The 1080396-nt window shown below is 40.9% G+C and overlaps 8 protein-coding genes, 3 long non-coding RNA genes and 2 pseudogenes across 20 annotated transcripts; 4 read left to right on the top strand and 9 right to left on the bottom strand.

Moving 5' to 3' along the window:
• Positions 1–46234: 46234 nt before the first annotated feature.
• Positions 46235–46467, bottom strand: LOC113912026 (UPF0729 protein C18orf32 homolog). The gene is given in 2 exon segments (XM_035723195.1): positions 46235–46418; positions 46420–46467. Coding segments are annotated over 2 exon segments (231 nt in total). The 3' UTR covers position 46235.
• A 67813-nt stretch (positions 46468–114280) lies between these two features.
• PDE1C (phosphodiesterase 1C) lies at positions 114281–651571 on the top strand. 8 transcript variants are annotated; one of them, XM_027575054.2, is made up of 20 exons: positions 114281–114388; positions 199370–199420; positions 238709–238880; positions 548840–548953; positions 551236–551418; positions 552415–552481; positions 557511–557627; positions 559842–559982; positions 566813–566913; positions 569642–569770; positions 570875–570976; positions 571532–571652; positions 580371–580452; positions 583356–583476; positions 585166–585341; positions 593693–593923; positions 600060–600137; positions 631441–631509; positions 638044–638104; positions 649162–649243. In XM_027575054.2, the coding sequence occupies exons 1-19, from the start codon at positions 114304–114306 to the stop codon at positions 638055–638057; spliced, it is 2154 nt and encodes a 717-aa protein (XP_027430855.1). In that variant the 5' UTR covers positions 114281–114303; the 3' UTR covers positions 638058–638104; positions 649162–649243. The 8 variants fall into 8 exon arrangements, with proteins under 8 accessions (XP_027430855.1, XP_027430854.1, XP_027430852.1 ...); XM_027575053.2 differs by lacking the exon at positions 649162–649243 and adding an exon at positions 644312–647500; XM_027575051.2 differs by lacking the exon at positions 638044–638104 and having other exon boundaries at positions 649162–651571.
• LOC113912027 (protein CEBPZOS-like) lies at positions 186143–186364 on the bottom strand. Its single transcript, XM_027575061.1, has one exon. It carries the CDS (start codon positions 186362–186364, stop codon positions 186143–186145), a length of 222 nt encoding a protein of 73 aa, XP_027430862.1.
• LOC113912023 (nascent polypeptide-associated complex subunit alpha-like) lies at positions 272817–273427 on the bottom strand. Its single transcript, XM_035723193.1, has one exon. The coding sequence runs from the start codon at positions 273405–273407 to the stop codon at positions 272817–272819; it is 591 nt and encodes a 196-aa protein (XP_035579086.1). The 5' UTR covers positions 273408–273427.
• LOC113912024 lies at positions 396240–396659 on the bottom strand (annotated as a pseudogene).
• Positions 500405–500800, top strand: LOC113912025 (coiled-coil-helix-coiled-coil-helix domain-containing protein 2-like). The gene has a single exon (XM_035723194.1). The coding sequence runs from the start codon at positions 500405–500407 to the stop codon at positions 500783–500785; it is 381 nt and encodes a 126-aa protein (XP_035579087.1). The 3' UTR covers positions 500786–500800.
• Positions 527759–533528, bottom strand: LOC113912028. The gene is made up of 4 exons (XR_003516666.2): positions 533427–533528; positions 530717–530877; positions 529113–529154; positions 527759–527975 (listed from the first exon to the last, which is right to left on the bottom strand). It is a non-coding gene; the product is annotated as an uncharacterized LOC113912028 (long non-coding RNA).
• Positions 651572–693271: 41700 nt separating the features above from the next.
• Positions 693272–712085, bottom strand: PPP1R17 (protein phosphatase 1 regulatory subunit 17). Of its 2 annotated transcripts, none has more exons than XM_027574397.2 (5): positions 711988–712085; positions 706447–706553; positions 702496–702648; positions 701022–701174; positions 693272–694505 (listed from the first exon to the last, which is right to left on the bottom strand). In XM_027574397.2, the coding sequence occupies exons 2-5, from the start codon at positions 706526–706528 to the stop codon at positions 694426–694428; spliced, it is 468 nt and encodes a 155-aa protein (XP_027430198.2). In that variant the 5' UTR covers positions 706529–706553; positions 711988–712085; the 3' UTR covers positions 693272–694425. The 2 variants fall into 2 exon arrangements, with proteins under 2 accessions (XP_027430198.2, XP_027430199.2); XM_027574398.2 differs by lacking the exon at positions 711988–712085 and adding an exon at positions 709631–709757.
• Positions 712086–754039: 41954 nt separating this feature from the next.
• Positions 754040–839445, bottom strand: ITPRID1 (ITPR interacting domain containing 1). Its single transcript, XM_035723179.1, is given in 14 exon segments — positions 754040–756793; positions 757466–757577; positions 758346–758473; positions 765187–766488; positions 766884–766966; positions 801040–801097; positions 807050–807612; positions 811040–811242; positions 813260–813346; positions 815971–816022; positions 825464–825507; positions 825838–825886; positions 827433–827614; positions 839311–839445. Coding segments are annotated over 13 exon segments (3147 nt in total). The 5' UTR covers positions 827593–827614; positions 839311–839445; the 3' UTR covers positions 754040–756487.
• Positions 839446–927992: 88547 nt separating this feature from the next.
• Positions 927993–961441, top strand: LOC113911507. Its single transcript, XR_003516497.2, has 4 exons — positions 927993–928235; positions 933580–933660; positions 957666–957759; positions 959244–961441. It is a non-coding gene; the product is annotated as an uncharacterized LOC113911507 (long non-coding RNA).
• On the bottom strand, positions 949684–950944 carry LOC113911505 (annotated as a pseudogene).
• On the bottom strand, positions 960459–963798 carry LOC113911508. Its single transcript, XR_003516498.1, has 3 exons — positions 963686–963798; positions 961316–961510; positions 960459–960558 (listed from the first exon to the last, which is right to left on the bottom strand). It is a non-coding gene; the product is annotated as an uncharacterized LOC113911508 (long non-coding RNA).
• A 52167-nt stretch (positions 963799–1015965) lies between these two features.
• On the top strand, positions 1015966–1019335 carry NEUROD6 (neuronal differentiation 6). 2 transcript variants are annotated; one of them, XM_027574082.2, is made up of 2 exons: positions 1015966–1016174; positions 1017648–1019335. In XM_027574082.2, the coding sequence occupies exons 1-2, from the start codon at positions 1016157–1016159 to the stop codon at positions 1018539–1018541; spliced, it is 912 nt and encodes a 303-aa protein (XP_027429883.1). In that variant the 5' UTR covers positions 1015966–1016156; the 3' UTR covers positions 1018542–1019335. The 2 variants fall into 2 exon arrangements, with proteins under 2 accessions (XP_027429883.1, XP_027429882.1); XM_027574081.2 differs by having other exon boundaries at positions 1015968–1016174; positions 1017507–1019335.
• The last annotated feature ends 61061 nt before the right edge of the window (positions 1019336–1080396 follow it).

Raw genomic sequence — 1080396 nt, 5'->3', positions numbered from 1 at the left:
CAGAAAATCTAACTTAAAAATCTGCATTGCCTTTCCCTGGTTTGAGAATTTGTTGTTCTACCATTACTTAACATTACTTTTGTATTCTAAAGTATTTTATATACATTTGTGAATTATCAGGCCAAATTTTATGATTTGGGGATTGCAATCCAACCAGGTTGATAAAGATCCTCTGATCTTTATCTTTATCTGATCTTTAAGCAGCTGATCCCAGGACTTCCCCAACACTTGCTCCTCACTGGTCCAGAAGACCAGCCCCATTTTCTGCTCATGTCTAACTCTGTTGAATCAGGAGAGGCTCAGCCTCCATCTAGTCAAATAAGGGAGTCAGGGAAATATGAACATGCAAAAGTCATTGAACCCCAAACTCAAATTATTTCAAAAATTTGTAGACATTCATATTAGATCATATTATATGATGGCAATATCCAGGAATAGTGACACTGTGGTGTCTGTATGGAATACAATGTTTCTCCAGTACCATGCTAAACGTTTTCAATAAAATCACGTAGCAAACTAAAAACAAAACGACAAAAAAGAACATCCCTTTCTTCTTAAGGCTATCTTATTCCTTCTTACCGAGGGTTTCTTGGAAGTTGTTCTAATCAAATGTTCCTCGTGAGCTGAAGGAGTGAAGAGGCATATCAAAACCAACTGGGATCAATACAGAAATCTGTACAAGAATGTTCATAGTGGCATTATTCATAATAATCAAAAGCTGAAACAACCCAGATGTCCACCAAAAGATGAGTGGTTAAACAAACTGTGGTATATCCACACAGTGGAATACTATTCAGCCATAAACAGGAATGAAGTGCTGATACATGCTACCACATGGATGAACCTTGAAAACATTGCACTAAGTGAAAGAACCCAAACACAAAAGGTCACATATGATTCCTTTTATATGGTATATCCAGAATAGGCAAATCCAGAGACAGAAAGCAGATGAGAGGTTACCAGGGGATTCGGGTAGGAGTGACCAAGGAATGATTTCTTAAATGGGTCCAGGGTGTTTTCATGGGGGGATAGAAATGTTTGGAAACCAGAGAGAGCTGGTGGTTGCACAACATTGTGAATATACCGACTACAACGGACTGTATACTTTAAATCAACAGCACTTTTTTTTTTAAGATTTTATTTATTTATTTGAAAGAGAAAGAGGAAGAGAGAGGGAGCACAAACAGGGGAAGGGGCAGAGGGAGAAGGAGAAGCAGACTCCCTGCTGAGCTGGGAACCCAAGGCGGGGCTCTATCCCAGGATCCTGAGATCATGACCTGAGCCAAAGTCAGATGCATAATTGACTGAGCCACCCAGGCGCCCCACAACTGACAGTACACTTTAAAATAGCTAATTGTATGTTATGTGAATTTACCTCAATTAAGGAAAAAACCAGCTGGGAAAGTGTTCAAAAAATCTGAGACTTGACCTTTCCCAGCCCAACATTCTGATTTGGCTCCTAGGGAGCATATTGACGTGCAAGCTCACGTTGTAAGGGATGTGAGGTGACTACCTGGCTTAGGGTGACTCATCATCATTTATTAAGCAACCTGGAGGCTTGAGAGCAGTGCATTTCGGGCAATTTGCTGATTTCTTTAGGCACTCTTAACTCTGAGCTCTGTGGGTAGCAAGAAATAGCATGTGATTAGAGCAGAAGCAATTACTCTTGGAAAAGCATCATTAATTTTAAAAGCCCTTGTCCTGAGCTATGTGGCTAAGTGGGGACAAATTAGGATGCCGTCTAGAGGAAAGAAAGTGTTTTCCCCTCTTTAGGACAGAAAGGAAACCTAAAGTCATCTGTTCAAGTAGTTAATTCTTAAGGGGGTGGGAGTGGCAGGTTTGGGGGCTTGAGGGCGATTGGTGGTAGGTTAGTCATAGGAGGCTTAGGGTTTGTGTCAATTTTACTGCAGGCTGCTTCAGTTCTTTGTTTCTTTGTCTCTGTGGCAATAAAAAGGAGCTTTCATATTTCTCTTTTGCTTCCGTCTTAAGAGTCTTTCTGGGGTTTAATTAGTAAGGAGGAAAGGGCAGGGTACCATTCTCAAAAGACCTGGTTTGTAGGGTTTGTTCTGGGGCCTTGCCCTTCAGCAAAGCAAAGCAAAGCAAAGCAAAGCAAAGCAAAGCAAAGCAAAGCAAGATAATCTCCCAGGTTCTTATTTAGAAACAGATCCCGAAATGCAAATTCGTATTAACAAGGAATTCAAAGCACTTGGACAATGGGAACTTTTACTCTTCACTTCTGAAACCCCAGCCTGACAGGATGTAAAAACCAAACTAAACCTCAATGAATGTTCCTCTGAGGCTTAAAATAGTACATATTGAACACATAGTGTGTCCTAGGCTTTGTACTATGTTTTATAAAGATTATGTCATTGAATGATATTTTGAGGTATTACCATACCTACTTTACAGATAAGAAAACTAAGGTCTAAAGAGATTGCATAACAAACCTGAAATCTCATAATCAGGATTTGAATGCAATTTTTTTTACTCCAAATCCAGTGCTCTTTCTACATCACAATATTGCTTGGGAACTGACTTAGCTGCTGTATTTACACTTTTTCTGCCCACCCTTCTCCCCTTTCTAGTTCTAAAATAGAATTCCTATTCCTTCAAAAGAAAAAAAAAACACATCCAGTCTCTACAATTCTATACCCCCTATTTCATTTTATAGCCCACAGTAATATGACTTCTGCCTCTGTCTTTCCATTGAAACACTGCAAAAGGGCATTTCCAAAACACATGGGCATATTTAATTCCTATTCTTGCTGGACCTCTCCATGGTGATTGCATTGTTGGCCACTTCCTCCTCCTCTGGTTGTCTTCTCTTGGTCTCTCCTGGTCTTCTTTGCCCTCTGAATGTTCCTCCTCAGTCTCCTTTGAGGGCTCCTCTTTCATTCAGAATGATCAACAATGGAAATATCCTGGCACTTTGAGGGAAGCCCCATTGAACTCACAGGTACACAATGGTTGGACATCAGTCATTTCCCAAAGTCCGGGTGATTCAAGGTAGATAGCACACGTGTGGTACAATTCCCAGGTTAGGCTGAGACCTTGTCTTCTTCACTTCTGAATCATCACTGCTCAGCTTATTATTGGTGTAGAAAGGAGTATATGCTGAATAAATAAAGTGATGGGTATATCTCCAAATAGAGAGTGGGCCCATTTCATGCTGAGGGTGCAGAAAGTGCCCGTGAATGTGGCCAGAAGTGCGTGGGGCTTTCCTAGGCAACTGTGAGGAGCACAGTGTGGCAATAACATGGGGTGAAGGGCTGAAGAAACTGTTGATGATGAGGCTGGAAAGTATTAAAAAAATTGCTCAGACTTTGAAATGGAAAAAAAAAAGAAAAGAAAAGATTACTGGATATCTTATAGAATGCTGGGCATTGTCTAGTGCACTCTTCCATCTTATGTGGCTCTATAGTATGTCTGTGCCTCTCACCGTCTTTGAATTATTTCCAACCCTGTAGGTTATAGAACTCTAAGAGTAAGGCAAATGATTCTTGTCTATAGAAATGAAAATGAATTTTGTCAGGTGGAGATGCAGTTGAATCCCCATCTCTTTCAACCCCAAAGCATACAGGTGGAAGGAAGCATCCAGTTTTGTTCCTGTTAACAAATTCATTTCAGCATTCCTGAGTGCCTATACATGTATCTGCTCTGTGGATACTCTTTTGGACGGGATTTTAACACCTTTCCAGTTCCTTATTAATTAGTGGTCTAAATAAAACAATTTATATTTGTATGAGAGTCACGATCTTACCCTTTATAAAAAAAGTAGATGGGAGTTGGATTCTGAAGGGTCTTGAAAGCCATTCTAGAGGGTTTAGATTTTATACAGTGTCAGAGGCTTTTTTAAAAAAAGATTTATTTATTTATTGAGAGAGAGAGAGTGAGAGTGGGAGGAGAGGTAGAGGGAGAGACTCTCAAGCAGACTCCCCACTGAGTGCAGAGCCTCAGGGGCTCAATCTCACGACCCTGATATCATGACCTGAGCCAAAATCAAGAATCAGATGTCCAACCGACTGAGCTACCCAGGTGCCTCCAGTGTCAGAGCCTTTTAAAGTTAAAACAAAATGGGTTTAGTTTTATGTTTTTGGACTTTGGAGCACATGTGGTTGGGATGGAGAGACCAGCTCTTGGGCCATTGGCAGAGTCCAGGTAGGAGATGGCGAGAGCTGGAGTAGGACTGGGCACAAAACCTTAGCATGTAGAGTCATGCCTGGTGCTCCGTAAATGCTTAACTGGAGGAATAAAGAAATGGATAAATTAAGTACTAACTTAAGAAAAGAGGCAGATCAGAGAAGCATTTCTGAAAACAAGTTTCAATTAGGCATACACATTACCTTCCAGACTCAATCATTTAAACCTTCTGATTAAATTCTTTGGGTTTATATTTTCACTGATGATTTTTTTAAGGTAGCACCAAGTAATAAAGACATATTCTGAAATACTCTTTAACTCAATTCTATGTTCACTGTTACCAGATGGTTTCTGGTGACTCTGAGAGTCTTTAGGCCATAGGGTCTCACAGTTGTCCTCCATGAAGAGTATTACGCTCTTCAGAGAGGTAAATAAAGAAATTGGCACTTTGAGATTGTAGTAGACAGTGAACCCTCAGTGAAACCAGTGAACCACTTGTGGACTCCCCTCCCACACGGGCCTTGTGGCTTTTTTTTTTTAATTTTTAAAAAGATTTTATTTATTTGTCAGAGAGCATGTGAGCACAAGTGGGGGTGCGGGGGGGCGGCAGGCAGAGGGAGAAGCAGACTCCCTGATGAGCAAGGAGCCCGAAGTGGGACTCAATCCCAGGACCCTGGGATCATGACCTAAGCCAAAGACAGATGCTTAACCCACTGAGCCACCCAGGCATCCCTTTTTAAAAATTTTTAAAAATATTTTCTTTTTAAGTAATCTATACACCTAACATGGGGCTCGAACTCACAACCTCGAGATCAAGAGTCCCATGGTCTACAGACTGAGCCAACCAGGCACCTCTCCCTGTGGCTTTTTTGGCCAATGGGATATTAGTAGGCATAAGATAGGCAGAGGCTGGATACACAGTGGTACCTTGGGGTTTGTCCCTTGGATCACTCTTGCAACCCTATACCATGTTGTAATGAAGTCTAGGCTACCCTGTTAGAGAGAAGCCACATGTGGAGAAGCTAGAGTTGGAGATGTCACATGGAAAGACCGTATGAAGGAGAACCAGGGTCCTTAACTGAGTTTCCCACTAAATGCAAGCTGCATGAGTGACCCCAGCTACAGTCTCCCACAGACTTAAGAGAAATGATAAGTTGTTACAGCTTTAAGCCAGTATGTTTTGGGGTGTGTGTGTGTGTGTGTGTGTGTGTGTGTGTGTGTGTGTTTCATACAGCAAGAGAAAACTGAAACAGGGTGAGAGCAGTTTGCCTGGAGGGCAACCAGGAAGACTACATCTGAATGAAGTTCATTGTTTGAAAAGTTCTCAGTCAGAGGCCTCAGTGATTCTGTTCAACCACAGTTCTGATCTCCAGGAAGGTAACAAGTACCCTCCCTTTGTGAGCTATTTCAGCTTCAGCTCCCAGCTGGTTAAGGTCAGTGGGTCTTTGAGCGCCTCATTTACTTTGTCCCCTGCCTGTTTAGTCTAGGTCCCACCGGAGGGAAAGGTAGCATGGCAAGCCCTTAGATACAGCAGATTCTAGAGGGGTCCCAATAATTGGCTGTCTATGTCAGACAGACGCCTATAAAATTGGTTTCACCATAGCATGCTCTTGAAGGATTTGGGGGAATTGGGTCTATTTGGCTAATTATTCTTGATATTTCTCTCTCTCTCTTTCTGTCTCTCTCTTACACACACACACACACACACACACACACACACACACAGAGTTTTAACATGAAATTAGAACTAATGAAAATAAGGTATGGCAGCCTGAAGTGATTTATGTTGTTCTTGCTTTGAGTATATATTTCATCTCACAGAGATGGCAATTTTTTTTAATGATTTTATTTATTTATTTTAGAGAGAGAGCAGGGGGAAGGGCAGAGGTAGAGAAAGTCTCAAGCAGACTCCACACTGAGCGCAGAGCCCAACATGGGACTCGATCTCATGACCCCGAGATCATGACCTGAGTCAAAATCAAGAGTCAGACGCTTAACCAACTGAGCCACCCAGGTGCCCTGACAGGAATTTTAATTGTAAAAGTTAACTACTCTTGGGGCACCTGGGTGGCTCAGTTGTTAAACGTCTGCCTTCGGCTCAGGTCATGATCCCAGGGTCCTGGGATCGAGCCCCACATCGGGCTCCCTGCTCCCCGGGAAGCCTGCTTCTCCCTCTCCCCCACTCTCCCTGCTTGTGTTCCCTCTCTCACTGTGTCTCTCTGTCAAATAAATAAATAAAATCTTAAAAAAAAAGTTAACTACTCTTGGGTGACCTAAAATGCGAATACATGTCCAAAGGTATAATAATCAACACTCTCTTTCCAACATTCCCTATCAGAAATTACCCACTTTATTTTATTATTTTTTTAAAGATTTTATTTATTTATTTGACAGAGAGAGAGACAGCGAGAGAGGGAACACAAGCAGGGGGAGTGGGAGAGGGAGAAGCAGGCTCCCCGCCAAGCAGGGAGCCCAATGTGGGGCTCGATCCCAGGACCCTGAGATCATGACCTGAGCTGAAGGCAGACACTTAATGACTGAGCCACCCAGGCGCCCCAGAAATTACCCACTTTAATTTCTACCTTTTATTCCTTGCTCTCCTACTCAGTCTACTTATCAACATCTATAATCCTGAATGATCATTTTAGTTGCTTTGCTTGAAGAATAATATTTGGTTACAGATCCATGAATGGCTGTTGAGCCTTTGGCCAAGGGGATAAAGTAGGCTGAAGCAAAAGCAGACTACTCAGGGCAATTTTTATAAAGGATGTGTGAAGGAAGGGCAGAGAGGGGAAGTGGAGAGCTCCTAGAGTAGGTCTGGAAGAGTTATTCAAGGGACAGTCGTTGGGGTGAAGTCTATGTGCTGAGCCTCTCCACTCCTCTGTTTCCATTTCCATGAAATCTTCAGTAAAATACCCATGACTAGTAAATTTGTTGTGGAATCAGTCTGTTTTGAGATGTATTGAAGTGCTGAGTCCTTGGGTGTGGGGTATAGCAGAGACTGCCCATGGAGATCCACACCATCTGGGTGCCCAGGGTAATGTTTGTGGCAAGAACTCCAGTGGTATAAATAGTAGAAACTGGTGCTCACACAGTGTGCCTCCCCACTCTTTGAGAAGAGTGCTCCTCTTCTGTGAGTTGGCCAAAGGATTTGATTCATCAAGGACCAAGTTCTTGGGGAGAGGGAAGGATCATGGGTAGGTTGGAAATAGGAGATGGAGCCACTGTTGCTTGTGTAGTCTTGTTAGAAGAAACCTGGTTTTGTTTGGGAGGCAACCACCAGCCCCAAGGTTGGCTTAAGCTAATCATGGGATTCCCCCTACTTTTTTATTTTTATTTACTTATTTATTTTTTGCTAGTGATGCACTTTAGGGAACCGGGCACAGGACCTGGTTCTGACCAGTGAGATATAAGGGGGGACATTTGCTGGGTGAGTTCTAGGGTACAAATTTCCTCCCTAATGAAAGAGACATCTGTACTAAGAGAGGGCCCTTTCCCACCAGTCCTCTTCCTTCTGCTTGGATTGTTATGTGTGTGAGGTTGCAATTCTTGGAGCTTTGGCAGCCATCTTGTGACCCCAATAAAAAGGTCAACACAAGGGCAAAAGAGGCTGAACAACCTTGGAACTACCTACCTCCAGACATTTTGTTTGGTGAGATGATTAAATATGCTTGTGGTTAAGCTACTGTTGATCAGGTTTTCTGTTACGAGTGGCAGATACAGAACCCAAGTATCTCCCCCACCTTTTGTCATGGACTAGATGAAGTTGGGTGCTTTGGTGTCTTCCCTTTGAATGCAGATTTGGGAGCTTCCAAGTTGCATCCAGAGGCAGCTGCAGAATGGAAGTAGTGTCTGGGGTCATGAAGGGTTTGTTCTGCTTGGTAGGCAGCGCACCAGGGTCTAGTCCCTATAGAGTTCATGCCAGCACTCGGCGCTCACTTGTTCTCTCTCTCTCTCTGCTTCCTTTACCTTCCTCTACACTCCCTCCCTTCTTCCTCCAAGAACTGTATATGCCTGTGGGGGCAGTAGAGAGAGAGGGAACCCTGAAGCAGCTAATGCTCCAGTCCACTTGGGTGTGTCCCACTTTGGCGAGGATCCTTTCAACCTAGACAAGGCTCCAGATGCCCCCCTAGCTCATGGGTGTAGGTGCAGTGCACCACCTGCAACCACCTCGGATCCTCTCTGGGGAATGCCCCATGGTTGTGTGGTCTGGCCCCTTCTTCCACTTCCTGCCAGGTACCTTAAGCTCTAATACGAGTTCCCGCTGCCGCATCACTTAAACGGCAAGTCATTTAACCTCTTTCTGTCACAGTTTCCACATAGCTGGCTAATTAAACCTCTATTTAATTGTTATCTTGGAGACCGAGGGGAGTGGAAATGCCCCGGTCTCAGCAGGGCATTGCCGCTCCTCCTATTTTGGCCTCCTGTACAGGTTCGGTTGCCTCTGGACTCCCTGCTGATGGCCGGGACCCAGCCCTCTCCTCATACCCTTGACCTGGCGACTCATCCTTTGTTTTTCAGGCCAGAGCTTGATAGTTTGTTGTGACTCTAGTTCTATTCTGAATGAACGACTCTTCAGATAAACTGGCAAAAAAAGTTCTTTAAAAGTTAAAAAATAGGATAAATGCACACAGATCCAAAACAATTCTGTCATTTTGAAAATGCTGCAGATTTGATAAATGGTGGGAGTTTGGCAGAGCACAGTGGTTAAGAACATGCGTGGGTCTGAGTCAGAAAGAGCTAGATTTGAACTTGCATAAACTTGGACAGGCAGCTGAACCTCCCTGGGCCTGTTTCCTTGACCATAAAATGGGATTCATGCCAATCTGACCTGGCCGTATTGGAGTGATGGCATGAGATGATGCACGCTAACATGTTACGATTTGCTGTGAGCCAGCACTCTGTGTACAGCCAGCATTGCTCGGATGAAGGACCCAAGGCAGAAAGCGGAGATAACCCCGCAACACTGTGTGCTGGTAAAGCACGGCACTGGGCTTTGAATCTACGATATCTATCACCAGAGCTCCTGCTGTAAACTATAAGTTAAGTGCTGTATTAATATCCCCCAGCACATAGGAAGTGCTCAGGAAAGACGACCTCTGGGGTGCCTGGGTGGCTCATTTGGTTAAGCATCTGCCTTCAGCTCAGGTTATGATCTCAGGGTCCTGGGATTGAGCTACCCCCCACCCTGCCCCGTCGGGCTCCTTGCTCAGCCTGCTTCTCCCTCTCCCTCTGCCTGCCACTCCCCCTGCTTGTGCTCTCTCTCTCTCTCTCTGTCAAATAAATAAATAAAATCTTTAAAAAAAAAGACTCTCTAATTATTATTGTTTATAAATGCACATTAAGTCTGAAGTGTCATTAGATGAATTTGTTCAGAATTCCTTAAAATGCTCCACAGATGGTATAATAAGAATAATACAAGCTAGCAGAGGCAAGGACATTGAAAAATGTTAAAAATTAGTTTTAGCTTAAAACATAATTTGTAATCATTTGTGAATTATTTTTAGACGTACTGAGGAGAGTCCCAGTGTCCTGTGGTGAGATGTGGCCTGCCTGCTTGTTCTTGTGTATATCACTTTCTCCTAGACTCTCAAATCACTGTGTCACTGTTTCTGCCTTCCTCCTGGGCCCCACTCACGCCCATGATGGAGCCTGGTAGACAGGCCCTGGGTATAGACTCCTCTCCCCAGGGCAGCTCTCTCCCAGGGCTGGTCACAGGGCCTGCCCCCTACTGGCTGCATGTAACACCCCACCTGATTTCGTTGGTTCCACTTTGAGTTTCTGTTCTAATGCACACGTGCATGAATCTTAGTTTGCGATTTTGATAGCCAGTCTCGAATGAGTGAGTTTATTATGTGTAACTGTTAACTACTTCTCAGGCAGTAGCCCATTTAATTTGCACAATGAGATAGATACTCTTATTAATTCTAATCTTAATATAGACCTTCAAACTTTGTTTAAAATTAAAAAAAATCTAGCTAGAATCATAGGTTTTAAAATAGCTTGTGCATGTGGGAGAAAAGGAAAGTGCCATTAATTTTTTCCTGGCTTAAAGAAGATTTACAAATATTTATACCTTCCAGAAAATAGCTATCAATTTAAATAATCATTACCAAGGCAATACATTATTAAGAAAGAAGACCAAGTAAAATTACAGACTTTAAGAAGTGAAAGCTTACTTTCACAGTCTAGCTGTCTTAGAAATCTCCTTTGTTAGGGCACCTGGGTGGCTCAGTTGGTTAGGCAACTGCCTTCGGCTCGGGTCATGGTCCTGGAGTCCCGGGATCGAGTCCCACATTGGGCTCCCTGCTTGGCGGGGAGTCTGCTTCTCCCTCTGACCCTCTTCCCTCTCGTGCTCTCTGTCTCTCATTCTCTCTCTCTCGAATAAATAAAGTAAATAAAAAATCTGAAAGGAATATTCCTTTAAAAAAAAAAAGAAATCTCCTTTGTTAGAAAAACCATTTGCAAAGGCAGTTTTGTGACATAGACTCTTCATTCCTTTTCTGCAGCTGGAGGGTAGGCCAATCTTGTGGAGATTTCTTTCACCAGCTGTTGGGAGGGCATTTCTTTTTCACAGCCATGCCTGGTATTTTTCATAAGTCAGAACTGAGAGAAATAAAGGTTGGCCTGAGAAGCTCAGAGCCTACAATGAGCACGGGAAAATGGTAGAATAGGATTATTGGCAAAAGGAATATGGGCACTGTGCTGGATAGTCTCATTTTGCCTTTCCAGATCCACCCTCCCCTCTTTTTCACCCTGCTCTATGCCCTGGGATATCAGGTTGCCAGATAAAATATAGGAAGCCCAGTTAAATTTGAATTTCAGTGAACAAATACCTTTTCACTATAAGTATGTCTCATGCAATATTTAAGACATACTTGTACTAAAAAAAGTATTTGTTGTTTATCTGAAAAATTTTTAAAGATTTATTTATTTATTTGAGAGAAAGAGAGTGGAGGGAGGGGCAGAGGGAGAAAATCTTCAAGCAGACTCCCTTCTGAGCATGGAGCCTGATGCGAGGCTCCATCTCACGACACATGAGATCATGACCTGAGCTGAAACCAAGAGTTGATGTTGAACAAACTGAACCACCCAGGCACCCCTATTTATCTGAAATTTAAATTTGTCTGGGCGCCTGTAATTTTATTTGCTAAATCTGGCAACCATACTTGGGAGGCTGTCCTGTCTTTGCTGCATTGGCTGACTCCTATTCTCTGGCTTCCCATTGGGTTTGATCAATGGGAAGCACTGGCAAGAGAGGGGGACAAGAAGATGAGGAAGGAGATTGAGGTATTATTCTCCTCTGGCTTGCTGCAGATAGATGTATCCCTCCAAGGAGGCCAAAGCTCTGGGGTTCCCTTTCAGACGTAGGATCTCCCGGTCTTGCTTACCCTGGAATACTGCACTATCCCTTGTTGGTTTCCCTACATGGCTCACACCTTTATAGATGAGACCCTTTATTCAACTCTTGTTAAATTGTACAGTTGGAGAGTGCCATCTGCTTCCTATTGTACCCCAACTGATAAAGACATGTAATGTTTTACATCTAAAGAAGATATTGTTATTAACTCTTTTGCAGATGAAAACAATGAGGGTCAGAGAAAGGTTAAGTAACTTGCCCAGGGTTTCAGTGGTATAAATGATGAGAACTAGGGAACAAACCTAAATCTGTCTTTTCCAAAGCTCCGTTTCCTACATTGCTGTGCTTTATTAACGAGCTTGTTGAGACTCAAGGCTGGAGCTGTGGGACAGGTTATATGAGCTTTATTGTTTATACTTTTACACTAGTATGCAAAGGCAGAGACATGCTGTGAGGTATACTGTACCATTGGCTCTGATTCTTTTCTCCTCCCTGTGCTGGGGGCCTACTTTTCTGCCTTCTTGACTTGGGTTTGGCTATATGTCTTGCTTTGGTCCATAGAATGAGTCAGAAGTGATGGACACCATTGATAATACTCAGTGAGCCCACAGGACTTGTAAGATCCAAGAAGGACAGATGAGCAGCCTGAAGTACAGTAGGGAGTGAGAACCAGGCTCCAGGTGGAAATTGGGGGTTCTGGCTAATCAGATTGGGACAGAGGGGTTCCCATTGCCTGCGGTATATTAATTGCTGTTTGGCTGGTGCCATTCAATATTCGTGTTCATGTTTCTCAAAAGTCGACAAACTGGTTGTGGGAAGATGTTGCATCTTAGTTTAGTTTATTTTTTATAGTTTTCACTTTTCTGGTTTGTAAGAGTGCAAGCAACAGTAAATCAAAGAAATCCTTAAATTGAAAAAAAAATTTTAAATTTCATGGATTTATCATTTCTCTGGGTAGACTTTGAGAACATTGTCTTAAATGTTAGCAGGACAGATACAAAAATATTTCCTCAATCCAAGAGCCTTGCACTGCCTATGAAGGCAGTGAAATCTCTTTTGGAAGGTTATGTATTAACAGCTCTTTGTAAGAAGCTTTAATTCCATCTCTACAAGAGACAAGGGATAGACTGCCCTCTGCATAGGCTTCATGTGTGCCTGTCTTCTCCACAACGTAGGGCAGTGGCCGTGTCATCTCTATCTTTTATTCCCAGCATCTGATGTAGTTCCTGGCATATAGCTAGTGGTTGTCCAATGTTTGTGGCATTGAAGTGAATTTTAGTCTCTTGCATTTGAGAGATTAATATACAAACAGACAATGGTGAGACCATTTTTAAAAATACAACTTGGACCAGTTGTCTACAGCAACCAATCCAGGAAGCCAAATGACACAACTCTTGTATCAATTGGCCCCAAATGACCAAGACTTGATTAATAACTGAAAACTTCCCTACTTTTTGTCCCTGCGTCTAATTCAGGACAAACTGGACATAGCCACATATGCTCCCCTAGCCATTCACTCAGGATACCCCATTTCTCGTTAGCCTGCCTACAGTGTGAGCATGTCAACAGCCTCCAGGCAAGGCACAGCCACAGCCTTCCCCTTTTTCCACCAAAAAGCTTCTCTATTCCTCTGCCTGTTTTTTGTATCTCCAAGTGTAAGTGATGGTAGCTGATGCCCTTGCTATAGCAAGCCCTAATTAATAGCCTTTGCTTGTTCTCATTTGGGCACCCTTCATTTATTTTCACACATCTGGAGTAACTGCTTCATTTAATGAATTGAAATAGGAAGCTTTAAACTATTTTATTTTATTATTTTAAAGATTTTATTTATTTATTTGGCAGAGAGATAGCAAGAGCAGGAACATAAGCAGGGGGAGTGGGAGAGGAAGAAGCAGGCTTCCTGCTGAGCAGGGAACCTGATGCGGGGTTCGATTCCAGGACCCTGGGATCACGACCTGAGCCGAAGGCTGATGCTCAATGACTGAGCCACCCAGGCTCCCCTAAACTATTTTAGTTAAAAAATAACAAGCATTTATCGCATGCCCAGTATATGCCAGGTGCTAGGTGTTTCTCTTTAAAAAGCAAATGGTTATTGTAATAATTTTTATTTAATACTTTTTAAAATTTTAAATTTTAAAAATCAAAATTAAAATGAGAAATATTTAACACTTTTTAGTATAATAATCACTGTATTTTGTGACTTTATAAAAATTTAGACTGATTTATCATTTATTAAGTTATTTTATATTAAGATATATTATAATAGAAGTGCATGAGTAGGAACAAACCCCAAATCACTTGAAATTTTACTTGCTTTTGGATCCAAAATACAAGATGCAATGCTAAATCTGTGAAAGAAACTATATCCTGGACATGATCATGGCCACTATCCCTTAGTAAACTTTTTCTATAAATGGACAGTTAAGGAATATTTTTTGGCTTTGTGGGCCATATAGTCTCTAAAATGACTCAACTTTGCTGTTGCAATGGAAAAGCAACTATAGATAATATGTAAATGAATACTGTTCTATTCCAATAAAACTTTATTTGTGGACCCTGAAATTTGAATTTCATATACTTTTCACATGCATGAAATATTCTTCTTCTTTTTACTTTTTCCCAACCATTTAAAAAATAAAAAAAAAAATTCTTAGCTCACAAACCACATAAAAACAGACAACGGGCCAGATTTGGCTCTGGGCCATTATTTGCCATATAACATAAAAATACACTGAATTTCTTTTAATTTAACAGGATACAGAAAATATTGAGATTAATCGTTGCTTTTCCTATGTATTTCTGCTTTTCCTAATGCATTTTTGATTTTATATGTCTTTATATATGGTACACAGTATAAGGATCTGTCTTCGTAGGGCTTGATTTATATACACATACATGTTTCATATAAAATTAAAAAATATTTTCACATACATATATTTCCCTATTTAATATTATATATAATTAAAAATATTACAATGTTTCTTCTATCCATTGGTTTCCTTTAGAATTAAGATTCCTGTTTCTGATTTAGACACTGGCTCACAATTGGGTGGGTGGGGATGAAACAGAACTATCAGCCCAGCACATGCAGATGTCCTTTAAAGTCTGAGGGAATTACAGACATTAGGTTTCCTTTTCTAGCTTTATTTCCTACTATAGAGTAGCGACAAATAAGAGCAATTGAAACACTCCTGCTAATAACCTTTCGATTTCAACCATAGGACTTTTGGCAAAAATGCAACCACAGTAAAACCCATGGGGCCTTGTTGGCAAATTGGTGGCATACTTGCCTTTCTCTCCTTCTCTCTGTCTTTGACAGATACCTTTAATCTATTATTGTGCTCTTTCCTGTTCTGCATGGATGTGGCTCCAGATTCCTGCTAAACATAGTGCTGCAGGCAGCCACTGCCAATCAAATGCAGGCATACTAAATGAAACTGATTTGCCATGTCTGCTTTACTTTTGTCTCAATCTTGATCTAACAAAAGCTCAGTTGTTAAAGTTTATCGTGTGAAGAATAGTTGAAGACTCTCGGAAGGAAGGCTCACGTGACTTACAGATTTGGTCTTTTTTATTCAGACCATGAAATCTAGTGTGTTTAGTTTGTTTGGGGCTTTTTTTTTTTTGTAGCTTTTAAAAAATTTATTATTCTTGGAAGTGGTTCAATTTAATGTAATTTAACACCACTGAGGCAAAACATATGAACTTAAATAGAATTGAATAGATTAAAAATTCTGCATTTAGGTTCAAAGGCTCATGTACCAAATGAGGGGAAGCAGCTTCCAGAAAACGGGTCTGGGTATTAGTATATAACATTCTCAGAAGACATTGTTGAAAGTCCAGGGTCTGCTAGATTATAGGAAGGAACAGTTCCAAAATTTTCTACACCGATTAGACCACCTCCGGATCATGGTCTTTAGTCTGGGAATTCAATTTTAAGAAAAACATTAAACAAGAAAACAATAGCAACAACTAGAAAGTATTAAAAGGAGCACAATGGAAGAAAACAAAGGGTCTGAACAGCCTGTCGTATGGGGAAGAGCTGATGAAGTGGAAAACAGATGGTTTGAGTAAGAGAAGGCTGATGGAGCACAATGGCTGTCTTCATATATATACAGTTTTATCACCTAGAAGAAGGCACAGGTTGATTTTGTATTGCTCTGGGAAGTCTTCCTTTGTTTCTTTCTTCTAAATAATTGAATTTAATAAAAATTATAGTAAAATACACATAAAACTTACCATCTTAGCCATTTATAAGTGTACAATTCAGTGGTATTAAATATATCCACATCGTTGTACAACCAGTTGCCAGAAATTTTTCATCTAGCAAAACTGAAACTGTACTCATTAAACAACTCCCCAGTCCTCGTGCTTCCCAGGCCTTGGCAACTTCCATTCAACTTCAATTCTACTTTCTATGCTGTGAAATTTGACTATTCTAGGTTCCTCATATAAGTGATATTATACAGTATTTGTCTTTTTGTAACTGACCTGTTTCATTTGCATAGTGTCTTCAAGGTTCATCCATGTTGTAGCATATATAAGAATTTCCTTCCTTTTTAAGGCTGAATAATATTCCATTGTCTGTATATACCACATATTTTTAAATCTATTCATCTTTTTTTTCTTAAAGATTTTATTTATTTGACAGAGAGAGACACAGTGAGAGAGGGAACACAAGCAGGGGGAGTGGGAGAGGGAGAAGCAGGTGTCCCACGGAGCAGGGAGCCCGATGTGGGGCTCGATCCCAGGACCCTGGGACCATGACCTGAGCCGAAGGTAGACACTTAACAACTGAGCCATCCAGGTGCCCAATAAATCTATTCATCTCTTGATGGACATTTAGGTTGCTTCCACCTTTTGGCTATTGTGAGTAATGCTGCTATGAACTCGGGTGTACAAATATCTCTTTGAGTCCCTGCTTTCAGTTCTTTAGGGTATATCCCCAGAAATGGTATTGCTGGATCATATGGTAATCCTGTGTTTAACTTTTTGAGGAACCACCGTCCTGTTTTTTATAGCAGCTATACCATTTTACATTCCTGCCAACAGTGCACAGTGTTCCAATTTCTCCAGATCCTCATTAGTGCTTGTCATTTTCGGTCAGTTTTGTTTTTCCTCTTCCTTCCTTCCTTCCTTCCTTCCTTCCTTCCTTCCTTCCTTTCTTTCTTTCTTCCTTTCTTTCTTCCTTTCTTTCTTTCTTTCTTTCTTTCTTTCTTTCTTTCTTTCTTTCTTTCTTTCTTTCTTTCTTTCTTTCTTTCTTTCTTTCTCTCTTTCTTTCCTTCTTTTTTTGATAGCATCCCTCCTAATAGGTGTGAGGTGATATCTCAATTGTGATGGGGAGTGTTTCTTCACCTATGGGAACTCAGGCTTCTTTTGAAGGAAAATAAAAATCTCAAGCCCTTTAAAGATGTTATTTGAAATTTCAAAATAAATGGAATATCTAGTCCCAAAACAAATCCAAGCAATGGTAAATTTTAGCGTGCTTTTCCCAATCACACAGGTTCTGAAAACCTCATCAGGGTGACCTCCCTCCTTCCCACAAAAAACCTTTCCATTAGAAAATTTAGAGCAGGGTTTGGCAAACTATAGCTCACAGGCCAAATCTAGCTTGCCTTCTGCTTTTGTACAGTCCTAGAGCTAAGAATGATTTTTGCATTTTTATTTGAGAGAGAGAAAGAGAATTAGTGGGAGGGGGGGGTAGAGGGAGAAGGAGAGAATCTTCGAGCAGATTCCTACTGAGCATGGAGCCCGAAGCAGGGCTCAACCCCATGACCCCAAGATCACAACCCAAACTGAAACCAAGACTCAGACGCTCAACCGACTGAGCCACCCCGGCACCTCTGATTTTTACATTTTTAAATGGTTAGGAAAAAAAATCAGAAGAAGAATATTTTGTGACTGGGCGCCTGGGTGGCTCAGATGGTTAAGCGTCTGCCTTCGGCTCAGGTCATGATCCCGGGGTCCTGGGATCAAGTCCCGCATTGGGCTCCCTGCTCAGCGGGAAGCCTGCTTCTCCCTCTGCCTCTGCCTCTCTCTCTCTCTCTCTCTCTCTCTCTGTCTCTCATGAATAAATAAATAAATAAAAATCTTTAAAAAAGAATATTTTGTGACAAGTGAAAATTGTATGAAATTCAGATTTTAGTATTCATAAATAAAGTTTGGTTGGAACATAGTCATCCATATACAATTATGTATTGTTTATGGCCACTTTTATGATCTAACTGTAGAGATGACTAGTGTCACAGCAAGTCTATGGCTTACAAAGCCAAAAATATTTACTATTTGGCTCCTTACAGAAAAGTTTGCTGGGATGCCTGGGTGGCTCAGCTGTTAGGCGTCTGGCTTCGGCTCGGGTCATAATCCCAGGGTCCAGGCGTCAAGCCCTGCATCAGGCTCCCTGCTCAGCAGGAACCCTGCTTCTCCCTCTCCCTCTACTGCTCCCCCTGCTTGTGCTCTCTCTCTTGCTGTCTTTCTCTCTGTCAAATAAATAAATAAAATCCTTAAAATAAAGAAAAGTTTGCTGACCTCTGCCCTAGAGGACTGTTTTCTAAAGAATTTGTGCTATAATCTGGAGTAAGAAATATAATTTATGCTGTGATCTGGACATGGGCAAACACCACCCATACACACAGAATGAATCAAAAGATTCATGAAACAGTTCTTGACTTTATTTATTGTGATACCTTCTAATTCTATTCTATTCTATTCTATTCTATTCTATTCTATTCTATTCTATTCTATTCTATTCCATTCTATTCCATTCCATTCCATTCCATTCCATATGAAACAAAGTCCAGTGGAGACCCACTAAATTCATTTCATGACCCAATAGTGGGTTACACCCACAGCTTGAACAATTTTGCTCTAGACAACAGAACTAAAGCACAAAATGAAATGAGACTGATTTCAGCACAGTATCAAGACCAGCTTAAAAAACCTTTTTGTGGGGCGCCTGGATAGCTCAGTCGTTACGCGTCTGCCTTTGGCTCGGGTCATGATCCCAGGGTCCTGGGATCGAGCCCCGCATCGGGCTCCCTGCTCAGCAGAGTCTGCTTCTCCCTCTCCCTCTGCTGCTCTCTCTCTCTCTCTGTCAAATGAATAAATAAAATATTAAAAAAAATAAAATAAGGCTTTTATGTATAAGATTCTGCCCTACCTCCACTTGTAATTTATTTGTTGAAATCAGTTGCTTGTCCTATAAAATTTCACAGTCTGGACTTTTCTGGTTGTAACTCTATGTTGTCATTTACCATGATCCTCTCTATCCCTTATATTTCCAATAAATTGGTAGTAGATCTAGATACCTGGTCAGATTCAGGTTTGATTTTTTTGGAAAGAAAACTTCATAGGTGGTGCTATGAACTTACATCAGGAGGCATATACTGTTTGTTTGTCTTTTCTCTCTTGTAATATTAGAGGCCACTGCAGATTGTTGCCTAGAATCATTAATAAGAACAGCTTTTTAAAACATTTGTGCTAGTTGGTAAGTAGACTGCCTCAGAAAGCAGTAAGAGTCAATTTATCAATTCTCATTAGGCTAATCTGTAATAATGATTGTATTTCAAATAACATCTCATCTTTTTAGGGTCATGTGCTAAAAAGATAAATCTAGAAAAAGAAATTTGTATAAGAAAATCCAAGGAGGGGTGCCTGGGTGGCTCAGTCGTTAAGCGTCTGCCTTCAGCTCAGGTCATGATCCCGGGGTCCTGGGATGGAGCCCCACATCGGGCTCCCTGCTCGGCGGGGAGTCTGCTTCTCCCTCTCCCACTCCCCCTGCTTGTGTTCCCTCTCTCGCTGTGCCTCTCTCTGTCAAATAAATAAATAAAATCTTTAAAAAAACAAGAAGAAAATCCAAGGAGATTTTAGAAAATGTTATTAAAACTTATTATTAAGTTGCAGTAAATAAACTATCCATAGGAGCAGGCTAATAGATTAATATTTGTTCCATGTTATTGTTATAAAAGTGAAAAATGGCAACAACCTAAATGACCAACATTAGGATAGAGGTTAAGTAAGCTATAGTATGTCAAGGAATGAACAACTATATTATAGACGTTTTAAGTCATGTTTTATGAAAAATATAAATTAAATATGAAGATATATTAAGGGAGAAAATCTGGCCTCAAAGTAGTATATAATGTATGATCCTCACTTCATAAAATATAGATATATTGGACTGGCTATCTATGATTGGATGGGTATATATAATGGGGAGACACTATTCCAAAAATAATATAAATTGTATCTTAGGTATTATCTTTCGTAATACCACTAAAATAATGAACATACTTCATTTATGTTTTAATGGAGAGGGGAAGATAAAGTGTGGTGGGGTTAAGAGTGGTTTATATTTTATTCTTTATGCTTTTCTGTAGTTTCTAAATTTTATCCCTTGAAAGTATATCACTTTAAAAATCGGTGAAAGAATATATTATAAAAAGTAATAAAAAAAAGTAATGAACTCTCCATTACTGAGACATTAATTAGGGGCCATAAGTTTTAATTTTACTTTTTTTCCTCAGAGCCCTTCTGAGGAATATATATATAAGGAAGTCCTTCACTGGATGGTAAATTGGAACATATAGATAGAAAAATCCAACTTAAAATTTCTTTTTGATTTTTACAGTAGACAGAACAATTGTTGGAGTCAGAAGACCTGAAAGCCAGAACTACACTTGTCTCTATTCTTAACCCCACTTAGGTTTGCGCCATCCATTTCAGCTTTTCTATTTTTATTTTTTTGGATTTAGACTAGGGTGGATAATATCTTTAGCCTTTCTAATTTACTAGGATCCTACCATGACAAATGAAACAATGGAATATCTAGTGGGAAAACATCCTGTGTGTCATTGTTTTTAAGAACAATACTTGTGATGTTTATTCCTGTATTGTACCCAGAGGCTTAGCAGTGCCGTCACAGTGCCAGAACTCCATGTCCCAGCGCTTCTCTGCCTCTCAGATTTCCCTGGAGCAGATCATCCTCTGACCTTTCAAGGTTGAGTTACGTGAATTTTTCCTTTTATTTGCCAATGCCTGTGGTACAGCTCAGGCTTGGCTTCCAGCATTGTATTATATTCCCGTAGTCCCTCCATCCTGGGCGGGAGCCATGTCTAATCCTGTGTTTGGCTTACTATAAAAAGCTGTTGGGGGGTGCCTGGGTGGTTCAGTCAGTTAAGCATCTGCCTTTGGCTCAGGTCACCATCTTGGGGTCCTGGGATCGAGCCCCACATCGGGCTCCCTGCTCAGCGGGAAGCCTGCTTCTCCCTCTCCCACTGCCCCTGCTTGTGTTCCCTCTCTCACTGTTTCTCTCTTTCTCTGTCAAATAAATAAATAAAATCTTAAAAAAAAAAAGCTGTTGGTACCCCATCAATGTGAAAGGAGCCTGGCTGAATTGCTTCTTTGCGCCTGTGTGTTCTGACTTGACTTGAAATTATTCGGTTTCATGAGTTTGGGGCCTTCTCTAGAGCCCTCTGAACTTTCTTGGGAATTGTTTAGACCTCCTCAGCAGAGAGCAGTTTAAAAAAGCTGACAACACGACTTTTGGGAAGCTGATAAAAATGTTAACTGTTGTGTTGGGATGAGACAGTGGGTGGTGTGGAAGATTTGGACTCTACCTTGGGCTCTGCTGCTACTAACATGCTGCTAGCTCATTACCCCAACATGACCAAGGAGGAGGCTGGGATCATTAAGGTTCCTTGGGCGGGGGAGGCTATTGTCTGTCTAGAGCCCATGATTCCAATTTAATGACCTAGGTTCCATCTGGCCTCCTTGGAGTCTTGGGGAAATCATTTTCACATTTCTGAGCCTCAGTATTCTCATCTGTAAAATGAGGATATTATTTATATCATAAGACTGTTGTAAGGATTAAATGAGACAAACTATATATATTATCCAGGGCTGTGTCTAGTGCCCAGTGGGTTCTCAAAGTATTCCTTCTTACCCTCTTTCCCTTTACTCAAACAGGGATAAATTAATCTCCATAAAAAGCACTAGCTAACTAAGGCTTAGAGTACTCTCTCACAGGGATACTTATATTCTACAAGGGATTGTTTTTATAAAAAATTTTTTGTTTATTTGAGAGAGAGATGAAGAGAGAGAACTCATATGGTTGGGGGGGGAAGGGGCAAAGGGAGAGCGGAGAGAGCATCTTAAGCAGACTCTGAGCTGAGCCAGGAGCCCATCACAGGGCTCGATGAGGGGCTTAGTGCCAGGTTCCACCCAGAGTTCCACACAGGGCTCCGTGCGAGGCTCCATGCAGGGCTTGATCCTTTGACCCTGAGATCATGACCTGAGCCAAAACCAAAAGTCGGACACTTAACTCACTGTGCTACCCAGGTGCTCCTCTACAAGAGATTCTTAAAGATGGTGTCAAAGAAAACAAATCTGAACTTGGTAAGGAGAGACTTTATTTGAGGGATTATTGCAAGGGGGAAGGGGCTATTGCAGTTGAGAGACTGCCCTGACCATGAGATCTGCAAGTGTCTAAAGAGTTAGGCAAAGGAGGTTTTCTTTTATAGAGAGGAGTAAACAAGACCAGAAAAAAATTGGTTGTAGTAAAGTGGGATGAAGGGGTGACAGGATTGGATAGTAGATCAGGGAATATTTTACCCTGAGGCCAGCCTGTTCTCAGGAGGGCTGTTGCTGGCTCAGGTTGAGGGTAGGCCAAAGTTCAGAGGTCTGGAGAAAGGAGAGAAGCTTAACTAAAGTTCAGTAAACAAGCATTTTGTCCAGTTGATCAATGGGGATGAAATAGTTCAGCTAATCATTTATGAGGCAAAGAATGGAAATTTGGGAGGTCAGTGTCCTAGCTTTGTCATAGGTAAATGAAGGGGCATCCATGGGTCTTATCTAAGTCATTTGAGGAAGGGTGGTTTTTGTAGTAAGCTGTTTTCCAGAACATGATAGGGCAGGGGACTTCTCAACCTTCATTCTTTTCCAGGAGCACAAGTCTCAGGTAAAATTCAACACTGCCAATGTTAAAACCTTCAGGATCCAAAGGCACTCAGCTGGTGACATCTTTGCAGGATACTGATGGGTGAGTCAGAACATCTTTCCAATGCTCCTCAATGCATACTCTCCTGAGCATCAAGCAGTAGAAATCTGGAGGGAGCCCTCCTCTCTTTCATGGATGAGGTCAGAGGTCTGGAAGAGGAAAGGCAAGGGCCATGAGAATATCACCTATAGATAGCACATTCTCTAACAGCTTCATACAAAACCCCATTTCTTGAAATGCAAGTGGAAAAAGAGACAGGATTGTTTCAGTTTTCCAGGCTCATCTCTTCTCACTGACAAGAGAACTGAGAGATTCTGGTTATCAGCAGCAGCAACATCAACCAAACTTGGTTGATCTGAACCTCCCTCCAGGAGAAGGGTGTATGTGTGTGTGTGTCCTGGGGAAAGGCCTGGGTCAGCTGGTATGGCAGAGGGGACTCTGGGGGCTTAGGGTAGCAGTTCTTTACCATCCCATTCAGAAATACTATGTTTATGTACTTTCACAATAGGCACAGCCAAGTATAGTATGTCATTTAGGCTAAGTCCAGAACACCTTACCTCTTTCCATGCCCATCTTTATATTATTGCTAATGATGCCTATGTCAGGTTTGCAAGAAAATCAAGTCAAGGTGCAAGAATAAGGAATGTGTACCCAGGGAGTTCCCTTTCTACAAAGTCCTTTGCCCAGAGTGAGGATTTATACCAGGGTCTATTAGTCCATCAGGTGAGCAAGGAAAGAATAAAAAGTGATTTAAAAAAAATCAGTATAGCCATACAGACACCTGGGTAAGTGGACCCTATTGCATTCTTTTTGACTGCCCTAAGAAGATGGATTTGTAATCTTAGCAAAGGTGAGAGGACACTGCATGGTCCTTAGATGGCATGGAGATCGTAGTGTGTGTTTCTTTAAATGGTAGAGGATCCATGGATTTCAGCTTCTGCCCTCCTCACAGGAAATAATGCTAAGAACAGAGATGTGTTGGACCTGCAGCTGTCCTATCCAAGTGAATCCCCTGACTTGTCTTCTGTAAATAGCAGTTGAGGATTTTATTTTACTTTATTTTATTTTTTTAAAAGATTTTATTTATTTGTCAGAGAGGGAGAGAGAGAGCACAAGCAGGGGAAGCTGCAGGCAGAGGGAGAAGCAGGCTCCTTGCTGAGCAGGAAACCTGATATGGGACTCGATGCCAGGACTCTGGGATCATGACCTGAGCCTAAGGCAGACCCCTAACTGACTGAGCCAGGTGTCCCACAGTTAAGGATTTTAAAACCTTTTTTTCTCTTTTCATCTTGGGGTTCACTGATCTGGAAGCTACCTCTATGATAATACTACTTTACATATACTTATTTGTATGCCATTTTACAGATGACAATGTCAAGTCATGGAAAGGGCACTGAATCCAAGGAGGAAGGGAGGGTGGGTCCCAGGCCAGTTGTGGAATCACTGATAAAGTCTCTTTCCCTTCACACACTCCAAGCTTAGATATGCTGGGTATGGCACAGTTCTTTTCAGTTCACAGTTCAATGCCTGAAAACCTTTGGAATGGGGAGCAGGGTGGTAGGAGACTGGATCTAGAAAAAGGAGTCCCAGGCTTAAGACCCAGCCCGACCACTAACTGGCTGCATAACCAAGACCTAAAACCTATTTGGGCAAAAGGATTTTAGCTGAAACGTAATGCCAGGCTGCCCTTCCTGCTTCTGGCCCCACATTAGACCTCATCACCTTTCCACTGCAATCAGAGAAAAGATGGGGCCAGCAGTGTAGGCCTATTAATAGGGCCCCTGGCTGCTTTGGCTTCCCATCTTGAGAGCCTCCAGGGCCCGCTGGCGCCTGCCTCTCTGCTTCCCTGCTTCCCTGCAAGAAATTAGCTGAGTGGTCTCGCCTTGCACCTCCACCACCCTCTCAGACCTCAAACCCGCCCCCCCACCCCCAAGTCTTGGTTCCCACAGGGGAAGGCGCCCAGGGTGAGGGCCAAGGAGGAGGCACGCTGGGGAGGGGTACTGCCAAATCTTCTTCAGGGACAGCTGGGAGCAGGGCTCCTCTGGAAAACACAGTCTAGAAGAGTAGTGATATTGGCTCTAAGAAGAGTAATTGAGAAGAAAATAAATGTAGGCTCCTCCCCTGCCCTCTCTAAACTCTCCAATCTCCTGGGGGACAAAGGCGGCCCAGAGAGGAGCAGGAAGGACGCGCCAGGCCCTTGGCCCCAGGTGAACCAAGTGCAGACAGCAGAGAAAAAAAGTATCCTTCACTTAATGCCACGCCTCTTCTTTCCCCCACCCTCCAGTAAAGTCTCTAGACAACAGCTGCACGCCGACCCTTCCAAGTGTCCCCATCTACCACAGACTGTCAGACAAGCGCAGAGACGGCCCGGGTTATCCTGGGTCCACCCAGGGTGGGCGTGCAGCCCTCCCTTCAGCCTTCTCCTCCTCCACCAGAAGGAGCTGCAACCCGCGGGGTCAGAGGCGGAGCAGAGACTGGGGGCGCTCTGGCGAGAAGAAGGAGTAAGTCTTTGGCAGGCAAGGGGTGTGGGTCCCTTGGGGAGCCGTGGCCGCTCACCTGGGCCCAGCCTGGCCCGCTGAGATGGGCTCCTTCTCCTCCACGCTGGCTCGGTCCCGCAACTCTGTGGTGCAGTTGGGCTCGTCGCCACCGCAGCACGAGGAGCCACCCGCTGCTCCCGCAGCTCGAAGAGACACATTCTCCTTCCCCAAGGACCGGAGGCTAGGACCCGGGCGGGCAGAGACGCACTATCCGCCGGCAGCCTGGGAGGCTCAGTTCACCGCGCGCAGTAGAGAAGAGCGCGCGAAGTTAGAGAGTCCGGAGCTGTCCCCGGTGCTGAAGTGTGCGGAGAGTATGTCCCAGCCCTACTTGCCCCGAAGCGGTAGCGCCGCGGGTAAGTCCTATCTTGCTTGCACGGGGTGTAGGGAACGCAGGGAGCTGCTGCCTGGAGACCTATGGGGTTCTCTTTACCGTCAGGGGAAGAAATGAAGGCTCTGTTTCTCAACAGTATTTCGCTTTCCTTGTTCTCTTGCCCATAACTTTTTTTTTTGTACAAGTTAAGACTCATTTCTGGTTCAACAGGGAGTTATTTCAGAAGGACCATCTTTCACAGGGTTTTAAACAATAACATGCAAGGCAGTTTACACTGTAAGGATCCCTTTCCGCAGCTTTGTACTGGCGCCAGCACCACGCAGAGAAGTCTTCCTTGTTGTCTTGGAAAGATAAGGATGAATGAGGCTTATCTTCCCATCTCCTTCCAGGCGAATTGGGAAAAGGGCAGGAGATCCCTGTTTGTTTAAGACCTTAGTTCCATGTGTGAAGAAGGAAACCACTATTTGAACTAGTCTCTTCTGAAGGGGCTTGTGGTGCATGGTTGGGGGAAGACATTGTTAAGGTAGGCAGGAATGGAGAAGTGAAAAGAGCACACAAGATTTGGGGTCAGGTGGACCTGAGTCTCCATCTGCTGCTTTCATGTGATCTTGGGCAGGATGCTCTCCTTTTGCCTCAATTTTGTCATCTGTGACATAGGGATGATAATAACTCGAATCTCACTAGGTAGCTGGAAAATCTAACCAGACACAGTGCATGTAGAAGAATTTTGAAACTGTAAAGTGCTATGCAGATATTCAGTATTATGCCTGAAACTGATTTCTGAACCTCTACAACTGAAACAGAAGGGAATAGTGGAACTTTTCATTTTTTAGTTTAAGATATTCAAAGGCTCCATTTCATACGGCAGGTGCTGTTTTGTGTAAGTGGGAGGAAAAGTTCTTACATGTATTTAAAGAAAATCTCTCACACTAGTAAAGTTACTAAATACATCAGCTGTCCTTTACTTTCACATGAATCCCCACTTTATCCCAGGCAAGGTTGTGATGCTCACTGCTATTGTCTTTTGAGTTTTCAAAAAGGATTCAGTGGACAATGTTGGTTCCCCTAAAGAGAAAAAGATGAGGTTAGTGGAGAGGGAGATTGGCTTATGCTTTTACTCAAGAGAGGTAAGGATACATGTATCCCTATTCCCTTGAGAATTTTCTTCTAAAAAATATTGTGAGTTTATTCATTAGCTTGTATTTGTTCTTGTGTCATTCAAACAACCTTCCTAAACAAAAATTACAAGAAGAAAAAGAATTATGAGAAGGTACATACACATTGTCCTTGAAAGGGGGGATTTATCATTGTAAAATGTTATTTTTTTCCATTCATAAGACCTGTCTTTGTGGTATTAATGGAAAGAGAACCAAATTTGGAGTCAGGGTACCTGGGTTCTGCTAAGGTCTGCATCTTAGGGCAGGAGACCTATATTTTCTAAGCCTGTATTATTTGCTCTTTTAAAATGAGTACAAATAGGGGCTCCTGGGTGGCTCCATCGGTTAAACGCTTGCCTTAGGCTCTCCTGGGATCAAGCTCTGCATTGGGCTCCCTGCTCACACTGTCTCTCTCTGTCAAATAAATAAATAAAATATTAAACAAATAATAAAATAAGATAAGTACAAGTAGAGTTGTACCATCTCCTATACCATGAAACTCAAAGGAAATTATGGCGATAAAAATGATTTGTAAACTGTAAGTACTATACAAGCAAAAGGTATTATCAAAGTATCAGGAAGCTTAATATTTTCTAATGTATAGGATGCAAATTTAATTTTTATATAATCTTATTATGGTCTATCATAGTTACATTGGATGGAATATGAAAGTCTGTTGTGAAACTCAATATTAATTTGTGTGATATTAATTGAATTACAAATCAATATATTCATGGAAGAATATTACCATATTTTTTTCTAATACTTTTGATGATGTGGACAGAATATTTGGGTATTACAATTAATTCACACATTTACAATGCCTGGAGACCAGCTTCTAGGAATTTGCATTCAATTAATTTCTGCTCTCGTTTGGTGAATAAACCTGTGAATACTATTAACTTTAACTTTTTGATTATGTAAGAATTAATTTTTCCATTCCTTCCTTTTTATTTCATAAAGAATATCACCAATTAAAAATGACATTCTGAGTTTTATATCACCTAGGATACGTATGCAAAGTTATTCAATTTCTATATTTTGCTCTTTAAAAAAATGGTATTTGAGCTTAAATCTTTGAAGTGTGGTGGGCTTAGATAGCTGGAATTGCAGATCAGGCTCAGTTTTATCATTTCTAAAAATGAAATGAGCTGCCCTTACCTGTGAAGCTGGGTGGCCCTTTGTTGGATTCAATTGGTTTTCTCCAAATATTGGGTAGAACAGCGCACAACTTGTGAATTTGGGAGGAAAGTAGCTGTGATGCAAACTAAACTTGTGTTTTACAAGCCAAACTGATTGAATGTGTGTGTGTGTGTGTGTGTGTATGTATAAATGAGTGCTATGTGCCAGCAGCTATTTTATGAGATGGTAGGGTGGATACTTTTATTATTATTATACAGATGTAGATATTAAGGCACAGAGGGATTAAGAAACTAGTCACACAGCTAGTAAATAAATGATAGCCAGAGTTTAAACTCAGATAGTCCAGCTCTAGAACTGTATTCTTACCCACTTCTCTATGCTACTTGTTAGAAGTGCTGTATGCTTATTTCCCATTTGTTACTCCTTAGTTTATTATTTAGTAATGTCCTTTGAAAGTTTTGTTTTGTCCCAACTATAGTCAGGGAGTCAAGAGAAAATGCACTGGTTCTGGGAGGGAGGTGTCAGAGTATTAAGGAAGAAATAGTCACCTTGGATATTGTAATTAAAGCCAGAGAACTTTGTGGGGTGTGAGTGAGTGAGACTCAGGGTGCAGAGTCGAACAGTAAGGCCAGCTGTTTCTCCTCACCTGAATTTAAATGCTTTAGGCCTCTGATATTTGTTTTATTAAGGATAGTGATAGTTCCCTGCTGTTCTCTCATCATACTGACGTGAAGATTAAATGAGATATGGTGCCAAAACCCAAGTGGCACCTGGCATATATGAAGCATAGGTATTTTGTATGTGTGTTTCTTTTCAGAGCTTTGGGGCCCCAGTCACTGCTAGAAAGGAAGGAACAGTTTGATCTGTTTTCAATAAAAGGGTAGCTCAGAACAAACAAATAATCAAATAAATGAAAAGCCTTCCATAACTGTCTATTGTGTAATAATCTGCAGTTGATTATCTGAGGCTTCTTCTAGCTTTTGTTAGAAATTCCTCTGGATGGGGAGAAACTTTGGTATTATTGAATAAAGTGATTTTTGATTAATATTTGTGTATTAAAATGATTTGGGTTCTTTCAGTTTTCAGTTGCTGTCCCTTTCTTCTTTTGCTTAACATTTGAAAAATGTGTGTTCTGCAAGAGCTAATTTCAGATTGCAACCAGTATTTGTCAGATGGTGGTCTTGGAACATTGTCTTGCTGAATTTCATTGTTCTTGGTTTCCATCTAAGTCCTCTGTGACTCTTGATAAGAGTATCATTGTTGAGAGGAAAAATTTTCCTGTACCCACTTAGATTCACGATAAGGGTCCTGAGCGCTGTGAATTGTGTAAGACTGATGAATCACAGACCTGTACCTCTGAAGCAAATAATACATTATATGTTAAAAAAAAGAAGTAGAAGATAGTAGGAAGGAAAAAATGAAAAGGGGGAAATCAGAGGGGGAGATGAACCATGAAAGACGATGGACCCTGAAAAACAAACTGAGGGTTCTAGAGGGGAGGGGGGTGGGGGGATGTGTTAGCCTGGTGATGGGTATTAAAGAGGGCATATACTGAATGGAGCACTGGGTGTTATACGCTAACAGTGAATCATGGAACACTACATCAAGAACTAATGACGTAATGTATGGTGATTAACATAACATAATAAAATAAAAAAAAAAGATAAGTGCCCTGCAAATTAACTGACAATGGACAGCTTGAGGAGAAAAGACAAGGTTTATTTACATTCGCCTAAGGGAATATTTAGTAATGAGTAACTTTTTGAGTAGCCAGAGGTAAAGGTTTATACTGTGTGCCAACTTAACAACACCAACTTAACAACAACAAAAAAGGAGGGGTAGTTTAGGGCTTCAGTGGGCAAGTATGGAAGTATGTGCTTTTTGGGTGCTAATGGGCAGCTGAATTTTCACACTTCCCAGTGTTAAGTGTCAGGGTTTTCCTACTCTGGAAACTCCCTCAGAAGAGGGTCAGTGGCAGCTATATTTTTGGGAGGCTCTGCTTAAGTTTAGGTAATCTTTCTATTGCTGCTGATCAGATGCTTTTTTTTTTTAAAGATTTTATTTATTTATTTGACAGAGAGAGAGACAGCGAGAGAGGGAACACAGCAGGGGGAGTAGGAGAAGGAGAAGCAGGCTTCCTGTGGAGCAGGGAGCCCAATGTGGGGCTCCATTCCAGAACTCTGGGATCATGACCTGAGCCGAAGGCAGACGCTTAATGACTGAGCCACCCAGGTGCCCTGATCAGAGGCTTTTTTTTTTTTTTCTGATCGGAAGCTTTTAAAGTAAATTTCATATCACTTTGGTGAGCTGTTAATTTCTTCATCAGTATTTGCCTGTAACTCAGTCCTCTCATATGTTAGCACCAGTGGTTTTCAGATTTTAGTGTTTACCATAATCACCTGGAAACCTAATTCCAGAGGCCCAGGCTTATAGGTATGGGATAGAGCTGGGAGGGGGGCATTCTTAGTACATTAACCAAATTTCCCAGGTGATTCTGTTACCACCAAAGTGTGTATCACACTCACCTGGAGGCTTGTAAAACATAGAATCCTGGGCCCTATCTCCAGAGTTTTTGATTAGTAAGTCTGGCAGGCAACATAAGAATTTATGTTTCTAACAAGTTCCCAGATGCTGCTAATGCTGCTGGTCAAGGGATCACACTTTGAAAACCACTGGTCAGTACATAGAAATCACCAGGAAGGGCCACTATTCTTAGGTGTATTGTATTAACTATAATTGAGTTCTTGATTTTGCATCTTGATGGATACTAAGGAGGAGAGAGACTCTGGATGCAACTTTCATTTACCTACTCTTTCTGTTCCACCTGCCTAGCTCTTTAGGGCCACTTTCTTGTTAATTTCTAAAATATCAGGATAATTATGATTCTTTATCAGTGGTGCTTTTAATTTGGGATTTTGTTTTCGGAATTTTTTTAGCTGAATTAAAAGGACTTGTTGAGGAGGAACATTTTTTCTTTACCTCCTAAGATTTTTCTGGCTAGTCTACAAATTAGATTGACATGAAACAGATTAACAGGAGAAAATCACGTGTAATTATGGTCATACAGGGAATCCACATAAACGTGAAAGATTCTAAAGACAGTCAGGCAAAATGAGGTGTATATGTCATTCGGGACTAAGGAGAAAGGGGTAGGGGTTTGAGGCTACAAAGGGAAGGAAGGCAACTGAAAATGAAAAGCATAAATATTTGGTAAACAATTTTATTGGGCCATCTAGAAACAATGAGACATAGAGAAGAATTCTAACAAACAGACTTTGCTAAGATCCTCCCTGTCTACCATACCTAGATCATATTATACTGTAGTTAACTATGGTGATTCCTGCAGCAGGTCATCTCTCCAAATTATTTTAGAAAGTTAGGAGGGAAGGCAAGAAAGAAAAACTTCTTGAGTCTTCTGTTTCTTAAAAATAATCAGCCTAGGGCGCCTGGGTGGCTCAGTCATTGGGTGTCTGCCTTCGGCTCAGGTCATGATCTCGGGGTCCTGGGATCGAGCCCTACATCGGGCTCCCTGCTCTGCGGGAAGCCTGCTTCTCCCTCTCCCGCTCCCCCTGCTTGTGTTCCCTCTCTCACTCTCTGTCAAATAAATAAATAAAATCTTTAGAAAAAATAATCAGCCTAAATTAATCCTTATTGCAAAGAGACACATTTTGGGGTGTGCAATTTTCTCCCCTGCAGATTGATTAATGTGAAAATAAAACAAAGCTCTCATCATTTTAAAGATCAGAGGGTGTGTGGTGTTGCCACTAGTGTCTTAATCTTCAACACTTCAACAGCATCTCCTAGGATATGTCCCTGTTCCAAGTTAATTTAAACATACACAAGCAGCCTTCTAAAAACTTAGGTTAATGATAAGGAATACTGGTGTGCGGGGCAAGTGCTGGACCCCTGTGGATTTGGCATTACCTTCAGGAACGGTCCTCCTCAGCCACACTGCCTTCCTCTTGGGGAGGCAAATCTGGGTCCCAGTGTCCTATCAAGTCTAGGAAGTCTTCGAACCACTTTCCTTTCATTCTCTTTCCTGATGGTTACCAGAGGCATTGCTTCCAAATGTGGTCTCAGCTAAGTGCAGAGTAACCTCTTTATCCCTGAACCATTAGCAGTGTATTAGCACCTGTTGGGTGGAAGACTTGGGGAAGGATGCTTCACAGCTTAGAAAGTCCCCAGAGTCTCTTTATCATTTGATCTTCAGGACAGTTTTCTGAGGCAGATGGGACAGATGGCCTCATTGTTCTCCTTTAAAAAAGAAAGGGGATTGAAATGAAAATTTTTATTTATTATTGATGACATGCTTTATTCTAGATCACTTGCAGTTAGTTAGATTTTCAGGTGGCCCATTGTTTCTTCCAGGAAGCCTGGTGCCAGGGAAAGAGGCTCTGGAATCTTAATCCCTGACTTTGATATTCTGGCTACCTGAATTGAACTTTCTTAGAGCCCATTTCCTTGTGTGGAAAAGGAAATAGAAATGGTATTGACCTCATCTCTATAAGGTAATTGATGGAAGGCACTTAACCCATGCCTTGGGGCATGATAATCATTTAGTAAATATTGGCTATCTTTATAGATAAATAGATCAGATATGTAGGTATTTTTCCTGGACTCCCATAGCCAATACACTGGCAGGGCTAGGATAGAGACCTTTTGATTTCTAGTCCAGTTCTCTTTCCACAATGCCATATTGATGCTTCTGTGGAAATAAAACAATTAAGTGTGGTGAGGAAGGTAGGGAAGAGAAGGGTATAGAACCAGAGAAAGATTGAGGGCAGAGGGGAAGCAAGCAAAAAAACACAAAGCAGTTCATTTGATGTTAGAGAATTGGGGTCCTAGCTCTCCCATTTTCAGGGTAAGGACATAGATCCCACATACTTATGTTATCCTTGGTGTTATATTGCCTGTAATTTACTCACTGTTCAACCCAGTGGGGTGTGAGTGTGTGTGTGTGTGTGTGTGTGTGTGTGTGTGTGTGTGTGAGTTTTAATCTGCCTTCTAGGAGTGAGCGGTTAACATTAGCACCCTGATCAGAAATACTTGATAAAAAGTATATTCCTAAATTCTTCAACTATTCCTTTAATTGCTCCAATTATGTTATATCTAACTGCATTAAAGGATTTTAAAATCGACGTAAAGGTAATTAGAAATAATTTTTCATTGGTCAAAATGAGTAGTGCTTAAGGTATGTCAGTTGGTAAGAAATACTGTCAGGCACTTCTGCCCTATCACGAATGAGGCATATGAACCTGCAGAGTCCAGAGATCTGTACCAGCTCAAGTGGCAACCTATTCCTAGGTTCCTGATTTGGTTCTGTATTTCACTCTTTGACAGAAGATTTAGGGTTTGGTCCTGCTTGGATTGCCATCTGGTCCTCCTGGTATATGTCCCCATCCACGTGCAAGGGGCCGGAAATATAGTTTTCTGTGTGTCCAGGAAGAGGAGCAGAACTGTAAATATTGTGAGCACTCATGACATTAGCACATTTAGAGTTGATTTTCCTTGTTCTATAGCTGAGGAAACAGGTTCATGAAGGCCAAGTGTCTTGCCCAAGATCACAAAGCTACTAAATAGCAAAGCTAGGATTCAAACTTGAAATATAGTTGGAGAGATGATAAATCTAGGTGAAACAAAGGTGAACAGTGCAAGAAGGACTTCAGTTAATTAAGTTGCATGGTATGCAACATAGCAGTATTTCTCAAAGTACTTTTGGAAACCTGCCTCAGAATTACGTGGGGTTTTTGTTAAAACACATCCTCCTGGGCCCCTTCCTAGGCCTGCTGAATCAGAATTTGACAGTGGGGCCCAGAAGTCTGCATTTTTATATACACACCAGGGGAATATTGAAGGGAAACCTCATAAATCTCAATAAAACAGTGGGAAAAAAGGAACCATAAAGATCAGTGCATGTACAACCTATTCACTTAATCTTCTTGGTATCATGGCCAGTTTTGCCTTTGGCCCAAATGCTCCAAGAGTAGGGTGGACCACATTTCCATGCTATTTAGAAAGTTCCATGGAAAGGATGTTTGGAAAAGGGTTTTCTTTACTTCTTAAGACCTGTCTGGCTGTTTTTGTTGAATTCATTTCTGGACTTTCACACCCTAACAATGAGCATTTTCTTCCAGTCAAGGAGGCAAGAAATGTTACTAATCAGAGAGTACCTCCTCCAGAATAAAGCCTCTATTCTGAAGGAAAAACTGAAGCTTAGTTTTAAAATATACATATTGCTTTATCTTCCCATGTCTGAATCTTATTATATAATGGTGCTGTTTGGAAAGAAAGTAATGAAATTTTTAATTTTTTTAATTTTAATTTTTAATTTTTTTATGACTGTCAAAGTGTGGAGGAAAAAAATTAAATCATTATATAATATAGGAACAATAGAAACTAACATTTATTGATCACTTACTATGGGCTAAGAAACTGTTCTATGCGTTCTTTATGTACCAGCATTACACTACAAGGTAAGTACCATGTTATCTCCTTTTTATCGATGAGGCACTGAGGCTAGGAGAATTAACCAAGGTCACATATTTAGTGAGTTCACAAATCTGATGAGATCATACATCTCGTGAATGCTGGGGATGGAATTTGAACTCAGGTCTTAAGTACTGTGCTAAACTGCCCAAGGCATCAGCAGCTTGGGGCTGATGAAAAAAATCGGCCAATTTGTTGTTACCATGGTAACAAATAGTATATGAGGAAGACAATGATGATGTAAAAGTTTCCAGAAGTACATTTATCATTATCTTTCATTATTGTAATGTCGTGGTCTAAATACAATGGTAAATATATTGATAGATTGATTATAGATAATATTCAAATTACTATGTTGACTCAGACTATCTCTGGTTAAAGTTAAAATAAGAATATAAATCTAGGGTGCCTGGGTGGCTCAGTTGGTCGGGCGACTGCCTTCGGCTCAGGTCATGATCCTGGAGTCCCTGGATCTAGTCCCGCGTTGGGCTCCCTGCTCAGCAGGGAGTCTGCTTCACCCTCTGACCCTTCCCCCCATGTGCTCTCTCTCTCTCATTCTCTCTCTCTCAAATAAATAAATAAAATCTTTAAAAAAAGAATATAAATCTGTATGTCTTATAGGTATATATGTTTGATTACAGGATAATAAAATTACAATATCAAGAAAAAGTTGAGATAAAAGAAAAAGGCTCCTAAAATATCATCTCCTTAATGACGGGCTATCTTGGCATCTGTGTATACCTTCCCATTTTTTGTTTATGTGCATAATATGATTTTTAAAAAATTTTTTTACTGTTCTGTTAATCACCATACATTACATCATTGGTTTTTGATGTAGTGTTCCATGATTCATTGTTTGTGCATAACACCCAGTGCTCCATGCAGAATGTGCCCTCTTTAATACCCATCACCAGGCTAACCCATCCCCCCACCCCCCTCCCCTCTAGAACCCTCAGTTTGTTTTTCAGAGTCCATCGTCTCTCACTGTTCGTCTCCCCCTCTGACTTACTCCCCTTCATTCTTCCCCTCCTGCTATCTTCTTCTTCTTCTTTTTTTTTTTTTAACATATATTGCATTATTTGTTTCAGAAGTACAGATCTGTGATTTAACAGTCTTGCACAATTCACAGCGTTCACCATAGCACATACCCTCCCCAATGTCTATCACCCAGCCACCTCATCCCTCCCACCCCCACCACTCCAGCAACCCTCAGTTTGTTTCCTGAGATTAACAATTCCTCATATCAGTGAGGTAATATGATACATGTTTGTCTCTGATTGACTTATTTCACTCAGCATAACACTCTCCCATTCCATCCACTTTGTTGCAAATGGCAAGATCTCATTCCTTTTGATGGCTGCATAATATTCCATTGTGTATATATACCACATCTTTATCCATTCATCTGGCGGTGGACATCTTGGCTCTTTCCACAGTTTGGCTATTGTGGACATTGCTGCTATAAACATTGGGGTGCATGTACCCCTTCGGATCCCTACATTTGTCTTTGTGGTAAATACCCAGTAGTGCAATTGCTGGATCGTAGGGTAGCTCTATTTTCAACTGTTTGAGGAACCTCCATACTGTTTTCCAGAGTGGTTGCACCAGCTTGCATTCCCACCAACAATGTAGGAGGGTTCCCCTTTCTCTGCATCCCCACCAACATCTGTCGTTTCCTGATTTGTTAATTTTAGCCATTCTGACTGGTGTGAGGTGGTATCTCATTGAGGTTTTGATTTGGATTTCCCTGATGCCGAGCGATGTTGAGCACTTTTTCATGTGTCTGTTGGCCATTCGGATGTCTTCTTTGGAAAAAATGTCTGTTCATGTCTTCTGCCTATTTCTTGATTGGATTATTTGTTCTTTGGGTGTTGAGTTTGATAAGTTCTTTATAGATTTTGGATACTAGCCCTTTATCTGATATGTCATTTGCAAATATTTTCTCCCATTCTGTCGGTTGTCTTTTGGTTTTGTGGACTGTTTCTTTTGCTGTGCAAAAGCTTTTGATCTTGATGAAATCCCAATAGTTCATTTTTGCCCTTGTTTCCCTTGCCTTTGGTGATGTTTCTAGGAAGAAGTTGCTGTGGCTGAGGTCGAAGAGGTTGCTTCCTGTGTTCTCCTTTAGGATTTTGATGGACTCCTGTCTCATGTTTAGGTCTTTCAACCATTTGGAGTCTATTTTTGTGTGTGGTGTAAGGAAATGGTCCAGTTTCATTCTTCTGCATGTGGCTGTCCAATTTTCCCAACACCATTTGTTGAAGAGACATTCTTTCCTGCTTTGTCAAAGATGAGTTGACCATAGAGTTGAGGGTCCATTTCTGGGCTCTCTATTCTGTTCCATTGATCTATGTGTCTGTTTTTGTGCCAGTACCATACTGTCTTGATGATGACAGCTTTGTAATAGAGCTGGAAGTCCGGAATTGTGACACCACCAGCTTTGCTTTTCTTTTTCAATATTCCTCTGGCTATTCGGGGTCTCTTCTGGTTCCATACAAATTTTAGAATTATTTGTTCCATTTCTTTGAAAAAAGTGGATGGTATTTTTATGGGGATTGCATTGAATGTGTAGATTGCTCTAGGTAGCATTGACATCTTCACAATGTTTGTTCTTCCAATCCATGAGCATGGAACATTTTTCCATTTCTTTGTGTCTTCTTCAATTTCTTTCATGAGTATTTTATAGTTTTCTGAGTACAGACCCTTTGCCTCTTTGGTTACATTTATTCCTAGGTATCTTATGGTTTTGGGTGCAATTGTAAATGGGATCGACTCCTTGATTTGTCTCTCTTCTGTCTTGTTGTTGGTGTATAGGATTTCTGATTGATTTCTGTGCATTGATTTTATATCCCGCTACTTTACTGAATTCCTGTATGAGTTCTATGAGTTTTGGGATGGAGTCTTTTGGGTTTTCCACATACAGTATCATATCATCTGCAAAGAGTGAGAGTTTGACTTCCTCTTTGCCGATTTGGATGCCTTTGGTTTCTTTTTGTTGTCTGATTGCTGTGGCTAGGACTTCTAATAGTATGTTGAATAACAGTGGTGATAGTGGACAACCCTGCCGCATTCCTGACCTTAGGGGAAAAGCTCTCAGCTTTTCCCCATTGAGAATGATATTCGCTGTAGGTTTTTCGTAGATGGCTTTTTTGATATTGAGGTAGGTACCCTCTATTCCTATACTCTGAAGAGTTTTGATCAAGAAAGAATGCTGTACTTTGTCAAATGCTTTTTCTGCATCTATTGAGGGGACCATATGATTCTTGTTCTTTCTTTTGTTAATGTATCGTATCACGTTGATTGATTTGCGGATGTTGAACCAGCCTTGTAGCCCAGGGATAAATCCCACTTGGTCATGGTGAATAATCCTTTTAATGTACTGTTTGATCCTATTGGCTAGTATTTTGGTGAGAATTTTTGCATCCATGTTCATCAAGGATATTGGTCTGTAATTCTCCTTTTTGATGGGGTCTTTGTCTGGTTTTGGGATCAAGGTAATGGTGGCCTCATAAAATGAGTTTGGAAGTTTTCCTTCCATTTCTATTTTTTGGAACAGTTTCAGGAGAATAGGTATTAATTCTTCTTTAAATGTTTGGTAGAATTCCCCTGGGAAGCCATCTGGCCCTGGGCTTTTGTTTGTTGGGAGATTTTTGATGACTGCTTCATTTTCCTTAGTGGTTATAGGTCTGTTCAGGTGTTCTATTTCTTCCTGGTTCAATTTTGGTAGTTAATACGTCTCTAGGAATGCACCCATTTCTTTCAGGTTATCTAATTTGCTGGCATAGAGTTGCTCATAATATGTTCTTATAATTGTTTGTATTTCTTTGGTGTTGGTTGTGATCTCTCCTCTTTCATTCATGATTTTGTTGATTTGGGTCATTTCTCTTTTCTTTTGGATAAGTCTGGCCAGGGGTTTATCAATCTTGTTAATTCTTTCAAAGAACCATCTCCTAGTTTTGTTGATCTGTTCTGTTCTTTTGGTTTCTAGTTCATTGATTTCTGCTCTGATCTTTATTATTTCTCTTCTCCTGCTGGGTTTAGGCTTTATTTGCTGTTTTTTCTCTAGCTCCTTTAGGTGTAGGGTTAGGTTGTGTATTTGAGACTTTTCTTGTTTCTTGAGAAAGGCTTGTATTGCTATATACTTTCCTCTCAGGACTGCCTTTGCTGCATCCCAAAGATTTTGAACAGTTGTGTTTTCATTTTCATTGGTTTCCATGAATTTTTTAAATTCTTCTTTAATTTGCTGGTTGACCCATTCATTCTTTAGTAGGATGCTCTTTAGCCTCCATGTATTTGAGTTCTTTCCGGCTTTCCTCTTATGATTGAGTTCTAGTTTCAAAGCATTGTGGTCTGAAAATATGCAGGGAATAATCCCAATCTTTTGGTACTGGTTGAGACCTGATTTGTGACCTAGGATGTGATCAATTCTGGAGAATGTTCCATGGGCACTAGAGAAGAATGTGTATTCCGTTGCTTTGGGATGGAATGTTCTGAATGTGTCTGTGAAGTCCATTTGGTCCAGTGTTTCATTTAAAGTCTTTATTTCCTTGTTGATCTTTTGCTTAGATGATCTGTCCATTTCAGTTAGGGGGGTGTTAAAGTCCCCCACTATTATTGTATTGTTGTCAATGTGTTTCTTTGCTTTTGTTATTAATTGCCTTATATAATTGGCTGCTCCCACGTTAGGGGCATAGATATTTACAATTGTTAGATCTTCTTGTTGGATAGACACTTTAAGTAGGATACAGTGTCCTTCTTCATCTCTTATTACAGTCTTTGTTTTAAAATCTAATTTGTCTGATATAAGGATTGCCACCCCAGCTTTCTTTTGGTGTCCATTAGCATGGTAAATGGTTTTCCACCCTCTCACTTTCAATCTGGGGGTGTCCTGGGTCTAAAATGAGTCTCTTGCAGACAGCATATTGATGGGTCTTGTTTTTTAATCCAATCTGATGGCTTGTGTCTTTTTATTGGGGACTTTAGCCCATTTACATTCAGGGTAACTATTGAAAGATATGAATTTAGTGCCATTGTATTGCCTGTAAGGTGACTGTTACTGTATATTGTCTGTGTTCCTTTCTGATCTATGCTGCTTTTAGGCTCTCTCTTTACTTAGGGGACCCCTTTCAATATTTCTTGTAGGGCTGGTTTTGTTTTTGCAAATTCCTTTAGTTTTTGTTTGTCCTGGAAGCTTTTTATCTCTCCTATTTTCAATGACAGCCTCACTGGATATAGTGTTCTTGGCTGCATATTTTTCTTGTTTAGTGCTCTGAAGATATCATGCCAGTCCTTTCTGGCCTGCCAGGTCTCTGTGGATAGGTCTGTTGCCAATCTAATCTTTTTACCATTGTAGGTTACATATCTCTTCTCCCGAGCTGCTTTCAGGATTTTCTCTTTGTCTCTGAGACTCGTAAGTTTTACTATTAGATGTTGGGGTGTTGACCTATTTTTATGATTTTGAGAGGGGTTCTCTGTGCCTCCTGGATTTTGATGCCTGTTTCCTTCCTCACATTAGGGAAGTTCTCTGCTATAATTTGCTCCAATATACCTTCTGCCCCTCTCTCTCTTTCTTCTTCTTCTGGGATCCCAATTATTCTAATGTTGTTTCATCTTATCGTATTGCTTATCTCTCGAATTCTGCCCTCGTGATCCTGTAGTTGTTTCTCTCTCTTTTTCTCAGTCTCTTTATTTTCCATCATTTGGTCTTCTATATCGCTGATTCTCTCTTCTGCCTCATTTATCCTAGCAGTTAGTGCCTCCATTTTTGATTGCACCTCATTAATAGCCTTTTTGATTTTGACTTGGTTAGATTTTAGTTCTTTTATTTCTCCAGAAAGTGTTTCTCTAATAACTTCCACGCTTTTTTCAAGCCCAGGTAGTATCTTTAAAGTCATGATTCTGAAGTCTAGGTCCGACATCGTACTAATATCCGTATTGAGTAGGTCCCTGGCAGAGGGTACTACCTCTTGTTCTTTTTGGTGAGGTGATTTTTTTCGTGTTGTCATTTTGTCCAGAGGAGAATAGATGAATGAGAGAACAAAAGGCTAACAGGTTAACAACGTCCCCAGCAAATATACTCTATACAAATCAAAAAAGACCTGCAACCAGGGGAAAAGAAAGGGGAAGAAAGAAAAAAGAAAGAGAAAAAAAAAAGAAAAAGAAAAAGATAAAAACAAACAAAAACAGAACAGAACAACAACAAAAAACCAGAATGTGATCAGATATGATCAGGCTAGTGCATAGATCAGTGCCACACACTAGATTTTGGGCGTATTTTGGTCTGTTAGAAGAAAGTGCCTCCTAAAATTTTAAAGGAAGAAAGACTTATATATGTACAAAATAAGGGTTGATACAATAAAGGGATGGAAGATGATTATAAAGATGAAAATTATAAAAGATTGTATAAAAGGAATTGATAGGATAAGAAGTTGTTTGAAAAAAGAAAAAAGAAAATTAAAAAAAAGGGAGAGAATGTGATCAGACAGGAGACTAGAACAAAGCCATACACCAGTGATTTAGGGTATATTTTGAGCTGTTAGAAGAAACTGTATCTCAAAATTTTATTTTATTTATTTTTTTTTTAAGATTTTATTTATTTATTTGAGAGAGAGAGAATGAGAGATAGAGAGCACGAGAGGGAAGAGGGTCAGAGGAGAAGCAGATTCCTCGCCGAGCAGGGAGCCCGATGTGGGACTCGATCCCGGGACTCCAGGATCATGACCTGAGCCGAAGGCAGTCGCTTAACCAACTGAGCCACCCAGGCGCCCCTGTATCTCAAAATTTTAAAGAGCGAAATGCCAAAAATAAGGGTAACTACTATGAAGGGATAAAATATGATTCTAAAAATGAAAAATAATGTTTTTTTAAAAAAGGGATTGATAAGATGTTGGTTGAAAAAGGGAAAAAGAAAAATTCAAAAAAAACAGTTAAAAAAATTAACTTTGAAAAACTAATGAATCATGGTAAGAAAGCCGTGAATTCTATGTGCAGTATTCCCCTAATCCTGGAGTTCTTCCGTTCTCCTTCATCGGTAAACTTGGTCTTGGCTTGCTGGCTGTTCGTGCTGATCTTCTGGGGGAGGGGCCTGTTGCCGTGGTTCCCAAATTTCTTTGCCCCGCCCTTGCCATCCGGGCTAAGCAATCTGCTCGGGTTTGCTCTCAGGAGCTTTTGTTCCCTGCAAGCTCTCGGTACAGCTTTGGAGGACCAGAGTGAAAATGGTGGCCTCCCAATGTCCGCTCGGAGGAGCTGAGAACTTGGGGCCCCGCTCCTCAGTGCGCCCCCAGAGAAAAACAGTCACTCCCGTCTCCCCATTCTCCGGCCGCACTGCGTGCTCACCCGGCCTGTGACTGAGCGTTTCTATCTCTGGCACCCGACCCCGTGTGGAGTCTCCAAACCCAGCAGATCCCTGCGGTGCGCTCCCGCGCCGCTCCTCCCGGGGGAGGAAGGGGAGTTTCCCCAGCTCTGCCGCTTGTTGGGTCCCTGCTGGAGGAGCAGTGGCCCGACTGGGCCGCGGATCACAGTTTATGGCCACCCCGAGCTGAGAGCCCACGCCTCGGCTTCGCTTCTGCAGCCGGCTTCCCCGCTCCGATACCTGGGAGCTCTGCCGCACTCAGGCACCCCCGGTCTTTCTGTGACCCCGAGGGTCCTGAGACCACATGTCCCGCGAGGGTTCCACACCCACTTAGCCACGGGAGCGACGTCCCTCAGCGGAGCTGACTTCTAAAAGTTCCGATTTGGGGCTCCGCGGCTCTATCACCTGCCAGAAGAGGCCCACGGAGGCCCCCTCCCCCGCCGTCTATCCCTCCGAATATCGCCTCGGATTCACTTCTCCCCACGTCCTACCTTCCGGTAAGTGGTCGCTTCTCTGTTCAGAGAGTTGTTGCTACTCTCCTCTTCCATCTCCTGTGGAGTTCGTAGGTGTTCAGAATGGTTTGATCCCTATTCAGCTGAATTCCTGAGACCAGACGAAATCCAGGTCTCCTACTCCTCCGCCATCTAGCCGCATAATATGATTTTTATCTTGTAGGGATTATAGTATTTTTTAAAAATAAAAATTTTCTTTGGGAGTTAAAATTGAGTTGTTAAAAGACCAGGCTCTAGAGTGAGACAGAGTTAGAATCCTGGTTCTGCCCATTACTAACTGTGTGGTCTTGGGCAAGTTACTTAAGCTCTTTGAAGCTCAGATTCCTCATCTGTAAAATGGGGATGCAAACAGCTGGATTTACTGGGCTGTTTTGGGGGTTTAAGGGTTTAAAGCAAAGCTCCTAGCATGGTGTCAGGCACAGAGTCAGTGCTCAGTGGGCATTAACTATTATTTTTATGTTAGATGTTGTTGAAAAATTATTCTGATACTTATTAAAATAGTAAGGAAGACTTTATTCAGGGCTATTGCAATAGGAATATTACAATATTACAATTATAATTACAATAGGGAGAGAGTTCAGGCCCAAGTCTGGATACAGCAGAGATAAATGGGGATTTAGAGCTAACTAGCAGAGTGAGGGGTCAGTAACTAGAAATTACATAATTTTACCAAATTACTACAAGGAGACATCAGGGATAAGAGGATTTTTGTTAAACTGACCTTAACAGGATTCTTGCTAAAGGCGGGAGAAAGATCTGGACATCAAAGTGAGGCATGAAGAACTTGATCAGGTATCCAGAGTGATCAGATATCAAGGGTCGGGGGATTCTTGCTACACTGACTTAGCAGGATTCTTGCTAAAACTGCCCTCAGCAGGCCTGGCAAGGACAGGAGGAACAGGGAAAGCCACGGTGCGGCCTAGTTGAGGCAGAGACTCAGAGGAGCCTAACTAAAGTTTGGTCAAGAAGAGAGTCTTCATCAATGTATGATTTTATTAGTAGTAGTAATGCATTTTTAGTAGAACTTCCTTAAAACCAGAACTAAGCAGCAGTCAGTGCTTAAAAAAAAGAAAAAAAAAGCGTCACTTTCTAAAGGAAATCAGTCAGAACTAGGATTAACTCCTGCTTCGTATCAGCTTTGCTGGAGCCTCTGAGCTTTTCTCCTTGATGTTGGTGCCTGTGCCACAGAACTGGTTATTCCAGCTGGGAGCCCCTGGGCTCATGGTGAAAGCTTCTAGACTGAGTGGAACATACAAGGGCCTGACGGGCTGGTGTCAGGCTTTGCTCCTAATGTGCTTACAGCTCATTAGAGGCCCAGAGCGTTGGTCTTTTCGAGCTTCCACCCAGGTCAGTCTGCAAGCAGGCGGGAGCTGGGGGGTGGCGGGCAGCAACATTTTCAAAACATTCTTGTCATTTTGACCCTGGGGCAATGTGTGTTGGCCGGGAGAGCACGGCATGGGGTGGCTGTTTAAGGCTAGCTCCCATCGGTGGTTCTGCTCTGGGTCTCTAGACTCACGCAAGCCCCTCTGTCCATCCCCGCACCCCCCCCCCCCGCCCCTCCTTCCACAGCTCTTCATTATCAGCAGTTCCTTCTCACTCATTCCCTCACTACATCTGTTCTGATTTTTTTTTTAAGATTTTTTAAAAATTTATTCATTTGAGAGAGAGACAGAGAGACATAGAGAGAGACAGAGAGAACAAACCATCGGAGCCACCCAGGCGCCCCTACACCTGTTCTGATTTAGAGATGTGTGTTCTGAGTCTATCATAGTGTGACTTGACCCAAAAAACAGTTATTTTCCCAAAGAATGTGTGCAGACCCCCACCCCAAGCCTGAGCCTTACCCCATCTCCTGCCTTGCTCCTGATGCATCTTAGTCCCTGACAGTGTCTCTGAGCCTGTCTGTCATCCCAAGCCCACTTTCCCTTACACTTTGAAGAAAATATACCTGGGTGAGGGTCAGGAATGGGTTGGGCCAAAGGATGAGGCTAGCTGATTAAATTGTTCATATTGCTTAGTAACATCACGTTTTCAAAAACACCTGGTCACATCAATACAGCCACATCAAAATGTCACCCAGTTTCTCAGTAGGGAGTAACCACTTGGCCATGTCCCTCTAAGGTTCTATTTTGCGTTTCCTAGAGGAGCAGGGCAGGGATGTCACCACATCTCTCTCTCTTCCAGGCCATCTCTCTCTATTTCCAGGCACTGCCCAGAGGCTCTTCTCACCTCTACCCGTGAATATAAATGTCCAGGTCATTCCCAAGCTCGCTCTGAGCCTCTGCATCCCAACAGGAGGGAGAAAGGAAAGGAGGAAGGGAGGAGGGTTCTGGGTGGACCTTCTGAACTTAGATCAAAGATACTCAGTGTGTCCTGCCAGCACCAACCAGGCCCCCATGTCGATATCAGCGCCTGTCAGTGTGTCTGTCTGTGCTCGTCCCAAAGAACTCCAGGCTCCGATCACTGGTACATCAGGTTACCTCACATCCAAAGGCTGTGGGAGTGGAGTGGGTTCGGACACAGCGCTGCTGGGGATGAGGCAGGGATGGGCGTGGCCAGCACCACTCACTGGCCACTCACCCCTTGTCCCCACCGTCATCTTTTCGAAGTCTCAGATTGGTTCCCTAAGAGCAGCCCCTGCCCAACTCAGGGAAAAGCTGTTCTGCTGGGATTTTTACCCACCATGTGACCTTGGAGATGACTAAGCTGTAAATCAGCTATCAAGACTTTTTGCTTTTTCCGCTCTGTCACTTTTTCCACAGTCACACTGATTGTGGGCTCCCCAGGGAGAAGGAAAGGAGGCACGTCCTCCGTGCCCCTGCCCCTCCCCAGCCTCCAGGCTTTCACTTTGCTATCATCAGTCCTGGGATTCGGGCTCCACTGTGTACAGAAAAAGGAGAGGAAAGAGTGCCAGTTAAGTAGGGCCCCTAGATCTCTGCCTCCAGACCCCACACTGCTTTGATCTCAAGCTGTCTCGAAATGGAATGAAATGATAAGGCGAGTCCTTTTTTTTTTCTTCTTTTATGGGGGGTAAGGGAGAGAGAGAATCCTAAACAGGCTCTATGCCCAGTGCAGAGCCCCACATAAGGCTCGATCCTTGGACCCTGAGATCATGACCTGAGCTGAAATCAAGAGTCAGAGGCTTAACTGACTGAGCCACGCAGGTGCCCCAGGCGAATCCTCTTTTTCCCCTTTGAGAAAATTTCTAAAAAAAAAAAAAAGAAGAGGAGAGTACAAGCAGTGGGAGTGACAGGCAGAGGGAGAAGCAGGCTAAGCAAGGAGCTTGATGTGGGAATCGATCCCAGGACCCTGAGATCATGACCTAAGCCGAAGGCAGCTGCTTAACCATCTGAGCCACCCAGTCACCCTAGAATACTACTTTTTATACTGTTACATTTCATAAAACAATTTTACTTAATCTTTTACATGCATTTTTATCATTAGTATCATTGTCTTCATTAAAGCCATTTTGGGGTCATCTGACATTTTCCACAGCACGTCATCTTCCCCCGTGTCCAAGTTTGTACAACAGAACTCTTTGAACCTGTAAATAGTGCTGTCACTGGAAATTTTACAAGGCAGGCATTGACTGAGGTTTAGGTTTTAGTCATTCAGATTTGTCTATCTTTCCCTTTTTGTGAACTCTGAGTTCTGTTCCACTGGAAAGGAGAGACTGGAGAACTCAAGTGTCAGTCCTTTTCTGAGGGCTAGTTTTGTACACACACAAACAAAATCCTTGTTCAGTATTAGGGCATACGCAGCATTAATGAATCTTTATAGCTGCAGGGTGGTGGTCAATAATTTCTTTTAATATTTCAGTATGAGTTGAAATGGCTTCATTATTTTTTATAAAATATTTTTATAAAATAATTTTATTTTTATAAAATAAAAATAAAAATAATGCAAGCTTTTGGCAAAAATGTCAAACAGTATAGAACAGTACTTTATTATTTTTTACAAATAATATTTTATAAAATAAAATTATAAAATATTTTATTTTATAAAATATTTTTATAAAATAATTTTATAAAATAAAATTTATTTAAAATTTATAAATAATTTTTTAAAAATATAAATACCATGTATTTCCCGATTAGTATCAAATAAGTAAGCTATCTATCCCAAATTCTGGTCTCAGAGAAAAAGGTCAGAGACAATCACAAGCAAAGTGCTTCATATTATCATGTCCATTTTTAAAACAATGAGATCCTTTGGAAAAATCACTTCAGTCTTTCTTTTTATCAGAGATTTCTGTTGGTCCTTTTGTTGGTAATCCATTTATGTCTGCGTCCTTACAGTCTACCTTGCCTTTGTTTTTATCATGGGATTCTCGAAGAGCTTTTCTAGGCCACATACGACTAACAAAGGGGGAAATCAGAGGATATATGTATGGCTCCAGGAATTTTTTTGTAGATCCAGAGCAGAATCGGAATGACGATGCAAGGAATGCACACCATCCTCCGAGGCTGGAGTTCCTGAACGGCCGTGACCACGGGTCCGAATGTAAATGTCCGCACTCTATAAATAATTTTTATAAATTTTATAAGTTTATTTTATACAATTTTATTAAAAAATTGTATAAAATAAAATTGTATAAAATAAAATTGTATAAAATAAAATTATAAAATATTTTATTTTTATAAAATAAAAATAAAATAAAAATAAAAATAATGCAAGCTTTTGGCAAAAATGTCAAACAGTATAGAACAGTACAAAGAATAAAGCACCAACAAACTAGGAGCCAAAGATAACTACTGTTAACATTTTGGTAAACACCCTCCCAAGGATCTCTCTCTTTTTTTTTTAAATTTTTTATTGTTATGTTAATCACCATATATTACATAATTTGTTTTGGTGTAGTGTTCCATGATTCATTGTTTGTTCATAACACCCAGTGCTCCATGCAGAATGTGCCCTCCTCAATACCCATCACCAGGCTAACCCATCCCCCCACCCTCCTCCCCTCCAGAAACCTGTTTGTTTTTCAGAGTCCATCATCTCTCCTGGTTCTTCTCCCCCTCTGACTTACTCCCCTTCATTCTTCCTCTCCTGCTATCTTCTTCTTTTTCTTTTTTCTTAAAATATGTTGCGTTATTTGTTTCAGAAGTACAGATCTGTGATTCAACAGTATCCCAAGGATCTCTTTAGGCATACACACAGAAACACCCATATGCATGCACAGATATATACATAGTATATAAATGGGGCCATATTATACATGCTATTTTATAATGTAACGCTTTCCACTCAATAATATTTTGTAAGCATTTTTTATATCAATATAGTTATACAACATTATTTTAAATGGGTGCCCTTCTGTGTACATAGTATAATTTACCTCTTACTCTCCATCTGATGGATTTGGGGGCTATTTCCAGTTTTCTTTATTATCAACAATCCTGTATCTTGCTGAATGTTCCTGTTGCTTATAGCAGTTTTTTGGTTGATTCTCTTGGGGTTTCCAGATATATAACCACATTGTAGTAATAACTTTATGTTGCTATTTCCAGTTTTTATGCTTCTCATTTCTTCCTCTTGTGTAGTTATATTTGTAATGACTTATTTGGAGCCCAGCATGGGGCTTGAACTCATGACCCTGAAGTGGACACCTGAGCTGAGATCAAGAGTCACTCAACCGACTGAGCCCCCAGGCATCCCCAGTAGTTATATTTATAATTACATTTATATTACCCTTCGGACCAGGTTAAATTATAATAGAGAGTGAGCCTTCTTGTTTCTGACTTTATTGGATTGCTGTCTTTAGAATAAGTGTATGTATGTGTATATATTATATATATGCATATATAATATACACACATATATGGAAAAGAATATTTGTTATATTAAGGAATATAATATATTAAGGATGTATGTGTGTGCATATATATATATACAAATATATATACATGTATATACACACACATACCCAAAGAATTATTCAAAGATTCCTATTTAATTAGGCTTTTTATTTTTTTATTTATAGTTTTTTCTCCAAACGTTTATTTGAATTCCAGATAGTTAACATGCAGTGTAATACTGGTTTCTGGTGTAGAATTTAGTAGATTCTACAAAACTGCTTCTAAATCTAGAGAAGATTCATCATTTACATACAATCCCCAGTGCTCATCACAAGTGCCCTCCTTAATACTCATCACCCATGTAACCCATCCCCCTGCCCACCTCCCTTCTAGTAATCATCTGTGTGTTCTCTATAGTTAAGAGTCTGTTTCTTGGTCTGCGTCTCTTTTTCCCCCCTCTATGTTCATTTGCTTTGTTTCTATTTCACATATTAGTGATATCATATGGTATTTGTCTTTCTCTGACTTATTTTGCTTAGCATAATACACTCTAGCTCCACCCACGTCATTGCAAATGGCAAAATTTCATTCTTTTTATGGCTGAGTAATATTCCATTGTGTATATATACCACATCTTCTTTATCCACTCATCAGTCGATGGACATTTAGGCTCTTTCATAATTTGGCTATTGTTAATAATGCTGCTATAAACATCAGGGTGCATATATCCCTTCAAATCAGTTTTTTTATATCCTTTGGGTAAATACTTCGTAGTGCAATTGCTGGATTGTAGGGTATTTGGCTTTAAAAAAAATCAAGACTAGGGGTAGAGGTTTGTCAAATGCCCTTTCAGCCCCTAAGGAATCAGTATGGCTTTTCTCCTTAGATCAATAAATATGAATAATCAATACATTTCCTGATATTAAACCATCTCTACCTTCCTAGAATCAGCTTTACTTACATAAGATATATTATTGTTTTGATGTGCCGTTGCTTTCTGTTGATTAATATTTTATTTAGGGTTTTTGCATTGATATTAAGTGAGATTTGTCTTTAGTTTTTACTGTGTGTGGAGTATTGAACAGGTTTTGATATCAATATAATACTCTCTTTGCAGAAATAACTTAGAAGTTTTTCTTTTTATACTCTAGACAAATTTAAATACCATTGAAGTTACCTGCTCTTTGAAAGTTTGTATAATTCTGCGAGGAAATCTTGGGCCTGGTGCTTCTTTTTTTTTTTTTTTTTAAGATTTATTTATTTATTTTGAGAGAGTGAGAATGAGAGAGAGAGAGAGAGAGAGTACATGAGAGCGGGGAGGGTTAGAGGGAGAAGCAGACTCCCCGCTGAGCAGGGAGCCCGATGCTGGACTTGATCCCAGGACTCCAGGATCATGACCTGAGCCGAAGGCAGTGGCTTAACCAACTGAGCCACCCAGGTGCCCCAAGGGCCTCGTGCTTCTTGAGGGGGAAGTTTTTTGACAACTTCTTCTTCCTTCTCTAGAAACTGGACACTACTCAAGATTTTTGGTTTCTTCTGAGATATCTTTAGGCAAATTATATTTTCCTAGAAAATTTGCTATTTCATTCAGATTTTCAATGTATCTATTTAGGTTTGAGTGGTCTGTTATGTCTCTGAATTTTACTGAATGCTTAAGCAGGATGGGCTCGAGCTTCCCTACCAGTTTAATTAGCGGGCCACGCACATTCCTCCCAGCCACCCCATGTTTCCAGCGTCCAGATTCTGTGGACCTGTCCGTTTCCTCCCTCTGCATGCTGTTGCCTACACATCATCCCACTGCAGCCCCATCGAATAGAGCTCTGATTCCATGGTTTCCCCAAGTACCACTGACCCAAGATTGTGGGTGTAGCAGTTTACAGACAGTTTTTTTTTTAAGATTTTTATTTATTCATTTTGAGAGAGAGAGAGAGAGAGCATGAGCGGAGGGGAGGGGCAGAGGGAGAGGGAGAAGCAGACTCCCCACTGAGCAGGGAGCCCGCTGTGACACTTGATCCCAGGATCCCGGGATCATGACCTGAGCCGAAGGCAGAGGCTTAATGACTGAGCCACCCAGGCGCCCCCATAGAGGAGATGGGCGACCTTGATCTCAACACAGCAAACAATTGAAAATTATATGTTAAACTCTTCTGTTCTTTTCTTCATGTCGTCTCTTGGCCTACCTCTTGTTGCTTTGCTCTTTTCTCTTTCTAGTCTAGCATCCTTTGCCCCTGCTCCTCAAAAATTTTCTTACTTATTATGGAGGGTTTTCTAGTTCTTTTGGTCTCTCTCCTCCGGTTTTTATGCTGGAGTTTATCTTTTCACAGTTAAATACACTAGAACCCAGCAATAATGGTGCCCTGGGATGATAAAATTGGATATAACACAATGGACAATTTTTCCCTCCCTCTGCATAGCTGGATTTTAAATTCCAGTCACTTGGGATGGGAGAGTGTGACTGGGAGGTGGGGGTGGGGGGAGGAAGTGACTCCTTTGTGACCATGTTGAATGTCCTCAGTTTAACGTAAAGCATTCCTGACTCCCATCAGGACACTGTCTGTCTTCCCGAGGGAGGAGGCCACAACCCTAGTGACACTAGCTGGTCAGTTACCGAGTCTGGCTCTTCCCAACCCGGTTCCACCTACCCTACACAGGATTTTGACTGGAGGGTGTGTCTCCCTGCCTCCCTGCCTCAGTCAAGAAAAACCAAACAGCTCTAAGGAGTGCCTCCACAGTCCCACATGCATGCACATTATTCGGTAACTGGAAACCCTTCTGAAAAATATTGCTTTTCATTAACCTTGCAATAATGCAACTTAAGCATTTCATACAATTGGATTTTCTGGATTCCATTTTTTGCATTATGGAGGTGTTTATTGTAAACATCAATACGTTTTGCTGAACAAGAGGAAGTCTGCAGCCAGCTTTGAATAGCATTTTTTTTCTCCTTCATATACTAGAAATAGAGGTCATCAATGGCATCTGGGAACATTCAATGTTCTCTTCCTTAATGTTCTCTCTACAGTTTGTACCTGAGTGTATTGTATTTGAGGATTTTACTTTATGTGTCCCCTGCTAACGTACGAGCCCTAGGAAGGGCTTTCTTTTCTTTAGTTTTTCAATCCCAATGCCTTGCCCTGGGTCTGGCTCACAGTAGGAGCTCAAGAAGTGTGGTGGAAGAATTCATAAGAGGCCAGGGGATGAATCAGTATGTGGCTGTGATAGGAACTTGGTGGTGCAGCTCAGAAAAGGCAATGAGTGGGTGAAACCGGGATGTTACTCCCAGTTTGGGCCCTGTGGGGTAAGATACTTAGCTTCTCTGAGTGTCTATTCCTTTTCTATAAAATGAAAATAAAAATATCTAGAGTATCTATCTCATGGGGTGGTTGAGTTTACCAAAGAATGTAATGGACATGGAAGGCACTTTGGAAAGTATACTGAGCTGCACAAGCTTGATGACTTAATCATCTAATGCATGGGAGATGAGCGTGCATCTAATGGATACACGACTATGCTAATAGGCTTCTGACTTCCATCCGAGCTTTACAGTGGAATAAGTATCCTGAAAAACTCATCTTGTGAATTCCTAGAATAATTGATAAAGCACAGCAAACATCTCTTGAAATGCAGAGCTGGGCTTGCCGGAAATTAAGAGAATCTCTTAGGGGGCCAAAAAGGTGCAGTGGGGCTGCTGATGGCAGAACCAGGTTTTAAGCACTCTGGGGGAGGGGTGGCAGGAGACAAGGCCTCAGGCTGGAGTCAGCTTGGGAATTGGAACTGCAACCCTGCATAAAGCTAGGACCCTTGTGAATGAATGTGCCTGAAGAAATTTTGTCCACCAGCAATATGAAAAACAAAAACAGAGACATGTTATCTGTTTTATCCTGGGCGTGGGTGGAGGAGAACAGAAACCTCTTTTAAGCCTTTACTTCTGAAGATCTGCTGGGACACTATAAAGTAGAGTTTATAATATTCAATATGTGTAATTTATAAATATGTACATTTTAATAATATGCAATAATGTGCAATGATCCCATTTTTAAGAGAACACATACTCTCGTCTCTTGTCCCATATGCACTCACATACACAGCCCCTCTCTTTAAGTTTGCATATGGTTCGGTGAGCATAAACAAAGTACAGGAAACATAGCAGTTGTTAGCAGGGGTGATCTGGAGTGGGGACATAACAGCAAGAGGGGCAAGGGGCGAGCAAAGATGGAAAAGAGGTCTACCCAATCCTGGTGCTTGCCTTCTTCCTCCCACCCATGCCATAACACCCTACGCAGGCTTTTGGCTGGAGAGTGTCTCCCTGCTTCCTTGTCTCAGCCAAGAAAAATGAAACAACTTCAAGGAGCACCCCCAGCCCCTTGCCTATGGAGCAAATGGGGAATGTGTAGGGTGAGCAACGCCAGTGAACAAATAAATGACAGCTCTTGGAAATTCAGTTAAACACTAGTGTGGACGCCACAGTTAACTGCAGCCATTTAGTGACTGCTTGCTTTGTGGCCGGCACTTTCTAAGTCCTTTGCATGTATAACTCCTTCAGCCCTCGTAACACAGGGATCACCCTTGTTCCCGTTTCATCCACGAGAAAAGGGAAGGGCAGGGAGTCCAGAGAACGTGTGTAAGTTCTCATGTCCACCTCCCTGACTGGGGGCGTCAGGATTCAGCCCCCACGGTTCACTCCCCAGTGCAGGCGCTTGGTCACCGGGCTAAGATGTATGCTCATGGAGGGCTGTATGCATTAGTGAAGATTTTTGTGTCGAGGGTGGTCACATGGGTACGTTTTGAATTATTATTGTTGTAATTTAATTTTTCTTAACCTTTCTACCCTTAAAAATAAAGAAGAAATGGAAAAAAGGGCATCTGTCATCTCTCATAGCCCTCTCCCCCACTCCCAGTACCTAACTCAGTGACCGGGAGGTACTGAGTAAGAGTAGCTACTGCATACATCGTTGGATCTGTCCATATAAAATGTGATTTAGGGAGCTCCCTGCCAAAGTGTAGGAGTAAAAGAAGTGTTTATTGGATGGAATCAGAATGAATCATGGAGTGGTTTCCCGTTGATCGCAAACCGAATCAACAGCAGTGAAGGGCAAACCAAGCCAGTAATCCTACACATTTAGGGAGACAAGAGTGTGATTGTTGCAGCCTTCATGTTTCCACACCTCAGGCTGCTTTGAATGATTAAAGTGATGTGTGATTTTAGTGCTAGTTTACATTTATGATATGGCGTCTTCCTTCTGAGTGTCTTCAAGCCTTAAAATACACCCTGCTGGCTCTCACTGCTGGGGAGCAATGTTGATTATTTCACAAGAGGGAAAGTGGCCGAGCAGGGGATTGAAGTGCCTCAGGTTTAGAACTCAGAAGAGGGCAAAGGGACCTTAGAGATTTGGGGAAGTGGAAGTCTATGGTGGAGAAAGGTAGAAATAAATGAGGCTTTGAAGTCACACAGCTGTCCAGACAGCGTGGGATCCAGGTCCTTAGGTTTGCGATCTTTCTTCTCTTGGAGTTTCAAAAGTGTCAGTTTATTAATTTAGTTGCCCTGTTATAGAACATTAATGGCCAGTGAATTGTCTCCTTCAGGGAGAGCTGAAATGCTTTCAGAAATTTGCGTGATGACCGTGGAGTCAGGGTGGAAGTAGCTGATGATGTTAACGCTGGGAGTCAGGAAGCTGGGGAGGTCCAAGGCTCTCACCTCCACTTCAGGTGGGTCTGCCAGGTAGCTCTGAAACTCCTGCCCCCAAGGCACAGTGCAGGGCAGGGCACAACCCACACATTCTTGTCCTCTACAGGGCTCCCTGCTTTTCCTAGTACCTGCTTTTCTCAGACAGGGCCCAACATGGTTAACTCTCTATACCCTTAATCCAGTGACTCACCTTTGGCAACTTTTTGGGGACTTACCTGGAAGTTGGATAATAAATGCTGATATTTGTGGTGCCCAGATGCTGTGCTCACATTTTGCAAGTACTGTTTATCTCCTTTTCATAGATAAAACACCAGAGGCTCAGAGAGGGTGAGCGTGGGAGGTACTAGAGTGTGGTGCTCAGGAATCTGGAATTTGGAGTCAGACAGATATGGGGTTCACTTTAGGCAAATTATGTAGCCCTTTAGTGTCTTGGTTTCCCTGAGTTATTAAATGGGGATAATAATATCCTAATTGCATGACAGGTATAAGGATCGTGTGTATCAAAGTGCTTAGCAGACTGCCTGACCCCTAGGAAATCCCTAGTAAATGAGAGATACTATTAGTACTGAATAGTATGTGTGCAAAGTCACACGCCAGCAAGATGATAAAATCAGAATTTGAACCCAGGTCCATTTCAAGCTGAAGCCCACTGTGCTGAAATACTGAACTGCTGTAGGTTCTCTGACAAAGGCTAGTCGTCCCTCTCAGAAGCAGGAGTGGCCACTTGAGTAGGGCTTGTCTGCTCAGCTTGGGAGCTGATATCACCTCTACTTTTGCTCAAACCCTAAAAGCTGGTCTCCAAAGTGAGGGGCATGCACATCTGGGGAGCCTAAAGCAATCTGCTGGGGGTTGTACAAAAACATTAGAACTTCTACTTCTGCTTATTTTGTTTTTGTTTTTATCTGATTTACATTTCCATTCTTATGAGGTTTATGAAGGTCATATTATGTTAGGACAACAGAATGTGCCTGTAATTTACAAATAAATGAATAAGATGTATTGGGCATGCCAAAATATTTTTACAGGTTGGGATGTACAATTAAAACACTTGGGAGGCTTCTTGTTGAGATAATGGTGCAAGCAAGGTTATGACCATAAGTTAGGTCAAGTCTATGGCAATTTACAAAGGATGAGCAAATGAGAAGTCTGTGTATACTGGGACCTCAGATGCAAAATTGATAACATTTTACCCAAGAACTAGTTAGGCAAAGTGAAGGTGGGTTCTGAATCACCGTGAAGAGCCCAGGACATCTAGGTGACTCTGGCTTGGAAGGTGCATGCGGGGGTGGGAGCTGTTCAGGAGTGACGCTGTCAGGGATGTGGAAGGGAACCTTCTGCAGCATAGCTCTCCAAATACAAATGCTAACTAATAGCACATTCATGATCTCACTCTCTTAACATTTGTGATTTGATTTTCACCATCTTGCTTGGAGTTTCACATCCAGTTGTGAGCTATTCTGTGACAAAACCAAAAACATCAGCAGGGAAGATCTTCGAACACTTTTCTAATTCAGTGGTTTCTGGCCCCACTAGTTCCATGGGAGAAGGAAGGTTTCCATGGCCAAATGCTTATGGGAATTGCTGGCAAGACAAAGGTAAACTGGTCTACTCGCTGCTGGACTTGTCAGGTGCATTGTTCTAGAAATGTGCTCCGTGATTCCAAGAGCAGAATCTAGCCTGATTTTCCCATTATTTTCTGTCTCAATCAGAGAGCACCCCCTATTTTTTTTTTTTTTTTGTATACATCATCTCTGTGGGACACACTAGGGAAAAATGAATGAGGACATTCAGGTTTAGAGAAGGAGACTGATTTGTCAAAGGTTATGACTTGAGTTATGGCAGATACTTCTGTGCCAGGTACTGTGGTATAAACCCGAGTAAGGCAGAGTCCTTTTCTGTTGAGGGCTCACACTCTTGTTAGGGAGACAGTTATAATATGGTGTTATTTTAGAAACATACACAGCGTGCTGTGCTTCTCAGAGGATGCAACAGTGAACTCTGCAGGTTTAGAGCTCTATCTACAATATCAGACAATTCCAGGACTTTAAAAAATGAGTATCTTGTTCAGTACGTATAAGGATTCCACAAAGTACTTGTGTCTATTATTCCAATCATTCTGCATCCATGAATTTAAGAATATAACGGGGACAAGGGTTTAAGGAGAAGCAGTGGTGTGTTGGAGACAGCTTGTGGGCTTGTGCAAACTAATTGTGCACATGTCTCCCCAGTCCCTCCTTCTGCGGCTTTCTGAGGGAAGCTAGAAATCAGCTATGCCAAAGTATTTACACCATGGAAAACACTAGAAATCAAGGCCCCTTCCCCCATTGTTAAACATTTGCCAGCATGCCACTGAACAAAGATGTTCGCTATTTATAATAATCAAGACTTTGGTACAAACTAAATATCTAGCAAGAGGACACGTTAAATGATGTTCTGTTTTATCCAAAGATGCTTTTCCAGTTGTTCAATTCAGAAGTGTTTTAAAGTTTTCCTCATATAGTTTTTTTTCTGGGAATCCTTTTTATTATATTCTAACAAATTTTATTGTATCTCTAACAAATATCTCTGGCTGCTCTTGGTGTTGGTCATATTCTGCAAAACAACTTCTTGGTTTTGCAACTCTAGCTAATTAAAATGCTTTTCCTTATACTGGTCCAATATATTTTCCCTGTAATTTATGACTTCACCCCAGGTTTTAGTTTAGCTCAATTATAATAACATATAAGAACTATAATTTCCCTTCTCAGCTTGCCAATAGGAGTTTAAGCACATCCTTTTTTTTTCTTTTAGGTTTTATTTATTTATTTGAGAGAGAGAGAGAGAGAGCATGAGCGAGGAGAGGGGCAGAGGAACAAGCAGACTCCCTGATGAGCCCTGAGCCAAAGTCAGATGCTCCAAGCCCATCCTAATTGGCCTCTGTGCACCCGTTTACCTCCTCTACCACTACCTCCTACCCTTACTTTGCACCCTAGCAATGTGGAATCACGTAATTCACCATGCATCCCCTCCCTTTTCATGCCTCCGTGTCTCTGCCCATGCTTCTTCCTGTAGTCTCTTGCCTCTTCATCTTTCTGGTAAACTTTGAGTTCTCTCTCAGTTGAACAGACACGTCCTCTAATAAGTCTTCCCTGACTTCCCGCAGCGTATCTACTCTCATAGCACACTCTTCCCTGTACCTGTTTTGATTGATACACTTATTACATTGTGAGGTGATGTGTACTACATGTCTTTTCCTCCTTAGTGCTAGTTTCTCCCCATTCTTTTATTACTAGCATCTAGTACAGTTCCTGGCACCTAGTATACTCTCAAATGTTTGTTGAATAAATGAATAGTTGTAGGCCAGATTTATCCCCCTTTCCATTTAGCAGTCCTTCAAATAGTTGGAGATCCCTATCACGCCCCCCCTTCAGCCTCCTTTTCTCAGCTCTTTTAACAGTTTCCCCTCCGATGTACTTTCTGGATAATCTCTTACTGTTTGAAAAAAACCATTTAACCAGAGACACATTTCATAGTTTTCCACAACCTTTGCATCACTAACAGACAATACACCTTAGTTACCAAAACCCAGGGGTCCCAGTGGAGCGCCACATAACCCAGAAGATTTTGTGTACTTATTTCTCAACAATTAAATTTTCCACAAATAGCCTTGTACAATGACAGCTCTATACAATGTCATTTCTGAGTCATGAGTAACCTGCATTTTTTCTTTTATCATTATTAAGCAAAGCATAACAGGTATACATTTCCCATAAATATTGAATTGTTTGTAGCATTGGGAAAATATCTCATAAAACATTGGTTAAGGGAAGACATAAAATGGGGTGAGTGTTAATGATCTCCTGGCAACAATAAGGCAAAATATATGATTTGAGTGTTGGCACAAATTCAGGCAAAATTCTTGGCAGGAAATCTGAAGAGGCCTCCAAATTCAAGTTGCATTAAGGTTATGTTTTTAAATTTTATGTCTAGATGTTCTAACCATTATTGAGAGTGGTGTTGAATTCTCCTTCTACTATTCTTGAGTTGTTGGCTTTTTCCTTTCAATTCTGTCAATTTTTGCTTCATGTATTTTAGGGCTTTGTTGTTAGGTGTGTATATGTTTATAATGAATATATCTTCTTAATGAATTGATCTTTTTATCATTATAAAATATCCTTTTTTGGTTATGGTAATTTTTTTCTTAAAGTCTATTTTTTTTTAAAGATTTTATTTATTTATTCATGAAAGACAGAGAGAGAGAAAGAGAGAGAGGCAGAGGGAGAAGCAGGCTCCCAAGGAGCAGGGAGCCCAGGGTGGGACTCGATCCCAGGACCCTGGGATCATGACCTGAGCCGAAGGCAGACGCTTAACCATCTGAGCCACCCAGGCGCCCACTTAAAGTCTATTTTGTCTAATGTTAGTATAACCACTCCAGCTTTTTTTTATGATTACTCTTTGCAAGGTATATCCTTTTCCTTACCTTCAACTTATTTGTGTTGAAGGGGAAGAAGACATTTTCCTCTGTCCAAGATTCTTCTAGCTAGACTAAGGATTAAATTGACTTTTTAAGATTTTTCTCTTTAAGTTTAGTGTTTTACAGTTTGACTACAAAGCATTTGGTATGATTTTCCTTCTGTTCATTCTGCTTAAAATTTACTGGTCAACCCGCAACCACTTTAAACTAAATGTTTGACTTGGGGTTTTTCTGTCCCCACAGGTAGTGTAGATTCCCGTTCTGAATCCATGTGAGTAAAGTCCTGTGATTAAGAATTCTCTAGGGAGATTCCCCCCCCCCCCCACACACACTTTTTTTATGCTCTACTCAGAGTCAGGGTCAAAACATTCAAGATCTCCACTGTTTGTCCATACTATGGAGAAGGTTTTTTTAAGATCTAGTTCATACCATTGAGGATGGTGCTTTTTTTGGAGGTCCTCGTTTTCAGTGAGACCTCTAATTCAGCCTTCCACCTCATTCTGGTTCCACGCTTTATTTCCTGTCCTCCTGTGCTCATGAGACCCATTAAAATCAGTCCCTAACCACCAGGGATGGACAGATGCCTCCAGAGAGAATGTCAGTTTTAGTACTTGCATGTCTCTCTGGATTTATGGTTTCTCATTGTTTCTAACTTCTGAGACTTTCTTTTACTTCTCTGCCAGCTCAGCCATGTAAGTGGAAAGAGATTTGGAAATGTTTTCCTAGCATTTTAGGTGTCCTGTGCCAGGAGTCTTTTTCCTTGACAACTACATCAGTCATAGAGCTGAAAATAAAAGTCAATCTATTCATTCAACAGAATAGTCTGGCTATTACATTTGGATGTTATCTTCGTATCACTCTAGTGCAGTAGCTATGTGGAACTCACAATCTCTTGAAGGGGCACAAGATATATACATAATAAATTGATGTAGAGGGTATGATGATTCTCTATATAGAGTAAATGGGGACACCAGGGCCGAAGTGGAGGGTCCAGGGAAATCTGGCAAAAGCTAACTTAAGCTGGGTTTTTAAAGGAAAGGGTGGAGAGACAAAGGAAAGAATGAAGAGAGCTGTGTCAGTAAAGGCATAGAGGTGTGAAACAGCATCTTTCGAATCCCACCACCAGAGCTACTTGGCCATTCCAGTCTCCGGAATGGGTCTCAGACCTGGTTTGGGATGATAAGGAGCTCCAGGCCAGTATCTTGATGTGTTAGCAAGCAGTAACCTCACACCTGGTCCTGCTAACTTTGTGCCTTGATTTCCACAATTAGTCCGATGCACAAGGCCAGTTTCCTCCTGTATTTGTTTTAATATTTTTTTATTTTAAAAATTTGGATATAATTGACATATAACGTTATGTAAATTTAAGGTGTATAAGGTGTTGATTTGATTATATTGCGAATTGATTATCATTGTAGCTTTAGCTAACACCTTTACTATGTCATGTGACTTTTTGTGTATGTGTGTGATGAGGACAATCGAGATCTAGTCTCTTAGCAACTCTGAAGTTTATTATACAGTATCGTTGACTACAATCCCTATGCTGTGCATTAGATATTCTTTTTTTTAAAGATTTATTTATTTAAAGATTGTGTGTACATGTGGGGGGGTGGGCAGAGAGAGAGGGAGAGAGAGTCTTTTTTTTAAGATTTTATTTATTTATTTGAGAGAGAGAGAGAATGAGAAATAGAAAGCACAAGAGGGAAGAGGGTCAGAGGGAGAAGCAGACTCCCTGCTGAGCAGGAAGCCTGATGTGGGACTCGATCCTGGGACTCCAGGATCATGACCTGAGCCGAAGGCAGTCGCTCAGCCAACTGAGCCACCCAGGCGCCCTGTGCATTAGATATTCTTGACTTATTTATCTGCTAGTTCCCAGTCTGTATCCTTAAACAACCTCTCCCCAGTTTCTCCAACCCCCAGCCCCTACCATTCTACTCTCTCTCTTTACAAGTTCAGCTTTTTTAGATTCCACATATAAGTGATATTAGGCAGTATTTGTCTTTCTCTGTCTGATGTACCTTACTTAGCATAATATCCTTAAAGTCCATCCATGCTGTTGCAAATGGCAGGATTTCCTTCTTTCTCGTGGCTGAATGATATTCCATTGTATGTACATATACATCACATCTTCTTATGCATTCATCCATTGCTGGGCGCTTGGGTTGTTTTCATACCCTGGCTATTGTGAATATTGGTGCAATAAACATGGGAGTGCTGATATCTTTTTGATATCTCTTTGAAATGTTTTCATTTCCTTTGGATATATAGCCTGAAGTGGGATGACTGAATCGTATGGTAGTTCTATTTTTAATTTTTTGAGGAAATTCCATACTGTTTTCTGTAGTGGTTGAACTAATTTACATTTCCACCAATAGTGCACAAGTGTTCCCTTTCCTCCATATTCTTGCCAACACTTGTTATGTCTTGTCTTCTTGATGATAGCCATTCTAACTGATGTAAGGTGATGTGTCATTGTGCTTTTGATTTGCATTTTGCTAGTGATTAGTAATGTTGAGCATCTTTTCATGTACCTGTTGGCCATTTGGGTGTTTTCTTTGGAAAAATGTCTATGTAGTTTCTCTTCCCATTTTTAAACCAGATTTTCTGGTTGCTGTTGTTCTGAGTTGTATAAGTTTTTTATATATTTTGGATATTAACTCTTCATCTGATTTGTGGTTTGCAAGAATTTCCCCCGTTCTGTAGGTTGTCTTTTCATTTTGTTGATTGTTTCTTTTGCTGTACAGAAGCTTCTTAGTTTAATATAGTCCTATTTGTTGATTTTTGCTTTCACTGCTGTGCTTTAGGTGTTATATTAAAAAGATCATTGCCAAGACTAATGTCAAGGAGCTTCTTCCTATGTTTTCTCTTGGGAATCTTATGGTCAGATCTTAATGTTTAAGTCTTTAAACAATTTCAGATTAATTTTTGTGAGTCATGTAAGATAGGGGTCCACTTTCATTTTTCTGCATGTACTTTTCTAGTTTTTTCAACACCATTTGTTGAAGAGACTATTCTTTCCCTATTGAGTCTTTTTGGCTCTTTTGTAAAATGTTAGTTGACCGTACATGCAGGAGTTCCTCCTGGATTTCTTGTTTCCCATGCCTGCTCCTGTCTGGGGCTTCTCTCACCTTCTGGGATTTAAGTCCTGCCAAGTTCTTGCTGGTCCCCCTGGGCATGGTACTGCATGTGACTATAACCTAGCTCCCTCTCTCTCCTCTCTGCCAGGCATAGTGCCAGATACGCTTTGTGATCTTCTCTCATTTCATTTTCTCAAATACTCTATGAAGGAGATTGAATTTGGACTTCAGTGGGCAGAAGCAAAGTGCCAAGATGAGCTTCCCATCAGAACTCTGTTAGGGAGCAGTTTTGTTCCTAGCACACCCCATTCATGTTTGCTTTTGGGGGACCATGGGAGAGCAATGGACAAGCTCAAGAAGGGGAGTGCCATGGAGCCATCTGCTCCTTGCTCCTTGCATTGAAGGTCCTTCAAGGGCTGTCAGAAGAAAGGAAATTGTAGTTCTAGTCTCTTTGGCATTATAGAGAGGCAAAAATAAAAATCTACCTACTGATGGCTCCCAGATATATGTCTTTAGTCTATAATTGTCTTCTGAAGTCCAGATCTGTACATTGAACCGCTTACTTGATATCTGTACTTCAGATTTTCAGAGGAAGCTCAAAACTGTAGTGTGTAAAAAGATGAATTCAACTTCTCACCCAAACTTGGCTTCTCTTTCTGGGTTCCAGTGTTGGTGAAGGCTACCTTGATTCACTCAGATGCCTAAGCCAGGGACCAGAGCAACATCCTTGCCTTCTCCCCAACAAATCCTGCAATATTCCATCTCTGCTGATTTATTTCTGTTCCATTAGCCACTTCCTTAGCCCCTTTCCTCGCTATCATTCATCCAACTGGTATCCCTGCCTCCTTGTTCCTGCTCTCTTCTCAATCTATTTTCCCAAACTAGCTAGAGTCACAACTTTAAAATCTTGTACTCAAAGTGTGGTCCATGGACCAGCACCAATGGCATCATCTGGGAGTTCATTAGAAATGCATGATCTTAGAATCCTAAAACCCCAGGCCCCACCTCAGATCTACTGAATCAGAATCTGCATTTAACAAAACCCTGAGATAATACCTAAGTACATTAAGATTGGAGAAGCATAGCTCTAAAATGAATATCTAATGATGTGTTTGCCTTTTAAAAGCCCTTAAAGGCTCCCTACTGCCCTCAGGAAACTTCACCCTCCTTAAATGACCCCATAATGCCCTTTAAGAGCCAGTCCCTGTGTACTTGGGCAGATTTGTCTTCTCTTTCACCGCTTGTGACCTCTGAGCAACAGTCACTGAACTGCTCTCAGTTCTCTGATGGACTGAAATCTGTGCTTTTCCTCTGGATTTGCAAGTGATTATTCCCGTCTGGGATATTCTCTCTTTGAAACATTTCTTTCTCCAGGAAGCCCTTGTGACCTTCCATATCTAATTTGATCTCCCTTTTATGTGGTCCCATGGTACTCCGGATTTCCCTTATCTTGCTAATTAATTTTTTCTTTGTCAAATAATATTTATACAGCCCCTGTCTGCATTGTGCTGGGATGCAAACCGCTGAGAATACCTTAGACTGTAGTTGCCGCTTTTATGCACATGCTCCCCTCTAGACCGGAGGCTTGGTGTGGATGGAAACCATGTTTATCCACTTGTGAGTACTTAGACCTAGCGCAACAACTGGCACAAAAGGATGCTCCATAAGAGCTTATTGAATGAATGGGGAGCTCCAACTAAACTGATGATGAGTATGAGATATAAAGGACCTATTTTGTGAGTTAAGAAGCTAATTTTGACTTTTGAGCAGTCCTATGTGTGTCCAAGCTTTTCAGATCTGTGGGTGACAGACTTTTACTTCCTTTGATTTGAGTGTGTATTCTTAGTCTTTGGGAAACTGGGAAATGGAGGCAATGGGAACTATTATCCCATTTTAATGGTGCAGAAACTGAGGTTTAAGGAGGTTAAACAACTTGCCAAAGGTTTTGCTGGTTGTAAGAGTTAGAGCTGGGACTCCAATCCAAGAGTGGCTGACTCCAAAGCTGAGGACTCTTTCCAGAGTCAGGACTTGAGTAAAGGTCAGGTTGGCTGTTTTGGTCCTGAACGAATGAACAAATGAATGAATGCACGTATCCATCCATCATTCTGATAGTTATTTTACTAGATCAAGTATTTTACATTCAAAGGTCAACCATCTCTAATGCAGAACAGTCTTCCTGGTCTTTTCTATTTACAGCAGACTCCCAAAAGAGACCTTCCTTTGGCCCCTGCTGCGTGGGATCTGAAGCCTCTTTGTCTCTCACAGAACGCCAAATCTAGAGGAGACCTCTACAGAGGCCAGTTGTTTCCATTCTCTCTTTTCACCAAGGTTCAGAGACACAGAGTAACTTACCCAAGGTCACACAGCAAATAAGTGGCAGAGCTGGGGTTCAAACCTGGACCTTTGAGTAGTAAATTCAGAGCTCTACCCACTGGACTTTGCTACTTCAAATGCAGTAGGTATCGAACAAATGCGTGTGTTATAGTGTTTGATAGGCTTGTGATTGCTGCTCACTGCTGGTGGCTCTTGCAGTGTATGTAATGACTCAGGCCTCAGTCAGAGGCAAGTCCCCTGTGATTTTTAGTAAGCAAAAAAGAAGTTCATGTCTTGAGCTGTAATTATCTGTTCAAATTCCTGCAATTAATGTCAAAGATAATAACTTGATAGTTATTATTAAATATAAATGTGGATAGTCCTGAGATGCCCCAGTGTAGCTGTCTATTAATTTTGAGTGGAGACATCAGCTAGCTGAGGTCTTGCCTCATGACTCTGTGTGGTGTGTGTGTGTGTGTGCGTGTGCGTGTGCACGCATGAGCACGTGTGTGTTTGAATGTAGCATTCAGACAGCCATGGCAATGTGTTTCAGAATTTTCTACCCCCGTTGTCTTTGAGATGCATGAGGAGCAAGCAGACACGTCCTCAGGCTGGGAGAGGTCTGCCTGGTGGCAGTGAGGAGGAGTAGAGAGAACACAAATGTTGGTGTCAGACGGACGGGGATCATGTTCCCACCCTGACCTTTGGCAAATTTCTCAACTTTTTATATCTGTAAAGTGGGTCTTGGAATACTTATCTCACAGGATTACGTAAGGTAACGTGTGGGAAGTTCTGTACACAGTGTCTGGCAGGTTCTAAGTGATGCAGGAATGGTTAATGAATTGTGGACGAGTAACTGGTAAGGTTACCTGGTAAGTAGGGTCTTGTGGACGGGTTTCTTCCCAAAGGCCAGTTTTGGAGGCAGCTATTGGGCTGCCAGCCACGTTTCCAGGGGTCAGGTGACGGCAGCTTTTCCTGACACTCCTGGGATGGGCTTTGTCCAGGTAGTCCAGATAGGAGTCGAAGACCTCTCGGTCTGTGGCACACCCAGAAGCCTTTTTGTCTCTGGGAAGGGGTCTGGCAGGACCCACTTCTGGGGACAAGGATTCTGGGCAGGTGGGCCAAGGCAGAGACTTAGGACTCTTACCAAAGAGTAAAACAGAGATGAGGCTACCAGAATTAGGGCCCAGCTCTCAGCAGGGCAGAGCCCTGTAAGCAGAACTGGGGCCAAGGTCCCAGAGGCAAGGTGCTGAATGGTGAGTCCAGGCAGGATAGAGCCTCAAAAGTTCCTCCAGATGGGACACTGAGCTCCTTAAGGGAGGTGTATTGTGTGTTGGAAAGCAGGTGCTGGGGCCAGACTGCCTTCGTTGAAATCCTGGTTCTGCCATCTACTAGCTATGTGGTTTTAGGCAGGATATACCACCTCTCTGTGCTTCGATTTCTTCTGTGAAACGGGAGTGATAGTCATATCACTTATCTTGTAGTCTCTTTGGAGGATTAAATGAGCTTATTTATGTAAAGCACTCAAATCCGTGCTTGGCATATGGCGGCCAGGCACTGTTCTAGGCTCCAGGAATGTGGCAGGAGACCGAACAAAGTTCCTTCTCCTGTGGAGTTGACATTCTCGCGGTGGTGGTTGTGGTAGGAGGGGTCAGACAGATAATAAACAAATATAGAGATAAATTTATACTGTTAAGGGATAATCTGTAGGGCAGGTAGGCAGGGCAAAAGGATTGAAAAGGGGAGCTATTTCAGATAAAGTGGTCAGGGAAAGCCCCTCTGGCTAGAAGACTTGAAAACAGGCATGGATAATTGAGAGAGTCATGTGCACCTTAGTTTTGTAGGCTGAAGAAGGAGTAACTGGGGCAGCCCTGAGGTGGGAGCAGTAAGAAGGCTAGTGTGGGGCATGAGTGGAGGGAGCTAGCAAGATGGCGGGGAGTGAGGCTGGAGAAGGGGTCGGGGCGACTCACACCCAGACTCAGGGCGAGCCACAGTGAGGATATTGGACTTAATATAAGGGAGATGGAATGCCACGGTGGGTGGCAGGCAAGTAAGCAGAGCTCGGCAGTTTCACGTGGGGTGTCCTGATAAATGACCTCTTGGGGGCTGAGCGGACAGGAGGCTGGTGGGGGAAGCAGTGAGGCAAACTTCGACGCCATTGCTGTAGAACAGGCAGAGAGACTGGTGACTTGGACGAGAGAAGAGCGGTTGCTGGTGAGCAGTAATCATATTCGGCATGTAATTGGAAGGTAGAGTGGATGTGGAGAAAGAGAGTGGAGTCAAGGATGACTCCAACACCTGTGGTCTGAGCAACTGGAAGGACGGAGTTGCCATATCCCACTGGATTTGAAGAAGAGGGAGCAGGGGGAGGAGAAGGTGCTGAGGGGAAAGCAATCCTTCTGCTTTGGATGTGTTACGTTTGTGATGCCTCTGAGACATCTAACTGAGGTCTGCCAGGAAGCTTATTCAGGGGAGAGACTGGAACTGGAGGCGTAGAACGGGGGCATTGTCAGCATGTATGTGGGCAAGTTCACCTGGGAAGTGAGAATAGAGAGAGAAGAGACTTCCAGGGACTCGGCCCCGGGGCACCCCGAAGTGGGAGATCAGAAAGATGAGGAGAATCCTCAAAGGAGGCTGGGAAGGAATGGACAGTGAGGTGGGGGAAACCAGGAGCAAGGGGTCTGGAAGCCAGGGCAGTGCATGCTGCCAGAGGGACGTAGTGATCGAACGGGTCACAGGCTGCTGGAGGCCCAGCAGAGTGAGGACGGAGGCTGACCATTGAGGTGGGGATGCAGAGTCATCGTTGAGCTTGGTAAGAGCAGCGTGGGTGGAGCGGAGGGGATGAAAGCCCAGTTGGGGCAGGTTCAAGGGAGGATGGGAGGAGAGGAGAGGAGGCAATAATTACAGATTCGTCTTTCAAGGAGTTTTATTATGAAAGGGAGCAGATAATTGGAATTCCAGTATCTGGAAGGGTGTGCAGCTGAGCGAGAGAAAATCCCGTAAAGAGGGGATGCTGATAACGCAGGAGAGGGGGGCAATTGGCAGGAGCCAAGTCCTTGAGTGGACAATAGGGATGGACCTGCGTGCCCCCAGGGAAGGGGCTGGCCTTAGACGCTAGCTCACACCCCCGAAGGAGCCCCTGGCGCTGGCTGGGTGTTTCCTGCGGGGAGAGACCGCCGTGGGACAGTGAGTTCTGCAGAGAATGTTGGAAGACTCATTCCAATGCTAAATTCTTTTTATAGCTTCAGATTTCTGGTCTTAGACGTACAGCGAATTTGATGAACTTATACCAGAAACCAGACAGGGCAGCCACTAATAACGGCTGTTATTTGGCTTCCAAATTATGCAGTTGTCCATCAACCCCTCAGCTAATGCTCTCAGGCAGCAGTGGGCTCCTCAGCTGCATTTGCAGCTGGATTTGAATCCCAGCCCCTCCACTTACTAGTGATTCTGGGTGAATTACTTACCCTCCCTATGCCTCAATTTCTCCATCTCTAAAACAAGGATAATAATAGTAACCTATTTTATGATATTACTGTGAAAATTAAATGAAATAATACCTGTAAAATAGAACAGGGCTTGACAACAGACCCCCATTGGCAAATCCTACAAAGTAGGATTTAATACATCGTAGCTATTACTATTGGTGACTTGGAACATTTGGAGACAGGAGGCAAGCATGAAACGCTTCTCAATGGCAAAGTAACTATAAAGAGACCCACCAAAATAGTCCTTCCCCACTGGGTACCAAAGAGGCGGTGGCATGGCCCATAGACTATTTAAAAATAGCTAATAGAAAGTGCACATTAGTCAAAGGCAAGTATCACAGGCTAGCCATGATACTGCAGTACACTGTGGTTATAACGGTGGTAGGAACAAAGTGCTTTGGGAAAATAGGAAGGCATCAGTGCTGTTTCTGGTAGGAGGGCTGGGAGCAGGGAAGGAGGTTAATCAGGCTCTCGTACTCCTTCCCAGAGACCTGCCTTGCACACTTGTGACAAGATGGACCATCTCTGGGCAGCTCCCACTTTGCTCAGCTATTGAATGTCCTGGGGTCATTGTCTAATCCTTTCCATTTCACTTTCTAGATTAACTGGATAATGGAAAGGTAGGTGGAGAGATGGCAGTATCAAAGAACACAGTAACTTGTATCTGAGTCCATGAAGGGGTGCCCAAACTAAATGAATGCTTATGGGATCTTTTTTTCTTTATTGAAAAAAAATTTTTGTTAAGTAGTTTCCATGCCCAGCGTGGAGCCTAACTCAGGGCTCAAACTCACAACCATGAGATTGAGACCTGAACTGACACCAAGAGTTGGATGCTTAACCAACTGAGCCACTCAAGTGCCCCTATAGGATCTTTGGAGAAGGGAAGTCATTGTATTTTTATGTTTATACAAAGAAGCATGGGCTCAGAAAGCTGAAGCAAATGCTGATTTAGCCCATTAGATTAGCTGCCATGGAGGATGCCCCGCGGAAAAGAGATGTCTTGAAGGTTAGGGAGAGAGAAAGGGCAGAGAAGTCCCTGGCATGGTAGATCTACCAAGAGCAGCAAGCATCCCTTCCAGGGGTGCAGGGCTCTGTGGCTTAAAAACCTTGCCTGACCCTCCCTCCCAACAACCCCAGTGGGCAGGGGAGGGCAGATGCAGGGGCATTGCATTTTATGGGAATTTGAGAAAGCATGATATAAAATATTAATAAAATCTTACTTTATTCATGAAATTAATGTGATTCTCTCAAGTGTAAAAATCTATCAGGAACCCCAGAATTTCAAAGATGGCTGGCAGATGGGATTACCAGTGGTGTTTATGCTAATGCCCCATGGCTGCCTTGGTTCAGCTGGTAAACAGAACTACCCGCCACTATGTTTAAGGACTGATTTTGAATTATTCAAGGCTTAAATCATATCAAGTATTCAAGAATACATCCTTTGCATAAAAAAGCAAGGTCCTATGTTATCAAGGTTCTAATTTGACAGATGTGAAAGAGGTTTAGGGAAGTTGTGTCATGGGTCCAGTACATAAAGCTGATGGCAGCAAAGCAGGGACTGGAAGCCAAGTTGCATGACCCCATTACCAGGGCTTTTCCAAGGACAACCTATAGCAGGGTTCCTCAGCCTGGCACTATTGATCTTTTGGGCTGGATTCTTTGTTGTGCGATCTGTCCTGGGCATTGCAGGATTTTTAGCAACATTTCTGGCTTCTATCCACTAGGTGCCGGTAGAATGCAGACCCCTCCCCTGCTCTCCTTCACCCCCTCCAATCCCTTTGAGCCTTCCCCAAATTATCCTTTTTATTATCTATTTCCCGACGGGACTCAGAGGTTACAAGGCATCTGGTAACCTGCCTGTTTCCTGGGAACTCAGTGGTGCTTGTCTACTATCAGGGATGATGTGTGACTCACAGTTTTGCCTTGGCCTGCATGGAACTGGGCACCATGGACGTGAGATTGGCTGAGAGCCAGGGTAAAATTGAGTTCATGAGAAGATGGTGGTGTATAAATGTGATGGAATATTAGCCATAAAAAAGAATAAAATCATGCCATTTGCAACAACATGGTTAGAGATAGAGAGTGTGAGAGTGTAATACTAAGTGAAATAAGTCCGAGAAAGACAAATACCATATGATTTCGCTCATATGTGGAATATGTGGAATTTAAGAAACAAAACAAATGAACAAAGGAAAAAAGAGACAAACCAAAAAACCAGACTCTTAACTATAGAGAACAAACTAATGGTCACCAGAGGGGAGGTGAGTGGGGGATGGGTTAAATAGGTGACGGGGATTAAGGAGTGCACTTGTCGTGATGAGCACCGGGTGATGTGTGGAATTATTGAATCACTATATTGTACACCTGAAACTAATATAACACTGTATGTTAGCTATACAGGAATAAAAATAAAATAAAATTAAGGGACTTTATTTACCAAAAAATTCAGTTCATGTGATGTCAGGGATTCAGAATGATTTCTATTTTGCTCAAAACCTTAGATCAATACAGTTTACCTTTCGGCATCTGTTCTGGTCACTATTGCTACATAACAAAACACTCCCAAACTTAGTAGTTTAAAACCACCACCATGGGGCACCTGGGTGGCTCAGTCGTTAAGCATCTGCCTTCGGCTCAGGTCATGATCTCAGGGTCCTGGGATTGAGCCCCGCATCGGGCTCCCTCCTCTGCAGGAAGTCTGCTTCTCCCTCTCCCACTCCCCCTGCTTGTGCTCCCTCTCTCACTGTGTCTCTCTCTGTCAAATAAATAAAATCTTAAAAACAGAACAAAACAAAACAACCACCATTTTATGATTCAGTGGATCAGGAATTGGGACAGACACAGCAGGCATGGTCTGTCTCTGTTCCATCATGTCCTGGGAGGGTCTCAGCAGGGAACCGGTGAAGGCTGGGTGACTCTCGGCTGGGGGCTGTAATCATCTGGAGGCTCATTCATTCACATGTCTGATACCTGCAATGACTGGAAGGACAGACTGCCTTTCCACATGGCTTGGGCTCCAGCATGGCAGCCTCAGTGTGGCTGAACTCCTTACACAGTGGCTCTGGACACCACATGTGACGGTTCCAGCACACAATCAATCGCCTTCTATCTAGCTCCGGAAGTCACAGAGCCTCCCTTCTGTGACACCCTAGTAGCCAAAGGAGTCACCAGTCCACCCAGATTCAAAAGGAGAGAACATCTCACTTTTCCATGGAAGGAGTGTCAAAGAGTTTTGTGGCCATTATTGAGATATAATTCGCATACTAAATCATTCCCCCACTTCAAGTGTACAATTTGGGTTTTTTTTTAGTGTATTCAAGAGTTGTGCAATCGCCACCACAATCAATATTAGACTATTTTCTTTACCTTAGAAAGAACCCCCTTATCCATTAGCAGTCACTCCCTATTTTCTTCCCGGTTCCCTGTCCCCACTGCCCTAGGCAAAAACTAATTCACTTTCTGTCTTTATAGATTTGTCTATTTTGGACACCTCATGGACATGGAATCGTATAATATGCAGTCTTTTGCAACCGACTTCTCTCACAGCATAATGTGTTCAGGGTTCCTCCATGTTGTAGCACATGTCAGCACTTCGTTCATACATGTATGTATACACATGTGCACACACATACATGTAATATCGGATGATGAAATATGCTATGAAGAAAAATAAAGCAAGAAAGAGGGATCTCGTGTGCTGGATCTAAATCCCTACTTTGCTACTTACCAACTGTATGATCTTGAGTAAATTACTTAACTTTCCAGTATCTCAGTTTCATCGTCTATAAAATGGGAATAATATAGTCCTTGCTCATAGAGTAGTGACGCTTACATGAGTTAATGTGTTAGCACAGAGCCCTGCACCAGTTAATGCTCTATGAATGTTGGCTGTGCTATGTGCCCAGCTCTCTTCTAGGCTCTGGGGGTGCAGGGGTCATCCACATGGACCCAAGCCCGTCTCTGTCCCCCATGCAACCCCCCTGCCCCCCCCAGGCTAGTCTTTTTACAGAGCCCAGAGCTTCCTGATTTGATCCTCCCCACAACCCTGTGAAGGAGGAGTGGTCTGTTTGTATTATCAGCTCCTCTTGCTAATGAAGACACTGCAGCTTGAGGAGTAAGCACAGAAACGTGCTAGAGCACAAGCTGGGAAGTGATAGGGCTGCGATTTGAATCCAGTTATATCATGCAATTATATTGTGCTGCTACTCAGCATGTAAGCATTGCTCCTTTCTGGGGCATCTGGGTGGCTCAGTCGGTTGAGCGTCCGACTCTCGATCTCAGCTCAGGTCTTGGTCTCAGGGTCCTGAGTTCAAGCCCTGCGTTGGGCTGCATGCTGGGTGTCGAGCCTACTTAAAAAAAAAAAAAGTGTTCCTTTCCAATCCCTACTTTCTCTGGCCTTGGAAGTCAACATTAGATTTCAAAAACCAAAAATACCTGCTGGGATTGTAGAAGAAAAGACACTGCTGTATTTGATTAGCTTGTTCTGGAGGGTGCTGGCAGTCCCTTGATTTGGTTTGGGGATGTCTGAAAGAGACATACTTTGGTGGTGGACAGACACTGAATGGGACGTGAAGGAGGAAGAAAGAGAACAAAACATAATATAACATAAAATAGGAGTTGTGTCAGGCAGTTTCTCCTAGGGATGCAGGATGGCTCTGGTCAATGGCATAAAGCCAGCTGACTCCTGTTGGGGCCACTGCCTGTTCCATGTAAGTGCCTTTGGGCAAATTTGAAAACTTTAGAATTCCTAATTAGAGACAAAGCAGAAACTCATAATCACTGAAGGTCCCAGATGGAGCTGGACATTTCTGACCTCTTGGGCATGAAGATGCATATCTTCCCCAGTGAGCAGGATGAAAAGCCTCTGCAGACAAATGCCAACATTGCATTAGTCCTAAATCCCATGGAGGGGAGCTGTGAAGGTCCAGACTCTAAGAATCTATGTTATGACTGTGAAGGCAGGTAATCCCCAGATGGCCCTATAGATAAAGAGACGCTGGTGTCAGAGCATTGAAGTTCTTTCCAGGGATGCAAAGGGAAGTGGGAGCTGGTTCAAGTGAATTTGAAGCATCTGCTGATCTTAGAACTCCCCCTAAGCTGGGCATCCAGAATGGTCCACCTAATTCTGTTAGAACACACCCTTTCTATCCAAGCCTTTCCCAACACTTTAACTCCCTAAAGTCCAAGAGGTTGAGTTTCGTCTTGCAATGTTTCTATTCTGAAGCCAGTCCTGAGTCAATGACAGAAAGAAGATAATGCATATTTTAAAAGATGGCTCAAATTTAAATTCAAGCATATGTTTTATTTCACATTTTCTCTGAATTACACACTGTTAAGCCACATCACCATCTCCTAAGTTGTTTATACACAAATAATATCCTCAAAAGTGAAGACAGGCCTGGGGCCCCTGCGTGGCTCAGTTGGTTAGGCATCTGCCTTCGGCTCAGGTCATGATCCCAGGGTCCTGGGATGGAGCCCCACGTCGGGCTCCTTGCTCAGTGGGGAGCCTGCTTCTCCCTCTCCCACGCCCCCTGCTTGTGTTCCCTCTCTCTCAAATAAATAAATAAAATCTTAAAAAACAGTGAAGTCAGGCCTTTCCCAGATTAGGATGTGTGTGTAGATCTTGACAAAGGAGACGTGTCATCCCGGGAGGGAGCACGCCCCCTCTAGGACTCCATTCTGTGAACGTCCTGTTCTCTCCCTTTTCCAATCCAGGGAGGAATTGTTCCCTTTCTTAGGTATGGAAATGAGCCTAGAATACGCTTATTCATCATTCATTTGTAAAGTAAATGAGTATTCTATTTGAAATAGCAGGTGTAATTAGTTCAATATAAATCTGAAAAAGCAAGGCTGGAATAGCAGAAGTAGTGATTGGTAACCATGGCACATTAAATAAAGCAATTAAGCCATCGGCTAGTTCACCAGGTGAGGATTCTCAGCAAACTGTGCATGATACTCCTGTTGTGGATTTCCGTTACATTTTTACAATTTCCAGGATGATTTTTGAGTACACTCCTAGATGTGCCCATCCAAACAAGATTCAGATAATTTAAAACACCTAAGTTAAGCACAAAGGACTTCAGTTCCCCCAGGGCCTGCGTCTTCTGGCTTTTATGTCCACTTCATGTCCACTTTTAACAGCTCCCTAGTTAGTAAGATTTTATTTCACTAAGCAGGCAACTTATCTCTTGATGTCACCCAGGCAAGATCATTGTAATTAACAAGGGGTGCTCTCCCAGTGCGTGGAGAAACATGATGTTTCCCAGGGAGACATGTTAAGGTCTTTGGCAGTTGACCAGTATCTTGGATGGGAATACCTTTGATTTCTTGGAGTTCCAAAGTCGGAGTGCTGGCTGAAGCCCTGGATCTGCTCTAACATGCCATCGCTGTCCTCCACAATGTCCCTGACAAGACCGTCCACCCACTCTGTGATGGAACAGATCATTTTTACCCATCTGATCTTGGTTCTCCCATTGTCCCTTCTGTGCATGGGTCCCAGATCTTATCATATAGTCATCTTTCAAGATCTTATCGGTGGAATTCCTTTCAATGAGGAACACGTCCCAGGGAAGTAAAAAATGATGGCCATGTGGATTATACTTTAAAATCAAGAGTTAACTTGGGGGAACTTTGGAAATAAATTTCTACCTTAGCTTAGATGGGACCTTTGAGAAAAGCCATCTCTAATATTTATAAAACTTTGAAACTCCTTTAGGAAGTATCTGTTTCATAAATTGGCAGTGATGAGAATTAAGGTGTAATTAAGTTTCATTTTAATTCAGGTGACATTTGTTTTTGCCAGACCCCGGGATCAATCAGGAGGCTGCAAAGATAAATAAGGCATGGTCCCTGTCCCTGGGTCTACCTGGAAGGCAGATGAATAAAAATGACCGTAATACAGCACACTGGGAGATCTCTTCTTTGATAGCATGACTCCCCCTGGTGGTTCTCTGTTACAATAGCTTTTTCAAGGAGCTGTCTTATCACCCCTTCGGTTGTGCTGGAGAAAAGGATTTAGAATTCATCTTTGTCACAAGTTTGAGCTGCACCTAGCAGCTCTTGGTCACTTATTGCTGTTTAACGTAGGAGTGGACAGTGCAAGTGAGCTCACCTGCATATGACAGGGACCATTTAATGGTGCAATCGGGCCCAATATGATGGTGTAATAAGAGCTTCAGGGAGTCACTGGTTTATGATACATCCTTTCCTGACCTCCTACAGAGTCCTCTTATCCCAGATATGAAAATGAAGCTGGATCTGTTGTCTTTAGAAGACCACTGTTAAATGAAGCTGGATCTGTTGTCTTTAGAAGACCACTGTTAAGGGGCGCCTGGGTGGCTCAGTTGTTGGGCGTCTGCCTTCGGCTCAGGTCGTGGTCCCAGGGTCCTGGGATCGAGCCCTGCATCGGGCTCCCTGCTCCATAGGGAGTCTGCTTCTCCCTCTCCCACTCCCCTTGCTTGTGTCCCCTCTCTCGCTGTGTATCTCTCTGTCAAATAAATAAAATCTTTAAAAAAAAAAAAAGAAGACCACTGTTAAAATGCACACTCACATTTTGGGTTAGGCAGAGAGGGGGAGTCTTCATATGGGTAAAGAATAAAGTCACATTTGTTGAGCACCTATTGTGTGCCAGATATTGTTCTGGGCTCCTTCACATGTCTTCCCATCTTTAACCACCTATTCTGATGTTCGTGGGATAAAAATGATTTCAGACCCAGGCCCATTTCCCTATAAGATCATTTGCAGCCTTCAGACTATGGATGCTGATTTTCAGTTCAGTAAACACAGTTGCCACATGCGTAGTATACTCCATGAGCACAGCAGCTCAGATGCTTTTATTATATGTACTAATCTGTCTTAGGGTTGAACAAAATTAGAGATGGCTCCTTTGTGTGGCATCACACAAAGTGTATAGTTTTCAAGTGTATAGTCAAGTGTATAACTTTCTCTTGTCTAATGAATTACCATAAACGAGAGTTTAAAACAACATACATTTATTATTTCCCAGTTTCAGTGGGTTGAGAGGTCCCACTGCTGAGGATCTCATGAGGCTGCAATCAAGGTGTTGGCTGGAGAAGTGTCTGCTTCTAAGCTCATCCAGGTTACTGGCAAAATTTATCTCCTTACAGCTTTCTGAGGACTCTAGCATTTTGCTGGCTTTCAGCTGAAGGCTGCCTTCAGATCCTAGAAGCCACCCACAGTTCTTTGATATGTGGATTTCCTCAACATGGCAGCTTACTTTATCAAGCCCGCAAGGAGGATCCTTGACCTTAGGAAGGGCTCTCACCTGATTAAGTCAGGCCCATCCTTGATGACCTCCCTTTTGATTAACTCAAAATCAGCTGATATGGAACCCTAATTGCATCTGCAAAATATCTTCATCTTTGTCATATTCTATTAGCTAGAAGAAAGTCACAGAGCCTGCTTACAGTCAAGGGAAGGAGGTTATACAGGGCATGACCATGAGGGAGTAGGGATCCATGGGGGCTGTCTTAGAATTCTGCCTATCATAATAAGATTGTTCTTGATTCTTTTTTATTACAATATCACAAAAACTGCCAGTCCATAAAGACAGACTGGCCTATAGAGTTCCATTCTTCCTCAGCTGCTCAAAAAAATTCAATATCATGTGCTACCTGGTATTGGCACCTGTACTGTTCCACCTCTTGGCAGAAGGTGCCCAGGTATTCACTAATAGTGAATACACTAATAATAGTGTTTCCTTGGTCATAGGCCAAGGGGTCCTTGTGCTATGCAGCTGAGTCTCTGCTGGCCTAGCCAGCAGCCATTACAAGATGTGTGGGTGAGTTACAGGAAATAAGGGTGAGGACTTCAGATTCTTTTTTAAAACACTTTATTGAGATGTAATTTGAATACCATAAAATTTACCCATTTTAAGCATACAGTTCAATGGGTTTTAGTACATGTATACATTCAAACCATCACTACAAACCAGTTTTAGGATATTTCCGTTACTGTGAAAGTTCCCTTGGGCCAATTTGCCTCAGTCTCTGCTCCCCACCCCAGCTCCAGATCGTCGCCCGGCCGCTCTCTGCCTCTGTAGTCCCGTTCCCACTCCCCAGCTCCAGATCATTGCCCGACCGCTCTCTGCCTCTGTAGTTCCGCTCCCCGCCCCAGAGATATATAAATGGAGTCATGCAATATGTAGTCTTTGGTGCCTGGTTTCTTTTATCAAGCAGAATGTCTGTGTGGTTCATGTTGTTGCCTAATCGTTACTTTGTTCCTCTTTATTACTGTACGGTATTCCTTCCAGGACTGGCTACCTAATTTGTGGCCCAGTGCAAAATGAAAATGGCAGGTCCCTTGTTGCAAAAGCAGGAAAAGTGCCATTAAAGGTATTAAAGTGTGCAGCTTTCCCCCCTCTTCTGCAGTCTCTTTCTCTGCCTGTCACAGTGTTTTTTATTTGCTATTTAGTGTTGTGCGGTGTTCCCTCAGGCATGGGGATACTCACTGTGTCCCTGTATGCACATGGCCCACTAGTGGCTGGTTTGCCTTTCCCATCAACCACTGGACCAACATGCTGCAGCTTGGTGAGGGGTGGGCAAGCTGAGGCAGGCATCTCTCTTTTGCATGGGCCCACTGCCCTAGCCTATGGTGACAGGTGACCCCCAAGGGGTTGCATTACCTCTCTGCTAGCATGTGCTAGGGACCTAGATCTGAAGCATGTCCCATTGGACTTCACTGACCAAACACAAATTCAAGGATAAATTTACTAAGAATTTCAAGACAGCGACCATAGAACATTGAACCCTAAGTGTGGGGCCCTTCTAAGTGTAGGGTGTGTTCAAATGCACTGGCTGCATCCCTGTGAAGCTGGCCCTCATTCCACTGTGAGTGGTATCATTTTGCTTATCTGTTCACCAGATGATAGACATTTAAGGTTCTAGTTTGTGGTCATATGGACATTTGCTTATGAGCGTCTTTGTGTGGACGTAAGTTTTCCCTTCCCTTGGGTGGATACTTGGGAGTGTAATTGCTGGGTCATATGCTAAGTATGTGTTTAACTTTTTAAGAAACTGTCAAATTGTTTTCCAAAGTGGCTGTACCTTTTTACATTTCCATTAGCAGTATCTGAGGGTTTCTTCACATCCTCACCAACACATACTATCTGCTTTTTAAATTATAGCCTTTCTGCTGGGGGTGGGTGTGGTGGTATCTCATTATGGTTTTGATTTCCATTTTCTTAATGACTAGTAATATTGAACATCTTTTCATGTGTTTGTTTGCTACCCATATATTTTCTTTGATGGGATATCTATTTACATCTTTTCCCATTTGTTTTTAAAAATTTTTAAAGATTTATTTATTTATTTTTGGGAAGAGGGGCAGAGGGAGAGAAAGAATCTGAAGCAGACTCTGCCCTGAGTGCAAAGCACCACGTGGGGCTTGATCTCATGAGCCTGAGATCACCACCTGAGCTGAAGCCAAGAGTCAGATGCTTAATGGACTGCGCCACCCAGGCGTCCCTCCCATTTGTTTTTAAATTGGGTTGTTTGTCATCTTACTGAGTTGTAAGACTTTAAAAAAATATGCTCTGGATACAAGTCATTTCAGCTATATGATTTGCAAATATTTTCTCCTGGCCTGTGATTTATCTTTATTTTCCTAATGGTGTCTTTTGAAGAGCAAAAGTTATTAATTTTAGTGAAGTCCAAGCTATCATTTTTTTCCCCTTATGGTTCGTACTTTTGATGTCATCTGGTTATTTTTTATTACTCTCCAAGGAAGAGATTGGGGGCCATGGTGACAGACAGTCACCATTCTTTTACTTGCTATGGGGCACTGAAAGAGAGCTTTCTCTTGGTTGTATTGTTTAAACGCACAGAGAAAATGAATGTGATTTTAAGATTAATAGAGGCTTTGCAGCCTCCCTCTGTCCTCCTCCCCATTGTGGGCATGCCGCGGGTACTTTGGGAGAAGCTCAGGGGCAGGCTTAGGGGTGATGGAGTAGAGCCACACCCTGACAGACACACTCTCTGCACAAAAAGGGAAAATATTATGTGGGAATTTCAGGGATCGGGGGATCCTCAGGTTCTGGATGAGGGATTTTTTTCCCCCGGAAGATATGACTTGCATGATCATGTTAGAAGGGGAATGGTTTGAGGCTGAAGCTCTTGTTATTCTTTGTTTCAAAATCTAAGCACCATTTAAGGCAAATAACCAGATGCAACCTCATTTAGCTAAACATCCGCATGGACGATAGATGCAGTCCTTGTAATATAAATGATTGAGAGATGACTTGGGACATTTTTATATTCTTAATATCTTTCTGTTAGTTTAAAAAATACTTACTGAATACCACATATACCAGGCATTGTTCTAGGCCCCATAGTTGTCTAAACAGGACAAAACAGACAACAATCCTTGCTCTTCTGGAACTTCTGTTCCAGGAGGGGGAGACAGACAATACATAAAAAGGAAGGAAAATGATACAGTGTAACAGAAGTGATAAATGTTGTGGGAAAAGATAGCAGGGGATGGGGGATCCGGTATGCTGGACATATTTCATAGCATATAGGGTGGTCAGGGGAGAACTCAGCAAAGGGGCTGCTATTTGAGGTGGGGAGTGATATCTGGGGGAAAGAGCAAGAAAGGAAGCCCCAAGAGATGGTGTGCCCTGCATGTTCAAGGCCTGGTGCAGGGGTCAGAGAGACCGAGCAAGGAAGATAGGAAACAATGAAGCAGGAGACAAGCCAGAGAGAAATGGAGCCAGTTAAGTAGGCCTCAGAAACCGTCCAGCCTTGAGCTCTTACAGAGAGTGAACCAGAACAAATTTTGTGCAACTAAAATATCTAAATTTCTGTTCCCTTCAGGGGTGTAATAGTTACATTTTCCTCAAATGATTTCCCCGAACAATACAATGAATTCAGTGTGTCATTGAATAATAGTTAATTTTTTAAAATGCGAAATGATACAGTGTGGATAATAACATATAACAAATGGATCTAAAATGTTATTACAGAGCTGCCAAAAAGATGAAAATACTGGCCTATGTACAAATGAATAAAACTGAAATACAAAAATGCATCTATTTTCTTTGAAATGGGTTTTAAATGGATTAATTAAAAACAGAGACTGTGGGAAATTACAAAAGATAATTTTTTACAAACGAGGCTATAAATGGGGAACCACAGTCTTAACCACAAAGACATAGATTTGAAGAGTAACTCAGCAGGGTATGCAATGCAATTATTAGATACAAGTAAGATGCACACTTAAAGATATTTTTACATATACTGAGTAATATGGAGTAATGTGGTTGGTAATTCAAACACAGTATCTCCTCCTGCACTGCGGGAAAAGAGGTGCAGCATGAACACACTAACTCTCCTTGCGGAGTTGGTAGGGCCCACCCTTGGTGGCTTGTGAACCCAGCTCACCTTGTCTATGAGGGAGGAAGAGACTTGCAACAAGCTCTATAAGTCAGGAGGCAGTATGACTCTCAGGAAAAGGTATGGAGTATGTGGCTTAAAACTCAAACAGATATTATTAATCATTTAAATCAGAAAGTTCTCCAAGATAGGGGGTTCTAAATTGCCAAAATTGGATCTTTAAATGTAAAGAAAAATCCTGTTTTAATCCAACTGGAGTAGACCCAGAAGTAATTCAGGTATAAATTGACCTGTTTCTGCCTTCCCCGACATTCAGCTTTGCACAGCTTTGTCAGAAGCCGTTGTTGGCGCCCTCTGGTGGCAGGTTCAAGCCGCAGACTAGTGACTGGCAACACCCTGGGGTTAACATTCCCTAACAGCCCTTATGTAACGAGGGCTGCCTGGATCAACTTATCTCATGTAAATCTACCATTTCTCTTTGGCAAGGATGCCTATTACAGAGTTTAGTAAAATCACTCAAATGCTAAATTGGGCTTAAGAATAAATAAGCACAAAATGAGTTAAGTACAAAAGTTTTGGTGGAACATTTCTCCATGAGAATAATAGCTAATACTTTAGGTTCTTACTACTCTTTCTTTTAAAAAATATTTTATTTGAGAGAGAGAGAGAGAGAGAGAGAGAGAGCGCTGCATGGGAGCACAAACGGTGGGGGGGAGGGGCAGAGGGAGAGGGAGAAACAGGCTTTCCACTGAGGAGGGAGCCCAACGCTGGGCTCAATCCCAGGTCCTTGGGGTCATGATCCCAGGACCTTGGGGTCATGACCTGAGCTGAAGGCAGACATTTAACTGTCTGAGCCACCCAGGTGCCCCTAGGTGCTTACTATTCCAAGTGCTTCATATTTATTAACTCATTTAAGCCACACAACAACTCTATAAGGTCTATTATATTCTCATTTTACAAAAGAGAAAACTGAGGCCTCATTTACACAAAGTCACACAACTAGTGAGTGGAAGAACTGGGGTTTAACTCAGGAGGTCTTATTCCAGACCTGTGCCCCTAACCGCCACACCACATCATCGGTTGTGTGGCTGAGCATACAACGGGTTTTATGGGGTGCCTGGTTCTCTAGCACTGGCTATCATTCTTTAAATACTTTCACTTTTTAAAAGCAAAACAAGATGATGTATCTGAACATATATTTTTGTGTATATATGTATATATGTATGTATGCACACTCATGTATGTATATATAATATATTTGAAGCAAAATATATCGCCTAAAGGCAGACATATAAAAGGAAGATTTATATATACAAACCAAGATAAACACATGACTTTGACTTTAATTATAAGTTTTTAAAAAAATTTATTTATTTATGTTAAAGAAAGATGTAAGCATGAGCGGGAAGAGCAGAGGGAGAGGGAATCCTAAGCTGACTCTAAACTGAGCATGGGGCCCAACGCAGGGCTCAATCTCTTGATCCCAAGATCACAACCTGAGCTGAAACCAAGAGTCAGGTGCTTAACCAACTGCACCACCCAGGCGCCCCATGACTTTGACTTGAAAAGAAAAGTATTTGTAGGTGTTTTTTTTTTTCCTAGTGATGAATATATTCCCAATAATAACATTTGTTATCAACTTTTTGGTTATCAATTATTTTAAGTTGCTCTTCACGTTGAGATTGAAAATTTAAAATTCTGCATGTCTTAATCTCTTTTAGTCTAAGCTTCCTGAGAGCAGAATTAGGGTATGATTTATCTCCAAGTGCTAGCAGTGGAGACCCTGTCAGGATTTGTTGAATGAATGAGCAATGGAATGGTTGAGTAAATATACCTGCCAAATTTTCTTCAGGGTATGAGTATTCACGATATTGGTAGCAAATGGTCCTATAGTGTGTATGATTCACGACCCTCCTAACTTGCTATATATATACTGACTCACCTTGTCTACAGCAACCTCATGAGATAGTTACTATTATACTCTTCATTTGACAGATAAGGAAACTGAGGCACAAAGGTTAAATAACTTGTTCAAGCTGGTAAGTGGCAGAGCTAAGATTCAAACTGGGAAGTTTGGCTCTGGAGTCCATGAGCTCAGCTATCGTGCGACATGACTCATGCAGACAGGCTTGAGCTGGCCTTGGCTGTGAGGAGCGTGCTTACAGAGCTACAAGGGTACACACTGAGGGCCGTTTTCTGTGCTTCATGCTTCTGGGGATAAAGTACTGGGCATGGACTCCCTTCAGCTCTGGAAAACTCAAACTTCCCATGCCCCCCCCAAACTGAACTCACGGTGCGCTTCCCTGTCTCAGCAAGTGGCGACAACAGACTCTTGTCTGGGCCTCCTTTCTCCAGGGTTGTCCCTGTCCCATTCATGCTCCACACAGCCTTTCAGAGTGACTAAAAAAAAAATAGGGGCGCCTGGGGGGCTCAGTCGTCAAGTGTCTGCGTTCGGCTCAGGTCGTGATCCCAGGGTCCTGGGATCGAGCCCCGCATCAGGCTCCCTGCTCCGCGGGAAGCCTGCTTCTCCCTCTCCCACTCCTCCTGCTTGTGTTCCCTCTCTCACTGTCTCTCTCTCTGTCAAATAAATAAATAGAATCTTTTTTTAAAAAAAAAGGACTTTATTTTTTCAAGCAGTTTTACGTTCACAGCAAAAATGCCTAGAAAACAAACACAATGTGGGTAAAGCCAGGTTAAAGTCACTAACCCTGCACCTGCCCCCTGAGCTACTAGAGAAAAAGTCACAACCAGGCCAATGGGGCTTATTTCACCTAGAAGACTGCAGATCCCAAACGGTCACCCGACACCCCCGGGTGAACATTCTTCAACCTTGCTCATCTTCTCTCTGCCAGCCCTGACCCCACATCTCCCCCAGCTGCAGCCTCGTCTCTGTGCTCCTGTTCAAAGCTAAAAACTCTGAAAGCATTATGTATCTTCCCTAGTGCTATTTCCTCACCCCCCAGTCTCTCTCCTACCTACATTTCCATCGGCTTCTGTAGCTCGTTCTGCTGAAATGGCTTTAACAAGTCCCCAGTGCCATATCTCACTACACACAGTTATTTAACCTGTCAGCAAAAGGCACTACTTTAAAAAAAATTAAATTTTTTTTCTTTTTTACCTTTTTTTTTACTTTCCAAAAAAATTTTTAAATGGTGAAATACACATAATACACAATTTGTCACCTTAACCCTTCTAAAATGTACAGTTCCGTCGTGTTAAGTACATTCACACTGTGCAACCAATCTCCAGAGCTCTTTTTGTCTTGCAAAACTGAAACTGTGTACCCATTGCTGTTGACTTGTATGACTTCCTTATATATTTTGGATTTTTTTTTTTTTTGCCCCTTCTATATATCCTGGATGTTAACCTCTTATCAGATATATGATTTGCAAATATTTTCTCACATTCTTTAGGTTGCCTTTTCACTCTGTTCATTGTGTTCTTTCATGCACAGAAGCTTAAACTGTTGATGTAGTCCAATTGACCTCTTTTGTTGTTGTTGTTGCCTGTGGCATATCCAGGACATCATCACTGCCTAAACCAATGTCATGAAGCTTTTTTCCCGTGTTTTCTCCCGAGAGTTTTGTAGTTTTAGTCTAGCTCTTTGATCCATTTTCGAGTTGATTTTGATATGTGGTGCAAGACAAGGGTCCAACTTCATATTTTTTGTGTGTTTTGTCAGTTTTCCCAGCACCATTTGTTGGAAAGGCTTCACTCCCTCATTTCTGAAATCCTTTCTTTTCTACTGCTCTGTGACTCCTCACATTCCTGCTTTGCCTCTTACCTCGATGACTGTTCCTTCTCCATCCAATTTGCTGGTACCTCTTCTTGCTGACCTCTAGTTCTGTACCTACATAGGCTCAGGACTGGTCTCTGGCCCCTCTCCCTTCTCCTCTCCCTCGCTGATCTTACCCAATCCTACGACTTTAAACAGTGCCACCCTCCCCTCCCCATTCTCTATCTCCATCCCAGATCCTGGACTCCGGGTTCACACATCCACTTGCCATTTTGATGTTTTTATTCTGATGTCTAATAGACATCTTAGCCTCACTTCTATTGATTGCCTCATAGAAATCTGTCCATTCTTGTTTCACCTCCTTCTTCTTTGCTGATTCTCCCCCAAGAAAGAATATGTACAGCAGCAGACATTTTTAAATACCATTTCCCCCCCATTTTACTGCACTAGTTTGGGTCTCCCAGCTACCTGCTTTGTAGCACCTGCTCTTTACTACCAAAGCACTCATAATGCTAGTTGATTGTAATGATTTGTTTCTAGCATTTGTCTATCTCCCCAACTAAACTATTACCTCCAGGGTATGTGCCTGCTTTGTTTGAGGTTGAATCTCCAGTGCTCAGCATAATGTCTAGCCCATAGAAGGGACTCCAAAGGTACACATCAGTTGAACAAGTGAGTTATTTGGCAGTGGAATATGGGAGGTGTACAGGTTAGGAGACCAGAATTAGGGAGCCCGTTCAGGAGTCTCTCAAAGTCAGAGCAATAAATACCTGAGCTAAGAAAGTAGGGGTAGAAAGGAAGACATATATTCAAGAAACACGAAAGCTGATCTATGGAATATGAATGTCTGGGGTGGGAGGGACGAGGACTCAGGACACTGGTGCAGAAAGGAGGCTTCCGGGATGGGGCCGGGGACTTTTAAATCATGCTCACCAGAGCTGTTTGTTCCCATGTTCCAGTACAGAATTCTCTTCTTTTCTATGAGAAGTTCCCTACAGGCAGTTCCTGGAAAAGCATGCCAATGTCAAATGTGTGAAGGTTACACAAGATATTTAGATGTTGCTCGGGCGTCTCCGTTCTCTGAGAGCTAACATGCACTTTCCGATCCCAAGTTATACCTTGTCTCTTGGGTCCAGTCTTTTGAGCATTTGGTTTTGGAACTTAGCTTTTTTTCTTTTTCCTTCACAGATGTATACACATCAGCTTAAGCTCAGTGAACTCTCAGTTGAGAGAGTTCCTGATCCCAGCCCACGATAGTTCCCATTTTTGTGTCGATTGTAGTAAGGTGACGAGACGTACGTTTCTAATCACTAGTTCCAGCCTGTCATTTTCCCATTTTCTACACACTTATTTGACATAATAAGGGCAAAATGCGGTAAAATATTCCAGTAAGTGCATAAACAATCTCTCTTTAATGGATACAAGTGGGGGTGCTGCTAAAATTGAACTATGAGCTGGCAGCTAGCATGATGACTTGAATGGTTTGCTTGTTGGATAATATACAAAAGATCCCCTGCACTGGGGGCAACTTTGCTAGGCAGTGCCCTGCTAGAAGGGGGCGAGGGAAATGGAACTCTACCTACATTTTGGGAAATTTGCAGGTAGGTCCATACTGTATCATTAATTGGACTCTTGCTGCTATCTGGCCCATTCCTTCCACTCACTATGTTCATTTCTTTGATAAGAACTTGTTAGGGGCTAAATTGTGTCCCCCCAGAATTCATGTGTTGAAATCCTAACCCCTAGTGCCTCAGAATGGGACTGTATTTGGAGATACAGCCTTTAAGGAAGTAAGTAAGGGAAAATGAGGTCATATGGACGGACCCCAATCCATTATGACTTATAGGAAGAGGCAAAGAGAAGTCTACGTGAAGACACATGGAGGAGATGGCCATCTGCAAGCCAAAGAGAGGGGCCCTAGAAGAAACCATCCCTTGACGTAGGACTTCTACCCTCCCAAACTGTTTGAAAATAAATTTTTGTTGTTTAAGTCACCCAGTCAGTGGTACTTTGTTATGGCAGCCCTAGCAAACTAACACAGAACTCTTTGACTAAATGCCACCAGTCTTGCTGAGACTTCTCAGCCACCCTCTGAGTCTCACAGGGTCTCTGCAAAGAGAAGTAGGGGAAGTGGAAAGGCAGTCCCTGGAGGGCCCAAGTGAGGCGCAGAAGTTGTGAGCAGTTGGACAGCTTGTCCAGGGTCACACATCCACGTAGAGGCCGGACTGTAGATTTGAGTTCTCTGTTCAACACACAGTCTCCTTAGGAGATTTGGACATGTCAATTTTTAGTATATTTGAAGAGAGACTATTCAAGGCCTAAAATCTTGAGTATGTCCATGCAACCACTTTATGAACAGGTGTTTATTTTATTTTTTTAGATTATATGATAAGGTTCATCAGTGTTTCCCAAAAATGGTCAAAATGCAAGAAGTTGTAAGGGAGAAAGCAATGAGAGGGGAGAGAAGATTTTATGAATCTACCCTCAGATTTCTGCCAAGATGTAAAAAAAAAAAAAAAATCAAAAAAGTAAAAGTCAATTACAGATCATTTTTAAAGAGAAGACTATTTTCTTGTCTCATTTTAAAAGTCATAGATATTTATGGTGTAAAAATTGAAAGGCAAAAGTTTAAAGAAAGAAACATGTATCTCCCGCAATCCTGCTATTCAAAGATACCTCTTCTGAACAATTTGAATAGCTGTCTTTTCAAAATCTTATTCTAAGGCTGTGCAAATATCTGTATCTCTATCTATAAATCTCTCACAAAAGTGCCATTACACTGAGCATATACTATTTCATAGCCTCTGTTTTTGCAGGCTCCACACTGGGTGGGGCCTAAAACCACGACCCTGAAATCAAGACCTAAGATCAAGAGCTGGATGTTCAATTGACTGAGCCACCCAGGCGCCATGAAAAAAACATTTTTAAGTTTTGTTTTGTTTTAGAGGGGGAGAGAGAGAGAGAGAGAGAGAGAAGGGTGGGGGGTGGTGGCAGAGGGAGAGGGAGAGAATCTTAAGCAGTGTCCACATCCAGCATGGAGCTGGATCTCACAACCCTGAGATCATGACCGAGCTAAAACCAAGAGTTGGTTGCTTTACCAACTGAGCCACCCAGGCTCCCCGAGAAAACATTTTTTAAAGGACATATTATGTCTTCAGTTACCCTGAAATTAAGGATCTTGATTTAGGCAATTGCAACTGAAGTTATTCTTTCTCAGTAATTATATGTTGTCACTGGAGGTAGTTTAGTTTTACTGAAAGAAATTGATTAAAGTATGAAATTAAATAAAATGTATTTTATGACTTTCAAAATTTTTTACTTCTTTTTTCATTGATTCAGTTATTGGTGGTTCATTTTATTTTTACTTTTAGTGTGTGTACCTGAAAAGGGGTCTGTTCCATGAATTCAAATTTAAGGTTCCAGTGCCTTTCCTCCTTATCTTTGTCTGCTTCTCTTTCTGAAATACAGGGTCTGTTGTATTTTTAAACATTTTTTTTTTTGAAAATGTCCAGTCTATGAAGCAAGTTCAAAAGGCCTGACCTTTTGTTCTCATTAAATTATGGAGGAAATAGAGAAAGTTAATGTGTTTACTTTAAAATGAATAGAATCGTAAGATAAAAAGTCTGCTGCATTGTCACGATTTTCTAGTATCTGTTTAGGGCTGACTTAGTCCATGCCGGCCACTTCCCTGTAAACGATTTTGTTCACTGCTCACTGTAGTCCGACAATTTAGGTCGTATTCCCTCCATTTTCTCTGGGCAGAAACGGAGTCAAAGAGGTTGAATCACTCCTCCAGGGGCACATGAATGATGAGTGGTGGGCGCCAAAGCATGTGTTTTTTCCATTATACAGCACAATTTTTTTTGATGACCAGAGCAGCTCCTCCAATAGTTTTGGGACTTCTTTAATGGGCATTCAGTGGCAAGGAGCACGTACACAAAGACCAGTTGTGATGATAAAATACTCAGACTCATTTTGTGGGTGGTTATGGGAATCATTGTTTTGTAGTCATGAATCTATATTATGTACAGTACACATCCTTGTGAGTAAATGCGTGTGTGCGTACATGGTATATACACATATACGAAAGACCACCCTGAAAGGGATATGGCAATGTCTTCGCAAACCTTCACAATACAGCCAAATCCTATCGCCAAAACAAAAATTGGCAGCCAGATGCTGTAATAACAATATGTCAAGGCCAAACACTTAAAAATGCACAGAAAATTAATATTTGAGACTACAATGATTTTACTACTTATTATTATTACTTTTGACTTCACTCTTTGCTACAATGATTTTACTACTTATTATTATTACTTTTGACTTCACTCTTTGCCCTTGATGCTTGGCACTGATTAGCTGTGACTTGGTTTACCTTGACTATGATTTTGGTTATTTGTTGCAGCCGTATCTCCTTGGACCACTAGCTGTATTTAAAGTCTATTTTTTATTGATGTATAGCACAAATATATTTATTTTTTAAGAAGATTTATTTGTTTATTTTAGAGAGAGGGAGTGTGTGTGCAAGCGTAGTGGGGAGGGGCAGAGGGAGAGGGAGAGAAAGTCTTAAGTGGACTCCTCACTGAGCCGGGAGCCAACTTGGGGCTTGATCTCATTAGGACCCTGAGATCAGGACCTGACTAGAAACCAAGAGTTGGATGCTTAACGGACTGGGCCACCCAGGTGCCCCCAAATATATTTAAAAGGAGACAAATCACAAGGCACAGATTGATGGATTTTCATGAAATGGATTTGCCTGTGTAGCTGGTACCCAGATTAAGAAAAGGGATATCACTAGCGTCAAAGAAACCTCACACCCCACCTTAGTCTCAACTGCGCCACCCCCAATGGTTTCCACTCTCCTGACTTTTATCACCAGAGATTAGTTTTGCCCGTTTGTAAACGTCATATAAACGGAATCATAGAAAATACTATTTTGCATTTTGTTTCATTTTCTTTCTTTTTTTTTTTTAAGATTTTATTTATTCATTTGAGAGAGAGAGAGAGAGAGCACAAGCAGGAGGAAAGGTAGAGGGAGAGGGAGAAGCAGACTCCCTGCTGAGCTGGGAGCCTGATGTGGGGCTCGATGCGGGGCTGTATCCCAGGACCTGGAGATCATGACCTGAACTGAAGGCAGATGCTTAACCAGCTGAGCCACCCAGATGCCCCTTGTTTCATTTTTCACTGTGATGTTTGTGAAATTTATCCAGGTCTTTATTTGTAGTGTTTGTTTCTTCCCTTTCATTTCTAGATAGCATTCATTTGTGTCAATACGTCACAATTTGTTTTATCCATTCTCTTGTGGATAGACATTTGTGTTTTCCCCAGTTTTTGATTGTGATGAATAGTGCCCTTAAAAACATCCTTGTACATATCTCCTGGCACAAATATGTCCATATTTCCACTGGATAAATGCCTAGGAGTGGCTTGCTAAGCTAGAGGGTATGTGTATGTTCAGCTTTAGTAGATGCTGCCAAATGCTTTTTTCCAAAGTCATTGTATCAGTTTAAGATCCTATAAAAATATGTGAGTAATTTAGTTGCTCTGAATCTTTGCCAACACTTGGTATTGTTAATCTTTTTCATTTTAGCCATTTTATGGTTATGTAGTGGTAGCTCACTGTGGTTTTCTTTTGTGTTTGTCTAATGACTAATGAAGTTGAACACGTTTTTTAGAAAAAAAACTTAGTTAACACACAATACAATATTGGTTTCTGGAGTTGAGCACCTTTTCATATGTTTATTGGCAGTTTGGATATCCTTTTTGTGAAATGCCCGTTCAGATCTTTTGCTCATTTTCTATTGGGTTGTCTATGTTTTTGTTATTTATTTATTGAATCATAATTGACATATGATATTATATTAATTTCAGCTGTGCAACATAGTGATTTGGTATTTCTATAATATTACAAAATGATCACCATTATAGGTCTAGTTACCATCTGTCAGCATATAAAATTATTATAATATTATTGAATATATTACCTGTGCTGTACAGAACTATGTTTTTCTTACTGATTATAGGAATTCTTTATTAATATATGTCCCAGATAATGTAGTGGCTGGAGGTAGCATGAAAGTCCTGGGACTCTGAAAGGTGTGGTATGGGTGGCGGGGGCAGGGGTGTGGAGAGAACAGAAAGGGAGATTGTGGCACCAGAATAAAACCTCACTTTCTTTTCCTTTCAGCCCCGGCAGCCCTGGTATTTTAGGTAGCAATGCCTTTAGTGCCCCCGCTAGCTCTGTGCTTCACTGAGGGGTAGGCTGGCCCTCCCTCTTGGCCTGTTAATCTGGGTTTTGAAGCCTCATATTCTGGGAATCTCTTTAGTATTATAAATTCACCATTTCAGATGATCTTGTCTAGTCCCAGACTTGGGAGTCATCTCCTTTTTCTTACCTCTCCTCCAAGTTCCCCCCTCTTCAGTCCCATTGTGTCCTGTTGATTCTATGTCCAAAATAGGCTGCAACTGGATCACTTCACCCGACTTCTACCACCAGCACCTGGTTCAGGGCACATTATCGCTCCCCTAGGCCAATGAGATGGCTTCTAAATGGGCTTCCAAATGCTACAGTGAACTGTTTTAAAAAAATAAAATGTATACCTCTATTTACTGTTCTTTATTCTCCCTGTTATTATTCTTCATAACGCCTTTTCTTTCCTGCATAGCCCTTACCACGATTGGTAACTACATGTTTCTACATCATTCATCTTTCTTTCTTTGGTTTCGCGTCCTCTCCACTGATCTGTCAGTTCCATGAAGGGATCAGGCCTACTTTGTATATCAGTACAGCTCAGTAAATAGTTGCTGAATTTGAATATGAGTGATTGAATTAATGCCTCATGTCAAATCTGAATCAAGCCCCCAGTGCTCCCTTCAAGTAGTCATCCAGCCTCTTCTGGCCACTTCAAGGATTGGAGCTCTCACTACCCCTGAGGCCACCTACCCTATATTTGAAAGGAAAGCAATTATGCCTAACTTCAGCGTTCAGAAAGGAGGCAAAGTGTGTAAATTGAAGGAAGGCTTAGCAAGATTGAAAACAGGAAAATCTTCCCAAGACACCATTGTCTGCGTTTAATTGTTTGAATTGGAAAATTCCTCTCTGTTAGCAGATGTAGTTCTTGGCTCTTCGGCCTTAACTTCCCTCCCACCCATAGTGTTTCAAGGGAACTTGGTGCACTTCTGTTCTGGGGATAAAACAAGCTTGGGGGTCGATCCTGTTCCCATGCCCTGCTTCTGACCTCTTTCTCTGGGACTGAGATCTAGAGTGGAACAAATTATGACCTGGGGCTCTGGAATGGGCTTCACCCATCTCCCAGGGGCTCATCTCCTTACCCAAGTGTGTATTTAACACCCTCTCATCAAAGGTGCTGACAGGGAGCTAGATATCCAAATGTATCACTGAAAAGAGACAAGACTGCAGTTTGAAATTCTGACTGTATTGAGGCCACGTCCCCAGTGTTCAGCTAGTCTATTAAGTAGTAATCTAACCCTGTGATGATCTCAATTAATTTGACGTTTTCCCCAGTCCCCTTTAGATAGTCTGCACACAGTGCTGTGGGTTCACGAGCAATTTGAAATCCAGCACAGGAAAGATCCTCCTCTGTTCTTTTGCCTTGTACTCCCACAGTTCAAGGTCAAGGTGGAATCTATCAGTGTCACTAAACAAGGCCATGGGGCCAGAGGGATCTGGGTTCAAGCTTGATCAAGCCACTTATTAAGTGGGACCCTGGACAGGTCACTTACTTTGCTGAGCCTCAACACCCTCGTCTGCAAAATAGAGATAATACTTATCTCTAGGGCCATTGTGAAGTTTAAGTAAGTTATGGAAGGTGTCCAGCACTGTAGCTAGCAGAGAGTAGGTGTCCTATATGAGATGGTTCTTTTCCCAGTCTCTCATCTTCTGGTAACAATGGCCAAAGATAGCTTCTGAATCTATTTGGTTCTAGGAGATACCATATTTACTCTTGATTACAGAACAGTATTTGCTGAATCGCTATTGGTACTGCCAGGTTCCTTGGTATCTCTGATGGGGGAGACAAAGGCACGGTGTGGAAGGTGATTTCAACAAATGAGCTGGAAACAGGTCCAGACCCTGAGGCTCTTAATAATCTATCTCCAGTTCATCGCCATTCATTTCCGCCGGTATGGGCATAGAGGGCTTTAATTCCCTCCCACCCATATCGCAGGCCTGAATAATTAGAATCTCCCAAATGCCCTACTTTATATAGTAATTCCAGACATGTTCTTACCTGAGCCTTTTGTACAACACTGACAATAAAGGAAAAAAGAAAGAGCAAAGATTTGGAGATTTGCTGATTTTTCCTGGGTAGTAGAAGAATGGATGGCTATTATTTTTCTCTTATCAAATGCCCACATGTGGCAAGTGATAATTTATTAACATTACTATTAGAATCCCTCCCTCCTCACACACAAACTTGCTGAATTAAAACACTGGGCAAAGTAATTTAAATTAAACTGCACCTCTGAAGTAAGGGTGAATCTATATAGAGTGGTCAAAAGTAGAAAGCAGGACGCTCAAGGCACCTCAAAGTTCATTCATACTGGAATAAAAGCTAGTCAACAACTGAGAGGGAGCATTGATGTGGTTTTTGTTGTAAAATACCTGGGGCTTATCCCATTCATAGTAGTTGCTCAGTAAATAATGGCTAAGTTGATGAATTATGCTTCTTTTCAGAATATCTTGGAATATTTTGCTTTATCTCTTTTCCTCAGTGAGGAAGGGCTTAGATCCTCCCAAACAGGGATACATTTATTAAATCCATCAGCTGATAAAAATTTATTGCGCTCCTCTTATGTGCCAGGTAGTGGGTATGCAGTAGTGACCAAGAGAGTCATGTCCTTGCCCTTGTGGACCTCATAAGCTAGTGGAGAAGATAGGATGTGAACAAGTAAATAAAGAAGATGTGTAGATGTGCAGGTGTTGCAGAGGAAATAAACTCTTGATAGGGAAGTCCCAACAAGAGCTCTCACTTGAGGAGGTGACTTGTAAGTTGAGACCTGAGGGATTAATAGCAGTTGGGCATGCAGGCCGTTGCGTTGAGGTGGGAGATGGGGAGCGGGGTTGGGTTCCAGGCAGAGAGAACAACATATCCAGACATCCTCAGGTGGGAAAGAGCTTGGCTGGTTCATGGGAGAGAAAGAAGTCTGGAGTACCTGGAGCCTAGGTGGGAGACAGGGAGTGTGGTTGGTGTGAGATAAAGTTGGACAAGTGAGTAGAAGCCAGATCACCTGGGGACTCAAGAGTCTGGGTTCATTTTTGTCTTTTAAAGATTTTATTTATTTATTTGTCTGAGAGAGAGAGAGCACACAAGCAGGGGGAGTGGCAGGCAGAGAGAGAAGCAGGCTCCCTGCTGAGCAAGGAGCCCGAGGCGGGGCTCCATCCCAGAACCCAGGAATCATGACCTGAGCCAAAGGCAGACACCTAACTGACTGAGCCACCCAGGCACCCTGAGTCTGGGTTTGTTCTGAGTGCACTGGGAACCATTGGAATGTTTTAAGAAGGGGAATAGTGCATTCTGATTTGTGTTTGAAAAGGATTTTTCTGGAAGGAATTGGATTGGAGGGAAGCAAAAGAGGAAGCAGGGAGATTAATTAAAAGGCTATTTAGCAAGAACCTCGGGGCACTTGGGTGGCTCAGTTGGTAAAGCGTCTGTCTTCCTCTCAGGTCGTGGTCCCAGGGTCCTGGGATGAGCCCTGCATTAGGCTCCCTGCTCAGTGGGGAGTCTCCTTCTCCCTCTCCTTCTACTGTTCCCCCTGCTTGTGCTCTCTCTCTCTCTCTCTGTCAAATAAATAAATAAAATCTTAAAAAAACAAAACCAAACCAAACCCTCCCCAAGAACCTCAATGAAATAGCACTACACACCACTAGAATGGCTAAAATGGAAAAAAAATTATAATATCAAGGGTTGGCTAGAATGTGAGCAATGGAACTCTTCTATAGTATGATGAGAGTATAAAATGAAGTAACCATTTTGGAAAGATGTCTGGTAGTATATACTAAAGCTGAATGTATATATCACTTAAGAACCAGCAATTCCACTCCTGAGGATATGCTGAATAGAAATGTCTACCTGTGTCTACATATGTGCACCAAGAGATGTGAAGGAAAAATGTTCATGGCAGACTATTTCTAATAGCCTCAAACTGGAAATAATCCAAATATTCATTAACAGTAGAATGGATAAATAATTTGTGGCACATTCATCCAAAGGTATAAAATTCAGCAAAGAGAATGAATTATATCTATATGCAAACAACATGGATGAGGTTCACAAATAGAATAAAAAAAAAATCAAGTTAGGTAACATATAGTGTAGTATTAATTTTGAGCAGTAGAACCTAGTGATTCATCACTTACATATAACGCCCAGCATTCATCCCAGCAAATGCCCTCCTTAATGTCCATCACCCATTTAACCCGTCTCCCCACCCACCTCCACTCCAGAAACCCTGTTCATTCTCTATAGTTAAGAGTCTCTTATGGTTTGCTTCCCTCTCTGTTTTTTATCTTCTTTTATTTTTCCTTCCCTTTCTCTATTTTCATCTGTTTTGTTTCTTCAATTCCACATATGAGTGAAATCATGTATTTGTCTTTCTCTGACTGACTTATTTTCTTAGCATAGTATACTCTAGTTTCATCCATATTGTTGCAAATGGCAAGATTTCATTCTTTTTGATGGCTGAGTAATAGTCCATTATATGTATCTCTCACATCTTCTTTATCTATTCATCACTTGATAGACATTTGAGCTCTTTCCATAATTTGGCTATTGTTGATAGTGCTGCTATGAACATTGGGGTACATGTACCCCTTTGAATCAGTATTTTTGTATCCTTTGGGTAAATACCTAGTGGTGCAATTGCTGGGTCATAGGATAGTTCTATTTTTAATTTTTTGAGGAGCCTCCCTACTGTTTTCCAGAGTAGCTGCACCAGTTTGCATTCTCACCAACAGCCTAAAGAGGGTTCCCCTTTCTCTGCATCCTCACCAACATCTGTTGTTTCCTGAGTTAATTTTAGCCATTCTGACAGGTGTAAGGTGGTATCTCATTATGGCTTTGATTTGTATTTCCCTGATGACGAGTGATGTTGAGCATTTTCTCATGTGTCTGTTGGCCATTTGCATGTCTTCTTTGGAGAAATGTCTGTGCATGTCTTCTGCCCATTTCTTAACTGGATTATTTATTTTTTTTGGTGTTGATTTTGATGAGTTCTTTAGGATGCTAGCCCTTTAGCCGATATGTCATTTGCAAATATCTTCTCCCTTTTTGTCGGTTGCCTTTTAGTTTTGTTGACTGTTTCCTTCACTGTGCAGAAGCTTTTTATCTTGATGAAGTCCTAATAGTTCATTTTTGCTTTTGTTTCCCTTACCTCTGGAGAAGTGTCTAGCAAGAAGTTGCTGTGGCCGAGTTCAAAGAGGTTGCTGCCTGTTTTCTCCTCTAGATAAACAGAATTTTGAATGGAAGAAACCAGATGCTGAAGAAGCTATGCTGTATGATTCCATTTACATACATTTAAAAATAGATGAGTGGCGCCTGGGTGGCTCAGTTGATTAAGCGTCCGGCTCTTGATTTTTGCCTCAGGTCATGATCGCAGGGTTGTGAGATGGATCCCCATGTTGGGCTCAGCACTGGGTGTGCACCCTAAAGATTCTCTCTCTCCCTCTTCCTCTGTCCCTCCTCCCTCCTCACTCTCCCTCTCTAAAAAAAAAAAAAAAAAATAGATGAAACTAATTTATGTTGAAAGAAGTCCAGATTTTGGGAGAGTGGTTCCTCACAAATTCCTACGAGACTCTCCCAGTCTGTTGGTCACCCTTCCTCCGTGTGCTCAGTCAGATCACACTTTTGTGTCATCTTCTGATTCCACATCTGTCTTTATTTCAACTGTGAGCTCCTTGAATGTGGGCCTGGAGAGGCAGCTGTAGAGTAGTGATCAATTGCCAGGGCTCTAGGGGTAGGCTGTCGGATCCAAATTCTGGTTCCAACACTGATGATCTGAGTAATGCCGAGCAACTTACTAAGTAACTCCGTTTACGTTATCTGTAGAATTGGGTAACAGTAGGACATTCTTCATAGACAGCAAGGACTCAATAACTTAATTACATGCAAGTACCTAGAATAATATCTGCCTTTAGTAAGGATTCACTGAAATCAGCTATTATTGTAATCACGTTGTCTTTAAATCTCATCAGATGTCTGTCTGGCACATGTTATATGGTCCATAGTTAATATATTTAATATATATATGAAATGCTAATTGTAAATGAGCAAAAGCGCAAATGGAGGTAGAGAAGAGAATGATTCTTGTGAGCTGGGGTAAGGGGACTTGAACAACCAATGTGGTTTGAAATGGGGCTTGAAGGGCTGGTCATGTGGAGAGATAGGGAATCCTAATGGTTAATTCAGCAGGCATTCATAGAAAGAACCCTGTTCTCTGGAAGTTAGGCCATTTGGTAAACATAGACACTGAATGAGAAAAATAATTCGCATCAAGCTGATTTCATCTCACGTTAGCAGACCTGCTATCAAAATTCCATTTCTCTCCTCCCCAGTGCCTGCTGAGGTGTTACTAATTGTTTTGCTCTAGGAATATAATAGATTTTAATTATTGAACGATGCACTTGAGAAAGCAGAAAGAAGTCAGGAACGTTCTGTAATTGTGGGGCATCTACTTTATGCATTCTGGAGAAATTAACATACTATGCTTACGTTTTCACAGCCACCCAAAGGTAATTTTACGGTGACGTAGAGATTGCTTTCCTCTCCCACATCCATTGTCACTTCGCCTTTTGTGGATTATTTTTCCTTTTGGAACTCAGCTGTGCTATCTTCTGGCAAATCAAAGCCAAGCTAACAATGCATGGCTCTGCTCTGTGATCGTGTTAAAAGAAAGGCTGCTTCACAAAAGAATTAATTTGTCTGTTTTAGGATGTGCACACTGATTGGAGTTGACATAAACCTCTTTGTAGTTTTCATCCTTTTGTCATTGGGCAATTGTTTCTTCAGCGAAGAGTGGATGAGGACTGCCATATAAGAGGGATCAGGACCGGAGGGAAATTTATCTTAGTCCTTCCCCCGCTCCAAGATTCCTAACCTCTGGGGCAAGATGGAGTTCAGTTTGAATCAGGGCTCTGTCACTTGATAGTGGTGCACTTTTGATTTCGAACCTCACTTTCCTCTCCTGTAAACAGGTATTACGCCACCTACCTTGCAGGTGGTGTGGGTTTCAATGAGATGGAGTGCTGTGGCGACAGTATGAGGCAGAGCCCCAGAGGAGTAGGAGGTGCTTAAGAAATACTTCTTTACTTGCTCGCTCTTTCTTTCTTCCTTTCATTTGTTTGTTTATTAATTTTTTATGTAATCTATTTCCCCCAGAAAGTGTGTTACGTGACCCTATTTAAATTGACACAGATACGTGAAAATTAACATGCAGATGAAACTCTTATTTTGTGAACGTGTGCAGCAGTGCGGATGGATGTGTTTGTGTGTGTGAGCTTCTGGAGGGCCTGTAGGTGCAAGTGTGACAATATTCCTAGGACAATTCCTTGCACACTACCTTCAAGATCACCTTTTTCTTTTCTTCTATTAAGCAAGCAAATCCATTAACCAAGAAGAACAGAAAAAAGTAGCAGACTGGTCTGAAAATGCACTGGCCAAGAAAAACCCATTCTGTTCTTATAAAATCTTTGATATTAGTGACACACAAGATACTTGAAATTCCAAATGCACAAGCAGTTGTCATTCTGAAAATATGCCATACATTGGGTAGTCTCAATGAAACCCAAACCTCTGTGAACTGCGCAAAATGTTACTATAAACAAGGTGTGGTGAGTCAATAATCCATCAGTTAGTAGGTCGAAGATTCTGCTTGGCAAATTGGCACTCTTTGAATTGATGTTAAATCACCTTGTCTCCTCCCCTTCACCCGCCACTTGGCTGGGCTGTGTGCAGGGACGCTTTGCTCTGTGTCCCAGGCTATGGCATTCTGGGGGGTCTTTTATCTAGCCTGTTTGTTTTGGATTTGGGGATAATAAAATGTATAATTGTGTTTTATTTATTTATGCTCAGGAAGCATACAAACTATACAAAACTGAGAGAAAATACTTTCAGTCATCAAAATATGTGCAATTAAACACTATATCAAGAAACATTTCTGTAGGAATACTTTCACTTTAGAAGGGACTTCTTAACTTTTCAGACTTTGAATCCACAGGGCTGGCTGTGGGGAGGAAGAACGTGCACCAGACCTGTTGAAGGCTTGTGTTCAAATCCTGACTTTTCTGCTTATGAGCTCTGTGACCTTAACCTCTTGGGGTTTGTTTTTCCATCTGAAAAATGGGAGTCATTATAACTACTCACAGCGTTGTGGCAAATCACATTCTACAGCAGAGTTTGGCCTACTTTTCTATTCCTGCCTCCTCTGGACCTGTGCTCTCAGGATGCAGGAATATTTCCCACATGGGGTTCTCCAGGAAGCTCCATTCACTTACCCAGATGGTCTCCTTTCCACTGACGGCTGCCCATTGTCCAGGTGGCTCAGTCCCTTCATGTGCTGGCTGAAGATCTAGGAGTCAATAGCACCCAAGGGGACGGATGCCATCACCTGGAGAGAGAGAAGAAGAAAGGAGCCTGTAATAGAACCCTTGGGAACAGCAGTGGTTAAGGGGCAGAGAGAGGGAGGAAGGCCAGCCAGGGTGGAGCAGGCATGGGAGTACAGGAAAAACCAAAGACAAAGGCCAAGCAGAGGAACTAGTCAACAACGTCATGGGGCACCCCAGACAGGTACCCCAGGATGTGCTCCTGTGGTTATCACCGGGGTGGGGGGGCGGGGGGCCCTGATGGGATGTTTCTTTTCTTTGCTGACAGAAGCCAGGAGTGCAGAGGCTGCGGAGGAGTGCCATGGCCCGGGGGAAACTGCCGAGAAGCTCGAGGGCGCAGGAGAACGAGGTAAGCCCCGTGGAGCTGATCTTGTTCAAAATCCTCCAAATGCTCTTCTTTCTTCTGCTCTAGCAAAGCTTAAGGGAGCACAAGTACGGTCAGTTCCACTGAAATGATGGATCAACCAAGACTCAGACACGAATGCTTTTTTTCAGCCATCGCAGAGCTGGGATTTGAATCTAGGTGTTTTGTTCCTTAGTCCTGAGCTCTTTGACTGGACTGGCTGTGTCTTTCTGGAGCCTCCTAAGCGTTTCCAGTTCCCAAGGAACAAGGCAGCGCCTCGTGCAGGTATCTCGGCCACACTGAAGGCCTGGCGGCAGGACTCTGTGCTGTTTTTGTGGGAAAATACCCAGGCAAATGTGGTCCATTTTAACGTTCCCATAGCCAGCCACTTAATGATTTCTCGCCTTTACTCCCGTGCTCACTGCCCTTCACCCTGGTCACTTCTGCCAGGTAAGTGGGGTCCTTGTGTCCTGGTGAGAAGAGACCACAGGCAGCCCAAGGAGGCGCGTGCACTTTGGAGAAAAGACTCCTGCTCCCATATCGCTTTCACTTGTTCTCACTCAGTGGTTCTCTTAGCATTTCCCCACTTTGTGCTCCTGCTGCCATTCTGGTTTCTTTTTTAAATTTAAATTCAAGTTAGGTAACATATAATGCAATATTGGTTTCAGGAGTAGAGGTCAGTGATTCATCACTTCCATGTAACACCCAGTGCTCATCCCATCCTGTGCCCTCCTTAATGCCCATCCCCCATCTAGGCTACCCCCCCACCCCCCTCCAGCAACCCTCAGTGTGTTTCTATAGTTAAGAGTCTCTTATAGTTTGTCTCCCTCTCTGTTCTTTACCTTATTTTATTTTTCCTTCCCTTCCCCTATTTTCATCTGTTTTGTTTCTTCAGTTCCACATATGAGTGAGATCATATGGTATTTGTCTTTCTCTGACTTATTTCACTGAACATAATACCCTCCAGTTCCAGCCACGTCGTGGCAAGTGGCAAGATTTCGTTCTTTTTGATGGCTGAGTCCTGTTGCTTTTCTGTTAAGTGACCATCCCAAGTGGTGCAGAGTGGAGCCTTGCCAACACACGGGCGCCCCCAAGCGGTGCTGGCGGCAAAGCACAGCTGCGTGGCCGGCGACCCAGGGGTGGCAGTGGGGGAGAAGAACCTGTGTTTTCCAAAGTTCCTGATGCTGTGGGTGGTGACGGTTTGGGGAGTGTTGGACACAGGGATGCTGTGAGACTTTGGAGTGTGGAAGGATTTCATCACACTCAGAAGGAGACTCGGTTCTGATTCCAAGCATCCCCGAGTTAACTCCAGGTGTGAGGTCCTCCGATGTGTTCACTGTTGCCAGTCGCCTTGTCTCCTAGTGCCATTTTCCTCCTTGTTTATGTGGAAGGAGCACTGCAGTCGTTAAGGCTTTTCAAGGAACTTTCTTCTGAGAGTTCAGCGTTTGTAAACAACCTAAGGAGTGTCGCAAAGTGCTGGAAATCGTGGGCGATCAGAAGTCCTGGAGCAAGAAATGCACTAACTAGTTGTCAGGGCAGTCTATACCCCTCTCTGACTCGGTCCCTTTACCTATGACTTCCCACTCTTCACAGGTGACTGTGTCAAAGAGACAGTATGCAAAAGTGCAGGGAAATGCATAGGGCTTGAAAACAAGGTAACAGTGACAATAAGAACAATAGCTGACAAATTTGTGAGTCGTTACCACCGGCTGGACACTGTTCTAAGCACCTTTCACATATTGAGCCATTTATTCTCACGACAGCCATATGAGGTACTGTGATCAGGCATGAGGAAACTGAGGCAGAGCCCAAGGTCATATGGCCAATGAGAGCGTATGGCTATGGAGCTTGTGCTGTTCTTCGCGATGTTTTACTGCATGACTGTGAGTATGGGCAGGATGAAAATGATGTGAAAGTGGTTGGGGTGAAAATGACACTAATAATCTAAAAATAAAAAAACCCGATCACTTTTGCTTATGGCCTTTTATCACTCTATTTCAAAAATGAGACTAGCATTATCTCCAGGACACAAAAAGGAGATATGTTATCTCCTCCAGGAATTTGTGGGCTGGACTAATAGTCCTCATGCTGCATCCTCTCCCCTAACTTCCCTCTGTCTTGGCACCGTCTATGTCTATTCATCTATTCACTTGAGGGTCAGCTGGTCTAAACTGTGAGCTGCCTGAAGGCAGGGACCAAGGCAGGTGGACTGTGGGGCTTGGACGCTGGGCCTCTGGGCACTCATGCACATTTTCTCCAATTTTTCTTTTCCTTCCTACTCCTTCAAGACAGCTGGATGTCCCTCCCATCTTCCCAGGAGAGTCCCTGTTGAGAGGTTTCAAGGCTCCATCTGGGTATCAGGGAAGCAGGTCTGTAGTCCCCTGAGCAGCTGCTGATTTCAGGGCAAGTCATCTTCACGGCATCTGGGGTTTTCTCCTTTCTTGTGGTACAGCAGGAAGCTGTGGGAGGTCTGAGCCAGTGCTGTGGATGGGAACAAAGCCCACCAAAGATACTTGGAATTGGGGGTGGGGGAGAAGCTTGGGAGGTGGCTAAAGGCTCCCTCCCCCAGGGAGAGAAACCTCAAGGGCAGCTCAAAGGCAGTGAACCTCGGGGCTGCAGGTCCGTATTCGAGGTGTGCGGCTGGGAAAGGAAGAGACCTCTAACTAGCACCGGTCTCCTCCTGTTCAGTTATTTCTTTGGACTTGACTAAAAAAGGAAGAAGTTGAAAAAGTAAGAGTGAGTGGAAGGACCATCAGATGGGAGTGTCTGGAATTTTACACCTTTCGGAAGGTGAAGAGAGGCAGCCTAGCATTGTGGATGGAGGCCTGGAGAGGAGTCAGATTGGTCCCCATTTAGATCTCACATCCCCCTTGCTGTGGTTGGCCTCAGTTTCTTCATGTGAGAAATGGGAATTCTTGTGAGGGCTAAAGGCGATGTGTATGTGAGAGGGTTGGCACAGGACGAACAGGAGTTGAAAATGAAGACAACTACTAGAAGGACCTATTGGCTTTTCTCTTCCTTCTTTCAATTTAATCACTGAATTAACACCTCATTTTTACCCTTTTCCACTTCTTATTATTTCCAACACGTGCTCTTGCATTTCCAGCACCCTTTAGTTTTCCTTGAGATGCACTTCGGCTGTCACACATTTTTAGTTGCTCCCATAACCATGTGCTGAGTGCAGGCTACGTGTTAATGACAATGCTTTGTGGTTTGCAGGATATCTTCAAAATCAGAGAGAGAATTAATGAAGCCAAGAGGCAACTCATATGAAAAGAAGAAACCCAATTACCTCCATTCTTCCAAATGCCCTTTGCTGTCTAGAGAGGTATTTTGTTAGAAAATTTGATTGCCAAATAGATGTGCAAGAATTTATCACAATGCAAAAAAATACCTTTTTTGTAACTTAAATAGCTGACAAAAGCATCTCAGCATTAAATCATTAATACTCCCACCTGCTGCCAACTATAACAGCTATCTTTTCTCATGATAATATAGACTGATTCTCTGGTAGAGTTTTGGGGGTAATCAACATCTGGAAAAATTTGCTTGTGATTCTGAGATTTCCGTCATCTCGTCAATGTAGAGACTTTGCGCTTTCCCTACCCATGAAGATTTTTTTTTTAAATTCATGATCATAATTTAGAATTTCAACCACTCAAGTGTGTAATCTATTTCGTTTGGCATCAGCTTGCCTTGTATGGTGAACATGCCTAATATTTTATAAAGTACCAATATATAAGGTGTTGCATTACTGATGATAGCGGTAGCAGGATCTTTTTATTAGGTCCCGTATGATGGAAGAATGAAATCCCTTCTAAAACAAGGAACCAGGAGTTTTTGGGCAATGAACATGAATTATTGTTTACTCAACCTGTGGTAAAGATGGACCATCTTACCCAGGTCCATGGAGGATTGACTTAGAAGGCTGACATGTTAATTTCCATATTTCTTCTTGAAGCTACTGTCAGACCCAGAATATTCATATATTTACTCAACAAGTACTGACTGCCTGCTAGGTGCTGGATGTTGTTCTAGGTATTTGGAGTACATCAGTCAATGAAACAGACATTGTCCCCATAAAGCTTATAGTCTAGGGATGGGTCATTGATCTGGCTCAGGATAATTTAGTTTAATGTACATTTTATTTTATTCTTATTTTTAAAGATTTATTTATTTATTTTAGAGAGAGAGAGAGCAGGGGGAGAGAGGGAGAGAGAGAGAGAATCCTCAAGCAGACTCCCTCCTGAGTGCAGAGCCCAACATGGGGCCTGATCCCAGGACCCTGAGATCATGACCTGAGCTGAAACCAAGAATTGGACACTTAGCCGAGTGACCCCCCCAGGTGCCCTAATATACATTTCAAATTATAAAATGTTTTTAAACATGAGAATACAGGAATCAATTTAGATATCCATGTCTGTACTGACAACTGACTTTTAAAACGTGTATTTTTCTTTCTTTTGCAATTATGGGCATAGTACAACATTTGGAGGACATTTGGAGGACACATAAAAGAAGAAACCAAATTTCACTGATGTTCCTGGGTGGGAGGCCACCAAGGGTGCAGCCAATCTATGGCCATGTGAACTAGGACAAGCCTGAACTCACTAGCTCTGGGAAACCAAGTTACCTATGACCCCAGCACCAGAATATAATCATCATCACCATTTGCTGTGTTTCCTTCCTGTCTTTCTAAAGTGTATTTTTACATAATTGCAACCATATTGTATCCTACTTTATAGTTTGTTCTTTTTTCTTAAATGTAGTTTATCTTTACTCTAACTGTGTTGGTCTGTCACATTATCTCCAAAACCCCAGCATCCTTATCATCATCATCAACAGCAGAGGCCACCTCCAGGACACAAAAATGGAGTGTGTGTGTGTGTGTGTGTGTGTGTGTGTGTGTGTGTGTAGCTAGCTGTGTATATCTGTGTGGTACATGTTTGCTGGTGACAAAGAACATGTTTGCTATCCTGTTTGAGGTGAATTACTAAGCTGGAAGAAAGTACGAGATGAATTTAGCTGCCAGTGAACAGCAGATGGAGGAGAATCTATTATAAGTCATTTTGTACTTGTAGTATGAAATAGTTGGATCCAAATAGGTGGATCCACTTTGGTGTCGGAAATCCTCTTTTGGGCTGCCTGTCTGTTTTCTTTGGTTCCAGCATTCCTGGCACTCTTGATAATTCTGTTGCCAAGGTTGCCACTGAGAGAAATTACTTTCTCCAGGGATTTCAGAACCGCAGTGAGAAACTCTTAACTCCATAACGCATTCTTGTTATTGGAAGGCTTGAAATGAGATGTATGCATAAAGTACTTAGAACAGAACCTGCCACATGGTGGCCTGACCCATGTTAGACCCCTAAGAAACTGTGCTCTCTTACCTATGTCCAAGTGCATATGGGAGCTGATTCTACCTATACCAGGTGGTCCATTTGGGACCTATTGCTATGCAGGTTGTTACCTTGGATGCTCTGTATTTATTCTAACCCCCCATTCCCCAGAGCCTCATCAAGCATCTCTGATGTGGCAAATTTTGCTGGCCTACTAAAGATCATTCACCCATTCTCTCTGTTATTCCTCTTGCTTCTTAACATACTGGCATTTTTCTATTTCTATATATTTATGTTTCCTAGTTAGAGAAAGAAAAAAATCATATGTCACAGGAATCATGCAATTTTCAACTGAATTATTTCAAATGAATTATAATTTTGGCTTGCTTTCTAAAGTCAGAGCTATAATATACTATTAAAACTCTTTATACTCTTAAACCTTCTGTAAATGATAACACCAACAACAGACCACATGAAAAGAGGTGTTCTTTCTGGGGCAAAGCTTTAATTTATATCGTGTTGGTGGGCTTAGGTGCTTTGGTCAGTTGAGCCTGGATTTAAGACTGAAAGGTTATAACTCTGATTTGTGGGCAGATCTTTTTCCTCAGCCCTAGCACACGGGTATAAACTGTGTCAGCACCTGGTGAATTGGATGTCAAATTTTGTCAAAACAGTGGTAAGGATAGGGTTTCAGAGGATTCATATTTACCAACCCTCTTTTCTTTCTTAATTTCATTTCTCAGACACCCTCTTGCAATTTGGTGGGGCCATATGACTGATTTCTGGCTAATGGAATGTGGGAAGAAGGGATATGTGTTTCTTGCAGGCCTAGTCCCTAAAATTTTTCTTCATGGTCTTCCACCTTTTTTCTCTTCCTTCATCTGCCAGCTAGATGTGGAGTATCCAGTGGAGGACTCTGGGGACCTAGGGGTCAGTGGGGTGACCAGGTGGAAGGAGTCTGGGTCCCTGAATAAGTCCACAGTTACACACCTCCCCTACTCACTATTGGGCTTTGTAATGAGCAAGAAATAAATCTTTATTATGGTGGTGGGCCACTGAGACTTTGGATATTTGTTCCAGAGGTCAGTTGTGCAAACTAAGTCAGGATGTGGCACCATATATATATATATTTATATATAATTGTATATTATCATATATAAGATTATCATTATTTTTCCTGTTGACCCCCAGGAAGCAACAGAATGTCAGAACCCTCTCAAGGAAGTCTGAAATGAGAAGAGTTGATAGGGTGTATCTAAGTGAAGCTCTTGAGAGAAAGTCAGGAATCAAGAAGGAAGCCAAGTACAGGTGGGGTTTGCAATGGAAGACATGGCCTGGAGTCAGGAGCCAGATGGAAACATCATGATGGAAACAGGTTGGAAATAGACCAGGAATGTTTGGGATGAATATTGCAAACCAGTAGTGGTTTTTATCCCTGGCTTCTCACTAGAATCATCCAGTGAGCTTTAAAAAAATACCAGTGCTTAGACTTCCCATTCAAGACCAGTGAATCAGAATCTGTTCTGGTGAGTGTTGGTGTCTGTATGATTTATTAGTTCCATAGGTGATTTCAGCATGCTATTGGTGTTAAGAACCACTGTTTTAAGTGGCACTGAAGCACCTGTGCTTTGCCTTTGCTGAGCAGTGGGTACCCAAGCACACTTGGGTGACCCAAAGGTACTGACTAATCTTTTTTTTTAATTTAATTTTATTATGTTATATTAATCATCATACATTACAGCATTAGTTTTTGATGTAGTGTTCCATGATTCATTGTTTGCATATAACACCCAGTGCTCCAGTCAATACGTGCCCTCCTTAATACCCATCCCCAGGCTAACCCATCCCCACACCTGGTACTGACTAATCTTATAGCACACTAAATAAAGGTCAGAGGTAGTTGCAGCCAGAAGAAACTATGGCTCAAACACACCATTGCCTAAGATATCTGTGACTGTTTTTCCCGCAGAGATATAGAAGGTCAGCCCATGGGTTTGCCATGGTGCCTTTGAGTTCCATTGGGTCTGGGTGCTCTGGTCAGGGAACCTGACTTTTGTCCCTGTTCCATAGTTGTCATGAGCCATGTTCATGCTCTCTTGAGGAGTGATGGAGCTTCATGTCTATGAGGCTGGCTTTGTGTAGAGACAAAACAGCAGGGAGGCAGTGGCCACTGTGGGCCATGGGGCATAATGATAGTGACTGCTAGTAAAAAATTATACTTTTAAGAGTGTGGGCAAGTTGAATGGAAGTCAGATTTAAACTGAATTTAAATACCTGCTATGATTTCGGGAAACCTTATTAAATTTAGTGCCACCTTATTAAAATTGCCCAAAGCATTAGTCTCATGAGGAAGGTTGAAAGGCTGTTCTATAGGCAGAGGAATCATCAGCTCCAATTTGACTTTTCTTCTTTGGGGAACACTTTGTACTGTTTGAAGTCCACTTGGTGCCATGACTGCTGTGCACTAATCATTCATTCAACCACTTCTTATGGGGATTTACATGCCGGGCATCGTGTAAGATGCCAAACAAGTGAGTCAGACACGGTCCCTACTTTGAAAGATCTTTTTGACGTCATTTTCACTTGTAACATTTGCAATTATAAAGCCCTGTAAGGGAGGCCTGATTTTGCCCATCTGAGAGAAGAAGGTGAGACTCAGGTAATTAAGCAACTTGCCAGGGGTCACATGTCTAGCAGACCTGACTCGTCACCCAGGGCTGGGCTTCTGACTCAGGTCCAGGGGCCTTTCCTCAGTGGCCTCCCCAGGGAGAAGAGTCAATGGCTACAGGACGGTGGCAGGGAGACAGGTGCTGGCCAAGGCTAGTGTTCTTGTCCAGAGCTCAGTTCAGGCTCTCTGAAATGAGGGCATAAGTGTGAATTCAAGACTATTGTAATCATTTCACCACAGGGAAAAGTGTATGAATCTAAAGGTAGATAATGAAACAGAGGTGGCCAAAAGGGGTCTTCCGGAGTCATCATGTGCCCTAAGGTTGCCTGGGCCAAGAAGCACAACCAGATTCATGGACTGAGGGACGGGGGAGTGTGGAGAGGAGCAGAGAGATGCCAGACATTTGGGTAGTTGTTTGGATGAGAGACACAGAAGGGACAGGAATGACTCACAGGTTCTGATCTGACGATAGAGTGGCTGGGAGGACCATTTACCAAGATGGGACTGTTGGAGGTTAATAGTGAGGTGTTGGGGCTAGGAACCCAAAAATGCCTGACTATGAGGGACCATGTGGGAGCGGTGCTCAGTCTATGCTGCACTCACCAAGCTCTGTATTTGGCCTGGCGTGGGCTGCCTCCCCCAGGAGAAGGGCACTTTATTCCCATCCTCACAGACATGCCATATAGGCTCTTCCCAACAGAGATCCTTGCCTTAGTAATTTTGCTCCAGGAAAGCTTGGGAACCCTAATCAATCAGAGAAGAAATCTTCCTAGGGGGATAGCTGGAAAGAGGGCGGTAAGGGTGGGCCTAGCCTGGGAAGGGGCGTGGAAGCATTACCCCCTTCTCCAGCACCCCAAGGGAACTCTGGGGACAGAGGAGGAAGACGAAGAGTTCAGGTTTGGACGAGTTGAGGTTAAGTGCCTGTCAGACCTTCTGAAGAAAAAGGAGATGCCCTGCTGCTCAGGAAAGTGATCTGGGTTGGAAATAAGACACTGGAGAGTCATTAATGGAGCTATCAAGAGTGAAGAGGATTGCTCGGTGGAGAAGGAATGTCGTGAGAAGATAAGAGCTTCCAGGATGGGAAGCTTCCTGGTTCCACACCAGTAAAGGAATTAGCAAGAAAGGTAGGAGGCAAACTAGGAGCAAGCCGTGCCCTGGGTGCCCAGGAACAAAAAGACACCCTAAGGATGCAGCTGTGGTCTACAGAGTTAATGCTGCCAGGAGGCCTGGAATATGAGGTCCACAGCACACCTACTAAATGTGCTAATGCCCAGATGACAGAAGTGTCGTGGAATGGGGAGGCCATTGGAAGCTGGTGTGTGTGTGGGTGGAGATTAAGTGAGCATCTCCTCAGGGTGCTGTCTGAGCCGCCCTGTCCAAGCTTTGGACTCCAGCTCTGAAGAACCCTGCGGGTGTCCACAGCTCGGTTGAGTGACAGAGCCTCTGGCGCCATTGCCCATGGGGTGATTGCTTCTCTGGGGCTTGGACCCAGGAGTGAGCAAGCCCTAAGCCTTGTTTCTCTTGCCTCTGAGTATGGCTCATCTCAAACACTCTATGTAGAAAACAAGCACAAAATGGACCTAGTGTCCTAGTGATGATGATAATGTTAAAAAATTTTTACTGAAAGTTTATCATGAGTCAAGTTCAGGGTAAGTCTTTTTTTTTTTTTAAGATTTATTTATTTATTTTAGAGAGAGAGAGAGAGAGAGAAAGAGTGCAGAAGGGAGGGGCAGAGGGAGAGGGAGACACAGAGAATCTCAAGCAGACTCCCTGCTGAGCGTGGAGCCCTACGTGGGGCTCAGTCTCAGGACCCTGAGATCATGACCTGAGCCAAAATCAAAAGTTGCATGGTTAACGGACTGAGCTACACAGGTGCCCGCAGGGTAAGTCTTTAACATAAATTATCATATTATAATTCACCTATTCCCTATGAGATACACATTATGTTTCCATTTTACAGAAGAAAAAACAGACTCAGAGTGGCTAAGCAACTTGTTCAAGGTCACACAGCTAGCAAGTAGAGGATCTTTTTGTTTTATTTTATTAATTTTAAATGTTGTTCACCTGTTTATCATGGAACTGTGTTTTGAACTGGCTCCAAAGCTCATCATAGAAGAAGATGGAGGATGAATGGAGAGAGGGAATGCCTGAGAATGATTATCTTACCCCATCATGTCACCTCTTGGCATGCAGCATTGCATATTACATCTGTGTTCAGTCTTTACTCCATTAAATCTAATGAGGGCCTACTCTGGGCCAGGCACTGTGCCGGGGCTGGGATGGAAGACCCATCCCTGCTACCAGCAGCTCATATCCTCACGGGGTGACCAGTGTGCAAAAAAGCAGTATGAGTGCAGTGTGATGATTCTAGGATGAAGATGCAGAACGGGGTCCTGGGGAGGCTTAAAGTGGAGTGGCCACCTTCCTCCAGGAAGGACAGGCAGGAAATGCTTTCTGGAGGACCTGGGACATCAGTGGAGACTTGAAGGTTGAGGAAGAGGTCTCTAGGCAAACCAGGTGGCCTGAGGGGGAAGAATATTCCAGGCTTGTATTCTGGATTATGTAAAATAAATTCAAGACAGTCATTTTGTCACTACTGCAGAATGTCTCCCATTCTCAAAATCTCCAGGCTACAAAGGCTATTGGAAGGATCTCCCCAAATTCTCAGTGCTACTTAATATTTTTTGACACTGAAGAATTTTTTTTTAAGATTTATTTATTTATTTATTTGACAGAGAGAGACACAGCGAGAGAGGGAACACAAGCAGAGGGAGTGGGAGAGGGAGAAGCAGGCCTCCCACCGAGCAGGGAGACTGATGTGGGGCTAGATCCCAGGACCCCGGGATCATGACTGAGCCAAAGGCAGACACTCAACGACTGAGCCACCCAGGTGCCCCAACACTGAAGAATTTTTTGAGACACTGAAGGCAGGTACTGAAAAATAGTCACGTTCACAAATGCACTAATAACATGTAAACTTAGGAAAAAGAATAGACAGGAGGCCGTCCCTATCACAAAACAAAGTTGCCTCGTTGTGCAAATAGAATTCTGTAATCTCCATCAGGGTCTTCCAGGTATCTTTCTGGCACCTTTCTTGGATCCTCAGGGGTGTAGGTACTTTGCTTTTTGTTCTCCCTGTTTATATAGATGGTCTCTGCCATCCCTGGGCCTAATTAATATGAGAAGTAAAGAATGGGCTCTAGGGAAGCAATAGGGTAGGAACAAAATGGAACTGAGAGGGGTGTTAGTGACAGCTGAAGAGGACTTGCCTCCTTAGATACACACTTTCTGAGACTGCTCTCTCATTCTGATGCTCTGTGCCAGAGACTGTCTGGGACTTACTCTTCATGTAAAGTCCTCAAAGGCAGGGGGCTGTTTCTTGGTTAGCATAATGCCTAACACATAGTTGGCATTCAATAATGTTAGTTTCATTCCTCCCTTTCTCTGTTCATTTCTTCTTCCTCTGTGCTCTGCCTTGAAGGAAGTATGTTTGGTGGACTAGTGAACACTCCTGGTTGTGAGCAAGAGAAACTCCCTTATGCTGGGTCATTCACAAAAAGGAAATATAGTATAAGGTATTAGGGTATCTTATGGAACTTAGAAGCTGATTTTCAGATACTGGCTGGAATGGGTCTGTAGTGTTCTAGAACTAACTAGCTTCCTTCCCTCCTTCCTTCCTTCCTTCCTTCCTTCCTTCCTTCCTTCCTTCCTTCCTTCCTCCCTCCCTTCCTTTCTTCCTTTCTTTCTTAAAGGTTTTATTTATTTATTTATTTGAGAGAGAGACAGAGTTCTTGTGTGCATGTGTGTGGGGGAGGGGCAAAGGGGGGGGAGAGGGATAAGCAGACTCCACGCTGAGTGCAGAGTCCTGCGTCGATCCCACAACCCTGAAATCATGACCTGAGCCATAACCAAGAGTCGGATGCTTAACCAACTAAGCCACCCAGGCACCCCTGAAATGTACTAGAACTTTCTTTTCACCTCTCATAATTCCTGTTCCCAACAAAGATACTCATTAGCTCCATCTACACCTTACCAATTATAGCCAGAGGGGCAGAATTGCAGTTCAGAAACTTATTGTGCCTGCAGCCATTTCTGTGATCACGTGAATGCAAGGCGGCCTTTCTCAGAATTTGGAGTGGTTGTCAGACGGCTCGGTATTCATGAGGGGTGTGAACAATGCTTTTATTGGGCCACCTTGGGTTTACAATTCTTAGACCATCGGCTTTTGGGAGAATTCCAAATGATAGACAACTCCCTACCTGAATATGGTTGAAATGTATTAATGAAATGTTGAAGAGCTGTCTTTTCTTTGGTATGACAAATGAAAAGTTATTTTCTTAGAAAGCTGACTTTTTGATAACATATGCTACATATAGTGTCTCATCTTCTTCTAGAAGTTTAAAGATCAATGAGCAATGAATACATGCCATTGGCACTCTTTCTCATATAGAAACAGGAATCAGCCCCTACACAGGGAGTTTCAAAGGACGTGACAGTAGTACCTGAATCAGAGGAGTATCCTGCCAGATTTTTATGTTTTCATATGTAGTTGTTATATTTTGAAGGACATTATTTCATCCATGAGCCATGAGCTGATTTAGATACTGAGTTCTTGGGATGAAGTAGGGTCATGCTTTACCTCTTGGGAGAGATTAATCTTAATCTAATTAATATTTGCTAATGACTGGATCAAACTATGACTATGTATATTGTTTTTTTTCTTTCTTCCTTTATCAAACATTTGTTGCTGTACCATCCTTGTTAGAATCCACTCTAGTAGTTAAAAAAAAAAAGGATACTTCCTCTCCAAACTTATTTTATTTTGAGATTTTAATTTTATTTTATTTGAGAGAGAGAGGGAGCATGCATGCACACAAGCAGGGGAGGGGCAGAGGGAGAGAGACAAGCAGACTCGCCAGTGAGCAGGGAGCCCCACGCAGGGCTTGATCCCAGGACCCTGAGATCATGACCTGAGCCGAAGTCAGACACTTAACCAACTGAGCCACCCAAGTGCCCCCCGCAACTTATTTTAAAATAAATGTAATAAAACTAGAAGTTGTCCAAGTCCAGACAGGTATAAGATATTTACTATAATCTAAGAGCAAACGTTTTCTGTAAAGGGTCAGATAGTAAAATGTTTTTGGTTTTGCAGGCCATACAGTCTGGGCACAACTAAACTTTGCCTTTTGGTTTAAAAGCAAGCCATAGACAATATGTAAGTAAAGGAGTGTGTCTGTCTATTTTCTAACACTGAAATTTGAGTTTCATATAGTTTTAACATGTCAGAAGTTTTAACATGTCTTCTTTTGAATTTTCTTCGATCACTTAAAAATGTGAAAGCCATTCTTGGGGTGCCTGGGTGGCTCAGTCGTTAAGCGTCTGCCTTCGGCTCAGGTCATGGTCCCAGGGTCCTGGAATTGAGCCCTGCATCGAGCTCCATGCTCTGTGGAGAGCCTGCTTCTCCCTCTGTCTGCTGCCCCTGCTTGTGCTCTCCCTCTCTCCCTCTCTCTCTCTCTCTCACTGTGTCAAATAAATAAATAAATAAAAATCTTAAAAAAAATGTGAAAGCCATTCTTAGCATGAAGACTACAAAAACAGGTGACAGGCTGGATTTGGCCTCTTGGCATTCGTTTGTCAACCCCTGCTCTAAGAAGATTGCAGGATCCGTATATCTGCTTAGCTGTTTGGTTTAGTTTTCTTCACAAGCATTCTTGACTGAGCATTTCTGAGAGAGCAAGCAAAAGCAAGGCTTCTTTTGATCTCAGTCTCGAGCTCATTCTTTCTTGGCTTATGTAATGTTAGCATTCAACTTCTCTTGGTTTGGTGTAAGAGCTCCACGCTGAGAAGGCTGCTTTGAGACTCTGCACTTGAAGCAATGCATTTAGTGGTTCTGTAGGTGGGCAGTCTCTAAAACCAGGGAGAGAGGTAATGATTCTGGGGAGAAGCAGTTTAAAAACAGTTCTAATTGTTCAGGCAAGTTATTTTTACCAGTCTTTAGGGGACAGATAAATGATCACGTTATTATTTTTATAGATTGTATTGCAAAAAGCTTTTCTGCTAAGAGTGATTAAATACCAAGTTTTAATTTTGCTCACTCAAGGAAAAATTTCCATTGCATTAGGATATTTTTTTTTCTTGATAACTTACTATAGGATACTATCACTCGGGGCTTTCAGGCTCCTCACTCCAGGATTTACAGTGACACAAAAGAAGGCAGGTGCTTCTGCTAAAGGTTTGGGAAAGTGGAAGAAATACAGGGGAATGGAACTATTGGAAACTCCTATTCATTACTAAATTTAAACATATACATAATATTTTAGGTAATATACATAAAACATTATATGTAAAATTTTCTTTATTTATAAAATTAATGGTGATAACAATAACCAAAATACATTGTTGTCATGGAGAAGAATTTTCCAGTGTCTACCTAATGAAACTCGGGAGCCATCTGGCAATTGCAGTAACTGAATGTCCATTGTATACCTGGGCTTCATCCTCTCACTTAACCCTCATCGTAAGATGAGGAAAGCAAGACTCAGGAATTAGTCCTGTAGGTAGGTAGGTAGGTAGTAGGTAGTAGGTAGGAACCTACCATCTTTCTCACGGTCAAATAGCTGGTAAGCGGTGGAACCAGATTTCAGACCCAGGTGTGTCTGTCTCTAGAGCCCTTTTAATGCTTTCATGTTGTAACCAGTTCCAGTCTCAAGGAGTACCTCAGGGTCGAAGCATCCCCTGGCTTTGAGATGTGCCATTATGTGTGACGTGAGGTCCATGTTACCTATTGCCTTGTGGATCAATTAATCTTGCTATTGATCTAAGCATACTATCAATGTGAGTGTGGGTCTAGGTCTTTCCTGAGACAATTTATAACTGAAGTTCCAAGACATCTGACATAAAAAAAGAAACACCCATGTCTCTGAAAATATACGGTGAATTGAAAGAGATTCAATTCCCTGAGACATTCATTAACCTGGGGGCTTGAGGGTTTTATGGGTCCCCTGAAATTGTGGGTAGAATACTGCATATGTGTGCATATGTGCCTTTTTTTGGAGAAGGTTTCTAATTTTAATTAGGCTCTGAAGACATGTGGACCCGCTGCTCCCTAAACTCAACTGGAACCAATTAGGAATATACCTGATTGACTCTCTAAATATACTTGATTGACTCTCTGATTGACAAGTGTTTATTAATTGTGTCAAATCCCATCACAGCAAATGAAGTTAAATTAATTGTAGTCCCCCAATAGCCTGAGCATAGCACTGTCATTGTACATGTGACACTGGGTGGACTCCACCAAGGGATTCAGCTCTGGTCTATTCACATGAGCTCCCTAGTCCCTGACATACAACAACGCAACTGTAGATCCTCAGTAACTGCTAGCTGACCGGAGGGAATGATTTTTCCTGTGTAAAACTCACCTACCAGTCATTTCAGGTACTGGAAGGACCAGTGATTGACCTGGTGTCACAGAAACTACTATGTCTAAACGCTGCCCCTTTCTATCTGTAGGACCTTATTCAAGCCTCTCTGGGCCTCAGTTCCCTCATCTGTAACAAGAGGGTTAGCTGTAGGATTGGCAAAATCTCTTACCTCCACAAATTCCAGTAGTCTAATATTTGGCAAAACCATATTGGAGAGAGCTGGGGCGAGCCATTAGGAATGGGCTAGAACACGACTGTAAATCGCACACCTTTGAGCCTGTGTGTGAAAGCACGTGGCCACAAATAAGGGTTGCTTTGATAATTACCTCTGGTGAGGGACTGTTGAGAAGTAATCTTATCGGGGCTCCTGGCTAGTTGAGGGGGACAGCTGCTGGGAGGAAGTGGGCGTGGCGATTGTCCTGATTTCCTTGTTTGGAGTAAACTTTGGCAGCATCTGACCGGCTTAGATGTTTGCTTTTCCATCTCTTGATGTGCTTTTTGGGAGCTCTCCTGCCTGCCAGAGAAAACATCTAGAAGCAGCACGACTCCAGATCTTAGCCATTCCTTTGAGTCCCCAAACCCCACCAGCCCCCAGAGAGGGGAAGGCGAAGTTGAAAGAGAAAACAGGCGTGCGCACTGGCTTCGGCGCCCGCAGAGAGTACAGTGGAAAAGACAGGAATTTCGGCACCCGCTCAGTCCCCGTCCCCACGCTCAGGCGCCGGTCGCCTCCCTTTCCTGGCGCTCCTCGCGCCCTACCTGGAACTTGACACCGGGGATGGGGCAGTGGCGCCGCGAGCTGACCGCGCCGCGCGCCTAGCGCCTCAGGCGGACTTGCGGCCGCAGCGCCCGCAGCCGGCGCGTCGGGCTCGCAGGGGGCGGGCGGCGGGGTTGCGGGGACAGCGCGCCGCGCGGCCGGGGGAGGGGACACCGCCGAGCGCGGGGCGCGGGCGCGGGGCTGCGCGCTCCGCCGCGGGGAACCCCGGGACACCGCGGGCCGAGCCATGACGGACGCCGGCAACAGGAAAGAGGGCTTCAAAAAATGCCGGAGCGCTACTTTCAGCATCGATGGCTACAGCTTCACCATCGGTGAGAACTTTCTACCCTCCGTCCGACTCCTGGATCGGGCAGACACCCTTTTCGGTGGCGGCGAGGGTCCTTTCTAAGCGGGGGTGGGGGGCGGTCAGGGGTCCCGCTGGGCCGCGGGGCGCTCGCGAGGGGAGTCCCGGGGAGCGGTGACAGGGCAGGGAAGCCGCGTGAGTGGCCGGTCGCCGCGCGGGGCTGTCCCCGCGGCGCCCCTCCCGCCGCTCTGCCCCGGCAGCCCGCTGGAGCTGGTTTTCAGGGTTACCCCTTTCTGAACCGCTCGATTTCCTTGCTGCAAACCAGAGAGGAGGGATAGAGACAGGGATGGAGGCAGGGAGATGGAGAGATGGAGCTAGAAATACGGAGAGAGGGAAGTCAGAAAGCGACAGAAAGACGTGGACATGATAGAAACTAAGACAGACGTACAGAGACATTATGGAAACACCTAGATATCAGGTCAGACACCGAGACAGAGACTAATAGAATGGCAGAGATGTGGAGATAGTGACAGAAACAAGAGATGCAGAGGCTGAGAGAGACACACACACAGAGAGTCAGAGACAGATTGAGGGACAGTTTTTACAAAAGTTGAAACAAGGAGAAAGGGACACAGAGAAAGGCAGGTGAGGGAAGTAGGGATGTAGGAAGGTAGGGAGAGGGAGAGGAAGAGGGGAAGAGAGAGAGCAAAGGAGCATGTCAGACCGGCACTGGATGCAGGCGGGGAGGGAGGGATGTATCATGTTACTGAAATATTTGAGATAAAGTGGTCCGCTGTCCTCTGGACTCCCTGTGGCTCTCTGTTTTCTTCCCTTCTCAAACCTGTTACCAAGAGGGGTACCAGAGGGGCTATTAGAGGTAGCAGGACTAGAGGGCTGATGCTCTGGAGGCTGAATTTCAAGAGAACAGTTCTCAGTGCTTTCACTACTGGTCCCATGTTGTGCACTGTTTTGAAACAACTGGCCAGAGATTGCCTCCTCATCTTCCCAGGAGGTGGGCAAGGCCAGGGAGGCTTCCTTTCTGGAATGTCAGAGTTTGGAAAAAAACAGGGCAAAGCCACGTGCTAAGGAGCTGCTCCAGCTTTTCTACTTCTGGGTATGCTCAGGTCACCATGGCTTTAAATCTGAACTTCACCCCAAAACCTTTGAAAATGAGGGATATGTTAATTTGCTTTTTGGTGGGCTGCTCCTGCTTGCCACTGCAGCAGGAAATTGCCAGGGGCAAGAAGGGACCAGTGGAGAGGAGCTCATCTTTGGAACACTTTGTTCCTTTTAATGAAGTGGCCCAAGATTTCTGGGGCATGGACTGAACACGTTGCTTCCAGAATTAAGTCTGAACTCCTTAGCCTGCTCCCCAAGGCTCCCCATTTTGGCTCGAGCTAGTCTTTCCTGCCTCAGCTGTCACTTCAAACCTGTATCTTCCACACACTCATCATTGCTTGCCCTTGCCCAGATCCCAGCCTTCAGAGCCTTTGCTCTGGCTGTTCCCTCAGCCAGGAATGCCATTTCCCCAACTCTGCTTTGAGAAATCTTGTCTATGCTGCCTCTCACTCTCCACCTCCTGTGCTGTCCTTCCCTATCAGAAAGAAGGTCTCCCTCTGCCCTCCCTTGGCCTCATCATCCTTTGTGAGAGCTCACATCCTGCCCTGAATTACTTACTTAGGCGCCTATGAAACTGCGTCTAATTTATCTTTCGTCCTCTAATGGTGATGGTGGCTGCTGGGGAGTTTGTGTAGAAATGAATTTAATGTTGCCAAGGTCAAAAGTGATTCATTAAAAGGCCATTGTCATGTTAATATTCGTTTTCTTGAATCTGGTAAGAAGACTTCTAAAAGTGATTTTTAAAGCTTTCCCTGGTAGTTCCCGGGGAGATCTTCTAAAAAGTGTGGCTTCGAAAACCCAGGTTTAAAGTGTGGTCTTCCCCCACCTCACCCCTTCCGTCCTTTTGCTCCTGCCCTCACTAGGAGAAAGCATTTGGCACATTGGTATGGTCTGCAAGTTATAAGGGACCTCAAAAAGTGAGCTGGTCACTTCCTGGTGAGAGAGCTGCCAGCTTATTTCAGATCTCTGGACATTTTTTCAGTTATTGCCATCTGTCCTTCTTCTTCCCTCCTTCCTTCAAAAAATGCTTATTGAATTTTACTACATTAAAAGGTAACAATTTAGCACAATGCCTGCCTCATGGTGCACATTCAATAAATGGCAATTGTCATTATTCAAGGCCCTAAGCTAATATCATGGGGGTAGTTGATGAAGATAAATCAGACTTAGAACCTGGTATTCAAGGAATTTGTACTCTTGAGGTGATGTGATCTGTCCATATATGACTTTTTACTAAGTAGAAACTTGTAAGTGCCTTAAGAGACATTTTAGAAATTTTAGGCCAATTCTAGACATTTGAGAAAACACAGATAATAAAAAAGGAAGACGAAAATCACCTGTAATTTTATCACCCAATGCTAAATATTAATATATCTTTATATACTCCCAGCACTTTTTGGTATATATACTTTTTTAAACAAAACACAATGATGATATTTGGTATTTAACATCTTATTAGCTTTGTTTGATGCTATATGTAAAGCATTTATTTAATCAATCTATTGTTGGTTATTTAGTGTCTTTTGATTTTTTTTTTGTCATGATAATGAAGAAAGACTAAATTTTTGAGAACATCCATAAATACTTTTGAGAATTCATTTGTAGAAGTATAACTGCTTGGTCCAAGAATATGTATATTTTTAGGGATTTTAAACTTTTTTTAAAGATTTTATTTATTTATTTGAGAGAGAGAGAATGAGAGATAGAGAGCATGAGAGGGAAGAAGGTCAGAGGGAGAAGCAGACTCCCTGCTGAGCAGGGAGCCCGATGTGGGACTCGATCCCGGGACTCCAGGATCATGACCTGAGCCAAAGGCAGTCGCTTAACCAACTGAGCCACCCAGGCGCCCTATTTTTAGGGATTTTAAAACACACTTATTGCTCAACTAACCTCTGGAAATACCCACTTACATTCCCACCAGCAGTTTATCAAAATGCTTATAGGACTCTCGTGAATACCAGACACTATCGTTTCCAAAAACATTGCTGGTTTGAGAGGTGTACAGAAGTATCTCAATTCCACATGTTATTTCACTTCTTTTATAAAATTGTATTTTTATTTCCTTTGCCTATATGTTTTTCCTCTGGGTGATTTTATCATTTATTTTAATTTGCATATACTCTTAGTGTACAGTGTATAATATATGTTAATTATACATATAACTAATATGTTAGTGATAGATAATATATAAGTATAATACTATATATTATATGACAATTACCGTATATCAATCACATAATTATATAATTAATATATCAATAATATACATTATACATGCACATGTCATTTTTTCTTTTAAGTTGACTCCATGCCCAGCATGGAGCCCAATGTGGGGCTTGAACTCATGACCCTGAGATCAAGACCTGAGCTGAGATCAAGAGTCAGACACTTAACCGACTGAACCACCCAGGTGTCCCAACGCATACATATATGTCTGTGTGTGTGTGTGTGTGTGTGTGTGTGTGTACACACACCTATATACATACCCAGGTGACCCTGGGTGACCTTTGAACAAAACAGGTTTAAACTGCACAGGTCTACTTATACATGGATTTTTTCCAGTAAATACAGTACAGTACTGTAAAATATATTTTCCCCTCCTTATGGTTTTTCTAATTACATTTTCTTTTCTCTAGCTTACTTTACTATAAGAATATATTATGTTGTACATATAACATACAAAATGTATGTTAATCAACTGTTGACACTATCAATAAAGCTTCCAGTCAACAGTAGGCTATTAGTAGTTAAGTTTTTAGGGAATCTAAAGTTCTATGTGGATTTTCAATTGTGTGGTGCATTGATGTCCCTAACTCCCACATATTCAAGGGCACCTCTCCCCCCATATATGTGTATGTGTGTGTGTGTGTGTGTGTGTGTGTGTGTGTGTGTGTGTGTGTATAATTTGTGAGTGCTGTGTCATGTATATTACAAATATTTCTTCCAGGTAGGAGGACTCATATTCCTGCAACATCAGTGTGTGGCAGTTAAGACTTGCTTTGAAACATACAGATATCTTGTAGTCCACAGCCATGGTTGCCTGTGTTAGGAAGAAAAAATTTTTTCTCTACCGTTTAAGATTCTTCTAGAATCAAACTGACATGAGACAGATGAATGGAAGAAAATCAAAGTTAATTATGTACATACTGGGAATCCACACAGACATGAGATTCCAAAGACAGGCAGACAAAATGAGGTATATATGTCATCCTGAACTGAGGAGAAGGAGGTGGGGGTCTGAAACTTCAAAGGGAAGGAAAGCAATTCACAAGAAGATGGGAATGAGTAAATGTTTGCTAAACAAATGTTTGCTGGGCCATTCAGAAACAATGGGGGCATAGAGAGGAATTTTAACAAACAGACTTTGCTAAGTTCCTCCCTCTCTGTCATCCCTAGTTCATATTATACTGTAGTTATCAATGGCTCTCTTCTTGGAGCAGGTCCTCTAAATCTTTTAGGCTGTTAGGGGGAAGGTCAAAGTTTCTAAGTCTTTTGGGCCTTGATTGTTTTCCGCTGAAAGTAATCTGCGTGCAAAAGTAGCACATTTTGGGATGATCTGCCCTTGGCCCCTACACCAACTAGTCACATTGTTTCTGCAGGGTGGAGTAAGTAGACATCCCTCTCTTACCATGTGAGAGAAGAATCCTGATGAGATCCTGGTGGCTCCCAGATTGCTCCTTTTCTCAAGTATCTGACATTGTCATTAGGAACCACTTCCTGTTCTAGTCTGAATTAATAAATGCAAAATTTCTAGGTCAAAGGACTTTACTAAAAGAATTCATGTTATGGTACTGGCAACTCAAAAGATTCTTACTAGGGGAAACTGATGAGGACAATGGAGGTCTTGGGAGTTCTGCAGGAGGGGAAATGTGACCCACCCTGTGACAAGGTCAAGAATAAAGTTTGGAGGGCTTCTGACAAAACTCTTTATTGAGTGGACATTTCTGGGCTAAGGGGAGGCATCCACTTCTGGTTCAGACTGGCAAGGAGAAGGCTTCAGCTATGTTCTCCATGGGGGTGATACAGCCGAGGGGCTGTTTGGGCATATATGGTGCACTTTTGGTAGTTGTATGGTGGGGGGCTGTGGACAGGCTCTATAGACAGTAAGCAGAGCCCAGAGGAGTTAAATGTTTTGCAGAGTGAGGTACAGTCCTTCACAATGAGGAATTTCCCTAAGCACCAATAACACCCCCATGTAGAAAAATTGAGGGTTCCCTCTGACATGGAAGCCTGAGGCTCCTAACAGGCCTGTGCCCTGGCTTTGGGGCTTCTGGGACATTGACGGTCAAGGCTGCAGTGAGAACAGGTGCTGCCACATGTCATATGTAGCTGTGGGGTTTGGACCAGGCTCTGAGCTAGGTACTTTACTCAGCTCATTTGCTCACCTTTCACAACTCTGAAAGTTATCTGTTATGACCCCATTGTAGGAGAAGGAACCCCTAAGAGACTCTGAGAGGGACTAATTTGCTGGAAGTCGCAAGCTAGGAAGTAGCCAAGTTGGATTCAAACCACATCTGCTGTGACCCCTCAGCCCAGAGTTTGCCTCACACCATGCTGCCTCCCACAGTGGACTTTATTTCTGCCTAAGCCTTGGAACCAGCCTGTCATCCCGATGAAGAGAGATCAGGGAGTTTGCCAGGTCTGCTGGGCCAGTGCAGGCAGCAAGGGTCAGAGCATTGTCACAGGTGGGGCTGGGCTGCTCCTGGGAGGAATATCAGGTCGAAGAAACAGGGCTTGCTAATCTGCTTCCTACCAGGGATCCTCTTCAGCCTCATCATTCCCCATGTCCCAACTCAAATGTTCTTGTGTCCTCTTTATATAATTTTCTCAGGTCATGAAATCAGGTTTGCGGTCAAGAGGTCTTGGAAGTAAGACTATGAAGTTCAACAGGTGCCATACCAGAAAGCACTGACTGTCATCCTGCATTGGTGATTTGAGAGTTCCATCCCTAGGAAACCATTGAATTTTCGATTATAGCAAGTGATTATAATGATTAGTATTAATTTAAGGCCATATGTTGAAGTTCAAGTGTAATTTGACTCTGGTGAGGTACTTGTGAACCAGCATTTGAGTATGGAACAAATAGATATGGGGGGAGTTGCAGGATTCTTGTTCTCCAGAAGAACTCACCTGATCTTCTGGGGCTTGGATATTTATTTGAGTTTTTATTAAGTGCATGCACAGATTTTTACCTTCTCCACAAGGCTGCCTGAAATATAAACACACAGCCTTCCCCACTAAGTGAAGTATGTCTGCAAAAAACAAAAGCCCTTTTTTTTTTTAAACCACCTGAGTGGGCCTCACTTAATCTCTTTTGGTACTCCTTACCACTCATTCCACAGATGAGAAAATGGGGCTCCAGGGGGGCCCTCCCTTCCCTTCTCCCCTTAGTGATGACCTCTAGGATGTTGGAAGCCAAGGGCTTGGAGGATGTGAAGTTGGTTGGGTGTATGGCAAAGAAGCTGCTTCCTTCAAATATGAACCTGGTGGTTTGGAAAATTCTAGGCTTGTACTGAAGTGGTGTTGCTAACAGAGGGATGTGTTTCCTGTAGCAACAACCACTGGCTCCCTTGCTCCTATGTTTCTCTCTGTGGGGTTGTCCCAAAGGAGGAAACATAAGGGGCCCCGAGATAGCAGAGGCCCAGGGGGCCGGGAGTGAGTATTCCTGTTCCACCCTTGGATTGCGGGAGCTGGGAACCCAGGCTAAGTGGAGGAGGTCTGCTGGTGGATGCTCCTGTCACAGGGCTTCTAGGGTGGGCCGGGCTCTGTGGTAAATGAGGCCAGGGTGACTCGGCTGCATGCCCTGGGGTGGGGATCACCCTCCAGCCTGGGCATAGAGGCCCCTGGCCTCCCTTGGTGCATATGGCTCAGAATTTTCTCAGTCCAGTGTGGTCTCTGTGCTCGCTTGGCTGAGTGTCCTGTCTGCTTGTCTGTCTGGGTGGAGGCAAGACCTTTGGGTATTGCCTGCTTGGTTGGGGGGTGATGGTGGGGAGCAAAGAACTGAATAAGGATCCAAGGCAAGATATTCTGCAGCCACCTCCCAGTACCCATGGACCTAATTTCCTCCTCTTCCCATCTCTGAGAAGACTGGAGCCGAGTGAGGTGAAGGGGTATGTGGAATGAGGGGTTGTGCAACCTGGGCCTTGCCATCTCTACTGTGGCACCCATCTCTCCGACCCCACTGTGACTCTAGGGCAAATCACTCTCTGAGCCTCCGCTTCCTCATATGTGAAATGGAGAGTGTGAGTCTTAGTTATGGAGCTGTAGTGAGGATCAGGTGAAGTTATGCAAGAAAAAATTGCTTTAACTCTAAAATGCCATTAAAATGCTTCTTGCAATTAAGGAAGACTTCATACTGGTTAAAACTTGTGCACCACTCTTCACAGCATTTATCCTTCAACAAAGGGCAGCTGTATCTGTAGCTTGAGGAATGAGGCTCTCACGATGGTGTTCTGATCGTCGGCCAGCAACTGGAGTACACAGTTTTAAGGATGCGTGTCAGTGGAGAGCTTGCATTTGTAGTGAGAAACCCTGGGCTTTGGAGTCACACAAAGACTTACTGTGCTGGCCACGCAAGTCAGTTAGCTTCTCTGAGCCTCAGTTTCCTTCTTAGAACAAGTGGGGCAGTACCACCTTCCTTGTGGGTAAACCACAGCCTGGGGAGTGAGGTGCCATGCACAGGGCCTGGCTGTCACACTGTGTGTCTTTGCTCAGTGTCCCTTCCCTTCACCTGAAATCATGCTGTGACTAGAGCTGGCTCTGGCTGGGAGTGGATGAAGGTCAGTGATCTGATCCTGAGGGTTTGTGGGTGCACTGTGGCAGGCTCAGCAGTGGGTCAGCCTGTGCTGGTGTGGGAGTGGCCACTAGGAAGCCCTGTACAGCCGTGCTGGTCCCCAACACAGGAACAAGAGCATAGTGTGCACTGGGCACTCCTCTGCCATCCCATGGACTGATGCCCCTCCCTGGGCCACACAGTGTACCTGGAATGTCTACCCAGCCTCCACGGACCTGGCAGAATCCACCTGGGGCCATGGGGAAATTGGAGTCATTCTAGCATTGTAGGAATGACCTTCTGAGCCAGGCCTGTGGATCTGTCCTGGGACACAGAAGAAAAAGGGCAGCGGGATGGTTAAATTGGACTTATTAGAGTTCAGAATATGACGGGCTCTGGAGTTAGATACTTGGGGTTCATATTCTGAACCCCATCTTCCTTTTGTTGTGATCTTAGAGAGGTGGCATCACATAGCTAAAGGTCAGTGTCCTAAGCAATAAGTGGACATAATAAATAGTATCTACCTTGCTGGGTTGGGACATTAAATGAGATAAAATGCAAGTAGACCTCCTAGGCATTGTCTTTGTCCATTTGGGTTGCTATAGCAATACCACAGACCTGGTGGCTTAAACAACAGGAATTGATTTCTCATAGTTCTGGAGGCTGAGAAGGCACCAGCATATTTGGTGTCTGGTGAGGACCTGCTTCCTGGTTCATAGATGGCCATTTTCTTGCTGTGTCCTCACATGACAGAGATCAAGGGACCTCTCTGGGGTCTCTTTTATATTTTATAAGGGTGCTAATCCTATTTATGAGGGCTCCATGCTCATGACCTTGTTACCTCCCCAAGACACCACCTTCTAATACCATCACACTGGGGATTAATGTTCAACATATGAATTTTGGGGGGGGGATACAAACAGTCTATAGCACTATTATTATTGGAAGTTAGTAAACATTTGCCAAATACAGCATGAACTAGACACTCTGGAAGAACATGGAGAACCATGGGGGGAAATGCCCAATTCTGGACTCAGAATTGAGAACTGGGGTTAGTTTCTTACCAACTTACTCTTTAATCCTGGGCGAGTCACTTAACATGGGCATCAGTTTCTCCATGTGTAAATGACTGGTTGAGTAAGAAAATCTCTGTGGTTTCTGCCACTCAGGAAGGAGGTGAGCCTTGAGTCCTAAGGGCCACCATAACTTTCCCAGAGTGGGAAGATTCAGGGGAATGGCTAAATGAGGTGCACTGGGATTTCTGGTGAAAGATGCTTTGCAGAGTTCAGAGCAAAGCAGAGGTAAATTGGTTGAAAGACTAGTAAAGAGTTAAAATTATTCTTGGAATAAGTAGCCTAGATTGCATGTATATAATTTTGTGTGGTAATTCTGATTCACAGTGAGTTTGATAACCACTGAGCTAGACTCAAGGAAGTAACCAAAGGCAGGTGGCTGGGTAGCTGCCTAAGCCTTCCAGCCACTCCACCTTTATGTTATCAAATCCTAGTGGGAAATGGGGTGAACAGGTGAAGATTTCCAAGTGTGTGTTTGTCAGCAGGGTTAGGTCCATTCTGATGGTATAGGAAGGCTTCATGGCTTCAATTCATATTCCTAGATTTGTTGATTATGCACCATAAGTGTGATAATAAATAGTAGGTATGGGAGCGTCTAGCATGGGTTCTGCTTAATAAATGCTGGCTGGATTTGAGAGGTGGTATGTACAGAGGTTAAGAGCATGGATTCTGGAACTTGACTACCTTGGTTTGAATTTTGGCTTCACAGATTATTAGCTTTGTGATCTTGGACGAGTTACTTACCCTTTCTGTATTTCAATGTGCTCATCTGTTAAATGGGGATAATTATATTTCCTGTCTCTTGGGGTGTTGGAGGATTAAATGAGTTAATGTACATCGAGCACTTCGAACAGCATGTGGTACATAGTAAGTTCTGTATAAATGTTTGTTATAATATTATTTTTGTATTATTGTCATATTCATAATATATATCCATAATGATAATATATTTCTATAATAATATTATAGTGAAGATAATAGTAATAACCATCTCTGAGTCCTGCTTGATCAAACACTTGTATATACTGTTCTTTGAAAAGCTGTAATTATGACCTTGATCTTCTGCTTTCTGATGTTCAAAATTGGCATTTCCTGCCAAAAGGCATTCACTTTTGTGTCCTTGGGCATTGGTGTCCTGATTCTGTACAGTTATTTTCAATGAATCCACGGTGGACCTACAAATGCTCCCATCTTCTCAACCAGTTTATCATCTTTTAGGATTTAGTGTGTCACTTGTGATGGCTTTGCAACGTGAGTCCCTAATTTCCAGCCCATTTTTAGATGGGGCTGACTCTCCCAGCCCAGGAGGGTAGGTGGAAAGGAAAGTGATGCAGGAGACCTGGGCTCTAGGCCCAGTGCCAGCCCATCCTGTCCCTGTGACTGTGGGAAAGATCATGAATCTCTTTGAAACTCAGGTTCCTCATTTGTAAACAGGGATGGCAATTCCTTCTTTGTTGTGTTGGGAGAGTTCAATAGGATGAAGAATGTAAGAACCTAGCTCACTCTAGGTGCCCAATAATTGGTAGCTATTGTGATGATGGAGAGGCCCTGCAATCAGGGAGTGGGCAAGTCTCCCAGGCCTACATCTGCTTCCCTGGATGGTGCTCACCAGCCTGCTGCCTGGCTGCCTCCCACAGACCCCCACCAGCCACTTGTGTTGAATGCTGGCAGGCCTGCAAGGCTGTCTTTGTTTTAGTATAGGATTTCCAACCAGGCTGGTATCTGGAGCTCCTGCCTTACCCCAGCCGAGTGCTTCCAGCAGGGTCTGGGTAATTGGGTGCCAGCTGCTCTGGGGAGAGCTGGTTGGCACTTCTTGTGCTGTTTGGCAGGCAGGCTCTGGAGTGTAGTGGGTGCTTGGCCTGAGAACCAGGCCTTCCCCAAGGAGCCCTGGGGAAGTGGGGCTTGGAAGCAAAGTTATTGGAAGTTGGTTTTTACTTATGGATTTATGATTTTCTTCTCATAACGCTTTCCTTTTTTTTTTTGTTTTTAAGTAGTTTCCATGCCCAGTGCAGGGCCTGAACTCAGGACCCTGAGATCAAGAGTCACATGCTATACTGACTGAGCCAGCCAGGCACCCCTCTAAACTCTTTCCTATTCATACTTTCCCCTCCATCTCCCCTGCCTTAGTTCAGACCCTCCTCTTTCTCACTGAGTCTATTGCAGTATTTCCAACTGGCCTCCCCTCCACACTCTTCTCAACACAGCAACTAGAATGTTGTTTTGGAACATACAACTGATCTCTCTGCCCTCCAGCTTAAAACTGTCCAGTAGCAGATTGCTGGGGGAAGATGGCAGAGTAGGAAGATCCTAACCTCATCTGTCCCATGGATACAACTAGAAAACACCCACATCAGTGCAAATAACCCAGAAAATGACCCAAAGATGGGCAAAACAGATTCTCCACAACTAAATGTAGAGAAGAAGCCACAAGAAAGTGGGTAGGAAAGGCGGAGATGCAGCTGGGAGCTAAGTGGACCCACAGGGACTATCTACAGGAGGGAGAGATGCTGCAGACTCAAAGAGAGGAGGGAAACAGACCCTTACATCAGGCACCCCAGATATGGGGAACTTGCATGGGGAAGATGAATCTCCCTAATATTTGGCTTTGAAAACCAGAGGGGCCAAATTTCATGGATTCTTACTATCAGCGGGGCTTAACACTTGGAACTTTAAAAATCAGTGGACTTGTCTCTGGGAGAGCTGGAAGGTAGATAGGAAACTGAGTCCCTGCCCTTAAAGAGACAGCACAACAGTCCTACAGAGATACAGCATAGAAACAGCAGTTTGAAAAACACCTGGGGTATACAGGAGGGGGATTTGTTTACTAATCTCAGAGTGTGTGTTGGAGGGAGAGAGATCATTCAAAGACTCCTCCAGCAACAAAGGAGCTGGTTGGCACCATTTTGCTCCCCTGCCCCCAGCCTAGACACATACAGACACCTGCAGGAACTAGTGTGATGCCAACACTCACTACCTAACTTGCTAACACTGCTTGCTCTGCCCCTGTGTACTTTTGTGGCTCTGCTCCCCCCCCACACCTCCCCTGCTCCTCCACCCCTCCAGACCTTTCTGGCACCATGCACTCTGCCCCCATGCTCTCCTGAGGACTTGCTCCCTCCAGCCTTGTGGCAGGAGTTTTCTAAAGCAGCTCCAGGTCTCTTCCCACAACAGACCTATGCAAACCTTGCTAACACTGCACACCCTCCCCCTGTGTTCTCCTGCAGTCCTTCCCCCTCCAATACACTCTTGGCTAGAGCCCATCCAAAGTGGTACCATAAGCCTAGCAGTGTGCAAGCAGCTCTGACGGGGCCAGCACCCCTCCAAAGTGACTCCTGCCCTGGGGAGATAACTACACACGGCAGTCCAACTGTAGCCCCATCCATGGGCTGTGGTAGACATCTGGTCTGACTACAGGCACTGCCCAAAAATGAAGTCTTCTCAAAAGACCACACAGGGAAAATGCTCTGTAGTTCAGTGCTACTGCATTGCTGGTGAATGCCTGGTCTGACTCAGGTCAAGCCCAAGTGGCTGCATACTGGCCCAGTAACAACACAGAGACCAAACCTTGCCTACATCAAGCAAAGAGAGACATTGCAGTTGACTGGACTGAAGGCACATGCAGCTCAGCCACAATAGTAGGGTGCACACCACATGCAGGAGGCATCCCTGAAGCACGAGTTTCTGGTGAACAGGGGACATTGCAGGGCACTACAGGACCTCTTCTTCATAAGGCCACTACTGTAAGAGCAGGAGAGGTAGCTGACTTTCCTAACACAGAAACAGACACAGAGAGTTAGACCAAATGAAAAGATAGAGGAATATGTCCCAAATGAAAGAACAGGACAAAATCATAGCAAGAGAACTAAATGGAACAGAGATAAGTAACAAGCCTGATAGAGAATTTAAAGCAATGATCATAAATATATTCACTGGACTTGAGAAGAGTGGAGGACCTCAATGAGACCCTCAACAAAGAGACTGGAAATATAAAAAGAACCAATCAGAAATGAAGAATTCAATAACTGAGATTAAAAATAGACTAGATGGAATAAATAGTAGAGTAGAAGAAGCAAAAGAATGGATTAGCAACCTGGAGGACAGAATAATGGAAAAAACAGGAGTGAGAAAAAAAATAACAAAAAATGAAAATAGGGAACTCAGTGACACCATCAAGCATAATAAGATTTGCATTATAGGGATCCTAGAAGGAGAAGAGAGAGAAAGGGGGCAGAAAATGTATATGAATAAATAATAGCTGAAAATCTCCTGAATCTGGGGAAAGAAGCAGAAATCTAGATCCAGGAGGAAGAGAGAGCCCTCAACATCAACCCAAAGAGGTCCATACCAAGACACATAATAATTAAAATGGCAAAAAGTAGTGATAAAGAGAGAATTTTATTTACTTATTTTTAAAAAATATTTTTATTTATTTATTTGACAGAAAGAGACAGTGAGAGAGGGAACACAAGCAGGGGGAGTGGGAGAGGGAGAAGCAGGCCTCCTGCTGAGCAGGGAGCCCAATGTGGGGCTCCATCCCAGGACCCTGGGATCATGATCTGAGCCGAAGGCAGACGCTTAATGACTGAGCCACCCAGGCACCCCAAAGAGAGAAATTTTGAAAGCAGCAAGAGAAAAAAAAAAAACAGTTACATACAAGGGAAACCCAATAAGGTTATCAGCCCTGTGGCTGTAGGAGGAACATGGGCTGAGAAGAGGCTGGAGATGGGCTGAGATTCTTCTGGCCAGCTGAAGGATTTGGGTCTTTTTCCCCCAAGAGCAGTAGAAGGAAACTGGTGGTTTTAAGCAGAAGTGACACAATTGGATTCGCAAAAGCACCCTCTGCCTGCACTGGGGTGATTCAGTCCGTTGAGTGTTGACTGGTCCTGCTATTTTGTTGTACCTAGCTACTACTGTGCGTGGGAGTTCCTCCTCTCTGGCTGGGCCTTCCTGTATCCTTCTGAGTATTCATTCTCTCTTCGGAACAAATTGGACAAACTTTCAGGCTGCCAGAGAGGCAGGTGGTCGGTGGGGGCTGGAGGCTGTCTTCATTTTCCTAATTACTTAATTCATTTTTTAACAAAATGAAGATAGGATTATTAATTTTATTTGCCTATAAAAATAATTCAGATTCATTTTAGGAACTCAGGAAAGAAAACCTTATTATCCAGAGATGACCTATATTAGTATTCAGGTGAATCTGTTTCCATATTTTCCTTTATCTATGTTCACTTAATATTCTATTACAGTTTTATATTTAAGTGGGGTCATACATGTTGTTCTATTGCTTGCTTTTTATTTTATTTTATTTTTTTATTTTTATTTTTTAAAGATTTATTTATTTGAAAGAGCAAGAATGAGAGAGAGAGAGAGAGTACATGAGAGGGGGGAGGGTTAGAGGGAGAAGCAGGCTCCTTGCTGAGCAGGGAGCCCGATGAGGGACTCGATCCCGGGACTCCAGGATCATCGCCCTATTGCTTGCTTTTTAAAACTGAATTGTTGGGCACCTGGGTGGCTCAGTTGGTTAAGTGTCTGCCTTTGGCTCAGGTCATGATCCCAGGCATCCTGGGATTGACTCCCACAGCCCTGTGGCTGTAGGAGGAACATGGGCTGAGAAGTCCTGGGATTGAGTCCCACATCAGGCTCCCTGCTCAGTGGGGAGTCTGCTTCTCCCTCTGCTGCTCCCCCCCCCCACTCCTGCTTGTGCTCTCTCTCTCTCAAAAATAAATAAATAAAATCTTAAAAAAAAAACCCAAAACCTAATTGTATGTATGGACATTTAAAATTACTCTGTTTACTCTCTTAGTACGTAAGCCCTCTTTTGTGCTTATCTCAGTTTTTCTAATCCCCCCACTTTGTTGTACCCCAGAGCCAGGTGAAACTTATCTGAGCATTTCACAGCATGGTCTGTTTAGACAGTGATGTCTCACCAGTTCACACACACACACACACACACACACACACACACACACACACACACACTCTCCACGTTCACTTATTCCCCCTCTCTCTCTCATTGAGCATTTGTGATTTGCCAGGCACTATTCTAAAAGCTTTGCAAGTATCTGCTCATGTAATTCCCATTTTCTGATGAGGCAGGGAAACAAAGGCACTTGCCTGGGAAGTGGAGAGACTAGGGCTTGAGTCCAGGGTATCTGAAGCTTTGGTGGTTATGTGTGAACCTGACTATGCATGGGGGATGTCAGTGGAAGGGCTCTTCCTATTCCTGTGGCACATACCTTTGGTAAAAATTTGAAGCAGTTTGGGACATCCAACATTTCCTCTGATCCCAATGAGAGGGTGTATGACCTTGTACGAGGGAGGTAAACTGGGTATTAAGCTCTTAGTACCAGAATGTTTCTTATAGTTTATTTCAACTGAAAGCTCATTTGGTCATGTATTGCTTCATTCATTCTTCCACAAACATTTGCTAGGTGCCCATTGACTGCAATATATAAGGTGACATTAGACAATTTTCTCATTCTTGAAGAGTGTGTGCGCTGGTAGACTGATATTAAAAAATAACGTCCCTGGGCCAAGTGTTATCTGAGGGATTTATAAGGAATGAGGGTAACACAGGGGTAGGAAGGTCTCACTGCCTGCAGGAGTCAGCAAAGGCTTGGACTCAATTTTTTTCTGTCTTTTCTTATCTTTTTTTCCTTCCCTTCATTCAGTTTTATTGAGGTGCAATTTACATACCATAAAATTCACCCATTTTGAAAGTACAGTTCAAGATTTTTAGTAAATTTACAGAGTTGTGCAATCATCACTGTGTATAACTGCTCCACTGTTTTATTTTGAATAGTGCTCATTATATTGATACATACATTTGTGTATCCATTCACCAATCAATGGACACAGGTTATTTCTGTTTTTTGGCTATTATGAATAATGTTGCTCTAAACATTCATATACAGGTATTTTTGTGGATATAGGTTTTCATTCTCTTGGGTAGATTCCTAGGAGTGGAATTGCTAGATTGTATGGTAAATTAATGTTTAACTTTCAAGAATCTGCCAGACTGCCTTCCAAAGTGGCTATACCATTTTACAATCCTACCAGCCACGTAAGAGTCCTTGAGCAGAGTTTTAAAGAAGTAGGAATTAGCTAGATCTGTGTTTTTCCAAATACTGCAGGGGCAGGGCTGGCTGCATAAGAACCAAATGGGGAGCTTGTTAAAGATCTGGTACAGGAATCGGAGATTCTGATTCTATAGTTATGCAATGGGGCCCAGGCAATTGCATTTTAGAAAGTTTTCTAAGTAACTCTGATGCGCAACTTTGTTTGGAAATCACTGAATTGGATGAGGTTGAGGATGGGATGGGCAGGGGAGAGATTTGGGAACATTCTAGGCAGAGAAAATGGCATGCAAAAAACCAGCATAATATGTCATTTAGTGGTTAGCAGTAGGAGCCTTGGGATTTCATATTCATTGTAGGAGAATTTATTTTGCATTCTGATATTGCGACTGATTCTCTCTGGCTTGCTGTGCAATCACTGCTATTTGCTCTTCTTTTCTGTAGTTTGGAGGTGTATTAGGTTTTCTCTAATGGAAATGACAATATTTAAACATTCTAGGGAGACACAGTATAGATCCCTTAGTTAAGCACCTTGCGGCTTCAGTTTATGTCTGCTTCAGTGCAAGTCCTCTGGCTCCTTCTTCCCTCCTGGTCCCTGTTGATGGAAGTTGCATTTACTGACTGTGTCGACACTTCACCCTGGGTCTCTGGTGGCTGTCAGTCTGAGCTCTACAGAAGTGGGAGATTAAGGCCCTCTGTGAATCAGGAGTTGGGATTTTGGTGGTAGGGCTGTTTGCAGAGTTGGATGCATGACGAAGGGAAACTTGTAGTCATTACTGAACAGATTCCCTTAATGAAGTCTCTGCTGAATTTCCAGCTGGCAGTGAGAGCTCTGCATTGGGATGGGAACATCGCAGTCACTGGATCATTATGTGACATCACATCCTCCCCTTGTTGTCATCATCCCACTGAAAGTGTCCCTCAGGGTGAGGGCAAGCCACATCTTTTTCCATTAATGGGAATCCGTGGTGCTTTCTTCCATGCTAAGGAGAAAAAGAACTAGTGTGTTCATGCTCTTTGAAAGGAGGAAAAGCTTAACAATTTTCAGCATGATTTTACTACTATTGTTATTATTTTAACAATTATTACACAGTTGTACATGTTGACTGTAGAAAAATTTATAAAATAAAGATTGGCAAAGAGAACACAAAATCCTACTCATGTATCAATGTGTACAGACAATCACCGTTAACATTTTGGTAATTTTTTTTTCTGCTTGAGTTTTAACACATATGTACACTTCTTATTATTGTTTAAATATGAGACCATTGCTGTATTGTTTTTTACCTTTTCCCCCTACCTAACAATGTATGATTAATATTATTTCATAGCAAAGTCTTCTTCAACAGAGTTTCTAAGGTACCCTTGGTTTATTTAGCTGATCTCTGCTGTTGGATGTTTATGTTCTTTGTTTTCTTGTCTGTCACAAATACCATTCAGTGACTATCATAATTTCTACAGCTTTGTAAATCTTTTTTGCCTGAGGATAAACTCTTTGAAGTAAAGTTGTTGAGTAGAAATATTTTTAAATCTTTTGAAATATATAATCTAACCCCCTTACAATGTTGAACCAGCTTGTAATTCCACACATAACGTATGAGTTGGCCTGTTGACCTTTACTTACATTGGATCTCAACCTTTAAAGAAGTTGTACTCTGATATGTCAAACAATGGCATATAACTCTTCTGTTAATTTATTTGATTATTTGTGGGTTCGAACGCTTTTTTTCTCATGTTCTTTTATAAGCAGCTTCTGTATTTCTTTTATATAGCATATTCATTTTTCTATTTGGGTGTTCCCTGATATAAAGTTTTTATATATTAAGGCAATTAAACTTTGATGATATTTGTTGTAAATAATTTTCACCACTTGTAAATATACCTTTTAACTTTGATGTTCAGACATATTTTAAAATAAACCAATTTTTTCATTTATGGTTCATGTTTAGTAAAACCTTCTACACTGAAGAGATTAGGAAAATCTGCATCCCTGTTTTGTTCTAGGACTGTATTTATAGTTTTATTTATTTATTTATTTTTAATAGAATATAGTTTATTTTTTATTTTTTTCATATTTTATTTTTTATTGTTATGTTAATCACCATACATTACATCATTAGTTTTTTGATGTAGTGTTCCATGACTCATTGTTTGTGCATAACACCCAGTGCTCCACGCAGAACGTGCCCTCTTTAATACCCATCACCAGGCTAACCCATCCCCCCACCCTATAGTTTTATTTTTATAAAGTCTTTAATTGAAATCTCTGAATTCATCTAAATTTTTTTGTAATAAGGTAGAGATTTAATTTTGTTTCCCCTCCAAATTATCCATTTTTCTCTACACCGATATAAAACAATTTCATAACATAATAATGTGACACACATATACATACACACATTTGAGTCTCCTTTTGGAACTTCTGTTTCCTTCTTCTTCCAGTCTTTTCCTATACTAGTTGATGCTTTTTAGTTATTGTAGCTTTGTGATACATTTTAAGATCCAATATGGCAAGGCTACACTCATTCATCTTTTTCAAAATGTTCTTGGCTATTCCTGCTCATTTTTTTTCTTGATGGACTTTAAATTGCTAGTTTAAAAGTCCATTTAGAAGTCCTTAGAGGGGCGCCTGGGTGGCTCAGTTGATTAAGCGCCCGACTCTTGATCTCACCTCAGGTCTTGATCTCAGGATCATGAGTTGGAGCCCTGTTTTGGGCTCCACACTGGATGTGCAGTCTACTTAAACAAACAAACAGAAAGTCCTTAGGATTTTTAACAGAGTTGTAGTTAAGAGCATGATTTAGCAACTTCCTAGGTGGTCTGATTCTAAATAAACTTTAAACTTTTTCTTTTTTTTTTAAAGATTTTATTTATTTATCTGACAGAGAGATAGAGAGGAGCACAAGTAGGCAGAGAGGCAGGCAAAGGGAGAGGGAGAAGCAGGCTTCCCGCTGAGCAGGGAGCCCGACTCGGGGCTCCATCCCAGGACCCTGGGATCATGACCTGAGCCAAAGGCAGCGCTTAACCAACTGAGCCACCCAGTTGCACCCTAAATAAACTAAAAAATGTTCCCTGGGCACTGAGAAATAGAGCATATTTTCTGTTTTCATGTATATCACAAAATATACTTATTAAGTTAATTTAACTGTGTTGTAATTATATAATCTCAACTGATTATCCAGATTAGGAATTATATTAATACTGTTATTCAGATACTTATCTATTTTTTTGGCTGCTTGACCTGATGAGGACTACTTGTTTATTAAAGACTTCTCATTATTATATCTTGTTCTTGTAAGTTTTTCTTTGTTTTTAGCTTTATATATTTTGGTACACTGTAATTTGTTTTGTAGAATTAATGAGAATTACATATTCACTGTCAGTTTTACTCTTTTTCAATGTAAATGATTCTCTGGATACATACCACTAAGTGGTTTTACCATTGTCTTACTTCAGTTTTACACTATCCTTTGTTTGTATGTGTGTGTATATGTGTGAATATCTTATATTCTCACTATTAAAAATTCAAATTAACCAGTCCTCTCCTGTCTGCTCTCCAAAAGCTTTAAGCTCTCCCTAAATTTATATCTGACATCTTGGTGAACACCCTTTACTCTGTTGGGTTTGTGTGTACGTGAACACACACATTCACAACGTGCCCTAGGATCATTCTGTACATGCACTGGTGTGTAATTTACATTTTTTTTCCACTTAAAAATATGTTATCTTTTGGTTGCAGTAAAGACACAAAAAACCCCATTTTTTAAAAAAGATTTTATTTATTTATTTGAGAGAGAGAGAATGAGAGATAGCATGAGAGGGAAGAGGGTCAGAGGGAGAAGCAGACTCCCCACTGAGCAGGGAGCCCGATGCAGGACTCGATCCTGGGACTCCAGGATCATGACCTGAGCCGAAGGCAGTCGCTTAACCAACTGAGCCACCCAGGCGCCCAAAAAACCCCATTTTTAAATGAAGTTCTTCTTGGTATGAAATGTTCATATTTTTCATCAGATCAAGAAATTATGCTTCTTTCTCATTTTTTTGCCCTTATCCTATTTGTTTTACTCTGTACAATATTTTGTTTTTTGTTCCAATTTGATCGTTTTAACTTTTTAAATTGGGGAGATTAATATAATTATCATTATAATTTTTATATTTGCTCTTTCTGACATATTAACAATGTTTTCTACTAAAAAATGGCATGTTTTTTTTTTTCTTTTTTGGTATATGGACTGTATTTTCTTTACCTTTTATCTTTCCTAGTGTTTGGAAGATATATGTTGTAGTATTTGTTACCTTTCATTTTTAGGAAGATTCTTTAATCAGCTTTTTCAGATTGTCAGAATCAGGTGTGACATGGCATCTTTGGTGATAAGGTATTTATCACACTTTTACTAGTTTTGCCCACTTCTTAGGCTATGTTGATACAACCTGGGGCTTAAAAATCCAGATAGTTTTTTATATGATTCTTTTTAGCATTATAGATTTTTCTCTTTAGGTAAGTTTTACGTTTGATTTTGTTTTTTTTTTTTAAAGATTTTATTTATTTATTTGAGAGAGAGAGAATGAGAGATAGAGAGCACGAGAGGGAAGAGGGTCAGAGGGAGAAGCAGACTCCCTGCTGAGCAGGGAACCCGATGTGGGACTCGATCCCGGGACTCCAGGATCATGACCTGAGCCGAAGGCAGTCGCTTAACCAACTGAGCCACCCAGGCGCCCATGATTTTGTTTCTTTTTAAACAATGTGATGGTTAATTCTATATATCAACTTGAGTAGGCTAAAGGATGCTCAGATAGCTGGTAAACATTATTTCTGGGTATGTCTGTGAGGGTATTTACAGAAGAGATTAACATTTGAATTCATAGGCTGACTATAGATCACCTTCCCCAGTGCTGGTGGGCATCATCTAATTTGTTCCAGATAAGGGAACTTCTCACGTCCATTACTGTGTGAGCCAATTCCTATAATAAATCTCCTCTTACATGTATCTGTATATATCTGGTTGGTTCTATCTCTGTAGAACTCTAACTAATACGTACAGCTTTATTGAGATGTAACAGACCATACAATAACCTGCTTAAATATGCAATTAAAATTATTTTTAGTAAATTTACAGAATTTTGCCACTGTCACCACCATCCAATTTTTGAACATTTCCATCACCCCAAAAAGAACCCTTATACCCACTGATAGTCCCTGAACCCAATTTCACAGCCAGTTTTTCTGCCAATTGTTTATCTCTTTTAACTAGTTTTATTTCTCACTGCCAGTTACTTTTGTGCTTTTCTGGAACTGTCTTAATCTTCAGATTGTTGGATTGCAAATTCAAGAAACTTTCTAGAAGCTCCTGTGTCTCTTAAGAGCTCATGTATGTCAAAATACCTTTCTAACATGGCAGATAAATTGGTGGCATAAAATTGCTGGGTGGTAACTTTTTTCTTTTTCAAAATTCTATAGGCATTGATTCAGCATCTCTTTGGATTTAGCCTAGCATTAGAGAAATCTGAAGCCTGACTGATTTTTCATACTTTATAGGCAATCTGGCTTATCTTCCTGAGTGCTTATAGTTTTTCTTTTTTTTTTAATTAAAAAATTTTATCCTTGTAGTTAAATAGTTTTGTAAGCATAGGGGTAGATGTGGGTCTCTTTTAATTGACTTTTAGAGAAAGTCAAAGTTCTGTTTGATCTGTCTATGCAGTTTTTCTTCAGGTTAGGACAATTTCTTCTATTGTATCTTTGATTATTACTTGTCTTCCATCTCTTCTGAAGTTTCCTTTAGGAACACCCATTGGTCCTGTATTGACTTCCATTCTCTGTTTTCCACAACAAGAATCACTTTTTTTTTTAAAAAAGATTTTATTTATTTAATTGACAGAGAGAGAGAGAGAGACAGAAAGAGAGGGAACACAAGCAGGGGGAGTGGGAGAGGGAGAAGCAGGCTTCCCGCCGAGCAGGGAGCCCGATGTGGGGCTCGATCCCAGGACCCTGGGATCATGACCTGAGCCGAAGGCAGTCACTTAACCAACTGAGCCACCCAGGCGCCCCAACAAGAATCACTTTGATTTCCATGTTCTTTCCCTGACTTCCCTTTGATTTGACTACCAAATGGATTTTGTATAGCATCCATTTTGTTTTTTAACTGTTTCCTGTGTTTTGCTTCTGCTATTGAATTTTTGTTTTCACAGAGCCCTTCCTTCTCTTCTGCATTTGTTTTCTTTGCAACTTTAATCCATTTTAATTTCCATCTGCCCATGTTTATACTTTTTATGTTTTTGACCAAGTAGTCCAATCCCCTTATCATGTGTGGGGCATGTTGGTGTCATTACTCCCAGCCCAGTTTCCTATTTCCGTTAGACCATTATCTGATGAGTCCTGCTTCACTGAAGTGGCATCTTCTGTCTCCTCCGTTGCTTGATTCTCTGGCCCTCTGAATGTGAACAGCCACAGTCATCAGTGTGCACTGCCATCAGGGTTCATCCTGATGGTATATGGCCTTGATCTAAGAGGAATGTACTGTGCTGCTACCAAGTCTCTTCTCACTCTCATCAATGTTGTACTTCCTAGAATTTGTGGTTTCTGATTAGATTTGGAAGGGGTAAGGGGTGGAGTTGGGGATGATGATGAGGGAACAGAACCTGAGGCTGAGAGATGGAAGCAGAAGCTTGAAACGTCTTTATTTCTGTCAATCTCTCTCTCTCTCTCTTTGGTCTTGTGGTCTGTTCCATTCATCAGAGCCAGGCTGTGTCAAGAGCCTCAGCAGCTGTTGTTTTAATCCAGTGCCATCTATTTTATAATCCTCATCAGTTGCTCCCAGGTTCTGGTATTGGGCTGTGGCCAGTTTTAGTTTTGTTATGACTTTTTATCTTTTTCTTCTTTGCTATTAATGAGAACTCAGGAGCATCTGCATTGTGGCTTTATACCATTTTGGGCCAGAAGAATCATAGTTGATTTCCTAAGCTTGTGCAAAAAATTTTAAATGCCTATTGGCAATTGGTGAAGACTGCAAAAGTGAGGTTTAGAGAGGATTAAAAAATAACTATTCATATCTGAGTGGTGCCATATGTTGCTTATTGCAGGAAAACTTGGCGTGTGTGCAGTTTTTAAGTGATGTGCAGTGTAGGGATTTTTAAATTTTTTAAAGAATGAGTCCAGGAGCAGAAGAGTGAACAACCGTTTTTATAAAAGCCAGGATTTTGTTCTTTCTGTGCTAATCAAAGCTTCATTTCCCAGTTTTTTCTTTCTCCAGTGGTGGTCGTAGGGGTCATAATAAAAGTAACTGATGTTTGTTAAGTGGTTCTTGTGGACCAGGTACTGTGTAAAGGCTTCACAGGTAGTAGATCATTTAATCTTCACAACAACACCATGAGATATTATTCTTCCCACAGAAAGGTTAAATGATTTGCTTAAGATTCCAGAGCTTACAAGGGGCAGAGCCAGAGTTGGAATCCAGCCTGTCTTGCTCAGGAGCCCCAACTCCTAACTGTCACACAGCACCAACTCTCAAAATAGCTGTTTCCTGTAGTTAACTATCCCCCTCCTAGATCCTGAGGTTCCATTTAACCCCTAACTCTGGGATTTAATGTCTGCTTGCTCTTGCATTAAAATGCCTCTCATCTGTGTTAACAGAAGACCTGAAGATGATGTATGGGATGTTTAAACTTTTTTCTTACTTGGTTTTTGAGTCATGTTTAGATACCAATTAAAACCTAGATAGAAACAGACAAATGCTCATTTAAGTCCTGTTTGTGCTTGTTTTGCCAGTTCTGATAACTTCTTTCTTGTCTTTGCCTTAGTTTACTTTCTATAAAGTGGGGCTGAGAATGGAACCTATTTCTTAGAGTTACAGTGAAAATGAAAGAGCTTGTAAGTGTAGAGTACTTATAACAGTGCTTGGTACATGGTAAATAATCAACAAATTTAGCTATTATTGATAGTATTATTGCAATAAAATTTTCTGCTTTCATCATGGCCATTTATATTCCAAGTAAGTGCAAATATGTTTGCATTTTCACAAATTGGATATCTTGCCATTTGTAGTTAGGGTTTGCTAATTCAGTGAGCTGTCATCAACAATTACAGGGTCTTCCTAAGTGAGCATGGTTAGGTATCATGTCATTATGTCAGTGAATTTGCTAGATGTTTTCACCCATTGCAAATGACTTCTTGTCTTGGATTTTCAGTTACACTAATGAACAAGTGATTTATCAGCTCTATGTTGTCATGAGGTTTGAGAGTGGGTGTATAAGTGAACCACAAGGGGAGCTCTACACTCATTTTCATTGCCCATTCTAGGAGCTGTTTGCAGGGGCAATCCGGGGAAGACTTGTGGCTTTTGTTTTATTTTCCCAGACGTTCCTGCCAACTTGCAGTAGGGAAGTCTTCGGCTAGAGGCCAGGATACAGAATGGGGGTTTGGAGAATTCTCATATGAGAGGTGACTACGGTCAAACTGAGCTGTTTGCCTGCTGCTGGTATTTGTTTGATGCTAAACCCCCACCCTGAGATATGTTTTCAGGTTTACTTGCTTTCTCGCTTTTGGTTCAGCAAGATTCATGGAGGAAGCACAAAGTATGAGCCATGGAAAAAGAGGCCACTAGTACAAGTGGCTGTGCAGATTATGTGGCTACCGGAGGAGCTTGTGTGAGCCCCACTGACATCAGTGGGAGCTGGGCATGGGCATGCTGCAGAGAAGTTTTTAATTAGAAGTTTTCTTTTTTCTTTTTCTCATTTTAAACTCTGAAATACACGTCAAGGTGTAAAAGGTCCCGTCTGATGAAATATGTGAGCTTGCTTTCTTTGCTAGAAATAAAAAGTATGCTTACGTGGAAAAGGAACAACTTTTTTTTTTTTTTAAGGATGTTATGTATTTATTTTAGAGAGAGAGAAAGTGTGAGCAGGGGGAAGGGCCGAGGGAGAGGGAGAGAATCTCAAGCAGACTCCCCGCCGAGTGAGGAGCTCGTCATCATCATTGTTGCATGGGTTGATCTCAGGACCCTGAGATCATAACCTGAGCCGCAACCAAGAGTCGGTCGCTTAACCGACTGAGCCAGCCAGGCGCGCTGAGGAGCAACTTTTCGTAGAACTATAGCATGCTTGGTGGAAGCACGTTGGAACTTGGGGTAAAAAATTCTGGATTTTAGTCCTAGATATGCACTTCTAACTGTATGACTTTGAGCAATAATCTCCCCAACCTGGGCTGAAATTCTTCATCTATAAAATTGAGGAATTTAATTTGATTGGTGGTTTTTAAACTGTTTGTAGAATCCTGGGGCCTAGGAGAGGTGCTGTAGAAATCAAGCAAATGTTTGATGTAAACATCAGTTGTAAAATACATTTTTAACTTTTGAAAAAAACTATTACATACATTCACTTGTACTATCAAATATGCTAATTTTCTTGAACACATCAGCAGTTGTAACCATGTTAATTTATGTTGTAAGATTAGCTACTTTTCTAGTAGAACTTGGAATAAAGCTTCTTCTGTTATTTCAATTTATTTGATAATTATTCTGAGATTACAGGTTGAGGAGCAAAGCTTATCTAGTTTGTCCTTGCTTTTAAGTACCAGTCTGAATTGTTTTGATCCTGTGTAACCAATACAGTACATGACAGAGGAATGCATTGGATACTGAAGCTGATATAATCCAGAGCAATCATCCTTGATTCCCAGTTTGAGATTTTCACATCCAACAAAACAGCATCTAATTGATCTCATTGACCCACTTTATAATAAATATATGAGTTTTTCCTTTTAAATAAAATTATGATAATTAAATACCATTATATCCATATTGGGGTTCTGTGTAAAATTGCATTTGGATAAAAGGTTTACTGCTAAAAATATTTGAGACATTGTACTAGATGTTTCACAGTGTCCTTCTGTTCCAAAACCCTCTTTGGATTTAACTTTACTATAAGCCTTGCTGTTGTCCTTGGGTGTATGTTCATTAAGTACACAATCCTCCATAACCCTCTTCTGTAATGACAGGAGACATGACTCAGGTCATGTTTTGAGATCTCTAGAAAAGAGACAATAGCATGAGTTGATATTCTAAGTATATTATTCTCCTTAGGAACTCAACAAAGTGGTACTACTGGGAACCAGTGTCTTTAGATTTGGGACACTGGCACATATGACCTCTGTGACCTTGGCTTCCACGACAAATGCAGTGTTGATGCAACTGATTTTATTAATGAGTCAGTTTGGCTTCATGCTGACTAGAGACACAGCTCACAAATTGGTTGTACTTGTCTTTAAAGGCAAAATTTGAATCTCCTGGTTTTCAAGGATGTCCTCCTCTGACTATCACCATGCCCGTCTGCTCTGCTGACTGAGCCCTGAAGTGAATTCCATCTTACTAACAAACAAATGCAAGGACCAAAAGAACTCCAGTGGGTTCTGAAGTCAAGTACTGGTTCTCACTCTGATAACTCTATGTCCACTGTGGCTAAGGAAATAGTTGTGGGATGACCTGTGTCCTCTGGTGTCGCCCCAGCATACTTTCAGAAGTACTGTAATTACAGGAAGTTCTTGGTTTATGTTTATACATTGGCTCAAAGCGCAGGACCAAGACTTTATCAATTAATTTTTATGGACAGCTTTGCTTTCCTCTAATATGTTTTGCAAAATGCTGGTGCCTACTCCCCTGGTTTATGGGACTCAGTGTGACAGGCTGTGTACCATCAACCCTTGAGTGGGCACCCTTTGCCCTGTGTCTCTCATTGCTGTACTTGCAACTGCTGTTCTTTTTTTGTAACTAATGTTATTTGAGAGCTGTGTTGCAAGAGGCACTTCCTGGGTGTGCTCTAGGCTGAAGTAGATTTCTTCATTGCCAGGTGTTGAGACATTTTCTGCTTAATAACCTAAAAGACCCTCCAACCACACCTCTCTCTTGAAGCAGATGCCACAGAGGTTACTGGTGAATTATTCCATACCTAATAACATGGGGTTATCTAAGCATATGGTAGATGCTTAATAAATACTTGTTGAAATTATAGCATGGACCTGCCCTCTCTTGCCCAATGTATTCTTTTACACTGTCACATTTGACATGTATGCCCAATGAAAATAGCTTTGACGGGTACCTGGGTTGCTCAGTCGGTTAAACGTCTGACTCTTTCTTTTTTTTAAGTTTTATTTATTTATTGAAAGAAGAGGGAGAGAGAGAATCTCAAGCAGACTTGGAGCTGAGCGTGGAGCCCCATCCCACAACCCGAGATCATGACCTGAGCTGAAATCAAGAGTCCGGTGTGCCTGAGTGACTCAGTCGGTTAAGCTTCCCACTCGATTTCAGCTCAGGACATGATCTCAGGGTCCTGGGATGAAGCCCTGCATGGGGCTCCCTGTGCAGTACAGAGTCTGCTTGAGATTCTCTCTCTCCCTCTCCCTCTGCCGTTACCCACCACGCTCACTCTCTCTATCTCTTAAAAAAAAAAAAAACAGCTTTGCATTTCTGTTTTTGTTCTCCAGCTCATCACTTAATGTGGCCATATGGCTGCATCAGCAGTAACTTCCTTAAATCTTATTGGCTAGAAGTGGGTCACATGCATACTCATAGACCAATTATCCGGGCTTCTTAGAAAGGCATTGTCATTACTGACTTAGACCAGTCATAAATCAGTCCTTGGACTGGGTCCAGTGCACCCAAACATAATCAGGATACTGTCTGCGAGGCTTTGAAGGAAGAATGGCTATTGCTTAGAATAGTCAAAAGTGTCCAACACAGGCAACCTAACTATTTTGGTGGTTGAAAGTCAAGATTTTTCCTATGTAATAAATCTTACTGTGGGCCATGAATTTTGGCCATGAATCTTACCGCAGGCTTTGAGACTCTATTGATTTGTGCAAATAAGTGTTTGGAATTTTCAGAATTTACTTAAGTGGGAGAATTACATCTTCACTGGTTGAATGAGAAGTACTTTATCTTTTGCAGTTTCCTTGTGAAACAGGTAGCTCTATATGTGTATGATCTGGTCTTGTGGGATGTTTGGAATGTTTGTCCTGGGTGTGTGAGAATGTAATCGTTGCCTGGTCCAGATGCATCTCCCAGCACAGGTCAGTCAAGCTGGGTTATGAGGTCTCCCACTGAGTCTGGGCCTCATCCTGCTTGGATGTACCTCTTATTCATTGCTGGTCCTGCTGTCCTTTCTAACCTATTAGGCTCGTCTCCATTCTCTTGGCTGATCGCAAAGGGCTTAGAGAGCTCTCCAGGTTTCACTGTGCATTGCTACATGCCCCAATCTATTTGCCCAAGCCAATGAGCATCTTCATTTCTCAGGCAAGGTCCCTCCCTGGCTGAGGTGCTGCAGGGATGAAGAGGTAAGACACAGTAGAGGCGACTTATTGGCACTTGCTGCAGGTAACCAGTGGAAGAAATGTCAGGTCTGCAGCACCCAGGCATTTTCCAGCAAGAGGGCCTGGTTTTATCTTGTCAAATTCTTCCTTCATCGCTCCATTCTTTATTTGAAACAGAAAGGCACCTGAGATGCCTCCCCAGTCGTTCTTCAAGGTGGAGCTGGATAGACCACAAGAAGCTGTTCCCCTGACTGGTGTTCATTTCATTTGCAAGCATTTTTCCATTTACTGTTATCCTATGGTGGAGGCCCTGTTGCCAAGTCAGGGCGGCATGGTGCGCAACCTGTGACAGGTGTGTCAGCCTCTTCCTGTTCTGCCTATTCGTCAATAAGGTCGTGTGAGACTGCTAATTTTCTAAATCATCACAGGTAATTTATTTAAGTTCCGCTAATCTGATGCCATAACTTCCTTCAATATAATGGATTTCCCTCTGATGAAAACTACCCATTTCACAGCATCATTCCTATTTCAGAAATGATTCTGTTCCTGGATAAAATAAAAAAGCTTTTTCTTTAAAAAATTGGTACCTCTTATGGTTTATCTGTTCTAGAATATCATAGCATTCTATTCTCATACAAACTCACTCAAAGGAAGGAATGTTTACCCAGTTTAGCACAACAATATGTACTGAGGTTAAAAAAAAAATTCCTTCCACAGACACCACCCCTGCCTGACAGGTGGATTAGATTGTCTAGCAGCCTCACCGCTTGGCAGACTGGCATTGCAGAAGGGACTTCTCAAAGTCCATCTCTTTTACAAATTCATCCAAGCCCTGTCTGCTTCTCTCTTTGCATGGGAGGAAACTGATATAGAGAGGTTAAGGGCCTTCCGCTAAATGGCAAAGCCTGAATCTGAATCTGGATCCCACCCACTCCAAGGCCTGTGCCCTCTGCACTGTGCATCCACAAGTACCATAAAATTGTTGAACAGGATTTCTAGGATCATGGCATCTAGCCTGGGGGCACCTCAGGTCTTGAAGCCAGGTGGCATCTTGGTCACTATTCCTAAGCAAGATCTCATTCCTTTTGATGGCTGCATAATATTCCATTATATACCACATCTTCTTTATCCATTCATCTGTCGATGGACTTCTTGGCTCTTTCCATAGTTTGGCTATTGTGGACATTGCTGCTATAAACATCGGGGTGCACATACCCCTTTGGATCCCTACATTTGTATCTTTGGGGTAAATACCCAGTAGTGCAATTGCTGGGTTGTAGGGTAGCTCTATTTTCAACTTTTTGAGAACCTCCATACTGTTTCCTAGAGTGGCTGCGCCAGCTTGCATTCCCACCAACAGTGTAGGAGGTCTCCCCTTCTCTGCATCCTCGCCAACATCTCTCCTTTCCTGACTTGTTAATTTTAGCTATTCTGACTGGTGTGAGGTGCTATCCCATTGAGGTTTTGATTTGGATTTCCCTGATGCCGAGCGATGTTGAGCACTTCTTCATGTGTCTGTTGGCCATTTGGATGTCTTCTTTTAGCAGGCATTTTTAAGGAGGTCTCTATATGCTGCTACTGTCCCAGCTGTCGTGACAACCTGAGTTCAGCAAGGTCTGGTTGCTCGTGTTTTATAGCTCACGGCCTCTTTCAGATCTCAAGGGGAAGAATTCACAAGATATGAGAGGTTCTCTTCAAGTGAGAATAACTAATAGTTATCAGGGGTGCTAGCTGGTACTGCTCCCTGTCTTGGCCCCTCCTCGACCATCAGTCAGGAATCCTTTCATCTGGCATGTGTTTGAGGATGGGGAGAATGAAGGAGGTCTAGTTCAATGCTATTAATTAGTGAAAGGCTGCATGTTATTTGAAATATTACCTATCATCCTAAGTGCATTTATTTTTTTATTTTTATTTTTTTTTAAAGATTTTATTGTTTTATTTGACAGAGAGAGACCCAGCGAGAGAGGGAACACAGCAGGGGGAGTGGGAGAGGGAGAGGGAGAAGCAGGCTTCCAGCTGAGCAGGGAGCCCGATGCGGCCGGGGCTCAATCCCAGGACCCTGAGATCATGACCTGAGCCAAAGGCAGATGCTTAACGATGGAGCCACCCAGGTGCCCCGCTAAGGGCATTTAAATACTCGATTTATTTTTCCCATTCCAGTGGAAGGCTGGAATTCAAATCATTGATATTAAAAACAAACTAATAAATTGCACTGTAGGCAAATTTTTCCTCATTTTTTTTTTCTCCAGCCTCTCTGTGGGACATCAAGCTCATTAGTCTTTATTTTACATGAACCCAGTCAACAAATATTTACTGTGTCCCAGCTGCCTTTAACTGTCTTTTGGAACAGGGCAAGTTAGAAATAAATAAATGTAGAGTCCCTACTTTTTAAAAAAAACTCACAGTAGTATTTTTTTGTATCCTTTATGTTCTGTGCTTTATATATATATTATTCAGTCCTTTTATCATTCCAGAAAGAAAGGTGTCATTAGTCTCATTTTCTAGTAGAGGAACTGAGACTGGAGAGGTTGGTGATTTGCCCGTAGCTATGGGGGTCAGCATTTGGTGGGCCTTGGGTTTAAACCCAGGTCTGTCTCCAAATTCCACTCCTCACCCCATTGCCAGGCTGTGCTGAGCCAGGCACCTTCCTAAACCTTTTGGAAAAATGTAGGGATGAACCATTTGGACACATCAAGACCGAAATCAACTTAAAATTTCCTACATCAGGTCTTACCCTAAGTACCTCAGTGCTGGGTCTAGGAAGGGATCTGCATAGCTTGGGCTCCTGACCCGGCGAAGCCTGCAGGGCCAGGTTGATGGCCCTGGAGGAGCCTGCCCCTTTTCTGATCTCCCTGGACCCACCACATCCGGTGTGCTTGTCCCGGGAGTATCCTACCCTGAGTTCATTTACTGACAGGCACACTGGATCACCTTTAGGACAGTCGTCCTCCCTAAGCCTTTCTGAGCCTGTGTTTCCACTTCTGTAAAACAGGGAGAATAATCCCTAATTTCACTGATGCATATAAAGCACCTGAGAACTCCATAAATTGGAGGCATCATAACTGGTGTTTGTGGACGGCCCCTACTGGGCAGAGAAATGAAGCCTTGATCAGGAGAAAAAGAAGCAATTTCCGAAGGGATTTTCTCCCACTGTGACATTATATCCCTTTCTAGTCACTGACAGGGGTGTGAGAAGAGACCCCACTTCAGGTGGTTGGGGCTCATTTGCTGGAATGTTAGAGGGTGAGAGAGAGATAGAGATAGGGAGAGAGGAGGGTATTTTTTCTGTAGTTTGAGGGGAAACGGCCCTTTGGTTTCCCCTTCTCTCCCTGCCTCCAGTGCTTGATGGATCCTCCCCATGCCAGCCCCCCCCCACCACCTCTCTTTTCTCCACCTATTCCTTACATGGAGATGCCCTCAGGTTTCGGTTTCAGCCAACCCTCTCTTTTCATTGTACTTGCTCTGAGTGTCCCAGTCAATCCAAGGTGTTTGCTGCGACCTGTGTGCCAGACATTCCCAGAGTTTTCTCCTGAGCCCTGAGATCACTCTTAAACTCCGAAGCCATGCTCTCCACTGCCCACTTGACATCTCCACCCTAGTGTCCTCTAGACGCATCTATGCCCCAAACAGACTGCACCTTTTTTTTTTTAAAGATTTTATTTATTTATTTGAGAGAGAGAGAGAATGAGAGATAGAGAGCACGAGAGGGAAGAGGGTCAGAGGGAGAAGCAGACTCCCCGCTGAGCAGGGAGCCCGATGCGGGACTCGATCCCGGGACTCCAGGATCATGACCTGAGCCGAGGGCAGTCGCTTAACCAACTGAGCCACCCAGGCGCCCTGCACCTTTTTTTTTTTTAAGATTTTATTTATTTATTTGACAGAGAGATAGAGAGCACAAGTAGGCAGAGAGGCAGGCAAAGGGAGAGGGAGAAGCAGACTCTCCACTGAGCAGGGAGCCCAACGTGGGGCTCGATCCCAGGACCCTGGGATCATGACCTGAGCCGAAGGCAGCCGCCCAACTGACTGAGCCACCCAGGTGCCCCCAGACTGCACCCTTAACTTCTCCCTCTACCCTTAGATGAAAGAACCACAGCTGGTGATCCGCTCGGGCATCCCTTTTCCACCACATCTCTGCTCTGGGTCTTGGGGATTTTGGTGGGAAAGCCCTTCGGGTCTGTAACTAGGGAGTGTAATTAACCAGGACCTCTCTGCTGAGTTTGGCCTGGGGTTGGCGTGCAGGCTCCGCCCCCCCCCCCCCCCCCCCCCCCCCCCCCCCCGCCAGGGCCTGTCGCAGCCAATGACTGGGTGGCAGGGAGGGAGCTGCAGGGCTCTTCTTACTGCTGGTTGGGGCTGGGTACTGGCCCGCCACACCTCCTTTAGAATGCGGTGTGGTCCAGGGTGCTTTCACCCCTCCTTCTCTTCCTCACTCTCCTCGGGTTGTGGTCAGACTCTACGGCTCCCTCCCCCATTTACTCACAGGCCTCTCAACTCGTGACATTCTTGGCCGTTTAATCCTGTTTTTGCACTGAGGACCGAGGCTAATGCACGATTATTTGAGCTCATTTTCTCCTCAGGGTCCTTGGCCTTGTAGTTACCCTCTGTCTTGAATGTTTCTCCTCAAGGCCAGATCCATCTCATCATTCAGGTCTCTGCTCAAATGCCGTATCCCCAGACAGACAGGCCTGCCCCGAACATTCTATCTAAAGAAGTCCCCCCCTCACCTGTGGCCCCAAAGCTTATCTAACACTTCATAGATTTTGATTCCTTCATAGCATTCTGAATTCTTTGTATTCTGTTGCTGACTGCTGTCCCTCAGCCATCAATTAGAAAGTGAGCTCCAGGGGTGCCTGGGTGGCTCAGTTGTTTAAGCCTCCGACTCTTGATCTCATGGTCCTGAGTTCAGACCTCATGTTGGGCTCCATGCTGGGCTTGAAGGCTACTTTATTTATTTATTTATTTTAAAGATTTTATTTATTTATTTGACAGACAGAGATAGCGAGAGCAGGAACACAAGCAGGGGGAGTGGAAGAGGGAGAAGCAGGCTTCCCACGGAGCAAGGAGCCCAATGCGGGGCTCGAATCCCAGGACCCTGGGATCATGACCTGAGCTGAAGGCAGACCCTTAATGACTGAGCCACCCAGGCGCCACGTGAAGTCTACTTGAAAAGAAAAAAAATAAGCTCTTAAAAGGACAGGGTCATATGATACATGTCTTTCTCTGATTGACTTATTTCACTCAGCATAACACTCTCCCATTCCATCCACTTTGTTGCAAATGGCAAGATCTCATTCCTTTTGATGGCTGCATAATATTCCATTGTATATATATATACCACATCTTCTTTATCCATTCATCTGTCGATGGACATCTTGGCTCTTTCCACAGTTTGGCTATTGTGGGCATTGCTGCTATAAACATCGCGGTGCACATACCCCTTCGGATCCCTACATTTGTATCTTTGTGGTAAATACCCAGTAGTGCAATTGCTGGATCGTATGGTAGCTCTATTTTCAACTGTTTGAGGAACCTCCATACTGTTTTCCAGAGTGGCTGCACCAGCTTGCATTCCCACCAACAGTGTAGGAGGGTTCCCCTTTCTCCACATCCCCACCAATACTCACTGATATGAGGAATTCTTTTTTTTTTTTAAGATTTTATTTATTTATTTGAGAGAGAGAATGAGAGAGAGAGAGAGAGAGAGCATGAGAGGGGGTTGGGTCAGAGGGAGAAGCAGACTCCCTGCTGAGCAGGGAGCCCGATGTGGGACTCGATCCCGGGACTCCAGAATCATGACCTGAGCCGAAGGCAGTCGCTTAACGAACTGAGCCACCCAGGCGCCCGATATGAGGAATTCTTAATCTCAGGAAACAAACTGAGGGTTGCTGGAGTGGTGGGGGGTGGGAGGGATGGGGTGGCTGGGTGATAGACATTGGGGAAGGTATGTGCTATGGTGAGCGCTGTGAATTGTGCAAGACTGTTGAATCACAGATCTGTACCTCTGAAACAAATAATGCAATATATGTTAAGAAAAAAAAAAGAAGAAGAAGATAGCAGGAGGGGAAGAATGAAAGGGGGGAAATCAGAGGGGGAGATGAACCATGAGAGACGATGGACTCTGAGAAACAAACTGAGGGTTCTAGAGGGGAGGGGGGTGGGGGGATGGGTTAGCCTAGTGATGGGTATTAAAGAGGGCACGTTTTGCGTGGAGCACTGGGTGTTATGCACGAACAATGAATCATGGAACACTACGTCAAAAACTAATGCTGTAATGTATGGTGATTAACATAACAATCAAAAATTTAAAGAAAAAAAAAAGGACAGGAATTTTGTCTGTCTTGTTTGCAGCTGGGTTCCAGTGCTGGAAACAGTGCCTGGCATATGGCAGGTTCTCAAAAATGATTTCTTGATTTGTTGTTCTCTCTCTTCTACTGCTGATGGTGCCACTTGCTTACCCTAGTTTTCACTTTATCAGAAAGTTGGTATTCCTTCTTAATTCCTCTCCTGGAGATTTTATCTCTTACATATTTTTCAATCCACCCCTCTCCATTTCTACAGCTTCTTTCCTGTCTGTGTTTCTCACCAGGATCATGGCTGTAACCTCCTAACTTGTCTGCTTTGACAAATCTGTCTCTTGTACATTTTTGAGAGTGATCCTTTAAAAATGGAAATACCACTGGTCAAGCCCTCTGGTGCCTGGCATGGATCCTGATTTGAACAAAACAAATGTAAAAAGATACTTTCGGGTTCTTTCTAAATTTTGTTGAAAATATAGTACATTCTCCTTAGCTTACTCTCTTAATAAAGTATTTTATGTCAAATTTATGAAACTCAATTATTGACTATAGCAATGTTTTGATTGTCACAATGTGCAAAAGTATTGTCTTAGATATTTGGGACCACATGTGTAAAAGTATATAAAATTTTTACCTACACCCAAAACTTGAAAATAAAAAAAAAAATAGTAATACATTCAGTGGTTGAGCTCTTTTCATTTACAACCCTTAATTTTATATTTACTTAGGTTTTCTTTTTTTTTTTGGTGTAGTTGATACACAATGTTGTATTGGTTTCGGTTATACAATATAGTGATTTGACAATTCTGTACATTGCGCAGTGCTTGCTATGATAGGTGTATTTGCCACCTGTCATCAAACTTATTACAGTGTTATCAACTGTATTCCTGATGTTGTGCTTTTCATCCCTGTGACTTATTTATTTTACAGCTGGAAGTTTGTACTTCTTAATATGTTTACTCAGTTTTTATACAATAAGTAATGATTCTTTGCAGTTAAAAAAAAGACACTTTGGATATAACTGAGAAATTGAGCACAGATTGGGTATTACATATTATTAAGGAATTGTTAATTTTGTTGTGTATAACAATGCTGTTATAGTTATGTTAAAAAAAGTTTTTATCTGTTACAGATACGTATTGAAGATTTTATTGGTGGAATGATGTCTGCAGTTTGCTTCAAAATAATGCATGCCTTTGTTTCTCTTGTTGTTCTGGCTTGGTAATATCTCCTTTCTCTCTTGCCATTTCCCTCCTCCCCTTGGAGGGGAGGTTCTCCAGATGTTCCTACATATCCATTAGGAGCTTGCTCAAATACCACCTCTTTCATGCAGCCTTCCCTGATTGTTCCACTAGAAGTGATGTCTTTTTCCTGTGAACACACATAACACTATGTGTTCTTAATTTCTGACAGTATGATTCTGACCCATTTTTCAGTTATTTGGATATGTATCTATCTCTGTTAGTCAGGATTCCTTTGGTTGTAAGTGACTCAATTTAACTGACTTTAGTGAAAAACTTTACATATTGACTCACGAAACAGAAAATAGCAAAGAGTAACCTAGATTTAGGCATAGTTGGATACCATGGCTCAAATTATGCCCTCAGGCTTGGTCTCTGTCTCTTTGCATTTCTTGGCTCTACTTTTCTGTGCATTGGCTTTACCCTCAGCCTAACTCTGTCCTGATGGCAGCTTTCAGTTACATTATCCTTAAAACAAAAGAGAAAGAACATTCTTCTCTTTGCCTCTTATTCCAGCATAAAGTCCTATGATAGAGTCTTCTTGGCCTGGATTGGATCATGTGCCCATCTCTCAATGAATCACTCTGTCTGGGGGACATTTGGATACACTGGTTGGCCAGGCTTAAATCAGGTCACCACCCCTAGAGCTGAAGGATGGGACCAACTTCATTCAGGCCTCAGCAACTGAGAGGAATTCAGTGACTTGCTCATTAACCATTAGCGGCAATGTAATTATCTGGGCTAAAGGGCAGTGAGACAGAACAAGGTACTGATGAAATGAATTCCCTTCTCTCTTATTTCGTCTTTGCTAATCTTGCCCTCTCTGGAGTGGTCCATCTTTTCTGTTTTGGTAACTGCTTAACTCCATTATTACTCTTAGAATTTTTTTAAAACTTAACTTTTTATTGAGATATAATTGACATAACATTATGTTCGTTTTGGGTGTACAACATCCATTACTACTCTTAATTTTGTGTATCCGAATGAGTTCATCATAAACTGGACTACTGCCCTTGCTTCTTGGCAAAGCCATCCCAGATTCCAAAGGGAAATGTAATTTGGATTAAAGAACAATAGGGGATATTGTAGTGTGAACTGGCAGAACAAAAAAGCATCTGTTTGAGCATTTTGGAAAAGCCTACTTGAAAAGGAAGGGAGAAGTGCAAAAGACTTCCAGGCAGAACGTCAGTTAGAGCTGTATGGCTGTTTTTCCCCTAGCTCCATGTTAGGCCCACTCTGCATCATCAACGTTAGGACAGCTAGAAGAAGCATAGGATCAATGTAGGCACTGAATGAGATCGCCCTCCCCAGTGGGCACAGTGTGATGAGAGACCTAACAGCCTGGATCCATTTTGGAGGAAATCAGAAACAAGCTATGAAAGTAGCAGGGTATAAAAGGCATGGGTTTTTGAGTCAGATGGACCTACATTCCAAATCTCAGGGCAGTCACTTAGTAACTATTTGACTTTGGGTGTGTTAGCTTATCCCTCTGAGCCTCAGTATGTTAATTTGTGAAAGAAGGACGGTCATGAAGGGTCATTGAGATAATGTATATAAAGGGCTTGAAGATAGTAGGGGCTTGATAAATGTTGGCTTCTTTCCCTTCTTTGATAAACGAACATCTTCAATGACTCCTGTCGTTGGCACATTGAATCTTCAACAGCTATCAGTGTTTTGGGGGTTCTCTATCTAGTGGTTCTCAATTGTTTGGAGTGTAGAGGTACCCTAGTGATCTGGGGAGCATTTACAGTCATCACTTTGCAAACATCATAGTAAAGTTTGGAGCAGGCAAGAATTATTGGTGGATACTAAATCTAGAGGGTGGGTGGGATTTTGAGGAAGAGCAGGATATATATTTGCCTGGCCCTAAAGCGTCTTGCAAGGGAGGAATTAAAACAGTAGGGATATTGGGAAAAATATGACATTAGCTTTGATCAGGTGATCAAAATTAAAATGATTTGTGAGAGACAGATGGACAATGTGTGCCTCCAAATGTGAGACTCTGAGAAGGAAACACCATCTATGTGATATTCTGGCTGAGGATACAAAACCTCAGTCTAATCACAGGAAACATCAGACATACACAAAATGAGAAGCATTCTCTTATAAATTAAAAAAAAAAGTGTGGGGGCGCCTGGGTGGCTCAGTTGGTTAAGCGACTCCCTTCGGCTCAGGTCATGATCCTGGAGTCCCGGGATCGAGTCCCGCATCGGGCTCCCTGCTCAGCGAGGAGCCTGCTTCTCCCTCTGACCCTCTTGTGTCTCGTGCTCTCTTTCTCTCATTCTCTCTCTCTCAAATAAATAAATAAAATCTTTAAAAAAAAAAAACTAAAGTAAAAATAACTCAAATTCATTCACTTCTTTTCGACTGTGCATTCTAACCATAAAAGGTCCTTTTTCTCATGGGAAAAAAAAAGTGTGGGAAGGGCAGGGCTGTATTCTTCAAAAATGTCAATGTCATAAAAGATAAGGAAAGACTATTGGAAATGTTCCAGATGAAAGAAGGCTAACGAGGCATTACAATTAAATGCAATGCCTGACTCTACAGTGGATCCAGTTCTGGAGGGGAAAATGACATAAAGAATGTTATGAGATCAATTGACAAAATTGGAATATGGATGGTGGACTAGATAAAAGTACTGTCAATGTGAATTTATGAAGTTGATAACTTCATATTGTGATTATCCTTATTCTTAGGAAAGATACCCTTAAGGATTGAGGGTAAAAGGCCATAACGTATGTAACTTACTCCAAAATGGTTCAGAAAAATAAATTTATACATACACCCACAGCTATACCCCCATCCATATACATAGTACATGTACAGGAACATATACATATGGGGTGGGGAGGGAGGAGTACAGAGAGAGAGAGAGAGAAGGAGAGAATAAAGCAAATGAGGTAAAATAGTAGTAGTAGATGAATCTGGGTAAAGTATTTATGGGTTTTTTTGTACCATTTTTACAACTTTGTATAGATTTGAAATTATTTCCAAAGAGTTAAAACCAGTACATCATGCCCTTTTCTCCTTCCCTGCCCCCAGAGACCTGAGCTACTAGGGATGTTGGGGTGGTGGTAATGAGTAGATGTGCAGTGAAAAAATTCTCAGGGTGATTCTGATACCTTCCTTAACTATGCTTTTCTGAAAAGAGGAAGCTGGAAGCTGTGGTAGGAGTTACATTTGACATTTTAATACTTTAATTACAACACAAAGGGGATAAAACAAAGAATCATAATTTTGCAGTCTTAAATGAAATGATATTTGTGACTGAGGACTAAAGGATCCAGGAAGCCAAGCGAGAACTAAGGCCTAATGGGTCAAGGAAAGCCTTTACATGGAAATTTTCACCCACATATCTAGGTGTGAAAGACATATTATCTTTCAAAAAATCTATTTAAACTTTATTCCAAGCTTCCATTCCAACCGGTTGGCAGGAAATCATTACTGGGGCTCTCCCTTCCCAGATTTGAGGAACAAGAACAAGAACATCACTAATCCACGTTAGGGACCGTGGAGCTGCCTGGTCCCAGCCTGGTTCCTTGTAGGTCTGGTTGGTGGCTTTGCTGACTCTCCACCATGGTCGGTACACAGGAGATCTTTGGCCGGTTTGGAAAGCTTCGTGCCAGGCTGGGGGCCTCTTATAATCACCCCTCTGAGGTCCTACCACCACCATCCTGGTGCACTGCCACATAGTGGTGTGTGAGCCACTGCAACTCATGGGATCCCATTCCCAGTCTGGATCTCCTACTGTCTGAGGGACTGTCTCTCCTTTACCTTCTTTAGAACCTTCACAGTCACTTAGCAGCCTCTGTGCCATCCTCCGGACCACCTGCCCACCCACCAGCATAACTTTTGCTGTGAATTTAGGATTTTACAAAGACAAGAGGGGGGCACAGACTTAGCTTCCTGGTTGCTTGTTTGGAATTGGGTGTGAGGTGGAGGTGGGGACCACAGAAAAATGCAAATTATGTAAAATAATATAAGTGAATGTCAAAAACTACCCTGACATAACGTTTTATCTCCTATGTACAGTCCAATTTAGAATTTAAAAATGTAAAAAAATATTCTCACCCATATGGGCAAACCAGGGGAAGTGCTGCCTGGTCTTTGGCAGCTGTTTTCTCACAAGTAAAATCACTAAATTTCACATCTAAAAAGTCCAGAGTGGCCACAGGTGTGGGCCACCTCTTTCAGGGTTAGCACCCAATTAAAAAAAAATATTTTGGTGTTCAGAATGGAAGGCTCAGAATAATTTTAGTCCACCAATTTCTCTTTCTGCTTAAGGACAATACTTTAAAACTGGTGGCATGTTAGAAGAAAAATCTACAGGGTGTAGATGTTGAACTGATGCTGGGGGCATAAATGATTTCAAAATAGTGAATGACTTACACCCACTGAAATTTCTGTCTAGCTTTTCTGATTCCGATGGTTTCGCTGTCACATTAGTAGACACTGAAGGGCAGGTTCAATGTAAAAATCAAAGTTGAATTAATTCCTTGCTTTTGATCCAAGAGGCTAACAATGAATTCATAGAGCAGGGAGGGACCTTTATGGTTTCTCCCAGTCTCTCAGGGGTAAAGAAGATGAGCTCTTTCCACAGAGAAAACCCACAGTGGGCTGTCCTCCGTGGATTGACCACTCTGTTCACAAAACAAAGAATGGAGGGAAAAGTGACTTGTTTCATTGCGACCTTCCCTGTACCCATTGTTTTACACGCCTATCGTCCCATAATGCTTATGGCGGTCTTGGAAAGTAGAGATAATTACATGTCTTCATTTTGCAAATGGGAAAACCGAGGTCCAGAAACGTTGTATAGCTGTTCCAAGGTCGTGGAGCCTATCCACTGCTGATTGCTTTGTTCAGTTACTCTTCTTCCCTTCATTGCCTCCCTCCCCGCCCCTGATTCTGATTGTCACAGACTTCCGGCTTTGAGTCAGTCTCAGAGCCAAAGTCCTAACCACTGAAGTCTTCTCTGGTGAGGTGACCCTTACCAGTGAGCCTGGAAACAGGAAGACTGGTTAGGCCCAGTCCTCAGGGTCTGATGACACTTTTTGGGGGGAATAGCCCAGTATTTATGGGGAACAAAGAATTTCTGGCTGGGTGGAGGATGGGCCATGCTGTGGGTTTGTGTTGTGTGTTTATGCAGTGACATCAACAGACGTGTGTAACCGAGGTTGTTGAGAAGTGAACATGCAGAGTAAATGGACTCATCCTCTTCATGCAGGCTGGAGGAGCTTGTTGGGGTGACAAGTGGCCTCTGTTGACAGTGTTCTCTTTCTCTAGATTAATTGGATCCACTTTGGCTACTGTAGCAAGATCACAGGGTGGAAATGTGGTGATGTTTGCTTCAGGAATTTCCCTTGGGATGGATGAGAGAACAAATAAAATTCTTCCTTAAGAGCAGTGTTTTTGTTTGTTTGTTTGCTTTGCTTTGCTTTTAAAAATTTCAGCCCAAGTGTAGTGAGAAAACCATGAGATTTTAAGTCAGATCCAGATTCAAGTCCAGGAAAGCCTCATCATCCCTACGAGGACACGTAGAGTTTGGGAACTTGTCCAAGGTTCCCTAGCTGTTGAGAGGCGGAGTTCAAGTTGAATCCACTTGTTCTGGCTCCAGGGCAGTGTCCTGTCTAGAGCAGAGACTTGGCCAATCCCCAAACACACGAGGCATTTGTTCTGTACCTTCGGGGCATTGTCCAGCCATGCTCACCTATGCTAGGACACAGGTGGAATTTAATGAAGCGCTGATGAAGGCAGTGAGTTGGGGTCTCGGTGCTGCCCCACACCAGCCTTGGCCCTCTTTTCCTCCCCACTTAGAATATGGGAAAGCAGTTTTTCAAAACTTCTGTTTGGAGGAGAAAATTGCTGATAGCCTCTCTGGGTCTGGTGAGTTGGGAAACACATACCATATGAAATGTTAAAAAATCAGGACTTTAAAAATATCTTTTTCCTTTTGATAAACTTTTACTGACTGCCTACCATGTGCAGGGATCCATCGAGGTCCAAACTGTGGAGTGAGATGGGGGGATCCTGCAGAGAACCTGCCATGTGCTGGGAACATGGCAGATGCTACCTCCTTCAGTCCTCAGAGTGGCTCCAAACAGTAGATCCCATTGTTTCTAATTCACAGATGAATAGACTGAGGCTCCAAGGGGGTAACTGACTTGGGCTACCAGGCTTTTCAAAAAGCAAGAGCAGAAGCTGTTTCTGGAAGGAGCTGAGCCTTTCGAAGGATTCTTAAGAGGACGAGGGCAGATGTTCTTTGGCTTGAGTGAAAAAACCACAGAAGGCTGCAAACTTGTCCAAAATAAAGTTTCAGGAAGTTGGCTGCCTTGTCCACCGGGCTTCCTGGAGCTTCTGTGTGTGAGCCAGTCCCCAAATTGAGGCACTTACATTCATTGACCTGGCTACTTTTTTTTTTTTTTCCAACATGATGGTTCCTCAGGGACCCCAGAGTCTTAAATTCCCTTGGCTGGCACAGGGTGTGCTGGGCACACACACAGCTTGTTAACTGAGAATTCACTAGGGGTGTGCCCTCGCCCTCGTCCCTCTGTACACCAGCCATCCCCAGGTCATGCCACATGCAGGGGCCCAGCTCTCATGGGCGAGAAGGGAAGCACGTGGAAAATGTGTTGGTGAGAGACTCATTGTCAGGCTTTGTGTTGAAGAGGCAGGTTACCAGACAAGACAAGGACTGATACTGATCCCAGATTCAATGTAGACTCCATTTCGCCCACAGTTTGGAATGCCTATGATGGGCCAGCCCTTGTGCTAGCATATGAGTTAATTCTAAGAAGCAGGTTTTATTATTCCCATTATATAGATGAGGACACATAGATTTTAAGTGTTAAGGAGCTTTCCGGAGGTCCCCCAGCTGGTAGGAGGCAGAGAGAAAATTTGAATTCAGAGGCCCTTGTCCTGTATCTTTGGGACACTTGTTAGTTCATCTGCTGCCTCTGGAAACTCTGCTCAGGGGCCTGGTGTCTTTGAATTTGCCCATCTGGCTCCTTGGAGATCGTCCAACTTGCCTGAGCAGGTAGATGGAATGGGCAGCATGTACCTGCTGTACCCATCCCCATGGCTGCAGAACAGCCCCAGTGAGAGCTGGTCTCTGCCTGTCCCTCATAGAGGCATTGTCAGGGTGCAGTGAGGCTATTTGGTTCTGCTCCCAGACACAGAAGGTGGCCAAGCAAAGTCAGAGAGCACCAGACAGAGCTTTGCTGGTATGTTGATGGTCAGGAGCAGCCCCTGCACTGGGGCTCTAGCCTCATCAGGAGCCTATGCTGGGCTCAGGCAATTGAGTGGCATGTGAACTTGAGTGGCATTGTCTGTCCTGCTGCCCAGGAGAGAGCCACTGCCTTGTCTATGTCATGATTATATTATGAATTGATAATAATAGTAATAGTAATAATAATAGTGATGATAATAATAAAACCACTCAGAATGATTACCAGGTGCCAAGCACTGTTCTAAGAAATATTAACTCATTTTAATCCTCACAACACTTTAAAGTAGGTGCAATTATGATCTCTTTTACAGATGAGAGTACTGAGGCACAGAGATGTCACATAATTTGCCCACGATCACACAGTACCTGAGGGAGCTGGGATTTGAGTTTAAGGAGTTGGTTTCTGGCACATCATTGAGGCGGATATAAGTCTTCATTGAGGCTCCACTGTCCTTCAGGCACCTGTCCAGGCCTGGAACAGAGGCAAAGCAGACACAGATAGCCATGGCAGTGGTGCTAGTGCTGACACCCAAAACGTTGCTGTTCCTCTTTCTCATTTGCTTGTTTTCTTCTGTGACCTGTCTTCTCTCTAACTTCTCTAAATTCTTAAAGATTTTATTTATTTATTTATTTGAGAGTGAGAGTGTGAGAGAAAGAGAAGCAGGGGGAGGGGCAGAGGGAGAGGGAGAAGCAGGCTCCCCACCGAGCAGGGAACCCAATGCAGGACTCAATCCCAGGCCCCTGGGATCATGACCTGAGCTGAAGTCAGAGGCTTAACCGACTGAGCCACCTAGGCACCCCACTTCTTTAAATTCTTATGTTTACTTTTTCTTTGTTCTCATTCTTTCCTCAGTTCTGCCTGGGCACATGGTAGCTAGCCATCAAACTTGGGTTGGGTGGCTTGTGTATGAGTTCCTGGAAGTCAGGAATGATATGCCTGATAATCCCAGCAGCTACACAAAGCCCGATGCATAAAATATGCTTGTAGAACAGAGAGGTGGATGGGTGGACAGATGGACTGATGAATTTCAGCCCTGCTATTCAGTGATCAACTTCAAAATGACCTTTCCTGGGTGAGTGAGGGGATGGGGACTGGCTAAAAGAAGGTAGAGACAAAGCAAGAAGCTGAAGCCAGAGACTGGGCTGGAAGTAGAAAGAATGGCAGCACTTACTGATTTGCAGTTCATAAATCATTTTTATATACATTGTCATATTTAATTCTCACAATAGCACATATTAGAGGTAGAGCAGATGCTGTTAGTTCCATTACAGATGAGGAAACTGAGGCCAGGAGGAGCAGTGACTTGCCCAAAGTCACATTACTGTGTATTGAGTGGTTCTTTCACTACTCCATGGGACTGACCCAGAGTAGGGCAGGGGAGCCAGCTGAGCAGCTGAGCAGTGCCGGGAGCCAGCTGAGCCTGAGTGGGGAACAGGAATTCCTTGGCAAGGCTGGTAGAGATGTTGGCAGAGAGAACTGGCTGCTTGTGGGAGAAATACAGCCCCTGGGGAGTTGGCTGCCATTACGTCCCAGTGCTCATGCTCTGGAGAAAGGGAAGCTAGGGTGTGGATGTCCAGGGCTTTGCCTCCAGACAGCTGGCTCTTCAGTCCCTCTTCTGGGCCTTCCACTCTAGTCACCTGGCAGGACAGACAGACTGCGAGGCCCACACTGGGTGCCCCTTCTCCATAATCCCAAACAGGATGTCTACACCAAGCTTTTGGAAAACTCCATTAAACAAGCTGCTTATACCTTATTTCCACTTGTGTGACAGCTGGGAGATAGATGTCCGGTTGTTCAAGTTCAGATGCTCAGGTCTCTGAGCTGGATTCTCCATGGGAACCCTACCTCATGTCAAGCAAAACATGTTTGAACTAGTTTGGGTAATTCTTGTGAAATGTCTTTTGATTTCTTTCCCTCATCTTCTTCCCTGTGAATCACTCTGGGTCAGACTTTTACTAGCGTTTGCCTCCTGAATGGTTTCCCTTCCTCTAAGCCTGGTCCTCCCGTCCCCTTCCACAACTGTCACAAAGCACAGAGAGGATTGTGTCCCATCTCTGCCTCAGTGTTTTCTGTACCCTTATGTCCCTCATGAAGGATTGCTCACCATAGTCTGCCAGGCCCCTTGTGGATGTAATCTGGCCTCTCCTCTCCCGTCCGTGCATATCTAACTCTGGGCCCACAGCAGTACGAGCCACTTGTCTCCCAAGCTTGCCACCCGTTGTCCTGTGTCCATGCTCTCGTTTCCACGGGGGTGTTCCCTGTCTGCTTCCTCTGTATCCTTCGGGGCTCACTGCAAATGTACCATCCTTGGTGAAGCTTTTCACAGCCTTTACTTACTGGCAGGCAGGACAAATAGCCTTTCCTCATCCATTTCCATAGCATTCATAATACTTCCAGTGTTATATTTAAAATAATGCATTTTAGTCATTTGCTTGCGTCTGGCTCCCATTATTTTCTCAGGGGCAGGAGAGGGGGCCCCTTCAGCCCTGTCCCCAGCCAGCACAAACCATGGCTCCATCTGAGGACTGTTTCATAAGTGATGACCATGAAGCCAGATGCCAGTGGGGGCACTCCTCTGCAGCTGCATTCTCTTTCCTTCTTTTCAAGGGCAGTGCAATGTCAAGGAACCCAGAGAACTGAGACTATTTCAGTAGATGAAGTTGTGTGTATGTGTGTATGTTTTTGCATGCACGTGTGCACACAATACTTTCTGAGATTTGGGTTTCAGGACCCCGTGATTCTGCTTATATTACTGTCTTGGGAGCTCATGGCTCTCTTAGTGCAAAGTTCCAGATGCCATTTATCAAATGTTTCTTACATGCCACTCACTGAAAAACAGGTTCTTCCAAGCGCTGCCCATGGTGACTCCAGGGAACAGCTATTATTATGCTCATTCGACAGATGAGGAAACTGAGGCCCAGGGAAATTAGATAACTTGGCAAAGGTCACAGAGGTAGTATGTGGTAGCCCAGAGTTTATAGGCTGGCCTCACCTGGAAGCTTGAGCAAAATGCAGATTCGCAGGTCTCCACCAAGCCTCACTGAATCAGAAACTCCAGACAGGAGGGCTTAGGAATGATCTTTTAATAAGCTCTCCAGGTATTTCTTTTTTTTTTTTCTTAAGATTTTATTTATTTATTTGACAGAGAGAGACATAGCGAGAGAGGGAACACAAGCAGGGGGAGTGAGAGAGAGACGCAGGCTTCCCGCTGAGCAGGGAGCCCAAGGAGCCTGATGCGGGGCTTGATCCCAGGACCCTGGGATCATGACCGGAGCTAAAGGCAGACGCTTAACGACTGAGCCACCTAGGCACCCCTCTCCAGGTAGTTCTGATGCATACTCAAGTTTAAGAACTTTGAGTATGGGCTAGCTATATTCAGAGCTCCATGCATCTCCAAGGCCCTTCCTCATTCTCCTGCTTCCTTAGTGAGAAGGGGGAAGGGTGTGGGGCAAGACACCCTGACACAGAAATAAATCTGAGCAGTTTATTTTGGTGTCTTCCATCTGAGTGACCTTGAGTCCCATGAACTCATTAATGCTCCTAACAGCTTTGCGAGGTGACCTCAGCCACCTTGGGGTCATGCTCTGGGCTCTCACCAACCTCTGGTGCCTCTTGTTACCAAGGTGGATGATTTCTAAAGCAGAGAGACTTGGGTTTCATAGCTCTTCTGGGAATAGGTTGGCAATGGGAAAAGGTTCAGTATTTCAGCCACTTTAGATTGGCTGCTTTCAATAGAGTCCTAGGGAGAAAGGGGAGTTGTTTCTTTGATTTTTTTTCCTAGTCAGATTTCAGGATGTGCCTTTGACTTTCTGGGGCAGCCATGATCTCCTGAGAGAATTTCCTTGGCAGGAAAGGCCTTCTTGGAAGCATAGATTTGATTGTAAGGTCCTAGAGCCCTCTCTAGGACACACCTTCTTAGAAGTAGACAACTGCTTCTAGCAGGGCTCTCTGAGGTCTCTTCTGCCTTCCTCTTGCTCACCTGTGCATGTGCATACACACACGTGCATAGGTACCTGTTCACATGTGCGCGCGCACACACACACACACACACACACGTGCACAACACCCTCACACACCACATTCACACCTTCTGGATGGATTTCCCCAAGTTGATGCTGCCTATGATGAATGGTAGAGCAAGTCAGGGTCTTTCTCTCTTAGTCATCTGCCTAGAAAATAGCATTTATTTATTGCTTTTGGCATATGGTGATACCAGTGAAGGAAGCCATTGGATTTCCTGGTTTCATTTTAAAGTGTCTTCTCACGAATATATGCAGAGGACTTGTTTCCTGGACCTGTCAGTACAAGTGAGGTCGCAGTAGCAAATGTCCCTGGCTTTTATCCCCACCTGTATGATGTAGGACTTCCAGTCTCCTCACAGTCTCACTGTTGTTTCTGGAGATATCCGTGAAAGAGTGTCCGGTGTACACAACCACTTTTTTGTTCTCTTTCCAGTACAACAGTGACAACAGCAGTGACTCACACTCACATGCATTCTTGGAGTCGAGTCCAGCCCAGATCCTCGGATATGGTCTCATTTCCTTGTTTCACTGGTGCACAAGGCCCTCTGTGGTTCCCCTGTCCCTGGCCTGCCTTATACCCTTTCCCTTATTCCCATACACGTTTTAAGTAGTGAGCTACCTGAGATTTCCAAATGCATCATGCTAATCCCTCTCCGTAGGATGGTGTTCTTAGGCTTGTATGCTTGGGAATTTTTTTCATCTGCTTTCAAAGACCAGCCACCATGTCATCCGGATCCACCGACCCCCTTTCCTGAGAGCAGACACTGGCTCTTCTGGGTGTTCCTGTGCAGCATTGTGTTTACCACACAGCATTGCCTTTAATTATTTACACTTCATTTCCAATGTCTGTGACCTCAGTGTCCAGTTCAACACCTGGCACATTGCTTGTGCCAGATATGTTTGTTGGAATGACATCGAAACCATCCTTCCCTCAGTCCTGCAAGTGAGCCAGAGCAGAAATGATTGCCTCCATTTTGTAGACGTGGAAACTGAGGTTTAGAGAGACGGCTCGAGAGATAAACACTGGGTCTTCTAGCTGATACCTGATGGAGGCGGGTCACAGGTGCTTCCTGCCTAACGGCAAAGGCCTCTGCTCTTGCTCTTGAGCTGAGCTGCCTCCTGGCTTTCCCTGAGTCCTTTCTTTCCCCAGCTGCATAAACTCAGTTGTCTTTTAGAAGTCATCAGGACCCATTGGAAATCCATCATTTTAAGAGAGATGAGAAAATACTAAAAACAACAGCCCATTATAAGCCGATTCTCATTCCAAGTCTGGGGTTTCATTCATAACAGGGCATTTGCATGAAGAATGGCAGCTGTGTTCTCTGGAAGTCTGGGTAACGCTGATCAGTCATCATGGGGTTTCAATAAAGGCCACTTTGGCTGTGGATGTCATAGAAAGGCTATTTACAGAAACAGTAAAAAAGGGTCTTGTTATAAGGTCACCAATAAAATGGCCCTAGGGATTGTATGTAAATAAGATTTTGAAGTCTGGATTTACTAGGTTTTAAGAAATGTGAATTCTACTTCTGGAGATGACCTTAAATCTCACTGAAAAACCTGTTCATAGGTTGTTGCAAACATTAAATATCATTCCCTTTAAGGTATATCATCTCTCACCAAGATGGCCGCAATAGCCCTGGTTGCCCCTCCCACCCCAAACCCACTCCCCATACAACCAAAGATTGACAGAACAATCTTTGAAAAACTCAATTCTGAATTTACCTTACCCATTCTTAAAGTCCTCTGATGTCTTCCCATCCAACGTGCTACTCAAAGTGTGGTCCCTGGACTGGTACCTGTTTGTTATCAGTAAGCCATGACAAATGACACAAATTGAGAGCAAACATTTAAAAACTTTTATAGTACCTGGCAGAATAATTTTATGTCTGGTTAGTAGTGAAAAAAATGGGGCTTGTATTTTATATGTCTTTCAGTTGTTAATTTTCTGGTAATACACTTTTATTGGTTTTTACAAAAGTATCAGCACATGACATACTGGAAATAGTTTGAGCAGCACTGGCCTGCTAGGCCTGAATGCTCTGGCCCTGCCTGCCTCTCTAGATTTGGTTTCGGTCCTCTCACAGGCCACAGGAGTGGCCTCCCCATATGCATTTTCCCTCCATGTGGAGCTTTGCGAATGCTGTTCCCGCTGCTTAGAATGCCTCTTTCCTGCCTGTCCTCACAATGGACTTAATTTCTGCTTGTCCTTCTGGTCTCAGTTCACACATCAATTTCCTGAAGAGGTCTTTTTTCTTTTTCCCTCCGGACTAACTAGTTACATGCTCTCGTTGCCCCTGGTTCTTCTTAGTACTCTACAAAACCATCGTCAAATAATTAATTGTACAATTTGTTGTTTAAAGCCTATTTTTCCCTGAGAATATGTTCCATGAGAGAAGGGGCTGTGCCTCCTTTGTGGTTTGTGCCCTATAATTTTGAGATATTGCACAGTGCCAGGCACAGAGTAGATAATCAGTAAACAGTTACTGAATAAATGAATGAAGAATCAGTGGGAAAATGTGCTTGGTACATGGTTTATGTGATTGTATTAGCTGTAATTTTAAAACAAGAGAGCAGTTGCCCAGGAGTAGGCATGTCAGAGAGGAGGGGACACAGAATTCTGTTACACAATTCTGTATAACACAGAATTAGATTGTCACCCCTGAATAATTGGCAGTTGCCTAAAAGATTCATAATCCCTAAGTATTCACTTTATAGGGAAATACAAAATGGAATTATCCCTGGAGACATTAGCCATCAATTGGGTTGACTTTACAACCCTGGGGCTGAGATCTGAATGATATAAACAATCAGATGGGGTCTCAACTAAAAGAACTTCACCTTGGCTGGAGTGCAGAGAGGGAGGGATGAGGGACACACCTGGAGAGATGACTATGACCAACATTTGTGAGAAATCACAAGGAGTTTGGACTTTATTTTAACAGCAAGGGGAGCTGGAAAATTTTAAGGAGGCATGGGGTAGAGAACAGAGAATGGAGAAAGGGCAAGAGGTTATAAATATTTTCATTATGCCTTTTATATTTGTGGGTGGATGGTTTAGAATGTATATTGTCTTCCTCTGAGCCACTCCTCTGTGCAGGTGCTGGGGAGAGAGCATTTCACTGACATGGAAGAATCTTGAGGTTGGAGAGCAGTTAGGAGCCTGCTAGGTGGTCCCGAGAGGGAGCATGGCATTGGAACAGGAAAGCAGAAACATCCTGGCCGTGGTGGGCTGGAAAGAGGCAGGCAGATGAGAGGTAGAACTGACAGCAGTGGTGATGGCTTTGATGTGGAAGGTGAGGGAAAAGGAAGGAAGGATGATGGATGCCCAGGTGCCTGGTCTGGAAAACTGGGTAGATGAGTCAGCTTTTCCATGAGCTGAAGCTTCAGGCTGCTTTTTCTATGTTTAGATTGGGCCAACCCAGCTTCAGATGTGCAGGCAGAGGTGGGTTGGAAGAAGGCCTAAGGGGCTTAGTCCCGGGCTGCCTGACTTAGGCCTACGTCTGCTTGGACTATGGACATGCTAGCTGCAGGTGAGTGAATGCCAACTTTATGCAGCTGTGAGAGGCTAGGAACTGCAGAGGCCAGGGAACAGAAATAGGCTGCTGGGGAATCTGCTACTACAATTTAAAGAATTCAGCATTATCTGCGTGTGCGTGTGTGCGTGTGTGCGTGTGTGTGTGTGTGTGTGTGTGTGTGTGATAATCTGTCATTTTCTTTATCTGCATCATGCTTCACTAAAGCACTTGACTTAATCCGGCTTGACTTGTACAAATGTCACCATCTGGCACTAGATCATGTGCCTTTTCAATCAAAAGGAGCGGAATGATTCCATTCAGAAATGCAAGTCCATGACTGGACGCCTTCGTGGTGTGTTACAGCCAAGAACTTTGTAATCAGCCTTTGAGGTATTTTTTAAGTAAAAAGCTTATTTGGATTGCAGGAAAAGGTCTCACAGTTTTAGGGGCTATACTCTGCTCCGAATCACTAAAACAAACCTCAGGCAGAGGGACTTGGGCATGCTGCTTTGGAGATGAGTCCTAAGAGGATGTGGCTATAGCATTATCATTTGTATTCATCATCCTCGGGCATTTTGTTAATAGCTCTCACGGCACTGGGCAGGGAGCACTGACATGGTTTAGTAGGAAGTGCATTAAGCAGGGGCGTTAAAGCCTCCAGTAGGGTCTCTCTAAGTGTGGTCTGTGGACCATCCATACCAGCATGGACTGGGAAGGGGGTTGGGATTCTGAGTCAGTTGGTCTGAGATGGACCTCGGAAACTCTACTTTTAACAGGTGATTATGACACACAGATAACTGGAGAATCACTCCAAAAAGCCCATGTTTTTGAGTCAGACCCTGGCTCTAGCTCTCCTCCTTCTTGGCTGTGTGTGTGACCCAGGGTTACCACTCACTCTTGGCCTTCATCTATAAAATGGGGATGGTAGCAGTGTCTACCCCATAGATCAGTGGTTGAAAGGATTCAATGAAGTATTGAACACAGACATTGGCAAGTAAGTGCCAGTAAATGGGAGCTGTTGTGTCATTACTCAGCTTCTGCCAGGCTAGCTGACCTTGGGCAGCTCATCTGTCTTACTACAATGCTATAGAGTTGAAGATGCGGTGCGTACGGTGAAGTGGTAACAAATGCTCATTTGACTTATGAACACCTTCATTTTTCTCCTCTCTTTTAATTTGAAATTCTTCAAGCTTATATTTTGCATATGCATTCTCTATTAAACACTGCCTCAACTGCATGCATTTATCTTGTGCACTGTTCAGGACTGTATACGTAAGACCAAAGAGACTGTACTTTACAATTGACTTAAGGGATTTTCAAAGGCAATCCTTGAGCACATGTGATTTTTGCTTTCTGAGCTAACTTTAGAACCTCACCCCCACAGAAGGTGTGACATTGCTACTATCTTAAGACACAATGATTGACTTATTTTTGTGCCTTTGACTTTTTTTTTATCTGCAAGATGGAAATAATCTCATGGATTGTTGGGTGGATACATGAGAGAGCAGTTGTGAAAGGTACTTAGTCCTTAAAAAGAAAAAGTTTTAAATTACTCCAAAGTAGAATTGACAAAAATAGTCACCAGTGTGGTAGGATGGCCCTTTAAGAGTGACTGCAAGAAACTGGGATTTTCTGTCCCATATCTGATTCTGTTCCATAGCATCCCTATTAAGAGTTTGTTCAGACCCAGCTTAGACACTTCCAGTGATGGAGGGGAACTTGCTATCCCCCATGGGAGCCACTTCCTTCCAGACATCCTTGACTATTGGACATCTTTTTTTAATAATGTTTTATAAAACATTTGACTCCTAAGAGCTCTCATCCATTAGCACTTAGAACATATATCCAGCCCCTCTTCTGTACGACAGCTGCATGTATTTGAAGACTATGGATGCTTCTCTTCCTTACCATAAACAACTCTGCTGAGACTCCCACCTAACATATCTCATGTCTGTTCTTCACATATGCAGTAGCATTTATGTACAAGGCACAAAAACAAAAGGAAGCTTTTCATAAATTTTTTTTCTCCAAGTATTCTGTTTTCTAAGTGTTGGTGACATTCTGCCCATCGGTGTGGTTAGAAGTTAATTATGGTGCCACACCCGGGTCAGAGAGTATTGCTGCAGCAGAGGGTCCTGGCATGTCTATTTGATGACAGGTATTAAAGTTGTTTGCAAGGGTTGACTTTTCCTTCTGTAAATCTGTCCTTCAGGTCTTGGTAGATCTTACCTTCTCTGGAGGTGTTTTGTCAGTCTGTTGTGTCATCTGGCTTTTTCCCTCTGTAATTCACTGGGTAGGCTTTCTTCCAGGTTCTAAAAATCCCTTCTGGGGCTGAACTAAGCTGTTGTTCCAATTTTACATGTTTTCATTCTCCATATGTTTATTTCTCCACTCCCCCACTACATTGTAAGCTCATTTGAGGCCAGAACTCTGGCTTGTGCATGTAAGTATTTCTAGTCCAGTGATTTTTCACATTCTTGGTGTTCAATGACTATGATGTTGATTTGAAGAGGATTTAGTCTTCCCTTCAATACTAAATTCTCTCCCTTGGGGACCTCAGCTGTTTGTTTCTGAGCAGTGGTTTCTGTATGGAGTCCTTCATTGTCTATATCAAACTAAAGACTCATATGTCCCATTGCCAACTGGATCTATTTATACATCCTGTAGGAATGTCAAATACAACAGGTACAGTACTAACTAGTTACCTTTTATAGCCTCCCCACCCAGGCCACCTAAGCCTGCTCTGAATGGCAACGTGGCCTTATGTGGCCACTTTTCCATGTCATTGTCCTTTCTCTTCCCCCACCTCTGCACAAAGGAAGAACACAGCACTCACTCATTCATTCCACAAATTGTGGGGGTTCTGCCTTCATACCCTGTCTTTAGGCCTCTTCCTCCTACATTTCCATCATTTGTCAGAAGGAAAAAGGAACTTGCTGAGAGCAGGAGCGTGATGTTATCTTGTTTTTATAAAGGGAGTGTGTCTCATAGTAACTTTTGTAAAATCTGTCTCCTTGGAAACCCACTGACACATAAATCTTCATCTTGAAAGGCTTTTGAGACATGCTTCATTCTATCACTAGTTCCGAAACTCTTCTGTCTAAGTGTCCTTCCTGATCAGGATATTGATCCGGATCCCGCTCCATACATACGTCTTAGGTCTGTAGATCCCAGATTTCATGGTTTTTTCCTGGGAAAGAAAGTGATCAAGAAGACTAGCACTGATTTAGACCTAAAAGCTCAATAGACTTGGCTCTTCACAACTACTCTCAAAAGCTGGTATCATTATCCCCTACGTGTCCATGAAGAGGAACTAAAATTAGATAGATGACATCCCCTAGGAAAGAGGCAGGATTTGAACCTGCTGACTCTTATCTCCAGCTGTTTCATCCTTAGAAGGACTCTTCCAGGCCCCACTCTCACCACCTCCCACCTCGACCGCGATGTTCTTGAAGACTCCAGGTTCCTTCAGATCTGTGTGATGGATGGGGGACTCTATTTTGTTATTTCTAGTGTGCACTTTAAGCCATTTTAAGTCCACCAGCACCATTTCCCATGATGTGGGTCAAGGAAGGTGTGGATCATTAACAACCATAGATAATTTCCATATCCCATTTTAAAGTAGTGTCATGAGCTTCCTCCTCCTTAAAAACATCACCCCAAACAGGTGAACTATGAGGGCTCAAAGACTAATCTGAGTGATCTCCATGCCCCCTGCCTTGTGGACAGGGTGTGCGAATCAGCAGAAGACAGGCACTGCCTGGGTGTGGAGCCATGTCTTCCCGTGTTCGTTTGTAGAAAGCTCTTTGTCTCAGAGCCATTTCCATAAGAGATACATCATGCATATGTTCATTGTGCAAGTGTATAATACCTGTGTGATCCAGGTAAGCCTCATTCTTCCTCCTCCTAATGTTCCTCCTTTCCACTTCAATTGCCCAAGAGATGGTCTCTCCACAGTTGTCCCCCAGGAGTAACTCATTTGTGTCAGGCACTTCGGAAAGCCAAGACCCTGAGTCATCCATCACCATCTTCCAGACACTCATCTCCATATGGCTCTTACATCCTTTAACTGGACTCAGTGTCTCTCTTCTCTCTTCACTTCAACCTTCCACAGGACCCAATGGAGCCCTTGTTCTCCTATTTGTAAAAATCCCCTGTGTCCTCACTCTTTTCTCTGAGTGGTTGGCCACTTTACCTTTTTGCTCCACCCAGAACTGGGCTGTCTTCAGAGGACACGGCTTCCCTGGGGTGTTTCCCATGCCCCACCAGGCCCAGAGGTTTGTACGTGAACTTCTTCTTTGTTGCTGCTTCTGGCCACTGTTCTTGCCTCCTCCTGAGAAGCCCCCAGGTCTTGGGGAGCTCCTGCCTCAGTCTGTACTACCCACGACTCCTTGTTATAATCTTGTGTAAACCATCTCCAGTCATTCCTTGAAGACTTTTTTTTTTTTAGGGAACAGTTGAATATTCATTTTATTTTGCATTTTGTAGCTTATAAAACCTTCGTGTTGTGTCTCAATCCTTGTCAGAGCCCTCTAGGTAAGGACATCCCTAGTTTACTGATTTAAAAGCAAAGATACTGAGAGAAAATGGTTTACAGCAGATTACATAAATAATAAGTCAAATAGTGGAACTTCGAATTGAAGTCTTCTGTCTGAAGAGCCAGTATGCCTTATGACACCCAGGGGGCTCTTCCTGTAGGTTGAATGCCTGATCTTTCTATTCATCCGTGTTCCCTCACTGTTAAACATAAGTGAAACGCAGAGTCCTTGAAATAAATACTTGTCTTCCTTCTGCACTTCTGTTCATTGTGGATGAAAGCTGTGATAGAGGGTGAGTGGGGAGAGGTGTATGAACTAACTTAGAACATCAAGAGATTTTTGAAAATCACAGGTTTAGATCTGCCTTAATTGCCATGTCATTACTTTAGTTACTATTTATTAAAATGTCATCATGTTATTTCTGATAACCTGACAAACTATTTGTAACCCCAAATCCGGGATGATCCCCAAATTCTTCATTGTTTTTTTTGCAAATATTATAGAGGAATATTCTTCTGTGAATGTTGTATCTACAAATTCTCTGTTATTCTTTTCTTTTTTAAAAAAATTATTATTATTTATGATTTTTTATTTTCTTGAAGACTTTTATATCTGGTCTACTACTCTGGTCACAATTTTAGTGGTTCTGATATACAAGTGGATGATCCTCCTAACATCCTGCTCTTTCTTTTAATTTGTTTCCTCACCTTGAATGACATTGTCCTCTCTTAGCCACTCACTCTCCCTAGGCTTTGTCATTACTAATCACTGTATATCACCCCTCCCCCCCATGCCCCATTAACAACATCCTACTTGTTGACTAATCCCTTTTTCCTTCCAGACCACTTGTAGGAGCAAGCCTACCTTCAACAATTATTCAAGCCTTTGGGAACTCCAGACTATTGACCCTACCTTCTTTCCCTGGCCAGCACCCTGTCAGGTCCTCCGTTCCCTCCTTACTCATCTTGTTTCCATGGGCCACCATTGTAATCATTCCTTTGAATACCCTTTCTACTCACCCTCTATTCCACTTGTTTGGCAACACCACATAGCCAGGTAACCCACTAACTCTGCCTACTCCCTGGTGGCAGAATGTGGCTGAGAAAACATATAACCATGCTGACTATCTTATTTAAAAATTCATGACCAGGGGTGCCTGGATGGCTCAGTCAGTTAGGCATCTACCTTCGGCTCAGAACATCCCTACATCGGGCTCCCTGCTCAGTGAGGAGTCTGCTTCTCCCTTTCTCTCTACCCCTCCCTCCTGCTCATGCTCTCTTTCTCCCTCTCTCAAATAAGTAAATAAAATCTTTAAAAAAACTATATAAAAAAATAAAAATTCATGACCATGTGAATCTCATACTGAATCCTTATACTACCTGGGAAATCTTAATACCTTTCTTCCCTTTGAGAGGCAACTATTTTATATCCTCTCATGTCTTTTTTTTTTTATTTTATTAAAAAAAATTTTTTAAGATTTTATTTATTTATTTGACAGAGAGAGACAGCGAGAGAGAGAGCACAAGCAGGGGGAGTGGGAGAGGGAGAAGCAGGCTCCCCGCCGAGCAGGGAGCCCGATGTGGGACTCGATCCCAGGACCCTGGATCATGACCTGAGCCGAAGGCAGACGCTTAACGACTGAGCCACCCAGGCGCCCTATCCTCTCATGTCTTTTCAGAATTTCAGAAATCTTACCACCTCCTCATTCTCTGCTGATGACCTTGCTTCTTATTTCCCTGAGAAAAATAGAAGCAATCAGAAGAGAACTTCCACATGGTCCCAATGCCACATCTTGCACCTTTCCTGCATCTGTGTACTCACATACCCTGCGTTCATACTTTACACCTGCTGTTTCTCCCTGAATACTCTGTTCCGATACAGTGGATAGACTGTGTCTAAGGTCAGTATCTCTACTGTGCAATGGACACATTCTCTCTACCTTCTCAAGAATTTTGCTTGCAATTATTCCCCCTCCACTGCATCACCAATTTTTCTTTTTCTTCTCGATCATTTTCACTAGCATGCCAACATACTTTAGTAGCTTCTGTCTTTTTAAAAAAAATCCTGTGTGGACATAAGGTTCTCCTCCAGTAATCGCCCCATTTCTTGGATCTCCTTGGTAGGAAAATTTCTCAACGTAATTTTTACACATGAGGGCTTAGTTTTTGCTCTTCGGTCTGTGCGAAACCCACACTCCACCACAACTACAGTGACATTGCTTTTGTCAAGATCTTCCACATTGACCTCCACATGGACCAAATCCAGCAGCCATTATATTTGATCCTCAGTAGCATTTGACATAGTTGCCCACTCCCTCCTTCTTAAAACTCTCCTTCACCTGGCTTTGTTTTTTGTTCTTGTTTTTGTTTTTTAAAGATTTTATTTATTTGAGAGAGAGAGAGCATAGAAGCAGAGACAGAGGGAGAGGGGGTGGGAGAAGAAGATTTTTGATCCTTTTGAGACATATGTCAAATCATATCCTTCTTTTGCTCAAGAATGTCTGATGGCCCTTTATGGTCTAGAGGGTCTTGTTCCCAGATCTCTCTTTCAGTTCCAGACACCGGGGCTTCCTTGCTCTTTTTCTCCCCTTACTTTCCCTTCCCTTCCACCCCTGCCCTGTTGCACCCTGTTGCAAGTCTCTGTATTATGATCTCTGCTCAGATATTTCTTTATTAGAGATTTTCCTGATCATGCTATTGAAAATAGTACTGTTTCTGTTTCTATCCCTTTAACTCTGCTTTAATTTCCATTATAGTGAATAATGCCAATTGATTTATTAAATATGTATTAGTTTGTTTTCTGTTTTCCATCTCTTAAGCTCCACAAAAGCTTTGGCTTTTTTTTTGTTCGCTGTTGAATCCCAAGCACCTGGAGCAGTGTCTGGTACATAGTAAGCCCTCAATTGATATTTGTAGAATGAAGGCATACATATTCCTATACTTAACCTAGATAATGATTCATTACCATCACACATTCTTTAAAAATTATGAAATATTTTAGGCCTACAAGGTATAGTGAATAATATAATGAGCATCCATATACCCACCATCCAATTAAAGGAATAAAATGCTACTCTGTTAGGATGGGCTAGTTTATGCTGCTATACCAAACAGTTCTCAAAATCTAAGTGGCTTAAAACAAAGAAACAAACAACAACAAAAAGTTTTACCTCTCACTCATGCTTTATGTCCATACATGGGGGACAGAGGCCCAGGCCAGGATCCAGGCTGTGGGCATTGTTTTCAGTCATGCAAAGGGAAGGAAAGAGGACCAAGTGCATATTTACTTAAAGGCTGCCACCTACAAGTGACACATGCACTTGCTTGGCAGAAGCAAATCACACATACCTGCCTAGCTTAAAAGAATGGGAAAATGCACTTAAGGGAGGGGAACTGAAATATTTGTGAGTAGGTCTAGTGACTGTCACAGTTACACATTTTGTTAAAGCTCTCTGTGAACCACTTCCTGGCCCCATTTCTTTTCCGATCTCTAGAGAACATCACTATACTTAATTTGGTGGTATTTCATTGTGGTGTTAATGTTCATTTCCCTGATTATTAGTGAGGTTGAGCATCTTTTTGTGTTTATTAATCATTTTGGTTTCTTCTTTTGTGAGTTGCCTGTTTATATGACTTTTCTAATTAAAAAAATTAAAAAATTATTACATTATTTGTTGCTTTTGTATTGATTTATTAGAGTTCTTTGTGTAGTTTGGATACTAGCACTTTGCTTGATGACTTAGATTGCACTTTATTTATAGAATCTTTGAAACACAGAAGTTTCAAAATGCTTTATCATTTTAAAAATCTTTTCTTTTGTGGTTTGTGCTTTTTGCATCTTGCTTAAGAAATCCTTTCCTACCCTGAAGAAAAAACATTTTCTTTTGAAAGTTTTGCTTTTCATGTGTCGGGCTTTATTTTACCTGGAGTTGAGAGTTGTAGATGGTATGAATTAGGACTTTATTTTTCTCCAGTATGGATAATAAACAGTTCCAGCACCCACTAATTTACAGTGCCTTTTTTGTCATATATCAGGTTTCCATACAGCAAATATTTCAGGACTCTATTCTATTCTATTCTTTGTGTCTCCTCCTGGGCCAATAAAGCATTCTTAATGGTTCCATAATTAAGTGCTAATATCTGGTAGGATGAGAATTATCTTTCCTCCTACCTCTGTTCTTCAAGATTGCTTTGGCTATTTTTGGACCGTTGTTCTGTTTTAAAAATTTTTGAACATGCTTGTCAAGTTCTATGAAAAACCTTGTTGGAATTTTGATTTATTTGTTCAACAACAATTATGTATCACTTACTCTATGCCAGGCACTGTTCTAAATGCTTTGCAAATAATTATTCAGTTAAAATGTATACTTTTATTTGGAGAGAACAGATATCTTTATGCTGCTGAGTTTTCCCATTCATGAACATGGCAAAGATCTGGCCTACTTAAATATCTTTTAATAAAATTTTATGATTTTCTCCATAATGGTCTTGACGTTTCAACTAGATTTAGTCCTTGGCATCTTGTAAATTTTTAGTGCTGTGGTAGAAGATATCATTTGAAAAATTACACTTTCTAAATGTCTGTTGCTGGTGTAAAGGAATTCAATATAGATTTTTATTGTTAACCTTAAATCCAGCAAGCTTGCTTAACTCTCTTACTAATTCTAATTATTTGTCTGTGAATTTTCTTGGATTTCCTACGTAAAAAATTATAATCTGTGCTGGTAAGGACTCCTAGCTGAGCAGACGCGGTGATAGTGGGTATACTTATCTCATTCCTGACTTTCAAGGGACTCCTTCTTATTCTTCACCACTGAGAAGAATGTTTGCTGTAGGCATCTGATAGATTCTCTTTATCAGGTTATGGGAGTTCCTTTCAATTTTTAGTTTGCTGAGAGATTTTTGTTTTTTGTTTTGATTTTTTAAATTAACACAGAATTTTTTCTGGTGTATAGTTCTAGGTATTTTAACACGTGCTTAGATTTGTGTAAACACCACTACAGTGAGGGTATAGAACAGTTCTATCACCCCCCCCAAGCCCTTCTGCTATCCTTTTATAGTTAAACCTTCTCTCTACCCCTAACCTCTGGCAACCACTAATCTCTTCTCTGTCATATAATTTAATTCTTTTTGAGGATGCTACACAAATGGAATCATATAGTATATATATCCTGTTGAGCCTGGCTTTTTTCACTCAGCAGAATGCATGTGAGTTGCATCGAAGTTGTGTGTATCAGTAGCTTGCTGCTTTGTATGGCTGAGCAGTATTCTGTTGTATGGTCTAACAGTCTGTCCATTTACTCACTGAGGGGCATTTGGGTCGTTTCTGGTTTTTGATGATTATGAATAGAGCTGCCATAAACATTTGTATACGGGTTTTGTGTGACGTAAATTTTTGTTCCTTTAGGTAAAATACTTATAGTGAGTGTATGTATAACTTTATAAGAAACTGCCAGAATGTTCTCCAGAACCATTTTACATTCTCACCAGCAATCTTTGAGAGTTTCAGTGTTCTGCAACCTCACTAGTATCTGGTGTTGTCAAAATTTTTTATTTTAGCCATCTTAGTCCTCCTAAGAGGTGTGTAGTGGTATCTATCTCATAATGGTTTTAATTGAATTTCCCTGATGGCTAATGATGTTGACCATCTTTTTTGTGTGCTTTGTAGGCCTGCTATATATTGTTTTCAGTGAAATGTCTAAGTCTTTTGCCCAATTTTTTGTGTTGTTCCTTTTCTTACTATTGAGTTTTTAAAATTGTGGTAAAATTTACATAACAAAAAATTTACCATTTTAATCAATTTTAAGTTTACAACTCAGTGTCATTAAGTACACTTCACAATGTTATGCAACCATAATTACTATCCATTTCCAGAACTTTTTCATCATCCCAGACAGAAATTTTATTCATTAAATAATAACTCCCCAGAACACCTGGGTGGCTTAGTAGGTTAAGCATCTGCCTTTGGCTTAGGTCATGATCCCAGGGTCCTGGGATAGAGTCCTGCATCAGGCTCTTGGCTGGGCAGGGAGCCTGCTTCTCCTTCTGCCTGCCACTCCCCCTGTTTGTGCTCTCTCTCTGGCAAATAAATAAAAAAAAATCTTTAAATAATAACTCCCCATTCCCTGCTCCTCCTAGCTCTGGGTAGCCTTTATTCTCCTTCCTATCTTTATGAATTTGCCTATTCTAGGTACCTCATATGAGTGGAATTATACAACATTTGTCCTTTTGTGTCTGGGTTTATTACTTAGCATAATTTTCAAGTTATATAGTTTTTAGGGTATATACATGTTGTGCCCTGTATCAGAATTTCATTACTTTTTATGAATGAATAATATCCCACTGTATGGATATTCTACATTCTGTTGATCTATCAACAGATGAATAATTGGGTTGTTTCCACCTTTTGGCTCTTGGGAATAATGCTACTATGAATATTGGTGTACAAGTATCTGAGTCCCTGCTTTAAGTTCTTTTCGGTATATACCTTTGGAGTGGAATTGCTGGGTCATGTGGGAACTCTGTTTAACTTTATGAGGAACCACCAGACTTTTCCTTAGTGGCTGTACCATTTTGCATTCCCACCAACAACTTACTACTCAGTTTTGAGAGTTTTTTTAATATATTCTAAATACAAGTCTTTTTTTGGATGTGTCATTTGCAAATATTCCTTTTTTAAAAAAATAAAGTTAATTTTTAAAAAAGATTATTTGAGTGAAATAAGTCAATCAGAGAAAGACATGTATCATATGATCTCACTGATATGAGGAATTCTTAATCTCAGGAAACAAACTGAGGGTTGCTGGAGTGGTGGGGGGTGGGAGGGATGGGGTGGCTGGGTGATAGACATTGGGGAGGGTATGTGCTATGGTGAACGCTGTGAATTGTCTAAGACTGTTGAATCACAGACCTGTGCCTCTGAACCAAATAATAATACATTATATATTTAAAAAAAAAAAGAAGAAGATAGCAGGAAGGGAAAAATGAAGGGGGGGAAATCGGAGGGGGAGACGAACCATGAGGGACTATGGAGTCTGAGAAACAAACTGAGGGCTCTAGAGGGGAGGGGGATGGGGGATGGGTTAGCCTGGTGATGGGGATTAAAGAGGGCACGTATTGAATGGAGCACTGGGTGTTATATGCAAACAATGAATCATGGAACACTACATCGAAAACTAATGATGTAATGTATTGTGATTAACATAACATAATAAAATAAAATAAAAAAAGATTATTTGAGAGAGAGAGAGAGAGAGAACGTGTGAGTGGGGGGAAGGGCAGAGGGAGAGGGAGAGAATCACAAGCAGACTCCCTGCTGAGTGAGGAGCCCAATGTGAGGCTGTATCCCAGGACCCTGAGATCATGACCTGAGCCCAAATCAAGAGTTGGATACTTCACTGACTGAGCCACCTAGGTGCCCCTGTTGCCTGTACTTTTGGTGTCATATCAAGAAATCATTGCCAAGACCAATTTCAAGAAGCTTTTCCCCTATGATTTCTTCTAGGAGTTTCATGGTTTCAGGTCTTACCTCTAAGTCTTTAATTCCTTATGTGTTGATTTTTGTGAATGGTGTAAGGTAAGGATCCAATTTCATTCTTTTGCCTATGGATTTCTAGTTTTCCCAACACCATTTATTGAACAGGCTGTCTTTTTTTCTATTGCATATGCTTGGCACTATTGTCAAAAATCAGTTGATTGTATATTCATGGATTTATTTCTGGGTTTACCATTCTGTTCCATTTGTCTATATGTTTGTCTTTATGCTAATGTTCTTCTTTATCTCTGGTCATTTTCTTTTTATGAAGTCTGTTTTGTCTGAGTAATACAACTGCTCCTTCTTTATTTTGATCAGTTTTTTCATGGGCTATATCTTTTCTCACCCTTTTGATTTTAACCTTTCTATACCATTACATTTAAAATGAGTTTCTTGTAGACCTCATGTAATTGGGCTCTTTTAAAAATCCATTCTGGGGCACCTGGGTGGCTCAGTCAGTTAAGCGTACAACTCTTGGTTTTCGCTCTGGTCATGATCTTGAGGTCCTGAGATCGAGCCCCATGTTGGGCTCTGTGCTTGTCATGGAGTCTGCTTGGGATTCTCCCTCTCCCTCTGCCCCTCTCTCTCACTCTATCTCTCTCTAAAATAAATAAATAAAATATTTATGGTGCTCTCTCACTCTATCTCTCTCTAAAATAAATAAATAAAATATTTAAAAAATCCATTCTAACAATCTCTGTCTTTTAATTGGTGTATTTAGACTTTTTGCATTTAATGTATTATTGATATGTTTGAGTTTAAATCTATTTTATTATTTATTTTGTTTCCTCTGTTTTTGTTTCCTGTTTTCTGCTTACTTTTGCATTATTTGAATATTTTTTAGTCTCTCATTCTTTTTCTCTACATTGTTTTACTGAGACTATCTTTCCATTATTTCAACAGTATTTGTCCTTACTTGTTGGAGAATTTTCATAATAGCTGCTTTAAAATTTTTACCAGATAATTCCAGCAATTTGTCATTGCAACATTGATATCTGTTAATTGTCTTTACTCATGTATGGTTCTTCATATCCAGATAAATTTTTGAATTTTGTCCTAAACATTAGAATATTGTGTGATGAGACTTTGGGTCTTACTTAAATCATATGGAGAATTTGAATAATTTTGTTTTGGCAGCTGGAACCAAGATGTGTTCAGACTGAAAGTTCTGACTTGCCTTCTGTGGGTTGTGATTAGAATATCAGCTCTGTTTCCAAGCCTTGACAGTGTTACTCAGATCCGTCCCATGTGTACCACTCAGGAGTCAGTCTGTGTTGGGTCCTGGTCGATTAGTTCAGCTCAGCTTTTAAGGTCTATGCTATTCTGTTAAGAGTCAGATTCATACATGCACTGCTCATAAGTGAGCCTGGAAGGTCATATAGCTTTCACTGGTTTGTTTTCCTGAACTTCTCTTTCTCCACAATTCCCCTTATATGTTATGGCTTCTTTAGGCTCCCCTTTTAGGTCTCTGGCTAGAAAGTTGGAACTTTATTTAAGTTTCTCTACTACTCACTTCCCATGATTGTACCTGAATCCCAGGCCAAGGGGCAGGAAGATGGAGAGAGAAAAATAATGCAGTGGGGGTTTTATCACTCTCTTGGGACCACAGATCCTTTGATCAGAGAAGATATTCCTCCTTTAGAGTTGTAAAGGCTTGTGGGTGTCTAGGGGCTGACATACAATAGAATACAGAAAATGAAAAAAAAAAATACATGGATTTCCCGGACTCAGACTTTTAGAAGACTCATTTCCCACTCTTGTTCCAGTCCTGGAAGTATTCACCTGGAGTTCTCTTTTTTTATGGTGATGTCTACTCTTTATTCATTTTGATATCCACTTGACTGCCTTGAGGCATGGCCAGAGGACAAAAGAAGAGAAATAGAAGAAAACCCAGAAAATTTACCACTGGCTTGGTGGTACTTTGAATTGTTATTTCTTTTAATCTGCCTGCTACTGTTTACTTTCAGCATCCTCAAATAGGTACTCCATGCATTTTACTCAGGTTTCATAGCTGCGTTCAGTGGGAGAGATAGGGTGGAATGTGCTTATTCCATCCTATTTGGAAAGAGACCTCATCCTTTTTGTTTTGTTTTTATTTGTTTTCTCTTAATCATAGGTAAGCCTTGAGTTTTTTTCAAAGACTTCCCCTTCATCTGTTGAGGTGATATTTTTGTTTTCTTATATAATCTCCTAGTATTTCTAAAAGAGAGAGATTATTAGATAATAGATTCTCTAATATTCTTATAGTTGTGTGATAAGCATAATTTGTCTAAGCTTTATAATAAAAAAGTACATTTTTGCTTTCAGTTTGCTAACTGGTGTTGGGTCTGGTGTTTACTTACTATCATTTCACCTATGTTCATGTTCATGTTAGTAACATCATGGAAATATTCAATTTTCCCATACTCTCTTTCTCTTTTACATAAATATTCCCACATGCCAGCTTTAAGATTTACTCAGCTCCTGTGAAGCAGTAAGTTGGTCTTTACTTTACAAAAATTGGACTCTTAGTATGAAGGAAGAGGCCGAACGAGAAGATAGCTGTGCAGAGACATCTGTTAGTGGTCACTAGACCCCTTTTCCAGATGTTGTGCGACAGTTTCTTCCAGTATCAGTTTGCAGGTAATTCAGTAGCCTGTCCTTTCCTGGGCTGTGCAAGGTGTGGAAGCTAGGAGCCTGGAGTCCTGGGTCTTCCTCCTGCGTGGTTCCAAACCAGCTGTCTACAGGGGCAGTCTCAGTGACTCATGTAGGAAAATGTGTGGACCAGGTTCACATAAGGTGGGAAGGACCATTTTCAGTGATATTTAAAATGTCATCTTATGAATGCGGTTGAGCCAGGACAGACCAGCTAAGTGATCTTAGGCAGTCATCCTGTCTCCCTGAACTTCAGTGTCAAAGTGGAGCTCTTTGGGGCTCTAGAGGTCTTTAAGGCCATCATGCCTTTGAATCTAACTTGGGCTCCATTGGCAGGAAAGGAAACTGGGTAGGCCTTGTGGGGAGGGCGGTGGTCAGAAAGGGCTGTTAATGACGCAGCCCAACAGGAGCAGGGCCGAACAGCAGCCTCAGAAGGGTGAAACATTTTAATTGGCATCTTCCACAGAACAGCAAATTGAGTGCTCGGATTTCCTCCCTGTGTTCTTTCTCCCTTGGCTCCTGCTGTCACCCTGGCTGGAGCCCAGGCAGAACTGGGCTGCTGCCTGGGGGCCATCGCCATGGCATTCAGGGGCTCCCAGTGAGGCCTGTGCAGAATCTGAGTTCTCCCTTCAAAGTGGATGCCAACTGCCTGGAGGGCCACCAGGGAGCGCCTAGAAGCTTCCACTTAGCAACGGTTTCCCTCCCAGGACCTGAAAGGCCTGCAGAGGAATGCACTTCTTGCTTATTCTGGAGAAACTTCTGAGCTCTGGCCCTTTCAGCTCCCACTTTTTTCCAGCCCTCTTTTAAGCTTGGACTTCAGAAAATTGTCTGGTGAGAGACACTTCCTTGAGAGCCTTTACTCTCTGCCTCCACCTAAAACTGAAAAAGTGATACTGAGGCAAAAAAGAGTTGAGATGAAGAAGAAGATAGCAGGAGGGGAAGAATGAGGGGGGGAAATCGGAGGGGGAGATGAACCATGAGAGACGATGGACTCCAAAAAACAAACTCAGGGTTCTAGAGGGGAGGAGGGTGGGGGGATGGGTTAGCCTGGTGATGGGTATTAAAGGGGGCGCATTCTGCATGGAGCACTGCGTGTTATATGCAAATAATGAATCATGGAACACTACATCAAAAAAAAAAAGAGTTGAGATGACTAGCTTAGGTAATATAGCTCTGATCATCTATGGTTGTTCTTAGAACAACTTTATGTTGGGGCCAGACCTACCTTCAGCTGCACGGAATGCAAAGTCCCAGCTATGCTAAACCCAGGTGTATAATCTTGGGTGGCTCACTTCCCTTCTCTGGGCCTTGTGTTCTTCCAATACAGAGGGAAGGTCTTGAGGTAGGTTATTGATTACCAACATCTTTTCCAGCCGGGATGGTCTAGAGGTCTGTGGCGCCATCTTTGCCGGTTGAACTGTGAGGAATTTGATGTGGAAATGCTTGAAGCTATCCCAAAGAAGGTATAGAGGTCTGGTGGGGGGAGAGCAAGGGCTTTGGAGTCAGACAGATGTAGGATCAAACCACTACTGACCAGAAGGTTGGTGGTTATCTAATAGGACCGTATGTGCCTTTGTACAAGTTGGAAAACTGTACCCCTTCTGAAGTCACTTTTTTCTGCTCCCTAGAATTATGCAGTACATAACCTGTCCAGTTATACACAACTGTTGTCTGTGTCCTTGGGCCATTTATTTAATCTCTTTGGACCTCTGTTTACTCATCTGAAAAAAGAGGATAGTGATGCCTGTCTTACAGGGTAATGGTGAGGATAGACATATGTGTCAAATGCCCATGGCTCGTACAGAGTAGTTACCCTGGAAGTATAAATTTCCTTTTTATTTTTCCAGGAACAATCTTCCTGAGATGTGGGCTTCAGGGCCCAAGGCACCTCCCTCTTCCAAAAGAGCAGCCTAGTGGTGGCCTGGTGTTTCCAGGGTGGGTTTGGAGCTTGGAATCACATCCTGTCAGTTTGCCTCAGATTCTGCACTGTCTTGGGTATTCATTCCAGGATGCCTTGGGATGCTCCCTCTGTTTGTCCTGCAAGAGGGAAGGGGGGCTCCCCAGTGGCAGGGTGATCACCTAGGCACAGAGTAGTGTCACTGTTGCCAGGCAGTAGGAAGGCTCAAGAGAGACTAGGCCAGAAAGTAAGAGTGGCACAGACTATGAGGAATTTCTCCTGGCCGAGGGTGGCCCTGGAGAGGGAGAGACACAGGCTGTTCATGCCTCGTCTTGTTCCACCTGGTAGTCAGGGCAGAAGCACTGGGTTACTCACTGAGTCAGGGGAGCTGAGACGGAGGTCACTGTGGCCCCTGGTTGAGGAGTCATGGATTTCTCCTAACAGATGTGTTGGGAAGAACGCCAGCTCTGGTGTTAATTCCTCCTGCCTTTGAATTTGGGGACTGCCACTTTTGTCCCCCCAAAATCATATGCTGAAGCCCAAAGTGATGGTATTTGGAGGTGCATCTTTGGGAGGTAATTAAGTCATGAGAGTGTAGACCCCGTGGTTGGATTAGTGTCCTTATTTTTTTTTTTTTTAAGATTTTATTTATTTGACACAAAGACAGCGAGAGACAGAACACAAACAGGGGGAGTGTGAGAGGGAGAAGCAGGCTTCCCTCTGAGCAGGGAGTGTGATGCGGGGCTTGATCCCAGGACCCCAGGACCGTGACCGGAGCCGAAGACAGATGCTTAACAACTGAGCCACCCAGGCACCCTGGATTAGTGTCCTTATAAGAAGAGGAAGAGAGCAGCTTAGCTCGGTGGGTTTTGGCCCACAGTCTCTTATGAGGCCACATTCAAGACATCAGCTGGGATTATAGTCCTCTGAAGACTTCACTGGGGCTGGATGACCTGCTTCCATGTGGCTCACTCACATGACTGACCAGTTGATGTTGGCTTTTGGCGGGAGGGCTCAGTTCTCCACCGTGTGGAGCTCTCCATAGGGTTGCTTGAGGATCCTCATGGCTTGACTGTCTGACTGCCCCAGAGTAAAGGATCCATGAGAGAGCCAGGTGTGAGTAGCGATGTTTTATGGCCAGGACTTGGAAGTCACACAGCACCCGTTTACAGTAATCTGTTCATCGTGTGGTCAGTCCTGATGTGCTGTGGGAAGGGAACACACAAGGGTGTGAGCATGAGGAGGCGAGGCTCCGGGGAACCATCTTGGAGGCTGATAGCGTGTTTGCATAACAGAATTCAGTGTTTTGGTGTTCCACCACATTCATTTATTTATGGTGTCTTCCTGTGCCCCAGCCACATGCCAGCCCTGTGTTAGGTGCTGGGAATGTGGCTGTGAACAGGACAGACAAGGTCCCTGCCTCATGGGGCCCACAGTCTAGCAGGGGAGATAGATATTAATCCCCCAAATCATGATTCCATTACAATTTTCATAAATGCTGTGAAAGAAAGGAAGGAAAGGAAGGGGGTTCAATGAGAACATATGATGAGGGGTCCTCATGTAGCCTGGGGTGGGGAGGCAAGGTGGGTTTCCCTAAGAATGTTCTCTCCTCTGTGCTTCGGGGCACTTTGCACTGAGGTCCACCCTGGTGCTGCTTCAACCAGTTTTTTCTCCACCCCTTGCTCCCCACCAAATAGTGAGCACCCCGGGAGCAAAGATCTCACCTCAATGCAGCTCTGTGTCCCCAGTGCCTGGCCCAGAGCTGAACGCACACTAGGGGTTCAACTCGTGGGAGCTGAGTGACTGTGTGATCTGACGCCTGCAGCGACCTCTTCTCCTCAGAGGCTGTGTTTGGGGCCAGGGAGAGGGCAAGTGTGGAAGAGGTAGGATCCAATCGAGGACAAAATAGAGTGAATCCGCCACCCTCCTGTGCAGGTACTACTCTTTAACGGCCTCTGCCCCCATGTGGCTCTTTTCAGTAGCAGCAGGATAAGAGCCCCCACAGTTGAATTCTGACTTGGAGGCTGTGATCCAATGGGGACCTAACTAGCATTGTGGTGCCTTGGGTTTCCTTGGCTTCGGCTCATTCACCAATAGAAACTGGCTGTTTTGGCCTCAGTGAGAATGGTAGTCATTATCACATAGCTCTTGCTTATTGCATGCTTATTATGTGCTGGGCATGGCAATGTGCATTCTTGCCATCACCTTACACGTTAGGGCCTTTGCATTTGCTGCCCCCTCAGCCTGCTGTGCTTTTCTCTGGACATCCCCACTTCCTGTGGGTGCCTGCTCAGATCTCCTCATCAGAGGCCCTACCTGACCATCCTGTGTCAATTTGCACATCAGGCCCCCTTCATCTTCTCACCTGGCTGCACTTCTAATCTTTGTTGTACTAATCATATCTACTTATTTTAAATACGGACTCTGGGGGCACCTGGGTGACTCAGTTGGTTAAAAATCTGACTCTTGGTTTCAGCTCAGGTCATGATCTCAGGGTCCTGGGATCAAGCCCCACATTAGGGCTCCATGCTTAGCAGGGAGTCTGCTTGAGATTCTCTCTCTCCCCCTCTTCCTTTCCCCACTCATGCTCTCTCTCTCTAAAATAAATAATAAATTAATAAATAAGTAAATTAATTCATTAAAAATAAATAAATAAATTAAAAAAATACGATCTCTTAGTCTTAGTCTGCTTGGGTTTCTATAACAAAAATACCATAGACTGGGGGCTTTAAACAACAGACATTTGTCATTTGTTTCTCACAGTTCTGGAGGCCTAGCAGTCCAAGATCAAGACACCAGTGGGTCCAGTTCTTGGTGAGGGCCCAGTTCCTGACTAGTAGATGGCTGCCTTCTTGTATCCTCACATGGCCAAGAAAGAGAGGGGGCGATCTCTCTTCCTCTTTTTATAAGGGAACTAATCCCATCATGGGGGCTCTACCCTCATGACCCAATCACTTCCCGAAGACCCCACCTCTGAGTACCATCATATTAGGGCTTCAGTGTATGAATTTTGGGGAGACACATTCAGTTCGTAGCACACAAACATTCGGTTCATAGCACATAGAGAGATAAATAAAAGGATCACAGTGTTTGTCCAGGGGAGTAAAACATTGAAATTTTCTGTATTAGTTGAAATATAAAATTTCACAGTGTGAACAGAAATCCTGTGGAAAGCCTCATCCCTTTATAAATTAGAGTGTTTTCTTATAAGGTAGCTCATTTAGCCTTTTCTTAAAACAACAATGTGAGGAAGGCAGGACATGTATCCTGCTTTTAAAGCTGTGTTCTAGAAGCAGCTCTGGCCCTGAGAGGCTGAATGAGGGAGTCAGGACCAGGCAGAGAGAGGCTGGCATTCACATCAAGCCCTGGAATCCTAAATGCAGAGCTTTGTCTCCATACCGTGTTATCAGTGATAAACCACAGTGGACATCAAGGTCTGCAGTCCTATGAAAATGACTCTCATAAGGTAGCTTTGCTAACACCCTGCCCAAAGTGAGTAGACACAACTGTTCCCATTGGCTGTGTTTGTCTTTGGCCTTTCTTTTGAGGTTCCCTTTTGCAGGGCTGTGCAGAGGCCGGCTGAGGGAATGGTGGAGATGCTAAGGCAGTGTATTTTTTCAAATCTCACCATGAAGAGATGAGCTTATATTTAATTTCGTCAGGGAGTCCTACTCTGCTCCCTAATCTAAAATATGCACCCCTACAACCTTCCTCTCTCTAAGAGTACCCTGGAATTTTCTGTCATAGTGCTCATTACAATCCTTAGCTAGACTCCAAACTCATTAGCAGAAAAACCTTAAGAGGGAGAAGGTAAAAACTGCTACGATCCTGTAGGCAGTCAGGGGATGTGAGATCGGTGTGTGTGCTGGGAAGAGAAAGAGGGAATTGTATAGGAAACAAACTGAGGGTTGCTGGAGGAGAGGTGGGTGGAGGGATGGGGTAACGGGTGATGAGCATTAAGGAGGGCACTTGGTGTCATGAGCACTGGGTATTACATGCAACTGATGCATCGCAACTGCCCTCTCTGAAAATGGATAACGATCAGTTTGCTCTTAATGCTTAATCTCTTGCTGGTTGACCAGTAGACTGTAGTATGTTTTAATAGTTTTTTCTTAATTAATAAAGTTGGCCTCCGATGGCCAGCTCGCTGGGAGTGCTCTTCATCTCCAGCTTGTCCTCTTCCACCTCCTTCCAGACACTGCAGCTGGGTCCTCCTCGCCCCCTTTTCTAAGTCAGTTTTTCTAACGTAAGATCTTGTATGCACAGTTTTCGTCCATCTCTCAGTTTTTTTTTTTTTCTTCTCCTAGTCTTTTATTTGTAAACAGTAGTCTTTAATAATAAATGCCAAAGGAAAGCAACAAACAAAAGCAGGGGATTTGCCTAGTGGATGGGAAATGACTGTGAGCCATGGCAGACCAGAAGTTCCTGTTTTGTTCTGTGGGGCCAGGAGTCTGCAATGTGGTGTGCTCATCTTCTCCCTCACAAAGGTCTCAAACGGCTTAGATGGGAGGCTGAACACGATGACTGGTCCTAATTTTTGCTATTCAGTCATTTTTCTTGATCTTGCTTTCTGACTCCGTACATTCCAGACTGTTCAATGGATTTGTAATAAACTTCCAAGATGAAGGGAAATTTCTTGCTCATTGTTTGCCTGAAATTTTGGCTTGTGTTCATCTTATAAAACAAAAAATATGCTCCAAAAACACCCAAGAGTTCAACTACTAAAACTCCTTTAAAGATCTTTGCCACTGTTTCCATAGTGCAGGCCATCCTGAGGTGCTTACACGCAGCTATCTCTCAGTTTTTTTTCCTTATTAGTACTAAAACGAAAGGACCAGAGCAAGGTTTTGACCTCCTGTGATTCCAGAGTTATCTGGAACCAGAATCCCAAGATACAAATTCATGCATTTCTGCAGTAGATGGTTACTGAGATTCATATGTCATGCGTGCACTTAGCTGTGAAGATAAAAAGGAGATTAAGAGCATGTCCCTACTTTCATGGAACACACATATTGTTGGAAAGGTAGACCCTAAAGAAATGACACTGACACTATCATCTACCTTTCGTTGAGCATCTCATCGTGATCGTGTGCTAAGATGGTGCTGAGTGTTCCCCAAATTTCATCTTCCACCCTGACAGCCTTTAGAGGTAAGTATTGTGACTTAAAAGTGCACATGAGCAAAATGACTTGGAGAGGTTTGGTAACACAGCAGAGAAGCCAGGATTCCAGGTGAGGTCCATCTGACTCTAAAGCCTGCAGTCTCTCCACCTGCTGTGACAGAAAACTGGTGTCAGGAGGACAGCAGCAGGATCACAGAGGGACTTTTTCACTGGGGGCGGTTGCATTTGGTCCCTGTTGTGTGAGTGGGCATTCGTTAGTTGGAAAAAGTGGAGAAGGACATGAAAGTCAAGGGAGGGCATGAATAAAGGCCTGGGGTAGAAAAGCGTCCAGAGTAGGACCCACAGGTGGAGAGCTCAGGATGGCTGGTGTGCAGGGGTGTGTGGGGAATGGTGGGGGCTGAGGCCAGAGCAGGGGGCTGGGGCCACATTGTGCGTTGGCATCCGGGCATGGACTCTGTCCTGTGGAGCAGGCCATGGGGAGACTACAGATAATATACAAGATAGGACAAGATGGAAAAGTGAAAACTCAGAAGCCTTCAGAGGCCAGACGGTAACATAAGCCAGGCAGTAGGCTGGTTCATATTTGTTGAGGGGACTTTGTGCCAGGCACTATTCTGAGTTCTGGGCATACAGAGCATAAGGCTGCTGGAAGCTTGCCTTCAGGGAGCTAATACCTTCTTGTGTTCATGTCTGTGATGGAGAAGTGTTTTAATTCCAGATACTGACAGGTGCTTGAGAGAAGATGATGGTCAGAGAAGGCTCTGGGGCCCTGCCATTTGGGTTGAGACCTGAAAGGTGAGGGGGCTTCTGTGCAAGGGATGAGATCTGTAAGAGGCAGGGTATGTGGTGGCTCCAGAGCAAGGCCCTGGAACGAGACTGCACAGTAATGAATCTGGTTCTGCCATTTACCAGCTCTGTGGCCTCAGGGAGGTGACCTAACCTCCCTATGCCTCAGGTACCTCATCTATTAAGTGGGAATAACGATAGCACGACCCCCAAGGGCCGTGAAGAGAACGGCGTAAGTTAGCACATGTAAAATGCTTAGACTGGCACCTGGACATGGAAAGGCCTGGAAGGGGAGCCGATACTATTGGAATCCTTGTTACCAGGAGCATAGCATTCCAAGCAGGGGGAGCAAGGGAAAAGGCACTGACATGGGAATCGGTTCTGGCGGCTTTGGGAAGGAGAAAGGAGGCTAGTGTAGCTGCAGCTTAGTCAACTAGCAGACAAGGAGAAGAGAGGAGGTCAGATCAGGGAGGGACGTGTAGGCAGTGATTTGAACACGGTGAGAAGCGCTGGAGCGATTTAAGCAGGGAAGCCATGCAGTCTGATGGACTGGTGGCAGGCGGAGAAGGGGTGAGAGTGGAGTGGGAGACCCTGGGATGATGTTGGGGTCCTCTAAACAAAGGGCCCTTGATGCTTGTGCCAGAGTTTTAGGAGAGGAGCTAGAAGGAGTGGCAGGAGTTAGGATATGTTTTAGAGGTAAGGGCTATAGGGTTTATTGGCAGAAGGGCTGTGGGTAATGATGGGAGGAATGGAAATAAGGTTAACTTCACACATTTTTGTCCTGATCAACTGTGGTGGGGAAAGGAGTGTCGGGGAGGGTGGTGGCATTGATGGAGATGGGGAAGCCCGGGGAAGAGCAGATTTCTGGGAGAAACACAGTTCTCCTTGGCCATGTGCAGTCTGAGAGTCGTAATGCACGTGTCTCAGGTAGGCAGCTGGGATGCAGCCCTGCTGGTGTGAGCAGCAGGGATTCATGCCACTGTGGCGAACTGTTCCCAAGGGAATTCAGATCATTTACTTTTAGACACTTGCTTGCCAAGCTCAGTACACCTGACACAAAGAGAGACAGCGAGAGAGGGAACCTCCAATTTGTGACCCCCCCAAATGGTTCCCAAACTTCCATCCAGCCGAGAAGATAAATTGCCAAGCTAAGACCCAGCCTTTAGCTGGTTGGTAGTGGGGTTCTTTGGTGTCTGCAGAAGAGGAGAGCTCCTAGCAGCCTGCCGGTCTCTGTCCCAGCACTTCTGTGGCTTCATGGCCGGACCTGGCTTCCTCCACTCCTTCTCTAGCCCTTTACTCAGCTGGTGATGCCCTGTGTTCAGGCCCTGCATGAGTCCGGAGGGAAATGGGCAGACACGGCCTCTGCTGTGGGGAGCTCAGCCCAGTGGGCATCTGAGTTCCTGTTCAAGGGTACAATGACCTGTGTCTAGTTTTATTTGTTTGATGCCTTTGATCGGCTCAGCCTGCAGCCAGTCAGTAAGGGCGTGATGATCTATGCTGCTGGACAGAACAGTGCCGGCAGTGCATGCCTGAGCCAAGCTCGGGAGCTGAGTGTGCACACTAGCTCTTTGGGGCTCAAGGTCCTGCAAGGAGCGTGCATGAAGATGGAGCAGCTCCAGCGAGTCCTGGCTAGAGGTTGACTTCTTACCTTGGATCTGGGGAGCTCTTTGCTCATTTTAGGCTTTGCACCCTGCTGGCGGCATGCTCCGGGTGGGGAGTGATTTTCTCATTCAGCTCTGTTCTTTGTCAGGCCCACGGAGGGGTCTGAGCTTCCCTCTCCGATTCTGCTTGGACTCTCCCTCTCACGTGCATACACTCTCAGTGTCTGTCCTTCAGTAGGTTTCAAAGTCATGCTGTGAACAGTTCTTTCTCACAAAACTGCTGAAAGAAACCAAGGGAATTTGACATTAGATTCCATAGGTACGCGTTTTCAAAACCATGCTGGGGCTTTCCAAAGAGCTCTTAGAAAGTGTGCTTGGCTGTTCCTTTTCAAAGTGGGTTATGTCCTTTAACACCTTGCTATTCAGAGTGGGATTCTGGGACCCACACTATCTGCATCACCTCGGAGCTTGTTTGAAATGCAGAGTGTCAGGCCCCACTCCTGATCAATTGAAACAGAATCTGCATTTTAACAAGATCCTCAAGTGATTTTTATGCACAGTAAAGTCTGAGGTGAGGTGCTTCAGGCAGCAGCCTTCTGGAAAATGCTTGGTCTTGGACAGCTCCTGATTATACAGTCCAGAAGATGGTTCCCAGGTTCCTTTTATCTCCTGAGAAGATGGGGATCTGGCTTAGCCTGAAGATCATTGTGAAGGTGAATGTTGTTAAGCAGTCGGTTGCTGAGGCTTATTTAAAATAACACATATAGGGGCACTTGGGTGGCTCAGTCGGTTAAGCATCTGCCTTTGGCTCAGGTCATGATCTCAGGGTCCTAGGATCAAGTCCCGCGTCGGGCTCTCTGCTCAGTGGGGGGTCTGCTTTTCCCTCTTCCTCTGCCCTTCTCCCTGCTTGTGCTCTCTCTTGTTCTCTCTCTCTCAAATAAGTAAATAAAATCTTAAAAAAAAATAACACATATATTCTCTTTTTTTGGCAATGATTTAAGTGACTTGACTTTTGTGGGTGAAGGCCTCCAGTTATTTTTGTCAAATGAGGAGGGAGCTGGGTGTGTCAGTCCGGGGATGAGAGGGCTCAAGGGGCTTGAGGCTAGGAGTTGTCATCGAATGTTGATGGAGCCCTCAGATTTCATCATCACGAAGAGCCCTCTAAGATTGTGTGACAGGTTAAAGGTGAAGGAGCCTGTCTCCAGAGGGGGTATGCTCCCATCCCTAGGGGCGATTCAGGCATGAGCTTGCCATCCACTTGTCTAGGATGTTATAGGGGATCCAAGCAGGACGTGTGGAGTTGGACTGGACACCTTTTAATGTGCATTCCAGCTGTGGGAACTACAAAGAAAAGAGAAGGGCTCACAGAACTGAGTTTCAAGCCCAGCTTTCCCATTTACTAGCCCTGATTTGGGCAGGTTACTTACCTTTTCTAAGCCTCAGTTCCCTCATCTGAAAATAGGGATAATAATACTCACCTCATGGGCTGGTGTGAACATTAAATGAAAATTATGGACCTAAAGTTCCTACCAGTGCCTGGCATGATGTGGAGGTGTCCTATATTTTCGTGTCTTTCCTCTTCTCTGTACTTTTCTTTGCCTTGTCTGGAGTGAACTGTAATTAGTGAACAGTTTGAACAGACAGCTTGATATTGGATTTTAATCTCATACAGTTCTGATTCTTGTTCTTCTGTGAACAAGGACCTTTCATTTAGCATTCAACAGACTTTGGATCAGGTCGTGTATTAATATTATGTTTCCCCAACTCGGCCTCAGGCTCTGTGAGGTCAGGGCCTCGTACCTTGGCCAGGTGGTTTCCACAGAAATACCAGGCACCGTGATACATTCATATTGCAACAACTCTAATAATCCGTGTCAGGAAGCTCTGTGCCCAGCCTTTTGGTTTCAGCTGGACTCCTGGCCACCCAAGGTCCATCCTTGCATCCAGCACGGCAATGGGGAGGAGGGGGCTCAGGGGTTACTCAGCAGAGGTTAATTAGTTGTTTGCTCTAAGTCACAGGAAACCGTGAAAAGTCAGTTTGAAACCGTGAAAAGTCAGTTTGAAACCCGACAACTTGGAAAGAGGGATCAAGAAAAGGAAGCAAGGAAGTGATTGAAATAATAAATTTCACTTTTTCTTAATATCCCACTTTGTTCCATAAAGGATTGGTGCATACAGCAAAATAGAAATAGAATATCATTTGTGGAACAAGGTAGGATATAGGTAAATAAACAAATGTATAAAATCAGGACCAGGGAAGAAAGAAATACATTGCATGAGTCTTCCCACATGACCCAGATTCCTCCAAATTAAAAAAAAAATAAGTAAAGGAGATATGTTTCCCAAGCGTCTTCTCAGGCTGGCAAAGGCTTGTATGATTTTCCTTCTGTCTGTGTTTCATTGCACCCTGGGCTGAGTGAGCCAGTGAGCCGTTCTGCCCTCTGGCAGGCAAGCCTTGCCCTCTGTAAGGATTTGCCCATTACGCTAGGAGAGAAGGGCCTGGGAGGTGCACCATCCCTGCCACTCTCAAATTATCAGCCCTGGTGAGTCATCACTACAAATTGGTTTTATTTTCTTTTATGCGAGAGCTTGATTCAGAGTCGATTTGACACCCAAATTGGCCCGGAAGGTATAATGAGGCGATGCCGAGCATCTCTGAATATAGAAGGGGGAAAAGGAACAGGCTGAAGGGTGGTGATGTCTTTTATGTTGTTTGGGCACAAATTCTAGCTGGATTGCAGAGCTCTGTTCTGTTTAAGGAACAGGAGAGCAGGGTGCATTCCTCTGCGAGCTGCTAACTTGAGGCCAAGTGGGGAGGAGACAAGGGCCTCTCCCACCAGGTCTGGGTGGTAGTCGGGCTCAGCAAACAGTACTAACACTCAGGTGTTGAAAGTGTGATGGACAGCACAAGGGTTAGGAGCACTGGCTCTGGAGTAAGGTAACACTGGATTCAATTTCCAAATCTGCCCCTCACTAGTTGTTTCATCTCAGGCGATTTACGTAAGTTCTCAAAGACTCAGTTTCCACATCTGGAAAATGGGAAAATATAGCAGGATCCTCAGAGAGTTGCTGTGAAGATAAAATTAGGTAATGGATGAGCTGTACTTAGTCTGGTCCTTAGTTATTCTATAGTGAGCATTTCTCATCTTAAGCAACCCCAATAACATGTTTTATATAAGTATTTAACTCAGTTATCTTTGTGAATTATACATGTTGTGGCCCTATCCTTTGATGTGCAATGTAAGCTGGCAGGGACTCTCCCATGTACCCATCCACCCTTCCCCTCCAGCCTCCCCTGCCCCGCCCACCGCAGGCTTTGATAATACGTCAGACTGGGCATCAGAAGCCTTCTTAACTCAGCGCTTTTACATTTTTGTGCTTAAAATGGATCCTGGGGTTGTCAGGCATTGATATTTATCAAATCCAGCGGCGGAAAAGGAAGCCAGACACTTTAGTTCCCCCTTGATACCCCATGATGTGGGAGTTAAAGAGATTGACTGCATCCCTTTTCCTGAGAATGCTGGGCTCGGAGCTGGAGACACGGATGACGTTTCTGACTCTGCTGCTTAGCTCTGGTCTGATCTTGGACAAGTCCCTTGATCTCTTGGAATGTCAGTTTCCTCACCCGTTAAAGAGAATAGGCCTCCTGGGGCTGTTTTTCTGAGTTGTTGTGCTTCTCATGCTAACGTGAATTTGATGCTTTTTTTTTTTTTTAAGATTTTATTTATTTGAGAGAATGAGATAGAGAGAGAGCATGAGAGGGGGGAGGGTCAGAGGGAGAAGCAGACTCCCCACTGAGCAGGGAGCCCGACGCGGGACTCGATCCTGGGACTCCAGGATCATGACCTGAGCTGAAGGCAGTCGCTTAACCAACTGAGCCACCCAGGCGCCCGTGAATTTGATTCCTGTTGCTATTCCCTTGTCCCTATTTTCTACCTAGGGAGGATAGAAGACGGTTAGGGAGTCCGCTGGTAGCTGGGGCTCTTGCATGAACAAGGCACTGAAGCTCCTTCCTTTTTGCCTGGCGTCTCGCTCTTCTGGATGCCGTTGCTGTGAGTCCTGGCGTTAGCACCCGCCTAACAGAAGGACCCCTCTCTACTGACAGTCTCTGGGCTTGTGCCAGGTAGGAGGTCTCAGGCAGGTGACCTCCTCCACTCTCTGTAGGCCAGTAGGTGGCTCTTACGGGGGCTAGGGGCATGAGGAAGAGGGGCAGTCCTCACTAAGACGTTTCTCCCCATGTAGCCCTCTCCAGAGCATGGCTCCTATCTGCCTACCCTTTGTGGAAAGCAGAGAGGCTAAATGGAAAGAACACAGACTTTGGAGCCTGGTACACCTGGCTTTGGATTGGAGTTCTGCCACACAACCGTGTTGTCTTAGAAAAGTTACCTGTCCTTTCTCAATTCCAGTGGCCCGATTCTGTATCAAATGGGAATGGCAATCTTACTCAGTGTGAAGGCAGGGGCCGGGACTGGTTGTTCACAGCCTTCCCTGGTATCTACAGTTAGTCAGTGCTTGACAAATATTTCTAAATATTTCTGAAGGGCTCAGTTGATACTTACAGCACATAGAAGTGCTCACTCTATGCTAGCATCCTTGTACCTTCCCCTCCACGTCTCCTTCCAATTCTTGGCCCCCATTGCACTCTGCATGGTAGGTTGGTAGAAGGTTGGCCATTGATCCGTATGATAAATATTGCGTGCCAGGCATCTAGGCATTGGGGATGTAGAAGTTCTTTCACTGGCAGAGAATCCATGCTCTGAGTTTGGATCACATCACCACGATCGTATGATCATGATCATGGCCTTCTTCCCTGGTGCTCGTCCAGAGAATCCATTGTAGTGGAAGGAGGAAGGCAATGAGCCCAATGAGGAAAGCACAGAGCATATGAGAAGGTGACAGTGCTGTGGGGAGGAATAGAGCAGGGAAGGGGAATGGGGACAGAGGAAGAGGGGGAGTCGGGAGTTGTGATCTTAGTAATGTGATCACCGAAGTCCTTACTTAGAAGGGGACAGCTACGCAAAGATGACCAAGTCTGTTTCTCCCCAGCACCCATCCAGTTTTCCTTGCTGGGTTTTGCAAGCTGGAGGCAGTGTGAGGTGAGGCCAGTCAGCTGCATCTTTTACAGTAACTTAGGAAGGTACCTAGAACCTCATTCTAAGGCTCTCTTCTCTGGGAGTCCTTTGTGTTGGCTTTCCAGCCCACCAGGCTTCCCAAAGGACCTCACCTCAAGAGGGTCCCTGGGCTGACCTCAGAGATTGTGGCAAAGCAGCAGACAGAATCTGCATTGGGCAGATTTCCCTTCAGGAAGCCAGACTCTTTTCCCAGCTTGCTTGCTAACTGTGTGTTGTCCCTGGCACCCAGCCCCCCAGCTGCGTTTATACTGGCCCAGGTGCCAGAGCTTTCAAAACAAGGGTGGCAGTGTTTTTGGTGCGAGTTTTGGTTACAAAGCAGTGTGCACCTGCCCAGGCCACCACCACAACTATTTGGACCACCCTCCCTCCTGTTCTGATGGCCTGGATTATTTGTAGCTGAGCTGGGACATCAGTACCACCTTCATTGCCTGCGGCTGGGGTGCTCATTTTTCTGAGTTAACTTCCTGTCTCTCCTGCTTCCCTCCCAATGGTCTCCATGGCAAGCCCTTCCTTTAAGATTTGCTTCTGGCCATTTTGGTTTTTTTTTTGGTGGGGGGAGCAATACAACAGACATACCAGGGGCACACTTCATTTAGAATGCTGCTTTTCACATGTGAGTGTAGCTTCTTACGCAATTGATTAAAACCCAGACTCCTGTCCCCACTTGCAGGGATTCTGATTCAGTGTTTCTGGGATGGGACCAACGAAACTGGATCATCATCATCATTATCATTTTAAGTCAGTTCCCAAGCTTGTCAGGCCGGGATAAACCCAGATTGAAAGGCATTGCTTTTCCCCCTAACTTATTTGTATGTCAAGACTGAGTGAAATCAACTGTTGCTGTCCACCCAGGGCCTTGCCCAGTGCTGAGCTCATAGTTGATGCTCAGGACACGTGTGGAAGTTTGGAGGCAATCGTTTTATAAGAAACCCTTTATAATGTGAGGAGTTGCTCACTAATGGGTCCCCATACTTATGTTTGCCGTCTTAACAGTTGATTTTTTCTTAAAGCAGAGGCATGTCTCTGTTCATGACTTTAATGACAAAACAAAAGCATCCTGAAAAGAAGAATTGAATAGGGGTAATTACTTTTGAAAGACTTTGAGCCACACCTTCCTTCCTGAATGTTGCTTTGATAAAGATGTATGAAGTTACACCAGCTATTAGTACTTCTCAGCTGCTCAGTGGAATCGGCTAGCAGCTTAATAGGTATGATGCTTGGGTCCCATCCCCAAGGCTCTGTTTAATTGGGCTGGGGTGTGGCCTAGGCATCAGGATTTTAAGAAGTTCCCTAAGTAATTCTAATGTGCGGCCAGGGCTACAAATCCCTGACCTAGAAACTGTGGAACTCCCTGGAGAGCAGAGTGGGAGATTTGTTTCTTGAGTCTTACAGGGAATCCTCTTGGACTAGAGATGGAAAATCCCCTGGATTCTGTGATCCAAGCCTGCTCTGGAATCTGAATCTAAAACATAACTTATATAAATAAATAGACATACACACACAGTATCTAAAATCTTAATGTACATCAAATAATAGTCAATTGTTTTCTACCCCTTTGATAAAAACATTTTTCCTGATTATAAACATGGTGTGCGAGTATCATAAACTATTGGGTTTATGCAGAAAAGTATAAAATAGGTTAAAAATCATCTCCCCAAATCCCAGCATACAGAAGAAATAACTATTAATATATCTGGTACACATCCTTCCCCTTATTTCTCTGTGCCTTTATAGACATGTAGCCTAGACCTACAATTCAATGTCAATGGAATCGATATATACTGGTCTGGGTGTTTTGACCAACAGTATTGATGTGGATAATTTTCCTTAAATCCTCATAATTACTTTTATGAGATTTTGTCAAATTCAAGCTCTGATTGCATCTGATAAATGGAACATCTACTTTGTTGTTAAGACCTGCTGTATATATATATATTTAAAATAAAGGGCAAACAGCCACGAACGAGGCCTCCTGTGCTGGTCAAGAAGCCCGGATGTGTCTGAGCAGTCTCTGGAGTGTGCCTGGGCAGTTTGTGGGCTGGGGACAGAGGGCTCAGCAAGCTTGGCCACAACCACTTTTTGTAGTGCTGGTCTGTGTTGAGTTTTAGTTTCATTCTTTAGGCTTTTAAACAGTTTTTGTTTTCATTTGCCTTGTGGACCATGCCGAGAATATAGAACATCCAGTGCCGTCCTCATAGAGCTGCCTCCTGAGCATGCAGGAGGCAGAACCACCTGTAGGGGGCGTCTCAGTGGTGATCCATTGCTGGCCTGTGAATTGGACAGCCATTCAGTTATTGAGAAAAGCTGACAAGTTAAATTTATATTTGAAATATCTTGATTTTTTTTTTTTAGAGGGGGTTGGGTAGGGGCAGAGGAAGAGAGAGAATCTTATGTAGGCTCCATACCCAGCACAGGGCCCAAAGTGGGGTTTGATCTCATAACCCTGCGATCATGACCAGAGCCAAAGTCAAGAGTTGGATGCTTAACCGACTGAGCCACCCAGGAGACCCTGAAATCTCTTGCTTTTTAAATGTAGACAAGTAATTGTTTAAAATCATTGTGGGGCCGAACAACACACCTGGGACTTTTTAGAGTCCTCTGGAAGCCAGTCTTATGTTCTTGGTCTACTAAGACATCTTTGGCCGTGGTATCGATTTAGTCTACTTGATTTAGTTCTAAAAATATTGACCTATGTGTTATGCCGCGTGGCACTTGCTCAGTGTTCAAAAGACTGGAAATACAAAGATGAACAATTATGCTCCTTGTCTTGAGCGGGGTAGCTTGTAATTGAGAGGAGCTGTTCTCAATATATGGTCCCCAGGCCAGCTCCTCGGTATTACCTGGGAACTTGTTAGAAATGCACATTCTCAGGCCCCACCCCAGGTTCACAGAATCAAAATTTGCATCTTAACAAATGCTGCAATCTGTTTTTTAACAAACCTTCCTGGTGGTTCTGACTCCTGCCGAAGTTTGAGAACCACTGCTCTGGGAGGGGAGTTAGGTGTATGGGCAGAGATCTATGGGATGGAGAAGCTGTGGCAAGAGTCAGGGAAGCTTTTCAGAAATGAATGGCTCCACCTGAATCTTAAAGGATGAGTAGAAGTTGGCAGGTGAGGCAGTGGGGAGGGGTGTCCCGGGGAGGGAGCAAAAAGAACCAGAGTAGGAGGAGAGAGGGTGTGTAGGGTGTTTGGGAATTGTCAGTTTAGAGCACGTGACTGACGGATGCTCTGGCAAATAGAATGAGCTTAGAAGAATAGATGGGGGCAGGTGTTCGATGCCAGGTCCTGTTAGCTGGATTGGGCCTTGTAAGTGTTGGGACATCGCTGGAGACCTTGGAGTGAGGGAGTGTGGCACTGGGTCTGCGTTTAGGAAAATAATACTGCTGGCATGGTTCAAATTCCTTCTGGGTAGAGACAACTCTCTTGGTACCCACTGGCCTAGATCTGGGTTCCTGCTTCTCCTGGTGTGACTTGGATCTGGGTCAGCAATTCCCATCCTTGGATAGGGTGGTGGAAAGAGGAGGAAAAAGCTTTTGCGTGAGGAAACAGTCATTGCTGCATGTAAAATTGTGACTGCAATTGTCACATGTCACTGTGTCCTTTCCCTTCCCGCAGGGAAAATGCTCATTCTCCAAGCTGAACATTTTACTGGTTGCTGGTGTTTTCAGCAATTGCAGTGGTCTTGGTTTTCCTACTTTAAAAGCAGCCCATCACTGCAGCAAATATTTTGGGGGAAAACAAACCTTGGTCTGTTTTCTTTCTTTAGAGATCTATGATGTCTAAAGAGGAAATAATTTGAGCTCAGGGCCCGGGAAACTCATGTCTGTATCTAACTAGGGCTTGCTTCTCCCTCCCTCTCTCACTCTCTTTCTTTTTGAAATGCTGGGGTGTGGGAGGGAATGGGAGCAGGATGCAATGTCACCTCCCCCTGCTGGTCGTTTTGTATAACGTCTTGTTGGTAATCTACGAAGCGAGTGTGGACAATGGGCAATGCAAATGACAGAAAAGTAGACTGAGACTGGATCCATTAACTTTTAAAATCTGCCCAGTATAGTGAATTGTGAAATCTTTATCTTTGTGAGAGGGTGAAAGGAATATATATATATTTTTTCTCCTTCCATTCTTTGCAAATTGATGTAATGTTTACGAAGTAGTTATTTCTTTTGTCTGGCTACTGCAACTTTGCATACATTAATGATTACTTTAGCAATCTCTCTCTCTTTTTTTTTTCTGCCTATCTAGTGAATTTTTTTTTGTAAGCTAAAATGAACAGTTTTTTCCAGTTAATTGCTTTGGGTGCTTGGTTCAAGTTGACCACAAGTATCTGTGCCTGTTTACTCTGAATATATAAAACAACCAAGCTGTAATCTTTATGGGTATTAAAAGTGATATTTAAAGTGAGTGAAACTTGTGTTTCTACTTAATGATTGATCTCTATTTTTAGTCACAAAGGTGGTGTTCATAAATATAGGGGATATTCATTATGACTCCATCTACATGATAAATTATATAGAGGCTTTTCAGAGGAGGGTAAAATGCCCTGCTGAGAAGTTTAAGGTTAAGCTTTTCTAGGGCAGTTCTCTGAACAATTCCACCCCCTCCCCCTTTTGAACTTCCCTGTTTGTGAGAATCTGAATTTAAATAGCCTTCCTAATAAAAACTAACCTTGTTGTTATCTTCTGAAATCTGAAATCCTGTCTTGGCTTTGCCCCTGTCCATCTGAGCAGATTGAATTTATGGAGTGGGTGCATTTATGTGTTTCAGGACAGCCTGATAAGAGGAAGCTTGAACCAGGAGGACCTATACTGGCTTGGAACTCAGGCATTCACACCTCTTACCATGTGGGTGCAAGCCAGTTACCACCTCTAGGCAGAGTAAACTAGATATTGTTTAGGTCCTCTCCAGCTTTATTCAAATGCACTCATCAAAATGATTAAAACGTTTGCCCTCATTTAGACATTGAGAGCAGCCCTGGAAATAAGAGAAAGAGAGGAAGTGAAGTTGCTTTTATTCTCTTACAAAGATCGTCAAACATAGTTTAATGTCAGATCATCCAGAGGGTTAGCTGTAGGTTGGGCATGTGGGCTGTGTGCCTTGTTCTTATTGCACTGTCTGCTTTTTTTTTTTTTTTCTAGTTGCAAATGAAGCTGGAGACAAGACCGCCAGATCACTTGCCCGCTTCTCTCGTGAGTAGATCTTGTTTCACTCCTTTCCTGGGCTCCTTCAGAGGTCTTTTTACCTGCATTGTCCAACCCTGTAATCCTGCCAGGCGTCAGTAAAACACTGTCAATGAAAGAGTCATATAAGAAATATCTTCAATGGGTTAATATTTCATTCGAGCCCCACCACGGGGGAGCTATTCATTGCTATTATCTTTTCAATCCTCAGAACTGTGTGTGGTTTATCAAACTGTGCTCTAGTGTTTTGCTATTCCAAGTGGGGTCCTGGGAGCAGGAGAATTGACATCACCTGGGGATTTTTAGAAATGCAGAGCCACAGGCCCAAGGAATCAGAATATGAATGAAACAAACCCCTAGGTGATTTCTGTGCACATTTGAGTTTGAGAACTGCTCACTGGGAGTCCCCTCAAGAGAGCCCTGCAGTGGAGGTGGGCTTTTTATGAAGATAACATGAGGAGGAGTATATGAAATGCTCATAGTTGCCAACGTCCACGCATGTGTGAAAGCGTCACCACCATCCAAAGTGGATTTACGGGCTGCCTCCACGGGCTTTCCCTCCTTTAGGTGACATTTTTGAAGCTCATATAGATTGAATGGTTTTCCTTGGGCACAGGGTTCCCATAAGGGCCTTGGAGCTTCCCACCAATTTCTTTTGACTCTTTTGTCTCCAGGTCTCGATCATAATGGGAGAACAGGAGTCAAACACTTCTCAGTGTTTTCTGTGCCAGTGTGGTCAGCAAATTACGCAGCCAATTAATGCTGTCCCTGGAAGGAAAACCCAGATCCCAATAAGGGAGCAGAAATACCAGAGGTTGAGCAGGGCTGGATGGAGGTGTTCCCCAGGAAATGGTGGGGCTGTCAATCAAAATGGATGGATTTTTCTTTCCAGCACCATCACCACTTGCTGGCTTTTGCTTAAAGTAATTTCACAGATAGTTTCTGGGCCTCAGTTTTTCCATCTGAAAAACAGAAAATTCATACCCATCTTCTCTCCTTTATAAAAAAGTTACCTACTTTTGAAGTCATGGCACACAAATTCCCAGTCACTGCACTGTTTACATAAGGTAGATCGTCTTGAGTGTGGATACTGCTATAGTAAGCCTTAATGAATAGAATTGAAAGTATAATTTCTCTATTTGCAGGGCCTTCTAAATTCTGCCTTCCAGCTTTTTTGAGTAGGCTTCAAAACTTTGAGATTGATTCCTAGAAATGGTTTTTATAGAACTGTAATAATATATGATAATGCAAGAGCATTAAATGCTCACATTTTAGAAGCTGTGAAATAAAACACTCGCTTCTCACTGCCCTCCTACCTGGAACCATTACTTCCCAAAATAAGTATTTCATCCCACAACTCAATGAGGATGATGAATATGCTTTTAGTCCCTTTATTTCTTTATCTCCTGAGCAGTAGTCAGGCAAATTAATAAGCCGGAATGGTAACCTAACCGCTCTGTGTGCATTGTGCTGCATGTACCTCTGTGGGAGTGCCTGGTGCTTTTTCTTTTTTTTTTTTTAAATTTTTATTTATTTATTTATTTGAGAGAGAGAGAGTGCAAGAGAGAGCAGGAGCAGTGGGGAGGGGCAGAGGGAGAAGAAGAAGCAGACTCCCTGCTGAGCCAGGAGCCAACATGGGGCTTGATCCCAGGACTCAGAGATCATGACCTGAGGGGAAGGCAGAGACTTAACCAACTGAGCCACCCAGGTGCCCCTGCCTGGTGTTTTGATGTTCACCATGACCGGTAGGAAGGGGACAGATGGGGTCTTATCACCGAGAACCCAGAATGACAGCTGGAGCAGCTGGTCCCTTCCCAGACAGAAGAGGGTAACTTTTTTTTTTTTTAAGATTTTATTTATTTATTTGACACAGAGAGAAAGACAGCGAGAGAGGGAACACGAGCAGGGGGAGTGTGAAAAACAGGCTTCCCGCAGAGCAGGGAGCCTGATGCGGGGCTCGATCCCAGGACTCTGGGATCATGACCTGAGCCGAAGGCACGACTGAGCCACCCAAGCACCCTGAGGAGAGTGACTTTGCTTGTAAATAGCTTCCACAACTTCTGAATTGTGTGTCTGGGTTGGAAGGATGAGATGTCACTTGAAAGTGTATTCGTAGAAGGTAAGTGAGGACTGAGAGAAACAAAATATACAAGCAAAAAGTAATTAGTGGCAAACCAGTGAAGTTGGGCTGATTCTGGAGCCAAAAAAACAGGAAAGAGAATTCCTGACCGTGCCATGTCCTGAGTTGGGGGGGGGGGTCAGATGGTACCATTAATTCCTAAATCTTTTCATAGCAGATACTAGAGGGAAAAAATTAGGTGGCCTTTAGGAAGAAAAAATATATTTTTTTCTTTTTTTGGTGGAGGTGCTGGGGATTGAACCCAGGACCTTGTGCAGAAAAAAATAATTCTTGATGTAGCGTTGTCTGATTGACACTTAACTGCATTGAAAATGACCTTGATGCTGTGGCATGGTGTGAACGAAATGGTCAGTTTGGGGAGATTGGAAGTATTTGGATGACAGACTTCTCTTTGGAGGCTCGAAGATGAATACTGCAACCTTCTCCAGTGTTGGTACCCGCTAAGACACACATCAAGCCCTGACTGTGTGTACTGCCCAGCGTGGATGTCGGCCTGATGGGAGTGGGAAACAGGGACACAGGTGGGAAATGCTGTGAAAACTGGACTCGCTGAGGTGGGCAGGGGGTGGTCCGCAGAAAAGAGCTGGAAGGATGGGCTGGCCCTGTGGCCTCCCAAGTCCTCCCAAGGGTTTCATTCCCTTGGGGGTCTCACATTCTGATTCCTGATGCCTCTGGAATATGTGGCTCATTTCTCTATAGATTTTGCCCATGCTTGAATCAATATACTTTCCTCAGCTTTCCCATAGTGCAAGGGATGAGCTGTGTTGATTATATTAAGAAATCCTAACGGAGAACGAGAGGGAAGTAGAGTGTAGGAATCATGACAACATCTAGCTTTTCTGAGGGCTGGTTTCTGATTCTGCCTTGGCCAGCTGGTTTACCAGCCTTGCAGGCTTCATTCTGGTCACTTCTGCAACACAACCCATGCTTGGCTTTCTTCTTGGAATCCTCGTCTCTAAGTGGCTGACACCACTACCCAGAACCACTGAACCTTCCTCAAAAATCGATGCCAAAGCCCACTGGTCAAGCTCAGTTCTTGTCACCTTTAGACTGGAGACACTTGTGCCATCAGATAGCAGTACTGTGGTGGTGGACCCTGTGGAGTGAATCTTGTGAGTCCCTGGATCCTATCAGGGCCCCTTCATTACCCTACCCCCATCATTTTATGCTTGGCAGTGGCTTTTGATCAATCTGACCTTAATCAGAGCATTTGTTTAACAGCCACAGGCATGGAGAGTAACCAGGAAGTCATTCTTCTAGGAATGGAGGTGAGGAAGGAGGAGGAAGGAGGGAGTGAGTGAGGGGCATGAGATTCGGAGACAGTGGAGAATTTTATCTTCCCCACCAAAACCTACAGAAGAATGACAGTGTCTGAGAGAATGAGGACTTGAGAGTAAGGTACTGTGTGAGCCCAAGGTACGTTGGCTTGGGACCAGCAGATGATTTAGAATGGCACCTGTCATGTGGCTTGCTGTCCTGGGGCTGGAGCTCCTGTGTGTGGGGATTTCCCACCCATGCATCAGCCCAGGGCTGGGGGGTGATGAGCCTGTAGAGCACCTCACCTGGTACTGCATGCAAAGCTCTCTGATAGCCAGTGCTCATATCCATCTCGTGGTGTCTCCATTTTACAAATGAGGACAACCAAGTTAGGGGAAAACATCAAAAATTGTTCACTGATGGAATTCTAGGTCTTCCAACTCCAAATCTTGGCTATTACCAGTGCACATGACTCCCTGGTCTGAGGGCTGGAGTTTGCCAGCTCTGTAGCTCAGGGACTCGGGTCTGCCAGCTTGGTAGTGGAGATGCTCAAGGCAGGCTTCATAGATCCACACTGCTGTGACCTTTACTATAATTGGTTCCATCTGGGTTGGAAGACCTTTCCTCAAACATCCCCTTTTTTAAAAATTTTTTTATTGTTATGTTAAATACCATACATTACATTATTAGTTCTTGATGTAGTGTTCCATGATTCATTGTTTGTGCATAATACCTAGTGCTCCACGCAGAACGTGCCCTCTTTAATACCCATCACCAGGCTAACCCATCCCCCTACCCCCCTCCCCTCTAGAACCCTCAGTTTGTTTTTCAGAGTCCATCGTCTCTCATGGTTCGTCTCCCCCTCCGACTTACTCCCCTTCATTCTTCCCCACCTGCTCTCTTCTTCTTTTTCTTTTTTCTTAACATATGTTGCATTATTTGTTTCAGAAGTACAGATCTGTGATTCAACAGTCTTGCACAATTCACAGCGCTCACCATAGCACATACCTTCCCCAATGTCTATCACCCAGCCACCCCATCCCTCCCACCCCCCACCACTCCAGCAACACTCAGTTTGTTTCCTGAGATTAAGAATTCCTCACATCAGTGAGGTCATATGATACATGTCTTTCTCTGATTGACTTATTTCACTCAGCATAACACCCTCCAGTTCCATCCACGTCGTTGCAAATGGCAAGATCTCATTCCTTTTGATGGTTGCATAATATTCCATTGTGTATATATACCACCTCTTCTTTATCCATTCATCTGTCGATGGACATCTTGGCTCTTTCCACAGTTTGGCTATTGTGGACATTGCTGCTATAAACATTGGGGGTGCATGTACCCCTTCGGATCCCTACATTTGTATCTTTGGGGTAAATACCCAGTAGTGCAATTGCTGGATCGTATGGTAGCTCTATTTTCAACAAACATCCCCTTTTACCAGCTCGCTGATATCAAGATTTCTCTGAAATAAGGGAATCACTTGAAGACTTTGAAATGCAAATTCCCTTTGGAGTGAGGACACAGGGATTCATTTTTATTATGGTGAAAATGATTGATATCAGACCTTTTACTTTTTTCCCCCAGACACCTGAAAATATATTCTCAGTATGTAAACAGAGGGGACAAAGGAGAAGCAGCCCAGGGTCAAGCTGAGAGGGGTCTTTGTGCTAGCCTAAGGAATGGACCCTGATTCTAGGGAAGTCTTTGAAAGGTTTTCACACTTGACTGGCATCTCAGCCTTCTCCTGGAGCTGGAGGTGACCTTTGGGGACCAGGGCTGTGCCATGAAGAGCTGGACCTTCAGGTGAGGAACTCCCGGGGGCCCCCTGAGGCTGGAGCTCCTGATCTCCCAGGATTTCTGGGGTGAAGTTAGCTGGCTGTGGGGCTGGGTCCCCTGCTGGTCCAGACATCTGGGATGCTGGCATGGCTGCCCTCCAGTGCCAGCCTGGAGAGCCCTCCTCCCTGGAGATGTCCGTTTCATGTGTATGTTGGTCTCCGCATTAGACAGCAGGCTCCTGGAGGCCAGGGGCCCCACCTGGTCGAGCTATGTACTAACCATGCCTGGTTCAGGAACAAGTACTTGTTGAGGGAAGACAGAGTAAACTAGTACCGGCCAGCACTGTTCCCCACTTCTCTTCTTCATCCTCACGTCATAAGCAGGGGCAGGCCATCCTGCTGTCAGCACACAGGCTCCTGATACCACTGAGGAGTATGTCCTCAAGGGTCCCTGACACGCCAATGTCAGGGTGTTCAGAGGCCCTTAAGGACACAGGCTCTGGTGATAGGTCTGGGTTTGGGTTCTATGTCTAGGAATTCTGACTTCTGTGTGAATTCAGGCAGGTAATTTACCCCTCCAAGCCACACTTTCTGCAGCTGGATCCCAGGACAGTATTAGAACTTGTTTCCAGAGTGGCTGTGGATGATCTCATGCAGGGGTGAGTGCTAGAATACTTAAATACATGTGACATGGTCACCAATTTGTTAGAACGAATATTGCTCATGGGTGATAGGAAGGACCAGGGTCCAGGAGGCCCTGATGGACCGGTCACTGGATGACGCTGGGGCAGTTGAGGTAGCTGTTGCCCTGATAATCCAGGATAAATAATATGAAGCACAGTGTGTGCACACTCAGTGCTCAGTAAGTAGGGGTGATTGTCACTGTATATATTACCACTCTTCCTTCTCTCCTTCATTCCCTCCCTCTCTTCCTTCTTTTCACATATGTTTATTGAGGACTTTTCTATGCCAAGCCCTAGAGACACACACATGAGTAAGTTTGTCTTCAGAGAGCTCATAGTCTGATCAGACGTTGCAGAAGTAAACAGCTTCAATGCAGCATGTGGAGGGAAATGCTAGACATTGGTATAAGGAGCTGCATGAACCAGATGGGGAGATCTCATCCGACCTGGAGTGGGAGTGGATTCAAGGGAGTCCTCCTGGAGGAGAGAAGCATTAGCTGAGGCTTAGGGAGTGAATGGAGGTTAACAGGTAGAGAAAGTAACTTTTAATCTTAAAAAAAAAAAAGAAAAAAAAAAGAAAGCCCTCAAGGTCCATCCCATGGTGATGATGCTTAATGAAATAAATTGGACAGAGAAAGACAAATACTGTATGATCTCACTTATATCTGGAATAATAATTAAAAAAACCCTGCCACCACCACCACCAAAAAAAAAAACAACCAGACTTATAAAGAACAGATTGGTGGTTGCCAGAGGTAGAGGGGGAGTGGGATGTGGGTGAAATGGGACAAGGGGGCCAAGAGGTACAAACTTCCCGTTATAAATAAGTCCTGGGGATATAATGTATAGCATGGTGACAATAGTTAATAATACTGTCTTGTATATCTTAAAGTTGTTAGGAGAGTACATCTTTTTTTTTTTTTTTAGAGATTTTATTTATTTGGCAGAGAGCGAGCAAGCGAGAGAGGGAACACAAGCAGGGGGAGTAGGAGAGGGAGAAGCAGGCCTCCCGCTGAGCAGGGAGCCTGATGCGGGGCTCGATACCAGGACCCCGGGATCATGACCTGAGCCGAAGGCAGACATTTAAGGACTGAGCCACCCAGGCGCCCTTAGGAGAGTACATCTTAAAAGTTCCCATCACAAGGAAAAATTTCTGTAGCTACATATGGTGACAGATGTTAACTAGATTTTTTTATGGTGATAATTTCACAATATATACAAATATTGAATCATTATGTTGTACACCTGAAACTAAGATAATGTTATAGGTCAAGTGTATCCAAAAAAAAAAAAAGAAAAGGCTATACAACTTTTCAGGGACTAAAGAATGCATGCAGTGTTCAGATATGGCCACCATGTGGCAGCAGAAGCCCAGAATTTGGTGTGCAAGGAGTCTTGAAAGAGGCAGGCATTCAGTGCAGTGGACTTTCCTGGAGGCAGTCCAGGGCTTCGAAAGGGAGGTGTTGGCCCCAAAGCTTGTGCAGCTGGGCAGCTCCACTGTGGAGTTTTTACTACAGGTGAGCAGTGGTTGAAAAGAAAATAGTGGGATTAAAAACAGTAAGGAAATGAAGCCCCATTTGACCTCTTTTGCTTTTGGAGGTAAAAATCCAGGTAGTGTTGAAAACAGATTATCCTATTGAAGAGCTGGAGTAATTTGGGTGGATGGATGGATGTTAAAACAAAAAGAAGGTTACTTGCTATTTTTGTACTGGGTGTATAATCTGGGTGAATGAACCCTTTCCCTGGGTAGAGAATGGGCAGGGGCAGACAGGGGTGTACAGTGAGGGTGAGCTCTGGGGTTGGGATACAGGGTGCGCCAGCACCTGTTACATGATGATACCCATTGTGGAACCCCAGGGCGAACTCAAAATCATATCTGACAGAGTGCTAGAGTCTGGCCAGAGAACTTTTTGAAATTGCTTGTCACAGCTAAGAGGGTCTGTTGCTAGCATTAGGAGCTTGACTTGGGTTATGGAACCATGATGATGAGAACAAGGAGAAGAGAAAATGGGTGGGAAGAAGGGCTGAGAGATGCCAGGAGCAGTGGGCTGTAGCTGGTAGCTGGGTGTTCAGTGTTTTCAGGGGCATGGACTGTGGATGAGCCAGAGCCATTTAAAGGGCCCAGGATAGGGCAGGAACTAGATCTGGAGATTTTCTCATTTGTCTTAAACAGCCCTAACTATTTCTAAAAAGTTCAGATCCTGTATAGAGCTCTAGGTCTTACCTCAACAGTATTTAATGACTCAACATCTTCATTTCCCACTTGTTCAGCAGAAACTGGAACTTTATCTTCAACAGTGGCAGCTCTAGAATTTCTATGCACGAGGGGCTTAGGGGTAGCAATCTAGCTCAGTGGTCCTCAAAGTTGGATCCCTCGAACTTGTTAGAAATAAAAGTACCCCTTACCAGATCTGATGAATCAGAAACTCATGGGGGGGGGTCCCCAGCAAAAGCTTTTGGTGATTCTGATGAGCTCCAGTTTCCGAACCACCGCTTGAGCTGTGATGGTGGTGATGGGGGTAGAGGCAGAAGCCAGGGTGCAGAGCAGCACAATGTTTTTGTTTATAGATCATAGAATAATACAATTAGCATTTTCCTATAGCTACTTGTAATTATATATACATACGACAGAGCAAATGTTAATTACTTTTATCAAAAATAGTGTTTTATTATTTTAATTTTATTTTTATTGGGAGGGATTGTGGGGGATGGCTGAAGGCGATTATAGGAAGAGAGTCTAGAGAAATCCTCTACTCAACCCTTAGAACTGGCACTGCTCTGCATCATCTCTTGAATCTAATTCTCTTTCTAAGGTTATCTCCTGCCTACTCTTGGCCTTTTCCCCTTCACAACAACATCATAGTAAGAGCTGCTTGGCTGGCCCACTCGCCTCTTGCTTGCACCTCCAAATCACCTGAACCATCATCCTCAAACTCTAGTTTTTGTCATGACATATTTGTGTTTCAGAACTATAGACAGTTACTCCCCAACTTTTGTTCACCCACGATATGTCTGCCTAACCACAAGGTGTATCTTAACTCCTTTTCTCCTTCCCTTTCATCAAATCCAGTCGTTATCAGCCAAACAAACATGTTTGGTTCAGTAAACAGATATATCAACCCATTATCTTATATTTGAACATTTTCAAGTTAGGCTAGAACTTAAAACTGATCCAGCCCAAAGCTCATCACACATGTAAAGTTCAAATCCTCTTTATGGCATCCCTGTCAGGGGGTCATGAGCTCTCTACAAGAACCCGTCTAGTGGGAAAAACTCAGCTTGGCCTGGAAAGGGTTGATGGTCACAGTCATAGTGAAGGACTGGAGTGTATGTACATGTGTTTGGGGAACTGAAACTCACTTTGATTTTCTCTTTTTGAATGTATAGGATTGGGTCTTTGAATATATCCACTATATTACTTGGTCCCCAATATGTTAGCCCTTGGTTCACCAATGGACTAGGAGCTTGTGGATGATATGTAACCCAGATGTCAGCTGGAAGCTCCTGGTCCATTGAGATCTAGGTAAATAGGCCCAAACTGCTATTGTGTGCCCTTTGGAAGTTCAGAGCACTCCTCGATGTTTCTGTGGGGATGACCTAATATTCTCCTTGCCCTGATTTCCTACCTCTGTTGACTGTTTCCTTCTACATGCCTCTGGCTGTCTTCTTATCTGCTCTGACATAGACTCAGAGGTGAAACAAAGCCCCTTCTCCTCTTTTGGAGTAACCAAAGGCTGTTGGTCAAAGCAGAATTTGAGCGAAGATTAGGGAGATTACAATATGCAATTGTATGCAGAAAATTTTAATTCACAGTTCTGTTCTCAACAGTCTTTTCATCCATCTCACCACCAATAATTTTTTTAAAGACCACTTTTCCCATGTAGTTCCTGGTCTATCACCCCTCAGTCCTTCTGTGCCTACCCTCCTCCACTTTTTGCCCTGTATTTCCATTTCCCTCTTAGGAATTGAAAGACACCCCTCCCAGGTTCTCACACAGAGCAGCTTGATCAACACATTAGTTGTATTGGTATCTGCTGACACCTTTGCCCTCAGCACCTCACCTCTACTCCTTTTGATTGATTGATTGATTTTTTCCCTACATGGAGACTAATTTATTTTTCTTTCATAGGAATTGTAGTCTAACTTGTTGAGATAATCACAAATATTTACTCCTTCCTACATGTGTACAAGCTTACACAATTAAAAATCTGATTAGAAATTTTTGTTGTGTGTAATGTAACCTCAGGGAGGGCAAGGAAGACAGGGGTTGGCTATTGCATGCCAAGTACCTCCTCTTTTCCTCTCTCAATGTATGCTCCTTTGAATAAAGTTAGGATGAAGTTTCTGGTTCCAGCAAAAGGTGGACTAGGATAGCCTGAAAATCCTCCATTTTTCATAAGCATGTAGAAATGCTGAGTGAAATATTTTAAAAAATATTTTTAAATGCATAGTTAAACTTGCAATAAAGAAAGGAATCTCTACAGGTGGAAATGAATGAGGAATTTAATATTAGTAAAGCAGGCTCTAAACATGCCTGCTGATTCTGCAGCTATGCGGTGTGTGAGTGTTGTTGCCAAGGCCATGGGATCTAGTACATGGGGTAAGGATTTCAGGCCTTGGGCTGCACAAGGTGAGGAGTTGGATCTGAGACTTCTGCCTGAACTTGGATTCTTAAAACTTAGATGAAATGGACTGCTTTCTTGAAAAACAGAAACTACTACAACTCACCAATTATGAAGTAGCTAATAGCTTTATAACTATTAAGAAAATTGAATTAATAATTAAAAATTCCGCAAAAGAAATCTCCAGACCCAGTAAGTTTAGCTAGAAAGTTCTACCAAAATTTTAAAGAAAAGTTAACACCAATTCTACATAATCTTTTCCAGAAAATAAGGAAGAGGAAACATTTCCCAATTCATTTTATGAAGTTGGTAGTACCCTCATACCAAAACCAGAGAAAGACAACAGACCAATATCCCCATGAATATAGATGTAAAACTTTTTAACATAATATTAGCAAAACAATTCAACAATATGTAAAAAGAATTATACACCAGGCTGGGTGAGGTCGATTCTCTTTCAGTATTGAAAATTAATGTAATTCACCAAATTAACAGGTTAAAGAAGAAAAATAATATGATCATATCAATTGATGCAGAAAAAGCATTTGACAGCATTCAACATTCATGATAAAAACTCTCAGGGAAATAGAAATATAGGGGAATGTCCTCAATTTGATAAAGAGCATCTACAAGAACCTACAGCTAACTGTAGACTGATGCTTTCCCCCTAAAATTGGGAACAAGATGAGGATATCTGCTCACATCCTTTTTTATTCAACATGGTGCTGGAAGTTCTAGCCAGTGCAATAAGGGAAGAGAATGAAATAAAATGCACACAGATCAAAAAGGAAGAAATCAAATTGTCTCTGTTTGCAGAAGACATGATTGTCTATGTAGAAAATTGTCAGGAATCTATTAAAAACCTTTTAGAACTGGGGCACCTGGGTAGCTCAGTTGGTTAAGTGTCTGCCTTTCGCTTAGGTCATGATCCCGGGGTGCTGGGATCTAGCTTTGCGTTGGGCTCTCTGCTCAGCGGGAAGCCTGCGTCTCCCTTTCCCTCTGCTGCTCCCTGCTGCTTGTGCCCTCTCTCTCTGTCAAATAAATAAATAAAATCTTTAAGAAACCAAATCAAACCAAACTAAAACAAAACAAAACCTAGAACTAATAAGTGATTTCAGCAAGGTTATAGGATATAAGATAAACATTAAAAAAAATCAAAATTAAAAATATGGTGGTGTTTTCAGTTGCTCAAAAAAAATGAAATGTGTAGAGGTGCTTGGGTGGCTCAGTCAGTTAAGCATCTGACTCTTGATGTCATCTCAGGTCATGATCTCAGGGTTGTGAGATCGAGCCCCTCATTGGGCTTCATGCTGGGCATGGAGCCTGCTTAAGATTCTCTCCCTCTGCCTTTGCCCCTCCCCCACTCTCTCTGTCTAAAAAGAAAAAAAAAGTGAAATGTGTAGATGTAAATATAATAAAACATGTGTAAGACTTACATGAGGAAAACTATACAATGGTGTTGAAAGAAGTCAAAGAAAATCTAAATAAACGGAAAGAAACGCATTCATGGATTAGAAGACTCAACATAGTGAAGATGTCAGTTATCCTTAAACTGATAAACAGATTTAACACAATTCCCATGAAAATCCCAATGGGGGGGGCGGAGCAAGATGGCAGAGAAGTAGGAGACCTGAATTTTGTCTGGTCTCAGGAATTCAGCTGAATAGGGATCAAACCATTCTGAACACCTACGAACTCAACAGGAGATCGAAGATAAGAAGAGTAACAACTCTCTGAACAGAAAAGCGACCACTTTCTGGAAGGTAGGACGTGCGGAGAAGTCAATCCGAGGCGATATTCGGGAGGATAGACGGCGGGGGAGGGGGCCTCTGTTGGCCGCTTCTGGCAAGTGATAGAGCCACGGAGCACAAAATCGGAACTTTTAGAAGCCGGCTCCGCTGAGGGACGTCGCTCCAGTGGCTAAGCGGGGGGTGGAACCCTCGCGGGACAGTGTGGTCTCAGGACCCTCGGGGTCACAGAAAGACCGGGGGTGCCTGAGTGCGGCAGAGCTCCCAGGTATCGGAGCGGGGAAGCCGGCTGCAGAGATGGAAGCGAGGCGCGGGCTCTTAGCTTGGGGTGGCCATAAACTGTGATCTGCGGCCCAGTCGGGCCACTGCTCCTCCAGCAGGGACCCAACAAGCGGCAGAGCTGGGGAGACTCCCCTTCCTCCCCCGGGAGGAGCGGTGCAAGAGTGCACCGCGGGGATCTGCTGGGTTTGGAGACTCCACACGGGGTCGGGTGCCAGAGATAGAAATGCTCGATCACAGGCCGGGTGAGCACGGAGTGTGGCAGGAGACCGGGGAGACGGGAGTGACTGCTTTTCTCTGGGGGAACACTGAGGAGCGGGGCCTCGAGTTCTCAGCTCCTACAGGCGGAGATTGGGAGGCCACTATTTTCACTCTGGTCCTCCAAACTGTACTGAGAGCTTGCAGGGAACAAAAGCTCCTGAGAGCAAACTGGAGCAGCTTGCTTAGCCTGGACACACAACGCCGGGGCAATTCAGCCGCCAGCAGAGACATTTGGGAACCACGGCAACAGGCCCCTCCCCCAGAAGATCAGCACGAACAGCCAGCAAGCCAAGACCAAGTTTACCGATCAAGGAGAACGGGAGAACTCCAGCGCTAGGGGAATAGTGCACATAGAATTCATGGCTTTTTTACCATAATTCATTAGTTTTTCAAAGTTAATTTTTTTAACTGTTTTTTTTTATTTTTCTTTTTCCCTTTTTCAAACATCTTATCAATCCCTTTTTAAAAAAAACATTTTTTATTTTTCATTTTTAGAGTCATATTTTTATCCCTTCATAGTAGTTACCCTTATTTTTGGCATATATATAAGTTGTTCTCTCTTTAAAATTTTGAGATACAATTTCTTCTAACGGATCAAAATATACCCTAAATCACTAGTGTATGGCTTTGTTCTCTTCTCCTGCCTGATCACATTCTCTCCCTTTTTTCTTCTTTTTTCTTTTTAAATCTTATTCTTTCTTTTTAAAAAACAACTTCTTATCTTATCAATTCCTTTTATAAAATCTTTTATAATTTTCATCTTTACAGTCATCTGCCATCCCTTCATTGTATCAACCCTTATTTTGTACATATATGTCTTTCTTCCTTTAAAGTTTTAGCAGGCACTTTCTTCTAACAGACCAAAATATGCCCAAAAGCTAGTGTGTGGCACTGATCTATGCACTAGCCTAATCATATTTGATCATATTCTGTTTTTTTTGTTTTGTTCTGTTTTTGTTTGTTTTTATCTTTTTCTTTTTCCTTTTTTTTTTTTTCCTCTTCTTTCTTTCCCTTTCTTGTCCCCTGGTTTCAGGTCTTTTCTGATTTGTATAGAGTATATTTGCTGGAGACGTTGTTAACCTGTTAGCATTCTGTTCTCTCATTCATCTGTTCTCCTCTGGACAAAATGACAAGACGAAAAAAATCACCTCAGCAAAAAGAACAAGAGGTAGTACCGTCAGCCAGGGACCTACTCAATACTGACATTAGTACAATGTCGGACCTAGAGTTCAGAATCATGACTTTAAAGATACTAGCTGGGCTTGAAAAAAGCGTGGAAGTTATTAGAGAAACCCTTTCTGGAGAAAGAAAAGAACTAAAATCTAACCAAGTCGAAATCAAAAAGGCTATTAATGAGGTGCAATAAAAAATGGGGGCACTAACTGCTAGGATAAATGAGACAGAAGAAAGAATCAGCGATATAGAAGACCAAATGATGGAAAATAAAGAGACTGAGAAAAAGAGAGAGAAACAACTACAGGATCATGAGGGCAGAATTCTAGAGATAAGCAATACGATAAGACGAAACAACATTAGAATAATTGGGATTCCAGAAGAAGAAGAAAGAGAGAGAGGGGCAGAAGGTATATTGGAGCAAATTATAGCAGAGAACTTCCATAGTGTGGGGAAGGAAACAGGCATTAAAATCCAGGAGGCACAGAGAACCCCTCTCAAAATCAATAAAAATAGGTCAACACCCCGACATCTAATAGTAAAGCTTACAAGTCTCAGAGACAAAGAGAAAATCCTGAAAGCAGCTCTGGAGAAGAGATATGTAACCTACAATGGTAGAAACATTAGATTAGCAACAGACCTATCCACAGAGACCTGGCAGGCCAGAAAGGACTGGCAAGATATCTTCAGAGCACTAAACGAGAAAAATAGGCAGCCAAGAATACTATATCCAGCTAGGCTGTCATTGAAAATAGAAGGAGAGATCAAAAGCTTCCAGGACAAACAAAAACTAAAGGAATTTGCAAACACAAAACCAGCCCTACAAGAAATATTGAAAGGGGTCCTCTAAGCAAAAAGAGAGCCTAAAAGCAGCATAGATCAGAAAGGAGCACAGACAATACACAGTCACAGTCACCTTACAGGCAATACAATGGCACTAAATTCATACCTTTCAATAGTTACCCTGAATGTAAATGGACTCAATGCCTCAATCAAAAGACACAGGCTATCAGATTGGATTCAAAAACAAGACCCATCAATATGCTGTCTGCAAGAGACTCATTTTAGACCCAAAGACACGCCCAGATTGAAAGTGAGGGGGTGGAAAACCATTTACCATGCTAATGGACACCAAAAGAAAGCTGGGGTGGCAATCCTTATATCAGAAAATTAGATTTTAAAACAAAGACTGTAATAAGAGATGAAGAAAGACACTATATCCTACTTAAAGGGTCTGTCCAACAAGAAGATCTAACAATTGTAAATATCTATACCCCTAACGTGGGAGCAGCCAATTATATAAGGCAATTGATAACAAAAGCAAAGAAACACATTGACAATGGTACAATAATAGTGGGGGACTTTAACACCCTCCTACTGAAATGGACAGATCATCTAAGCAAAAGATCAACAAGGAAATAAAGACTTTAAATGAAACATGGGACCAAAGGACTTTACAGACATATTCAGAACATTCCATCCCAAAGCAATGGAATACACATGCTTCTCTAGTGCCCATGGAACATTCTCCAGATAGATCACATCCTAGGTCACAAATCAGGTCTCAACCGCTACCAAAAGATTGGGATTATTCCCTGCATATTTTCAGACCACAATGCTTTGAAACTAGAACGCAATCACAAGAGGAAAGTCGGAAAGAACTCAAATACATGGAGGCTAAAGAGCATCCTACTAAACAATGAATGGGTCAACCAGCAAATTAAAGAAGAATTAAAAAAATTCATGGAAACCAATGAAAATGAAAACACAACTGTTCAAAATCTTTGGGATACAGAAAAGGCAGTCCTGAGAGGAAAGTATATAGCAATACAAGCCTTTCTCAAGAAACAAGAAGGTCTCAAATACACAACCTAACCCTACACCTAAAGGAGCTGGAGAAAGAACAGCAAATAAAGCCTAAACCCAGCAGGAGAAGAGAAATCATAAAGATCAGAGCAGAAATCAATGAACTAGAAACCAAAAGAACAGTAGAACAGATCAACAAAACTAGGAGCTGGTTCTTTGAAAGAATTAACAAGATTGATAAACCCTTGGCCAGACTTATCAAAAAGAAAAGAGAAATGACCCAAATCAACAAAATCATGAATGAAAGAGGAGAGATCACAACCAACACCAAAGAAATACAAACAATTCTAAGAACATATTATGAGCCACTCTATGCCAGCAAATTAGATAACCTGGGAGAAATGGGTGCATTCCTAAGGATGTATCAACTACCAAAACTGAACCAGGAAGAAATAGAAAACCTGAACAGACCCATAACCACTAAGGAAATTGAAGCAGTCATCAAGATTCTCCCAAGAAACAAAAGCCCAGGGCCAGATAGCTTCCCAGGGGATTTCTATCAGACATTTAAAGAAGAATTAATACCTATTCTCCTGAAACTGTTCCAAAAAATAGAAATGGAAGGAAAACTTCCAAACTCATTTTATGAGGCCACCATTACCTTGATCCCAAAACCAAAGACCCCATCAAAAAGGAGAATTACAGACCAATATCCTTGATGAACATGGATGCAAAAATTCTCACCAACATACTAGCCAATAGGATCCAACAGTACATTAAAAGGATTATTCACCGTGACGAAGTGAGATTTATCCCTGGGCTGCAAGGCTGGTTCAACATCCGCAAATCAATCAACCTGATACGATACATTAACAAAAGAAAGAACAAGAATCATGTGATCCTCTCAATAGATGCAGAAAAAGCATTTGACAAAGTACAGCATTCTTTCTTGATCAAAACTCTTCAGAGTATAGGGATAGAGGGTCCATACCTCAATATCATAAAAGCCATCTATGAAAAACCTACAGCGAATATCATTCTCAATGGGGAAAAGCTGAAAGCTTTTCCCCTAAGGTCAGGAACGCAGCAGGGATGTCCACTATCACCACTGTTATTCGACATAGTATTAGAAGTCCTAGCCACAGCAATCAGACAACAAAAAGAAATCAAAGGCATCCAAATTGGCAAAGAAGAAGTCAAACTCTCACTCTTTGCAGATGATATGATACTGTATGTGGAAAACCTAAAAGACTCAACCCCAAAACTGCTAGAACTCATACAGGAATTCAGTAAGGTAGCAGGATATAAAATCAATGCACAGAAATCAGTGGCATTCCTATACACCAACAACAAGACAGAAGAGAGGCAAATCAAGGAGTCGATCCCATTTACAATTGCACCCCAAACCATAAGATACCTAGGAATAAATGTAACCAAAGAGGCAAAGGATCTGTACTCAGAAAACTATAAAATACTCAGGAAAGAAATTGAGGAAGACACAAAAAATGGAAAATCGTTCCATGCTCATGGATTGGGAGAACCAACATTGTGAAGATGTCAGTGTTACCTAGAGCAATCTACACATTCAATGCAATCCCCATCAAAATACCATCCACTTTTTTCAAGGAAATGGAACAAATAATCCTAAAATTTGTATGGAACCAGAAGAGACCTCGAATAGCCAGAGGAATGTTGAAAAAGAAAAGCAAAGCTGGCGACATCACAATTCCAGACTTCCAGCTCTATTACAAAGCTGTCATCATCAAGACAGTATGGTAGTGGCACAAAAACAGACACATAGATCAATGGAACAGAATCGAGAGGCCAGAAATGGACCCTCAATTCTATGGTCAGCTTATCTTTGACAAAGCAGGAAAGAATGTCCAATGGAAAAAAGACAGTCTCTTCCACAAATGGTGTTGGTAAAATTGGACAGCCACATGCAGAAGAACGAAAGTGGACCATTTCCTTACACCACACACAAAAATAGACTCCAAATGGTTGAAAGACCTAAATGTGAGACAGGAGTCCATCAAAATCCTAAAGGAGAACACAGGCAGCAACCTCTTCCACCTCAGCCACAGCAACTTCTTCCTAGAAACATCGCCAAAGGCAAGGGAAGCCAGGGCAAAAATGAACTATCGGGATTTCATCAAGATAAAAAGCTTTTGCACAGCAAAAGAAACAGTCCACAAAACCAAAAGACAACTGACAGAATGGGAGAAAATATTTGCAAATGACATATCAGATAAAGGGCTAGTATCCAAAATCTATAAAGAATTTATCAAACTCAACACCCAAAGAACAAATAATCCAATCAAGAAATGGGCAGACGACATTTTTCCAAAGAAGACATCCAAATGGCCAACAGACACATGAAAAAGTGCTCAACATCGCTCGGCATCAGGGAAATCCAAATCAAAACCTCGATGAGATACCACCTCACACCCGTCAGAATGGCTACAATTAACAAGTCAGGAAACGACAGATGTTGGCGGGGATGTGGAGAAAGGGGAACCCTCCTACACTGTTGGTGGGAATGCAAGCTGGTGCAACCACTCTGGAAAACAGTATGGAGGTTCCTCAAAAAGTTGAAAAGAGAGCTACCATACGATCCAGCAATTGCACTACTGGGTATTTACCCCAAAGATACAAATGTAGGGATCCGAATGGGTACGTGCACCCCCATGTTTATAGCAGCAATGTCCACAATAGCCAAACTATGGAAAGAGCCAAGATGTCCATCGACAGATGAATGGATAAAGAAGAGGTGGTATATATACACAATGGAGTATTATGCAGCCATCAAAAGGAATGAGATCTTGCCATTTGCAATGACGTGGATGGAACTGGAGGGTGTTATGCTGAGTGAAATAAGTCAATCAGAGAAAGACATGTATCATATGACCTCACTGATAGGAGGAATTCTTAATCTCAGGAAACAAACTGAGGTTTGCTGGAGTGGTGCGGGGTGGGAGGGATGGGGTGGCTGGGTGATAGACATTGGGGAAGGTATGTGCTATGGTGAGCATTGTGAATTGTACAAGACTGATGAATACACAGAAGATTGTACTTCTGAAACAAATAATGCAATATATGTTAAGAAAAAAAGAAGAAGATAGCAGGTGGGGAAGAATGAAGGGGAGTAAATCAGAGGGGGAGACGAACCATGAGAGACGATGGACTCTGAAAAACAAAGTAAGGTTTCAGAGGGGAGGGGGGTGGGGGGATGGGTTAGCCTGGTGATGGGTATTAAAGAGGGCACATTCTGCGTGGAGCACTGGGTGTTATGCACAAACAATGAATCATGGAACACTACATCAAGAACTAATGATGTAATGTATGGTGATTAACATAACAATAAAAAATTATTAAAAAAAAGAAAATCCCAATGAGGGTTTCCATAGATATAGACAAGATTATTTTATAATTTATATGGAATTTCAAAGGAACCAGAATAGCTAAAACAATTTTAGAAAAGAAGAATGAGGTACAGGGAATCACTCTATTTGATTTCAAAGCTTAATGGATAGCTACAGTAATAAAGGCTAGGTAGTACTGGTGAAAAGATAGATTCATAGGTCAATGGAACAGAATAGAGAAGTCAGAAATAGATTCATACAAATATGCCCAACTGATTTTTGACAAAAGTGCAAAAGCAGTTTAATAAAGCTAATATAGCCTTTTCAACAAATGGTGCTGGTTTATTTGGACATCCACAGGGAAAAATACAAAGCTCAACCTAAGTCTCAAACTTTATATAAAAATTCACTTGAAATGGATTATGGACTTACAACATAATGCTATGAAACTTTTAGAAAAAGAAACAGAAAAAAAACATGGGATTATAGCACTGGGAGAGAAAGACTTGTCACCAAGAGCATGATCTGTAAAAGGAAAAAAGTGGTAAATTGGACTTCACCAACATTAGAAACCTTTGTTCTGCAAAAGACCGTGTCAAGATGTTGAAAAGACAGGCTACAAAGTGGGACAAAATATTTGCAAATAATTTTGCTATCCAACAAAGTTCTAGCATTATAACATATATATGTGTATACATATATTTTTGTTTTGTTTTGTTTTTTTGCAAGAGAGAGAGTGAGAGATATTGCTCGAACAGAGGGAGGGGCAGAGGGAGAAGCAGACTCCCCGCTGAGCAGGGAGCCCTATGTGGGACTCCATCCCATGTCCATGGGATCGTGACCTGAGCTGGAGGCAGACACTTAACCGAATGAGCCACCCAGGCGCCCTAGCATTATAATATATAAAGAATTCTCAAAACTCAAAAGTAAAAAAGAAAACAGCCCATTCAGAGTATGGCCAAAAGGCAGGAAGAGACATTTTACCAAGGAAGATATACAGATGACAAGTAAGTACTTGAAAATATGTTCAACTTTATTAGTCAATAGGGAAATGTAAATTAAAACCACAATGAGATACCACTACCCATCTACCAGAATGGCTAAAATAAAAAATGTTGACCACACCAAATCTTGAGAAGGATGCAGTGAAACTGCATCACATACATCGCTGGTGATAAGCCACTGTAAAAAAGTTTGGCCGTGTTTTCACACAAGTACCATATGGCCCAGGAATTGCACTTCTGGGCATTTATTCCAGAGAAATGAAGACTTATATTCTCACAAAAACCTGTACATGTGATCTCACACCTATTACGATGGCTAGTATAATAGAAAGAAACCCAAAAGTTTTGGCAAGAATGTGAAGAAATTGGAACCCTTGTACACTATTGGTGGGAATGTAAAATGGTATAGCTGCTAAGGAAAACAGTTTCATAATTCCTCAAAAGATTAAAAATAGAATCACCATATGATCCAGCAATTCTGCTTCTGGGTATATACCCCAAAGAATTGAAAGTGGGAGTCTGAACAGATATTTGTACATTCCTGCTCCTAGCAGCGTTGTTTGAAGTATAGGTGGAAGCAACCCAAGTGTCCATCAGTAGATGAATGGATGAACAAAATATCTACAGACTAAAATGTACGTACAGTAGAATGTTATTCTGCCTTAAAAAGGAAGGAAATTCTGACACAAGCTACAACATGGGTGAATCTTGAGGACATCGTGCTAGTTGATATTAGCCAGCCACAGAAAGATAAATACTGTATGATTTTACTTACATGAGGTACTTAGAGTAGCCAAATTCATGGAGACAGAAAGTAGAATCACAACCATGCCAGGGGCTGAGAGGAGGAGGCAATTACTTTCATGGGTACACAGTTCAGTTTGGCGAGATGAGAAGAGTTCTGGAGGTGGATACAACGTGAATATATTTGATGCCACGGAACTTGGTTACCCATAAAAATGGTGAAGGTGGTAAATTTTATCTCACATATATTTTACTACAATTTAAAAAGCCCTGCGCACGAATCATTATAGAAGTTTTACTCATAATAGCCACAAATTGGAAACAACCTAGATTTATTTATCCAGTGTATGGTTAAACAAACTGTGGTATACTCATACTATGGAATATGGCTCAGCAATAAAGAGAACAAGCTACTGATACATGCAACAACCTGGATGAATCTCCAGAGAATTAGTGAATGAAAAAGCCAGTCCCAAAAGGTTATATGTATACTGTATGATTCCATGTACACAACATGATTGAAATGACAAAATTATAGAAATGGAGAACAGATTAGTGGTTGTCAGGAGTTAAGGAGGGAGTGGGCTGAGAGGAAAGTGGGCGTGACTGTAGACGGATAACAGGAAGGATCTTTACGATGGCGATGCTCTGCCTCAGTGTCACCATCCTGGGTGAGATATTGTACCATAACGTTACAAAATGTCACCATTGGGGGAAACTGGGTAAAGGGTACATGTATTATCTCTTACAAGTGCATGTGAATTTATAATTTCTCAGAGTAAAAAGTTTAATTAAAAAAAAGCACCTTTAAGATGACTTTTCATAGCCTACAGAATTCAATCAAAATCTTCGACACATGACACCAGGCCCTTCCAAAGATGGCCTGAGATGACTTCTTTTAAGCCCTAACTCATCATTTCAGCCTCAGAAAAACGAAATTGGTTGCCCTCTCATCCTCTTTCACTCCTCCATGCCTTGGTACTTGTGGTTCCCTCTACCAGAAATGTTCTATCTCTCTGTTGATCACCAAGCCAATCCATTCATCTCTCAAAACTCTGTCATAGGCCACCTTTTATGTAAAGCCTAGCCTGACCCCTGGAACAAAATTATCACTCCCTGCTTTGTTTGGCATCAGTATATTTATAGTTATATTATTACTTGTTTCATACTGTATTATAAATAGCTCTTTAATGACTATCTCCCTACTAGATTTTTGAGTACCTTGAAAACAGAATCTGTGCTGTGCCAGTCAGTACATAATAAGTGTTCAATAAATGTTTGTTCAATTGGATTGAAAGCAGAGTGAATAGCATTGTTCCAGATCTGTAACAATTTCAAACTAGAGGATAAAACCACTTATCACTTGGACAGTTCTTAGAGATTCATACTCAGTTAACTTACTAGAAAAGAAGTCAGATGCAGTTTAACTTATGGGACTTCCATGATTTACCAGTCTTAACTTCCCGTGATACCTTCTTTTCAACAAATATTTATGGAGCGCCTACTGTGGCCAAGCACTATGTCCTGTACCTTCCCTTCCCCCCCCCCCGCTGATAGGCAGGTAGACTAAGGAGGTGAATGGTTCCTGCCATAGTGTGCATTAGGCCTTGGCTAAGCCTTGGGTTGAAGCCCAGGGTGGACACATCCAGTTTTGTAGGCTGTAAAATGTGCAATTATAGGGGTCGTCGTCCTGCAGATGAAGCTATGAACAACTCCCCTATAGTTACGAAGTCCTGGGGAAATTCTCATGTTTAGAGCTGCAGTTCTTGCAACTTATGAAAGAATTGGCCTAGTTTCCAGTCCAGTAAATTTTATGAAGCCAAGTTCCCTAGTCCAATTGGGCAAGATAGGAAGAGCGGTCAAGTTGCGAAGCCATTTGGGTGAGAAACTGAAGAAAACCCATGCATGATACAACTGAAGCACATGGAAGGAAGAAAACACTGAGAAATTTATTGAAGTTTCTTAATGTGGTTTCTACAGCCTCAAAAGCAGGTATCTTAGAAGCATATGAAAAAATTAACTTTGAAAGGACATTTTGGGTACAGGGGTATAAAAATGAGTAAGTCACAGTTCTTTCCCAAAAGGAGCTTACCACCAACAAATGATCCATTGTCTTTATTTTATTACTAGCAATGGCTAGCTTGGGCCAGAATTCTCTGTGACTAATACATTACCCCAAAGTCTCTGTTTTTCTGGTATTCTTGATTAAAACACTAAATCTCCATGCAATTACTTTCAAACACTTTTATTTTTGATCACAGTACACATACCATTTCAACATGTCTAGGATGAATATGGCACATTCTTCCAAATGCTTAGAGCACTTTCATACATACTATATTACTGAATTCATTCCTACCAAGTTTTTATAATGAGGTTAAAAATCCGTGCTGGAACTTCCCAAAGGAATACTAGGCAGATTTACAAATGAATCATTCAGCAGATGGTAAAACTTGGATTTTTGCATGCTTTGCAGACATTAGCATATTTCAAGGTAGTTATGCATTGAAAAATTTTCACTTAATTATGGGGGTGGTGGTGTCTGAATTAGTGAAAGTTTAATTATGGCAAACTTAAAAAAAATGCTATCTTTTAACTCTCAAGTACCTAACTTACACTGACCATTAGTAAAGTGTCTGTCAAGTAGATTTCACTCTCAATAGATAAACTTCTCTTTTAATTAGTGTACTAAATGAATGCTGTCAAAGTTCTTGAAAACAGCCTCCCTTTAATCTTGTCTATATCATTACTCTGCTGAACAGACTCATTCTTTTGATGTATGACAAAGAGTAATTGAGACCTTTCCTCTTGGAATTGATGGTCTCACTATATAGTGGTCTACTGCACCATATGAATTTCTAAATAGACTTTGAAAATTATGTGGGAGCTGTGCCCATTAATTGGGTAAAGACAGATGCAAGGCTTTACTCTGAAGCAGGTTGGGCACAATTTTTTGTGCTCACTCTTTTGGCTTGGGTTATGCATTGCTTATTATGATAACTGTTTGGATATAAATGTCAGTCTTACTCTCGGTTCTTTCTGCTTAATTTATCTGGCAGCCCAAGGAGACAGTGAATGAAACCTAGAGTGACCTATGTTCCTTGCCTTTTGGAAAACAATAATCTCTGTATGAGTCTTTTTGCATTCCAGAATGACCAAAGTAGGGTTAAGTCCAAAATAAAACTCTAAAGCAAATATGAAGAACTAGGGAAGTGAAACACCATCATAAAGACGTTGGGAAGAGGTAGCTTTCTGAAAAATGATTTAATGTAGAAGCCAAAGGAAAACATGTAAATGCTCCTTTGCATTCTCCATAAGAAGCAGGAAGACATAGCCCTTCTAAGATAGGAACAGAAAGCCATAAGAAAAGAAGCAGGTTGATTTTGAGTTAAGATGCAGAGAAAGTAAATATGTAACATAGGAATTAAAATTCACACTGAAATATAGAAATGACACTGAAAAACATTTAATCAAGGATTGGAAGACAAACTTGAGAAACAGTGTCTTACACTATAGATGAAAATGATAAGCAATTGAAAACGAGACAAGATAATAGGAGGTCAGACAAGAGCCAACACATGTAAATGAATCATTGATGTTCTGAGACTAAAGCCAAACAAAGTAACTGGAACAGAAGTAGTAATCAAAGATAAAGTTGAAGGCAACTTGCTCCAGTGGAAGAGAGTAGGGCTTGAGTTTCCATATTCAAAGGGCTCATTGTGTTCCAGGAAAATAAATTTAAAAATCAGTAAAAATAACTCACAGTTATAAATATGCTAGCAAAATGTTTGAAATACGAAGATAAAGAAAAATGTTTGCCTACAAAAGAAAGAAAAACTATCAGATTTGGCTCCTAATTCTCTTCTATAGTGCATAAACAGCAGAAGATAATTAAGAAATATGTTGAGTTTAATCTAAATTCGGTAAATCTCTACTTTAGTTGTTATTCATGTGTATCTATCTCATGAACCATGTCATTCTGGGAAAGAATTATTTGAGGGTATACTTCAGGCAATTGAAACATGAATCAAAATAAGTGCTGTAGAACTGACTGTCCCATACAATGTAACTCTGGAGCACTTGAAATGTGGCTAGTGCTAACTGAGATATGATGTAAGTGTAAAATATCCCCCGGGTTTTGGAAAAAAAAGAGTAATATAAAACTTCTTTAATATTTTTTATATTGATTACATGTTAAAATGATAATGTTTTGGATTTATTGACTTAAAGAAAGCATGGGGTGTGTATATCTTTTTAAATTATTGTCATCATTTTCTTCAGACAAATGCTCAGAAGTGGAATTGCTGGATTATATGGTAGTTCTATTTTAAATATTTTGAGGAACTTCTATGATGTATTCCATAGTAGCTACACCAATGAACATTTCCACCAACAGTGCACAAGGGTTCTCTTTTCTCTGCATCCTTGCCAACACTTGTTATCTCTTGTCTTTTTGATAGTGACATGTGTGAGGTGATGTCTCATTGTGATTTTCATTTGCATTTCTCTGATGATTAGTGATGTTGAGCATCTTTGTATGTTACGTGTTGACTGTTTGCAAGTCTTCTTTTTAATTAATTTAAATTTAAATTGCTACATAGACTAATGACTACCCTATTGGATAGCACAGCTCTAGGAAGTAATCAGAGTCAAGAAAACAAACAAATAAATACTTAAAGCTCTTAATATATAGATGAAGATAAAAATAGAAAATGCATAGAAATCTATGCTAATAAATTTGAATATCTTGCCAGAAAGGCAATTTTTAAAGGAAAATACTCCAAAAGAAATGGATACCTGGAATTCAGCAATAGCATGTGATGACATTGAAAAAATTGTGAAATAATTACTTTGCTAAAAATACTTTAGATCTCAAGAGTTTTATAGGCAATTATATTCAAATATCAGGGAATAGGTTATTTCTATGATGACAGCTACATAGAAGAAGAAAGTAAAGGCTAATCTTTATGAATATAATTGCAAAAAGCTTTAAATAGAATTCTAGCAATGCAAATGAATAAATATACAACAATAACAACACAACATGACCAAATAGAATTTATTTGAGTACTGCAAGGTGCCTTTACTATTATGAAGTATTTATTTTTTATTTTTTATTTTATTTATTTATTTTAAGAGATTTTATTTATTTATTTGACAGAGAGAGACACACAGTGAGAGAGGGAACACAAGCAGGGGGAGTGGGAGAGGGAGAAGCAGGCTTCCTGCGGAGCAGGGAGCCCGATGCGGGGCTCGATCCCAGGACCCTTGGATCATGACCTGAGCTGAAGGCAGATGCTTAAAGACTGAGCCACCCAAGTATTTTTTTTTTTTAAAGATTTTATTTATTTATTTGACACAGAGAGACGCAGTGAGAGAGGGAAAAGCAGGCTTCCTGCCCAGCAGGGAGCCTGATGTGGGGATAGGTCCCAGGACCCTGAGATCATGACCTGAGCCAAAGGCAGACAGACGCTTAATGACTGAGCCACCCAGGTGCCCCTATTATGAAGTATTTTAATATATAATCCATATGTCACATAGACATGCCCTTTAAGACCTGCATGAGACTGTCTTAAAGCTCTATCCCACATCCAGTTTTAATTACTAAAATTCAATCAGTGAATTTTTCAGGGGTTCTCCAGGTTTCTTCTCATTACTTGTCACCATTATTTCCTGGGTCTGTTGAATTTTTTCCTACACTTTGTGTTTTGTAGATGTTGATTTACTTTTTTCCAGACAACAAACAAAAGATTAGACACAGCCTAGTCTTCATAATTTTCAAATCCTCTCCCCAATATCACTTTCATACAGCAACAAGTGAGTAAGACTTTTTACTGTTCTGGAGAGGTGATTACATTGCAGTCCCACCCAGCATTTAACTTAAACATGGATATCAGATTTATATGTTCTTTGAAGGTACTGCAGTTATTGCTGTCAAGTATGGTTCCAGCTTGAAGCCATCCTGCTGGAAAGTTTCTGTTGTAGCCTTATTATAAATTTCCCTTTTATAATTGAGTTTGTGAATGTGTATCCCCCAAAATAAAAAAAAATCAGTGATAATGGATTTATCATCTATTGAAATGATTGTGTATTGTCCCCCTTCCCTCCCTCCCCCTCCTTCTTTTCTGCTCTTGCTTGCCTCTAAATTCTCTTCATTTTATAGGCAGGATAGTGTTAACTCTTTCTTTGTTGTCTCTTTTCAATCCATACCTTTAGGGCTTTTCACCTACTCCCCCCCAATCTTTTTTTTATGAAATTATTTTTCCAACAAAGTTCCTCAGAGGAAATTTGATTCCATCTGGAAAATAAGTTTGTTTGTTTGGTTTTCCATTTGCTATCAATACAACACATCAATAGGTCCAAAGGAGAGGAGGGGAGAGAGAGAGAGAGGGAGAAAGAAAGTAAAGGAGGGGAAACAATACATGGTCATCTCAATAGATGATAAAGCTATTATCTATGATTTTTTAATTTTTTGGGACAGACATTCACAAAGTCAATTATAAAAGGGAAATTTATAATAAGACTACAACAGAAAATTTTATAGACATTTCATAAACAGAAAATTAAGTGAAGCTAGCAGAATGATAAGATTGCTTGCTATTGCCAATATGGTTCAAAATTCTTCTGAAAGTTTTAGCTGATGCAGTAAGACACAAAACAGAAATAAGAGGTGTAATGATTAGGAAAGAAAAGGGGAAACTGTAGATGGTATATGTTCTTAGAAAACCAAAAACAATGAAACAAAGAAATCCTTAGAAAGAGTGAGAGTTTAGTAAGGAGACAGATTGTTACATAAATACAGTAAGTACAATAAATAAATAGCTATCTTATATCCCAGCAATAACATTTAGAAACTATAATTTAACAATGTACTCTGTAAACAAGAGTGGGCAAACATATACACTGTCCAGAGAAAAAACCTACTAATAATTTCCAGGACCAAGGAAAACTAAACTTCCCTGAAGGAAATAAAAATCTTGAATACATGGGAAGACTTTTTTGTTGGCAGGTGACAGGAACCCGATACAAACTATCTTAAGCTCAGAATGGGATTTGCTGGAAGGATACCGTAGTAGTTCACAAACCTATGAAGAGCTGTGGGTCTGGAGGTAGGAGGGATTACGACAAAGGACATACCACTCTCACGATTCTTTTTTTCTGATTTCCTTAGGGTGCTAGTTTCATTTCTTCAGCTTATTTAGGTAGTGGGATGTTGTGGCTTGCACTAGCAACCTACTAAGAAAGAAAAGGTGCTTCCTTTTAGTTTCAGTGTGGAAAATACCAGGGAAGATCTGTGATTATCCAAGCTTGGGTCGTATACCCACTCCTTGACTAATCTCTGAAGCCAGTAGAGTAACATAGCTGAAAGCCCATAAGAGTCATATGGAATGAGTAATGTGGGAGGGGATGTTCTCAAAATAAAATGAGAGGGGCTGTTAGAAGCAGGGAGGAAAAGGTGCTTGGGTAAATCAATACAACAGATATTCCATACAGAAAGGACTACTCATCTACCTGGATGAGAGCATGATATATTATTAAGATGATAATTCTTTCCCTTGAGTAATTAATTATAGTTTTCTTAGGTACTGTCTCAGTATACAAAAGGGAGAGTTCTCTTTAGAAATTGACAAAGTGATTTTAACTGACATTTTCTTAGAGACATAAGCAATTAAGAACAGCCAGAAAGAGAAAGGAGGAGGTCTTGCACTATCGGATATTAATAGATACTGTGAAGTTATACCAAGTAAAGTAATGTGATCCAGTCATTAAAAAAAAACAGGTCAGGGCGCCTGGGTGGCTCAGTTGGTTAAGCGACTGCCTTTGGCTCAGGTCATGATCCTGGAGTCCCGGGATCGAGTCCCACATCGGGCTCCCTGCTCAGCAGGGAGTCTGCTTCTCCCTCTGACCCTCTTCCCTCTTGTGCTCTCTATCTCTCATTCTCTCTCTCTCAAATAAATAAATAAAATCTAAAAAAAAAAAAAAACAGGTCAGTCTAACAGTATAACTCAGAAACAAACCCTAACGTATTTGAGAATTTAGAATATGTCATTACAAATCAAGTTGTATTTTTACATTTTGATAGAGGAGATCTTGGGGTGTATGATATTAGAAATAGAGTTAAATTTTAAAATCTTTTTGAAATTGCAGGAGACAAAATCTCTGAAAAGTTTTCAAAATCAAGAATTAGTATATTAAAAGTAACAGAACAGTGCCTATGTGACTGATTTAAAGATATTCAAGTCTTTATCGATACCTTATTTTTTGCACTGTCATTGTTTGTTTTTAGTGAGCATAAAACTTCCCATCTGGGTTTTATTAGGTTCATTCCTGACCTCTGTGCTCCAGCCCCAATTTTCCTATCCATTGGGAATTTCAGGACCCTTATCCTCCCAGAAGGAGAGGATACCTACAAACCCATGTCACAGATATTTTGAGAATCATTGATGGTTTCTAATAATTTTTTTCACCTTTTTGGAGATTTAACTCTCTTTCCTCTGTGCTTTTGCAGGGCTCTAATTTCTCAGCATTTTGCCAGCATAATCTTTGTGTATTTTTTTTTTAAATCAGGAACTGAGGTACTTGGTAATCAGGAACTTGGTAATCAGGATTACCAAGCACATCACCTTGGGCTCCTCCTGCCGGCACTTTACCAGACTGCCACCATTAGACACACTTCAAAATGAATCTGTAGCTATTTCTGATTTAGATCCTTCTCATCTCATTTTCTTGCTTTCTTAAGAAGTCTTTTCTCAACCCATTAAACTTACCTTGCATTATTCATCTCCCCTTGCAGCCCAAACTTCCTTCTTTAAAGCCCTGCAAAGGGCTTCATGGAAGAGACTAAGCAACATCAAGGCTCTGCGTAGTTGCAGATAGAGTGTATCTTTCTTTTGTAAAAGAATGTTTGTTTCATAATGACAAATGTGGAGTATTCTGCTTGATCGACATTATGCGTCTGTTTATTTGCTCATAAATAAAGTACAAACAGTGTGATGGATCACCTGGAACCCTGGAGTAGGAGAGTGAGAATTTTGGGTCCAAGCAATCTTGTTTTCTAACTCCGTGATCTAGATCATTTGATCTCTTGGAGTCTTAATGTCCTAGTGTTCAATAATATTTCAATAATATTTACTTCAAAGGGTTGATTTGATGATTGGATAAGGTAACACAGGTGAAGCCCTCCTTACAGTGTCTAGCACATAGAAACTGCTGAACAATGTTTGTTACATCTTGTTCTCTTGATAGGCTCAGTAGTACAGATGCTGCCACCAGAGTTTGAGTCCAGAAGATTTATAATCAATCTAGAGGGTTCCTGGGGTACACAAAAAGTTGTCTTTGTGAGGAGAAGAGAGAGGATTTATCACAGAGACAGAGGGGAAATAACAGAAAAGGAGAATGTAATAAGCTTCAAATGAGAGCCAGGAACAAGTCAAAGGAGACAGGAAAGCCCGGGTGGGGAGGGGAAGAGTGGGCAGAAGCAGATGACGAGGAGTGGGCTGAATGAAGTTGCTCATCTCCTGCACCTGAGCCACATTATTTCTGGTACCCTGAAGGCTTAGTTTGTCTATGATTTCCCTCATGGGGTTTTTGATATTATTGAGAGAGACCTGTGTGACTCTATCTGTTTCCATATTTTTGCTTCTCTTCAGTCAGAAACATTTCATGCCTTCAAAATCAGCTTAAAATAAATCAGAGCAGGGGAATTTTTATTTTTCATTTTGTCAGAGCAGACCATTCCAGTGTCCCTCAAGGGTGCTCTGCCCATATTTGTGGAGACTCAGAGTAAGAGTTCTTTCCTGCTCTCAAAGTTCAACTCCAAAAGGCCCACATCAGATTGCCTTGGGAAGAGCCATGGCAAGGGGCTGTTGTGATCCTTCTAAGGCAGGAATGAGTAGCAGATGGGATTCTGGTTGTATTTTCTAGATTACAAAAACTGTGTGGGAACTCTATGCATTGGGTACCTCTTTTTTTTTTTTAAGATTTTATTGGTTTATTCGTGAGAGAGAGAGAGAGAGGCAGAGGGAGAAGCAGGCTCCCAAGGAGCAGGGAGCCTGATGCGGGACCCGATCCCAGGACTCTGGGATCATGACCTGAGCTGAAGGCAGACGCTTAACCATCTGAGCCACCCAGGCGCCCCATTGGGTACCTCTTGAACCCAGCTTCACATCCTCTTGGCCCACTTTTTAAGGCCTAGCTGTACTGTTTTCTCTTGATTTATGTCCTGGGGATTCTCTGATGATGTGGGAGTTGTCCCACAGCCGTGCATAGTAGACCCAGAAAGCCTAGGGAATTAATACCCTGTGGGGTTCTGCTTGTCCCTGGGAATAGAGCTTGCATATAAATGTTCCTTCGTCCATTCCTCAGGAGGATAATTCTGAGCATCACTCATGGCTCTTCTGAAGATTTCACAGCTATGATACAAGGGACAGGAGGGAGGAATTAGGATTATTTTCTTGTTATAAGGTACTAACACTATGCATGAAGTGATATGGTGGTATTTGGAAGTGAACTTGGATTAACTGTAAACATATGTTGTGAATTCTAGGGTGACCACCAAAAAATAAAAATAAAAATAAGAAAAGAACTATAACCAATAGCATAGCATATGCTAAGAAAGAGAGAAAATGGAATCAGGTAAGATGCTCAAATAAAATGACACAAAGCAGAAAAACAGTGGAAGACAAAAATAGGAACAAAAAACAAGAGCAACAAATAGAAAGCAGTAATGAAGATGGTAGATATTAATCCAGTTATGTCAATAATCATTTGAATGCCAATGATCTGAATGCACCAGTTCAAAGACAGAGATTGTCAGAGTGGACCAGAAAATAAGAACCAACTATAATTGCTTATAAGAAACCCACTTTAAGTATAAAAACTCATCGTATAGATTAAATGATGGAGAAGAATATGCAGCAGTAATAACTATATTAATTTCAAACAGAGCAGACTTCAAACAAGGAAAGTTATGGGAGATAAGAGGGAATTGCATAATGACAGAGTCGTCAGTTCTCCAAGAAGACCTAAAAATCCTTAAGGTGTATGTGCCTAACAACAGAATGTCAAACTACGTGAAGCAAAAACTCATAGAATTGCAAAAAGAAATAGATGAATTCACTATCATAGTTGAAAACTTCAACACCTTTCTCTCAGAAATGGACAGATTCAGCAGACAGAAAATCAGCAAGAAGATAGTTGGACTCACCACACCATCAATCTGGTAGAATTGAAACTCTGTCTCTAAATCAGGGGCATATATCTTTTTGTATTGAGTTATGGACCCCTTTGAAGATCTCATAAAAAAATCTGAAACCTCCCCTCAGAAACAAACACAAAGATTTATTTATCAAAAAGTTGCTATAAATAAAAGTAAGTTTTTTACACTCTAAATTTTTCATCACAAATCAGTTTTAATAAGAATACTTATAAATGGATTGTTGTTCAGATGCTAATTGGGAAAAATAGCTAGAAATATTTTTTCTGAAGTATCATTATAAATCTTTAGAAGGACTTCCCTATCTCTGGGATTGGGTAGTGAGAGGGAATATACCATAAAGTTATATATAGTAATATAGCAATGGGATTCCTTATGTGCATCAAGAATGAGCTGTATACTGAATATATATTAACTCTTGATGTAAATAACACTCTTTATGTATATGGATGCTGTTTTAATGAATGAAATAAAATTTATTTAAAAAGGGACAAAAAGCCCACACCATCAATCAACTGGATATAATCGACATCTGTAGTCTGTTTCCTCCAACAACAGAGGAATACACCACATTCTGGGTCATAAAACACACCTTAACAAAAATTAAAAAGAATAGAAATCATGCAGTGTCTGTTCTCAGACCACAATGGATTTAACTAGAGATCAATAACAGTCTCCATTTGAGACTCCTAATGGAGAGCTTAGGTCCCATGGCCCTTCCGATTTACTCACTGAGAAAATGGTGAAAAATCTATTATGAGTTCATTAGTGCTTTTTAAAATTTATTTATTTTTTATTATTATGTTATGTTAATCACCATACATTACATCATTAGTTTTTGATGTAGTGTTCAATGATTAATTATTTGCATATAACACCCAGTGCTCCATGCAGAACGTGCCCTCCTTAATACCCATCACCAGGCCAACCCGTCCTCCCACGCTCCTCCCCTCTAGAACCCTTAGTTTGTTTTTCAGAGTCCATCGTCTCTCATGGTTCAACCCCCCCCTCCGATTTCCCCCCCTTCGTTCTTCCCCTCCTGCTATCTTCCTCTTCTTTTTTTTTTCTTAACATATATTGCATTATTTGTTTCAGAGGTACAGATCTGTGATTCAACAGTCTTGCACAATTCACAGTGCTCACCATAGCACATACCCAATGTCTATCACCCAGCCACCCCATCCCTCCCACCCCCCACCACTCCAGCAACCCTCAGTTTGTTTCCTGAGATTAAGAATTCTTCAAATCAGTGAGGTCATATGATACATGTCTTTCTCTGATTGACTTATTTCGCTCAGCATAACACTCTCCAGTTTCATCCACGTCATTGCAAATGGTAAGATCTCATTCCTTTTGATGGCTGCATAATATTCCATTGTATATATATATACCGCATCTTCTTTATCCATTCAACTGTCTATGGACATCTTGGCTCTTTCCACAGTTTGGCTATTGTGGACATTGCTGCTAGAAACATGGGGGTGCACGTACCCCTTTGGATCCCTACATTTGTATCTTTGGGGTAAATACCCAGTAGGGCAATTGCTGGGTCGTAGGGTAGCACTATTTTCAATTTTTTGAGGAACCTCCATACTGTTTTCCAGAGTGGTTGCACCAGCTTGCATTCCCACCAACAGTGTAGGAGGGTTCCCCTTTCTCCACATCCCCGCCAACATCTGTCGTTTCCTGACTTGTTCATTTTAGCCATTCTGACTGGTGTGAGGTGGTATCTCACTGAGGTTTTGATTTGGATTTCCCTGATGCTGAGTGATGTTGAGCACTTTTTCATGTGTCTGTTGGCCGTTTGGATGTCTTCTTTGGAAAAATGTCTGTTCATGTCTTCTGCCCATTTCTTGATTGGATCCTTTGTTCTTTGGGTGTTGAGTTTAAGAAGTTCTTTACAGATTTTGGATACTAGCCCTTTATCTGATATGTCATTTGCAAATATCTTCTCCCATTCTGTTGGTTGTCTTTTGGTTTTGTGGACTGTTTCCTTTGCTGTGCAAAAGCTTTTTTTCTTGATGAGATCCCAATAGTTCATTTTTGCCCTGGCTTCCCTTGCCTTTGGCAATGTTTCTAGGAAGAAGTTGCTGTGACTGAGGTCGAAGAGGTTGCTGCCTGTGTTCTCCTTTAGGATTTTGATGGACTCCTGTCTCACATTTAGGTCTTTCAACCATTTGGAGTCTATTTTTGTGTGTGGTGTAAGGAAATGGTCCAGTTTCATTCTTCTGCATGTGGCTGTCCAATTTTCCCAGCACCATTTGTTGAAGAGACTGTCTTTTTTTCACTGGACATTCTTTCCTGCTTTGTGGAAGATGAGTTGACCATAGAGTTGAGGGTCCATTTCTGGGCTCTCTATTCTGTTCCACTGATCTGTGTGTCTGTTTTTGTGCCAGTACCATACTGTCTTGATGATGACAGCTTTGTAATAGAGCTGGAAGTCCGGAATTGTGATGCCGCCAGCTTTGCTTTTCTTTTTCAAGATTCCTCTGGCTATTTGGGGTCTTTTCTGGTTCCATACAAATTTTAGGATTATTTGTTCCATTTTTTTGAAAAAAGTGGATGGTATTTTGATGGATATTGCATTGAATGTGTAGATTGCTCTAGGTAGCATTGACATCTTCACAATATTTGTTCTTCCAGTCCATAAGCATGGAACATTTTTCCATTTCTTTGTGTCTTCCTCAATTTCTTTCATGAGTATTTTATAGTTTTCTGAGTACAGATTCTTTGCCTCTTTGGTTAGATTTATTCCTAGGTATCTTATGGTTTTGGGTGCAATTGTAAATGGGATCGACTCCTTAATTTCTCTTTCTTCTGTCTTGTTGTTGGTGTATAGAAATGTCACTGATTTCTGTGCATTGATTTTATATCCTGCCACTTTACTGAATTCCTGTATGAGTTCTAGCAGTTTTGGGGTGGAGTCTTTTGGGTTTTCCACATACAGTATCATATCATCTGCAAAGAGTGAGAGTTTGACTTGTTCTTTGCCAATTCGGATGCCTTTGATTTCTCTTTGTTGTCTGATTACTGTGGCTAGGACTTCTAATACTATGTTGAATAGCAGTGGTGATAGTGGACATCCCTGCCGCGTTCCTGACCTTAGGGGGAAAGCTTTCAGTTTTTCCCCATTGAGAATGATATTCGCTGTAGGTTTTCCATAGATGGCTTTTATGATATTGAGGTATGGACCCTCTATCCCTATACTCTGAAGAGTTTTGATCATGAAAGGATGCTGTACTTTGTCAAATGCTTTTTCTGCATCTATTGAGAGGATCATATGTTTCTTGTTCTTTCTTTTGTTAATGTATTTTATCACGTTGATTGATTTGCGGATGTTGAACCAACTTTGCAGCCCAGGAATAAATCCCACTTGGTCGTGGTGAATAATCCTTTTAATGTACTGTTGGATCCTATTGGCTAGTATTTTGGTGAGAATTTTTACATCCATGTTCATCAAGGATATTGGTCTGTAATTCTCCTTTTTGATGGGATCTTTGTCTGGTTTTGGGATCAAGGTAATGGTGGCCTCATAAAATGAGTTTGGAAGTTTTCCTTCCATTTCTATTTTTTTGGAACAGTTTCAGAAGAATAAGTATTAATTCTTCTTGAAATGTTTGGTAGAATTCCCCTGGGAAGCCATCTGGCCCTGGGCTTTTGTTTCTTGGGAGATTTTTGATGACTGCTCCAATTTCCTTAGTGGTTATAGGTCTGTTCAGGTTTTCTATTTCTTCCTGGTTCAGTTTTGGTAGTTGATACATCTTTAGGAATGCATCCATTTCTTCCAGATTATCTAATTTGTTGGCATATAGTTGCTCATTTCATTAGTGCTTTTACGTGAGTTTGTAATTTATTACTCACATTTATATATACTTAAAAATTAGTCAAAGTATGTGTAAGACTTTATTTCATCTACAGATGAGACAGATTCATAGACCCTTTCATATTACCATTGCTATTCCTCACAAGTTCACTGCTCTGTAGTGTTCCAGTCTCCTTTCTCAAATACAGATAGGGCCTTAGTTCTTTATTGTCTAAAGAAGACTTTCTAAATGACTAGCATTTTATTCAAGGCACTTTACCAACTTGTCCAACCAGCCTTTGACCTTTTCTCTGGTCACTGTCCCCTCTCATTTTGCTCCGGCCTTTAGAAGCTACTTTGTTATCCTCTGACCTTTTGCACATACTGTTTGCACTGGAACGTTCTTTTCTCTGTTTTTCACCTGCTGAAGATCTCTTTCTGCTTTAGATTGGTATCAGATGTGATGTTCTCTGTGTAACTTTTCCCCCTGGCCCTGAAGCAGAGTGGGTGAGCCCTCCTCTGTCTCCTAGAGCACTCATTTGCCCTTAGTTATGGTGCATTGCCCACTTATTGTGATTGCTTATGGGTTCATCTTTCTATTTCTGTGGCCCAGAATGGAACCTGGCATATTGAGGGAATTAAATATATCTACATTGAATGACTAAATAAAAGAATGAAGGGAAATGGGCAGGGAGTTTATTGTAAGGCTTTCATTTAGATCAAATTTAAGAAAACAGGCTACTGCTGTTGTTCTTCTTCCTAGAACCAGACCTTAGTTAACATAGAACAGACCTTTATTGACATAGAACCAGACCTTCATTAATAGGACCAGATCTTATTAAGATGTCTGTTTAGGACTTTAGAAAAGCTGTCTGCATTTCAGGAGTGGGAGGCATCTGTTTCCTGGCACTAGTGTGCTTTAATTTTCTCTTCATTAATACAAAAGCAGTTTGGATGTGGGACATCCCAAGGGGAGCAGTCATAGCCATGCTCATTGAAAGAGTTGTTTGCTGACCCATGTGTGTCCTTAGTGAAGGTTCAGAGATCTTTGTGAGATGCTCCCCTTTGTGTGTGAAGTTCTTTTGACCTTAGTGGCAAAGCTGTCCTTCAGGTGATTTCTTCTGTTGTGGGGTGCAAGTAGCTGGTTAGGGTCTTGGGGAGGCATGCCCATGTGCACACAGATTTTTTTCTCTGCCCACCTGTCACATGCATATACATTAGCTGGGAGTGTTTTTAGCCCTCTGTGCATGCCCCCTCAGAGCTCATAAAGAACCTTTATGTAAATTAGAAAAAGGTCCTCCCTCTGCATGGATGGGATAGAAAAAGTCAACCCCTTCTGGATGGACACAGCTCCATGGGTACATGACTTGGCAACTCAACAGTATCTTTATGCAAGGATAAAAAGCAATAGTAATACTCTCAGGCTCCACTTAAAAAAAGTGGTTTTTTTTTTGCTCATAGACCTTTTATAACAGCTATTTTTTATAATATTTATTTATTTGTATTTTTATAATAACTTTTTATTTTAGAACACCTTTAGGTTTACAGAAAATTTGCAAAGATAGTATTGAGAGTTCCCAGATACCCTCATTCCCAATTTCCCCTATTACTAATCTCATATTAATATGGTACATTTATCACAATTAATGAACTAATAGTGATGAATTATTATTAACTAAAGTACATACTTCATTCAGATTTTCTTAGTTTTTACCTAATGTCCTTTTAAGTTTCACGATCCCATCAGGACACCACATTATATTTAGTCATCATGTCTTCTTAGGCTCCTCTGGACTGTGATAGTTTCTCTGACTTTCATTACTCTTTAATAACCTTGACAGTTTTGAGAAGTACTGGTCAGGTGTTTGCAGAATGTCCTTCATTTGGGATTTGTCTGATGTTTTCCCCATGACTAGACTGCATATTTGGATAGATTTTTATTATTTACATATGGTAGGGCCAACAGATCTGGAGATGACTGCCACTGAAAAGATAGTTTTGTAATACTTGCAGATCCCCAGGGGCACCTGGGTGGCTCAGTCATTAAGTGTCTGCCTTCAGCACGGGTCATGATCCCAGGGTCCTGGGATCGAGCCCCGCGTTGGGCTCCCTGCTCCATGGGAAGCCTGCTTCTCCTTCTCCCATTCCCCCTGCTTGTGTTCCCTCTCTTGCTGTCTCTCTCTCTGTCAAACAAATAAATAAAATCTTTAAAAAAAAATACTTGCAGATCCCCAAAGAGGGGGTACATATCTCACCATGGAGGCCATACGGAGAAGCACTGGGATCAGTTATAAGGCAGAGCTGGGGTGGAGGATAAACTGTGGGCAAGTGTCTTTATTGTGGCTTCTGGGCAAGGCAAGGTAAGCAGCCTTAGGATTGGCTAGTTTGAATAATCTCAGTGGGCTCTGGAATATAGGGGCTGTCTCTAGTTGTCTGGTACCTGCCCTGGGGTGAGTGGGACAAGTGTATAGTGGCCCAGAGTACAAAAGCTCAGTAAGGGAGGTATTGTGGGGGTGGACTCTGGTTTGGTTGGTTTGTATTTGAAAAACAAGGTGACTCAGATGCATTACTGAGTTGTCCAGAACAAGGCATGTCTGGGATATGCATGTAGGGCAGATTTTAAAGCATCAGGTTTACAGAAGCTAGGAATATGCTTAATACACTGGGGCTATGTGTTTTGGGAAGGAAGATCACAGAGGTGAAATGCCATTCTCATCACATCATATCAAGGATACATGATATCAGTGTAACTTATCCCTGTCAATATTGCCCTTGATTGCCTGGCTTATCAGGCCCTATTTTGGGATACTATTACCACTTCATGTTTGCCTTTAATGTTCATCTTATATGTTTGAAGTGTTTGTTGGGTAGAATATCAGTAAACCCATGGTGTAATTTTCCTTGGGTCTTGATCTTCTAGAAGATTGAAACTGCCAGAGTGAGTTCTGGGTTTTAGAGGTGGGGCCCTGTTTGGGGTGGGTGTCTCCATAGAATAGAGTCTTGAAATTTGATCCTTGCACACGCTGATTTCATAAGGGACACTTGTGTCTGAACATCCTTACTCTTCTCTAAAATGGTAGTCCTTTGTATGCTTCCAATTGCTGAATAAATATATATGTAAATGTCCACAGCTCTACCAGGAGTTGGAGTTGATCCAACTGAAATGAGACAAGACATATATCCTTAATACTTAGCTGTGGGTCAAAATATTCAGGGTGTTAGCCTATTTTCTGCACATAGATTTAAAAATTCCTGGTTGCTCCGTAAGTTGCCTGACCAATATCTTTTGGAGCCCTCAGATGATGGTGGAGATCATGAGAAATATATGTTTGCCTGCTTTGCTTTTGAAAATCCCGAGTTGGGCAAGGCAGGACATGTTGTTGGTTGGTAATTGACTGCACACCTCTCCCCTCACAGGGTCTAAGTCACAGAACTGTCTGTGGAACTCCCTCATCGATGGGCTCACAGGGAATGCCAAGGAAAAGCCACGGCCAACGATTGTCCATGACCCTCGACCACCAGAAGAGATCCTAGCTGATGAATTGCCTCAGCTTGATAGCCCGGAAGCCTTGGTGAAGACGTCCTTCAGGTTTGGTGGATTGCAATCAATTTGTTCCTTCTTATTTGCTACGGAGTTATTTTAGTCCAGTTGGGTGCATTGTCAGCGTGGCCAGCAAATTACCTCATTTCTCTGCACCGAGTAAATGAGAATTGATGGAGGAGTGTTGGAATTAATGCTAGCTGGACTTCTGGCTGGATTTCCTGAATATAGTGAAGGTCCTATCAGTAGTTAAATTGCTGTTGGTATTTAATTGGTATTGGCATTTAAATGCTGAGGCAAAGGATTTACTGATGTTGGCCGTTTGAATTGGATTAATGAGTCTTTTGCTTCAAAGGGGAGGATGAGCATGGAGATAAGTGCACAGAGAAAAAGCATGTGTGGGAATGAATTCAGCCTTTAGAGTCTGTGGCTGGGGGCAGGTTTCTAGTCGTAAGAGATGTCAGAGCTGCAGATCTTCCTGTGTGCTTTCCCATGTGGCTGCTGACTCTGTTCTTGTTCGTCATTTGGTCTTCTGTCTTCTGTAGAGGCCTCTTGCATTGTCTTCCTGTATTGGACCCCACTTAGCCATGACTCTGGCACTCACCTTTCCACTGTGTCAAAGAAAAATCCATCTGAGTAGGGGACGTGGTGGATAAAAGTGATTTCTTCCCCCCGAATGGGGCTTTCAAGTTTATTTTTGAAATACACAGCAGTGCTGGCATCAGAAATTAAGGTTGATTTTTTTTTTTTACCAGCCTGCCTCCTTCTCCCCTCTTTCCTCCCTGTTACCCTAGTTTTATGTCTTTCACTTTTCTTTCCATTATAGAAGGCTCTCACACGCTCCACATGGCTGGCAGAACACAGAAACCTCGATGTTTCTTCTCCCATAAACAACTCCGACAACCCTTGGCATCCATGAAAAATGTGCTCTCTTTTGCATCCAGGTGATGTGTGTAATCGCTCAGTAAAAAACCATTTCATTGTGTGAAGCTTCTCAGTGTAGATTGAATTATAGATGAGCTCGGAAAAGCAGTGATGAATAGGCGTTTGGATTTCTTTATGTAATGTGACTGATGCAGTGGCCGGGGCAAGAACTGCAAAGCAAATGCTCTTCTTATTTCTACTAAAGGTTTGGTTACTGCATTGTGAGGTTTTACATAAAATAAAACCCACTCAGGTAGAGAGAAGTTAACTTCCACGAACCTGCAGTTCTTTGCACGTGACTTTGGTGGGAAAGGGGAGGGCGACTGGCTTTCTTGGGTTGTGTGTTCTCATTTTGGAGCGTCTCTGGTGGAGTCCACCCTTTCACCTGCAGTCTTCTTGTAGCTCTTCCTTCCAGTTGAGTCCAGGTTCACTGTCCTCTTCAATGAACAGCTAAAGAGGCATTCTCCTGAAAAGAACATCTCATTTGCTTGCCAATTCTTGCCAGTTCTTCTCTTGGCATTCAGTGTTCTTTAATAGAGAAAATGTATTGATGGCCGTGAACTTCATTTGCTCTGCTAGTTGTGTTATATATCAATATCTGGGTTCCAGAAAAAAAGATTAAATTATGTTTGTTAAGGTTTGGGACTTATTTTTGGTGCCTTGTAACACTTGGTGCAGTAAGGAAAATGTGGCAGGTATAAATATACCAACCCTTCAGCAATTGAAGCTAGAAATCCATTGGCATTGGTTATTCATTTATTTGTCTCCTTAAGACAACTGTGTGTTATTCTGGCACCATCCTTTCTTCCAAAGAAGGTAAGTGATTTCAATGACAATGTTAGAGGGTAGATATTCTCTAAAGCAATTGTCCTTAACTGTGGTGGTCACATCAGTTGTGGGATTTGTTGTACATAAATTATCATAAGCAAAGTACTAACATGTGGGAACAGTTTATTTATCAGGAAGTAAATTAGAGCAGAATCAAGGTTACCCGTGTAATAACGTCACTTGTTTTCTATATGCTTTTTGGATTGCAAAGAAATGAGTCATCGCTAGATTTTAAATAATGCTGATAGGAATATATCACTTATGTGTTCTCTGGTGCCCCCACCCCCGCATTTCACATTTCACTCGAGTGAAAAAAACGTGAGAATTGCTGACTTCCCAATGTTAGTGACTCTGGGAAATCTTGGACGAATGGTGTTATACCTGCACATTTTTAAATTTCAGGGATGCATCAATGATAGGTGCTCTCAGTCCCTGAGGTAACTCCTTTTACTAAGCTGTACAGTCTTACTTACCTCTACTGAGGTTGAAATATTGGGCTCATCTTTCTTTTTTTTAAATTTTTATTAATTTTTTTTTGTCAGAGAGAGAGAGAGTGTACAAGCAGGGGGAGTGGCAGGCAGAGGGAGAAGCAGGCTCCCCGTGGAGCAGGGAGCCCGATGCAGGGCTTGATCCCAGGACCCTGATATCATGACCTGAGCTGAAGGCAGACGCTTAACTGACTGAGCCACCCAGGCGCCCTTGGGTTTGTCTTTCTGACTCTGAAAGTCAGAGCCGCTTAGCCCCTGTAATGCGTGTGTGTGTGTGTGTGTGTGTGTGTGTGTGTGTGTGTGTGCATGTGAACACGTTTATGCACTCCTGAACACACAATTAAGGCATTTGGGTATGTGATTGTTAACATCTTGTCTTTCTCAGTTATGGAGGGTCTTGTTTGCTGAGGAGGAGCACATGGTTCTCATCAGTTTGCATTGTCTGTCCTCATAGCTCCTCTGTCGGACTGTTACCAGTGAGCAACACAGTGGCAACTTTGCTTTACTCCCTTCTCTTCCTCCTCCATCCCATTTGGAAAGCATTAGGAATCCTGGGCCATGAAATATGGTCATCAGCTTTAATTATCAAATAAGATCCAAACTGCAATGACAGTAAGCCCAATGTGCCAGATTATCAGGAAGTCTAGTCTTTTTCTTGGGGGTTTGTCTCCCTAACTGTATCCAGGGACTCCAGGCTTACTGACACTAGTTACAGACGCAGCCCTTAGCCTGTTCTGCCTCCTGCCACCTGCCAGGGCAATGGGGTCTCACGCTGAGGGTGGACTTTCTGACCTCAGTGAGGTTCTAAGTCTGTGTCCAGTCCAGATCTCCTCTTTCTTGTGATGCCTCCTCTGGCTGGCTTCTCTTGTCCTTTCCTGACACCTGGCCTCAGTTAGCACCACCACAGTTTCTCACATGTATTTTAATGATGTTGCTCCTCAAAAGGAAGGAGTTAGTTGTTTCATATCACTTTCCCTAGAAATCTCTTCTAGCTCTCTGCAAGTATGTGATGACAGTTACATACAAGCCACTCCCAGGACAAAGAATGCGTACTTGTTTTTTTTTCTTTTTTTTAACTTAATTTTATATGTTATGTTAGTCACCATACATTACATCATTAGTTTTTGAGTAGTGTTCCATGATTCATTGTTTGCGTATAACACCCAATGCGTTCCCTCTTTCACTACGTGCCCTCTTTAATACCTATCACCAGGCTAACCCATCCCCCCACCCCCCTCCCCTCTAGAACCCTCAGTTTGTTTCTCAGAGTCCATAGTCTCTCATGGTTCATCTCCCTCCTCTGATTTCTCCCCCTTCATTTTCCCCTTCCTACTATCTTCTCTCTCTCTCTTTTTTTTAACATATATTATATTATTTGTTTCAGAGGTACAGATCGGTGATTCAACAGTCTTGCACAATTCACAGCGCTCACCATAGCACATACCCTTCCCAATGTCTATCACCCAGCCACCCCATCCGTACCACTCCCCATCACTCCAGCCACCCTCAGTTTATTTCCTGAAATTAAGAATTCCTCATATCAGTGAGATCATATGATACATGTCTTCTCTGATTGACTTATTTCACATAGCATAATACCCTCTAGTTCCATCCACATGGTTGCAAATGGCAAGGTTTTTTTTTGATGGCTGCATAATATTCCATTGTGTATATATATATATATATATATATATATATATATATATATACACCACATCTTCTTTATCCATTCATCTGTTGATGGACATCTTGGCTCTTTCCACAGTTTGGCTATTGTGGACATTGCTGCTATAAACATCGGGGTGCACGTACCCCTTCGGATCCCTACATTTGTATCTTTGGGTAAATACCCAGTAGTGCAATTGCTGGGTCGTAGGGTAGCTCTATTTTCAACTTTTTGAGGAACCTCCGTACTGTTTTCCAGAGTGGTTGCACCAGCTTGCATTCCCACCAACAGTGTAGGAGGGTTCCCCTTTCTCTGCATCCCGCCAACATCTGTCATTTCCTGACTTGTTACATTTAGCCATTCTGACTGGTGTGAGGTGGTATCTCATTGAGGTTTTGATTTGGATTTCCCTGATGCCGAGTGATGTTGAGCAGTTTTTCACGTGTCTGTTGGCCGTTTGGATGTCTTCTTTGGAAAAATGTCTGTTCATGTCGTCTGCCCATTTCTTGATGGATTATTTGTTCTTTTGGTGTTGAGTTTTTTAAGTTCTTTATAGATTTTGGATACTAGCCCTTTATCTGATATGTCATTTGCAAATATCTTCTCCCATTCTTTTGGTTGTCTTTTGGTTTTGTTGACTGTTTCCTTTGCTGTGCAAAAGCTTTTTATCTTGATGAAGTCCTAATAGTTCATTTTTGCCCTTGCTTCCCTTGCGTTTGGCAATGTTTCTAGGAAGAAGTTGCTGTGACTGAGGTCGAAGAGGTTGCTGCCTGTGTTCTCCTCTAGGATTTTGATGGACTTCTGTCTCACATTTAGGTCTTTCATCCATTTTGAGTTTATTTTTGTGTGTGGTGTAAGGAAATGGTCCAGTTTCATTCTTCTGCATGTGGCTGTCCAATTTTCCCAACACCATTTGTTGAAGAGACTGTTTTTTTTCCACTGGACATTCTTTCCTGCTTTGTGGAAGATGAGTTGACCATAGAGTTGAGGGTCCATTTCTGGGCTCTCTATTCTGTTCCACTGATCTATGTGTCTGTTTTTGTGCCAGTACCATACTGTCTTGATGATTATGACTTTGTAATAGAGCTTGAAATCTGGAATTGTGATGCCACCAGCTTTTCTTTTCTTTTTCAACATTCCTCTGGCTATTCGGGGTCTCTTCTGGTTCCATACAAATTTTAGGATTATTTGTTCCATTTCTTTGAAAAAAGTGGATGGTATTTTGATAGGGATTGCATTAAATGTGTAGATTGCTCTAGGTAGCATTGACATCTTCACAATATTTGTTCTTCCAGTCCATGAGCATGGAACATTTTTCCATTTCTTTGTGTCTTCCTCAATTTCTTTCATGAGTATTTTATAGTTTTCTGAGTAAGATTGTTTGCCTCTTTGGTTAGATTTATTCCTAGGTATCTTATGGTTTTGGGTGCAATTGTAAATGGGATCAACTCCTTAATTTCTCTTTCTTCTGTCTTGTTGGTGTATAGAAATGCCACTGATTTCTGTGCATTGATTTTATATCCTGCCACTTTACTGAATTCCTGTATGAATTCTAGCAGTTTTGGGGTGGAGTCTTTTGGGTTTTCCACATACAGTATCATATCATCTGCAAAGAGTGAGAGTTTGACTTGTTCTTTGCCAATTCGGATGCCTTTGATTTCTTTTTGTTGTCTGATTGCTGTGGCTAGGACTTCTAATACTATGTTGAATAACAGTGGTGAGAGTGGACATCCCTGTCGCATTCCTGACCTTAGGGGAAAGCTTTCAGTTTTTTCTCATTGAGATTGATATTTGCTGTGGGTTTTTCATAGTTGGCTTTTATGATATTGAGGTATGTACCCTCTATCCCTACACTCTGAAGAGTTTTGATTAAGAAAGGATTCTGTACTTTGTCAAATGCTTTTTCTGCATCTATTGAGAGGATCATATGATACTTGTTCTTTCTTTTATTAATGTATTGTATCACATTGGTTGATTTGCGGATGTTGAAACAACTTTTTAGCCCAGGAATAAATCCCACTTGGTCGTGGTGAATAATCCTTTTAATATACTGTTGGATCTTATTGGCTAATATTTTGGTGAGAATTTTTGCATCCATGTTCATCAGGGATATTGGTCTGTAATTCTCCTTTTTGATGGGGTCTTTGTCTGATTTTGGGATCAAGGTAATGCTGGCCTCATAAAACAAGTTTGGAAGTTTTCCTTCCATTTCTATTTTTTGGAACAGTTTCAGAAGAATAGGTATTAATTCTTCTTTAAATGTTTGGTAGAATTCCCCTGGGAAGCCATCTGGCTCTGGGCTCTTGTTTGGAGATTTTTGATTAAACTGCTTCAGTTTTCTTAGTGGTTATAGGTCTGTTCAGGTTTTCTATTTCTTCCTGTTTCAGTTTTGGTAGTTGATATATCTCTAGGAATGCATCCATTTTTCCAGATAATCTAATTTGCTGGCATATAGTTCCTCATAATATATTCTTATAATTGTTTGTATGTCTTTGGTGTTGGTTGTGATCTCTCCTCTTTCATTCATGATTTTGTTGATTTGAGTCATTTCTCTTTTCTTTTTGATAAGTCTGTCCAGGGGTTTATCAATCTTGTTAATTCTTTCAAAGAACCAGCTCCTAGTTTTGTTGATCTGTTCTACTGTTCTTTTGGTTTCTAGTTCATTGATTTCTGCTCGGATCTTTATTATTTCTCTTCTCCTGCTGGGTTTAGGCTTTATTTGCTGTTCTTTCTTCAGCTCCTTTAGGTGTAGGGTTAGGTTGTGTATTTGAGACCTTTCTTGTTTCTTGAGAAAGGCTTGTATTGCTATATACTTTCCTCTCAGGACTGCCTTTGCTGTATCCCAAAGGGTTTGAACAGTTGTGTTTTCATTTTCATTGGTTTCCATGAATTTTTAAAATTCTTCTTTAATTTCCTGGTTGACCCATTCATTCTTTAGTAGGATGCTCTTTAGCTCCATGTATTTGAGCTCTTTCCGACGTTCCTCTTGTGATTGAGTTCTAGTTTCATTGTGGTCTGAAAATATGCAGGGAATGATCCCAGTCTTTTGGTACCGGTTGAGACCTGATTTGTGACCTAGGATGTGATCTATTCTGGAGAATGTTCCATGGGCACTAGAGAAGAATGTGTATTCTGTTGCTTGGGATGGAATGTTCTAAATATATCTGTGAAGTTCATTTGGTCCAGTGTGTCATTTAAAGTCTTTATTTCCTTGTTGATCTTTTGCTTAGATGATCTGTCCATTTCAGTGAGGAGGGTGTTAAAGTCCCCCACTATTATTGTATTGTTGTCAATGTGTTTCTTCGCTTTTGTTATTAATTGGCTTATATAATTGTCTGCTCCCATGTTCGGGGCATAGATATTTATAATTGTTAGATCTTCTTGTTGGAGAGACCCTTTAAGTAGGATATAGTGTCCTTCCTCATCTCTTATTATAGTCTTTGTTTTAAAATCTAATTTGTCTGATATAAGGATTGCCACCCCAGCTTTCTTTTGGTGTCCATTAGCATGGTAAATGGTTTTCCACTCCCTCACTTTCAATCTGGGAATCTTTGGGTCTAAAATGAATCTCTTGCAGACAGCATATCGATGGGTCTTGTTTTTTTTATCCAGTCTGTTAGCCGGTGTCTTTTGATTGGGGCATTTAGCCCATTTACATTCAGGGTAACGAAAGATATGAATTTAGTGTCGTTGTATTGCCTGTAAGGTGACTGTTACTGTATATTGTCTGTGTTCCTTTCTGGTCTATGTTACTTTTAGGCTCTCTCTTTGCTTAGAGGACCCCTTTCAATGTTTCTTGTAGGGCTGGTTTGTGTTTGCCAATTAGTTTAGTTTTTGTTTGTACTGGAAGCTTTTGATCTCTCCTTCTATTTTCAATGACAGCCTAGCTGGATATAGTATTCTTGACTGCATATTTTTCTCATTTATTGCTCTTAATATATCATGGCAGTCCTTTCTGGCTTGCCAGGTCTCTGTTGATAGGTCTGTTGCCAGTCTAATATTTATACCATTGTAGGTTACAGACCTCTTGTCCCGAGCTGCTTTCAGGATTTTCTCTTTGTCTCTGAGACTTGTAAGTTTTACTATTAGATGTTGGGGTGTTTACATATTTTTATTAATTTTGAGGGGGGTTCTCTGTGCCTCCTGGATTTGATGCCTGTTTCCTTCCCCACATTAGGGAAGTTCTCTGCTATAATTTGCTCCAATATACCTTCTGCCCCTCTCTCTCTTTTTCTGGGATCCCAATTATTCTAATATTGTTTCATCTTATGGTATCACTTAGCTCTCAAATTCTTCCCTCGTGATCCAATAGTTGCTTATCTTTTTCTCAGCTTCTTTATTCTCCATCATTTGGTCTTCTATATCACTAATTCTCTCTTCTGCCTCATTTGTCCTAGTAGTTAGAGCCTCCGTTTTTGATTGCACCTCATTAATAGCCTTTTGGATTTCGACTTGGTTAGATTTTAGTTCTTTTATTTCTCCAGAAAGGGTTTCTCTGGTATCTTCCATGCTTTTTACAAGCCCAGCTAGTATCTTTATAATCGTCATTCTGAACTCTAGTTCTGACATCTTCCTAATGTCCATATTGATTAGGTCCCTTGGCAGTCAGTGCTGCCTCTTGTTCTTTTTTTTTGAGGTGCGTTTTTCTGTCTTGTCATTTTGTCCAGAGAAGAGCAGATGAATGAGAGAACAAAATGCTAACAGGGTAACAACGACTCCAGAAAAGTATACCCTAAACAAATCAGAAGAGACCTGAAACCGGAGGAAAAGAAAGGGAAAGAAAGAAAAAAAGAGAAAGAAAAAAAAAAGAATATGATCAAATATCATCAGGCTGGTGAATAGATCAGTGTCACACACTAGATTTTGGGCATATTTTGGTCTGTTAGAAGAAACTGCCTCCCAAAATTTTAAAGAGAGAAAACCTTATATATGTACAAAAATCAGGGTAAATATGATGAAGGGATGGAATATGACTGTAAAGATGAAAAGTATAAAAGATTTTATAACTAATTAATAAGATTCGAAGTTGGTTGAATAAAGAAAGAAGAAAAAGAAAGGGAGAGAATGTGATCTGGCAGGAGACTAGAACAAAGCCATACACTAGAGATTTAGGGTATAGTTTGGTCTGTTAGAAGAAACTGTATCCCAAAATTTTAAGGAGAGAACAACTTTATTATATACCAAAAATAAGGTTAACTACAATGAAGGGATAGAATATGACTCTAAAAATGAAAAATAAAAGATTTTTATAAAAGGGATCGATAAGATGTTGGTTGAAAAAGGGAAAAAGAAAAATTAAAAAAAATAGAAAAAGAGCAAAAAGAAAATTAAAAAAATTAATTTTGAAAGTCTAAAGAATCAGGGGGAAAAAAGCCATGAATTCTATATGCTGTATTCCCCTAGCGCTGGAGTTCTGCCGTTCTCATTGATCGTAAACTGTGTCTTGGCTGGCTGTTCTTGCTGACCCGGGGGAAGGGCCTGTTGCAGGGGTTCCCAAATGTCTTTGCTGGAGGCAGAATTGCCCCGCCCTTGTCAGTCCCGGCTAAGTCATCTGCTCAAGTTTGCTATTGGGAGTTTTGTTCCCTGCAGGCTTTCGGTACAGCTTTGGAGGACGAGAGTGAAAATGGTGGCCTCCCAATCTCCACCCCGGAGAATCCGAGAACTCAGGGCCCCGCTCCTCAGTGCACCCCCAGAGAAAAGCAGTCACTCCCATCTCCCCGGTCTCCGGCCACACTCCATGCTCACCCGGCCTGTGACCGAGCGTTTCTGTCTCTGGCACCCAACTTGGTGTGGAGTCTCCAAACCCAGCAGATTCCTGCAGTGCGCTCCCGTACCGCTCCTCCCAGGGGAGGAAGGGGAGTCTCCCCGGCTCTGCTGCTTGTTTGGTCCCTGTTGGAGGAGCAGTGGCCCGACTGTGCCGCGGATCCCGGTTTATGGCAACCCCGAGCTGAGAGCCCGCGCCTCGGCTCCGTCTCTGCAGCCCCGGCTTCCTGGATACAATACCTGGGAGCTCTGCCGCACTCAGGCACCCCTGGTCTTTCTGTGACCCCCAGGGTCCTGAGACCACACTGTCCTGAGAGGATTCCACCCACTGCTTAGCCACTGGAACGATGTCCCTCAGCAGAGCAGACTTCTGAAAGTTCCGATTTTGTGCTCCGCTGCTCTATCACTTGCCAGAAGCGGCCGACGGAGGCCCCTCTCCCACCATCTATCCTCCTGAATATTACCTCGGATTCACTTCTCTGCACATCCTACCTTCCAGAAAGTGGTCACTGTTCTGTTCAGAGCGTTGCTGCTGTTCTTTTCTTTGATCTCCTCTTGAGTTTGTAGGTGTTCAGAATGGTTTGATACTTATCTAGCTGAATTCCTGGGACCAGACGAAATTTAGGTCTCCTGGGGTGCCTGGGTGGCTCAGTCGTTAAGTGTCTGCCTTTGGCTCAGGTCATGATCCCAGGGTCCTGGGATCGAGCCCCGCATCAGGCTCCATGCTCCGCAGGAAGCTTGCTTCTCCCTCTCTCACTCCCACTGCTTGTGTTCCCTCTCTCACTGTGTCTCTCTCTGTCAAATAAATAAATAAATAAATCTTTAAAAAAAAAAAGAAATTTAGGTCTCCTACTCCTCTGCCATCTTTCAAATGCATACTTGTTTTATATTTGCATAATATTTCCATTCAAGTAATTCCTTCTAGATCAAAGAGACAGCCTGCTCTAAAGGTAAATTCTATTCTCTATTTCCAAAGGTAAGAAGTGTTTATAAATTTATAAATGGTAGGTGTTTTTCAAAAAAGCTTCAAAAGTTTATATGTTTCAGTCTCCCCCAGGCTCCCTGTTACAACAACAATAACAATAGGATTCTTATATTGCCAGGCATGACCCTAACAACCCAAAGATGATGCCCATTTTAGAAATGGAGAAACTGGCCCAGAAAGGTAGATCCCATAGTTCTGATTGAGTTCAAACACAAACTAACAAGGACAATTGCTTGCCAATTGGTGGTCATCAATGGCAGAAGCAAGGGGTAGCTTGAGTAGACTTTAGGTCCCATTTAGGCTTTAGGAGCCCTTGGAGTCCCACCCCAAATAAATGTATCATCTATAAACTCACATAAAAAGCATGCTTGTGGGGGTGCCTGGCTGGCTCAATCAGAAGAGCATGCAACTCTTGATCCTGGGGTCGTTGGCTAGAGCCCCACGTTGGGCATAGAGATTACTAAATAAATAAATAAATAAATAAACCTCTTAAAAAAAAAGCATGCTTGTGATGTAAATGCAGCTTCAGGACAGCTCCTCTTCCAACCAAACTGCCACTAGAGGCTAACACTCTCTGTGTCAATTAGCAATAATGCAAGCGGGCATAGCAGAAACTGAGAATTTGAAACACAGATTTAGAAATAACAATTTTAGAAAATGAGAGGCACCGCCTCATTCCCCCAAGGCTTATAAGTCAATGGTTGAGGTGTGTGCAAATGCTATCTCAATTCCAAACGCATTCATTGGCAGCCTCCCTGCCAGGCCTCCTCTTTGCTGGGCAGTGGTGATGAGGCAAATGTTCCATGTCTCAGAGCAGACAGTTCAGCAGGGTCTCGAGACAGAGAGACCAGTGCAGGAAGGGAAGGGGCTCCTCATTATTGTCCAGGTTCAAATCCCAGCCACTATTGCTTGGAAGCTAACACAGTTTTGTGTGGTTGTACTATGGACTTTAGTCTTTACTCCTCATGAAAGGGATATTCTAAGCTACCCAGGTAGAAAATTCAACTCCTGAAAGTGGCTGTACTGGGCTTTTGTCTCGACTCAGTTACCAAGGCAAATTACATCATCTCTTTGAACCTCCATTCTCTTAGCTGTCACATCAGAGGGTAGACCAGGGCAGTGTGTCTCAAACATGGGCGTGCATCACAGTCACTTGGAGGATTATGTAAACAGATTGTTGGGCTCCCCCGCAGGTCTGGGTGGGGTCCTAGAATGTGCCTTTCTAACAAGGTGGTGCTGTGCTGCTGGTCCAGGGACCATGCTTAGAGAATCACTGGACCAGATGATATGAATATTCCTTGAAACTCTGAAATATTTTGCTGTGTTAATTGGAGCAGGTCAGTGATCTCATCTGGCCTCAGTTTCTTCATCTTTGAAATAGGGATAAAGGTGCCCACTTCCCAGGATTGGTGGGAGGGTTTAAAGGAGGTAATATAAACGAAAGACAAGCACAGTATCTGGCATCCAGAATATGCTCTGGAGGTGCTAATCTCTTTCTACTCAGCTCTCACTGGAAACCTTCTATGCCTTTGAGCGTATACACATAGAGTAAATAGGATCAGAGACATCATGGGCCCTGAAAGTTTGCTAAGCTTCTGGCATGAAAAATCTGCTTTTAAGACTTGAGACTTTTGGAAAGAAGAAGGTGGGAACCATAACTTAAAAAAAAAAGCTTCATTGTCCAGAAAGTAGACACTCCTGGGAATTGTACCCCCAGATGCCTGTTTTCCTTCTTCCTCATGACCTGTCTCTTTGAGCTTGTTGTTCTGCTCAAGTTTTTCTTAAAAGAGATGAGAGAGAAAACTGAACCGGAGCTTGAGGAAGACAGACAAGCCCCGCCAGTCTGATTAGTGACAGGACTCCGAGGGCCCAGAGAACAGGAAAGAGTTGACTCCTGTCAGCCTTTTCTCTCCCCAGCCTCTGGTGTGCACATTTGCAAAGGTGAGACCCAGTCCAGGTTGCACTGGGAGGCAAAGAAACCAATGTTTATTGAATATGTGCTATGGCCAGGAACTGGACATTCATTGCTCATTTAATCTCTCCAAACCAGGGCAAGATGAGTATTGCAATCCCAGTTGTACAGGTCAGGAAACTGAGGTTCAGAGAGATCAAACAGCCACTCAGCAGGTGGCAGAGCTAGGAATTTCAGCCCAGTCCACCTGGCTCCAAAGCTATGACTTCTCTACATTGGCTTCTGTGTTCCTCATTGGTGAATGAGACAGTGTGATTGGTTCTATTAATTTGGGTGTGGTGGTTGGGGTATATAGTTTGATGCTTCTCCTGTGAGACCTACCCTGTTCTTTTGCATTAAATCCTTTTTCTAGTCCAGATTTATGTTTTTAATCCACCCATGCTGTTGGATAGGACCCCTTTAAAGTCAGCGCTTCTCAAACTTTATGAATTCCTTCAGGGATTCTATTAAATGCAGATCTGGATTCAGTAAGTCTGGTTTGCAGCCTGGGAATCTGCACTTCAAACAAACTCTCAAGTGATGTGAGGGTCCGAGGACCACCCTCTGTGTAGAAGGGCCTGGACTTCGGAATGCCACAGATAGGAGTTTGCAAATGCTCTTGTGACCCATGTGATTTGAGTCTCAGTTTCCTCGTTTTACAAATGGAAACTGAATTAACAACACAGGCCTTGGGGACTATTGCTAGGATTAAGAGGGCTAATGAATGTGACAGCCATTAATTCCTTCTCTCCCAGTTTTCAAAACCCTGTTTAGCGATGGATTGATCCTCCAAACCTTGACCCCTTCTTATGTGACTGGGTTGTGCAATGAACCCTAGGCTGGGAACAGGAGCCCTGTGGGTGCTTTCTGAGCAAGGCTGTCCTGGCCTGACCTTCTTAGATGCTAGCGGAAATTCTGAAGCCATCCAGTGCATGGGCCATCTCGGTTGCTTCCCTTGAGCCGTGTGACTCTCAACATGGGTTGAGTTACCAAGTTTTGATAATTTTGCATTTGGAAGAATAACATGTTTGGTCCCCAGAGAATCACTGGGGGTTTGATGAGCTTCTCTTCCCACTTAGAACGGACTTATTTGGGCTTTGGCAAAAGTGTTCCTGATTCTATACATAGCTTACTAAGAATATGTTGTAGAAAGTAGAACTGCATTGAGCCAACGCCCTCAGCTATGGATGAGATTAAGGCCTTGTCAGATCCCATTTAACGGACTATGTTTTCCATGCAGAATTAAATCATTGAACTCATCCTCATTTTGGTTTTTGGCAGTCATTTTTCCCCTAGGGGCTACTGCCAAGAAGCCAGTTTTTGACTTGATTACTTTCAGGAAATGTGCAATCTGGCTGCTGATATGGCATGGCGTGGGGTGGCGGCCCCTGCAGCTTCGGACCCCACCCCAGGATGAGTCATGGGTTAAAATTCCCAATTAGCTTCATGGGAAGTCTGGTCACACATCTTTCTCTATCACCGTATGTTGGTCACCCACTGGGACTTTTGGGGACACCTACTTCCCTGACTTAGTGCTGCCTCCCTGGAGTTGACATTTTTCCCTTCTGGTCTTTGCTACTCCCAATTGTAGAGTCTTCCTCAAGTTTGTTAAGGGGAAAAACATAAGAACGAATTTGGAGGGCTTTTCTTTTCTTTTTTCTTTCTTTCTTTCTTTCTTTTTTTTTAACTCAGAGGCATTTCTATTGCAAAGTTGGCTTCCCATTAGGGAAATATTTAGGCTTCTTTTTTGTAAGTAAGTTTTTATGGACAGATTTTTTTAGTGTTGGAAACTGACAAAGCATGGAGCATGCAGACACTATTCCTCTTGCATTCTTCCTGGTCCTTCCATGGTATTCTGGGAAAGAGGGGATTTATCTTTGTGGTGGCCATCTCCAACCACAGGGAGTGTACTTGGCCCAAAGTCCCAGCTTCTGTGTGAGAAAATTTGTTTTGGTGATGGCTGAGGCTGTATTTTCCAAGGGTACTTTCAGCCAGTGACTGAGAGCATCAGAGATGTTAAGACTGGCCATTCCTGGGAGACATGGGACTTCTCTAATGGTGACATTGGCTTGAGGACTTCATGATGGCCTTGCTGAACTTTCTTTGGAACTGTACTGTGGTCTAAGATATTTCCATTCAACCTTCCTTCCTTCTCTCCTTCACTGGGAATCAGACCTGCATCCCAAGTCTCCTAGCCTCCCTGGCTTCTTCATTTTCTCTTACAGATGTTCCCCCTGATATATTTCTTGCAAGTCTAATCCTGCCTTGCTATCTGCTTCTCAGAAGACCTGAGCTGACACGGTCCCCTGTCTTGCTGTGATCCTCTGCTGGCTTATCACTGCCAGCTCTGTGCTGTGGGCACAGATCTGAGGCTACTGGCCTAGAAATCCTGGTTCAGTCTCTCTCTATTTGATTTTACATTTTGTAGTTGATGTTATGCCTTCCCCATGGACTCTAGTGCTGGGATAAATATGGGGCAGGCCACAGTTTTCTTTATTTCTTTAGTATCTTGAACTTTTATTGCCTATAAGAGACTTTATGAAACATTTGTGTTAATTAAAGAAACTATAATGTAAAGAGAGGGGAGAATTTTAAACCATATCCAAAATACATCTGTTTCTGTTGTCCAAGGGAAATGCTCAAAAATGTTTAACCCTCATACAGATGATTTGTTTATGGATACACTCCAGTTTCCAGCCAGTGGACTTGTCTCCAGGGCTGAGTTCCCCTAGAGAGTGCACCCTTCTTCAGACCAGACACATTCTTACTGGACTACTAGGGAATCCAGGTTTCCAAGTACAGAATTGGACCTCATCTGAGGTCTCCTCAGCACCTCAGTGTACACCCCTCAGAATAACTCCTAAAAGCACATTGTACAAAGTGTAAGAGATTCATCCTTAAATAACCCCACAGGGAGAATCAGGTAGCTTCCGTACTGTCAGGTGGGGGGCAGGGGCTGGGACAGTCTTGGAGCCTCTATCTAAATCTCCCTGCCAGTGTGATGTGTGGATCAACCTCCTATGCTTCCTGATTAGCAACAGGAACTTCTACCCTAGGCCACACAGAGACCTGAAGTGTGCAGGGAATCCCTGATGTTCTGTCTTAAATGAAGGAGGCCTCCCCACCCCCAACCCTCCTCTGCAGTGCTTTGAGATCCATTGAGTTCCGGTTGTGATTCTAATATAGTTTTGATTAGTTGGTCCAGCCTTCAGCCCTTGGTTACTTTGGCCCCATGTCAGCCTCACTGGTCAACTCTCCAGTCATAGCCCCAGGTTATTTCTGAGGTTTGGCCTCAGGAGCTCATGGGAACATCTGGAGCCTGGTCAAACCTCACAGAACCTAAGAGACAACTTGGGAAAGCTAAAGCCTAACCTACTACTACCTAATGTTACTGGCCACTGAGTGTACTTGGATGTGGACCCTCTGGTTTGGGGGAGAATGTCTTTCTAGAGAGAGAAGAGGACATACAGGTCTCACCCCTACCTCTCTTCTGCCCCGGTTTCCCTTCTCCCTATAATCCCCCGAGCCAGAAAAGCTGGACCCTGGCTTTCCACTTCTCCAACTTTCTATCCTCCTCCTCCTCCCCAGTACCAGGTCTTGGGCTAAGGCTTAATGGTAGATGAGATACAGGGATAGATTGGCCTACTGATATGGGACCCTACACTGGGAAATATCTCAAAAGCACCATATGTTATTCCTTATGAACTTTCTGTGATGAATGACTTTACTGCATTTTTTTTTTTTTGCAGTAAAATTAAAGTACCTGAATAAAAATAAAGCAAAGCCCTTTAAAACTATATCCAGTGATAATGCAAATAAGCTGTCCCTTGACTGTGGATTTGTCCCTCTCCTCTGCAGTGGGGGCTCTGGTTATATTATTATCTCATAATAATGTAACCCTGTGTTTTACTCTGTAGAAATGTTTGTTCCCACTTACAGCATTAGGGCAGGGGTTCAGCCCTTGCTAGCAGGGAAGGAGCCGTTTCCTTCTTACTAGGAACCTTCTAATACCAGATGCTATCTTCCCATTCAAGTGATCACTCTGCAGTCATATCCTGTGCCATGCAATGGAGTCACATGGGGTGAGCTGGACCAGATGCAGGTCCCCTGGACCGCACATCAATTGGTGAATATGATGAATGGCACTTGGTATAACCGTGAAACAGGCCACCTTGGATCATGGTGGACATAAAAAGAAGCAAAAGGAACAGAGAGAGCCAAGGTCAGGAGGCAGGAAGACAGGTTAAAGGAACTGCTGGATTTGTGTGAAAGGCATGTGAAAGAGCGTCAGTATTGGAAAGGTAAAGTAGGAACCAAATATGGAAGGTTTACTGTGGGAGTGAGGTTCAGTTTTATTCCACAGGCCAAGATCTTTGGAACTCTTGTAAATTCTTTGGGGAAACAGAAAGAAGACTGCATTTTCCTTTAAGTTACAGAACTAGGAATTATATGTCCATGCCTCAGTTCCCTACATACAGAGCATCAAAACAATGGTTTCTGGTCTTCGGCATAGGTGGAATAATGGAGCTAGAGAGTAGCATGGGGTCTGAATACAGAAGGTGCCTGAAGGAAGTACATGGGCAATTTGGGGAAGAAACCTGTGAAAATATGTTTTTCCACATGGATTGGAACTGAGACCATTTTTTTTTATTACTTCTAAATGCAGTGGTAGCTAATGGTTATTGACTAGACAGCCCCATAACCATAACCTAGCTGCTCCCCATTTATTGATTACTGTTTAGTGCAGACAGAAGTGAATTTGCTACAATAAATTACCTCTAGACCCTGGGGGTCAGCTTAGTTGGGGAAGGATTACTATTTGAACAAGAGCTGCAGACATGCTTGTCCTCATTTGGAAGAGGTGATAATTCTGGCTGCAGTGATGGGGCTCAAGTACTTGGAGGCAGGCACATTGCAAACTACCCAAGAGCATGACTTGAACACTGCGAAGTCAGAAACAGGAAGATGTGAATCAAATAATGGTCTTGGGTTATGGGTCCCAAACTTTGATCTATTCATCATTTTCATTCTTTGAAAATAGTCCAGATTTAGAATTAAGGAAGGGTATATGAAGGGGTTTGAATTATATTTATTAAATTATGTGTTTGACTGATTATTCTGTCCTTGACTGTGACTAGCCATGTCAGGGTTGAGTTTCCATGGTGGTTAAGTTTCCAAGGGTAGCAATGAGCAAAGCTATCCTGTCTAGCTCTAAGCCAACCCACAGGTCCCTATATTTAAGAAATGCCTTTGCATTTTTTAAAAACTGTTTTGACAGTTTTTAAACCTCCAGAAAAGTTGCAAGACTAGTAAAATGAACAACTGTCTAACCTCTACTTAGAGTCACATTTACTTACTTGCTATGGAATACCTGTCCCATCTCATCTCATCTTATATCATAATCTATCTTTTTTTCTGAATTTCTTGACCCGAAGTAGACATGTAGACATCATGACTTGTCAGCTCCAACTTGAGTTTCTTTGGAATGAGACCATTTTCTTACATGGCCACAGTAGAATACTCAAACTCAGGAAGCTTAGCATTAATATCATACTATTACTACATAATAGTATATTCAGCCCATATTCTAGTTTCACCCAATGTTCCCGTAATGTCTTTTATGGCAATCTTTCCTTCTGGCCCTGGACCCATTCTTGAAGCACACGTTACACTGAGTTGTCGAGTCTCATTCGTCTCCTTTAATTTGAAGCAGTTTCTCAGCCTTTCTTAGTCTTTCATTACGTTAACATTTTGAAGCAAATGGGTCATGTGTTTTGTTTTGCAGAGTGTTCCTCAGGGATCGTCTGATCATTGCCTTGGGGTTTGATTCAGGTTGTTCATGTTGACGGGAATACTACGTAAGTGGTGCTGTGTCCTCAGAGTGGCATTAGGGGGGAAGAGTGCCGATTGTCCCTGTTACTGGTGATGTTAATCTTGAGCATTTGGTTAAGGTTGTTTCCCCCAGGGACGGCTGGGTGGCTCAGTTGGTGAAGTGTTTGCCTTCGGCTCAAGTCATGATCCCAGGACCCTGGGATTGAGCCCCGCATCGGGCTCCTTGCTTAGTGGGGAGCCTGCTTCTCCCTCTGCCTCTGCTGCTCCCCCTACTTGTGCTCTTTCTCTCCCTCTCTCTGACAAATAAATAAAATCTTTAAAAAAAAAAAGGTTGTTTTCCCCAATTTTCCACTGTAAAGGTACCTTCCCCTGAGTAAATAATGTTACCTGTGGGGAGATACTTTGAAATTACGCAGGCAGCCTCTTTACTAACAAACACGTATGCAGTGGTTTTAGCACCACTTGATGATTCTTGCCTGAATGAATGGTAATTTCTAACTCTGTCATCCCTTTTCCATCTATTCAGTGATATTTGACTGTGAACAGGACCTTTTCCTTCCTTTTCCTCTCTCCTTCCCTTTCTAGAGTTTAGTATCATAACAGATTCTGGATTCTTCTTTCATCCAATGTCTTATAAGCCATGTGTCTTCATTGCATCTAGAGCCCAGGGCTTTAATTATGAGAGAAAGGCCACAAAGGCCAAGCAGAGGGGTAGTATGAGTGGTCTTGCAGTCTCTCTCAAATGCATTAGCTCCAATGGGCAGAAATAAGCTTTACCTGGAATATGAAGATGTGTAGCAGCAAATCCAGGGTGTAAACCCCTGCCCTGCTGATAGGGGCTCTTTGGGGTCCTCTGATCTGGTGGAAGGCAGTGACCTTACCTGGACCTGGACGAAGAATTATGGGAAATTGTAGAGTGGAGAGAGTCATGTGGAGTGGGTTGGGAATGGTATTACTTAGCCAGAGAAAGGAGTTTGAACGTATTATTTGGACTTTAAGCAGGGTCTCCAGTTCTTTCCTTCTCACCTCTTTTTGCCGTAATGCACCACTCTCTGCTTCCTGATCCTGCTGGCCAGTATCGGATGATTCTGCCAAACCACCGGGCCAAAGAGTGGCCTGTATCTTATCAGTGAGGTATAGTGGGAACATTTGAGCTCTGGGTTTAATCCAGCTTCACTCCTTGCCTGCTGTGTGACCTTGAACACGAAGCTTAAACGGAGGCTCAGTTTCTTCATCTGTTTAATGGGATTAGATATTCTTTTCCTCATGGGATACCTGTGGGGAGTCAAGGAAAGTTACGCATGTTGGGCAATGAGCACAGTTTCTGGCATCAGCAGCTGCTTGATAATTAGTAGATAATATGGTTCAGCATCAGCATCCTGTTTAATGCTCTCAGAAGGTGTATAGTTTGCTCTAGGCCCTGTGTGGCATGAAGGAATTAACTTTATCTGACTTTAACAGCCATGTTCATGTGTCCTTTAGCACTGAGCTGCTGTTCTGACATCTAGGACCATTGAGGTACTCTCTGCCTCTCTTTCGTTTCTTGAATTGTACATAATAATAATAGCTAACTTAGCATACAGATGGAGAAACAGGCATGAAGCACTTAATTAATCCAAGCTCATACCACCAGTGGGTATGTTTGGGATTCAAAGCCAGACAGTCTGGCTTCAGAATCCATATTTTATTTTATTTTATTTTATTATTTATTTATTTGAGAGAGAGCATGAGAGAGAGCACACGAGCGGGGGTAGGGGTGGTGGGGAGGGGCAGAGGGAGAGGGAGAAGGAGACTCCCCGATGAGCAGGGAGCCCGATACAGGGCTAGATCCCAGGACCCCGGGATCATAATCTGAGCCGAAGGTAGATGCTTAACTGACTGAGCCACCAGATGCCCCCAGATCCCACATTTTAGTCACTAGGTCACATTTCTTTCTTAGTCTAGCATCGAGGAGTGAGTCTGTGTCTTCTGGTTTTGTCGCTAGTGTAGACCTACTTTCCAATTAGGTTCCCGATGCCTGCCTGCCTCCCTGCCACTCTGATCCAATGCTAGGTGCCAACATCAGCCTGCTTACTTCAGTTCCTGCCATTTCTTGGTGCCTCGTGTGGACTTTCACCACATCACCAACTGGCTTGTTGCCTTGGCCATTTCCTGCCTGCCCCTTCCTCCTGCAGTACTTTATTTGGCCAGTGAATCCAGCTTTAGCTGCTCTTATCTGGAGTCCTAGAAAGTCCTTCCTAAGATTTCCCACTCTCCTGGTCGTGAGCCTACACGCTTGCTTCCATAGGCCTTTCCTATGGGCTGTCACTAGCATCTCCTGCAGTCTCGCCAGAGCCCTTTCTCTCTAGGGACCGTGAACCATGGTGGTGTGCTCTGTGCACTTTGTGGACCTGGTTGAGGAAAGTGGTGTAGAACTGGGGCTGGGAATCAGACAAAATTGAATTTCTGTCCCAACTGTGTCACTTATCACCTCGGGAAATATACTCTGCTTCTCTTGCCCTCAGTTTTCTTTTCTGCAAAATGGAAATAGTAGTGATGGAAAGGTGGAATGAAAAAGTATATATAAAAACACCTAGCACAAAAACTCTTGAAATCTGAAATCTGAGTATGGTCAGAGTCCAGGTAATTGTATTATGTCAATGTCAACTTCCTTTTTGATAAGGTACTGTAGTTGTGTATGATGATGTCATTGGTGGAAGCTGGCTGATGGGTACATAGGAATTCTCTGTACTATTTTTGCAACTTATTGTGTATTTATAATAATTTTTTAAAAGGTTAAATAAACTTAGTATAGTCCCTAATATTTATTAATTGTAGTTTTAAAGATTACAAAATGTCACCATGAATTTTGTTATTTGGCTTAAACTGAACTGATTGAGGTGTGTGTGTGTGTGTCTCTATATGTGTATGTCTGTGTGTGTGTGTCTGTGTGTTGTCTATGTGTTTATGTGGGAGGAAAAGTGGGGGGAGGGAGGGAGAGGGAAGAAGGGAAGGGAGGAAAGAGGGGGGAGGGTAGGGAAGGGTGGGGGGGCGTCTACCTAAGAGAAAGTAGAACAACTGAATTCTAAAATTCTATTTTCTAACCTACTGAACAAAATCAATGGCATCACTAGCAACCACAGGTGGATTCCCTCTGTGCTGTAATTTCATCTTCTCCCAGTTGAAAACCTTGCCTTTTACCTTACCCAGTGGTCTCTATTCTCTTCAGATTTATTATCTACTTTCTATTTCAGTGGTTCTTAATCCAGACTGCACAATACACTCACAAGTGATTAAACCAGCCTCCCTGGGGTGGGGCCCAGGCAGCTGTAGGTTTTAAAAGCCTCTCTGGTGAAGCTGAGTTCAGTGAACCTGAGAACCACTGCTCTGCCAGCTTTGGTCTTCCCTTCCTCCCCTACATTCTCCCACATCCACATTGCCTTGGTATATTAAAATATTCCACAGGGCACCATTTTTCCAATGGCCCTTAAGGCCTTTCCTGACCATAGTCACCAGATACAGACTCTGCTCCCCTCCTACACTGTGTATCTGGAACGGGCATCTAGAGTTTTGGAATGATCACAGAATGAGCTCTCCCACCCCCCAAGGTGCCATATGTCCATGCCATTTTCGATAACTGAAGTGTCACCAAATGTTCCTTGTGTTGTCTTTCTCCAAAAGCCAATTCAACAGAATGCAGGCAAGTTGCATGTTTTCTTTTGGGAATGTGCTATGTAGAAGTTTTCAGAAGCCTGCTAGGCACTGACTATTTTTACTTACTATTTCAGTGGCTGATATGTTTTCACCACCTTTGGGATAAACTGACTTTGAGACATTGCCTCAGTTTCTTAGTCACCAGTCCTCCTTTCTTCCTCTTTCCAAAAGGAGATTTTGTCATGAAAATAATGTGCTTACCTTGTAGAACATTTGACAAATGGTAAAAGAAAAAAAAATCTTGAATATAATCCACGCTATCATTTTGGCATCCTTCCCGAAGTCTTTCTATCTATGCCTTATTCTTACAGTTGTAATTATGGTGTGGATACAATTTTATATTCTGTTTTTTTTTTCACTGAACATTTTATCTTAAGCATTTTTCTATGTTGCCATATAATGTGTGTATGTGAATGTGTGTTGGGCAGTTAGGTTGTTCCCAGTTTTTTATTCTTGGAAAGAATGCTATGATAAAAATCTTTGTGTGTCTAGATATTGCCATATCTTAAGCTGCATCCTGAGGGTAGATAACTAGAAGTGGAAACCCTGATTCAAAGGGAATCTTGATTCAAAAAGCCACATCACAGAAGCCTCCTCCAATGGGGCTTCTTCCAGCCATTCCAATCAGCACCAAATCCCTTGGGTTGAGTGTGACAGTGCTCATTTTTCACAGTTTAGAATTGAGTATTATTATTATTCTTAAGGTAGTCTGCCCTTTCATTAAAGCCATATGGTGCCTATGCTGACGGTTTCTATGTCTTTTGCTAACATACTGTTCACAGGAGTAATATAGTCACTTTTTTGTTCCACTCCTAGTAGGTGTCAATATCATCTCGCTTTTACATATTAGCAAAGTAATGTTCAGAAGAACTAAATGATTTGCCTGTGGGCACACAACTGAGGAAGAGCAGAGCCAAGGGTTAAACCTATATCATTTTGGCCCCAGAGCCTTTGTGCCTTCCACTCCACTTGACTCCCTAGCCGGGAGCAGGAGCACAGAAAATGGGTTCATAAATTGTTCCTGGGGCAAGGAGTTGGGGACAAAGGAGAAGAGGTAATACGTGCCCAGGAAAGACCTCATGAAGGTTCTTGCCCTCAAGGAACTTAGAGTTTAGTGGAGGAAATATAAAAGTAAATCAATGGTTACTACTTTTACAAACAGCTTTATTAAGATATAATTGGTATAGAAAAAAACCGCACATATTTAAATGTTCAAATGGATGAGCTTGACATTTGTATACACCTATGAAGCCAGTTGAGTTTGAATGGTTCCACCTGCCCCTCTGGATGCCCATCAGTAAGGTGTGAGATTTTGTTATCTTGGTAGGGATCCTTCTGTATTTTAGCCTCTGCTTATCCTTGGGAAATCCTACTGACTTTAGAACAAAGGTGGTCAATTTCATAGGCAAAGCAGCAGGGGAGCCTGGGAGTTTTGGAGAGTTTGGAAGCTGTCTTTGCCAGCTCCTGGCTTGTTGTAAGAACATTTCCTATTCCAGGCTGAGGACTTTATCTCTGAGGACTTAACGTGGCTGACTCTTAGAATAGTGTGAACAACATCTCCCAGAGCTGGGTGGCGATTATCCAAGCATGTAAGGTGACCCCACACTGATGTGGCCCAGTGTGAAGTGGGTCTCCTGGAAGGCAGCCAGGGCACTTTGGGAATATGAGCAGCTTTGCTGCGACAGTTGAGTTGTATCTGTTGCCTAGACTCATTTCTACAAAGACTTGTGACCTTGGGTATTGAGCTAGACTGTCGCGGAACAGTTGCCACATCTTTCCAAAGGGTGATGATAGTTCTTGACCCACCCAGTAGCTTAGATCAACAACTCAGAGGAAAGGATTATCTCCTTGATTATGAGTGAAAGCTCATTTTCTAGACAGAAAGTAAGAGAAGCTTTTCCCTTACTTGGGTTTCATACCCATGCTGGGGAGTGGATAGGGGAGACATGAACTGTCTTTGCCTCTTTATTTGTTTAAATGCAGTTTAAAATATACATATTTCTATTTAAGAGTGATGCATGCTCATAGAAAAGGGAAAGGGAAAATATCATCCTTTGTTCTTTCTTTTTATATTGTTAAAATTTGATTGATTTCCTCTGTGGATGTGTTTCAATTTAGCCAACCATTTGTTGATATTTGGATGCTGAAGTTTTCCTAGTGTTTTTGCAAATATAATATAAACAACTCTGTGATAGACATCTTTGCATTAATAGATTTTTATAGATCTAGGGTAATTTATTTGGTTTAGATTCTCCTATCCTAGGCAGAATTTGTGGAACTCCCCAGATGAGCAGTGTGTCTGTGATCAGAGGTCCTCTGGTTAATAGTGATTTTGTTGTCCTTCTTTGGATACTGTTCCAACCCTCCTTCACTCGGCATTTTCTTATCAAACAGATATTAACTCTAATCTCTTTGGTCTTAGAATGTTTTGCCTTGACCCTTTCTTTAATTGATGCAAAGGATCTATGTAATTTTGATGTTTATGTTGTATATTGATATAGGACAGGGCAGAGAATCCTTTCTCAGCTGTACTCCGCATATTTTGTGTACTCTGCAGTATTTAATTCAATTCCACATACATTTTTTTTTGATCACGAAAGAGCAGCTGTGAGTCAGTTGAAGGAACTTTAATTGGGATTCAGAAAATCTAGGTTCAAAATCTGGCTCTGCCCTTTACTAGTGACCTTACACACAGGAACTGAGCTTTCTGAATCTTGTAATTTTGTTTTCCACCTGAAAAGTGGAAATAATATCTTACTCAGTGGGTATTTGTGAAGATGAATAGATGATGAAGTTAGTAAACTGTTCAGTGTTATGTCAATGAAAGGTACAATTATTATCACATATACAGACTGTTCTGTTGGAAATGGTGACACTAAGATGAGCAATTCATTCATTCATTTATTCAAAAACACTTTTTGAGTAACTACTATCTATGCACAAGGTAGTGATCTGGGTACTGGGCATACAGTGGTGAATAAGGCCCTGTAAGCCCTCGAGGAGTTTTAAATCTAATAGTGTAGACAGCTGGGCTCTCCTATATGGTAGCCATTTACTACATGTGGCTAGGGCTGTCAAGCAACAGCTTTTTAAGTTTTATTCACTTTTAATTAAAGAATTTAAATATAAGCTTTAAAACTGAGGTCAATTCAGTTATGGAAAATCCTACTATTTTCCGTTAAGAGTTATATCTGGAACAACTTGAGTATGTGAATCTACACTTTCTACACTTTCAACTGTACACTTAATAAAATCTAAACACAATCAAGTATTTCCAATGAAACTTTGGCTTCCATATTGAGATGCACTACGAGAGTAAATTACCCTTATTTCTAGGACTTAATATATACAAGAAATATTAATAATTTTAGTATTGCTTATATGTTAAAATAATATTTTGGATGGTTTAGATTAAGACATCTTATTAATTTACCTAATTTTACCTTAAATGTGGCTACTGGAAAATTAGATATGTAGCTTGTGCCATATTTCTACTGGCAGTGTTAAAGTGAGTAAAGAGATGTGTGATCACAGCATGAAATCTAGTGCAGAGTGCACTGAGGGGCAAATGTTCTGGAAATTCTGGGGTTGGGAGACAATGAATCATTCCACTGGGAGGGGGTTCAGCAAGGGCTTCTTGGCTTCTTGGAACAATGTCATTTGACTGAGTGTTGAAGACAAGATATACAGTTTAATGGTTAGTTTTTGTGTGGGTATAGCAAGTTCCAGTGAAAGGAAGTAGCTTTCGCAAAAGAATAGTGGTCAGAGAGTTTGGAGCCTGGTATTAGGAAGTGTAATGGCTTTTTTTTTTTTTTTTTTTTTTTTTCCTTTTAACTGCCATTAGTTTTAGCTCTGCCTTATCTGAAGTCTTCGAGTTTCAAAGTCTTTGCCCAGGTTAGGCCCAGGTATCCTGCAGTGTCATCCCAATCCCCCAGAGGGCGATAGAAAACACATGTGGGAATTTGAGTTGTCAGGATGCCTGGAGGTGGGGGTAGGGGAGGATTTTAAGATCCTAAAATAGAAAAGACAGTCCCACATAAGGAGGAATTGTTTTGCCCCAGATGCCAATAGCAATCCCATGAGAGCCTCCTGATATAACCAACCAAATTGCTTTGGGAGCTTTTTCTACTTCCCCCAAACTACCACCACATTTTCATTTCTCCCTATTTAAATTTTCTCCGTGGGAAAATCCGAGTAACTAAAAATCTAAAAGCTAGATGATAATCCGGTTCTCATTGGGGATACAGTTTTTATTTGTTAATTTTTACTGAAAATAATGAGTACCAAAATGAAGTGGAAATATCGTGGTCCTAGGTGTCAGAAACCTGAAATTTCAGCCTTTACTCTGCCACTAATCTGTTGTATGATTTGGGGCATGTCGTTCAGTCTGATAGCATTTGTGAAATGGGATCAATAACACCTGTTTCAGAATTATTGTGAAAATAAAATAAATGGAGCTAAATGAATGCATAAAGTGGCACAGTGCTATAAAATGTTAAGGCACTGTTTTGAACAGTTCTTAGTGTAATATTTTTACAGTAATTAACAATTGCAATTATGGCTATAATTAATAATACCCACATAATCATTCATAACCACCTATAATCACCAACAGTTATTACTATAAATTGTTATTTAGTATATTTTCAATTACAATCAATAAGCAATTATGGAAAAAAACCACTCCTTTGAACCTGAGAGTAAGAACCCTGCTTAGACAGGAGTCCCCACATCTGCCCCAGTCATGGACTTTCTTCAGTGTGTATTTGTTGGATGGTGGGCAAGCAAAGAGTTAGTGGGGGGAGGGGGTGAAAATGCATGATTTGGGAGCTGTCAGTCAAACCTGAAGCATCATTCTGGTGTTTTCCATTCAGTAAGTAGTGACATCCTGCACAGTACCCCTGTAATTAGTTTCTCCTTTGTCATTCTCTCCAGCTATTAGTTAGACTCAAGTGCTCGGCACCTCTCGCCTTTCTATCATAATAGCCTCCCAACTGGCCTGTCTGCCTTTAGAATCTCCTCACTAATCCATCCTACATTTAAAAACCTTCAGTGGCTCCTCATTGCCTACAACATCTGTGCTCAACTGAGGCACTGGGAGACATTGTTGAATCAAAGTAATTTGTTACTACTAATAATTAGAGAGCAGAATTCTGTGAATAATTTATTCTCTTTTTGTTTTACTCTTTAAAAACCAATTAGAGCAAGGTTCACTGTATCATTGCTGTCTAGTGTGAGAGAATAAGGGTGGAATTAGAGCTAATGCATGGAAAAAAAATCACAAATAACCCCCGGATACGTCTGCAGATGGTGTCATTCATCATTTATGTTGTGGGAGAAAATAGTTGAGAACCAGTAGCCTGAAGAATAAAATCCACATTCCTTTGCATATCCAAAAAGGGATCCATGATATGGTTCTTATTTTGTTTTGATTTCTCCCTCCCATCAGCTCACCACTCTTGTCTTCTCACCCGCTGTGCTATTCCCCAGCCACATCAGTTGTACTGACATTCATTTCCTACCCAGCATGAGTTCTTTCTGCTAGTGGGAGCAGTGTTCTGGCTTCCTTTGGGGAAACTCTGTTTCTCTACTTTGAGCCCACATGGCTTGGGTGGGGCTGACCCCACCTTCAACCTTCCGGATTGGGTCTTGTATCGCAGGTCTGGCTGGTGAAAGTACGGGACTGGAGATGGGAAGATGCCTCTAGCTGTCTCAGTCAGAACCAACCTGTGGTTTTGCAGGAATTATTGGGAGACTGGTGCCAAGCTAGTAGGATGTGTGTCTGGTCTTCCGAGGGGTGATGTAGCCTACGTGGGGAAAAGCCTACCTGGATATGAAGCTGACATGGAAGAGAGGAGTGCTGAGAGACAGGTGGACACAAAGTCTTAGTAGCATCATTTGAGCCCCTGGGTCCACTTGAAGCTAGATAAAGTTTGGTTTTATGGGCCAGTACTGTGTCTCTCTGTCTGTTTGTCTTTTTTTCCTCTCTCTTTCTTTTTTTAAAAGATCTTATTTATTTATTTATTTATTTAGAGAGTGAGTGCAAGTGAGGGGAGGGGCAAAGGAGAGGAAGAGAGAGAATCTCAAGCAGGCACCATGCTGAGCGTGCATCGGGCTTGATCTCACAACCTTGAGATCATGACCTGAGCTGAAATCAAGAGTTGGACTTTTAACTGACTGAGCCGCCCAGGCGCCCCTCAACCCAGCAGTATTTTATGTATCTGTCTGGGGCTGGGTCAGATATCCTCACTTCCTTTCCATCCTACCTGGGCAGGATGAGTCTCCTCCTCGTGTTCCTATAGTTCAAGGTCACCCATGTCATTGCACTTTGTCTTACAGTTAGCCACAGGTGCATTGGAATTTCTGACCTCTTACTGTGGGATACTTGTTTTCAAATACTTTCTTATTTAAATTTATATTCCTAACATTTTGCACAGCTTTTGTGAATAGACTACAAATATTTGTTGACTTGAATTTCATATAAAAAGAGAAGTACTGGGGTACCTGGATGGCTCAGTCATTAAGCGTCTGGCTTCGGCTCAGGTCATGATCGCAGGGTCCTGGGATCGAGCCCCACATCGGGCTCCCAGCTCAGTGGGAAGACTGCTTCTCCCTCTCTCACTCCCCCTGCTTGTGCTCCCTCTCTTGTTGTCTCTCTCTGTCAAATAAATAAATAAAATCTAAAAAAAAAAAAGAGAGAAGTACTAAAAAAAAGAAGGAAAGAGGAGAAAAAAGTGCATTTTACCCTTTACAATATGAGTCTTGGACTTGGGCTGTGGGTAGAGGAAGATGGGAACAAGTTGTTGAATAACAAGTTAAACCTATTTAATCTCTTTTTCTGGGAACTGTTTGTACTTGAGAGCTGCAAAATATATGGTAGCCCGTAGATGGGAGGGATTTAATGAAGCACATGGGGATGGCAAGAAGAGAATGAAGTGCTGATTCTTCCTAAGTTACATAAAGTCATGATCAGTGATACTGTGTCCTCCACAGCTACAAAGTCCTACCAGCTGATGGGATGCTAGCTCTTGGAAGGTCTCTAAGAACTCTTCCTTCTCACTGTCCCCTAGTTCAGGCTGTCCCCACTGGACTACTCCCATAGTCTTCTCCCACATAGTGCATTCTGTGTGTTAGGTTAGAATGATCCCATAGATCTGCTCCTGTCATGCTCTCGCTTAAAACCTTTCAGTACCTAAGATAGCTGTTTAAAATGCCACTTAGGACTTGCAACAGTATGGCCTGGACTTTCACAGATTCATTTCCCAGCACTGCCATCCTTCCCTGTAGTACTCCAGCTAAAGTGAAGCATAGGCCAGTCTGCTGTTGACCACGCCCTGCTGTTTTCTGTTTTGATAGCTCTCTTAGGGATATCTCTCTGCCTGGAATATTCAGTTCCCAACTCTGCAATCCCCAAAGCTGTCATCCTTTGAGGCCACAGAGTAATGCTAGCTTTTCCCCTTTCCACATTCTGAATTGCTCTAAAACATTTTGGTCAGTAGAGTTATTTATATATAAATTCTGTATTAGGATACTCTGGCTGCTCTATAACACACAAACCTCAAATTTCAGCGGCTTACCACAATAAAACTCTATTTCTCATTTGGCCACCATCCTATGCAGCTTGAGCATCTTTTATTTGGCCATGTCCAGTCAGAGACTCAGGGATCTGGGCATCTTCCATCATATAGCTTTACCACCTCAGAGGCCTTAGCTTCCAATGGCCTGTCTAGAGAGCAGGAGAGAAAGAGAGAGGATGATGGATAGTGTGAAATATTTTAGAGGCTAGAGTGGGAAGTGGTGTGTGTTATTCCTACCCATGCGCCACTGACCAGAGCTGCGTCATATGGCACCAGTCTAAAAGCAAGGATGGCTGGGAAATGCAGTGGTTTTTGTTGTTGTTGTTGTTGTTGTTGTTGTTTTTGTTTTCTCTGGGCCCTGGAAGAGGAAATGGGATTGGTGAGACTCTGGCCAGTCACTGCCACCTCCCTAGTGGAGAAGTTTGTCTCATCATTTCCACACCCTGTGGCATTTCTGAACACAGTCCCCTGAACATATCAGGCATCAGCAAAATTGATATCCTGAGGACCTGTGTGTGGGCAGCACTGTACACACTAGTTTTTGCTATTTTAATTTTGCTTCCTTGCCCCTGAGTAGGGACAAAACCTTGAGTGCCTTACCCTTTTTGACCATCCCCTCTACTTCTCTTCTTCTTCTGCCTCCTCCTTTTTTTTTTAATTGAAGTATAGTTGACATTTTTTTCCTTCTTCTTTCTATATTTTTCCTGCTTATCATCTAAAATTTTCCTATTTTCTTAGGGCACCTGGGTGGCTCAGTCAGTTAAGCATCTGCCTTTGGCTCAGGTCATGATCCCGGGGTCCTAGGATGGAGTCCTGTGTCATGTGGGGGGCTCCCTGCTCAGCAGGGAGTCTGCTTATCCCTCTGCCCATCCCTTCGCTTTTGCTCCCTCTCTCAAATAAATAAAATCTTTAAAACTTTTTTCCCCTATTTTCTTTGCTTTCTCTTAACTTACTTTTTTTTTTTTCTTAACTTACTTTTCATTCTCACCCAAAACCCAGTTGCAAAAGGCCGAAGTGCACAGAGTCAAGGATATGTGTGTGTTCTGGGGCAGAGAAAAGAGGAAAGCCGTTCCACTTCCTTTTATTCTTTTTTTTGGCAGGGGCTAAGGGGGGTTGGAGAGGTGTTAAGTAAACTGTTTATTTGGGAATAATTTTGAATTTACAGAAGAATTACAAATATGATGCAGAGTGTCTCCGTTTACCCCTCACTTGGTTTCCCCTAATCTTACATTTTGGTACTTTTGTCAAAACTAAGAAACTAACACAGGTACATTTCTTTTAACTAAACTACCAACTTTATTTGGATTTTGCCAGTTTTTCTCCCAACATCCTTTTTTCTGTTCCAGAATCCCATCCAGGGTACCGCATTACTTTTGGTTTTCATGTCTCCTGAAGTCTTTTCTGGTCTGTAGCAATTTTTGTCTCTCTTTGTTATGGATGACTTTGACAGTTTTTTTTTTTAAAGATTTTATTTATTTATTTGAGAGAGAGAGAAAGAGATAGAGAGCACATGAGAGGGAAGAGGGTCAGAGGGAGAAGCAGACTCCCCGCTGAGCAGGGAGCCCGAGGCGGGACTCAATCCTGGGACTCCAGGATCATGACCCGAGCCGAAGGCAGTCGCTCAACCGACTGAGCCACCCAGGCGCCCCGACTTTGACAGTTTTGAAGAATATTTTGAAGAATCAAATATCTTTATTTGAAGAATAAAGATACTGTATAGAATGTCCCTCAGTTTGGGTTTGATGTTTTTCTTATGACTAATTTGGGGTGGTGGGTTTTGGGGAGGAAAACTATAGAGGTGAAATTCTCTCCTCGTCACATCATATCAGGGGATACATTATATCACTCATTATGATAAACCCAATCACTTGTTTAAGGTGGTACTTGTCAGATTTCTTCAAATAGTAACTTGTGAAGTTACTATTTTCTCCTTTCCAGACTGTTATTCATTGGATCTCGGTCACTAAGTCCATCCCATACTCAAGGGGGATGGGATTAAGCTCCACTTCCTGAAAGGAAGAGTATCTCCTTAATATTATGTGGAGCATCCTATTCTCATGCTTCCTCGCTTAAATGCTCTCAAGGTCCCTAAATAGATTTGAGTCTCAATAGCAGACATAAATCATGGTCTCAAAAGCCATCTCCCTGACAACGAAATGAAGAGCCTTGCACATTTTTATTCCACAGATGAGTGAGAGGGTCCATCCTGAGGAATCACGCAAGTGAACCTATTAGGATATAATCGTTCTGTGAAGTAGCACACCTTGGAGTTGGCTAATAACTGCATAATGCTGCTTGACTCACTGCCTTCATTATTCCTGAATGCACATCCTTACTCTTGGGTAAAGTGGTGAGGTGCCTAGGCTTTTGAAAATTACTCCCAACCTTTGTGACAGGCCAGGGTGTTGAGGTTCTCTGTTAGCTGGCAAAGGAAGAGGGCAAGAGGGTGCATTTTGCTGCTGTAACAACCACGGTCCTGCCGCACCTAGGTAGCTAACAACATCGAGCATGTTAGAGGTGAACCTGCAGAATGTCTGATGGGAGGTGGAGTTTCTGGCTTCAAAACCTGCTTTCTCAGCTGTCAGGAAAAGTATGAAGGGAATGATTTTGAAATAAAAAATTGAAATGAATCACAGCTCTAATTGTATGCCATTTATAATCATAGTTGGGTGAGATCATTTAGGCGGATCACTTTATTCTACATGTGATGATCTACAGATGATGTGAAAAATAATGCAACTCAGTTGCAAGAGTGAGGTTGCTAGGACTTACCTGCTAATGCACAACCTCACTGGGACATACAGTTCTGAGAGACAGGAGCTGGAAGGGAATTATGGGAGTTTCAGCATCAGGCACCCTTGAGTTTCAATCCTGATGCTGCCATTTATTAGTCAAGTGACCTTTGCACCCTCATCTCTCTTGAGCTTCATATTTCTCAGCTGCAAAATGGAATTAATGAAATTTTTTTGGATGGTTGTTGCAAGGATTAAATGAGATAATGCCTGTTAAATACCTACCTGGTACTTAACAGATGGAGGTTGTGTCAGAATGCTTTTGGTGCAAGTAACAGAAAATCCAACCCAAAGTGGCCAAAGAATCAAAAAAATATTTTTTATTTCACATAAATAGAAGAGTGGTAGTAGGATTACTCCAGGATTTGTTGGTACAGATGCTCAATATTGTCATTAAAATCCCAGGTTCTTTCCATCTTTCTGCTCTGTCATCCTCAGCAGGAAGTGTTAGTCCTCGAGTAGCTCCCCTCACAGTCATAAGATGGCTGCTGAAGTTCCAGGCATCACATTTTAATGACAACAATCTTTAGAGGAACATGAAGTACCTCTTCCAGTGCCTTTCTTAAGAGTGAGGAAACCATTTTCAAAAGCAAACCCTATCCCCACCCTTCCTTTCCGAGTTGATTACTCTTCATCTCAACTGAGTTGACTAGAATTATATCACAGATTTGAATCTAAATTGTGGGTTGCCCTAATCCACTACTGGGCCAGTGTAATTGGCCCAGATCCTAACTGGCCTAGACCAGTTAGGCTCCCCTCTTGAGGCGAAGGCTGGTTCAGCCTCCCTAATGCAATAGCCACACTTTTACCTGAAAAAAAAATCTAGACTCTGTTGAGAACGAGGAACATAGGAATATGTCACAACTTTTGCAGATTCAGCAAACAAGGTTGCTGAGATAATTCATGAGGCTGGTCATTGGCCTTATTGATTAAGATGGAGATATTCTTCCTTCCCTTTAAATTGGCCATTTGGTTCATTCTTTAGTATTGTAGAATCTCAGACTTTACAGAAATCTCTCTAAAGCGTATCTAAAGAATGATTATTGCCTTGTCTTGAAGTCTTGAGTCTCTCCCTGAAGCATGGCCGAATGGCTTCTGGAGAATGAACCCTGGGGTTATATCTTTTTAAAAAATGTTTATTTCCTTCTTTATTTTTTAAAGATTTTATTTATTTGTCAAAGAGAGAGGGAGAGAGAGAGTGTAAGTGGCAGGCAGAGGGAAAAGCAGGCTTCCTGCTGAGAACCCTGTGATCGTGACCTGAGCCAAAGGCAGATGCTTAACTGACTGAGCCACCCAGGTGTTTCCCCCCCCTTTTTTTTTCATCCAACAAGAAGCCATAACTTTATTAATGATAGAAACAGTACAAATTTCAAACCAAGCTGCAGTTTTTCTTTTGAAACACCAAAAAAAGTCCTCGTTTTCAGATGGTTACATTGTTAATTCCATAATAGCATTTACAATATCATTACTGTTGTTCTTCAGGGCTCAGACTGCCTTTGCTCTTGACACATTTGCTTGTGGCATGACCAGTTCTATGTCCTTAACCTCTACACCGGTTTCATCAACCTCTTCTTCTTCACTCTCCTCTTGTACAATTGGAGTCTGTGTGTTTTCTTGAATGTTTGAGACAGCTTCACCTTGAACTTTGAATTTCTCAGCAGCTGCTAGTTGTGCTTGCTGAGATAAATCCTCGATCTTGGCTTCCTCAAAAACTATGTAGGTATCTGAAGCTGGGCTCTTGTAGACATCTGGTTTTGTGATGACAAAGAGGATATTCTTAGATTTCCGGATAGTGACTCTTGTAACCCCTGTAACCTGTCGAAGACCCAGTTTGGACATAGCCTTCCGTGCCTTCTTTTCACTCCGACTCTGTTTTGCTTTACCGACTGGTTCTTCATCGATTTCAGCAGCTGCTGCCAGCTGGGCCTGTTGTGTGGTTGCCTGTGTGGAATCCTGTTCCTCAAGCTCTGGTACTGATTCATCACTGTCAGATTCTGTTCCAGACCCTGTCTCAGCCTGGGGCTGTGGCAACTCCTGCTCTGTAGCAGGGACGGTTTCTGTGGCTTCACCAGGCATTTTGTGAGGGGAACGCAGAACCAAGATCTCCCCCCCTTTTTTTAAAAGATTTTATTTATTTATTTGTCAGAGAGAGAGAGAGAGAGAGAGCACAGAGCTTGCACCTGAGTACCAGGCAGAGGGAAAAGCGAGCCAGATGCAGGACTTGATCCCAGGACCCTGGGATCAAACCCCTGGGGTTATTATCTTAAAGTGATTATTTACATTGAAATTAAGTAAAATTATAAATTTAGCTCCTTAATTGCACTAGGCACATTTCAAATGTTTAATAGCCACATGTGGCTAGTAAGTATTACATTGGACAGCATAAATTATATAACATTGCCATCACTGTAGAAAGTTCTACTGGACACCGGTGCTCTTGATTATTCTCCAGATTTTTTCACTTTTAAAATTCTGAAGGAGTTGGGGCACCTGGGTGGCTCAGTCGTTAAGTGTCTGCCTTCGGCTCAGGTCATGATCCCAGGGTCCTGGGATTGAGCCCCTCATCGGGCTTCCTGCTCGGCCGGGAGCCTGCTTCTCTCTCTCCTACTCCCCCTGCTTGTGTTCCCTCTTTCACTGTGTCTCTGTCAAATAAATAAATAAAATCTTAAAAAAAAAATCTGAAGGAGTAAAAGACTCAGGACAACTGATGTCAATGTATGGATTTAATAATTTGGTAAATGGATTGGTTGAAAAATAGAACAGGGACATCTGGGTGGCTCAGTCAGTTAAGCCTCTGCCTTCTGCTCAGGTCATGATCCCAGGGTCCTGGGATCAAGCCCCCACATCAGGCTCCCTCCTCAGTGGGAAGTCTGCTTCTCCCTCTCCTTCTGCCCCTCCTCTCTGCTCGTGCTCTCTCTGTCTCTCAAATAAATAAATAAAATCTTAAAAAAAAAGAAAAATAGAACAAATAAGAATGATTTATGGGTCAACATTTAGAAATTCTTGTCATAAGTTGTCAGTTTATCTATATAAACTGAAATTAATGATTTTCAATGTCCCTACATTTGCAATACAAGTTTTAATTGATTAGTATTTAATATATTTTGTGCCTACTCATTTATGCCCACAAACCTCAACTCTTGGGTATTCTGGGAATAATAATCTCTGACTCTATCATTTTCTCTCTTGGCTTGGTCTGCCCAGTACTTTGCATTTCCCAGTTGTTCACACCTTCATCAACCAGAAGATGGGGAAAGAAAGGGGATAAATTCAAATAGTGAAAAATTAGAGCTTGTCAGTGTCTTGGGGAAAGGTTTAGAGGGAAAACATTGGTCCAGACTTTGGACCATCTTTTGATTTAATTATCTACTAGTATTATTAATAATAGTACCTTATATTGGAATATTCCTTTCATGTTTGTTATTCCATTTAATTTTCACAACAAATCCATAGAAGTTATTATATTATCCTCATTTTTAGACAAGAAAAGAGACTAGATTACTACTGTAATGTGGTACATTAGTTGAAGGTTAGTGTTTTTTTAATAAAATAAGTATTTGGCTCAATAAAACCTTCACTGAACATACACAATATGTGTTTCAAAAGATCATAAAACTAGAATTTGAATCCAGAAGTCTTGATTCAAAATTCATTGCTATTTATATTATACCTGGCTACCTTTTTATTGTTGTTGTTCTCTATTATATCTTAGTATCTTTCCCCTTTGCCAGAGATATTTAACATGTTGACCATGCTAAACTCTCATAGGAAGTTGTGAAATACAAAATAAATGGACTCAATTCATAAGTAGTCATTGAAGGGCTTAGGGATCTTGACATGAAAGCTGTGCTAAATTATGATTATATAAAGAGGCATATAAATTAAAATAGAATTTCCTTGATCAATCAGAAGTGTAAACACTTATGGATTGACACAAGCCTCTTATTAATTGTAAGTAACCATTGCCATTTACATACTGGGATGATGTCAGAGAGTGGAGAGTATGAGTAGGAGATTGTGAGTTGAATGGATAGATACTCTGCCCTAATGTATTCCCTGTTAATGTTGTTTCCAGAGAGGAAACACTCTTTCAACTGATGTAGACAAAACTTGAATAATAGGTCGAGTGAACTGGACAACAAATATTGATGTGGAAAATGATTATTGGCTCTTTCCATTATTTAATCTGATGATGAACAGCCTAGGTCACCTCCCTGTCTGCTTATTCTCCAGGGGACAGAGGAAATACAGCAGCTGCCAATGAATCTATCCCTTACGTAGTGGATTATTCAATTTTCAAGCCTTTATTTAACTGTGGTTGCTAATCAGGTTTTTTCCAGGCAGTCTTCACATTGCTTTTTAATAATGGTGATGCCGAAGCAAAGCATGTGACAGGGATTAATTTGATTGTGTTGTCCAGAAAGTGGAGCATGGGCTCAAAGGGTGCTCCTATTGCACAGCCCTTGAAGAACCACGTGATGCTGATGTTTTTCCTAATGGAGAGTGAAGATGGAAAGTGCTAGGGCTGGAGGTGGACCCTGGTCTATTTTTAGATTGCTGTGGATTGCTTGCTATGCATCTTTGCTTGCAGCATGAAACCTGGTTTCTGGAAGCAAACTTCCCTTCACAATATGTATTGTGTTTAGCGTTTTGTAGGGTCTTTATTGAACCAGACACTTACTTTATGAAAACACCATGATATTCTTATGCCACATCCTGGATTACTATGTATAGGAACAAAATGAAAGAATGAATGAATGAGTGAGTGAATACATGACTGTGAGTAAGGGTGAACTACATGAAGAAAATGCAGTGCTTTGTAATTGTGGGGTTTAAAGATTTTATTTATTAATTTTTGAGAGAGAGAGAGAGAGAGACCACAAGTGGGGGAGAGGGGCAGAGGGAGAAGCAGACTCCTCGCTGAGCAGGGAGCCTGATGCGGGACTCGATCCCAGGACCTTGGGATCATGACCTCAGCCAAAGGCAGACGCTTAACCTACTGAGCCACCCAGGTACCCTATAAATGTGAGGTTTAAAAGGAAAGTCTTCTGGGTGTAATTACTTCCTTCTTTTCTATTGAGGACTGCTAAATATACAACACCAAAGTACTTCCGATTAAACAAATGACCTTTGCATGTCTTTTTCATATAAAGGCAACTTTTTGGAGAAGGAGGCACAGACATTTTAGATTCTCTTAGGCCCAGAAACTTCCTCTGTTTAATTATGATTCAGTAGAGATTTTTTTTTTATTGAGATACAATTGGCATATAACCTTACATTAGTTTCAGGTGTACAACATAATGATTAAATATTTGTATATGGATATTGTGAATGATGTAGTATGGATATATCCTGGATGCAAGGAACTGAGAGAAAGCTATGTCAACATGGATCAACATTTCAGCAACTTTGGCCTTACTGTTATTGCTACGTGTTTGTTTTGGCTCCTCTCTCTTTGTAACTAAATATGCATTTTTGTCAGAAAGAGCCCTTTGATAAGATAAAATCCAAGGGAGAAGTAACATTGAGTTATTTTAAACCAATTCATTCTTTCAGCAAATATTTTTGGGCATTTACTATATGCTGGACACTTCTGGGAACAGAGGAAGCAGAAATGGATGAGTGAATTAGGGTAAAGTTATTGGGGTTGACCACAGAAAGCTGTGCTTTCTTCAAAACCTCCCTTGAGATGTCTCACTTTTCATCACCACTACTCCAAGAAGTTTTTCTAAGTATTCTTTCCAATAATCTATGGAACTTGTTATGAGGGAAGGTCTGGAAACACATTTTTCTGTATTGCATCACGTTTCACTTGATGTTTTAGTGTTCCTTCTAGATTGGCTGCCTTCGGCTCAGGTCATGATCCTGGAGTCCCGGGATCGAGTCCCGCATCGGGCTCCCCGCTCAGCGGGGAGTCTGCTTCTCCCTCCAACCCTCCCCCCTCTCATGTGCTCTCTCTCTCTCTCATTCTCGCTCTCTCAAATAAATAAAAATCTTAAAAAAAAAAAGGAAGCAATACTCAAGAACCTTAATCTGCTGTGAACTCTTCCCCTCCTCCTTCTTCTTCTCCTTCTCCTTCTCCTCCTTCTCCTCCTTCTCCTCCTCCTCCTCCTCCTCCTCCTTCTTCTCCTCCTCCTCCTCCTTCTCCTCCTCCTCCTTCTCCTCCTTCTCCTTATCTTAGGTCTCTGTATTATGGTCTGCTGAATGGTTTTGCTTAGGAGTAAGGTATAATGAATTTTGCAGTTTAGAAGTTCCCTCTCTTCTTGCCTTCTTTTCTTTTCTCAATCACTTTAAGCTCTTGCACTTTTTTCTCTAACCTCTTCACTGGGACTGCCCTTGTCTAGGTTTTCACTGATTCCCATGTTGCCAAATGTGATTGCTACTTCTTTGCCTTCATCTCACTTGGTCCATGCTCCTATACTGCATAATCATTTCCTTCTCAAAACACCTTTACTCCTGGCTCATGTGATCACCACATACCTCTGTGTTTTTATACCTCATTGGCCATTTTTTCTCAGTTTCATCTACTGACTCTTCATCCTGTACTTGACATCTCCATTTTAGGGAATCGTGTGGCTTAGTCTTCATCTTCTCTGTCCTTACTTTAGGTGATTTTATCTGTCCCAGGTCTTTGTCTTTTAACACTTAGACTATGATGTATCTAGATGTGGTTTTCTTGAATGTGCTCTTTCTGGGTCTGTAAATTTTTCTGCTTGCACTGTTGTGTAAGTACTGGGACTAACTGATTTTGCCACTGGAGCTCCTTAATCTGTAAATTTTTGTCTTTTACTAAATTTGGGAAGTTCTGGCCACTTTTTCTATTATTTTTTTCTGGCCCAATTTCTTTCTCCTCTCCTGGGACTCCAACTACCCCTTTATGGGAGACTTTTGAAATTGCCCATAAGTCCCTGAGGCTCTTTTAATTTTTTTCAATATTTTTTTCTCTGTTCTTACATTAGATGATTTCTATGACATCTATCTTCAGATTCGCTGAAACTTCTTTGTTTCCCCCTACTGAAACTCCATGAAGTTAGGGTCCATGTCTGTCTTGTTCACTGCTGTCTCCACTGTCTACAACAGTGCCTGGAATTGCTAAATAAAGAATTGTTGAATGAATGAAGGAAAGAATGTAAAACCATTTGGAAGGTAATGTCTGTGGTTTAGAGACAAAGAGAAGCTGAACTTGGGCAATGGAAATTAAGAAGAAGAGAAGACAGACCCAGGAAGATAACTTATCATGAATCATATTATCAGATCAGTTTGCAATTCAATATAAGTAAATTATCCTAAGGCAGAGAGTGAATGAATTAGGCCTAAAGGCCTTATTGACTCTAATGAGATGGCTTTATTAGGGCTCCTAAGGGTCAATAATACATTAATGAGAGCCCAAGGCTCAGCTCTGATGTACAAGTGACCAAGCATACTTTAAGGATTTAAAATTTTCATTTCATCCATCCAGTGAATCAGTCAACCAATAAACAAATTATTATCCTTACTGAGAATTGGGTCCTGGGCCAGACCCTAGAGATACAGAGGTGATTACATATATATCTTATGTTGTGAGACTAGTAGAGTCAGACATTCAAAACAATCAGCACCATCCAGCATGATAAAATTCTCTAATAAGGAGGTTGTGCCAGGGGCTCTCACTCTGAGCATGAATATAAAAGATTCAGGGAGCATTTTGAAAGGAGATGCTTGAGTTGTGACAGTTGAAGGACAAGTGAAAGCCTTTCAGACACCAAGGGGAAGACTTGTGTGCAGATCCATGTGGGGAAATTTGTAAGAGGTTCATAACTTGTGGGAAAATTTCAGCACCCTCTGTTGGAATGTAGCAGCCTTGATCCACATCAATTTATCCTGACCGCCTCAACTTCAAGAGACTAAATGTGAAATAAGACTTAGAACACAAAATGCCCAATAAAAGTTAGCAATAATAATGTTAACTCACCATTGTTAGTGTAATGGTGACTGGGCAGAGCATGAGCTCAGGAGATGCTTTTGTACTTCTTGTTATCACTTGCCCAGTTGGGAAGTAGTAAAGGGAAAGAAGCTATAAATTTTCAAAGTCTTTGCTCCTCTCTTTTTCCTCAGTATAATGAACATGATGATGCTATTTAAGTACTTCATTATCCCCTGCGCCTGCATAATATTCATTATCTTGACCAAATTTGTAATGTATTTTTCTTATCTTCATTATTTATTTTTTATATTTTATAATGGAGAAATGTTAGTTCCCTTTTCTTTTTTCTTTTCTTTTTTTTAAGATTTTATTTATTTATTTGTCAGAGAGAGAGAGCAAGAGAGAGAGAGCACAGCAGGGGGAGGGGCAGGCAGAGGGAGAAGCAGGCTCCCCACTGAGCAAGGAGCTGGATGCAGGGCTCCATCCCAGGACCCTGGGATCACGACCTGAGCCGAAGGCAGACTTTAACCAACTGAACTACCCAGGTGTCCCTTTAGTTCCCACTTCTTACAGGAAAAAAAATCTATAGTATGTTACCCTCTGAAGGTAGATAGATAACTTCTGTAGTGAGAGACAGAAAGATAGTTGTTTTGAATTGTGAAAGAGACATCGTTCTTGTTGGCTCTGCCTTTCCTATTTGCACATTTGGCATTATATTCTGAAAATAAAAACAACACCCAGAAAGACAAATCTATACTATTAAAAAATAGTATAAGTAAGCAGGTCAGATTGGTTTTTGGACTTGTGTATTGGAACTATGCTTGCATTATCATTGTGTGAGGTATGTCGTTTCTAGATAATGGAGAAGGAAAAGCTTGGAAGCTCAGAATCACAATTTTATAATTCTCTAACTTTGTAAGGTACTGTATAAAAGAACTTTAGACCTAATTATATTGGAACAATGTGTGCTTTATTTTAATCCTGAACTGAGATAACAGTCATTGGGAAGGTTATTTCTGTCTTAATTCAGAAGAAGAAATATATAAGCCCACTAAAATAATTTAAGGTCTTTGAATGAAAGCAGTAAAGAAGTTATACTATTATGAGATTACTTTTGTGTTATTTCAAGTTGTGGAGTGATTTGAAGAGAGTAAATGCAAAGTTTTGAATCTGAGGAAAATTAGTTAACTGCAAGGCAATTGAAGAAGCAAGAACGATTCATTAGCGTCGTTTTTTTTCTTTTGATCAATGACTACCTTGATAAAGAGAAACTTGAGAGCAATTATCTATCATATTTTAACAAATTAAAAATAATTTGTTTTCCTGTTATGAAAGTGTTACGTTGCATGTTTATTAATAAACTGAATTTGGGGGCTCCTGGCTGGCTCATTTGGAAGAACATGTGATTCTTGATCTCGGGATTGTGAGTTCAAGCCCCATGTTTGGTGTAGAGATTATTTAAAAAAAACAAATAAACTTAAAAATATATACTGAATTTGGTAAGCAAATAAGTATATATTAATATATTAAAATTAGCATAACAATAATCAAAAAGAAGAAAATTTAAAGGTGTAATTCTAATACCCAAACATAATCATTGCAGTATCTTTTATGTCTTTTTACTGTTGGTGAATGTGTTTCTCAAAAACAAACAATTTTATAATTTTAAATTATAATTTAAACTATAATTAAATTAATTATAATTATAAATATATAATTTAATTTAAATGATAATTATGAAGCAAATCATAACTTCCTGCATGAATACTGTATCAGGAACATCAGGAACATCTTTCCATGTCAGTAAATGTGCATCTTCAGTACACTGCTCTCAACCATTTTTTTTACTCCAACACAATTGAGGGATCAAACACAGTCTTGACAGTGATATTCAGTGTCAACTTTTTTTTTTTTAAGGGGTGAAGAAATAGGATGCAGAGGAGGGAACAAAGATGGTCAGTTATGTAAAAAAAAATAATGTGGCAGATACTAATCTGCTATATCACTTTTAATGATTGTGTAAATTATAATGTTTTAAAAACAAGTCCCCAGTTGTTGGTCATTTAGGTTATTTCTCATTTTTAATCACAATGTTTAATATTGTGATAAACATTGTTTTAAGGTCAGACTTCTCCCCGCATCTAATTATTTCCTAAAAAAAAAATTTCTAAATGTAGAATTACTGTACCAAAGAGCTTTTCCTGCATTAGTAGTACATTGACTTTAGGCCATTGCCATATTTTTCTCCAAAGTGTTATACAAGTTGATATTATTGTTGTAACAGTTTAAGAGATTATCCATGTTCTACCATTTAGGCCAAGATCAATTAAATAAAAAAGCCAATTTGATGGTAGAGAAACATTATCATTGTTTCATTTACATTCTAAAACTGAATAATGAAGTTGAACATATTTTTTAAAGATTTATTTATTTTATTTGAGAGAGAGAGAGAGAGAGACAGAAAGATAGTAACAGCATGAGTGGGGGAGCGGCAGAGAGAGAGAAACCCAAGTTTACTTCCATCTGAGTGTGGAGCCTGACATGGGGCCTGATCCCACAACCCGTGAGATCTTGACCTGAGCCAAAATTAAGAGTCAGAGACTCAACCAACTGAGCCACCTAGGTGCCCCAACACTTTTACAATCTTTTTTTTTTTTTTTTTTATTTGACAGAGAGAGAGAGAGAGCACAAGTAGGGGGAACGGCAGGCAGAGGGAGAGGGAGAAGCAGGCTCCCCGCCCAGTGGGGAGCCTGATATGGGGCTCGATCCCAGGACCCTGGAATCATGACCTAAGCTGAAGGCAGACGCTTAACGACTGAGCCACCCAGGCGCCCCGCAACACTTTTACAATCTTACAGACCATTTGAATTCTTTGTGTATGTATATGTCTCTTGATAATATATATTTATCTTATTGAATTAGTATGAATTACTACATTATTCTATTTGTATCTCATTTCTCCTTTATATGTTGTATACTTTTAATTTTATGTCATGTGTTGACACATAGGAATTCTTACAAAGTCAGATTTCTCAATCCTTTTCTTTATTTTTCATGCTTAGAAAAATAAACTTTCTGAATAAAATTTCTAGATAAAATTTCCACTTTCATATAATGTAAGCAGTTCCTTAAATTGTAATTTAGCTTTCATATGGCTTCACTTTTTTTTTTAAGATTTATTTATTTTGAGAGAGAGACAGAGAGAACAGGTAAGCGGGGGGGAGGGGCAGAGGACGAGAGAGAATCTCCCAGCTGAGCGCAGAGCCTGATGTGGAGCTCTGTTCCCAGGACCCTGAGATCACGACCTGAGCTGAAATCGAGTTGGATGCTTACCCGACAGACACCCAAGCACCCCTCATGTGTCTTCATTTTCAAAATTTATATCCTTAATAGAATTCTTTCTCTACCAATGTTAAATGCCGCCTTTTCTTAAGCTAAATTTTTAAGTTGGCTTCAGTTCTTTTTTTTTAAGATTTTATTTATTCATGAGAGAGAGAGAGAACACGCAAGCATGAACACAAGTAGGGGGAGGGGCAGAAGAGGGAGAAGCAGGCTCTCCAAGGAGCAAGGAGCACAACATGGGGCTCTATCCCAGGACCCTGTGATCATGACCTGAGCTGAAGGCAGACAGTTTACTGACTGAGTTACCCAGGCACCCCTACTTCAGTTCTTTTTTGATTTCCAATTCTAATCCATTAATCTGCCTCATTTTTTTTTGCATTAGCATCACACTGTTCTATTTACTGTAACTTTATAGAATATCTATTAAGGTCTCGTTGGGTAAGTTTCCTTTCATTACTGTTCTTTTTCCCAGAAACATCTTAATCAATGTATACATTTAATCTTTCAGGAAAAATTTAGAGTCTCTTTGACACACATCCCCCTAATCTTATTGAAATGGCATTAAATGTATACATAATTTTAGGGATAATTTACATTTTTACAATATTGAATCTTTTAGTTCAGTAGTTAGTGTGCTCTCTACTTATTCTAGTCCTCTTTTATGTTCTTCAAGAAGATCAAGATTCTTGTTATGCTTATTTCTAGGTATTTTATATTTATTGTTGCTATTGGAAAACCCCCACCTTCCTTCCACAGTATATTATCTTCATTATTCTTGTTGTGTAGGAAAATTATTATTTTTTGTAATGTATTTTGTTACTTTAATGAGTTCTTATTTGTTCTCTTTTGAGTTTTCCTGGTAGACACTCATAGCATTTGAACATCAACCCAGAAAAGTTTTCTTCTATTATGTCTTTGATTATTACTCTTGTTTCATTGGTTCTACTCTTTCTTTAGGAGATCCTATTATATTAAAGCACTTTCTCAGTGTTTCTTTGCACTCTGAGGAGCTCTTAAGATGGTTCTAATTCCTGTACCAGGTAGGGTTTTCCAGAGATACAGAATGAATAGAATACATGTATATAGAGAGATTTATTAGGAGGAATTGGTTCATGTGATTATGGAGGCTGATAAGTCCTAAGATCGGTAGTTGGCAAGTTGGTGACCCCAGAGGGTTGATGGGATAGTTCCAGTCGAAATGCCAGCAGGCTTGAGAACCAGAAGAGAAGTTCGAGTCTGAAGGCAGAAAAGAACTGATGTCCCAGCTTAAGGCAGTCAGGCGGAGGGAGTTCCCTCTTACTTATGGATGGTCAGTTTTAGGCTGTTTATGGAAACTGGAGCATTTCCCATTACATTGTTGCTTTTCTGAGACCCCTGTGGCAGCTCCCAGTAGGAGCCTTAAATGAAGCAAATCTGGAGGTATGTTTAAGACTTTGGCTTAACCTGGGGCTTTTCAATGTCATCCTGTATGTTTCCAGCTGACAGTTTTGGCTTAGTAGTTTGAGTGTTTGCAGTCTCCCTTTATTTCTTCCAGTTCCCTGAGAATCCTCTTGAGCTTTTTGTAGAGTTGGAATTTTAGTATAAACAGAGTATGTCCAAGTATATGCATGAATCAGTGTGGAAAGCAGGAATTCAGTGAGAAAGGGACAGAGGAGAAAATTAAACTTATTTTCAGCTTGCCATTGAAGCTGACACCTTTTAGCTCCCCAGTCTCCATGCCTTGGATACCCTCTCATACATTATCTGGCTTGGCATTTAGTACTACTCTCTATCATGGAGGAGTCCTTCTAGAAGGAGTTCTGGGTAGGATCCAAAGTTAGTCATATCACCATAGCATCACAAATAGCATATAGCAACTGCAAAATGTTTTGACCTAGAGATACAAGAAATGTCATATTTCTTTTATTTTTCTAAATGAAATCAAACCTGGTTTTAAACCCGATTAGCTATGGTTGGTGAAGAATTCTAATGTTCTTTTTTATTGGGATTCTCTTCTGTATGGAATCATGCAAGGATCTCCGTAGTGATGTGTGTCTTGGAAAATGAAGGAAGGACTTGACTTTAAGTCTGTGGTGGTCACCATCATTGGTATCCTTCCATTTGTTCCTAGATGCTCCAGTAGAGACCTGGTCCTTTATGTCTGTCAGGCTTTGCTTTTATACTTGTCTGTGGTGATGCCCCTAACATCCCTCCTTGCAGGCACAACCGTGGTGATGCCATGCAAGCTCCCACTTCCTTTTCACTTACCCCTTACTTCCCCAAACATACTCACATAATTTCTCAGTTTCTAGAAATCTAACCCTTAGGGAAAGACAAGTCTCTCTTCCTCTTGTTGTACCAGTGTCCATCTGTCCTCCCCTTGGAAATCTCTCCTAAAGTATTGTCCTTCCCTGAAAGTAACAGAAACCAGCCTTCAAGGACATAGAGTCCAGCTCCCTCTTGGGAGGGGAAGGGGAGAATAGACTTAATTCTTTTGGCTAATGAGTTCATAACAACATCCTACCCCCAAATTAAAAGCATGGTACCAATTTAATTTTTCAATAATTTATTGTATTCCAGAATTTCTGTAGTCATCTAGGAGAAAAAGATGAGCAGTGGATTTTGAACACTTTTGACCACAACCTACCATAAGAAATATACCTCTTGCCACACTGATCAAGAAAATAAGAGAGAAGGGGTGCCTGGGTGGCCCAGTTAAGTGTCTGCCCTTGGCTCAGGTCATGATCCCAGGGTCCTGGGATTGAGCCCCATGTCAGGCTCTCTGTTTGGGGAGGGAGGGGCAGGGGTGGGGAGCCTGCTTCTCCCTCTCCTTCTGCCTGCTGCTCCCCCTGCTTATGCTTTCTCTCTCTCTGTCAAATAAATAAATAAAATCTTAGAAAAAAAAGAAAGAAAGAAAATAAGAGAGAAGACAAATGAGCAATATTAGGAATGGAGGAGGGGACATCATATAGATAGATCTTGGAACACACATGTGTATATGTGCCCCCATGTGTGAGCCCACATATGTGATAAACTGACCAATTGTTATAATTTGAAAGACTTGAAGACACAAAGAGTTGAAGGAGTGTTATACAGGAGTTGAAGGCTTAGGTTCTACTTATAGCTCTGGTAATAATTTTGAGCACATCTCTCAACTGCAGTGGGCCTCAGCTTTATTGTGTACAAAAGAGTAAATCAACCTGTACACAGAGGCCCTGAGGCCCAAAAGGGATCATGTACACAGAATCCCCATACAAATTATAAAGTCCCATTTACATATGAGATAGTTTTCCTTAGTTATTATTATTAGTGAAGTTTGGTCAAATAGCTCTTGGTCAAATAGTTTGGAAAGCCTAGCCAGCCAAACTGCTTGATATTAATATTTTTTTCGTGACCTTTAAAACAAAATCTGAGGGGTTGGACAGAAAGAAAAATCATCATGTCAAGAGAGGAAGAAATTTCAAGGATGTTTTCCCTCTGGTGGGCTTCCAGATGCATTCTGAGCAAGGGTTTTGATTTCTACATCCTACATCTGCATACTCCCAGGAGCAGAGGAGCAGAGCTTTTCACTTGCATAGTTAAGTAATGCCTTGCAAATAAAAATCCTTTTTCCCATATGGTCGAGGAAGTCACAGTGAGATGAGGAGTGTTAGCACTCCCTTCTAATGACTTAGCTTATTGCCATGAAGTGGGCTATAGAGTGCCGTTGATGAACTTGTCCAGAGATGTGACTGAAGCTCTGGAAAGAAGTAACTATATGTTTGTAAGGAGCACAAGTTTTATAATTCTATAGTTTTGTAGTCCAAAGCAATAGCAAAAGAGGACACAAATCACCTAATAGGGATTATGGACTGAAAGGGCTTCAGACCAACCTCTCTTGTTCTGGTTTCCTCTCACTCTCTAGTTCACTGCTCCCTCAGCTTCAGGCTTTCCAAGGTTACTGCACCTTCTGTGTTTCCCACAGCTCATCATCGCTCTCACCCCAGGTGGTAGAATTGGAAGAGGAAAGTACAGGTGGCAGAAAAACTCTGGCACCTTCTCTTTTGCTGTTTTACATATGTATGTGCTTATTATGAGCAGCCCCCCTGCCATTTGGGGAGTCCATTAAGATGTTTACTTGGAATAAATCTGACAAACCCCTGCCTGCTTCTTGGTTATTATGATGCATCAGCTTTAATTGGAAGCAGCAAGGACACACTACTCTCATCCCTTGAGAATAGCAGGTGTATTATCTTATGGGGTTTGCTGAACACATTAGGAGTGTCCTTTGGCAATGTGGTTGGTACAGCTCTCTACTGTGAGAGAGAGAAGTACATCAAATCTTCTACAAACTGAGTAGTATATGAGCACCCCCTAGCAAACCGAGGTGCAGAAATAAAAGGGGGAATGGATTGATTAAGGTAATGCTATCAAAACGTCACCTCAAGTTTCAAAACACCGTTTAGTCCCTCCACAGAGATATGTCACATTTAAGGACAAAACTTTCTTGACTCACACTTCTTTAATATTTTAGGGATTTTAAGGGCTTGGTCTAAGAATCTTCTTCTAAAACACCTTCATTCTCTCATTTTAATACTCCAATCCCATGGTATTTTCTTGTACTTTTACTTGAGCAGTATCCATGCATCCATGCCATTTTGTCCCCACCATATTGGTTCCTTAGTCATATGTAGCTTTGCAAGATGGGCTTCTGATAAGTTGCATCTTTCCACTGTGCAAAGCCTTCTGGGAGGTGTAGTTCTTTCCTCTGATGGCTATTTTCTGCAGAATCTGCCCATGCACCTTTCATCCTTTCTCTCTTCAGAGAGCTGGGGACAAGGAAGAATCTAAGGGGGCAAAGGAATTGGAGAAATATGGTAAAATATTTTACATTTATAATTGTATCCTATAATGATTAAATTATCACACTGTTGTTGACCGACCACTTGGCACATTGCCTAGACTCATTGGGTTTTTTTTGGCTTATCCTCCTTTATTAGGAATATTTAGCCCCACAGAGTTTAGAAATTAGAAGATATAGTAAGCTCAATATTGCAAATCTTGATTATGATTTTTTTGTAGAAATTACACTTCAAAGACAACTGGTGGCCAGTCTCATTTCTAACTATAGGCATGAAATTTCTAAAAACATTATCAAATTGAATCTTGCAATGTCATGACCAAGTAAAGTTTATGCCAGATAAATTGATTTCAAAAGGCAACATCCATTTCTTTTTTTCCCCTAGGTTATTTTATTTTGTTGTGTAAGAACACTGAACATGAGATCTACCCTCTTAGCAGATTTTTAAGTGTAATGTTGGCAGTGTCCATTTCTGAGTAAATCTCTTACAAAAATAGAAATAGAAGGACAAGTTATTTTTAGAACACAAAAAATGGTAACAAGGGAGGTTTTTCACTATTGGAAAGATGTATTATAAAGCTATAATGATTAAAACACTGTGTACAGATTTGAGTATAGATAAACATAGATAAAGAAAATAGAGTAAAAAGTCCAGAAATGGACCAATGTATATATGAGTTGTATATGTAGTAAAGAAGGCTTTTTCATTGATGGGTAAAGGATGGCTAATTCAATAAAATGTGTTGGGACCACTGGTGAAACATTTGTTAAGAAGGAAGTTGGATCACTTATGTCATTCATACAATAAGCTTTAGAAGGAAAAAAATGTGAAAAGAAGAGTAAGAGGAAAGAAGTTGAAGAAGCATGAGAAGGAGGAAGTGGAGGAAAATAACACAGAAATAGGAGAAAAAAATCATTTTGGAGATGAGGAAGGCTGAGTGGGGGGCTCTCCAGCAGCCTGCAGTGAGAACCTGGAATTGGGGGAAAACCCATGAGAGGACACATAACCTCCTTGAGGGAGACACAATCTTCAATATGGAGATTCCTTTATGATTCCCAGGGTGTTTAGAAAGTTTAGGTTCTGATGACTCCATTTTTGGCAACAGAGAATTATGGGTTTTTGGTTGAAGGATAATAATGTAGCCATGAATGAGTTCAAGTAGTATTGGGTGAAGGTACCAAATCCAGCTTTATTTATTTTCCTGTGGAATTCTCCTGTAAAGTGGGCAGGCAGGTAACTTCTAGGGGTTTATTACAAGATCTTGTTTTGTCTACCTTTCTCTGACCCTATACCATTCCTGTACTGACCGGCCCTGACAGAGTGGGGGTACGCCCCCCCCACCCCCATTCTCAAGTTGTCCTTGTTCTTACCTTCTCTTCTTAGCTCTGGACTCTTTTTCCTGCAGTTCTGTCTGCTGCCTGATTGCAGTCCAAAGGTCTCCTGATCTGAACCTGCGTTTCCCCAACAAACTTGGACTTGGTGGGCTCATGGCTCCCAACACTTCTGTGGCTCCCAAAGAACCCAACTCCCAACTGTGGTGCCACAATCTCAGGCTAATTGGTTGTGACCAAGCCATGCTTTCCTGCCACCTCATTCCACCTCTACTCCCTGCACCATTTTGTATGATGGGGGTGAGGTTCCAACAAATTTACTACCACCAGCACCTCACACTCACACAGTTGTGTGTCTTTTTTTTTTTTTAAGATTTTATTTATTTATTTGAGAAAGAGAGAATGAGAGACAGAGAGCACGAGAGGGAAGAGGGTCAGAGGGAGAAGAAGGCTCCCTGCCGAGCAGGAAGCCCGATGCGGGACTCGATCCCGGGACTCCAGGATCATGACCTGAGCCGAAGGCAGTCGCTTAACCAACTGAGACACCCAGGCGCCCCACAGTTGTGTGTTTTAAAAATGCTATAAGGGTGCTGATAATTTTTAGAAGATTTCAGGCTCTATAATCAAACCTACTATCTTTGGTACCTCAGAAACATCCTTGTTGTCACTTCACACCTGCCCCTCTGCTCCAAGCTTAAAAATCTAAGGACTTGGAACTGGTGATATGTAATTTTAGTACTTTCTGGTTTCATTTGCTTACATTTTTCAGACATTTAAGAGATTTCATCCTTTTGAGTCTGATTCAGAGAGTGCTCTTAGTTTGCTGTGGGACAGAGAAGGGATGGGAAGAGCCCCTTACTCTCAGAAGCCTTGTTCTACCATCTGGTTACAAACCCTGTTTCCCACTGTGGTGTGTGTGAAAGGCCTCACTACGAGTGTAATTTGTGTCAGTCCACTGCCTCCCAACAGCACCCTCCAGCTTTGTTTGCTTAATGAGAGTACATTCAACGTGAGACGTTTTATTTCTAGCAATGTGTAGATGTGCTTCAGGCTGCTCTGGAGTTTTTGAAATTTCTCTGGGGATTTTAAGGAGATTTTTAGTTTCCTCTCAGGCAGTTGAAGTCTTCTTCTAATAAGCTCAGTTGTTGCTTTCCCCACCTGTTTCTGAGCCCTTAAAATGTAGTAGTTGGGAAAATACCACCCATCTATGGGGTTTAATCAGATGGCAGTCTCTGAAAGGCTGCTGGTTGGTGGCAGCAGCATCATCTTGAGGGACGATGATTCATCAGCATCATTGTTACAGTGGTGTATAGATTGAGTTTCATCTCTCCCTTTAAATTAGGCAGAGAGAGGGGGAAAGGGTGGAAAGGGGAAGAAATGATGAAGGAAAGGGCCAGTAGAGTGGGACCTATGTGCCAAGTGTGTAGCTGCAGTCTTCTTTTGGTCAATCGAGGGAAAGACCCACTCTTCCTCAGGTGTCATGGTTTCTTCATACAAGGCAGCAGGATTTTGTAATGAAAACAGTGGTGATATACGTATCATCCTATGTGCTAGGCATTGTCCTAAGCTCTGGATAATAGATTTCATTTAGTAGAAAGTTCATGGGCTTTGAAGACAGACACACCTGGATTTATCACTTGTGTGTTGTAGTCCTGGGTAAGTTACTTTTCTAAACCTCAGTTTCTTTACATATAACCTGACCCTGAAGGGTAGTAAAGAACCTGCCGTAACAATGGCCCATGACAGGCCCTTCATGGCAATTTTGTTTCATGATCCTTCATCGATTTCTCTTGACCTGAGTTTGGCATAGCTCATCTCAACCCCAAACATGGCCTCTTAGTGCCCCTATAAATTATACTTCTCCTTCTTTAGACCTGATCTAAACATACTACTCTCCTTTCATGTTATGGTTTAGTGATTCCGTTTGGCTCTCCCCCCGTCCTGTGCACATTCACATGTATATCTTGAAATGCAAAGCCTTGTAGAGGGCAATGGTTGGCTCTCCACCACTTCCTCTCTGCAGGGTCAGGCTGTGGCCAGGCAGAGTTCAGTGGATAATGAATATACTTTGACAACTCTCTCAAAGCTTAATAGAGATAGTAAGTGAGAATGCATGCATACTTTCCCAGTCTGAACTGGTTCTCTGGTGGTTGCGTCAAGAATTGTGCTGAGCATTGCATAATGTATAGAATTGTCAAATCACTATGTTGTGCACCAGAAACTACTATAACATTGCATGTCAACTATACTTCAAAAAAAAATGCCAGTATATTCCCCCCCCCCCCACAAAAAAAGGCAATTCAGGCATATGTATGAGTATATTGGGAGGAACATGTATACCCATGGTGGTGAATTTACATGCTTGATATTTATTTATTTAGAATGTTACATGTGCCAGGCATTGTTCTAGGCACTGGGCATATAGCAGTGAACAAAACAGACAAAAGTCCCTGTTCATATTTAGCTCACATGTACTCCTATAGCTAGGAGTAAATAAGTAACACATAGAGCATGTCACATGGAGATGAGCTATAGAAGAGTCACATTGGGAAAGGGAATGGGTGGAGAATGCTGGAGTGAAGCGAGGGGTTCTAATCTCAATTAAGGCCTCCCTGAGAAGGCATCCTTGAGCAGAGTCCTGAAGAGGTAAGGAGGTGAGTCCTGCAGACATGTGAGAGGGAGTTTCAGGCCAAGGGAAGGGCAAGTGCAAAGGCCCAGAGGGAGCTGGTTGAGGAACTTCAAGGAGGATGAAGGGCTGGAGCAGAGTGGGGAGGGGAGAAGTAGGGGAGGGGTGGTACATGGGGTCAGATGCGGGGCCTTTGTAGGCCCTTGTAATACTTCACCTTTTACTCAGTGAGAGATGCATGCCACCGGATGGTTTTGAGCAGGGGAGGGACATGATTAAACTTCTATTTTAGAAGGACCACTTTGACACTTGTTCTGAGGAGAGACTGAGGAGGGATGAAAGCAGAAGCAGGGAGACTAGTGAAGAGCTAGTATTAGAGTCAGGGTGAGACATAGAGTAGTAGAGGAACTGCAGGTGTAAGATGTGGTCAAGTTCTGGATGTATTTTCAAGGTAGAGCTAATGAGATATGTGGATGTGCAGTGAGAGAAAGCAGGGATGTCAAAGTGGGGGGAAGGGCAAGGAGACACAGTTGCCTGTGGCTCCAGAAGACAGAAGTGGGGCAAAGAATGTGATAGAGGAGCTGGTTTCAGCTCAGGAATTAAAGAAACAAGAACCCAAAACTGACACTCAAAGCTGTCCAGTGAAGAAATGGACTGCCCTTGCATTGGTGAAGCCTTGGTGGCTGGGAGAGGCCCAGCTGAGGCCTGCCATCCTAGAGGAGATGCCTGTTCATGGGAGGAGGGGTCAGCAAGCTCCTTCTGTGAAGGGTCAGATGGTAAATATTTTAGGCTTTGTGGGCCATGCAGTCTCCACACAACCACTCAGTTCCACCAATGTAGCATGAAAGCCATCATAGATGGCTTTGGAACCCATGGCTGGGTTCCAAAAAAATTTTAGTTAGAAAAACATGTAGTGGGCTGGATTTGCCCACGGCTGTATTTTGCTTATTCCTGGACCAAGAGGGTCACCAGAGTTCCCTTTCACCTCTAAAATTCTGTTATTCCTAAATTAAAAAAAAAAAATCATCTTCATTTCAGGTGTATCTGAGTATAGACAAGCACAGAAATTATACATTTCGTTTTGGGTTTATTAACAAACTCTGCTGACCAAGGTGACCTCTTTGTTTCAACTTGACAATGCAGTATTTTTAAAATATTAATAATTCCTTAAGAAATAGAAGTTCATGCTATAAAAATCAGAAGATACCTCAGAAGAAAAGACAAATCACTTGTTATCTCACCAAGCAGAGACAGCCATGGTTAAGATTTACTGGATGGTAATACCAAATCTATACCAGTGCCCTTCAGACTTCTTCATTTAGGGCAGTGGTTCTCAACTGGGAACAGTTTTGATCACCCCACCCCCAGGTACATTGGCAATGTACCACTGTACTATTTTGAGTAGTTACAACTGGAGAGTAGCTATAGGCACTTAGTGGGTAGAAGCCAGAGGTGTTGCTAAACATCGTACAGTGCACAGGCCAGTCCCCACAACAAGTAACTGGTCCAAAATGTCAATAGTACTGAGGTTGAAAAAGCCTTATTTAGATCTGCTAGATGGGCTGTTTATTTTATTTTTTTGGTTTACATATAGTTGACACATAATATCACAGTAGTTTGAGCTGTACAACACAGTAATTCAACATCCCTATACGTTATGCTATGCTCACAAACGTAGCTACCCATCTGTCACCATCAACACTATTACAATACCATTGACTTTATTCCCTATGCTGTGCCTTTTATTTCCATGACTTATTCATTCCATGACTGGAAGCCTGTATCTCCCATGCCCCTGTACCCTTTTGCCTATCCCCCACATCCCTTCCCTCTGGCAACCATCAATTTTTTCTCTGTATTTATAGGTCCAATTCTGTTTTATGTTTGTTTGTTAATTCATTTGTTTTATGACTGTACTTTTATTAAAAAAGAAAAATGGAATCAAAGGTATATACTATTTTGTCATATGTTCTCTGGCAGAGCAATAAGCCTCTATCCATCTGTCCATGTATATAAACTCTGTTGTTATTAAAGCTTGTGTTATCCCTTTCTTCATACAGATGTATTATGATTTTAAAAACCTCTTCCTTATTTTCAGATATTTAGATTATTTCCAGTTTTTTCTTTTTGCTTTTGTGATCATAAACAACAGTATGAAGAGAATTCTTGTACATAAATATTTATGTATTAGTAAATTTTGTACCCCAATGACACATTGTGCCTAAAATATAGTGGGTACTTGATAAATGTACCCCAAGGTTGAGCTTCCATGTCTCTCTCATTCGTTTGCTCCAACAGTATTTGTGGCCAATTCCTTGCATGTTCCTTTGGCCGAGGGGCCTTATTTTACTTCAAGTACTAGAATGTGGACCAGATGAATCAGAATATATGTGTGCCAGGGGTAAGGCTGAACTGAAGAGAAGGCACAAACATTGGAATGGAAGCATATGGTAGCCAGTGGATTGCACTGAATGACTCAGATTCCTTTTAAAATCTCCATGCTCTGGCACAACCCACAGGCCTGGTATTGTGGGCATGGGTTGATATCTGACAGAGGAGCCAGAGGGGCCAGAGGGGACCTGGGTTGATATCTGACAGTGTGGGATGCAGGAAGAAACCATGACTAGATTTTCTAAATTATGAACATTTATGCTATTCATCCTATATGCTTATTAGCACAAGGAGGGTGCAATTTGATATAGGTTTGGAGCCAAATGTTGATGTTTGTCATGGTATTAGGAACATTGTCAGTGCACAATAAATGCTTAGGGAAGGATTGAGGCTGAGGATATTGACTTTCTGTAATTTTCTTCTGAAATCATGACCTGAGCAAATGCTTTGAGCCTTTACTATCTCCTGGAATGATCCTCTAATTTTTTCTTAACCTTTTTTTATTTTTGTTTATGTGATTTTTTTCTTTTTCACTCTACTCTGTAGAAGTCCTTCAACCTATTATGACACATTGATTGAATTTATAATTGCTTTTATCATATCTTTAATTTCCAAGAGTTATTTCTTATTTCCTTATCTCACTGAAGGTAAATGTAATAGTTTTGTTCTTTTGTAGATAACATATAGTTGGGTTTTGTTTTTTATTATGATAGTCTCTTTCTTTGAATTGGTGTACTTACCCCATTCACATTTAAAGTAATTATTGCTATGGTTGGATTAATATCTACCATACTTACAACTGTTTTCTCTTCCTTGTCCTTATTCCTTCAATTTTTTTGTCTTCTTTTTTTTTCTACCTTCTCCAGGTTTTTTTATTTCACTCTTTTGTTTTAAATTTTTTATTGTTATGTTATCACCATACATTACATCATTAGTTTTTGATGTAGTGTTCCATGATTCATTGTTTGTGAATAACACCCAGTGCTCCACGCAGAACGTGCCCTCTTTAATACCAATCAGGAGGCTAACCCATCCTCCCACCCCCCTCCCCTCTAGAACCCTCAGTTTGTTTCTCAGAGTCCATAGTCTCTCATGGTTCATCTCCCCCTCCGATTTCCCCCCCTTCATTCTTCCCCTCCTGCTATCTTCTTCTTTTTTTTTTCTTAACATATATTGCATTATTTGTTTCAGAGGTACAGATCTGTGATTCAACAGTCTTGCACAATTCATAGTGCTCACCATAGCACATACCCTCCCCAATGTCTATCACCCAGCCACCCCATCCCTCTCACCCCACACCACTCTGGCAACCCTCAGTTTGTTTCCTGAGATTAAGAATTCCTCATATCAGTGAGGTCATATGATACATGTCTTTCTCTGATTGACTTATTTCGCTCAGCATAACACTCTCCAGTTCCAGCCACGTCATTGCAAATGGTAAGATCTCATTCTGTTGATGGCTGCATAATATTCCATTGTATATATATACCACCTCTTCTTTATCCATTCATCTGTCGATGGACATCTTGGCTCTATCCACAGTTTGGCTATTGTGGACATTGCTGCTATAAACATCGGGGTGCACGTATGCCTTCGGATCCCTATATTTGTATCTTTGTGGTAAATACCCAGTAGTGCAATTGCTGGATCGTATGGTAGCTCTATTTTCAACTTTCTGAGGAACCTCCATACTGTTTTCCAGAGTGGTTGCACCAGCTTGCATTCCCACCAACAGTGTAGGAGGGTTCCCCTTTCTCCACATCCCCGCCAACATCTGTCGTTTCCTGACATTCATTTTAGCCATTCTGACTGGTGTGAGGTGGTATCTCACTGAGGTTTTGATTTGGATTTCCCTGATGCTGAGCGATGTTGAGGACTTTTTCATGTGCCTGTTGGCCATTTGGATGTCTTCTTTGGAAAAATGTCTGTTCATGTCTTCTGCCCATTTCTTGATTGGATCCTTTGTTCTTTGGGTGTTAAGTGTGAGAAGTTCTTCATAGATTTTGGTTACTAGCCCTTTATCTGATATGTCATTTACAAATATCTTCTCCCATTCTGTCAGTTGTCTTTTGGTTTTGTGGACTGTTTCTTTTGCTGTGCAAAAACTTTTTTCTTGATGAAGTCCCAATAGTTCATTTTTGCTCTTGCTTCCTTTGCCTTTGGCATGTTTCTAGGAAGAAGTTACTGTGGCTGAGGTCGAAGAGGTTGCTGCCTGTGTTCTCCTTTAGGATTTTGATGGACTTCTGTCTCACATTTAGGTCTTTCAACCATTTGGAGTCTATTTTTGTGTGTGGTGTAAGGAAACGGTCCAGTTTCATTCCTCTGCATGTGGCTGTCCAATTTTCCCAACACCATTTGTTGAAGAGACTGTCTTTTTTCCATTGGACATTCTTTCCTGCTTTGTGGAAGATTAGATGACCATAGAGTTGAGAGTCCATTTCTGGGCTCTCGATTCTGTTCCATTGATCTATGTGTCTGTTTTTGTGCCAGTACCATACTGTCTTGATGATGACAGCTTTGTAATAGAGCTGGAAGTCCGGAATTGTGATGCCGCCAGCTTTGCTTTTCTTTTTCAACATTCCCCTGGCTATTCGGGGTCTCTTCTGGTTCCATACAAATTTTAGGATTATTTGTTCCATTTCTTTGAAAAAAGTGGATGGTATTTTGATGGGGATTGCATTGAATGTATATATTGCTCTAGGTAGCATTGACATCTTCACAATGTTGGTTCTCCCAATCCATGAGCATGGAATGATTTTCCATTTCTTTGTGTCTTCCTCAATTTCTTTCATGAATATTTTATAGTTTTCTGAGTACAGATCCTTTGCCTCTTTGGTTAGATTTATTCCTAGGTATCTTATGGTTTTGGGTGCAATTGTAAATGGGATCGACTCCTTGATTTGTCTCTCTTCTGTCTTGTTGTTGGTGTATAGGAATGCCCCTGATTTCTGTGCATTGATTTTATATCCTGTTACCTTACTGAATTCGTGTATGAGTTCTAGCAGTTTTGGGGTGGAGTCTTTTGGGTTTCCCACATACAGTATCATATCATCTGCAAAGAGTTGAGAGTTTGACTTCTTCTTTGCTGATTTGGATGCCTTTGATTTCTTTTTGTTGTCTGATTGCTGTGGCTAGGACTTCTAATACTATGTTGAATAGCGGTGGTGAGAGTGGACATCCCTGCCGCGTTCTTGACCTTAGGGAGAGCTTTTCCCCATTTAGAATGATATTTGCTGTAGGTTTTTCATAGATGGCTTTTATGATATTGAGGTATGTACCCTTTATCCCTATACTCTGAAGAGTTTTGATCAAGGAAGGATGCTGTACTTTGTCAAATGCTTTTTCTGCATCTATTGAGAGGATCATATGATTCTTGTTCTTTCTTTTGTTAATGTATTGTGTCACGTTGATTGATTTGCGGTTGTTGAACCAGCCTTGCAGCCCAGGGATAAATCCCACTTGGTCATGGTGAATAATCCTTTTAATGTACTGTTGGATCCTATTGGCTAGTATTTTGCTGAGAATTTTTGCATCCATGTTCATCAAGGATATTGGTCTGTAATTCTCCTTTTTGATGGGGTCTTTGTCTGGTTTTGGGATCAAGGTAATGGTGGCCTCATAAAATGAGTTTGGAAGTTTTCCTTCCATTTCTATTTTTTGGAACAGTTTGAGGAGAATAGGTATTAATTCTTCTTTAAATGTCTGATAGAATTCCCCTGGGAAGCCATCTGGCCCTGGGCTTTTGTTTCTTGGGAGATTTTTGATGACTCCTTCAATTTCCTTAGTGGTTATAGGTCTGTTCAGATTTTCTATTTCTTCCTGGTTCAATTTGGGAGTTGATACATCTCTAGGAATGCACCCATTTCTCCCAGGTTATCTAATTTGCTGGCATAGAGTTGCTCATAATACGTTCTTAGAATTGTTTGTATTTCTTTGGTGTTGGTTGTGATCTCTCCTCTTTCATTCATGATTTTGTTGATTTGGGTCATTTCTCTTTTCTTTTGGATAAGTCTGGCCAGGGGTTTATCAATCTTGTTAAATCTTTCAAAGAACGAGCTCCTAGTTTCGTTGATCTGTTCTACTCTTCTTTTGGTTGCTAGTTCATTGATTTCTGCTCTGATCTTTATGATTTCTCTTCTCCTGCTGGGTTTAGGCTTTATTTGCTCTTCTTTTTCCAGCTCCTTTAGGTGTAGGGTTAGGTTGTGTATTTGAGACCTTTCTTGTTTCTTGAGAAAGGCTTGTATTGCTATATATTTTCCTCTTAGGACTGCCTTTGCTGTATCCCAAAGATTTTGAACAGTTGTGTTTTCATTTTCATTGGTTTCCATGAATTTTTAAAATTCTTCTTTAATTTCCTGGTTGACCCATTCATTCTTTAGTAGGATGCTCTTTAACCTCCATGTATTTGAGTTCTTTCCGACTTTCCTCTTGTGATTGCATTCTAGTTTCAAAGCATTGTGGTCTGAAAAGATGCAGGGAATGATCCCAATCTTTTGGTACCGGTTGAGACCTGATTTGTGACGTAGGATGTGATGAATTCTGGAGAATGTTCCAGGGGCACTAGAGAAGAATGTGTATTCCATTGCTTTGGGATGGAATGTTCTGAATATGTCTGTGAAGTCCATTTGGTCCAGTGTGTCATTTAAAGTCTTTATTTCCTTGTTGATCTTTTGCTTAGATGATCTGTCCATTTCCATCAGGGGGGTGTTAAAGTCCCCCACTATTATTGTATTGTTGTCAATGTGTTTCTTCGCTTTTGTTATTAATTGGCTTATATAATTGTCTGCTCCCATGTTCGGGGCATAGGTATTTACAATTGTTAGATCTTCTTGTTGGATAGACCCTTTAAGTAGGATATAGTGTCCTTCCTCATCTCTTATTACAGTCTTTGTTTTAAAATCTAATTTGTCTGATATAAGGATTGCCACCCCAGCTTTCTTTTGGTGTCCATTAGCATGGTAAATGGTTTTCCACCCCCTCACTTTCAATCTGGGGTTGTCTTTGGGTCTAAAATGAGTCTCTTGCAGACAGCATATTGATGGGTCTTGTTTTTGAATCCAATCTGATACCCTGTGTCTTTTGATTGGGGCATTTAGCCCATTTACATTTAGGGTAACTATTGAAAGGTATGAATTTAGTGCCATTGTATTGCCTGTAAGGTGACTGTTACTGTATATTGTCTGTGTTCCTTTCTGATCTATGCTGCTTTTAGGCTCTCTCTTTGCTTAGAGGACCCCTTTCAATATTTCTTGGAGGGCTGGTTTTGTGTTTGCAAATTCCTTTAGTTATTGTTTGTCCTGGAAGCTTTTGATCTCTCCTTCTATTTTCAATGACAGCCTAGCTGGATATAGTATTCTTGGCTGCCTATTTTTCTCGTTTAGTGCTCTGAAGACATCTTGCCAGTCCTTTCTGGCCTGCCAGGTCTCTGTGGATAGGTCTGTTGCCATTCTAATATTTCTACCATTGTAGGTTACATATCTCTTCTCCCGAGCTGCTTTCAGGATTTTCTCTTTGTCTCTGAGACTCGTAAGTTTTACTATTAGATGTTGGGGTGTTGACCTATTATTATTGATTTTGAGAGGGGTTCTCTGTGCCTCCTGGATTTTGATGCCTGTTTCCTTCCTCACATTAGGGAAGTTCTCTGCTATTATTTGCTCCAATATACCTTCTGCCCCTCTCTCTTTCTTCTTCTTCTGGGATCCAAATTATTCTATTGTTGTTTCGTCTTGTCGTATCACTTATCTCTTGAATTCTGCCCCTGTCATCCTGTAGTCGCCATCTCAGCCTCTTTATTTTCCATCATTTGGTCTTCTATATTGCTGATTCTTTCTTCTGCCTCATTTATCCTAGCAGTTAGTGCCCCCATTTTTGATTGCACCTCATCAGTAGTCTTTTTGATTTCGATTTGGTTAGATTTTAGTTCTTTTATTTCTCCAGAAAGGGTTTCTCTAATAACTCCCACGCTTTTTTCAAGCCCAGCTAGTATCTTTAAAGTCATGATTCTGAACTCTAGGTCCGACGTCGTACTGATGTCCGTATTGAGTAGGTCCCTGGCTGACAGTACTACCTCTTGTTCTTTTTGCTGAGGTGTTTTTTTTTTTGTCTTGTCATTTCGTCCAGAGGAGAATATATGAATGAGAGAACAAAATGCTAACAGGGTAACAACGTTCCCAGCAAATATACTGTATACAAATCAGAAAAGACCTGAAACCAGGGGAAAAGAAAGGGAAAGAAAGAAAAAAAAAAATAGAAAAAGAAAGAAAAAAGAAAAAAAAAAGATAAAAACAAAAACAGAACAATACAAAAAAAGCAGAATATGATCAAATATGATCAAGCTAGTGCATAGATCAGTGCCACACACTAGATTTTGGGCGTATTTTGGTCTGTTAGAAAAAAGTGCCTCCTAAAATTTTAAAGGAAGAAAGACATATATGTACAATATAAGGGTCAATACAATGAAGGGATGGGATATGAGTGTAAAGATGAAAATTATAAAAGATTTTATAAAAGGAATTGATAAGTTGTTTGAAAAAAGACAGAAGATTTAAAAAAAGAAAAGAAAAAAGGGAGAGAATGCGGTCAGGCAGGAGACTAGAACAAAGCCATACACTAGTGATTTAGGGTATATTTTTATCTGTTAGAAGAAACTGTATCTCAAAATTTTAAAGAGAGAACAACTTATAAATATATGCCAAAAATAAGGGTAACTACTATGAAGGGATAAAATATGTCTCTAAAAATGAAAAATAAAAAATGTTTTTTTTTTTAAAAAAGGGATTGATAAGATGTTGGTTGAAAAAGGGAAAAAGAAAAATTAAAAAAAGAAACAGTTAAAAAAATTAACTTTGATGAACTAATGCATCATGGTAAAAAAAAGCCATTAATTCTATGTGCAATATTCCCCTAGCGCTGGAGTTCTCCGGTTCTCCTTGATCGGTAAACTTGGTCTTGGCTTGCTGGCTGTTCGTGCTGATCTTCTGGGGGAGGGGCCTCTTGCCGTGGTTTTGAAATGTCTTTGCCGGAGGCTGAATTGCCCCGCCCTTGTCGGTCTGGTCTAAGCAAGCTGCCCGGGTTTGCTCTCAGGAGCTTTTGTTCCCTGCAAGCTCTTGGTACAGCTTTGGAGGACCAGGGCGAAAATGGTGGCCTCCCAATCTCCACCCGGAGGGGCTGAGAACTCGGGCCCCCGCTCCTCAGTGCACCCCCAGAGAAAAGCAGTCACTCCCGTGTCCCCGGTCTCAGGCCGCACTCTGTACTCACCTGGCCTGTGACCAAGCGTTTCTATTTCTGGCACCCGACCCCATGTAGAGTCTCCAAACCCAGCAGATCCCTGCGGTGCGCTCCCGCGCCGCTCCTCCCTGGGAAGGAAGAGGAGTCTCCCCGGCTCTGCCGCTTGTTGGGTCCCTGCTGGAGGAGCAGTGGCCCGACTGCGCCGCGGATCACAGTTTATGGCAACCCCGAGCTGAGAGCCTGCGCCTCAGCTCCGTCTCTGCAGCCGGCTTCCCCGCTCCGATACCTGGGAGCTCTGCCGCACTCAGGCACCCCCGGTCTTTCTGTGACCCCGAGGGTCCTGAGACCACACTGTCCCGGGAGGATTCCACCCCCCGCTTAGCCACTGCAGCGATGTCCCTCAGCGGAGCCAACTTCTCAAAGTTCCGATTTTGTGCTCCGCGGCTCTATCACTCGCCAGAAGCGGCCGACGGAGGCCCCCACCCCCGCTGTCTATCCTCCCGAATATCGCCTCGGATTTATTTCTCCGCACGTCCTACCTTCCAGTAAGTGGTCGCTTCTCTGTTCAGAGAGTTGTTGCTACTCTTGTCTTCGATCTCCTGTTGAGTTGGTAGGTGTTCAGAATAGTTTGATCCCTATTCAGCTGAATTCCTGAGACCAGACGAAATCTAGGTCTCCTACTCCTCCGCCGTCTTGCTCCACCCTTCACTCTGAAGAATTTTAATCAAGAAAGGATGCTCTACTTTGTCAAATGCTTTTTCTGCATCTATTGAGAGGATCATATGATTCTTGTTCTTTCTTTTGTTAATGTATTGTATCACGTTGATTGATTTGCAGATGTTGAACCAAACTTGGAGCCCAGGAATAAATCCCACTTGGTCGTGGTGAATAATCCTTTTAATGTACTGTTGGATCCTATTGGCTAGTATTTTGGTTAGAATTTTTGCATCCATGTTCATCAAGGATATTGGTCTGTAATTCTCCTTTTTGATGGGGTCTTTGTCTGGTTTTGGGTTCAAGGTATTGCTGGCCTCATAAAACGAGTTTGGAAGTTTTCCTTCCATTTCTATTTTTTGGAACAATTTCAGGAGAATAGGTATTAATTCTTCTTGAAATGTTTGGTAGAATTCCCGTCGGAAAACATCTGGCCCTGGGCTTTTGTTTGTTGGGAGATTTTTGATGACTGCTTCAATTTCCTTAGTGGTTATAGGTCTGTTCAGGTTTTCCATTTCTTCCTGGCTCAGTTTTGGTAGTTGATACGTCTGTAGGAATGCATCCATTTCTTCCAGATTATCTAATTTGCTGGCATAGAGTTGCTCATAATATGTTCTTAGAATTGTTTGTATTTCTTTGGTGTTGGTTTTGATCTCTCCTCTTTCATTCATGATTTTGTTGATTTGGGTCATTTCTCTTTTCTTTTTGGAAATTCTGTCTAGAGGTTTATCAATCTTGTTACTTCTTTCAAAGAACCAGCTCCTAATTTTGTTGATCTGTTCTACTGTTCTTTTGGTTTCGATTTCATTGGTTTCTGCTCTGATCTTTATTATTTCTCTTCTCCTGCTGGGTTTCGGCTTTATTTGCTGTTTTTTCTCGAGCTCCTTTAGGTATAAGGTTAGGTTGTGTATTAGAGACCTTTCTTGTTTCTTGAGGAAGGCTTGTATTGCTATATACTTTCCTCTTAGGACTGCCTTTGCTGCATCCCAAAGATTTTGAACAGTTGTGTTTTCATTTTCATTGGTTTCCATGAATTTCAAATTCTTCTTTAATTTCCTGGTTGATGCAGTAATTCTTTAGTAGGATGCTCTTTAGCCTCCATGTATTTGAGCTCTTTCTGACTTTCCTCTTGTGATTGAGTTCTAGTTTCAAAGCATTGTGGTCTGAAAATATGCAGGGAACGATCCCAGTCTTTTGGTACCAGTTGAGACCTGATTTGTGACCTAGTATGTGATCTATTCTGGAGAATGTTCCATGGGCACTAGAGAAGAATGTGTATTCTTTTGCTTTGGGATGGAATATTCTGAATATGTCTGTGAAGTCCATTTGGTCCAGTGTGTCATTTAAAGTATTTATTTCCTTATTGATCTTTTGCTTAGATGATCTGTCCATTTCAGTCGGGGGGGGCTGTTAAAGTCCCCCACTATTATTGTATTGTTGTCAATGTGTTTCTTCGCTTTTGTTATTAATTGGCTTATATAATTGTCTGCTCCCATGTTAGGGGCATAGATATTTACAATTGTTAGATCTTCTTGTTGGATAGACCCTTTCAGTAGAATATAGTGTCCTTCCTCATCTGTTATTACCATTTTCGGTTTTAAATCTAATTTGTCTGATATAAGGATTGCCACCCCAGCTTTCTTTTGGTGTTCATTAGCATGATAAATGGTTTTCCACCCCCTCACTTTCAATCTGGGGTTGTCTTTGGGTCTAAAATGAGTCTCTTGCAGACAGCATATCGATGGGTCTTGTTTTTTAAACCAATCTGATTCCCTGTTTCTTTGATTGAGGCATTTAGCCTATTTACATTCAAGGTAACTATTGAAAGATACGAATTTAGTGTCATTAGGGCGCCTGGGTGGCTCAGATGCTTAAGCCTCTGCCTTCAGCTCAGGTCATGATCCCAGGTCCTGGGATCGAGTCCCGCATTGGGCTCCCTGCTCCTTGGAAGCCTGCTTCTCCCTCTGCCTCTCTCTCTCTCTCTCTGTCTCTCATTAATAAATAAATAAAATCTTTAAAAAAAAGCTATTTAGTGTCATTGTATTGCCTGTAGGTTGACTGTTACTGTATATTGTCTGTGTTCCTTTCTGGTCTATGTTACTTTTAGGCTCTCTCTTTGCTTAGATGACCCCTTTCAATATTTCTTGGAGGGCTGTTTTTGTGTTTGCAAATTATCTTAGTTTTGTTTGTCCTGGAAGGTTTTTATCTCTCCTTCTATTTTCAATGATAGCCTAGGTGGATATAGTATACTTGGCTACATATTTTTCTCGTTTAGTGCTCTGAAGATATCATGCCAGTCATTTTCTGGCCTGCCACGTCTCTGTGGATGGGTCTGTTTCCAATCTAATGTTTCTACCATTGTAGGTTACATATCTCTTCTCCTGAGGTGCTTTCAGGATTTTCTCTTTGTCTCTGAGACTCGTAAGTTTTACTATTAGATGTTGGAGTGTTGTATTGATTTTGAGAGGGGTTCTCTGTGCCTCCTGGATTTTGATGTCTGTTTCATTCCCCAAATTTGGGAAGTACTCTGGTATAATTTGCTCCAGTATACTTTCTGCCCCTCTCTGTCTTTTTTCTTTTCTGGGATCCCAATTATTCTAATATTGTTTCATCTTATGGTATCACTTATCTCTTGATTTGTGCCCTCGTGATCCAGTAGTTATTTATCTCTCTTTTTCTCAGCTTCTTTATTTTCCATCATTTGGTCTTCTGTGTCACTGATTCTCTCTTCATCCTCATTTATCCTAGCATTTAGCACCCCCATTTTTGATTGCACCTCATGAGTAGACTTTTTGATTTCGACTTGGTTAGATTTTAGTTCTTTTATTTCTCCAGAGAGGGTTTCTCTAATAACTTCCGTGCTTTCTTCAAGCCCAGCTAGTATCTTTATAAAATCACAATTCTGAACTCTAGGTCTGACATCGTAATAATGTCCGGATTGAGTAGGTCCCTGGCAGACGGTACCACGTCTTGTTCTTTTTATTGAGGTGATTTTTTCTGTCTTGTCATTTTGTCCAGAGGAGAATAGATGAATGAGAGAACAAAATGCTAACAGGGTAACAACGTCCCCAGAAAATATACTCTGAGGAAATCAGAAAATAGCTGAAAACGGGGGAAAAGAAAGGGAAGGAAAGAAAAAAGAAAAAGAAAAAGATAAAAACAACAAAAACGGAAGAAAACAAAAAAAACAGAACGTGATCTAAGATGATCAGGCTGGTGCATAGATCAGTGCCACACACTAGATTTTGGCTGTATTTTGGTCTGTTAGAAGAAAGTGCCTCCCAAAGTTTTAAAGAAAGAAAAACATATATGTACAAAAATAAGGGTTGATACGATGAAGGGATGGAATATGATTTTAAAGATGAAAATTATAAAAAATTTTATAAAAGAAATTCATAAGAAGTTGTTTGAAAAAAGAAAGAAGAGGATTTAAAAAAAAGAAAAAAAAAGGGAGAGAATGTGATCAGCAGGAGACTAGAACAAAGCCATACACTAGAGATTTAGGGTATATTTTGATCTGTTAGAGGAAACTGTATCTCAAAATTTTAAAGAGAGAACAACTTATATGTATATATACTAAAAATAAGGGTAACTACTATGAAGGGATAGAATATGACTCTAAAATTGAAAAATAAAAATGTTTTTTAAAAAAGGGATTCATGTTGGTGGAAAAAGGGGAAACAATTAAAAAAAAAAGAAAAAAAGAGTTAAAAAAAGAAATTAACTTTGAAAGACTAAAGAATCTTGGGAAAAAACTCATGAATTCTATGTGCAGTATTCCCCTAGCGCTGGAGTTCTGCCGTTCTCATTGATCGGTAAACTTGTTCTTGGCTGGCGGTTCTTGCTGATCTTCTGGGGGAGGGGCCTGTTGCCGTGGTTCCCAAATGTCTTTTCCGGAGGCGAAATTGCCCCACCCTTGTCGGTCCGGGCTAAGCAATCTCCTGGGGTTTGCTCTCGGGAGCTTTTGTTCCCTGCAAGCTTTCCGTATGGCTTTGGAGGACGAGAGTGAAAATGGTGGCCTCCCAATCTCTGCCCAGAGGAGCTGAGAATTCGGGGCCCCGCTCCTCAGTGTGCCCCCAGAGAAAAGCAGTCAATCACTCCCATCTCCCTGGTCTCCGGCCGCACTCTGTGCTCACCTGGCCTGTGACCGAGCGTTTACATCTCTGGCACCCGACTCCGTGTGGAGTCTCCAAACCCAGCAGATCCCTGCGGTGCGCTCCCGCGCCGCTCCTCCAAGGGGAGGAAGCGGAGTCTCCCTGGCTCTGCCGCTTGTTGGGTCCCTGCTGGAGGAGCAGTGGCCCGACTGTGCCGCAGATCAGTTTATGGCAACCCCGAGCTGAGAGCCCGCGCCTTGGCTCCATCCCTGCAGCGGCCTCCCCGCTCCGATACCTGGGAGCTCTGCTGCACTCAGGCATCCCTGGTCTTTCTGTGACCATGAGAGTCCTGAGACCACAGTGTCCCATGAGGGTTCCACCCCCCGCTTAGCTACTGGAGCAATGTTCCTCAGCAGAGCCAACTTCTAAAAGTTCCGATTTTGTGCTCTGCGGCTCTATCACTTGCCAGAAGCGGCGGACAGAGGCTCCCTCCCCCGCCGTCTACCCTCCCGAATATCACCTCAGATTCACTTCTCCGCATGTCCTACCTTCCAGAAAGTGGTTGCTTCTCTGTTCAGAGAGTTGTTGTTACTCTCCTCTTCGATCTCCTGTTGAGTTCGTAGGTGTTCAGAATGGTTTGATCCCTATCCAGCTGAATTCCTGAGACCAGATGAAATCCAGGTCTCCTACTCCTCCGCCATCTTGCTCCACCCCTCCTACCCCCCCTTTACCTTCTCCAGTTTTAGCTGAGCATTTTATATGATTGCATTTCCTTTTGTCTTAGTGCATCAAGTATATTTTTTTCAAAAACTTTTCTTAGTGCTCTAGAGTTTGCAATATACATTTGCAATTAATTCAAGTCCACTTTTAAATAGCACTATGCTACTTCACAGGTAGTGCAGGCACCTTATAATAAAAAATTCCCAGTTTTTCCCTCCCATTCTTTGTAACATCACTGTCATTTATTTTACTTAACCATAAGGTATAATTATCAAGTACATGATTATTATTATTATTTTGTACAAATTGTTATCTGTTAGATAAATTAAAAATAAGAAAAAATATTTTATTTTACCCTTATTTATTCCTTCTCCAATGTGTTATTTTTAAATTTATGTACATCCAGGTTTCTGACCTATGTCATTTTTCTTCTCTTTGACTAATGTCTTTTAACATTTCTTGCAAGGTAGGTCTATTGATGACAAATTCACTCAATTATAGTTTGTTTCAGAAAGTCTATTTCTCATTTATTTTTGGAGAATAATGTTGGTGGATACAGCATTCTACGTTGGTGCTTTTGTTTTTGCTTTTTCATTTAGCACTTTAAATGTTTCATTCCAGCTTCTTCTTGCTTTACGTGGTTTCTAAAGAGAAGTCCAGTGTACTTCTTATTTGTTGTTTCTCTGTAGGTAGGTGGGATACCCCTCCCTTGGTTTCTTTCAAGATTTCCTCTTTGTCTTTAATTTTCTGAGTTTGAATATAAGTGTAAGTGTAGATTTTGGCTATTTATACTACTTACTGTTTTTTGAGCATCCTGGATCTGTGGTTTGGTGTTTGTTGTTAATTTTGGAAAATTTCAGCCATTATTAATTCAAAGATTTTTGTTTCTTTCTTTTCTTTCTGATATTTTCATTGTGTATATGTTAGACCCATTAGACCCTTTGTATTTGTCCCACAGTTCTTTGATATTCTGTTTTCTTTCTTTCTTTTTTCTCTTTGCATTTAAGTTTTGGAAGTATCTATTGACAGACATACATTCAAGATCATTGATTTTCTTCCTAGCCACGTTCACTTCACTGGTAAGTTCATCAAAAGCATTCTTTATTTTTGTTACAGTATTTTAATTTGTGGCATTTCCTTTTTATACTTTATTAGAGTTTCTATCTCTAAGTTTACATTATCTATCTGTTCTTGTTTGTTGTCCACTTTTTCCGTTGGAGTCCTCAGTATATTAATTGTAGTTACTTTAAATTCCCTGTCTGATAATTCCAAAATCTGAGTTTGTTTATTTTGTCTCTTCAGACTGTTTTGCCTTTAGTATGGCTTATAATTTTTTGTTAAAAGCCATATATCATGTATCAGGTAAAGGGAATGGAGGTAGATAGGCCTAGTTTCTTTAAGAATTAGATTATGTTTACCATAGCTGTGGTGTCAGAGGTGAAAATTTTCTCTAGTGTCTTTGTTTTTGTCTCTTGTCTTTGGGTTCTCCTGGAGGCTCCATAAATGGAATCTGAGGCTTGCAGTTCTTTTAGCTGTAATCCCATTTCATTATATAGGAGCCCTATTGATGTGGTGTGTGTGTGGGGGGGCGTGAAATTTTTTTTTTTTTAATTTTAATCTCCTTACAAAAATCTTTTTTACCTCTCAGCCTCTTCTCTCTCATCCTCGATCTTTTTTGTTGGAGACTTCCTTCAGATGTCTGATACTCCTTTATTGGCTGTTCATATTTAAGAAAAGGGCACTAAAATGCCACTTAAAAGCTCTATATGTGGGTGGGGAGGGAGTGGTGGGATGCTGCTTCTAGATTGTGGACTTTACCATGATTGGTTGAATTGTTTGGGGGCAGAATCTGTGATATAAATGTACTTACTTTTTCTTTTCTTTTGTTTTTTTCTCTTCGCTTCCCTTCCCTTCCCTTCCCTTCCCTTCCCTTCCCTTCCCTTCCCTTCCCTTCCCTTCCCTTCCCTTCCCTTCCCTTCTCTTCCCTTCCCTTCCCTTCCCTTCCCTTCCCTTCCCTTCCCTTCCCTTCCCTTCCCTTCCCTTCCCTTTCCTTCCCCTCCCTTCCCTTCCCTTCCCTTCCTCTCCCCTCCCCTCCCCTCCCCTCCCCTCCCCTCCCCTTCCTTTCCTTTCTTGGGCTGGTGCAGATTGCACAGAAGAGAATCTTTGTAAAAAATTTTCAGTTTTCTTAGACCACATTTGCATTTCTCTTTCCTTCATGCTCTCAGTGTTCTACATTATTCTTTTGCTTCCTCACCACTATTCATTGTCTTTGTTGTATCTTGATATGGGACCCAAGGAACAAGAAATCCAATTTAGGAAAGAAGTCAAGTTGAGCTGTGGGGGTAGCATATCCTGTATAGCTGCCTGAGAAAAAGAACACATTTTTTTTCAACCTTGTAAGTCTGAAAATGTCTCTATTCTATTCTTATGCTTGTTTGAAATTTGAGCTATACTTCGTTTTAGGTTGAAGGAGATTTTTTTTTTCAAAACAATTAAATCATTGTTTTATTGCCTTTAAGTTCTTGGGTTATAATTGAGAACTGCGTGCTCCCTGATTCTAGTTCTTTTAATGTGAACTGTGACCTTACCCTCCTCCCTGACGTTTTCAGTATATTTTCTTTAGCCCTGGTATTCTGATATTTTATGATGATATACCTTGATATACGTCACATTTCTCATTATGCTGGGCACTTTGAGGACTCTTTTAATCTAGGAATTTGTGTCCAGTTCTGGGAAATGTTACTCTATATTCCTCTGGTAATTTCTTTCCATTATTTTCTTTCCTTGATCTGGAAGCCTTCGTAATCAGATGTTAGATATTCTAGATTGTTCTCTTATTTTTAAAGATCTTTTCTATGATTTTCCATGTCTTTGTCTTTTTGTTTTACTTTATATTATATTTTTACAACCTTATCTTCTATCCTTGTGTTGAATCTTTTTATTTTTTCAAATATATATATGTGTATAGACATATGTACATATGTATATACATACATATATAATACATACATAATATATATACATGTATACATATGTATATATCTATCTATATATATATACAAAGCTATATATGTATATATATAGCTTTTAATAGCTATTTTTGACTCTTATCATGTTGAAGGATTTTCTTAAATACATGACAACCATTGTCTGTCCATTCATATTTAAGAGTACTAAAAGCTAATAGCCAGCGCTCTCTATGTGATTGGACTTTTAACCTCTTGGGCTTTACTGTAGGGTAATTGGGCAGCTTTCTGGCTAGTCCCTTTGGGAATCCCATGTTAGTATCTAGTGGTATTTTCTCTGGAAAATATCTCTGGATATTTTCTTTTCAGTTTCTCAGAATCTTCCAGCCTCCTGCCTGAGCAGGAATGGATGGGAGATATCTCTCTGGCTGCCAGCACCATGTGGATAGAAAGCAGGCTAAGAACCCTATATCCTCAGCTCCATCTTCATCCATACCCTCCACTGAACTTGACTGCTCAGATTTTGGGTTTTAGGATTCTGCAGGATGAATCAACTCACTCCTGTTGTGGAGGGGTACAAGTATTTTGATTGTAGTATGCTCTGTTAGCATAGTCAGACTACCCTTTGCCCTTTCCTGCTTTCAGATATCTGTTGGGATCTTTTACCCTCTCATGTCTCCTTCACATTCTTTTTGTCCATTTTTATGCTTATGGGTGTCGTATTGGGTGGGAGAGGCAAGCTGATAAAACCTGAATGTAAATGATTATATTTAACCAGTATCCCCTGGACCTGTACTTTTAGTCCAAGCAACTCTGTCTACTTTTAAGTGGCAACTGAGTTTCACCTGGCCTAGGCAGGAACTTCTGTCCTTATTGAAAGGGATATGGTTTTATATGGGTTGTCATGTGCTCCTCAATCACTGGAGAAAACCCTTCAATCCTGACTTCTCTATGTGAAGCAATCCCACTGAGGCCAGGGGAGGGCTGAAAGGTCTCCATGGATGCATGTGCCAAGTGAAAGATGTATATAATGAATCAGCTTCTCCGGGGCCTGCCTTTGGCAGCAGGTGAGGAGCCCATGCCTCTGGCAGCAATCTCTAGGAGACCACACCAAAAACACAATGGCTAAACAGCAGTCACCTCAAAAGTCACTCTGCCCCTCTGTCTCCCTGTTGCTAGCGTGCTATACTGTAGAAGCAGTTGTCATTCCAGGCCTCTCAGGAATGAGTACAGTTTTTCCTGAACTGTTACCTTCTGCCAGATAGGAAAGGAAGGAGGGAAAGGAGTTGACATTGACTGTAGGCAGCATTCCAGATGCTTTATATAGGCTTGGTAACCTCATTCTTGTATAACAACCATTTGAGAATAGTATTTTTACCCTCATTTTGTAGAGGAGGAAGCTGAGGTTAAATAGCTTGCCCAAGGGATGGTGGCTAAGTGGCAGAATGGGTGTTTGAACCCAAGTTTGTCAAGCTCAAAAACTAGTAGAACTTCAATAGACTACTGTGGATGAGGATGATAAAGGGGGCCTCTATTCCCAGGAAACCTAAAAGGAATCCTGCTCTGTGTTTATTGCACACCCAGGATGTGCTCAGTAACAGTAGTCTGCGTGAACAAATACAATGGAAGTGTTCTCCTTTTCTTATTATTTAAGAGCTTTAAGAATACCTCGTACTATAGATCATTGTTTAGAACAACCCAGAAATTTAGATACCCAGACTACTTTGAGTTGTCTTTGACCAAGAAATATATCTTGGGTATCTGACCAAATTTTTGTCATTATTTTCAGGTAATTCCCTCTGTGGGGAATCCATTATAAGAATAACTTTGTTGGTTGATGTCACATCCATATGCTTGAGAAGCAGGTTGACCTCCTTTTGTGACAGTTTTTAAAAGGACATTTTAAAAGTAACAAGAAAAAAAACAATTTATATTCAGGAGCAAGAGAATTTGGATCTGGACCTTCTTAATTTCGAGCACAATGGTTTAATGTTTACCAGGGATCCTGGGGTGGGAAGTGACATCAAGTGTGACCAAAACATTCAGTTGATTCTATATATTGTGCCATGTGGACATTACATTAGTTAGAAGAAGGTGATGTTGAATCATATCAACCAGTTCTTAAAGGTTTGAATTAGTTCATGTTTGCCTAATTCTTTTTCTCCAGCACATTTGTTCAAATACTGGGGAGAACATAGGTACACCAGATCTGGCCCCAGGTAGGGTTGTAGGTTGGGACTAATTTGTTCAGCCAAGAGAAGGTCAGGAGTGGGATAATGTGTGTGTGTGTGTGTGTGTGTGTGTGTTTACTTGTATTTGTGCATGAATATGTGATCATCTCAGGCATTGCTTTAGATACTATTTGGTGGTTTGGGATCACCTTTCTTATTCTGGCAAGTAGGTGGGTCATGGATAGATGAGTCTAGATTAAAAGGGAAGGTCAATGTCTGGCTCTGTAAGGCATTATGTACTGCCTTAGGCAGGACTGAAGTCTACATGGCTTTCTGAAAAATTAAAATAAAACATCGTCTTCACTTGTTCCTTAATTTAGTAGATACTGGCATTTGAGCATGAGTATGTAATTTACGGGATAGTAGATTAATATGCCACCAGGCAGGAGTTTAATTTATGGCATTAGATGACTAATGGGAGCAACCAGAACTATGTATTTATTTTCCTATCAAACATAGCAGACTTTAAAAAAAATTTTTTTTATTAACATAATGTATTATTTGTTTCAGGGGTACAGGTCTGTGATTTATCAGTCTGACACAATTCACAGCGCTCACCATAGTACATACCCTTCCCAATGTCCGTCACCCAGCCACCCCATCCCTCCCACTCCCCTCCACTCCAGCAACCCTCAGTTTGTTTCCTGAGATTAAGAGTCTCTTATGGTTTGTCTCCCTCTCTGGTTTCATCTTGTTTCATTTTTCTCTCCCTTCCCCTATGATCCTCTGTCTTGTTTCTCAAATTACTCTTATCAGTGAGATCATATGATACTTGTCTTTCTCTGACTGACTTATTTCGCTCAGCATAATACCCTCTAGTTCCATCCACGTCGTTGCAAATGGCAAGATTTCATTTTTCTGATGGCTGCATAATATTCCATTGTGTATATATACCACATCTTCTTTATCCATTCATCTGTTGATGGACGTCTAGGCTCTTTCCATAGTTTGGCTATTGTGGACATTGCTGCTATAAACATTGGGATGCAGGTGCCCCTTCAGATCACTACATTTGTATCTTTGGGGTAAATACCCAGTAATGCAATTGCTGGGTCGTAGGGTAGCTCTATTTTCAACTTTCTGAGGAACCTCCATACTGTTTTCCAGAGTGGCTGCACCAGCTTGCATTCCCACCAACAGCAAACAGCAGAATTTATACTACTGATTTCCTCAAACAAGAAGTTCTTTAGGAATGCCATATTAAAACAGTCTAAAGTTCTATAGGACATACAGAAATGTTGCTTCCCTCCCTCCCTCCCTTTCTTCCTTTTGTTCTGCCTCCTTTTCTTCCTTTTGTTCTGTCCACCTTAGCTGAGAAATGGCCATGTTCCACCTACTGTGCTAGGTACCTGGGAGTAGAGTAGAGTCTGAGGGGCTGTTCTCCAGCACAGACTCACATGCCAAGGAGACAGTCATATTTTAAAAGTATGCATTGTGAGTACAACTGATAGTGGGAGGTGGAAAGTAGGGATGTATGATGTTAACTAAACTTATGGTGGTCATCATCTCATACTATCTACAAATACCAAATCACTGTGTTGTACACCTAAAACTAATATTACATGTAGATTATATCTCTCAATTACAAAACAAAGCAAAACAGAGAAACACCAACAAAAACCCTATACAAACAAACAGAATGAAGTTGCAGAAGGTGGCACAACTGCTTTGATGGTGGTGGTGATGATGATGAAGGATGGGGGCATGAGAAGGTGAAGGGCCAAGAAGAGCGCACTGGAGGGGTGCTAGTGAGTGGGGCGGGTCAAAGGAAGGCTCAGCGTGAATCAGGGGAAAATGTACCCACATCAAAAGTGGAGGTGAGGGGATGGGGGGCAGAGGAGGGACCTCTAACCAGTGGAGAGAACATCCTCAGAGGCATGGTGGATGGTCTACTTGAGAAAAGGGGGAGAGTCATGGGAGAGAAGGAGGCTGGAGCAACAGGCTTGAGGGGCCTTGAATGCATGTTCAAGACTCAGATGGGATTTTGCAGACAAGAGGGATCCAGGAGAGGTTTGATGGTTTTTATCTTTTTAATCAGTCAGTTTAGTGTTTTTCTAATCATATAATATGTAAGGACTTGTATAAAACATGCCAAAGATTCCACAATTTATAAAATGTTAAAGTTGAAAAGGACCCAAAGTATCACTTTTCCACATTTTTCTTCCAGATGACAGTATTATCAGTGGAGGTGAAACACACATGAACAGCACACAGCAATTTAGGGGAAATTTTTGGAAGCCAAATCAGATGTAGTCCAAGGTTCTTTATAAAGCCACAGATGGTATTTCCTCCCTTTGGATACTTTCTTCTATTGAAACCAAATAATCTGTATATAACTTTTTTTTCTTTAAAGACTTAAATCTTTTTTGGGTCTGGCTTATTTAATATATTTTACTTCACTTTATTCATATTTATGTAAAAATATTTGAAAACTTTTTTTTGTTCTGTCCTTTCTATGTCTTTTCCAAGAGCAATTATTGCTGCTATAGCAATTTTTCAGAATAATTCAATGTTTCTCTCTTTTTTAGTTCTAATGTACTAGAGCATACATAAATAAGATTTATCATTTTAACTCTTTTAGAGTGTCAAATTCTGTGGTATTAAGTACATGCACATTGTTGTGTAACTATCACTGCTATCAATCTCCATATACGTTTTCATCTGGATCTGAATTTTCATCATCTTAAGCTGAAACTCAACCCTTTTCCCAGCCCCTGGCCTTACAGTGTCTCTATGAATCCCCAATATTTTTAATGAAAAATTTCAAATATGTAGTTAAGGTGATAGAATTGTACAGAGAACATCATATATGCAGCCCCTCAACTCTGTAGCTAACAATTGCTATATTTGCATTTCCACAGATCTGTCCACCTATTTCTCTGTCATCTATCAATCCGTGTTATTTACCTGTATGTTTTTTGATGCATTCCAAAGTAAGTTGTAGACATCAGTATCTTTCCCCCTAAATACTGCAGCATACATGTCTTACTGAGAGTTCAATATTTGTTTATGGCCATAAGTAGATGTTTTAAATTTCAACACTAGGGACCAACTTCTTCAGATAGTTCAGTGATTTAGAAAAAGAACTCTAGGCCCATGAAATGGGGGAGATAAAATGGGAGTGATCCTAGAGGAAATTACTCAAAGGTTTATAGCAAACCCAAGATATATATAGATCTATACTTATCCTAGAAAATCCTGAAGGATGCTTAAACAGAATAAAGCAGCAAACCAAAACCTGGTTCAACTAAATCTCTCCAACTTAATGAAGTGACAGGAGTAAAAGCTTTGGGATCAGAGAAATCTGGATCTTCATCCCAGATGTCCTGTGTGCCCATCTTTCCACCCATCCTGCTTCTACAATGATTCATAAAGGATTTGGTGTGGCTTATAAAGGCATAAGAAAAATAGACATTAAAACCTATAAGCAGGGATTATGTTAAGATCATTTGAATTTGAGTTTTCTGGCAGCAAATAAAGTCATTTAGATAATTCTCATTGTCCATGAGAAGAAAGGCTCTCCAAGGTCAAGTCACATAACTTATGTGAACCCCAGGTCTCTCATCTATAAGATGGGGAACATAAATGCTTCTCTGTCTCAGGATTGTGGTGAGAATTGTGTGGGTCATTATCTTTGAAGGGCCTGGCTCACTGCCTGACGTATCTCTGCTTAGCAGTTGTTTGTCCCTCTCCTGTTTCCTGCCGTGTTACCCTGTGACTTGTGCTTCTCCTAGAAATGGAATGTGAAGAGTCCAGCAGAAGGGAGGTTTTAGTTAGAGTCTCATAATTGAGGTTCTAGTGCCCGTTGTTTTCCTATTTACCCGCACATTTCCCAGTGAATAGTCTTAGTGTATTCTTTAATTGTTCATCTTTTCAGTGTGGGCAGAAGTTTGCTGGGGTGCTGCATTGGTTTTTTTCTTCTAAGATGCACCAACAGGGTAAAGCTATATGATTTAAAAAGCAAACAAACAACACATTGTTATCAGCAGGAAATGCTTTGTTTGATGGCTAAGAGCATTTTCACTTTCAATTACAGTTTTCCAAATGTTGGTATTAGAGTTGAAGGCACGATCTGCTGATCTTTGGGGGTCAGTCAGTGGGCAGCAGACAAGACTGTTGAATAGTTCACTGTAGCTGGATTATTAAATGATTCCTCCAGTGATTTAGGCATCTTGGCACTAGAGTTGGACTGTCACTTGGCATTTCATTTTGCTTCTTGGCACATTGGTTTTCTGTCAGCCCCAAATCCCAGATTTACTCAACTTAGTTAATTCAGTAGACGTATTTAGATGTTGCGATGGTTAATTTTATGTTTCAACTTGATTGCACTATGAGGTGGCCAGACGTTTGGCCCAATATTATTCTGAGTTTGCCTATGAAGATGTTCCTGGATGAGATTAGCATTTGAATTAGTAGACCGAGTAAGGTAGATTGCCCTCTATGATGTGGTGGTCTTCATCCAGTTAATTCAAGACCTGAATAGAGCAAAACGCCTGAGTAAGAGGGAACTTCTCATGCCTCCTATTCCGGGGAGCTGGGGTATTGGTCTTTTCCGGCCTTTGGACTCAGATTGAAATACCTGTTTTTGGTTCTCAAGGCTGCTGGCTTTCAGATTGGAACATATACCACTGGTTCACCTGGGTCTCCAACTTACTACCTACATATCTAGGGACTTCTCAGCTTCCATAACCTTGTGAGCCAATGCCTTACAATAAATATACACAGACACAGTATATATCTATACATATAAAAATACACAGTTGATCCTTGAACAATGCGAGGTTTGGGGCACTGACCCCTGGCACCATTGAAAATCCACATATAATTTTATATTCTCCCAAAACTTAGCTACTAGTAGCCTACTATTGACTAGGAGACTTATCAATAACATAAAGAGTCAATTAACACACATTTTATATGTTGTATGTATTATATACTATATTATTACAATCAAGCAAACTAGAGAAAATGTTAAGAAAATCATAAGGAAGAGAAAAATACATTTATAGTACTGTACTGTAAAGAAAACAATCTGTGCATGAATGGACTGTGCAGTTCTAACCTGTGTTGTTTAGGGTCAACTGTATATACATATATATGATTGTTTATATATCCTATTCATTCTGTTTCTCTGGAGAGTCTTTATTAATACAGATTTGTCCTGTGTCAGGCCATAAAGCAAAGCTTGGAAAAAAAACGTCACTTCTATAAAGATAGAGCATGGTGGGATGTTTTCCATATCATAGAAAAATAATAATTTTAAGGTATGAATTAATTGCTTTTTGTTATGTGATGGTATTCATTGTCTTATGTAATTCTCACCACAGCCCTGCAAGGCTCAGTTTAGAGCCAGTGAACAGGAGCAGAGCCAAGATTTGCATGCAGGTGTATTTAATTCCCAAGCCTATGCTCTTTCTACCATGAAGAGAATCCTAAGATGTCAGGAGGAATAAATAGTTTATTCTCTTGGCAGGATTTGATGCTCTGTATGGCTTTACAATTTAGGATTAAAAGTTTTGTTTTGGAGATATTTTAACATTTTCTGTTTAACATTCTGTTGTCTGACTTCACTCTGTATGAGGGCTTGAAAAAAATCTTCCAAAACCATTAATGCTTTCTTTCCTTGGCTTTGATTGAAGTGCCTCACCTGCTCAGTGATTGTATAAATTCATGAGGCTAGAACTGGATTCTTAAAGTTATATTGGGAGAGCATCAGTGCCTACAGGCGATCCACCAAAAAAAAGAGGTGAGTGGGAGTGTCCATGGTCCATTGCATCTGGGGAACACTGCATACTATACCTCATTTTGGAGGTCATGATGCATCCTAGCATGTTAAGTTCTCAGATGTCCTCCGATAAAGATACCCTCTTCATATTTTGCAACCCAGCATTTCTATAACTTCTTTGACCAAAGGCCATTTCTGATGCCAATTTAGAACTCCATGCAACTTAATATTATGGAAAATATTGGCCTCAGCATGGGATAGATGTTTGCACTTGGTACCTGTTGAGGCTGGAGAGGGGCCAGGTGTGAAGGACCTTGTGTGGTGCTACTCTATAGGCACTTTGCTTACAGCCTCATTTGTTTAGGTCTCATTTGGGATGAAGGCCTGGAGGACATACACGTTTGCATAAGGATAGTCAACATGTGATGCACCTTGTTGTAAAGTTCAAGACGCAGAAAGAGCAGCTTTCCCAGAAGCAGCAATATAGTTGCAGACTTAGTGGATGAACATCCATGCTAGCAGCAGCACATTGGGTTCATTAGAAGGAGAACGCAGCACCACACATTGAAGCCTCAGGTGGGCTTGTAGAACTATGATTAACAAGTGCTTGTGTCTTGTTTGGTATTCCCCAACCCAGTGGGATTCTGGCCAAGCCCCATAGCCTCTGCAGCTGCGCCCTGTGACACAGAAACAAAGGGCAGACCAGTCCTGCTGGGGCTGACACAGCTCTGTCACCATTGTCTGGGAGGAAGAAACTGTGTGAAGGTGGGACTTGATGTAAACCCAGAGAGGGTGCCAGATCTGCCCGTCCCGGGAACATGGTGTTTGATTATTGTCTGACTTCAGCCTCATCAGAAATGCCACCACTGTGGCATTCCAAGTTGGCTTTTTTTCCCAAGGAGATTTTCAGTCTTCAGGCAATCTAAGCACACAGAAGTCTTTTTGAGCAGCAAGACGATTTTTCTTAATGAAATAACAAGATGATTTCAGCAGGCATTTATTAAACATTTCCTGTATGTTCTGGAGGACAGACTAGCCCAGTCCTTGCCTTCAAAGAGTTTACTTAGTTTAGAGGGGGCACAGTGTCTTTTAAAGAAGTAAGGACAATAAGGTAGTAGAAAGCTCTGCAGATCCTAGCTGGAGATGGTTGATAGGCAAAAGGGGGAGTGTCCTAAATACTGGGAGTGGAACGTATGACTTGAGGGCAGAGCTGGGAAAGAGCCAGTCGTTTAACGAAAATTCCAATTATTGTGGCTGGAGTTTAGACGAGGTGGCAGGGCTGGTGAGGAGAGGTGGGATCAGGGCCAGAGAGCCTCTGTGCCATACTACATACATATCTGGGACTTTATCCTATGATTGATAGGGAGCCACTGAAAGAATTAAAACAGGGCAGCTCCATCATCATACCTACACCATAAACAGAACCCTTGGACTCCTCTATGGAGAAGTGCAAACAGATGAATAACTCAAAATAGGGCTCGGGACTCAGATTTAGCTGTTCGGTTGGTAGTCTTACCCACTCGGAGGTGGTCTCCCTATTTGTTTCATAATAACTGCTTCCCCTCTTTCACAGCAGTTTTTTAAGTTGTACTGAAATAAAACATGTGAACTTGTTTAGCACAAGAGAAAGAACTTACTTGGCTTGAAGTAGTAAAATTCCACACACCCTCCGCTATATTCAAGCAAAGTGTGATGCACTTCCTCTGTCCGCCTGCTTCTGTGGTTCAGTCATTCTTAAAACAGCACACTCTTCCTCCTCCATCAGTCAAGAATTGGAAAAGTGGGACTAAAGAAGGACAAGGCGTTGAGTTCTTGGTGTGGGATTTGAGTGGTGCTGTGCTAGAGGCGACTGTTAGTATTTCTGCCCAGCTCTGTGTTCTATGACATTGTGTTGGTAGCTTGAAACCAGCCATGGTGGGAGTATTTACACTGCAGAAATCAGCACATGCTACAAAGAAGGGCCCACCCTGCCACCAGATTAAACAAATACTGGCACACTGTTGCAAGCGGGGAGACTTGGATAAGCAAGAGCAGAGATAAGCAGGAAGAAGAGACTCCTGCTAGAGGAGTCCCTTTCCATCTATTTCTGGGTCAGAGTGACACACTCAACCTTCTTTGCCTTTTGGGTATTAGCCCTGAGTTTAAGAGGTGAGCCAGAGACTGTGCCTTCCTGTGCTTCCAGCCTGTGGAGAAAGGTGTGCGGAAGGGCTCTTCTGCCCCTTGGGTCCACCCTGCCAGCAGTGTCTAAAATATAAACTCGTGTCAAGGGCCTGTCACCCCAGGCACAGCTGGGCTGGCTGCTCAAGGCTCACAGGGCCTAGTGCAACAGTTCAACTATTCTGCCTTATTTTTACCCCTCAGTTTCTTTGATCAAGTCACTAGGTAATATAGAGGAGGATGATGTCTCTGTGTCAACCGTCAAGGCCTAGGTCCCAACACACCATACCAGTGAGACTCCTTAAAAAGAGAGTCCCTTGCCAATTGACAAGTTATGTGAAGACAACACTAAGCTTGGCTCCAAGTTGGCATAAATGTCTGTGGAATGAGGGATGGAGCAGTACTAGCAAATGGGGCAACCCAGGCTCTAGAGAAATAACACCACCTTTCTAAGCAGCAGAATTATTTCTCAGGTAGCTGAATTCATTGATGTCCCCTCGGCAAGACATTGGGTACATTGGTCAGGGGTATAAATTTTAATGACCCGAGCAAGACATACAGTTGACATTTTGCAGCAAACAGATGCAAAAGGCAACTGGATGTGGGAACACTCACAAATGGCAAGCTTGCTTTGGGAGGCAGCTGGAGGAACCGATCCTCGTGTGGAGTTGAACGTGTAGGAAAGTGGGGATTAATGTTCTGCAGCAAATTCTCACCAAGGACTCCCTCTTGTGATTGCAGAAGATTGGCTATTAACCGGGGGGGAAAGAAACCTGCTCTTCTTAAACGGAGAACCCCCTTCGGAGCCCATATTTACCTTAAATAAGAGTGTGCACTTTTGATTTTCCCAATGATATTTTTAAAGTTATTCGACTCAATTTTCTAGGTATTCATGAAATGGTTGCATTTTTATGGGTATATTTTCGTTTCAAGGGCAACGAGGTGACTATCTTGTCCTGGTTTGCCTGTGACTTTCCTGTATCCCAAACTGAAAGCCCTGCATCTTGGGGACCTTTTCAGTCCCACACACATGGAGGACGGCCAGTCATCCTAGAGGCAGCTATGGTGGGAGCTGTTATTGCTAGTCAGACATCTATGGATTTACTGAGTCACTTTGGGCAAGTTGCTTGACCCGTCTCACCAGAACAATGTAAAAAGAATGCTGGCTTCCCAGGACGTTGTGTGGAATTCAGCAAAACAATAGTGGCCATGTGCGTGGTAGATGGGCAATACATTTTTTTTTTTACACAAATATAGTTTTTCTATCATTCTGGCTTTTCCACTTCAGCATTTTTTTTTTTTAAAGCGAACCCTTGATGGAATAAGTGGGAGACTTACCCTCCGCAAACCCTTCAGCACTTTTGCTTTAACCTTGCGTAGACTGTCTCCTTGGCTGCGCAGTGTGATCTGGAAGGGAGCCCCACATTCACTTTTGATCGTGTCCAGAGCTGAGGGCTTGACATTTGCCTGGCAGCCCAGGCCAGCCAGGAATGCCTGTGTTTTTCATGGGAGGAGAGGGGACAGCCCTGGCTTCTCACTCTTGGTGTCAGATTCGGGTCACCTGGAAGTCAGCATTGGCCTGGAGCTCCCTGTTTCAGAAAGCTGTTTGGAAACACTCATGGTCAGTGACCAGCAGGAGCACATTCCAGTACTGACCTGGCGTCCAGCAGAGCAGGAGAGGAGGTCACTCAGCCTTAGATATGAATATAGGGAAGAAGACAAAGGAACTTTCCAGAGCTTGCTTTCTAACACTCAAAAGTGAAAAAACGTGCAGTTTTAAAGGAACTCCTTCCTCTTTTCTCACAAGGCTACACACAGGAATCTCTCTCTCCTGAAAAAAAAAAAAAAAAAAAGAAACGTATTTGGAAACTGTAAACCCATTATTTTTCTCAGGTTGGTTTTGAGGCCTTGAGAATAAGAGCAGGCTTTTTTGCCTACTTAGAAGGTAGGGATGAACCTGAACAGACATCAGTTTCTTTTCTTGGGCCCCAAAACTTGGAGTCATCCTTAACTCCTCTGTTCTCTCACATGTCCAGGATATACTTCTCTCCATTGCCAGTGCTGCCACCCTGGCCAAGCCACCATCATCTTTTGCCTGAAAAACTAGATGTGGCCTCACATCTGGTCTCCCCACCCTTACCCTCCAGCCTCATGTCAACAACCAAAATGGTCTTTGTAAGACGGAGGTCAGATCATGCTTCTGCCCCATTCTGAATCTTGCTGTGAGTTCCCATTTCACCCTGAGTAAAAGCCATAGTCCTTACAATGACTGACACATGGTCTTTCTGCAGCCCCCCATCACCTCTCCAGCCTTACCTCCTGTGACTCTCCCACTGGTCTCCCGACTTGTTCCTTGAGCTACCAGGCATATTTCTGATTAGGACCTGGCCCTGGCTGTTTCCCTCCCTGGCATACTCTTCTGCTTAGTGCATCCTCTCATCTCCTTCCAGGCTCTCCTCAAATCTCACTTTCCAGAGAGGCCACCACCAACCACCCTGGTCCGTGTACTGCGACCTGGCCTGGCCCCTCCATATACTCCCAGCCCATCTACTCTGCTTTTCCTCTTTCCTCCAAGTCTTGCTACCAACACAGCATATCATTTCTGTATTTCTTTGCTTTAGTCTCGTATACCAAATGTTCATCAAGGCACAGGGGAAAGGGGATGGGCAGATCTGAGTTCAAATCCCACCTCTACTACCATTTATTCCCTGTCTGATTTGTAGAAGTATCTCTCAGAGGCTCAGTTTCCTCATCTGCAAAATAGTAATAATGAATTCACTCAGCAAGTAATCAGGGAGGACCAGCACTGTGAAAGGCATTGGGGAAGAAGAGCTGAATAGGTGATTGTAAAGAGGATTAAATGCACATATGCGTATCATATACCTGGTAGAAAATTTGGCATGTATTTGGTGTTCATTAAATACAATTCCCTTTTTGAAAAACTTGAATTATACCTTTTATTAGTTATCTTCTCCTTTTAGTTCATACCATTTTCCTTTAGTGCTAAGAAGAGCAAACTAGATTAGAATGCACACACTCACACACACACGTCATTGAACCACAGTAGGATTTTTGGGAAAAGAGCCTGGAAGAGCTCCAGGAGAGTCCAAGAGTCTCCTTATATATGCAGATCATAGTGTACACATTTTATTTAAATAGAAACTCTGTAGCTTTTATCAGATTCTCCAAAAGAGCCCTTGATCCATAAAAGTTTAAAACCACTCTAAAACCCCATGATTGGTCCACTATTCTGGGCTTCTCTAAACAAAGATTTGTAACGGAAACTCTGAAATGATGATTAATTCCAGGGTGGAAGGTGGCTTTTGTGTGGTATGGGTGCTGAGCCCCCAGTTTTCTGGGTGGTGAGAGGAAAGCCTGTATATGTCAAGGTCATTGCCTTTTGAATCCCTGGTGCCGCTGGAATTTAAAAGCTTGCTCCGACGTGGATGAAATCAGCCCTGATATGGCTGGGATGACAGTGTGAGAAGTGTAAGCACAGGTGTTATGAAAGCTTCATTAATCTGGGTTGAGTAGAGATCACGGAGGGCAGAGCCCCTCGGGCCCTCTGCATAATTCCGTGTTCTGATTTGGGAAGCCTGAGAAAAGGACTGTCCCAAAGGGAGATAAATGCAAAAGCATTGCTGTTATTATTATCATTATTATTACTATCATTATTATTTGTGTTATCAACACGGAGCCTGCTAGCTCACTTAGCTCTGTGCATTGTTGTCAGCTCTGTCGCATTTCACCTCAGCTCCCATCATTGTCTCTTCATTTGCACGTATCATTCCAGAAACACACTTTCTTTTCATTTCTTGCAACAGAAAAATTAGATGAGAGGAATGAGGGAAGTTTAAAAGACAAGAAAACAGTGCCACGGAAGAATTTTGTCCTGCCTTAATGAAGGAAGCCAATACCATTTTTACTGTGGTCTCTCCTCTGGAGGAAAATGCTGCAGAGGCAAAAGCAAGACCACGGAGTGGGTGAGAGAGGGTTTCCTGGGTGTGTGATATGCGGGGTTTCTTTCTGGAGTCCCTCACTGTGTGTTCCCTTTGGTCGTTGGAAACCCTTGGGAAGAGAGCATGCCTCCCTGGGGAACTGGTGTGGTACAGGGCATGGCTGTGCTGTGGCTTTCTGAAGGTGAGGCTCTATTTAGACCTTCAAATGAATGACCGACGCAGTTCCCGTAATGACAATTATAGGTTCTTCCCCCCCCCAGCTTTACTGAGGTATCATTGACCAATAAAAATTGTATATATTTAAAATGCACAATGTGATGTTTTGATATATGTATACATTATGAAATGATTACTACAATCAAGCTAATTAACATACCCATCACTTTACATAGTTACTTTTTTTTGGTGGTGAGAACACTTAAGATTTACTCTCTTAGCAGTTGAACTCATAAAAGCAGAGAGTCAGACAGTGGCTGCCAGGGAATTTGAAGGGGTCAGGGGAACGGGGAGGTGTTGGGCAGAGGGTACAAACTTTCAGTTATGTGGGGTGAATACATACTGGAGATCTAATGTGTAGCTTGGTGCCTATAGCTAATACTCCTGTATTGTATACTTGAAATTTGCTAAGAGACTAGCTGTTAAGTTTCTGGAAGGACACTGCAGGGTCCTTCTTATTTCAGCATATTGCCACTGTCTGCAGGTATGGTCTTGGGTCAGTGGTCAGGTCTCTACTCTCCTACTTTCCTCATTCTCATCTATAAGGCTACTTAAAGAAGGCTTGAAATGGTCTGCAATTGCAAAGTCATTGTACCATTGTCAGAGGGCTATTTGTTAATCACATATGTAGAGTTAGCCTTCCAACTTACATGAAAATATCTACTTTTGAAAATATCTACTTTTGAAAGACACCGTAGTAGGTAGGCTAATGACAGGCTTCAGTTTAAATCCAGTTCTGCCACTTACTAGCTGACTGCGGGCAAGTTAAGTTTCCCTGTGAAGGTTTCATGGGTTGTCATGCTTGCAAAGAGGGTGATACATACTACATCCAATAAACAGTAGCTATTATTATTACTATACTACTACCATTACTATTACTAACTCACATTGGTAGCAAATATTTATTTTTGGGGAGAGGAGAGACTGGATATGTCCTTTGGACACTACACAGGGTTAAGCCTGCCCTTTCAGTAACAGTGAAGGCTCTGTACGCACATGGCCTTTTAGAGCTATATTTTGACAACTGCTCAATTAGCCAGATAGCTGAAAACTATGTCAGCCATGGTCCCGATGCATTATTGATGTTGGCCCTTTTCTTCCAGCTGCATTGCCCGGTCCTTGTCCGCGGAGAACAGGAAGGGTATTCTCTCTCTCTTGTGTCCCTTGGAGGCAGGCCAGAGTGGAATCCTTCTCCAAAATGTTACTTCCCTTCAAAGGTGAAAAGCATGAGTCACAGCTGGTCGTCCCCCTGGGTTATTTCCGCGCTGCCCCTCCTCCGCACCACTCCCCCCCTGCACCGTTTCACGGGTGATTAAGGACAGGCAAGCGCGCTCCTCTGGGAGTGAGGACAGAGCCGGCGATGCAAAGAGGGATTTTCCTTCGCTGAGCAAACACCGGGCTACGTCACCAAGTCTCTGGGGCGCTATCAGTTGCTGCGGTGAAAGCGCCTTCTGAGGGGATATCGATTTGGCGCGATGGTTAGCAGCAGCTGGCACAAATGGAGCCTCCTCGCCGCTGCGGGCTTCTGGCCACCTTGGCGGACCTGGCCAACGAGAAAAGCGTGTCCCGAATGTTTGCAAATGCCAGGAGAGATGGGCTCAGCCAGGGGCACCAAATGACGCGGCGCCAGGCTGCTGCCAAGATGCCCAGAATAATGCGTTCACATGTACTTTCGGAGAGCAAACTCTGATAAGCACTCAAATTTAAGCACCTGCTTAATTGGTTTAAAAAAAGAGAGAGAGAGAGAAAAGTCCAATTACTACATTTTCGGAAGTGGTTTTTCCTTTTTTTTTGCCTTTAAATTTCCGCGGCCTTTTTTAGGAGTGGTTTTTTTCCCTTTCTTCTCCCCCCACCTCCTTTCCTTTATGTTTTAAGTGGTTTATGATGATGCATTTATTAGTTGTGGCTTCCGGGGCTAGATAGTCACTGTGGGAGGTAGGTGATCGCTGAAATTTTAATCAAATTGAATGATATAAGTCTCCCTGCCAATATTCTGACATATGCACATTTTCATTTTGATGAGAATGTTGTTTCTAAGAGCCATAGTTATCAAATAAAGCTCCCGAGGTGACCAGTAGTAAATGACCAGCCCTCTGTCAATAAACCCTTAACCAAGTTTGATTTTGCTATGGGAGGTGGAGGGATTTTGAAAAGGTCATGCATGCGTTAAAATTTCCTCTCCGACCAGCTGGTTCTAGAACAGAGAGATGGATAAATTCTGCAGTAAATGAATAGGAAATGTGGCCCCAAGTCCCAGACAGTAGTAATATCTTCAAGAATTGCTTGGAATGGTTTCTGATAGATTGGGTCATGAATAGAATAACAGTATATGGGAAATTATTACTGTGATCATTAAAATTGGAACCTCCACGGCAAATGAGACTGATTTCTGCCCAGGTTGGAGAGGGTACTCCTGCTACGTTGTGTGGATGGGTGAGGTGTGGGGACTGATTTTCACAAATGCTCTTTGTGCCTGAGTGGGCACGGGAAGTAGGAAATGGAATCTTTGTTACCTAGAGACTGATGTAGAAGGCTGTGTTTTGTTTGCCCATAGTGAAAGCAGAATGGCTGCTGACAGGATCTTAACTGACGCGTTTGGAGCTATATTCAAGGACTCAGCACTCTTTCTTTTCGATGCTTTGGTTAAAATTTTCAAGTGCTTCCGAAATCCCATTGAGGGGAATTATTTTCATTTCTTCACTTACATTTAGCTCAGGCAGTGGTGAAGTCACAGAACTATATCTGTGGGAGTCCATCCCGTTCTATGGTGGTACCTGTGGCCCACAGGGCTTTTAGAGCCTCTGGCTAAGATTTGCTTTGCATGTTACTTGCTTTTCAATTGTGCCCGTAAGTTTTCATTCCTCTCTGTAAATCAGGTCCCACTCCCTGCTTATAGGAGTCTGTTTATATCTCAGAAGTAGAAATATAAGCATATGCCAACTTCTGATGAGTCTGTCAGTCTGTATGTATGAAGGATTATGGGCCAGATGAGGGTGCCTTCAGGGTCTTTTTTATTAGCATGAATCTGTCAGAAGTGTATGGGTGGAAAGCATTCATGGAGATATTATTCTTTTATTCTTCTGGGTCTTAAAAATCCTTTCACTTCTGAGAATCAGAGGGAATAGAATGGGCCATTTAGGTGTCCTGGAGGGCAATTTTGAAAATGTTGTCAGGAGTATTTTCCCTAATTTCCCTTGTTGTCCTTAATCACACAAAAAGTAATGTTTCACTTTTCTCGAGGTATAGCTGCCAGATAACTGAAAATTAACCCTTTATGCACTAAAATGTAACCTGGCCAGCGCCTTACTGCCTTTCCCCAAACAACCCCAAATTAGCTTCTCGTCTAGTTGAAGATTTATTTATTCCCATGTCTCAGGTTTGCTCTTTGAATATAGTTCCTATGGCAAGAATCATTTTGGACCATACATGAAATAAATTTCATAGTCCTTCTCTGAGAAGCCCAGTTGGTCTTGGGCCCGTTGGTCTGTTATGCCCTCAGGGACAGTGGTGGACAGGACCCTTGTGATCTCTGCCATCTGGGACACTAGTCTAGTGAATCCTGTAGTAACACTACCAACAGGGAAATTAGTTCATCATCACTGATTGGATTAGTTCAGTAGTGTCACTGTGGGTTTTGGATGCTGGAACTCATGGGTCTAAGAATCTCTCCTCAGTTCAGGTCACTTTTTTTTTTAAATAAAGTTTATTTATTTGAGAGAGAGAGAAGGAGAGAGAAAGAGAGTGTGTGTGGAGGGAAGGGCAGAGGGAGAGGGAGAATCCTCAAGCAGACTCCTTGCTAAACTCAGAGCCTAGGACCCTGAGATCATGAACTGAGCCAAAATCTAGAGCAGGCCTCTTAACTGACAGCCCCACCCAGTGCCCCAGGTCACTTTTTGAGATCATTTAGCATCTCTGATTAAGCCAGGGGGGCGTTCTTACTCCTTTCCAACCATTCTTCACAGAGCAACCATAGTGACCCTTTACAAACACATCTTGGAATCCCTAAGTGATTTCTCCTTGGACTTCAGGTGAAAGCTGCCCTTAAATCTGCCCTCAAGGCTCTACTAAGGCCCTACCTGGCTCCTCCTCCCATTCACCCCGGGCCACTCTGCCCTTTGCCACATCACTCCAGCCACAACCCAACTGCCTTCAAGCTCCTTCCTGCTTCAGAATCTTTGCATATGCTGTTCCCTCTTGTCAGAAATGTTTTCCTCCTTTCTGTTAGCTGGATGAATTCTTTATCTCCTTCAGGTCTTGGCTCCGATGTCGCCTGCTTAGGAGGCCATTCTTGACCACCTAGGTGGATTAAAGATGGCTCTGAAATCTACGTTACTTTCTTCCCTCCCCTCCCCCCGAGCCTTGGGAGGTAATGTTTATCTCTCCTCACCTTGAATCAGAGCTAGCACCGTGATTGCTTTAACCAACCAAATGCAGTGGAAGTGATGCTGTGTCAGTTCTGGCCCAGCCTTTGAGAGGAATGGCAGCTTCCTCCCTCTTGGAATGCTTGCTCTTCCAAGCCAAGGCTTGGCACGTGTGCATGAAACCATATTGAACAGTATGGCCCCAGGTGCCATCTGACTGCAAGTGCATGAGAGACCCCAAACAAGACTAGTGGAAGAACTGCCTGGTCAACCCCCCAAAATCATGAGAGGCAAAAAGTGGTTGCTGTTGTTCTGAACCACTACATTTTAGAGGGTGGTTTGTTATATAGCAGTAGTTGGCTGATGCCAACTTATTTATAAATAGGCCCCACCCCTATTGTTTTCTGTACGGGACTCTGTTTATTGTCTTTTTAGTACTTGTCATGAGTTATGATGATGTATTTATTATCTGTTTCCCTAATTAGACTGACATTCCATGGGGCAGGCACTGGGCTTTTTACTGACCACTGCAAACCTACTATCACAGAGTGCCTAGCCCATCGTAAGCGCTCAGCAAAGTTTGTTGCATGAATGAATGGATTTTAAAAGTCCTAGCATTTGTTTGTGAAATTATGTCTGTCACCCGCCCCCCCCATCCCCTGCCTTGCTACAGAGACAAGAATCTGCAAATCTTTTTCTCTCGTGGCAATTCAAAAGCAATGTTAGGAAAAAAAAAGTTTTTATCATTCTTTATAAATTATACTTGTTAAATCACAATTCTGCTTTGCATCTACTATGCACCTGCGCAACAGATTTTAATGATTCCCTACCGACAAGAGCATAATAGGACTGAGCTTTCGTATGGTAGCCCCGGCCCCCTCAATCGGCATGTCCAGCCTTTGCTTGCTGTCCCTTCCCGGGTCCCCTACTCCAGGCACACTGATTTCTTGCCATCACCTGTGTCACCACATGCATTTTCACTTTCCTGGAGTTTCTCTTCTCTGGTTTTTTTCTTCGGGAAGCCTTTGTCAATGGCCTCTGCTTTTAGTGGGCATTCCTTCTTCTTACCTGTGAACAATCCATTAAACCATATCCTCGGATGGGAGTAGGAGCCATTCTCGAGATTCGGGAAGGAGGCTCAGGAATAATGGAGCACTGGGACATAGCTTCTGGTCTCAGCTCTGCCACTGGGCCTTCTGCACTGGGCCTTATCGAACCTGGTTGGGCTGCTTGTTCCTCTCAATAAAAGTTAGCATCGTGGTTAAAAGGATTGCTAAGGTCCCTTTCAGCACTGGGGCTTTCCATATTCAAATTTGCTTTACAGCCATAGGAAGAACAACCCACTGATTTATGTGCATTTGGGTCAGAATTTGGCTGACTGCAGCATCAGCAGTTTTCCATGAACGAAATTTTCAATTTCATTAGTACAGCCACGTTAATTCTGCTGGGTTGGCCCCATGTTCTGAGAGGCAGAGCGGCCACGAGGGCCAGGAGTCAGGAAGCCACGTACTGTCATGCTATCTGGCCACCAGCTGGAGGGTAGACCAGCAGAGGGAAGCCAACAGACCTCTTGGACCTCATCCACTTCATTTCTAAACTGGGGATAAAAATAATGTATTTAGCTCACTTCGGGATCGCTTTGAGGAACTCACTTGTATAATAATGGCAATGCTTTGGTAGGCCATTACCAAACTGTTATTGAAACACAATTATTGGGGTATCTATTTATCAAGATAAAAAGTCTCCTTACATTTACCTCAGGTGCCCTGCCCACTCCAAGGTCCTATACCATTTCCATTTTCCTTGCCTTCATGTTCTATTGGATGGATGGGATGGGGGAGGCACTCTGCTTTGTTATGAGAGCTTTCAATGTTTAAGGCACGGGCCATACATTTTTTTTTTAGACTACTTAACAAAATCCTCTATGGAAGTTCTATTAGTCAGGATTTTTATGGTTGTCAGTGACAGAAATCTGATTCAAGTTGTTTAAGTGAAAAGAACATGAGGGGAGGGGACATTTATTTGGTTCATATAACTTAAAAAGTCCATGGATAGCTCTGGCTTCAGGCGTTGCAGGATCAAGGGGCTCCAAAGATCCTTTAACATTTGTTTCTTTTTGTCTTTAGCTATTCTCTCTGCTTTTCTCTGTGTTGGTGTCATTTTTCTGGTATACTCACTCTACATGGTAAAAGGATAACCCCAGGCCAAGATAACCTCGAGCTTTATAATGTTGTCTTAAAGGAAAGACAAATAGACCCTCTCTCTTTCCCAGTGGCCATATCAAGTCTCTCATAAGGAACCACTATTAGATCTGCTTTAGTTACATGTCACCCTTTGGTCACTTTGTTCAGAGATACAGGGTGGATTGCTCTGACTGACCAACTGAAGTTATGTTTATTAGAGTCAAATCTAGCCAGTGGTCAGACTCCAGATTTCCCTGTAGCTTTTTGGGGGGCCCATGAAAAGTTTGGTTATCCTAGGCCAGGCTGTGGGTCTCAAAGGTATGTGAGAACTGAAAAGATCTGGAAGTCACTGAGCCCAACTGAGCCCACGGCCAGAGAAGGGAAGTGTCTTATCCTGGGTCCCATGTGATTCAGTGCTATGCTTAGTCCTCTTCTTGCTGTGCCACCTCCACTGGAAGCATTACATGAGTTTGTCACAGCAACTGAAGGATCCCGCCAGAGGGAGGGGTGGAAACTGGATCACAAGCGGGTTCCGTGAGACCACACCTGAGCTGGGGCTCTATCCTATTTCTTCTCCTGTCTGCTCTCCCTAGCCCTCTCGGCCAAACTCTGGATAGCTGAGATGGTGGCTGCTCAGAACCCCATTTCAGATGGGCCAGAGAACAGGAGTCCTCTGGGCTTACCAGTTCACTCCTCTTCCTGTACTTTCTTTTTCCAGTAGAGGTGGTTCCTGAGACAGAGTCTGCCCCAAATTATAAAACCAAAATGAGAAAGTGTCAAAGGGAGAGAAGACAGTGTGACTGTCACCAGAGAGGCCCCTTGCCGGAAAGGGAAGCCGATGGGAGAGAAGAGCCTCTGTTGACAGTGTGTTATGGGGCTGGCTCATATCTGGTGTGAATGGGAAGGAGGAGCTGCGGCGCCTGGCAGTGCTACTTGCCATATCCTAAATGCTTCTCCAGAATTTCCCCCTCAACAGACTCTCTGGATGATGCCACTGCCAAATCATGAAAAATGTAACAAGGGCGCTGGTTTGCTTTGTGAAGGTCAAAGCAAACAGTCTTAATCTCAAAGCTGGAAGATGGGTGTTCATGGGAGAAAATGGTGTGCTTTTTGATTTTGTCTCTTTCCTTTGCGCAACTCTTCCTTCTTTGTAGGTTGAGGAGCTTGTTTGTATTTGATAGTTGGATTCCTCTTATGGAGCCCTGGTTATCATTTGCCCCATGGTTGTTGCATAAGCCCATGGCAGGTTCCTGGAGAGCTGACTTCAGCGTCTGCTATGTATTCAGGGCAGTAGGTACCCTCGACATGTGACCATGCTTTCCTCCACCTAGCATCACCCCCTGTTCTCCATCATCTGGAGAGAGCCTGAGTTTCTTCCATGACCACAAAGTCTGGCTGACCAGACTTTCAGTGTTTTCTCCAGATCGTCTTAGTCATGCACTTTACAGTCAAGCCATCTAAAACTGTTGGTGCGCAGCTGTACCCTCCACACCTTCTCGTGCTTCTGTGTTTCTTTTCATGCAGTGTGCTCTTTCTGGAATTTACCTGCCTTCATTCATCCTCCATGTAAGCAACTTCAACTCATCCGTTTTCAAGATCCGGTTTGAATGTCACCTCTGCTTTCCTAATCCCCCTCCCCCCAGTATCAGTGACCCTTCATCTGTGTTTCTACAGCCCCACCCTCTCTGTTATATACCCTTTTACTTATCTTTTTATGTGTCTGCAGGGAGGTGGTATAACAGGGAAAGGAACAGGAGCTTTGTACTCTGATCTGGGTTTAAAACCTGGCTCTGCCATTTATTAAGTGTCTGTCTTTGCAAAAGTGATCTGACCTTTGGGAGCCTCTTCTGTCTTTACTTGTAAATGGGCATGATGAACTCTTCTGAAGTGTTTTGTTGAGGATGAAATGAAACAACCTGTGAGGTACTTAACGTGGTGCTTGGCATATGGTAGTGTTCAGTAACTGGTAAGTCTAGTGATTGTAGTTATTACGATTGTTATTGGGTCGTGAAATCTTAGAGATGAAATGACCTGAGGGGTCATTCTTATGTCTACAAAGTCTGATGCCTACTCTCTTGTCTGATAGTCATCCAGCTTCTCCTTGAACTCTGCCACAGACAGGGAGTTCACTTTCTCTCATGATACTTAATGCTGATTATGCAGAGGCTTGCTAGTACTTAGACTAAGTTACTCTGTGTTTATTTGGGGAACTGTTTTAAATTGGCAGTTATATTTATGTATATATATATGTATATGTATGTGTATATGCATTATATATTTATGTATGTATGCATGTCTATATATATATTTAGTGATGTTTCACCATATAAGATTTCCTAAAAAGTCTTATTGAAAAAGCTGGGTAAGGAAGTCACAATGGAAATTAACCTCCCAAGCGAAGCTGTGAGTGGCTTTGCATTTTCTTAGATCTTTTGTTTCTCAGTGGGTTTGCATCTGTTTATTGCTTGTCTCTGAGTGGACTGCCCATGGAAATTGTGGCTTATAATGTTGCTGCAACTGTCAAGCATATCATGTTTGTGATAGATAAAAAGAATAAAATCTGAGTGACATAATAACATGGTGCATCTAATAGTAGTAATAGTTTATTGGCAGAGAGAAGACAGATTTTTCCTAATGCAGTTTAGAAAGAACCGTGGATTAGGAGCAGGAAATCCTAAGATAGTCTTAGGTACTTTGGGCTCAGTTTTCTCATCTGAGAAGTGGGAGTATTTGTCACACAGAGATGGGATATAGAGAAGGCAGAGGTGAACTCTGTCTCTGAGAACGAAGCACTCCCCCACTTCCCCATTCAACCAGAGCAGCTCTTTCTTTAATTTTTCAACATGAGGTATGCATTGGAGTCCCTTATAAAATGTTATTCTAAATAAAATATTCTGTCGCTTAAAAAATTTGTAAACTTCTAAACCAGATTATCTTTAAGGTCCCTCCAGCCCCCAAAACTATATGTCTCTAAAATAAAGAAAAGTGATACATCCTTACTAACTTTCTGATGCATGTTCAGTTTTAAAAAATGAAACAAAATTACTTTTTAGAAACTTTGTTAAATAGTATTTTTTGTCTTCCCTCTCTGATTGGCTTAATTGCAGTGAAAGGCTGTTCCTTTTCTTTTTCTTCCAAAATTTGCTTTTCTCTGACTTAATCCAAATCCTACTCATACGACGAAAAGGTGATAGGTATGGTGGAAGGCAGGAAGACAAATACGCTTTATTATTCCCTTGCATCCTTTCATCCCAGGCCAGTCCTTGGAGAAACCGTACCATAATTGAAATATGTTTTCAGCAACATGCATCTATCTCCCTTTTCAGCAATTCCTTTCCCTCGTTCTCTCCAGATGACCTCGCAGAATCATAAAGATGGAACTAAGATGTAAAAAAAATCTTTATACCTGAATTCTTTACTTTAACCATGTGGAAAATGGGACCCTGTGAGGGGGACAGATTTGTACTGGGTAGGGTAATGAGCCATAACTCAAATGCTGGTCTTTTCCAGGTCAGTTCATTTTGTAGTAGGTCTGGATAACCTCCTGTGCTTTAGCTCTTACTGTAAAATAGGGACGATAAGAATAGTATTTGCCTCTTAGAGTTGTTGCTAGTATTATGTGAGCATAGAACCTTGGAGCAGTGTTTGGAATATAGATAGTTTTGGATACCTGTTTGCTGTTACTCTCATTACTACACTTCCATATTCTGACAGCAGGCTGCCCAAGGTGCACAAAGATGGTAATCTAATTTGGGGACCGGGTTGCCTCCCATCTTGCATCCCCAAAACAAGTTATTAAAATAATGTCTTTTTTTTTTTTTTAACATCCAGTATTAGCAGGTTACTGCTCCCTGCTGGGTGACATTGGGTAGGTAATTGGTTCTTTTCAGATAAATGAATTTCATGTTAACATGTTGGCTGCTTAATGCTATCTTTGGTAGTAATGTGTTAACTCAGTGATAATGTGTGTGCTTCCAGAAAATCAAGGACTGACTCTAATGCGATGCCTTCAGATTGTGTGGTAGGTGAGTGTGTAAGTCCTTTTCAATCAGATAGGTCAGTCATCTCACCTTGAAGAAGGTACCTTCTTCCACTGGAATGAATGGGGCTAGTCATGCCATCCCCATCACTCTCACCTCTAATTTCTGGAAAGTAAATGCCAGCTACCAAATGGGTGAGCATTTAGGATCTAGACACTATATCATTGTATTCCTTTATAAGGTCATATGAATGTAATTTTACAGGAACAATGAAGAAAAACTAGCTCTTTACCTCTATCTTACTTTTGAGAAGCAGGCATATAACTGATGGCTAGCCAAAGGATGCTGGGAGTGTGACTGAAAGAATCTGCCAGGGAGGGAAATATGTTATGGGGCAAGCTGCACCCAGAATCTCAGGAACCCTGAGTCCCAGCTTTGAAATGGCCCTGGGAGGTGGTAGTGGCTTCATCTAGATGGGAGTTTGACCACCAGTTCTGTGATGTCAGGGCTGCAATCAACTTGAGCCAGGATCTTCTCTTTTTCTGTCTTTAGTCTCTCTCTTAATCCCCCCCTTCTTCCTCCCTTCCCAGCTCCATACCTTGTCCCATTCTTCCAGAGCACAGTGCTTTATTGACATTGTGAATGACCCAGGGGGACACAGTGAGTTGCCACTTCGTGGAGCTGAAACTCTTTGCCAGTCTCAACGCCTGCCCAACCATCAAGCCCTGCAGGGACCCCTTGAGGAATATGTGGCATTAATGGGTGGAAACTCCTACCTCCTCACCGTTGGTTTATATTTTCCTTACCCGGCACCAATTCCCCCATCCCCCGACCATGGCGGGGTGGGTGGGGAGGGAGGGAGAAATGAACTCTCATTAGCAAGAACATATCAGGACTTTCTAAGTGTGATGTGTGATTACTTTAATCCCTGCCAATTGTTTTACTATTTCAAAATGGAACCGGCTCTCTGGCGGGCGTGTAGGTGAGCCCCACCTGAGAGCTGCCAGCACGAACTCCGCGGAAGCTCGCCTCGCCGTTCAGCCCACAGCCTCCTGGGGGCCGCAGCCCTCGGTTCCCTGGGACTGAGCGCGGGGCGCCTCCGGCCGTGTTTTGTGCGCGCCGGGGCGGTGCGTGGCGCGGGGCTCCGGGTCCGAGGCCCGAGCCCGGCGAGCGTGTGCCCCGCGGACGGCGCTGCCCGGTGCGCCCCTCCCTTCGCGCTCGCGGGTGTCAGACCAGATGCCAGCCCCCGCGCGCTGACAGACGACTTTTCTCAGTTGTCAGTTTTCTTGCTTGTCAGCAGAGCTACTGGTAAGTGAAAGAAAACAGAGACAGGGCGCGAACGCGGCGAGGCAGGGGAGAGAAGGGGTGGGACAGGAGGAGGGAAGCCGCGGGGCGCCCGAGGCTGGGGGGGAGCGCGGGGAGTGGGGTGCTTGGCCTCCGGGTCGGACCACCCCGCCCGCACCAGCTCCCCCTTGGTGCTTCCCCTCCCCTGTTTCTCCTCCTCGCTCGGTCTCCCTTTCTCCCCCAAATCCTTCAGCTGCTACACCGATTGCTTCTGTGGCTTTGTTTAAAAAAAAAAAAAAAATCCGAATAGGTCCGAGGTGCTTTCTCCTGGAGTAGAAGCACAATCCCTATTCCTCGGTATTAGCTCGGGACCATGGCTGGTTCCCGCAGCTGCCTCCGGGAGGAGGCACCTGGGCCGGGGATCGCCCGCGCTGCGAGCCCGCAGTAAGTCCGGGTTTGTGGGCGCAGAAAGGAGGAGCGCACGCAGAAAGTGACAGGCAAAGGCGCGCTGCGCCCGGCTGGGGCTCGGGGCCGGACCGGCGAGGAGGCAGGGAGGGACAGCCCAAACTCTCACAGCCTCACTCCCAGTGATAACCTGCAGCTATGGAGTCGCCAACCAAGGAGATTGAAGAATTTGAGAGCAACTCTCTGAAATACCTGCAACCCGAACAGATCGAGAAAATCTGGCTTCGGCTCCGAGGGCTGTAAGTAAATCTGTTTACTTCTCCTGCCCCGTTTCTCTCTGCAGTCGGTATCTTAAATATCCCGTTACGGCCATGACTGCTCACCCTCTTCCTGCAGGCCCCTTTAAATACAGCCCTAGACGTTCCACAACTGCTTCTCTGTTAATTACAGTCACTGCTACCTTTTTTTTTTTTCAACCGAGACTTGTTTCTTTGAGTGTTTTAGAATGCCTTGCTATTTCCAAAGCATACTTTCTTTGGGGGAAGAGGAGATGCCTTTAGATTTCAGTTGTAGTAGCTCAATATCCATGGAGATGTTTCTGGTCCTTTTTGCCCAAGGAGAAAAGTCTGGGGACTCAGGCTACAGACTATTAATCAAAGGAAGATATTCTCTGCAAAATACTTGCAAACATCTTGGCAGGTGGTCCAAGAACTTACCAACAGTTCAAATTCAGCATTCATTCTGGCTGCTAAATTTTCCTCTCCCTCGCCTCGCCTAGTTCAACTTCTGATATTTTCTTAGGATTCTTTCTATCGGGAAATAATTACTAGAAGGAAGGGCTTTTTTTGGAGAAAGTGGGGGTCAGAACCAATATTGGAGTTTCCTAGCAATATTGGAATAGTGAAATAGCGTGTTTGCTTTCAGGACAGTGGCCAGAATTCTAGAGGGACTGATGGACAGAGATCTCTGAATTTCATTCACTTCATTGGGTTCTGTCTGGTTTGGGGTGCTGCGGAGAGGTGACCTGGAAATACACAATATTTTCTGTGAAAATGTTTCATAAACAATGAACAGCTGGTCACCCCAGTCAGGAAGCTCTAGTGTTAGCTGTACATTTACAGCTTGCTCCTCTGTTGACCAGGCAGATCCCTAAGACACCTTTCATTACTACTAGATACTCATTTCAGTAGACATTGGCATCAAATATCTAATGCAGTTAAAAAAGAAAAAACAACAGTTTTTCTCCAAGTATATCCTGCAGACATTCTGTTCCTTACGGACAGTGATGGGAATGTGACAGCTCCTTGGCAGTTTGTTTTGCTGTAGTTATTGTGTTTGAAAGCACATGCGCGCGCACGCACACATAGACACATGACCCAAAACAAAATAAAAAAGGCACTGAAATAAGTTAGCTTCATCTTAGAGGACAGCACATCCTGACTGGGGTATTCCAAGTTTCTAAAGGGAAGTCATAGGTAGTATATGTTTCTTTAAGGGATCCCCATTGAAAGTGCAATTTATAAAAAGCCCTTCCATCAATCATCCAAGTGAGCTTCATTGTCACTGATCCACGTGGGAAACCCTGCCAAATAATATGATTTTTGAGTTGTCGGGCTGCTGCAGACAGAGGCAGTAAACTTACTTGGAGATCTTGTCTTTTTGGTTGGCAGGCGGTCCTGACCATTGAGAAGCATGCAAGGTAGCCCCTCTTTCAGAGCAGTGTTTATAGTAAGCGTCTGTCATATGTATGAACACTACCTGTGATCATATTGGGGTGCACACAGAAACTTGTGTCTGCAAAGTCTGGGTCCGAGGTATGCAATGGCAAAGTGCTGTCAGGCAGGTCCCCTTGCTGTCTTGGCTGGAGGGACTCCTCTGCACACACTCAGGAGCTGCTTCTCTCTGGCTGCTTTACAATTACAACCACCTCCATGGAGCTACTCGGGCTAGAGAGGAGTGTTTGGGTAAATCAGCCAGGCTGAGCATGTGTGTGAAAAAGCATTTAGTGCTTATAACACACTGTCTTGTAGCTTTCTGCTTCCTATCTTTTAGGCTTCTCTCCCCAAGATGTTGGGGTGTGATATAACCATTTTCGTTCTCTCGTCTCTTGCATCTACTCAGCATCTGGTGACTTTGAACATAAAAGGTGTGGGTTGGTTCTTCTCCAAGTGTGTTGTTTTGAATTCCTCTCTTTACCCTTCCTACTGAAATGCCCTGCCTAACAGCAATCTGGGGAGATCTGTTGCTCCACTTTCTATTTTGAAAAGGACATGTTACTGTCATTATTATGACATATATATGTGTGTGTGTGTGTGTGTGTGTGTGTGTGTGTGTGTGTGTATATATATATATATATATATATATTTACTACTGTTAATGGTTCTTACTGCCACTTAAAGAAACCCAAAACAGTAGTGCTATGATAAGTTGCTAAAGACTCTGGAAACCAAAGGCATGCTTATTTATACCACTTGGAATAACACTCTTGCAGTTCACAAAATAGAAACCCATAGGAGGTGGAAGGGTATGTTTCTGTTTGTCCACACAACAGACTGTCAGTAAGAGAGAGGAAGCAGCCCTTTCAACATTTTAGAAAGACCCAATAGCCACAATTGGATTTCCACTATTACCATGACTCCCTTATAGAAAGAGCTTTGTAGGCAACCACAGATAGTCAAGAACTTGGTTCAGTTTGAGAGCCATCTAAGTTGAGGAGTTGATTGTCTCATACCTGGACTGTTCAATGGCATCAGTCTTCTTGTCAGTATCTTCTCTATTCAGTCTACTGTTGAATTTTTCATCTCCCCCATTAGAATGTAAGTTCCTTGAGGATGGGCACCTTGTGTGTCTTATTGCTGTACCTCCAGGGCATAGAGCAGGGTCTGGTACACAGTAAGTGTTCAATCAATAGGTGATGATAGAAACATGAAAAACCACATATTGAACTTTTTAATAGTCAAATGAAGATAAATATATATTGGGGTCAGCTTATAGGCCACATGACCTATCAACAGTATTCCATGAAGGAAATGGGAGTCAGGTTTTGTTAACATTGTTACCCAGGTTGGGCACAGAAATCTAAACTGAAGTAGGGGGCGCCTGGGTGGCTCAGTTGGTTAAGCGACTGCCTTCGGCTCAGGTCATGATCCTGGAGTCCCGGGATCGAGTCCCACATCGGGCTCCCTGCTCAGCGGGGAGTCTGCTTCTCCCTCTGACCCTCTTCCCTCTCCCCTCTCGTGCTCTCTATCTCTCATTCTCTCTCTCTCAAATAAATAAATAAATCTACAAAAAATAAAAAATAAAAAAATAAACTGAAGTAGGAACAGGGTAAAATGTGGGAAAGCCATAACCTAGGGCTGAATCCCACTCTTTGGTTTACCTAGGTTCTCTTTTTCCCTCCCCATATCCTCTCCTCTTTTGTGCACTGGCCAGGAGGGGTCTTTACCAGCAGGAAGAGGATTGTTGTTGCTGTTCTTATCTGCCAAGAATCTACAGCGTAGGAGAATATAGGGGATGGTCCTGTGTGTGTTACAACCTTCACCCATCCCCCTTCCATGCTTTGTTTCCTTTCTTTTTTTTAAAGATTTTATTTATTTGAGAGAGAGAGAGAGAGAGAGAGAGAAAGAGAGCATGAGTTGGGGGGAGAGGGAGAAGGAGAAGCAGACTCCCTGTTGAGCAGCGAGCCCAATGGGATCCTGACCTGAGCCCAAAGCAGAGGCTTAACCAACTGAGCCACCCAGGCGCCCCCATGCTTTGTTTCTTTTCTCTTGCACATCTCACCACCTGAATGCTATGTATTTTATTTACTTCTTATGTAAATGTATTTTGCGTAGGTATTTATTTTATTTACTTATTATGTACCTTATTCACTTATTATGTTTATTATCTATCTCCTCCAGCTAAAGTATAAACTTCAGGAGGACATAGTTTTTTGGTCTGTTTTGATCACTGGTGTATCCCCAGCACTTGTAGGACTATCTGGTATATAGTGAATTATCAATACGTATTTGAAAACTGGAGCTCATTCACGTATTTCTCTGGGAAAAAATTGGGAAAAACTCTTAATGTAGCCTTGTAACAACATCAAGATGCTAATAACACACTGACTATCAGAAATGTGAATTTTAAACACTGTCTACCCCTGTTGAGATTGCAAAACCCTGCAAGCCTTGGTGTTTACTATAATTATGACTCTCATCTCCCTTGAGCGAGGTGCTGAACACCAGTGCATAGAGGCCGACTGTGATTCGAGGCTTGTGGTGTTCCTCAGCCTCCCTCTGCAGCCCTGCCACCCTCTCATACCCACATTCACGTTTCTCCAAGACGGGAGGAAACAAATACTGCACACCTGAGCTTTTTAATGATCTCTGTCAAAGGGATGCTGTCCGATTACGTTTCTCTCTCTTTTTTTTTTTTTTTGTTTTACGCATTTCCATTTCAGTAGACCTCGGTTGTCCCGCAGTGCTGTCCTCATGCCTGGGTGGAATTTGTAAGAGCCCCTCCCAATGGCTGTTTTGTCAGGGAATCTTCCAATCAGGAAAAATATGATAAGGGCAGCACTTTATTCCTCTGGTGATGTAGGGGAACCTCAGGGCTGCATAGGTTTGAGTCATGACTTGTACTTTGGGTCCTGACCAAGAGTTTTCGTATTGCCAGCGTGGTTTTTGTTTGTTTGTTTTTTAAATTGGGAGCAAGCCAACAGCTTTCAGTTACTCCTCACCATTTATTGTCACAGTTGTAATTAAGCCTATCATGTATTTATTTTGCCCAACTATGAAGTGGTCATTATAATAAATTTTATGCTTATATAACACTATGAAGATATTTTTTTTTTTGCATTATCTAAAACAATGTTATGATATAAAGGGAGGTAAATGGCTATTAAGGTAACAGACTGGGACTACTGTTTTCATCTATTCGGTGAGCTTTCCCACTCCCTAATGTGATAACAGACCCTGCCTCCCTCCACCCCCTACCCCTGCCTTAGGGATGAGTTCAAGGACCACTAAGGCTGGCCAGTCTTAGAATTTCACCCTAGAGGCAGCAGTGGTAGGTCTCAGGTATGGCAGGGACACCAAGCAGAAGCCATAGAGTGCTGAGATTGCTCTCTTGGCCATTGGGGAGAGTTGCTTTCCCTTCTTCTGGGTTTTCCTGGTGCCTGCCACTGGTTCTACTTCCTACTTCGTGGAGAAGACCTTTCTGTGATAGGAGACAGGAGAACCAACACTCAGAGAAAAGCAGAGGGGAGAACATGGAATGGAAATCCCGGGTCTCCTCCCAGAGGCCCCAGTTTCCGCACTTGTTTCTCTGATTCTGGGCTTGCCCAGCTACAGGACCAGTCGGCCTGTTTCTGCTTAGGTTGCTTTGATTTTGGTTGTCTCCAAGAGTCTTCACTAATACTCCTCTGAAGCGCAGATAACTTAAGTGACTCTTCCAAAGATGTGGGGGAAGGCCATAGGCAAAGAAGCCTGCATCTTTGCCTTCATATTTCTTATTTAATTAAGCCCTCTTAGGCTGTATTTTCTCTGTACTCATCTGAAATTTTTAATAGTGCCATCAGTGTTCAGGCAACATTTGTTTACTCAATTAACATTTACTGAGTGTCTATTATATGCCAGGCACTTTGATAAGCTCTGGGTGTGCAAAAGTAGACAAGATACCTGCCCTTCAGCCCTTGCCAAGCTAGAAGGAGGGACTGAAAGGAAAAGCGGGAAGTGCTGACTAGAGTTACAGAGGGACGCACAGGGAGCTCCTCCACCTGGGATGGCCGGAGAAGGTGTCGCAGACTAGCAGTGAGCTGCAGATTTATTCTAGCAGAGTCCATTAAGAGTCACAAGGAAGAAAGTTGCATGGATTCTTTTCATTCATATCAGCTTTCTGCAAAGATGCAAAGAAGTCTTTGCAAAGATTCAAGGAAACAAGGAATCCTCTAGTCAGCCCAGAATAAACCAGCCCAGAATTCTGAGCTGATTTTATAGAAAATTGGAAGAGCTTCTTCTACTTACTAGGGATATAGTCTGAGTCCTGGCGCCCTTCTCTATGCTTATCTCTCACTGATAATTCCCAAAAGGGGAGGGTGTGGTTGGGTCGTTTGCTGTCATCTAACGTTAAGTTGTTGGACAGAAATCTCTCAGGTCACCTCAAAAGCAGTTGTTCCTCAAATTGGTCCCTGGTCTCTCAGGGACCTCACAGGGTTACCTTTCCCTATGAATCAATTCCCAAGAACCTTAGTTACTTTCCTGGAGAGGTAGCTGTATGATATCCTCTTGCAGCTTATGGAGTACAATATTGAGGGATAAATAAAAGCTAATGAATGGAGGTAACAGAGTTTTGCAGAGGTACAGAGGTATGGGAGACATTAGCATGTCGAGGAGGAGTGAGAGATAATGTTGGAAAGGAAGGCATGGGCCAGGTAGTGATACATGGAATTTTTAAAAATTTGCTTTTTGTTTTACTCAAAACTATCCATGCTTATAATTTAAGGAGGCAAGTATTTGAACACATTTTACATTACACATACGCGAAAGTGTGTTCCACTCTCCACTCATCTTGCAGAGAATCTTTTTTATTTTGATACATGTAATTTTAAGGAGTTTACATTTTATCCCTTGCCTTATAAAGAATTGTTAAAAGACTTTAAGCTGGAAAGGAAAAATTGAGACTTGAATTTTAGGATGGGCTCTTCTGGAAGAAATGTGAAGGGCAGACTGGTGATGGAATTTGAGGTCTGGAGACCGATTGGAGAGGATTCTTGAATTTAGGGTAGTGCCACTTAGTTTTGGAGGGGAGAGAGAGAGAGAGAGAGAGAGGGAGAGAAGGAGAAGTTGTTGTCCAAGTTTGTTTTGGCTTGGATGTCTTAGTTTGTTGCCATTTGCCTTGTTAGGGGCCATGGAGAGAAGAGCAGGCTTGGATAAAGCAGGATGATAAACTTGGGTTTAGATATGTTGAAATGGAGTAGCCTCTGGAAGATCCACATAGCTGTTGGTGATAGCAGTCTGGAAATGTGGAGAGACCTTTGGCCTGGAGCAGGGGGTCTGGAGAGTCATGGTTCTGAGGTAAAGCCTTGTGAACAGATGACTTAGGGAAGAGGGGCTTCCCGTGACTGTCACTAATAAAGCAATGACAAAAGAATAATCTAAAAAAATGATTTATTTCCTCCAGATTACATATTTTAGTGTATTAATACGTCCTTCCACTGTCTCATTTAATTGGCAATGTCAAGTGGCTCAGCATCTTTTTGTTGGACTCCTATTATATACCAGAGACTAGGAGCTTTGGAAGAGATATAGAAATATCAGGAGTAAAGCCCTGCTCTCAGGAAATTGAGAGTCTAGTTAAGGAGACAGATAATTCTTTATACATGTGAAAAATTAAAAAAAAACAATAAAAGTATGCACAATAATTAATTGCTAAATGAGATTTATTGATATTGACAGTGTCCTAAGGTTCAGAGAAGGAAGACATTCGTGTGTGAGGAATTGTTTCTGTCTTTCTTTTCCTGGTAAAGATCAAGTAAGTCTCACCTGAATACTTTCCTAATGTATATTAAAGGGAAGGAAGAGGTGAATAGAAAAAGGGTAAATAAGTTCTTACACTTAGAATGAAATTTTCTGTACTTGAATACTAATGCAGTATATTAGTACATGATTGTTTGCTTAACCTAATTTAGTTGTGCTGACTTATTAGCCAATTACAACTCAGTATTTATCAGTTAAGTGTTTATTATTTTGACCAAGCTTTACAGCCTCTGTTGCCTGGGAAGCAGCCCTAAGCACAGAGATTTCTGCATTTCTAGCTCAATTTTCTATCTTTAATTTTCTTTGGCTCACAGAAGACGGCTTGGTTCCAGCTTTTTCGTATGGGGGGAAAGTGCTCACCTGACCTAACTCATGGCTTTTCAATAAAAGACTAAGAAAAATAATTGTTGAACATGAGGCCCATAAAGGAGTCTGTAACGGCTTTGAGATTGGCCATCATAGTTTCTCATCGGTAATAAAAAATGAATTCTACAACAAATGAAATACTCTATTTCTGGAAAAAGTGTACTGAGTCCATGTAAAGCTTTGGTATTCTTCAGACTTACTGGCGTGTACTCTTCTGACAGCTCTTATTAAACAAAATAAACGAGGTTTCATGAGTGTAAGAAAAACCTAGTTGTTTCTAGGTTGTGAAATAATGAAAAGCTTAAGAGAATAATTCAATCAAGAAGACATAATTTATGATTATAAGGTAATGAATTTTATTTATATATTTGAATGAATACACATACATCTATATGCAGGAAAGTCATCCTTCACTCATTCACTAAGCACACATTTCCCTGGCACTTACCATGCACCAGGCTCTAGGGAGTGGGAAGCAAGATAAAGGCTCCCTTCCTTAGGGAACACTCAGTCTACTGGTAGAAGCAGATATTAAACATGTAATTCCACAAGTAATTATTTGCAGTGATGAGTGTCACAAAGAACTATAGGGTGCTGTGGAAACATATGGGGGGCCCAAACCAGGTCTAAGAATCAGGGAAGACTTCTCTGAAGAAGGGAGATTTAAGCTGAGCTATGAAGAACAAGCAGGTATTAGTTAAGTAAAGAGGTGAAGGAGAGCATTCTGAGGTATTCAAAGCCCAGGAAAACTGCATGTGTAAAGAGCCAAACGAACACGGAACCTCTGAAAAAAACAGGAGGACCAAGTGACTGTAGCCAAGACTCTATGGATACAGGAGGCTCAAGACACAGCTAGAGAGGGATCAGATCTTGCTCCTTATTTTATTTTATTTTATTTTTTATTTTTTCTTCAGCCAAGGCAGCAGAAGAGATGATTTACTATACACATGTTACATTGAGCCACAAATGAAAACAGAATTAGTCCCAAAAGTCATAGGCCCAGGGCAAAGGACCAAAAGGAACTGTTTTGGCATGAGCAAGGTGGGTCTCTCAAAGGTGGTCATTGTGATCAGATGGTGATTGATGTTCTAGATCCATTGAATCAAACTCTAGAAAATAGGCATGCAGTCCAACAATTGGTACTAGTATCCTTGGCTTCCGGCTTTCCTTATCTCTGCTCCTGTGGCTTCTATGGGTGCATAAGCTAGCAGTTTGCTTGGACCTCTGCCTCATTTTCTTTTTGATTCTTTAGCCTGTGCATTTGCTTCTTCCTCTACTTGGCTCTCATGGTGTGGAAATTTCCAAGAAGAGGCGCTAAGGCCAAGAGACTTCTTCTTTTAGACCAGGGGGTTTTAGCAATGGGAAGCCATTGTAGGTCTATAGGGATGGATTTGAGAGATTTTCAAGAGGTAGACGCAACAGGACTTGGACGTGGGAAATGAAGAAGAGTGTGGAATCTAGGATAACTCCCAGGTTTTTTGCTTCATTCCCGGATGCTGTTTATGTACATCAGGACCACTGAGGGGGAGCAAGATTGCAGGTTTTGTTGTGCGTAGGAGCAGAATGAATGGAGATTAGAGATAATGAGTTCAGTTTTTGACATATTGAATATGAGGGACCTATAAGATGTCCTTGAGGAGATGTGGGAAAAGCATGAACAGTTGGATAAATGGGTCTGGAGATGAAAGGAAAGTTCTGGATTGGAGGTATAATGGATAGCCCAACAAAGTAAGAAGAAAAAAAATTGTATATTTGTGTATACACAGACATACACACGTAGAGAGAACACAGTTTAGTGTGACACCCTAAATAGTCTGACGGAAGGTGCCAGAAGACTGTAAATTTTTTTTAAAGATTTTATTTTATTTTAATTTTTTTTTAGATTTTATTTATTTATTTGACAGAGACACAGCGAGAGAGGGAACACAAGCAAGGGGGAGTGGGAGAGGGAGAAGCAGGCTTCCCGCGGGGCAGGGAGCCTGATGTGGGGCTCGATCCCAGGACCCCTGGACCATGACCTGAGCCGAGGGCAGACGCCTAACGACTGAGCCACCCAGGTGCCCCATACGGTAATTTTTTTTTAGAAGAATGTAAATTTATATATATTTTCTCACTGGCATTTTTTTGTCCAACATATGGGAAAGGCCAGCTAGCCATCAGTGTACATAGCTTTGCTTGGAATCCTTATATTGACTACTTGGTGCTATGCTCAACATAACATAGATTTGGAGCAGAGACAGAAACCTGGAGGGTAGACAGTATCATTCCTAGTATTCTAAGGGAAGAAAGAGACCATGACCCAAGAAGCCAAATGGATTGAGGCCCCCCATTACAGACCATCTGGGAAGACAGGGCATGAGCCAGGCAGTGAGACCCAAAGTGTGGAGCCCAGCCACCACTGAAGGGCCTGTTGAAAGTTGGCTGGGTGGGGGCTCTCTGGACTCTGCAGGAAGCTGTCCTTTGTCTCGGTTTGCCCAGTTGGTGCCTTGTGGGGACACTGCTGCCTCAGAGGAGCCCTGTGATGGATATACTAGGTCTCTGTCTCTTGGGGCTGTGCATAGGTCCTGCTCTGGCTCTCACCCTCCATACCACATGTACCTTGTTCACCGCCCTCTCCCTGTTCTTTTTTTTTTTTTTTTTTAAGATTTTATTTATTTATTTGACAGAGAGAGAGGGAACAGAAGCAGGGGGAGTGGGAGAGGGAGAAGCAGGCTTCCTGCCGAGCAGGGAGCCCAACGTGGGGCTCGATCCCAGAACCCTGGGATCATGACCTGAGCTGAAGGCAGACGCTTAAAGACTGAGCCATCCAGGCGCCCCCCCCCCTCCCGTTCTTTAAGCCCTTCCCCAAACGGCCCTCCCTCCCTTCACCTCCCTTCACTTTCATTCTCTTCCAGAGGTCTGTTGCAAGGACCCAATATTCAAGATTCTACTGAAACATAGCTTTCCTTTCCCTTAAGGCCTCCAGAAGAGTGAAAACTTAAACAATCAACATAAGAATGCATTGAATATTTTGGCTGAAGGTGACTATTGGACATCCAAAGAACATTAAGTTCTGTTTATCCAGATTCCAAACAACCAAAATGCTGAAATAACGAAGACTTTTCCTGTACTCTGGAGACACTCTGAGTAAATCCAGTAGTGAAAGATTAGTTTTTGAAAGCTACTTCCATGTGTGTTTTCGGAATAGTTCAAATTCAGATTGATATCTGACCCGTTTTCCCTCTACCTCTCTGACTCTTGTCTAAGGATAACTCTGACAAGTCTTATAATACCTCCCCCAAAGTATTTTCTATTTAGTATACTATTTCAGGTGGTTGCTATTTGGAAATCCAGTCTGCTAACTATGAGGAACCATAGAATAGAATCCTGTGTTGCTTATTTGTGAAACAAAGGATTAATTATCATAAATTGAAACTCCATAAATATTGTTTAGAATTGTCATTCTTTCTATAAAACTATGGACTGAAATTAGTCATCGTTAAAAAAAAATGAAGGAATTGTTCAAAGTACCCATTTCTGGGAGTCTTTGGATAGTTTCAGTAAAGATAACTATCCTTAAGGAGAATTTGGTTTGAATGTTCAACTGATTTACATCGGAAGTAGAGCTCAAAATGGTCCCTGTAAGTGCATCTGCCGGTTAATTCTTTTATTTTTCTGTATTTTTTTCTTGTTATTTGGATATTGCCCTCATTTTTGCCACGTTTAAATTGTTGAAATTTACAGAGTCTGTGTCCAGAGAAGAGCCTTATGTGGATGATGTTACTGAGAGAGAAGGTTTTTTTTTTTTTAAGATTTTATTTATTTATTTATTTGAGAGAGAGAATGAGAGAGAGAGAGAGAGCATGAGAGGGGGGAGGGTCAGAGGGAGAAGCAGACTCCCTGCTGAGCAGGGAGCCTGATATGGGACTCTATCTCGGGACTCCAGGATCATGACCTGAGCCGAAGGCAGTCGCTTAACCAACTGAGCCACCCAGGCGCCCCTGAGAGAGAAGTTTTTAGAGGAAATAAGGAAACCTCTGCTCCCCAGGAGCTGGTGTATTGACTTAAATTCCCCTGCTTTCCACCAGAAGGAGGTTTTGATAAGAGCTGGGAGGAAGGGTCTAAGAGAGCAGAGAGGGAAGGAATACTACTAGAGTAGATGGGAAAGGCTAGAAAAATTAGACCAGTCACTGAAGTTAAACTTGGCAGAAGATACAGTTTTTGTTCTGGCTAAATACACGTGGGGAAGAACAAAGTAGAGAGCTGGAGCCACTCTCTGGATAATTTAATTTAAAAAAATCCTACCTCTCCCCTAATTACAGGGATATATCTATGAAGAGTAAGATTTTGTCTTAATCCTTTGGATTTATCCCCACTTGGGCAGTGTTGCACAGATGTTAAGAAATATTTTTGTTTTCAGCCTTTCTCATTGATGTTTATCTAAATGGGAGCCAGGCTCCCAGGAAAGAGGTCACAAAAATCTCTTCCAGTCCCACTCACACCCAAACCCACACAGTTTTGCTGTACTTATAACACAGCAAGTGGTTGTAAATACGTGAATAGAGGGATAAATAATTTATGCAAAAAAGTACTACCTAGACTTCTACAAGCATGGCATTTACTTTCTATTTTCTTTCTCGAAAAACCTTTTTCCATATTTGGTTGCTGGTGCCAGTGATTAACTCATTGCCTCGCTTTAAGCAAGACGGAAATAATGCTTGGTCTGCTCAAAAAGCCTTGCTTTCCAGAGGAAGATTTCAGCTTTCTTTGGGGAGGGGTCCCACTTGGGGGCCTGTTGGACAGTAATTTGAGTGCTGGAATTTTTAACCCAGGCCCGGGAGAGAAACAGGCGTGCACAAGAGATTTGGATTTCTGTGTCTGGCCAGCTGTCTGCAGGCAGACAAGGGGGCTGGGAGGGAGAACAAAGAAGAAACAGGGCTTCGGGAACGTGGGAGCATGGGGCACGGTGTGCTGTTCCAGGTGGGGCTTCCTGTAGGGTTGTTTAGTTTGGATTAAGCCTTCTCAAAGATTTCTCCTCTTTCCAGTGTCTAGCCAGCACTAGGTAGAAACATATTTGCTTCCAGGAGTGAGTTAAAAATTGATTGTCTTATTTACAGCTCTGTTTCAGATTAGCATTCTCTCATTCTTCAGGTTCACCACCCTTACCCCCAAACCTCACTTCTCCATTTGAATTTGATCTCATCACTTTGGGTTAAGCATATTGCAATTTTGTACTTCGGGAGTTGCTGACCCTGAGTATGATTTTCCTTTTCTAAGAAGGCTAACTGGAAAGGTATGAGTCTGTGGGACAATTTTCCTCAATTAAAAAAAAAAAAAACTAGCAGAAAAATTTTCTAGAAGATTTAAACAAAAACAACCCTTTCCTAATTATTGGGTTATTCCAGGTGAAAGTGAGTTTATGTCATTTCACTTTTTTTATTTTTTTGTATTGCCTTGGATCTTTGGCCAAGCAGGAAAATAGAATCGTTGCCGACATGGATTTTCATTCTGTAGCTCATCAGTTATGAAATATCTGAGTGAGTAAGGGAAGAGAATCTCTTACTTTCTCTAATATCTTCTCCCCCCTCCAGTACTCTGCCAGAAGGTGCCAGGAGACTGCAATTTATATATGTTTTCTTATTGGTATTTACTTATTCAAAATGAAAAGCACCATCAAGCAGTCAATATGTACATAGCTCTGCAAACCTAGGTCTTCATGTATGCAACATGGAAATTAAATCACTGGTAGGAATAAGAAGATATATACAAGGACCTTCCATTTTCAGCAACATGTAGAGTAGTTCCTACAGATGATTTAAGGCATGTTCAGTAGAAGTTTCCAGATATCCAGTTCTGTTCAGTCTGCACCCCATATGCCAATGAAAAACAAAACCAGAGGATCAGATGATCATTCAGATCCTTGCTCATTTCATGGGTATTTGTGACATTTTATCTTAGTCCACTTTCCCACAAGGGAGCTGCATTGTGACCTGAACTCCTGAGAACATGTAGTTAGCTCCACGCAGTTAACTCTGAGTCTTGCTTGTTTTTCTGAGTCTGTCCCCCAGTCTCTACTCCCTTGAGGGAACCGAGGGCCAAGAACCAAGATTTCCAAAGCTGTCTGTGCTTGGAGCGGTAGTGACCTTGGTAGGGTAGGATGGAGACAGGATCTGATGGGATCTGGACCAGAATGAGTCATCATTGCCTGGAAGTGCGGGAGAACACCGAAGGCAGAGCTCGAGTTCTTACTGTGCATGTACGGTCATTGCATATTCAACTTCCCATACCAGCAAACCTTCTTGTGCCCAACTGGCAGGTATTTTGCTGTCAACTTTGAAACTGAGCACAAGTTTTTTGTTTTTTGTTCTTTTTAAGCCAGCTTGTTTGAATATTAAGCCTATTTATAAACCTCATTATTGTAGCACCCATATAGCTCTTACTCAAAGATACTCACTTTAGAAAGTGAAAGACTGCCAGCCAGCCTCTTCATAATTTAACATCAATGCTTAATCAACTCTCACTTACCCAGGCTATCAGGAATGATTCCCAATGATTCCCAAGTCATCTGTTTGACTTTGGAGTACGTGAAACTTACATCGGGAACATGTGTTGGGAACTCCTAGCCATCAAAAAGCGAATGAAGCCCTTCAGAAGCTTCCTTGCTCCCACCTCATTGCTGTTTCGCGCTGTTCCCTTGCTGTCTGTGCTCTGCTCCTAGGCAGGTCCTGGTTTATAGTGGACAGAGTCACCCCTTTTACGCTTGCTTTGTTTCATCCTTTCTCTCCCCGGCTGGAGCCAGGAGAGGTAAAATGAAGCTCAGGGTCTAGGCGCCTCTGCTAGATGACACAGCTATGGAGAGCTTCGGGGAGCCTTTTTAAATATGGGGGGCTGGTCAGTGCTCTTTGCTCTTTGATGATGCTCCCGTCTCAGTATTCCCTTCTTCAAATGTGATCAGCTGGATGTAAATGGACTGAAGCCTTTGGGGGAGATTTTCCAGCTCCTCACTTCCCATACACACAGACACGCACAGACACACACCATTTGATAGTTCTGGTGCAATCCATGGTTCCATAGAAACATTCCAGACTTAAACAGACCCGGATTTTCGGTGAAGACCAGGAATGTTTTAATTTGCCTAAGAGGTAAGTGGATATGAGTCAGTCAATGCTGGTTATAGTGCATTATGTCTCTGCACTGAGTTACAACTTCTGGAGGGTGCTTAGGGATTCTGTGTAAGCAGCTCACTGGGCTTCAGTTTTTAGGGAATTGTTGATAAAAAGAGTCTTTATCAAAAGACAACTTTAGATATTTCTAAGGATTATTATGTGTCCAGTTCATAAATACCCAGTTTTACTTTTTTTTCCTCCTGCCTTCTCAGCAATGGCCCTACTTCAACATTAGAGGGAAGTGTATAATTCTGCTAGGTTAGCTGGGACCACAGAGAGAGTGGGTGGCAGGGTTTATAACCTGCAGGCCTTGGGGGGAAAGCTGGACAGGGTTTCAGCTCCTCCTCCTCTTAGCAGGACTCAGCATAGCGCCTGCTTTCTCTGTGGTTCAAATGTTCCAAGATAAGGAGAATTGCAAGTATTTAATTTTTTTTCTTTACCTTTAGAAAGCAATCTGCAGCTTTTTTTCTTTACTTCTCTTATTAAGGAAAGGCTTTTTTTTCAAACAAAATTTGGAAACCTATTGAATTAAAATGCCATTATTATTTATGCAGTACTGTTATTAATACAGTAGCTGACTCTCAAACCCTTCCTGGGTACCCAGCACTGTGCTAAAGGCTTTTCATTGTTCTTACACTTGATTCTCACATCACCTTGTGAAGAGGGTGTTGTTGTTACCCAGCTTTTACAGATAAGGAGACTGGTGTTTGGGAACATGGTATCAGTTGCTTAAGGTCACATAGCTTATTGGACACAGTAAGTTGGAGGAGGCTTTGAGCTCAGGCACGGGATCTTAAGCATTTTGCTGTAATGCCTCTCCAAAGAGTGAGAAGGGCCAAACCTGTTCTGGGAAGCAGTTTGCAAAGCACTGCTTTAGATCTTCAAGGATGCGGTTTCCTTAGCCTGGCCTTGTGGAGATGACCCACCTTCTGCCTGAGCGTGAAGCCCTGCTCTCTCCATCTCCCATGCCAGATCCCAGAGCATAATAGCTCCTGGTCATTCTCTACTTTTTACATCAGCTCAGCCCAGCTCTGTGAATCTTGAGATTTGTGATGTGTTGTTACAGGTTTCAAAAAATTGTAAATATGAAGTAAGTTTGAGAAACCAACACAGAACATTTTAAAAGCATTCCTTTTGTCGTTCAGGTTATGAATCAGGAATAAATTCTTTCGAAGTTCTTAAAAACAAAAGGCCAGAAATAAACTGGGTTCTTTTCCAGTTCATTTCCTGCGTTTGGAAGGAAAGGACCCAGTTTATTTTATTGCTGTTGGTTTTGTTTGTTTTTGTCTAGTGTCTAAGTTCCCTCTTGGCATCCTGTGACTTCTTTGCCTAATTTTCTTGATTTTCTTTGAAGGCTTCAGAGTTTGCTTTCTTTCTCAACCAGTTGCAGGTTCTGTACCCTTCGGCACGTTACTTGACCTCTCTGAGCCTCACTTCCAGCAAGTGTAAGGTCAGGTAGATCTCTTAGGGTCCGTAGGTGTCAAAGTGACTTATAATATGTGTAACGGGCATGGAACAGAGGAGATGCTCCACAACTTGGAGGCCTCCAGCCTCCTCCCATTGCCATTTCTCCTGTGTGTAGAAAACTATGGCTGTGGTAGGCGTCCTCACTGCTCATTGCAAATCATTGCTAAACAGAAGGAAAATGAGTAGAAAGCAAGCATTTTTTGATCAGCTTCTTGATAAATTCACTCATTCATTCCCCAGTAATATATTGATCAGCTGCCTTTGCCAATCACTGTGTTAAGAAAGAGAGAAACACCAGCAGGTAACGGACAAGCCATCATTGCCATCAGTGTAATGGATTGGAACTATCTGGAGTGACAAGTGCACTCTTGTGGGTGAGCTCTGGCCCCCATGGGACATACGAAAGGGCCACTATCCAGTTTGGGAGACCGTAGAAGGTTTTCAGGAGGGAGTGATGTCTCAGCTGAGAGCTGAGGGATAAGTAGGGCTCATTCAGTCCTCACTGATCTTGCCCAGTGCAAATCATCTGTGAGTTGGATCTTGAGTAGGGTAATTTCCGTAGAAGTATATTAGAAATATATTTTTTCTTGTATTTTAAGTGCTGACCTTTCAGCTCCGGTATAAGATGACCTTGTTTGGATTGGGTGTGTCTTGGTCCTGAAGCTATCTGTGTCTAAATGGGACAAGATGGGAAGAGAGAACTTTAGAACTATGAGGCCAAGGATGCATCTAAGAAGGTGGGGAGTGAGTGTCAAGAAGGTGGATTGTACTGAAAATCGGAGTTTTGGTCTCTCTTTCTTTGGGTCTACCAGATGCACAGCCAGTATTTTGATAGGTGTGAGTGGCGGCTGCAGATGATTCATTTGTTTTGCTGACAGACATAGTGTGTGCCACCCATGTACCATTTAATGTGCAAGCCCTTGGAGTAGATACATAGATCCATATGACAGGACCACTGGCCTCAAGAAGTTCAAAATAAGGGGTAAAGGGTAAAATTTTAGATTTTAGAATGCCTGCATTTTCAGAATGCCTATGTCACATGCATGTACCTGGCAAATTCAAAACACTGTGTCCTCTGATATCATTCCTTCTATTTTACAGATGTGGGTACTAAAGCTTGATTTAGCATAGAGCATGCCTGAGGTCTCACAGCTGGGCGTGGTGGGGGGCAGTTGGGTTTTGAACCAGGTCTGTCACATCCCAGAGCCCTATTGTCTTTCCATATAATCGGCAATGAGACAAGGTAATGCAAGAGGTGACCCTTTCTCCCAGCTATCATTTTTTCTTAAAGTATAAATGATATTACTTTTCTTAACTTTGTTCTCAGTACTTTTTAGCCTTATTGCCTGCTATCTCCTTACATACGTGGCTGGGCTAGGCTGGTTTGAGGCCATTAGACATGCCCTTCTTACCTGCTTGCCCTATACGTATGTATTTCTCTTTCTGAAATCCCAGCCATCATTCAGGACTACCTCTTTCACAAAACTTTCTGAGCCACCCCCCTTATATTGGTTGTTATTATACAATAACACTTTTTAGGTACATATTTTAACCTCCATTTTTAGAATTCAGGTTCTTTCAGAGAGTGAATTTTAATAGTGTTATTATGAGGATTACCGATATATGTGAAATGCTTGTTAGTAGGTGCTGAAAATGGAAGCTCTTCTTATTTTTGTCCATCTTTGATTATCTCAGTGCTCCCAGCAGTGGCTTTGTATGGTTCTTGGCAAATGCTGGGGAAGTCTGTGGAAGCCAGCGACAAAGGTTGTCTTCTTCTGGCCTTTGAAGGTACCCTCTGCTGATAGAATTAGTTGGGCTTCTGGTTCGAAGCCAGGGGCATCCATCTGGCCTGTTTGCCCCCTTCTCTTTGGTCTTTGTACACTCCTAATGGGTTATTTTTTGATCTTGCCTTAAGAGACTCCTTAGCCCAGTTTAGTAGACAGCAGCCCTAACAAGGGCCAAGGGCACAGGCCACATCCATAACTCACTGTGCTCTGTGCCTGTAGATGAAACCTCTGCCCCTGGCTACTGCCTGAAGAGTGATCTGTTCCTGCTGATGCGGTCCAGGCACAGCTTTTAGAGGGGGCATGAGGCACTGTCTTAGGCACTAGGTTACCGTGGGGAACCACACTGAGAATCTGCCTTTGTGGAACTGACATTCGTGTGGGTTATCTCATTTATTTCTTACCATAAGGTCTTGAGAGAGGTTCTCTGATTATTCCCACTTTATGGACGAAGAAACCGAGGCTCAGAGGGGTTGAGTAACTGGTCTCATACTATAGAGCTAAGTCCCAGAGCCAAGACTGGAACACAGATAGTTTGTTCTAAAGCCCAAGCCTTAACCCACTCTGTTAGTTGACCTTCTTCTCTTTATATATGGTATAATCCAAACATATGAATATCTTTATATATTCATACAGTCATATGTATATATCTATATGTGTGATTACATATACGTGTAAAATAATAGTAAAAATAGTAAATATAAAAGCAGTGATCCATTAATCCACCCCCCCCCGGGGGTCATGGTTATCATTTTGGTGTTTCCTTTCAGATAAATATTTGGTACATTAGGCAAGATCACCCTGTAGGCTTTACGTTGCATGCTGCTTTCTTCACTTAACACCCACCACCACCATGCATATGTTCATTTGAAGAGAGATGTAACAGATCATAGTGATTCTGAATTTGAAAATCTGTGCCCTTTTTAAAAAATGTGTGACATATAGCTCTATGAGCAAATTAGTGGCTTGGCTTCCTAGGTGCCGTGACTGTAATGGGAATGCAGGTGTGGAACTAAGGACAACTGGAAGCATTGCACTTCCTGAAGGATGCCTTTTCCTCTCCCAGCACTTTCTTTCCTTGAATCCCCTCCAGTAAAGAGGCTGTTCAGACTGAGAGACTTCCGAGTCTGCAAAAATTGACACACACATAAAAACCATTAAGATACTAGGATAATAAACTTGATGGCCACTTTCCCCTTGAATGCCACTATGACCTGAGTGAGATAGCCAGGGCAGATATTATCTCCATTTGATAGATTAGGAAGCCCTTTGCCCAGTAGATTTGCCCAAGGCTAAATAGCAGAAGTGGACTAGAACTCCAGCCACTTCTGCTCCTGGGGTATTTTCTTCTAGGAGACTAGCCCACAGCTGAGCCATTAGCAAGCTTCTACTGCTGCTCGCACTACTTTTTCTTCTAGACTTTCTCATTGTCCCTTTCCTCCCTTCTTCCTTCTCTGAAGAGCTTGTGTCTGATCTTAGGGCTTAGCTACATGATTACTCATTTTCACTGTAGAAGGCACATCCTTAGAGGCACTTCAGTGCTATCATGGTGGAGGTAATAGTAATAACAGTGACAATACAAATAGCTAATAGTTATTGGCCATTTAATATGTGCCAGACAAAAGAAATGCTTTACAGGACCCTGCCCAGTTATTCGTCACCAACCCCATGAACCTAATAAATGGAAGGGCTGGGATTTGCACCTGGGTCTTGTGGTCTTTAAAGCCTGACCTCAACCCAGATACTATAGTACCCTCAAAGGGGAAGAATGAACATAGGAGGGCAGAGCCAGTGAGCTCTTGGGATGCTATTTGTAAGTGTTAAGACTGGTTATATGCATCTGACCACAGTACAACGCAATAATCCAAAACTTTTAGCTGGGCTCTGAAACCCATAAGCCTCACAGAAAGAACCTACCACAAAGTTCTCCCCTGCATGCCTGTCTCTGCTGAAGTTATCTTTTCTAACTCACTGCCTGCCACAAATTTTTTTCTGATGTGTGTTTATGCTTCTTTTCCTACAGGAGGAAATATAAGAAAACATCCCAGAGGTAAGAGTGTCTTTCTGAGAAAGGGGAGCTGGTTGGTTGAGTCATTTGTGGCACAACTCTTTGCAAGCCTGGCTCATGCTGGACGTTCAGTGGAATGAACAGTCTCTTGGTTCCTTCTCTGCAAGGTGCCCGCTTCATCTTTGGATCACTACTGCTACTGTAATTAAAAATTGATTGCAGACATTTAGTGTGGTACCGCGAGTGTATACTTTCCCGTGAGAGTGGATCTGGTGGATGAAAAGGCCTGTTAACTATAGATCTGCCTAGTGATTTTACTAAAGCCTCGACCAGAGAGAGCCTGGGCTGGAGGGTGCTGGAGGTTTATGGATGGGAGCACAAAAGCATCTTCAAATACACTTTTAGTGTTTGAATTCTCTTTTGCCTGCAATTCCTATTTGCCTGATTCTCTGACAAAATGCTGTTGAGCTCAAAGCATAGGTATAAATTCCTTGAAGGGCATTAATTGTCTTTTTTTTTTTTTTAATCTAGCCATGGAAAAGGTAATTTAAAGTAGAAAAACATCTTTTATCATCCTCCATTACTTCATTTCATTGAGAAGAGTTTGGAAAGCACATTCCAAAGAAAAAGAGTTGCTCAGGTCTTTTGTTTGCCAAGCATTAGAAGTCCACAGTTGAGTCTAAAAGGCTAGTGTCTGCTTTTCATTGATTGTATTTGATTTTGGTATTATGACATTAAACAGATTATATTCAGAGAAAAAAAATCACCAATGCAATTAACATCTGCCAGTTGGTTTCAGCAATGGTATTTTCAGGCAGATGACCACTTTAATCCTCCCTTTTCGAATGAGCATGATCTCATGGCAGAGAGTCCAGCCCTGTCCTGTGGCTTCCAAATAAAGCCAATAATCCGCAGTAGCGCTGTTACAGTTTGATACGCCGTGTAGAGTTGCACGCATCATTGAGAGAAGATGAATCAAGCCTTAGGGCTTCCTAGTGATTGCTATACTTTTCTAAATATAGTGAGTTTATACAGATGGCTAAATAATTCTGTCTTGTTCAGGTTCATTGGGTTCATGGTAGTAATTGCATGTGAACCACTGAACAGGATGTAAATTAATCACTCAGATTAGAGGGCATAATAGTCTTCAGTAGTAAAAGGTAATTTATCATTTTTACATGTAGTTAACCTGGGGTATGAAATATTTCAAAGTTGCTTCAATTTTATCTAAAAGGAGATAAATAGGTTAGAGGGAGTTTTACAAGAGAGCGGCTCAAACCTGTCAAGTTTCAAATGACTATGTCAATTATTTTTGAAAGCATATTTTAGCATATCTTACATGAATGCTGTCGCATTTTTATTATGTCGATGTAATAAAAAAAAACAGACTGTCTTGCACCAGCTTCACTGAAGTCATGTAAAGTGCAAATTAATAGAGGGTTGGTTTGAGCCCTTCTATTTTTAATTACATACATACTTTCATATAAAATAGATCCATGTCTACTAATCTCCCATTGATCACAAACCATCCCTAAACTTCCGGCTTGAAACACCCATTTTATTCTGCCCACAGCGTTATGGTTCAGGAATTCAGGAAGAACTTGGCTGAGTGGTTTGAACCTGACGCAGCTGGAGTGGGCTGTGGCTACTGGAGATGGAGGGTCCACTTCCAAGATTGCCTCTTCACTCACACGTGAGGAGACTTGATGCGCTTTGTTTCTTTCTCTCTTTGCACATGGCTTTCATCCTCCAGCATGGAGCTTGGGCTTCTTCCTGCATGGTGGTCTCAGAGTAGTTGCACTCTTCGTTGTTTTCCTAGGCCATGCGTTCCAACACACAAGAAGTGGAAGATGCTGGTCTCTTCATTAAGCCTGGGCGCAGAAACTGGGGCAGTGTCACTTCTGCTGTGTTTTATTGGTGAAGGTATTACAGAACCCACTCAGATTCAAGAGAAGGGAACATAGATTATAGCTCTTGCTGGAAGGGTGTTAAAGAAGTTGGGACCTTCTTCATTTACCAAACCTATAGCCTTTTTCAGAATGATCTTTCTTGAGAACTTTTCCAGGGATCTATAAATTTGAATTAAGTGGATACCTCATTTGATGAATGGTAGACACTTTTAAATATGTCTTGATATCTCTGTCAGTTGCTGGTCTGTTTGAATATATGCTTGCCTATTTGGTGATTAATTTGGACTGGGGGGGAGCTGTGATTCCTTTTTCATGTTAGGGGTAAACATACTAGTGTGGCCTCAATGGGTTGTTTGGAATGCTAAGTGTAGTTATTCGGCTTCAGTTAATAATTAGATAAAGTTGGTGGCGTCGTGTAGGAAAACTAAATGTTATATTAAAAAGCTTTAGATCTCAAAGGTTTGCTTTGGGCATTAGGAGGAAGAAAGCCCAGGATACAAAAATAATCTACCTTTGTTTAAACTTCTTGTGCTAGGCTTCATTTCATTTCACTTACGTATTTACTCACCTTTCAAAGCCATGTTAAAGAAAAAAATAGTCCTCTGGCTTTCAAAGTCATCCTCATGCTACTACAGCTCAGCTGAGGCAGGTATCTTTCTTTAAATATTTTATCAAGTACTAGGCAGATCTCAGTAGCCCAAGAGTATGTTATGATAGTGTTTCTTCTGAATCTCACTGTTTATATTAAGGGAAATGTACTCATTTCTTCCAAGACCAGAATTTCAACCAAAAGAATGATGTTAAAAACTCTTTACTGGGTTAGCAAGGGCACCAGTAAGTAGAAGATAAGCTTTTCCCTGCACAGAAGCCCTTATTGGATTAGGCTTTAAATCAGCACAATTAAAGGGAGCCATCCTTTTGCCTTGTAACTGAGTCTTATCCATGAAGGCCAGTCATTCCAAGAGATTTGTTGAAGTGGTGACATGGTACTTTGACAGTTAGAGAGGATTACCCAGGAGAACTGCTTCCCCCTAAAATTCTCATCGGGTTTTTTTTTTTTTTTTTTTACTATAGCTGTAGCTTCAAGTTATCAGGTCTGGCTCTGAGAAGTTTATATCTTTGAGAAAGAATACCAGATCATGTACAAAATAGTCACAAATACCTAGAAATACTCTAATACTTCTGGGCTGCCACTAAAGAAAGGAATGGATATCAGAGATGGTGTTATAAGCTGAATCTATGTTAGAAGTGTTTACAACACACCCACACACATACGCACACTCACACCTCTATTTTAGTGTGCCTGGAAATGCTGTGATTGGTCAGCATAATCAGAGGCAGAGGTACAAATAATGACTTATCCACAAACGTCAGGGACCTCTGCATACACGTGTCCAGTTTTCATGTCTGGGCTGTGGAAATACTCAGGTCAGAATGGTCAGGGGTTGAGGTTTTAAGCCACATCAGACAGTGAAAACTTCATTAGAATAAAGGTTTTTGATTGATCAGTTATTAATTCTAGCTTGGTTGGTTGGTTGCTTATTTGTTGATTGTCAAATCTTAACTCTGTTTAGATAGCGTAAGAAGTTCTGGTTCTGACTAGATCTGATTTACTCATTTTATGAATCTAGACATTTCTGTGGCCAAATAACTTTTTGATAATCAAATTAGATTGATAGTCACATCGGTATAAGTTTTGACTCCCCAAAAACTTAACTATTAATAACTTATACTATTGACTGCAAGCCTCACCAATAACATAGTCAATTCACACATACTTTGTATGTTATATATATTATATGCTGTATTCTTACAATAAACTGAGAGAAAAGAAAGTGTTATTAAGAAAGTCATAAAGAAGGGAAAATACATTTATAGTACTGTACTGTATTTAACTAAAAAAAAGATCTGTGTGTAAGTGGATGTGTGCAGTTCAAACTTGTGTTGTTCAAGGGTCAACTGTACAAGACATTGCCTGTGAATTGTGAAGAGGTACATGGTTCTGTAGTTAAGATACATGTGAAGAACAGAAGAATTAGAATGTGGTTAAGTGCTATAATAGATCTAAGTATTGAAGGTCATTGGGAACAGTTGGGTTCTTTGGGAAGATATTTACATTATTGTATACTGTTCTTTCACTAGATCACAAAGAGAGCCTATGGTGTTGCTTCTTTTTCACGGTGCTTGAAAGTATGGGCATATTAAAGTTTACTAGGATAGCTGAGAACTGTTTCTCTCTGTTTTCTCCATGTTTTCAGTTATCTTAAAACTGTGTGTTTTGCTGATTCTTTAGGCTTTCTCTCAAAAGGGCAAACGTCTCAAAAATATTCTGGACATTGGGAGGAAGACAGCCCAGGATAAAAACGTGTGGAGATAATCAGTCAAGTGGATATCACACATGTACATAAGAGAGAGGCCTCTATCTGTTGCCAGGCAAAACAAGGAGTTATTTTTTCCTCCAAGTGTCTAATGCCTTCTTTCACTTGGATTTTTATGTGGCTTAGTAATCACATTTGATGAGCCCGGTAATTGATTACATCCAGCGAATGATTCCCTTAGTCAGGTCTGCCTATGCTGTCACGAATCAGCATGCTTAATGAGTCATCAGCAGAACCACCACCTTTGCTGTTAATGATAGATTGTCGTGGGGGCGGGGCGGGGCGGTGGGCTGGGAAGGGCTCTGGGAAGGCTGCTTTCTAAGCAACTATAGCCTTGTATGAGCAAGTGCATCTTCTGAGGTGTGCCCCTTTCTCATTCTGGGACATAGTAAGACTCATTGGTGAATTCTGAAGCTCTTTTAGCATCACAGACATACAATCAGTGGACTGTTGTCTCTTTTTCAGTGAAAAATGACAATCAAATAACTTTTGGGGAAAGTTGAAGGGCATATAGGATAAATCAAGGCACATAGTTTCGCATACTTATGAGTGACGAATTTTGCATACTACTACTTACTTAGTAGCATTGATATTTAGAGCCTAAGTATTAGTGGTGAAATCAGAGACAAGGGAACCTTCTAAGAGATAAAGTCTTTTGAAAAATATTTTCCTGTATTTGTGATGACTATTAAATTCTCAAAGTAGTAAGGACATGTGCATCTGCTGTGAGAATATGTCCAACTTACAGTCCAAGATTTCCAGCTGAATCAAAGTGACTTTACAGTGAATGGTGGCAGGTCAAGGTGCACCAGACAGAGCAGCAAAGTGGTTTGGTTAGAGCACAGATCACAGATGGACACTGAGACTTATCCACAGAGGATAATACCCAATGCAGTTAACATGGAAAATGGCCTATGGGTACTGTAATTTCAGGTGAAACACAACTGTGGGAGAGAGGGTGGTCATAGAGTATCTACATAGATAGTTTGGTCAGAGGTCAGAGTATCAGACAAATATCACTCACTCATTCAGTGACTCTTACTCGCTCAGTCACCCTCCTAATATATCAGCAGGAGGCTGGGGAGCAAAGGTGCTGGGATCTGGAACTGGAGAGGTGACGAAGCAGGAGTTAGGAGCTAGGTGTGGGGAGAGAGGGCGCTGAGACACAGTAAGTAGCTCAGGCACTGAGTCTGAGTGGTATATCTAGATACAAGGAGCGGTAATGACCTTGTCATTGAGCTGCCGTTTTCTGAGTCAAGAGGATCACCTAGGCACAATTCAGTCTTCATTTCTCTTCCATCTTCGTGTCTGACGATTACTACCATTCTCCCACTCGCCCAGGAGTAACACTTCTGAGTCGCTTCATTCGAGCTTCGGGTTGTGTTTCTTCAACTTCAACTTTTGGTTCTTCCCCTTCCCATATGATAAACAGCTCTCTGACAGGTTGTGGGCTTTTCCTTCTCACTATTTTCATTCTCATGATCTTGCTCCAGTCTCATTACCCATCTCTTAAAGAGTATTGAATGACTTTTCCTAGCAACTCTCTTTCCTCTGGTTTCTTCATCTCATTCTGCACAGCCATGTCTGATTACTCTTCCCAAAGTGTCTCTCATGTTCCTTATCAACAACAATGACACACCTCCATTAGCTTCCTTTTGGCTAATAAAGGCTGTCTTCTTGTTTAGGATTTTAAGGATGTCGACAACTGCCTCCACCTCACCTTCCTGCTTTGTCTCTGTTACTCCCTTCTGTTCGGCCCAAGTTCCAGTCAAGCTGAACTCCTCACTGACTGCCATATTTGCCTCGTGTTTTCTATCATTCTTTCTTCATTCATAACCTTTCTAGTATTTTAAATGTCGAAAGCCCATATTTTCTTGGAGACCCGATTTAAATGTCATTTCTTTCCATGGAGCTTCTTAGATCTTTCCACCTAAAAGAGGTGGAAAGATCTCTCCCAGTTACTGCTGCTCTAATTTCTTGCTCTCCCAGTTACTGCTGCTCTAATTTCCATGTGCAAGAAATAGCTGGGTGCATGTCATTCTTCTTGGCACCAGTGTGATTTTGTTGAGTAGGGAATATGCTCCCCGAAAGCATGGTACATTGGACATGATTGGTATTTGTTAAGTGTGGGTTGAATTTATGAGTGAATTAGATTGGGATCCTCCAAATATTTTTTATCCTGGGTCAGAACTAAATTCAGAATTACCAAGTGGAATTGTGGGTAAGTAACTTCAGATTGATAAATGACTCATACTTATAAATGGCTTTGTAGATCACTACATACTCCCACATCCAGACTCTCGTTTGGTCCTCACACTGGCCAGGGTGGAGTGCTATGAGGTCAGCAAGCCAGATGGCATGCATGATCAAGAACCAGAAAGTGTGTAATTGCTTGGATCATTGACTCTGCTTTTCCCTTCTATATGAGTTCTGTCAATGTGGAAATTTAGCTTTGGGTGGAAACTCTGAGAGTATTTTTGCTCTATTACCAATGCTTCAATCTTTATCTTTCCTCTATTTAAACCATTAATTCTAGAGACGTTTAGTGCAATGGCAAATAGATTTGTTTGCAGTGCATTATTCTCAGTATTTGATAACTGTGGTGTGTGTCATTTGGCTGTTCTGTGGTATTTTGCCAAAATGGTTTTGAGAATCATTTTCTTACATTGTCTAATAAGACTTAAGTATGACTTTAAGACTTCAGTAGCACTCATGCTGGACATATCGCTAAGCCTCAAAAGTTAAGCCCAGACTTTAAATTGCCTGGGTAGGCAAGTCTCTAATCCTTCCAAATCCCAGTGGCCTTCAATACTAAAGAGGCAGAATTGACTTGATTGATTCAGTCATTGGTGAAGACTTCCAAATTGGGGCCAAGTCCAACACCCAGCAGCAGCAGCCTAAGAGGCAGCTTTTGGAGTCTCTGGAGACACTGGATCCAACAGTATAGATCAGAGTTTCTTAAGCTTGACCCTATTGATATTTCCATTGTGAGGATATCCTGTGCACCATAGAATGTTTAGTAATATTCCTGGCCTCTACTCACTAAATGCCAGTGACAATCCCCCATCCCCAACTTATGGTGACCAAAAATGTCTCCTGGGGGGCAGAATCACCTCTGGTTAAGAACCACTGGCGTAGATAAAAAATTAAGAATCAGATTTCAGTTCTTTCCCTAGTTAAGCTTTGCCAAATTACTCCTGTGTGGTCTCAGTGTCCTCATCTGTGAAGAGATTGAGGTTGAATGTGAGGATTTCTCTGGTTCCTTTTGGCTCAAAAATGACTATTCTGTGATTCTAATTACTGAGGTCCCTCCAGAAGCAAAGCCTAGACCACCAAACAACCTTTGCCATGATGGCAAGCACTCTACAACTTATAATAAATCATGGAAGAAGAGCAGCATTGTGGATGAGCATGGAGGTCACTGAGCAGGTAACATAGACCGGCCCCATAGTGATGGTTCTCTGGCCACCAACCAGATCACCCTTGGTTTAGATATTTCTAATTTCACCTAAATAATGTGAACTAATCATGAGAAAAACATTAAAAGGACAATTGCCAAAACACAGACTTTGGCAAAAACATAGATATGTCTAAAGAGTACCCTATTGGTTAAATTTATTGTGTACCTACTGTGTACCAGGTGCTTCACAGGCATTATCTTATTTAATCTTCACAATGATCCTGTTTTACAAATGAGGAACTCCAGGGAAAATAGGTAACCTGACTGAGGTCACAAAGTAGAGAAGTGATTGGGCTAGGGTTTACAGGCAGGACTTTGGGATACCAGAAGCTTCTTGAGATCTTTCTATTCAAGTAGTTTCATAATTTTTTACAGCTGTGGAACTCTCTCACGCCCACCCCCAATCTCCTGAAGGAAGATAGCTTAAAGCTGAATAAAATCAAAGGGTCAGAAAGAAACGCCTTTTCAGATGGTTAAGCATCTGCCTTTGGCTCGGGTCATGATCCCAGGGTCCTGGGATCGAGCCCCACGTCAGGCTCCTTGCTCAGCGGGAAGCCTGCTTCTCCCTCTCCCTCCACTTGCCGATCCCCCTGCTTGTGCTCTCTCTCTCTCTGTAAAATAAATAAAATCTTTAAAAAAAAAAAAAAGAAAGAAAGAAACGCCTTTTGCAGTTCATTTCCCCACTCCGCCCATTGTTCTTTTTTTCATCGGGATATTTTACGTTTGAAAATTTTCGTATTTGGCTTCAATGGGTGAAGCTCACTGAAGCTCTCAGGAAAGTTGAAGCTCTCAGGAAAGTTAAATGAAATCTTTAAAAAGCTCTCAGGTTTAATGAAATCTTAAAAACAACAACAACAACAACAACAACCCAACAAGCTCTATTTAAATAATGTGATTGAAGCGGGGGACATTCACCTCTACCACCAGGTCTTTTTTTCAAAATCATCTGTTTTAGTACAACAACTTAAAGTACTTTGAAGCAATATAATCAGCCACACATGAATATGTAACTTTTTATGCATAAAAAGTAAATAATGAAAAGAGAAGCAGATAAAAGAAAACTTACTCTGTATTTTTGTATCCTCTGATTTAATAAGATAATGCGTTTTCAAAGTTCATGAGGTCACTGCCTGAATTTTTCCCTTTGTCTCTCCATGAGTGGGCTCATGCTAGGGTGTTTATTCCCATAATTTTGGGATGTCAGGGAGAGGGGACCTGAAGGAAACATTGTAAGCAAGCTGGAGGGAGTAGATAAAGCTGAGAACATTCTTTTGGAAGAGGCATGTCTGTAGTCTTCGTTTATCCATGAAATCCAAGTCCTGGCATGAAACTTTTGTAATGTTTGGGTAGGTGCCCCTACTTACCTGAACCTATTTCTTCTTGGCCAATATTATACTTGGAAATAATAATACTTGCTTCCTAGAATTCTTGGGAGTTCGGAATTAAATGGGATATATGAAACCTTTGGAAATCTTTGGCACATGGCACAATATGGCACATGGATAGTGCTCAGTCACTTGAGTGCTTGGGAGATCCCTCACAGAGGAATCAGAATTCTATGGCCACTGTGCAGAGAGCTTGCACTTTGAGTGCAGGCCCATCTAAGGAAGCAGGAAGTAGGAAGAAGATAGGCCCTGCTTTTATAGGAGCTCTGTGAGGGCAGAGACTGTGTCTTACTTACTGAAGGATGGAATCAGCATTAATAGTGATTGGTGACTGTCTTTTGGAGCACATAGAACAGAAAAAAGGTTGGGGTAGGTAGGGCAGGGGAGCAAGCCGTGCAAAGTCAATAGCCATTAGAACATGGTCCTTAATTAGGAAAAAAGTTTGAAATGGCCCAGTCTGGTGTGGTGTCATGTACGATCTTTCCACAGGAAGGATAGTTCATCTTCATATTTCAGTTTTCAGTTTTGAGGGAAAATGTGTGTTCTTTAACCTATGACAGAATGAATAGTATTGTATTTTACCGGTTGATAACATGCATTCTAGAATCAGCATGCCTGGCTTCTAACCCCTGCTTTACTGTTTCCTGTGTATGACCTTAATTGCTTAATGTCCCTAAGCTAGGGGTTCTCAAGTGGTAGTGATTTCCCCTTCAGAGGCTATTTGGCGATGTCTGGAGATATTTTTGGTTGTCACATCTGAGAGTGGGGTATTCTGCTGGCATCTTGTAGATAGAGGCCAAGGATGCTGTTAAACATCCTACAGTGCACAGAACATCTCCACCATAACAAAGAATTATCTAGTCCAAGATGTGAGTGGTATCAACGTTGAGAAACCTTGCTCTTAACTTTACTTTTCTTAACCCTTACTTTCTTCATCTGTACAAAGGGAATATTAATAGTACTTAGCTATAGGGTTGTTGTCAGGGTTAAATGAGATAAAGATTGAAAGCATTAAGTGTACTTCCTGGCTTTTTGTAAACATAGAGTATTTTAGCTATTATTATTAATGTTAACAATTTTGACCTATGGTTCATTGTTTATGTAGCACATTTATGAATTCTGTTTCATAGTTTATGTAGTTGACATAAAAGATTTTATAGTATATTAGATGCATTTAAGTTTTATAAGGAAAACATTTTGAAGTACTTTAAATCATGCATGGGAAGAGATTTTGAAATTGTTTTGAAGAGATAATAGGATTTATGTAAATACAGTATACTCTGAAATAAATCAGAAATCATAAACTCTGCATGCTATTATATTCTATTAGCCCTGAAAAAGCATAAAGTCACAGATTTTAAAAGAAACACTTTGATATCGTTGCATATTGTTACATAGGAGGCAATAAAGCAAAACAAATTTACTGAGAAATGAAGTCCCATCTGTTACATGCATTATCAGTAATTCAATGAAAACTAGTAGCTACAAAGTAAGCCCCCATACAAATTGGAATGGATTCCTACTTATACACCAGACCACAAAAATGTCCCTTGAGGTCAATACAAGTCCAGTCTCCAGTACGGTAGGTCTGAAAACATGGCTCTACCTGGAATCACAGGGCAAGCTCCTTTCAGCTGTTGAGTTTGTGCATGGCAGCACTGTGCCACAAGAGCTGGACTCGTCCTGGTTGTCTTGTGGCCCTCTGGTATAAATGCAAACGGAGGACTTACAGGATGACTTTCCTGTTATCAGTTCCTTAATCTTTAAGATGCGTTTTATCTTTTAGATCATAATCAGGAGTTTCTTAGAGTTAGCACAACAATTAAATAGCTTGAGAAAAGAGCCTGATGTGTGCAATATGGACTGTGAGGTACATGATCATTCTTTGCCGGTATGCCAAGTTGATAATTCCAAGTAATTTTGCCGTGACTTTGCAGTAATTATACTAATTCTCATGTCCTGTGTTGTTAGAAATAATAACAGTAGAAATATATTTATTAGTCATCACTGTTCACTCATGACCCATTATCAAGAGAAAAAGATAGATGGGGTGCCTGGGTGGCTTAGTGGGTTAAGCGTCTGACTCCTGGTTTTGACTCAGGTCTTGATCTCAGGGTCATGAGATCGAGCCCTGTGTTGGGCTCTGAGCTGAGTGGGGTGTCTTGCTTGTGATTCTCTCTCTCCTTCATCCTCTGCCACCCCCTCTCCCATGCTCTCTCTCTCTTTCCCAAATAAATAAATAAATCTTAAAAAAATAAGAGAGAGAGAAAAGGAAAATGAACCCTTTTGGTAAGGCAAAGAGTACCTGTTAGATGGGCAAACAGAAGCCTTATTCCCTCAGGGATCACAGTGCTGCTCCAGGATGGGAACAAAGGTACTGAATAACAATATCAGTGATGGTGACGATGATGGTGATGGTGAGGTGGCGGTGATGGTGTTGGTGGTGGCCCATGCATACAGCTATTTATTAAGACTGTGGCCTATGCTCATTAGATCACACTAACTTCATACTTCCACCTGTTTGATTTACATCTGCTTTTTTCCCCTGCTGACTTCTCTGTATTGAGAGATGTGTTCCAGGAGCATGATTTGGGGATTTGACAGATAAGGTGCTGATGAAGCCATTGTATAGCTTAAATAGCTTCCCATTTAGCATCATTATTTTGAATAGAAGGAAATTTTCCTTAAATTAGTCTGTCGTGTGGAAAATGAATTGTATTTAAAGGGTACTTTTGATCTTTAGATTGGTGGCGTGGATGATTCCCCTCCTTGATATCAGTGACTTCTGCCTTTGGTTCGTGTGGGATACTCGAGGGGCATTATTATACCAGAAGTCTATTAACAAGGCAACAAAGCATTGACACTCAGAACATGGCTTTTGGGGTCTGAGAGGCCTAAATGTAAATCTCATTTCCACCCCTCCTTAATTTTGTGATATTTCAGCCTGATAAGCATGCATATTCTCAAGGTATGGGCTACTAATAGTTCCTAACTGTTAAGGTTGTTGATAAGGATTAAATGAGACAATGTATGTATGGTGTATGACCCAGTTCTAGGTATATAGTAAGTGATTAATAAATTTTAACTGCTAATATAATGCCCTCCCTCCCTATAAAAATTAATGGCTATAGAATGCCACTTTTCCTCATAATAAAGAATGAGACCTTGCAAACTCTCTGAAATACTTGGCCTCCCTCAAGGACTTATTCTGCTTGTACAGGACATTAATTCTTCAGGATCTCATTAGTCAGAGGAGTAGTTGGACCGGTGCCAGCAAATTATGGGCAGAGGTGGGAGAATCTGCCTTGTGCTTCAGGCTGATTCATAGAGTTGTGAAGATAAAGTATAGGTCTCTAGAAAGAGCCTAAAAGAAGGAATCCAACTATTTAGTCAAAGATTCTAGGTGTTACCTGCTCACTGCTATTCTCTTGATCCCTGAATTTATCTTTTAACATGTCCTGCCATGTACATGTCACGGGGCAGGGACCTACCATCCCTTCCAGAGATTTAAAAGGGGAAGTCAAGTTGCAAAATGAGAGCTAGTCCACATGGTTTGCATTAATAATACTACTCAGAGGTTGAGCAAAGAGCAAATTAAAAGTATTTAGTTTTAAAAATGAGTTCTGCTGGGGCGCCTGGATGGCTCAGTCGGTTAAGCGTCTGACTCTTGATTTCAGCTCAGGTCATGATCTCAGGGTCATGCGATCAAGCTCTGCATGGGTCTCCTCGCTCAGTCTGCTTGAGATTCTCTCTCTCCATCTCCCTCTGTCCCTCCCCTGCCATTATCTCTCTCTCTCTCTAAAATAAATAAAAATAAAAAAAAGATAAAAATGAGTTCTGCCAAAAGTATTGAGTAAAATAAAATTAGTATGTTTTATTTGTAGGTGTAGAATTTGGCTTGTCCGACTTCATTCTTAGACTCTTCACTTTACTGCATACTTACTGAGTATAAACTATGTGATGGTCATGCACTGCAAGATATTAAAAAATAAAAATAAAAAGAGTGAGATGTGGTTTCTACCCTCAAGGAGCTAATGACATAATGGGAGAGAGATAGGGACCCAGGCAGGTTATTTCAATATAACATTTTTGATAGAGGTGCAGAGGCATAGTGGAGCAGTGCTCTGCTTAGTTTGGGGGCTCAGAAAATCTTATTGCACATGACTCCTGAGCTGAGATTTAAGGATGAATAAGAGAAAATAGCCAGATTTGGAAAGTTTTTATGAGTATTTATTTAGAAGGAGTAACACGAGCAGATACTTGATTTTAATAGCTTCTGTTATCTGAGTCTCAGTCTCTGCTCTGGCTTGAGTGGGTTTTGGTATGTAAGGGTAGGGCGGGATCCCTGTGCTGTGGGTCTCCTAGAGGGTGTGCCATGAGTAGTAAGTACTTAGCTGCTGCACAGAGAAGTAGGTAATCACTTCTCTAAGGGCTGCAAGCAAAGGGAAGGAGACGATTAATAAAGATTTTTCTTTACTTGAAGGCCTGTACTGTGGCCATCTGGACCCTGTGGACCACTTGCCTGTCAGAATGGCTCATCCCAAAGAAACCAAGCACCACTTCAAAATAAAAATCACAGGCAGATAAAAAGAATCTCCTCCATCTCTGTAAGAGAGTAGAGATTAAAAGTAATGATGGAAAGTGTTCTGTCCTCTTTTTTCTCAGTTTTTATAAGGCTGGTCTTTTTTCTGTTTTAGATATTTTTATTTATTTTAATTATCTAAATAATTTGTGAATATGTTCTCATTGTAAAAAAATCAAAAGATTACAGATAAAGCCAAAGTCTCTTTTAATCATTGTTTAACCCTGTTCTGTTTCCAGGTAACCACTATTATCAACTTTATTTTTTTTTAAAGATTTTATTTTTCATTTATTTGAGAGAGAGAGAGAGGACGAGGGAGAGCACGAGAGGGAGGAGGGGCAAAGGGACAGATTCCCAGCTCAGCGGGGAGCCCAACACTGGGCTCCATCCCAGGACCCTGTTATCAACTTTCTTATATTTCATTTTTATATGTTTGATAGAATTCATCAGTGAATCTGGGCCTGGACTTCTTGTGGGAAGAACATATTCATACAGTTCTCCAATGATATCAGAAACATGAGGAAGGTTTGTTAAAACACACTTGCTGAAACTCACTCAATTCTGATTCTGTAAACCTGGGGTGGGGCCTGAGGATTTACATTTCAGAACGTTCCCAGGTGCTGCTGATGCTGCTAGACTGAGGAACCACACTTGGATAATCACTGCCTTAGTAGGTATAGGGCTGCTCTGATTCTCTGTTTCTTCTTAGGTCGTTCCTGGTAAGTTGTTTGTCTCAAAATTGGTTAATTTCATCTATGTTGTGGTATTCATTGATATGATATTGCTTACCATCTTTTTAATTTCTGCAAAATATGCAGTGTTACCCCTTCTTTTGTTCCTGATATTGGTAATTTGTGCTTTGTCTCATTATTTTTGATCAGTCTTGCTACTTCTTTATTACTTCTATTAATGTTTTAAAAAACCCAACTTTTCTCTCTTTTTCTGTTGATTATTTTATATTTTGTTGCTCTCTGCTCTTATTTTTATTTCTTCCTTTCTTCTGCTTACTTTGGGTTTAATTTTCTAACTTCTTAAGATGAAACGTAGAGCATTTATTTTAAACCTTTCATCTTTCTAATATAAACATTTAAGCTATATAGTTTCCTATAAGATATACAGTTCTTCCTCTGTATCTCCATGATACCTTGTCTCTGCCTACAGTGTTACATCATCACACTGGATTCTAGTTTGTTCGTCTCCCTAACCATCCCATAAGCTCATTCATATAAAAGACCCATCTTAATCATTTTTTGTTTCCCTAATAAAGCCAGGATGACTATGTCAAGAGCAAGTGAATGAGTGAATATGGTTGACCTGGTGGCTTAGATGCCTCCTCCTTTGTCCTTGTTTCTTTACACACGTGGTTCTCTGACACAGGAACACCATTTATGGAAAGAAAAGTCATTTTTGAAGCAAAACTATGTGGGAGTGGAGAAGTCCTTGTTTTGAAAAACTGTTACGGTAGGCGGCAGTAAGCCCTGCTTGGCACTCAGAGAACATTATTCCACTGCCTAAGTTGGTTGAATTTTCTCTGAGCTACCCCCCTTTGGCATTTTCTTTGGAGGCCAGGCTGCCCTTCGTACTCATTACCAAATGGGGTCAAAATGAAATTTCTCTCCCTTCAAGTCAGATTTCACAATTGACCAGGTACATTATAGCTGAAATGTGGGGCTGCTTTTCCCATTTCCACAGCCACAGGTGGCGTGTGTGGCTGTCAGAGGCCAGAACTGCCCTCTGCTAATGTACTGATATACTACAACAGATACGGACTGATACCGTTGGAATTTTGAACTACTGGGTCTTCAGAGATACCAACTCTCACATGCACGCATTTTCTGACTTGTGGCAACTTGTTCAAAGGGAGAAGCATTATGGTGTTTGTTTCCCCAGGGAAAAGGGGAACTTCCTTGGAGCACTGAGCTTGGAGGTCCATCATTATATAAGCCGTTTACAATAAACACTTATAACAAAATATCATTACTTCATTCTCAAACTTTTAAATCCAGACCACAGGTATAGATCTCAAAACAAGCAAATAAACTAGGCTGAGGAGAAATTAAATTTTGATTAGGAATCACAATGACTATGATGAAAGCTATGATGATACATGATAGTCATTGCGTTCCTGGCACTGGGCTAAGAGCTTTCCACATTGATCTTATTTAATTTTTGCTATAACCTCTGATGGAGGTGCTTTCGTTGTTCCTATTTTATGGGTGAAAAAACAGTCTTAGAGAACACGAGCAATTTACCAGGTCAGAAAATAGTTGGTTTCAGTTGAAGCCAGTTTGGTACTTAAGTCCTCTGCTATCCTGCCTGTTTCTTTGACTCTGGGGAGATGGGGATATGGTGACAAAGTGGGGTTGTAACTGCGCTTGCACTACAATTCATCACCAGAGCTGATTATTACAGTCATTCTGGTGCAGGTGACTTGGGCATTTGCTTAATTCCTCTGTTTAGTTTCCCTGTGCATTTGAAGCTGAGCATTTGAAGCTGAGTTGAGCGTGCTACCGCGAATATACCTGGGGGAGAAAAGGAAAATAATCTTTGTAGAGAATGAAGACCTTAGTGAAAACTGTGCCAAAGAAAAGGATCTCCAGATTGCTCAGCCTTTTCTTGTGCTGCTCAGGGGAGTCCACATGCCAGACTGGCATCTCTGTCCGAGGCACAAATCTGTGCTAGCCCAAATCAGCACTTTTTCCTTTTTGTAAGATCTGTGAGGAGATGTGGCTTGTGATCAAGTATAATCGGGGGGTGGGGGGAGTATCTAGAAGCTCCAGTCCCATCTGTGGGGCCACAAGAGGACTTGATTTCTCTTTCTGTCTGCTTTTAGAAGCTCATTGAGGAAACCGGTTTTTCCAGCTCTCTCCCCAAGATTCCTCCCTTTTTTTTTCTTGCAAGAGGCTGATTTCCAGGTGGTCTAAATCAGCAAGTGGTTTTCCTGCCTACTGTGACCCACAATAAGAAAAATTTTATACCATGACTCAGTGTATGCTTATACAGACACACTGACACCCCCTCACACTCACAACTGAAATAAAAGTTTATCTTACTACGAGTAATTAAACCTGATATTTCATACTCTATTCTATTTTATTAACATAGTAAACTGGTTTTATTATCCACTGATGGGTAGCAATCCATAATTTGAAAATTACTAGTGGTGATCAGTGGGTGTTGAAAATAAGGGCATAAGCTATATCCTTTTGCGGATATATTTGAGTGTTCAGGTCCACCCTAAATGCATTAATAAATCCAGGTGCTGTATTTATTTTTCTAGGGGTAATTTAACATCTCTCCAAGAGTCTTAGGGTTTTCTGCCAACCTAAATTAGAAGCAAGTTGTTTGAACCTCTCTCAGGTGTGTAGGTTGAGCCAAAAGAAGTGGCCCACAGAGGAAGAACATGGTAGAGTTTCACAGTGAAGGCCTGGGGCCCTTGGCCTTTGCCTGCCTATGTGGTGGGAGGTAAAAGCACAAAGTAATGGGAGCGGATCATGTCTTGGGAATCACTTCTTGCTCTGATAAGCCCTTGAGAATCTGCATTCTTTGGGAATTCACAGTAGATAGCACTAGTAATGGAAAGCAAGATTTTGTGGGTTTTTTTTTTTTTTTCCTTTCCAAAGTACTGACAGGAGGAAGGGTATTTATCCCTTTGATAACAAAGGGAGCTGGGCTTCTCTGATGTACTGGGCAGCATGAAATGCAAATGTATTCCATATTCTATATGCATTCTTCACCCTGCCTTCCAGATTGTGAGTTCATTAAAACTACCGAATGACTTCCAGGGTGAGGAAGATGAAGCTGTCATTTGCTCTATTTCATGGTTTGCTTCTCCCCTTTCTTTAAGCTCATTCATCTGTGGCTGAGTCACAAAGAGGCAGCACATTCACCCCAGAGCATCCTGCATCCTAGGACAGCTTTGGGACCTGACATTTGACTCTGCTGGGATGCAGTCAAGAGAGAGTTTTCCCCCCTCCTCTCTTGCCTCCCCCTGCGTGGGGATTCAGTTCTCAGTTCACCATGGGAAGATGTTAACCTTGTCCTTTGATCTCAGTTGAAGATGAGTTTTGAGAAGTCACCTTCTGAATTAATTGTGTTGGTGATAGAGTTTGTATTTTCCAGTTCATGGGCTGGTATTCTGCCATCTGCTTCTCTCTGCTCACTTGTTAGTTCTTTGTATACACACACTTTGCTACTGCGTCCCTCCTGAAAACTCTGCAAACAGCACTTCTGGAAACTTTACTGTAATCGCCTTAAACATGTTGTTGTTAAAATGCAAATTGTGATCCAGTAGATCTGGGGTGGGACCTGAGACCCTGCATTTCTACTGGGTGATGCTGATGCCCCTGGTCCCTGGCCCTTTGACTAATGAGGCTCCATAGGCTGGTGTGTAGGTGCTTGAGAGGCCACTGTGTATGTGGATGTTTATTGGATTCAATACCCAGTGTGTGACTAGGGGGTGGTAGATTTTAATCTATAATAAGAGAATCAGGAATCATTATTCCTTCTAGGTGGAGTTGGTCTGTACCATCTACTCTGATCACTCTTCTCTCTTTTGGGAATAAATGTCCTGTTTCCTGTCAGGGGCTGTCTCTCCACAGCCTCACCAGTGAATGGATTCACTGAGACCTTGATTCTTGCCTTGGAGTTGTGAGAACTGGAGTATGCCTGGGTGGCAAAGAGACGGGAAAATTCTCAGGGTGTGAGAGATTCTTGAGAGTGACTCATTTAACTAGAAAAAAGCAGCCAGGGCTTGTTGTGATGTCCCTGCTGATCTGGGACACGACCTGACAGTGGAATGACAGCACGTGGCTTTGTCTTCCTCTTCAGGAAAGCTCCTCCACCCCCCACCAAAGCCCCCCCCAAAACAAAAACAAAAATAAACCCCTGATGCAGCCTCTTCTCTCCAGGATAGCACAAGGCTTTTCTAACTAGTGGTGGCATTGTGGATTTCTGTAACACGTGATTAGAACTTAGTACACTATCACGATCAATTTAAGAGGGAGAATATCTGCTCCTTTGACATTGCTGTAGCTTTGGCCCTAGAAGGAATCTCAGATGTCATCTTGTTCAGCCTCAGGTGAAGCAGCAAGCTCATATGGTGAAGGGTTGTGCCAAAGGTCAGACAGCCTGCATCTAATCTCTTGACTTCTGAGAAAGTAGAAAACTTGTTTCACAACCTCTTGCTCTTTCTCCACCAGGCAGTGCTGCTCCTGGATTACAGACCTGTGGCTTTGGCTCTCCAGTGCAGACACTGTGACACTGGATCACTCCTTGCCCTGCTTCCTCCCATTCCCACACCTCCTCCTGTGTGCATGCCCATGGACCCTCGTGGTCAGAATAGGACTCTTCTCCTGTTCTTCACACCAAATATATACACCGTGTCCTTGCCTCTGTTCCCTGTGTCCTGCCAAATTTGTTGATTCTACTTACCCATCAAAGCTCTGGTCAAATTCAACTTCTTTCTTGAATCCAAGATCACCAGCCTGGGTGTCAGGAGCCCCAGGTTCTAGTCCTTACCCAAAATAAGCTATGTAACGTGGATAAGATCTTTATGCCTTTGTGCCTCAGTTCCCTCATATGACAGAGGAACTGGACCTTGATATTCTGTGATTTCTTGATACTCCTGTTCTACACCAATTACTCCTTTCTCAAAATATTGCCCTTGAGACACTGTGGAGAAGGTGTTAGCTAGACCTGAGTTAGAATTTCAGCTCTGCTATTAATCAGTGTGTGGCTTTAAGCACATTATTTAATCTTTCTGGGCCTCATTTTCTCATTGGTAAAAGATGGGGTTGTTGGGAGGATTAAACGTATAGTAAAACTATCTAGCACATAGTAAGCACTGTCAAGATACTTTTTTTGTTTTTTAAAGGTAAAATTATAATTCATTTGGTTATAAAACAAATATGTGTTTAAGATTTTATTTAATTCATCATTAAAGAAGGAACGGGTAAGATGTTACAACCAGTTCAAAAGAAGAGGCACATGTATAGATTAGGAATGTGCCAATGGAGGGCAGAACTTTTTCCACAGTGCAGGAGGGAAACTGACTGCCTCCCCACCAGACAGAATGTATTTGCATGTCTATAGAAAAGAATTATTTTGTATTATTATCAGTTATCTATAACTTACAGAGTTGTCAAATGGCTCAAAGGCTATAGGGGTTATGCCTGTCACGGTGAGGACAGAAGCAAGGGACAAACCACTTGGTCACCTTTAACTCTTCTGATTCAGTGGAGTGTATGTCATGACTCACACTCCTTTGGACAGAATGGTCTCATGGCCAAGTCCAACATCAGTGGGATGGAGAAGTCCTCTCATAGGGTGAGAAGAGGTCTATATTCACAAATGACAATAGCATCTACCGCAGTTTGTGTTTATTTTATAAATTCTTAATCAGGTTTATTATAAAGTCAGCCAAAGACAAAGAGGAGCTGTGAATCACAGTTGGAATTCTGCATCAAGCTCAGCATCCAGTTAATTTCTCCATTTTATGTTTATTTCACAGTATCACTGAGACCTTGAGTCATACACAAGTAGAAGCATACTGATGTGTTCAGGTTTACATGAGAAGATTTGCAGAGATGTGAATTTTTAAAAATATGCAATTCAAAGGAACTACTTCTCTGTATTCAGGGACACATCCCCATGTTCAAATATCTACACAGATACAGTGGGAGAAGCTTTATTCTTAGGCGAGCACAAATACCTAAGTGTGAGTGTGGTTGGTTCCAATACATTAAATTTTGATTTGGGATAAACACATTTGAGAGTGTGCCTTGTTGTTTTAAAATTCTTTTTCTCTATACAAGTAAAATTTGAATGTATTTGCCCTATAAAAAATTGAAATATTACTGAGAAGGCTACAGTGTTCAGTCTCCTTTGACTCTCCCTCTGTTCCTCCATCCATCCTGATCCCAGGTTCTTCCTGAGATATTATAACTATTATCAGTATGGGGTGTGTGTATTTTATAAAATATGTATTTCTCTGCAACTTTCTTTTTCAAGCAATCATATCTTGGGAATTTTTTTTTTTAAAGATTTTATTTATTTATTTGAGAGAGAGAATGAGAGAGAGAGCACATGAGAGGGGGGAGGGGCAGAGGGAGAAGCAAACTCCCTGCTGAGCAGGGAGCCCAATGTGGGACTCGATCCTGGGACTCCAGGATCATGCCCTGAGCCGAAGGCAGTTGCTTAACCAACTGAGCCACCCAGGCGCCCCTCTTGGGAATTTTTTAAAATGTTTTATTTATTTATTTTAGAAAAAGAGAGAGAGAGAGGGAGAGAGGGAGAGAGTGCACAAGTTGTGGGTAGAGATAGGGAGAGGGAGAGAATCTCAAGCAGACTCCCCATTGAGCACAGATCCTGACATGGGCTCGATATCATGGCCCTGAGATTATGACCTGAGGCGAAACCCAAAGTCATGTTTAACTGACTGAGCCACCCAGATGCCCCTATATCTTGGAAATTTTTATGTGTCAGCTTCTAAAAATTTATCTCTTTACAAAATTAATAATATGGCTAAGTCATAGTTAATTGGGCTGCTTGCCCAATGTTAGGCATTTGATTGTTTCCAGTTCTTTGCTATGATAAGTTATGCAGCAGTGAAATAAGGCCCATTATAGGGTTTATTAAGGGACAGTCTTTAAAATGCACAATTGCAATGGCTAAACTCTGTGCTTTCTTGGTCTTTCAGAGGTATTGGTGCATATAACTAATGTTCATTGGTTTGAAAATCCCTTTTATAACATTTACACAATTATTTAAACCTAGGTCCCATTACCTGTTTGGGTAAAAGTCATTAAATGTGAAAATCTTGCCCTATACTCTTGATTTCTTGAGTTTATTTCCTTTTTTCCTTTTTTTTTTTTTTTAAGATTTTATTTATTTGACAGAGAGAGACACAGCAAGAGAGGGAACACAAGCAGGGAGAGTGGGAGAGGGAGAAGCAGGCTTCCCGCCAAGCAGGGAACCTGATGCGGGGCTCAATCCCAGGACCCTGGGATCATGACCTGAGCCGAAGGCAGACGCTTAACCATCTAAGCCACCCAGACGCCCCTCCTTGAGTTTATTTCTATGAAATGCTGTGATATCTGTCCCCTTTCCCGCTGCCTTCTCTCCTCCATTCCTTCTTTCCTCTCCTCCTACTCCTCACTTCACCTCCCTCCACTTTTTTTTTTGCAGGCCCTGCATAACATTGCACATATTATTTCTTGATTTATTCTGCTTCTATAAAATCTGTAGATCATCGTTAAAACAGAACTATGTACAATATTAATTTGAATCATAAAGATCAACTTGGGATGAGAAATTCTTCGCTTTTCCAAACAGGATGGGAAGGATATGAACTGGAAATAAAATTAACAACAACAATAATAAAACTGAGATTGAACTGGTTTTCACATTAACATAGATCTTAACCTTGTTTTTTATTGATTTGCATAGATTGAAGGGGTGACTTAAGTGCTCTTATTACTTACTCTGCTGAACTTTTAAAAAAAGATGTATTTATTTGAGAGAGATTGAGAGACAGAGAGAAGGAGAGAGAGAGAATATGAGTGTGTGTGAGGGGAGGGGCAGAGGGGGAGAATCTTCCAGCAGACTCCCTGCTGAGCTCTGAGCCAAGGAGGGGCTGGATCTCATGACTCTGAGATCATGATCTGAGCTGAAATCAAGAGTTGGACTGACCCACCCTACTTTGCTGAACTTCTAATAGCAAGAATAATAAAAATATATGAAGAGATTTAATAAGTATATTTGAATGAATAAATAAACATTTGAGAAGCAGTAAGCATGGGACCTTTTAGATTTACATTTAGATTTACACAAAAATCTGTGCTGTCCAATATGGCAACCACCAGTCCACAAGCAGCTATTGAGCCCTTGAAATGTGGCAACCACTGCTGTGTGTTGAAATGATAAACATTGGGATACCTTAAATAAATAGTTAAATACACTGTTAATATTAATTTTACCTCTTTATGTTTTAAAATATAGCTACTAGTAGATTTTAAATGCTACCTGTGACCCTCAATACATTTCTATTGGACAGCACTGCTATAGTTGGGAACCAGGAGGAAGGCTGTCCCTAGCCAGCTTTGCCTTTGCATTCCCCTTTTTGGTAAAGACATACTTAAGTTCTGATCCTACCCTTAGTCCCTAAAGATGATTAAGTCGAAATCCCAAGAGGACTTGCCTGTGCTTTTTTTCTGATTGGTTTTGAAGATTTAATATGGTTTCAGTGTAAGGCATATTATATCAGATTTTTGCTGCTCTGAAAACACGAAGTGAAGAATTGGAGGAAATGGTAATCACTACATTAGCCTAACAGATAAAAACAATTTCTTTTTGAAGTTTTTCTGCAGTAGATTGTAATGCAGCTCAAAGCAGTGAGACTCATCTTCATAGAGATTCAGAGTTGTGATTTTTGATTGATAAAAATTCCTTACTTTAGCCTCTTTACCATTTTTGATAGGCTTCTCTGCCTATGAAAAGAAAATTGAGGCAGTTACATTCATCTGTGGCATATTTGGAGTCTTATCCTTTCCCATATTGGTAAAGACAGCATTTTTTTGGAGTGTTGTAACTTGATATCTATTCAAACACACACACACACACACACACACACACACAGCACACTACCACTCATTTTGCATGTCAGTATTTTTGGTTTGGCTTTTGTCAGTCTCTGAAGATTTTTTTATCAATAACTATTTTTTAGTTTTACCTTCACTAGAAAACTGAGTGCAAGGTACAGAGAATTCCCATATGCCCCTGCCTCTACACACCTACAGCCTTCCCCACCATCAACTTGGGGAATCGACACTGACATATAAATATCACCGGAAGTCCCTAGTTTATATTAGGGTTCATTCTTGGCATTGTACTTTCTCTGGGTTTGGACAATGCATTATGACAGATATCCATCATTATGGTATCATATGGAGTAATTTCATTGCCCTAAAAATCCTCTGTGTTCCATCTATTCATCCCTCCCTCCCCCAACCTCTGGCAACCACTGATCTTTTTACTGTTTCCATAGTGTCGTCTTTTCCATAGTGTCATATGGTTGGAGTCATAAAGTGTATAGCCTTTTCAGATTGACTTCTTCCACTTAGTAAAATGCATTTAAGATTCCTCCATGTCTTTTCATGACTTGATAGCTCACTTCTTTTAGCACTGAATAATGTTCCATCATCTGGATGTACCACAGTTTATTTTTCCACTTACCTACTAAAGGACATCTTGTTGCTTCCAAATTTCAATGATGATGGATAAAGCTGTTATAAACATCTGTGTGCAGGTTTTTTTGTGAACATAAGTTCTCAGTTCATTTGGGTAAATACCGAGGAACATGGTTGCCAAGTTATAAGATAAGAGTATGTTTAGTTTTATAAGAAACTTCTAAACCATCTTCCAAAGTGGCTGTACCATCTTGCATTATCATTAGCAATGGATGAGAGTTCCTGTTGCTCCACATCCTTGCCAGCATTTGATGTTGTCAGTGTTCTGGACTTTGGCTGTTCCAGTAGGTATATAGTGGTGATGATTGCTTTAATATGCCCAGATCGGTGAGTGGCTCAGTTGGAATTCTCTTGTCCCAGCAGAATACTGTTCTAGAGGACTGAGATATGTTCTTGATGTTCTGAGATGGACAGTGAGTCCCTTCTCTGGTGGCTATTGAAGGATAAGAGGAGATGGCAGACCAGCTGGGGCACCAACATTTCATCTAACACTGTAAACTGTGGCCAGCTCTGGTCTGTGGGTGAACATAAGTATAGCACAGGCTATGCATGTGGCAAGGGAAAAAGTGGGAATGCTCAGTTTGAGATGGAGGCAGACTTTGTTCCATATGGTGTGGATTCATTCTAACCATGGTTTCTGAATTATATTGGGGGGAGTGTGAGTGTGAGTGTGTGTGTGTGTGTGTACAAATGAGCGCTTGTGTGCATGTGGGGGGATATTGGTTACCTCAACGTGTAGCTTTTGTTCTCCAAGAGCAGCTTGTGTAAGCAGCTGTTAGATGGAGGGGCCTCATTAGCAGAGCAAATTCCCAGGAAGGTATTACAAGGAAACAAAAGCTGCCAGAACTTGGTTGGCCCAAAAAGACACAACTAGGTAGGCATTCTGATCCTCCTCCTTAAGATCAAAAAGAGAATGTGCTCCCTCATGAACAGAGCAGTGGAGTGGGGGCCTGTATCCTGACTCTGTGACTTTTGGCTGTAAGTACAGATTGGGAACTGCATCTATAACATGGGTGCTGGATAAGTAATTGTGGGCAAGCCAATCGGCATCAGCCAGTAATTGACCTTAACTGTCCTCTCCCTGTTGTAGTGAAATGCCACCCACGGCAGACTTACCTCATGACTCTGCCTTATTTCTGACGCTGTTAGAATTGGCTCAGCCAGAGCTGCTATTCCCACTCTCCCTGGCACTGCCCTTCTACCTTCTGCTTGTCTGCCCTATCTTGGAAGCCTCAGCCAGCCCTGCTGGGATCAGCTCCGCATGTTCTGAGTGGTAGCAGGCAGCTGTTTCAGTGATGTCTTCAAGCCGTGAATACATACATGCTTCTAATTACCATCTTCATGCCCCATTGCCCATTGGTTTCTGCTGACTCTCATTCCCCCCACCATTGTTTCCTACCTCCACCTCCTCTCCACCCGCACCTGGACCCTGGCCTTGGCTTTCAGGCTGTCCTTGTGCATGACCTCTCTCTTATACTGTATTTTTGGTGTCTGGCATCAAATGAATGTAAGTAGGTAGCAACATTTAGAGAAGGGAAAAAGTTTTCTGAAAAGATGGTAACTTTATATGAAGATGACTCTTAGCATGCTGCCCATTTTCTGTCCTGTCTGCTTTGACCCTTGAGGTCAGGGAGGATCCGTTGCATTCTGGGATATTTGCCTCTTCTAACCGCTAATTCTGGGATAATTTCCTGCTTTACTGGTTCTTGGCCTGCTCAACTGTTCCATTTAAACCTCCTGGATGGATTCCCTCATTGGGCTGGTACTTGAAGACATTACTTTTCTAGTGGTCTGTCCAGGTCATTACAATTCACTAAAAGGAAAAAAGGGGGGATTATATTCACTGAGAGAAGTGAAATTGCAATTACCTTGGGAAGGAGACCAAGGTAGAGAACTTCAGTGTTAAGTGTTCAGAGCAGGATCTTGGTTAAAGTGCTACATTTCTGCCCTGTGGCTGAACCATGTATGGGATTCTGTGCTTCTGAGAGCTTACAGAACTGTGTCTCAGTGGTTCAGTGATTAAACTTAGGCCTCCTTAAAACAGATGTGCCTATATGAAATGAGCTCTGATTTTATGCTTAATCTTTGCTGTCTCTGATGGTTGTTGAAGGAGGAAGAAATAATTTTTTCAAGAAGTAAGGTCATGCCTCAGGAAACAAACTGAGGGTTGCTGGAGTAGGGCTGGGGTGGGAGGGATGGGGTGGCTGGGTGATAGACATTGGGGAGGGTATGTGCTATGGTGAGCACTGTGAATTGTGCAAGACTGTTGAATTACAGATCTGTACCTCTGAAACAAATAATGCAATATATGTTAAGAAAAAAAAGAAGAAGAAGAAGATAGCAGGAGGGGAAGAATGAAGGGGGGGAAATCGGAGGGGGAGACGAACCATGAGAGATGATGGACTCTGAGAAACAAACTGAGGGTTCTAGAGAGGAGGGGCATGGGGGGATGGGTTAGCCTGGTGATGGGTATTAAAGAGGGCACGTTCTGCGTGGAGCAGTGGGTGTTATGCACAAACAATGAATCATGGAACACTATATCAAAAACTAATGATGTAATGTATGGTGATTAACATAACAATAAAAAATTTTAAAAAAAGAAGTAAGGTCATGCAATAAGAGAGTAAGGAAGGAAGGATAAAAGGATAGATAATTTTTTTTTCTTTTTGCTCATTGGAAAAAGAATTAATACACTTGACCCCTGAGCAATATGGAGGTTAGGGGCACTGACTCATCCCATGGAGTTGAAAATCTGCATATAACTTTCTACTTCCTAAAAACTTTACTATTAATAGCCTACTGTTGACTGGAAACCTTACTGATAACATAATCAGTCAATTAATATATATTTGTATGTTTTATGTATTATACACTGTATTCTTACAATAAAGTGAGCTAGAGAAGAGAAAATGTTATTAAGAAAATCATAAGGAAGGGAAAATACATTTATAGAATTGTACTGTATCTATAAAAAAAATCCGTGTGTAAGTGGACCTGTGCAGTTCAAACTCATGTTGTTCAAGGGTCCACTGTATTTCTTGAGTCCCAGGCTCTTACTAAATACCATATATGCTTCTTTATTTTGCAAAACTACCTTACTAAGTTGGTGTATATGTCCCCACTGTATAAAGGTATATTGAAAGCTTAGGACAACTTTGTAACTTGTTCCCCAAATCAAGTGTTTATCAATTTTTAAAAAAAATTTTTTAAGATTTTATATATTTATTTGAGAGAGGGAGAGAGAGAACACAACCAGGGGAGAGGCAGAGGGAGAAGCAGACTCCCCGCTGAGCAGGGAGCCTAATGCAGGGCTTGATCCCAGGACCCTGAGATTATGACCTGAGCCAAAGTTGGATGCTTAACCGACTGAGCTACCCAGGCAGCTTTCATGAATTTTTGATCTACTAGGGATGTTACACATCTTCCTCCCTTCTCTCACCCATATTTTCTTCAAAAAGGCGTATAATTTTTAGCTTATTCTGTGCTCAGTATTGATATCTCAGTAGAGATAAACCTCCTGACATCTACTGATATACATTGATCGTATATTTTAAGAACTTTTAATGTTTAAATAATGATAGATTCATAAGAGTTTACAGAGAAATGTGCAGGTAAGCCCTGTGTATCCATCATCTAGTCTCTCCTAGTGGTAACATCTTACGTGACTACAGTATGATCTCCAAACCAAGAAGTTAACATTAGTACAATCCATAGAGTTTATTCAGATTTTATCGGTTATGCATAAACTCATTTGCATGTGTGTGGAGCTCTATGCAGTTTTGTCACATGTAGCTTTGTGTCATGAGCCTCACAATCAAAAGACTCTACTATACCATTACCATGAGACACTTTCCTGTTATTCTTTTGTAGTCATACCCATCCCCTCTCCTCCATCCCTAATTCCTGGGAAACTCCTGATCTGTTCTTCATCTCTATACTTTTGTTATTTCATGGGTGTTACATAAGTAGAATCATACAGTATGTATCCTTTGAAGACTGGGTGTTTCTTCACTCAGCATAATTTCCTCAAGGTTCATCCTAGTTGTGCATATCAGTACTTCATTCCTTTTGATTGCTGAGTAGTAGTTCATGGTATGGATATACCATAGTTTGTTTGACAATTCACTTATTGAAAGATAGTTTGGGTAGTTTTCAGTTTGGGTTGTTACAAACAAGGCTGTTATGAACATTTGTGTGCAAGTGCCTGCATGAAAAAGAGGTTAAGTTTAATGTATGTTTAAAAGTTCATTTGAGCTTAAGCATGAAAAAACCCATCATGTTGTGTGGGAAGTTTGATGGCTTAATAATCGTGGTTGAGGTTATTTTTTAGCAAATAGAATCTTTCATAAACATCGTGGGTCAGAAGAGATTTCAACCATTGTAAGCCGTATGTTGAGGGTTTCACTAATCCCACTGGCTTTTATACTGATTTTGTTTTATCCATCTTACTCTAGAGTTAACATTTCTGCCAGGACTGGTTGTATGGCAGTATGTTCTATTTTTTAGTTGTTTTTTTTAAATAGATAACTCAGCCACAAAAGCCAGCAGGAAAGTTTTTTATTGACAAATTTGTTGGCCAGTCTTTAATGTGTATATGTATTAGATGGTGGGGAGTAAATAGGCAAGAGCAAGAGGAAGGAACAAAGGAACAAAGCCTTTTTTGGCTTGATTTTAAATGTTAAAAAAATATCAGAAATAAAAAGGAAGGCGAGAAAAGCAAACACACTGGATTAGTTTTGGTAATAGGAAAATAAGAATCTATTTCATATTGATTTCCCATATCCTTGGGATTAAAATAAAATGACATGCAAACACTATGAAATACATAAAATTTTGTCATTCATTTTTTTTTGTTCAAGTAGATCCAATTTAATGGAAGAAGGCTTTCCAACAATATTCTTTACAATTGCAAATAAAGATGTAATTTGCAATTGATATCAGCAGATGGATAGTAGAAACCATATTCATATTCTTGTTTTATCTTTTAAGTGCCAGGCCTAAGCTAATTCATTTGTTTACTTACTCATTTGTTCATTTATTCATTTACTTATTCACTTAAATGATCTCTTAAAACATTACTAATACTTCTGCTGTATGCCTGGCTCCTGAAGGGGCCCCATCCTATATTGCATGCTCCCCTTAAACCACTTTATTTCCCATAACCGCATGTCAGGACTTCTTGGAATTACATTTGCCCCTTATGATCACTTGACTGAATTCTACCTGTTCTTCAAGGCCCACTTCAAATATCTCCTCTGTTGATTTGCTCCTGACTTTTCCTAGCTAGAAATTATATAGCTTTCTTCTGATTTTCCTCAACATTTAATCTGTGGCCTTTTAATATTTTCTCCTTTTATTTATGGTTATTATGTGCTTGTCACATCTTTGCTACTCTGTTTTTAATTTCTTGAGTGCTGAATTCATCTTTGATCCTTCTTAGTATTTATTTGTTCTCTCCTCCTCTCCCTTTCCTGTCTTCCTTCCTCCCTCTGGCTCTTTCTTCTACCTTTTCTTCCCTCTCTCCCACTGTTCATTTTTTCTCTCTCTCTCTCATAGGTATTCATTAAATATTTGCTGAGCACCTGCTATGTGTCAGGCACTATAATAAGGATTTTGGATAGAGAGTATAAAAATACATATTAGGCCCCTGGGGGTAGCTTGATTATATATTTAAGTTAAACATTAGGAATGAAAAAAAGATTTCTCTGATTATTAGGGAAACTAGAGACAGCCTAAGAGAGAATGTATTGAATTTTCCTCTTCAGAAATTTTAAAGGAATGTAAGCTACTTTTTTTCCTGAGAGAGAAGTGTGTAATACAGTCTTCCTTAATGGCAGTAGACTGAATAGGACCCATTTCACTCCTACAACCAGGATTCTGTGAATTTAAGAAAAATTATTATGTTCCTAAGTTTTGTTGATAGACATCAAGTGGATGTCAGCTGATGATATAAACTGAAAATGTCAAATAAGACATGACTGGAATTCAAATCATGTGCGAAAATAACTTTTATTGGTGCATAAAATATTTCAGCCAAGCATTCTGGAAGCTCTGAAAATATAAAAGAGACATGTGGAAGTACAGAATAAGTATTTGGTTTGCTTATCACTTACCTGTGTGGGATCTAGTTTGTATCTTGTCTCATGGCTAAGGCGCCTGATAAACGGTAAACAGGAATTGTGTTGATACATGGTAAGATGTGTTTTCCTTATGCCATCCTCCCTCTCTCTCTCTTTTTTTTTTTAAAGTTGGTGATTTTGTTTTTTTTTTTAAGATTTTATTTATTTATTTGAGAGAGAGAATGAGAGATAGAAAGCACGAGAGGGAAGAGGGTCAGAGGGAGAAGCAGACTCCCTGCTGAGCAGGGAGCCTGATGTGGGACTCGATCCTGGGACTCCAGGATCATGCCCTGAGCTGAAGGCAGTCGCTTAACCAACTGAGCCACCAAGGCACCCATCTCTCTCTCTTTTTTTAAGATTTTATTTATTTACTTGACATGGGGGGGGGAGAGAGTGAGAAAGGGAGAGGGTGAGGCAAGCACAGGCAGGGGGATCGGCAGGCAGAGGGAGATGCGATGTGGGACTCGATCCCAGGACCCTGGGATCATGACCTGAGCCGAAGGCAGCGGCTTAACCAACTGAGCCACCCAGGCGCCCCGCCATCCCCTAACTCTTGTCTGCCTTTCTCCCTTCCCCTCAAAAAAATTATTGTGGAAAGAATGCACTCAAAGCTGGGAACTTCTGCTGAGCATAATTTGTTTAGAGAGAAGTCAGTGCAATAGGGATTTGTAGGGCAAAGTCTACAAAGCGGTCAGAAGTTCAGTGCCTTGGATTTTTTTTTTTAAGTGAAGAATGTAAGGAGCTGGAAGAAGTCCATTTCCAAACAACAGAATCTCTAAGAAACCTTCTTTCAATGCAGTGTGAGGAAGGCTTATGGAAGTATGAATGTGGGAATATCAAGGACATGGGCCTAGAGAGTACAGAGTCAGGGTGGCCTTTAATGACGGGCTTCATTTGGGATTAAATCAAGAGTAATAGCACCCGTAAAATTGATCAGAATGCAAATTAAGGAAGAGTCTAGAAGAATGTATTGAGGAGTTGTTTCTAAAATTCTCTTACATATTGTCCTCAGATGTTAGTTTCGTGTTTTCCTCCTGTGTGTAGCTGGTTTCTAAGCAGAGCAGAGCATTTGGCAGCAGAGAATATGATTGTCCCACCCGTGTCATGGCCACAATGTCCTAACCAGACTGAGGGTATGGAAATGGCTGCAGGGCAAAACGTGGCTTTGAAGTTTATGCTATCGGTGGTCTTGATGAAAACAAACAGTATATGATCTGTACTTTGTCAGGAAGATTTTGATGTGCTCCCCAGAGCAAAATTCTAGATTTGTGTGGAATTTGTTTGATGCAGACTGAACTCTTTGGGGCCTTGTTTGAATACACTTTATCCTTGTACAGATTGCCAGGATTTGAGGCTCTCATGAGCTTTTCAGAGAATATAACTGCAATTTTACACTGAATGTCTTTACTTTGTAAAACCAAGAATCTGTGGGATTTTTCCCCCCCGTCTTGATTTTAAAGTATTTGCAAATTTCTCTGCTTCAGGTCTGTGGGATTTGGCTTAAGTGCCCAATTTTGAGCAACGGACCTATTAAAATTGTGGTATTTTGGAAGCCCTTGTATCATTTTATATGCTTACTATTTCAGAAAAACAAATTTAGAATTTATAAAATTAAATTACATTCTGTCAATAAAACTTAGGGACATGGTTTTTCTTAAATTCATCAAGAATCAGGGATCTGGGAGTGAAATGGGTCCTAATCAATCTGCTGCCATTCAAGAAGACTCCATTTACATACTCCTCTCTCAGGAAAGAAAATAATTTACCTTCCGTTATCATTTCAGATGTACTAAAGAGATTCAGACAGTGTAAGTGCGTTGGGAGATAGACAACCTGGGAGCTGTTGGTCCTGCTGGCCAGCATAGAACCGCTCCTCCCATAACCAGTGTTTGCTATTAGTATATGAGCAGATAGCCAAGTGATTATAAACTAACACTTGTATTGCACTTTTGAAAAGCACCCTGTTGAGTGGGACCTGGGATCTGGATCATGGATTAGAATTTTCTTTTTACTGCTTCCTTTTAGAAACCACAAACCTCATCAAACCCTCTCCAACTGAATATACTTCAATGATGTCCCCTCTCTTGAGATAAAAGGATTTCTTCATTTGCGCATTGAGCTACAGCCATTCTGAAGTACTTGCAATCTGCAAATGTTCCTGGGCCTGTTTCATTTCTGTGTTTTTGATTTCTCCTCTTCTTTTAAAACTCACATGCTGGAAGCACTATCCGCTAGGGCCTGCCCATATTTCCTGAGTAGAAGTGGTCTCTCCCTGAGGGCGTGGCCTTACTGGAGCCACTTGCTGCGGTGTCCTGAGGTCACCTGTGTTCTTTTTGTCCCCTGCCCCACTAGACTTTGTCAGGGCAGGGGATTTGTTGGTGTCTTTATACTGCAGCACCCAGGATAGTGCTTGGCACATAGCCTTCCCTTGACATTCTTGGGATAAAAGCTCACTGAAGGTGCACAAAGGGGCTGGGATGTCTGGGGGCTAAGGAAAGAAGACCAGGTTCTTCAGTGGTCAGATCCTAAGTGCCTGTACTGACCAAGCTGACTCCTGAGGGCAGAAGAGAGGCCCTTGGATGCTGAAGGAGCATGGACTGGGGCTCCCATGGCCCTGGAGTCAGTGGTCCCTGGGGTCTTCCCCAGGCCCTCTTCATTCTCTTCCCTGACAACTCAGCTTCTCCCAGAACTCATCTAGTCTCTTCAGAATCATGATTCCCAAATCCATATCCCTCCGCCAGTTCTCTTCCCTGACCTTCAGACCTATATATGCAACCTTTGTCTTCACTTAGAAGTCTCATTGTCACCTTAATTTAGGAAGTCCAAATGGAATATGTTTAATATCTTCCATTCCAAATTTGCTGCTTTTGCATGCTTTCTATTTTGATAAATGGTGTCATCATCCATCCAGTTGCCAAAGCCACAGCCTGGGGTTGTCCTTCCTTCCTCTGATTTCTCTGTCCCATATACAGCATTGTGTCCCATCAATTTGTGAAATACCTCTTGGATCCAGCTGCCTTTCTCTGCCCACACCATCAGTAGCACAGTCTGGGCTGCCGTTTCTTACCTGGTGGCCTCCAAATTCAGATATTTGCTTCTTATCATATTTCCTCTGGATCATGTGTAGCTATCCCGAAGCCAGAGTAATCTTGCTAAAACAGCAACCACCAGTGTTATCATGTAAGTTTTCTGTTTAATGGTTCTGCATTATTTTCAAATTAATATCTGAACTCCCTAACCTGGTACACCTGGCCTTCCATGAAGAACCCTACTCTTCTTTTACCACCGTAGTGCACACTGTCTTCTCGACCATATTGCATGTACTTTACTTCCCCAGACAATGTGTGAGCCTCCAGACCTTGCACCTGTTCCTTCTGCCCAAATCAGTTCCTTCTTTCTCCAGCACTTTTGCTTGCTACCTCTGATTCACCCTCCAGTTCTCCATGTTTACATCACGGCTTCCATGATGCTTCCTTTTGCCAGCCTGCCATGTGCTGCCAAGTACCTTATACTTTGCCTGTCTTGCATTAATGTGACTTGTGGTGCCCCTCCACTCAATTGTAAACTTGGTTAGGGTTTGATCACCTTTGTGTCCCATTCCCTAGTGGTATGCCTGGCTTAGCACAGGTGCTCAATAAAGATTTAAGGGGTGAGTCATGGGGGTGGAGTCAGCTGTGGGTGAATATGAAAAGGAAGTTTCTGGAGCCTTAACGGTTTGGTAGGAGATCTTTTTAAACTATGTTTTTTTGCTTCTCTTATAAACTGCTTGCTCTTCCAAGGACATTCTTAGGAAGTGAAGCGCAGAGTTATCAGGGAATTAGAAAAAAAAATTTAAATATCTTCATTGAGATGTAGTTCAATACCAAAATATTCGCCCATTTAAGGTGTACAGTCAATATATTTCATATATTCGGAATTGTGTGACCATGACCAAAATTTAAGTTTAGAGCATTTTTATCAGTTGAAAGGGAAACCCAATGCCCATTTGTATTCATTCCTTATTCTTACCTCCCATTCTCCCTCAGCTCTAGGCAATCACTAATCTACTTTCTGCCTCTATATATTTGCCTATTCCAGACATTTCATATAAATAGGATAATACAATATGTGGTCTTTTGTGTTTCGCTTCTTTCACTTAGCATGATGTTTTTGAGATTCATCCATGTTGTAGCATGTATTAATATTTTACCCCATTTTATTGCCAAATAATACTTCATTTCATGAATATACTAGACTCAGTTCATCGGTTTATTGACCTTTGGGTTGTTTCCACATTTTGGCTGTTATGATTTATGCTGCTCTGAACATCCCTATGGAAGTTTTTGTGTGGACATATTTTTAGTATTTTCATTTCTGTTGATTGTATACCTTGGTGTGGAATTGCTAAGTAATGTGGTAACTCTGTGCTTAACATTTTGAGGATTGCTTAATAGTTTTCCAAAGCAGCTGTACCATATTAAATTTTCACCAGCAGTGAACGAGGGTTTCAATTTCTCTACATCGTCAGCAGCATTTGTTATTATCTGTCTTTTGGATTGTTGCCATCCTAGTGGATGTGAAGTAGTAGTAGCTCATTGTGGTTTTGATTTGCATTTCTTAATGGATAAAGATACTGAGCATCTTTTCAAGTTCCTTTTGGCCATTTGTATATTTTCTTTGGAGATATGTCTATTCAGATCTTTTGGCCTTTTTTAATTGGGTTATTTGTCTTTTTTGATTTTTAAGTTTTAAGGGTTCTTGGTGCGTTCTAAATACTAGTCTCTTATCAAATATATGACTTGGAAATATTTTTTCCCATTGTGGATGTTGTCCTTTGCTTTTTTGGTGGTGTTCTCTGAAGCATAAAGGCTTTTGATTTTGATGTAGTCCTATTTATCAGTTTTTTCTTTTGTCACTTATATTTTTGGTGTCATATTTAAGAAAATATTGTCTAATCCAACTTTACAAGATTTACTCTACGTTTTTTTCTAAACGTTTTATAGTTTTAGCCCTTACAATTAGGTCTGTGATCCCTTTTGAGTTAATTTTTGTGTATGATGTAAGGTAGCACTCCTCCTTCATTCTTCTATGTGCAGATATCCAGTTGTCTCAGAACCATTTGTTGAGAAGACTTATCTTCTCATTGAATTTTCTTGACACCCTTTTCACTGCCAAGGTATTTTTGTCTTAATATTTTCAGCATTATTATTTTTATTTACCATATAAGAACACAGGTAAAAAATGATAATAATAATAATAACAGTAATTAGCATTACTCAGTCTTTACTAGGTGTCATGAACTATTTTAGGAGAGCTACCATTTAGTACTAACAGTAACTCTGTGAGATAGGCACTTATTATCTTCATTTTACAGAAAGGAAGTGGAAGTATGGAAAGGTTAAATAATTTGAAAAAGGACACACAGTTGGTAAGTGTTGGAGCCATGATTTGAACTCAGTCAAGCTGACTCTACAGCCTATGTTCTTAACCATTATGCTATGTCTGTGTCTTGTTCACAGGAAACATAAAAATTTAAAACATTCAAAATTCTACTTCCCAGAGAACTACTGTCAGCATTTTCATATACATAGTCTTCCAAATTTTGTTCACTGCAAAAGAATGTTACAACAATGGGATTAGACTACACACACATTCTTGAAATGGTTTTATTACTTTTTATTGATATATATATATTTTTAAAGATTTTATTTATTTATTTGTCAGGGAGAGAGACATTGAGAGAGAGCGAGCGAGCACAAGCAGGGGGAGTGGCAGGCAGAGGGAGAAGCAGGCTCCCTGCTGTCAGGGAGCCCAATGCGGGACTCTATCCCAGGACCCCGGGATCATGACCTGAGCTGAAGGCAGATGCTTAACTGACTGAGCCACCCAGGTGTCTGCACTTTGTTGATATATTAATGACTTTCCTTGTCCATGAATCTGCTTCTAAAGCATCATTCTTAATGTCTGCATAGTATTCTTCCATATGTTTTTACCGTTATTGATTTAACCAATCCACTATTGTTGGACATTTGTTGTTTTTTTTAAAGATTTTATTTATTTGATATTTAAGTTGTTTTAATTTTTCATTTTGTAGGCACTGTTCTGATGCATGGATTCTTTTATGTACTCTTCCAGTTTTTTCCCTAGGATTAGGAAAAATCCCTTTAGTGGGAATTTAAGGAGTATGAAAAATCTATAAAGCTTTTAATACATATTGAAAAATTATTCTCTAGGAAATTCCTATATGCTTACCATTGGTATTTTATATTTTATATCTGATAGGTGACTCTGATCCTATATTGCTTTAGTGTGCGTCTTTTTGATTACCAGATTGAACATGTATCAACAATGATTATAATTTTTTTTTGTAAATTAGTTATTTGTATTTTGTCCATATTTCCATCTAGGAACTGTTTATAAGCAAAAAAGTGTGAATCCTATGTCTTTTATTTTTGCTTTCCCTCTAGTTTATCATTGCTTTTAAAATTTTTTCTTATGATTTCTTTTGATGTGTAGAAAATTTTTCAGTAGGAAAATCTATTAGCAAAACCTAATATCAACCTTTTCCTTTATGGCATCTTTGATTTTTAAAAATAATCCAGGGTCCTGGGATCGAGCCCCGCATCGGGCTCTCTGCTCCACGGGAAGCCTGCTTATCCCTCTCCCAATCCCCCTGCTTGTGTTCCCTCTCTCACTTGTCTCTCTGTCAAATAAATAAAAATGAAAAAATCTTAAAAAAAATAAGAGGTCAAAATATTGTTGCCAGTACCTGGCTTCCATGTACTGAGGGAGGACATCAGAATAAAAAATAATTTTCCTTTATATTTCCCTGGCTTGTTTTATCTTAAACATTGGTTATCTGTATTCCTTTAGCTTACAGAGAAATAAAGCATCAGTTTAACCATTTGGCATTAAAAATGTTAGTGGTGAGACAGGCTGGGATGGAGAAGTGGGTCACCTCTAAATTGTATGGTTTTCAGCAATATTTTCCTCTACATAGTTTGTAGACATTTAAATTTGCTCCTAGCATTTAGATGCAATATCTTAAAACTCAAACAACTGGTTTGTATGAGATAGTGTGGACTTTTACAGAAACGTTGGTTAGAAAAATCACAGACTATCCAATCATGAACTTCATTCAAGTGCCATCTCAACACAACATGGAGATTTGGGATTTTCTGCCTGAGTGAGCTGGTTATTCCTCAAGCAGTGGAACAATTTCCGGCCTCCTAATCTGGTTTGTTGAGATGGTATGGCCACCAGACTGCTTTCACACAGTTGGTTTAGAAAATGGATTTCCCCCCTATTTTTAATCCATTTTTTCCATACATTTCTAATTTTGATTCCAGCTCCATGTCTGATTTATTCTTTTTTAGAGGACTAGAAATGTACCTGCCTTAATTAAAAGCTAATACTAAGTACTTTCTTTTGCAAGACACTGTGCTGAACACTTCATAAGCTTTATCTCATTTAATCCTCACAATAAAATATACTAGTTTTGTGCATGTTTTGTATAAGAGGAAACTGAGACGAAGTGAGATTAAGTAAACTGCCCTAGATCAAAGAGCTAGGAAATTGCTCTACAGATTCAAACCCAGGTCTCAGGCTGTATGTAGGGCTTTGCTATAACACATTGCTCAGGAGAGAAAAGGAGGTAAAGAACTTTATTGACTTTAAGCCTAGATGAAACCTTACCCATGTAGAGATAAACCCCAGTGCCTGTACATATTGGAAACCATTATTATTATAAGTGTTACTACATTTGTAAACTCGTACAAACTAGAGGGTCACCATTTATACTGTCAGTTAAATATTTGATTCCTCATTTTGGTCATTTGCTCAGTAATACCTGCTTTACCTCTGCAAGTTCTAAATATACACACCTTGAAAGCTAGGGTTTTAGCAGCACACTTGTAATTGAGATTTCTTTGCAGCACTGCATACCCTGTCTCTTTTTGTGAACTGGGAAAATACGTGCTAGGAATAAAAGAGTACTTTCTAATCTTGGGAGTTTAAAAAAAAAACTTTGATATATTTCTTAAAGATATAGTAAAATGAAAATTCTTGAAGGTTTTTGCTCCTAAATAAACCAGATCTGTAGGCATTATAACGATGTCACTTTTTCACAAACCAATGCTGTGAAGGTGTGATCTTTTGAGTCAGATTATATCAGAAGTTTTTTGTGTCACTGACTATATAGGTTTTAAATGTTTTTAAATTGTCTATTGCAGACTTGACATTTAATGCCTTTTGCATGTGAATTTTCCTCATTTTGTTTTCCAGAATCTCAGCAAAGTCCTTGTGTATCTTGCCTTTCTACTAATTTTTGCAATGTTTAAGGGCATCTTTTCAGACTGGGTCTTCCACTCACATATTATAAGGATGCTACCCAGGCCTGTCTCTTTTCCTTGCACAATCCCATAGGCCCACCCATGTGTTCTGGGTGAGGGGACAGTAATTATTCATGCTTTCTTTCTTGAGGGTCTAAATTGCACATATGTAAAAAGACCTTTAAGTTGAAAATTTTGAGGGGTGTGTGTGTGTAAAACTTGAAATGTAGTTTTGCTAACTGCAGTTGAGGAAGGATTATATAAGTATAAGAAAACATTATTTTGCTGAGGCTGTATAACTAAACCCATTGTGTTAATAGCAGGGTAGGTCACAACTCATATTTGAAAATGTGATTTTAAAGGATCAGAAAACACATTTTGACTTTCTGCCAATGCCCTTTTTGATTTAGCAAAACTCATTTACATGAGCACTATCTGAAATACTGAATAAGAAAGTGGAGAACACTCAGCTTTCTAGGTTCTGAAAATATGGATTGTATGTCTTGTCTTTCAAGGCAGCTTTTATAGAAAGTTAAAAAGTAAGAAAGAGTAACTTCATTATTGTGATTATTAATAATAACTATAATTAATTATTTCTTATTTTCAGACACTGAGTTAGTTATCAGTTGATATCCACAACAGCCCTGGGAAATAAGTGTTATGAATTACCATTTTGCAGTCAGAGAATGTGAGCCTCAGAGATAAACTTGCTTAAGATCACAAAGCTAGAAAGAGATAGAGCCAGGACTTGAAACAGAGGCCATCTGAATGTGAAATGAGTATTTTAACATCAGCTTTATTGAGTATAGTTCACACACAATCAATTGTACTTATTTAAAGTGTACAATATAAGTTTTAACACATGCATACACCCATGAACCCATTTCCATATTCAAGATAAAGAAATATCCATCACCTCCAAAGCTTTGCTCATGACCCTTTTAATGCCTCCCTCTAGCTCTGCCTTGCCCTCTCTCTCTAAATGTACATTTCCAGTTACCTGCTTTCTAGCACTGTAGATTATTCTGCATTTCCTAGAATTTTACATATATGGATTCATACAGTTTGTATTCTTTTTAGACTGGCTTCTTTCACTTAGTATCACTGTTCTCAGAGTCATCCATGTAGCATGTATCAGTGCTTCATTCTTTATATTGTGGAATATTATTCCACTCTATGGATTAAATGCCACAGTATTTTTATTCATTCACTCTCGATGGGCATTTGAATTGTTTTCATTTGGGGCTATTACAAATAAAGTTGCTAAGAATATTATAGGCAAGTTTTTGTGTGGACATAGACTTTCACTTTTGTAGTTTTCGTTTGGGGCTATTACAAATAAAGTTTTTGTGTGGACATAGACTTTCACTTTCATAGAATAAATACCTAGAAGTGGAATGGTTAGATCATATAGTAGATACGTGTTTAAAATTTTAAGAAACCACCAAACGGTTTTGCAAATGTGTGCCATTTTATATTCCTACCAGCAGAGTACGAGAGTTCCAGTTACTGCATAGCCATGAGGCACTCAGTCTTTTTTTTTTTTTTTTTTTGGCTTAAAAAAATTTATTGTTGTCATGTTTTCACCATCAAAACTTAGGATCTTGGTCTTTCCTCTTGCTTGTATAAGGCCAAAAGAGAGACATTGGCTACTTTGACAACCTTAAAGCGAACTCCAGGAATGTCACCGACAGCATGACCTTTGTGACCAAATCCAGCAACCAGAACCTCATCATTTTCCTCAATAAAATTCAAACAACCATCATTGGGTACAAATTTTTTTTGCCATTCTTGATCAGTTGGACCCTGACACACTTCCTGATGGCAGAATTTGGCTGCTTGGCTTCAACTCCTACTTTTTCCAGCACAATTCCTTTTGCATGGGAAGCGCCTCCAAAAGGGTTGGCCTTCAGGCTGTGCCAAATGGGCTTTCTTGTACAGTTTATCATGCCACTTCTGATCTCATCGGTTGCTGCGGAGCTTCTTGGCAGTACAGAGACCGCGACACTTACCCATCCTGCCGGTGCCACGGGCCTAAGCAAAAGCGAGGTACTCAGTCTTTTTAATTGTAGCTGTTCCAATAGATGAGCAGTGGTATCTCATTGTGGTTTTAGTTTATATTTCTGTATCATCTAATTATGTTGAACATTTTTTTCATGTACGTATTTGCTACCTGTATGTATTCTTTGATAAAATATCTGTTCAAATCTGTTTCTCATTTTAAAGTTGTTAATTTATTATTGCATCTTGATGGTCTTTGTATAATTTAGACACAAATTCTGTATCAGACATGTGATTTGAAAATATTTTCTTGCACTCTGTGGCTTGCTCTTCATTTTCTTAACTGTCTTTTGAAGAAATAGATGGTCTTAATTTTGATGGAGTGTAGTTTATCAGTTTGTTGTTTTTATGGATTGTGATTTTGATGTCTCTTGTAGGTTGAATTATTTTTCCCCAAAAAAGATACTTCAGAGTCCTAACCCTTTGTGCCTCAGAATTTCACCTTATTTGTGCCTATTTGTACCTATAGGGTCTTAACAGAGGTAATCAAATTAAGATGAAGTCATTAAGGTGGGCCCTAATCCAGTATGACTGGTATCTTTATAAAATGGGGACATTTGGATACAAAGACAAACATACACGTAGGGAAGATGATTTATAGAAACACAGGGTAAACATGGCCATCTGCAGGTCAGAGAAAGAGGCTTGGAACAGATCTTTGTCTCTTAGCCCTCAGAAAGATACCCAACCTGCTAACACCTTGGTCTGGAACTTCCTAGCCTCCAAAACTGTGAGACAATGAATTTCTGTTAAGCCACCCAATTCATGGCACTTGCTTATGCCATAGCAAATTAATACAGTGTCACAAGGATTTTCTTTTATATTTTCTTTTAGAGGCTTTAGGATTTGTGTTTAGGTCCGTGGTCCATTGTGAGTTGATTTTTATACGTGGTGGTAAGGATGGATTGAAGCTTAGATTTTTGTGTATGAATGTCCAGTAGTTCCAGCCCCATTTGTTGAAAAGAGTAACCTTTCTCCACTGCATTGCAATTTCATCTTTGAGAATCAGTTTTCTATATATCTGTATGTCTGTTTTAAGACTCTTATTCTGTTCTGTTGCTCTATTTGTCTATCCTGATGCTAATGCCAAACTGTCTTTGTAATAAACTGTGAAACCAGGTTGCATTTCCAAAGTTTTGAAAATCTTTGCTCTTTTCCAAAGTTGCTTTGCTATTTTAGGACTTTTCCATTTCCATATGAATTTTAGGGTCAATTTGTCAATTTCTAAAAAAAAAATTTCCCTCTCTAATTTTGATTTGGATTGTGTTGAATCTATAGATAAATTTGGGGGAGATTTGACATCTTAACAATATTGAATTTTCTGACCCATAAACAGTATATCTCACCATTATTTTGGTTTCCTTTAATTTCTTTCAACAACATTTTGTAGTTTTTAGCATTCAGGTCTTAACAATCTCTTACCAGATTTATTATTATTTCATATTTTTGTATTATTATAAATGGGATCATGCTTATTTTAATTTTTTATTTTTTCCCTAAGTGTACAAACTCTTATGTCTTGATGTAAGAAGTTACTTCAATGATGGTTTATATACAGTGTAGTTTCAGTGAGTGAAGCATTAGGCTAAACTCTTCTATCTTAATGAAAGAAGATGGTACTTGAAGTTCTTTTATATTAAGTGGCATTCTTTTTAAGTTTCAACTTCTTATTGTTCATTTATCACATATCGAAGTACAATCGGTTGTTGTATAATGATCTTGTATCCTGTAAACCTGCTGGACTGATTAGTTCTAGTAGCTTTTAGGTAGAGTCCCTCAGGTTTTCAACATAAAAGATCATGTTGTCTATAAAGGTAGTTTTACTTCTTCCCTATAACCTATATGTCTTTTACTTTTTCCCTCCTGCTTTAATGTACTGGATACAATCTCCAGAATAATGTTGAATAGAAAGTAGTGAGAGGGGACATCCTTGACTTGTTCCTGATCTTAGGAGGAAAGCATTCTGTCTTTTACCATGAAGTATGATGTTAGTCAGGAGTTGGCAAATTTTTTTCTGTAAAGAGCAAAATAGTAAATTTTTGGCTTTGAGGGCCATATGGTTGCTGCTGTAACTGCTTGACGGTGCTGTTGCAGTAAAAAGCAGTCATATCTTCCTCACACATAGGCACTGACATTACTTAGCTAGATACGCAGGTGGGATTCTCTGTAGATCTCTGATGTTTTCTCTTTCTGCAGTTCTTCTTTCTCAGGTAGCCTGTCCTGCACATTCTAGCTGCCTTGGTCTCTTTGGAATTTCAGCGCTGTCTCCTAACTTGGGGAGTGCACCAGGCTCCACCTGGGTTCCCCGCCCCTGCACTGAGCCCTGGAAACTTTCTCAAGGCAGTGAGCTCTGGCAATCAGAGAGCTCCCCTTGTTTGTTTCCCGTGTCTCATATACCACCCTTCGTTGCCTGTTCTTTGTTGCCTTGATGTCCAGTGTCTTGAAAACCACTGAATTATAGATTTTGCCCATTTTTAGGTTGTTTCTCGCAGGAGGGTAAATCTGATCACTGATATTCCAGACCCGAAGTAGGTAATCATTATTTATATTACTAGCTATTTTGATTATTTATCTTAGGATAAACCTTAATGACATATGAAAAATAATAATTACAGTCATTTTACGGTTCCTTTCAGTGGCCTCTTTTCCCCATATTTCTGATCCCAGCCAAGAGAATTAGTAATACAACTGATCTGATTTACAATATTCTACAAGCCAGTGGGCTGACGCTTATGTTAGAAACAAAGTACAATTAGGAGGCCAGTGTGGTAGGTGTGCTGAAGTGGCTCTTTGGGGGAAAGAGTTAATGGGGCATATGTGAGGGTAAAGTTTGTTTCTGAGGACGCAAGGCCTGTGTATAGACAGAAGTATTGAACAGACAACAGCATGCAATTAACTCTGACACAGGTAAGTTCTATCTCTGGATCCTAATAGAGTTAATTAGACAAACTTAATGGAAAATAGGGTTGCTTATGGGATTCCAAATTCTGGACTCACTATTTTAGTCATGATGCATGTACTTGAATATTATAAAAATAAGGTAAACCTTGGAAAACATGAGGCTTTGATCACACCAAGGATTATCATAGAAGGTGAGTGGGGAGGAGAGAAAGGGAGACCACCACCACTGAATGTGCCAGACACTAGACATGTTCCTATTCTTGTCCTGCCATATGGCCGTGAAGCAGGAGGTGGCAGAGCTGGGATTGACGCCTGCCCAGGCTGACTCCATAGATAGAGCACTTTGTATCATGGTGGCCCTTTGTTTCTGACTGCATTGTTTGACCCCAAGGGCCACCACGTCTTCCTGTTTCTCATGTCTGTTGGCCATATGTGCACTTTATTGCCAGTGCCAACCATGTTTCTCTTTCATACCCAACTTGCTTGTTTATGGAATTGTATCATGTTTTTGTTTCCTGCGTCTATGAGCAGAAAGAGAACATTCCAATATTGAGCTCTTATCATCCTATGGGAAATGGCCTCAATCTGTCTTGTACTGCTCGCACCAACTGTAAGGTGTTGGACCTAGCAGGGAAGCCCTCCTTGAACACCAGGCTTCTGATCCAAGACACCCATCCATGGGTTGTGTCTGAAGGATCTGGGACCCAGGCCATGGTTTATGTCCCCTGTAAACATCCACTACTATAGAAACATTTCTTTTACTCTTGTATCCCCTACCCCTTGAATTGTATAGCATGGGAGAGCATTTTGTATTTAGGTGTGAATAAAACAATTTTTCTAAATTAATCAATGTAGAAAATGTTAATTCTTCTGAGAGCATTGCACCCAAAAAGTGAAACTGCTTCACCAATTTAATGTACCAGAAGAATAAGAGAGAGTCATTTTCAGGCAAAGAAGTAGAAATCAATTACTTGTAAAATTTTTTAAATTCTTTTTTTTAGGTGATTTTATTTCTAGATTAAGTAAATCCCCCTGTGCCTTTTCTTACCTGATTTGCTTCAGTTAGAACCAGTGGAACCAAAAAAAGGGGACAGTAGACCTATCATTGATCTGCAGAAAAAACATGCCACTAAAGAAAGCCAGTAATGACATTTTAAAGAAGTGACTTTTGAAAAAAAAGTTATCCTGAAAAATCTGATTTAAGTCTGGCTTGACTATTTCAGTGTATCTGTGGGTACCAACTAAATTTGTGCAAAATGTCTTTAAAATGACTGCATTCAAAGATGAGAAATCAGCAGTTGACTAGAAGCAATCCCATAAATTCTGGCTCTGTGCTTGGTCGCAAATGTGAAGTGTCAGTTCTGAGCTATACCTTTCAAAGACACCAGCCAGTATGGTGTAGCTTCTTGCTAGTGTGATTGGAGGAACTCCTTCTTTTATACTTTTATGAACAGGCCAATGAGGGGGAGAGGGAGCTCATTAATTGTGAGGTTTGGGTGATGTCCCAGAATCTCAGCTTCCTTGTGCAGTTGTGAAGATGTAACAAAATGGTGTGAGTAAGGGTTAGTGGGCACTTGATAAAAAAGAGCCATGTATGGGGCAATGATGAGAGTTTATAAACTCAGGGTTTGGATGAATCTAGTCTGGTTCTTTGCACCCAAAGTTCAAGTTTCAAAAATGCTCTATATCCTAGGAAGCTCTATGGATTAGTAAAACATTAGTAACAGTGATAGATTGTAGGATATGCACTTTGAGGCCAGGGAAGCAATGTTTTATACATTTTCATCCTCTATAGAAGCTGGAACCAATACGAAAACATAGTGTGTGCCAACTAAAGAATTATTGATTATTGGAAATCAGAAGAGACCTCATTTTTCTCTTATATCAATCTAGAATTCCTTACAAATGGCTCTTTGAATATATTGGGAAGTGTGTTTGGTTCTCAGTAATTTGGTATTAAGGAGAATTTACCTGTGGTATGTGTTTGGACTTTTTCTGTGGCATGTGATAGAAAACCCATTTTATAATGGTATAAGAAAAAAGAGATAATTTATTAACCAATGAATTTGAGAATCAGAGAGTATCTTGGCTTTAGGTGTGGCTTGATCCAGGTGTTGAGATGGAGACATCTAGGCCCCGTGTCTCACTCTGTTTTCCCACACTCCTGCTCCACAAAGGCTCTGTTCTCTGCCAGGCTTAGTTGTTGCAGCTAGACCTCATGTACCTCCAGGTTCAGTCCAGCAGACTGAAACATTATCTCTACTAACTCTTGCCCACATCCCAGGGCTTACTTGGACTGGAGAAGCTTGGGCCACATGTCCATTCTATAGCAGGTCCTGTGGAGGAGTGGGTCAGTGTGCACACTGGCCGGGTCTGAGTAAGACATTCCTTCCTGGAGCTGGCAGTCTGGTTCTCTCAAAGCAGGAGACCTGAAAGTTGGGATGAGATGAGTTTACTACTGCCAGAAGAAAGGGGGGGGGGCAGACATCAGGTGACCAGTTTACAGTAAGTATTCACTCCATCTGTGGACCTTTTGGTTGCCTTCTCCAGGCATTTTCAACTCACTCCTCTGCCAGTAAAGTTTAGAGAAGGGATATTATCCTTAATGAGGTAATGACAATTCAAAATAAACTGTTTTGTTATATGAGTCCTATTTGTTTTCAGGTGTCTTGGGTGCCATTTAAACAACAGAGGCTTCCCCCAAGTGTCTAGACTACACTCAAGGGTCTGACAGGATCTCTCTAGGGATCTAGGGATTTGCATGGAGTTGAGTTCAACTTTTCATGATCCATCTTAGCTGTGACTTTCTGGAAAACTGAGCATGTGGTTCTTCCACAGAGCTCTGCAGAGATATGAACAGAACGGCAAGATTAAATTCTGTGCAAAGGGCAATCTTTGCATGAAGCCCCTTCTCATCATCCATATTTCACCTCATAGGAAAGGCCTTCCTGATTCTTCTTATGAAGAATTCTTCTTATCATTACCTGAAATAAGCTTTTGTTCAATTTTTTTTGTCAGTCTTTTCTCTCTAACATTAAACTCCATAAGAACAAAAAATGTTTTCTTTCTTTTCTTTTCTTTTTGGATAGCACAGTACCTGGAACAGTGTGGCACAAAGTAGGCACTCAACAGACAGTAGAGAATAAATGAACAGCTCTAAGAACCAGTCTTCTGCCTCCCTAGGAACAAACTGTCCTTTGTAAACATGACGTTGGCTCGAGTAACTACAGTGGTGGTTGAGTCCAGCCACAGCTGTGTTGTAATGGCTGGGCCATGTAGTGTAACGAAGTTACTAAGCTCCCAAAGTTTGTGCTTTATCCCAAAGACATATTACTGGCTTTAGGCAAGGAGTGAATCTGGCTTCTGTGATAGATGGGGCTTACAGTTAAAGACAATAAGCATTGTAGTATGGTGTGTTTTATCTTGAACCACACAATTATATCTGAGGACAAACGTGATTGCACTATATAGAAATGGAATAAGGTTTGCTATTGGTGCATTCTTGGAGCTCACAATCTCACAACCTGCTTGACAGAGATATCAACTTGCAGAATTTTGCCGTAGTGCCTGGAAAAGAGTTAGAGTTTCCTTTGCGAGTACCTCTATGTGTGCCTCCCCGCTCCCACCAAGCTGTAAGAAAGAGAACTGATTTGAGGTATTGCCCTTGTTAAAGGGGATCTTCCTGTCCCCATTGCAGAGACAACCTGTTGATTTGATCTCTGTGTAGATCTGTGGCAGCCTGGGCTCTTTGATGAATTGTATTCATTTGGTCAAATGTGTTGGCTTAAACTTTGCAGAAATGAAGTTGAATGAGCATCAAAAGAAGCTAGAGGGCTGATGGTTTAGCACATGAGTGGGCCTCAGAGAACAAGTTAGCTTTATTTATAGATATTGCTTTTATGGTGAACTATCTAAAAAGACATCCACAAAATGAAAAGAAACCAAATCTCAATTTTAAAAATATTGCTTGGGGTTATCACTCTGTGAGTCTAAATGATTCAGAATTTCTCATTCCACTTTGACATTTTTAACAAACATGTATGAGGACCTTCCAAGTATTAAGCATTGAGGATATAAAATTGGATAAGATACAAACTGTGTTGACTTCAGGAAGAATTCAGTCTAGAAAGGAGGCAGATCTGCACACAACTCATTTTAGTGTCTGTGCTAAGTGGTATGATATAGTCTGTTCAAAATACCATAGGATGTGACAAGTAATTCTTGGGGTGGAATGTGTGTGCATATGTGCGCGTGCGTGCGTGTGTGTGTGTGTGTGTGTGTGGTGTTTATGGTCTTGCTATGACTTTTTATCTCTAATAATAGAAACAGTAAACACAACCAATGTTCATTGAGTACTTTTTAAGTCAGGCAGCTTTCTAATTACTTATTACCTTTTATCTCATGTAATCCTTGTAGTAGACCCTATGTGGTAGGTACCTGGATCATTCTCATTTTGCAAATGAAGAAACTGAAGCTCATAGAGGATCAACTTGTCCCAGGTCATGTGGCAGAACCAGTATTTACCTAGGTGACTGTTGTCAGCGGCGGCTGTGCGGAACCGCGGTCCTCATGTTTCCGTGCTGGTTGGCAGGATGCTCCCGGAAGCGCTCTCTGTGGTTCATATGGGGTTGTTTTCTTCCCCTGCAGGTTACTCTGTACTTGTATGGAATCCATGCACATGTGTGTGCCCCTAAGGTGACTTTACTGGTGTGAGGATTGATTTTAGGTGTTAACTTCACTGGCCCTGGGGTTCCAGATTAAACTTGTTTCTGGGTGTGTCTGTGAGGCCATTTCTGCATGAGATGAGCGTTGAATTGGTGAACTCAGTCAAGTAGATTGCACTCCCCAACTGGGTGGTCATCCAACTGGTTGAGGGCCTGAATTGAACAAAGGGCGGAGGGAGGAGGAATTTGCCTCTCTTTTTCCTGCCTCACTGCTTGCTGCTTTCTCCTCCTTCTGGACTGGGATTTATGCCATCAGTTTCCCTGGTTCTCAGGCTTTCAGACTGGAACTAAATGACACTGATGGCTTTCTTGGGTCTCCAGGCCTCCAGCAGATCCTCCATGATTGCCTGAGCCAATTCCTTGTAATAAATCTCCTTTTATATATGTGTATGTGTATATATACTATATATGTATATCTCCCATTGGTTCTGTGTCTCTGGAGAACCCTGGCTAATATAACAGGTAGCAGGGGGAAATCTTACTATATATGTGCATAATGAAATGATGTTTGTTGGTCTGATTTAGAGAGCTCACTTAGTAGTCCCCACTCTGGTTCTCACTGGGTTTTCAGCATCAGTCTCAATGCTGGCACTGAGCTCGATCTACTGTGTTTTAATGTGCTCGCCACAGCTGGTAGAAGGTTCTGCCTGGGAGCCTTGGGGACCTGGATTTTGTTTGAGCTCCTCCCCCAACTTTTTGACTTTTGGCTTCTCAACATGACCTCCCTGGACCTCAGTTTCCACATCTGCAACATGGAAATGGGATATGTTTGCTCCTTCACCCAGGGGGTTGTTGGGCAGGGCAGTTCTTCCTGTGTGTATTGGTTCAGTCAGTTAGTCTGTGATGATGATCTCTGCAGGAGGGGCTGTAAGCCAAGGCCAGTCCAGACAGGAGCTATTCTCATGGAGCTCACAGCCCCCCTGGGGAGATCTGATGCACATGAATAAGCTTGAGCACAGTTACTACTACATACATAGTTATTATACAAATAATCATACAATAATTATTAGTTACTAATTATACAACAGGTTTTTAAAAAAGATTTTATTTATTTATTGAGAGAGAGAGAGAGAGAGAGCAGGAGGAAGGGCAGAGGGAGAGAGAGAATCTCAAGCAGACTACTCCACACTAAGTGTAGAGCCCCACATGGGGCTCAGTCTCACGACCCTGAGATCATAACCTGAGCTGAAGCCAAGAGTTGGACGCTTAAACGACTGAGGCATCCAGGCGCCCCTACAAGTTTTATTATACATATAGTGATAGTAGTGGTGATAGGCAGCTGTTACTTACCAATAACTTTCCATGTACCAGGAAAACATACTTTTATTTAGACATTAGAATGAACTTCTGAGGGGCGCCTGGGTGGCTCAGTCGTTAAGCATCTGCCTTCGGCTCAGGTCATGATCCCAGCATCCTGGGATCGAGCCCCACATCAGGCTCCTTGCTTGGCGTGGAGCCTGCTTCTCCCTTGCCTTATACTGCTCCTCCTACTTGTGCTGTCAGGCTCTCTCTGTCAAATAAATAAATAAAATCTTTTAAAAAAATAAAAATAAAATTAAAAAAACATTTAAAGTAGTACATATGCATGGTATAAAATTAAGACATACAAAACTACATTAAATGAAAAATTAGTCTCCTTTTCACTGTAGATCTCTTAGTCCTACTCTCCATAGAAAACTCACTATAAACATTTTTTTGTGTCCTTCAAGAATTCTTATTCACATATGGGCAATATACTTACATCTATTCTTTTGCACAGGTGCAACCATTTTATGTACAATTCTATACAAAAAAAAAGATCAGTCTCTACCTCCTTATTTTATTTTTTTAAATTTTATTTTATTTACCATGCATTACATCATTAGTTTATGATGTAGTGTTCCATGATTCATTGTTTGCGTATAACACCCAGTGCTCCACGCAGAATGTGCCCTCTTTAATACCCGTCACCAGGCTAATGCATCCCCCCACCCCCCTCCCCTCTAGAACCCTCAGTTTGTTTCTCAGAGTCCATAGTCTCTCATGGTTGGTCTCCCCCTCCGATTCCCCCCCCTTCCTTTTTCCCTTCCTACTATCTTGTCCTTTTTTTTTTTTTTTTAGCATAGTGTATTATTTGTTTCAGAGGTACAGGTCTGTGATTCACCAGTCTTACACAATTCACAGCGCTCACCATAGCACATACCCTCCCCAATGTCTATCACCCAGCCACCCCATCCCTCCCACCCCCCACCACTCCAGCAACCCTCAGTTTGTTTCCTGAGATTAAGAGTCTCTTATGGTTTGTCTCCCTCTCTGGCTTCATCTTGTTTCATTTTTTCCTCCCTTCCCCTATGCTCCTCTGTCTTGTTTTCTACCTCATTATTTTTGATAGTGAATAGTACTCTTTCTCAGAGAATCAGTAGGTTAAAAAATCATATTATGTGAAGGTGTTCTGTAAAAGTAAAAATGTTAAGAAGTGACTATGACCCTAAGAACTGGGCAGCGTATTGGAGCTTGAGCTAAGTGGCTTCAGTAAAGGACTCTGGATTCTGGGGCAGCTTGATGATCTGACAGAGGCTGCAATGTGGCTTTGTGGATGTGCAGGTGAGTCTGGAGAGGGTTTTCCTGGGCATGTGTGTGTCCAGGGCTGATCTTGGGCCCCTGCTCTGTAATGAAAACACTGATTCCCACCCTCCTGGCTGATATCTGAGGCTGGTGGGAGGGTCTTACACTGGTTAGGATTGGCTTGGGGACAGAGTGGGACAGAAGCAGCCAATGACAGAGACCTGGGACCTGGGTTGTCCTCTTGGGCCTCTGCCTTCCCACACCACTTTCCTGCTCTGTGTTTTTTTTCCTCTTTCTACATTTCCATCCCTCCCTTTCCACCCATACTCTCACCAACCTTCACTGGTAAAATCCTGCTTTAAATTCAAAATCTTCCCCAACATCCTCGTAGCTCCTTCTTACAGTACTGGGGGTATGGCATGATAAGAGCTAACTTGTGAATTCTCACTACATTCCAGACACCGCTCTAAGTTCCTTACATGAATTTACTCACTGAATCCTTATCACCATCCTGTAAAAGACTATATCCCCCTTTTATAGATGAGGAAGGCTGAGGCACAGAAAGGTCATACCTTTGATGAGTGGTGAAGCGCAGTTTCAAATTATGGCAGTCTGATTCAACTGTCTGACATACTAACCATAATGGCTATTATTTGGTTTTCACAGTGACCTTGAAGTAGGTGTGGTTGTCTCCATTTTCACAGATAAGAGGCGGAACTGGGTTTTTCCATGCAATTCTCATGTTCTTTCCCCTCTAACTCACTGCCTCTGTACATACGTCTCTGACATAGAAGCCCTCATGCCTGATCTACCCACCACTACTGGGGTCTCTTTCTTCTCCCAACAATAGCCACACTTGGCATTGCTCCTGGCATATGGCAGGCACTCAGTAAGTAATTGTGGCACAATCTGTCTGTCTCTTGGCGGCTCTATGTGTGTGCAGGTTCCTTACCTTACCTAAACTTAGAGGCATGTCTCACCACATATAATTTTGAAACTATATACAGAAAAGTATAAAGACTTGTGATGACTTATTGTGGACATGTCACCTGGAGTTCATCTGCGTTCTTGCTTGAAAGTGTTTTTACATTCATGGAGGAGTGCTGTTCCCTCCGTGTTCTGGACCTGGCATGTCATCAACAGATATAATAAGGCATCAATGTCACCTGGAGCCTGTCGTGAGCCGCGTGGGAAGTGGCTGCGGGGTCCAAGAGCTGTGGAACTGCAGGGATTCCCGGTGCTTCTCCCAGGCTCTGCTGTGCTCTGTGGAGTGTGGTTGGCACAGATCCCCTGGCCGAGCCCGTGCCTGGCTGTGCGGACTCTGTATGGGTGTTTGGATGGAGTTGTAGTAGAGTGTGGCAGTTACTCTGGCTCATTTACCCACATGCATGTTGAACAGATGATGTGCCCTTATTGAAGGGCATATTTGCATATTAATGTGCCTGCATTTTGCTTCTGAGCCCTTTATTTCCTTAGGACTATGCCCCTGAAGTTTGTGCTTAGGTCTGAGAATGCCTATAAGTTCTAGCCGTGCCCATGTCTGTTATAACTGTCCCCTAAGCAGTACCAGGCACACATTTGAGCAACCATAAATATTGAGTGAATGGACGGTCATGTCTTTAGGGAGTGAGAAAGGTTCTGGGTAGGAAAGAGTTTCTGAAAATGCTTCACCTATATGGGTTCCTCTATTACTGAACCCCAACATTTCCTTCATGTTTCAGTACTTGCAAATGATTCATGGTGTTTCTGACAGCCCAGCCATTAAGAGGTGGCATAGTAACTTTGGCTGTGACCTTCTTGGTTGCATTAGCTTTTACATAGAGAGTTGCTAAAATTAAACTGTTGCTTTGGCTTAGTGCTGTTGACCTGCTTTCATCATCTGAGAAAATGTGCAGATATTAGAAAATTTGCCAGGGGCTGGAATTTGGCTGTGGAAATGAATTTCAGATAATCCTCCCTTTAGCTAAAAGAGCTTCTAGTATTATAATTTGCATGTGTTAACCAAATTGTTAATTATGCACAAAGCAATGTATATGGTGACTAAATTACCATAATTTTGTTACGAATGGTCATTTTCTGCTTTAGTCCCTTTAATTGTATTGTGAACTGTATACATGATCCTGTAGCATTCTTTTTTTGTTGTTGTTTTTATAAAGATTTTATTTATTTATTTGAGAGAACATGAGTGAGCCCAAACAGGGGGAGGGGCAGAGGGAGAGGGAGAAACAGACTCACTGCTGAGCAGGGAGCCTGACATGGGGCTTGATCCCAGGACTCCGGGATCATGACCTGAGCCAAAGGCAGACGCTTAACTGACTGAGCCACCCAGGTGCCTCTGTAGCATTCTTTAATTTAGTTTAACAGTTCTTTTGTGGATCACTAATATAAACTCACAGTTGTACCTAGATGTGTAAAAGCATAATTGATGATAATAATCCAATGTATTACCTTGGCCCAGCACAGAGTCAGACATATGGGAAAGGATTGCTAAGTATTTAGTGATTCATCTAATATGCGTACATCCATTTTTCCATCTGGTGATAGTGCTATTAAAAATATTTTTTAGCAGCCATATAAAAGTATTTTATTTATTTTTTTAAGTAGGTGATATTTATTCTTATATATTTCAGATTTAAATTATTGCTCCAGAGCTCTATGATACAGTTCTGGAATCCCAATTCATTCTTGTCTAAGCATCTGACGAGGTTCACGATGTATGTTTTCTTTGAGACAAAGAATTGGCTTTGTCTATAATCATGCCTATAGCTGGCCCTCAGTATGGAGGTGGGATGGCCCACTATCTGGGTGAGATAGTCAAAAAGTTGTTAATCCCACCAGTTGGCAATGAGTCCTATAGCAACTCCCAGATTGTGGTTGAGACCATTGTGAATCTAAGAGGCCAGCCACCATTCCTTCATTTTCTCCAAGTTTTATTGTTGCATCTGGCCAGCAGTTTATTTGGACCATCATAGTATCTTATCTACACTCTCAGTAGAATGCCTTCAAGGGCATTATGTCTCTGACTTTTGTTCCATCCACATGGAGACCTGAAGCCAACCATTGTGAGTGGGGATGAGAAATGGGAGACGGAACCAACACTTCTTGTGCACCTGCTGGTCAGGTACTATACAAGATCGTTTACCTGTGTGATCTCATTTGATGCTCATGACAACCCTAGGAGGTAGGTACCATCACCTCCATTTTAGAGATGAGGAATCAGAAGCTTCATGTGCTTAAGCAGCTTGACCAATGTCCTAGTTACTAATTTGAACTTAGATTTGCCTATTGAGAAATCCACACTCAAAACTTCTATGCTGACTTGCTTCAAGTAGCACTGTTATTTTATGTTTTATTAATATTTGTCAGTCTATCCATCCATCTTTACATTTTCATGCAATGAATTCCTCCTAAATTCAGTGCCAGGAAGTCCTGTCTTTCTGTAAGCTGGTAATGCTCCCTTTTATTACATCATGATTTACATCATTTACTTCTCATAATTTTCTTTTTGCTTGACTGGAGAGCCAAATTGAGTACTTAGTTGTAATAATCCTCATCTCTGATTTCTGGTATTATTATTTCCCCCTTTCTATCTAGAATTTTACTGCTCCCTATTCTCTTAACTGCCTTGTAAACTTCCAGATTATTTCTTAAAGTTAAGGTAGAGTTTATAAAATCATCATAACATTTTTCAAAGTTAAGCCATTTTATTCATCTTGGACATGAGCTTAACAATGTTCAGCAATAAGGAGATACTGGATCAGTTTAAGCAATACTTCCACACACATGTGTGTATAGAAGTGTATGCAAGCGCATGCACATACAAATATTAGGAGGACATGGCCTGCGAGCCTCCTGTCCATGACCCGCTTTGGTCCGTCTTGTGTGACATTAGTCTCACTGACTATTCTTTAATCGCCTGATCAGAACCAACTACACAGTGTAATGAAAGATCACCCATCCAAAGGACATTTTCACTCTTACTCCTCTAACCGCCCCCCCCAACCATGTGAAAGCCGTTTTTAAAAAGGCATTTTCTGAATGAAGACTTTACAGTAGGTCTTTTTTAGTTTTGGACACCGCTGTAGGTGATCTGTATTAAGTCTTTCAGCCTATAAATTACTATTCTAGCATGAGGGCTGGGCCTAGAGCAGGGCATGGACAGAGTGGGAAACTCTCTCCCATGCAGGGACAAACCCATATAGTAATCATGATGGTTCTTCAGTGAATGCTCCTTCAGCCTCTGCTGTGAGGTAGACATTTTATGTTGCCAGATTCATTCTCTAACTTGGGTTTCATACCCAGTCAGTTCATGGAGGAGTGTGTGTCCTGAAGCATAAGGAGGCAGATGGTTCTGAAGGCTGGCACAGGGTGGGAGCTTCCTGCTGAACAGATGTCCCTCTTGGGGTAATGCCTGCTGCCCAATAAACCTATGTTTTCTGGCACCTATACCCATTGCCAACCGTTCTTTCACCTTTTGAATAGGCAACTTGTACCTCAAGTACATGGCGGGGGGTGGGGAGATGCACCAACCAGAAGCTGTGAACAAATACAAAAGCATTTGTTTAGCCTAGATGCTGCTGACAGTTCAGTATTGATGCTTTTTGTTTGTTTTGGTCCTAAGATTTGGTACTTTTGCTAGGAGACCCGTTGGCCTGTCGGCTATAAGCAGCACTCTGGATAGATATAAAACTCCCTCCATGAAGTTCTTTGGGGAATTACAAAGTTGAGTAGAAAATCCATTCTTGTTTATAAGAAACTGGTGATCCAATCAGCTTTTTCAATGCCAAAACCTAGAGGGAATGAAAAGCAAACGAAAAACTCCGAAACAACTCTTTAGTTCATAATTAGGAACATAATATAATTATGTTATAATTTTAAACATAATTTTAAAATGGCTTACTCTTAAATGGATTTAGATGCAGAGTTGAAAAATGTAAGAATGTTGGGGACATATTCTCTACTGTAGAACAGGACTTCTGGGCATTGAAGGTGTGGTAGAGAATGAGTCACTGAAGGTGGACATGTAAGCTTGTATTTTGGCTCCTTAAAAATTGCAAAATGGATTTATTTGTCCATTTAGTATTCTACAAAACAGACCTCCAACCAAAAGGGGCCTCACTGGCTCTCTTCCTTCCCCTTCCCCTCCCACTATAATTCTAGGAGACCCTTGGGCAGTAGTTACCTGTAACAAAAGGGGATTCTCAGGGGAAAGAAAAAGCTACCTTTCTGAATAAGAAAAAAAAATATCCAAAATAGTATCTAGAAACAAGCATATCCATGAATGGGCAAAGATCATCTGGGTTATTTGGGGCTTCTCTCCAGGATGATTCTGTTTAGGATACAGGATGGAAAAACATTGATAGATGCGTTATCATGGTCCAGTCAGTCCTGCCATGTGGGTTTTTGTTTCAAGGCTGAAAACCCAAATCATTACAGACTGGCTCCTGCTACATTTTGATGGGACCAAGGATTTTGCTGTAATATGGAGTCCTTGGTAAACAAGCACTCGCTAGTACCTGTTGCCATTGTTTTACAAGCCAGTTAAGAATGGTGACTAAGCAAGCCTCTAACAATCGCCAGTTACTGTTCCCAGGTTTGCATAAAACTTAGGTTGAATTCTCTTCTTTTGTAGATGTTCTTTTATCGTCTGGGGATCCTGAAGTTTCCTGATCCCTAATTGTTAGACATGTAAAACTTAACGGCTGAAGGAGAGTGGGAAAATGGTTCCTAGGTTCCTTCTGATTATGATGAGGCTATTGAGAACTCAATTTTTTAGTTCAAAGATGCCATACATTTGATAATCCTGGTTGGATTTGGTAACCTTGGTGTGGACAGGGAGGATTTTACAATTTGCCCTTATCAAATGCGAGAACTGAGAGAGAGGTCAGATTGTCACCCAGCTCACAGATAGCAAATCTGCTTTCAAACTAGTTTTTTAATTTCCAAGTTCAGTGCTATTTCCATTAAGCACATTAGCACTAAAAACTAGTACTTTCTATTCTGAAATGCTTTGATTATGAATTTGTCTAAAATATTCATTCTTTTTATAATACGGCAGTTTAGATAATATTAACACAGATCCAGATCAGAAAACTGAGGCATAAAGAAATTTGGGGGCTTGCTCAAGGCCATAAAATGAAATTAGAGGCAGAGCATCAAGAGAATTGTGGCCCTTCTAGCACACACGCCAATTGTTGTTTGCCTTTGTGTCTGGCTTCTTCTGTTTTGGAACACTTGCTGCTTCTTGTGATACTGAAGGAATACAGTCAATGGGACTTCGGTATCAGACACCAACAGTGATTCAGCGACATCATGGACTTTCCACTTTCTAGTTTCTTTTCCTTGGGGGGCTCATGATTTATTCTGTCTTCTACACGAAGTGGTTGGGAAGACGTACTGATAAACTGGTTGTATGCTTTTCAGCGTAAATACTGTCGAAAAAAGGAAAACTCAGGACTATTGCATTTGGCCAGTTACAAAAAGGTTTTTGTTTGTTTTTAAGAGATCAAGTTTGTCCATCATTTTCTTTTTACTGATCAGGAAAGAGATTGAGAGAGATGAAAAGACTTGTCAAGGTCACAAGATAAGTTAGTGAAAGTTTTAAGGTCACAAATAAGTTAGTGGAAGCTTTAGGATCAGCACTTAAGCCTTCTAATTTTCTGTTCTAGTCACTTTTTACTCTTACATCTTTGCATATATTAGCATTCCAATTATTTATTATTTTAATGTTTCTTACTGTTTTACAAGATTTTATGAGACTCCTCACTCCAAAATTTCTTCCTTTAATTTCCCATACCAAAAGCTTTTATATCTATAAAATATTATGTTGTGTAATAGAGAAAAAAAATTAGATTTTTAGAGGATATTCATCCATTCTCCTGATTTCTGATTGATCCCTTAGGACATCTGAACATATATGCCCTGAGACCCTATGTCTCCCTTTCCTGTTTTTCCTAAATTACAGTTCCCAATACCTGCCAAGCGTGGTCCTCTGGAACTGTTTGCTCTCTTCCCCTGAGGCTAGCTCAGACTGTGATCCTTTGCATACCCCAGAATGTCTTTAAATCAGCCAACTTAATTGTTAGCCTGGAAAACAGCAATTATCTATTGGGTTAAACATTCATACTGAGTGATCAGGAATGATAATGTTGGAGTTCAAACAGATAGGAAGGTCACTGCCATTCTCAGTCTCAGACATAGCGGAGACATATTCAAAACACTGTTTTTATCTCCTCAGTGTGAAGCCACTTAAATATTAACCAGTACATATTGGCTTGTATTGGAAGACAACAAAAGCATAATTATTGGATAAGAAAAGCTCCTCCAAGAGATGTTCCCAGAGCAACTGGCATAAAGTAATTAGAGTTTAACTATTACAGACAATACACTAAGTAGGTACTGATTGTATGGTGTGAAGATTAGCGATCAGGACTTCATTGTGTTACATATAAAATGCCACTGGAGAATGGAAAACAATAAAACTTCAACTGGTTATAATTGATATTTATACAGTGTCTTCCTCCCAAGATCCTGAGAAGTGCTAGCAAGCCATCATTATCTGTCATCTCTGTGTGGTGATGAACAATAAGGGTTTAGCAGGTTTGCTTAAGAAAAGAGTCACAGTTATTAATATTGGTGCCATAATATTTGGAAACACTCTTATTTACACACCTATAATGTCACCATTTATTCCGTTCTGCTGTTAAGCCGTGGAATCTTCCCCTCCCCCATGACTGCGGGACTTTGTCCTTGGCTGTTCCCTTCCCTCTCACCCTCCTCAGACCCTCCTAGCCTGTGGATTGCCACTGAAGTCTCAGGACCACCTCCCTGCCCCCCAGAGAAGTCTTGCCCCAGTTGATTGGGGAGTTCCTGGGGATTTCCCATATGTGACGAAATAATTCTTTCATGGTTTTCCTCCCTGAAGCCTTTCTTCCCTGATGTCCACGGTGCTTGCAAATGCTAGGTCCTAGTGCTTCATTCATCCTGGCCCCATGGTATCTCCTTTAGGAAAAGGGCTTCCCTGAACTGGTGTAGATTCCTGATTCTCCTAAAAGTGCAAACTCTGGTGTCATCCCAGTGGGTGTTGTGGTTCCCTGGGTGTCACTGAGCCGAAGCCACATGTGTTCTATGCATACACGAGAACGGTTTCCTCTTCTCCACTTGCTCACACCCTGGGTATCCTTGTGCAATACTCTTGCAGCCTGTGAACACAGCCCTCCTCTGCACTGGGCTCAGGCCTGGTGTGTGGGACCCCACTAGGGGACAGGTACTCTTTCTCTCTCTGTACTCACCCCTGACCCCAGGGCCTTTATCAGGCCAGGCAGATGAACTCATGGAAATCGGTGTCTCTAGGCTGCCTCCCTGTGTCTTTTCCAGATTAACTGGGAGGTCTGGAACCAACTAGAAACCCTGTAATATATAACCAGTCACAAAGATGATGGCTTTGTGACTGTCGGAAGAAACACTATGATTCACACTCCAGTGGTCCAGGGACAGAATGGTGAGCAAGAATTTACGGGCCGTGTCAGTGGAAAAGGAAACAAGCTGTTCAGTAGATTGCTTAGTGCTGGTGGAAAAAGAAGCCAGTATTTAGTGAGTTCTTAATATTCACTGGGCCATGTACTTAGTATTTACTGATTTTATGCACACATGTACATATACACATAATACACACGTGCACACACACACACACACAGATGCATTTCATTTAGTTCTTTTTTTCAGTCCTACAGTGGAAGCCAATTTCTTCATAGTCCAGGACAGGTAACAGGTTCAGAAAGCAGAGGGAAGAATGGAAGGGAGCCAGTATTTACTGAGTACCTACTTTGTGCCAGGCATTTTGGAGGTACCAGGTATGTGCTACCTTATTAATCCTTACAGCCATTCCTGCTTTGTAGGTAAGGACATGAAGACACAGAGAACGTGATTTCTTGATGGCCATAAACTTAGTAGTTGATGAATCTGTGATTTTGACTTTGATCTGTTCGAGTTCAAAGCCTTAGCTCTCTCCTTTGTGCAGCACAAGGGCCCCAGAGACCCCACTTAACTCTGTACCCACCATACCTGTTTCCAACCTTTGCCTCAGAGGCCCTAACCTCATTTACTTAATCAGAATCAGAACTCTAGGCCTCTGAACTTAACCCTTGCCCATATTCTCTCCATGGAGATATTGTTTGATGTGGTGACTAGATGCTGTAGTGTAATAGACTTTTGAGGGCGAGCCTGGGAAGCTAGGCACTGTTAGATAGCATCTCTGTAGGGAAATGCATGTCACATTCCAATTAAGTGGCTCACAAATAAACTTTGACTATATAATACACATTCAAATACATATATATAGTAAACTTTGAAAATTTGTAAGTTGGATATTCATAGCATAGAGTTAAATTTATTAAAATATAAAAATATTCTCATCAGTGTGCAAAACTTGGCCAAGTGAGAGGACTGAAGGACCTGGGAGCCTCACTCGCTATCTGGAGGCAGCTCAGAGTTGCTGGTAAAAAAACATGTAAGAGGCTCCTTGGTACAAGGAGCAAACCGTAGCAGTTTAAATATAAAATAAATATCACAGTAAGATCTCAATGATGTATTGAATTTTTCTTTTTCTTTTTTTTTTTAAGAGAGAAGGTGTGGGGAGAGGGAGAGGGAGAGGGAGAGAGAGTCTTAAGCAGATTCCCTGCTGAACACAGAGCCCGATGAGGGGCTCAGTCCCAGGACCCTGATATCATGACCTGGGCCGAAACCAAGAGTTGGATGCTTAACCGACTAAGCCACCTGGGCACCTTGATGTATTGAATTTTTAAGTATGATTTTAATTTAAGTTAATTTCCCCTCCTGCATCTTGCTGCTCTAAGTGACTCTCCAGCAGACCAATAATTTAATTTTGAAGCTGAATTAAGTTCAATAGTCATACTCACCAAAGCAGATACTTTCTCTTTAAACCTAGTAGCATTCAAGTAAATCTATATTAATTTCAGTTGTGGAAAGGATTTCTCTGCTGTTGGAACTGTGACTAATACTATTTCCATAATTCTTAAAATCAACCAAATTATCGAGGGTGTTTCTTTATCTAATTCCAACTTAGAATTAGGGGTTTGGTTTAGTAGTCCCTTCTTCTGAGAAGTCTTCATGCACCATATATGCTTTTCTGTTCCTCTGTGCCCCCACACCAGACTGCAAGCTCCCTGTGGGAGGGCCTGGTTCAGATTCACCGGCTTCCCTGCACCCAGCCCCATGTCCAATCCTCAGGAAGTTATTATTACATAAGCGACTTGGCAAATGACTAAATTATTCCCATTTTTTTCTAGTTGAGGACACTCAAGACAGGATAGATAATTGAATATGATCATATAGTAATAAGTGATGGAGCAGGCAGGAGGAAGTGTGAGCCCAGTAGAAGGCTGAAGGAGCTGGTCTCTGGATTATCATAGTTGGGGAGAGCAAAGGACAGTTCACCAGTCATGGGCCAAGAAGGGCTGTAATGAGTGGCGTCATTAAAGGGAAAAGGGGACAAGGGAGAAAGTAAATGTTCCCCAGGTTAGCAGAGACACTGAAGTATAAGAACGTATAAAGTATTTGGAAAACTACTGGGCTGAAGGTGAAGACTTGTTTTATATCTATACCCATACCTACATCTGTGCCTGTATCTATATGTCTATCAAAATAGAAAAGGAAAAGTTGGTTTATCAGGAAAACTTCAGTGTAGGGTGTATATGTAAATACATATTATATATAAATAAATAAAAACCTGGTATGCATATTTATGAAAATGTTCTTGGTTTTATGGTAGGGAAATAATTGGAAATACCTGCCTGCCTAGAGTTTACAGCAACAACACACATTTAGTGCTATGTGTACTGACAACAAACTCTAGTTACTGGGTTGGGAGGAGACATACAAATTAGTACCATTCTGTCATTGATCTTAATGAGTTATTAGCCAGAGAAGGAGGATATGCCCTGAACACAAATGAAAATAAAGCAGAGGATCATATGGTTCTTGTCTCTTCTCTTATTAATGTGTTCTATCACATTGATTGATTTGCGAATGTTGAACCACCCTTGCATCTCAGGAATAAATCCCACCTGGTCGTGATGGATAATCCTTTAATGTACTGTTGGATCCTATTAGCTAGGATCTTGTTGAGAATTTTGGCATCCGTATTCATCAAGGATATTGGTCTGAAATTCTTTTTTTTTTTTTTAGATTTTATTTATTTACTTGACAGAGAGAGAGAGAGTGCGTACAAGCAGGGGGAGCGGCAGGCAGAGGGAGAGGGAGAGGGAGAAGCAGACTCCCCCCTGAGCAGGGAGCCAGACGCGGGACTCGATCCCAGGAACCTGGGATCATGACCCGAGCCGAAGGCAGATGCCCAACCGACTGAGCCACCCAGGCACCCAGAAATTCTCCTTCTTGATGGGGTCTTTGCCTGGTTTTGGGATCAAGGTAATTCTGGCCTCATAGAATGAGTTTGGAGGTTTTCCTTCTGTTTCTATTTTTTGAAATAGCTTCAGGAGAATAGGTATTATTTCTTCTATGAATGTTTGGTAGAATTCCCCTGGGGATCCATCAGGTCCTGGACTCTTGTTTTTGGGAGATTTTTGATCACTGCTTCAATTTTGTTCCTGGTTATTGGTCTCTTCAGATTGTCAATTTCTTCCTGTTTCAGTCTTGGTAGTTTAAAGGTTTCCAGGAAGGCATCCATTTTTTCCAGGTTGCTTAATTTATTGGCATGAAGTTGTTGATAATAATTTCTAATAATTATTTCTATTTCCTTGGTATTAGTCATGATCTCTCTGCTTTCATTCATAATTTTATTAATGTGGGTCCTTTCTCTTTTCTTTTGGAAAAGTCTGGCCAGTGGTTTATCGATCTTATTAATTCTTTCAAAGAACCAGCTTCTAGTTTCATTGATCTGCTCTACTGTATTTCTGGTTTCTAATTCATTGATCTCTGCTCTAATCTTAATTCTTTTTCTTCTCCTGTGTGGCGTAGGCTTTATTTGTTGTTCTTTCTCCAGTTCTTTAAGGTGTAAAGTTAGTTTGTGTATTCAGGACTTTTCTATTTTTTTGAGTGAGGCTTGGATGGCTATGTATTTTCCCCTTAGGACCACCTTTGCAGTATCCCATAGGTTTTGGACCGATGTGTTGCACTACTGGGTATTTACCCCAAAGATACAGATGTAGTGAAAAGAAGGGCCACATGCACCCCAATGTTCATAGCAGCAATGTCCGCAATAGCCAAACTGTGGAAAGAGCCAAGATGCCCTTCAACAGATGAATGGATAAAGAAGATGTGGTCCATATATACAATGGAATATTACTCAGCCATCAGAAAGGATGAATACCCGCCATTTGCTTCAACATGGATGGGACTGGAGGAGATTATGCTAAGTGAAATAAGCCAAGCAGAGAAAGACAATTATCATATGGTTTCACTTATTTGTGGAACATAAGGAAGAGCACGGAGGACACTAGGAGAAGGAAGGGAAAAATGAGGTGGGGGAATGGGAGAGGGGGGAGATGAGCCATGAGAGACTATGGACTATAGGAAACAAACTGAGGGTTTCAGAGGGGAGGAGGGTGGGGGGGTTAGCCCGGTGATGGGTATTAAGGAGGGCATGTATTGCATGGAGCACTGGGTGTTAAATGCAAACAATGGGTCATGGATCACTACATCAAAATCTAATGATGTACTGTATGGTGACTAACATAACATAATAAAATAAAAAAATGAAAATAAAGCAGAATGAGAAAAATACCATAAGTAAAGCCCCAAATCATAAAACTAAAATATATATGTATATATATATGAAGAGGCCCAAATGTGGAAGCAACTGTATGAAGTTAGAATATATGTTAAAGATGATTCTTGAAAGATGGGCAGAATTTCAACAGATAAAGGTGGAATGGAGAAAAGGCAGGTAAGGCAAAGTTATCTTAGGAGTTGCTGTGATTATGTATATGGATTACATGGACATATTTTAAATTGACTTACAGATGTTGGCATTGTTATCAGTCATGTTATCAGTCCAAACCAATGGCAGACCCAAGGGCTACTTAATAAAGGTGCTGTTTATAGGCAAATGGGCAGAGTTAACAGAATCAAAAAGAATAATGAGACACCCAGGGACTAGCAATGGTAGAGGCTGTCACTGCCTGAGTCTGATGGGGTAGGGGAGGGGTGAAGTGATTGAGGGCTGGAGATAGCTCAGAAAAGTATGAAAGGAACTGCCTCACCTGGCGCTGTCAGAACAGTAGTGATCTCGGGATGCGTGATGTCCTGAGTACCCCATCCACCCCAACTTCCTTCTCTTTCCACTCTCTGATCTTCTTCTGGTGCCTCCAACAGAAGTTCAGTGGGGAAGCGGAGGGCCACAGTGACTCCAGGGGTGTCATCCCATGGGAGGCACCCTGAGAAGGGAGGAGAACGGATCTAAGCTGGCAGATAATCAACACAGATACATACCATACTCTACTCATGTCAGCGTGATACTGAAGGGTCATTATAGAACTGTTTACATCAGAGAAGAATTCAGCAAAAGATAGCCTCATATTTAATATCATTCGAAGGGATTTTGTTACTGAAGTTACCAGAAATAACCTCTTTTAAGTCTAATTTGTATTCTAATGAAGCTATAACAAGGTTCACTAGAAAAAAATTGTGATGATGCTTCACTAAGTTAGTTTTATTAAGGAAGGGGATATTTTATTATCTAAGACCCTGTCCCTTCATTTCATCTGGGTATTTGCTGAGAGAGAACAAAGACCTTCTAGGAGATCATAGCTGGGGACATTTTCCTAGTTTCAAAGCTGATTCTTTTCCCTTCAGGCCTGGGTGTGGTTTTTCTCTTTAGCCAATTAAAAAACTCCCAGAGCTCTGTAATATCTTCCACTGCTCCTGAAAAGGGACTGAGGCAGAGGTAAAATGAGCTCAGCTGGATGGGCCCACCCTGTTCTGGTTCTTAAATGCCACTGGGAATGAATGCTTTAAATTGCACATCCCATTTGCATCTCTCTGTTTACTTTTCTTAATCTCCTCAAGAATCCCTGCTTTATGAAGAACAGGTTGTTTCTTTAGCAGGGATTTCCAGATAAACAATTTAAAGGTCTCTCTTTTTTAAAAACTCTACAAAATAAACATATGAATGAATAAATTAAAAACAAATAAATAAATATCTAGTAGCTTAGTCCCAGTCCATCCAAGAATGTTTTCTCTCACATACCTGTTTAAGGCACAGATTCAAGAAAATTTAAACTGTTCTGACTCATATTCCTTTGATTTAATCAGTGTTGACATTAAATTGCATAGGTTTGAAATTTGTCTTGAAACAGATGCATTTCTTCCTAGTTTCTTTTTCCCTTTTTTTCTGTAGAATGGAAGCTCATAAAAGTGTTGCAATCATTCATCTTCATCAACTCTTCATCACTCCTCTCCCCCATTAGTTCCTAGGCCACTCCAGCAAATTACCACAAACTGAGTGGTTTAAAACAATAAGAACGTATTCTCTCACAGTTCTGTTGTCTGGAAGTCCAGAATCAAAGGTGTAGGTGGGCCATGCTCCCTCTGGTGGCTTTAGGGAAGAATCTCTCCTTGACTCTTCCAGCTTCCGACGGCTCCATACATCCCTTAGTTTGGGGCTGCAGGGCTCCAGTGTCTGTCCCAGTCTTCACTCTGTGTCCTTCCCACTTCTTATAGGGACACTAGTCATTGGATTTAGGGCATACCTGATTCTAGTAGCATCTCACCTTGATCCCTAACTAATTACATCTGCAAAGACCTTATTTCCAAACGGGTAACTATACTGAATCAAGTTCCTCTCAAAATTCATGTCTACTGGAAATGCAGGATGTGACTTCATTTGGAAATAGAGTCTTTGCAAATGTAATTAGTTAAGTTAACATGAGGTCATACTAGATTAATGCGGGCCCTAAATACAATGACTGGTATCTTTATTAGAAGGGGATGGTACCCTGAGAGAAGAAGGCATGTGAAATAGGAGAGAGTGGGGGTAATGCAGCTATAAACCAAGGAACATGAAGGGTTGTTAGGAGCCTCTAGAATCTAGGAAGAGACAAGAAAGGATTCTTCTCAAGAATCTGCAGAGAGAGTATGGCCCTGCTTCTACCTGGATTTTGGATTTCTGGGCTATAGAACTATGAGGAAATAAATGTCTGTTCTTTTAAACCAATGAGTTTGTGGTAATTTGTTATCATGGCCCCAGAAAACTAATAGTCTCATTCTGGCTTTCCAGGTAGACATGAATTTTGGGGGACACTATTCAATCCACTATCCTCCCTTCCCCTACTCCTCTTCTTTGCCAGTTTTAAAACATTTACTGAATGCCTACTGTTGCCAAGCACTGTGTCAAGTGAAGTGCCTGAAAAAATAAAATAAACACAGGCCCTGCCTTCAAGGATCACAGTCTAGTGGGGGGAAGAAAGACATTTGAAGGGAACTATTACAATGTACTGTACCAAGTGCTGTGATAGGGTGGAATGCAGAGAGGTATGGAAGAATGCAGGAATGCTATCACATCAGGAGTGTTGGGGTGTGTGGTGTGCATGCACACACACATGCATTTGGGAGGACTCTTGGAAGAAGTGACACTGTAACCAGTATCCAAACGGAGATCTAAAGGATGAATCCTATTCAAGCAAACCAGGAAGCCTGGGAAATAAAGGGATGGGGGAAGACAGACACTCAAAAGAGATGGAGAAGGAAGTGTAACTGCAAGATGGTATGGGAGAGAAGGAGAGGGATTGGGCTAGATCGTCTGGGTGCAGTTTGCCCTGCACATTGCCTCAAAGTCATTGCCCTTGGTTTATCTTTCCTGAGGATCCTTGCATCATCTCCCAACCTGAGTATCACTTTCTCTTCCTTGAAGAGTCAGTGCAGAGTTCCTCAACTCATGGAGACCTTTCTTGAATTCCTGGGCTGAGTGTGGGAGAGCAAGATGCTTTCTAGGCATTGCAGATAAGTCAGTATTTGCACTTTGACTTTCAGTTATGCCTGTACTTAGTTAGACTTCTCCTCTTCTCCACCCTCCCACCCTCAGACTATGCGTTCTGACTCCCTGTCTGCTGGAAGGCTTCGTGCTTCTCCGAGCTGGAAGGATGATTCTGGAAAACAGACTCTTTCTTCTATAGCAACCAGAACTTACCTTGGTTATAGTTCTTATCAACTGATGAGAAACTCCCATCAGGTCAGGCTGTGTGTCCATGTCTTTCACTGCTCTAGCTCCAGTGCCTAGCAGCATTGTCCTGGGTACATAGTAGGCATTCAATTAAGTATCTGTTTGTGCATGATCGAACACTTCAGATTATTATTGTTGGCTTTCTCATATATTTACACTCTAGACTTTGAGTTTTTCCCTGTAATGGTGACTATGACTTGTTTCTCTCCAAATTTACAGTGCATGAATGAATGAATGATTGGTGAATTCATTGATGAGGGCCACCAGAATGTGAGAAGGAAAAACAAGGCAGAAGGTGTGGAGGGGACAGGTGTTTCTAGGAACAGTGATTCTCAACGTTGGCTGCACATTGGGAACACCTAAGTAGCTTTTAAAGATCCCAGTGCTTAGGCTCTACCCCAGAACTCTTAAATAAGAATCTCATGCATCACAATTTTTAAAAACTTCCCAGGTGATTCAAACTTGAAGTCAAATTTGGGAACTGCTGGTGTTGACAATGCCTCTGATCTCTTCAGGGAGGAAGAGGCTAAAACTTCTTCTGTTCACACTGTTGTCAAGGTTGGATGAGTCAACATGTACAAAACACTTTTCACAATGTCTCGTATTCAATAACCTGCATGTTACTCTTTTACATTCAGTAAAGGCTGAATGTGCATTCATACTCTTCTCTGTATATGCACACATTTCTTCTTGCCCTGGTAGATAAGTGTTATCTCCCTATAGGCAAAACAATAAAGCTCAGAAAGGTTTAATAACTTGCCCAAAGTTTCCTGGCTGGGTGGTGCCCACATCCATCTATTAATGGTCTTTCTGTGACAGATACTACCATTGAGAAGTTGATAATCCTCAATTTATGTTTTTATAGAGGGTTTCAGGTAACTTGGTTTTTAAAGCCCTTGTATATGCACGGAATACTTTCTTCAACTAAGTTTGGTTGGGTTAGCCACTCACTAAAGATTCAACTGCTTGTTGAAGATTTGTTTGCAAAGGATAAGCAGGCCTCTTAAACTTTCTAACTCTCTGTAGAGTTTGTTTACTAATTCTGTATAGTTTGGCCACTAATTTCTAAAACAACTTTCTGTATGTTTTGGTCATGAATTCCTGCCAGTGTTATTTCCTTAGATCCAACTATAGCCAGCTGGTATGGCCATGTGCTGGGGGCTGAAGGTTGCCAGAAAGGAGTGGGCAAGATAGAAAGAAGAAAATGGAAAAAAAAAAATCCCAGAATAGGGGGTTGTTGAATCAGCCAAAAGGGAAGGTAGTGTATCTGAGAGGTGGGATGGGAAAGAAGGAAGGGGAAGAGGGAGGTGCGTGGAGAATAAAGTCTGGTACCCACAGTAACTCAGAGAAGTTCTTTGTACCTCTGCCAAGAGTTGCTCATTTTTTTGCTTCGTTGGTTTTACAAACAAGATGAATAAGGTGTTAGAATTACAAAATTATTAATCAGAGGGTTTTTTTTTTACCCATTCAATAAATATTTAATAGCCTAACAGGAAAAAAGATAAAAAATGAAAATTTTATAATAGAGGGGTGCTCGTGTGGCTCAGTCGGTTAAGCGTCTGCCTTCGGCTCAGGTCCTGATCCCAGGGTCCTGGGATCCAGCCCTGTGTTGGGCTCTCTGCTCAGTGGGGAGCCTGCTTCTCCCTCTCTCTCTGCCTGCTTCTCCCCCTGCTTGTGCTCTCTCTCTAATAAATAAATAAATAAAATCTTTAAAAAATATATAATAGAGATTGGGGCACCTGGGTGGTTCAGTTGGTTAAGCGTCTGACTCTTGATTTTGGCTCAGGTCATGATCTCAGGGTCATGAGACCAAGCCCTGCATTGGGCTCTGTGATGGGTGTGGATCCAGCTTAAGATTCTCTCTCATCCTCTGCCCACCCCCACTCTCAAAAAAAATTGATAGATCGGTAATAGGGACTGAGGCAGTAAATATTTTATATATGTGAGATTACAACTCAGGAAAAAATATAAACTTTATGTCCAAAAAACCCCAAAACATATCAAACAAAAGTTTTAAAAATCAGAAATTCAATTGGTATCGTAGATTTTTACATACACATACTTCTCCCAGTCTTTGAAAGGTGAAATAGATATTAAAGAGATACTAATTTGTCTAAAAAATCTAATTAAGAAAGAAATAGAAATACAAAGAGAGTGTGCACGTACTTTTTAAAAGCAATAGAGACTATATCTCATGTTGAAGCATCCATAAAACTTGATTACATTTTATGAAGTATTTTTTTAAAGATTTTATTTATTTGAGAGAGAGAAAGTGACAGAGAGAGAGAGAGAAAGAGCATGAGAAGGGGAAGGGTGAGAGGGAGAAGCAGGCTTCCAGCTGAGCAGGGAGCCCGATGCGGGACTCGATCTCAGGACTCTGGGATCATGACCTGAGCCGAAGGCAGTCGCTCGACCAATGGAGCCACCCAGGCACCCTGACATTTTATCAAGCATTTCATTAATTATCTGTAAGTTAACTCAGAGGCCTTTCTAATGTTTAAATTAACTCTCATGTGTAGTGGAAGAAATAAGGAGGCATTTGCATGATGCTAAGGGACATAAGTTCTGTGTAGTAGGCAGCAGTGTTTTTCCCTGTAAACCATGGCCCCTTTTGATTCTCATTTCATTTTTTTTCGGGAGGACTAGTTTCACTTTCTAGTAACAATAAAATATTTTGGGTTGTCAGGTGTGATAGTAAATGGAATTCATGTTCCAGGGCATTTGCTTTTGTACTTTTTTTTTAGAGGAGGGGAGGGAAGAAAGGGGTAGAGGGAAGGGGAGAGAGAGAATCTTAAGCAGGGTCTGTGCCTACTGTGGAGCCTGAAGCAGTGCTAGATCTCACTACCCTGAGATCAGGACCTGAGCTGAAATCAAGAGTTGGACGTTTAACCTACTGAGCCAACTGGACACCTCAGCTTCTGTACTGTCTTCTGTGGTGTGTAAGAGACTCATCTGTAAAATGGTTTTAACTGAGGCTCTTTCTATATTTCCATTCTCCTGGACACTCTCCACCCTGGCCCTCATTTCCTTTCTCTTGTGTAGAAGCTTCCATAAGACTCTTTTTGATTATTCATCATTTTGGGAAATTTAAATTCACTAAGGAGTATGTAGTTGTTAGAATGTTCATCATACCTGTCTTTGAGTCCATGTAACTAGGAGCAATTGGGAGATTTTTCTGTCATTGCTTAGCCCTGGGGCAGTTAGTACTCTGACTTAAAAACAGTGTGGCAAGGACAGTTACACGAAGAGGGGAACGGGTTTAGAATATTTTAGTTTCTATTCCAGTATATGTCAATATGACATGATCTGCAAAAGGAAATTTCTCTAAAGAACTGAACTCTACACCAGTCACATTTTGTTCATTCAGAAGAGGTATGAAGTAGTGTGGATTTCCATTTCCCCAGGTGGTAGATTTTGTATGAATTTTTTGGGGGTAGGGATATGTATGAAATAACTGATTTGAGTGAATATGCCCCAAATCTATACAAATTTGTCAAAATCTAAGTGTTTTAAAAGTATCTTATGAATTATTTTTTTCTATTTTACTTTTTTATTTCCAACTATTGATTTTGAAATTTTCTTTAAACATAAAGGAAAGTTAAAAGATCAGTGTAATGAACATTCTTTTTTTTTTTTTAAGATTTTATTTATTTATTTGAGAGAGAGAGAGAGAATGAGAGAGAGAGAGCACGAGAGGGAAGAGGGTCAGAGGGAGAAGCAGACTCCCCGCTGAGCAGGGAGCCCGATGCGGGACTCGATCCCGGGACCCCAGGATCATGACCTGAGCCGAAGGCAGTCGCTTAACCAACTGAGCCACCCAGGCGCCCAGTGTAATGAACATTCTTAGACCCACCACCTAGATTCAACAACTGTCACAGTTAGTTGGTTCTTGATTTCAGGTAGGCAATTTGTATGTGTGTGTTATTCTCAGGCCGATTTCAAAATCTGTTGGTTTTGGCTTATACTCAAAATTATCCAAACTAAGAGGGACCATTGACTTCTGCCTATATGCATGGAAAAAAAAATAAGTGCAGAACCTTCTATAAATAATATCTTCAATGTCAGGAATTTGTTACACCTATTGATTCCAGTGAGTATTCCTATTATCTGTAAATTTATTTATTGTTATCCTTTCATCTTCTTTTGTGTAGGTTACTGAGAGTTGTCCATTATGCCTTGCTGAACACAGGGTTTTGACATTAAATTCCTGGTTGGTACCTCACCATAACCACTCCCAGGACAAAAGTCAGATTCATGTCATATGGAACTGTTCTTCATTCTCTTGAATTCATACTGATGTGCTTGTTGACAAAGAGAGAAATGTTTGAAAAGCAGGAACCTCAGTGTGACCTCTGTTAGAAAGGCTGCTTGTCCAGGGCACCAGGATGGAATGGCTGCCATGTCAGAGGTCAAGTTGAGAGCCATTTCCAAAGTTGCTTTTGGTTCCTTAGAGGAGACACTTAACCTCCACATAACTCTGTTTGGATATTTTCAAGTAGAAAGAATAATGTTCTGCTCTGTACTTCAGGTGGAACATCAGGCAAAACAATGAATGAATTGTGTTGTACAGCTTAGAAGGGGGTCATCTAAGGTAATGTAATAGGCTGTTTTTAAGACACTGACAAAAAATATGATATATTTGAGAATGATTGTTTTAGTATAAGCACTTAGAACAAAGTCTCAAACATGAAATGTACTCAGAAAATGTTCTATTCTCGTCCTGCTTCCAAGGCATCAATTTCATCTGTAAGATAGAAAACTTTCTTTTTTTCTGTCTCATTTTTAAGCCTCAGATGTAAAACTTTCTAAATTGCTTTGACATCATCAAAAGATAAAATATATGCAGTTAACACTTCCCCTGATATCTCCTCTTTTATGTATATTGACACATACAACTATATATAGTAGTATGTGTGTGTCATCTACTTAAGCTAAGAAAGTAGGCATGACTGTCTAGAAAAAGTGCTTATAGGCAGATATACTTTTAAAACTAAAGCATTGATAAAATGTTGTCACTTGAGGTACTGGGGTAAAAAGTAGATCATAGTTTGTAAGTCTTTATTCTTGAGTAAAAGTATTATTGATCAAAATCCAGAGAAACTTGCTTTAGATTCATCATTATTAAGACATTTGAATTTTTCTTAGCAAAGACTTTTATAAGTATGTGAAATGGACCAATTAAAGACAAGTGATATGTTATATTGTTAAAACTTACTTATAACCTTATCTACCAAATCTAAATTACCCATAAATCCATAGGTATATAAATGCACAAAAACAGAACTTAAGATTTAAAAATTTTTCTGGACGAACTCAACAGGAGATCGAAGAAGAGAGTAGCAACAACTCTCTGAACAGAGAAGCGACCACTTACTGGAAGGACAAAATGACAAGACGAAAAAAATCACCTCAGCAAAAAGAACAAGAGGTAGTACCGTCTGCCAGGGACCTACTCAATACGGACATTAGTAGGATGTTGGACCTAGAGTTCAGAATCATGACTTTAAAGATACTAGCTAGGCTTGAAAAAAGCGTGGAAGTTATTAGAGAAACCCTTTCTGGAGAAATAAAAGAACTAAAATCTAACCAAGTCAAAATCAAAAAGGTTATTAATGAGGTGCAATCAAAAATGGGGGCATTAACTGCTAGGATAAATGAGGCAGAATCAGCGATATAGAAGACCAAATGGTGGAAAATAAAGAGGCTGAGAAAAAGAGAGAGAAACAACTACAGGATCACGAGGGCAGAATTCGAGAGATAAGCGATACGATAAGACGAAACAACATTAGAATAATTGGGATCCCAGAAGAAGAAGAAAGAGAGAGAGGGGCAGAAGGTATATTGGAGCAAATTATAGCAGAGAACTTCCCTAATGTGGGGAAGAAAACAGGCATCAAAATCCAGGAGGCACAGAGAACCCCTCTCAAAATCAATAAAAATAGGTCCACACCCTGACATCTAATAGTAAAACTTACGAGTCTCAGAGACAAAGAGAAAATCCTGAAAGCAGCTCGGGAGAAGGGATATGTAACCTACAATGGTAGAAACATTAGATTGGCAACAGACCTATCCACAGAGACCTGGCAGGCCAGAAAGGACTGGCATGAATCTTCAGAGCACTAAACAAGAAAAATATGCAGCCAAGAATACTATATCCAGCTAGGCTGTCATTGAAAATAGAAGGAGAGGTAAAAAGCTTCCAGGACAAACAAAAACTAAAGGAATTTGCAAACACAAAACCAGCCCTCCAAGAAATATTGAAAGGGGTCCTCTAAGGAAAGAGAGAGCCTAAAAGCAGCAAAGATCAGAAAGGAACACAGACAATATACAGTCACAGTCACCTTACAGGCAATACAATGGCACTAAATTCATATCTTTCAATAGTTACCCTGAATGTAAATGGGCTCAATGCCCCAATCAAAAGACACAGGCTATCAGATTGGATTCAAAAACAAGACCCATCGATATGCTGTCTGCAAGAGACTCATTTTAGACCTAAAGACACCCCCAGATTGAAAGTGAGGGGGTGGAAAACCATTTACCATGCTAATGGACACCAAAAGAAAGCTGGGGTGGCAATCCTTATATCAGACAAATTAGATTTTAAAACAAAGACTGTAATAAGAGATGAAGAAGGACACTATATCTTATTTAAAGGGTCTGTCCAACAAGAAGATCTAACAATTGTAAATATCTGTGCCCCTAACATGGGAGCAGCCAGTTATATAAGGCAATTAATAACAAAAGCAAAGAAACACATTGACAACAATACGATAATAGTGGGGGACTTTAACACCCCCCTGACGGAAATGGACAGATCGTCTAAGCAAAAGATCAACAAGGAAATAAAGACTTTAAATGACACACTGGACCAAATGGACTTCACAGACATATTCAGAACATTCCATCCCAAAGCAACGGAATACACATTCTTCTCTAGTGCCCATGGAACATTCTCCAGAATTGATCACATCTTAGGTCACAAATCAGGTCTCAACCGGTACCAAAAGATTGGGATTATTCCCTGCATATTTTCAGACCACAATGCTTTGAAACTAGAACGCAATCACAAGAGGAAAGTCGGAAAGAACTCAAATACATGGAGGCTAAAGAGCATCCTACTAAACAATGAATGGGTCAACCAGCAAATTAAAGAAGAATTAAAAAAATTCATGGGAACCAATGAAAATGAAAACACAACTGTTCAAAATCTTTGGGATACAGCAAAGGCAGTCCTAAGAGGAAAGTGTATAGCAATACAAGCCTTTCTCAAGAAACAAGAAAAGTCTCAAATACACAACCTAACCCTACATCTAAAGGAGGTGGGGAAAGACAGCAAATAAAGCCTAAACCCAGCAGGAGAAGAGAAATAATAAAAATCAGAGAAGAAATCAATGAACTAGAAACCAAGAGAACAGCAGAACAGATCAACGAAACTAGGAGCTGGTTCTTTGAAAGAATTAACAAGATTGATAAACCCCTGGACAGACTTATCAAAAAGAAAAGAGAAATGACCCAAATCAACAAAATCATGAATGAAAGAGGAGAGATCACAACCAAGACCAAAGACATACAAACAATTATAAGAACATATTATGAGCAACTCTGTGCCAGCAAATTGGTTAACCTGGAAGAAATGGGTGCATTCCTAGAGATGTATCAACTACCAAAACTGAACCAGGAAGAAATAGAAAACCTGAACAGACCTATAACCACTAAGGAAATTGAAGCAGTCATCAAAAATCTCCCAACAAACAAAAGCCCAGGGCCAGATGGCTTCCCAGGGGAATTCTATCAGACATTTAAAGAAGAATTAATACCTATTCTCCTGAAACTGTTCCAAAAAATAGAAATGGAAGGAAAACTTCCAAACTCATTTTATGAGGCCACCATTACCTTGATCCCAAAACCAGACAAAGACCCCATCAAAAAGGAGAACTACAGACCAATATCCTTGATGAACATGGATGCAAAAATTCTCACCAAAATACTAGCCAATAGGATCCAACAGCACATTAAAAGGATTATTCACCACGACCAAGTGGGATTTATCCCTGGGCTGCAAGGTTGGTTCAACATCCGCAAATCAATCAACGTGATACAATACATTAACAAAAGAAAGAACAAGAATCATGATCCTCTCAATAGATGCAGAAAAAGCATTTGACAAAGTACAGCATCCTTTCTTGATCAAAACTCTTCAGAGTATAGGGATAGAGGGTACATACCTCAATATCATAAAAGCCATCTAGGAAAAACCTACAGCGAATATCATTCTCAATGGGGAAAAGCTGAGAGCTTTTCCCCTAAGGTCAGGAACGCGGCAGGGATGTCCACTCTCACCACTGCTATTCAACATAGTATTAGAAGTCCTAGCCACAGGAATCAGACAACAAAAAGAAATCAAAGGCATCCAAATCGGCAAAGAAGAAGTCAAACTCTCACTCTTTGCAGATGATATGATACTGTATGTGGAAAACCCAAAAGACTCCACCCCAAAACTGCTAGAACTCATACACGAATTCAGTAAGGTAGCAGGATATAAAATCAATGCACAGAAATCAGTGGCATTCCCATACACCAACAACAAGACAGAAGAGAGACAAATCAAGGAGTCGATCCCATTTACAACTGCACCCAAAACCATAAGATACGTAGGAATAAATTTAACCAAAGAGGCAAAGGATCTGTACTCAGAAAACTATAAAATACTCATGAAAGAAATTGAAGAAGACCCAAAGAAATGGAAAAACGTTCCATGCTCATGGATTGGAAGAACCAACATTGTGAAGATGTCAATGCGACCTAGAGCAATCCACACATTCAATGCAATCCCCATCAAAATACCATCCACTTTTTTCAAAGAAATGGAACAAATAATCCTAAAATTTGTATGGAACCAGAAGAGACCCCGAATAGCCAGAGGAATGTTGAAAAAGAAAAGCAAAGCTGGCGGCATCACAATTCCGGACTTCCAGCTCTATTACAAAGCTGTCATCATCAAGACAGTATGGTACTCGCACAAAAACAGACACATAGATCAATGGGACAGAATAGAGAGTCTAGAAATGGACCCTCAACTCTATGGTCAACTAATCTTTGACAAAGCAGGAAAGAATGTCCAATGGAAAAAAGACAGTCTCTTCTACAAATGGTGTTGGGAAAATTGGACAGCCACAGGCAGAAGAATGAAACTGGACCATTTCCTTACCCTACACACAAAAATAGACTCCAAATGGTTGAAAGACCTAAACGTGAGACAGGAGTCCATCAAAATCCTAAAGGAGAACACAGGCAGCAACCTCTTCGACCTCAGCCACAGCAACTTCTTCCTAGAAACATCGCCAAAGGCAAGGGAAGCAAGGGCAAAAATGAACTATTGGGATTTCATCAGATAAAAAGCTTTTGCACAGCAAAGGAAACAGTCCACAAAACCAAAAGACAACCGACAGAATGGGAGAAAATATTTGCAAATGACATATCAGATAAAGGGCTAGTATCCAAAATCTATAAAGAACTTATCAAACTCAACTCCCAAAGAACAAATAATCCAAAGAAGAAGTGGGCAGAAGACATGAACAGACATTTTTCCAAAGAAGACATCCAAATGGCCAGCAGACACACGAAAATGTGCTCAACATCGCTCAGCATCAGGGAGATTCAAATCAAAACGTCAATGAGATACCACCTCACACCAGTCAGAATGGCTAAAATTAACAAGTCAGGAAATGACAGATGTTGGCGGGGATGTGGAGAAAGGGGAACCCTCCTACACTGTTGGTGGGAATGCAAGCTGGTGCAACCACTCTGGAAAACAGTATGGAGGTTCCTCAAAAAGTTGAAAATAGAGCTGCCATACGATCCAGCAATTGCACTACTGGGTATTTACCCCAAAGATACAAATGTAGGGATCCGAGGGGGTACATGCATCCCAATGTTTATAGCAGCAATGTCCACAATAGCCAAACTGTGGAAAGAGCCAAGATGTCCATTGACAGATGAATGGATAAAGAAGAGGTGGTATATATACACAATGGAATATTATGCATCCACAGAAAGGAATGAAATCTTGCCATTTGCAACGACATGGATGGAACTGGAGGGTATTATGCTGAGTGAAATAAGTCAATCAGAGAAAGACATGTATCATATGACCTCACTGATATGAGGAGTTTTCAACCTCAGGAAACAAACTGAGGGTTGCTGGAGTGGTGGGGGGTGGGAGGGATGGGGTGGCTGAGTGATAGACATTGGGGAGGGTATGTGCTATGGTGAGTGCTGTGAATTGTGCAAGACTCTTAAATCACAGATCTGTACTTATGAAACAAATAATGCAATATATGTTAAGAAAAAAAAAAGAAGGAGAAGATAGCAGGAGGCGAAGAATGAAGGGGAGTAAGTCGGAGGGGGAGACAAACCATGAGAGACGATGGACTCTGAAAAACAAACTGAGGTTTCTAGAGGTGAGGGGGGTGGGGGGATGGGTTAGCTTGGTGGTGGGTATTAAAGAGGGCACGTTCTGTGTGGAGCACTGGGTGTTATGCACAAACAATGAATCATGGAACAGTACATCAAAAACTAATGATGTAATGTATGGTGATTAACATAACAGTAAAAAATTAAAAAAAAAACAAAAAACTAATGATGTAATGTATGGTGATTAACATAATATAATAAAATAAAATTTAAAAATTTTTCTGTACTCTTTGGCCCCGTTTATATAGGTGATATTGTAATGTCAGTATTCTTGGCTGTAGTTGGACATAACTTATTGTAAAGTTGCATTATTAGACATGCAAAGGTGGTATATTGCAAAAATAAGTTAAAATTCAGTTTGATATTTAATGGTCTCATAGAGCAGAAGAAAAGACTTTAGGAAAGTATTAAGGATCAACATGATAGGTAGAATAATGCCCTCCCTGCAGCTGTCCACATCCTAATCCCTGAAATCTGTGAATACTTTACGAACATGGTTAAATTAAGGATCTTGAGATGGAAATATTATCCTGGATTATCCATGGGCCAAATGTAATCACAAGACTACTCATACAAGGGAGGCCGAATGTCAGAGATCAGGAGAGATCTGAAGATGCTACACTGGCTGGCTTTAGAATGGAGGAAGGGGTCATAAGTCATGGAATACAGGCAGTGTCCGGAAGATGGAACAGACAAGGAAATGGACTCTCAACTAGAGCCACCAGGAATGTAACCCTGCTGATGTCTTGATTTTAGGCCACTGAAACCTGTACTACACTTCTGAACTCCAGAACTGCAAGATAAGGAATTTGTGTTGTTTTAAGCCACTAAATTTGTGGTAATTTGTTACAGCAGCAATACGAAACTAATAGTCAGTGAGCAAGCTGGTTATAGGTATAAATGTTTTTTGTCCAGAAAGACGAAGGTGAAAACCTGCTTGTGGCTCATTTCTTAGAGTATCAACCCACAGGTCTTATGAAATATAGAAAAAACTAATAATCTTACTACCCAGGATTTACTGAAGCCTTGGATTTCATCATCTAGGAGGTGTTAGACAAATTCAAAGTGATTTTATCAAGATTAGTCATCACAATTATATTAGTAGGTGGAAATTAAGCCAGAATTTAAATTATTCTGCACAGGATAAAGCTTTAATTTCCATACTTTCAAGTCAAATATTATTTCTCAAAAAGAATTACTTCCTGAAATCTTAATCCCTGATACTTATGGATTCACTTTGTATCTGTGACTCACCTGAAACTTTGTGATGAAGTAGATCTGCTCAGCTTTGTGCTACGGGTACCAGCAGAATGCTAGATTGAATTGCTAGAAGAAGCCAGTGTCTGGCTGGCTGGAAGCCTCATCATCTGCAGAGGAGAGGAGAGCTGACAGCTGTGGGGTACTTCCTGAAGTCTGAGCTGGTGTGAAGAAGGCTACTTTTTCTTAAAGGAGCTCTCTCCTGGAACATTTACTTAGGCCTCCATCTCCCCATGGTGATTTATATGTTGTTTCTCCCCTACTGTCAGGATAAGATGAGTTCTTTGAGGTCTTATTATTTAAAGAGTGTTGGTACTACCTGTCACCTGTCAGGAAGATGGAGACCAACATCTGCTCTAGTTGTTGACCTGTGGCAAAATAATTATATAGTACTTGGGTGCAGTCAATTCTGCTGCTTGTATTTCTTCTTGGCTGGTGTTTGGATTAATAACGTAATTCTTTGTATTTTTCTAGTAGCTTTCAAATGGAGATCTCAAAGCAAAGCATGCACATATTTTTTTATGCACTTTGAGGAAGCCGTAGCAGGAAGCTAATGAGCATGAGAACTGTCTTATTAATACACGTGGCTTATACATGTGGACTCTGGAGCCAGGCTGCCTAGGTTTGAATCACGTGGCTGGGCGACCTTGAGCAAGTTACATTACTTCTCTATGTGCCTGTTTCCCAGAGGGGGATAAGGACACTTTCTTTCTCATAAGATTTTTTGAGGATTAGATGAGTTACTATGTGAAAAGCACCTAGAGTAGTACCTAGCACTTTAAAAAAAAATTACTGTTGCTTACTTGAATTATTTAATCTCTATAACCTCCATATAATGAGTTAGGGACTATTTTTATTCCATTTTACAGACGGAAACCAGCACACAGTAAGTGAAAGAAGCTAAAATGTGAAACTTTGTTGAACTTCAGAGCAGTGCTCTTAACTGCCAGTCTATGCTGCCTCATCTACTTTATTCTCATACAATTACTCATGATAGTGAAGGCCCATCATTTTTGAGTGCTATTCTGATTGATGGATTAAGGACTCTAAGGTTTGATTTATTAAAGATCTCTGCCATGACTCCTGCAGTTGGGAAGGTGAATGCTCAGCATATTCTCCTACACAAGATTCATTATCTTTACCTGAGAATTTATTATTCCCATCTAGTCTTGGAAGCAAATATGACTGGGTGTGCAGCATGATTTGAACACATATATTCCAAAAGCAATTTTGGGAATGAGATTTCATAATGTGGAAATACACCCAATCTTTCTGAATGCAATGAAACCACTGAATGAAAATAAAGAAACAGTTTGGTTTTAAAGAACCTCACAGACCATTGACTCCTCTAGGAACACATGGATGGATGATATGAGTATGTCTTTGAAGGAGTAGTATCTCATTCATTTCTCCTAGTGATTTCTGTTGAAAAGTGGAGTTCTAAGACAGTCTCACTATCCCCAGCATCAGATTACTGGTTAAGGAAACATTCCAGATTTTCTTCCTTTTTTAAGGGAGAACAATATTTCATTGTGTGTACATAGCACATTTTTAAAATTGAAGTATAATTAACATACAGCGTTATATTAGTTTCAGGTATGTAATATAATGATTCCACAATTCTATAAATGGAACTCAGTGCTCATCAAGATAAGGGTACTCTTAATCCCCTTTGTCTACTCCACCCATCCCCCACCCACCTCCCCTCTGGCAACCACCAGTTTGTTCTCTCTATTTAAGAGTGGTTTTTTTGTTTGTTTGTTTCTCTCTTTTTTCTTTCTTTCCTTTTTGTTTCTCTCTTTTTCCTTTGTTCATTTGTTTTTTTTATTAAATTCCACATTTGAGTGAAATAATGGTATTAGTCTTTTTCTGACTGACTTATTTCACTTAGCATTATACTCTCTAGATCCATCCATGTTGTTACAAATGGCAAGATCTCATGCTTTTTTGTGGCTGAGTAATATTCTAATGTATCTTCTTTATCCATTCCTTTATGGATGGACACTTGGGTTGCTTCTGTATCTTGGCTATTGTAAATAATGCTGCAGTAAACAGAAATGCATATATCTCTTTGAACTAGTGTATTCATTTTATTTGGATAAATTCTCAGTAGTAGAATTACTGGATCATAAAATTTTATTTTTAATTTTTTGAGGAATCTCCATGCAATTTTTTACAGTGGCTGTACCAATTTGTATTCTCACTGATAGTACTCGAGGGTTCTTTTTCCTCCACATCCTTACCAATACTTATTATTTCTTGTGTTTTTTATTTTAGCCATTCTGACAGGTGTGAAGTGATATCTCATTGTGGTTTTAATTTTCATTTCCCTGATGATGAGTGATGTTGAGCATCTTTTCATGTGTCTGTGGGCCATCTATATGTCTTCTTTGGGAAAATGTCTGTTCAGTTTTTCTGCCCATTTTTAAATTGGATTATTTGCTCTTTTGATGTTGAGTTGTATAAGTTCTTTACGTATTTTATGTGTTAACCCCTTATCAGATATATCATTTGCAAATATCTTCTCCCATTCAATAGACTGCCTTTTTGTCTTGTTGATGGTTTCCTTCACTGTACAAAGGCTTTTTAGCTTGGTATCGTCCCAATAGTTTAATTTTGCTTTCATTGTTCTTGCCTGAGGAGACATATCTAGAAAAAATGTTTCTATGGCCAATGTCAAAAGAAATTACTGCCTATGTCTTCTTCTAGGAGTTTTATGGTTTCAGGTCTCACATGCAGGTCTTTAGTCTATTTTGAGTTTATTTTTGTGTATGGTATAAGAAAGTGGTGTAGTTTCATTCTTTTGCATGTCGCTGTCCAGTTTTCCCAGCACCATTTGTTGAAGAGACTGTCTTTTCTTCATTATATATTTTTGCCTCCTTGCTATCTATTCTGTTCTATTGATTTATATCTTTTTTTTTGCCAATACTATACTATTTTGATGACTATAGCTCTGTAGTATATCTTGAAATCTGGGAATGTGATATCTCCAGCTTTATTCATCTTTCTCAAGATTACTTTGGCTATTTATATATCATATTTTCTTTATCCATTGGTGGACAGTTGGGTTGCTTCCACATCTTGGGTATTGTGAGTAGTGGTACATTGAACATGGAAGTGCTTGTATCTCTTCCAAATCCAGATTTCAGTTCTTTTTGATATATGCCTATAAGTGGGATTGCTGGACTACATGGTAGTCTAATTTTAATTTTTTGAGGAACCTACAGTGGCTACACCATTTTACATTTCCACCAATAGTGTGCAAGGTTTCCAAAATCAGCCATGCAAGATGAAAAAGTTCTAGAAATCTGCCATGCAACATTGTGCTTATGGTCAATGATAATATACTGCACACTTGAAATTTGTTAAGAGGGTAAAGCTCATGTTACATCATATATATAATATATATTTATATTAATAATATAAATAATAGATATTTTAACCACAATTTAAACAGAAGGAAAGAAGACACTCTGTTGTCTTGTATTCTAGGGCTGCATCTATAGGCTGCTAAAAAGTCTTGGCAGGAGAATCCATTCTCTTTCCACCCTATCTGATAGCCTTTAGCTCAGTCCTTCAGCCCCAGGGTCCAGGCCTTCTACTCTGTCTTGTTCTCTAGCAAAGCTGGGCTTCTCTAACTGATTTCAGAGTTACAGGACCACCTCTGAGTAACCTGGCCTACTTAGCAAGCACACATTTCTCCCATCCTGACCCAGCTTCCAAAAAAGACCAATTTGGTCTGCCTTAATAGCTGACTTAATGTCTGCTTAATGCTTTCTAATTTGACACTAATCTTCTAAACATCTGTACTCAATTTGAGTCTTCTGAAATGTACATTCTCTAAGTACCCATCAGTTAACATTATAATTTTGTGAGGCTCAGATGACAGAATTGGCTCTGTCTCTGTGTAGCTTCCATATGTAGATCTGACTTGGGAAGACTGCTTCCTCACTGGGGGGCCCCTGCAGGGAGACTGCTGAAATCCGTGTTGAAAATATCTGGGCAGATGCCTTTTTCAGCAGAGGCAGGATAGGGTGATGGTACAGAATATGAACTTTGGAGTTAGCCTGGGTTTGAACCCTAGTGCAGCAAATACTGGCTCTATGGTCTCAGGCAATTTATTTAACTCCTCTACATTTCAGTGTCTTCATCTCTAAAGGGGAGATGATGATATTTCTACTTCATTAGCTCTAGGGAGAATTAAGGAAGAAGATGCAAGAAAAGATTTAACCCAGGGACTGACTCATAGTAAGCAGACAATTTGGATACTTGTTGTTATTAATCAGTATTGAGTCTTTATCACTATTATTATTCTAACCTTATGTTAAGTGGGTTTATACAGGGTTTATTCATTAATTTATTTTGTAGCTGTTGAGTAACTATTGTTTGCAACCTATCGGGGCCCCACTGGTTAATAAGACAGAGAATATCTTTTCTCTCAAGGAGCTCATGTTTTAGTGGACAGAGAAAATCAACACACGCATCAAATAAAATGAAATCAGATTGGGCTAAGTGTTATCATGGAAACAATGTCATATGATAGAGAATAGCTGGGGTCAGATACAGTTTTTACGTAGTTGATGGAGAAGGAAAGAGTAGGAAATAGAGACCCAGTTTGTATTTTCAAACAGGAAGCATCATATTCTTTCCTTTTAACAAAGCCGTAAATTGTTACCTCTTCAAAGGATGTTTTAATTCAGATTAATTTTAAATGCCTTTAACATTTACTAAAAGGAAACACTTTTCCCTGCTACCTTTTATCCTGTTTTTGTACAGGTAATTTCACTTTTGGACAATCTGACTTGGCGCCCCTCGCAGTCCTGTGAGGGTGATATGTGCTACTTCAAAATATGTAACTTTAAATAGCATACTCTGTAGATTACCCCCATCTCAGCTGTATTGTAATGAAGCAACATCAGTAAATTGCATGAAGGGTGATTGTTACACAGGGATGACTATTACATTTGGGGTCCATTTGCACCAGATTGTTCTTTTTATTGTTATTATTACTTCCTGTCTTCTTGATTCTCTTGCTGCCAGACTTGCTGTTGGCCACCGGTGCCACACTGAGGGGATCTTAAGGAACATTTCAGGCATCATTTTTTCTCTTAGGTGTGTATCAATCACTGTTCAGCTCTTTTTTTTTTTTTAAAGATTTTATTTATTTATTTGACAGAGAGAGACAGCGAGAGAGGGAACGCAAGCAGGGGGAGTGGGAGAGGGAGAAGCAGGCTTCCCGTGGAGCAGGGAGCCCGATGCGGGGCTAACCCAGGATGCTGGGATCATGACCTGAGCCGAAGGCAGATGCTTAACGACTGACCCACCCAGGCGCCCCCACTGTTCAGTTCTAAACTCAGATATCCTGGGTCTTTATTGATGCTACTTTACTCTGTAGACTTTGTTTGTAATGTTCCTCATCTTTATCTTCTTAGAACAAATTTACTGTGGATAAAAGTGACCCATTTCTTTTCAAATGTTTCATGTAGATGTTATAAATTTATAGTCAGGATAATCGGCAAATTTGTCCCTTCCCCCAAAGAGGTTTAATAATTTAATTTGATAGATATTTTCAAAGATTTACTCTGATATAGGGAGGCCAGTCAGGAGACTACGAGAATTGTCCATATTTGGGACTGGAGTGGCATACACCAGATTGGTGGCAGTGAGATACACAGATTCAACATGCATTTTTGAAGGTAGACTTCCATGCTTGCTGATAGTTTGGTTATGGCTAGAGGGAAAAAGTACTAGTTAGGATGACTTAACTAATATTGAATACTTAATGGAAATTCTGTATCTCCTAAGAGATGTTCATCTTAAATCATTTCATATACTTATCATGAATATAATCATCATTGACCCTGAATCTTTTGTTAACTTGCTGAAATTAAGGACCCCAAAGCATTTCATTTATGCTCCTTTGTAGCATACATTCCACCTGCAGATTACAGGTAACCACCTTCTAGACTGGTTCTTTCATCATTTCATACACCATTTGTTCAACAAATGCTTGAGTGGTTGTTGAATGATTTTCTTCTTCATACACTGGATTGCAAACAGAGACCTCCATAATAATTCTTTTACTGTGGTAGCATGCAATTACATATTATTTAATTTCCCAGGTTATTTGCTAATTCTTTTTTTTTAAAGATTTTATTTATTTATTTGACAGAGAGAGACACAGTGAGAGAGGGAACACAAGCAGCGGGAGTGGGAGAGGGAGAAGCAGGCTTCCCGTGGAGCAGGGAGCCTGATGTGGGGCTTGATCCCAGGACCCTGGGATCATGATGGGAGCCGAAGGCAGATGCTTAACGACTGAGCCACGCAGGCGCCCCTATGCTAATTCTTAATGTGCTAACGTGTTAATTTTCATGGCCTTAGAACAAATATCATTTATTGGAATAATCTCTACAGATGTGTAGTTTTAAAAGCAGATGGAGATGCTGTGGGATGTGAGACTGAATGCTCATCAGTCTCAGTTACGATGTTTTTTTGGTTGAACTTTGGTCTTTGACTTAGGGTTTTGGCTTTTTTTTTTTTTTTAATCCATTCTTTACATTGCTGCTAACATAGTTGTTTGACTTGTGTACAGCAGTCTTTATTCTTTTGGCTACTTTCCACAATGGATCACCATCTTGTTAGCCTCTGAGTATCTGTCCATTATCTTTATAGGTCTGAGAAGGAAAGGATTGGTGCTAATTTTGGTAGAATTGCAGATGTCTTTGTCACCTTAAAGGAAAAAAATGTTTATAGGCATTGAATGGGTGTCTTGGGGTTACGCAAGAAGATATGGCCAGTTCTACCAAGAGAGTCAGGAAAGCTTCCTAGAATAAGAATTAAGTTGAACTGTGTCTTTTTCACCATTTGGTGTTTTTCAGGCAGCTGCGGTGAAGAAGACAGGAAGGCAGAAAGCAAATGAGCAAAGTGAGCAGATATATGGGGGTGTAAACCCACCTTAGATCTGCTGGAAACTTCAGGTTATGCAGTAGACAGAAGCTAAGTGGAGTGGTGGGTCAGAGGGCTGGGGAACTTGGGTGGTAAAAAGATAAGATGTGAGATAAGCAGGAGCCTTATCAAGGAATGCTTTCATGAACCTGGGCCTTTATTCCAAGGGCAATGGGGAGATTTTTAAAAACAGCTTTATTGAGGTATAACGTACATATCATAAAATTCATCTACGTGTACAGTTTGGTCATTTTTAGTCAGTTTACAGAGTTGTGCTACCATCATCACAACAGTTTTAGAAAAACTCCATCACCTCCTTTCATGCCCCTCTGTGGTCAGTTCCCACTCTGCAGACTTAATGAAGGCATTAGTTTGGCATTTCATTCAAGAATTCTAGGAGTGAGGTGGGGATTTGAAGGAGATAAGCCCAGAGTCTGGGTCTCTCTCCTTCCCTTTATTTCTCCCTTTTGTCCATCAAGCTTGCATTTATTGGACACTTAGCATGTCCCAGTATATTCCAGTGGCCTCCTCCAGTCCCAGAGTAAATGTCACTCCTAAACAGTGCTGTCACCTATGGTTTAGGGTGACAAAACACTTCAGTTTCCTTTTGGTTTACAGGAAACTGCATTTCTGGAAATAATTACATATTAGAACAAAAAGATAATATTGGCCTGGCAGTCCTAAAAAGAACAGTTTTATCTTGAGACCTATACTATTTTTAAATTTGCAAAAGATTTTCATTGTTCAGTGTACCTGTGTTGTTTAGCTGTCTAATTTCTTTGTGTGTGTGTTTTTCTCTTTTAATTAATAAAATAGTGAAGAGATCTGCTTTCCATATTTGAGAGTGTATCTGTCTTAATAAAAATCATTGAGCACACTGGTATGATTTAAAAAATCACAGATATGTGATTTTGATGATTCTGGCTGAAAACAAGTATTGTTTTCGCTAAGTACAGCTCCAGGTTAGACTCAGTTCTGAACAAAGAGAGTTATTAATATTTAAGCCTGCCTAAGCCATAATGTCCAGCCCTAATATATTTTAAAGGAAAAATTTAAAAGAAATACCTAGAATCAAGTTCTGCGTTATCCCTTTAGTTTTTAAAGACCTTGTTCTTTTTTTAAAATTTTTTTATTGTTATGTTAATCACCATACATTACATCATTAGTTTTTGATGTAGTGTTCCATGATTTATTGTTTGTGCATAACACCCAGTGCTCCACGCAGAATGTGCCCTCTTTAATACCCATCACCAGGCTAACCCATCCCCCCACCCCCCTCCCCTCTAGAACCCTCAGTTTGTTTTTCAGAGTCCATCATCTCTAATGGTTCATCTCCCCCTCCGACTTACTCCCCTTCATTCTTTCCCTCCTGCTATCTTCTTTTTTTTTTCTTAACATATATTGCATTGTTTCAGAAGTACAGATCTGTGATTCAACAGAAAGACCTTGTTCTTTTTGGTAATTGATTATACTACTACTCCTGTGCATAGTTAAGAGTACGTAGTTAAGAGTACAAACTCTCAGACTGCCTGAGTTTGGATCCTCAGCTCTGCCATTTGCTAGCTGTGTGACCCTGAGCAAGTTAATGAGGATAATAACACTTACCTAATAGGATTGTTTTGAGAATTGAATGAGTTAATGTTTGTCAAAGGGCTCATAAGTACCTGACACATTGTAAATGCTATATCGTATTGTATTTATAAATATATCTGTCTGTATATATCTATTTGGCAAAAATCTATTTGCATTTTCTGTATGCAAAGACTTCCCAGTGCATAATATCAACAAACTTTGACTTTTTAAATATTAATCCTATTATATCTTTTTGTCATTAGTTTTCAGAAATTTAATTATGATGTGTCTCAGTGTGGATTTCTTCGAGTTTTTCCTGTTTGGGGTTCTCTCAGCTTTTTGAATCTGTAGATATGTCTTTCATCAAATTTGGGAAGTTTTCAGTAATTGCTTCTTTGAATATACTTTCAGGCCCTCTCTATCTCTTCTGCTTCTGGAACTCTAATGATCTGACTATTAGATATTTTGCTGTTGTTTCGCTGGTGTTTCACTATTGTCCTGTCTTCAAGATCACTTATCTTTTTCCTCTGTCTTATTCATTCTGTCATGAGTGAACTGAATACTTCCAGAGAGTTTTTGACTTCAGTTATTGCATTTTAAGTTATGTAATTTCCACTGGGTTCTTTTATATCTTTATTTTTTTTCATGAGATTTTCTATTTTTTATTTGTTTCAAAGGTATTTGTAATTCCTTTATTAAATTAAGAAATGAAGCATTTCTATGCTGCCTACTTTAAAATCTTTGTCAGAATTCAAACATCTAATTCATTTCAGTGTTGGCCTCTGTTGATTGTCTTTTTTCATTCAAATTATGATTCTTTTTTTGTTTTTTTTATTTTTTTATTGTTATGTTAATCACCATATATTACATCATTAGTTTTTGATGTAGTGTTCCATGATTCATTGTTGGTGCATGACACCCAGTGCTCCACGCAGAATGTGCCCTCTTTAATACCCATCACCAGGCTAACCCATCCCCCTCCCCCGCCTCCCCTCTAGAACCCCCAGTCCGTTTCTCAGAGTCCATCCTCTCTCATGGTTCGTCTCCCCCTCCGATTTCCCCCCCTTCATTCTTCCCCTCCTGATATCTTCTTCTTCTTTTATTTTTCTTAACATATATTGCATTATTTGGTTCAGAGGTACAGATCTGTGATTCAACGGTCCTGCACAATTCACAGCACTCACCATAGCACATACCCTCCCCAATGTCTGTCACCCAGCTACCCCATCTCTCCCACCCCCCACCACTCCAGCAACCCTCAGTTTGTTTCCTGAGATTAAGAATTCTTCATATCAGTGAGGTCATGATACATGTCTTTCTCTGACTGACTTATTTCACTCAGCATAACACCCTCCAGTTCTATCCACATCGTTGCAAATGGCAAGATCTCATTCCTTTTGATGGCTGCATAATATTCCATTGTGTATATATGCCACATCTTCTTTATCCATTTATCTGTCGATGGACATCATGGCTCTTTCCACAGTTTGGCTATTGTGGACATTGCTGCTATAAACATTGGGGTGCACGTAGCCCTTCGGATCCCTACATTTGTATCTTTGGGGTAAATATCCAGTAGTGCAATTGCTGCATCGGATGGTAGCTCTATTTTCAACTGTTTGAGGAACCTCCATACTGTTTTCCAGAGTGGCTGCACCAGCTTGCATTCCCACCAACAGTGTAGGAGGGTTCCCCTTTCTCCGCATCCCCGCTAACATCTGTCATTTCCTGACTTGTTAATTTTAGCCATTCTGACTGGTGTGAGGTGGTATCTCACTGAGGTTTTGATGTGGATTTCCCTGATGCCGAGCGATGTTGAGCACTTTTTCATGTGTCTGTTGGCCATTTGGATGTCTTCTTTGGAAAAATGTCTGTTCATGTCTTCTGCCCATTTCTTGATTGGATTATTTGTTCTTTGGGTGTTGAGTTTGAGAAGTTCTTTATAGATTTTGGATACTAGCCCTTTATCTGATATGTGATTTGCAAATATTTTCTCCCATTCTGTCGGTTGTCTTTTGGTTTTGTGGACTGTTTCTTTTGCTGTGCAAAAGCTTTTTATCTTGATGAAATCCCAATAGTTCATTTTTGCCCTGGCTTCCTGTGCCTTTGGTGATGTTTCTAGGAAGAAGTTGCTGCGGCTGAGGTCGAAGAGGTTGCTGCCTGTGTTCTCCTTTAGGATTTGGATGGACTCCAGTCTCACGTTTAGGTCTTCCAACCATTTGGAGTCTATTTTTGTGTGTGGTGTAAGGAAATGGTCCAGTTTCATTCTTCTGCCTGTGGCTGTCCAATTTTCCCAACACCATTTGTGGAAGAGACTGTCTTTTTTCCACTGGACATTCTTTCCTGCTTTGTCAAAGATAAGTTGACCATAGAGTTGAGGGTCCATTTCTGGGCTCTCGATTCTGTTCCATTGATCTATGTGTCTGTTTTTGTGCCAATACCATACTGTCTTGATGATGACACCTTTGTAATAGAGCTGGAAGTCCGGAATTGTGATGCCGCCAGCTTTGCTTTTCTTTTTCAATATTCCTCTGGCTATTCGGGGTCTCTTCTGGTTCCATACAAATTTTAGGATTATTTGTTCCATTTCTTTGAAAAAAGTGGATGGTATTTTGATGGGGATTGCATTGAATGTGTAGATTGCTCTAGGTAGCATTGACATCTTCACAATGTTGGTTCTTCCAATCCATGAGCATGGAACGTTTTTCCATTTCTTTGTGTCTTCTTCAATTTCTTTCATGAGTATTTTATAGTTTTCTGAGTACAGATCCTTTGCCTCTTTGGTTAAATTTATTCCTAGGTATCTTATGGTTTTGGGTGCAATTGTGAATGGGATCGACTCCTTGATTTGTCTCTTTTCTGTCTTGTTGTTGGTGTATAGGAATGCCATTGATTTCTGTGCATTGATTTTATAGCCTGCTACTTGACTGAATTCCTGTATGAGTTCTAGCAGTTTTGGGGTGGAGTCTTTTGGGTTTTCCACATACAGTATCATATCATCTGCAAAGAGTGAGAGTTTGACTTCCTCTTTGCCGATTTGGATGCATTTGATTTCTTTTTGTTGTCTGATTGCTGTGGCTAGGACTTCTAATACTATGTTGAATAGCAGTGGTGAGAGTGGACATCCCTGCCGCGTTCCTGACCTTAGGGGAAAAGCTCTCAGCTTTTCCCCATTGAGAATGATATTCGCTGTAGGTTTTTCATAGATGGCTTTTATGATATTGAGGTATGTACCCTCTATCCCTATCCTCTGAAGAGTTTTGATCAAGAAAGGATGCTGTACTTTGTCAAATGCTTTTTCTGAATCTATTGAGAGGATCATATGATTCTTGTTCTTTCTTTTGTTAATGTATTGTATCACGTTGATTGATTTGCGGATGTTGAACCATCCTTGCAGCCCGGGGATAAATCCCACTTGGTCGTGGTGAATAATCCTTTTAATGTACTGTTGGATCCTATTGGCTAGTATTTTGGTGAGGATTTTTGCATCCATGTTCATCAAGGATATTGGTCTGTAATTCTCCTTTTTTTAAAAATTTTTTTATTGTTATGTTAATCACCATATATTACATAATTTGTTTTGGTGTACTGTTCCATGATTCATTGTTTGTTCATAACACCCAGTGCTCCATACAGAATGTGCCCTCTTTAATACCCATCACCAGGCTAACCCATCCCCCCACCCTCCTCCCCTCCAGAAACCTCAGTTTGTTTTTCAGAGTCCATCATCTCTCCTGGTTCGTCTCCCCCTCTGACTTGATGGGATCTTTGTCTGGTTTTGGGATCAAGGTAATGGTGGCCTCATAAAATGAATTTGGAAGTTTTCCTTCCATTTCTATTTTTTGGAACCGTTTCAGGAGAATAGGTATTAATTCTTCTTTAAATGTCTGATAGAATTCCCCTGGGAAGCCATCTGGCCCTGGGCTTTTGTTTCTTGGGAGATTTTTGATGACTCCTTCAATTTCCTTAGTGGTTATAGGTCTGTTCAGGTTTTCTATTTCTTCCTGGTTCAGTTTTGGTAGTTGATACTTCTCTAGGAATGCACCCATTTCTTCCAGGTTATCTAATTTGCTGACATAGAGTTGCTCATAATATGTTCTTAGAATTGTTTGTATTTCTTTGGTGTTGGTTGTGATCTCTCCTCTTTCATTCATGATTTTGTTGATTTGGGTCATTTCTCTTTTCTTTTTGATCTGTCTGGCCAGGGGTTTATCAATCTTGTTAATTCTTTCCAAGAACCAGCTCCTAGTTTCGTTGATCTGTTCTACTGTTCTTTTGGTTTCTATTTCATTGATTTCTGCTCTGATCTTTATGATTTCTCTTCTCCTGCTGGGTTTAGGCTTTATTTGCTGTTCTTTCTCCAGCTCCTTTAGGTGTAGGGTTAGCTTGTGTATTTGAGAGCTTTCTTGTTTCTTGAGAAAGGCTTGTATTGCTATATACTTTCCTCTCGGGACTGCCTTTGCTGTATCCCAAAGATTTTGGACAGTTGTGTTTTCATTTTCATTGGTTTCCATGAATTTTTTTAATTCTTCTTTAATTTCCTGGTTGACCCATTCATTCTTTAGTAGGATGCTCTTTAGCCTCCATGTATTTGAGTTCTTTCCGACTTTCCTCTTGTGATTGAGTTCTAGTTTCAAAGCATTGTGGCCTGAAAATATGCAGGGAATGATCCCAATCTTTTGGTACCGGTTGAGACCTGATTTGTGACCTAGGATGTGATCAATTCTGGAGAATGTTCCATGGGCACTAGAGAAGAATGTGTATTCCATTGCTTTGGGATGGAATGTTCTGAATATGTCTGTGAAGTCCATTTGGTCCAGTGTGTCATTTAAAGTCTTTATTTCCTTGTTGATCTTTTGCTTAGATGATCTGTCCATTTCAGTGAGGGGGGTGTTAAAGTCCCCCACTATTATCGTATTGTTGTCAATGTGTTTCTTTGCTTTTGTTATTAATTGCCTTATATAATTGGCTGCTCCCATGTTAGGGGCATAGATATTTACAATTGTTAGATCTTCTTGTTGGATAGACCCTTTAAGTAGGATATAGTGTCCTTCCTCATCTCTTATTACAGTCTTTGTTTTAAAATCTAGTTTGTCTGATATAAGGATTGCCACCGCAGCTTTCTTTTGGTGTCCATTAGCATGGTAAATGTTTTCCACCCCCTCACTTTCAATCTGGGGGTGTCTTTAGGTCTAAAATGAGTCTCTTGCAGACAGCATATGGATGGGTCTTGTTTTTTAATCCAATCTGATAGCCTGTGTCTTTTGATTGGGGCATTGAGCCCATTTACATTCAGGGTAACTATTGAAAGGTATGAATTTAGTGCCATTGTATTGCCTGTAAGGTGACTGTTACTGTATGGTGTCTGTGTTCCTTTCTGATCTTTGCTGCTTTTAGGCTCTCTCTTTGCTTAGAGGACCCCTTTCAATATTTCTTGGAGGGCTTGTTTCGTGTTTGCAAATTCCTTTAGTTTTTGTTTGTTCTGGAAGCTTTTTATCTCTCCTTCTATTTTCAATGACAACCTAGCTGGATATAGTATTCTTGGCTGCATATTTTTCTCGTTTAGTGCTCTGAAGATATCTTGCCAGTCCTTTCTGGCCTGCCAGGTCTCTGTGGATAGGTCTGTTGCCAATCTAATATTTTTACCATTGTAGGTTACATATCTCTTCTCCCGAGCTGCTTTCAGGATTTTCTCTTTGTCTCTGAGACTTGTAAGCTTTACTATTAGATGTCAGGGTGTTGACCTATTTTTATCGATTTTGAGAGGGGTTCTCTGTGCCTCCTGGATTTTGATGCCTGTTTCCTTCCTCACATTAGGGAAGTTCTCTGCTATAATTTGCTCCAATATACCTTCTGCCCCTCTCTCTCTTTCTTCTTCTTCTGGGATCCCAATTATTCTAATGTTGTTTCGTCTTATCGAATCACTTATCTCTCGAATTCTGCCCTCGTGGTCCTGTAGTTGTTTCTCCCTCTTTTTCTCAGCCTCTTTACTTTCCATCATTTGGTCTTCTATATCACTGATTCTCTCTTCTGCCTCATTTATCCTAGCAGTTAGTGCCCCCATTTTTGATTGCACCTCATCAATAGCCGTTTTGATTTCGACTTGGTTAGATTTTAGTTCTTTTATTTCTCCAGAAAGGGTTTCTCTAATAACTTCCACGCTTTTTTCAAGCCCAGCTAGTATCTTTAAAGTCATGATTCTGAACTCTAGGTCCGAGATCGTACTAATGTCCGTATTGAGTAGGTCCCTGGCTGACGGTACTACCTCTTGTTCTTTTTGCTGAGGTGATTTTTTTCGTCTTGTCATTTTGTCCAGAGGAGAATAGATGAATGAGAGAACAAAATGCTAACAGGTTTACAACGTCCCCAGCAAATATACTGTATACAAATCAGAAAAGACCTGAAACCAGGGGAAAGAAAGGGAAAGAAAGAAAAAAGAAAGAGAAAAAAAAAAAGAAAAAAAAAGATAAAAACAAAAACAGAACAATACAAAAAAATCAGAATGTGATCAAATATGATCAGGCTAGTGCATAGATCAGTGCCACACACTAGATTTTGGGCGTATTTTGGTCTGTTAGAAAAAAGTGCCTCCTAAAATTTTAAAGGAAGAAAGACATATATGTACAAAATAAGGGTTGATACAATGAAGGGATAGAAGATGAGTGTAAAGATGAAAATTATAAAAGATTTTATAAAAGGACTTGATAAGATAAGAAGTTGTTTGAAAAAAGAAAGAAGATTTAAAAAAAAAAAAGAAAGAAAAAAGGGAGAGAATGTGATCAGGCAGGAGACTAGAACAGAACCATACACTAGTGATTTAGGGTATATTTTTATCTGTTAGAAGAAACTGTATCTCAAAATTTTAAAGAGAGAACAACTTATATATATATGCCAAAACTAAGGGTAACTACTATGAAGGGATAAAATATGACTCTTCCAGTAAGTAGTCGCTTCTCTGTTCAGATAGTTGTTGCTACTCTCCTCTTTGATCTCCTGTTGAGTTCGTAGGTGTTCAGAATGGTTTGATCCCTATTCAGCTGAATTCCTGAGACCAGATGAAATCTAGGTCTCCTACTCCTCCACCATCTTGCTCCGCCCCACCTCTTTTCCTTTTCTTCCCTCTGTGCACATGGCCCTGGTGTCTCTTTGTGTGTCCTACTCTCCTCTTCTTATAAGGACACCAGTCAGTTTGAATTAGGGACCATGTTAACTGCTTCATTTTAATTTAGTCACCTCTATAAAGACCTTATCTCCCCAAAAGATCACCTTCTGAGGTACTGGAGGTTGGGATGTCAACACATGAATTTTGAAGGGACACACTTCAGTCCATGATGGGGGTAGGGAGGTTATCACGCACACCTTGATAAATTCTGAACTACTAGACACCACTGTGCTCAACAGTGAAGGGGTACTGTGCAAAAAACCTGGGAACATTGGTTTTTAAAGTTTTGTTACTTTCTTATTTCCTCTTTTTGTCATGAAGTGATTCAACCTAACTTCACTTTGGTCTTGCTTATCCTCTGTTCTTCCTTCCCTATACTCTTTTCCAATCTAGGGAGCCAGAAGCTCAATGTATGGCCCAGACTGCTGTTGATTAGCTCTGTGACTTTTGCTCATGAGCATCACCTCTGTGGGCCTGAGTTTCTTTAGCTTTGGAAAGGTAGGGGCTAAATGAACTCTATGCTCTATACTTTTATTCCAAATGGAAACAATTCCATCATTTTGTTGATATCTCCATGCCAAATTTTCTGTTTTTCTCCTTGTGCTTTGGCTTGGTACCACTGCTTAACTTTACTATTCTTACCAAAATGTAAATGATTTCTGTCAAAAAGATATGGGTAAAAGTTGACAAGTGCATTTTAAATCACTAATATAGCACTCAGATGAGGATATAGCATTTGTTAAATTGTCCATACTGACAACTGTGAACATTTATTGAGCAATGACTATATGCCAGGCATAGTTCCTCCTGTGGTGGCTGGTTGCAATGGGTCTGGCATGGGTAATGCAAAGGTAGACAGGAAGGGAAGCTCTATGAAGACAGGGTGGAATCCCATGGTGTGCCTTTTTGAATAATCAACAGAAAATTGCTGTCACAGCTGGGATAAGGGCAAGGCAGGGGTCAAGCTTCTTGCTCTGGTTGAGGCAGCAGGGATACCAAGTGGAGCCATAGGCTGGGTTCTTCAAGTGTATGAAAATCAGGTAGGGTCTGATGGGTGTAGGATGCTCATGACATTTGATGTGGAACAATGAAGGAGGGGTAATTAGATGGCAAAATGAGCAACATTTTGGGACATCCAAGTAGACTCATTTATTCATTCATCCACTCATTTATTTATTTACCCAGTTTTCAAGTATTTGTTTTTGCCTATGATCTAGGCAATAACCCAAGAGTTAAGTAGGGGTTGGCAACAGGAAAGGTGAATTTAAATATAGAGCCATTGTGACAAAAAGGATGAATAGGCCTGGATGAATAGAGTGTGCACGCAAGGTGGCACAGATGACAAGGAAGTATACCTGAGGCTGCCTCTTTCTTTTTTTTTTTTTTTAAAGATTTATTTATTTTTGTGGGGGAGGGGCAGAGGGGGAGGGAGAGAAAGTCTTAGGAGACTCTGCACTGAACTCAGAGCATGTGGGGCTTCATCTCACGACCCTGAGATCATGACTTGAGCCGAAACCAAGAGTCGGATGCTTAACCAACAGTGCCACCCAGGTGCCCCGAGGCTGCCTCTTTCTTCATGGATCCACTGGACTCCAAAATATTCTTATGGCACTTCTCTCTAAAAAGAAGAACTTTTATAAGCCATCACTTGATCCTCAGTGAAATGCCCTAGCATCTGGGGCAAAACCTAGCAGCTGTGTGGCTGTGTGGTGCAGTGTATAGGGCAGGAAATGGTAAAAGTTCTGTATCCAGCTGACATTGCAGCTGGGAGTTGGGATTGGCAGAATATAATTATTGAAAATGGCAAGTTGCCAGGTTCTCAGAGCTCATACTCTGTGCTTGCCGTGCCAGCTTGGAGCTTGTTGATGACCGGCAATTGTCAAGACTACTAGTTTATTGCTCCATTCCAAAATGGGAAATTTGCAATGATTCACTAATAATGTGGGGTTACTTATAAAATTGTTTCAAGTCATCAAAACTGATTATAGTCATGTGAAACACTGTGGCACATTACTTTGAGCATTTCATCTAATGTGCCTAAGCTTCACACAGCAAATTGTGCACCAAAACAAAAGCTATAAAAAGATCCGCAGAAACAGCAAAAAGGAAACACTGAAGCAAATACAAATTTGAGTCTTTGAAAACATACAGTACGCCTCTTTTGGATATTGCATCCAATATCCCTTGAGCTTGGAGGGTACAAATAAATGCCCATATAATTACTCTTTAACTGAGTAATTACATGCTTATTCATGCCCCATGGATTGATTAGCAATTACACTTGGAATTGCTAGGGAAAAAATGAGACCTGCTAAAGTGGCTTCTGTCAAGTCCTAACTGAACATGGTTAAAAACGATGGTTTGCAAAATCACTCTGGTGGTATTTTGATAATGGTAGTTTCCAGAGTTTGAGGTTTGTGATAAACAGTTTTCAGAAGGACGGAGAAAAACTGTGCTGGCTACAGTTTGGGCATATTTTTCTAAGTTTCTGTGAAGAGTGTTTCTCAGAATAAAGTTAGATGGACATTTCTCAAAAAAAGAAAGTTGAATTGTAGTTGGTACTATGTTCAGTATTGGGTTTGGACCAACCTGTGTAATCGGGGTGGAGCTTTTGAAGAGATGGAGAGTGTTTTCAATTATTGTCAAAATAAGTCACCAAATACATTTTTTGGTAATTGCCAGCTGTACTTTAACAATGCTCCTCTCCCTTCTAAGAATGGTTATTTAATAATATTTGGTGGTAAACTTCAGCTTTCATTTAAATTACCATTGGCAAGTGAGTGCTTTGTAAAGCACTGGCAATGGATCATAGTGGTAGCTGGGTCCCTCATTTACTAACCTATGATTTTTGAGTTTGGATATCAGTTAGGGTTTGGCAGGGAGCAGACTCCAACTCAGATGGGTCAAGAGATTTTAATGAAAGAACAACTTACAAATGTAGGCCCAGGAGTAAGGGGATCACCTAGGGGTGTTGGTGTACCCAGAGACTAGTAACAATGGGAGTTATTACTACCCTTAGGTCTGAAGGCTCAAGAGGAGGAATTAGCATTGCAGGAAGCCATTAAGAGCAGAAACTATGGAAGAGGGGTCTCCTAACAGGAGCTGGAGTCTTGAAGGTATACCATCATTGCTGGAAAATGTAATTCAGAGGAAGAAGAGAGTGGAAATACCTGAACTTCTCTCCTCCTGACCTCTCAACTCTTGTTAGTGGTTCCCATTGGTCTTATCCAACCAGAACCGAGGGAGCTCTGATAATGCATCTCTAGGAAGAAGTCTTGGGTCACAAAGTACGGCAGAGAAGGCAGGAGGATAATCCAGAATTGAAGTGGAGACAAACAAAAGAGAAGGATCAGTGTATATCTTAATAATAATGGCTGCTATTTATTACTAATAATACCTGCCACCTATTGGATTCTTGTTATATGCCTAGCACGGTGCTAAGTGTTCTATATATCTAATCCTCAGTGTCCCTAGATCCTCATCATACTCTATATACATAATCCTCGCAGGGACTCTGAAGTTTAGAATAGTTATAGTATAACTGAGATGCATATACACAGGCTTGGGAGTATGGAGCTGGGTTCAAGTACTAGCTCTGATACTTACTATTAAAAAAAAAGTTTTCTCCCTGTTTTATTGATGAAGAAGCTAAGTCTCAGAGTGATTGAATAACTCACTCAAGATCATACAGCTGGTAAGCAGTAGAGCTGGTATTTGAACCCCATCCTTATGTTCCCAAGCCTGTGTGTATATGCTTCAGTTATGCTGTAACTACTCCAAGCCTTGGTTTTCAAGTTGTAATATAGAGGTAATATACCCATCTGAAAAAGTCATTTTGAGGGAGAGCCTGTGAAGTGTGAGCGCGGTCCCAGGCGTATAGGGGATGCTCAGTAGTGACTCATTCTCTTCCCATCCTCCCCTTTAGTCATCTTCTTTCTAGATTAAAATGGGGAAAAAGTAAGTGTGGTCTGCAGCCCCCTCTGGCTAGGATGCCTACTTTCCCCGTGGAGGTGGAGTGCTGTAAGCGGTCTTTCCCCCTTGTTCCTTCAAGGATTCTAAACCAGACATCAGTTTAGATCTAGTGATGTGTTGGGCTCAGTGACTAAATAGAAATTCAACGCAGGGAGAAAAGGCACTTAATAAGTAAGCGCCAGTGAAAATAGATGGCTTTACAAGTTGTTTATTCAGCAATGCAATTTCCATTTCTTCAGAAAAGTGAAACTGCAATAAATTCTCAACCGAAGAAAAGAGGTTTGTGTCTAAAACAATTGCATAAATTAAGACTCAAGGAAGAAGGCAACCCCATGCTTTTTGAATTACCCACATCTTAGCCCGTGGCTCGACTCTGAGAAGCAATTTCATAGATCTGTTTTTCCCTTTCCTCCTTATCCCCAAGATTTTTCAGTAAGAGTATTATTGATTGTTTTCATTGTTTGAGGAGCTATAGTGCTAGAGTTTAGTGGATATTTGGAGTTCACCATAAAGATGTTGTTCTGTGTTATAATATTAAGATGTCTGTGTTTATATTAGCTTCTTACCTCCCAACTGCCCACTGACTCAGCGATAACATGAGCTTGTTTATTTTGGTGGGATTTCTTTTGCCAGCTCAGCTTTCTAGGGGACTTTCTCAACACCTAGCACAGGTGGAGTCATGTTACACAATTTAGTATTTACTATATCTGTAGGTGCCAACAGATTTTCGTACATGAATTTTCAACCTCCTACCCATTTTATAAACTCGCTTTCATGTCAAGGTCAGTGGTTACAGGATTCTATTATAACCCTCTAGCGTCTAGTTCACTGGCTGAACAAGTCAATAAGTAGGTGCTCATTGATGTTTACTGTATCTGCACCTATTTCTGTGTCTTGCAAGGAAAGCAGTTCAAATTAACTGCTAGTTTACTCTTCCCTCCTCCATTTCCCCACAGCTTTTAATCCTTAATAGAAAATCTGTTTTTTTTTCTTGAATGTGACAGATTACCCTCAAAATTACAGGGAATCCTAAATAAATATATAAACAATAATATAATTGGGAGAAAAGAATCCCAGTCCTAATTGCATCAAAACTAAAGAATAAGGTCGCTTGGGTGGCCCAGTTGATTAAACATCTGCCTTCAACTCAGGTCATGATCCCAGGGTCCTGGGATCGAGTCGTGCATGGAGCTCCTTGCTCAGCGGGGAGCCTGCTTCTCCCTCTGCCTGCCGATCCCCCAGTTTGTGCTCTCCATCTCTCTGACAAATAAATAAAATCTATAAAAAAAAAACCTGAAGAATAAACTCAGCAGGGTGTGGGCAGAGCTTATATGAAGAACACTATAGTTCTTTACTGTCAGAAGCTCTGAATAATTTGGGAAAAATTCATGTTTCTGAATGGGGAGACTTCAAATCTTAATATGGAAGTTATTTTGTTGCTAAATAAATGCATATGTGCAAAACAAATAAACAAATAAACAAATACATGCTGAACAATATAACCTAGTGATTCAGCGTGATGTTTGGTTTTCAATATCTGTAAAATGGGTTTAACACTTTTTTTCTTACCTTTTTTTAGGTAAGTTTTACAGTGAGGTTAAATAAGAATATATCTATAAAATGCTTATTAGGGTGTCTAGCATGGTAATTGATCAATAAATAGAAGCAGTTATTCTTATTTCGGTTTTATTATTACTTATGTACCTAGTGGTTAATGATGTTTATCTCTATGGTGAACATCTGGCTTGTTTTTTTCTTCTTTTTATTTTCTAATTTTTCTAATGCACTGCTTTTGTAGCAAGAAGTTAACAAAAGTTGCTTTTGATCAGAAGAAAAAAGGAGAACCCAAAGACACCAAAAGCCAGATGTTCTTTAAAGGTGGGCCAAACTTCATGGTGGAGTTGACCTGGCTGTGGACCCTGGTCACAGGGCAAGAGGACCTGTCTTTTCAGAAGACACTTATGTGCTCAGGTTCAACTTATGGCTTGTCTCGGTTCTCAGGTAATTCCTGCGGCCCAGCTCCTGACCGGTATGTGTAGGTCTTGACTGGCGTGAAGACAGGGAGGCGTTAGATGGCACACTCAGATGTGTGAGTGCCGAATCATTTGGCCAAGGCCAGTCCTAGGGAGACACATTGACCTTCTGGAACCCTCATGTTGGTTTGCTGGCCTCCCATTTGTCAGCCACCTTCCCCTGTAGGGCTCATTGAAATTAACCATGTCATCTCCTCTTTCTTTTGTCTCCTGCTGAAGCCTTCTCTCTATTCTCTGACCACAGAATTTTAAGGTCCCATTATTTTAGTTCTAAAATTGTGCTTCCTCCATCCTTCTCTGACCCCCTCCAGCGTCACCCCACTCCCTCTGCAGACCTTATGGAATACAGTGAGTCACATCTCTGAGTGGAAAATGTGGCCCTGTAAGCCTATCCATTGTAAGGTTTATTTTCTGTCTCCACAGAACTGTCATAAACTGGAAATCTTTGGTTTTCAACTATTACAAATAGCAACTGTTACAACTATTACAACGATTACAAAGGACTGAGTTTTTGTGTGTGTAGACTCTTGGGGGTCGTTGGTACTTACCAGCCAAGGTGAACTTGCTTTGAAAGATGTCTGCAATTCGGTGCTTACAAGGTAGAGAGATTTTAGGAGTAGCAACACTTTTGAAATATTATCTAGGCTCCTTTAGTTAGAATTGGTTTGCTTTCAGTAAAAGGCCAGAGAGGTCAGTGGGTAAAAAGTGCCTCTTTATTTTGTGCTATTTTGATGAAAAGGTGCTGGAAGGCTTTTGAACATTTAGAAGCCAGCATTTGATTTCTAATTATGAAACTCTGGGCATGATAGAAAGATAGACAGTATATCAGGAATTTTCTTTTGGCATTTACGCTAGATTTTACTGGGATTGTTGGCTATAAGTTTTGTCTCTGAGTCTTGAAATTTGAACTGCTGTGGTTTCAGGGCCATCTCAGCAAACTGAGGCATGATTTGTTTTTGCAGATATCCACTTTCTTCTATTCACATATCCATTAACTCCTTTTGTTGAGAAGGGGAAAAGGAAATAAACTGGTTTCTGGAGATTTTTTTTTTTTGAAGATTTTATTTATTTATTTGACAGAGAAAGAGAGAGAGAGAGAACAAGCAGGGGAAGGGGCAGAGGGAGAGGGAGAAGCAGACTCCCTGCTGAGCAGGGAGCCCGACTCGGGGCTCAATCCTAGGACCCTGAGATCATGACCTGAGCCTAAGGCAGACACTTAACTGACTGAGCCACCCAGGTGTCCTCTGGAGATGTTTTTATTGGTTTTGGTTCATGCCTGAGTTTGGGTGAAATGATCTATTCTTGTTAACGTCAATGTTAAATATATTCATGTATGTACGTTCACATCCATGTGTATATTATGGAGCATGTATATGCATGTAGATGTGTCTGTCTGTGTGTGGGGAACGGGAAAATTCCAGCATATCCCAGCATGATCCATTATGGAACTCTAGATGGGTACCTGGGAGGGCGAATTTCTCAACTTAGTTGAACAGTCTCTCTACCTATGACTTTATACAGTACAAGTCCCTTGTCCCATTTTGCCCCAGTGTTCTTATCTGTCAAATGGGATTATTTTCTGTTTCCCTCAGAAGAATAGAGTGGAGATAAATGAAAGCATATCCCATACACTCTGAGACTGTTGCAGGTTTGCAGGGTTCTTGTCTCACCGAATTGAAGGATGAGTCTCGGGGACACAAAAGGGTGAAGTGAAGTGAAAGTTTATTAAGTGAAGGTGAGAACAGAAAGGAAAGAAAAAAGCTCTCTAGAGTGAGAGGGGTCCTGAATGGGTTGCCACTGTGGGCTTTCACTGACGGTGTTTTATTGAGAAGTGACTGGGAAGCTTGTGGCCTTGAAGTTCTTGTGCCTTCTCGGTTTGAGCAAAGACTATTGATAACCTCCTTAATGGCTTACTTCTTTGAGGTCTGGTCATTTTCAGTGATTACAATGTAGCTGCCAAAAAAATATACTCCCTAACATTCAGGGCCAGGTGGTTTGGTTTGTTCCCTTATCTCTGGTTTTGTATGCCTCAGCATTTCTCCACATCTGGGATTTCTGTGAGCCTGGTCAAGAGAGTCAGGAGCCTCCTTTCTTTCCCTGCCTATGCCTTAACCCTTTCCTTACTCAAGATCACATAAAAAAATATGAAATATGGATCTAGAGCTACATCATTTCCTTTAAGGAGAAATTTCAATATTATGACTTGTATATTTTATCAAATATATATAGAACGACTTTATCCATATATTCAATGCTCAGTTATATATATGTATGTGTGTATATATATATACTGTATATATAATACATATGAAATATATATATAGGCTATAGATAAAAGCAATTTAATGATAGTGAAGAGTTTGGATACATTTTGTTTTCTACTGGAAGGCTTTTTTTCTCCATATGCTGATAATATAAACTCAGATTAATTGTAGATCATTCATCTTTAAACTTAATTAACTTGTTGCTTCTCTAGGCAAACAGTTCATGCTTTTTAAATAGAAAGTGATACTTTCTTTACTATTTCTTCAGAAGGTGGCAGACAGAGAGTGTCATTTTGCTAGACAAAATTGAGAAAGGAGATGATAAAATTGAAATACAGATCTTGTTGTTGGGAAATGCATGAACGGGAGTTCAGGAGAGCAGAAATTGCATGACTGACAAGGATCCTGTTGAGAGAGAGGAGCAATCCAGAATTTGCAGCATTTTGCCAAATTTTGACCAATAATAACCTGGTAAGATTCTGTAAAATGATGTAGTCACTCCCATATTTTAATTTTTTTTAAGATCTTATTTTTATTTATTTGAGAGAGCATGAGAGAGAGTGTGTGTGAGAGAGAGAGAGAGTACAAGAAGGGCAGAGGGGTAGAGGGAGAAGCAGACTCCCTGTGGATTAGGGAGCCGGTTGTGGGACTCGGTCCCAGGACTCTGGGATGACGACCTGAGCTGAAGGCAGATGCTTAACTGACTGAGCCACCCAGGCTCCCCTCCCATATTTTAATTTGACATGTAGAATTTATTTTATTTACTTTTTATTTTGAAATAATTACAAACTCATGGAGAATTTCCAGAGTAGTACAAAGAAGACCCATATACCCTTCACTAAATTCATTGTTAATATTGTTCACATTTTGCCAGTTTTCTTCTTAATTTATTATGTTTGCCCATCTATCTATCTAGTTTTTCCTTTGAACCATTTGAGGTTAAGTACTCTCTTATTCTTACGTACTTCAGTGTACATTTCCAAAGAACAATGACATTTCCAACATAATCACAGTACAATTACCCAAGTCAAGAAGTTTGATAAAAAACTATTATCGCACTTACAGTTTTATATTCAAATTTCACCACTTGTCTTCATCCATAACGTTTTCATCTAGTCCAGGCTCACCTATTGTAGGAACCCAAAACAGTTCCTCCATATTCTTTGCTTTCATGACCTTGACGTTGCTATTTTGTTGAATATCCCTCAATTTGGGTTCGTCAGAAATTTCCTCATGATTAGACTCAGGTAATGCATCTTTCACAGGAATTTCCCATAAGTGGTGTTCTGTCCTTGTCACTATGAGACATTAGGAGTCACAGGATACCAGCTGTCCCATTGTTGGTCTATTAACTTTGATCACTTGGTTAAGATGGTGTCCTTCAGATTTCTCCACTGTAGTTACTCTTTTAATTTTAGTAAGTTGAAAACTGTGTTATTTCTGGTATATTGTAAATATTGATAGTTTAAAATGAAACTCTTACATCACTCCTTAAAATGTATACAACAGAATATTTGATTTAATTTGATACCTAATATCATCTTTAAAAAAAATAACAGGAACAAGTTCTTCACCACTTGGAAGCTCTATTCATTTCAATTCTCCTAGAGAATACTATCCTATGTTTGAACATCTTTTATGGATCACCCTATCACGGTGTCTTGAAAAAATATGAATATTAATAAAACTGCATTTATTTTCAATTTCTTGTGACCATAGTCTTTAAGTGTTAATTTTTTTTCCCTCTGGATTGGGTTATCTTTAGGATTATTGTTAGTATAAAATTGATGAAAACTATATGAATGAATTATAATTTTTAAAATAAATAATTGTTATATGTAAATAGCAAAGCTAACAAGATATATCTCTTAAAAATTTAGGCAAGGATGATTATGGTACTTTGATTAAACAAGGTGTTGAGGACTGCTATTTTGTCTTGTATTTTTGTTTATGACTTCTTGGGTTTTTACATGGGGGAAAGGAGTGGTAGGAAGGAGAACTGGCAGGAAGTCTCAGCTGCAGGAAGATTAGTTCTGGGAAAAACTACACCCAGAAGTCGAGAATCTGGAAATTGATTTCCCAAGTGACTAAGCTCTCTGCTAGTTAATCCAATCCAAAGATTTCTCTAAAACTCAAAAATTCCATGGAGTCATCTAATATCTGAAATATCATGAATATGCCCAAATTATTCCAAGGTCAGAAACTTGTACATAATTTTACAAAATGTATCTGGGTGCCCTGTGATATATATAGGTTATTTTGTGGATTTCCTGAAGCTGCACTAAACCAGAATATTTATTGAATGACCACTGCCATGCGCTGTGGTAGGCATTTTTTGGATATACTTGATATATGAAGATTGGGAATTACAAAATGGATAAATCAGGGCTGTATGTTCACGTTGCAAAAGGGAACTTTGCAAGAGAATTAGTCATAGACTTTCTGTAAATAATGAGTACTCTCTATTGCATGTTTAAATTTCTGTATTAAAAAAAAAACAGTTTACAGACAATTCTTTAGGAATATTTTGACCATATATGTCAGATTCACCTGAAGCAGCAAGTATTTACAAATGATAAAACTGTCTAAATATGATTGCAGTTTTTAAGAGAAGCAATTGGAGGCTTACTAGGATAAATTGATGAGACCTGGAAAAATTGCATGAGCCTGAATGAGGAAACTGAGATCAAGCCTTTCTTGTCTGTGTCACTTAGCTTGGCTCTAGCAGGACTGTAGGGTAATTTGCCATGCAGATGTTTGGATAAGAAAGCGTTGTTTGTACAATGTTAGCTTTAAAACAACTTGTAAGACATTTCATTTGATCACTGCAGTATATTCAAGGTTTAGAACACCTAAGTGAATGGAAAGCCAACTTACTAGCATATCTAGTATTGCAGGTGGGCCAACTGGAGATCCATGGCTGGAAACAGTGCTTTTAATAACACCCAGTTGATTTTCAGAGTCATTTAGCATTTATATGGCAACTTGTTAAAAAAATATAAAGCACATCAGGTCCTGGTTGCTGCTCAGTGGCTTGATGGGGATGATGTTTTCTACCTGCTTTGCCCTCACCCCCCACCACTGCCAGCAGTAACCAAAGCCACAGCTGGGAGGTGAACTGCTGAGAAAATGCATTTTGGCTGAGCTACTCAGAAAGGGAGCACCAGTGTATGTAATGCTGCATGAAAACTGTGCTAATGTGCCCAAGGTTTCCCATTTTTTAAAAATGGCAGTGCTGATGAAGAATTCTCTTGTTAGATGTTATAGAGAACCAAATTAAATTTGCCAGTGATGTCACAGTTCCCAAATGCTGAGTCACTTCCTTTTATCCTCTTGCTCTGCATCTTGACTGTGAACCTAGTGCATCGGTTCAGTGGGGGTTGGGTGGTTGGTTCTGTCCATACAGGGGAGCTGTTTTCTGTAGCTGTTTTCAAGGATCATATAGAAGGACATTTCTGAATGACAGAATTAGGTGATGCTAGGATTACAGGAAAAGGTTTCTATTTGTGCCTGATAACCCCAAGTTAGCTAATGTCCACAGTAGAAGAACTAATGGAAAGCTGACATGTTACCTTTATGCTTGAAATGCCAAATACTGAGTTGCATAGGTACATAGACATATCTTTATGTCTGTATCAGAGGGGTTAACTGACTTACCTGTCTAATGTGAAATGTAAGCCTGGGGAAAATCATGTGTTTAAAACTTCTTTTGTAATAGCACTGTGGTTTTAGTATGGGACAATTTTGTTTGTTTCTGTAAAAGGATCATTAATAAAAGTTCCCCATTTTTATTCCTTAGTGTGCATATTGGCCAATTTTGCCTTGGGTGCTAACATATGTTCAGATTATGATCTCTCTGTAGAGAAATTAGGTACGATTATTAGGAAGAATATTTTATTCCAGGAGAAAAATCTCTTCTGCGTGGTTGGGCATGCCAACTTATGGAAGGGGAGCAGACATTTGTACAAATATAAATTGGTTTCATTGTTTATCTGCTCATGATTTTGACTGGCGTTCAATTTTCTTTTTGTAGATTTTTCAAAACTCTTAGAGTTGTGAAAGAAGTTAGGAATTTTGGTTTGGTTGTTGAGTCTTTGTTAGAAAACAAAGTTCATGTTTTGTTAGCAAACAAAGTTCATGAGTTAGTTTTAGTTTGAATTTTTGCTTGACTAACTCATTCTGAATTTTGTTTTCCCTTGGTGGCTATAGGTGATGTGGATAGGTAGGTTAAACAGAAACAAATTTTAGGACAGGGTTCCCCAAAGTGTGAGTTGAAGTGATTTAAAAGGTGACTCTGTATTAAGAGAGAGAAAAACTTATTAATTACAAATGACTTAAATCCAAACCCCAGTTAACAAATTTTCACTTCACTTAACTTATCTGTACCTACTGAGAGATTTAGAAAGCCCATTCTTCTGGACAAGAGAACTCACACACACCTATGGAAGTTTATTTTATTTGTAAATCTGTTAATGAGCACATTCTGAGCATATATCAAATTCTTTGTTTCATGTATTAAAACATTAAAAGTATAAATATTGAAAAATTTAAAAATCTTTCATCTTTCATGACTTGCCCTGGAAGTCAAATTGATTATCTTCACCTGTGACCTGGCGAAACAAGCAAAGGGAGTATAAAAAGCATGAAATGTCGCATCAGAGGTGAAATGTGTCATTATCTTTTTACAAAGGAAGAAATTGAGGCGTGGTGTAAGAATTTGTCCAGGGTTACTCATAATTGACATTTAAACTTACATTTGTGCCCCACACTACAACTCTATTCTATCATAATCACTTCCATCAAATAGTAGTAGTTTGGTATGATAAGCCAAGCTGCTACAGATAAATGGAGAAAAGTATAAGTAACTATTTCAGTAAGCCAGAGGGACAGATTCTTGGCAATCTTTATAGTACCTAAAAGCCAAGAATAGATCAGAGAATCAATTTTTTCTTTAGAAAGGATTAGACCTATTAAGAGACACATCAAAAAGAAAAACTGTATAATAGAAAACTGAGAGAGCACATTGGACTAGTTAGGGTAATGCTAGCTGCTGTAACAAACACCAAACTCTCAGTGACATGGCATTACTGACATTCACTTCTTCCTCACATGTTCCTTGTCATATGGGTGGCCAACCTTCCAACTGGTGATTTGGGTACCCAGGCTCTTTCTATCTTGTGGCACATCATGTGGAACTTCCGCATTCAGCCAGAGAATGGGGAAAAAAGAGTGAAGAAGGGACAATTGCTCCCTAAGATGCTTGGTCCTCAAGTGACACAAATGCATTCCTTTTGAGAACTAGTCCCATGGCCTCACCTTCCTGCAAACGGGTTGGGACAGGTGGTCCCTGGTGGTGCAACCATTTCCTGGTAACAACCCAACCATGAATGGGGAGCATGAGTCTTTGGGAGATCCTCAGCCACTGGCTATACAAACAGGACCTTCTTCAGCCTTCTAGACTTCACATTAATGAGTTTTGCTTACTTATAGCAGAGAATTGAAGTGGAGAATATATTTGGGAAAAGAACAAGGAAAGACGCTTAACTTCAAATGGCAAAGTTTCAAATCATCACAGTTTAAAATGTTCCCATCAAAATATTGTGCACCAGGGTACTAAGATACCCTATTTCTGTAGTTCTGCTTCTCCTATTTTGTTGTTGATATCTATCTATATACCTACCTATATATCATCTATCTTTTGCTTAATATTTTACAAGCTCAAAAGAACAGTACTTATTGCCTTATTTTTTCCCTTTCTTTTTCATGCAAGATACCATGAAAATGGTCTCAAAAAATGACAAGTATCTTTTTAGTGGCATCATCTGAGATAGTTTCTACTGCTATTCTGATGTGTCAAATACATTTCTCTTAGCATGGAACTCCTGTGTCAAAGTACCTGGTAGGATGAATGGATATTTTCTCTGGAGAGACTTGTTTGAAACAAAAACAAAATCTGAGCTTATAGTAGAAATCCAGCAGGTCGAGTCTCCCTAGTGAAGGTGTTCTTGTATAAAGCCATCAAGCGCCCTGTTTTGGGTTTCCAGCTTTGGGTCCTAGGGTTTCAGTAATTTTGCTAAGGATCTGTCCGTATCGAACATACACAGTGGGACAAATTGTTTTGCATTTACTTGGAGACTAAAGAATCAAAACCTTCCTCTTCTTTCTCAAGGTGTTCCCCCTCTGCCTTCAGAATGGAGTGTGAAAATTGGATGCAAATTGTGGAGTCCATTAAACTGAGTTAGGGGTAAAACCTGCCGTGGTTACTAATTAAATAAGCACAGCTGCAAACCTGTGTTCTTTTTGGCCCAAACAAATTCAGGAAGATGGGTCAAAGATAGAATTAGCAAACATTTAGTTACTTAAACATAAATTTAATTTCTTGTTTTAAATGGCTGCCAGTTAATACCAACTTTCAGGCTATGATGGTTGACATACATATTTATTATCACTCCAACAACATGATAGTTTTTTAATATCTACCATATGGAAAAGCATGTAGGGCACACTATTGGAAGTATCAACGATAATGAACATAATCTCCAAAGTTGAGTACTTGTGGCTCATCCACATTTCTAGATAGATGCATGTAAAAATTTTAATAATACCAGCTGTAGTGCTTGTTTAATTTTTGTCAAAACTCATTCACATGCAGCCTCTCATTTTTTAGTTTTTCAGCTCTGTGCAGTGTGAAGAGCAAGTATTATTAGTCCATTTTCTAGATGTGGAACTTGAAGCACAGGGAGGCATAGCAGTAGCCCTGCCAGTGATACATTGTGTGTGCAATCTAGAACTAAAACAGAAAGAGTACTTTTTCCAGGAGACCTCTCTACCTCCTTATATAATTACCTTTTGTGAAAAATAAATCATTCTCTCATAGAGGTACATTCTTATACCTAAGTTGGGTAGGAAATTTATGCTTAAGTAAGTAGGAAAAGATAGTCAATAAAACTTGAGTGTTGGAGATAGAGAGATTAGAATATTAACTCTGTCATTTATTAGTTGTATGATCCTGAGGGAGTTACTTAACCTCTCTGAGTCTCAGTTCTTCCTTCTGTAAATACATAGATTTGTTGAGATTTATAAAACAATGTAAGGGGAATGCCTAGCACAGTGGCTAGCTCACAGTAAGTGCTCACTAACTAATTCTTATTATTCTATTGAGATATAACTGACATACATCATATAAGTTTAAGGTATACAGCATAATGGTTGGACTTACATATTTTGTGAAATGATTACCTCAATAAGTTTAGTTAGCATCCATCACCTCATATAGATACGATAAAAGAAAAAGCAAAAAAAGAAAAAAGACTTTTTTCCCCTGGATGAGAACTCTTCAGATTCACTCTCTTAATGACTTTCTTATGTATCACTCAGCAGTGTTTGCTGCAGTTTTTATGTTGCACGTTACATCTCTAGTACTTATTTATCTTATAACAGAAGCTTGTACCTTTTGACCATCTTTCTCCAAATCCTCCCCCTCCAACTCCCTGGTTTGGATAACCACAAATCTAATCTCTTTTTCTGTAAGTTTGGTTGTATTGCTTTGTTTTGTTTAATTCCATGTATAAGTGAGATCATAGAGTATTTGTCTTCCTCTGTCTGACTAATTTCACTTACCATAATGCCCTCAAGGCCCATGTTGTTGCAAATGGCAGATTTCCTTTTTAATGGCTGAATAATATTCCATTGTATATGTATACCACCACTTCTTTATCCATTTGTCCATCGATGGATACTTAGGTGGTTGCTATGTCATGACTATTGTAAATAATGCTGCTATGAATATGGGGGTGCAAATACTTTTTGAGTGAGTGTTTTTGTTTCCTTTGGCTATGTTCCTAGAAATGGAATTGCTGGATCTTATGGTAGTTCTATTTTTAATTGTTTGAAGAATCTCCATACTGTTTTCCATAGTGGCTGTACCAGTTAAAGTTCCCACCAACAGTTCAGAAGGGTTCCCTTTTCTCCATATCCATGCCATCATTTGTTATCACCTGTGTTTTTTGATGATGGTCATTTTAACAGGTGTGAGGTAATATCTTTTTTTTTATAATTTATTTAAGATTTCATTTATTTATTTGACAGAGAGAAAGCGAGAGAAGGAACACAAGCAGGGGGAGCTTCAGAGGGAGAAGCAGGCTCCCAGTGGAGCAGGGAGCCCGATGTGGGGCTCAATCCCAGGACCCCGGGATCATGACCTGAGCCAAAGGCAGACGCTTAACAGCTGAGCCACCCAGGCGCCCCCTTTCTGTGGTTTTGATGTGCATTTCCCTAATGATTAGTGGTGTTAAGCATGTTTTCAGGTACCATTCATAAATCATTTTGGCCATTCATAAATCATTTTTGGAAAAATGTCTTTTTAGGTCTTTTGCCTATTTTTTAATTGGATTTTTTTTCTGTTGAGTTGTATGAGTTCTTTATATATTTTGGGTATTAACCCCTTATCAGATATATGGTTTTCAAATATTTTTTTCTCATTCCATAGGCTGTTCTTTCACTTCATTGATTTTTTTTCTGTGTTGAAGCTTTTTGGTTTGATGCTTTTCCACTTGTTTATTTTGGATGTTATTGCTTGTGCTTTGGGTGTTGTATCAAAAATCATTGCCAGGGCCGGTGTCAAGGAGCTTTCAACCTATGTTTTCTTCTAGGAGTTTCATAGTTTCAGGTCTTCTATCCATTTTGAATTAGCTTTAGTGAGTGGTGTAAAATAGGGATCTAGTTTCATTTTTTTTTTAATTTTTTTATTGTTATGTTAATCACCATATATTACATAATTTGTTTTGGTGTAGTGTTCCATGATTCATGGTTTGTGCATAACACCCAGTGCTCCATGCAGAATGTGCCCTCTTTAATACCCATCACCAGGCTAACCCATCCCCCTACCCTCCTCCCCTCTAGAAACCTCAGTTTGTTTTTCAGAGTCTAGTTTCATTTTTTTGCATGTGAATGTGAGTGTCTAGTTTTTCCAGCACCATTTATTGAAGAGACTGTCTTTTCTCCATTGAGTATTCTTAGCTCCCTTGTCAAATATTAATTTACTGTATATACTTAGGTTTATTTCTGGGCTCTCAATTCTGTTCCATTGATCCATTTGTCTGTTTTTATGAAAGTACCAAACTGTTTTGATTACTATAGCTTTATAGTATAGTTTGAAATAAGGAAGTGTATTATTTTAATTTTAATATTCCAAATTATTTATGGATTTCATAGCAGTGGTGAGGCAAAGAGAACTGTAAATTGGTATTTTCTATGGAAGACTGAAGAGAGGATAGGCATTGAAACCTGCATCAGCCTTTCCATGGAAGGCACAGAGACAGGCCAAGGTTCTGCATCCCATGGGTGGGGACAGTCCAGCTCTTTCACACACATGGTTTAGGCTTAGCTGCCCTTGGGATCAGGTGTTCAGTTAAGTAAAACAAAAACCATTTATCACAGAGAAGACCCACGAAGGAGTGCTGGATAAAAGAAGACCTGCCAAATTGTGGTTAGTTTTGAGGGGCCAATCTCAGCCTGCTGAGTGATGCCCACAGTTGGGAAGAAAACCTGAGAATAGTATAGTAGTGACTGAAGCAACTGTTGGTTTCACTATTTCTTCTTTGCCTCATTGATCAGATCTACTTGGCTGCCGGTACCTGCTGGACAAATAGTAGTGATAAATAGAGTAAACTTGTGGAGGGGAAGACAGCTTCACTGAAGGCTGACAGAAGGGCCAGTGGCTGAACTGGCATATGTGCCTTGATAGGCTTGGGATCTACTCTTCTTTGCATGTATTCATGGATAATTTCTGGGTTGGATGAATCTTATTTTAATAGGAATAATAGCTGAACTCCCGGAGGTTACCATGTAGTCAGGATATCCTGTACCTTGGTGAAAGTTTTAATCTTCTCTAACTCTTTTTCGAGTTTAAATTTTAGAATTTATACTAGACTGGATTCTCTGGGCAGTGTCCATTATAGATGGATCTTGTGGGGTGTCACAAGTAATTTGTTATTAATAATAAAACCATAAAATTTTTGAATGATTCACTTGAATTGATGGGTGTACTCAAGACTATTCCTAAACTCTTACTTTCCTTCAAATATACTTTTCAGGAGTGAGAGAGAAAGGGAGTGGAATGATAGCAAGAATACACACATATGTGTGTGTGTGTGTGTATGCTTAAACTACACTCACACATACTGAAAATCTTTTCCAAAGAGAGCCCTTTTCTGATACATGGTTAACAATTATGGTAATGTCTATTTATTAGTTCTACTCTACTCTGCATAATTTTAAGGTGTGGAAATTGGGGTGAGCTTTGAGAGTGTACTTCAGTTTATTGAAATTGGGGTGGCCTATAGAAGTGTCTTTTAGTTTATCAGAATTGGGATAAGCTATGGGAGTATATTTCACAAGAAATTTATTGATGAATGGTCAGCCCTTAGTAAGACCTCTGTTTATATATCAATACCCTCTTGAGCCCCTTGGGAGTAGAACTTGAATCTTCTTTATCTTTGCATACAATGTTGATTGATCATAGTGCCTTGCCAGTCAGATAGAGAGATTTAAAAGTATTTGAATGGGAGTTTAGATTTTTTAACTTGGGGAAGGGTAGCTTGAGGACTAGGTTAGTTAACTGTTACTGAAGTAAAACAAGAGAAACAGACAAGTAGCACTGTCTGCTCAAACATATAGCTTTTCTTTATTAAGTGAGAGTGAAAAGATATGTACATTTTTTTAATGTGGAAGCTGAAAAATTATACTTTGAAGCATATGAAGTCTTTAAACTTCACTGGAGCAGGTCTTTACTTTTTTTTTTAAACTTTTATTTATAGGGGCACCTGGGTGGCTCAGTCATTAAACGTCTGCCTTCGACTCAGGTCATGACCCCTAGGTGCTGGGATCGTGCCCTGCATCGGGCTCCCTGCTCCGCGGGGAGCCTGCTTTTCCCTCTCCCATTCCCCCTGCTTGTGTTCCCTCTCTCGCTGTCTTTCTCTCTGTCAAATAAATAAACAAGATCTTAAAAAAAAAAAAAAACCCTTTTATTTATGTAAGTAATCTCTATACCCAACATGGGGCTCAAACTCATGACCCTGAGATCAAGAGTTGCATACTCTTCTGACTGGACCAGCCAGGGGCCCCTAGAGTAGGTCTTTTAAAAATGTCAAACACAAGTTAATCAGGAAAAAAAGAAAACCTACTAAGAATGTAAGCTAGCAACAGTTTGTGATAATCCTTGGCTGCTTTTTTGGGAGCTCCATATGCTTAGGTTATATAGTTCATTTATCAGGCATCTGTGGGGAATGTAGTGCTCCACATAACTTAATTTTCTAGATTACTCCTTTAAGTCAAATTAAGAGATAAAAATGCCTTATTTGGGGTGAAAATTTCCATAAAATGTTGAAACTCTCAATCCAGAGGACAGTGAACCCAATTTAACTTTTTTATGCATATTCATTACCTCATTTCTTTTATTCTACATTGTAAGATATACCAGTACTGAATTTCATTAAAGGAAAGAAACACTATTATGTTAGAGGAAGACATCACTTCTAAGACTGATTTCGATTTCTAAAACATTAAGAAGTGAAAACATATATGTAAGAATAGAGAGAAAATGGTAGTAATTTTTTTTTTTTGACCAAACTGGGTAGGGTTATTGAATATAGTTCATCATTTTAAAAGACCCCAGAGTCCATAGTTTGGACAATTTTGTTTGCTTGTTGTAGGTTTTTTTTGTTGTTGTTTGTTTGTTTCCAGTACAACCTCACCTGGAGACAGCATGTCAGCCTGTTGCCCTTGCCCACCCCTTAATGTTTGCAATTTCTAGTATGCTTGAGAGTGGTAAGTCAGTTTGTTACACAAAGTTGGGGCTTTCTGTAAAATTAGGGGCTTTCCAGTAAACTGCACAAATTTGAGTGCATTGACTTGGTGGGGCTCCTTCTTTTCTGTGCCCCAGCTTGGAGCTTGTCTTGGGTCTTGGTTGCCAGATTTGTGATTGCTATTAAACTATAATGTATAGCTTAAAAAAAAAAAATCTTCCTCATCTAGATGACTAAGAAAGAGTACTAGGTGTTAGGATGATAATTAAAACAAACAAACGAACAACAACAAAACCCCCCAAAACACAAAAACAAAAATTCTTCCTCCCATCCTTTGACAACTATCTTCCTCCTCCCAAATAGGATAAGTAATACTGAAACATCAAGGACAGGGACAAGTAAGGAAAGAAAGTTGGGAGCAAGAAAAGGTCTAGAGATCAGAAAGTGGTAATTTTGAATACCACCTTATTTTATTTTATGCTTAAAATGACAAGAGTGCTGATTGATTCACAGCCTTCATGGAGCTAAGTGAATGTAAAGGAATGAATCATTTCCAAATATTAATAAAATAAAATTCAACTATCACTTTAAATAATTGTTTTTAAACTTCAGATATTTTCTTCAGCCAATACCTGAACTATTGTAATAAAGGGAAACTGAACTATACCTATACAGAGTTTATCATTTACAGCTCCTTTTCCTGGTTGCCAATCAGCTAAGATACCTATGTTTACTGAATAAGAGAGTTCTTATTAGGTCCAAAGTACACATAACTGTATTGATAAGGGAGGACCTCTCAAATGAGTTACTGACACTGATATCCCTAGAGAAATTGGAATGTATCTTTATGTGGGTTTTTGAAAAGATGACAGATGGTTTCCCATTGAGCTGGGTTGTTAGAAAGTCCTAGAGAGGGGCGCCTGGGTGGCTCAGTTGGTTAAGCATCTGACTCTTGATTTCAGTTCAGGTCTTAATCTCAGGGTTGTGAGTTCAAGCCCCATGTTGGGCTCCGTGCTGGGCATGGAGCCTACTTAAAAAAAATAAAAGTCCCGGAGCGAAGTTGTGGTTGAGGACTGGCAGTGTTTCGGGTGCTATACAAGTGGACAGGACCTCATGGCTGATCTGCTTAGTGTTGGATTTAGCCTCTCAATCTTGTTAACATGATTCTGAAAATAGAGGTAACATTGTCACTCACATTTTAACACCATCGCCTGTGCACCTTATTGCATTTTCTTTAGACTCATAACATAGCTAGAGTGAAGCTTCCCAGGTAAATGTACTTAGTATCTAGACTTGACCTCTTCTTAAGAATGAAGAATGAAGGGGGGAAAATCGGGGGGGGAGACGAACCATGAGAGATTATGGACTCTGAGAAACAAACTTAGGGTTCTAGAGGGGAGGGCGGTGGGGGGATGGTTTAGCCTGGTGATGGGTATTAAAGAGGGCACGTTCTGCGTGGAGCACTGGGTGTTATATGCAAACAATGAATCATGGAACACTACATCAAAAACTAATGATGTATGGTGATTAACATAACATAATAATAAAAAAAGAATATGTTAAATTGATATGTTGTATATTGTCTCAACTATATTTTAAGCTCTTTGAAGTATTTGCTTCTTTATATCTTCTACAATGACTTGATTGCAGTAAATGTTCAATCAATATTTTGAGTGAATGCTCACTTAATTTTTTAAAAAATATTTCGGGACAATACTATGAGAACATTTACCATTGGTAAAATCACTGACACGGCTAAATAAAATGATACTTGGAGTTCTTGCTTAGCAGTGGTGAATGATTGGGGGCTTCCCCTATGTTGAATGGGTACTGTGAAGACCTGGCTGACTTTGGAGGGGTGTAGTGAGGCCTTTGGAAGTGAAAGAAACCCAGCCTAACTTGACTTCAAAGGCCTGCCAGTTATTAAAGGTTATTATCATTATTATTGTTATTATTATTATATTATAGAGGTAAATCATGGATTTCATTCAAATATAATATGAACACATGTTGTGATGGTTAAATTTATGTGTCAACCTGCTGAAGCCACAGGACCCAGATATTTGGCCAAACATTATTCTAGATGTTTCTGTTAAAGTATTTTTCAGATTTAACATTTAAATCAGTAAACTCTGAGGACAGTAGATTACTCTTCATCCAATCAGTTGAAGACCTGAATAGAAAAAAAACTGGCTTTCCTAAAGGAAGAGAGAGTTCTGCGAGTAGACTGCCTTTGGCCTTGAACTACATTAGCTCTTTCCTTTGTCTTCAACCTACTGGCTTACCCTGCAGATTTTGGACTTGTTGGACTCCATAGTCACATGAGCCAATTCCTCTCTATGTTCATCTTTATCTACTACCTCTATCTCAATCTCTATTCCTTTCTCTATCTCTACTCCTATCTCTATGTCTACCTCGATCTATTTCTCTCTTTGTAGACATAGATGTATTACATATATAAAATATATACAAATATTCTATATATATACATATACACACTCTGTCATATATATAGTATATATAGATATATATCTAATGAAAATTTTAAAAAATGCACTCTATCTATCTCCTATTGCCTCTGTTTCTCTGGAGCCCTAACTAATACACATGTCAGATATATTATTTAACTCATTTGTAAGTGAGAGAACTAGTAAGATATTACAACTTGTTCAAAGGAGAATTCAAAGTACCAAAACTTTGATAAACAAAGTGTGTTTCAAGAAAAATTGCATGATTATTTATGGATAATCTGGGCCTTGGAAAATGGTAAGATTAGTCAACCAATTTGAGAGATTTTATTTCTAAGCAAATTCCATTTGTAAGAGTGAGTGTGAATGTACGTTGTTGACACAGATTTAGCGACTGAATGAAACTGTTTATTATATTTCTTTCTCACCGAGTCTTTCCACACATTGCTGATAGGGCTCCTGCGGCTGTCTCACTTGAAAGAATTTAAAACTTTCATGTCCTAACATTTGATTCTTCCATATTTAAGCAACCAAATCTATTTGGCATCACTAGACCTTATATTTATATAGCTAAAGAATGTGTCTACTTTTAAATAATTTGAGGGTGGAGGATTATTATTTTTCTGTTAGAACTTTTTTCCTGATCAGTTAATAAGATGGTAGATTCCTAAATCCAGTTATGGAAAAGATTACAAATCATAAATGGCAAATCTTAATTTAAAAAAATAAAATAATAATGAAACACTAAAAGCAATAAAATGGTAAAATCATAAGTTAGTCAAATTCTAGTATTGTGAAAATAATTCACAAAGAGCAAGGCAAAAGCCTGTAGTAAATATTAATGAAAAGCAATTCATTGTAGTTGTTAATGCAAACAAATGACCACTGTATTAATTTTCTATTGTTAAACTACCACAAACTTAATAGCGTAGAACAACACAATGATTTTCTTGCTGGCTGCTGAGCAGGGGTGGTGGTTCTCAGCTTTTGGAGGCTGCCCATGTTCCTTAGTTTGTGGTTCCCTTCCTCTATCTTCAGAGTCCGTGGTGGTGGGCTGAATCCCTCTCATCCTTCAAATTTCTCCTGCCTCTTCTTCCACCTCATCTTCTGACTGCAACAGGGAAGGGTCTCAGCTTCCAAAGGCTCCTTTGAGTAGATTTGGTCCACCTGGATAATCCAGGCTACTCCATTCTAAAGTTCCTAACGTTAATTGTATCTGCAAATTCCCTTTGTGTATACAAGGGTTCTGGGGATTAACGTGTGGACATCTCTGGGAGGGAGCATTATTCTGCCAGCTCCTAGCCATATTGTGAATCATGTGCCACTTACTTGTTGACCTTAGGTGAATGCTTGAGCATCATCGTGATGGAGAGAGAAAACCAGCCACCACTAAGATGAGGAAGTTTCAAAAAAGTTTGAAAGTGGTAGAGGATGGCTTTTGATCAGTCTTGTTCTGGTGATTTGAAAAGTGGGGTTTGGCCTAAGTGGAGTTTAAATACACAGTGAGGAGTTTGTTTTAGTTGAGGGGAGGCCACTGTGACAGGAGAACGGCAAGCTGTACTGGGAATGATGTGAGCAGCTTCAGCTGGGGGCTTCTGCTTGACCATGGGATGTTGCTGTTGGGGTCACTTGTGAAGACTGAACAAATATGAATTTTGTCCTACATGATGTTTCTTGGTGAGATTCTTTATTTTTTATCTCGCTGTCCATATCTTTAAGAAATAGTATTTTAGAGATTGCCCGGTAGTTTTTATGAATGTAATGTGCTTTTTTCCTACTGGTGGAGATCAACAAAGTCTTCTAATCAGTTTGGATCCCAATCTTTGAAAGTTTGATCCTTTTCTAATGAAATGTAGTTTATCTTTCCTTGAGAGAAAGCCCTCATGCACAGGCATCTGGGAAGAAGATCCCCTGTGTATACAGAAATTCTGGGGAAAATGAATTAAGTATGTTTGAAGAGTTACTTATTATTTAGGAGCTTATACTCCTGGTCCTTGATGTTTATGAAACCATTATTGGTGGACTTTCTTTCAACTTAAGATGTGAGTACTAATTTTAGGTTGGCAGAAAATGAGAAGCCTGATATCTCCAGGTGTATTACTCTGGGTAATACAAATCAGTTTACTTATCTGTTGCACAAAAAAAAAAAAATACAAAATAGATCAACAATCAATATAGCTTTTTGTTGAACCAAACTTCCTTTGGAACCAGTTCCCTGAAGTGACTCCCATTGGCTTTCGGACCCCCAGATGTTTGGTGAGCAAATACTGCAGGGCAGAGGTCAAATACGTGTTCTGAGCCTCCCTGGGTTAGACTTCTGATATCCCTTTGATGTTAGGAACTAGATTATAGACATACAGCTCTTACTTATTACCTTACATGGAACTAATCTGGCAACATTTGTTCTGTATTTAGAGCTCTTTGACGTGCATGCTGTACACCGAAGCTCAAAGCTTTCCAAACTGCTGAAAGACAGTGTCTTTTTTAGGAATAGCCTAACCAGGGGGGCACACATAGAATGGAGATTTTTCATGCTCTCAGGCATTAGAATTTCCTTTATACTGGGAGCCTGGTCCTGGCCCATCTCCGTGGCTACAGCTACATATTCTCCACCAGGCATGGCCAATTGTATCTTTTTTAAAAGCATTTTTGACATCTTCTGTAATAGCCCACATGGTACTCTTTTTTTTTTAATACATGTGCTTTTACTTTTAATTTTTTGTAATAGCTTTATTGAGATATGGTTTCATGGGTTGATGCACATGTCCTAACTCACCAAATTATACACATTAAAAATGTGCAGTTTTTGTATATCAGTAAGAACAGTAACAATAACAAAGACCATGGTACAATTTTAAAAAAAGCATCCTAGTGACAAGAACCAAATTGTTAGATTTATCAGCAGAAAAAAAATTCCTCAGTGAATGAAGAAATCTTGTTATCACATGTGAGGATCAGCTCTACTGGATGAAATTTAAATGAGGACAATATAGATAGTGTTTATTTTTCATATTTGTACATGTCCCAAGGATAACAATCACCAACACGATAGATGGAATCCAGGCAATACCATGCTTTCTTACTGCTGCCTCGAGACAGTAACAATCACTTGCCTCTCAAAATGAGTGGCTTCCAGGAAGAATAATCTCAAGTTACTAAATCAGATCCTTCTACTATTTTGCATTACTGCTTACTTGAACAGCATCATGAGACAAATGGCAGCACACATCCATTTAATACCCCTTGGATCAATTTCAATTCACACCATTTTAGGGTGTATTTCTTCTGGGAATTCAAATGGCTTTGACATCATCATTCTGCCAGGTTCATAAATTATTGAGGGTCATAACTTTAAAAATGCACCCTTGCACTAGGTGTTATGCGCAAACAATGAATCATGGAACACCACATCAAAAACTAATGATGTACTGTACGGTGATGAACATAACATAATAAATAAAATTAAAAAAAAATGCACCCTTTTCTGGGGGCAACTATGGGCAGCATGAGGGAATTGGGTTATGATAAAAGGCTATTCGAAGGGCATAAGTTGGAAGATAGCAACCCTGAAACTGATACTGTTTCTGAAGAAGTTTGGAGGGGTTCATGATTCAGACTGATACAAGACACAATGCTTCATACAGCTTATGGTTTCCCTTCTGAGCTTTGAAATTAGGTACCCACACCCTTAGCTAGAGTCAGCATTACACATCTGGCTCTTATTACTGTGGTTTCCTCAGGCTACTCTGGGAAGAGAAAAATGGGCTGTTCTTTTCTCCATTTTTAGAGGGATGTTTAGCTACTGTTTTTAAAGGTAAATGTAAAAGGAAACCCAAAAAGGTTATCCACCTCCCCGGTATATATTCACATCAGTAGAGATATCAGTAGAGATAGATAGCTGATTCTCAGTGTTACTAGAAATATTATTTCTTGTTTTGTCCATCTTTGCTTTTTTAAGTATCAACAGTATTTATTATATGATTTTGTCAAGCAAAATCACTCAAAATACCACTAAATTGTGATTAACAGTTTTTAAAGCACTTTCATACACCAATCTTATTTGAGCTAAATAGGAACCCTCACATTATCATTGTAAGATCACAAATGACAAAGTCTTGACGTAAGAAGGTAAGGGATGCACCCAGGTTACTGGGTTAAGGAGCTGTAGAGACAAAATTAGAAGCCAGATCCCATGACAGCTTCAGTTCAGTGTTATTTCCCCAAAATGTTGGGAAGTTTTCTATGAGGAATGACTGACAGGGGGGGATGTTGGAAAGGTAACAAAATCCTTGTTATTTACATATTAATGTAGGGTACAGACAATATCTCGTACCTCCTCCCTGGATCTGTCAAGATCTGATTCAATTCTGGGAGCAAGGAGTGTGGTAGGGCTGACAGGGGTGGCTGCAGAAGAAGGTTCCAAGGGAAGGATAAGTTCCCTTTCTGGGCTATCCATAGAAACTTCTGTGCCTTTGGCAAGAGGATCTTCTCTGTTGTCATCTAGCATAGCTTCTGTGGGTTTTAGACCATTGGAATTTGTACTAATGTCTTCTGCAGGATGATTAGCTTATCTAGAGATAATGAACTTGACTCTAGGGTGGAGACAGTGCTGGTGAGCAAGTCTTCTCTATCCTTCAGCTCCGAGTCAATGGGTTTCTTGTCTCCCAGTAGAGGAGGCTCCCTCTTGGCTGCCATCTTTGCTTGCCCATTACCATTGTTTTTTAGGGTTCTACTTGATGTATTTAGAGTACCATCATAGGACTTAGTTTCCAGAAGCTCAAGATAGCCAGAGTTCAGATCACCTCTGCTCTACTGTGGAGTGTTCTGGTAACCTTATGCCTTGGGAGGCTGCTCTGTGCTTGGATGGACAGCTTAGGTAAGTGACTGCGTAGTGTTTTGAAATATCTGTTTCCATAAATAAGCAAAATTCTCTGTCATATGCAGAAGTAGGGCTTTAGCTGGGATTAATTTTATATTTGCAATTAACCCTGAATTTGTGTGTGGATGTGTGATGTGGAAGGTGTATGTATGTTCTGTTCCTGTATGGGGTGAGATAGGCAGGGCAAGTTTACCTGGAGAGAAGGGAAGGATGGAAATGACCTGGTGGGTCTATGTGGCCCGAAGAAGAGAACCCAGTTAGGATATTCAAGGTGAAAATCTGGGTTCACCAGCCCACAGAGAGTGACTGGCTTTCCTTCACCTTGTCATCCCAAATTCCTTACCAGAATTAGTGCTCAGTAAATGAGGACCAGTGAGGGACCAGATGTGCATACGGATCAGGTTCCTGCTCAGGTTACTGGACACAGTCCTTGTTCCCCTCCAGGGAAACTCTGGCTCATAATCCCTAATCTCAATGCCCAAGGCATCTGTCTCCATGGGTTCTGTGGGGTCCCTAGACTTCCCTGCTCCTGCTGTTTCTCCTGCCCCCTCATTTCCCTCCCTCTCAGGTCAGCAATACTGGATTATTTGAGTGTTCTCTAGGGTTCCGTTCTTTGTCTCAACTAGAAGCTTTTGCTAACATTTTTTTCCTGGAAAAAATGGAAGAGGATGAATTAACAATTCTACTGTTCAGGGAAGAACTGGAAAATCATTCAGGGGAAAGCCTGATGCAGGTCTCTCCGATCTGTTCTCCCAGTTACTGCTTCCATCTTTTTTTTTTTAATTTTTTATTGTTATGTTAATCACCATACATTACATCATTAGTTTTTGATGTAGTGTTCCATGATTCATTGTTTGTGCATAACACCCAGTGCTCCACGCAGAACGTGCCCTCTTTAATACCCATCACCAGGCTAACCCATCCCCCCACCCCCCTCCCCTCTAGAACCCTCAGTTTGTTTCTCAGAGTCCGTCGTCTCTCATGGTTCATCTCCCCCTCCAATTTCCCCCCCTTCATTCTTCCCTTCCTGCTATCTTCTTCTTCTTTTTTTTTCTTAACATATATTGCATTATTTGTTTCAGAAGTACAGATCTGTGATTCAACAGTCTTGCACAATTCACAGTGCTCACCATAGCACATACCCTCCCCAATGTCTATCACCCAGCCACCCCATTCCTCCCACCCCACCCCCCTCCAGCAACCCTCAGTTTGCTTCCTGAGATTAAGAATTCCTCATATCAGTGAGGTCATATGATACATGTCTTTCTGATTGACTTATTTCTACTGCTTCCATCTTAAGCAACAAGTCTGCATCTACCTGAGAGTATGTCAGAGGAGAAAATATGGCCTAGACAAGTCTACCTTTCCAGTACAGCATGGTTGATCAGAGATAGAAGGAGGCAACGTGGTACAATAAAAGGTCATGGGATTTGAAGTAAGATAGATGTGAGTTCAAATGCTGTCTCTGTTATTAGTAGGAGCCTTGGGCAAATAACCCCACCCCTTTGACTCCCATTTTGCTCCTTGCATGTAATAATTCTTCCCCTGGAAGGTGACTGTGACAGAGAGAATACAGATGTAAAATCCCTGACACAGAGTATTTGATAAGCAAATGGTATCTAAGATGATCATGATTAATAGTAACCTCTCACCTTCCTGTAAGCCTGATTTCTTTCAGGCCCTTGGATCTATTTGATCCCATTATGATTTGAAACTGAGAATCAGAACCACATCCCAGCTCTCAGGTCAGATATAGAAGGATAATGAGACCACAGGCCGAGTCATCCAGAATGCTCAGTACCCCCCAGTGATCTACCAAAGGACATGGGAATGTGGGCCTTACAGAAAAAATGCATAACTCAGCTACTTGCTTCTGGGTCTTAAAAATGTGAACCACTATTTTGTCTACCTGAAACTAATATCACACTGTATGTTAGCTGGAATTTAAATAAGAACTTAAAAAAATTTAAAAAAAATTTAGAAAAAATGCAGACGAGGGCTTTCCCCAGCCAACAGCTGGACATATCCCAGAAAATATTGGAGACCCAGGCTGAGACTCTGCCCTGAAATTGGAGGAACCCCAGAAATGGTTGCTAGCCACCTTCGTAGGAACCTCTCATGGACTGGGATCTTGTTTCAGTCCTCTGTTCTTCTCTAGGGCCAAGCAAAGAAGGTGGAGAGAGGAGGAACACAATGAATGTTTGTTGACATTGGAGCTTCCAGTGAATAGCCAAGAGATGAAACATAATATTCATCTTTAAAGCCCTTTCATTAGAGAGAGTGTGTGTTGGTTCACAAAACACACATTTGAGGAGGATAGGGATCAGTTTTTTGAGAAAGGGTAAGCATACTTTTCACCACTCGACAGACGAGGAGCTCAAGGCCCAGAAAGAACAGATACAGACCTGGGAGAGGGACAGTGGTTTGCTGACTCTTATTGCTAAGCTCTCCTCGTTAGAATCCAGGATCTAGTTTCCCAGACAAAGTTATGTCTGGGAATAGCTAAATCCTGCCCTGGCACAGTGGGTCTGCCTGTTGCATTCTGGGATGAACGTTTTCCCAGAGCAAAGACATTGCTTTGAAAAGTTGGGCTTCCTACCCACAGGGCCACAGTCATGCCGCCAGGGCTCTGACCTACTTTCCTACTTGGAAGAGGTGATGTCCCTTGTCCAGGGTTTTACCTTCCTCTGCTCTGCACGTTGTATTGCACATCTTCCTCTTTCTTAGATTCATTTCTCTTGCTAATCTGAGAATTCTTTAATTCATGGTCTGTGGAGGTAAAGTCCTCTGAATGGTAGAAGGTTTGAAAAGTATAATTTTTTGCCTTTCTATTTGAATGCCAGTTTGATGGGAACCAATTCAAAATAATATCCTGTCCATACTCAAAGAGAGTGGTCCTTTCTCTCCTAGCACTCCAGTGTTACCAATGAGAAATTTGATACCAATATGTACCTTTGTAGGTAATTTGTTGCTTCTCTTTTCAAGTTTGTACTATTTTACTCCTCACTAACTTTGATGTTCTGAATTTTCACCACGATATACAAAGTATAATTTAATTCATCTTGCGTGACACTTGAGCCCTTTTCAATTTGAGACTTGTGTTTTTAGCTGTGGGATTTTTTTCTCCTAAAATTTCTTCACTTCTTTCCCTCTGCTGTTTTTTTTTTTTCCTCCTTCTGAACACCAGTTAGACATATATTGAAATATCTCTTAAATTTTCTTTCATATTTTGGAGGTCTATTTTTTAAAAAAAATTTATCATTGAAGTACAGTGGACATACAATGTTTTATTAGTTTCAGGTGTACATCATAGTGATTCAACAATTCTGTACAATACTCAGTGCTCACCACAAGTGTGGCCACCATACAATGTTATGATACTTTTGACTGTATTCCCTATGCTGTACTTTTTGTTTCTGTGACTTGTTTATTTTATAACTAGAAGTTTGTACCTTTTAATTCCCTTCACCTATTTGCCCATTTCCTCACCCTTTTCCCCTCTGGGAACCACCAGTTTGTTCTCTGTATTTATGAGTCTGTTTCTGGGATTTTGTTGTTATTTGTTTTGTTTTTAGATTCTACATGTAAGTGAAATCATATGGTATTTGTTTTTCTCTGTCTGACATATTTCACTTAGCATAATGCTCTCTAGGTTCATCCATGTAATTGCAGATGGCAAGATCTCACTCTTTTTTATGACTGAGTAATAGTATACACACACACACACACACACACACACACACACACACACACAAACACATGGAACTCTTTGTTTTGCATTCTGGAAGAGTTCCTTGACTTGTTATTTCAGTTTCTTAAATGCAATCTACTATTTAGCCCCTCTATTCAGTTTTTTGTCAAATGATCAAAATTAATTTAAAAGATCTCGAATCTCCTCAAGACATTAAAAATAGAGCTACCCTATGACCCAGCAATTGCACTACTGGGTATTTACCCCAAAGATACAGGTGTAGTGAAAAGAAGGGGCAATGCACTCCAATGTTCATAGAAGCAATGTCCACAACAGCCAAACTGTGGAAGGAGCCAAGATGTCCTTCAACAGATGAATGGATAAAGAAGATGTGGTTCATATATACAATGAAATACTACTCAGCCATCAGAAAGATGAATACCTACCATTTTCATTGACATGGATGGAACTGGAGGGGATTAGGCTAAGTGAAATAAGTCAAGCAGAGAAAGACAGTTATCATATGGTTTCACTCATATGTGGAATATAAGGAAGAGTGCAGGGGACCATAGGGGAAGGGAGGGAAAACTAAATGGGAAGAAATCAGAGAGGGAGACAAACCACGAGAGACTCTGGACTCTGAGAAACAAACTGAGGGTTGCAGAAGGGGCGGGGGGATGGGGTAACTGGGCGATGGGTATTAAGGAGGGCATGTGATGTGATGAGCACTGGGTGTTATATGCAACTAATGAATCATTGAACATTATATAAAAAACTAATATGTTGGCTAATTGAACTTAGTAAAAATAAATTAAAAAACCAAAAAACCAAAACTAAAAAAAAAAAAAAGATCTCAAATCTGTTCATGGATTTTATATCAAATCCCATCTCTTGAAAATAGTCAATATATTATATTCTAAATTTATCTTCTCTTTGCTCTGTTTCCTTAGGTGCTAGTTCTATTGAGTTTGGTGTTGGGTTTTCTAAAACATTTGTGATTCTTGTTAATCTTTTTATCTTTGTATTTGAAAATCCCTGTTTTCCTCTCTGTTTGGCCTACCATACTGTATTTCCAGTTAATGTGGAGAGGATTGTGGCATTCTTTTGAAAATGTTTGCCAGTAACTTGTCTTCTGGGTATCAGGGAATTGCTGTCCTTCCTAGTGTCCAGTACCCCCTCAGCCTCTCTGACTCTAGCCCCACCCTCACTGCTTTAGCCAGTGGGTACTGTCCCTGCTGTCTGTTGCTTAGCTCAAGAGAAACAGTGGTGAAGGCTTAAATGGCAAAAACTCCAAACCTAGTCCCTGATGAATACTTCAGGGGCTTCTCCTGGTATTCTGCCTCAGTTACCTGTGAGTTGGCTTTCCCCAAATGTTTTTTACTATAATTATAAGCAATTCTTGCCTCTATGAATTTTGGGATATGGTTTCATTCTGGTTTTGCTTCTGAGTTAAACTGCTTTTGTCTATGATTATTTCTTTAAACTTTCTGTTTCACCATGGAAACTTTTCTTAGTTTGCAGTGGTGTCTTGCATATTTAAAAATACATTTTTAGTTACTTCATGGGATTTTAAGAGGAAGATAGGGAATATCTATGTGGTCCATCAGTCATCACTCCCCTTCTTCCCTACCCCCTTCCTGCCTTGCCATTTTTCTGTTTCTAATGCATGGAAGACATAGACTTTTAAAAATTTCTTTTTGATTGGTTACATTATCTATTGTAACATCAGTAAGAAATCTTGTGGTCAGAAGCTTATCAGGGTATAGCAGAACAAACTTTTTTTTTGTGGTGGGCTGTGGTAGGGGTGGGTCCTCTGAGGTAACAGGATAAGTGTCTGAGGGCAACATTTCCTAGTCTCACCTTCTAGTGCAGGGGTCAGCAAACTTTTCTGTAAAGGACCAGATGGTAAATATTTTAGGATTTATGAGCCACATAATCTCTGTCACAGCTACTCATCTCTGCTGTTGTATAATGAAAGCAGCTATAGATGGGTATACAGAGAAGTCAGTTTCAAATAAAATTTCATTTACAAAAACTGTCTGGTGGACAAATTTGACTTGAGCCACAGTTTGCTGACCCTTGCTCTGGTGTTACCTTGCTGATTCAATTTGGGGTCTAGAGCATTATTTAGAATATAAACTCTTTCTGCAGATCAAAGTTTTATGAGAAAGTTGATCCATCAGGTAAACCCCATATATAGAATTTCAATATCAACATAGTATTAGACATGTCACTTATCTTTCTGTTTATGTCTTGAGTTATTTTCAAAGTCATACATTACTGGAGAGCTTGAATAAGATTGTGGCCTGGGTCATATCTGGAAATACTGTCCTCTGATGGAGAATTGATAGATGTTAGAGGAAGCTTTCTCATAAATACTCAGTTATGAGTTTCTGAAAAGCTGAAATGGAGGACAGACATCCTTCATACCCCATGAATAAACTCTGTGCAGGGAGAAGTGTGTGTAGGAGCTGATGGTGGGGTAGAAATGACAGTAATGTGAATCTGCTGATAAATATAAAGACTTTGAGAGCAATAGTGAAAAAGAAGAGAGGCCACTTTTGAGGAAGCTACTTTGGCAAGAAAATGGCTTCTCTTCACTGTAGAAGAGTTTGTATAACTGTCCGGCTCTTCACTTTACATTTATAGAGTGGAAAGCCTTGCCTGAGGTGATGTAGATGAATCAAGACTCAAACCGAGGCCTCTGATTTTCTAGTTTGTTGCCTGTTCCATGACAGACAATGTCAACAGATGCCACAGATAGCCTTAAGAGAAGAAAGTCAAAAAAATCATTGGGGAAGATGAATTATAATCCCCTTTGGCTGTAGTTTCTTCTCTGTTAAACAGTTGGAGTGGAAATCATGGTTCTCAGCTCTGACTATGGATTAGAATCACCTGGACAGCTTTAAAATAATTTCTACACACAGCTTCAATAGGAATCAAGTGAATCAGTCTTTCCAAGAGGGGCCTGGGCAACAGGATTTTGAAAGTTCCCCATGTGATTCTAATGTGTAGTCAGAGCTGGACACCATTGGTCTGACATTCATAGCCTTTAGTTTGGGAGGACTCTCCTAGATTCACAGTTTCTATATTGTACTTCTTTGTGGTGATAGTTGTGGACGGCTGAGTGTGCTTCTTCTCTGTGAATTTCAGTTGGTCCTAAGTGGACTGTTTGGGAGTTGCCAGTACTTTTTATCCTTCTAGGTTACTTCATTCTGCCTTGACCTTTGTCATTACCATCTTATCTCTTCCCTCGTCCTTCTTTTCTATTATTTTGATCAATTTCTGTCATATTTCATTAGTCCATTTGGTAGAGAAGAGATAATTACTGTCCTGAGCATGGCCTGATGAGTCAGGCAGGTTGAGAACTTTTCTTACAAGTCCTGAGGCTGCTCTCTGAAATCTTTATTTACATTCCTCATCACCTCCCTCCAATCAGTTCTTTCCTCTTAAAAATTCTTTGCTTTTCTTAACTGTCAAATTTATTTCTTATTTGTCTCATATAAGGTGCTTGTCATTGGCTCTTCTATTCTCTGGCGTTATGGTAATATAGTGATCATATCACTAACTATTGAAGATCATATCATTAAATATTAAAAGCAAAGCAAGGATTTACCATTAACAATTGTTTTCTTTTTAACTCTTGTCAAACTTTGTCAACTTTATGGATATTAACCTTGAGAACTTAGTGAAATTGTGTATTCATTGTCTACCCAAGTCAGTGACATATTACTTAATAACCATGTACATAGTTTGACTACTTTCTTTACAAAGAAAGTGACTGTGTGTGACTTGAAAAAATAGAAAGTAGTCTGGCCACCTCAATAGTTTTGTCCCCCCATTGTTAGAGTAGTAATTTTAAATTAAAAGTTTTGCTGGTGCTTGGGCTTCTTTGATTTAGACACTCTTAAAGGTTTTGGATTATGTGTCCAAATTTTTCTGTGCAATACTTGAACATACCACTAGGAGCTAAAAATGCTTTAGCGCTGGTGGTGATGGTGTTACTGAGGCCTTGATGTTGCTGTATCCACAGTGCACTGTAACCGTAATTAAGGTTAGAAATATAACCTAAACCATTTATTCAATTAGTCATTCAACAAAAACATTTAAATTATTGTGTACTTATATGTGCTAGGAGTTAATTATGACGTATGAAGATAATTCAAAGTAGATTTTTATAAAGCTTTGCAGTAAACTTTTGTCAATGTTTTTGGCATTAGTGAGGTAGAGGTAGATAATTATAGCACTGAACATATAATTAAAATGAAAGTATTCTAAAAGAAATATTGTATTAGGTATAAAGGGATTTCCAGCAGTAAAACTGATTCTGGCTTTAAGCTGTTTGGCTGTTGATCCTCACTTTATCCAGTTGGCTTGTTCTTTTTTGAGATATTTTACAGGATAAAAGCTACAAAGAAGCTACATGGGATTACCAAAATTTGTGACTAGTTTTGGAAATTGCAAATTCTAGGCCTCTACAAACAAATTTTATTTATTTATGTATTTATTTATGTATTTATTTATGTATTTATTTATGTACGTATGTATTTATTTATTTATTTTTGTGGGGAGAGAGAGAGAGTATGGAGGAAGGGCAGAGGGAGAGGGAGAGAGAGAACTCAAGCAGGCTCCACGCCCAACACAGAGCCCAACTCAAGGGTCATTTTCACAACCCCCAGATCATGACTTGAGCCAAAATCAAAAGTCAGATGCTTAACCAATTGAGCTACCCAAGGGCCCCTTCCAACCACTTTTAAATGTGTGAGATGCCTACTGATTTTTTTTTCCAGGATACTAGATTAATAACTACTGTTGAATAAAAAATAGATCCATCTTCCAAAATGACATTGCAAGAACTTCAAAATTGCTTGTAAGTCCTGTAAAAGGTGTTAGATTGTATCTACACAATAAGAAATGTGTAGTAGGTAATTAGCCAGAGGGCTCAGTCAATATAGATCTCCAGTCTGTATGATTAAGGATTAAAAAAGGGCTTTTTTTCATCACAAGGGTGTTTATTTTAAATGAAAACAAAATACCATTATAAATAAAGCAGGGTGTTTTTTTTTTTGAGGCAAAATAGAGAAATTCTCTATTTATCTTGCACTGTCTGGGAATGGAGTGCCCCATATTAATGAATTTTATAAACAACTGAAATTTGCTACTGCAAATGCCACTTATAAAATCTATTTTGTATTGGACAATCTTCAGAGTAATATTCGTGCCCATTCTTAAGCATAATGTACTGAGTAAAATGAGTTTCTTAATAGTCAATATCATTAGCATTGACGGTAGTGAGCATAACTTGATGCGTATAAATATTTATTAGGGCAATAAATGGTTCTGGATGTCTTTTTAAAAAAGATTTTTATTTTATTTATTTATTTATTTTAGAGAGAGAGAGAGAGAGAATGAGTGGGGGCGGGGGGAGGTGCAGAGGAAGAGGGAGAAAGAGAATCTTAAGCAGGCTCCACACCCAGTGTGGAGCCCGATGTGGATGTGGGTCTTTTTTTTTTTTTTTAAGATTTTATTTATTTATTTGACAGAGAGAGACACAGCGAGAGAGGGAACACAAGCAGGGGGAGTGGGAGAGGGAGAAGCAGGCTTCCTATGGAGCAGGGAGCCCGATGCAGGACTCGATCCCAGGACCCCGGGATCATGACCTGAGCCAAAGGCAGACGCTTAATGACTGAGCAACCCAGGCGCCCCTGGATGTGGGTCTTGATCTCGTGACCCTGAGATTATGACCTGAGCTGCAGTCATGAATCAGATGCTTAACCAACCGAACCACCCAGGCACCCCTAAAAAAGATTTTTTTTTAAAGATTTTATTTATTTATTTGAGAGAAAGAGAATGCACGTGGGAGAGCAGCAAGAGAGGGAACACAAGCAGGGGGAGCAGCAAAGGAGAGGGAGAAGCAGGCTCCCCCCCTGAGCAGGGAGCCCAACATGGGGTTCGATCCTAAGACCCTGAGATCATGACCTGAGCTGAAGGCAGACACTTAGCTGACTGAGCCACCCAGGCATCCCCCCTAAAAAAGATTTTTAATTGTAAAAAACACATCTTAATCATTATTATGTATATAGTTTAGTAATGTTAAGTATATTCACATTGTTGTGCAAAAAATCTCTAGACCTTTTCTCATCTTGCAAAACTGAAACTCTATACCCATTGAATAGCAACTTCTCATTTCTCTCTCTCCCCAGCCCATGGCAACCACCAATCTACTTCCTGTTTCTATTAATTTGACTACTTTAGATACCTCTTATAGGTAGAATCAGAGGATATTTGTCTTTTTGTGACTGGCTTATTTCACTTAGTGTGATGTCCTCAGTGTTCATCCATGTCATAACATGGAACAGAATTTCCTTCCTTTTTTTCCAGTTTTATTGAGAAATAATTGACATATATCACTGTATGAGTTTAAGCCATTCAGCATGATGGTTTGATTTACATATATTGTGAAATGATTACTATAATAGGCTTAACTAACATCCATCATCTCATACAGATACAATAAAAAGAAAGAAGAAAACAAAATTTGTCTTTGGGATGAGAGCTCTTAGGATTTATTCCCTCAACAACTTTCCCATATATCACACAGCAGTGTAAGCTGTAGTCAGCATGTTGTACATTATGTCCCTAGTACTTATTTATCTTATAACTGGAAGTTTGGACCTTCTGACCACCTTCCTCCCATTCCCAAACCTCCACCTCTGGTATCCACAAGTCTGATTTCTCTTTCTATGAGTTTGTTTGTTTTTGTTTGTTTTGTTTTGCTTTTTAAGATTCCACATATAAGCAAGAACATACACTGTTTGTCTTTCTCCGTCCAACTTATTTCACTTAGCATAATGCACTCAAGGTCCATCCACGTTGTCACAAGTGGTAGGATTTTTTTTTTTTAATTTTTTTATTGTTACAAGTGGTAGGATTTTTTTATGGCTAAATAATGTTCCATTGTATGTTTATACCACAACTCCTTTTTTTTTTTAAGATTTTATTTATTTATTTGACAGAGAGACACAGCAAGAGAGGGAACACAAGCAGGGGGAGTGGGAGAGGGAGAAGCAGGCTTCCCACCAAGCAGGGAGCCCGATGTGGGATTCGATCCTGGGACTCCTGGATCATGACCTGAGCCGAAGGCAGATGCTTAACCAACTGAGCCACCCAGGCGCCCCTGCCGCAACTTCTTTATCCATTCATCCATCGATGGACACGTAGGTTGTTTCTATGACTCGGCTATGAACATGAAGGTGAAAATATCTTTTTGAGTTAGTGTTTTTGTTTCCTTTGGATATATTCTCAGAAGTGGAATTGTTGGATCGTGAAGTACTTGTATTTCTAATTTTTTTGAGGAACCTCCATATTGTTTTCAATGGTGGCCGTACCAATTTATAATCCCGCCAACAGTGCAGAAGGGTTCCCTTTTCTCCGCATCCATGCCAGCATTTACCTCTTGTCTTTTTGATAATGGCCATGTAATGAGCATGAGATGATATCTCTCTATGGTCTTAATTTCTATTTCCATAATGACTAGTGATGTTGACCATTGTTTCATGTACTTGTTGGTCTTTTAAAGGCTGAATAATAATTGTATGGTATATATATATATACAATGTCTTATTTATCCATTTTCAGTGGTCATCTGGGTTGCTTCAACCTCTTGGCTATTGTAAATAATGCTGCTGTGAACATAGGTGTGCAAATTCCCAACAACAGTGCACAGGGTAAGAGTTTCACCACATCTTTACCAGCACTTATTTTTAGTTTTTGTTTTTGGTTTAGATAGTAGCCATCTTAATAGGTGGGATATCTCATTGTGGTTTTGATTTGCATTTCTCTAATAATTAGTGATGTTGAGCGTCTTTTAATATGCTCATTGGCCATTTCTATAACTTCTTTGGAGAAATGGTAAGTCCAGAATATATGTATATATATATTATTAACCCCTTATCAGATATATGATTTGCAAATACTTTCTCCTATTCTGGGTCATGGATATTCTTTGATCAGCTTTTAATACATTGCCTATTACAAGGCTGTTAAATGTAACTCATTTTTTCATTCATTCATTCATTCATTTATTCATTCATGGAACAAATATTTACAGTACCGGCATTGTTCATATGCCTAACTTAAGTAGTTTTTCTTTTTCTCTCTACCCACTTTCTATTTCCTTGTCTCTAATGTGCTGTGAGCTTTTAAACCAGAGACGTTCTTACACTTGTATGCAAAATATGAGTTCATAGGTTCTATGAAGCTCTAAATGTCTTGCTTGTTATCCTCACCTTCATCAAGTTTTATACCTGAACCTAGTGTGGGGAAATCTCTTGGCCCTTCCTGTTTGTGTACTTGCTCATATATATTTCTGATGCCTATTAAGTTTGGGATAAATGAATTGTTATAACTTTCTAGAGTTCTTTTCTCTCTTGGAAGGAATAGAATTAGAGTGCCACAGGTATAGTTTTTTAGGGCACATTGTTGAGTTTCCGTTCTCTAGACCTTTTCATTAAAATCTCTAGGAAAGAGAACTTAAATTTTTGTCAGCAATTGGCAGAAACAGTCCTTTTTTCTACTTGGGTTTTGTTGTTGGTGTTGTTTTGGTGGCATCAGCATCAATGTAGTTTGGGTGTGGTGAAACTTGTTACTCTCTATGTCAGCATATGCAATGAGCTTTATGGGCCATTCCCTAATTCATCAAGGCTGTTTGTCAAATATATAGCCATGTGTGAATCAGTCTTTGGTCTTTCAAACTGTTTATACAAATATATCTAGTTTGAATTTGAAAAATCTTATCCTTTGTCAGACCACATGTCATATTTTTGGTTTGCAGAGTATGGTCACTGTAGAAGTCTGTAATGAGAAATAATTGAAACCTGGACAGAGGCTGCTGCCTCTATACCATAGAAGGTGATTCTTTCCTATGTTCCCCTATAGGAAGTGGAGTGAAGTCCCCTCCCCTCTATTAAAATGTGAGAAGTGGAGGGGTGCCTGGGTGGCTCAGTTGGTTGAGTGTCTGGCTTTTGATTTCAGCTCATGTCTTAATCTCAGGGTCATGAGTTCAAACCCACGCTGGGTGTGGAGCCTACTTAAAAGAAAAACAACAACAACAACAACAACAAAATGTGAGAAGTGGAGATAATAGGCCTTTGTTGTCCTCACTTCTCCCCAGCCCATGCTCAGTGCAGTGAGCATTGCAGAAGCTGCTACTGCTAGAATTGTCTTTCTTCCCTACCCGTTGCCCCTTGGAGATGTTATGCCTTGATAAATAGGAGACCCCAGAGGCAATGAAACTTTGGTGCAAAGGATCCCAGAACCCTGTTCTTGGGACTACCATCTCATTTTATTTTGTATTGTTCTTAGCACATGTACCTGAACTTTAATTCATTTTATTCCCCCCAACCAGATCTTTTTTTTTTCACATTAACATTCTTAGTTTATTGATCCTCTCACGAAAAATCTGCACAACCACTGCAGATAAAGCCACTGCAGCGTCTTTTACTCCTTCTGTTGTCCAATCTCCAGCTCACTTCTTTTTGCCAGCACCAACATTGGCTTTTGCAGATCTTAAACGCCTCGAGCCAAGAAACTAAATAATATTTGTCATTACATCTGCCTTCGGGGCCTAGCACTGTGCCTGACACAGAGTGGTTGCTTGTGAATAAACAAATAAATGAATGAATGTGCCCTTGTCTCATTGGAACCTTTCTCAGACCTTGGCGTTGCTGGCTTTTCATTTGTACTGAGAGCTGATTTATAGGTTTTCCTTTCAGAGATATAAACTTCAGTGTGAAAAGCAAAAGCCAGAGGAGAATCAACTTGTGCCCTGAAAATCAGTAAGAGGGAACTTCTATAAGAGAGAGAAGTATGGGCCTGGGGCAAGGGGCAGAGCTGAAATAACTAACTTGATTTGTTAAGGAAATGGGAGAATGCCCAGGGCCCAGGGTTGACAGCCAAACATTTTTTATTTTAAAGTATTGATTTCAATTAAACAGAGGAGTTTCATGTTAGTATGTGAACCTTTTTATTCCTTTCCAGGATGCCTTCTCTTCACTATTTCAACACTTGGCATTTTAAACTTTATAGACCCATCATATAGAGATGATAACTTTATCCATTGGCTCTTTTTTTTTTTCAAAAGATTTTATTTATTTATTTGAGAGAGAAAGTAGAGAGCACAAGCAGGTTGGTGGGGAAGGGCAGAGGGAGAGGAGAAACAAACTCCTTGCTGAGCAGGGAGCCTGACGTGGGGCTCGATCCCAGGACCCTGAGATCATGACCTGAGCCAAAGGCAGACGCTTAACCGACTGAGCCATCCAGGTGCCCCTATCCATTGGCTCTTATTAAAGAAGGCATTTGAGCTTTTTTTGCCTGTCATAAGGGAAGGTTATATGATAAAATGAATCCATTCAGTTGACATTTTTATCTTCACATGTGTGCTCCAGAAATGAGGCTTTTAGTTTAAAAGATGCAGTATTATCATTGCATTTTAAATAAGAAATTGTACATAATCACTTACTTTCTTCCTTTTTTTCCTGAAATCATGTGTTTGTATTATCAGAAAGGGAATATTTGAGGACTCTAAATCTTATAGAAGTAGACCCTCATAGTCCTCTGGCCCATGGTGATCCTCCAGAGAATGGAAGGTGAGCCTGGCCTCCAGGCACCCTGAGAACAGCAAGTGCTGCAAGCAACCTTTAGTGAAAGTTCTGGTCATAAACAGGCTCTTAAGAGAATGGGGACATAAGAAAAAATATTACTCTTCCTCATCCTTACTACAAATTAGATAATTTTTGAGTACTTTTACTATTAACTTTTAGATTGTAAGGCAAGAGAGAATTTGACCATATAAACCTGACATCAACTCACATAAACACATTTTTTTTTTTAACTGGGTGTGCTAACTGAATTTGCTGGAGATTTTTTGTCAGAAATTTTGTACTTCAAAGAGGTTGTGTTGTGAACATAAATTAGTTTCAATGAGAAGCATGTTACACAGAGAAGGGTGCCAATGGAATAAATGGCAGAATTACATTAGTTATTATGTTATTTTCTGAATTATATTTACCAATGAGAATGTTGTTAATGAACTAAGACTAAGAGTCTTAGAGATCGATACCGTAACTATTTGATTCAAGTAGATGCATTTTAAAAATTGAATTATTATTATTATTTTTAAAGATTTTATTTATTTATTTGACAGAGAGAGCGAGAGAGTACAAGCAGGGGGAGCAGGAGAAGGAGAGGGAGAAGCAAGCTCCCTGCTCAGCAGGGAGCCCGATGCGGGGCTCGATCCCAGGACCGTGGGATCATGACCTGAGCCGAAGGCAGATGCTTAACCATCTAAGCCACCCAGGCACCCCAAAAATTTGAATTATTTTTGAAATTGGTGTAATTCTCACAGCAGAGATGTACATCAAATATAGCATCCCTTTTCATGCTGTGTAAAGCTCTTCTTACGTCAGGGAGTCCTACATTTCATGGTGTCGATAGCATTGTGGCAACCAGGAGATAGGGAGTCTCTTGGTAGAGACCTGAGAGGTAGCACTTAACCTTTTTGCAAAAACACCATATTTTTTTCTGTACTGCAGAAAAGCATAAATGGAACAAAGCATGTTCAAGTGCCTTGAAAAAGTAAAATTCATTCTTTGGGTATGGTTTTTTTAAAGAGTCATCCTAAAACTGTTATACACCTGTTTAACATAACGGGCCTACTGGCTGTGCTTGATATAACAACCTGTTATTTAGGTGGAAAGTTTCCTTCCTTACTTTTTTTTTTTTTAAGATTTTATTTATTTTTTTGAGAGAGAGAGAGTGTGTGTGAGGGGGAGGGGCAGAGACAGGGGGAAGGGAAAAGAATCTCAAGCAGATCCCTGCTGAACATGGAGATGGAGCCCTACGTGGGGCTCAATCCCAGGACCTTAAGATCATGACCTGAGCTGAAACCAAGAGTTGGACACTCAACCATCTGAGCCACCCAGGTGCCCTCAAAGTTTCTTTTAATATAATAATTGGTTTTAAAAAGCAAAAGACTCCTCAATTCTGGAAAATGAATTAGAAACTGTTCTTTAATGTCAATATTTACTGTAACGTCACTTCCAGAATTAAGTACTTGGGTGTTTACCCCATCTGTGTTTTAACTGTTTTAATAAATTGGAAATACTGTATTGATATATTGATTTGTTTACTGTTCTATCAGATTTTTAGTTTTCTGTCAAAGCTCCTTTAGAGGATATATACTAAAATGCTCATAGGTTTGCATTCACTTTTTTTTAATAAAAATTTTATGGTTTTTTTTTAAGATTTATTTATTTATTTTAGAGACAAAGAGAGAGAGTGAGCAGGGGCAGGGGCAGAGGGAGAAAGAAACTCCAAGCAGACTTCACACTGAGTGCAGAGCCCCATGTGGGGCTTGATCTCATGACCCTGAGATCACGACCTGAGCCGAAACCAAGAGTTGGATGTTTAACCGACTGCGCCACCCAGGCACCCCTCACTCTCTCTCTCTCTTTTTTTTTTTTTTTGTTTAAGATTTTTTTATTTATTTGACAGAGAGAGCACAAACGGGGAGTGGCAGGCAGAGGGAGAAGCGGACTCAGGAGTCCGATGCAGGGCTCAATCCCAGGAACCTGGGATCATGACCTGAGCTGAAGCCCCCTTACTTTCAATTTATGTATTCAACACACAGTCCACAAACATTTGCTGAGTTGCTGATTTGTGCTAAGATCTGAGTTAGGGACTCTCATATGTTTCATTTAGCTAATTCTCATGACAATACCATATGTAGCCTTGAACATTAGCATTATAAATCTGAGTTGGAAAACATTTTATATCATAGGCCATTGAATGATTCAGTGGAAAAGAAAAAGCATTTGAGGACCCACAGTTGGCAAGTACACAAATGTCAGGCTGTATAACTGTACACACAGGCATGTGTTTAGGGTAAATATAACATATGATATTCATCCATCATGAATGTAAGACATAGTATTCTGTTTGCACACTGCCATGTGTAGTAACAGGTATACTCGTGTCTTACATTATAGCTGTTTGAGAGGAATGGCATTGTTGTACCAGGGTGGGCAGGAGGAGAGAGATTTAAGACGTAAGGCACAGATACATATACACACATGGAAATCAGCGTTGGGGTGCATATGTATATGATTATGTATGATTTTGCATGTTTGCCACATTTCTAATCATTTATTGAATTCTAATTTTGCTTGAACATTTAGTCCTAAGGTTTAAAATATATTTGAACACTAGGTAAAATTATGAAAACTTGCGGTTATTTGAAATAATTTTTTTCATTTTCAGAGATAATGATATCTACTTTAGAAAATTGTGCTTGTAACTTAAACATTTTTTTAATTATGAAATATGAAATATAGATGTACATGGTAAAAAAATGCAAACACTGTGATGAAAATTAAGTTTCCCTTCTACCCTGAAGGGGCCCCACTCCCCAGATTGTCAGTGGTTCCTGGTGTATTGTACCAAAAGTTTTCCATGTAATTATGTGTATATACAAATATAAATATAAATAATTTTTAAAAGTGCAAATGAAAGATACTTTGCACATGATCATATTGCCTTTTTTTTTCCCCTTGAGTTTCCCTCTAGCAACCTGTATAGATTTTCCTCATTCTTTTTGGACTGTGTGGAATTTTACTGTATGGATGATCTAATGTCTTAACTAGTACCCCACACATGACTGACACTTAATAAATATTTGCTAACTTAAATAATTGATTTCATTGTTCCCCCCACTGATGAAGAGGGGCAGCTGACTGATAACAGACATATTCGGGGGGAAAAAACTAATAAGGAATCAAAATAATAATGAGGTTTAACTCAGCATTACAGACCTTTATCCTTTGGAGTCCCCTTAGTGGTGGGGCTCTGTTTAAAGAAATTCTTCAGCTCTGATCTCGGTAGTAATGAATCTCTCTCTCTCTCTCTCTCTCTCTCTCTCTCACACGCCCATGCACACACGCACACACACACACACACATGCAGAAAGAAATGTCTCTTCTTAGAGAGCTGCTTCAGGCATATGAACACTTGTTCAACCAGGTGTTTTCTATGAATCTGGCTGACTGAGCCATATATTTGGAAATTTTACATTTTTGTCTGAATTAAGGACTGTTTTTCTGCTCTGCAGTGAAAGCTCTTTGATTACTGTAATTTGGTTGGGGTTGATTGGACACTGAGGTTCCATCTTCTTTTTGCATCTCACAAAGGTATGGTTCATACCTAGATCTTTTACTCATTTGTCTCCCATCTTTAATATATTTTGGTATTTGGGGGGTAGTGTGTAATAACTGGCTTGGCAAATGTAATCAAATAAATGATACTTCAAAAAGAGTACTATCAACATGTAAAATAGTTATAGGAATCTAAGACTCTTCTCATTCTTTGCTGATGGTCCTGTGCTTGACCATTACTCTTTTGGTTCCTAAAATTATTTTAGTAACAGTAGCACACTGTCTCCAAGTTACCTGCATTTCCCCCTGAGGAGAGCACAGTACTTTGGACTTTCCTGTTGCTTCCAGCAGCAGAGCATAGTGTGAACCACTGCCCATCTCCTTGAATAGAGAAGGCATTAGCGCAAACAATGTCACGGTGTCCTCCTTCTGAACCCTGCCTATATATAAACGTGGAGTCCCCCAAAGGAAGGAGCAGCTGCTGGATCAGTGGATGAAATGAAGAGGCTCTTTGCATAGACCAGGTGACGTGGCTCCCATTGATTTGCTGATCAAAGCTGTCTGAAATGCTGCAGGGCAGGGATTTCTCAGTGCCAGTCCTGCGCCTGCAGGCGACAAGCCAGTCCTTTCTGCTTCCGAGATTGGAATCCAAAGGTGATCACTTGGGAAGAATGAGAAATGCTTCTCAGCTCAGAGGAAACTTCTACTGAGCTTTGCTGCAAATTGAAGGGGGTCTCTACTTGTTTGGGGGAACAAAGAGTGCTAGCCAAGATGATAGGAACCTTCACACTTGCATTTTAAAACTCAGGTTTCTATTGAATTAAAATCAGAGCTACTTAGTAATGGGATCCTATGTAATAGAAAAAAGTTCACCTTAGGAAGTTGGGACTATTATATTACACTTGTTACTGAGAGGATGCTCCATTGAAAGCACTGGACTTGGATGACCTCACCTTGGCTTTCCTGAGACCAAATCCCACTTGTGATCTTCAAGGTCGTAACTTTTCCATGTCTACATTTCTTGGTAGTACACTGTATGGCACAAACATATATAGTTGACATAAAATATTTTCAGTTATTTATAAGCAAAATGTCATTTTAATTTTACATAATACTAGCTGGTCTCTTCCATGTTACTTAGGAGAGAGAGAATTATTAACCATCGTTAAATAAATTCTAGCAGCTACTCACCCTGAACCAGTGGTTCTCAACTCTGGCTGTTCCTTAGAATTACTGGGGGAGCTTTTGAAAATGCTGCTACTCTGGGGCTACTCATCTCCCCCCAACTCACACCCCTCCCATAAATTCCAATTTAACTGGTCTGGCTGGGAACTGAGGACCCATAATCCTCTAAATGATGCTAATGTGCAGCCACTGGGTTTGAATCATGCTCTGTGGCTCAGGTGAGAAGCAGCTCAATCCAAAATCAGAAGGGCAGTTCAGAGCATGTACCACTGGAATTATTGATTTTGGGACTCACGTTTAACCTCTCTGTTGGCTTTCTCTGTTTAGAGAACCTTAATGCATGGTGAGGGGACCTCCCTCCTGTGCCTCAGGGTCAGCTGCTCTGAGTACCCCTCCCACATCTCTCTGCCCCAGTTGATTCAGCATATGTCGCTGGTCTATGTACACTCCCAATTTGATGAAAATGCACCCAAGCTGACAGAAACGTCTTTACAGAGAGAGAGAGAGAGAGACACAGAAAGAAAGAAAGAAAGAACGGCAGAGGCTTCCAATTCTGGGACAGGGGACCCACTTTCTCAATCGGCATTATAAATTGTGTGGTCTTTTACATTCTTTCAAGGACTTTTGTAATGATTTTTTTATATAAAACTCATTCTTGACTCTACACTTTTATCTTGAAGATTAACATCCTTTTTTTTCTCTTTTGCTTATAAACCACTGAGTGAATGATTTTATTTGCTTCTTCAACCGTTTCTCCAAGCATAGCTGTCAGCCTATACAATTGTAAAAATGTCCCATAAACAGGATGCAGTTCATACATTTTGTCCACCAACATCACTTTGTTATATCCTCATTTGCTTCAAATACCCTAATGTAATTTGGTTAACTGTAAGAGAGAGTTATGCCAGGGAAGTTTTATGATAGCCTGTCCTTCGATTAAAGCCTTTGGAATACATTTTACCTCTGAAATATGCTGCTTAAAGAAAACAAACATTTATCTGTATTCAGAAAAATAGGCATACAGCAAAGTTAGTAGGATTACAGCCTCCAGACTGACATTTTTGGAATGTAAATTCAAAATTAAAACTCTATAAAAGCTGTATCACTATGCAAATGATGGAGGAAAAAAGAACTATTAAATTATAAGCAAACTCTGGCCCTAATTTCATAGAGCATTCTTGCCTGGGGCAGTGAGATTTTATATTTTAAAAGCTCAATTCTGTTGGTGTTTCCAGAGCATTTCCCTAAGATTGTTAAATAGAGTCTATCCAAAATAATCTGAAGTATTTCTAAGAGGGGTCATGGCCATCGCACAGAAAGTATTTAAAGAAAAGTTAAATACTATCAATGTAGACTCCCTTTTCATTCTTCCTGCCATGGAATTTCATACGCATATTGAGGTAATAGAATAAAGGGTAAAGAGGTGAACTTTGGAGGCTGACCAGATGCAGACTCTAGTTCTACCACTTCTCAGCTGTGAGACTTTGGCAAACTATTTTTTAACCTCTCTTAATTCCAATTTTTTCACCTCTACCTTGAGTATTAATAATATGGATCTCATAGAGTTGGGAGGATTAAATTAGTTAATATACATAACATGGATCTCATATAGTTGGGAAGATTAAATTAGTTAATATACATCAAACATTTGGCATAGTGCCTGATAGAAAATAAATGCTCGACAAATAGTTATTATTTAAGTAAATATTATAATTATTAATAGTAAAAGCAGATTGATTTTTTTAAACTTTCTTTTATTTTTTTAGATGTATTTATTTATTTTAGAGGGGGCGGAGGGGCAGAGGGAGAGAGGGTCTTAAGCAGACTCCACATTGAGTGCAGAGCCCGACATGGGGCTCATCTCATGACCATGCGATCATGACCTGAGCTGAAACCAAGAGTTGGCTGCTTAACCAATTCCCCACCCATGTGCCCCCAGATTGATTCTCTTGATTCCACTGAGGAATGAAGAATAACCTTTCACCAAGAAAAAATAAAACTCAGACTCTGGACCAAGATGGTGACAGAGGAGGCTCCTGAATTCCCTCCTCCCATGGATACACCGAATGATGTAGGTACATGTGGAGCAATTGCCTCTGAAAGAAATCTGGAAACTGGTTGAGTGACTCCTAGATATCAGGTAACTGAAAAACTACTTACGTCAAATTGGGTAATAAAGGCTGAAACACACTGTTGTCATAAATCCTACTACTGACACAGCATATACAGTAATGGAGAGGAAACATCCAACTCCCAGCATCTCCCTGAGGCAGGAAGGGTTTGGATCACATATCTAGCACTTCAACTTTTAAGGCTACCACTGCAGAGGGACAGGTCCCCAAATCACACAGCTCTGAAAGCCAACAGGACTTGCACTGATGAGTCCCATAGGACTATTATAGCAAACAAAGAAGCAGTTGTTACAGGGAGCAAACACTGGCAGCTGGCTATCCCCTCAGGGCTTAGCACAGAGGGAGCAGATAAAAATGCCCATCTCCCAGTCTTTCCCTGAAAGGGGTTTGATTTCCCTGAAAGGGTTCTAATAACAACTGCTGCCTGAGGGTTTGGCTTATAATTAGCATGGTACTGACTGAGCTCCTTCCTTGAGCCCAAAAGAGCTAGTGGGCACTTCCTCACTTGGTCCAACCAAAAAACCAAGTTTCCAGTATCTTTCTGCATTGTCCACACCTCTGGCTCCCCAACTTTTATGACTGCTACCCGAGGAATGGGCCCCTCATCACCCAGCTCTGATAACCAATGGTGCTTGCATTTATGAGTCCCACAGGACTATAGCAAACAAAGAAGTAGCTTGTAAATGGGTGTAGGAGCACCCCCTATGGCTGTACACCTAGGCTCAGTGCAGAGGGCAAAGGCAAAAATGTCCTTTTCCCAGTTTCCTCCTAGAACGGGTTTGACTGCAGAGTTTCCCAGCTGCTGCCTGAGGGTCTGGCTTCTGGTCATCCAGCATCTGGGTGCTGACTGTGATCCTCCCCTTTGGGACACTGATGAGTCTCGGCACATAGTCAATTACTGGGAGCCACTAAGAAAACAGATGGTGGCTTGGACAATCACAGAAGTTTGAGAGGCAAGTAGGAGCTCAGGCTGGGCTGATTGACAAAGTTCATTTCCTGCAGGAGACTGATCTGTCAAGACTGGGGGAGATGACTGCTTTATCTAATGTACATCACAGAGGGTCAAGGAAAAGGAAGAAACAGGAATATGTTCCAAACAAAAGAACAAGATAAATCTCCAGAAACCTTAATGAAATGGAGATAAGTGATTTGCAGAATAGAGAATTCAAAATAATGGTAACAAACATACTTACCGAAGTCAGGAACGCAACGAGTGAACAAAGATAGAAATGCGGCAGAGATAGAAAATATAAAAAACAAAAATAAATAAGGCTGCTCTGCAAGTCACCATGCCGCGTGGAGGTCGGAGCCGCACCTCCTGCATGGCCCCTCCGGCCAGCCAGGCACCTCAGATGAGAGCGGCACCTAGACCAGCGCCAGCAGCTCAGCCTCCAGCAGCGGCTCCACCAGCTGCTGTTGGCTCACCTGCTGCTGTGCCCCGGCAGCCAGGGCTCATGGCCCAGATGGCAACCACTGCAGCTGGCGTGGCTGTGGGCTCTGCTGTCGGGCACACGATAGGTCATGCCATCACTGGGGGCTTTAGTGGAGGAGGCAATGCTGAGCCTTCAAGGCCTGACATCACTTACCAGGAGCCTCAGGGAACCCAGCCAGCATACCAGGAGCAGCAGCAGTTTGGCCCATGCCACTATAAGATGAAACAGTTTCTGTAGTGTGCCCAGAACCAGGGTGACCTGAAGCTTTGTGAAGGTTTCAGCGAGGTGCTGAAACAGTGCAGATTTGCAAATGCATTAGCCTAATCAAGAAGTTCAAATTGAAGATAAGGAAAATCATCTCTCATAACCAAGTTAATTTAGCATAAAAATATAATTGATGGTGAATGGTGAATATATAAGGTGTAAAACCACCAGTTAAGCTTCTCCTTCATCATTAAATACAGCTTTCTTCAGAATTGGAATAAAAAAGGTTGTTCTTACTGTATAGAAGTTCATTGAGATGGTTTGAATTTGGGGTTGGGCAGATATTTGTGAGCCTCCTTAAATCACCTTTTGTGATGTTCTCATTTGTGAATTAGAATAAAGTGATTTTCTCCCCCCCCAAAATAAAAAACAAATAAATAAAATGAGTTTTATTTTAAATAAAACATAAATAAATAACAAACAACAATAAATAAATGAATAAATTAAAAATACCAAGCAGAAATAAAAAAGATGAAGAATACAATAATTGAACTGAAAATTGAATAGAGAGGTTCAATAGCAACCTAGATCAAGTGGAGGGAAGGGTGTGATATTCTTTTTTCAGGTAATCTTTACTCCATGAACTGCACTCTTTTTACTCCACATATGACAATACTGTCTATTAAGGATTATATGGGTTATGCCCTGACATTATGACTCAGGTATTTCTGTTTTCTTAAGTGTTACTCCCTATTTTTAGTATCTTAATTGGATAGCAAATAATTGGCCAGATATTCAAATTTGAACTTAGAGATTTATCTGTAAACCCCACCAAAATATATGACTTACTCACAGCAGTGCTGCTGCTGATCATTAGTTGCATATAACCTGATCCATGGAAACGGAGGAACAAGAAAGAAGAAAAGGAATGCCGTTCACTTTTTAAATAGTAGTCCCACCTTAGAAATCAGCCATCTTGGGTCAAGTAGATTTAGATTATAGCGGTATGCTATAGTACAGAGGAGACTTCTGGCCAAATATGGCAGATTAAACACATGGGTTTACCTTTGCTCCTTCATAAAACCATTCCATATGACAGCAAAACAATGAAGAAGGCATAAATGTACAAGAACAGAAGGGGAGAGGAAATGACAGAAGAAAAGAGATGTCAACAAAAATTTGAAAGCTGGAAATTGCATGAACTGATCTAACAGTCATAGCATACTGGTCTCGGCAGAAAAGCCTTCAGAGAGGGCAGGGGCCAGTTCATATTGGCTGCAGAACAACAGAAAGACTGTATGCAGGAGCTGGGGCCACAAAGAAGCCCTGAATGGCTAGTTCACAATCTTCACGGGGGCAGTCAGACCCCCTGGTCCCCTCTGCAACAGGCACAACTAAGCATCTCACCCTCTCTGTCCCTCTCCCTCTACCCTCCCCTTCTCCCTCTCCCCATCTCTCTCTTTCTCTTCACTCTGGGATGAAGAAGAAGTCCTTTAGCTTTCCATGGGTCTACAGAGTTGGCCTGGGCATACATGCGTGATATATACATATATACAAATGAATAATATGTTGCCTCAGAATTGGCAGTTTGGTGCAAATTTTGTTCAGTGTCGGGTATTCCATCTCCAAAACTCCGAAGCCAGAATGGCATGGAATTGTGACACAAAATGTCCTTGTCTTGCTTGAATCCAGGACACTGAAATTACAGGTGAGGTAGGGGATACTGATTAATATTTAATTGATAGTTGTCATTGAAATAGAAAATGAGCATGCTAAAAAAATCAGTAGCTCCTCATGGATCTGTTTGATACAATAAATCACTAAATGAATTTACATTCTAATTAAGGAGGTCCAATCACCTTGACCTCTTATAAATCTCCTGGGGCTTAGTATTGGAAAGGACTTCAATATTAAATATTTTGATGGTCTTTGATGTATGTGGTTGTGGGTAGCACTTGATTATTTATATTATTTATAGTATTATTATTTCCACATGGTTTAAATCAGGGTAGTGATTTGAATCTAAACTATTCAATATATCATTTCTAACAGAGGCTTTTCCAAAGGTATAGATATTTTTAACAGATCCTTTGGCAAAGGCTTTGATATTTAATTATTAAACATGATTGAAGAGTAATTTATTACTTGATTTAAAAGTATAGCTATCTGAGGGGCGCCTGGGTGGCTCAGATGGTTAAGCATCTGCCTTCGGCTCAGGTCATGATCCCAGGGTCCTGGGATCGAGCCCCGCATCGGGCTCCTGGCTCAGCAAGGAGCCTGCTTCTCCCTCTCCCTCTGCCTCTCTCCCTGCTCATGCTTTCTCTTCTCTCTCTCTGTATCTCTGTGTCTCAAATGAATAAATAAAATCCTTTAAAAAAATAAATAAAAGTATAGCTATTTGGAAGAAATGGAGAATTATGAAGAGTAGATCAATAGCTTGCCAGGTCCTGAATGCAGGTTTAATGCAGTAATTTGGGGGAAAAAAAAAACTTTATTGATTGATTTCTACTTTTTATTTTTTACATTCAGTTGCTATATGAAAAAGCAACTTATCCAAATGCAGTATCAAGACAATTAATGTCATTAAGTAAAATATTTTTTTAACAGGCTTATTCAGGAAGCCGGAGAATTAAAACTACAAAGGCTTGGTTTTGGCAGTGTAATTACTGTAATTCTTGGAAATTCATAGGTCTGACTCATTTATACCGAGGTTGATATTAATTTGCTTTAAAAAGGAATACCCATCTGTGATTGTTGCATTGGTAAAAGGTCATAAAATCTTGAAGGTGCCTCAGAACCTTTCAAATGAAACTGATGACTATAAAACTTTTATTTTTCTTTAAAATAATCCCTGGGACTTTAGCACACATGATGTAACATACATATCTTCTGTTTGTAAAAAGAGAATTATTCCTACCAAAACGAACTCTCTGTTCATCTTGTGGTTATATTTGAGATGGGTCCTGGATCAGGATTGGGGCCATTTACTTCTCTACCTGTGGCTGAATAGAAGTGATGCTTTTCCCATCCAGGAGGGCTGCCTCACTTTGAGCTGCTGGACCTCCGTAGGGTCATTTATGTTTCTGTCCATGACCAATAGTGGGGTTCTTTCTCGGGTCAGCTGTGAAGTATAGACTTTTGGCATGAGGACTGGCAGCAACATAACAACATTACACCCTCTCGGCATCAAATCAATACATTTCTCTTCACCAACCAGGTGTTGGAGGAAACTGGTCCAGTGACTCTAGAAAGAGGTATGAATAAAAGGAATGGGAGCTGATAGTGTCATTGTAGGCCATATAATGGAGCAGTCCCTCAATATTATGCTTCACACTTCTCACAATTTAATATAAAGTTTGCCACACACTGTTGTAAATTTCTTAGTTTTATATACTTAAATAATTATAAATGTTTAATATACTTATAAAATATATATATATAATTTCATCTTTATAGTATTCTCTGTGGTGGATATTAATGTTATTCTCTTTACAGATAAGGAAACCAAAACACAGAGAAGTTAGTGTAGACATTCAAGGCTAAGCAAGCCCAGACAAAAATTCCATGGATTCAGTGAAGTGTGAAGGATATGTGGTTATCATTAATCCCCCAAATAAATAAGTAGCATCATCTAGGCCAATTTTGTCAGTATCAAAACTGGAGGTTGGGCAGGTTTTCATGCTGAAGTAACTTGGCAGCAGACAGCAGGCCCATTGGGCAAGCAGGGATTTTTAGGAAGATAAAATAATATTCAGCCAAGACCTAGGTGGAAGGACTAACTTGGCAGCTGAACCTTGAATATTGGTGACACTGGAGAGCAAGGCCAAGCCTGGGTCTGGGGCTCCTGGAGAGCATCTAGGTTGGGCTGCTATGACAAGATTGGGACATGAAAGGACAACTCTTATTGGGTAAGGCAGGATCTTAATAAAGGACACAGGTTCCAAACCCACAGATCAGTCTACACAGCAGTAAGACTGACTTTTGATTAGATTCTTGGGGGACCTTAAATCTCATCCTGGGTAGCAAATGAATTGGTTTAAGAGGGATAATATAATAAGTGAATATTTGAATGAATGAATGAAGGTCATCTTGGTGAGGCTAAGCAAATAGAGTTATATGAATTGGAGATATTTAGGGGCAGACAGACAGACATAGCATTGTTACATAGTGAGTTTTTTTGTGATAATGGATTTATTCTTGAGCAAACCCTCTTATAGCTTCAGAGAAATAGTGACTGCCTCGCAATTAAACTGTGGTGTCTTCTCAGCTCTTTTCAACTGGACAGCATTTTTTTTGTATTATAGATGCTAAAAGGCAACATTTAAAATAGAAGAAAAACCTTGAGATAACCATAAGTTATATCTGTTTATGTGGCATGAGCATCCTTTACCAAAGTTGTTTTTGAGGTAATTCTTTTTATGTATTTGGTAGTTTAGTATTCAACCTTTGTAATGATTGAAGAAGACAGCTGATAATGGGGGAAAAGGAATGAATTTGCTTAATCCACATCTCCTTGCCTTGAAAAACACATATTTTGCATGAGTTGACTGTAGTTAAAGATGTATTATGTTAGGTCTGCTATTTGCTTTCCCTAGATTCCTCTTATTATCCTGGCCAGTGTAAGCATCCCTAGTTAACACACAAATAGAAAAAGCAAGGTATATGTTGACGTTTGGGTGTAGATGGATAAAGTTGGATGTAGAATTGCTAAATTCTTCCCTGAACTCCTTGTCATCAAGTGTTTCTTTTCCGCCTGTGCTTATTTTTGCACGTATAATCCAAACTCTTATATTTGTCTTGATATGATAAGGTTTTCCAGTGATAATCTCTATATTCTCTAGACTATATTTTAACTAAGATCTTAGCCTTTGACTTTTTTTTATAGTTGTTTTGGCAATATTTGTGTAATTAATTCATATTTGGTATAGAACCAACTTTGAATCTGACTTGTAAATCAGATTGGAGCTGCTTAAAAATTATCTGACTGATTTTGAGCCAATCTGAGTTATGTTTATATGAATTTATTTTAGCTAATATATGCTTTTCTTTTTGTTTTTGCCTTGGACCTAAACCAGACTAACTGTATGGAGTGTCAGTGAGAAGGAATGAGGATAATTGCTGGTTTAAAATTATAACTGCTGTGGATTTAACTGACATACAACCCTGAGATGTAGGTGGAAGGTGGCAAGCTGAAGGGTGATTAATGAAGTGGACTGTGCAGGTTCTTTCTGAAAAACTTTGCTCCTTGTACTCATGAACAGACATGGCAAACCAACACAAAAATGCTGCTCAGTAGCCACAGCCAAACTGGTTTTCTGAGGCTAGGATTGGAGAAGTGTGTGTAAGGACAAATACTAGTTTGTACTTGCTTCCTCAAAGGGGTGCCAGTGCCATCTCTTGAAAGGATTTTAGACTGTTCTTGCCTTGGTCCCAGATCACTTGGGTTGCCTTTATACCTCAAATCACCCTACTTCTTACCCTGTTCAGATTCTGGTGTCTTATCTGCTATTTCCGAGTTCATCCATAGTCACATCTCTAATTTGACCCCTGCTGCATAACTCTTGCCCTTGTGACTCCAGGTTTCAGCTTTGTCTTCCTGACCCAAGGTTGTTACCATTAGCCTCTCTCCTCCTATGTGACCCAAATTGGCCATAACTTATTATTTATGGTGTTTTGTTTCCCCAGTTCACTCCCTAATAAAATGGAACTGGACACAACTGTTGTAAAGCATTGGCTGGTACCTTGGGGATTGCCTTTCTTTTAAGCAGTCTCAGATTTCCCTGAAAATTTTTATTGAAAATTCATGTGATTGGCGGTGTATGTACCATGTAGAGAGCTAAAGTGAAAGTTGAAAATAGGGCTTCTGAGTTATAGACAGTGTGGGACAAAATGCAACCTCAAATGTATGCATCCTCTTTGATGATGACAATGAACCCTTGCCACCACCCCTTTTCGGGGGGAGAAAGCTGAGGTCCATGATGTTTGTGTCCTCGTTGTTATGTGGTACATCAACCAGGTTGGGAAGATATCTCGGTCTCTGAGCTCTTGTGTCTCTTGATCACCAAAACTACAGGTTGAAATATGAAATACTTGGTCTAGCCAACCACTTGGGGTCAAGAAGATAAAAATCAAGTCCAACTATGTAGGCAAACATTTGAGTACTAATCTGTAAAACACAAGCATTATCAGTGATTACCTGTTAAACATGTTTCTGTGTAAGAAAAAGAAAATATTTTTTTCACGTAATTTGTAGCCAGCTAACTGTTGTCTTTTTTTTAAAAAACAGCCCTATTGAATGCATCCTGCTGTTGTACAGGGAACTCCCTGTCTCAAAGGCAAAAATATTTTTTATTATCTATGTTTTAACATACCGTGATATGAAAATAGTATTTCCTCTCTCAAAGTAAATTTCATTTTAGAAATACGTGTTTACCCAAATGGAAAGAAACCTATATGTTAAGTCAAAATATTCTGAATATTTATGGTAATAACTGTGTGGCTAAGGGACTATAAGATAACTGGATTTGAGATAAAAGTCTTCCTTCTCATTTGTTGTTTCAGAATTAATAGGTTTTGTTGATTTTTATCCTCCTGATCGCAGTGACTTGTATATATATATATATCTCCTGCTCTGTTAACATTATGTCCACCTCTGTACAGTAAACCTTTGCTTCCTGGAAACCAATGGATTTAAATTTTGATTAAAAGAAAACACATCGAATTTAATGCCACCTGCCCGAAACAGGAACAACAGAGAAAATAAAAACTCCTACCACACTTTGATCATGCTGAGAAGGAGAAAAAGGAATGAAACCAATTTTGCTTCCTCTGGAGGCATAGATAACAGGCAGCACACTTCATTTATTTTTTTAAGGATTTATTTATTTATTTTGAGAGAGAGAGAGAGCATGCATGCCTGAGCGAGCGCCTGCAGGAGCAGGGGGAGGGGCAGAGGGAGTGGGAGGGGAGAATCCCAGGCAGACTCCCTGCTGAGCATGGAGCCCCATGCAGGGTTTGACTTCATGACCCTGAGATCCTGACCTTAGTCAAAATCAAGAGTCAGCCGCTTAACCAACTGAGCGACACAGGCACCCCAACAGGCAGCGCACTTTAAAAGAAGTAAACAAGGAAACTCAGTGGCTAGGTTGAGATATAAGCACTTGAGTTTCCACACGGATTTCTTGGTTGACTTGAGGGAAAGTTATTACCTTCTCTTAGCTTCAGTTTTCCCATTTGTAAGATGGGCATAATAACGGTACCTACCTCCTAGATTGTTGTGAAAGTTTTCAGTGTCATGAGCACATCTGGCCCACAGTCAGTGAAACTGATTTATTATTTACTATTCTAGAGGGAACTGAGGGGGAGGTCTCCCTGGCTGACACCTCCTGGGATGGGCAGAAGTGGATTTCAGGGTGTATCAGGGAGGCTGATACAGGAATGGCATTAGGGAGATTAACAGCACATGCCCCCTTCTTTGGAGACAAGGAAGCAGGATGAGGTTTGCTTTCTTAGTTATGGCAACTCATAAAATACTGTAGTAAACTTAGAGGATTCTGAGGGCCAGCTTTGAGGTTGTGTGATTACTCGGCTCCTTGAGACTGTCCTGTTTCTGGTGGTTATATACCAGGCCAAAAGGTGACAGGGAGCATCATAGATCCCATAGAGGCCTCTCTCAATTTGCAAAGTATTAAATTTCTGTACATGTTTATTTGCTAGTTTATATGTGTGTGTGTGTGTGTGTGTGTGTGTATAAACTAATCAAAAATAATAGCCTAATTCCATCATCCTGCTTTGAATATATGTAAGCAATTCACATATATTTTTCTGGGTTTAGGCTTAGTATTTTGGTGTGAGTATTCTATTTAAAAATTAGGCTGACAAATTGGAAACCAGCCTATCAAGCTAAGCTGAAAACACACTTCAGTTGTTTTTAGAATTGGGTTCCTCATGATCACAAACAGTTATCTATTGTTTGCATAGACCAGGTGTTGTACTCTTCTAAGTGTTTTACAACAGTTGCATGAGATAGGGGCTCTTTTTCCCTCTTGACAGAGGAGGACACTGAAGCAGGGGAAGATCCAGTAGCTCAAACTCACACTGTTTTTGAGCGGCAGAGCTGGGATTGAAACCTAGGCCGTTAAGCTGTAGAAGCCATGCACTCACTCACCACATCTATGGCCTCTCAATTTACAGGCTTTTGAGAACAGATGGATCTTCTCATTAGAACATATTACAATCAAATCATGTTATTTGCCTGGATTTCACCACGCTACTAGCTTTTGAAAAGCCTCTGCTTGATTTCCTCATTTGGCCCACGCTGGAGCAAGCAGGTAGTTCCCATTATCTGTCCCTGGGATGTTGGGTGGAGCTGGTACAAGGCAGCAGCAATGGAGCAGGGAATGCTCCACTTGTAAAAGGCAGGTGGAGAAATAGGGGAGCAAATGCTTTAAGCACCTCCAGAGGTGCTTCTGAACTCCAGTTCACCTAAACGGAAGGTGAAAACTTAAGTGGACAGAAATAGGACTAGGAATTAAAATGGGGAAGGGCAGTAAGAGCAGGGTAAAAATAAAGACATCAGGAGGAAGGACCATCCTATGGGAGAAAAGTGAAGCTAAGCAGTGGCCTTGATTTTTGGAGAGGACCCAACATTTTTCTGGCTACAGTGGAAGTCACCCTAGTTATGTCTTCATTTTTAGAGAAGAATATCTATTACACAGTGCTTAAACATACTCTAGAGCAATGATTCTCAGACAGGAGGGATTTTGCCCACCAGAGGACATTGATAATGCCTGGAGACATTTTGGGTTGTCACAACTTGGGGCTGGGTGCTACTGTCATTGAGTAGGTAGGGGCCAGGGATACTATTGAATATCCAGCAGTGCACAAGGCAACCAACCCTTCACAACAAAGAACTAGCCCAAAATGTTAATAGTGCCAATTTTGAGAAAGTCCAGTCTGGAGCCAGACTGCCAGGGTTCAAGTCTTGACTCTGCCCTTTACTTTTTCTGTGATCTTGGGAAAGGTGCTTAGCCTCTATGCATCGTTTTTTCATCTGTGAAATGAACTGAAGACCCAATTTCATTTAAAATAAGATGCTGTCCAATGTAAGGTACACCTTCATTTTATGGAAAATAAATCAATGCCAAATAAGTCATTCTATAGATTGTACAATGCATCTGTTTCAGATATACTAAAATGTGGAAATAAGTATGTCTTAGAATTGATAATATATGTTAATAGGGGCTTTAGAAAGATTAAATGGATGTGTGTTCTTAGACAGTTCATAGCTCATACATGGTAGGTACTATATGAGCTTTAGGAGCAATGGGGAATGAAGAAAGGAGGTTTCCTTTTCCTTCCCTCTCTTTCCCTCTTTGGTGTTAATAAACCTAAAAGAGCCAGTACCCTGGGGGCTTTATCTATAACATAGCACACATTCTGGATCGTGGTTATCAGCTCCAAGTGGAGCAGAAATGAGGGAGCCAAATATGAAGCCCAAGAGAGTCCAGGCACTTGATGGTCAAGGGTGTGATAGGAAAGGGGACTAGACTCATTCCTCACATGAGAGGGCATGAAGCCTTATTTAGAAAGTTCCAGTGGCATGTTTTGATATTAGAGGATGTCCAAGGATCTGTGTGTTCTCTGACAATGATTTGATCAAATCACTGATCGCCAGTGTGTAGAAATAGCCATAATGGCCAAAACCATCTACTTACTTAGTTATAATTAGAAACTGACATCTGGGTAACCAACTAAGAGGACTTAGGCCACATTGTTTTAGAAGTTTTTATCTTTGGCTCATTTTCCTATTTCTCGGTGGTGATAACCATGTTCACATATTTCAGTGGTTAGGTCAGTGGAATTCTGAGTGAGAGAGTTATACAGTCTGTAGGTGCAAAGTGCTAAAAATGGGAAATTCATGTGGGACTTCTAAAGAATGAAAGGCTCTCAAGCAATTTATCAGGATCTGTAGTTTCTGTGCTTGAGTCTTGCATCCTTTGTACCCCAAACATTGCAAGTGAAGAATCTAAGAGATAGAGCACAAGAGAACTGTCAGCTGAATCAACTCATTCATTCACTCACTCATTTATTTAAAAGACATTTGTTGTGCACCTACTATGTAATAGTCACTGGAGTTATAGGGATGAGTAAGAGTTCAGGGTGTTTATTAAAAATTCACATATCTGTGTTTTGTCCTTCTTTAAAATTTATTTTTAATTAAAATGGTGGTAGGAATCCCTAGCTGTTGCTAAATTTTATATTGCTTCCAACATAATGTTGCTAAACCCCTTAGGAACAGCTGTGTGTTTCTTGAGTAGAGGCTGATAAACTGACTAGAATCACTACAACTCCTTGCCATGTAAGAATGCAAGAGTAATTCTGTCAGTCAGGGTTCAACTGGAAAAGTGGACCCCATAGGAGATATATATTAGATTGTGACTGCTAGTGACAGTCTTACTCAATATGAGGGGCTGCCAGGTAAGACCCAGGATCTGCTGGGATGGCCATCAGGCGGGGCAGCCTGGAACTCTTCGGCATGGTTGAAGTTGCTATCCAGAGGCAAAAGTTCTTCTGGGAAGACTCAGTTCTGCTCCTAAGGGCTTTCAACTGGTCCACTCAAATTGTCTAGTATAATCTCCTTTATTTAAAGTCTGCTGATTATGGACTTGAATCACACCTACCTTCACAGCAACACTTAGATCAGTATTTGGTGGAATGACTGGGAACCAGCCTAGCCAAGTAGACATATCTAAAAGACCATCACAGGAATGTTAGAAAGAAATTTGTTTTAAACTGTATATTTTAATGGATAAGTAATGGCCAGATTATCTCAGTCCACCATTAATTTTCTAGTAGTACTTTAACATTGTTACATTATTTGGGCTGTATTTGTAAAACATCACAATTAGTTGATAAAATCAATGAAAGAAAAAAATAGAGGCATTTTTGCATCAATTTGGTCAATTTATAAACTAAGATGTAAAATGTGTCATTGGTTGTGTTAGCATTTTGAGGACAGTCTCTGGCTACTAATATTTTTTTTCATCATTTAGCTCATTCATTGGATGCCAGTATCCATAGTCCTGGGCATGGTCTTGGAATCTAATTTTAACTTGGGAAACATACAACTCAAAATTTAAAAGTATTCTATCTCTAAGGAAGTTGAGAGGTTGAATAGGAATATGGTCACAGTGTTTGATTTGTTTTAGTATGTCTTATTCATCTGTTTGGTCATTTGATAAATCATCCAATCTATGTTACTTGTTGAATTACATAATAGTTAAAAACACAGGCTCTGGAGTCAAATACCATCACTTTCTAGGTGTGCCACCTTGGAAAAGTTATGTACACTGAGCCATTTTTTCATTGTGAAATAGGAATAATAATATTAACTACTTCATAGATTTGTTTGGAGGACTAAATGAGCTTATCCTGCAAAGTCAGAGTGTTTCCTTCTTGAAGTCATGGACTGATTTTCAGTCTCTGTACACGTGGCACAGCACAGGACTGACTGACAGAAGCATACAAACTGACTGTTACAACACACCGTGATGTGCCCGTTAATGGTAGATGGCCTGAGCATGGCAGAGGCCCCCTGGAGTGAGAATACCTGCATCTTCTCACTGTGGTGAGGTGTTTCGGCCCTCTACTCCTCACACAGTGAACCTTAGCACCACCATCAAAATTTGGAATCGAGGGATGCCTGGGTGTCTCAGTCGTTAAGTGTCTGCCTTCAGCTCAGGTCATGATCTCAGGGTCCTGGGATCGAGCCCGGCATCAGGCTCCCAGCTCAGCGGAAGCCTGCTTCTCCCTCTCCCACTCCCCCTGCTGGTGTTCCCTCTCTCGCTGTCTCTCTCTGTCAAATAAATAAAATTAAAAAAAAAAAAAAACAAAACTTGGCATCGAGATTAATGACATGATAATAGAGGAACTGTTCCATCAAGAAGCAGAAATTAAAGAAAGAAAATGATATTGGAACTTTCCATGGGAAGTCAGGTCCGTGACCTCAATAAGTAAAGATCCTAAAGAAATTTCTAGGTTACAGAGCAATATTACTAAATGATTGTGAATATTAGCTTTTTAGAGATTTACCTACTGAGGGTTGTCACATGAAATCAAGATTATCAGTATCCTATAATTAAATCATTGTGTGGTTAGTGGGCCCATTTTAACTTTGTCTTTAAATTAGATGTAAATTAAATTTTACATCTTCCCCTCTTACCCACCCCCCTTTTTTCCTGTACACTCATCTGTTTCTCCCATAAGGTTTTATTTTGCTCTAGTTATTTGGCTGCATATAAATACTTCCTGACTTGTAGGAGTAATTTTTACCTGTTCCCAGGTGATTGCTGACATTGAAAGTAAATGACTCTATCAAGTGTATTTCCAAAGAACTTCTGCACAGAGAACTTAACTCACTTTATGAATGCCTTTATATAAGAGATATATTTTCCATCTTTGTATAATAAATCTGCTTATATCTTTGGGATATTTTTTCATATTCACAGATTTTATTGTTTTTATTAGATTACTTTTCACCCTACAATAAATTGCCTGCTAATGAGTTGCAATACATTAACTTTCAATGAAGAATGAAATGAAAGGGAGGAATATAAAATTATAAATAGGTGTATAAATGGCATTATACTAACAACAGGAGACTTATCATAGTCTAGTTTGTGGGGCATGTGATTACATTTCCCATCATTGTTCACAGGCAGAACCACCTCACAATACTTCATATAATCCTTTTGTTAGGCTCGTATTCTGTAAAATGGGACTCAAACACCTGCTTCCCATAAAGTTTTACAGGTTCTAATGTATTAAATACCTTTTATGCTTGCTGATTTTTCTTGGTGATAGTCTCCATATAGAATGAGTTATGAGTCACAGTCAACCTTATCTATGGAGGCCTATATGTTTTGGGAAGGAAGGAATGGTGCCCAGGAATGCAGATGAGGCTGGATTGCCTTATAATATGACTTGGATGCCATTTTTCTTGTTCTGTGCTTCCTTGGACAAGGATATTTATCTTGCTTCTACCTGAAAGCTCAGAACTTCCCACCCTCTGAGGTTAGTTCTGACTCTACACACACACACACACACACACACACACACACACACACTCATGACGTTATTAGGAGGTTGTTGGCTCATTCTCAAAACCTATTCTTGCTCATCAGTTGAACTCTTTTTAAAATATTGTCTTGCGGGTGCCTGGGTGGCTCAGTTGGTTGGGTGACTGCCTTCAGCTCAGGTCATGATCCTGGAGTCCCAGGATCAAGTCCTGCATCGGGCTCCCTGCTCAGCAGGGAGTCTGCTTCTCCCTCTGACCCTCCCCCCTCTCATGTGCTCTCTCTCTCTCACTCTCTCAAATGGATAAATAGAATCTTTAAAAAAAAAAGAAAGCTTTAAAAAAAAATAAAATAAAATATTGTCTTGCATCATAGTTATTTATATACCTAGCAGAGTACCTGGCTCAAAGTACACACGTATGTGCGTGCATGCGTGTAGCAGCTGCTGAGGGTTTAAAAGCACTCTGCTAATCTCTCTACATGCACTATTTTATATAATTATCACCAAACCTGTGAAGTAAATACTCTTATCATCCCTATCTTATCAAAGAAGAAATGGAAATACTGGGAGTTTGAAAAACTTGTACAAAGTTATAAAACTAGTAAACAAAAAAGCTAGGCTTTGGAACAGAAGGCTTTATACTCCATAGGCCATGTGGTAGACTGCTGGGCAATCCCTTGTCTTGTTCACTTACTGTTGCATGACTGAATGCCGGTGCTCCTCACTGAACTGGAAGCTTCTTGCACCTTTTCTCTCAGTAGCCCATACAGCACCTGCCATGGACTTGGCAATAACAAATGCTGTTGCTTCAACAATACACTTGGCCAAGGGCATGGGGATTTTGGATCTACACCTCTTCCGATATCAAGCCCAAACCAAGGAAAGTGTATTTCACTGTACAGCTAATTTACTTAAAGCAAAGGCAAAGATGGATTCACAGAATGACCCATCATCCTTGTATTAGCTTATACTGTAATATACAAAGTTAACACACTCTTGGGAATTAAGAGAAGTTGACATTTGGGAGATAATAACTAATTAGAATCTCATGATACTAACACTGTTAAAAAAACCTGAAAAAACTGAAAGAGTTGTATAAGAATGAGATGACTGAAGGTGTTACATGTGGTGTTTGTGAGGAAATGATGTGGGACTAAACATAAAGAGAAGTTATGGTTAGATAATGACTTCAAGCATATGAAGATTTTGGGAGAAACATAATAGTGATCAATCAGTTTACACATAAGAGAATATGTACTTAAAGTAAAATGTTGGGCTTGCCATTTATTATTCATCCAACATATTTACTTAGTGTCCACTATGATCCTAGCACTACAAAGGCAATTTCAACCATAAGGGCTTTAAAAGAAACAAAAATTTGCACACATTAAGTTAAATAGAAGTGACAAATTATTTCCTGGTTCTAAAATGTGGAAGGAATTGGGATGACTGAGTGGCTCAGTCGGTTAAGCATCTGACTCTTGAATTCAGGTCTTGATCTCAGAATTGTGAGTTCAAGCCCTCCATTGGGCTTAACAAACAAAATTAAAAAAATGTAGAAGGAACTTATTTCACAGATAATTTTGCAGTAAAAGACATGCTTTTTTTCAAATAGACATTTTCATCTCTAAAAATTTTCTAAAAATAAGTAGCATAACATTTTATCTTAATTTGATATTTTTTTCAGGAAGTCAAGATAACAAAGTCCAGGTCTACTGCTATTTGATTATATAATATAGTGATAACACTTAGCTAATCTATAAGAATAGAGATGTTCGTTCTTATTTGTATGTCTGAAACCAATTAGAATACTGTCAATTTGTGACCTATTTGCTTTTGTTTCCTTGGGTCTAGAATAATGTATAGCACACTGGCAATCTTCAAATGTTTATTAAGTTAAGTGCAGGCAATCATTTGATATCTTGTAGCTAATTTGCGCTGTTAGGCTGTGAGCAATTTGGGACCAAGGTCCGTGTCACGGATTCCTCTGTTGTTCTCCACAGTGTCTAACAGAGTACCTAGCCTAGAGTAAGTATGTTCATCCAGTTTATAAAAGAACAAAATAAAAGAAGTCTTAGCATAGATTTTACCAAGTTTTTCAACCGAATAATAATTAAGGTAACACATTTGACTGCTGGTTAAAATGCTCCTAGTTTGTGATGATAAAAAAAGCATCTCATCAACAAATATGGTCGGTTGACAAAGCTTCCAAACCATTTCCATAAGTCCTTTAAAGTGTGTTAATTATAGTCATGAACCATAGAGTTTGGGATGCATAATTTACTGTTAAAGTATTAATTTTACTTGCTTCGATTGAGATGGCAGGTCTTTGTCGAGTTGGTTCTTTCTCAAAAGAATGGTAAACATTCAGTGAATGTTGGAAAAAATTCTTATTCTTATCCATTTCTATAGTGAGTTGAAGCAGTACTTAGCAGTAATCAGTAGGAGAAAAATTATACATAGACCTTGCTTCTTCATATTTATGTGTCTGGACACCCTGGATTTAGATATTTTTAAAAAGTGAGTGGAGATGTGATATCTTCATTTAGAAGAATCTGAAAAATTAACAATTGTCATAGGACCCTAAATTTAAGACCTTTACGTGTAAGAGAAATTTCTTTAATTGTATACAGATTTTTTTCACTTTCAGTGATTTTGCTTACAAATTTCATATTGTCTCCAAATCCAGATTCATTGTTACCCCTAATGAGAAATGCTAAAGGTTTCCTTAGAATTATTAGTTCATTAAAGTTTAAAGATGTTTCTCTTTGCTTTTTCATTTCGTTCTGCGCTTCTCTTCGGTGCTTATCAAACCAAGAAATGAGATGGTTTATTTACTGTTGCCTAGTCCTGCATCACGAGAGGCTGAATTCTGCTTTTGTCTTGGTTTGATGTAGGGCTAGAACGACAAGCATTCCCAAAAGACTACACATAGAGCCCACTATGTTCCTTTGTGCTGAGAAGGTGGCCATGAAATTCAGAACATTCTCACTGTCTAAATTTTCTTTTGAGTGTAAGTTCATGGCTCTACTTACGTGTTTAAGGATAAACAGGGAAACCAAGATTGAGGGTCAAAATAAGTTTAAGGGGGAAATGACCACTTACTGTCTTGTCTTAATCTTATTTTTCTAAATTATAGAGATAACCAAAGAAGAACTGATTATTACATAAGCATAAATGCTGGCCCTTTGATTAAAGTTGTAAATGTAATTTCCTAAATGTCCCACAGGCAACTGTAAAACGTGATTAGATTGTAACAATAAGTGAGTTTGCCCAATTGTTTTCCTGTTTGACTCGGGCTGCTATTTTTGGAGAAACCGCCCCTAAGGAAATAGTCTTCCCATTACATGCTCTCATTTTGAAAGCTTTGGCAAAAGAATGGACTGTCTTGATATTTAAATTCTTACTATTATTACATAATGTATAGACTAGAGCATCTAGGACTCAAAGATTGCCAGGTTTTACAATGAATATAAATGCAGGAATTGATCTAAGAATCTGACCTTGTGGTATTTGAGTGCCATTTACATTCACTGGAGTACTGATATATGAAAAGTTCGTTCATTAGAATTCCTTACTGAGTGAATTAATTTATCAGTGGTGTACCTAAGATTAAAAAATTTTTCCTTGTATTTTATGGCATATTTGTAAAAATAGGATACTTCCGGTGCCTATAGAAAATAAAATACAATTTATTAGAGGTTTTAGTCATCACATATATCTTCAGATATTTTCTGTGCTCTATGGAAAGATTTATTTTAGTATTTTAAAAGTTTCTTTGTAGAATCCCAGATGCCAATATTTGCAGAAGCTTTATTTTCCTATCAAAAAGTTCTTTTTCCTTAAAAAATTTAAATATTTCCATTGGATATGGAATTATTTCATAAAAAGCACTGTTCCTTATTAGTGCCTTAATTCCTTGCTAATGGTTTCTTCCTTAAGGTTAGTGGTATAGCTTTGGCCTTATTATACATTAGTCCATAAAGTTTATTTGTTCAAATGAAATATGAAATATCCCAATGTGTAACAGAAAACACAATATAACACTTTGATTTTAATATTAAGACATACTTTTTGGTATTTTCAGCATTTCATTTGAGAAGGCTAAGAAAGAACTCTTACGTGGATTCTGTAAGGTATCTGGTAATTATGTATAGTTACCCATTTCATTTAATATATGGTGAACATCCTTCAGAGTTAATAAATATTATAAGTAATTATACTATATATTATACAATTTAAAATTTTATGTTTTATAGCTATAACACATAATGATAAAAATTGAAGATTTCCCAATTTATGGCATTACATTAATATAGTTAATCAACCACCTATTGGTGGAAACTATGATTTCTTTGCTGTTATAAAGGAGCACGCTGATGAACATCCTTGTAGATGAATACTTTAGAATATCCTTGTTTATTTTATTAGGATGAATAAATAGAAGAGAAATTGTTACATGAAAGGATGCTCACATTTTTCAAATTTCTGACAAACATTGCCCAGTTGCCAACTGGGAAGATCATGCAATTTATAGAACAATCAGTGACGTATGAGAGCAACCATTTTCCCCTATTCCTCTCTGCACTTTTATTATTGTTTATGATTCTGGCCAATTGAATAAATAAATGGCATCTCAGTGAAATTTTAATTGCATTTCTGAGGCTCACCAATTTTTCTAAGCTTATTGGTCATTTATATTTCATCTTTTGTAAATTATTTTTGCTCATTTCCTTTGTGTATTCTCCCTAAAAAAGCATGTTTGTAATTTTTATTGATTTCAGAAAATCTTTTAGAAACAACTATTTGTGATATGTTATAAATAGATTTTTATCATTTCCTAATACATCTATAAATTTTTTGCTGTTGTTTTGTCTATTGGTCTGTTACTTTTATGCTTGTAAGCTTTGATGTCATGCTTAGAAAAGCCTATTCCCACTCCCAAATTATACTAATATATATTTTACACTTATTTTGAGTATTTGCATGGGTTCATTTTCTGCATTTAAATCTTCAGTCAATTTAGAAAACATTTTGGTATACGGTGCAAAATATGCATCTATCTTAATTATTTTTACAGTTGGTTAACAAATTTGTTACACACTATTTGTTCAATAATCTCAACCTCTACTGTTATAAATTTATCATATATTGTTATTATAGGACTTCCTATTTTCTCCCTGGAAATTCTGTTCTAAACTAAGCTAAAAACTCAACTATTTTTTCTACATTGACAAGAGTGCCACAGAGTTTTTATTTTCAAACTTTCTATTTTGATATCTGGTAGGAAAATACAAAATTGCTTTTCTTTTGAATTCCTTTTTGTTTGAAGATTTCTGGCTACTTAAAAAAGTTTAACCCTGGGCACCTGGGTGGCTCAGATGGTTAAGCGTCTGCCTTTGGCTCAGGTCATGGTCCCAGGGTGCTGGGATCGAGCCCCACATCAGGCTCCTGACTCAGCAGGGAGCCTGCTTCTCCCTCTCCCTCTGCCTCTCCTCCTGCTCATGCTCTCCCTCTCTCTCTATATCTCTGTATCTCTGTGTCTCAAATGAATGAATAAGATCCTAAAAAAAAAGTTTAGCCCTCTAGATTATTGTAGAATAAGCTCTTAAATTATACAATAAATTAATAGTTTATAATGTAATTTGAGAAGAAATTTATATCTTTAAAACAGTAAGTTTTCCCATCCAAAAACATGATATAGATTTCCATTTATCTAATATTCATTTGATATTCCTCAGTAGAATTTTTGTAGTTTTCTTCACAAGGAACCAGGGTATTTCTTTTTGTATTTATTTCTAGAGAAGACATATTTTTAGTTGCTGTATTGAAATTCTTTTTAGCATTTATCAAAAAGATTGTATAGATTTTCCCTTCTGACTTATTAATTTGGTATATTATATTAATAGGTTTTTTATTGTTATGTTAATCACCATATATTACATCATTAGTTTTTGATGTAGTGTTCCATGATTCATTGTTTGTGCATAACACCCAGTGCTCCATGCAGAACATGCCCCCTTGAATACCCATCACCAGGCTAACCCCATCCCCCCACCCTCCTCCCCTCTAGAACCCTCAGTTTGTTTTTCAGAGTCCATCATCTCTCATGGTTCTACTCCCCCTCTGACTTACTCCCCCTCATTCTTCCCCTCCTGCTATTTTCTTCTAATGCAACATATGTTGCATTATTTGTCGCAGAAGTACAGATCTGGGACTCAACAGTCTTGCACAATTCACAGCACTCACCATAGCACATACCCTCCGCAATGTCTATCACCCAGCCACCCCAGCCCTCCCACCCCCCACCACTCCAGGAACCCTCAGTTTGTTTCCTGAGATTAAGAATTCCTCATATCAGTGAGGTCATATGATACATGTCTTTCTCTGATTGACTTATTTCACTCCGCATAACACCCTCCAGTTCCATCCACGTCGTTGCAAATGGCAACATCTCATTCCTTTTGCTGGCTGCATAATATTCCATTGTGTATATATACCACCTCTTCTTTATGCATTCATCTGTCGATGGACATCTTGGCTCTTTCCACAGTTTGGCTATTGTGGACATTGCTGCTAGAAACATGGGGGTGCATGTACCCCTTCGGATCCCTACATTTGTATCTTTGTGGTAAATACCCAGTAGTGCAATTGCTGGATCGTATGGCAGCTCTCTTTTCAACTTTTTGAGGAACCTCCATACTGTTTTCCAGAGGGGTTGCACCAGCTTGCATTCCCACCAACAGTGTAGGAGGGTTCCCCTTTCTCCGCATCCCCGCCAACATCTGTCGTTTCCTGACTTGTTCATTTTAGCCATTCTGACTGGTGTGAGGTGGTATCTCATCGAGGTTTTGATTTGGATTTCCCTGATGCCAAGCGATGTTGAGCACTTTTTCATGTGCCTGTTGGCCATTTGGATGTCTTCTTTGGAAAAATGTCTGCTCATGTCGTCTGCCCATTTCTTGATTGGATTATTTGTTCTTTGGGTGTTGAGTTTGATAAGTTCTTTATAGATTTTGGATACTAGCCCTTTATCTGATATGTCATTTGCAAATATTTTCTCCCATTCTGTCGGTTGTCTTTTGGTTTTGTGGACTGTTTCTTTTGCTGTGCAAAAGCTTTTTATCCTGATGAAATCCCAATAGTTCATTTTTGCCCTTGCTTCCCTTGCCTTTGGCGATGTTTCTGGGAAGAAGTTGCTGCGGCTGAGGTCGAAGAGGTTGCTGCCTGTGTTCTCCTTTAGGATTTTGATGGACACCTGTCTCACGTTTAGGTCTTTCAACCATTTGGAGTCTATTTTTGTGTGTGGTGTAAGGAAATGGTCCAGTTTCATTCTTCTGCATGTGGCTGTCCAATTTTCCCAGCACCATTTGTTGAAGAGACTGTCTTTTTTCCATTGGACATTCTTTCCTGCTTTGTCAAAGATTAGTTGATCATAGAGTTGAGGGTCCATTTCTGGGCTCTCGATTCTGTTCCATTGATCTATGTGTCTGTTTTTGTGTCAATACCATACTGTCTTGATGATGACAGCTTTGTAATAGAGCTGGAAGTCCGGAATTGTGATGCCGCCAGCCTTGCTTTTCTTTTTCAACATTCCTCTGGCTATTCGGGGTCTCTTCTGGTTCCATACAAATTTTAGGATTATTTGTTCCATTTCTTTGAAAAAAGTGGATGGTAGTTTGATGGGGATTGCATTGAATGTGTAGATTGCTCTAGGTAGCATTGACATCTTCACAATGTTTGTTCTCCCAATCCATGAGCATGGAACGTTTTTCCATTTCTTTGTGTCTTCTTCAATTTCTTTCATGAGTATTTTATAGTTTTCTGAGTACAGATCCTTTGCCTCTTTGGTTAAATTTATTCCTAGGTATCTTATGGTTTTGGGTGCAATTGTAAATGGGATCAACTCCTTGATTTGTCTCTCTTCTGTCTTGTTGTTGGTGTATAGGAATGCCACTGATTTCTGTGCATTGATTTTATATCCTGCTACCTTACTGAATTCGTGTATGAGTTCTAGCAGTTTTGGGGTGGAGTCTTTTGTGTTTTCCACATACAGTATCATATCATCTGCAAAGAGTGAGAGTTTGACTTCCTCTTTGCCAATTTGGATGCCTTTGGTTTCTTTTTTGTTGTCTGATTGCTGTGGCTAGGACTTCTAATACTATGTTGAATAGCAGTGGTGAGAGTGGACATCTCTGCCGCGTTCCTGACCTTAGGGGAAAAGCTCTCAGCTTTTCCCCATTGAGAATGATATTCGCTGTAGGTTTTTCCTAGATGGCTTTGATGATATTGAGGTATGTACCCTCTATCCCTATACTCTGATGAGTTTTGATCAAGAAAGGATGCTGTACTTTGTCAAATGCTTTTTCTGCATCTATTGAGAGGATCATATGATTCTTGTTCTTTCTTTTGTTAATGTATTGTATCACGTTGATTGATTTGCGGATGTTGAACCATCCTTGCAGCCCGGGGATAAATCCCACTTGGTCGTGGTGAATAATCCTTTTAATGTACTGTTGGATCCTATTGGCTAGTGTTTTGGTGAGAATTTTTGCATCCATGTTCATCAAGGATATTGGTCTGTAATTCTCCTTTTTGATGGGGTCTGGTTTTGGGATCAAGGTAATGCTGGCCTCATAAAATGAGTTTGGAAGTTTTCCTTCCATTTCTATTTTTTGGAACAGTTTCACGAGAATAGGTATTAATTCTTCTTGAAATGTCTGATAGAATTCCCCTGGGAAGCCATCTGGCCCCAGGCTCTTGTTTCTTGGGAGATTTTTGATGACTGCTTCAATTTCCTTAGTGGCTATAGGTCTGTTCAGGTTTTCTATTTCTTCCTGGTTCAGTTTTGGTAGTTGATATATCTCTAGGAATTCACCCGTTTCTTCCAGGTTATCTAATTTGCTGGCATAGAGTTGCTCATAATATGTTCTTAGAATTGTTTGTATTTCTTTGGTGTTGGTTGTGATCTCTCCTCTCTCATTCATGATTTTGTTGATTTGGGTCATTTCTCTTTTTAAATATTTTTTTTTTAAGATTTTATTTATTTATTTGAGAGAGAGAGAATGAGAGAGAGAGAGCACGAGAGGGAAGAGGGTCAGAGGGTCATTTCTCTTTTCTTTTTGATAAGTCTGGCCAGGGGTTTATCAATCTTGTTAATTCTTTCAAGGAACCAGCTCCTAGTTTCGTTGATCTGTTCTGCTGTTCTCTTGGTTTCTAGTTCATTGATTTCTTCTCTGATTTTTATTATTTCTCTTCTCCTGCTGGGTTTAGTCTTTATTTGCTGTTCTTTCTCCAGCTCCTTTAGGTGTAGGGTTAGGTTGTGTATTTGAGACCTTTCTTGTTTCTTGAGAAAAGCTTGTATTGCTATATACTTTCCTCTCAGGACTGCCTTTGCTGTATCCCAAAGATTTTGAACAGTTGTGTTTTCATTTTCATTGGTTTCCATGAATTTTTTTAATTCTTCTTTAATTTCCTGGTTGACCCATTCATTCTTTAGTAGGATGCTCTTTAGCCTCCATGTATTTGATTTCTTTCCGACTTTCTTCTTGTGATTGAGTTCTAGTTTCAAAGCATTGTGGTCTGAAAACATGCAGGGAATGATCCCAATCTGTTGGTACCAGTTGAGACCTGATTTGTGACCTAGGATGTGATCAATTCTGGAGAATGTTCCATGGGCACTAGAGAAGAATGTGTATTCTGTTGCCTTGGGATGGAATGTTCTGAATATGTCTGTGAAGTCCATTTGGTCCAGTGTGTCATTTAAAGTCTTTATTTCCTTGTTGATCTTTTGCTTAGATGATCTGTCCGTTTCAGTGAGGGGGGTGTTAAAGTCCCCAACTATTATTGTATTGTTGTCAATGTGTTTCTTCACTTTTGTTATTAATTGCCTTATATAATTGGCTGCTCCCATGTTCAGGGCATAGATATTTACAACTGTTAGATCTTCTTGTTGGATAGACCCTTTAAGTAGGATATAGTGTCCTTCCTCATCTCTTATTACAGTCTTTGTTTTAAAATCTAATTTGTCTGATATAAGGATTGCCATCCCAGCTTTCTTATGGTGTCCGTTAGCATGGTAAATGGTTTTCCACCCCCTCACTTTCAATCTGGGCGTGTCTTTGCATCTAAAATGAGTCTCTTGCAGACAGCATATCGATGGGTCTTGTTTTTGAATCCAATCTGATAGCCTTTGTCTTTTGATTGGGGCATTTAGCCCATTTACATTCAGGATAACTATTGAAAGGTATGAATTTAGTGCCATTGTATTGCCTGTAAGGTGACTGTTACTGTATAATGTCTGTGTTCCTTTCTGGTCTATGCTGCTTTTAGGCTCTCTCTTTGCTTAGAGGACCCCTTTCAATATTTCTTATAGGGCTGTTTTCGTGTTTGCAAATCCCGTATTTTTTGTTTGTTCTGGAAGCTTTTGATCTCTCCTTCTATTTTCAATGACAGCCTAGCTGGATTTAGTATTCTTGGCTGCCTATTTTTCTCGTTTAGTGCTCTGAATATATCTTGCCAGTCCTTTCTGGCCTGCCAGGTCTCTGTGGATAGGTCTGTTGCCAATCTAATATTTCTACCATTGTAGGTTACATATCTCTTCTCCCGAGCTGCTTTCAGGATTTTCTCTTTGTCTCTGAGACTCGTAAGTTTTACTATTAGATGTCGGGGTGTTGACCTATTATTATTGATTTTGAGAGGGGTTCTCTGTGCCTCCTGGATTTTGATGCCTGTTTCCTTCCCCACATTAGGGAAGTTCTCTGCTATTATTTGCTCCAGTATACCTTCTGCCCCTCTCTCTCTTTCTTCTTCTTCTGGGATCCCAATTATTCTAATGTTGTTTTGTCTTATCGTATCGCTTATCTCTCGAATTCTGCCCTCGTGATCCTGTAGTTGTTTCTCTCTCTTTTTCTCAGCCTCTTTATTTTCCATCATTTGGTCTTCTATATCACTGATTCTCTCTTCTGCCTCATTTATCCTAGCAGTTAGTGCCCCCATTTTTGATTGCACCTCATCAATAGCCTTTTTGATTTCGACTTTGTTAGATTTTAGTTCTTTTATTTCTCCAGAAAGGGTTTCTCTAATAACTTCCACGCTTTTTTCAAGCCCAGCTAGTATCTTTAAAGTCATGATTCTGAACTCTAGGTCCGACGTCGTACTAATATCCGTATTGAGTAGGTCCCTGGCTGACGGTACTACCTCTTGTTCTTTTTGGTGAGGTGATTTTTTTGTCTTGTCCTTTTGTCCAGAGGAGAACAGATGAATGAGAGAACAGAATGCCAACAGGTTAACAACGTCCCCAGCAAATATACTGTATACAAATCAGAAAAGACCTGATACCAGGGGAAAAGAAAGGGAAAGAAAGAAAAAAGAAAGAGAAAAAAAAGAAAAAAAAAGAAAAAAACAAAAACAGAACAATACAAAAAAACCAGAATATGATCAAATATGATCAGGTAGTGCATAGATCAGTGCCACACACTAGATTTTGGGCGTATTTTGGTCTGTTAGAAAAAAGTGCCTCCTAAAATTTTAAAGGAAGAAAGACATATATGTAGAAAATAAGGGTCGATACAATGAAGGGATGGAAGATGATTGTAAAGATGAAAATTATAAAAGATTTTATAAAAGGAATTGATAGATAAGTTGTTTGAAAAAAGAAAGAAGAAGATTTAAAAAAAAAAAGAAAAAAGGGAGAGAATGCGGTCAGGCAGGAGAATAGAACAAAGCCATACACTAGTGATTGAGGGTATATTTTGATCTGTTAGAAGAAACTGTATCTCAAAATTTTAAAGAGAGAACAACTTATAAATATATGTCAAAAATAAGGGTAACTACTATGAAGGGATAAAATATGACTCTAAAAATGAAAAATAAAAAAGAAATGTTTTTTTTAAAAAAGGGATTGATAAGATGTTGGTTGAAAAAGGGAAAAAGAAAAATTAAAAAAAAAACAGTTAAAAAAATTAACTTTGATGAACTAATGAATCATGGTAAAAAAAAGCCATGAATTCTATGTGCAGTATTCCCCTAGCGCTGGAGTTCTCTCGTTCTCCTTGATCTGTAAACTTGGTCTTGGCTTGCTGGCTGTTCGTGCTGATCTTCTGGGGGAGGGGCCTGTTGCCAGTGGTTTTGAAATGTCTTTGCCGGAGGTGGAATTGCCCCGCCCTTGTCGGTCTGGTCTAAGCAAGCTGCCCGGGTTTGCTCTCAGGAGCTTTAGTTCCCTGCAAGCTCTCGGTACAGCTTTGGAGGACCAGGGCGAAAATGGTCGCCTCCCAATCTCCACCTGGAGGAGCTGAGAACTCGGGGCTCCGCTCCTCAATGTTCCCCCAGAGAAAAGCAGTCACTCCCATGTCCCCGGTCTCCGGCCGCACTCCGTGCTCACCCGGCCTGTGAGCGAGCGTTTCTATCTCTGGCACCCGACCCCGTGTGGAGTCTCCAAACCCAGGAGATACCTGCGGTGCGCTCCCGCACCACTCCTCCCGGGAGAGAAAGGGGAGTCTCCCCGGATCTGCTGCTTGTTGGGTCCCTGCTGGAGGAGCAGTGGCCTGTGTCGTGGATCACAGTTTATGGCCACCCCGAGCTGAGAGCCCGCGCCTCGGCTCCGTCTCTGCAGCCGGCTTCCCCGCTCCAATACCTGGGAGCTCTGCCGCACTCAGTCACCCCCGGTCTTTTTGTGACCCCAAGGGTCCTGAGACCACACTGTCCCGGGAGGATTCCACCCCCCGCTTAGCCACTGGAGCGACGTCCCTCAGCGGAGCCGGCTTCTAAAAGGTCCGATTTTGTGCTCCGCGGCTCTATCACTTGCCAGAAGCGGCCGACGGAGGCCCCTCCCCCGCCGTCTATCCTCCCGAATATCGCCTTGGATTCACTTCTCCGCACGTCCTACCTTCCAGTAAGTGGTCGCTTCTCTGTTCAGAGGGTTGTTGCTAATCTCCTCTTCGATCTCCTGTTGAGTTCGTAGGTGTTCAGAATGGTTTGATCCCTATTCAGCTGAATTCCTGAGACCAGACGAAATCCAGGTCTCCTACTCCTCCGCCTTCTTGCTCCGCCCTTATATTAATAGGTTTTAAAATATTGGACCATCTTTGGTAACGTGAATTTTAAGAATTTATTAAACAATGGAGGGGCACCTGGATGGCTCAGTGAATTAAGCATCCTACTCTTAATTTTGGCTCAGGTCATAATCTCGGGGTCGTGAGATGGAGCCCCACTCAGGCTCCATGCTCAGCGCAGAGTCTGCTTGAGATTCTCCTTCTCTTTCTCCCTCTGCCCTTCCCCTGCTCACAGCATGCTCTCTCTCTAAATAAATAAATAAAATCTTTTAAAAAAAGAACTTACTAAACAATGGAGTCACTGAAAGAGTTTAACTTTTTGATTTTTAAAGCTACAAATCAGACTCTGAAACAGGAAGTTTTAAAACACTCAGGATATCAATAGAGTGCTATGGAGAACACTCCTATTTTGTTGTGATGTATCTGCAATACATGACTGCATATGTGACGTATATCTGTTATATAGAGATACATATATTTATGTATATACGACGTTACTGTGATTTTGTGTCTTTCACATAGATATTACATAGAATGTTGGACAGACATATAGTACATTCCTGACGGATGTTTTATTTACATATTTATTAATTTTTATTTGTCATGACTGTATAAAGTAAATTTTAGCTTAGTGTGAATAAAAAAGATGAACTATCTATAACTTAAACTTTTGGCAGTACTTTCACAGCTTCCAGTAAAATATTGTATATTATAGTAAAAAAAAAAACAGGAAGAGAAAGCTAATGAATATTACCTTATACCTAAAACAATTATTCAATGGGTAGAAAATTTTAGCTATGCTAAATGAATACATTTTAGAGATCTGCTGTACAATATAGTGCCAATAGTTAATTTGGTATTGGGCACTTCAAAATCTGTTAAGAGAGTAGATCTCATGTTAAATGCTCTTACCACTTAAAGCAAATGAAAAAGAAACAAAGCCAAGGGACACAAGAAAACTCTGTGAGGTGTTGGATCTGTCTGTTACCTTGATGTGGTGATAGTATCACAGGTGTTTGCATCTGTCCAAACTCATCAAATTATTCACATTAAATATGTGTAGGTCTTTGTAAATCAGTTATACATCAATAAAGCTGTAAAAATAAAATAAACAAGAAAATCAATTAAGTAGAAAGTATCTATGGTCTGCTAGAGATTTTTTGTTGTTCTTTAGCTTATTTTATATTGCATTTTTTTAAATGAAGAGACAGCCAGTGGCATTGCTTTTCTCCAATAAGCTCTCTAAATGCAGATAACTAATCTTTTGTTTTCTTTGGAGCAAGGTTTCTTGGCATTACACATATTTCAAGTCAAATAATCCTTTGTTGTGGCAGGCTGTCCTGTGCATCATACGGTTAGCCGCATCCCTGGCCACTAACACACTAGAGGCTAGTAACACTCTTGTTATGACCAGAATGTCGCCAGACATTGCTAACTTTCCTGTGGGCAACAAAATTGCCCCTGCTTGAGAATCACTGCCTGAGGATGAGACAGTAATGATGTACACGTTTAAGAGTCAAGTTTAGTCTAATGGAAGCCTTTGGGCAAAATGAAATAGGTAACAGATTAACCTGCTTCCTGTCACTTGTGGAGGGAAATACAGGAATGCTCATTTCTAAGGGTTTACACATTTTTTCGTCACTCCTCCCTCCCCCGTATCTGTCTTTCTTTGCCCCCCTCCTTTCTTTCCTCATTTTCTTCTTTCAGCCTCTTTTTCTTCTCTTGGTCCCAACACCTTTCTCACACAAGACATAAAATCTGTAATTTTTTTTAATACTTCTGTTAATAACTAGGCATTTAGGGATCTTCTGAGACTTGCAATATTGGTTGCCACTTCTTGATGCTTTATTGTCTACAGTCAGGACTGACTGGTATAAATGGGACATCTGTGCTCTTGGTAAAGACTGGAACCATGAGCAATGCTATGCTAAGAGCAATCTGGCAAGAGGCTAGACTGCATGAATGATGGAAAGCTTCTGAGTTGCTAGGCAGAGAAGCAGGGAGGATCGAACATGACTTCTTTACTGTTTATATTAGAAACATAAATAACTTCCTTCAGTTAAAATCTAATTGGGATGGAGGGGAGCCATTCCAGTTAAAGATAATAATCTTATATCAAGCCCTTTATTTCCCCCCTTCTAAAATTTCCATTGAAAATCCAAGGAATAAAAAAATGAGACAAAATATATATCTATGCAAATGTATTTCAATTGCCTTTCAAACAGTCTTACCAGGTATTTGTGAAGATCTGGAGAAGTGGGCATGCTCATGTTCTGCTGGTGAAAAAGAAAAGATTGCTGTGCATTTTGTGGTGGAGAGTTTAGCGATAAGCATTAAAAAGTATTCTTTTCCTTTAATCCTGATATTGGACTTCTAAAGTTTATCCTAATAAAAAGAGCGTAAAAAATACAGCCATAAAAATTTAATTTAAATGTATTTAAAATAGCAAAAATTAAAAACAACCTGAATGTCCTCCATTAATAGAGTGATTGTAAAAATTATGGTACATATTTAGTGACAAACTATGTTATTGTTGAAATTATGTTGGAGAAAAGCATTTGTAACATGGGAAGAGATTTATAGCCTACTAGGTATAAAAGGATTCTACCAAATAATTAGTACAGAGAAGGCCAAAAAATCATCACTTAAAAAAATCTATCTATGGATATATGATAAAATATTAATAATTATTATCTCTAGGTAGAACAATTTGATGTGACTTCTATTTTCTCTTATTTTCTAATAGGTATTTTATAAATTTTCTGCAATGACCAGGTATTCTTTCTGAAATAGAACAAAGTTTGTAAAATTTAAGACAGTCTAGTGGGGTACTCTACAGGGAATGCCAATGACAAGTGTGTTTATCATTTGTGAAATATTTATTTCATTTGACATCTTCTCCGATATTTTTTAAAGAACATAAACTAGGGAACACTTTATTTTTATCTCACATTTGTACATGTGTTATAGTAAACACAAAATAAAACAAAACCAACCCTGAGTTGCTTAGAAGAATGTTAGGAAAAATTTAAATAAAACCCAAGAAAAATTACTCAGTTTGTGTCAAAAATGTTCTGGGGGTGGGTGGCTAAACAACTTATTATTGGCTATTCGTAGTTTTGGCCAGAAATTCTTCTAACCAAAAGCATATGAATGAGGGAGAACAAATAGGTTGTGGTGGTTCTATGTTTAATTCAGGGGCAAAATTCCAAATGTGGAATAGTACACACCACTGAGACCTGGCAGTCATAATGATATGCCCATTTGTCCTGGTAAATTATGTTAGCTGGTCGTCCAGGAGTGTCCAGAGAGAAAAAGAAAAAATACTAGAGAAAAGTCGTAAGAGACAAAGGGAAAGAATTTTTAAAATTATTCTTCCATCATGCAGAAGTAAAAATGAACTACATCAAAATATCTGAGACCACCTCTCATTTAACTTATGAAATCTTTGGTTTATCAGGTGATAATGTCATAATACTAGAAAGGGGTGGATGAAATGTTCTTAAAATAGAAAACTGGTTCCAGGGACAGTCACATGTTGTGGTTTACCGCTTTGTTTCCATGAATGCATGATCTTGCATGTTTTTTGCTCCTTATCTTTTTCTCTTGCTATATGATAGAAAATTTTAAGTGCATAAAGAGGAGGGAAACTGTCTTGTATAATTTTTATTTCATCCCAAGTTTTCTGGATTCCCTTGGCAGAGCAGGGTGGCCACAGAGCAGTGCTCCCCAAATCCTATACAATAGAACTTTTGAGCCCTGAGGGGTTTAAAAGAAAAACACAAATCTTTTTTGTCAAATCTAGGGGGGGAAATACCTTATACAATAGCCTTACCTCAGAGAGTCTGAGTGAGTTTGCATCCACGGAAAAAGATCTTGAGAAGACAAACACCAAACAAAGTTTGCTTAACTTTGTTAAACCTGGATTTTCACAACATTTCCGTCCAGAAGGCTTTTTGTGAGCAATGCCTGTTAACATCCTGTGGGCCAAGTGTTCTATGGAATACAGTTTAGAAAGCACAGGTCAAGATGATTCAAACCACACAAGGCCATTTAATTATTCAGATTATTTGTCTGAAAGTGTGACCACCACGCTACAAGGTCAGAATTATCAGTATGATTTTGTCATTTCATACTTTGGTCTAAAATCTGGCCTGGGTTTCTATATTTTTCAAAGCTCCCAGGAAATTAGAATTCAGTGTTGGCTTTGGGAATCATTGCACTAGAATCAATTTAGAATAATGCCAATACAATGACCAATCTTACTATTCCCATAATAGTACTATTGCTGTTACTTCTTCAAAATGCTTTCTTCCCTGCTTATCTCATTATCACCGCCTGTTGACTTGCTGCCATGGAGGCACCTATATCACAAAAATGTGAAGGAAAGCATTCTGGACAGTATGTTCAACAAGGTCCAGTTATCTGCTCTCATTCTTGGACAACAGTAGGAACAAATCCTTACCAAGTGGATCACAAGAGCCAGTAAGAAGTCTCTAAGAATAAGGAAACTTTCTGGTAATAAAATCAAGTAGTTGGGTGATCCATCTTCCCTGGCCTTCCCCACTTTTGTCCATTCTCTGTGCAGGTCCTGCTCCCCCCCCCACCTTCCCCGCCTTGGTCTAGGAGCAGACATCTCCTATCCCTCTGCAGAAGCCTCAGCAGTGGTGCCCAGATACCTGCTCATCTAGCATCTGGACACCTTGGTTCGTCTTGGGCACCCAGGCAGCTTTTGGGAGGGAATCCTTAATAGATATTTAACATCTTTCTGCCTTTGCATTCATCCCTACGAAATGACCCATCACTTTGCCCCAGAGATACATAGATTTGTAACCTGTTTTGAAACGGCCACCAGAGAGTCACTTTCCAAAGTAGGGGGGTGGTCCTGTCCCACATCTGCCCTCTACTTGTGAGATTCAGGTAGGGTAGAGAAATGAAAATAACAAGAATTGCCCTATTTAACTCGTGTTCTCTCCTTTTGGGATCCCTTCCCCTCTTACAGACCACATTTTGGAGAAGAAGAAATTATCTAGAAAGTCTTCCTAATGTTTTCTTCCCTGTGCCTTCATTTGTTCGAGACAGTGTCCACTGCTGCCCGTAGGGCGTCATCTTAAGTGGGCACTACTTGCCTGTCTCCTTCCTTCCTCTCCGTTTATGTTTATTGTTCTTCTGCCTTCTCTGGAAGGGGAGCAGGGCTGCTGGCTGGCAGATGAACTGTTTTTGGCTGAGGGAGACATAAATAGTATACTGGACTCATGGTTACTGCCTTTTCAAGTGGGACCAAAGGTATTATATTCCAAAATCTGAAGGGAAGAAATTCAGGAAATCACTTGGAAATTATCTCATATTCCTCCCCTCCCCCTTCTCTTCCCCTGACCTCTTCTCGGAATACCTATTTTAAAGTGCTCTTTTCTCCTAAGCAGGAGATGGAGAGTCCAGTGAACTTTGCCACTGATTCCTTTCAACTTTGGGTTTCTTGGTGTTCTTTAGAAATTGAAGTTGACAAGTTCAAACTTTATAATTTTTCCATAATGCCCAAAGCAGTCTGTTTTAAGACTTAATGTATTTTATAGAATTTATCTCTTCGTGCCTGCCTCCCCTTCCCGACTGTACCCTCAAGATGCATGGGTCCAGCACAGTTGAAGGTATATATCAGGACACATGGAATATTGTTACATTGAGCTGTTAAATCTGGCTTGCATGTCTACACCTGTGGAGCCTTGTCCCACCTCTACCAGGAGTAATTTCCCTCTTCTTTGTGCTCCAACAATATTTGGTTATATCTCTGGCACAGGATTTGCCGAAGAAGATTGTGGTGGTTTTGCATTGACCTCCCATGCCAGGTGTGAATGCCTTGGGAGCAGGCCCAGCACTGCATCCGGCTGTTTCTCACGTGCCCTGCCTGCCTCTGAGGAGTTGCTCAGCACAGTGAGGGTAGAAGGGCCGTCATTTACTCACAGCATACTCAAGGTGTGCAAAAAAAGTGTGGCTTCTTTACTTCCTATGTATGATCTGATCTGCTGCATAAGCTTTCTACTCACCTGGATCTGGGTCTGGAATGGGTGTGTGTGTGTGTGTGTGTGAGAGGAGAGAGAGAGAGAGAGTTTGGTGACGGTGGAAAGAGAGAACCTATAATACACATTATGAAACTCCACCCAATCTAATAATTTAGATGGTCCTTTTAGGTAACTCATGTTTAAAAATATTTAAATACTTAGGCTTTCAGATTTCCATATTTCTCTTTCTCCCTATTGCTCCCCAGGACAGCATGGGGCCTTGTGTTCTTGCCTTGTTTCTCTGGCACCCCTTATTTCTCTTGTCCACTTGGTCACTGCAAGTCTTAGTGGCATCTCGAGCTAAGGCCTCTCTTCTCCCCACCGTTTCAGCCCTGCTCCGCTCCTGTGGCGCTGTCATCTGTTGAGGCCTGGCTGTAACTCCCACTTGGGTCCTGTGGCCCTCACCCACGGTAGCACTCCTGGTAGTCCCACTAGTCAGCTCTGTCAGCTATCCGTGTCCTTCTGCAGGGCACAGAGGACCTCCCTCACCTCCTTCCTTCCCGCCAGGAGCCAAGCGAGACTTGAGTGATCTGAACGGAGGGCTCACTCTGTCTAACTGTAACTGTCATCCAGTAGCTGTTTGTATTGTGATGTCACTGTGCCGGGTTGGTGTGAGAATGGCCTGGGAGTCACCACAGGGGTCATTCCCTGGCTGAGTCCACAAAAGGCTAAATTACTCAGCTCTCAGTGGCCCCCTGACCTGTCGTCCAAGAGCCTTCCACTTCAAGGTTTTGGCCAAGCACACGACCCATGTCCTAGGCTCTTCTTTCCACCACTTCCTGGGGATTTGTCTTGGTGGGAATGGATGTTGGCAGCAGTTGGTGGGGTTGGGGAGGGGGGACATGAAAACACAACACCGTCTTTTTTGTGATATACCAGTGAATTCAGGTGGTAGAATTCCCTGTGCGAGGGGGAACTAGGGTTTTAGGGGAGGGAAGTCTAAAGCAGTAGGTCACTTGGGCCACAGGTTTTAGCTTTTCAGTTCTGATCTGATGGCATCTTTGTGGAGGGAAACGTGAGAATGCAAGGGCTAGGAGAAAAGGGGAAGAAGGAATTCACACCTGGTCTGCAGCAAGCGATGGTAAATAGCCCAGAGCCAAAGCACATACAGAAGTGGCTGTTCCCTGAGCCATCCGTGTGACTCTCAATTTTAAAGAGCAGTCCCCAAGTGTAGCAGAGATGCTCATGTTGTTCTTAGTTCACACTAGCACTGGACCAAGCCCAGCTGCTTCTCAGGTTCCACAGGGAGACCTGTCATCAGGTCTGGCTGGCCTTCGGTCCTATGGACAAAGCAGGTGTCCCCTTGGCTGCTCTCCCAGGTCAGGGACATCCCCAAGCCCCAGTTGTGCGGGTTTGCAGTCCCTTGGAAGAAAAGACGACTCCTCTCCAGAAACCCTCGATAGCGTAGGTGTGACTGCACCACCGCTTCCTTGAGACTGGACAGATCTCACTTACTGTTCCAAAGTCAGGATGGAGTATTGAACGTTTTGTGATTCCCTCGGTGTCTTTGTTTCCTTTGACAGAGAATCATCCAACGGGACTGTTTACTCCTCTTTCTAGTCCTGAGCCAGAGTCTGAAGCTCAACAAAGCTCTTCTGAATAAAGTTCTTCCTTTCATATTCAATAATAAAACATACTACAACACCACAGAAGTTCAAGTGTCATTAAAAAAATCTTTCAGAGTATGTACTGAGTTTTAGAAGGTTTTCAAAATGCGACATGAGCAAGTCCTGGTGCCATGGAGGCTCACACTGCTTGTGAGGGGAGAAATCCGAGGCACCAGACAGTACTTTTAAACTGTAAAAATCACCACCATGAACACTGAGGAATAATTTACTTGGGGTAAGCAGAGTGCTTTATCCCTGTTGATCCACCAGTATTTGCTATGATTACTGCTAATTCCTTTGTAAATCAACTCTCCTTGTAAATTCTGACAGAAAATAGCTAACAGAGGATGAGCTGTGTTCCTAAATAGTTATGGGAGTTGGGTACCCTATTAACATTTACCTTGTTTAGCTACCTGCGCTATAGCAAGCTTGTGTTTCTAACCACAGAGAAGGTGGGGCGCGATTCTAATAGAAGAGAAAGTGGAACAGATCTCAGCCCTCAAGTACAAAGCCAGGGAGGTCATGCTGGTGAGGGAGATGGTAACACCTGAATAAAAAGTCTCCTCAACTCTTTTTTTTTTGTATGAATATATAACAAAAGAATGGAGAATCTTGTGGCTTTTAACACATTCAGTTATTAGAACTTGCTAGAGCAGACAGACAATGAACGATAATGCACTACAGGTTCAGATCCCTACCTGCACCCCACCCCAAAGCTATTACAGAATGATTAAGGGCTGGCAGGAAATTGAATGGTAATTATGTGGAAAACAAACTTCAAATGTTAATAATATGCAAATTGGTTTCCTGTTTGATTGGAAAGGACGGTACAATACAACACAATTGCCGTGACAGGTTCTTTTCACACCCCTGCCTACTTACCGTCACTCCATCAGCCCCGTGCCTAGCTCTGAATTTCCTTCTTCACAGACTCTTCCTGGTCAGCCTGACTTAGTGAAATCACCCTCAAAATTAAACAGACTTATGAGGATGAACTGGAGAGGGAGAACAGAAAGGAGGGAAGGTGCCTCATACCTCAGAGCTCTGCAGGGATCGTGGCCAGGAAATGTGGAACATGGGACACTTTAGGAAAGTCACTGGGGTTCTTCTTCCCTCATCTGGTTAGTGTGCCGAGCATGCGCTAACATCTCCGTTTCTTCAGCTGATCCTAAGAATCTCCAGCATGAAATCGCTTTGAGTCTTTTCCCTGGTTCTTCCCATGCTCTGAACACCACTGGTTGTAAGCCCTTGTTGGATCCTCTCCAAGGTCATCAGACCGTTAATAGCTCACCAGTGAACATTTATCCCTTCCTCTGCTGAAACCAAACAGAAGGATCTGGGAGGTAGATACTACACAGGCCATGTGAACAGAGAGACCCCTATAAAACCAGCCAGTGTAAGGACAACGTAAGTCCAGCTTATTATCACCAATATTCCATCGAGCGGGAGGGCTGTGTCCCTTTTTCTAAGTTAAACTTTTTCTTTTGAGATAGATTCAGATTATTATGAGAAATAATATGGAGAGATTCCCACGTACATTTTACCCAGTTCCCCCTGTGGAAACATCTTGTAAAACTGTGGTACAACCAGGATATTGACATGAGCACCATCTGCGTATCTTCCTCGATCCCCCATTTGTATTGTACTTGTGTGTGTGCACATCTGTTTAGTTCTGTGCAACCTTATTACACATACAGGTCTGGGTATCTTTACCACAGTCAGGATCCAGGATAGTGCTGTCATCACAGGCTCCCTTCTATATTCCCATCCTTGTCACCCCATCTTCCGCCTCCCACTCCTGGCAACCACTAACCTGTCCTTCATTTCACAATCCTGTCATTTCAAGAACGCGATACAAATGGAATCCTCTAGTGTGTAAACTTTGGGATTGCCTTTTTTCACTCAGGATAATTTCCTTGAGAATGATCTCACTTTTATCAGAAAGTTTGGGAAGTTATCTCATAATCAGTGTGATTATGTTTCTCAGTTTAGTAGGATTATACAGTTATTAAGCCACTTTAATATACAGTATCCCATTTGATCCTCTCAACAAGGTAGAAAGAAAAGAGTTAAAAGGAAAAACAAGTAGAGATGACAGGATTCCATGTTCTAGCTGTGGCCGAGGTTGGCTGGCTCTCCAGCAAACCAGCTCCTTCACCCCTCACACAGTCAGACTATATCCTCTAGCTTCTCTCTTGGAAAGGTGTGGCCATGAGACTGATTTCTGAACAATGGGGAGTGACCAGCAGTGATGCGTTCCAATTCGAGGCTGGTTCATAAAACACTCCCACATATGTCCTTCCACATTCTCTTTCCTTCTGTGGCCATCTTGGAACCTATGTCCAACTTGGTAGAGCCACGAGGTGGGACAAACAACCCTGATTGAACTCTCCTGAATATCTTGACCTTTAGAGTTCTGAGTCACCAGAGGCACGGGGGTGGCCAGTGTGGATTCAGAGGCAGTGGAAGGGAGGGAACAGTTGCAGATTATAACACTTCCTTTACTATCATTTCCTCCCCCGGCCTGGTGGGGCTACCTCCTGTCCTAGCCCAAGGACGTGCACTGCACTGTCCTCACACAAAGCACCCTTGACTCACCTTGGGAGTGTCTCACAGTTTTCTTTGAGGGTTTTTTTTTTTATTATTATTTCTTTTGTGTGTGTGTGTATGTTTTATTTTTTTATTATTTTTTATTTCTACAATTCTTCTGGAATTAATCTCAAGGAAAGGAGCTGGGCTAACTCAGCATCTTGTTAGCCATTCTTTGTAGACTTAATTTTATTTATTTATTTCTGTTATAAAAGAAAAGAAAACCAAACATGGGGGAAAAAGGTAATCTTATTTATCTTATTAAATATTTATCTTATTAAAATATACTATGTTTCTAGTATGGTAGATTTCTGTGATTTTACTGGTGAGTGAGCTTGAGCTTCTCTAGATAATCCTACCAACACCTACCAATTCAGACTGAATAAGGAACTGATTTCAAGGAAGGAAAACGAGGGAGCCATGGGGCTGGGTTGACTCTTAAGATGTAGAGAAACGTGTCTGTGCATGGTTTCAACCTGCCTAAATCTTCCTGCAGACTTTCCTCTTATGTTTGCTCATTTTCCTTTTCTCATTACCACCATTCAAAGACGTTTTTAGTTCTTCTCATTTCTTTGGTCTATCGTAACAGATGTTTTTGAAGTGGCATGTTTATCCGCAGAGAGAAGTGATGGTGATTCTTTGCACATGAATAGCTGCAAATGAAAAATGCCTTCTAGAACTTACCTATTGGCACCCTGGCAGGATTTCGTGTTCCCCCTGCACAGTTCCCAGCATGGCCTGTGGTGGATTCTGAATGATGCTCTGGGTTTTCTTCTTCATTCTTTGTATTTCTTTTTCCTGAAGAAAGCTGGCCAATAAAGTGGGCTCTTACATTAGCATCCTTTCCTCATAAGCTCTGCGCACCTAGAGTCGTCCTTTAGAGAGGCAGTGTTTTCCTTCAGGAATAAATATTTTCCTAGCATAATTGTGCATCTTGCATTTTTTTTTTGCACTATCTCCTTTTAAGAGAATGTGCGAGTTGAGTGACAGTAAAAACAAGTGAGGGATAAACTGGTTTTGAAGAAATATTTCTCTAGAAGACCAAGAAAGACTAGAGGGGACCCCCTTTCCAAATCACTGCATTATATTACTACAAGAACTCTGCAGGAACACAGTCAATATTGTAAAATCAAAAGGAATTGAAACTTGAACCTGGGTCATAATACCTCCTGGAATACCATCAAAATAGAAGGCTTCTCTTGGACTGAACAGCGCTTTCTGTCTAGTGTTGACTATCAGTGAGCTGGCATGTGTGTGCACACACACTCACTCCCTCTCTCACCCACAAACATGCATCCGGAAAGGAGATTTACTTTGTAGAACAGACAGTAGGAGAAGACTGAATATGCAGGTATGTTCCATGGTGTAGCTTCATGAAAACAAAAGGAATGCCAGTATTCATCAGAACATCCACAGCAACCAAGAGAATGTGGGCATCCAAAGAATGGACCCATGCTGATGGACCAGAACAATCACATGTAGAAGAGGATAATTCAAAAGCAGTTTATATTTAGCTGTTTTAATTATTCTTGTGGCAGATTCCCTTGCCTACGTATGTTGTGCTTATATTAATATAAAAGGACAGGTGCACGTCCTTACACATACCAGCTGTATGTTGAGAGGAGAAGGCTGGGATAGCGAGGTGGGAGAGGCACACAGGCCGGGAATTCAAAGCTTTGTAATAAGTCTTGGTATTTGGGAGTATACGTTCTCCAGCTTTGTTCTTTTTTATTCAAAACTGTGTTGGGTATATTTGGTTGCATTTCCAAATAAATTTTAGAATCAGCCTGTCAGTTTCCATCAAATGACCTGTGGAGAATTTGTTTGGGATTGCATTGAGTCTATAGATGAATTTAGGCAGAATTCATAGTTCTTAAATACTGAGGTTTAAATTTATGAACATGGATTATTCTTTAACTTATTTAGGCCATTTAGATATCCCTTAATAATATCTTACAGTTTTTCTCTATAGAGTTCTTTTTTGTCTTTTATAAGATTTATTTCTGTATACTTTTTATTTGATGATTTTGTAGTAGTACTGTTTTCTAATTGTTTATTGCTGTTTATCCAGGGACCTTGCTAAATTCACCTTTTAGTTATAATACTTTCTTTGCAAATTATTTTAGGTATCCTGTCTATGTATGATTTTATCTGTAGTAACAGTTTTATTTTTTCCTTTCCAGTCCGTATACCTTTTATTTCTTGTCTTTTCCTTCTTGAGCTGGTGAGAACTTCCCGTACAGGCTTGAAGGGAAGTAGTGGTAATAGATGTCCCCATATGAGCTAGCTCAACAGGAAAGCTTACCGTATTTCAGTATTATGTATGATGATGTTTGCTGTAACATTTTTGTTTTAAAGACCTAGTATCAGATTTAGGAAATTCACTTTTGCTCCTTCTTTGGGAAGATATTTATCATGAATAGGCGTTTCCTCAAACACTTTTTCTAAATCTATTATGAAGATTGTATCATATAATTTTTTCTTTCATTCCTGTTAAAATAATGAATAATATTTATTCATTGATTTAAAATATTAAAGCAACCTTGTATTCTTGCAAAGCATGCTTGGTGTTTGCTTTCCATTTTATTTATCTCTGGATTTTAATTTGCTAAAATTTTGTTTAGGATTTTTGCATCTGTGTTTATGAGAGACTGGTCTATAATTCTTTTCTTATAACATTCTCGTTTGGTTTTGGAAGCAAGAGTATGAGCTGGAAAATGTTTCCTCTTTTGCTTTTCTCTGGGAGATTGTGTTAGTTCCTCTTTGAATGGTTTAGATGAATTCACTGATAAAGTGATTCAGCACTGGAGTTTTCCTTGTGGTAAAATATTAAACTGTGCATTCAGTTTCTTCAATAGATACAGAAGTCTTTATGTTGCATCTTTTTTCTTATATCTGTTTTGATAAGTTTTCATGGATTTTAAAGTTTCATCTAAATTTTTAAATGTATCTGCACAAAAGTATTTATATTTTTTAGTACTTTTAAAAATGTCTGTTGGATCTGTAGTAATATTCTCTCTTTTATTCTTGATATTTGGTTATTTGTGCTCTTTTTTTTTTTTTGTCCTGATCAGTCTTGTTTGACTTATCCATTTCATTAAGCTTCTCAATTATTTGGATTATTGAATATTCAATTAAGGTTTCTCTATTTACCTAGCTTTTGGCTTTGTTGATTTTTTTTTTTTTCTAAAGATTTTGGCTCAGTCGCTAGGCGTCTGCCTTCGGCTCGGGTCATGGTCCCAGCGTCCTGGGATCGAGCCCCACGTCGGGCTCCCTGCTCCACAGGAAGCCTGCTTCTCCCTCTCCCACTCCCCCTGCTTGTGTTCCCTCTCTCGCTGTGTCTCTCTCTGTCAAATAAATAAAATCTTAAAAAAAAAAAAAGATTTTATTTATTTATTTATTTAAGAGAGGGAGAGAGCACACAAGAAGGGGGGAGGGGCAGAGAAGGAGAAGCAGACTTCCCTCTGAGCAGGGAGCTCCAGGCTCTCTGGATCCCAGGACCCTCAGGTGACATAAACCAAAGGCAGACACCTAAACGACCGAGCCACCCAGGCGCTCCAATTTTTGTTGTTTTGTTGTTGTTATTTTGGCTTTGTTGGTTTTCTAAGTGTAAGTTTTTCTACTTAATGAAGTTTTGTTTACTGTGTTTATTTTTTGCTATCATTTACTTTTTTTGGATTAACTTGTTTTCTGTTTCTTGAGATGGATTAACTTATTATTTTCCTAATTTCTTGAGATGGATAATGAAATCACTTATTTTCAGATTTTCTCCTTTTCTAATATATTTAGTTAAGTCTATATATTTCCCTCTTAGCACCGCTTTACCTGGATGCCACAAGTTTTGATGTATCATATTTTCATCAACATTTAGAATTATTTTCTCATTTAATCTTTGACCCATGGTTATTTAGAAGTGTATTCCCAAATTTTCAAACATTTAGAACTCTTTCTTTCTTTCTTTCTTTTTTTCTTTCTTTCTTTCTTTCTTTCTTTCTTTCTTTCTTTCTTTCTTTCTTTCTTTCTTTCTTTCTTTCTTTTTAAAGATCTTATTTACTGGAGAGAGAGCACAAGTGGGGTGGGGGCGGGGCAGAGAGAGGGGCAGAGGGAGAAGCAGACTCCCTGCTGAGCAGGGAGCCCTACACGTGGGGCTTGATCCCAGGACCTTGAGATGCTTAACTGACTGAGCCACGCAGGTGCCACCAAACGTTTAGAATATTTTAAATCACTTTTTTTGTTATTGATTTCAGCCTGAGTTCCACTGTTGTTAAAGAACATTATCTGATTTCAGTTATTTGAAGTTTGTTGAGATTTTCTCTATGATCCAGCGTACGGTCAGTTTTGAGAACTGTTACATGTGCACTTGAAGAGAATATTGTACTCTGCAACTGGGTGTAGTGTTCAGTACATGTTCAATTAGGTCAATTTTGTTAATAATGTTATTTAAAGTCTTCTATAACCTTATTATTTTTTTTACTAGTTAATAACTTATATAGATATGCACTTAGGCACCTGGCCTTTTTTCTTAAGTGAAAGGGTAATTAGAGCCCAATAATCTATTTAAATCTATTTGAAAGCCTAAGCAAGTGTAATTGGGAACCGTGAAAACAAAATTGTCTTTTATTTAGGAGATTAGCAAAAGGTAAAAGTTACAGAACTAGACTCTTCTTGCCAGCCATCATTTTGATGGAATTCTTGCTTTTGGTTTGGAGGTCACTAAATCAGGAAACCACATGCCTAAAACAAGTCCTTTTTCAGAAATTATTAAAAGCAATGATCCATACTACCACCAAACTCATGCAACACCCTACCACGGTGCTGTCGCATGAGAGATTATATTCATACCGCACTGTTCAGGCTACAAAACAAGCCTCATTATAACAAAAATGTATAGAATTTTCCCACTTATTAAGTACCTGCACTCCTCTACTCTGCAGCTAGATTGATCTTTTAAAATGCAGATCTTGGGGCACCTGGGTGGCTCAGTCGTTATGCATCTGCCTCTGGCTCAGGTCATGGTGCCAGGGTCCTGGGATCAAGCCCCACATCGGGCTCCCTGCTCAGCGGGAAGCCTGCTTCTCCCCCTCCCACTCCCCCTGCTTGTGTTCCCTCTCTTGTGTCTCTCTATGTCAAATAAATAAATAAAATCTTTAAAAAAATAAATAAATAAAATGCAGATCTTATCATATCATTCCCCCACCCGATTTAAAAATTCTCCAGGGGATCCCCATTATCTCCAAGAAAAAATTAAATTTCTTCAGCTTGGCATAAGCGCACCAGGGTCTGGTTTCTTTCTGCCTTCTTCTAAAGTTTTATCTCTTCACATAGCCGTAAGCTCCAGCTTACCCATGGAATTCCTTGAATGGATCACAGTCTTCTGGCTGCTCCCTCGGTCCAGAGTTTGCCGTTTTTTTAAATCCAATCTTGCTTGCCTGGCTGATACCTATGTGGCCTCCAGTGGCTCTGATGCCACCTCCTCAAGGGAGGGCCTTGTGTTTTGTACACTCCTCTCCTCTGTGCCTTCTCAGCACCCTTGTCACCTCTACTGTCATGCTTGCTGTGCCTCACGGTAGGTGCCGATTAGCCTTCATCCTCCCTAATTAAGGGAAAGCACTGCATTTTCTCTCTGGATAGTTAGAGCCTGTCAATGCGCCTGCACTCAGAAAGCACCCAGCAAATTGTGAATGAGTGTTTCAACCGCAGCCCTCAATTAATTATAAAAACAAACAAATCGCCAGAAAAACACTCGGAGGGCACTAAAGCATAAGCCTGAAGGTCACTTAGTGTATCCCATTTGGAGGAATTGTTTTAATTTACTTTCTATGGCATTTAGGTAAGTGGCAGGGGATGGGAGTGACATGGAGGAAACAGGTGTGTGAAAAGCACACAGAGACGCCTTTGCCTTACAAATACACGGATGTGATGAACTGAAACATTGAGATTTTTATTCAAAAGAGTTTGTAGGACTCATGATTCACTGGGACACGTACGGGAAGTGTTTTAAAAGATCTGTTCTTTCAAACTAAACAAAGCCTGTCTGAGATAACAACCAACATTGGCCACCCTGCCGTTTTAGGAGCTACTAACCATTCTCAGAGGGAATGACCTTGGGCAGAAAGGACAAATATAAGAAAACATATTTCCTGGCTTTTTACTCCAGTTTATTTTTGCTCGGTAGGCTTTTCTGATGATTCATTGTAGTTGTGTCTAAAGCTCAATGCACATGTATGCTTTCAAGGCATAGTATTGTAGGGTTTTTGGGATCTCACTTGGGTGGGGAATAATGCTTCGTCCATTGTAGGGCAGTTTTCTGGATTATGAAGTTGAGTCAAAAAGTTATTTCCTGGCTCGCCTGGGTGGCTCAGTCTGGCTAAGCATCTGGCTCTTGATCTCAGCTCAGGTCAGTGTCTCAGGGTTGTGAGATCAAGCCCCGTGCTGGGCTCCACGCCGGTGTGGAGCCTACTTAAAAAAAAGAAAAAGTTATTTCCTAATAAAATCAACCCTACTGGCTCTAGAATTATCTTTGTGGGGAAAAAAAGAAGACCTTCTCTTTTCTACTCCAACATTCTTTCAAATTCCAAAATACAGTGTTCGGCATTTCCTTCCTTAGTTCCTCTCTTCTGACGCTTTTATGCATTTCAAATAATGGCATAATCTCAAGGTAACTCAGCACCCGGGACTTGACGTGGGCTTGAGAGCACAGAAGACTGAAGAAACACAGCATTTCATCATATGCCTTGTACTGGGAAGCCATAGAAAACAGAGTTTCTGGGGAGAAATAGAAGACTCACGTAAAGCTGCTGTGGCTCATCCAGAACGAAATTATACACTATCCTAACAGAAAGGCATGTTGCCAAAGCTTGAAAGCATAAGCTATTCCTAAAATGGTGTTGCACTTCTATATTGGAACTATTATCTGGCAGCCACAGTGACAGAAATGGATGGAGTGCTGGAAACTATGAACATTCACTCAGAAGAGAGAATTTATTATTGTTATTGTTGTATATTTCCCTTTTCCCTCCTTCAACTTTCTCCCTCCCTCCCTTCCTTTAGGTGGCTGAACCAAAATTACATATGAATGGTATTAAATAGCTCGTTATACGAGTACAACTTACCATGGGATCTCTCCATGGGGACATAGGCTTTTGGGTGAAATGAACCCATACGGAAAAACATCCAGACAGATTTCAGGAGGGGACCAAAGGAAGGCATCTGAGCCTTCCTGCTTTAGCTAGTGTTCTCCAAGGTTAAAAAAACTGCTTTATAACATGGCTATGAGATACTTTATAACATGGCTATTTTCAGACAACCCTTCTTAAGATGGATTCAGATCTAGGGAAAACCTGTACTGTGATGGAAAATAGGGAAGGATGCCTCCTTATTCCCAGAAACTTTGGGAAATTTTTTTAAATTTTTGAGTCTAGTTGATGGCAGCAATGTGAGCGCTCATTTGAAACCCTTCCATTCACGAAGCAGCAATTTCACCAAGAGGTAGGTGGTAGGTAGGGAGGGACAGGGCATCATGTTCCAGGAGGGATAAAGAAGAGAGGGTGGACTGAGGGACCAATGGAGGAACACCCACCTGAACGCCATCTTTGAGCTCAACAACACTTGACAATAAGGACTGGATTCTTCTAAGGCTTGTGTGGCAGCTGCAGAAAGCCTAAAGCCAGCAACTATGTGGACAGGGACAGGTATGGTTTATATCTGATGGGTGTTGGTCCAAATAGGAGCTAGGTGTCTAAAAAGTTGGTCACCATTTGCTTTTTTTTTTTTAAGTTCAGATAGTCTTTCTATTGTCATGTTTTGTTTCTTTTTTAATTTCTTTTCCAGTCTCAGTATATTTGCTTTTTATTACATCATGATTTCAGCTTTCATCTTTGTTTCACAGATCCAGGTTTTCCTGAATTTTATGGAACACAAAGTAGACGTTCCCTAAAGTTTACTTCTGTTGCCGTTAGTACATTTTATGTTCAAAAGTGAGTCCTTTCTCTGCATTTTGAGCACTGTATTCTCTGCATTCTTTAATGCTCACTCTTTTTGTTGATATATGTATTTTTTCTGTTTAGTTGTTCTTGAATAAAGAGAGGTGAATGCCAGCTGGGTGTTCTCCATAAACACACTGACTGTGTTCTAGGTTTCCTTTATGTCTGCCAGGGTGTTGATAGAATCTTTTGCTCATCGCATAAGCCAGAGAAACGGGAGTAGATATGAATTTCTAGTACGTCGTATGCATCCTAACAGTACTTTTTTCTGTATTATTTCTTCTCTGGATTTGTTGAAGTCGCTGGGTTATGGGTTTGCTTCTGTTTACAACTTTCTGTCAGGGCAGACCTTCACATGTGGCTGTGCCCGTGTCTGCCTGGGACTACTGGTGACTACATTAGGATGGAGCCCCATACTGTTGATTCTCTGTTACTTGTGGCACCGAATCGGGGGCTTTTCAGGGGAGATGGTTGTCAGTGCTCTGATCTGAACTGTCGAGTGGGATTCCAGGTGATGCATTCCCTGGGTGCCTCGCTCCTGCTTTGGCCTAGGGCCCTGGCTGCCAGATTCCAGGATGGTATGAAGCTCTTCTAGACTTGCTTACCCCGATATTGTGCTTTCCCAGGAGTGGGAATCGTTAATAATCATGGATTCAAAGTGATATTCTATATGATGTTCTTGATCATTTCAATTGTTTTTGACTCATTATAATTGGTTTTTAGTTCATGGAAGTGATGTAGGAAGCCCTTCTACTAGGAATAGGAGCTTCTTTTAGGAAAAGAAGTGTCAGGCATTTTCATATTTACTTGACCTTGCATAATTAGCATTGTATTTCATCTGCCACTTTAAAAAAATCTTTTGAAACTACTTGCCTATTTTGTAAAGACGGGCTTCATTAAATCTAGGTCACAAATCCACAGTCCATTTAATGGGAGATCCAGGAATCTACTCCCACCCTTGAAAGATCACTATCCTAGAATATGCCTTCAAGTTTTTTGTTTTTGTTTTTTGGAAAATCATATTAATGATGAAATTTTGAACTTGTCCACACCTGAGAATATATTTGTTGGCATTCTACTAAATATAGATCTAGGCATAGATATTTTAAATTACACCACATTATTCTCAAAAAATGGTATTACTGTTAAATGGCTTTCTGGTATCTGGCATGGTAGAATTCTATGGCCAACTTACATTTCTGTTACTTTGTATGTCATATATTTTATTTTCTAAAATTTGCAAGTTCTTTTCTCTATTCTTTGAAATAAAAAATTACAACAGCATATGTTTGATGTTTTTATGTATTTTTTTTCTGGTTTTATCTGATCCTTTTTCATCTGCTTCTAAAGATTTTTCTTCAGTCTAGGAAAACTTATTTGATTAAAGCTGCTTGAGTTTGTTTATTTCTTATGGAAGCCCTATTACAGGTGGACAGGATCATCTGGTTCTTATTTCTTAGTCTTAGATTTTGCCTAGTCATTTTTTACTTTTTGTCGTTTTCCTCTTAGGTTTTGAGAATTGACATGGGTCCTATTAGAGAGTCATGTCAATTCCCGGTAGAATCTTCAAGCCCCAAATGAAGGGAGAAAATAAAAAAATTCTTAAATTTACCCTCATTTTACTTTGCCAATTGAGAGTCCAGACAGCTTGGGGGTAGTTGGGCCCCTGGAGGTGAGAGTCAAAATTAGAGGCAAGCCTAGCCAGGAATGTGTTTTGCTAAAGAGCTTCCAGTCCTTATTTGGAATAGCTCTCAGGGCTCACAGCTACAATCTCCCCATTCTTTGGCAGACTGGCTGTCCACTCTGTGTGAGTGACTGGTAAGCCCTTCCATGCCAACTCCCTGTCCTGCTGCCCCTGAAACCCAGAACACTTCCTGATGGGAGCCACAGGGCTGATCCTCACCTCCAGGCTGACAGAGGCCTCTGCTGGTTTCCCTGTTACATGCTGGAGATTCACAAGTTAGGTAGTGACCACCCTCAGTCTTATTTCTATGGTATTTTACATTGTTGAAATTCCTTGGAATTTCTTTTGTATGGCTGATCCTACTGTTGAAGGTTGATCCAGAGTTTTTCCTCAATATTTATTGCTGATCATTTTCATGGAGATCTGGAGGGGAGTAGTTTACACCTTGCCAAGAAGTGAACTACTCTCTCATGATGGCAAATCTTGAGGTTATTTTGAAGTCAGGAAAGTGGAAACAACCTTGGGAGATGGAGACTTGATATTAATCTTATGTATATTGCTAGGATGTTTCCCATCTGGTTGCCTGTGATGATCAAGGTCACTGAATAACAACAATGACAATAATGGTAATAATTGCCTTTATAAAAACAACCAGGAAAGGGGAGATGTTGGTCAAAGAATATAGACTTTTAGTTTTAAGATGAAAAAGTTCTGGGGATCTGATGTGTTTTGGTGATTATAGCATGGTGATTATAGTTAGCAGGTTACTAGTTTCAAGTATTGTATACTTGAAAGTTGCTAAGAGTAAATCTTAAATGTTCTCGCCACGAAAATAGTTATAATTGTATGAGGTATTGAATGTGTTAACTAATCTTATTGTGGTAAGCATTTTGAAATATGTATGTGTATCAAATCACTGTGTTGTACACCTTACACAATGTGATATGTTAATTATATTAAATAAGGCTAGAAAAAAACCCACATGGTTGATGTGAATATATTATGATTTAATCTTTATATCAACTGAGAAAATTTGGTGGTTGGATTTCCATCTTTTAGCTGACACTCAGAGAAGTTAAATATCTTGTCTGGTATTACATAGCTAATATGTTGTGATGTGGGGCTGAAAACCCAGGTTGTCCTCAAAGCTTCTGTTCTTTCCTTTGCTGGCTGTCAAACGGCCTGAGGAGTTGTCCAACCTCCACATCTCTGGTATTTACAGTGTTCTCAGTTACTGGACTTTGATCATCTCTTGTCATTTTATTGCTCTCATATATACTAACCCCTTCTCTGTGGGGTAGTGTTGATATAAATAAGATAGCCTATATTATCATTTCTCTTACACTGTCTGGAACACTTGACTAGAAGGGGGGGATGATCTTGTCTTTAATACTTTGGTTTACTATCCAGCCTTTCTCTCTCTCTCTCTTTTTTTTTTTTTCCTTAAAGCTGGAGTGTTTATCTGCCCCTAGAGGAATTCCTCCTGTCCTGTAAAATAGTTTATCTTTGGTATTCCTTATGTGGCCCCCTATGGGTATTTTGGTGCTCTGAATCTCCTCACCTGTCTTAGAATACCCATTGACTATGAGGTTGCTCCTGCAGGCTCATGAGGCTGGTCACTGCTGAATGAACATAGTATAATCTTTAACATGGCAGAATCTCAAGTGGCATTTTGTGATGTTGGTGCTGCTCATGCTTTACTACATCCAATTAGAACAAAAAAATTCAAATTAGAGAAGGAGCAAAATCATTGCTAATTTAGGGAACTCCTAGAAAGATAAAAGACAGCTAAAAAGTCTTGGGGGTGGTCTGTGCCTGGTGGATGAGAACATTTTTGTTCTTGCTTCACAATGGCAAAAATGTATTTTATAACTTGAGAAATACCAGTATTTCTCAGCTCCCTCATTAGATTTGTATTTTCCTTCCAGGTAAACTGGAATAAATAAAAACATTCTATGGCTGTAAAATGTGTCGCTGTAATTGTAGGATTATTCTTTGTTCCCTCTATTCTAATTTAATCGTGTCTTTTTTCCCTCCTAGGTTACGATCTTTGGTCAAACAATTAGAGAGAGGCGAGGCTTCGGTGGTAGATCTTAAGAAGAATTTGGAATATGCAGCCACAGTACTCGAATCTGTGTACATTGATGAAACCAGGTAAGCTAAACATGACAAGAAGTGAGTACACTGAGGGTCAGTTCTCTGTTATGTGGCTTTTCTGAAATGTCTCCCTTGGCCTGTAGTGGGGTAGTGCTCAAATGACGGGTGACAGAGCTTTCGTTTCTACAAAACGAAATTTGGACCTCTCCTAGCTCTGTGCCTCCTCATCTGAGAAAGGAGCTAACTGAACGTTTTTCACATGGCCATTATGATAATGGAGTGAGATAATGTAAGAGGAGAAAAAGTGATTTTTAAAAATATGGTAAGATTTCTTATCAAGTGTAGAGTTCCACTGTAATAATTGTACACTGTTAGCCTCAGCCTAAAAGTTATTTTCATGTGTTAATTCACATTGTCTTTAAGTGGAGGTTCCTTAAGTGACGATAAAGCATTTATCCTCTTAAGGACCCAGAATTCCTCCTGCAATCTTGCGTGTTACCAATTTTTTTAATAGACTCTTTCCACCTGAATTATCCAAACGTATTAAAGCACTTCCTGTCAGCAAATGCATTTGAAAGTAGCGAAAGAGCTTTTGTTTTGAAAGATGTTGACCTGGTGAATTTGAAAGACTTTTTTTCTCTTTTCTAATTCAGGCTCCTCTGTCAGTCTTAACTTCTCTACGCCAGATTCCAATCTGAAAGGATTTCCCAGTAATCTAAGAATTAGTATGCATGTGGTTTAGTTTTTGGTGACTTGCTTGGTTCCTAATTTAAGGAAATTTGATATCATAGTTTTTTCCAAATGTTACATTTGCTCCCCTGCCCCCCAATTGATGTGTCTACAGGAAAAAAAAAATCTTTTTTAAAACTTTTTATTGATACCTGTTTACACTGCTTATTTTTAGTAGGACTTAATATAAGTATAAAATACAATTTTATTTTAACTTATTTTTATTTATTTTCTCTTCCGGTGGTCTGACCTATGAACAAGTTTGAAAAATCAGCCAAGCACATCTTACAGATGACTTAAATCACTGAGCTCAAATAAAGAACTGCATTATTTTGGAAATTTTGCTTGAATTTAGAATTTATACTTCTGTAATGTTCTATCAAACTAGAAGGAATATCAGTTGATATCATTTTGCTTTATTACTTCAGAGGACTGGGTTGATGTGATTTGGGTAATATTTTACAAAGTCTTTTTCTTTTTTAAATTTTTAATTTTTTAAAAAATTATTTTTAGGGGCGCCTGGGTGGCTCAGTCATTAAGCGTCTGCCTTCAGCTCAGGTCATGATCCCAGTGTCCTGGGATCGAGCCCCGCATCAGGCTCCCTGCTCAGCGGGAAGCCTGTTTCTCCCTCTCCCACTCCCCCTGTTTGTGTTTCCTCTCTCGCTGTCTCTCTCTGTCAAATAAATAAATAAAATCTTTTAAAAAATTATTTTTATTTTATTTTATCTTAAGTTTATTTATTTATTTATTTATTTATTTATTTATTTTTAAAGATTTTTATTCATTCATTTGAGAGAGAGAGAATGAGAGGGAGAGCACATGAGAGGGGGGAAGTTCAGAGGGAGAAGCAGATCCCCCGCAAGCAGGGAGCCCGATGCAGGATTCAATTCAGGGACTCCAGGATCATGACCTGAGCTGAAGGCAGTCGCCTAACCAACTGAGCCACCCAGGCGCCCTTAAATTTATTTTTATTAAAGATTTATTTTATTTATTTATAACTGATGTATAACCTTGTGTAACTTTAAGTTGTACAGTGTGGTGATTTAATGCACTTATATATTGTAATATGATTACCACCAGAGCGTTAGCTAACACCTCTATAATGCCACAGAATCTTCATTATTTTTTTGTGCTGGGAACAATTAAGACCTAGTCTCTTAGCAACTTTGAAGTTTGTGATGCAGTATTGTTGTCTATAGCAAAGTCTTTAAATGTTCTTTTTTTTTTTAAACACAAAATAATGCCACATGGTCCATCTATGGAAACCTCCCTGTGAATGCATTTTTAAAGGGAAGATTTAGATCCCATTCAAATTCCACAAACCTAGGAATAAAGATACTGGGTGCTCTTAGAGCCTGAGATGGAGCATTTTTTACTTTCTCTGATTTCTTTGTTTTTGTGCAGTCTGGTAGAGAGAACCATCCTGAAACATAATGGTGAGCTTTTACAAGCCTTACCAAAAAGGTGCTATATTTTTTGTGGCCGTTTTTAATTTGGTTTCTTTGTATCTGTGGAGGCAGGTGGGGTGGAAAGAGGGAGCAGCCATTGTGAACAGAGAGCTCTAACTTCAGATGTAATCTCAGTGTCCTGGTTGTGTTTCTTGCGTTCAGGCGACTCCTGGATACGGAGGATGAACTCAGTGACATTCAGTCAGATGCAGTGCCTTCTGAGGTCCGAGACTGGCTGGCCTCCACCTTCACGAGGCAGATGGGGATGATGCTCAGAAGGAGCGAGGAGAAGCCACGGTTCAAGAGCATCGTCCATGCAGTACAGGCTGGGATATTTGTGGAGAGGTAAAGATGGCTATCAGTCAGTGACCAAAGCAGCAAAAGGGACACCAGTTTCCAATAACAGGAAGCTTTGCTTTGATGTAATTTTTGTATCTGTATAAACACTGAAAATTCCGAATTTTCAGAATGGAAATAGATAGTCTTGAAGGAGAGATTGCTAAAACATATTTCTTTAATCTTTGTCGCATCATTAGGACAAGACTTTGCCTTTGCTCAGAATTCTTTTTGTTAACTAGAAAAGGTTTGGTTTAAGTTCAGTCTCCCATTTTTTAAAAAAGGACATCATCTAATCCATCATCCTTTGACATATGTGGAACAGGGCAGGGATGCCTTGAGGTTGTTGACCTGGGAGGGGGGACAGTTCATTTAAAGGCTTTGAGTTCCCCATGACGCTTTCCAATTTTGTTAGCCATTTTGCTCTTTAATTAAATTGCCCCCTTCCCCAGAAATAGATACCAGAAATTGATTTATTCTTCCTACAATCCTTATTACACAAATCAATTTATTCTTCCTATAATCCTTATTGCACGTCTACAGGTTTTAGAAATGCCACATTCAGTTCAAAGTTCACCTGGGACATTTCCCTTCTTGTTTTTGACAGTTCTAAAGAACAAGCTCTTCCAAATGGGTTGCCCATAGGAGTTCCTCATTCAGGTTAAAGTACTACTTTGCATACTATTTATGCTGTACTATAATTCACTTCTAGTAGAAGAAGTGACCCATTTTAATAATTGAATTTACAACTTGGGGCCCATCGATTAATTTTTTTTTTGGTTTCCAATAATTCATGTATGTGGGATTGCTTTAATTTCTCTTGAATGTAACCCTTTCTTAGGTCACTTAAATGACTATGAAAAAGGTTATAAAAAAACTGTTATGTTTCTTGGTTCACCCAATGACATGACTTCTCATATTTGTCAGTGCTTAGTGTAAGTCTGTGGCTTGCTAATTCTTTTTCGTAAGATAAAATATTGCATTTTTCCCCTCTGACTTTGCCAGAATGTATAGACGAACATCCAACATGGTTGGACTGAGCTACCCACCAGCTGTTATTGAAGCATTAAAGGTAATACCAGAGAAAAAGTCTGACAGTGTACATGGTATCTTATAAAAAGTAGATACATTTGTTGTTAGAAAATAAGAGGCTTTCATTTATGGTTCACTTACAGGTTTCCCAGTCATCCCTGACTTATTTCTTTCATTATTTTTTACTTATCTGTTCTTACAGTATCATGATCTTTTTGCCTTTGACTTGATTTTTTTTTTTTTTTAAATCAAACTGTGTGAGTCTCATTTCTTTCTACATCACCATCAGGGGGATCTTTGGTGATTGTAGTTGTATCATTGTCTGATTATCTACTCTAAGTCCATTTTGTAGATGAAGAAACTGAGACTTAGTGAGATTTTTAAAAAGATACAGTTAGTTAGTTAGAGCCAGAAGAACTAAAGTGTGATACCAGAGTTCCAATCACATAGTAAGCTCTCAGTAACATTTTACTGCCTGAATGTGTCCCCAGAACCTATATATCCTACTGTTTACCCAAGACTCTCACAGAGCCCTAAAGTTCAATGGGAAGTTACATAGGCGTTTGAGTTACAATGAGCTAAATCTTGCAGAACTACTCCCACTCAGGCAAGCTCTTAGAATTATATAGAATATTCTCTAAGAGCCTCAAAGTGGATTCTTATGTATGTGTCAGTTCAGATCCACTGGTTTAAAGCCATGCTGGCTGTGCTAAAGCTGATTTGGCTTCTGGATTTGAGGGTGGGGCTGTGCTAAGGGCCAGGATCACTTGGCTGGTTGACATTGCATGATATCTATACACAGAATCGAGTCATCCATTTGCATAGGGACATCCTAGCATACTGACTATTTTGTGTGTGTGTTAAGATTTATTTATTTATTTTAGAGAAAGAGAGAGAGCATAAGCAGGAGGGACAGAGGGAGAGGGAGAGAGAACCTCAAACAGACTCCCTGCTGAGTGCAGAGCCCGACGTGTGGCTCAATCCCCCGACCCTGGGATCATTACTTGAGCCAAAACCAAGAGTAGGACACTTAACCAACTGTGCAACCCAGGTTCCCCATTCTGACTATTGTTATGGCTATTGGTTGTCTGTCTCTGAAACCTGAAACATGTATTACCTGGTGATGGTTTCAGAAGTTAACTTAAATTACCTACTCATGGAATCAGGCATGGGAGAGCTTCATGATCAACTTAATGTCAAGAAAGACTTTTAGGGCCATTTTGATTTTGTATTTCAGTGTCTTTCTCTTGCCTCAAAGACATTCACTAGTTGAATTTGTGAGACCCTATATTCGGATTCTCAGTTGTCCATTTTCTTTCTCTTTTTTTAACTACCTTTATTTTTTTTTAAGATTTTATTTATTTATTTGAGACAGAGAGAGAGAGCAGGGTAAAGGCAGAGGGAGAAGCAGACTCCCCACTGAGCAGGGAGCCCAACGTGGGACTTGATCCTGGGACTCCAGGATCATGACCTGAGCCAAAGACAGACCCTTGACCAACTGAGCCACCCAGGCCCCCATCCATTTTCTGTCTCTTAACTCATGCTAAGAACAGGAAAGATGCTCAAGAAGGATGCGGCAAGAAGATACATGTTTCCTCTTGCTCCTGTTTGGTCTCCCCACCAGTGCCCAGTGCACCCAGTGTAATTTACAGCCACATTTCCCATGTAATCAGTGAAATCACGGCATGAGATCTGATGTTTCATAACACCCACTAGGAAGCTGCATTGATATTCATAAACGAACCCAAAACATTCAGTGAAATCTTAGGGACATTAAAAGAATCCTTTATATTTAATTTCTTCTCTTATTATGAACATAAATACAGATGGTTATACCAGTATTAAGAAATTTATAAAAATATTTCCTCTAGACTGGAGAATCTTTTCTATGCAAAATAACTGAAGAAAATGTGGAACATCCTAGGATGTGCATGAATTGTTATTTCATGCGTAGGGAAAAGTCATTCTCAGAGGCACACATGTTGTCTTTCTGAGGGGAAAGGAACCTAGATGATTCAGACCAGGAATGAGTGCTAACTCTCCAAACTGCTACCCTTCTGCACAATTATTGAGGATAATATGCATAAGGCTAGAGCTGTACTTTCTCTTGATCCTGTCCCCTATTTACTAGGGGAGTTTAAGATCTTTTAACAGTATTCCCCCCCCCCCCCAGACTCTGGTTTAATCTGCAGTGGATTGAAGATGAGTTGGTGGGATCACACAGATACTTTCTTTTTTTAGGTAGTACCTGTTAAAAAATGGTTTTTTTCTACTACACTGCCAAAGGTTTACATGGGATGGCCAATACTTTCTTCTATTATAGGAAATTTCTCCCAAAACTGAGAGAATACAATTCAATAAAATAACCGTCATGCCGTGGTCATGTTAACCTTTGTGATTAATGTAAGAACATGGCATGAAATCACATTAAGTAAGAGAATAATTAACCGCCACCGATCTCTAAATTTGACATATGTTGCTCTTTTGTTCTTTTAATTTTTTCCATCCAATATATGCCAGCTTCTGATTTGGGGAGTTTTCTCTCTAGGCTTTTGAGGTGGGGTTATTGGAATTGTAGAAGTGTATTATTGTTTAGAAGGCATCTGTTGTGTAACTTAGGAAGGGACACCCTTGGTAGACTCTAGGTTTAAAGTGGGAGGAAGAGAGGAGGTTCAGGCTTCAATTACTTTAGACTCATAGGAAGTTCCTGAAGTTTTTCCTCAGGAATGGGCCTTGGGCCATGTTTGGTAAGAGAGGCTTGAGACGGTTAAAGACAGTTAAACTAGGTGCTTGTTAAAAATGCAGATTCTAGGTCCCAGGCCAGGATTCTGCAAGTCCCTCAGCTGAGAATCAGCATTTTTTTCCTGAGCACCCCAGGTGGTTCTGAAGAACATGAAAATTTGAGAATCACAGCTAAGTCCCTTTTAAAAATGAGTAACGAGAGAGAACATCCCACTGACTACTCACACTAATCTTCCTGTTTCTCTAAGTTCTAATAATCTGAATAAATCATGACTTCTTACTGTGATCGTTTCTGTATTTTCAGTGATAGCCTTTCTCTTTTTTATTCATTCTGGAGAATAGGAGTAAAAATTGCAGACATGACAAAATGTTTTCTCACCTATTGTGTTGTCACTGGTCTTTTCCGTAGGACTAATGGATGTCATGACAATGTCAATTATAGTAGCTAAGGTGAAGCTTTAGGTCTTGGGTTAATCTTAAATGGCCCCACTATCTATGGCTTAGGCCCTATTGGGGTATTTAGGGCATGAGGCCTGGCTCACAGCATATATTCATTGAGTTTACAATCTCCTCTGTTGACAATGATATCACTGTTGACGATGATGCCAGTGGGGTTATTACCTGGTTCTGCTACCAAATGGCATTAGACGCCTCCCTTCATCTCTCTGAGGTAGCCATCTGTAAAAGTGGGGAAAGTAACACCTATTTCTAGGGTTGTGAGGATTAGCAAATGTCTATAAACACTTCTCACTGTGCCTGGCACAGAAAATGTGCTCAGCTTATAGCAATTTCTTTAGTTGTTATAATGGAGGAGAAATGTCAGAAGGCTGAGGTGAGGTTACCACTACGTGTCAACTTTTTGGAAAAGTTTGGTTTTCCCTATATATACAATTCAGTTTTCCTGTGCCCTGGTGTCCATGAGGAAGACCCTTGATGGCCTTGGGATGGTCTTTGGTCTTTGGAGGAGGGACAGGGTGGGATAGATGGATGATGTTAGAATGCATTGGGGGCTGAGGTGAGAGCCACTCAGGCCAGCAGTTCCAGAAGAGTCTCTTCCAGGGAACCATCTGACTTTTCCTGGACTCAGTGTGGTCTCACTTGTGTCCTTATGTGGTCTCACATGTGTCTGCTTATGACAGCACACTTTCTATAATTACTGAAAGTGAAACTTTTTTTTTAAGATTGTATTTATTTATTTGTCAGAGAGAGCAAGAGAGAGAGAGCAGGGGGAGTGGCAGGCAGAGGGAGAAGCAAGGAGCCCAATGTGGGACTTGATCCCAGGACCCTGGGATCATGACCTGAGCTGAAGGCACACACTTAACCGACTGAGCCACCAAGGTGCCCCTGAAAGTGAAGCTCTTGACACAAGAAACCAAATGACTGTTGCTTTGGCTCTTGCTTAACCACACCTTTGTTTACTACATCCACAAGTATCTGGTTGTAAGTCAAAGACACATCAGACAATGTTTACATATATTTTGGGGTAGCTATTTGTAGACAAATAAGGCTTTGAACTTCAAGACTGATGTGTGAGGAGTGCTTAGCTCTTAGTTTTACTTTTTTTGGTAAAGTGACTTACAGATTTGAGGACTAGGTTCTCAGATCACTGCTTCCAGAAGTGGTAGCATTTTTCTCTTTCATGAAATGAAGTCTTTCTCTGTGATTTTAGCTCACCAGTTTGAACTGAAGGGACACATGATTTGTATTCTATATCACACATGTTTCTGAATACTTTTAAGTGGGTTAACATTCTCAACTGTGGACTAAGAGGAAGTCAGTAGGTAATAGGAAGGGACTGGGGAGAAGTTTGGAGTAGGGAAGCACCTTAGGTTGTCGTGAAGTGAAATAAACATTTGAAATTCCGCAGTGGTAGTGACAGGCTTAATGGAAAGGGCCTGAGCTTAGGCATCTGTTGACCATGTTTGTGTCCTGGTCCCACTTGTGTCCTTAGCACTTCACTTGTGATGGATCTTAGGGAAATTAACTTCTCAGTTTTCTCATCAGAAAGATGTGACTAATAATACCTGCCACTTAGAGTTGTTTCAGGATACATTATGTATTTATCACTGATCACAACACCTCGCATATGGTAGGCATTCAATAAATTATAGCTGTTGTTATAAGTAGTAAGACTATTTAATTATTTTATCAGTAAATGCTGTGCAGGTCTGCCAAGTTGGGAAAAGTTTGAGGGCAGAAATGCTGTTAGAGTCTTGGGCTGTGAAATCCTGGGTGAGGGTTGCAGGGCGACTCCCCGAGGGGGAAGACGGGTAGCTGTATGAGTGGCTGTGGACTAATGCAGTCTTTCTCCCTGCCCTGCCGTGCAGGATGTGGACAAGTGGTCCTTTGATGTCTTTTCCCTCAATGAAGCCAGCGGGGATCATGCACTGAAATTCATTTTCTATGAATTACTCACGCGTTATGATCTGATCAGCCGTTTCAAGGTCAGTGCCTACTTTTAAAAAAAAATGCATGCATTTGTCCATTTTTTCTTTTTTAAAGATTTTGTTTATTTATTTTAGAGAGAGAGAGAGTGAGCGAGAGAGCAGGAGTTGGTGGGGGTGGGGGAGGCAGAAGCAGACTCTCCACTGAGCAGGGAGCCCAATTGGGGGCTCGATCCGGGGACTCCAGGATCATGGTCTGAGCCGAAGGCAGGTGCCCAGATGCTTCACATTTGTCCATCCTTCCATGACTTTTGGGGTAAGACCAAGACCATCCTTCCATGACTTTTGAGCTAAGACATCCTTTTAATATAGACTGAACACTGCTATAGGTGACTTGGGAAGATTCATCCAGACAGCTGCTGCCCTGAACTCTGTGGTGGTGGGAACTTTTCCTTAAGCCCTTGCTGGGTGGGGCTCATAGCAGGCGAGAGAGGCTGGAACCACCCGGTTGGATCCCAGTCTTCCTAGAAGTACAGGCCGAAGTGTGGACTAGCGGAACTCCCGAACGGCTCTCCCCGCAGATCTCATTTCAGCCTGATTTCGTGTACTGTCGATCGCTGCTGGCACAGTAATGGAGACAGAGTGTGCATCCGCTGTCTCTGCAGACTTTTTTCCCCACCACTTGGCTCAAATTCAGACAAATGCTCTCACTTATCATCCGTGACAGATCATCAGTATTTCCCAGCCATTCATGCTTCAAATTAATTCTTCAACTTTAAGTAAAGAGCATGAATTGTTTTCAGTGTTCAATCCCCTCTGCTTTGTAATACCATGGACTCTAGACGTCCAGCCAGGTTCTCCAGGGAGTCTGTGCGTTCATCTGGTGACATCTATCGTATCATGCTCCTCAGACTTCTCTCATCATGGGGATGAGCCCCTGGAAAATGCAAGGGTTTTTGAATATAAGGTATTGATTTCTCTAGACAGCATGGTTCTTTATCACCTTCCTAAGGACTGTGTACTTGGGGGCATATTTCCTACATAGCCATAAATACTTTATGGCAGTGGTTCTTAATTTCTTTGTGTCAGAAATTGGCCTGAAAATCTGGTGGATGCTCAGGACACTTTCCACAGAATACAGCTCTTGTGCACATATGCACACCTTTACCTAGCATTTTCGTGTCTCATGGATCTCTCATGAACAGCCCAAAGAACCTGGGGTTATTGGATATTCATTTTTAAAGCTGATAATGAATTAATCTCTGGCATATGAGGCAATATTTAAATTTTTAAGAATCCACAACTGGTAAATATAGAAGGATCTCCTCAAGGAAGAACATGTTATAGGCTCTCATGAAGCATTACAGTAAAGCATTTTCCTTATTTTTTTTTTTTCTAACTTATGTGATTATTGGTCTCCTGGAACCCACGTTTTCTCTTTTTATCCCAGGGTTGTATTTGATAATTAACCCTAAACCAAGGAATTAACCCAGAAAAGAAATACAATGAATGTTTTCAGGGTCCCCTTCTTTTGTGCAGACATTTTGCATTTGTTCTTTATTTTCTGCCACATAGAAAATGAAGGTTATGTATATTATACATATTTGAGACAGAATAGGAATTAGGCTACAATTCCAAATTGCAATGCAACAATAATAAATTGCCAAGTAAGAGACATAAGAACACACTCTGTTTCTGTTCTTGTATATAACAGGCTATCACATGTTTTGTTTTGTATTTTTTTTGTGTGTCCAGCACATACAATCATTCCTCCTAAGGGCACAGTTTTCAGGAGGTGGCGGCTTGTGTTTGTTTTGCAATCATTTTACAACTTAAGATCCTTATGTACTTTATGTTTTCCCACAAAATAAATGAGATGTGCTACACAGTATGTATCCATTTATTTCTCAAGAAATAAAAGACTTGAAAAAAAAAAGAAATAAAAGACTTGAACCTCTGCTTGAGAAATAGGTGAACACATACCCTTTGCCCTAAATATCTTTGAGACAATTCTGGGGTTCTGGACTGAGAACAACAACAGCAACAACAAAAAACAATTTGCAGGGCAGACTCTTCTTAAACCAGGGACTTACTGTGAGATTTTCAAATCATCTGATAATTCCTTCAGTAGTTTTAACTCATTTTAAAAAGTTCTGATTTCTTCATGTGCCATGTTATGCTCCCAGGAAGAGGCAGCTCGAGTGCCTTAGACTTGTGCTTCCTCACTTAAAGCTACCAAATCACTGGCTACTTAACCTTACTGCTCTCTTTCAGATCCCCATTTCTGCCCTTGTCTCATTTGTGGAGGCCCTGGAAGTAGGATACAGCAAGCATAAAAATCCGTACCACAATTTAATGCATGCCGCCGACGTTACGCAGACTGTGCATTACCTCCTTTATAAGACAGGGGTAGCGGTAAGTACTGATAGGAACTCCTAGATTACACAAAAGATGTGATGATGGTTCTTTTTACTGGAGGCTATTCCTATTCTGATGAGGTTGAGCCCACAAGAAGTGCGTTGGTGCGTGGACTTCCTGCTCCCCAAGAATTGTCTAACTATCACTGAAGGTCTTGGGGCTCTTTACGGCTTCTGCTATTTTCTGCATCCTGGACTTGATGAAATAAATATGTGGTAGTGACTTGCATCTTTATTCGGCTATGACCACATTAAATATAATTTCTAGAACTAAGTATGTATTTCCAGATGTCTCCACATCTGGAATCATATCATATCATATCAAGTAGAAATCATATCATATCAAATAGAAATCATATCAAGTATGCCTGGCAACCACACTGCACACAGTTAGCTTTTGGTTTAAACCATTTGATCTTTTTCATGAGGATTATTGATTATTCTCATCCTACGTACGTGTGTTCAATTTGTTTGACCTCAGGGGCAATCTTTACTTCTAATCATTTGAAATTTTTCTTATTTGTTTTGACCCAACATTTCAGCTCTTTAGTTGTTTTTGAATCCCTGTTCTGTAATCCATTGTATGAACTGGCCTGTTTAACTTGGTTATCTCTCCCTTTGCCCTCTTTGCCTTGATAAAAGCTGTTAATTTTACAAGATATAGCTATTAGTGATGAACAGCCAGTTCTCTGTTAGGTCTCTATGACTTTTTCCTTTGAAATCTTCAGAGTCAACATCAAAGTAGACATTGTTTGGCTGTGGTTATTAATTAGCCCATAAACTCAACACATTCGTTATTTTTTCCTCTAGGGCATGTTGAAAGACTTGGTCTAATATCTCACTGAATTAAAAATGGAACACAGTGGGAGGAGTGTGGGCTTTGGAGCTAGATATAGTGGGTCATAAATCCTTGAGTAATTACTTATTAGATTTAGTGACCTATGATAAATTGCTTAAATCTCTGAGTCAGGATTTTCGCATTTTTAAAATGGTGAAAAATATTCTATCTTATAGAAATACTGTGGCAGTTAGGAATAAACTATCAAAAATGCGAAGTGCTCGGTCTGCCTCATGAAGGAAGTTCAACAGTTAGAAATTGTTGTTAGTAAAACTTTGCTGGATTTTCTCAAAACCTCTCAACAATTTCAGTTCTTCTTTATTGTAAAGCTGGCTTCTTAAAAATATTATTTAAAAAAGCTATAATTTTTTATATTATAGAAACACTATCAAGGGGACCTGTTTAATGTGATAAAAGATTTCTGTCAGAAGCACAGAGCAGACTTAGTTAATGGTGGTTCCTTGAAAACATGGAGCAAAACAGGGATGGCCACACTAATGTTGCTATCGAGCATTTTTCTGGAGGTCTCATCCAATGCAATGTAGTATCTAAAAAAGTTGAAGAAGTATCCTGTGAAAATAATTTGACCATCTCTTTTAAAAAATCAAGAAAATCCAACTACAAATTATTAGGTCAAATAAAAGACCTCAATCAGATGTAGATAAAATAACTGTCCTAGGGCACCTGGGTGGTGCAGTCGGTTAAGCATGTGCCTTCGGCTCAGGTCATGATCCCAGGGTCCTGGCATCAAGTCCCACATTGGGCTGCTTGCTCAGCAGAGAGCCTGCTTCTCCCTCTGCCCCCCCCACTAATTCTCTCTCTCTCAAATAAATAAATAAAATCTTAAAAAAATAGCTGACTTAGACATTGGAAATTAACAAGCATAATAGAGGAACCTACATTCTGGAGAGTTGTTTTTTTTTTTTAAATTGATAAGTTACTAATGAAGAACTTCAAAACTGATAAAAAGGAAACTGTAAAACTAAATTAAAGAGCAGAAAAACAATGTTTAAATAAGAAAGAAAATACATTATGTTTTTAATGCAAAGCTTCAGTGTTATATAGATGTCAATTTTCTTCAAACTGATCTATAAATTCAAAGCAATACCAATAAAGAATAATGAAACATGATAAGCTGAGTCTGAGATATATGTAAAATAGATATTTCACAACTTTAGAAAAAAGAGTTTTGAAAAAGACAATGTATGCCTTGGTATAGTTCTTATTCTACTAGGTGTTAAAATATCTGCTGAAGCTGTAGTAATAAAGACAGGGTGGTATTTGTGCAAAAATCACCAAATACATGAATGAAGTTGAGTAAAGTTTCTCAAAAACTAAGCCCAAATATTTATTGAGCACAGTTTTGATTTAGACATGTTGAGTTTCAGGTCCTCATTAGACATCATTGTGGAAGTGTCAAGCGGGAAGAGAATGAATGGATTCGAGAGCTCTGGGGAGAGGTTAGGGGTGGACATGTAGATTAGGCAATCTTGGGCATATCAATATTATAGAAAGACATGGAATTAGTTGAGATCACCTGAAGAGCGAGTGTGAATAGAGAAGTAGTAGGGGCTCTGAAGTGAGTCCTGGAACAGCCTCAAGTTTAAAATGAAGGTAAAGAATTAGAGCCAACAGTAGTAACTAAAATGGAGTGGTCAGTGACATTGGAATAAAAGCCAACAGTGCGAGCATGGAAGCCAAGGAAAGTAAGTGCTTCAAAAGAGAATAGTGAATTGTATGGGACATGCCAAAATGTCAAATAGGATGAGGATAGACAAGTGACCACTGCCTTTGGCAACATGGAAGTCATTAGTGGCCTTGACATGAGTGGTCTCAGTGCTTTGGTGAGGATGGACCACTGACAAGAGTATAATGAAGAAAGAATTCAGGTGAGAAGGTAAGGACACATCTATAGACAACAACATTACAGGGAAAATGACTCAGGTCAAAAAATGTTTTGGGAACTATGGTTCATTTGGGGAAAGAAAAGAATGTTTTTGTTCTACTTTAACCAATCACCTAATATTGGACCAATGAATTAAAGATTTGAATACAAAAAATTTGATCATATTAGAAGAAAATATGAGAATATGTTTATTTCCTTGAAACAGGAAATTCTTTCTTATATAAGCCTCAAAACACAAAAGTTATATAAAAATACTGATTAAGCTGAGTGTATGAAAATTAAAACCTGTAGGATAAAAAGAATCATCATAATGATGTAAGTACTTGAGGAAAATATGGGATTAAGATCCAGATGATAGAAAGTTATCAACAAGAAAATGACAGAAATTCAGGAGAAAAATAGGAGGAAACCCATTCACAGAGTGAAGATTGCCCTGTTATAAAGTCTCTGTCATAGGTGGAATTTTGTCTTCCCCCTTCCCCGCCCCCAGATTATGTTGTTGAAAGTCCTAATCTCCAGTGCCTCAGAACGTGACTGTATTTGGACAGAAGGTCTTTAAAGAGGTAATTAGGTCACGTGGGTGGCCCTGATCCAGTGTGACTGTTGTCCTTCTACAAAAAGAAGATTAAGATGGCAGACATGTGCGTGCACAGAGGAAAGACCATGTGAGGACATGGCACAAAAAGGACCATCTGCAACCTGGGGAGAGGACACTCACTGCAAACTGACCCTGCCAATACTTTGATCTTGGACTGCTAGCCTCCAGACTGTGAGAAAATAAAGTTCTGTGGTTTAAGCCGCCTAGTTGGTGGCATTTTGTTATTGCAGCCAAGGAGACAAATAGAGGAGCAGAGCTATGATTCGGTCCCAGGACTGATTTCTCACGCCATGCATTTAAATATTTAGCCATATTTCTACAATGCCTGTGGTCAAGAAAAAAAAAAAAAGAGCCCCTGATATTCTTGCACCTCAGTATCCTTATGTGATACTTGAAAGTATCCTGGTGAGGATCAACATAGATGGCAAATGTACTTTGGACTGATCTATTTCAACATATATTTAGTTAGTACCTGCTGTGTGCAGTATACTATGGAGATATAAAGGTAAATCATACACAGCTTTTTTAGCCCTCAAGAAAAACTCCCAAGTATTTATGCTAATGCACGTTATCATTAACGTGAATGTTACAGCAACCAATGATCATAATGTACTGCATGCTGTTCTTAAATGAGCTCATTTGCCATTGAATTTTCATTATCAATTCAGGCCATATTCAGAATCATTCTTAAATATAGAAACTACTTCCCGCCCACTCTCTCTTGGAAATGCAGCTCAAAACAAACTTCTTTCATTGCAAGCTTACAGAAACAGGGGGGAGCATTCTGATGAATGAAGAACATATTGTTACTCTAACTTTCCATTACAAACCAAGAGGGAGAAATGCTTTAAATCATTTCAGTTTTATAAACTGTAAGACACATGGGGAATCAAAACATCCCATTGATAAAGTGATGTCTGGGCTTCAACATCAACAGTATTACTCATTGTAATCTGTTTATATTACTCATTATTGCTTTACTTAGATGTGGAGAAGATGCTTGAATTCTTTCAGAATTATTTTGCCCACTTTTAAGGGAAAAATCCTTGAACAGAATTAGACTGAAAAGTTGTTGATTGAATAAATATGAATCAGACTTTGAGCTCCAGTCAAATTTTGATTTATGTCAAAGGATTCCAAACTCCAAAGCCGTCCCTTGGCCCCTTTCATTGCTTTGTCAGGCAAGTGCCATTAATTTTCCCCTTGCTTATTTTTTTTTTAAAGGGGAGAGGCTGTGTATCTTGTTCTTTTGATCATATATGCCATCATCATATTTATACAGGAAACACTAAATGGCTAAAGAGTGCTAAATAATTTTATTAGTGTTTGTGGTCTGCAGAATTTTGGCCCCCATGACCTTTGCCCTCTGTCGTAACACTTACTAATGTTACATTAGATGGCAAAACACTAATACAATGAAGGTCACTAACCAGAGGACCATAAAATAGGGAGATGAGCTTCGATTCCCCAGGTGGGCCCAATGTAATCTTGTGGGTTCTTGCAAGTCAAGAGGCGTGATGAGCAGCTGTGAGGACTCAACTGGCTGTTGCTAGCTTGAAGATGGAGAGAGCCAAGTGGAAAGTCTGAGTAGGAAATGATTTTTGCCAATGCCTTAAATGTACCTGGAAACAGATTTTTCCACAGAGCTTCCAGAAAAGAACACAGCCCTGCCAACACCTTGATTTCAGCCGTGTGAGATCCTCACTGGAAAAATCCAGCCACACTGTGCTGCTTTCTGACCTCCAGAACCTTGTGCCAATAAATGGGAGATGTTCTTTGAACCTGCAGTTTGTGGTAATTTAAGGTAGCAATAGAAAACTGATACAGGGGTGAAAACATTACTAAAGAAACTGTCATTCACATACAAAATGCACAACTTGAGAATACTGTTCCCTCAAGCAGTTTTGCCCATGTCATTTTCCTTCACGTGTCCACTGACCCCCGTTTGCCCCTACGCCCTTCAGGGCTTGCTTCCTGAAGTCCACCACTACCAGTTGTCCCTGTCATTGAATTAGTTGTGACACTCATTTTTTGTAGATAGGAAATAACGGACAGGATCTGTGGCTTGTGCCTTGTCACAGTTCGATAAATCTGGAATAAAATTCATGTGGGACTTAATTTTTTATTTCTTATGGGTTGTCATAAAATCTTCTGGGTTCACAGTAATTAACTTGGAAAAGGCAAGAAAATCTGGACCATATTAAAATATGAAGCCTTGAGGGGCACCTGGGTGGCTCAGTTGGTTAAACATCTGCCTTCAGCTGAGGTCATGATCTCTGGGTCCAGGGCTCCATGCTCAGTAGGGAACCTGCATCTCCCTCTCCCTCCGCCCCTCTCCTCCCCCCCGACACCCCCCCCCCGTTTAAATCCTTGAGGGATACAACATAACATGGGTTCTGTGTCCAAAGGCCTTAGCAGGAAGGTTGCTTTGGAATTTGGCATGAATCATGTCACTATTTCCATGAGCATGAGTTACCTTTCCTCAGACTACTCTGGTTTTGTTGGGTTCGCCACCAGGAATCATCTTTTCCTTTGTACACATGAGTATTCTCTTGCCTGGACGGAATTCGGTTTCATCTCGAGTATAAACACTTCCAGAGACCCTACTTAGAGCCAACAGAAATAGCCTCAGACTACAGTGTTCCAGACATATTTGTCATTTTAGAAGTTCTGTTCGAAGCAGGGCGCGACAGGCTCCAAGATAGCCTTTTAATCTTATTTTAAAATGTTAAGTTAACTTTGCAGAAGTTTGGAGAAGGAGCTATATTGGTGGTGTGGTGGGGGGGAGGATGGGTAGGTAGAGCAAGTTGAAGCTGATGGGTGGGGACAGGTTACTGGGGAAGAATTTAAAGACATTGCCAAAATGAAAAAAGTATATATGTATGGAATATATCAAGAACATGTGTAATATAAGCTGCCAGGTGATGCTACCTCTGATGGTTCAGGGAACACAATTTGAGAACCTTGGACTACAGCCAATTTTGGTGGCATGGTTGGGAGTGAGGGGGTCTCTTCAAACATCAGCATGCATAAGGCAGAAGGCCAGGTGTTATCTTTCCTTCTGTCTACATATACCCACTTTCTAGTAGGTAGACATTAGATTTTCTGTTACTCTTAGTTCTGGTATTGTGTTAAAATTTTTAACATATATTTTTTTCTATGTCTCCCTAAGAACTTTACTTGGAATTTGGGAAAGAATACAATGAGGGTTTTTAAAGTCTTCGTGTTCCTTGATTTTTGCTTCCTTGAAAAAAAGTAATAAAACTACTAGTTAGCTTTCTCAACCTTGCTGGGCAAGCTACTTCCAAATACCATATCCCCCAGTCTCCTCATAGGGGGAAGGAAATTCCGTCTGTCAGAAAACGTGTATTTGGCAATAGCTTTCCAGCTGCAGGGTGGAAAGGCAGCGATGCAGTGTGTTGTCAGCAAGCTGAAGACTTTGAGAAAGAGACAGATTATCTGATTGCCCTGCAATCTCCCTTTCAGAACTGGCTGACAGAGCTGGAGATCTTTGCTATCATCTTCTCAGCTGCCATCCACGACTATGAGCACACAGGAACCACCAACAATTTCCACATTCAGACACGGTGAGGATGCTGGATGTTTGCGAGGAGGCAGGAGGGGGTAGGAGTAGAGTTTGAGAAGTCAGAAGGGTATCAGCCACCTTTTTTTTTGCATGGTTACTCTATTTTGCGTTTCTGAAAAAATGAACTTTTCAACAAGAGATCATCCTGGTCAACTTCCGTCAAGATTTAGAGTTTGAGAAGCCATCTGCTCCCAATTCTCATACGTTATTCACATCGAATATGGATATCCTTTTCTTCTCTATTCGAATGCTAGCTATTTGTTTCCTTGTATATGTATTGTGCATACTCTACCTATTTCTATTAGGTGGTAGAACAGTTGGCAAAAAGGTACAGATGCCATGTAGACTGAATCAGTGAGGATGGGCCAGGATCAGGGTGTTTCTGTCCACACGTACAATACCTGAGCCTTCTTGCCCTATGACCTCTGGGATTCTGGGGACATTCTTCTCATCCTTCCTGACTTCATCCCTGCTCTTTTTGATGCTTGCATTGCTCCCTGGCAGAGGGCTTGGGGAACTGGGTTGTCTCATGCAGACTGCCTTCACCATAGATAATCTGTGTACCCACTATGATGAACTTCAGAGGTAAACACAGATCTCTGGGGGGGGGGAATTAAGTATGGGTCCAAGTGCCCAACTCTGAACCTCTTGACTGTAACAGACATCGCTAATCAATTTTCTTTAAACCAAGCTTCGTATTTATCCTTAGTCTTCCACTCAACACAGAATTCCAGGCAAGCAGTACCAGTCATTTGTCTTTTCCATTTAGGATGCAACTTTGTCCTGTCCTAGCCTAAGAACTTACCCTCTCTTTAGACAATTCTATGACACTGGAGAGACTCTGATAGCAGGGTTAATTGGGCCTTGACATAGTAACTGAAAGAAGTTAGAATTTGGGGAAAGATGGCATGGCTAAGAGGAATGATGTAGCAGGGAGAGATGAGGATTTAAATAAATACTTGCGGTTTCACTTGAAAAAAGCAGGTGCACACGCCAGATAGGTTTGTGTTCATTAAATCAATCTACATGTATTTAATGAACCCAACACTTAATCGTGGGTTACACAAAAGAAGACAGTATTGTCTGATCTCTGTTCAGATGGGGAATTTCAATAGCATGGCAGCAGACAAAAGGATGTAAGCCGCCAGCTTCATTGTCTACCTCTGGCTTCCTCACGTAGAGAACCTCAGCTGCTGGGAAGCCGCTTTTTGTGGTTCTGTTGCAAGGGCTTTAAATACAGGGAATTCCAGGGCGCCTGGGTGGCTCAGTTGGTTAAGCGACTGCCTTCGGCTCAGGTCATGATCCTGGAGTCCCGGGATCGAGTCCCGCATCGGGCTCCCCGCTCAGTGGGGAGTCTGCTTCTCCCTCTGACCCTCTTCCCTCGTGCTCTCTATCTCTCATTCTCTCTCTCTCTCTCTCTCAAATAAATAAATAAAATCTTTAAAAAAATAAATAAATACAGGGAATTCCACAGAGCAGCTCTGTTTAGTGGATATCTGTGAGTGGAATCTTTGCTCTGAGGACGGAGGCTGTGGTGAATCGCACCTGCTGAAGGAAGAGAGGTGGGTGGAGCAACTGTACATGGGTCTTTGCTGGAGACCAGTATCAAAACCCATCTCAACTCAGAGGAAATGGCTTAATTACAGCAACTGGAAAAGAGCTTAATGTCATGAAATATACATCATTTGGAGCCTGACTTAACAGATACACTATCAGATCTTTCACCACAGGGTTTGCATGTTTTGTGTTATCTCCATAGGAGTGAGGAAATTCCAGTGGATTCCGTTACGCTTGCTTTGGAATAAAATTTAAGCATTGGTCTTCTTTAATAGAACTTTATTCAAAGCATCTCAGCCCATGTGAGCCCTATACAGAAAATTAAATCCGTAACGAAGTTCTTTGTCCTTTGATGGTATGTTAAGCCTAACACTTTAAAGGTATGCTAGGTATATCCCAAAGGTTGGCCAATGACAGGTACAAATTATGGTGGGGACCAGTGGCCGAACTCTCAGAAGACCTTCCTTTATCCCAGCCCTGCCACGTAGGCACTGTGGGGCTCTGTGAAGTCATTTTACATCACTGAGACTCAGCTTCCTTGATGAGAAACAAGCTATAATAATCTAAGTTTTCATTAAATTGACGGTATTGAAATAGTGTACAGCTCTGTGTTTGGTGCAGTGGTCTGAGAGGAAGTGATTAGCAACTGTCTTATAATCCTTATATTCTTAACCCTCACTCTTACACATATGGCCTCCACATGGCAAAATGTTAAGGTCAAGGTACTACCAGAGGAACTTGGCAAACTGTACCTACCAGGTGGTATGTGTTCAGAGCATTATAATGATAATAAATTCTCTCACTGAATAAAATTTTTAAAAAACTTAAAGGCATTCCAGAAAATACAAGGAAGTTTGAGTTGACCCATGTTTTATGAAATCCCCTATGCTACTTGTAGAAATCATTGAGATCTGGTTATGGAACAGCTTTCAGAGAGTTCTCAGTTTGGATAGCACATATTTCACGTTAACATATTAACATTAAAATACCCTACATATATCTATTGATAATTTGTAGTGTTGGTTTTAGCTTATTCGTTGACATCAGTGGCATGGGGGCAAAGATAACTGTTGAACATAGGGAAAAAGATGGTGTATTCTAGCTTGAGAGAGTCACCTGAAAAATCTCAACCGTTTAACATCCTAAATTATTTTGCTTGGCTTTCTGTTCAGGTCTGACCCTGCTATTCTGTACAACGATAAGTCTGTATTAGAAAATCACCATTTAAGTGCAGCTTATCGCCTTCTGCAAGAAGATGAGGAAATGAATATTTTGATCAACCTCTCAAAGGATGACTGGAGGTAAGGATGAGACAGGAGAGAGATTTGGAGCCTAGGAAAGGAACCATGAGGAGAGACGAAGTATGCTGCTTTTGGAGAAATAATACCACTTGAAATGTTTATGGCACCCTTTCTCTCGCCTCCTTTCTCTTCATCCCCTGTCTCCTTCCCTCTCTCCTCCCCACTTGTCCTCTCCCTTTTTTCTCTCTCTCCCCTTTCTCTCTCTTCTCTGCCTTCTCTCTTTCTCTCTTTTTTTTTTAACACAAATATTCGAATATATTATAGGTACTTTGGAAATACTTGCTGCTTGTTACCTTAGGAAACTTGTGTTGCTCTTGTCTTAGCCTCTTAAATCTGAGTTTTTTTCTTTTAACATTCATTTTTTGCCTTCTATTTGTTTTGAACTTCTTTTAAAAATCTTTCAAAACTGTGCTAAGGAAATTATTTTGACACTCAAAAATTATTTCTAATTCTGTTGCCTAAATGACGTTGTGTGTTTTTGAATGAATTTCGGCACACCTGAGTTTGAATATGGACACAATTACTAGTTGCATGGCATTTAGGAAGTTACTTAACCCCTTCACACTGTTGTAAAATTTAATTTCTAGAAAATAGATAATAAAATTTACCTTGTGGTTTGGTAAATTTATAATAATGATATAATCCATTTAAAATGCTTAACACACATTGTGATGTATATAGCAAGCCTGCAAGTCTTTGTAGCTATAAATACAGATCAAGGTGTTTCGAAAATTAGAGGCAAAATCATTTAAATCCTTACAAAGTTCTGAATCTACTGCGATGCAAATAGTACTTATATTTTAATTAAATGATCAGCTGTTCATTGAATATCTTTGTGCTAACCATTATGTAAAGATTCAGAGAACTAAGCCATACTGAGTGATATGTACGTTCCACATGTCATATTCCTAATTAATGATTTTCTTAATCCTTAACCTTCACTTATTCCTTATAAAAAAAAAGCCCACCTAAAAAGCTCAAGTTGATTAGAAATGTCACCACTAACTAACCGATTTTGCTTAGAAGTGGCAAAGAATATAAGCGAATTTTTATTTTCCATTTTTTTACTTCCATGCTTCTCTCTCCATGGGGTATCCCTGAAAGGGAGTTTCGGACCTTGGTAATTGAGATGGTGATGGCCACGGATATGTCCTGCCATTTCCAACAAATCAAAGCAATGAAGACTGCTCTGCAACAGCCAGAAGCGTGAGTGGACCTGTGACATCATGTGTTTTTATAGGTGTTTGAACTGGTATTTGTCCATGTTGTTGCACCTTCTTCAGAGAGCCTCACTGAATGGTCACATGAAGTGGGGCTGGTGGAGGAGAGAGCATGACAGTTGTACATATCACATACAGATTTTCATCAGGGTTGAAATAAATAAGAGGGCCAGTAACAATTTGCCCCCAGTTAAGAATTTAAAATAATTCTTTGTGGGAAACTACATAATCAAAGATTCACTCAGTACAGGGGCAACAAAAGTCAGTGAGTGACTCTTAGATTCTTATTGTCTTTTTGAATGATGCAGTCATTCCAGAAGTTGTTTGGAGTCTGTTTATGAGGTGTCCAGCTCAATAAGCATGGAGACTAAGCTGATGAATATCCCAGTTGTAGGATGAAATGATGCTTCCCCCACACTTCAGCTGACATGGGGTTTAAGATGGGAGAATGGAAGAGATGAAGAAATTAATGATTATTAAAAACTCTTACTGAGGTTCTGAAAGTTTGGTCATCACATGTTTGGGTCCTTTGGGTTTATAGAGTTGAAAAGCCAAAAGCATTATCCCTGATGTTGCACACGGCGGACATTAGCCATCCTGCAAAAGCATGGGAGCTCCATCATCGCTGGACAATGTCACTCCTGGAGGAATTCTTCAGACAGGTATCTTGTTGTGCTACTCCTCAGGGCCATCAGCACTAGGTAGTTTCTGAGTTTTATATTTCAGCAATGCTATAATAAGACGATTGGCGTTGCAATCATTTTCTTTGGGGAGGAAGGGTTCACAGCTTTTTTTTTTTTTAAATTTCCTGGCCTCTTGCTCATGGGATGTTTGACTCTTACCTAAATTTTGGTTCTCAGAACATCATGGTATTTCTGTCCTATGCATTTCTGTTTGGAAAAAAAAATTCTTTTTGTCAGTTTTTGTCAAAATATCACCCTTTTACTCCTCATTCTAATGGGTTGACCAAATGGTGGTTGCTTTTGCATCATTGTGTGGGATTAAGATGTTAATCTTTAACTCATAATGATCTGTTACAGTAGATTGGGTTGTTTCTTTTGAGCAGATAAGCCATGTTGTCAAATTCCAAAGTGAGGTGTGGCAATTTGTGATCAGGAAATCAGAAGCTATTGTTTCAATTATATTTAAACGTACTACATCCTAAGACACAAGGTTGTGTTTTCTACATGGGTAGCCAGAGTCTTTAATGAGTAGGCAATACTTGAAAATTAAATAATAAAAGGTACACAGAAGTAGAGAAATCGGGAAATTAATACATAGTATCAAAACTGATGTCTTCTTTTTTATTATTATTGTTATGTTAATCACCATACATTACATCATTAGTTTTTGATGCAGTGTTCCATGATTCATTGTTTGCATATAAAACCCAGTGCTCCATTCAGAACATGCCCTCTTTAATACCCATCACCAGGCTAACCCATCCACCCACCCCCACTCCCCTCTTCTTAAGAAGAGCTGCCCTTAAAACAACTGCTTCAAGACATGAGGTCCTGAGATTGAAGGCAAGATGACATGCAGACTGTGGGGCCTAGATTATAGCCGACTCACATCAGTACAGTTAATTCAGTTACTTCTGGTTACTTTAAGAAGGGTGGTTCATGTCATGGACTGGGAGATCTCTGAGACTGCACAGAATACTACTCATGACCCCAGTCTCAACTTTGTCCCCTAAACTGACAAGAGATAGGCTCTTTCAGTGGTTACTTGATTTTTGGAAGCAAATTACTCCTCTATGATTACTCTTATTCTGTGATTCTAGTTTGAATGGAAAAACTGTAGAAGGCATCTGTATATGTGTGTTTTTTCTTCTGAAACTTTACACAGTATCTAGTGATGAGGTGGGACCAGAGTCAACAGCATATTCAACAAAGTCCAGAAGACCCTTTATTAGAGTTTTTACTCCAACTGGTTCATGGGACTAATCAAATCCCTCTTCTAGTTCCCAGTGGTCTTATCTATGACTTGTGTTTTAGGAGGTGGTGGCGATGGTGGCTGAGGGGTGGGGTGGGTGGGATTTAGGGGAAGGTTAGGCCAGATGTTTCCTTAGGGTCCTTCTGGCATTAAATGTTCTACACTTCCTTCATACTGTCTAGGGGTGCACATCAACACCTGTACACACACATGCTCCCCTAAGCTGTTATGTGACTATACCATCACCTACCCTATTCTGCATATGGCTGTTTCCCCTTGCAAAGTCATTGCTTGGTCTCAGACTTCTTCTCAAGGAGAGCCCAGTGGTGTGCGAGGAACTAGAGCTGGACAGGTGGGCCTTGTCTATACAAGAATGACTCTGCCATTTTTCCGGAAGCTATTTTTTTAATATTAGTGAGAGGATTTTCTGTAAATAACCACTCCCCATTATCATATGCTTTCTTTAATATTGCTTGAGCAATAACACCCCCTATGGCTGGGAGTATTTAATCTATAGCCAAAGGAAGGTGATAGCTAACTCATGTAAGTTTGAGGTATTGAAGTGATTCCTTCTTTTAATTGTGAGTGGATATGAGAAATTTCTTAAATATGTGCACATTTTTTCCCATAAAGGAAAACTTGTTTGCAAACACATATGCTTGAATTGAATGAAAAGGTGCTAGAGGCAATGTGAAAATAACCTTATTGAATTTCTTGCCTATTGGGAATGGAATGTTAGCTCACTGGACTGGAACTATTTTTTAGTAATTATGATTCAGTAAATTATTTTTATTGACTTAATATTTTAACCCAGATGCCATAAGCCATTGTAAGTAACCCATGTAGGAGAAATGTTGCCTGAGCGCTTAACTATAGATTTTAAATCGGACAGTTCAAATGGGAAAGCTCAATGGGACTGTAGAGCCTTTGAAAGTATTACATTTGCAAGTTGGGTTGTAATTCAAAATAGGGGCATAGCCTCAGTGCTGATAGACCACACCTTCCATACTTTGCTAAAAGAGTAAGTTACATCTTCAGTATTATAACCATATTTTACAAAATCCAAGCTGTGGCCTTGGGGTGTTTCTCAATGAAATATTGACTTTAAAGAAGTATAAGTTTGCCTCTTTGGTAAATCCATGCTATATAAGTCTTGAGGTTCATTTCCTTTATATTGCTGTTTATTTTTATATTTTGCAAACGTCCCTTACAATTCTTTTAATATCTTCTGTGTCTGTGATTATTTCCCCATTTCTAATTCTCATTTCATGTATTAGTGTTTTTCCCCTTGCTTCTCTATGAAATTGGCTAATCATTTGATTATTTTGTTTCCATTTTATTTTATAATACCTTAATTGAAGTTTTCATTTTTACTAATTCATTTCTTCTGCTTGAGTTTATTTTGTTCTTTTGCTAACTCCCTGAGTTGGATGCTCAGTTCACTCATTTCATTCTGCCTGTTTAGTATTAGAAAATATAAGGCTAGGGGTTTGTCTTTTTCTTATGAATCTCATAGATTCTGATATGCAGTATTTTCACAATCATTCCTTTCTAAATATTCTGTAATTCTGGTGTAGATTTTTCTTTTACCCAAGAGTTGGTTCAGATAGAGGTGTTTATTTATATAATTTTCCAATGGTGGACTCTTTTGCTTTCTAGTTTGTAATTAATTTGTGGCTTGTTGAAATTCGATCAAAGAATTTTTTCATTGTTTGGATTTTATTGTGAATCATTTGTTACCTACTATATAATCAGTTTTGTGAATGTTTCCTGCTCTTGAAAAGTAGATTTATTTTCTACTAGCAGGGTATAGAATTCAAACAATACCCCACATATCTACCTTATGAATTATGTCATTTAGGTATTTTATATATCATTTAAAAAATTTGATCTATTGTGGGATGACAAATGTTTCTATTTTTTTTTCTTTCTACATAGTGTGAATGTTGATTCTATGTTATTTGGTTCTTGGATATTCATAACTATTAGATTGTCATAATTTATTGTACCCTTTATCATTATAAAGCCTGCTTCTTTGACTCATCTAATGTTTTTACCTAGAATTCAAATTTGACTCATTTTAAGGATATGAGCCTTGTCTTTGCACAGGTTTTTACCTTTAGCCTTTCAGAGATACTTTTGTTTGGGTGTGCCTTTTAAACACTGTATATAGTTGAGGTTTTTTATGAGGCCATCTAAGATTTTCTCTTATTATTTGAAATCAGCTATATTCGTATCTATTAAAATGAAAGGAATATTTGATCTTAGGTACCATCATATTTTATATTATGCTCTCTCTTTTTACAGCTTCTTCATAAATAGTTCATTATAGTGACAGTGCCATCTGCTTTGTTCTATATTTATTTATTCTGATGACTTGGGAGTTTTATATTATGTTTTTTGTTCTTCCAGTGGCTAACTTGATAATAAAAATTTTACATCCTCAATTTATTTAGATAGTATCTATTGCCTCCTTGTTATAAAAAGTAGTAAACTTCTGCTTCCTCTCTCCTCTTCCCCAGCACCTGATTTTAGTAGCTTTTATTAACTTGTTTAATTCTTGTAGTCTGTCCTTTATTATTTAAATATAGCTCTATTTTTAATATATCAGGTTTAAATGATATATTCTTATCTCCAACAGGTAAGAAAGCCGGCGTTTATTTATTACCTCCCAACACCATTCCTCATTTTCCTTTCCATAGCATAACTAACTCCTTGTTACTATTTGTTGGCTATATTATGTCTAAGTTGTCCTGATTTTTTAAATGGGCCTTCTATGGCATGTACTACATGCTGCTTACAAAAGATACACCCTAAACAATGTGACTCAGAAAGGTAGAAAACCGGCGAGAGCATAATTTTCTAGTTGTTCTTGTCTTGATTCTACTCAATGTTGGTACTTTGGCCCTGGTTGATCATCCATTGGTTAGCCAACGTTGTTCCTCGGGTGGTTTCTTCTCGAAGAACTAATGAAACCACATTTTTGTGTACTTGCCCATTTTTCTACTGCTGTTTGCTTGGGTAAGACATTTTTTTGATCAAACTTTCTTTCCCTGAGGCCTTTTTTATATTTCACTCAAATGTCTTCTACCTGTGAATATTGCTATGGAGAGGTTGGAGGCCCTGCTGTAATTATTTTCATGTCTAGGTGATATATCTTTATGCGTATGTGCCCTAAAGGATTATTTCTTTATCTTTGAAGCCCACTGACATTACTAGGGTATATTTCAATAATGATTGTTCTTTAATAGCTTTTCTTGGGAACTGGCTTGTTCTTTTCTTCTATAGATTCCAGTTACATTGATTACATCTTTGAATGCTTTCCTTTTCCATTTGTTAAGTTCTCTTCTTTAGGGAAAACAGTTATTCATACGTTGAGTCTCTTTTGTTTCTCTTCCATGTCTACATTTTTCCTTTAGGTCTCCATGAACTCTTTGATCAGTGGTCTTTGTTTGGCCTGCTTTTTACATTCCTGACCTCCATGCCCCTTAATGTGTTTTCATCAAGAATAACTCTTGTTTGTGCCGCTTCCGGTGCAATCTTCATTTATGCAATCATTCTGTTTTTCTCTTCCATATCTTTCCTGAGCTCTGCTAGCTCCTATTTCCCTGAGCCCTTTTCTTGATAATTTCAGGAATTTCTTTCTGTTCATGACAATATGTTTGGTCATCACTTGGTGGCACTGTTTTTTCTGGTGTTTCCTGTTTTTTTGTTTGTTTCTTCCTTTCTTCCTTTTTTTTTCCTTTTTTCATTTGATATATGTTTTCTCAGGTTTTTTTGTTGCTAGTGATGATAGTGCTGCTGCTTCTTCCTCCTCCTCATCCTTCTCCTTTTTCTCCTCCTCCTTCTTCATTTTATTATTATTATTATTTACTATTGAATGAAATGAATTTATTTTTAAACTATTTGTAGGAGGTATGTGCCAAGGAGAAACCAAAACAGCAATATTCTAAACTAGCCGAGATTCTTCATGGTTTGTTATGAGGCTTCTATGACGTGAGGCGCGCGCGCGCGCGTGTGTGCGTGCGCGTGCATGCGCGCGCGTGTATGTGTGTGCGTGCGTGTGTATGTGTGCGCGCGTGTGTGCGTGTGTGTGCGTGCGTGTGTGTGTGTGTGTTAATTTTTATTTCTTCCCAGACAGCAGTGGGCAGCAGTTGTAGGGCTGTTTACAATTTGGACTCTGCCATCCATCATCCTCTTGCCATGTCTATGTGTTTCCTCATTCAACTTCTCCTTTTCTACTATTCCTAGGGACTAAATAGGGCCCAGGGTAGCTCCTCACACCAGAGAGAACCAGGAGAACGATGCTCTTCAAGTTTTATCTGAGATCTGGAGCCATAGGCCTTTTTTCCGGGGCTCTTACCTCACCCCTCTCTGCTAGTCACCACATTTGGCAGCCATTCCTCATCTAGTTTGATGTGAGAGTACAGATTTTTCCTAGCATTTGTGTTTCTGTTTCTTGCTCTCCTGTTTTGAGAGGATAATTTCTGAGAAGACACAGATGTCTTCACTATATTATCTTAAATCCAAAATCACAATAATTTTCTTATACTTCCTATTTGTAACTTCTTCCCCTGGGAAAGAAGAGTGTACACTGCTGTGTTTGTTTTTGTTTTGTTTTGTTTTGCATGATGCTTTGGTTACCCTCCCCACTCAGATACTTTTTTCTTCACTCTACCTGAGAAGACTCACTTGAGATGTCACCTGCCCTGTGACCTTACAATATGGAAATAGTCTTTGTTTTTCTTGATTGGCTTGTTGCTTATATATAGCTGCTATAACAAACCCCAAAATGAATAACGACACGCATAAAATGGAAGTTTATTACCCACTCATGTAAAGCACAGGACAAGTGTTTATTGATTGGCAAGATAGTTTACAATCAGCAGTGATTTTAAACCTAGACTCTACGTGGCTTCCATGTTGCTTGTCTACATCAAGCCAGCAAAAAAGGGAAGAACGTGGAGAAGTAGACATAGGACATTTTATATGCCGGAAGTGTGGTGGAGATACATCCCCTCTCCTCTCGTTTTATAATCTAGCACTAACTGGCAGATATCCTGGGAAATGTAGTATAGCTGTGTGGACAGGAAATAGAGAAGGAAAAGGAGGGAGGCTTTATGAACAGCTAATGCCTAATTGCTCCCCCAGCTTGCCTGTCATAAATGTCCGTGTAACCAAAGAACTTGAGTGTTTCTAACCAAATTCATCTCCTCATTCATTCAGCAAAATGCATTGTGCTCCTTTTGCAGATTGACTACATGACTTTATTAGTCTTAACCCCTATGGCAGGAATAATAGTTATTTATTTTTCTGCATTGTCCTGGAAGAAAAAAAATGAGTTAGTTAAAAAAAAAAATCTGTTGTGCTGAGACTTTTGCCCCTTTTTAAAAATATTGACATCTTCAGTAAAAGGAAAGGATATGAATAATTCCACACAGACCAGTAATTATAGAGTCTTATAATATCGTTTCAATCTAGTTGAATTCACCTGTAGAATTACATCCTTCCATTTTACTTTCTGCACATTTTTGTCCAATTCATAAATGTATCCGTCCTCCAAAGGAAATTCAATGACAACTATTTTGAAATAGGCATTTAATAGTTGAGTCTACTCGGCTCAATTAAATCCAAAAGATATAAGTGATGTGTAGATGTGGTATGGACAAGTCCATGGGATAAGAAGTTATTTAATAGCTTGTACTTTTTCGGTAATGCAATCCAAATTAATGCTTATGCCTTAATAGTCAAGTGGTTAGTGTTCACCACCTCTTCTTCTAGACCACCGCATTAAAATATACCAAAAAAACAACTTTTATCCCTGCTTCATAGGGAATAAGAGTGGGTTTTACTTGCTTTAGCTGGGCTATCCTGCTAAATCATCGACACAACAACAGTTTATGTTATAAATACTCTTCCTTCTCTTCATCCTGCCCAAGTAGAAATAGCTCAGGAGTAAATTATTTTTATCATGCCACTTGAGAGATAGTGTAGCACTCAGCAAGGCGTACTCAGCAATGGAGGGGCTATTGTGTCCCATGGGAACAGGAAAGTGTGCAGAAGGAACTGAGCCACTTCAGGACTGTTCCTGAGACCCTTGGATGTCCCCAGCACCTATTGTGACCCCATCATTCAGCTTCCTCAGACGCCCATTCCTTTTCCTTCCTTTCAATAGATGTTCTTTGTGTGTGTGTGTGTGTGTGTGTGTGTGTGTGTGAGAGAGAGAGAGAGAGAGAGAGAGAGCCAACATCTTTTCTCTTTGGTAACATGCCTTAGAAAGAAAAAGCATTTAGTTTTTGAACCTGGTCTAGTTTTTGAATGTTGTTACTACTTTTTTGTACTATTGATTTATTTATAATATTTATTGTCATCAGAGTGTATTTGGTATAACAAATTCACTAAATGTTTCTCAAATCTTGACTTAAATATTAGAGATACCTAAGATACCCAATATTAGAGAAACGATAATAGTTCTTTTATTTATTTACATATATTTCTCACTTAATCCTCATCATAACCTGATACGATAGGGGTTATTATTCCATACTTTATAGAACATAACACTGAAATGTAGAGAGGGAAAATAAACTTCCTGTGATCACACAGCTAGAGGGAGAAAGGCCAGATTCGAGCCAAGGTCAGTAGCCATTAACCTGAACAGATTCTATCCTTTGTAAAATGAATTAGCACAACTTTACTACTGTGACAAGGGTGCCATATTCTCCCTTTCCTCTAGGTGTGTGACTAAAGTATAGAGCTTTTGGTCCAGGTTTTCAGCCCTCATTATTTAGACTCTCCATAGTACTTACTTGTCATAGTGATGCTTTTTGGTGAGATTGAGAATATATTGACCAGAGAATTATTATTGTCTAACTTGAGAAACACAAGCAGTTATTTACTCTGTTTCTTTTTTGGTCCACTTTCCATTATGCGCTGAGCCCTGTGCTTAAGACCCTGGAAGCACTTACTCCAGTTGTGTGTAGCGTTAGGTAGCAGCACTGGATCAATAAATCCAAATCAGTCCAGTTTGAATTTGTGTTTTGGACACTGCCCACAACTGGGGCTGGGGCTTCACTGTCTGAAGAAAGGCCACAGATTGACACGACAACTCGAGAACACACAGGAATTCTGACTGCAGTGTTGGCTCTAGGCCACAAGACGCAATGGCTTTTCTTATTTTCCTCGGGGGACCTTTTGCTGCCTGATGAGGCTTTCTGTACAATACCATGTGCCTTTGCACTTGGATGGAATGATTGGACCCCAGAGGGCTTCAGCTTCTTGGTGTCCTTTATGCAGAGGAGCAGGCCCCAAAAGGACTTCTTACGTATGTAATTGTAATAATTATAATAAAGACCAGTGGCCTTTGTGGCAATTGAAGTTGCTAAATAAAATCTGGGCAACTTCGCCTACTGATCTTAATTTACTGTGACCTCCTGTTTTTCTAGGGTGACAGAGAAGCAGAGCTGGGGCTGCCTTTTTCTCCTCTGTGTGATCGAAAGTCAACGATGGTTGCTCAGTCGCAAGTGGGTATGTGTTGACAGCCCTTTGGACGGAAAGAAAAAACAGAGAGGGGTGCCTAGAAGTAAGCTCAGATACTCGCAGTGATTCTTTTGGCTGGGAACCTGGCTCCATTCTGCTGTGCTGTGCTCATGGCTTTGGCTGGTTGGGTTGATGGAACTGCTCTGCCCATCCTGCCCCCTGAAATGTGGCTGGTTTGTGGGAAGATTAGACAGTGCTGCTCTGTTGTCTCTATCATTCCCCACTAAGAGCAAAAGGGGCCTCAACTTCCCAGTGCAATGACAAGAATCAGTGGCAAGAAGCCCATTCTATTTCAGCCTCTCCATTCTGCATGCAATCCTGGAAGTCTCCCTGGCATCATTTCTCTGCCCTGTTTCCGGGACAGTCCCATTTCCTGGATGACCCTACTTCTAGGAATGGCTCATTTTAAATGTTTCCCTCTTTTTTAGCACCTTTTCTTTTTTTTTTTTGGTGAAGATAATTTTGTACTCTAATAACCGTAATATATGTGCATTACAAAAATCCTCAGATATGAGAGAGGGTACCAGTATCACACATAAATTAAATATCAGCAGTGCTCTTCACTTGGAAGAGTCTGAAATCATTCAAAAAATAAATTCAACAAGGATTTACTGAGTTTTTTTTCCACTCGTATTTTGAGTACTCATTCCTTTTTTTCGTGATAGTATATTGAGTTTCTGTTAGGTGCAAGGCACTGCTAGGCACTAAAATAGATGTTATAAAAAAACTAATACAAATTATATATGTCATCTGCTCCCAAAGACATTGAACCAGGATTGGGCGATAGACAAAATGTTAGGAAACAAAATCTATTTGAGTGTTACAGTGCTAAGGCAGAGTTCTGTACGTGGCACAATTGGGTACAGAATAGAGTGTGTGGACCATTAGACTCCGAAAGACTTGTTGAAGGGTAATATTTGAGTTGGAGCTTAAGAAATAAGTGGGTAGTATCTAGGCAAATGGTGTTGTTGGTTAGAGGTGTGTAATGGGTGGGTGGAAGGGCATTCCAGATAAAGGATTAGCATATACGGAGCAGGGAAATTTAAAACAGCCTAGTATGGTCAGGGCATTACAAACAGCTCCATGTGGCTGGAGCAGTGGGCAGAGAGTAGGATGAAGTAAGTGACATGTCTGAGGAGAAAATCAGGGCATATCTAAAGAATTTTAAGTAAGATTTAAAAACATAAATTGATGCTTTAGAATAAGAGTCAGCAAACTATAGCCTGTGGGCTAAATCTGGCGTACTTGGTCCTATAAATGGTTTTATTACACAGCTAAGCTCATTCATTTGCATATTGTCTATGGCTACTTTTACACTACAGTGACAGAGTTAAGGAGTTGTCATAGATTTGGCCCACAGAACCTAAAATATTCACTATTTGGCCCTTTACAGAAAAAGTTTGTCAACCACTGTTTTAGAACAATTTCTCTTATCGGTAGCTGGGAGGGTTTTGAGTAAGACTAGAGGCAAGGAAATCAGCTGGGTGCCCACCTCAGTCATGAAAACCATAAAAGCATTTGCACCAAACACCATATTTCCTTTGATTGGTGTTTCATTTCCTTCCAACTTTCACATGGCTGTGTAATAAACTACCACCAGTAGTTCTAGTTCATATATTTTCTACTAATGTGTCGCAGAACACCTGGGTATTTTTGGGCCATTGAGACAGTGACTCTAGTCTAACATCAACTATCTCCCCAACATGGTGATATCTCAAAGTTCCAGTTCCAGATCTGACTCCTCTTCCAGGTTCCAACCCTGTTTCTTCCAGTTCTGCTCACCCTTTCCCATCTGGATGTGTCCCTGGCACCTCAGAGTCAGCAGATCTAAGCCTGAGCCCATCGTCCTTTTCCCCAGCCACAGCTCCCCCATCACCCTTGGGTTCTCTGCCTTGCTGGAGGAGGTCTCTGACAATTCCCACTTAGAGGCAGTACCTCCCACCAGCTGTGCTTGCACCTGTGCCTCCATGACACCCCCACCTTACACTGGCACTGGGTCCCGCCTCCTCACCTCTCCTTTGAGCTGTCACAACAGCTTCTCAAATGATTTTCCCAGCCTCAGCCCCTCCTGCTCTCTCCCTTCATGCCCATCTTGCCAGATTAACTTTCCCAAAGAACATTGAAAAATCTAACTGTGATACTCCCCAAACATCTCAAGGGTCTTCTAGCACCCATCTAGGTCCCACCCAATTCCTTAGCCAGACCCTTAGGAGCCTCCCTTCCTGAGCTGATAACTACCTGCCTTCCCAAGCTTTCCCACCCCAACTCTGAAAAAATCCTTAAGCCCCAGTCAATCCTCAGACACATCCTGTATTTTCTCCCATCCTTGTCACTTTGCCCATTCCACCCCTTCCACCTGGAGTGAAGAGACTTAGGGCTCAGCTCAAACATCACAACCTCCATAAAGCTGTTCACAGGCCTCTCAGGGTGAGGGAAAATATCCTCCCTCCCTCACCTTCCCAGGGACCTTCTTTGGGCTTCTCCTTTGGCCCTTTCCATATACTCTAGGGGTCATTTCTGTGCTCAGTTAATCTCTCTTATAAATGCCTTGAGGGTAGGCAGGTTGTGTTTTACGTCTTTGTCTCTTGTGCAGCACCGACCACAGCATTGGTTACCTAGTGGGGGTTGAATCTGTGTTTCTTCATCGTTTGATTGAGCTGGATGCTAGAAAGTCATAGGAAAGTTATTTGGAGAGATGGAACTGACTCATGATATTCAACTCAAGGAATATGTTAAATGAATAAAGACCAACCTCCGCTCTCTTTATCTGATCTGGAGCTCCTCTGTGGATAAATTTTAAAAGAAAGATAAGACTCATCAGTTTCCATAGGAAAATATGGAAAGGCCCAGTTAACATGTAGTTCCTCTGAGGTGTTGCTGTCTCTCTTCAGGTTTTATTGATTTCATTGTGGAGCCCACCTTCACTGTGCTCACAGACATGACTGAGAAGATTGTGAGCCCTTTAATTGATGAAACCTCCCAAAGTGGCGGGACAGGACAGAGGCGTTCAAGGTCAGTGGAGAAACCCGAAGGATGGGGGTCAGGTGAGGACAGAGTTGTTCCTTTGGGAGAGGTGGGGTATTTCATAATGCTGTTTGCCTTCCCTCTCTTGTAAGGGGGTGTCTGCCTCTTTCTTTTTCTCAGAGGAGTGGAGGCTGGACAATCTGTGCTCTCCAGGCTGGCCTGGAAGGGAGTGACCAAGATCCACACCACGCCTGGTGGGTTTCCAGGGCTGGTGTTCCGCCCCGTTCTCTCTTTTGGTGCTTTTGCTCATGGCAGCACCCATCACAGCACTTTGACCTCCTGGCCCCAGGCAGTCCTTGCTCCCCAGACTGCAAAAAGAAAGTACCCCTGATCAGAATTCTCACAAGAAATGAAGCTGAATTTCATTTCTAGGTTTAGGAAGAGAATGAAGTGGAGGAAGGAAAAAGAACCTGAAAGCTTTAAATCACCTCTGACATAACTTCATTATATTGAGCATAGATAAGTAGCAGGCTCCAGAGTCAGATTCCAGGTTAAACATCCCAATTCCATTACTTGGTAGCCATGCCATCTCAGGTGAGTGGCCTCAGTTTCCCCATGTGGGCTGTAATACTTCTAGGTTGGAGGGAAGATTAAAGAAGTTATTCAGTCTATATTAAGCCCTTATAACAGGGTCGAGCACAGAGGAAGTACTGACACTTAGTCTTTATTAGTGGTACCACTGCTAGTCCTGCTGCCCCTTTCCCGATTGTCCATGTAGAACCTGGGGCTTTGATATACAGGAGAAAGGAGAGAAATGGAATTTAATGGGAAAAATAAGCAAAGAGCAAGAGAGGGAGTAAATAGAAGGGAAGATAGGAAAAATATTAGGACAGTGGCGTCCCGGGGATGGTCAAGGTGAATGGACCCAGTGAGGGCTGCTGACATGGAGGACAGAAGCCTTCTGCCTGAGTCCCCTACCCCATAGCTCTGCAAGCACCGGGCTGAAATGTATCCTGCTTATCTATTCAGCCTCGGTTGTGGTTGTCAGTGGGTTTGCATTCATGTTGGTCACAGCGCTAGCCACCTGGAAGTGTGTGATACGTTCAGGTTTCCCAGAAGGTGACACTTCCTATATATGCATAGTTGCCCGTGTTTAAAACTTGAAGTAATATTCCTTTAAAAAATGCCTTTTATATGACTGTTTCCCACAATCCCTAGGGTATCTGTGCCTCTTCAGCTTCCCCTGGGAACATAAGGAAAACTTCTTACTTTGGCCTTGGGGATCCTGGGGTCAGAGGCATGCCAGTATGGGGGATGGAGGGTTTGGAGCTGGAGAGAAAGAGGTACAAGTGGCTGGGTAACTTAGAAAAGTGCTCAGTGTGGAAGCAGGTGGCTGCACTGGGAAACCAAGTAGAAGCCCAGTTTCAAATTAGTTAATTTCAGAGAGTTGAAGACAGAGAATTCATGTGAGGGAATTCTAGTCATATTGAGTAAGAGGATACCAATCAGTGAAGAAATATGGGGAATAGTGATACTCATGAGGCTGAAACCTTGATTTTTTTTTCCTGCTGAAAACAGAATTTGTCACATATGGAAAATAGGAATCGCAAACTTCAGGACCCAGGAATTTCGCAACACAACTTGAGGAGTGTTAACCACTCCTTTCTTGGGCTTGCTCATTGGCATACATTATTAAAATACTAACCTTCCTCTTTGGTGTGACTTTTTGTCCTCCAGTTTGAACAGCATCAGTTCGGCGGATGCAAAGCGATTGGGCGTGAAGAGCACTGGCTCAGAAGGAAGCACCCCCATCAACAGTTCTGTCATCCCTGTTGACTACAAGAGTTTCAAAGCCACTTGGACTGAGGTGGTGCACATCAACCGGGAGAGATGGAGGGCCAAGGTGCCCAAAGGTAACGTGCTACTGGGGAATCTTCCAGGAGATCTCTCTAAACCCACTTAGAAAACAAGGCATTGCTGATTTATGGGTATTGCAAATGAAGCACTATCTCAGGATCTGGATTCAAATGGCTGACTGGTAGGATCCACTGTCTTTGGCTCTTCATTGTATGTACCACTCAGGGCATAATAGAATGAGGCAAGCCCCCACTTCAGCATGACATTTGTGCTGACTAAATTCCTCTTGTTGGTATAAAGATCTTGCAGTGGATGGGTGTTGTTCTTTCTTGGTTTCTGCGAGACCACCTGGTCATTCTCATTTCTTATCATGTGACACAATGATGAGGCCTTAATTTCTTCCTTTACCTAAAGCAAAGCCTGACCAGTAACCACCTCCGCCGTTACGTTGGTATAGAAGGAGCTTTAATATCCTTGCATGCATTTTTAGCCCCCTTTCATGTTCTCAACTTCTCTTCAGTCATGACTCAGGCTAATCTTCTGAGATGAATGTAACTTGCAGGCAAAATTCACTGAGGCCAACATCAAAAGTCAGTTGAGAAAATTCATGACTCTTGGTACTATAAATAGAAAAGACTGAAATCCGTGTGCTTCTTGAAAGCTGAAATCCGTTTGCTCATACACATATTCGTGTTTCTCAAACTGGTACTACACGATCCTTACGTACTACATACTCAGCCTGTAACCTAGGGAGGAACACGTACCTGAGATAAGGGTACGATGCTGTGGCATTGGATTCCAGGGAGAGATGCAAACATAGATGGCTCTTGGAGCTCAGTGAGGGGGCTGACCCCAGTGGGGTTTGTGGAGGTGATCCTTCAACAATAGTCAGTGTTTGTTAACATCTACCCAATGCCTCCCACGTGCCGAGAGTACAGAGATAAATCACAGACATCTGGTCCTCAGAGCTCACCGTCTCCTGAGGGCAGGGGGCATTCGCACAGAGTTTCCTTCAAGGAAAGAAGGAAGTTCAGTCAAGGATTTGAGCTTGTCACCATCACCCACTGGCCCTGGGCCCCAGGGCCTCATTACAAGAAAGAAGAGTTGTATCCTCAAACACAACCCCAACACTTTCATCCACCAGTGCCCACACAGCAAGTTGAAAGAAGCATGGTAGTGGCTGGGCAGGACATGTTCTGGCTCTGTTGGCCCCTCATACATCAGGGGCTGCTTCTTGTGTGGTAGAGAAGAGACCACCTCACTGTTGCAGTTATTCAAACGCCAACCACTGTGGCTTATCCACAAAATCCAGGCCAAGTGGCTGTTCATTTCAGGTGGGGCCAAAGGTTTATATTTATGGTGCTTTTAAGGCATACTTGAGCCCTTATCATTTTGGGAAAGATGTTGGACCCTGAGCTACGGAGCCAATACCTCTTCCATATTTTAAATGTAGCCTGCCCTGGGACAACTGGGTGGCTTAGTCGGTTAAGTGGCTGCCTTCAGCCCAGATCATGATCTCAGGGTCCTGGGATCGAGTCCCACATCGGGCTCCCTCCTCAGCAGGGAACCTGCTTCTCCCTCTCTCTCCCTCTGCTTGTGCTCTCTCTGTCAAATAAAAATAAATAAATAAATAAATAAATAAATAAATAAATAAATAAATAAATGTAGCCTGCCGTAGTCTATTCAGATGCTTTAAACATTTAAATTCTCCCTGTTGGCAGACGTTGCAAGTGGCATCTCAAAAGAAGCACTCTCTTATAATCAATTACACTCATTACATAGATGAAAATCCAATTCCCGACAACACACAGTCTAAAGAGGTACTTTTAAAATAATTTGTTTGCAGTTATCTAGCTTACTTAAGTTACCTTCTGAAACTAGTCACTGAGGGGAGCATTAGACAGCTTCTTTTCCAGGAGAAAACTGGCCTTTTGAAAATGACATAAATAAATGCTAATAATTACCAAATGTTAGGTATGCTGGTTGAGATATGGTTAAGCTATTTTGGAAGCATAAAGGGACTTGTCCCTTAATCTGCTTAGGGCTTTTGGGAAGGCATCTTGTAGCCAGGACTTCAAGGATGCCTGAGGTTGATCTTGCAGGAGGTGTTAGATTTTAAAATGGGGAGCAAGGAGAAAGGGGATGGACAGAGGTGCAAAGCCTGGGTTATGTATGTTTTGTGGGAGGATAGTCTGAATATCAAAGCAAATTTCAGTTAGTGGGGAAATGGAGAATTGAATCCCTACTTGCACTAGCCTCTTTGGCAGATTCATGTAGATTCTTTGAGAAAATTACCTTCTGAGGATGATAATACATATCACAGAGTTGATGCAAAGAACAGAAATAAATATGTAAAACACTGAGAACAGAGCCTCTATGTCGTTAGTGCCTGGTAACTCATAGCTGTTATTTAAAAAAAAAAATTGGAAAAGAAAGTTAGAGGTTTGAATGCAAAGTTAAGAAGATGGTGGTAAAAATACCAACCTATATCTAATACTCTTATCTAACATTTTCAGCCTCCCAGTAATGCTGTTGACTAGTTCACTGGTGTTAAGAGATTCATTTACATCTTTTTTTCCATTGGTGATCAGTTTGTACTAGATTATCCCAGGCTGTTTTGCTCATTGTTCTTTTCTACCAGAAAACCATGATTTCAAGAAAGCCTGACCTACATGGGGCACTTGAACATATGTTGTTATTAAATTGATTAGAATGGGATCTAAACTCCTGGTTTTATTAACCAACCTAATACACAAAGCTAGCTAGACCAGAACCCATAGTTGTTAGAAAGGAGTAAATAAATATTTCTTGACAGCTCACAGGGCTGAAAATTATTATTCCCAAAGATATGTAGGTATAATAAGTTGTAAGTCTGATCAATATCAATTTTTGTTCAGTATTTAATACTTATAAACATTTTTTCTGGTATAAAAATATGTGTTTAGGGGTGCCTGGGTGGCTCAGTCCTTAAGTGTCTGCCTTCGGCTCAGGTTGTGATCCCAGGGTCCTGGGATCAAGCCCCGCATCGGGCTCTCTGTTCAGTGGGAGGCCTGCTTCTCCCTCTCCCACTCCCCCTGCTTGTGTTCCCTCTCACTGTGTCTCTCTCTGTCAAATAAATAAATAAATCTTAAAAAAATAATGTGTTTAGGTAATAATGCTGAAATATAAATATATCTATAAAGAAGAAAATAAAAATCACTCCTAACCTCTTCAGCCAGATATTGGTGAAATTTTGATGTAATTCTTTTTAATTTTATTTATCATGCATATATATTTATATAAGTAAAAATTTTCCCCATACATTGGAATCATAGCAAAATATTGCCCTATATTTTATTTTACTATTTCTATTTTAAGCATTTTATCTTGATACTGAATATTCTTAGAAAGTATGATTTAAATGGCTGCATTTTATGTAATATTCCTCTATTTCTGCACATTTTGGTTTTCAGTTCTTCATTACTGTATATAATAATGCTGTTATAAACATACAAATTCAAAAGTCTTTGAGCCTACCTCTGATTATTTATCTAGGATAAATTTCTATATGTGGAATTCCTCTGTCAAAGTAGATGAAAAACTATAAGCTCTTGATATATATTATCAAATTTCTCTCTGGAAAGTTTTTTGTGTTTTTTTTTTAAACTAATGTCTTCCAATAGAAGTGGGAGGTATTTCCCTATATTTCTCCCCTTCATTTTTCCCATTAGGATGTTTATATTTTTATTATTGATTCATAATAACTCTTTATATATAAAGGATGGCAACTCTTCAATTGACAAAATATCTTGGCAATTTCTGCTTTACCTAGTTTGTCATATGCCTTTTAATTTTTTGTCATATGCTTTTTAATTATGTTCTTTTTTTTTGATAAGTATAGTCACCATCTGTCAACATACAACATTATTATAGTATTATTGAGTATCTTTCCTATGCTGTAGTTTTTATCTCCATGATTATTTTGTAACTGGAAGTTTGTACCTTTTAATCCCCTTTATCTATTTTGCCTATCTCCCTACCTACTAGCTAGCTTTGTAAACGGTCTTTTTAAATATATCCTGTTTTGGGGGTGCCTGGGTGGCTCAGATGGTTAAGTGTCTGCCTTGGGCTCGGGTCATAATCTCCAGGTCCTGGGATTAGCCCCATGTTGGGCTCCCAGCTCAGCAGAGAGTCTGCTTCTCCCTCTCCCTCTTCCTCTTCCCCTCCTTGTGCTCTCTCTCTCTCAAATGAATAAATATAAAATCTTAAAATAAAAAATAAATAAATGCATCCTATTTTTATTTTACCAGAGATTACCTTTTCATTTTTGTGCCTATCAATGTAAATATGAAATGGTATATAATGACACTCTTTGCAAATGTTGAGATATTTATTGAATTTTTATTTATTTCCTCCATAATTGCTCAGTTTTTGTTGAACTACCATGAGATCTGTAATCTAAGTGATTATAAGTAAATTGTTATTTTATAATTAACGTAAACTTAATATTACTTTTAATATTTCCTTCAAGTTTTATATCTTGCTTAACAACAATTATTTTATTTAACACTAAGATTTACTAGTTTTATTGAACATCATTTATATATTTTCCTCAATCTTGAGGTTCTAATACTGGTTGAGTTTTTCTCCCAGCTGGAGCACTTCTTGGCTTCCATTTTAGAAAGATCCTGTGTGAACACCTTCTGGATCCTTAGATATATAGAAGTATTTTTTTGTTGCTTTTGTATATAAGAGTTAACTATTCAAAATTCATATAGTATTTTAGTCAGTTTCTCTCCTTTTCTTTCTCTCTCTCTGTAGGTAGTTTAAGTAGGCAATTCAGAAAATGATATCAAGGGATAACTGGTTCTATGACATTTTTAACCAAGAGACTATAAACCATTATTCAGAAAGGGAAACTGAATGAAGAAATCAATGTATTTCTCCCAGAATGCATAGGCATTCAGTGTGGGATAGAACCAGCTCTCAAGAGCAATGAAAATTATGGATCATGAAGGCTCTGTTCTGCGTTGCTCTCTCTTAACTCATTAGTTGCTTGTTTGGGCCATGTTCATTGTAAGTCAAATCACTACAGATAGTCTGAAACGGGAAGTAAAAGGAAATGGAATTGAACTATGACATTTCCTTTCTACTAGTCTAGAAGCCTACGAGTACCAGGGATGCTAAAACTAAGAGCTGAAAAGTTAATTCTATATATATTATCCTCAGAACCTTGTAGCACATACAAATTAATTGTGCACTTGCCCACTTTTTCTTTGTAAGAAAGGTTTATGTATATTAATAATTTCACCCTGAAAATATGTGGCACAAACATACCTCCTGTCAATATTTTTTCTTATTTACATGTCTGCTTGTTTTTGTCTATTTATTTTGAGTAGTATCATTGGGTGCTGGTGGCTGGTCACCCTAATATCAGATATTTCAAAGAATCAAGGAGAGAGCAAGTAGAGAAGTTGAACATTGCAGAGCCACCTGCTGGAACACAATTGCCAAAGGGAAAGGAGTCATATAGTGGGGCAGGCTCACCTAGGATTTGATTATGATGTCATAAGAGCTACCATTCATTAATTCAAACATTAATTGCCTGCTGTCAGCAGTAGTTGAGCAAAAACAGATTTGTTTCTAAAATGTACCTTCTCCCAGTTTTTTTTTTTTTTGCTAGATTTTCCATAGAAAATTGTTCTGACTCAGTTGTCAAATGAATTTTTCTTGCTCAGATAATATTTTTTGCCCTTCTGTAGCAAACCAGAATTTAACACCTTCAGTTTTTATCAGTTACTTTTAACTTGTGGATATTTTGAATGTTGAAAGTTTGCCACAGATACAGTAGGGATTCTGTCAGGGGACCATGAATTATTTAACCTGGTACCTGAGTATGAATGAAAATTCTCTTCCCCCTCTTTTCTCTCTGTGTAGTGAGTACAGTCATCTTTTTACTCTCCTGTATTAGTGGTTAAGGAAACCACCATTTGTCAAATGGCTAACTCTTCCACGATAGGACTTTAGACTTTATACACTTTCTGTATTTTACACAGGCCTGGATTACAGATGATGGAATATGTACAAGTCAGGTTCATTGGCAGATACGGGGAATCATACCCATTGTGCACAGTTTCATTTAGTTAACAGATACTCCATTCATATCTGCTATGCGCCAGGTGCTGTACCAAGCCCTGGAATTCACTGATGGAGATGACATTTGACCTCTGTCCTCAGGGCACTATGGGAGGATGAGAGGAAGTCTGGGTGAACATTCCAGGGGGCCTTCTGTGACCCTGTAGTCTACTGAGAATGCCATGTCAACATCTGCAAGGGCATTCTTTTACTCTTTAGTTGTACCTTTCTGTAGAAGTCAGAAGACAGATTATACTCTATATGTGTATAATTAAGTTATTTTGCAAAGAAATCTTTCCTTACTTTTCATTGTAAAGTATAAATGTATCCTACTGGGAAGCAGAATGTCCAGAAATATAGAATGGCAAACATTTAAAATTTAAATCAGTCCTCGTCCATCCTGATTGCATGTTAGAATCATCTGGAGGGCATTTAATCCTATCCTCACCCCTCTCCCTCCAGAATATGATTTAATGTGTCATGGGTGAGGCTAGGGCATTGAATTGGATGGGTTGGATGGATGAATCAATGAAAAGATTAATGAAAACTTCATAATATATTAAGGAGGACATTTGAGCCAGGCAAATGTAGGGGCAGGAAAAGCAAAATGAAGCCAGAGATCAAAGACATCCACAAAATACAATGCTGGAAAGCCCCCACGAACATGTGAACTGGATCAGACTTGGGCTTTGTGCTCTTACGCAGCTAAAACAAAGAGAAGCATAACCACCCGGGTGCCCATTAGATTACAAACTTGTTGTCTATGAAGACTAGCTTTTTCAGGAGCAAGACTAACCAAGGAAAATAAAGAGGACCCTTGATAGTGAAGTGTGGGATACTTTTAACACATCTAGAGAAAAAAAATTCAGTAATTTTTTTTATAATGGATGGCACAACCTGGAAGGTCTTTTGAATCAGTTGGATGTTAAATGGGGAGAGTCTCTCCCGTGAGGGAGGATGGGTTTCTGTTAGGTGTGTGTTATTCCTACAACCCAGTGCCACTTCATTGCCTCCAAGGCCCTGCAAGATCTCAGCTCTGCATGTCCTTGGTCATTTGACCACATCATCCGTCACTAACCTCTTCTAAATCTGCGTGAGCCATATCGACTAACTCAGTATCCCAAGCTCATTCCTCCCTCGTGGCCTTGACATTTTTTATTACTCTGCCTGGAATGTGATTTTCCCTGATTATTTTATGGCCAGCAATTCATCATTAAGAATTTGTCAGATAGCACTTTCTTTACCTCCTGATCTAATGCCACCTCCCTCCGTTATGCTGATCCTGTTCCATCATATTACTTTGCTTTACTTTTACTTTACCTTTTTCACCACCTGAAATTAACTTTGTGACTTGTTTACTTAATAATGGTCTTTTCTGTTCCATTAAGTCTTGCTTGCTGCTACATTCCCAGCGCCTAAAATTGTACTTGATACTATTGCTGCTCAATAAATATTAGTTGAATGAATGAACCAATCTTTTCACGAATGCAATTATGCTATGCTATGCAATTATGCTATGTTTTTGATGAAACACAGAGCGAGACCCTTTCACAGTAAACAGAATTGGAAATAAGGCTGACATCCTCTCATTAAAGGGGATGATGCAGACCAGGGTACCTGCCCAAACTAAAGGCTACCTCTAATCTTGTGGACAGTTTGAAGACCGTGCTTTTTGTAAGGCCTAATTACCCTCCTCCTACTTTTAAATTCACAAACAGTGGCCCTGAAACTGTGGCGATTATTTTTTCCTTTCTGTTTTGTAATCAATTGTTTATGTTTAAACTCCAGAGCCTAAGCAAATCTCCATGAAACTCCAATTTTAACTGTGGCTGTTGGGAGGGTTTTGTAATGTCCCTGAGCCTTGACTTCACACTCGGAAGATAGGGTTATAATAATAGTAGCTACGCCTAAGGCTGTTTTGAGAACGAAAGGAAGTAATCCTTGAAAAGCACTTAGCATAATACCTGGCATAGAGGATACACTCAAGACAAGCTATTGATAATAGATATTGAAAATGCCAATTGTTATATTGGTTTATTAGTTATTATTATCATTATTATTATTATTACTTTCTCCCTGCCCCTTCTTCTCACCCACTATTTTCAGAAATGACATCACCAGGAACCAGTTTTATTGGTTTCCTGAATATACACACTAATCTGACTTGAATTAACCAAAAAGAGACCCCAAGCACTCAGTGCAAATATTTGTTTTTGTTTAAAGAGGCAGTTCTCCTAATAGTGTGACCTCTTTTCATCTTTTCTGTGCTTTTCCTGACTTGCCATGGGCCCAGAGGAGAAGGCCAAGAAGGAAGCAGAGGAAAAAGCTCGCCTGGCTGCAGAGGAGAAGCAAAAAGAAATGGAAGCCAAAAGCCAGACTGAAGAAGCCGCGGCTGGCAAAGCCGAGAAAAAGTCATCTGGGGAAGCTAAGAATCAAGCCAATGGAACGCGCACAAACAAAAGCGACAACCCTTGTGGGAAAAATTCCAAAGCTGAGAAGTCCTCAGAAGAAAAACAACAGAATGGTGAGTACAGTTTCACTGGTGAAAGGCTCTTTTCGGGGTGTTAATGACGCGATGAATGGAAACTGGCAAACAACCACACCTGTGAGGATGGCTCTCAGAGCCGGTGTTTCTGGTCTCCCCAGCTGCTGCTCATCACACCTCACTGGGCCATGGGTTCCATTAGGATCCCATCAAAAGAAGCCAGAGTCTGGCTTAGGCCGTTCTCTCTGGGGAGATTTATACTTTTCAGGCCTTTCCCAGCTGTTCTGGAGACTCTGGCCAGTGCCTGCCTATCCACTGGGGAAATAACTATGACCAATCTCAGCACATTCCTGAGTGTTCATTGCCCAGATGGGTGGATGGAAAGTGTCTTCCATATGCACTGTCCCTCTAGCAGGCAGGGCTGGGGCTCAGGTCTGTATGTCTGTAAGTGAAAAGTATATACGTTAGGGTAACCACCTATCCCATTTGCCTGGGACTGAGGGGTTTCCTGGCATCTAGAGCTTTAGATTTTTTTTAAATTATTTATTTACTTAGTTGACAGAGAGAGATAGCAAGAGAGGGAACACAAGCAGGGGAGTGGGAGAGGGAGAAGCAGGCTTCCCGCCGAGCAGGGAGCCCGATGCGGGGCTCGATCCCAGGACCCCGGGATCATGATCTGAGCCGAAGGCAGACGCTTGGTGACTAAGCCACCCAGGCGCCCCTAGAGCTTTAGATTTTTAAAACCAGAAATGTACCAGGCAAACCCAGATGATCTGGTCACCACCTTAAATGCACTGTGCTTGGCACTGAGAATTTAGAAAGGCCACAGGAAGTCCACAATCTCATAGAGACATGGGCATCCTTAGAAATAATTCTGAGCAAGTAACAGTCATGGCAAGGCAGCTAAATTTAGCTCAAGGATCATGTCAAAAAAGAGACATTAGCTTTGTTGCATCTGGGGCTCGTGGAATGGAGAAATGTCAAGAAAGCGTCAGCAGGTGGTGGCGCCTGAGCTCTGTTTTCAATGCTGAACTTCGCTGGTTAGATGGGGAATAGGGACTTCTTCACCAGAGGAACAAGATGAGCTGAGGCACAAGGGCATGGAATTTGTTACCTTGTTTAGGGAAGAGCAGTAAGTTCAGAGTCTCTAGAACTTTCAAGTTGTGGCAAGGTAGTTTTGCAGTCTGACAGACCTGGATTCAAGTCACAGCTGTGCCTCTCACTTCTTGGTGGCCTTGGCCAGGTTACTTAATCTTCTGCTGGCTCTGTAAAGTGTGGATAATAATAATACCTGCTCACAGCAGGGCCACTTGTGAGCCTCAATAATGAGAATGATAGCAAAACAATGATGACAATAGAATAACTAGCATTTATTGACTACCCACCAGATGCTCTTTTAAGTCCTCTCTTTACGTGTTTATTCTCTTATCCACCTGGTAGGCCATGCTGTAGCTATTATGTATGCTACATAGCCTGAGTAAATGAGGAATATATAAAAGGTGCTTAGCACAACACTCTCCAGTTATTTTTACAGTGAACATATACAACATGTAGAATCAGAAAACAATATTTTAATACATATGATAATGTTAATAACTCATATCATGTTCCAAGAGTTTTGCATGAATTCCCTCAGGTAACCCCATGAGCACCCTAGGAGGTAGAGAAGGCCTTTGTCCACCTTGTCCAGCCCCTCAGCAGCCTGGTTCTGGAGACTGCTCCTAACTAGTTAGCTTTGTATTCAAGTGCATCATTGTCCAGAAAATATGTTCAATTGTATAAGAATTTATGATCTACCTGTTGGAGTTTTTAGAGGGCAGTGCAAAAGACCTCCTCTCATCCCCTCCCAAGGTCAGCACCAACTAAGAGAGAGATACCAGAATCAGAAAGTCAATGGTCAAAATATGAGCTGTACTACAACTGGAGTTGAATTGGAAAATGTGACTTGGTCTGCTGAGCACGTGGGCTTCCTCACACATCTGCCTTGAAGTGAGCTTAGCCAACCAGATACTGGCCAATCAGGCAGGCCTCGGACCTGTCACCTCATTCCCACCCCAGCACCCCAACACCCCAGTAGACTGCTTCTGGAGTGATGCAAAAGGTGTGTGTTTTGTGGAAAACACATTTCAGAGGGGGTTGGGAACTAGAGAAATGGGTGGCTCAACTGAGCTTTGCATTCTCAAACTCCTCCTAGATGAGTCTCTTCTTCTCAAAGGAGGAGTATGGAAGGGCTCCTGAGAGAGGCAAGATGTGTTTCTTCCTGCTTTTTTCTTTTAGGAAATTGGGTTAAAAATGGCTTTCCCTTAATAAAAGTAACATCAATAATATATATTGAATGCTTAATATGCCAGACATTGTACATGAGATTTTACCTACATTAAATCATTTTTAAAAATGCTAACAACTCTGTGAGGTAGATATACTCATTCCCATTTTGCAGATGAGGAAACGGAGACTCAGAAAGGTTACATCACTTGCTTAAGGTCAAGCAACCACGAAGTAGAGATTTCAAGTCAAATTCAGGTCTGAGTCCAAATTCTATGTTTCATAATCAGCACATCCCTACTGTTTACAAGTTTTGGCACTATTGGGGAGAGTAGGAAATCAGAGGAATATTGAGGCTCAGCTAAGGTCCTCAAGAACCTTATGATCTATTCCAGGGGTTAGTGCACTTTTTCTGTAAAGGGCCAGATGGTAAATATTGTAGACTTTGGGAGCCATGCAGTGTCTATTGCAACTGCTTTTAACACTCCTGTTTTAGTGCAAAAGCAGCCACAGATAACATATAAACAAATGGGCATGGCTGAATTCCAATAAAACTTTATTTATAAAAATTCAAGTTTAAATTCTATATAATTTTCAAATGTCATTAAATATACTTCTCTTTTTTCAACCATTTAATAATATAAAAACTATTCTTAGTTTGTGGGCCATATAAGACCAGGCACTGGGACCAAGTTTGGCCCATGGGCCATAGTTTGCCAACCCCTGGTCTGGTCAGGGAGAGAAACCAATGAACATAAACATGCTGGTCATAGAGAAGGTTATAAATTCTATGAGATGGGTATAAATAAATACCCAGAGAGGGCAGAGGTGGCAGGAATCAATTTTGAAGACCATTAGAGGGAGAGCCTGAAAGAAACAAATAGGAGCCCAAGTTTTCAACTAGGCTGTGTTTATTTCCCAAAGTAATCAACAGTCTACCATTTCCCTTAAAAACTAAGTATTAAATGAGCAATGGGAAAAGAAGTCAGTTTTAAGCAATAATAAGAAAGGCTAATGGTGGTTCGGGACTGTGTTACAGCAGCCTAATTAAAATGATTTATAACTGTGCAGAAAGGCTCTTTTGTTTCCCCTGTTTATTGAATAACAGCTCACATCAGCCATTACTCCATATACAACCCATGGGAAATTACCTAATGGATTCTGTTCAAGGAACATCATCAAACAAACATGTGTCACTTTCCCATCATCCTTTTTGTGGTTGCCCAAGGTACTTCCAGGATGGAACCAGAGGACAGTGGTTAATGGGGTTCTAGAGGTGTTCTCATCAGCAACTATGAGATCCCCAGGCTTTGGTCTCCCTCAAGGTACTTCCTCTCTCAGCCTCCCCAACCCTGACTGAAGAAAAGGCAGGCTGCCCGCAGACTGCTGTCTAGCATCCAGCAAATTGAACCTCTCCTGCGACTTCTGGAAGACATCCTGGTCTTGCTGCAGCTGTGCATGAAGCTCTAGTCCAGGGAAATCTGGAAGGCATAAAGTATTGTGCATTAAGGTGTGAAGGCTCATTTAGGAAATAAAGACATTTTTTCTGCAGGGAATGAGTTTGACTACAGGGCTCAAGATCTTTGAGTCCATCTCTGGCATCCTTAAAACAAGAAGGAGCCAGTATTTGGACTGTCTCATGGGACCTCCAAAGGAATCCTCTCTTTGGCCATTGGTGGTGGTAAAGGGTGATGATCATGTCCTTCACTTGAATTCCTCCTGCTTACACCCTGGCTAGAGTTGACCCCTTTTCCCCCTTTTCCCCCTCAATCCCTTCAACCAGTTCATCCCATTTCAGAATTAAGAGTAAGAGGAAACTTGGAGAATTTATTGACTCCAAACTTAGCTTGGGATTTGTCAAATTCCATTGAAAATACTTACTTTGTCAAATACATCACAACCCCAAATGGTCTTGAATTGTCCTTAGGTAACCATTTCTTTATAAATCTGTAGGCCAAAGGCATTTAGAAATGACAGAAGTAAACAGAAGCCTGAAATTGAAAACTTAAGCTTCATAGGGAAGTTGGCAATGTACAGTGGTCGAGAGCTTAGCTTCTAGAATCAGACCCATCTGTGCATATTGTGGTAGACTGCTTTATTTATGCCTTAGGTTCCATAGCCATAAAATGGAGATGGTAGTATGAATTTCATGTCCGTTCTTCACAAGTCATTTGAAACAAAATCACTTTGTGGAAAGATCAGTTGGCCATCTATGCAAAAAACTTGTCAGACGAATGGCTTAAACCAGATCAACGGCTGCCAACTGGAGCAGTTTTGCTGCTGGAAGCACACATGCAAGGTTGTGGGCAGAGGCAGGGCTGGGGTGGTATGTGAACCACTGGCAGGTGGCTGGTGCGCTACATTCAACACAGCTGGACAGACCAGTGTGTGACACAGTGCTGCAGTGAAGCCAAAGGAAAACTCACGCTTGGAAAACATCCTCAGTCATTTGATGAGTTTGTTATTCTGCAAATTGATCACTCAGTGAATTAAACTGTGATGAATTCATCTACTTTCAATCGTAGTACCTTCATAATGGCATTGTTAGAAGAATTTAATGAATGATGCCTACGCTATGCCTGGCACAAAGAAAGCAAAAAAGATAGGACCCTGCTTCCTCCTTCCTGGTTGCAATTATTCTTAGGATCTTCTTGCTTCAAGAAGTACCAGTATTTTAGTTGTAATATATTCTGGGTTTTATGCAGGCTAAAAAAAAAAAAGATGCCATTAGTAAGACTGTAAGAAAAATTTCCAAAACTTGAGAATAAGGCTGGGGGAGTGGATGCCATGTCCTTTCAATGTCACAGTGGCATACTCTTAAAAAGACCTGGCCAGGGATTATTTGATTATCTTAGACAGGGGTCAGCAAGCTTTTTCTGTGCCAGCCCAGCCAGTAACTATTCCTGGTTTTGCGGGTATCTGTTGCAACCATGAAGCGCCTACCACCGCAGCATGAAAGCGGCTGCAGACAGCATGCAAACGAAATGCATATGACTATTTCCAAAGATCGCTGTTTCCACATTGGCCCCTGAGCTACAGGTGGATAACTCCTGCTTTAGGAGAACATGACTGTGTTTAACTTTGTCTTTTACTATTGACTCAAGCCTAGGCCCCGTGAAGTTGTATGCTAACTTACAGATTTTTGACTGTTAGAAGAGATTACCCCCCTACTCACAGGTTATGATTTTATTGCCCTGTAGGACATAACCAATTTTGTTTCTAACACAGCAATCTTATTTTAACAGTTTTCTAAAATGCCTATAAATGCCCATTTCCTTAAATGTCCTTGGCACCCTCCTTACGATCTCTCTGGTTCCTTTGTGAATGAATTAAGTAAGTTTTTGACACGTGTTTATTCTACATCTGTTTGCATAGTGTTTTTTAACATTTACAAATCATATTTTGATAAGCTTGTTACTTAGAATACATTTATAACTCTGTTTTAGAGTTCAGTTGTCATTGCGTGATGTGCCAGATATCAGATTCACTCCCTTAAATACATTTGTCCTTATATTATGTCTGTAAAGTAGCTATTATTATCACCATTTTGCAGATGAGGAAACTGAAGCATATAGAAGTTAAGTAGCTATGAGCTGGCATAATTTACATTTGACCTAAGTTTTTCTGCTCTCTACAGCCCAATAATAAAGCTGAACTGCCTTTCTTGGAAAATAAACATTATTGGCTTAAGTGCAACTTTGTTTAACAGGAACTTTGTCTTAATTTCTGGATTGTAATCTAACTTTTAAGACCTAATATATGGCTTAGAAAGATACATTCAGATATGTACCCCCTCATGACTAAAATTATGCACTTTTTTTCCATCTTTTTACCTTGACAAGTTTAAGACTATTTATAACTTCCCTTTTAGCTGTATACATATGCTGTTTGTCATGTTTATTACTTTCAGGTGACTTGAAAGATGGTAAAAATAAGACAGACAGGAAGGATCAATCTAATGTCGGAAGTGATTCAAAGAAAACAGATGGTAAGAGCATAATTCCCATTATATTTTTCCATAAAATGCGCGATCTAATGCAGGTTTGTTAGAATTACACCTCAAATTGAAATTGTGGTTGTTAATATATTCTTATACCCTAAAAAAACCCTTCACTGCATTTAAGGAGTACTCGATCCCTATTTCAATAATTTACAGATTATCATTGTATCTCTTCCCCTCCACCACCCTTTGCTCCATCACAAACGCCTTCTATACACTCTCTCTTTACCACTTGCCATTTTTTCATTTTCACTTTAAAGTTGCCTCGGACTTGCTGATTGGAATGGGATGGAATATGAGTCTTTGGTTGTGAATTGTGCAGCATAAATGGGAAATGCTCCATGTTTTCAGTTTTCACATTTTCTCTTTTAATGAGGAATTATTGCTTTCAATAAGAACAGAACTCTGCTCAGTGTTATCACTATGTTGGGAGACCCACATATTGGAGAACATCCATAGTTATAAGAATGCAGTTTGGTCAGCAAGAATAAGTCTCAAAGGCAAGTTTTGAAAGGCAATCCCCACCAGACCAGTTAGACTGAACCTACCTTGTGATGTGCTCCATGAACACTGCTTTTACTTTTCACAAAGAGCATTCTACTCTCTCTAAAACCTGAAAGTTCAGATTATATTATCCTTTAGACTTTGTACTATCCTACTGAGAAAACTGTTCTCGCCTTTTACATAAATCTCCTGTTTCAGTTGTAACCTGGGCTTATTCTTTGCGACTCCTTCATACATGTACGTGATATTAAACTGAAAATGCACGTTTCTAGGTAGTGGTTTGTGCTAAGAGCCCCAGACACTCTTTGAATCATACCTCCCTGGAGACTTTGTATTGGATGCTCAGCTGTTCTTTGATAGTTTGGTTTTAATGTCACTGAAGAGCAAATACTGAATATCCAGATTGAGGAGTAAGAAGAAATTCGAACACAACTCCTCCTATTAAAAAGGAAGCAGTGCCTCTAGCTTTCATCTCTAAGCCACTGTGACAGGCTTTCTTTATTCATATGTGTGAAATCAGTTCTCAAGCCTTTTCCTCTAAGCTCATTCAATAATTCACTCCAGGTGTCTTATCACATAATACCTAGGGAACACCCATGTGCAGTTTTTCGCCAAATTGTTTACGCAAATGGAAACCACATACCTACTAAAAATACCCTCCTTGAATGATTGTGACTAAGACATGAGTTACACAGAGACAAAACAGAATTCAAAATGACAGTCATCCTAGCCAGACCCTGTTATGGGTAATTGTTGCCAGATATCATTAAACCCAAGTCAAGTTAACACAAGCCAGAAAATGTACAGTAGAGGAAAATAGTGTTAGATATAAACCCAGCACCTGGACACCTGGCCCATCCTGCATTCAGTGACTAGCCCATCTGAATTTCTACAGCATAAAAGTGCAGAATAAACTAAGTCCCAAATCTTTAACATTGGCTCTTGTTGCATTTTTATATTGTGCTGCAAATATCTGTTATGTTGTTGTCATGTGGGAATTGTGCATTACATTTTATTACCTTCATTAAGCCCTTTTATTTTACCTGTGCCCTTTATAATTGAATTGTCCCCAAGTATTTAAAATAATTAACAGCTTTTTTAAAAGCAGGGTGTGGGAAGGGGTGAAGAGATACTATGTTCTATTGAACAAATAAATGTAAAGCTTCATTATTTGGTGAACAAGATTCTTGATCCCATCAGACAGTGAACAGGATGCAGTAAATAAGGAAGAGACATTTTCTGATGTCTGTTCCTTTTCTCCTCCAAAACTCTAACTTTCCACTGATTCAAATGGGTCTGGTATGTTTATACTAGCAAGTTTACACACAAACTCGCACATGAACAACTTTGTATTTTAATTTCATTGATGGGGTAACATGACATCAGTCGTTCTCACTGCTTTGATATCATAACGACATAGATCACTGGGCTTTAGTTACTTGTGCTATCTTAGCCAAAAATCTTTTCCAGGACTAAAGCTATTCTTGGTGTCATGAAGTAGAAAAGATTTCGATCAGTCTCATTTATCTCTTCACCTTTGGTCATCAAGACTCTCTACTTTAGGAAAAATTTTAAATAATACATGGATCAGTGGGTACATTGATTTTTAAAAGCTGTCTAGTAACAACCACATACATTTTGAACATTTCTTTTTATTAGATCCTATTACATTTGATGACCAGAGGGAGTCAAACTATTTTTAATGCCTCTACCCCTAATACAGCCCCTGGGAACCAGTAGTGACCAGTTCTAATTTTTGAGAAGGAGTATCCAAGCACAGTTCAGTGCCCAGTTGACCAGACCCACTATGGTTTGAAGTTGCAACATTGTACGCATTCAGAAAGAAACCTGATGGAAACAGGACCACAGTTGGTTATTCCCAAACTCCATTGAGCTGAGGCACACACAGAAGGAAGGGGTATGTGCCAAAAGCATAAATTGTATCCTGGCATAGTGAACACATTGCAGTTGTACATTATCTCTGCCAGGCTACTGAGGTACTACTTAGTATCCTGCAGCACTGATTTTTTGAACTGACTTCAAAGAATGAATGTCCTTTGAAACTACCTTGTTTACTCTTAGGGAGAAATGTACTAATAAAAAAAGATTGAGGCCTCTGAGCCAAGATTCTCTCAGTGCCTAAACTTTTACAATGTCACTGGGAGACTTGTGGGGTGCCAGTGAATGAATTATTTTCTGTGTGTTTTTAGTCATGTTTGAAACAGCATAGCCTCTTGGACCTGTCATAATTTTTTATAGTTGCCCAGAAATATGAATTTGCCTTTAATTTTATTTGACTACAGAGATATAAGAGATAGCAACCATTTGTGTCTCTCAAAAGATTGATTATAATTAGGCCCTACAGGGTTATTTGCCAAGTTTCAGAGAGGGAGTTCAGCAGGCATTTCTCCTTCACTGAATGTTCTGGGAATTGGAATGTTTAAAGGTGTTCATGAAATTGAAAAGTCAACTATGTAGACTGAAAAGAGTAGACAAAAGACTATTTATGGACCTCTGCTTCTGCCAAAGAGGACTAATAAGAATTAGATTCACCCTTTCACCTGAAACCATAATAATCATAATAAAAGACAACTTATGTGGAAGAACAGTTTCCAAGATACTGGACATCAAGATATGAAGGACAGTGATCTCCAAGAAACAGGAAACAAATGAAATAAATCCTTTGATCGCTCCACTTTACTCCCTTAAGAGGGCTTCCAGGCAGCATAATGAAGGGGAACCCAGGCCGACCTGATGGACTCCTTGAGTTGAAGAGTTGGATAAGGATCCAGGGAGAGCCATGGTGGCTAAAGTTAACAAGATAAAGTACCAGAGAGGAGAGAGCTGTAGAGATATAGAACTCCAGAGATCTAAAAAGTAGTCATTCATCAGAGTACTGAGTGACCCATACAGATAGGAAACTACCTGAGATTAGGAAAGAACCATCAAGAGGATTAGGGGGAATGGTCCTAATGTTCACACTTCATATAAGGCAAGAAAAGTGCCTATTCCCACTAACCAGACTTGAATACCTCATAATTTAAAGGGAATTGGGTAGAATTCACCTAATTGTCTTATTTTATTAGTGGGGGAGTAAATAGCTGTAGGCTAAATGCTGCTTTGGTCTCACCTAATAACCCTTGAAAACAAGACATAAAAGGATCCCCAAGTGTTTCCAAATAACTGCACCCCAGAGTAAAGTTCATAGGTATATATAGAAATACAAAAGTATCCAGTACCCAACAAGGTAAAATTCACAGTGTCCAATATCCAATCAAAAATTACTGGATGTGCAAAGAAGCAAGAAAATACTACACATAATGAGAGAGAGAGAGAGAGAGAGAGAGAGAACAGAAACAGAAGTTAGAATGGCAGACAAGAACATTAAAGTGTAGCCCATATGTTTGGAAGTTGATTAAAGACGTGGGAGATATAAAGAAGGGAAAATCAAACTTCTAGAGATGAACACTACTCTGATGTGAAAAACACACTGGTATTAGCTAAATAACATTGGATGAGATTAATAATAAGTACAGTGGATGAGATTAGACATTGTAGAAGAAAAGAGTAGTGAAAAACTCTTCACAATGAAACAGAAAAAAAAATTATAAAGAGCATCAGTGAATTGTAGGACATGTTCAACAGCCTAATGTATGTGTAACTGGAGTCCCTAACATAAGAGAGAGAGGAGGAAAGAAAAATATTTGATGAAGTAATTTACTTGGGCAAAGTAAATTTTGCCCAATGATGAAAAGTATAAGTGCACAGACTCAAGAAGCTCAGTAAAGCCCAAGCACAAGAAATTTGAAGAAAATTACATCAAAACATGTCATAATCACACTATTCAAACCAGTAATGAGAAAATTTAAAAATATAGAGAGGAATAAAAAACTCATGTGCAACTGAACAAAGCTAAGGATAATTGTAGATTTCTTATCGGAAACAATGCAAGTAAGAAGACAGTGGAACAACATCTTTAACATGCTGAATGAAAAAAGAATTTGATTAAGAATTCCATACCCAGCAAAAATATCTTCAGATATAAAAGCTGAAAGAATTCATCACTGGTAGACCCCACACTACAAGAAATGTTAATGAAAGACAGTAGGATAACTATGCCAGTTGGAAATATGGACCTGCACAGAAGAGTGAGGCACATGAAAAATGGTAACTAGATGGATAAATATACAAGATTTTTTCTTATCATTTAAATCTCTTAAAGACCATTGACTATTTGAACAAAATAATAATAATACATCATCTGATTTATAAGATATACAACTGAGGAGCACTGTGTGGTGCATTCGGTTAGGTGGCTGACTCTTGGTTTCAGCTCAGGTGGTAATCTCAGGGTCATGAAATCAAGTCCCATGTCGGGCTCCATGCTCAGCGTGGAGTCTACTTGAGATTCTTTCTCCCTCTCCCTCTGCCCCTACTGTGTATTCCCTCTCTCTCAAATACATAAATAAATAAATCTTAAAAAATAACATATATGACTGAAATAGCATAAAACAATAGCATAAACAGACAACAATAGCATAAAAAGCTGGGAAGGGAGAAATGGAAGTATACTATTATAAAGTTCTATTATACATGAAGTGATATAATATCATTTGAAGATAGATTGTGATAAATTAAGAGCATATACTTTAAACTCTAAAGCAATTAAATTAAAATACCAAAACCAAGACATGTAGCTAATAAGCCAACAAAAGAGATAAAATGGAATTGTAAAAATACTTAATCCACAAGAAGGTAAAAAAAAGATAAGGGAACAAAGAACATATGAGACAACTAGAAAACAAATAGGAAGATCATAGACTTAAAACTAAGCATATCAGTTATGACGTTAAATGTCCTAAAGACTTCAGTAAAAAGGCAGAGATTTTCAAATTGTAAAACACAATTATAGTCTGCCTTTATAAAAAAAGACACAAATAGCCCAAAAGTAAAAGGATGGAAATTGGTATACCAAGCTAACACTAATAAAAAGAAAGCTTGAATGGCTGCATTAATATCTGACAAAGTAGATTTCATTGCAAACACTGTCACCAGAGTTAAAGAAGTTCATTTCATGATAAAGTTGTCCGTTTATCAAGATGATATACTAATCCTTTTTATTTATGCACTGAAGTACATAAAGCATGAGTGGGGGAAAGGGCAGAGGGAGAAGCAGACTCCCCGCTGAGCAGGGAGCTGAGGGCTTGATCCCAGAACCCTGGGATCATGACCTGAGCTGAAAGTAGATGCTTAACCAACTGAGTCATCCAGGTGCCCCCTGCAAAAAAAAAATTTTAATCAGAGACATTAACATTCCTCTCTCAATTGTTGATAGAATAAATAGATGTAAAATCAGCAAGGAGAGGAGGATTTGAACAACACTACCAACCAACTTTACCTAAGTGGCATTCCTAGAATACCCAACAATAGAGAATACACATTCTTTTCAAGTGCACACAGAACATTTATCAATATAGACCAGATTGTGAGATATAAAACAAGTCCCAATAAATTGAAAAGGATCCAAGTCATACAAAGTATATTTACAGGTCATAGTGGAGTTAAATTGGCATAAGGATATTCATATTATTTTATTATCCTTTTAATTTTTGTAGAATATATAATGACCTAATCTGTTATTTTTTTATATTGGTAATTTGTCCTTTTTCTTTTTTTTTCCCAGACTAGTCTGACTAGAGGATAATAAGTGTTATTAATTATTGTTGTTAATATTCCCCATTGTTTTTCTGTTTTTATATCATTTATTTCTTATCTTTTTATTTTTTTTTTCTTCTCCTTGCTTTGGATTGAGTTTGCCTTATTTTCTAGCTTTTTTTTTTTTAAGGTGGAAGCTAATGTGATTAATTTGAGATTTTTTTTCTAATGTAGGCATTAAGTTCTATAAATTTCTCTCTAAGTACCACTTTAGTAGTATGCCATAAATTTTAACATGTTGCATTTGTATTCACATTTAGTTCAAAATACTTTCTAATTTCCATTTTGATTTTTATATTGATCTAAGAATTATTTAGAAGTGTAGTGTTTAGTTGCCAAATATTGGGGGATTTTCCAGAGATAGTGGAAATGTAAGTCCTCTCCAAACTGATCTACGGATCCATGCAATGGCAATTAAAATCCTAGCAGGTTTTTTTTTTTTTTTTGGTAGAACTTGATAAACCAATTCTAAAATTTATATGGAAATGCAAAGCACCCAAAATAGACAAAGCAACTTGGAAAAAGAAGGGAAAAGTTGGAAGACTAAAAAGTAGACCTTATTTGAAACTTACTATAAAGCTGTAGTAATCAAGGCAGCATGGTATTAGCATCAAGATAGACAAATGGGTCAATAGAATAGAATAGAGAGTCCAGAAATAGATCCATATGTACCCAGACAACTTATTATTGACAAAGGGCATTCCATGGAGAAAGGTAGTCATTAACAAATGGTGATGGAACAATTTGCTATTGATATGCAAAATAATTACCGCCTATATTTTACATCATATGCAAACATTAAAATAGATCATAAACCTAAATTGAAAGTGTAAAACTATAAAATGCATGGTTAAGAGAACAGGAGGAACTCTTAGAAATCTCACATTAGGCAAAGGTTTTCTAGGTATGACACCAAAAGTACAAACCATAAAAGAACACGTTGATAAATTATACTTTATCAAAATTAAAAACACCTGCTCTTCAGAAGCTTCTATTGGGAGAATGAAAAGACAACCCACAGACCTGGGGAGAGAATATTTGCAAAGCCTATATGTGTTAAGGGAGTTGTATCCAGAATATATACAGAAATTTCAATGTTCAATAATAAGAAAATAAACAACTTAATTAAAGACATGCAAAAGATTTAAACATTTCACAAGGAAGAGATGTACAGCTAGCAAATAAGTACATTAGGGAGATCATAGGCATCAGTAGGGAATACAAATTAAAAGCCAAATTAAAAACCATATTGAGAGAAAACAAAACAAAACTTATATATGGGGAGATGATTTTACACTTGTATATTATATTCACCTAATAATTTCTTTTTTTTTTTTTTTTTTTTAAGATTTTATTTATTTATTTGAGAGAGAGAGAGAATGAGAGATAGAGAGCATGAGAGGGGGGAGGGTCAGAGGGAGAAGCAGACTCCCTGCCGAGCAGGGAGCCCGATGCGGGACTCGATCCCGGGACTCCAGGATCATGACCTGAGCCGAAGGCAGTCGCCTAACCAACTGAGCCACCCAGGCGCCCTCACCTAATAATTTCTTAGCTCTCTACTTCCCTTTGCCTGTCAGGACACAACTTTGTCAGCTCATTTCCTTATAGACACTCTTTCTGCATATTTCTTAAGTTGCTCATGGTCTTGTCTTTAGGCTCTCACCCAATACAGGAAACACAAAAGGTAATAGAGCCAATATTCTTGTTAGTTCACGTAGAACGACTACTTGAGATTAAAGGTTTCTTGTGTACATTCATGCAGTTTACCTGTGATGTGATTCTTCACAAGACTGATATCTCATGACCTTGACTTGCTACAGGGCTCACAAGAGTCAGCCGAAGAAATGAATGTGTTTTTCCTGTTTTCTAGCTGGCTGATCCTACCAAAATAGTTTGAAAGTGGGTAAATAAATGGAATGGAAGACTTTGACTTTGTTAGATGCCTTTGTTCTATTATAATAGATGCACCAAGTTATTAATAAAAGCAGCGGAAGGATATAGTCTGAACCTTTACACTTGAGTTGTACTTGATGTTCTTATTTTTCGGGCTAACATTGAAAATATTTTGTTAGGGGTGTCTGGGTGGCTCAGTCATTAAGCGTCTGCCTTCAGCTCAGGTTGTGATCCTAGGGTCCTGGGATCGAACCCCATGTTGGGCTCCCTGCTCCGTGGGAAGCCTGCTTCTCCCTCTCCCATTCCCCCTGCTTGTGTTCCTTCTCTTGCTGTGTCTCTCTCTGTCAAATGAATAAATAAAATCTTTAAAAAAATTTTTTTAAAAAAGAAAATATTTTGTTAGTTGCCTAAAGGGTGGGGTGTCATGACTTGCTTTTCAGTGGAGTTGGTAGTGAGAGATAGATAGGGCCTGCACAGGCCTGGAGGTGTGCCCTTCTCTGCAAATCCAGTGAGGAAACAGTCCAACAGCAGGGTGCCTGGAGGACTGAGACACATGTCTATCTTCACAGCAGAGATAGTTTCTGACTTAGGTTCATGTTCAGAGATTTGAGAAGCAACAAACACCCTGGCACATAGATCATTATTCAGGAGGCATGCATTTGCTGAGACCATCATCAGTTTTCAAGTCTGTATAAATACCTGTACCCCAGTATTCTCTTCTCAGGGAATCATGCTCACTTCATTCTTTCTTCCAAATATTTTTCCCCCACATTACTCAGGACAGTGGTTGTTAGGCTGTCTTTATACACCAGAATAAAGAACTCCCCTATTTCAGACCCCTCGAAACCATAGCTTGTAGTCAATGCCTCCTTTTATTACCTCATTGTTCCAATCTATGCTGTTTCTTCCCACGGGGCTTCTTAATATCACTTGGAGCTAATGCAGAGCTATAGAAACAATTGAACACTTTGATCCATCTTCAGTATACTCAAATTTGAATCAATCCCATATATCCTACCTAGCCATGGGGGACTTTATAGGCATTTATATTCATTTAATATTTTCTTCAAGTTTTGACAGATTGATTTGTTTCTAAACAGCTGTCAATATGATTTTACTCAGAATTCTAATGGGTTGACAAGTCTTAGAGGGCAGTGTCTTAATGGCCATCTTAGTTCAAACTTCTATAACTTCTATCCCAATTTATGTTGCATAAGGTACACATTAGACAATTTGTTGTAGGAGAGGTTATGGAATCTTGAAAATTCTTGACATAGGATTTGTGAAGTGAAATCCATTTTGTGGGTTTTCATTCATTTTGTTCTGTATGTAAGAACTATCTTATCTGGAAAAAAACAAGCAATCCCTTCATTTGGGAGCCTACACTATATGTGATGATGTAAGGAGACCTGCTGATCAGCAAGAATTAGCAAGAAGGGCTCCACACAGTGGCAGAGGAGTTTCATATTGACAGTAAATGAAGAGTTGGTTATGCTGCAAAAGATTTGTTGACACTAACACCAATACTCATAACCAATGTATGGTTTTGACTGCTAATTTACTGATGTACAATATGTACACTGAAATACTCCTGTCAACTGGCCAGTCAGTGGTTTCTTTCTCCTGAAGGAAAACCTACCTGGGAACTCAAATCATATCGGAAAGTTGCTTGACAAGCTGAGAACATAAGGAGAGTTTGTGGATGAAGTGTGACTTCAAGGTAGAATATCTTGATACATCTGTCCCAACCATTGGGATAGACTTGCCAAGAAGAACAGATGGGGGCCATCTTGCATGCCCTGTATTCTGACAGTGCGAGAGGCATTCCTCCTTGGCACCTCTCTTTCTAGTTTCCTTTTCGACCATACATTCAGCCATCAGATAGGTTCATTTCTTGGAGTAGATGTTCATTCTTGTTCACTTTTAGTTGTTCTTGATTACATTTCTGGACCTTAATCTTGAGGAAACTTCTTTGTTTTTAAGGCATTGTTTTTGATTCCCCACCATCGGCTACCAGATTTTCATAAGCTTTATACATCTCCAGAGGTACGCTCAGATCATGAAGTGTGATGAGTAAAAAGGGCCAAGGATGGTGAACAGTTCTGATAACACTAGCTGTTACCCTGTCCTTTCCTCTCACATCCAAACAGTGCTACTATAACAATAGCCTTGAGTCCTTCCCAATTTACTTTAAGAACAAAACCTGTAAAACTTCAGTATTTAACTGTTTTTAGCAATGAATGATTTGCAGTACACCTCACTATTGATCAAGCTACTGAAGTCAACCTCTGCTGTTTCAAGGTAGTTTCTACAAATAGTTAATCCTACCTTTTGGGTTTTTTACTTGTTTCCTTCCCAGAGGAGAATATTTTTTTCTTAGTTCTGGGAAGATATTCCACTGTAGCCCTTTCTGCATTGACAAAAAGAAAGCCTATTTCTGTAATGAAGAATTTTCCCTCAACGTGAGAATCCAGCATCCTTATGAGTTATTTTCCATGACTGTACAGGGACCAAACATCTGGAGTCCCCTGAGTTCCAGTTAAGATTAAGTCATCATAACAACACATGTTCTGATTAATATCCCATTTCCCTTAGCCATTTGTCCATGAAAACTCCTGTGACCCATTTGCTTAACAAATTGATGTGTATGTATTAACATATGGAGCATCAACAATAAGGAAATGGTATAGTTTAGCAAGAAAAGCCATGAAATATTTGTTTTTCAAAACATCTTATATCCTTATTTTCTCAAGTAGTGAGATAACCCAAGGGTCTAAACCCTGCACTCCAATGTCCCTGTCAAAGGAAAACTACAAAAGTTTGATAAATGGAGGAGAGAATTGCAAAATTATTTTTTAGATGCCTGTTATTCTCATGTATCTGGATAAAACCTCACTAATTAGATTTAAAGGGTTTTGTTGCTAAAACATTTTGATTGAAATACTTGTGTTATTTTCTAGTTATTTTCAGAAGCTGTGCTGTAGGTTGACCCAACAAGAGTTATTGTGAGTTCAGCAATGCTGAAACCCAACATAATTGTTTTTTGGATGGATTTGGGGGAAAACTATTAACCATTACATGATATGTGGGTAGGAAGTGGTCAAATGGGGTGAACTAAAAATGTTCCTGCTCCTTTTACTACTGCCTTATACTCTTGAGAGCATGGAAGTACAAAACCTATTACTTACACATGGTTCTAGCTTCAATGAGTCACAGTGAATCGGAACAGTTAGCTCTTTTGGTTACAAACATCCATTTCAAACCAATGTATTTTTATATACTTTTAGGTTTAATGAATATCTTTGTGCTTCTCAAGGAGGGTGCATAATAGATATCCTCAGGATGGATTATAAAGGAACAGGTGACATGCTACTACTATCATCCTCCTGTATATTTTTGTGCTTTTGAAATTCCCATTTGTAGTATCAAAACAGCAACTGAAATATATATGTATATACACATACACACATATACATACATATATATACATATATACACACATATATATGAAACATATATATAAACAGATATGGGATATATTATATATAATTGTGTAAATATATATATAGCATATACATACATATGTATATTGCATAGGTAGGTGATATAATCTATATAATACAATGTAAGATTGGTGTGTTTAAAATAATTAAATTGTGTTATACCAAAGAAAACTTCTAAAGTCAATTCATGCTTTTTACATAGCCATTTAGATGCCAGTCTCTTACCGAATAACTACATAGTAGAAATGTCAAATAAAAGTATATTAGGTACACTTTGGTAATGATAAAATTAATCTTTTTAAACAACTTTTCCTCTGGAATTATTGGTATATAAGTTTTCATTGTTTCACTTTATCTTCTAGACATTTCATTACACTCAATGTACCATTGCATTTTTAAAGGAACCCAGTCTTACAGAAAGGATTATAATTTTGGAACTGTGGAAAATGTGATTGTTTTTCCCTCAACACTGATGTTCAGGATTAAAAATAACTTCTTAGAATTCATGAAATAAATATTTATCTGTTTTCCGCCTAAAATGTTAGATTTTGTGAGATTCAACACGGGATGGGAGGAACACAAGTAGCAATGCATTCCTCAAAAGAAACTCTATTAACATTATAAAAAATTCTTTAAAATAACAGCTGCCTTTGCAATAAATATGTGCCAATTCCAGGAGCTAGCCCTGTCTACATTGTTAATGCCATTTCTTTTCTAGACACCCACACACTAGGAAAACTGTTAAAAATGCAGTATCAAGCAAGTATCAAAGCTTCCTCTTTGTGTTTATTCTTAGCATTCTCCACAGAAGGGCACCACGAACTTCAAGTGATGACATCTGTATTTCATAAGTATTAGCCCTCTACAATACATGCTATTTTTATCTTCTACTCTGGAGCCACAGTGAAAACTTGAGAAAAAAATATTTGTTTTTTCTTTCACTTATTTTGAATCTTATATTGCTTTCCCTGAACTAGTAAAATTGAGAAAAGCATGAAGAACAGTCATAATGTTTCAGGTCTAAAATTCCAGCCTCACTTAACTTTTCTGAAGGACTTTCTTGGTCTCTATGGAGGACTTTCTTGGTCTCTATGGAGGACTTTCTTGGTCTCTGACTTCTTGTTGGCTTCAAAAACAGCAGATTCAAAGACTGATCAGAAACAAAACTTAAGTATGCAGACAACCCTAGGTCGTTTCACCTGCCCCAAAGAGTGGTAGGGGCTGTTGATGCCTGATATTTACTTACCTCTGAAGAGTGGGCCAGGCCCTGGAGCACTTGCAGACTTGAATGTTTTCATTGTTTCTTTAAGTGTTAAAGTACTAATTTCTTTTTTTTTTTAAGATTTTATTTATTTATTTGACAGACAGAGAAACACAGCGAGAGAGGGGACACAAGCAGGGGGAGTGGGAGAGGGAGAAGCAGGCTTCCCACGGGGCAGAGAGCCCAATGAGGGGCTCGAACCCGGGACCTTGGGATCATGACCTGAGCCGAAGGCAAGACACTTAACGACTGAGCCACCCAGGCGCCCAGTACTAATTTCTTAATAAGAGAGTAACAACAGTAAAACACCGTGGGCAGTGTGGGGCAGAAGAGAGTGAGTTATTCACAGATTTTCAGTTTGGAAAGACCATGCTGTGTAAAGGGAAAGAGCAAGCAGAAAAGTTAGAGAATAAAACTTTAATACCATCATTATTCTCAGTAATAGCACAGATGTCATGGATCAAAAGAAAAGAAAATATTGGGCAAAGGTTGGAGCTAAAAACTGCCATCTTTTGTTCTGTTTTTATTCTGTGTATTTGGATCAAATGGGTACATTTTAAGAGCCTGGCATGTTGGCATAGGCAAGGTTTCAGGAAGTTATATTCCCATAAATTTACTTACTCACTTATTCTGTTTGTCCATCTGTTCATTCATCCATCCATCCATCCACCCATCTATCTTAACAGGGCTGGAGCATTAATATTCCATGAGGTGAAATTCACTTAGAATAATCATACTGTAATCATATCCGTTATCATTTGGGGCAAGGAGAAAGCAGGCAATATATGCTTTTGGATATTTAGTGATAACCATTTAAAATAGTACTTACGACCTAAAACAGTGAAATCTGTGCCTGGATAAATTCTATCAGCTATATCTAAAATAATGTTTGTTTGTTTCTAGCATTTCCTCATTATTAAAAAACAAAACCAAACCAGAACCCACTTATAAGCCCCACAGAAATTCTACTATACATCTAAAATTGGGTTTGGTTTTGCCACATTTATTCTTCCTTTCCACTGCTTACTGTATTTTGTTGTTTTCACAGAAAGTTGACTCAATACGGAGGCAGCTATGGTAGAGTTTCTGGAACCTGAAAATCTGGTTTGAGTCCCAGCTCTGTTCTCGGCCAAGTCAGCTTATTTCTTTGAGCTTGGATGATAGTTGAATCAGGCTGTAAAAAATCAAAACCAAGAAAAATGAAAAAGAAAAGTGTTTACAGTTGTTTTTCAAGCCTGGTGCCAGATTCCTATGAGGCCTGCCTCGTAGATGATCTAGGAATAAACATTATGACAGATAAACACATTTTTAGAGTCAAATCATGTTAAATCGAAATTTAAGCCTCTTCTTAAAACAATCATCTTTAAACAAAATGGTTTCATACAGCATCTCCACTTACCTGTAGGAGGAGTAGCGTGGGAAGTGTGGGATAAACAAGGCCACACTGTTGTCATTTTCCACCTCCTTTTTCTCCAAATGAAGTTGCTGAAACATTTTTTGTTGTTCATTTCTGTAGAGTAAATACGTTTCTGTGAATTCATACAGCATGTGCCTCAGGATTCCGAGCCTCTGTGGCTGCCCCTTTGTGAGACGTAAGAAGTCTTTGGTCAAAGGGTGGGTGGGTGGATGGCACTCGCCTAGATATTTTCTCGAATTATCCCAAGTTAGGTGAAGATATTTTCCATTTCTGCTTATCAATCATAAAAAGGTGGATGAGTTTCACTGCTTTTTGTGGCCTCCAAAAAGCCAACATAGATTTACAATCAATGGAATTCAAAGACCCTAGAACAAAAAATAATCCTTCATCTCAGTTAAATACCGAGTGGCCACTTACTTGTCTTCAGGAACTTATTTTCATAATACTTTGTGGTCTTACCCAATTTTAGCTTAAAATGTTTATCCAACTTTAGTTTAAATTGAAAACAAAGACACCAAGCCACACCACAACAAAGCAAATATAGGACACTCAGTGGTGAGGGGAGGAAGTGTGGAGTGAGTGAGGAGCAAGCCTGACTTACAGAGCACGTCAACGCCACCTGCACAACATGTGCCTCTTCTCCGGGACATTAGTCTCTGCAGTGGGGCAAGTTCTTCAAAGGAAATACACATTTTTGACATATCCTACCTTGCTCTTGAATAAAATATAAAATAAATACATTTATGATTTTCTTTTTAATTTTTATTTCCTGCTATGAAAAGATTTTCAAAAAGGGTGGCGAGGGACTTCCTACTCATTGTTACGCTTCTGTATCTGTCCCATCTACCTGATGCTTATTTCACTCACTTCCTTTCAGTTAAAAAATAATTTGTTGAGCATGTGCAATGCGTCAGGCACTGTAATATACGCAAAGAATTATGAAGATGAGTGATGTTTTCCCTGCCCTCAAGGAATCTACATCTTGCAGGTAGCTGTGATATGAGGCACCTTACAGCAAGTGCCCTAAGAGATTTATAAAGGGAAGCTACTTTTGACAGAGCATGTGTTTGGGAAGGCTAGGACGGTCATTCGGGTCCCAGACCCAGCTACAAAGCATCTTTTACTGTTGGTTGTACTTAATGAACACATGTTCGTTAGACACATGTTTCCTTTATTCACCTCTTCCCTCTATGCCTTGACCAGAAGACTGTGGAGGGGAAGGTGGAGATCCACAGCCAGGTCACTTCTCATCTCACTCAGAAGCAATGACTAGAAAAGGAGAAAGGTCTTTCAAGAGCCTTTGGGGTCCGTTAAGATCCTAGATGGACTTCTTTCCATCTCTGGAAACCCCACAGGCTGGACAGCTGGCCACCATTCATGGAGGCCATGTGAATCCCTTCCCTTGTTGGCTAACTGAGGCTCACCGGGTATAACAGTGGTCCTTGTCAGCTCTCCCTAGCATCCTTCCAACCAGTTGGTCAATTATTGAAAAATCAACCTCAGACTTATATCATCATAATAAAATTGGGTTTTATATTTGAGGGCGTGGGGACATCTCCTAAGGTGGTTAGTGCTATGATGATTGAAAGGAGTCTCATATGACCTCAAACGGATAATGGTGGAGCCAAAGCACTAAGGAGGAGTGCTGCCTGGCAACTCCCACCCAGACCAAATTGCGCAGATGATCAGAATCAGGGGGAGGTTTCTAGTCCTTGATTTCAGCTTTTGTTTCACCCCTTTCCCTCCCTGGGAAGTTCCGGAGAGGCAGCTGGTCACTTCCCTCACTGCCAGTGCTAGCATCAGAGTAAACTGGTCAGAAGTTTTTCTCTTTTCTGTTACTTCTGCTGAATGGGTGAAGGTGCTGACAGAGGGTAAACATGCATGGGACCAGAATGAAGAAAGGTACAACAGGAGGATTGGATCAATGGCCCCTGGAAAATTGAGAATTGAGAATAATTAAAAAAGATCAGCTAGGGCTCTCCTATTTCTCAACTAGTTCACTGCCTAATTTCACCTAAGTCTCCTTTAGGACAGTATCTTAGCCTTTCAAGTTGAATATGAAATGTTCCTTATGCACTAATGACTCCTAACATTTCTGTAGGTAAATGGTGTAATCCTTAAAAACTAAGCCACTGTACTTCTCTCCCTTTGGAGCCCCGCACAGGAGGGAACCCTCTCTAACCATAAGGCATGATGACTTGCAGTCCCTGCAACATTTATGGGAAGAAATAACATGTTGGTTTTTGTTTGTCTGCTTGCTTTTTAGAAATTCTGTCCAAGCCTAGTGAGCTTGCATGGGGTAGAGTATGCCAGGTGGGGAAAAAAAAAATCCACTACTGTCTATTTCCATTAACTTAGTCCTGTTTCCATCTTTGTCTTCTTCCTCCACCACCTCACTCTGGGTCCAGTAGAGAAGTCAGGTGATTTACCCAACTGCATAATGATTTCAGTTGGGACACATCTTGCTTTAAATCTTCTTGGGGAAGCTTCTGAGGGGGAGGTGGGTGTGCAAAAATTCTGAGAGAGGAATATTGCTTCTGGTATGGAAATGGTTGGGATTTGATGAATCTATTTCTTCCAATCCCACTGACCCCTGAGGCATATTGGCCAGACCTGGCAGTCACTGTCATCTTGGTTGCAAAATAAGGTATTTTAGTATCCATATTGCATGCACCAAATGTTTGATAATCAAGGTGAAAGTAACTATGAAGATTTCGAATGTAACCAGTGTTTAAAATTCTCCACTGAGAGTTTCCCTTTATGAACAGAGCAAACGGTGCTACAAAGGAGATAGCACTGACTAGTATGGAAATGTTTAATTGATCCTCCCCCCCTTTTTTTTTGTTCCACAGATTTTCTTCTCCTCAGACCCGGAGGGTGGAGAAGGGTGGGGGGGAAAGGCAGCATTGACACTTTTCTTTTTCTTTTTCTTTTTTTCAGATTCAGAAGAGTAAAACACACCTCACATACAATAAAAGAGGCTGCCAGTGTCTTGCATCATTTTAGCTGAGCTTCATTCTCCTTCTCCTCCTTCCACAAAGACCCATATCTGGGGAAGGTGTCCAGGTTTCAGAAACAAGCCCCCCCCCCCCACACTTGGCCTTCCCTCGTGCCACCTCCTTCTAAGAGACGGCTCTCTGGGAGCTGGTTTGAGGTCTAAGAACTCTGGGGAAATCCTCCCCCAGGCAAATAAAACAACTTGAGCTTTTTGCACAAACAGAAACAAAACATGAAGGGACTTCCTCAGAATTCTTTGCTAATGCCCTGGCTTTCAAGGCACCTGTCTGGCCTGATGAGGATGGACATCCTGGATATGCTGAGGGCGGCCTGAAAAAGCCACGTGCAGAGTAATTGCCATTTTACTACTGTCGATGCCGTTCCTTCAAATTGTTATTTTTGTACTGGCTACTGATGGTGGATACAGCTGTGCTGGCCCTTCATCAGCTAAGAGGATGATTCCAGTCTCTGGTTGTTCCTTTCCTGAGTCAGGAACATTCTTTTTCTCCAATTTTCTTTCAGACTTAAAAATTATTCTTATGCTTGTCTTTCCATTTATATATGAAATTCTTTTTTTTAAAGAGATTATCCTATAGGACTCTTTATTTGTAAATGCTTAATTTATCTGTGCATTCATTAATATAAACCTGAATGTATCCGCTGATGACTATACTATTTAGGTGGGAGACACATTGTTTTCATTGGGTAGCATCCATGACTAGGTGGTTACTGAAATTTTTACCACTGGCCAGTCCTCTTCTTTTGGATATTTACGGTTTCACTTAATCACTCTTCTTTCTATTCAGGGAAGTGCTAAAGGAATTAGTATCAGGGAGATATGTCAAATACTTCTTCTCATTTTAGTGAGTCTTTAAAAATTACACATAGGACATAATTAATAGCACAAATCAAAAGAAAGATTCATGGATGTAGCGTGGAAAGAGAATAAAGATACACCCCCCGAATCCAAGTCGAAAATGGGATCCAGTGGGGTCTAAGTAACAATTAATGTTATGAGTCTCAATGGTGTGATTTGGATAAAACTCATTCTTAAAAGGTGGTTATGGTTCACAAAGAAATCTTTGAGTCCTTCCCAAGGGGAAACCCCGTGAGTATGCTGGTGATGGAGTGGGGTTAGTAATAGGGAGAGAGAGAGAGAGCTAGATGGTAGGTTTAGGTGTATTCCCCATTGCAGATTGAATTTCTACATTAAAAACACCCAAACAAACATTTAAAGAATCTTCTTATTACTAAAGCAAAATGTTGCTATTTCTTCAGACAGAAAGAAGACTGTGTATGTAGTCTACAGGGCCTCTTGCCTCACTGAAATATTCCCCAACAGAGAGATCTGAAGAACTCTTGTGTAAAATGCCCAGTTTGTACTGATATTTAAACACTGTTCTTTGGTCAGCTTTACATTTTGCCTTGTAATAACACATATTTTTCTGTTGCTCCCTATGTTTTTCTAACAGTAACCACAGTAAATAATGTGGTCACAAATTCAAATCAGGGGCCCAGTGGTCAAGTAAATGAGTAAAGCAAGCCAGGTAGTATCAGAGTTATTGTGATCAATGGCATTTGGTACCAGTGAGGCAGTAAGGACTGTGAGGAATTGGAGCTTTCTGTATGTTGAGGCGTGTGTTGTGGAAAGGGGGCAGTTACTAATCAGCAGCAGGATTAGTGCTATGTAGGAATGGGGTTCCTAGGTACCTAGGATTTATATAAACCCTCTCCAAATTTTTAACTATTGGCAACGAGTTCAGAAATCTCCAAAGACTGTGCTGGTCAAAAAAAGCATGCCTATGACCTGCACTCCATCCATGGGACATCAGTTTGCAAACTATGCTCTTTGAGGTGGTATGGTTTTGTATAGGAATGAAATACAACCAGGGCATGTCAAATTTTTCATCTTGGAACCTGAACATTTTACCTCATTTCTGTTCTGTACTTTTGTATGTAGAGCTTTGCAGCTGGTCAAAACAGGAAGCTTACAACTTCCCTTTTATACTCTTAACAAGTAAGACTAAACAATATCTGAAAAAGAAACAGGAATATAGCCATTTTTTTTCTAGCAACAATAAAGATGGTAATGTTTTCCATTTGCTTTAAGTCATTAATTCGCTGAAAAAGAATGGGAAGAGAGTTTCATTCAGTATAGAACTCTGCTTGGAATTCTCAGTGTGGAGAAGCAAAACTCCATGTAACTTATCTTTGAATCCTTAAAAAGTATTTTGAAGGGACATTGAGTAAAACTGCAAAATTATCTACTTTTTAAAAATATAAACCAATGTATTATTGTAGTATACATTAATACTGGAGTTGATAAAACATTGAAATTAAGATCCCAAGTCAGTATTAACTGGAAGAACAATATTTCCAAAGCGCTGGTGCACTTTCTTGGTCTTTTTGTTCTCTTGAAACAGCTTCCAAAGGAGCAGTGATATGGGACACACATTCTTCATCACATGGAGTCTGGCATCTTACTCAGTATTACACTGTCATGTCACTTAGAAAGCAAGGGCTTACACACCTGAATTAAGAATTGACCAGTACGGAAATTTTCATCTCACACAAAAGTGGAGAGAATAATACAATCTTCCCGCTATGCAGCCCCAACATACCATAAAATTGTTGCCATTCTTGTTTTAACTATTCCCTCACATGATTTTATGGTGGAGTATGTTAAAGATCCAGATGTTTATTATTTCATTAATAAATAATTAAGAGGTTTTCAACATACATGGGGGACAAATAAAGCTTTGGGTAAAATTGGAAAAAAAAAAAAAAAAGAATTGACCAGTATGTGGAGAAAGCAGTAGGGACAATTCCATCATTGACAAACCACAATGTCTACATGTCCCTAGGCGGAACACTTTTCAAATGAAGCTGACTCTAAAGTTTGGGTCCCTGTGTCACCAAAGAGCTCCACATCCAGGTTTTGTGGATGAGGTATGTTTTGAGGCATAATGACCGATCCATAAGGAAGTCTTTGTTCCATCTTTTATTCATGCCAACCTTTCTTAGGTTATGAACCCTAATAACTTATGGCAGCAGGCAAGAGACTCATTTCTAACCCATTAAATTTAAATGGATTTTCTTCCATTATCCATTTCATTCTTGGAGCTTTTAAAAACTATTGAAAACATCTGACAGGATCCCATTAAGGACCTGATATACTTAAACAGTAAAATAGTATCTAAACATCTGAGAGCCAAAGAAGAATCTAGTGTACCTGTTTATTTCATTTGCAGAACTAAATTCATTGTATTATATTTTCCACCTAGAACCATACCTTTAGTAAATTAGAAGAGTGAACAAGTCAAGAGCAACATTATGATGGGATGTGAGGCAGAATGCAGACAAACAGATGGAGACCAATTTTGTAATCCGTATTTTGGGAGTAAGAATACTGGTCTTTTTGTATCACTTCTGTCACGGATCACTTTTCTTTAGATAGATAGATAGATGATAGCTAGAATATATATTTTCTTCTATTCTTCACCTTTGAGCAGGGACTTACATGATAAACGACTTCATAATGTCCCCTGTGGACTATGGGGAGAAAACAAAAGAAAAAAAGCACTAAATCTTTTTCTCATAACAAGAGAGAGAAGATTCTGAGATTAAAGCCTACGTATGCAGTATTATGTCCCCAGTGAAGGGGATTCCAGTTGGAAACTTTGTTCTGATTCTGAGACCCCCACACATCCCAATAGGAGTTGCAGTGCTGCGCTACCCCCCCTCCCGAGGGGGCCCAGCACACAGTCAGCATTCAGGAAGCAGGTACCCAACTGTCCAGCTGCATTCCACTATCCACCTGTGAGTGCCAACGAAGCCCAACATCTCCTATATGCCAAGCATATCACTAAAGGCTTACTTTCTAAAGATATGCAGACATACCCTAGTGACATCAGTAGCTTATCATAAGGGATAGAAATTGCAGGTGGTTTGGGGGAAAATTGTCAGAGCCAAGTTTATAAAAAATAAATAAAAAAGTGAAAACCTCTCTATGGCTTTTAGGTCTAAGAAAAATAAAATCAAAACAAAACAAAACAGGATTTATCTGAAATTGTTCTTCCAAAAGGGCTGATGACACCAATCTATATGAAATACCAGTGGATTTATTTATAATCCAAGTTGAAATAGTTAAAATCCAAAGTGAACCATCTTGCAGCAAATAGGAGACCCTATATGTGCAGCGTGGGAAATCATTGCCCAGTTTTGCTCTGCTGATATTATGGTGGGTACAACACTAAACCACAGCAAAATTGGACATTAAAGAACATAATGTTGCAATAATGATGTTATATTGAATCTTATGTGTGAATAAATGGAAAGTAATACTTATGATTCATCAATATTGCTCCATCATTAAAGGCCTCATTATCACTTAGAAAATGAACTTAATGAAAAAAAATGTAATGAACAGCACAATATTTCTATGAAACATCCCTCTGAGAGCCAGGGACATATTACCTGCCAAGAACAGATTTCAGTTGTTAAAATTTCCTCTCGCCAAAGACCCTGAGCATTGGAGGTGACAGTAGAATTAGAATGGTAGCAGAGCCACCTAGAACATTTGACAGAGTTCAGTTAATTTGGGTTCAGAGAGGTTAGAAAAAAATGGGAAGCAGTCCTCTGGGTGTTCTCATTAGACATTTGTAAAAGACTGCGTCTTCTCCAGGAAAGTCTGCCATCATCAAGAATTGTTTCATTGAAAGAACAACTTGCTTTTACATTAAACAAGAGTGGGTACAGTGGGGGAGACCTGGACTGAAAAGTTCATGAAAGTCAATTTAAACATTATTAATTCCTTGTTATTTTAACTAATCTGCCCCCACCTCTCCCATTTTTCACTAAAATATTGCAGATGTATTTGAGATGAATTTACATTTATTCTAGTTACTGTTCCCAAGTAGAAGTGGATCAACACTGGCTATGGCTGGCTTCCCTCAATGAACTTGGACCCAGCCTAGACTGCTATCCCCTGAGCCAGGAGGAGCAGGGGTTGGTGTGGGGGCCCTTTCATCTCCCTCAGGGCACACTTATTCAACCTCCTTTGGGAAGATCGTGCATCTCTGGGGATAAATGCTGGCTGGAGCAGGCCAGTTGGTGCCCTCATGAAGGCCCTCACCTTTGGTCAGCTTCAGCCATGATCACTGAACTTCACCCATGTATTTTCATTGGAGCGGGCTTCTTAACCTGCAGGAGCATTTCTCTGTCAGGTTATGGTGCCAGATAATTCATTTAAAATAAAACCTGCATGGAGCACTGGGTGTTATACACAAACAATGAATCATGGAACACTACATCAAAAACTAATGATGTAATGTATGGTGATTAACATAACATTAAAAAATTTAAAAAAATAAAGCCCATTAAAACCCAAAAGCTATGGATTGGCTTTTAAATAGATTGCCCTGGAGGCACATTATTGTAGAGTCTTTGCTTCTCTGCCATGATCTATCTTGGGGTAGGTATTTGTATAGTTGTGTCCTTGTCTTTGAGTGAGTATATGTGTGATGGTACAGAGACAGAGTCACACACTGATATACATAGATTTATAGTAAAAACCTACAGCTGTAGGTACTGTCCAGTAGCTGATTCTAGAGATAGAACTGTAGAGTATACATTTTCCTTTTTTCTTGCTTTGATATTTTTATACGATTTTATATGCTGTAAAAAAAATTTTTTAAATATTTGCTATTTTCATTTGTAGAGCTCGGTTGGGTTTTTATCAGCTCTGGTGCCCACTGTACAGCCAGATTCCTCCCCCTACCTAATTTAAGGGTCCTCTCCCTTTTTCATACTTTTCTTTTACCTTTCCCTTCTTTTCTTCTCTCATTTTTCTATCTTTCATAAATTCCTTCTTTTGCCTCTGTCCAGGCAAGCCATTCTGCCTGTGGTATCATTTTAGCACAAGGAAACACACAATAATGGGGGAAAGAAAAGCATCTTCTTCCAGTGTCATTAACATGAGGAAATGTTGGGTGCCAAGGGTGAGGTAGGTAGTTGGGGAGTAGGGAATAGATTGGGGAAAGGAAGCAGGAGAAAGGAAATCCTCATGGGAGATCAGTTACCCAAAGCAAGGTGACTCACTTGGAGGCTAATGTAATGCCATCATGTTCCCTCAGTATAGAGCACAAACTTTGCCCTCACAGGGTTTTTTCCCCTTAGGATGGCAGGTGCTCACCATGGGTCTATAGACCCTCTCCTGGTATGGGCACTGGCCCTATATGAATGGATAACTCAGCTCATCTCAGCCTTAGATTTTGTTGCTGTTCAGCTGGATTTGTGGGAGGTGTCTGGATTAATACCAAGAATGTTTAACAAGATTCAAAAGAGGGAGGAAAGCAGAACCAAAACCCCAAAACTCAGTCCAAATCATGCCAAATAAGTAGTTCTTTGGAGGGATAAGGAAGAGATTTCTGGATGTGTTCTGAGAATGGTCCTCCAAAAGGGAAGATGGTAAAATAGACTTGTGCTTATTTTTACAGCAGTGATAGAATGTACTTCCATGATGTAAAATAGGTCTCTAGCAGATAAAATGCAGGTTGCAATTTACATTTGTATATCATAGGAAAAGAGAATGGCCATCGATTCTAAAGAAGAGTGTTCTGTTCCTGATGATGCTGGTTTGCGCTAAAACAAACTATTCAGATACCATAGCATCACACCTCCAAATGCAAAAATAATTCCTAAAGATTCATGTAAAACAGAAATGCTAAACTGCTCTCAATAAACTAAAGATGTGTTTATTGTAAATCTTTATTGCACAGATGAGGCTGACAGTCTGTTGATGTATAATTTCCCCCATCATCTAGTGATGAATAAGTACCTGTATGTTCTTCTGATTACCAAATAAAAACAATGAGTTAATCTCTCGGTTGGAATTTGAAAAATCACATGCTGTTTTTTTCTTTCTTTTCATGTTTTCTGTTGTTGTCTGTGTTCTGTCCCAGATATGGGGCTCTCCAAGAGCTCACTCAACCATCTGTCTCTTTTGTATTCCTCTGAACGCCACATAATACCCAGGTACCAAGTGCCTTTGCCTGCACAATAGAAGTAACATGGTAAAGCTCTGCTCATGTCATCTTTTTTGAGGGACGAGGTGGATGGGTTTATCAGAAGCTCCTTGGGGCTTAAGAAGTGTCAGCATTCATGAAATGAAGCTGGCCTCCATATGTTTAGTTTTCTTCTGGGTACGATGACATGGTGTGACAATCCTGTGATGCCAGTTTTCAAATTCCAAACTTTTCGTCTTTCTTTCTCTCTTGAAAGGCCTACCTGGCAATATTTTCTTTCTCTCCATTGGTGAACATAAGGAGTCTGACTTGGGAATAGTCATTACCCCTGTTTGTGGGAGTACTAGTGGTTTACATCCAGGGTGGTACCCAGCCCGCCTCCTTCATGCCAGCCATGAAGAGGGATTTGTCTAGTGGGGAGGATGCATCTGACACAGATAGCACCCTCCTACCTGGGCCACCTCCCCATGCTATTCCTGCATAGTAACCCCACTGGATTATTACTCTGACAAAGGGGGCGTGATGGTCCTCCAAAGTGGCTGTGTTTGTCATGCGTTGAAACATATTTTTTAAATTCTTTTTCTGAAAGCAGAAACGGAACTTAGTTGTTTTTAAAAATACAGAAAAGTATAATAAAATTAAATTCCCTTGTAATACCCTATCCAACAATCATTCACTGTCACTTCTTTCCTCATTTCCTTATGGGTTTTGCTCTGTGTTTTTACACAGTGGAGGCCATACAGTGCGGTATATTTACCTTTGTGTTACGGTTTGTTCACATAACATTGGATTATAAACACTGTCCCATTTAAACAAAAAAAACCTCTTTGTAAGTTCAGTAGCAAAATAATAATTCATTTTGTGGCTCTAGCACAGTTTACTTAACCAACTCTCTGCTGTTGGACAATTAAGTTACATATTTTTATTTATTTATTTATTTTGCTGTTGTAAATCATATAGCAGTGGAGTTCTTTGTATATAAGGCTGTGTCGCATTTCCGAGTATCTCCATTGGACAAATTCCTAGATGTACAGCTACTGGGTCAAAGCTTGTGAACATTCCTTTGACTCGTCATTTACTGGCCCAATTCCAGAGCATGTTCAAATATTAAAACAGCCATATTTAAAGAGCATACGGTGTTGCGTATCTGAATAGCTCTGTGGTTTTGGTCATTGTTCTTTGTGATGAACAGAGATCCAGTTACAAAGCAGGTGTAGTATTGATGGTGGGTGTATTGGGCAGGGAAAAAGTGTTATTAAACACTGTGAATACAGAGCTCTATTGATATACTATTGGAAAATGGCTCTTAGGGAAGGTATGGGTGGGTTTGAAGCCCTCCAAACTCCTTCAGTGATGCCCCAGCCCTGAGCAGAACGTGGACTTCTCTTGATACTCTTGTGTCAAGGATGGGAAGAAGCAGAACTGGGATTTGTTCTGAGGCAGCAGGCAATGGCTTGTTGCCTTCTGCTGCACCCCAAGTGGAACACAGAGAAGGTATTGGTAGATGTGCTGAGCCATAGAGATCAGAGGTTGTGGGTATCACAAAGGCAGACGTTGCAAAATGCTAAAAGAAAGGGATTGAAAATGCCCGGTAGGGTGATAGACGCTTTTCCTACTTCAGTCTTTCTGCACCACCTCTGCCCGTGGGATCTGCCTGCTTGGCGTTGTAACAACATTCCTATTGTTGCACCATTACTAATGATGACGCTCAATCTCAAGGGCTCTTAAACCACCCTTTCCTGGCAGGTGGTGCTTGGCTGTGCTCACCCTATTTTGCGGAAGGGAAATGATTTGTTTGACATCAAGCTGTGTTATCACTGGGGTTTACTGCTACCCTCTCGGCCCTGAGTCTTAGGTGTGTGTATCGGTCCCAAGGTTGGTTGTCACTTCCATCAATGTCCTCTGCTCCAGACTCTTGATGAATTGGATTCATTGCCCTTAGCTGAACCAACCAAGGACATTAATTTGAAATATCTGAAAGCTATGCGTTTGTCAAAAGATACTTCCAGTCGCACAAGCTGTAGTGATGACATTTCTGCTGCGAGCTGACTGATTGGGTTGTTTATTCTTTGAACATTCACATGCTGTGGGTCAAGGACGATGTAATCTGTGACCTTAAAATGCTTATCTTCCAAAGATGACATATTAGCGACTTTACACACACACACACACACACATAAACACACACCCCTTTCTTTCGAATATAAACTAATAATAAACACTATATTGCACCGCACAGTTTGCTAAGCACTTGTACATGTGAACTGTTACTTGAGCCTCCCAATTATTAACTGAAATGAATGTTTTTAAATTTTTAGAGTTGAGGAAAATGAAGCTTGGCAATGGCAGCCCTGATGTAGTTGTTTATTCATGTTTTCGTTTTACCTACTTCATTTATAAAATAATTTGGAATTCTAAAATCACATAAACATCATCAATTTTTTTAAAAAAATTAAGAAAGAAGAATAAAATCAGAGACAGAAAGTAGCTAGTGCAGATGGAGTAAGCCAAGGTAAATGTGAGTGTGCAGTCATGCAGGCTGAATAGGCCTCCCCAGTTCCCAGCACTATGTCATAAATTGGATCTGAGTTTCCTGGAAACCTAAATAAAAATGAAAAGAAACCATGTACAAGATTCACATCATCCATGAGGATAAAGCACACAGGTTGTTCAGAAGCAAGAATGCTTCCCCTGATGACTGAAATATCTTCTATAGGTATTTACTGAGTGTGTGCTTCTCACTCATGGCCCCAGAGCAGGCTCAGCTGGGAGCCTGAGAAATGCCCGTGTCTGGGACCCACCGCAGACCCACTAAGCAGCATTTCTGGGGGGAAGTGCCTGGCTCTTAGCATATTTTCTTTACAATTCCCCAGATGATCCTAATGTGTAGCCGGGATTGAAAAGCCCTGACAGTGAATTCCCAGTCACAGAGCAGCATCCCAAGTAGATTTCTACAATAAATCCTAGAGAGAGTTCTGTGGTTCCCAAGGCATTCTGTTGACATGGAACAGTAGGGCACATTTTGGAAGCTGATCTGGACCTAGATCTTCCAGCTCAGTCTCTGATGTTTTCCCTGGGAATGGGAGCGAGGGAGGGGGTAGAGGGGGTAAGAACATGAAACTTAAAGAAGTTGAGTATTATTTCCACAAATGGAACTGCGAGTCAAGTGTAGGTAATTTGGTGGCTGTGGCATGGGAAATGGTTTCAGGAACACAGCCTCAGTGAATGGGGAGCCAGTGGGAGGTTGACTCAGACCCTAACCACCCCTAGGGGTCCATGATGTTACCTGAAGAGCTGGGGAAATCGCAAAAAGGTTTATTCTATGTGTCTCCCCCCTGCTACCTGTTTGTGACTCATGATTAGGAGAGGCGTGGATGATTTCTCCCTTTTCCTGATATATTGGGCATTTCATCAAGCATAGAGAAAAAATAACTCCACGTCTAGAGGGCTTGCAGTTCTACTGTTCCACTGACCCAAGGCTCCCAGAGGTTCCCATGTCATTCAGCGTCTGCAAAGAACATACCAAAGGGATAAAAAAACTGCCTCAAGAAAAAGCCCTCAAACTGCAGACTTTTGGAAGATCACTGTAGGTGATTTTAAAAAAAAAAACTGCACAAAGCATTTCTATGAAATCACCTGGTACTAGTGAATGTTTCTACGAGTAATAACACTGAAAGCTTATCATTCAGTGCTCTGCAAGTTTTCAAGTGCTCGCATAGGCAACATTACATTTGCTCCCTCAAGTTCTCAAGAGTATCCGTGGAAAGAGGAGTGCCACGTTTTCCAGTAGTGAGATAAGAAAAAGGAAATTTCTATCACACACAATTTTCTAAGCCTGCCTGAACATCAGAACCACCTGGGGCACTTGTCAAACATCCAGGCCCTTCAGGAAATGCTGGCTCACCAGTGCTTGGTTGGGTCTGAAAACTGGTTTAGTTTTTCCTTTTTGTTAAAATTATTGCTTAGGTTTTTCTTACCTTTGGCAAATTTAGGATAACTGCACTTGAAGGAAGTCTGGATAATAGATTTGTCAAAAAAGAACAAGAGTCTTGGGAAAAGTTTCTCTAGGTTTGAACTCTTAAGGATCTTGACTTAAATATTGTCCCAAACACTCAGTAGCTTTGTGCAAATTACTTAAACTCCTTTTGTCTCCAAATTCCACAAAATGGGAATTATTATTTTTCGCAACTTTTGTAATGTGATTTTTTTTTAAATTTTATTTTATTATGTTATGTTAGTCCCCATACATTACATCATTAGTTTTTGATGTGGTGGTCCACGATTCATTGTTTGCGTATAACACCCAGTGCTCCATGCAGTACGTGCCCTCCTTGATACCCATCACTGGGCTAACCCCATCCCCCCACCCTCCTCCCCTCTAGAACCCTCAGTTTGTTTCTCAGAGTCCATAGTCTCTCATGGTTTGTCTCCCCCTCCGATCTCCTCCCTTCATTTTTCCAAAATGGGAATTATTTCATCTTCAGAGAGTTAGTATCAGAAAAGATAACTAAGGTACATTTAAATGTCTACAACTAACATGGGGCTTAGAATATAGTAATTACCTGATGTGCAACAGTGACTATTACTAATGGCCAAGTGGTCAAATTGTGAATCACCACTCTGAATAAAAAACCTGAACCCAGCCTCCATCCTAAAGCGATGGTTCTCAACTGAGGGCAATTTTGCTCCTAGGGAACATTTAGCATTGTCCAGGTCCAGGGGACATTTTTGATGATCACGACGAGGGGGTGCTACTGACACCTCGTGGTCGAGGCGAGGAATGCAGCTAAACAGCTAAACATCCTACTATGTGCAGGACAGCCTGCTCCTACAGCCCAGGTATGCTGCTGTTGAGAAACCCTATCCTAAAGGGACAGTGAGACAAGTAAAATGTTTTGTGAGCAGAAGGATAAATGCTTTGAGTCATTGGCGTCCCCCTGTAAATGCAGATTCAGTGGGACCCAGAGGCATTTCTGGTGGATCAGAGGGGCTCTGGACAAGGTCAGAGGCATGGATCTGCCTCCTGATAGTGCCCCTGATCAGGGCTGACTTGTTACACCCAAGCCCACCATTTTTTGTATAGGATACAGCCCGGCCCTGACCCAGAGTATCACCTTGGGCAAATATTCTCACCTCGGGGTGTCTGAGTGTCTGAGACACCTCATTCTACCAATAGTCATTAGACCCATCTGGGGGACTTGTTGACATGCAAACTTCTAGCTCCATTCCCTCGATATTTCACTTTAGTAGGCTCAGGAAGGGGCCCTGGGAGCCATATTTATAAAAATCACCTCAGGGACTTCAGAATCACAGTCATAGCCAGGCTTGGGCCCTCTGATTTCCCTGCCAACTCTGATATTCAGGGCATATACAAGCCCTGGACAATGGAGACACGAAGTTCTGCCAGATATAGCTTCTCTCACCTCATGCAAATTAACCATTTTTGTGGCTCTGAGGTATTTGGATTAATTTTGTGTTTTCTGTTTTTACTATTAGTCCTGCTCCCACTATGAACACCACTACCCCTATAGGGCCAATAATAGTAATAGTTAACAACACAGACTGTCAAGGGTAGTACCCTGACCTTTAGGACTAAAATGAAACTGTCTCAAGCACCATCCTGGGTGTATTTCTCCACGTCTCACCAGCGACTCTGGGGTTCACTTCTAGCCCCAAGTTCCTGCTTCCCCTGATGTGGATCAGTCGACGGGTCATCTTGTTATCTTTTCCCATGACTGTGGTGACTCAGACGGTTTCTCAATGAACACAACCTCCATAGACACCAGGCCTGTGTGTGCAAAGTAGACTTTACAAAAAGTTTGTGTAGGGTCAGGGGACTTGTAGCACAAATAACCATAAATCACGTGTATCTTCTGTTTAAAAATTTTCTCAGCACTTCTGCGGGCTCAGACTCTAGGCATCTGCTATGTTGCTGGCTTCCGACATCTAGGCCGCTTTTGCCCTGCTCTGGACGGCAAAATAAAGAGATGAATGAATGAACGGAAACTATTTGTATACATATATATATATAAGACATATATATGTACCTGTGAATGTGTATATATATGTGCAGGTCTGTGTCTATATAACATATATGTATGTATGCGTGTATACACTTACACACACACACACACATACTTCTATATTTATGTAAATGTTCTTTTGCACAACAACTCAGCCCTTCCTTCCTTTTGTTCTCCTTCCTGATCCTCACTCTGGGGTCTGTCTTGTCACTCCCTCCCGGCCCACAAAGTCGTTCATATGAACAGAGATAGATAATCCCTTTCCCAGTGGGAGTTATGATGCCAACTGCGGGAGCTCACGGACCACGCTGACCCAGCATTTGTGTGGCCTCCTGCACACTCTCATGTACAGTGGTCTCTTTCATCCTCACCGGAACACATTGAGGTCATTTTCATTTCCCTCCTTTTGCAGATGAAGACCTGAGCTTTAGAAAATTCACGTTAATTGTTTGAGGTCCAATAGCGTGTAAAGGCTATAGGGACACCTGCCCCCCCCCACCCACTATTCCTTGATTCTAAATCAAGAACTTTTCCATCCACAGCAGTTTTCTACCCTGGATGCACATAAAAATCATTTGCGTGACTTTAAAAAATACTGATGCAGAGTTCCACCCTAGTACAATGAAAACAGAATCTGGGGGTGGCGCTCAGGCAACTATATTTAGAAAACTTCCATGGTGGATCTAAAGTGTAGCCCTGCTCTGTGGTGTGTTGGTCCCCAACATACCAACCTGCCAACCAGGAGACCAAGAGCCATCACGCGCACAGAAGTAAAGGCTGAGCTCCTGGCTCTTCTGGACCATGGGAAATGGGCTGCTCCCACGAACTCACCCAGATGTTGTTTTCAGACCCAAACATTTGGATCATTTGATAATGTTTCAGATCAGCATTCACCCGTCCAACAAGTCCGTCCACGATCCTACCTTTCCTTACCCCTCTTTTCCTCTTTCCAGGCACAAAGAAGCGCTCTCATGGCTCACCAGCCCCAAGCACTAGCTCCGCAAGTCGCCTTACCTTGCCAGGTGGGTAAATGGCACTGCACCATAATTTTAGCAATCACAGGTAACAGAAAGAACCTGTTTCTCAGTCGATTTTGACAGCTGATAGACTGGGAATCTGGCCCCTTATCTGTCTAGTCCACCCCACATTATCAGAGAGCTTTGCCTCTGTCATCAAGATTTGTAACTTTCCTTCAGGAATGGACATAATGTACTTATCTGTGGTTCATAATCTTTCCTGCTCATTGATGGGAAAGAGTAGAATCTTGTTCTTCCTGGATGTTCATCTGGACATGCTATGGAAGAAATTCTTTGAGAGACAGATGGTACAGGGGAGGGTGTGTGAACCTTTGTGAGAGACTTGAGTTCAAATCCTAGCTTTGCCTTGTTCACATTGTGCAACCTCTCTACACTTACTCAGCTTCTCGGACCTCTGTTTCTCATGTCTGCGTGATGATAAGGATTAGAAATAATGCTTGTAAATTTAGCAGAGTACTGACTCGTAGCTAATCTCTACTACTGAGAAATATGGAAGTCATGTATGATCTGTACTGGGTACCATCTAACATTTACCAGAAATTTTTAAGCATTCATGATGATCCTGTGTAATTACTATTTAATATGAGGGGCACCTATTGGTCATTTCGTCTCCATGCATAGGCTTCCATTCTCTACCATAATTTAATTTTTACGAGTAAAATTGGGAAGAACACATTTGTTTAGGAGAAAAGAGAGGCCATAAATAGGGACATTTGCAAATTTGAAAAATAACAAAAATTACAAGAAAGAAAAATGTTAATAATGCTAGCACTCGGAGCTAACCAAGATTGCCCCTCCTTCCAATCTTTATTAAATACTTTTTTTCCTAGATTGCAATTATATTCTACATAGAATTTTGTTCCTTCCCCTTTGAAATTTACCTTTATATTATATTCCCCCATGTTATTAAATATTAAAAAATATTTCAGAGACTAACGTTTCATATTATACCACAATTTATTTATATATTCATTGATAAATTTGGCTTTTATGTAGCTTGCATTTTTGTTATTATAGATAACCTTATATTCCTGTACATAAATCTTCTTCTGAGTCTGTAAGTATGGATTTGAAATAGATTCCTTTAGGGAGGATTACTAGCTCAAAGAATTTGTACGTATTTAGGTTCTTGGTACATTATTGTCAAAGTGATTTCCAGAAAGGGAGTATTATTTTATACTTTTAGTGGTGAGTTTGCCTTTTACTATATCTTGCTAATGCTAACATTAATACTTTACCAATTTGATAAGAAAAAATTATATTCATATTCAGTTTGCATTTATTTGATCATTTTTTAAAAGAATCTGTTTTCTAATGTTAATTTGTCTTTTACATTTCTTCTTTTGGGAATTGCCGAACCTCATCCATTCTGAGAGGGACAGTGCCTTGCATTTTAGTCCCTCTGCAGTAGGAATGTTTTGCAAGCAATGTTGTGTTATAATTTAATGAGCAGCATTTTTTTCTTGGTTGTACATGAAATAATAGTTCACTTTATAATCGGTGGCATCTTAGATGAAATATAATGTGTATCTATTTGCTTTTCCAACCTCAACTTCTGCATCTTCCCTACCGCAGTCCAAAAACTGGACTCACTGTCCACTGAGTAGCCCCTGAGCTTTCTTGCCACTGTCAGTCTGCCTGGAATACTCTTTACCGTTTTCTTCTTCTGGATAATTTCTCTTTGTGGTCCTTCCAAATCATCTAGGTAGAATTAACAGTGACGTATAATGATTTGCTTGTAAACCCCTTTACTCATTGATAGGGGGCTTTTCCAAGGGTGGGGACTGTCTTTTTTTTTTTCCCTCAGTGCCTGTCAAGGTGACAAGCATACATTGGGTGCTCATTAATGTCTGTAAGACTGGGTATGTGGATGTGTGAGTGAGAAATATCCAGTATCATTTATGACTATATAGAAGGCAACCACCTTCAGAAAAGACTCATTTGCAAATCTGGATTTGTACTAATTATCCTAACTTGCTTTTTAGTATTGATCAGACTTTGCTCTGTAGTCTCTGGAAGCCTCTTTCATCTTCTTCCTGCTTGTGGTTTTGGTGTTTTTAGGACTAGAGACATTAGGAGGGAAACAGCTCCAAATCAACTCCAGTGTGCTGTGATGGTATTTGTTTTTCTCTGTAGGGTTATAACATTCCTGGGTCATGTGGCACCTCTGACATCATTCTGGACATCCACAATAATATACAGAGCTGACCTGGTTCCCAACTGCTATGCTGGGGACCTGTTGCTGGCCTGCCAGGTTTCCAAGGCTTATGAGTCAGAGTTGCTGCCATCTTGTCTTTGGCCTTCATGTGACAGTTTAAACTGGTCCTAAAATAGGTGTCTTAGGGACTGAGTTCTGACCATTCCAAAACCTGTAGAAGTGGAGTGGGTAGTTCTCAAAACACTTGACATACTTAACTGTGCATTGTCTAGCAGACACCCCTCACATCACTCATTACAATGGCAGCTCGCTACTTCTTCCTACCTCAGGAATACCACATGTTGCCTCCCTTGACTCAAATGCCTCTACCATAAACTCTTGGGGTGTAGGCTGTCAAACAATTTAAAATATCATGTTTAAGGATACTCAAAGAGCCAGAGGGATAATAACCCTTGAAAAACAATACAACAAAATTGTGCAGGAAAAAAAAACCCCAAGAACAGAGAGATGCAAAAGAAGCAATTCAAAATCTGAAATTCTAAAAAGCAAACAAACATATAGTCATTGGAACTTAAGAAAGAAAAACAATGTGGAACACAGCTGAAAAGAGAATTAATGTTGGGAGTTAGTCCTTAGGACTTGATAGCAAACACAGTATAGAGAGGGAACCATATCAAAAATGAAAAAGCATGAACCATAAGACTTTTAGAAGATGATATAGAGATAAATCTTTATGACCTTGGATTAGGCAGTGGTTTCTTAGATATGACACGTAATACCCAAAGAAAAAATAGATGACACAACTTTTTTTTTTTAAGATTTTATTTATTTATTTGACAGAGAGAGACACAGTGAGAGAGGGAACACAGCAGGGGGAGTGGGAGAGGGAGAAGCAGGCTTCCCGCGGAGCAGGGAGCCCAACATGGGGCTTGATCCCAGGACCCTGGGACCACGCGACCTGAGCCGAAGGCAGACGCTCAACGACTGAGCCATCCCGATAACACAACTTTGTTAAAGATAAAAACTTTTGTGTTTCAAGGGACACTATTAAGAAAGTGGAGGGGCACCTCCACTGGAAAGATATGTTTACACAGAAACTTGTCCACAAATATTCAAAGCAGTATTACTCATAAAAGCTAAAAAGTGGAGAGAAACTAAATGTCCACCAAGTGATGAATATATAAACCAAATGTGCTATATCCATACAATAGATTTTTTTAAAAAGATTTTATTTATTTATTTGAGAGAGAGAGAGCAAGAGCAGGGAGAGAGGCAGAGGGAGAGGGAGAGGCAGACTCCGCACTGAGCAGGGAGCCCGATGTGGGACTTGATCCCAGGACCTGAGACCATGACCTGACCCAAAGGCAGACGCTTAACTGACTGAGCCATCCAGGCGCCCCTACACAATAGATTATTATCTATTATCTATCTAAAAGACTGAAGTATTGATACATTCTACAGCATGGATGAATCTTGAAAACATTTTGCTAAGTGAAAGAAGCCAGGCACGAAAGGCTACACATTTTATGATGCCATTTGTGTGAAATAACCAGAATAGGCTTATCCATAGAAAGAGAGAATAGATTAGGGGTTTCTAGAAGCTTGAGGAGAGAGAAGAATGAGGAGTGATTTCCTACGGGTATGGGATTTCTTTTCATAGTGATGGAAATGTTTTGGAATTAGAGATTGGTGATGGCTGCACAGCCCTGTGAGTACAGTTAACTGAACTGTACGCTTCAAATAATGAATTTTGTGGCATGTGAATTATATCTCAATAAAAAATGAGAGAGCATGGAAGATAGATCAATGGCTCTAAAGACTCACCTTAGGTGGAAAATGCAGCTCAATTGCCATACATACCTAAATAAAACCAAATACATATCTAATGATATTGTGTGAGATTGCCTAAAATTACCTCAAAATGAGAAATTCCTAAATGCCATGGGAAGCTGGCTATATTCAAGCAGGTTGCTTATAATAAAATGACAACCAACTAATGGCAAATTTGCATTGGTAATAGTAGATGCCAGAAGACAATGAGAATGCATCTACCATGTGTTGAGGGAAAGTAAGTCAATATATAATAGCTAAAATAGCTCAATTATTAGTTATGAGTGAAGACAAAGTAAAAACATTTTCAGGTATACAATGACATGGTTTACCAGTTGCAGACTTCATTAAAAGAAACCTTAAGGGATATACTTTGAAAGAAAGAAAAATGAACTCCAAACCAAGGTGTATCTTCTTGTATCTTGAGATACAAGAGTAAATGTTATACGCTTAGTCGCTAAGTGTCTGCCTTCGGCTCAGGTCATGGTCCCAGGGTCCTGGGATCGAGCCCCGCATGGGCTCCCTGCTCGGCAGGAAGCCTGCTTCTCCCTCTCCCACTCCCCCTGCTTGTGTTCCCTCTTTTGCTGTGTCTCTCTCTGTCAAATAAATAAATAAAATCTTTAAAAAAATAATAAAAAATAAAAAAATAAATGGTATACACACAAGTAAATAAAACATGTTGGTAAATTTGAGCGAGTAATTATAAAAAAAATAATGTCCAATTTTTGTGTTAAAATACGAAACGGAAGCTATAGATGGAAGGAGGTTTATTCAGTAGAAAGTTAAGGACTGCTAAAATCTATTTTGTGTTTGGACAGAACTTTGTAATTTTGTAACTTTTTAACACAAAGGATCATCAGTAAAATAATTGATATATAGCCTATAACATTTAAGTTGGGACCTGAACAACAACAAAGAAGGGGAATATAAAAATGTATCAACTTAATAGAAGGCAGAAAGGAAGAAAAGGAATAAAGAATGATTACAAGATTAGATAGTAGAATCAAATACAAAACAAAACCAAAATTAGAGAGTAGAATCAAATCCAAAAAATATCAGTAATAATAATTGCAAATGGCTTAAACTCTGATATTAAAATAGGAGAGATTATCTGATTAGATAAGGAAAACAAAACCCAGATCTATCCTGCTTTTAAGTGCACACCTTTAAAAAAAAATCTACAGAAAGTTTGCTAACATATGGCAAAATAAATTCTATGCAAAATTAAAGCTAGTTCTTTGAAAAACATTGGCCATTTTAACATCTGTATAGCAGTCTATTGTATAAATGAGCCACAGGATGTTTAATCATTCTCCTATTGATGGTTTTCATTTTTTGCTATTACAAACAATGCTTAATGTAATGTCCAACAAGAAAAGCAAGTTGCAACAAGATATATACCACCTAACACAATTTATATTATCTTTTAAAGCAAGCAAAAATATTAGATATTTAATTGATGCATACAAATGCAATAACCGAGTGTTTCTATGCACAGGGATAATAAGCATCAAATTCTAGATGATGTTTTTTTGTGTGATGGGGGGAGAGGAGTATCCTGGAAGAGTATACTATGTACTTCAACTCATTTGTGACATTTAATCTCACTAAATAAATTTATGAGCTAATATGCAAAATGTTAAGATTTGATTAAAATCTATTGAAAGGACATGGGAATTTGACATTATTATTATCTATACTTTTCTGTATGCTCAAAATATTATATATTAAGAATTTTAAGTGAAAAACCCATGGCTGTCTTCCAAGACAGCTTTGTTTGGTTTCATCCATGTAAACGTGATTTTACATATATTTCAGAGAAATTTAATGTTTTCCCTTTCTGACATACTGGGAGAGATGGGTGTTGGGATATGAGGATTCAGATATGAAGCAAGTCCTGCTGGTAACATGCTTCAGTCCAGAAGCCACCAGAGACCACTTCATTAAGGAACCGCTTGTGTGGTTTCCGAAATTATCAAAGGGGTCCTTCTAAAGCTCCAGCACCCGGGAAATTCTTCTGGGGACATCTCCTTGATTCTTTGTGTATCTATAGTAAAGTGACTCTTATGTAGTAAAGTAATAGCACCTGCAGCTGATTTTTTCTAGAACCATCTTCCACCATGCCCCAGGAGGTCTGTGAACCCAATCACACTCCATGTGTGGGCTGTAAATGGTGGAGAGCTGAGGAAATGTTGGCTCTCACTGGAGGAGTGGCCCAGAGCTTCAGCACCACTCACAGCCATGACCACTAACGAAGGAGCCTAGTCAGTGACTTACTTCTGAGCAGATTCCCCAGGGCGCCTCCGTCGCATCACTTTCGGGAAGTGATCCTTAGACGGAAAGGTACAGTACCGTCCCCATTTGCTGACGCACTTGGCTGATCGCTCCTCCATGTGTGCGGCTGCCGGCGTGCATCCTAGTGTTGGCAGTACACGTAGCTCTGCTTCTAATCTCCGTGCCTGATGTAGAAAGAGTTTGTGTGTTGAGATGCCACCTGGCTTGCAATGACATTGTCATGTGTCCTCTTCTAGGGGACTACGGATAAAACGTTCATCCAGAGGATTCCTCAGAAGAGAACTGACCAGCTCTGAGGTCTGAAGACATTTTAGGAAGCTTATGCTTTTTTTTTTTTTTTAACCAAGACGAAGTATTATGTGTATTATAAGTTATTGAGTGGTAAACTTCAAAAAATAACTTCTGATCTCCCTAATACAGGTTTTTAACAATAAATACTTTGATATGTATTGCACATCTATTAACGATCAGGGATAATGCTAGATTCTTAACATGTATTACCTCATTTAATCCTCATGACAACTCTCTAAGGAGGGTATTTATCTCCATTTCACAAATTAGGGAACTGAAACATAATCGGATAAGTAGCTGGCCCGAAGTTAGCAGGCAGCAAGGCAAGGCAAGCCTATGCTTTTTGCTTGAGTTTCATTGTTCATGGGTAAAGACCGATGTCAAATAGTCCAGACTGTAACCACCTTTCTTATTCTGCCTGGGTATTAGACCAGGTGCCCCAGCACTAATTCCAGGTGCAGCTCTGGGTGTGGAGGGATCCCACACTGTCTTTTAAGTGAAGTTTCCAGTGAGTGCTCTCTTTGTAATTCTTTTATCTTGAGTTCAGTTTGAGGGATGGCGGTTGTCATTCTTACTATGGACTGGATCAAAGCTCATTTGTGATGTATTGATTTAGCATTTCAGAGCTTTAGAAACCTGGTGAAATTTAGCTTTGCAGGCTTCTTCTGGGATAGGTCCTTGTTGGTATGAACAAAGGGCAGGGTTACTGACTGAGCCTTACAACTTCCCATTTCATATGCACATGTGGAAAACTGCACACAAGGATGGAAAAAGCTCAAGAAAAAGACTTAGCTTTTCTCTAAAATATTTTTCTCATTTGAAACAGCATGCCTCACATACATTGGGCCTGCTGGGGCAAACAAAATTGAAGATGATCCCTCCTTGAGGGAGGACTTCCTTGTTCTTTTTTTTTTAATTAATTAAAATAATAATTTTATCAAATGAAACCATTAATCATTAAATCATCAGGTTGCAGGGCATTTAATAGCCAGCCATTCTTTGCGTAAGAAGAGAGCTTGTTTTCCAGCCTTACTTAATTGCTCCTCCTCTTTCACCTCTTTGTCAGAGGGAGAGGGGTTCGAACACCATGCCTCAGTGCCTCTCCATACTCTAGGAAGACCTGTAGAAATGAGCCGAGGTTATAGTATTTGTCTAAAGCAAGAGTGTTCAGGCTTCAGGCTGGAGACCTCAAAGGGAAGGAACTTGCTGCCTCCCTTCTTGGAGCAACCGTGGGCAGCAAATCTGGGTATCAAGACATTGTGGAGGCAAAGAGGAACCATCAGGGTCTGGAGATGCCGGTCAACTTTGCCAGCTGGTGTGTATTCTAAGGGATTCATTTATTCTTTAGTAAGTGGGAGATTTCTGAAGGTTACTGAGTGTGATGCAGAGTAGTTTACTCATTCATTAAATATTTCTTAGCACCAACTGTTACCAGTTTTGTGATTAGGTTCTGGGGATGCAGTTGTGCATAACGCCCTGTCCCTATCCCCGTGAGGTTGGTGGCCAGGGTTAATTATCTGTGGGGTAAAGCATAAAGAAGCATTGAAAAAACTGGGGCATCAGTGATTTAAGAATAACTTCCAATGAAGGTGACTTGAAGAATTATTATGCCTTAGCATAATAAATGCAAAGAGTCTTAAGAATCAAAAGTGCCCTTGTTATTTTCCTAATTGCATCAAGATTAGAATTCAGGGACTGAAACTTCTTTCATCCTGATTGGTTGTCTAAGTCACCCTTCCCATCCCAGCCAGGATTTGCAGTACTCACTCACATTCATGGTGAGGCTTTGCCCAAAGTGATCCATGAACATCCATATTTGTACATTGTATAAATAGTTTAGAATGTGGCCTTATATGTTTTTGCTTTGCTTCAAATGGCACTTAGTTTCAGCAAAGTGGTTCCCTTGGGTAGCTGATATATATGTCCCTATATACATGCACATTTTGGAGAATTAGTTTTTCATGAATCAGAATGACGTATTCTCTGCCACATGTTCACAAATAAATTTATTAAGTTAATCTCTTCATTGTTTGGTAAGGTCTTTCATGTAGTAATATCCAGTTGTGTGGGGAATTATATGACTTTTCTACACTAGAATAAGAAATCCATCAGGAGGACACCATTAAAAGGCCCTCAATGGTGACCATTCGTCCCCTGTGCTATCTGATAATGGTGGACACATACCACATACCTATGACATACTGGCAGCCCACAAGTTTACAAGGTACTGTATATACACCATCTCCTTACATCCCCTTGAAAATCCTCACAGCACCATGAAAGGTGGTTATTATTCTTCCCATTTTACAGAGAAACAAAAACAAAAAACCCGAGTCCCAGAATAGTTTATCTCCTTAGAATCTTACAACTAGTAATAGCTTAACCCAGTAATGTGCTGTCCCAACCCATGCTTCTCTTGTAATAATACCACACCACCTGTTCTCAAAGTAGATTTTCATGGGTTCAATTCTTTTTTTAAAGATTTTCATTTATTTATTTGTCAGAAAGAGAGAGAGAGCACAAGCAGGGGAGCGGGCAATTAGAGAAGCAGGCAGAGAAGCAGGCTCCCCGCTGAGGCAAGGAGCCCAATGCAGGACTCAATCCAGGACCCTGGGATCACGACCTGAGCTGAAGGCACGCGTTTAACTGACTGAGCTACCCAGGCATCCCTCATGGGCTCAATTCTTGTCACAGATCTTAGCACGTGGCCAAGGGTTGGAAGCTCCTGCATGTAATGATAAGACCTTACCATCTGCCCCAGGCATCCCTTAATACCGAAGTGAAGTATAAGTTGACTTAGTCTCAAAACAAACTTGGCACTTAAGCCAGTGTTTCTCAACCTGAATACACATTAGAATCACTGGACATGATAAACATATTGAAACTTGGGCTCCACCTTAAAATAATGGATTGCTTCAGAGACTCTTGTGGGGACGGCTTGGGGCATCAGTAAACTTTAAAGCTCTCCAAGGTGATCTGAGGTGCAGCCAGGGTTGAAAAATGCAGGTGGAAGTAAACAGCTTCAGGCTGGATGAAGGGCAACAAAACCATGTGGTTTATCTTTTCCCTATGGACGCAGGTTCCTCTGGGGACCTGGAAATGCTGACGGGGTCACCTTTCTATCCAGGTAGTGGTTTGGTTCGTGCAGTGTCATCTCAGCTCTTCTAGGAGCTCCTTCTGCTGTTGCTCTGTGAGGTGAACATATGGAACTGTAGATTATTAAGCCTCATTTTCTTGAGGTAAAGTCCTTGGAGAGTCCAGCGTCTTTTAAAAATGTAGATGATGGGTTTCATATTGTAGGGTTTTTTTTTAAGATTATTTATTTATTTATTTGAGAGAGAGAGAGCAGAGCAAGTGAGAGAGAACCCAAGTTGGGGGATGGGGGAAGAGGGGAGAAGCAGACTCCCCACTGAGCAGGGAGCCTGACCGTGATGCAGGGCTAGATCCCAGGACCCCAAGGATCATGACCTGATCTGAAGGCAGATGCTCAACCGACTGAGCCACCCAGGCGCCCCTCATTATTGTCGTTTTAATATAAAATACACCTTGAAGCGTTTAAGAGTAGATCATTACCTTAGACAACAGTACATCTAATGTGCATGGTTTACGAATGATTTTCTGGCTGGGTCATTGTTGCTAGATTGTATTTCTATAAAGGTAGAGACACCAAGCAAGTGGCCTCAGTATAATGCTGTTTTGTGTCTTGAGGAGACAGATGAATTCCTAACTGGAAAGTATGCTGCTACTGAATTTTCCTGGCAGTTGCAAACCTTCCTGCTAATTCGTGAGTTGTAGGATCTTCATCTGAGGAAGGGATGGAAAGCGAGAGTAAGGCAGCACCTACTATGTGTCAGTGCCACTTTGACTGCTCCATATGCATGATTCCTTCCTTCTCATCACAACTCTCTGCAGTGAGACTTCTCAGCTCTGTTTTCTAAGTGGGAAACTGAAAGCATGTGTCCGCCATCATGGGGGGGTAGAGACAGAACTGAATCTGGCCCCTTCCAAGGATGGGGGTGGCTGCATTAAGGGATGTAAAAACACGGAAAAGTAGAGAGGACAGAGACCAAGCTACTTGTCCTTAAACAGCAGAGCCTTGGGTTTCTAAAAGGTTGATATGTTCCACTTCCATTTTTTAAAGCATCTAATGGGAAGCCTAGATAATGAACAAGAACCAAGTCTGGTTTTTCTGTTGAAAACAAATTAATTTCTTCTACTTGCCCCTTATGGAAAAAACCAGCTTGGAAAACCAATTCAGCCAAATTGCTAGAGGTTTAAAGGGTGTGCTTCTGCCTTGGGAATGGGATGACCCTTCTTGATTCAGTCCTCTGTGGAGCTGATTTATTGTTATTTATTAATTGAGATGAGTCTTTTGGCTGATTTTGTGTTTTCTCATGAGCTCACCTTCAAAATGCCACTGATTCATGCCAAATTAGCTAATGTGGCTGACATGGTCGTCAGAATCAGACATAAGCCTGGTTTGGAATTCCGGATAATCTGAAAAGATATCCCAGAAAGAAGCTAGAAAGAGTCCAGAGGGGAGAAAAATCCCAAAGGCATAAAGGACCTACATTAGGCAGATTGTCTCAAAAGGGCAGATTGTCTCAAACTGAGCAAGACCCTAACTAGCAGCGCAAAAATCAGTCCTGCAAGAAATGTCAGCGCCTGTCCTAGAAGTCTTCTGGCATTCTCTCTGTTCAGGGTTTTAGTCCCACTTTATCCACCGGGAGTTACCCTTAAACGTGATCACTATCACTATGACAATCTTCAGAGAGAGGTCATCACAGACCGAAGGCATGATTTATGCCAGCCACTGTAGGAAATCCTTGACACGCCCAGTCTGGCTGAGTCCTCCGAGCAGCCCTGCGAGATAGGCAGCACTGTGACACTTGGGCCGCAGAGGAGAAACATGGAGCTTACAGGCAAAGTGACTTGCCCCAGAAAGAACAGGAGTGGTGAAACAGGCCTTAAACCTAGATCTCTGCCTGCAAGGCTCTCACTCTTATCTTACCCCTCAGTCAGACATCAGGAACGTGCTCTTGGGTCTTATTTTTTCCTTTTCCACATGTGAGATTTATTTAGAAAACAATGGCTAATCTCAGGGTTGGTTCTTGGTATGGGTCTTCTTACAATCCTCAAATGATAGCACCGAAGTTGCTTTCTCCAACAAAAGAATGCCTTTTCATTTCTCAGAGCTTTTGTGTTCATGGTAGACCCAACAAGAAGAACAAAATGTGGTGGACAGGAGGAAAAAGAAAAAGAGCATAATTCTGAAGACCACACGTAACCTTAACAGATGTATCAAAGACTCCTCCCCACCCCAAGCAGTTTGTTGTGATCAAACTATAGCAGCGACATTGGCTAGCTTCTCTACAGTTTACACAACACCTTCAGTGTGTGCTAAACATTAGCACTATTGTTTTGTTTGTGAGGATAAGGAAGGAGATGTTTGGAGAGACCAAAACAGTAGTTCTGAAACTCACACACAGTGGAATTATCTGAGGAGCTTTAAAAACTCCTGAAGTCTCAGACTAACCCCCATAGATTCTGCTTTAATTGATCTGGGGTACGACCTGAGCATTGGGATTTTTTTTTTAAGATTTTATTTATTTGTTTGACAGAGAGACACAGTGAGAGAGGGAACATAAGCAGGGGGAGTGGGAGAGGGAGAAGCAGGCTTCCCGCCGAGCAGGGAGCCCGATGTGGGGCTCAATCCCAGGACCCCGGGATCATGACCTGAGCCGAAGGCAGACACTTAACCGACTGAGCCACCCAGGCGCCCCTGAGCATTGGGATTTTTAAAAGCTCCCCAGGTGGTTCTCATATGCAGCCAGGGTGAGAACCACCGGATTAAACATTTCACCCAAGATCCTAGCGCTCTACCTGGCTTGATTGCTCACCAACAGCGGCTGTGACTTTTGGAATTCCTGTCAACATTCCAACCTGGCATAAGTGAAGGAAGAGATAAAAACAATTATTTAAGAGACCTGTTAGCCAGGACCTTTATATAATTCCTTCCTGAGCTATTACCACAAATTATATTAAGTGTGTGTCTTGGGGGGAAGTGTGACTATAGCTACTAATGAGCATGTTCAAGAATCCTGTATATTACACAGATTATATACTCAAATACTGAGGGTAATATGAGGTACTGTTTTGACTCTTTTAATTTTTATGGTAGTTATTAAAACTTATTCTGAACTTTGGTCCAAGGTTGCTTTAAATATCGGGTGAAGACTCTGAAGTTGAGCTGCTCAGATGTGAATCCAGAATCCAGACTTCCTGCATACCAGCTGTGTAGGCTTTGGCAAGTTACTTAAGCTCTCTAAGCCCCAGTTTTCCTCACCCCAAAAGGGGGTGATAACAGTGCTTGCTTCATAGGATTGTAGAGAAGATGAAAGGCTAGTTCACATTAAATTCTTAGCATTGTGCCTAGCACACAATGTGTTGTCAGAAATCATAACTATTTTACCATGGCGAATCCCGACATGAAAATCACAAGCTCGGTTCTTACATCATTCCATCCTTGATGGAGCTGATGTTAGCATTCCAATCCCTCGCAATTCAAAACTCGTGAATGATTTTTGTGCATTTTTTATAAGAGCTTTTCCATCAGCTTTCAGACAGATACCACAAGTAGACACTGATTTTAGAGATGAAATGTATGGCCCTGTGATTTTATTCTGCATGTAAAACAACATTTCAGAGGCAACAGATGACTATTTTTTATTTTGTTAGTTGTTTATGTCTGTGTATGTGTGAATGCAGATAGAAAAGGTCTATAATGGAAATTTTTCCCCCAAAGGTCATATCATGACATTATCTTTGAAAGGGCAGAAAACATATGTCCAATACTTCTTATTTTAAGAAGGTGCTAATATTCAAATTTATTCAGAAGTTAAGAGCAGACCAAGTTGCTGCCCTCAGAGGTGGTGATCTGCAACAGAGATTCAGACATTCTCCACATGGAGTTGCTGCTGTTACGTGAGTGGTTACAGAAAATCAACATGAAGTCGGAGAGTATCGAAAGAACAGAGACAGATTCTCACATATGAGATTCTCACACAGTTATTAACTCATGGAGGTTAGGCAGGACCCACAGTAGGTGGAGACCAGTGATAGCTCTCTGTGGCCTGCTCTCACTTAGTGCAAAACAACAAGGTGTCCTGAAGTCGGGATTTATGATATTATAGGGTATGACACCTTAAGATAAGGATAAGGAATTGGGCCAGTCTTTTCTGAAAGTGTTTTCTGCTGAGCACTCTGTGAGATGCCCCTGTAAAGGGAGTTCCCTGGCCTAATAAAATGGAGAAAAACCACATGCTGCTGGTTCTTCTTCAGGATTCTTAATACACATCCCCATTATTTAGGTGTCTGAGAAGTCCTGCCATGAAGATAGTAGTTTAAACCCAGTTAAATTTGACTAAGGAAACTCCCTGTCTCTCAACAATACCTATTACACTCACAACTTTATTGAAGGGTACTTTGAGAAACAGTAGACTAATAGAATCTTAAAGTGCTTTAAAAACCCTCTTTTACATTGCAATACCCGAACTCACAACTATATTGATTTGACTTAGGACTAAATCTGAATCTATTTTTGAAGAATAATTCTATACACGCGTCTCCCACACCACAAGAAAAGTAGCCACCAAGTAAAATGGTCTCAAAGACAGAGACACAGACAGAAACAGAGAGGGAAAAACAGATAGGTCGGTGGTGGCCGAGGAAAGGAAGAAGATCATACACACTTTTGGGAGAACTGTAGTGTTTATGAAAAAGATGAGATTTAAACAAATGGAGATTAAAACTCCTCAAAGGGCATTGCTTTTATGAGAAACAAATATTGTGTGTAATCGTGAAATAAAGGATGGTGATGTATCGATTTTTGTCTTGCACTTTTCTTTTCCAAGTACATTTGAAAGTAATACAGATAATGACTCTCCCAAGTTCAGGCTCTGTGCAGCGAGTGGTATGTGCCTTTGTCAAATCTTCATTAGCTTATTAGACCATTTCCACCAAGTAAATTGCTCTAAGAGATGAGAGCAGACTTTGTGAATATGTCCTCAAGAGAAAAAAGGTCCAACTGGCTAATAATCAAGCATATGGAGGGGGAGGGGATTCTGTTCCCAGTTTGGTTCTTCTTCTCTACCCTGGGAGAAGGGGAGGTGGATTTTAAACACTATTGCTTGGTTTAGCTGTGGGACGCGTTGTAGTCGTTGAAAGGGGAAGGATCAGATCCTCTTCCAGTATCTCTGGAATGGCCAGTAGGCAAATGAAAGAGCCCCAGGGAGGCCACACAGCGCCCCAGAACAAAGGTCTCCACTAAATTCAAGATGGTTGTCCTTATCCCTGGTTCTGCTGTTTTGCTCTGTCATCACATCACGTTCCCCTGCAGACTGGAAAGGCAGTCGATGCATACAAAACAGCTCTGTATGAATTTTTCTTTTTTCCAACATTTTGAGTAAGGGAGACAGCAGGCATATAAGTATTTCCACAATCTTGGTGGGGAGCCGGTCTCTATCAGCAGGTTCGACTCTATTTGCAGTGACTCCAGTGGCAAGGGGAGTTTTTGTTCAGACAGTCAGAATTCTGGCAAACGGTAAATGTTTCTTCATGCTGAGAAGTGGGAAATTCAATAATACTTTGGCTGGGTTCATGCTGAGTAGCGAAAACAGAATGAATATGGAGAGGGATTGTGACTTGAAGAGCAGTAAATCAGCTAGCCCAGACGTGAAGCCTCTCTTGTGTCTACCCCATTCTCCAAGGTGACAGGGCTGTTTTAGAGTGTTTTGTGCTGTTTGCCATAAAACACAGAATTAAGTGCTCTGAGGTCTTTAAAAAAAAAAAAACACCCTCTCTGTTCTTCTGCATGTATATTATTATGTCACTACAGGACCATTTGCTGAAAGTCTTTACTACGTGTTAGCCCAACTCAGAAGGCAAATTTCGTGTGGGTGTTACGGTAGTACTAGCGTCCCTTATTAGACCTGAACAATTTTTTCTTCTGTAAGCGAAGTGACAAGTTTCAGTGGGGGTCACTAGAGTGGAAATCCCACGAGGGCAGGGATTTCGGTCTGTTTTATCCACTGTTCTATCAGCAACACCTAAGTGCTCTAAGAAGTCAATGAATGACTATTAGTCTACAGACGGGAAAAGTCTAATGAGCTCTGAACTCTCTGAGATGTCTGGTACTAAAGCCCAGAGTGACTTCAGTTTTGCTGGCTTTTTGTTATGTATGATTTTGCAGAATATCTCTGATGTATGATTCTATGGAAGAAATTTTTAGCAGTATGTTTCTTTTTCAAAAGTCACATCACCAAAACCTGATCCACACAGAAAAATTAGAAAATGGAAACAAACAACCGAAAACTATGTTTATACTCTTCAGAGATAATCACTGCTATGATTTAAATGTATGATCTTCTGGGTTTTCCTATGCGCATATTGATACATTTTTATTGTAATGAGATTAGATATTTACTGTTTTTTTTATTTAACAGGATTATGTGAATTCTATACATAGAATTTACATATACTTTATTTTTATTAATAGACATCTATAATTGCTTTTCCATAGTATCACAGTAGTATATTTTAAGAATGTACCAGAACTTAACCAACCCCTATGATTGTATATTTAAGTTGTTTCTGATCTTTTGCTGGATCATACTGGAAGAGAGCTGTGAAACTGGTCTTCACAAGGGTAACCTTTTGTTTCACGGATCTGTCCCCCAGTCTCCACCCTTCAAGCTGACCCACCTGTGTATTACTTTCTTTGCCGGCCCTGTAAGTGCTGTTGGAATCGCCTCACTGAGAGCAAGTGCTTGAGGAAGGGACTCAGCACCAGCTCTGTCCTTCATACCTTTTACCTAATTATTCTATCTCATCGGTTTGCAATGACCATTTAACCTGGTTTTCGCTTTACTCACTCTTACACTGTCTCACTGACAATGCTCTCCAGTGGGACCAAGAAGGGGAAGAGGTGGGGCCGGCGGTGGGGGGCAGAGAGAGGAGGAATCAATTAGTACTTAATGTCTTTATGTGGCTTGACTGCTCATTTTGTTTTATCACTGAATAATATCCCATTGTATAGATGTTCTACAACGTGTTCATGCAATTAACTATTGAAGGAATTCCTGGCTTATGGTTTGGGGCAATTAGGAATTAACTTCTATAAACTTCATGTACAGGTTTTTATGTGAACGTCAGTTTTCAAATCAGTTGGGTAAATACCTAGCAGCACAACTGCTGGATCGTGTGGTAAAACCATGACCAGCTTCCTAAGAGACTGTCAAACCGTCTTTCAAAGTGGCTGTAATACTTTACATTCCCACCAGCAAGAATAGGAGTTCCTGTTGTTCCGCATTGTCACCAGCAACTGGTGTCATCCACTCTGTTTTGGATTTTATCCACCCTGATAGGTGTGTTGTGTATATCATTGGTGTTTTAATTTGCAACTGTGGCTTTCTTGCCATATGCATCCCTTCTTCAGTGAGGAGTCAGTTCAGATCTTTTGCTCCTTTGTAAATTGGGTTGTTGATTTTCCCTTTACTGAATTTTAAGAGTTTTACAAAAACTATTTTGGACGCAAGACCTTTATATATGTGTTTGGCAAATATTTTCCCAGTGATGTCCTTTTTTTTTTTTTTTAATCACTTCAAGATCGTACGCCACTTTGCAGCCCTAAAAGCTTACATCCAATGGTAAATGCTGATCTGTCGTCCGGCTCTGCTCGCCCGCATTTGCTTTGCTATTCCCAAAAGTGATCCTGTCACCCCCTCTCACTTCCTTAACCCCATCCACTCATTGTCAAAAAACATTTGCAGCCTGGGGTCCTCATTGTCTATCTCTAGGAATTTGTCGTTCTTTAAGTAAATGACTAAGGTGAGAATGTGTTTATTCATCTGTCTGCAGTAAGATTCCCAGTGAGGGTCCAACTTGTCTGTTTCTGGTTTGAAAGGAAACAGGTCTAGGGGAGAGCAAATTGCCCACAGTCATTAGGTTGTGCCATGTCAATGGTGAGGCTAATGGTTGTCTGTCTTCCTTTGCATGGCCACCAGTCATCAAGGCTCCTCTGCATCATTTTAAACGCCCTGCTTATGCATCTAGCTCCTACGCACCTTCAGTCCCAAAGAAAACTGATGAGCATCCTGCGAGGTACAAGATGCTGGATCAGAGGATCAAAATGAAAAAGATTCAGAATATCTCACATAACTGGAACAGAAAATAGGTCAAAGGGAAGAGAGGGAGTGAAGGAGAGGCCCACTCCTCTGCCTGTCAGCACTCACCAGCCACAGTGGGATACGCTTCCAAGACCCTTGGAGGCTTTGGGGGCTGATGCTTTTTGGTCGACTCCACTGAGGCAAAGGGAAGGCCGTATGTGATTTTCCCCCTTGTTGTTCTGTTATGGATCCATCCGTCACCGGATCTGGGAGTCAATGCAGACTCCGGTAGTAAGAGGGTAGTCTCATGTGGCTTTTATTTGTATAGATCTTTCAAAGTCTAAATCAGACCTGAATTAAAATGATGTACCCTCTTTAGAAAATTCCTCCCACTGACACTTCTTTTATCCCTAGAAGCTGACTTGCCCTAATAAGAACATTGGTTTAATAATCATCGTATTTAAGGAATGCACCTCTTAAAACATCTTTTCCAGTTTTAACTACAATAGGAAAAGATGTTTTTAGAAGTGCATTCCTTAAATACGGTGATTATTACAATATTTAAAATTCAGGTAAATATGTAACTTTCAAAGTAAACCCATTAAAGTTAAAAGTTGTGTTTCTGAATGTAACAATTGCAGAGGGAAAAGAAGGCTGATGAACAGTTGAGTTCATGGAGAATTCTGAACTGAGGCTTCACAAAGCAGATACAAATCAAAAATAAAGACCCTTGCTTTAAAAAAAAAAAAAAAAGACCCTTGCTTTGGTTTTCATTGCATGCTTCATGCCCAGTGGCCTCATTTTGTACCTTTAGGGATGTGAGAGTTTGTAGGAGATACATTTTGGCTCTACTTCTTCTAATTTGTTACTTTCACTTAACATTTGACAATGCTAGAAATCAATGGGATGCCCATGCCTCAGAGACTCCAGGTTTGAGATCTACCCCAGGAAATGTCCCTTTGGTCTTGTGGTCCTGGGGCGGGAGGGTGTAAATTCCTGAACCTAATTTGAATCCCTTACTTGCAGATTTTTCTCCATTAAGTTGGAGATTCCTCTAAGTTAAATTTCAGATCAATTTCCTAGCCGACCCTATAGCTGAGGCCCTTTGGAATCTCATTTGCTCTCACAGCTCTTGCTGGAATGGGAGTTGATAACTCACCTCTCTTCACTGTGGCATTTTTAGCTCTTCTGAATCTCTTCTGGACTTTTTACTTTGGGACTAAAATCACACAAAATGGTAAGGAAATGTTCAAGGCCATAAATAGCTTTTGATCCCTTCGGAAATGCTCTGGTGCAGTGGAAAACTTCAGGTTTGTTGTCCGGCAGGCCTGATCACCAATTCTGTCCCATCTATAACTAGTTGCACGTCCTCGGTCTAATGGCATAACCGTTAAAATCCTCAGTTTGCTTAATTAGAAAGTTGGATTCATAATACCCATGGCCTTTTGTGGTGAAGATTGAGGATAACATAGGTTTGGATTGTTATTGCTGAACTCGGTGAGTAATAGGCAGCATGACCAATGTAACAAGGAACCTTCCACATCCAGAAAGAACTCTCAGGAACCCCTGCAACCCCTGGGCTGATGGTCGCAGCGTTTGGGGTCTGATTGTGAAGGGTTTGGTGTGCTCTCCTTCTCTCTTTCGCCCCAGCTCACTTCCAGGAAACCACAGTTATGCAAGCTGAGTCAGCTCCAGAGTTTAGTCCACCATGTTATTGAGCAATTTACTTATAACGTGCTTGATGATGCTATTTCAGGGAAATTTAATTACTATACAAAAAGGAAAATCACTGTGACTTTTTGTTAGGAAAACAATTGTAATTCTTAACTCCCTGCTCAGTGCCAGAGCAAAAGGATCCTTCTGCAGGTTCACAGTGTCTATTCCGCCTGAAGTAGGTTAACTCTGCAGATAATTCCTCCCTGTTTGTATAGATGCCTCAATGCTTGCTTCACAGAGCCATTTAGGCAGTGAAAGTGCCCATGGATAGTGGGGCCTCCTGGCGGCCCAGTGGATCATCGATGATGTTCCTCAAATCTCCCCCAATACTTTCAGTCTTAGGCATTGAGACATCAAGGTGGCTGTGCTTTCTCCACTGTGCTTCTTGACGTTAGAAGCCATTAACCTAGGAAAGAAAGTTGCCTCTTTCTGCATTCTTTTATCCCAAGATGCTATTTTTCAGCTTTGGCTAATATGTTGATTGAACAAATGTACAGATATTGAGATTCTGCTTTGCTTGTAAAATGCCTACCATGTTTTTTGCATGATGGATTGTATAGAAATGCCAGATTATATTCTTATAGCAAATAAAAAGATGCTTTTAAAGGACTTTCTTGTATGAGTCACCTTTCTCTTCTCCAGAATTCTGGGATTCATTTGAAAAGAGTTAGATTTTCCCTATGCTTAGCCCGATTCAGTCCTGAATATCTCGTCAAGATGAATAGCATAACAAACTTCTCAATTGGCTTCCTGATTGTATAGATGGTAGGTGTTTTTAAAACCACCTTGTCTCTATACCACAAACCCAATCAGTTAATTTGTTAGTATGAGTAACCCATAATACCAGCTAGTCTGTAGGTAAACACCTATGTTATCAACTCTGTTTGTATCATTCCAGGCTAAGCTATATAGTTGGTTCAGAACTGACACTTTGGGGCTAGAAAAAGCTATCATTAAATCTTGGCTCCCTTTTGTTAGCTCTGTGAGCTCTAGCAAGTTTTGGAATCCCTCTGAACTTTAGTTTCCTCAGCCATAAAATGAGAGTAATAATACTTCCTGCCTCAGCATAGCACAGGGTTGAGAATATGGTAAGTGTATCAATAAATAGTTGCTATTATTTCTTGGATAAAGAGTAGAGTGTAGTAAAAAGAAGTTAGGCTTTTGAGTTTGAGAGCAATGTCCCTTCTGATTCTATGACCTCAGGTAGGTTGTTTGCATTCTCTAACTTTAGTAAAGAGAAGTTAATAATTTAACTAATAATTTCATTAATAATATTTACCTACCTGGCTGTTCTCCCAGGTACTAATTTCTGCCTCACGCTGCACTTCAATCTTTAATGTATATATATTGCAGCGTTCACTTGGAAACCTGACATCACTGCCCTCAGTTTTCCCTTCACCTGTGTTTCCCTGCACCCTTGGAGATCATGGGCTTCCATCTTTTATCTGTTATGGCTCCTTCTCACTCTCATGTTCCACGTCTCTCAATCCTTGACCACCCCCGGCATCTTACTCCTACAGTTCTGTCCTTCATCTGTTCCCATTCACCCCATCTCGTTTCCCACACCGAATCCCTTTATTTTTCCAAAGTTCCACCAACACCAGCCTATGGCCTAGAATGGACTTTCCCTGAATGATGGCACAGCAGAACAACTACATAAATTAAAAATCCAACAACAATATCAGCTAGTCTCCCTTTGTGGAGGATTTCTCATGGCCGTGTCTTCCTTAGACACAGATTTCACTGTATCTTCTTGGATCTCTCCTTCTACCAAGACCTTTCTCCCCTCTTGAACTTTAAATTCCTGTGAATGTACAGAGCAATCCATCTCGTACTCCCTTACACCACACAAGCTCAAGGCATTTTTAAAGCTGATGAACTCACTCTGCCACAGAAAGGGCATTTACTCTGGGTCCTGCTCCTAGAAGCACAAAGAACTGACAGAAGCTTCAAAATGGTATTTTTTTCTTTGTAATATAATCCAAGCACAGCCACCTTGTAATAGAATCCAGTCCTTAGGCAGGACCAGTCCTTGTAAGAAAAGAGCAGTATAAATTGTTCTCTTCCTCTTCCCACCACACCTCTGCCCAGAATAAGTCTGCGGGTGTTCTGGGGGTTTTGTTTTTGTTTTTGTTTTTGTTTTTCCATCTAGTAGTAATACTAACCTCACATGGGTAGGGCAGTGACTGTCACTAATAGGTGCCTAGAGAATGCTAATTTCTTTCTCTTCCTACCTCTTTCTGCCACAAGCCAGTTAAGCCTTACCATGAGCTCATCCAATGAGCTTTTGAAATAGGGAAGGCACTCCAGCACTCTCACTGTTGTGATTTCTAATCCCCGTGAAGTAGAGGGGAAAAGTGGAGATGGTTGATAACCACGATTTTTGAAGTATAGGATTTCCATAAAGATCCATGTTCTTGGGACACCTGGGTAGCTCAGTTGGTTAAACATTTGCCTTCGGCTCAGGTCATGATCCCAGAGTCTTGGGATCGAGTCCTACATTGGGCTCCCTGCTCAGCGGGGAGCCTGCTTCTCCCTCTCCCTCTGTCTGCTGCTCCCCCTGCTTGTGCTCTCTCTCTCTCTCTCTCTTTGACAAATAAATAAATAAAATCTTAAAAAAAAAATCCATGTTCCTAAGACAGATGGAAGGCCACTTATTTACCTGCAAAGTTTGGGTTTATTTTCCCATTGACTGCCAACTTCACTTGATCAATTACACTCTCTTTGATCCATTTCCAATTAAAAAAAAAACCCTATTGGGCTGACATCTTGATTTATTGGGAGTCTGTCAAGTTAAATGTGAGGATGTGTTAGGACTGGGAGTTTGGTGTAGGTGAGGGATTAATGATTTGGCTCCACGTTTGACCCCTGGCATAGCCCCAGGTGCCCATGGCAAGGCCAGTTGGGGCCAGAGAAGGTTCTACAGTATCATAGATGTAGGTAGTAGGCCTTTCCTGGTGGTATTGTTTAGAGACTAATTTAGGAGATTTATGAGCATTCATTATACTTTTGTTATATTTAAAGAACAGGAAAAACTGCTTTTGGGGAATAACAAGTGATAATAACTACAGAACGCTGTGTTCAACTGTGTATATTAATGTCCACCTTGCGTTCTCTGTGAATGTTCTATGACATGCTTCATTTGTACACTTGAGGAAGAGTTCAGCTGACCTGTACTTACAGAAGCACCTTGCCTAGAAACCAGCCATTATGGAAACAATTCATTCATGATTATTGCCCTTTTAGCATCTCTTATGACCCACTGGGTATAAAAAGACTCTAAACTTTAAGACACAATGGTAAAAGGATATTAAGTAAATGTAACAACAGAGACAAATATCCAATTACAGCTGCTAAAAACTGAAATTATGTAACACTGCTGTAGCCCAGTAGATTAAATTTTAGTTAATATTTTTTGAGAACCCACTAGGTCCCAACCACTTTAATAAGTACTAATATATTTAAATCTTTTTTTAAAAGATTTTATTTATTTATTTATTTATTTGAGACAGAGAGAGAAAGAAAGAGAACATCCACACATGCACATGGGAGCCAGGGGCAGGGGTGGGGAGGACAGAGGGAGAGGGAGAGAGAGAGAATCCCAAGCAGATTCCATGCTGAGCTCAGAGATTGACAATGCAGGGCTCCATCTCACTACCCTGAGATCATGACCTGAGCCGAAACCAAGAGTCGGACGTTCAAGCTCAACCGACTGAGCCACCCAGGTGCCCCATAATATATTTAATTCTTTATAAACCTGTGTGGGAAGCCTTAGTGTCCTATTGTTAATCAATAAATTGAGGCTCAGAAGAGTTAAATTTTTGTGGAACATTTGCAGAGCTGGTGGGAAAAGGTAGAGAGAGGATTCAGTTGAGGTCCTTTGATTACAGGAGTATATTGTTTCCTCACGCTGTGTTGCTTGCAGACTTGATGTACCTCTTTGTTGAGGCTGCTCACCATCATTATGCATCTTCTATCATTCGGCGTGCTCTCATATGGTTCCGACACAGCAGGCAGGACCAGCAACCATAGCATGATCATTCCCAACACCAGATTGGTGGTGTCCCTCTCCAACTTGGGCCAGTATTGTGCCCTTTGTTGAAACTTTGTCATGAAACATTGCTAGGAGAAGCCCCACAACTGAGCTAACATGACCACTCACACACCTGTAGCTCAGTCTTTCATGGACCATTGCTCATTGAGTGCATCTTCCTCACCTCCCATCAGTTAATCCAAGTGGATGGCTCTTTCCTCAACTTCCTGCTTCCTTTTGCCCGTCCTCTCAACTAGAGCATTAAGAAAACACTGTCCATGGGCGCCTGGGTGGCTCAGTTGGTTAAGTGACTGCCTTCGGCTCAGGTCATGATCCTGGAGTCCTGGGATCGAGTCCCACATCGGGCTTCTTGCTCAGCAGGGAGTCTGCTTCTCCCTCTGACCCTCTTCCCTCTCGTGCTATCTCTCATTCTCTCTCTCTCAAATAAATAAATAAAATCTTTAAAAAAAAAAAAAAAAAGAAAACACAGTCCATGGGGAAAAAGCATTCCTTAGTTATTTTGCTTCCCTCCCCTGTGGGTATCTGACTCTATACCATCCTCTTATTTGTCCCTGATTTCTTAGAGGAAGACATATTTCTTTTCCTCTTTAAAACCAACTTCCGTTACTGAACAGTATCCTTTTTCTACTGCCAAACTAGGCTTACATTTGATTTTCTTGTAGAAAATCAACAATGAAATTCAACAATCAAGTGGATAAATATCCAAAGTGCCTAAGCACAATGACATTTCCACAGGCTTATTCCCTTTGAATTTTTTGAAGCCTTTCACATTGAAGCCACACCATTTCATCTAGAAGCTCTCCTCCATTTGCCTGTGAGCACCGCACTCTCCTGACTTGTCTATATGTCTTGACTGCTGGACTATGGCTAAACACTTCTCCTCATAGTCTTTTCCTGAGATCATGCCATCAGACTTCTCAGACTTCTTCCCATAAATTGTATCTTTTCTCAGGATTTTAAGCACCAACTCCATCTGTGTGATTTCTAACTCTACAAATCTGTCCCTATCGCGTTTTCAAGCCTACACAAGCATTCCCAACTTCCTGCTGGGCTTCTTCATCTGAATGTCTTGAAGATACTGTAAGCCTCACTCTCGTAATCTTCTCCAGCTCCCATACTATGCTCTTCCCGATGTCTATATTGCTGTTATTGCTACCCCCATTTTTTTTGTCACCCATTCTCAAAGTCATTTATCTTTTTTATTTCTCCAAATCAGTTTTCACATTTTGTCACTGATACTTTTCTGGAATTCTGCTACCAGCTCCAGATTTCTTCCTTAGGAATTGCGGCTTTTCATAGCAAGAAATGATATTCCCTCCCACGTCAGACACCTCCCAGCTCCAGAAAAACCAACTTCCAATGACCAACAGTAGAGGCTTTATCAAGAAAAACATGAAGAACAAGTCTGCCAATATGCATACTCCCCGGTTGGAGAAGTTTATTGTCTGCTGTATCATCCAGCGGGCTCTTCACAGACTGAGAATTCAGCACCTGTCCATGAGGGCTGACAAGTTTAAAGAGAGGGCTGCATATCCTGATATCCTGTACAAGATCTCCCTTCCCCCTTTGCTCCCCAACCACACTCAGTGGTCAGATGAATGCCAAGATATTTGAATTCAAGCATTCTAGGACCTAAAGGCATGCATATATCACTGGGTGATTCTGTTTAATGAATGAATATACGGAAAATACGTTAATTGTGTGCCTTTTCCAGAAGACAAAGTTCCTCACGAAGTGACATCTGTCACTTGCAGCACTATTTTGTACCACTCACCTTCACATGGAACTATTTCCTGACTGAACCAGGCCCATTCTCATGTATGTTCACATCACTCTTTTTATGCAATTCCTTCTACATCTTATGAAAATCTTAGTTATTCAAGACCCTACAGAAAATTTCATCTTCTCTGGGTCATGTGTTCTGATCCCTTTGACTAGAAATGGTCTTTTACCCTGGTTAACTCTCAGAATGCTCTATTTTGCTTCTTTATGACCCTTCAGTGATTCTGCTTCAAAGTACATAGATCTTCGTTCTTTCTAACTATATTATCATTTTTAGGAGAGCAGAGACCATCCCCCCTGCCCAATTTTTCATATTTGTGTTTGCAACCAACACAGTGGTTCATATAAAATAGGTCCTCAAAAATGTAATGGCTGAAGATGGCACCAAACCAGAGTAAGGTCGAGTAAGAAAATGTGACAAAAATATTACCACGCCTCCTCTCTTCACTACGACAGACATTACTACTCAGTCCGTGTACCTTTTCTCACCAAGTCCAGACACAACCTGAAAAGCTTTCTCAACACAGAGCTCCATGCAATTGGTTCAGTTGCGTTGGAGTTTCTATTCTGTTAAAATCAATGTGTCATCCCTGGATGAGGATAGAACCTAGTTTTGCCTTTCCTCTAATTCTCTACTGATTCAATATCTCTCCATGTGTCAAAATCTCAGTTGATTCAGAAAAATAAGTGTACATTTAAAGGTTGAAGTATCATTATACTTTTCTAAAAAAGAAAAAAAGCCCTACTTGGTTGCTCACATGTGTCTCTGTTTCTTTAGACTCAAAATTCCGGGAGAAGAAAGGAATACAACTCTCAACCTGAGAGTCTCACCCTTAAAAGTGGGTTGTTTACCTAGGCCATTCTGTCCCACAAACATCGACCCGTGGAGGTCCCACAAGATCCAGAATTTTGGAAACAAATATCAGAGTGTGATCTCATCGTTTCCTAAAAATAGGCTAAAAATGCCTGGGGACAATGTTGCATTTGACAACACAGTTGTGTTTTCAGTCAACAGTCTTCCATCTGAAAAGAATTAGAATGTTAATAAGCCAAATGAAACATGTCACTGAAAGGGCATCCTGCCTTGCTCGTTTCTGGAGATGAGGTTGAAGCTGTGATGAACTGGTGGCACGAGGCTGTGGGTAAGGCACACACAAATTATACAGATTTAATTTTGTAGCATTGAATTATCTGGCTGGGTCACCCTCACTTCTTATACTGTACTGCCACCTGCTGTCTTTTAGAGGCACGAGCTATTTGCTGAGTTCCACGGCCTGTTTCATGGGAATGGTTTTTAGGGGGATGAATGTTGAATCTTCTTGGAATCAAAAGAGTGGGCAGGCTGTAGAGAATACCATTCTCGTTCTGATAATGCTGCTACATTTCTGTATAGGTGCATTCTATTGTCAAACACAGGGCAAATGTTCTCAAATAGGTTTATTGTTAAAATTACATATATAAATATAAAATTATGTATTAAATATAAAATTATATATATATAACATATATATATATGCCTTAACCTACGAGGAATATATAGTTGGGGGAAATATTGGGAGACAAATTATAGAAATCCTGGTAAATATAATAAAGACAGAACTCTAGGGGCACTTGGGTGGCTTAGTTGGTTGGGCGTCTGCCTTCGGCTCAGGTCATGATCTCAGCGTCCTGGGATTGAGCGCTGCGTCGGGCTCTCTGCTCAATGGGGAGTCTGTTTCTCCCTCTCCCTTTCCCTCTGTGCTCTCTCTCAAATAAATAGATAAAATCTTTTTAAAACAATAAAAACAGAACTCTAAATAAAACACAATGTCCATGACATTCTGTATAGGAAAAGACATATTTTATTTATAACACCATTTAATTATATTGCCATTACAGCACCATTAATTTCTATGGATTATCCCTAGTATGCTCACAGGCAGGCACAGCCTCTGTTTCGAAGCCCTTTCCCCTTGCCTTATCTTTGCTAAAGAAGCTGTGAAAGTTAACATTCAGTTGCCCAGTTTTCTTTCATTTAAGGATGGCCGGGTGATACAGTTTTTGCTAATGAGATATAAAGTTGCTTCTTCCAGTTCTTCTTGCCTGGAATACTGGCTTTAGCCTGGATATACAGCAGCCATTTGGGTTCCATGAGGCAATGATGAGCATGGAAATGAAGCCCAGCATGTTGACTGTAGGGGAGCAGAAAGACAGAAAGAGTCTATCCCTGATTACATCACTAAACCACTACATCATCCTTTGGAAACAAATATCAGAGCGTGATCTCATCATTACCACGTCTCCTCTTTCACTTACGACAGACATTACTAATCAGTAATGGGACTTAACCGTTGTGTGAGAAAAAGAAACTATTTCTCTGAGTTACTGTGAAGTTACTATTTCTCTTGTTACTTCTGAAGGCTATTCCTAACTAAGTAAAAGACCCTGCTTCCCTGAAGTCTCATTAAATATATTTTACTTTCTTTGCCGGACAGAATTTGTGTGTGTGTGTGTGTGTGTGTGTGTGTGTGTGTGTGTGTGTCCAGAACTGATACAGTCTTTTGTCTTCAGTTGTTGACACCATTGAAAACAGAAGCTGCCATTTCTCCTTCACTCCTGTTGCCTCCTTCATCTTCCTTGCTGGTAGGCGAGCAGCTGCGGCATCTGATGGATGGATAGGAATTAAGAAACTGAAGAGTGAGTAGAGGAGGTGACAGTACATGAACAAAAAGCATCCACTTGGTAAAATGCCGAAAGGCCCATAGTACAGGAGCATAGGGACCAGAGGAGAGGCTCGTGTGAGATGAAGCTCTCTGAAGAGCAAGGGCTGAATCGTGTCGTGGTCCTAGAGGCAGATTGAAGATTGTGGGCTTGATTCTAAAGGTAAGGAGAAGGTTGAAAAGCTTTTACCAAGGTTCCAGCAGGATAAAGTTCATATTTTACAAGGATCACTGTGGCTGGAGAATGGCCTAGAAGGGGTAAAGAGAGACAACCGGGAAGCTAATGAGGAGACCATAGCGGTGGGGCGGAATGAGCCAGGCTAGGAGTGGCGTTGGAAACAGGGAGGTAGGCAGAGTTGACTCTAACTGGAAAAGTAGAATCAACAGACCAGGGATGGGGTGTTGAGGGAGGAGTGTCTGCATGAATGAGGGCACATGAAGGCAGCAGTTCCTGAGATGGATGAGCATGAGGGCAGGATGGAAGGGAGAGGTGAAGAGGAAGCATCTAGGGGACAGAGTAGAAACTGGTTATTCTGTTTTGCACATGTGGTTTATAAGACACATAATTAGGAGTTTGATTTGCTGGTTGGGAGCTCAGAAGAAGGTTTGCATTAGAGCTAGACATTCCCCATCACATAATCTTGAAATGTTCATGGTCTACTCGCTCTTACCCCCAACGGTACTTAGCATTACTTTTGGTGGTATAGGTGGGTATTGTGAAATTAAGCTTCGAGAATGTGGGAAGCAAAGATCTCAGGGACAATGCAGTGTTTCAGTGAAGGAAGACTGGGGAGTGTGTCTTGAATTCAGTTAGAATATAATCCTAAAGTCCTGATTCTTAAGAAATTTGTAGTTATTTTTTTAAAAGATTTTCTTTATTTGAGAGGGGGAGAAAGGGAGAGAGCACTCGAGCTCAGGAGCAGGGGGTGGGTAGGGAGAAGTAGACTCTCTGCTGAGCAGGGAGCCTGATGTGGGACCCGATCCCAGGACCCCAGGATCATGACCTGAGCTGAAGGCAGACGCTTAACCGACTGAGACACCCAGGCACCCAAGAAATTTGTAGTTATTAAAAGAACAGAAACTGCAGAGTCTACACAGTGATCATCAAATAAGACCTTAGGAAGATGTTGGCTTATTAGTTGATGCTAACAACTGATAGCAGCAGAATAGAGAGGGCCTTGGGTTTTTCCTGAGCAAACGAAGTCCTGTGAGATGTTTGTTCTTTATTGGTTTCTCAGTGGAATGTGTAGGATGAGGGTTCCCAGTGTCCTCGAATGTATACACATGCCATGCCCCTTTCATTTTCTTTATTCATGCCTCTTGTTCCTGGCTTGGAGCACCATTCACTCATTGTTTTATTGGACAATATTGATGGAATCCCTTCACTGTGCTGTGTTCTGGAACGATGCAACCTTGGTGGAGTTGCAATCTTTGGTCCCCATGGAGCTCTCACCTGGTAGGGAGGTAGCTTTATGAACGAATCACTACCAAACAGCGTGATGAGTGAGGGCTGGGCTCCAGCTGTGAATAAAGTGTTTCCAGAACAGAAAGAGTTGTTAACTCTGGGGAATGCTTTAGGAAGAGAATTGGGGCGTGTATGACCTGACCCCCACCTCTCTCTCCGGTATGCCCTGCAGCCAGTTCCCATCCCAGATTCCTTTCACTTCAGGTGTACTGAATTCCTCTTCATCTCCTGCTCAGCTCCTTTCTTTTTGGCCCTTTGCTGAGCCACATACCAGGGGGATGTGGGCACGACTGCCCAGGAGGAAGAGAAACCATTGCTGGACTCAAGCTGGTGTAAAGGCAGTCACTCGGTTAGGAGAATCTTAAAGATGAAAATGAATAAAGATAACTGAAGATAAACTGGAAACTAAAAAATAAAAATAAGATACAAAGTAGTTAAAAACAGAGTAGAATAAAATTGAAGGAAAAATGAAAGAAGACTTAACAGACCTTATTAATAAAAGAGTGAGAAAACTAATAATACTGAAAATGATTGAATGAATTTAGGTTTAGAGCAGAAAAGGCTAAAACTTAAAGATAAAAAAATAGGAGGTGAAAATATCGTAAAGGACTGAAAAATGGTCAGGTAAGATACATACGGAACTTAGATGTAAAATGAAGACAAAACCAGTGAATCTAGTCACCATCACTTCATGTAAACTCTCCAAATTTCTCATAATGGAAAGATAAGATAGAAAAAAAAAATCCAAAAGATAAAAAGTCACAGCACCACAAAATCTGGGACCAAAAGATATTTAATCACAAATTCTTATAGGGACTATGCTTAATTATGAGGATAATGTAAAATTATGATTAGAACAAAATAGAACAAAGCAACATCATTATATTATAAATTTTGGTAAACAGATTATTAGCCATAAAATGTACAATTTTGATGCGTTTCTTAATGAGACAGCAAAGCTTTTTTCCTCATTAAATTATGGCCCCATTGATGAATACTATTTATTTCTAGAATGGTATACTCTCATTTTTGGCATTGAAACAATGAGAAAACAGGGTCACAGAAGTAAGGATATGGAAATAGACGAAGTTTTATTATAGCTATGTTCTTTAAATTTTTGAACTTCATGTGGGTAATGTGCCAAAAATAAGCACCAGAGAGGCGCAGCAAGATGGCGGAGGAGTAGGAGACCTGGATTTCGTCTGGTCTCAGGAATTCAGCTGAATAGGGATAAAACCATTCTGAACACCTGCGAACTCAACAGGAGATCGAAGTGGAGAGTAGCAACAACTCTCTGAACAGAGAAGCGACCACTTACCGGGAGGTAGGACGTGCGGAGAAGTGAATCCGAGGCGATATTCGGGAGGATAGACGGCGGGGGAGGGGGCCTCCGTCGGCCGCTTCTGGCAAGTGATAGAGCCGCGGAGCACAAAATCGGACCTTTGAGAAGCCGGCTCCGCTGAGGGACGTCGCTCCAGTGACTAAGCGGGGGGTGGAACCCTCGCAGGACAGTGGGGTCTCAGGACCCTCGGGGTCACAGAAAGACAGGGGTGCCTGAGTGTGGCAGAGCTCCCAGGTATCGGAGCGGGGAAGCCGGCTGCAGAGACGGAGCCAAGGCGCGGGCTCTCAGCTCGGGGTTGCCATAAACTGTGATCCGCGGCCCAGTCGGGCCACTGCTCCTCCAGCAGGGACCCAACAAGCGGCAGATCCGGGGAGACTCCGCTCCCTCCCCCCGGAGGAGCGGCGCGGGAGCGCACCGCAGGGATCTGCTGGGTTTGGAGACTCCACACGGGGTCGGGTGCCAGAGATAGAAACGCTCGGTCACAGGCCGGGTGAGCACGGAGTGCGGCCGAAGACGGGGGACAGGGGAGTGACTGACTGCTTTTCTTTGGGGGTGCACTGAGGAGCGGAGCCCCAAGTTCTCGGCTCCTCTGGGCGGAGATTGGGAGGCCACCATTTTCACTCTCATCCTCCAAAGCTGTACCAAGAGCTTGCAGGGAACAAAAGCTCCCGAGAGCAAACCCAAGCAGATTGCTTAGCCCAGACTCACAAGGGCGGGGCAATTCTGCCTCCGGCAAAGACATTTGGGAACCACGGCAACAGGCCCCTCCCCCAGAAGATCAGCACGAACAGCCAGCAAGCCAAGACCAAGTTTACCGATCAAGGAGAACGGGAGAACTCCAGCATTAGGGGAATACTGCACATAGAATTCATGGCTTTTTTACCATGATTCATTAGTTTTTCAAAGTTAACTAAAAAAATTTTTTTTTGAATTTTTCTTCTTCCCTTTTTCAACCAACATCTTATCAATCCCTTTTTAAAAAAAATTTTTTTTATTTTTCATTTTTAGAGTCATATTCTATCCCTTCATATTAGTTACCCTTATTTTTGGCATATATATATAAAAGTTGTTCACTCTTTAAAATTTTGAAATACAGTTTCTTCTAACAGATCAAAATATCCCCTAAATCTCTAGTGTATGGTTTTGTTCTAGTCTCCTGCCTGATCACATTCTCTCCCTTTTTTTTTTAAATCTTCTTTCTTTTTTCAAACAACTTATCAATTCCTTTTATAAAATCTTTTATAATTTTCATCTTTACAGTCATCTTCCAACCCTTCATTGTATCAACCCTTATTTTGTACATATATAAGTCTTTCTTTCTTTACAATTTTAGGAGGCACTATCTTCTAACAGACCAAAATACACCCAAAATCTAGTGTGTGGCACTGATCTATGCACTAGCCTGATCATATCTGATCATATTCTGTTTTATTTGTTTTGTTCTGTTTTTGTTTGTTTTTATCTTTTTCTTTTTCTTTTTTTTCTCTTTCTTTTTTCTTTCTTTCCCTTTCTTTTCCCCTGGTTTCAGGTCTTTTCTGATTTGTTTAGAGTGTATTTGCTGGGGACGTTGTTAACCTGTTTGCCTTTTGTTCTCTCATTCATCTATTCTCCTCTGGACAAAATGACAAGATGAAAGAAATCACCTCAGCAAAAAAACAAGAGGTAGTACCATCTGCCAGGGACCTACTCAATATGGACATTAGTACGATGTTGGACCTAGAGTTCAGAATCATGATTTTAAAGATACTAGCTGGGCTTGAAAAAAGCATGGAAGTTATTAGAGACACCCTTCCTGGAGAAATAAAAGAACTAAAATCTAACCAAATTGAAATCTAAAAGGCTATTAATGAGGTGCAATCAAAAATGGGGGCACTAACTGCTAGGATAAATGAGGCAGAAGAGAGAATCAGTGACATAGAAGACCAAATGATGGAAAATAAAGAAGCTGAGAAAAAGAGAGATAAACAACTACTGGATCACCAGGGCAGAATTTGAGAGATAAGCGATACCATAAGACAAAACAACATTAGAACAATTGGGATCCCAGAAGAAAAAGAAAGAGAGAGAGGGCAGAAGATATATTGGAGCAAATTATAGCAGAGAACTTCCCTAATGTGAAGAAGGAAACAGGCATCAAAATCCAGGAGGCACAGAGAATCCCTCTCAAAATCAATAAAAATACATCAACATCCTGACATCTAATAGTAAAACTTACGAGTCTCAGAGACAAAGAGAAAATCCTGAAAGCAGCTCGGGAGAAGAGATATGTAACCTACAATGGTAGAAACATTAGACTGACAACAGACGTATCCACAGAGACCTGGCAGGCCAGAAAGGACTGGCATGATATCTTCAGAGCACTAAACGAGAAAAATATGCAGCCAAGAATACTATATCCAGCTAGGCTGTCATTGAAAATTGAAGGAGAGATAAAAAGCTTCCAGGACAAACAAAAACTAAAGGAATTTGCAAACACGAAACCAGCCCTATAAGAAATATTGAAAGGGGTCCTCTAAGCAAAGAGAGAGCCTAAAAGCAGCATAGACCAGAAAGGAACACAGACAATATACAGTAACAGTCACCTTACAGGCAATACAAGACACTAATTCATATCTTTCAATAGTTTCCCTGAATGTAAATGGGCTCAATGCCCCAATCAAAAGACACAGGCTATCAGATTGGATTCAAAAACAAGACCCATCGATATGCTGTCTGCAAGAGACTCATTTTAGACCTCGAGACACCCCCACATTGAAAGTGAGAGGGTGGAAAACCATTTACCATGCTAATGGACACCAAAAGAAAGCTGGGGTGGCAATCCTTATATTAGACAAATTAGATTTGAAACCAAAGACTGTAATAAGAGATGAAGAAGGACACTATATCCTACTTAAAGGGTCTATCCAACAAGAAGATCTAACAATTGTAAATATCTATGCCCCTAACATGGGAGCAGCCAATTGTATAAGGCAATTAACAACAAGAGCAAAGAAACACATTGACAACAATACAATAATAGTGGGGGATTTTAACAGCCCCCTCACTGAAATGGACAGATCATCTAAGCAAAACATCAACAAGGAAATAAAGACTTTAAATGACACACTGGACCAAATGGACTTCACAGACATATTCAGAACATTCCATCCCAAAACAACGGAAAGCACATTCTTCTCTAGTGCCCATGGAACATTCTCCAGAATAGATCACATCCTAGGTCACAAATCAGGTCTCACCTGGTACCAAAAGATTGGGATCATTCCCTGCATATTTTCAGACCACAGTGCTTTGAAACTAGAACACAATCACAAGAGGAAAGTCAGAAAGAACTCAAATACATGGAGGCTAAAGAGCATCCTACTAAAGAATGAATGGGTCAACCAGGAAATTAAAGAAGAATTAAAAAAATTCATGGAAACCAATGGAAATGAAAACACAACTGTTCAAAATCTTTGGGATACAGCAAAGGCAGTCCCGAGAGGAAAGTATATAGCAATACAAGCCTTTCTCAAGAAACAAGAAAGCTCTCAAATACACAAGCTAACCCTACACCTAAAGGAGCTAGAGAAAGAACAGCAAATAAAGCCTAAACCCAGCAGGAGAAGAGAAATCATAAAGATCAGAGCAGAAATCAATGAAATAGAAACCAAAAGAACAGTAGAACAGATCAACAAAACTAGGAGCTGGTTCTTTGAAAGAATTAACAAGATTGATAAACCCCTGGCCAGACTTATCAAAAAGAAAAGAGAAATGACCCAAATCAACAAAATCATGAATGAAAGAGGAGAGATCACAACCAACACCAAAGAAATACAAACAATTATAAGAACATATTATGAGCAACTCTATGCCAGCAAATTAGATAACCTGGAAGAAATGGATGCATTCTTAGAGACGTATCAACTGCCAAAATTGAACCAGGAAGAAATAGAAAACCTGAACAGACCTATAACCACTAAGGAAATTGAAGCAGTCATCAAAAATCTCCCAAGAAACAAAAGCCCAGGGCCAGATGGCTTCCCAGGGGAATTCTACCAAACATTTAAAGAATACCTATTCTCCTGAAACTGTTCCAAAAAATAGAAATGGAAGGAAAACTTCCAAACTCATTTTATGAGGCCAGCATTACCTTGATCCCAAAACCAGACAAAGACCCCATCAAAAAGGAGAATTACAGACCAATATCCTTGATAACCATGGATGCAAAAATTCTCACCAAAATACTAGCCAATAGGATCCAATAGTACATTAAAAGGATTATTCACCACGACCAAGTGGGATTTATCCCTGGGCTGCAAGGTTGGTTCAACATCCGCAAATCAATCAACGTGATCCAATACATTAACAAAAGAAAGAACAAGAATCATGATCCTCTCAAAAGATGCAGAAAAAGCATTTGACAAAGTACAGCATCCTTTCTTGATCAAAACTCTTCAGAGTATAGGGATAGAGGGTACATACCTCAATATCATAAAAGCCATCTAGGAAAAACCTACAGCCAATATCATTCTCAATGGGGAAAAGCTGAGAGCTTTCCCCCTAAGGTCAGGAACGCGGCAGGGATGTCCACTATCACCACTGCTATTCAACATAGTATTAGAAGTCCTAGCCACAGCAATCAGACAACAAAAAGAAATCAAAGGCATCCAAATCTGCAAAGGGGAAGTCAAACTCTCACTCTTTGCAGATGATATGATACTTTATGTGGAAAACACAAAAGACTCCTCCCCAAAACTGCTAGAACTCATACAGGAATTCAGTCAAGTAGCAGGATATAAAATTAATGCACAGAAATCAGTGGCATTCCTATACACCAACAACAAGACAGAAGAGAGACAAATTAAGTCGATCCCATTTACAATTGCACCCAAAACCATAAGATACCTAGGAATAAATGTAACCAAAGAGGCAAAGGATCTGTTCTCAGAAAACTATAAAATACTCATGAAAGAAATTGAAGAAGACACAAAGAAATGGAAAAACGTTCCATGCTCATGGATTGGAAGAACAAACATTGTGAAGATGTCAATGTGACCTAGAGCAATTTACAGATTCAATGCAATCCCCATCAAAATACCATCCACTTTTTTCAAAGAAATGGAACAAATAATCCTAAAATTTGTATGGAACCAGAAGAGACCCCGAATAGCCAGAGGAATGTTGAAAAAGAAAAGCAATGCCGGCAGCATCACAATTCCAGACTTCGAGCTCTATTACAAAGCTGTCATCATCAAGACAATACGGTACTGGCACAAAAACAGACACATAGATCAATGGAACAGAATCAAGAGCCCAGAAATGGACCCTCAACTCTATGGTCAACTCATCTTTGACAAAGCAGGAAAGAATGTCCAATGGGAAAAAGACAGTCTCTTCCACAAATGGTGTTGGGAAAATTGGACAGCCACATGCAGAAGAATGAAACTGGACCATTTCCTTACACCACACACAAAAATAGACTCCAAATGGTTGAAAGACCTAAACGTGAGACAGGAGTCCATCAAAATCCTAAAGGAGAACACAGGCAGCAACCTCTACGACCTCAGCTGCAGCAACTTCTTCCCAGAAACATCATTAAAGACAAGGGAAGTAAGGGCAAAAATGAACTATTGGGATTTCATCAAGATAAAAAGCTTTTGCACAGCAAAAGAAACAGTCCACAAAACCAAAAGACAACCAACAGAGTGGGAGAAAATATTTGCAAATGACATATCAGATAAAGGGCTAGTATCCAAAATCTATGAAGAACTTCTCACACTCAACACCCAAAGAACAAATAATCCAATCAAGAAATGGGCAGATGACATGAACAGACATTTTTCCAAAGAAGACATCCAAATGGCCAACAGACACATGAAAAAGTACTCAACATCGCTCAGCATCAGGGAAATCCACATCAAAACCTCAATGAGATACCACCTCACACCAGTCAGAATGGCTAAAATTAACAAGTCAGGAAACGACAGATGTTGGCGGGGATGCGGAGAAAGGGGAACGCTCCTACACTCTTGGTGGGACTGCAAGCTGGTGCAACCACTCTGGAAAACAGTATGGAGGTTCCTCAAACAGTTGAAAATAGAGCTACCATACGATCCAGCAATTGCACTACTGGGTATTTACCACAAAGATACAAATGTAAGGATCCGAAGGGGTACGTGCACCCCAATGTTTATAGCAGCAATGTCCACAGTAGCCAAACTGTGGAAAGAGCCAAGATGTCCATCGACAGATGAATGGATAAAGAAGAAGTGGTATATATACACAATGGAATATTATGCAGCCATCAAAAGGAATGAGATCTTGCCATTTGCAACGACGTGGATGGAACTGGAGGGTGTTATGCTGAGTGAAATAAGTCAATCAGAGAAAGACATGTATCATATGACCTCACTGATATGAGGAATTCTTAATCTCGGGAAACAAACTGAGGGTTGCTGGAGTGGTGGGGGGTGGGAGGGCTGGGGTGGCTGGGTGATAGACATTGGGGAGGGTATGTGCTATGGTGAGCACTGTGAATTGTGCAAGACTGTTGAATCAGAGATCTGTACCTCTGAAACAAATAATGCAATATATGTTAAGAAAAAAAAAAGAAGAGGAAGATAGCAGGAGGGGAAGAATGAAGGGGAGTAAATCAGAGGGGGAGACGAACCATGAGAGACAATGGACCCTGAAAAACAAACTGAGGGTTCTAGAGGGGAGGGGGTTGGGGGGATGGGTTAGCCTGGTGATGGGTATTAAAGAGTGCACGTTCTGCGTGGAGCACTGAGTTTTATGCACAAACAATGAATCATGGAACACTACATCAAAAACTAATGATGTAATGTATGGTGATTAACATAACAATAAAAATTACAAAAAAAGAAAAACAAAACAAAAACCAAAAAATAAGCACCAGTAATCTAGCACCAAATAGTTATTCTGACAGTTTAAATAGGTCCTATTTCAACTTCGTTGCCAGTGAAAAAGTGGAAATGACCCAAGTTGGAAGGATCTATAAGCCAGGCATTCTTAGAGTTACTCACCTGCTCAATTTTTTCAGGTACACCAAAAAGTTTTATCCAGACTCTCAAAAAGGGACAGGCGGGGCTAGGTAGGGAGAGGTAGATAGGGGGCGCCATGATCAGGCTCACAGAAATCCCAACAATGTGGAGGTGTTAGGAAACCAGAGATAAGGGAACACACCAGACCATCCTGCCCTGGGCGTCCGAGGGGGAAGTCTTATCTATGACAGTCTCCTGTGGTCAACAGAAAATAACCAGACCCTAAAAAAAGGTGAGCCATTAAAGATGTTATCACTACTCCTTAATCCATGGTGTTGCCAGTAGAGAAGTCCAAAAGATTTAAGTTCCCTGATTAGCTTTCTATAAAAGACCAGTCCTGTAAGCCCTCAGTGACAACACTGTCGGAACACCTCACTCCTGAGAGATGTTTTTCCACTGATATCCTTGCCTTATAAACTTGTATCGCTTTACTCACTCTGCTTTGTACATGAGATTCATTCTTGGCCTCCGTGAGACAAGAACCTAGTTCTCCCGCTTCAACTTGTCCATGACAAATCTACATGTTAGTCATTCACCACTTTGAAAAACAGAAACACTCATTATAGCATGCCTTTGTCAATATTATTCTTTTCTTTGGGCACATCAGAGAGTGGGGTGTTGGGTGACTTCGTTGCCCACATCCTCCCAAAGAAAGGGAGTTCCTGAAAGCAACAAGAAGGAAGCTTACCTACCTCATTCTGACCCTTCACAGCAAAATGTTCAAGACAGAAGGGGTTGATTAGCACTTAGATGGGTCTTCCACGGCTGACTGACGCTTCGTGGCGTGCTTTCCTTTTGCAGACTAAGATGGAAAATGGACACCCCTGCAAACATGCAGACCAGTTCTCAGGCAGCTCAGTTTTTGGGGAGAGAGTAAAGGTAAAAGTTGGGAAAAGGAGTCATTTAGAGTGTCCTGGGTCCATGTGCCTCTTGGAAAATCTTTGTGATACACATGGGTGGCATGTCCCGTTTGAGGACTGCTGTTTGAAACTCTTGGCTGGGGCCTGCTTGGTCCTTTTTGGTCGAGGATATTAATTCTAGGATTTTACACATTTTGGTGGGGGAGGGGGATGAGGGGTGCTGAGGCAGACAGTTTGCCAAACCGGTTTCCTCTTCTGTTGGCCATCTGCTTAGACTTTGTTTCTCCGAATCCCTTGCAATCACGTAGGGTTTGCAAGTGACTAACTTGCAAATAGTCTGGCCAATAGAATGCAGGGAAAGTGAGGCATATGGGTCCAGCTCTTTCCCAAAACCTTCTGTACAATTCTCAACAATTTCTCTGTGCCCTCATCAGCTGCTGGGTGCAGTGGGTGCGGTGGAGGGTGCTCAGGCTAGGGGTGAATGGAACCATGAGATGGAAGGTGCCTGAATGACTGAGCAGAGGTAAGAATCTCCTCTCCCTGCCCCCAATCCTCCTGCAGGGCCACCAACCCACACTGCACTGCAGCGAGACAGGAAGCAATCCTTTCCTGTAATAACCCACGGAGTCTTGGGGCTCTTTATTTCAGAAGTTAGCAACCTCCCCCACCCCAACAATCAATGTTTACTTTCAAATTTCGGCAAACTGTGTATTCAAAACTATGCAAAGCTTTACTTTCTTTTATAGCTTATGGATTCTGGTTGGTGATAAATTGATCTACATGTATTATCACTGTCTTTGTGCCTTAGGGTTTGTATTTTGGGGCAGTTGGAAGGGGCAAGCCTGCTGGTCTCTAGATTACTGAATCTGCCTATTTCTAACATACCTCTAGAGTTATTTTATGGTTTTTAATATTTTATTTTACTCCCTATCATTAACTGGATAAAGTTTTATTTACATACAAAGACTTTACAAAAGGAAGGCATATCACTCACATACATACACACACATCTATATTCATGTAAAGATATATTTTTTCCCTAATTTGTGTGGATGGTATTGTAAATAAAAAAATATGCCTTTAATATTGTTGAATTCATGGTGGCTTTTTCTTGTTATGTATTTTTTCAAACAATGTTTTCCAAAAGTTTAAGTTTTTTTATATGAAAATGGGACATTTTTAATACTAATACAGAGAACAATTGACTTAGGATATCTCTACTGCTTGTTCCTATTTGTAAAATTCCATAATTTCAGATAACTTTGTTCTTTCATTTATAGGTAAACTTATTACTGTCCATTCTATGACAACCCAGATGGAGAACCCACAGCTCTTAACAAGGAGGAGAATATTTTGTTTTTACATCAACTCATAAATTGAGTTCCATTTTCTAAGATAAATGCTATTTGTAGTGTATTACAAATTGTGTTAGATACCTAGAAACAGCCTACTGGATTAAGGAATAAAAATATAGATTGACAGATGAATGCAAAGTCATAGCCACTAAAACTACCAGAGAGGTATTTTTCATCACAAAGTTAATCAAGTCACTTTTCCTGCCTAAAAACTCCAGCTTCCCATTGCATTCGGAACACTGAGTGCCTAAGAAGAGCTTAGGTGCCTTCTGGAATCTGTGCTTGCCTGCCTCCTGCCTTGCTTTGTTCCTTGCCCCTCCCTCACCTGCTTGTGAGCTTCAGCTGCTGGAAATACCCACAGTCCCGGGGTTCATAGCATTTGCATGCCCTGTTCCTTCTGCTTGGTTTGGATCAACTAGTAAGCAATGACTGGGGATCAGGTAGGGCAGGAACCCAGCAGGTAGGGGCAGCGTCTGGGCCATGGTCCTGGGTGGACGGAGCTAGTTGGGAATCTCACAACATTGGTATAGATTCTCGGTCACTGTAAGTCAAGGTCACCATCCAAGAGGACCAGCAACCATGCTCGCTGAGAAGAGGGAGATGAGACAGGTTGGTCAGAGGGCTCAGAAGCCACCCTGTGTTGTGAGTGTGTTCTTAGGTGCTCCTCAGGAGGACTCCTGTGAGTGCCCTGGGTACCCTACCACACCAGGATTATCAGATTTTCTTCACAGCTCCTCGGCTTGTTAGTCATATGACCCTTCAAACAACCCCTTCTTTAGTGATTAAGTGCACACAACAGTGGCTGGAATGACTATCTCATAAAATGCACCTAAAGCTCATAGCACAGTGCCTGGAACATGGTCGGTACTCAGTAAATGGTTATTTATAGTCCCATCAAGACTGAGTGCTTCCAGGAGCCTTCTTAAAGTAAGGGCGTTATCTCTTACCCATGGCAGAGATTTCTAGGGACACTGGGAAGGCGTTTTTTGCTCCTTATTCTCTCCATTATTTTTTCCCTGGCTGGCTGATGTGATAAAGCCTGAGTGAGGCTTTATCCATTCATTTAAACGTGTGATCACAATTAAAATTTCCTCTAGAAAGCCTGGTTTGTGTATGTGCATGTCTATAAATTACTGCTCACATCAGTCAATAGCGTCTTTGTGGGGAGTGAGAAGAGAGGGGCACCTGGTGTTCTCCAAAGGGAACAAACACATTTTGAGCATGTCCTATGAGAAGGTCTGTCTGGGATAGGCTTTCATACGTTTAGTTCATTGTATCCTTACCACATCGCAAGTAAGAATCATTGTTCCTGTTCTAACAAGAGCATTCAGTGTCCTGCATGGGGACACACAGCTGGTGACTGGGGAAGCTTGTGCTTGAACCCCAGTCTGCCTGAGTCCAAAGCCCTGCCTTCTTTGGCAGCTAACTACCCCCTTTCCCCCCGAGGGACCCGTGGGTGGGTTTGCTGCCCTCCTGGCCCACTGAAGACCTCCTTTGACGTGCTTCGTGCTGTGGAACCTAGGCCCTTAGGATGACTTCTCAAAAACCCCTCCTCTCCTAGCTGTTGCTTACCAGGCGACACCTGCTTTCAAATGAGATGGCATTCATCCCTGTTTTTCTTTACCTCTTCTCTACTCACACAATCCCTCTTCCTGGCTTGCTTGGCTGAGCACTAGGAGCTATGAATGATAGGCCCCTAGGAATCACCCCATCACCTAGGGCACCTATAGGACATTGGTGGTACGGATACGGGGAGGTAGGGCACAGATGGGGGATTGGAAAAGAAACTCCAGTCCAATGAGAAAGAAAACAAATTTCTCTTGAGCACCGACTATGTTTTCAGGCTTTATATTCTCTTATTTAACCTATATAATAGTCCACTGAGGCAAGCCAGACTTAAAGCTCTTGTCCATTTCTCTCCTTATTAATGATGACCAAAATCAGAGTATTTTGGAATAGTTATTGTAGAAGAAATAGATACACATTTAGGCTTTAGACTTATTATTCTACACTATGATGTCTTTGGAGTGGAGATGGTATTTCATTCATTAACAATGAATTCAGACTATTATTTTGGGAAGGTCAATTTGAACTACTGAAAAGCTAAATTCTTTTTTTAACAGCTAGATTTTTTGAAATTTTTTTTAACTTTTAAAAAATATTTATTTGTTTATTTGACAGAGAGCGACACAGTGAGAGAAGTAACACAAGCAGGGGGCGTGGGAGAGGGAGAAGCAGGCTTCCCGCGGAGCAGGGAGCCTGATGCGGGGCTCGATCCCAGGACCCTGGGATCATGACCTGAGCCAAAGGCAGACGCTTAACGACTGAGCCACCCAGGAGCCCCCAACAACTGATTCTTGATTCTAGGTTTCAAAAGTCATAGTTTTATTGTATAGGAATATAAAGAGGCCAAACTCTGTTAATGGTGGTGGTGTTTGTTAATTTTTTTCCTGCAGCTAAGGTAGAATCAGAGGAGTTGTTATAATGAATAAATAATTTATAATTAGAACGTCACCTGCATTAAGTGGTCCCTTCTTTTTTTTAAGTAAATTCTACACTCAACGTGGGGCTTGAACTCAGGACCCCACAATCAAGAGTCACATGCTCTACCCACTGAGCCAGCCAGGTGCCCTTAAGTGGGTACTTTTAAAGAGCCTCAAGGATGGCCCTGTCCTGCCTGGCCTCTCGCATCTTTTCATACCATTGTCCACACTTTGCCATGTTCCATTTCTTTACAGGGCTTCCTTCCATATAAGCTATTTTCATTATGTAGAATGTCATCTCGGTTTAATCTCACACACTGACACACACACACACACACACAATTTTTGTGCACCCATTATCTTAATTCTGTGCCATTTTTATTTCTAATTAAAAATTTTTACAAAGCAAAAGTAAGTCTCAATCTGTCTAAAGGATCACAAAAATCTGAATATGCAAGCTCCAAATCAACGTTTGAGAGGTATTGACGGCACTGACATTTGCCAGGCAACTGCAATGTGAACTTTCTCCAGCAGGTGGCGGTAGTGTGTAGGAAGAAAAGCTGCACTCTGCCACAAAGGTCTTCAGCATAGACAAGAATAGGCTTGGCTGGAAACCTTCCCTTTTAGTCTGCAATCTTGTATTGGGCTCCCCTCCGCTTTCCAGCACCGCCCTAAGTGTGCAGCGGATCCAGTAGGAGTGAGGCAGGGTCACCGGCTTGAGGGCCTCACAGACTTAGGAGAGAATGTGTCCTTGTCTATCAGGCAGGGCCATTCATTCGTGCTGCTTTTGGAAAACAACTCAAAACCAAATCCCACACCTTGTGCACTGCTGGTGGCAATGTAAAATGGTACAGCTGCAGGGGGAACCAGTATAGCAGCTCCTCAAAAAAATAAAAATAAAATAACTATATGATCCAATTTCACTTCTGGGTATAAGCTTAAAAGAATCAAAAGCAGGAAGCCACCCAAGTGTCCATAGACAGACGGACAGATAAGCAAACTGTGGTGTCTCCACAGCCTTATGTGTATCATTCAGCCTTAAAAAGGAAGGAAATTCTGCCACAAAAGCTACAACATGAATGAACCTTGAGGAGGTTCAGTCCCAAAAAGCCGAGTACTGTATGATTGCATTCATATCAAGTACTACTGAGAGTAGTCAAATTCATAGAGACAGACAGTAAGAATGGCGGTTGCCAGAGGCGGGGTGGAGGGGGAACGGGCAGTTATCACTTAATGGGTATAGAATTTCAGTTTAACAAGACGGAGAGAGTTCTGGAGGTGGATGCTGGTGATGATTGCACAGTGTAATACCACTGGACTGTACATTTAAAAATGGTTAAGATGGTAACCGTGTGTATACTACCACACACAAAAATCCCTCCACAACAAGTCCTCTGCCCCTGGGCCTGACTGCAGTGTTTGCTCTCATTGTAGGGACACAACGAAATCCCTAAGACAAACCTATACACATTTCCAGGCAGCACCCCTTGGTACAAGACCTGGAAAGTGTGTGCTTGTAACTGCTTGGCTATTGTAGTAGATGTGATCATCAGTCAGATTTGATTTCTTCTGCAACTGTGACCCTTCAATGGTGCAGAAAAAAAAAAAAAGACAAATCACCTGCCCTAGAGCTACAGACCCAGGAAGCAAAAAAAAAAAAAAAAACCCAAAAAACAAACAAAAAAAACAATTATTGACCATCTACTCTGGGCCAGGCTTCCTACTTCGTGTTATCTCATTTAACTTTTATTACCACCTCAAAGAGCCAGGATCTGGTCATTATTCTGACTCAGCCGGGAAAGAAACTGCAGCTCAGTGTTTACAATATAACCCAAGATCCCTAGCTAGGAAATGTCAGGGGTGGATCCGAATTCTGACTCCAGGAGATACTGTGTGGTCTGATTAGGAGCCAGTGGTCCCAGGCTTTGCTTATACTGCCCTTAGGACCCTGAATGCAGCACTTTTCAAATGTGAATCGAGTGTATGAGGATGCCCTGGGGCTCTGTGGCCTGGTGAAGAATCAAATTCTGGTTTGGGTTGAGCAGAGGATTCTGGGATTCTCACGAGCTCCCAGGAGACAGCAAGGTGCTCCAGGAGCAAGATTTTCATCCGCAGAGGTTCCAAACTTTCTCTTTGTCTCAGCAGCTTTCTCTCAGGACTCCAAGCCAAAGGACATTCCTCTTCCAAGTTTTAAGTTGTTAGCTTCACACATCTTATTAGGTGTTATGTTCTTACAACTTAGTAGCCATTTGAAAAAATTATATAGATAAATTGAAGGAAAACTGTGGTATTTTAATTTTATTCTTAAATAGCCACCGTACCTTACCAGTGGGATATATGCACACCCCAGCCCTGCACAACTTCTCACACCTCGGAATCAGTGTGGACACCAACACCCTCATTTCCTGTCCCATAGCGGTATTTTGTGTGTGTGATACTCGCTCTTTGGCACAGCAACAGGCAAAAACTCGGCTTTGGAAAAATATGACATGCTGCAATTGTGAACTCCTGGCACTGGTGCTATCAAGTGTTGCTGTGTTTCCCTCAGAAATGTAAACTGCCCCGCAGCACCCCGGGATTCCTTGGTGCACAGTTTGGGAAGCGTGGCTTTAATGCACTCTGAATTGTGTTAAAGAACAGCAGGGAGGAGCCGGGAGAAGACTTCGGACAGGGAGGCAAGGGACTCTTTCACGAAATTATTTTGTGACCTCAGCAGGTTGCCAGGGTCTTGGGGCCCTTTCCTGACCAGAGCGGGGACTGATGAGGGAGCAGAAGGCTAACTGAGGACAAGGCAGAAGCTGACACCCCACAACCCCTCCCCCCAGATGGGATATACGTGACATTCCTCAGGTGCTCCTGACTGCCCTAAAGCTAAGGAAAGGAAAAACAAATAGTTAGCTAATAGAGGTCGCAGTCCTGCAAGACCTGAGTCTCCCTCAGTTTCCACACGTCCTAGTGATTTACAAGGAAGCTTTCTTATCAATAACCTAACTTCCAGAGATCCGTAACTCAGTTTCCTGAAGCCCTAACATCACCCTTCCCTCCAAAAAACTGAGGGAGGCTGAGGCAGGAGGAAATGTAAATTAAATTGAATTTCTTCTAAACCCGCAGCCCGTTGACAAGGACGTGTGATAGGAGGAATGTTTCATTCCTCCAGGAAGTTCAGCTATCTTCCTGTGAATGCCTTACTGGAAGGCTAAACAACCTTAGCCTGACAATGGCAAGGCCTCCCGTATCCTGTGAGTCTTTAACGTATGAAGGTTCTTTCGTCCCCTTTTTCCTTACCCCCCAGCCCCATGGTATATAATCAGCCACCCTCACAACCCCGGCTCTTTCTGCCCACGGGCTCTGTCGCTGTGATTTAATAAAACCACCATTTTGCACCAAAGATGCCTCAAGAATTCTTTCTTGGTCGTCGGCTCCGGACCTCACCCCACCAAACCTCACGTATATTCCAAAACTACATCAGGGACCACATGAACTAACTTTTAAGATCCTTCCGATAGAGTATCTACGATTGTGATGGTGTGTGCACATGTCTCTGCTCCCCCATGAGATTAAGCTTTTAGAGGCCAAGGGCTGTGGCCTATCATCAAATCTCACAGTGCCTTCTTCATAGTAGTTGCTCAATAAAGAGCTGTGCATTAAACACTTTTTAAAAACATCTTAATTTCCAGGGGGCTGGGGTGGGTGGAGATGTTTTTACTTTCGAAATATCCAAGACATTTTTATATGTGAATGAAGGATGCTGGTGTTTTACTAGTGATTTTGTCAGGATACAGACATAGTGGAGACATTTGTCCCATGCAATTCCAGAAGGACAGGAATATTAATATGCGATGGACAAGGACTCAAAGCAAAAGACTCGAGCCCAGTTCCAGGACAAGTGCTCACTACCTGTGTGGATTTGGGCAAGTCGCTGGGTTCTGTGTACGTCAGTGTCTTTATCTGTTTCACGGGAATACCATCACAGCTGCTCTCGGCCCATAGGATATTTGCAAAGGTACCGCATGGGAGTGCGCTTTTTGGACTGGGAATCCTAACCATCACCGCCATGGTCCTCTCTCCATCCCCTCTGCACAGGGGTGACATGACTGTGTGCTACCTTCAGCAAATGACATCAGCTCCCGAAAGCCCGAACCGGGAGGGAGATCCCTGCCCAAGGTCACTATTTTAATGCTGCGGCTCGGATGTTATCCAGGTAATTCAAAAGGAACCGTTGGGAGTGGACAAGAAGACCTCAATCTCCATCCATTTGAGAGGTAACAAATTAGGAATTATAAGTCAATTTATTTAATGAATATTGACGTGTCTTTTGGACAGAAATTTTCACCTTCATCTAAGGAACAAAAGAAAATGGATGTCAGCAGAATGCCAACAATTCTTATTCTTTTTGGGGGGACAACCATATGGAATGACTTTCCCTTAAGGATGGAAATTCCAAACTCAGAGCCTGACACGTGTCCCTAAAACAAGAGATGTACCTTAGAATCTCACCCTAATATCAGGATGAATCACTGTTGCCACCCACCTAACCCAGCAGTCCTCCTCTCCCCTAATCGATGAGACCTCCGGGGTCTACCAAACCTGTCTTTTGGGAATCAGATTCAAGAACATCCGGCATGAAACCCCAAGGTCTTCCTTGGGTTTACAGTTTACCATTATTGATGTTAGCCACATTGTTAAATATAAAATAGACCAAACACAAATTGTGGGAATGAAGAGTTCTAAGTGTGTGGGTGTATAAGTCAGAGTTCTTCAGAGGAACTAATGACAGAGGGAGAGAGAGAGAAATTTGAGGAATTGGCTCATGAGATTGTGGGGTTTGACAAGTTTGAAATCGGTAGGGCAGGCCAGCAGGCTGGAAACTCAGGCTGTTTCTATGTTGCAGTCTTGAGGCCAAATTTCTTCTTCTTTGGGAAACTTCAGTTTTGTTCTTAAGGTCTTCAACTGATGGAATGAGGCCCACTTACATTATGCTTTACTTAAAATCTGCTGACTTCAGTGTTAATCACATCTTAGTAATACTTTCTCAGCAACATCTATACTGATGTTTGATCACACAACAGGGCACCATTGCCTACCCAGGTTGACAAATATAATTAAGCATCACCGTTGGTGTCCAAAAATGAGTGAGTCCCTCAAAAACAGCCTAAAATTAGCTATTTATCATATTTCAGCTGCTACCACTGTAAGATGAACAAAACTTAGAGGGAGGAAAAAAAAAAAAAACAGGATGGAGGAATTGTCCAGGTAAGTGTCTTAAGAAAATGAAATACTTAAGTTCCTCCTCCAACACCCCATGTCTGGGCTTGCTGGCCCCACACCATGAATGGGAACATCTGAGTGGGTGTGGTGACATCTGCCTGTGTGTGCTCACCAGCAGGCAATCAATCTTTGGGTTGATGTACCCTTTACAGCAACATTTCCTCCTCTACCAGGGCAAGTCCCTTCTGAATAACACCCTGCTTTTTCAGATTCCGAATTGAAGGAGGTTATGGAGCTCTGGGAAAATGAACAATGCAAACAGACACTCAGGGAATGGAATGTCCTTCATTCCCCTCTTCCCCTCCTTGGGCCAGAATATGGACCAGATCAATCCCTGGCAAGAGGTGAATTTGTGGAAGTTTGACATCATGCCTGGAACATTGTGAAAAGGGTGTTCCTGGAAATATTTTGCCTTGGGGCTTAGTGAAAAATGGCATTTCCTCCCCAAACATGTCGTACTTAGTTGTATTAGGAGGTGATTGGTGGGAGCTTCTGGGAAGAGCTAAGCTATCCCACCCATTGATCTCTCAGGCTCCCTTTCCATCCTAAGGGTCTTGCAGGTCCCGTGAGCTTCCTGAGTTGTGGTTAGGGTCTTGCAGGTCCCGGGAGCTGCCTGAGTTGTGGTTAGGGTCTTGCAGGTCCCGTGAGTGTGCTGATGCCTCCCTCAGGCCCTCCCCACTGGGCAGCAAAACACAAACCGTTCAGCGTCCTTCCTGCAAGACCATCCAAAGGCTTCCCATCAACAGGACAGGACGATGAAGGTCTGTTTCCCTTGCTGGCCTGCACGGCCCGCCAGAATCTGCCTACCTGCACTTGGCCGGTTTCGTTACCCCAAAACTCCCTGCATTTTCTGATCTCATCTTTAGATCTTTGGACCTACCGGGCTATTTCAGGTCTATTTCATTTGTTGCATCCTTCCTCTGCTGTGTCATTCCCTCTTTTGTCCACGCTTCCTATCCATTTTCTTCTGTCATCTCATCCTTAAGCCTTTTCTGGGCCACTCACTTCCTTCTAAGCAGAGTAAACCCACTCTGGGGTGTGACCTCTGCCCCCTGAATGGGCATCTGGTACTGCATGTATCACAGTGGATCATATTGACTTCTGTGTGTTTCCCCTTCCTCACGGAGGACAGAAACCATTCAACCTCTCTGTCTGCAGCCGCTATTGAAGTGCTTGCCACAGAGTATGCAGGCACCTCTTCAATTGAAAAACTAAAAAAGGGGTACTTAGCAAATGCTTACTTAACCAAATTGACCTGGAAGCCCAGTTTTTCTTTCCCACACTGCAGAAGGGGGGGGGGTAATTCCAATTTGCAAGGGCTCATGGACTGAATGAATTTAACCATTTACCACTTGTATGACCCTTTTTAAATTTAACAGCAGTAAATTTGTTTCCCGCGTGCCATCAGTTGACAGCTCAGAGGTCAGAGAGGCGGAAGGGAAGATGGGGAAAGGGGCTGGCATGGCACTGGGTGAGCACTGAGGGGCCCCGGGCCAGGGTGGCTGGAAGCCCGATGAAGGGAGTGAGGAGGAAGTAGTGTGGAGAGAGCAGAAATTGAACCCAAGAACTGAGATTGGAGGTCAATGAGTCTGAAACATTTCTGTAGAGCTGAAAGGATCAGTGTGTGTGTGTGTGTGTGTGTGTGTGTGTGTGTGTGTGTGTGCTCTTGTGCATGCACACATGTGTGATTTTGTGCAGCACAGTATCTGTTGGTGAGACCACAGACACCAAGAGAAAGTGGGGAAGAGAATGAACTAAAACTGAATTAATATCTAGAGGAGCCAGAGGCTTTAAATGCAGGATCTCAATTACTTGTCCTATCAACTTGAAAGGTCTAACCAAATGCTTTTTACAGAAGACATCGAGGCGAAGGGAGGCTGAGGAACTTGCCACAGAGGGCGTAGCTGGTAAATGACCGAGCTGTTAGTCATACCTAGTCATACCCCATGGGTGTAGTTCCAAAGCTCCCCATTGTATCACTGTCCTCCCCAGGTGTATGTGCTCTCAAATTAGGTGTGCATGCTTTTTCTATAGAATGGTCCTGATGAAAGTTTAAATTGCTTTGCCTCCTCTAGTGGACTCAATCAGAAAAACCTGTAGCTATTATGGATCTTGGATTAAAGGGGAAATCTCGGGCATTTTTTTCCCCAAGCCTCAGCATCCCTCACTTGCCTGATCCTGTTCTCTTTACTGGACTGAACTTACAGTTTGGAGCTGGCCTTTAGCCAGCATTCTGGGCAGGAATCGTTTGGGTTATAGTCTTGCATTTCTCCAAGGCCCTTGGTGTGAGCAGCTTTTCCTTGATGTGAAACAGTGAGTCACCTACTGGGTCCTTTGGATTCAGATTTAGCAGGTTTTGCTGAGGTTAAATTTACTGCTGTTAAATTTAAAAAGGGTCATGCAAGTGGTAAAAATGCAAAACCTCTTTTGTCAAAGATTAGTTGACCATAGAGTTCAGGGTCCATTTCTGGGCTCTCTATTCTGTTCCATTGATCTATGTGTCTGTTTTTGTGCCAGTACCATACTGTCTTGATGATGACAGCTTTGTAATAGAGCTGGAAGTTGGAATTGTGATGCCGCCAGCTTTGCTTTTCTTTTTCAATATTCCTCTGGCTATTCGGGGTCTCTCTCTTCAACAAATGGTGTTGGGAAAATTGGACAGCCACATACAGAAGAATGAAACTGGACCATTTCCTTACACCACACACAAAAATAGACTCTAAATGGTTGAAAGACCTAAACGTGAGATAGGAGTCCATCAAAATCCTAAAGGAGAACACAGGCAGCAACCTCTTCGACCTCAGCTGCAGCAACTTCCTCCTAGAAACATCGCCAAAGGCAATCGAAGCAAGGGCAAAAATGAACTATTGGGATTTCATCAAAATAAAAAGCTTTTGCACAGCAAAAGAAACAGTCCACAAAACCAAAAGACAACCGACAGAATGGGAGAAAATATTTGCAAATGACATATCAGATAAAGGGTTACTATCCAAAATCTCTAAAGAACTTATCAAACTCAACACCCAAAGAACAAATAATCCAATCAAGAAATGGGCAGAAGACATGAACAGACATTTTTCCAAAGAAGACATCCAAATGGCCAACAGACACATGAAAAAGTGCTCAACATCACTCGGCATCAGGGAAATCCACATCAAAACCTCAATGAGATACCACCTCACACCAGTCAGAATGGCTAAAATTAACAAGTCAGGAAACGACAGATGTTGGCGGGGATGCGGAGAAAGGGGAGCCCTCCTACACTGTTGGTGGGAATGCAAGCTGGTGCAACCACTCTGGAAAACAGTATGGAGGTTCCTCAAACAGTTGAAAATAGAGCTACCATACGATCCAGCAATCACACTACTGGGCTTTACCACAAAGATACAAATGTAGGGATCCGAAGGGGTACGTGCACCCCAATGTTTATAGCAGCAATGTCCACAGTAGCCAAACTGTGGAAAGAGCCAAGATGTCCATCGACAGATGAATGGATAAAGAAGAAGTATATATACACAATGGAATATTATGCAGCCATCAAAAGGAATGAGATCTTGCCATTTGCAACGACGTGGATGGAACTGGAGGATGTTATGCTGAGTGAAATAAGTCAATCAGAGAAAGACATGTATCATATGACCTCACTGATAAGAGGAATTCTTAATCTCGGGAAACAAACTGAGGGTTGCTGGAGTGGTGGGGGGTGGGAGGGCTGGGGTGGCTGGGTGATAGACATTGGGGAGGGTATGTGCTATGGTGAGCACTGTGAATTGTGCAAGACTGTTGAATCAGAGATCTGTACAAAAAGAAGAAGAAGATAGCAGGAGGGGAAGAATGAAGGGGAGTAAGTCGGAGGGGGAGAAGAACCATGAGAGACAATGGACTCTGAAAAACAAACTGAGGGTTCTAGAGGGGAGGGGGTGGGGAGATGGGTTAGCCTGGTCATGGGTATTAAAGAGGGCACATTCTGCGTGGAGCACTGGGTGTTGTGCACAAACAATGAATCATGGAACACTATATCAAAAACTAATGATGTAATGTATGGTGATTAACATAACAATAAAAAATTTAAAAAAATGCAAAACCTCTTTTACTCTTTTCTCTTACTGGCTTCTCACCAAATGGCTATTCTGTGCATGCTTGTGGTGTATTAGGAGTTGAGGTTTTATGAAATTCGTCATTCATGCCAGAGTGAAGCGTTTGGTAAAGAGCGAATAGAATTCATTCATTCATAGAATTCAGTCATCACAAGCTAACTCCAGACTGAGCCCATCACCAGAGTCTCTGGGCAGGGGCAGCCCTATAGAGGAAGGCCCAAGTGGAAGATTAACATTATTCAGAGGAATGCACAAAGAAAATCAACTTTTACTAAAAAGCTTTTATTATTTTGTACCTCCCTTATGACAGACCAAGTGCCAGAAACTTTCACATATTTTTTTCATTTAAACCCCGCAAAAGCATAGCAAAGTCTGCATTTGTCTTTTTTTTTTTTTTTTTTTTTGATAAGGAAGCAAGACTCTAAAGAGGTAAAGACATAGGTCTAAAATCCAATCCCAGATCAGTAGTAGGGAGCCTGAAACTGGCCCAGGGCTACCTGATTACAAAGTACAAAACCCAGGCTCTAGACTGGGAAGATTTATCTCCATAGAGATTTATCTCCACCCCTCTTTGCTTTCGCTCAGGTGTCCTTAGGACTGAAATGCTTGTCTTTCATTCTGTTTTTCTTTTTTTTTAATTTATTTTTCTTTTTTAATTTTTTTAAATTTTTTTATTTTTTTATTTTTTTAATGATTTTTTTAAAGATTTTATTTATTTATTTGAGAGAGAGAGAATGAGAGAGATAGAGAGCACGAGAGGAAAGAGGGTCAGAGGGAGAAGCAGACTCCCTGCTGAGCAGGGAGCCCGATGTGGGACTCGATCCCAGGACTCCAGGATCATGACCTGAGCCGAAGGCTGTCGCTTAACCGACTGAGCCACCCAGGCGCCCTTTCATTCTGTTTTTCAAAGTAAGCTCAGATGTCACTTCCTTTGTGAATTCTTCTAAGACCTCCCTGGCAGGATTTAGCCTCTCCCCCTACCCCAACTCTTCTGGGTCCCGGAACTGGCATTTGTCTAGCACATAGGAGGTCATCGGCATTTGCTGACAGCTTCCTCTAGGATGGTGTGAGCTCCTGGAAGGCTGGGACCATGTCTTATTTTATCTCTGAACCCTCAGTGCTCAGAAAACAGGGGATGATCCATAAATACCCAAGGAATGTGGGAGTAAATTAATATAACCTCCAGAAGTTCCAAATAGAAAACTGACCACAAGGACTCTGACATAAGTTCCAAAATGACACACTCAGACCTGAGCCAGGTTCTCCCAACTTTCCTGGGAGAGCTTCATCTGTTTAACACTCATATATCCTTCAGACCTCGGTACAGATATCATTCCCTCAGGGAAGACTTTTCTGACTGCGCCACTACCTCCAAGACAAGGCCAGTCTCCTTGGTTATAAGCTCCCATAACCCTGGCTTATTCAAATATGAGTATTTAATTGAATTATTTCTGTTTGATCCCATCCTCCTGGTAGACTCTGACCTCCTTGTGAGCACTTTCTACCACTGGGTCTGGTGTGTGTCCCCTCCCTGTGTTCAAGAAGTATTTGTTGGCTGGATGTGGCTATTAAATTTACACCAAAAGAAGAACATAGAACTGTGAGTCAAAGACCATAACAGCAGTCCGGTTGACCAGACCCTGGGCTCAGGATGGACAGGTTGGAGTGAAGTGAGAGTAGCATGCCTGCAGTCCCCACGGAAGGAGGGCTGGAGGGCACCTGCAAGGGCTGGGCTCACCGAGGGTGGGGCTGGGCTCACCGAGGGTGGGGCTGGGCTCACCGAGGGTGGGGCTGAAGCTGTGGGGAGAGGAGGGGCAGGTCCAAGGCTGAGGGCTGAGGCAGGAGCAAAAGCAGTCGGCTAGGGGAAGTCCTTATCAGCAGGGAGACACAGCACCTTCTCAGGGTTTTTGGTGCCAAGATGACAGGGTTCGAACCCCAGGGGTTACACTTCCTAGTTGTGTGAGACTTGGGCTCTTACTTTTCTGAGACTGTTTCCCCTTCCTGCCGCCTGTGAGCGGGATTGCTGTGAGGACGACGGAACAGGGGTCCGTGGAGGCCAGCATCCTGCACAGGGCCGTTGTGCACAAGGTCTCATCTCTCTACTTTTTTGCCTTTCAACTGAGCCTTCCCTGTGCAACCACGGCTGTGGCTGGACACTTAGCCTGGCTCTCTCAAGACCCAAAGCATCTGAGCACGTGTTTATCTATGGATTGGCGCTTCCTTTCCAGAGATGTTCCAAGCATTGTTGGAAATCTAATTCCATTATTGTGGTTATTTAACATCTAGCATTTCACTTGGAGTTTCTAAACCCTCCTGTCTCTGCCACATGAGGAATGCTAAGGTATCTTCCAACTTAAAATCACGTGCTTCTCTCTACCCAATCTGACTGCTTGGATGGTTGATTCTATTTCCAACCATAGTCTCCCAAATTAGATACCTTTACATTTCAAACTTTTGCTACCGAATAGGGTAGGCACTGCCCACATGTGGCTATTAACATTTTAATTAATCAAAATGAAAAAAATTAAATATTGAGTGCCTCCCTCTCCCCAGCCACAGAGTGCTCAGGAGGTACAAGGTGGCTCGTGCCTACCATTCTAAACATCACAGACCTAGAGCGATTCCATCATTATAGGGAGCTCTGTTGATCGGCATTGTTCCAAATAATTGGATGTCATTTCTTCACGTAAAGCACCACGATAAAGGAGCCCTGTTGTTGAGAGCCAATCATCTCTGAATGGCGAACATTATCTCTGGGCTGGAATTCTCTTTCTGTTCACCTCCTCTCCTACTACTCCTGATTAGAGTTGAGCTTGCAATGAAATGGGCCACAGAATGTTCTGCCTTTTGCCAAGCATTGTGTGCTTGACATTGGTTAGAGAGAAGATTTGGGATGAGATTTATATGCTTATGCTCATACACACAAGCATGCAATTGAGGGTTTGATCATGGAGCCTAGGTCTTTAAAGCTCTTGTGACAAATCAAGAATACTCTTTTTTTTCCCTCTAAAATTAATATCTGAGGCTGATAGGAATTTTATTGCAGAGGTAGGGTTTGGTAAAATCAGACATGGATTTTCTGTAACTCCACTATATCTGAAGTAATGCTTGAAAGTACTAAAAAGTATAAATATTTGTACTGTTGGCAAATGCACACTGCTCCTTCACCAAATACCCAAGTGGAGAAAAAAAATAAAAGCTTCCTCTCTGTTTTGGGTCGTTAGAGCAAAGCTCTAGGAGGGGATTTATAACTACACAGTTACAAATTATGAATGTGCATTTGTTCAAGAACTACACCCTGTTGATTTGCTATTTAGTTTTTTTATTGCTGGCTTTTTGCTTTGCTCTATAGGAGACCGGCTGCAGATTTGGCGACTGCTCAGACTGAGGAATCACCAGGGATGATGTTCCTATTCAGAAATGCATGGGGTATATCAAAGACAGAGCTTGCAAACATGTATATTAAAACCCATACATTACCCACACAATGAAAACTTGCATCCCACTCAACATGGGAGGCTTGGGGCTGAGTGTGAACCGAGGACTCTCACGTTGGAGGCGGCTGAAGGAATGCCTGGCCTCCCCAATTACCTCGTTCCTGTGATTTCTGACCCTGTTCAGCAAAGTCCTCAGCGTTTCCATAAAGGCCAAAGAAAGTGATGGGGAGGAAGAGAGGAGGGAGGTAATGGGGGGCTTCCCACCATAGTCTCACTTGGCACCTCTGCCTCTGTGTGTTCTACATATTAGACTCCCCAGTATCATTTCCTTGCAACAAAAGGATCCCTCAAACACTTGACAATGGAAGCCGGAAGCTTTCCTATGGGATTAAGGGGTTTAGGGAAGGGCAGAATTGGCCACAGTGCTTGTTTTCTTTCTGAATAGAAGCCTTAGAGCAGTGGGCATTGACCAGGATGCCTGGAATCCTTCATATGTACAATGGCTCATTTCAGCAAATGTGTGGAATTTATTTTTGTTGTGATCACTGTCAGACAGAGTGCAGAGTCACGTGGTTGAACACAGAGCCACGTGGTTGCACTATGGGATGGGGAGGGAGGGCAACTGGGGAGAAAACGAAGGGATCACATCAAGAAAAGAGCTGTTTCCCGGAATGCATGAGAACTTGACACCAGGCCACTATAACAGCACTGACCAGGCCAGTAAAGAGTTATATCAGTCACTCGGCATTGAAGGACAACCTTCTCAGCACTGCAGAAATATGTCTTTTCAAAATTTCCTGAGGCGGGTATACTCTTGTCTTATTAATGTTCACTTTTTAATTTCATCAATTATGCTGCTAAAAAAGCTGGTCAGTGAAAGTGTGGAGGATGTATGATATTTGAGTAGCACTGCAAACAAGGCTGAAAGATTTGCCTGGGCTCATAGCAGCTCCCTTGCCCTTAGCACAGGCAGCATCTGTCTCTTGGGCACACTGAGGGGCAGACTTGCCAGGAAGTGAATGAAGCTTGAACTTTGTGACCCTTTACTTGCATGGGCCTTCTTGAGTGCTGCGGGTGGCTAGGAGCCATAGAGTATTTAGGGAGGAGAGAAAGCCAAGCTGCCATCAGGAAGCATTTCTGGTAAATTGCTAAAGATGTCACAGAAGCAAAGGACCCTGATGTTTAAGATTCCAGAATTTGGATTTACCAGTGGGATCAACTCCCCCCACATCTGACATTCTCCTAGTTTCACACATTTCTTTCAAATTCTGTCTCTCAACCCGCCTTTGCCTGCATCACTGATGCCATCTGTGGCCCCCTGCTGGTAACTGATGGTCTGTTTGGTATTCAGGCTGTGGTTCTAGAACTCCAAGAGCGGTTGGGGCTTGGCTCTCTTTACTCTAGAGGGTGCTTCAGATACTTTCCCCTAAGGTGGTCCCAGGACCCATGACCAGCCCAGAGAAGCTACGCTGGGGGCTCGGCAGCAGCTACTAGTTGCAGAAGCTTGTATAGAGTAGTCATTCCTCTAAACCCAGCTGCGAGGATCATAGCACAAGGTGGGCTGTTGGTCCTTAGTGGTACAAAACTGTCAAGAGAGTAGGATTTTTTTTTTGTAACAGGAGGCCCTAGAAAACCTCCTGGCAAATATGAATTCTTCCAAGACTCAGGCGCAGGTGAGCATGGGCTCTCAGGGCCTTGATACCAGACGAGAAGCTGACTCACCTAGACGTCACCTGGAAGAGCAGGGATGACTGGGGCCTTGAAGAGTCTCAGTCACCGCTGTTCCTGTTTGCCTCGGCCTGTTAAGGCATTTGATGCACAAGGGGGCTCACATTCTCAGCAGTGGAACCCACAGGACCTTGGGCTAGAGACAATGGAATGGACTAAAACTCTGCAGGCCCAAGGTCAAGGCAGATGGAAGCTATGTCTAACAGCTCAGGGCTCCTAGCCTAAGCTGTGCTGTAAAGTCCACAGACTGGAAAAGCGATTCGAAGTACACAGAAGTTCCTTCTGTGACAAGAAAAAAGATAGAACAAAGATGCTTTCACACATAATTAATGAGGAATCCAATTGCTATTGCAATAATAATAATAATAATACATATATATATGAATAATAAACTGTTCCCACCAATTACATGGTCAAACCAACATCTTAAATTTTCTCTAGTCATTTTACCAGTTCTCAAATGTCAGTGATGATTGGCATTTTCTCCTCATACTGCATAACCACTAGGGGGAGCACGAAAGTTGACAATGCAGCCACTTGAGAAGCAGAAGCCCTTGGTGCTGGAACCCAGCGACCCCCTCCCTACCCCTCATGCGGGAACTCCCCTACTCCAGCGTCTGTGAAGTCACCTCTTAAGCCATGACACTCACACCCTCAGGTTACTGGGCAGCTGCCCTTCCCTCCGACTCCACCATGATTCCAAGCAGAGAGGACTTGAAAACAGAAAACCCTGCTCCTGGGGAGGTGGCCTGCGGATTGAGAGAACTCTCTGGTGCCAACTGGAAGAGTTGGGGCCCCGAACCCAGCCCAGCTTACTGTGGCTCATGTTTGCATTCAGCTGTAGTGACTACCTGGCCCTTTACAAGAGTTGTGTGCCTCCAGGCGGGCAGATGGCACGGCAGCCTTGCACTATGGGGCTTTGGCGTCTCACAAAGTTCATTCATTCGCCAACTTACTCACTGGTATGAGTGGAAGGGGTGCAAAATCAGATTCAACCTCTGTGTTCATGGGCCTTACTCAAGAGTGAGGATACAGAGGTTAGCCAATGTCACACATGGACGATCATGAAAATAAGGACCATGAAGGAGGAGAATGTGGGGCTTCAAGAACACTGTGAGTAATGGAGAAGCCCGACCTGGTCAAAGAGGTGAGGAAGAGTTTCCCTGGGGAAGTGTCATTTTGCTGAGGTCTGAAGGCCGAGCGGGACTTTACAGTGTGTCATGTGGCCCCACAAGGTGGGGAGGGAAGGGTGAGGAGCGTCCCTGGCAGTGGCAGGACACTGTGGTACAGGGGACACCGCCAATGTCAGTGTCAGGAACTGTCAGGAGACCAATGCCCCCGGCGCACAGAGGGCGGAGGGAGGAGTCCCAGGCTCTAGACCTTTGCCTTCATTCTAAGCCAGGAGAAGATGCTAGGGAGAGGTCTGACGTGGTCAGATTTGTGTTTTGAAAAAGGTCACTCTGGCTGCAAAGTAGAGAATGGATAATATGGGAGCCGGAGTGGAATCAGAAGACAAAGATCATCTGCTCACCTCCCTAAAGCATAGGGTCTGCTGCCCATCATCAAATTTTGGGTGTCGGGAGGTTGAACATATTTATTTTTGTACTTATTCAAAAATTAAGCTCCACAGAGAGGGCGGGGAAAAGTCACTTAAAGGGACCACTTACATATTGCACTTCTGTCTGGATCACTGAAAAATCTCCTTCTTTAACCTTCTTTGTCCACCAGACCCTGCTTTTAGGGAATTTTCAGAATAATTTCATAGTATAAAAAAAGCACTGGGCTAGGAGTTCAAAGACCTGAATTCCCATCTTGGCCTCTCCTCCAAGTCAATTTCCCTGGCTAGTTAGCTTCCTGCAATGGCTTTTGAGGATGAAATAAGATGATAGAGGAAAAAGAGCAAACAAACACAAGGGTTCAGAGCACGCTGTTCCTTTCATGAAGGACATTGTTTAAGTAGCGTTTAATACATTTTAAATACAGTTTATAGATGATTTGGTCAATAAATATTAAAGTATATATTGTTCTTCTGAAGTTCTCACATAAGGACAAGAGGGTCTGGAGTTTGCTGTTTCATTCAACCTTGAAAGTTCACGTTTAGCATCAGGAGGAAGAACGACGCTGGTGAGGATGGGCACGACGGAGTTCTCTCTTCTGTTTCTTCTTCTCGGTGAGCCCCCCGAAAGATGAGTACTCTCATCTTATTAGCAGGATCTGCTACTGTTAAGTCACCTACCCTTTTCTTCTTGTGAAAGGAAGCTGATACCTGGGATCTTTGAGGTCAGAGCTCCTTTCAACTGTGAACACATTTATGTATGAAGAGTCTTCTGCCTTGACTTTGTGGGTTAGGGAGTATGGTCATCCTAGGGCTCTGAAACCTCCATACAGATGACACCTTAAAGCCCGTTCAAAGCAGTCCTGTGTCCAGGAGAGCGAGAGGAGGATATTCTTCCTCATCGGTTTCCTATGATTTCATTCTCTGCCTGAGGGAGTTTTGAGTAACATTTTCACACTTACACAAGTGCAAGGGAGCTTCGTTCCCACAAGATGACAGAGAGTGTACAAAGGCCCTCATGGAACTAGCCTCTTACTGTCAGCTAGGAAAAATAAGTGCCTGACGAACATGCTATCTCAATCTATCTCTGTTTTAAGAATCAGCCCGGACAACACAGGCTTGAGAGGGAGAATTCACTTAATTGGATTTATTTATTTATCTTTTAAGATTTTATTTATTTATTTGGCAGAGAGAGACACAGCGAGAGAGGGAACACAAGCAGGGGGAGTGGGAGAGGGAGAAGCAGGCTTCCCACGGAGCAGGGAGCCCGATGCGGGGCTCGATCCCAGGACCCCGGGGATCACGACCGGAGCCGAAGGCAGATGCTTAACGACTGCGCCACCCAGGTGCCTCACTTAATTGGATTTAAAAAGAAATACTGCTTGAGTCCTTTATAGTTCTATCCCCATCCTTCAGCACCAGCTTCTTTCTGCCTCTCCTAGTGATAATTAAACATGAGAAGTTGGCTGTGTGATCTCAGGCAAGAGCTTTTAAAGAGGGTCTGGATTTAAAGACAGGCACCAGTCCTGTTGGGGCTTTTGAAAGAGAGCTAAGTGTCTCACGTCTGGTGCCTCCTCATGTCACCTGGGGTCGGTAGATGCATTGGGAAGGAACAAATAGCCAACTGGTTGGCCAGTTCTGTTGGGATGCCTTTAATTTGGGCCTTCTTTCTGAATGGGCTACCATGTAATGCTTTTATCTTCTTAGTTCTTTTATGTTGCTGGAGGGAAGTTATTCACAATGTACCAAGAATTATTTTAATCAGAATGTATCCTCATTATTAAGCCTCTACTTTACCTGCCCAGAAAAGGGCCACATGGGTCAAGGGGAGTAAGGGAGATTAGACTTCAATCCAAGTCACCCCAGTGATGTCCAGTGTTGGCTCGAAGTTTGATTGGCTTTGCCTTCATCGCTCGGTAAATGCTCCTTTGCAGCTGGGACTGTTATATGAAGGCCATTCCCAGAGAGAGGAGGGCTGGTCTTTCAGTTAAGGCTGTGCCTCGAACCATGGAATCTCCTTATGAGAAGTCCTTCTTCATGTGCTGAGATCAAATTCTGTATAATAGCTACCCATTTAATACCCAGGCAGTGGGGATTTGGCAATAGAAAACACACAGTCCATGCTCTGAAAATCTCTTAAAATTATCCTGTGCTACATACAGATCGATACTTTTTTTCACTTCAAAGCCCTTTGCCATACATTCTCTCATTTAATTCTCAAACCATTAAGAAAGCCAAATAGGGGTTATTATTTTTATTTTCAAGATAAAGAAACAGAGAACTTTCGGGACTTGCTCAGTGTTGCACAGTTGGGATTGGAACGCAAGGCCTTTGTCTCTACAATGGCCAGTGTGCTCTCCACACCACCCAGATGTCATAAACGGGTTGGGCTTTCCCAAACTGGCTGTGAGTTTATCGCATATACCCTGCAGTCAGGGCCGCAGGAACGCACCATGCTTATCAGCAAAGCTGACAGCACAAGACTGCATCTGCCTTTTTCTGGTGAGAAACCCTTGGTAAAAATTGCTGCCGGTGGTGATATAATCCTATTCTGTACATTAATTGCCTTTGGCTTTTTAAAAAAATTTATGGTGGCCTGTTGCACCACTTATACCTAAACCAGCAGCCAGACACATCTTATTCCCCTCCCCCCTGACACGGTGACTGAGGCCATCGGAAGTGAAAGGGGAGCCCTGGGATCAAAGAGGCAAGAGATCATGAGGAACATAAAGCCTTCACCAGAGACTCCAAACCCAAATGTGAAGGCTGGCCGGTGAAGCCAGCAGGTGACACTCGCGCGGGGGTGGAGGGCGCTGGAGAACGTGCGCTCCTTCTCAAAGGGCATCTGGTGCCCAGCATCAGCTGACGGCTGTCATGCCTCAAATCAAGCCCAAGGTTGTCGGATCTTGAGGTGTTTATCCAAGAGGATCTGGAAATCTAGACTCTGATGCAAATTCTTCTGATTGGATTATTAAATATTAATGGCCAATTCAAACATTGTTAAGCCTAGGTAGGGTCAAAAACAAACAAATCAATTCTGTGATTCTCTTTTGCAACCTCTTCTCTTTATATTTGCAAGTAAATAATTTTTAGAAGAAATGCACCAGGACGTAAAGATGTGGTTAGAAGCGTTTTTATTACCAGCGGTGTCCTGTATCTTTTCCACACTCGTGAGAAAGACAGGTTCTTGGAGCCAGGGTGTATACAGAGCTTGGAAATTACCACTTTTAGGCAAGATCTGTTTGAATACCCACCTTTCTACTTTTGAACAACAATTTTTGCCTTTCCCCATGTCTATCCTCTGTTGGATGAGGCCCTCATGCAAAGGTTCCCCACGGCACCCACAGGCAGCAGGCTGGGGCAGGGGTTATGTATAGACCCCCCGCTCAGTAGCGAACACCACATCTTTCCTTCCCATCCAAGGAAACATAAGGGGTTCTAAATAAGTGAGAATGCTGGGAGGGGCCTTCCACTGGCCTTAATTAATTTTTTAAAAAGTAAATTCATCACAGACAGTATTCTACCTGTCATTGGTAATGGTTCACATGTGACACAGCTCACAAATTTCAGGACAACATGGTTAAGAGATGTTTCAAAAAACCAAAATAAGTAGGATATATTGCTAAGCTTTTCAGTAGATCAACACTCCCTATCACTGGTATTCTCAGACAAGGCATGGTTGATTGGGTTGATGCCCCAGTACATTCACCGTTACGGTATCAGTTACAAGGACCTTGGAAATGGCACCAGAGACACTTGGACTCTTGGGGAAAGATAAAAGAGATAAAAGACCATGTTCTCCAAAGCAATCGGTGAGTCTGCACCCAAACATTCTCACCTCCCTAACTGGCAACAGGGAGTCCGCACTTGAACTACTGTTTGGATAATGTGAAGTCAAGTCTTGCCCACCAGCATAAACCAAGAAATAAAGCACTTGCATGCTGTTTGTTCGTGTTCTTTGCTCCATGAATTGATCCAGAAGATGGAGAAGCTGAACACTAGAGCTTTCCCTGTTACCTCCTAATTTAGAATGATCTGTTTCCTTTCCACTGCATTAGAAAATGAAAATTCAAGAGGTGGGAATAGAAATCAGACTCAAGAAAGAGGAGCGAGACAAAGAGGTGCCTGGCAATCTGATACAGTATGCCTCTTGGGGGAAAGGTGTCTGGATCTCAAAGGCGGACTATCACAAAATGAGAGCAGAAGCAAGTCTATTTTTTTCCTAGGCCGCCACAGGGAACCAACCTAACCTATTTACAAGTGGTCTCAGGAGAACTCTCTTTAAATAGCTATCTTGTCACCATCCTTTTCGTCATCTTCCATGATCACTTTGGGTCTCTCGTCCCTGAGCAGTGTCACACCTGCAAAACAAAGCAACGATCTGCAATCAAGTGCCTCTAATGAAAATATTAGACAACCTTACAGCGTAGACATGGCAACCCAGAAACCTCTTAGCATCTGCAGAGCTAAGTGTTAAAGGTGCCGCCAGAGTCAGGGTGCTGGGTGCCTTATTTGGCCTGCCCAGAGGAGCTGTGACTCAATGAAGCTCAACCCTGGTGACCAGGAGACGCTCGACCTGGGAGTCAGAGGCAATGTTGACCCCCTGGTCTATGGTCTGCATTTAAGTTAGCAGCACAGGAAGACGAAAAGCAAACAGGTTTTGGAATCCACTTGCTTTGGACCTCTCATTCCGCCCCTCGCTCAGTCTGTGTTGGGCCAGTTAACACTTTCACACCTGAATTTGCTTGAATATAAAAGGAGCGCATTGATACTTATGTAAAGGGTTATTGTGCCAGTTGAACAAGAAACACAGGCTCACACCTGTGAACCCCGTGTCCGCTTCTCCTTTCACACGTGCTAATTCGGTTCCCCTTTGAAAAGAATGGGTCAGCAGCATGAAGTCAAAGATAAATACATTTTTCTAACATCTGGGGAAAAGATTGAGCTGAGGCTCTGAACATGCCATTTCTAAATGTTAGGACTGGTGGAAGATAAAGTTTACGTGGTTCAGAGCAAAAGGAGAAATTCAAGAAAGTGCAGAGAGTGTTCCTTAAGTTCTGTGGCTACAATTTTAAAAAGTTGTTCTTTCTTTATTTTTTTTTATTTTCTTCTTTGGGGGGATGAAAATACCCTTTCTTTTTGGGAATTTTAGGGAGCATCAGATAGTTGGTTTTTTAGCAGCCTTACTAGGCAAAATTCAAAACTATCCCTATGTTGGGTTCCAATATATTTTGTATTTTAGAAGTTTACTGGCCGTTGAAATTCAGAAGCCTCAGCACAATTTTCTGGACTGATCTGCCTAGTTAAGACCATCCAAGGAGGGCTGGGTGGTTCTGCTCATCCTGTAAATTGTGAAGTAAGGTCATTTTAATAAAAAGACAAAGGAAGTTGTGATTCAAAGCTAGTCCTCCATGATTTCTGTCATCTACTCCAGCCAACCACCACTGCCTTGCATCTCCCCCACCTTCTCATATTTAGAGAACTTTCAGTTCATTAAGCATTTCATAAAGATCTAAACATGAGGGTAGAAAGCTGTGCACCACAAGAGGCCTTTCTACAACACTGGACTCCATTCAACAGCAGCAAATTAATGAAAACTATGTGTTGATCTTAATGACTATTCATTTGATTCAGTTCCTAGTTTGTTCATATGGGTTCTTTACCAATTAGTTGATATTTATTGGAGGAGAAAAACAATATGAACAATTGTTCATATGGGTTCTTTACCAATTAGCTGATATTTATTGGAGGAGAAAAACAGTTTCTGGTTGAAACTGAGGATTTTGCATAAATCACTTATGAAGCACAGTGGGAGATATTTTCTCTTCTACCAGCTGCAAGGAGGTTTAGATTTTTATTTGGAATTAAGGCTATCATGGTAGGAGAAAAGAGAGTTAACTATGCTAAGCCCCCAAACTTTCTGTCCTGATTCCCTTGATGCCTTTTCACATTAAGCCAAATTTGAGTTGATTCAAAGTGGGCAAAAGTGTTTAAATTCCCAGATCAAGTCAAATTTCTGATTACTTGGGATATCCTTGAAACCTAGTCAGATGAGCATCTGGGCCAAAAAAAAGTCCTGGAATTTCAGGGAAGGGAGGAGCCTGTTTAGCCATCAAGGTCAGCCCTTTCCAAAGTAGGCTAGGCTTTCCACAGGGACATGGGAGGTAATTTCAAGTGGAAAGTGAACTAGCATTTGTATTAGTATAGTTAAGCATTATTTTTAGTGTCTTATAATGAAAAATACATATGGTAGCTCATGAAAATCTTGATTTCATGGCTGTCACCGCTTAGGGTGAGGCTGATATCAGTAGCTTCTGTGTCAGCAATATATTTTTATTCTTGATGCTTCAGATCTTCGACTTTGTTCCTTTGAAGATGAATGAGGTTTGATAAACACGGGTCTGTGGTTTAACCTAGTCCCGGTCCTCTGTTCTCCTGTGGGAAGCAGAGGTGTGTCTTCGAAGGAATGTACTCTAGAGCCAGGAAACTTTACCTTCTTTGGTGGTCATTTAACTTTGAGCAAGTCACTTCATCTGTCTGAGCCTTAGTGTATTCATCTGAGAAACTGGAGAAAAACTAAATCCTATCTCCTTCAAGGGGTGACACTGCCGGGTAAATGTAGACCAACATTCTTTGATGCTTCAGGCACACTTTTACATGAACCTCCATTAAAGCACATTTCACGTTGTAAGAATCATTGGAGAATACATCTATCCCTCCCTGCCCCACCAAAACTTGAGGGTCTTAAAGGATATTCTAGCATCTAGGACAGGGCTTGGGGTACAGTAGGGATTTAGAAAATGTCAGTTCCTACCCTTCTACTCTCTGTGGAGGAGAGTTTATGGAACTTGGCTGTTTGTTAGAACCTGGTATGCTTTTTTAAGGCCAAAGCTGTCAGTCCCAGGTCTCTGAGGGTCAACCAATTAGCCTTGTAACAAGCTATTTTAGGCCATGATCCCATTCAGAGCTGGTTACCTGCATGACAAATGTATGGGAGCCAGGGCTAAGATACCTCTTGTCCTGGCAAGCCACACCAAAGAGAATACTCTATTCCCAGCAGGACAGAAGAGGTGTCACTTTCAAAAGGACGCAACAGTCCCATTTCTCCAAGTCCATCATTGAGCTTTGATCTCCAAATATTCATAGCTCATGGGCCAGTTTTCCAAGAGGCTTCTCTTCAATGTTTCCGGCCTCAGGATTTTTACTTTCTCTGGTTCCCATTGCCACAGACCTTCACTAAAGACTTCTTTGTCTTTTAAGCAGGTCTTGGCTACTCAGATCTTATTAATCACAACCCAGTGCACCCTGCCATGTGGTCACCAAGATGGGGGGCCCTGGCAAATGTGGGCCAAGGTGGGAGCAAACCTTGGGTTGGCAAGGAAACCGGAGATGATTCCTCACTGAGGAGTTGCCTGGCAGTTGGAGCCTGTCAGATAAGCTCATTAACCTAGGGGAATGAAGGTAGTTAGCAAGAGGTTTAGAAGAGAGAGATAATCCTTGTCCAGTCTTCACTTGCCAAGGGCTAATGAGAGGAGATGTCTCCAGAGTGCATTTGTCTGTGAGTTCCTCTCAACACCCTTATTAGAACCACTATGAGTCTCTCTGAACATCTGCCAAAGGCTCTATCCTTATCAGCTTAACTAGCATTCCGATTACTGCCAAATCTTTAGATACTAAAAGGCTCTTCAAAAATAAAGTGCTTCAGCTAATATGCTAATAAAAGCTAGAATCATAGAACACCATCTATAATTGCAAATGCAACAGAGATTTGCTGATTCAAGGAATTCCATAATGTGTATAGAGTCCATGGATATACAGCCTCCCTCTCCAGCTCTGTGTACTTTGCCCTGTTTGAGAAACATTTTTTTTTTATTCAACTAGGAAGCTGCTCTCCTAAGATGTGGATATTGGGATGCCGACAGCATCCACTGCCAGAGAAACAGGGCTCAACATTTTAGGAAGTCCCTTGAATCAGTAGGTTTATATGGAAAGGTTAAACACTGTGGCTAGGAAAATTCTCACCTTTAGAAACGGTTTGAGTAATCTGAAGGAATATCAGGTTGAGGGGAATGGAGAGGAACTGACATTTATTGAGGACTTTCAAAAAACCAGGATCTGTGCTAAGTGCTTTATGTGCTTTATTTAATTATGTTAACAATCCTGAGAGACAGATTTTATGGTCCTGCTTTCAGAGATGGATGGAATGAAGGAGGCTCTTTTGTTTGTGCTAGTTGCCTGGGGTCACAAAGCTAGAATGATCAGAACCAGATATCAAACTTAGACCTTTCTGACTGCAAAGCCCATGTTCAATGCTGTGTGCTAAGGTGACTCTCTGCCCATAAATATTTTTGTTCCTCTACCAAGTCTTTCCCTAGGAGGACTTCAATAAAAACCAATATAAGAATGGGTAAAAAATAAAGTCTCCTAATGGAGAACTTGGAATTGCAGAATTGTGATTTCCAAATAGAATATCAAATCAACAGATACTTACTGAGTATTGCCATATAGAAGGGACTGGACTAGATATCAAGGTCAATACCAGCACAGTTCTCATGAATTCATCAACTGTAAGTCAATGTTAAGAACAGCTACAATAATGGCAGCAAGAGCCATAAAGATCATACTGAAAGAGATGACAAAGTCTTGGTATTTGCATGCCCGTGTCTACTACAGAGTTAGTTCAGAATAGAAAAGATTCATTTTGGACTTGGAGGAGTCTGTTAGCTGAGACTCTGAGCTAGCTGAGTGAGTCTTCAAAGGTGACTGGAACCAGGACAGAGGCAGAAGTGCAGGAAATGTGTGATGGGTTGGAGGATCAGTGCAGGTAGGAATGCATGCAGCTTATGAGAAGCATGTTTGAGGCAGTTCAGATCCTGCCAGTTGGTCTTCAGTCCATTTCTCCAGAGAAGTGCCTCCTCAGGCTCCATGCCTCCTTGCCTGGCTCTGCTCCACAGAAATCAGTAACCTTGTCTGTACCCCTGACTGCCTATTCATGATGTCTTCTTCTGAGCCTTCTTTCAATTTTTTTCTTTAGTAAATAAAATAATGGGGAAACATAGTTCTATGACAACAAAATCCCATCTCCCCAAGTGTCCCTTCTGGATTGCCGTAGTGCCAAAAGTCCCAGCTATACCACAGTACAGTGAAAAACTGCCCACAGGTGAGACAGACCTGGCTTAGAGCCCCAGCTCTGCCACATCACTGTGTTTGATCCTGAACATAATTTGGCCCATTTATCTGTCCACCTAATCATCCCGTCATCAATCCAACCAATCAGCCAAGCAGCTATCCATCCATCAATGCCATCCACAGAAGACTTTAAGTTACTTAAATTCTCTTTCAGTTTTTTTTACCTATAAAGGGAGTTAACAGCTACCTTTCTTGTGTTATTAAGCTGATTTTAAGAAATCCATGGGACATACCAAACTCAATACCTAATATTTAGTAGGGTCTCAATAAACATTAGTACATTTTCTTCTCTGCCACCACCCTCCAAATATCTATAACACACACACACACACACACACACACACACACACACACACACACACTCAGTCTTATAATCTAATCATGAGTATATATGTCTTATTCCCCAACCTCCACATAAAATTCTCAGGGACAAGACTATATTTCACTATTTTGTCTACTGCATAGTCTGCGCTGTGCACAGAGTTCAGCAAGATTTTTGAGTTTGATTTGACACATATTAAGATAGCTCTCATGAAGATGATACTTTCAGCATAAAAAAAAAAGAAATCTTGCCATTTGCAATGATGTGGATGGAACTAGAAGGTATTATGCTAGGTGAAATAAGTCAATCAGAGAATGACAATTATCATATGATCACATTCATATGTGGAATTTAAGAAACAAAACAGAGCATCATAGGGGAAGAGAAGGAAAAATAAAACAAGACAAAATCAGAGAGGGAGATAAACCATAAGAGACTCTTCATCATAGGAAGCAGACTGACGGTTGCTGGAGGGGAGGGTAACTGGGTGAGGGACACTAAGGAGGGCACATGATGTAGCGAGCACTGGGTGTTATGTAAGACTGATGAGTCATTGAACTCTACCTCTGAAACTAATAATACATATGTTAATTAATTGAATTTAAATTACAAAATAAAATAAATTAATATTTTATTATGGGAGATTTCACATTTTCATATGTATATAAAACTATATAATTAATACTTACTAACATTGTGTCATTTGTTTTATCTAATTGTCTTTATTTTTCAGTATTGTAAAGCAAATTCCCTGTAACGCTTCTGTATGTGTCTCCAGCACTAAAAGCTTTTTAAAACCATAACTAAACTGCCATTATCATACCTGACAAAATTAACAATAAATACTCAATTTCATCTAAGAAAAAAGATGATACTTTCAGGGATTGTTTCTATAATTTGTTACTAAAGATAGATCTCGCTATTTCTGCATCTCTCTTTCTCTTCTTCTCTCCCTCCCTCTCTCTCTCTCTCATTGAAGATTTGGTCAATACAGCCAGCCAGATGTCTTGGGAGAATCAGCCATCAGTCGTAGGATGCATGATCCATGGAAAGCTGGGGAGGAGGGTATGTCAACTCTTTTCAAGGACCCACTGACATTTCTATTTCATTGGCTCAGTGGATCCGACCAGTTCTGCCGAAGCACGAGGAATACCCTGAATTCCTGGCAGCCCCTGGGGGAGCTGCCAGGGAAGGTAAGCCTGAAAGCCAGCAGTAAATGCTGCTCCCCCCCCACCCCCCCAGAGCGCTTCTGTGTGACACAGCTTGCTGGGCCAGGACAGAGGCCATGCCCGTGGCACCTCCAGATGGTAAGTTTCCTGACCTGGTCCCATCACCCCCTGCAAATGCTTTGCACCAGCCCTTTTACCTGCTGCAAAGGGGGACACGTGCAGGGCAGGTGTGTCTTTTCTCCTTGGTTTTTTCTGTTCCAAGTCAGTGTTATGAAGAGCTGGATTCATTTTGCCCTTTGGGTGTCTCTCTTGAATGTCGTATCTTTTAAGTAAGTGTTCTGAAAGCACACCTGCGTGGTTAGGGGAACAGACGGAGAAACAGGGTCATATACATATATCCTGATACATAGGACAATGCATGCATATTTGCACATATCCCTAGTGATGGTAGTCAATATAACTTTTCAAACTTATTTTAATAAAAGCTTTTTTTATGTTAGGAATCAGTATCTGTTGAGGTGATGCAAAGGGTTTCGCATGCCTGATTTTGTTTTAGCGTGACAAAACCCTGAGGAACTTAATATTACTGTCACTATCACCTATCTGAGGAAGGCGAGGCACGGAAAACATGGCCACAGTAACACAGCTCGTAGGGGTCGGACCCAGGAAGCGAGCCCAGGTCTGTCCGCCTGCGGGGTCCATCCTCCTTAGAGCAGTGGATCATTTGCTGCTCTGCAAGCCACATGCTCTGCTCTTCAGGGACTTACGTGCCTTCTCACCTCTCCCACATGTGACATTTTTCTCCATCATTTACAAACTGTCTGACATCAGCCTCCTCTACACAACTTTCCACAATTCCCTGCCCAGGCTGAGCTCCCGGGGTCCTTATGGAAGGACCTCATTGTGGCCTTACCACTTACTGCGTATTTCAGCCATGTATGCGCTTCCATTATTTCTTATAAAACTGACAGTTCCTTCTCAGGAAACTCTGTGTTCTATTTGTTTTGTCTCCCTCCAAGTGGGTTGTGAGTGGTGAAGACACTAAATCAATGGCCCAGAGGGAAGGAGAAAAGGAAATAAGAACAAACAAAACTTTGCGGAAGCGAGAGAGTCACAACATCACACATGAGGTTGTTATGGAGACACGGTAGCTGTTCCCCAAACCATTTTGCTTTTCTCCTGGGCACACACACACCTGGGCGGCATCTCGCTGCCTCCCTTGCAGTCAGGTGAGGTTTGTGACTGAAGGAAGTGATGTGGGCCACTTTGGGGTCTGCCAGTCTTTCAGTCTATTCTGCCCCACCCCCCACCACCCCTTGTATCCCCCTCAGCCCCATGCCTGCTGGATGCTAATGCTCATGGCGACTTTGAAAGCCACGTGCTGGTGATGTCCAAACCTCCATCAGCCGGAGTCCCTGAATTACCGTTTGGAGCAGAACCTGCCTCCCCAACTCACACTACTGATGAGTGAAAAAAACCTTGTGTTGTGCCACTAACATTTTGGAATTTATTTGATATAGCAGCTGGCCATACTGTGATGAAGACAGGTGCAGGGAGAGTACCAGTGATTTAAAAACACCCAAGTATGTAAGGAAAAGTTGTAAGACCAATGTGATCTAGTGGTAGTGGCTCCTCTTCACAGACGTGCAAACTGACCTCATTGTCCATTACCTGGTATAAAAGGTGGGATGTGCAGTGCTGGTGTATCTTTTCTCCTTGGCTTTTTTTGGTCTGATTCAACATTCAGGGCAACCTGTGCATTTTTTCCCTTTCTTGGCTTCTTTTTGAGATCACAGTCTTTAATGAACTGGTCTGAAAGGTCATCTGATGTTGATACGATGCAAAGAAAAAAAAAGAATATAACATGAGTAAGGGTCACTCACAAACTGGTTGGTTTCCAAGTACTTGTAGAAGCCATTTGGTCTGAAAAAGAAAAGGATTTATATATTTTGGCCTAGCGTACAGAAGACTTCCGTAGCCTTGCACAAATACATGGTATAAAACAGAAAACTGGGATAGTCTATAAAACTCCAAATGAAGAGAGCTCCAGTGGCCAGATAATCAAAGCAAAGAAGAACTTTAAAATATAGTTAGGCAAGCCACAGAGTGGGTTTGAGTTGAATTTCTGATAGAATAGGTTTTCTTTGCTAAATGCTCTTAATCTTTGCTCAAGGCTTGCTCTCTTGAAGACTGCATGGGCCAGTGCAGAGCCGTGCACGCTCTCCAGGCTTGTAATAAGGTTCTCCACAAATTCCTCACCTGCCTTCATTTCTGTGGCCAGCCAGGTCATGCTGACCATTCACGCTTGCCTTTAGCATTGGCCTCTTCATCCACTTCCCCACTGGCAATCCAATTCTCCCATTTGCCCAGCCTCACTCCAGGTCCTCTTGTCTTCTTACTCAGCTCTTTACCTTCCTCAGTCCCCCGAGCTCGTGAAGCTTGGACTCTACATCATGTCCATCATATGTCAGTGTGTGTGATGAGTCCAATCTGATCACTCCTTGCCCATGCCCAGAGAAAGTATGTTCTCTGCTCCATCTGACTCCTCAATGCTTTGGCTGATGGTGTGCTTCTTTGAGCATCTCTGTCATTGTTCTAGACAATGACACTTGTTTATTCTATCAGGTTTTATCTCCTGCTCTTGACAGAGCCTTCTTGGAGATTAAGGGTTATATCCTTTTGATAATTTTATTCTTAATTGCCTCTCCCTCCCATAAATGCATTTTGAATGGATAGGTGGAGTGGACTGATCCAAGTTCAGTTGCTGACTCTGTCACTTGTTAGTTCTGAGAACTTGGGCCTTAATTTCTAAGAACTTTAATATTTTCTCAACTTTAAAGTGGGGATAATTTTAAATCAGTGTGTGTGTGTGTTTGTGTGTGTTTGTGTGTGTGTGTGTGTGTGTGTATGACAGAAACAGAGAGAGAGAGGACTACATTTGTTAATGTTGGTAAACAAGTTGTTACATTTGATATATTTTAGATCTCCAAAAGAATGTTCACTCTGGTCATTGCTCAACCCCTAACCTTCCACAAAATCCAAAGGAAAGCCTACCTTCCTGCGCTGTCTCCATAAGTCTTCCCCAGTCCTGGGTGTCCTTTCTCATTTTCTGGATATCCACAGGAGTTTTGCTCATGTAACACATTTTCTGCATATGTCTTCTCTGCCTTCTTTGATGACAGGTATCTTGTGTTTTTATCCCCTTACAGCAATTAATAAATATTTGTTGAATGTGTGCTTGAATGAATGAACTCAAGCATGTTATGTATAAGGAGAGAGTCTATTAGGGTTCAAAGAAGCCACAGACAATGAAGCTTTCTGTCTTCTCTGGAAACTCTCTATGGCCTGGTTACAGTCTTATACATCTACAACTGTGAATGGATTTGGGGAAATTCAGAGATTAATTGGAAATGTTCGGCCCCTTCTTCTTTTCCTTCCTCCCTTCTTTCTTTTTTCCTCTGTTCCTTTTTTTTTAAAAGATTTATTTATTTATTTATTTTTAAAGATTATTTATTTATTTATTTATTTATTTGACAGAGAGGGCGAGCACAAGCAGGGGGAACAGCAGGCGTGAGAGAAGCTGGCTCCCCGAAGAGCAGGGAGCCCGACTCAAGGCTGGACCCCCGGACCCTGGGATCCCCGAAGGCAGACGCTTAACTGACTGAGCCACCCAGGTGCCCCTCTCTCTGTTTCTTTTTTATGTAAATATTCAGGTCAGTGTCTTTAAAATGTGGAGGATTAAAAGTGTCAAACCTGTTCCCTTCAGTTTCGTGGGTCTAGACATAACCTGTGTCATTCATAATGTATTTATTTGACAAACACTGATGAAGCTCCTCCTCTATGCCAGGCCTTGAGCAAGATTCTAGGACGAAAAAGACAAATAAGAAATAGTCCTTCCTTTCAAGTTGCTATGGTCTATTGGGCTTTATGTCTAGATGGTCTTTTATTTTAGAAAACCCAATATACGTGAGAAAACTACCATTAGAAATACTTAGTAACCACACGTTATTAGGCCTGCATCATCCAAAGATCACAGTGCATAACCAAAAATCAAAGAGCATCATTCCCTTCAGCCATATATAATAGTAATAGATATTTCCTTTCCCCTAAAGGATTTGAATAATTCCATCCAATCATTTCAATTTAATAAACATTTATTGAGATCATACTGCATGTAAGGCACTGAACCATGTGCTTTTAAGTTTACATATACAAAAAAACAGAGGTGAGAGGGAACTTTATTGAGTACTTTTATATACCAGATGATTTCACATCCTTCTAGTGTGTGGGAATGACCAACACCTTCTCTGATTCGTCAATGCCTGTGTTTTACGAGTTGTTAAATATTCATAGCATATCCTAAACACACAATCTCATTTAGTTCTCGCACTAAGCCCACAAGGAAGGTGTACAATTATCCCCAATTTGCCGATGAGGAAACTGACATTTAGAAGGCCAGATGAAAGGCTAAAGGTCACATTCCTGGCAGGTTATGGCATCAGGAGTAAGTTCAGGCTCTTGAGACCATGTTTCTTTTTTTTCTTCTTTTTTAATTTAAAAAAATTCTTTATTTAAATTCAGTTATTTATTATTAGTTTCAGGGGTAGAATTTAGTGATTGATCAGTTGCATACAACACCCAGTGCTCATTTCATCAAGGGCCCTCCTTTAATGCCCATCACCCCATTATCCCAACCCCCCACCCCCTCCCCTATGTTTCTTAATGCCTAGCTGAAAATGCAATTTTAAAAATTTATTGCCACATAGCACAATTTCTCCCCATATCATACATACCATAGACATTTGTTGAATGAATAAATATTGCTCAGAATGGGTGTTGCCCAGCTGTGGGGTCTCTGGAAGTACAGGCTGGATATGGACCAGTCATGGGTCACCATTCCAGCCCAGGATGCGACTCAGTACACAGTACAAGGCATTTGCTTCAGTTTTGACTTTTACTTCAATTGCACTTTTTCCCACTTTTGGAGAAATCCTGAACATAAACTATCTTGATGGCAAATGCGGGGCGGGGGGGGAGTCATAACCAGGCGAGACATAAACAAAGGCTATGAATATGCAAAAGGCCCATCCATCAAACGTCTGAGTGTCTCATTTTTAGAAATGGGTAGAGGCAGAAATGTTTCTGGTATTTTCATTACAAAGGTTATGCAAAAAGTCAGTTCTGGAAAGGAAACAGATTGACAATAAAGCAGAAAAAGGCTATTTAAAATTCTGTCTTGATAGGCAAAGAGAGATATTTGAAATATTTTATTGGCACTGCACATGGGGTGTAAGTGTGCCGGCAAATACTGGAAACAAGCTCTGTTGCCACATTCCATTTATTGCCTCAAAAATGCTCTGCCTGGGACTTGGTCAGACCCAAAAAAGAGGACAATGCCTTTCTCTCTTTTTGTAACTCTGATGAACCTCTCTCCAGTGCTCCTGCTAATATTCACACGGCAGACCCCACAGAGTCATGGCTATTTGCCTGTCCATCTGGTGTTGGCTGTCACCGGAAGGTACACACGATCGGGTTTCAGGGGGCCTCCCTTTGACTTGCAGAGAATGGCAGAGACCCCTCCTTTCTGATTTCTACTACTGACATTCACATTGGAGCTTTTACCTAAGTGGTCACAACGAGGGTCTAGCTTGTCCAGTCTGTCTTCTGGGAGCTCCAATGGCTGCATTTGTTCAGTGGACATCATCGAAGGAGATGTTTCTTGGGCAGCACTATGGAAGTATAAGAAACAAGACTATTAGGGTGTCCTCTGTTCATTTGTTCACTTATGAAATGAGTATATTTATTGATCACTTACTATTACATTCTCAATTTAATCCTATTTTTCAAATCTACTTCTTTTATTACCTGCTAGAAGTTCTAACTGAAGATTTAAGTCAAAATGAATGAAACACACACACACAAACACACACACACACACAGATTTATCGGTAATTGCCGTGCACCAAATGTTCAATATTTATGTTCTTTCAGAGCACTGTGGGAGTTTCAGAATGAATACTTGTCAATTCTGAATTAGAAATAAGTTAGCTGAGAATTACAGAAACTCTTGATTAAATCTTGTTTGTATTTTTCTGTTGAGTTCTGCAAAATAAGATTATGCCTACTTTGCAGATGAAGAAACCAAGGATCAGAAAATACAATTAATTTATTTAGTCACACAATTATTAAATAGCCAAGATCCAAATTTTTAAACAGCCTGGATCTAAATCCAGTTCTGAAGACTTCCAGTAGACACCCAAGACTCTCAGACAGTGATTCCTTTGAATGCAAATTGAACTAAGCCTCTGGTTTTCTATCATTACATGCTATATTTTATATGCATGTATGTTTTACAAATATATAGCATGAAATGTATACTATAAAATAACTATAAAGTAATAAGATTTGTAGGAAAAAAATCTAGCTCTTGAAATGGATCCTTATTATTTTCTCCCTAGAGATTCTGACACTAGAGCAAGTCTGCTCCCTCTTCCCCCCATTTTTCCTAAACCACAAATCCATTGAACTTTCCAGAGCTATTAGCTGTAGCCATTGTCCAGGAGGAGTGGAAATCCAGAATGGACATGTGACAAGTCTGAATGAGAAATGCATTAGTTGAGACTTACAGAATCTGATTCTGTTTCTTTCTGATAATTTATTACTCATGTCTCATCATAATAAGAATGTTTAGAGAGGAATAAGATTAAAATGACCCAAACCGATCCTCTTTTCTTAAGATTCCTGGATCACTGGCATGCAGATGAACACAGGGACTAGTGGTGTTAACATTTCAGGCTCATAGAACGAGTTCAACTCTGTCGTCTTCTGAGGAATAAGCCAGTTTTTCTCCAGGAAGGCTGGAGGGCCTCTCCCCACCACCCACCATGAGCTGAGATCACTGCATAGCAGATGGAGCTGTTCACGGATTACTTGACCCTGGCTTTTAGTGTCACTCTGAGCAGCCTGAATGTACTGAGTGACTTTGGCAGAAATCAATTCCGACCATTGTTTTAGTGTTTGCATAGAGACTGCCAGCTCCCTGGGACCATATGTTGCTCACTTGGGTGGCCAGCCCCCACCTGCTTGAGCAGAGAGGGGAGTTATGGAACCATCAGTCGGGATGAGTGGGCTCAGTGCTGAGGCCTAGAGGTGAAGTGACAGCCTCAAATACGGACTGTGCACCTACTTAACCAATCTTCGTCCTCTTTGGGCAGAAAATTGTCGGCTCTGTCCTTGACTTTATGCTGAAAATCACCCCATGGAGGACCTAGTCAAGAAATACTCATTCCCCAGAAGGACAGCTGAGGCTCAAAGACATCGAAGTCACCTAGTATTAGTGGCACGCTCAGAGTCAAGAGTGATCATTTGAACCCAGGCCTCCTGCCTTCTATTCTAGGTCCCCTCTGGCAATGGTCGCCCTCTCCCTTTCTCCATCCACAGTCAGCTCTTCTTTGTACTTGGATCACATGGCCGCTCCTGTGTGCTCAATAGCGGGTTATTTAATTTGAATCTGAGCTTTCGAGTTCCAATGGATCTAGGTAAAATCTCAGCTCTCTACTGAAAAAGGTGTATGACTTTGATGAAGTAGCTAAATCTTCATGATGTAGTGAGGGTAAATGGAGCCCAAGTAGGATATAATCATGTTTGCCCTTTCTTCCTACAAGTAACAGCTGCTATGCTAGAATGAGCAAAGCCTAGCAACCTTGTGGTGCACCTGTCGATAGGCACCCAGAGACATAGGTCCCTCTCTGTCCCCCATCCCGTTCCTAGCCTCTCTGTTCCTACCTGTAAAATAGAGATAACAGCATCTACCTCACAGAGTTACTATAAGAGTGAACTAGAACAGCTCCCGGCTTTGCACATTGTGGGTACTCCATCCATGGCAGTCATTGCTCTGTAGCTGATGAAGACCAGCTTGTATAACCAAAACGTACTAAAATGATCAAATCTTTCATTTTCATCTAGATGCTGAACCACGGGAGAGCCAGGCTTCATTGGAGCAAAACGGTTTTCACAGTACTGGACTTGAGAGAGAGAAGCCTGCCCCTAACAGGGGAATCGTGCAAGTGTTAGAAGTCCCTGGACAAGACAAGGGCACATGCTTCATCCCCAAGATAGCACCTAGTGTCCACGTGGGAAACACCACTGTTTTAAACCAGTGTGGTTGCAAGGATGCTGGTGGTGGACTGCCAGGCCTCCGTGGGCTAGGGGGCTGAGAGATGGTTTTCAGATTGCGGATTTTACAGCGCAAAAATACCCTGTGCTGGGCAGGGTTGTGTTTTGCCCAGGGGATTAGAAGAGACTTTTATCGTGGATGATGTCATTAAGCTCTTCTGGGCAGGAAAGCTGCACACAAAGAAAGGAACAAGTACATGAGGAGACAGAGGTTTGGTATAGCATCCCCTTATTAGTAACTGTTGTTTTACTTGCCTGCTGAGTGTTAGTATAAGATGACCCCGTCTCCCTGTCCACTTGCCATTCCTCTCCTCAGTGAGAAGGGCTGTGCTTGACGAGTCAGCTACTGTTAGACGCGAGCCAGTCTAATTCTTGAACTGAGAAATGGAATATTTTCGGGGCGCCTGGGTGGCTCAGTGGGTTAAGAGACTGCCTTCGGCTCAGGTCATGATCCCAGAGTCCTGGGATGGAGTCCTGAGTCCCCGTCCTTCCTTGGGTGCCCTGCTCAGAAGGGATTCTACTTCTCCCTCTCCCTCTGCCTGCCGCTCCCCCTGCTTGTGCTCTCTCTCTCTCTCTGGCAAATAAATAAATCTTAAAAAAAAAAAAAAAGAAATGAAATTTTTCCACTTACGATTGCAGACCCTGCCCCGTGCTTGCCTTTTGTGAATTCAGCCTCCCCACGCCAAGCACCGGCCAGAGGACCTTGCTCTGGTCATGCTGCCCGGGAAGCTTTCATCATCTCCCTCAGCAGCTCACTGAAATTTGGGAACTTCTGAAGCTCTGGCTCTTTCTTTCATACCTAAATACCCAGTCCCTTGGGTCTTCAGATTCCAACCAGGGGCTAGGGCCTTACAAGGTGCCTTGCAGGTATTGCATGAACCGTTCTCTAGTACAAAGGTTTGCGACCTTTTAACATTCTCTAGCTATTTATTGTGTGTTCGGTGTGGTCTCTGAATTTTAACACTCACACAGTGATGATGATTTGGATGCTATCAGGCTGCCCACCCTCACCCAAAAAGCCTGGGGCCACATGAGCCGTGGAAATCAGGGATTTTTTCCTACGTGACACCCTTAAGAGGGGTTGCAGGAAGCACCCTAATCACACGCACTAATTCTGTAGCAAAAATATGAACATTTGCACTAAATAACACAAATAAAAACTACACCAAGATTCATATCCTCTCAGCTCAGGTCTTGCTACCAAATAAATTTATGTTGAACTTAACAACCCAAAACTTCTGGTCTTCAGAGTTTTTCAGATTTCTCAATTAGAGAATAAAGGATGGTGGGTCTGTATTAACGTTCTCGATGCCGTTTGAGAGAATGAGGGTGGCTTGGTTGTAGCATGTACAAGAAGGAAACCAAGTGATAGGATTTCAGGGGTTTGAGGAGGTTTTCAGACCCTGATATTAAACTCTAGCAACTTCCTCTTGCTAATTTTTACATTCCTTTTCACAAGGGACAAAGCCTCCCCCCCCCCCCCCCCCACAGAGAGACACTTACAAATGCAAATACCACTGAGGGAGGAGATATATTAACTGACATCACACAATACACAAGGTCACCTGTGCATTTAATGACAAGAGTCACCTTCTCTTTTGAGAACAGGAACTGGGAGATCAGGGGACTGGGAAGGAACTCCACCAGACTGCAGAAGGACAGACGAGCCAGAGCAGGGGGCTACAGCTGAAGACGGGGGTGGGAGGGGGAGCCCACCTCCACCAGCACAGAGCCAGCTCCCAGTTTAGGGCAGGAGTACCAGTTCCTCAGCTAAAAAACATTGGTCAGTTCAGTCTGAGGTCAGAAGTAGGTTTGCGCATTTTGTCCTTTCTCTAAATACTGAGTAAGTTCCTTAGTTGGATGTTAGAATATGAAGTTTAACTCAAGGCCACTGACTGCAAGCATTTGGTGCAATATGGGGTAGAAGCAAAAGTTTGGTTACTTGTACCACGCTCTAGCTGGGTGAACTTGGGAAAGTGGTATGCCCTCCTGGAAACTTAGTTTCCACATCTGTAAAATGGGCTGATGGTGGCTCTTCTCCAGGATTGAGAGTGTTCACAATACAGCGTGTGTAGGGTTTCCAGCCCAGATCCCAGTGCATGCTGACACTTTAAGTAAAGTGTAGGTTGCTTTGTTTGTTCTTCGCCATCCTCCCCTTGTGGTTATGGCATGTGTATCTTAACCGAACCATTGGAGCCATCTCCTGGCCCCATCCCTGGCCTTCTCCAAAGCTAATAATGAGATTAGAGCGATCCAAGGTACAAACCAATGGCAGGGCCCCCCCTTTCCAAGTCTGGGGAACATGGTACTACTGATTCTTAGGAGCAAGCTGACACGTGGCTTAATCGTAATGAAATTCTAAAAAATTCTAAAGAATTTCCCCAAAGTAATCAGCTCTGGATTTACCTGATGGAATAAAAAGTTAGGTTATGTCTACAGCCCAGTGTGGTATCTGATTATGTACAATTCATATCCTTTGTCAAATCTCTTTTTAACTAGAGGATTTAATTCAGGTCAAAAAGTACTACGTTTTAAAATCAAGTTTGTTCATTAAAAGATTAAATTTGCAGTATTCCTCCTAGGAGTGACTCTTCCTTGAAGTAGGGCACGGAAAGGGTTTTTTGGTAAGCACACTCGCCCCAGCCTCCCACACTGTGCGAATATGCAGATACACCAATGTTCCTCCCTGGAACTTAGCAATTTAATTTGCAAGAATTCTGACTCTCACAGAATTCAGAACTCTACCTCCCTTAGAAAAAATGTCTTGAAGATGATGACTTTTCCTGCTCCCCACCTAGCCCCAGTTTAGCCTTGCACCAGAAAGCACCCCCCTGCACGACCCGCGCCCCCCCCCCCCCCCCCCCCCCCCGCCTTTGCTCCACTAGCTGCAGCCCTCTTTGTCCCAGCAACCATAAGGAAGCTGTAACTTACTGGAAATTTGCTTTTCTTGCCACGAAAGTTCTTGGAGTAAAAATTGGAAACACTTACCAATGAGTGCAGGCACTGGGTGAGGCGAGAGATGGGGAGGGCAAGCCTCCTCCCTGAAGCTGGGCCGGCTCTTCTGCTGCAGCCGCTGCTTGCTGCCCGGCTCCAGTTCCTCTTATCTAGGGACCAGCTGCTGCCGTTGCCATGGGGATGCTCCGTTTCACAGGCGCCAGGGCAAGGGGGATGGAGAGGAAAGAGGACTAATCTCGCTGTCTCTGCTCCCAACTGCAATAATTGTCCATTTCAAAAACACAATACAGAGTTGTGCTTTGAGTACCTAGTGTGCAAGCCTGGAGAGATCTAGACAAGCCAGCTAGAACCACCCTATGCAGCAGGGTTTTTTGTTTTTTGTTTGTTTGTTTGTTTTTTGGCCTGACTTTGCAAATGTGGAAGCTGAGGCACAGTTATATTAATTAAGTGACTTGCCCACAAGGTGACTCAGCTAATTTTAACCCTCAGATCTACTTGAGTGTAAATTCACAGTACTTTCACTCACCATCTGGGCCCCTTAGAGTAGTATCAGGGTGAGAAGAATAATAGCAATCGCTGACATTAACAGAAGGCTTCCCGTGGGCTAGGCCCTCTTCTTTACACGTACAGACTCATTTCATCTTCATAACAGCCTTGCCAGAGAAGCGGCTGTCCGCATCCCCATTTCACTGATGGGGCGCTGAGTTGATAAATCATCTGCACAAGACCTCTCTGCTAGTAAATGGTAAGGCTAGAGTTTGAACTGGGCAATGGGATGTAGGGTCCTTGCTCTTAACCTGTTTGCAGCACTGCTTGCCAAAGAGAGCATTTTAGAAAGAACAGCGCATGGTGAAGAAAGCAGCCCTCACAATCTGGGGTGGGGTGTGGAGGCCAGGGAAAATTTGCTCCTTCAAAGGAACCAAAGCAAATGTTCTAATACGAGGAATTCACATGCACTCCAGGAAAGGGCAGGGGGAGCAAAGGGTGCTGAAGCGAGGCTGGTGGTGTGATGTGCTGTCATATGGAGAGGAAGGTTTTGTGTTTGGGCAAGCTCACTGGAGGAAATGTCCTGTGCCGAGCAGAGGAGCAGTTTGTAGTCTGTGGTCTGGGCGTGAAGAGCAGGGAGGTTAGTCTAGGGGATGAGGTAGGGATCAGCGGGAGGGGCCTGAGACCCCTGAGGGTAGCCAAGAGACCATCCACCAATGATGCCCAAGAGGTGGGTTCTCATAGACGAGGTACAATACAATCCACGCATGTGGTTTCCTTTCCTTCCAGAGGCTACATGCAGCGCGGGTCTTGAAGGCCACTCGCTGGCTTCAACCACCTGCTGGTCACCAGTATCGAGTGGTTGATTCCCCCTTTGCATTTGCCAGCATCCCAAATAATAGGGCTGGAACCTTATGAAGCTCATCCTGAGGTTGACTCCTAGGGTGAGAATTTATTCAGAGGCCAAGGTCACAAATCTGCAGGAGCAGGCTTCCTTGTTGGATTCTTTTGTCTTTGTCCTTGTTGGAATCTCCTGGAAAGGGATGGAGGCTGCCAAAAGGTAATGCTCCTGGCTAGGAAGGGGGGCTCTGGATGCTAAGTGAAAGTCCCTAGAAGCAGCTCTCTATTCCCAATCACCTGCTTTATCTTCTTATCAACAGCCTTTTTGGCCAGGGTGGTTAGCAGCATCTTCATTTCCAAACCTGAATGGAAAAAATACACTTTCTTCCCAAACTCTTCACTTCTTTTTTTAAATTAAACATTTTTTGAGATAATTTAGATTCGCATGCAGTTGTAAGAGATAATACGGAGAAGTCTCCTGTACCCTTTAAGCAATTTCTTCCAATGATGTTACCTTGCAAAACTATCGGACAGTATCTCAACTGGTATTTTGGTATCGATACACTCAAGATACAGGATCATCCCATCACCACAAGAATCCATCATGTTGCTCTTAACATAGTCACACCCACCTGCCTCCCCTTCCCTTCCTCATTCTCCCTGCTCCCACCCACTCCTTAACTCCCTCAACCACTAATCTATTCTCCATCTCTATACTGTTGTTATTTCCAAAATGTTACTTACATGGAATCATACAGTATGAAATTTTTTGGATTTGGCTATTTTTCTGCACTCAGCATTATTCCTGGTGATTCATCCAAGTTGTTTCATGCATCAGTCATTTGTTCCTTTTTAATTGCTGCCTAGTATTCCATGGTATGTGCCAACACATGACAATTTACCTGTTGTAGGACATCCGAATTGTTCCTAGTGTTTGGCTATTACAAATAAAGCTGTTATAAAAATTCATGTATAGGCTTTTGTATGAACATAAGTATTCATTTCTCTGGGATAAATGCCCAGGAGTGCAATTGCTGGCTTGTGTGGCAGTTGCATGTTTAATTTTATAAGAAACCGCCAAACTGTTTTCCAAAGCGGCGCCACCATTTTATATTTCCGCCAGCCATTTATGAGAGATCCAGTTTCCCTGCCAGCATTCAGTGTTACAATTGTTTAAAGTCATTCTCATAGGTATAGGTGTAGTGGTATCTCATTGTGGTTTTAATTTGCATTCCCCTGTAGACTAGTGATGTAAAACCTCTTTTCATGGGCTTATTTGCTATCTCCATGTTTCTTCGGTAAAATGTCTCTTCATGTCTTTTGCCCATTTTTTAATTGGACTGTTTGGTTTTTTTTACTGTTGAGCTTTAAAAATTCCTTATGTATTCTAGATACTAGTCCTTTATAAGAAATACAGTTTGCAAATGTTTTCTCCCAGTTTATGGGCTGTCTTTTCAAACTCCTAACGGAGTCTTTCATAGAGAAAAGTTTTATTTTATTATTATTTTTTTAAAGATTTTTATTTATTTATTGAGAGAGAGAGAGAGAATGATAGAGAGAGAGCATGAGAGGGAGGAGGGTCAGAGGGAGAAGCAGACTCCCTGCTGAGCAGGGAATCCGATGTGGGACTCGATCCCGGGACTCCAGGATCATGACCTGAGCCGAAGGCAGTCGCTTAACCAATGGAGCCACCCAGGCACCCCTAGAGAAAAATTTTAAATTTATGTCAAGTCTCATTTACCAGTACATTTACCAATAAATTTTAGAACACATATAGTTGAGAACATTTCTGAAGCTCTTCAGAGAAGCTGAATTGTGTTAGGAATTTTAAAACACTCTTTTGTCACATAATTTCCCCAAATCAAAGGGAATATTCCAAAGAGAGAAGAGAGTATGAATTCCTTATTTCCTCTTTGGATAGACATGTGTACTTATCCCAAGTTCAGGTTGTAGTTGTGGTGGTTTTTTTTTTTTTTTTTTTCCCTTTCCAGGGCTTTCTACACACACTTCAATTGATTATGCCCACCACCCCCCTTTTAAAGCAGATGTAAACAGCAACTGAGATGGCAGATGGTAATGTAAATCTATACCTCAGAGAGCTCTAAATAACAGCCACATATGTGCAGTGTTGAAGTCATGGACCCTTGGCCTACTGTCTCCCACTGTAAGTGCAAGGAGCCATTGTGTCCATGACATGATTTGTAGGTCCAAGAGCCCTCTGATGTGTGGCTCAATTGGCTTCTGGCTTCATTCCTGATGGATGCCTAATGGTAACTAGCTTTAAATGAATATATTTTCATTATAATCACAAATATTCAATCTTTATGAATGACAATGATCACAGTGATGAACATTTCCAGACAATTTATTTTAGTCAATAGCCTATCAAGTGTGCACTTGAAATATTTGCCTCCCAAAATCAATCTAAGGCAGTTTCTGTGTTGAGGGGTGATGGGGGTCCCTCAATCAAGGAGGAGAGAGAGAGAGCGTGAAAGCAAGCTCACTGAAAATTTGCATGCTGGTTTTATCCCAGACATCTTGCTGGATCTCTTTGGTTGTCTCTTTCAGCCCTTAGAGAGGAGAAATAACTGTTTTGGATCAATATTTTCTGGTAAATAGGTGTCTATGTCTTTGAGCAGCTCTGAATACCTTTTAGCTCTTTGTAACAGAAGATTATTTGAGTTAATCAATAACAAATTCTGTCATCATTTATTCTCATTGGATTAAAAATTAAAATATAAAACACAGTTAATATTTCAGAACTTAACTGCCAAATACTTAATATGTGCTTATTGAAATAAGAGATGATGTTATTCATTTATTTGAGATCATTGTAGATACACATGAAATAATACAGAGAGAGATCCTTTCTGTACTGTCTTTTGTGCTAGTGGTTTGTTGGTTTTGCTAATTAGTGTTGACCTTGTATAATGATTTGGGAAGTATTCCTTTTTCTTTAATTTCCTGTAAGAAACTATGATAAGCTGGTATTGTCCTATTCAGAAGTTTAGTATATTTTCCATTAAAACCATCTAAGCCTAGAAATTTCTTTGGGGAGCCTTCAAATTACAATTCAATTTCTTTACTGATTCCAAGACTATTTCATCTTGGTTAAATTTTGGCAGTCGGTGGTTTTCAAGGATTGGTCCATTTCTTCTAAGTTATTGAATGTATGAGCATAAAGTTGTTCCTTTATTATCTTTTCAATGGCTGTAGGATATGTGGAGACATTCCCCATTTCTTTCTTGAAATTGGTGATTTGTGCCTTCTATTTTTGTCAGTCTTGCTAAAGGCCTTCAGTTTTATTGACCTTTTCCCCAAAGAACCAGTTTTTGTTTCATTGATTTTCTCTACTGTTTTCCTATTTTCAATTTCATTGATTTCTGCTCTTATGTGTATTACTTCCCCTTTTCTGCTTGCTTTGGATTTATCTTGTCCTTCTTTTACTGGTTTATTGAGATAGGAACTTAGGTTACTGATGAGACCTTTCTTCATTTTTAATGTAAGCACTAATGATATAAATTTCCCTTTCAACACTGCTTTAGCTGCAATCCACATATTTTGATGTGCTGTAGCTTTATTTTTATTTAATTGTAGGTATTTAAAACTTTTTTGAGACTTCTCTTTTGACCCATAGGTTGTTTAAAAGTGTGTTATTTAATTTCCACATGTTTACAGATTTTTTGATTGTTTTTTGTTGTTGATTTTGAGTTTGATTCTACTGTGGTTGGAGAGCACACTTTGCATAATTTCAGTTCTTTTAAATTTGGAGGTTTGTTTTATGGCCCAAGAAACAGTCTATCTTGGTGAATGTTCTATGATTTCTTGAAAAAAATGTGTATGGAGTGTTCTATGTTTTTCAATTAGATATTGTTGGTTGATTGTGTTGTTCGGATCTTCAATTTCTTTGATAAGCTTTTGTCTAGTTGCAGAGATGGGAGTGTTAAGTCTCCAACTTTTATTGTGGATTTGCTTATTTTTCCTTTCAATTCTATTAGTTTGTGCTTTTTGTGTCTGAGACTGTCATTTGGTGCTTAGGCTATTAGGATCGTTATGTCTTCCTGGTATATTAATCCTGTTATTATTTGTAATGCTCCTTTGTGTTTCTACTAAATTTTTGTTGTTGTTGTAAAGTCTATTTTGTCATACTAATATAGACGCTCCTACTTTTTAAAAATTGTTTGCAGTGCATATCTTCTTCCATCCTTCCATCCTTATCTATATTGTTGAATTGGAAGTGAGTTTCTTATAAGCAGCATGTAGATGGGCAGAGATTCTTCAGATCTCTGTTATTTGAAATATTTAGACCATTTACATTTAAGATAATTATTGATAGATTAGCATTTAACTCTGACATTTTATTGTTTGTTTTCTTTTTGTTTCCTCTGATTCTTGTTTCTGTTTCTTTTTTCTTGCCTTTCCTTCAAGTCAGTTGAGCAGGTTTTAGAATTCCACCTTCATTTATTTAGAGACTGAGCATATCTCTGTATCAGCCAGGATTCTCCAGAGAAACAGAACCAACATACATATAGAAAGGAGTTTGTTTTAAGGAATTGGCTCACATGGTTATGGAGGTTGGCATGTCTAAAATATTCAGGGTGGGCTGTCAGACTAGAGACTCAGGCCGTTCAAGTCTAAAGGCCATCTGCCAGCAGAATCTCCTCACTTGGGGGAGGTAATTTTTGTTCTATCAGAGCCTTCAACTGATTGGATGTGGCCCACCCACCTTATGGAGTACAAGCTGGGTTAGTGAAAGTCCACTGCCTGAAATGTTAATCTCAGACATAAACACTCATAAAAACATCCATAAACATTCAGAACATAAAAGTCTACTGGTATCAACACTTTAAATCTTCAAGTGAAGTATGGAAACCTGAGTTTCACTTAGGTCCCTTCCCTTTCCCACTTTAAAACATCATTGTCTTGAATATCAAATGTTCTAATTTTTGTTTTAATCATCAAATATTATTCATAAAACTCCTAAGGAAAAGGTTAGGCTCTTGTAAGTGCCCATATTTCTACCCTTTCCATTGTTCTTCTTTCCTGATGCTCTGAGATTCTTTTATTCTTCTTCTTTTTTTTTTTTTTTTTAAGATTTTATTTATTTATTTGACAGAGAGGTAGAGAGAGAGCACAAGTAGGCAGAGTGGCAGGCAGAGGGAGAGGGAGAAGCAGGCTCTCCACTGAGCAGGGAGCCCCACGCGGGGCTCGATCCCGGGACGCCCGGGATCATGACCTGAGCTGAAGGCAGCCGCTCAATCGACTGAGCCACCCAGGCACCCCTTTTATTCTTCTTCTTCTTCTTCTTCTTTTTTTTTTTAGATTTTATTTATTTGAGAGAGAGATAGAGTGCATGACTGGGGAGAGGGGCAAAGGGAGAGGGAGAAGCAGAGTCCCCGCTGAGCAGGGAGCCTGATGTGGGGCTTGATCCCAGGACTCTGAGATCATGACCTGAGCCAAAGGCAGACACCCAACTGATTGAGCCACCCAGGTACCCCTGAGATTCTTTCTTTTATCATTTCTTTCCTGTTAGAATAACTTCCTTTGGTTAAATTTTAAAGAATATATTTACTAGCAACACTTTCTTTTAGTTTTCCATTGTCTGAGAGTGCATTTATTTCCCTTTAATTCCTGAAGGATAATATCACCAGATATAAAGTTTGAAATGGACAGTTTTGTTTTGTTTTTTTCATTTCAGTACTTGAAGAATATTATGCTACTTCTTCTGGCATCTGTGGTTTCAGATGAGAAATGCACTATAATTTAAATTGGTGTTCCCCCACATGTGATTTGTCATTTCTCTCTGGTTGTTGTCAAGATTTTTCCTAGGTCTTTAGTTTTCAAATTATAACTTGGTGTCATGGCTGGTATTAAGTTAACCCCCAGTTAGGGAGTTAAACACGAATAAGATTCAGTCTCTACCATTTAGGAGCTCGTAATCTGGTAGAAATGAGGGGAGATAGGCACAGAAAAAATGATGGACACACTGTGCATTCTAGCAGATATGAGCCAAGTGCTGTAGGATCATCAGGAAAGAAGCAAGGATCTGTTTCTTTGAAGAAAATTTGAGGTCTTTGATGAAAGGGAGGATTGATTTTGAATGAAAGGCAGAAAAAGATAATCTAGACAGAGGAATAATGATATATTCAGCTATCCATCCATCCATCCATCCAACTACCCATGCATCCATCCAGCTGAACATCGAGGAATTACACGCAGGAAGTATGTTAGGTATTGCAGGTACATTGGCAAGTAAAATAGTGTCACCACAATCTCAAACTTCCTTACATGAAATATGGCAGGCGACAATGGCCAAGGACAGCCAAGTTTTGAAAGTTGGAAGAATGTGACAGTTATTTACCTATCCTTCTGAGAAAGAACAAAAAGTTCTAGTCTTTCTGAAGGGACAGTGTTATATATGGTTTCAAGAACCATCAAATTTTAAATTAAGCTTTGAATTATTTCTGATAGGTTCCCCTCGATGATAATATCTCCCCAGGAATGTGGGTGAATTGCATTTAAATGGGGTGGGTTGGTCCCTACTTTCCAATGTCAGTTGGCTGCCTGAATGTCTCTGATGATGTGCCACTCACCTGTCAGGACCTGACATGGAAGTCTTATGATGCTTGACTGGGTATTTGATTTATGCTGCATCTCCATTTTCCACACATACCCCATCTTTGATCTCTTTTTTATCTCTACCTTGAGTTTCTCTCATTTCTTGCAGCTGATTCAGTTCTAAGGCTTGTCCACTTAGATGCATGTCTATCTAGTCTCCATTCTTCTATCTGGCTTATATTGATTTGTCTTATCCAATAGGGATTTAGAGCTATGAGGTCCTTGAGCCTCATTCTGACCAAAAGGGCCATTGTCCCATTGACATTGAGCCTCATTTTGACCCCATGGGACATAATCACACTGACTGATCTTGAGTGTTATTCTGATCTAAACAACAGTCACTCTGACCTAGCTACCTTCTGTTAAGTTCCTATTTCAATCTCCTAACTGTATTCTGGTTAATTCTCAACACATCTCTATCAGGGTATATGTTATTTTATGTTACAGATTTAAAATCTGATTTTCAGACACCTAGATTACTTGTCAATGCTGAATAGCTACTAAAGAGCAAGGGAGTGATTTGAACTCAGGTCTCTCCTCTCCTGAATCAGTGTTCTTCCCTCTACCTTTTTCTTGAATGAGTGTGACACGTCCCCCAGCTGCATTGGTGGTCTTTCCATGCTTCACGCTCTTCTATTCCCCTGCATCAATGAAACAGACAAATCTGACCCATCATTTGCCACCTTCTGAAAATCAAGCTGATGTTATTCTTTTTGAGTAATATGCTCTCAAAGCTGGACATCTGGCTACTGTATAAAATGGTGACCACCACTCAGCAGAACAACAAGGGAGCCATTTGGCTTTTATTCGGTTCCTAATCCAAAGCTTTGCTTGAATATTAATTCTATCATGGCTTCTCTGATGCTCGATTAAGTAAGTGTACTAAAGATGAAAAACATGCTGAAAATATGCTGACTAATGCAGCTCTAAGTCATTAAGGGCGCCCGAGTGCTTTCTGGTCACTGGTTATCTCTCACAGCACGTGAGAATGAATAGGTCTGCGGAGAATGAATTCATCGCCATTTCCATGCTTGCTTCCTTCCAGCTAAGCTGTTATGAGTTCTCTAAAGCTGAGACTTGCCTGATTTCTGAGAAACCTCCACCAGAGAGGCAGGAAAATAAAGGAACTGAGCCTAATTGCCACCATGTCACCAAAGCCTGTCAAATGTTACTACAAGTGTTCATATTGAGGTGCATTGTTGGAGGAAACCAGAGAGGAATTGATGTCAGCTACCAGATGGTAATAGTGGCAGACGCACCACACTGTTTATGGGGGCTTCTAAACACAGAGAGAGCAAGCACATATATTTTCCCAAAGGGCACATAGAATTTTAAGGTATGTGCAGCGTAGTTTAAAGCTTCTGTTGCTCAGGGAGAAGTAGTTAAATGAAGGGTTATCATGTTTGAATTGTGCTACAAAAATATTAATAAGTAAGTTCATTAACTCTATGAACATGAGGAAAAGTGTTGACTAAGGCTTTTACGATGTGGAAATTTGTTTTTTTTTTTTTAATTTTGGGACTTTGCCTCTTTAGTTTCAACTGCATGAAAAATGACACACAATTTAGGAATATGTGAAAGCGAATTTTAAACACAGCATGTATTTCAAATAGCAGCTATAACTTCTGCACTTGATTTCAAGGAAATTACATGCCTCATATTACTACCCTCATAAAGCCCAGTGGGAAACTCTCCAGCCTGTTGCCAATGAGAAGGTCAGCTACCTGGTTTCTGGCAAGGGCCTCTAGACAGAGCTCTGGCCCCTCCTCCTGTCTGTCCAGTCCACCCTGGCTTGGCAGGGACAGCTCTAGAATGCCTACAGAGGAGTGGAGCCGGGGTGCACTCTGGTGGGAAGGGGAGGTTAGAGGATCTGCTTCTAAGTGGCATTTGCAAGCAAGCATGTGGTTATTACTAGACTGTATGTTCATTTGGGTTTAGATTGGTGATGCACACAGTGTGGAGACTAAGTCAACCAGCTCTGGACTCTGCCAGTGTTTCCAGAAAAGCTTTTCTCATATTCCCATCACAATCCGGGAAATTGAAATAATACCAATTGCCTTTGAGGTCAGTTTCAAACACCTACAACTAAAATCAAGGTTCATTTGATCTGATTCTGCATTACCTCTCCAACCTGGTCAACCACTACTGACTACAGGATTTCCTTGCTCTTCCCCACACACATTCTTGTCTTGAGCATATAACATTCTAGGAAAGAAAGCACAAGATGTGAAATCAGAGAAAACTGGGCTTTGATTCTATCCTGTCTAGTTAGACTCTGGGTGAGAACAGGCAATTTAGTTTCTGAGACCTGAGTCTCCTAGCTGTAAAATGGAGGCAGTAATATAGGGTTGTGATCAGTATTAAGAGAGAGAATACCAGGAGAGTGAAGGGAATTTTCCTTGAGGCACCCGGGCCCTCACTTGTACAAGGTAGGAACCCACAGAATGCAAGGAACAGAGCAGGAGAACCAAGAGAAATCACTCCAGTGTACTTCAGGCCATCACCAAGTATACTTTAGAGACTGTGAAAAGCTAGAATTGGGGCAGCAGGATGGAGAGAGATCTTACAGAAAAGCACAAAAGCAGAAGGATGAAAGGCAAAGAGAAGCCCCCAATGACTCAAAAAGCTGAGAGCTGAGCTGTTGAGCAGAGAGAGCTCTCCTACAGTGCTGAAGGGGAGCAGGTGGATAGTGAATCTTAAAGAGATCTTGAAGTCACTAATGCATTGAGCGCAAGTCCTGGTGAAGAGAAGGTCCTTACGCTACCCTGAAAATATCTGGAGTCAGTGGTGAATGAAAGCTATAACAAAGCCCCAGCCCAGCTTAACCTCAGATTCGATTTATTTAGCCGCCCGTGCTACTGCATAACAGTAGAATAAGTGTGCCCTTTCCTTGGGCAAATATATATTTTTAAGTATTTTATTTATTTATTTCTTGATTTGAGAGAGAGAGAGAGCGCAAGAGAGCACAAGCAGGGGGACCTGCAGAGGGAAGGGGAGAACCAGGCTTCCCACTAAGCAGGGACCCCGATGTGGGGCTTGATCCCAGGACCCTGGGAATACAACCTGAACCAAAGGCAAACGCTTAAGTGACTGAGCCACCCAGGCGCCCCTTTCCTTGGGGCAAATATTACTTACGTCAGTCTCGACTGTTCTTTTTACCCATGATATTTGGCATATAATAAAAAATGTGAGGCATGCAAAAAAGCAAGAAAACACGGCCCATGGAAGTAGTAAACATGAGAATAAACATAAAATACCTTTATTTTTTCCATTTCTTTCTTTTTTTGAGAGAGAGAGAGAAAGTCTGAGCGCAGTGGGAGGGGCAAAAGGAGAGGGAGAGAGAATCTCAAACAGACTCTGTGCCTTCCACCACCAGCACAGAGTCCAAGGTGGGGCTCGATCTCACAACCCTGAGATCATGACCTGACCTGAAATCAAGAGTCTGATGCCTAACTGACTGAGCCACGCAGGCGCCCATATTTTTCTCATTTCTTAATTTTTAAAGTGACAATTGGATACGGAAAACATAAAGAATAACAGTTTATTGTTGAGATTTTATCATATAGAAGTAAAATGTTTGACTATATGCTAACAAAGGTTGAAGGGGAGGTGATAGGAAGAATGGTGTTGTAAGGTTCTTACATTATATGTAAAATGACATAATATAATTTGAACGTAGATTGTAATATATTAAAGTTGCATATTATAAAGAGCAACAACTTCAAAAAACAAGTTGGGGGGCGCCTGGGTGGCTCAGTCGTTAAGCGTCTGCCTTCAGCTCGGGTCATGATCCCAGGGTCCTGGGATCGAGCCCCGCATCGGGCTCCCTGCTCCACGGGAAGCCTGCTTCTCCCTCTCCCACTCCCCCTGCTTGTGTTCCCTCTCTCGCTGTGTCTCTGTCAAATGGATGAATAAAATCTTTAAAAAAAAAACAAAAAACAAGTCGGTGTGTCTAATAAATTGAGAGCAGTGATAAAATGGAATCCCAAGAAATAATTAATTCAAAAGAAGGCAGGAACTGAGGGAAAGTGGAACAAAGAGCAAAGGGGCTACTTAGCAAATATTAAGATTGTAGAATTAAAGTGGACAATATTTGTAATTAGAATAAATTGTGAATAAAATGAACACTCAAATTAAAGCAGAGATTGTCCAACTGCATAAAAAAAAGCTCAAACTATATATGGCTTATAAGACACAGACTTTAAATACAAAGACACACATAGAATAAAAACAAAAAATTGGGGAAAATATGTCAGACAAAGAGTAAGCTTAAGAAAACTCAAATTAGAAAAAGAAAGCTCAAATTAGAATATTAATATCAGACAAAGTAGACTTGAGGACAAGAAGCATTATCAGAGATAAAGAGGGACATTTCATAATGACAAAAGGTCAATTAATCAAGAAAACACGTAAGTCATAAGTGTGTAGGTATCTAATAATAGGGTTTAGTGAAACAAAAAGTAAAGGGGAAATAGAGAAATCCATAACTATAGTTAGAGATTTTAGCAATGTAGTTAGAGATTTAACCCTCTCTCAGTAACTGATAGTACATGTAGAAAAACAATCAGTAGCAGTTCAGAGGATTTGAATACACTATCAACCAAATTAAATTAACTGACATTTTAAAACACTCCACTCAACAACACGTTCTTTTCAAGGGCATATGGGACATTACCAGTATAGACTATATACTGGACCATGAACACACACACACACACACAATCACACACACACACATACACACACCCTTAATTTTAAGGATTGAAGTAACACAGAATATATTTCCTGGCCACAGTGGAATGAAATTAGAAATAAAGAACCCAAAATATTTGGAAAACCCTCAAATATTTGATGATTAAGACACAGATTTCAAAATTTCCATTAGTAAAGAAATAAAAATCAAAGACAACTATTTTGAACTGAATGATAAAAATATATCAATATTTGTAGAGTGTCATTAAAGCAATGCTTAGAGGACACAAATTTTACCAAATGGATGCAAGAAAAGAAACTAGAAAATCTGAATAGCCCTTCATCTATAAGGAAATTTAATTCATAATTAAAATCTTGCACAAAAAAAACCTTCCAGTCCAGATGGCTTCACTGCTAAATTTACCAACATTGAAGATGGAAATAATACCGAGTTTACATAAAATCTTTCAGAAAATAGAAAGAAGGGAACACTACCCAAAACATTTCATAGGGCCAGCGTAATTTTCATACAAAAACTAGGTAAGGACATTACAAGAAAAGAAAACTATCAACCAATATAGCAGTCAGGAACATGTTCATGGATTGGATAACTTAGTATTGTTAAGAAGCCTGTTTTCCCCTGATTATCTAAAGATTCAATGCAGTTCCCATTCAAAATCCTAAAGTTTGAATGACCAGAACAATCTTGAAAAAGAACAAAGTTGGAGGACTTCCACTACTTGATTTTATTATTTTATTTTTATTTTTTAAAGCTTTATTTATTTGAGAGAGAGAGAAAGAGAGAGCGAGAGAACAGGGCAGGGAAGGGGCAGAGGGAGAGAGAGTCTCAACTCTGCCCTGAGCTAGGAGCCTGGCACAATCCTCAATCTCAGGACCGTGGGATTACGACCCTGAGATCACCAACCTGGGCGGAAACCAAGAGTTACACTTAACCGACTGTGTCACCCAGGCACCCCTTGATTTTAAGACTTACTATAAAGCTACTATAATCAAGGCAGTGTTCTATTGGTGTAGGCTGATGTTTCTTAACCTTGGCACTACTGACATTTTGGGCTAGATAACTCTTTGTTGTGGGTATTGTCGTATACACCATAGGATGTTAAGCAGCATCTCCAGCCACTGTTTACTTACTAGATGTCAGTAGCCGACCCCTCTCTGAATTGTTAGAAAGACTGAATTTATCCACACATCATCAAATGCCTCCCTCCTTCTGTCCCTCCAGGGGTGGAGCAAAGTTACCCTGGTTGAGAACCACTGGCATAGAGATAGTAGAGAGAGAGAGATAAATTGACTGGTGAAACCGATCAGACAGATCCACACTTATATCACCAATTGATTTTTTTTTTTTAAAAAGATACATTGATTCAGCGTCATGATCAGACTATTACATTTAGCAATCAACAGCATGGGTGCAAAAAAAAAAAAAATCTACATTAAAACCCTTTGTTGGAATGCTTTACACTTTCCACAGAACAGAAACTAAAATAACCTGTTATACAATTAGTCACAAATACAGTCCTCGAGTTTTTTGCCCATACACATGAGTATCGTCTAAAACATGTCTTCTTTGTAGCAGCTCGGCCCTGCCACCACGGTGCTTGGCTGAGTTCACAAATCTGTTGTAACCTGTGGCTTCCCTGTCACTTCTCTGGCTCTCCTCTCCTGCTAAGCTTTGCTTCCTGGCAGTAATTAAAACCTTCGGCCACTGCCGTAGCTACTGCTGCTGCTGGAACCACCATAGCCACCTTGGTTTCGTGGTTTGGCAAAGTATTGGCCTCCACCACCATAGGGGCCAGAGCTTCTGCCTCCAAAATTTCCTCCTTTCATGGGTCCAAAATTTGAGGATTGATTGTTGTAATGGCCAAAATCATTATAGCTTCCGCCACCTCCAGAGTTGCTTCCATCATGACCAAATCCGTTATAGCGATCCCCACGGCCACCATAGCCACCGCCACCTCGACTGCCACCAAAGCCACCTCGACCACTGAAGTTCCCTCACGACCACCACCAAAGTTTCCAGAACCACTTCGACCTCTTTGGCTGGATGAAGCACTAGCCATCTCTTGCTTAGATAGGGCTTTCCTTACTTCACAGTTGTGGCCATTCACAGTATGGTATTTTTGAATGACAATCTTGTCTACAGAGTCATGGTCATCAAATGTTACAAAAGCATAACCTCTCTTTTTGCCACTGCCTCGGTCAGTCATGATCTCGATCACTTCAATTTTCCCATACTGTAAAATAATCTCTTAGGTGATGTTCTTCAGTGTCTTCTTTAATGCCACCAACAAAAATCTTTTTCACAGTTAAGTGGGCACCAGGTCTTTGAGAATCTTCTCTTGAGACAGCCCTCTTTGGTTCCACAACTCTTCCATCCACCTTGTGTGGCCTTGTGTTCATGGCTGCATCCACCTCCTCCACAGTGGCATACGTGACAAACCCAAAGCCTCTGGAGCGCTTGGTGTTTGGATCTCTTATTACCACACAGTCCGTAAGCGTTCCCCATTGCTCAAAATGGCTCCTCAGACTCTCATTGGTTGTTTCAAAGCTCAAACCTCCGATGAAGAGCTTCCGCAGCTGTTCAGGCTCTTTGGGAGACTCTGACTTAGACATGACGGCGGTGGGAGGGGAGACTTAAACGATGCTTACTCTGCGGCGTCCACGGGCAGAAAGGACCAATTGATTTTTGACAAGGTTGCCAAAGCAGTTCAATGAGAGACTTTTCAACCAATTTTCAGTCACATCACTCATAAAAGACCCAAAGCAGGGGCGCCTGGGTGGCTCAGTTGGTTGAGCGACTGCCCTCGGCTCAGGTCATGATCCTGGAGTCCCGGGATCGAGTCCCACATCGGACTCCCTGCTCAGCGAGGAGTCTGCTTCTCCCTCTGACCTTCCCCCTCTCATGTACTCTCTCTCTCTCTCTCTCTCTCATTCTCTCTCTCAAATAAATAAATAAAATCTTTAAAAAAAAAAAAGACCCAAAGCAGAAACAGCCCAGTGTCTACCAACAGGAAAATGGATAAAGAAATTATGACACACTTACACTGTGGAATGCTACACTACAGTAAAAAGGAGTAAACAACAATTACACCAAACAATATAAATGAACCTCAAAATGTTTTGTTGGGCAAAGAATCCAGCTAACATAGTGTATGATTATATTTTATATGAAATTCAAGAATCTAATTTTATGATAAAAAAATCAGAAAGTTGCTTATGGTAGGAAGGTTGCTAACTGAACATAGGAAACATTCTGCGAGTGATGTAAATATTTTATATCTTATTTTGGAAAAGATTCCTAGAAGTGACATGATTGGATCAAAGGAAAAATACATATGACACTATGCTCTACATTACAGTTTTGTTCCCCCAAGTTTTTATTTAAATTCCAGTTAGTTAACATACAGTGTAATATTAGTTTTAGGTGTCAAAATCAGTGATTCATCACTTACATACCAATCCCCAGTGCTCATCACAAGAGGCCTCCTTAATACCCATCACCTATTTAACCCATCCCCCTGTTCATCTCCCCTCCAGTAACCCTCAGTTTGTTCTCCATAGTTAAGAGTCTGTTTTTTGGTTTGTCTCTCTTTCCCTTCCATGTTCATTTGTTTTGTTTCTTAGATTCCACGTGTGAGAGAAATCATATGGTATCTGTCTTTTCTCTGACTTATTTCGCATAGCATAATACCCTCTAGCTCCATCCATGTTGCAAATGGCAAGATTTCATTCTTCTTTATGGCTAATATTCCATTTTATATATATATATATATATATATATATATGTATACGCACACACACACACACCACATTATCTTTATCCATTTATCAGTGGATGGACATTTGGGCTCTTTTCATAATTTGCCTAGTGTTGATAATGCTGTTATAAATATCAGGGTGCATATATCCCTTCGGACCTGTATTTTTGTATTCTTTGGGTAAATACCTAGTTAGTGCAATTCCTGGGTCATAAGGTTGTTCTATTTTTAACTTTTTGAGGAACCTCTTACTGTTTTCCAGAGTAGCTGCACCAGTTTGCATTCCCACCAACAGGTGTTGATGAGGATGTGGAAAAAGGAGAACCCTCCATATTACACATTTTTGGTCACACTGGTACTGTTAAAAGAAGTGTCTGTTTTCTCATAACCAATTAACAGAATTGCTTTCAGATTTATGGATTTTTGTCAAAATGGCATCTCAACATATTCCTAATTTCTTTCATTTGAGTGAAATTGAATATTCTTTTATATAGTTAAGAGACATTTGCATTTCTATCCTGTGAACAATCCATTCATACTTCTGATGACACTTTTCTCAGTAGCTCTTACGTTAGGATTATTTCGTCTTTATATACAGTAGAAGTTGCAAATATTTTTTCCAAGCTTGCCATTTATTTTTAAATTAAATTAAATGTAGAAATGTTTTTAAAAATTATGTAGTCAAATATATCAATATTTTCCTTATTGCTTCTGGAATTTATATCATAGGAAAGATTTCTCCACTTCCAGATCATAGAGCAATTCTCCAATTTTAAAAAAATATTTTTATGGTTTTGTTTTTTGACACTTAAGTATCTGATTCATTTAGAAACTGGGCTGTCCTAAAAGAAATGGATTCAATTTCATCTTTTCCACTTACTTATTGTATCCTTTCAGCCTTCACCCTGCCTTTTTTTATTGTCAGGCTTCAGAGTTTGCATTGGATGTGTCTTTGACTTCGGTTCACCCACCATTTTTCTCTGACCACTGTTGACAGCTCTCGGCTCAGCTGCACTGGCATATCTCTTGCTTTTTGCCGTGGGCTTTCCCGCCGCTGCCGTGTGGAGCGTCTGCAGGAGCCTGCTCAGCCATTCTGGCACGTGTGCAAACCTGAAAGCATTGTGGTATTAACAAGGCATTCATATCTTCTGGGGCAACTCTGGGAGATGGGAAACAGGGGTGAAATATTCTCTTCCATGTCTCAGGCAGTCGATTCTGAGATACATTCATTGTACGTGGTTCTCCAGATGGGTACCTTGTCACCTGCTTTGTTGTAGATGTTGTCAGTGGATTTTGACTTTGCTATTCTATTGCCATGTCTTGTCTTTTTTTTAAATGGGTAATTTAGTAAGATTCAGAAACTGTACTTCCACTGCTGACATTTTCCCATAGTTTTTCTTTATAAATTTAGCATATGTTTTTATCAGCAATACATTCTTTTTGCATACTCATGGAGCCTATGTAAGTATAATTATATTGTTGGTATTCTGCTGCAATTTGCTTTTTTTTTTTAAAGCTTTTTCAGATCCACTTGTGATGTATATAGTTGATGAAAGAGCCAGAGAAGTAGAGGATGCCAGAGCAAGCCAGCTATTAGCAACAACACAAAGACCCTCCACCACTAGGGCGGGAAGGACATAGGGGAGAGTCTACTCTGAGCTCTCCGTGGGCTTGCCTGAAGCAGAAGGCAGCCTAAGGCAGCAGGTATGTGGCCTTGGCCTCATTGCCACCTTCTAAATCTCATGTCAGTGCACCTAATTGATTAGACCTAATTCATATCCTGTTCCTTAGCTACTGGGAGTTTGAGAATTTTTTTTTAAATAAGATTTCTGCAGCGTAGGGATACACATCAGAGGAAAGTGGAAATGGATTCTGAGCATCAGTCAATTACATCTTCAAAAATTTGTACAGTCTTGCCTTCCCACCTAAGTCCCTAATTCATCTGGTATTATGCTGTCAGGAAGGAATCTTATTTTATTTTTCCACATGGATAACCAATTGTCCAAGTACCATTTCTTGAAAAAGTTTTCCTCCTCTACTGATCTGCAATGCTATTTCCATCATTAGTGAAGTTTCTGTGTACGTGTGGTGTGTTCCCGGTTTCTCCATTCTGTTCTATTGGTCAGTTTTTCTATCTCTGTACCAGCATTGCACTGTATTGATTAATATATCTTATATATTTTTGATATATAACAATATTCCCTAATCTTGATCCTGCAGAAGTGTTTTAGCTCTTCTTTGGCCTTTTGCCTTTCTTTTCTCTTTTCTAACATTTTATTATTTACATTCCCAAACATATAAAAAGTGGAAAGCATTTTACAGGGAATATACATATACCTATTATCCCAATTTATCCAGATTTTATCATTGACATTTTATTATACTTGCTTTATCATATAGCTATCCATCGGTTTATGCTTTTATCCCTCGATCAACACATATTGCTTTTGATGCATTTCAAAGTATGTTGTAGATAATAACAGGCAAAACTGATGTATGATGGGAAAAAAAATCAGAACAATGGTTGTCTCTGTAGGATGGAGCAGGGCTCAGTGCGAAATAACATGAGGAAGCTTTGAGATGGTTTTGGTGTTCATTATCTTGATAATAGTTTGAGTTGCACTTTTTGTCAAAAGTCATTGAATGATGTAGTTAAGATTTGTGCATTTCAAATATGTTCAAAGGACAAAAACTGTAAACACATAATAAACTCTTTATCAATGGGATGCACCCTCCTACCTCAGCAATTTGTTCCGGATTTCCTTTTAACTGCTCACAATGATGTGTACTCCCTGCCCTTACCCCACATTGGGCTCTTAAAGCTTAGACTTCAGTTACGAATTCACATGCAGATATTATAATCTCATCAAACTGAAACTATTGTGGGAATCCACTGATGGGCAATGGATGGGTTTGTTAATAAGTGATATTGAGGCAACTGCCTATCAGTTGGATAAAAGGAAAACTAGTTTTTACCACCTGCCTTACACTAACATAAATTCCAAATATATTAAAAATAAAAAAATAATCCAAGTATTAAAGAAAATACAGGTAAATGCTTTATAATTGTGAATGTGAAAAATCCTTCCAAGCTAACTGAAGTGGAGGCTATGAAAATGAATAGTTTATATAAAATTTAAAAACTGATACAACATAACGATTTTATTTATTTATTTGACAGAGCGAGACACAGTGAGAGAGGGAACACAAGCAGGCGGAGTGGGAGAGGGAGAAGCAGGCTTCCCGCTGAGCAGGGAGCCCGATGTGGGGCTTGATCCCGGGACTCTGGGATCATGACCAGAGCCGAAGGCAGACGCTTAACGACTGAGCCACCCAGGCGCCCCCCCTTTTTTTATAAAGATTTTATTTATTTATTTGACAGAGAGAGACACAGTGAGAGAGGGAACACAAGCAGGCAGAGTGGGAGAGGGAGAAGCAGGCTTCCTGCTGAGCAGGGAGCCCGATGCAGGGCTCGATCCCAGGACTCTGGGATCAAAAAACTGATACAACATAAACACACTTCAACAAATTCAGTACTCAGAATCAATTTGCAACACATAAGTCAAGGAATGAATCTCCTTATCTATAAAAAGTTCTTACATATCAAGAGAAAGAGATATCTTTCCCCTCTTAAAGGACTGAATGTGATGGACAATGGCTAGACCACATACAAAAAAAGAACTGTAATCTACAATTTCTGCAGCAATCAGACTCAAATGGCCATGACTTGGTAATTACTGTCACTTTCCCTAATTTTTGCCCAACTTCAACTCAGGGCCAACCAGACAAATCAAACATGTTCCCCAAACCAATCATATGGCTAGCCCATTTGTAGCTAGTTCATTTCCAGGTTCACCATGCCAACAACTCCCACCCAGAGCACAACTTAAAGGCTTCCCTTTATTTCACTACAAAGCTTTTCCACTTGCCCATCTGCCCTCGAGTCACTGCCAAACCCAAGTGATGGTGGCTGACTCCCTTGTTATAGCAGGCTCTGAAGTGAAGAGTCTTTGCTCACTCTCATGTGAGTGCTCTTCATTTATTTCCGCACTCCCAAACATGTACAAAGAATGTGAATAGGCTATTAAAAGCCAAAAAAGAAAAAATAGAAAGAAGAAAAGAAAAAAGAGTCAAAAGTATATATGTTTGATTTCACTACTATTCAGATAAATGCAAACCGAACTCACATATCAGAATGATAAAGTTAAATGAATGATATGGACTTATCATGAAGAGACTATGGAGGAAGTGTCATCGTTGGTGAATTTATGTGGGATACTTTGTAGAAGGGAATACTTTGGCCACATGTATGTAAAGCTTTAACAATGTTCATATTTTGGTCCCGAAATTCCACTTTTATTAATTTAATCTGCCAAAACTCTGTCCTATGTAAAAGGTATCTATTTCATTGTTACTAAGAAGGAAATAGGAGAAGCAAGCTATATATCAACATAAAGAATTAGCAGTGTCATGAGCACGCTCTGAAGGTGCATACACGAGTTGTGTCTTTCTACAATGTCAGCTTTATTCAGTCATAAAGCAAGGTTAACATAATTATAAAGCAGGTTCAGGATCCCAAACTCAATGCCATTTCCCCATGTGATTAACCTGGCTTCTTACACAGCACACAAGATAAGTCACACAGCAAACAAGATAACACGGGGGGGGCAGGAAGTTAAGGAACCAAACATGAAGTCAGTCTGTGGGCCAGCAATTGAGTAAGGTCTTGGTCTGGTCCGGGTCAGCTCTCGACACTCAACTGCTTCTGATGTTCAAGCAGCGAAGGATCTCAGTTCTAGTCAGAGATCCATTGGTCAGAGCCTTCCGTGGCAGCTGCTTTTTGAAGTGGTCAGACAGAGAGGGGTCAGTGTCTGAAGAGTCTGACAGTTTGCTGCCCCAAATCCTCCCTTTTTAAAGGAATTTAATCAGTCTTGGGCCCCTGCAGACCTCCTTTGCTTCTGCTGATTGTCAGTTTGGGGCTGTCGCCAGCTGGTGCTGGTCTTGGTGATACCTGGTAACTACAGTACCCTTAACAGCTTGCGTCATTGCTGACATTGGCCCCTGCTTGACAAGGGTGACTCCATTTTGCTCTCTACCAGCAGTATCGGAAAATAATTTGTAATTGCAACGTTCATGTTTACAACTGTGTAATTTTTTGAAAGATCACACACGTACTTTCACTTCTTGGTAAAGTATATCTTCCTCCCCCTTACTGCCCAGGTTTTTTTTTTTTTTTTTTTACATTAACACTTGGCCATGAGTCTGAGGCTTTTTGTCCCAGGAGAGGGGACTGAGAATGCCTAGAACAAAAAAGTCATAGCTCAGCTTTGAACATTTTGAAGTCCCCATCAAGATAAAAGTAAAAACAGGGCTTTAGGAAAGAAAAGAAAAATATTAATTTTCTAGATAATTCTCAAACTGGGTTTTCACAAATTGAGCACCAATCCTTGGAGCATGAAAGAGTGGAGGCTATGATAAGAATATTCCTATCACACATCATGTACAAAATCCCTGTGGGGCTAGGGATGGAAGAAGCTAGGAGAAAAATAAGAGGGTAAACTGAGTTCAGTTTTAGTGTGGTTCTGTGCCCCACTTCCGGTGTCCTGTTGGGTCCCTGTTAGATCTCTGGGATTCCGACAGAGATTTGGGAATCTCGGAGCTCAGGGAACTTACAGCTTGCTTCCCATTTGAGCTTCTGGTTGACCATCGATGTGTCTATCCATGGCTATATCTTTGTATGTCCCATGGCTATGTGGAGTGGGCAAAACAACAATACCAGTATGGTAGACTTAGGTGGACAGAGGGTCTGAGACAGAGTCCCATGATTCCCTTCAGCCCAGGCATGATGTTGAAGACAGCCAGACGTTCCAGTGTGCCCCAGTTTGGTGATGGGAGGGGGGTGGTGTAGAGTGGGGAACGCATAACAGGTTCAGAGCCAGTATCATCATGGCACAAAGGAACGAGTGACCAGTGAGGTACATGGGACTCCGTGACAGATGTGGTAAGACAGTCTCATAGCAGCTCATGGGCAGGGCCTGGGCCTGAAGTTCTCAAGTTTCTTGAGAGTCTACTTTAAAGCGTAGCTTGATTTCTCTAGAACACAAGCAATAACAAAACAAAAGTTATCAGAGAGATTAGGGCAAAGCAAAGTTCGCAGGGAGATGTGCAGGATCATAAAAGAGAGAAACTGGAGGAAAATTGCACTGAAGCAGGGGCAGATTTAGAATTGATAAACAGGCTCTAAAATCACCAGTGCGTGGGTGTGGCTTAATCTTATGGAGGAGTGGACATGTGGTATTGGAACGTTTGGAGCTGGCTGAAACCCAAAGTGTCAAATCACTCATAATTTCAAGGTTGATTGGCTCTTGACATAGAAAGATCTGGGTCAACTGGAGAGATACCTTGGGACCTGTCGCGGGATGGGAGGAGGGCTGGAGGAGTCCCAGGTGAGAGTCAGACCTTCCAAGGTTGAGCGTAGTATTCTGCGGAGCAAACCTTCTCTACGAGATAAATTAAAGAACTTGAAAGGCGGGGCAGGGCAGGGGGCTGGAGAAAAGAAGGGGCATTTTGTGCTCTTTTATTTTTAAATTATATTTGATAATCAAAATGTCTGTAGGCAGCAATTTAGCCATGGGGAAAGTGCCCACTGAAAATTGTGTTGAATAGCAGACCACGAATCTCATTACGTGAATAATGGTCTAACAAAGCCTGCCTACTCTGCCACCCACTTGAGCTTGCACAATGCAAATAACACCTTAGGCAAGAAGAGGAATCTATTGCAAATGCTGTTTTTCTACAGATGCCTTATTGTTCCTTTTCCAAATATAACCCGAAGGCTCTAGTTTGTTTGTGATGTAGGAAAATCATTTGGCTGCTGTGAGCTAGGAAATTGGTGTGGAAAGAAATGTCATAGACACATGAAGGGGCCTATGGTTTACTTTGACAGTGCTATTTGGAATGAAAAGCAGGTTTTGATACTAAATTGGGATAATACCATTTTTTATAAGGACTAATTATATAAAACTAGTCTAAATTTTTCATTATTAATAGATTGTTCTCCTGTGACCAGTGACGTACAACTTGTTAGAGGTACTAAGGTTAACAGAGGGTCAAATATTTTGGCTAGTGTCTTTTTCTGGGATAACTCATCAGAACTGTTCTGCTAAATATAAAGTGACCTTGTTTTTTGTTTATGATAAAAGGAAGAGATGAGCAGAAAAGAATAGATAAGGGGGAAAAAAAGGAAAGAAAAGGAAAAATAAATCTACTACATTGCTGAGTTTTGCCCAAACTGCCATAATTTGAGTCTCTTTTTATGTGCTTATTTGCCAACCATATGTTATTTTACTTGCGGTATTTTACTTGAGGCAGTGCCCTTGGCTGGCCTCCCTGCTTCTCTTTATGCTCCCGGAGTCAGTCACCTACAATGTAGCCAGACTCCTTGTAATATGTCTCACATCCTGTCACTATCCTACTTCAAACCCTCCGATGGCTTCTCATTACATTCTAAGTAAAATCCAAGCTTCCCACCCTGGCTTAATAGACCCTACCTGACCTGGTCTCTACGTGCTTCTCCTTCCCCAGCTAGCTCCAACCTTACTTTCTCTCTGTTCCTTAAATAGGCCAAATTTATTCCCAGCTCAGGTGGCTTGCTCGCTGTCCCCTCCCTGGAAACATTCTGCCTCAGGTGTCTGCATAATTGCCTTATTATTTTTTAACACTTGCTTGGGGTATAATTTACATATGATACAAGTGAACAATTTAATGGATTTTAATACATTTACAGAATTGTGCGACCATCACCCATAATCTCATTTCAGGATATTTTCATCACCTCCAAAAGAAATCTTGTACCCATTAACAGTCACCTCCATTCCCTGCCTCCTTCTCCAGCCCTAGACAACTGATAATCTAAGTTCTGCCTCTAGAGGTTTGATTATCCTGCACTTTTTACATAAATGGGATCATAAAGCATATGATCTTTCCTGGCTGGCTTCTCTCACTTAGTATGTGTTGGAGGTTCGCCCATGTTGCGGTACACATTAGTAGTACTTCGTTTTTTTTATTGCTGAAGAGTATCCCCTTGTACGGATATACCACATTTTGTCTATCCATTCATCAATGGATAGAAGTTTGTGTTGTTTTTACTTTTTGGCTCTTATGAACAGTGCTTCTATGAACATTGATGCACAAGTTTTGTGTGGACATATGTTTTCATTTTCTTGGGTAGACAGAAGTGGAACTGCTGGGTCAAATGGTAATCCTGGGTTTAGCATTTTGTTTTCTTTTTAAATATGAATCTTTTAGTTTGGGGAGGAAAACACATCCAGTTAGTAATCTGTCTATGTTACCTCTTTGCTTAGACATTTGAAAACCTCCCGAACCACAGCAAGTTTTCTTTTTAAAGAAAAGAAATTGTTTTTCTTTTTAAAATATGAATCTTTTATTTTTTCATATTTTTAATTACTTATTTATTTTTTCTTATTTTTAAATTTTTTTGATGTGGTGTTCTATAACGGCTGCACTATTTTCCATTTCCAGCAGCAATTTTTTTCTTTTTTTAAAAATTTTTTTATTGTTATGTTAATCACCATGTATCATTAGTTTTTGATGTAGTGTTCCATGATTCATCGTTTGTGCATAACACCCAGTGCTCCACGCAGAACGTGCCCTCTTTAATACCCATCACCAGGCTAACCCATCCCCCCACCCCCCTCCCCTCTAGAACCCTCAGTTTGTTTTTCAGAGTCCATCGTCTCTCATGGTTCGACTCCCCCTCTGACTTACTTCCGTTCATTCTTCCCCTCCTGCTATCGTCTTCTTCTTTTTTTTCCTTAACATACATTGCATTATTTGTTTCAGAAGTACTGATCTGTGATTCAACAGTCTTGCACAATTCACAGCGCTCACCATAGCACATACCCTCCCCAATGTCTGTCACCCAGCCACCGCATCCCTCCCACCCCCAACCACTCCAGCAACCCTCAGTTTGTTTCCCGAGGTTAAAAATTCCTCTTATCAGTGAGGTCATATGATACATGTCTTTCTCTGATTGACTTATTTCACTCAGCATAACACCCTCCAGTTCTATCCATGTCGTTGCAAATGGCAAGATCTCATTCTTTTGATGGCTGCATAATATTCCATTGTGTATATATACCACATCTTCTTTATCCATTCATCTGTCGATGGACATCTTGGCTCTTTCCACAGTTTGGCTATTGTGGACATTGCTTCCAGCAGCAATTTAAGAGGGCTCCGATTTCTTTACATCCTTGCCAACATTTGCTATCTGATTGGTTTTACTCCATTATTCTGGACTGCACCCCAGTGACGGAGCTGGTCCATCTTGGTGACCAGTACAGTTAACTTTTACAGTCACCATCGTGTGGTTTATGTGTTGATTACTTAAAAGCACTTATTTGAAATGTTACTGTTTTTGTTCACTTGTCTATAGTCTATTTGTACCCTGACCTTACCCATTAGAATGCAAACCACATAAAAAAAGATGTTGTCTATCTTGTTTTGTGTGTTTGAGACTCTGCAATGGTGCCTGGCATATAATATGTACTGGGTAGCTATTTAATGAATAGACCAGTAAAGTAAGTAAGATAACTAAAATAAGTTAGTAAAGAAACATACGATTATCAAAACAAGTTTGGGAGAATTTCCTTGAAATATACATTGACAGGGGACAGAGACTCTGCCTTTGATATAATCTGTGGAATTTCCTGAGGGTTGTTTCAGAAGTGTGTGTTTAATGTCACAAGAGACTGCTATACTGTTCTCAAAACAGCGTTAGCAGTGCATTCCCACCAGAAACATAGCTCCACATCCTTGCAGGCACTTGGTCTTGTCAATTTATTATCAGTATCATTGTAACGGTTATTGACATCATTCTAGTAGGTGTGTTCTGGTAGGTCATTGTGTTGTTGTTTTTAATTTGCCTTTTTTTTTTTAAAAGATTTTTTTTTATTTATTTAATTGACAGAGAGAGAGAGAGACAGCGAGAGAGGGAACACAAGCAGGGGGAGAGGGAGAGGGAGAAGCAGGCTTCCCGCGGAGCAGGGAGCCCGATGCGGGGCCCGATCCCAGGACCCTGGGACCATGACCTGAGCCGAAGGCAGACGCTTAACAGACTGAGCCACTCAGGCGCCCCTTAATTTGCCTTTTTAAATGACTAATAATTTGAGTCTCTTTTCATGTGCTTATTTGCCATCCATATGTTATTTTACTTGAGGTATTTGTTTGAATCTTATGGATTTTTTTTTTCCCAACTGGGCTGTTTGTTTTCTTATTATCAAGTCATGGCAGTGCTTTACATATTCTGAATGCCAGTTCTTTATTAGATATGTATTTTCTAAGTATTTTCTCCCCATCTACAGTGTGTCTTCATTTTCTTTGTTCTTTTTAAAATTTATTTTTATTTTTTCAATTTCTTTTAGTTGGACACTGGTATTATTCTCTCTCTCTTTCTAACAATCAACTTTATTTTTTAGAAATATTTTCAATTTACAGAAAAATTGTGAAGACGGTACAGAAAGTTCCTTCCTATGTGTCTGAACCCAGTTTCCTCTATTATTAACAGTTTCCATTAGCATGGTACATTTCTTACAACTGATGAACCAATGTTGATATATTATTATGAACCAAAGCCTATACTTTATTCAGAAGTCTACATTTTTATTTGCTTGGTGTTTACCTGATGTTCTTTTTCTGTTCCTGGGTCCCATTCAGGATAACATATTATAGTTGGTCCTCATCTTTCGATAGGCTCCTCTTGGTTGTGATAGTTTCTCAGAGTTTCTGTGTTTTGATGTATTTGACAGTTTTGAAAAGTACTGGTCAGATATTTTATAGAATTCACTTGAACTGGCATTTTTCTGATGTCTTCCTCGTGATTGGGCTGGGGTTATGTGTTCTCAGAAGGAAGACCACAGAAGTAAAGCATCACTTTCATGATATCATTTAAGGATATATATCACCTGGATCACCTGGCTGAGGCAGTATGTGTCAGGTTTTTCTACGTAAAGTTATTTCTTTTTCCTTTTTTCTGTACTGTGTTGTCTTGAAGGGTTTGAATGTGCACAGCCCACAATTGCGCATGAGGCAGTTATCGTCCACCTCCTTGAGGATGGAGTGTCTACATAAATTATCTGAGATTCTTCTGCATGGGAGAGTTATCTCTTCTTCCCATTTACTTATTCATTCTAGTCATTTATATTGATTTGAACTTGTGGATATTTATTTTATAATTTGAGTTACAATCAAGATGACTTTATTTATTTTGTTGCTCAAATTGTTCTATCTTTTGCCACTGAGAGCTTTTTCAATTGATCCTGTGTCCCTTTGATACTTCCCCATGCAATCAGATTGGTTTTGAACACTTTCTTACTTTCTGGCATAACAAGATGCTCCAGGCTAACGTTGTCTATTTCCTGCCCCACGCCTAGAATCAGCCATTTCTGTAAGCAGTCCTATTTTCTTTCTCTGGAGAATGATGTTAGGATCTAAGGTCTACATGCTTGGTTTGATTGTTGCTATTAGAATGCTTCTAAGTCCTTTCAGCTGATTAGGCACGAAGATATGTATATTTGCATCTACATTTATAAGGATATTGATTGGATTGATTGGTAGTTTTTCTCTTGGAATATCTTTTTAAAATTTTTGAAATCAGGTTATAAAATCAATACACAAAAATTAATAGCCTTCATATAAAAAAAACAAAAAAACCCCCACCCTAATCATTTTCCTTCTAACCTCTGTCACAAGACAGACCAGGTGGGAGGTGGTCTCTCCTTGAATTTTGAGTTACTTGTTTGCCCTGTGATCTCAGCTCTCTGAGAGGCTTACAAAAATTATAATTTTTATCTGGCTTTCCTCACCATTAAGGTTGTTAAGATTCAGTTTTGTTTTTTGGGTTTTGTTTTGTTTTGTTTTTGCATTCTAGGAAGAAAGGAATCTCTTAAAAATTAATCCCTAATGTAGCTTGTTTTGAATTTAAACATTTCATGGGGAAATGAGTCACAATCCAGGGGAAAAGTTCACATTCCCACTCTCTACTCTTACTCATGAGACTAGAGCAGAAGTCTGAATGTTTTGGGAAACTCCAGGATACAGGGCCAGTCTGCATAAGGCAGACTAGAGCAGATCCTGGGGAGACATCAACATCTGTAGGTAAGGGATGTAATTTCTTGGAAAAAATAATGGAGTTTTCATGGAGAAGTTTTGAGAAAGTGTGAGGAACAAGTCAAATCCTGAGGGCAGGTGAGCAAGGATACCACCTGGTAGGTATCCAGTGAAGAGAGACCTCCTAAGAAGTCCTTAACTTGTGAGATGCTTCTCCTTAAGATTAGGAGAAAAGTCAAATTTGTCACACATGTTTAAAATGATTTCCCTATAAATATAATTCCTTCGAGATTACTTATACCAATAGTTCTCAACCCCATGTACACATTAAAATTACTCAGAGTATTTTTATAAAATGCCAATCCTTGGGTCCCATCCTAGACCAATTATATAAAAATGTCTGGGTGTTTTTTTTCTAAGCAATGGGAGCTTTTTGAAGATTTCAGATTATCTTAATGGAGTCATATTTGAGAATCACTATATGTTTGACTAGATGTTTTACTATAATCTGAAAAACCCATCTAGGCATGAGGTCCTAAAGGTAAAGGAAACCTGTGCATACTACATTCTGCTTTGAAGCAGGACGTTGGGAGAGAGTGCTTTACAATAAGGGGGATTCAGATAGCAAGTTCTATGTGCTAGAGAAGCAAGTGGGGGCCTAGAGTGGAGAAAAAAAAAATCTTTGAGGTAGATTATATAATATGGAGTTAGGTTTGTTACCTGCAACCAAGAGGAATCTCCTCTAATTTAAAAGGAGATGTAACCCTGAAAGAAGAGTTAGAATACTGTCACTTGGGTTGCATTCACTTTATTAAAGACTTGCCATGTATCCTAATATTTTTTTCTCAACTTCTCCACTGTCTGGTGAAAATGATGATCGCAGGCTCAGAAACCTTGCTGTGGTTGGGGAGGTTTTCAAATGTCTAAGCAAAGAGGGAACATAAACAGATTATTAACTGTATGTATTTTCCTCCCCAAACTAAAAATTCCTTGGTGGATTAGATTGTGCCTTACTTATGTATATACAACATCAATTAGTGAAGATATATGATTAGTTAATTAATTTTCCTGTCCATTTACTCATCAAATTCTTTTATGAACTTATTATGTATCAGGCAGTGGTTTAGGCTGGGGATAAAATATGGAAAGGCGACAGACAAGTCTCTTCCCCGTGAAGCTTACATTCTAGTAAGGGAAACAGTCACTGAACAAATAAATGAAGTGTTAAAAATCCATATAATAAATGTTATGAAGAAAACAAAGTAGATTAAATGTATAGAGAATATACAGAGATATGTGCAGGAAGAAACCCTCTTTTGGATAGGGCTATTAAGGGAAGACTGTCTGAAAGGCATCTGAAGATCCGAATGAGAAAGTACCACCTATATGAATGTGTAAGGAAAGTGGAATAGCACATGCAAAGAGGAAACAGCAAGGGAATTCCCCCTGAAGTAAGAATAGCCTTAATTTGTTCAGGAATTGGCAAGATGATCCATGAAATTGGATCGTAGTGAGAAAGGGAGAGAGTGACATGAAATGAAGTCATAGAGGTATGAGGGACTGGGTCATGTAGAGCATTGTAGATCTTGGTAAGGAGTTGGGATTTAATTATAAATATACTGAAAAGCCATTGAGGATTCTTGTGCAGGGGAGCAAAGCACCTGATTTGTTTTTAAAGGATTACTCTGGCTGTTGGGTGGCAAGTAAATAACTTAAAGAAAGAATGAAATATTATTACAACACTCTATTATGAGCATAAATGTCTTGGTTAGGTGAGGTAGATTGAGTGTTCCAAGACACAGGATGGAAAAATATTCCATTCAGCCATATCCCTGGGATACCATCATGATCTAAAAGGACTCAATTCATCTCTTTGAAGGGAAAAGTTCCTTTGAGACACAATTCCTGTTGGATGATGTCCCATGCTGTTGGCAAGAGTCTATAAAACACCTTTCCTTGAAACCATCTCAGACATGGCAATCCAGGAGGACTCAGGCACTGCATCTTAATTGCTGTCATCATAAACAGTTGCATCTGGTTGCTGGAGTGCCAGACACAAGAGTCTGTGTTCCATACCTATGGTAACTGGAACATCATTTTCTATTATGTTCTATTTTGTTCTGACAGACAAATGATTAATTAGCACAATCAGCATCTCTCCTTGAAAATGGCCATGGATCAGTGTGTTCCTCTCCATCATGTAATTGAATCAGAGCCCACACACCTGTTTCCACTTCCTTTAAACAAACACCTGCCCAATAACCAACACAAAGCAATATTAAATCTCAACCTGCCATGTGCATAAGTACATCTTTCAACTTGACCTAATCAATGCTGAAAGCTATGAAAACACGGGTCTCAGAGAAGACTGCTGCCTGATCCTCAAGTGTAATCAGAGTGTCTGCAGCTCTGGCCCCATTCAGGCTGCGTGACAATATAGCCAAGGCTATATTGCAGAGTGATTCAGAGTTTGGCCCTGGGGTCAGAGCAGCCTAGGATCATACTTGGTTTTCCTGTTGTGTGACATTGAGCAGTTCATTTAGCCCCCGTAAGTCTCTGTTTCCTCATCTATAAACACTATAAATGGTGTTTATGACAAATGTTTGTTGTTTTTCTACATGTAAATCATGCATATAATTGTCTTAACACAGTATTTAGCACATAGTAAGCAAGTGTTAGCATTATTTACTATAATAAAAGAATATGAAGAACAATTAGATTGGCAAATTTTAGTTCCAGTTAAGATGGAGTAAATGCATGCCACCCTATCTTTTCCACTGATTACAACCCAAAGTCCTGAACACAATACATGAAACACCATCTGAGGACTCTGAAGAGTATATAATAGCAAATCAACTGGGGAAGAGACCAAAAAACTCAAAGAACAACACCTACGGAGAAGAGTCTCTGCTTCTTCTTTCCTCCCATATTTCCTGGCATAGATTCCAGGGAAGCCTGAATCTTGAAACTGTGCAGTAAGTGCTAATAGAAAATGCTGCAAGAAAAATCCTCTCTTTCGGGCCAGAAAACTGGGAAAGGAGCCCCCAGGAAAGAGAGATCGTTATCTCTTCAAGCCCTACTTGGGATGTGTCCGAGTAATGAAGTGGCATTCCCATGGCAGTGGCAAAAGCAACAGCAGTGGAGGTGGTATGGGCTAGGAGATACGGCAGACTCTTTCGTCTTGCTACTTTGCTCTGAGTTAGACCTACTTTCAGGAAGTTCCTTATAGTGCACTGATGCTAAAACCATGGTTTTCCAGGCAGAGCCATGAAAAGGAGCTCCTAGGAGTCAGAGAATGTGGTGGCTTCACAGAAGGGAGATAGTTGGAGAAAGGGATCCTTTAAATCTGTGTATAAAGTCTTGGTCTCATCATGAGTTGTGCATGCATAGAACTTGATCATAAGCAACATAGCAAACACTTTTAGAACTGAACCGTAGTGTAGACCACTACCCAGGTTTTAGACTGAGCCCTGAATGGTGCATGCACAGGGTAGGCCAGATACTACAGAAAAGTTGTGAGTACTAAATTGATACTGGAGCCACCGTGTGCACGTGGGTCGGGACTGTGGTCTGAACCTAGCTAGGTTGGTTGCCTACTAAAGCAAACAAATAAACAAAACAAAACAAAAAAACCACTCCCCAGAAAATTTTTAATCCAAATTTAAACCCAGAGCCCAGCGTTTCATAGCATAATACGAAAGTGTCTAGGATACAATCCAAAATTACTTGACATACAAAGAATCAGGAAAATGTTAACAACCTTCAAGGGAAAAAGTAATCAACAAGCACAAATTCCCAGATGACCCAGATGTGGGAATTATTGGACAAAGATTTTAAAGAACCTCTTATAATGATGTACATGAAGTAAGGGTGAGCACTCTTGAAAATGGAAAGATAGAAATTCTCAGCCAGGAAACAGAAGGGATATCAAGAACCAAATGGAAATTTTGAATGGATAGATACTGTAACAGAAATAAACAGTCCACTGTAGGACTACAAAAGCAGAATGGAGATGGGAAAGAAAAGAATCGATAAACTTGATGGTGGATCAATAAAAATTATCCAATCTGGAAAACATAGAAGAAAAAAAAGTTTGATAAAATATGCACAGAGCCTCAAAGAATAGTGGGACAGTATCAGAGCTTCTTATTTTGGTGTTATTGTAATCCTGGAAGGTGAGGAGAAAGAAATGGTGCAGAAATTTATTTGAAGAGATAATGGCTGAAAATTTTCCAGAGTTGATAAAGGAACATATATTTGCAGATGCAGGAAGTTTGGCAAACTTCAGGTAAGATAAACTGGAAGAAAGTCATGCTCTGACTCATAATAATCAAAGAACAGAAACTAAAACAAAGCAAAAATCTTGAAAAGGCCAGATGAAAACAACACATAAGGAATCAGTGATTCAAGTGAGGGAAGCTTTCTCATCAGAAACCATGAAGGCAAAGCAAAAAACAGAAAAGGAAATAGTGGAATAATGTTTTAAAGTGTTGTAAGAAAAATACTGTCAATGCAGATTTCCATGCCCACTAAAAATATCACTCAGGAATTTAGTTCTGAGATCAGGTCCAGTATTTTATTTTATTTTTTAAAGATTTTATTTATTTATTTGACAGAGAGAGAGAGATCACAAGTTAGGCAGAATGGCAGGCAGAGGGAGAGGGAGAAGCAGGCTTCCCGCTGAGCAGGGAGCCTGATGTGGGGCTCGATCCCAGGACCCTGGGATCATGACCTGAGTTGAGGCAGTGGCTTAACCGACTGAGCCACCCAGACGCCCCAGGTCCAGTATTTTAAAATATGTTGACTTTTTCACCAAATGCCCTTATCATGTTCCGGTTACAGTTCTTTGTACAAGCAATTCCAGAAAGATAAGGACTCAACCTCTCTCTCCAAGAAACTTATTCCGAAGTCTGGGGGAAGGTGGAAATATGAGCAATTAAGTGCCGTGTAGACTTTGGAATTAAGGTTGGAGTCCATATATGGTACTCTGGAGACACAAAGGACAGCATAGTTGTCTCTCTATTCAGGTAAAAAGAGGGAACCGGGTGTAGTTTTAATAGGCGATTATGTTGAATGTTCAAAGATGTGTCTCAATGCTGGGCACCTATTGTGTTTCTTAAATCTTATAAACCACACACTTGTAAAATAGTCCCTAATACCTTAAGATTTAAAAAAGAAAAACATAGATATCCTGTGATTCTGGTACTTTGTCATCAACAAATAAGCAATTATTGAAGGATAACAGGAATAAGAAATGTGTAGGTACAATTTAAGAATTGTTTTCACTCACTTACATTTTCCTGATGAAGCACTGAGTTCTTGGAGTACCCAAAGAGAAAAGTCTTCAGTGTGATTCTAATAAGAAATCATCTTTGATGTGGAAGGCTCTTCCTTTACTTAACTGGGGGCAGATTCAGAAGGGCACATCCCATACTAAACTGCTGGTCTACTAATGTTTTAAAATTAGACTAGTAGAGACTGAGTTTGGGTAGAGAAAGGTGCCATGAGTTTGGGTAGAGAAAGTTGACATCCATATTTTGGCTTCTGCTTGTATTCTCTCAATTTCAAAAAAGGCAATTTGACATCATTTTTAATAACCCATAATCCCTCAAATTATGGCTGTTCTTTGTTGTTTTAATTACAATTTGAAATTAGATATGCAACCCACCAACCCACAATAAAACACTCTGAAGCTTTTCTTCTCAAAGGGAAACACTTTCAATCTTTAAACTCTGCACAAATGTCCCATTTTATTTGACTAGTGTTATACCACAGAAACTGATTACTTTCTCAACAAAGAAAAAACAGTTTAATAGACCAGATTTTCATGTCATTAGAAAGTCGTCTGACCTTTTTTCTTTTTTTTTTTCCTCAACAGAACTATTTCCTTTTGAAGACAAAATAACTCTGGTCCTGCAGACAAAAATCCATATATAAGGGAATATCTGTTAAACAAAATTTAATGGGACACTTTTCTGGGAAATGTTTATCTGTGGACAAAAGAGGTATATTTTCTTAGACAAATCTACACAACCTATACATATGGTGTGGTTCAAAGCAGTCTTCAAGGTTTTATCCTTTTGTCTCCATTATGCAAACTGGGTCTTCACTCATGCATAACAAAACCAAGGAAAATATATGACTTGAGTTCCCAATATTGTTTCTCAAGTCAGTCTTCAAAGCTTTGGCTTTGAATACAGAGATGGAATCTGGATAGAATGAAATTAATACAGGGAAGCGACCCTTGTCCTTTGATATAATTGTTCCCTTGCCAATTTCTAAAATTGTAAATAAACAGAATTAAAGAGTTTGCTGTTTTTAACTTTTTATAAATATTTATTGCAATAATCTCCTCTGTTTTTCAAACATGTGGCCTGGGTTCTCCTGAATATAGCCAACTTGAATACAGTCAACTTTCAAAGAAAGAGAATTTAGGATCTTGGTACTTGATGATAGAACAAAAAGATTCCCTGAGAAAATCATTGAGAGGCTGCAAAGGAACTCTTGCCATTATTCCTGTCAGTGGGATAAGCGGCAATAAGCTGAGAGTTTTTAGGATGGTAGGATCTTTTTTTTTTTAATTTTTTATTGTTATGTTAATCACCATACATTACATCATTAGCTTTTGATGTAGTGTTCCATGATTCATTGGTGTGCATAACACCCAGTGCTCCACGCAGAATATGCCCTCTTTAATACACATCACCAGGCTAACCCATCCCCCAAACCCCCTACCCTCTAGAACCCTCAGTTTGTTTTTCAGAGTCCGTCGTCTCTCATGGTTCGTCTCCCGCTCCGACTTACTCCCCTTCATTCTTCCCCTTCTGCTATCTTCTTCTTTTTTTTTCTTAACATATATTGCATTATTTGTTTCAGAGGTACAGATCCGTGATTCAACAGTCTTGCACAATTCACAGCACTCACCATAGCACATACCCTCCCCAATGTCTATCACCCAGCCACCCCATCCCTCCCACCCCCCACCACTCCAGCAACCCTCAGTTTGTTTCCCGAGATTAAGAATTCCTCATATCAGTGAGGTCATATGATACATGTCTTTCTCTGATTGACTTATTTCGCTCAGCATAACACCCTCCAGTTCCATCCACGTCATTGCAAATGGCAAGATCTCATTCCTTTTGATGGCTGCATAATATTCCATTGTGTATATATACCACTTCTTCTTTATCCATTCATCTGTCGATGGACATCTTGCCTCTTTCCACGGTTTGGCTATTGTGGACATTGCTGCTATAAACATTGGAGTGCACATACCCCTTCGGATCCCTACATTTGTAGCTTTGGGGTAAATATCCAGTAGTGCAATGGCTGGATCATATGGTAGCTCTATTTTCAACTGTTTGAGGAACCTCCATACTGTTTTCCAGAGTGGTTGCACCGGCTTGCATTCCCACCAACAGTGTAGGAGGGTTCCCCTTTCTCCGCATCCCCGCCAACATCTGTCGTTTCCTGACTTGTTAATTTTAGCCATTCTGACTGGTGTGAGGTGGTATCTCATTGAGGTTTTGATTTGGATTTCCCTGACACCGAGCGATGTTGAGCACTTTTTCATGTGTCTGTTGGCCATTTGGATGTCTTCTTTGGAAAAATGTCTGTTCATGTCCTCTGCCCATTTCTTGATTGGATTATTTGTTTTTGGGTGTTGAGTTTGATAAGTTCTTTATAGATTTTGGATACTAGCCCTTTATCTGATATGTCATTTGCAAATATTTTCTCCCATTCTGTCGGTTGTCTTTTGGTTTTGTGGACTGTTTCTTTTGTAGTGCAAAAGATTTCATCTTGATGAAATCCCAATAGTTCATTTTTGCCCTTGCTTCCCTTGCCTTTGGTGATGTTTCTAGGAAGAAGTTGCTGCGGCTGAGGACGAAGAGGTTGCTGCCTATGTTCTCCTTTAGGATTTTGATGGACTCCTGTCTCACGTTTAGGTCTTTCAACCATTTGGAGTCTATTTTTGTGTGTGGTGCAAGGAAATGGTCCAGTTTCGTTCTTCTGCATGTGGCTGTCCAATTTTCCCAGCACCATTTGTGGAAGAGACTGTCTTTTTCCCATTGGACATTCTTTCCTGCTTTGTCAAAGATGAGTTGACCATAGAGCTGAAGGTCCATTTCTGGGCTCTCGATTCTGTTCCATTGATCTATGTGTCTGTTTTTGTGCCAGTACCATACTGTCTTGATGATGACAGCTTTGTAATAGAGCTGGAAGTCCGGAATTGTTATGCCACCGGCTTTGCTTTTCCTTTTCAACATTCCTCTGGCTATTCGGGGTCTCTTCTGCTTCCATACAAATTTTAGGATTATTTGTTCCATTTCTTTGAAAAAAGTGGATGGTATTTTGATGGGGATTGCATTGAATGTGTAGATTGCTCTAGGTAGCATTGACATCTTCACAGTGTTTGTTCTTCCAATCCATGAGCATGGAACGTTTTTCCATTTCTTTGTGTCTTCCTCAATTTCTTTCTTGAGTATTTTATAGTTTTCTGAGTACAGATCCTTTGCCTCCTTGGTTAGATTTATTCCTAGGTATCTTATGGTTTTGGGTGCAATTGTAAATGGGATGGACTCCTTAATTTGTCTCTCTTCTGTCTTGTTGGTGGTGTATAGGTATGCCACCAATTTCTGCGCACTGATTTTATATCCTGCCACTTTACTGAATTCCTGGATGAGTTCTAGCAGTTTTGGGGAAGAGTCTTTTGGGTTTTCCACATACAATATCATATCATCTGCAAAGAGTGAGAGTTTGACTTCCACTGTGCCGATTTGTATGCCTTTGATTTCTTTTTGTTGTCTGATTGCTGTGGCTACAACTTCTAATACTATGTTGAATAGCAGTGGTGATAGTGGACATCCCTGCCGCCTTCCTGACCTTAGGGGGAAAGCTCTCAGCTTTTCCCCATTGAGAATGATATTCGCTGTAGGTTTTTCCTAGATGGCTTTTATGATATTGAGGTATGTACCCTCTATCCCTATACTCTGAAGAGTTTTGATCAAGAACCGATGCTGTACTTTGTCAAATGCTTTTTCTGCATCTATCGAGAGGATCATATGATTCTTGTTCTTTCTTTTGTTAATGTATTGTATCACGTTGATTGATTTGCGGATGTTGAACCAACCTTGCAACCCAGGGATAAATCCCACTTGGTCATGGTGAATAATCCTTTTAATGTACTGTTGGATCCTATTGGCTGGTATTTTGGTGAGAATTTTTGCATCCATGTTCATCAAAGATATTGGTCTGTAATTCTCCTTTTTGATGGGGTCTTTGTCTGGTTTTGGGATCAAGGTAATGCTGGCCTCATAAAATGAGTTTGGAGGTTGTCCTTCCATTTCTATTTTTTGGAACAGTTTCAGGAGAATAGGTATTAATTCTTCTTTAAATGTTTGGTAGAATTCCCCTGGGAAGCCATCTGGCCCCGGGCTTTTGTTTCTTGGGAGATTTTTGATGACTGCTTCAATTTCCTTAGTGGTTATAGGTCTGTTCAGGTTTTCTATTTCTTCCTGGTTCAATTTTGGAAGTCGATACATCTCTAAGAATGCATCCCTTTCTTCCAGGTTATCTAATTTGCTGGCATAGAGTTGCTCATAATATGTTCTTATAATTGTTTGTATTTCTTTGGTGTAGGTTGTGATCTCTCCTCTTTCATTCATGATTTTGTTGACTTGGGTCATTTCTCTTTTCTTTTTGATAAGTCTGGCCAGGGGTTTATCAATCTTGTTAATTCTTTCAAAGAACCAGCTCCTAGTTTTGTTGATCTGTTCTACTGTTCTTTTGGTTTCTAGTTCATTGATTTCTGCTCGGATCTTTATGATTTCTCTTCTCCTGCTGGGGTTAGGCTTTATTTGGTGTTCTTTCTCCAGCTCCTTTAGGTATAGGGTTAGGTTGTGTATTTGAGACCTTTCTTGTTTCTTGAGAGAGGCTTGTATTGCTATATACTTTCCTCTCAGGACTGCCTTTGCTGTATCCCAAAGATTTTGAACAGTTGTGTTTTCATTTTCATTGGTTTCCATGAATTTTTAAAATTCTTCTTTAATTTCCTGGTTGACCCATTCATTCTTTAGTAGGATGCTCTTTAGCCTCCATGTATTTGAGTTCTTTCCAACTTTCCTCTTGTGATTCAGTTCTAGTTTCAAAGCAGTGTGGTCTGAAAATATGCAGGGAATAATCCCAATCTTTTGGTAGCCATTGAGACCTGATTTGTGAGCTAGGATGTGATCTACTCTGGAGAATGTTCCATGGGCATTAGAGAAGAATGTGTATTCCGTTGCTTTGGGATGGAATGTTCTGAATATATCTGTGATGTCCATTTGGTCCAGTGTGTCATTTAAAGTCTTTATTTCTTTGTTGATCTTTTGCCTAGATGATCTGTCCATTTCAGTGAGGGGGGTGTTAAAGTCCCCCACTATTATTGTATTGTTGTCAATGTGTTTCTTTGCTTTTGTTATTAATTGCCGTATATAATTGGCTGCTCTCATGTTAGGGGCATAGATATTTATAATTATTAGATCTTCTTGTTGGATAGGCCCTTTAAGTAAGATATAGTGTCCTTCCTCATCTCTTATTACAGTCTTTGGTTTAAAATCTAATTTGTCTGATATAAGGATTGCCACCCCAGCTTTCTTTTGGTGTCCATTAGCATGGTAAATGGTTTTCCACCCCCTCACTTTCAATCTGGTGGTGTCTTTGGGTCTAAAATGAGTTTCTTGCAGACACCATATTGATAAGTCTTGTTTTTTAATCCATTCTGATAGCCTGTGTCTTTTGATTGGGGCCTTTAGCCCATTTACATTCAGGGTAACTATTGAAAGATATGAATTTAGTGCCATTGTATTGCCTGTAAGGTGACTGTGATTGTATATTGTCTATGTTCCTTTCTGGTCTATGCTGTTTTTAGGATCTCTCTTTGCTTAAAGGACCCCTTTCAATATTTCTTGTAGGGCTGGTTTCGTGTTTGCAAATTCCTTTAGTTTTTGTTTGTCCCAGAAGCTTTTTATCTCTCCTTCAATTTTCAATGACTGCCTAGCTGGATATCATATTCTTTGCTGCATATTTTTCTCGTTCAGTGCTCTGAAGAAATCATGCCAGTCCTTTCTGCCCTGTCAGGTCTCTGTGGATAGGTCTGTTGCCGATCTAATGTTTCTACCATTATAGGTTACATATCTCTTCTCCCGAGCTGCTTTCAAGATTTTCTCTTTGTCTCCGAGACTCATAAGTTTTACTATTAGATGTCGGGTTGTTCACATATTTTTATTGATTTTGAGAGGGGTTCTCTGTGCCTCCTAAATTTTGATGCCTGTTTCCTTCCCCACATTAGGGAAGTTCTCTGCTATAATTTGCTCCAATATACCTTCTGCCCCCCTCTCTCTTTCTTCTTCTTCTGGGATCCCAATTATTCTAATGTTGTTTCATCTTATCGTATCACTTATCTTTTGAATTCTGCCCTCGTGAGCCAGTAGTTGTTTCTCTCTCTTTTTCTCAGCTTCTTTATCGTTTGGTCTTCTATATCGCTGATTCTCTCTTCCGCCTCATTTATCCTAGCAGTTAGTGTCCCCATTTTTGATTGTACTTCATTAATAACCTTTTTGATTTCGATTTGGTTAGATTTTAGTTCTTTTATTTCTCCAGGAAGGGTGTCTCTAATAACTTCCATACTTTTTTCAAGCCCAGCTAGTATCTTTAAAGTCATGATTCTGAACTCTAGGTCCGACATCACACTAATGTCCATATTGAGTAGGTCCCTGGCAGACGGTACTACCTCTTGTTCTTTTTGCTGAGGTGATTTTTTTCATCTTGTCATTTTGTCCAGAGGAGAATAGACGAATGAGAGAACAAAATGCTAACAGGTTAACAACGTCCCCAGCAAATATACTCTAAACAAATCAGAAAAGACCTGAAACCAGGGGAAAAGAAAGGGAAAGAAAGAAAAAAGAAAGAGAGAAAAAAAAGATAAAGATAAAAACAAACAAAAACAGAACAAAACAAAACAATAAAACAGAATATGATCAAATATGATCAGGCTAGTGCATAGATCAGTGCCACACACTAGATTTTGGGCTTATTTTGGTGTGTTAGAAGAAAGTGCCTCCTAAAATTGTAAAGAAAGAAAGACTTATATATGTACAAAATAAGGGTTGATACAATGAAGGGTTGGAAGATGACTGTAAAGATGAAAAGTATAAAAGATTTTATAAAAGAAAGTGATATGAAGTTGTTTGAAAAAAGAAAGAAGATTTAAAAAAAAAAGAAAAAAAAGGAGAGAATGTGATCAGGCAGGAGACTAGAACAAAGCCATACACCAGTGATTTAGGGTATATTTTGAACTTTTAGAAGAAACTGTATCTCAAAATTTTAAAGAGAGAACAACTTATATATATTTGCCAAAAATAAGGGTATCTACTCTGGAGGGATAGAATATGACTCTAAAAATAAAAAATAATAATGTTCTTTTTTTTCAAAAAGGGATTGATGAGATGTTGGTTGATAAAGGAAAAAAGAAAAATAAAAAAAAACCAGTTAAAAAAATTAACTTTTGAAACTAACGAATCCTGGTAAAAAAGCCATGAATTCTAGTTGCAGTATTCCCCTAGCGCTGGAGTTCTCCCGTTCTCCTTGATCGGTAAACTTGGTCTTGGCTTGCTGGCTGTTCGTGCTGATCTTCTGGGGGAGGGGCCTGTTGCCGTGGTTCCCTAATGTCTTTGGCGGAGGGGAATTGCCCTGCCCTTGCCAGTCCAGGCTAAGCAATCTGCTTGGGTTTTCTCTCCAGAGCTTTTTTCCCTGCAAGCTCTCGGTACAGCTTTGGAGGACGATTGTGAAAATGGTGGCCTCCCAATCTCCGCCCGGAGGAGCTGAGAACTTGGGGCCCCGCTCCCCAGTGCGCCCCCAGAGAAAAGCAGTCAGTCACTCCCGTGTCCCCGGTCTCCAGCCACACTCCGTGCTCACCCGGCCTGTGACTGAGCCTTTCTATCTCTGGCACCCGACTTGGTGTGGAGTCTCCAAACCCAGCAGATCCCTGCGGTGCGCTCCCGCGCCGCTCCTCCTGGGGGAGGAAGGGGAGTCTCCCGGATCTGCCACTTGTTGGGTCCCTGCTGGAGGAGCAGTGGCCCGACTGTGTCGCCGATCACAGTTCATGGCAACCCCGAGCTGAGAGCCCGCGCCTCGGCTCCGTCTCTGCAGCGGCTTCCCCGCTCCGATACCTGGGAGCTCTGCTGCACTCAGGCTCCCCCGGTCTTTCTGTGACCCCGAGAGTCCTGAGACCACACTGTCCCGGGAGGATTCCACCCCCCACTTAGCCACTGGAGCGACGTCCCTCAGCGGAGCCGACTTCTAAAAGTTCTGATTTTGTGCTCCGCGGCTCTAGCACTTGCCAGAAGCGGCCGACGGAGGCCCCCTCCCCCACCGTCTATCCTCCCAAATATCACCTCGAATTCACTTCTTTGCATGTCCTACCTTCCAGTAAGTGGTTGCTTTTCTGTTCAGAGAGTTGTTGCTATTCTCTTCGATCTCCTGTTGAGTTCGTAGGTGTTCAGAATGGTTTCATCCCTATCAGCTGAATTCCTGAGACCAGACGAAATCCAGGTCTCCTACTCCCCCACCATCTTGCTCCTAGGTCTCATTTCCATAATTTTTGTAATTGGCTATTTTATACAGACATTTCTGGCAAGAGAAGGAAGGTGTTAAATTGAGGAAACAAATAATCCTTACTGTGACCTACCTGGTCAAATATGTATATTTAATCTGGTTTGTCAAAGGAAGGAAAACAGAATAAATTCATCTGTTTACTACCTTGAAGATGGAATGTAGGAACTGATGAGCAAGGTAGAATTCAATGCTGTAAAAATAGAAATAAAGTCCACACGTCATTTTTTCTTTTTTTGTCTCCCAATTTTGTTATTTAGTGTTTGTCAATGAATTGTGAAAGACTTCTTTAGCTGAGAAGGGTGGTATAGAAGGAAAAATGGGAAATAAGAGAGTCCTTAGAAAACAACAGGAACAGTTGAATTGTAAGGTAGCTTCTTCATCTAGAACAACAACCCTCAATTTTAACTGCATATTGGAATCATCTGGGGAACTTTTAAAATTTGTAGGTCCCTGGATCCCATCCCTGGGGATTCTTGTTTAATTGATCTGGCTGCAATGTCAGTATTTTATAAAACTCCCCAGTGAGTCTAAAGAGTTTTCAGGATAGAGAACCACTGGGGACACACTAACAGTTAATCCATAGATCGCCAGGTGGGCTGGGCTTCTAGAAGTCTTATGTCTATGGGAAGAAGGGTATGCACTACAGAAGATGGTATTTGGAAGTAGCATTGGCAATCAAGCCCTCGTGGGCTGAAGACAGCGAAGTTCTATGTGGGATGGGCAGCCCTCTACATCTTGCTTCCCCTTTTGTGCTCTTTGTTGGAGAATGTGGAGAATAAACAAGGAAATGTCATGAGATGTTTAGCAATCCTTGGGGATTCCATATGCTACCTTTCATCTGAAGGCAACAGGTTTCCTTTTCCTCCTCCATCATATCTGAAGTCATCTGCAGAAACCATGGCAAACTTTTCAAAATCTACATTGGAGAACTGGAGACAAACAAGAGAGCCTGGAGTCTGACCCAGGGAAAGAGTAAAAAGTTTGAAAAGATTAGAAAGGAAAGCAATTTGGGGGTACAAATGCAATATATCAGGAACCAAGTTGGGAATGGAAGCTGAAACATGATGCAGGAGCCAAAAGAGGGATGTGGTCAAGGGAAATGAGGCAGCAGGAGATAAGGAGAGGGGCATAATAATTGTAGGGCACAGAGGTTGTCTGGTGCAAGACTGCTCTGGGAAGGATGATCCTGTGACTTCTCTCTAATTCTCTAGGATAGCCTGAAAGGACTCCCTGGCTACTCACCCTAGGTCAGGGTAATATGACCCAAGGGATGTCCAAGGGAGACCACTTTGGCAGAGGCCAGTATAGCTCAGAGAGGAGGAAGCTAGAGGCAGTTAGAAAGCCCCTCTGTTGGGTCTTCACCAAGTAATAGGTTCTGGAGGGGCTTCTGGGAATGACATTGTGTCAGTACCTTCGGCAGTGATGTGATAATTGATTTTGAGGGAAGAGGGTGAAGGAGGACGAGGAGACGATGTGAAATTGTGGTTCTGAGTCTACACGTCAAGGAGAACGGCAATGCCACGGACAGAAAGCATCAGGAAGAAGGATCCTGGCTCTCAGGCTCTGGCATACAGTCGGCCCCTGGACTTCCTCTCCCTCCACGCTCCCATCACACATGTGCTCAGCAACTCTGGCTGGTTCTGTCTCAGGGCCTTTAAACTTTCCATTCCTTCTGCTTTCAGAGTTCTTTCCCCAGAATTTCACATGGCTTCCTCTTCCTCACCATTCAGGTCTAAGCCAAATAACCTCCTTTCAGCAAGGCCCTGCTTGTCACCCTCAGTAATGCCGTTCGATTTTCTTCCATACCACCCCCTACAGTGTTCCCACACTGTCTTCTCCATGGCATTTGTCAATGTTGAAATTATCTTGTTGGTTGTTCTTCTTTTCTTCGCTCCCCATCCAACTCTGTATGAGTCACAGCTGTCTCCAGCATTCGAGGATCTCCTGGCACATGGTAAGAGCTTCATCAATGCTTCCAGGGGCCAACTGCCTCAGGGACTTCTGGGGCCTGGATTTTCTTTCCCTCATCTGTTGTCACTTCTCAACAAGGCCTTCCTGACATCTTGATCTCATCTTATATCCATCCATATCTATCTATCTACATCTTGGCCACCATGTTTTCCCAGTGCCAGGCACATAGGAGTAGGTGCTCACTTATTCTGTATTGAATAAATATTGAAATATTGAGATTCTCTTGGGTGGAACCACAGAGTAGAATATTTTTAAAAATAGCTGAAGAGGGGTTGATAGACACTTCTTGGGGGCAATTTAGATTTCCTTGTCTGGCCAGAATGTGCTCTTACACTTTGTAGGAAGGTCATCAAAACCACTCTGATCTAGAGGAAGACATTCGTACCGTTTTCCCCAGTAGGACAATTCGACAAAGGGGCTGGGCCTGACTCTGCCTCAGCTGGAGGAGACATCCTGGTGCTGCTCTCCAAGGTGGGTGGAGAGAAGGCAGCCAAATGGGTCACCCTTGAGCTGGGAGCCTGCTAGCCCTCGTGGGGAGGAAAGGCAACCAGGCGCGCCATGGCTGGGTGGACTTTAGCACCTGACGTCTGGCCATTCTTTTCTTCTGTCCAGTTACAGTCATGCAGGTTTGGACAGTGTTCAGGTTGTTCCTCTGTGAGAAGCTCAAGCTGCTGAAAGAAAAATAAGAACAAAAAGGGTGGGCAATTTAGCATATTTGCCCCAAACAGCTAAGCCAGACTTTTGGGAGAGGTACTCCTGGGTGGGGAATTCTCTAGAGGGGACTCTGTGAGCTAGCAGCAGATTCTGGCAATGACTAAGCCATACTAGCTCAAAAGTTGTGTTTCTTATTCTCATCGGGAAAATGGTTAATAATAATTATTATTAATATGTATCGCTTATTGGGCGCCTGGGTGGCTCAGTCGGTTAAGCGACTGCCTTAGGCTCAGGTCATGATCCTGGAGTCCCGGGATCGAGTCCCACATCGGGCTCCCTGCTCGGCAGGGAGTCTGCTTCTCCCTCTGACCCTCTTCCCTCTTGCGCTATCTCTCATTCTCTCTCTCTCAAATAAATAAATAAAATCTTTAAAAAAAATATGTATCGCTTATTTACAGGGCAGGAGGAAAGATTGGCATAGGAATTAGACGACCTGAGTTCTAATCCTCAATTGCCACCAGCTAGACATGTGGCCTTGAGCAAAGGCTTCACTTTTTTTATACTTAAAATGGAGGTGTTGGCCCATAATCCTAGAATCTGAACTGATCGCACTATCAGGTTTCTGACTTAATGCATTCCTCTAGCGGTCGGCAGGACAGAGTCCAGCTTCACACCCCACTGCCCCGTACCACTAGAATCTTGTCTTTGATTTGCTGAGCCCGGTCTCCTAATTGAAACTCCAGCTCTTCTACCTGCTGCCGCAGGGCCCGGCGGAGAGTCTGCAGCTGTTCGGCCTCCTCCCTGCAGGTAGAGAATGGAAATCGACCACATTTCCCATCACCTCCAAGCGCAGTCCTCCATCATCCCTCTCAAAATGTAGGTCAGTTCTCTGACATTTCTTACAAGGGAAAGTCACCTTCTTTATTTGTATCAGTGGCAGACACGGTATATCACCAGGGTGGGTGTTCCTTCTTTTTTAAACAACTCTATTGCAGAATAATTTGCATACCACGGAGTTTACCTATTTTAACAGTCCAATGCAATGATTTTTAGTACATTTGCCAAGTTGTTTCACTCACCACCAGTCAGTTTGGGATCACTTCCCTCTGCCCAATAAAAACTCCTGCGCCCCTTTACAGTTAATCCTTCCCCTACCCCCCCCCCCCCCCCGCCCCGCCTCAGGCCCAGGCAACAGCTAATCAACTTTTGGGACATATGCTTTTCATCTATGTGAAAATAATGCAGATTTTCAAAACTCTAAGAACCCCCAATACTTACATTTGCATAAGCCCCATTCACGTTAATGGAAGATATCCTGCTGTCTATCCCCATGACTGCCCATCTTCTGACCTCAAATAGCCTTGGCCTTAAAGAGAAAGTGTTGCTATCTAGCAAATAGCTCTCACAGACCCCCAGTGAGAAAGCAAGAACAAGAACAGGAAAGCCAAGGAAAAAGACTCATTTCTCATTAGTCCTCCTCCCTGGTGCTCATCTGTCCTGCCCTGATTACCTTTCCTTGCTCCAGGTGTGTGTGCTCTACTTACTGTTACGACTCTCTTCGATAATTACCTTTCCTCCTCTGACATGTCGCTGCAAAAGAGTGCCTGCTGTCCTGTAAGGTGCTGTTCAATTTCCTCCAGATGCTCCCGGAAACTCCGGCACACCATCTTCATCACTTCCATCTCGTGGACTGTGCGCTGAGAACAATTAGAAAGAGCTGAAAAGGAAGTCCTTTCGGATTCACTGCAAGAGCTCACCACGGTGGAGCCTGCCTTCCCCCTGGGGCTCCCTTGTCTGCAATGAAGCCCTGTCGCTAATGTGTGGGGAAGAATAAAGAGGAAAGCCCAGCCTTTGGCTTCTCCAGGCAAGCAGAGGCAATACTTGGCTGGGATGGGCGGCAGTTGATTGATTGTTGATTGGCTCTTGGAGACATTATGTCCCGGAGACAGGACGGCTGTCTGAAGAACTAGGTGATGTAGGGGTACAAGGACGCAGATAAAGGATAGCAGGAGGGAAAGGGCCAAATTAAGGGCTTGTGCTTAGGAAGGTTGAGTCCTGTTAAATCTTGTTTAACTTGGGCTTTGAATACTGCCTCACTCGGCATCTCAGTAACGTTGAACACATCTGTCCCTATGGTATGTGTTTGATTAGAGAAAGTCTGCTTAGAATATTTTTTTTTTATCAGTCTTAGCCCTGCTTAACTGCAATCCCTGATGGTGAAATCTGCAGGATCAGCTCCATGTGGCTAACAAGCTCATCCGGAGTAAGGCAGGCATCATTTAGGCATCCCACTCTCTTCATGAATTGGAATCTAGAATTGAACACTGTCTGTGCTCCCCGTCTTGCTCCTTATTGTTCCTGATGTGAACCGTTCTTTAAATCTTACTTTCTCTGCATGACTGTGCTTCTGCCTTGGTTTCCGAATATATATATGTATCCTAATATCTATCTATCTATATATATCCTAATATCTATCTATCTATCTATCTATCTATCTATCTATCTATCTTCCTGCCAGCCCCTAAGTTCTGTCCATTTGTTGGGAACCTGATGATTTGCTGAGTTCCTACTAGCTATCCCCCTTGTTTTCCAGCCCAGGTTGGATCATGCTTTGAATAGATGCATGATCCAGAACCCCAGTATCTCCACCCATCTGACTTTAAAGCGACATTAATGCTTGTTAGACCCTAATGCTTTCTCTACCAGGCGCATGGGTTTGACTCCCCTCCCCGCCTCCCAGAGTAGCATGGCAGAGGCTGGCTAGTTGCCTGTTAAGTGTCTCTTCCCCCTTTATTCACGTGAACAGACTTCTAATATCTTAGGGCAACAATGTGTCTAACAAATGACATTTCCCAGCATCCCTTGTAGTAGGATGGCAATGAGATGGAAGTGGAGAGCATGGAGTGGGGCTTCTGGAAAGCTCTTTAAAGGAAACTGATTTTCATGGCAGCCCTCTTTCAACCTTCTTTTCTTCCTTCCATGGAGACCAGTCTTACAGCTGTGTTAATTCTTCTTAGCTCTGTTTTGAGGAAGTCCTAGATTTCTTACTCTTCTCCTCCAAGCCCCATGGCCAAGATCCTGGCAGCTTCATGGCTACTTTTACTGGAATTGTCATAGTAGAAATACTTTCCTACAAGTGATGCTTTTATACTGAAAATTCCTCATCATTTTGCTATGAGAGTTCGGTTTGATTCTGTCCCCTAATTTTTATATATGGATAACATATTTTACATGGCAAAACTCTCTAATTACTTTTGCTTCAGTGTGAGTACATTCGAACCAGTCAGAGGAGTATTTGAAGTGTTACTGATGTTGGCAGTCATGCTTGAAAGGTGACTACAATTATGGCTCTTGAAACCAGAAAAGATGTTAGAGACCATGAAGGGTTCTTTTTATAGAGAAGTGTTCTGACACAGAAGGGCAAACTGACTTGTCCAAGGTCAAAAAAGGGCAGATTTCAAGCCTGATTCATTTCTTTTCTTCTCAAGATCTAACTAAGTCACAGCAGTGTGGCTGGACACAGGGACAAGCTATTTGTCCCTTAGGACTGAGCTGGTTGAATGGTCCTAGTAGATTCCTACAGGCTGACCAAGTTCTAGGAATGGTCAAGGCCAGGGGCATGGAGATATGATACTCAAGTAGGCTGAGCATTAGAAACCTTAAATTTTGCGCTTCATCTAGTTATTTTGGGGTAACCCTTTGTGATTGGAAGGCACGTGGGGCTAGGATGTAGGGATAACTCCTGGCTGTTTGGTACCCGAGAAGGGAGTGAGGTGGAAGATTCTGAAACACTGCCATCTTCTGGTCATTTGGAAGTACTAAAACTACATTTCAGCTCTAGAACAGGTATAGAAATCGTTTTCAGAGAAAAGGAAAACTTAGGCAAGGAAAAAAAAAAAGAGGCTGTTTTGAACTCTTTCTTCCGATGTAAGTGCTGGGTTATAACCCAGAGTCAATTCAAGGTCTACTCAACTGACTCAAGCGCATTAAAACAAACTTTAATAGTAAGAGCAAGAAACCACCAGAAAACATTGAAACTTCACTTTTGAATGGCTCATCTGACTTGTTAAGCTGTGTATGTTTTCTTTTTATGTAAACCTAAATCATGAACATCATAGAAGAATTTTCTAATATCCAAAAATCTAATTTCAGATGATCTTATTTTCTTTTCTGGAAAGTTGTTTTTAATTACTAAATTATTTTGAAGAATTCACATATACAAAAGAATGAATCATATCAACAAACCATGGTGACGCACAAGACCACAAAAATAGCATTTACCAATTAGTCAAGTGAGTCTCTGCACTGTTACGTACTGCTCTGTCAGGGGAGGAGGTGGGGAAGTTTTTCTGAGTCTTTTACCTAAAATTGCTCTTACTTTCAACACTCGCTCGGAACGTCCATTGAAAGGTAATAGATAGGATCTATCCCTGCCTATAATCTGAACTTGGTCCAAGATTAATTGTCCAGATAAGTTGTTTTATAAATAACTTTTGTAACCCTAGTTAGCATCTAGCATCTCATTTAGGGACATTCTTCTCCAGAATATTTTTCAGGCCTTACAAACCCAGACTCACTCACCATAGATAGCTTTTCTCTCTGTTCCTGAGTTTGTTCTTTGGCTTAAGTAGCCTGCCCGTTTTCACTTACTTTTCTGCAAGTTGTCTGTGTGTCTGCGTGTACACCTGCCCACGAGTATAATAAGGCACATGTAAAAGACTGTTTTCTTTGTATGTCTGTGGTCCCTTGACTCTAAATAAGGAGAAATGCATTGTCATCTAATAAAACCTGAGATAGTATGCATTTCAGGGTGTATAATGTCAGATCAATTTGATGTGAAAATACCTTTTTTTTTTGGTATAATTGTGAATTCTAGGGGAGAGCAGCAGAGGCAATATGACACAAGGTTTTAGAAGACATGAGATGGTGGCATGCACACTCATTTAAACTCCTACTCATTTGAAAGCTACACACAACCCTGAAGATGGCCGTTGTGCATAACAGGACACAAATCCCCTATATGTTCTGCAGAAGAGCTGATGTCTCATAGTGTCAAAGCAAGAAAAAGGTCTATTTTCAGTTGTCAGATCTCCCCACACAGCTGGGGCCACCTCGGCCCAAGGTCAGCGAGAGATGAGGAGAGCTCTGCTCTGCATGAAAGGTCACTCACCCCTGGAGCTGACCCAGGCTTAATCTTTGGTCCCTGTTCTCATCAGTGTCCTTCTGCCTCGCTCCCAGAACCAGTCCTTACCCTGTACCTGGCTCTGAGTTTCCCCAGGGCCATCTCTCAGAAGCTGTAGTGCTCTGCCTGCTGCTGGGTTCCCAGGCGCTTCATGCCCACTTGCTCCTGCAGTTTCCAGAACCATGCTCCTACAAATTCATGAGGACACTCCCAAATACCTTATAAACCCTTTATGTCTTATTAAAACCTTTCATATTAATGGTTTTGCTGGGCTGTACTAACTGGTAAGCTACGCTGTCTGGATGCTGTGGTTTTCCTGGCACCTGTCGTCAGGCCTACCCTCTGAATAACTGAGCCACTCCAGACCCTGGTGTCCCTTTTGTCTGCACTGATTTGTCACAGTCACCTCAACCATGCTAAATACCCTCATTAGGTCTTTTCCACTTGTGCCATGGAAGGCTGAATTACCCTTTTTCATTTGTGGCTATATAACTGAATAAATGAGAGGCTAATTGAGTACCATATACAGCTATTGCCATAGATACTTGATTATTATATTGATAAGTGAAATGATAGTGCTTCCCAAAGACAATTTGATGACAGACATCTAGCTTCTTAGTCTGTGGATACATGTTTGTTATTTCTCTCTTTCTCTCTCTCTTTTTTTTAGAGCAAGCGAGAGAGAGAGAGCAAGAGCATGAACAGGAATGGGGTGGCGTGGGGTGGGGAGGGGAGGGGCAGATCGAGAGGGAGACAGAGATTCTGTAAGCAGGCTACGCAGGCTCCACGCTCAGAGTGTGGAGCCCCATGTGGGGCTCAGTCTCACGTCCCTGAGATCATGACCTGAGTGGAAATCAAGGGCAGACACTGAACTGACTAAGCTACCCAGGCGCCCCTATTTCTCTTTTTAACCCAATCAGTAAATGATTTCTATTGTTTTTAAGAGTTGCGATGTGAACAGAAACTAGACAGTATCTTATTACGGAATAAATACCTGCAACATTTACATTAAAAGATTGACATTGGGTATATCTAAAGAGACCTTTTCTTCTGGAGTTTTTAGCACAATTTTGATTTTTATTATTTTTAATAAAATTAAATATAAAATGAAATATGGTTTAATTTATATATCCTTGTAGAACTTACCTTAAAAATGTAAATTAGAAAAAAATCTTCTTTCAGGATATTTTGGACCAACAACCTGGTTTACATCATGGAAACTGGAGTACCTAATTGTAGGATTTAATATTTTTTTCCCTCTACAACCTCTTAAAATGTTATCTCCTCCAGCCATCGCTCATATCTAACATTTTCCTGTATTAACTATGTAGCCAAGTATATGTTTATTTCCTTAAAGCAGAGTTTTTCAACCCTGACGTTGTTGTTATTTTGGGCTAGATAATTCTTTGTTGGGTCGGGGGCTGTCCTGCGTGTTGTAGGATGTTTAGCAGTATCCCTGACCTCTACCCACTAATAACAGCAACGCCTACCCCAGATATGGCAACCAAGATGTCTCCCAACCCTGCAAAATATTACTAAGGATCGGAGGAAATTATCCCCAGTTGAAACCCACCACCTTACAGCATTTAAAATCCCTTAATAAATATCAGTGATGATGATGGTGGTGACGACTCCTACTACACTCTAGGATTTGAACCTGGATCTTTTGATAGTCCGATGGACCTCAGCCTTTGTTCTTCACTCCCATGAAACTTTCGGATAGTATTATATGCAGAATTAATCTCAATGACTTCCTTCACTATTTCAACCCTTTTAACGACCCACTTAAAAATACTCCAAATGCCTCAAATCTTGCAATTTGAAAAATGATGTAGTAAATTACTTCTTTCATTGATTCTCTTTCTATGTTTATATAACATTTATGCAGATTTCTAGATGTTGAAGGGCTATGTAGTAACTTGCCTTATCTTTCACATAATCACTTTCTCATGTTGCTATTACACTTCTACAGACCTAGGTATTTTAAAGTTAGACACATCATTGCCTGGAGTGTGTTGTCTGAGAATTTGGTGTCAGCTAGATCTGAATTTGAATCTGAACTAACCACTTATTAGTGGGGGAAGTTGGAAACTTACACTCTCTTGGTTCTAGGTTCCTCATTTGTAAAAGAGGGTATATATATATGAGGGGCTCAGGATTTATGGCATGGGTGAAAATGAAGGTTACTCAACATATGGTAAATAAAGTAATTAGCATAGGCACTCAATAAATATTTGTGGAATTAAAAGAATGGGAAGGTAACCTGTCAGGCATCAAAGAGTAGACGCTTAATAAATTACAGTTGCCCTCCACTCTCCTTTGAACAGCAGTAGCCCTGTGTTATCTGTGCCACCTTTCTGTTTTTTCACTTTCAGTACAGGTGGTTTCATGTGTGATGCTCTTAATTTTTTTAATGAATGGTTAACCTTGACAGCCTAGATCATTTCTTACCTTGAGAATCACGGTAAGAGGGGACACTAGAAGGACTCACTAAATGCTTATTGATTTATCAGAGGCTGAACAGATTGGGGGTCATTCAGTTTTCAGGAAACTCAATGTCCACTTTTAGATAAACTCAGCCAACATGGAGCAGGAGTCCCTCTGTGTGACATAGAGCTTCTAGAGAAGCTCTAGATTCAAGAGCTGAACAATAATAAAACAGTGATGAAAATTAATAATAAGAATAAGAGCCACTCAGCATTTTCTAAGGCTTTCTGTGGGCTGGGCACCGTGCTGAGTGTCTGAGCGTGCTGAGTGCTTTACAAGTTTTCTCTCACTCAATCCTAAAACAATCCTGTGTCCAAGGCATGAAAAGTCTCCCTATTTTACAAAGCAGGAACTAGGCTCAGAGAGATGTAATGGTTTGTACAAGATTATTCAGTTAAGTGAATTTAAGACAGAGAATTGTTCAGTTAGACTGAATTGTAGATGAGGTAGAGATGCATTAATGTTTATAACCTTACACGTGAATTTATTGTTCTATATCCCCTCTGTCAAATGGAAATTGGTAATGAAATTTGTCTCCTCACTTCAGAAGGTGATTGGACGTATCAGATAAGAAGAAACCTGTGAGAATATATCGTAAGCTGTAAGGCACTCTGCAGATATTACTCATGATTTGAGATGGAAAGGTATGCCCTGAGAGCTTGCATTCAGGAGGCCTGAACATTATCCCTGAGGGGTTGTGGCTCCATCTGCCTTCCCCTCTTGGCAGAGATGAATACTTACAGAACACAGCTCCTTCACTGTAGTGTCCTGAAGGACGTTCAAAGTCTTCACGAACTGGGCTTCCAGATGATGATGTGAGCATGGGCGGTGCCTACAGGCTGAGGGCACAGGGCCGGGGCTCTGCCTCTCTGAGTGGCAGTGGGGATGGTGATGACAGCAGACACAGCAGTGGGTGGATACAGAGTGGCAGATGCCCGCTGGGTAGATATGAGGGAAGCCTGTGTCTAGAGAGACGGATTTGGTGAGGTGCTGGGCCTTGGTACTTGGAGCTGAACACCAATGCCAGGGCCTAGGCTCACATATATTGGTCTGAACAGAAACATCACAGCACTGTCTCGATTTTGTCTCCAGTCCTGGTTCTGTTGTGGGAGCAGGGTCACGCACAGTGCATCCTAAAGTTATTCCTTTAGAATCAGTCCCCAAAGCCACAGCATTCTGAGCAGCCGATGCCAGATTGGAGGACATCTGGATTGTCACAGACTTGGAACCAACAGTGTTTGAGTCAGCATTTGGAGGAAACTTTTCCATCTCAGGTTCTGCTCTGTGTGGTATGTGACCCAAAGCACTACATACTGGCTTTATGTGGGGAGTATCTCCAGTGGGTTTATCTAGGTGGAGAATGAGCTTTTCGGATGTTTGCATAAGGTCAACTGCATAGGACATGACATTACTGGGCTTGGGGACATGCTGTGGTGGGCTTTCTCCTGTCAGTGAGGTATTGTTGGTGTCTGGATAGGGTTTGTTGTTTTCTGCTCCTCTTGGGGCCTCAGAGTCTACTCGAAGGAGCTTGTCATGAGCAGGATCAACTCCAGGAGATCTTTGGGACTTGCAGTGGTGGGTTTGCATGTAGGTTTCCCCAGCTCCCTCAAGCTTCCGTAACCCATCCTTCACTTCTGTGATGTGGGGCACCCGAAACCCCAGAGGACAGTCACATCTGGAGATAACTGTGCCCACCATGGCCTCAGCTTCAGTTTGGGGCATGGGCAGGTGCTGCCTCAGATGGCTGTCTTTCCTCGGGTGTTCTCCTCTGGTGGTCTCGGCAAGGGCCATATCTGGGGTCAGTGGCTCTGGTGGCTTCTCCGTATCCTCAAATGGAGACTCTTTCTCCACCGTAGATGTTGAGGCCTTTTCTTCCATGATACTCCAGTCTTGATTTGAGAAGGCTGTGCTCACCATACTCTTGGAATCAGAGTCATCTGACTCCTGCTGGCAGTCCTGGGGTGGTACTAGGCACTGGCTCTGATCCCTTGGCTTTCTACACCCATTCTCAGCAGGAATCTGGCTGCTTGGCAAGGAAGGCATCTGTGTGAGAAACCAGGATAAAGGCAAATGGGTCAGAAGGGTGGGGGAGGCGCTAAGTTTAAGACGTGTATGTGTCTTTTTCTTATCATTACCACTGACTTAGGAGTCAGAAGATAAGGGTTACAAGCTCAGGTTTACTTTAGTTCACTACTTTAACTAAGCCCTTCCGTCTATGAGGCTCAGCTTCCTTGTTTGGCAAAATCCAAAGAAAATAAAAAGGAAAGGAATGCTAAGCTCTCTGGCACCTTGTCTAGTGTGACTCCAATCCCCATCCCTTGGCTGCCTATGGTGCATGTCTTCCAAGGGCTGGCTGCCCTTTCCGAATGTGGTGGCGTGGCGTGCTTTCTACTTATCTTTCCTTTTGCTCCTATTCCAACCCTCCAGTGGCCCTCTACCTGCAGGGGCAGTGGCTCCAGGGGGTCATCCAGGAACCCACTGCTGTCAGACTGGCAGCTGTTGTCTCTGTTCACTGTGGCACCTGTGGAAAGAAGTCAAGAGGCCTGGAGTCAGGGAAGGGAAATAGGCTGTCAGCAGGACTGAGATCAAACCCTCTCTGTGCCGGACAGGCTGCAGATCCTCAATAAATGCCCACTGCCCGGAGATAGAGATGAACAGGGGAATTCCAAGGATTTATTTTCTCAATTGTCAGAGGGTCCAGGTAAAATTGTGTCACTGGTTTCCTGATACAAGGAGTAAAACACGAAATAAAGGAGAAAGGATGACCATCCCTTAAGATGAAATAGCAAACGATTGTGGATGCATCTTCAATAAGGGGGAGAAAATCCAGAAGGAAATGCGTAGCTCTTAAATGCCAAGCTGACAAAACAATAAGAAACAAAATGTATATATCTGTGTGTATATATTTTGCAATGAACTGAATATTGTGTCTCCCCCACCCCCCAAAAAAAATCATGCATTGAAATCCTAACCCCCACGGTGATGGTATTATAAGAGCTCTCATTAATGGGATTAGTACCTTATAAAATACCTTATAAAAAAAGACCCCAGAGATGAGAGACCCCTTGCTCCTTCTACCATGTAAGATGACCATCTGTGGACCAGGAAGTGGGTTCTTACCAGACACTGAAACTGCCAGCACCTTAACCTTGAACTTCTAGCCTCCAGAACTGTGAGAAATAAATGTCTATTGTTTATGAGCCACCTGGTCTGTGGTATTCTGTTATAGCAGCCCTAACTGCCCAAGACACATATATATATATATTTTAACTAAATGTTGGATAAGAACCTTACTAGCTTCATGTGGACTCTATATGACTATAAGTCCATGCTCATGTTTTTAGACTGCTTCTCTTGTCATTGCAAAAGGCTGGAAGGGGCAGAGAAAGAACAATGTTAAGTGAGGGCAGGTAATGACTCTGTAAATATGAGCATCTGAAAATTCTAAATCTATCTGAACTTTTACCATAGATATTATGTTATATTAGCAGGGGTGGGGGATATGGGTGGCTACTAGAGGATGAAACTGCTGAAGATTAAATTGTAAGATTTTTTTCTCCTACCTAATGAGAAATGCTTTATGCGTTAGAAGAGAAGGTCGCCTGGGAGGAGGGTGGTAGGGGTGTAGCCCTTCTATAAGAAGAAGGAAGAAGAGCCTTATTTATCCTGGGAGAAAATGTTGGATGTGGGTCTGGGGAGTGACCTGAAAGGAAAAAAAACCTGATTGTTGATGGATGTTGTTCGTGGCTATTTGGTACCTAAGTGAGAAACAGGGAATTTGCCTTTGCTTGAAGAACTAGCTGCTGCAGAAGAGTTCAAAGGAAAAAGCAAACAAACAGCCCAGGCTCTGCTTAAGTGTTCTGGATCCAACCTTCAAGGGCAGCCCCACTAATAAGGATTAACAGTGCCTCATCTCCTTGTAGGACTCTCTCCCACCAGTCTTAAGTGCCCATGTGTCTGAGCAAAGACAGCTGGTGGAGACATGGTTCCAGAGGTTCCAGCCCAAATTCCAACTACCTCACCCTGTGGTGAAAGTAAAGAGAAGGAAGCTCAGCTTTGTAGAATCAAAATTTATAAATTCCATAAATTTATTATTTTAGCTTCAATTAAAATGAAAGTCTAAAAATCAGAGGATGTAAGTTTTTTGGTGGCTCAGTCGGTTAAGCATCTGCCTTTGGCTCAGGTCATGATCCCAGGGTCCTGGGATCGACCCCACATCGGGCTCCCTGCTCAGCGGAGAGTCTGCTTCTCCCTCTCCCTCGCCCTTTCCCTTGCTTGTGTTCTCTCTCTGTGTCAAATAAAAATCAGAGGATGTAAGTTTTTAATAGCTGAATCCTAGAGACATGGAAGAAATTTGAGAAAACAATTCTTTTGATCTTGTTACCTCTCTTATATAGTTAAGGGTAAGATATGGAAAATATTTACTGGTTATAGACCGAAAGAAGACTTCTGCTTCTGGCAAGCTGAAGTAATAGGAACTAGATTTTCCTCCCACCTGAAACAACTGAAAAACTGGACAAAGTATGTGAAAAATGGTTTCAAGAATATGGGCGTCAGGGGGCGCCTGGGTGGCTCAGTCATTAAGCATCTGCCTTCGGCTCAGGTCATGATCCCAGGGTCCTGGGATCGAGCCCCGCATGGACTCCCTGCTCAGCGGGAAGCGTACTTCTCCCTCTCCCACTCCCCCTTCTTGTGTTCCCTCTCTCGCTGTCTCTCTGTCAAATAAATAAATAAAATCTTAAAAAAAAAAGAATAAGGGCGTCAGGTAACTAAAAATGGCTGCCGCTGAGAGGCAGGAAAAAATAATGTGAGCCCTATAATCACCCAGCTTCCTGCCTTGAGATAGTTCACAGGCTGTGATGTAGCAAGGGAAGGGGGACCCAGGCAGAACCTGGCAGACTCCCTGAGTTGAAGAGAGAAAATTAAACGTCTGGAATGACTGAGCCAGCTAGAGTTTGCAGGGAAGAGTGGGAGAGAGGAGAGATCTTCACAAAGAAAGAACTCACAGAAACCCTCCTGAGTATTTAGCTGAGGGCTGATCTGCTCATGTGTGTGAGGAAACACGAGAGGCTGGGGAAAGAATCACTGGAAAGGCTTAGAAAACATAGTGCCTAGCATTCCCCAGGCCTGGAACAGTGCATGCTTCCATCAGCCAGACTCCAAAACCTCACAATTCCCAGAGCACTTGTGGGGCAGAGTACTCAGAAGAGTCTTACTTCAGGAGTGAGGAATAATTAGGTCTAGAACAAGCATTTTTCCCACATCACAAATCTTAAAAATGAGACCTGAAAGGGCCAAACTGTTTCCAAGTCACTCAACTGTGTCCCAGACCTAAGCTCAAGTGTATTTATAGAAATAAAGTAATATCTAGCACCCACAAGGTAAAATCTACAATATCTGGCATCTAATAAAAAATACCATGCATGTAAAGAAGCAGAAAAATATGACCCATAAGGTCATATTTTGAAACCAACCTAGAACTGACAGAGATGTTAGAATTAGCAAGCAAAGACTTTAGAACACTTATTATGACTACAGTCCATACACTTAAGAAGCTAGAAGAAAGATTAACTATGTCATAAGGGGAGACTGCTAGATATTAAAAAATACCCATTTGCAATTCTAGAGATGAAGACTCGATGTCTCAGGTAAAATTTATACTGGATGGGATCAACAGCATTTTAGAAATTGCAGAAGAAAAAATAGTGAAGTTGAAGACATAGCAGTGGAAACTATTCCAAATAAAAGACAGAGATTAAAGAAAAACATTTTTTAAAAATCAAAAGAACATCCTCAGTGAACTGTGAGACAAGCCAAGTAGTGAACACATAAGTCACTGGAATATCCCAAAGAGGAGGAGAAACATTGGAAGAAATGTTTCAAAGAAAAGTTTGTTTCAAGATGTTCAACAAACCCTAAACACAAGAAATATGAAGAAAACTATACCAAGGCACATCAGAATGAAATTGTCCAACACCAGTGATAAAGAGAAACGTCTTAAAATCAGCCAGAGACAAAAAGACACGTTATACACAAGGGAAACAAAGACAAGGAAAGCAGTGAGTTTCTCACTGGAAATGATCCAAGCAAGAAGACAGTGGAGTGACATCTTTAAAGTACCGAAAGAAAAAAAAAAGTGTGGGTAAGTTTTTTAAAAAAATATTTATTTATGTACTTAGAGAGAGAGTGCACAAGGGTAGGGGCAAAGAGAGAGGGAGAGAAAGAATCTCCAGCAGGCTCCCCTGCTGAGTGCAGAGCCTGATGCAGGGCTTGATCCCAAGACCCCGAGATCATAACCTGAGCTGAAATGAAGAGTTGGACCCTTAACTGGCTGAGCCACCCAGGCGCCCTGAATGTAGGTACATTTTTAAAGATTTTTTTTAATTCTCTAAATCTTTTAAAATAACAATAGACAATTTAAACAAAAAATAATAACACTGTAGTATGAGGTTTATAACAAAGACTTAGAAGAGTAAAACCAAAAACCAATACCCCCAAAAAACACCTGTTATAAAATTGAGTAGTTTGTGTGGTAGGAACTCCCTGTGAGGTTTTCCTTTAACTGTGACGTACAATCTTTATAGAGACTTTAGCCTGTTTAGAAGAATATTTGTTTACTTGTTGTCAAAGGAAATAGTGTATACATATTGTATATTTATTATAGGAAATTTACTTGTGTGATATTTACACAATATGGTATAATATTTAAGACTCCACTGCTCTTGTTATAATGAGCTCAACCAATATTAAAACTCTTTGGCTCCTTTTAGAGTTAGAAAAAAATCACCTATTTTTCTCCTTTTAACAACTATGGGTATGAAATCGGTGATGATTATGGCAGAAACCGTTCAAATGCTCAATGCAGGATATAAAGTATTTTTCTGGCACTATACAAAGGGCCCTGGCCACTTTGTTTGGAGCCCCTCCACTGAATAGCCCTACAGAGTGGGGTGAGGGACCCAAGAATTTTCCACACAAGCCTCCCATCCCAGTTTATGAGCTTCAGGGCCCATGGCAGCTTTTCTACTTAGCCCCCAGAGCCCTTTTGCAGTAGATAGACCACGGGACAGGAGGGAACAGGATGGGACTGACTGTACCCTTCACTCTCCATCCCCATACCATGTAAATGTTAGGGGTCCCAGAGATACTCAACAGCAGGGTTGAAACTTGCTGAAGGATGGACAAAACAGCTTTGGAACCCCTTCTTGTATCTATATGTTTTGGTGCAAGATTTGCACAGTAAGCTGTGAAGGACTCCCGGTACATCATTATCCTTTAAACTTTCTAGATGATCCCTAAGCAATTACTATTCTTGAGTATAATCTTCATATAAAATGGTTGCTATTCTCTTCTTACAACCCCAAGATGGAATTATACATTCGAGCACCAGAACGAAACTCTGGGTCAGAGTTCATTCCTCCATATGCTGGTTGGTCCATACCAATCTGGTCCAAATGAAAATAAACAACCACCAAAGTAAAGGGTCCCTAAAAGATAGAGAGTGATTTCCTTTAAGAAGGGCATGTGTAAATTATAACTGTTACCATCAGTTAATTGCACTAGTGTAAAGCACAACAAACCAAAACAAATAACAAAAATAACCTCCTAAACTCATTTAAGTGAATTTGTGAAACAACCAGATTTTGAGAGCCTTTCTTTGATGGTGAGGTCAAATGGTGGGATTGGGCATAGTTCTCTCAGGACTAGAGGCTTGTTTATCTTGTATTTTAGAAGTCAAATACATGCATCTGAATCATTTGGAGAGTTACCAAGCAAAGTGTGGGCCAATTTACAGATGGTTTAGTTTCTAAAGAGAACTAAAAATCTTTCCCTGCCTATAGACCCACCTTTTCAGCAACTAGATGATAAACATCTCGAAATTGGGTTTGCAAATTCTAAATATTCTCTTAAGGTTGTAGCAATTTAAACATACAAAGGATGAGACACTTCCTCGCCCAGAATGGTTACAATAGATGATTAAACAAACAGACAAATGCAAATGTGCTTTGCCGTGCCCACGTCCTCACACCTAATATGTAACATGGAGCGCATGACTTAAGGGAAGGCAGTATGGCGAGTAATGGAAATAGTGCCGGCACCCACCGGCCAACCCAGCCCAGTTCCTGAAACTCTCTAGGCCAAGATTGGAAGAATTTTAGAAGCCTTATCAATGGGATTTTCCACAGGCTCTTAACATGCCCAAGGAGCTACAGTTCTTCCTTACTTCACTAGATTAGGTCCTTGACTTCCCGGGAACCTTACGTCTACCTACCAGTCCTTTTCTCCTAGCTAGATCTAATTATTCAAACCCTCCACTACTGGAGGGATCCTGCTCCAAACCACCACCAACCCCTTTATGGGTTTGTCATGTCCCTTGAGACCACTGGCTCCCTTACTCTGCCAATCCCATAGTTCCTGGGGGGCCAGCTTCTCTACAATGCTACTGAGATCCAAGTAGGACCCTTAACTGAATCATTTAGAAAATCTGGAATCAGATCTCCTGGATTCAGACTCTGACTCTCCTGTTTACTAGCGGTGTGATTTTGGGCATGCTGAGTGTTGTCTCATGGGGTAAAGAATAAATGCGGTAATGTTGGGTTACTTGAGAGGTTGCAATGAGGATACTATCTAATAATAGATACTGGATATATAAAGACTTTATGCACCTGTAAAAGATGTTCTAATTACATATATAAATTTTTGTTGCAGAACATCCTCTTAATATTATCAATTAGAAATCAATCACGATTCATATCATTATTAAATATCATTAATGTGTACCATTATTAATATTAATATTTGTTAGAAATTACGTTTTTCAGCACAGGCCTGTCTTCACAGAGTCAGATTTTGCCCTCCCAGTTAGGTGGACCCTGCCTGGGCAGGACGGCTTCACCGTCTAGAAGTTTGAAACAGTCCCGCCTGCGAGGAGACAGATGCCTCAGGCACTTTGTCCGAATAATCAGCAGGTGGCAGCATTACACCAACCACAGAACCGAGGAGCCGGGGCCCTGCCTGGAGTCCCTGGAATGGCTAAAAGTCGCCAGAAAAGTCCACCCCAAGGGCTGCTTTGCTGAGCTGAGTTGATAATAAAGACTTTTGAATCCTAAGTAGAGAGTTTGACTCTTAGTGTAGTCTGAGTTCCTAGAGGCTCAGGAAAAAGAAAGTCTACGGAACTGAAACATAAATGAGGGAGGGAGGAAAAGAAGTCTTTGGGGGCGTACTGTACGGGGGCGTTCTGTGAACCAAAGGAAAGAGTTCAGCCTTAGCCTGGGGCTCACCGTCTACACTGATCTATTCTACCGCACTGATTTCTTTGCCATGGTCCCCTGTCTTCTGTCCCCCAGTGGCAGAAAATTCTGTGACAGTTCTGGTGAAGTTGAGTCACAGGAACAAATTATCTGGGAACTGGACTGGACATGATGCAAACCGAAACAGGGCAGGTGGGACATGCTTGCGCAGCAGCTAGGATGCAAGACAACAGGGACAGTGTGGATGGTCTGGACTCCAGAGGGTCTGTTCCCCCGAAGCATTTTAAAAATTAATTTTAAATGTTTGGTACAACAAACAAAAGTTATCTGTGGACCACAGTCCGTCCTCCAGATCAGAAGATAGGGCGGTGCCACCTATCATCCAAGGCAGGAATCCCTTCCAGAACATTCCTTACAGATGGCCATCTAGCTAGTGCTTACACATGTGTGGTTAACAGGGACCTACTTCTGTCTGGTTGGAGCATATCATACCTTTTACAAAATGCTTCTTTATATTGAGCTGAATCTACATTTGCGTTTTCCATTCACTGGTCATAGTTTGATCCAGGGAGTAATACACAACATGCTTGACCCCTTTCCCTCAAGACAGTGCTCTTGTACTCTCCAGGCCTTTCCTCCTAAGCTTAAATCTCCCCAGAGCCTCTAAATCAGCCCTCACAGGGCAGTTTTCAAGGTATTGTGTCTTGGACTTTTCAGTCAAGCACTTCCCCAGTAATGTTTGCTCTAAAATCCAGCACTCAGAACTAGATTCAGTAGTTGTGATAGGGTCTGACCAACACGGAGCAGAGGACTGCCCTTTGCCTACTTTTGAATATTTCACTTATACTCACAGCCCAAGATGAGTCTAGTCAGAGGTTGAGCTCTCGGTGTTGGATTGTATACTGAGCTCTTTTGTTCTCTTGTGAAATTTGATCTAGTTAACTTGGGACTACATTTCTATCCTGTCAAGATGATTTTGATCTTCATTCCGAGATCTGTTTGTGTCATCTGTGGCCTCGCAACCCCTTCTTGCTGTGGGCCAAGCCCTGCTAATATTCTGAAGAGAATAGGCCATGTCACAGAGTCTGGCGCCGCCCTGCTGCCAACCTCTATTTTATCCTTTTACACATTTCATAAATGTTACTGGGCCCCTGTGGGGTCCTACACTGTTCTAGAAATTCCAGCACAGTATCAACAAGGATACCGACTCTCACAGAGCTTATATTTATCTTGACTCTGATCCTAGAACTGAAAAATGGCTGAGAACATTCAAGACTGTGGCAAATATTCCTGAAGCAATTTAATTCTTCCTTCTATGCCAAGCCTACTTGGGTGGAGGAGTTCCTATCCTACAAAGAATTCTACATAAGGTTTTTATTATTTCCACAAGTGCCCTGTTGACATTTTTGTTTTAATCTCGTTCTTATTACCTGGGAATTCTTCCTTTCTTCCTCCCCCTTTCCCCCCGCTTTTTTCTCTCTTTTTCTTTTCTCTGTCTTTCTTTCCCTTTCCTTTTTCCTTCTTTTCTCTCTCCCTCTGTTTGTTTATTGCTCCAGGCTTAGCAGTCTGTCCTCTGTTCTTCAGTGAGAATTATCTTCCTTCATCGTTACAAAAGAGAAGAAGAAGAAGAAGAAAAGAAGCTGCTTCTGTAAGCTGCTTCCTTTGGCTTGATACCCTTAGCTGTTTTTTAGGATCATGTAGTACGTGGTGGTGAAGAAAATTTGGAAAATGAAAAAATGTCAATAAGAAAATAAAAATCACTTATCGTCTAAGGATGCAGGAAAATTACTATGCTATGTCTCTAGGTCTTTTAATCCAGCCCAGTTTCTTTGTACATATGTATGTGTGTATTTTGTAAAATAAAAATCATAACACACACAATTATAATTTGCTTCTTTTGCATATATATGTGAGTTTTTATCAGAAGTTCTTTATAATGCGTGTGTATGCACATGTGTGTGTTTGCAAGCACGTGCATTTCTGTTTCAGACTGGTGGTGTCATGACTGGGATGCTGTGTAGAACATAACTGGATGGATTTCTGTCTTTGTTTCTATGCCCTCAAGCAGCATGGAGAGCTGATGTAGTATTATTTCCTTAAATTTGTCAAAGAGCTCAGCATTAAAACCGCTGACCGTGGTACATTTTAAAAGATGAAATTCTTTGACAACTTTTAATTTTGACAATACTTACTAATATTTCAGGATTCCTACTTCTTGGATTAATGGTATTTCTTACTTTTTCTTATCTATTTTCTAATGTCATCAGTCAAATAATTTGTTTATTTTCATTCTAGAGTCTCTAAAAAGAGAAAAAGACTATGTCTATGCCTCTTAAGGTAGCTTTGGCCTTATTTCATAAATTTTTATATGATCCCCCCTTTTGAAAAAATTCCATTCTATCTAATAGTAATGCTGGCATTCCTGTTTCCTTTTCTTTTTGCATTGGCATACTTTTTTGATATATTTCTGCCCATTCATTTTTCATTTAGGCTTTCTGTGATTCCTTATTTTAAATGTGGCTAACATTTTAAAAAAAATTTATTTTATTTTATTTTATGTTTTTTAAGTAGGCTCCACACCCAGTGTGGAGGCCAATGTGGGGCTTGAACTCACCACTCTGAGATCAAGACCTGAACTGAGATTAAGAGTTGGACACTCAACCGACTGAGCCACCCAGGCTCCCCATAAAATGTGGATAACATTTTTAAATGAGTTTGAGTCTTTTCCTTTGTTAGATGCATTTACTCCATCTACAACTATTTTCATAAGATATGCATTAGCTCTTATTGCTTGTAATTTTATGTTTTTTATTTTTATAGCTGGGATTGACATAGCTAATATGTGCACACTTGATGCAAATCTGAAAATAAGCATCACTAATAGTCCATAATAGTCTTTTCTGCTGAGCTGGAATCCAGCCTCAGAATATTTATCAGTTCGACATTGCCAATGGCTCATATAAATCTATGAAAATTGGGACACAAGTTATTATCTGTATTTGCTATCTTACTGTTGTATTAATAAACTCCAAACTTCACATTTAAGTAGACCTGATTTTGAACTGCACCATAGACAGCTATCTCAGAAACTTAAATGAGGATTAAAGGGGATGATATAAAACATTTAGCATGGTTCCTTATTATCTGAATATTCAGAATGTGGCTATTTGGCCTCGATATTTGGTAGTATTATTAATGTAATTAATTTTTCCTGTTTATTCTATTGTGGACTATATTTTCAATGATTGCTTTTTCCCCTCTGGTAATTCACAAGACATGTAGAGTGTTTTTAAATTTAATTGGTGATAACTTAAAAAATCCAAACATTTCAAACTGCAATTATTAACATCAAGAATTAAGCAGTATCTATTGACTCCCCAGTTAATCAGTATTTGCTGACAATTTTATTTTCTTCTACATTCAGCTTTCTCTGATATGATCTAGGAGTTTAGATCTAGGATATTATTTTTTCATGTTTCTTCTCTTTTAAGAATTTTCATGGTTATTTGCATTATGCCTATATAATTTATAATTCCTTGGGCTTTGCTCTTCCGAAATGATGCTTCACTAAAAATATGACAACTCAAAAGAGTATAGAATTCTTGAACTACAAAATTTCCACTTCAAAATGTGCCCCCACTATTTTCTGGCATCTAATAAGAGGATGTTTGTTGAGAAGTAAGTGAGCATGAAAACCCCTCTCTATTGATCCCACGGTCTGACCATGGCATTTTTAAATGCATAATTCACACTGCTTCCTCTGGCATCTTTTCAATACCATTTTCTTAAAAATCGTCATATCAACAAATTACCTTAACAATTGTTGAAAAGGACACTTTAGAGTAATATATTCACAGGGAGTGACTTGTGATGTTTCTCTCTGCTCCCTCCTCCCCCACAAGCTATGTTTCTACCCACAGGAGAAAAGAAGCCAGTGTGCCTGGAGCTAAGAAGCATAGAGTAATTAGGGGTCATGCAGAATTTTGGAATGAAACAAGTTAGAATTCCAGTTCTAGTAAATATTTCTAAAACAGAACATCTCTACGAATCTATAAAGATTGTATTATTTCAATATACATATCTTCTTTGTCTAAAAAGATCCTTATTTATTAGCTGTTCCTGAGTCATAAAAGAAAGGGCACAGATCCAGGTTTTAAGAGCAAACCTGCATTCACTGTCCTGGAAGAATGTAATGACACATTTAAATTTAGGTCCAGTGCTTATCCTATATTTGAAAAGAGAAAATTAGAAGTCTCCAGGGTGAAATGAACAATGTCCCCATCACCATTGTCCCCATCACCATTTGAGACGGGTGGATTGCAAATTTTGTAATACCAATTTCTTCGGAGCTTTTAATTTCTGTACTGATTTGACTACCACTGGTCTGGAGACAACCAGTCCCAATGTTGTCTTTTTTTGTTTTTGTTTTTTCTCCTTGTGAAGCAGTCTGGGAGCAAACATTATCGCTGCTCGAGTCAACCAGTTGATATGCAGGTGATTATGTCAAATTCTCAGACAGTAGGAGGAAGTAGTCCTTTTACATAGTAGCCTACTTCATCAAAAGTAATAATCCAGGATTAAAAAAGGGAAAAGAAAATTTTGGATTCACCAAGCTGGAGAAGTAAGATTTTCTTCAGGAATCCAGCTTATGATTTACATCTAGCTGCAGTCTAGGGGATAGATGTAGGACTCATGGCTGCATCAGGGACAAAGGGGGACTCTCAGGGAAGCCAGCTGTTTGCTGGTTGCTCTCCATTGGCCCTTCCTTGCCTCCACTGCCTTGCTCCAGCCATTCTCTGTCCCAACTGTGCTCCAAGTTTGCACTTGTGTTCAGTCCCTGGTAGGTGACAGTAGAAGCAGGAGGTAGAAGGGCAGGAGAAATAACATGGTGTATTTATTCACCCACCTCCTTCATGGGTGTTTTTTGAAAATCGCTGCATTCCTTCACAGTAAGTGTCTTGATGAGGTGTTCTCTTCTCAGCCTTCCACTTTTACTTGGCTCCAGTAGCATGATTCTTTCCCTCTGTCTTTTCAGACATGGCCTTCTACTCTTGCTAGCCTTGGGGTGCTTCTCCATCTCTTCTTGGTCCCTTGAATCTAGCCCACCCCAGTAAATAGTTCCTTTTCAAACTCTTTTCAGTCAAACCCTTTGAATATACTTTCTCTTTCCTGCCTGAGTGATAGACTCAATACAATCAATCAGACAACTAAAAATGCCTTGCCATGATTAATTTTGACATAGTATTGTATTCTTTCCTTTTAATTCTGATTAATCTACTTTTTAATAAAAACAAGGTTTGGGTTTTGAGGGACCTCAACTCACTCAAGTTTGGAGAAAAGATGGACAGAGAATTGGGCAGCATCTCCCATATCTGTCATATTTACCCACTCTCTTCTCTTTGTCCTGTTTATGCTGATGATTCTCTAAAGAATATCTTCCATGTCAGCTTTTTCTTTTCTTTTCTGTTTTGCAATACTAATGTTCTTTTTTATTGCTCCCAAGTCATTTTAAATTCTGGTAAAATTATTTTATATATATTGTCATTCATTTAATAACAACCGTTTACTGAATGGCTGCTCTATGCCAAGCACAGGATGGACAGTGAGGAGAATTGAAAGATGCAGTCCAGCCTTTGACGAGCTTGTCTAGTGGAAGAGCCACAGATTAAGGATAGAGTAGATGCTAAACAAAAATACTAAGACTGCCTTTTTATTTAATTCGATAACAATGAAAAATATCCCAGGACATCTTTCCCAACATATGTTTTTTAGAAACACACAATTCACAAGGTATGCCTCCTAAGCAATAAAAATCATCTTAAAACTGATGATTAGCTATCTTCTAGAAGAAGCTTGCTCTATTTATTCATTCATTCCACAAATGTTTATCTATTGAGTGCATACTGTGTATTAGACAACGTGCTAGATTTAGGCCTAGATACATGCCTCTCCTGAAGTTCACAGTCTAATATTCTGAGAATGAACTTTGAGGATGTCAGTGGCCCTTACCAAGAATAAGCTGCCTTATAACAAGAGTTTTGGGGCACATTTAAAACTAAATCCTTTTATCTGGGGCCCCAACAGCCCTGACTTCTCCAGTAGAGCATGGTTTCACTGACATGGGAAAACTGTTTGGATTCAAAAGCTAAAAGCTATTCAGAAGAGAAATCCTAAGTAACCACTCCAGGAGGGAACTCAAATAAAGCTGTTGTATCCATCTTTGTGTTATTCATGATAGCAAGGGGAAGCATGATAACAAAGGAAAAAGACAATCACAGATCTGTAAATAGTAAAATACAAACAAAAAATATATTAGGAAAACTTATTTCTACCTAGTAGCACCAGTTTAGTGAGGGCAGCTTAAAATGTTATTAGTGGCAGTTCTCAGAATATAAGGTTATCACCCAAACTTAAAATATAATTGTGGTCATAAGGTGGCCTATTTCAAATTGACATTTCAAAAGGAGTCATACAGTTGGTCTCATTTCAAACAAGCGATTTTTATATCTTTGGTTGCACAAAATATACTCCATTGCTTTATGTGATGCTATGATTCTTTTTCCTGGACTCTGCTCATACGAAAGGAAAACCAGAAGATGCATGCACAGTAACAGATTTGGAGGCTGAATTCTTTTTTTTTCCCTTGGTAGAACATGTTTTTGCCAAGATTACAACCCACTTGAACTTCTGTCTGTTCTTTGATTTTAGAATCAACTTGGGCTCCTTTTAACACTGGAAAAATCACAGATTGAGCCATAGATAAAAAAGTCTTAGCAAAGTTCTCTGAAGGTTTTTATCATCACTAAATATCTGTAAATAAAGAAACTTCTTTTAACATTTAGTGTAGCTGAATCTGAATTATAGTGTTTTAATTTAAGGTGAGATCATTTTATTTTGATTAAGCATTTATAACATAAATTTATAAAGGAAAATATTTTTAAAAAGACATCCTCAGAAAAGCTTACTCTGATTTTTTAAATATTTAAAGAACATGCTTTATTTAAAAAACCTATTTGGTTGTCAACATACATATTTTTGAGTGTTTGCTCTGTGCCAGGCACTAAGGTAAATTCTGGGGATTGAAGAGAAGTCAGACACTATTCTTTGACATCAAAATGCTATGGTATAGTGGATTTACCTGCTTAACCTTTGCTTTGCACATATAGTTTAAACAAAGAATAAATTAGGACCATGTTACGCAGAGAATTTGTTAATCATAAAATAGTCAGAATTGAAGATTTAAAACTGAGAGTCTTGGGTCTGGATTTGGCACTAATTATCACTGGCACTTGGAGCAAATCACTAACCTCAAGGGCCTTTCTTTTCTTCTACATAAAAGTACGAGGGTTGGCCTAGAGATGTAGTCATTAAGCCTTTTATTTTATAATCACAAAATTTTGATTGCCTGAAAATAAGCATGACCCCAATCCTGCACCTAAATATCTAACATGAGTATGCATATTGGTTCAGCATGGTTCCCCGAAGCCTATGGAGATAGAGAAAGAATACTTTGCATATATTTACGAACAAAGAAAAGGAGAGGAGACTAAATCTATTTTTAAAAACTAATAAAATATTATGGCTAATATATATAAGATTAAAGAAAACATGAGTATATTTTAGAAATTGGAAGAAGAGAAAGGTAAACACAGAGACAGGGAGCAGTGGGAGGAGGGATTTCTCTCTCTAGTGTATTATATATATAAGGCAATGGACAGTTAGGTCATCCAGAGTGAATTCTGAAATGCTTTCTGTCACCCAGTCCCTCATGAGACATGTACTAAGCCATCTTATCCATTCCGGCTTCTAATAGAATGTAATCTGCATCAGCAAAGCACATTGTATAATAAAGTTATTTACAGCATGGGATCTGGGCAGAGCATGCCATTTGGAGTCAGAGAATTCTGGGCTTTGTCCTGATGCCAACACTTGCCAGCTGGGTGAACTTGAGCAAGTTCCTTAACTTTTACGAGTACTGATTTCCTTGTTCACAAATTAGAAATAATTGTAGGTAAGTCTTGATCCTCAACTATAATTATGGTGTTCTACATTATAACCCAATTAAGGAAGGCAAGTTTCTGAAAATCTGCTTCTGGCCTTTTTTTGGCTCCCTTTGGCTTTCTTGGCTCAAAACCTTTGTTAACATCATCTCTACCTTCTCTAAGGAGAAGAAGAGCCTCCTGGAGGCATTTTGTCTTGGAAGTGAGCTATGGATCAGCAAAGAAACATTTGTACCTTCCCTTTCTTGACCAAAAGTTTTGTGAAACATGGGTACCCAGAGGTGGAAACACCCCAATGCCTCCAGCAGGGTTGTTTTCTCAGAAGAAAAGGACGTGAGAGGGAACCCCCAAAGAATAATGTAAACTTCCCTCATTGCATTCTCCCATGAGCAGCCCCAATTATTTGTTATGGGCTATTGGTCATATTGTGGGGGAAGAGGGGCAAATTAGTTGGTGACTGGAAAGATATACACAAAGCAGAAAAGGTCTCGAGTTTGGAGAACTGGCTACACTTTTGATCTGGGTAGGGACATCACCTCCCTTGCTCCTGTAACACTAAGGCATGCAAGAGGGCATGACAATTCCTAAAAGTTTGTGAGCAACATGGCTTCTGCCTTCTCCAGGATTCCTTAGGATGACGGGGAGGCTACAACAACCAGGGAATGTTTGAAGAGCATGTACAATTTCTTCAACCACAATAAATATAAGCACACTTCTGAAATTCTTTTCCCACCATTTCCCTTGCTAAAATAGAAAAGGGACTATATTTTCTTCTCCTGCAGTGATTTGTAGTGTTAGAAGTAAATTTAAGCACATTTCTTCTGAAGTCAAAATTTTTTTTCCCTGAAATCCAATTATTTTATCTCCATTCTCTCAACCAAGTTAACTGAACTTATTTTAGATAAAGAAATGTCCCTACTGCAAAAACTGGAGGGGGACACAACTATAAATCAGAAAATCACACGAGTATGGTGATTTTTTTTTCCTTAGAAAATTAGACATTGGTGGTACCTGGGTGGCTCAGTGGGTTAAGTGTCTGCCTTCAGCTCAGGTCATGATTCCAGGGTCTTGGGATTGAGTGCCGCATCGGGCTCCCAGCTCAGCGGTGAGCCTGCTTCTCCCTCTGCCTTTGCCCCTCCCCCTGCTTGTGCTCTCTCTCTCTCTCTCTCTCTCTGTCAAATGAATAAATAAAATCTTTAAAAACAAGAAGGAAAGAAAATGAAACGTTGAATTATTTGGAAGGTAAGGAACTTGCCTAAAGAACAACTATTGATGGAGGAGATCAACTGGAATGGATTTTCTCTGAAATAATTTTGTGTGAGCTCTTAATTTCTACTCACAATGGAGTTTTCTTCACGAAAAGCAAGATGGTTTTGATTCTGTGCTGACAATGCATTTTCTTTTAATTAAATTGTTGGGGATAGTTTGTCGCTATTTCAATGCCCCTCTTGCTTAACTTAGAAATCCTTATGACTGCACAGAGGTAGGGTACTTTTGGGCAACTAACTGTAAGGCTGATTTTATCATAGGTTCTCAATGAATACTGTGGATTGAGAAACTCCTTTACATGACTCACTTCTCGGCAAAGGTCTATCGCTTTTTAATCAGTGGCGTTATCCCCATCCTAATGAGAGCAGTGCTGCACATCTGCTGAGGGTATAGGACTAATCATAAGATTTTCTCTTCTCTAGGCTTTTCTTCCGGCAAGATGCCAAATGCTTTACTTATCGAACAAGTTGATAGACAAATTGTGCTGGGACAGGCACCCCCACCACTGAAGCGCCCCCACCACTGATGCCTACCCATCTCTGGGACAGCTCCCTGCAGCTGTTTCCCACCTCACCGTGGTGCCCAGGAGCAATCGGTTTAAAAGGGAAGAAGAATGCCACTCAGAGCATAAGCAACAGGGGGCTGGAGAAAGAGAAGATATAATTATCTAGATTGGAACATGACCACGCCAACGACACCCTACATGCAAACCACCAAGATTAAAATCATTCCACTTATCAATGGAGTGCTCAGGTTTGGAAAGGCAAAAAGAAGGCAGGGGAGGTTTGGGAGTCTGACAATTATTTGAAAGACAAGCTAATGTGTTTATGCAGCCAGCATATGCATTTGAGAAACCTTCCTGATCTTGTGTTTTTTGTCTCATTCCCTTGTGCATAATCCTCATGCTGTTTCTTGCTTTGGGCACAGAGGAAATCAGAAAAAAAGCCATTGAAAACTACTCTTCCGGTTATCTGGGGAATCTACTGTGTGATTTAAGGTACTAGCCATTTTGAAAGTTAAAATAGCACATAGTGCCTGTGGACTCAATGAGATGATGAAAAAATTAGATCTTTGTTGCTGTGCGGAAGGGTATTACCTCCCTTTCGTCATGGTCCCACTCTTCAGTCCCCTATGTTTGGTTTTTTTGTTGTTGTCGTTGTCTTGTTTTTTTGTTTTTTTTTTCTGGGAATACTTCTTAATAAAACACTTTAACACAAACCTTTCCCCAAGGTCAGTTTCTAAGACAAATGGTAACGATTCATAACTGAGCTCTAGAACTTGCATGTTAAAGAATCTAATTTACTGAAAGCAAAAAGCCCAGATATGTAAATATTCATCACTGGGCCCTGAAGGGCTAACCATAAATATAATAAATAAAGAAAAATAAATTAGCAATGATTTACATTTTAAAAAAAATCAAGAAAAGTCACAATCGAAAACCATGATCGAAGATAATGCTATTACTATACTGAAAACAAACCACAATTCCTGAAATTTGCAAGAATTCCAACAATTTACACATCTGTATGTATAATAGGGATCTTGTAATGCTGTCAAAGCAGGCCTCTTAACAAAAAACTGAGTTAGAATTCCCGGTACACTCTAACATACTACTTGTATTAGTCTTTACTTTGAACTTAATATGTTACTAGTAATAGTCTTGATCTTACCTGAAGATTAGAGGATAAGCAATGACACATGCTTTACTCATCAGCATCAGAGAAAGGATTTCCATTTTTTAAATCAGTTAATGTTTCATTGTCCTTAAAAGAGTAAGGACAATACATTGATAATCACTGATCATGTCTTTATATCTTCGTCCATAGAAATGACAGAAGAGGATTTGCAAATGATCTGTGGGATGAATCCATAGTGATAACAATAGTACCAATAGCTACCATTTACTGCTTGCTGTTATTGCTTGTGATATTCTGTACATGTTGTCTCTCATTCTTACAACGGCCAAGTTAGGTAAATTTTATCATGCCCATCATGAAAATAGAAGCTTTGAGGTTTGTGGGCCTCAGATAACTTACCATAGGTCACACAAATCATACATGTGACCTGACCTTTTTCCAATAAAACACACATATCAAATCTTTGGTGTTTTCTCCAGTCAGTCCCGTATCCACACCCAAAGAAGAAATGAGAAGATATTGGCAGTATGTGTTTGATGAACCTGTATGACTTTATTTTTTTCTAAGGGTTAAGTCTGGACGATGGTAACTTCTACAGTTTTCCTAATCAATATATATGTCCTAGAAGCTATCTTATTCTCCTCTCAAAAATTAATATAAAACTAACCTGAACTAGGTTACATTTTCAAGCCTACAGCTTATAGCTAAAAGGAAATATCCACTTAGCCCCTTGGCTAATGGTGATGGAAACCATTAGCAGTGGACCCTCAGTGAGGTCCAGTGTCCATCCCTGCCATTCTAGTTTGGGGAACAAGAAAGGACAGTTCAGGATTCCTCGTGATCTGAAAGCATAAACGTAGCTGCTAAGGCATGAGTTTTCTCAGTGGTTCTTTCTGACGTTGGTTTCAAAATATAAGCAATGACGGCTCTGAAGTCAGATGACAACGGTGTCTGATGCGCTCTCTTCAGAAAACCTTCCTTAATTATACAATAAAATAGAGCTCCCTGGGCCAGGACGCTTTATACTACATTACCCCATTTTATTTTTTTATAACCTTTAAAAATATCTGAAATTATCTTGTTAGTTAATTAATTCCATAAATATTTATTGAACATCAATTATGCACCAGGATCTGCATATGTTCTAAGGATCTGGGCATACAGTGTTGAACCACAGAGAGAAAATTACTGTATTCATGAGGTGTATATACCAATTAATTATATGTCATCTTTTCTTTTTGTAGAGGCTTTGTCGGTATTATTTACAGCTCTGGACACATAATGGGTGCTTAATAAATATTTGCTAAATGATTAGAAAAAGTATAAAGCTGCAGACCTGCACGCAGAATTATTTTTCGTATAAGCCACCGAGCTCAAGTTAAGTCTCATAGTCCGTTCTACACTCTCCTCCCCTCCAAAAGCAAAGGTATCTAGTTCCAGCATTCCCTTGTAAAGTATCATTTATTGGACACATCCCTGGACTCACCTCCCCAGCCCTCTTATCTTAGATGCTTGAGAAGATCTTGGAGGTTATGTAAGTACTTTAAGCATTGGATGGTTTGTACTAAACAATGATCAAACACTCCATCCTACCTGGGATCAAGAACACTGGATGGTGTAGTGAAGAGGTCTCTAAACTTTAATATAGGTGACCTGGATTCAACTCCTAACGTTGGTGCATACTAACCAGTTGTTCTGTGGCAAGTCACTTAACTCCTCTGAGCCAAAGTCCAGCATCTAAAAAAGGTAATAAGCCTGACTGCTTGAACTATTGCACAGATGATATGGGGAACAAACATATGAGCTAGAAAATATCGAAGCTCTTATTAATGACAAGAAGGACACAATGTAACTTAATATCTTTATGCTGTACAAAGAGCAAGAAGGAGTTCAAAATGATACTTGCAATTTAAATAAAAAAATGATACCTGCATTTCTGAGGAGCCACTTTTCAAGTTCAGGAATGTCCAGAGTGTTATTAGGTATACAACATAAATATAAACATAACTACTGGATCTGGCTTCAGACTGAAACAAAACAGACTGCTGATCATATGGGAATTTAAAAGAAAGATGGCCTTAACTAAGAATATCTTTCCTTCTGGTGTGTCTTTCTACCTGATATTCTACAAGTAGAAAATTTAAAATCCATTGTTACTGAATAATAACACAAATGTAGGGTCTGGGCTAAAATGTTAGAATGAACACATAATTTTTTCTTGCAAATATCCTACGAAAGCTCCAGTAAAGAAATGTGTTTTATTACAAAGACATAAAGAGAAAGAAGTACTTCTAGACCTTCACACCCTATTACTCCATAAAAGCAACATGAACACTGGCAAGAATTGTCAAAATTAACTCATTCAGAACTCTAGAAATTAACCAAAGTCCTGCAGCAATCTAAGGAACTATATTCAAGAAAAGAAATAGCTGTATATAAGTAAGAACAGTGCACTGTGTGGCATCTTACCTACCTGAATCCCATCATCCTCTCCCCAGCTCTATCTACATTGGCCCTAAAACCCAGCAAAGCCTTCAGAATTCTGCAGGAAATGAATGTAGAATATGATGCCGAGCCAACTTATCAATCAAGTGTGAGGGCAGGATAAAGACATTTTCAGATACACAGCATCTTAGGAAATTTACCCTTTTTGCATACTTCTTAGGAAGCTACTAGAGATATTCTTCCATCAAAGTGAAGGCATCCATCAAGACAGAGAAGTACCAAACAAAAACAGAAACAAAAAACTGGAGATCCGACGAAGATAAAACCCAAAGGAATTTCCAAGGTGATGTTGCCAAGATATCCTAGAATGATAACCGTGCATCAGACATGAAAGGGCCACCACTTGATGTGAACGGCACACTGAGGGCAGGGCTTTATTCTCTGATTCTACATCCTTTTTATCTAATGAAATCAGTGGAGGATGTTCTATGAACAGCAACAACAACGAGAATTCAAAGAGAGAAAAGAGAGAAGACTTGAGCTCTAAGAAAGACAATCTAACCCAAGAAAAAGGCAAAGGAAAAAATCTCGAAGTTGACTGCTTCATAGCAGGCTTAGAAATCATTCCATCCAGAGAAAAAAAGAATGAAAATTACCGGAAGGGTAGATGTGAAGAGTTCACTGAAATTATCAGATTTGCTAGCCTAAATGAGGTAAAATTTTACTGAAAAAAAAAATGTACTGAGAAGGTATTGGAAGGTGTAGAAAGAGTTGGCAATATGCCCAAGGGAAAATAAACAATAAGAAAAAAATGCTTTTCCAGAAAAATCTTGATCCATATCTTTTATTCAGTATCTCCATGGTAAACCTTCAATTTCTTCAATTTCCCTGATGAACTCCTCTATCAATACAATAATTGATATAAATATTTGAAAGAGTGTCTGATGGACATAAAAAATTTTTTACTTTCTAAATTCAAAGCTCTTTCTTCATAACAAGTCAGATCAACAGAAACCTAGGATAGTGGATTGCATTATCTTTGCAAAGTTTTATTTGTGTGACCTTGGTTTCATTTAAGCCTCAGCGGATTGGACATCATGAGTTTCTCTCTGTCCCTCTGTCTTATATCATTGCAGACAACTGGGGACGAGCTCGATTGTCTTTTTATCATAGGCGGAAGTACAACTCCTGGGAAATCTTTGTTGATCTCATTCACCTATTGAACAAACTGTTTTGAGCTTCTAGTAGGTATCAGGTTCCCCACTAGTTTAAAAGGGTATGTGTGTCAGGGTCTTCCAACTGCTAGGAAATCATAGTTCATTCACTTTCCAGTTAACAAAGAGCGAATAATGGTTTTTGAAATAGTCTTCTTTCTCAGAATGCAAGAATTTACACTATCAGTACTATTTATTAATATAATAGAAAAAATATTGATAAAAACTGAACTTTGAAAGTCCCTGGAGACCAACTCTACACATTTTTGAAAGAAAATCACTTAATGAAAATAGAGTATCTACAACTTCATACCATTTTGTATTTTATAAAATAAATTGTAAAGCCCATTGGTTAAAGCGTCAGACCCCGATCAAGGTTAAACCTGTGGGATTGCCAGGCAGGTGGGCAAATTGCACATGCTGCAGGAAATAGACCATGTCAGATATGATTGTTGACGTCTGTGTGGGCACCAGAAGCTGACTAGAGTTGGCAGCGGAAGAAACCAATCAAAATCTCAGCTGCTCTGGCTTGGTGCCTCTCTTTAACCTCTCTACCCAGGAAGAAGAATGAGCCTTACCTCTGGCTTCAACTTGCCCAGGGAAGGCTGGGAGGGGGAGATGCCAACTCTCTTTCCAAGGTGAGGAGAACAACGAGAATATGGTCAGTTATGGAAGGAAAAATCCTAATACTCAAAGCCTCTTCTAGCACTGGTTTCCTTTTCAGTGGGATACCCTGTTTGCTCAGCCTTTTCTAGAGCCTTGTGCCTACAGGCTGATGCTTGCTACAGTGGACAAGAATGGAAACTTCCTTCTGACAGATACTGAAAAAGGAGCTGGGAAGCTATGATCTCCCCCTTGTGCTTTCCCAAGCCACTGATCTTCAGGCTACTTCACATAACCTGGGACTTTCGGCAAAAACAAAACAAAACAAAACAAACAAAACAAAACAAAACAAAAAAACACCTTTTAATTAATGGCCTGGTTTCCTGATTAATGGCCTTGTTAATTAATGACCTTATTTCACCTTGAAAGGTTTTACAGGAGCACTTGGCCAGTGATCAAAGGGACATAGAAAGGAGTCGAGAAGTGGGAAGGCTGAGCTGGGGTAAGAATAGGGGATAAAACACAAGAGAAAGAGCATCTGAGCTGTCCTTCCTTACGGTCCTTCTTTCATCTTTGGTGCTTCCATCCACTGGGCCACACCCTCCCTTCCCTGCGTAATCACCAATCCAGGATTAAAAACATCGGCGAGAGAGTGATTTTCAAATCCCCTTCCAAAACAATCTCTCAGGCTAAAATGAAATAAAGCATTCTTGGTTTCGTATCTGGCATAAACGATCTTCTGAAAACACTTTGGAACACACTGCTTGTTAAACCAAAAAATTTTATAAGGGGCATGGCAAGGAACACTCCTGTTTATTTCATATCTAGCAAGTTCTGTGGGGGTGTGAATAATAATATTTTAATATTAATATAATAATAACCATTATTATTAAGTATTAAGTCTGAATTTAAATATTAAACTCAACCCTTGGTTAAGTCATAAACTTCACTTTGCTCCCTTTGTTGGTGTTGATGATTTCAGCCATGTGAATATATGTTGATTTTAATATTTCCTTAGAAATAGAGCAGTGCTTTCTCTGTGGAACTATCACAGTAGTTCTACCTACATTTTTATATTATGGTGGTATCTTGGCTATTCTAACATAACAACATTAAAATTTTTGCTAGGGAAACAGAGAAGTGTTTTAGCAAGAATAAAAGCTTGGGGTCAGACAGAACTGTGAATCCCAGCTCGGTCACTCATTAGCTAGATTGATCCCAATTACTTATCCTCTCTGAGCTCGGTTTTCTCATCTATAAAATGGGAGTAAAATCCACCTACCCCCATGGCTGTTTTGATGATAAATTAAGAATGTAAAGTGCTTTGTAGAGTGCCTGGCACACAGAATGCTCAGTAAAGATGTACGCTCATTCCTTAAACTCATTCCTCATGCTGACCCCTCTGTAGATGTGATGCCAACCCTTAGCTATGGAGATGCATGGAGAGAATCCTTAAAAGAAGTAACAGTCTTGTTAGGGACCTGTGTCTTACACCAGCTAATTATAATTCAAGGCAAACTATGTTAAGGCCTAGAGAAAGGCATATGTCAAAATTTAGGGGAGCACTGAAGAAGGTGTATCCCCAGGGAACAAGGTTCTCGGAGGAAGTGATAGAAGAGTCATCACCGAACCTAGACACTGAGGATGGGTGACATTTGGCAGGTGGAAAAGGAGATTGGAGGGGATTCCGTGAAAAAGAAGCAACGCATTGCAGAGATGGAAAGGTAGGGAACGCTGGAGGCCACCGAGCGACCCCATATACGCAGTGCAGGCTAGGGGGGAGGAAGGAAGCCTGCCAGGATGGACTGAGGCCAGAATGGGACAGGCCTTGAATTCAATCCTAAGGAGATTGACATTCATTTAGAGACAATTGAGAGAAATAATTTAAAAAAATATGAATAAACATGACAGCATTCTCATGGACGTAAAAGCCACCAAAGACGGTGGAGGGTGTTGTATCTACAGAACTTAGCATCAAGCAACTGCCCCTTTCGTTCCATAGTGGATAATACCAGGCTCCACACTATTGGAACATACTCAGTCAATTAAGAAAAGTACTGATTGCCGGCTGCAAAATTATCCCCATGGTGCCAAAATGTTTGTGGAGTGGGTGGGGAGAGGGAGGGAAGGTGTGATAATTAAAAGAATTGTTACTTGCGATGTCACAGGAGCCAATGTGTTAACTCTGCATGCTGGGAAGCTAGAGTGCTCCCAGCTGCCACGGGGAGGGAGGATGTGGTTTGATCCCTGGCACCACTCGTTGGGACAAGATGAATCACAAATGTGTTAATAGTGAGGTTCCATGTCATAATGTGCCAGATGGAGGTGGTTACATCTCTGATTGATTGCCTCCTGGCCAAGACAGGGGTTTTCCAGAAGGCAAAATTGGCACTGGAGCTCAAGGGATCAGCAGGTCTTTATTTTGGTCAACGTGGACCTGACGTTCTTGACTTTATGAAGTGTGGCTTTCCCCACGACACGGGCAGCCAGAAAGTATGTGGATGAAGAAGGAGATGATGAGGGTGTGATACATGCAAGAAACAGTTTTGCACTGGACAGAGCTCTTCTGGCTAAACGTGGCCCTTAAGGAATCCACGGGGGCACTGGAAATAAGGGGGTGGGGTGTGGGTGGGGAGTCGCAGTAGATGCCCCGCTTGCCAATGAATTAAGCAACTAGAAAGGGAGAAAGAAAGCCAAGCAAGAGAAGGAGCCAGAGAAGGAGCTTCAGACACCCAATCCCCACAGCCACAGAGTCCGGGTGCCAGGCTGAGGCCACCGGGGCAGAACCACAGAGCAGAGCGTGGCAGGGTGACCTTCCTGCCTGTTCCCTCCCACTCCCCGCCCCCGTAACCACCCAGCTCTTTGTTGTGGTGGTTTCCTTCCCCCAGCACAAGCTTCCAACTATAAACAGCCAACTACAAGGGCAATAACTGTGGCATCCTACTGGGAACTAAGGCAGCCTCTCGTGCAGGCGCTGGGTCCTAATACAGGACAGTGAATAAAGCTTCATTACAGAACAATGGAGTTAGCTGCCAGAGCCTACAGATTTGAATAAACAACAAATAAGCAACATCTGCTCCAGCATATGTGTATGGTAAAAAAAAAAAGTCACAAAATAAAAGAATTTGTAAATGCCAAAAGCAACACTAAACTGCCAGAGCTACTGTAGAGTGAATTTTTAATTGCACATGCAAAGCGGCAGGCTGTGGGTATTAGTCTCACATATGTCTTGTTGCTGCCAACCTGGGAGTATAGATGAATTTAATTAAATAAGGATTATCCCTTCTCCCCAGTACAATTACTTATTTATAACAATGATAAAATTGCCTAATAAAAAAATTGTAATATTTCAAAAACAAGCCTAGAAAACACCCTGCTTTCTGTGTAAGTCGTTCAGGGCTGTTTGAGTTTGAGTGTGTCTTTTAAAATTAAGTCTTTGCCTACTGCCAGGGAAGAAAAAGCAAACAACCCTTATCATAAAGCCTGCTGCAGTTAAACAGCCAGAGACGGCATTATGGAGAAATATAAAGAAGACACAGAGCAGCATGGGAATTGCCTTTCATGGGGCGTGTAGAAAATTAAGCAATTGGACTCAAATGGAGGCCAGGTGACTGAGCCAAGGGACAGGGCCACTGAGCCTTGGGCTCCCCCAGTGTCCCGGTCCTAATCTGTTTTGTGAACAGGCAGTCACCGGTGATCGATCAGTTCCCCTTATTTTGGCTCTCCCTCTTTCCTGCATGCTAATTCTCCGAAAACAGGTAACACTACCCCAACCAAACAAACAACAGAAGAGATGGGCACTTGAGCCCCTCTTCTCCGTTCCAGGGGATTTCATTTTTTACCTCCAAGTTAGCAACCCCCATTGTCAGGGAGGCCAGTGGCGATTATCCAAGTATGAAACCGTAGATGGCAAAGTAGATTCATGTGTAAATTACTACAGAAACCAGTATCTTCTGAGTCTCGTGATCTAAGTTTATCTTTGAGCAATTTTGTTGCTGAAATAGCTTTACTGCGCTAGAAGTTAAGGCAAGTGCTAAGAGCTTATGACCAGGTGCACTCTCCCAAAGTCAATTCAGAAGCCAGGCAGAAACAAAAGGCAGTCCGGGGCTCTGGGGTGTGTGGCTGTGGGCCGTTACACCATCTCTCCACTTCAGTGTCCTCATCTGTGCAATGGGAACAGTAATGATAGAATCCACCTCCAAAGGAGGATTCAATGAATTAATACAGGTAATGTGCCTGGAATGGCACCTGGCATGGAGTAAGCGCTCAATAAATGTTGCCAAGAATTTAAAGGGATGCTTTAGCAGGGCACTCAAATCTGCACTTGGCTCTTTCGCAGATGTTAGTAGCTTTCGATTTATCTTTTGCTTTTCCTTCACGACACATGGCAATTGTAATTCAATAATTAATTGGTTTCTCCTGAAACTCACAAGCTCCACGAGACTAAGTTCTGTTTTGCTTTCATTTGCATCCCCAGAACCTAGACCAGGTTCTTACACATATAAGCGCTCATTAAATATTCATTGAATGAATGAATTCAGTATGGAAGGAGAACTAGATTTGAATTCAAAAGATCTTGACCTGAATTTTGGTCTTTCCTTTGCCACTTGTGTAAACTCAAGCAAGTTGCTTAATTTGTTGATATCTTATCTCTAAAGAGGAAAGACTAGTATGGTGATTACATTAAATAATGTAATTGAAACTGCTCAGGACACGGCAAATGTGAGTATCAAATATAAATTTTTAATTAACTATGAACTGCTTCCTAATAATAATTGATTGGATTATAGAATTAAGCAACAGATTCCGTGTATATTCAGGGAAAACAACTTTCTGAGAGATGTTGCTGGAATGTGTGCAAAACCAAAATAATTAAGTCTACATTACTTAGGACTAAATGCAACATGCAAAAAGAAAGCACCAATTCATAGATTTGAAAGGAAGATACATATTGGATCCAGTCCTAATTTACAAATACTGAAATCCATGCCAGTAAAATCATTAAAAATACCATGTGCTGTATTTTAAGATAATCATTATACTCTGCCCACAGTGCACTGTTGCAACATTAAATCACCACTGGTGAATTTGAATGGAAACTCTTCTGGCTAAGGTAAGAGAAACTTAGATGGTGTCATGTATGCTGTTCCCTGAGGGATCAGGCACTGTGCTAGGCGTAGGGATGGCAGGTAAATAAGACAAGATTCCTATTCTCAAGCAGAACATAATTTAGTGTAAAGGAGAGAGGCATAAGTAAATGGTTCCTGTTTTTCCAGATGAGTCTTGTAGAAGTGTTATTTACTAAGGCTAGCAATAGCATAAAAGGAGAGCTTACACGTAGAGAAGAGAAAGGACGAAGAGTAGTAGGGACTGTGGAATTTGTCTGCTTAAGAAAAGAGAATGGGCTATTTTTTGGTGTTCTTCTAAATTAGTATACCAGCCCCTTTGAAATAACATAATGATGAGAGAGAGAGAGAATGAGAATGAGAAATCGAAAGAGACTAAACAGAATCTAGTATAGTGGTAACTGATGAGGAAGAAGACCAAAAGGCCAACTGGGAGACAGGATATAAAAAGGGACCTCTTCAAAGCTACCTTTTCCAAATCTGCTTTGGAGCAAAAACCCTATTAGCAAAACCTTAATAATTTAGCTCTCACTCAATCCCCAAATATACTCAATTTGTAAAAATGAACATTTAGCATTATCTTGGTTGAGTGATTATTTATTCTGTTGTGGACAAATTAGCAAATACAGAGAAGCAAAAGAAGGAAAAACCAGATGTCACTTATCATCTAGACTGCCGTTGTCTTTACCATGTACACTTGCGTTTTCTCTATTTTTGTTTTTTTTGTGGGAGGGTTGAGGGTTAGAAACTTGTATTAAAAATTTTAACTTGTACCATATAAAATATAAAAAAAGAAAAAAATATATTACCTGAGCCCCATCACTATGAGATGATCACCAAACTATTAACTCTAGTTTAACTCATATGCAATTTTATTTTTTTTATTTATTTGAGAGAGAGAGTGATTGAAAGACAGAGAGAGCACAAGCAGGGGGAGTAGCAGAGGGAGAGGGAGAAGCAGACTCCCCGCTGAGCAGGGAGCCCGACGAGATGCGGGGTTCGATCCCAGGACCCCGGGATCATTACCCAAGCAGAAGGCAGACGCCCAACAACTGAGCCACCCAGGCGCCCCTTTTGGACACTTAAGCTAGTTCTAATTTTTCACACCTCTTTTATAATTGCCTTCAGGTAACTTCAAAGAGGACATACCCGGGTAGGAAGATACACACAGTTGCAAAGTTTCTGATACATATGTTATATATTGCCTTCCAGAAAGCAATGTGTATTCTTGCCAACATTAGATTATATGATTTCTTAAACTTCTATCAATTTAATAACTCATCTGCCTATTTTAGTGTATATTTAGTGTATATTTCTTAGATTACTACTGAGGTTGAAAACTGCTTCATTTGCATTAGCTTATTGAATAAAATTCCTACTGACACCTTTATTTTTTGTTCAATTCTCTTGCATTGGGAAATTTCAAACATGTACAAAGTGTAGAAAATAACACAACATGTATCTATTCCTTATCAACACCTACTAGTTCTATCCAGTTCTATTAAAATTTAACATTTTTCCATAGATACTTCAGATTTTTTTTTTTTAAAGGAAACATTATAGAAACATTATTTACCTGGGTTTATCCCTTCCTGATCCCATTGCCTTGCTCTTTACCTTCCTTCCCAGAGTTAACCAGGATCCTGAATTTGGTGTTTATATTTCCATTGTGTATTTTTGTGCTTTTATTTGGTATGTGCATTAGTAATACATACCAGGTGTTGCTAAGGTAAATATATTTTATATATGGTATGCGCCTAACTGTGATTTATTTACCCCCACCTTATATTCGTGATATTTTTTCATGTGGACAAATTAACCTGTTTGCTTATTATCATTGCGGTATATTATATTCTACTCTTACAACTATGCTACGATATCATTAACCTTATTCTTACTGATTTGATTGCCTTTAGGTTGTTTTAAATTTTTCACTATTTCGGGGTTGCAAAAAAATGTTTTTTATATGTTCATTCATCTGCATATATGTGAGGATTTCTCTAGGGCATATGCTACACATGAAATGGCTAAGTCAAATGGTCTGTGAATCTTTAACTTTACTTGATTTTGCCAAACTGCTTTGCAAAATGGCTGTACCAATTTATAATCTCACCAGCCCTGTAAGATTTCTCCCCTCTCACCAATACTTGGTAGAATCAAATTTAAAAAATTCTGTCAGTCTAAAATGGTATCTAATCATTTAAATTGATCTGTGCTTGATTATAATAGGGTAGAGCACGTTTTATTCTATAAAGGTTAAGTTTTTAATAAACACCTTGCTGTGTATAAACTGTAGATAACTTCCAGTTCGTGACTTTGTTTTTTAATTGAAGTGTAATTGACCTGTGACTGCTCTTTGAACTTTGTTTATGCTGTCTTTTTTGAACCAATATTAACATTTATAATGAAGTCATATTATCAGAATTTCTCTTTATAGTGTGTGTTTTTTGGGTGTCCCATTCAAGAAATTGTGTCTTGCTCTCAGGTCATAAATATACCCTTCTTTATTTTCTTCTGTAAGGACCAATGCTTTGCTTTTCACATTTAGACCTTTGCTATACTTGGATTTATCTTTGTTAATGGGACAAGCTAAGGGTTTAATTTTCAATCTTTTTCATATGGATAACCAATCTTTTGTATCAATCATGTTCATCCTTTCCCCATTGGTTTTGAAAAGCTTGCTCTGACTTTTCATTTCCATACATGTAGGGGTCTGTTTCTACTCTCTATTTAACTGGTCCATCATCTTTAAAAAAATTTTTTTTAAAGATTTTATTTATTTATTTGAGAGAGAGAGAGCGCGCATAGAGGGAGAGTGAGAGGGAGAAGCAGACTCCCCGTTGAGCAGGGAGCCCAACGTGGGGCTCAATCCCAGGACCCTGAGATCATGACCTGAGTGGAAGGCAGATGCTTAACTGTCTAAGCCACCCAGGTGCCCCCCCAATTTATTTTCAACAGTGGCATAACACCTTAATTACAATGATAAGTGTTCATTTCTAGTAGCACAATTCCTCCTCCATGATCTTCATTATTATCTTAGCTTTTCTTGGCCCTTTACTAGTACATAGGAATTTCAGGACAATCTTGTAGGTTCCACACACACACACACACACACACACACACAAAACAAAACAAAAACCAACCCTATCAGGATTTATATTGAAATTGTATTGTGAATTTTATTATTAGTGAAGATTTGGCTTCTTTATATTATTGAGTGTTCCTGTTCATGAACATGACATAGCTCTGCTTTCATTTAGGTCTTTGTTATGAGATATGGTAATATTTTATAATTTTCCCAATAAATATCCTGAATCTTCTTTATATATGTTCAAAGGTCCTCTTACAGGCTTATTGTTGTTGGAATTGTGAAAGAAATCTTTTTTTTTTTTTTCTTTAGTGTCTTCCTAATTTGTTACTGGTGGTGCTTGGAGATAATACTGATTTTTGCATTTTGCTCTTGCATTCAACAAACTTGCTAAGCATTATTATTCTATTACTATGCCTATTAATTCTCTTGGGATTTCTATGCAGACAGCTATTTTGTCTGCAAAGGTGGACAGTTTTTAAGTTTATATACATCTTACTTCATGGTGTTGTCATTCTGCTTTGACTTTTAGTTTGATGCTGAATAAAAGTAGTGCCAGCAAGTTTTGTTCATGGTTGAATAGGATTTCCTTGAAGGTTTCGTTGTTAGGATTGATAGTTGCTATCAAGATTTGATAGATGCCTCTTAGGCTAAGAACATTTCCTTCTATTTCTCCTTGCAAAGAGCTTTTGTTAATTCCTTATTGTTTATGATGAAAATACACTCTCAGCTTGTCATTTACCTTTTAATTTTTTATGATTGTTTTTCATACATAGGTGTTCCACGCTAGGTAGTGAAAAATTGATTAATTGAATTAGCTATTGCATTTTAAGCCACACTTTAAAAATAATTTTCTATTCCGAAATTATATAAAATTCATCTACATTTATATTTTTAGCCCTTTGATAATTTGGGTGTGTTTTTTGCATTTAATTGTCTATCTGAAATTTCATTCATCTAAAGTTCTATTGGCAAACAGTGAAATATTTTTTAAATATACACATCTTTTCCTAAGCTAACAAGTTGATCATATCATTTATTTCCTTTAATAACTTATCATTGTAGTTGATAAATTAGTTTTTCCATTGTGAAAAAACTGAAATATTCAAATGAAAGCTAGTTTTCAAGGATTAGTATACTTTTAATGCTTTACTGCATTTAAATCCTCATTACTTTATTGAAAAATGTTTACATCTGTACTCATAAGGAAAATTTATCAATTTTGTGAGCCATCTTAATCAATTTTGAAATCAAGGTTTTGTGTTGTTTTTCTTTTAATCTAAAAGGAACAGGAAAGATTTACAAATGCTTACGTTATCTGGAAGATTTATACAGAAGAGCAATTATCTCTTGAAAAATTGAGAGTCTACTCAGGTAACAATTTTGGTTTTATTTTGTCATTGTTCTTTGCTGTTCTTAGAGATAGTTTTTGGTAAACTCAAGTTTTGTTTATTTTTCCCCTCTATGGTATTAGTTTACTTAACAGTTCTATTATGTTACTTTGTTAATTTTTTGGTTTAATTTTTTTTGGTTTAAAATAGATATGTATATATGAACATTGAGAACATAATAACAATATAAATCTGGTAATAGAAACACATTTTCTAAAATATCATCCATATTAATTATCCCTAGTTTTAATTATACCACTTGTATTGGTATTGGTATTCCTTTATAATTTAAACATGGGTTTTGCAAATGATATAACTTCTTTTCTGTATCAGTGGTTCTGTCTTTTGTCTAGTTTTATTTTGATTAATTTTATTTGTATGCCTTTCTCTCTTCTATTGTTTGACAACTTTGTTTTTATTCCCTACACAAAAAACTAGTGCTTTGATTTTACTTACCAAATTATTTTTTCCTCCTTTCTACATGATTAATTTCTGGCTTATTAATCTCTAACTTTTAATTATGTTTATTTTACTGTTTTTATGATGATGTCTTGAGGCAAATAATTTATTTTAGTTCTTACATGTTCGATAATGAAAACAATTATTGCTATGAATTTGCCTCAGATTACTGTGTCTGTTCCAGGTCTTCAATTTTATATGAAATATTCATCATTGTTATTGAAATGATCTGAACTTACAGTTTTAAAGGAGCAACTTCTGCACATTTTTTGGGATGGAGTACTCAGTCCCTAAGTCCTGGATTTAGTATTTTGTTTTGTTTGTTGGGAGGAGGGAGTGTTACTTATATTTTTATTTTTGAATTTGAATATTCCTGCATTTATCCATGATAAGGTGGCCTATACATAATGTGTGCATATGTAAGAAATCAATGAAATAATCTTTGCATTTACAAATTGTTAGCTCTTTTAATAAAATATACCAAGAACACTGAGAAAGAATACTTATTTCAATATTTTTCTATCATGCTCATGTTATCAATTACAATATTAATATATTATTTATCACCTTTTACTATGTTATGTTTGGTCTGTAGAAAACTGAGAGGAATTTTAAAATTTCCCAATTTTGGAAGAGATGTTGGTCAAAGGATATAAAGTTATAACTGGGTAAGATAGATAAGTCTAAAGATCTAACGTACCTGGTGACTATAGTCTTGGTAACTTTGAGTCAAAATTCATTCACGGATATTCATATCATATACATATATAAATTCATTCATATATATAATTTGTCCATATATATAATGAATTCATTCATTCATTTATTCATATATAAATAAGAGTAATCCTTTTCCCTTTTTCTCATTAATAGAAATAGAACTAGTTTTACTTATTTTTTTCCTCAGTCCTATTTTTTCTTCAGTTAATGACACTGTTTTTGAAAGTAATAAATGACATTTGCTTCACTTTTGTTCAGATTTTCTCCATTAGGTTAACCTTCACTCATCTTACTTTGCTCTCTGAATTTGAAACTAAATGTAGGTTAGTGTTGTTGCCTAACTTTCCAAATCATTTTTTGGAATAATTGAGGTGACTTACATGATATCAGCAGACCTTTTAATTGAATGTCAAGGAAGGCAGTTCCTATTGGCACAGGGACCTCCAGCTTCATTGAGAAGCATTCAATTAGATGGAAAACAGATGCTTATTTTTGCCTTATAAACCTCAATTCAGGTTATGTGGTAATTACTTCGAAGAGCGGGATAACAATTTATGTAATCAGCAGGACCCTATAATTACTAATGCATAATTTCTAAACAGCATTTAGCAAAATGAGGCCCATACATACACTTTGTAATGAAAAAGATGTGTTTGACACCACGCTAAATTAGATTAAAAATTTGCATATTTTCTTCCAGGAAATGCACTAGCTTCATTTGCTTTATTTTGCTTCACTAATCCCTATCTACTTTTCGCTCTGTTATAGGATCATGGAAATGCTGAATCAAATGATGGCTGAATGGGAGCTTAAGAATGAGGAGTAGAGAAAGCCCTCCTTCTCTGCTGTCTAGGATTCTACAACAGGATTCTGAGAGATTATTTGGAAAGTGACATCTAGGCAACTTGTTTCCACGGATAGTTAATATGAAGGTCCTACCATCACTTAATTTAGAATGTAAGGGCTAGCAGAGAACTTAAAAAGTTACCTCTACTTACCTAAGGCCCAGTAAAATGATATGACTTTTGTCACATCGAACAGTTGTCAGTAAGAGTTAGAAAGTATTCACTCAGTTAGTCCCAGTTCTATGTGGAATTCCCTCCACGCTCCTGATCAAATCACACAGAGTTAATCTGAGACAAACTGCATGCTGCATCAGCCCAGGGATGTGGGACATATCTGTAGTAAGTTGTTTGAAATTTCTATGTAGACTGGCATTGCTGGTAGGTTTTTAATCGTAGTAGGTAGAAATAGTAGTGGTAGTAAATAGCAGTAGGAGTAGCTATGCCATCTTCTGAAGATAATTTAAGCTCTACATATTAAGAAAGTTGAGCACGAGTTCATCTTTCTGAAAGGCCATGGATGACTTTGCACACCGCGATAAATCTTACCTGTAATTCCCGATGTCATGTCAAGAGGATTACCAGTCTCTTCCTCAAAGCTCTGGACCTGAGACACCAAAATACATCAATCTCATTAGGAATGTTTTCATAATAAATTCACTTCATTTATTTAATCAACATATAATGAGTGCCTCCTGGCTACTGCTAAGAGGATTAACCATGACTTCTGAACTCAAATAGCTTATGGTCAGCTGCAGGCTGGTGGCACGTACACGGCACTCAGGATAAAAATTAAAGAACTAAAGGAGATCAGGAGAGAGAAATGAGGGAATCACTGGGTGGGAGGAACAGAGACCCTGTCTGGAAGATGTAGCATTTGAGTGAAACTTAAATAATAATGTTATTATTATTGGGATGCCTGGGTGGCTCAGTTGGTTAAGCATCTGCCTTCAGCCCAGATCATAATCCCAGAGTCCTGGGATCGAGTCCTGCATCAGGCTCCTCGCTCAGGGGGGAGTCTGCTTCTCCCTCTGCCTGTCGCTCACCCTGCTTGTGCGCTCTCTCTCTCTGACAAATAAATAAATAAAATTAAAAAAAAAGAAGAATCTTTGTGTTTACATCTTAAAAAAATAATGTTATTATTATTCTAGATTTTTTTTTTTTTTTTTTGCTCCTAAAGAGTTTTAAATCTATTTGGAGAGAGGAAGTTATTTTCCACATTTAATTTTATCTCTCTAAGGGGTTTATTTATGACTTGGTAAATTTATGGAGAGCAATTCAGAAAATTCACAATTCAGTTGCCATACAGAGCTTAGATAGCTCAAAGAAAATTGGTTTTCCAAATTGATAGAGCGGAATTTATTTTTAAAATTCTTTTCAGTTGGACATCTTGGCTCTTTCCACAGTTTGGCTATTGTGGACATTGCTGCTATAAACATCGGGGTGCACATACCCCTTTGGATCCCTGCATTTGTATCTTTGGGGTAAATACCCAGTAGTGCAATTGCTGGATCATATGGTTAGCTCTATTTTCAACTTTTTGAGGAACCTAGCCAAGATGTCCATCGACAGATGAATGATAAAGAAGATGTGGTGTATACACACACACACACACACACACACACACACACACACACACTCACACAGTGGAATATTATGCAGCCATCAAAAGGAATGAGATCTTGCCATTTGCAATGACGTGGATGGAACTGGAGGGTGTTATGCTGAGTGAAATAAGTCAATCAGAGAAAGACATGTATCATATGACCTCACTGATATGAGGAATTCTTTAATCTCAGGAAACAAACTGAGGGTTGCTGGAGTGGTGGGGGGTGGGAGGGATGGGGTGGCTGGGTGATAGACATTGGGCAGGGTATGTGCTATGGTGAGCGCTGTGAATTGTGCAAGACTGTTGGATCACAGATCTGTACCTCTGAAACAAATAATGCAATATATGTTAAGGAAAAAAAAGAAGAAGAAGATAGCAGGAGGGGAAGAATGAAGGGGGGAAATCGGAGGGGGAGATGAACCATGAGAGACGACGGACTCTGAAAAACAAACTGAGGGTTCTAGAGGGGAGGGGGTGCAGGGATGGGTTAGCCCGGTGATGGGTATTAAGGAGGGCATGTACTGCATGGAGCACTGGGTGTTACACGCAAACAGTGAATCATGGAACACTACATCACAAACTAATGATGTAATGTATGGTGATAAACATAACAATAAAAATTTAAAGAAAAAAAATAAAATTCTTTTCAGAAATTAATAAATACTACTCTATTGAGAATAAAATTATGCATAAAACAAAATAATAAGTATTTCTTTATAAGTAATAATATAGATTACTATAGAAGCTGGATAAATAAAAAAGTAAAGAAGGTAAGAAAACAGTGACTGTTAATATTTTGGAGTGTGTTTTGCAGGTTTCCTTTTTAATATGTTTTTTTCTGAATATAGTTATGTAATCAAAATTTTTCACCCAATCAAAATTTTTCACTCAAAACTTAGAAGGGGAAATTTTTTCCCACTTGTAAGATTTCTTTGAAAACACCATTTTTAATGACTTTACAATAGACCGTATTTAGAAGGTACATTATTTACTTAATGGTTCTTCTAATGGTGGAATGTTTTCTGCATTTTGCCAATAAAATAATAATGGTGAGATGAGTATCCTTGTACAGAAATCTTTTTCTACATGTCATATTATTTATTTGGACTGGTGTCTGAATAGTGAAAGCTGAATCAAAGGACATTTAAACATTGTGGTACATGTGGCCAAAGATGACCTTTAACTCAGGAAGAGAGGACCTCAAGGGTTTAGCTCAGCAATGTAAGAACTATTTATTCCTTCTTTTTAATCCTTCATCTCTTTTCTTCAAAGAAGTTATTTTATACTTGTAATTAATGAGACATACTTCTTAACATTATTTTTATTGGTTTTATAACTCAAACCAGTGTTCAGCATATGTTTTTAAGTACAATAAGGAGATTCTTTTGCTCTGATTATTATCATAGAGAAAAGCCCATTTAGTGCAATGTAAAGTAGGTATTCATCTGTCAAGAAATAACCCTCAAGCAACAAAATCCCAACAATTTAAAATGAAAACCAAGTGTATTCTTGGGTTATTCCACCGGAGCCAAATTTATTAATAAATTTTTAAAAATTAAAAATAAAGAAATAGTTATTAACTTTGGAAATATTTCCCACCTAATCAGGATGCTGATTGGCATTGTTTAATAATATGGGCAATATTCTCACACATGAGTTCTAGAGAGCAGGATCCCTGTATGGAAGTGGGAAGAAGATTAAAATGCTTTATTGTGGATATAAAGAAGCATCCTACCTTGACTTTATAATTGCAGATGCTTCATTAGTATTAAATTCTCAATATGTTTGGGAATTAAAAAAGAAAGGGAGAGACTCAGTTTTACTAAGTAAAATTAAAGACAAAAATATGTTGATTTGTGCATTAAAAAAATCTATGCACAATTTTCCTGCAATCATAGTTTTGAAGAGTGAGCCAAGTATTGCCAAATTCAGCCTTTAATAGGATGTTAGGGAAAGCATCATAGATTGATCTGGAGGCAAATTTTGGCCAAACACAGTTGAAATTCTGATAGCTAGATATTTAAGGACATTGGCTCATGTTTTAAATGCCATGAAAATCTGCCAATTTCACACATATTTTTCATTTCTTATAATTGGATTTTTAAATTTGCCATTAAAAAAAAATGACTATTAAATCTGGCATTAGCTCCTGTTTAAGATGCAACCTACCCAAGCTTCATTTACTCATCCGTTGGTATCGAGTGAAACAAATATTTTTCTCCCAGTCTGTGATGAGGATGTAATATTTTTTAAGTATATTTTTTAGAAAAACAAAATTCAAGTAGTGAGTTTCTTTTATATTGTTTTCGGGGCTCTCTCTGCCTTAGATATGCAGACAGCCTCTCACACACACAAATCTGGGTAAATATTAAAGAAACACCATAAACAAAGTGGGCTATGTAGTTCAACAGAATATTCTGTTTCTCTATGAATGCCACCCACAGACTAAGTTAATATTATCAAATATTTTTCTCGTTGATTTACTCATTCATAAATATTTACTGAGTACCTACTATGTGCCTAAAAACAGGTGAGTTTGTTTTCTTTTATTTTGGTGTCCGAGTTTCTTCCCACCCCCACATATACTACTGGATAGCTTTTCCTTGAACAATTGTCATTTAAGAATCTTTGAAAGTGTACCATGCAAGAATTGACATTCTTTTCTCAGTCCTTTTTATGCTGAATATGATATTTATCTCTCTCTGTACTCTCACATATAGATGGCATCCAACGGACATTATTTTCCTCTAAGTCAGTCTAGCCTGAAGCATAAAAAACTTCGTAAGGGAACAGTAGCCTCTGTGGGGCATGCCAACAGGCTGGAGATGGTGACATTTCTTGTTTGGACCATAGGTGATATAGCAGACTGACAAATGGTTTGCAGATTTTCTTGATATTCTTTATAGAACTTTGAGTAGTAGCTTGGTAATTAAATAATCTTTGCAAGATCGAATTAAAAGAAAATAATTTTTCTTAGTGCCACCTCAGTTTATCTTCAAATCAGGGCACGAGACCAAAGGTCTGCTTTTTTCTCCACTTGTAATTTTTATTCATTTGCAGGCTGCTGGTTTACATTCAGATTAATATTTTTTTTTCATTCAGATTAATATTTTAAGGTTCTTTTTCAAAATACTTTAAGGTTCTTGAAATCATTTTGACATAAGATATGTACACATATAAGCATATACACGTAGATATTAGGAGTATTGACAGCTACAGATTTTGAGGCAACTGTTGTATCTTTGTGGGACGGGGAGGGTTACAAATAGGCATAGTCACCCACTTCCTCTTCTTCTTCTAGGGCGATGGCTAAGCCTTACTTCCTTCAAGTTCCTTGGGCCTCTAGCCCCCAGTGGGTTAAGATCTCTGCGCCCCAGAGATCCCAAACATGTCTAGAGTGATATAAAACTTTACCAGTAGAGCTGGCACTCTCCTTGCGTGTTACTGGTTTCTGGACCCATCTCTGCCAGGGCACAGAGGTTCCCTTGAGGGTGGAGTCTGCCCCCCCAGAGCCCATCAGAGTGCCTAGCATGTCCAGGGCTCAAAGGAAAGGTGGGCCCACCTTGGGATTTGAGTAAAAATAGCCTGCCCTACTTCTGGAAAATTTACATGATAAAGGGGAAAATTTTGCTCTTTTGTTCTTCCTTGTCATTATAGTAAAGAAAAGAGAAATGTGTGAAAATGTGTATATGTTCTTTTTTTAAAGACTGAGGAGTGCATGGGGGGCTGTCATCTAAATGAGGGTGAAAATTAGCATGAGTGAGGGAAGGTAAAGATGAAGAAGCACATCGAAAAATATGTGAATATATATATATACATATATATATATGTATATATATATATATATTTGTTGTTTTGTTTGAACAAAAGCTCTTTAACTGACTGACTGACATTAGTCTTTCTCCCAGTCAGGAGAGAGAAGTGTGTGGGGTTATGAGGGTCTGACCCTGGGTGGATGGGAAATGAATGGTGTGGAGAGGAGAAAACAGGCAGTGTGAAGAGGCACGAGTGGGGAAAGGGTCTGTAAAAGTATAATCTTTTCTCTATCCCATGTTTCACACCTGTGTTTTAAGAACAGAATGTATGGTGATCATGCTGCATAACATGTGGTAAAAAGGATGGAGGCAAGCAGCCACTGACGTGTGAACTTCAGTCAGCCCACAGGACCCATGCCAAGGGGTGCTGTGCCGCAGTGCAGTCCAGGGAGAGCCAGAAGTGGGAGAATTACCCCAACACGTCAGCCTCAAGGGCATTCATACTTGCCTGGGGTCGGCTCATGGTGGCATAGAATGAGGCGGACAATGCCAACCGCACAGGCACTGGAAGAAGTTGGGACCAGCCAGAAAGGTATACTGGCCTGGGAGTGAGGCTGACACAGAGAGTTCTTGGTGCACAGAGTGGTGAATATATATGTGTGCAATGCAGGTCAAGTTATGTGAGTATCGATAAATTCTAAAGCAAGCAAACAAATAAAATACTAGTCCTGTAAAATCAAAACCAAACCCAAGTCTCTAGTTCTTTGTCCAAGGCCCTGCATGAGGCATCATGGGGGGAAATACTTCCAAGACACATCTCCTTGAGGACAGAACCTGGTCATCGGGGAGCTGACAGACCAGCGGGGGAGATGTCATCAACACACATGTACAGTCTCTGTCATATAAGCTCTCTCTACCAAGGCTGTGAAAACCCAGAGTGGAAGTGATGGGCAAGTTGCATTGAGTGGCAAGTACTTGTTTCACCCTCCAAGGCGGTGAAACAAGGAAAGTTAGAGAGTGGATGGAAGCATGCTAGAATTGCCTTAAATGTCCTAGACTAAAAACAGGATTTTGGAACAGTAAGATATAATGCTGAGGGGGTGAAAGATTAAGGGGTCAACTGAATGTAGGAGGCAGAAAATGCCTTAGGGGGGGTTGTTCCCTTGGAAGTTGAGCGTGTGGGTATGTCACTGACCTCTTCCATTTCAAAGGAGTCTGGTGCTTCACTTGAGAGACAAGACAAGCTTTTGTGCTTGTTAGTTTGAGTAGCGTTCACCTTTTGAGTTCTATCCTTGACTGACCTCTCAGATATACAGGAAAGAGGAGCCCCCTTGGCCAGTGTGGATGAGCAAGACCATTGCTTGCTCAGAAGACCTCGGGGAGAATGACAAGGTACCAAATCATCGCAGGCTTGGAGAGATGAGTGCTCTGCTGAAGGAGACAAATGACTTTGGTCATGGTTGTTTGTCACAACTGGTAACTCTGCTCCACACTCTCCTGATTTTGCAGAGGTGATGAAAAACTTGCCCCTCATCTTCAATGACTCTGATGCTTCTGGGCTGCAGTCTCTCCTAATGCTCTGCTTTGAAGCTCTCTTGAAAAGTTCACCCATTCTTCTTCGATGTTCTTTGGCTTCATTCACTGAGGTTCTTTGCATATTTTCCCCTCCATCTTTGTTCGGCAGGATGTTAACATTATTCAGCAAAGATGAGAAGGCATTGGCTTTGTGGTCCAGGATCTCCAGCTGTCTGAAACGACCTGAACAATTCAAGGAGCACAGAATTTTTAGACTGGGTCTTTTCCACGACACTGCATGAATGTGGTCAAAATTGAAAAGGTTGGTGACACATGTGATTTTCAAGATGGGAAAGACTACAAGCTTTTGAAACTCGTTTTTCTCAGTACATGCCACTGGTTATTATGAAGGTGATTCCCCAACAGAAGGAGATGCCATTGTGTCATGGGGAAAGCGAACACCTTTTATACTTGGTTAAATATGCATGACTATATACATTCGTATATGCCTGTAGTGTTTATGTGTGAATCCATAAAAACTATAGGTGAGCATGAATCTTAATCTTGTGTATTAAACTAAATGGTAAAGAGTGAACCTAGCTCTTTCATATGAGATGAACTTGCATATTCTTCCATGGCTTTAGGTGGCAGATATCTTAATCGTCACCTCCACCATCTCCACCTACACTGTCACCTAATAGTGTGCAAAGATTATGGAATATAGAGTTAGAAGGCCTAGATCCAAATCCCAGGTCAACCAATCCCCAGAAGGGTGATGTCATAGTAAATGAATTAATAGAAATATGGTGCCTAGGGCCTGTGCCAAGCACATAGGAAATGGTCAGTTTCCTTATCTGGAGAATGAGGGTAATAATACCCATCTTATGTATCTCTCACACCTGTTGTGAAAAGCACAATGCTGTACAAATATCAGTAGTTAGAGTTATAAATGTGTAAGACTCAGGACAGAAATATATTGTCCTCAATCATCCAAGAGAAGATAGTCATTAATGTGAAAATCCATTTGCCTTTTCAAATGAACCAGCTCCTCAATTTGTAAGTCTTTCTGGATGGTTCATTTAGGCAATTCACAAGTATTGACTTCATTAACATATGGAAGGGACCTAGTGCATCCACGACAATTTGGGGACACATTGCCACTTTGAAAGAAAATGGTGAAAAATTGTTTTGGTATCTCCAGATAATAAAACCAAAATGATGGAAACAGAACACTTTGTTTTTATTACATAGCCTTTTCTTAACCCCGGTGATAGCATGCTGGGTTGCATAGCTCAGCAGTGGTCAAAGGCCACGTTGGTGGGTAAGGACACTGTCCTCTGTTCTGTTATTTGCACCAGCACAGAAATGCTACTGACTTTCCCATGCGCATATCCCTGCACCTACCTGCTCCCATCACCGGAAAAGGGAAGATAGTGACTACCAATCCTCCTACTTTAAAAACCATGATGGACTTTTCACAGAAGATCGTGATATTCTTTTAAGACCAAGAGGAACTTGGGTTCTGAATATTTTCAGAAGCGTTCTGATTACATTTTTCCCCTAAATTCGCTTTAGTTGAAACTAAATCTTTTTTTGTGTGTGTGAGCCCAAGGGTATGACTGAATCATAATTGTACTTTTATGATTTTCTTAACATCCATCCTATAGCAGAATTGTTATACTTAGACAAAGATAAAATCTATCTTTTTAACTGGTTGAGTCAATTCAAAGAACACAATCTTGTGGTATTAGAGGAGTGGGAGTGTTTTCTTATTGTTTTGTTTTTTGTTTGTTTTTGCCTTTGGGGAGATTGAGCAATGAAGTAATTCATTCTCATCCCTTTAAGTTTGAAGCTTTTTTGGGCACCTGGGTGGCTCAACTGGTTCAACGACTGCTTTTGGCTCACATCATGATCCCGGAGTCCTGGGATGGAGTCTGACATCGGGCTCCTGGCTCAGTGGGGAGCCGGCTTCTCCCTCTGACCCTCTCCCCCTCATGCTGTTTCTCTCTCTCTCTCAAATAAATAAATAAATAAAATATTTTTTTTAAAAGTTTGAAGCTTTATTATGGACTTTGAATGAGACATACTTTCCCTTCTGTTTTTAGAACAACCAATTAATTTATTATTGCTTGTTTTACATTTGATCGTCTCAGTTTTTTTGAATCAGAAGTGTCCTGGTAAGTGTTGAGTGAGAACAGTTACTGTGCATTATTAGCACGGTGTTGATGGTGGAAATAAGAGTGAGGCACAATCACAGGACTAGGGGCCCATCTCCCGGGTCTTCTATAATCCCTGTGTCAATTTCAACTGTAAAATGTTTACATCACAGCTCAGGTCAAACACTCCCCAAATAGTGAGAAGTGCTATTATTTTCTCCAAAGAAAGAACTGATCAAAGACCTCACATCTCCCTATGTCAGGAGGAGACAACAAAGAAGGATACAAATTTCCTCTAAAAGGTAAAGAGACATGGCATTGCAATATCTTCAGGGATACATACTCTTTTATAAAAATTGCATTGCTGAGATTTTGAGGCCCATTTCACCCACATGAAAATGGGGGGAAACAGAGGCTAAAATGAAAAACCTAAGATATTTGTTTGAGAAAGACACTTTATCTCACTTGACTTTCATGAATTTATTTAAAGAACGTATTTCAGAAACCGAATTTTGGCATTTTCTCCAGTCCAGAATTTTGCAAACTCTATCCCATGGAGGAGATGTTCTTCAATGTTCCTCCAGAGGGGTTTTGTATTTAAATGATTTTGAAAATGCTGGCCTGCATCCTCTCTAGGAGACCCAGAGTGCACTTCAGCATAGTAAGCAAATTCTGAAGTAAATAAACCTGTTTAACTGCCAGTCATCTTTCCCCCAAATTATTTGAGCATGGTACACATGCTCCAAGAACATCCCAGTGATGTCCTAGAGAAAAGTATTCCATTGAACACCAGTTGGGGCAACATAGCAGCATGAATGATAACTAAGAGGGTTAGGCATAGTTAATCTACAAATCTGGAAATGTGACAGCTTAACACCTATCACTTACAGTTTATGGTGCAATAAGAAGTGTTCTAAGCCTCATACATGAGGAAATTAAGGTTTTACCTTGTGACTGGTGATAAGCTTTGTCAGATCCTGGTTCCTCTGCCTCCTGGGTATGTGGTTATGGTATACATTAGGGCTGTTCACCGGTATTGCATTTTCTTTTTTCTGAACATATGGTAAGATTGCACATTCTCACCCTTTTGGAGTTAAGTATGGCCATGTGACTGATTTTGGCCAATGAAACCTGACAATGAAATCAATGGGTAAATTCTGAGCAGAAAGAGGTAAGAGTCAAGTATGATTCTCCATTTCCACCTTTTCTCTGTCACTGCAACCAGTGACATTCCAGATGATGGGGCCAGGTCCACATAGGAGGACAACATGGAGCAGATTTTTCCCCCAAACGCTCATATGAACCTGCAGCAGACACATGATCTGTTTCCTAGGTTTGCTAGGCAAACCTTGATCACAGAGTGATCAAGACGTACACATTTCTGTTCTAGGCCACCGCAATAGAGAGGTGATTGCTACTGCACACATCTTCCAGAGTGTCCCTCCTGATACTGTGGCTCATCTGGCCACTCACCCCCATTGCTGAGATTTGAAAGCCACGCAGACTTCACTTACTGTGTAAGTCAGGGTTCTCAACGTCCATTCGCTGCTTTTGAGCTTCAAGAAAAACCCGGATGTTGATTCCTCTGGCGGCTGAGCCACAGCTCAGGAATCTGGCTGGGATTTGTGTACAGATGTCTGGCTCATATGTACCAAACCCCAGATCCAAGAGAATCTCCACTGGATCTTTTTCCCAAAATTCCAGCCATTCAGGAATACTGTGGTAAAAATATGAATATCTTTATCCAGTAACAGTTCACTTAACAAAATCTTTTTTTTTTTCCTAGTCACCTTGCCCCCCCATCCCAATCTTCCAGAAACTGAGTGAAAGAAATCTAAATAGACAAATAGATGTTGCATTTACCAGAGCTCATACCTACTTACTTAAAGGATAGTCCATCACTCCCACTCGGGGACTGCTTGTCTGTACTTTCTGTGCAAGACCAATGAGTTTATTTATCTGCATTTCCATTTCATAACAGGCAAATGTTAAGTTAGGTAGGGCAGAGAGATTGTGGGTCAGAAGCCAGAGGAATATACTGATAACCACAAAGAAATGGTAATTCATGACAATGTGAAACAGAAGAAAAAAAGCAAAACCCTGTAAACAGTGGAACTCAAAAAAGAATGTTTTTAAAAAGAATCAGTCTGGGAGCATTGTCAGCTACACAGATCTGTTGATGAAATCACTAAATGCAGACTCCAAGGACTGATACTTACAAGTAATGATTTTCAGTCCCTAAGTAGGATTAAAATATGTTCTGTGTTTTTTTTTTTTTTTTTTTGGACGTGGGTGAGAAATAAGAAGTGGTTTCTTTAAATTGTTTGACTCAGTTTTGGCACTTAAAATAATAAACTTTGGTTATCTGGAAATTATATTTATGTATACCGGCTACTTCCCAATTACTGCCCTTCTCCTTGGTGACTGTGCTATTGACCTTTTAAAACTCATGGATGGTGTGGGAAGCAGAACTTTTGATAAGGGTTTCCTAGGTTTGCTAGGCTCTTTTGTTGCAAGTTCCCAGTTTGCCTCTACTTTCCATGAAACACTAAGGAGTTTATTTGATATAGTTTGGATGATTTATTTTCATGATTTCATCATTTAAATTGGATTAATTACAACTCATTTATTTAGCCATTCACACATTTAACAACAGCCACCTGTAGTCTCCTTGGGCCAGCCCACTTAGCACACATTACCCAACATCACGTTCACACTTTCTTATGTGACATGGAGATCTGGTGCTTTGCCTCCTGATTCGATCAAGGAAGAGAAGATAAGCCAAAAACTCTTAGTGCAGGGCTTAAATGGCTCAGCTTGGATATCCTAATCATTGGAAACAACTGGAGACCAGGGGTACCAATCACTTGATACCTTTAAATAAAAAAGTTTCAAGGGAGAAAAAAATTCTTGCAAGAAATCTAAATTGCGTATGAAAGATTTAATCTGTGGTTGTATTGACCTCACTGTACAAATTTTTATCCTGCCCATTTATACAAATATTTATTGAACATCTGTCACGTTCCAGGCTCTCTGCTAGGCACCCATGGCACAAAAAGGACCAAGGACATAGTTCTGCCTTCCAAAGGTTCACAACTTCATGTCCAAGAATGTATTTATTAATTGATTTGTCACTAAACATATTTTTAATACCATTAACTCTTCTTATTTATATTTAATTATGCAAGAAATACCTAAAATATATTCACCTTCTTAAAAAATTATTATATTATACATAAAGCTCTCTTTCCTCTTAGCCATTACCCCCACCAATCCTGACTCCCTTCCTACTAAATTTATATGTATCCTTCTAGATATTTTTCTGTTACATATATGCTTTCTAGTTGTCACTGGTTTGCTCTATAAATAGTATCATACTCTATGTATCTTTCTGCATCTTGCTTTTTTCCCCTGAAAAATATGACTTGAAGATCGTTCTACGTTCGTGTATATAGTTCTCTCTGCCTATTCCTTTTATCACTGTGTAGAATTCCATAAAATGTGTTGGCCAGTAGTTTGTTTGGCCATCTCCAAATTTAGTTCGACAGATATTTAGTTTGATTTCCCTGACTCTTTTACACTGTTCTTGCAAGTTGGAGTCTTGAAAATCCTTTATTTATTCTCTCATCCATTCATTCAACAAGTTATTTCTCAAGTGCCTATTTATAATTTCATGAAATCCATTGTCACACCGAATGATTTCTCTGGATGACAAGTGCCTGGAAATCACATACCTTTGTGGTATACTTGCAGCAGAATGGCAAGAGTTGAAACTGGTCCCTCTGGAAAGGGTAGGAGTTTCTGAAAACGGTTGCAGAGATCTATAGTCGGGGAAAATACGAACGATGAGTTGTGTTGATTTAGATAGTCCCCTGGGAGATCATTGTGAATCTTTCCCTTCCAGAACAAACATTTGCATTTCCTCCTCATTTCTAATAATCACATAATGGCCACACCTTTGAAAAACAGAGAGCATGCAGTGGAGAAGCTGCTCCTCTTTTCAAGAGCGTTGTGTTACAGAAGGTGTGAGAATTTAAGTGTTAGGTGCCCGCTAGTGCTCATTATAAAGGTGACAGAATGTCTCACTTTTGACAGATGGCAAATCATTGGGGAACCTTTCAGGAACACAGCTCTGTTAGGCACCAACTTTCCAAAGAAGTTAAAATTGTGTGATGAAAGAGGTACGGCGAGCAGTCACTGAAGTGACTCTGTATTAATTCCCATAATGGTGAAGGATTCCATATCACATGGTTAACAATCTCTAAATGCTGTCTCCGGGGCTCCTGTGGCCATCCATATGCAACAAGGAGTAACCGACTCCTCTACTACCACAAAAAAAGAGTGTCACTCTATCCAAATAGGTCTGCATTGCAAGTCATTTGAAAGCACTTCCCAAGAGAATGAACCCCTGTTGTAATGTAGTTCAGCTTTATAGAGCTTGGTTATAGCATCAATACCTCTAGCCTCATCAGTCATAACAACCAGTTGGCCCAAGATTGGAATTAATCAAAGAACATCATGTAGATATCAAGTTTCCCTAGGACACCAAGTTATCTTGAATTCACCTTAGTCCTTGTCCCACATTTAGTCAGAATAGCTGGTCCTTGACTCTTTGTTCAATTGCTTCTCTGAGTTAAGGTGGAGAAAGTGTATGTTTCTGAATAATAAAGACTCTGGTTTTAACAGATGGTTGAGTTTGCTGGGAGCCCCGGAGAGAGGCAGAAGATATCCTTTTATTTATTGCCTCCCCTCAGTTTGTTTTAAGCCTGCCATATTTCTGTTTCATTCTGGGTTTGAGGATCACACCTTACTTTGTAATGTTTGGCAGAGCCACCCAGAAACTGCCCTGGCCTTGGATCCAGGAGAATCCCTGCATGTATAGTCATGGTTCTAATCAAGCCATGAGAGCAGGGGTGAGTCACTAACCTTGGCTTTCATTTTCCTCTTCAACAAAATGAGAAAGTTGCCTAAGACAATTCTGGGGTCCTTTAGGGCTCTCTGATTCTGTGAGCAGCAAAAAGAGCTAATCTGCTAAGAGGGGAAAACTATAACAAAGTAGTGTTTTACTTGTGACTTGGTGGGAGTCAGAGGGAGACAGTATTGAATACTTGGTTTTCAATGAATTGAGATTATCTTGAAAATGCAAGGGTGGCTGAGGCATGGGAGCAGAGTACCCTACCTCAAAAAGCTCACAGTCTATGCCAGTGGTTCTTAAACCAGAGCATTTCTCAGAATCATCTGAGGGGCTTGTAAAAACACAGATTTCTGAACCCTACCTCCAGATTTCCTGACTCCAAATGTCTGGGATGGGCCTCAAAAATTGGCAATGCTATTAAGTTCTGAGGTGATGCTGCTGCCACTGTTGGGCACTACCTTGAGACCTAGTCTATCCTTGTATTAAGAGACTCTCGCTGCTTTCTACCTGTAACATTGGAAATCTTATGCATAGTTGACCCTTGAACAACATGGGGGCTAGGGGCACTGACCCCCAACACAGTCAAAAATCTATGTATAACTTTGGACTCCCCTAATACTTAACTACTAATAACCTACTGTTGACTGAAAACCTTACTGTAAGAGGTCAATTAGCACATATTTGGTATGTCATATATAATATATTGTGTTATTACAATAAAGTAAGCTACAGAAAAGAAGATGATATTAAGAAAATCAAAAGGAAAACACATTTACCGTACTGTATTGTACTTATAAAAAATCTGCATAGTGAAATAAGTCAGTCAGAGAAAGACAAATACCATGTGATTTCACTCAGTTGTGGATTGAAGACACAAAACAAATGAACAAAGAAAAAAGAGATAAACATAAAGCCCCAGACTCTTAAATACAGAGAACAAAGTGGTGGTTGCCGGAGGGGAGTTGGGTGCTGGGATGGGTGAAATAGAATTGCGGGTACACTTATCCTGATGAGCACTGAGAAATGTATAGAATGGTTACATTGTTACATTGTACACCTGAAACCAGCACTGTATGGTAATTATACTTGAATTTTTAAAAAGTCTGCACATAGGTGGACCCACACAGTTCAAAACCATGTTGTTTAAAGGTCAACTGTATTATTGCCCAGTGAACAGCATCGTGATGGATCATATTGACAAGGTGAGAATAAGAACGCAACTATTTTATGAACAGGTCCTTCTGAACTGTTGTGTTATAGAAAAATGCCTTTTATGCATATGTTTTAATTAAATTCTTTGCCCACATGCCACACCAGCATTTGTTGATTGAATTTGTTCACTCCTTTATGACGCTGAAAGAACCTCTATTTCTCCCAAGGCTTGTGAAAGCATTCTAGGTGCTGTGGCTAAACCAGTGACAAGATCCCAAGCTCCCTGGCAGCATTAAGGAGTCTCCTCACTTCCATTTCATTTATGAAAGATGTGGTTGTAAAATACTGGAGTGGAGCCACATGGGTCCTGCCACCTACCTCATGTAGTCTTTCACTGTCATGTGCACCATTCCTTGTTCATGCAAAGAAACTGCAACAAAGAAAAGAGGAGATGAGCTTAATTTCCTCTAAGCACATAGAAAATTTTCTGGTCCTCAAATGAATGAAGATGGGATCGATTTCCATATCTGAGACGGTATCAACATGAGGTACAAGGCATCTCTGTAGTGAACAAGACAGAATGTAATTAATGGCTAAATTGTGTGACAACCACTTGAAGAAAGGTACTTGTTCAGTCAAGAGGGAAGTCGGTGGCAAAGGATGTAGTCAGCAAAGGTTTCAAGGAGAAACCGGTACTTGTCTTGGATTTTTAAGAACTGGTAGAATTCGATGGATGGAATAGAGGTGTGGCCAAGCGCAAAGAGTGTCTGTAGCAAGTCTGATGAGATCGCAGGGCATTTTGGAATACTCACTCATGGTCCACCAGGTGGAGGAGCAAGGGTGGGGACAGACAAAAGAATACACGAAGGACCCCGCATTTGTGGAGCGTCTGCCATGCATTTGTATCTGCTAATCCTTATGACAGTCTTAAATTTAGGACCTATCCTGATTTTTCAGATGAGGAAACAGACTCACAGGAGTCGAGTAATGAGCCCGTGATCACACAGTCAAAAATAGCAGATCTAGGAATGTATCATTACTTCAATGATTGATTATAACAATTACAGTTATGATTTATTTAGCATTAAGCTTATAGGAGGCAATGTGCTAAGCACGTTGCATGCACCATCCGTTTTAATTTGTACAACAAATCTATGAAATAGGTATTATGAATCCCCCTTAACAGAGAGGCAAACTGAGGCCAGCAGGAGGCCACAGCTTATTTTTATTTGTTGCTGTTGTTTCTTTTCAAAACACCACACTGCCAACACAATGTCCTGTAGCTTATTTGAAAAATCAGAAAGAGTAGTTTATATGTATGTGTTGGGCCATGGATTTTGAGCAAACATATCAATGTGAGAGAGATGATGCTGAAGGTCCATTTGCCTGGTTAGTGGTGCTAAGGACAGATGAGAAGAGCTAAATGTTGGGAGGCTCCTGAACGAGCTGTGGCCACCTGAAGATCTGTGTGTTATGATGTAACTCTGCAGCAGCCATCTGCAGAGGGAAATGTTCAGAACAGGGGCCAATTCCTCTGGAAGTTCACCAGCCTTCTCATTTCCTCTCACAGTGGTTTTCCTGGGGGCGAATGTGTGACTTGTATAAAACTGGAAGAGTCACCACCCAGCACTTCCGTGAGAAAGTCAAGTTTCTCATCACAAGAAATATATGCAGGTGGGGAGAAATTTTGGAAAAACAAACCTAAATGATTGAAACATATTTAAAAAAAAAAAGTTGAAAATAATAAAGGGCTCTTCAGCCTGGAGCCAGAGTTCTTGTCTGGGTACGAGACTACGGATAGATCTCTAGGTATCTGTGAACTTGCCTCCGAGTGCCAAATTTTGGGGTGGATATTAGAATACATATAGTTTCCAGCTGTTTTTTCTTTCTTTTTTTTTTTTAAGATTTTATTTATTTATTTGACAGAGAGAGCGAGAGAGCACAAGCAGGGGGAAAAGCAGAGGGAGAGCGAGAAGCAGGTTCCCTGCCGAGCAAGGAACCCGATGCGGGGCTCGATCCCAGGACTCTGGAATCATGGCCTGAGCCAAAGGCAGATGCTCAACCATCTGAGCCACCCAGGCGCCTGACCAGCTGTTTTTTCAAAGACTCAGTGACCCTGCTGAATGGGGCAGAACACTGGTCTAGAAAGATGAAGCCTCGAAGCCTATCATTGAGATGTGAGCAGACGGTGAGTACTTAACTAAGCGCAGAATTACACAACTACAATTTTAAAAGGTAGCAAGAGTGTGGTGGCAATAAATATCTGCCCTACAAAAACAAATGGAACTCTGTCACACAAGAGTCACAGGGAGTGAAAAATATAAATCCACGATGTGCCTTTCCAGCACTGAGACCAAGCCATTGAGAGTCTCACAGGACAGTATGAAATTATTATTCCTTGCCTGTTGGAGGGTTTTTTGGGTTTTAGTTTAGTTCAGTTGTTGCTTTTTTCCACTTTGCTAATTTGTAAGATAAACTTCCTGCGCTTGTCAGGGTTAGGTCCTTGTTCTCTTTGCCTGTTTTCAATAATGAACCTGAACCCAGAGGCACCAGCAGGTGGCCCAGTTCTTGCCAGCCCTGGGGTTCCTAGAATTTCCTTAAAATTCAGAAGATACAGCAGCATTGGCCCAGATCTCTTCAGGGAGCAATGTGTCGGAGCCCACTTGTGCTGCAAACCTCTGCAGTCTCCACCCTTCTCCCTTGGCTCCTTAGCGGTTACCTGCCTGGCTCCCGGGAGCATTTGAGTCTGCTACCTCTGACCACAAGGATTTGACACCTAGGGAATGCCATCGGGGGACAGACAAACTGCTCCTGTTACCCTGCATTTACTCAAGCTTCGGGAGGCATCATGCTCCAGGCTGCCCCAGGCAGAAAGTGGTTCACCAATGGGTGCGCCTGTATCCATCCCATAAAGCCCTGCCTGCTAGGGTCTCCTTACATCCTTCTCGCTTCTCTAATGGCTTCGTCTTGCTATTTTCCCCAATTTATTTTTTCCTTCTGAGATACCCGTATTAGGCTTTCAAAACCAGATTTTACGCTTTAAAAGCAATGGTGGATCGAGGAAGAAAAAAAAAAAAATAATAAGGTCCTCCTATCCCTAAGGCTCATAAGGGGTGATTTGGAAGAGAATTAAGGCAAGAAAAAAGTTCTCTGCTGTACTCAATACATCCCATTGCATGGGTTAAAATGCCAGTTCTGATTCCCTTTTAGATACTTGAGTCTCCAACCGCCCTCCCTACTGTTAGGTGGACTTCTGCCATCTGAAGCAGCACACACCGCACTTAACCCTGCAAAATGTATTACTGGAGAAGATGTAGTGAGATATGCAGAAGGCACTAATTAGCACCTTTATTGGCTTAGAAAGCATTTTTTATTTTGGTTTTCCTAAGCATTTCTGACTGATTCATGGAAGACATTTGGTTCTTTGGAATATCGTCCAATAGACTAATCAAATTACATTTTCACAGGGCTCTAAAATAATAGCATTCTGCAGCTTTCTGTATATTTAACTCCTGCATGACCAAGACTCAGAGTAGAAGCCATGGGCAGGGCTTATTTGTCTCAGTTTGCACATGATAACAATCTATATTCTTACAAAATAAAAGATTTCTTCATTCTCCCTGACACTCATGCTCAGAATCTTAAAGCCAATTGTAATGCTCTGCTCTTCTCCACTCGCCTATCTGCTTATTTTCCAGATGCAACTGACTCCTCCTCTCTCTTCCAGTGCTGAGCCCAAGCCCTCGTGACCTCAAGCCTGAGTTCACAACTTGTGCAAGGTGTGCACCATCTTCCTCTCGCCAGGAGAAATATTGGAATCCGTCATTTCTCTTCTCAGAAACCATTCATAACTCACTCTAATAGAGACAGCAAGTGTGTAACATGCCTGGTTCCATTCCCCAGCAATGCACCAATGGCAGCTATCACTAATTATTCATGACCTTCTGTTCAGGTGAACAAAGATACAGTCTCGCAATTCTCAACACCAACCCCAGTTACAACTACCTCTCCTTTGACTGGAACCTGAGATGATCTTCATACATCAAGTGCGATTCCCTCTTTCTGGGTTTTAAGGCATTTATAACCAGACAACACCCTATTTATGAGAAAAATTTCCACCTTTGTTCCCCAGCCTGAAACCATTTCTCTAGTCCGACCGCCTTCTATATGCTTTCTTGCACACATTTGGTTTTCTTTTCATTCTGTGCCTTTGTTCAAGCTCCTTGAACCAAGTGACATTGTCTTCCTTTGCCTCTTTGTTTTTTTTCAAACCCGTATCACTCTTTGACTAGCTCAAGTCACTCTTCTTTGAAGATTTCCCAATCTGACTTACATCAGCTTCCTTATGGACCAGTTTTACTGACATCTTTTGTTGACTAACTTTGGGGAAATCATTATGTGTTAGAAATCATTCCTACCTCAGTGGGACTTACAATTTTGTTAGTGAGGCCGCTCATATCCCTAATAATTTGAGGCAGCATGGACCAAGTGCCATATGGGTAGAACCTGTCATGGATGTGACTGGTGTGCAGAAGAAAACTTGAGGCTCTTAGTGCAGGTGTCAGGAAGGGCCTTATAGAGAATACGAGACCCAAGGCACAACTCAAAAGAAGGCAAGAGGAGAACAGAACAGGAAAGACTTTAATACAGGAGACATTAGATGAAGAAAGGTGAAGCGTCAGGATGGCAATGAAAGGGTATAAGACAAGAGGGTCTTGTGGAACATTGGCACAGATTGTATTCAGATTGCAACAGTCCTGGGAAGTCAGAATGATATAGGTAAGGGCAGGAGCCATGCACTCTACGTCTTTGTATTCTCCACTAGCACAGTGCTTTCTTTTCTTTCTTTCTTTTTCTTCTTCTTCTTCTTCTTCTTCTTTTTTTTTTTTTTTTAGAGAGAGAGAGAGAGAGTGCAAAGGGAGAAATAATCCCAAGCAGGCTGCATGCCCAGTGGGGAGCCCAACATGGGGCTCGATCTCACGACCCTGAGATCATGACCTGGGCTGAAATCAAGGTCAGACGCCCAACCGACTGAGCCACCCAGGCACCCCTCTACTAGCACAGTTCTTTGCTCTGAGTGCTTTTGTTTGATAAGCTTTAAGGGAGCATCTATTATGTTTAACTGGATTTACATCGACCTCATCTTTAGGCCACAGATTTTAGAATCTGATCTTGTAAGTTCTTATTTAATAAATTCCTCTGGAAAGATGTAACTTTATTCTTCAAGGACCTCTCTGGGGATTGGGGAAGAAATATCTAAATATTAAAAGGACAAATGAATTAACCACCCCTCAAGTAATCAATGGCTCCAAGCCGATCTTTGACAAAAACTTTTTTTTTTTTTGCTGTAGACGTTGGATCTGGTTTTTTCCCTCACAGTTATGCTTGGCTGTGTTATAAACAAGTGCACATTATATAAAGCTTCCCAGTGACACATGCATTCGTGTAGCTGTCTGTCCCAGCAGGGTAACTCCAATGCATTCTCACAGGGCAATGGTGCGAAGTCTAACTTGTTCTTCAGTGGTGGGAATGGGCTTGTCGAGAACCAGCTCCTCTCCCCAGGCTTTCTTAGTATGGAATCTGGGATTAAGAAGAATCAGCAGCCTGAGAAGACAGACCTTCACATCCATGACCACATACCATTTAGCACCCCAGTTGAGCCCAAAGAGGTTCTGACTGCCCTATTGTGTTTGTGGTTATAGGAAGGTCCACGGATCCTCAGTGAGCACAAACGGAGAATCAAACTTATGTTTGCTTATGTTGTTGGTGACCACTATGAGGAGCTGATCAGCACCAGTGGTGGTGGTTCTCAGAAAGGGAAAAGCTAAAGAAATTGAAGGATGCCCATAAGGGTCTTCCCTGTAAGTCACCCATGTGCCCTGAACAGACAATGCTCTGGAGATATTTAAGATGACTGCCAGACCACTCAGCTAAGATGGCCAAATATTTGTCAGAAGGCAGGGCAGACAGCGAGAGAGCATCCTTTTTGAAAGTCAACCTTCATGTGGCTTTCCAGAGGAATTATTTGATGCATCTTTTTTTATTTTAATATCCAGATATGGTCATTTTACATTTCCATAGACACTACTCAATTGACATAAAAATTAGTTCTACTCTAAAAATTTTCAATTCTGGAGGACTGTGTTGTGGCTCCGAAGGCGGGTACACCAGAACCAGATGACCTGGAGAGAGAAGCAAACGCCAGTGAACTCAGCCACAATGCTCACACTTTGACTTTTCTCGCAGGGGGATTGGTGCAGGGCTTGCTTTCCTCCTGGGGGGTCCCATGCATAGCACATAGAGTAAATGATCCTGGGCCTTTGGAGAGGCAATGTGGCTCTAGAGTCAGACAGATCTGAATTCAAATCTTGACCCCTTTACCTACTAAATGGGCTACTTTCGGCAAGTTACTTAACCTTTCTGAGTCTCATTTTCCTCCTTGCAAAAGTTAGTAACAGTAATATATACCTTGGGAGATGGTTTGGGTAAATGAGATAACATAGGAAAAGTACCTAGGCTGTGTGCTCTTTGTGTGTATTCATTTCTCTCCCCTCCCAGTTCTACTGATGAAGAGGCTGACATGCCAAGGGTTAAGGGCTTGATCTAGCATAATGGTACTGAGCACAATGGGAAATGGGCCAGCCAGATTCCAGTTTAATAAAAATGAGACTTTAGGTAGCCACAGAGCAGCATGAATGCCAAAGAGTCACCTTAAAAGGCCAACACCCCATCTTGGCCATCTCTAAATTCAGAAGGAATTCATCAATAGGACCCCTGAAGCCTTATGCCACCTCCCCTTCCCCATTTTATCTAGGACTCAGTCCAAGACCTGGAGACCCACTGGAATGCTTTCTATAGGAGGTACTGTGTCACCTGTAAGCTGAGCAGGCACTTGGATCTTGTTGCTACTTCATTGTATGAAGACCTCAGGAGTGACCAATGAGGGAAACTAGCCTTAGAATAAATTCTACTTGTAGTGGGTTGAATTTAATTTCTGTATCTGAAATCTCATTTTATTTTTTAAAAAATTTTTAAAGATTTTATTTATTTATTTGAGAGAGAGAGAGCGAGCACAAGTGGGGTGAGGGGCAGGGGAAGAAGCAGACTCCCCTCCAAGCAGGAAGCCTGATGTGGGACTCGATCCTGGGACCCCGAGATCATGACCCGAGCCAAAGGCAGACGCTTAACCGACTGAGCCACCCAGGCATCCCTAAGAATCTCATTTTAAAATGCATCCTTTATTTAGAAATAGGGTTTTTGTAGATATAATCAGTAAAGGTGAGGTCACACTGGATTAGGGTGGGTCCTATGTCCTTACAGAGAGAGAAAAGCTTTCCCTCCACAGGGAAAAGCGGTCATGTGGAGATGGAGGCAGAGAAAGGCTGTCACCACAAGCCAAGGAATGCTGAGAATTTCTGGGAGCCATCTGCAACTAGGAAGAGACAAGGGAGGATTCTTCTCTAGACCCTTCAGAGAGAGAATGACCTTGTCGACACACCTTGAATTCAGATTTCCAGCCTCCAGAACCATGAGAGAATAAATTTCTTTTTGAAGCCACCAAGTTTGTGGTAATTTGGTATAGCTGCCCTAGGAACGAATGCACCACTCTGCATCATGCTAAGATTGCACAAGCTGTTCTGGGATTTTTCCCTCCAGCTGCGAACACTCTTCTCTCTCCTCTTCCATTTCTTTTCATCTTGCCACAGTTCTTCTCCTTGCCACCCTCACCACAACGTTCAGGTTACCAGTTGCTGGTCCTGTTCTAGCTTCCACATTTTTTCAGTATGACTCTTGGCTTCTCTGAACTCTGCATTTAGTGGTTTCATCGTGGCTATGGCCAGTATGCAGAGGGCTGATAGGATGCTGGGCTTCAAGTTCCTCTGACCTCTTCTAAACAGCTGTGCCCCCAACCACGGTGCTTGATCACTCTGTGGCCCAGATTCTTCACCTGCAAAGCTCTGATGAACACCAGCCTTGCTCCCACACAGGTTACTGAGTTTAAAATATGATAGATCATAAAAAGCCTTGTAAAAATGAAGGCTCAATTAAACTTCTAAGAGGCTATTCCATTATTATTAAAACCTTCGCTGAAGATAAAGGACCTGGCAAATGGGAACTGTGCATTTCTGATGTGCTAGCCCCTCTTTCCTCCAGCTTTGCACCTCCTGTCTGTGCCTTTATGCTTCACCTACTTGATTCAGAGGTGGAAGGGCCATGGTTGTCTCATTTCTGGGAAGTGAAGCTTTTAATAATACAGTTACTGACAACACCAGAGTTAGTGCCAGGCCTCCCACCATGTCCTGGGCAAGAAGAAACATCAGGGGGATCTGACATCTCATGCCGGCTGTATTTCTTAAGTTCTTGCCTCTTCTTTTCTTTCCTTTCCTTTCCTTTCCTTTTCTTTTTTTCTTTCCTTTCCTTTCCTTTTCCTTCCCCCCTCCCTCCCTCCCTCCCTTCCTTCCTTCCTTCCTTCCTTCCTTCCTTTTCTTTCTTTCTTTGTTAAAATTTTATTTTTAAGTAATCTCTACACCCAATGTGGGCCTAGAGCTCACAACCCCAAGATTGAGTCACACGCTCTACCAACTGAGCCAACCAGGCGCCCCAAGTTCTTGCCTTTTCTTGATTCTGCCCTACTATAAACAGAGATACTTACATTCAGTTTATTGGCAAACATCTTCAGAGATTTGGGGATCATAGAACTTTTATATTTAAAAAAATAGATAAACTTGGAGGAGGAAATTTCAATGATATACCTAGTTTTTTCTTTTTGTTTTTAGTAAAAATGTTCCAAATTTAAACTGGTTTGTAGCCAGTGGTCAATCTTAATTTAAGATGTCAGTGGAAGAAGTGAGATAATTAAGATCAACTAAGTAAGTAACCATTAGACTAATAGTTTTCCCCTCTAATCATTAAACTCCTAATTTATGTCATTTTTCTACGTACATTATTTATGGCATTTCATCAGTTTTAAAGCACGCATTTTTTTCACATTTCAACATCTATGAAATCAGGAAGTGTCTTATAGTCAGTGTTGCCTTTCATTTATAATTGCCAGGGTTTGCTATTTTATTTTCCTGAGTAGTACTTAATATGTGAATGCATTTCCTTCCTTCCTTCCTTCCTCTCTCTCTTTCTTTTTTTCTTTCTTTCGTTTTTAAGTAATCTCTACACCCAAGGTGGGGCTCGAACTCACAACCCCAAGATCAAATGTCACATGCTCCACCAACTGAGCCAGCCAGGGTGGGGCTAGGGGGCCCTGTGAGTGCATTTTATAATCGTATTTCATTTAAAGAAGGTGGGAACTGAGATCTGCAATTAATTTCTTTTTCTTTTTATCATATTCTTGTCAAATCTCAGTGTAACAAGTGTGATACATTTTCTGCGTCAGAAATACATACTTGCACTGTTTTCCATAGAATTCAGTCATCTGTTCTTTTTGAGATCAAATGCACCATTAGAAAGGGAGGATATAATTTTGAGACTGGAGAATAGAAAGAAACTAGATTTAGACATAAAAGTACCATAAGTGTGAGGAAAAGTTAAACAATTGCATTTCCATAATTACATCCTTGCAAAATGTCTTCATAGAACCCGGTGAGTTTTCTGGTAGAGGCTGAGCTAATGATGTGCCAGGAGGCCTGGTTTACAGCCCCCACCTGCTGCTGAATGACCCCCTATCCTTTCTGAGCCTCTGTTTTATATAGCAAACAAAGCAATTGAGCTGGATAGTTTTTGAGATCTGTTCCATTTCTAGCAAGCTCTGATAATTCTCATTTTAAGAAGATTTACTCACATAGACATTTTAACAAATTTAACAAATTTAACAAATCAAGTCCACAAAGCCTAAATGCTTCTGGTTCTCTTGTCTTACCAGTGTGGTCGATGACTTGCTGAAAGTTTTCATTTACAGAGACCCTATAAAGAAACAAAAATATTGCGAGTCAAACAATGTGTACAACTCAATTATACTAAATTGCACTTTAATTAAACAGATGAGAGTAAATGCAGAGCTAGGCTTTATTATGGGAGGACTTTTTAAAAAGCAATCAACAGCCAGGGACTGGAGCAGTATTCTGTTGTGTACTTTAAAATTGATATATAACTTTTGTAATAATAGAACGTTCCTTCATGCACTCAGTTAAAATAAAAAACTCTACATGTCTCACCTTGCCCCAGAAGAGTTACCCACATTGTTTTCACAGAATTTTGCAAGAGAGATGTGTAAAGGCACGAAGAAACACTTACAAAAATCCAGAGTCCAGCCACTGCTGAATACTTGCTTGTTTCGAATCTTCTATAAAAGAGAAAGAAACAGACCAATCAATCAAAGCACACCAGCTTAAATAATGCTACCCCATTAGCCAGCCCCCACTCATAGCTCTATTTCCTACATAGTTAGTCACATGTTTCTACAAGCATATTCATTTATTTTCCCAAGGCAAAACGTCCTGCTTTCCATAATCATTCTTCCCTGAGAATGAAGTATAAACTTGCCACATGATTGACACCAAAACAGAAAGAAAGAAAGAGAGAGAGAGAGAGAGAGAGAGAGAGAGAGAAAGAAAGGAAGGAAGGAAGGAAGGAAGGAAGGAAGGAAGGAAGGAAGGAAGGAAGGAAGGAAGGAAGGAAGAAAGAAAGAAAGAAAGAAAGAAAGAAAGAAAGAAAGAAAGAAAGAAAGAAAGAAAGAAAGAAAGAAAGAAAGAAAGAAAAGAAAGAAAGAAAGAAAAGAAAGAAAGAGAAAGAAAGAAAGAAAGAGAAAGAAAAAGAAAGAAAGGAAAGAAAGAAAAAGAAAAAGAAAGGAGAAAAGAAAATGTGAAAAGGAAGAAAAATAAATCACTGAAGTACAAGAGATGTTAGAATAAATTTTAAATTACCTGGTGTGGACATGAAGAGTGAAAAAGCATACCAGACTTTTGTCTTTCTCTTGTCAGATATAGATCACCATGGACCCTCTCCTTATTGAATCACGACATTTACCTAAGGCAGCTAGCCAGTGATGTTTATTTGCAAGGAGTTCTCTGCCAGGTTCTAAACCAAATTTGCATTCATTCCAGGGACAAATTGCACTAGAGTCCCAGGATTGCCAAAGGCACCCTGTGTTAAAAAAGCACCAGTCTTTTAAGGTGGATCTTTGTCCCTGGCTTAACAAATAGTCGACAGGCAAAAAGGAGACGATAGAAAAGCAGCATTTCCCGGTAAATATTTCTTTCCTTTATGGTTGGCTACAGGCTACTCTGGGCTGATTTTCTTTGACTTTATCCCACCAAACAAGGAAGTACCCGACTTACCCCCTCACAAGGTGTCTGGTGAACCCGAAAGGCCAAGTAGGCATGCAAGGTGCTTATTTTTTAACTTAGGGACTCTAGAAAGGTAGGACGAATTGGGTGGTGGGCAAAGAAGAAAAACCATCAGTTATATCAGTGGAGGGAAAAGCGTTTTCCTCCTTATGACTCTTTAAACTATTCAAATTATTATGGATGCTTCGTGCAAGACCCAGTATATAAGAGCCTTTCAATAGGATGTTTGGTGTTCTGAAGGAAGCCTCATGTCTCTGGCATGGACTCCATGTCACTTCAGGGTCCTGGGGGACTTGGGGCGAGGAGACCTCGGAGTAGAAAGGGAGAAGTTGGTCTATTTCCATCAAGAAGGTGTGTATTTCGAATGTCTGTGGGGGAAGTCATAAGTGCCCATTTCATAGAAGTTTCTGGCATTTTGCCAGGAACACTGGTATTTTCAAAGCCAAGTGTTTGTTCCAGAATCATTTGCCCCCAGCCAAGCCCCCACGTCCCTCACCACCCACAGCAGGATGTTTTCAAATAGCCCCGAGGGGCTGTTCTCACCCAGCATGGGGATGGTGACATTCTGGCTTTCCTCCTCAGAGCCAGGAGGCAGCTGCTCATCTAGGGGAGCCCAGGCCCTCTTGGTGGACCTCAGGATCTCTCTCCTGCTCTTTTCTTGGCCTCCTTGGGAGTTGCCCGATCCATGCGACCTCTCTGCCATTGTGAGAGAGTAATTCAGCAAACTAAAACATGGAGACAAACAAATGAGACCCGATGAGTCCGCTTTCAGGCTTGACTCAGTGAGAAGGAGAAGCCAGAGTGCTAACAGGCCGCCACAGTCTTCCGGAGCCTGGAGCGCCCACCCGAGCCGAGTTCCCTGTCTCAGTGAGGAGAAGTGGTTCCCTCTCAATGGAGAGGCAGCTGGAGACTGGAGACTAATGTGGCCTCACCTGTTGTCAGACCACATCTACCCTCTGGTGGATCTAATTGGGTGGTCTGTGATGTGCATGAAGAACAAAGAAACTGTGGAGTGGGAGGGCACTCCAGCCAGGAGGAAAGATTGAAAGTATTGATTAACATAATCAGTATCCTTCAAATTTATCCAACAGTTACATCTGCAAAAATATTTTTAGAGAACCCAAAATGTAAAAAATAAGGACTTTGGCAACAGATCAACCTGGACGAGTCTCACCTCTGCAACTTGTTGGGTAGCCTTACGTAAACTATATAATCTTCCTACCTTCTCTTATTTTTTGATTGGGTATAAACTGTTCTGAGTTTTAATAACCATTGACCTCAGTGAGTACTTATGATGTGCTAGATTCTATGCTGAATTCTATACATCCGTTATTTAATTTAATTGCCAACAAAGGAAGTAGTCTAATTGTCACAGTTCTCTTTTATTTATTTATTTTTATTTTTTAAAGATTTTATTTATTTATTTACTTGACAGAGAAAGAGACAGCAAGAGAGGGAACACAAGCAGGGCGAGTGGGAGAGGGAGAAGCTGGGTTTCTGCTGAGCAGGGAGCCCGATGCGGGACTCGATCCCAGGACCCTGGGATCATGACCTGAGCTGAAGGCCGACGCTTAACAACTGAGCCACCCAGGTGCCCCTAATTGTCACAATTTTATAGTAAATTGAAGAGCAGAGGGTTTGCATACCTAAAGCCACGCATCAACCAGCACTCAAACCCAGGCACTGGACTCCAAGCATATTCCTGTGATTATTAAGCTAGACCATCTAACCGATAAGATGGTTGGGACAGTTAGATTATTAATAAATATATTATGCATATGGCACAAGAAATATTGACCACCCCCATTATCTCATTTAACCTTTGTTAACAGCATTTTGAGGCTTGCAGGGTAAGGAGAGACAGAAGCTGAGCAGCTGAGTAAATTGTTGAAACTCCCCAGATTATCAGGACATTAAGAATGATGGTCTCCTTCTTACTCATCAATGTGTCTCCAGTATTTGAATTCCCAGCACAGGGTAGATGTTAAATAAATATATATAAAACTAAAGTAGCAAAGCTAGGGTTCAAAACCACACTTTCTGACTAAATTATTTCCATGGCATCTACTTGAATTTGCATTCGTTTATTCATCAAGTTTAGAGAAACGACTAAATGGTCAAATACCTATTTCAGCAGCATAACTTGCATCCCTAAACTCACCCATAATCACTGGTCACACGACTTAAACCATCCTTTCTAATCAGTGTTTAATCAAGGCAAGTCATTCAGATTTAAAGAGTTTCCTTACATGCTTTATACATTAAAATTCTATAATTCAACTGAAGTATAAATATACATTTATTGTTACAATAGTAAATTAGTGCAAAAATCAATGACAATTGTGATGACAATTTTATGATAAAAAAACAAATACTAAGAAATTTCAATTATTTAAAAGTTATGGCAAAGGGTGGACAGTTAAAACAGTGAGGCTTTTAGTCAGCCAACTTTAGAAAGTTGACTTTTGGGGGGTGCCTGGGTGGCTCAGTCGGTTGAGCATCTGACTCTTGATTTCGGCTCAAATTGTGATCTCGGCTCAAGTCAGGTCATGATCTCAGGGTTGTGGTATCAAACCCCGCTTTGGGCTCCAAGCTCAGCAGCGAGTCTGCATGAGATTCTCTCTCTCTCTCTCCCCCCTCTGCTTGCCCTCCCCTCCCCCTGCACAGGTTCTCTCTTTCTCTCTCTCAAATAAATAAACAAATCTTTAAAAAAAAAAAGAAAATTAACTTTCAGAATATCCTCTGGGAACAAATAAACGTTAATTAAAATTTTGATGCTAACACAAAACAAAAATAATACAGGTAAGATTAAATTTCTAACCTTTATAGGATTATTTGGTATAGTAGAATTCATAACACTGGATAAAATAAACTTTAGGAATTACATTTAATTTCTGGCTATTTAATTTCACACACGCTTTGGATCTTTTGAGTTAAAAAAGTCCTCTTCGGCAATGCCATGAATCTTGCATGTGTATTCAACTCTGACAATGCAAAATTTCACAAGGAGGGAAAATCTCCAAAATCGTGCTCAACAAGATTCATGAAATATCAGACTCGGTAAGTGCTCAGGGTTTGAAGAAAGGAATAATGTATTAGGGAAAAATAAGACACCCCCGAAGAGTCTTGCTCCTCCACCAACCTTGGCTGAGAATTCCGTCCTATTTAGCACAAAAGATTCTGCTCTGTAGTGGGAGCAGGAGATAACAAGCAGCTGACATCCTCAAATTGGTGCTTCTGTACTACAATGTCCAATTTTAACCGGGCTACCACTTTTTTCAAATGGAACGCTGTAAAAATCATCAAAGTTTTAGATAAAAGTGCTGCTTTATTGGTCTATCCTCAAGCTTCCGTCCTGAAATGGCATGTTTGACCTCAGCCACTAGGCTTGCACGGCCAGTGAGGATATCTCCCTGCCAGCTCAGTTGTAGTTGGCTTTAGAGCGGCAAAAAGCCTGCCAAGAAAAATGGGAACCCTTGCTAAAGGCGAGGGTCACGGACCAGTTTGTCAAGAAAAACTCTTTTGTTCCCGTCTGCTTTAGTGAATGCCTTTCCGGTTAGTAAACAAATCTGCTTTGGATTCCTGGATGCTTGGGTGACCTTCCTTTGACATCTACTGGCTTGACCTGAAGAGCAGTTCTTTGTGAAGGGACACGGATCAGGTGGCAGCCCTGAATTGCTCAGAGGAGCCACAGGGCAGAAGCTTTGGGATGTGGTCTCTGCAGAATCCTCCGATTAACCCCTTTATCCCCAGGACCTTTTGGAGCCAAATTCTTGCCAATGCTGACATGGTCCAAAGTGAATCTTCATCCGAGATTATCTTGCCATCTGTGCCTGAAGGTCCCTTCCCTGTCTTTAGATCCTTTCGATTCTAATTACAATGCCATTAATCCTTATGTGCATAAAGAACTTCCTTTGATGTGGGAAATTTCTTATATTATCATGTTTAATTTAAAAAGAGGATGAAAAACAATATATGCCCCAAGAACTCAATTTTGTGAAAACAAAACTAAAGCGAAGTGAATTGAGAAGACAAAAAAAAAGAGGGGGGGGAACGTACTGAAATGTTATCAAGTTTTCAAATTTTTTAAAGTACTCAAAACGAGAAAGAAATTGGTGTTGTTACATTAATTTTACATGACATTTTCTTTCACTTGAGCAAATGCAAATATATATGTGAAGCCTTAAGCCCACAGTGAAATCACAGAATTTGATACTTTGATACTTGAAGCAGTGACAATGGTTGCATTCTTGTCCTCTGGGGTTACTTAACTTTTTTCACCTCTATGCAAACAGGTTCTCTTGCCAAACAGCTTGTTCATACTGGAGAATAGGGACTGTGCATTATTTATCTCTGTGTTCCCCATAGATCCCAGCACAGAACTCTGCCCAGGATACATAATCTGTAACTGTAAGTTGATTGCTTGGTTATTTGGTAAAGGGATACCAGCTGGTTTAGCCAGCATTCTTGGTTCTTACGTGGTTAAAAGAGTAAGTGCTTTCAGGTCAGATAACTCCAGATTTTAATCTCAGCTCTGCTGCTTTTCTGACATCTCCTTGGGGAAATTTTCAAACATCTCTGATAATCTATTTCTTCATCTCTGTAATGAGTATGAAATAACCACTTGATATGGCTGTTGGAAAAAATTAATGAAAAATGTCTATAAAACAATCAATACCCATATTGATCAGTTTTTTTTTTCTTTTTCCTTCTTATGTTGCCTCTCTACGTCCTTTTCATGTCAAGAACTGTCAAGTATAGGAAAAGAATAGGAAAAGAATTACCAATCAGTGTAACAGTTTGGTTCTTTTTCCACAGGAGATAAATTTGACACTCATAGTTTGTGGATAACCTGTGTCATCTTGAGATTACATAGTTTGAATAATTGAGAAGATACAGTTGGAGAGTATGAGAATAAAATATTTCTGTGACCATGAGAATGCAGATTTACCTGAGACTAAAGACTCATATCAGAGTTTGAAAATTCCTTCAACTATGGTCTTAATTTCAAGGTTGTAATTGATAATTGTGGGCTGTAGTTCTAGCCTTGGCCCCACTTATGAAGGAGACCTGTGATCAAGAAGAGAACATCATAATGGGAAAAAAATTCCACAAGCATTCTGGGTCCACAGGAATCTCAATCTCACCATCTCTATGTCTCTACAATGGATCCTCATCATCACTGCCTCTGCTCAAGCCTTCCATTAAGATCTCAAATGGTATCCAGCTTTGCCTTGCTCCCCCCCCACATGCCATATTTAATAACCTCCCCCAGTAGAAAAAATTAGAAGTCTACATAGAGTCATATGCTCCAGGAATACCTGTCCCTTTCCGAGCTGTGAAGTCACTCATAGAGGTTTAAAAAGGAAGCCTTGAGAGCCTCTCATGCTCTCAAAAAGATGGTTACCATGAGCCTCAATATCACTCACTTCCCTCTACAGACCAAGAGACCAGTCCTGGGAGACTGGCACTTTAAGAGAACTGATTCACCCTTCTTACTCCAGGAGACCATAGGACTAATCCCATTATGTCCTTGAACCGTGCTCATGTGGCAGTGGACATTGCCTCATCTGGCCCAATCTCCCAACTTCCCCAGGCACTCCCAAACCCCGTGCCCTCTGGAATACATGGACTGTCACTTACCAAATCCCCTTTATCCTAAGCTCTTCACCAAATGTCTCCTCATCTCCTTTTTCTAATTGAAACCTGAACATGATTTCCTTTGCCCCTCTCTCAAGCTGTGGCTTTTTCTTTTTTACCCATTGAATCAGGACCATAATTTTGGAGATGGTGTAAAGTTCCTACATGTTCCTCATTGATGCTTTCAGATCTTGTTTCCTCTCTCCTTTGAAGCATAAGCTATCAGACTATGTTGTTATCAACATCCAGGACATTTACACTCATTTACTGAAAATGGAATGGTATTTCTGTCACCCTCCTGGAAGATTTCATTGTCAATTGAGATGATCCATCAACACCTGACCACTCACTCAGTTCAATAATCTGCCCACTTTCAACATTCCTTCCCTCCACTCAATTCCCATGGTCATACTTCATTACTATAAATGAACAACCTCCAAATTCCCAACTTCAAGCATCCCTTGTCACCTCTATTCCACTCACAAATTTTGCTTAGACACCATTTTCCCTCCCTATTTGATCATTCCCTTTAGCTTACAATATGCTATAATGTCTCTCATCTTAAAATAATCCTCCTTTGACCCTTCAATCTCTCCCTATCTCTTACTCTAGTTTTCTATTCAACTCATGATGATTCCTGAATTCACACTTCCAAATCTTAGAATAGAGGACCTGAGCTTCAGAATGGATATCCCTAGTTACTTGACATCTTCGCTTGGATACTTACAATTTTAACTTTGTATGGGCCACCCTGAATTCTTTACTCTTTCCTTGACTTCCGCTTGACCCCCTATATCCCTGCCTTTATTCCACTCTTCCCCATCTCATTAAATGGTGCCACTATTCAGGCCGTTGCTCAGACCAAGAACTTATGAGTCTTTCTTAGCTCCTCTATTCCTTTTATGTCTCACATCAAGTCACTTAAAAGAGTGTGAGAGAGGGGCCCTTACAGTATATCTCACATTGACCTCCTCTGCTGCTGTCAACCTGATGTGAATGAGGGCTTGTAGTCTCATTTGGATCACAGCAAATGCTCCCATGTACAGACCTATCCACACCTCCCACTCTTTTATTACCCACCCAAATCAGTATGCTAACACTGAACTATCAGTTCTTATAATTTCAGAATTTTCAGTAGTTGACCATTTCCTTTTAATGGAAACAATCTGTTCATTTGTTTTTTTAGTGCCACGCTCTCTCAGATTTCCTCCTATCTCACTCAAGGCTTTTTTCTTAAGATCTTTGGTTGGCTTTTCTAAATTATTTTAGAGTGTGGGGGCAGGGGCAGAGAGAGGGAGAGAGAGAATCTTAAGCAGGCTCCACACCCAGTACAGAGCCTGACATGCAGCTCGATCTCACGACATTCAGAGCATGACCTGACTCAAGATCAAGAGTTAGACGCTTAACCGACTGAGCCACCCAGGCACCCCTGGCTTTTCTAAGTTTTGAGTGTTCCACACCTCAAATCTCAGCCCCCTCTTTTCTTCTCTATGTACATGTTCTCCCTATATGATTATGGCTTTAATTGCTCCTCTGTAATCTAATAGTTTAGTGTAAATCACTATTAAAGTATGCTTACGTTGTTTTAGAAGTTTGTGTTTACAATTCTGTTTAACCACTGTGGGATTTTCTTCAGGATGGAGATCTTAGCTCTCATATCATAATTGTGGGAAAAACATACTCAATATATGTTTACTGAATAAATTACTGTTTAAATGAATGCCAACAAGGAATTGAGAAATATCAATGCAAATTTGGTTATGAAGTCATGGATAAAACTTTGATATTCAGCAATTAAAAAATTTGTGGAAAGGTACAACTTGCCAAGAATAGCTATATGGTATCAGGAAACAATGTAACCTGATTTAGAAAAGTGACCTGATTATATACAGATACATATATATTTGCACACATACATGCACATATATATCAATATATATTCAATGATATATATACTACCTCCACTTTGAAGCAAAATTTTCTGGGTAGTCACCTGATGCTCACTTCCACTATTTCAACCAAAACTATCTGAGTAAATACCTTCTTTTACCTTCTCTTATGTGCCTTCCAACAGCTAACAGCAGATGAAAGATCTTAACTCATCACCAGGGAAACGAAATGTAATTTATTTTAGTGAATCAACAAATAGTTCATTGGTTGTATGACATTGGGCATGTGGTTTCAAGATGTCGTGGAATGTAATTTCCTCTCACAGAATATGAAAGAATTGGATGAAATGATTCCATAAGATGATTATTCTATTTCTAGCCTCCACATAGCCTATTAGTTGACCAATGGAGCTCACATTTTAAAAATATTTTAAAGCTATGTCCATCAACACTATACAAGGGATAAGAATAATATTTTCAGAAAAAAGAAAAAGAAGAAGATAGCAGGAGAGGAAGAATGAAGGGAGTAAGTCAGAGGGGGAGACGAACCAGGAGAGATGATGGACTCTGAAAAACAAACTGAGGGTTCTAGAGGGGAGGGGGGTGGGGGGATGGGTTAGCCCGGTGATGGGTATTAAAGAGGGCACATTCTGCATGGAGCACTGGGTGTTATGAACAAACAATGAATCATGGAACACTACACCAAAACAAATGATATAATATATGGTGATTAACATAACAATAAAAAATTTAAAAAAAAAGAATAAAACGCTGTTCCTACTACTTGGAAGACAACTCAAAAACTCAAGCAACAAAGTCAGGCCAGGAATGCCCTTCTGCTCTTCCTCCCAGTCCAAGTATCCAAGCCCCATAAATATGGGTAAAGATTTCCAAGTGATTCAGCAAAGTAAAGGCAGATCCTAGAGAATAGAGTGTTCTGTCAACACTCTGCTAAGAGGAACACGCAGTCTGTGATGACTTGCTCTGTGGGTGGCTTCCTCCCACTGTGAAATATGTGAAGGGGGCTCTCTCCTGCCATTTAGGAGCAAGCTGGATTTAAAGACAAGGCAGTTGTCCCCAAGTTGGAATCCAGAATCGGTTCTCTCAGACTGGGAGTTTTCATTTTTTTGCTGGTGAAATAAGCAAAAGAGTATTAAGATTATGGTCAAGAACCATATATACAGTTTCCTAGAAACTTGAAATGACTTTGAGGCTGGGAACATTGAATCGACTGATTCACCTACTGTGAGCCCTGTTCCAGTCCCTTTCCAACTTTAAAGAGATTTTTCTTTCTCAATGATTCTTTCGTTTTTCATTATTTCTACTCTCATCTTCTCAGCATTTGCCTTGTCTCACCCTGGGGAAGGAGAATGAAAGGATGTGGGGCTATGTCCCATTCCCAGCGCGTCATAATCCGGGTTTCTTCATGTACACCGTATTCTGGATGCACAGAACTACGTGTGGTTTTCAATGCGGCCACCTCTCTGTTGCTACTGGGTGCAGATCCCTCCGCTGGTGCTGCTTTTCTCTTTCCTGGATACCATTTCACTGAGTTCAAATAGAACTCATTCTGTAGAACTTTCTTTCCTTATCACTCTCCACTTCCATCCTAGCCCACTTCTGACACTCACAGCAACCTGTGCAACTCCTTATGATAGCACTTTTCACACTCAAGCAGTTTATTTCCACTTCTGCCCTTCCCACCCAACTAAATGGACCCCCTGGAGGCAAGGACCATGACTTATTTTTTTGGTATCCGTGGCACTTAGCCTAGACCATGAGTAATAACTGGCGATCAGCCATGACTGTTAATGAATGAATGATTGTTCTGATACTGGACTCTTGTCTTTGCTCTCAGGAGGTAGGAATTGTGACTTATCTTTGTAGTCTCTGTCACATCAGAGACAGTACTGTGCACTAGTCATTCCTCATAAAAATGCATTGTATGCATGAACTATTAAGTAAACAAATGCAATAATATCTACTAATTCAATTCAATGAAATATTTTACTGTCTATGGTGTACAAAGAAACTTTGAGGAGCTTACAGTTGATTACAAAAAATAGTGGTTATTAACTATATATTGTGAAGTAGAACATAATATGCATTTTAAGAGAAGTATAAAGCAACTGTTCTCAAATAGTAAAGGAGGAAAATGCTCATTTAGGGACATAAAAAATGTTTTCTCAAAGGGGAACTATTGGGTCTGGCTCTTGAAGATGGGTAAGGGATAGGCAAACATTCCAGACAGGGGGGTTAAAATGCATGTGAGCAGTTATAGCATAAATTTCACCAAAGGGCTATTCAGCAGTGGATTTGCAACAATTAAACAGATGTTCTTCAATGTTAGCTTACTGAAATCACAAGTCATCTTATCTGACGGTGTGATGATTAATTTTATGTGTCTACTTGACTCGGCCAGGGGGTGCCCAGATATCTGGCTAATCATGATTTCTGGGTGTGTCTATGAGGGTGTTTCCAGAACAGATTAGCATTTAAATCAGTAGACTAAGTAAAGCAGATTGCTCTCCCCAATGTGGACAGGAATTATTCAATCTGTTGAGGCCTGAAGAGAAGAAAAAGGTGGAGAGAAATTTCTCCTTTTCTCTGCCTGACTGTTGAGCCGGGACATCAGAATCCTCATGCCATAGAACTGGGGTTTACACCAGTGATCCTCCTGGCTCTCAAGCTTCAGACTCAGACTGGATCTACACCACCAGCTTTTCTGGGTCTCCAGCTTGCACATGGAAGGTCACAGAAATTCTCAGGTTCCACAGTTGTGTGAGCAGTAGGTAGGTAGATGGATAGATAAGATTTTTCCCTCTCTCTCTCTCTCTCTCTAATTAAGTATATGGAATTATTTTTATATTATATACATATATATGTACTAGCTCACTTCTCTGGAGAACCTGACCAATGCAGATGGCTATTTCTCTTAAAAATACTCTTAATTGGGCTCTATAATACCTTCCTTCAATATGCCTCTCCTAATACCTTTAAAAAATGACTGGTCAAGCAATTTGCTTTAGATTTTCAGGTGTACAAGGCACCTGGGGATTAAACGTCTGCCTTTGGCTCAGGTCATGATCCAGGAGTCCTGGGATTGAGCCCAGCATCAGCTCCCTGTTCGGGGAGGAACAGGCTTCTCCCTCTGACCCTCCCCCCTCTCATGCTCGCTCTCTCTCACTTTCTCTCAAATAAATAAATAAAATCTTTAAAATATAATTTTAAAAGATTTTCAGGTGTACACATTTCACGTTTCAAAACATATTTGTTACACAATAAAAGTTGCATCATATTTCAGTCCAATAGGAAACCATCATAATGGTTAAATTCTTGACTACAACGAGCATGTGTTCCACCCAAGAACACACAGAAATAGCTGGTAGTGAGGAGAAGAGATCAAGATTTAAGCCAGCCCCTGGGTCTAAATCCTCTTTCCAACCTGGATTATTCACAAAGGCACATTCTAGCATATTCTTTACTCCTCTGACATCAAAGGTGTCATCATCCTTGCTTTCCCACCATGACCATAACCATAAAAATCTCAGGGAATGTAGAGGAGGAAGCAAATATTATTCCTTATAAGTGATTATGAGAATCTGTCCTGATATTACAACTTTATACCTATTAATTATGTTGAGAAGACAAATCTTATCCCAGATAAAAATCTACATATGCAGAAATAGGTTATCTATGCATTGTTGGAAGGATTCCTGCATTAAGGCAGGTAGACTTTATATTATTTCTTAGAACTGCATGTGAATTTATAGTTATTTCTAAATTTAAAATTTAATGGAAAAAAATACAAAGCAAAACAAAAAAGAGAGCCCTACACAATTCATCAAAATAAATTCTAATAATGTTAAGGATTTAATGTGAAAAAATGAAATGAAAATAGGCCTAGAATATAATATTGGTGAATGATTTTCTAATCTTGAGGTGGTGAAAGCTTGGGGAGAAATGACACCAAAGCCAATGAAGAGAAATCGCAATGGATTTAACCAGTTAAGAGTTTAAAATTTCTTATGGCAAAAATAATAAGAATGTCAAAATGTTAAAGAAGCTGTGAAAATATTGATAGTATATGTGACATGAAAGGCTTTTATATCCTTGATGTATGACATGCAATTATAAATCAATAAAAAAAAGACATAGAAGTAGAAGCAATGTAATGAGGCAATTCTAAAGTAGGAAATCCGGGCGCCTGGGTGACTCATTCAGTTAAGTGTTCAACTTTTGATCTCCGCTCAGGTCTCGGTCTCAGGGTTGTGAGTTCAAGTCCCACACTGGGCGTGGAGCCTAGTTAAAAAAAGGGGGAGGAATCTAGGAATGGCCAAAAAATGTAAATGTAGTGAACCTTATTAATATTCAAAAAAATGAAGACTAAAAAGACAATAGGTTACCATATTAGATTCTCAGAAATTCATTAGCATGAGAACACCTAGAAGGTGGGAAATTGACACTCAACATTGTGGAAATATTAATGAGTGAAACCTCTTGGAGAGCTCAGATAATACGTACTAATGCCTAAAGAATGCAGACCTGTGGGGAGATGGGAAAGCCATTCTTTAGAGAATGCCAACAAATAATGATAGAAGGAACGACAGAGTTAGAAAGTGATGAACCAAATCGCAGTAATAAACACCAGTGAAAATGACACACAAGTCCCACTAGTTACAATAGAAAGTAAAAATAATTTCTTTCTCTTATCTCAGAAACATTGCTTGAAATGGTATTCACAACCTAGGGGAAATCAACTAAGAATTTTGAGCCTCGAGCCTTCCCATCCCCTGTGTTTTTGACCTTCCCGTGTTAATGGCAGCCACCCACGCAGTCATGGGGGTGCTGAAATCATCCAGGCCAGAATCCATGACAATTAGATTGCTTACCTTCTTGCTTATAGTCTTTCTTCCTGGGCATCACCCTGTCACACAGCTGCAGGTAAAGAAGTTTCAGATCATGCCACAGCTGCCCTCCCATTCCAACAGACAGACAATGAGAACCGAGGACTGATACCCTTCCCCCACAGGCCGGAAAACTAACAAACAAATAGTAAGAATGACTCTACCAGAAGAAAGGAATTTTGGCAGAGAAGTGGCCCTTACAGATTGCTGTGGCTGTTCTCAGAAAGTGTCTGTTCCTATTTGGACGCCTTCCTGTCTCCTTGAGCATCACAGCTGCTAACACTAAGAAGTCCTCGTGACCACAGAACAGTGACCAGGTTTCTATCTGCTCCTGGTAAGAAGTTAGAGGCGGAAAGCCAGGGCAGTGTGCTTGCCAAAATCTATAGTCAAGTTGGGGATAAAGATACACAGTGAATCTCTCTATCCTCCCCTCCAGGAAAGCAGTTAGAAAGGAGTTAGAAATGGTAGGAGTGATTAGTAATGAGTCCTGGACTCAGGGGAGGAGTGTGGGGAAGGAATACAATGGCTCTAGTTGTGCTTTTATTTCTATGAACCCTCTGGCTGTTCCTTTAATGCCCTTGACTGTTGGCAGTCACGTGTGAATGCAGGGCTGGAAAGTACTTTGCTGAGGAAGTAAAGCAAACTTGTCTTCATTTGGTTACCATGGTTATGGTACTGTGTGTTACCAACCCGACAATTTGCATTGCAAACCATCACTGGAGATGAGGACAGTAGAACTTGATATTCCAGGTGGAGAGATTTAATTCCCTGGAAGTTCTATTGGAAAATTCAGAGGAAACAAAACACAAACACATACACGTATTCCCAAACCCGTAAAGAAGGGGACCAATCTGTCAGGCCTAACAGTCAGTCCTACTTTCCGTGGGATTTCAGTATCTATGAAGAATTTTAATTGAAAGATCAGACAGTTCCACTTTAGAAAGGTAAATAGGCACAATAGCAACTTCATTTTAAAAAAATTAAATTTCACAGTTACATTCACCATGCATCCTTACAAAGGACATAATGCTAAAGCACTACTTAAGTTATTCTGTTCTTGAGTCATGCATGCCAACAGTTCTTTTCATTTTGATAAGCAGCATTATCAGAGTTTGGAATGATAGAAAAAACCATGTGCATTGCAAATGATATTTAATTTCAAAAAAAACCCAGGAACCCCGGGGATGCCTGGGTGGCTCAGTCCCTTAAATAACCAACTCTTGGTTTCAGCTCAGGTCATGATCTCAAGATGATGGGATCGAGCCCCGAGTCAGGCTCTGTGCTCAGTGCAGAGTCTGCTTCAGATCCTCGCTCTCAAATAAATAAATAAATAAATAAATAAATAAATAAATAAAACCTTTAAAACAACAACCGCCATCAGGAACCCTAATATATAAAAGTGAAGGGATTAGGTTGTCTTCAAGGGGAATGAGGGGAAAGGCCTTATTATAACTCCCCTAGCCCTCTCTCTTAGGACAGCTTGTGAGTTCCTCTGCAGAGCTCCTAGTGTCTGAATACCCCTATAAACTGGCTTTGAACCTAACCTGGGAGATATCCCTTGTCTCTTAGGATTTATCTCACCTCTTTACCACTAGCATCTGAGACCTTTACTCTCAGGAGCCCGGGAGTGTCTTAAGGTCTGAGGTAACACCATATCCTTGTCCTCCTGTGGGACCCACGGCCCACTTGTCTTCGAAAAGACTAGAACCTCTTCATTGCTTATCGATATGACGGTCTTGGACAAAAGCTAATTGACAAAACATATTTTGATTGAAATATCATGTCCAGAATTACACTTAAAAGATGAAGTCCCTATTTTAACAGTTTTCATCTCAGAAGATCTTTTCAAGGGTGATTTTTTAAGTAAAAATGGGCATGCAATTTTATCCACAAGGAAACCCTCAATTACCCATGTTGATGATCTATTAATTACATATGTATTTATTCATGTAGCTCATTTATTGAGAGGTTGCAGTACACATGCATGGAAATCTGCATTTGAAAACAGAAGAACAGGAGGCTATCTAAGCATAGCTCCTACTAGAATGGTCTGGGGAAAATCAGTTCCTCTTCAGAGCGATAGTTAAATCAGAAAAAGTAATGTGTTCATCACTGAATTAAAAAAAAACTTTTCTGCATGAAAATTAAAGACGATATAATATACATCAAAGTTTGTGAAACTTTGAAACTGGCAACTGATAGCCAGTACATTGTTATTCTAAGAACAGTCTCCCAAATAGAACACTTCCTTCCAGGTCTGTCCTTCAGCTTCCAGAAGAATATCCCTCAGCCACAAATAGATACTAAGGTGAACTAGTCCATCTTACTAGATACCACTAGATAGTAAGGTGAACTAGTTCACTGTCTTGGGGAGGAGGCAATAAAGTAGATCAAAATGACAATAGAGTTGCTGAGTTTTTCTGGAGAGAAAGAGAAAGTGTTATGGGATCTTATAGGTAGAGCTCTTGGCCCAGCTTTGAGGGTTTGGAAAAAACATCCCGGACAATATCAAGTCTAAGCCTGGTCTTCAAGGAGAATAGAAGTTAGTGGAGGGGGTGAAGGAGAAGGGAAATAAACTAAAAGGTAGAGTTTCTCCAGTTAGAAGAGAGGTGAGGGTAGAGCAAAAGTGAGATTGGAAAAGTGATGTCATGCATTTTCCATATTTTCAATAAGTAGGTCATTCTCATAGCTTTGACTTCTTTGGATTTATACAATCATCTTGTAATGGAATGTCAAGCATAAGAGGAAAATGAGACCCAGAAAAGCCAAGCGATTTGACAGTTTCACAAAATGAATTTTTGGTATATTAGGCACTAGAACTAAGGTGTCAGGAGTCCTCTACGTAACACTTCTACCATTAATGGGTCATCCTGGGAAAACAGGCTAAAAGAAGCACAGTTTTAATGTCTCCCCAGTCAGGTGAGTTCACCTGTAAACCCCTTTGTCTGGGGTAGCCTTCTTAAAGCACCGGTAAGTAAAGGTAAGCCCCTACGTTCTACATGGGGTGGGAGGAAGGTAGAGGCAAGAACATGTGCAAAGACCTTTGGGCAAGAGAGAGAATGGTCCACTTGAAGAATTGCAAGAATCTAGGTATGGCTACTGCAAAACCTATGGAGACTTGTTTCAAGTGATATAGCTAGAGAGGAAGGAGTAACCAGATCATGAAAGATGTCATATGCTATTAAGAGGTTTAAACTTCATTCTGAGGGTAGTGGGAAGTGGCATGATCAAATTTATATTCTACAAATGTCCTCGTGTTTCAATATGGAGAATGTAATGAGCGGAAGGAATTAACTGAAGGTGGGAGGCTGGAAGTCAGGTGAGATAAAATGGTGACTGCAACCATGGCCCCAAGATTAGAGATAAAAATGTGAGTAACCTAGGACTATGGGGGAGAAAAGAATCAGGGGGTTTTATTAATTGCCAACTATGTGGGGGGAGACAGTGGCCAGAGATTTTTCTCACGTTTCCAACTTGGGCAAGTGGTCAATACCATTTCTTTATTGAGCAGGGACTACGGAAGGAGGAGTAAGTTTATGGACAGATCTAGTGTGTTTTGTTTTGCAAATGTAGTTTGAGGTTTCCATGGAAACAATGAGGGGAAGTATCAGTATGCAGTTTGGATACTGAGTCCAGAGTTCAGTAGTGAAGTCTGGGCTAACATACATGTGCAGCTACAGAATAGCTCCTAGTTGAAGCCAAAGTGACGGATGAATTCACTAAAGGAAAGAGTCCAGAATGAGAGGAGAATCTAGACCAAGAAGATGAGGAAAAGGGTTAAGAATGCTAAAAACAGAAGCAGGCTTGTGAGCTCTAAGGAACTGAAACCACACCAGTCAGAATGGCTAAAATTAACAAGTCAGGAAATGACAGATGTTGGCGGGGATGCAGAGAAAGGGCAACCCTCCTACACTGTTGGTGGGAATGCAAGCTGGTGCAACCACTCCGGAAAACAGTATGGAGGTTCCTCAAACAGTTGAAAATAGAGCTACCATACGATCCAGCAATTGCACTACTGGGTATTTACCCCAAAGATACAAATGTAGGGATCTGAAGGGATATGTGCACCCCAGGGTTTATAGCAGCAATGTCCACAATAGCCAAACTATGGAAAGAGCCAAGATGTCCATCGACAGATGAATGGATAAAGAAGAAGTGGTATATATACACAATGGAATATTATGCAGCCATCAAAAGGAATGAAATCTTGCCATTTGCAACGACGTGGATGGAACTAGAGGGTATTATGCTGAGTGAAATAAATCAATCAGAGAAAGACATGTATCATATGACCTCACTGATATGAGGAATTCTTAATCTCAGGAAACAAACTGAGGGTTGCTGGAGTGGTGGGGGGTGGGAGGGATGGGGTGGCTGGGTGACAGACACTGGGGAGGGTATGTGCTATGGTGAGCGCTGTGAATTGTGTAAGACTGTTGAATCACAGACCTGTACATCTGAAACAAATAATACATTATATGTTTTTTTTAAAAAAAGAAGAAGATAGCAAGAAGGGAAAAATGGAGGGCGGGGAATCGGAGGGGGAGACAAACCATGAGAGACTATGAACTCTGAGAAACAAACTGAGGGTTCTAGAGGGGAGGGGGTGGGGGGATGGGTTAGCCTGGTGATGGGTATTAAAGAGGGCACGTATTGCATGGAGCACTGGGTGTTATAAGCAAAGAATGAATCATGGAACACTACATCAAAAACTAATGATGTAATGTATGGTGATTAACATAACATAATAAAAAAAAATAAAGAACTGAAACCTTTGACCCACATGAGAAGCCAGATTATAACCATCAGGTTGCTTGGAGTGGAGAATAGTCAAATATTATTGTTGAAATGTCTACTGGGAGTAAACTATCACAGGGAGAGACAAGAGACTGTTCAGATTTTTAGTAAAAGGGTTCTCAAACCTGGGAGTTCCAGGAGCCTAGAGCTTTTTAGTCAGTCAGTAGGTCTGGGGTGGAATCAGAAAATTTGCCTTTTTTCCTCAAGTTTCCAAAACAACTGATGTAGTGAATTCCAATAACAGCATTTCAGAATCATTGTTTCTGGCTAGTGTATCCTTTCTCCTGATTGAACTCTAGCCAGTTTTGCCTCTTGTCATTGTTCTTCTACATACACACTCACCTCCTATTATTAAACATTTTAAAAAACATACTGATTAGGCTAGAGGAGTGCTACAATTCCCACTTTCACCCTCAGAAAACTCTTACAGAGAAGATGAGAATGATGATGGTAGTGGTGGATTAATGCTCAGAAACAGAGCCTGGGGTAGGGAGACAAAGCTTCAGCCTCCCTAGAATCTCCATCAGACCCACATTCTTTACTAAGGCCCATTGAAGTGTTTCCTGCTTTATGAAAAAGATTATGTCAACATAACTTCAAAAGTATACCCACTCTCATTTCAAGCTAGTCCTTTCCATATAGGAATTTTGTATTTAATAGTTGTGACAAAAATAAGATGATAAGATGATGGTAATGATGGCCACTATTTATTGACGTGTGCCAAATCCCACACTAAAAGTTTTACAAGATTTTCTTACTAGAGTCTCCCAAGAAACTTAGGTGGAAGTCATTCTTTTTTTTTTTTTTTTTTAAGATTTACTTATTTATTTGAGCGGGGGGGGGAGGGGCAGAAAGAGAGGGAGAGAGAATCTCAAGGAGGCTATCAACTGAGCGTGGAGCCAGACGTGGGGCTCAATCCCAGGACCCTGTGATCATGACCTGAGCTGAAACTGAGTGGGATGCTTAACTGACTGAGCCACACAGGTGCCCCAAGGTAGAAGTCATTCTTATCCTCGACTTGTAGATGTGGAAACTGAGGTTCACAGATACTAAAACAATTTGTCCTCAGTCACACAAGTCATCTGGATGGAGGCAGGGCACAGGCACATCTAGGTCTATCTGACCCCCAAATCCATATTCTTAATAATTATACATATCTCCAGAGCTCAAAAAAGAGTAGGCAAACACTTTCCAAATGATTAGTTCAGGGAAGGAGAGCATATTTCTTCAGAGATGTCAGTTTTCCAAGTCGATTTAGCCCTGGGCTCATCAAGCTGAGTCAGAGAAATGGTTGTCATGTTTGCTGAGAGAGTTTCTATGCAGTTCCAAAAATCTGGCCGAACCGGGACAAGAGCTAAAGGTAGGCTTTCCTTCCTTCCACATTTATGCAAAGACGCTCCAGTTCAATAGTTTTGGGCATTCCCAATAAGCCAGAAACTTACGAGAAAACATAATCTCCATGTACAGTACAATTAAATGATGATTGGGACTGATTTATAAGTTAGTAAGCCACAAAAATAAATGAGAGGCAATTCTTTCCTAAGTAATCTTTAGCAGATAAAATGATAAATCTAAATGCTAAATGCTTGTCATGAGATTAAGTGACCTCAAATAGCTCTATATTCCACTAGATGGACATTAAGATGGGATTTCATTTTAGGAAGACATTTAACAATACTTATTATATTTCAGCCCTTAGAGCTAAATTTGACACATCATGACTGCTCAACAAATATTTGGTATTCATTCTCATCTCAATAAATCCTGCTAGGTCAATTCAATCTTTCCACAGTAAAGATCCAAATTAAGAGCTGCCTCCACTATGAAGGAGACTTCCCCCCACCCTCCATTTTACTCTCATTTATTTATGCTGGTCTCAGAGCACTTACCACATTGTGCCTATTAGACCACCAAGTCTCAACTGGAACTGATTTTGCCAAAGGGGCCTTTGGCCATGTCTGGAGACATTTTTATTGTCACAGTGGGGTGGAGGACGCAAAGAGAGTCTAAGAATAGAGGCCAAGGATACTGTTCAACATGCTGTAATGCACAGAGCAGCTATCCTCCCCCAACAACAAAGAATTTTTCAGTTCCAAATATCAAAAGAGCGTCGAGACCCCATATTACAAAAAAAAGAGAGACATAAATTGCTTAGGACTTAGGACCCCAAGTGCTTAGTTCCAGCGCTGGTTCCAATGTGTACTATACGTGAGACACTGTGTAGGTGTCAGTCCCTGAGACTCAGTATTCTCACCAGTAAAATGCAAACATTTATTTCATAGGTGTTCCCTCACAGAATTATTGTAGGGATCACTGCAATAATGTATGAAAAGTGTTCTTAAAACTGACTACAAACATATTAGATGCATTGCCGTTTGTATGTATGATGACAATAATGATAATAATCATGCAGGCAGTTTGGATACATAGGTTTAGAGCTCAGTAGTGAAAGAAGCTGGATTTCAAATCTAAATAGAATCTTATTAATTTAATTTAATTTTTTTTAGATTTTATTTATTTATTTGCTAGAGAGAGCATAGGCGAGAGAGAGTGAGCGAGAGTACAAGCAGGGGGAGCTGCAGGCAGAGGGAGAAGCAGTCTCCCTGCTGAGCAAGGAGCCCGATGCGGGACTCGATCTCAGGACTCTGGGATCATCACCTGAGCTGAAGGCAGCCGCTTAACCGACTGAGCCACCCAGGCATCCCAGAATCTTATTAATTTTAATTTCATCTCAACAAGTATTTATTGAGTAATATCTCTGGGCTAGTTTTCTTCTAGGTACTACAGAAATAAAAATAAGATATTCTCCCTGAATTAAGGAGCTCTCTTTTTACATGGAAATAGAGAGTCATAAGCAAAAAGTTATAATACTTTGTGAAATAATCTAAGATAACAGAGGATAGGTGAATAAAGTTTTTTAGAAGCAGAGCAATTCAAAATATATTTTCAAAGTTTATGGTCTGTGTTATTGCTGGCAAAAACAGCAACAAAATCCCTTTCTTTACTATCTCACTTTACTGATCCCCATGGGGGAAAATGTACATTCTTATGACTTAGATTACTCACTCTACAGAAGATAAAAGTTGGTAAGAAAACTGAAATTGCTTTTTAACAATGGATATGTTAAATCTGACCATATAGGAAAGTAACACGATGGCGGCAGCTCTAATCTTCACTCCTGAAATGGGACCACTAGCCATGACTCAAAACAGCTGCATACACCCTGAATTGCTTATCCTTGTAATTGAGGTATAAAATGCTTTCAGAATGCAAATGAATGGTATTTGGGGAAAGTTTTCGAGGACAGTCCAGGCAGCTGGATCATATTCCCATTTACTGTGCTTGTAGGAAATAAATAACTGGTCAATAAATGTCTGATAAATTGAGCCAATGTGACACAGTAATATAGGAAGTGGGCACTAATTTCACTCCTTCCTCTACTAAGTCACTGAATGTTTGATTGGAAGGGAGAATGCCAAATATTCAGACATTTCATGGAAAACAGTAAGTGGAGTCATCTTGCCTATACATTGTCTTGAGAACTGAAAAATATCGGGACCATTGAATATCTGTTATATTAGTGATATCTACTTCCTACACCATCTGTTGTCATCTTCCTTTCCATGAATGTATTCAGCATTGTCCACTCTAGTGGTTCCAAGCCATTTTAGTCTAAAGGGTTCTTCAGTAGTTCAAGAAGAACCATCACCCTTACAACTACCATTTCTGTCAACAAACCTCACAAATTGAGAAAAAAGCTCAGGTTTCTGACACAATCCTAATGAGGGGTAGTGTATGTGTTACTACTTCACAACAGGAACACATTGAATATGGCACAGTTTGAGAGCATCTAAGATCCCTCATGGATGCAGTCTAGGAGAATCTCTTATACTTTTGTGGGCTTTACCTCCAGGAAACCCACCAGGTCCTCACAGTGAAGATGTAAGAAAGATCCCTTCATGGTTCTGGGAGAAGGAGAGGAAAAGGAATCATTATGAAATATGTTCAGATCCTTCTCCACAGCAAAGGCCTACTTTCCAGGGAAAAAGCCTTTGTCAGACCCTTACCCCAGTTGTGGAAGAGCATTTCTCCTATATTAGACAATTTTAGCCTTGTCTCACCTAAAAAAATACCACCATAGTCAATAGTGGTCAGGGCTCCAAGGATATAGACTAGGAAAGCTGCAGCTGTGGGCAGGAGGGAAAAGGTTATCCCACTAGAGAAACACTTGGGAAAGTCATAGCCCTAACACACAGGCCATGTAAGACTGAGATCTAATCAGATGATTATAGAATGCTTCCTCTCCCCAACATTTAACCAACACACCAACAGGGTTCTAATATAATAATAGTGGATTACAGCTGAAAGAGTTGCAAGTCTGTCTTTATCTCTCTTTTTCTCTGAGGAATTACTTAGGGAAGACCAAAGTCAAAATAGGAGCCAAAAACAAGGACACTAGAAGAATTTGAAACTTCTGGTACCTAGAGCTATAACAAACATTAAACGTAGTCCAACTTCTAGTCACATTAACATAAATTCTCATACCAAAAGCTATTTACCTCAGTTCCTATTACCTGATACAACATGTATGACTTTCAAACAAAAATTTACAAAACACATCAAAGGCAAGAAAAAACACAGTGTGAAGAGACAACACAATCATTAGAACCAAATTCAGATATGACACAGATGTTGGAATGATCAGATAAGGAGTGTAAAATAACTATGATTAATGTGTTAAGGGTATAATGGAAAAGGTAGACAGCATTCAAAAAAAGATGGGTCATGTAAGCAGAGAGATGGAAACGTTAATTAAAAATCGAAAGGAAAGTCTAGAAATAAAATATATTGCAACAAAAATGAAGAATGCATTTGATGAAATCATTAGTAGACTCACACACCCACAGAAAGAATCAGTGAGCTTAAAGATAGGTCAGGAGAAACTTCCCAAACTGAAAGTCAAAGAGGAAAAATAATGAAGTCTAAAACAGAACATTCAAGTACTATGGGACAATTCTAAGATGTGCCATATACAATTTTAATATCAGAAAGAGAAGAAAGAGAGAACAGAGCAGGGAAAAAATATTTAAATAATAGCTGAGATCTTTCCAAAAGTAATGGCAGACTCCAAACCACAGATTTAGAAAATTCAGAGGGCACCAGGTAGGATAAATGTGCAAAAACCACACCTACGTATATCATTTTCACACCATAGAAGACTAAAAACAAAAAGAAAATTTTGAAAGGAACCAGAGGAGGGGAAACGTACCTAGAAAGGAACAAGGGTAAGAATCACAACAGACTTCTCACCAGAAGCCATGGAAGCAAAATGAGAATGAAGGGAAATATTTCAAGTATTGAAAGAAAAAACTCCACCAAATTAGAACTTTCTATCCAGTGAAATTATCTTTCAAATGTGAAGGAAAAGTAAAGACATTCTCAGAAATACAAAAGTTGGGAAAATTCGTCACTTGCGGAATTGTCCTGAAACAAATGTTAAGAGAGTTTCTTCAGGTAGAAGGAAAATGATATAGGTCAAAAATTTGGATCTATAAAAGCAAAGAGAATCATGGAAGAATAAATAAATAAAGGTGAAATAAAACATTTTGTTTTTCTTATTCTTAGTTGATCTAAAATATGTTTGAAGTAATAATAGTAATAATGTATTAGGTAATTATAATGTAAGGCTAATTGAAATGAATACAGTAATATCACAAGTGAGATGGGAGGGAGAAATTGGGAATATTCCATTATAAGGTATCTGTACTACAAATGAAGGGGTATAGTGTTATTTAAAGTGAATTTAGATTAGAGGTTCCTGGGTGGCTCAGTCGGTTAAGCATCGGACTCTTGGTTTTGGCTCAGGCCATGATCTTAAGGTCGTGAGATTGAGCCCCACGTAGGCTCCATGCTCAGCACAGAGTCTGCTTAAGTTTCTCGCTCCTTCTCCCTCTGCCGCTCTCCCCTGTGCACTCTCTCTCTAAGATAAATAAATCTTTAAAAAAATAGAAGTGAATTTAGATTAATGTAAATGTATATTGTAAACTCTAGGGAAATCACTATAAGTGTTTTAGAATAAATATAACTGACAGGCTAAGAGAAGAAATAGAGAATCATATAAAATGCTCAATAAAAGCCAAGGAAAGCAGAAAAAAAGGGGGAAAAAATAAAGAACAAGCGTAACAAATAGAAAACAATTACAAACGCAGTAGATACTAATCCAATTATATCGATAATCTCTTCAAATGTGAATGGTCTAAATATACCAGTTAAAAAACAAATACTGTCAGAGTGGATTAAAAAAACAAGCCCTAAGTCTATACTGTCTACGAGCAATGGACTTTAAATACAAGGACTCAGATAAATTAAAAGTAAAAGGGATGGAAAAAGACATACCACACTAATCAAAAGAAGGCTGAATTAGCTATGTTCATTTCAAACAAAGCTGACTTCAAAGCAAGGGAGATTATCAGGGATAAAGATGGGCATTATATAATGATAAAGGTATAAATTCTCTAAGATGGCATAACAATCTTGTGTATGCACCGAATACAAGAGCATCAAAATACATGATGTGAAAACTGACAGAGCTTAAAAGAGAAATAGACAAATTTACTATCGTAGTGGGAGACTTCAACACTCCTCTTTCAGTAACTGATAGACCAAGTAGGCAGAAAATCAGTAAGGGTACTGACAGCCTGAACAACACCATTAACCAACTTGATCCAAATGACATTTATAGAAAACTGCACCCAGCTACTGAAGAATATACATTCTTCTCAAGCTCACATGGGACATTCAGCAAGATCGACCACATTCTGGGCTATAAAATACATTTATAAGATGAGATAAATTTAAAGACTTTATCAATTTACAAGACTAGAAATCACACAAAACATGTTCTCATGCGCGATGGAATCAAACTAGAAATTAGTAACAGAAAAAACCTGGGAAATTTCAAAATAGAGATTAAACAACACAATTCTAAGCAACACAATATGAGTTAAAGAAGAAATCTCAAGATAAATTTTAAAATATTTTGAACTAAATGAAAATGAAAACATAAAAGTACAAAAGCAGTGCTTAGAAGGGACTTTATAGCACCTATTTCAGAAAAAATAAAGATCTAAAATCGACAGACTAAACTTCTGCCTTAGGAAACTAGGGAAAGAAGAGCAACATACGCCTAAAGCAAGCAGGACAAAAGAAAAGAAATAATAAAAATGATAGTGAAAATCAATGAAGTCGAAAACAGGAAAACACTAGAGAAAAATTAATGAAACCAAAGCCAGTTCCTTGAAAAGATGATAAAAGCCAGGCCTAGAATAAAAGGGAAAAGACACACATGTAATGCAGGAGCCAGATTTCTCACAGCTGGAGTCGAAATTTACAAGTAAGTAAGGGGAAGAGGCTGCAGTGACCCAGGTGGTAAGGGATTAGACTTGGGGACATCAGTATTAACTCATGATTAGCTTACCATAGGTACAGATGGTTACATATGGACATATTTATAGGTATGTCTATACACATGGGTCGGCATACACATATATATTTCCTTTCTCTGTCAGCTGAGAGGGCCTAGAAGCAAAACACCCTACCATTACTAAGCATGCCTAGTACCCAGATCTTGGTTTCTGATACCCTTCTCCCATAAAAGGAACCAATGCTCCTTGAGAGATGTCTGACTCGAGGTCTAGGGCAGGAAATATAAAACATGAACTGACAGCTCTTGACAGTGCCAGAAGGTATGGAAGTGCTACACACACACACACACACACACACACACACACACACACACACACACACACACACACACACACACACACACACACACAGTGATGTGGTATGTCGGAGATACAAAAGCCAGCTGAAAAAGCTCCTAATGGCCAAAGGTGGTAAAATTTGAGCACATACTAAATAAATTTTCTTCATTTCACTGTGACTATAATTTAAAAGCAATTGACCAAGGACACAATTATTTTTGTCAACTAAACGGAAATTAGTAGAACTTTTTATTTTTAAAATCAATGAGTATCTATGATGAGTGAGGCCTGTCTGGGCTGTGTGTCCTTCCTCCAAGCTCAACTAGCCTCCTGCGCTTACCTCTGTCATTTGTATTTATGTTAACATGCATTTATGTTATTTGTCCGTCTTCCTTCCGAAATTACAAAATTCTCAAGGAAAACAAATCTGCGCTCCTACCACCTTGCGGAGAGGCTGGCATGCATGCTGTGCCCTTGGGGGCACAGGCAGAGGGCAGTGCCGTGTGAAGTCTCGGACAAGTAACTGCTTGAGTTTCTTCACATGTAAAATGAAGAGTGTGGGCCACTGCCATCTCTGGGGTTCCTTCCAGATCTAGGATTCAAGATTCTTTTCCCATCTCAATGAATTGGGCATAATTTCACAAAACAGGAACTCTAGGGAGATTATGTGACTTGCCCAAATTCTTCTTTTGCATCTTCTGGAAGGTGATGGAAGATCGAGATTCAGGAAATGTTGGCTCTGTAGGAATGGGTTCAGAAAGCCTTTTTCTGTAAGTTTTAAATAATTTATTATTTGCAGTTAAATTTGTCTTCGAAAATTTACAAATGCCTCAACAAACCAGAATGGTTAAAGTATGAAAGGATTAAATACGAGGATAATTATTTTGTAAGATCCTCATGAATTTTTTTTAATTTTCTCCACTATGCAGAAAAGATCCTGTGTGATGAAGTGAGCATATTGCTATATGTGTGTCACTCGGATGCTGCTGCTTTTTCCTTCAACTTGAGATTAAGGAAGAATGGTGGAAAAGCATGAGTCTGTCTACACCTCTAAAAGTCACACTCGGAGGCCTTTCCAGCATCAGTGATTCTGCCTTGTCTTGATCAGCAATATCCTCTAGCTAGCCCACTCCTGCTCCTCAGTGACACTGATTGCTTGGAACATCAAGTTCACCTAGAAAAGCCCATGACAGTAGTATTAGTTTTCTGTTGAGCTGTAACCAATTACTACACATTTGGCTTTAAGACAACACACATTTATCATCTTATAGTTCTGGAGGTCAGAGGTCTAAAATCGGTGTCACTGGGCTCAAATCAAGGTGTTGGCAAGGCTGCATTCCATTCTGGGGGCTCTGGAGGAGAATCCATTTCCTTGTCTTTCCCAGCTTCTAGAAGCTTCCCACATTGCTTGGCTAGGGCTACCTCCTCCAGCTTCAAAGCCAGCAGGGTAGTGTCTTCGGATCTCTCTTACATAGACCCTCTGCCTGTGTCATCACATCTCCTCTCTAACTCTGACTCACCTGCCTCTCTCTAACAAGGACCCCGTGATCACTCTGGGCCCACCCAGATAATTCCCGAGAATCTTCCCATCTCAAGACTCTTAAATGAATCATATCTCTGAAGTCCTTTTTGATACGTAAGGTAATATGTTGACATCTTTGCTCTGGGGGCCATTCTGTCGAGCATATACCCATCCTTCTTTTACTAGCCAGTGAATGGAGTGGACACCTCTTGTGTGGAGCCTTATTTTCATGTAATCTCTGAGTCAGGCACCTTTGGTACCAGTCACATCTTGTCCCAGAGAAGTCATTGCTTTGTCGTTTCCGGAAAGATTGCCCTTTTAGAAAGTGTAAAAGGATACGTGAGGCTCTAATTATAGCTATGTGAGCATATGATACTTTTCTATCAGGCAAAATTTGTTTTTTTCCTAAGAGTATAGCTTTGGTGGGACAGACTTAGATTTAAATCTGGGCTCCATCCTCTACTATCTCTGTCACTTAGAGTGGGTGGCTTGCTTTTTTTCCAAGCTTTGCAATCTCTGACTCAACCACAACTCCTGTCATCCTTATACTATACCCCACCATCACTGAGATTTCTCTATTGAGATTTGAAGGATAGCCAGGGTGCCTTAAATTATATAGTAAGAGGCACAGTTGAACTTCATAGACTTAAATGAAATAAATAAGCAGAAAACAAACAAGATCATATAATTTGGGTGGGCTTTTTCCATGAAGTCTAAAGTTGGACTTATTTAAGTCTCTTCTCTGAAAACTTTTTTAATTCTTATTTTCTAGAACCTATAAACACACACCAAAAAAACCTTTGAAAAACTAGCTAAAGTTCCAGTAAGACTCTAAGGTGATGAAATATTATGCACATTATAAAATATGATGCTTATAAAAAGGGGTTTACTATTGATCTTCTGGGCCCTTTCTCTCCTTGCCCCACCCTGTGTCTCTGTGATTCTCTGTAACTTGTTCAAGTTGTTCTGTTGCCCAATTGTTTGGGAATCCAGCTCCTTTTTCCTTTTTTTGAAAAGAAAATTAAACTAAGTTCCCAAAGTATTCCCCTTCCTTCCCCAATGTCTCCTTTTATTAGTATTATATTGAATTGGTTAAAAGTCCAATGTTTAATTAGGAGCCTAGTATGTTATTAGCAATATACTTTATTAAGGATTGATTATATATATGTATATATATAATATTTTTTTTTTCTTAACACAATGTCTTTGGCATCTTACAACGTGAAATAGAAAACCATCAGCCCCATCTGCAAAAGAGCACACTTCAATCACATTCTTGGGATCTGCTCCCTGATTTCTTCTTTCTCTTTTCTCATTCCCTCATTCACATTCCCTCTTTCAGTCATTTTTTTTCTTTACATATGAAATGCAGCACTTCGGTTCATTGCCAACATTTTGAACAACACAATGTATATAACATGAAGCGAGAAAATGTTCCCATCTTCTCAATCTTGTGAAGTAATCATTATAAAAAGTGTGGCCAATTTTGTCCTGCAGGATGTTTCATCTGTAAACACCTGCTGGACGTCATGCCATGACCAAGCGCATAGATCTGACTTATTTTTTAGTGACCACATAGGTGCCCATTGTATGGACATATCATAATTTGTTTCTCTCTACTTCTCTCTTTACTGCTGCAGCAGAAAGCAGACTGTTTGTCTCATTGCATTTATCACTCTATGTGTTTTTCAGTGGAGAAGTACCAAAAAGGAATGAAAAAGCAACCCGATAGCTGTTTCCTTAAAAAAACAAAAAACAAAAAACAAAACGCTTTTCCCCAAACTCCCTCACTTCTTGATCTCTCATCTTGGAGGAGTTGTGGGAGTGGCCCAGGAAAGTTATTATTTAGCAACGTATTATCAAACATGAATAAAAAATTACTAGAGGACTTCCCTGAGAGTACCTCAGTAACGGTGATGTCGGAACCAGGAGCAGTGAGAGGGAGCCCTGTGCTGACTTTAGAAAAATATCTGCTGAAAATACAGTTACTTTTATTCTATAGCAAGACAGACAGACACACATACATATATAAAATAAAAGCTTTTGTATTTCCAAGTGTTGATACATAAATATATATGTAAATCTGTTCTATTGTCCTATTGGAACATTCAATTTCATTAGTTTTAGCTATGTTTCATTAATCAACAACTTATATTTGTTAAAGATGAGGTACCAAAACGTGATTCTGATTAGGGTTTGCTGAACATTGTTCTGAATAATATCCTCACACAAAAATATCACCATCTGGAAACCAGAAATGGAGCATCATGCTTACAAGTGGTTCTCATCTCCTGGACTGCTCTACTTCTCTCTCCCTCTCTGTCCCTCTCCTCTCCCCTGGAATCAGCTAGCTCTCACGACCACCCATTTATTTGTCAATTCCTAGCTACAGCTCTAGATTATTATCAGTGATGTGCCTCCGTCCCACAGACAGACTCAGATTTCACTCTCCTCCTTCTGTCTCCTCCTCAGGGAACGCCTCAGCCGCCATCACTGACAGCATTTCTCATCGTTCTACTCATTTCTAACAACTGCGGTATCATCAATGTCACCTGCATGCAACCCAAGCCTGTTAGCTTGGTCACAGTCCAAAGAGATTTATAAATACTTAGAAATAAAAAGTACCTATAAATAGGAAGAGGGAAAGAGGAAGGAGACTTTCTGTAGTGATCAGGAAGAACATTTAGATTGCTAAGGCACAAAGAAAAGTTCTTGACAAACAGTCTTACCTTTGTCTAGTGGAGTAGGGTTCAGGGGACAAGCAAAGCCCATCCCCTAAAGAAGCCAATCGTCACAACCCCCTCCACCGGCCGCCATCCATCTGCAACCAAAGCTCCACTCCTGACCTGACCGAAAGTTGTGTACCTGGACAGTTACTAAGGGAAACAGTGTAGCATTTGACTACTCTTGCATAACATTTTCATAATCCACGCCCATTTGTCCCAAGGAAAAACCTGTTTTCCTGATCTTTTTTTGTATCAGGAAACATTCAAAACAGGGGACTGAGATAGTTGGTCTCCTTCAGACAAATGAACCAAATTAGAGGAGACTTCCTGTATGCATGGGCACTGCAAGATTTTGGGAGGTCTACTTCCTGCCAGACCCAGGGCTGGAGAAAGGAGACGTGAAAAACAGATCACTCTCCTCTCCCCAAAAATCTTGCAGCCCTTTGGGGGCCACAATCAGAAACTCCCATGGAGAAATGTTGAGGACCCAGACAGAGAGAGGACATATTATCAACCGGGAACTTGGGAAGGCTTCACCAAGGCGTAGTGTCTGCAATGAGTTTTGAAGCATGAATAGGAGTTCTCCTGATGAATGACGATTGAGCTAGGCTTGGGGCAGTGGGAAGGACGTTGAAAGCATAGAGAACAGCATACAAAGGTACTAAATTATTGAACAGAATGATACATTTGGGGAACTGCAAAGTCATCTTTATGGTATGGCAGAACCCGAGTATGTGGAAGCAAAGGGGAGAGATGAGGCCGAAGAAGTAGGAAGCCTCACCTCATGGGCTGATTTACGACTTAGAAAAGAACAATTGTGAATTGGGGTACTATAACGATTCTACACTTTCCTGGCTGAACTTAGCATATTATTTGTAATTGCAAGAGAGAAGCATTGAAGAGAGGAGTTTGATGTATATTTAGTTACTCTGTGTGCTCAGAAAGTGGGTGGTCTGGTTGGTCAAACGACCTACCCTGAATTAGGTCACTGAATACCAGCTTCCAAATAATTAGAATAATTAAAGTGATTAAATATTAAAGCTGTCATTAGTACATGTGAATACTCCTTTGACACTTCAGAAGGATCTTCAAGACTTTAGAAAGTGTCAGGACTGTAATCATCATGACTCCCACTCTGTGTGAGGTCCAAGGTGATTGCCAACAAGGTCTGCTAAGGAGGAGGTGAGCTTAGGATTCTCCTATTTTAAAAATCACTTGCATTTAGAATATTTTTACACTTTATGTGCTGTGAAGCCTCCTGACAGATTGAATTTGGGCCAATGTAATAAATGAAGCACTGCACTAGTAATGTTAATACAAACAAATAATCAGAATAAACCACATTTCCCCACATGATCTAGTAAACATATGGTCTTGTGGTTGAAACTCTGCAAGTTAATTGACATAAGAACCCTGAAAGGAAGGTGGAATGAATTGGTAATTCTATCCCTAGGTCAGAACCCCATCCTTGGTATTTCCCTGTTCCCACAGACTGGTAAACCTTTAAAACAGCAAGTACATTCTATTGTTAGCATTTCTTCCCCCCAGTGAAATTGCATTAATGATTATAATTTGCTCCATTAGTATTGGTTTCACAGCTTCATTAAATGCATCCATTATTTGGCTTTGTTTCTAAAGACCTCTTGGATACCCAGGGCAGGAAAAGTGTTTGTTTGTTTGTTTGTTTGTTTGTTTGTTTGTTTTCCTTCTGTATTTAACATGTAAGAAGCTAAGACTCCGAAAGGTGACTGCTTTGTCCAAGGGCACATGACCAGAACTCCTGAACTAAAATGGATGCTTCTACCTCTGAGTCTGAATTCCTTTTTCACAATATCATACGGCCTCGAGGACATGCCTTACATACCAGTTTAAGCACTATGTTCCCAACACTGTCCTAATTAAAACCTCACAACAGACCTGCATATTGTAGGTGCTACTGTTATTCCCATTTTGCAGATGAGGAACCTGAGACCTGGAAAGATTAAGGAACACAACCTCTCAAAGGAAGAATTAGGATTCAAACCCCAGTAGCTGGCTCGAGTCTGTACTCTTAACTACGGCCAATATGCCCCCCAAGGCAGCTAATCTCCCTTCCCTGATACCATTATTGTACCTTGCAATTTTCCTACAATGTCATTGTCTCTGTGGCTTTCTTCCCCCACTGAACTTGAAGATTCTGGACAGCAGAGCCAATGACTTAATTATTTTTGTTCGTAGCCTTATATTCGTTAAGCCCAGAAAATAGTCCCCTGTATTTCCTGTCTTCTGATCTCAGTGAATGACATAACCATTAACTCAAATTCCAAGCCAGAGATGTGGGGATTATGTTAGATTTTTCCCTTCTTCCTCATTCCCATCACAACTAAGCCCTGTCAATTCCTCTTCCTTAACTCCTCTCAAATTCATCCTTTCCCCTCTCTCCACCACTACTACCTGTTTATAAGCCTAGGCGTCTCTGGATTCTATCAGCCACCTTGCTGGTCTTCTTGCCTCCTTACTTCCTCTCTTTCCAGTCTATCCTCACAGCTAGTCTTGATCTGACCATGTCACTCACTTACTCAGCATTGTACTCGGGTGAAGAACCCGAAAGGTCATTTTTGTTTTTTGTTTTTCTAACACATCACATCCATGTAGATGTTGCTTCCTTCCTTTATCAAGAAGAACTTCCCCTTACTTCTTTGCTGGTAGAGTTCCTACTCATCATATAAGACTCAACTCTATTTATTTCACTTATCCATTCCAACACTGATAAAATCTCAGTTGGGCTCCAGCGCTACCCAATCACCTACAGTGAAATTATGAGCATTCTTGTTCATGTCTCTCATGACTAGGTGTTCATGATGTTGTATATGAGTTTGTCTGGAATATATACCTTGTAGTGAGATTTCAGGATCAGAGTCAGTTAGGCAAAGTCACAAAGGCTGGTCTAGGGTCACGATTAGTGAGAATGATAACTCAGATATAGCCAAGCCTTATATTTTTACTTTGTTTTTGTGTAAATGACATACCTAAGATCAAGGATTGTGGTGTTTTGAATGATCACAGCTCCCTGGGGTCTCTTTTTAACTCAGGATGATACCTCCAAAGTTTTGAGGTCTCAGCTAGCCTTGAAGAGTGAAGGCCAAAACAGAGCTGAGAGGCCCAGAGTCTCGGGCTATCTTCTTCGTTATTTTCAGTAGGAATGTAGAGTGGGTGTGACTAACATCAACATCCATGGTCCACCTTATTACCACAAAGGCAATTTTATGCCGTAGAAGAATTGAAAGATCTGGTTGCTTTTCTGTCATTTTTTCCCCTTATGGTATCACTGCTCCTTCTCATCTCTACAGATCAGGCCATTACCTACTCTGGACGGTTTTTGCATTCCTTATTTCACCCAGTTCTGCCACATTGCTCTCCAGAATGGTGTTGCATTTGTCCATATTCTCACCAGCGGTTCAGGAGAGATCTCATTTCCTAAGCATTTGCTACCTCTGGGTGGTATCTGATTTTCATTAAGATGGGCAGAAAGTGGTACGTCTGCATTATTTTAATTTTTACTTCTCTTATTACACTTTCTTTTTTTTTTAAGATTTTATTTATTTATTCATGAGAGACAGAGAGAGAGAGAGAGAGAGGCAGAAGGAGAAGCAGGCTCCCAAGGAGCAGGGAGCCTGACGTGGGACTCGATTCCAGGACCCCGGGATCATGACCTGAGCCGAAGGCAGACGCTGGTGGTTCAGATGGTTAAACGTCTCTTATTACATTTTCACTAACAAAGTTGAGAATCCCCTCAAATACTTTTATCCTTCCATGCTTTCCTTTCTTTGAACTATATCGTCATAACCTTTGCCTATTTTTCTACTGTGTTCATTTTTGTTTCTGCTTGATTCATAAGAGTCCCTTGTATTTTCTAGATTAATCCCTTGTTGGTTTTTGAGGTTGCAAATATGTTCTTCCTAATCTGCCACCCATATGTTAACATAAACTATAGCGTGGTTCGTTGAACAGAGGTCTTTAATTTTGTTGTTGTCAAATCCAATTTTTGCCTTCTGGTTTGTGTTTTGGGATTCTTATTTAAGAAGTACTTTTCCACCCAATGATTAAATAAAGTACCATGCCCCCTCATTCATTTTATAGCTTTACCTCTAATATATAGGTCTTTTATGCCCCTGGAGTTCAATCTAATATGCAGTATAAAGTGTGGACCCAAACTCATTTTTTATGCATATGGTGAGACAGTTTTTTGAATACCATCTACTGAATAATCTTCAGTCGCTCCACTTCCCCTTACTCCTGTTTGTGGAAGCATTTCTTTAATATATCAAATCTGTGTGTGTGTGTGTGTCTATCTCTCTGCCTCCCTCTTTGTCTCTCTCTGTCTCTGTCTCCCTGCCTGTCTCTGTCTATATGGATAGATACTGTATGTACATAGATATATGCATATATCTCATATCTCCATCTCTATAAATACCTGTCTAGTGAGAGAGAGGTATATTTCCAGATACACACACAACACACACACACTCACACATCTTACTGGCTCTGTTTCCCTGAAGAATCCTGACTAATAAACTAGTATAGAAGAATGATATTGATATATAGTGCCTAAGTTTGTATCTGACAATCTTGTGGAACTCTATTGTTACCATATTTTGAAAATTCTGTTACATTTTCTGTGCAGATGATCCTGTAATTTACAATAATAACCATGTTGTCCCTTTCTGTCTTCATAGCTTTTCTTTCTTTTTCTTCCTCCCTTTAATTTTTTTTTTTTTCTCATTGCATTGGCCAGAACTTCTAACACTATTTAAAACTAATGATGTACTGGATGGTGACTAACATAACATAATAAAATTCAATTTAGAAAAAGAAAAAATAACATGGTAATAGTGATAGTGGGTATATCCTTGTGTTATTTCCTACATTAAAAGGATCAAGTCTGTATTTCTCTGTTGTGTATGTTTCCTGGGTATCTTTAATATGTAGACTTTATCAAGTTAAGGAGACTACCTTCTAATTCTAGTTTTCTAATAAATTTCTGAGTTAGTCTTCCTTTAGGTACTACTTTCCTAAGATAAATCCTCAATTGATTATGGTGTGTTACCTTAAAAATACATTAAATATTCCATTAGCTAATATCTAATTTGAACTCTTCTTCTGTTTTTAAGTGAAATGTCCATATAATTTCCATTTCTTGTTCTTCTCTAGCCTTGAAATTGCAAATACACTAGCCTCATGAATTAGTTAGTTACCTTTCCTTCTTTTTAAAAAAAAATTTATTTAAAAATGATAGAACTCTTTTTAAAAGTCATCTGGGCCTGGGGCTTTCTGCTGGTAAAAGCAGGGTGGAGGTTGAAGTCTTCAATCATTTCTTTGATAATACGATTTATTCATATTTTCTATTTATTCCTGTGGTATTTAATTTTGGTATTTAGTATGTTTTTTTAAATTTATGCATTTGGCTCAAGGTTTTCAAATTGTTGCTGTAGTTGTTTCTGATATTCTTTTAAACTGTAAAAGCTTTCCATTTTGTCCGTAGTTATTTCTCAACTTTCTTTTTTTTTTTTTTTTTTTTTTTTTTTTTTTTTTAATTTTTTATTGTTATGTTAATCACCATATATTACATCATTAGTTTTTGGTGCAGTGTTCCATGATTCATTGTTTGTTCATAACACCCAGTGCTCCATGCAGAACGTGCCCTCCTCAATACCCATCACCAGGCTAACCCATCCCCCTACCCCCCTCCCCTCTAGAACCCTCAGTTTGTTTTTCAGAGTCCATCATCTCTCATGGTTCGTCTCCCCCTCTGACATACTCCCCTTTTCTTCCTCTTCTATTATCTTCTTTTCTTTTTTCTTAAAATATGTTGCGTTATTTGTTTCAGAAGTACAGATCTGTGATTCAACAGTCTTGCACAATTCACAGCGCTCAACGTAGCACATACCCTCCCCAATATCTATCACCCAGCCACCCCATCCCTCCCACCCCCGACCACTCCAGCAACCCTCAGTTTGTTTCCTGAGATTAAGAATTCCTCATATCAGTGAGGTCATGTGATACATGTCTTTCTCTGATTGACTTATTTCACTCAGCATAACACCCTCCAGTTCCATCCACGTCGTTGCAAATGGCAAGATCTCATTCCTTTTGATGGCTGCATAATATTCCATTGTGTATATATACCACATCTTCTTTATCCATTCATCTGTCGATGGGCATCTTGGCTCTTTCCACAGTTTGGCTATGGTGGACATTGCTGCTATAAACATTGGGGTACACGTACCCCTTCGGGTCCCTACATTTGTATCTTTGTGGTAAATACCCAGTAGTGCAATTGCTGGATCGAACGGTAGCTCTAATTTCAACTGTTTGAGGAACCTCCATACTGTTTTCCAGAGGGGTTGCACCAGCTTGCATTCCCACCAACAGTGTAGGAGGGTTCCCCTTTCTCCACATCCCCGCCAACATCTGTCGTTCCCTGACTTGTTAATTTTAGCCATTCTGACGGGTGTGAGGTGGTATCTCATTGAGGTTTTGATTTGGATTTCCCTGATGCCAAGCGATGTTGAGCACTTTTTCATGTGCCTGTTGGCCATTTGGATGTCTTCTTTGGAGAAATGTCTGTTCATGTCTTCTGCCCATTTCTTGATTGGATTATTTGTTCTTTGGGTGTTGAGTTTGATAAGTTCTTTATAGATTTTGGATACCAGCCCTTTATCTGATATGTCATTTGCAAATATTTTCTCCCATTCTGTCGGTTGTCTTTTGGTTTTGTGGACTGTTTCTTTTGCTGTGCAGAAGCTTTTTATCTTGATGAAATCCCAATAGTTCATTTTTGCCCTGGCTTCCCGTGCCTTTGGCGATGTTTCTAGGAAGAAGTTGCTGCGGCTAAGGTCGAAAAGGTTGCTACCTGTGTTCTCCTTTAGGATTTGGATGGACTCCTGTCTCACGTTTAGGTCTTTCAACCATTTGGAGTCTATTTTTGTGTGTGGTGTAAGGAAATGGTCCAGTTTCATTCTTCTGCATGTGGCTGTCCAATTTTCCCAACACCATTTGTTGAAGAGACTGTCTTTTTGCCATTGGACATTCTTTCCTGCTTTGTCAAAAATAAGTTGACCATAGAGTTGAGGGTCCATTTCTGGGCTCTCAATTCTGTTCCATTGATCTATGTGTCTGTTTTTGTGCCAGTACCATACTGTCTTGATGATGACAGCTTTGTAATAGAGCTGGAAGTCCGGAATTGTGATGCCGCCAGCTTTGCTTTTCTTTTTCAGTATTCCTCTGGCTATTCTGGGTCTCTTCTGGTTCCATACAAATTTTAGGATTATTTGTTCCATTTCTTTGAAAAAAGTGGATGGTATTTTGATGGGGATTGCATTGAATGTGTAGATTGCTCTAGGTAGCATTGACATCTTCACAATGTTGATTCTCCCAATCCATGAGCATGGAACGTTTTTCCATTTCTTTGTGTCTTCTTCAATTTCTTTCCTGAGTATTTTATAGTTTTCTGAGTACAGATCCTTTGCCTCTTTGGTTAGATTTATTCCTAGGTATCTAATGGTTTTGGGTGCAATTGTAAATGGGATCGACTCCTTGATTTGTCTCTCTTCTGTCTTGTTGTTGGTGTATAGGAATGCCACTGATTTCTGTGCATTGATTTTATATCCTGCTACTTTACTGAATTCCTGTATGAGTTCTAGCAGTTTTGGGGTGGAGTCTTTTGGGTTTTCCACATACAGTATCATATCATCTGCAAAGAGTGAGAGTTTGACTTCCTCTTTGCCGATTTGGATGCCTTTGATTTCTTTTTGTTGTCTGATTGCTGTGGCTAGGACTTCTAATACTATGTTGAATAGCAGTGGTGAGAGTGGACATCCCTGCCGCGTTCCTGACCTTAGGGGAAAAGCTCTCAGCCTTTCCCCATTGAGAATGATATTCGCTGTAGGTTTTTCGTAGATGGCTTTTATGATATTGAGGTATGTACCCTCTATCCCTATACTCTGAAGAGTTTTGATCAAGAAAGGATGTTGCACTTTGTCAAATGCTTTTTCTGCATCTATTGAGAGGATCATATGATTCTTGTTCTTTCTTTTGTTAATGTATTGTATCACGTTGATTGATTTGCGGATGTTGAACCAGCCTTGCAGCCCAGGGATAAATCCCACTTGGTCGTGGTGAATAATCCTTTTAATGTACTGTTGGATCCTATTGGCTAGTATTTTGGTGAGAATTTTTGCATCCATGTTCATCAAGGATATTGGTCTGTAATTCTCTTTTTTGATGGGGTCTTTGTCTGGTTTTGGGATCAAGGTAATGCTGGCCTCATAAAATGAGTTTGGAAGTTTCCCTTCCATTTCTATTTTTTGGAACAGTTTCAGGAGAATAGGTATTAATTCTTCTTGAAATGTCTGATAGAATTCCCCTGGGAAGCCATCTGGCCCTGGGCTTTTGTTTCTTGGGAGATTTTTTATGACTGTTTCAATTTCCTTAGTGGTTATAGGTCTGTTCAGGTTTTCTATTTCTTCCTGGTTCAATTTTGGTAGTTGATACTTCTCTAGGAATGCACCCATTTCTTCCAGGTTATCTAATTTGCTGGCATAGAGTTGCTCATAATATGTTCTTATAATTGTTTGTATTTCTTTGGTGTTGCTTGTGATCTCTCCTCTTTCATTCATGATTTTGTTGATTTGGGTCATTTCTCTTTTCTTTTTGATCAGTCTGGCCAGGGGTTTATCAATCTTGTTAATTCTTTCAAAGAACCAGCTCCTAGTTTCGTTGATCTGTTCTACTGTTCTTTTGGTTTCTAGTTCATTGATTTCTGCTCTGATCTTTATGATTTCTCTTCTCCTGCTGGGTTTAGGCTTTCTTTGTTGTTCTTTCTCCAGCTCCTTTAGGTGTAGGGTTAGGTTGTGTATTTGAGACCTTTCTTGTTTCTTGAGAAAGGCTTGTATTGCTATATACTTTCCTCTCAGGACTGCCTTTGCTGTATCCCAAAGATTTTGAACAGTTGTGTTTTCATTTTCATTGGTTTCCATGAATTTTTTTAATTCTTCTTTAATTTCTTGGTTGACCCATTCATTCTTTAGTAGGATGCTCTTTAGCCTCCATGTATTTGAGTTCTTTCCAACTTTCCTCTTGTGGTTGAGTTCTAGTTTCAAAGCATTGTGGTCTGAAAATATGCAGGGAATGATCCCAATCTTTTGGTACCGGTTGAGACCTGATTTGTGACCTAGGATGTGATCAATTCTGGAGAATGTTCCATGGGCACTAGAGAAGAATGTGTATTCCGTTGCTTTGGGATGGAATGTTCTGAATATGTCTGTGAAGTCCATTTGGTCCAGTGTGTCATTTAAAGTCTTTATTTCCTTGTTGATCTTTTGCTTAGATGATCTGTCCATTTCAGTCAGGGGGGTGTTAAAGTCCCCCACTATTATTGTATTGTTGTCAATGTGTTTCTTTGCTTTTGTTATTAATTGCCTTATATAATTGGCTGCTCCCATGTTAGGGGCATAGATATTTACAATTGTTAGATCTTCTTGTTGGATAGACCCTTTAAGTAGGATATAGTGTCCTTCCTCATCTCTTATTACAGTCTTTGTTTTAAAATCTAGTTTGTCTGATATAAGGATTGCCACCCCAGCTTTCTTTTGGTGTCCATTAGCATGGTAAATGGTTTTCCACCCCCTCACTTTCAATCTGGGGGTGTCTTTGGGTGTAAAATGAGTCTCTTGCAGACAGCATATGGATGGGTCTTGTTTTTTAATCCAATCTGATAGCCTGTGTCTTTTGATTGGGGCATTGAGCCCATTTACATTCAGGGTAACTATTGAAAGGTATGAATTTAGTGCCATTGTATTACCTGTAAGGTGACTGTTAACTGTCTGTTGTCTGTGTTCGTTTCTGCTCTTTGCTGCTTTTAGGTTCTCTCTTTGCTTAGAGGACCCCTCTCAATATTTCTTGGAGGGCTGGTTTCGTGTTTGCAAATTCCTTTAGTTTTTGTTTGTTCTGGAAGCTTTTTATCTCTCCTTCTATTTTCAATGATAGCCTAGCTGGATATAGTATTCTTGGCTGCATATTTTTCTCGTTTAGTGCTCTGAAGATATCTTGCCAGTCCTTTCTGGCCTGCCAGGTCTCTGTGGATAGGTCTGTTGCCAATCTAATGTTTCTACCATTGTAGGTTACATATCTCTTCTCCCGAGCTGCTTTCAGGATTTTCTCTTTGTCTCTGAGACTCGTAAGTTTTACTATTAGATGTCGGGGTGTTGACCTATTTTTATTGATTTTGAGAGGGGTTCTCTGTGCCTCCTGGATTTTAATGCCTGTTTCCTTCCTCACATTAGGGAAGTTCTCTGCTATAATTTGCTCCAATATACCTTCTGCCCCTCTCTCTCTCTCTTCTTCTTCTGGGATCCCAATTATTCTAATGTTGTTTCGTCTTATCGTATCACTTATCTCTCGAATTCTGCCCTCGTGATCCTGTAGTTGTTTCTCTCTCTTTTTCTCAGCCTCTTTATTTTCCATCATTTGGTCTTCTATATCGCTGATTCTCTCTTCTGCCTCATTTATCCTAGCATTCAGTGCCCCCATTTTTGATTGCACCTCATCAATAGCCTTTTTGATTTCGATTTGGTTAGATTTTAGTTCTTTTATTTCTCCAGAAAGGGTTTCTCTAATAACTTCCACGCTTTTTTCAAGCCCAGCTAGTATCTTTAAAGTCATGATTCTGAACTCTAGGTCTGACATCGTACTAATGTCCGTATTGAGTAGGTCCCTGGCAGACGGTACTACCTCTTGTTCTTTTTGCTGAGGTGATTTCTTTCGTCTTGTCATTTTGTCCAGAGGAGAATAGATGAATGAGAGAACAAAAGGCTAACAGGTTTACAACGTCCCCAGCAAATATACTGTATACAAATCAGAAAAGACCTGAAACCAGGGGAAAGGAAAGGGAAAGAAAGAAAAAAGAAAGAGAAAAAGAAAAAAAAAAGAAAAAAAGATAAAAACAAAAACAAAACAATTCAAAAAAGGCAGAATATGATCAAATATGATCAGGCTAGTGCATAGATCAGTGCCACACACTAGATTTTGGGCGTATTTTGGTCTGTTAGAAAAAAGTGCCTCCTAAAATTTTAAAGGAAGAAAGACATATATGTACAAAATAAGGGTTGATACAATGAAGGGATGGAAGATGACTGTAAAGATGAAAATTATAAAAGATTTAATAAAAGGACTTGGTAAGATAAGTTGTTTGAAAAAAGAAAGAAGATTTAAGGAAAAAAAAAAGGAAAAAGGGAGAGAATGTGATCAGGCAGGAGACTAGAACAAAGCCATACACTAGTGGTTTAGGGTATATTTTGATCTGTTAGAAGAAACTGTACCTCAAAATTTTAAAGAGAGAACAACTTATATATATATGCCAAAAACAAGGATAACTACTATGAAGGGATAAAATATGACTCTAAAAATGAAAAAAAAATAAAAAATGTTTTTTTTTTAAAAAAAGGGATTTATAAGATGTTGGTTGAAAAAGGGAAAAAGAAAAATAAAAAAAAGTCAACAAAAATTAACTTTGATGAAATAATGAATCATGGTAAAAAAAAAAAAAAAAAAAAAAAAAAGAAGCCATGAATCTATGTGCAGTATTCCCCTAGCGCTGGAGTTCTCCTATTCTCCTTGATCGATCAACTTGGTCTTGGCTTGCTGGCTGTTTGTGCTGATCTTCTGGGGGAGGGGCCTGTTGCTGTGGTTTCCAAATGTCTTTGCCGGAGGCGGAATTGCCCCGCCCTTGTTGGTCCGGGCTAAGGAAGCTGCTCCAGTTTGCTCTCAGGAGCTTTTGTTCCCTGCAAGCTCTCGGTACAGCTTTGGAGGACCAGGGCGAAAATGGCGGCCTCCCAGTCTCCGCCCGGAGGAGCCGAGAACTCGGGGCCCCACTCCTCAGTGCGCCCCCAGAGAAAAGCAGTCACTCCCGTGTCCCCGGTCTCTGGCCGCACTCCGTGCTCACCCGGCCTGTGACCGAGCGTTGCTATCTCTGGCACCCGACCCCGCTCGGAGTCTCCAAACCCAGCAGATCCCTGCAGTGTGTTCCCGCACCGCTCCTCCCCGGGAAGGAAGGGGAGTCTCCCCGGATCTGCTGCTTGTTGGGTCCCTGCTGGGGGAGCCGTGCCCCGACTGGGCCGCAGATCACAGTTTGTGGCAACCCAGAGCTGAGAGCCCGCGACTCTGCTCCATCTCTGCAGCCGGCTTCCCTGCTCTGATACCTGGGAGCTCTGCCACACTCAGGCACCCCCGGTCTCTCTGTGACCCCAAGGGTCCTGAGACCACACTGTCCCGGGAGGATTCCACCCCCCGCTTAGCCACTGCAGCGACGTCCCTCCACCGAGCCAACTTTTAAAAGGTCCGATTTTGTGCTCCGCGGCTCTAGCACTTGCCAGAAGCGGCCGGCGGAGGCCCCTCCCCCGCCGTCTATCCTCCCGAATATCGCCTCGGATTCACTTCTCCGCACGCCCTACCTTCCAGTAAGTGGTCGCTTCTCTGTTCAGAGAGTTGTTGCTACTCTCCTGTTCGATCTCCTGTTGAGTTCGTAGGTGTTCAGAATGGTTTGATCCCTATTCAGCTGAATTCCTGAGACCAGACAAAATCTAGGTCTCCTACTCCTCCGCCATCTTGCTCCGCCCTTTCTCAACTTTCTGAAGTATTTTGCAGATAAGCATTTTTAAATTATATTTTAAAGAATTCAAGTATAATTAATGTGCAGATAAACCTTTTCAATGTTCTGGTTAGTCTTACCAAATGCCTCAAGTTTATAAATCTTTGAAAAGACTCAAGTTTTGGTTTTCTTCATCTTCTGTATTGCTCTTTTATTCTATACTCCATTTATTTTTGCTCTAATCTTTATTATTTCCTCTTTCCTCATTCTAGGGTTTACTTTCTTGCCTTATATCTACCTTCTTGACTTACGTATTAGATCACTTGTTTTGACCCTATCTGGCAATATATTGATCATATATTTAAAATTATAAAATTTCCTTTTGTTATAAAGGACATTTTGGGAACAACTAGTGAATTCTCAGTAAGGTCTATAGATTAGATAATAGTATTTTATCAGTGTTAATTTCCTGATTTCGATCACTGTATGGTAGTATGTAAGAGATTGTTCTTGTTTTTAGACATTTAACACTGAAGTCTTTCGGGATAAGGAGGTATCATGTCCATGAGTTACTCTCGGATAATTTAGACCTATATACCTATAAATCTACCTATATCTGTAGATTGATAGGTACATAAAGATAACTAAACTCAGAGAGAGAGAGAGAGAGAGAAAACAGCAAATGTGGTAAATGTTAAGAATAAGGAATCTGGGGGGCTCCTGGTGGCTCATTCAGTTGGGCAACTGACTCTTGGTTTCATGTGAGATCATGAAATGTAATTGCTAGGTGAGTAGACATACATTTTTAAAAAAAATATTTATTTATTTATTTTAGAGGGAGTTGGGGAGGAGCAGAGGAAGAGACTCTTTGGGCAGACTCTCCACTGAGCACAGAGCCTGACAAGTGGTTCGATCTCATGACCCATGAGGTCATGACCTGAGCCGAAACCAAGAGCTGGCTGCTTAACCAACTGAGCCACCCAGGCACCCCTGCCGTCTTCCTTCTAATGTGGTTTGCTCTTTGGCTACCTTGATGTTTTTCCTTCTGAGCTCATAGTCCTCTGGATAATAGTGGACATTTCGACTGGTGATATGAACCAATGGGAAAGGGTAAAAACCTGGATTCTTCCTTAGGTCCATAAGAGTTTAAATGGCGGGGATGAAGGAATGCCCCTTAGTCAGATGAATCACCTGAGCTACCTCTGTACCTGTGTGCTCACTCTGCTCCTTTACGACAGCTCTCTCATTCACTTGTCATCCTCTAACCAACAACTTGGGGTCAGGTAAGGTGGTGATTAAGGAGGAAAAGCTCAATTACTGATTGACCAGTTGTCATGTATCTGTTGCTGTTGGGCCTGTGGCCTCCTCCAGCCCTACCCTGACCCAGGTGTCTCCTTGCCCCACTGGGCTGGTTGCTGATTTTACCTTTCAGAGGTAGTGGGGCCGGCAGTAGTCTGCCCAGGGTAGAGTAGGGGAAAAAGAGAGCACATGTGAAAAAAAGAGCACTCCCTACCTAGTCACTCATGCATGGTTGCTGGTCCTTGTGTTGTCCAGGAATGCCTTGGGTTTCATGTAAGTTGGATGGGGCTGTCTCTAGTCTTTCTTTATCATCTGGGGTAGTTCCAGAGCTCAGTCCCAGAAAGGGAGACACAGGCCATGTTAGTTTTTATCCTGTGTAGTGATTTTATGAGGATTAAGTGAATTCATTATATAAAAGCACCCGGAAAACAGTGTGTCACCAGGAAATGGTATCTACTACTAGTATTATTATTTGAATATTATTATTGTCATAATTCATAATAACCTTTAATTTTGCATAATAATAAATACTCTCACCAACATTTGAGACTCCACTCTGGATGAAAAGATACAAGATGTATTCCACATAGGCCTTGCTCTGTGGCCCATGACCCAAACTACTGAGTATTTCAATGTGCACAGCTGAAGGGGCATGCACCCACTTGGAACAGAGAGGGTCCACGAAGCCTCAGAAAGGCAAGGTTTTTAAGATCTTTGTGAGTTTGCCAGTATCTCTAACTGGATTTGGCAGAGATGCAACTGACAGCCATGAGCATCTGTCTTGAGGAAAAGCAGGGCCAAGACTGTGACCAGAGAGTCTGATGGACACCCAAAGTGACATTGATGTTGCACCTGAGGATCCCACATTGTGATTTGGTTGGAAGAGCAGGAAGACAGAGACAAGAAAGAGACATGAAATCTGGAACATAGTAGGGACTCCATAAATTTGGATTGTATGGAATTGTTCTGGAATTTAAGAACCGGACCAGCTACTTTCTAGCTCTGTGGCATTGGCAAGTTGTCTAACTTTTTTGATCCTCAGGCTCCTTATCAGCCAAATGGGCATAATAATGTCATGCCTGCCTAACTCAGAGGTTGGTTTTGAGGTGCAAAAGAATCAAAAGATAATTCACTTGCTTTGAAAACAGTCCAAATGCATTGTATTGATAGCTGGGCACCTGTGTTGGAGGATTTTACTGTGGAACAGAGACCCATGGTGCGCTATGGACCAGCGGAGGGTATCTCTAAATCCTGAACATGGTCAGACTGCATAGTTGAATTTGGTACTTTTTAATTACTGATGAATCCCTGATCGCTGGGCTCAAGTTCATTTGTTAATTTCTTCTTCAGGGCTGAAAACACATGCTGTAACTCTCACAACCCCTACCCCTTCCCCCCTGCCAAAGGGAGTTTTGTTTTGTTTACCCTGAGTTTAAAGGTGAGTTAATCACACCAGTTACTCACAGTCTAATTTCCCTCATCGGCAGCCAAGTATTTTAGGCCACTGGCCAAACATTGTGGTGAGAGAATGGAACAGGTGGAATCCAGCTATGATGCTGTTATTCCATCTTGGTGAGGTACGGAGCAGCCCTGCCTGATGACAGAATGCATTACATTTCCACCAGAAAAAGAAAAAAGTTGTTGGCCCGTTTAAATAAAGAGGCTATCCCGGGGCTTTCATGTTCATAGGATTTACCTGTGAAAGTTTTTCCCATATGCACAACCTTTCCTTCTCTCCTTCCCTGCTCCCATCAAACAGGAATGAACCTGCAACCTGTGCAGAGAGTAGTGATGTTGAATAGACTATTTCTTTACAACTTCAGAATCGTAGGCCACCCTGCGAATATCCTCCAGGTTTGTTGAAAGAGCAGGAGTAGCAGTAAACGTTTTCCAGGAAAAGGCCTTGAGACGTTACCGATTTCCATTCTCCCCTCCCATTGTTTGGGGAAGTCAAGCCCTTCTCACAGAAGCAGAGCTGAAGGCCCGGAGCTGACTATGAAGACAATGTGAGCAGTATCGGGGAACAAGGGCTTTTTGACTCTCAGTCCAAGGAAATATGATACCACAGTATCTCTCCCTCCCCACTCCCAGTACGTCTTCCACGACGATGGCCTTGGAAACATCAATTCTCCCCACCACGAGTTTGCCAGAGGTCTTGCAAGTAATACCTAGTGAAGCTGGGGTGCAAACCCAGGCCTTTCTGATTCCAAAGCTGAGAGACTTCCCATGATGTCATTGTGCTATAGGTGTTTTATGTGTGAGGCTCACACAGGTCGACAGCATGTCCAAAGCTTCTCTTCCTTTAGCTACCTGACACCCACACCAAAGCAACCATACTTCTTCACTTGATAATCAAGACAAAATTGTACCTCTATGCATAATGAAGCAGGGTGTTTAAAATGAAGAAGGTTCTGGAAAAATTGAGTAAGTACGGTCACCACACACCTTCCTGTTAGGCTGCAATATTTTCAGTACACATTTACTGTCTACTGTTTTCCTCAGTCTGTGTTAGGAGATAAATACATTCGAAATACGAGCAATTAGAGCCAGTCATAGGCAAAAATTGAGGTTTTCACTTATTGCTTTAGGAGTTCCAACACCCAAGTCCTAGCAAAGGGGCCTAGCAACAGGAACTGCACGGCAATTCAAGGCCAACTTACAATACTTTTTTTCACTCTACAAATCACTAAACATTATGGTTCAACAAAGCAGTATCTCTAGAACTTTCAAGGGCCATGATGTATCAGCACTGTGCTCAAGAGCTGTTTAAGAATCAAACCATTTTTCTGCTTTGAAAAACTCTGTGGAATTACTCCCTTTAGGCTTGTGAGCTATGGGGCAGCACATCAAGACCACAGTGGAAAGCTGATGGACACCTGAGCTGAAAGGAAGCAAAGTCACCTCAAACCACCCGGCCCAAGCACAGCCAAGGGGCTCTCCATGGCATGTCAGCTCCCACAGGCCTGGGACCCACCCCGCAGACATCTCTATCACATTGGACTTGGAGAAGAGCCAGAAGTCAGGGCCTGAACTTCTGGGAAGATTTGACAGTCCTCGACAGACAGGGTTTCCGGCTTAAATAGAGAACAATAAATGGTTCAGATAAGTTTGTGGATGGCAGGCCAAGGGGAGGTGACCCATATTTCCCTTACCAGTCAGGGCTCACCCTTTGGGGGCGGGAAGGGAATGTTTATAAGATGGGTGGCAATTGGGCAAATGTTCGCTGTTTCTTTCCTTCTCTATAGGACATTTGCTCTTTTGAAGTCAAATTTCTCTCAGTTTATAAAATATTTTACATCTCTTACAAAAGCAAGCTGAGCTGAAGGGTGAGGCACCACATGATAATAGGAGCTATTAGGAACTGTAAATTTTATAACTGACCTTTCCTTAAGCCAGCACTATGACATCCTCTCCAACACCTATTCATCCCTGAGACCAGAGTGGTCATCTTGCAAAGACTTGGAACACTTGGCACTTGAGCTGAAAAACGAAATTGAAAAACTCAACCTGGTTTATTTGGAAAATTTGCTTTTCATTTACAGGTGCCTTCATACATTAACATTTTGTTATTAAATCCTAGTATCATTGCATTAGGCAGAAGACAGGATGCTGAGGCCTATACTATGGCTTCTTTGGAATTTTCGATACTCTGTATATGAGTTTACATGTAATTGATTTGTGTACATATTTTATGGGCATGGGGATCGCAGACTCTCAGTTTGTAAGGATGTAAGTGTGAAATATACATTGAAAATTGTCTGTATTAGTTATATTATTCACATCACCTAAAATCTTGCTTATAATTTTGCATATATATATATATACTATATTGTTCACGTGTTCTGACGAAGAATTATTAAATAGGCCAAGCTATATCCAGACTCACTCCTTTTATGTTATGTCTTCTTTATTCTTGAGCTCCTAATTTTCTTACCTTCTTGTTTAATTGGAATGGGTCAGCAGATAATTCTCTCAAGTGGGGTACATGTGTCTTTAGTATATTTTATGAGCTTCTGTTTATCAGAAGATATATTTTTATTGCCTTCTCACAGTTAACTGAATCTAAAATTCCTGGGTCTAAAAACTGTTCATTGACAGAGAAAAAAGCACTGCTTTATCGTCTACTGGCATTTTAGGTTACAAATGAGAAACGGAACTAAATTAATGTTTGTTTCCTTGCGGAAAACCTGTTTCTCTTATTTGGATCATAATTGATTTTTATCTTTATCTTAGCTGTTTGTCTTTATCCAAATGCCTAGATGTGTGCGTCATTTCTTTGACTTCACATAGAATATGCAGAAAATGCTCTTTTATTATAATTTTATGTCTTTTCTACGTTTTCCAGGCCTTCATTCAGAAATAATAATAATTTTCAAGTTGGCCATCTGTATTTGTCATTCGTGTTTATAGTCCCTTTTTCTTTCTCCTGTTTTTCCCATATTACTTCTGCATTCTGGAAAAAAATTACAAATTTGTCATTCATATCACTGCTAATTTTTTTTACACATCAGTTCTACTCTTCTCCAACGTTAGATTTAATGCTGCTACCATCTTCTAAGATTCTTTAAAATTCTATATTATCTCATTTAAGTCTATTTTAATCCCATGTTCCAACCTTTTAACCTCAATCTGTTCTCCCTTTATGGCTCTCTGCTCATGTTTCACGTAGACCATGTATTTTTTGTTCCATACTGAATGTAGCCTAACAGCTTCCCCAAATTTTCCTTCGGATCATGAGTGATTTGTAGAAATATCTTCCTTTCCTTATTTTCTCCAATGATATGCTAAATGTGTCATTGGCTGTTATTTGCTTTCATAGTCCCCACATGGCTCTCTTACTGCTATTGTCTATCCTTCAAGAAAGGTGAGATCTAGTCATATTTGTTTTCACACAGGGTGTTTCTACTTATTGATTTCCCTTCAACCTAAAGTGCAAGGGCAGGTTGATGAGCTCATCTTCCAGATCCCTGACCAGTTTCTTCCAAGCTTTTAGCTAGTGGATAATCTTCCTGCTATTCTCCTGCCTTAGTTCTCTCATGCTACTAGCCCAAACAATATGCGAAAATTGATCATGTTAAACTTGCTGTGCCTTGTAAGTTTCCTTCCTTAGCCCTGGGCTTCACTAATTTCTTTATAGGATAACTTTTTTTTTTAATTTTTAATTTAATTTTTTTTTTTTAGAGAAGGAGCAGGGGGAGGGGCAGAGAGAGAGAGAGAGAGAAAGAGAATCTTAAGCAGGCTCTATGCTCAACATGGATCCCAACACAGGGCTCGAACTCACGACCCTGAGATCATGACCTGAGTTGAAATCAAGAGTCAGACGCTCAGCTGACTGAGTCACCCAAGTGTCCCATTCACTATTTCTTCATAGTATGAAACCTTCCAGAATGTACTCTGGCCAAGCCCCTGCCCTCTGCATCTCCTACTTGAGTTCTAAGATATATAGTCTTTGCCTTAGAGTTTAAAAAGTGGAAAATGAAAGATTGGGGAGTATACACACTGCTGGTCTTGTGGTATAGGTCCTAGTTCTTAAATTTGCAGGAAATGATATGGAAGCAAGGAAACATCTATTATTTCTTTAATCATACTGTTTCATTACATTAAACCAGGTCATGACACAAACTGGTCTCTTTTTTTCTGAAATAATTCCATGTGTGTCTTATTTAGTAACAAGGCATTCCAAATCTTGAAAATAAGTTGTCTATAAATCTCAGTTTCTAATGCTTTGGATTTTCTCTTATTCTGCCTCTTCATGAGTATTTTAGTAAGAAGGTGGGAGAGACTATATTGGGAGCTACTTACCAAGCAACAGTCTGAACAATTCCGTAATGATCAATTTTTAGTAACCCTTTGGGAAAGATAGTTAAAATCATTGAGTCATTGGGCATTAATCTGTTAGAAACCTTAAATACCATCTGGTCCATCTATCTGAGATACCAAACTGTGGTAGGAGAACCTATGCCCCAGCAGACTCTTCAAAATCTGCAATTCCATTGAAGGAGATCTTAAAATTTTCCTATTAGCCACTCTCTACCCCTGGCTGTAGGTTAGGGGCATATATACAATGCCTCAGAGAAGCTAGATACTATCTCTTTGGCAGCTTTCCTAAGAGAAGCTGGTACATTCTGTCATATCCCAGCCTTTAGCCCGATCTTTCCACACCAGAAAGTGGATTCATGTTTCTACCTTCCTCCTCCCCCCATCCCAATTCCTGGCACTTCCAGCAACACATGCCAATCCGTAACAAAATGATTTCCTGTTACATTCCCATTTGCAATATTCATATAATAAAGGGTAAGAAGAAATTTGGGGTGGTCATTAAGCCCAGTAGGGAAAACAAGTGAAGTGACAGAATTTGTTTATCTGTGTTCACCTTCTTCTTGTTCCCAATTAGATGTGGTGGTAGTGCTCAGACTCTCAGGCTCTCTCTCTCTTTCTGTTTCTGTTATGCACACAGGCACACACACACACACACACACACACACTCGTGCATACACACAAAGAAAGCATTAATCATTGTCTGTTCCTGCCATAGCCTTGATTCTCTCATAAAAGCAGAATAAACCAGAGTTTCACAAATTATAGTCCAAGGTCCATGGAATGTTCATCCATATTCCATGGAAACCAGGACCAATCCTTGCACAACAACAACAACAATGCAGACTCATGGGAAAAGGCTTGGTGGTGGAATACATTTGGGGAGTGTTGACTAAGCACAAACAGTCCTTGTAGCAGGAATTCTGAAGATCTTTCCTGAGCTGATGTGCACTGAGAATCTTTAAAACCAGGGCAAAGTAAAAAGTGTTTCCCACCTTTCTGAACTATGAATATTTCACAGGGGTCAGAGTGTTTACCCAGAGCAAGTTTTAGAAGCGCGGACTAAATGCCTTCCCCACTTTTCTCCAAAGCTTCTAGATTTGGGGGCTTTGGAGTCCTGAAGGCTTATGTTTCAAACCAGATACTGCTCGCCCCTATGTGGCCTCTGTTAAGTTGGTAAACCACTCTGAGCTTTAGTTTCCTTTTCCACAAGAATTTAAATAATAATGTGCTTCACTAGGTCATTGTGAGGATTACATGATAAGTCCTCTCCAGTGCCTAGCAGAAGGCTTGTCTCCTTTCCCTTGAAGATTCATTTCTCATAAAACATTTTCAAAATGATAATGAACTTGATTGACCCTACCCAAAAGGCACAGATCTCCAACAAGTGGTTGGTTACTGAAGAAAATCTCTCATGGTTCCCCAAACCTCCATGAGGTTGCCAAAGTGCCCAAACACTTCATATATTGGACATTTATATGAGAGAATTGAGGACCGTGTAAAATGCACAGGCTCTTGTGAAGCCACAGAAGCACTTAGTACCACTGTGTGAGTCAGCTTCTCAGATTAACATCTCCTAACCAACAAGTCCCCGAAGGAGAGCAATGGCTGATAGGTATTGTGTGTAAGGGCCTATGTTAGGGGGGCAGGTTTTGCATCCTTGCTCTACAGCTCACTGGCTGGGGATAGGACTGGACTGAATGATGTATGAATATCTTAGTGCAATGCCTAATGAATTATAGGTACTTAATTTAAAAAGGATGTATGTATTGTTATAATTAGACACTCATTAAGTGAGCAATTACTCAGGGCCAGGCACTGGGTGGACAGTTCTTGCTCTGCTCTCCCTACAGGGATGTGTTCACTGAGAAGTCCAGGCATTGTTTAGGTAATATTAAGTCATCCAACCCTTGGAGGTCACTCTAATTTGTGTTCTCCCAACCAGTGATCCATTCAGTGATCGAATCTACTCCACCTATTTTCCTACAAGTCATCCAGGCTCTGCTGGACTTGTGAATGATGAGGAAGATCTCCCCATTTTCCAAGATAGCTGACTCCATTTTCAGAGGCTGGAATGGTCGAATCACCTCTCTTAGGGGGAATGCAGGTAACCAACACTGCCAACTGTGCTTTACAAAAATAACTTCCATGCACATTTCAAATAACCTTGACCCATGTTAAAATCACAGCCAGCATATTTTCCTTTTTTTAAACAGTAATTCTTAGCCAAAATATTCCTCTTTAACTGCCATTCCTTTTGCCTGGTACCACCAGTGACCTCCGCCTTCCTTTTGTTTCGAATAGAGCTGATGCCACAACATCTGGCATGATTAACTACTATGTCTATTTGGCTGCTTGATTAACTGCAAAGTCCACTTGCCCTCCTGAGCTGCAAGGACTCCCTTCCCATTGTCATCACGGGGTGCAGCCTTGGCAGTTTCTGCTCATGTCAGCGGTGAGGTCCACATCCCTTGGGGACGGTTGGCTGTTTGTTGCTGTCCAGCAGGAACAGCAGGAGGAGAGCTGCCGATCCTTAGCTTCATCTGGGTCCCTATGGCCTGCGTCAAAAGGAGCCACAGGATTTCTATTTTCTCCTCAGTGAGGGCACTGAAAGGCAAAGGTAGAGGGGTTGGAATAGGCACATTAAGGATCTTGGAAAATTCTTTCTTTTATATTTGGAAGGGACAGATTCAAGTCCTGGATTATTTAAGATAAATTTTCTACCAAGATGAATGTGGGTGAATACTCTGCCTCTGCTCCTATCTTTTGCTTTCCTTATGCTCAGACTCAGCCCCCACTTGGAGGTCAAGGGACTCATTACATCCAGTCTCTTTTTCTTCCCTGCCTTCCCCTCATTTTTCTAATGGTGGGTAGGCAAATCACTGGGTTGCCTGAGAGGGCAAATGAGATGTTGGAGGACTGGGGAATGTCCAGTCTCATTTTTGAAGCTATTATTTCAATGCTATTGTTAGCTTCAGGGTTGAGTTCAAATTCCGGTTTTGCCCTTTGCTAATGGTGTGACTTGGGTCAAGTTAATTCACAAATGACTCTGGAAGACATGTGTTGATAACCCACTTAGAGAAGAGAAAACTCTGACTCAAAGAGAAATGACTTACCTAAAATCAAAAAGCCAATGTGTTCCAAGATCAGTTCTTAAGTCTGAGTCTAAAATCCATTCTGTTACTTGACCAGGCTCTCTGATGAACTAACAGATGCTGAATGAATTCATGTCAGTTGCTAGATAAGACTCTTCCAGATCTCCCATTCATGGATTTTCCTTGTCAATGACAGGTTTTACCAGTAGAGTTCTATGTTCTTTTCAGTGATATTGACATAGGAACCAGCTCCCAAGAGGACTGAGTTTGAGACCAAGCTCCATTTTGCCTACAGGGCAACTTAACCTAACCTCTTTGAGCCTCAACTTTCTTGCCTAAGAATTGAGAAAATAGCACTTCTCCCATGGGGAGTGTTGTCAGGATTAAAGCATGACGGCTAAGCACTTTATACAAGTATATGGGATTACTAGTATTGTTGTTGTTGCCAAGATGCATCCGGTTCTTTGTGAGCAGAAGTTTCTGTGCAACATGAGCTACCCTTTTGCCAGAATGCTAAGAATGTGTAGAGGAAATGGTAGAGTCTCTACCCCTAGCGGCAAATAGAAAATGAGGAGTCTTGAGTAGCCTTGGTTCTTCCTGACACGTGGTCATGAAAAGGCTCTTCCTGTTGCAGTGTGCAAAGGACAATGAGGGAACAACTAGTCTTTGAGGGAAGTAATTCATGAATATCCCTCAGCCTCTGGCAGGAGTGGACAGTCTGGGTTCTCTAGAATGGGATTTGGCAGTTCAGCCCGGGGTTAGGAGCAAAGATGATTTCTCTGGATATAGTCATAGCTCATGTGTTCATTTGATGGCATTTTTGATCAATGGATCATCTTCCTCCATTACTCTACCATCATTATTCATTGATGTTCTTTTCAGTGATGTTGATTTAAGAAATATCTATAATGTTCCAGGCTCTAGAGTTAGAGCAGTGAAAAAACCAACAAGACCCTCACCTCATGGAATGGACCTTCTAGCAGAGGGAGGCAAACAATAAATAACCAAGCAAGAATGGTAAAATAATTTCAAATCATAAGAGGTGTTATGAAAAAAATACAATAAGGTGATGGAATTGAAAGGGATTGCAAAAGATCCTTTAGATTGGGTGAAAGGAAAAGGCATTCTGAAGAGATGAGAATTGAATGACAAGAAGGAATTAACCAGTGAGCTGGTGATTCTCCACTTACCCCCATCCACACCCTGCTCTTCCCTATCTGACTCCCCTCCCAACTGGTTTGCAATGGAATTTGGCCAACGGGGATACTAAGGGGCAGGAGGAGGGAGAGTTGGGGCATTGTGTCTCCTGCTCTTTCTTTGCTTAGTGCCTGAGCCTTTACACACTGGGGGAGACTATGGCCCTCCACAACTGCAGCTCCCATGGAGTGGCCCTCCATGGCTCCAGCTCCGTAATAGGGAGCATTCCACCTTAGCCTCAGTCCCCTGGCCTTAGAGGTAGCAAAGGCTTCTCGCTTCTGCTCCTCCCTAGGTTTCTTACCTTTCTTGGTTGTTCCCTTAAACATATCCACGTAACCTTTCCTTCATTATAATCTTTGCATCAACAAATTTGGGGTGAAATTTGCTTCTTGCTGGAATCTAAACCCATATCCCTTGTGAAGATACAGGGACAGAGCATTCCAGGCAGAGAGAACACCATTATGTTATGGACAAAATGAAGAGGATGGTTACTAATCTTCATGTGATTTTTAAAATAGATTAGAAGCAGGCTCACGTGTGTAGTCTCATTTAAGTCCCATGACAACACAGAAAATGCGGGTAGGTATTATTCCCAATTTACAAACTGGGAACCTGGAACTTTGAGAGATAAATGACTTGTTAAAGGGTGACATGGCCAATACTGGAGCCTAATCTCCACTGCCGGTTTCTGGCTCCAAGTTCAGGCTTTTTTTCCCCCCTCATCCATCCCTTAGCAGGCAGATGATCAAGAGAATCCAGGGGGCATTTCTCAAGCAGCAGCTTACTAGCTTTAGGAACAGTTCACAGAGTCTGTCACACTTAACTAACTGCCAACCAGAATGTTTGTTTCAGTCATAGAGTCACTTGAAGCTTCAGAACTCCAAAAACTCCTCCCAAGATCAGAAGTGACCAGGACAATCATCAAGTCTCATAGTGACAGCCACATAATTAAAGCTTACAAGTTGATACTTCTGTTCCAGAGTATATGCATTCCCCACCTTACTCAAAACACTTCTTTCTCCTAAATATGTAAAAGTAGCCACAAATAATCTATTTTAAAGAAACTGGAGAAGCTGGATATTTATGAGTCATTTGATAGGAAAAATGTATTAACAGAATTATTTTGATATGTGAATAGTGCAAACCCAATGTATTTTGAGGTTGAGAATTTTGTATCAGTGGTTCTCCTAAAGTGGGCACACTGGCATAGTGATGATGCAGACTTTATGAGCGATTTCACATAAACCTAGGGCTAACAGAATTAATTCTTGAAAGTGGAGTAAACCACAGAAAAATCCAATCTCCGGCAGTAGATCATTGCTTCCAAGACTTCCGCAAGCCACTTCGCTCATTAACTTATCATTTGCAGCTTAAAATATCTACATACACCTCTGCGATAACCCCATAGTTAGTCCTCTGGGGGTTTCCAAGCCAGATTGAACATCTGGATTTGCAGCGAATCCTAAAGGTCACCAGATTCAGAGTGGGAGAAGTAGATGGATAGATGAGCATATGACAAGGCGCAGCCACCAAGACAAACTGCTCCTGCTGGCCCAGGCCAGCCTCTGAAAGTTTCCACGCATTGAGATAGATGCATTGTTATGTAGATGGATTGTTATATGGCTTTGGAAAAAGTCAGCATTTTTCTTTCTCTCCCATTTGGCATTTTGGAGCCTGCTGTCAGGATTCACACCGATTTTTGGCTTGGTTTCTAGAGGGTTTTTTTTCCCTCTTACTACAGTTGAGCTTAAAGAAAAATAGCACAAAGAAATTGTTAAGAAGAAAGGAAATCATGCTCCAGATGGTTTTGAAGAACTCGAAATTGACCCAGAGCTCAAGAAAAGGCCTTTTATTTATAGAACATCAAGGAAAGCGGTATTCCTTTTATTTGGTCATAAAAGCAACAACTAAAACTGCTCTGAACATCCGTAAGAATGCACTCCGACGTGTGTGTGTGTGTGTGTGTGTGTGTGTATATCTGTGTGTGAAGAGATGATATATATATATATATATGAATACCCTCTCCTAGGAACCTCATAGAATCTGTGAAGAATACCGACTTACGATCTTCAAATTTGCTAACTTCCCCGATGATAAAGGGCATCTCAAAACATTGAGAAATGGTAAAACTCAGTATCCCAATGGTAGAAAGTTTCTGACAGATCCACTTTGGGAAACATAGACTTTCCCTCAAGGTATTTAAAATACAGAATTGTTGAATCCTTATACAGCATACCTGAAACTAATTTAACACTGTATGTTACCACTACTGGAATTAACACTTTAAAAATTTAAAAAAAGAGAAATAAAATATGTCGAAGCAGATGAAGTCTTGGGCAATGTGGGAACGTGGGAAAGGACAGGCCCGGCAGGTGGTGGGCTGCCAAGGAGGCTGCAGGTGTGATGCCTTCGTGGTTACAGGTCATAGAAACTGTACTCAAGTAAGTGTCGGCAAAACAATAAGGAAAAAGGATTTATTATTGGTTTTTTGGGGTGATAAAGGAACCAGGGCAGTGTGGAAGGGCCAGGGCCTGGGGCCTGGGACTCTGCACAGTCCCAAGTGCTTCTCCGTCCCTCCTTTACACCAGCCCGCCTGCTTTTGACTCCATGGTGCACACAAGTTTTCACCTGAAGGCAGAGAATGTACTCACAGTTGGTGTCTAAGCACCAAAGGCACATCATCTTTCCTGTTGGTTCCAGTTAGAATAAACCTCAGAGAAGTAATCTGATGAGTTCAGCTTGGGTCACCCATTCCTCCCTTGACCCATCACTGGATCCAAGCAGATCATGCTGCCCAGCCTGGTTCCCCAGGATCGGACTCTGCACAAAAAATAAGTAGCCGTGGGGGGAGGGGCCATCATGGGAGACGGGGCGGGGGTGGTGGTGCCCCGCTCAGTTGAACACTACCCACTCCACTGCAACAGCGACACCAGGCTTAACCCGTTGGGTTGGCTGGTATTGGCCACACTTATTATCCCAAATAATATACATTTCAAAGATGGGACACATGTTTTAAAGTTGGGGACAGCTTCTCGTTGCATTTCGGGTGGCATACAAAGAGCTCACCATGGCCCACAGATGCTGCATGTGGTGGCACGCCGCCTCACAACCTCAGCCTCTGTATAATCACACTACACTTCTTCCAGGTCCCGGAGCACCGCAGGCTCTTGCCCTTCTGTGCAGTTAATGCATTTTATTCCTTCTGCCTAGAAAAGCTTCTCCCTTGCTGCTCGCATGGTTGAGACCTTGTCGTATTTCAGGGCTCCTGTCCTCCGAGAAAGCTTCCCCGAACCCTCTGTTTAAGAAAGCCTTGCTTTAAAATTTATCAGAGCACTTCGTTAAGTTTGTATGCCACTTCACCAGGCTGTAGTTGATATATTTGTTTGCTCGTGTGATTGTTCATCTAGCTTGTCTGATAGATGGTTAGCTCAGTTTAAGTAAGTGTAGGTACCATGTCTGGTTCTCTCATCCCCATGTCCCAGCATCTGTGAATGTAGGGGCTCATAAGTATTCGTTGAATGAAGAGCTGAAGGATGGAGAATGGATACATTGTCCAGCGGAATGCAACGGCAAGTAAGGAATAAAAAGGGAAAATGAAATCCAACCTGAAACAGAAGAAGGGGGATTCCAAGTGGATCCTGATGGGCGGGGCAGGGCGCACACAGGGCTGCTTTGCTCACAACACCAGGGGGCGCCATTTGCATAGACTACAAGGATATTGGGGGGGTCTAGACCATATCCTGCCACAGTTTGGTCCATGCCACATGAGGAACAAATAAATCCATTCTAGAAAGCCACACACCTTCTGAGCTGTTTCAAACTGGAGATCAGTGCTTAAATCATCTGTGGTGAAGGACTGGTTTTGTAAAATGATTTCCAAACCGTTGCTCACCAAAACTTTTATAAACTATAAAAAAACGAATTGCTAAAAAAAGAAAGAAGCAGAAGACATACAAGATAAAAAGCCCAAACTTGTAATTAGGTTGAACAGACAGAAAATCACTCTGTACAATTATTATAAAAATATACGAACACTTTTAACTTCTGTACTTACTTCATCGCAGACCCACACTGGTTTATAGAACAATACTGGTCTGTGAGCTGCACTCAAGCATCATGCTTTTGGGGACTCAAGTCCAAGTGAAAGACCAGGCACAAGGCCAGGTGGTGGTTAACACCCTGCATGGAATTCTCCTCGTAACCCTATGAGAAGAGCAGGATGAAGAGTGAGGTGTAAGGGCAGGGTCAGAAACTGTTTTTATTAAATTTTGAAATGTGTTCATCATGGGTTTTTTTGCATTAATTTTGATCTTTAAAAAATACGATGTTAAAATAATTTTTTTTTGATTACTGAGTTTTTCGTGCCCCCTGGAATTTTTTTGTCCAAAGCAAAGTCTTTATTCACCTCTCCCTGGCCCTGGCCTTGAGGAAGGGCAAAAGACTGACTGTTGTATATAGAGAAAACTAGGTTAAGAGAGGTTAATTGTTCAGCAGGTGAATAAGTGACTGACACCTGCACATGGGTCTATCCTAAAGGCATGTCCTTTCCATTGTACCACACTGCTGCCCACGCTGGGCATCCACCAGCCATTCATCCATTCACTAGCAATGCCATCGGAGATCAACACTGAGTATGTGCTACGTGTGTACCTAGGAATGAGTAAGTTAGCAGCAGTGAGCAGGGGCCAGGTGAGAGATGACCTTGAATATGAAGTTGAGGAATATGGATCTTATCTGGAGTTACTGGGGCATTCTAGAAGGGACATGGTCAGAGTTAATATTTGGAAAGTTCACTCTGTGAGCGCAAGGGGATGACTCAGTAGGCCAAACTGTAGACAGGTGCCCGGCTCACGGAGGTTTGTAGCAATCCAGGGGAAAGACGAGTAAGAAAGTGAAGATTTGGAGAGGGATCCTATGACTGGCATTTTAAGGTTCAAGAGAAGAATGAAATCAGCCTGCTAACCCCCCATCTGTGCCCCGCCGGGCTCATGAGGATAAGGAAAGACATAGTATATGTCTATTGGAGAAGCCAAGCAATATATAACTGTGCATAGGGAGCAGGGAGGGATAAGGAGGAAAACAAAACAGTGAGAATCTGGAGTGTGGAAAACGGGTGCAAGGAGACATGGCAATACAAGGGACTGGGAAAGGAGAGAGCAGAAGGCAGGCGGCATCTGCGTGCTCAAGGACAGGAGGAAGGAGGAAGGCGGGAGTAGGCGGAAACGGCAGTCAGATTCTCAGCGGCACTAAAATTGTCCCTGCCACTTGGCAGGAGTCAGTTCAGATGTCCCAGATCCAAGAGCCAGGCTCTTTTTCTCATTCATGTAACTGCACGAGGAACAAGTTGGTGAGACTCATGGACCAAAGGATCCCTTGGTAAATATCACTTCTATCCTCCGGGGTGTTTTAAGCCCTCAAAGCTTTGTTTATCGAAGTGATGACAATGACAAAGAGTTATTTCTGTTAGAGTGAACTATAAGAAATTTCGTCTGTTGGAAAAAAGTGTATAAAGCACAGTTCAAACATGCGCAATGCTGTTTAGGAAAAATTGATTTAGAATCGAAATTAATACATAAATGGAGACTATGACTCAATCCTTAGAGACCCGAAATGGCACGTTTTCCATTATTGACCATTTTTATAATGGAAAAAAGAGGCCCTGATACTATGGACAACTTCACAATCCTCTCAACTTTTTCACTCAGTTACATATTTATTTTTGCATTTGTTGTGCATATACACTATGCAATTGTTGATTTAAAAATCCTATAGGGCAGGAGCTATTACTCTCATTTTGCAGAAGTGAGAACTGGGCCCAGAGCTCTGCCGAGATTTGCCCAAGGTCACACATATGCTACGTGTCAGAGCTGACCCAGGAACGCAGCTGTCTCAACAAACAGTAGCCTGTATTGTGTGGCTTCTCTGGGAATGCAGCATGATGACCATTTCATCATCTCTTCCCAAAGAGCTGCTCAAGGACCACTGTGAATCATACTCCAAGTGTTTCCTGTAGAAGGTGGCGGCAGAGCCATGGACTCCGTAGTCAAAAGGCTTAGACACTCCCACAGGGCAACATACTATCCCTATGGCCTTGGGCAAGACATTAAGCCCTGGGAGTCTCTGTTTCCTTAGTTGAAAACTGGTGGCAGGTCTCCCTATTTGTTGTAAGGTGTTATTGTCCAGCAGGAAAGGGAGGGATAGAGGGGTGGGACACAGGGTCCAGCAAATGTGATTGGAGGAAAAACAGAGAAAACCCCAGGGTATCTGGGGCCGCTAAAGGGGATCAGACCTCCCTAGGATGTATGAACAGGGAAGAGGGCATGGAGAAATAAGTTAGAGTTATCATGAGTCCCGTAAGTGTCTGGAAGGCAGAAGAAAAGTTCACTCCTTGAGCACTCACTATGTACCAAGGACTGTTAGACACTTTGGGGTAGATTTTTGATGACTTCGCATGTGCTGAGCTCTGTTGTAGGTGTTGGGGATACCCAAGGGAGGAGATATAGATCCGATGGCCCTGGAGGCTCACCTCTTCCCTTTAAATGGCTTAGCAAGGAGAGTTAGCTCACTGGGACAGGGACCCAGGCAGACTTTCTAATGAGGACACTTCTCTACCAGGTGCCCACCCTGCACCCTTAAAACTATGTGGAACTTCAAGGTAGTGGCAGCCTTCTCTCCACCAGAGCTAAGGTGCACCTGACCTAGCACCCTTCTCTGGAATAATGAACCTCAAACGATCATGTATATACAACTCCCCTTCTGCTTGTAATGTTTCCCCAATATGCTCCAGTTTATATCACGGGATACCGGTGGCTCTCAATGCCTTTGTTGCAGAACACAAAGACGCTATTCTCATGAAACTAACATTCCTGAGGACGAGGTGGACAGTGAACAATAAAATAAAATAGACTCTGTCATCAACTCCTTCCAACTTTCCCACAACGGTTCAGGTTTGAATCCTGCAGACAACCCATGAGTCACATCCAGCCACGGCTGACACCCTCACCTGGGTGCTCTCAGGTACTCTTGTGCCTTCAATGACCACCTACAGGCTCTAAACCTTTATCACCAGCCGACGTCTGAGCACCCATCTGAGCACCCGACTCATCCCGTCGGCTGCTTCCCAGAAGTCTCCACATGCGTTCCAGAAGCACTGCAAACACCTCCTTCTTCACCATTTTCAGTCTTCACTTGCACAGGCACCATCGATCCTGCCACCCAGGCCAAGAACCAGGAAACAGTCAGCCTCCATCTTTTCCTCAACATCTTTCTACAACCAATCTATCACTGTGCCCCACCGAGTCTTCCATTTCTGGTCTCTTCATCTCTCTCTCTCCACACCCCATCTGCCTTAGATCCAGCCCCAAGATGTGAGCTCGTGCTCACAATAGTTTGCTAACCACTCCCGCTGCAATGAACCTTCCCTCCAGGCCTCCCTCCACCTGCACCACGGTAGTGTCCTCAGAGGACACATTGAAGCAGATTGCTCTCCAGTTTCCAAAAGCCTGTAGAAAATGGGCCGAACTCCCAAATGCATCTTGGCTTTAGCTCTCCCACCTCCCCTCCAGCTCCTCTCCCTAGAAGTGGCCTATGCTCTGGCCCCACCAAACTTCTCACCAACCTCCAAACATAACTTGCCATTTGAGATATTCAAGTCTGCAAACCCTTCCTAGGTGCCCTGCCGCCTCATCAGCCCGAAGAATCCAACCCTCTACCGAGATGCACCTGCATGTGGCATCATTTAAAATGCCTTCCCAACTTCCCCCAGCTGGAGACAGTCTGGGTTCTCAAAACACTTAGAAAGCTATATCTTAATGTTTTTTCTTTACATGCCTATTTTCCCACTAGACTGTGAACGCATTAAAGAGTTCTTTATATGCTTAAGGCCTAGAAATTGATACATAATATTAATAAAAATAACAATAAATGATGATAATATCTATCATTGCATAACACTTCCTAGGTTCCCAGCGGTAAGTTTGTGTCTGTGAATGTGTCTTCACAATCTTCACAAGAAGAGTTATCATGAGTCATATTTACATGTGAGGTAAATGCTATCATTTTTCCCATTGTATGATGAAGATATGGAAGAAAGTACGTTAACTGACTAGGCAAGTATCACATAGCTAGTACGTGGCAAAACTGGATTTTGAACTTCGGACCAGAATCCTTGGTCTTCACCACTAAGCTTGACTGCTTTGCACAGGGCACTCTGCAAACTTGGATATGGCTGGCTGATGGACTGGAGCTCATCTAATCCTGAGCACTTCCAGAAGGTCCCTTCTCCAAATACTATCACACGGGGGGTAGGGCTTCAACATATGGATTTTGGGAGTGGGGGGAACATAATTCAGTCCATAATGCTTCTCTGATCCAGGAAGTGGGCATAATAGAATATTTGGGAAAATAAAGTACAATTCAATAAGGAGATATATATATATGTAATATTTATATATTATGGCATGTATAATATATAATGATTTAATATATTTTTATACATACATATTTTACATATATATTAATACACCTTTATAAAGAGTGGATATTTGGCTTTAAAAAGATTAGTTTCTTAGATTTTATCTTCTTATTTTTGTGGCCTGTCCACTAGCAGGTGAGAAACTGAACTCAGGTACTGACTCCTCATTTGATCCTCTTCCAGACCAAACGCAGGTTTGTTGGTCTGTGGGAGGTGTCTGGCTTGTTCAAATCCACCAACATTTTACTTGTAATACCTACAGAAGCACTGCAAACACCTCCTTCTTCACCATTTTCAGTCTTCACTTGCACAGGCCCTATCATGTTTCAGGCCCCGTGCTGGAGCCGAGTGGGGCAGGCAAAGACTTGAGATATAGGTGAGAATCCAGACCAAGGATTCTGGTCCGAAGTTCAAATGTACCAGCTCCACACCAAAACTGGTGTCTAGTCTAATGGTATTTTGGCTAAATGGAATGCAGGTTTGATAAAAAGAAAATGACCAACCTAACATGGGATGCTAGGAGTCAAAACAGAAAGAGAAGGAAGGGCAGATGAGAAGAAAGGCTGGAGATCTTCCTTCCTGCACTCCCTCTCTCACTTCTGCCCCCCACAAAAAGAGAAACTGGCATAAAACCATCTAACAGGCAAAGAAAGATTTGTTTGTATAATTGCCTAATAAAACTGTAAAAGTTGGCCTGGCTCTAGTCGGTTGAGTGTTCTCACCCCACTGTTGGCCAGGCTCATAAGAAAAGCATTGTACCGAGGAAGTTCGGGTATGAATTTTATCACTCCCCGAACAGTTCTGAGCAATAGAAGGGGAGGCATTACTATGAAGTTTTAAAACTCGTACTACTTTGAAATGATCACGTAAGAACCGTCACAGGGGAATGCAGCAAGACTGCGATTTCTCCTTGTTTTACACCACAGGACTGAAAAGGGAGTTGAAGGAGATTAATTACATTCCCTGCTAATCAATGCAAAGACATATTTTTCTGCTTCTCCATCTCATAATTTTTATTTCATCTAGTTTGGGCTTTTTTAGGGTTGCCAGATGTCCCAGTTTCAGTGGGACAATCCTGCGTTTTGAAGGTACGTCCCATCTGCTCTTGAAAATATTTCTGTTCACTGCTCTCTCGTGGACTGTAGGGTTTTTAGAGCTGCCAGCCAGAGTACGGCTGCTGGAGAGAGGATGATAAATTATTGTAACACTATAAAAAAATTACTCACATCCACCAGCACCCCACCTTAGCAATGCTGTGAATTAATTCTGCAGGAATCTTTGTCATGAAAGGTGAATCTCCAAGGCACCATATGGGAATTTGAAGCTCTTTCCATAGTGGCTTCAAGAAGACAGAAGATGTAGGCAGGGAAGATAAGATGCAGGGAACGATTCCTGGACTTGCCATTAAAATACCTGGCTCTGCCATTTTCCAGAAGATTAACTTTGGGCAGTTAGTTAAGAGAAGAAACTATATTTGAAGCACCTACTGCCTACCTGACTTGAGATCAAGTATCTGATGCATTGCTACAATAATGTTGGATTGCACAGGTCTGATACCCATTGTATAGGTGAGAATGTTGAGACTCAGATCCACGAGGCTGGAGGCCTCCAATCCAGAACAGAACTCCATGGTGTCCAACTCCATGCTCTTCTCCTTACAGATGACCCGTTTTCTTCATCTATTCAGCAGGGATAATCATAGCCTAAACCTTGCAAGATGTGAATAGGAAGTCAGTGAGCAGATTCTCTAAAGGTCTCCTCCAGGGCTCCTATAAACTGGGGCAGGGGAACTTGTCAGCTAAGGTCTTGTCTGTGAGAGGCTTGAAAAGGACAAGTTCCATGAGCAAAGATTCTTAGTGCTGGTCTAAGTCCTTTTGAACTTGACCTCAGACTGGATGTCAAGGCCAACACTGTCAGAGATAAGCTCTGCCATCTCAGGGCCATGGAACCACCTTCTCTTCAACTTTTATATTCTTACATCCCTCATTTCTCCTCACTGAGGCATTGAAACCCGTGCTTCAATTCAGCTATCATCGGAACACAGCCACTCATGACATTATGAACAGCCGTAGTAACTTACTGAGAAGGAGCTTAGCATATTTATTTTAAGGAAACAAGGCTTTAACAGCAGAGGCCAGGCTGGGCAAACACTGAGGGTGGTTGCTGTCCCAGGTAAATTCTGGGAGAGAGGCATTGCAGGGGAAGCCGCGTCACCAAATGAGAATGTTCTGGAATCCTGTGGGAAAGGCACGGAATGATTTCACGAATACACACTGCTTCATTTCCATCACACCAATAGCTGGATGTTTTTGCCAGACCCGTGGCTTTCTTATTGTCATCCTTGACAGTAAAGCCTCAATGGAAAGAGAGTCAATGATCTCCAACGTGGGCCTTTGTCAGTGTATCTAAGGCACAAATGTGCAAGTGGCAGAGAGATCCTAAAATACTGCTAGCACGTCAGCTGTCATCACTTTGGATGGCTTGCTGGCAGCGCATCACACAGCCTACTCATTTTCTTGTTTTCCTCCTCCTGCCCTTCAGAAGGCATTTTCTCCCAGGAACGATGAGCATCTTTTTCTTAGAGCTCAGTTCCTTGCGTTCTTATCCTTCCACACCTCTCTCTGTCCTTTGTGTGGGGTTAAGAGTTTTTACCTCGTGAACCGTAGAAGTGCTTCAGGGGGTCAGTAAACCCCTTGCAATTTTTTCGAAAGTGCGCGTCCATGGGCACATTCCATCACATTCTCAAAGGGCATCTATGGCATTGAAGTGATTAAGAGGTAATGCTGTAATACATCCTTTTACCTGGGGTTGTAGGGCCAAACACAGCAATCTGGGTGGGAAGTAAGAATCCCAACACATGTTCTATTGACGGAGAGCAGAAAAGAGTTAGTTCTAATCCGAGTTCCCTATACTACAACAAGGAAATGACTATAGCCCCAGATGCCTCTGTTTCTCAGCTGTAAAATGGGCTCAGTCTGTCTCTCACTGACTCCATGGCCCTTTGTTTCCCAAGCAGCCCAGGCTCGGGGCCTGCGGGCTTTCTTAACGGTTCTGCATACTCCACACCCTCATGGCCTGGGGTGATGTCACATTTGGTTTCTCTACTCCTGACCTCTACTACTTGGCCCAGCACCCTGCACAACAGTGACGCACTTATGTGTGAGTGTCCCCTCTGTTTGCAATGTCCTGGGGAGTGGTGGTCGTGGCTTACTCTTTCCGCGCCAGTGGCCAGCAGTGGAAATGAAGGAAAGAAGGCATTCATCAAGTTGTTGGTAGGGTTCAGCGTGTCTGAATTCCCACGCACCCCACCACCTTGCTATAGAGAGAAAGAACAAAGGAGCCCCGCAGGGCATGCGTTTCTAATGGCACAGAGCGGGTGGGGCTGTGTGGGCAACCTCACTGCCTTCCAGCTTTCCTGTGTAGAACAGCTTATTAAAAACACAGAATTCTAAGCACTGCCTGTAGAGATTCTGATCTCCCTTGGGATGGGGCACCCGAAAGTGCACTTTTAACACATTCCCAGGTGGTCCGGCAAGGTTTGGCGTGGTCAGGGCAGTGGGGATCAGACATTAGTGCCCTGAAAGACAACGGCAGCCTTTTTTCCTGAGAGCAGAAAACGGTCCGGGGAGCTAAGGAACCATTAGATTTCCTCGACTGTCCTCTGGGTGGCGCTGTGCAGAAGCTTGTGTGAAACAGAAGGTGGCTGTCTGGGCTCTTGAAAACTCATTCCTTGGGGCTGGCCCCCAGGGGGGGGCTTCAGCTGTGGGCTCAGGATTTCCAGTGCCAAGGATTTATATGAGGCGATGTCTGGTAAGTATGAGGTTCTCATCCAGATTTCTCTGGAGAGAGCGTTGTCTCAAAGACAGGAAAATGTATCTGGGTCCCCAAGGTACTTGTCACTTCTCACACAAAGCAAGGAGTGCAGAATGGTTGGGATAGGGGGTTTTAGTTACTCTTCCCTCCTTGCCTGTTATTTTTAATTACAGAAGCAATACATGCTTTTTTAGATTATTTAAAAAAATATATAAACAAAAAAATGTTTAAAAGTCACCTGAATTCGCACCACCCACAGATAACCACTGTTAACATTTAGTGCATATCCTTAAAAGGATACTGTTTGGTAACTTGCTTTTTGTAACTGAACAATATAACAAGAACATTTTCTAGGCTAGTAACCACATATAAATCATTTTTAGTCTTACATAATATTATAGTATTTCATTTATAGACGGGCCACAGTTTATTTAACCAATTAAATTTTTGTGGGGAATTAAAGTTCTTCACATGCGCGCACACTCTCTCCCTCTCTTTCTTTCTCTCGCTGTGTCTCTTGGTTTCTCTGTCTCTGCCCCTCTCTGTTTCTCTCTCCCTTTCCTTCTTCCTGTCCTTCCTCCCTCCCTCTTTAAGTGTCTTCGCTTTTATGGCCAACTCTGCTGCCACATTGTTACCGTTACCCACTGGCACCTTCTTAGGGTTTGTCCAGTGATTTCCTAAAGTATAAATTCCTAGAAATACTATGTCTGGGATGAAGGATACATAGTTATGATTCGTAGTTCTTACTGCTCTCTGGAAAGGTTGCCCATTTCACTCACATCACCAGTGAGTGAGAGGGAAAGAGAGACCTCCCTAAAAAGAAGCCTTCTGACAATTTATCCTGCCGCTAGTCTGGCTGAATTGGATGGTAAGTTAGCTAAGTGACCCTACATTCTGGGGAGGCAGGGAATTGTGGCTGCAGAATGCCTTCACAGAAGGGCCGTCGGTTCTGCCTCGTTCTAACAGAGCACTCTGGATACAAGTCTGCTCATCCTCTCTACCCTTATCTCTTGGGCTTAGGAACCTAGACATTTACTGGAACTACCCCAGTATTACTCAAGAAGAGAAATATGGGCACGGTGATGGTGAGGCTGCAAGGAGTGGCTAATTAAACTGGGTGTCAACCCCATTCCCTCCTCATCTTTCTTTGGGACAATGATAATGACTGTCTTTTCCTCCTGTCACACTGAATTCCCCAGGTATAGGCAGCAGGAGAGTGATTGGGACTTCATGCTTTGCCTAGGGTGGGTAATGAGCAACCCAATAACGTTTATAGGCAAAATGTTGGAACCTGCCCCATCCTAACAGCAGGGAATGGAGAATAGGTGTACCATGGCCAAAGCTGGAATTCCATAAAGCCATAAGGTTAAGGTGGAGCAAACCCACATGATAAAAGAGAACACCAGAAGCCACAGCCAAAGACCAAGAAGTAAAAAGAGGCAGGAAATTTGCCAAAGGATACCAGAGGCAGCAATCTGAATTGGATACAGAGTTCAGAAACTGAAGCCATGAGTCCAGGAGCAAGGACAGGTGGTCAGAGGGTCTGGGCACAGTCTAGGGTGCCTTGTTGCTTTGAATTTGCTTTGATCAGGCTACATGGACATGAATGGATCACATACAGCTCCCCTCTTCCCAACAAACTCACAAGTCTCCTGCCCAAAGGCCCAAGGGCAGAACAAACTGGCAAATACAGCTAGATCTTTCAAGTGCACTATATTATGGTCATTATAAAATGCCAAGCAGTAAAATGACCTTTGGCAGCCAGGGTGGAAGGGAATATTCCATAGAGTGAGACAAAACTTATCAAGGAAGAAAGGTACCAGGCTAGGGATCTAGAGACGCCATATGCAAACACCCCCTCCCATTTCTGCAGCTCAGCTTCACTACACCTGCAGCAAGGATTGCCCCAGAGTCAGAGACCTAGCCAAAGGCCTATCAGGCATTTCAGCCCCATGTGCTGGGGATGACATGGGGCTGGGCATGGATAGGGAGAGACCACACCCTTGTATACCCTGCCAGGTGTCCACCATATGAATATATGTGTTCCAAAATTTAAAAAAAAAAACACTAATTAAATTTGTTTCCCAAGTTGTTTACACAGAATTTTGTATGCTATAACAATACAACATTGGGTGAAAAGAAAGCAGAATACAAAATTATGTATAATTTCAATTCTGCAAAAAAGTTTTTACATACACACACATAGAAGGAAATAGACCAATATTTTGACAGTATAGGGGAAATTTTGAACTTTGATCTATTTTATCAGCTGATATTGGCCATACTCTATCACCAATTCTAAGTCTCCCATTTAAGGAGGCAGGAAGCAGCCAGCCCTCTACCACTAGCTTCAAAAGACCCAAGTGGGGACCAGGCAGGAGCATTGGGGGGATCCAGGATGTGAAATAAGAGGCCACAGCACCCAGCAGAGCAAAGTCACATCCTTAGCCAAATACCAATGAGAACCATTGTCCCTTCTGTAGCTTTCTCTCATTTCTTCCTTTTGCTCTCTTTGCTTTCTTCCGTAATATTTTTATTTGTTACACTGTTTGTACCCTTTCATAATCAAGGTAGATATTAGCCAATTAACTAATTCGTTACAATGAAGTAGGCATGGCAAACAACGTCAGCAGGAATATAAAGCTTGCATTTAGGTTAATTGAAGAGTAAACAACAGATAGTTCTTATCCCATGATGCAGATTTAGCCATTTTCATGTAATCTGTGTTTGTAATTCACTGGTTGGAAAACACCTCCAAGTGTCGTTAAAAAGAGATATCCAAACTGGGGGGACCCAACTGTGTGATGAGGCAGTTTGGATGGAGCAGAAAAGATCAGGCATAATGAGCAACGATATGGGTTTCCTCCCAGCACCCACCCACCCCTGCCCAATTGCCGGCTGTGTGATGTGGGATCAGTCATGTACACTCTCTGAGACTCAGTTTTCTCATTTGTTAAATGTGGGTGTCCTCCCCATCCTCTAGATAAGTAAAAATGATACAAAATAAGTGCTAGCAGACCCACCACCAAGAAGGGAGTTGCCATTTGCTCCCCTCTACCCACATCTCCTCAACTTCCAAACCAGGTTAATGCAGTTACTATTCCTCAGGAGACGCTCTGCTAAAGTGGACTCTGGATACAACCCTGCTCATCCTCTGTTCCCTAGCACAGAGCCTGGAAATGTGAGCCATTATTACCTTCTTCCTTCATGCCTCTACCCGCGCCAGGTCTAGATTTCTTTCCACGAAATTCATTGTGAATCTCCACCTCCCACCCTGAATTTTTAACTTAGCTAAGTCCTGTATTTGTTCCCTTATAAGTCCAAGGTGGGTGCCAAGACTGTCATATCTCAATCATTTAGAATGCCTTTTAGAAGAAATTAGTGTTCAGAAATACCATCACTTAATGTGAATATTTTCTTTACTTGACAATAGTAAAAAGGAAGAGAACTGTGTTGCTCATAAAATATATATTCCATGAACTCTGAATTTTGAAAGATGAATTTGTCTGGTTTGAATAACCATGTCCAGTAATTAATCTTCTATTTTAACAATTCTCTTTTTCTATGAAAAGAGTCTTCTGCTTGACCATCAAGCTAGATCAGACAAGCTTTTTATTCTTCCTTTTTCCCCTAGAGATTTCAGACTCTAGAAAGCTCTAAATCTATTTGATAAGCACCTGAAATATTAATATCCCTTGTAAGCTACAGTTCCATAAACTAATTTTTGTTATAAGAATTCACAAAACAACCCTTAGCAAATCCATTTGCCTGCAGATGTGCTCAGAGCTTGCCTTGCCTAGGTGGATGGGTGCCAGAAGAGAGTCTTCCAAGGGGAACTGGTCATTCACATAACATTGACAACCTAAGCTCAGCAACAGTATCACCATATCAAATACTTTCAAAGAGCAATGGAGGCTGAGCCTTCAAGAGATCTCTTGCAATTGTGAAGACAGAGGTAGAGCCCGCCCCCCGCCCCTCACTGACCACTGCCACTTTCTCCTACATTCAATTTCCATACGCAAGTCCTCCTGAGCCACCATTGTCAAGTCCACTCAGAGTGGAGAAGAACCCAAAACACTTAGATTATTTTAAGGCTCCAGTATGTTTTAAAAAAATAAAGAAATGTCAAAACAGGGTCACAAAAAAATGATGCTATTTTGAAAATATTTACTTTTAACAAATTATGTTTCATACCAGAAATACAATGTAATGCAATCATGTTGTTCACAAACATCGGGTAGTAATAAAAGTAATACCGGCTTACATTTATCAAGTGCTTGTTATATGCTCTGCCTGGCTCAATGCGTCTTTCATATCTTTGTCGTTGTAATGTTTTTCCCCACAACCTGATGAAGCAGATTCCATTATTTCAAAAACAAAGAAATTGGGGCACAGGCATGTTCCCTAGCTTGCCCGAGGTGAACGGGAATAGAGATAGATTTACAGTTTTCGAGGTCTTCTTTCAGATCCCGTTAGTGTATTTTTGAGACTGTGGGTGTTGCCTCAGTTACAGCCAGAGATGTAAGTCCAAATCTGAGATCTTTGTGAATGTGAGACCCTGGCCATTGGCAGTAATCAAGATGACACTATGCACAAACGCCAGGACCTTGACACTGTGCTCACCAGGCCCCACGTGGCCTCAGAGAGGGTGCACTCCAGCTACATACTTCTTGTTGGCGGAGTCTCAGCTTAGACATAGGGTTGGTCTTCCTCTGGAAGGCAGTGAATACTCCCCGAATGTTTTTGTCTTCTGAAATTAGGAATGAAGCCTCAGACCCAGTGATTTCCCCAGCTTCAAACATCACTCCCAGACTCAGACTTAGAGCAGGGCTAGAAGTCCAAGGAAGTCACCTTACTGCCTTTGTCCTCACCCCCTGGAGAGAATGGGCTCTTCCTGGACACATCCACTACATCTCCAGCTTTCTCAGCAATGTGAGTGAGCAAAATGGAGAATCAGTTGGCTTGATTCTTTGTATCTTTGAACAAGAGAAGGAACGAGAGAGAAAGGGTGACAGCCTGTGTGTATTTTTACTTCTATTATCCCATCCACTCCTCCACATACCTGGGTCTGGCTTCTGGCCCCTGAACAGCTCTTTTAGTTACAGTGGTGGCCTTCATGTTACTTAATCTAATGAATCAAAACATCATTTTATTGCACCTGCTTGTTGTTTTTGGCACCACTGACCATTTCTTTTTCCTAAAATAATCTCTTCCTTTGGTGTCTGTTCTCAGCACAGGGCAGGTATTCCTTCCGCCTCTAGGGCCCCCCTTCTCAGGCCCACATGGAGGACTGTCTTCTGCCAAGAGTGACCACTGGCCTCTTTCCTCTCCCATTTTTCTTTGCTTGGTCCGTGGGCAGGACTTCAATCCCCAGTGATACACAGGAGACTTCAGACCAGACATTTCCTTTGGTCTCTAAATGCACGTATCCAAAAGATTACTTGTTACAGCTCCTTTGAGATATCTCAAAGGCACTTTGGATTCAACTTTTCATGTGCTTCTGAAATCAAACTTATGATCTTCCCACCATGAACTTGGTCTTTTTCTGGTGTTTCCTTTGTCATTGAATGGCCGGAATTCACCACCTTCCTTCCCCTTTCAAGATGCTTGGCATACGATGCTCTCTCTCCCGTGTTAATATGTGTTATATAGATATATACAATGCATAAACATATGTGTGCATTTTTACCAGTTGTCAAATATATAGAAATGAATCCCATTTTATCAATTGCTAAATTTCAGAGTCTTAATGACCATTTTCATTTATGTACTGAGGTAAATAAAAATCACTTATTACAAAGTAATGGACTTGGTGTTAAATTCTGCACAAGTAAAATATTTAACTCAGTGCACGCTGCAGTTCTTTTCATTGCAATTATTGTAATTACAGCCTAAATTGTAATCCGCCATTGTAGACAATTGGATGGGTTTTTTCTATTTCTTGTTTCCCCACTCAGCGGACAGTTGCTTACACTGATGTTTTTTTGAGGGAATGTTAGCCATAATTTTGCTGTTGCCACAGGTCAGCCATTAGTCTACTTCCTAATTTAAACATGACAATTAGAAAGGGCTATATATGCTGATCTATTTTAGTTGAAGTAGAAGCATGTGATAAAAAAATTCCAGAGGCCCCCACTGCTCATTTTCATCCAGATGTAATCCTCAAGTGTGACTTCATCTCTCCAAAAACTTTCTAAATATTTATCTTACCATTTACTTTCACCTTTCATGCCCAGGACCAGCTATATAATTTGCAAGGTCTAGTGCAAAATGGAAATGCAGGGCCCCTTGTTAAAAACTATTAAGAATTTCAAAATGGTGCCAGCTACACATTAAATTAAGTTTGGGGCCCTTCCAAGCTTGGGACACAGGTCACACACCCACGAGCAGATTGTGTGTATAACTTTTACAGAGTTTTCTTTCAATTCCTTGTACTCCAAACACCATGTCTCCAATTCTTCTGAAATTTGTATAACTTCTTCAGCTTTTTCCTACATTGTTGTACCCATTTTTATTCATTCATTCATCAAACACTGAAGGAGTGTCTCCCATAGGCAGGGAGATGTGCTGGGGTGCTGGAGATACAGAGATATATAGGTGATGAATCTTATCCCCAGGGGACCAGAGTCATTCTCCAAAGGACGTCAGGTACCAACCTTTGAGTTGAAGTCCCTTCATGAGATCACAGATGTGTTGCCACCCCATTGCTTTTTTGATAGTCAATAAATGTATGATATGAAGTTCAGTTACATTCCTAGCAAAAAGCAAATTATATCAAATGGGGTACCCTTGAACCATATTAGCAAAAATTTAAAAAGAAACTATAATTCTCAAGGTAGTCAAGGGTGATTTGTTCACATTTAAATTTTAAGGTGCAATCTGATAATATATATTAATTTTAAAGTACTATTTAATTATGCTTCCTTCTTTTGATTTCCCACACAGATATATTAACACACATGCGGGAAGACCTATACAGATTGCTACAGATGGAAGAGAGAGAAAGGTGCTCATTACCATACTTTTATAATAGGGGGGAAAAAAACCTAGAAACAGTGATGCTCATCAAACGGACATTAGTTAAATAAATTATAGTTTGTACAAGCAGAGGAATATTGTGTAGCTAATAGGAAGAATGGTATAGATTTCTTTTTTGTTGACAGGATGCCCAAGGTATCATCGTGAAGTGATCAAAGCAAATTACAGAATAGCTTGTGGAGTATGGTCCCGTTTGTGCTTTGAAAAAATAATGTTCAACTATTCCAGCAAAGATATCCAGAGCTATGTCTCTGTCTGATACAGACATTGACTATGTCTGGAAGGCAGAAGAAGCGATAACCGCAGTGCTTCTGAGGAACAGGGTTGGGCACTTTGGGCCAAGAAGAAGACGTTTACTATTTACTCTGTTTCTTATTGAGTGATTTAAACTGAAAATGATTTTTTACTTCTTTCATAATTAAAAAAACACTCAATTAAAAACAACTCTGAGTCACTAAGTCTATTTTCCCTTTCCATCCTTTACCTCTAATATCATTTTGGAAAAGACAGGAAGAAAGTGTTCAGAAATCCAAGAAGCTGTGACATCTACAATCAGGAGGACGTGGCACAGCCTTTGTCCTACGGCAGGGATCAGTTTTGCATGAGAGCTACACGGTCCTTACTCACTGCCCTGTCTACCTTTGAAAACCTTATAACTGTGGCCCATGGGCAGAACTAGTCTTTTTATTTCTGGAATGAAAACAAACTTGACCCAACCATTGTAGTCTTAAAGAGGCCTCTTTAGCACTGAAAATTCTTTATGTCCCTCTAGCCCTGGTGAAAATCATTTAGGTGGGATATTTTTTCATCAAATGCCCACAAACCTCTATAAGGAAACTATGAATATTGCCTCCCTGCTCACCAACCCAGTTTCCTCCCCTTCCCCTTTCCTACCTGCCTTCCCTAGAATTCATTAACACTGGGGACTAGATTATGCTGCAAGAACAAATGACCCCTAAATCTTGGTGGCTTCCAGCCTCAAAGATGTGTTCTCACTCATGCTATACATCTGTCATCAGTGGCCACGCTTGTTCCAATCACCTTCACTCCAGGTCCCAGATGATGGACAGTCTACCTGGGACGTTATAGCCTCCATCTGTTATCATGGCAGAAAGGAAAGAAAGGATGTCAGGTCCACAGGGCTCTAGAGCCTCCATCCACAAGTGATAGACGTTACCGTTGCTCAGCCTTCACTGGTCAAAACAACTCTCATGGTCATGCCTAAGTTTGAGAGATGAAGTTATAGTTCTGCAGGGGTGGTGAATATGGTTAATAATAAGGTAAAGAAATGGAGACAATTACAGGCCCACACTGAGAACAATACCAAGATTTAGAATAAAGGGTCAGTAGTGGGGTTATAGGCAATAAAACAAAACAGAGAGTGTAAGCCAGCCAGAAAGGTTTTTTTTCCCTCCTATTTTCTACTTTTTTTCTTTTTGTTGTTGTGGTGGTGGTGAAATACACACAACATAAATTTTACCATTTAGCCATTTTAAGTGTACCATTCAGTGGTATTATGCGTTGTGCAACCATCACCCCACCATCCATCCTCATAACTCCTTTCATCTTGTAAAACTGAAACTCTATACTTTCAATGTTGAATTTTGATCTTTTCCTGGGCTAGCAGTGCACCGTATGATTCTCTCTCATGGTGCTGTGGCTCCCAGTCAGCCATGCAATCACATAAGCTAACAAGTGACGTACTTACAACCGTTCTGTACCCACACAACGATTCTGATTTGCACTTTCAGTAGTGTACTCAATAAATTGGATGAGATATTCAGCACTTTACTATAAAGTGGGCTTTGTGTTAGATGATTTTGCCCAAGTGTAGGCTAATGTAAGTGTTCTAAGCACATTTAAGGTGGGCAAGGGTAAGCTACGAAGTTTGTTAAGTTAGGTGTAGTAAATGCAGTTCAGACTTACAATATTTTCAACTTGCAGTGGGTTTATTGGGATGTAACCTCAACGTAAGTCGAGGAAGATCTGTACCACATTTTGCTTATCAATTCCATCAATGCACACTTAGGTTGCTTCCACGTTTTAGCTATTGTAAATAATGCTGCTGTGAACATGGGTCCACAAATAGTCCTTTGAGATCCCACTCAACAATTCTTTGGGGTATATACCCAGAAGTAGAATGGCTGGGTCATATGGTAATTCTACTTTTCATTTTTTGAGGAAACACCTTACTGTTTACCACAGCAGCTGCACCATTTTACAATCTTACCAAGAATGCACAAGGTATAGGGTTTGTGTTTAAGTTATTTTCCCAAAGCAGCATGGACACATTCACCCTTAACAAGGTGAGGTCCCCAGACTGAGAGACCCTGTCTCACAGTAATTATCTTCCTTACTAGTTATGTCTATTCAGATTTTCTATTTCTTCATGATTTAATGTTGACAGGTTTTGTGTTTCAAGGAATTTGTATATTTCATCCAGGTTATCCAATTTGTTGGCACATAATTGTTTATAGTACTCTCTTACAATCAGTTTTGTTTATGTGGAAGTGGTAGTAATATCCACTTTAATATTTGATTTTAGTAATTTGAGTCTTCTCTGTTTTTTTTTTTTTTCCCATAATTTATCTAGCTAAAAGTTTGTCAGTTTTGTTGATTTCAGAGAACCAACTTTTGGTCTCACTGATTTTCTCTATTATTTTTCAAAATTCTATTTCATTTTTCTCTATGTGATCTTTATTATTTCCTTCCTTCTGCTACCTTTGGGTTTAGTTAGGTTTCTTTTTTTCTAGTTCTTTAAGTTATAAAGTTAGGTTGTTGATTTGAGATCTTTCTTGTTTTCTAATGTAGGCATATATAGCTATAAATTTCCCCCTTAACATTGCTTTTGCTGTATCCCATTAGTTTTGGTATGTTGTGTTTTAATTTTTATTCATCTCTAAGTGGTTTCTAATGCCCCTTGTGATCTCTTCTTTGATTCATAGATTATTTAAGAGTGTGTTGTTTAGTTTCCACAAATCTGTGACTTTCCCAGTTTTGTTTCTGTTATCAATTTCTAACTTCATCCAGTTGTAGTTGGAGAAGATACTTTGTATAATATATATCTTTTAAAATTATTGGTATTTAGTTTGTGGTTTAATGTATATTCTATCCTGGAAAATGTTTCTTCACTTAAGAAGAATGTGTATGATGTTTTTGGGTAGATTGTTCTGTATATGTTAGATCTCAATGGTTTATTATGTTATATAAGTCCTCTATTTCCTTACTTATCTTCTGTCTTGTTGTTCTATCCATTATTGAGAGTGGGTATTGAAGTCTGCAATTATTATTGTAGAACTGTGTTCCTCCCTTCAATTTTGTCAGTTTTTATGTATTTTGATGGCTTGTTATAAGGTACATAGATGTTTGTAATTGTTATATCTTTTTGCTATATTGAATCTTTTATTAATATATAATGTCTTTCCTTGTCTCTTGTAAACATTTTGATTTAAAGTCTATTTGGTTTAGGTGGTGGAGCAAGATGGTGGGGGAGTAGGAGACCTGGATTTCGTCTGGTCTCAGGAATTCAGCTGAATAGGGATCAAACCATTCTGAACACCTACGAACTCAACAGGAGATCGAAGAGGAGAGTAGCAACAACTCTCTGAACAGAGAAGCGACCACTTACTGGAAGGTAGGATGTGTGGAGAAGTGAATCTGAGGCGATATTCGGAGGATAGACGGCGGGGGAGAGGGCCTCCGTCGGCCGCTTCTGGCAAGTGATAGAGCCGCGGAGCACAAAATCAGAACTTTTAGAAGTCGGCTCCGCTGAGGGATGTTGCTCCAGTGGCTAAGCGGGGGGTGGAACCCTCGTGGAACAGTGTGGTCTCAGGACCCTCGGGGTCACAGAAAGACGGGGGTGCCTGTGTGTGGCAGAGCTCCCAGTTATCAGAGCAGGGAAGCCGGCTGCAGAGACAGAGCCGAGGCGCGGGCTCTCAGCTCGGGGTGGCCATAAACTGTGATCCGCGGCCCAGTCGGGCCACTGCTCCTCCAGCAGGGACCCAACAAGCGGCAGATCCGGAGAGACTCCCCTCCCTCCCCCGGGAGGAGCGGCGCGGGAGCACACTGCAGGGATCTGCTCGGTTTGGAGACTCCACATGGGGTCGGGTGCCAGAGATAGAAATGCTCGGTCACAGGCCGGGTGAGCACGCAGTGCGGCCGGAGACCAGGGAGACGGGAGTGACTGCTTTTCTCTGGGGGCGCACTGAGGAGCGGGGCCCCAAGTTCTCAGCTCCTCCGAGTGGAGATTGGGAGGCCACCATTTTCACCCTGGTCCTCCAAAGCTGTACCAGAGCTTGCAGGGAACAAAAGCTCCTGAGAGCAAACCCGAGCAGCTTGCTTAGCCCGAACCAACAAGGGCGGGGCAATTCCGCCTCCGGCAAAGACATTCGGCAACCACGGCAAAAGGCCCCTCCCCCAGAAGATCAGCATGAACAGCCAGCAAGCCAAGACCAAGTTTACCGATCAAGGAGAACGGGAGAACTCCAGCGCTAGGGGAATATTGCACATAGAATTCATGGCTTTTTTTTACCATGATTCATTAGTTTTTCAAAGTTAATTTTTTAACTGTTTTTTTTTTAATTTTTCTTTTTCCCTTTTTCAACCAACATCTTATCAATCCCTTTTTTTTAAAAAACATTTTTTATTTTTCATTTTTAGAGTCATATTTTATCCCTTCATAGTAGTTACCCTTATTTTTGGCATATATATATAAGTTGTTCTCTCTTTAAAATTTTTTTTAGTTTCTTCTAACAGATCAAAATATACCCTAAATCACTAGTGTATGGCTTTGTTCTAGTCTCCTGCCTGATCACATTCTCTCCCTTTTTTTTTTTTAAATCTTCTTTCTTTTTTCAAACAACTTCTTATCGTATCAATTCCTTTTATAAAATCTTTTATAATTTTCATCTTTACACTCATCTTCCATCCCTTCATTGTATCAACCCTTATTTTGTACATATATAAGTCTTTTGTCCTTTAAAATTTTAGGAGGCACTTTTTTCTAACAGACGAAAATACGCCCAAAATCTAGTGTGTGGCGCTGATCTATGCACTAGCCTGAACATATTTGATCATATTCGGTTTTTTTGTATTGTTCTGTTTTTGTTTTTATCTTTTTCTTTTTGTTTTTTTTCTTTCTTTTCTCTTTCTTTTTTCTTTCTTTCCCTTTCTTTTCCCCTGGTTTTAGGTCTTTTCTGATTTGTATAGAGTATATTTGCTGGGGAGGTTGTTACCAGGTTAGCATTTTGTTCTCTCATTCACCTATTCTCCTCTGGACAAAATGACAAGACAAAAAAAATCACCTCAGCAAAAAGAACAAGAGATAGTACCGTCAGCCAGGGACCTACTCAATACGGACATTAGTACAATGTCGGACCTAGATTTCAGAATCATGACTTTAAAGATACTAGCTGGGCTTGAAAAAAGCGTGGAAGATATTAGAGAAACCCTTTCTGGAGAAATAAAAGAACTAAAATCTAACCAAGTCGAAATCAAAAAGGCTATTAACGAGGTGCAATCAAAAATGGGGGCACTAACTGCTAGGATAAATGAGGCAGAAGAGAGAATCAGCGATATAGAAGACCAAATGATGGAAAATAAAGAGGCTGAGAAAAAGAGAGAGAAACAACTACAGGATCACGAGGGCAGAATTCGAGAGATAAGCGATACGATAAGATGAAACAACATTAGAATAATTGGGATCCCAGAAGAAGAAGAAAGAGAGAGAGGGGCAGAAGGTATACTGGAGCAAATAATGGCAGAGAACTTCCCTAATGTGGGGAAGGAAACAGGCATCAAAATCCAGGAGGCACAGAGAACCCCTCTCAAAATCAATAAAAATAGGTCAACACGCCGACATCTAATAGTAAAACTTACGGGTCTCAGAAATAAAGAGAAAATCCTGAAAGCAGCTCAGGAGAAGAGATATGTAACATACAATGGTAGAAATATTAGATTGGCAACAGACCTATCCACAGAGACCTGGCAGGCCAGAAAGGACTGGCATGATATCTTCAGAGCACTAAACGAGAAAAATATGCAGCCAAGAATACTATATCCAGCTAGGCTGTCATTGAAAATTGAAAGAGAGATAAAAAGCTTCCAGGACAAACAAAAACTAAAGGAATTGGCAAACACGAAACCAGCCCTCCAAGAAATATTGAAGGGGTCCTCTAAGCAAAGAAAGAGCCTAAAAGCAGCACAGATCAGAAAGGAACAGAGACAATATACAGTGACAGTCACCTTACAGGCAATACAATGGCACTAAATTCATCCCTTTCAATAGTTACCCTGAATGTAAATGGGCTAAATGCCCCAATCAAAAGACACAGGCTATCAGATTGGATTCAAAAACAAGACCCAACAATCTGCTGTCTGCAAGAAACTCATTTAAGACCCAAAGACACCCCCAGATTGAAAATGAGAGGGTGGAAAACCATTTACCATGCTAATGGACACCAAAAGAAAGCTGAGGTGGCAATCCTTATATCAGACAAATTAGATTTGAAACCAAGAACTGTAATAAGAGATGAGGAAGGACACTATATTCTACTTAAAGGGCCTATCCAACAAGAAGATCTAACAATTGTAAATATCTATGCCCCTAACATGGGAGCAGCCAATTATATAAGGCAATTAATAACAAAAGTGAAGAAACACATTGACAGCAATACAAAAATAGTGGGGGACTTTAACACCCCCCCTGACTGAAATGGACAGATCATCTAAGCAAAAGATCAACAAGGAAATAAAGACTTTAAATGACACACTGGACAAATGGACTTCACAGACATATTCAGAACATTCCATCCCAAAGCAACGGAATACACATTCTTCTCTAGTGCCCATGGAACATTCTCCAGAATAGATCACATCCTAGGTCACAAATCAGGTCTCCACTGGTACCAAAAGATTGGGATCCTTCCCTGCATATTTTCAGACCACAATGCTTTGAAACTAGAACTCAATCACAAGAGGAAAGTCAGAAAGAACTCAAATACATGGAGGCTAAAGAGCATCCTACTAAAGAATGAATGGGTCAACCAGGAAATTAAAGAAGAATTAAAATTCATGGAAACCAATGAAAATGAAAACACAACTGTTCAAAATCTTTGGGATACAGCAAAGGCAGTCCTGAGAGGAAAGTATATAGCAATACAAGCCTTTCTCAAGAAACAAGAAAGGTCTCAAATACACCACCTAACCCTACACCTAAAGGAGCTGGAGAAAGAACAGCAAATAAAGCCTAAACCCAGCAGGAGAAGAGAAATCATAAAGATCAGAGCAGAAATCAATGAACTAGAAACCAAAAGAACAGTAGAACAGATCAACGAAACTAGGAGCTGGTTCTTTGAAAGAATTAACAAGATTGATAAACCCCTGGCCAGACTTATCAAAAAGAAAAGAGAAATGACCCGAATCAACAAAATCATGAATGAAAGAGGAGAGATCACCACCAACACCAACGAAATACAAACAATTATAAGAATGTACTATGAGCAACTCTATGCCAGCAAATTAGATAACCTGGAAGAAATGGGTGCATTCCTAGAGATGTATCAACTACCAAAATTGAACCAGGAAGAAATAGAAAACCTGAACAGACCTATAACCACTAAGGAAATTGAAGCAGTCATCCAAAATCTCCCAACAAACAAAAGCCCGGGGCCAGATGGCTTCCCGGGGGAATTCTACCAAACATTTAAAGAAGAATTAATACCTATTGTCCTGAAACTTTTCCAAAAAATAGAAATGGAAGGAAAACTTCCAAATTCATTTTATGAGGCCAGCATTACCTTGATCCCAAAACCAGACAAAGACCCCATCAAAAAGGAGAATTACAGACCAATATCCTTGATGAACATGGATGCAGAAATTCTCACCAAAATACTAGCCAATAGGATCCAACAGCACATTCAAAGGATTATTCACCATGACCAAGTGGGGTTTATCCCTGGGCTGCAGGGTTGGTTCAACATCCGCAAATCAATCAACGTGATACAATATATTAACAAAAGAAAGAACAAGAATCATATGATCCTCTCAATAGATACAGAAAAAGCATTTGACAAAGTACGGCATCCTTTCTTGATCAAAACTCTTCAGAGGATAGGGATAGAGGGTACCTACCTCAATATCATAAAAGCCATCTAGGAAAAACCTACAGCGAATATCATTCTCAATGGGGAAAAGCTGAGAGCTTCCCCCCTAAGGTCAGGAAGGCAGCAGGGATGTCCTCTCTCACCACTGCTATTCAACATAGTAGTAGAAGTCCTAGCCACAGCAATCAGACAACAAAAAGAAATCAAATGCATCCAAATCAGCAAAGAGGAAGTCAAACTCTCACTCTTTGCAGATGATATAATTCTGTATGTGGAAAACCCAAAAGACTCCACCCCAAAACTGCTAGAACTCATACAGGAATTCAGTCAAGTAGCAGGCTATAAAATCAATGCAGAGAAATCAGTGGCATTCCTATACACCAACAACAAGACAGAAGAGAGACAAATCAAGGACTCGATCCCATTTACAATTGCACCCAAAACCATAAGATACCTAGGAATAAATGTAACCAAAGAGGCAAAGGATCTGTACTCAGAAAACTATAAAATACTCAAGAAAGAAATTGAAGAAGACACAAAGAAATGGAAAAACGTTCCATGCTCATGGATTGGAAGAACAAACATTGTGAAGATGTCAATGCTACTTAGAGCAATCTACACATTCAATGCAATCCCCATCAAAATACCATCCACTTTTTTCAAAGAAATGGAACAAATAATCCTAAAATTTGTATGGAACCAGAAGAGACCCCGAATAGCCAGAGGAATGTTGAAAAAGAAAAGCAAAGCTGGCGGCATCACAATTCCAGACTTCCAGCTCTATTACAAAGCTGTCATCATCAAGACAGTATGGTACTGGCACAAAAACAGACATATAGATCAATGGAACAGAATCGAGAGCCCAGAAATGGACCCTCAACTCTATGGTCAACTCATCTTGGACAAAGCAGGAAAGAATGTCCAATGGAAAAAAGACAGTCTCTTCAACAAATGGTGTTGGGAAAATTGGACGGCCACATGGAGAAGAATGAAACTCGACCATTTCTTTACAGCACACACAAAAATAGACTCCAAATGGTTGAAAGACTTAAACGTGACTCAGGAGTCCCTTAAAATGCTAAAGGAGAACACAGGTAGCAACCTCTTCGACCTCAGCCGCAACAACTTCTTCCTAGAAACATCGCCAAAGGCAAGGGAAGCAAGGGCAAAAATGAACTATTGGGACCTCATCAAGATAAAAAAGCTTTTGCACAGCAAAAGAAACAGTCCACAAAACCAAAAGACAACTGACAGAATGGGAGAAGATATCTGCAAATGACATATCAGATAAAGGGCTAGTATCCAAACTCTATTAAGAACTTATCAAACTCAACACCCAAAGAACAAATAATCCAATCGAGAAATGGGCAGAAGACATGAGCAGACACTTCTCCAGAGAAGACATCCAAATGGCCAACAGATAATGAAAAAGTGCTCAACATCGCTCAGCATCAGGGAAATCCACATCAAAACCTCAATGAGATACCACCTCACACCCGTCAGGGTGGCTAAAATTAACAAGTCAGGAAACGACAGATGTTGGCGGAGATGCGGAGAAAGGGGAACCCTCGTACACTGTTGGTGGGACTGCAAGCTGGTGCAACCACTCTGGAAAACAGTATGGAGGTTCCTCAAAAAGTTGAAAATAGAGCTACCATACGATCCAGCAATTGCACTACTGGGTATTTACAACAAAGACACAAATGTAGGGATCCGAAGGGGTACGTGCACCCCGATGTTTATAGCAGCAATGTCCACAATAGCCAAACTGTGGAAAGAGCCAAGATGTCCATCGACAGATGAATGGATAAAGAAGAGGTGGTATATATATATATAGAATGGAATATTATGCAGCCATCAAAAGGAATGAGATCTTGCCATTTGCAACGATGTGGTTGGAACTGGAGGGTGTTATGCTGAGTGAAATAAGTCAATCAGAGAAAGATATGTATCATATGACCTCACTGATATGAGCAATTCTTAATCTCAGGAAATAAACTGAGTGTTGCTGGAGTGGTCGGTGGTGGGAGGGATGGGGTGGCTGGGTAATAGACATTGGGGACACTATGTGCTATGGTGAGCCCTATGAATTGTGCAAGACTGTTGAATCACAGATCTGTACTTCTGAAACAAATAATGCAACATATGTTAAGAAAAAAGAAAAAGAAGAAGATAGCAGGAGGGGAAGAATGAAGGGGAGTAAGTCGGAGCGGGAGACGAACCATGAGAGACGATGGACTCTGAAAAACAAACTGAGGGTTCTAGAGGGGAGGGGTGGGGGGATGGGTTAGCCTGGTGATGGGTATTAAAGAGGGCACGTTCTGCGTGGAGCACTGGGTGTTATGCACAAACAATGAATCATGGAACACTACATCAAGAACTAACGATGTAATGTATGGTGATTAACATAACAATAAAGAAATTTTAAAAAATAAAGTCTATTTGGTTTAATATTAGTACAACCACCTCTGCACTCTTTCAGTTACAATTTGCATGGAATATCTTTTTTCCATCTTTTCGTTTTCATTTATTTATACCAAGTATTAAGGATCAGCCTGAGGAATAAACTTAAGGTCTTTTCAGTTTTTTCTGAACAGGAGCCTTTTCCTGCACATGTGTGGTCACTTTCTAATTTTCCACATATATGCATTTGCTTTTTTTTGCCTTTTTTTTTTTTAAGAGAGAGAGAGAATCTTAAGCAGGCTCTACACTCATCACAGCTCGATCTCATGACCCTGAGATCATGACCCAGGCCGAAATCAAAAGTCAGATGCTTAGCGGACTGAGCCACCCCAGGCACCCCTGCATTTGCTTTTGAATGTCTAGTCTTTAATGTCTGGCTCCTAAAAGAGGAAAAGGGGAAAAGGAAAGGATGCTGGCCCTTTAAATCTCCTGAAAGTCATTTCAGCCAGAAGGATAAAAACTCACAGGAATGGAAAGAGCCATGTTCCTGCAACAACAGAAACCTCTTTGCTTGTACCTCTGTGATCAGAAGCAGCAATCAGCAATCAGAGCACAGATCTCTGATATCTGTGGAATAGAGTCCTTTTTGCTCACCTTGGATCCTGAAAGCTATGTGTAGGCTGCCCCAGAAGCATATGCCCAGCTGTGGGGGTGAGGATGGGAGATGAGTAGCTGCTACTGTGTGTGATAAGAGCTGATATTGATGGAAATTAACTGCAAATTACCTTTCAAAGCTTCTCCTGGAAGTTACAAACCTCCTATAGACTCAGGAATTCCAGAAGAGTTCTATTAGACAGATTCTGCTAGTGCAGTTGTTGTCTAGATGGGGACACAGATTCCTGGTGGTTCCTACTCCACCAACTTCCCAGAATGCTTTCTCCAGCAGAAAGTTTTTTCTTTTTTAATTTTATTTTAGCTTTTAATGAAAGGTCACATGCTAGCTTTTGCAAAGGTAATGGAGGAGATAAGAAAATGTTCTAAAGAAGTGGCATAGTTCAGTGAAGATCAAGAGACTAAGAATCAAGAAATTATATTTGCAGTCTTGTTTTATCCTCTACAGCAGCACTATCAATAGAAATACAATGTGAGCCACATACATAATTAAATTTTTAGCAGCCACATTAAAACAAAGTACAAATAAATAGGTAAAATTAATTTTAATAAGTTTTACTTAATTCAATATATCCAAAATATTATTTCAACATATAATCAATATAAAACTTACTGATGAAATATTTGCATTTTTTTCATACTAAGTCTTCGAAATCTAATGTGTATTTTATACTTAGAGCACATCTCAATTTGGATGCTAAATATTCCTCAGAAGTAATTGATATGTATTTAGGTTTCATGAAGTTTACAGTTGAAAAGTAGATTAACAGAACCAAATTGGTCTAGACACAGAATTTTCCAATAACTGAACCAAGTATCAGTTTCTAAATTTAAATTAATTATAATAAAAAAACATTTAAAATTCAGTTTTTCAGTGTCTCTAGCCACATTTCAAGTGTTCAATAGCTATGTGTGACTCATGTCTACCATATAGGACACTACGGATTTAGAATGTGACTTTGGAAAGGTCAGTTACGATCTTGAAAATCAGCTTGGCCATGTGATAATTAGACTAGTTCATCTCCAATGTCACTTGTGGGTCTATAATTTGGTAATTCAAAATGATAAAAATGAAAACAACAACAGCCCCCTCCCCCCAGAATTACAGAGCATTTCAGAATCTCCACTTTACATCTCTGAACAATTTCTGGGCTGGTTTCCACATCAATGAGTTTTAAACATTTCTGAGTATATTTCAAAAACCTCGGATGCTAGACATAAATGAATAGATCTTACAAAATTAAAAAATATATATGTTTGTTAAATTAACCTTGAAGTTATACTATCATATTCTTCAAATGCCTCTGCTTTTTTTTAAATATATATTTAAGTGTTTGCCCGTATATTTTTGGAACTGTGCAAGGTGACTGTGCCAGAATCAGGAAGGCCCGGGAATAACACAAGCCATCACCCACTGCTTCCCTCTATCATTATTCATCTGCTCAAGGACTGTTCTTTTCCATCTCTACATGAGTTTGTTTTCTACTTCACCTACCTGTCCATATGAGTTACAGTTAAGTTCTAATTTTCTCTATTACCTAGGAAGCCAAGAAAGTAAGTTGAAAATTGCATGTGTACTACTTTCATTTTAGATCACTACATGCAATAACAATCTGCACATGGATCATACTTTATTAAAGTTCAAAAAATTTTATATAATCTCACTTGACCATGCAACGTTCAAGTCAATTTGAACAAAAGGAAAAGAGGAGTTTAAAACCATGCACCCAATACAGATTCACCTGTATTACAGAAACAGTTTTCTAAGTGTCAGCCAAGTGTTCTAAAACATCACCTATCAGTTTTCGGTTGGGGCTAACATGACACTAATTCCACATAGTATATAACCAACTCTCATCTTAGGCACTTTGCCTTGTGCTCAGGATGTTCTATGATTCAAAGAGTAGCCTCTGGAGAAGTAGGATATCATTCCACTTTTTCAGAGGACAGACTACCATCAAGTTCATTCTAGAACACAGCCCTGAATTCAAAATCAGGAAGAAATAAACTGAAAATTCCATTACTTGATACTGAGCAGTAAGTGATTAAGTGGGTCAGCAGGCCCCACTGTTTCCAAGGAAATGTTACTTGTGAGTTTCCACTGTGCAAAACAATGGTAGTTCATTTTTGAACGCAGATTCCAAATAGAAAGGTCACTCTTTCCTCGCAATGGATGCTTTTCCACGAGAAAAGACCATGGGAAGGAACAGGGTACAGAGATACAGTCAAGGACAACAGACGGTCCTCTTTGAGCACAAGGTACAGGATGAGGTGAGGTCCTCCAGAGGTCATGAAGTGAGCCCTTGAGTGGGAGACTGACTCCCCAGCCTGTGCTTTCAGCATACTTACTGGCACGTGATACAACAAGTCAACAGAGAAATAACAGCAACAATGTCACCTCACTGTCATAGTCACTTGAGAGAACATAGAAAATTCAGGTTAACAAGGCAGAGAGCTATAGCTTCTCCCAGCCATTACAGGGCAATGAAGCACATTAAAATTACATTAATAACAATTGCCTTGAAGCAAGAAAGGGATATTATGGAAAAAATGATAATGACAATAAAATTAACAGTATCCATGATGATGACGATGATGGAAATGATAGCGAAATGTTGATTTACTCTCTCCTTTGTATTGCTTACTTGTATTTAGTGAACTGAAACAGGCCTGAGAAAGAAGGTCTGGGGCAGGTCATCATGATTATTCTGGCCTAGACATTGAGACAGAGTCTTGCTCTTATTCCTCTGTGGCTGTCTGGCTTATCTTCAGACTGGTCTTTCCTAGCCATTGGAGTGGGAAGATACTTGAGGACTTGAGATTCAGAGGCTCAGGAGGAAGGGGCAGAGGGGGTTGCTCAAGTCCCTTTATCCTGGGCCAGCATCTTGTGCATGGTCCAGTCTAAGTCCTCAGAGGAGTGTCTTGTGATTTGGGTCCCATACAAGTTGCTCTACAATGTAATACCCAGTACAAGTGCCAGTTTGCTTTGAGGTGTCCCCTCTCTTGGCCTTGTCTTCAGCACGGATGGTGTACATGGGAGCAGTGTTGTGGCCAAACAAACCTGGGCGATGGGTTCCTGGAAACTTCGGTAAACTCCAAGAGACCCAAGCAGTATATGCCAAGGACTAGAATGTGGGGTAGCTGACTCCCACATTGTGGCAGGTATAGCTGGCATTAGGAGAGGGCTCCGGTGCCCTGTTTCCAAGCCATTATCCATACACCTCGAGTATTGCCTCAAGAACCAGCCAGAATAAAGGACAGAGAGACTGTGTGTTTAAGTCTCTGGGCCAATGATCCTTATTTCAATCAGAACAGCTATCCTATAACTACTTCATATGTTGGTCAACTGAGTGACATTTTATTTGAATAAAGAAATCTGTAGCACAAATAACACATACAACATACAACAAACTGTAACACAAACAACAAACAACATAACACAAACAAGGTCTGACAACCACCATTTTAATGTTTCTATCCCTAATGACAAACTGTACCAGCCATATCTTTGTATTTTCTATATTCTGATGCATTGACACCTGGGGCCTCATGGACCAGGAGAGACTGCAGAACCCAGCATTAGCCAATTCCTAGAGATAGTAAACAACTCAGCCAGGGCCATGCCTTTCATATGCAAACCAACCAATACCCCCAATCAAAGTATTTCTTAGGGCCTTATGTTCCAAGCTACTATTTCCCCTGCCCTAATCACTCCAGAGCCAGGTATCTGAGCATTAGGTGCAGCCCCTGTGCCCCAGAGCCAGCTGAAATTATTCCAATTAACCAATCTTAAACCTGCTCAGCATGCCTTGCCTCTTCCTTACCATGGAAACCACAAGAAAACCTCTTGCCCACATTTGTACACACCTCCTTCCCCCCCCCACCCCCCCGCCCCACCCCACCTTATTCCCTCTGTCTCCTGCCTGACCTCAGCACTCCTCTGTATGGTCCTGCGGGGCACACCAAGCTTCCTATTTCCAGGGAACTGTATACAATTTTTAGCTTCATGGCACCCATTTCTGTGTCTGCATGTCTTACTACACTTGATTCAAATGAATCCCAGCTATCCTTAAAACACAAAATACAGCTCCAGGCCTGGCGAGCAATGGCCCATGTATTGTTAGTAGGATCTGGTATTAGCAGGAAAGGGAATTTTTTTTGGATGAGAACAGCTTGTCTAGGAACCTTGAGCAGCTATGCAGTTGCATTCTTGGTGGGTAACTTCTCACAGCAAGAAACACAGCTGGTGTGGGGCGATTTCTAGGATCAGGGAAGGCTCTCCTAACCAGCAGAGCTCCACGTGCAGCTTTGGGCCTTTTGGATTGAAGGGCTCAGCCATGGGTGGGTGGCCCAGCGCTAGCTAGTGTAATCTATTAATCCGTTCTCCTATCTGTCAGCCATGGTCAGGAGAATGATGCGCTCCTCTAAAGATACAGAGTCAAGGACTATGACAACATGGATGTTTCTGTTGTGATTAAATTAGTAAGGTTGTCCAAGGCAAGGGAATTTAAATACATCACCGATATTTGGGGACACTGGGGGATGTTTGGCATACTAGGAATAAAGGTGGGGATTCAGAAGAAAGGAAGCAGATTTTTTTTTTTTTTTAAGGATGCTTGGTAGATTTCCTCTCCTTGGGAGGACAGTTGCATCTCTACTCGGCCACTGGCCTTGAAAATGAGGAAAAAAGAATAAGAAGAGGAAAAATGCTGTCTTCTATAGAGGGTCAAGGCCCTTTCAGCTCCATTCTGCCCCCTGCCGACCCCATCACTAGAAGAGTGAGGTAGAACTAGGAGCCAGGGCATTTGATTAGGTCATAGTTCTGGGGATAGAAACTTTAACTGGGATAAGCAAAAGGGTTGGAGGTCTGATCTCACACAACAACTGGATCCTAGTCATTTGTCTCACTGCCATTGCTTTGTTCTCGGGAGGTAGGATGACCGCCAGGAAGCTGCTCTGCCCTAAGCCAGCCTGGGAGAAGCAGCCCAGACTGACTGTGCTGTAAACACAATCTCACTCACCTCACCTTGTTGACTCATTTGCCTGTCCTCAGGAGAAAGCGTTAGTGTGTTTAGGTTACAACAGGGACACTCAGGTGGGGATGATTTGGTCCCCACCCCCTCACCCAGAGGACATTCGGAAATGTCTGGAGACAGTTGTGATTGTTACGGCCATGTAGGTGGGGCATGCTACCAGCACCTAGGCTGTCAACGGCAATGATGCTGATAAACATCTTACAATACAGAGAACAGCCCCCACCCCCGACAAAGACGTATCCAGTCCAAAATGTCAGTAGCGGCGAGGTTTAGAAACAAACCCTAAGCTAGAGGGTAGGGAAGCAGTAGAGAGAAGATTGCATTTGCTGGAAGGGGACAGAAGTGTTGGGCTGATTTGACAGAAGTCCCTACAGATGCTAAGCTATGGAGTCTGGGATTCGAGCCTGGAATAAAGGATAAGGGGCCATTTGACCAGCTCTGCTTCTCATGTTTCACCTGCCTGCGTCTGGGCAGGAGCCTTCTGCACAGTGTAGCCTCGTTGGCCGGCACCTCGTGTTTTTGTGGGGGCAAAAGCCTCCAGTTATTAAAGACTTTATCTCTGTCCCCATACCTATAGCTCTTGGGGACTACATGAGATGGCTGGGTCCCCTGGGAACAAGCGCCCACCCCCAGCTTACACAGTCTGCCTGCCCACTACCCTCTCATGCTCTCCCTCACAGGGTACTGTGCGCCTCTCTCTCACCTCTGCACCTCTGTGGGGGTAGTCCCTTTTCCTCTGACTGACTTTCTACTCTTTCCCTTTCAAGGCTCCGCTCATGGGTCACTCCTCCAGGAAGCCTTCCATGAACCACACACACACACACACGCACACACACACTTTCCCAGGGAAGGTGTCCTCCACCAGTACTCCTAAGGCATTTTAGGCTCATCTCCACCAGAGTCAGAATCATGCTACCACAGAGTGAGATTTTGGGTCTCACGACTCCAGACACCAGCAACCTCCTTGAACAAAGTGACTGTTTTAGTCTCTTCTGGACGTCCAGCACCTAGGTTAGTGCCTACCCCGGTGAGTATGAATTTACCTGCTTGAAGGCAGGAGACTGGGTAAAATGACCTCTAGAGGTTCTTTATGACCTTCAGGCTATTGACTACATAATAAATCAGAAAGGTCAGAGGCCAAAGGAGACTTTTATTCTATAGCCGTGCAGTACAAATGAAAGGCTCTCCTGTAAGAGAAGAACCAGAATGGCAAAATGAAGCCCTATCTTTGTCCTACCTAGAGAGGCCTCAATCCAAAATGCCAGCCTGAAAGCCCTTTTTTTTTTTCCTCGAGGATGTGTTAAGAGCTCTTGTTCCCAGCCTGGCACTGACGTAGTTAAATCCGCACCATTTGCTGTGTGAGGCTTTGATTCTGCTGACTTTATTTCAAGCAATCAAAAATATCTAATTTGCATTCACATTCACATCAGTGGCCCATATGTTAGCCCTGCTTAAAAGCTATAGGCTTGCATTCATTATGAAAGACTTGGCTCTCCTTCCTTATCTTTTCACTTGAAAATTATTGAGATACTGTCGCTACAAAGGGTTATATTTAGCGAAGACACAGCATTTCCGTGTGCGTGCACGTCTCTGCCCATATCTGTGTGTCTGAAGGGATCTGGTATTTGCATCTTCCTCCAAAATATCTGATAACTTTCAAAATGGGAAGAGGAAGCACTGTCTCTTTCTGTAGCCATTTTATATGACAGCGCTGCTTCCTACCTAAGGCATCATTAAAATACCGCATTGCAATGTGTCGGGGCACATGATTCTAGACCACACACTGAGCCCCGATAAGCAGGCCCCTCTGGAGAGCTGCAGTGAGAAATTCACAGTTTCTTGGGAAGGAGCCTGGCCAGGGTTTGCTCCTGTGATTCAATCACACCTCAATTAGATTGCACCCAGGCTGGCTTAGGGCAGAGCTGCTTCCTGGGGGTCATCCTACCTCCCGAGAACAAAGCAATGGCAGTGAGACAAATGACTAGGATCCAGTTGTTGTGTGGGATCAGACCTCCATCCCTTTTGCTTATCCCAGTTAAAGTTTCTATCCCCAGAACTATGGCCTAATCAAATGCCCTGGCTCCTAGTTCTACCTCACTCTTCTAGTGATGGGGTCGGCAGGGGGCAGAATGGAGCTGAAAGGGCCTTGACCCTCTCTAGAAGACAGCATTTTTCCTCTTCTAATTCTTTTTTTCCTTATTTTCAAGGCCAATGGCCAAGTAGAGATGCTATTGTCCTCCCAAGGAGAGGAAATCTACCAAGCATTCTTGAAAAAAAAATCTGCTTCCTTTCTTCTGAATCCCCACCTTTATTCCTAGTATGCCAAACATCCCCCAGTGTCCCCAATCTAATTGGTGGAAGGGCTAGTCTGTGTCTTCTACTTATCAAAAATGTACTGAGCCCCTACTGTGTGATAAGCAGTCTTCTTTGTAAAGCCCCCAGGATCTGTGATGAAAGGGTTTCTGCCATCAAGGAACTTACAAGGAGCAAGGACAGAGGGGGGTGAAGCTTCCAACAATTATGACTATTGGGGACATGCTAGGGTATTGGAGAAAAGCATGCAGGGAGCACCTAAAGGGGAAAAGGGGGTTTTTCCTGGAGAGTCGAAGCAGAGGGCAGGATGAGGTGAAGGGAGGTCGTCACAGAGCTGGGCACCTCTGACCTGCACGCTCTTGAAGGAGCTCAAGGTTGTGAAGGAGCAGAGAAAGGATGGAACAGCGAGAGGCAGAACAGGTCATGAGTTCAGAAAGCACCTTCGGTCCACTCCCTGGCAGGTGCTGACCCCACTCGGATTGTGGCATAAATGAAAGATGCAGTAGCTATGGTGTGTCCCACCAACTACCACAGGCTCTTCATCCTCTAGAAGAATAGGCAGGAAACCAGGAAAGTGGTTGCCTGATGGGGAGACTGAGGACAGCAGTCAGGAGAAGTCTATACCTTTTGACCTGCTTGGATTTTTCCCTGCTCTATATAGGTATTACCATTTAAGGACAAATTAGATCCTTTGAATTGATGAATTCTAAGTATCCTTCCATTTCAAAAGTTTTATTAAAAATGCTAAGCAGAGGATGGTATCAAGGCATCAAGTCAAAAAGGCCAAATAAAGTGAAGGGGATTCAAGAGCATGTGTGCATATTCAGTACTTTCATCCCAGCACCAACAAGTCTCTCCCAGCTGCTCTGCACTGACGGACACCACAGCTACGTGGGATGCATATTGAGAAGCACATATCTGCCCATATCTGTGTGTCTGAAGGGATCTGGTATTTGCAACCCTCCAACCAGGGTTGGAGGACGTGGCTCTTGGGAGGGTGCAGTGCAGGGGGCCATGAGAGATGAGGTGGGAGAGCAGTTTGGTTTCCACTGCAATGACAGGAGGCATCCTTGCTGAAGGCTCACCCAATACAAACCTAGTTTCCCAAGGACGGGTCAGAAAGACACGCATAGGGCTGTGCAAATTGCCAAAAATTTCTCACTTCGGGAGGAGCACAGGGTGAAACAGAAAGGAGGCCGGGCCACCCTTGGGCCTGGTCTGGGATACCATTTGCCTCCCTGTATTGGGGAATGTTGCCCCCTCTGGTTATGCAGGGCAAATCTGTGCAATGGCCCTGAAAAGGGGTCTGGGAGAGGGAAGCTTCTAGCACCATTCAGAGGGTGGAGATTTAGGGGAGGAGACAGAACAGTAGACTCTTTTGGAATTCCTGAAAATCATGCATTTTAAAAAATTTTTTATTGTTATGTTAATCACCATACATTACATCATTAGTTCTTGATGTAGTGTTCCATGATTCATTGTTTGTGCATAACACCCAGTGCTCCATGCAGAGCGTGCCCTCTTTAATACCCATCACCAGGCTAACCCATCCCCCCACCCCCTCCCCTCTAGAACCCTCAGTTTGTTTTTCAGAGTCCATCATCTCTCATGGTTCGTCTCCCCCGCCGATTTCCCCCCCCTTTATTCTTCCCCTCCTGATATCTTTTTTTTTTTCTTAACATATATTGCATTATTTGGTTCAGAGGTACAGATCCATGATTCAACAGTCTTACACAATTCACAGTGCTCACCATAGCACATAGTCTCCCCAATGTCTATCACCCAGCCACCCCCTCCCTCCCACCCCCCCCAAACAATCCTCAGTTTGTTTCCTGGGATTAAGAAATCCTCATATCAGTGAGGTCATATGATACATGTCTTTCTCTGATTGACTTATTTCGCTCACCATAACACCCTCTAGTTCCATTCACATCATTGCAAATGGCAAGATCTCATTCCTTTTGATGGCTGCATAATATTCCGTTCTATATATATATATACCACCTCTTCTTTATCCATTCATCTGTCGATGGACATCTTGGCTCTTTCCACAGTTTGGCTATTGTGGACATTGCTGCTATAAACATCGGGGTGCACGTACCCCTTCGGATCCCTACATTTGTGTCTTTGTTGTAAATACCCAGTAGTGCAATTGCTGGATCGTATGGTAGCTCTATTTTCAACTTTTTGAGGAACCTCCATACTGTTTTCCAGAGTGGTTGCACCAACTTGCAGTCCCACCAACAGTGTACGAGGGTTCCCCTTTCTCCGCATCCCCGCCAACATCTGTCGTTTCCTGACTTGTTAATTTTAGCCATTCTGACGGGTGTGAGGTGGTATCTCATTGAGGTTTTGATGTGGATTTCCCTGATGCTGAGCGATGTTGAGCACTTTTTCATTATCTGTTGGCCATTTGGATGTCTTCTCTGGAGAAGTGTCTGCTCATGTCTTCTGCCCATTTCTCGATTGGATTATTCGTTCTTTGGGTGTTGAGTTTGATAAGTTCTTAATAGAGTTTGGATACTAGCCCTTTATCTGATATGTCATTTGCAGATATCTTCTCCCATTCTGTCAGTTGTCTTTTGGTTTTGTGAACTGTTTCTTTTGCTGTGCAAAAGCTTTTTTATCTTGATGAGGTCCCAATAGTTTATTTTTGCCCTTGCTTCCCTTGCCTTTGGCGATGTTTCTAGGAAGAAGTTGTTGCGGCTGAGGTCGAAGAGGTTGCTGCCTGTGTTCTCCTTTAGGATTTTGATGGACTCCGGAGTCACGTTTAGGTCTTTCAACCATTTGGAGTCTATTTTTGTGTGTGCTGTAAAGAAATGGTCGAGTTTCATTCTTCCCCATGTGGCCGTCCAATTTTCCCAACACCATTTGTTGAAGAGACTGTCTTTTTTCCATTGGACATTCTTTCCTGCTTTGTCAAAGATGAGTTGACCATAGAGTTGAGGGTCCATTTCTGGGCTCTCGATTCTGTTCCATTGATCTATATGTCTGTTTTTGTGCCAGTACCATACTGTCTTGATGATGACAGCTTTGTAATAGAGCTGGAAGTCTGGAATTGTGATGCCGCCAGCTTTGCTTTTCTTTTTCAACATTCCTCTGGCTATTCGGGGTCTCTTCTGGTTCCATACAAATTTTAGGATTATTTGTTCCATTTCTTTGAAAAAAGTGGATGGTATTTTGATGGGGATTGCATTGAATGTGTAGATTGCTCTAAGTAGCATTGACATCTTCACAATGTTTGTTCTTCCAATCCATGAGCATGGAACGTTTTTCCATTTCTTTGTGTCTTCTTCAATTTCTTTCTTGAGTATTTTATAGTTTTCTGAGTACAGATCCTTTGCCTCTTTGGTTACATTTATTCCTAGGTATCTTATGGTTTTGGGTGCAATTGTAAATGGGATCGAGTCCTTGATTTGTCTCTCTTCTGTCTTGTTGTTGGTGTATAGGAATGCCACTGATTTCTCTGCATTGATTTTATAGCCTGCTACTTGACTGAATTCCTGTATGAGTTCTAGCAGTTTTGGGGTGGAGTCTTTTGGGTTTTCCACATACAGAATTATATCATCTGCAAAGAGTGAGAGTTTGACTTCCTCTTTGCTGATTTGGATGCATTTGATTTCTTTTTGTTGTCTGATTGCTGTGGCTAGGACTTCTAATACTATGTTGAATAGCAGTGGTGAGAGAGGACATCCCTGCCGCCTTCCTGACCTTAGGGGGGAAGCTCTCAGCTTTTCCCCATTGAGAATGATATTCGCTGTAGGTTTTTCCTAGATGGCTTTTATGATATTGAGGTAGGTACCCTCTATCCCTATCCTCTGAAGAGTTTTGATCAAGAAAGGATGCTGTACTTTGTCAAATGCTTTTTCTGCATCTATTGAGAGGATCATACGATTCTTCTTCTTTCTTTTGTTAACATATTGTATCACGTTGATTGATTTGCGGTTGTTGAACCAACCCTGCAGCCCAGGGATAAACCCCACTTGATCATGGTGAATAATCCTTTGAATGTGCTGTTGGATCCTATTGGCTAGTATTTTAGTGAGAATTTCTGCATCCATGTTCATCAAGGATATTGGTCTGTAATTCTCCTTTTTGATGGGGTCTTTGTCTGGTTTTGGGATCAAGGTAATGCTGGCCTCATAAAATGAATTTGGAAGTTTTCCTTCCATTTCTATTTTTTGGAAAAGTTTCAGGACAGTAGGTATTAATTCTTCTTTAAATGTTTGGTAGAATTCCCCCGGGAAGCCATCTGGCCCCGGGCTTTTGTTTGTTGGGAGATTTTGGATGACTGCTTCAATTTCCTTAGTGGTTATAGGTCTGTTCAGGTTTTCTATTTCTTCCTGGTTCAATTTTGGTAGTTGATACATCTCTAGGAATGCACCCATTTCTTCCAGGTTATCTAATTTGCTGGCATAGAGTTGCTCATAGTACATTCTTATAATTGTTTGTATTTCGTTGGTGTTGGTGGTGATCTCTCCTCTTTCATTCATGATTTTGTTGATTCGGGTCATTTCTCTTTTCTTTTTGATAAGTCTGGCCAGGGGTTTATCAATCTTGTTAATTCTTTCAAAGAACCAGCTCCTAGTTTCGTTGATCTGTTCTACTGTTCTTTTGGTTTCTAGTTCATTGATTTCTGCTCTGATCTTTATGATTTCTCTTCTCCTGCTGGGTTTAGGCTTTATTTGCTGTTCTTTCTCCAGCTCCTTTAGGTGTAGGGTTAGGTGGTGTATTTGAGACCTTTCTTGTTTCTTGAGAAAGGCTTGTATTGCTATATACTTTCCTCTCAGGACTGCCTTTGCTGTATCCCAAAGATTTTGAACAGTTGTGTTTTCATTTTCATTGGTTTCCATGAATTTTTTAATTCTTCTTTAATTTCCTGGTTGACCCATTCATTCTTTAGTAGGATGCTCTTTAGCCTCCATGTATTTGAGTTCTTTCTGACTTTCCTCTTGTGACTGAGTTCTAGTTTCAAAGCATTGTGGTCTGAAAATATGCAGGGAAGGATCCCAATCTTTTGGTACCAGTGGAGACCTGATTTGTGACCTAGGATGTGATCTATTCTGGAGAATGTTCCATGGGCACTAGAGAAGAATGTGTATTCCATTGCTTTGGGATGGAATGTTCTGAATATGTCTGTGAAGTCCATTTGGTCCAGTGTGTCATTTAAAGTCTTTATTTCCTTGTTGATCTTTTGCTTAGATGATCTGTCCATTTCAGTCGGGGGGGGTGTTAAAGTCCCCCACTATTATTGTATTGTTGTCCATGTGGTTATTTGCTCTTGTTATTAATTGCTTTATATAATTGGCTGCTCCCATGTTTGGGGCATAGATATTTACCATTGTTAAACCTTTTGTTGGATAGGCCCTTTAAGTAGGATATAGTGTCCTTCCTCATCTCTTATTACAGTCTTTGGTTTCAAATCTAATTTGTCTGATATAAGGATTGCCACCCCAGCTTTCTTTTGGTGTCCATTAGCATGGTAAATGGTTTTTCACCCCCTCACTTTCAATCTGGGGGTGTCTTTGGGTCTTAAATGAGTCTCTTGCAGACAGCATATTGATGGGTCTTGTTTTTTAATCCAATCTGATAGCCTGTGTCATTTGATTGGGGCATTACATTCAGGGTAACTATTGAAAGATATGAATTTAGTGCCATTGTATTGCCTGTAAGGTGACTGTTACTGTATATTGTCTCTGTTCCTTTCTGGTCTATGTTGCTTTTAGGCTCTCTTTGCTTAGAGGACCCCTTTCAATATTTCTTGGAGAGCTGGTTTCATGTTTGCAAATTCCTTTAGTTTTTGTTTGTCCTGAAAGCTTTTGATCTCTCCCTCTATTTTCAATGACAGCCTAACTGGATATAGTATTCTTGGCTGCATATTTTTTTCATTTAGTGTTCTGAAGATATCATGCCAGTCCTTTCTGGCCTGCCAGGTCTCTGTCATAGGTCTGTTGCCAATCTAATGTTTCTACCATTGCAGGTTACATATCTCTTCTCCCAAGCTGCTTTCAGGATTTTCTCTTTGTTCCTGAGACTCGTAAGTTTTACTACTAGATGTCGGGATGTTGACCTATTTTTATTGATTTTGAGAGGGGTTCTCTGTGCCTCCTGGATTTTGATGCCTGTTTCCTTCCCCACATTAGGGAAGTTCTCTGCTATAATTTGCTCCAATATATCTTCTGCCCCCCTCTCTCTTTCTTCTTCTGGAATCCCAATTATTCTAATGTTGTTTCATCTTATCGTATTACTTATCTCTCGAATTCTGCCATTATGATCCAGTAGTTGTTTATCTCTTTTTCTCAGCTTCTTTATTTTTCATCATTTTGTTTTCTATATCACTGATTCTCTCTTCTGCCTCATTTATCCTAGCAGTTAGCACCCCCATTTTTTATTGCACTCATGAATAGCCTTTTTGATTTTGACTTGGTTAGATTTTAGTTCTTTTATTTCTCCAGAAAGGGTTTCTCTAATAACTTCCATGCTTTTTTCAAGCCCAGCTAGTATCTTTAAAATCATGATTCTGAACTCTAGGTCCGACATTGTACTAATGTCCGTATTGAGTAGGTCCCTTGCAGTCGGTACTACCTCTTGTTCTTTTCGTCGAGGTGATTTTTTCCGTCTTGTCATTTTGTCCAGAGGAGAATAGATGAATGAAAGAACAAAATGCTAACAGGGTAACAATGTCCCCAGAAAATATACTCTAAACAAATCAGAGACGACCTGAAGCTAGGGGAAAAGAAAGAAAGAAAGAAAAAGAAAAAAGCAAACAAAAACAGAACAAAACAAAAAAAACAGAATAAGATCAAATATGATCAGGCTGGTGTATAGATCAGTGCCACACACTTGATTTTGGCTGTATTTTGGTCTGTTAGAAGAAAGTTCCTCCCAAAATTTTAAAGAAAGAAAAACTTAGATATGTACAAAAATAAGGGCTGATACGATGAAGGTATGAAATATGACTGTACAGATGAAAATTATAAAAAATTTTATAAAAGGAATTGATAAGTTGTTTGAAAAAAGAAAGAAGAGGATTTAAAAAAAAAAGAAAAAAAAGGGAGAGAATATGATCAGGCAGGAGACTAGAACAAAGCCATACACTAGAGATTTAGGGTATATTTTGATCTGTTAGAAGAAACTGTATCTCAAAATTTTAAAGAGAGAACAACTTACATACATATGCCAAAAATAAGGGTAACTACTACGAAGGGATAGAGTATGACTCTAAAAAAGAAAAAGAAAAATGTTTTTTTAAAAAAGGGATTTATAAGATGTTGGTTGAAAAAGGGAAAAAGAAAAATTAAAAAAAAAAAAAGACAGTTAAAAAAAGAAATTAACTTTGAAAGACTAAAGAATCATGGTAAGAAAGCCATGAATTCTATGTGCAGTATTCCCCTAGTGCTGGAGTTCTGCTGTTCTCCTTGATCGGTAAACTTGGTCTTGGCTGGCTGTTCTTGCTGATCTTCTGGGGGAGGGGCCTGTTGCCATGGTTCCCAAACGTCTTTGCCGGAGGCGGAATTGCCCCGCCCTTGCCGGTCTGGGCTAAGTCATCTGCTCGGGTTTGCTCTCGGGAGCTTTTGTTCCATGCAAGCTCTCTGTACAGCTATGGAGGACGAGAGTGAAAATGGCAGCCTCCCAGTCTCCGCCCCAGAGGAGCCGAGAACTTGGGGCCCCGCTCCTCAGTGCACCCCCAGAAGAAAGCAGGCAGTCAGTCCCGTCTCCCTGGTCTCCAGCCGCACTGCGTGTTCACCCGGCCTGTGACCAAGCGTTTCTCTCTCTGGCACTCGACCCCGTGTGGAGTCTCCAAACCCAGCAGATCCCTGCGGTGCGCTCCTGCGCCGCTCCTCCCGGGGGAGGAAGGTGGAGTCTCCCCGGATCTGCCGCTTGTTGGGTTCCTGCTGGAGGAGTAGTGGCCCGACTGGGCCGCGGATCACAGTTTATGGCCACCCCGAGCTGAGAGCCCGCGCCTCGGCTCCGTCTCTGCAGCCGGCTTCCCCGCTCCGATACCTGGGAGCTCTGGCACACTCAGTCACCCCCGGTCTTTCTGTGACCCCGAGGGTCCTGAGACCACACTGTCCCGCGAGGGTTCCACCCCCCGCTTAGCCACTGCAGCGACGTCCCTCAGCGGAGCCGGCTTCTAAAAGTTCCGATTTTGTGCTCCGCGGCTCTATCACTTGCCAGAAGCTGCCGACGGAGGCCCCCTCCCCCGTCGTCTATCCTCCCGAATAGTGCCTCGGATTCACTTCTCCGCACGTCCTACCCTCCAGTAAGTGGTCGCTTCTCTGTTCAGAGAGTTGTTGCTACTCTCCTCTTCGATCTCCTGTTGAGTTTGTAGGTGTTCAGAATGGTTTGATCCCTATCCAGCTGAATTCCTGAGGCCAGACGAAATCCAGGTCTCCTACTCCTCTGCCATCTTGCTCCGCCCCCTCCCCTTAAAATCATGCTTCTTAAGTGGCCCACTGCATCCAAGTGTCCCCTAGTGCTCGCTAGCCCCTTCTTGTTTTTACTGATAAGAATGTTCTAACGGGGTGTGCGGGCTGTCCAGCTAGAAACTGCACTTCCCTGCCACTCTTGCTCATATTAGGCTAAAGAGGTATGAATGCAAGGGATTGTATAGCTTCTGGGTCATTGCCTTAAAGACAGACTGCTTGTCTTGGATCCTTCTTTTCCTCTCCAGCTTTCTGGAAAAGAGTGATGCTGGAGGCGGCTTCGGAGGTTACATGTCGGAGATGACCAAGTCACATGAGAGAGTTACTGCATTTCGAAGCCTCTTTTTTACAGCCGTTTACAAATACTGCAGGACCAGTAAAATGTATACAAATAATCCACGTTAAATAAAAAGATCCTAGATCTCAATACTAAGAGATCATTATTAATATTTTGGTATATATGCTTCTAGATTTTTCTGTGTGTAATATATATATGTGTTTCATATCTTGTATATTTCTAATATGCATTTCTAATATATACATATTCTTAATAAACACAAATACATATATATTTATACCATACTTACTATGTTGCCACTCATTATTCTCACCTAACAACGTATCATAAAAATAAAGGACTACAACATCATGGAATGCCTGCATGATAGTCCACGATTTGGGTGTTTCATCAACCATCTAGACAAACCTTTGGGGCTGTACGTTTGTGTAGTATAATGCAGTGACCAAGATCATTGGCTTTGGGGTCAGAGATACATGGGTTCTGCCAAGCCAAGTCTTTGAACTTTAAACAAGTCACTCTAAGCCTCAGTTTTTGATTTTTGTCAAATGGGGATGATAATGGTACCTACTTCATGAGGTTGCCGTGAAATGAAATGATCTAACGTCTTTAAATATGCTAGTGCTGGTCCTGGTACATAGTGAACACCCCATGAATATTAGCTGTAATATTAATAATATTCAGCATGTTTGCTATTGTAGAAGACACCATGGCGTTCATCTTGTTCTGTCGATCTTTCATACGTATTATTTCTTCAAAGTCCTTGAAAATAAAAATTCCTATCCCTTGTATTTTCTCATTGGGTGAACTTATAAGAGCCAGGCAGCTTGTGCTGTAGATGGCTTATCCTAAGGCTGCTGGGAGGAGGCCAGTTCCACCCACAGGTCATTAAGTGAAGGGTATTGCTGCTGGGTTTTCCCTGTTTCCTCCTCTTTATATCATCTCAAACCCAGGGTTTGATCAGGGTTTCTGAACTCTCCTTGCTGTTCGCCTGCCTTTGTGCCCCCTGTTCTTTTTTTGTTTGTTTCTGTTTTTATTCAAATTCTAGTTAGTTAACATATCGTGTAATATTAGTTTCAGGAGCAGAATTTAGTGACGCCTCACTTCCATATAACACCCAGTGCTCATCACAAGTGGTCTCCTTAATCCCCGTCAGCCATCTAACCCACCCCCCACCCCCCTCCCCTCCAGCCACCCTCTGTTTGTTCTCTATGATAAGAGTCGGTTTTATGGTTTACTTCTCTCTTTTGTTCCCTGTTTTTGTTCATCTGTTTCACTTCTTAAATCCACTGTTTTTCTGTGTTGTAAGAAGTCCTGCTTATCCTTCAGTGTCCTGTTTACATGACTTCCTTTCCTCCCCTGCTCTCGGCATCTCTGTGATAACAACCATCTCCGCCTGCTGTCTGAATCAAAGAGCAAGAAATGCCGGTCGCTTTACCAGCTATGCTCAGATTGCCTGAGAATCCTGACTTTACCATTTACAGTATGGCCTTGGGTAAGTTCCTTGCTTCTTCCGGCCTCATTTCCTTTACCTGTAAGATGGGGATAATAGTATCTTATCTCATACGGTTGCTGTATGAAGCAAATGTTATGATGTCTTGTAAAGTGCTTGGTGTAGCCTTTGGAACACAGTAAGCATTTCAAGAGTGCTTATTAGTAGTAGTTGCAGTAGTGAAGAAGAAGGAGGAGGAGGAGGAGAAGGAGGTCGTAGTAAGGGATACCTCCTACAACCCCTGCTCAGGGCAACAGCCCCGGGTGCTGTTTGCACTGGGGTGGCCACCAGGATTGAGTGAGAGATTAGGCAGGGATGTGCACGGACATGGCATGGACATAGCCTGTGTGACCTGGTTTGAAATGATGATATACATGAATTACATATTCTCATTTTAAATCGGAACAGAACCACAAATGAAAGTTGTCAGTGATAGAAGGGCAACTTCATTTTACATATTAGAGATGAATCAGAAGCGTGAAGAGGGCACAGAAAGCAGAGTGAAACGGATGCCTAGAGAAAATCAGAGAAAGAGAGAACAAGCGCAACTTTGCAGTCTCTGTGAAAGGTTGCCCAGGTTCCTGGCCACTTTCCAGTTCCCAATTCCAGTCCTCAGGAGTCCTGGCTGTACTTTGGTTCCTGTCCTTTGATTTCAGTAAGTGTCCTTTGTGTGACTTTATAATAAATGTACCCATTTTGAAGCTAGATTGAGGTGCTCTCTGTTCTAGTCACCAAAAAAAGCTCTAAATACAGATCAGTTGCAGGCCTCATGCCCCACCTCTAAACTATAGACCACGAGCATCTTTAAAGCAAAGGGTGACATCAGTGTTTTTACTTAAAAGATATTTCAAACATATTAAAAAAAGAAATAATTAATGTGCATCTGTGAACCCAATAATTAGCTTTAGCAATTGTTGAATCAAATAGCATTGCCATGTTTGCCTCATAATTTTTAAAAAGAACTGAAGAATTTCAGTACAGATGAAACCTCTGAGATACTCATCCTCAATCTTATTGCCCATCCTTCTCAAAAGTAGCCACTATCCTGATTTTGGTATTTATCACTCACATGTGAGATACATCTATTATTTTGCATTATTTAAACTTTACAAAAATTATACCATTCTGCAACTTTAACATGTCACCTGTTTTTGAAAGTTATGTAGTCAACTCTACAGATATGTGGAAATTTTCTCTCCCCCAAATCATGCCTCTCTCTCCCTGCTCTCAGACCTTTGACATAATGTTTGAGTGCCTTCCCCTCGCCCCACTATCTGATCCAAATGTTGGACATCTTTTCACCTTCCATACAATTCAAATGTTACCCTTCAGACACATTTTCTAGCAGGAGCTTCATTCTCTCTTCTGCTTGTGTCTTGTTTTTCCTGCCATTAAATTAGTCATCCAAGTATATTATAATTGTTCACATGTCTATCTCACTCACTAAATGTTGAAATCTTGGAAGGGGGTCAACAAACTTTTTCTGTAAAGGCCAGATAGTAAATATTTTAGGCTCTGTGGGCCATAAAGTCTCTACCACAACTACTCAGCTCTGCTGTTGGAGCGGAAAAGCAGCCACGGATGGTACCTTACAAATGGGCATGCCTGCGCTGCCACAGAACTTTATTTATCAACACCGAAATTTGAGTTGCATATATTCTTCTCTTGACTTTTTCTGACTATTTAAATATGTGAAAACAATTCTTAGCTCACAAGCGGTACAATCCCAGATCGTGAGCTGAATCAGGCCCATGCGTTATAATTGCCAACCCGAGCCCCAGAGGCTGCGTTCAGGTCTTTCCAGGTTTGCATCTCTATTGCCCATCCTGGTGCCTGACACAGTCTACGCTCAACAAACTTGATTCAAATCAATGAATAAAGAAAGGAAAGAGCACAGGCAACAGGAGTAAATCGGCACATCTGTTCTCTCCGTGCTCATGGTTTAGGACCCAGGACTTATCAGCGTGTGAACAGAGCACACGCACGCACAGCCCAGCACCGGCATCCTCTAGGGCTCTCTTCTCAGCAAGGCCAGTAGAAGTGCTGAAAGCAGTTCAGAGTCAGTCAGGATTTCCAAAAGAGCCCAGTTGTGGAGATGAGCTGGCTGGAGTAAGAGGCGCCCCTGGGAGCTGGGCCAGCAGCTGCTACACCCTCTCCTTTCTCTCCTGCAGCAGCAGGCAATGGCGTCCTGAGGGTTTGAGAGAATGGCGCGGGAGAGAAGGCTCATGCGAGATGGACAGGAAGAGTCATCCTACCAGAGGGAGGGGACGGAGTCGGAGAAAACTGTGAGATCGTTGGCACGGTGCCACATTGACAGGAGTCTTATAAACCAGGCAGGGGTTGTGATACGTGAGATGTGACCAGAGAGCTGGAGCCATGAAGGTGTTTTGATTGGGGTGAAGATAGGATCTAAGAAAGTTTTGTTGCCATTTATACTGGCAGAGACCCAGGTGAAACAAAAAGAAAGAAAGAAAGTTGGGGGTCTCTTGAGTATACTCGGGTGTGACATGATGAGGCTGGCAAGGAAAATGAGGCAAGAGGATGGTTTTAAGAGAAACTTCAAAGGAACAACCATTAAAACTCTGCATATCCTCAGTGGGTGCAGAGAGATAAACAAAGATGATACCACGATTTTGTGCCTAGCTGATTGAAACATGTATAATTCCTTTCTGAAAAGAGGCAAGGGGTGAAGGGGAAGGGAACAAATTTGAGACCCAGGTCTTAGTTTCTGCCAGTCGAGTCTGAGGTGATGATGATAAATTCAAAGAGCGGTGTCTGTGAGACTCAGATTCAGACGTGAGAGTGGCACGGTGGCGTGCTGGTAAGTGCTTACTCACGGGCTCTCCAGCAGCAAAAGCATCTGATCCATAGTACTTGCCGGCGTCTGTGGTACAACCCCTCCTGCCTTGGCTGATTGTAAGCTACCAATCTGACGTCACTGAACACAGAGTTGGGAAGAGCGGCCAGGAGGGACTTCTGGGAGCTGGGGTCAGCCGGGAGATACCACTGGGAGATGGCAAGGATGGGCATTTGAAAATCAAAGGAAAAGTAAAGCTGGGAGAACCCTTAAGAATCTTGGGCTCAGCCCTTCATTTTACAAAGACAAAACTGAGGCTAGCCATAAGACATAGGGCAGAGCTGAGCTCTGGAAAGTAGCAGGATGGTTTGGAGGTAGAAGAGCATAGCATTGGGGGTTCAGCCATTATATACACTGACAGAGTGTGGTGCTGCAAACACACTCCGTTTGAAGAGTAAGATAGTTATGACATCTACGGTGAGAGAAATATAATCCCCAATGATTATTGGTAACCATAGAAGGATAATAGCGTTGGTGGCAGTTTTGTATTCTAAGTCCAGTTTTCTTTCCTAAGATAACGCTTCTCTAAAGGTTTTCTTAGAATTGGGCAGTACATCAAGGGAGGAATTGCTTGTGGTCTGTTTTCCTTAGCTACCAGCACAAATTACTTCAGGTGTTAAGGGTCTAAGTTTGCATGGACACTCAAGTTGACACATAAATCAAAAGAAGGATATGATCCTTGTGGGTGTTTACCTGAGCATTGTAAGAGAAGGCTGAAAACCCACTACTTCTCAGATTCCACTGAGAGCTTCTGAACATCCAGGGGCATGGTGGGAGCTCAGCCGTTGTCTTTAGGGTGGTGGGCGTCATCTGCTTACTTCCTCACCATGACGCCCAAAACCTGACTTGTAAGGAGGCTGCCTTAAAAACACTGATACCACATTCACCGCCTCATCCAATATAGTCTCACCTGCTCCTTAGACATGGAGGAGGTACAGGTCTCATCAAGTCCTCAAGTTCAAGGAAAGTTCAATCAATATTTTTCTTTTGTTAACTTAAGTTTCAATGATGTGACAGTTCTCAGTAATCGCAACACATTGAGCTTATCTTGCTCTGGTCTTAGGGAAACAAAGGCTCATACAACTTCATGGTGTTGAGTTTTACCCCCAAATTCTCCTTGAAATGTTGCTTCAGCCTCCATTCTTATCCTAAGGTTTTTTTAACAAACTGAGGTCCTTTGAGAACTTTATTTTATGCATAGGGGAGTATCCTCCTATTTATACATATTCTACTGATTTCTTTCAACTTTGAGGAAATGAAGAAAATCTTGTTTCCCTTCAAGACTTTGACCTAGATAAGATCAGACCCTGTAGTCCAATGATAGAGACCTCAGAAGCCAGTATTGATCTGCCTTCAGAAACTTACAGGCCATTTAAGTTTTTAAATATATGAAGACCACATGATTCACCAGGCCCACTTTGATCTTGCCAAGAAAGTGTTTACAGGAAAACATTTGCAGTCTTGCATGCAAATACTTGTAAGTGCAAATCGGATCTTCGAAACCCACTTGTAACTTACTCGTTCTTCTTATTGGGAGTCCCCCTGAACTGATCAATCAGCAAAGAGTCAACTTATTAGTTAAAACTGTTACTTTACTTCTGTAATTCAAATTAAACTGGCCCTTTGGTGGGGGCCTTAAGGCTCATTTCATCACACAAGAAATACCCACATGTCTACAAGAGCTTTAAAGGGTAAGATAACTCTTTTCTAAAGGTTTCTTAGAATTGAGCAGTACGTCAAGGGAGGAATTATGGTATATTTGATATACCCAAATTTTATAAAAACCTGAACTACATAGCAAGTTTCCCCACCTTCTTTCTTTCTTAAACTCCCTCTGCTCACTCTTTCTCCTCGTCTCTCTCCCACATTGGTCTTCTGGCCTCCTTTCTGGTCATTTCCCTCTCTGCCTACTCTGGCCTAAATGTGTGTGTCTCCCTACAACTCACATGTTGGAATCCTAATGCTCAATGTGATGGTGTTGGGAGGTTGGGCCCCCAGGGGTGCTTTAGGTCATGAGGGTGGAGCCCTCGTGAATGAGATTAGTGCTCTTATTAAAAAAAAGACCCCACAGTGCTGCCTAGTTCCTTCTGCCACATGAGGAAATCATGGGAAGTCTGCAACCCGGAAGAGAGCCCTCACTCAACCATGCTGGTGCCCTGATCTTGGACTTCCCGCCTCCAGAACTGTGAGAAACAAATTTCTGTTGTTTATAAGCCACCCAGCCTGTGGTATTTAGCCCAAATGGACTAAGACAGTGACCATCTTTTTTGTTAAGGAAAGCAATCTGGTCGTTCCTTAAATCTTCTCAAAACCTCTTCATGTGAAAGAAAATGTGAAAAACAATTTTTTAATTTTTTGTCCTGCCTATAAAAATACTCTGTCACGATTGTTGTGCGAACAAATAGTTTGCTTTTAAACCAAATCATTGATGTAACCTGTGGAAGTCGTAACTCATGGTTCCTCCTTCTCCTCATTTCTTGTCTTCCACAGAACGTGTCCCCATGTTCCCTAAAGAGAGAGAAGAGCAGCTTCACTGTATTATCCGTGGGCTCTTGCCTACAGACCGATCAGGTATCTACACTGAGGACAGATAGTCCTGATCTCATGGAAGACAAGGGGGGTGGGGATTCCGCTCTCCTCCAAGTGAAAGCAGATTGTGCTACTGTAGTGGTAGATCATGAAATCATGGTAGTAGGTCATAGTGATATTTTTTTAAAAAATGAAATATGATAGAATAAAATATCAGACTACATTAGATAGGCAAGATGAATAAAATTTTACGGAATATTTATTTCAGTTATAACTAATGTAAAATGTATTTCTTATTGTGAATTGCAAGTCAAAAATATTTGAAAATTTTGAAAGCCACTGCTTTAGGTAATGTTTTACTTGACAGCTCAAAGATTGTTACCAACTCTGCGGAGTAGACTGGGGTTGGGAAATTAGACATTATCTGCTCTAGCTCTTCTGTATCCTGTACAAAAGCAGATCTTCTCCCTTAAGCCTTTGGAGCAGGGGGTTTTCAAATATTCTCTCCCAGGCTTTCAGAGGGTGTTGCACTGGGGGTTTTCACATGGTCAAACTTTATGCCCCGCATCCCACAACCTTCTCCTTTAAACTCCACCCCATAGAGAGAGTCCAGTTCTGCCTCCCATTTTGTTTAACCATTCCTATCCACCATTCCTATCCACCAAACTGATTAAAACTCAGCCAGCATTAAAATCTTCAAGTAGCTTACATATTTAATAGATTTCGGTGTCGAATATCTGCTTCTCAAGGGTTGATGAGCTCTGGTATCCCTGATGGCATGTGCATGTGTTTGCCTGGAGGGAGAAAACTCTCCCCTAGGCAGTGCTTCTCAGACTGTAATGGAGATGTTGGCGTACTGCAGATTCTGATTTTGTGCATCTAGAGCAGGACCTGAGATTCTGCATTTCTATCATGTTTCCAGGTGGTGTCAATGCCACTGGTCTTTGCATCATGTTTGAAAAGCAAGGCTTAGCATACTCAACATGAAACATCCTTGGCCACTGCTAGAATTAGCTCCCTACCAGCACCCCGTTCTTTTCTAGTATACGTAAGAAATCCAAACCCTACGTATTAACGTAGCTTTGATTCTTTCTTAAGAACGAATATTTTGACCTTATTGTGCTAAGAAGATTAAAACATTCTTCCTCTTCTGAATTCTCTCTCACAGGACTAGTACAACTCCAGTAAGTTAATAATACAGAGCACTGTGCCCAATCCACTTCTTCCCATTCCCTGGGGATGGAGGCTTGAGGAGAAGTCTGGGTTTGCCATGCCACATTTACGTCTGCTGTCCCAATTAGAGTCTCCTATTAGGCTGTTTCTGATGCCATTGTTTACAATATGAACACTTGCACACATGCACACACATTTAACCGCTCTAAAAAGTGTGTCATCCGATTATTGTAAGCCAGGTGGTAAGCTTGAAGTTATTGTGATTGCTTGTGTGTGAGAAAGCATGTTATTACTGGTGGAATAACCAAACAGCTCCAATTCTTGGAACTTTCAGTCAACAAAGCATTTGTTGAGGACTGTGAGTTCCAGTAGTTGCCTGAAAACCACCAGCTGACACATTCTGGTAAGACCAAGAAACTGCCAGTGTCAAAATTTGCAGGATGGTATCAGTAGCTTAGAAAAGACCAGAACCCAAAGCGGCAGGCTCCTTCAGAGAGACGAGCATCACCAGCTCTCTGGAGACTGCAGGTGAGGAGTAGGAAGCATCAGCAACACTGAACTGAAAAGTCACTCAGAAGACTTCAATTCGGAAGAAGCTTTATTTTGCTTGACTTTTTCTCTGATGTTTACGCGTGCGCGTACACACACACACACACACACGATAGTGTAATTTCAGAAATCTATGTTTAAATAGGTCTAAAAGAACTATGTTGGCATATCAAACAAAAATTCCAATTAAATTAAGAGAATATTTTATCATAGTTTAGTAAGCGGTTTGTTTGTTTGTTTTCCTAGTGGTACATAAAGTAAGGTTCATCTTCCACTCGATGGCATCTTAAATTGATGGAACACATTTTGAACCACATTTCTTCACTTATGACATATCCAGGGTCCCAAAACATGACTAATCTGGGATCATGATCTACGTTTCCTAGTTCTTGGCCTATTCCATCCCCTACCATGTATCAGAGTACTTGTGCTAAGCCACCATGCCCTGAGAGGAAGACTCTTGTCTTTTACCCAGCAGAGCATCTGATATGTAGCGCCATTCAATAGCATTTGTTTTCTGAGTAAAGGAATGAATGAATGACACTATGAACACGTAAGCATTCAAAGTGACATGCCTCATGCTTTCCTAGAAGTGATGACCGGTAAGTACCAAGTTCAATGTCAGAAAAAGACAAATGTCTCCCCTCTTCCACACCAATGGAATGTGACCAAAATGTAGGTCAAGAGGCAGAGTAATTCATCTTTCATGAAGACATCATTGTTTAATGCCATTTGAAAAGTATGAATGAAGAAGAAAAAATAATCTGTTCTTCACCAAACCCATCTAAATTTAATTAGCATGGCAAAAATAAAGGAACTTTATTTGTGAAGGATTATTATTCCTTTTTTATAAGGAGGAGGGCATTTACTCTTTAATTTGTGCATGGAATCTCTAAAGATGACAGGATGCACAACCTCAGCTCTAGATACATTCAAGCCAGTTCCCAAGAAACTCTCTGACTCTTTCAGGAGGCTCATCAGTGATGGAAATGTGTCACTTTTGCCTAAGGCAATGTCATTGCTCAGGGGAAAGTAAAGCACTATCGTTAGGTCAAGGGAGTTGTATACAGAGAACACCCAAGGGCATAAGGGGTTTCTTCAAAGAAATGTGTAAGGAGAAATGAGTGAAAGTATGCAAATTGCCTTGAAAATGAGAGGAGAAATTCTTTGAGAACTATGTGAAGCCCTTGATAAACCCATAGCTCCAAAACCTCATTTACATGCCAATTAATTAGAGAATCCTTCTAAGGAGGGCAGAAGCCTTGGATTGAAAACAAAATTGCAGCAGTACTTGAGCCCTATCCTGTAAATAATCAATAACATGTTCGATAGACCAGTATCATACAGAAGACATTTCAGCTTCAGATTTGAGGAAAATACCTTTATGGAAAAAGAGAAATCATGGAAACTCATCAGTTGGCCACCAAGAGAAAAATAGAATAACCCAACTCAAGAAAAGACTTTTGGTTACAGTCTAGATCCCCACCAAAAGTAGTTGGCTGCCCACTTAACCAAATTCGAGAATTGTCTTGTCCTTGAGTCCTAGGGTGGGAGTGTGGTAAAATTTTTGCCCCTGTATTATACCTCCTTCCTCAAATGGCTGAATCATTCCTAAGGTGGGGGTAAGAGACTGATAGGGAGGAGGTAGGGAGGGAGAGGAACAATAGTTTACTAGTCCATAATAATGAAATGGCCTAAGAATCCACAACTCAGCAGCAATATCTATGCAACACTCACAGAGCTCATATTTCAAGTCCCAAACTGCTCTCCTGCTGGCCTCTGATGAAGGAGAGCCCTGGGCAGAGAGTTTGAGGACAAAGAGACTCCAGTGATTCATCCACTTGCATTGACATGAACCAACGGGAAAAGCAGTCAGAAATTCCATCCCTGTCCTGGCTCTGCCTCCAACTAAACACATGATGCTGGAATACCAGTTCACATCCCTGAGTCTCTATTTCTTCATATTTAAAATGAAAATATATGAGCAAATTACAAGACCTTACAGATCCATCATGCTATAGGTCACTCCTGCTCTCAAGGAATTCAATTTTTGTCAGTAAAAAGAAACTACAAATTATAAGTGCAAATTAGAAATGAATGTGTCCCCAAAGGGAGGAATAGCAAGTTCTGTAAGTGTGCAATGGAAGAAGAAATATGTCAAGGAGTTTCAAGTGAATGTTCATGGCCTAAGGGTCTTTTAGGATGGTTAAGATTTGAATTTTTAGAGAAGTAAGGAAAATCTGGGCCTCATTGGAGAAGGGTCATGTCTGCCTTGCCATGATATCCCCTGGTGAAAGCATCACAAGTCCCCAGTAGCTCCTGTCACACGAGGGGATAGGGGATGTGGGGTAAGGGAGAAGGTCCCAATGTGGAAATAATGTTTCTGCCTACACAGAGCACTTTTTGACAATCAACAGTGCTTGTATTTCTCACCTCACTGCTTCCTGACCCCAACCCTGCGAGACAGTACAAGAAGCTGTTATAATCCCTTTAATGGAGGAGAGTCTTTATGACTGGCCTGGACCACTGCTGTGGTTAGGGACAAGGCTGGGCGTACTCGGGTTACGTCTCTCCTCTCTCCTTCCACTGTCCGACAATCCTCCCATGAGCATCCATTCCTTCAAATGTACATGGTGCCTAGATTATAAAGTCATCTATATACAAACCCTATCAAAAGCAGTCCCCCCAACAATTTATTCCCACTTTGCATGTGAGAAAACTGAAGTTTAGAGAAACTAATCACAGAGCAAGTGGTAAATGATGTAGAAGATTCTCTAGTAGAAGCTATGAAAGAGATCAGATGATTTCTTTCCTTGGCAGCTTGAAAGGCAGAGGGACATCGAATCACAGGTAAAACTAAAACTCTTGGCTGGCAGCTCTCTTCAAATATTTGAAGGCTGTCATAGATCAAAGAAGTAAGATTTGCTCACTTTTCTACTTCTAAAAAGGGCACACAAGAACCAGTCAACTTGATGAGAGTGAGACAGATTTCCACTCAACTTAATGAAGAACTTTTTTCAATGTTTTCCACTTGTAGAGGAAATACAGGATGATTTGGGGAAAATTCAAAAAACAAAGAAAAATAACTTCATAATCCCATAATCTAAAAATTATATTAATATTTTAGGATATTTTTCCTCTCATTTTTCAATGAGTACATATGATTAAATAATTGAGATCATACTGTACATAAAATTTTGCATGCTCTTTTTTCACTCAACATTATATCATCTTACAAGCATTTTTTTCAGCTCATTAATAAGCGCTTCATAAGCATAATTTAACAGCTACATAATATTCAATTGTATGGCTGCATCACAATTTATTTAAGTAATGCCCTATTTTGGGACATTTATGTTGTACTTAATTTGGGCCTATTATAATGTTTCAATGAAAATCTCTTGTGCATAAATCTTGCTGCACAGTTTTTTGAATTTTACAGGCTAGATTTTTAGGAGTTGAATTACTTAATAAAAAGTGTGATTATCTTTAAGACATTGATACATATTGCCATTTTCCCTCCATGAAATTTGTACTAATTAACCTCTGCCTCCTCATTTTTTTCCCCTTGGTATTCAAGACTTTGCATGCAAGGGAAGGGAGGGGAAAACAGAAGGGGAAAAAATCAGAGTGGGAGACAAACCATGAGAGACTCTTAACTATGAGAAAGGAATAGGGCTGCTGGAAGGGAGTGGGGCGGGGGGAATGGGGTTACTGGGTGATGGGCATTAAGGAGGGCATGTGATGTGATGAGCACTGGGTGTTATATGCAACTGATGAATTTCTGAACTCTACATCTGAAACTAATGATGTTCTATATGTTGTCTAATTGAATTTAAATTAAAAAAAGACTCTGCATGCTTCTGTTTTTATTTTTCTTCTTCACTGATTATTCCTTCTCAATCTATTTTGCTTGCCTTTTCTCTTCTGTTTGACCCCTAACTGTTGGAGGGTAACAGGACTCTCTCTGGCCCTCCCCTCTCTTTGCTATTGCTATATTTTCCCTACATTAATTAAACCAGTCCCCTTGGTTTTGAAAATGAACTAGAACTCCCAAATTTATATCTCTACCATGACCTTTTCCTGCAACTTGAACCCAGTATATCCAATTGCTGACATGACGATTGCACTTGGATGTCTAATAGATATCTCAACCTTGACACACCCAAACTCTTGATTTTCCTCCAAACCCATGCCAATCTGCTTCTTCACAAGCCTTTCCCATCTCAGTGACTGGAAATCCCATCCATTCAATTGTTCATAGAGGGAGTTTTCATTGAGTCTTTCCTCTCCTTCACCCACCAAATCAAATCTGCCAGCAGGTCCTACCAACCTTCTCTCCAAAACCATTCCTAATCTGATTCCCTCTGATCCCATTTCTCCAACCTAATCCAAATTAACTGTGGTCTTTTGCCTCCTTGAGATCTAACTTTCTAAATGAAGTCACCATTTTCAGTCTTGCTATGCCTACAATTTTCATTGTCCACTTAACAGCCATTTTTTTTCATTTATGCATTCTGCCAACAAATATTTTTGAGCATCTGCTACATACTGGGTATTCTAAGCACTGGGGTATAACAGGAAACAAAATAAAGTGTCAATCTCAAGGGATTTATACCCAAATTGGGTAGTATGACGATAAAACATAGAATTTATTTATTTTTATTTTCTAAAAAGATTTTATTTCTTTATATATTCGAGAGAGAAAGTGTGTGAGTGAGGAGGGGGGTAGAAGAAGAGGGAGAGGGAGAATCCTAAGTAGACTCCACACTGAGCATGGATTCGGACACAGGATCTCATGACACTCGATCTCATGACACTGAGATCATGACCTGAGCTGAAATCAAGAGTCGGAAGGATGCATAACTGACTGAGCCACCCAGGCACCCCAACAAAATGTAGAATTGAAAATTAAAGCTAGGGAGTGGACCAAATTGCTGTTTCATCTTGGGTAGTCAGAAAAAGTCTTTCTAATGAGACATTTTTGCAGAGACCCGAGGGAAATGTGAGAGAATGTGCCATAAACACATCTTGGGCGATGATATTCCCTGCAGAATATATACCAAGTGCAAAGTCAGGAACACATGTGGAATGTCCAAGGGCCATGCATGTTAAGTATCTTTATGTTTAGATGGGATTATTCATCCTGCCTCAGGATGAATTCCACAACATCCCACAGAATGTGTAACAAACAGGCTTTATTAGGGAATCTTACAAGTGAGAGATCCACGGGATTAGATGAGGCATGCAACCCCTGCCCCCCATCCCATGGCAAGGCGTGCTGGGCTCGGACACATAGTGGGTTTGTGTGCCAATGGAAGGACCTAACTCCCTGTGAGGATGACCTTCTCGGTGGGTAATAAACACTGCTTGGAGTCAGGCAGGTGGGGTTTAAGGTGCTAGGTGTTTATGGAAGTTATTTGGCGACTTTAGTATCACAACAATTTGTAGCCCTTCCTGCCAGAGAAAGGAAGCCAGTATTCCTATGTGGAGCTAAGTTTTGGGACAGCCTCTCCTACCAGAACCAAGGTGGTCCCAATTACCTCATTGTCCAGGTAACCCCAAACAAGCATCTAGGGCCATTTTTGAACTCCTATTTATCAAACTATATCAAAGAACAGCAAGGGGGCCCGTGGTTTTGGAACAGGAATGGGGAGGGGGAGAGGGAAGTGGGCGGGTAGGAGATGAGGAGAAAATGACAGCGGAAGGGGTGGAAGGGATCCTGTTGAGCTGGCAAGCCACTGCAAAGATTCTGTGCCCACATGAGCTGCCTTTACTCTTGTCACCGTGGACAACATGTCAATGTTCCACTCCAAGGTTTCTCACGAATGACATTAATCTCTCCGAAATCATCAGTTCTCTCTCTCTCCCGGATCATGCAAACATGCAATTATTCTCCAATTTCCAAAATCCCTCCTTTAACGCCAGATTCTCTGTCTCTACCAGCTCCATGCCCTGAAAAGTTTAATGGACTGAAACTCTCACTACCCCATGATTTCTGGTTTCTGGTTAGGTTTGCCCATGGGGATAGGGTTGCCAGATTTAACAACAACAATAAAATACAGGACACCCAGTTGGAATTTTAGGTAAACAAGAAATATTTTTTTTTAGTAGAAGTATATTTAAGTATTGCACTTATACTAAAAAGAAATTCACTGTTTATCTGAAATTCAAATTTAACTGGGTGCCCTATATTTTATTTGGCAACTCTACGTGGGAGTCCATGAGGAGATTGTAGGGTAGGGCAGAGAAAGGGGGCATTCTGTCCCCCACCACTCCATCAGTGTAGTTGTTTCTGGGGTCCTCTACCTGAGGCCTCAGCCTCCGTCAGGCAGCGCATCTTCCAGGGCTACAGCACTCACTGTTCCTATAACAGTTCCTAGCCCTGCTTTTTCAGGGCCAGGGAGGGTCAAAGCTTCCTGTGCCTGCTCATTACTGGGCACCCCACATGCCTCTGTTTCCATGAATGTTGCCCACCTCTGTGAATCGTCTTTCTTAATTTTTCTTCAGTTTCCCACTTTGAGTACACTGTTCTCCACTGGCACTCTTAGCCACGCCTATTCATTCTCCCTGACTCGGGTGTTTCTTCCTCTGGGCCGGGATGGTGACTTGCGTACAGCATTCAGCACTAACACACATTTGAAGTATTTGTTGACTAGTTGGATATAATTCCTTCATTCACATGTATTTACTGGGTCAGTGGTTCTCATGGTGTGATCCTTGGACTCTGGCTAATTTAAGAAGCATCATGTGGGAACTTGTTAGAACTCCAAATTCTCAGATCCATGCTGGGCCTATTGAATCAGAGACTTTGGAGGTGGGCCCAACAATCTTTGTTTCAACAAAGTCTCCAGGTCATTCTGATATCTGCTAAATTTGAGAAACTTTGGGGTAAGAAATGGGAATATTGTAGTGAGCAAAATGACAAGGTCTCCAGACTCATGGTAATTATCAGTATGGCAGACATATTTACACACATTCATCTTAACTGACTTTAATAGACAGCATCTAAATACATTTTGCCTATTTATACTTGTGAATGGTTGCCCTCTGTGATTCATAGCCTGGGCTTGTCCCCTTTATAAAATCCCTAGAAGTTTCCAACAGACCCTTTCTGAATCTGACCTGAACATAAGCTGAGCTTTGCCAGTTTAGAGAAGCTGAATTCTCCACCTCAAACTAAACTTAGTTCAAGCCAACATGGGGGACAAAAGATTTGACAGCAAATAAGGGAAAGTCTGCGGAATCTTCCCATGATCCTATATTGCTTTCACATGTCCTACTTGATATTAAAAACCAAAAGTAAAAACCTGAATCAGGTATAAAACCTTTTTATGATTATACAACCCTAAAAACCAAACTCCATTTTACATGTAAATACAAGATATTTTTGCACCATTTATTATGCTCATTTATTATTTTCCATGATTGCAACTATTATGCAAATTGCAGGCACATGGTACTCTGTTGTGTTCTTGTCTCAAGTGTTGTTCATCATTCCCAAAAATCATACCACCAGTGGATGAGTTGCCAACACAACACATCTTTATCGGTCACATTTGTGGCTACCATATTCACTGTGATTCTACAAATAGGAAAAAAACATCTGACTACATTATGTCTTCTAGCACAGTGTGTCTCAGACTCATGAGTTTCCTGGGACTGGTGTTACAACCAGATTCTCACTCAGTAAGTCTGGGCTGGAACCTGAGATTCTGCTTTTCGAACAAGCTCTGCTGGTATTGATGCTGCTGGCCCATGGACCACACTTGAGTAGTGAGGTTCTAATGTAACTGTGCCCCACCACTTGCATATTGAAATATATATCATCTCACTATTAATACCTTTCATTTCTTTTTTATATTGTAATGGGTACATTAAATCAATTAAGTATATAGGTTAATTTAATTCTCTATGGATTTTATTTCACAATAATAAAGCAAACAATACAAAAGCTCAGTATTTTTTAAAAAGGGGTGCAAAATCTTATAGAGCTGAGAATATTAGTCCAAACTTTCAAGGTCATCTCATATGTTTGTCATGTGGGTAATTTAGAGGTAGGAGTGCTAAACCAATTTCTGCACGGGACTTGTCCTGGAAGAAAGGGTAAGGAATGGGCATGTCTCAATTCAAACCAGGCAAACTCAAAGAAAGCTTTTTTGGGGATTTGGGGAAAAGAAGCTTCCTCATTTTTATGAGAGCAGATCTAGGATAAGAGCATCCTTCTCTCTTCCTCTGGATATTGTGGAGAGAGGGCCTAAGGTCTGGAACTGTCAGAGCTGTCTCACTACCAGCGAGAAGACAAAGCTAGCATGTGGTGTGGGAAGAGGAGAGAGCAGAAAAGTACAGACAAATGGCGCCCAAACCTCTGGATTAAGCCTATCCTGAAGCCCACCTATTTGTCATTGTATGTGGTGTATGAACTAATAAAATGTCCTTTGGTTTAAGTCATTAGGAGGTGAGTTTTCTGTGCCAGTAAGACATCAAGGTAGAGTATCAAGGAGATGGAAACCAGGGGAGTTATCTAGGCTTAGAGATTCACATTTGGGAGACAGCAGCACAAAGATAGTTTTTAAATCCATAGGCCATAATAAACTCACCTAAGGAGAGACAATTTGAGAACAGAAGAGACTCAGGATTCAAACCCAGGGAACTAAAAACTTGAGACTCTGGATGGAGGATTATAGGCACAGAGTGGCCAGCAGTGAGCCAGGAGGACCAGCAGACTTCTGCTGCTGACAGCAAGGAAAACTCGTATGACGGCACTTGGTTTTCTAAGCTCTCGCCAAGATAGTGCGATGCTTGGTTTCATTTTCTCCCCACTACTGTTTACAACATCTTCCCTAGACTCAAAACTTGCCAAAGCTCTCATGCAAATGGGAATTGTTTTCATGTAAAAATCAATTAATATGCATGAAATGGATTATTTTAGTGTTTGAATTGTATCCCCCCAAAACACATTTTAGAACTCTACAAAGCAGTGTGAATATAAATTCCTCTTTCTTTCTCTCACATGGGGAAGTCCCTGTTGAAAACAAAAACAACAAACGTGTGTAATACATATCCAGAATTCACTAAGTCTGTGCGCAGGGTGCTGGCTCCTTTTCAGTACACACGTGTGGAAGGGTGATTGGACACAGAATGGGGGGCTATGCTGAGCTCAAGGAGCCTCCTCTGTACTTCTCTAGAGAAAAAGAGAAGAAGTAGAGGAGTATGACAGGGAGGGTGGAAACAGCAATCGGCATTTGCTAAGAAGAGGATGCAGGGCGAAAACCTGAAGAAAAGTTGAATCTGTTTTTAGTCCACTATATCCTGAATAGAAATGCCTTGTTCAACATTTGTTGATATTTCTAAAAATCACCTCCAAAAGTAGTTCATCTTTGACAGGTCGCTGTCTTACCAAGACTTGTATTGTTCACCCAGACTATCATTCTCATTGATGTCCTGGCAATTTCTCTGGGAGCCTCACTCGGTCCCCAGGGACACAACCATCCTGCCCTTCCCCATGCTACTTCCTTCCCCACTTGCTTCAAATATGTGCCTTCAGCTCTCAACATTCCATCACAAAAAGGTGATGTATTCCGTATCATGTCCCATTCAACCAAACAGATTTCTGATAACCTGCTATCTACACCACACACACACACACACACACACACACACACACACACACACACACACACCATCTCACATTTCTCCTGAACAATCAACAATTCATTCTAGAAAGGGACTAGTCTTCATACCAAACACCTCACTGAAATTGCTTCCCTTTGGCTCTTTGGTGGTATTTTTAAAGCAGCAATTGTGAACTTGTGGTTCTTTAGCTGAATTTAGTTGGCAGTCGTTTTATTTGTCCCCTAAATTGTTTTTAAAAATATGTATTTTAAAACTTAGGACATTTTAACATAAAAATCCAGGCTGTTTGTTTTCCTTGCAAACTCAAAAGATCTGGCAACCCTGGGCTCCATTCCTACATGGTGACAATTGGACACGCTCTGTGGTTCACCACAGTCCTCACCACTCCCTACTATCTCCATAACCTAAAGGTCATGTGATATATGCCATTTAGCATGATGCTTGTACCATTTCTTTTCTTTTTGTAGAGAAATATTTCTCTGTATCTACTTCTCTATTAAAAGTGGTAAACAAGGGACCCCATGTTTAAAGAAAAATAACCTTGCATCGCTTTGTGTGTGTGTGTGTGTGTGTGTGTGTGTGTGGCAGCAAAAATTATTCCTTTGTGTTTTAAAGCAAATGCAGTGCTACTTTACTTGATTTTTTTAATCACTTCAGTGTCCATTTGTATAGTGTCTATATATGAGATGCCGACTTTCAGCCCTGTCTCCGATTAGTACAAAGGAGCTATAAAATTCCTCAAAACAAAACATTTCATTAGCTTAAATACTAAATATGTTGTTCAACGCATTTTCAACGTGTGGGTAGAGACAAGGTTGGGGGTCATGAAATTAAATAATAATATTCAAGATTATCCCTGGGACAGCTCAGAACCAAGGCCTTCTGAGAATAGACAATCTTCTGTCATCATTTCACAACTGCGTACCCAAATATGCTCATAATTTACGTTCTGAGGATATAAGAAATGTGAATCTACTTACTCTTATGCAGAAAAGAAATTCTACTACCGTGAAATATTCTAATGGAATAGGAATGGGTTTCTTTTTTATCACAATAAATCTAAACATTTACCTGTATTTAAAGTGGTGTTTTCAAAATTGGAAAAAAGCACTGAAATTAAAAAAAAAATTGGTGAACATACTTGTCTTTAATTTCTTCGCAATCCAAGACCTCAGTTTAAAAGAAAAAAATTAAGAAAGGAAAAATGAGAAAGTAATTGCTATGTTTCATTAGGAATTTTAGTAGCAATTCTGTTCAAAATTTATTCATTTGAATTAAGATTATGAAGAGCACATTACTTCTTTTTTTCTTTTTTTTTATTATGTTGTGTTAATCCCCATACGTTACATCATTAGTTTTTGATGTAGTGTTCCATGATTCATTGTTTGCATATAACACCCAGTGCTCCACGCAGAACGTGCCCTCTTTAATACCCATCACCGGGCTAACCCATCCCCCCACCCCTCCCCTCTAGAACCCTCAGTTTGTTTTTCAGAGTCCATAGTCTCTCATCGTTCATCTCCCCTTCTGATTTCCCCCCCTTCATTCTCACAGATCTGTACCTCTGAAGCAAATAATACATTATATGTTAAAAAAAAAAAAGAAGATAGAAGAGTACATTACTTCTTAATGGTGGCATGTGATAGTTATCTCTCTAAAAGAATGATCTCACTCAGGCACATGCTTTCCATTAAATATTAGTTTGTATATTGGCTTTCTATTGTTCCTTTTAGTCTCCTCAAATCTCTTTTAGGAGAAGGAGGGGTATCAGTTATACAAAAGGGTATATTGCAACTTCTTTCTAAATGGGAATGGAAGGATGGAGGGAAGGAAACAAGATTTGAGTTCTTGTGAAGCGAAAGAAATTCTGTCACATATTCTCATTTCATTAATTTAACTCTTTCAACTCACTGAACAATCATGTGAAGTCAGTATTATCCTGGCTTTTTTATATGAAGAAAAACCTTGCTTTTCAACACATAATGAATATTTAAGGGAGATGAGATGCAACTCCAGGGTCATGTGGATTTCAAATTCCCTACTTCCCACTTCATAGAAATAAGACCTGTAAAGAGAACATTGACACTTGCCTTCCGGCACAGTGAACTTCGACCTGAAAAACAAGGGCAGAAAGAAAGGAAGATGCAGATCTGGGCAGGTAAGGAAAAAGGGGCAATGGATTCGGTCCATAGTTCACCTTTCATGAGTACAGAAATAGTTCTGTGTTATTTAAGATGTTCACTCTCTAATTCGTATTTGGATCTTAAAATAAGAAAATTCTGAATGAGCCCGGTCTGATAAAACGATCCCGACAGGGAGAATTTCAAGGGGCTGGGAATTGAAATAGTTTTGAAAAATTAACCTCGAGAGCTCTGGTCTGATGCTGGCTTGGCCTCAGGAGGGGGTTCCAAGGGGAGGGCAAGATTCTCAGTAAAACCAGTGAAAGGGACCTGTTCTCTCCCTCCTTGCAAAGCAGTGGTTTTCGAGCTTGCCTGCACTTTCGAATCACCTGGGAGACTTGAAAAAATTCTTGAGGCCCTATCCCCAAGAAATCCTGATTGAATTGGGCTAGAAGGTGGCGTGGCTATATAGGGTCTTTTAAAAAGCCTCGCTGGTGATTCTAATGTACAGCCAGAGCTGAGACCTGCTCAGAGAGGAAGAATGTCCTCACTACCTAAATGGTCCTCCTCAGCTAGAAAGGCCTGTGTCCTGGCTGTGGAAGGTGACTGACAGTAAATCATGCCCAAGAGCACCTTTGTTTCCCAGTGGTATCTAAAAATACAGAAAATTACGGGTGCCTAGGTGGCTCAGTTGTTAGGTGTCTGCCTTCGGCTCAGGTCACGGTCCCAGGGTCCTGGGATCAAGCCCCACATCGGGCTCTCTGCTCAGCAGGAAGCCTGCTTCCCCCTCTCCCACTCCCCCTGCTTGTGTTCCCTCTCTGGCTGTGTCTCTCTCTGTCAAATACATAAATAAAATCTTTAAATAAAATAAAAAAAATAAAAATACAGAAAATTGGTGAACCGTCATGAGTAATTCTCAGCCTACTATGGGCATCTATGTTTCCTCTGGGGAACCCTGCAGATGTGACTGTGCAATCTTCTCATCTGGGGTGCAGAGTCTCACATCTCAAAATGTCCTGGGTTAACAGCAGCACCGGTATCACCTGGGGGCTGGTTTGGGGATGCTGAGTCTCAGGCTCTGCCCAGACTTCTTGCCCGAGAATCTGCATTTCAACAAGACCCCAGGTGACTCAGATGTACATTACAGTTTGAGAAGCATTGCTGTAAGAGAAATAACATGTATTCATTAATTTTTTGGTAAATTATTTAAAGTTAGCTATAAAACTGACATGCATCAACACAGTACAGTAGGAATAAATATTTTAAAATTAAGACAGGAAAAAATACGTATTAGAAGAGGATATTAAGAAAAGGAGCAAAAATTAGTACACAGATAATTAAATCATAGGAACTTTTGAGTGAAACTGTTAAGCACAAATATGAATCTAAATTTCCTAGACTCCAAAGAGGAAAATATATAGTTCATATTACCCAAGGGCAGAAGAAATTATTTTTCACTGGGCTTCACGAGGGCACTAGGTTTGGGTGAAAAGTATCTTTAATAAGCACCAACGTGAAGTCAAAGACATTCTGCTCATGCCACTTTCTAAATGTCTTCAGAAGACAAGTTATCTAACATCACCAGCTCTTAGCTTCATCATTTCCAAGATGGGCATAATACTTTCGATTCTACCAGATTGTTTTGAGAACTAATTGCAGACAGTATGCTATGTCCCACTTCCTTGGGCTCAGAGTAAAGTCACATTTTGGTTTTGATTCTAATGAAGTCAGTCAAAGCCTAATTCTGGTATCTAAATCACAGTTGTCCATTTTGAAGAATCAAGGTGTGGGTCTTAGCCTAGCAGGTATCAAATCTTATTGAAATCTATAATCATTAGAAGAATATTATATTGGTTCAGAGACAGAGACATAGATTAATGGATTATGAGAGTGGCCAAAAGCAGACCTATAGATATATCAGAACTGGAACTAGAACAGGGGAGCACTATAAAGCAGTAGAGGAAACGATGTTCTTTTCCATAAGCAACATTTTGACATGTGGAAATTCTGTATCACACATTATACAAAAATAAATTTAATCGAATTGAACAATTAAAGGCGAGAATGTGAGAAATTAGAAATAAATCAAACTCTCATCTCTCTCTCGAGAGAGAGATCTCGTACCTCTAGAGAGAGATGAAATACATAGATGATAGATAGATAATAGATGTAGACAGAGAGGAAGAAAGAAATTAAAACAAATGAATGAGATCTAGTTCTGTATCAAATGGATAACTTTAAAAAGTTAATGTTGGGTGAAATTGAAGGCAGAAACATAGCATATGATAACATTTATGTAAATTTTAAGCATCACTACTTTATAGCATTTATGGACACACACATGTATAGTAACAGAAAAACATGGATAAGCAGTCTCTTTTATTATTATTTTTTATTTTTTTGACTCCTGATTTTTTTATTCAATTTCTCTTTTCTATTTAAAGTAGTCTTTGGTGGCTAGGAAGCCTGGCCTCCCAAGACCAGAGTCAGTTGGAGCTGGTTGTTGTTGGAAGGGGTTGGCGTGAGGACGGGGATGGGGGCAGGGAGACCCTGCTCTGTTGGCGGTCCTGGGTGAAGACAAACTGCACTTCACAGAGCCTGGGGTGTGGTGGGAGGGGGAGGAGGCAGGAGCAGCAAGCTGGGGAGATGGGACACACCTCAGTCCCCAGCTTCAGTCCCCTCTAATGTTTCCCCACTGGTGGCATTCTCTGCAGTCTTGGAGGCCTTCTTTTTTTTCTTTTTCTGGGTTTTCCGACTTGCAGAACTCTAGAGGAGGGCCTTAAGCCCTGCATCCTGGACCTCCATCTCAGACTTGTAGAGGTCAGGCTCAAAGGGACCACTGGTTATCTGCATGGGGCCATTGGGCATGAGCAGGAGTGTAAATTTAAACTGGGCAACAAATTCGCCCTCCTTCTCATAAAGAGCATTAAATGGCTGCAGCAGTTCATGTTTGGCACTCTCCACCACACCCATCCGGGCCTTCTTCTCATCTTCAAATGCTCTAAAAGTAGATGGCATGGCGCCAAAACACCTTTCAACCTCACTGAAGAAGGCACATGAAGTTTTCATTTTCAGGCCATACTGTTTAGAAGGGTCTCGTTTGTAAATGGTGGTTCTCTGTCCTGCATCCTTGGCCTTGCCCTCTCCTGAGCTGACAAGAACATCCACAGCATATACTTCATGTACCTCAAATTCAGCTTTTTCATGGTCCTTCTTCTGCTGGTCTGTGGGATTCTGGATAATGGTTTTCTCTCCATCAGTGTCATGCTGCTTCAATTGATGGGACAACATGCCTTCTATTGGTGTGCAATTAAACAAGTGGGCAACCTTGTTCCAGGCTTCTGTCACTTGTGTGTTCAGGTTTGACCAGGCGTAGGGCAGCTTCAGCACAAAGGTGAGCTGCCTTGATGGCATCTGCTTTCCGCCCTGTTACTTGGGTCCCCTGAGCCACATCCACCACGAGAAAGCGTGAGCCCCGTTAGCGATGAAGCCATCCACATGGACCCCAAGGTCAATTTTTACCAAGTCACCTTCCTTGAGAATATAGTCCTGGTGGCTCTTCAAAGGGGAAAAGTGACATACACAGGTAATTTACTGAAATGCTGGTGGGAAAGGCAATACCTTTCTTCATTTCTTTTTCTTTCTTGAAAATTTTCCCCGTCTCTTCCATAATCATGGCATCACCTTTCTCACACAGGCTCAGTACCGACACGCCTGAGCAGGATGCTTCCACCAAAGACCCAAGCGCCCTGTTGGCGGTGTCGCCCCCCGCCCACCCCCATCTTATACTTGGTCACGACCAGGTCCTCGGCGATAGTTTGCTCCTGCTGCTCGTCCTCACCTGACATCTTCCCGCCACCCCCACTGCAGCCTCGTTCCCCCTGAGCTGCCACCTCTGTGTCCCTTCCCAGCCGCAGGCTGTGACTAGAGCCCCTTGGATCGGCGAGGAGAGCGTGAGCAAAAGGGCGAGCTAGCAAGCGAGAGCGAGAAGCCGCGAGCGCGCGCTGAGGCGCAAGGCGTGCTGGATACGCAGCGGTGCACCACGTGCAGAAGAGAAGGAGGGAGGAAGGGGAGAGGAATGAAAGGGAACGAACATGGGGTCAAAACGGACTTGAGCTGTAGGAGTCATTTTTTGGTTTTTAATCTGAGGTAAATATGATACAACCTCGGTGCTTGTTAAATCTGGGTATTGGATATACAATTATTTATTTTATTCTCTATACTTTTGTGTATTTGAAATCGTTCTTTGTTTTGTTTTTAAAGTTCTCTTCCACAGGCCTCGTATTCTTGATGGGTCCAAAAACTCTGGAGGCTTACTACCTCTTTCCAAGACCATGGGAGTAATTTAGCCCAGGGAGAGGAAGCTGGCAAGTGTGTTCCTTCCCAGAGGGGCTCCATGGGAGAGGTGACAAAGCTGCAGCCACGTGGTGTCCCTGACAAGCCATCGGCTGACTCTGTGTAGATCTCTACAGAGCCCAAGGCCCAGCAGGTCTGAGACTCGGGCCGTGCTTCTGCGAAGGAGTCCCCCAGCCAGCCACAGCCACTTCCGCCACCCCGCCTGGGCCCAGCACAGAGCCACCTGTCCCCAGGGGTGTCCTGGGAGGAGGGCGGGTGTTCTCGTCTGTCTGTCCATCTCTTTATCTCAGTATGGGCCCATCTCTCTGTCCTTTCTTCTGTCTCTCCCTCCACATCTATTGGGATAACTCAAGCACAATGGAAGCCTCTGCTCTGACCTGGCTTCCTTTCTGTGTCCCCTAAGAGGTGACATCTCCTCCAGGTAAAATCCCAGGAGGTTAGCGTTTGCTAAATAAGAAATCTAAATATTCTCCCACCCTAGAAGGGGGTACATTCGCTTAATAATTGTGAAAGCAGTCATTACATATGAAGACAAAACCTTTTAAAAATGAGAATGTACAGAACCCCAGAGTTGGTTTCATCCAGCCATCAGTGAGTGGGCTCCACAGGCCCATCTCAGGGGCCCTCAGCTCTAGTCCTACTATTCACATCAGACTTTCTCACCTGGAGCTACAATGACTTCGGAAGGTTCATGGAAGGAATTGGACTGGCCCACAGACATCTTGGTGACATGCTCAGGAAGTACTTTCTCTGGCCACCGCCCCCCATCACTTAACACTGATCCAGAGGGTTCTTCCCTCAGACTCAGCCCCTTGAATCAGGGAAGCAAGCCTGTCCTTTCTTAGCCCCTGGTGCTGGCCCTAGAGATTGGTGTAGTTCTGTGAAGAAATGGAGGTTTCTGGGGCTTCTGCCCAGTGAAACCTTTGCCATTTTTCTCTAATCTGTTCCTTTCTTTCCTCTTCATCTTTCCCAAGGCATGCCCACTGTAGTTTTATGATTGTATTAGCTGCCATGTGGCCTCTAAGTGGGTACCACAGACCTGAGCATGAAGACTCAGTCCAGCCCTGTGAATATAAAACTTCTCATTTCTTCCGTCTCAGAGCTTGTGACTCCTGCTGAGCCACCCACTGAATTCCCTTTTCTTATTTGATGATTGCCTCTTATTCACAGTTCATTTGCAAAGAGAGCCAGCCCTAGTCCTGACTTAGCTCCTTCCCCATTTCAGATTCCCTTGGATGACTTCCCACAGCTAAACCTCTAGGGTGTCTTTAGTATGAACCCTTTCACCACCATTTTACAAATGAGTAAGACTGTGTACATATAATCATACATGTATAAGTTTCTTATCAAAACAACTTTTACTCATCTAGATAAAAGCCTACCATTCCTTGTTAACTGGCTAAGCAGTATCAATAACGTATATAAATGTCAATGGCATGGTTGAATGTTCATGAGTCCCATACAGATAAAGATAGTAATGTGGTTGTTTATAGTTTTGATAGGAAGATATCTGTACATGTAAGAATATGGACTATGATTATACTTGTAATCCAATCATTACACAGCATTGCAGGTAAAGGAATTCTAAAATGTGATTTGAAAGCAGGAAAGACCCTTGAGGAATCAGGAGACTGGAACCTGAATGTTACATGAACTCCACGCATTTCAAGGTTGCATGGTAGAGTTGAAGCAGAAGTGTTCCTTTGTAAATCAATTTACCTGGAAGCTGTTGTGTTCATCTGACACATTTTAAAAGCTTGGCTTTCTAAACCATTGGCCATGCTACTTTGACACTACAACATAGTGTTACAATTAAGCTTACCCACTTCGGGTACACATCTGGCTTTGCCATTTTCTACCTGTGGGACCTTAGGTCAGTCAATGAACCCTTCTCTATCTCATTCCCGCCTTTGGAAAATGGGGTGGGGGGAACAACAGACCAACCTCCTAGGTTCATTGTGAGGGCAGTCAGTACAAGGAATGTCACTTAGCATAGCGCTGGCAAATAGCACTCAATAAATCACTGTGATCCTCACCATCACTGAGATTTTCATTTAAGAGGAATATCTAGTCTCCACTGTATACTCATAGGTACAGGATTGGGGCTTTAAGCCCTGGGGGGAAGGAACTGATAAGAACAGGGAGGAGTCTCTCGGGCCCCAGATAGTGGGCTGGCGTTCAGGGAAGAGCTCCAAGCCTACTGGGGACCTGGCATGTTGGGCCGGGAAAGAGGGCGGGCGGGAGTCCTGCTTGGAGGAGGAGCCGAGGGGAGGGGTTATTGCACGTGGAAGACTGTCACCTGGAAGGGACATGACCCCCCCCCCCGGCCAAGGGTCATCCCTGACATAGTGGATACCAGCTTTACAGGTAGCAAGACCAATTTCAAGCCTCACTTCCAATGGTGGCCCTGAGGTTTTCATTCTATTTTCTGCCTTGGCTGTGAACCAGCACTAAGCTTTGTTCCAAAGATGGGGGCCGAGTTGTAGACAAAACTCTAAAAGTCATAGAATAACATCGTGGATAAAATCATATGCCTTGGTGCTAGACAGGAGCGTGTCTAAGCTCTGCCCCTTTGTCATGAATGGCTTCTAAATTGTTGCCATGAGGGGTAGATGAGATCATCTCTCCAAGGTCCTTGGCCTTGTATTTGGCCTATGGCAATGATCATAACCTAGTGGGCTAGCTGTTGTCACTATTATTATTAGGATAGTCTGGTCATGAGGGAGATGAAGATGATGAACATGATGATGGAGAGAATGAGGGAAGAGGCCAAGGGTGGGGAACAAGGATGAGACCATCCCTGGTGACGGAAAACGAGGTAAAGATTTAACCAATTTTTTTTAAGATTTTTATTTATTTATTTGACACAGAGAGAGACAGTGAGAGAGGGAACACAAGCAGGGGGAGTGAGAGAGGGAGAAGCAGGCTTCCCGCGGAGCAGGGAGCCCGATGTGGGGCTCGATCCCAGGACCCTGGGATCATGACCTGAGCTGAAGGCAGATGCCTAACAACAGAGCCACCCAGGTGCCCCAAGATTTAACCAATTTTTAATCAAGTAAAATGAACTCCCACAAGAGGCAATTGTACTTAACTGGTAATGGGGAACAGTTAGGTCGTCTTGCAAAGCCACCTCTCCTAGACACAGGACTCCCATGTTTCCAAATTAGTTTATGGGGCACATTTCTTCCCACAACAGCTGAAAGACCTGTTTAGCCACAATGGGCTAAAAGCCCACATCAGATTCTGCATTCAGGAAACAGAATCTAAAACACGAGGAGCAAAGGTTTAAATAACAGAGCTGACAGCCAAGAGTTATTTTCCCACACCTTTGGCGGTGTGTACAGATCTTCGACATTTCACCAAAGCTAAATGTTCCACTCTAGAACCTGACTCGTTCTTTACTACTTTTATTGTGTTGTGGCTTAAAAAAATTGCCAATTAAGTTAAACGAAACTGTCGCACAATCAGCTTCTATAATTACCATCAATGCTTTATGATAGGCTCAAGCAAACAGAGGGTTTGATTTTTTTTTTTTTTTGCCAGAGTTGTAGTTTCTTTTTGTAGAAACAATTATCCTGGCCGTGCTTCCCAGCAAAGGGAACACATAGCCCGAAGCCACTGCATATTTCATTTTCAGTCCAGCAGCTTCAGAGTTCTCACTTTTCCCAGTGACTGTTCAGTGGGAGGAAAAGACAACCCAAGGCTCTGGGTAAAGCATGGTATCTCACAAAGCAGGCAGCGAGGCCACCAGGAGCTGGACGAAAATGACGCTGCCCCGGTCTGGTGCCGCCAGCTTCTGAAAATGCACATTCACCCACAGGATGGAGTGATGATAGGTTAAGATCCAGTACCACAACCAAATTCATGTGTTCCTTCTCCAGCAACAGATGTCACCAAGCATAAGGATACAAATCTAATGTCACATTTACTAACATTAGCAACCAATGGTAAAAGACACATAATAAATTGCATTGGGAATGTATTGGGTTTAAACTCCCTTTCCATCACCTCCTGGTTGAACGAGTAACCAGTCTCAGTTTTCCCACCTGTAAAATAGGGTTGCCAGTAGCATTTAGCTCACAAAGCTATTTTGAAGATTAGGTAAGCTAATGGGTTGACTCATTTATACAACAAATATTTATTGAGCAGTTACTATGAGTCAGATGCTGTTCTAGGTGCTGGGGATACAACTATGAACAAAGCAAACGAAACAGGCCAAAGGAGTTTAAGGGAGTATTAGCTAAGACAGTGCTCAGCACATAATAAGCACATGACAAATGTTAGCTATGTTTTTTATGTAATATTATTTTACTTTTACATATGGATTTTGTTTTTGTTATTGTTACCTATTATATTTTACCCACACCATGGTAGCATATTTTATTATTGACACATCACATATGGGAAAACTGAAGTTCAGAGAGCCCAGGGAATTTGTACAAGGTCATATAATTAATATGTTTGTCAATTTTCAAACCTGAGTTCATGGGACTTGGGTCCATGTACTTCCTAAACTCAGAGCACAGTGTTGATTTCTAATGAGTCCAGGGTCTAAGCCTCTCAGCGAGGATCAGCTGTGGATTCAGCATTCCCCTTGTTTCTAGATCATGGTATGATGGTAAGATCCAATTCTTCATTTATACACGGTAATCGGGAGCTAAATGTTGTAGGCATCATCCTTTACCTGGAGAGGAAATCAGGATAGAAGTAGTGAAGGAAAGGTCAGACTCAGGTAATCATAAGAAAGAGCATTTCTACAACCAAGGTGATTGGGCTTTGGTACGGGTTACAGTATGGGCTAGCATAATCTGTGGTGAATTTCTTGTCCTTGAGATGTTCAAGGTGAAGCCAAAAAAGGAGAATGTAGCCCACGGGATTTATATATCTATTAGGGGGTTGGTCCAGATTTCCTACTTCCCAAATCTGGCTGATCTGGAGACTCTTTCAAAGACCTTGATAAAAATAGAGATTCTCTATATTTCTGAATTTCCGGGTTCAGAATCTCTAGTTCTCCCAGAGTTCTAGAATATCTGGAGTATTTAGTATTTAGCTCAGAGAACTGTCTTGATGATTATGTCAGCTAATAATATATTTACCTATTAATTTAACAAATATTTATTGAGCAGTTACTATGTGCCAGGTCCTGTCTTAGGAGCTGGGGATATAACAATGAACAAAACAGTCCTTCACTTAAAGGAGCTTAGAGGAAAATGTCCAGCACAGAGCTCAGCACATAATAAGCATGTGATGAATATTACCTATGACTTTTGTACTAGCATTATTTAGTTAAACAGATTCATGAGTCATCTCTGGTCTTCTAATGTAGGCTGTCCTTAGATATTCTGAACTGAAGGATCATCTCTGGGGTGTGACCTTTTCGGGTCTTAGGAATGGCATCTTACACAAAAACTCTACAAGCATTTCTTGACTGCCTGATGAGTGAATATACTACCAGTGTTTATTCATCTGCATCAATGAGTTGTAGAAAAGCTGAAGACAAAAGCATGAACTGGCAGCTTTCTGGAAGTGCCACAACCTTCTTCTAGATTGTGGACTCCCCCGGGGGCAGGGTCCACATCTATTCCTGCTCTGTCCCCACAGTTTCTAGGACACCACCTCGTACAAAATTGGATAGCAAAGAAGTTTGCTCAGAGAATGGGTAAATAAATTAGGGCAGTGTTTTCTCACTTGCAGGATCATAAGGTTCATCCAGAATCACTTAAAATACTGATTCTCATTACCCTCCCCAGGCCAACTAAATCAGAATTTCAAGGTGAGAGGTCTCTGGGAATAGGTGTCTTTAACAACTGACCTCCCTGAGGGGCCCTGGTGTCAGGAAAGTTAGGGATACACTGATGTAGGTTGAACTTCCCCGGGTTGGCTAGACCTGAGGACACTCTCAAGTGGGTTGACCTTCAGGGACACTGGCCTGGAAACCAATTCCCATGCTTGGCTTTCCCCAGTTCATTTCTGAAGCTGCCATCCATGTGGAGACCAGGGGTGGCAGTGGCTCGTGCTGAATTAGGCACTTGAGCTTAATTCGCCTTGCTTTTCTGTTTCTTTCTCCCCTGTGCTAAGCACCTATTTTAGAAGAATTTCCAAAGAGGCCTCCTAAATGCTCATTTTAAGAAAGGGAGAGAAGCTGTAAGAAATGCATCTTTTTTTTTTCTGCTAAAATAAAAACCTGCATTTTCTTCTTCTCCCACTGATTAGGATCTCAGCATTCCACCAAGACAACCTCCAAAAAAGGAAAAGCAAATGAGCAGGGCTGTTTCTGAGGATATGAAATACTTTACAATTAAATAAGGTACGGTCGGGCTTGGGGCTGATCACCGGTGATGGGTAGGTTTCTGTGAGGCTGCAAATGAATTCAGCACGGGACAGCGTTCCAAATGGCTCCTACAAGCTTTCCCTTTATTATTTTTATTTGGTTATGTGCTGACTCTCATCCAGAATTGCACTTAATGCCCTAGTCTGAAGTTGTTGAAATGGCCCCCCATGGCCTAGTGTGACAGTGAAAGGATATTGCCTTTGGAAGCTGCTAATGGTCCATGAAAAGGAAACAGCCACAAACAGGAAAACAATGCTCCAAAATAATGTCAGATAAAAATATTCATGTCTTCGCTTTCATGTCCATTTATTGAGAGAGAGAGGTGTGATCACAGGGAAGGCAAGGCTTTCCAAGACAGGCAATGGTAAAAAGAATGCAAGCGCCCAAGGTTAAAAATATACCCACATTCACACACATATTTTTCTATGGTTCATAATTAAAAGACAGAATTTACATTTTGAAGCCTAACAGAGCTCCAGACTCTGAGCACAGAAGGGAAAGAGCTCTGGGGCTATAATGGTAAGAACGGTGGTCAGCTGTGGGCCCGATCCTTAATTCCTTTATCTAACCCGTGTGCATGGGCACTTAGGAGGCACCAGGCCATGTGCTAGGAGCTGGGGATGGGGAAGTGAGTAAGGTGGGTCCCCACCCAGAAGGAGCCCCCCTGTTGGTGCAGAAGAGAGACTCAACACACATCTTCTGGTAACTTGACAGGTCAGAACAAAATGCCAGAGGGGCCCAGGAGCATTCAGAATTCAAGGAAGAGCAGGCATCGGAGGTTGTACATTGCCAAGAAAAGGTGAAGAGAGGTGTTGGGCAGGAGGAGAGGGGAGTGGTAAGAATGTTCTAGGCAGAGGGAAAGTTAGGTGCAAAGACACAGCATGGATAAGGGGTTGATGAGTTGATAGAGTTTTGAGACGTTCAATGTGGAAGAAACAAGGGGTACTCATGGGAAGAAGGTCCAGGTAAAGCTAAGGCAGGGGAGTAGGGGGAGATGGGCAGCAGAGAGACTCAGAGAGAACTTGTCAGACACCATACAAGTCTGACTGGCTCCTAGTAGCCAGCCAACCCTTCACTAATGACAAGGGCACTCACATACTCTCCTCTTGGTCTTAGCGAGTGTTTGGCTTTAGTGTCTTTAGTGAGAGTATGAGACAAAGCATCTATTACCTTTTGCCTCTAGAATGTGACCCCCATTACATTTGCCTCCCACCAACACTCTCGAAGGGAAGATGGGAAGACATTCCAGCCAGAAGCAATCTCTTACTAGAAGAGAATAAGAAGTAATCAACATCATCATTTGAAACCCAGTTATGTGGCAATTTTATCCATCCATAACAACTGACATATATTAAATGCTTAACATGTACAAGATTCTATTGTGTTTTTAATGTCTTTTTTTTATTAAATCCCTCCAACCACATTATGAGAGAAGTACCTCTTTTCTTCTTGTTGTATAGGTTGAGGAAACGGAGTCACAGAGAAATTATAAGCCCAGACCTCACAGCTAGTCCATCTGGCCCAAAGGACTCCAGAACATGGCCTTCAGCCAGAACAGAGAAGAGAAATGAATGGCAAGAGAGCCTAAAAATATTCTGAGAAGCTGAGATAAATTAGTACATATTTATGTTAACTAACAAAACTTATTCATTAAATCCCTTCCCACCTTCCCCCTCCCACCACCCCCACATGTGATTTATATGATTTGTGTATGTTCTGAAGAACAGTTATTTTGGTAAGGGTTACAAGGACATTTTGGCATCAATTCAGAAATGCCATGGTTTACTAAAGATTAACGAATAGAGAGCTGGAAGACCTAGGTCTTAGTCTTAGTCCTGCTACTAATTAACTGTATAATTTGGTCAAACCAATTGCTTTCCTTTTCTGAATTCAGCTTCCCCACCTGTGAAGTGCATTGGGGTGAGGGGCTACTGAGGTTTCCTGGAAGGTTAGTTAAGGAGGAAGATGTTAGTCAAGACAGAGCCCAGGACCCAAGACCACAGACAGTGGTCCCATGTCCATGCCTCTTAGATAATCATAAATTTTCTTTCTCACATTAGTTATAGTCTATAGTTGAGATGATTCAGTATACATATTTAAGAAGACCCAAGAATCTATTGGCTCATCACTTGAATATGCTCTTATAGATATGGTAGACTTATTCCACATTACTTTTGCGTGAGACTAACTAATTTGAACCAATCTAAACTTGTACTGTCCAATATGAGAGCCAGTAGCCACATGTGGCTACAAGCACTTGAAATGTGCTTAGTCTAAGTGAAGATGGGTTGAAAATGTAAATACACATCAGAGTTTAAAGCTTTAATAGGGAAAAAGAATGTAAACTATCTCAACAATTTTTATAGTGATTACAGATTGACTTTCCCATTCTGAAGAAACAACAATATACATTCAATGAATCAATAAACAGAAGTAATTGAGGGGCAGTACATACAGGCATTCATGCGCACACAGTTCAGAGGGTTGAAAAAAAAAAAGCCTTTATGGTCTTCAGTGGATGAACATTAGTAAATATAAAAATGCCTTCAAATTAAATTTAAATGTGCATCTTACTGACCTAGTGTCTTAGTCTGCCCATGATCCCATAACAAAGCACCACAGACTGGGTGGCTTAAACAACAGAAATTCATTTCTTACCGTTGAGGAGGCTGGAGGTCTGAGATCAAGATACTGACCAATTCCATTCCTGGAAAGGGTGTGCTTCCTGGTTTGCAGTCGGCCATGTTCTTGCTACATCTTCCCATGATGTTTCCTCTGTACACACACACACACATACACACGTGGAGATCCTCCTCTTTTATAAGAACAGCAGTCCCATTGGGTTAGGGCCCTGCCTTTATATCCTCATTGACCCTTAATTACCTTCCAAAGACCCCATCTCTAAATACGATCACATTGTGGGTTAGGGCTTCAACATGAATCTGTGGTGGAGGGGGGAGCAATTCAGTCCATAACACTCAGTGTGGCTATCCTTTGTTAAAAAGCGTAGGGTAATTTACTTTGTAACTGCCTACATTCTATGTTGCCTAGAAATGAAATTTTAATGTTCCAGTGTAACCATAACTTGGCAGTTTCAATCTTGAGTATTTTTTCATCTCCTCTTCTTCCCAATACAACAACAATAATAATAAAATAATAATAATAACATTTAGGAGGAAAAATATTACCCTAAGAGACAGCCATGTTTACTGTGTAGTGATTTCCCAACAGAAATTAATTCCAAGCAAATTTACATTCTACATTTAAAGAAGGTATAAATAATTCATATTTTCATATCATCAGCACTGTGCATTTCCTACACCAGGGTACCTGTAATTTTTTCAGCTTATCTGTTCTAAATTTTGGTTCCATAACTCATTATCACATTGTTTGTGCTTCTGTTCCAAAGTGGTAATTTAATAGTCTTCCATAGAATTATGTTCAATTAAAACGTTTTTGGTTTTAACATTCAAAACCTTTTCAGTTTTTAATTTAATTGTTGTAACTTTGTTTGTATGTATCATTGACATACCTTATTTTTTCACTGCACTCACACAAATACCAAACCTTCGGAGTAAATAAAATCTTCGACAGCTAGGAGTGTGCCCGGCTTCTTCTCCCTCTGCACCACGTGACTCATTCGCGCCAGCCTCTTCGAAGGGACTGATTCAGCAACACTTTCTGTCTAACATCTTCAGCATTTTGATTCCACAGTCTCTTTAATGGGCTGCACAGTGCAGAAAACAGAGTTGAATTTTTTTTTAACTCCTGTTGCTTTTCTGAAAAGCCCAAGAAACCTATTTATATCACAGTGCTACATTCAGCATCAGTCTGCATGTTACATATTCATGGCATAGATCTAGATAGATTTACAAGCAAGAACCCAGGGAATTCCAAGCTGTAAATTGCAGAAACCACACTGATTTCTTCACAAAAGTTTGCAAATTATAGGTTGTGGTTTTTGTCAGGGAAGCTATCTAAAAGTTGCAAAAGCATTCCATCTACTATCTACAATATTTTCACTTTAAGTGAAAGTATTTCAAAGAGGACATGACATGCCTTGAATTATAGAAAAAAGTCAAGTGGGTTAGAAAAGGTAAGATGTAGAATTTTAAGTCCAATTTCACTTAATTGCACCTAAGGAATGATGAAAATTTTAATACTATCCATAGTGATCTATATGTCAAATAACTGTGGCAAAAATAATACAATGATAATTCATGGAAGCAAACAAATCACCTACCTGGCCCTCTGGAGGTGGTAAAGCCACTGAACCCTGAGGTCTCCAAGATTACAACATAAGTGACTCCTGCAGAGAAGATTTGCTGACCCAGGATTTCTATTAATACCCTAAGAACCCACGAATCACCACTAACCCCCTTGAATTTTGTCCACCCCTATTGATGGGTAAAGATGAATGAGGAACATGGAGGTCCGACGTGTGGAAGGACAATTCTAGGGCAGCTGAAAGTCAAGGGAGGGATGTGATGGGGCTGTGGACTCATGACTTGGGAGTAGGAGATACACCTTGCCTGTTTACTGAAGGTAGCAAAACCCACAGCACCAGCCTTCTTGACACCCCCACAAACCTTGTTACTAATGTAGTGACTTCCTGGACTCCTGGCTAAAATTGCTTGCAGAAGGATGAGTCCCTCTCTGTGGAATGCCTGGATCAAGTTGCTCACAGGTACTAAGAACTCCTTTGGTTCTTGCTAAGTTGCCATCTTATTTGAAAGGATCAAAAGCCCACAATTTATGATGATAGAAATACAGACCTTTGAAAATATGGGGATGGGTGGGCTTAAAGCACTCTAATAATTCCATTTTCTTAATCCAAAAAGGAAAATGACTGTAATTAGGCTGAGTTGTCTGCCAAGTTTCAGCCTGGAGGGACTATTTTGGCCAAGATATAAACCCCTGAGAAGAGAGGCTCATAATGGACGCATCAAATCACACTTAACTATGGCAGAAAAAGTAGCTGCTTTGTAATGCAATCACTCAATGATCATGCCTTATGTTAGCATTTTAATTAAAATAAAGAATACTTCGTCTATCACCCTCTTCTCAGATATTATTACCAGATAAGACATTTAGATTAACCAAAAAAACTCTGTGAAGTACAAAGTAGAAATGAAACACCACCTTCCTCATGCCCCTACTTACAAGATACCTTCATCAAGGCAGACTGGGAGGCAAAAAGAAAAAAAATTAGGTAAGATAAGCTTCAAGAAAAATTCAGGTTTTGGTGTGTTCATGCCTCAATCTATGCAGTGTGAATCTCAAATTCACTGGGGATATAGACAATTTCATTTTTAGGGAAGTTGAGTATAGTTTAATTAATTACAGCTGCGGAGCACTAACTGGAAACTTAATGACTTGAGAGAATGAATTCACCTCCCAATGAGCCTAACCTCCTCTCAGGGAAAATTTACACAGAGGGAAAATCAAAATGATTATTAAATGAAATTACTCAATGTGGTCAGAAACTGCAGCTACACCACGATTTCATGTCCCATCCAATGGAGACCTCCAAAGCCAAGTGGCACCTGGCTTATAGTTCTAAAGCACAGCTTAGATGAAAGCTCATAACAGCAGCAAAGCTTAGCCTGAAAGGTAATCATATCTTGGTATCTAGGGGTAATTGACACGTGTGATGAGCAGGGTTCAAAATATTATCATCAGACATGAGCATAAACCAACCAAGACAGATGCTGGCCATGAACAGTCTCTAATAGTCATAGTGGAAGGTACTGGGCAAACATCAGTTATACAGAAGGTGGAATGGGATTGAAAGGAATCTACCCAGGTTTCGTTAAAGGAGACTTTTATGAAACCAAATGAGACCATGAGCAAAGAGGAAGGAGAAAGATGCTTGTGTGTCTCCCCAAATCGATCCCCTGACCTGGCGCTGTGAAGCCAACAACTGTGAAGAAATGAGACATCCTCTCCACTTCTGTGCTGTTGAAGTCTTCTGGAAGGTGACTTCCGGAGGATAAACCCCTGCTCTCTTCCCTGTCTCGTCTTCCCATATCCATACAGGGGCTGAAAATTCCAGAAAAAATCCAAGGCAGAAAAAGGAGCTAGGGGAGGGTCGATGGTGGTATACTACATTCTGAGGAATGTCCCTCAAAACAAAGCACTTCAGTCAGAGACACAAGCAAGAAGAAACCTAGAAAGAGCAATTTTGAAAAAGAGGAATAAAGTTGAGCGATTCAGTGATTTGAAAATCTATTATAGAACTCTAGAAGTCAAGACAATATGGTAATGGTGTAACAATAGACATTTTGACATATTCCATAATGATGGAATAGAATTGAGAATCCAGAAATGGACCCTCCCATTTATGGTCAATTGATTTTCAACAAAGGTGCAAGACAATTTAATGGGGGAAAGATTAGTCTTTTCAACAAATGGTGCTGGAACAATTGGATATCCACATGAAAGGGAATGAATTTGAACCCCTACCTCATACCAGACACAAAAATTAACTCAAAAGGATCGTAAGCCTCAGTGTAAGAGCTAAAACTCTAAAACTCTTAGAAGAAAACATAAAAGTAAATCACTGTCACATTAGGTTAGACAATGGTCTCTTATGCTTAAGTGACAAAGCAAAAAAGATAAAGTGGCCTTCATCAAAAGTATGAACTTCTGTGCATCAAATGACACCAGCAAGAAACTGAAAAGACAACCCATATGATGGGATAAAGTATCTTCAAATTATATATCTGACTAGAAATTTGTATCCAGAATATGTATACCATATAGAACTCTTACAACTCAACAATAAGAAGACAAATAACCAAATCAAAAAAAGGGAAAGCCTCTGAATAGATATTTCTCAAAAAAAGAGATATAAATGTCCAATAAATACACAAAGAAATACTCAACATTGTTAGTCATTAGGGAAATACAATGAAATGCCACTTCATACTTGCCAAGATGGCTATAATAAAAAAAAAAAACTGACAATAACAAGTGTTGACAAGAATGAGGAGGAATTAGAACTCTCCTCTTCTGCTGGTGAGAATGTGAAATGTTGCAGCCTCTTTGCAAAAACAGTTTGATACTTTCTCAAAAGGTAAACATAAAGTTATCCTAATACCCAATAATTCCACTCCTAGCTATGTATATTCCCAAAAGAAATGAAAACATATTCACACAAAGCTTGCACATGAAGGTTCATAACAGCTCCAAAGTGGACACAAGTCAAATACCCATCAATGGGATGGTAATTTTATGAAATAGAAAAATAAAATGTAGTACATCCAAACAATGGGATAATATTCAAATAGCAACAAAATGAATGAAGTACTTATATGCTACAAAATGGATGAAACTTGAAAACATTGTGCTAAGTGAAAGAAGTCCATTGCAAAGGCCATGTATTGTATAATTCCATCTAAATGAAATTTCTTAGAATAAGCAAATCCATAGAGACAGAAAGTAGATTATGGTTTCCAGGCACTGGGAAGAGGAGGGGAATGAAGAGTGACTGCTAATGTGAATGGAGTTTCCTTCTGATGTCATGAACATGTTCTAAAATAGATCGTTGTGGCAATGGATGCACAGTTGCATGAATACACTAAAAATCACTAAACTACACATTTTCAGTGCAGGAATTTTATGCTATGTAAGATATATCTCAATGAAGCTTTAGAAAATAAATACAGGGTTCTGAGTGGGAAGTGTAATGATTTGAGGCAAAGTTGAGTTTTTACCTGTGAAAGCATGGGACTATAGTTTCAGATACATAGGAAATTTTAAAATGTACTCTTTAAAAAAATATTAATTGATGATCTATTTCAACTAACCTAAGAAGGGGTCAAAAAAGAGGAATGTGGCAAGACTGTTGCCTATCCAATACTGATTTTCCCTTTCTAATTGTTCATGTTGGCCATGTGTCCATCGAAAAGCCACAAGTCTCTCTGGAAGAGGGGTGTGTATAGGAGCTGGCTGGGCCAGACATAATTCTGGCCAATGAGATGTAAGCAGTGTGTGCTCAGGGCTTCTGTGAAAGTATTCCTCTCCTGATACATGTATAGCCTTCCTTCCTTCCTTCCGAGGGCCCCTCCTTCGTATCTGTTGCACCCAATGCAGTCATCTTGTGAGCAAGAGAAAAAAGACCACATCCCAGGGATGGTATAAAAGATCCCGGGTAGCCAATGATATTGTGAAGCTGCTGTACCAATTCTGATTTCCCTACCTTTAGAGTTCTTGTTACACAAAAGAGCAAAAATAGCTATCTTGTTTAAGCAACTGTTATTTAAGTTTTCTGTTACACATTGCTGAGTTCACTCTCCAGCCAACAAAGGTTATGAAACAGTGGGTTTAAATATTGCAACCAGTTAAGTTAGAAATAAGCCTAAGGGCCCCTCCCCTGGGTGGCTGAGTTGGTTAGTCTGCCTTCAGTTCAGGTCATGATCCCAGAGCCCTGTGCTGGGCTTCCTGCTCAGCAAGGAACCTGCTTCTCCCTTTCCCCCAATGCTTGTGTTCTCTCTCTTGCTATCGCTCTCTGTCTCTCTCAAATAAATAAATTAAAAAAAGAAAGAAGTCTAAATAACATTTAAAAATCTAGCTAGAAACAATGAAAATACCGAAAAAATATATAAAGGGGAAACTACTAATGTAATGCATTTTTGTGTATTTCCTTTTAAAGTCATGAACATGTTCAAAAATAGACTGTGGTGATGGACGCACAGCTCTATGAATATGCTGAAAACCAATGAACTGCATAATACAGAATACTGCATTCTGACCTAAATCTCAAATATTCTTATAAGTCAGGTATTAGGAGTGTGGTTAAGTATAACAAAAGGGAAACTTGGGAATTAATACTTCCTTCTCTTAAATAATGGGATATTGAAGATAAAATTCAATTTTTGAATCTTATCATAGGAAAAACATAGGTTAAAAATCTTTTTCAACACAAAGACCCCATCAAAAAAGAGAATTACAGACCAATATCCTTGATGAACATGGATGCAAAAATTCTCACCAAAATACTAGCCAATAGGATCCAACAGTACATTAAAAGGATTATTCACCATGACCAAGTGGGATTTATTCCTGGGCTGCAAGGCTGGTTCAACATCCGCAAATCAATCAACGTGATACAATACATTAACAAAAGAAAGAACAAGAATCATATGATCCTCTCAATAGATGCAGAAAAAGCATTTGACAAAGTACAGCATCCTTTCTTGATCAAAACTCTTCAGAGTATAGGGATAGAGGGTACATACCTCAATATCATAAAAGCCATCTATGAAAAACCTACAGCGAATATCATTCTCAATGGGGAAAGGCTGAGAGCTTTTCCCCTAAGGTCGGGAACGCGGCAGGGATGTCCACTCTCACCACTGCTATTCAACATAGTATTAGAAGTCCTAGCCACAGCAATCAGACAACAAAAAGAAATCAAAGGCATCCAAATCGGCAAAGAGGAAGTCAAACTCTCACTCTTTGCAGATGATATGATACTGTATGTGGAAAACCCAAAAGACTCCACCCCAAAACTGCTAGAACTCATACAGGAATTCAGTAAAGTAGCAGGATATAAAATCAATGCACAGAAATCAGTGGCATTCCTATACACCACCAACAAGACAGAAGAGAGACAAATCAAGGAGTCGATCCCATTTACAATTGCACCCAAAACCATTAGATACCTAGGAATAAATCTAACCAAAGAGGCAAAGGATCTGTACTCAGAAAACTATAAAATACTCATGAAAGAAATTGAAGAAGACACAAAGAAATGGAAAAACGTTCCATGCTCATGGATTGGGAGAATCAACATTGTGAAGATGTCAATGCTACCTAGAGCAATCTACACATTCAACGCAATCCCCATCAAAATACCATCCACTTTTTTCAAAGAAATGGAACAAATAATCCTAAAATTTGTATGGAACCAGAAGAGACCCAGAATAGCCAGAGGAATATTGAAAAAGAAAAGCAAAGCTGGCGGCATCACAATTCCGGACTTCCAGCTCTATTACAAAGCTGTCATCATCAAGACAGTATGGTACTGGCACAAAAACAGACACATAGATCAATGGAACAGAATCGAGAGCCCAGAAATGGACCCTCAACTCTATGGTCAACTTATTTTTGACAAAGCAGGAAAGAATGTCCAATGGCAAAAAGACAGTCTCTTCAACAAATGGTGTTGGGAAAATTGGACAGCCACATGCAGAAGAATGAAACTGGACCATTTCCTTACACCACACACAAAAATAGACTCCAAATGGTTGAAAGACCTAAACGTGAGACAGGAGTCCATCCAAATCCTAAAGGAGAACACAGGTAGCAACCTTTTCGACCTTAGCCGCAGCAACTTCTTCCTAGAAACATCGCCAAAGGCACGGGAAGCCAGGGCAAAAATGAACTATTGGGATTTCATCAAGATAAAAAGCTTTTGCACAGCAAAAGAAACAGTCCACAAAACCAAAAGACAACCGACAGAATGGGAGAAAATATTTGCAAATGACATATCAGATAAAGGGCTAGTATCCAAAATCTCTAAAGAACTTATCAAACTCAACACCCAAAGAACAAATAATCCAATCAAGAAATGGGCAGAAGACATGAGCAGACATTTCTCCAAAGAAGACATCCAAATGGCCAACAGGCACCTGAAAAAGTGCTCAACATCGCTCGGCATCAGGGAAATCCAAATCAAAACCTCAATGAGATACCACCTCACACCCGTCAGAATGGCTAAAATTAACAAGTCAGGGAACGACAGATGTTGGCGGGGATGTGGAGAAAGGGGAACCCTCCTACACTGTTGGTGGGAATGCAAGTTGGTGCAACCACTCTGGAAAACAGTATGGAGGTTCCTCAAACAGTTGAAATTAGAGCTACCGTTCGATCCAGCAATTGCACTACTGGGTATTTACCACAAAGATACAAATGTAGGGACCCGAAGGGGTACGTGTACCCCAATGTTTATAGCAGCAATGTCCACCATAGCCAAACTGTGGAAAGAGCCAAGATGCCCATCGACAGATGAATGGATAAAGAAGATGTGGCATATATACACAATGGAATATTATGCAGCCATCAAAAGGAATGAGATCTTGCCATTTGCAACGACGTGGATGGAACTGGAGGGTGTTATGCTGAGTGAAATAAGTCAATCAGAGAAAGACATGTATCATATGATGGAATATGAGGAATTCTTAATCTCAGGAAACAAACTGAGTGTTACTGGAGTGGTTGGGGGTGGGAGGGATGGGTGGCTGGGTGATAGACATTGGGGAGGGTATGTGCTACAGTGAGCGCTGTGAATTGTGCAAGACTGTTGAATCACAGATCTGTACTTCTGAAACAAATAATGCAACATATTTTAAGAAAAAAGAAAAAGAAGAAGATAACAGGAGAGGAAGAAAAGGGGAGTATATCAGAGGGGGAGACGAACCATGAGAGATGATGGACTCTGAAAAACAAACTGAGGGTTCTAGAGGGAAGGGGGGTAGGGGGATGGGTTAGCCTGGTGATGGGTATTAAAGAGGGCACGTTCTGCATGGAGCACTGGGTGTTATGAACAAACAATGAATCATGGAACACTGCATCAAAAACTAATGATGTAATATATGGTGATTAACATAACAATAAAAAATTAAAAAGAAAAATCTTTTTCAACAAACATTAACTACTAGTAGAAGTTTTAAGAGAGGAGAAAAAGGAAAGAAATTATCTTCTATACAATACTAAAAAATAAAAAGGGGGAGAAACATAATGAGAGGATTAAAATCAATTATAATAATAAATCTAAAAGTCACATTTCAGATTGCATTAAAAAAATCATAATTTTTATTTCCAATAGATATATTATAGCAGACCAGAGTTAGTTGGTTAACTAACCAGATATTTCCAACTCATTCTTCTTCATCTTTTACTAAAGACTCCAAAACAGATAAATACTTTCTAGCCTCCCTTGCAGCTATGGCTGGTCATGTCATACAGTTCTAGTCAATGACAGGGAAGCGTGGGACTCTGGGAAAGTTTTTACTTTTCAGATGAAAGAAACTAACATAACTGGTGCCATTCTTACCCTTTTGTCTTGGCTTGGAAATTCTTGTGAGGTCCAGAGCTGCAGTATCCATCTTGGAAACATGAGGCAACAAAGTAACATGCTAAAGATGGACGGCATATGAAAAGAATCTATGGTCTTAGAGGTCTTAAAAGGCAAAACAAAACAAAATAGAAGAGCAAAAGACGCTATACTTATTTGCTTAAGCTATGGTTAGTTCTGATTTCTGATTTTTGGCTAAAAGCATTCTTTGCTGATATTTACAATATACATGAAATAAAATGACAAAAAATGTTTTAAATTAATGGAGTGTGTGATAGTAAGCAATAACATTAACACAAAAAGAACATGTTCCTATGTTAATATGAGAGAGAATGAAAGAAAAAGGCTTAAATAGAGGGCCTTGTTACATCGATAAAGAACAAGGGTTATAAATGTTAGAAATAAAACAATGAGTAAAAGTAATAAAGAAAAATTTACTGCAATATGGAAAACACTTAAAATCAACAGAAAAATACTTTATAGAACAATAGGAGCAGTAATTCTTTAAAAAACCTCCATCTAGATAAAATAAATAAGGTCCATAGAATTAATAAATTTCTGCAACAGTTGTTTCTTTGTTAAGACCAATGAAATAGGCAATTCTAAGATGGGTAAAAATTACAAAAATACAGAAATATACGACATTCACAATTAGAATAGAGAGTACAGAGAAGAAACTGTAGCAACTGTAAGGGAATACCAGCTATAATTCTTTGAAACGAAATGTGAAGATGCAGATAAAATGAATAATTTTCTAGGGAAATGTAAATGACCAAAATATAACCAAAGATGAAAATTTGAATATATCAATAATTGTGGACAAAATTGAGAATACATTCCAAGACTCACTTAGCCCAGATGGTTTTATAGGCGGCACTATAGACCCTATAAGTAGCATATACATTTTATATAACTCAGCGGCATACTAAGAGATGGAAATTCCTCAAATGATGCTAGTAAGGTAGCAAAGCCTTGCCACTAAAAAAAATGGTCTTAAAACAAGTTGCAAAACACTGACGGTAAATGTCACTTGCTAATATAGAAACTAAGACCCTGATTAAAAATTAACAAATATAAGAGTATATACCTCATGGCCAAAAAATAGTTTAGCCAGAAACTGAAGAATGATTTAACGTTTTGAAATTAATCAACCCATGGTTATAATAGCCAAACAAAGCAACAAAAACATGTAAGCACTTTGGAAAATGCTGCATATATGCAAGCCTGTTTTAAAAAAGAAAAAGAAAAAATATAAAAATAGAAGAAATCCGTAAGTAAATGGGATAAAGGAGAGCACTTTCCATGCATGGCAAAACTCTAGAGTATGAATGGCAAATGGCTTTCTCCACGTTTGCTCATTCATACCAGTTGGCAGTAGCTGTGGGTAGCTGTCTGGGTAGAGGTATGGTGTGTTAACAGCATTCATGTTCTGCGGAAAGAGTTCTGAGATTGAGCCCCAGTTTCTACCACATTAGTGCAAGGCTGGGGAAGGGCAGAACATATTTCATGATGCCATGAGATCAAGAATAAAATTAGATTGTTCATTTTCATGGTATTATTTAACATTTTCTGAAAGTTCTAGCAAATACAACAATTGTTGGGAAGAAGGGGAAAATGTTACCATTATTTCTAATGATGCCGCTTAGCTTAAGTTAAATCAGGACCATGTTAAGTGAAGATTGCCATTATATTAGTTCATATAGCAGGGGGATGTCATGAAAACCAACATGAGTGGTGCATCAGCCATGTAGGAGCCGGGAGAAGGTCACTAAGCATGACGACTCCCAAAAATAAGGAGGTGATTTATTGTTAGGGGAAGAACAAGATCTAGCAAGCAGGAGTCCTGGATCCTGGCCCACCTTTGCTGTGTAGCCTTGAGAATATCATTTGACTTTTGTGGTCATCGTCTAGAACATAAACAGTCTTTAGGGAAAAAAAAAAAATCAATAACCCACCTTCTTTCCTACTATGTAATCACATGCTTTACTGGCAAAAATAGATGCACTTTCTAGTGAACTGGGCCCAGAAGCTGTTCATACCAAAGCTCATCACATTGTTATTATTATAATCACATTATCTTCGAGAAAGTAAACGTAGGATACCAATCTTGATCTCTGATTTTGCTAAATAAAGACTTTCATATAGTCTGTGCTAAAATGTGTTGAACGCTCAGTTATTATCTGAATGGAGTTCTTATTTGGCAACCGGTTTAATGAACTGTTTCGCAATTTGTCACATATCTATGCCAGTTAATTTGGGTGTCTGACAATAGGAAATTTACTTTTAAAGGCTGTGATCATTGTATGAGTGGCATCACCCTTCCGACTCCTAAATTAAGTATCATGAATTTGAACAATAATGCCCTTCTGCCAATAAATGAGCAAACCAATAAATAGATAAATAAATATCCTTAGTTTTTCAGAAGCAAAGGAAAGAAATAAATGTCTTTCCCTCAGCAGCACCTGTCAATTACTCCATCATAATTGCGAGGTAGTATTTTCACAATCACTTTTGAATGTGTCACCTTTGGTAATTATTATATAACTTCCTTTCAAATGCACTCCTACACTTAAGGTGATTTTTAACACCACTCATTCTGTTTCTTTAAGAATTTCCAAAGACACCCCTGAGAAGATTGAGAGTAAAGGAAAGCTAAAGCATAATAGTATTTCTAGTTCGCTTCGAATGAGACTTTATTGTGCTCGAGTCGATGCTCTCCATGTAAAGAGTGGTTAAGAACACAGACTTGCAAAGTTCACCTCTGCAACCCCCTTTTTCTCACTTGCCAAGCGATGGACACAGCATGTCTTTCACGCCATGGTTATGAATAAGGAAATATATACAGCGTTTGGAATATATACAGCGCTTGCCTCGCCCGCAAATGCAAGCTGCTCGTTTTAAGTGGGTGATTTCATTTCCTTCTCACAACAGCCCTAGAATGGAGCCATGAGCTTCTTCCTTTCACAGTTGAGGAAAGGTTAAAGGTTAAGGGACCACCAGAGGATACCCAGGACTCAGGGTAAGGAGGTGAACCCCCATTCCATGGTTCTTTGAGGCCTCACTTCTATTCTATTCTAGCCATTGTGTGAGGGACAAGGGCCAGAGCAGAAATGGTAATGCCCCTTGTAACCTCAAATATGAGAACCCCATTTCCAGATTTCACCCCAGTCTTAAATTCCTTAAACTCTCCAAATTTCCTCAGAAGTCTTGTCTGGAAGTTGTTAATCTCACAATTCTCCTCTAAACTGATAGTAAGGTTTTCAATTCTTCCAGAGTTGGAAGCTCAAAAACAGAGCGAATCCCTTAGAGTAAGATAATGAAGACAATAATCTACATACAGCGTATGGGCAACAATTAGCTTTTAGACCAAAAACACTTATATTTATAAGGTGACTTACACATACATATATTTTACTGTTTAATTCCATGACCTAAATTTGGCAGGATGATGCAGCTTTTGGAAAGGGGTTAAGACATTCAGGGAAAAAGAGAAAGCAATAAATATCTCACTCATTATTTATCACTTTGATCTCCTGGAGAAATAAAAAAGTCAACAGGGGCACCCGGGTGGCTCAGTCGTTAAGCATCTGCCTTCGGCTCAGGTCATGATCCCAGGGTCCTGGGATCGAGTTCTGCATCGGGTTCCCTGCTCTCGCTGTGTCTCTCTCTGTCAAATAAGCAAATAAAATCTTAAAAAAAAAAAAAAAAGTCAAGTAACTGAGCTGACATGTTCATGTTCTATGAGAATTTCAAGTATTTGTGAAAAGAAAACAAAGATTTTTTTTAAAGATTTTATTTATTTATTTAATTGACAGAGAGAGCGACACACACAGCGAGAGAGGGGACACAGGTAGGGGGAGTGGGAGAGGGAGAAGCAGGCTTCCCGCCGAGCAGGGAGCCCGAGGCGGGGCTCGATCCCAGGACCCTGGGATCATGACCGGAGCCGAAGGCAGTCGCTTAACCGACTGAGCCACCCAGGCGCCCCAAAAGAAAACAAAGATCTTATAAAGATGATGAGCACATATATATTCTCAATATGAAATCAATATGACTCTTAAAATGAAGGTCAATATTAATGGAAAAGTGTGGCAAAGAGCTAAACATGCTCTTGAGCTGAAGAATTTGGACCAGTATAAATGATTTGGAAGGAAGGAGAGTCATAGCCTGGAAGAGTAGGAGGAATAAAAGGTTTTGTCCTTCTCCCCACTCCTTGTATCTGCCACCACTCAAAGTCAAAGGACTGCTTGTCTCACATCCCTCTTTAGATCCACTGAAGGGATAGGTGAGGGCAGAGCTCTGTGGCGCAGCTCATGGACTGCCCCCAAGATGGCTGCCTTTGCAGTGATACCACCTTGGCATGAGAGAAAGCAAATGCCCAGGTCTGTCAGGTTGGAGACATTCTTCTCTTGGCCTCTATTTCAGCATCACCATTCCTTGCGGCCTCTGGATCTCCCACATCTCAGTATCCTGTTTATCTTCTCTCACCTCAGTTCTACTGCAAAGAAGATGGGTCCCAGGTCACTAAAGATGATTATATCTTCTGCAGTTTGAACGTATATCCCTCTGCTCCACAATTTATTTCATCACGTTATTGTGCTATAGATCGGAGAGAGCACTGATCCAACAGGATTGATAAAGGCTGACATCATTTGTGAAGAGTTTCATGAATTTTCAGAATATAAGAAAGTAAATGAGGTTATGAGCTCAGGCTGTATTGATTTTGTATTGCTGTGTTCTCTTTTATTGTTTCCTCTCTGTTTCATGGCCAACAACCACACCTCGACCCTGTTAACAGATTCTCTTGTCCAAACCATCTCCTTTGATGGCAGTACGAGATACCACAATAGAGTCAAGTGTGCCAAAGCCTCTCATCATGTAGAAAAATAGCTAGGCACAAACTTGTGAGTCAGGGGCGTTTGTTACTTTGAAAGGCAATCCTTTCTTATCAGAGTCTCCCACATAAGCATTGTTTAAGAGTTACATTTGAAAACACTTCAATGGAGATAGAGGTCAAGTGTTTCACTTTCTGGAACCAAACCCAGTGCCCCGGCACATAAAGCTGTTCAAAGAATGGTGACTGCACCCCCCTCACCACCAGCCTAAGTACATTCCAAAAGCTCATGGTTGAGCTGCTGCATGACTTTCAGAATGTTCCCATTCCATCAGTCCATCGTGACTTGTTTCCATCGTTTCTTCTGAGAAAGACTATGAGAGTTATGTGATTTTAAATGTTCAGATGAAAGTGTTTACTAATGCAGGATGGTCCCTCCCTCTCTCCCTTCCTTCCTGCCTCTTGTTACCTTCTTTCTCTCATTCTTTATTCACGTGTGATTATATTAACTTTCAATGAATAAAAAGCTAATAATTCAGAAATATAATGTGTACCTAACCTCATTCTGGATTTGAAAATAAGAACTCCCACTTTTCTAAAAATGTTGCTTTTGGTTGTCATTACAATTACACCAAATTTCACTGTGCTGGTGAAGACACTGCTAAAGTCATCATTTGGTACTTAGAAACACCGGAGATCCTTGTCTTTTTTTTTTTTTTTTTAATAAATAGGCTCAACATTTTAACCTAGAAAAATTTTAAGTAAAAAATTTAAAAAGTGCTTTGGGAAACACAATGAAAGACAAAAGAGCTGGAATGACTTTGAAGCCTCCGTCAGCCCGTACAGAAGTGAACGGTTGATCCACAAGTCTGCTCACGTTGACGCAGAGAGATCGGCAAAGACATCACTATGATGGCAGATTGCAAGTGATAGAATACAGCTACAAGAAAAGAGAAGATTCACAGGGAAAAGCAAGAATATTTGGCTAGAGAGGTTCGAGGAGCAGGTCAGGGGAGGGAGAGAGGAAAAGATGCTGAGAAAAAAGTGAGAAAGTGTGAAAGCTATTGATTCCATATTCTATACACTACAAAGGTTGAGTGAAACCCGGCTAATAACAAATCCATGTACATGACATGTGGTTGATCATATTCTAAGAATGACATAAATGATAGCCAGACACATATAAGGAGGGAAAAATAGATGGCAAGCCCTCCAGAGAGGAACTAGAACATGAAATGTGGAATGGAGAGACCTGGGAGGTATCACTCAGGATGTGAAGGTTCGCACAGCCAGACCAGCCTGGGGAGAGTCCATTTTTCTCTGGCTCGACCTTCGCTTACTGCATGGTGGAAATTTGAGCATGACTTCAAATATCTCCACATTGGTTTTTGGGTCCTTCCAGCTAGTGCATCTGTCATACCTATTTCCTCCTGTTCCAGCGACTGTGATACATCTGCTGCGGACGGGACCCAGAGCTCCTGAACGAGGTGGGCCCACGTCTCCCATAGCTTGCCGCCATGTCCACAACTCACGCCAACACTAAGGCTACATGTGGACAGTGTCTACATTGCCACATGCCACGCCTGATACCTGGGCTACCACACAGCAGTGCTGACTTCTGCTCATGCCAACTTAAAGCCCTTGTTCTGCTTTGTACTTGTTCTGTATTATATTGCTCCTCCTGAGATTAGGCGGAAGTCATGCGACTTGGGCTACAGGACAGTCCGCATGCTGGACACCATGCTGTAGCCAGAATTACCCATCCCCTTGCATGACAACCTCAAACAGACCCCAAACATCTCTTCTCCCTTCGTATAAATTCCTTCCTGGAGGGCCTCTGTACAGACCCTTCCAAATAAGTCTCTGAATAGTAATGACTACTGCGTTTTGACCTTTTGCCAGCACTGAATTTCATATGAGTTTTCCTTAGTGAAACAATAATCCTTTGGGATGGAAATTATCCCCCTTGACACATGAGGAAAACTGAGGCTCAGAGAGGTGAGAGCCTCGCCCAGCACCTGTCAGCCGGTTTTATATTCAAGTCTTCTGTGCTCCAAGAACGAAACTCTTAACAGCTAGACGCAAGGCATGCCAGAGGTGATGCCACACAGACAGGGGCTCCTGTGTACCTGAGGCAGGGTGCAGGGCTGTCCCTTGCCTGGCTTCAAAGCCACTACCTTCCTTTAAACGGAATACCCAAGGAAAGGGAATACCCGATCACACTGGGTGGGAGAGGTGAAAGGCTGCAGGCTAGCAGCAACTTTGTATGAAGTAGAGAGAAGTGGCATGTTTCAAGTCTGGGAAGTCCCAAAACTCTGAATTAGCACAATACACGCATACCTGTAATACGGATTTTCATACAGTAATAGTGTATGCACATGTCAAAAATGTTTTTTTTAATATTTCAGTTTTATAAGACAATTAGCTACAAAGAACATGGCCATAGGAAATTAGATGTCATTGTTTGACGCTGCCTTATGGAGTGGAAACAGTGTAAATTTTAATTCCATGACCCGAACGGTTCTAAGTAAGACAGCAGAGAATAACCATTCTACCTGATGTTCAGAAGGAACTAGACAAGGGTAGGCGTGTATCTGAGTTTGTAAGAAGCTGGAAATGAGAGTCAAAGCATGTGCAAACGTTTGTCTTATATGTAGAGGGGAAAACAACTGGCCATGCGGATTCTAGGTATAAACTGGCATGGCTAAGACATGGAGAAAGTATAAAACGAATCTATTGTGTCCCTTCCCTGAGTTTGCTTCACTTCCCATCCCTCAAGCCCATAATGTCCTCATTTACAAGGTTCTACGCTCAGGTGTAAAACCCAAGACTAAAACTTCTTTAAGAAACATATCCCAGGGGCGCCTGGGTGGCTCAGTCAGTTTAAGTGTCCAACTCTTGGTTTCAGCTCAGGTCATGATCTTAGGGTCCTGGAATTGAGCCCTGCATCAGGCTCTGTGCTCAGCTGCAGAGTCTGCTAAAGTTTCTCTCTCCCTCTCCCTCTGCACCCCCCCCCACCCCCGGTCCGGCTCACGTGCTCATTCTCTCTCTCTTTCTCTCTCTCAAAAAAAAAAAAAAAAAAAACACATATCCTAATATGTGAAATTCCAAACACCATGAGAGATGTCTTGTACCCTCATTTTCACACCTTGGGGACAATTCTCCAAGGTAGAAAGTAGACACTCTTTCTTTATGAATATGCCAATGTTCCCCAATGAATAGATTAACTGAGTTTTGCCCTGATTAGCTTTATTTCTATCATTTTTGCTTTAGGTATTTTAAATCTATACACGTTTAGAATGATTGCATCTTCCTAAATGGATTGAGTCTTTAATTTTTTATAAAAGTGTGTTACTTTATAGGACTCGAATATATCTTTTTCTATCTTTTGACTTCCATTTTTAGCATCCTATTTTTAAGATGTTTCTTTTGTAAGTAGCATATGGTGGTTGTTTTTTTAATCTACTTGGATAATCCTTATGCTTTCATCAGAGGATAATAGTACCACTGTATTTTGCAGCGCATGCTTTGGTCGGTGCTTGTGCCCCATGCTCAAGGCCCACCTCTGACCTGAGATGCAGCTTGGTGAGCAATCCTGAAGCATTCTGACGGTGTCCCACCTCAAGAACCCACTGTGCCTCCTATGTTCACTATGTTTCTTTGTGTGTGTGCTTTTCATCTATTTTTCTATATTTGAATGCAGATATTTTCTACGGGCCATGCTTCCAGTACACTAATCTTTTTCTTGGCTGTATTTAATTTGCTGTTGAACCCATCTGTTTATTTCTTAATTAATTTCTTGATTTCTTATGTATTATTAAGTTCTAGAATTCCCACGTGATTTTTTAAAAAATATATATTACAGTTGCCCGGGGAACTCCCTTGTCATTATTTTCTTGAACTTACTAATTAGTTATTTAAAAGTCTGTGTTGAATAACTCCAACATCTGGATCACCTGTAGGCTTGTTGCTACTTTTTCCCTCAGTTTTTCATTATTTCTTTTTTTTCCCTAATTATTTTTGAGAAGTTTTTATTAAATGCAGGCAGTGTGTATGAAAAAAATTCAAGGCTCAGAGTGATGTTATTTTCTTCCAGAGATGATTTACTTTGCTTCCGGATGGCAGGTAGGTAGGGACAGTGTCTTTTAGTCCAATATGGAATTTAGCTATTTCCATCGTAAGGGCTGGTTAAATTCTGTTAACTCATAGTTCTTACATGTAGTCCTTCAGGTGTCCAAAATGACTCCAAATGATAGCTTGGGGTGTTTACCAGGACCCACCACTCACAGAGGGCCTTGAATTCCAATTGTTTTTGTCTCCCCAAAGTTCTGCCCAGCTTCTCAACCTCTCAGCCTCAGGCTCTTGGAAATTGGCAAATTCCTGGAGAGAAATTGGGCTTACCTCCATATGCCTATTTTCTCTCCAGGGTCCTGATGCCCCAAACCCTGGCTTTGTTCTCGCTGTCCTGACTGTACCTTGATATTTACATACATTCTGATACACTTACATGTGTATATATACATACACGTATGTACATATGTGTATACACATGCACATACACATACGTATACATCATCTCCAACCTTTCCAGGTGTTCTAGGTGAGAGGGTTTGTCCAATAAGTTAATCCATCACAGAGTCAGAGATGGAATTGTCCATGTCCATGGGTCAGCATCGTGGGGGACCCTTGGCATTGGTGTGTACTGGAGCCCTAAGTTTACCTAGGTCATCAAACTGAATCTGCCTCCAACGAACTGGGTAACCTTGGGCATATGATTTCACCTCTATGTGTGTTAGGTCTAAAATGAGAGGTTTAACTACATAGTCTCTCAGATCTGCTCCAGCCATGCCAGGCTATAATTCTGTTCTGCTCATTCGCAGCAAGAACTACATTTAAAAAAGGAAATAGAATGGGATTCAGAAGTCACTGGCTAGTAAAACTAAAAATAATTTGCTAGCCTTGCATTTTAAAACTTCACAAGTGTTTCTTAGGATTTCCCTTAAGAGGCTTTAAGAACTTCCTGTGAGATATTTCCTTTAGATCTTAGATAGTAAGGGAAACACCAGACCACTATTAATCCATAGGTCTGTTAGCAGTTTTGCATTCCTGGGATAAATACTTCTCGGTTGTATCTTTTTGCATATGTTACTTTGGTTTGACCATAACTTACTTAGTCAGGATTTTTTGTGTCTATGTTCACATGTGAGCCTGGCCTATAATTTCTTTTTCTTATGCTATTCTTGTCTGTTTCCTGCATCAAGGTTATTCACCAGGCCCATAGAGGCAGGTGGGGATCTTTTTCTCTTGTTTTATTTTCTGGAACATTTGGATAAGACAGATGCTTTCACTTCCTTGGCACTCTGGTAAAACTGGGTGTGATAGTTTGAGGAGTAGATTTTCATTAATGCTTTAAATTCTTTGATGATATTAGGGTTTTCTACTAATTTTGCAGCCAACTCTGGCGATTTTTCCATTTCACCTAAATTTTAAGATCTATTGGCATAAAGGTTTTCAAGATATTCTCTTGTGATTTATATCATAGTCATGACTCTCCTGCATTTCTAATATTATGTTTCTTTTCTCTTTTTCCTCAGCAATATAACCAGCATTTTTTTTCAATATCTCTAAAGAACTAGATTTAATTTTGTTGATCCTCTCTATTGCATAGTTAGTTCCTGTATCATTATTAACCTTTTTTTACCGTTTCTTTATTCCATTTCCTTGGATTTACATTTTGAACTGAAATCTTAGCTCATTTGTTTATAACCTTCCTTAATTTCTCATGTAAGTCTATATTAAACTGAGTTATGAAATCATGACAGAAAATAGTATATTCAAATGAATCAATTGGAAAAGCTTAATAAAGGAACTATTTTGAAGTTGTGGAGAGAGTTAACAAGTTAACAAGTCTATTTCATATAATGAAGTCTAAATATCAGATCTGTCTATCCTACAATTGTGTGCCATTGAAAAACTTTAAATCCACTTTCCGATTCTCATTCTGTCATGTTATTCTGATCTCAGATCTTAGTCCTAACTTGTTTTTAACAACCTTGCCACTCTTTTAGTTATAATCGTTGCAGTTTTGCTTTTACAGTCATTTTATTTAGATTGACTTATTTGTTTCCTCATGATTTCATTCTCCTTCTGGGTCTTTCTGGGTCTAATTTCCTACTTTCTAAAGTTCAGCCTTTATTTAGTATTCCTTTCAATGAGGGTTTGTGAGTGGTAAACAGAGTCATTTATTACATTAGTATTATTTTGTCATTTTGATGATAACTTACGTTGATTATTCAGCATGGAGTTTGCTCATTATGTTTTTGGTACATGTGGGATCCCTCACCACTGTGGTGCAGGCATACGATTTCAAGTTTTCATGAATGACTTTCTTCTCTTACAGAGCAAACTCTTTTGCCACTTCACCAGACCAGGGAATGGAGATTTTCTAGATGCTGAGGTCAGGTATGACTTTGACACTGGAAGCTTTATATGTAGAGCACTGTTCTTGTTTCCTTGTCTGGTTGGGCTGTAGCCCATCTCCTGCCCTTCATAGATATGAAAACTCCACCTGTCCACCCCAAGATCTTCTATTCATTCTGAAAAATCCATAGGCTGCTCCAGTATTATTTTCTGTTTACTACTCATGCTTCACGTCTCTTTTCATTTTTATGACCTCCATTTTTCACTCAATGTCTTGCATGTTCATCATATTCACTGCTATATAGTATTTCATTGTACAAATATGCCACAATTTATTTCTCTATGCTCCTGTTCATGGGCAAGTTGGCTCTTTCAAAGCTAAAGTATGTCCTCCTTGGACATGCTGTCTGTGTACATGCATGAGAGTGTCTCTAGAATATATTCTGAGAAGTGAAATTTCTGGGTCATAAGGTGTGTACATCTTCACCCCAGCTAGATTTCACCATCATGTTTTTCATTTTTTTAAAGATTTTATTTATTTATTTGAGAGAGAGAGAATGAGAGAGAGAGAGAGAGAGAGAGAGAGAGCACATGAGAGGGGGGAGGGTCAGAGGGAGAAGCAGACTCCCTGCTGAGCAGGGAGCCCGATGTGGGACTCGATCCCGGGACTCCAGGATCATGACCTGAGCCAAAGGCAGTCGCTTAACCAACTGAGCCACCCAGGCGCCCCCCTTTTTTTTATGTTTTTCAAAGTGGTTGTAGTAATTGACAATCCCACCAGCAGTATGTGAGAGTGTCTGTGGTCCCACATTCTCACCAATAGTTTGCATCCTTAGTCTTTTTGTCTTTTTGCCAATCTGACAGGTGTGAAATCGGTGGCTTATTTGCATTTATCCTGATTACTGATGAGGTTAAGCATCTTTTCATGTGTTTCTTTACTCCTTTATTCCTTTTTTTGAGAAAGAGAGAGAAAGAGAGAGAGTGAGGGAAGGAGCAGAGGGAGAGGGAGGGAATCCCAAGCAGACTTCCCACTGAGCATGGAGCCCCACACGGGCTCGATCTCATGACCCTGAGATCATGACCTGAACTGAAATCAAGAGTCAGATGCTTAACTGACTGAGCCACCCAGGTGCCCCTACTCCTTCATTTCTTTACTCATTTTTCTATTTAAAAACTTTTCTTCTTATTGCTTTATAAATATCATGTATTCTGGAGGCTAATCTACATGGTTATGCAAGTTAGAAATATCTTCTCCAGTCCCTGGGTTGTCTTTGCAAATTTTCTTTTCCTTTTTTTTTGTCTTTTGATGAAAATAAAATTTTAATATTAATGATATTAAAATTGTCCATCTCTTCCTTCATGTCTTCCATTATTTGAGAATGGATTAAGAATTTTTTTCCTACTCCAACTTCATAAAACATTATCCTGTATTTTCTTCCAAACGTTTACATTTTTACATTTCATTTTTAACTCCATCTTTGTGTTTGGCATGAGGAAGGAATTCAATTTTATATATTACTTTATGGGTAATCATCCTACTCTGTCTTGGTAAGAACTGGGATCGATTTTTGTGAATGGTCCATTGAGGAAAAACAAGCCAGTGTTGAGCAACCTTCAGTAATTTGTTATAAACAGCAAGATTTGGAACAAAGTCTTTTTAAGGATTATTTTTAAACTACTAAAGTTTAGCTCTTCTACTGAGCCTTTGTCTGAAATCCTTTCTGTAAGACAAACAGTTAAGTGGCTCTTCTCTCTGCAACCTAACACTGAATTTTTCTACTTTAGCAAGTATTTCTTTTTACTGGGATGTCTATGGGCCCACGTATTTCCCCCATTAAACTGTGGCATCTTCAGGTTGAGGGCAGCGCCTTCTGATCTTTCCATCCCCGGTGCCTGACATGTAATAAACACTAAATGTTGCCAGATTAATGAATTAATGAGCATATTTGGAGCACTCAGAGGGGAGCTTGGAAGAGCCCCAGCCACTTGCTTAATGCTGGATGGAATCCTGTGTAAATTCTTTACTCTTCTCATTCCTGCATCTAAAAATCAGGGAAGAGAAAGATATTCTAAACTGTGCAATAATTAGTTCTAGAAGTGTCTTGTCCTAGGCTTTTGTGAATTAATTTGGGAAGAGGCACAATGCCCCATTTACTTTCATTTTTCTTTTAAAGAGAGGCAGAGAAACATCATGCATACAAAAAGCTGCATTAGGCGGAATCCAGCTCCAAGTGGTTAAAGAGTTACAATCCAATCCTGTGCACATGATTCTAATCTTTTTTCATTTGTTTTATCCCAATGATTAGTTATTTCATACCGCACATTTTTTTACCTGCCTTAACACATTTGAACTCTGTAAAATTCTCCTTTGCACATGAGTTAGTGTGAAATTTATTACCATGTTCTTTCCACTTATTAAAAGGGATGTACTCTACAAATATGACTGCAGTGCAAATTTATTATTTACATCCCGAGCCTTAGCCTTCATAACTACTTAATATGGATAAGGTGTTTAGTTTTCCAATGAAGTCCAGCTGCATCACTGGAATCAAACTTGTAATTGCCTCGTTGGGATTTAAAACCATTATAGTTGTGCTTTTATGTTCTCTTTTGTTTTGCTTGAATCACTTTCTCAGGTCTATGAAGTACAGCTGGTACAATAAAAGTTTGATCAATGCATAACCAATGCAGTGTATATTTCTTCCAGAAATAGAAAACCCAGGTGACAAATGTTAATCTATGAAAATTATCTCTGTCAGCTACCTATTCTTGGAATTTAAATGGGTTTCAATCTCAAGATAAGGACTGAACTTGGATTTCTGTGTGAAAGTTTTCTGGCTTTGCCGATGTTGTTTGTGGAGGTATATGTTAGGGGCTGTAGGATGTAGGCTTTCTGTTACCAAAACCAGACATTTTATTGTCTATAAAATAATCTATGTTTAGATTGGCTAAACAATGTTCACTTGTCTTAAATATTCTCTTGATCAGAAAATGGGGACAATGAAATACTTTTTTCTTTGTCAGGGGGCAAATAGCACACAGTCAAATTTTTAAAAATATAAACATTGTATTTATAAAGAAATACCTTTCAAAACCCTCAAAATTTAAAACTGAGTAGTAGCATTTTTTTTTTTTTTGAGACAAAGAACTGAGGCTAGCCAATTTCACTTGAAGGTAATATGATTTCAAAATGGTGTGATTGTCTTTAATTTCTAAGTGCAATCAGGGTTAATCATAGACAGATGTTCACCATTAACTCTAAGTTTCTTTGTTCTTGTCCTTTAAAGTTAGCTATATTTTGAAGGCAACACAAAGCTGTGTCCATGGCTCCTCCTCCGAGAAAAAACCCTATATACCGATATGAAAAATATGACGGTGATAACCGTTGCCTTAAAGGCTCTGGTTCTAGCACTTGTACCACCTGGGCACAATCTGACTGTAACACAAATGTGTCTGTCTTATCCGTCCCCAGCTCTTCCTGTCTGTGCACGTTCCACCTTGCAGGGCACATGGACGGGTGTACTCGGATTCTTTGCTCTTCCTCTTTATCCTAAATCAGATCCTTGGAAAGAATTGATGTTAGTCATTTACTTAAGAGTGTAAACTAAAGCCATTCTTCTATCTTTTCCTTGACATAAGAAGTCTAGAAGCTATTATTGTGGAATGAATTGAACTGCTTCATCCCTAGATATATACACTTAAGCAGGTGCTCAGGAGAGCAGGGAGAGGGCCGCCATCCCAGTTTCCATAACCCATAACATTTAGGCAACCATGAGGTCTGCCTGCTGGCAGGGTCAGGACTAGGGAGAGGACAGTGAGGCACTTGCCTTGGGCGTGAAATTTATGGGAACACACACACACAAAACTCAATAATCAAGATAAATATTTCGTGGCAAAACGTAAAAAATAAGTTTTGGTAGTTTGTTCATCAGCTAATCATGCACACGTTAACATTGATCCTGAGGTGCATAATTCACCCTTGGCCTGGCCCTGCTCGGTAGTCCTATTCCAAACATATTTTAGAAACTACTTCTGCCCAGTGTGTGCCTGGTGCCTCTGACACCAGGGACAGTCTGAACTAGGCTCTTCCCACGGAGGGTAGGTAACCAGCTCATCATACGGGCTCTGAGAGAAGCGTTCACTGTCACGGCACGCCAGGCCAAAAACAGAATGCTCAATAAATATCTTGAAGGAGGATTGAATGAATGAATTCATGAATTCATGAGTCAACAGATGTTTGGTATTATTAGTGCCTAGATGAAAAGGAGACTTTTTAATGGGCTTCCTAAATGAGGGCTGCTTCCAGTTGGGTCGGCTACACCTTTGGAAAGCAACGTAAGTAACAATAAACCTTAATACAAAAATCTTCTGCTTTAAGTCACTGTAATTAAGTTAGACATGTAAGCTGGTAGCATCAATACAATTAAAAAATGATCTTCAATTTCTTAAACAAGGCAAATGTCATAAAGGAGTTATCTTTAGTAATCATATTGCTATTTAATTTTGGGATGAACTAGAGTAATTTTACTTCTTGGAGAAAAAAGGCACTTTTGGATAGAAAACTAAATTGTAGACCTACTGAGTTTTATACCTATGGAATGACAAGAGCTTAGCTTCAAGACCCTTTATTCAACCAAGATTAGATCCATTTTCCATCTGCCTTGAAAAATATGTCAAATCTTATTGTATTGAATATTAAGGAAGCAATGTCTGTGTTAATTAGTTCACTAGATAGAGCACAGAAATATTTATATTATAGGTAGTCAATCAAGTCCTATAGAGATATTATAGAAATAATAAACGGTATCAGATGATTTAAAATGGTGGAAAACCCAAGAATCACTAACATAGCATTTGTTTAAACTACCAAGGTTGGTATATTTAAATGTACAGAGGTCTGGCGCTCTTAGAATTCAGTTTAAATAAAACAGCTAAAACACATGATAAAGACTTGGTTCAGGAAGAGCTGGGAATTTATATCACTTCCTTTGCTTACCTGTGCCTAGAGCTCTCATCCACCTCTTCCCACCCTGCTGGAGTTTAACCAAATCATTCCCTCTTAGAAAGAGGCAGGCTTCTTTTATTTTATCTGTGGTTCAGTCAAGCACATTCAAATTTATTGAGCAATGTCATTGGTCCTAGCAGGGCAGAGAGGAGTATGGAGGGAGGACCAGGCAGAGGGGCTGAGGCAGGTAAAGATGGGGAAAGCATTTCCGGGTAAGACATGGGCGTGGGGTGTGGTGTTTGAATGTTCGGGGTCTGGCTGGAATCAAAGAAATGCATGGGAACTAGAGTGGGCTGAAAAAGCAGGTGGGCACCATCACGTGAGGTCTTCAGTTTTCATGTTCTTCTGAAAAGTACGGGGCTATTAAAAGATTTCAAACACACCTTCCGATTTGCAATTTGGAAGGCTCCCTTGGGGCAGGAGCTCAGACTGCGTAGCGGGGTGGGGAGAGGGGAAGCCAAGAGACTGCTGTTAGTAAGGTGAAGGTCACAATAATTTGGATGGCAGCTGAGAGGGACCCGAACTAAGATAGAGGCTGTGGGTACAGAAAAGAGGGCACAGAGCACATTTTGGTTTAGAGTAGGTGTATATTTTTACTAAAAATACCTTTTGCTGATGGCAAGCTCCAAAGGAAGCAAGCTAAACAAGAGATGGCAAATGATTGACTTGACGTTTGTTAAACTCTGGAAAATTTCACTACGAATTTCAAGCAATCCATTTCAGATAAATTGAGGTTTGGATCATTCTTAGTAGTAACATAGATGTGTGCTGTCTAGGTAGAGTCAGGTCCAGGGAAGAAGCACATTGGTAATTGTTCCCTTACAGTGAGGTTTGGTCTGTGCTCTGGCTACCCACACAAAACTTTTCCTGCCGTCAGGCCCACAACCTATTCCACTGGATAAAAAAAAATTAACTTTTAAATAAAAATTTAAAAAAATTTTAATTAAAAAAATGTTTTCCGACAGATATGTTCACAAATCCTATCTATTTCACACAGATTTATTTATTTAGGTTTGGAAAAGCATTACTTTGTGGAATGTAGTGATAATTACACTAAAATGCTTTCACACCCAAATATAGTGCCGGTCCCATTCTGTGGGTGCCTCACATGATGGTGAAGGTTTCCAGCCTGTTGTTGTTTTCAATCATCTCAAAAACATCTAGGATCCTGCCCCGCCACGGGCAAGCAAAGAGAAATCTTCTGACTACATTCATTCCTTTGACAAGCATCCATTGGGATGGTCTTAGCTGCTGGAGGAGTTGCTGAAGCACTCGCAAGGACTCACTGGTGGGTGACCACTTTCTTCCCTATACTCCCACCCCCCCCCCCCAAAATACAATGGTCCTTAGTGGAGGGAACGTTCTTTGATAATGGACATACACTCCTCCTGTCCCAAAGAGCAGCCAGACTGTGTTTATAAAACTCACCCCTGCACCAGGCATAATTGCCACTGTTGCATGAAATGGTTATCTCAACTCTGGGAGGAAGATCTTAGATCCTTGCATGTGTGTCAGATGGACCAGCAGGCAATCTGCATGCATGTGTGTGCACATATAGCATTGAGCACCGTAGCTCAGGTACCTGCAACACATCCTTTGGCTCAGGTCTGATTTCAATGACAGCTCATCCGATTTCAGTCACCTACCCTTAGTGACACCATGTGTCTCCACCTTCCGTCCCAGGGCCTTCTCCACTCTGTGGGAAAGTACATCCCCTTCAGAGGCACCCTCGACCCACATGAGATGGGAGCCAGTGGATAAATGACCTAGCTTCCTGTCCCTGGAGACCCTTCTGAGGAGACCTCACTGGAATTGAGGTGGTCCTCAACAACCCTTCCATAGCATACCCTTACACTGGTTTTCCTAGTTCCTGCCACACTCACCCTTGACCCCCACTCCTGCTTGCTGTGATCTATACTTCCCAAATAAGCTGCTGTACCCAAGTCCTAATCTCTGGCTTTGTTTGGAGGAATTCCAACTAAAACAAAAGCTATGTCTAGCTCATAGTAGGTCCTCAACAAATGCAAAACTCTTAACCCCTTCTTCTTCCCATTGTGAACATGCGAACTCTGAGGCTCAGGGGCACTGAGTAACCTGCCCAAGACCACACAGCCTGAAATGACAGAGAATTCGAATCGAACCTTCTTCCTGGTGGTTTCTATTTCAAAAACTGGCTTTTGCTCTGTCCTGAGTAAACCAATGAGGACCCCTAGTGGCGTGAATAAGATGGACATAAAGGAACGGAAGGCAGTGGCTTTAAACAGTCCAACACCATCCAGGAAAGAGGTGTGAGATCCAGGTCTGCACCCTGATCCCTGGGAGAAGTCCAGCTAGCAAGTTACAAACAAACAGACGCCAAGCAAGGCTCCATCGAGGGTAACTCCACTACCATGGGAGCTGTCCCCAAAGTGAACATTTCTCTTTCTTGTAGAAGAAAGATGAGTATCTTATTCCTGGGTTTCCAAGGGAGGTTTCTTTCTCTAGATCTTAAACCTCCCTTTCCTGGTTTGGATCAGTTCTAAGCTTTCCTGTCTCCCTAATTGCTTTATTTGTCTATCTCTGAAGCGAGGGAGACCCTTGCCCTCAGACTGAGCACAAGTGGAAGGGAGGTTGGGGGAGGGGGACAAGGTCTGCATCAAACCTGGGGTCAGATTATAAGGCTTTAGCTGAGGACCCACACTTCGCTGTATTTGGAACATCCTGTCCCCAGGTTGGGCACAGACGTCCCGGCCCCCCATACTGCAGCCCATATGAGAAACGGCTCTCTTCCCCACTCTTTTCAGAAACCGTTGTAGCCCACAGGCATTCACTGCAGGGGTGTTTGGTGAGTATCCTCATGATGCCCCCCGAAGTCGACCATTCTGCTCCTAATGTGCCACCCACATCCTATTATAACAAGGTCTCTTTACCGTGCATGCTCGGTGGCCAACCGTGTCACACCCTACTTTCGGGGAAGCTTGGGTACATGGAGCCATTGTTCTGAGCAGGCTCCATCAGGAGCTTTGGGGGGGGATTGCTCAGTGGCGAGCAAGCAGATGGAGCAGATGGAGACGCAGTGGCAGAGCATAAACCCAAGAGTAGACATCATGGGTGGACCAGCCTGGCAGAGGGTGAGGGAGTAAGAAGGAAGCAGAATTTGGCTTTACTAGTCTTTACTAGTCTTTCAATCCCAGCTGCAGAAGCCACCCTTTTCTCTTTTACCAGCTCCCCACGTAAGGTCTGGCCGGCGTGTCAGGAGTCCCCGCTCTCCGTAAATGCAGGGCAGTCTTACCACATCCTCCCTCCCCTAGGACTGCCTGCTTATAAGCAAGATTGCTCACAGACAGATAACTTGGGGGAAGTGTAAAACAAAATAAGCTAAGTGCAAAGGGCAGATATGAAACAGATTTTTTTCAGGGCTCCAACTGTGGTAGATATTATAAGCAGAACAGATTTCATATGGAAGACACTGACAAGGAATAAACATAGCGCCCAAAGCTAGCGTTTTCAAGGATTTGCTTCTTTGAATGTAAGCGGGGTTTTTTTGTTTGTTTGTTTGTTAAAGCCAACACACATTCTTATCAAACAATAGGCAGCAAAATCTCTCCCCCAAAATGGCAAAGGCAGATCAAACCTAGGTATGGGTTACCTGTATTTGCAAGACCTGCTTCAAAAATCCCACTTCCATTTGCTCTGAAAGCATGTGGTGTCCTAGCGTTCTAATCTATGTTGAAAACTCAAAGGTTAAAGAGCCTTGGCTGAATTTGTCTTAAGATATATCCTTTGTTCTGATTCAATCATTTATTTGAATTTAATATTTTAAAGAACTTTTCAAACAGACTTCACAAAGCCCTGTTACCATCAGTTCCATATTTATTATTTAATATTTAACTGGGGAGATTTGTCAAAACCCTTAAGAATTAATGGTTGCAAACTTGTGGAGTGAAAAAGGTTTGTGGAGGAAACCATTTGCTGACAACAGGGGGACCCTGCCCCACAGGCTGGGCCACCACCACCATGCCAGTACACACTTGGAGGGGGTCTAGTGACATGGTGAGCCCATCTCCCCAGAAAAGGCAGGGAGTGCCATTACCTTTAAATAAATGTTCTAATGTGCTTGACTTCTGAACTCAGCTTGTGCCATAAGCCAAGGTAGGAGGAAGAGCAAAGCAACTTGAATGGAATTCATAAACAAACTCTTAACTTCTGGCCTTTTACAGACCCTCTGGAGAGAGTCCCAGGCGTCCAGTTCAATCAACCTCACTGGAATGTACCTCTGCCTCAAAGATCTTGGGACTTCGGGAGAAGTGGTTTTTGATCTTCAGGATCCACAGGCCGTGTCTATATTTTTATGATGCCAAATGTCCAAAAGAAAATCTAAAGCCTGAATATTTATATATGGTGAATGGGTCACATCACAGAAATGATGGATCATGGTGATGCCTGAATTTTTCACTCCAATAGTACTGTGTCCTATAGACCGACAAGGCTGTTGGGTGGAAAGTGTCATAGCTCTCAACAGCCTTTACAGCCATTCAATAATTTTTTAATGGCCTCAACTATGCAAGGCCCCTGAACATAAAAAGAAGTGAAGATCTGTTAGCTGCACGCCAAGAATGTCATAGGATATATGCCAGACATGATGCTGACTGGGTTGAGATTGAGGAATGGAATACCCAGGCTGAAATTTCTGGCTGTGGAAGATGTACTTTCCTAAGAGAAAGGTGAGTCATAAGCCTCACCTCACAAACACCTCAGACCAACAAGAGTAGGGGTAAAGTGTGGGCCATGGGAGCAAATCTCAATTTTATGAATGATGCCAGAAAGTAGTGCAGTTTATGGGCTATCTGCCTCTCTCTTGACTTATACTTGGCCAGTTGGAGTGCAAAGCCAATCTGGAGTAGCTGTAAATGACACCAGTAGAGACCATGGTGACCTACGAGGCTGTCTCTCTCTAATCTGGAATAGCCAGCTTCTCCAAGTGAGAACGAGTGACACAGAGTCAGCAGGGTGACAAGGAAGACCCTGCCAGGGTCTCCCAGAAAGTGGGAATGGGATAATAAGTGTCACCCCTATCCCGTTGCCTGGGCTGAGTGGGGCTGGCCAGACACTAAGGGCCACCAAGAAGAAAGCCATGGGCTCCAGATCTCAAAATTCCTTCCAGCTATATTTCCTTCTGTCTCGTCTCAAGCATCTGGAACCTCTACCTGCCAAAATAAGAGCCCGCCCAAACATGAGCTGTTGTCATTTCTTTTTGTCTGGAACTAAAATACCTATGAACGGAGATCTATAAAACTACCAACGAAGCCATCATAATACTTTAAAATAAACAAGCATCTATCTCTGCTCCTACCCTCAAAGGTGAACATTCACCAGGCAGATAAAAAGATTCACTTGGACCAAAAGAAGCAGCAGAGTCAAATTCCCAAAACAATACAGACTGATGACAAGATACTTGTACATTCAAAGTTGCCTATTTGGCTTCCATGACAATATATGCTGTGGTAAAGTCAGTATATTGCAGAGTTGCATCTCTACAAGGGAAAAATCTGCTGCCAGGGAGAGGATGCTTTCAGATGAGACCAGGATTTTCAAACGCAAAAGTGCAAGTACAGTGGTGAACAGCAGAATAGGGAGTGCAGAAAACGGAATCCCTGAATTGGGAGACCAGCCTCAGAGCTTAGCCCAGAACTCAGTGGGAAAGGACACACAGAACAAACGATAAGCAGAGAGAGATTAGTGACATGGAAGGTAGATCCACAAGACGATGGGAAGAACACAAGAAAACAGAAATACACGGGAGAATGAATTGTCTAAGAAATAACAACAGAAAGACTCGTGTGATGAAAAAATGCTAGATGAAGCTAGATTTCATGGGTCCATTCCACCAGGTAAGGAAGAAAGACGTGCGCGCGCGCGCACGCGCACACACACACACACACACACACACACGCACACACATACACACACACAGACAAATTCTAGTTACAGTTTTCTATTTGAAAGACAAAAAAATCTATATATATTCAGGCATGAGTAATTCTTTTGAAAATGATATTCCAGGAAGAAAAAAAAACAGATCAAAACTCAGAGCCACAAACTAATTGGGAGGAATATGCAAAGAAATTTGAAGAAAAACTTCAAAACAAATCCTGTGCCATTTATGTTTGAAGACAAGATAAAGATTTTTTTCTGATAGGCAAAAGCTAAAAACGTTGATCACCCTTTCTGAAAAATGTACTCAAAAAAGTGTTTCAGTTCATTGAGAAAAGTATCAAAACAACTTAAATATATGTCAAATGTTGTTTAAAAGAAATGGCAGGGAGCAACGAAAGCAGTAAAGTCCAAACTTACTAGCTAAACGATTGCTAATATGAATCTAAACAATGCAAGTGTGGAACGTAATTCTGGAAAGAAGAGCTACAAATTGTATTTCAAGAAATGGATCTAAAAACCCCCAATTATTTAAACATCAACTGAGAATTGGAGGTGGGAAGAGATAATAAAAGCAAAAGTACCTACTCTCACAGGAAAGTGGAGGTGGGGAAATTAGCAGAAACTGATTAAATCCTAATGCTGATAAAGATGGATTCAAATATTTTCAATAAAAAGATAATGAGTACTAGAGAACAATAAGTGTAGAACAAACGACTAGTGGAAAGAAATGTAAGCAACAAAGATAACAAAGGCAAAAACATAAAATAGGATGACATATAAATGTAAAAAAGACTGAACTGAAAACAATTCAGAATGTCCCGTAACATAAGACTAGTTGAATAAATTGTGGAATCTCCATTCCCACAACTGAATACTCTGCAGTCATAAAAATGAGGTCGTACATTTTGAAAAAATGACACCAATGAGTGACAAACATGCATGCGCACGTTTGCGGTCACGCGCGCGCACCCACCCACACCCCCCCACACACACACATACATACATACATACACCCCAAAACAGCAGGGAGAGGTTGACTGCACTTTTGTTAAATACCAGGTGATTCTCAAAGTATTTATCAACCAGGGAAGCACTGACTCTAACCAATCAGAAGGAGCCTTAACGCACTGGTCCAGCTGCAGCAACAGCACAAATCCCCGGGAATGCCAGGGATTTGTAGAGAAGTACGAATGTATATACACACTTACAGCTCTAGACGTAGCTACAGATAAAATTCTGGAAGGGTGTAATCCTAAATGTTCATGGTGGTCATCTTTGGGTAGTAAGATTAAGGGTGATTTTCATTTTTCTTTACGCTAAACCATGAATATAAAAGAATGTGTTTGAAAAAGCCATAGATTTTAAATTGCTTTTCCTGGGAACCTAAGGCATTTCTTTTTATAAGCAGCAGAACATGTTTTCAGAAGAGGTGGCTACAGCGTGGAGGTGCAGAAGACAGTTTCTTGCGATAAGCCAGTTGGTCATTTTAGGACGTGAAATTCTCAACCTCAGCTCATTAGCATCATCCTTTAACTACAGCTGATTGCCAAGAAATGGTGAGACCAAAAACGAAAACAAAACTCAGTCGTTTCCTATTCAAAACATGGGCTAGAAAAAATAATCTGTTGAAAATCTCTTCTAGAAAAATATGACTCAAATACATTACACATTTAATATACGACATGGGGTTTCTAATTTAATTTTCTGAAGAAAACATGTTTACATTTTTTTCCATTTCACCTTCATAAAGCATTGATTAATAGCATTTCTTTTTTTTCTTTCAGATGGAATTTTGAAGGTTCAGTGCTCCAGATTTTGAACCATACCCTTTTGTATTCTTAAAATCTGCATCGCTATTTACTTTTATCAGTCTAATTATGATCTAAGATTGTTAGTGCTCTCAGCCTCTCATACTAAATAAGTAATCCGCCCAGCTCTTCCCCTTTGGGTCCCATTGAGCACAGCCATATGCCCTGCAGAGTAGAAGGGTAGGAATTCTCCCACACACATAAACCCACAGAAGGGCCTCACGGGCCTTTCCCAAAGCTGTTCCAAGACCAGCAGGCTGGAGGATTCTGATGAAGAATTGTTAATCATACAGCACAAGCCATGGAACATTCAAAAGATGTTTGTTTTGCTTTATCTTTGAGAAAATAATCTCCAAATTGTGTTCACATCAAGACAGAAAGTAAGAGAACTGAGCCACGCTAGGGAAGATGGGAGCTGTCATAAGCACGGGAAACACTTTGGGATCCACCAGTCAATCAACAAGCATCTATTGTACATGTATGATTTGGGCAACACTGTCCTTGCTAACAGGGTATAGACAAAGAAATAAGTTGTTTATAGTTTATTAACATACATTGAAATATCATAAGAAGGAAAAGGGGTTTCAGAGAGAGGATGAGTTTAGTCATGTTTCAAAAACTTAAAAGTATGTGTCTTTTGATCCAGCAATCTTTTTCTAGGTATCATCCTACAGATCTACCTCCACATAGGTGAAATCTTGTACATACAAGGATATTAATTGCAACATTATTTGTAGTAGCAGAAAAATGGGAAAAAATGGAATGTCTACTAATTGGTGTCTAACATAAAAACAATTACTGTGCTCTCATACAATGGAAAACACACAGGCTTAAAAAGTGTGACATAGTTTATATGTACCAGTATGTGAAGAGTAAGATGCAGAAGAGTATTATGGTATGCTAGCATTCATTTGTATTTGGGAAAATACACGCATGGGCCTACTTACGTGCACACGCTATCTCTATATCTTTGGGAAGATGCACAGGGTTAGTTGTTGCCACTGGGGAGGGGATCAAGGAAGGAGACTCATTTTCTTACTAATTTTCTTGTGTAGTCTTAAAATTGTATACCGTGGACATGTGTCCGACAGTCTGATTTTTCAAAAAATCCAGAAGTAAAGAATTTTTATAAATAATAAAAAATCAAGAACTAAAGTCACATAGAGAGCAGGCAGGAGGTGAGGAATGGGCACTGTGCTGCCTGAATGCGAAGCCCCGGCACCCACAGTGTGGGCGATAAACCCATCACTCTGTTTTTACCCATGAAGAAACGGACGCTGTGAAGTAAGATGGCTTGCCGAAGATCCCCAAACCTCCAGTGGCTGAGCTAGGGACTGCCAGTTGCCTAGCTGTAATGATAGCAGCTTCCTCTTTATTGCTTACACGTCAAATCCCATACGGAGAAGGCACAGTAGAGAGGAACGAGCATGGGGAATTAAAGTAGAAATATCTTGTTGAGAAAGAGAAGGAAATGAAGGGACATTGAACACGTGAGGATATCAATCTTAACCACCATGGCTCCTTTCATCTCCTAATCACTGAATATCACATGGCACCTACCCAACAAAAAGGCAAAACTGTACATGAGGAACAGTTATTATTAGCTTAACTAGACTTGAGGTCCCTGAAGCTTGCAGCCGTCCATCCATCCATCCATCCATTCATTCATTCGGCACATACTTCTTGAATGTTCTAGCTGGGTATAAAGCTAGGAGCACAGAAGTAAATCAGACATAGCCTCTTATCCTCCAAGAATTCACAGTCTAATTGAGAGAGACTATTTCCGTGCATCATTTATATGTCTCTCCCCCACAGCGGGTAGCCGGTAACATAGTAGGTCTCCAATAAGAATTTATGAAATAAATCTGAGGGCTCATCTCTCCTAGACATGTGGAAGACAGTTTCCTCCCTTACCAGCTCCTCCTTACCACCCTCTTGCCGAGCCCCCTCCCCTGATACTGTTCCTCAATGCACCCCTAAACCTGAATGATAAAACTTTTCATTCAAGGATGCAGAAAGCAAGATGATAATTTTGGCTTAAATCAACAACGTTAACAACAAAACTCTTGAAAATGTTGGATTGTAAGCTATAGTGTTTCAGCAGAGAAATGTGATTCCCTCTCTATATTCTCATTTTATTTATAAGTGTTTTGCTGCAAAGTGGGTGAACTGCCGAGCTCCATGTCACAGCCTACAGCACAGCAAACTGGCTTTTTCTGAAGCTCATAATGTGATAATTAAATTGCTAACAGGCACCTTAGTGATGGCATTTGCTGAAGATGTGAAAGCCCTCTCACAATTGCACCTTTCTGGAGGGGACTCGTCAGTACAGGCCCCGTGATCAGCTCAGGGTGTCTTTTTTTTAATATATATATATTTTCTTCCATGAGTACATTAAATTTTTATGTGGAGTGAAATGGGACAGGACTTGTTTCCCTTCCACTGCACAATGATTTATTACCCAAAAAAGACCGCAGAACTAATTAGCAGAGTAATTAATTAATATAAATTTGCATATTTGCATTTGCAATTAGTGCAGCCGACTGATTAGTCTGAAAATGAGAAGTTTGACTCATTAGATGTTAGTGTCTGCTGGACCAGAAAGCGGCTGCCAGATGAGGCGGAAAAGGGTGGAATAAGCATGTGTGTTTCTTTTGTTAGAAGAATAGAGAATATGCTCAGATATCTAGGGCCAGACATCAGGGCTTGCAATTTGAAAAAAAATAAATTATTTCCTTCCATTTCTGCTACTCAATGTTCCTTGCCCTTTTGCCTACAGCAAGTTATTCCAACCAACCCTGGAAGCCAGCGTGCCCCTCAGACTGGGCTCCTTCTATTCCCCAAAGGCAGAGGGGTCTCTGATGTTTGTGGGCGAGCAGGAAATCTGTCCTGGTTTGATGTCCCAGGAATTTGACTCCTGCACCCAATTCAGTGGTTCTGTCAAAACAGTTCTCCAGTGTTGATGAGGACCCTCAGGGGACTGCCGGAGTAGACTACCTTCCCTTCAGGGGCTTCTCCTGATTGCAGTCCCTTTGTTCCTCCAGCTGATAGCTAAGCTCAAAGCTCTCCCATCTAGTTGACTGAGTGAATCCATTTCTGCAGAATGACACAGGGCAAATAAACTAGAAACACACCCAACAGAGGCGCAAACACACAGACATCAAATAACAAGCACTAAGCACGCGTGGTAAAATGAGAGATCTGCTCAAAAATTTCCAGGGAGGTTGGGGAAACAGGGTGAATGAGAAATAGTATCTTGATGTGACTTCCCTAAATCTATTTTCAGGGGGAAGGATGCACATTTCAATATGAGAGAGCCTGACCTGTTATGAACGCCTTCTTTAGTAATAAGGGATATTTTTAGCCTCAAGTCACACCAAAAGGGAAATCAAATTATTTCATTTGTTTCCTTAACATTCCTTCTAAAAATGAAATGAACTGTATATACTTTCCTTGATGTTCGCATATCTTTTACGGATGCCAAAAACAATTTCTGAAAATATGTCATATTGGCCCAATCCTATAGTTTCTTTGTGGATGAAAAATTATCACTGAGCTTTGTTAATTTATGAAAGAACTTTCTGAACCACACAATTATTTATGTTATGGCTCAACTCCTGTCCTCAAAAGACTCTAGGAAGAAAATATACATGCGTCTTGTATCAGAGTTTCCTTTTACTTTCTTTTGCATTATATTTTTCAGGTTCAAATAACCTCAAATGCCTCCCCCCACCACCAAACCCGAAGCCAGGGCCTCCACACTGATGGCAAGCCATGGTGCGCCTGTGTGCTCTTCAGACCTCGCCTGCCCATTTTTGCCAACAGAGCAAGTGGCTCGCTCCATCTTTTGTCCTCCAAAGACCCTGTTCTTGACCCGGACACACTGCTTGCCAGACAGCGTTACGACCATTTCTTTATACCTTTCTCTCACTTCTTAGACTGACAACTTTTTTGACATGACTGTCTTATATTTGTACCTTTGTACCTGAGAGCCTAGAACACTACCTGGTACATAGCAGATAATAAATGTTAAATCACTGCAGGGACAAATTAATGAAGGCATTGATGGTTTGACTATAGAACGAATTTTTCTAGGGATTTGCCCACAAGGAGAAAAAGGAAGTACAAAACCTAGGCAAGGAAATGGGTAAGAAGAAATGCAGTCAAGTAAAGTGAAAGAAAATAAAAAAGACCAGTGGATCCGTGTAGTTCTGAGGTCAAACTTTTACTTGGGGTCTATACTTCACTTCTCTTGGGTTTTGCCTCTCTCGGTGCTTAGAAAAGAATCTCTGGCACTTCCTAGATATTTGGCAGATATTGAAAATTGGATTCCTTGGCCTTGTATAAAAACGACACCTTCTTCTTTACACATAGGTTAAAAATAAAGATAAAATTTAGACAAGTAGCCTGACTATTATTTTTAACCACAACCTAAAGCTAACATTTAACTAGTAGTCCTGAAAGAATTGGGATTATAAACACATGTAAAAAACTTAATGGCAAGGCAAAAGGCCTGATGTGGTGTATGAATCCACATCTAAAGGAAACAAATCTATTTTGATGTTATCAAGTATTATTTTGCTTGTTGTTCTGCTTTACTTCAGCCTTCCCTAAAAGACCCCCAATCAGGTCTTTTTCAACAATGTAGTCTCCCATCCCGAGGGCAGACGCCTAGCAGGGTGCCCGTAATGTGGGCCACACTGGGTCAGGGAGGAGTGGAATTTAATCCAACGACCTGGATTAACTTAGACATTATTTCTATCTAGTATCCCTGATAATAATGTCCCCATGTGTCTTAAGAAACACCTGGAGCACATTCTGGGTTATAAACTATTTTTTCCGTACAAATTTTTCTACACAAACACTGCACCGGTCACCACTCAGTCACTTATTTCTTTGTTGGTCTGTCTGTTTGTTTTAAATTTATTCTCCACTTATCTCCAAGAAGATTTGAGGTAGCAATTGCACTGAACATTTTTATATCCTTTGTAAAGCAATTCACTATTTAAAAAGATTCCTTGTTTCCTAACAGTACCATAATACATATGATAAAATATATCTTTATATTTGTTTTCTACAAACTGCATGGTTTATTTTCTGGAAATGTATCACAGATATATTGAGAGGACACCAGCAACGATGGATGGCAATACCTTCTGTCTTTATCACTGGAATAGAGGGAAAATAAAGTCATATCTCAGAAAATGTACGGTAAGAATAGCTATAATTGTCCATTCCATATTTGCTTGTTGAGAAAACGAGGAGTGATTTTTATACTTGTCTGAAAACATAAATTAGGACTTGCTTATCCATGTAGTCATTTCCAAATGAGACATGAAAATATGGACTCATGCATTATTACCGTCCAAACACAGCACTTTTGCACAAAGACTTTGTTTCTCTGGTTTTGTCTTTTTAGTCTCCTAGTTAAACAGTGACCAGAAACAAAAGAGGTTTAATTGTGAGGGTGGCTCCTTAGATTTAGGAAGTTACAACCCAAAGGGACGCATGGCTCTGGTAATGACAGAAAAGTTTTTGTGCCCTGGTAACTTAAAACACTGACTTTTTAAAAAGAATCATTCCAGATCATTAGTCCATTAGGTGAATTAAACACTTTGGCTATTTTCGTAGAACACTTTGCAAGCTTTTAACATTTCTTGAAAAGAGAGACACTCATGCCCCTTGCAGGGCCCAAGTCTTTAGCAACTGCGCGTCTCCGTGGGTTTGCCTCCCCGGAATATTCATGGACAGGCAGGATGCCTCTGACCAGGGGCCTTTAACATTTAAAATGTATTTTGTGAGTTCATCCTCTCTCTATCTTTCACAAACTATAAGGTTTAATAGCGATTAACACTAGACCACAGCACTTTCAAATTAACAATAGCCCTGCCGGTTCTAATTGGTATTCTAATTAGCCCAACCAATTCAACTAATTAAGAACATTAAACTTTTTAACAAAGGCTATCTTGCTTTGAGTGTTGTAAAATGGAATTTAAGAGGGGTGGAGATGGTGGGGAAGGGGTAAAGAACAGGGCTGGATTTCTATTACAGACAGAGGAGCAGCCCAGGGTCTGGAGAAGGGGGGCAGGGATGGGCTGATGCCCTGCTTGATGGAGGGAGGGGTCAAGGCAGCCTTTGCGTCTGAGAAGGGTGAAAACAGATTCATGCGGTGATGCTACCTTAGGGTCTGCGTGCCTGCTGAGACCTCTTAGAGGTGGTATTAAGGACGAGGCAACCCTGTGTCGGTTCACAATGAAGGGAAACCATAGACCGTCCAGCTTTACGGACAGTATAACCTTTGTTACAATGAAGGAGATTGGGGCCGCACAACTGAACCTGCAATTTCAAACTGTGTTTAATTGAAATCTCCAATTTTCAGGACACCTCCGTGCTCTGGTAAACTTGGCAATGGAGCAGGATGAGCAATGCAGGCCATGCGAGGGCTGGCTGGATTTACGGTGAAAATAAAAAATGTGGCATCACACTCGCGTCCCCTCTTTCTCTCACATTCCATGTCTCATCCATCAGTAGATTCTGTGGGTTCTTCCTTCAAAACAGATGCCAATTCTGGTGACTTCTCTCACTTCCTACACAGAACCGCTCGCATCCAAGTCACCAGGGCCAACACGGAAGGTGTTCTCACTCCCAGGATTTGTACAACCCCACGAACATGACCCTAAGGGTAAGTGCCTCCTCCAGTTTAGAACCCCGGGTGACTTCCTTGCTTCACCACATCACGGCTCTGCACCCACCATCATCTTTCACCTTGACACCTCCAATAGCCTCATGCCTGACCTCCACCTTACTTTTGCCCCCGTAAAGCCTATTCTCCAACAGCAGCTCAAAGCAGCTCCAACGAGTGCCCCATCACGCTTCAGAGGAAGTTTGAAATCCTCATCATTGCACACCAGGCCCTACATGATCTGCAGCTAGCTACCTCTTTGGCAGTCTTTCCTGTTTTTTCTCATCCTGGGTCACTACACTCGAGGCAGGAGGGCTCCCCGGTGGTGAACCAAAGAGCCAAGGCTGTCCTTGCTGTGGGCTGTAGAGGGTACATTGTCTGCAGAGAATTTAAAAACATTTAAAACACTGTCATAGTTGATCTGCTTTTCATGATCACCATTTACTAACCATTCTAAGCCATGCCAGTGAAAATACCCGTCTAGGCAAAAAAACAATCTCTTGTTGTTCTGAGTCTGCGTTGTCCAACATACTAGCTATTGAGCACTTCAGATGTGACCCAAGTAACTAACAAACTAAATTTTAAATTTTACTTAATAAATTTAAGAACTGACACTTGATTTAGGCCTGGAAAACTTCAAGAATGTTTTTTAACAACTCGTGTATGTGAATCTGTTTTCTGCTGTAAATTTTAGGAAATCTAAATCCAGATTGAGTATTTCTGACGGAAACTTAGCATACAAATGGATATGTGCTTCAATGTTAAAATACATACCAGAATTCAAAAACTTAGTACAAATGTAAAGAATGTAAAACACTTCATTAATTAATTTTTATATTGAACACATGTTGAAATGATATTTTAGTTACACTGGAGGGGAGTGAAACATGGTACTAAAATTAATTTCACCTGTTTCTTTTGCCTTTTTTTTTTTACTATAGATACCAGAAAATTTTAAATTACATATGTGTCTCACATTATATTTGGAAAGTACTGGTCTAAGTTCTAAACCAGGGTATGCAAATTGCTACCTATAGGCAAAATTCAGTCTACCATCTGTTTTTGTACAGGCCAAGAGCTAAGAACATTTTTGCCTCTTTAAATAGTTGAAAAATACCAAAATAAGAACCAAGATTTTATGACATGTAAAACTGTGTGAAATGCAATTTTCCATGTCCATAAATAAAGTTTTATTAGAACACAGGCACTCTCATTTGTTTATGTGTTGTCTCTGGCTGCTTTCACATTATAACAGCAAAAGAGACCTTAGGACCTGCAAAGCCTTTAAGTATTTACTATCTGTCTTTCTAAAGAACAGGTTTATCCACCCTTGTTTTAAAGAATTGATTCGGTTGCTATTGAGTTTTGATATGTGTTCTAAAGGAAAGTAAATTCAGAGAATTCCTAGTTATGTAGCTGGCCCCTGACACACATAGACAGAAGTACAAGCCAGGCACGTGGATATAGACAAAAAAAGCACAGGTAATTTATAGGAGTATTGTGACAGTTAGGTAATGTAATAAAGCACCCAAGAGAGCCTAACACTTAGTAAGCACCAAATAAATGCTCTTCCCCAAAAAACAGCCTCCTAAGGAGCTTAACTCATTCCAGAAGAGGAGACAGATAGGTAAGCAGGCAATTATAATTTCTCATGGCAAGTATAGCTGTCCAGGTACTTATAAGGAGGTAGCTAACACAGTCTGAGGGGAGATAGCAATCAATGGACCTTCAGACACTCTGGCATTACTGAGAGGCCACTTTGGTAATACAGTCATCACTCATCTCTAGTTCTGAAAGTCCTGTGCATAATGTTCGTCAGTACTGTTAGTGATATGTGCCAGAAACCCCAACCAGAATTTTTTTAAGTGAATTTATTGTTCCCATAACTAAAAGTCTGGGGTAGGACTTGCTTCAGACATGGCTTGATCCAGGTACTCAGAAAATGCCATCAGGAATCTGTCCATGCCAGGTCGACTCCTCCCCCGCACCCCGTGTGTGCATTCTTCTCAATCAACCTCCCCTCAGGAGTGGCCAAGATGGTACCCGCAGCTCCAGGCTGACGTTCTTCCAGCTCAGCAGCTCAGTGGAAAGGAAGTGCCTTCTTCTAATAATTCCATCAAAAGCTTGGGGCTGATTCTTATTGAGATCACATGGGTCATATGCTGGTCTGCCAGCAATCACTCCATATTAGGGGATAGAATTTGCTGATCAGAGAGGCCTGGGCCCTGAGTCTAGCCTATCCTTGGGGGTGCAGCTAGCCCCATGGGAGGCATGGGGACAGACAGTGGACGAGGCTTCATCAGCCAAAGAAAAGAGGAGCATTTTTGCCAAAATATGAAGAAATGACTTTTGGCACTCAGAAACAGATTCCACTCAAAATAATAAACCAACAATTAAGTATTCTAGAAACTTAATAACTAAAGCTGTGATTCATTAAATAAGAACAACTTCTTTTGCATCATTCAGAAGTTATGCTTAACCAGGTAATTGTCTTAATATAGAGAAAGAAAACAATATATAGCAGATAAATTAGCCGATAAAATATATTTGGCCTCAACTTTTTTTTGAAGAAATTTGCCTTCTTTGGGACAATCATTTATATGAGATAAGTATAATTCTAATGACAGAACAATAGATTAATCTTACATTTTTCATTTCCATTTATGGTCTTCTTAAAGAATGATTCTAGATTTTGTGCCAGCTATTTCCAAGAAATCGTATTTATTCATTGGGGTATGTGGATATGCCTATGTATATATGTGTGTATTTCTCTGTGTGAGTTGTAAAACAAAAATAAATGAACAAAATGTTCCCCTTTTTAAAACACATTTTTAAAGTAAATAATGACAAAGCATTCTTTTTTCCCATCATCTTTTGCTGGACCAAAAATAGGTGAGGCCCCTGCATAAAATTTGGGGGGTACCTGTTATGAACTGAATGTGTGCCCCCCAAATTCCTATGCTAATGTGATGGTATTTGCAGCTGGGACTCTTTGGGAAGTAATTAGGATTAGATTAGGTCACAAAGATGTGGCCTTCATGCTGGGATTAGTGGCCTTTTAAGAAGAGAAAAAGATGTCCCCCTCACTTCCTCTCTCTCTCTCTCTCCCCTCCCTACCTCCCTCCCCCACCTCCCATATGTGTACACATGAAAGACCACGTGAGGACACAGCGAGAAGGTGGCTGTCTGCAAGCCAGGAAGAGTGCCTCCCTCATCAGAAACCGAATTTGCCGGCATATTGATCTTGGACTTCCAGCCTCCAGAACTGTGAGAAGTAAACTTTTGTTGTGTAAGCCACCCAGTTTAGGATATTTTGTTCCAGCAGTATGAGAAAACTAAGCACCAAAGTCAAGATAAATAATATTCATAATACAATGTTTTTAAAATTCAAGATTAATGCAAAAATCCACAATCAACAAAATACCAAAATTTTATGTCCTCTTTGGCCAAATCTAGTGACCTTGCTTCTGCTTTTGACCTTTGGGTATCTGAAGATAGTCCTGATTATTAGCCTTTGGAAACTCCTGGGGTTTTCTGGGTAAGGACTCTCAGTATTTTGGCACTGAGGATGGTGAGCCAGCAGGGCTAAATTCATGGGTGTGCCACCCATGTGTCCTGTGCTTGGTTTAATGATCTGCTGATGCCATCTTGAAATTTTTAATAATTTCTGAAAAAGGGGCCCACATCCTCATTTTGTTCTGGGTTCCACAGACAATGTAGCTGGCCCTGTACACCTGCTTTAGGTGTCCTTCATTCAATAATAATGTAAAATCCACAATTCCAGAGACCCCATATTGTAAACTCCATCTCCAACTAAACATAACCCAGTCAAAAAAGGGAGCCGGTAAAACACTTGAGATAAAAGAGAAAGGTAGATATCCCCCTGCTGTGCATTCCCCACCACAGAAGCCAAACAAAAGAGAAGAGGAAAGTAAAGTAAACCAGTGAGACAGATTCAAAATATCCATCACACTCATCATAAATAAAGACACATTAGCCCTTGTGGGGTACTAGGTCTGTCCCATCAGAAATTTCAATCCTGCGAGAAACTCCAGAAGAAAGGAAACCACTCAGTGAAATGATAAGTTTGGGACATGCGCCTACCACACCCTGCTCCTGGAGAGTCATAATATACATCGGTATACAGAAGAGCCCAAGAGAACGTGCTTTAAAGAAAACAAACATTGACCATGCAACTCTTTTTCTCTCTTGTTTGAGTGATTCCTATTAATAGTCTACAGAGCATTCTTCGGGCAACACTTTATTAGTTCATGGCATATTAATCAGAAAGTGTATTTTGGGAGGAAAAAACAACTTGAGTTCCAGGAATAGAGGAAGCATATAGAATTGCCAGGTAAAATACAGGATGCCCAGTTAAATTTGAATTTCAGGTAGACAATGAATACTTTTTTAGTGTAAGTTTGTCCCACACCTAAATATATCTAAAATACAGATTCAGCTGAGTGTCCTGCATTTTGATTCACTAAATCTGGCAATTTCAGTAGCATACCTATTCTGCCATATCCCCACACCAGGTGTATTTCATATGCACAGTGGGTGGCTTATGAAAATTGGAAGGTAGAGGAAGTGGAAGAGGCAGACACTTGCACAGATTCTTCTTCAGGCCCTTGTGGGTTAGTGGGTAACTCCCAAAGCACAGTGATTCTCAACCCTGTGGAGATTTAAAACATGCTCTTGGCCAAGCCCTACCTCCACAGACAGGTGGAGTTCTCCACCAGGCATAGTACCCAAGAAAAAAAATGAATATAATCAACCTTGTATTATAGTTTCTTTATACCAACACAATCATCAAATATTTTTATTATTTTTAGGGAGGACAGGGCCTCTGAAAGCCAAGTATCCAGGGCCCAGAAAAGTGATCATTTCACACTGCCCAGAGATTCTGAATTAAAGGCCACACCCCCACCTATACGATTGCCTCTGTTCATTTAGTTATGACTAGAATTTCCATGAAAAACAAAAGTAAGTTTTCTCCTGAGGAATGGTTAAAAACCAAGTGCTCAAAAGGCCTGAAGAGTTACACTTTAGGACTTCCTTTCAATCTGTCTTTTCTTGCCATAGAAAAATTATAATTCTCCAGGTAGGAAGGTCGATTTCACCCCAATTTCCAATGGGCTATTATATTGTTATTGCTGTCACCACTGAAAGTGTCTAGGGTCATTTCAGACCAAGAAAAGACAGACTTCCTATGGAGCCAGATGAAATGACTCTTGCCTACACTTCAGCAATGTCTCAACGTGAATCTAAAGAATGCCCCTAAAGACCAGGAGCCCCTCTGGGGCAAGCACCAGGTTTTAGTCATTTACCATGCTAGGCACTCAGTAACTGTAGCCGTGAAAGTATGTGCCATCATTAAGTGTCCTCTCTGGCCTTTAATTCATTTATTTCTATTTCACTTACAGTGCTAAGCCTTGCTCAGCCCCCTCCCAACATGGACTGTTTGCAAGAGAGATGCTAATCTGGAAAGGCTTCTGCTTTGGAAAACAGAGAATCATTATTAATATCGTGGATTTCCCATTCCTTACCAGTCCACCAAATGTATGTGCCGCCTCAGTCGCCAAGTAACCAGCAGGGCCAGATGGAGCATGATGGAGGATGGTTTCTTCCATTCTTTTAATGTCAACTATCTCCAAAAAAAAAAAAAAAAAAAGTAGGGGTGGAAAAAGTAGAGCTAGCGTCCTGAAGATTAGCATCACCTCTGACCAAGTAAGCCAAACTTTTATTCTGTGAATGGTAGAAGGTCCAGTGGGGGGATGCTTCATCTTCAGATCAAAAGAATAATGATAGATTTCCCCCAGAAAATGACACTGGGCAATCAACGAATTCAAAGCCATGTGCCACAATCTTAGACTGGATCTCGTACCAATACTGGTGGCCAAAATGAACTGCAAACTGCTGAGTGGGAAAAGTTACTGTAGCTTTTAAGAGAAATAATTAGCCGTGGAGCAGCCTTTTAGGATAAGGTGCCAGGAAGGAGATAGCTGGGTTCAGTCTTCACATACAGACTGTATAAAATTACGGATCATTATTACCATGACATCACCTCTTGCTTTCTGAAGGATTTTTGCTGCTTAAAGAATTATATAATCTAGCATATAACTTCCAGTATGTGGGGCATGAAGCTCTTTGTCACTGACTTATTATTTCATTGCTTAGCCATGGTGTTAATGAAGCAAAGATCACAGCTTTGATTGACAGATGGGTCTCATTGTTTTAAGGTGTTCTGCAGCCAAATGTACTGTGCTGCTATCGATTGATTCAATTCTATATCAATATTTTTTGAGTCCCTACTATGTACAAATCAGTGCGTTGTGTGACACAGGGGCTGCAAGACAAATGAAACAGAAATCCGAGATAGTTTTTGTCCTCACCATCTAGTGGGGGAGACGGATGAATTCACAAATAGATACACTACAAAGCAAATTATGCTAAGCACAATCATAGAAGCACAAAGTGTAGTGGGAAATCAGAGGAGAAAGATTAATTCCAACCCACGAGGATGTGAATGGATCGCCATGAATTTATCACTACCCCAGGAACAACAACTTACCACATATGTTATAATAACAGTGGGCTAGGATTGCTATTTTAAAACACAAATGAAAAATATATTGTAATTAGATGAGATTTGTCAGCCAAACAGAGCAAACCAACCAGAAGTCTAAAACACAAAAAGACAAATAATGATTTGGGCTTTTGCATTTTATGCAGGATTAGTTAGCTGCTTATTTTATTGCTATAGGTGTGAACCATGATTTTTTATTTTTTAATGTGTTCTGGAGGTTATGAGACCTACCTGCATATGGCAGATCCCATGGCAAATACATGCATCCCCTGGGGAGTGATTGGATCATGCCTATGTGCTTTTGAATCTGTGGCATTAGCAAGGTTAGCCTTTTGACCTAATGCTTTAGTTTCCAAAGTCATCTCTGGGCTTATATCAGCAAGTATGTGGACATTAGGACTAAAAAAAAAAAAAAAAAAAATGCTTTCTATCTTTTGGGTGTGCAGTGTATTCTTCCATCAAAGCCACTAAGAGATTCAAAAGTAGGTAGAGACAAAGAGCAAAGCTTTCAGCATTTCTGTGGGAAAGAAATGGGACTATACACAGCCAAGAAGTTCAAATCTCTGAAAGATCTGTTGCCCAGTTCAGTCTTCATTCAGAAGTTATTTGTCCTTAAGGTGTTGCTATCTTTCCTGGCCCAAGGTGCTGAAATTGAAAGCAGAAATCTGTAATATTTTCAGAACAACTGGTTTCACTAACATCATAATATGAGCTCCCCAACTACACACTGAATGCTTTGGTGACCAGAGGTCATTGCCAGAGACAGGAGCCCTTCCTTCACAAAGAGTTGAGAAATTATTTCACATAAATGCTTTATACTCAATTCTCTCCACCCCTATTTTTATTTTAAAATAATCTGTCAAATAATAATGCAGTGCTTACCATGTACCAGGGACCGTTCTAGCCATTCACATCTAACAACCTATAAGGTAAGAATATAATTATCTCCATTTGTCAGATGGAAACATTGAAGAATAGGACCTTGCGAAGAGTCAACCAGCTAGAAGGTGGCAGAACCAGGGGGTCTGGCTCCAGACACTGTGCTTGAATCACTACACCAGTCTGCTCATGTATAAAATCCTCATATAGCTGTTGTAAGAATTTTATAACATATGCAGACAAGCTAGCACAAAGAAAGTATTCAAAAATATTAGGTAATATTCCATTGATCAACTATTAGCCTCTGTAATTTAGCTATTGTGTTTTAAAACTTAAAATGCAGTACGCTTTAAGTGCTAGTATTCTCTGAAACATGTTCTTGGCAAAACTACTGCATAGTCTTAAATTGGCGCTATGTTCCTAAAGGATGCCAGATAAACAAAGAAGGGAGTCATTTGTTTGATACTCTGCACTGTAGTCTGTCCCTCATGCTTCTCAATGCTCTTAAGTTTGTTACTTTTCTTTCCTCAATGGCACTCTAGATTCCTTGAAGAAAAGGATTACCTCTACTACTCTTCTCTTCCGCAATCGTAGTGGCTTGATGCATAGGAATCCTTCAGTAATTATTTGTAGATTGGTAATCAATGCCCTCCTCGATTAGAATACAGGGGTCCATAAATTCGCGATAATGTTACTGATCTTATGTAAGGATTTTAGAATGTGGGTGGTCGTCATGTGGGTAATTACTAAAAATTAACTTTTTGTAAATGTCCTATTTTAAACTTCTCTTGAAATCATACATGCAGAACACACATATGCATTTCTGTTGGATATATACCTAGGAATGGAATACACCTAACATATATATGTTCACTAAAAAAATATGTACTAGAATAGCATGACTTATAATATCCCCAAAGAGAAACTATCCAAACATCTGTCAACAATAGAATGGAGAAACCAATTGTACAGCAATGAGAGTGAACAATCTACAATTTCGTACAACAGCCTGGGTAAAGTGCACAAACGAAATGTTGAGATAAAGAAGTCAGATCCAAAATCTATTTAATATACAAAATGATTCTATTTATTTAATATGCAAAATGAACAAAACCAATTAATGCTGTTGGAAATCAGGATAGTGGTTGCTCTTGGGGACATGTAGTTGGTAACCTTGAAGGAGCAGGAAGGAAGCTGTTCTTGATAGGGATCTTACTAAACAGATGTGATTAGTTTATCAGAATTAATCGAGCCGTATGCTTATTGTCCACATGTAGTTTAGTCTCTACTATACTTCAAATAAAAGTAAAAAAAAAAAAAAATCCTCCACATACTTGCAAGCTCTACTCAAATTTTTCTTCATTCCTTGCCAACAACCTCTCTTATCACAGTGAGCTCACAGTGTTTTTAATCAGACTATTGTGGACATATTTTATGTGCTAATTCAACTTGAACTTCCTTGACAGGTGGGGCTCTTGGTTATTCACCTTTACTTCCCCTTACAATGTCTACAGCGGTAACATATAAAAAGTGTTTTGATGAGTGAATGAAAATGAAGGAAAAACAACTCCTTGTCCTGAAGGAACAGACATGAATGGATGAATAAATGAATGAATGAATGATACACAGCTCTTAAACAGCAGGATCAGGATTTAAATGAAGGGCTCAACCCTCAGAGAAGCTCACTGTCATGACAACTGAAATCATTGTCAGATGAATACATTATACATGGCATTCTACTGAACAACCTGTAAACATTGATCTAAAATACAAATGGATAATAAAAAGCTTAAGTCACCAAATATATTAATAGGATGAGTCTTCATTTTGTGGATAGATTCATGGTTAAGTTTTTCTACTCCATCTAATATTTAGTATTTATTCAGAATTTTTAGGTACATGAAACAGTTCTAGGCAGTTTGTTGACATTTGATTATTTAATTCCTAAGGTCAACAAGTATAGTTGTTAAAAAACTAGAATTTTTATTCAGACAGACCTAGATCCAAATCATGATCCCCTCACTTAAAAAAGGAACGGTCCTGGGTACATTAGCAAAGTTCTCTGAGCTGCAGCTTCAGAGCACCTACAGTGGAGATGGTCACGTCTACCTTACTGCAAGGTTCCCACGAGGCTGTGTATGTGAAGTGCCTCTCCTGGTGCTTGGCGGATTGCATATGGAGGAGCACCGTTCGACATCACCATGACCAGAGGTTAAGCCACTTCCCTGCATCACATCCACACCCATCCATCAGTAAGTTCTGGTGACTCTCTCTCCGAAATACGTTTCTAGGCTTCCTCCCTTCATTTCCATCACCCCACTCTAAGCTGAGCCCTAGCGATCTGTCCACTCATACAGGCTTTGTAAATTCTCTTCCTGCTTCTTTTTCTCTCTCCAACTCTTCTCAGCCAGAGTGATCTTTTCAACTCTTTAATTGCCTGAAGTACTCCCATGACTTCCTTTGAAATAAATTCTGAATACATTCCATGACCTACACAGTCTCATAGGATCTGATCCCTACTGTCACTGTCGTTTCCCCCAGAACATTCAACACGGCACACATGCTCGTGCCTCTGCTTGCTGCTCAGCCTTCACGACTCAGCTTCAAGGATGACTCAGAAAGGGCTTCCCAGACACTTGAATCAGGTAGGGCTTCCCATGATTCTCTGTAGCCACCAATATGTAAATTTCACATTTCTGTGATTACCTATTTATCGCCTGTCTCCCCCCTCTAGACTCTAGATTCCCCAAGGGCTTGACATAACTGTTCTACATGCCATCAAATGGTCATCACTAACCAGGGTCCGGAACAAACCTCTTCATTCAGTAAGTAGGTACTTAATGCCTCTTGTGTGCAAGCCCAAGAACCGTAGATTAATACACACATTAAATAAGGAATGGATTGTGTTAGCAAGTGATGAGTGCTATGGAGAAAAGCAAAACTGGGAGACAGATGGGAGGGACGGATGGGGGTGGGGTACAATATAAAGTAGGGTGGTCAAAGGGGACCTCCTTGACCAGGACATTTGAGCAGAGACTTGAGGGATGTGCCATACACAGGAGAAGAAGTCCAGTTCGAAGGAAGTGCAAGGACCCTGAGGCAGACGTGCCTGGGTGAGTGGAGGGGAGAGCAGTAGAAGACGGGAACAGAAAGACCAGAAGAAGCCTCTGGGCCTCTATGAGGACTTGGCTTTGACTCTGAGGGAGGGGAAGCCACTGCAGGGTTTTGAGCATAGTGGAATGCAGTCTGATTTATGTTTTAACCAGATGCCTCTGGCTCCTGAGTTGAGGACTCTACCGAATATAAGGGGCCAAGAGTGAGAACCCAGAAGCCATTTGGGCCAGGTGAGAGACGATGGGGGTTTGGATGAGGGAAGGAGCGCTGGAATTACTGAGAAGTGGTCAGATTCTAGATGTAATTCTCTTTGCTAAAGGTATAAGAGAAAGAAAGGAGTCACGCATGACTCCAAAACTGATATTCAATAAACCTTTGTTGGATGGATGAATGGGTGAAAAAATGAGTGAATGAATGACATACAGCCATTAAACAGAAGGATCAGGATTTCAAGCAAGTTTAATAAGACATCAAAACATTCACTGTGATTCTTAAACTTTTAGAATCTGACCGAGAGTCTTTCTTTAGAAAAATGCACATATTTACATACATGCCAAATTTGCACATAATCTTAGGAAGCTCCAGAACCTCTTGAAATCCAACCAGAAATCCCCTGTTAAGAGAGCCTGCATGTCACCATACAAGCATGTAACCTAAAACTTGATTTTCAAAATGCATTTTGCATGAAACCATTGCAAAACATCTCTTGCCTGAAGTTCCCACTCCAATCTTAAAATGGATTAATGTAACAGAAAAGAGACAAATTGTACTTCCGTTTTCTATGCTTAAAAATAACCATCTCAACACACATTATTGGAATATAACACTAATTTCTAAGTCGGTGTCATAAAAAGTCATAATCAGGGCCAATAAATCATTCTTAATACTTGTGAAAGACTAAAGGAAACTATACATTTTCTTACAGTAACATCACAAAACTTAATAAAGCACCATTTCTTTATGAAGGTCTGGAACTATAATAACTCAGTCCAATAACACTGGTCTTCTCATACTGGTAGAAGTTTTAACTGGCAGATTTAGAGGACCTTACTTAATAACAAATTCGAAAATGAATTTAATACATGCATTTGGGGGAGTCAAATGAAAAGTATGCTCCATGGAGGAAAAATAATAAAATGTATTTCTGGAAAGAACAGCAGTGCCGTTCTGTGCAAAGGCTAAAATAAAAGATCGGATGTTGCTGTATTTTGTGAATTGCATAAACAACCATATAATTACTGCAAAATAATAGTACAATTCAGTTTACGCTTCACCCTGGAGTAAATCTATAAAAGCAATTCAAACAAATTCAAGTTGTCCTCAAATTTCCTGATTATCTGTTTGATCTAAGTAATCTTTCAGGTGTGTACATATATATGCATGTATTATGTATATATACACACACATATGTATTATAAAACATTTAGACATCTACGTTCAAATCATACTTTTAAGCCCTCTAAGTCTTCAAGGGGAATAAGGTGGTTTCGTGTTTTGCCTTATATTTTCAATACTTTTATTTAAATCCCAAGAGTTGTTTTCCAAAGTGGGATGCTCTGCTACAGCCATAAAACTCTTTCAAGCCACGGGGGATGACAGAGTTAAAACTCTAAAAGATTAACACTGGGCTCGCTCACAGGCTTACACTCTGCCCTGAAGCATTTGTCTAAGAGCTTAAAAAAAAAAAAAAAAGGCAATAGAGAAAATTGTCCAAAATCTATCTCAGGAAGCACTTTACTTCTAGGGGAAAATACTCGGGTCCTGAGGTTTTGCTGCCTGATCCTGCCCGGGTCTACATTCTGTTGCCTTCCTCCCTAGGAGAGCTGTGAAAAATGCCTGTCATGTTCCAGACTGATCTCTTAGGTTATGAGAGGAGTGTGAAAGGGAACTCAATAGAATTCTCCTTTGCTATGACACAGGTACCCGTTGGATGACCTAAAAATAACAACCCTTCAGCCTTGATTTAGACGTTTGGCTTCTACAGCCTTACAATGAATCAAATTATATCTACATTTTCTGTGGGTCACTTTTATAAATGATATATGAGAAATTACCCAGTGAAAGCAAGACAAAGGCAGAAAGACACACATTGAGCCCATTAAAAAAAATCTATAAAATGTTTTGGCCCCAGAAGCAAAGATCGTATCAGTTAAATCAGTATCAAATTGAATTAAGATGTTACGATAAGTTAAGATAAACTTTGGTGTGCAGTGATTGCTGTAAAATGAGAAAATATATTATAGAAATGGGGATAATATTCTCCCCATCCTCGGAGTATTTGTCTATAATTCAGAACGTATTTCTGTTTGCAGTATTGGTGTTAACGTGCTTTCTTAGCAGAGAGTAGAACAGCCGTTATGGTGTATGTTATGAATGCATATTAACAGCAAAGGCATTTCCATATCTGGAACTATAGTAGAAAATGCATAACAAAATTTCTTTTGAAAGATTATTGTACAAACACACTGAATCCTTGCTAAATCTTGACATAACAACTTTTTGTCCCCCCCCCCTTTTTTTGAAAAGGAAATCTGGGACGTTCAAACAATAGGTTAATACTCAGCAAACCTCAACACAGATTCTATCCCCCTTCACCCCACCTCACCACCACCACCAAAGGTTTTTATTTTATGTTCAACGGCAGAAATAGAACAGTCCCAAATGTTTTCATCAAAAAAACTGTTTCTCATTTGTCTGCACACTGCAAAGATAAAATATAAAATCTATCCTTGCGATGAGCTACATTGGTGATAGTTTTCTACTCACATGTCATGTTACCATTCCTTAGATTTTGATTCTCATGTTTGTGATGCCCGTAATATAATGCAGCTTCTGGGGACTCTGCAAGTTTAGAATATGGTATAATATGTAAAATGAGTGACAGGCTTTGTGGTTCCTGACTCTTGATACTTATGCCCCTTTATATTTAAAAAATTAAACCATACGTGAGAACAAACGGAAGTCTGCATCTGCTCTTCCTATAGAAACTCTCTGTGTTGAAGTAAAAGGTCTGTGTAGTTTTTGAACCAAAGGCCATATGAAATAAACTCAATGCACCCTTGACCAGTAATAGCCCCTTAAACAACACATTTTGAAACGCCTCTGGTATGTCTGACTTTTTTGAAAGGTAATCTAGGCCAATCTACTTCACTTAAGTTAAGAACTTATAGCCTTATTTTTCTATTAAATTTGCATTTTTAGCAGAACATTGAGAGAGAAAAATTATTCTCCTTTACCTAACATAATTCTCCTTTTTACCATCTTCCCCGTCTTTTCTAGAACTGTCCAGGCCAAGTTGAGTAACTTTGAGGGGAACAGAAATGAGTGGGATATGACAGGAGCAAAACTGAATTTAATTTGAGGCCCCCGATGCCAATTTGGAACCAAAGTGCATTAAAGCAGCAGAATTCTAAACCTTTCAAAATTGGGATTTATAAGGGGAATGCTAACACAGATTTAACAGTTACAACTCTGCCAGGGATTACTTTAATACCAAAAGCATACTGTCTCACTTTATAGAAAGAGATTATTCAGTTGTCAAACAACAAAGGTTGTGCTTGTCCATTTTTAAACTTTTTTTTTTAAGTGCACTTTTTACTTTACTGACGGGCAATTCTGAAATAAAACGTTCTTTCTTTCTTTTTTTTTTTTTTTGCAAGGGAGGGGGTGACAGGGGAGCAGAGAAAAGGAGAGGAAGGTGGAGTTTGCCTCTGGTTTCACAGTTTATTTTATCAATAAGGCCTTGCCAGTTTCACTTAACTGTTTCTACCCCGCTTTTGTTAAGATACCAAAAGTGGGGAGGGGGAAGAAGATAAATATGAGTAAATCTGACAAAGAAAAACAATTGGACAGTGATATAAGAATGAGGAGACTTTTTAAAGTCTCCTTGGTTGTTGGTCTAGAGGGGGGAAAATGTGAGAAGATTTTTAAGAGAAAGGGAAAAAAATCTGAGGGCTTCAGAAAACAGAAAAGCTAATCTTTGATTAAAATACTCAGCAGAATGCCAGGGAAAGCGAGACAAAAACCTAAGAGCTATTTTTTATGTTTATTGTCTACGAACCTTAATGAGAAAGAACAAGCAAGTTCACGCTGGAAAGAGATTGGGACAATGCAAGAGTGAAGTTGTGACTTTTGGTAGAGGACACGAGAATGTAGTTTGCAATCTTTCACAGGGAACTTGCAGACGTCTCTGCGTTTGAAATAGATAAAGAATCTCTCTGAAAAGTTGTTGAAAGGTACCAGTAAGTGTAGAAAGGGGAGCGTCTGAGGATGTCTTTCAGACCCCAGATGGAGAGACTGTTCTTTTATTCCAAATTCCTAAGAAGCACAGAAGTCGTCCATGTTAATAAGAGAACACACAGACACACACCCATAAGTTACATGCCATGAAACAAAACAAGGAAATAAGGAGACCTTTGTTGATCCCTGTTCGCTTACACAAATCTTAGTTTGCTTAAGCATCTCAAGACCCTTTTCCCGATTTCAGCTCCTCCTCACGGCTTTCTCTCCCCGGGTACCCAGGTGCAGGAAAGGGATGGGGATCTTTACAAAACGTCAACATCAACAACAACAAAAACCTCTCGCTCACACAAAAGCCCACCTTGTAAATGAATGGAATATTAACGACTACCTAATAGTTGCACCGTTGGCAGGACGAAACTGAACACTAACACAGCTATTTCTCCAGACTGCCAGTGAAGCCGAAGCAGCTCGAGGAGAAACGCACCTACTGTATGTGAAATGCTGGTGCAGATTTTTTCCCTATCAGTCTAACCTTCTGTGTTGATGCATGAATGCTGGTACCCACTTACAGGGATGCCAGATGATCAGTGCAGAATGAAGGTCCCAAGAGAGAGGATCACATGGTTCTCTCTGCCCTGTGACGTCACTAGCAGATGGCATGGGTACCAGCTCTGGCAGTTGGCATCAATGTCACTTTTTAGAGATCAATGAGATAGTGCAGATATACACAGATCTAGAGACTCCAGGAGACGATGCGACACTCAGCCTGAAAAGATTTGGAAGATACAAAATGAAAACTGATTATTGAATGAAATTAAAACCTAAGGTAATATAAATAAAGATCTACTTCAATTGATGCTGGCTTTGCATGCAAGTATTTAAAGATACAGTGTCACTGTCTTATAGTATTTATATGCTCTTTGCCATCTATAACTTCTTATCATATTTCATTCTTATGATGTAATTGTCACATACTTTCACTGCTATTATGTAACACTGCAAGTATGTGGACATTACTAAGAGTTTGTGCGTGTGTGTGTGTGTGTGTGTGTGTGTATGTGTGTGTGCTGAGGGGGCTGGAGATTGTTAAATTGAAAAGTCTCTGTTTTAACGTGCCTATTTGTTTGAAGACTTTAGATGAAAATACTTGCTGCTTCACCAAACGAAAGCCAAAATTGCATTTGAAACACAAATTATTTTCCCCTTTCATTCGGGATTCTGAACACACGTGCACAATTGCAGTCAGAATCCTTGGACCGTTCCTGTCAGATATTAGCTAGGGGGAGACTTCTGTGGCTCGTAGAACAAAAACACTATGAGAGTGGTTTTTTGTCCAGGATGATTTGAACAGAAGCAAACAGACAATTACATTTGGAAAAATTGTAAATGTAAAAGCAGTCTTAAGATTTTCTTTGATTACAAAAATGCCAGTGATTTTTATTTTTTTTAATTTATTTATGGAGTTTATTCCAAATTAGCCCAACCTCCCTCCCCTTTTTTGTGAAGGGTGGGAAAATAGTGCTCTTTTATGTATTTCTTCACTGATCAGAAAGAAATCAGTTTAAAAAATTGGCTCTGATTTATCTTTTCTTTAAATTTCTAAATGTCAACAGCCACTTATCTAAATTTGCAGTTACATAATACAGCAGATAAAGTTAAGGCTTATTTCTTTTTCTAAAACAAAACAAAACAAAACACCTCACAAATTTGTCAGTTAATGGAGAGATAACACTTTTTTATTTTAAAAACTGGTGTCTCTTCTCATTTGGTACTCAGGGGAATTGGAATTAATGAAATTCTGCATTGCTATATCATGTTTTGCATTTGCTTGAATTCCACAGTCCTTGTTGTGCGTTAAAACCAGTTTAAAATCAAAGGGAAGTGGAAATGGTGGTAGCATTATAATAAATGCTTCTTGTTTTATTTTCTTTTGATAATTTGCCTGTATAAATCGATCCTATTGCATGTGCCAATGTTTTTTTTTTCATAATTACTAGCCTGCACAAACTCAAAGATTCTATTTAATGTAAAAAATCGGTCCCAGAATCAGGTTTTTTCACGTGTTTTTGTATTCTTATGATTAAGTCATTAAATATGTTTTAAGTGTATAAACTTTAAAAATGAAAACACTTTAAATATTGTGCTGGCATTTTTTCAGGTAATTTAAGATTAGAGAACCATGTTAACACTACCGTTTGATGAGTCTGTTGTAATGCCAGAATCCCAGATGTGCAGAAAGTTTTCTAGAGAATGTGAGGACCAGAAGCAAATTAAGAAACCAGAAAGCTTTTCCAAACAGATTGTCCTTCGAGGAAAGAGCATCAAAAGGGCCCCAGGAGAAGAAACCGAGAAGGAAGAAGAGGAGGAAGACAGGGAGGAGGAAGATGAAAATGGCTTGCCCAGAAGGAGGGGTCTTAGGAAAAAAAAGACGACCAAACTCCGACTGGAGAGGGTCAAGTTCAGGAGACAGGAAGCTAACGCACGCGAGAGAAACAGGATGCACGGCCTCAACGACGCTCTGGACAATTTAAGAAAAGTGGTCCCCTGCTATTCCAAAACCCAAAAACTGTCCAAAATAGAAACTTTACGACTGGCCAAAAACTACATCTGGGCACTTTCTGAAATTCTGAGAATTGGCAAGAGACCTGACCTGCTCACGTTCGTCCAAAACTTATGCAAAGGTCTTTCCCAGCCAACTACAAACTTGGTGGCAGGCTGCTTGCAGCTCAATGCCAGGAGTTTCCTGATGGGTCAGGGTGGGGAGGCTACGCACCACACAAGGTCACCCTACTCCACTTTCTACCCGCCCTACCACAGCCCTGAGCTCACCACTCCCCCAGGGCATGGAACTCTTGATAATTCCAAGTCCATGAAACCCTACAATTATTGCAGTGCGTATGAATCCTTCTATGAAAGCACTTCCCCTGAGTGTGCCAGCCCTCAGTTTGAAGGTCCCTTAAGTCCTCCCCCAATTAACTATAATGGGATATTTTCCCTGAAGCAAGAAGAAACCTTGGACTATGGCAAAAATTACAATTACGGCATGCATTACTGTGCAGTGCCACCCAGGGGTCCCCTTGGGCAGGGTGCCATGTTCAGGTTGCCCACCGACAGCCACTTCCCTTACGACTTACATCTGCGCAGCCAATCTCTCACCATGCAAGATGAATTAAATGCAGTTTTTCATAATTAATGAGGAAAATGAAAATAAACAGTGGTCATTCACCTCCCCCGTCTAATTAAGACAAAGCAGATGCTTGTGGGCTGAGTAACTGGCACAACTCTATCTGAGGTGTTTACTAGTTCCTGAAGTGTGTTTCAACTATTGTGAGAATTTTCTATGTAATAATAAATCTCTTTTCGTATAAGGACTTCTTTTCCTTTCCTTTTGTCTGTAAAGCACTGTGATTCTGTTTCTACTGGAAGGATTTTTTCCCCCTTGTTTTATTTTCTTTTAAATTCACTTAATTTGTTTGAACAAGGTGTCTAAGAATATACTGTTGAATAAAGACATGCACACAGCATAACTCAATGTCTATTTCAGTTGTACAGTAATTATAAAAATGCATGTTATTAAAATCAGATGAATAAAATGATGTGTTTATAATTACTAGCAATTATATATTATGTATCTCTGAAAATTGAAAATATTGAGAATAACACGAAGGTGACATTGATATTAGAAGATGCATTTGAGGATGTGCAACAATATAAAAAGCTATGCAATTTTCTTTTTATTAAGGATGAATCTAAATGCATTCAATTGGTAACTATTCCTCTTCAAGTATTGCAGATGGGGCAACATGATATTTGGGTGGACGGTGTCATGATTTTGGAACAATTATTTCAATCATAAAGAAAAATTTTTCAGCACTTGTTTTGTATTGTTCAGAAATTATCTGTACAGGTTTGTTATCACAATGTATAATTGTGTTTTTCCACCCCACATTTTTAAAGCAATTAAACATAGATATTTACACTCCTAAAGGACATCTATTAGCTGTGATATTTTTGCACGATACTTATTATTTCCTGGTACACAGCTGCTTTCTGTCTCTAACACTCCCTTCTCCCCATTTCAGAAATATTTCTGGATCTCAAAACCGTACGAGATAAAATAATTTTTTTAAACAAAATGGCCAAAGCGCTTACAAGAATTTTTTTTTTAAGTATCTCAAATGAAAGAAGAGGGGCCCAGGAGGGTTAAACATCCTGGGGAAACAATGATAAATCCTGGTAACCTTCAGCTCCAGCCGAAATTCGGTGGCAAATTTCCAGCAAACACCAAGAATGGATGTTAAAAATGGAAGGTTTTACTCTGCTCGGTTTAAATAAGTCTGGCCGATTAGAGGCTAAATTCTGTGTGATTAAAAGTTTCCTGACAAAAGGCCACCAAACACCTACTTGAATAGCGCCTGGGGAGCTCACCCTCTTAGGCAGAACTGAGCCCCTTCTAGAATAAAAACCAAGGTGGCAGTGACCTCCCTCCAGCTGCCCTCTTGCGCAGGTTTGCCCCCCAGGGGGAGCAGGGGAACAGCTGCGAAGGCCGGCGAGGTTAGCAGAAATGGGTCCGGCGGTGGCGGGACAGAGAGGGTCCGGGTGGGCCCGGGCAGGGGGTCCGCGCTCACCGCCGCCCTGCGCTGCCCAGTCGTGCGCCCCGCAAGCATCGCCCGAGCCGGCGCAGGCCCGACGGCTCCTCTCGGGCGGCTCGTGGGGAGGACGGCGGCGGCTTGGCGCCCCCACACTTGTCACCCGGGCGCAGGGGCACAGGCTGCACTGCCGGTGGCCCGCCCGCAGTGGTCGCCCTGGGGCCGGGGGCCGCGCCCTGTGAGCGGCTCCCGAGCCCACCTCGCGGGCCGGGAAAGGGCTGAGCGGTCTGGAGAGCCGGCGGGCCCCGATGCCCTGGTCTGAGGCGGGGAGGAGGCGATCTCCTGGGGCCAGGACCCAAGAGGCTGCAAAGGGCGTCGTCCCTTCACCTGCCCCGTCTACCGCAGTGGAGAAAGCGGCGGCGGCGGCTACAGTTTGCCCAAATTCCGCTGAAATCTGCCCCTGTCCTGCCCTCCCACGCCTGCGGGACTTCTAGAGCCCAGGCCCAGAGCCCTGCCCCGGGTTCTCCAGGGGCAGCGGCTCTCCAGCTCCCCCCGCGTTGGCGCGCACCGCAGCCGCACTCCGAGGGGCAAAGGTGCCCAAGCAGCTGCTGGCGCGGGACTCGGAGGGTGATGAACGTGCCCTTCTAAGCGGATGGTGACAGCACCTGTTCATTCCAATTCCACGAGGGCAAGAAGTCGGGGAAAGAGGTGGAAGTGTGCCCTCTAGGGGTGGAGAGAAGTTTGCCCGAGGCAGAGAGCTGTCAATCCCGTCTGCCCGGACACTGGAGTGACTCGCCCTTGCTTCCCCGCAGACGCGGCGCACAAAACTTGCCTTCTCCAGGACCGTGTCCGGGATTGCCAGGCCTCTTTAAAGACCCTCAGACACTAGGAGTCTGATCGCTGCTCTCCCCGTCTGGGCAAAGAGCAAGAAAGTGAGGAAGCGTCTGGAACGAGAAGAATCTGACTTAAAAAATTAAGGCATTTCTGTTTAGTCACTAACAGAGTAAGTGCGGTCTCCCCCACCTTGTTCCAAGGTGACCCGCTGCCTGACTGCGAACAGCATCACGCCACCTCAGTCTCGTTGGTCCAGACAGTTCTTTGAAAACTACAGTCTTTCCAGGGTCACAAATCCATGTTGGAATTAGAAACTACAATGGTAGATGCACTCTCCCCTCTCCCTTTTGGCAATATGGGAACGCTAAGAAAAAAGCAGCTGGCTGAATGTCTGGGGAAGAAGCAAACGTTCAGAAGTGTCTGATCTCGGGGTTGTTCGAAATGAACTCAAGCAAAAGAGTGGGGTTTTCTGGCACAGACTGCAGAGATTATGTAATTTCTTCTATAGTTTGGGTGCACAAATCAGATGTGTGCTCTCTTCTGTGGGGCCGATGGGATCCAGGATACTATGTTGTGGTGTGTGCGACTGATCCCTGTGGCTTAATCATCCTTCGGGTCCCACTGATGACCCCTGGTACGGGAACCACCCACCCGGTCCCCTTTACACTAATCAAGGTCAGGGTGTCAGTTCCCTTCCTCAGCAGGGCCCTCCCCGTTCCCCGGGGACTGCAATCCTGAGAAATCATGACTTGTTCATTCATATACCAACATCGCAGATGCCATGCATTGCAGAATCTTGCTTTTTAAGGCATGACTCCGATAGAAGGGGAAATAGGATAGCATAGAAAGTACACTTTGGGATCAGGACGTCTCTGAGTGAGATCTGGGTCAAAATCCTGCCTCACCATGGACCTCTAATTGCAGCCTCGGGGAGACAGCCTACAGCAGTCAAAAGGCTGGAGGTCAAGATACCTTCGTTCCTTGCTCTCTTCCTGACCTTCTGCTCTCCTTAACTCCCAACTTGAAAGGATGAAAGGCCTGTTTTCTGAAACCTTTAAATAATTACTGCCTTTCACATGGAGAGGCATCTCTTTTGAGTTGAATTATGTGAATATTACATTTATTTTTTATATTATAAATCTTGTATTTCTCCGTTTGTCCTTTCTCCCATGTCTGGACTTGATAGCTAGCTAGCTAGATATAGATAGATATAGATAAACCCTCAACAAAAGAAAAGAAGTAGTAGGTAGTGCAGGACTGAAATGGCTGTCCAGGGGCTCCAGAGGCCTAGGCTCCTTCTACCTCCATTAACCTTAGTGTGGTGCTTCAATTTTCAAATTTGCCTCATGGCCCAAAATGGCTGTTGGGGTTCTAACCATTGTGTCCTCATTCCAATTAAGGAGAAGGGAAGGGGGTGGCAAGTGGGTGTCCCACCCACCTGATCAGACCCTTTTAGAAAATATTAATGACTTCTACTTAATATATCACTGATCACCACTAGATTTAAAAGAAGCTGGAAAATACATCCTTTTTATCAGAACGTATTGCCAACTGCAAGTAAGAAAGAAGGAGAAGATGGGTGTGGGTCAGGCACTTAGCAATCTCTGCCAGGCCTCCCCTTCTAGACTCTGAATCCTCAAGAGGTTGGGACTCATATGCTGTGTGGACCACCTTAGCACTCTGCCTTGCACATCATGGGTGCTCAATAAGATTTTTAATTGTTTCCAAAACACTCCCAACAGTTCAGAAGGCATATGTTGTTGCCAGACATGTCTTCCGTCCAGGTGCTAACGGGACACAATGCACAGCAAGCCTCCACTGGACCACTGCTGCAGTATACCCATTCTTTGTCAGTGCCCTCGTGGGCGTGGTCTTGAACCACGTTGACCTTCCCCCCCACCCCGCCACTACACTGCCCCAGCCTCAAACCTGACACATTCTGTGCGTGGCATCACTGGCCTTACCCATAAGGTTCAGTCTACCAGATAAGAGATTTGTCTTAACTATCTTCTTTGTAGTACTGTGAGCCCCATCTGTGACCCATCTTTACATACATTTTCCCTTGCCAGCTGTGTGTGGCTGGCTTGCTTACTTTTTTTTTTATTAACATATAATGTATTATTTGTTTCAGGGGTACAGGTCTGTGATTCATCAGTCTTACGCAATTCACAGCGCTCACCATTGTACATACCCTCCCCAGTGTCCATCACCCAGCCACCCCATCCCTCCCACCCCCTTCCACTCCAGCAACCCTCAGTTTGTTTCTGGTGCCTTTCACTCTGCTGTCTACCAAATCCTTCTTCTCCTCTCTGAGATCATATACTTTGCCCAAGCATTCTGTTTCCTGTTTCTACCATCTCTTTCCCATTTGACTACATACATCTGTGTTACCACATGGTCTCTCAGCTCCCCAGCTTGTGGATTCTAAGTCGTTTTATTCTTAAGTCCAGTCCTCCTTCGTCCCTGTAAAATGCATGACTTCAGGCCTCTTGCTCTGTTTGGAAGGGATGGAAGGCGAGGGTTTCCTGTATCCCCAGGTTGCCCGTGCTGATGCCACCTCCACTGAAGCATCCCGTGGCTGATGATGTACCCCAGCAACCCACCTCCAACCTCCATGTAATGCCTTGTGGGCATCTGCACTCTCCCTTGGAACTGCTTTCTCTCCCTCATCACCTGTCTGTGGGGGTCTCTGGCCTAGAAGAAAAAAACATGTTTTCATTTTGAAGGGAAGGCAGAGTGCTCAGGCTCCAGAAACAAGTGCTCGGAAACCAAATCAGCAGAGTCATGTCACTTTCCCATGGGCACAATGCTAATGGACAAAAGGTGGACAAAACCAGTCCTGATAAGGGTCTCCGGCTTTAACTACCCAGCCCTCTTGGTCCCAGGGCACTCGGCCATCCCAGAGCGGAGATTCAAGCATAACCTCATGCTGTACTCAAAGCTACTGCAGCCTGCCTCCCCTCGGGCCCTTTTTCTCACTTATTACCCTCACTGCATCCGATACTTTCCCTACTTGGAGGGTCTCCTCCCTCTCCCGCAGGGGCCCTGTTTCTTAATCAGGCTCCCAATTTAGGACAAGGTCCAATTCTTCCTTTGAGTAGCTATATAGCAGGGGACAGAAGGGAAGTGTCTATACCCCGTCCTTTCATCCTAAATATGTAACGCAGTGCTCTAACCCCGGCAGAGACTCAGCTAGGTTTATAAGCCTTCCTTCCCAGACTGAAGAACCAAAACGGAACAACAAAACACCTTTCTTCATCCTAAAGCTCCATCTAGCCTCTTGCTCCCTTTCCTTCCCAGTCGAAACTCTTCAATAAGCGCCTGACACAAAATGTCACACCTTCTTTAGCACCCTGTCTCTTTGGGCCACTGCAGTCCTTCCTCCACCTCTACCATCCAACAGAGAGTGCATATGTTGTCCTATTTACTCCAACTCCTACGGTATCCTTTGAACAAAGCATACTGATGTTTCAAAATGAAAGCGTGTGAAAACCACGGATAAAAAGATTTGGGAGAGCAGGTTGGAAAAGTCGACAGGAGATCTCGTTATAGAAGGCCCTGGGTGCCGGTGAAGGGGCTGTGCTAGATCACATGAGGGCATCAGCCTGCGGGCCCAGCTTTGTCCAGCTGTGTCCATTAGCTTTGCATGCCTGGGCGAGGACGTGACTTTGCAGATGCTCGGTTTCTGGTAAAAGAAGGATCATAAGAAGTAACACCAGTTACTGATGCCCAGTGACTGTCCTCCAGTCCTTCTCTCTGCCGGCTCCCCGGCTGCCCCTGCCCTCCCTAGCTACTGTGGGTCACCTCACACTTGGGTAACTCTTCTTGTGTCTCCTTTACCAGCTCTTCTTCCTTCTCGCATCTTTCCCGGGCACCCACACGGCACCTGTCTTCATTGTCTTATACATCCCTCTCCTCCTGCATCCCCTTCTTGAGGACAACAAGACCTGTACTTCAGGCCACCAAATACCTCCACTTGGTTATCCCATTGTCCTCTAAAGATCAATATGTTGACAGTGGAGCCCTCTCCAAAACACTACCGCTACTGCTAGCCGTTTCTAGAACTTTCCCGCAGCATATGTGGAAAAAATATGATACCAAATATTTCTCATCGTTCCTTCTCTTTCTGGCCCCTATACTTTCAAGTTAGTCTCCCAGGTTCTGCTGATTTCCCCTTATCACTTCACATGTAGGCCAACACACTGACTTCCAAGCGCATTACCCTGTTCCACCTTCCTCCTTCCAGCTCACTTCCCAATGCCAGATTAATCTTCCCCAGCTACTCCAGCACACCAGTCTCTCAGAGTAACACCTTTCGTAGTTCTTATTTTCTATCCGATAAATAACTATATGCAGTTTCTTTTTTTCTTCATTGAAACCGTCCATATTAAAACTGAAAACAATGGTTGATGTCATATAGCACTTTAGAATTTACAAAATAGTTTTCACATATTCACCTTTTTTAGTCCCAGGAACTTCAGGATTAGGTAGTAATTTATATCGTCCTTATTTTGCTTGGAAACCAAATCAGCGGAGTCATGTCACTTTCCCATGGGCACAATGCTAATGGACAAAGGTGGACAAAACCAGTCCTGAGGCTTTCACCCCTAGGCAGTATTCCACAGTCTCTAATTTGGCACCCAGTGCCTCGTGTGTGGGACCCGTAGTCCACTTTTCCCAACTGATATCCCATTTCATTATCAATGGTTTTCACCTACTTTTTAAAAAAGCATCAGTGTGCTTTGTTCAAATGATATCTTAGGAGTTAGTGGACACATAAAAATGTTTCTGATCCCGGTAAAGACAAGACTGAAGCGCCAGCAACCAAGACACCCTCTCCTGTGCTCTAGCTCCTGAGATATCTCTCAGGAGCAAGATTAGACAACTTCTGTACTACAGGAAAATGTTCTTGAGGTTGAACTTGTTTGTTGCACCTCTATCTATCTGCCTTTGGGTCTTGTGCTGTTCCACAGGTTTGAGATGTCCTCATTTCTAGTCTCCACTTTCTCAGATTCACATGTTCTTTAAGGCCACCTCCTATACGAAGCCTCCCAGATCCCACTAGTCTATAGTGGCATCATGCTGCTCTGAAGTCACATCTCTCTTGTTTCCATTACGTAGTTGTCATCTAAATCCTTGCTGCCTAAATATTATTGTATTCAAAATCTTACTTAGGTTTCATATTGCTATGTAACGTATAGAAATGACTAGACTGTATACTCCTTGAGAGCAGGGACAACATTTAATCCTCTTTGTGTCTCTATAGTACATACATTCATTAAGTTCTTGATTCAGTGATTGTGACTGGGGATATACACTCTGGCTTTGTTACAGAAGAACATCATGAATCAGAGACAAACAGTACGGACCTCTCACATCCAACGACAACTGACACTAAGGTTCAGATTTTCAGCTATAAGGTAAGAATAATAACACATATGTCATAGGGTTGTGAAATTAAAATGCGATCATTTAGAAAAGTACTAGCTCGCTTCCTAGTTCAAAGCAAGCAAGCAGCTGATGAAACCAGCCATTGTTTCTATTATTAACACGGTATTAACATACTGACTCCTACTAAATCTGAACAACATGAACAACAGTTTTTTTAAAATGCAGGTTAGATCCAAGTAGCACATTGTTATACAATTTAGTCTAGTGGACTTAATCAATATAATTTTAGTATGTTATAGAATAAAATTCTATTATAATATAAAATACAACAAATTCTATTTACAGAAAAAAAATAGAATCCCTCACACAAAGCAAAAGTAAGTACTAGCCACTGAAACTTTGCTTCAGATACACACACACACACACACACACACACACACACACACACACACACACACGAGAAAAGCTGGAAAACCACTGATGAAGAAGATATCAGTGGTGGAATAAATAAATGAAAAAGCCAGAGAGCCCAGACCCTGCAGACGCCTGGACCTAAGCTTATAACCTGCATTATATCTTATGTCAGACCCTCTCACATCAGAAAAATGAGAATTCTTTTTTTTTTTAAGATTTATTTACTTGAGAGGCGGGGGGAGGCAGGGAGACACTTAAGACATGGGGCTTGAACACGCAGCCCTGAGATCACGACCTGAGTCGGACGCTCAACCAACTCCGCCACTCAGGTTACCCCAGAAAGGTGAGAATTCTTGAAAGAGTCCCTTGTGTGTTCACCTGCCAGTTTCCAGGGAGGACTTCAACAATCTAGCAAGAATCACTACAGTGCCAAGTCAGGGACCTTATTTCTTTCCAGAGTTTGAAAAAGGCAGTCCTGCGATGAGAACTCTCAGGAAGATGGTAAAGAACCAGGGTCTTTTCAATGTTAGAAAGGGGAGAAGGAGCCTCGTAAGTTCAGAGACTGACATTGGAGTATAAAGCAAGAACCAAAAAAAAGTGTTGGAGGGCCCATCGGAATTCTGCAAGAGTCCAGTCAAGTCCTGAATTTGTAGGGCAGGATTCCCAAGTTTTGCTGGCATCAGAATCACCCAGGAATCATTTTTGGAATACCAGTTCTCAGGCTTCACCTCCACCCACTGGATCCTTGGCTTTACCTGGTCCATATGAACTCCCGGAATGTGGGCACCCAGGGCATTTCACATCACTGAACGATGGACACAGTTTCAGGGATGACAGATAAGGCTAATGAAAGGAAAGTTGCACTCCCCTACGCCAAATCTTACAGCCTTTCATCTGTCAGCCAGATAGTTGGACACAAATGATGGGATAGAGTGAGGAAGAGGAGGAATTCCAGGTGCCATTGGTGTTTGTCTTAAGAAGAAAGAGAGTGAGATCATAAGAGGAGCTGTGATAGACTTTGTGAAACAGCACTGGTCAGGTAATATTATAGGTGTGTGATCTGCTAAGACACAATGACACAATGGTCGTTTGTCTTTTCGACCTTTGAGTAGTTAGTACACTAGTCAAAAAATTGGGTGTACAGGTAGAAGAGCCTATATTTGTCATTGGAGAGCAATGATTCCCCAACCATTTTGGCATTCTTCCTGGTTCGGTTTTGAAACATGCCTACTCTCAACTGAGAACATTCCATCTTCTTCTGAACATTCCGTCTTTGCTGAACATTCCATCTTCTTCTCAACATATAAGAGAAGTACAATGAGTCGGGAGGGATATTTGTGTGTTTGTATCTAAGACATGACTGGAGGTTACAAAGGATATCCTGGTGGATCATGAGCTGGGACCGTCACTCCTCTTTTGTGGTAGAGGAATCCAGACATGCTATAAACTTGGGAGCACTGAATGCAGCCTACCTCATGGCAGTGTCTGTAGGCCGGCACCATGGATGGAGTGATAATCAGGTTTGCGCACTTGTCATAATGGAAAATTGGGCTTTGTGTATGTTCTAAAGATCCTCTCCCAAGCTCAACAAATCAAAGAGATATCTTCAAAACAATTGTAAAAATTTTATTCCCTACTGTAACTAAAGAATTGTAAATTGAGATACTTCAGTCCCCATTGAGATTCCATGTCACGTCAGAGAGGAACTAGACAGGAATGTAGAGTGGCCAGCATCTTCTGGGGAACTGAAATTATGGTAGAAAAGAAAATACACTAGCTTCTCATGTTCCTAGTCAGATAGTTCAGGGCTCTATAACCATATATTTCAATTACCTTGGACTCAGTGACCAATAAAGAGAGGGATAGAAAATCACCAACCTTCCTTAGAGAACATTAGGGTGGTGCTTTGGCAATTGCTCCATACTTTCACTAAAACCTCAGAATAATGGGTCATGGCCTTCACGTGTTTCTGTCCTCAAGGGAGGAGAAAAATGGAGGATACAATGAGATGAGTTGTTAATTTAACCATTATTTATTGAGTCCCTGTTCTGATGAGTCCTGCCCTGCTCTAGGTCGTGAGGACACAGTGAGGAAAGAGGAGGCCAGCTCCCCATTCTTGTGGTGTTTCCGGTATAGTGAGGATACCTGTGTGTCCCTCACCCAGGGAGCAATGGTGTTCAGGAGTGCCAGCCTGCCGCAGATGCTGTAGAAGGTGCTGAGAGAGGGGTAGACACAGGGGTGAGCAGGCTAGTGTGCTCCCTGATCTCTTGGGGTCTGAATAACCAAGGCCAAAGAACACCCATTCGTTCAACAAATATCTATTAATAAATTACTGTTTTTTAGACTCTACACTAGATATGAAGGATATAAAAAATGAAAAAGACATGTCTCTCTAAGAACAGGGAGTCCAAGACAAAAGACAGACATATAGTTAAATATAAATGACTAAACCAAAAGTATTAGTGGAGGGGACACAGATGGAGGCAAAATCTGCTCAGCCTGGGCCAGGCCATGGGGGAGGCAGGACCAGGAGCTTCCTGTAGCAGATGCTCCAGTTACAGACATTTCACAGGTGGACCAGTGTGAGGGGGTGTATGGTGGGAATGCCTCTTTCCTCCTCCTATTATTTCCATCCAAATGGAAAGGTCTGACATTCTTGGCCTCCCAGTAGTTCCTAAATCCTTTCTCTGGGGAAGAAATTGATCTCCAATCTGATTAGAGGATGTTGGTAAAGAACACTGGGCGTGTGTGCCTCAGCCCCTCCTCCTTTCCACCCTTCCTTGTTCCCTAGAGTTCTAAGTTAAGAAATGGCGGGGGTCCTGCAGTCTTCTGGGGTCTTCCAGTGTCTTCTATGATCATTTGGAACCGTCTGCTCATTTCTAGAGTTGAGTTAGCAAGCTCATTTAGCTCACACTCAAAGCAAAATTCTCTAACCTTAATTTCATCAATGATAAGGTTGATCTTTGGCTTTCACCTGCCTAGTTCTTACCGTATTAACCAGTTTTTACTTACTGGGAAGCCCCTCTGAGACTCTTAACAGAAGGGAGTTTCAGGCAGAAATGTTCACCTGGAGAGAGGAAGGTTCAAATCACTTCTGGGACTGGAAGTTCAGTTTGATGAGGGTGTTTGGAGTAAGCTGGGATTGGCCTGAGGTGAGCCTGGATTCACCAGTCAAGGTGACACCATGGAAAGCCTTGTGGGTCTGCAGGGGAGTCTGCAGGAAGGTCTTTGCAGAGGACTACATCAGCAGATGTGCACTTTGGGAGTGTCGCGGAAAACCTGGACCCAAGGGAACCTGTCAGGAAAGAGCTTGCAGCTACAAAATTAATATAATGTGGAATAGAACAGAAGGGAAAGACCTGAGGGGTGATGAACGGAGAGAAACCATTGTTAATTACTGCCTCGACTTGTAAATGAGGAAGAGAGGAGAGGCTGAAGAACAGTTATAGACCTGAAATTTGTTTGTAACTTGCTGAGATGAAGTGCCTTGCGGTCAGTCACAGCGGTGTGGTGGGGCAGGCGGTTCAGTGGCAGCTTTCTGAGTCTGGAGTTCAAGAGAGAGGTCTGGGCTGCAGTTGGACTTTGGGGAAAGGGTGGGCTCAGACTCAGCGTGTGGAGTTTGAAGAGAAAAGAGGAGTAAGACTGGAGGGGGGCACCAACAGTGTTTCTTCAGGTACAGCTCGTCTGTGGTGCTGAATGCGGCACGTGTTTGTGCTTGTTTGCAGTTGTTATCCCAGAATCCTCCTGATATCACTGCAGGAACTGTACCGTAACTGACCTTTGACTTCTGGGTAGGATCACTGAGGACCATACAGAAAAATGAAAACATGGCTCCTTAACTGCAAGATTTCGGAACAATATTGTTGTACAGGTTTTCAAAAGTCCTTTGTTATACAGTTTTGTGTCATGAAATCAGATATGGTAACAAGAAAAGAAAACGCTAAAACTGACCATGCTACTCCATTCCATCACATTCATGAGCTGAACCATCAATTTAGGAATTGACCAGAGTGCCCTTTTTTAACCTGTCATCAGTATCTTTATTTGCAATTGTGAGATCCCGTAACAATGACCTGATAGCATTTAGGGGAAGGTTAGATTAGATACTGTATGTAGATCATTTAGTATGTCTGGGACATAGTGAACGCTCAATAAGTAATGATCATTGTTAGTATTCGTGAAGGAGTTGAACATTTGTGGTGTCACCATTCCAGTTACGCACATACAGATTACCCGTAGCAGTATTTTTTTTTTTGCAGTACAACCTAGTGTCTTCCTCCTTCAGGGAAGACCATCTAATTATAATATTATCCATTATCAAACATAATTAGGAAGAAAAATCTGTAGCCAAAAAATACAATATATTTTTAAAATTATATATAAACATTTAGTATATTATTTGTGAGTGTAGATTTTTCATATTGTCCCTATTGTCAGAAGTCTCCTTTGGCATGGAGTCTATGATTATGCGGGAAATAGGTCATCTGACTGAGCTGTGACCTCACCCCCAACCCAAATAACAGAAATGACGCTAATTCCCATGGAAGAGAGAGGGAATGAATATTAATGAATACTTGTTGAAACTATTGCATGACCAGCATTATGTTATACTTCTTCATACTTCATCTCATGCATCCCTCCCAGCAGTTCAGCGAGATGGGTTTGGTATGAGAATTCCATTGTTCAGATAAAGATTGAAATGAGCAACTTGTCCAGGCTCATTTATTGTCTAAGAACAATAACTGGTAGATCTGGGACTCCATGTAGGTCTGCCTGACCAGCAACCTCCCCAGCTTCCCATGAACCTTATTCTCCCCCAGAGAATTACAGTAGCTCACATTTAACGAGGCTTTGTCAAGGTGGATCTTATCCAAGGACTTCATGTTTACTTTCTCTTTTAATCCTCCCAACAACCTGTGGGGTACATACTACCATTTGTCCCCCTCAGAAAACTGAGGCACACAAACTAGCCCAGGGTCACACAGTTGATAAGCCGTGGGATGAAAGATCAATCCAAGCGAGTCGGCCTCCAGAACCTACATTCTCCACCACCACACTAAACAGCCTTATTTAAGACCACTGACCGCAATTTCCAAAGTTTTGCACTGACATGAAAGCATGATTAGTTTCAATCCAGCAGGGGAGAGGTAATGAAAAGTTACCCGATAGAGACAAATCACCTATGAAATCGCGGCGGGGGGCGGGGGGCAGAATACTTGGAACAATGCAGTTCCCACTTGGCTGTAGTCAGGTGGGGGGTCGCTCCTGGGTAATAACACACCCATCGTTTACCAACATACTTCTCCAGTTTGAGCAAAATCGTTTTCTCTCTAAAAATTTGGTGTTAGGGGAAATAGTAAATGAACTCCAAAGCTTTCAAAATGATAATCTAGCATTACTTAAAAGTCTACAAATTTGTTCCTAAATGTATTTAAATCTTACCAGCGAACATGATGCATGGTTATTAAAAAGTAATTCTGGAGAAATTAGCTTGCAGCTACAAAATTAATATAATTCATTTATTACTTGCAGCCACAAATCAAGATGCTGTTAACACTGCTACACACAATTTAATATGCACAGTAAGTTTCCATATGGCTTCAATTTTAGGTTTCTGGTCAGTCCATTGAATCATTTACAGAATAGCCTGGCATGTCAAGTCAGAGGGCACTTGACCTAACCATAGTGTGAAATACTGGCTTTCAAAATCCTGGAATTAAAGGTTTGATTTATTTCTTACTTTCATCATACTAGACAAATATAAATTTTTAAGGATATAGCCTACTATTACATGGAGATTTAGTGATGGAAAAAAAAACAAAGCCCCCAATCTCGAATACCAGCCACCAAGACTCTTCCGTTTTTCTGGTTCCTGGTTTCTTTCTGATTCACTGTTTTTCCTTAGAAGATGAAGAAGAAAGAGAAACACACACACACACACACACACACACACACACCCTATTCATTTAAGAAGGTTGAGATAAAAGAATTGTCCAGAGTTCAAAACTCCTTTTTCATGATCCTGCCAGAATTGATAGGTAGCTTATGTTTCGTAGCTAGATTTTATGCCTCCATGAGAAGGAGTTCAAGTTCCCTAATGAATGAGATACACAACTTGCATCATTCTAGATGAGACATAAATATAATAATTGTTTTCATGTCTCAGGCCTAAAAGAGAACAATAAGCCGAGTGAAAACCTGTCTCTCACCTGTGACCTCCTCTAGTGCTAAGTGTTCTTGGGAACTTGTGTCTCACGGACCAGCACCATGGAGTCCTCCAATGTGTTTTGCGCTGGGCAACTGCTTTTCTTCCTTAACCATCCTCATTCTGAAGGCTGGTTGAACAGACCAGATGACTCGAACCACTTTTCTTCCAGACTTTGCCCTGGAAAGAATCTCTTCATCAATCCTGATGAAGTCTGTGGTTAAGTCACTACATTTCACTCTATAAATCCTGCCAGAGACTTTTTTCCTGCCACTTATCAAAAGTTAAACTGACAAAGGAAACCGATGATTCAGGGGAAAACAAAAAAACCCCTAAGTGGCAGAGTTAGCTTCTCAACTTTATATTTGGCAATGGCACTTTTTCGTTTCTGTTATATACAGGAGGAGGGGCTGATTGAGGGGGAAGGAAGATGGGAGCTGAGAAGACAGACAGGCGATAAGCCTTTGCTCAGATCTGTACCGGACAAGGATGTTCCTGCCTGAAAAGGGGGCAAGGCTACATGAGAGAAACAAGCCCAAAGGGCCTCTGTTCTCAAAAGGACATGAAGGTGCATATATTTGTAGAAGTCTTTTGTGTTTTGATCCTAAGCTAGAAAATATGAAGTAATTAGAAAACAAATACGCTATGAAGATCAGTGAAGAAAATTAGAAAAAGAACATTGATAACCGATAACAACTAGTGAAAAAGGTTTGTTAGGATAATGATCCCTTCCACCTGAATGATACCTGTGTTACGTTGCATGGATTATCACAACCACCCTTTGGACAGATTGTGGCAAATAAATGTAATTGCCAGTTTTGAATCTGAAGAAGCAGAGAAGTGAGGTGACTCGCCCAAACTCACACTGTTAGCATGTAGCAGAATTTAAATTAGATCCTAGTCTTTCAAACTCCAGCTCCACAGGCCGTCCATAGCACGGCTCAAAAAGTCCTGGCTAAAAAAAAAAAAAAAAAAAAAAAAAAGACACTGGTTAAGAAAACCTTAGAAGAAAAGAAAATATGAGAAAGAAAACCTGAATTATGGCTTCCCCTTGTCCTCCCCAATCTGAAAATGCATTGCCCATCCCTCTTGACTTCCTGGGATATTTACTCCATCATCTGCTCATATGGTATTTGTTCCCTTTATGAAGATTAAAAATTCTATATTATGTCATGTAAAGCCATATGCTCTATCAAATTGCAAATCCTGGTCATACTGTTGACTCACAACCCTCAGTATAGCACTCAACACAATGTCTTGCACACAGCAGGTGCTCAATAAATGTTTGTTTAACTGAATCCATTTATTTTGTACCCTGAAAGTTCTCTATGTGTTTACCAAGTGCTACTCCTGTCGCAGAAGATGAGAATGAGTCTAATTTGTGTTTAGTATCAGTTTGAAATGCTAATTTCTTGCCTGGTTTCTGAATGCCAACTATCCAGGCCACCATGTGGAATCTGACATATAGACAGTGCAAAAAGGCACCCCGCCGCCTAAATAAAAGATAACTGTATTTTGCATGCATTGTTTTCTCCAGGGGATCCCAGAAGGAAGTAGAATCTCTTTTAAGCTCTTCTAATAAGTTTAGAAAAAGCAGGCACTGCCCCTTTAAGAAACCATTTACGCCAAAATGTTGGTCAGAGGTCAGGCTATAAAACTGCAAGATTAGTACAAAGTACTAGTGAGTACACTTTCCTAGTTGTTTGTTAATGGAAGGAAAAACTCAGCTTCAAAGGGCAGAAAGCTAGGCAGGAAAATAATGAGGTGGAGGAGAATTACTCCCTTCTGATTGGAAAAGGATCATTAGGAGGGAATCACACTGAGGAGCCCTAGCGGGGCTCTGATCTCTCCCTTCCAGCTTTTCCTAAGCGATGTGGGACAGAAAACCACGTGGATCTGAAAGCTGAACAAAATGCCAAGCCCAGTTCTTATGTAGCAGAGAAGGGGGAGCTGTGTGGTTGGATACACAGAACTGAAGAGCAAAGAGGAGAGAGGGAAGACACAGGAGGGAAGGTCCCAGCATCTGCAGGGATTGCTGGCCTGTTTGTCTTAAAACCCAGACGGTTGGGACAACCTTTTAGCATTTAGAACTGTGGACTCCCACCTCCTCTGTCCAACCCTATGTGGGGCACAGAAGTAGATGAGATTCGGAGGAGACCCACAGCAGTTATTTGACAATGGTCAAAGAGTAGATGAGAAGGTGTCTGATTGTTTCCAGAATTATATTCTTAACAATGTATCCTCACTATATCATTCTCTAAGTGTTACATAACACAAACAATAGTGCTTAGAATTTTAAATAGCTGGGCAATAAAAATTCACCATTCTGTTGAATGTTGTTGCTCTTCTCTTCCCAAAGAGGATAATTTTCTTTCATCCAAGAATGATTTCTCTTTAGGAATATGACAGATTCTGGCTACATGGTCATAAGCATATTGTGAGTGCCTGACTCCACCAGCCCAAGGTGGCCTTAGTTTGTCAGATCTCTATGATCTCCATTCAACAGGAGAAGCATTAGGGGCATATTTTTTAGCCATGGTGACTAAGCACCTATCATTGAGAGCAATGAGGTGTGCTTCTACTTGCTCAAGCCCCGTGGTATGTGTCCTGCTTTATAACGTGCGTTCTCCAGAAGCTTGGGGCAACATTTGTGTGACTTCTCCATCTCCCAGGCTTGGTGATCCTGGGAATCCTGAATGTTAATAGCAAAGTTCCTTCAACAATTCTTCCCAGATTCCAAGGATTTTTAGCGGATAGAAGTCCTAGTGTACTTTCTTGACACACCAAACAGATTTTCTAAATTGTATGTCCAGATAAGGCCTTCAAGTTTTGCTTGCTTGACAAGTTTTTCAGTATTTGACATTTGACAAGATGTGACAAGTTTTTCAATATTATTTCGGATAATACAAGTATTGCATATTCACCGTAGAACATCTAAGTTATAAATCTGGCTAACTCTCTTGACAAATATGCCTGCCTACGGAATGGGAAGGCCTAGTTCAAAGTGAGAATAATCTGACTCCTGGGAGTTTCTCCTTGGACCCGGGACTGTGAGGAAAGCCATCCGCCAGGTGCTAGCCTGTCCCCTGTTCTACACACCGCCCCCCCATTCCACTTGACCATCATTTGAGCTTGAGTAAGTATGGTCCACACGGTGAGTGGTCAAGCCAGCAGGTCAGCAGCCCAGGAATTCGGGAAGGGAATTCTGGACCAGAGCTTGGTTCAGAGTATGTGCAAAGACTCAAGGTGGGCATCTCTCCTTGACCCTCTGTCTTTCTGCCTCTCTCTCATATGGCTTCTTCTTACAGATGAAGATTTGGGGGAGCTGACTTCGGGATACATTTACGTTGGGGCTACTGGGATATATTCATGTGGTTCTCAGTGGCTTCATGCTACTGCAGCCAGCTTTCTCATTGTAGGGATAGCCTCCTGGAATAGTGCTGCTACCTAGCATGCTGCCCTAAATGGAGAGTGAAGGTGCAGCACCAGGGGCCTTGTGTCCTATAGTGCCTAGCATTGTGGTCATGGCGGAAAATAAGAAGCCAGAAGCTAGTCAGTGGGAAGTCCTCCACCAATGCTCGGATGTATCTGATTGTAAGTGAAACTTTGTGTCTCATCCCGGTCTGGCCAAATGGACGTTCTCGCCTGTCTCCTGTCTCCTCTCCACTCTCAGGAGTGGACCTGATAAGACAGTATATCCACGTACAAATGCACCTTAAATTTTCCCCCTTTTTTGGATACCATGGCATATTTGATAAAGCTTATAAAATACCATTTAAACTAACATTTGTAAAGGCATTTTAGAATGTTCAATAAGGCAAGTGATAAATTACAAAATCTTGATTTGAACATACGTGAAGTATATCTTCTTTGCTAATCCTTAAATTCGTTTGTAAAGACACACACACACACACAGAGAAAAGTTGGATAAAAATGATGGGCCATTGAATAAAAGTGATACTGTGATCAACTATGGTAGAGGAAAGACTGGCTTAGCTTTCTATCCTGTTAAAAATTGTATTACCAAATTGTTGTTATATGAAGAGATCATCAATAATTATAATAACTATATAGCCAAAAACTGTAGGGGGGGAGGTATTTATAAGTTGTCAACCAATTAACTATTAAAAATACTGTGTGTGTGTGTGTGTGTGTGTGTGCAGGTACTTGGATTTCTTAATGTTTTTAGTACTTTCCAGCTTTTTAAAAATCTATAATGTACCTTAAGTAAATATTCATTTTGAACCTAATTTTGTATTTTTCATTTTGCATTCTTTTTGTTAAAGATCTTCCACCCCCTCCCACCCTCCTCCCCATATAGGCTGCAGAATCCACAAACCTACATGTGCCTCTGGGTCCAGGGTTAGAATAGATGAGCAAGGGCAGGCAGTCCCAAGCCCTGCAGGTTGGTTTAAGACCCAGAAAGGCAGAGGGACAACCAGAGTTTAAAGGGATAGAGAAGGTACTCTTTATTTTTTTTTAATTTTATTTTATTATGTTATGTTAGTCACCATACAATACATCATTAGTTTTTGATGTAGTGATCCATGATTCATTGTTTTCGTATAACACCCAGTGCTCCACGCAGAACGTGCCCTACTTAATACCCGTCACCGGGCTCACCCATCCCCCCACCCCCCTCCCCTCCAAAACCCTCAGTGTTTCTCAGAGTCCATAGTCTCTCATGGTTCATCTCTCCCTCTGATTTCCGCCCCCTTTATTTTTCCCTCCCTTCTCCTAATGTCCTCCATGCTCTTCTTTATGTTCCACAAATAAGTGAAACCATATGATAATTGACTTTCCCTGCTTGACTTATTTCATTTAGCATAATCTCCTCCAGTCCCATCCATGATGATATAAAAGTTGGGTATTCATCCTTTCTGATGGCTGAGTAATAGTCCATTGTATATCTGGGCCACATCTTCTTTATCCATTCGTCTGTTGAAGGGCATCTTGCCTCTTTCCACAGTTTGGCTATTGCAGATACTGATGCTATGAACATTGGGGTGCATATCGCCCTTCTTTTCATTACATCTGTGTCTTTGGGGTAAATACCCAGGAGTGCAATCACTGGGTCATAGAGTAGCTCTATTTTTAATTTTCTGAGGCACCTCCACACTGTTTTCCAAAGTGGCTGTACCAACTTGCATTCCCACCAACAGTGTAAGAGGGTTCCCCTTTCTCCACAACCTCTCCAACATTTGTTGTTTCTTGCCTTGCCAATTTTTGCCGTTCTAACTGGTGTAAGGCGGTATCTCAAGGTGGTTTTGATTTGAATTTCCCTGATAGCTAATGACAATGAACATTTTTTTCATGTATCTGTTAGCCATTTGTATGTCTTCTTTGGAGAAGTGTCTGTTCATGTCTTCTGCCCATTTTTTGACTTGATTATCTGTGTTTTGGGTGTTGAGTTTGAGAAGTTCTTTAGAGATCTTGGATACCAGCCTTTTATCTGATATGTCATTTGCAAATATCTTCTCCCATTCTATAGGTTGCCTCTCTGTTTTGTTGACTGTTTCCTTTGCTGTGCAGAAGCTTTTTATCTTGATCAAGTCCCAAAAGTTCATTTTTGCTTTTGTTTCACTAGCCTTTGGAGACGTAGCTTGAAATGGCTGATGTCAAAGAGGTTCCTGCCTATGTTCTCCTCTAGGATTTTGATGGATTCCTGTCTCACATTGAGGTCTTTCATCCATTTTGAGCTTATCTTTGTGTATGGTGTTAAAAAATGGTCGAGTTTCATTCTTCTGCATGTGGCTGTCCAATTTTCCCAGCACCATATATTGAAGAGACTGTCGTTTTTCCATTGCATATTTTTTCCTGCTTTGTCGAAGATTATTTGGCCATAGGGTTGAGGGTCCATATCTGGGCTCTCTATTCTGTTCTATTGGCCTATATGTCTGTTTTTGTGCCAGTACCCTGCTGTCTCGGTGATCACTTCTTGAAATTGGGCAACATGATGCCCCCAGCTTTGTTTTTCTTTTTCAACATTTCCTTGGCAATTCGGGGTCTTTTCTGATTCCACACAAATCTTAGGATTGTTTGTTCCAGCACTTTGAAAAATGTCATCGGCATTTTGATCGGGATGGCGTTGAAGGTATAGATTGCCCTGGGTAGCATAGACATTTTAACAATGTTTATTCTTCCGATCCATGAGCATGGAATATTTTTCCATCTTTTTGTGTCTTCTTCAATTTCTTTCATGAGTGTTCTGTAGTTCCTAGAGCATAGATCCTTTACCTCTTTGGTTAGGTTTATTCCGAGCTATCTTATGGTTTTTGGTGCTATTGTAAATGGAATCGTTTCTCTAATTTCTCTTTCTACAGTTACATTGTTAGTGTATAAGAAAGCAACTGATTTCTGTGCATTGATTTTGTATCCTGCCACATTACTGAATTGCTGTATGAGTTCTAGTAATTTGGGGGTGGACTCTTTTGGGTTTTCCACATAAAGTATCATGTCATCTGCAAGAAGAGAGAGTTTGACTTCTTCTTTGCCAATTTGAATACGTTTTATTTCTTTTTGTTGTCCGATTACTGTTGCTAGGACTTCTAGTACTATGTTGAACAATAGTGGCGAGAGTGGGCATCCTTGACGTGTTGCTGATCTTAAGGGAAAGGCTCTCAGCTTTTCCCCATTGAGGATGATATTCGCTGTGGGTTCTTCATAGATGGATTTTAGGAACTTGAGGAATGTTCCCTCTATCCTTATACTCTGAAGAGTTTTAATCAGGAAAGGTTGCTGTATTTTGTCAAATGCTTTTTCTGCATCAGTTGAGAGGACCATATGGTTCTTCTCTCTCCTTTTGTTATTGTGTTCCATCACATTGATTCATTTGCGAATGTTGAACCACCCTTGCATCCCTGGAATAAATCCCACTTGGTCATGGTGGGTGATCCTTTTAATGTATTGTTGGATCCTATTAGCTAGGATTTTGTTGAGGATTTTGGAATCCATATTCATCAGGGATATTGATCTGAAATTCTCCTTTCTGATGGGGTCTTTGCCTGGTTTGGGAATTAAGGTAATGCTGGCCTCATAGAATGATTTTGGAAGCTTTCCTTCTGTTTCTATTTTTTATGAAACAGCTTCAGGAGGATAGGTATTATTTCTTCTTTGAATGTTTGGTAGAATTCCCTAGGGAATCCATCAGGCCCTGGACTCTTCTTTTTTGGGAGGTTTATGATCCCTGCTTCAATCTCGTTACTAGTTATTGGCCTATTCAGGTTGTCAATTTCTTCCTGTTTCAGTCTTGGGAGTTTATAGGTTTCCAGGAAGGCATCCATTTCATCCAGATTCCTCAGTTTATTGGCATATGGTTGTTGATAATAATTTCTAATAATTCTTTCTATTTCCTTGGTGTTAGTCATGATCTATCCCTTTCACTCATAATTTTATTAATTTGGGTCCTTTCTCTTCTCTTTTGGATAAGTCTGGCCAGTGGTTTAACGATCTTATTAATTCTTTCAAAGAACCAACTTCTAGTTTCGTTGATCTGATCTACTGTATTTCTGGTTTCTAATTCATTGATCTCTGCTCTAATTTTAATTATTTCTCTTCTAATGCATGGCTTAGGCATCGTTTCTTGCTTTTTCTCTAGTTCCTTAAGGTGTAGAGTTAGTTGGTGAATTTGGGACTTTTCTATTCTTTTGAGTGAGGCTTGGATGGCTATGTATTTCCCCCTAAGGACCGCCTTTGCAGTATCCCATAGATTTTGGACTGATGTGTTTTCATTCTCATTGATTTCCATGAATTGTTTAAGTTCTTCTTTGATTTCCTGGTTGACCCAAACATTCTTGAGCAGAGTGGTCTTTAGCTTCCAAGTGTTTGAATTTCTGCCAATTTTTTCTTGTGACTGAGTTCCAGTTTTAAAACATTATGGTCTGAGAATATGCAGGGAATAATCTCAGTCTTTTGGTATCGGTTGAGACCTGATTTGTGACCCAGTATGTGGTCTATTCTGGAGAAAGTTCCATGTGTGCTCGAGAAGAATGAGTATTCTGTTGTTTTAGGGTGGAATGTTCTATACAATCTATGAGGTCCATCTGATCCAGTGTGTCATTCCAAGCTCTTGTTTCTTTGTTGATTTTCTGCTTAGATGATCTGTCTATTGCTGAGAGTGGAGTACTGAGGTCTCCTACAATTAACGTATTGTTATCAATATGACTCTTTATTTTGGTTAACAGTTGCCTTATGTAGATGGCTGCTCCCAAGTTGGGGGCATAGATATTTACAATTGTTTGATCTTCTTGTTGGAGAGACCCTTTAAGAATGATATAGTGTCCTTCTGTGTCTCTAACTACAGTCTTAATTTGTCTGATATAAGAATTGCTACCCCAGCTTTCTTTTGAGGTCCGTTGGCATGAAGATGGATCTCCATCCCTTCACTTTCAGTCTGGATGTATCTTTAGGTTCAAAATGAGTCTCTTGTAAACAACATATGGATGGGTCCTGTCTTTTTATCCAATCTGCAACCCTGTGCCATTTTATGGGAGCATTTAGGTCATTTATGTTGAGCGTGATTATTGAAAGATATGAATTAATTGTCATCACGTTGCCTGTGAAGATGTTGTTTTTATAGATTGCCCCTGTAAATTTCTTTTCTATATCACTCTTGGGGTCTTTCTCCTTTTATAGAACCCCCTTAATATTTCTTGCAGGGCTGGCTTAGTGGTCACATATTCTTTCAGTTTCTGCCAGTCGTGGAAGCTCTGCAGCTCTCCATCCATTCTAAATGACAGCCTTGCCGGGGAAAGTATTCTTGGCTGCATGTTCTTCTCATTTAGCACTCTGAATATGTCTTGCCAGGCCTTTCTGGCTTGCCAGGTCTCTGTGGATAGGTCTGACGTTATTCTGATGTTCCTCCCTCTGTACGTAAGGAATCTCTTCCCCTTAACTGCCCTTAAGGTGGTTTCCTTGGTTCTAAGATTTGCGAGTTTTTCCCTGGCCTCCTCTTTCCCTTCTTGTCTATTAACTCGTCTTTTAAATCACTAATTCGTTCTTCTGCCTCGCTTACCCTAGCTGTTAGATTATCTAGATTAGATTGGATCTCATTGATAGCATTTTTAAGTTCTGCCAATTCAGCTTTCATTTCTGCCCTTAGAGACTCTATGTCGCCATTAATCGATTTCTCCATTCTAGCTATCGTCTTCACAATTGCTACCCTGAATTCCATCTCTGACATCTTGGTTATATCTGAATCCATTTGTAAGTCTGTGGCATAAGTCATAGTCTCTGAGTCTTTCCTATTCTGGCGGTTCCTCCTCCTAGTCATTCTGTTGAGGGGTAGTTGAGGGAATGTATAGAGTCCAAATTATTGACCACTACCCAAGCAAGATGCACCTGTTTTCTAGGTAACTTAGGGTTGATGGCCTCTTGTTCTCCCAGCCTGTCTTCTGGGGGAGGGGCCTGCCATGCTGTTTTTCAGGCAACCCTGTTTGTGCAGATTTGCCCTGCCCCCTGTGGCAGGGGATGGGCTCAGTGAAAACTGGTTTTGGGGGGCTTTTGTTCTCTGGCGGCTTTCCCTGGCGGCTTTCCGCATCTCTTCTGAGAGCCAGAGCAGACAAAACCGTTTCCAACCCTCTGCCTCAGAGCAAAGAGATCACAGTCTGTTCTTCAGTGAGCTCTCCAGGCCACACTATCTCCGTTTCTGTCTGTGCTGCTATAAACTGCAGTGTCCTGGGGGGTGCGCCCCTCAGGAGTGCTCCCAGTCCTCACCTCCAGGTTGGGGCATGTCTCTGCCCTTTGTGCTTCTAAAGCCACCAGCCGCCCCAGTTTGCATGCGTGGCCTTGCCACTCCGGGTTTCCGACCGGGGGGCTGCTCTAAAGTCCTTTCCCTGCTGCTACTGGTCTGCGAGTCCGTGCCCCCTCCCCAGCATGGGAGGCTATTGCTCACTGGCAGTGTAGGATCCCGGCAGCTCCCACCCCCTTCCATTTATCCTCCAATATCTGCCCGTGGAATCACGGCTCCCCGCTTTGTACCTCGAAACCAACCGCCTGTGATATTCTGTTTGTAGAGATCCAGATCTATCTTCTTACATCTCAGGCTGATTTTTGTGGGTGTTCAGAGTTGTCTGGTAGATATCCAGCTCAATTCCGGGGACCAGTTAGAATAGTGTCCCCACTCCTCCACCACTTTTCACTCTTGGGAGGAATATTTTTATCAGACCTATAAGCCTTGGAAGAGTCTCGGAAATGCCATCAGATTGTCCTTTGAATGAATACATGCACAACTGTGTAATTTCACTTTGATGAGGGAACAGAAGGCAAGCTGAGGACAAAGCAGAAGCTGACCAAGAAGGTATTCTTTAAATCAAATTAGAAGGCATGAATATTGAGTAAAAGCTAATATATGCAGGCTAATAGAAGGAAAAAGTCAATATAAACTAAGACAGTGTTTGAATTACAGATATCTTTAAAGGTTTTATTTATTTATTTGTCAGAGAGAAAGAGCAAAAGCAGGGGGAGCAGAAGTCAGAGGGAGACGCAGGCTCCCCATTGAGCAAGGAGCCCGATGTGGAACTCGATCCCAGGACCCGGGGATCATGACCTGAGCCAAAGGCAGATGCTTAACCGACTGAGCCACCCAAGTGCCCCTAATTACAGGTATTTTTAATAGAAATATACTTTATCTTCTTTCAAGTCTGTTAAGTGAGCTGAATTAGTTCAATAAAATATTTAGGTATACATATCCTTCAGTTACTGAATAAAATATAACTCATTTGTTATTTAGGGCCATTTATTATATTTACAGGTAAGTAGTTAACATATAGTCTTATAAATGTACCATTTTGTTTTTTTAAAGCAAGGGGTTTACAAGCATGGACTGTACATTCAACCCATGGATGATAATTCTGGCTTCCTTACTTACCATCTGAATGACCTTGGGCAGGCAACTTACTCTCTCTGGCCCTCAGTTTTCTCCCTTGTATATTTCACCAACTAGTAGTGCCTTCCTCATAGTATTGATGTGACAATTAAATGAGATAATACATGGACAACGCTGAAAACAGTGTCCGGCCCAGAATCAGTGCTGAACTCATGTTACCTCTAACTTGCTAATCAAACACCTTCTTTATAAACCATGATAAAATGAATTTCAACCACGCCAGGATGAGTTACTACAAAACCTGAATCAGATGGTAGCCAAACAGGCTTGACTGAACAAATTGTTTCATCTTTAGCCCAGTCACATTGTGGCAGAGATCCTGACAGGTCATGCAGTGTTAGGCTGATGGGAGAACATGGCAAGAAAGAGATTAAATTAGTCATGAGTGTAGCAAGTGATTGATATCATCTGTAACCCTCTAGGATTTTTTTGCATTGCCATGCTGACCAATTTAAAGCATGGCATTTACTCTCTAGCTCAGATGTTTGAATTCTAGATTTACACGGAGCAACTTCCATCCACCTGACAATATATAGAAAAGAATTAAAGCAACGCAATAAATCTCTAAGTGGTTAATTGTCATGGCAATAAAACCAAAATAGATTTTTCATGTGATCACAGTACAAGATTCCAAGTATTATAACTGATGTCCAAAAATATATATTTAAGAGTTTTCTGCTGTAATGCAATTCTATTGCAAATTAGCAAGTTGTAGTAAGAAAATATTAGCATTTCCCCTCTTTATCTTTACAACATGTTCCTTCACTTGAAAAATTAGCTTTGGGCCTATGATAATGATGTCTTAGAAAAAGAAACAATAAATGCTGGCATTAAGCAAAAGGCTTAGTATTTTTTCAGCCACAGACTCAATGACTGTCTAGAGAATAACGTGTGATGTTTATTGCACAAAGATTTCTTAAAAAGACTATTCACACCATAAGCTTTTGTGGATTTTTTTAATAACAATTTCCTATTAAAACACAAAAGAAATTAATAGAAGTAATTTAAGCCATAGTCAAAAATAAAGAGACAAGAATTGGATAGTTCCTCTTAATGTGCCTATCCCCCACAAGCAGCTTAGATAAAAAGTGGCATGTTCCTCAATCTTGAGTCAGGAAATGTGGAATGGATGGGGAGGTCCACTGTTACATATCCTAATTAAAGTACAGACCCATAGTACTTTATGTGATTCTTACTATTTCATTCAAGGTGTTTTTGCAGGTCACTGGCAAATTGTGGACAGTACTACAGTTAAATTCTGTTCTGTTAAGTTACAGGTATGGTTATAATGGAGCCAGAACTAAGTCCTATAAAAAAAAAAAATAGAGGAAGATTTCTAATTCAAGATGACCGAGGTCATGTGTTGCCACCATCTCTCACCAAATTCCATTTAAAATGCAGGAAGAGATTTTAAAAAATTAAATACACAGCAACACTCAAAAGCTGACAAACCTAGCACCAACAGATCAGAACAGAGAAAATTTTCTCAAACATGTAACAGAGAGAGAGAGAAAATACAACTGAAAAACCTACAACCACTTTATTTTTTTTTATTATGTTAGCAAACAATGAATCATGGAATACTACAACCACTTTAAATAAAAGAGAAAACCTCCTGATCCAGTTGAATTTCCCCAACAGAAACTCTAGGAACTCCAAACTCAGAAACAGCAGAGTCTAGGAGAAGGAAGACAAGAGAGACTGGCTAGTTAACAAATCAGGTGGCAATAAAAATGTTAGGGCAGTTCCATAAACTTGTGCTTCCGGATTTAGCACTTGGCTATGGATTAAATTCTGGAGCAGCCTCTGACTTCAGAATTCTGATGGGGTGGACTTAACAACAATTGGTATGGGTAGGTGGAGAGCACCTAGGTGTGGAAACGTTAGATCTTGCAAGATCAGAATCTTGGAATAAAGAAGCCTCTCTGTGCTGCCTGCTGTGTCCAGGCTTCTTACCTGGGAGGATCTGGGAACAACGTATGGGGCAGTGGAAGCAAGCAGCACTCCACTAAACATATGGTCACTGAAAAATTAGTCTCCATGCCCAGAAGCAAAACCACCTGTACACTTGAAAGGAAAGCCTGTCCTGCCCTGCCACAGGTCCTCTTCCTCCATTCAGCCAGCGGGAACTTTCTAAACCAGACCCAAATTCATGGGTCAGACAGGAAGTTTCAATTGAGCTGAGGAAATAACTCTTCCTGACAATATTGTTTAAGCTAGAACCACGTCTACAATATGAACAGACCGTAAAGAGTCACCAAATATCCAAGAAAAACTCCAGCATGAAAGAGAAGAACTACATCCAGAGAACACAGAATTAACACTGAAAACAAAAGAAAACTTTAAGTACACTATCCTCCAAGAGATTTGTAAAGCCATCACATTTATAAATTTTAAAAGAAATGGCAGGCTACTATAAGAAATAAGCGATGAGAACTCTTATCAATTAAAAACAGATTGCTTAAAAAAAATCGGTAGTTCATCTGAAACACAAAATGTATGGCATTGAACAGCAAAGCAGAATTCTAGAACAATGTTCATGCAGTGTTAGTCACCTTCTCTCCTATTGGAAAAGAGATGGCCTGGAGGAGCATGGGACAGTTCAGGGCAAGGAGTCACTTAGTTTGGCTACATGGCAGTTATGAGTAGTGGGTGTAGTGGGAGATCCTGCTGGTCGCATGGATTAGGGGATGGCCAGGGAGAAACTAAGTTTGCCCCAGGGCTGGTGGAGAGTCAGTAGCTGGGAAATGTGGCAACAGGGGGAGCAGGTTCAAGGTAGCTGACTGGGTAAGCCCCAGCTGCCTTTATCTTCCTCTCACTGAGAGCTAATCCCGGGAGAGCCGCAAATACAACAGAAAACATCTGGTTGTATATTCTGAGTGGAGAAGCAAGAGCAAACTGTTTTCTAGCAGCTGCACTTCTCTGCAGGTAAGGCGCTAAGGATCCAAGGAGGCTGCCTGACCCACATTGGAAGGAACGTCCCAGTCTGGGGCTCCGCAACACTATGGAGTAAAAGCTAACTACCCATAGGCATTCACCCAGCTTCCAAAGGAATCCCACTCTACAATATTGCTCCTTCCAAGAAAAAAGCCCCTACCCAAGCCAGACTTTAAATAAACCATTTCTGTTAAATGTCGATGGACACAGTGTTTCAGTGAGAGGAATTGATCCTAGGATGCACAGGCAATAGACGTGGCATTTAACTTGTGTCGTTGGTAAGCGCAGCAACAGGGCTACGCTGGTAAATGTTTAACAACTAGCTCTGCAGGGAGAAAGCCTTGATTGTGGCATTTGCCAAGTTTTGTATTGTAAATGCTCCCACCATGGCCAACATCAAACTACCAATATAAAGGCCCTGCGTGTGGTGTTGAGAGGAGATGCGCCGCCAGGTCCGGCACACGGTGGGTGGCATACAGATCCCTCCCATTTTGATGCTGGCCCTTCCCACAAAAGCCCCACGACTTGTGATCTTTCTGACCCAAAGTGCATCTTCAAAAAAAAATCACAGACATTTAAAAATTATTTATCTTTCACTCTTTTGACAATCAGCCAGCTCCTTGTCAGCATCCTTTGAAATGTACTTGCTTAATACCCTTTACCACTGAAATGGAACTTGATTGTTTAAGCAGGTATTTAGGTGAGAATATGGATATTTAAGAGAATGATCCACAGCAAACCAATTCAGAAACCTATCAGAATGACACAAAACAGGGGGGGGAAATCCCCCTCTGCTTCTAAAAAGCTGGAGACAAATCTGGACTCTATTCCACTATTTTCCCAGAGCTAGAAAGAAAGTAACTAGTTCATAAATTCCATCAGGAGCTTGGGGATTTTTGATGTAATGAGTTTTACAGTTTCAGAGGAGAATGCTTTGCTAATAATTATGTAACAGTAATTAAATCTGAAAAAGGCTGTACTCTAACTATGTTGATTTATTGCAGCTCCTACAAAGTACTCCTCCAGCGTGCATTGGAGTGTGCGCTGCCTCCCTCCAGTTTTCTTTAAATTCTCACAGAGCACTGGGTCACAGATGGTCTGAGCTGCTATATTTTCCCTATTAAATTCCTAATAATCTTTTTCTGAGGCTGAGTCATGGAAGCCTGGGGATTTCTCATTTTAATTAGAAGGTTTAAGGAGCTAACTCTGTTTGAAATTTTCTCCTAGGAGAGATGGGTGCAGGTGATCCCATTCAGAAGAATGACACAGTACCGTGGCCAGGACAAATTTCCATATTAGATTGCAGCTTGCTTGGCTCGGCTCCTATTTCTGAGGTTGATGATGCATTGTCTGAATCTGAAGAATAAACTTTGGAAAATAGGGTTATTTGGGGATTATTCTTTTTGGGGACATATTTTGGCATTTGGTTCCCATCCCTACTTTGCATATAGAGCAGTGATTCAGGGATGTGAATTATTTGTTATTCCTGAGGAAGTTTTTAAATCATACCGATTTGAGCCAAAGTCACCAGGGAACAGATTTGAGGACCATTTGTCCATCTTTATCCCTACAGCTTTCTCCCTTTGGCCCTTTCAGACTTGGTTTTTAAATCTTCCAAGTTTGGGGACAACCTCATAGTCAATGTGATCTTTTGTGTTTAGTTTTGTTAGCAAAAGTGTAGAAAAAAAAAAGTGTGTGAACAGACAGGACAAGCTACTTAGAATAAATAATACCTATAATTTATTGAGTAACCAGAGAGTAACATTGAGGATGAGCCATATAGCTGAAACAGGATTATCTTTTGGAATTTACCAATGTTTGATCATTTGTAGAAAGCCTGTTATATAAGACAGAGTATGTGGAGCTAGGCACCATTCCCTTGATATTATAATGTACAAAAAAGAAAATGCTTCTTATAAGACAGCTGTTCAAGTTTCGTCTGTCTCCATCGCAAAGCTCGTTTCTCTGCTTTTGTGAAATAATAAGCACCTCATGTTTTGAATGTGGCATGATCCAGAGAAGAAGTCAAACTGAACTGCCACTACCTTTGCAGCCCACCCCACCCCCTTGTTTTCACATGGGCATGTGCTCTGGAGTGGGCAGTAACTGCATATTATAAAACTAAAAAGCATAAGCAGAATGAATGCAACATTTAAAAAATAGATTTTGTAAGTGTAGAATGTAGCTGGATTTTTAGTTCATTGAAACCACACACACACAAAAAAGACCCCCCCCCACTTTTACATCAAAATGGTGCTCTGCTTTCTGTCCATATTATTAATTCTCTGGCCCCTTCAAGTTCAGCTAGTTGAGTCATTTCAAGGTTTGAGAAGTATCTTCACTTAGTTATTACTCATCTTCAATGATTATTTTCGTGGCTTTATATTTTTCATAGCAATTAATTAGGTTTCTCAGGACAGGTCCTAGTCTTTATGGTCATAGTTTTATATGTAAATATATTTTTATTTTATATTCTATACCTGTGGAAAAGAAAATATTAAATTTTATACATACATATATATATATATATATATATATATATATATATATATATATATATACACACACAGAGATATATATATTTTCACTCCTCCCTGTTAGGATATGTGTCATTTGCCATGTGTTAAAATTGAATTGAGAAAGGAAGTAATAGTTCCCATGCTAAATTCTGGGTTACATCAGAAGGTTAAAAAAGTGAAGACATGTACAGCTTGAGAATGTTACACTGAAAAAAAATTTTTTGAAGGCTTTTAAGGATTTTTAATCTGTAATAATAAATTTTCTCTCAGATAGCTCTAGCCCAAGCTGATGTTTCTAGAATGTGTTGGCTATAGCCATATGTTTGGTGATTCTATTGGTGAAATGTGTGGACAAGGTGGCTGAGGGCTGTCAGACTGCCACTGTGTGAGCAGGTTGGCCTGCATGATGGGTGTGGATAATCCTGTCATAATAAGCAAAATGACACCCAGCACTGTCATTGTGGCGAAAATCCAACCACCTTCACTCCTAAAGGCCAAATTTAGGAAAGAGGAGCAATCTTTGCCCACCTCATTCACAAAATGGCTAGAGAGGAAACTAAACTGTATGAAATGGTCCAATAAAATGTAGGTAGCTATATGGAGGTGGAAGGAACCTCAAGTTATGGATGTTTATCCACGTTTTCAGGTTAACGACCAAAAGCTTTCTCTGAAAATTCCCCAGATCTCCTGGTACCAAACCCCTAACGGAGGGAAGGGAACATACTCTCTGAGCGTTTGGTCAGGGAAGAGTTAAGAGCATTATGCCTGCAACCAGATTCTTGAAGGAGTTAAACAAGAAAATGTTTCAGACTTCTGATTAATGGCCAGGGACATTCCAAGCTGCTTTGCCTACCTCAGCAGTACCTGACTGGTATGGCGGGGTAATATCTAATAACTAATCTTTGACACAAGAATTAAGTCATTTTGCAAGAAAGCAGATCATTAGAAGCCAAATTGAATTATAAGTAATACTATCTCTGTAGAGGATTGTAAATTAATTGGTTTTTAACAATAACATTTCTGTGTTTTATTAAAGCAGCGTAAGAATTCGGTGAAGAAGGGAGCGCAGCAGACAAACAGGCCAGGTGCCGGCAATGCAAATGAAATGGGTGACAGATGGCGAGTAGCACGCTCACTCACTGCGCGTGTATAATGGATAGAGGTAATCAAATTCCTCTGTGAATTGGCGACTTTCTTTACATCAGGAACTTGAACACGGGCTCCCTTACACATCTCTCTACCCTGTGCTCAGCACGCACATGCGCACGCGCGCACACACCCCCCGCTTCATTACGTACACATACGTCCTAATTATAGCCTATGTTAGTATCAGAAAGATGGGCTATAACTCTATTTACATAACACCACACGCAAATATCATTCCACCAAATCAACCTGTATACACTAAACAACAGATTTGTCTGATGAGAACACCACACTCAGGAAACAAAGCAACCTGTTTCCATGAAAGAAGTTCCACTCAGTAACAGAAGTGATACTTAGACCAAGAGGCTGGGCATCAGCGGGAAAGAAATTACTTCTGGCTCCTTACCTTGAGTTTTCCAGTAGTATCTTTGAAAACTGAGGAGCATTCTGATGGGTTTCCTTTTTACCTTCAAATAATGGTTGAGGAGTCTCAACACTCAAACTGCTGATCCAAGTCAACCATTGGATTTATAGGTTGTAACTGAACTGATTTGTCTCCTCCCCATGCTGCTACCAAAGAGATTGCTTTATTTCCTGCTTCTTCTGAAAAGGGAAGACTACGCAGCTAATTCAAGGACACAAATTCACATCCCACGTGAGATACAGAAAGTAGTATCCCTCAGGGTCGTAATATATGAACATACGGATTGGTGAGAATTACCTTGCATGGGCTCAAATCCATAATTCCAGTCTTATCCTGGCTTTATTCCCTTCTTTCTAACTGCTCACTAGACATTTCCACTTGGTTGTTTAAATGTCACTTCATCATCAGTATGCCCAATCTTACATGGATAGTCCTTTTTTCCAAAACCATGTTCATATGGAAAGTCTCCTTTCTCCGACCTCCATTTTACAGACTTGAAATTCTGGAATTCTCCTCTCTTCTTTATACCTCATGTACAGTCAAAATACAAAACCTATTGATTTTTCTTCTAAAACATCTTAACATTTATCATTTCCTCCACTGTCCCACTTCTGGGTTCTAAACTGGGCATCATGGCTAAACAACTTCATTTGCCTTCTGTATACTTTCCTCAGACTCTGTCTCATACATCTCCCACTTTCCCTGTTCCCCTCCCGACTAGTCTCTGCACACTGTTTCCAGGGCTCTCTCTTTCCCACCTCATCCAATTCTTTGCTGGCCACCAGGCTTCTCCAGATGGCCCCAGTTCACACTGGCTCTCACAGGGTGCACAATTTGCTCCATTAGGGCCAGTCTCCTGCTGTCTCTGCAGTGCCATGTTTGTTGTGGGTCAACCTCCCATGATCCCTCCAGCTGCCATGTTCCTTCACTCTCAGGGTCTTCACACATGCTATACTTTGCCTGGGATGCTCCCGATCCGTTTTCCCTTCCCCTGACATCATCAAGGCCGGCTCCAGCTCCCCTCTCTGTGAAGATTTCCCTGACTGTCCTCTTTGAACCTCACACAGTTAGAGCCCATTATTTAGTCCATCATTATTTGCTCTTTTGAACTGTTTTCTGATTGCTTCCCATGTGATGATGGAGTCTGCCCAGCTATACTGGGAGTCATTTGAGATCAAGGATTGTATGTTGCACATGTCTGTACCCATTCCCACTGGCACATACGCCATGGTGCTCAGAAGCCACTGTGTCTGCTTTCTTACTGGGCAGCAGGTACCGGGCCAATGGGCTGATAGCACTCTCATTCTTCAGGAGCAATTTACCACCTAGTTCACCTCGTTGCCCCTTTTCCCTGTACCCTTGAGATTTGATTCTCATCACAGTCTTATCTTTGACCATACTCCTTACTGGGTGCCCTGCCTTAGGTAAGCCCCTTTCTGGCTCACTTTGGTCCTGGGACCCCTACTTTGGAACCCCTACTCTTTGTCCTTTGAAGACTCTGGTCAGGAAATCTACCCTTATGAAGGCTGAGAAATTATAAGTGCCAAATTAGTGCGTGTTCATTGATGTGCTGTTTCAGGGAAAAAATACATTTCTTTCTCTGTGCTTTTTAGGCTATGGCATAAATCTACCAGATCATTCTGAAGTACACTTTATTTGCCCTTACTTTATATACATATATGTGTGTGCCTACCAGAACACCTCCGTACACCAGGCCTTAAATTTGATTCCAAGAAGTAAAAATGACATTTGCATTGCAGGATTCTGTGCTTAAGGCAGAAGAAAGCCCTAGAGTTTGGCCTGGTGGTACTAATTTTGTGTCGACTCCTCCTAAGGGAATAGTATGCTTTTGGACTGTTTCTGATTTCCTATTAGATGGCATTAAAGGAAGTATATTATATCCTGAACCTAAAAGGATCAGCTCTTTAATAAACCAAATTGACCTTTCTGCTTTTTTCCCAAGGGGATTGGGGTCCTCCTCCATGCCTTGAAGCCCCCTCTCTGTCGGGCTAACAAATTGATTTTGTGACTGTTTTGTTTGTTTTTTTTTACATGACAACCACATATATGGTGAAGAGTAATGACCAAAAGTCATATTCCTGGGCAACTGGGTATAGCCAGATGAGACGATAAATATAATTTGTTGAATTACAGAGGTAGCTCCTGTTCTGCTGGGTGTGTGTTCAGCTTCAACATCTTGGCAGAGAGATGATGTCACCAGAATCATAAGGCAAGTGGCAGACCACCTGTTAAGCATCCAGTCGCAAGTCAAAACCAAGATCCCTGAGTCTAAAATGTTCCCTTTCAAGTCTCATGATTCTAATTTGAAGTTATACTGTTTTCCACAAAAATCTTTTTATCACCGAACTCTAAGTTAAGGATAATCAAATATAGAAGACTTGGTGTTTTCATACTTTCCTATGACCACTGCATTTATTGTGGTTCGTACTTCCAGAAATGGACAGCCTTGCAACCCATAGACAACTCAAACACTCACAATCCTGGGGCATGAATGAACTACATAAATATTCTAAAGGAAAAAATAGATGGGTATACACGTTGCTTTTGTGGGGCAGTATAAGAGTAACTGATACATGGGAAGTATTCTGAACCTAACTCACCTTTCTTGTGGCCAGCCAAAACCTAGCTTCTGATGTATTGCTACTGTAATGCTCAGTATTAGCACCTTGCGCTCTCACCGAAGGTTAAATTTACTTATATCCCTTAGATATATGCTCCCTCTCTGACAATTTTGGCCTTTCTTTTGCACAGGAGAAATTCTGCAACTGAGTTCCAAAGCCTCTCCTTCCTAATGCATCTGTAAACAGCCGCAGCTCCCTGTTCAATATTGGCTGCAGCTGCCATAATGCCCCAGAAGGACGACCAAATGGAGAGAGCTCCCCTTAATTGCCTTGCCACCCCCAACTGAATTTATGTTTTGTTTTTAAGTAACATTTTGTTGCATCTGCATTACTGAAATTACCAGGTTACAGTAAACTATATTCCCAAATCAATGTCCCCCCAAAGAAAGCAGACATGAACTTTATCACCGACAACAAATTCAATTTTCACATTACCTACAGACAAAGAAGCTTGTGCCAACAACACTTGAGGATTCCTGAAAAGTCCGCCAAACAAGAGGAAATCCACAAATCTTAGATTTTATTATCTCATAGTTTTGCTTTCTATTTAACTATTGCTTTTCACCTATAGGTAAAAACTAATCTTCGCATGCTTTGTTTTTATTTCAAAATCAGATAGGGTGACACATAAAGATAATCCCAACTGGAACCCTCATGCATTGCTGGTGGGAATGTAAAATGGCGCAGGCTTTATGGAAAACCATTTGGCAGTTCCTCAAAAAGTTAAACATAAAATTACCATATGATCCAACAGTTCTGCTCATAGGTATATACCCAAAAGAATTGTAAACAGGGACTCACAGATACTTGTACACCAATGCTCACGGCAGCATTATTCAAAATAGCCAAAAGGTAGAAACAGCCCAAATGTCCATCAACAGATGAATGAATAAACACAATGTGGTATACACACATAATGGAATATTATAGAGCCATAAAAATGAATTTTTGATACATGCTACAACATGGATGAACCCTGAAAACGTTATGCTAAGTCAAATAAGCCAGGCACAAAAGGATGAATACATGATTCCACTTATATGAAGTATCCAGAATAGGAAAATTCATAGAGACAGAAAGCAGAGGAGAGGTTACCAGGATCTGGAGAGAGGGGCAATGAGGAATTATTGCTTAATGGGCACAGAGTTTCTCTTTGGGATAATGAAAAAGTTCTAGAAATAGATAGTGGTAATGGCTGCAGTACTTGATAGTACTGAATTATACACTCAAAAATGGTTATAGTGGTAAATGTTATGTATATTTTTTCCACGATAAGGTTATTGCCAAATATCTAGAGAGTTTAAAGTTGTGTAATACCTTTTGATGTGAATTCTAATAAATTAAGAAATAAGGTCGGTCAAAGTATCAGGTTCAAGTTGATAGGAATTTTACCCATAAATTTCTAGAATTAAGAAATGTTCTTTAATGTCTTTTGTTGCATTTTTCTCCATGGTTTGTAGAAATACATATATACACATATAACATTGCTTTGTAATTTTAAATGTGTTACACACCTCTGAGTTTGTGACTTGTCTTTCATTTTCTTTATAGTGTTTGTGAATAAATTTAAAATTTTAATACTGAGACTATTTTGTGCTTCACCTTAAAAAGTCAAAAAGACTTCTTCCCTATTGTGAAGTCAAAAAGATAATATTAGATACTTATTTTCAAGCTTTTATTGTGTGTCTTTCATGTTTAAAATAAGTAGCCGAATGTTGCACATTGTATGAGGTAGGATTAAGCTTCATTTTTTCCGTATAGAAAACCAGTTGTTCCCCTACACATTTACTGAATTCTCTGTCCTTTCCTCCCAACCACCTAAAACATTTCTGTCTTCTATAAAATTCTATATATAGGCATGTCTATTTCTGTATTCCCTCTTCTGTTCCATTCATCAGTCTATTCCTGCATCAATACTACACTGTCTTAATTACTTAGTTTTATAAACCTTGATAGTAAGTACAGCAAGCTCTTCTTCACAACTCGTCTTCCGTAATACTTTGATTCTTCTTAGCTCTATGGTCTTACATATAAATTTTAGAATGCGCTTCTCAGGCTCCATGAAAAATACTCTTAAGAGTTTGTTTGGAAATTAATTGAATTTATTTGGAAAGACTTCATATCTTTACAATATTGGGCTTATGCTATCTATAAACATGAACTACCTTACCATTTATTAGCCCTCTTTAGTGCTTTTTAATGATGTTTTATAATTTTCTCTATACAGAATATAATATATATATATGCATATATTTTAATTAGGTTTATTCTTATGTTCTTTATAGTTTGTTGTTATAAATATAAGGCTTCTTCTTTGCATTTTCTAACTATGGTTGGCATTTATTGTTTTTGTAGATTGATCTTAAATATAACAACTTAGATTTTCCTATGATTTCTAATAACTTGTAGATTATTTTGGGTTTTCCAGAAATATTCTATTATCTACAAGTGGTGACACTTTTGTTTCTTCTTTTCTAATCTTTACGACTTCAAATTTTTTTCCTTATCTTATTCTACCAACTACAATTTCCAAAACAAGGTAAAATAGAACATGAGAATGGGCATCCTCATCTCTTTCTGATATAAAGGAACCTCTTTTAAAGTTTTCCCATAAAGAATGATGTTGGCTGAGGTTTGGGACAAATATTCTTTTTTTTGTTTTAAGATTTTACTTATTTATTGGGGGGGGACAGAGGGAGAGGGAGAAGCAGACTCCCTGCTGAGCAGGGAGCCGGACACAGTGCTGGATCCCAAGACCCTGGGAAAATGACCTGAGCCGAAGGCGGATCCTTAACCGACTGAGTCACCCAGATGCCCTGGGACAAATATTCTTCATAGATTTCTGGAGCTTTTCCTGGTTTGCTATGGATTTTTAATAATAAAAAGGTATTGAATGTTATCAATGTTCCTGCTTTTTCTCCTTTATTGAGATGATCACATATTTCTTCTGTTTTAATAGATTAATGTGAATTCTAATAATAATTTTAGAATGTCTAATATTAAAAATTGATAAAATAATAATGATAATTATTCTACTTTACGTGACCAAAACATAGAACAAACTAAAACAACAGCATAAAATTTAAGGAATAATTGGTATTGAAGTGTTCTAAGGTCCTTTTTATCTTTCAGGAAAGGAGTTACTATATTAGTAGTTACTAACTTAAAGTTAGATTTTTGTTAAGTAAGCAATCCTCAGGGTTTGAATTCCCAGCATATCTGCTCCTTAAAAATGCACTTCCTCGGACTCACCTCAGTTAGAAGAAATTATTACCCTGATATTTTATAAGCATAAGCATATCTTTTGCCCTACACCTTCTCTCCTCCTCTCCAGTGACGTCCCTGCTATATATGGAGGCCCTTTCCTGTACAGCTTTCTCTTATGCTATAATCCTAAATGTCTGCATCAGCTGGGGTCAAAGCTGTCCCCTGCTACTCGGAAAGTGTTTGGGATCAGAAGTATTTAAATCTCATAATATATAACAATTAGAAGAATTTGTTATCAAAATCTATCATTTAAATGACATACTTAGGAATCACTGAATTATTTTCCATTTGAATTCTTTCAAACTATATTTCTTCTTGAGCTGCAGACAAGTAACAGTAATTTTACATGGAAAAACAAGATAATACAAAGCTATGGGCCAAGGGTCTTCTCAGTTAAAAGAGACCTGAGAGAATGGTTGAAAGACCTAAATGTGAGACAGGAGTCCATCAAAATCCTAAAGGAGAACACAGGCAGCAACCTCTTCGACCTCAGCTGCAGCAACTTCTTCCTAGAAACATCGCCAAAGGCAAGGGAAGCAAGGGCAAAAATGAACTATTGGGATTTCATCAAGATAAAAAGCTTTTGCACAGCAAAAGAAACAGTCCACAAAACCAAAAGACAACCGACAGAATGGGAGAAGATATTTGCAAATGACATATCAGATAAAGGGCTAGTATCCAAACTCTATTAAGAACTTATCAAACTCAACACCCAAAGAACAAATAATCTAATCGAGAAATGGGCAGAAGACATGAACAGACATTTTTCCAAAGAAGACATCCAAATGGCCAACAGGCACATGAAAAAGTGCTCAACGTCGCTCCGCATCAGGGAAATCCAAATCAAAACCTCAATGAGATACCACCTCACACCAGTCAGAATGGCTAGAATTAACAAGTCAGGAAACGACAGATGTTGGCGGGGATGTGGAGAAAGGGGAACCCTCCTAGACTGTTGGTGGGAATGCAAGCTGGTGCAACTACTCTGGAAAACAGTATGGAGGTTCCTCAAACAGTTGAAAATAGAGCTACCATACGATCCAGCAATTGCACTACTGGTATTTACCCCAAAGATACAAATGTAGGGATCCGAAGAGGTACGTGCACCCCAATGTTTATAGCAGCAATGTCCACAATAGCCAAACTATGGAAAGAGCCAAGATGCCCATCAACAGATGAATGGATAAAGAAGAGGTGGTATATATACACAATGGAATATTATGCAGCCATCAAAAGGAATGAGATCTTGCCATTTGCAACGACATGGATGGAACTGGAGGGTGTTATGCTGAGTGAAATAAGTCAATCAGAGAAAGACATGTATCATATGACCTCGTTGATATGAGGAATTTTTAACCTCGGGAAACAAACTGAGGGTTGATGGAGTGGTGGGGGGTGGGAGGGATGGGGGTGGCTGGGTGACAGACATTGGGGAGGGTATGTGCTATGGTGAGCGCTGTGAATTGTGCAAGACTGTTGAATCACAGATCAGTACTTCTGAAACAAATAATGCAATATATGTTAAGAAAAAAAAAAGAAGATAGCAGGAGGGGAAGAATGAAGGGGAGTAAGTCGGAGAGGGAGACGAGCCATGAGAGATGATGGACTCTGAAAAACAAACTGAGGGTTCTAGAGGGGAGGGGGTTGGGGGGATGGGTTAGCCTGGTGATGGGTATTAAAGAGGGCACGGTCTGCGTGGAGCACTGGGTGTTATGCACAAACAATGAATCATGGAACACTACATCAAAAACTAATGATGTATGGTGATTAACATAACAATAAAAAAATTTAAAAAAAAAAGAGAGAGAGAGACCTGAGAGGGGCGCCTGGGTGGCTTAGTCATTAAGCGTATGCCTTCGGCTCAGGTCATGACCTCAGGGTCCTGGGATCAAGTCCCGCATCGGGTTCTCCACTCAGTCAGCAGCAAGTCTGCTTCTCCCTCTCCCTCTATGATCTCTCTCACTTTCTTTCTCTGAAATAAATAAATAAAATCTTTTTAAAAAACTAAATAAATAAATGAGACTTGAGAGTCCCAAAAGGCTGGCTTGGACAAACTAGTTGTAAAAGACATTTGGGGGATAATTTTTTAAAATTTTGAAAATGGACTGGATATTACATGATATCAGGGAATTAACTGCTAATTTTGTCAGATGTAACAATGGTTTTGTGATTAGGTAGACACATGGAATCCTTTTTTATAGATGCCTATTAAGTTATGGGTGAAATGTCATGATGTCCATAACTAACACAAAAATACTTAAATAAAAATAAGAAAGTTAATGAAGCAATTATGGCAAAATGTTAACAGTTGTTAAAGTTAGGTGCTGGATATATAATTCTTTATTATACTTTTCTATATGCTTGCAATTTCCCATAAGAAAATAAGACAAGATTTTAGGTATTAAATAATAAGGGAAAATACTGTGCTAGGCAATGCCTGAGATAGCCTCACAAATCCCCACCACCTAGTATTCACACCCTTGTGTAATCTCCTCCCCTTGAGTGTGGGCTGGTCCTTGTGAGTCACTTCTGATGGACAGAAGAGGGCAAAAGTGATGGAATATCATTTGAGACTAGATAACACAAAGACTCTGGCTTTTTACTCACCATCTCTTATTTCTCTCTCCCCAGCACCCCCGCCCCGTCCTCTCTCTTTCTCCTCTCTCCCTACCCTGCCTCAGGGAAAAGCCAGCTGTCATGTCCAGAGCTGCCCTACGGAAAGGCCCAAAGGCGGGGGACTGAGGCCTCTAGCCAACAGTCTGGGAGCAACTGAGGCATGCCAATCGCCAGACCTTGGAAGAGATCTCCTCTGAGTCAAGTTTCAAGATGACTACAGCCTGGTGAAAAGTCAACTCAGAGCCAGAGAACTAGTTGAACAGTTCTGGGTTCCTGACCCACAGAAGCTATGACGTAGCAGAAGTTTGTTGTTTTAAGCTGCTAAACTTGGGGGTACTCTGGAATGCAGCAATAGGTAACTGATACAAATATTATGAGAAGAAAAAAGGGGCTAAACCCACAACATTGCTAGAGGCATTTGGAGGCATGGTGATTTCAATTACTGTTTTCAATAAAGAGCTCCTCCTATTTCAGGAGTTAATCGGTTTGGTGGGAAAGGAAAGTCCATGTGGCCATAGGAAATGATTGCTACAAATTAAGAAACACTAAACAACCATTCTGCAAGAGAACACATCTATTAACTGATAATTAAATCAATAAGCATTCATAAGACACCTACAATTTGCACAGCAGTGTTTTAGATGACAGAATGAAAACCGCATAATTAAAAGATAGCCCCTACCATTGATTGAACTGGAGTCTATCCATGCATAAACCACTCGCTGAGATTACACAAGGCAAGTTTTGAAGCCATCTTCATGCTTCCAGGCCATCTGGATACCTCACATGGAAACTCCAAATGGACAACACAGCTTCTAAGATTTGGTTAGCTTACTTCTAGAAATTAGTTTATGTAAGACGAGGAGCTGCAATTAAGCACCCACGTCTGGCAGGGTCTGTGTACTATGGTGGCACAAGTATGGATGTAGGGCCAATCTACTTTCAGCTTTCTCTTTTAAATAACCACGAAGACCCACCAAGAGGAGATCATCCGTGACAATCATGAAGGAACAAACATTCACTGAGCCGCTACTGTGTGCTAGGGACTGTGTTAGATGCAGCATAACAGGGTGAATACACTAGACATGGACCCTGTCCTCACTAAGCTTATCCTGTCATGGAAGACGCACGAATAAATTCCAACTATGTGTTACACTGCACAGGATGAGGGAAAAGCATAGTGTGGGGAGGACACTTCACTGAGGAAGTTTAATTCAAGCTGTGACCTGAAGGATGAAGATAAATGAGAATATACCTAGCATTCCCAAAGCCCTGCGGATGAAAAAGAGTTTGGCCCCGAAGGCGCAGAAAGGCCAGTGCAGTTGGAGTGGAGGGAGTATGATGACAGAAGTAGGGGGAGAGGACGATGGACAGAGTCCTACTGCCGGGAGACAATATTGTATCTCATCTGAAATGCAGTGGGAAGCCTCTGAAGAACTTTAAGAGGCGGTGACCAGGTCTGGTTTTAGGTGGTTAGTAGATCAGTTAGTAGACCACCCCGGCGACTGTGTGGGGCGAAGCCACTGTGGAGGGAGGGGCTGACCTCTGTCTGGATTACAGTGCCACTGTCTCTTGGGACTGTACTTCCTCTATCCTGCCTTATTCCCAGTATGTTCTGCTCCTTATTTTTGTCTTCCACATGCTGAAAAAATTTACTGATTTCATCTTCTAATGTGCTAATTCAATTTTCTGAAGTACCCAATTCTCTGCCTGGATTACAGTTTAAAATTTTGCAATTGTGCTTTTCGTCTTCGCATAAACTGTTCAAATCTCAAAACTGCATTTTCTTCAGGCCTTGTTGTCTAGTTCCATGTGTGCAAGATATATTTCATCTTTTAGAAACAATTTTATTGTTGTTTTTTTTGTCGTTGTTGTTTACAAAATCACAAGACATCTTCACATTGGGAAAAATTAGAAAGAACAGATAAGCAAAACGAAGAAAATAAAAATACAGTTTTAATTGCACACCAGAGATAGTCAATGTATACCTATGGGATTGTAAGTTTTGTGCCCTTTTATTGTCTGTCTTCTTTCACTTAAAATACATCACAAAAATCTTTTCATGTGAATGTTCATCTCCAACATATTTTAAAGCTGGATAGTATTTGTGTTTATATGCTGTCATTTCAAGCAGTATCTTTCCCTACCTATCCCTGAAATGCCGGGCTTTCCCATGGGTCTTTTTTCAGCCCCTCCTTCTTTTTATTGTATGTAACGTCCTTGAGGGAGTTTGCCTATTCTCATGGCTTTAAGGATCATTTAAATTAAATAATGCATTCAAAACCATACCCTCAGCCCGAACCATGTTTTACTTAACTTCAGACTCATGCTTAGCTATCTGCCCAATAGATCCATCCAGATACCCTACAGCACTCTTTCTCCAATGTTAGCATATGTTAGAATCACCTGGAAGGTTGTGCAAACAGATTGCTGGGCCCTGCCCCAAGGATGTTTGATTCAGTACATCTCAGGTAGAGCCCAGAGATGTGCTTTCCTAGCAAGCTCCCGGGTAATGTTGCTATTCCTTTGGGGACCACACTTTGAGAACCACTGTCCTATGGACATCTCAAATTCAGAATATGCTAAACAGAAACCAGCCTCTTAACCCCTAATGATTCTCACTCTTGCTTTTGACATTTTTTTGTTGCAGTCTGAAATTCACATAGAAACATGTACATATCTTATGTGTACTGTTCAATGTATTTTTCATAAAATGAATACTCACGTGTAACCAGCCCTTAGATCAAGAAACAGCATCGTCAGCACCCCCAGAAGCCACTTTATGGCCCGTTACAATTGCTACACCCCATCTACCAAACGGATTTCAGCCATCATGGATTGGTTTTGCCTAATGCTCTGCTGATATAAACCGTGAGTGCTTCTCTGTATCTGGCTTCCTTCTCCCAACTTCATTATTACATGTGGTGTTGATGATTTTATCCTTGTTTGTGTCAGGCACACAACCAGAAATGTTAGGCATATTCTAGTCTCCCCTCTGCCCCCAATCTCATACCCATCTATGACCAGGTCTATCAAGCTAAGTCATAATTATGTTTTCGACTCATCTCTATAAAGCCTCAGAAAGGGCTCTAATCACCTCTCAGGGGAACTATTAAGATATTCTGTCAACTGGCTTCTCCGCCTCCATTCTCTTGGTCCCTCCACTTTTGTGCCAATTTGGTCATTTAAAATGAAGACACTCTCCTTGTCACTCTCTTTGACTTAAAAGTGAAGCATCAGGAACCAAGTTTTCAAATATCACCACTTCTTTTCCTTTCTTCCTGCAATTTCTTTCTGTCTCACCACAAATGGGGATGTTCCACATGGCAGAAACATACTTTACAGTTCTCTTCTTCTACTCAGGAGAATTCACTTATCCCCCTTAGTTCCAGTTAAAAAGAAAAATCCTGGGGAATGATGTTGATTGGCTCAACCTAGGTCAGCTGACCAATCCTGAACAGCCAGGGCAGATCCAGGCCAGAAAGCAGAGGCATGGCCATGGGAAACTCGCATTATGGGGGGCATTTACAATAAGCACACATTGGGACCCCTACAGGCTATGTAATTGGGAGTTCCAGAAGGCTGAATTTAAGTGGGCAGGGGGGAAACAAAGTCCAAAAATAAAAAGAAAGATGTCAAAAGGCTTGAGTCATCAGATCTAAAAGGTCGTAGGCAGGAATATTGAAACCACACTTCACTCATGTCATAATGGCATTTCCAAATGCCAAGGATAAATGACAAGTGAACCAGAAGAGAAGTGGACTACATACTAGAAGATAGAGAAATATTCACAAGTTATAAGGAAAACGGGAATTTTCCCTTAGAATTCTGACTTGAATAGACTGTTATTCAAACAAGAGGGGGGAAGTATGACATTTGTGGACAAAGACCGAAAATGTACCACCTATGTCTGTTTTCTGGGAGAAAAAAACTTTTAGTTCCCAGGGAAAATCATTTAGTCAATCACTCCGATAACAACAACAACAAAAAAGACTCTGAATACAGAGCTCAAGAGAGGGAAAGTAAAGATACAGTGAGGAGCAATATAGCCATTAAAATACGTAACTAAGTCTAAACAATGGTAGTCAATGGAGTTGTGAAGTTTAATGCTACTATTTAGACAAGACCCTTATAGTAAAAGATACTAAGTCAAAAGTATATTGAAACTAAAACAATTGGGAGGAGGGCAGGTAGAAGGTAAACAAAAGCATATTCATACTCTTTTATTTGTGAAGGGAAGGACAGTTTTATAAACACTATTAAATTCTTGTTCAAAATTCTAATCCATTTACTCAAAAACTTAAATCAGCAAACTATAGCCCGGGGTCTAGCTGACTGTTTTTGTAAATAAAATTTTATTGGAAGCAGGGCTGGGGCTGAAGGGAGGTCAGTGAGAGGCAAGATGTGCAGTGCAGGGTTAGATTCTTGTTTATTTAAAATTTTGATATATGCTTCATGGTGGAATTTTTACATTAATTTTGACTTTTTATTTATTGCAGGAACATACTTTTAAATCTTGAGTCTTGGGCATTCTCTTAAATTTTGCATTCAGTGTCTCTCACTCACCTCACTCTGGTCCCAGCTGTGCATCAAAACTATTTGGAGGAATAAATGAAACAGAGAAAAGATCCTTTAAAGCCACTGAAGAAATAAAGGGGAATAACAACACACACACACACACACACACACACACACACACACACACACACACACACAAACATATACATTGGGGGAAAATGGATAAGAAACATATACCGTATAAAAGCTGATGATAAGAAAGCAGAGGAAACAGTAAGCTCAGAAGAAGAAAAAATACATCAAAAAAGAGAATATTTGATAATATAGGTATAAGTACTTTTTTACTTGATAAGCAAAATTTATTGAAACTTTTATGAAAACATTATTCTGTGTCAGATATACAGAAATATCATTTACCAATCAATATTGCACTGAAATTTATACATCAATGTCAACTGAAAGATAAGGAAATTTATGTAAAACTTCCAAGGGCTTTCCATTTTTCTTAATGTAAAATTAAAAGTTCTCTCAGCCTCTCTTAGGCTCCTAAATAAATTTGGTTTTTGAGCCCCTCTCCCATGCCAACTACCAGCCTTCCCTATATTCAAATGTACCAGACTGCTCCCACCTGGGGTGGTTCCCCCCCAAGAGCCATGTTCTCCTTCCACTGGCCTCCTTAACCTGGCTTAACTTTAGTGATCCTTCAAGACTCAGCCAAAATATCACAGTCTAAGGGAGGCTTCTCATGGAGCCCACACTAAGATCCATCCCTCTGTTCTGCATCTCATGGCACCGTTGATTCTTTGTCCATGACATTGCTCATACCTTGCAAATATTTAGCCTATAATGAGGGCAGTGACTGTATATTGTCCACAGCTTTTGAACCAGTGACTTAGCATAGCAACTGGCACATAGCCTGTGCCTAACAAATTATTTGTTGCTGAATGATTGCAATTAGATATTTACTATTATGTTTTCACAATTTATTTACTATCCCTATCCCAATCCCATAGAATTTTTATTGTGATATTTTTAGTATTTATTTATAGCTGATAGAGTAAATACCTCCCACTAGGTCTTTTTTAAAATTCTCTTGACAACTGGCAAATATTTAGAACCAGCTTGTCCAGGTCCAAAGACAAGTAAACAGAAAAGACAGTTGGGATTCTGGTTGTAATTGCATTGCGTATCTATATTCATCTAGGAAAGACCAACATTTGCATGACATTGTTTCCTGTCTAGCCAGGATGGACTTTCCCCAGTGAGGGTACCTCGTACCAGGGTATATTCATAACATTCAGTTGGTTGATGAATTTTAGGGGCTTTGGTTATCCCCATGGGAGAGGACAGACAGAGGGAGTCAGGTAACACTTCTCCCAACACAATATACAAATACCCCACAAAAGCAGTAGAGTGGTAGAGCACAGTCTCAAGAGAGCTTTAACTTTCCTCACATTTCATCCTAGGAGTTCTGTAATTTTATCCTGTTCTTGGGAGCTTTTATGCCTGCATGATCTTTCCCATTGCTTATGCACCAAAGCATCCAGCATTAGCAACATCTTGGAACCCAGACTCAATCTCTACTATTCTAAATGCACATCTTAGTTAGAGGAAATCAAGCATGGTTCACCTTTATCACCTGAAGTCTTATTTATACTGGAATGTAACAACTGCTAAGTCTGGAGGCAGACAAGTTTTCTTTTCTTTTTTTTAAGATTTTATTTATTTATTTGACAGAGAGAGCAAGAGAGCACAAGCAGGGGGAGCAGAAGAAGGAGAGGGAGAAGCAGGCTTCCTGCTGAGCAAGGAGCCAGATGCGGGGCTCGGTCCCAGGACCCTGGGATCATGACCTGAGCCCAAGGCAGACGCTTAACCATCTGAGCCACCCAGGCGCCCCAGGCAGACAAGTTTTCTAAACAATGGAAATTCTCTAACTCAATTAGCCAGGATGAACACAATAAAGGAAGGGCAGAGGTCTGGCAATTGTAAGCATTCTGCCTTAAGATATCTCTAGGAATGAGTCGGGTGAAGGAGCATAGTTTGGCAGTTTTCTGCTTCTCTTGACTTTTCTGCACATTTTATTTTGATATTAGAAAACCAAATGTTTAATCACATTATAACCCCAAGTTCCATTTATCCTGGTCTTGCTCTATGTCCTTCAGAAAAGTCACATACCACAGTGGAGATTCATCTTATATAAGGATTGATTTCCAAAACCAGCATCAAGGTGACAATTGCTTGTGGTCAAAATAATTCTTGAAAATCCTTTTAAGTGCCCCTGAAGAATAATATGCAGATGTAATATCTTACAATAAATTCAACACAGTCAGCTTTTCCTTCAGGATTGAAACAGATTGCTGTTTCTCAAGTTGAACACCCAGGCAAGGACTTGGCCTGTATTTGGGAGCTTTATTGCATGAAATATACATATCTTTAAAAAGAAGCGTGTGTAGCATAGAGTAAGTTTAATTTCATTTGTATATGATAAACAGGCATATGATATGACTCCACTGTATTTCTCTTTATGTAGATTTTTTATTAAATATATTCCCAAGTGCTTTATAATTTCTGTGGTCATTACAAGTGAGATCTTATTTTTTCATTTCAATTTTTTGCCAATTATAGCTAGCAAATGGGAATGCTGCTGATTCTGTGTGTGTTTCCTGTGCTCCTGCAATTTAATAAATTATTTTAGCTCTATTAATAGTTTTATAATGGATGCTCTTATCTTTTGTAGGTATACAATCAGATAATCCTATCTGATAAGAGTTCCTCCTGTAGTCTAATATTTATATACTGCTCATTTTGTTTTCTCATATTGTGACATTTGCTTGAACCTTCAGACTGTCTAAAAAACAATTATGACAATGGGCGTCCTGTTATTTCATTAATTTCACAGGGAATACCTTTATTTTTCTTCCCACTATAATTACTGCTCTTGGTCACTGACAAATTACCTTCATGATTTTCAAGAAGTTTTACACATTGTAATAGATGAAAATTCAGTGTTTATATTAAATCATGAATGACTACTTCTTACTTAAGAAGCCTATACAAAGATTGCTAGATAGGGTTTACCAAGAGGCAAATAAGTATATTGATTAAGTTAGATGTATTTCCCATGCTCTTGGTTGTTGGAAAATATACTCGGACCGTCTTTCATAATAGAGAATTATTTTTAAGCATATCCAAAAATACGTGCTGGCATGGAACAAGGCCTCTGCAGTTATGTCCACTTGCTTCCCAGGCTCAGATGGAAAGCACAGAGCAGAGGACCTGGAAACACATTTCAGAGTTTCTCAGGGTGCAGACTAGTTTTAATTTCTTTCAAATTGCTGGATGTTTAAACTTTCTAAAAGAAGATCTGATGGGATGGATTTAGTCACCCAGTACTTAGCAGAGTTTGACTGCAAGCCAAAACAGAGTTGATTAACCTTTTTTTTTAAATCTAAAGTTATATGCTTTCATAGGTTTCCCTGTGGCTGTTTGAATCACCAGTCTAATCCATTTTAAGTGTATCTAACCCATGTTCTATTAGATCTAGTGACACATTAAAAGCAACCAGTTTGGGCCACTTTTTAAAAAGATAGATGTGTGTGGCAGATTTGAGGTTTCCTGAATATGGTAAGTATTCTGCCCCCTGTATTAGGTTGAATCTAAGATGCTGTGTAGGATGTTTATAATAAAATGGAAATTAATGAACTGAATTTGAGATAAAATATTTATTGTTTCATTTGGGCATTTTACTGACAGCAATGCAACAAATAACAATTCACATAATGACTTAATCATATAATGGCAAGTGAATTCTTATTTTATCAAATCTTAGTGCATTAAAATAATATGGGTATTTATCATGTGGATTTGGTTCCTATATGTTAAAAAATTATGTCCTTGATATTTGGGTTGAAAAAATAGCACCTTCTGATTTATTTGAAATGGATAATGATCTTTCTACTCTCTATTATATGTAAACAAGATGTATAAACAACTAATACACTGACTGAGATATTTGATTCAAGGCCATGTGCCCAGCTTCTGTGTCTGTTCTATTTTGTCTACCAGAGTTATATATTTATTTTCTTGGTATGTATTCTCATCATATGTTACTTAAAGCAGCAGAAATGTCAATGCCTCATTGCTCTTAGTCAAACAGATAAGTATTTAGTCTTTATACTAAAATTAATCAATTGTCATGCTTGTCACCATATAAATATTATTTGAGTATTTATAACTGCTTTCTATGTATAAAAGATTTGTTAGCTCCCTTCTTGCTGTCTCAGCCCCTTAGCCGTAGAAGATGAAGCCAACCATCAAGACAGCAGGCTGTCAAATTTCTAGACCCCCAAACTAATCCTTAAAATCTACTACACCGGGAGAATGAGGCCTACCATCTCCCAAGCCTGGTATTTGCTTTTAATCAGTTATGGTCAGTGAAAGAACCAAGGAGGAGATCTGAATTCACAAAAACACTGACTGTAATACCATCAGGAGAAACAAAAATTTGGAGAACAATACATTTGGAAAAACAGATCACTATGGAATTAAGGAGTTCACATGCTTGCCTGTCCAGTAAAATCTTTTTTATCTGTGACCCAAGACCAACCTCATGCTCTTGTCTTTGTCTTTTCTCCTTTGCATATCACCACCTTGCTGATGACTCCCAAGACATTTTCCCAAGACAGGGCAGCAAGTCTATGTGTTTCTCTATCTCTAATGACTATTTAATTCATTTGTACCTGGCTTCTGTCCATTTTAATATCGTGGTCATGAGTGAGTGTTCTAGAATTGAGGAGACAAGAAGCAATACCTACAGATTTCAGTGTTAGCTACATCTGCTTCACTGCCCCGAACTTCATCTGTGTTTTGGACTCACACGAAGCTTATAGTTTGAAGCATGTAAGCACTCAGTGGGCTCCTCAGCTAACTCATTCTTCCCAACGTCTTCACAGAATTCATGACTCATCATCTCCTATTTCTCCCAAAGACTTAATATATTTCCCTCTTCCGATAAAAAGGATATTTCACTGGATCAAAACTACTCAAAAATATTCATGAAAACATGTAGATTTCCCAGTATTAGCTTTTAGTTAAATTCTATGCTCTCTTTCTCTTTCTCTTTCTGTGTGTGTGTTTGTGTGTGTGTATCTGGAAATACTGCCTTTATCTTATAATTAGTAGTATTATCACTATGCTTATGATCCTATTCATCCATAATTCCTCCCACCATTACTGCATGCCTACTGGGTGCTAAGTATTTTGCTAGGCAAAAGGTTGGTGTGATTTATCCTCTTTTCTCCAAATAGACCCAAGCTCAACAAATCCTAGGCACCAGGAACCTGAAGAAAACTACATCTAATAGCATCATATTCAAACTGCTTAAGATCAAGGAAAAAGAGAAATATAAAGAGCAGCCAGAGAAAAACTCATAGGATATAAAGTAAAATAGATAAGAATGACAACACACTTCTTATCAGAAACAATGCAAACCAGAATTCAGTAGAACAGAGTTTTTAACATACTGTAAGAAAAAAATTGTCAATCTGGAATTCTATACCCAGCAAAAAAATCTGTCAATATTGAAGGGAGAAATAGAGACTTTTGCAGACATACAAAAGCTGAGAGAAATCATCATCCACAGATCTGCACTAATGGAAATGTGAAAGGAAATCGTTCAGGCAGCAGGAAAATGATCAATGATACCAGATGGAAATCTGGAGCTACACAAAGGAGTAAAGAGCATCAGAAATAGTAAAGATGTGACTAAATATATTTTTTGTTACTTATAAAATATCTTTAAAAGAGACTTGATTGTTTAAAATAAAAAATAAAGACAATGTATCCTAATATTTATATCATAGTATAAGAAAGGTATACAACAAATACAGCACAGGAGAGGAGGGAAGGGTGAATATATACAATTGTAAGGTTCTTATTCTATATATAAAGTAACATAGTATTACTTGAAGGTAGACTGTGCTAAGTTAAAGATGTATACTATAAATACTAAAGCAACCACTAAAACAAACAGAATTATAGTAAATGAGCCAATAAAAGAGATAAAATGGAATCATAAAAAATCATTAATCAAAAGAAGACAGAAAAGGTGGAAACATGGAACAAAGAACAGATGGGAGAAATATATCCTATTCTGAGGGAATAATCTGAAATACAAAAGTTAGAAACAAAGGTGTTTATCATGGCACTGTCTACCATACAAAACACTAAAAACAACCTACGCAATAATAGGGAAATGGCTAGTAAATGACAGGATGGAATACCACGCAGACACTAAAACTGTTGTTTATGAAGAGCCTGTAATAACATGAGAAAATGCTGATGTTATAAAGTAAATTGAATTAAGCCAGAATATAAAATTTTATAGTGAGCATTACCTCAACTACAAAAACTGTGATAGAAAAAGGGCCAGAAAAAAAAAAAACTAGATGGTGTGACAGTGGCGATTTTTTTTTCTACTAACATTCTTTTTTTCAATTTTCTATAATAAGCTCATAGTCCTTTCAGAATCTGAAAAAAAAAAAAAACGTAATTAAACTCTTAAATTTTGTCAGGTCCTATGCTAGATCTATTCACATGATTATCTCATGGCTCCCATAACAGCCTTGCCAAAAAAGAGAGAGAAGAGTTTTCATGTGTTTTTAGATAAGGAAATTGAATCTCAGAGAGTTTGCTTTGGTTCATGCAGCAAGTAAGTGTCAGACTGTTGGCAGTTATTGTGTCTTCTGAATAAGGTAAATTGTTTTACATGGGCATTGGAAACCTTGGTATGTATTTGTTGCAGAACTAGTGATAAGAAATGGCATGTAATTCTCTTTGTGTACATTTGCTCTTCAATTTGGGGGATAAATGATATATAAGACACAAGTCCTTTGCCTGGCAAAGTTTAAGATATATAAAAAGACTTTATTCATTGAACAAGAAAAACAAATATCAACTTGCTGTTTGGAAAGTCCCTTTGCTCCATAGTGTTATAAAATACAGAGCATTGGCATACTGTTGATGTGTTGTACATACTGGCATTCATGTTTACTAAATACATGTATTGTCAATTGTTATCTTCAATCACAGAATAAATTTGTTATTTACCCCAACATAACTGAAACTGATGCTAAGTACTTTTACCATTTATAAAGGCAGAAAAATCTAGTTTCAAAATATCTCAGGTATCAAACTTAAAAGAATGATCTGTTCCAAGATCAAACAACCTAAAGAAATCTGCATGCTGTTATTTATGGTCTGCAAGCACAGAATAGTTACAGCATTTACACTTGAATGTTCTTCATGTGTTGAAGCCTCCAGCCAAAGAAGTCTGATCTGATGCAAAGAGAAAGCAAAATATTGTTTTTGTTTTTGAATGCTGGTTGCCTGGACAGCAGACACAGTGCTTCTGCTCCGCTGAAAAATCTGAAGCTACAAAGATGATTTTCAGAATTAAGGGCAACTCACAGCTGAAAATTATACCTTTGGGCAAAGGGCCAACTCGGGAGGCGTTTCACTCTGATTTGGAGCCATGCCAGGGTCCCTCAGTCCCATTTGTTCGGTTTTTATAGCTAACAAACAAAAAGGAAACACTGAGAGTGAGCTGAAATGTAGCTGCTTGGAAGTGAGGATTTAAGGTCTTGCTAAGATGTGTGTTAACATGTAGAGCTGCATGGCGACAACAAGAATCACTGGGCATTCTCGAACAACCAGACTGAACATGACTCTGGAAGGAAGGCTGCTTGTTAGTGGAGCCGGCTCCGCGTCCCTTCATGCACCAGCCAGCAGGCATTGCAAAAGGACCGTGGGAGGGCCTGGGATGTGTGTGGAAGCAGGACCACATTCTGATGTTAGCACGAACACCAGGATTTGTCCTAATGGCCTCGCAGGTTGAAAAGACCCATTTCTAAAATAAATGCATGGTGTAATTTCACCTGATTACCATACTACAATTGTTTATTTTCACCTTGCACTTACATAACGGCTAAAGATCAAGCTGATTGAACTTGATGGTGTTCCTCAAAATAACTTTATTAACACTACCAGTTTTTCGGGCTGCAGATAAAAAAATCCTAGCCTAATTCTTCATTATGAACCTAAATTGAAGAACAAATCTAGTTTCCTGTGTTTTTCAGCTTAACAAGAGCTGAGGTTTTGGGGGGAATGTAACAAAAGAACTGACTGGAGAAAATACAGACAAAAAGAATAAAAATTATTCTGAGTTAGCCACTTCTAACATTTTAGGGTATTAATATCTGGCCATACATATAAAAGGATATTTTATATATATATAAATGTCCTACCATATACATTTATGGGTATTAATATCCTGCCATATTATCTATATCTATATGGACATAAAAGGATATTTTCGTACAGACATGGATCATTCTGCTTTGCAATGTGTGTTTTGTTTTGTTTTTTCACTTAACCATATATCCTGAACAGCTTTCCATAGACTATTATTTTAAGCGTAGGTAAAGAAAGACTTTGAGTATCCCTTTTTGAATAGGCCTTAAATGGAATGTGAGTAACATAGTGGAAACTGCTTCTTCCTCAAATAGGCTCCAGACATGATTTGTAAAACAAGAAATATAAATGGCTGTTGCACTTGCAGTATATAACATGGATATTAAAAATCTCAGTTTCTGAAGTAAGACCTTCAAACCTGTGTTGGAGTACCAATTCCACCTAGCTGTGTGACCCTTGGAAAATTAATTAACCTTTCTAAGTTTAGACTTAAAATTTCATGAGGATTAGTGAGATACTGTATATGACTGCTTACCACCAAAATACTATTGACAGCTAGCACTTATTTATTCTTCTATGCTATTTTAAAAATCATTTTATTGATCATACCCACCTGTCACTTCCAGAAATCTCATAGATTTTCATTTGAAGTTGTGGTGAACACATACCTTAATTTAAGCAAGATTTTCCATCTTGTAATGTTCAGGCTTCCCTACTTGCTTTAAGAAGTCCTTCATGTACCTCAGAGAAGTAGATCCAATCCAGGTGGGTTATTTTTCCCTCATATAGGTGCTAAACATTTCTTGCTAGTGCTTTCCCTAGATACTTTTTATTTCCACTATTTTAAACACAACCATTTTTCTAATATATTTTCTACTGATGATCGATGGCATAGCGAAAAGTTATTATATTTAATTTTTTAGCTTGTTACATTATTAAATAATTAAGTTCAGAACTGTCTCATTAATGCTTTTGGTAGAAGTTCATATCATCTATAAGTAATGATTATTCTATATATTCCCTTATAAAACTTTCATTTACTTCTATTTCGTATCTATTGCATTGGCTAGACTTCACAAAAATGTTCAATAATACTGGAAATAGTAGGAATTTTTGCTTAATCTCAGTTTTAATGGGAATACCTCCATGTACTGTGAGATACTGCTTTGAATAAATATTCTTGAAAAGGTAAAAGAAGTTTCCCACCATTTCTAGTTTTCTTGGATTTTTTAAATCAGTGATAGATGTTAAATATTTTTAAATGCTTATATATAGCATCTACTGTGATGATTTTATGTTGTTTCCTTTGATCTATTGATTTAACAGATCAATAGATGTCCTAACACTAAGCTATTTCTTCTAGAATAAAACCTAACTATGATGTATTATTATTTTGATAGGCTGCTCTATTCAGTTTAGAAATATTTTATTTTTAATTGCTTACATTGATATTAATAAGAGTATACATTCTCTAGTTTTTGTGTTGGATCTATCTTTATCAGATTTTGATATTTCTGTTACATGAGTTTCTGAAAATGGTTTAGGAAGTTTTTCATCCTTTCATCTGACCTGGGATAGTTAAGTGATTTAGAACAGTAGATCCTTGGAAAGCTAGGTCACTATCTGGGTTGTGGCATTTTTAATGGTGGATATTCATCTAATGAACTTTCCGATTGGTTTTATGATTATTTGCTTGAGGCTCTGCTTCTTCTCCTGCTTCTTCTTCCGCTTCTGATTTAAAATTTGTCATATATTTACTTTACTATCATTTTTTAGTTTAAAATTTTTTGTTTTATTTCTCTTTCCCACTATTCCTTGTTTACTATTTTATATTCAGCTTTTATCTTTATTAATGCCTTTCTGCCAACTTCTTCTGTGTTTTAAAAACTGAAAATTCTATACTTAGTTTTCAGTCTTTCCTTTCCTTCAGATCATTGCTTATTGCATCCCAACACCTTGCTTTTGAGTTCATTTTCCTTCTTTTTTTTTAAATTTAAATTAAATTAGCCAACATATAGTACATCATTAGTTTTTATATAATGTTCAATGATTCATTAGTTGTGTATATATATAGTCATTTTCCTTCTTGCTGAAGTGTAAATATTTAGTAATTCTTTAAAGGAGGGTCCATGAATAGTGCATGCATTTGGTCTGAGGAGCGACTGAAAATGTCTTATTTCACTCTCACTTTATGGGACCACAGTTTAGATAAGCAGGGAATTCTAGGTCAACAGCTATTTCCTCATGGCACAATGAAGATGTTATTCTATTGTCCTATAATACCTATGGTTGCTGACAAGAAGCCTGCAATAACTCTGATGATGGCTTCTTTACAGACTGCTTTTTTCTCTGGTAGCCTGTAAAATTTGCTCCTTTCCCTAGGTATTCTGCAGCATCACTGTGGTGCAATTCAGAGAGAATTTGTTTTTACTTAACATTTTTAGGACTCTGTATGTTACTTCACTCTGAGAGCTCATGTGCTTCTTCGATTATGGAAAATCATCAGCCATCACTTATTTCAACATGCCTCTAACCTATATCCTGGAGTCTTGCCATGTAGAACTACTATTGTATAATTTGAACTCTTTCGTTTCTCCATGACTCTTACCTTCTCCTTCATATTTAAATCTCTTGCTTCCTTTCTGAGCTGCTTTTGATTTATTTCCTCAGATCCATATTTCATTTCACTAACTCCACATTCAACTGTATGTAAGCTCCTTTTAAATCTAGCTATTGAAAATCTTAAAATCCTTTTTCAATGACTATATTTTTGTCTCTAGAATTTCCATTTGTTTCTTACTCAAACTTGCCTATTTTTTTAATGTAATCTAAATTTTGCCTTATGTATCCCATGATCTCTTTAACTATTTTTTTAAATATTTATTTTAGAGTCTCTTTCTAATTGACATGCTATCTCCCGTCCCTCCATTGTAATCTGTTCTCCTTAATATACTGGGTTACCATCTAGCATGAATTGTTTATGGCACTGAAATTAAGAAATCCTTTTGAGTGCTCTCAAAAATAGAAGCATTGAATTTGGTGTAGGGATCCTTCATTCTTTCCATGTCAGTCCTCTTAAAGAATAGCCTAAACTCCCGAAACTATAGTCTTCAACCCACAGGTCCTACAATCCATAGGGAGTCTATGAATCTACAACCATTGAGTATTGTAGGCTGAATAAATAAGTTTATTTCCATATGTATCTGTTTAACGTCTGCTCCTCCTGAGTGACCATAAGAGGTCACACGAACCCTGTTTATTGTATGATTCACTGTCTTGTTTGCACTCAGTAAATATCATTAAATGAGTAAGTCAGTGTACAGGTTGATTATTTAAGGAAATTTAAAAATAATATTGTTTAACAATAATAGTATAAATTAACAAAAATGTCAGCTGGGAACTTTCAAGAGTGACATGAAATCGGCAGTTTATGGCCAGGCCCTCAAAAGTCCTCTTCAAGACTTCGGCAAATTTCTGAGCAGCTTACAGTGTCCAGTCCTTTTCTGCATCCTTACTGACTAAGATGTTTACTGCTTCAACCCAGCATGAAACCTACCTCCTTCTCTAGTGTTCACATCCAAAATCTACTCACATCATGCATTTCTGAGCTCACTAAGCTATTGACTCTGTGGAGGGGTGGAGAGAGGTCAAAGGAAGGGTCATTTCAGAGAACAATGTTAGGAAGCATTATATGACTAGTTCCGGTGAATGAATTGTGAAAATAAGTGATGACGGTCACTTCTGAGCCAGTCTTTAATTGTCAGTGGGAGACCCTCCAGTGTTCTGCTCTTCCCTCTGCTTCTGTGATTGGAGGTGATGGTTGCTCCGTCAGCCTGGCTGCCAGAGTAACTAGGATGATCAGAGGCCCCCTTTGGTTCAGGGTGGATAGTAGTATGATCCAGAAAGAAGATTGGTGGTTTGACGTCAATGACATTTTGAAGTTGTTACCACATAGCATAGCCCATCTTGGATGATGCAGGCTACAGCATCTTTTGACATTTGAAAGAGCTTCTCATATGTAAAAAGATTATGAGCCACTTTCTGACTAGCTGACAGCCATCATGACCTCTGCAATCCTACGACCCGGGATGATGCAGAGCACATCCAGCCTGCTTGGGTCCGCACTAGTCCCATTCAACAAATATTACCATAAACTCTTCAAGAACATAGGAGGTCTTACTCTTATTTTGCTGGAATCCTCCACACCACTGTTAGTCAATAATATAACAATGGTCAGCATATAAACGTATCCTAAAATTTTAATTGGCTTATTTATAACTTGTTTCTTTCCATAAAAGCTTCTGAGTATAATATAACCCAAATCAACAAAAAAGTAAATTAAAAAAATAGAAGTAAAAAATTAAGATTATAGAAAAAAGGAGACTGCAATTATGTTGGTGTATAAATTTACAAACCCTAATCGCAACTCAGTGATTCTAATTTGCCATCTATGACAAAAAGAGAAATGAGACATGCTATGCAGCTTTTCTTGTTGAAAAGTAGACAGCAGTCCAGGCTTTTAGAGGGAGGCACAAGGGATTATGGAAGGGTAAAAAAGCATGTCATAAATTAGAAAATAAGGTTAAGGTAAAGGGAGCTCCACTTCCAATTTTGGCCCGCAGAGTGAAAAATATGCAAGATGAGCAGTTTCTACTAGGCTGTCAAGCTCAAATGTTGGGACCTTTTGAGAAAGGTATAACTAGCCAGAGGCCATATTTTTTAAAAATTTGATTTAAATGTCTAATTTTTATATGTTAAAAATGAAGCCCATTCTTCTTTGTCCTTATCTATTTATTTTTTATTTATTTTTTAGAGAGCGAGAGAGCACAAGCAAGGAGGAGGGGCAGAGGGAGAGGGAGCGAGAGAGAGAGAATCTTAAGCAGGCTCCACACACAGCATGGAGCCCCACCTGGCGCTCAGTCTCACCACCTAGAGATCATAACCTGAGCCAAAATCAAGAGTTGGTCACTTAACTCACTGAGCCAACCAGGCACCCCTTTTTTTGTCCTTATCTAATACTAAACTGACAAAGCAGATCAGGAAACTTTTATGTTAATGACAGATTGTTATTTCCTTGGCACAAACAACAAGAATTGCTATAAAACTGCAGAACATAGCTTTTTGTTAGTGTGAGTGCTCATGCATGTGTGTGTGCCTGTGTCTTTTTTGATGAATTTGGTTCAGTTACAAACAATATCAGAAGATAATTTAAATACGTCTTTAGGTAAGAGCTCTATTCTTCTGAATAACATAGAAGCTAGAAACACTATAAGAAATGAATATGAAGGAGAAAAAAATAGAATCTTTTTTATAGAAATGAGCAAAATATATCAAATGGAGTAATATTAACCTATTGAATAGAGAGAAGTATTAAATAAAAAGCACAGACGCTAGCCCCTCACCGTTCATTTATTCAACAAATATTTGTGGAATGCCAGGCACCATTCTAGGCCTTGGGGATGGGCCGGTGAACAAAAGGGACAAAAATCTCTGTCCTCATGGACTTTACATTCTGGGAAGGGGAAGGGACCCAAACAATAAATAAATCATAAAATAGATTAGAAAGCGAGAACTGCTGTGGAGGAAAGGAGAGCAGGGAAAGGGGATATGGAGTGGGAGGTACAATTTGTCCCTGCCATCCGGACTAACCCCTAAAACATAGAAGAGTGTTTGAAAAGGCAGTAGTTAAGAGTTCCATGTACCTGGGCACCTGGGTGGCTCAGTCGGTTAAGCGTCTGCCTTCGGCTCAGGTCGTGATCCCGGGATCCTAGGATGGAGCCCTGCATCAGGCTTCCTGCTCTGTGGGGAGCCTGCCTCTCCCTCTGCCTCTCTCTCTCTCTTTGCCTCTCTCTCTTTCTCTGTCTCGCATGAATAAATAAATAAAATCTTAAAAAGAAAAAAAAAGGGTTCCATGTGCCTGAGTCACAAGCATGTGTTTAGCATTTGAATCTTCAAAAGCGCCTTTGGGGTGCCAACAAAGCATAAAGAAGACAAGGATCCTAACTTGGAATAAGGTTTTGATTTATTTCTATTAGTTTCCTGGGAGAGAGGACTTAAAGGAAGTTTAGAAGTAATTGAGCAGCAAAGAACTTGTTTTTATTTGTTCATTTTTCTCTCTTTTTCAGTACTGGAAGCACAGTGCCCTCTAACTTTTTTTGCCCTCTTGGCACCTTTTAGGCATCTTCTAGTATCAGTACCCTGATATTTCTTTGGAGAACTGCCCTTCCCCAATCTTGGTCGCAGTGGCTTGACTGGACATAGCCTCCAGTCTCCAAGGCCTGCCCAATTACCGTGTTTCAGTTCCTCGGTCAGAGCATTTGGTTGAGGGGTATTGCTCAGGAGAGCCCAGAAGAGCCCTGAAATCCTGCCTCTGCTACTGGGAAAAGGGCATGTCCTCTCTGGATTTTTTAACTTAGCACGACGTAAACCTAGGGTGCTGGGGCCATGATGAGGGAAGAGTCTGCCAGAGAAGAAACCAACAGGGAGGGGCAGAGAGAGTGCTGATGATACCATATGAGGGCATGATCTACCTATATGTGACAAGGCTTCATTTCAAAGAGGCGATAAGTTCTCTTTATATCTTAAATTACTTCGCCTTTGGTTTATATATTAACTCGTTCATTAAGAAAATATTTTCTAAGTACCTATCCTATGTGCAAGGCACCATTTCAAATGTTGGTGATATAGCAGTGAGCAAGACAAAGTCTTGCCCTCGTGAAAAGGAACTTGGTCAACAGATAACACACAAACATATCAATAAACATTTAACAGAATGCCAAAAATCAAGACCCCAAAAGAAACCAGGCAGGGTACTGGGATAGAAAGCATGTGGGGGATAGTTTAGAAAGGGGCATTAGGGAAGGCCTCTGTGAGCAGAGACCTAAATAAATGAGAGGTAAAAACCTCTCTGCATGTTTCGGGAAGATTATGTTAGGAGAGAGATAGAAAGTCCAAACTAAGAAGGAAAAGTGTGTCGTATATCGGAGGAAAACTGAGAAGGCCATTGTTGAATGCCTAACCACAAAGGATGATAATCTTTCTTTCAGTGACTGTCTGACCACCATTTATTCAACTTTCACTATATGCAACACTAGGTAGTGCTATTAAAAGGATAGATAGAACTTATGCAGAGATGTGACAAAGCCGAGACATCCATGAAATACAAAAAACTTTCCTTGACTTTGGTTTTATGACTCAATCCTGCAAAAAGTTTCCTGCATTTGGTTTTGCCCATACGGCTGGAAAGTTCTGACGAGGCCAGCTTGAGCCCAGCCATTTTGACACTACTGTTTGATTATGTCACCATTGCTGCTTGCTTACCTTACTGCTGCCAATTTTACAACTCTGATTTTTCAGCCAATTTGTTTATTCATCATTTCATTTCCTGGCTTTTGTCAGAGGTACCTGTAATGTATAAAAGGAGGTAATGTGTTCAGATGAGGAACAGAGTCTTGGCAGAGTCTCACGTGGGATTTTTTGAGAGAAAGCACGCATGTAGAGATGGGGTGCTTGGTGAAAATTAATGAGTAGTGATTGGAGTGAAGAAGATAAAATCAAGAATTTTTTGGCAAGAGGAGAAAACACCCAGTGTTTTCATATCAACCTCACACCTTTCTCCCTAAAAGGCAAATTATAAAACTTTCAGCTGTTAAGTGTTCCTGCTGAGTTCCTACAACCACCAACAATACAACACCACAGAGCACCAAGTCACGTGTGTGATGGTCCTCCCTATATTAACAGTGCCACATAAACTCACTCTTTGCATTTTAATTAGTAGCCACATCCCGCTTAGTTGCTTGAGAAGAGTACATTTTTTTGTTTCATTTTGTGAAATGAGCTGAAGTATACAAGGTTGATTAAGCAGATAGAATGTCTCCCACAAAATGGTGGAGTCAAAATTTTGGAATAAAAAATTGAAATCTAAATGCCGTGTGTTTCTCTGAGCACCAGGATTTTTATTCTATCAGATATTGTAGACTCATTCCAGGTATTAATCTACCAGTAAAAGTGTTTCCCAATATGAATAGCTTATTCTTCAAATTAAATTAGATGATCTTGGTTTAAAACAAAGTTAAGTGGACCCTACTCAATGGTAAAAGACTGAAATCTCTTCCCCTAAGATCAGGAACAAGATAAGAATGCCTGCTTTCACTGTTGCTATTCAATACCATACTGGAGCCATTAGAAGAATAACAGAAACAAAGGCATCCAAATTGAAAAGGAAGAAGTAATACTATCTCTATTCATAGGAGAGATCATCATATAAGAAATTCCAAAGAAGACACATGACAGCTAGCTACTATAGCTAATATACAAATTTGGGGAAAGTTTCAGGCTAAAAGATCACAAAAATCAGGTGTGGTTCTATAGACCAGCAATGACCAATCCAGAAAGGAAATTAATAAATCAAC

This window comes from Zalophus californianus, chromosome 12, assembly GCF_009762305.2.
Source record: "Zalophus californianus isolate mZalCal1 chromosome 12, mZalCal1.pri.v2, whole genome shotgun sequence".
NCBI lineage: Eukaryota > Metazoa > Chordata > Mammalia > Carnivora > Otariidae > Zalophus > Zalophus californianus.
This window is presented reverse-complemented; position numbering and strand designations above follow the sequence as displayed.

What these genes read in the sequence shown, in the direction of transcription:
- LOC113912023 (XM_035723193.1), bottom strand. Translation starts at nt 273,407, where the DNA reads ATGCCTGGTGAAGCCACAGAAACCGTCCCTGCTACAGAGCAGGAGTTG.
- PPP1R17 (XM_027574397.2), bottom strand. Translation starts at nt 706,528, where the DNA reads ATGATGTCCACTGAACAAATGCAGCCATTGGAGCTCCCAGAAGACAGA. An exon ending in CCCTCGTTGTGACCACTTAG is followed by an intron (nt 702,649 to 706,446) that starts GTAAAAGCTCCA and finishes TATCAACATCAG; the next exon opens with ATGACCTTTCAGACCAGTTC. An exon ending in CATCCCACCTTTTATACCAG is followed by an intron (nt 701,175 to 702,495) that starts GTAATGGACAAT and finishes CTAACCACGCAG; the next exon opens with GTGTGCTTTCAGAACACTTA.
- NEUROD6 (XM_027574081.2), top strand. Translation starts at nt 1,017,528, where the DNA reads ATGTTAACACTACCGTTTGATGAGTCTGTTGTAATGCCAGAATCCCAG.
- LOC113912025 (XM_035723194.1), top strand. Translation starts at nt 500,405, where the DNA reads ATGCCGCGTGGAGGTCGGAGCCGCACCTCCTGCATGGCCCCTCCGGCC.
- PDE1C (XM_027575051.2), top strand. Translation starts at nt 114,304, where the DNA reads ATGACGGACGCCGGCAACAGGAAAGAGGGCTTCAAAAAATGCCGGAGC. An exon ending in ATCACTTGCCCGCTTCTCTC is followed by an intron (nt 199,421 to 238,708) that starts GTGAGTAGATCT and finishes CTCCCCTCACAG; the next exon opens with GGTCTAAGTCACAGAACTGT. An exon ending in ATCTGATCAGCCGTTTCAAG is followed by an intron (nt 557,628 to 559,841) that starts GTCAGTGCCTAC and finishes GCTCTCTTTCAG; the next exon opens with ATCCCCATTTCTGCCCTTGT.
- LOC113912027 (XM_027575061.1), bottom strand. Translation starts at nt 186,364, where the DNA reads ATGGCCTGCACTATGGAAACAGTGGCAAAGATCTTTAAAGGAGTTTTA.